The 1153433-nt window shown below is 42.6% G+C and overlaps 5 protein-coding genes, 3 long non-coding RNA genes and 5 pseudogenes across 36 annotated transcripts; 6 read left to right on the forward strand and 7 right to left on the reverse strand.

Moving 5' to 3' along the window:
- Nucleotides 1-3393: 3393 nt before the first annotated feature.
- LOC129144388 (small ribosomal subunit protein uS13-like) lies at nt 3394-18132 on the forward strand (annotated as a pseudogene).
- A 12317-nt stretch (nt 18133-30449) lies between these two features.
- On the reverse strand, nt 30450-39058 carry RPP40 (ribonuclease P/MRP subunit p40). Of its 3 annotated transcripts, none has more exons than XM_527222.9 (8): nt 38883-39058; nt 37400-37544; nt 36053-36121; nt 35292-35387; nt 34216-34341; nt 31621-31819; nt 31355-31489; nt 30450-30680 (listed from the first exon to the last, which is right to left on the reverse strand). In XM_527222.9, exons 1-8 carry the CDS (start codon nt 39003-39005, stop codon nt 30482-30484), a joined length of 1092 nt encoding a protein of 363 aa, XP_527222.4. In that variant the 5' UTR covers nt 39006-39058; the 3' UTR covers nt 30450-30481. The 3 variants fall into 3 exon arrangements, with proteins under 3 accessions (XP_527222.4, XP_016810344.2, XP_009448723.3); XM_016954855.4 differs by lacking the exon at nt 38883-39058 and adding an exon at nt 38531-38662; XM_009450448.5 differs by lacking the exons at nt 37400-37544; nt 38883-39058 and adding an exon at nt 37032-37247.
- On the forward strand, nt 38826-76655 carry LOC107975043 (uncharacterized). The gene is made up of 3 exons (XR_001718222.3): nt 38826-38962; nt 56103-56195; nt 75572-76655. It is a non-coding gene; the product is annotated as an uncharacterized LOC107975043 (long non-coding RNA).
- Nucleotides 66474-298881, reverse strand: LYRM4 (LYR motif containing 4). 9 transcript variants are annotated; one of them, XR_008548779.2, is made up of 5 exons: nt 298514-298881; nt 254863-254983; nt 87842-87890; nt 87115-87195; nt 66474-69386 (listed from the first exon to the last, which is right to left on the reverse strand). XR_008548779.2 is itself a non-coding variant. In XM_054686602.2 (4 exons), exons 1-4 carry the CDS (start codon nt 298597-298599, stop codon nt 102113-102115), a joined length of 366 nt encoding a protein of 121 aa, XP_054542577.1. In that variant the 5' UTR covers nt 298600-298881; the 3' UTR covers nt 96267-102112. The 9 variants fall into 9 exon arrangements, 7 of the variants coding, with proteins under 7 accessions (XP_054542577.1, XP_054542580.1, XP_518217.1 ...); XR_010157537.1 differs by lacking the exon at nt 66474-69386 and adding an exon at nt 76747-80587; XM_054686602.2 differs by lacking the exons at nt 66474-69386; nt 87115-87195; nt 87842-87890 and adding exons at nt 96267-102132; nt 104158-104296.
- On the reverse strand, nt 96267-100087 carry LOC745275 (dimethyladenosine transferase 2, mitochondrial-like; annotated as a pseudogene).
- On the forward strand, nt 117622-120292 carry PPP1R3G (protein phosphatase 1 regulatory subunit 3G). The gene has a single exon (XM_054686601.2). It carries the CDS (start codon nt 118556-118558, stop codon nt 119630-119632), a length of 1077 nt encoding a protein of 358 aa, XP_054542576.1. The 5' UTR covers nt 117622-118555; the 3' UTR covers nt 119633-120292.
- Nucleotides 298882-298906: 25 nt separating the features above from the next.
- On the forward strand, nt 298907-891994 carry FARS2 (phenylalanyl-tRNA synthetase 2, mitochondrial). Of its 16 annotated transcripts, XR_010157461.1 has the most exons (10): nt 299246-299528; nt 408760-409392; nt 444688-444847; nt 470585-470716; nt 584749-584909; nt 653644-653795; nt 838521-838595; nt 885430-885507; nt 885842-885926; nt 889193-891994. XR_010157461.1 is itself a non-coding variant. In XM_063811878.1 (9 exons), the coding sequence occupies exons 3-8, from the start codon at nt 408781-408783 to the stop codon at nt 808052-808054; spliced, it is 1719 nt and encodes a 572-aa protein (XP_063667948.1). In that variant the 5' UTR covers nt 299223-299528; nt 310346-310409; nt 408760-408780; the 3' UTR covers nt 808055-808100; nt 811745-811869.
- On the reverse strand, nt 484713-497622 carry LOC104006699 (uncharacterized). The gene is made up of 4 exons (XR_002944184.2): nt 497382-497622; nt 496442-496517; nt 485970-486171; nt 484713-484807 (listed from the first exon to the last, which is right to left on the reverse strand). It is a non-coding gene; the product is annotated as an uncharacterized LOC104006699 (long non-coding RNA).
- On the reverse strand, nt 646184-650577 carry LOC107974984 (heterogeneous nuclear ribonucleoprotein A1-like; annotated as a pseudogene).
- LOC134810167 (uncharacterized) lies at nt 681839-722755 on the forward strand. Its single transcript, XR_010157538.1, has 2 exons — nt 681839-708680; nt 710229-722755. It is a non-coding gene; the product is annotated as an uncharacterized LOC134810167 (long non-coding RNA).
- On the reverse strand, nt 828759-829120 carry LOC107975044 (large ribosomal subunit protein eL34-like; annotated as a pseudogene).
- A 118463-nt stretch (nt 891995-1010457) lies between the features above and the next one.
- Nucleotides 1010458-1015194, forward strand: LOC750692 (pyruvate kinase PKM-like; annotated as a pseudogene).
- Nucleotides 1015195-1036293: 21099 nt separating this feature from the next.
- On the reverse strand, nt 1036294-1045790 carry NRN1 (neuritin 1). Of its 4 annotated transcripts, XM_063812764.1 has the most exons (5): nt 1041981-1042346; nt 1041704-1041832; nt 1041450-1041554; nt 1040633-1040777; nt 1036294-1037496 (listed from the first exon to the last, which is right to left on the reverse strand). In XM_063812764.1, exons 1-5 carry the CDS (start codon nt 1042006-1042008, stop codon nt 1037268-1037270), a joined length of 636 nt encoding a protein of 211 aa, XP_063668834.1. In that variant the 5' UTR covers nt 1042009-1042346; the 3' UTR covers nt 1036294-1037267. The 4 variants fall into 4 exon arrangements, with proteins under 4 accessions (XP_063668834.1, XP_063668835.1, XP_063668836.1 ...); XM_063812765.1 differs by lacking the exon at nt 1041450-1041554 and having other exon boundaries at nt 1041981-1042337; XM_063812766.1 differs by lacking the exon at nt 1041704-1041832 and having other exon boundaries at nt 1041981-1042309.
- Nucleotides 1045791-1153433: the final 107643 nt, after the last annotated feature.

The raw sequence follows: 1153433 nt of genomic DNA on the forward strand, positions 1-1153433 counted from the left end.
CAATGCCTGTGAGGACAGGGCTCCTGGGGTGAGCCTGCCGATTGTGAAGTTTAAGCCACAAGCTCAGTGATCGTCGGGGTTGTAAGGGTCGTGGGGATGAGACAGATGCAGATTCAAGAGTCTGCCCTGCTCTGTGCACCTGGCAGTTCTCTCCTTGGCTCGGGCCTTCCCAGATCCTGGAATACTGAACTTTAAGTGGTATCACAGTCACACTGCAGCCACAGAGTCAGGCCATCTGAGTGTTGGTTTGTCTGTCTTGTGACAAGGACACAAAAGATCCGTGACTCCTGCAAGCGGGGAGGTTTGTGGAGAGAGAGGTGCGCCCCGCACGATTAAAGTGTAACCTGAACCACTGCCCTGCAGACTGTGTCAGAGCTCACGTGTGTGTGCCTGTGGGGGTGTGTGTAGGTGTGCACGTGGAGTGTATGTGTGTGAGCACATGCATGTGTGCTGGGGGGATGTTAACAGCTTCACTGAGGGGTAATTGACATATGATAACACTGTGTTCGAAGTGTAGAATCTGACAAGTGTTGACATATGTATATATCCATGAAACCAACACTATGCAGTGAACATGTCCATCACCCCCAAAGATTTTCCTGTGCTTCTTTGTGATCCCTCCCTCCTGCCCCTCCCACTCTGCCCCACCCCAGGCAATCACTGATCTGCTTTCTGCCACAATACGAAGATTTGCAAACCGCTTATAATAACCATTTCTGAGCCCAGCAGGCAAATACTTTCTTTTTGGCAGGTGGGCCTTTCATTGATTGTTTAAACTTCTCAATTCAGAGAGAGAGGGGGAGAAAGGAGGACAGGATAGACTGGTCTGGGCCCCTTCTGCAAGGCCTGGCCTTAACCACAACCCCAGCCTGGCTCATGTGCCCTGGAGCCTCTGCCCACAGGACAGCCCTGACTTCCCCTCTCCAAGCTTTGCAGGGCCCTCATTACCTTTCCTGGTCAGGCTCTGTACAATCTGGGACTCTTAGCCAGTCCTGACACCAAAACAACAAAAACCAGAGACAGGGGGATTGGAGCCAATCCCTGCAACCTCTCTCTCATTCCTGCAGTGCTGACCTGCTAAACCAGGTACTTCCCTCTCTTTCCTTTCTTAGGGCTTTGCTCCTGGCGCTCTGCTCCTCTTCATTCTGGATCTCTCCTTTACTTGCTTCTCTCCCACCTTCTGCCACCCCTGCAGCCCATGGCAATGCAAGCAGACTCATCTATGTCCTCAGTCTGTTTGCAGAGCCACAGCCCTGGCCTGGCTCTGCTCAAGGACACTATACCTCCATTCTCCAAGTCCCGCACCTGTGGGATGCAGGTGGGGCTGGGAATGGGCACTCCCCTGACCCCACTCCAGCATCAATCCAATCCCCCTCCGATGCAGGAAGGTTCCAGATGTTGGGGAGCCATGGAAATTGTTCAGTGTACATATGGTGTTCTGGCTTGGGCAAATCATGATGAAGACAATTTTCCCACAAAATAGGAGAGAACATCCGTGATGGTGCCTGGTTCATTTCCTAGCACGATGTAGGCATCAGAACACTGAAGGGCTTATACAAGAGATTTATTGGGGTTGTGGAAAAAACAAAAATCGGAAGAGTAGAGCTTAGTAGGCAGATGTAGATTTTAAAAGCTCGGTAAGAGGTACATAAACATTTCTTCAACAGGACACAAAAATCACTAACCCGAAAGAAAAAGATTGGTACATTAGATGATAGTAAAATTAAGAATTTCTTTTCATCAGTGAGAGAGTAAAAAGGAATATACAGTAGCTAAAAGACCCATATCTGGAATATATAAAGAATTTCTACAAACTAGCAAGAAAAATTGATGATTCAATAGAAAAAAAAAGAGCCAAAGAAATAAACAGCTAGAAATGGATGGCAGCAATGGTGGTACATCAACGTGAATGTAGCTAATGTCGCCGAGCTGCACACTGGTAAAAATGGGAGCTGGGCACAGTGGCTCATGCCTGCAATCCGAGCTACTCAGGAGCTGGGTACAGTGGCTTATGCTTGCAATCCGAGCTACTCAGGTGGCTGAGGCAGGAGGATCACTTGAGCCCAGGAGTTCAAAGACAGCCTGGGCAACATAGCAAGACCCCCATCTCAAAAGAAAAAAAGTAAAAATGGTAAATTTTATGTTCATATATATATATAATCAGAGTTAAAAATAATAAAATAATTTAATTAATTGTAAAAAGAAATTAACAGCTGCTTCACAAAAGAAAGAAAAAATAAAAGAAGGAAGGAAAGGGAAGGGAAGGAAGAAAGAAAGAAAAAAATGATGTAATTGGCCAAGAAAAAATTAAAAATGCTCAACCTCATAAGGCATCAAGCAAATTAAAACCACAGTGAGAAACCAATACTCACCTACCAGAATGTCTAAAACTATAAGGATTGTTAATACCAAGTGCTGGGAGAAATATGAGGTAACTGAAATGCTCATACACTGCTGGTGAGAATGTAAAATAGCACAACCACTTGGGAAAACTCTTTGGCAGTATCTACTAACACCAGCATATTCCACTACCCAGAAATGCCACTCCTAGGCATAGCCCCAAAAGAAATGTGAAAACATGTTCACCAGTGATGTGCAAATGTCCATCAACAGGAGAATGGCTGGCCAGGTGCTGTGGCTCACGCCTGTAATCCCAGCACTGCGGGAGGCCAATCATTTGAGCCTAGGAGTTCAAGACCAGTCTGGGCAACATAGTAAGACCCCCATCTCCACAAAAAATTTTAAAAATTAGCTGGGTGTGGTGGTGCACACCTGTGGTCCTAGCTACTTGGGAAGCTGTGGCAGGAGAATCACTTGAGCCCAGGAGTCAGAGGCTGCAGTGCATCGTGTGTGATTCACCTCTGCACTCCAGCCTGGGTGACAGAGCAAGCCCCTGTCTCTAAAAAAATAACAATAACAAGTTAATTAAAAAAAAAAACCAGGAGAATGCCTAAATACATTGTAATATACTTATAAATGAATTCTTATGGTAATGAAAGTGTATTAGCAACTGCTAAACCCAACTGATGAATCTCACCAACATGTTGAACAAAAGAAGCCAGATACAGAGGAATTTATACCGCATGATTACATCAGACAAGGTTAAAACCCAGGCCAAACTATGGCATTAAGAGTCAGTGAGCTGCTTAGTGCTTCAGGGAATGGTGCTTGCGGGGAGGGAGGCTCTGGTAATATTCTCTTTCTTGATTTGGGTCTGGTGTCCCAGGTGTGCCTACTTTGTGACAATTCATCAAGGTGTACACAGGGTTGGTAGCTTTTCTGTATATGTATTACACTTCTCTCTCTCTCTCTCTCTCTTTCTCTCTCTCTCTCTCTCTCTCTCTCTCTCTCTTTCTCTCTCTCTCTCTCTATATATATTTTTTTGGATACAGAGTCTCACTCTGTCACCCAGGCTGGAGTGCAGTGTTGAGATCTAGGCACACTGAAACCTCCGCCTCCCGGGTTCAAGTGATCCTCGTGCCTCAGCCTCCTGAGTAGCTGGGATTACAGGCACGCGCCACCATACCCAGCTAATTTTTGTATTTTTAGTAGAGATGGGATTTCACCATGTTGGCCAGGATGGTCTCAATCTCCTGACCTCATGATCCGCCCACCTCAGCCTCCCAAAGTGCTGGGATTACAGGCATGAGCCACTGCGCCCGGCCTTAAGTTTATTTTTAAAAGCTCCTACTGATTGAAGCATAATTGATTGATTGGTTGGCAGAGTCTCTCTCTGCTGCTCAGGCTAGAGTGCAGTGCTGTCATCTCGGCTCACTGCAACCTCTGCCTCCCAGGTTCAAGCGATTCTCGTGCCTCAGCCTCCTGAGTAGCTGGGACTACAGGTACGCACCACCATGCCTGGCTAATTTTTGTATTTTTTGTAGAGATAGAGTTTCACCATGTTGCCCAGGCTGATCTCAAACTCCTGAGTTCAAATGATCTGCCTGCTTCAACCTGCCAAAGTGCTGGGATTATAGGCGTCAGCTACTACACCCAGCCTGAAGCATTATATTGTATTTAAAACAAACTCTTCTGGCTGGGCCTGGTGGCTCATGCCTATAATCCCAGCCCTATGGGAGGCTGAGGCAGGTGGAACACTTGAGGTCAGGAGTTTGAGACCAGTCTGGCCAACATGGCAAAATCCCGTCTCTACTAAAAATACAAAAATTACCCAGGTGTGGTGGAGAACACTCGTAATCACAGCCCTATGGGAGGCTGAGCCAGGTGGATTGCTTGAACTTGGGAGATGGAGGTTGCAGTGAGCCAAGATCATGCCACTGCACTCCAACCTGGGCAACAGAGCAGGACTGTACCTCAAAAACAAAAACAAAAACCTCTTCTCATTGTCATCCTCACGTGTTCTTTTTGCCCCATATAAAATAATCAAAAGCAGGCTAGCTCTCAGCAGACTAATTTCCATGTAATGATATGTACATCTCAACAATGCATGCATTCTTTGATTATAAAAGAATAAGCATTATTGATTCTGGAATTGATTGATAAAAGGAAGGGTAGGTCTTCAAACCAACAAATTGGCCAATGGATAAAAGTGCAAACTGCCAAGCGGAGAAAGGTGGGGACCAGCCATATTTTCTTTTGAATCTTTACTTTGATTTATGGAATGAGGGTGTTCTTTCCCTTAAAGAGATGTGCAGCTCTGTAGAGCAGATAGGAAAGATATTTGTCATGTGTAGGCAGGTTCCTTTCCTACAGAACTTGTGTAGGCAGGTTCCTTTCCTACAGAATCCCATGTGGACCCACTCTTACCTAAGGCCAGTCCTGGGCATAGGGCAGGAGCTAAAGCCAGGAAGCTGGTGTCTTGCCTTTGCCAGACCAGGTGGCCTGTGAGAGGTTCCATTCGATTCTGTTCAGTTCTTCATGGCAACAACTCCTTATCATGTTACTTATGCTGAGCCTTGGGGATCCAAAAATAAATTAGCTGTGGCTCCTGTTCTCAAGGGCAGTGTCTTAGTCTGTTTGGGTTGCTGTAACAGAATACCATAAATTGAGTGGCTTATTAACAGCAGAAACGTACTATTCACACACACACTCTGGTGGCTGAAAGTGCAAGATCAAGGCGCTGGTGGATGTGGTGTCTGGTGAGGGCCGACTTTCTCTTTCATAGATGGCACCTTCTCAATGTGTCCTCGAATGGCGAAGGGGCACAGGAGCTCCCTGGAGCCTCTTTTATAAGGGCATTAATCCCATTCATGAGGTGTCCACACTCATGACCTAAACACCTCTCAAAGACCCCACCTCCTAATACTATCACATGGATGATTAGGTTTCAACACATGAGTTTCGGTGGAGGGGGACCACATACATTCAGACCATAGCAGGCAACACAAAGGAGGAGGAGATTAGAAGATGAGGTCATGATACAAAGGATGAATAATGCTATAAGAGACTATGACCCTGGACAAGTGGCTTAACTTCTCTGCGCCTCAGTCTCCTCACCTGTGAACTGAGGATACGATAGTACCTCCTCCACAGGGTTGTTTTAAGGGTCAAATGAGATTAAACACGTGCCCAACACGACCATTGCTCAGTACATGATTTTGCTGTATAACTGTACTGATGATGGCAAGACCCTGGTGATGATGATGATGATGATGATGATGATGATGAGGGCACCCTAGATGTGTTGGAACTATCAAGAAGGGGCACTCAACACAGCCCGGGAACTCAGGGGTGCCTTCTTGGAGGAGGTCATGCCCAAGCTGGGTCTTAGAGGATAAACAGTTTGAGAGAGGATATGGTAAAAAAAAAAAAAAAAAAAAAAAAAAAGGAGAATGTGTTGCAGACCAGGCACAGTCCAAGAACGTCCCAGAGCCGTGAGACGGCATAGCCCTCCAGGAGCCGGGCTGTGGGGCACGGAGTGGTGGGGCACTGGAGGGGGGCCTTGTCTACCAGATTGATGAGCTGCAATCTCATCCTGTGACAGGGAATCACTGAAGGGATTTTGTTAAATGCCTTTGAAGTAAAATCATCAGGACACGGTGTTTGATTGGTTAGGGTTGAAGGAAAGAGGAGCCAGTGACACTGGAAACAAGAAGAAATTGGGTATGGCAGAAGAGGGCCACTCATTCTGTTTTGACCTGGCTGACTTGGAGATCTTGGCCTCTCCAAGATCTTGGATTCGACTTGGCCTGTGGAGCTGTCTTAAGCGAATGTCTGGCAAGCAGTTGGCACACCCAGCTGAGGCTCGGGAAGGGTGTGTGAGTGATGCCAGGACTGTGAGAGAGGAATGCCAGGCACAGCGAGGAGGGGTCATCTCAGAGCAGCAGCACCCAGGGGGCAAGCAGAGGGAAAGGGGAGGACAAGGAGGACAAGGACCAGAAGGAGCCTGGTATTTGTTTGTTTGTGTGCTGCCATAACAAAGTATCACAGACCGGGGGCTTCAACAACAGACATTTTCTCTCACAGTTCTGGAGGCTGGGAGTCCAAGATCAAAGGGTGGGCAGGGCTGGTTCCTCTCGAAGCCTCTCTGTTGGCTCACAGATGGCCACCTTCCTGCTGTGTCCTCACACACTCACTCGGGATGTGCTTCGGGGAAAGGTGCTTGTAGGGAGGGAGGCTCTGGTAATATTCTCTTTCTTGATTCGGGTCTGGTGTCCCAGGTGTGCCTACTTTGTGACAATTCATCAAGGTGTACTCAGGATTGGTAGTTTTTCTGTATACATATTACACTTCTCTCTCTCTCTCTCTCTCTCTCTCTCTCTCTCTATATATATATATATATATGTATATATATATTTTGAGACAGAGTCTCACTCTGTCACTCAGGCTGGAATGCAGTGGTGCAATCTAGGCACACTGAAACCTCCACCTCCCGGGTTCAAGTGATTCTCGTGCCTCAGCCTCCTGAGTAGCTGGGATTACAGGCACGCGCCACCACACCCAGCTAATTTTTGTATTTTTAGTAGAGATGGGGTTTCGCCACGTTGGCCAGGATGGTCTCAATCTCCTGTGTGTTGTCTATGTCCAAATTTCCTCTTCTTATGAGGACACCAATTCTACTGGATTAGGGGCCACTCTGATAGCCTCACCCTAACTTAATCACCTCTGTAAGGAGCCTATCTCCAAATACAGTCACATTCTGAGACGCTAGAGGTTAGGACTTCAACAGTGAATTTTGGGGGGACATAATTCAGCCTATAACAGGCCTGCTGGACTTGGCATTGGGAAGTCATTGATGGGCTCGATACAAACAAAGGGAGAGAAGAGGAAAGGAGCCAGCTGCAGGCCTGGAGGGAGTGAAAGGAGCCAGCTGCAGGCCTGGAGGGAGTGGGGGGGACATGGGGCAGCCCAGGAGCTGACCGTGGGCAGGAGCTGGATGGAGAAGGAGTCTCCAGGCTCAGGAGGGACTTGAGCAGGGCACAGGCTGAGGGAAGCGTGGAATGAGGGAGGGAAGGGATGAAAGGTAGGGTCACAGAGCCACTGGCCAAGCATGCGTGTCCACCTGGGGTCCAGGTTGGCCCACATCAAGCACACTGAGTTAAATCTCCAGGAGAGCACGGAGCCTGCCCAGAGACTGTGTCAAACCCTGATGCATCCTGACTCTCACTCCCTCAGGAATAGTGACCAAAGGAAGAACTGTTCACCCTGGAACACCAGAGCTTGTGTCACTGTGGCTTCATGGAACAGAAATGTCAAATCTGTGGATTCAGCTGATAATTCTCTCCTTAGCCACAAGATATTTTCTAAATTAAAAAAACAATTTTTTGCACTTATGTGAGGTTCCTAGAGTAGTGAATTTCACAGAGACAAACGGGGGTTGCCAGGGGACGGGGAGAGGAGGAGTGAGAAGTGAGTGTTTAATGGGACAGAATTTCAGTTTGGGACGATGGAAAGGACCTGGAGATGGATGGTGGCGACGGCTGCACAGCAGTGTGAAGGCACTTAACACTGTTGAAATGCACACTGAAAAATGGTTAAGATTGTACACTGTGGGAGGCCAAGGTGGGGGGATTGCTTGAGCCCAGGAGTTCAAGCCAGCCTGGGCAACATGCTGAAACCCCGTATCTACTAAAAACACAAAACATTTTTGGGCATGGTGGCGCGCACCTGTAGTCCCAGCTACTCAGGAAACGGAGGTGGAAGGATTGCTTGAGCTGAGATCGTGCCACTGCACTTCAGCTGGGCCAACACAGGAAGACTTTCTCAAAAAAATAAAAATAAATATAGTTAAGATGGTACATTTTCCGCTGTGTTTTACCACAATTTAAATAAATAAATTGTTAGGCCAGGTGCGGTGGCTCATGCCTGTAATCCCAGCACTTTGGGAGGCCGAGGTGGGTGGATCACTTGAGGTCAGGAGTTCAAGACCAGCCTGGCTAACACGGTGAAACCCCGTCTCTACTAAAAATACAAAAAATTAGCTGGATGTGGTGATGCACACCTATAATCCCAGCTACTCGGAGGCTGAGGCAGGAGAATTGCTTGAACCTGGGAGGTGGAGGTTGCAGTGAGCTGAGATCACACCACTGCACTCCAGCCCGGGTGACAGCGAGACTCTGTCTCAAATAAATAAATAATGAGTAAATAAATTGTTTTAAAGAAAGATTTCTATGGAGTTAGTTTTCCCCCTTGACATGCATTTTTGAATATTTGAGACAAAATATCCCTAATGGTCTTGATCAGCAAAGCTGTTTTTTAAAAAGTGTCAGAAGAGTTGCTCGGAACAGTCCATGAAGTACAAATAACTTGACCTTTCCAACGGGCGAAAAGAGAGTTAGGAAGTTGGTACTCAGTAAGGTGATCTTGTCAACAAACAGTTCGACTGAACTGACATTGATTGGGCACCCACTGTGCGCCAGGCATAGTAGGGAGGGAGATTTGTCTGTCTGATGACTTGGTTGTTTCTCGTGCTCTGCTTTTTGATGATCGGCATCTTGCTTTCGAGGTGGATGGATAACTGAGTGTCGAGCAGTGCTGTGATGTGGGGTGCTCCCTGCTCTCCCATGTCTATGGCCTGGTCTTTTCCCAGAAGCAGCTGGGATGCTCCATCTTGCCCTCCCTTCAGTCCCTTTGTGTCTTGGGTGTCCTTCCAAAGTGGGGAGGCAGATCCGAGTCCTTCCCATGTCCTCACCTCAGAGGCCCAAGTGCCTTCCAAGTGTGAAGACTTAAAAAAAAAAAAAAAAAAAACCTACCATGGAGGGCGGTGGGGGAGGATTGGAATTCCAGAAAATTCTGAATGAAAACAGCAGTTGCAAAACGGAATGGCTTTGCAAACTGCAGCCGATTATTCAGTGACTGTCTTGGGCTTTGGCCGGACCACTCGAAAATCTGCCGCTGAAGGATCCAGAGAGAGTGGCAGAAAGCACAGGGAAGCTGGAACCGAGGGGCTGGACCCAGCTCTCCCGGAGGCCCCAGCTCCCAGCCCACCAGCTCCCAGCCTCAGGCCCTGTTTGGCTGTGACTGAGGAAGCTCAAGCCCCAAAGCCAGCATAAAGCAAGGGTTGGGGCAGCTCCGGTTTCAGCCGGACTTGCCTGTGTGTAATCCTGGGACTGGGTAATCTGATGCCCCAAACTCAGAGCCGGTTCTGGCTCTTGGCTCCGGTGGCCCGGGGAGCTGAGGCTACTTTTCAGGGACACCAGAAATGTCTGTATTCTTTCTCAGATGGGTCGGCAGACTGTTCTGGGTGCCAGGTCTTTGATGAAATGGATTTGGATACAAATCAAATATTTAAATTGGTGTTTTCCCTCTTTGGAAGGACCATTCCAGCTGGACCTGTGGACTTGTTTTTACATAAGATTTGGACTCCTTTAAATGTGCATTTTTTTTTCCGTCTTGAATACGCCTGGGGCAGACAGTGGCTGTATTTGGAAGCCCCGAGGCTGCTGGTCTGGCTGCAGACAGGGAGCAGGCACCTCAGCTAACCCTCTTGGCCGAAAGTGCACTTGTTAGAAAACCAATTCATGTGCCTGCTGGCTCCCCATGGTTATATATTATTTAATCACACAGGTCTTGGGTTTATGCCAAGCAGCAACTTGCTGTCTGCCATCTTTCAGGGAAGAATAAGCAAGGCAAATTCATTCAGTTCTGTCTCTTTTTCAGCTTCCTGGGCTAAATGAAGGCAAGAAAGTGTTTATGAACATCCCAAAGTGCTGTGAAATATCCATCTTGGTGAAAATAGACACCCTGCTTCCTTTTGAAAAATAGCATTTTGTGAAAGGAATTTTTACCCATACATTTAGCTCAGATATTTCTAGATATTTCAAAGGGCCTCTCTTCTTCCCTTTACTTTAGACAGAGAGAGAGAGACTAAAGATATGTGAAATTCCTTTAGCCACAAGCTTGTTTGGGACCTGGCCTGGGGCACGAGTCTTCATCCTGGCTGGTGACGGCTGACACCGGGGCATACAGTGGCAGTTATCAGAGAATTTCCAGGGAGGTGCAAAAACTCGGTACCTTTACTCCTACAGAGCCCACAAAGCTGTGCACAAAGCCCCCCTGCATCTTGGAAGGAGCAGGTGGGACATTTTCTTCTGGGGATGGGGTCCAGGACGAGCTGTGAGCTCCTCTCTGTCCCGCCATCCAGGTGGTCTTGGAAGGAGCAGGTGGGACATTTTCTTCTGGGGATGGGGTCCAGGACGAGCTGTGAGCTCCTCTCTGTCCCGCCATCCAGGTGGTCTTGGAAGGAGCAGGTGGGACATTTTCTTCTGGGGATGGGGTCCAGGACGAGCTGTGAGCTCCTCTCTGTCCCGCCATCCAGGTGGTCTTGGAAGGAGCAGGTGGGACATTTTCTTCTGGGGATGGGGTCCAGGACGAGCTGTGAGCTCCTCTCTGTCCTGCCATCCAGGTGGTTCCACTGTTGCCCCGCTGAGAGCTGGAGGCCCCATTCCCCCTCCGAGCCCAGCCTGCCAGCCCCTTCACACGCCTTTAATCTGGCGCCTTCCTCCTAGCACGCACCTTTCTTTTTCTAAAAATAAATATAAAAGTTTTATTTTATTTCAATAGTTTTTTGGGACCCAGTGGTTTTCAGTTACATGGAGAAGTTCTTTAGTGGTGATTTCTGAGATTTTGGTGAACCCATCACCCACGCAGTGTGCACTGAACACAATATGTGGTCTTTTATCCCTCATCCCCCTTCCACCCTTCCTCCCTGGACTCCCCCTGGACTCCATTACATCATTCTTAGGCCTTTTCGTCCACATGATTTAGTTCCCACTTATAAGTGAGAACATATGATATTTGGCTTTCCATTCCTGAGTTAGTTCACTTAGAATAATAACCTCCGGTTCCATCCAAGTTGCTGCAAAGGCCATTATTTCATTTAGTTTTACGTTTGAGTAGTATTCCACGTTGTAAATATACCACATTTTCTTTATTCATTCATTGGCTGATGGGCATTTAGGTTGGTTCTGTGTTTTTGCAGTTGTGAATTGTGCTGCTATAAACATGTGTGTGCAAGTGTCTTTTTTGTATAATGACTTCTTTTCCTTTGGGTAGACCCCCAGGAGTGGGATTGCTGGATTGAATGGTAGTTCTACTTTTACTTCTTTAAGGACTCTCCACACTGTTTTCCACAGTGGTTGTACTAGTTTACAGTTTCACCAGCAGCGTAGAAGTGTTCCCTTTTCACCACATCCATGCCAACATCTATTGTTTTTAAATTTTTTAATTATGGCCATCCTTGCAGAGTAAGGTGGTATCTCATTGTGGTTTTAATTTGCATTTCCCTGATAATTAGTGATGTTGAGCATTTTTTCTTTTTTCTTTTATTTATTTATTTATTTTTGAGACGGAGACTCGCTCTGTCGCCCAGGCTAGAGTGCAGTGGCAAGATCTCGGCTCGCTGCAAGCTCCACCTCCCGGGTTCACGCCATTCTCCTGCCTCAGCCTCCCGAGTAGCTGGGACTACAGGCGCCCGCCAATGAGCATTTTTTCATATGTTTGTTGGCTATTTGTATATCTTCTTTTGAGAATTGTCTCTTCATGTCCTTTGCCCACTTTTTGATGGGATTATTTGTTTTTCTTTTGCTGATTTGTTTGAGTTCCTTGTAGATTCTGGATATTTATCCTTTGACAGATACATCATTTGAGAATATTTTCTCCCCACTCTGTGTGGGTTGTCTGTTTACTGTGCTGATTACTTCTTTTGCTGTGCAGAAGCCTTTTAGTTTAATTAGGTCCCATTTATTTATTTTTGTTTTTGTTGCATTTGTTTTTGGGTTTTTAGTCATGAATTCTTTTCTTAATCCAATGTCTAGAAGAGCCTTTCCAATATGATCTTCTAGAATTTTTATGTCTTCAGGTCTTAGATTTAAGTATTTGATCCATCTTGAGTTGATTTTTGTATAAGGTGAGAGATGAGGATCCTGTTTAATTCTTCTACATGTGGCTTGCCAGTTTTCTCAGCACCATTTATTGAATAGAGTATCCTTTCTCCACTTTATGTTTTTGTATGCTTTGTCAAAGATCAGTTGACTGTAAGTATTTGGCTTTATTTCTGTGTTCTCTATTCTGTTTCATTGGTTTATCTGCCTATTTTTATTCCAGTACCATGCTGTTTTGGTGACTATAGTCTTGTAGTATAATTTGAAGTCAGGTAATGTGATCCCTCTGGCTTTCTTCCTTTTGCTTGGTGTTGCTTTGGCTATGTGTACTTTTTTTGGTTCCATATGAATTGTGGGATTGTTTTTTCTAGTTCTGTGAAGAATGATGATAGTATTTTGATGGGAATTGCATTGAATCTATAATTGCTTTGGGCAGTATGGTCATCTTCACAATATTGATTCTACCCATCCATGAGCATGGGATGTGTTTCCATTTGATTGTGTCATCTATGATTTCTTTCAGTTGTGCCTTGCAGTTTTCCTAGTAGAGATCTTTCACCTCCTTGGTTAAGTATTTTCCTAAGTATTTTGTTATTATTATTTTAATTTTTTGCAGCTGTTGTAAAAGGGATTGAGTTCTTGATTGAGTCTCAGCTTGGTCATTGTTGGTGTATAGCAGAGCTACTGATTTGTGTACATTAATTTTGTATCGTGAAACTTTACTGAATTCATTTATCAGATCTAGGAGTTTTTTGGAAGAGTCTTTAGGGTGTTCTAGGTATACGATCATATCATCAGGAAGCAGTGACAGTTTGACTTCCTCTTTTCCAAGTTGGATGCCCTTTATTTATTTCTCTTGTCTGATTGCTCTGGGTAGGACTTCCAGTACTATGTCGAGTAGAAGTGGTGAAAGTGGGCATTTTTGTCTTGTTCCAACTCTCAGGGAGAATCAAGCACACGCCTTTCTCCTTCCCTCTTTCCACCCTTTGTGCAGTCTGGCAGGAGTCGTGTTTTCCTACAGCGACTCTTTCTGTGTCATTTATTGCCAGGAATACATATTCCCAGAATCCCCTTTATTTACTCTGTCATTTGAGTGTCACCTGCATGATGTCCAGTCTAGAGACCAGCCTCTTCTATGTCCGCAGTTTAAAGTTTCTGTCTCGGCACAGCTAGGCACACATCAGATGCTGGGTCAGACTCCTCAGAGCAATATCCAGGAGTCAGGGGACACAAGCGCTTCTATGCCTGTTGTTCCAGTGAGGAAGCCTTGACTTAAAACTATGGTTGTGGGAATTGAAAACTAACGAGAAGCTCAATGCACAGACTTGCTAAAAAGAGAGAGCACTGGTGTCCCTACCTCATGGGGTCCTTGGGAGAACTAAATAAGGAAACTCACACAGTTGCTTAGCGCTCCCTGGCACACGGTAAACTGTTGATACTTTAATCTCCTTGAACTGCAGGCATCCCTCAGAATTCAGTCCTTGGAGATCATATGTGGATCTACACAGTGTACAGAAGAAAAGTGCAAGAAGACTGCACAGCATCTAAAAGCTAAGCTTCTCCAGCTTGGGTGAATTCTGGGGTCAGCAGATTCTCCCTTTAGGATCTGGGGGCTGCCACCCAGAATCTAGAATCAGGGCTGACAGTCACTGCTCGACCTCTCTCTCTCTCTCTCTCTGTCTCTCTCTCTCTCTCACACACACACACATATGGGGAGGCCCAGGGGGCTACAGTGTCCAGAGTCAGCCCCTCCTGGAAATCCACAGCCCACCAGGTCTATGTCAAGGCTTTGAAATCACATCCGAGTGTTTTGATTGAGAGCAAGTATGCTGCATGGAAAATGATTTCTTTGTAATCATTCAGTAGAAAAACGAAACTGTCTCCTAAATAAAATGTCAAACATCCTAAAGTGCCTGGGAGCGTAGTAGTGACATCAGCTTCAGAGTTTATTATTTCATCGATGGAGCCAGACTTGGGGCAAAAAGGCAAGGACACTTTATCAGAAAAGGAATTTTTGGGGGAAAAAAAATAAAATCTTTTGTTTTATGAGACCAGCATTACTCTTATAGCAAAGCAGCTGAGGACACTACAAGAAAAGAAAATTAAAGGCCAATATCCCTAATGAACATAGATGTAAAAGTCCTCAACAAAATACTAGCAAGCTACTCTTACACCGAAGTCCTACAGACTGCTGCTCATGCTGCCACCATGTCTTTAGTGATCCTTGAGAAGTTCCAGCACATTTTGTGAGTATTCAATGGGTGACAGAAAATAGCCTTTGCCATCACTGCCATTAAGGGTGTGGGTCGAAGATATGCTCATGTGGTGTTGAGGAAAGCATATATTGACCTCACCAAAAGGTCAGGAAAACTCACTGAGGATGTGGTGGAGCATATCATCACCATTATGCAGAATCCATGCCAGTACAAGATCCCAGACTGGTTCTTGAACAGACAGGAGGATGTCGACAATGGAAAATATAGCCAGGTCCTGACCAGTGGTCTGGAGAAACTGAAGAAGATTTGGGTCAATAAAGGACTGCACCAGTTCTGGGACTTTTGTGTCCAAGGTCAGCACACCAAGACCACTGGCCACCAGGGCCATACCATCAGTATGTCCAAGAGGAAATACGTCTGTAGGCCTTGTCTGTTAATTAATAGTTTGTATACCTAAAAAAATACTAGCAACTAGAATTCAACAGCACAGTAAAGAACCATTCACCATAATCAAGTGGGATTTATCCTTGGAATGCAAGGATGGCTCAACATATGCAAATCAATCAATGTGATATACCACATTAACAGAATGAGGGACAAAAACCATATGATCATCTCAATATATGCAGAAAAGGCACCTGACAAAATTCAATGTCCTTTGATCATAAAAACTCTTAACAAATTAGGTATAAAAGGAATCCGCCTCAGCAAAATGAAGACCATATATGATAAGGCCAAAGTCAACATCATATTCAATGGGGAAAAGTTGAAAGCTTTTCCTTTAAGATCAGGAACAAGACGGGGATGCTCATTTTCACTACTTCTATTCAACATGGTACTGGAAGTCCTTGTCAAAGCAGTTCGGCAAGAAAAAGAAATAAAGGGCATCCACATTGGAAAGGAAGACGTTAAGTTGTCTCTGTAGATGACATGATATTATAACCCTTTGGGCAGTTAACACTCCCACTTCACCCTTGCAAGTAGCTGGGACTACTGGAGCACAGCACCATACCTGGCTCTATTCTCTTTTTTTTTTTTTGAGATGGAATCTTGCTCTGTCACCAAGGCTGGAGTGCAGTGGTGCAATCTCAGCTCACTGCAACATCTGCCTCCCAGGTTCAAGCGATTCTCCTGCCTCAGCCTCCTGAGTAGCTGGGATTACAGGTGCCTGCCACGACGCCCAGCTAATTTTTGTAATTTTAGTAGAGATGGGGTTTCACCATGTTGACCAGGCTGGTCTTGAACTCCTGACCTCAAGTGATCCACCCCCTTGGCCTCTGAAAATGCTGGGATTACAGGCATGAGCCACCACGCCTGGCCTCGTCTACTTTCTGTATCTATGAATTTGCTCATTCTATAAGTGAAATCATACAATACTGTTCCTTTTGTGACTGGCTTACCTCACTTAGCATATGTCTTTGGTTCATCCATGTTGCAGCATGTCAGAATTGTAACCACCCAAGGGGTTCACCTTGCCTGCTGCCTAGACAGAGCCGATTTATCAAGACAGGGGAATTACAATAGAGAAAGAGTAATTCACACAGAGCCGGCTGTGCAGGAGACCAGAGTTTTATTATTACTCAAATCAGGCCTCCCAAAAAATTCAGGGATCAGAGTTTTTAAGAATAATTTGGTAGGTAGGGGGCCAGTGAATCGGGAGTGCTGATTGGCTGGCTCAGGGATGAAATCATAGGGAGTCGAAGCTGTTTTCTTCTGCTGGGTCAGTTCCTGGGTGGGGGCCACAGAACTGGCTGGCAGGTCCAGGTAGGGCCGTCTGGATGTTAGAAATGCAAAAACCTGAAAAGACACCTCAAAAAGCCGATCTTAGGTTCACAGTAGTGATGTTACCTTCAAGAGTAATTGGGGAAGTTGTAAATCTTATGGCTTCTGGCATAATGGCTGGTAATATTTAGAATTCTAGCCCCTCTCATCTTACCTTGGTGGCTGGTGGCCTTTCATTTGTTTTACAAGAACAGTTTAGCCTTTTGGGAAAGGCTATTATATAAACGATACACTAAATTTCTTCCCAAAGCTAGTTTGGACTACACCCAGGAAGGAAGAAGAACAGTTTAGAGGTTAGAAACAAGATGGGGTCAGTTAGATCTGGTATCTTTCACTGTCGTAATTTTCTCCATTATGATTTTTGCAAAGACAGTTTCAGGATTTTCTTCCTTTTTAAATAAATACATGTATTCCAGCCTGGGCAACATAGTGAGACCCTGTCACTACAAAAATAACTATAAACATTAGCTGGGCATGGTGGTGCGTGCCTGTAGTCCCAGCTTCTCAGAAAGCTGGGGCGGGATTGTTTGAGGCCAGGAGTTTGAAGTTACAGTGAGCTATGATCACACCTCTGCACTCCAGCCTTGAGCTTGATCTCAGGAGGCTGAGGCTCCAGTGAGCTGTGATTGTGCCACTGCACTCCAGCCTGAGAAACAGAGTGAGATCCTATCTCAAAAAAAGAAAAAAAAAAAGAAAAGAAAAAACTCCCAACTATGGAATCAAACTTAATTAGTAATTTTGGTTTGACTGCTTACTTAGCCATGCGGCCTTGGGAAAACTACTTAGTTTCTCTAAACTTATTTGTAAAATGTGAGTGTCAGGGAGGAAATAGAATTTGTCCTTAACTCTCATAAGTTCATAGTTAGGACAGACCCCTGTGGAAGAAAACCAGATTAACAAGAGAAAGATAAGCCAATTGATGAACACCCACAGTGCACACCGTGTGGAGAAATCTCAGTGAGAGGTCACTTGGAGCAGGGACTTAGAACTCTGGCTTATCTAGCATCTTCAACAAAGAACAATACAGTTTGGAGAAGCAGCAAGACAAAGCAGAACTGTGGGTCTCTGTGGGCAGCAACTCGAGGGAAGGCAAGCCATGGCCGATGCAGGTTCGTCAGCAAAGCTTGTTGGCGTAAACGTCTGTGGTTCCTTCTCCAGGCTGCTGGGGGCCCACAGCTGTCTTCGGTGGCAAAATTTGTTCTCCCTGGCAGAGCCAGGGACAGGACAGGATACCTTTTCTCTTTGTCAATCTATGTCCTGCCTTTTGGCAGACAGAGGGCGGGCATGGAGCTCTCCTGCAACAGCTTCTTCATTATCCTCAGCGCAATCTACAATCCTTTGCGTTCTGGACCGGCATGTTCTGTTCTCCTGTGTGAGCAAAACCTGCCTTGAGGGGCTATAGGGGGCATGAACTGACGGAGGGTAGATCAGACGCTCAGCCTGCCTGAACACACAGGAAGTGCTCAGAAATGTCAGCTATTGTTATGAAGTCAAATATACCAGCTGTACTTTTATTCTGATAAAATGAAATAGGGGCAAAGTTTCCCAGTTGAGAAAAAGTGACACATTTTAGAAGTTCAGAAGGCATTATATGCCTACGACTTTCCCTCGGGAACAAAGAGATGGAGGCCTGTTAGAGGCCTAAAAGAAACATGACAAATTCTGGCTGCTTATAGATCCAAGAGACTGCCCCCTATTCTCACGCCTCCCAATCTTCCCTGGGTGCAGCGTGGCCTGAGAGCCAAGAGGCACTAAGATGCAGTGTGCCAGATGTGAGCACCTCCTAAATGAAAGAAAGGCCTCCAACTTACCTCACCTGTTGAGAAAGACAAATTCTGTAAGAATATACTCTTTTTTTTTTTTTTTTTTTGAGATGGAGTCTTGCTCTGTCAACAGGCTGGAGTGCAGTGGTGCGATCTTGGCTCACTACAACCTCTGACTCCCTGGTTCAAGCGATTCTCTTGCCTCAGCCTCCCGAGTAGCTGGGATTACAGGTGTGCACCAACACGCCCAGCTAATTTTTGTATTTTTTAGTAGAGACGGGGTTTCACCATGTTGGTCAGGATGGTCTCCATCTCCTGACCTCGTGATCCGCCTGCCTCGGTCTTCCAAAGTGCTGGGATTACAGGCGTGAGCCACCGCGCTTGGCCGAATATACATTTTTTTTTCTGTGTGTATTTTCTCCTCAGACAGAGCTCACAGATGCTAATCGAGGCATGGCCTGTGTTTCCAGTCCCTGAACCATCTGACACTCCCACATTTCTCGCGGAGCTTTCCCTGCCAGTGGTGCTCAGGTGACTGCAGTGGGCTCCTGCAGCTCGTTCCCGCCCAGCTTGCCCCTGATGCCTCTCCTCCAATCCCCTCCCATGGATATTAAAAGAGAAAGAAAAAAGCTCTACCCCAAGTCCAGCCACCTTTCCATGACTCTCCCTGTCCTAAAACAAGGAAAGCCGCCATAGACACAATGTGAGCTGCTAATCCATCACTGCACATGGAGTTTTATCCAAGAAAACTGTTGCTTCTGTAAAGTCAAGCATTCTTCTGAGAAAAGTTTCCATTCACCACTACAGGAAAATGGTGCTTGTGAAGCTCTAGCCAGTGTGCTGTTGAGCAATGTCTTTCTAAACAGGTACACTGGGGCCCAGGCATGGGAGAAAGGTCAGGGAGGGGGAGCTCCAAGACCAGGAAGTTCCTGGGTGGCTCTCCTCCCCGGGGAAAGGGTCCCAGCTGACTCAAGGCTCCGTCTCTTTCCATGTGTTCATGCACCTCCTTGGGGATAACCGTCTAGCACATCAGCTTGAGCCAAGAACTGATGAGGTCAAGGTAGGGATGGCAGTCCCCTTAAAAGTCTTCTCCTCAAAGGGAGGAGCAGGTTCATCCCATCCTCCTGTCCTCACAGCCCCCACAGGAACTGGATGGAGTGTAAGCCAAGTGCTCAGTGCACGTTACAATGGACCCAAGTAATTCATGAAGGAGCCTCGTGGTGAAAATGCCACCTGGGTTTAGGGGCAACATGCCATTGGGGCCAACACCAATGTTGGCCACAGGAAAACGAGACCATTATTTCTCTAATTATAAGAGATGAAAAGCATCCTCTTTGGCCTCAGTCATTTCCTCGGAATTGGGTGGATCTCGCTGGCTGCCAACTAACTAATTTAATTTGACCTCTTCACTAAAGCGAATATTGAATAACTTTCACCCAGAGGAGAAACAATTTTCTGTAACCTGTATTCTGAGGAATATGCTTGCATGGACACTCTACTCCCCATGATCCAGCAGGTTACACTGAGAATTCAGCACAATCTTAGCTCCTTAAAAGGAGGGCTTCTGGTGTAGTTTTGTGCTGTGTTACTGTTCCCTTGCTCCAAACCTAAGAGAACTGCCTGGGTAACTTGTAGAGTATTTTTCTCCACAGAAACCTCTTGACACTTGTTCCTTAAAGATTTACAAGTTTTTCTTCCTATCTATATCATTTCCTCAACTCAGTCTTTTAAAACCCCTCTTTAATATCAGTCTTTTCTGTCTTTTTGTTTTTGTTTTTGTTTTTGTTTGTTTTTTAAGACGGAGTCTTGCTCTTTCGCCCAGGCTGGAGTGCAGTGGCATGATCTCGGCTCACTGCAAGCTCTGCCTCCCAGGTTCATGCCATTCTCCTGCCTCAGCCTCCCAAGTAGCTGGGACTACAGGCGACCACCACCACGCCTGACTAATTTTTTGTATTTTCAGTAGAGATGGCATTTCACCGTGTTAGCCAGGATGGTCTCGATCTCCTGACCTCATGATCCGCCCACCTCGGCCTCCCAAAGTGCTGGGATTACAGGCGTGAGCCACTGCGCCTGGCCAGTCTTTTCTTTAAAATGGAAGATAGTCTAACATGGTATTAACTGGCAGGTATAGATAGTTTGAAAACATGAGTCAATATGGGATGACTAAAGAGAATTAACAGCAATTTATCTTATTTCCAACTTCAACTGACACTTCCTAAGTTCCTTGTTATATCACTTCCTCTCCGTTGGTGTGCATTCTTACAGATTATAAGAGTAACACACTGTAACAACACCGCCTTCCTGGCTTCCTGCTGGGCTGGTTCCATCAGGTTGAGGGAGGAAGAACCCAGCAGCTGGAAGCTTTCTCAGTCCTTTGTGACAGGACTCCTCAGGACGGTGATATATTGTCAAGGTCCAAGCGGTCCTGGATGCATGAGTCACTGAGCTAGAAACTTCAGGAGAGTCAGCGGCTGGAGACACTGACCTGCCCTCAAGACTTAGAGCCAAGGAGGAGCCTGAAGATAGGGTGGAGAAGCTCCAAGACAAAACGAGCAGGCTGTGTCCTCAGTGTGCAGAGTGCTCCAGAGAAGAGAAAGGCAACTTCTGCTGGGGAATCATGCAGGAGGTGACAACACCCTGGGGAAGTGATGGGCTGGGGTTGGAGGTGAGGAAGACATAGATATGGGAATGCCAAGTTGAGAATCGGAAAATGCAAGAGCAGTTTGCTTGGAGTGGAGAGTGTAGGTCAGAACATAACCTGACAACAATGTATGAGAAACACCTGGCTGACCTCAGTATCCGTGAGCACACCCAGCACCCAGACCTTAGTGTCTAGTGCCATTTTCCAAAAGAAATGGAACCAAGACTCCTGAGAGAAATGGTTGATTCTAGGACTGAGGCAGGAAATGTGAGGTGAGCCAGGAAGTAAGGAAGTGCTCAGCGTAACAGTAGACACACACACACCCCATTGATGGGTTTATGTTGAAGGAGCACAGAAGCCAACTGAAGGAGCTCCCAATGGCCACAGCTGGAACAGTTTGAGCTACAAAATAAAGCAGTATTAGAATTGGATTATCACAAAGTAGAAAGATCCATGAGTCCATACTGATAGAAATAAATGATTGAATACATTAATGAGTGGGGGAGAAGAGAGCTAAGCTGCAGAATTTGAAATACATTATGTATCTCTTCCACCCTAAAGGTGGGGAGCAGAACTCTGCACTCCTTAAAGATGGGCTGCACATAGTGACTTCCTTCCAAAGAGGACAGAATGGAAAGGGGACCAGAGGAGAGTAATTTCACAGTGGAGATGCCTGACAACCACCACCTCGGCCAGCTGATCAAGGTCAACAGCAACAGCCCTAAATCACGTTGAGACTGTTTGCTCTTGAAATAAGGTGATGGCAATGGCCTTTTACCTCTGTGGGCTTCCTCCCCAAAACCCAAAGCTCCAATCTAATCTCAAGAAACAACATCAGACAAATTGCAACAAAGAGGCATTCCACAGTTCCCCTGAGTAGCACCCTGAAGAACTGTCAAGACCACCCAAAACCAGGAGAGCCTGAGACACTCACAGCCAGGAGGACTCAATGGAATGTGGGGTCCTGGAGGGAGCTGGGACAGGAAAAGGACTCGGGGGAAACTAAGGGTGTCTGAATATAGTCTGGATCCTGGATAATAATAACGTATCAATATTGGTTCATTAACTGTAACAAATGTATCATACCAATGAAAGATGTTAATATTAGGAGAAATTGTGTGTGTGTGTGTGTGTGTGTGTGTGTGTGTGTGTGTTGGGGGAAGTACATAGGAACTCTCTGTACTGCTTTTTTCCCATAAATCTAAAACTTTTTTTTAAAAAAGTCTTTTTTTTTTTTTTTTTCTGGGATAGGGTCTTGCTCTGTCACCCAGGCTGAAGTGCAGTGGTGTGATCTCAGCTCACTGCAGCCTCTATCTCCCAGGCTCAGGTCATTCTCCCAGCCTCCTGAGTAGCTGGGACTATAGGCATGCACCACCATGTCCAGCTAATTTGTGTATTTTTTGTAGAAATAGGGTCTTGCCATGTTGGCCAGGCTGATCTTGAACTCCTGAGCTCAAGCAATCCACCTACCTCAGCCTCCCAAAGTGCTAGGATTATAGGGGTGAGACACCATGCCTGGCCTCTAAAAAAGTCTTAATGAAGAAAGTGGGGTGGGGGGGAACCTCTTGGCAGTAAGGATGGGTGTGGCTAAGTGGTTAGTGGAGAGGGGAGGCGGTAGATGCTCCTGGATGGATATCACTGTTCCCTCTGAATGTGACTGCCAGAGATGGGGGCTTAGCTCAGCTTGCCATAACCAAATACTGTAGACTGCATGCCTTAAACAACAGAAGCCGATTTCTTACAGTTCTGGAGGCTGGGAAGTCCCTGGAGCTGGGTGCCAGCATGACTGGGGTCCTGGTGAGGGCTCCCTTCCTGACTTCTCCATGGCTATGTCCTTGCTGTAGCCTCACATGACCAAGAGAGCTGTGGTCTCATCTCCTTCCTGTGAGGACACTAATCCCACTGTGGGGACTCCACCCTGACGACCTTATCTAAGCCCAACCACCTCCCAAAGGCCTGCCTGCTAAGACCATCACACTGGGGTTAGGGCCTCAGCATTATGATTTTCAGGGGACAGAAACATTCAGTCCATAACAGATGGGCAAAGAGAGCATCTCGTCCCAGAGAAGATATCCACTTGGCAGGTAGTGTGATGCTAAACAAGTCATATACAGAGTAGCTTTGCTAAAAATAGATACAAAATTTTGTGGTCAACATTACTGAAGGAGGTTGCCCCAGCTAGAGCAGGGGGATGGCCAATGGCTGGGGTTGGGGGCATAAAGGAGACATGGAAGGGGAGTCCTGGGGATTGATCCTAGGTTTTTGGAAGCTCACCACGAGTGCCCTCCACATCCTGCCCCACCACAGCCCTCTTCAACCAGTCTAGGCATTCCTCCCCACAGGCTGGCCCACAACTCCTTCCCACCAGAGGCTGGGCACCAGAACAGGCTGCTGCAGAGCCCAGCCCTGTGCCCCGCCTCGCTGTCCTTGGGGCCAGCCCCTGGCTGCCTGCCTTTTTCAGAGAGAGACCAGCCTTAGCTTCGGTGCAAAAGGCGGTTCATGCTGCAGCCTTGTTTTCTGAGCACTACCTGCCTTCTTTCTGTTTTGCTTGTTGCTATGCTCCCAGTTGCTTCTCATCCTCAGGAAATCCAGGACTAACTCCATCTACTGAAGACATCCACCCACCCTCATTCCCTTCCACCCCCTGTAGACTTCCTCCAGGCTCAGTGCACAGGGTTGGAATAACCACTGTGATTTTGCATTGATTTTGACCCATTTTCATCAGTGTTCCTGTGCATGGCCATTTATTTATTTGAATATTGTAATAAATCCACAGGAATCATCCATTCTGCAAGGAAGTTTGAGTCAGGACAGCAATTTACATATACCTACATGGGCCTCCCTCCTCCTATCACCTTTTCTCTTTCCTAAAGTTGTGTTTACCTTTTGAAACAATTATACATTCAGAGGAAGTGGCGGATATCATACGGAAAGGTCCTGTGTAACATTTTATACCTCCAGTGGTAACATCTCATATAACTGTAGCACATTGTCAAAACTAGGAAACTGACACTGGTACAATCCACAGACCTGATTCACATTTCCTTAGTTGTAGTGTGTGTGTCAGAGGCGGTGGTGGAGTGTGTTCTATGCAGTTTTATTTCATGTGTAGGTCCATGTACTGACAACCACAGTCAAGATATACAAGAGTTCCATCACCATGATGATCCTTTTTATTGCCCTGTTACAGCCACACTGACCCCTCCCCACCCCCAACAACCCTAATCTCAGGCAACCACTAATCTGGTCTCCATTTCTATAATTTTTTCATTTCAAGGATGTTATATAAATGGAATCATACAATAGTAACTTTTTGGTCTGGGTTTTTTTTCACTCCATATAATTCCCTTGAGATCCTTCCAAGTTATTGGGTGTGTTAATAACTTGCTCCTTTTTATTGTTAAGCAGTATTTCATGGATCACAATTTGCTTAACCATTCACGCACTGAAGGACATTTGTTTTTTTCCTAGGTCTTGCTCATTACACATAAAGCTGCTATGAACATTTGAGTATGGGTTTTTGTGTGAACATAAGTTCATTTCCCAGGATAAATGCCCAAGAGTGAAATTACTGGATCATATGGTAATTTCATGTTTTCTTTTATAAGTAAACTGGGAAGTATTTTTCTGAATGGCTGTGAAATTAACATTACTGCCAGTAATATATGGGAGATAAAGTTTTTCAGCATAGTTGTCAGAGTTTGATGTTATCACTATCTTTTACCATTCTAATAGGAGTTAGTGATATCATGATTTTAATTTGCCTTTGTAACCATTCTAATAGGAGTTAGTGATATCATGATTTTAATTTGCCTTTTTCCTAATGGTTAATGATGTTAGAACATCTTTTCACTCATTTATTTGCTGTTTAAGTGGACTCTTTGGTAAAATGTCTGTTGATGTCTTTCCTTCATTTTCCATTTGGTTTGTTTGTTTTCTTATTGCTGAGTTTTGAAAGTACTTTATATTCTGGACACAAATCCTATATCATTGATCTATTGGTATATCCTTCATGTCAATACCACACTGTCTTGATTACTGTTGCTTTAGAATAACTCCTTAAAAATCTAGTAATATTAGCCCTCTAACTTGGTTCTTCTTTTGTGAAGTTGTTTGGCTACTCTAGGTCCTTTGAAGTTCTACAAACATTTTAGAATCAGTTTGTCATTTTACACACACACATACACACACACACACAGGCTGCTGGGATTTTGATTGTGATTGTATTAAATCTATATTGAATCTATATTTTGGGAATATGACATGACATCTTAACAATATTGAGTCTTCTGACCCATGAACAAGGTATATCATCTATTTAGGTCTTCTTTATCATATCAGTATTTTGTAGTTTTCAGTGTACAGTATTTTTCTCATTTTTTTGGTCAGACTTATCCCAGGTATTTATGCTATTGCAAAGGTAGTATTGTTTATGTGATTGCAAACGTTGATTTTTTATTTCAATTATCAATTTTTCATTGCTACCATATACAACTGATTTTTGTACACTACTCTGTATCCTGCAACCTTGACAAACTCACTTATTTGTTCTAGTAGCTCATTTGTAGAGTCCATTGAATTTTGCATAAATAATCATGTCATCTGTGAATACATTTTTCTTTCTTTCTTTCCAACCTGGATGTCCATTATTTCTGTTTGTTCTCTGATTGCACAGTCTAAAGCCTTCAGTACAATGTTGAACAGAGGCGGTAAAAGCGGGCATCCCTGATTTGTTCCTGACGTTGGGAAGGTGGGGAATATTGTCTTTCACAACTAAGTGTGATGTTAGCTGTAGGGTTTTTGTAGATGCCCTTGATCAGATTGAAGAAGTGTCGTTTATTCCTAACCTTGATTATCAGTAATGAATGCTGGATTTTGTCAAATGCCTTTCTGTATTGATTGATTATATGATTATTCTTTTTTAGCTTGTTTATACAATGAATTATATTGATTGATTTTTCAAATGTTAAGTCAACCCTACACTCCTTGGATATTCCCTCTTGATCATGTTTTATTACCTGTTTCTTATCTTGTAGGACTCAATTTGATAAACTGGCTTAGAATTTTACCCTATGTTCATGAGAAATGTTGATCTGTAGTTTTCTTTCCTGGTAGCATGTTTGTTTGGCCAGGGTCCTAGGATAATTTTGGTACTAGGATAATTCTGGCCTCAGATAATGAGGTGGAAAATATTTCTTCCTCTCTCTCTCCTTCTCTCCCTTTCTTTGAGTCAGGGCCTTGATTTGTCAGCCAGGCTGGAGTGCAGCGGTGTGATCATTGCTCGCTGCAGCCTTCAATTCCTAGGCTCAAGCAATCATCCTGCCTCAGCCTCTCAAGTAGCTAGGACTACAGGCATGTGCTACCATGCCTGGCTAATTTTTTTTTTTTTTTTGGAATCTCGCTATGTTGTCCAGTCTGTCCTTGAACTCCTGGCTTCAAGTGATCCTCCCACCTCAACTTCCCAACATGCTGGGAATACAGGTGCGAGCCACCACGCCTAGCCCTAGATTTTCGTTACATGTTTTTAAACTGTAATTTCAACTTCTTTAACAGATATAGGGCTATTCAGATCATCTACTTCTTCTTGGGTGAGCTTTGGTAATTTGTGCCTTTCAAAGGATTTGTCAATTTCATCTATGTTGAATTTATTGCTATAAAGGTGTTCCTAATATTTTCTTACTATCCTTTTCTATCTGTAGGCTCTTCAGTGATGCCACCTCTCTCATTCCTAGCATCGGTAACTTGTGTCTTGTTTCTTTTTTCCCTGATATATGTACCTGGCTGGAGATTTCTCAATTTAAAAAAATTTCCCCCCCAAACTCCCCAAATTTTGATTCATTCATTTTTCTCTATTTTAAAAATTTCATTAAGTCCCACTTAGACCTTTATTATTCCTTTTCTTCTGCTTACTTTGGGTTTTTCTCTTTTCTAGTTTCTGCTATTGATTTCTAATTTAATTCCATTGTGGCCAGACAACATACTTTATGTGACAAATGTTTTGAATTTGAGACTTTTTAAATGGTCTATAATGTAGTCCATCTATATAAATGTTCCATGTGTACTTGAGAAAAACTCTTAACCCACTTTACTTTTACATATATTATAAATCCCGTACTATGATTTTTGTTTGAACAGCTAAAAATTTTTCTCAAGTTATTTCTCAAGAAAGAAAATTGAGTTGTTTCTCCATTTTCTCAAGAAAAATTTTCTGCTGTTGTAAGATGCAATGTCCTGTAAATGTCAATCGGGTCAAGTTGATTGATAAAATTGCTGAAGTCTACTTTATTATTCTTATTGATTTTCTGCCTATTTGTTCTGTCAATTATTGAGGGTGGGGTATTAACGTCTGATAATAGTGGGTTGATCTATGTCTCCTTGAAGTTCTACTTGGTCTTGCTTTATGTGTTTTGAAGCTTTGTTATGAGGTGTGTGTTATCAGTATGAAATAACTTTCTTTAATCCTGGGTGATACGGTTTGGGTCTGTGTCCCTGCCCAAATCTCATGTCAAATTGTAACCCCCAATGTTGGAGTTGGGGCCTGGTGGGAGGTGATTGGCTCATGGGGGTGGATTCCCCCATTTAGTGCTCTTCTAGTGATAGAATTCTCACAAGATCTGGTTGTTTAAAAGTGTGTGGTACCTCCCACACCCCTCCCTCCTGCTCTGGCCATGCTTCTCTTTCACCTTCCGCCATGATTGAGTTTTCCTGAGGCCTCCCCAGAAGCCAGGCAGATGCCCACTGTGCTTCCTGCACAGCCTGCAGAAACGTGAGCCAATTAGGCCAGGTGTGGTGGCCCATGCCTGTAATCCCAGCACTTTGGGAGGCTGAGGTGGAGAGATCACGAGGTCAGGAGTTCGAGACCAGCCTGGCCAATATGGTGAAACCCTGTTTCTACTAAAAAAAGAAAAATAAACAAACAAAAACAAAAAAACGAAACAAAAAAAAACTAGCCAGGCATGGTGGTGCATGCCTGTAACCCCAGCTACTCAAGAGACTGAGGCAGGAGAATCATTTGAACCCAGGAGGTGGAGGTTGCAGTGAGCCGAGATTGCGCCACTGCAGTCCATCCTGGGCAACAGAGGGAGGCTCTGTCTCAAAAAAAAAAAAAAAAAAAAAAAAAAAAAAAGAAGAAGAAGAAATGTGAGCCAATTAAACCTCTTTTCTTTATAAGCTACCCAGTCTCAGATATTTCTTTATGGCAGTGCGAGAATTGACTAATATGCTGGGAATTACTTTTTGCTCTATTTTGATTAATATAGCCACTTCAATTTTCATGTAACTAGTGTTAGCATATCTTTTTTCCATCCTTTAAGTATTTGTATCTTTCTATTTAAAGTACATTTCTTGTAGGCAGAATATAATTAGGTCATGTTTTTTTCAATCCAGTCTGAAAATCTATGCCTTTTAATTGGTGGTGTTCACACTATTCACATTTAATGTGATTATTGATATGCTTAGGTTGAGTCTCTCATCTTGCTATTTGTCTTCGATTCATCCTAACTGTTCTTTATTCCCTTTTACCTCTTTTTCTGTCTTCTTTTTGATGAATCAAGTTTTTAAAACAATTCCATTTTATCTTTTGATAGTTTAATAGGTATGATTTTTTGGTATGTCATTTTAGCAGCTGCTTTAGGGTTTACAGCACATATCTGTAACTTATCACACTCTATCTTCAAATGGTAGCACATCACCTTGTGTATGAGAACTTTACAATAGCATGATTCTCCTCTCCTAATCTTTAAGCTATTGTGGTCATCCATTTTACTCTTACATATATTATAAATCCCACACTATGACTTTTATTTAAATAACTGTCTTTTAAAGAGGTTTAAATAATAAATCCTACATTTACCCATGTTGTTACTATTTCCAGTGCTTATTTCCTTCAGAAGGCAGGCATTTTCCTTCTGCCCAAAGGACATCCTTTAACTTTTCTTGCAGTGCAGACCCGTGGGTGACAGTCTTTCAGCTTTTGCAAATTTGAAAAGATCTTAATTTCTTCATATCCATTATTCTATTTTCAGTGGCGTCTAGTCTGCTGTTAAACCAACCAGTGGAATTTGCAATTTCAATTCTATTTTTCATTCCTAGATTTGTTTGGCACTTTTTACAATCTGCTTCGTTGTTCTTATACTCATGCCATTTAACCCTCCTTATTTCTGTAAGCATAAAGCATACTTTATGGATGTGCTTGCTAACTTTAACATCTTAAGTCTTTCTAAGACTTAACGGCCTGCTTCTGCCCCTTGTTTCTGCTGGTTCTTGTCTATTTTACACTTGTGATTTTTTCTATGAACTTACATTCCTTGAAACTCTCCGAGTTCCTCCAAAGACAATCTGTTTTGCTTCTGCCAGTTACCTGTAAGGCAGTAAAATCCTGTTATCACTTGAAATTTCCCTCTTGAGATTTTTTAAGACTATCCAGGTGGTGCAAACAAGCCACCCTAAAAACTGCCTGTGGTTATATATAGGCTCTCAAGTAAGATGTTTTCCCCCAGGACAGAAATCTTCCTTGCTGTTCACAGGGGTTGGGGGGATGGGTGAAGCAGATGGATTTATTCCTAGTTTACCCCTACACTGCATCTATCCTTTTGGAGTCTCACTTTATGAGGTCTCCTGTTACTTTTCCTCCCTTGGGCAGGCCCTGAGCTTTGTGTGCTGTTCTGCAGCCCCTTCCCACCCCAGGCTATGAGAAGAAAAATTCAATTTGGCATTTGGCAGATGCACTAAGGTGGAAAAGTGGCGTCAGTACTCCACTTCTTTGTGTTTCTGCTTCCATTTACAAAAAAAAAAAAAAAATTCTTTTTCCCTTTAAGAACTCTTATTTTGCAGCTCTTGTTTTTCACATTAAAAAATGGTTCTTCAGACAAAAAACCAAACACCGCATGTTTTCACTCATAGGTGGGAATTGAACAATGAGAACACATGGACACAGGAAGGGGAACATCACACACCGGGGCCTGTTGTGGGGTGGGGGGAGGGGGGAGGGAGAGCATTAGGAGATATACCTAATGTTAAATGACAAGTTAATGGGTGCAGCACACCAACATGGCACATGTATACATACGTAACTAACCTGCACGTTGTGCACATGTACCCTAAAACTTAAAGTATAATAAAAAAAAAATGGTTCTTCATATGTATTCTAAAGTTTTAGTTGTTTTCAACTGGTCCTTATCAGCCTTACTGCTGGAAATAAAATTCTTTCAACCTGTCCTGTAACAATTTACAGTATCCATTGATCCCTCTCTGATCCACAGGCATTAGCGTGAGAACACACTTAGGAACTAGGCTGGCCTGAGATCAAGTCTCAGGTCCATTGCCACTGTAACTTTGGTAGTGTATTTACACACTGTGCCTCAGTTTCCTCAAAGGGTTGGTGTGAGATTCTAACATGGTAATATATAAACAGCACTTACAACAGGGACTGGCCCTGGTAAAGATGAGATTTCTTTTTATTATCTGAAAAAGTTGTAATGAACAAAATATATCTCAACCAATGGGGTGAGATGGGGACCAATATCCCCAGTCCCTGGACATCCTGGCCCAGTGTACCACGTAGTAGCCCACAACCCTGTGCTTATGTTGACAGAGATAAATCAACTATGAGCTATTCATTGGACAGCAGGCCCTGCTGCCATCACAGACGGGTCTCAGGTGCAGGGCAGGATGCTAGCAAATGCTGATCTGAGAAATGTCACCATCACACAAGCCTGAGTGGACACACAGACCTTTTACCATTAAGAAATCTGAAAGCAAGCATAAATGTAAGCAAACACGATTTTTAATTTTTATTTTTTATGGTGGACAGTGATCATTTGCCCCAACAGCCATCTGAAGCCAATAGTCCTGATTATTAAAAATCACAAAGTTATATAAATGTTCTCCTCCTTTTCGAAAACCATGTTCATTTTTTCCCCAAGAAACAGGGCTGTCTGCAAAGCCTTGAACGGACAGTGTAACCCATGGAGCTAACTTCGGTTCATCAAAGTAGTGACTGAAAAAAAGGTAGTTGTTAAACAGAGTTTTAAAAGAGAGTTAGGAATGTCTGCATTTTAAAAAATTTATTCAGGATAAGTAGTACTTCTGATATTCTAATAAAGCTTAGATCTTAGCTTTAATTTTTGAAAATCAAGAGGTGTGTGATAAGTTCCTGATGTCACACTGTGAATTCCATAAGGATTAACTAATACGCAACACACAAAACAAACCTCAGCTGTTCCCACCCTCATTCTGGGAGGTCTTTAAGACAAAAAGAACCCAAAACAAAAAACCCCACAGGTGTTTAAGGATCGTTTCCCTCCTATTAAGAGTACTGTTCTCAGAGTCTCAGTTAACTGAAACGTTGCAGGATAATTCACCAGATTTTTAATATCCAGCCTTCCTATCGAAGAAAATCAAAGTACTAAACCAATAAATGTGAAAAAGGATGTTGGGCTTAAAAAGGAAAACCTTCAAGACTTAAATCTGACATTTCAAAAGGGAAGATTGAGAAGATATGCTTACTAAATAGGATTATACTCAATGTACGGTCTTTGCAATAGGTGATTTCAGTTCCTTTCAATGTACATTTTATTTATATACCACCTCCCAAAATGAAAAAATCTATACTGTTCGACATACTGTTCTATAGAGCACTGATGAGCGATATAAAAGGTAAAGAGTTCTCACCAGAGATGTTCCAATAGGAGACAGATCTTCTCTGGAAGTATGAAGCCAGTGATTGTACACAAATAAGCTTTTGCCACCACTGTGCTTGGCTCAGGACAGCAATAGGTTGATATGAAATTATTAGGCTCATTATTTCTGTCACCAAAAAAATAGAGAGAGATAACACATTTATATCCATCACATGATCACTTCCAAAGTATTAAACTCCTATTAAAAACAAGCAGCAGGCCAGAGCCCTGGAAGACACAGGGAGTTCAGATACCCACAGGTCGACATTACTGAAGACGGCGCCGAGCCAGTCGAAGAGCTCCAGAGCCCGGCAGGACACCTCTGGCGTTCCCTCCAGCTCGCTGCTCTGCAGCACTGGGCACTGGAGATCTCTCAACGTGCTCAGTGCTACTTTTGGCTGATGCTCCTGAATTTGGTACTTGGAAAAATATGACATCATTGTCGATTCTTCTGAACCTTAAAAACACACCACACAAGGCCATTTGAATCCATTTGACCATCGTAAGCAAGTTTAGTGAATCCCTGAACCCACCCATTCCCATTTGAGCGGTAAGATTGTGTAAGATGGAAGCTGTGCAGAGCTGCATTCAAATTAAAATCATTTAAAGCTGCTTTCAGCTCCTTTTGCTCAAGTTCTGTAAACGTTCATCTTTTTTCACACTTTTCCTGGAAAAGCACAACAGTTTCTGATCAGACCCAAACTAGTTTCACTGTTTGTGCTAATAAAAAAATTTCAACTTCACACTTAAAACCAAAAGCATTCCTGATGTATGAATAATATTAGTGAACTCCAGAGAGAAGGAGCTTATCTGCACAACCTCTATTAAAGAAAAAGAAGAGAAACTGAATGGTGATTGAACCTCATCCCAGCTTGACTTTGAAAACCCAATAAAATCCAGCGTATCTTTTCAGGGATGTTTGTGTAGCCAACGGCCTTGGAAGACAGAGATAGTACTCCCTCCATGGCAAAGGGCAGGCTTGCTTACTGTCCAGTGTAATAGAAATAATGTCACCCTCCCTCTCTCCAGGCATATTATCAGCAGGCTTACTGTCCCTTACAAAGGACTGGAGTTCTTAAACTCCAGGTTCCTCTCCTGTAATGCAACCTACTGCATGTGCCAGCATCGCCTGGTGTCACTCTGGAAATGGGGCTTGGTGAACTGGTGCAAATGGTGATATTCGGTGTGATGGTTAATTTTAGGTGTCAACCTGACTGGATGAAGGGTCATCTAGATGGCTGGTAAAGCATTATTTCTAGGTGTGTCTGTGAGGGTGTTTCTGGAGAAGACTGGCAGGTGAGTGGGTAAACTGAGTGGGAAGATCTGCCCTCACTGTGGGTGGCACCATCTACCCGGCTGGGGCCCCAGGTAGAACAAAACGGCAGAGGAACAGTGAATTCGCTGTCCCTTGGAGCTGGGACTCCCTTCTTCCCCTGCCCTTGGACAGCAGAACTCCAGGTTCTCTAGCCTTTGGACTCTGGGGCTTGCACCAGCAGATCCACAGGTGGTCAGGCTTTGGCCTTGGACTGAGAATTATACCATCTTCTTTCCTGATTCTCAGGCCTTCATATTTGGACTGAGCCAGGCTACCAGCATCCCTGGGTCTCCCACTTGCAGACAGCCTGTCGTGGGACTCCTCAGCCTCCATAACTGCATGATCAATTTCCCTAATAAATCTCCTCTCATCCATCCATCCATCCATCCATCCATCCAACCATCCAACCATCCAACGAACCATCCATCCATCCATCCATCCATCCATCCATCCATCCATCTATCCATCCATCCATCCATCCTTCCTTCCTTCCTTCCTATTGGTCCTTTCTCTCTGGAGAACCCTGACTAATATATTTTGGCTACTACCATTCCTCTGAGGAATTAAGTCCTGTGTCTCTGACCCAGGGCTTATGTGTCTTCTGCCAGCATCCCTGAGACTGTGGCAGGCTACCTAGTTAGCCTGCAAGTATGAGGAAATCTCAGAACTTTCACAGTCCTGACAAATCCTTAAAATACTTAGGAGCTTTAGGAATAGGGAGCTATCCAGAATCCAACGTCTGGATAATCTGCATAGAAGACTTCACGCAACTGAAACTTCAATAAGCCTTTTTGCCCTCTTTTCTGTCTACCATATATGGAAGGAGAGGCACCGAAGGCCAGACCTAGGACTCATGGGAGCAACTTGGAGCACCCAGTGACCAGACACTTCCCACGAGGAGCAGACAGATGGGGCTATTTCTAAAACAGACCACCATGCTTCCTATCCTCCAAAAGAGAGTACTACACCATAATTCCTGATGACTTGATCCATTATTATCTGGGCCAAAGATATACTTCTAAAAGGAGCAACATACATGGCCGTTTTAGGCAGATTACGCTGTGTGGTGAATAGCAAACTTTGAACTAAATTTAGTGTCCTAATCAATTAAAAGTTATAACAAATTAATCTGACATTTAATGGTAGGCCTGAGTCAGTACCCTGTGATAATAAATAAGCAGATTGTGTATATAATTGGTGCTACTTAAAAATATTATAGTCAAGGCTGTTCAAGGTAACCTGGAGAGAGGAAAGGGGAGAAATAGATAAAATTTAGCTGCTCTGAAGCCACTCTCAAGATCTCTGGATCTACATATAACCCAAAGAGACTCAGGCAGAAAGGCCTGCGTGCCTACATGATCCTGAACTATGGTTTTCAGAGATGTCAGAAGGGCTAGTTTCCTTAATAATATTTTTATATATACGTATAGAATATTCCTTGACTAAAGAGTGAATCACCATTCAATCCTCCATTACTCCTCTTTAATTAACAATTACTTTCAAAATCACTGTATCATTACATAATTTATTCTTCGTACCTGTATTATGCCAAGCCAAAAGAAAATCAAATGTCAATGGCTTCTTTTCTTTGAAGGACCAAGATACTCTTTCATACTTCTTAGAATCCAAGTTTAAGGATAATTCCATCAAATCAATGGAAACAACTTTAAAAATGAAAAAAAGAACATATATTTCATTCATATACGTACAGCTTCTACCATGGAAAAAGTGTTACATTTTTAAAAACTAGAATTTTGGGAAATTTTATGGATAGTAAAATGGTTTTATTCTTCTTCCGCTCCCTTTGGTTTGCCAAATAAATAAGATCCCTCTGGTGCGCACTTCTAACCTTGAGAGCTAATAAAAACAGACATTTTCAATTTATATGTTTCCTAGGTCAAAGACCAAGGGCAGAGGACCTTGAGAGGTCAGGTTTAATCTACTTATGGATGTGGCGGCCTTAGCTATTGATGTTCGAGCCAGACGCTGTCAGCAAAACATCTCTTCACTCATGGGTGAATTTCTACTAGTAATCATAAAGACTTGGGGAAACCAAAGGAAATTCTTTATTAAGAATAAGTTGTAGACTCCTATCTTGGGTTCAGTACTTTGAAATTTTTTTTTTTGAGATGGACTCTCACTCTGTCGCCAGGCTGAAGTGCAGTGGTGCGATCTTGGCTCACTGCAAACTCCGCCTCCCGGGTTCAAGCAATTCTCCTGCCTCAGCCTCCCGAGTAGCTGGGACTACAGGCATGCGCCACCACGCCCAGCTAATTTTTGCATTTTTAGCAGAGATGGGGTTTCACCATGTTGGTCACAAGGGTCTCAATCTCTTGACCTCATGATCCGCCCGCCTTGGCCTGCCAAGGTTTAACCCGAAACATATATATTTAATTGACCAGTCCAAGTCTACAATCTTTATTAAATGCATCCACAGCTGAAAAGAAATGAACTTAAAAGCATCATCCTATCCTCTGTGAAGCTCGAGTCAGAAGTTTGACAGATTTTTTTTTAAAAGCCACATTTTTTTGAACAAAGAGATTAGAGGCAATTCAAACATTTAAATTTAAATTGCCACAAGATTAGAAACAGATGGAACACACATGATACTTACTAAATTTCATAATTTTTCTGCCAGAAAACTGAGATGGATGACCCTGAAGTCCAGTTTCTTCATAAGTGTCTTTATCCAGTGACAAAATTAATTTCCCTATAAATCAAATAATAACTCCCATAAGATACCAAAAATAGAACTTACGTTGTCTGACTAAAAGAAAGCAAGGCAAATTGAGCAGTTAGATATCAATGTAACAAACTGCATACAAGGATCTTATTTATATCACAAGAATATTACTTATATGTATACATGTCTTGTAACAGATATTATTTATACATTATACATCCAAGGATATTATTTATAATAGTGAAATTAAAAATAATCTGAATTTCTACTAAAGATGAAATAAATCAGTCATGTTATACTCATTCTTTTGAATATCTTCTTTTTTTTTTTTCAGACAGTCTCATTCTGTCTCCCAGGCTGGAGTGCAGTGGAGCAATCTTGGCTCACTGCAACCTCCGCCTCCCAGGTTCAAAGTGATTCTCCTGCCTCAGCCTTCCAAGGAGCTGGGACTACAGGCATGAACCAACACGCCGGCTAATTTTTTTTGTATTTTTAGTAGAGGCAGGGTTTCACCACATTGGCCAGGCTGGTCTCGAACTCCTGACCTCAGGTGATACACCTGCTTTGGCCTCCCAAAGTGCAGGGATTACAGGCGTGAGCCACCATGCCCAGCCGACTTTTTTTTTTTTTTTTTTACAGTATGCATTTTTTTTTTTTAACAATTAAAGAAAGATGAAAAAATAAAGTGTTACCATTTGGTAGCAGGGCAACAGTATTATCTTCATCAATATTTGTATTGTATGTTAGTGCACAGCAAGAACCTGGAAGAGAAAGTACAGAGGAAAAATTTAAAACAAGAAATTACACCTGCAAGATGTTAGTGGATTATTTTTACAAGATAACCAGTCTTCCAGGTAATTAAAGGTCAGTTTCTACCACTGCTCCAGCTCACTCAATAAACCAAACATCTGCTAAAGGTAAGCTGGAGCATGCAGAAGACCAAGCTCCAGCTAGTTCACTCCCTGACCAAGGGCCTATTTGTGCAAGTTTACTATCATCAAGCAAAAAACTGACTCAGAACGGAACGTGACCTTTGGGGATGCGCAGAGAGGGGTCCAAAGTAGAATTCTAGATAAACATACACCTCTCAGAGGCAGAGTTCCAGGTTAAGATTCAAAAGCTACTCAACCTCTCCAAGCCTCAGTTTCCTCACCTGTTAAATGAGGATCATAGGCTTGCTTCATAAAGTTGTTGCAAGGGTTAAATTTGGTAAGACATTTAACAGTGCCTGCTACAGCCAGTGTCCATGTAATTCACAGACTGGTGTCAGACCTCGAAATAGATGAAAGGAATAACGGTGATGAGACCAGACAAGATGCCCAGCTCATAAGTCGCCCCAGCAGTGTCAGAATGAGAGGAGCTACTGGTAACTAGAATTCTTCATATCTTCACTGGAGAGGACACACATGGGGGCTACCACAAGATAAGCATGTGGCCACTGTACAGGTGACTTATGTAGTGTGGGTGGAATCCCTAAAGGCCCTCTGAAATAGTTTCAAACAAATGGCTCCCAGGAATCAACTGAAACAAACCAGTCCAACCCAGCAGATATGGGTGGAAATGGGGTGAGCAGAGGAGGGGTTATGGCTACAAAATCTAAGCAGAAGACACTGGACCCCAACGAGCACTTTGCTCTGTGAACAGTAGCTGTGGCTGTATCCGGAGACCAACCCTTTGAGACAGCTGCTGTGGGACTGCTGACAGCATAGTGTCTTTGCAGCCACATCTTCAACAGCAGTGCATCCGAACACAGATTGCAAGTCTCTCCTCTCCATTAATCCTCATTTTAAGGGGACGGATACTGTCATGTTACAACATCCCCATCCAACACTTGTGGCCAATTGCAATCAGAAACCACCACCTAAAGAGGGTACAAGAAAGAACAGGATGAGAATGCGGGGGAGAACGTGTGTGCACCTGACCACACAGACTATACCACAGGCCCTGTTTGAAACAAAAGAACAGCCCTAGCATCGTGATGTGGTCTCCCTACCCTTCCTCATCCAGCCTTGTTCACAGCCATTTCAGGTTTTTCTTACCTTTCTTTATAAAGGTACTGATGAATTCAGGTGTAATTAATTCATGAAGAGGTAAATTCTTCACAAAGTAATAGGGTCCAGTGTTCATGACCAGGTTTTTCAGTTCTTCCGATAGTATCCCACATTCAGGAATGAGAAATGAAACCTATTGGAATGTGTAATACAAACAAGGTCTTACTTCCATGAAGATGAACACCCAGGTTTTTAGGAATGAAACAAAATCATGAAAGTTGTTATTTCTCCACGAGTTTCACTGGAACATAAAAACACGGGCAACAAAACTCTTACGTTAACTTACCTATCTCAGGCAAAGAGAAATCTGACTACTTAAGTTTTTCATTTCTGCATTCAAACGTACAGTACAGGAAGGGGATTGAACAGAATACTTTTAATGGAAAACTCGTGCTTGCATTTAATCTTTTGCAAATTAGCAATGCTGTATATTTTATGTCCTGTTCCTTTCACTATTTTATTTTCAAGGAAATATAGTATAATTGAATATCCCTTGATTTGTTTACCCTGGTGTTATCCTGGAATGAAACAAACTATCTGTCGGGGCATAAGGAATTAATTTATGGACATCCAATTACTAAGAATCTATGTGCAAGCAATGGTGCTCCTGTATGTTTTCATTTTCAAGACAGAAAAATGCAACAGGCGAGTTAAAGTATACATCCCTGACTGCTGTGATGAGCTTGACATCCAAACATAGATGTTAAAAACACGGCAGGCTTCAAATGTTGCCACATTGTAAAAGTCATCACTGTCCCAAGGCTCAAACACCAGCCTGTTCTGACTGATCAGGTCACCACTTAACATCTCTGAAACACTGCTCAGTCAAACCTGAGTTATTAAGCTGATCCATTTAAAGTGTAAAATGTTTAATCCCCCATGATAAGGTTAGTTTCTTGACGTTTCTCAGATATCAAATTAGTTCCCACAACCAATTTAGAAAATCAGTCGCTTCCTGGGCCGAGCCTAGGCAGGATGCTCTGGTGAGATCCACAGGTACGCAGGTGGGAGAGGGATTCAAGCTGGGGAGGAGGCAGTGGTGGGGAGGAGGCGCGAGACCCGCCCTGATTTGGGGAAAAAGCGAGGTGCACGTGGCTGCCCCGCAGTTGCACATCGCACCCGTCACACCGTCCTAACTCCCTGGTCCCGGCCCTGAACCTCGAATCCCTCCCTGGACTCCCAGTTCGGCGGGTTGACACGAGTGAGCAGCCAGAACGCCCCTGACAACAGCCCCCTCCAGACTGGGTACCGCCCCCACGCCCGGCGCATCCTGGGAGTTGTAGTCCTGTAGCCCTGCAAGCCACTGGCTTAGAGCAGTTAAGAGACTACAACTCCCAGCAAGCCGGGCGAGGGCCCCGCCCCTCCGCGCACCGCCGGCGGCCCCGCCCCGCGAAGCCTAGCACTCTCCCCAGACCTCTCTCGCACGCGGGGACTGAGCACGGCCCGGAAAGCCGAGGACAGCCGCACTCACCCTGTAGTTATAGTAGTGCGTCTGCACAAGATGCCGGTGGCGCGACTTGTGGTGGCCGAAGTTGGATTTCTCGCAAACCAGTAAGTGCCGCGGCGCCTCCCGAAGCCGGCGCAGCGTGGCCATGCTCCCCTGGGTTCCTGGTCCTCCCGGCCTCCGCTGGCGGGGCACGCCCCGCCCCTTCCTCCCGCCCCGCCCCTTCCCTCCGGCCGCATACCCGCTGCTGTGCGCCCCTGGCGGCGGTGGAGTGGGGATGGCGGCGCCGGGTTTCTGAACAGTTCTTAGACTTCTCAGGAGCACACGCAGCCGCTCTTTGGTGGATGTCTGAAGCTGTAAATTCACTGTCCCAGTGGCTGGGAACCTGGCTCTTGCCTTTTCAACGCCACTTTTCCTCCGTCCCCGCCATCCCTTGGAATTGCCCTAAACCCTCTCTATGGGCCCCGTCTCGGAGCGCCCCTTGGACCCCAGCCTGGCGCCGGCGCATACCTCGGTCAGGCCCCTCAGAGGGACCGCTTCCTGCCACCGTTATAAAAGGAAAACATCACATGGAAAGGCCCAGTTCCTTTAGTATATGGTCAAGAAATGTAGCCGCACAGTTAAGTAACCCCCTAAGCTGCTTTGGGGGCCACACCCAGCTGCTTTCTGACTTCTCACACTGTTTGGTTCACAGGACTCTGTTACCCATTGGGGACCTCTTGGCCATTATTAACACAGGCCAACAGGACTAAAAGTTTGCATCAGTCCTTCCCAAAACATTAGGGAAGTTTGTGCGGGAAGGTAAAGCACAATTTTTGCCTTACAATAGGACTCCTTTGAAACTACTATTGATTTCCCTTTTAAATAGCCCTTCAGAACCGCTTTTAATAATGTGTTGTTTCTGGGGGTTAATAGTGATAATTCTCCTAAGTCATTTTTCCATTTCGTTTTTCTGTCACGGGCTTGGAGCGGTTAAGAGACTGCGGCTCCCAGCATGCGGTACGTTACTGATTCAGGGCAAAATCAAGTATGTTACTACATGCTTCTCAAACTAGAGAGGCACAGCCCCAATTCTGCACTGGCGGGATACAAAATAGCAGAATATTGGTGATACATCTTCCTGGAGCATCAGTTTTTCTATGCGATGTGGAAGAAATGGAATTAAGTAGTTTACAAGGTAAATAATTAAGAATTTAAAACTAAGCCGGTCACAGTGGGTCATGCCTGTAATCCCGGCACTTTGGGAGGCTGAGGTGGGAGGATCATTTGAACTCAGAAGTTCAAGACCACCCTGGACAATATAGTGAGACCCCATCTCAAAAAAAAAAAAAAAAATCAAAACTAAGACAAGGCCGGAAAGTCATCTGCCACTAAAAACATCGGTAATCTGGCTGAGTGCTGTGGCTCACGCCTGTAGTCCCAGCAATTTGGGAGGCCGAGGCGAGCAGATCGCCTGAGGTCAGGAGTTCAAGACCACCCTGGCCAACATGGTGAACGCTTTCTACTAAAAATACAAAAATTAGCCGGGTGTGGCGGCGCATGCCTGTAATCCCAGCTACTCAAGAGCCTGAGGCAGAAGAATCACTCGAACCTGGGAGGCAGAGGTTGCAGTGAGCCAAGATCTCGCCACTGCACTTCTAGGCTGGGCGACAGAGTGAGACTCTGTCTCAAAAAAAAAAAAAAAAAAAAAAGTCAAAATGTAATCTATGACTGAAATGTCACATTTTCTTTCCAAGGAAAAACCTAATGAGAACCTGTTTCCCATTATTTTAAACAGCAGAATTATAAGGCGTGGCAAGTTAATTAAAAAAAACCCTACTAATTTCCTAGATCACAATATGGCAGCTAGATGTTTTATAAATAACAGCTACTAATAACATGTTAAGATGTAAAAGGCTTAAAGCATTGCTTCTTGGTCACCTCATATTTAATGTAATTGTCACCAGACAGTTGCTTTGTGTGTGGTAGCAGTGGCCCAAGACTGAAACATCAACTCCACAAAGTGACTGGTGTGATCCTGATGGTCTACCAATTGTATTTGGAAGCACCGTGAAGCTTTTCCAGCAAACCATTTAGTTTAAAATGTGGCATATTTTGAAGATGCAAAATAAATTCTATCTATGTAAATATCAGCTGAAAAATGTATTGAGAGATATAAACTGCCCTCTTCTCAAGAGTGACCCCACAGAGTCTTGCAGCTTTAAGTCCTCCTCTCTGGCTGCTGATAACCCCTAGATGTGGCGCCTCTTCCCTGAGCGGAGTATCCAGATGACTAGTACAAGGACTCACCCCTGACTTCTTCCCTTCTCACCCGCCATGCAATCCCACAGTAAGTCTTGTGGCCCTGCCTGCAGCACGCATCCTGATTGCAGCCTCTTCTTGCTCTCTGCGTTTCTACAGCCAGTTTCAGCCACCTTCGTCACTCACTGGCCTGCTGCCCAAGACTGCCTCCAAACCTTCTCCTTGCTGCCTCTCTTGCCCTCCCACAGTCCATTCTGCACTCAGCATCCAGAGTGATCTCTTAAAAACATGAAAAACATGATATACCCCCACAGCCCCATTTAGACCCTACCACTGGCTTCTCACTGTGATGGAATAAAAGCTTACACACTGGCCTGAGCCTGCCTCTTCAGCCTCATCTCCTTCCCTTGCTTATTCACACTCTGTCTGTCAGATTTTCTGGTCTCTAGAGCTGAAAGCCGTCTTAACTGACAAACAGATATTAGATCATAGAATCTAGAGCCCAGGGTATGGAAGGAAAAGTGCAAGATGGAAAAGCCAGAAATGGTTAAAAAAAAAAAAAAAAGCACATGAAACAAAACATATTTATATGTATACCCAAAATAGTAACATAATTTTGAAAAATCTGAGCTAATAGACTTGCAAAGAAATAGAAATATCTTTGATCATATTCTGAAAACAAAAAAATATAGACTTAGTAAATATAAAAGGACAAAAATTTTACACATCCCATTTCCGGGCCATAATGCAATAAAGTTAGAAAGAATAGAAACAGAATTGGCCGGGTGCTGTGGCTCATGCCTGTAATCCCAGCACTTTGGGAAGCCAAAGCGGGTGGATCACGAGGTCGAGAGATCAAGACCATCCTGGCCAACATGGTGAAACCCTGTCTCTACTAAAAATACAAAAACTAGCTGGGTGTGGTGGCAGGTGCCTGTAGTCCCAGCTACTTGGGAGGCGGAGGCAGGAGAATCACTTGAACCCGGGAGGTGGAGGTTACAGTGAGCCAAGATCTTGCCACTGCACTCCAGCCTGGCAACAGAGTGAGACTCCATCTCAAAAAAACAAACAACAACAACAACAAAACAGAGAAAGAAACAATTTAAAGATGCTCAACTCTTTGACAATGTTAAAATATTCTTTTAAATAAATTAATGCCTGGGTCAGGGTGCAAATCCAAAGCACAATGACAGTGTCCATAAACTTATGTGCTTGTAAATGTATCATAACCGTATACAGGCCGTACTGGTGAAAGGAGACAGCTGTCTGATTCAGAAACACAGGGAGTGATCAGGTTATGTTCATTAGGATCCTAGCACTGCCCTGGAGTTGTTTAACATCATCTCTTTACAGTTAGGAGCAGCACTGCAGGGAAATGTATCTATTGCAGACACCTGTGCTAAATCAGAGGCCGCCCTCCTGCTGAACCTGAACTTGACCTCACAGTTCCTGTCAGCACAGGGTTCTAGGCAGCTGCTACAAATCAATTGGTGTTGGCTTACAGATTGAAACTGCCCTCAGACAGCAGAGTGGAAACTGGCACCAATGGCTGCAATGGAGAAAATTAATGGCCTGTGGGCCACACACGGTGACTCATGCCTGTAGTCCCAGCACTTTGGGAGGCCAAAGCGGGTGGATCACTTGAGGTCAGGAGTTCGAGACCAGTCTGGCCAACATGGTGAAACTCTGTCTCTACGAAAAATACAAAAGTTAACCGGGTGTGGTGGTGCATGCCTGTAATCCCAGCTACTCAGGAGGCTGAGGCAGGAGAATTGCTTGAACCCGGGAGGCGGCAGTTGCACTGAGCTGAGATGGTGCCACTGCATTCCAGCCTGGGCAACAGAGTGAGGCTCCATCTCAAAAATAATAAAATAATAATAATAATAATAATAATGGCCCCTGCTATGGTCTGAATGTTTGTGTTCCCCCAAGGCTCATGTATTGAAATGCAATCACCAATGTGATGGTATGAGGAGGTAGGGCATTTGGGAGGTTAGAAATGGGATTCATGCACTTATAAAGGAAGCCTCAGAGAGCTGCCTTTCCCCTCCTATTATATGAGGACAGAGGGAGAAGATGCCATCTAATGAACAAGAAAGCGGCCCCTCCCCAGACACTGAATCTGCCAGTGCCTTGATCTTGGACTTCCCAGCCTCCACAACTGTGAGAAAGAAAAGTCTGTTGTTTATAAGTTACCCATTTTATGATGTTCTCTTTTAGCAGCACAAATGGACTAAGACAGCCCCCAAGAAGAATGTATGACCCGCCTAAGAACTAGACAGTGTCATTTTCTCCTGGGCTGCTCTCTCCGTGACTGGTGTGGAGATCAGTGAAGGACACAAACATTAACCATGGCAGCTCCATAGGCCATATCGCTGTACAGAGGCATACAAATGAAGTCATGCCTTAAAAGCAGAACATGGCCAGGCATGGTGGCTTATGCCTGTAATCCTAACACTTTGGGAGGCTGAGGTGGGAGGATTGCTTGAGCCCAGGAGTTGGAGACCAGCCTGGGCAACAATAGCTGGGCCTGATGGCGCATGCCTGTTGTCCCAGCTACTCAGGAGACTGAGGTGGCAGGATCACTTGAGTCTGGAACTTTGAGGCTGCAGTGAGCTATGATCACGCTGCTGCACTCCAGCCCGGGTGGCAGAACAAGACCCTGTCTCAAAAAAAAGCAGAACACAAAACAGTTTGTGGTCTGATTAAAGCTTTGTCACACATGCTCATAAAGAAATTTGGAAGAGAATTTGGAAATGGCTGAAGTTTTTTCATAAAGATCATTCTTTTAATTTGTTTAAATTTAAAAACATAACATTGGTATATGAATTGGTACATGAAAATGAATTGGTACACGAAAAACTCAAATCTTAGCTATACAGAAACTTTCAATATCTAGAATGAGGCATTTCCCAAAGGCCTGTGTAACTTGGATTTTACTACATTTTGAAAACTCTTAAGGGCTAATGTAGTTGATGAAATAATATTAATACACATTCACAGAGAAAGGACAATTGCTATAATATATACAATTATTAACATACAGTATTTTACATATATAATACCTATAATGAATCAGGCACTGCTATAAGCATTTTATATTCATTATCTCACATGAATCCTTTGTGAGGTAGATTTCAGTGTCTTCAATTTAGAGTATTGTTGGTTTGTAAACAATACATAGAATTGAATAAAACACAGAAGGCTCTTAAAAACAGTGTTGACTGAAAAATGCATTTTGCAAGTGTAACGGATACATTTATAGAAAAGTTTAAAAACTTACAAAGTTAAACTGTATTGTTTAGACATATGTACATATATAGTAAAACTGTAATGATAGTCAAAGGAATTTTTTTTTTTTTTGAGGTAGTGTCTCACTCTGTCACCCAGGCTAGAGTGCAGTGGTGCAGTCCCGCTCACTGCAGCCCCCACCTTCTGCGCTCAAGCCATCCTCCACCTCAGCGTCTCCACCCCTAGTAGCTGGGACTACAGGTGTGGGCCACCAACCTGGCCAGGAATAATTTTTAAACTTTAGATGAATGGTTCTCCTAGATGGGGAGGCAAAGGGTTATATTTGGGAGAGGCCATGCAGAAGGCCTCGTGGGTGGTGGTGAAATTGTATTTATTAGGCAGATGATAGGTGCAGAGTATTTATTTTATTTTTCTTTATATCATATATGTATACATATATATACAATTTTGTGTGTATGAAATAGTTCATAATTAAAAAATTTTTTTGAACAGCTGTCTTGAGATATAGTTAACAGACCTTACATTTTGCTTATTTAGACTGTACAATTCAGTGGTTTTTAATATATTCACGGATATGTGCAGCCAACACCACAGTCAGTTTTATAACTTTTTTTTTTTTGAGACAGAGTATCATTCTGTCACCCAGGCTAGAGTGCAGTCTTGGCTCACTGCAGCCTTGAACTCCTGGGCTCAAGCAGTCCTGCCTCAGCCTCCTGAGTAGCTGGGACTACAGGTACTCCCCACTCTGCCCGGCTAATTTTTTATTTTTTTTTGTAGAGATGGGGTTTCGCCATGTTGCTCACGCTGGTCTCGAGCTCCTGAGCTCAAGGGACCACCCGCCTCGGCCCCGTGAAGTGCTGGGATTACAGGCGTGAGCCACAATGCGCAGACCCCGTATCCTTTAGCTGTCACCCTCCTATCCCTTCCTCCAGCCCTAAGCAACCACTAATCTACTTTCTGTAAATTTGTCTTTTCTGGACATTTCATATAAAAGGAATCATATACTATGTGGACTTTTGTGACTGCCTTCTTTCGCATAGCAAAATATCTTCAAGGTTCATTCAAGTTGCAGCATTGTGTCAGTACTTTATTCCTTTTATTACCATCATAATTGTTTTAAAAAATTTTTTATCTTGAATACTGGTGCTTGAGGAAAATAGTTTAATTAGAAGGAACTCTTTTTTTCGAGATGGAATCTTACTCTGTCACCCAGGCTGGAGTGCAAGGGCATGGTCTCAGCTCACTGCAACCTCTGCCTCCCGGGTTCAAGCGATTCTCCCACCTCAGCCTCCTGAGTAGCTGAGACTGCAGGTGCATGCCACCACACCCGGCTGATTTTTGTATTTTTAATAAAGACGGGGTTTCACTGTGTTGGCCAGGCTGGTCTCAAACTCTTGACCTCATGATCTGCCCGTCTCGGCCTCCCAAAGTGCTGGGATTATAGGCGTGAGCCAGAAGGAAATGAGAAAGAAAAGTTTTTTTGGAGATCCTAAAGGACTTTCAATTACTTCTAACATCTCTAGAGGTGGATGACGCTGGTTTTTGTTCCAGAATGTGACCTTTTTTTTTTTGAGACAGAGTCTGGCTCTGTTGGCCAGGCTGGAGTGCAGTGGCGCGATCTCAGCAACTTTTTTCAAAACTGGGAATGCTATGCCATGGAGTGGATTTTTGGTTCCCAGTGAATGAGACAGGGAGTGGAAGAAGAGTTATTCTACTGAGGGAAGGGAACACACATATTGAAAAGAGACACAGCAGGAGGAAGGAGGAAGGGAGGGGAGCTGCTTGGAGCAGAATAAGCAGAGCTGTGGGCAAGGAAAGGCCGGTACTGGCCAGTGCAGGCACTGAGGGGAAGGATGAAAAGGATGTGGGAAGAACATCACACCATAAATCCCCAAATCCCAGCACCTGGAGTCGTGGGCCCCAGGAGCCTGGATATGCCCTCACAGGCGGGAGCTGGGGCTGGCGGGGCTCAGGCTCAAGCAGGGAGTCGGGACACGGGGGTTGGGGGGGCATGGATGTGCACATGGAAGGCCACAGCACTAGGTGTGGAACTTTAGGGAGAACCAGAGATACAATGTCGCCCCGTCCCTGCCTTCCGGGGACCTTCCATCTCATAGGCGCATTTGTTACCTCATTTCCATCTCTCCACAGTTCCTAGTTCCTGGAAGGGTATTCTGCATAGAATGCGAACACTGCAATTATTGACTAATAAGTGAAGAAATGAAGCATTTTACATTCAGAGTTTTGTTTTGTTTTGTTTTTACCAAAAAATGCAGTTTTTGAATGGATCTAGAGTTTCTGTTTTTCAAGATGAAAAAGCTCTGGAGATTGGTTGTACAACAATGTGAACACCCTTGACACTGATGAACTGTACACTTAAAAATAGTTAAGATGGAGGCCGGGTCTGGTGGCTGAAACCTGTAATCCCAGCACTTTGCAAGGCTGAAGGGTGGGTTGCTAGAGCTCAGGAGTTCAAGACCAGCCTGAGCAACATGGCAAAACCCCGTCTCTACAAAAAATACAAAAATTAGCTGGGCATGGTTGCACGCACCTGTGATCCCAGCTACTTGGGAGGCTGAGGTAGGAGGATCACTGGAGCCTGGGAAGTCAAGGCTCCCGCGATCCTCACACCTCAGCCTCCCAAGTGAGGGAAGTCAAGTGAGTCGTGATTGTGCCTCTGCACTCCAGCCTAGGTGACAGGGAGACCCTGTCTCAAAAAAAATTGTTAAGATGGTAAATTTTATGCGTAGTTTACCACAATTAAAAATTTAAAAAAAGTTCTATCTCACATATAAAACTCTGCATCTTTGTCTTTTTAAAAGATAACAATACAGACAAAATAGGAAACGAAAATCTAATTTTCCAGTATTAATGTTCACATTGAAGTCAATGGGAGGTATTCTATTTTTGGGTTTTTTTCCTCCCTAGAAAGTAACTACATACTTAGTAACTTTAGATGTTCGAAAACGGGAGGGGTTGAGAAAAAGAGATACATAATAAGTGACACATACTGTAAAATTTTCTTGCATTTGATTAACATATACATAGACTTTTGGATCTGAGTTTTTTTCAGGGACACATTTGTTTACAATTAAAATGTGGATTTTATCTCTTTTATTCATCTTGAATTCAGTCATGTTCCTGAGCAGTCATCAAAGCATTCTTACATCCAGCCTGGGCTTCTCTCCCTGAAAATGTTGTTTATTGGAAAAGAAAAAGGAAGTTGCCTTGAGTCAGCTAACCTTGGCCATTGCACTGCTTTCACTAGAGCTGTTTTTATTTAATGTGTCTATAAAGCTTTGCTCCCTTCGTAATATTTTAGCCTCTGTCTCCCTGAATTCATCAAACCAGTCCTGTTTTAATCCCAGTAACAAGTAGAGGGGCACCCTCTCAGTCTAATACCTGGTGTGGATGACAAGTCTTGGGAACTTGCTGGAATTGTTGGAAGATACGTCACTGTTTAGTAATGTACATGCTTGTGCATATTAGGTGCAATGAGAATTCAGGTTCAATTCATCATGTTCTTTGTCCCAGTTGTGTCCTGCAATTAGTGTTTCTTTTTTTTTTGAGACAAGGTCTCACTCTGTCGCCCAGGCTGGAGTGCAGTGGCACGATCACAGCTCACTGCAACCTTAACTCCCAGGCTCAGGTGATTCTCTCACCTCAGCCTCTCAAGTACATGGGACTACAAGCACACACCACTATACCCAGCTAATTTTTGTATTTTTTGTAGAGATGAGGTTTCACCATGTTGCCCAGGCTGGTCTCGAACTCCTGGGCTCAAGCAGTCCACCCACTTCAGCCTCCCAGAGTGCCGGGATTACAGGTGTGAGTCACTGCACCGGGCCGCAATTAGTATTTGTGATGTTAGAAACTAAAAGTGCTGGTAAGCCTTGGAAAGAAAAATCCTGTGGTCTCTGAGAGCTTCAAATTTAATCTTGGCCTCATTACCTAATCACATCAGAAGAAGAGAATCTGTGAAAAATGGAAGTGATCAAAGGACAATGGGTTCCCAGGAGAAGGGAATCTCATGCCTTCCAATCTATTCACAGCTTTGACCTGCAGACTTTAGATATGGGAGGAATAGACTAAAAACAAACTTTGTCATTGTTGTTATTGCCTTGGAGACAGAGTCTCACTCTATCACTCAGGCTGGGGTGCAGTCTTAGTTCACTGCAACCTCTGCTCCCCAGGTTCAAGCGATCCTCCAACCTCAGCCTCCTGAGTAGCTGGGACTACAGGTGTGTGCCACCACACCTGGCTAATTTTTGTACTTTTTGTAGAGACTGGGTCTCGCTATGTTTCCCAGGCTGGTCTTGAGCTCCTGGACTCAAGTGATCATCCACCTTGGCCTCCCAAAGTGCTGGGATTACAGGCATGAGCCACTGCATCTGGAAAAGCAAATTTCTTATTTTGCAATTTGGCCTTGGGGCCTGAGTGGCCAAGCTATGATTGTCTGTTTCCTCTTTGGAGTGGGGAAATGTGTGAGCTGAAGCACCAGTCACATACACACATGTCTATATGCATTTCTGTACAACCCAAGAGATCCAACTTTAGTAAGAGGGAAAGGAAATCAGAACATAGAGGGGGCCTGCTGTTTACCAGTAACTTGTAATCAACATGTCATTGAGTCCCATCTGCAATGGGTGTGTGTATGAGTTAGCTATTGCTACATAACAAACCATCCCGGAACTTAATTAGCTCATAATTGAGCTGGTTAGCAATTTAGGCTGGGCTCAGCTGGGCCATTCTTCTGGTCACAACTCAGCTCTATGTGTGTGGTGTGTGTATGTGTGTATGTTTAGCTCTGCTTCCGGGGGTGAGCTGGCTGTCAACTGGGGTACCTTGGTTCTCCTGCTTATGGTATCTCTTCCTCCAGCAGGCTAACGTGGGCTTGTTTTCATGGAGATGGCGGGGTTCTGAAAGAAAAAACAGAAGCATCCAAGATCTTTGAGCCTAACCCTGAAACTGGCACACTGTCATACTCTCTGCATTTTGTTGGCCAGAGTAAATAAGGCCAACCCAGATACAAGACTGGGGGAAACAAATTCTGTCTGTTTATGGGAGCAGCTATAAAATCTCATTGCAGAGGGCATAGATAGGGAAGTATGAAGAATTGCTATTATTTTTTCAATCAGTATCATTATGCCTTTTCTTGCAGATGAGATTTCCCTAATAGTTCCAGATCAAATTCAAAACCTTGAAGTTACTAAGTGACTAGGCTGTGACTCAGTAGTATCAACTATACTTGACTCCAAAGTCCAGACACCTGTATAGACCACAGTACTCATGCATCTCCCCTAGGCCTTCAAGATTCTGGAGAATGACACTTCTGTAAATGCCCATCTAGGGCTCTTCACTTATACCCATTGGGTATAATTCCCTCCAGAGAAAGCTGAACTGTCTTGGAAGAACTTAAAATAACTTAGGGAAACAGCTGAGGGCTGAGTTTAGGAATCAAGGCTCCAGCAATATATTTTTTATTTCTAATTATAGGGGAAATTTGAAAACATATATAATGCACTCCATATGTTTGCAAATTCTTTTCATCCATTTTTGGTATTTGTAGGCTATTTATGATTTTCAAAGCAAGCTAAATCAAACTGTGCCTGAAACAACCTCTTACTCTGAAAAGCAAGCAACATAAAGATAGATCTGCTGAGAAGACATTTCCACCTGCTGCAATTTAGCCAAACAGCTGACTGTGTATTGAAGCAGTCCTTTGATTTTAACAGGGCAAAGCTGTATCCAAGACCCCAAACTGAGGAACTGCCATGGGGCACACATGAAAATCACACACAGCTAATGTATCTCTCACCCTGAACCAGTGATCCATATCCGTGGCTGCACATTAAAATCACCTGGGGAGCTTTTAAAATTCCCAAAACCCAAACTACAACAGACCTGTTAAATTGGATTCCCTGGAGTGGGACCCAGGCAGCAGTGTTGTTTAAAGCTCTCCAAGTGATTATATTGTGTGGTCAAGGCTGAAAACCCACTGCTTTAAACCGGTATCTTTTGATGACCTAATTGCAAATAATTTCTCAAATAAATGTAAAATGTTTGCTGCTGAATTGTAGGCTTTCCGTCTTATTTGTGGTACCTACTTACTATCTTTGCACAAACCGATCTCTGCTGCTTGTTTTATTCCTGGATCAACCCCGTTCCATGGGTTTTGAGGGCATTTTATGTGCAGGACAGTGTGCTAGGTGCCATGGCCTTGGTGAGCATCATTGTTGGGGGAGGACTTTGCTGGGGAAAAAAATGTATTATGAAAACTCAAAACCATGCCATTTAGCGAACTGAGGCAAAAATGCAAATATCTGGGTGGTCGCCTGAGAGAACATGAATAGATATCTTGGAATTTTAAAATCCGTCTGATGACACCATAAGTGAATGTATTCCACTTTTTAAAAAATGCTGCTGTTATTCTCAGATACTGAGTTAGGATTTTTGTGTCAGCATGACGCTGCCTGGCCTCATCACTTGGGTTTGGAAGTGCTCTCTTCAGTTTTTTAAAAGAGTTTGAAGATCGGTGTTCTCCATTAAAGGTTTGGTAGAATTCACCAGTGAAGCCAACAGGTTCAGGGCGGTTTGTTTTTGGTCAGGAGGTTTTTGATTACCGATTCAGTCCCCTTAATGATGGATCTATTCAGATTTTGTATTTCTTTGCAATTCAGTATTTTGTGTCTCTAGGAATTTGCCCATTTTATCTAGGTTGTCCAGTTTGTTGGCATACAGTTGTTGACAGTGCACCCTTATAATCCTTTTTATTTCTCTAGAATTGATAGTCATGTCCCCACTTTAATTTTGATTTTAGTAACTTGTTTCTTCTGTCCTTTTTTCTTAGTCAAACTAAAGGTTTGTCAATTTTGTTAATCTTCTTGAAGAACTGACTCTTGGGTTTGTTGATTTTCTTGTGTTTTTCTATTCTCCATTATTTATCTCTGCTCTAATCTTTACTATTTCCTCCTTCTAACTTTGGATGTAGTTCTTTTTCTCATTTCTTAAGTTGTAAAGTTTGGTTGTTGATTTGAAATCTTTCTTCCTTTTTAATGTAATACAGCTATAAATTTCCCACTTAGGATTGCTTTCAAAGTGTCTCATAAGTTTTAGTATGCTGTCTTCATTTTCACTGGTTTCTAGTACTTTCTAATTTCCCTTGATTTCTTCTTTGACCTGTGGTTGTTTATGAATGTATTGCTTAATTTTTTTAGTTTTCCTTCTATTATTGATTTGTAACTTCATCCTGTTGTGGTCAGGGAAGATACTATGTATGACATCTATTTTTTTTTTTTTTTCCCAACACAGGGTCTCACTCTGTCACCCAGGCTGGAGTGCAGTGGCCCGACCTCGGCTCACCACAACCTCCACCTCCTGGGTTCAAGCAATTCTTCTTCTTGCCTCAGCCTCCCAAGTAGCTGGAATTATGGGTGGCCATCACCATGCCCAGCTAATTTTAGTAGAGACAGAGTTTCACCATGTTGGCCAGGCTGGTCTCGAACTACTGACCTTAGGTGATCCACCTGCCTTGGCCTCCCAAAGTGCTGGGATTACAGGCATGAGCCACCATGCCCAGCCTCAGTTTTCATTTGTAGTTTTGTCCCTAGTCTTTGGAGTAGATTCCTCCCTTCCATGAGCCAGAGAACTCACTAAGTCCATTGCACTATGAACTCACAGAGAATTCACTGCGCATATTCCACAGTGAACTCACAAAGAACTCACTGTGTCCATTGCACTGTAAACTCACAGAGAACTCACTATGTCCATTGCACTTTGAACTTGGAGAGAACTCACTATGTACATTGCACTGTGAACTCATGGAGAACTCACTATGCCCACTGCAGTATCTAAATGTAAAGGTTGCAGCTATGGGTCAAAAAACCAGCTCCTAGATTCTTTAATTTTTTGAAGGGTTTTCATGTCTCTATCTCCTTCAGTTCTGCTCTAACCTTAGTTATTTCTTGTCGTCTGCTAGCTTTTGAATTTGTTTGCTGTTACTTCTCTAGTTCTTTTAATTGTGATGTTAGGGTGTTGATTTTAGATCTTTCCTGCTTTCTCTTGTGGGCATTTAGTGCTATAAATTACCCTCTACACACTGCTTTAAATGTGTCCCAGAAATTCTGGTACATTGTGTCTTTGTTCTCATTGGTTTCCAAAAACATTTATTTCTGCCTTCATTTCGTTATTTACCCAGTAGTCATTCAGGAGCAGGTTGTTCAATTTCCTTGTAGTTGTGCGGTTTTTAGTGAGTTTCTTAATTCTGATTTCTAATTTGGTTGTACTGTGGTCTGCGAGACAGTTTGTTGTGATGTCTGCTCTTTTACATTTGCTGAGGAGTGCTTTACTTCCAATTAAGTGGTCAATTTTAGAATAAGTGCGATATGGTGCTGAGAAGAATGTATATTCTGTTGATTTGGGGTGGAGAGTTCTGTAGATGTCTGTTAGGTCCGCTTGGTCCAGAGCTGAGTTCAAGTCCTGGATATCCTTGTTAATTTTCTGTCTCACTGATCTGTCTAATATTGACAGTGGTGTATCAAAGTCTCCCAATATTATTCTGTGGGAGTCTAAGTCTCTTTGTAGGTCTCTAAGGACTTGCTTTATGAATCTGGGTGCTCCTGTATTGGGTGCATATATATTTAGGATAGTTAGCTCTTCTTGTTGCATTGATCCCTTTACCATTATGTAATGCCCTTCTTTTTCTCTTTTGGTCTTTGTTGGTTTAAAGTCTGTTTTATCAGAGACTAGGATTGCAACCCCTGCTTTTTTTTTTTTTTCTTTCCATTTGCTTTGTAGATCTTCCTCCATCCCTTTATTTTGACCCTATGTGTGTTTTTTCACCTGAAGTGGGTCTCCTGAATACAGCACACTGATGCAGTCTGTGTCTTTTAATTGGGGCATTTAGACCAATTACATTTAAGGTTAAGATTGTTATGTGTGAATTTGATCCTGTCATTATGATGTTAGCTGGTTATTTTGCCCATTAGTTGATGCAGTTTCTTCATAATGTTGATGGTCTTTAAAATTTGGCATGTTTTTGCAGTGACTGGTACCAGTTGTTTATTTCCATGTTTAGTGCTTCCTTCAGGAGCTCTTGTAAGGCAGGCCTAATGGTGACAAAATCTCTCAGCATTTGCTTGTCTGTAAAGGATTTTATTTCTCCTTCACTTATGAAGCTTAGTTTGGCTGGATATGAAATTCTAGGTTGAAAATTATTTTCTTTAAGAATGTTGAGTATTGGCTCTCACTCTCTTCTGGCTTGTAGGGTTTCTGTAGAGAGATCCACTGTTAGTCTGATGGGCTTCCCTTTGTGAGTAACCCAACCTTTATCCCTGGCTGCCCTTAACATTTTTCCTTCATTTCAACTTTGTTGAATCTGATGATTATGTGTCTTGGGGTTGCTCTTCTCGAGGAGTATCTTTGTGGTGTTCTCTGTATTTCCTGAATTTGAATGTTGGCCTGCCTTGCTAGATTGGGGAAGTTCTCCTGGATAATATCCTGAAGAGTGTTTTCCTACTTGGTTCCATTTTCCCCTCACTTTCAGGTACACCAATCAAATGTAGATTTGGTCTTTTCACCTAGTCCCATATTTCTTGGAGACTTTGTTCATTTCTTCTCACTCTGTTTTTCTCTGATCTTGTCTTCTTGCTTTATTTCATTAAGTCAATCTTCAGTCACTGATATCCTTTCTTCCACATGATTGATTTGGCTATTGAAGCTTTTGTATGCGTCACGAAATTCTCGTGTTGTGTTTTTCAGCTCCATCAGGTCATTTATAGTCTTCTCTACACTGCTTATTCTAGTTAGCAATTCATCTAACCTTTTTTCAAGGTTCTTAGCTTCCTTGTGGTGGATTAGAACATGCCCCTTTAGCTCAGAGGAGTCTGTTATTACCGACCTTCTGTAGCCTACTTCTGTCAATTCCTCAAACTCATTCTCCCTCCAGTTTTGTTCCCTTGCTGCCGAGGAGTTGTGATCCTTTGGAGGAGGAGAGGCATTCTGTTTTTTGGAATTTTCAGCCTTTCTGTGCTGGTTTCTCCCCATGTTTGTGGTTTTATCTACTTTTGGTCTTTGATTTGGTGACCTACAGATGGGGTTTTGGTGTGGATGTCTTTTTTGTTGATGTTGATGCTATTCCTTTCTGTTTGTTAGTTTTTCTTCTAACAGTCAGACCTCTCAGCTGCAGGTCTGTTGGAGTTTGCTCCACTCCAGACCCTGTTTTCCTGGGTATCACCAGTGGAGGCTGCAGAACAGCAAAGTTTGCTGCCTGATCCTTCATCTGGAAGCTTCATCCGAGAGGGGCACCCACCAGTTGCCAGCCAGAGCTCTCCTGTATGAGGTGTCTGTTGGCCCCTATTGGGAGGTGTCAGGCTACATGAGGGTCAGTGACCCACTTGAGGAGGCAGTCTGTCCATTATCAGAGCTCAAATGCTGTGCTGGGAGAACCACTTCTCTCTCCAGAGCTGTCAGGCAGGGACGTTTAAGTCTGCTGAAGCTGTGCCCACAGCTGCCCCTTCCCCTAGGTGCTCTGTCCCAGGGAGATGGGGGCTTTATCTGTAAGTCCCTGACTGTGGCTGCTGCCTTTTGTTCAGAGATGCCCTGCTCAGAGATTGGAATCCAGAGAGGCCGTTGGCCTTGCTGAGCACGGTGGGCTCTGCCCAGTTTGAATTTCCCAGAAGCTTTGTTTACACTGTGAGCAAAAAACCGTCTACAAGCCTCAGCAATGGTGGATGCCCCTCCCCGCTCCAAGCTCCAGCATCCCAGGTTGATCTCAGATTGCTGCACTAGCAGCGAGAATTTCAAGCCAATTGATCTTAGCTTGTTGGGCTCCGTGGGCGTGGGACACACCAAGCCAGGCACCAGAGGGAATCTCCTGGTCTGCCAGTTGCAAAGACCATGGGAAAAGCACAGCATCTGGGCAGTAGTGTACTGTTCCTCCCAGTACATTCTCTCCCTTTCCCTTGGTTAGGAAAGGGAAATCCCCCAACCCCTTGCGCTTCCTGGGTGAGGTGACACCTCGCCCTGCTTTGGCTCGCCCTCCACGGGCTGCACCCACTGTCCAACCAGTCCCATTGAGATGAACCAGGTACCTCAGGTGGAAATGCAGAAAACACCCATCTTCTTTGTTGGTCTTGCTGGAAGCTGCAGACTGGAGCTGTTCCTATTCAGATATCTTGCCAGGAATCCCCATCAGTCTCTTTTAATTTAGCTATTCTGGAGGATGTGTGGTGATAGCTCATTGATTTTCATTTGCATTTACATGATTATTGAGGAAATTGAACACATTTGGAGATGATTTTTAATAAATTATCTATTCAGCCTTCTACTCATTTTTCTATTATTTGTCTTTTTCTTATTGTTTATAGGAGTTCTCTACACATTCTGGATGTGATTCCTTTGTCTGTTACATGTGTGTATATATTTTCTCCCACTCTAAAACTTGCCTCTTCACTTTCTTAATGGTCTTTTGATAAATAAAAATTATTAATTTGAATGTGGTCTAATTTATCAATCTCTTTCTTTATAGCTATTGGTTTTTGTTATCTGTTTAAAAAATATTTCCCTACTCAAAGTTATAAAAATAATTTATTTTATTTTTTAATATTTATGTTTAAAGCTACATTCCTTCTGAAATTGATTTTTGTGGGTGGTTTAGGATATGTTTCAAGATCTTCTTTTTACACATGGCTATCTAATTGATCTGTCAGCATTAATTTCTTAAATATATTTTTAATGTTTTTGTATTTTTTGTAGAGATGGGGTCTTGCTATGTTGCCTAGACTGGTCTCAAACTCCTGAGCTCAAGTGATCCACCCACCTTGGCCTCCCAAAGTGCTGAGATTAAAGGTATGAGCCACCGTGTCTAGCTACTTGTATTTTTGTACCTGTTAATCAACCTCTCTTCACCCTCCCTCCTTCCCACTACCCTTCCTGGCCTCTGGTAACCACTGGATAGAGTATATCCTCATGAGATCCACTTTCTTCAGTTCCACGTGACTGAGAACATGCAGTATTTGATTTTCTGTTTCTGAGTTATTTCACTTGGGATAACAGCCTCCAGCTCCATCCACATTACATTACTGCAAATGACAAGATTTCATTTCTTTCTATGGCAGTATAATATTCTGGTGTGTGTGTGTGTGTGTGTGTATGTGTGTGTGTGTGTGTGTATCACATTTTTTTTCTTCATTCATCTGTTGATGGGCACAATCTCGGCTCACTGCAACCTCTGCCTCCCGGGTTTAAGCAATTCTCCTGCCTCACCCTCCTGATTAGCTAGGACTACAGGCATGTGCCACCATGCCCAGATATTTTCTGTATTTTTGGTAGAGACAGCATTTTGCCATGTTGGCCAGGCTGGTCTCAAACTCCTGGCCTCAAGTGATCTGCCCACATCAGCCTCCCAAAGTGCCGGGATTACAGATATGAGCCACTGCACCTGGCCAAATTTTGGCGATCATGAAGAGTACTGCACTAGACGTGGAGTGCAGAATCTCTTCCATATATTGATTTCCTTTCTTTTAGGTAGATACTACATAAGTTTTAATCCCTGTTTTAACTTACATAAGGCTATATTAACTATTTTAACTGTGGATCTGTGGGATCCCATTTTATTATTTTTATTTATTTATTTATTTATTGAGAGGGAGTCTCCATCTATTGCCCGGGCTGGAGTGCAGTGGTGCGATCTCGGCTCGCTGCAACCTCTGCCTCTTGGGTTCAAGCCATTCTCCTGCCTCAACCTCCCAAGTAGCTGGGATTATAGTTCAGGCAGCCACCATGACTCCTGGCTATTTTTTGTATTTTTAGTAGAGAAGGGGTTTCGCCATGTTGGCCAGACTGGTCCTGAACTCCTGACCTCAGGTGATCTGCCTGCCTCGGCCTCCCAAAGTGTTAGGATTACAAGTGCGAGCTACTGTGCCCAGCCACTGGGATCCCATTTTAATCAAGCCAATTTGTAAGTACCAAAAATTTGACTTTTTAAATTTATTATTCATTGTGTTAGCACATCTGTTCCTAATATCAGATATTTTAGGGCAATGGCTACTATGGCTATGGGATAGTTAGGCAAGAGTATAAAGTGTGCCACACCCATATTTCCTCTATTTTATATTTGCTTTCCTAAGATTATCGGGAGTACAGTGTTCAAACTTAGTGGCATCTCAAAGTATAATTTGAGCTTCTGCATTGATTAAGTCTACGAATTGGAAATTTTTGGATTTCCAATTGGGTTAAATTGTGGACCTTTGTATATGTAAATATATATAAATTTTAAAATTTGAAAATATTATAGACATGTAATTTATTTATTTAGCTCTTATTTTTTCCCCCATATCTGGGTTGGTTTTTCCTCCTTGGGCTTCAAAGACTCCCACTCCACCTCCCACAGATTGGGGTTTGCAGTGAAAGAGTAATCGCAGTCTCTCCCGCGATTTAGATCCAAGAGCACATTTAGAAGCCCTTGTCTAACCATGTGTAACAATGCGCTTAGACCCCTTGCCTGAAGTATCAGTCCTTTTTCATTGTCTATCTGGGCAAAATCGTTTATTTATTTATTTATTTACTTATTTATTTTTAAAATGGGGTCTGGCTCTGTTGCCCAGGCTGGAGTGCAGTGGTGCCATCTCAGCTCACTGCAACCTCCACCTCTCAGGCTCAAGCCATCCTCCCCTGTCAGTCTTCCAAGTAGCTGGGACTACAGGCACATGCCATTACACCCTGCTGACTTTTGTACCAATTTTTGTATTTTGGGTAGAGACAGGGTTTCGCCATGTTGCCCAGGCTGGTCTCTAACTCCTGCGCTCCGGCGATCAGCCGGCCTTGGCCTCCCAAAGTGCTGGGATTACAGAGCCACCAGGTGCAGCATGGCAAAATCGTTCAGAATGCCTTATATCTCTAGGTGGGAAACAAAAAATTTTCTGTCTCCTGTGTCCAGCCCTTTTTACCTTTCAGTGTTTACTGGATAAACTCTGATGGTTCCGAGTGGAGTGGCCCTGCCTGTAGGCAGTGGTCTTCTTTTCCAGAGTGTCCCAAGCAACCTTGCCAGGGTGGGGTCAGCATCTAGCCGGGCTACTGTGGCCTTGCGCGAATTTTCTAGGCTACAGGCCCTTGTTGAGTTCACAGGCAGCAGTGCTCAATAAAGTCTGGGCACACTGCTGGATGCTCTGCACTCCTAAATCAACTGCATGACCTGCTCTGGGGTTTTAAAAGGGGCCGGAAGGAAATGCTGCTTGCTCTTTTTCCTTAGACATCATGCCATGGGTCTCCAACGATGGGATCTCGTATCACAGTCAGGGATGAATACAGACAGCAACAACATGAGACTAGGTCCAGAACAGCACCTTGGTGGGGGCCATGGCCCAAGGTGGATGCCACACACTAACTCCGTGTGGGGCTGGAAGCATGTGAACAGCTCCAAAACACATCCTGCCTCTACTGAACATGGTGGCCTGAAATGTCCAGAGCAAGGCGTGTCAGGCACGCGCTTGCAGGGTGCACGTGAAAGCATCAAATTCACAGACTGCCAATGAGGGCCACACACCCCAGCCCTGATAGCTCCCTCTGCACCCAGAGCCATGCTGGGGTGCAGCGTGTGGACTCCATGCCCTGACTTACTTTCGGTGTGGTTGGGTGGGTGACAAACGGGATTGCTTCAATCCTTTAGCCACTTTCCCTTGATTTCTCACAAGCCCCAAATATGGGTGGTGCCGATCCAGAGACACCTCCAGCCTTCTCAGACTTGGGGCTGGGCTGTCCCATGCTGGCTCTGATTGGCAGCATAGGCCATTTACCGGCCAAAGGCCCCTTTGAAGGAAACAGTACAGTGAGCGCCCTCGGCCTGCTACACACAGAGGCTCTGGAGGAGAGAGGGAGGAAGTCCTTAAGCCAGGGTCTTTGCTCCCAGGTTCTGGGGTTCCTGATCTGCCAGAAGGAGAAAAGGCAGAGGTGGGTATGGGGCTGAGGCAGAGCTTCACAGGGAGGTGCAATAAACATGCTCCCCTTGGGCAGAGCCCCACAAAGGTCAAACAAGGGAGGGACAAAAAAACTATATATTTACCTTTGAACAGTTTTCTTCCTCCCTGCTCCTCTGGTCACCTCCAACTTTCTTGCTAGATCAATTCCTGGTTTCTGGGACATAATTTGCGCAGAACCCAGGTGCTAGGAAAATTTTTTAAAAAAGAAAATTATAGCATCCAGAAAGGTTAAATGGATGATAGAATAGAGATAGGCAGAGGCTAGTTGTGTTGGCTCGTACCTGCAATCCCAGCACTCTGGGAGGCCGAGGTGGGAGGATTGCTTGAGCTCAGGAGTTTGAGACCAGCCTGGGCAACACAGCAAGACCCCTGTCTCTACAAAAATAAAAAGATTAGCCATGTGGGTGGTGCATGCCTGTAGTCCCAGCTACTCAGGAGGCTGAGGTGGGAGGATCACTTGAGCCCAGGAGTTCGAGGATACAGTGAGCCATGATTGTGCCACTGCACTCCAGCCTGAGTGATAGAGTGAGACCCTGTCTCTATAAAGAGAGAGAGAGAGAGTGAGAGAGAAGCAGAGAATGGAGAATGAAGGAGAGAGAGGAGAGAGAGGGGTCTTGCGGGCTGGGTCTTAGACAGTTGAGGGTGTCAGAGGCAGGGTCTTCAGGAGGCTGAAAGGTGGTGGTAAGGGAGTGTGGGGGGTGGGGGAGATCAACAGACATAATTTTTAATAGATGTTTTGCTGTGTCTTAAGAACAAATGTTTCTTCTTAGCATTACCTCAAAGGACTACATAAAGGTTTGGACTGCTTTCAGTCTTACTTTATGTCAGGCTATTATTTTTTGGAAGGTGACACTAGGCAAGGATGGGCCATATTGGGGTTCCATGTTTATATGTGTAACATTGCACTAAGACTTGTGTTTTCATAAACAACAGTCAGTGAGGATTTTGCTGCCACCCAATTTTTATAGAAGAGCAGAAGCACTCCTGCCTTCATGTTGTGGAAGATAGAGAAGGTGGGTGTGGGATCTAAGGACAGCAATCCTGACTTCACCTTCTTCCCCAAGGGCGGGGTCAGAAGCCCAGGTCTTCCTGTTCTGATCTCAGTCTCGGAGGTGAATCAGGTACCTCGGGCTTTTCTTCTGAAGAAACATCCACGCAATGCCAAACAAACTGGGGGACATCGAGCGATTTGGCCTGCAAGAGTTGCAGAATAACCGAAGAGGGGGTTGGCTCTCGGTCTCTGCTTTATTCCACGGCTTTGTTTCCACTCACTTGTAACTGAGGATTGGCGGTTTCAGACCCCGCACAAAGTCTTTGTGAGTTTTCTCAGCCGCAGACACTTGGGCCTCTTTGTTTTGGATGGCAATGTCACACCGAATGCAAGTTCGAGGAGGTTCTTTGCTGAATGCAGGACAGGAGGCCTGTGCAGGAGACAATGGGAGTGAAGAGGGAAACCTGCCGGCGTACAGACAGTTAAGGCAGCCAGGAAGCCGCGCGCTCCGTGGAAAACCTCTGTTGAAAGCCCCTTCAGTAGTTTAAAGTCTAAAGAGTAGCTGCTGCTACTTTTGATTTCTTCCTTAAAGAGGATCAATTAGAGCCCTCCGATCGCGTCCCCAAAGGCCCTGGTCTGTGCCTGCTGACGCAGGAGAGGCCGACAGCGCTCCCTCCTGCGACCGAGGCGCTTCTCCTTAATTGGTTTGAAAAATTGCAGCTGGATCCCGACAGCCGCTGCTCCCGGGGTGGGTGCGGAGGGAGGGAGCGAGGAGGGAGGGGACAGCTTAGCCTCCCGCCTCCCAGAGCCTCTCCTGAGGCTCCCACCCAGCGCCTTTCTTTCCTTCCTCCCTTCGTTTATTTCTGGGACCCCTCCCCACAAACTTTCTTTAAAGCCTGGTCACGTGAGGTCTCCTCTGAGGTTTTGCTCTCTGCGGTCTGGGACGGCGTTTCTGGAGGCAGCACTTCCCGAGTCGCTAGAGAGTCACTTTCCTGGTCTCTGCCCGCCGGAGCAGGTGACTCTGCTGTTTCTACCTTTGTTAGAAAGCCCATGTCTTGTTTTCTCTCCAGCATTCATTCTGTGCCCTAGTGTCCCGGAGCGCTGAGCCTGCCCTGGTGACTCCATAGGCTTCCTGGGGAAGGCAGAGCCACTGCCATGTGTCCATGGGTCCCCGGGAGAGGCAGTGGACAGCAACTCCTGGCTTCTGGCCTGGAGAAGGAGCTGCGTTTGGCTTAGCCTGGGTTTCCTCCTCTATAAATGAAGGGGGCTGGATTAAATTAATCTGTTCTCAGATCCCCTTTTCTTTTTATATGTTTATTTTTGTTTTGTTTTGTTTTGTTTGTTTTACTTTTTGAGATGGAGTCTCACTCTGTCACCCAGGCTGGAGTGCAGTGGCGCTATCTCAGCTCACTGCAACCTCCACCTCGTGGGTTCAAGTGATTCTCCTGCCTTAGCCTCCGAGTAGCTGGGATTACAGGCGCCAGCCACCATGCCTGGCTAATTTTTGTATTTGTATTTGTATTTTTATTTATTTATTTTACTATTATTATTATTTTGAGATGGAGTTTCACTCTGTTGCCCAGGCTGGAGTGCAGTGGCACAATCCTGGCTCACTGCAACCTCCGCCTCCTGGGTTCAAGCGATTCTCTTGCTTCAGCCTCCTGAGTAGCTGGGATTACAGGTGCTCGCCACCACGCCTGGCTAATTTTTTATAATTTTTGATAGAGTCAGTGTTTCCCCATGTTGGCCAGGCTGGTCTTGAACTCCTGACCTCAAGTGATCTGTCCACCTTGGCCTCCCGGAGTGCTGAGATTACAGACGTGAGCCAACGCACCTGGCCTAATTTTTGTATTTTTAGTAGAGACGGAGTTTCCCCATGTTGGCCAGGCTGGTCTTGAACTCCTGACCTCAGGTGATCCACTGACTCGGCCTCCCAAAGTGCTGAGATTACAGGTGTGAGCCACCACATCAGCTCAGATCCCTTTTTCTTTCTGCTGATAAAAATTCTGTTCAAACAAAACTGCCAGGAAACACACCCACAGAGCCCTGGAACTCAGCGCCACTCCTTGGTTTCCAGCTCTGACAGGTCCCCAGCAGCACAAAGCTGCCCAGGGCACAGCTGGAAAGCCAGCCAGGCTGGGTGCTCCCCAAGGCCCTCTCAGCTCTAACCTTCAGGGGTCTTGTGCCGTGGAGTTTTCAGGAGGGGCCCTGGAGACAACAGGACCGGTGGCACCGCAGCCTTTCCCTTTCAGGGTGCTTAAGTGCCCTGGGCTGGTGGAGGGCTGGGCGCAGGAGAGAGGCAAGTGGCAACAGCGTTTATGCTACGGAGGACTGTAGCCCCACTGTACCCTAAAGCGAGCTGGGGGAAACAGATGGGCATTCCCAGCCCCATCTCCAGCTCCCCTCCCCCATCCCCCAGAGACAGGGTTGAAGAGGAAGGCCAGATGAAGCTTTGGCCATTTTTTTCTCAGTGCAATGGAAAGTTATGGAAAGATTTTACATACAGGGTTCAGCATGATACAACTTACACATTTAAAAGATTTACATGTTTAAAAAAACTAGACTAGGCTGGGTGCAGTGGCTCACGCCTATAATCCCAGCACTGTGGGAGGCCGAGGCAGGCGGATCAGTTGGGTTCAGGAGTTCGAGACCAGCCTGGCCAACATGGGGAAACCTCATCTCTACTAAAAATACAAAAATCAGCCGGGTGTGGTGCTGCTCACCTATAGTCCCAGCTAGTTGGGAGGCTGAGACAGGAGAATTGCTTGACCCGGGAGACAGAGGTTGCAGTGAGCCGAGATCACACCACTGCACTCTAGCCTGGGAGACAGAGTGAGACTCTGTCTCAATAAATGAATGAGTGAATGAATGAATGAATGAATGAATAAATAAATAAATAAATTTGACTAAAAGGTTGGAGAGTGGGTTGAGAGGATAAGTCTGGAGGCAGGAAAAACTGAGGAATGTATTCACCAATCTTATGAAGAGATGAAGGCGTACCCAAGAGAAGTGAAACCATATGTCCACACAAACACTTGAGCAAGAATTGCTATAGGTTGAAGGTTTGTGTCTCCCCCAAATTCCTATGTTGAAATCCTCACCCCCAAGGTGATGGTATTTGGAGGCGGGGCCTTCGTGAGGTGACCGGGTCATAAGAATGGAGCCCTCATGAATGGGATTACTGCCATATAAAAGAGGACCCAGAGCGTTCATTGGCCCCTTCTGCCATATGAGGACATAGTGAGAAGGTGCCATTGTGGACCAGGAAACAAGTCCTCAGCACACACCAAATCTGCTGGTACCTTTTCTTGAACCTGCAGCCTCCAGAACGGTGAGAAATGAATTTCTGTTGTTTGTGAGCCACCCAGCTGTGGTATTTTCCTATAGCAGCCCAAATGGATGAACACAGGAATGCGCATAGTCACACTACTCATAATCCCCCCGAAGTGGACACAACCCTGATGTCCACGGCAGACAAAAGCATACTGTTATGTACCCGGGAATGGATAAACGAAAGCACTATAGCCATACAAGAGGATATTGTCCGGCCATAAGAAGGAATAAAGTGATGATATTGATGTGTGCTACAACATGGAAACCTTTCAACAAACTTGAAAACATGCTGATTGAAAGAAGCCAGTGACAAAAGACCGCATATTGTTGGATTCCATTTATATGAAGTGTCCAGAACAGAGACACCTATAGAGACGAAAAGGAGATTTGTGGTTGCCAGGGAGAGGGGAAGGGGAGATGAGGAGTGGCTGCTCATGGATATGGGGCTTCTTTGGGGGGTGATGGCATGTTCTGGAATAAGATAGCGGTGATGGTTGCACAACTTGGTGAATACACTAAAAACTACTGAATTGTGTGCTTTAGAAGGATGAATATGATGGCAGTGAATTATATCTCCATTTTTTTTTAATGTAAAAAGAACAAGAAGCATCACAGCTCATCTGTAGTCTGTGCTTTGGGAGGCCAAGGCAGTAGGATTATTTGAGGCCAGGAGTTCAAAAATCAGTCAGACCAACACAGACCCCACCTCTACAACAAATTTAAAAAATAGCTGGGCATGGTGGAGCATGCCTGTAGTCCCAGCTAGTCAGGAGGCCGAAGCGGGAGGACTTCTTGAGCCCAGGAGTGCAAGGCTGCAGTGAGCTATGATCGCACCACTGCACTCCAGCCTGGGCAACACAGCAAGATCCTATCTCTTAAAAAAAATAAAAAGTAAAAAGAAGAGAGGGAAAGAGAGAAAAAGGTGATGGAAGCCGAGACAAAGATAGTCATGGGGATGGATGAAGCAGGTTCTAGAACTTACCGAAAAAAAAAGGAATAGAGTGTGCCAACAGCTTAGATATAGAGTGTGAGAGAGAAGAGTGGAGGCTGGTTCTCAGGCTCCAGAAGCATAAGCCTGCGTGGAGCACAGCGTCACTGAGCAAGACAGGTGTGGAGGATGAGAAGCGGGCCACAGGATGGGAAGGGAATCTGTGTGGAGACGGTGCCCTAAACATGCTGCCTTGAGGAGGGACCTCTGCATGGGGTGGCCGGGCACAGCCAGGTGAGTGGAACGAAGCCACAGTCAGGGGAATCCTCAGGCCGCCCTCCCGTCTGCTCCCCTGAGTGCTGGGCTCTGCAACTCCCTCCATCCCAGCTCGTTTCTTGCCTTCTTTACAGGGATGCTATCTCCTCTAGCAAGCACGCCTTCCCCACCTTCCCCACCCCAGGCTGGGCCCTGGGCTCATCTTTATCTTTGGGATGGCTACGCGGGATTGAAAGTGAGTGCCTCCCAGTCTGTGTGCCCTGCTAGGACAGGGATCTATTTGGTTTTTGTTTGTTTGTTTGTTTTCAACTTCATAACCAGACCAAGTTCTGGTACATGGCAGGTATACGAGACATGGTTACTGAACTGGACTAACATTTTATTTAGAGTTGGTCCATTCTCTTAATTACCTATCTGACCCTCATTCTTAGGCTATGATGGCCAAAACCCCATGTGGCATTCCAGGTGTGGACCTGCCACAAGGCAGTTGTGTGCGGGAGAGATCGCAGCGTGGGGTTAACTGGGCTGCTTCCCAGTCTTGGTTCTGCCCTGAGCTCGTTGCTTCTCTTCAGCGGGTGAACATAAATCTCTCTAGGACTTTGTTATAAAGTAAGGCCTGTGCCCTAGATGTCCCTGGAGACAGCGCCATCTGGTGGAAATTCCTGTAACCATAGAGATGTTCTGTCTGTGCCGTCCAACATGGGAGCCATGCAGGACACATGGTGACTGAGCACTGGGACCGTGTGCCGCGTGGCCAAGAGCAGCTCAGCTCTAAAGTCTCCTCCAGCTTTATGATGTCACTTCCTGTATCTTCTCTACACATTCTTTCCTTCAGCCTGTTGTTTGTAAGTTTTTATGTAGGAAAGTAGAAAATTCAGAATATGTTTCATCAGGTTTTTGTTTGGCAAAGTGTCAACATGTTTATAACAGAGTTAAAGATAAAGGAAACCTTTTGGGTTATTTTGGAGAATTGAGGGCAAGACAAAAGGCTCCCTAACTGCAGGGAAAGGGGAGGCAAGTCATGAGCTCTGAGAGGGCCTGGCAGTGTCTGTGAACACATGACATGTGCCTGTCACCCCAACTCTGCCAAGGCAGCATGCAAACAGCCCCTGTTGCACCTCCACTTTCTGCCTGGAGGCCCAAGCAACTGAAGCCTGTCGCATCAGCCCAGCTACTGGGAAATGCCAATTTGGAACCCCAGGACTTACTGCCAAATCTACGGGCCAGTCCCCCGTACATGTAAAAGTACACCCACCCCAGCATGGACATGCTATTTATAGGAGTGTTTCTCAACTGAGGGCAATTTTGCCCCCTGGAGACATTTGGTTGTCACAAATGAGGGAGGGGGTGCTAGTGGCATCTAGTGGGTGGAGGCCAGGGATGCTGCTAAACCTCCCACAGCCCACAGGACAGCCCCACAACAGAGTTATCCAGCTGCCCCAAACCTCAGTAGTGCTGAGGTTGTGATACCCTGATTTATGGCAACGTTCCCTCTGAAAATACAAAGCTCTATTACTTGGATCCCTGGAGCAGAAGTAACTTTTTAATAAACAAAATGGCTTATTTTCAGACAACTTCATCATCTGGTTCTCTTTATTAACTATGAATAAGGCCAGCAGTTCTTTTTGTTTCCTGTTATTGACATCATATACAATTTATTAATATCTCAGTTAGGTAGAGTGCAAATGACATAGCCAATTAAGTGAAAAAAAGAATCATCACAACATTTTAAAAATTATATTGATCAATGGAAACACTCAATCTTATATGAGAGGCATATTTTTCTACTTTGTTCTTGCATAATTTCGACTTTCTTTTCCTACTTTCACGGAAAAATATATATGCATATATTTGTATTCATTTTAAATGGGCTATACTTTGTAGTTACAACTAGGCTGTAAAAATGCTAGTATTTATAAATGCAGTTAGATAATATTTACCAGACAATATCATCAAGTATTTAATATTTAGATTCAAGAGCTTCATACGTATTAATTAACTATGAGCAGTCTTGCAAGGTAATATTTTCTAGTTTCATTGAGGGGAAACCAAGGCGTAATAAGGGATAAGCAGTTCCCTCAAGGCTGTAAGAAGGAGCAAGTTCCAAATATTCCTATATTTCTATTTCTTGGGTCTGTGTATACAAACTAGAAAATAATTACTTTTTAGTTTTAATAGCTCAACTTTTTATTCACTGTTTTTTAAAACTGAGTTTCACTGAGGTATAATAACATATTAAAATTAAAAGATACAGTTTAATGAGTTATGACTATTGTTTTTAAACTTATTGTTTACAGCAAAATTTGTTAAATGTACAATAAAAATAGATTTCAGAGGCGCAGTTTGACTACACAGTATCTTAGTACATGGCAAAGACCACAGTTGTTCAGTAAGTCAATAAAATCTCAATAATTTTGTCACATTGGGAGAAAGTCCAGTGTGACTGAATAGGAAGAATTTTGAATTGAGAATGTCTGTAGTTTTATTATGAATTAGGAGTTAGGGTATCCTGCTAGGAAGTCACAGTACAACTGACTTTACTTATGAATCTTGCTGTCTTCATCCGGACGGGGATGGAGACTAAAAGAGGATTAGACTAGAAGATCTCCCGGGTTCCTTGCAGCCCAAAGTGCTGTGGCTTCCAGTCCATGCTTTCACAACAGTCACCCCGGCCACTCCCTCCTGGAATTCCTCCTCCCCGCCTCCCCTCCCGTCCCTCCACACCCTCCTGCTTTCTCCTCCTCCTGCTGCTCTTCCTTGACCTCCTTCCCAGCCTCTTCTGAAATGTGGGAATTCCGCAGGCTTTACCCCAGCCCTCTGATCCTGGCACTGCCCACTCTTCATGGTGGTAGCAGCCCCCTGCCTGCTGGTAATGCCCAAGTCTGTGTCTCTGCCCCACCTTCCCCTCCCCCACTCCCATGGCCCCCGGAAAACATCAGATGGCCTCAGGATATTTGTCCATGGGTGTCCAGAGGCACGTCCGACTCCCCACGCCCAGACAGACTCCTCTCCTTCTCCCTCCCACCCCACATACTGCTTCTCTCCCCGTTTTCCTTGTTTAGGTGAAAAGCACCAGCACTCATTTCAATCTCAGAATCACTCCCGGGGGTGTGTTCTTCCTGCCACACGGAATCTTTATACTAGACATGAAACAACTAGGCTTAGGGAAGTGGAGCAGCATGTCTAAGCCACACAGCCTGCCAGTGGTGGAGACTGGATTTAAAATCAGGGGTGTCTGACTGCAAGGCTAGGGCCCTTGACCACTGCCCTACACGTATGTGCCCCAGCCGGGGACCCAGGGCGCTGTCCTCAATGCCTCCCCCTCACCACTCACCGCCGCCCCACTGCCAGGACCCGAGACTCACAGGGGTCTCAGGTCAGCTCCCCTGAGGACCTCTACCCCTGGCTCCGTTCACCCACCCTCATCCTCGCCTGGATATACCCATCTCCTAACCAGTCTCCTGTCTTCCTCTCTTCAAGCCACACTTTAAGTTGAGAAAAGGTGCTGTTCCTACAACACAGATCAAGACACTCCCTTGCTTGAAACACTCCAGTGGCAGTCCACAGCTTCTGGGACAAGAGCCAGCCTGTCACTTGGCAGCAGCCTCTCCATCTTCGTCTCCAGCCTTACAGTCCGATCTCATTATTTCTAGATTCCATACCTGCAAACTCACCTCTTCACTAAAATGTATTTGTAAACCAAATCAATACTTGTGGCTTCACAGTGATTCACAGACTTGTACAGAGCAGGGAAAAAATCTGAGTAGTCCAAGGCATCTGTTCCTGGCTGAGGTGAAGCAAGGTGACCCCTCTGCCTTCTTGTCCCAGTTCTCACACTAGAAACAAGTGGTCCTTCCTGCTGTCTATCCAGAGCCATGCTTTTGCATTTTTGTACTTTTGTTGGTGATTTTGCTGTTTAAAATGCCCCCAGGCACGGTGCTGAAGTGCTGTCTACTGTCTCTGAGTGCAGGAGGCTGCGATCTGCCTGTGGAGACAATACCTGTGCTGGATGAGGTGCCTTCAGCGTAAGTTGTAGTGCTGTTGGCAGTAAGTTCAGTGATAATGAATCAACAGCCAGATACATCGAGGCCATGGAAGAGGAAATTCACTTCTGCAGGCCCCTCTAGAAAGTGCTTCTATAGTAGGTTGTGAAACTACAGAAAAGAAGGGAAAGCAGCTAAATTTGTGGATTCGTAGGATGATGTCTGATACAGTTTGGATGTTTGTCCCATCCAAGTCTCATGTTGAAATGTGATCCCCAGTGTGGGAGATGGGGCCTGGTGGGCGGTGTTTGGGTCATGGAATCTGGTCCCTCATGAATGGCTTGGAGTCATCCTTGCAGTAATGAATGAGTTCTTGCTCTTCTGAGTTCCCATGAGAACTGATTGTTAAAAAGAGCCTGGCATCTCCTCCTCTCTCTCTTGCTTCCTCTGTCACCATGTGACTCGCTGGCTCCTCTGCGCCTTCTGCCATGAGCGGAAGCAGCCTGAACCCCTTAGCAGAAGCAGTTGCTGGCACCATGCTTCCTGTACAGCCTGCAGAACCAAGAGCCAAATAAACGTTTCTTTATAAATTACCCAGCCTAGGTGTTCCTTTACAGCAATGCAAAGACTGACAATAAATGCTTTTTTTTTTTTTTTCAAAAAGTGTGGTAGCAACATTGTTGTGAGTCTGAAAGCCAAAGAAGTTTACAGTCAGGAGCATGTCAAGCCCTTCTCAGCTAGTGCTGACTGGCTCTCATGTACCAGAAGGTGATACAATGTGAAAAAGGTTAAACCTGCAGGGCAGGTCAGGCGAGTTTTGCAGATCAGGAGGCTGTGGGAGAATTGTAAAAATACCCCCTGAGTGCTATACGAGAAAAGAGTTATGTGGAAGGGCAGGTTCTCAATGCTGATGACACCTGCGTGTTCTACTAGGATGTTGATAAACAAACCTCTGTAACACAAATGGTGTTTCAGCTGATGAAAACGTTGTGACCAGACGCTCACAGAACCCAACCCATGCTCTCTCCAGGAGAAATAGCTCAGTATTTGCTAGTTCAGGGTTTGAAGAATGTTCGTAGAACATAACTACCTCGAATCACAAGAAGTGGCTGTGCTTCCCACTACCCTTACCCTGGGGGGTCCAGTCCCATTGAACTCTCTGTAGTTGCCTGAAGATGCTTTTCCTGGGGTGCCCTCTCCTCTCCATCTAGTCAGTCACCCAGATCCATCCTTTAAGCCTCAGCCCCAGTGATGCCCAGAAAGTCTCTCTGGACCCTCCCCTAGGGCAGCTGAAAATCTTTTCTTCAGCGCCAGGTGACATGCCCTGCACACACCTCTGGCTCAGCGCGCATTGCAGCAGCGGGATCGATCACACACTCCTCCACCTCCCCCACCAGCTGCTTCAAGGCAAGGCTCTTTCTTCCTTCCTTCCTTCCTTCCCTCCCTCCCTCCCCTCCCCTCCCCTCCCTTCCCCTCCTCCCCTCCCTCCCTCCCTCCCTCCCCTCCCCTCTTTCCCTCCCTCCCTCCCCTCCCCTCCCCTCCCTTCCCTTCCTTCCTTCCTTCCTTCTCTCCCTTTCTCCCTCCCTTCCTTCCTTCCTTCCCCCCCCACATATGTATGTATGTATATTAGTATATGTGTATGCATATAGACATATTTGGGGAGGTGGTGAAAAACAATACTTTGAGATATTTCTTATGTTGCACTTTTATTTCTAAATTAACCTACAGTATCGTGCCTATTTAATTGATTTGATGTTGTGTTCTGGAATTTAGCACAGAGCCTGGCCCAAAGAAAGGACAGTAAATATTTGCTGATAAAAAGCAAAAAGCTTAACAATTCTATTCATTTTACCTAACTGAAGTTCCTTGTGTCATGAATTTTTAATAAATAGTTTAAAATTAACATGTTAAGAGCATGTTCCCTTAAATATTTTAAGTAATTCCTCTGCCCCCTCTCTTTTTAATTTGAGCTATATCTATAATAAAATTTTGTTGAGCAAAATAAACTCCAGCTTAATCCAAATTGAATAATTAAAAATGTGGAAGAAGTGGTCTGAATTAATGAGTTTTCTCAGTGTAATTCCAGAATATTGAGCCAGAGGAGATCTTAGTTTACACGTGTGTTAATTAGGCTCTTCCAGGTTAGCCTAGGAGATAGGAGGGAAAAAACAGAGAGAGCCTCAGCAGGCTGCGAGGCCTGAAAGGAAGGTTATTCACAGGCAACCTGGGCGTGGTTTCAACAGCAACTCTGAGATGCAACACCAGCTGCCTCCGCTGAGCTGGCATTTGCTGCTCCAGGAGCTGGGGCTGCTGTCACAGAGCCCTGGCCACCTCAGCCCCTGCTTGGCCATGGTTTGTCCTGACTCGTTATTTCTACCACTGCTTTCTCTGCCTGCCGTCTGCTTCTGTCCAGACTAGCGAGTGCTGATGGTCTCTACAGTTTCACATTCAAATCCCTCTGCAAAGAAAGCACCCGATTGCTTCAGATAGTCACTCTCCTTCCTGCTGGACTGAGATCTTGCATCAATTTCTCTCCTGAGATAAAGGCCTCCCTCTAAATGAGCTTCCCTTCAGCCCAACATCTTCTCCTTGGGCCCGGACAGTGAGAAGACACAGTCCACTTTCTCAGGAGACCTGCGGGCACGGGACACGCTCAAGTTATACCACTGGGAGCTCCTTTCTGAGTCAACAGAAGCAGAAACTGATGCCTGAGAAGTTAGGAGGTCCTTCCTAGGAGGGTGCCCTTCAAAGTCCCCTGTTATCTAGGTCTCTGAAGCACATCACTGCCCCAGTATTGAGAAGTCTTGTCTCTTTAGCTTGTATTTTTTAAAATCTGCTTCAAATGTTTGGGTCAAGCCTGCAAAGTCTGGATGAACAGCCACACCTGGTTTATGGGATGTTTACACATGTTTCTTTTATCAAAATTATTTATGGCTAAAATTTAAGGTTGCCTGATATCACTGGAACACTGAAATGTGGGCCCACAATACAGTATTTATTTTCATTTTTTTCATTAATCCAAATAAATGAGTTGTTGCTTTAAAAATAAATATGTAACACTATAAGAGAAACTGGTATGAAGCTTACCGGAAGCCACCATTACTTAAAAGCTATTAGTATTGTTTTGTCTTAGAATTTCAAAGCAAGGTAATATGTAACATGGCATTTACTCAATTAATATTTATTGAGAACCAACTATATTCCAGGCACTGTTTTAAGTGCTGGGAATACAATAGTGACCAAGACAAACATATTCCTGCTTTCATGAAAGTTAAATGGTATGTGTTCAATCAACCTGTTTCCCCATTTTTTAGAACAATGAAGAGCAGGGAAGGGGTGGAATGAGGATCAAAAGTAAGTCCTAGAGTCCTGCCCCAAAGTTTTCCAATTACAATCTAAAGTAACAACCTTATGCCACCAAATTCGCAATTTGAACATTGAAAACGGCAATTACCTAACTAAGCAAGCTGTGAGTCCCTGCTTTCTGATATTTTGTAATCCTGCTATCATCTATGAAACATCATAATTATAATAATAAAAATCGGAAACAGAGAAAGGGAGCATTCTGACATCCAATTAAAAATTAACACTAAATAAGTCAAACCCCCCACAGAGTTTTAGATATGAAAATTGAAAATCTGATCTAAAATTTAAATGAGGTGAAAAGGACCAAGAAAAGCCAAGACATTCTTAAGAAGAAAGAACTAAATAAAAGAAATTCACTTACAGATGTAAAGACTTAATATAAAGCTACAAGAATTAAAGGAGTAATGTTGAAACAAGAATAGAAAATAGACCAATGGAAAAGAACAGAGCCTAAAAACACACCCACACACGTGTGGACACATATCTGTGACAAAGGAAATACTATAGATTAGTGATTAAAAATATATTTAAGAAATTAATCCTGATAGATCAATTAGATAGCCATATGCAAAAAGAAAATCTTGAAACATATCCTAAACTATGCACAAAAATCAATTTCAGAAGGAATGTAGCTTTAAACAGCCTGGGCAACATAGCGAGACCCCATCTCTACAAAAAATATAAAAAAATTAGCTGAGCATGGTGGCGCACGCCTGTAGTCCCAGCTACTTGGGAGGCTGGGTGGGAGGATTGCTTGAGCTCGAGAGGTTGAGGCGAGCTATGATCATGCCAGTGCACTCCAGCCTGGGTAACAGAGTGAGGCCCTATCTCTAACAATAGATAGATAGATAGATAGATAGATACATACATACATACATACATAAAGAAATTTAAAGAAAGAAGGCTGGGCATGGTGGCTCATGCCTGTAATCTCAGCATTTTGGGAGGCCCAAGTGGGAAGATTGCTTGAGCTCAGGAGTTCAAGACCAGCCTGGGCAACATAGCGAGACCCCATCTCTACAAAAAATATAAAAAAATTAGCTGAGCATGGTGGCGCACGCCTGTAGTCCCAGCTACTTGGGAGGCTGGGTGGGAGGATTGCTTGAGCTCGAGAGGTTGAGGCGAGCTATGATCATGCCAGTGCACTCCAGCCTGGGTAACAGAGTGAGGCCCTATCTCTAACAATAGATAGATAGATATAGATAGATAGATAGATAGATACATACATACATACATACATACATACATACATACATACATAAAGAAATTTCTTTTAAAGAAAGAAGGCTGGGCATGGTGGCTCATGCCTGTAATCTCAGCATTTTGGGAGGCCCAAGTGGGAAGATTGCTTGAGCTCAGGAGTTCAAGACCAGCCTGGGCAACATAGTGAGATCTCATCTCTAAAAGAAAAAAAAGAGAAGAAATAAGATTTAGTGTTCCGTAAATGAGTTGAGTGACTATAGAAAACAATAATCTATTGTATATTTCAAAACAGCTTCAACTTCGAGAATAATTTGAATGTTTTCAGCATAAAGAAAAGATAAATGTTTAAGGTGAGGATATCCCAATTACCCTGATTTGATTATTATACATTATATGAATGTACCAAAGTATCACATTACCCCCAAAATATGTACACCTACTACGTATCAATAAAAACCTGACTATATAAAACCTAATTAATAGAAGGATTATCTTTACTGCTTCTCCATTTGACAATCCAATTTTGTCAAAATTTGGGGAAAAAGAAAAAAAAATGGTGCCTGATGGTGGATTACCGCAACTTTAATCTGTGGTTCCATGCATAAAGAGCCCCATATGCGGGGCCAAAATTCAGACTTGACCATGTTCTTTGAATAGCTTCTTAAGAAGTTACAGTTAGCTGGGCATGGTGGTGGCCCGTGCCTGTAGTCCCAGCTAATTGAGAGGCTGAGGCAGGGATTCACTTGAACCCAGGAGGTGGAGGTTGCAGTGAGCGGAGATCACGCCACTGCGCTCCAGCCTGGGTGACAGAGTGAGACTCGTCTCAAAAAAAAAAAAGTTACACCTAGGTGTGTATTTTGGCACAAAGGAGTGACAAACTTATAGTTAAAAGCTCAATAACTTCAGTGTGGTGTAAATGTGGTTTATAGGCTATGTTTGTGATTGCTAAAAATAATTCTAGTTTACCTCAAAATCCTTCTCTTTCCCAAAATTAAGTGCCTGGCCAGCTGTCATAAATTACATATTCCGTTTGGTTTTTTGTAAAGGTTACATGTTCAAGATGTGAAAATAAGATGTTCTCTCTAAAGGCTACTATGCCTGGTCTGTAAATGAACCTGTTAAATGCTGTATTTGCTCCAACAGCTTACTATAGAATGTTACTTAATACAGTATCATACTTATTACAGTTTTTACTACAGGAGTGTAATACGTAAAATTAATCTCTATTTTAATGGGCCCATGTTTCGTCTTTCACCATCCTTTAAACTGCTGTGAATTTTTTTGTCATGACTTAAAAGCAAGGATAGAAAAACACTTTAGAGATATCTGGGTTTTTTTCCCATTCCAGAACTTGTGAGTAAAATCATATTTGCTTGATATTTATAGTCATGAACTCCTAAGCTGGCAGCTACAACCAAGAACCAAAATATGGTGCATTCTGCTTCTTGTAATTCATCTCTACTAATAAACTATAAGAAGCAAGGAAAATTAGGGAAAATATTTTATTTGGATGGTTTCTATAAACAAAGGACTATATAATTCTTGTACATTATTTTTCATTTTTGCTGTTTCTTTGAGCAGTCTTATGTGCCACACAATGATTTAAGGTATTTGTTTTCCATAAGAATTGTTTTAAAAGTATTCTTGTTACCAGAGTAGTTGTATTATATTTCAAAATGTAAGATGATTTTTAAAAGCCTGAGTACTGATCTAAGATGCAATTGTATGAACTCTACTCTGGAGGGAGGGGAGGGTGTCCGTGGAAATTTTAAGACTTTTATTTTTGTGTGTCATCAAATATAGGTAAAAATAATTGCGCAATTCTGCTGTTTAAACAGGAACTATTGGCCTCCTTGGCCCTAAATGGAGGGGCTGATATTTCAAGTTGATTATTTTATTGTAAAATAATCCAACCTAATTTTTTTAAATTTGGTTGAATGTTTTTCTTGTTAAATGATGTTTAAAAAAATAAAAACTGGAAGTTCCTGGCAAAAAGAAAAGCCCCATATGCAATATTCAGTATTATTAAAATAATCGGCACCACCCAGTCAATGACTGGTATTTTATTATTACAGATTTGGCTACTGTGTTCTGTTCATTGCCTCCTTCAACAACCTTTCAGCACAGTTTGCCTTCACCTCTAACGGGTCACAATTTACCTTTTCTAGGCTACCCATGGGGACCTCAACAGCTTTGCCATTGCACACTATCTTTGCAGACAAGATCTTAATCACATCCAACTTTCTGCAGTTGCACAGGGTACCTCAGACCCACATCCCAGATGACATTCCTCAGAAGCTCGCAGCTGGAGATGACATCACCTTAGACAACATCACCCTAGCCCAAGACATCGCTATTAGAGATACATCACCTGGACACTAAAGCCTCCACCCCAGTGACACTCTCAAGGTGCTGACAAAATGGACATGGACATTTGTTGCTTTTCTTCTTTTGAATTAGGAACTCTATTGTGTTTCCTGAATTTACTGTCTGCTTGGCCCGTGATCCTGGTATGTTCCTTGCTCTCTGCCAAAACATGCACCCTCCCCTCCACACCTAAAGGAAAACCTGGTAGAAGCTACTACTCTCAATGCCATTCTAAAATTGACGAAGAGTATTATTTTCCCCAAGAGGCAGCTGCTGCAGGCCAGTGAATCCTTTGGACCCTGGGGAGAGGGTCATACACTCCCTAGTGACTTCTACTCTACCCTCCAGCTTTCCGCCAGGACCTCCTGCCCTGTCCCCAACTGTAACCACCACAACCACCCCATCCCGTTGGTTACACACAAATATCACCAGTCTTTACATGTACTTTACTGACTTCTCAGATCATACCCTCCAACAAGATAACTGCAGGACTTGCCACCATGACCTGAGAAATACACCAAGATATTATTGTCCAATTTTTTTGAGATATATATATATTTCTCATACTTTTAACATACTCTGCAATCCACCAAGATATTGGTAGAGACCCTGGAAATTTCAAATCTATTTCCTCTGCTAATGCCATGTGAATAGGAAACTTAGATACAGGCTGGCCTACAAGGACTCCTTATACTTCAATTTTTGTTCCTCCTTTCAACTCTCATAAAAAATATTTTCTATACTATTTAGGGCAAATGATGGCCTTCTTTCTAAGTCTCATCCATCATTGCTGCAAAGGTGCCTTAGTTTGATGTTAAAGTGTCACAGGGCCAATGTATTGACCATGTTTCTGGCGTCTATAAAGTCAATGTTTTAATATCTGTCCTACATGCATACACCAAACATTCCTTGATCTGGAAAACCCAACAATATGCTTTGCTTCAGCCTCAGGCCTCCCTTGTCGCCTCCTCTGTGCCACCCCCCATTCCTCGGGAGTCCTCCTCCTCCCAGGGGTGCACTTTTCAAATACAAACCAACCAGTCCAGAGCCCACACCCCAACCACCTCCTTTGTTGGTCTCTCACATGCTGGGCCACTGTCCACTTTCCCTAATCACCCAGAGTCAGGTACCAGACAATTAGGGACAGCCCCTATACCCCAGAGCCTGCTGAAATTAGCAAACTGGCCAATCCCGAGTCTGTTTACTTTGCCTTCCTGTTTCTTCCCATGGAAATCACAAAAAAAGGCTCTTGTCCACAGCCCCCCTCTCGCTCTGCCTCCTGCTTCCCTGTGCGGCCCTGTGGTGTGGTGCACACCTTCCTCTTGGGAACTGTGTGAAACTATCTCCTAATCCTCTCCGTTGGCCTTAGTATACCTCAAATTTTTTGTATTGATACACTTTTTTTGGTGGGGTTTTGTTTGTTTGTTTGTTTTTTGTTTTTGAGACGGAGTTTCACTCTTGTCTCCCAGGCTGGAGTGCAGTGGTACGATCTTGGCTCACTGCAACCTCTGCCTCCTGGGTTCACCTGTGATTCTCCTGCCTCGGCCTCCCGAGTAGCTGGGATTACAGGCGCGCACCACCACGCCTGGCTAATTTTTGTGTTTTTAGTAGAGATGGGGTTTCACCATGTTGGCCAGGCTGGTCTCGAACTCCTGACCTCAAGTGATCTGCCCGCCTCGGCCTCCCAAAGTGCTGGGATTACAGGCGGGAGCCACCATGCCCGGCTGACACACTGTTTTCTTTTAAACAGCTGGGAAACCTCTTATCCTCATCACCAGTGCCAGGGTCCAGCTTCAGGAGGGCAGGGCTCACCTGCTTTACTTCCAGATCCCCATGTGCAGCGTGGAGCTTCCCTCTGACCTGTTTGTTGGATTTGTTTCTAAAAGGCGGCCATGGTTTCTTTTTTTCCTTCCTCGGCCCTGATTAATTTCAGCAGAAGAAAATGTATCCCCTCTAGTTTGTGATGGAATCCAAGCTTAGTTAGCCATTCATGGTGCTAAACTGTCCTGCACTGGATGACCCAATCGCTTCTGATTTTCCAAGCTTGGCTCTCAGACCATCCTGGTGGAAGAAACACTAGCAGTCTGCCCAATCTGAATGCAAATCCAGAATAATCTTTTCTTTTGTTGTTACACAGTTATGAGTGCAATTTTTAAACGGCTGCTACTCTACAGCCTGCCTGCCTTATGCTTTCTCCTGGGCACCCAGGAAAGTGAGAGCTTCCACTCCAAAGCAGAGATCCTAGTGACACTAAGTCAGGTAATAATCTCTCCAGCTGGACCTCATGCACTCACATGGACAACACACTTCTCTCCTTCAGTGATCATCATCCTTGTACCATGTTGGTGGCATGCTGTAATCGTGACTCAACATCTGGTTGCCAATTGCTATGTAACAAACCACCTCAACATTCAGTGGCTTGAATTGAAAGCAGGGTCTTGAAGAGATATTTGCACATTTCATGCTCCTAGCAGCATTATTCACAACAGCCAATAGGCAGAAGCAACCCAATGTCCAACAATAGATGAGTGGATAATCAAAATGTAGTCCATCCATACAATGAAATATGATTCAGCCTTAACAAGGAAGGAAGTCCCGCCACGTGCTACAACATGGATGGACCTTGAGGACACTGCTAAGTGAAGTAAGCCAGGCACAAAAGGACAAATACTCTATGATTCCACTTTATAGGGTACCAAAGAGAATCAAACTCACAGAGATAGAAAGTAGACTGGGGTGGCCAGGGACTCGGGGAGAGAGGAAAGGGCAGTTATTGTTTAAAAGGTACAGAGTTTCAGTTTGGGAAGATGAAAATGTCCTGGAAACGGTTAATGGTGATTTTACATTGTTTATGTTACCACGATTTGTAAAAGAGCAGCTGCGCTGAGAATGAGCATGCTTGTCATTGGCAGCTCTCTGAGATTTTCAGTGCCTCTTACTGGCTTGTTAAGAAGATGGCAGATTCCTCTCCCCGTCTGCTTCTTTCATTATAAAATTCCCATTTCCATTTTGCCTCTAGGTAGAAGCTCACGGAACTCAAATGGGAAATGATGATGGCAGGATTTTCCTGCCGAAAAGAGGTGTCTCAAAAGAAAAACATATTGTATTTAACATGGAGAAATGAAATCCTCCAAAGCGAGCTTTATGAACCGAATTACCCAGAACGGACTTACCTCTATTGTCAGTATTTTTCTGCTGCCCCTTTGGGCTTCTGGTGCCTGGATAACTAAAAGAGCAGGACATCGTGCTGCTTAGTGGGCTTTGCAGTGGGAAGCGGGAACGTCTACCTGCATGAGCACGGGGCACTCTGCCCAGAGCTTGGGCACATTCCCCTAGGCACAGGAGTAAGGAAGAAGTCTCCAGTGTAGGTTAGGAAATAGGCCTTCAGCATGAGCTTACCACAGCTTTTTTAAGGAAAAAATTAGTGGCTTAAAATAATATTCCACTTTTTTTTTTTTTTTGAGATGGAGTCTCACTCTGTTTCCCACGCTGCAGTGCAGTGGTGCAATCTCGGCTCACTGCAAGCTCTGCCTCCCGGGTTCACGCCATTCTCCTGCCTCAGCCTCCCGAGTAGCTGGGACTACAGGTGCCCGCCACCACACCCGGCTAATTTTTTGTATTTTTAGTAGAGACGGGGTTTCACCGTGTTAGCCAGGATGATCTCGATCTCCTGACCTCGTGATCCACCCGCCTCGGGCTCCCAAAGTGCTGGGATTACAGATATTCCGCTATTTTTTATCATAATTGTGTGGACTGACTGGATTCAGCTGGGTGATTTGCACTCGGAGTCTCTCGCGTGGCTGCCGTCTTCTGAAGGCTGGACGTCCCACATGGCTTCTTTACTAATACATCTGGTGCTTCAGCTGGGACAGCTGGGACAGCTGGCGGCTGCACAGGCATCTCGCTCTTTCCACACAGGCTCCCCATATGCTTAGTTTGAGCTTGGTGATTTTAAAGTAGTTGAACTTAGATGGCAGCTGGCTTCCCTCAGAGTAAATATGCCAAGATACCCAGGTGGAAGCTGTAAGGTTTCTAATGACCTAGTCTGAGATTTCACACCAAGATGGCTTCCGTCATATTCTGTTGGTCAAAAATAAGCCACACGGTGGGGCATGGTAGCACACACCTGTAACGCCAACACTTTGGGAGGCCAAGAAGGGTGGATCACTTGAGCCTAGGAGTTCGACACCAGCCCGGGCAACATGGTGAAACCCCGTCTCTACAAAAGAATACAAAAATTAGCTGGGCATGTTGGCACACCTCTGTGGTCTCAGCTACTTGGGATGCTGCGGTGGGAGAATCTCCTGAGCCCAGGGAAGTTGAGGTTTCAGTAAGCCATGATCATGCCACTGCACTCCAGTCTGGGTGACAGAGTGAGACCCTATCTCAAAAAAATAAAAGCCACAGGTCAACCCAGATTCAAGGGGATAGGATTACACAAAGTCACAGATTCAGGAAGGTATAATTTATTGGGGAACCGTCTTTGGAGACTAGCTACCACAATCTGTCACGATCTTTTAGATAAGACGATCAACATATTTCTGAGTATACTTTAGATTTCCACTATCAGTACATTTTCTGAAACTTCCCCAGTCTTAGCACTGAAGGTCCTGCACCCCAGGAAATATCTATCAGTCTTTGTCAAACCAGGATGGTTGGTCACCCTACTTTTAGACCTCCTCATTTTCATGAACTCAATGTTGCATAAGGTTGATCTTCCAAAAACATGTATCTGCCTTAAAATTGTGATTTCCATCCTGATGAGGTCTCCTCATATTCGTCTTTCTGGTTTGTATAGGATCCACTTGACTTCAGAGCTGTAGAAATCCAATAATATGGCAGTGATGATGCATTCTTTTATTGGCCCACAGTTATTATTTTAATCCAAGATACAGCTGAACACCATATCTTAGATCTAAACTCTCATACAATAAGCCTTAAAATGTAACTAATATAAATCTGGGAGTTCATATGACCCTGCCTTGGTGGGAGTGACATATTCAAAAAACCAACAATTTGACAAAAAATATAACCTAAAAACAATTCAAGTTGGACTATGAACACCAATACAGTATTAGTGTTAATACATACATGCTTGTTACCTTATTACAATAGCATAAAATATCACAAAGTAGAAAGAGTTCTGGGTAGACAGGAGTCCTGCTGAGTAGCTCTGTGCCCTGGGTGGGGGTTATGAGGAAGGGTTCCCAGGTCTGCTTCCTCCACCCTGAGGTCACCATTAAAGTTGGAAGATGACTTAAAAATCAGACAGCATCAATCCCCTTCAATAGTTTTCTATGGTGTATGTGTTCATTAAATTCTGGGTCATTGAACGGTCGTGGATAAGCTTAATCTCTCTTAGCCTCAATGTCTACTAACATAGTTCATATTCTGTTAAAGTTATGAGCATCCGTATTCTAAGATTTGTATTGAATATAGATGATAGATTAAAATTTTAGTGACAAATCTTGATGATTCTGTAGGAACTTTTCCATGTGATAAATCTTCTTTTCATGCTATCTTGGCTTCAGCAGAATGGCAACATTACATTTAAAGACAGGCTTTGACACTTTGTGGTGTGTGTGTGTGTGTGTGTTTGGAGGCTCCCTCTCTGTTGCCCAGGCTGGATTGCAGTGACGTGATCATATTCACTGAAACCTCCAATTGCTGGGCTCAAGTGAGCCTCCCACCTCAGCCTTCCAAGTAGCTGGGACTACTGGCGCATGACACCATGCCCACATCATTTTCTTATTTTTTGTAGAAACAGGGTTGGTTGCTCAGGCTGGTCTTGAACTATGTTGCTCAGGCTGCTCTTGAACTACGTTGCCCAGGCTGGTCTTGAACACAAGAGATCCTACCAAAGAGCTGGGATTACAGGTGTGAGTCAACATGCCCAGCCCCTGTGTTTCCATTAATGCATTCTATGCTGTCCACCACGGATCCCTACTTCACCTCATCACTTTTTGCTTCAGAGCCCCGTGTGTACAATGATTCATGGAGGCATATAGCAGCTCACAGGAGGGTAGGTGTAGCCAAGTAGTATGTACCTAAAGTGAAGAGAGCAATTGCATAAAGAAAGGTAAATAATGGTTTGAATGGGACAATGGGAAGGGAAAGAAAGCCAATCGTTCCTCTGAGCTTGTGGGACTTGGAAATAAATGTGGAAGAATTAGCAGGACTCGTTCCAGAGGACTGCGAGGGAGTCAGTGCACTCAGGGAGAGCCAGAAGATAAGAGTAGACTTTTAGGGAGGAAGTTGGGATAAACCTTGAGAACAAAGAGGGCTTTAATTACAGTGTAAGAAAGATTTTGGAGGAGTCACTGCAGAGGAAGATTGGGAAAGGGGATGGCAGTGGAAGGACGAGCAGAATGAGGTAGTAAAGGTCTCATGGGCATGACCGCTGTGAGACAGACCTGGTATTGGTCAGGACCACCTTCACTTCCATCCCTGGTCCCAAGAGCAGCTATGCTACTGGAGTGAGAAGCTGCATCCTCTTCTCCAGAGATAACATAGAGCCCCCTACCACCACCCAAATTGACAGCTGAGGATGGGCGGATGGGCTCTCCATTGGACTCTGAAGGCACTGCCAAATTAATATCCTATCCTCAGAGGACCCAACTACTGGGAGCACAAGCGTCTTCCCTAGGTCAACTAATAGTCATGACATACTGTCCTCGAGTCTTCCCTGCATCCTGCCACCCCCAGGAAACCATACCATGACAAAAGAGCACAGTACTAGTTGAGGTCATAGATATTAGAATTAGTAGGACCTGACATTTGGCAGTTAAGGAACCCTTAATAGGTAAGTTATTCACTGTTTTAACCCTCAGTTTCCTCATCTGTAACATAATAACAGCTCATTACAACAGTACATAGCCTCCTTGAGTGAGAAACTAAATTGAATTCCTTCTCCTGGTTTGGTTTGGGCAGTGTCATTTTTTTTTTTTTTTTTTTTTTTTGGAGACAGAGTCTTGCTTTGTCACCCAGACTGGAGTGCATTGGCGCAATCTTGGCTCACTGCAACCTCCACCTCCTGGGTTCAAACGATTCTCCTGTCTCAGCCTCCCCAGTAGTTGGGATTATAGGCGTGCACCACCATGTCTGGCTAATTTTTGTATTTTTAGTAGAGACGGGGTTTCATCATGTTGGCCAGGCTGGTCTTGAACTCCAGACCTCGTGAGCTGCCTGCCTCGGCCTCTTGAAGTGCTGGGATTACAGGCATAAGCCACCATGCCCGGCCTGGGCAGTGTCATTCTTCTAGAATATGAAGGCTTTGGCTTTTCAGCCATAGACATCCAAATCCTGCACTAAGAAGCACTCTGATGTTCGACATTCAAGAAGATGGCAACGTAGAAGCATCAGGAATCCATTTCCCCATTTGGACAACAATTGCACTGGCAGGATCTCTCAGATGTAACTATTTCGGAACTTTGGTGTCTACTGAAGGCTTGCAACATCCAGGGGAAGACTTGGGTGGTAAATTGTGGTTGATTTTGGCTAATTTTAGCTCTTAGCTCAGTAGCAGCTGTCACCCACCAGCCAGGCAAACAGCTATGCATGTGTGCCTGAGGCAGCTTGCAAAAAGCTTGAAGGAGCCAAGGTGGGTGTAAGGACCCTCTCCTCCAAATAATAGGGATCTTTGCTGTGATTGCTAATTGCTGCTTCTGGTTATGGAGGTGTAGACACGGAGGTGAGCAGCATTGCTGCAACCATCATTTGCACTTTTACAATCCTCATCTCTTTGGCTGAAGCAACTTCCAGGGGAATTAAAGGGCCAGCACCTGTTTTTGGAGCCTGCTCTTTTTTTTCTTCTTTATTTTTCCTTTATTACCCTTTTGGAATAAAATATTTAAGAACTAGGACATCAACAACAACAACATATACAGAGGCATTTGGAAAGTCATCACACAAGCCTAGGGAAAGGTGCAGGCTCAAAAAAAGATCTGAGAAGACCTTAAGTTTACAGTTAAGGCTGAACTTTGGCAGACAGACACCCTACCAAGGCAGAGATACAGAGTTACATATTATAAGATACCAGTGTCCAGTTTTCAGCAAAAAATCACAAAGCATACAAACAGAAAAGTATAACAGATTTTTAAAAATCAATGGAAACCATCTGTGAGAAAGACTAGATGGTAGACTTACTAAACAAAGAGTTTAAAACAATTATCTTAAAGATGCTCAAAGAGCTTAAAGATGTAGACAAAAGTCAAGAAAATGTATGAACAAAATGGAAATATCAATAAAGAGACAGAAAACACAAAAAGGAACTAAAGGAGCTAAAAAGTACAATAACTGAAATGAAATTTTCACTAGAGGACTCAAAAACAGATTTGAACAGGCAAAAGAAAGAATAAGTGAACATGAAGATAGAACAATTGAAATTCTTGACTCTGAGGACTTGAAGGCCAAAAAGATTACAGAAAAGTGAGCAGAGCCTTAGGAACCTCTGGCGCATCATGAAGTAAACCAACATATACATTGTTGAGGTTCCAGAAGGAGAAGACAAAGAAAAAGGGGCAAAGAGATTATTTGAATAAATAGTGGTTAAAAACTTCCAAAATATGATAAAGACATGAACATAAATATGAACATGAACATAAATTCAAGAAGCTCAATGATCTCAAAAGACCCACACCAAGACACATTATACTCAAACTGTCAAGACAAAGGAAGAATCTTGAAAGCAACATGAAAGAAATGACTCATCCCATACAACGAATCCCTGGGAAGGTAAGCAGATTTCTCATCAGAAACCCTGGAGAGGCCAGAAGGCAGTGAGTTGATACATTCAGAGTGCTGAAGGAGGAAAAAACAAACAAAACAAAACTGTTGGCCAAGAATGTTATATGCAGCAAAACTATCCTTTAAAAATGAGGAAGAAATTAAGACATTCCCAGATAAACAAAAGCTGAGGGAGTTTGTTACCACTAGACCTGCTGTCTTAGTCTGTTGTGTGTTGCTATAAAGAATGCCTGTTGCTAGGTAATTTTTTTTAATGAAAAAAGAAGTTTATTTGGCTTAAGATTCTCATGTCTGGAAAAGTTCAAGATTGGGCATCTAACAAAGGCATCAGGCTGCTTCCACTCATGGCAGAAGGTGAAGGGGAGCCGGCAAGTGCAGAGATCACATGGTGAGAGAGGAAGCAAGAGAGGTAGCAGGGAGATACCTGGCTCTTTTTAACAACCAACTCTCATGGGAGCTGATAGAGTGAGAACTCACCCTCCCTGTGACTGTGTGGGTATTAATCTATTCATGAAGTGTCTGCCTCCATAACCCAAACACTTCCCATTAGGCCTCACTTCCCAGCACCACCACACCAGGGATTGAATTTCAACAAGAGGTTTGGAGGAGTCAAACATCCAAACTGTAGCACCTGCCTTGCAAGAAGGGAGTTCTTTAGGTTGAAATGAAAGGGCACTAAACAGTAACTCAAAGCTATATGAAAAATAAAGATCTCTGGCAAAAGTAAATATATAAACAATTATAAAATAGTATTATTGCAACTTTGGTTTGTTACTTCCACTTTTTATTTTCTACATGATTCAAGAGAGTAATGTATTTAAAACCTTATTAGTTTATATTTCAGGTGACACAATGCACAAAGATGTCATTTTGTGATATCAATAGCTGAAAGGGGGTAGGAACAGAGCTGCATAGAAGCAGAATATTTGTATGCTCTTGAAGTTAAGCTGGTATAAATTCAAACTACAGTGTATGCCTTTTTTTTGTTTTTTGTTTTGTAGAGATAGCATCTCACTATGTTGCCCAGGCTGTTCTCAAACTCCTGGCCTCAAGTGATTGTCCTGCCTTGGCCTCCCAAAGTGCTACAATTACAGGCAGGTGTAAGCCATCATGTCTGGCCCAGTGTATAACTTCAGGAAGGTAGTTTCAAAGATGAAAAAATTCTAGAGATGGATGGTGGTGACAGTTACATAATAATGTGAATGTACATAATGCCACTGAACTGTACACTGAAAATGGTTATATAATAGTTAATTTTATGTTATGCATATTTACAATCTTGAAAAATAATTTTTAAAAAATTAAAGAAGAGGCAGCTTATGCTGTCTAAGGAGCCCCTTTTTCTACCTGCACTCTCTATGCTTCACTCCTACTCACTTCACTTTTGAGGAGGAGCATGTACACTCATTTTTGAACTTGCTCTCATTAACTGATTCTTCTTTCTAAAGGATAATGCTTTTTCTTTCTCTCACTTTTGGTTATTACTAGTGAAGACCAGTTACTGTCTCTTATATTATGGAGCCATGCAAACTAAAAAACATACTATGATTATGTATAATAGAAAGAAAGGCAAGATATTTTTACTTCCCTTGGTGCTATGTAGTACTTGTTGTTTCGGATATGAAATGGTTAAGCAGTCATCCCCTTGGAAGCTCTGCAGAAAGTGGGGATGGGGGATTTTTTTAGATGATTTTAAACAGGAAATGCCATGATGATCTGTTTCCACCAGAATGGGTTTTTATGTTCAGCTCTTACTCTAAATCAGGAAGTTCTTGTTCCTGCCAGAAAGTGAGACAGATAAACCCTTTCCTCTACTCCAGCCCACTAACAGTTCCACAGAGCACAGAATCCAGAAAATGGAAATGGCTGGGTATAGGGTAAAGTATCTGACTCTACCTCAGGGCCATGAATATGGGGCTGGGGAGCAAGGAGAGAAGACAGGGATAGAGAAGCAGAGGGAGGAACATGGGAGCAGAAGAGGGAGAGATGGAAAGAGAAAGAAAACTGGTGAGGTGGCTTGCACTCGTAGTTCCAGCTAGTTGGGAGGCTGAGGCAGGAGGATCACTTGAGCCCCAGAAGTTTGAGGCTGCAGCGAGCTATAATCCTGCCATTGCACTCCAGCCTGGGTGACAGAATGAAATCCTGTCTCTTGAAAAAAAAAAAAAAAAGAAAGAAAGAAAGAAAAGAAATTGGACATTAAAACCAGAATCCCTAGGAAATTATTTCTAGTATTTTTGTATTGTTTCCAAGTTAACTGTACAGACAATTGTAAGTAATAGGTCTGTATGGAGGAATCTCAGCCAGTTTCAAAGACTCTCTTTGTTGCCTTCATGAAGTCCCAAGGTAAGTAACCTATCAAGCATATATACATTCATTGGGTGCCTTCTGCCTATTACAGTAAAAAAAGCTAGAACTCAATGTGCCCCAAAACAGGTAAACAGGCTCCCAGAATGTACTTTAATTGAACTTAAGATAGTCTGGTTATTCTACAAATTCTGAGAGTAACACCTGTGCTCTTGCTGACTCACCACCAGCAGAAAATGATTAAGATGGCTATTTACAGGGTACACAATGTTTTCTAGCTTAATTAGCCTCTTACCTTCATCCAGGAACTAACGCCAGATGGCTCTGTCCTCATGGCAGTCACCTGGCCATGACCAGAATCCCAGTTTGAGTGTCTCTGCAGGGAGGAAGAAAAGGGGTGGGAAAGGAAGGAAAGACATCACTATTTATCAAATGAATGCCTTGTCCCTGGCACTGTGCTTCCACATATGTTCCTGATTAATTGTCCCAACAACTCTGAGAGGTCGGTGTTACTATGTTCAGTTTCCAGATGTGGAAACAGAGGCTTAAGGACTTGGAGTAATTTACTCAAGATCCCAGAGTCAGGAGAGAGGGAAGCCAAAATTGCAACTGTCCTGCTCCAGTGTGCATGGTCTTTTCATGGGAGGTTTGTGCAAACAACACCAAATCCTAAGCCTTTACTCTCAGCTTCCAATCATGCAGAGTATTTCCTGACAAATTCCTGGTAACAGCGTTATTCTACAGCATGCCCCGGGAGTCTTGGGAGTCATACTTGGTTATGAGAAGTGTAAAACAAAAATAAAACTCTAAGCGCCCCCAACCAACTGAATGGATCCCTCTCTTGGCCAAGAAGGATTCCAAAAAATACCTGAAAAACTACATCAGCCCATGATGGGAAGGAGGAGTCAGACTTACCTCCTTCTACTGTCTTCCATTTGGAGTTTAGACGTGACTGACCAACATTAACATTGACTCAGAGACCTTAAGACTGAAAAAACAGACTCTTTGTAGCAATAACATACCTCATTCCAACCTGACTCTGGTATGGAATCACATGACGGATATCAGGCCCTGAAAGAAATGGCAGTATTTTATCCCAAAATATATTTCCTTGACATATTTTGAAATGACCCTGAAAACCTGTCTCTTGTGGGGGAAATTTGCTTTCTATAGAGAATCTTCTTCCCTTATTAGGCCTTTTCTGGAGAGTCTGACACCTTTTAGGGTCAGACAAGAGACATTCACTGCTTATTCTCTCTGAAACCTGCTATTTGGAGGCTTCATCTACATGACAAGAACCTTGGCTTAAGCTCCAGCTTAACTCTTTCAACCAATTGCCAGTCAGGAAATCTTTGAATCCACCTATGACCTCGAAGACCCTGCTTCGAGAAGTCCTGCCTTTCTGGGTTGACCCAATGTATACCTTACATGTATTAATTTATGTATTTCCCTGGTAACTTCTGTCTCCCTAGAAGGTATAAAACCAAGCTGTAACCCAGCCACCTTGGGCACATGTTCTCAGGACCTCCTGAGGCTGTGTCACTGGCCATGGTCCTTGCCATGGTCCTTAACCTTGGCAAAATAAACCTCTAAATTGATTGAGATAAGTCTCAAATACGTTCTGGTTTACAGAAGAAAAGTAGAAATGGGAGTAAGAGTAGGCCAAAGAAGAGAAGAATGGACACGGTTTCACCCTGATGAAGTCACTGTGCCTAGTAATATCTCAGACCTGTGATTATTACATTGCCTGGCCAAATAGGACACGTTCCTCAAGATTAGGCTCAAATGCTACCTAATATCTGTCCCACTTCGTACTCCCCACCCTGGAATCCTCTTGGCTCAGTTAAAAGTGTTTCACGTTCTTGACTGGCATCTCCAGACTGAATATACCTTCACTCTACCCTCCACCCCTAAACCACTCAGGTCCAGAGATAGTTTCTAAGTGGGAGAAAGGATCCTTAGCTAAGAGATCTCTGGTCCCCATGCCAGAATCTACTCAGAGGGTCAGTTTGTGGCTTCCCTTCAGTGGGGCTTGAGAGACAGGGCCAAAGGGACTCACCAACATAACCTTGAAACAGTTAAAAGCCACGTGCACCCTGCCAGATAGACCTACTAGAATCTCAGGCCAGTGGTTATTCAAGTTTTTGTCTTTGGATCTCCTTCCTTCCTTCCTTCCCTCCCTCTTTCTTTCCTTCCTTCCCTCTTTCTGTTCTTTTCTTTCTCTCTTTTTCTTTCTTCCTTTCTTTCGTCTCTCTTTCTCTTTCTTTTTATTATTAGAGACAGGGTCTTGCTATGTTGCCCAGGCTGGAATGCAGTGGCTATTCAACAAGTGCCATCTTAGCCTCCTGAGCACAAGCAATCCTCCCACCCACTGAAGTCTCTTGAGTAGCTGGGACTACAGACACATGCCACCGTGCCCGCCTGGCTTTTTTTGCAAATCTTTTTAATGATTGGCTTTTTAAAAAACAGTTGGATCCTCATATCTACTTCTGCATTCAACCAGTTGTGATATGTTTTCTGCTTGAAGGATATGAAGAAAATCCAGCCTCGGATAGATAAATAGTTGGAAAAGGAAAGAGTGTCTTTAATGGCCTTTTCAGAAGACTGTAGACATTCTTCTTTGATATGACAACAAGACTAAACTGGATGTCATTCCTTTAAGGTAGTTGCAATATGGAATCTGAAACCTTATTGTCAAACTGTCCACACTATGTTACATTACAGTCGGTTTATCTTGCACTTTACGTGGATCTTTTACCTATGCATAGTCTTGTAACATTTTGTATTGATCATTTGGAAAATATGGTTCACTGAAAAATGCAGGTCTTCCAAATGTTGGCAGCTTTTCTTATCCAATAGAAACAATCACATTTGTTTCAATGCTGATCTCATCATAAAAGTCTTTAAATACCAGGTAGCTGTCAAGCTCATGGTGCATACAAGTATTTCAAAATTATCATTTTTCCTTCAAAGTTCAGATTTTAACCTTAGCAATGCATTATTTCAGTTGTTTTCACTGCACTTCATTGAAGTCAGAGGTTCACATGGGTTATTTTCAAGAAAATGTCTACCAGATGCCCAAGTCTGAATATTTATAGTTTATCCATTGTTCTTTTAAGTAAAAAATAATGTTTCACTATAAAAGCAGCCAGTTCAACTCAAAACTCAAATTATCCAAGAGCTTTTCCTCAAGGCAACGTCATACATTGGTAGTAGAAGTGACAAACTACTTCCTATTTTGTCACTGAATGTTGAAAAGACATGTACTCAAGAGTTGAGAGTTAATAAAGTTAATTATTTTTATTGGTTTATCTAGGATATTTTTAAGTGATACGGGCAGGGTTTTATCCATCATTGCTTTTGCGGTATCAGTGCAAGTGTCCACAAAGTTAAAAAGGCAAATCATGTCTTAGCATTGTTATGAAAATAGTTTCAACCTCTCAACCCAACCCCCCTTTCCCCAAAGGCTCTAGGAGACCTGGGGGCCCACGAGCCACACCCTGAGGTCTGCTATCCTAGCCTGCTGTCATTGCTAAAGCCTGCACAGGCTTTGACCTGAAGGGCGAGCTCAAGGCCTTCCCAATCTTCTTCCTTCCCTCTCCTCCCTGCCCACCCTTTCCCTCAACTTTGGGACAAAAGAGACCAGGATGGAAGACCCGAAGGGACTCTAGCTTTGGAGTTCAAACTTCCCTCATTCCGGCTGGGCGTGGTGGCTCACGCCTGTAATCCCAGCACTTTAGAAGGCCAAGGCAGGCAGATTACTTGAGGTCAGGAGTTCGAGACCAGCCTGGCCAAGATGGTGAAACCCCATCTCTACTAAAAATTCAAAAAATTAGCCAGGTATGATGGTGCCTGTAATCCCAGCTACTCGGGAGGCTGAGGCAGGAGAATCGCTTGAACCTGGGAGGTGGAGGTTGTGGTGACCCGAGATTGCACCACAGCACTCTAGCCTGGGCGACAGAGCGAGACTCCATCTAAAAAAAAAAGAAAAAAAAAAAACTTCCCTCATTCCTAGTGAAACTCTCACTTTTTTTTTCTTTTTTTCTTAAAGAGACAGGGTCTCTCTCTGTCACCCAGGCTGAGTGCAGTGGTGCAATCATAGCTCACTGCAGCCTCGAACTCCTGGGCTCAAGCAATCCTCCCACCTCAGCCTCCTGAGTAGCTGGGTGCACCACCACATGTCCAGCTAATTCTTATTTTTTGTAGAGATGGGGTCTCTTTATGTTGCCCAGGCTGGTCTCGAAATTCCAGACTCAAACAATCCTCCTGCCTCGGCCTCCCAAAGTGCTGGAATTACAGGCATGAGCCACCACACCCTGCCTCTATTCAGTTATTAATGTGGCCCATTCCTCCACATTAGGTTCCAAATACAACAACATCTCCTTCATTCCATTTTCCCGAGACCCAGTGTCTCCTTCTTAGGGTTCCACCTTATGAAGAGTCTACACGGGGCTCTCTGTGACTGGAGAGAGGAGAGGACCTGAGTTCCATGAAACCATGGGAGCCACTGCTTCTTTTTGTCACATGGGGTCATTAATGAAACCAAGCCTTGCACAGTGTGACAGCAGATGTCTGTTCAGAGCTGCTGGCCTTCCCTGAGCGCTGCCTGCTTTCTCAACAGCCTGTCCCAAGCCTGCTCTCTCATGTCCGTGGGAACAGGTGTTCTAAGGTCCGGGGCTTAACATCCACTTCCACACCAGCCATTGTTCTCCAAACCACAGCCACAGGGCCACAGAGAGTTGACCTGGGGGAGCTTCTGCACCCGCCACACAGTGGTTCCCCGCTTCAGCCTGGATTCTCTCTGTCCTCCTTTTCTGCCTCTGAGCCTCCGCCAGCTCCATGTGACTCAGCTTCAGGCATCCCTCGGGGGGAAACCATGGGCACCCAGTGTCCAACCTACCCCCTCCTCAGAGGACTCTTGGCTCTGTCTGCCTCCCCTTGCTATGTTTTGCCTTCTGCCTTCCTTATTCCCCTGTTATTTTTCCTGTTTTAGCCATGCTTGATTCGGTTTTACAGCCCTGTGTCTCCCCACTATTTTTATATATATATAATGCTTGAATGCTTGCTGCTTTGTTTTCCATTTTCTCTTTCTAGTTTAATGTTCTTTATATTCCTTTAAGGTAAAAATATCTTGCTTCCAACTTGTTTTCCCTGATTTATCACTAACTGCTTTTAATTGAAAAAGTAATAAAAGCACATGACGAAAATTGAAAGAGATGAAAAGCATACACAATGAAAAGCAAGCAAGACCTCTGCTCTCCTAATCTCTGTCTCCAGAGGCGACACTGCTACTGGCTTCTTGTGTTTCCTTTTAGAAGTCCTCTATATGGCCAGGCGTGATGGCTCATGTCTGTAATCCTAGCACTTTGGGAGGCTGAGGCTGGAGGATCCCTTGAGCCCAGGAGTTCAAGACTAGCATGGGCAATATTGAGAGACCCAGTCTGTAGAGAAAATTAAAAAATTAACCAGGTGTGGTGGCACACACATGTAGTCTTAGCTACCCGGGAGGCTGAGGTGGGAGGATCCCTTGAGGCCAGAAGTTCAAAGCCACAGTGAGCTATGACGGTGGCACTATGACGGTGACACAGCATTCCCGCCTGTGCAACAGAGCAGCGCCCTGTCTCAAAAAAAAAAAAAAAAAGAAAGTCCTCTGTGTACATAAGAAGCACACTCCTCCCCTTTTATTGCACTAATAAAAACTTGGTATTCACACAGTTCTGGGCCTCTCTGATTTTTTCTTAACTCTGTATCTTGGGGATTGTTTCATATCCGCACAAGAACAGCTACTCGACTCCCTTCCCTGAGTTTCCATTAACTGAATTCATGTCACAGGAAGAGGACTGTGGTCTGTCAACACACCTGGACATGCCTGCTCTACGGCCCCATCAGACTTTGTCCCCAGGCCATTGTATGCTCTTCAAGTTCATTGAATCATCCTAGAAATCCTTTCCTACCCCCTAACATCATCCACATTTCCTCATCTCCCTTTCCCTAAAAAGAAGGGTATTTAACCATCTGTACCCCATTGCATGGTGGGAGAATCACATGCTAATAAATTTATATGACTCTTCTCCTGTTAATCTGCCTTTTTTTTTTTTTTAAGAGACAGGGGTCTTGCTCTGTTGCCCAGGCTGGAGTAGAGTGGTGTAAGCATAGCTCATTGCAGCCTTGAACTCCTGGGCTCAAGTGATCCTCCCGCCTCAGTCTTTTGAGTAGCTGGGACTATAGGCATGAGACATGACACCTGGCTTTAATTTATCTTTTGTCAGTTGATTTTCAGCCAGCATTCAGAGGGCAAAGGGGAAGTTTTCCTTTGGCCCCTCCAACATGAATTATGGATGTCCCATAATATATTGAACTTGTCCCCTCTTTAATGAGCATGTACATTGTTTCTGGTCTTTTCCTGTTACTAACAGTGCTTCAGTGAAATACATATGTACACACGAAAGTGTGGGATCAAGTTCTAGAAGCAGAGTTCTTAGGTCAAAACTATTTCTTTTAAAACATTGATAGATATTATTTTATTGCCCTCCAAAGAGTGAGCCTTTTTTTCAAAGATGGTGGGAATATTGATCTCTGTGTGTTGATTGTCTTTTGGATTTGTTTGTTATAATTTTTGCCATGAAAAAATGTTGGATTTTTAAGCAGGTAAATTACTGTTTATGCTTTGCAGGTACATTCATGTAGGACTTTTGGTTTTGTTTCTTGCTTAAGTCAGGTCTTGCCCAGTGAAGGTTTTTTTTCTTGCCTACACTTTCTTATAGTCCGCTTGAGTTTCGATTTTTGTATTTTTTTTTTTTTGAGACAAAGTCTCACTGTGTCACCCAGGCTGGAATGCAGTGGTACGATCTCCATAGCACTCCCATAGAAAACTCACAAAAATCAGCTCACACGTCTGCCTCTCGGGTTCAAGTTATTCTTATGTCTCAGCCTCCCGAGTAGCTGGGATTACAGGCATGCGCCATCACACCTGGGTAATTTTTGTAGTTTTAGTAGACACGGAGTTTCACTGTGTTGCCCAGGCTGGTCTCGAACTCCTGACCTCAGATGATCCACCTGCCTCAGCCTCCCAAAGTGCTAGGATTACAGGCGTGAGCCACCGTGCCCAGCTATGTTATATTTTTCAATTTATCTGGAATTTATTTTGAGAATTAGAATTCAGAGAGATTCTTCCCACCCCATAGCCAACTAGTTATACCAGTGGTATTTATTAAATAATTCATATTTTCTCGACCAATTTTGAATGCCACCTTTATCCTATACTGTTCTGTGTTCTTAAATTTAGGGGACAGCCAGTCAGGTGCAGCCTCAAGAGGGGACACAGGAGAGGCTCAGAAACAGTTTATAGTCCTCTCAGGTCCTTCAGACAGGAGGCTGGCCATGCAGCTCACTTAATTAATTAAAAAGACAGTTAACTAATTGTATTTTTTGGTGAGGGATTATTTTACTTTTAACTTCTTAGTGTTTAATTTTTAATCCTTCATTTCTTCTATTTTTCTGATTTTAATTTATTTATCAGCTTTAGATTTCTGTCTCTTTTATCCCAAACCTGATTTACTAGAAGTTGTCTATTTTCATGCACAAACTGTCACACCACGTGCAGAGGCCTGCCTGTCAGTCAATAGTTCAGTTTTGGCTGAACTGCCACCTTTGTTTCACAATAGCAAAACGATGATTTCACAATTGTTTGAATATCTTATTGCATTTTGCCCTTATTTTATACAAGATAGTGAACAATTCCAAAATAAAAAAGGTTAATCCTATTTATGTCATAAATAATGAGAGAAATGTAGAAATATTAGTTGCCTCCCAAGCTTTTCACTTACCAGGCTTACGCAGATCAAATGCGTGTTCAATAGCAAACGCTGAAGGTGGCTAGGGGCTATGGGTTTGGCATCTGAATCTAACTACCTGCATGGTGCAAGAACTAAAACCTGAAAAATGAACACAAAACAGATCCATGACCATTGAAATCCCCAGAGACTCTGGCAACAGGAAGTCTTGTACTGTTCTATTCCGTAGCCACCCAGAGCTCACGGGAGTCCCATAGAAAACTCACAAAAATCAGTTCACACACAATGAATTACAAAGCACTGGAAGAAATGAACACCATGAATAAGATGCAAGACCCAGAGATGGAATATTTATGCCGTAATTGAGAATGTTATCACCTTTGTAATTCTCTAGCAATGGAGGTCTTTTATATGTGTGCATTCCTCAACTTTTTTATAATTAACTCTGGTACTTTCGTACCACCTCCACAATAGCGGGGTGTTTAATACTGACACTTTGCCATTTTCTTCCTTCTATTCTCCTGGCTTAAAATACTATTATTTTCATTTCTTTATTTCTTCTTCCTCTTCCTTCTTCTTCTTCTTCTTTTTTTTTTTTTGAGATAGGGTCTCTCTCTGTTGCCCAGGCTAGTGTGCAGTGGTGCGATAATAGCTCACTGCAGCCTCAAACTCCTAGGCTCAAGTGATCCTACCATTTCAGTCTCCCAAGTAGCTAGGACTACATATGCACACCAACACCCCTAGCTAATTAATATATATTAATTATATATCTATGTTAATAATATTTATAATACATATTATTTAATATATTTATAATATATATGAACATATATATATATGTTTAGAGACAGGGTTCACTGTGTTGCCCAGGCTGGTCTCGAACTCCTGGCATCAAGTGATCCTCCCACCTCAGCCTCCCAAAGTGCTGAGAGCCACCATGTCTGGCCTTATTTTCATTTCTTAATAATATCATTTCCCCTGAATTTCATGACCTATCTGCATTTTTCTTCCACATCATTGTTTTATTTAATTCACCCTTCCCTTTTAATAAAGGCCTAAGACAAATGTGGCCAAAGGGATGGTATCACCGAGGCAGCATGGCAGGAAGGATTAGAAGCCTCCCTTGCTCAGAGCTGCAGGTGAGCTACCAGCTGGCTCTTATACTGAAAACACATAACACATCCTGTTTGAGGACAGTTTTCCACCTCCCCAGGATCCAGGTGACTCTCAGGACATAATTTACTTCTCTGTGCAAGTGGCCCATGCATTTCTGGCTCTGTCAGGTGACTTCTGGAATTATAACCTCATGGGAGAGGCTGCACACTTTAGAATCTGTGATCTCTGATGAATGCAACCATTAGATTTGGAGCAAATCAAAGCCTGCCGCAAGCCAGGAGGGGAAGGGAAGGAGGAGGTCACACTGGCAAGGGCCCTTGGAAGGACTCACGTGCCGCTGACTATCCTGTGGTCAAGTGGACCGTGGTGGAGGGTGGTGTGGGCATCCATTATTGAACCACTGGGTCTGCTCGTTCACAAAGCAGCTTCCCATGAGTCATTTCCATCTCTGCACCTCCTTCTCAACAGGCACAAGAGGAGTCACCTGTGGACATTTTCCCTCAATACAAAGTCTTCCTGAATAGGATTTTTTTTTGAATGGGGCAAACTGGGCAGCAAGCTTTGATTTTTCTTTTTTAGGTAGGCACTGAAACTGGCACAGACGGGACGGCCACTTCATCCACCGACTAAAGCCTTGGTCCTCATGAAGCATTCTGTGCACCGAGACCTGGCTGACCCTGGGCTTTTCGGATGCACTGTAGCCCTCAGGGAGGACCTGGTGCTCTTCTGGGGAGATTGGAGTCCCTGGAAGGCACGTTAGCCAACCGCCCATTTCCAGCCCTACAAGCCTTTCCCGACCCCCATCCTACCTGGCCCCTCCCCCAGGCCTATCCTCCTGGTCTCCTTCCCTTGCTTTGGTTTTTTCACATCAGTTGTCGCCATGGGACGCTACTTACACCCTTGTGTGGTTGCTTATTCTGACACAATCTGAACCCCACCGGAAGAAGCTCCCGATCCCTGGAACCCAGGCTTGTTCACCTATGTCTCCCCAGCACTGAGCTTGGCCTGGAGTGATGTTTGTTCAGTGAGTGAGAGGCACTGCTCCTGGTGTGTGTGGCTTCCTCCCCCAACAGATCACATGTGGGTGCCACCGTGGACCACAGTTGGGGAGCCATCTCCCGGGAGCAGACTCAGCCTTCATCCCTGCCCAGCCTGGTCCCACCCAGCCCCTCTTCAGGCTGCCCCCATTCCCCAGACCCTGGACAGTCCTGTTCATCTCTCTGCTCACCCCAGCATGTCGGGAACCTGACCCAGAAAGTGGCATGCGCTGGTCCCAGGAACTGTCTGGGCACACTAGGCCTCTGGGCGAAGGGATTGACTTGCCAGGCCAGGGGCAGTGGCTCCAGTGGGAGCTGCCTGTCTTGTGGCCTAAAGCCATGCAGTGAGGTTCACGGCTGAGTTCTTCCACATCTGTTGGGTCCCCAGAGCCTCTTAGCACTTCCTGGGAGCCCATTCTCAACTTGTGTTTGGCTTTTGGGAGCCTGTTTCTAACAATACACGCTTGTAAGGGACCCAGGTTTTAGAATGTTCTTTATTCCAAAGTCAAGGTTTTTGAAATTTTATCCCATCTGCTGGCTGAAAAAAAAAGGTGGGGGCAGAAATAAGGGTGACAAATGAATCAGCCTTCCCACCTAGCTCGGAAAAGTTCCTATTCCAGCAAGCCCTGAATGGCAAATGAGATGTGATATCTATGTTTGTCTATTTGTCTGTAGTCATTTTTTAAATTTTATTTTATTTTAAAAATAATTAATATGTTTTATTTTTAGAGCAGTTTTAGGTTTACAGAAAAATTGAGTGGAAGGTACAGCTTTCCCATACACCCCTCAGCAACCCAAGCTCACTGTTTGCTCTGTTAACAATGAATATGAATGTAATGTGTTTGTTACAGCTGATGAGACATTGATACATTCTTTTGTATCATATATTTTTTAAATTTAATTAACTTTTTGCTTAAAATTTTTTTTTATAGAGACGAGGGTCTCACTATATTGGTCAGATTGGTCTTGAACTCTTGGCCTCAAGGCAATCCTCTCGCCTCAGCCTCCCAAAGTGCTAGGACTACAAGGGTGAACCATTGTGGCTAGCCTTATTATTATTTTTAGTTGAAACACAATTGTACATATTTATGGGGTACAGTGTGGTATTTCAATTCATGTACACAAAGTGTAGTGATCAAATCAGGGGAATTAAGTATGTCCATCCCCTAAAACATTCATCGTTTCTTTGTGTTGGGAACATTAAAATGTGCTCTTCTAGCTGGATACGTTATTTTAAACTAAAGTCCATAGTTTACATCAAGGCTTAGTCTCGGTGTTGCACATCCTATGGGTTTTAATAATGTTACGTATCCACCATTACAGTGTCATACAGAATAGTTTCACTGCCCTAAAACCTCTGTGCTCTGCCTACTCATCCCTCTCTACCCTAAACCATGGCAACTACTGCTCTTCCTATCTCCAAGTTTTGCCTTATCCAGAATGTCATAGTTAGACTCATACAGTATACAGCCTTTCCAGGCTTCTTTCACTTAGTCATATGCACTTCAGTGTTCTCCATGTCTTTTTGTGGCTTGACAGTGTGTTTCTTTTTACTGCTGAATAATATTCCATTGTCTAGATATACTACAGTTTATTTATGCATTCACTTACTGAAGGACATCTTCGTTGCTTCCAAGCTTTGGCTTTACATTTATTTATTTATTTTTATTTAAAATATTTTAATTTCTAAAAAAGTTTAAATCATATTAAAATTTAAACAATTTCATTCTATAGTACTTGACAATACATTTCGACAAACTGAAATGCAAAACAAATCAGTAAATCAGTTTTGTTTACTTTCTAAGCTTAATAATGTACAGACTCTTGCTCCTCAAGAAGATGCAAAAATCAGCAACAGTGAAAGTGAAATATTTAAATAGGAATCTGAAAAGGAATTCAATCTGATCAAATCCACAATTAATTGAAGTTTTCACCTTATTCAATTGTGAATAAAATAGCAACCACTGTTTCATCCAATATGCCAATGATATCAACTTCAGGAGAAATGATCTACGTGTCATGTGCAAAACAAGAACAGTTATCTTCTGCTGAAAGGATGTGAGCTTTCAAATTTGGTTTTCATGTCATAGTTTCCAAATAAATAAACTGCTCCACCAAAAACGACAGTCTAGTTGCTACATATTTTCCAGGGTTTCATCATATAGCCATTTATAAGCACAATCTTTGGAACACTATAGTTTCAAAAAGTTTTTTGAAGGCTTGAGGGTACATGTTAGTTATTTTCTCTTCTTCCTTTTTTCCTATTTGCATCAATATATCCATTGCACCAAGTGGAGTCAATGAACCTAAGTGGTCTATTAGATTGCCACTGCGCCTCCCGAAACAGTGCTTTCACATGTGAAAAAATATATTACAGTTAATAGGTGTTAAGTTCTCGGTAAATAAATTTCCATGAGGAGTCATTCGAGTAAGATACAGATTTTGTTGTAATAGCTCCAATAATTCCCTACGCTTTGGGTTTTCCAGCCGCCCATTTTGGGTGTATACATCAAATGACGACCAAGCCTCCATGTGCGGAACCTTAATCTCACAAGCTACTTGCCAGATAACACTTCATACATGATACAAGTCTGGGTTTCGGGGATCTGCCGTTAGTTTCTGGAATTCTTTTTTACCAATAAACATATTTAGTTCTATTCATCCAAATTTATATCTAGAAGTACAGGAATACGTCATATGCAGGTTTCCAAAGTGGCCCTTTTTTCACCTCTACTTGAGAACATTCTAGTTACTTTTAAAGGGCTGCCTGCTGTCCAAGGAACTGCTTCTATTCCCAAATTCTGAAAGAGCCCTTGAGAAGCCATAGCGGGTGGTTTTATTACTCCACCACTTCTAGGATCTATTTTAAAGAAGTCACAGTGAATCACTTGTAGTTTTCCATCCAGATTTTTTCCTAAGGACTCCAAATGTGGAATAAAAGTTTTGTCACTTTCAAGGGCAACCACTTTGGCACCAACTTCAAGTAATGCCTGAGTCAGGATTCCAGGACCTGGACTGCACTGCAGCAATAGGTGTGGAGGTCTATTTTGTTTTCTCCATACGATTTGCGCCAGGGTCTCAGCCAATCTCCGATTGGTTACGTAACGCTTAAAGTCTAAGATGGAGTTTATTACCTCCTTGGTGAGTTCCTGAAATCCGGATCCGGCCACAGCTGCGGAGAGGAGTCAGACAGGCCACGGCGGTTCCTCGCCGGCAAGTGCTTTCGCGTCGCCGCTCCAGACCCTAAAATGCAAAAGTGACCAGCGCCCCCCAAGGCGGAGAGCCTCAGCCGAGGAGGAAATCCGGCCACTGGGATCCACATGTCTTTGTCTCTCAGGCCAGCTCCAAGGATTACCCGGGGTTGCTACTGCAGTGAACCCCTAAATTTATTTTTAATTATATCATTGAAACATACATATATGCACTTGGAGGAAAAATTAAAGTGATACAGACAAAAGTATTAATTTCTTTGCTACTACTCCACCTCTTCCAAGTTCACCACATTCCCCATGTGCATCTTTCTAGATCCTTCCTAAGCATTTATAGATATTTATGTACACAGAAAACATTAGTTATCTATTGCTGTGTAACAGATTACCTCAAACTTAGTATGTCATTAGCAACAGTTAACATTTACAATCGTGCAGCTTTTGAGGGTTAGGGAATTGGGGAATGTTTTATTTGGGTGGTTCTGGCTCAGTTTCTCATGAGGTTGCAGTGAGTATGTCAGCCAGGGCTACAGCCATCAGAGTCTTAAATCCGCTTCCAAGGAGGTTAACTTACATGGCTGGCAAATTGATGCTGGTTGGCTCTGAAGGGCTGCTTGAGTGTTCTCACAACATGGCGGCCAGCTTCCTCAAAGCAAGGGAGAGCTGGGGGAGTGCTCAGTGTCTTTTGTGACTCAGCCTTGGAAGTTGTACATTACCACTTCTGCAGCCTCCTGTTGGTTACATGGGCTATGGGAAGGGTGTGAACACCAGGAGGCAAGGCTTGGCGACTGTTTTATAAAGACTGACTACCATGCAGGGAAACTAATGGATTTTTTTGTAGTTTTGGTGGAAAACTTTATATTTAGGAAAAGGAAAAGTTACAAATCTTAATCGTTTTTAAGCGTTACGATACACACAAAGTAAGCAGTATTAAAACAAATCCCATGCCAGTTTGTAGCAAACAATCTGTGTTGAGGAATTTTAGCCATCATAATAGTGAAAAAAAGATTACATATATAGTGTGATGATTTCAACTTTGTGAGAACTCATTTGTTAAGGCTTGGATATGAGAAGATTGCAGGAATAAATTAACTTTCACATACTTAAAATCTCCTCACAAGAACACCCTACATTTATCACAGTGCTAAATGTGCTATGGAAAGCACATGCTTATGGAAAACAGGCTCTAAGTTTTATTTTTCCTTTAAAAAGGCAACCTTCTTGCCCACACTCTGATTGATTTTAGGCTTGGGCTCATTCATTTTGACCAGGGTGGTTGGGCTTCTCTCTGTTTACAAACAGGTGTTTGCCTTACAATTCTGTTGTCTATTCACCGTCACACTGCATGAGGTCAAAGTAGAAGTCTGTTTGGAAATGCGACATCAACCATCGTCCGCTGGGGAGCAGAGCAAAGGTAAACATGGTGAAAGGTCCTGCAGCAGCCAGCCAGACACAGTCAGGACTTGCCTGGGATCATAAAGGCCTCCTGCCAGCACGCCGGCCCCTCACCCCACACAGAGCCATGGGCCACTGTTTACTGTCCTGACTTCACAGCGCCATGACTATTGATCATGGGTGAGCGCAAACATAAGAGTACAACAGTGTGATGGTCCGGAAGAAAACTCACATCAAAACACCTGTTGATGTATTCTGACGTCATAGGTTCAAATGTCCCATGATCTTGAGGCTTGGCTCTTCTATGCCACAGCCCTTCCAAACAGCACACCCAGGGCCCACTGCGTGCTGTCTCTGCTGCAGACCCTGTGTACGTGACTTAATCCCATTGGAAAGGGGACACTGGAACAGAGAGAAAGTAGAGGAGGGGAGTCTGGGGAAAAAACAGTCTATCGGCATGCATACATATGTAACAAACCTGCACGTTGTGCACATGTACCCTAGAACTTAAAGTATTTAAAAAAAAAAGAATTTAAAAAAATGAGTTACCCATTTGTAAACTGCTGATTTCTTTGGGCATTGTGCCTATAAACTTTGTGTAAAGCATCAGTGATTTCACCATTCTTCCACCCAAACTTCACCATAAGTTTGATGTTTCTTCTTGCTTCAATTTTAGCAGGATTCATGTTTCTCTAATAGGCGGTCTTTTCAAACTGATGTTTTATTCTTCTTAGAGCCTCAACCTAGATCCTCTTCAGACATGCTACAACAAGTTAGTACAAGTTTATTTGGTGCAAAAAAAAAAAAAGGAAATCCATGCATAGTTGTTAAATAATATGCATTTTTCATGAACTTTTTGAAAACCCATTGTATACTTAAGCTGTTCCACATGGAAAAGCTTCCATGATCAAACGCAGTAAGGCAGCATCTCAAACATTTTGTTCTAAGGATTTCTTTTCACTCTTCAAAGTTATTAAGGATCCCAAAGACCATCATTTTGTTTGGGTTATATCTACTAATACGTACTCTATTAGAAATTAAAACTCAGATATTGTAAAGATATTAATTTGTTAAAAAACAAGAGTAATAAACATCTACATGTTAACATAAAAAAAAACTAGTCAATCGGCGCACATCTTACTATGTCCAAAGATTTATATTTTCCACAATACATATATCATCAGCTACACTATATATATATTATATATATATATATGGTTGTTTTTTGTTTCTTGTTTTTTGTTTTTATGAAGTCTTGCTCTGTCACTAGGCTGGAGTGCAGTGGCGTGATCTCAGTTCACTGCAACCTCCACCTCCCGGGTTCAAGCAATTCTCCTGCCTCAGCCTCCCAAGTAGCTGGGACTATAGGCATGCGCCACCACGCCTGGATAATTTTTTGTATTTTCATAGAGACATGGTTTCACCATGTTGGCCAGGCTGGTCTCGATCTCCTGACCTCATGATCCGCCTGCCTCGGCCTCCCAAAGTGCTGGGATTACAGGCGTGAGCCACCGTGCCCGGCCTACACTATGTATTTTATGTATTTATTTGTATATTGTTTGTCTCCCTTTCCCAGACAATAGAATATGAACTCCCCAAGGGCAAGGATTTGTGTCTGTTTTATTTACTGCTGCGTCCCTAGCACCTGGAGGCATGTCACACAGCCAGCATGCAATAACTGTGAGGTGAGTTAATCAATGGAAGCGCCATGCTGACACGTAATCACAGCAAGAAATTACTGTGCACCAACACATGCTAGGCTTAGCAATTTGCATGAATTTTCCTGTTTCAATGTTCATAATGGAGCAACACTACAATGCAGGCTCTAACATTATCCCATTTTACAGATGAGGAAACTGCAGCTCAGAAAGGCCATGTAACTTGCAGAAACAGTGGCATTGAGGTTTAATCCCAGGTGTTCTGTCTCCTAGGTCTTTAGTTCAGACCAAGCCTCCAAAGCCAGACTCTAGGAAACTTACAAAGACCAATTAGACACAGTCCCTCTTCTGCAAGCAGAATATGCTAGTTGGAGATAAAATCTGGATATAAGTCAGAACCAACCAAGGCAGTAATGATATGAAGTGTGATGGAGGGTGCAGGAGTGAAAATGGGTGGGCAGAAAAGATAAACAGCAAGATGTTTACTAACAGTATTATTGCTAGATGGTGAAAGTATAAATGTTTAATGTTTTTATTTCCTACTTTATCTTATGTTTTCTAATTTTTCCATAGTAAACAAGTATTGATTGTTTGTAATAAGTATTGTGATTATTACAAGTATTGTCATAAGGAAAAAATATATTTATCTTCAGAAATTTTCTCTTAAAAATTTAAAAACAGGCTGGGTGCGGTGGTTTACACCTGTAATCCCAGCACTTTGAGAGGCTGAGAGGGGAGGATTGCTGAAAGCCAACAGATCAAAACTAACCTGGTCAACATAGCAAGACACCATCTATACCAAAGGAAAAAGAAATTACCTGGGCATGGTGGTGCATGCCTGTCAGCTACTTGGGAGGCTGAGGTGGAGGAGTGCTTGAGCCCAGGAATTCAAGGCTGCAGTGAGCCATGATTGTACCATTGCACTGCAGCCTGGGTGACAGAGGAAGACCCTGTCTCAAAAAAAAAAAAAAAAAAAAAGGTTTAAAAATACATTTTCTGCTGGGTGCGGTGGCTCACACCTGTAATAACAGCACTTTAAGAGGCTGAGGTGGACGGATCGCGAGGTCAGGAGATCGAGACCAGCCTGGCCAACATGGTGAAACTGTCTCTACTAACAATACAAAAATTACCTGGGCGTGGTAGCGGGCGCCTATAACCCCAGCTAACTCGGGAAGCTGAGGCAGGAGAATCGCTTGAACTCGGGAGGTAGAGGTTGCAGTGAACCAAGATCGTGCCATTGCACTCCAGCCTGGGTGACAGGGCGAGACTCTGTCTCAAAAAAAAAAAAATTTATAATGTAAGTATAAGACAAGCTTCTTTCCTATCGTTCCATTTTCCCTCCCTCAAAGTGAACTCTATTACTAGTTTTTGGATAACCTTTCAATGACAGTCTGTGCATAAAAGTCATATACAATTATATCTATTTAAAAAATGTTTTTAAACCACACTAAATTAAACTTTAACCCAAGGGCTGGCTCCTCAGGAAGAAAATGTATCTTGGGTTACTTTTCAACCACCTCCAGCAAGCGGGGCTGGGACTCCGGTGGGGTGAGCAAGGTACTTGGCTTGGACATCAAATTTAAGGGAGGGCCAGAAAACTCAGCACTCATGATAAACTTTATACATATATATGTGTGTGTGTGTGTATATGTATATATATGTGTATGTGTATGTGTGTGTATATATGTGTGTGTGTATGTATATATATGTGTATGTGTGTGTGTGTATATATATGACAGAGTTTTGCTCTGTCACACAGGCTGGAGTGCAGTGGCACGATCTCAGCTCACTGCAGCCTCTGCCTCCCTGGCTCACACGATTCTCCTGCCTCAGCCTCCCCAGTAGATGGGATTACAGGCATGCACCACCACGCCCAGCTAATTTTTGTGTGTGTGTTTTTAGTAGAGACGGGGGTTTCACCATGTTGGCCAGGCTGGTCTCGAACTCCTGACCTCAAGTGATCTGCCCACCTCGGCCTCCCAAAGTGCTGGGATTACAGGTGTGAGGCACCACACCTGGCTCATTAGCTGTTCTTCCTGATCCTCTCCCTCCTCCCACCCCCAACCTTCTGACTGACCCAGCGTGTGTTTTTCCCCACCATGTGTCCATGTGTTCTCATCACTTAGCTCCCAACTATAAGTGAGAACATGCAGTATTTGGTTTTCTGTTCCTGTTAGTTTACTAAGAATAATGGCCTCCAGCTCCAGCCATGTCCCTGCAAAGGACATAATCTTGTTCCTTTTTGTGGTTGCAGAGTATTCCTTGGTGTATATGTACCACATTTTCTTCATCTAGTCTGTCATTGATGGGCATTTAGGTTGATTCCATGTCTTTGCTATTGTGATTAGTGTTGCAATAAGCATATGCGTGCATGTGTCTTTATAATAGAATGATTTATATTCTTTGGGTGTATATCCAGTAATGAGATTGCTGGGTTGAATGGTATTTCTGCTTCTAGGTCTTTGAGAAATCGCCACACTGTCTTCCACAATGGTTAAACTAATTTACACTCCCACCAACAGTGTAAAAGCCTACATTTTTCTCCACAACCTCGTCAGCAACTGTTGTTTTTTGACTTTGTAATAATAGGCATTCTGACTGGTGTGAGATGATATCTCATTGTGGTTCTGATTTGCATTTCTCACATCAAAGTTTTTTTTTTTAAGACAGAGTTTCACTCTCGTTGCCCAGGCTGGAGTTCAATGGCACGATCTCGGCTCACTGCAACCTCTGCAGTGTGGTAGAACGCAGATGTGGTAGAAACAGCCACCGCATCGGCCCACATCAAAGTTTTAAACAAAGGTAAGACCAGGTTTTTGTTTGTTTGTTTGTTTTTATAAGCAGATCCAGACTCTATGGAGCCTGAAGCTTTTCTAATTATAGGTGATCAGGGAGGGGCAGGGGATGAAGACTTCTTTTAGAAAAAGTTCATAAAATTTCCAGTAAAAATTAGATGTAAGAAGCATTTATTTAGAATAAGAAAATCACATTTAAAGACTGACATATACCACAAACATCATGTATGAAACATAATTTTTAAATTAATTGCATGACATGTCTTTATAATACATTTTCCTTTATATTTTTGTAGGAAAATTTTGGAAGACCTTTATGAAGTTTCCTTTGTATGTCAGTTATTAAAAAATGTAGTATAGGGGCCGGACATGGCGGCTCACACTGTAATCCCAGCGCTTTGGGAGGCCAAGGCGGGCAGTGGGCCGATCACATGAGGCCAGTTCGAGACCAGCCTAGCCAACATCTCTACTTAAAATAGAAAAAAATTAGTCAGGCCTGGTGGCACACGCCTGTTATCCCAGCTACTCGGGAGGCTGTGGCACAAGAATCATTTGAACCCGGGAAGTGGAGGTTACAGTGAGCTGAGATAGTGCTACTGTGCCCCAGCCTGGGTGACAGAGCAAGACTGTTAAAAAATATATATATTTTTTATATATATTGGCATCAAAGATTTCTCTATCAGAGCTGCACCAGAGGACTGCAGGTGGGTCACACTATGTATATATATATATATTTTTTCCTATTTTATATATCTATATATATCTATATATATCTCTATCTATATCTATATCTATATATCCTATACTATATAGGATTATAAATACTATATTATATATAGTACATAGTATATATATTTTATATATAGTCTATATAATATATAATCCTATACATATAGTATAGGATTATGCCAACAAGCACAGAAATCTGATATATTCCACTTTCCATGATCACCATAAAATAAAATGTGACTCTCTATGTGAGCCTCTCCAGAAAGCATCTTAAGACACAACAGCTGGATCCATCAGAATGTCAGCAAGAGGGAGCGTTGGCAAGAGACCTAATCACAGAAATGACATCCCATAACTATTCAGTAGGCAGGGGGCTCTAGGCCCCGCCACACTCAGGGGAGTGGGTAATATGGAAGTGAACATCTGGAGGTGGCGTTCTTCTGCGACTGGCTGGCCTTATACCTTCCTGTCATGCTGCTGGTTGGGGGCACAAGGGGCCACAGAAGCCTCTTGGAAGCCATTCTGACACTATTCCAACATCCACCAATGCCTCAGCTAGACACACGTGACTGCAAGTCACCTCTGTGTACACCATTAAACTCATCTGCTCCTTATTTGTCCCTAATTCACCTGCCCCCCATCTGGATCCCCAAAATGCACTGGCCACTCCAACACCATCTTATACAAGTGGCCTTAACTGAATGCAGTTGAAATACCTTACTTTTGCAAATTCTACAAAAGCATGGCTATGTAAATACATAGAAAAGAGGTCGAAGGGCACTGAAGCTTCAGTAGTTTCACCATAAATTGGCCTCTGAGTGGAAGCCATTATTACTGACTAGGTCAGTCCAGAAAAATGGCAAAAAGGTGGTAAAATTTGTAAATTGCCTGTGACTGGCTAATTTTGATAACGAGATGGGGAGAGAAGCACAGGTACTTTTTTTTTTTTGGAGTTTGGAGTTTGGAAGAAGTTTATTCCAGTCCTCATGGATGACTTTGAGAGGTTCAAGGCTTCAGTGGAAGAAGTCAATGCAGATAGAAATAGCAGCAAGAGAACTAGAATTCTGAGGACAGCTTGAAGCTATGCTGTGACTGGGTTGTGGCAATTTCATGATAAAACTTGAACTAGTGAGGAGTTGCTTTTCTTTTTCTTTTTTTTAAATTATACTTTAAGTTCTAGGGTACATGTGCACAACATGCAGGTTTGTTATATAGGTATATATGGAGAAGCACAAGTAAGGGAAGTGATTAAGGGAAGTGATTTGGAGGAGATTTCTCTAAGGTACTGGCTTTTATATACATGTTGATGGTGGTGATGGTGATGGTGGTCATAATGGTGATACTGTTTTTCTGTGGAGTGCTGATATAGTTTGGATGTTGTCCCTGCTAAATCTCCTGTTGAATTGTAATCCCTAATGTTGGAGTTGGGGCTTGGTGAGAGGTGATTGGATTATGGGGGTGGATTTCTCATAACTGGTTTAGTGCTCTTCCTTTGGTGCTGTCCTCCCAATAGGGAGTGAATTCTTGCAAGATCTGGGTGTTTAAAAGTGTGTGGCACCTCCCCCCACCCTTGCTCCCTCTCTTGCCATGTGACCTGCTGGTGCCCCTTCACCTTCCGCCATGATTGTAGGCTTCCTGAGGCCTCCCCAGAAGCCAAGCAGATGCCAGTGTCATGCTTCCTGTATAGCCTGCAGAACCGTGATCCAGTTCAACCTCTTTTCTTTATAAATTATCCAGTCTCAGATATTTATAGCAATGGAAGAATAGCCTAACACAAGCACTTTGCTCAAACAAAATCCTAGGGAATCTCAATGTGCAAAACAGGTAGAAGTATGACTTCTCAGCTAAATTTGGAGCAGAGGGACTGGAGCTCACATTAGCCCAAGGGATTCCTAGGGGAAGCTCTGCAGAAAACACCATCTTAAGGGGGATAGAGGAGAGGAGGATGGACATATGGTCAGTGTCAGATTATGTTGGGGTGAGGAATTCACACTATACTTGGTAGGTGGATATAGTTGGCATCAAAGATTTCTCTATCAGAGCTGCACCAGAGGACTGCAGGTGGGTCACACTAGGGAGGCAACGGCGGTCTGGAAAAGGAAGGAATGGACAAGAAGACATTATAATGAAAGGAAGAATGAGCATAGAAATAAGACCAAGTGGCCAAAGGTGGCTAATGAGAGGACAGAAGTCAAATGCTGTAATGAATCCAAATGCTGTTAGAACAATGTTGAGTACTACATTGCTTTTTAAAAAATTCTTATTATGTTTTAAATTGTGGCAAAATATACATAACATTTATTCATAATTGCTTTTTAAATTTTGCTGTTTTACAAAATGGAAAGATATTTGCACTAAAGAATTCAAACAGTATAAAAGGATCTGGAATGAAAAGTTAGTTTCCCTCCCACTTCATACACCTTAGCTCCTCAGAGGCACCCCCTGCTAACTGGGTTTATGTATTTTTTTTTTTTTTTTTGAAACAAGATTCTCAGAAAAAACCTGTCACCCAGGCTGGAGTGCAGTGGTGCAATCATGGCTCACTGCAGCCTCATTCTCCTGGGCTCAGGCAATCCTCTCACCTCAGCCTCCTTAGTAGCTGGAACTATAGGTGTGCATCACCACGCCCAGCTAATTTTTCTATTTTTTTGTAGAGACAGGGTTTCACCATGTTGCCCAGGCTGGTCTCAAACTCCTGGGCTCAAGTGATCCACCCGTCTTGGCCTCCGGAAGTGTTGAGATTACAGGTGTGAGCCTCCGCGCCCAGCTATTTTTTTTTTCCACATAACTATTCTGTACTTTGTTGGTTTTTTGTTTGTTTCCCTTTGAACAAACCAGCCAGAGTAACTTGCACGTGACTGGAAGGAAGGTAGACAGGGAGGAAATAGCCAGGCTGCAGAGTTAGACCTTGAGCCAAATCCTGGCTCTGTTACCAATTCATTGATAGCCTTGGGCACATTTCTTGAGCTCTTGGAGGCTCAATGTATTCTTTCTTTCAAAATTATTATAATAATGTCTTCCTGTTAGGACACTCTGTGCTGCAAGCAGCAGTAAACTCAACTCCAGCTGGCTGAAACCTAAGGTTGTATTTTTCATCCCACACAATAGGAGGTCTAGCCACAGTGCATCTTTGCTGTCAATGGGGTTGGGATGGTATCACCACCTAAGGAGGGGTGCTTGGGAACAGGGTTGTAGAACTTTCGGTTGTCACAATTCCAAGGGCTGCTAGCAGCATTCTGAGGGTGGGGATCATGGATGTTGGAGATCTTAGAATGTCTGTAGCAGCCCACCCTATCAAGGAACTGTTCTGCTGAAAATGCTGATAGCCGGCTCATTGAGAAGCATCGATCTAGCCACTCAATCACACGATTACGCCAAGGACCTCCGTTCTTCTCTCTTCCATTTCTCATGCTCATGGCCTCACCTCTGACAGTAGCAGGGTGGCTGCAACCACTCAAGTTGATACAATAATGTCCAGGGAACAAGAGAGGCCATATCTTCTACTTTCTCTTGAGAAAAAAGGAAACCTCCCTCAGGAGCTTCCTCGAAGGCTCCCCCTACCACATCTTACTTGCTCCTTCCTGAACCCGTCCTAGGCCGGGGTGCTGCTCTTAAGTCACACAGACGCTATTCTGGAGCAGGATGGGGTCAGCTTCCCCTGAGCCAGGGGCTGTGTGTGGGACAGTGGGGATACCCGTTAGGGCAGGTCAGCCACGCTGCCTACTCCACCACCTCACTAGGTTCCTATAAGGATTACGGAAGACATGGTCTCTGTCATACAGTGAGAACGCAAAGTTCTTCCCTCAAAGAAAACTGTCACACGCGGTCATTTCCCTAACCTTTTAGTTCTGCCTCACGTAGAAAAAGTGAGCAGGCTCTGTGGACAGGGAAGTTGAGAAGGTGAATGAAGGGCGTTCCTCCCAGAAGCTGAAAGACGCTGGGGACAGGACCTGCTCCGGGTGATGATGTGGAAGTGGGAGGTCGCCATCAGTCCTGGACTCCCAGTGGTTTTTTTCTGTTCATCAGTTAGAATCCTGTCACGTGTATCAAGAGCTGACATGTTTACATATTTGTGTTTACCATGATGAGTATTTACAGTCATCCAAAGTTAAATTTTAAAAAACTATGAAATATAAGTGAAATGACTTAAAAGGGGTGTAAGATCTACCTGAGAATAAAAACTTGACACTAAAACTGGAAGAATTAATAGATAGAGAGTCAACTATATTCTATTGGTCCCTTTAGAATTTAAAGGGTTTTTTATCTTTAATTTTTATTTGGTGGAAATATTCTAAGAATTTTATTACTGACAACAGCATGTAAAATAAATGATTATACAACTAATGGAATCACATAAATAGAAGCAAAATTGAGTTAAAACTGATTCTTTAGAAGCAAAATCCATTTAGGGTTCTTCTTCTAAAATACGAAGGATGATTCTACAACTTTCCTCAGTAATCTTAACAAATTTTTATTGCTTGTACGTTAAGAATAATTGCAGAATGTAAAGTTTACATAACTGTTACTTTCAGAAACATTTTGGGTTTCATCCTCAGGCCAGTCAGTTCTGACCTACAAGTTACAATGAGACAAGATTATGCAAATCATGTTAAAGTCTTAATCAAGTAAACATAAGTAAAGCACATTGAAATGGAGAAGCCGAAGAGATTAAGAATTTTAAAAACATATAAAAAGCCTTAAATCTTTCCTATTTTCTCCTCATCCCCTTGGCTGTAAGAAGGTGGATGGCCCCTTTCAACTGGGTACTTTTTTTTTTTTAAATCAAAAGCAACATGACCTGTCTCAAGTGGAATTCCAGAGAGGGCTGCAATGGGGCTCAGACAGTGGACTGTGCCAGCGTACTTCATCTCAAATCCTGGCTCAGCAGTTTGCTACCTGGGTAACAAGAGCTATTCATTTAACCTCTTTCAGCCTCTAAGACCTGTTGTTGGGTATAATCATCATCCTCATCCCATAGGGCTGTGTGAGGACGACAAATGATGTAAGCAGTGTTTAGTGCACGGTGACCAGTAGGTGTCAGCTGTACTAGATGTCATTCTAGTCCTGGCTCTTCTAGATTGGCTAAATGGCTTTGGTTAAACACATTATTTAAATCTCCCTGGCTTTATATTCTGAGCCCTTAAAGTTCCTCAATTCTATTAGAACGCACACATATGAGAAAACAAATGATCCAGGCAAGAAGGGTCATGTTTTTTTCAAATTCATTGCAAGTGTATTCCCTTGCCATATTTCAGTTTGTGTTGATAAATGGGGCCTAAGGTGCTATAGAACTTGATCCCTTCAAGTTATAAGGCATTTTTCTTGAAAGTTTCCACTGCTGCAGTTAAGCCCCTGAAAAATCACTGTGGCTTTAGCTTAAGCAAGCTAATCTCTTTCAAAAGCCAAAGAAGAGTTAGGAAAATTATTTCTAAAATGCTTTTGCTCTTTTAAAATACTTAAAATTTTTAAATATTTAAAAATACTTTGGCATATTATATATGGTGTAGGAGAGGAAAGGCTTTTCCTCTACCCTCTTGGGTTCTATGGCTGGGCCTGAGAATTAAACTCACAAAGGCAGCTAACCAGGAGAAAAGCATACAAATTTTACTTAATACGAATATTTCTATGTGTACACAAAACCCTTCCTATGTAAGAAATAGAAACCCAGAGAAGTGGATAGGTCTGAGAGCTTACACACCCTTTTAACAAAGAACTGTGGAGATGTAATAAAACAAAGGAAAAAGGGGTTTGGGCTGGGGTCAGTAAACTGTCAGAAAGTAACTAGGAAATATATGGAGAAAACTAATGAAAGACAAAGGTTAATTTAATAGGTTTGTTTACACAGATTCATCTCTGCGTTGACTTCCCATCTCTAATGATAAGAATATTCTCTTCTTGGTGCAAGGAAGGCATCTTTCTTATAGAATATTTATGTCCTGCTTTTAGGTAGAAAGGGGAAGTTTGAGAGGTCTTCCAGCATCTTCTCAATTGCTTCCAGCTCAAAATAATCAACATGCCAAAATGGCATATTTTGGGGTCACGTGTTCTGATCCCCTTCAATTCCCTATCTGAAACTTCATAGGAAGCGTCACATATTAAAAGCTGACTTGGTGGATGTGAAGAGAAAAATTGAATCAGTAGCTGAGTGGTAAGAGATTTGCAAAAGGAGAGAAGAAGATGGATTAGAACAAGAATAAACAAACAGAAAAACTACAACAACAAAACTAAACATACTTCTCCTTATACCATTAAACCAGTCTCCCTATCCTGGGAATAGGCCAGTCCAATCAAATGGTTGAGACTCATTGATCTGATGGAGTGTTAACTTTGTTTTTAAAGGTACAAATTAAACACCATTTGTCCTATCTGATTCACAAAGAAGCAGAATTTTTCACCAATGATTGTGCAAGCTCCTCCTTGTTGGGCAGTCAGTGTATCCAGGGCACAACTATTTTGGAATACAACAGTGGCTAAACTATTCATTTCTGACTGGAATACTTCCAATGTTTGCATAGTGGTATCGAACTCTGGTTCTATTACCATGGGAATATTTAGGATCACCTTTTCCAAGCCATGAATTCTAAAACTTGGAAATAAGGTCCTCGACATTGAAAAGAACTTGGAGTGAGGATATAGTGGGTATTCTATGACATCTTATCTGGTATGTTTATGTGGCACTACTATATGAATGAAGGAGTCCAAGTTTGTAATTTGGCTAGTATTCAAGGTGGAGTACATGGTGATGGAAGGTCCCAGATATCTGAGTCCAAACTTTCCTGACATTTTAAGTGAAAACCCTTTACATGCCTTGTTGCCACATAAAATAAAAAGAGAGAAAAAGACCAGTGCTGTTCATGGTCAAAGTCAGAGTGGAACCTGCAATTAGATCCAGTGGATCTAATGTGTTTCATGACCCTTGTCATTGGTCATACTGGGATCTGCATACCTTCATGTGCCCCTGGAAGAGCAGAACTGTTTGCCAAATATCTAATACAGGAGGCCTGCAATCTGGGTCTGGAAGCTGTAAGGCCTGGTTTTGTTACTTGGCCAAGTTATTCCAGGTTTTTGGTCTACTCATTCATAATTTTTGGTGTCGAGCATCCAAACCGGGAGCACCTGAACTATCTCAGGCTGTGCAAGTGTGGCCTGGGAAACAGCTGAAACATTTGGTAATTTGGCAAATATTTATGCTTAAAAGGCAGTGCTGGAACCAATTATGACTTCCTTGAGGGGTTTGAGAATGCTACCTATGGAATCCGACTACAGGGTTTGAGTGTAACATTGCCTTGGTATATCTAGGAAGGGTCCAGGACCATTTCTGTTTTCAATGCAAAGGAGAAAATTCCTTTCCAATGACTTCAACTAAATTGTATGACATTTCCCAGCCCAGACTCCAGACCTGGTGATCAGATGATCCCAGCCCCAGCCTTCAAACCACTGCAAATAGAGAAGAGACAAGCTATCCCTGAGAGAGCCCTGCCCAATCTACAGATTAATAAAGAAAATAAATACTGTTATTATTTTTAAAAACAGCCCTGTTTGGGGTGGCTTGTTATGCAGCAATAGGTAACACGAACAAACGGTAAAGCTTGGAGCCTCTGAATGCCCGGAGTAAATATTTTAGCAGTGGAGGCACATGATGTTTGAAGTAGGACTGAACACACTTCGGTGGGGGTAGACTGCACAGTCTAAATTTCAAGAAGTTAGTTTACATGTTACATCATTTAACTATTAACTTCAGGGCTTTGCATCTCAGAGTAGAGAAGACCTGGGCCCTGTCTCCAGGAGAAAGCTTAGGGGACAGTGAGCTTGGAAAAGCAGTCCATCCCCACCATCCATTGTGCCAGAGTGGAGGAGTGGTGTGGGAGCCAGAGATCACCCATTGTTTCTGCACCTTTCAGGAGGCAAGGGGGAGGACCCGAAGTCCCCATGGGCCGCCAGGTGGGTGCACACCGTTTCTGCTTCTGAAGTCCTTCCTTGGCTTCTGAGAACGACCCTCTTCCATTCCCTCCAACCCTTCTGGCTGTTCATTCTCTATCCCTGTTGCAGGCTCATCCTCCTCCTCCTGATCTGGGAACATCAGGGCTGCTCAAAGCTCAGTCCTGGGCCCTCTTCCCTTCTCAGCTCTAGACTCCCTGTAGTATAATAAAAATAGACATTTGGTCTTTGTCCTTGGTTCCTGAAATAGAAAGGCTAAAACTCTTGGAATTTTCTGATAGAACATTTGTTATTACTTACATTGTTAGTGTAATTTTGTTGTAACATAATTGTTTTTTATAAAGAGTCCCTTTTGATCACACCTGAATTTATGCTAATGAGATGACTTAGAGTGGGCTCTCTAGACAGCCTCAAGATGGGCTGGGTCCCAGAAACACCAAGTGATTAGAGGACTGGAACTTTTAACTCCACCCACTGACCTCCAGAAAGGGGCAGGGGCTACAGACTGAGCAAGGCTGGTGGGGCTTCTGGGTGGGGAGCATGTGGAGACCCTGGAGGCTGGTGCACCCAGAGGGGCCCTGGAAGTCCCATGCCCATCGCACACTCTGTCTTCTATCTCTTCCCTTTGCCAGTTCTTGAGTTTTCTTCTTTATAATAAACTGGTGAACTCAAGCAAAGTGTTTTCCTGAGTTCCGTGAGTCATATGGAAGCTGGGGATGGGTTGTGGGAACACTAATTTGTACCTGGAGGGGCAGAAATGCAGGCAGCCTGGGCACCCCGTTTGCAAGTGGCTTCTGAAGTGGGGGCCGTCTTGTGGGACTGAGCCTCTAAGCTGTGGAGACAGACACTAGCTCCAGGTAGATAATGTCAGAATTGAGTTATTGGACACCCTGTTGGAGAACTGGTGTTAGACACCACTTGGTGTTGGTAAGAACCAGAGAAGCTCAACCTGGTCAAAACAGAATTCATGATCTTGCCCTCCCTCTATTCCTCTTCTGGGGGTCCCTGCCCCAGTGATTGCTACTGTCTACCCAACAGCTCAAGTCCAAATCCTAAGGCACCTCCCTCCCCCTGCCTCCCTGCACCTACCCCCACTTGGGGCCATAAGTGTGCTACATTGGTTTTCACTCCTAAATAGCGCTCAGATTTGTCCACCCCACAACCATCATCTCTTAAGTATGATCACCCTTCACCACAACAATGGCAACAGCCTCCTATGGGGCTCACTCACATTGTTTCTGTCCCCAGTAATTTGCTCTTTGTCCTGTATCCAGAATGATCTTTTCAAAATTTAAATCTGGTTAGTCACATTCATGACTCAAAACCTTTTGACGGCCTCTCATTGCTCAAGGTTGAGTGGCTGTCCCCTCCCATCCTCAGCTCCGCCAGTTCCTCTGTGCTCTCTGCCCTCAGGCCACCCTGGCCTTCTTCCAGTCCAGCCCCCTGACACTCCCTCCAACAGAGCCTCTTCGTGGCCCAGCACGTTCTTCCTTGCAGTCCGAGCTGTTCCCTCCCCCTCACCTTCCTCACAGGCCTCCTGACCAGGTCAGATCCCACCTTCTCAGCATTGGCCACAGGGGCTGAGTTTGTATAGTGTTGGCCCCTCCCATGCACTGAGAGCTCCCCAGGGGTGGGACCTCTAGCATTTCCACCACACAGAGGAGGGTGGGCCGGGGCTGGCACCAGCGCACCTGCATGACCCTGAGAGTGATGCTTCCTTAAATTCTATGCCCCAGCACCTCCCTCACCTCATTCTCTGTCCTGGAGTGAAAATGTGCCCCAGTGAGGGTTGTAGCCCAAAGGGTCGCCACCACCTCAAAATCTCTTTGAAGTCTTATTTTGTCTTTAAAATAGCTTGTGAATTTTGTATTTAACTCCATAATGTAGCAATGTGTATTTAAATGTAAAAGCAATGTCCTTCCCAAAATCAGGGTTGCTGCAGGAAGACAGGCCATGTGTGCCTGGGGCCTCTTGGAGATGCCATGCCCAAGTCAAGACACAGTCATGGAATTCCACACTGGGCATAAAATGACCAGCAAGAGTCCAGCAAGGGGACCGGCAGGGCCCCCTTTACAGGACATCACTCCCAGCCCAGGCTTAGTAGTGATGGGGGAAATGTTTCCTCTAAGCTGCCTGGCTTCAAATCCCATGAAAGCCACCCTGTGGGGCCTTGGCGATGAGAAATCTTTCTGCAGTGTTGTGTCCTATATGTAGGCAGGAATGATGTGATTCCTGTTTCATGGACAGGACATCCTGTAGGTGCTCAGTCAATCAATGTAAGCTCTTAACACGCTCCTCACCCACCATCTCTTTTGCCTGCCCTCTGCCAACATGGCTAAAACCCTGGCCCCTTTCAGTTCTGCCAAACCATGACATGTTTTAGTTATGAAGCCCCAATTAATTACGTTTCTTAATTAGTGGTTCTGTTTCTAGAATCCCCAACTTTCTATATAAGTAACTGAATACACATCCACATAGGTTTAAATACGGTCCCCAGAGCCCAGCATCAGCATCCCCTTGTTAGAAATACTTCCAGGCCCCAGCCCAAGCCCACTGAGTCACAAACGCTAGGGAGCTGGGAGCAGTGGGAGGCGCCTGTAATCCCAGCTACCTTAGAGGCTGAGGCGGGAGGACTGCTTGAGGCCGGGAATTTGAGACCAACCTGGGCAGCATAGCAAGATCCCTATCTCGAAAAAGTTAGAAAGAAGGAAACTCTGGGAGTGGGGCCCTGTGATGTGACAACAGGCCCCCGAGTGATGTCTGTGCATGCTGAAGTAGAATCACTGACTTAGATGGCCCTCAGGGTGGCCTTAAAACCAAAACAAGAAAAACACCACTTTTAGACGTTCCCCCAATCCCTAGGTACCACGACGCGCTTCCCCACCCCTCCCCGGCCTCAGGTTCGGGCCTTGGCCCCTGGCAAGGCCGGAGCGGCAGGGCGGTGACAGCGCAGTCCGGCGCGGGCCAGGCCCCGACTCCCGGTGGGGGAGGAGGATGCTTGGGGCGCTGGCGTCCGGTTGCGGTGGGAGGTGGTGCGTGCCGCGTGGGCGCCGGCCCCACGGGGACCCCTCTCCGCCCTCCCTGCGGGAGCCCGGGGCGCGGACTCGCGGGCGCGTCGGGCGGGACAGGGGGAGGGGCGGGACGTGCTCCCGGGCCTGGCGCGAATGGCCTCCGGCCGCTCTCGGCTGCGGGCCATGGCCGCTCCCCGGCGCGTCCCCACACGGTCCCCGCCCCAGTCTGGCCGCAGCCCACCCCGCGCCGCCACTGGGCAGATGGGGGCGGCGGCTCCTGCCTCCCGGCTTTCGGAAGAGCGGAGCGGAGCGCGCCTGACCGAGTCAGGCTTCCGAGTGGGATTGGAACCCGGGGCGCCCTGAAGTTTGGGGAAAGCAGGAGCAGAAGGGAAGGGATGCGCTCCCCGCTCTCCGGCGGCGCGGAATGGGCCTCCTTCCACCCTCTGCGTAGGCAAGATTTCCCCAGTTGCGCGCTGCACCGGGGACTCCCCAACCCGTGAGACAGCCGAGAGCGCTCAGTGACCCTCTGGGGGGCAGAGCCGTCAGGCCAAGTTCATGGGCAGGAAGACTTTGTGCACGTGGGGGTCTCTGAAGGTTGAGCGCGAGCTCTGCACCCCCACTTCGAGGCACTCAAGAAGCGGAACAGACGCGAGCCCCACCGGGGGTGCGGGTGAGGGCTGCAGGGAGCCCGCGAACGACAGAAAGTCGCCCCCCGCATTCCACCCGAGCACTCGGGAACACGGCTTCCAGGTGTCCCAGCGGCCGCGCCTCCCCGCCCCCGGCCCCCCCCGTCGCGGGCAGGTTCAACCGGGAGGCGGCGTGGCCCCGGAGCCGGCCCCAGGCCCGCGTCCTCCTCCCACTTCGCCCTGGGCAGCCGCAGCTAAAAGCCGGAGGCTCCAAAGTGGAACTACGTTGTCTTGTCGAGCCTGGGGCGACTCGCCTCGGGGAGGGCGAGCCTGAACTGCAGCCCTGCGCGCCTTCCACGGCCCGAGGAGTTAGTTAAGTCTCCAGAGGGGCCCGGTTCGGCCCGAGCAAGTCCAGGGGCGAACGGCGTCATGGAGCCCATAGGGGCGCGGCTAAGTTTGGAGGCGCCGGGACCAGCGCCCTTCCGAGAGGCCCCGCCGGCCGAGGAGCTGCCCGCCCCGGTGGTCCCCTGTGTGCAGGGTGGCGGCGACGGCGGTGGCGCTTCGGAGACCCCGAGTCCTGACGCTCAGCTAGGGGATAGGCCCCTGTCCCCGAAGGAAGAGGCCGCCCCCCAGGAGCAGGAGGAGCTGCTGATATGCCGCCGCCGCTGCCGCGCGCGCTCCTTTTCCTTGCCCGCCGACCCCATCTTGCAGGCGGCCAAGTTCCTGCAGCAGCAGCACCAACAGGCGGTGGCGCTGGGCGGCGAGGGGGCGGAGGACGCGCCGCTCGGCCCGGGCGGCTGCTGCGCCAAGTGCAAGAAGCGGGTGCAGTTCGCGGACACGCTGGGGCTAAGCCTGGCCAGCGTGAAGCACTTCAGCGAGGCGGAGGAGCCGCAGGTGCCGCCCGCTGTGCTCTCGCGCCTCCGAAGCTTCCCTATGCGTGCCGAGGACCTGGAGCAGCTCGGGGGGCTGCTGGCCGCGGCGGCAGTGGCCGCGCCCCTTTCAGCGCCGCCTTGCCGGCTCCGGCCGCTCTTCCAGCTCCCGGGGCCGAGCGCCGCGGCCGAGCGTCTGCAGCGGCAGCGCGTGTGCCTGGAGCGCGTGCAGTGCTCGACGGCCTCGGGCGCTGAGGTGAAGGGCTCCGGCCGGGTGCTCAGCTGCCCTGGGCCCAGGGCCGTGACCGTGCGCTACACCTTTACCGAGTGGCGCTCCTTCCTGGACGTGCCGGCTGAGCTGCAGCCCGAGCCGCTGGAGCCACAGCAGCCAGAGGCACAGTCTGGGGCCTCCGAGCCAGGATCCGGGGATGCCAAGAAAGAGCCAGGCGCCGAGTGCTTCCACTTCTCGCTGTGCCTGCCCCCGGGCCTGCAGCCTGAGGACGAAGAGGACGCCGACGCGCACGGCGTCGCGGTCCACTTCGCTGTCTGCTACCGCTGCGCGCAGGGCGAGTACTGGGACAACAACGCGGGCGCCAACTACACGCTGCGCTACGCGCGCCCTGCGGACGCGCTCTGAGCCTGGAGAGTTTCGAAGAGCCGTGGGGCGGGGTTGATTAGCACGTGGAGCTCGGGCTGCCGCCTCAAGGAACTTGCTGGGACGCTTTGCTGAGCGTGGCGAGTCTGGCGTGAGGAGCGCGTGGAGGGAAAGGAGGGAGACTTTGAACCGTCGACTCGCACCCCAGCAGACAAGTGAGCGAGCTTAGAGAGCCCGGGCAATGCTCCGAAAGCCTCTGACCTCAGTCTTCTCGTCCGTTTGACCTTCCTACAAGGCCTCTAGAATTCCCAGCCTGCGTCAGAATAGGAAGAAACTTCCAAGGCCCGGAGCAGCTGCCTCCAAGAAAAAGGCTCCCAACTCCGGGGCATGGTTCTAAGGCCTTGGGATTGGTTTTTAACTCTAAATATCATATTGTAGCCCTTGCAGCTTGCTGGAGACCCCTAGGGAAAGAACAAAGCGTCCTGCCACCGTGCACGAGGAAGGTGCCACGGACTGTGGGTGCACGCGTGGGACCTTTACACCCCAACCTATTTCTCAGAGAAAACCCTTCGGGGCTGGGCCAGGCCACCCTTTTCTTTTGACTGAGATGTGGGTAATGTGTGCCCAGACTTGACGTTGTTTATTGTGCGACATTGTGTACAAATGTCCTTTATAAAAGTAAAGGCCACTCGCACCCCCTTTTACGCTGTACTCTGAATTTTGGCTTTCGTGAGTTTGGGGAGGCATTGGCAGTCGGCCGATCTTTGTCAGCTGATGATGTGCGCACTTTAACAATCCTTAAACAACAGCCTACAAATTCCTCCCCTTCATTCCTTCCTCTCTACTGCGAAAGGGCCCAAACTTCCCATGTGCTTTAAAATGTTCTGTAGAAAGTGTTCCGTCCCCCTCCGAATTAAGACGTTTGGTGAATTGAAATGCCAGTCCTCGGGCAGGCCTTGGCTGTGATCTGCGAGAGCCGGGCACGCACGCCCCAGCGCCCTTTGTGTAGGCAGAACACACTGTTAGGAGACTTGCCGGGCCATTAGCAGTCAGAGAAGCTGGGCCCTTTTAGTCGCTGGACTGCCAGCGCAGGGGATGGGGGATGGGAAGGTGGCTTTCTGTTCTCTCAGAGCCACAGTGGGGAGTGGTGACTTGATGGAAGAGGAAGCATGCCCAGCGAGTCAGTGCTGCGCAGACGCAGATGGCCACCTCTGCAGGCCCGTTGGGTGGGGTATGGACGGCCTTGGTCGCTGTGCTGGCTGTGGATGCCAGGATGATGTGGCCCTCTGTGCATGGGTGGGCAGGAGGGCATCCCGAGTAAGGTCTGTCACCCCTTGACTCTGCCTCAGTGATTTCCCTTTTTTTAAGTCTTCCCATTTTCCAGCACATGGCGAGTACAGTCAGTCGTTTTAGGGATGGTAGTCTCTAAGGAGGGACAGTTTCACTGTTGCTTGATAGAACAGGGCTGGGCATACGTACATTTGGCCCATGGGCCAAATTTGGCACACAGCTTATTCTTGTAGGGCTTGTGACCTAAGAATAGTTTTTACATTTTTATTTTTAATTTAATTTTATTATTATTATTATTATTTTTCGAGACGGAGTTTCACTCTTGTCGCCCAGGCTGGAGTGCAATGTGCGATCTTGGCTCATTGCAACCTCCGCCTCCCAGGTTCAAGCGATTCTCCTGCCTCAGCCTCCAGAGTAGTTGGGAGTACAGGCATTTGCCACCACACCTGGCTAATTTTTGTATTTTTAGTAGAGACAGGGTTTCACCATGTTGGCCAGGCTAGTCTTGAACTCCTGACCTCAGGTGATCCACCCACCTTGGCCTCCCAAAGTGCTAGGATTATAGGCGTGAGCCACCTCACCTGGCCTTACATTTTTAAATTGTTGAAAAAAATTCAAAAGGAAGTACTATTTGGTGGCACGTGAGAATTATATAAAATATATATTTCAGTGTTCACAAATCAGGTTTTACTGGAACACAGCCGTGCACACTCGTTTCTGTCTTCTCTGTGCTGCTTCCATGCTACCGCAGCAGAGTGGAGTAGACACAGCAGAGACCAGACGGCAAAGTGTAAAATATTTACTATCTGGCCCTTTTACAGAAGGCTCGCAAACCCCTGCTCTAGGGAAGTAGTGTTTTTTAAACACAATATGCTGACAATTATAGTTAATAAAGCATTTAGACTTTAGTGAGCTTTTGCCACTTGAAATAAACCCCCTTTGGGTAAAGGTAAAACTTGATATGACTCTCAGTAATCTTGTTTAGAATAAACACGAAAATGTGAAAAGTGCGGTTATCATTGTGTCAGGTAGGGGAATCTACCTGTTGCCTTCTTTCACCTAAAAAAATAGTAACACATCAGTGCAACTGAAACATAGCACCCGTTTGAATTGGCTTCAAACTACAAAACTGCCGGATATTTCTGTGCTTCAAAATGTGGCATCTTACACAATAGAAGTATTTAGTTTGAACTTTGGGTTGGAGATATCCCTTTGACTATGGCAGTGTTTCCCAAAGTAAACTGATCATAGGAAAAAAATAATTTATTGACAGCAAGCCATCAGGAGTTAATGTATTACAATTTAGACTTTTTAAAATGGTCAATGGTCATATCAATGAACTAATGAATACTTAATTCATATATGCTTATAAAGACTTTGATGAAAAATAAATGATAAAATGAAACAATTTTTCTGTTACTAAATATAAAAGCTATCAAGCCTTCTGATGCATCATCAGGTAATCTTGGTCTGATATACCATTTCTTAAAAGTACATTATTGCATAACCATATTTTTCCTATATATTCATAAATACATTCATTTTTAAGATATTGACAGTATACATATGCTATAACATTGTTTGAAAATGCTTGTTTGTGGGGCAATAAAGCAACATTTTGAATTGTTTTGAATTACTTAAAATTAAATGAGGAGCCCAATATAATGATTCAAAGAGAGATCTTCATGTCTAGTATCCTTTAAAATGGTAACCCATTAAATCTGGACTCAAACAAGAGAAATAGATTTTTAGTGGTATGTACAGAAGACTTTCTATTCTGTCATAACACCATTACTGATTTTCAAAACTATATTTTAAAGTTCAAATGATTCATTTTAAAAGAAATTATTTCATAATATAATGAGCATCCAGTATGGCTGCTAGGAAAGGAAACCTAGTTTTGCTCTCCCCCCAGTCTCAGAGACTAGTGCGTCAAATGTTCATAATTTGGTAAAATATTTTAAACAGCCCAGTATTTCACCAAAGTGTGTAGCCTTCCCAAAGCATTAGCATTGGCAATCTTTTGAATGTCAATTTGTTTTATAAAAGTGCCAACTTCTCATTGTAGACTAATAGCAAACATTATGCAGTGAAATGTAAAGGTAATAAAAATAGGTTTTCTTTGTTTTTGAAAAGTTATTTCAAAGGAAAGGACAATACGACCAGAGTGAGGAAGTATTTAAGAGTGTATTTCCTGAAAGGAAGACACACACACACACACACACACACACACACCACAAACAAAATCCGTGCAATGCAGTCAGTGCTTTTTTGCAGCAATATTTGCTTCAACTTGAGTAAGTGAAGGTCATTCTCCTTAAAAATGCAATAACTTTAACACGTTACCTAGCACTAGTGATAAAAACTAAGTTCTCAGCTGAGTTAATGACCCTGTCCTCCACCAGAGAGGGAGTCTAGTTTCTTCCTTATTGGCAAGTGTGTCCATGGATCACTGGGTGAGGGAATGTTGGATGAAATGTGTCCCTATCTAGAGCTTCAGAAACATGGGCTGAGAATGTGGCAGTTTGTATGAAACAATATTCTCCCCGGGAAGCTTCCGGTTTATGAAGCAAGGTGGTCAGCCAGTTCCAAGACTTAACTAGGGAGGGTAGGATCCTGCTCCAGGAAGTGTACGGTGGACTCTGGAAACCCACTGAGCTCTGGAGACACTGGAAGTCTCTGTCCAGGGCAGCAAGAGCCACGGCTCAGGCAGCCTTTCAGGAGCAACTGGGAATGGGGGCAGTTGCTGTTATCCACAAACCTCAGCTGTAGGGGCAGGGGATTTTCTCCTCTCAGGTGTGTGGCGGGCTTTCCATTCTGACCGTCCCCTCATGCAGTGTCCTTTCTTCTGCCTTGACCGAGGGGTGAGGGCTTCCCTGGAACGCTGTGGCTCTTGAGCCTGTCCACAAGGAGGCCGCCCACAGCCTTCCTGCTCAGTTCATTTTAGGAGCATTAGTGTTGGATTCTTCATACGTCATTTCACAGGTTTCCATATTTCCGCTTTCTAGCACAACGGTTTCTATTTTAGTAGGCTAAGATCTTTCATTCCCCTACTCAGTTCTGTGTTTCTTTGGAGCACTGTGGCTTGGAGCCTTGTGGGGCAGAGTGATTGGTGCCATGTGTTCTTTATCAGGAGTGTAAGGAACAGCCCTAGAGAGGAAATGGGATTTCTTTTTTTTTTTAATGGCATCATGGAACTGAATCAAACTTGCATTTTTGGTTCACACAATAGGACCCAGGTTTGTAGATTAAAAGAATATGCTGCGACTTGTGGAAACTCAACTGGCAACATGGATTATTTGCAGTCCAGCGTTTGTCCAGCCAGTCCCCAAGATGCCGGGACCCGACGGACTCCTGGAATCAAGGATGTGCTGCCTGAAGTCACTAAGGCAAGGGGCTGGGAACAGCTGACAATCCGGGCTCATTGCAGTGTCCCGGCCTCCCCTCCTACAGAGTGGTCCTGGCTGTCTTGAGTGTAAGTGGGCAGGTGCTTGGAAACCTGGGACACACTGTTTTTTGCTTCCAGACCACAAAATAGACACCTTCCACCTTGTGAACTGTTGTGTTCCTCTTTGGACTCCCTTTAGCTGATCAGGGAGGTGACATCAGAACGCAGCGGTCACTGATCCTTAAATCCTTCAAGGTCTGATTGTCAGAGTGCTAAATACCGTAACTTCAGGCGCATTCAGATTTCAACTCTTCTGAATCTTTTTGGTAGACATTGCATTTGCTTTTTGTGAAGTTTAGTTCTTTGACTTTGGTTGACTGTGAACAGGAAACTTTTGGAAAGAACAGAGGCACGTGTCAGCTAAATGAAGATGTTTGAGATGGCAAAGATCAAGGGCTTCCTTTTAAGATTTGCTGGTGAGATTTTCCTACTGAGTTGGTACTAGAGGAATCAAATAGGTGAGATCAATGGAGTAGTAAAAGGCTATTTAAGTAAGTCATGAGTTCAGAGCAAGTTCAACCAGAAACTCCACATTTATACAAACCACGCATATACATATGCAAACTTTTCTGGTAAGGCAAAGCCATTTTCAAGTGACTTATAAGACATTTAAGGAAATTGGGCTGGTATAATTTCTCCGATTGTAGTTACTCCTCCCATTCCCATCGTTGTCACTGGTCAAGTCCTGTTCTTTGAAACTTGTTACCTGAGGTCATTTCCCACAGAGTCAACAGCATCCTAACATAGCTGGAAATAGGAAATTCAGTCTGAAAATCTGGATGAATTAGGAGTGGGGCAGACAGATTTCATGAACTAAGCTTGAAACATTTCATCTTTAAGTTGAAAATTTCATGAACACATCCTGCAGATGGTTTTTCTACAAGTAGCTACTCTTGGGTCAGGTTGAGGAAGTGTCCACTCTGGCAGATGAGAATTTTATGTTCCTGGGAAACTAACAGCCTTTAAAGGGATTGCCTTGCTGTGCTCTGAGGATGTGCAGTTTCAGCTCCTTCCTTGACAGCTTTGGGTAAAGAACCCTTGTCATCAGGAGGTTGTTCTGGTGCAGGTGAGGCAGCATCTTTTTAAACCCTTAGTAGGTGAAAGAACTCACTATTTCCCAGAAACTTTTTCTTCCCATAGGTTTTACATTATTTTTAAAAAATGGCCGGGTGTGGTGGCTCACACCTGTAATCCTAGCACTTTGGGAGGCTGAGGCGGGCGGATCATGAGGTCAGGAGTTCGAGAACAGCTTGGCCAATATGGTGAAACCCTTTCTCTACTAAAAATACGAAAAAAAAAAATTAGCTGGGCGTGGTGGTGCACACCTGTAGTCCCAGCTACCAGGGAGGCTGAGGCAGAACAATCCCTTGAACCCGGGAAGCGGAGGTTGCAGTGAGCCGAGATTGTGCCACTGTGCTCTGGCCTGGGCGACAGAGGGAGACTCCGTCTCAAAAAAAAATTCAGTCAGTTTATGTTCAGAACCACTGTAAGTAGGTTGAGGCATTCTGTTTGTGTTCCTTTCAGTCTGGTGAAGCAGCAGTCGTGTTTATGTGCACAGACTTCAGGCATTTTTTTAAATTGCATTTTTCAGCCAGCAAACCCAGAGCCCCTGTGACGCTCGGATCACCATTAGGTGCAGAACCTAAGATTAGTAAGTTTCTATTTGCTGCATTAGGATTGTAAAAGCATAGATCCAACTGGGTGTGAAGGTCCCCATGATATCTGTGAATATACTTGGGTATTAAATTGCAGACAAGCGTTAACAATGAAACACACAATATGTTCTTTGGAAATAAAATAACTTAGTACACATTTAGAAAGGTCTGTGAGTCCCCCACCCGCCACCCCTCCCAAAAAACCCCACCTGAACTAGATGTTGCTTTTGTAACCAGAATCCTGAGTTATTTTGGATTGTGCTGTTTACCAAAGTAATTAAAGATGAATTTATGTATTGGTGCAATGAGCCCTGGAAGACTGCTTTTTGTTTGTTTGTTTGTTTTTTGTTTTCTGGCAGAGAAAATGATGCCTTTGAGATGTATTGTAAAAATATTAAGTTCTGAGGCCAGGGGCTGTCCCTGCCTGGCATGACCCACCACTATCTAGAGCATGTGACAGTGGAGGGGGATGGAACGCCTGCCTTGGGGCTCCAAGCCCAGGCTGTGTCTTGTCCTCCCTGGCCTCTGCTGACTCTGGCCTGGGCAGAAGTGCCCGGATGGCTGCTTCAAAGTCAAAGGCAGAGTTTTCTGAGCCTTCACTTTAGACTCTGCCATGTCCAGTTGGTTCAGAAAATCTTACAAAATGAGTCTGGTATACCCAGCTCTAATTTGCCACTTTACAAAAAAACTTTTTAAAAGGAGTCTGTACTATCTGGTTAGATTTGTTAGATCCAAGGGTTTCTGTAACAATTTGGCCCCATTCTCTGCAGGCACACGCATGAGAGGCAACAGTGGATGCCTGTGGTCCATTAACCATCACGTGCTGGCAGAGGTTTGGGACTGTAGGGCAGGGAGACCCAATTTCATGTGCAATGGCTTCCTTGTGAGTAATAGTCCATCGACCACCATTGTAATATCACTGAAATGTCCAAGTCATTTCTTCAGGGTCTGAAAATGCAATGTAGCCTCGCCAGGTGTGTGTCTGGAGTCCCTCAGCTTTCTAGGGATGCTGCCTGTGCAGGGTCCTGACTTGCCAGTGGGCCTGATGAGGCCCCCAACCCCGACTAGGTTGGTTCTTGGGACTTGGGCCAAAGTGTCTGACTTAACTGAAACCAGATAGGGCTGAGTGCTCCTTTATCAGCTACACAGCAGTGGCAAGAATGAGCCACTATTGTGGATGGTGTATTTTAATGTGATTATGTGGAATTTTAAACAGTTCCTTCTAGTAATGTGAAAGAAAAAAACCTCATTTACCTCTGTTTTAAGATTTGCTTGAGGCCAGGTGCAGTGGCTCATGCCTGTAACCCCAGCACTTTGGGAGGCTGAGGCAGGAGGTTCATTTGAGGCCAGGAGTTCAAGACAAGCCCGGAGAACAAAGCAAGATCTCATCTCTATAAAAAAACTTTAAAAATTAGCCAGGCCTGATGGCACACACCCGTAGTCCAAGCTACTCAGGAGGCTTAGGTAGGAGGATCGCTTGAGCCAAGGACTTTGAGGCTGCAGTGAACTATGATGGCACCACTGGACTCCAGCCTGGATGATAGAGTGAGATCCTGTTTCTTAACAAAAACAAAACAACAAATTAGAAAAAACATTTGCTTGAGCAACGTGCCTGGTGGAATATTAGGGATGACTAACAGATTTCTGTGAATGTGGTTTTGGCAGCGTTTATTTACACTGAGAACTACTGCAGTCCAAGCCCAGCCTTCAGATGTCTCCTTGGTTTTTAAACAGGGTAATTCTATCCTTCTGGCTTGAAAATGTCTTTTCAATTCTGAGGATTTTCTTGTACTTTTTGTTGCTGCACGACTGTATGGTGGTGTTTCTGTATGTATTACACCTACAAATTGTGGAACCAAAGCCCTGATTTGAATACAGAATGTAAGTGATGTAGTACTTTAAAAGGGATCACTGAAGGGGAAGGGGGATGAAGAGGAGTTGGTTAATGGGTACAAATATACAGTTAGATAGAAGGAATATGTTTAATATTCGGTAGTACTGGAGGGAAAGTATAGTTCACAGTAATTTACTGTGTATTTGAAAGTAGCCAGAAGAGAAAATTTGTAATGTTTTCAACACCAAGATAATCGTTCGAGATGATGGATAGCCCAGTTACCCTGATATGATCATCAGACACGTACAGGTGTCAAAATAGCACATGTAGCCCCAAATATGTACAACTATTATATATCTATTGAAGATTTAAAATAAAAGTGATCACTATGTCTACAAACATTTTTTGGTGCTCACAATTGGGGAGAGGGTGTGATTCTGGCATCTAGTGGTAGAGCCCCTGGGTGCTGCTAAACAGATCCTCATAATAAAGAATTATTTGACCTAAACCTGTTACAGGGAAAACCTTAGACAAATTAAATTTAACAGAGTTTAACGAAGCAAAGAACTATTCATGAGTCAGGCAGCCTGCGAACTAGAATAGATTCAGAGAGGCTTCCGGTGCAACTACGTGGTAGAAGAAGATTCATGAACAGAAAAAGCCAAGTGACGTACAGAAAATGGAAGTGAGGTACAGAAACAACTGGATTGGTTACAGCTTATTGCCTTATTTTAAGCTGATTTCAACAGTTGGCTGCCTGTGATTGGCTGAAACTCAATGATTGGCACAAATGTAGGTTACAGTCTATTTACATATCCAGTTAGGATACAGTTCACTATGTACAGAAAAACCTTTAGGCCAAACTTAAAATATGTAAGGAGACAGCTTTAGGATAAACTTAACAAACCTCATTGCTGAGGTTAAAAACCCTGAGTATTGGCTGGGCGTGGTGGCTCACGCCTATAATCCCAGCACTTTGGAAGGCCGAGAGGCAGGTGGGTCATTTGAAGTCAGGAGTTCGAAGCCAGCCTGGCCAACATGGTGAAACCTCATCTCTACTAAAAATACAAAAATTAGCCAGGCGTGGTAGCTCACCCATGTCGTCCCAGCTATTCGGGAGGCTGAGACAGGAGAATCGCTTAAGCCCAGGAGGTGGAGGTTGCAGTGAGCCGAGGTCGCACAACTGCACTACAGCCTGGGTGACAGAGTGAGTCTCCATCTCAAAAAAACAAAAAACAAAAAACAAAACAAAACAAAACAAACCCCGAGTATTATGCCAAAGTAGATTTCCTGATTTTGACAATGTACTATGATTACGGAAGACATTTTCATTGTGGAAAGCTGCGTGAAGGGGATATGGGATCTCTGTGTGCTATTTCTGCAATTTCTTGTGAGTTTTAAACCATTTCACAATAAGAGTTACAATAATAAAAACTAAACAAAAAAACTGCCACTAGGTGGGTGCAGTAGCTCATGCCTGTAATCTCAGCACTTTGGGAAACTGAGGTGGGAAGATTGCTTGAGGCCAGGAGTTTGAGACCAGCCAGGACAACATAGTGAGACCCTATATCTACAAAAAATTTAAAAATTAGCTGGTTGTAGTGGTGCACACCTGTAGCCCCAGCTACTTGAGAGGCTGAGGTAGGAGGATTGCTTGAGCCTGGGAGGTAGAGGCCACAGTGAGTTATGATCATTTCACTGCACTCCAGTCTGGTGACAGAGCAAGACTGTTTCAAAAAAACAAACACAAAAATCCAACCCTACCACTGAGAAGTGTATAAAGCATTGGTGAAGAAGTACTCTTAGCTATGGGGGAGGTGGCCTGTGTGGGGATGAGAAACTGGCTCTAGGACAGCCAGGCCTGCAGTTGCCACCAGCTCACCCCTGGCTAGCCAAGTGCTTTCAGATAAGACCCTTAAAATAGTGTGAGTGAGTTTTCATGCTTGCAAAATAGGGGCGGTAACTCCTGCCTAATATAGATTGTTGTGAGCACTGAGGGAAGTTAGTTGTGAAGTGCCAAGCAAGCCGTTGGTCTCAACATCTTTCTCTTTTCCCTCTGGCCTCTGCCAGTTTGGTTTTTGCTGATTTTATTCTGAGGATAAACACTGTCTGGCTCCAGCTGAATGTAGGAAGCATAACTGAATCTTCCAGTTGGGAGGACAAATGATAGTAGCCCTGAGTGTGCTAACCAGACAAACTGTTTTTGTTAACTGGGCAGAAAGTATCCATTTGCTTCTTGTCCACATGGTGGGACGCTCTTAGTTTGTTTTCTGTTGCTTATAACAGAATACTTGGAACTGGATAATTTATAAAGAAAGGGAATTCATGTCTTATAGTTATGGAGACTGTGGAGTCCAAGGTGAAGGAGCTGCATGTGGTGAGGGCCTTCTTGCTGGTGGAGACTCTCTGCAGAATTCTGAGGTGACGCAGAGCGTCACATGGTGAGGGGGCCGAGCAGGCTTGCTCAGGTTTCTCTCCCTCTTCTTAGAAAGCCAACAGTCTAATATATCTATATGTTTGAGACGGGGTCTTGTTCTGTCACCCAGGCTGGAGTGCAGTGGCACGATTATGGCTCGTGGCAGCTAAAGTGATGGGCTAAAGTGATCCTCCAGCCTCCAGCCCGAGCCTCCTAAGTATCTGGGACTACAGGCATAAGCCACTGCACCTGGATCATTTTTGTTGATTTTTTGTAGAGACGGCATCTCACTATGTTGTCCAGGCTGGTTTCTAATTCCTGAGCTCAAGGAATCCTCCTGCCTCAGCCTTCTAAAGTGCTGGGATTAGAGGCAAGAGCCACTGTACCCGGCCAATAAATTAATATATTAATGGATTAATCTATTCATGATGGCAGAGCCTGCATGACCCAATCACCTCTTAAAGGCCCATTCTCTCAATACTGCCACTTTGGGATTCAGTTTCAACAGGAGCAATGAAGGGAGACAAATATTCAAACCACCGCAGATGTGTATTAAGCATGCACATTGTTACGACATCATACACATGCTGTACATACACTAATCTCACTTACATACACTGCGTTTCCTTACAACAGCCTCTTCAGAGATTATCCACCCGATCTAAAGCGGCTACTCTTGAGGGGCCTCCTGTTTGGTGTCTGTTCTTTTTGTTTTGTGTGTGTTTTTATACAAAAAAAATTCTTTTTAGAGATAGGATCTTGCTATGTTGCCCAGCTTGGCCTTGAACTCCTGGGACAGGCAGAGTCCTCCTGCCTTGGCTTCCTGAGTGGCTGGGACTACAGGGGTGCACCACTGCACCCAGCTTGGACCTTAATTTATACAGACAACTCCACGCCTACATCTACAGATAGTCTCTGCGCTTACACATCCTGCTCCGTTCCAAACCCAGCCAGCTCCACACATGTAAGGAAATGGCATTTTCTTCATTCAGATGGACCCTCAGCCTCCCCAGGGTTGGCACTGTGAGTCTCTGGTAGGGCAGGCCCAGCAGGCACGTGGCTCTGCTCTGCTCGGGAGTGGTGTAGGGCCAGGCTGCCTTTGGCTGCAGGCTGCCCACAGCAGAGAGCTGCTTCTCAGCCTGGGCTTGGCCCAGAGATCCCCGCTTCACATCAATGCCATTCTCATGAGCAAACCCATTTACACATACCCTTGGAGTGGGCCTGTCCCTATGCAAACCTGTTTGGCAGTATCTCCTGAACCAGAACAACCCCATGATCCGAAATTCCACCTAGGTACAGGAGTGTGTACACACGAGCACCAGGAGACACGTACAAGAATATTGACGGTGGCATTATCTGTCATAGTCAAAAGCTGGAAACAATGCATGCTGCAACAGCCCATCTGAGGCAGGGTGGGCAGAACCGGGTGAGGGAGGTACACGTCCACGCGCCTCATCTTACATCACCCGAGGCACGCACCCATCAGTACCACGGCGGGCAGAACCCCTGGTGTTCTCACTTGCCAACTGTGTCTCTCCCTTGCTGAGGGGAATGGCTGCTTTCCACTTGGTTAGGTACTCATAGGATGTGATGCCACTTTCCTGGATGACTTTACTCAATCCTAACTCTCAGCTGGGGGGTGGGCTGGAGGAACACTTATTCTTCACATCTGGTTGCCGAGAGGACTTTTCCTATATTTGTGGTCTCTTCCCCTCCACCAACCCCCCCACTGCTGCTCACAGTGACCCGCTTGGTGGGAGACAGCCATTGTCCACACTGACTGGTGGCATAAGCGCATCTCTCAGAGGTTCTGAGGGTGGGTGGGTCACGGCTTTCTTGTCTCTCTTCTTGTACCAGTGGGGGCTACAATCTGGGCAGTGCATCTGCTTTTGCTTTGCAGACTCATGTTTCCCTTGGATTTGAAGGGGCTAGTTGAAGGTATATACTTCTATAATTTTTTTTTTTTTTTTTAAAGACAGGGTCTCACTCTGTTACCCAGGCTGGAGTGCAGAGGCATGATCTCGGCTCACTGCAACCTCCACCTCCTGGGCTCAAGCGATCTTCCTAGCTCAGCCTCCCGAGTAGCTGGGACCACTATAGCACGTGCCACCACACTCGGCTAATTAAAAAAAAATCTATTTATCTATCTATCTATCTATCTATCTATCTATCTATCTATCTATCTATATTTTATAGCGATGAGGCCTCACTATATTGCCCAAGCTGATCTTGAATTACTGTGCTCAAGTGATCCTCCTGCCTTGGCCTCCCAAAGTGCTGGGATAGAACCAATTTTGACTCTAATGTTGTTCCTTGTAGCCTATGTCAATTATCAGGATGACATTCTGTCTCTATGATCTTCATATTTTTTATTTCTTTTGTTTTGAGATGGGGTCTTGCTATGTTGCCCAGGCTGGCCTTGAACTCCTGGCCTCAAGCAATCCTCCCACCTTGGCTTCCTGAGTTGCTGGGATTACAGGTGTGAGTCACCGCACCTGGCACATCACTCCTAGTTTATAGCTGAAGAAATTGACTGTCAGAAAGGTTGAGTCATGTGCCAGGAAGTAAGAGCCTGAGCTTGGATTTGAACCCAGGTCAATCTGACCCAGATCCACTGCTCTGAACCATCTACTCATCAAACAAATACACACAGAGAGAAGCCAGCGTATCTGCACTTGATCCACAGGAAGGACATTTTGCTTGGGTGCCTCCTCTCCTCCTTGGTCTCTCCTCAGGATGCAGCTCTAGACATTTAGACCTGTCAATGTCTGGACCAGAGGCCAGTGTCCCTCTCTTTACCATCTTGGACCTGCCGTGGCTCTTCTGCAGGACTCAGCAGGACGAGGTCCCCTTCTCAGTAGGGAACTTACCTACTAAAAAATGGGAACTTACCTCCTGCAGGCCTCAATATGGCTCCATATTTCAATAAAACCCAGCATGTGCCAAACTGCAAGTTACAGAAACTGATACAAGCCACTGTGAGCAAGGAGGGGAGTTGGCTCATGGATGCTGGGTTCTTGCCTGGAATCTAAGGGCCATGGGGCCTCTCCAGGGCCTGGAAGCCAGGACGTATGGAGCCCTGGAACCAGCAGGAACAGTCCCTGCCTCATCGCTGCTCTCTGAGGTTGCATTCGTCTCTCCTTCCAGAGCGGATTTCTCTTCTCCCCTGTCTACATGATGGACGGAAGATGACCGCTCTGGACCTCCCAGGCCTGTGTCACTTGAGCTCCAGCAAGAATCCCAGACAGAAACAGCAGCTCTCACTCCTAGTTCTAAGAGAAAGTACTTGGCCTACTTGGGGATGGGTGTCATCCCAGTTCCATCAGCTGTGGTTAGAAGTGGGGGTGGGGTCATGATGGAAAATGGTGGTCAAGAACCCCCAACTCCTGTTGTGAGGGATCAAAAGGGGTTCCTGTGAGCTTGGCTGACACCCCCAATGTCTCTACTGCAACCAGGACTCTGCAAAACACAGGCATACAGCGATGAGTGAGGTGTGCTCCTGTGGACGTGTGTTCCTGTTAAGGGGATGTGCTGTTGCCTCTTATTTCAGTGAGGGGCAGTCCCCCTGCCAGTCTTTCAGGATCAAAGCGCTGGTGTTATCTTTGCTTCGCCCCCATCCTTTATTCTGTGTCTCCATTGCTCATCAAGTCCATCATTTGGAAGTGCCTTTTGGATTCATTCTTTCTTCTCCATCTGACCCACACAGACACTGCCCCATCCTCTGCCAGCCCCTAGTCCCCTTACCTCTCCGTGCCTGCCACAGGGCCCTAGCTGGTCCCCCTCCCCTCTCAGTGGCCACTCTGTGTATCTCTCCCTACACATCGCTGCCGTACATCGCTGTTCCCTTGCATAGCAGCTCCCTTTCCCACCACATAACCCCCACACCCCTTATCCTAGCATTTATGGCTCAGGTAGAAGTAGTTCCTCCTTCTGAATATTGCTCCCTCCCTCTTCCAGCCCTATTTTATCTGTGAATTTACAGAACTCGTACAGCTATTTACATACATGTCTTAAGGACAACGCAAAATGTTCCGTGATTAAGGGATGAATCCATGTTTGGTCCATTTCTTCATTCCCTAAGGTATCTGGCAGTTTCTAGAAGGAATGACACAGGAGCTAACAGTTATTGCTTACCGTGTATTAAACCTCGTGAAACAACTTTGTGTTACGCATTGAAAATCCTTAGTAGGTATTTGATGAACTCCTTTTTATGAATGAGGAAACAGAAATTTGGTGAAGCTACTTGCTCAGGATCTCACCGCCAGGAAGTGGCAGGGCTGGAAGATGAAGGAATGAATGACTTTCTAGGCTGTCCATAGCTGGGGGCTGCATATAGTGGACCTGCTCTTATTTTCTCAACAAGAAGCCTCTATGAACCAGGATTCAGGCAACATCACACAGCCAGCTAGTGGCTGGGCTGGGGTTAGAGTCCCTCGTACATGAAGACATTCACCAGCTCAGACTGTCCCATCCAGTGACTAGTTTCTTTTCACCATCCTCAAAACTACCACCACACCATTTTATCTTTCCCTCTCTCTCTCTTTTTTTTCACTCTGTCCCCTAGCCTGGAGTGCAGTGGTGCAATCATGGCTCACTTGACCTCCTGGGCTCAAGTGGTCCTCCTGCCTCAGCCTCCCGATTAGCTGGGACTACAGGCAAAACACGAAAACACTACATCCAACTAATGCTTTCTGTTTTTTTTTTTTTTTTTTGGAGAGTTATGTTGCCTAGGCTGGTCTTGAACTCCTGGCCTCAAGCAGTCCTCTTCCTTCGTCCTTCCAAAGTGTTGGGATTAAAGGTGTGAGCCATTTAATTTCTTTTTTAAAGACATGTTTTATATTTTCCGTAGTTTGAGCTATTGAGCTACCCTTTCTCTACTTTGGACAAGCTTCTATTTATACAGAACCACAAGGAAGTGTTGGTTATGTTTTAAATATGTTAATGTATGCTAAACTTGGCAAATTAATAATTTTAAACACATTACATGCTTGAAATATGAATGGAAGAGTGTCTTTGGCAACTCTTGACAAGACTCTTAGCCTCAGCATTGTAGTCCTTGATCATACATCCTGTATGTGCTGTGCAAATCACACATGTGCATGTAAATGAAACGCTCCTTTAAGACTTGAACCAATTGAATTGTTATTAAACGGTCTCTGTATTCAAGACCGATGAAGTCACATGAATTCATTAGGTAATTGACAGGAAGTTCTAGTGAAATGTTTCAACAATATTTAACTGACACTCCCAAACAAAGGAAATAAAGTACCTCTCTGGCTGATGGAAGAAAAAGGTTTCTATTTAGTACCATTGGACTAAGAAAGCTTATCACTTTATTAGGAAGAGAAAACGGACCATTTCTAGGCAGGTATTTTCTTGCAGAAGCAGCCTCTCACTGGAAGTCTTGCATCCCTGTGGAGGTACAGCCAGAATGCCTCATGATCAACACGGGCCACGCTGTGGTCAGCACAGGTGTGGTTAGCCTGAGACCGGCTACTCAGGCTCCAAGTGCAGTTCCAGCTCTATTGGTGTCAGTCATTCTTGTCATCTAATTTCAAGACAGCACGACACTGACTTCGCTTTTACTGCTGTGGTGTCAACGATCCCCCAGGTAAAGAATATAGTCCATTAACCTCTGAGAGTTTTCCTTCTGGGTTCTCTTCAGGGTCTTTGAAGTCAAAACTCTGCCCTTGAGCAAAAGCAGCTGCATCCATCCTATTCCCCAAATGGATATCAACACGAGAAGCCATTTTCATCCATGGTTCCCTGCGGCACTAATAAGAGCTGCAGAAAGATTGAAAAGTGAAGATCGTATTGTTCTCAGAGGTGAGCTGAGCCACCGTCCATATAGACTTTAGGTAAACTCTCCAAGAAAGCCTGCTGAATCGTAAGCCATTGCTTTCTCCATCAAGTTCCAGTTTTTCTCTAGATCATTTTGTAACAACTGGCAAACACAGAAGCAGCGGGGAGGCATCTGTCAACTCGGGGTTGCACATGGCACGGCTCCTGTTGGCTGTTCTTTTGTTCGTAATAATGAATATCCACTCGGGTTCTGCCAGCTTCATCTTTGTGATCTCAGCAAATGTGTACATTCCAGAGATCCAGGAAAGATGGCTGCTTCATGGGGCTTCTGAATCACCCTGGGCTACTGACACACAGCCACTGGCACAGGTTCACAGAGCTAACATTTGATCATGTGGGTTCAGACCCTACTTATCAAGGGACTTCTCATCCACGACTGTGGGCAGGTCCTTGGGGACAGGGAAGCTTTCTCCTTCTGCTTTTTGATCCGTTATCTTTTCTTCAGCTTCTGCTGTTATTTATAGGTTCGCTTCAATATCTGAGATATTCTTTTTTTTTTTTTTTTTTTTTTTTTTTTGAGACAGAGTCTCACTCTGTCACCCAGGCTGGAGTTCAGTGGCGTGATCCTGGCTCATTGCAACCTCTGCCTCTGGCTTCAAGCAATTCTCTGCCTCAGTCTCCTGAGTAGCTGGGATTACAGGCGCCCACTGCCACGCCCGGCTAATTTTTTTTGTATCTGTAGGAGAGATGGGGGTTTCACCATGTTGGCCAGGCTGGTCTTGAACTCCTGACCTCGTGGTCCATCCACCTCGGCTTCCCAAAGTGCTGGGATTACAGGTGTGAGCCACCACACCTGGAGGAGATATTCTTTAATCTAGAAAGCAAATACTAGTTTGTATGAAGTACTTAGCAAAAAAAAAAAAAAAAAGCTAATTTTCTACAAATGTATATTTTCTGTATACTTGTTGATATTTTACTGTGCTTTTATTTTCAGTCTTAGAAACACGCAGCCAATATATAGAGCAACCTTCCTCAAACTTTTAATGTTAATCTCATGACCAAAGTAGAGAATCTCCCCCCACCAGCCCTCCTCTTCCAATTGAACTTACACACAAAGAGCTTTGCCTAAAGCAGGAAGTTATTTGCTCTATAGAGTTACGGGTAAAATCTTTATAAGGGTCTTTCAAGTTGTTTTATCCCAGTGAATTTTTTTTTTTTTTAGACAGGATCTCACTCTGTCACCCAGGCTGGAGTGCAGTGGTGCGATCATGGCTCACTGCAACCTGCGCCTTCCAGGCTCAAGTGATCCTCCCACCTCAGGCTCCAGAGTAGCTAGGACAACAGTTGCATGCCACCACACCCAGCTAATTTTTGTATTTTCTGTATAGACAGGGTTTCACTATGTTGCCCAGGCTGGTCTCGAACTCCTGAGCTCAAGTGATCTGCCCACTTCGGCCTCTCAAAGTGCTGAGATTACCAGGTATGAGCCACCACACCCAACTCCAGTGATTTTTTAAAATTATTAAATGGATAAACAATTTCCTGGGAAGAAAAGAGCTACCCTTTCTCTACTTTGAAGAAAAGATAAATTCATCGAGTCTGGGCTTTCTGTTTGAAGTTGAGGTTGTTCGAAGTCAGCAGTGGGGACAAAATTCCAGACAGTGGCTGGTCCTGTCTGGTCTCAGCCAGAGCCCCTTCTTAGTTCCTCAGGCCCTGCTCCTGAGACTCCTCATAGACTCCCTGCAGCCCTCAGGCCTGGTCTCCTCATCCAATCAATCACCAAGTTCTGCTGACTCGACTTTTTCTTTTCTTTCTGGTTGGCCAGCCCGTCCATCTGTAGGACACGTGATGACTGTTTCGACTGTTTCTCCAGGACTTGTTCTCTAAAGGGAGTGACCTGTATTCTGAAGATATTTGTGGAAATGTCCCCATACAGGAGACCTGCAGTTTTGGCCATTTGTCTGCCTACTCTTTGGTTTGCTATGTGGCCCTGAGAAAGTAATACATTAATACATTAATACAGAGATGCTCTCTGTATTAGTTTGCTGTTACTTCATAATAATCTACCTCCAAACTCAGTGACTAATGTAACAGTTAATTATTTAGCACATGTCTGAGGGGTGGCTGAATATGACTGACCTAAGCTAGACCAGGCTAGGGGACTCCGTGGACTTTCTCGCGCATCCACAGGTGGGCTGGGGAGCTCGGGCTGTGCTCAGCGGGGGCAGCTCTGCTCCAGGTTTCCTGTCCTCCTTCGATGGTGGCCCACCCCAGCCAGTTCTCAGGGTGATGCTGACTCTGCTTCTGTTCAGCTGTTGCCTCTTGGTGAAGTCACCATCATCGCTTGCCTGGAATGCCACACCCAATCCCCCACTCCTCCCAAAAACTGGTCTCCCTGCATCTCTCCCAGTGTATCCCCTCAAAAGCAGACAATGTGACCTTTTAAAAAATACAAACTTCGGTCGGGGGCAGTGGCTCACGCCTGTAATCCCAGCACTTTGGGAGGCCGAGGCAGGCAGATCATCTGGGGTCAGGAGTTCAAGACCAGCCCGGCCAACATGGCAACATCCTGTGTCTACTAAAAAATATAAAACTTAGCTGGGCATGGTGGCGTGCGCCTGTAGTCCCAGCTACTCAGGAGGCTGAGGCAGGAGAATTGCTTGAACCCGGGAGGCAGAGGTTGTAGTGAGCTGAGATTATGCCACTGCACTCCAGCCTGGGCAACAGAGCGAGACTCTGTCTCAAAAAAACAAAACAAAACAAAACAAAACAAAAACCTCATCTAGCCTAAAAACTCCCGAGTTGCTCACCATCCTTAGGCTAAGGCTCCAAGGCCGTCCACGATGTGGAAAGAGCCCTCTTCCTTGCCTGCCACCATCCCAGACTCCCTTTAGTTCTTTGCATGGCACTACCCTCTCCCCCAATTAAGGGCTTTGCATGTGCTGTTCCTCCTGCCTAGAGAGCTCCTCTCCCCACCTTCACACAGCCAATCCTCATCATTAATTTGCACGTGTAAATATCCCCTGGGGAGCCCTTCCCTGGCCCGTCCCATCGGCTCTGGCAGCACTCATATTTCCCTCTTTGTAACATTCGTAACACTTGTCATTTTCTTCTCAGATTTCCCTGCTAGACACAGGCTTTATGAAGGTACGTCTGTCTTGTTCACTGGTTGCTCCCTGGCACCTGGCACTAGGTGGCCTTAGTCAATACTGAGTGAAGAAATGAATGAGTGAAAGGGGTTTAGGGGAAAGGCCCTGACTCTGTACGTGATCTGCAGATGTTCAGGCTCTTTGTTTTAACACCTGAAGATTTGAGGGTTGGACTAGGTGAGCTCTGATGTTTGTCATCTTTGTAGGCTTCACCCTCTGCCTGTCCCTTTTGCTCCTGGATGATGGTGGGTTGTATGGTGGGGCTTGAGATAACGGGAGAGGCTGTGGATGAAGGGAGTTAAAGGTCACTGCTACTTACTTAGCAGCAGGACGGAGTATACCTAAAGCAATCTAGCCAATTCTTTCAGTTCCAAAATCCAGATTCCAACAGCCATCAGAATAACACAGCCCTGTACTTGGCCGTGCAAGATCTCCCAGCTATTTTGTCATGACAGCCAGCCCAGCCCAGAGCTGTCTCTGAAAGTCTAGGATATAGCCTTGCTCGGCCAATGAGTTCTGCCTGGGAAGTTAACTAATGATAGTAGTTCTCATTTGCTCAATATTAGTGCTGCAAAGTGATCTCCAGACCCCAGCCTGGATCCTATCTTCAGAGCAGGCACAAGTTCTAGAGAGTTCTGTGAGGCTGGCCATGATGGATGTTGGAGTTGCCCACATTCCCCTCAGTTGGTGCATAGTCAAGGAGGCGGAATACTTCCCTAGAGAAACACCAGGGGTCACCCCCATGGGAATGCCACTTTATTCGAAGCTCTAGCATCAATATTGGGTCATCTCAGTTGGGGAGTACCCAGTGCCAGGCTCTGCCTGCCAGATACACACCTGAAAGGTGGAGGACCAAGGCCTGTTTGTGGCGTTTCCTGCCACAGAATTCGGATTTGTATCTTTCTGCAGATTCCAAAGGCATAGTTAATTTTACAAAATTAAGTCTGCATTAGCAAGGCTTTGGGCATGTTCAAACCCATTCATGCAGTTTAATGAACACAAAAGCAACCTGCTGTTACAGCCTGCAGCCCACGTTAAGTTTGGGTGGACTGCCTCATTGCGTAAAACCTGGGGGAGTGGGAGAAGTCTCCTCTGGAGCTGTTATCTTGCCGGCAATTTGATGCCTTCAGCACGGAGGTTCAAATCTGGACTTCGGTTCCAAGTAGCAGTTGCTTAAATTAAGTATAAATTGGCAGTGCCGTGCATTAGTAGCATGGTTGGATGCATTCACTGCTGAGTGACCACGAACTCCACTGCACTGATGCAAAGTGGAAAACCTGAGCCAGAGCCACACACAGGGCTGGGCTGGGCGGCTCTGCCCCGTGACAGTCAGCTGAAGGGAGTGATTACCCTTGCCACATCACCTCCGTTCACTGTCCACCGAACAGCTCTCCCCCAGTTAAGGGCTTTGCATGTGCTCTAACACTGCAGCTCCCAGGCAGGAACTGGTTAGAGGGTAAGAGATCTAGGACTTGCTAAGAGCTTCATTATTTTCACAGATGCTCAGGACTTTATCCTGAAATTGGCAGGGCGTGGTGGTTCATGCCTGTAATACCAGCACTTTGGGGGGCCGAGGAGTTCAAGACCAGCCTGGCCAACATAGTGAAACCCCGTCTCTATTAAAAATACAAAAAATTAGCTGGGCGTGGTGGCAGGCCCCTGTAATCCCAGCTACTCGGGAGGCTGAGGCAGGAGAATGGCTTGAACCCAGGAGGTGGAGGTTGCAGTGAGCCAAGATCGCACCGCTGCACTCCAGCCTGGGTGACAGAGCGAGACTCCATCTCAAAAAAAAAGACTTTATCCTGAAATCAAAAGTTGTACTGCCAAATAGAATGGCTACACGTTACATCTATTTGAACGCATCATTGCAGCAAATCTATGCTCTCTAAAAGCGACCGGAAGACATGAGTTCTCACATGAGGGTGAGACGAACACGGGCTCAGACTGCGTGCTCACTCCCACGACCGTCAGAGTTAAAATGAGGGGGTGACAGTGCTGCAGCTATTCCAGGACCGGTGCTATTTATATGAGCCTGTTCCAAACCTTAACACACAGATACCAAATCCACTGAGCACTGTATGCAAAGGGAAACAAGAAACCGCTCTGCCAGGTCTGGTCCCTCGTAAACTCCCCAGATGACAAGCAAGTTATTTAATATGTTCTTTCTATGTTTGGAATGAATCTGTTTCCAAGAATAAAAGCATACAAACAATATCTTTATTACCTGTAATATACTTAAAGAGCAGGGGTCCCCAGTTGGTTAAACATTGAAAACACTGGGAGAGCTTCAGAATAGAGAAAAATGACCGTGCCTCACCCCTCACTTACTGAGTCAGAATCTGCAGAGAGGGAAGTGCTGAGAGATGTCTTTTTAAGAAGCTCTCCAACTCTCCAGGTGCTTCTGTCCACCAGCCAGATCTGGGCACCAGTGCTGCCCACCATGCCCCAGGCTTCAGGGTATGGGAGTCGCCCTGGGCTTGGGTCAGGCTGGGGCTCTCTCATTCACCAGGTGTGGGGAGGGGCTTGAGCCTGCATTTCCAGCAAATTCCCAGGTGGGGCTGAGGTTGCTGATCTGCAGTGCTCCATCTCTGGGTGTGTACCTACACACCCGTCACCTTTGTTGTACTGGGCTGAGGTATAAGTCGCAGGGTGCACCGTGTACCCCCGTAGCCCTGCCCTACTCCATGCTGCCCCCAGTCTCAAGTGGTGCTTGAACTTGCCTTCACCAAGGCAGTTCTCGTCACAGAGTTTAACCCTCCCTGAGGGCCCCCAACAGCCTTCTCCAGGCCTTGTATCAGTAGGAAATGAAAATGCATTAATCGGGAGGGGTTTATCTGGGGTCAAAGGCTCAGGGAGATCATTCTTTTTATTGTCAAGGACCAAGAAACAAAGTGTAGAAATGCTATACACAATGGTCATGAGCTACAAGGTAGGAATGGGGTGCAGGGGAGACGTGGTAACACAGCACTATTCTGAACGAACTCCAGCTCTCCATTCTAACACTTGAACCAAGGAAAGACAGCAGTCCTTTTTCACTAAGCCTGCAACAGAATGCAAATGTGACTTGGTTTATCAGCTCCCACAGGACAGGCAGCGCAAAAGGCTATTGTAAGCTGGTTTTGGGAGCCCCCATCTCAAACAGAGAGTGGATGCTGAAGGTGGTCCCTGGCCGCCACTGGTGGCTGGTCCCCGGCTTGCTAGGTCCTGGGCATGTCTCGATTCTCAATGATCAGCTTGTCAGTTGAATACAGTTGGCCAATGTGGACCTGAAGGCAAAGAAAGGACACAGGTCAGGAACCGTGGCCCTCTAGCCCCTGGGAAAGGCCAGAAGGAACATTTCCTGACATTTCTAATACAAATGTCGGCCATCCCAGGGCTGCTCCCTTCTGGCAACTGCACTGCGGGGCAAAGCCGGCCGCTAGAGCACCATCCAACCCCCGTTTCCCTCACTGTGAGAAGTTACAGAGATCCACACACCCATTCCTTCCCTCTGAAACAGCACAGGAGGCTGCAGCCTGGGATTCCGGGGCTGTGCTGAGCTGGGTGACGCCTGCCTGCTGGTGGCAGAGCTGTCAGATGTGTGCCCAGTACCTCCTCTCCTAAGAGGGCTTCCTTCCCTTAGAACTGATTCTCGCATAGGGAAGGGGTTTTAGAACAGTGCAGAAATGGGTGCCGTCTATGCTGGGGTAGAAAAAGCACTGCATTCAGGGCAATGCAAACACCTATTCCGTGGCCCATCCCGGGTGGGGTCGAGGGCAGTTCTCTGAGTGCCTGCACCTCCTGCCTTCTATCTTTCCTGCCCCCTTCTTTTTAAAGTGTTCTTTTTATTAAGTGTCTTAATGCCCAATGTTTCCACTGTCTCAGGTGGATGCTGGAGCCATTCTCTGGGGCTAGAGCAGGTCTTTCCTCTGCAACAAAGGGTCTTGCCACAGTTTTTCTGTAAAGCATTTCCTCAGTGATACATTTCTAAGACCAAGTGGAATGGGTGAAGGAAGGGCTGATCATTAGCAACTCTATCTGGATTTCAGACCAGTTGGTCACTATCTATGGGTAACTCGGGGCGAGTAACTGCTGTTTAAGGAAACGACGGTAAACTCCTAAAGGCCACAGCTACCACCCAGAGCAGCCAGGGGTCAACATCCTCATGGTTTTCCTCCCCGATCTTAGTGCTCTATTTCGAAGTGAAGGCCCCGGACAGAAGGCGCCACCCAGAGCAGCCAGGGGTCAACATCCTCATGGTTTTCCTCCCCGATCTTAGTGCTCTATTTCGAAGTGAAGGCCCCGGACAGAAGGCGATCATGTCATTACTACAGCATGTGTTAAAGAGCGGTGCTCTGTCACCAAGGACAGCCGCGCCGTCCATCTGAGGTGTCCTGTTTTCCATGCCATTTGCTCGGTCTTCAGTCTGCCCTTGCACAGAGGTATCTTGAAGGTCCGTGGCGTGGATAATAACTAAGTGTTCCGGTGCAAGAGAAAGCGAAGGAAGAGGCGAGAGCAGCACGTCATCTAAGAAGAACGAGAAGTAGACGGTGGAGATATGGGGGATGGGGGGATCTTGCAGGTATTTTTAAATGCAAGTGAATGTCCTAATTAAAAACCAAAAGAGGTAGGTAGGAGTTATGGGAAGGGGGTGTAGAGAATGAGTGCTCCTAACAAGTCACAGTGATGAGCTTTGCTACTGTGTCTTCAGTCGTCCTTTCCTCTCATTAATATAGAGAAGACTTTGGACGCAAGTGGATGGGGAGGGTCTGGGGTGCTGCGTTTCTCGCAACCTGCAGGTAATGCTGATGCTGCTGGTCCACCGGCCACAATTTAGGTGGCAAGGTCGGAAATCATCTTGAGGGCTGTGAGGAGCCGCACTGGGTTTCTCAGGGGCTACGGTACAGTCACGATGAATGCACCACAGGGACTTTCTGGCCTTCCCTTCTGGACAACCTGAAATAGCTGCTGGGTGAGCTGAAGCCATCTATACCCTACTACAGAGAAGGGGAGGATCGGCATTGTCCTCCACCCTGAATAGTACATGGTTTTGTTTTCATATATTAACCTCAACAGATAGATGAACCCACTATCAAATGATATTGAGAAAAGAAAGGCTAGAATACCAATGATCCTTAAAAAAAGGGAACCATTACTTTTTGGATAATTAAAACTAGGCTAATATAAACAGTTTTGTATAACGGCTCGGATGGTTCAGCTACCTGGGAGCTTGTTCTGTATTTAATTGATCTCAGGGGATTCACCAGGAACCTGTCCTAGAAGTGTCCACAATCGGACATTCACGAGTACTTGACAGAGTTTACCGTCATCTTCTCAAGGCTTTAGTGGCAGGCAGGAGTTATGGGACGGCATAAGAAGAAACCTGTTCAAAAATGCAATGGGCTGGCTTGGGAAGCTGTGAGTTCTCTGTCCCCGTGAGGAGCAGAAAGTGAGGATGGAGAAGGAAGGTATATGCTAGACCAGGGTTGAACCAGATGGATTCCTTCCAACTCTCAGCTTCTGTGATTACAGGCACTGTCCACGGCTCCGGGATCCATCTGGGACGCCTCTAATGACAGCCGCGTGGTCTCTGAATGACCCCGTGTTGATCCACGTGTTCTGCTTCTGGCACTCTGGAAGGAAAGGTGGCACCCTGGAAAGGCCCTGGGATGGGCGGGGGCGGGAGGAACAGGACAGCTGGGCTGCAGCTTGGATGGCTCTGCCACTTGCCATGTGAGACTCTTCACTTCCTCTCGTCTCAGTTCCTCGCCTGTGGGATGAGGTCTGGAAACTTCTAGGTGATCTTTATGGTCCTTTGCAGCTCCAGCAGTCTTTGGGCCCTCAACAAAGCTGGCCAGTGTCAAGAGAAAGATGTGTGAGATCCCCAACCAGTACAGCACCTACATGGCATGGGAGTCCCTAGGGCGCTGGTGGGAACCTGGCCAAGGGACAGTCGTGGCAGACATGGAGGGGAGAAATGTGTTGCAGTAGCAGGAGGGGTGACTGGCTTCCTGCCCCCTCCTGCAGGGAGGGCGCTCTTCTGTCCACCCGTTCACTGCCTGCAGCCTGGGCGCCATGCTCACGAAGCCCGTCCTCCTCTTTGCAGCCACCTGGACCATCTGTGTGGTCTGTGTGTGGTCCCTATGAGGTCACGTGCTCCTGTTCATGTCTGTCTTCCCTCCTCCAGCCCCGTGAGAGCCCCTCAAAGGCAGGACTGGTGAACACTGCTTTCTGTGTCCCTGGGCCTCGCACAGTCTTGGTAGACAACACTGCTCAGCAGATCTGTGATGAGCGAGCGAGAGAAGGAATCTGAGCCCAATGCACTGAGAGCACATGGCTCTGCCACGAAGACAGACAGGCAGGCAGGGCTCTTTCCTACAAGTGAAAGGCATATACAGAACACAGTGCACAGGTGTTTAAAGACCCAGAAAACCTGAAGGAGCCCTGGAGGAGCAGCTCAAGCCCTGAGTCATTCTGCAGACAAGCAGTGACCACCTCCTGTTCCAGGCACCTTGTGCGGGTGAGACTTTCAGATGTGATTAATGCCTGCAGAAATCTCTGAGTCAGGAAGGGAAAACTGACAAGAATTGAGATAAACGACCTAGCATCTGGAATGTGCTAGCATGAGGAGGGCACACGGGACTAGAGGGATCTAGAAGATGTGACTCAGCCTGAGGGAGTCAGTGAAGACTTCTCAGAGGAGACAGCCTCAAGGGAGGAGGAGCTCAGAGGCCCAGAGGCTGGAGCCGGGGCAGGGGTGAGAAGCCCATGACACGATTGGACGTGGAGACTGTCAGAGACAGAAATGGGCTGAGTGTGGATAGAGAAGGGTGAGGGTGAGGATGGGGGTGGAGAAGGCAGAGAAGAGAGAATAAAAGTGGGGTAGGGCCAGAACACAGATGCCATGCTCCACTTGGAGGGAATGGAAAGCTGCTAAAATGTTAAAAATGGAGGACCAACCCACCCAGATCTGTGGTTAAAAAGATCACCTTGTCTTCAGGTCAAGGCAAAGAACAGGTGGAGAGGTGTGGCGAGGGGACCCAGTTAAGGGGCCAGTAAGAGTGCAGGTGAGGATGGGTGCGGTGGCTGACGCCTATAATTCCAGCACTTCGGGAGGTCGAGACGGGTGGATCACGAGATCACAAGTCTGAGACCAGCCTGGCCAACATGGTGAAACCCTGTCTCTACTAAAAATATATAGGCCATGGTGGCACGCGCCAATAATCCCAGCTACTCAGGAGGCTGAGGCAGAAGAATGGTTTGAACCTGGGAGGCGGAGGTTGCAGTGAGCTGAGATCACGCCACTGCACTCCAGCCTGGGTGACAGAGCGAGATTCCGTCTCGAAAAGAAAAAAAGAGTGCAGGTGAGAGGTGATTCCAGCTTGGAAGGAGGAGTGGCAGAAGTTATAGACGGGCAGCCAGAGGAATACGTGGGTGCTGCCCTGAAGGGGGACCCACCCTTGCAAGTTCAAGACTGCTGCAGGTGGATGCTGTAAGAATCACTGCCCTCAGTTTTTGGTGAAGAATGAAGGCCCAGAAAAATCAATCCATATAGACACAAAGACATGAATCCCAGATCTTCTGATCTCTGTCCAGTGCTTTCTCCAAAATGCTGCTCCTCTACCAGGTCCCAACAATTTCTTCCTTTCTTTTCTCTCTTTTTTTTTTTTAGAGACAGGTTCTCACTATGTTGCCCAGGCTGGTCTTGAACTCCTGGGCTTAAGTGATCCTCCTGCCTCAGCCTCCCAAGTAAGTGGGATTATAGGCATGTGCTGCCATGCCTGGCTAATCAATGATTTCTTCATAATGCGAATTACACATCACTATAACTATGAGCCTACGTTATGAAAATTTGAGATAACCACATGAGATAACTGCGGCCTGCCCAGCATCCATCTCTCCTTTTTCTTTACGGGGTCAGTGCACATCTAGAAGTTTACACTCTCCAGACTCCTGTGCAGCTGGAGGTGGCCAATGAGGTGTCAGCTGTCATCATGGCTGGAGCATCTAGGCAGTTCTTGAAAGTGGGCTGCCTCAGACTGGGGGCACTCAACTGCCTGCCCGCCCCCCCAGTTTGTCTCCATTCTGCCTGGAATATGAACTTGATAGCTGGAACACCAGCAGCCATCTAGCACTGTAAGGTAAGTTTGATATGGGAGCTACACGCTAAGGCTGGGGGGCAGAAAGGTGGAGACTGAGTGCTTGATGACCATGGAGCCACCATGCCAGCTCTGGACGCCTTATTGCCAGCTTTCTTTTATGTGCGAGAAAAATAAACCTCCATCTTTTAAAAGCTCCTGTTACTTGGGTTTCTTGCTACACACAGCTAAACCAATCCTTACTGACTTGAATGCACAATGAGAATTTTAATGTGAGATCATAGGACTAATGAAACGAAGGCCGGTGCAGAGAAGGGGGTAATCTGTGCCCCGTGGCAAGTGGAAACAATGTCCCTATCATCTGGGGAGGTGCAATTAACAGGTACCTATTGTAGCTGTTTCCAAAGTTTAAAAAAGCTACACAGGAAATTATAAAGATTCTGTTCTTTCTCTCTTTAAATCAGGGGTGTCCAATCCTTTTGCTTCCCTGGGCCACACTAGAAGAAGAATTGTCTTGGGCCACACATAAAATACACTAACACTAACGAAAGCTGATGAGCTAAAAGGAAAAAAAAAAATCGCAAAAAAAAAAATCTCATGTTTTAAGTTTACGAATTTGTGTTGGGCCACATTCAAAGCCATCCTGGGCTGCACGTGGCCCGCAGGCTGTGGGTTGGACAAGCTTGCTCTAAATATTTAGTTGCATTTGGATATGTGGCTATTAATAGTTTGGTATTTTTGTCTAGTCTGTTAAATCACATATAGATTTAAAATATGGTATATATATACACAATATTTAAATGTGGGATCATAGCATAACTTGCTTTTTAACTTAACTTCATATTATGATCCTTATATCATTAACTGTTCTTTTAAGGAATATTTTCAGTAACTGTATAATACTCCATTGTAAAGATATATCACAATCTATTTAATCACTCCCATATGATGAACATTTAGACTGTTTCCACTTAATGCTAGGATTATCATTCTTATATATAACCTTTTATTAAATCTGATTTTTCCTTATAAAAGGTTTCTAGAAGTAGAATTGTTGGATAAACAGATATGAATATTTTGATGGTTACTGATGGATCTTGCAAAACTACTTTGCAGAAGGTCTGTTTGTCCGGCTGACGCTCCCTCTGGTGGCCCCTTTGAAGGCTTTGGCGGCACACTTATCATGCCGCAGAACAAACACGCTTCTCCCCATGTAGCTCCCTGTGTGAGCTGTGTGTGCTAAAGGCCGTATTCTCTATGTGGCGGCTAGAACAAGAACACAGGATTCTCCTGTTGTGTGGCCCTCTGCTGTGTTCCTTACCAAAGCCCCCATTACAGCAGTTACCATCATGTTTATTTCACAAAGTCCACCAATCTAGAGGATGAAAATTCTGGGGGAGGGGTGCCCTCCCGTAAGGCATGTAGCTGTGAGGTGGGATCAGCCCCCTGGAAAAGACCCCACAGGAAACCCACAGAATAAAGAACTGGGGGGCAATCTGAAGAGCCAAGTTTCAGGAAACTTGAAATCAAAACAAACCAAATTTATAGTCTGCTTTGACAGAAGTTTGAATTAAATTAAAGAAAAAAAAACCCATTCCAGTATGACAATTTTATGGCCCTTGGGGGGAAAAAAACTAATGACATCAGGTCTTACAATGTGAATGGTATTAAGCGGATACAGAGATGCATGTCTGTCTGATACATATACCGCATATATTGGGGTCACCCACATGGTCCCTATACTGAAATGGTAAGTGGGCCTGCCTCAGTTCCCCTACATGAGCATCGGTGACTGAGGGGAGGAGGGAGAAGGGATCATGTTACTTGACTTCGGTGCCTTCAAAGCACAGTTTAGGACAGTGCCAGACACATAGAAAGTGCTCAGAAAGTACCTAACAACTAAAAATATCAGTCCCATACTCCATGGTTCTAAGGGTCTGTGCCCGCTGACTCTAAAATCCAGAGAGATGAGTGATTACAGAGTGCTCTGATGGTAAGCCACAAGTGGAAATACAGAACTGATGAAGACAAGTGAATAAAAACAGCGGTAGGACCACTTACTGCAAAAAGAATGTTCGCTGACCATTAAGTGAAATCAAATGATTTAAATTTGGCCCAGCAGAGGGTTTAAGCCTAGAATCCGGGGCTATATGGGATTTTCAGAGCCATTACAGAAGAAGAAGGGGAAATATTCAGTTCACACAGGGAGGAAATATTAAAAAGTTATCTCAATGAGGGGTAACCAGTTGAGGCAATAAATGTTTGTGTAACAGTTCTCTTGCATTTATTTGGGCTGTAAAATGTGCCAGCACACAACAGGAGGCTAGCCGGGACTGCTGCTGTGGTGCTAATGGCAGAGAACGATGCTCCAAGCTGCAGGTGTGAGGGTCTGGTCAACGGAAGTAAGGTAGTGCAATTAACACCTTCAAGTTACAGTCCCTCCAGAATCCCAAATTGACTTATACAGCCACATCAGACTATTACTGTGCATAAATTGGTCATTAAAGCTGATCACACTTTTATTCTATTAAGTTTAGGGAGTTGGCATTAGAGTCCATTGGAAAAGTACACAGATTACTCAACTGCCAGCAGCCGGGGATGACTAGATGGCCCAGAAACACTTAAGAGCTCTGAGACTCATTAGACAAATAACCTGCAGGGGAGGAAGGAGCAGGATATCAGAAAATACAATTGGGCACAATGTTTCAGGTCTTCACCGCTTACTCTTCTGAAGCAATGCACAGCCATCCCCGCAACACATCTCCATCTGATGGGGGTCCCAGAAGCTGGGCGCAGTTGCCAGGAGAGTGGGTGGGGAAGGTGGGGAACGGATGCAGCCCTGGGCTGGGATCCTACTCCTGCCTCTGCCACTTCCCGCCTATTTCGCAGAGTTGTTATGGGAATCAAACAAAACACTAGATATGAAGAAAATCTACCATTTTCCCCAGTTCCTTCCCAGGGCCCAAACATATGAAATGTCCTAACGCTACTGGGAGGATTCAACAAGCACAGTGCTAGGCACCTGGCAAGGGCCTGCTAAGCGTTACTTACATGCACAGATTTGTGCTAGGCCTGTCTCTGTCAAGATGTGTATCATGGGTGGGGCGCGGTGGCTCAAGCCTGTAATCCCAGCACTTTAAGAGCCCGAGGTGGGTGGATCACGAGGTCAAGAGATTGAGACCATCCTGGCAAACATGGTGAAACGCCGTCTCTACTAAAAATACAAAGATTAGCTGGGTGTGATGGTGGGCGCCTGTAATCCCAGCTACTCGGGAGGCTGAGGCAGGAGAATCGCTTGAACCTGGGAGGCAGAGGTTGCAGTAAGCCGAGATCGCACTCCAGCCTGGCGACAGAGCGAGACTCTGTCTCAAAAAAAAAAAAAAAAAAAAAAAAAAATTGTTCTCCTGGGGATTTGGGACTTAGCTTAAAGGGGCTGCGGTAGCCAGAATATTTCTTGGAAGTCTCGTATTGATCTTCATGTAAATGGTGTACTCTGCTCTATAGCATATTTGTGCTTATTTTCGTATAAAAATGTTTTCCCTGCCAGATGTGGTAGGGAAACCCACCTTGGTACACAACTGTAGTCCCAGCTACTCAGGAATCTAAGGTAGGAAGGTTGCTTGAGCCCAGGAGTTCGAGGCTGTAGTGCTTTACGATCTCGCCTGTGAATAAATACTGCACTCTAGTCTCAGCAACATAGCAAGACCCAGGCTCTTAACAGTTTTTTTTTTCCTCCAAGTTGACAAGTAACCCTGACCCTCCAAGACGACGCACTGTTTTTACCCTGTTGCCTTTGAGTACCTTCTGATACACCCAGTTTCAGAAGCATATTTTTAAGATACTGCACTTTCCTAAGATAGCTACACTTTCATGGGGGCTTTGGAGGGCCAAAAAAACCCCTTAAGCCACCAAAACTATATATATATATATATATATATATATATATATATATATATTTTTTTTTTTTTTTTTTTTTTTTTTTTTTTTCGAGACAGAGTCTCACTCTGTCATCCAGGCTGCAGTGCTCTGGTGTGCTCTCAGCTCGCTGCAACCTCCACCTCCTGTGATCAAGTGATTCTCATGCCTCAGTTTCTCGAGTAGCTGGGACTGCAGGCATGCGCCACCACACCTGGCTAATTTTTGTATTTTTAGTAGAGATGGGCTTTCACCATGTTGGCCAGGCCGGTCGCAAACTCTTGACTTCAGGTGATCCGCCTGACTCGGCCTCCTAAAGTGCTAGGATTACAGGCATGAGCCACCATGCCTGGCCAATACACTTTTGATAGTAGACCTTCAGCATATGGTCTCAGATGGCACATGCTAAACTGCCTGCTCCTGCTCATCTGCACTGAGGAAGGTAAGCATGACATCTGTGGCCCTCCTCTGGCTTATGACAAGGCTGGACATCCTTTCACGCCGCCTGCAACTCATGCAGCAATTGTCCCCGGTGAGATCCCAGCATGGAGAGGCACTGCCACAGCCTCGCCACTGTCAAGTCACCAGCGATAAAAGCTTATTTGTCAAATAGACCATTTTAATCATGCTTTTTATATTTCCCAATTCAAAAAAAAGCACACTGAAATAGGGACACATGAATTCATGTATATATTTTTTCAGTCTCTTCTGCATAGCAGCAAGAAGTATTGTGAAACCCAAACTTACGAATATCGACCCCATGGTGTTCCTCTAAAAATAGCCCTCAGTCCACATAACCTTTTTTCTTTCTAGAATCCAGCAGGCTTGTTTTTCAAAATGTTTACATATAATAGCATAACACTGCTACTTTTAATTCTGCCACCATTTTATGCAACAGAGGAGTGCCTGAAGGGATCATCCGAACTGGAATACTGAAACTTCAATCTCCAATGAAGTGTGGTAGCTGAGAAAGAAGGCCATGTCAAAGAAGCCAGGGGTGCATCTTTTTGCCTCCCCTCTCCCAGTACACACCCCATCTCCATCCTTCCTGTAAGCCTTGAATGTTAGATATGGGATATTCTTAATGTGGAGGGAGGCAGTGGGGAGTCGGTCTCTTATTTCCTCTGTGTTGTTGCTGGCAGAGTGATGAGCAAGTTCATATCCCTGCCCACTATCCCGTGTCACAGTTAATAATTAATATGTTTCATCTTTGCTTGTTGGGACAAGCGAGAAACAAGGTGCAAGAGCGTGCACTCTTCATCAGCATGCTCACACGTCCAGTCCACATCCACTGTCCCTGGGTGACTATAGATAGAGCCCTTGTTCATTCTCAGTTGTCTGCCTCAATCATGAACACACAGTTGTCCTCACTCTTCTCCACTTTTGTCAGCTGCACCAGCTTGTTGTCTTTCTGAATGTCTCATGTTTAGTTAAAAAAGGCCGGGTGTGGTGTCTCACACCTGTGATCCCACCACTTTGGGAGGCTGAGGCGGGTGGATCACTTGTGGCCAGGAGTTCGACACCAGCTTGACCAACGTGACAAGACCCCGTCTCTACTAAAAATACAAAAAAATTTAGCTGGACGTGGTGGCCCATGCCTGTAATCCCAGCTACTGGGAAGCTGAGGCAGGAGAAATGCTTGAACCTGGGAGGCAGAGGTTGCAGTGAGCTCAGATTGCACAATTGCACTATAGCCTGGGTGGCAGAATGAGACTCTGTCTCCAAAACAGAACAAAACAAAACAAAACAAAACAAAACAAAAAAGGCCCACCATGTGATGGTCTCTTTCTGTGGCATCTGTGACATTCCACATCATCATAGGAAAGGGAATGAAACTATTTTATTTTTTGAGAAAGAGTCTCGCTCTGTCATCCAAGCTGGAGTGCATGATCTTGGCTCACTGCAACCTCTGCCTCCTGGGTTCAAGCGATTCTTCTGCCTCAGCCTCCCGAGTAGCTGGGACTACAGGTGCATGCCACCACGTCTGGGTAATTTTTTTGTATTTTTAGTAGAGATGGGGTTTCGCCATATTGGCCAGGCTGGTCATGATCTCCTGACCTCGGGATCCATCCAACTTGGCCTCCCAAAGTGCTGGGATTATAGGCATGAGGCACGGTGCCTGGCCGGGAATGAAATTATTTGAATGGATCTCAAAGAGCCCAAAGTCCTGGGCAGCTAACAGTGGTTCCCATCTCACAAGCTTTCTGTTCTCTCTGCAGGAATGAGTCCTTTTTGAATGGGCACACATGTTAAGGCACAGGTTCCTATTGAGGTCTGTGCACGGGAGCCACAAGGTCTGCTTTGTAGTGTGCCTGGAGTTTGTTCCTTCTGGTGGGTTCGTGGTCTCTCTAACTTCAGAAATGAAGCCACAGACCTTCACGGTGAGTGTTACAGCTCTTAAAGGCGGTGTGGACCCAAAAAGTGAGCAGCAGCAAGATTTATTGTGCAGAGCGAAGGAACAAAGTCTCCACAGCGTGGAAGGGGACTCCAGTGGGTTGCTGCTGCTGGCTGGGGGTGGCCAGCTTTCATTCCCTTATTTGTCTCTGCCCATGTCCTGCTGATTGGTCCAGTTTACAGAGTGCTGATTGGTCCATTTTACAGGGTGCTGATTGGTCCATTTTGCGAACCTCTAGCTAGCCACAGAGCGCTGATTGGTGCATTTTTACAGAGCAATGATAGGTGCATTTTACAAACCTCTAGCTAGCTACAGAGTGCCGATTGGTGCGTTTTTACAGAGCACTGATTGGTGCATTTTACAATCCTCTTGTAAGACAGAAAAGTTCTCCAAGTCCCCACTCGACCCAGGAAGTCCAGCTGGCTTCGCCTCTCAGTAGGACCTAGGTGGCCCAGCCCTACCTGTGGAATTTCTCATCAGGGAGGTAGTTGGGGGGTGGGGGCACGCATGTCATTGCTTCCTTGCTTCTGACTAGCGTCCCTGAATGAGAAGCAGTGCTCATCTAAGGGGATTCAGGCTTAGCACTTATTTTTTGAGTATTACCTGGTTTTCCTTCCCTCCACCCCCGCCCTGCAATGGAGTGAATACTTTTCCAAAAAACAAGCAAAAAACCAGGGTATCTATTTTCCTACCAGGTGTACTTTGGGTACATAGGGCCATGGACTACAAAACCAGGGGACAGAAGTATCTTTGCACCCTACAGTGTTCCTATAGGATGCTATCGCCTGCTACACTGCTAGCTGAAGGCAGGGAATATCTTCCTGTCTTCTATACGTACACCTGTACTTTAGAGGAGCTGGGTTTTATGCGTGATTTCTATCTGCTGGTCTAGACCACTGCTCAGGGTGGGGAAGACAGTTATAAAACAGGAGACAGCTACCTCCCTGACCCCTGATGGTCAGTGCAGAGAAGGCCACATGGGAAGAGTGGATACAAACAGTGCCAGCCACTAGCCAGGAGTCCCCTGGAGCTGGCATTGCAGCATTGCACAAGAGAGGATCCCCAAGACAAAAGCATCCAAACAGCACACCACGTTACATGTCAGCACCGCCGCAACTGTCACCAGGCCCTTCTGGGAACTGGGCAGAACTCAGGGCCCAAACATCACGTCAGAGGAAAACCTGGCATTTCCCTGGGATGGCGACAAGAGAGCCCAGGCAAACTGCCAGAGGTAATGTCCCATCAGAGGTCACACTTCTGCATTTGGGGAGAGACCAAAGCTCAGCTGCATGTCTGTCCCTGAACTCTGCTTCATGCCACCAAAACCACAGCGGCAAGGCCAGAATCCTGGCCCCTCTACAATTAGCTACAAGGTGATGCAAATGCTGAGGCTGATCCTTCCTGGGATGTGTGCTGGGGAATGAGCAAGTTCTTGATGGTGTGTACACCACCTGCTCTGGGGGATACATATCTTTGACAAACTTTCTGGGGCAATCAGGCTGCCTGTTGCTATTTTACTCCTCTAGGGACACCTTTTTTCAAAGTCGACTTGAACCAGTTCTGGTTTTAATATTTGCTTTAATCAAATATAACTGAGCAGGCAAGCTCAGCAGAAACCTGCGGGAAAAAGGCACATCCCGAGTCTGCTCGCCCACCCCCAGAAGACTTGTTTGCAGAGACTTAAAGATGGACGGCCTCTCTGGTTTTGCCTGTCACCTTCATCCGGTGATGACTGACAGCACCCTGCTGGGTTGGACGGTACAGAGAATAATCACCCACACTAATCTGATTCTAGAAGTTCCTGACTTTGTGGGCTTCCAGATGGCGGGTAGCATTGAGATGTCACCACTCTGAGAGTTTCACAATTTCCAGAGCAACGAACACAGCAGAACCAGAGTCAAGGGTCCTGCACCACAAATGCGACACTCAGAACTGGAAAGGGCTTCCAGAGTAGGAACCAGAGGTCATACTTGTTTTTTTCTTTAAATGTAGGCTTGTAAAATGTGCTGATTGGTGGCCTCTTTAAATAAGTGATCCAGGGGAGTCTGATGCTTTTTGGCATCAAATCGTCAGGAATGAACAACATCCCTTGATGAGATGCAATGAGTGCCCCTTCCCCGCTGGGCTCCCTCCTCTCACCGACCCAGTGCTTTCCAGAAGTTTCTCTTGGACAGTCCCACATCCACCTGTTCCTGACTGCATGCCATAGCTGGTGGCAGCTGTCCTACCTCTGCGCTCGTGGGCCAACATCTGGCTCATGCAAGAAATGGTGGTGAATACCAACAGAGACAAACGAGGCAGACATCCCCGTCTGCACGGTTTCCCAGTACATGCTCTCCTTCATGCTCAGCATCCCAGGCATCCTTCCACGTCGGCACGCACAGACCCAACTGTCTCCTCCCAATGGCTGCAGTATGTTCCTCTGCTCACCTCCCTCAGGGAGCTGCTACGCGACATCCACGGACTGGAAAACACGTGGCCAGCAACACCCTCTCAATCGCCCAGGGCTTGGGAGCCTTCCAGGAATGATGTCACAGGCTAACGATATTGGGGTCATCGGTATACCAACATACCCAACTACCTGGGCTCCTTTGTCTCCCCCCACCCAGAAGTCAGGCTGAAGGGAGCCCCAAAATGGTGAGAGGGAAAAACATCGCCTTGAGCCACAGGGCCTGACAGGGCCTCAGCTGGGGCAGTGGGCCCGGTGCTCTGAGAATACTTGACCCTCGCCCAGCACACACGTCCTCATCCCAACCCCAGCCTCGGGAAGGCAGCAGCTCTGTTCCCAGAAGCCCTCAGGAAGAGCTGGTCATGGAGAGTGGAGGTGAGAGAGAACAGAGGGTGGGACATGGGCAGTCAGCAGTGGTGGGACAGGGGGCGGTGAGCAGGGAACAAGCAGTGCCCTGGTTAACGTGACTCACCCCCGAAGACACTGCTCCTGAGCTCTTCTGTAGGACCCCCACATCGCAGGATCTAGGAGACATCTGAGTATACGTATAAGCACTTCTGGGGGAAGGGGACCCTTGGCCAGGGTACAGGACAAAACTGACGTTCAGGCAGCATGCCCTGGCCTTGTGGTCAGAAGTTGAACAACTTCCAGCTGTTCCCACGGCCCCTACTTAATAAACTGCCCTCCTCCCTTTTCCCTCTCCTGGGGTGCCCTGGCTCCCATCTGGCCTGGTAGGCCACTGACATGCTGCTCTAGCGTGACCAGATTCCATTCTGAGGGGCCCATGCCGATGGCCCACGGCAGTTCAGTATTTTGAGTGTCACCTGTAGGGTGAGGACCTCGGAGTAAGAGTTTGGGCTGTCCCTGAAAAGGAAGCCATGGTCTGTGGTGACAGGCCACCATCAAGCCACTCACAGTGTAGTTTTTCTCTAGCATTCTGCAGGGGAGATGCACGCACAGCTGCACAGAACAGCTGTGTGCTGCAAGAGGTGAAGATGACGTGGATGGGAGCCTCAGATGACACCGGGGTCTGGGAGATGGGGAGCTGGGCCTCCTGTTTTCTGGTGCCAGTCCAACTGTGCTGGCTCTTTGGTAGTCCTCTGCTCTCCCAGGGCCGTGGAGGGGGCGGGCACACGCTGCCTCTTAGCAAGCTCACCTCCCAGGTCCCTGGGGCTGTCTTAGGGCATGGGGAATTGGCTGGTGGCTCCACAGCCCTAGTGTGGTCCCTGAGGCCCAGTTTACTGGACACACCTTCCAGTTAAACACCTAGAGGGAAAAGAACCCACTTGCAGGGCTCCACATACCGGCCCAGAATCCTTGGCCTCCACACCAGAACGTGTCCACTTTTCTCCTGCTGCTGCCCCCGCTGCTCTGTCTCAGGTGAAATTCCCATCTCGGCCTCCCAAAGTGCCGGGATTACAGGTGTGAACCACTGAGTCCAGCCTTATTTCCTAGTTTTTAGAAAATTTAGAGAAAAGGTTTCTTTCCTAGCAGACACAGGGCTGAGTTCTTATGTCCTTTGCTTCTTTGTTCTTTCTCCTCTTTTCCATTTCCCCCTTTTGCCTATGCCTCCGACTGGCCTAAAGTGTGACTTCAGAAATGTTCATCCCTCATGGGCGGATCTCCAAGCGACAATCACCTCTATTCAGGGAGATGGGATTCGACTTCAGTCACCATGATGGCAAGCAGGTAGCCATTTAACAAAGGATCAACAGTGGGCGGCAGACTTCATCCTGACGGGCGGGCCCTCCAACCAGCAAGTGTCCCTGACCCACCTCCCTGCCCGGCTCCCTTGGCCAGCAGGGCTCAGACTGCAGTGGGTGCCGGCTTTACCGGAGGGCTCTCTGCCTCCCCAGAGATTATGAGTTAGCAGATCTGGGATAAGGCCGCAGACCATGCTCTGGAAAACTGCTCCAGGTATTCACAACTGTGCCCTGTCACCATCCAGCACCAGCCACACTGGGTTGTGAGTATACTTTGTGTGGTTTCGGTGTTTGTCTCTGACATGAGACTGTGAGCTCCCTGAAGTTGGGATGAGCCCATTTCATGTCCCCAGCACCTAGCAGTGCAGGGCTTCCCTCGTCTCCTAGTGAAACTATTCCTAAGAGTCTGGGAAGCCAGTCATCTTCATACAAGAACTGTGAGCATCTTCCTGGCCTTGCTGACGTGGCTGCTGCAGCCACGGTAGGACAAGGGGCCTGTGCCCCACCTTGCTGCACCTGCATGGCTGCTGAAGTCATCCCTCTAGAGACACATGCTCATCACATCAACCCATGGCCCAGAAACCTCCAGTGGTTTCTAGGATGGCTCACTCCTATGGAATCCTCATTCCCTGGCTGGGTGCCAGGCCCTCCCCCAGCTCTCCTCCCTCTTCCAATCAACTAGTCCTGGCCTATCACTTGCTTTGGTTGCCTCGACATGGAACCTTTGGTCTAGGCAGCCGGGATGGAGCCCATGACCCAGGCTGTGAGCAAACACCCCCATTCACCTGTCAGTTCCTCGAGCACAGTGACCCTGGCCTGTTCCCAGTGCCTCGCGTGGTGCCTCAGCCACTCTGCTGGACGAAGGAATGAATTCCAAGAGAAGGAGTCACCTGTGTAAGGTCTCAGGGCAAGCCCTGGCAGAAGAGGAACAAGAATCCCAGAGTGGTCACCACACATGGAGTTGCCACAAGCCTGCAGCTGAGCCTGGCAGAGGGAGGCACTCCTCCCAGGAGCATTCTTCATGCTGTTTAGGGACAAGATGTTCTAATGTACTCATATGAACTAGGAAACTGAGAAATCTGAGGGACTCAGCTCTTTTTAGGCAAAGCAAACCTTGAAGGCTTTGATGATAAGCTCAGTGAGAAAAGCTCTGGGTTTGCACTCTGACCCCTGAATCCCACAAACTCAGCCTGCAGTAAGTGGCTTTCCTTTGGACCCATTTCTGATGTGCGTTTTGGTTCAAACAAGGCGGCTGATCCACTTCTCTCAGCATCAAGACAAAGGGACACTGACTCTGGGTCTAACCCTGAGGACGCTGCCCATTGGTGGGACAAGGCCTTCCTTCTGGGCAGTTTGCGCAGACATCGCCTTTCACCATGCACATGGTTTATTTCTCAATTAGAGTAATACGTTCCTGTCACTTACCTTTGGGACCCTATTATAGAAAGCTGCAGAGTTTACCACAAAGTTAAGCCCTTTAGATATGAAGATTATTTCCTTTACTTTTTGATAGAAGTATCCTAAGCTCTTCTGATGCAGAACAATGACTCTTCCAGAGCTGTGCAAACACAAGGCTTCCTCTCCCTTGGAAGACAGTGATGAAAAACCTTCACATCCTTGGCCCTTTGCTAGTGACCCGGCCAGAGCCAGGCCACCAGCACCAACTGAGTATAATGCTCAGGGGAATGGACACAAACCCTTCAAGACCCTGGGGAGATCGGCAGTGTAGTTGCTAGAAATGCTCAGGTATTTGAAGAATGCAGACAGCAGGCAGATAACAGCCCAGAGAAATGCATGAAAAAGCAACTGAAGTACAGTGCAAGAATGATTCTGTACAGCAACTACACCCAAGGGAATGAAAACATACGCCTCAGAAACGTGCACAAAGATGGTCACAGCAACACAATCCACAACAGCCAAGAAGTGAAAACAGCCCAAATACATATTAACTGATGAACAAATAAATAAAATGTGGTATATTCATACAATGGAATATTATTTAGCCACAAAAAGGAATGAAGTTCTGGTACATGCTACAAGGATGAACCTTGAAAATATTATGCTAAGTGACAGAAGCCAAACACAAAAGGCCACATATTGTATGATTCCATTTATATGAAATATCCAGAACAGGCCAATACATAGAGACAGAGGGCAGGTTAGTGGCTGGGGATGGGTGGGCAAGTGGGAGGGAGTGTGGAGTGAGTGCGAATGAGTACGGGGTTTCTTTCTGGGGTGCTGAAAATGTTTTAAATTTGATTGTAGTGATGCTGGCACAACTCTGAATATACTAAAAGCCAGTGAATAATATACTTTATTTATTTATTTATTTGAGACAGTCTCACTGTCACCCAGGCTGGAGTGCAGTGGCACGATCTTGGCTCACTGCAACCTCCGCCTCCCGGGTTCAAGCAATTCTCCTGTCTCAACATCCCAAGTAGCTGGGTCCACAGGCACCCGCCACCACACCTGGCTAATTTTTGTATTTTTAGTAGAGATGGGATTTCACCACGTTGGCCAGGCTGGTCTCAAACTTCTGACCTTAAGTGATCTGCCCACGTTGGCCTCCCAAAGTGCTGGAATTACAGGCATGTGCCACTGTGCCTGGCCTCTTTTTGTGCTTTTTGTTGAGATAGGGTTTCATCATGTTACCCAGGATGGTCTTGAACTCCTGGGCTCAAGTGATCCACCTGCCTCGGCCTCCCAATGTGCTGCGATTACAGGCATAAGCCACCGTGCCCGGCCGAATAATATACCTTAAATGGGTAAATTTTAAGGTATGTGAATCTCAATAAAGATGTTAAAAAATACAGGTTAAAAAGTCACTAAATATTTCGCAATTACAGCCCCAATACTGTCTAGACTTGTGCTACTCCATTGGACATGTGGCTGTTTAGCACTTGAAATATGGCTGGTCCAAACAGAGATGTTCTATAAAGTATAAAATACAGACTGGGTTTCAAAGACTTAGTAAGAAAAAAAGGAAAATATGTTAATTTTTTTGTATTGCTTAAATGACAATCTTTTAAATATACTGGGTTAAAGAAATTATGTTATTAGAATTAATTTTGCCTGTTCTTTTTTGCTTTTTAAAATGTGGCAACTAGACAATTACACATATAGCTTGCATTTATAGCTTATGTTATTTTTCTAATAGACAGTGTGATCTGTATCATCCTTTTTTCATTTTTATTTATTTTTAGTGGGTTTTTAAAAACCTGTGATAAAAACAACATTGTTACATTACAATTTACCATTTTTAACCCTTGCTTTTAATTTTGAAATAAATATACATTCACAGGAAGTTGCAAAAAATAGTAGAGAGAGGGTCCCTGTACACTTCACCCTATTTCCTCCAATGGAGACATCCTGCCAAATTATAGGATAGTATGAAACCCAGAAATTGACATTTACACCATCCTTTACAATTTTTTTGGTGGTAGACAAATCAGCACCTGGATGAGAAAGAGTCTGGGCAGGCAATGGGAGAGGGTGTCTTACAGTTGTTGATTTCTCTATAAAGCAAACTTGGTTCTGCTTGGATTAATAAAAATTAAGTGAAAATCCAAATTTAGGTTTCTTACTGTCTGCAGAGAAATATTTTATAGGAGCTGCCAATAGTGAAGAGGACTGCAGTGATGACATTTATATCCTGGAAGCAGGGCACCCATCACTGCTCACACACCCTGCTCCCAGCTGTACGCAGGAGTGATATGGAGTTGCAAAATAAGAATGCCCTGTGGCCTCGTAGATACAAATTTCGTCCCTAGCTCACCCCTCACTCAGGAGTAAATGGAACTACTGGACTTCATAGTAGTGGAGTACATCTCTTTGAAGAAAGTCAAAGTGACAAGGCTGCCTGGCTGACAGATGGCAGATAAAAAGGAGCCACCTTTAACTTCTTCCTCTTCAGGGAAGGAAATCATATCTGGAGATTTCAGTGCCCCTTGAGAGGAAGTGACAGTCACAAATACGTGCATTTGGAGAAGATGCTTCCCTCCTCTTTTCCCTCCTCATAACTATTTTGTGAACATGTCTCTTGAACCCTCTTACTGTTCTTTTGGTTTCCTCTTTGTCCACACTTCGATGTTCTCACAGGACTCTGGATATGAACTACTACATGGGGTATGACCAAGCTCATCAATCATGCTTTTATTTACATTTTTTTTGTGTGAGGCCCCATGTCACCTGCATGACTAGGTGACGCCGCCAGCACCTGGAGGGAGCAGATGCTACCAGCAGAGAAGGGCCTGGGGCTTCTCTTGGGCAGCCAGTGCTTGGGCCTATGCCCTTCAAAGGCTTGACTTTGCCTCTCCAGAGCTTCTGATGTGCTCCTTACATATGCGCTTGCTCAAAAAACTGCTCAATCTCCCAAAAGACTTCTCTCCACGTGTGCACTGTCCCTGAGGGCTTAGAGGCTGCGAGCGGCCACAACCCTGCCTGCACCCCAGCTATGCTTCCAGGCCATCAGTGGCCACTGCACTTGATGGTGTGATCTTCGGACTGCGTCTACCTGCTCCCGCACTCAGCTGGGGATATGGGAAATAGTGGCATTGGGCTCGCGGGCTGCCCTGAGACAACCCAGGTTTCTCCAAAGGATTACCCTGTGTGTTAGCTTCCTAATGCTGCAGTCAAAAATTACCCCCAAACAGGTGGCTTAGAACAACACAAGTTTATTCTCTTATAGTTATGGAGGCCAGAAGTCAAAAATCAGTTTCACTGGGTGAAAGTCAAGGTGTTGTCAGGGCTGGCTTCTTCCCGAGGCTCTGGGGAAAATCTGTTTCCTTGTCTTTTCCAGCTTGTATGGCCTCCTGCGTTGCTTAGCGTGGGGTGCCTGCCTCATCCTCGAAGCAGCCACTCTGATCTCTGCTTCTGCCACTTTCTCTCTCTGTGCAATCAAACCTCCCTCTGCCTTCCTCTTAGAAGAATAGTTGTGATTACAGTAGGGCCAATGTGGATAACCAAGGCTGATCTCCATCTTAAGGTCCTCATTTGATCATACCTGTGAAGTCCCTTTTGCCATCAAATGTAACATTCACAGGTCTTGGGGATTACGATGTGGACGCCTCTGGGGGCCATTATTCAGCCTACCAGATCTTACTTTATGGCTTTGTTGAAAACAATTATTTTTAAAAACGTAATGTATCTTACTGTGGAAAATGTGAAAATGTAGGACCTAGGACCATCCTTACTCCACCAGCCACACTGAAGGGAGAAGCGAGAGCGCAAAGCAGCCCAACAGGCCAAGTCAGAGAGATTCGTGCCGAGGTGAAGCAGGGGTGTGGATGGGTGGGAAGGCAGCTGTGCTGCAGAAGTCTTCATTCAAAGTTGGTAAGTACTTGGAATATGCTTTTCTTACAGATTATGTTCTAAATATGGATTAGGTTCCCAGCTCTGGCTACAAAAACTAATTAAATCTGAAATCTTTTTCATTAAGAGGTACTAGAGAGAGGAATTCTGGAACTGTGGAGCCCTGAATAGACTATGCTTCCCCTGTTCCCACCCCAGCGCTGGGGGAGATGCTGGTGTGAGTGAGGTCTTGGGCCTGGGAGTGGGCTGCAGGGGGAGTTCATGAGAGCTTTCCTCCTGGTGGACCATGCAGGGCCTGGAGGCCAACGCTGGGATTCTGGGATTAGTGGGCCTGGAGGAGACGTGTGAGCCCTGGGAATCTGGCTGTCACTGGCCTCCCAAGTGAGCTTTATCTGCCAAGCAGGGGCTAGAGGGCAAGGCTGTTGCTCCCTGTTCGTCAGGCTGGCACTGCACAGGGGACCTGGGAACAGGGAGACTGGCAGCTGCCGCCGCTGCTGCCCCACTGGTCCTCCGGAGCAGGGAGCCACTCACGTTTACCACCTGCAGAACTGCAGGCACATGGGGTGCTGTAACAAGCAGACCTGGGCCCCAGTGAGACGACAAAGAAATATTGCCTAAGGGAATCCAGGAGCCAGACAGAAAAACCTGAAACAAATGGCTGCTTCTAAAACTGCTGAGAAGAGGAAGACAACAAGTGGTACACAGCAAGAGCACTCAGAGACTCGGGAAAAACAACTAGTCAGCAATAAACTTCTTTATGAAATTTATGTCTAGGGAAACAGGTCTTGGTGGGAAAAACTGGTATCCTCTTATACATAATAGTAAAAAATATATGCTTCTAATTATAAACATTGGGCTACAGAAGACAGTCATTAAGGGCACAGAAAAGCAGAATGGAATTTCCAAACTGACAAAAGAGAGATAAACAGGGAATGAATAGTTACTTGATAAAAACCATTAAAAATAAGGAAAAGAGAGAACCAACTAAAATACATAATAACATAAGACAGAATAAAATCAACTCCATCAGCCATAATATGAAATGTGAATGGACTAACTGGGAAAGGTAACAAAACAAGATGAAAACCCTTTAAACAAAAGTGGTAAAGGAAGACTGAAAATCAAGGGAGGAGTTAAGATATACCGGGTATATTTGCGGGGGAAAATTCTAGTTTATATTAATATTTGACAAGGCAGAATTGAGTCTAAAACCTTCAAACTAAATAATGAGCAACATTTACAGACAGGATGCGGCAGTCATAAAGCTGTAAGCACTAAATAAGACTGTAGCGAAGTATATAAAACCTGAATTATTAGAAATAAAAGGAGAAACTGACAAAGGCAAAATGATGGTGGGGAGCTTTGATATTCCTCTTTCAAAGCTGGATAGAAACAGTATATTTAAAAAGGTAATCACAGAGAATTTGAATAATACAACGGACAAACTAAATACACACACATGTATCTCAGAGAATACATGAAAAAAATTTGTGTCTGGCTGGGTGCAATGGCTCACGCCTGTAATCCCAGTAGTTTGGGAGGTAAAGGCAGGAGGATCACTTGAGGCCAGGAGTTTGAGACCAACTTGGCCAACATAGCAACACCTCATCTCTTAAAAGAGAAAAAAGAAAATTGTGCCTGCAAAAAAGCTCCCTCCAAAAACAACAAAGAAAACGTTGTCTGTAAGCCATTCACAAAAATTCATCAAGGACTAGGCCAAAACAAAGTCTGAAAAGGCTCAAACCGGTAGATATTTTAATCTCTTCTATGGTAATTGGTCTATTCAAGCTTTCTATTCCTCAGGTTAATTTATTTTTTATTACATTTTCAAATTAGCTGCCACAGAGCTGTCCATAGCTTTTTGCTGCACCGTATCCTCACTGTGCAATCATTAAGAATGACATTATAGAAGAATATTTAAAGACTTGGAAAATATGTTTTGTGAAAAGCAGCAGCAGGATACAACTCACGATTGAGAGGCAATCATTGTATGCCTTGGCTTCATTATTTTATCCCTGACTTACGCCTTCATCTTTAAGCAGTCGTGGATCCCCAGTGGACAGATCAAGACATATCAGCAGATCCTAACTTTTAGCTTGGTTTAACTCGAAGCAAGTTTTCATGATCGTGCCCAATTCCTTGCTGCTTTCAGGACAGGCCCACAGAAAAGAAAAAGGGCATTTTTGCATCTCATCTCTTAACCTCCCTGCCTCTCAGGGATTAAGTTTGAGGATCACTTGCTTAATACATAAGCAATACATAGTTAGGAAAGTGACATTTACTGGGCATGTGCTAAGCTGACATGCTTTACTTAGTTTCTCGCCGTTTTTACCCTTGTCCTATGCAATACATAATATTCATATTTCCTTAGGAACGAGTATATGGAACCAGAGAAACTGAGTAACCTGTGTACATTTGCACAATTGGTAAATGAATTATGGAGCTGAGATACTCCTTTCTAGGTCTTCTGACTTCAAAATCTAGCACTTAAAAAAAACAAAAACAAAAACTACAACACACCTCCTCTGAAAGAATGTCTTCTATTCTTTCTAATTAACATTTTAAATGAAAATCCCATGCTTTCAAAGAGAAGAGTACCCAGCCTGTGCTACAAAAGGCTGAGAGTGAAAGTGGGAGGTTTGATTTCCAAGTTTAATTTGTAGTTCTGCTCCAGGAGCACATCTCAGCTACAGTTGTTTTCAGAAATGTGAGTTCAGGATATTAACGAGTAATGCTGAGCAAAGAAAATCACAAGCCAACCACCTCTTGGATCACATAAGTGGAACTTACCTTTGTGAAGCTCCATGGGGAGCCGTAAACCCCTTGCCCAGTTTCTTTTGAGTTTATTCAGATTTAGCCAGAAAAGGAAGCTGGCTGAAGCAAAAGAGAACTAGAACTCCCATCTCCGTTTAACCTATTTGCAACTCTGCCAAGGCTGCAGAGCCAGCAGCAGCTGTGGCCTATCAGTGCTCATGAGAAGTGAGTCTTGCAAGGAAATGACATTTCCTTCCCAGGGTAGGGAAGCACGCACTGCTGAGATTCTACGGGTATGACGGCAGCACCAGCCACTGCAGGACAAACATGACTAGAGGAGGTTCGCCCGCCTCCCCAAGGAATCAGTACTGGTTACTTTGTCTCTTTTTGTTACTGTTGTTGTGTTGGGCAGGGTGTGTGCGCGTGTGCTGGGCAGCCTGAGGGCCACTTGTCCCCGTGCTGCCATCTCACGGGTGAGGCTATGGGTGGCACTGTTTTACACATCTATATGGTAGCTAGAAACAGAGGGCTCTTTCCTCTCACATAAAAGCAAAATCAAGATGATCGATCGTTTTCTTCTTAGGTTTTCCTAAATTTTATTTTCTAAAAAAGGAGAGAACATTTTTTGTGACTGTAGGCAGCAGATTCCTGACAGCGTCTGCTGTCTGACAGGAGTGCAAAAGACATAGTTATCCTTTAGAATACAGAAGCAAACTTGCACGGGCTTAAATCTAGCACGCCACCACCACCTGTGAGGAAGGCTCCAAAGACACGATCCTGACCCGTCCAGCCTCTGTCAATGATTCCAAACCTTGCGTGTACACTGGCATCCCTCGGAGGGCTTTAGAATATTCTGATGCTCGGGTCACACTTAAGAGATTATTAATTACTTGGTCTGGGGTGTTTTTATACATCAGAATTATAAAAAATTGTGGTAAAGTTCACATAACATAAAATCATTTAAACCACTTCAAAGTGCGTAATTCAGTGGTATTAAGTACCTTCACAATTGTACAATCATCAACACTATTTAGTTCTGGAAATTTTCATCACCCCCAAAAGGAAACCCCATACTCATTAAGCAGCCCCTCCCTGTTTTCTTATTTTCCCAGCCTCTGGCAACCACTAATCTATGTTCTGTTTCTATGGGTTTCCGTAGACATATAGATGAAATCATATAACACATGGCTTTTGTGTCAGGCTTCTTTCATTTACCGCAGTGTTTTCAAGGTTCATCCAGGTTGTAAACACGCATGAGTACTTTGTGACTTCTAAGGATGAATAATATTCCATTGCGTGGAAATACCACATATTGTTGACCCTTTCCTCAGCTGAAGGATATTTGGGTTGTTTCCATCTTTTGGCTACTGAAAATAGTGCTGCTGTGAACATACGAATACAAGACTGTGTCTGAACCTGTTTCCATTCTTTTGGAGTGAAATTGCTGGGTCATATGGTAATTCTATGTTTAACTTATTGAGGAAGTGACAAGCTGCTTTCCACACATGTCAGGATTTTACAAGCTTCCCAGGTGAGTGTAATGTCTGGCCAAGGCTAAGAACCTAGTTGGTTAAGATAGAGCTTTCAGTTTTTACATAAGATAAGCAAGAAAACCAAGATAAAATCAGCAAAATCCAGACAAAAGAACTGACTTCTTCAGCAAAGAAATTATAAGGAAAAAGAAGAGCAAGGAAGAAAAAAAGATACAGATGGGGCCTATAGATTTCTTTTAAAGACAGATTACAGACAGATCACCCAGTTTGAAGATTGGTGATATTTGTGAGACATTAAAATTTAAACACTTTGTATTTGATGATATTAAGGAATTAGCATTATTTTGTTAGTTATGATAATGTTATCATAGCTATGTTTTAAAAAGAATAATCTTTTCAGATATGTACCAAAATAGTTTAATATGAAAACGAATACACAGTTTCTCAAAACAATACGGGAGAGCATGGGTAGGCGTAAGGATGAAAAATACCATCTATTGATATTACAGAGTATCTAACTCTTAAAGATGGGTGATGGATACACAGGACTCATTTGACAATTCTACATACTTTTGTATATTTTCACATTTTTCCATAATAACAGGTTAAACAGCAAAAAGTCTTCGTCATTGCAACGAACAAATTGGGGAAAATGTCATCAAATGTCTGTTTAAGAGATCTCATCCCTATTCCTTCTCCTTCCTCTCCCTTGGTAACAGCACTCCTAGGGTACTGTGGAGGGTGCGGTTCACTCCTGGGGCTGTGGAGGGTGCGGGTCGCTCCTGGGGCTGTGGAGGGTGCGGGTCGCTCCTGGGGCTGTGGAGGGTGCGGTTCGCTCCTGGGGCTGTGGAGGGTGCGGTTCGCTCCTGGGGCTGTGGAGGGTGCGGGTCGCTCCTGGGGCTGTGGAGGGTGCGGGTCGCTCCTGGGGCTGTGGAGGGTGCGGGTCGCTCCTGGGGCTGTGGAGGGTGCGGGTCGCTCCTGGGGCTGTGGAGGGTGCGGGTCGCTCCTGGGGCTGTGGAGGGTGCGGGTCGCTCCTGGGGCTGTGGAGGGTGCGGATCACTCCAGGTGTGATTTTCATGGGAATGGAACTGGCTCCCTAGGTGGTGTTCATTTCCTCTGGATGCCTCAGGCCTGTCTCCTCCAAAGACGAGAACTTTCTTTTAAGTTTTCCTGCTAAATATACTCAAAAAAGCTTTCTAGCTCTAGACTTTCAAACACACATAATACTGATGTGTATGTGTGTGTGTTAAATACACAAAACACAACATTTATCATTTTATTCATTTTAAGTGTACAGCTCTGTGGCATTAAGTACATTCACATTGTTGTACAACCATCAACAGCATCCTTCTCCAGAATCTTTTCATTTTCCTCCACTGAAACCCTGTAGCCATTAAACACTAACTCTCCATTCTCCCTCCCCTCCAGTCCTTGGCAACCGCAATTCTACTTTCCGTCTGTAGGGGGACTCTAGGGACCCCCATAAGTGGAATCATACAGCATTTGTTTCTTCTATGGCTTATTTCACTTAGGACAATGTCGTCAAGGTTCACCCTTGCTGTGGCGTGTGGCGGAATTTCCTTCCTCTTTAGGGCTGAGTAACATTCCATTGTACGGCTGTACCACATTTTGTTCATCCATGCGTCTGTTGAGGGACACTGGGTTGCTGTTGTGAATAATACTGCTCTGAACACTGGTGGGCAAGTATCCTTTTGAGTCCCTGCTTTCAGTTCTCTGGGGTATATACTGAGAAATGGAATCACTAGATCATTTGGTCATTCTATTCAATACTTTTAAAACCAAATCAGTATTCTTCTAAATGATAACTTGTCCCCTTTCCTGCTGCCTTTTTGACTGGGGCTGGGTTGAGGGTGGAGAAGGGGGAAGGCAGGATAATGTAGTACTTAAGAGCCTGGGGTTTGTCCCAAGACAAACCTGGTTTAAACACCTGCTCTGCCAATCACTGGCTCAGAAACCTTGGGTTTCACCTAACCCTGTAGTCTCAGTTTCCTTACCTACAGAATGGGATAATGTCAATTTTACATAAGTTAGATGGTATTTATAATGTCTTACTACAATGCCTGGCACACAGCTTTCAATTAATGGCTTCTAGTAACTGATTACTTCCATCTCAACAATCCCAGGTGTTGTCAAAGAAGATGGCATTTACAAATGAGTCCCACAGGTCCCAGCCACAGTCTGTGGTAATGGCATGCTAAACCGCCCCAAGGAGCAACGCCTGTAGGAAGACTGGGTAGACTTCCTTCCTTTCCTGTGGCAGAGGGCTCTGCACAGAAGAAACTCTGGTCTCTTCCTGATGTCTCTTAACAGCTTTATGGAGATATAATTCATACACCATCAAATCTATCCAATTAAAGTGTACAATTCAATGGTTTTTAGTATATTCACAGTTGTGCATCCATTACCACAATCAATTTTAGAGCATTTTCATTACCCCCAAGGAAACACTACTCATTAGTCGCCTTTCAAATGTCCCATCCTCTCTAGCCCCTGGCAACCACTAACCCACTTTCTGTCTCGATGCATTTGCCTATTTTGGCCATTTCATAAAAACGAAATCACACAATATGTGACTTTTTGTGTCTGGCTTCTTTCCCATAGCATAATGTTCTCAAGGGCCATCCATGTTCTAGCAGGTGTCAGTGCTTTGTTCCGTTTTACCACCAATAATATTTTTATTGTATGGCTATACCACATGTTTCTCATCCATTTATTATCTGATGGCCATCTGGGTTGTTTCCACTTTTTGGCTATTGCTAATAAGGTTTCAATAAATATTTGCATATAAGTCTTTGTGTGGACACGTTTTCATTTCTCTTGAGTATACATGTAGGGGTGGGATTGCTGGATCACACTACCTCTTCTTTTTAAGCCCCAACATAGAATGGTTGCTTCTAGGATCTGTCAAGAGATTCTCAGACAAGCAAAAACCAAGCTCCTGGAGTTGGCCCCACTCCTCCACTTAGTGAGAAGCTTACAAAGGTGTTCAGATTTGTACCTGTAATCTCACTGTATTGATACTGAACATCTTCTTTGAGCTCAGTTCCTCCTCACAGAGGAACTCTAGTGTCCTTTAAATAATGACTCTGCTACCTGGCTAGTGATATGCCTCTATCTGTATTTAAGATCATTTCCCCTGAATGATGGAGATTTTAATATTCTGCATCTAATGTCCTGTGACTCTATCTGAATAATTAAAACCACCCAGTTGATTGTTGCCCTATTCTCAAAGAAGACAGGATTCCTGCTCTTTTGCAGACACCTCCACTCAGGTCACACACTGGAGTAAGAGTTGACAGGCTTTGTCCTTGCAAGCTGCCTGTGGCCCACCACCCAAATTATCCTCAAGTGAATGTATTTTTGGGGGAGGATATGGAGCATTCATCCTGCCATTTTTGCAAACCACAATAGCCAAGTCTTCTCACCCCTTTCCACCGTGTTACTCAGAGGCTTGAGGTGGTGCAGACTTCACTTTGCCTTTGGTCAAAACGCACTGGGGAAGGTGGTGGCTCCACAAGTTGCAAAGAAAAATACAATGGTGCTGTCTTTCAGCAGGTCAAAAAGGATTCTATAAAGACTAATGGTAGACAAGGGGCACTGAGGAGGTTTCATGAAAGTAAATTTCATGATGACAAAAGAAGACATTTCTGCCAAGATTTTATATATAGAAGAAAAGATATTCAAAGGCCAGGTGTGGTAGCGCACACCTGTAATCCCAGCACTGGGAGGCCAAGGTGGGCAGACTGCTTGAGCCTAGGAGTTTGAGACCAGCCTGGGCAACATGACAAAACCCTGTCTCTACAAACAATACAAAAATTAACTGGGCATGGTGGCACACGCCTGTAGTCCCAACTACTCGGGAGGCTGAGGTGGGAGGATCACCTGAGGCTGGGGAGGTTGAGGCTGCGGAGAGCCGTAATCATGCCAACTGTACTTCAGCCTGGGCCAACAGAGTGAGACCCTGTCTCCAAAAAAAAAAAAAAAATCGATAGTTTTTCTTACTTAAAGAATTTTTATCAGTAGCCAGTAAGAATAATGACTGTTTTTTTTTATGAATGATTTCCAGACTAAGTCACAAGAAAACCTTATATACTATGACATCTGTATATTAAGGAATTCTAACATGCTCCCCACTGAAAACACAAGAAAATATCAAGATGCAATAGAAAACAAACCTGGTGGCAGACAATGACTATGGACTTTATGCCTGGGGGTAAAAAGAGAAAAAAATAAAAGTTAAGAGTAACAGTTAACAGAAAGAAAGAGTTCTTTGGGATTTCAAACAGAAGCAAGTGCTAGAGGTGTTTAAGACAGGTTAAAAGCTAGAAATGAGATTAATCCTTTAGACGTAGACATTTTGCTCTTCACAATCAGGTTAATACTTTGAAGTCTTAAAGAAAGTCTTTCGAGCAATCAGAGGACTTCAAAGTGATTGTTGCACATAAGCCTAAGAGAATTTGATCTCAAAAGAAGAATAATATTGATGTTCATTGAGTACCTACTATGTTCTAGGCACTTATGCTAGGTACTTTGTAGATGTAATTGAATGTCGTCCTTGTTAACACTCTCTGGAAATAGGTTTTGACATCTCTGTGGTAGGGAGAAGAAGACAGGCCTGGAGAGCATAAGTAGCTTGTTCTGAATGACAATAGCTGGTGAGCGGCAGGGCAAAGCAGGCCTGCCAGCCCAGTGCCTCTGATCTTCCCAGGCACCGCTGCATTTCCACCTCGCTAACTGGAGAAATACCAGCAACTCTGGAAACATGGTGAGCATATCATATCCAGAACTCTTCGTTCAAAGTTAGGCAACAGAATATTAAGGTTCATTCATGACACAGGTCACACTGTATTTACAAATACAAACTGGAGTAGGACAATGAGGAGTATCAGATAAAAGTTAATGTTTGGCTCGATTTAAAACAGTAGCACTTGACTGGTTTTTGACACTTTTGCTATGACTGTGTTTAATATTAACAAGATATTGTTAAATTAAGTTTGGCCTAAAGCTGCCTCTTTACATATTTTAAAGGTTTCTGTGTATGCAGTGAACTGTAACCTAACTGGATGTGTACACAGACTATAATCTACTCTTGTGCTGATCACTGAGCTTTGGCTATAGGCAGCCAATTGTTCAAACTGTGCTCAAATAAGGCAAACAACTGAACTGTCGCCAATCTGGCTGTTTTAGCACCTCATTTCCATTTTCCGTACATCACTTTCCTTTTTTTGCCTATAATTTTTCTTCCAGGCTGGGGCGTGGTGGGTCATGCCTGTGACCCCAGCACTTTTTTCTTTTTTTTTTTTGAGACAGGGTCTCGCTCTGTTGCCCAGGCTGGGGGCAGTGGTGTGATCACGGCTCACTGCAGCTTTGGCCTCCCAGGCTGAAGCGATCCTCCCATGTAAGCCTCCCAAGCAGCTGGGACAAGCACACCACCAATTCCCAGGCTGAGGCAGGTGGATCACTCGTGCCCAGGAGTTCGAGACCAGCCTGGAAAACATGGTGAGACTCCGTCCTCCCCAAAATACAAAAATTAGTGGGGCATGGTGGTCTGCCTGTCCCAGCTACTTGGGAGGCTTAGGTGGGAAGATCACTTAAGCCTGGGAGTCCCAGGCTGCAGTGAGCCGTGATCGCACCACTGCCTCCCAGCCTGGGCAACAGAGCGAGACCCTGTCTCAAAAGAAAAAAAAACCTTTCACCACGTGACTGTGCTGGAACCTCTGTGAGCCTATTCTGGTTCACAGGCTGCCTGATTTGCAAAGTGTTATTTGCTCAGTTAAACTCGGTTAAATTTACTTTGTCTAAGGTTTGTCTTTTAACAATACTTAAAAAAAATAAAGCTTAACTAAAATTTGAAAGATTGAAAAAATCTGTTTGGAGGAAGGAACATTTAAACCTGTATAATGAGTATTTCCAAAGTACATAAGGCTGTGGCGTTGAAGGACACCAACACAAAGGTTTAGACAAACTATGATGTGCTCTCTGTACTTTACAAGTAGAAAGTACTTAAGTGCATTACAGGTATTCACAGTGTGTGGCTGAGGATCCCATTTCTGGAACCTGGAGTTGGGCTTGGGAAAGTCAATTTGTGCTTCAACTTGATCTGCACTTGGGAACATGAGAGGCTTATCATTTCCTAGATTCTTAACCATTCAACAAAGGCATGTTAAAAATGTAACATACATGCTGAAAAATGGTTAAGAAGGTAAATTTTATGTTATGTGTATTTTGCCACTATGAAAAATAAAAGAGGTAACACGAACTGAAACCAAAACGTAGACTTTCCTTTTTCCTAGACTGTGAGCAGTACCGCCTTCCTTATGCCACTTCCACCTCCTAAATAACCAACCAAATGGATTTAAAAGCCTTCCAACTTGTTTTTCAGGTGTCCAGTTCTACAAGTATTCAAGAATTGTTTCTCTCCGTAGAAATCAGACCAAGAGCCTCTGTGTGTGATCATGACTACCTCTACCTTATGGTTATAATTATTCTGGACGTTCAGCTTTTTAATCTAGTTTTCATGTTTGAAAAACTATACTTTCACAAAAGTTGAGCATTTATCACATTTGTGGAAATAAAAAGAAGATGGCACTGTTGAGGGTACTGGCCCTTCATAGGAATAATGCAGACGGGAGAGATGGGGGTGGTATGACTCAGGGTCCTCATGCTCACATATTTTCTATTAAGAGGATGAAGTCACAACAGTAAAGTACACTGCCTTAGGTCACAGGACTGTAGCCTGATTTATCAATAACTCGCCCTCTGTCCTTGGCAATCACTCGGCTTCTCTGCGCACCAGTTTTCTCTCTGTAAAGTGGAGAGTAGGCTGATTTCTCAGGTCCCTGCTGCAAAAGCCACTCAGGCTTCTATCATTCCACAGAAAGGAAGAGCCTCTTCAATAGCCTGGGCAGGAACTTGTAAATACAGGATTTCTTCTGCCAACTCACATGTCCACCGTAGCGGAACAGTACTGGTGTGGATGAAGGAACCTCATTATGTCAAAACGAATACTAACATCAAACATGACAGCTGGAGAAAGTTTAACTGGTAATTTAGTAGACCCTTCATTTTACAGAGCAGGAAAGTAAAATCCCAAAAAGCCAAAGAGCATGACCAGCATCTCAACACTCACGGAGGTCAGGGCTGGAAGGGATTCTAGAGCTTTTGAGGGAGGCTTTTCCAAACTTTTACCGCCCCACCAAACTGAACCGTGACCCTCACTACCACTGAGGAATAGGCATGAGGGTATAAAAAAGGTTAAGAAAGAAGGTTAAAGTTTCCAATGACTGGGTTTGGAGCTCAGCCTTTTTGTTTCCCAGAAGAAGAAACTGAGATCCAGAGAGGTTAAGACCAGGTCAAACTACAAACCAGAAGCAGAGCTGACCCACAAACGCACCTATCTACCCAGCACAAACCCATGCCATGATCGCTGAGGGTCTGTGACAGGCTGCCCTGTTTCTGTGCATGTGTCGGGGGGGATGCGGGTACAGGTGATAAGGAAACCGGTGTGGCAGATGATATTTTCCAATGCTTGTCTTACAATGAATGGACCCTCCTCTACTGAGAAAAGGGGTTTGTGTTCTCTCTATGTGAACCTGGAGAGGTTCTATAACCTTGACAGTGGAGGTGACGCTGTACAACTCCTGAGGCTATGCCGTAGAGAAAATATGGCTTCTGTGTGGCGCTTTCTGCTGGGACTCTTGCCTTTGGAACCCAGCCGCCATGTTGTGAGGAAGCCCAGGTTACAGTGAGGCCATATGTGCTATGTTCTGGCTGACACCCTGGCCAGACTCCTGGCTCACAGCTAGCATCAACCTCCAGACGGCTAAGTAAAAGATGATTCCTGCCCCCAGCTTTCCAATCTCCCAGCTGAGGTTCAATCACTGTGGAGCAACACAAGTCCCCCTCGCCATGCCCTGTCTGAATTCTTGACCTATAGAAGTGGGATGTGGCAATAAATGAAGATTGCTCTTTGAAGCCACTAAGTTTTGGGGGATGACTTACTGTGCAGCAATAACTGATACATAAGGTCCTTAAGTTACCAGCCATTGCTAGATTTCTTGATTTTCATTTCTACCATTCAACCATTCCCCACCCCCTTCTACTGTTTACAGGTAAAGGCCATGCACCTTTTCATTTTTTCCCCTTAAAACCTGAAATATGATTTTTTCCCTAATGACTTAGCCCTTGTATTAGGAGATGGTGTAAACTGACAACGCTTTGGGGCTCACAGCCATGCCCAGATTTGAAGAGCCCAGGATGCTTTCCATACGCTGCCTCGTAACTTCAGTTTCTGGAATGTCTTTCCCTAAGGAGAGCACAGCCATCCCCAGCCATGGACCCTTGGCCTGCGGGCCTCATGCAGATGTCTCCCAGGAGGCCGCATCGCGGGCCGGTCCCCCGTGTTTTCAGTTTTCATCAGCACTCCTATATCCTTGCCCTACTCTGACTCCCCACGTGGCTGCATTCTGGATATGCTCTGTCCAGCCTCTCAGGAAGCTGGGATGCCACATGTATTGGTTCAGAGCTGGTGGGAGATCAGTGATGCCACTTCATGTTCACAATGGCTCAGGGGTGATCCCGATAAGTGACATCTGTTAGCGCTCTAGGGCCTGTGGCCACATTGAGGAGGCCAAGCCTGCACCACAAGCGGATCTTCTGTGTGAGGAGTCTGATGCCGTGTCAGCACACCACTGTCATTCAGGGTACGGTGGCCAATCTTACACAGGGGATCAAATTTGCCTTCTGGCTCCAGTGACTTACGGCAACCTCTGGGGCACAGTTTCGCCACTGGGGATGGTCTTCAGGCCCATAACTGTGTGAGTCTGTGCTTATACATGGGCAAGTTTTACTGGCAATGTGAATAATTCCTATTTCTTTAGTGTAATATATTGGTGACTGTGATACAGACATCGGGAGGTTGACAGACACAATAACAGGACCTATTATAAAGACAAACCGAGTATTGTGTCCTTGGCCTTGAGATGTGGCTGGCATAGGCCTAAGCTCAGAGGGCCTGATAGTGCACAGAACTGGTTAAAAAAAAGCCAGGAGGAAGAAATCGGCTTTGTCATCTCTCTCCATCTTTTCTCTGTCCTGCCAGAATTTTAGGGAGTGCTAAGGGTCTCTTCTGCAAGCCTCAAAAACACAAGGCAATACAGCTCTGATGGAGGCAAATTTTACAGCAGAAGAACCTGAGTGCCAAAGGCTGCGGGAACAAAAAATACCAGAGCAAGAATTAACGGCATGAGAAAGCATGCGGCCAGCAGATGGCGACAGAGGCCTTTGTGAGCCACTGGCTGCCGGGTTCTCAAGTGCTGGAAGGTGGCTCTTCACAGCTATTGTATAAGTGATTTATGTATTTGGATTCTGCTCAATGTTATATATGCATTACTGAATAAAACATTCACAGTGTATTTTCCACCAGCAGCTGAGCTCCAATTCTAAGCTTCTGAGGTCTAATTCCCAAGGCTCAAAGAAGCCCCTGACATCAAATTGCTTTCCTCCCTGAATAGCTGCTTCATACTCCAGAAAAAGAAATGCTTAGAGAGGTGAGAGCGATCTGATCTGATGTGACCACATAGTCAGAATGCTCACCAGCTCTGTGAGGAAGAGCAAACGTCTGTCAGGTGGTTTCCTCAAGGCCAACTTGTGCAGGGCTTCCCCAGGCTCCGGCTGCTGTTCCCCGACTTCCTCCTGGCGGCTGTGCCTTGCTCAGCTACCTGCACTGAGATACAGGGAAGTCTTGGGTGAGGGCTAGCCTCAGTTTGGACAAGAAAAAGAAGTGGCTTACGTGTAAGAAATATGTCAGGTGAGGCCGGGTGCGGTGGCTGAAGCCTGTAATCCCAGCACTTTGGGAGGCCGAGGCGGGCAGATCACAAGCTCAAGAGATCGAGACCATCCTGGCTAACATGGTGAATCCCCGTCTCTACTAAAAACACAAAAAATTAGCCGGGCGTGGCGGTGGGCGCCCGCAGTCCCAGCTACTTGGGAGGCTGAGGCAGGAGAATGGCGTGAACCTGGGAGGCAGAGCTTGCAGTGAGCCGAGATCGCGCCACTGCACTCCAGCCTGGGTGACACAGCGAGACTCCGTCTCAAAAAAAAAAAAAGAAATATGTCAGGTGTATTTTCCAAACCGGGTATTTAATCAGTTAGCTACCCATGGCCCCAGGAGCTGGGAAATCACTTCGTTCCTGCCTGGGAGCAGGAGCTGCACGTGTCTGGGAGCTGCAGTGCGGCGCTCACTCCCGGGCTGCCCGGCCTTCCCTGCAAACCTCCGTAATCCCTTCCCGCAGGTGTTTCTGCGAGGCCACGCTGGGTGACCTCTGAGGTCTCCTTTAGGTCTGTGCTGAGACGCTTTGACGCGAGATGGGAAGCAGGCGCAGGCCACAGAGTTTCTAGCAATGAGCCCAACGTGAGTCAGTGTGATGGGGTGGCCCCCGGAGAAGGACACACTCTTCCCTGGGAACATATTTGAGAGGTAAAAGGGCAGGCCCCATCTCCAGGCCTGGCGCTGGAAGAGAGTTCCACAGAAAGCAGAGAACAACGGGCACATCCCTGTGGAAAACACCAACCTGGCATTTCACACACACAATCCATGTGTTGGCATTCCGTCTTTAGTCACTGACAGGTCATATGAGTTGGAATCTGAGGCAAGCTTCTCCTGCCCCTTTCTCCCATTTGCTCCCCACATCTGGTTTTTCATTTAGAACAAAGGAGAGAAAGTGCAGTTTCGGTGAGTGGAGGAGCCGGCAGCATCTCCAGGCATTTCCATGTGGGGGGTACGCGCCTGTGTAAGCGCCTTATCGCCCTCACGCTGCAAACAGTGCTGCGAAGTCAGCACTATTATTGTTCTCACTTTGCAGGAGAGGAAACTGAGGTTCATAAAGATTAATAAAACATGTGCTTAATTTCCCTTGGTGACTCCGAAGTCAACGCTCTTCATCACTATGATGGCGAGGGTGAGGCTGCGGAATTTCTCTGCCACACCTAAGGCCCTCTACCCACCAAGTAATAAAAAAGCTTCATCAGAAGGGAAAGCAATAGGACCCCAGCCTTATGAGGAAAAAACATCACAGCAGAGAAGGCTGCCAGGGAGGAGAAAAGAAAAATCATTTCCTATTTTCGATCCTCATGCCTGTTAATATGAAATGGTAGAAAACATCAGAAAGGTCACCAATATGTCTTTAATATACGCCCATTTCATGGGTCTTATTTACACCGACGGCTTCATCACCAATGCTCTAGCAATATTGACTGCTAGAGGTGGGCTCCTAACTCAAGCCCGCAAACCAGCATATTCAGCCTTTAAATCCCCTCTAGAGTTCCTGCATTCCACTCCATTCCCCTTGGCACTCTCTTCCCTCAGCCATCAAATGATCTCTTGCTTGAATTAGGTTTCTGCCTGGACACTATGCCTCCACGATCAACTCTGCAATTAATTTTTCTCATGACTGCAATTCCTCTAGCATATATATACATTCAATGAGATCGCTTCATTGCTCCAAATATTCGAATGCCACCTCATGGCACATGGTGCTTCCGGCACTGGATTCAGACCTGCCTGCCTCAGCACGGGCTGTGTCTCATCCATCACACATCACAAGCCTGTGAGTTCAGTGGCAGTTTAGTAGCATGTTTCCCGTATTCAGTCCTAGCAAACGAATGCCTGAGAACTAAATGAATCGTGCAAGGTGCTGAGGGGTCCCTTATTGATGCCCTGTCCCTAAGGAGACTAGACTCGACTCAGAGTAAAGAATGGGCCTGTGCCAGGTCTGTGTTTCCATCTTGCTCACATGTTATCTTCTGAGGGGGTATGGTTATCTTCATTTTTTTTATTGGTGAAAAAACAGAAATGCCGAGAAGTTAGATAGTATTATACTTTTGTGCAGTCCATAGAGCTGGAAAAGGGAGAGCCAGGATCTATGCCCCCAGGCAGGACCTGGAATGCTTGTGAAATGCAGGCCCCACTCAGCGGCCCACTCCACAGCCACCCTCCTTCCTTCTCAACACAGCCCCAGTTTCCCCCTGAAGCCAGCCTCTTCCCAGCACAGCCCCCAGGCATCAATCTTGCTTGACGTTAGGCAGTTGTGGTGGGGCCCAGCTACCTGTCCAGTGAGCAGCTTAGGCATAATTGCATACCACAACTCCGGCCACGGTGGCTAGAGGAGGGGGTGCCTGGGCCTTCTGCAAAAGGGTTCTTTCCTCTCAAAAGAAGACAAGACTCAGGGGCTTTTCTATTTTTACTGTTGGACACTGCTAAGCTGGAGCCAGGAGGCCGGTCTGTGGGCAGACACACTGTTACATAAAATAATCCCAATACATTCTCACATCAGGGATTTAGAGAGAAAGTGAGAGACCATCAAAGATGGCCATTTTAGGTCAATTTACAGAAAAGCAGAAGAGCATGTGAGAGCTCAGCACTGAGATGGATGGAATGATTTCCCCATCATCTATCCCCCCAGAGGCAGGGGCTGTTCCTAGTTAGGAGTCAAACCCCAGTGGCCTGCTGGAAGCCATTGGTACCAGGCCATTGGTATTACTTGAGTAGAACTGGGATTTATGTTTTCATGATGCTCCTAATTGGGTCACAGGTAAGCTTTGCTGTGATGTTTGTGTTTGAGTCCACAAAAAATTTTTAAAGTAATTTAAACCTGTATTTATGTTTGATATGAGCTCATTTTGTTACCTTAACAAAACAAGGGTGTGCTGGGATTTTGTTTTCTTTAAGCAGTTTAATGACTCCAGGAAGTAAACATGTGTAGTTATGGTCTAGCTAAAGTCACTGATGTCATATTTTAACCTGGATTTTGGATTAAATAATGGATAACGTACCTAATTAGGCTACCAGTAAACAATCACTGCAGGATTTCACCTAAAATGCCAGTGACCAGACGTAGATGGTGTCCTCTTTCTCTGAAAACTGGGGATCAATGTGAGGTTACAGTCAAAACCATGGGTTATCAATGTCCACAGAATATACTGGCCCTAGGTAAGTAGAAAAAGTCCTTGAATTTGCTTAACCAAACTTTACATATGCTCATGTGACTACCTGTTTTATACATGGATTCCTTTTCATCTTTGAAGGAAGACAGGAAACAGGGATACTAAAATTCACATTCACAAAATATTTCCATGTAGAGACGTCCATCTCCCCTCGCTTCTCTCCCTACTGCCTAAAGATGCTTTGTTAGCAGGCCAAGTCAGACATGGTCCACGGCGGGGTGAATTAGGCCCTTCAGTCTCATCGCTCCTTCCTTTTTAATATTCCCGAGGAAGTAACAGTATGGTACTTATTAAGCCAAATTTTCCTGGAAGCTCCAGGTCTCATTGATAGCCACGCTGATGAGAGATTACTGTCCGACTTTCCTTTTGTAAATTAGTGGGCAACTGGTTCTCTCCACATGGAGCGGGAAAACAATCTCTGTCTTCTTTCAGTTCCAGAACACACCAAGCTCGTCAGCACTCCCCAGGCCACCTGCCCTCCCCTACTCTCCCTTCACGTCACCTTACTCATCACCAGGTCCCAGACGAAAGAGCTCTTGCTCACAGAAGACATCCGTGACTGGTGTCCCGGCCACCCTCCCAGCCCGCCCTTTTGAACAGCACGTCTTACAGCTGGTTGTGTGTTACTCACCCGCATGCTCGTTTGTTGAACATTGGCTCCCAGACCGTTTGAGGCACTGAGGAGAGGATGGCGCAGACTTGGTCCCCGCCCTCAGCACTGGGTACCGAGTGTCCATCATCCACTGCCCAGTGCCTAATATTCACTGAAATGTAAAAGCAGGAAGGAGAAGCAAAGACCTTTACGAGCCTCAAGGCTATGTGACACCCACAGATCAGCAGGGTATGCAGGACTTCCCCGTGCTGTGTGGGCAGAGGCAGAACTCTGAATCGTAATCCTGAGCTGGGGTGGGGGGGCAGAGTTAGAACTCTGAATCGTAATCCTGAGCTGGGCTGCGGGGGCAGAGTCAGAACTCTGAATCGTAATCCTGAGCTGGGCTGGGGGGGCAGAGTCAGAACTCTGAATCGTAATCCTGAGCTGGGCTGGGGGGGCAGAGTTAGAACTCTGAATCGTAATCCTGAGCTGGGCTGCGGGGGCAGAGTCAGAACTCTGAATCGTAATCCTGAGCTGGGCTGGGTGGGGGGCAGAGTCAGAACTCTGAATCGTAATCCTGAGCTGGGCTGCGGGGGCAGAGTCAGAACTCTGAATCGTAATCCTGAGCTGGGCTAGGGGGGCAGAGTCAGAACTCTGAATCGTAATCCTGAGCTGGGCTAGGGGGGCAGAGTCAGAACTCTGAATCGTAATCCTGAGCTGGGCTGGGGGGGCAGAGTCAGAACTCTGAATCGTAATCCTGAGCTGGGCTGGGGGGGCAGAGTCAGAACTCTGAATCGTAATCCTGAGCTGGGCTTCGGGGGCAGAGTCAGAACTCTGAATCGTAATCCTGAGCTGGGCTAGGGGGGCAGAGTCAGAACTCTGAATCGTAATCCTGAGCTGGGCTAGGGGGGCAGAGTCAGAACTCTGAATCGTAATCCTGAGCTGGGCTGGGGGGGCAGAGTCAGAACTCTGAATCGTAATCCTGAGCTGGGCTCGGGGGGCAGAGTCAGAACTCTGAATCGTAATCCTGAGCTGGGCTGCGGGGGCAGAGTCAGAACTCTGAATCGTAATCCTGAGCTGGGCTTCGGGGGCAGAGTCAGAACTCTGAATTGTAATCCTGAGCTGGGCTGGCAGGGCAGAGTCAGAACTCTGAATCGTAATCCTGAGCTGGGCTAGGGGGGCAGAGTCAGAACTCTGAATCGTAATCCTGAGCTGGGCTGGGGGGGCAGTCAGAACTCTGAATCGTAATCCTGAGCTGGGCTAGGGGGCAGAGTCAGAACTCTGAATCGTAATCCTGAGCTGGGCTGCGGGGGCAGAGTCAGAACTCTGAATCGTAATCCTGAGCTGGGCTGCGGGGGCAGAGTCAGAACTCTGAATCGTAATCCTGAGCTGGGCTGGCAGGGCAGAGTTAGAACTCTGAATCGTAATCCTGAGCTGGGCTGGGGGGCAGAGTCAGAACTCTGAATCGTAATCCTGAGCTGGGCTGGGGGGGCAGTCAGAACTCTGAATCGTAATCCTGAGCTGGGCCGGGGGGGCAGAGTCAGAACTCTGAATCGTAATCCTGAGCTGGGCTAGGGGGGCAGAGTCAGAACTCTGAATCGTAATCCTGAGCTGGGCTAGGGGGGCAGAGTCAGAACTCTGAATCGTAATCCTGAGCTGGGCTGGGGGGTGCAGAGTCAGAACTCTGAATCGTAATCCTGAGCTGGGCTGGGGAGGCAGAGTCAGAACTCTGAATCGTAATCCTGAGCTGGGCTGGGGGGGCAGAGTCAGAACTCTGAATCGTAATCCTGAGCTGGGCTGGGGGGGGCAGAGTCAGAACTCTGAATCGTAATCCTGAGCTGGGCTGGGGGGGGCAGAGTCAGAACTCTGAATCGCAATCCTGAGCTGGGCTAGGGGGGCAGAGTCAGAACTCTGAATCGTAATCCTGAGCTGGGCTGGGGGGGCAGAGTCAGAACTCTGAATCGTAATCCTGAGCTGGGCTGGGGGGGCAGAGGCAGAACTCTGAATCGTAATCCTGAGCTGGGCTGGGGGGGCAGAGTCAGAACTCTGAATCGTAATCCTGAGCTGGGCTGCGGGGGCAGAGTCAGAACTCTGAATCGTAATCCTGAGCTGGGCTGGGGGGGCAGAGTCAGAACTCTGAATCGTAATCCTGAGCTGGGCTGCGGGGGCAGAGTCAGAACTCTGAATCGTAATCCTGAGCTGGGCTGGGGGGGCAGAGTTAGAACTCTGAATCGTAATCCTGAGCTGGGCTGGGGGGGCAGAGTCAGAACTCTGAATCGTAATCCTGAGCTGGGCTGGGTATATGCCTTGAACAAGTCATGGTGCCTTCTAAATATTCTCAAGTGGAAAACATGGATGAGAAAATGAGAAAAGTTATAGAAAGTATTTTTTAATGAAAGAATTCATATTAGGTGACAGGTAATGACCTTTACACACACACACCTCTCTCTCTCTCTCTCTCTGCTTATAGTGACCGAGAAATCAGCTCTCCCATAACTTTACCAACAATAATTCTTGAAGATGAGAGCCTCTTGTCTGACATCATTTTCCATTTATAGTTATATGAAAGATATAATGGAATAACTGCTAATTAAATCTATAAATACACATATAAAAATTACCTTGTCATTTGTAGCGTGTTTCCAAGTATAAAATTAAACGTGGTTCTGAATTTTTCCCCTAGAACTCTAAGTTTTCATTTCTTAATCGTCTAGAATAGCTCCTTTAATAAAATTTCATTTTTGACATGATGCTTGCTTGATATTTTAAAACTGTACTTTAAACCTGAAATTTCACATTAATTATTATATTTTTAGGATTGGAAAATGACACCATCTTTCAGATAAATGATTGGATGAGTAATATTTAGCCAATTTCGCTTTCTGTTGCAGGTACAGTTCTGAGCGTTCATTAATATTCAATGAAATTTCCATCAGTATGTATGATATTTTCAGGTTTTCAAAAATAAGTGAAATAGGCACTAATGTGGTGATAACACTAAAATGAGGGCCTGAAAGAAGCCCCGACACGTGGGAAAAGCCTGCTAACAAAGACGCACTGTAACAGAAAGACCTCACAGGAGAGGCCCTTCAACCCAGGATCGGTATTTTATGGCATCAGCTCATTAATTCCTCCAGGTCCCCAGGACACAGATATCAAGGATGGTGTCGGGCTCATTATCTCAGACACTGAAACTGAGGCTAGGGAGATTTTCAGTGGTTAACCAAGGTCAGATAGCATGTCGTAAAGCTGGGATTCAAACCTCTTTACATGTCTGCTTTCAAAGTCGTAGCTCAAACCACTGATCCTTATTGCTTCTCCAGAGAGATATTCTCCAAAATACTCTAGAATTAGGGGAAGCATTAATCTGAAAATCTTGGTATGTCTTCTGGGGGCGGGGGTGGGAAGAGGAACCCTGAAGTCCCTGACTGCTGTGGAGATGAGGATATCAGAGGGCTTCTTATAAAGTTCTCATTGGAATAATAAAACTATGAGGTAATAGAAAATCTGGACCAAATTATATATACATTATTTAGATACGTAAACAACAGATACACAATTCCACTTAAAAGCATGCCTGTCCACACATGGACACACATATGCACAACAGGCAGGTGCAAGCCATTCCCAGAACATGTCGTCTTACTAGTTCATCATGGTACTACGTTTGTTACACCTCTGAATGATTTCCTACGAGCAAAACATCCATCACTTTAAAATAATGTTAAGACACTCTAGGATAAATGTAACAAAGGGCAAACGTCAAATGTTAAATCTTTATGCACAGAAGCAGATGAACACAGCAGCATGCCTCTGGCATCCCCAAGTCCTCGCTGACATTCAGACAGCCACCCTTGTTTCAGGCTACAGTAAAGCAGGGTATTAAGAGGCAGTAATGCACCGCAGCCCATCTGTCCCATAAAAGCTCAATATGTAAGCTTTGTAGAAGGCAGGTGATCATTAACAGTGGTGAACCAGGTGTACATTATTTTAAACAACTACATTCTGGACCTTTATTCTCAAAGTTTCTAATGGCAAACGAATAAACAGAGAAACCAACCATATCTGCCCTCCTTGCAATTTTTTCTTCTTTTGGAGTCTGATTTTCCCCTATTGTTGCACCTCCTTTCCTTCTCTGTTTAACCAAGGCTGGGGACCTTAGGCCATCAGACCTGGGTTCAAGTCCCAGCTTGGCTATGTATTAGTTCTGTGACCATGGATACCCTGGTTTCAGGTACTTCCTATGAAAATGGGATATAATAATGACACCTCATAGGGAGGTGAGGTCTGAGGTATGCAAAATCCTGAGCACAGTGCCTAGTACACAGTAGGCCCTCACTAATTGTTAGCTATTAACATAATTATTCTTTCTTTGTGGTCTCTCCTTTGGCCACCTTGAAAGGCATCTGAGATAGCAAATGTGCACATGTTCTGTGAGCAGCAGAGTGTCATGCATTTACTAATTCTCAATCGAGCCTCCAGCTCTCCCCTGCAAGCGTGTAACCGCTGCATGCTCAGGCTCTACTATCTTGAGTTGTAGAACTACAGCTGAAGCAATCTCTTGCAGCTTAGAGTCACTAAAATCAGAGTCCTCAATGTGTTTCTAAGGTTGGCTCCTGTTCCTGAGTTTGAGTTTGCTATTTCTGATGACACAGCCTTTATGAGAATGGTATAGCATTCTCTTCCATGTCTTCTTTTCTCCCTTCCTGACTTTTAATCTTCATTTCAAGCCCCTATCAGTTTATTTAATCAGTGTCTACACTAGTACTCTCATGGCATGGCTAGAGGTGACCTTTACTTATTTAACCTCTTACTCCAAATCTTCAGGGGCTCCAAAATGCCTTTTGTTTGTTTTGATTTTTTTTTTTTTTTTTTTTGCAACGGAGTCTTGCTCTGTCACTAGGCTGGATTGCAGTGGCATGATCTTGGCTCACTGCAACCTCCGCCTCCTGGGTTCAAGGGATCCTCCTGCCTCAGCCTCCCGAGTAGCTGGGACTACAGACGCGTGCCACCATGCCCAGCTAATTTTTTGTATTTTTAGTAGAGATGGGTTTTCACCATGTTGGCCAGGATGGTCTCTATCTGTTGACCTCGTGATCTGCCTGCCTCGGCCTCCCACAGTGCTGGGATTACAGGCATGAGCCACCGCACCCGGCCTCCAAAATGCCTTTTAAATAACTTCTGAAGTCTCTGCCTGGCCCATCTCCCTTTCACTGGGTTTGCCCCGACTCCTTCACAGTTGTTGCCTCCAGGAAATCCTCTCCCCAGTCACACGTGCCAATTCCACACACTTCTCGGTCCTTGAGCAAACGGCTCCTCTACCAGAAAATGCTTATCCTGCCCTCGGTGGCATATGCTATCTCCTGTATCAATTCTCCGAGCATTTTATCAGGAGGCAGCATGTTCTAATGGAGAAGGGATGGGCTTTCAAATCAGAAAGGCTTGTTCCGAAATCCTGGCTCAATTTACTAGCTGCATGACTAGGGGCAGATTATTTATTCTCTGAATGTTTGATTCCTTATCTATAAAGTGGGATAATAAAATCCACCTCACCGGATTACTGTCATAATTAAATTAAAAGTCCATAAATTATCAAATAGAGTCTTTAGGGCAGAGAGGGAGGCTTAACAAATAGAAGATAATTTTTTCCTTGTTCTTTTCTACCAGTATTTTTCACATTTTGCTTTCTGGGAGAATCCTGTGTGCCCCCATTTTGTCTCCCTGGCTGGATGACAGGCTCCAGGAAAGCAGGATCTTTGTGGGATTCACTGCTGCAACTGCTCACAGCATCTAGCAAGCTCCCAGACATGGGTGATTCACACATATTTGATGAATGAATAAAAGAATGATACCATATTCTTGTCAATATGTATCACTGGAACCACTAAGTATGGGAACTGGAAAGGACCTTAGAGAAAAATCACTGACCCAATTTCATTCTATAGATGAGGAGCAACATGACGCTGAGAAGCTAAGCAGCTTGCCCATGGTTAGCATGCTAGCGAGCAGTGGCAGACTCAGCTCTGTGCTTCTCCTGCCCTGCCAAGCTGCTTCCCTGATCAGCTGCAGGCAAGTATGTGACGCCAAAAGCATTTCCCAGGAAAGCGGTACCTCCCTTACAACTATGTCAGTCGGGGAAACACCCACAAACAATGAACGACACACATGTACTACCTCCAGTGCCGGCATGACGTACTAGATTAAACAGGGGGCGAGAGCTGGCTTTTAATAATCTGCCATCCTTCTAATATTTTTTTAAAAACTATACCCCGTCGTATCTTCTTTGGTGAAAATGTCCAGTCAGAAGGCATGGCTGGTGGAGGCAAACGGAGAAGTGAGGCAGCCCCAGCTGCGTGTCTGTCTCCGGCCTGGCTGCTCCCCTCTGTTCTACACGCTTCCTCCCTCAGCCCCATTACAAAGGTCTGCTTCACTCAGTGCCTGAGCTGATGCCTAGCTACTCTCATGATCAGCTAAGCTAATGCGCTCATGGAACTGTTTCCAGGGGACGGGACTGCATGTTTCTGGGGAAAGCCTTCCTCTTGCGCCTCCTCTGTTGTTGGCTGGTAGGAATTCCAGGCTAGGTCACGGGGCGAATGGAAACACGCAGCAGACGGCAACTCTTTACCCACTGCCCTGTGCTGACAAACTTGCTGCCAGATGAGAAAGGCATAAGGGTGGCTTATTTAATGATAGGATTTAGAATTTTATTTATGTGACAACTAGTACTATATCCTTAGTAGCATACTTAAGGCCGCTGGGCTTGCAGGTTCCTTAAATGAAGGCAGTACGTACCTAATTCTGCCTCTGTGTCCCATGACTGTCACAATACACTAGGCTGTTGGTTTTGTTTCTGTTGAACCATTGGTAATCTTATTATTATTTTTTGTGTGTGAGAGAGGGTCTTGTTCTGTCGTTCAGGCTGGAGTGCAGTCGTGTGATCTCAGCTCTGCCTCCTGGGTTCCAGCAATTCTCCTGCCTCAGCCTCCTGAGTAGCTGGGATTACAGGTGTGCACCAACACGCCTGGCTAATTTTTATATTTTAGGAGAGATGGTGTTTTGCCATGGTGGCCTGGTTGCTGTCAAACTCCTGACCTCAAGTGACCCGCCCACCTCAGCCTCCAAAAGTGCTGGGATTACAAGTGTGAACCACCACACCCGGCGCCCTTGCTAATCTTAAACACAACTAAGACACCAGGTCATAACACAGCAAGTCTCTTGTGCCTGCCCAGCTGGGCAGAGAGAAGCTGGACATCTGGAAACTAACTTGATGAAGTGCTGCTGTTCGGTGTGACCGGGGGCAACTCACAGAACCTTCCAGAGCCTCAGTTTCCTCTTTTGTAAAAGAGGCAATCACCAGTACCTCCTGACGAGTAAAGCCATGTGAAATACACACGGACACTCTTGGAAAACCTGTGGTTTTCAACAGTGGTGCTCAACAAAATCACCTCTGTAGGTCTTCAAAAATACATCCTGATGTGTAGTCAGAACTGGCAACCACTGTTGTACGGTGCTCGACACATAAAGTAATTACTGATATATTGAGGGCTGTTCATGAACACTCAAATGAAATGACCATATATGCTGTGAATACAGACAGATACAATGAAAGACTCTAATAATTTTAAAACAGCAAACAGAGAGCCTGTCCCTTAGAAGTTGAACATCCCAGATAAAAATGCTAAATTGCAGCAATAAACCCTGAAACGCCCTAAACAGGGATATATGGAATGCTCTGATTGTAAATTGCTGGCTCTTCCCTACATCTAGTTAAGAAAATTACCTGCTAAATGTTATCATAAAAGCTACGGAAACATTTTTTTACCTAAGTTACAGAGTCAACCAAGAAAAAAACCCTATAAATTAGATATTCTAAATCTTTAAGCCACTAATTTTAATCAATATCAGTGTGGAGGTTTTAAATGACTTTCTCCTGAAACTCCCCACCCCATCAAGTAATTATCAGAAACATTGATTTCATTCCATATATTCAATCTTACAAGTTCATAAAATATTAGCCTATTAAGTTAACATAAAAATGTAATGCAGTAGAATGAAACAGTAGAAGGAATTCCATGTAACACCTGCAAACTGTGTCTATAGGAGTCTGATTTTTAATATTTCACTGACCACCCCTATTCCCCCATCTCCAGCTCCCAAGCCCCAGGGTGGGTGAGAAAGGAGGTTGCAAAGGGGATCACGTGCTGGACAGAGAGTGGCATGCAGGATCTACGATCACACAGGACACAGAAGGAAACATCAGAAGACAACCCAACACCTCATACAGATTAAAAAGAAAGGCGGATTCGGCCGGGCGCGGTGGCTCAAGCCTGTAATCCCAGGACTTTGGGAGGCCGAGGTGGGCAGATCATGAGGTCAGGAGATCAAGACCATCCTGACGAACACTGTGAAACCCTGTCTGTACTAAAAACACACAAAAGAATTAGCTGGGCGTGGTGTCACGCACCTGTAGTCCCAGCTACTTGGGAGGCTGAGGCAGGAGAATGGCGTGAACCTGGGAGGTGGAGCTTGCAGTGAGCCGAGATCGTGCCACTGCACTCCAGCCTGGGCGACAGAGCGAGACTCCGTCTCAAAAAAATAAAAATAAAAATAAAAATAAAAAAGAAAGGTGGATTCACAAAGGTGCAGTAACTTCACCCAAATTACACAGTGTCAGAGGGGGGCATCAGGGTTCAGGTCTCCTCACCCCAGGCCTGGGACTTTTAATAAACAATGCCATTCTAACAGGATGGTGGATGGGATGGATAGACGGAGCAAGAGTGACACAGAAGCACTGCTTCTTTTCTGTACAGAATTACTGAGTCCCCTACCCTGCCTACTGTGAGACGGATCTTTTATTATTATTATTATTTTGAGATAGAGTCTTGCTCTGTTGCCCAGGTTGGAGTGCAGTGGTGTGATCTTGGCTCACTGCAAACTCTGTCTCCCGGGTGCACGCAATTCTACTGCTTCAGCCTCCTGAGTAGCTGGGATTACAGGCATGCGCCACCGCCTGGATAATTTTTGTATTTTTAGTAGAGACGGGGGTTTCACCATGTTGGCCAGGCTGGTCTTGAACTCCTGGCCTCAAGTGATCTGCCTGCCTTGGCCTCCCAATGTGGTGGGATTACAGGTGTGAGCCTCTGAGCCCGGCTGAGATGGATTACTAATAAATACTACTACAGAAACAGGACAGTTTTCAGAGTCCGTCTTTACTAGGCTACTAGGCAATTCCTCAGCCACTGAGATCATATACACAGAAGGAAATTACTGATGCTGGTATATTCCATCATTTTTCAGTAACTGGGTTTCACCGGCTGTGGGTGTTGGAAAGGCTGGGTAGTCATGCCAACATTTATATATCTTTTAAGGATGATACGTTGCTGAACCAGGATGTCAGGGAACCAGCCTACCAGAAAACCAGGATTCTCACACTGGTCCTGCCATTATTCTGTTGTAAAGTGTTGGGCCTGTTTTCCTTGGCAGCAAAATGTATGGATAGCCTCTCCCAGCTACTTTGAAGGCTCACATGTTAATGTACGGAGGAGCACTTAGGAAAGTTTAAGGCATTAAGCAAAGCAAAGGAAAAAGCAAAGGTCTTTGGTATGCTACACCTCTCAGAATTGTGTATGTTCCAAAGTATTATACATGATCCCTGTGAAATACACATTAGTTGTCTCCTACGGCTAAGGACAACAGGCAGAGAGAAACATCTTGAGATATGTTTGGAGGCAGGCTGGACAAACCCAATGTTCTCATTTCACACACAGTTCTCCAGAGGAAACACACAGATTTATAATGTTATTCAACAGTCATTTTTTCAATAGGATGGTATCATCTGTCTTCTGGAGTGTTTGCCAAAATAGGAGGCAAAGAGCTAGAATGAATAACCCTTATCAAATCCAGGATGATGAAACGAAGTTAGCTCTGAAGAGGAAGACTGTGTTCCAAAGATACAGCCTAAGCTCAACATGCAAGGCAGCCGTTCATGAAGCTGAGGCTCACAGCCCCTTTTTCTGCAGAGTGGCCAAGAGGCGGCTCCTTCCAGCAAGGCACTGCGCTTCAGGTGGAGAGCCCCTGGGTCCTAGGAGAGGTGCTGGGACCACAGGTGCCTGCTAATGGTCCAGGTCTTTGGAGTGGCTGGGGCAGGAACCCATGGTATGTATGTGTGCAAGAGTGTGCCTGTGCATTTGCTATACTGAACTCATCACAGCATTCCAGAACACAGTGGCAGCCAATCCACTGGTAGCAGAAAGAATAAGGTGGAGGCAGAAGCCAGAATAGAGGGGCAAAGAAATAAAAAGCAAAGCAATGGTGCACGTGTGGAATGGCCAGGGCTGCCCGTGCATCTTGAAGGACTTCGAGTCTGGATGGGTGACCTGCGGAGGCTCCTTGCTGAGCTGCCTCATGCTCTAGATGTCATTAGAATAATGCCCTGTCTCAGATTTGTTTTATGCAACCGAAATCCAGATCTCCTATAATCTGTTTTGTGCTAAACCCAGAAACAGAAACAGAAACACCCAGCTCTTCTTCAGGGAGGGGTGGTGACGGGGGAAGATGGATAGGAGAGTACGGGTGAGAATCTGTACTGCAAGGCAGTCCTGACTTCCCAGGCGCAGCTCTGCAGCTGCTCATGAACCTGCAAAGCTTTCAAATCACAACAGACATGATGGGAATGTCACAAGATCCCCCCTGAAGCTCTCGCTTTACCCCAATTCCACCTTTTTAAGATAAAAATAAACACACACCCCTCTGGCCTTTTGAGTTTTTCCTGGTAAATAAGAATAAAGCAATGCTAAGCCCACTTTCCAGAATTTCCCCCTTCGAGTCAGATAAACAGCACTGAGCTACAAGGTCAGTGAGTTAGTGAACCTAGCAAAAGAAAGAAGAAAGCATTCTTCTGTTCTCTTACAATCATATGAATATTTGCTCCTTTATAAGAGTTACTAAGCGAAAGCACTCAACGCAAAAAAGTATTTTCCCTAGATCATCAGGAATAACCTAGTGTGGCGAAAGTTACCATTTAATGCCTACATTTTATGACACATAATTTCACTTAAAAACAAACATGTAAATAAATAAGGACTTAGGTATCTGTGACGGACTATGATGCAGTACTCTGATAATTGGTAGGTTATTGCCAGGTCGGATTGTGGTTTATTTGTGAAGTAAGATCCACAGCAATTATTTCTCATACAATTAGATATTCACAACCAGTGAACATTATGAAATGTTCTTTGCATGAGCCCTGCAAACAGGAAGTACCTAAACAGTATCTAAAACTAAAAAAAAAAAAAAAAGAAGACTGAAATCTTACATTTTCAACAGTATGCCTTAATGACAGAAGGAATCATGTAGGTTACTTTAAAACAGAAACAACAGAGAATTCCCAGAGGTGGCATTTGGGAGTGAGATTTGATTTTCATTTTACCTGGCTTAATAATGAAAACACGAAAGATGGCTCCCGGTTTCTCCGAGATCAACATATTAGTCCATTTAAAGAAATGCCACAAGAGGCTGTTCCTACTTTTCTTTAGAAGACAGATTTCGTTTGTTCTTGCTTAAAATTGAATATATATCTCAATTTTAACAGTGCCTGAGCCAGAGTAGAGTAAGATGAATTGGATTTTAATCAAGCCTGTAGGCGCAGACTGCAGTGAGAACACCCCAGCTGGCCAGCAGCCGCCTCTGCACTGTCGGCAGGCCCTGCTGCCATCCAGGAGGTCTAATGAAAAGAGGATGCAGGATTTGACAGGGGGGCTGGCCCGAAACGCCAAGGCAACAACAACACAAACCACACACTCTGTTTGCTATGGGGACAGGATCAGAGAGAAGGAAAAAAAGAACAAAAGAAAAAAAGGAAGAAAAATAGCCCCCACCACCCAAATGTATAATGTGTATGTCTGTGCGTGTGTGTACATTTATGCATGCATGTGAATGCATGCATGTATGTTCACAGTATGCATGCATATACACTTATGTGTCTTCATATATGTACATATATCTCTATACCGATATAAGAGTAATTAAGCAGTGTTTCAAAGTATTTCAAGAAGCATAAACAAACAGGAACAGAAAAACCTTGGGCAAGTATTCTTGGCAATAAAAATTTACACTGAATGCACTGTCACAAACCACGATTAATGATAATATTCTTTTCCAAAGCCCTTGCCACACACAGAGTGAGATAAATTGGCTATGGCAGGTTTATTTCTCTGGTCTGCAGGTTTTTTTTTTTTTTTAAAAGACAGGGTCTTGCTTTGTCACACAGGCTGAAGTGCAGTGGTGCAATAATAGCTTTCTGCAGCCTCAAACTCTTGGGCTCAAGCGATTCTCCCACTTCAGCCTCCCAAGTAGCTGGGACTACAGGCATGCACAACCATGCCCGACTAATGTTTTACTTTTTTGTAGAGGGTCCCACTATGTTGCCCAGGCTGGTCTCAAACTCCTGGCCTCAAGCAATCCTTCAACCTTGGCCTCCCAAAGTGTTGGGATTAGAGGTGTGAGCCACCATGCCTGGTCAAGTCTGCAGGTCTTGAGGTCATGTCTGTCAAGCAGAAATCTAGAGTGGCAGCCATTGCCTTTGCCAGGCTGGAAGAGGGTCAAATCTGGAAGAAACAAAGATTTCCAGGGGCAACATGCCTAGCAGTTTGAGAGGGAGTATTTTAAAGGTTCATAATTTTACTGAAATGTGGGTAAGAAGGCAACCTTGGCCCCCTCATCATGCAGGCAGGTTCTGAAGGTGGACCTCGGCTGGGCCACATGGGGGAGGTGGGATCATGGAAATTCTAATGCCACTGCATGCTAAAGTCATGGATTTCAGGGAAAGGCATGACCAGATCTGTGTCTGGGAGAAAGCTGGGCTCGAAGGGGCCAGACTAACAGCAGCGATCGTACTCTAAAACTGTATACTAGGCAGGTAGGATGGTCCCCATGGGGTCCTGGCAGGGGGGTGGGCCCCAGACACGTATGTGGGTGTCATCCCCACTCAGGAGAAGATGAAGATGAGTAGAGGACAGGGCCAGATTATGCAATGCTGGGACAAAGGGACAAGCCTAGAAGGGGCTATGGAGGGGACTGAGTCATGGTGAGAGGGAAGCCAGGAGAGAGGGGTGTTTCAAAAACCAGTGCAGCAGGATTTTCCAGAGAAACTAGTCAATGCATTATCAGAAGCTGAGAGTGATCATGCAGAAGAAGGGATGGAAAGGACTTATTTTAATTTATTCATTGTATTTACAACAAAGAGGCCACTGGTGACCCTGGTGAGAGTAGCTTTTGAACAAAAGTATTTTTAGCGGTCCTTTACCGCCTACATGGCTACTATCCAAGCCCATCTCAAGCTCTCTCCAGAGAAAACCTGTCCTCTAGCCTCCCACTGGGCGAGCACACCTTAGGTCTTGGGTCTTCCAATCTTGACATTCTGTTCAAGACCTTTCCTTACAATTCATACCTATCTTTTACAATCTACCTCGAATCACATTCTGGGAAGTTTTATGGGACTTCCTCAGTTCACAGTTCTTGATACTTCCTTTAACCTCAAAAAGCATATGAACATTGACTTTGGCTTCTATCAAACACAGCTCTGCCCTCTTGACGCATGTGCACTGGCTTGGAATCTGCTTTATTTTCTCACATCCTCATCTCCCCTTGTCTATGCCTTTCTCATTTGAAGCCATCACTTTTTCCTGGGATGTTTTTCTTCCATTTTAGTTTTTTGCTTCCTGAAATCCCTTCTCTTTTTAAAACTTCAGCTTACGGCTGATCTTTTCAATGCAGAAGCAGTTCGAGGACCAGCCATCCGGAAGTGAGGTCTTATTTCTCTGGACTCCATTAGCTTGGTGACTGCTATTTGTGTAACTCATAACAGTAAATGGCCCTTTTCTTCAGTTGTGTCTATTTGTGTGTGTATCATTCCCTTCTTCCCAGTGGATGCTAAGCTCCTGGAGTAGTAGCAAACTGGTAGAATTTCAGAGTCTGGTAAACCTGGGTTCAACTCCCTTGGATTGGTTACTAGCCTCTCGGACCCTCCACATGCTCAGCTGAGAAGTGGAGAGCAGAAGGCTGATGCATCATGCATCAGGCATGGGTCTCAACCCAAGAGATATGGTTTGGCTGTTTCCCCACCCAAATCTCATCTTGAATTCCCACGTGTGGTGGGAGGGACCTGGTGAGAGGTAATTGAATCATGGGGGCGGGTCTTTTCCGTGCTGTTCTTGTGGTAGTGACTAAGTCTCACAAAATCTGATATTTTTATAATATCAGATTTAAAGGATATTAAAGGACTGAGCACCACCAAGGCTGTTTTTTAAAGGAGTTCCCCTGCACATGCTCTCTTGCCTGCTGCCATGTGAGATGTGCCTTTGTTCCCTCCTTTGCCTTCTGCCATGATTATGAGACTCCCCCAGCAATGTGGAACTGTGAGTGCATTAAACCTCTTTTTCTTAGAAGTTACTCAGTCTTGGGCATGTCTTTATTATGAAAATGAACTAATACACCAGGTAAGGTGGAAAGGCACCTGCTCGGTGCACGGTTCTGCAGGCCTTCACTGACCACGAGATACTCTCCTTCCCTATGCCTCTAAGTCAACTGGCCATTTATAGACATGGAAAAGCTCCAAATATGTGATGGGGAACAAATGATTTAGACCAGAAAAATGGCATTCCATTTTCTGTACCCTATGTTAACAATACAGAAAGTCAGTCACAGTCTAACCGCTCTGGACTTCAGCTTTCCTTTTCCCACTAGACAAATTAAGAATATGGTCTTGTTCCAAACTATGGAAAATGCTGAGACCCTACATTGATAATACTACATATGTGGAATATCTAAAACTAGAAGAAGAAATTGCTAAGTTACAGAATTATGAAAATATTCCACCTTATATTAATGATATATAAATTTAGATTTTTGAAATTAAATAACAATATTCTGAACTAGTGAATGAAAAACTATGTTAAGAATTAGAACCAGGTTGGAGGTTGTAGATGAAAATTTTATTTACTGTTTGCTCTTTGGCTGGCAGAAAAGATAGGTAAAGAAACAGAAAAATATAAGAAATGCAAAAACCTATTAGCTAAATGATAAATTAGTAGGATCTATCTTTAAAAGTTTTTATTTATTTAGACTTTTCTATTGCATTGTCTTCAAACTGTTCTATATAACCTGTTTTCTTGAACATATGACAACCTTAAATAGTTTATAAGATGAGTACAGCCTTACTGGTTAGCATTTGGAATAACTTATTAAATCAAAGCAGTATAGTACAAAATATTAAAATATACCTTTTTTTTTGTTACTGAAGAGGAGAGTAAGATTTTCACTGCTGAAGAAAGCAGTTGCAAAGGGCTGTATGAAATATGTAAATATCTCAGAGATGTATTTTCATGACAGTATATCTGTATTCACAATAGCATTTAAGAAATAAAAATTAAAACAGCTCCTACCACTACATTTCTCATTGGAGGAGGCTGTTGGAGCCCTGTGCTTTCACGGTATTGACATACTTGCGTTACGCTCATGAACTCCTGATCAGTGTAGTAGGGCTGAGGAGAAGGAAAGACGAAGGGACACGTGAACGATCTAGGCCTTTCTTGTTTGCAAGAGCTCTCTCTGCTGAGATAACACTGGGTGCCCATTATCTTCAGCGAGGTTCTCAAGGGGTGATTAGGAAGGGAGGGAAGTCTATCTCTTTAGGAAATCTGTGAGCATATTCATGAAAAGACACTCTTACCACTTTCTGTTACTCATTCCCAGGATTTACAACAACCCCCAGAAAAAAAGTGTAAAAAGAACTCCTCCCCAACCCAGCCACAACACAAGTCATGTAGCCTAACAGGGTTGCTCAGGAGGGTGAGCATGGCATTTCAGCTTTAACTATGAGAGGACTGAGCACCGCCAAGGCTGTCAACCCTGCCTGCACTGCAGAATCACCTGGCTACACTCTTGGCCTCAGGCATTGCTAGTTTCTAAAGCTCGCTAGATGATTTCAATCAGTATGTATCAGAGCAGAATGTTTTAACTTGGTCTTTGTGTCAATTTTACACCCATTTCATTTACCTTATTTTTAAAAATCCCACTAAGTCTCCAGGCAGAGCACACAAGAGGCCTCCTTACTTCATCATTGCTCCTCATATGTCCCTTCAGTGTTTCCCGAAGGATGACACTACTGACCCTCGACAGTGAGCCTGATGTGGCCCTGGGTCAGGGATGTGATGTCTACAGCTCAGAGACGGAGCGACAGAGAGCGAGAGAGAGAGAGAGAGAGAGAGAGAGAGAGAGAGAGAGAGAGAGAGAGAAAGACAGGAGGCAGGTGGCAGGGGAGATCTGTTTGCTCACATTTCATGGTAATGGAAAAACTTTTTTCAAAGGGTTATACGTATCTGTGAAGCCATCTGGTGTTTCCTGCTGTTGCATCCTTTAGATTCTGTATGTTTACATGTCTATGGCACCAAAACATCATAAGCCTAAACAGTAATATTTAAAGGACATTGTATTTTAATGCAGCCATACACAATGCCAATGCTTTATAAACATACTCTTTAAGAACGTCATTAGTATAGAGTATTTGAATAGTTGAATTACATACATATTCTCTCATTAGATGAAAGGGAAACTGATAACAATAAAAGATGGAATCCTTGTATGTTAATTGCTATCTGGATATGGCCTTTCGTAAAGTGAACATTCAAGTATTTACCTATTTTTAAAAGTTGGTTTTCAGCCTTAAAAAAATCGATTTGTAGGATTCTTTATATATTGTGGATATAAATTTTTCATATGTTTTCTTCCTTTTCATTCTACTTTTTCATTCTCTCAATAATAGTGCCTCTGATACCATAATTTTAATATGGTCCAATGTATTAATTTTTTCCTTTGATGGTTCACTCTTTTGTGTCCTGTTTAAGAAGTCTTTGCCTGCTCCAAGTTTACAAAGGTGTTTTTTGTTTCCTCCAACACTTCATTGTTTCACCATTCCCATTTAAATCTACAATCCATTTCATGTATGGTATGAGGAAGGGGTCGAGACATCTTTCCCTTCAAATAGCAATCCCATTGGCCAAATCCATTTATTGACAAGGCCGTGCCACGCCCACTGCACTGCACGCACAACACCTCTGACATAATCAGGTGACTGTATACAAGTGGGTTTCTTCCTGCAGGCTATTCTGTTTCACCGATCAGTTTGCCTAGCCTCACACCAACGCCACACTCCCTTCATTACCAGAGCTTTAGAACAGGCTTGGCATCTGGTGGCAGAAGCATTCCAACTTTTTTTTTTTTTTAAGAATTCCTTGGCTGTTCTTGGCCGTTTGCATTTTCATGTGAATTTTTGAATGAGCGTCTCAGTTTCTGCAAAAGAAAATTTGCTAGTCCCAGGACTGCATTAATTTTTTTTTGTTTTTTTTGAGATAGAGTCTCACTATCACCCAGGCTAGAGTGGCACGATCTTGGCTCACTGCAACTTCTGCCTCCTGGGTTCAAGCTATTCTCCTGCCTCAGCCCCCCGAGTAGCTGAGATTACAGGCATGCACCACCATGCCTGGCTAATTTTTGTATTTTTAGTAGAGACTGGGTTTCACCATGTTGGCTAGGCTGGTCTCAAACTCCTGATCTCCGGTGATCCTCGGCCTCCCAAAGTGCCGGGATTACAGCATGAGCCACTGTGCCCAGCCTAGGACTGCATTAAATTTATATATTTGGGGAACATTAACAACTTTATAACATTGAGTATTCTAATCTATAAACATGGAATATGCTGTCATCTATAAATACATGAAAAGGCAATCATCTCACTAGAGAAATTCAAATTAAAACCACCATATCCACTAGAATTGTTAAAAATAATACAGGAAATACCAAGTATTGGAAAGGATGCAGAAAAGCTAGAATCCATGTTGCTGATGGGAATGCATTTTGGCATAACCACTTTGGACAACTGCTTGGTAGTATTTTCTACAGCTGGACACATATGCAAAATCTATGATCTAGCAATTCCATTCCTAGAATGACAGCTCACTAAAGATAAGTATCTGAAAGTTCACATTGGCACTATTCACACTAGCCCAAAACTGGAAACCCCCCAAATGCCCAGCAATAGTAAAAAGAATGAATACCTTGTGCTTTATCCACACCATGAAAAAACATACAGCTCTGAGGACGAACTGTCCACATCTACATGCAGCAATATGGATGAATCTCACAAATAATAATGAGCAAGAGTGATCAGATTCCATCTAGATAATGTATAAAGACAGCACCACTGTATGAGATTCCTTTTATAGAAGGGAAAAAACAGAAAAAACAACCTATTTCAGAAGTCAGGATAGTGCTGATTGGTGGTGGAGTATAGTGACTGCAAAAAAATTCTAGGTGTTTCTGGAGTGTCAGTAATGTTCCCTTTGTTTATGTGGATTCTGGGTAGATGATATCTTCAGTATATAAAAATCCATCTTGGCCGGGTGCGGCGGCTCATGCCTGTAATCCCAGCACTTTGGGAGGCCCAGGCAGGCTGATCACTTGAGGTCAGGAGTTTGAGACCAGCCTGGCCAATACGGTGAAACCCAGTCTCTACTAAAAATTTAAAAATTAGCTGGGCGTGGTGGTACACACCTGTGATCCCAGCTATTCAGGAGGCTGAGGCAGGAGAATCGCTTGAACCTGGGAGGCGGAGGTTGCAGTGAGCCAGAGGTTGCAGTGAGCCGAGATTGCACCACCACACTCTAGCCTGGGCGACAGAGTGAGACTATGTCTCAAAAAAAAAAAAAAAAAAAAAAAAAAAAAAAAAATTTACTAGTACCAAGAGAAAAAAAAAGTTATTATGTTCTATAGAAGCTTTCAAAATTGCAAATTAAACATTTTAATGCAGTACTTTTGAATATATCTTTCCTCCTATCATGCTGAATTCTTTGTAAGCATACAATTAGAAACATTTTCTTTGTTACTAGTTGAGAAAATGGAGAAATAAAAGTTACACCATATTCCCAGTTTCAATCAGTTTGCCTTAATTTCCCATTCAAATTATCACTTATTGTTCCTACCTGTTATAGCAATTTGTCAATTGCTCTAGCATGGACACAAGTGTATATCTGTGTTTATTTTTCAAAGAACTGTAATACAATATCATAAAAAAGGCACAGCAGCTTTAAGTGTTCTTTCAGTTTTTGCAGATTAGTTACCCAACTGTCCTTGTTCTAATTTGTTTTTCTCTAGTTTTGTGTCAATGCTAAACTAATCAGTAGATGCAATTACTGAATTCCAGGAGATTCATTTTTAGATATGACCTAACCCAATTTCCCAAGAAACTTGTAACAAATGCAAGTTTATTTTTTTTTCCTATTTTTAAATTTTTTTTTTTGAGACAGAATCTCACTCTGTTGCCCAGGCTGGAGTGCAGTGGTGCGATCTCGGCTCACTGCAGCCTCCACCTCCCAGGTTCAAATGATTCTCCTGCCTCAGCCTCCCGAGTAGCTGGGACCAGAGGTGCATACCACCATGCCCAACAGATTTTTGTAATTATACTAGAGACGGGGTTTCACCGTGGTGGCTAGAGTGGTCTCGAATTCCTGACCTCAGGTGATCTACCTGCCTCGGCCTTCCAAAGTGCTGGAATTACAGGCGTGAGCCACCGCGCCTGGCCACAAATGCAAGTTTATATCCTTTTAGTTTCTTTTTTAGAAAATATGGTACTGTGATTGAGCTTCACATATAATTCACTAAAAAATTCTCAAATGAAACTACGAATTATGGAAGAAATTTAGATTATTTAAGCAAACGAGTATACTGAATGGCTAGATGGATAATTTTAGTGTTTTTTTAAAAATTATAAACTTATATAAAACTGTAATTATAACTCATATTTCAATAAAAATAAATTTGGACACATGAGAATAGCAAGTGCCATGAAGAGCTAACCTGAAGAATATGCTGTTCTGTGTTTGTATTTACCTCAGCTTTGGTAATGCATTAAAAACTTAAAATTTTTTAAGAAACACATTACAGTAACTATCACTACAAACAGACTGTGGTAGTTTTGAAAGCCGTTCATAGAAAAACTTTTAAAAACCACATCAAGTATTTAAAGGTTTCATTTAAGAAAGCACAGAAGTTACCTGACATGGCCATATCATGACATAAACAGCGGAGAGCTGAGTGTTTGACAATCATTTTAGAAAGCCCTGTCACGTGATACTCCAGCCCACTGTTGAAGCTGAATATATCATGCAGTTATTCTTCATTTGTTTTCCAGGTATTCTACTGACTGTTGATTTTGGGGGCAGGGTAGAAAGAGAGTAGACAACATTATTGTATTGAAGCCTTTTCCTACTTGTCCTATTTGTTCTAGGATATTGGTCCAAGAGTAGAAGAGAGAAAAAACCGAGTCATTTTATCCCCAAAATAACCCACGTTGGGATGTATATTATCATCACCACAATCAGGTAAGACTTAAGCACAGATGAAACAAATTATTGGTCTGGGTTTCACATGGTTACTTTTGGAGACAGGAGGAAAGTGATAAGTTGCTTAAAATCAAGGAGGAATGAAATATTCTTTTTCAAAAGCTCGCTTGGATGAACTGGGACCATTTGTATGTGAATGAATGAAAGTTGAATTATTCAGAGTGTTTGATTCTTTTCCTTCGATATAAGTTGTTATATTCAAGGGAGAGAAACAAACAACACGTATATACACCTGAAACTTGTCAAAACCAAAAAGCCATTCAAACCAAATCAGTCTTGAACTCCTGAGTTCAAACCATCCTCCTGCCTCAGCCTCCCAAGATGCTGGTTTTATAGGTGAGAGCTGCCGGCCCAGCCCAATGCCTGCTTTGATCACTGGCTTCCAGAAGTTCCTGTTGCCTGAATGATCAGCTGTACTCTCATCACCTGACCCAACCCATTATGAGGCTTGAGGCATTTTGTTCAGTTGGTGTAGATACCTTTTTCCCGTAAGTTCAAATACTTTAATTAAAACAAAAACCTTACATTAGTCTTTTTGTTGTCAGAGTAATATACGCAAGGGATACAATTTTTAAAAGCACAGAAGGGCATAAAGTTAAAAGCTTAATTTTCCTTCTCTCTTATCCCTCTGGTCACCCTCCCCAAAGATAATCACCATTAATAGTCTTATACCAGAAAATGTCTTGTTCTATGCCTACACAAATACACAGAAACAGACTAATTCCTCCACACTCTTCACTGCCTTCCCTCTTCGCCTATTAATTCCTGTAACACTAATAAGTACACCATAACGTATTTACTTTTAATAAAAGCCTCATTTTTCAATTAGTTTCATCCTATTTTGCCTTTTTAACAGCATCTCCTTTTATATCTATAATAGCACTTAATGTGGTGCTAGGCACGCAATATAAATGATAAAACCCTTGTCCGATGAATGTTCTTACATTCTGAATCACAAGTAGAATTCACCTTCCTTCTTCTCCTGTCAAGAAGGAGGCATTTCACACACAAACAATGCTGAGCTCGATATTTCTTAATGGCGTACTCTTCATGGACAGGAAGTCCCTGTTTATTTGGGTTATTAGTAGCTGGGCTCTGATCCAGAGATCCATTTCTAGAGAAATACATTGCATTTTTTTAAAGCTATGAATGGGGTATACACCTTTTTTTGTTTGCTAATTTGAAATACTCAGCTTCTGATATAACTATGGATAGAAAATAACTATTACATCTTATACTACTGGGAAAAGACAAAGGAAAAAAAACTATTATAAAGCAAGGATGTGTTCAGAGACTAATGGGGCCATGTCAGAGGGACACAGGAACGGGGTTGGAAGGGCTCCCACTGGCGGATGTGGGACAATGTGAACATCAAAAAGAATAAGGATGGTCATGGATTGTAATGTGCTGAATAAGAGAGAATCCATGAATCTATCATGATACTTAAAAAAAAAACAAAAAACAGTGGGAGAAGAGAGAGGAAGGAGGAAAGAAGAAGCTCTTCTTTATAAAATAAGGCCAGCTACGTACAAAATCGTCTTCTGCAACCACTCATGTAATAAGTAAATCAGGCAAGGGTGATCATCAATGGATGCAAAACGTGGGCAAAACACTGCTGCAGAACAGGGTATTAACTAGGTTTCAAATATTACTTGTTAATGACAAGGAGAAAGAGAGATCTCAAGCAAATGCTGAAAGTTGGCATCGCCAATAATGGAACTCACAATACGTGCCTGCAGATGTGACAGAATGGGAAGCACACATCATGCATGCAGTATTCTTGCCAGAAATGTTTAACCTGAACCCAAGCATGACGACAATGAGACACGTCCAGACTGCAGGACAACTGGCTTGGGTTCTCCAAAACCAAAACATCACGAAAGACAAAAAAAGGAGAAAGTGGGGGTGTCCAGATTACAGGAGATAAAACAAACATGATAGTCAAGGAGAGCCAATGGACTGACCATTTACTGATCCTGGATGGGGCAGGGGCAGGGGCAGGGGCAGGGAAGGGCTTGGTGGGGAGTTTGGAGAAATTTGTATTGGATTGTATTTTACGGCAATGGATAGTATTATTGCATCATTGATAAATGTCTTGGGTGTGACATAAGTACTGTGGTTATGTAGGAGAACACGCTTCTTCTTAGGAGACGTATGTTGAAGAATTTAGGGGTGAAGTCTCATTACATGTGCGATTTACTTTCAAATGGCTCAGGCAAGAATATACTGCCAAGAGTGAAGGTGATAAAGGAGAGGGAGGAGGGCCAGGGCATGTGTGAATGAGCAAGACCTGGCAAATGTGGCAAACGGTAACAGCTGGTGAACTGGGGAAGGTATATGGATTTTCATTATATTATTATTTTTATTCTTGAAAATTTGCAATGTAAAAAATTAGGGGGAAAAAGACAAATATGCATTTGGCTTGTTCTTTTCTTCGTTTTTAACTTTTTTTTTGAGACAAGTTCTCACTATGCTACCCAGGTTAGCCAGAAACTCCTGGGCTCAAGCGACTCTCCTGCCTCAGCCTCTGGAGTAGCGGTGATTACAGGTGTGTGCCACCGTGCCTGGCACTGACTTGCTCTTGCCTGAACACCAAACCTTATCACTTATCTGACAGCAGTCAGATCTGATCATTTTGGAATTCAATGGTGGAGATAAAACTGGCCAGAATAAGAACAAAAGGAAGGAGCTGGCACAAACAAAATGCGCGGACAAAATGCACCTGGGCACACAGGAGTATTTTCAAGCAGGAATCCCTTTTAAGATGAGGAATTACAATGGGACCTTAAATGACGGCCAAGAGTATAGTCAAATAAGTGGAACTGAGCAGATAACTATACAAGGCAAAAATGCAGTGAGCATGGGTTCTAAGGTTACAAATAAATTCAGTGAGTAGGCAAATTTATAAACATGAATAATGAGAATGAGAGTAGGCGGTATGTGAAATACACACCTATTTTCATACATATACACCATACACATTTCCCCCTTTATTTAAAACTTCTTTTTCAACTTTGAAAGTGATTCTTGTCTCGGGATACAATTCACAATTTACAATTACACGCTGACTTCTTCGCTTGCCTATTTACCGATGATTTTTCTCACTATTTTGTAAGATCCACAGATCACCTTGCATTCTGTGTCTGCTGTGAGCCTTCTATTGGGATTGGAGGGAGGGACCCACGACCAGTGTAGGAGGGAATGCTCCAACGGTAGGATAACTTGAGAAAGCTTTCAGAGAGACAAGCGTTTAAGAAGAAATGGCCAGCAAAGGTGCCGTGGAGGGGTATTACGGACAAGGTACAAACACGGCTATAGCCCAGGGTCACGCAGACAACAACTGGGCAGGCTGACGGAGCTGAAGTGTCAGGGATTTGGTAATGGTTGTGAAAGCAGAATTTTAGGAGAAAAGCCTAGCTTGGCTACAGTGTACAGTGTTGGTTGAAGGCTGAAGAGGTTATGGGATTCCCACCTGGCATCTTTGGATGCCAAAGGGTTTTGGATCTGAGAAAGGGGGCAAGGTAAATGTCAACATCAAATGTTTGTTTGAAAGCAAGCATTTTCATTTGATTTTCCCAGAAAACCTAATGGAATTAGCATACTGACCTACAATAACACGGCACAAGTGAATCCAACCATCAACCTTTTGGCTTTTGGTTGAGATTCTACCAACGTGCTGTGGTGACACACAGATGGTCTCACATCACTCACAGTGCTGAACTGGAAGCCGTGTACTTGTGAGGTGGAGACCAGGGGTCTGGGTTCATAGTTCTGGATTTGAATCCTGCCTCTACCATTTGTTAGCTGTGCAATATTGGGCTATGTATGCCGCCTTCTAGGCTTAAGTTTCTTCATCATAAAGTGGGAGTGGAACCGTGTCTGCCTTATAGAGAGGTAATTTGTATACTTAAGGTAATTTATAGAAATATACAAATATTAAAATATATACATATATAAATCACATTTAAATAATGTGGTTTATACAAAGGCTAGAATAGTGCCTTGTATATAGTAAATAATAAGTGCTACTTATTGACAACTAGAAATGTTTTTCATTAATAAAAATAGCAAAACAGCTGGCTTGGTAGACAAAACTCTCTCAGAAGCTGGGATTCACAGGGAAAAATAGGAAAAAGGGTACTAGTGGTAAAAGCCTTGAGAATCACTTGATGAAGGCAAAAATACCATTGGGAGGTTACTGCAATAGACCTGGGTTAAGAGAAGAGTCTGAACTAAGCAGGTAGAGCTGGAGATGGGGAGAATAAGCGAGAGATAAAGAGACACTAGGCAGGAGGAATTAATACGATTTGGGGACCCACTAATAAGTGGAAATGTGGAGTGTGATGGTCAATTTCATGTGTCAACTTGACTGGGCCACGAGGTGCCCATATATTTGGTCAAACATTACTCTGGGTGTGTCTCTGAGGGTGTTTTTGCATGACATTCACATTTGAATCAGCAGACTAAGCAAAGCGGATTGTCCTCCCTAATGTGGGTGGGCCTAATCCGGTCAGTGGAAGGCCTGAATAGAACAAAAAGGCTGATCTCCCCAGAGAGAATTCTTCCTGCCCGATGGCCTTCAAACTGGAACATTGGCATATTTTCTGCCTTCACACTTGAAGTGAAACATAGCCTCTTTCTCAGTCTTGAGTCTGCTGGCCTTTGACCTAGAATTATACTATCAACTGTCCGGGTGCTCTGGTCTTTGGACTCAGGCTGGGAATTCTATCAATTCTCCTGGGTCTCCAGCTTGCCTCCTCATCCTGCAGATCTCAGGACTTAACCGCTTCCATAATGGCATGAGCCAATTCCTTACAATCAATAAATCTATCTATATCTGTGTCTGTATCTGTATTTACACACACGCACACACATATCTCCTATTCTGTTTCTTGGGAGAATCTCGACTAATACATTGGGCAAAGGAGGGCTCAAGGTGAATCTAAAGTTTCAACCGTAAGTGACTGGAAAAAGTGGGGTACAATGAACAAGTATTTGGATGCAAGGAGGTGGAGTTGTTTTTTTTTTTTTTTTTAATGAGAGGGTGTCTCGCTCTGTTGCCCAGGCTGGAATGCAGTGGTGCAATCTTGGCTCACTGCAATCTCTGCCTCCCAGGTTCAAACCATCCTCCTACCTCAGACACGCGCCACCACGCCCGGCTAATTTTCTGTATTTTTAGTAGAGACAGGGTTTCACCATGTTGCCTAGGCTGGTCTCAAACTCCTGAGCTCAAGCGATCCGCGTGCCTTGGCCTCCCGAAGTGTTGGGATTACAGGTATGGGCCACTGTGGCTGCTCGGACGGCGCATGCTTTGAGAGAAAACAATGACTTTGGCTTTGGTCACGCCAAAGGGGACAGTATTTAACTGGATAAATTCCACAATCAGGGAAAATACATGAACAGATGTAATAAGGTGAAGTGTGAGACCACCACATCCTATATATTTGCAATAGTCTCACTAAAATGGTTCAGATAAATCTTTGGTGAATCACTGCCAAATTTAAGCCTAGAGTAGTAGGGGCATTCTATGTCTTTGGAAAATCATTTCATTCTCAATTTTTTGATAGTCCAATATAAAATAGGCTATAAAAAAGGAGTTATATTTACTAGATTAACAGAAACAATGAATTAACTTCATTCTTAACTGGTATGAAGATAATAATTAAAAACAAAAACCAATCATTAGGAAATAGCTAGAAATCAAAGACTTAACTGAAATCCATGGATTAGGTCCATGCCTTAGTGGAATTGTGTGTGTATGTGCACATATATATATATATGTATTTTTCAAGGGGAGTATCCAAAGCTTAGTCAGATTCACAAAGGGCCTGTGACCCAAAATATTCTTGGGTATCAAAAGAGCTTTCTCACTTTATTTCTTTTATTTATTTATTTATTTATTTAATATTTTTGAGACGGAGTCTCGCTCTGTTGCCCAGGCTGGAGTGCAGCGGCGCGATCTCGGCTCACTGTAACCTCTGCCTCCCGTGTTCAAGCGATTCTTGTGCCTCAGCCTCGCGACTTTCTTTCTTTTAAATAGGGCTATACGAGTAACAGGGTTTCATCCAGTCTCATACACAAGAGTAACACAGCAGTAGAATGTTAAAAACAAACACACACCCTTTTCTCCCCAGTTGGGGATGTATACAATCCCTTTATACTGGGTATACATTTTGACCTATCAATTCTACTTCCAATAATCTATCCTAGTGAACAAAGATATAGGATTCACAAAGGTGTTCATCATAGCACCACTTAAAGAAGCAAAAGCTGAAGTGACCTAACGGTCCACCATTAGGGGTTGGCTCAACATACGACGGTTACTGCGTTGAGTGGTACCCTATGTGTCCATTTTAAACTGATGATGCAGGCATATTTTTTACTGATGAAAGATGTTAATTTGAAATTAGGAAATCATAAAAGTAAGTTATAAATGATTAGTAGGATTCCATTTAAGGAAAACTATGCATTCATATTTATCTATCTGTGGAATAACATTTTGAAAGGATATACATGAAAATAATATTTCATGACAAAAAGATTATGAATATTCTTTCTACCCTCAAATATTATTACAATAACCACAGATTATCTGTGTAATAAAAAAGCAATACTTCCCTTAAGCCACCCCTCCTAATGCCAACCAAACCCCTAGTCATCCATCAATGTTACACCCCTCTCCAGCTCCTACCCTAACTCTCCTTTCCTGTCAGGCACAACACTAAAACACTGTTTCGGGAGAGTCCTCCATCCCTCCAGCTCCTATGTTTACAACTGTGAATCACTAAAGCCATTCAGCATCTAATATTTGGAAGACCTATTCTGGCCTCCAGTTTATACCTCTTGCCTGAGAAAGACACACCAACATCAAACAAAAATAAATGATTCCTGGTGTGTGTGTTAGGGGAAGTGGTGGGCGGAGAAACAGTGAAGGCTAAAAGAAAGCCAGGAAATATTTTTATAAGCAGAAATAAATCAGGGAGTTTAAACTTTTCCCGTACTCGATATAAGAATCGATAAGCAGTTGTTACCATTTTGCTGGTGCTTGTTAACCAACCGTATAAACATTTTAAGAGTCCAACGTGATGACAAAGCACTCTTTCTGTGGCGACAACTCTCATTAAGCAAAAGTATGCAAAATGCAGGGCTTTTACACCACTGTCATTGTAGGTGATGAGATTTCCCCTGTTTTATCAAACATGGCAGATTTATACAGCATCTTTAAATTGTTTTTTATCATGATTTTTAGGTTGAAGGGATACGGGAAGAATTATGAATGGGGGAAAACCTACTCAGAGTTCATCAATTTCTAGGACAGAACACTGTAAATCACCACTTCATTGGAAGAGAGTCCATAAACATAACAGTGACACCCACATGGCAATAGGGGGTCATGGACAGGACTGCAGTCTTTATGTGGAGCTCTGGGTCGTGTCCTTTAGGGAAAGCTCTCCTGGCTACAGAATGCAAAGAGTCCACACCCACAAGCCTCACAGGCTGCGTTCAGGAACCCTTCACCATCCCTGAAAGGTGCTCTGGAGACATACTAACCACCTGACGACAGGCCTACCCGGAAACCCCAGGGTGGCAGCTGATCTAAAAGGAGGCAAGTGAGGATTTGCTGCACACCGTGTGTTCCAACATGCTGGGAAAGCACGCTGAAACACGAGCTGCACAGCACGGAAGAGCATCACCTGAGCGGCAACAATTCTCAGAAGGCCCACGAAAAGGAGCTGAGGAGGGAGGATTTGTCGGTGCATTTCCAAATACTTTCGAGGGAGAGGAAGCTCTGGACTGTCCAGGAACGATGACCACAGTTTCATGAGCAACTCCCTTCCTTTTGCTTTGATGCTAGCGTCACTAAGCTGCCCCGACCCTACCTTGCTTTGAAATGTGAGATGCCCTAAGGAAAGCTCTCCTCCCAGGGACTGAGCATCTCGTGTTCTCACATCCTGGACCTGTGGGGCTGAAAGGTCCTCTCTGCAAAGGGAGGACCACACAAATGACTGCACCTGGTCCAAAGGGCTCCCCAGCATCTCACAGACACTGTGCTGTTTATCACACGACAGAAACACGCAGCAAAAATCATTCTCATGCTCACAAAGTCAAAACCCTGATGTTTGCATTAATTCTAAAGAGACACGTTAAGGCACTTGAGAGACTAAAATTATTCCTTGATGATTTTCAGAAATACTAATTTTATTCCTTCCTTTCTCCCCCAAAATACTAATAAAGCAATATGGCATTATTTCAGTGACCTACAGGGCTAGCAGCCAGTTACATTCTACTCTTTGACATTAGATGATAAAAACAACCTCCCCAAATGATCTGGAGTCAAGCTGAAGAGCAGCTTCTTCACTGCCAATAAATCCATTTTCTAATTATTCAGAAAGACAGGTTTGTCTTTGGCCCTGACTGCATTAAAAATACCAGAAGTATCATTGCTTTAATGTGCATTATAGAAACATGACTCCCCAAGTGAATCCGATCCATTAATAACATCTCTTTAACTGCTGTCTAATGACTTCTGCAGACACATAATAGAATATTTTATGGCTGTTTTCAACCATCTGTCCTTCTTTCTTTCAATATGAATTTGCCAGAGATGTAATGAAATTTCCTGTCCTCTGTGCCATTACATGTTTGTTAATACCAACACACCAATCAGACACATCAACGCTGTTATGCTTACTATACATGGAGCTATGCTCTGAGCACTGCTCAAGGAATGAGAACCTTCTGTCTCCAATATTCTCTTAGGCTACCCTTGAGCTAGCCCAAGGTTCTAACCTCTGTATGAGCACATTCATGTATGTTCTCGAGATTTGTAGGGCTAATGAATCACGAAGTCTGAATCAGTCATACAATAAGAGTTCTAAGAACAAATACCTGCATTAAAGATGCCACACTTTAAAAAGTTAAACATGATGTGTAAAATTACAATCCTTTTCTTTTCTATGAATGATATCCTACATTAACACATTTGAAATTCAACTAAATTATGCTTTTGAACAGTTAATGAGTACCCCAGTGATCAATATTTCATATTTTCAACTTTTTCATTTACAAATTCTTTGATTGAGTACTATATGCTAATCACCTTTCATAAAACAGTCCATTGCTCTGAGTGTACGGCTCATGTTTAAATATGTATGCAGAAGAGAAATCCATTTGATAAAAAGATATGTCCTGAATTAATGTGGTGGGTTTTGAAATATAGCCGTAACCTGCTTTAAGGCAGGTTAGACATAGAGTTGCTTTCAACAGGAAGCTGTGCTGGAGACAACTGGCAGATTCCTGGCAGTATGGGTTGCTGTAGTATGAAAAGATCTGTGAAGTGACACTGGAAGCTATAGACTGGGGGGCTTTGTTTCGAGGCCTGGGGTAAATGCAGGTCCAAGGAGGAAGCTTCCATTTTGTCCTGAGCCCCAGGATTCTGTGAGAACTGCAACCCAGTGTGCAAAGTGCAGAAAGCTGCCTCCTCTTCGCTCTCTCAGTTCTCTTTTGTTGTCAGACCTGATGTTTTCCTTAGTAGACTCTCTGGAAACATTCTCTGTTGTTTTTTTAAGTTAGGGCAAAGAAAAAATAAAGAGTCTTTCACAATCAGCTGTTGGTGTTTAGAGCTTACAACGCATTTTGCAGTGAATGCTCTACAGAGTATCAAAAAATTCATTAAAATTTCACCTGCACAGAGAAAACACAACTAATTTTACCCCTACAGGGCATCAGCTGTGTTACTAAGGACAGTGTCACCTTTAAAATCAATTCCTGTGGTTGAAATGAGGACTATACGCATCTGTCCTGCTTCCGGCTCCAACCAGAAGTGGTAATGAGGAGAGACAGAGGGATGCACAATGATAGTCTTCACAAAAGCTCGAGTTTCAAAATGAAAGGGGAGAGTACTCAGCGCGTCGCATCCTGTTTGGTGTCACTAGGACCTTTCTTCTCAGAGGAAGGAGGCTATTTATAAACTTAATGATTACTTCAAGGAGGGCAGGCAGAAAAATAAATCTTTAGCTTCAGATTTCTTAAATCTTCTCTTGGTCACTGTTTATTTTGTCTAATTTTCTATAACTTTTATTTAGTCTTTACACTTATAATTGGTAACTGGAAGGTCCCCAATACTAAATTAAGGTGTGTATATATAAACATATATTATCCCCCCTCTCTTTTGAACAGATGTTGTCATGCTTAGGACAAGTTTAAATTCTAACAAATGTCGAGAAAGGCTGAGAATATAAAAGATAAGCAAGGCTTAACGTCAAAATTGAAGCTCTCTTTCAGTTTTATACAGCTAATCATTAAAGTTCTGCTCCTCAGCCAATTCAGCTTAGACACATCACACACGTAATTAATGCACAAAATGCTGCCATTCATGTGCAGATGAAGGAAGGATGCGGTCTATTTATTGAGCACCTAGGTTCTCAGTTACAAGAATTCTTTGCAAATATGATTTAAAGTAAGTAGTATTTAAAGAAGCAATGGCATTCCAGACCCCAATGTGGAAATTTCTGGGGATAAACATAAATGTGCAATCTTAAATAATGCCTTGTTTTATGAGTTCTGGGTCTTTCAAAGAGGGGCTCAGAGCCAGCGCATAGCCAAGAGCATAAACCCAGATCTCATGGTATGCTTTTAAAACATTATGAAGCAATATTTCAATATCTAATTTCACATTAAAATGGGAAATCTGGAAACACAAGGGCTTCATTCCCACCTCCGTTTGGAACAGCTGTCCTTTAAAACGTAGAGGCCTTCTAGTCAACCACAGCGCCCTCCACTGGCACTTCTACACATGCCAGCCTCATCCTTCACTTTCCTGCTTGACCTGTGGATTCAAGAGGGAATAGGACACAGGTGGAGTTCTAGGCCCTTATCCTTGAACTGGATTGAGGAAGGGATGGGAGAGGAGAATTAAACAAGAAAATCAGGAAAAACCATTTCCTGAGGTTTCCAGGATAAAGGTCCAGTGGAATACTAAGGAGAGGGGGCCTGTGGTGGTTTTAAAACAGGGTCACACATTTTGTGACACCCCTGCCATTGAGAATCGGGGGTCTATGTTCCCACCCCTTGAATCTGAGCCTGTGACTCCTTTGACCAGAAAAATATGGCACAAATGAAACTACATATTTCCAAGGCTGTTTCACAAAAGGCCACACAGCTCTGCTCTGTCCTCCAGAACACTCTCCTCTGCGGTTCTGCCCACCAAGTAGGAAGTCGCACTGCTCTGAGGCTACCACGATGTGAGGAAGCCCCGGCCACACACAGGCATTCTGCTCTACAGCTGCTGCTGATCCTGTCCTAGGTACCAGACCTGTCTCCGGGTGATTCCAAACCCCAGCCATTTGAGTACACCCAGTGTTACAGTCTTCCCAGCTATGGCTGACAGCATGTGCACTATCAGCATTCCCGGCCCAGATAATCTGTGAGTTATAACAAAAATGGTGGTTGTATTACGCTATTACTTTTTTTTTTTTTTTTGAGACAGAGTCTCACTCTATTGCCCAGGCTGGAGTGCAGTGGCGTGATCTCAGCTCACTGTAACCTCTGCCTCCCGGGTTCAAACTATACTTCTGCCTCAGCCTCCCAAGTGGCTGGGACTACAAGCATGTGCCACCACGCCTGGCTAATTTTTGTATTTTTAGTAGAGATGGGGTTTCACCATATTAGCCAGGCTGGTCTTGAACTCCTGACCTCATGATCCACCCGCCTCAGCCTCCCAAAGTGCTGGGATTACAGGCATGAGCCACCGTGCCCGGCCTATGCTATTAAATTTTAAGGTGGTAGAAACAGATTGTTGGTATACTAAGGCCTACGGAATACTAAGAAATTATCTGAAATGGCTTCTTTGGTGCTACCAGGGATACTGTCTGTTAGCCTTTGCTGGGTTCTAAGCTTTACCTGAGATAATCAAATTGAGTACTCACCTGTCTGCTGTCTGTTCCTCCCCTCCTCAGGAACCAATGGGAAGGAGGTTTCCTGGGCAGTTTTCATAGACTGCACCCTGATGAGCAGTGTGGTTTAGAAATAAGTCTTGGCTGTTACTGAGGCCTGAAGCACTGAAGGAAGTGTGCTTATGTTATGATCTGACAGAGTTACCTTTGAAAATGAAGTTTCAGTCTTCATCTTGAACACAAGGATAATGACAGCTGATTATCTGTTTCTTTCACAGTGGTTAAAAGTTTTGGTGAATGTGTATCTCGGATTTCTAAAAGTGTGAGTATATAATTTCATCTACAATGGCATGAGGCAGAAGTATTACTTCTGAAAGCTCCTGTACATTTCCCCAAGCTTCCCATCACATAATTACAAATGAGTAGTGTTGTCCACAGGAAGATACTTGTTTTAATACTCCAAATAACTTATTTCAGTAGCACACATTTTGATTAGGATTGTTGGCTCTTTGAAAATATCTCAATAGATCCCCTACTGTGTAAATGTCATACATGTGCACAAAACTTGAGAATGCCAATAGGAAGGGAAAATATGGAAAAGTGCGAATACAGTTGCACCATCGACAGCTGCCAGAGGACTCTCAAGGCCTCCTGTCTTCCCTGTGTGTTTAAAAGAACTCTGCTCTTAACAGGTGTGACCACTGCTGAAATCACAGATGAGCGTAGAAGATTCTCTGCTACTTAGTATCTTCTTAAGGCTGTCCTCAAATGCCACAGTCCTCTTACAGACTGAACAAAGAAGTTTTCCTAGTAATGCAGTAACAGTTAGGGATAAGCATGTCCTTGGAGGAGTACTGCACCCGAACATTTTAATCGCTTGGAACTCAGTCATCTGACTGGAAAGCCTACCCAGCTCTCCGGGATGACCCCTTCCTAGGCACTGCCTGCCTCTCTAGGGGGCACCATTCAGTGAGACACAAGCTCTTGGTGCCAACACAATGATCATTCGGGTGACCATTGTTGAATTGACCTCTAGACCCAGTCTCCCACTTTGCCTTGTTAGGACACGCTGTTTCTGTCCTGCCGCTCTGGCTTGAGGAATCTTTCATTTATGTATTTTCTTTAATCCTTTTAGCTACAGCTGTCAAATGTATCCTTACGGCACCAGGTTATTTCCGTGACTAATAAAAAAATCCAACTAGAGTCACAAGATGCTGTGACTTGTTATCTTCTCTGAAGAGTTTGAGGGGCTCGAGGACAAGTTATCACACATAGCAGTGTCTGTTTCATACTCTTACAAACAGGTCAGATGCATTTATACAGGGATGAGAAGTGATTCTCAGGAAATAAAGATTTCTTTCCAAGAACATACTAGGCCTCACGCGCTCCTCAACACTGCCATCTTGGGGGATAATGCATTCCGGGGATGATGTCTTTGTTTAAAACATTTCTGAAAGCCACTGCTCACCCTGGGCTCTCACTATACCCACATATGCCACTATTTTTAACTAAGTATTTAATTACTTGTGAGAATGTCTGTCTTCCCCTAAGAGTGTCACCAGCTTAAGAGCAGTGACTAAAATTGTCTTTTCATCTTATATCCCTGGTGTCTAGCAGAACACTTGGCAACACAGTAGGCACTCAATATTTATTGAATCACACATACTTTGTTTTGTATATTGTCTGTGTTGGCAGTTGCATCCTTTGAGGGTAGATTTTTTTGGTAACAGTCAAAAGTCATTCAGAGTCAAGTATGAAGAAAGAGGCCACTATACTACTCAATTTTCTTATGTGTATCATAAACCAAAACTGAAGGCCATTCTGAAAAGGAAGTTTATTGGAATAAACAGACCCTCTAAGGCAAATAATTTGAAAGGTAACACCTGGATGTAGGAATTCTCACATGGTTCTTAAATTGTTTAGGGATTCATAACTCTTTTTTTTTTTTTAATTAAGCTTCTAAAAGTAAACTACTTTCTGCAGTAGTGGGTGGAGCGGGGAATGAAAAATACAGAAATAGGCCAGGTGCAGTGGCTCACACCTGTAATCCCAGCATTTTGGGAGGCCAAGGCAGGTGGATTAGCTGAGGTCAGGAGTTTGAGACCAGCCTGACCAACATGGTGAAACCCTGTCTCTATAAAAACACAAAAATTAGCTGGGCCCGCACCTGTAATTCCAGCTACTCCAGAGGCTGAGGCAGAAGAATCGCTTGAACCTGGGAGGCGGAGGTGGCAGTGAGCTGAGATCACGCCATTGCACTCCAGCCTGGGCGACAGAGCGAGACTCTGTCTCAAAAAAAAAAAAAAAAGAGTTTCCTCTGATTGTACCTCACTGCTACAAAGGGTTGAAATACAGTGAGTTCCTTTTAAGGAAAGAAGTTTACTGGCAGTTTGAATCCACCGTTTCAAAAGCTGAATAAAGCATATATTTTTACATGCCTTTCTCAGATTAGAAAATGATCTATAGGCCATGCACTTGCTGCTTTTCTTCTCACTGAGAAGTAAATGTACAATTGCCAAAAACAAACAAACAAACAAACAAAAAAAAAAAAAAAAAAGAAAGAAAAGAGGAAAACACCCCTCAATAACTCAAAGTCAGGGCTAAGTTTTTATTTTTATTTTTTCCTTATTGTGGTAAAATATATATAACACAAAATTTAGCATGTAAAGCCCTTTTCCAGAAGGACCTATTCATGTATTTTTAAAAAAGTGTTTAATTATTCGTAGCAAAATTTACCATTTAAACTGTAATTATGTGTAATTTCAGTGGCATGAAGTACATTTACATTGTTTTTCTACTATCACCCCCATCCAGCTCCAAAGTTTTTTTATCTTCCAAAACTGAAACACAGTACCCATCAAACACCAACTCTCCATTCTCATCCCTCAGTCTCCCCCAACCCCTCATCACCCAGCCCCTGGCAATCACCATTCTACTTTCTATCTCTATGAATTTGACTTTAGTAGCTCATATAATTGGAATAGCACAGTATTTGTTCTTTTGTGCCTGGCTTATTTCACCTAGCATAATGTCCTCCAGATTCATCCATGTTATAGCATGTATCAGAATTTCCTTCCTTTTTAAGGCTGCATAATATTCTATTGTACGTATAGACCACATTTGTTTACCCATTCATCCATCCATGGACACTTCGGTTACACCTGTTTGCTACTGTGAAAATGCAGCTACCCACATAGGTGTACAGAGACCTAATCAAGACCCTGCTTTCATTTCCTTTGAGTATATAGCCAGAAGTATAATTGTTGCATCCTATGGTAATGCTGTGTTTCATTTTTGGAGAAACAGCATGACTAAGTTGGGTTTTATAACATTTTGCCCCATCATGCTTACAACACACTTTAGACTATGGCTCTGCTTATCAATAATTTCTTACTGTGCCTAATCATAGGAGATGTAAGTATGGCAGATAGAATCTTACTGTGCCAGTCACTCAGAATAATCAATTTCCTTTACTTCTGGTCACATACCAGTTTCTTAGGCAGAAACAAACAAGGCTAAAGCTAAACACAGAACCACAAATAATGACTCAGCTAAATAAGCAGATTTGTTTATGGGGCTAATCTGACAATGCCAGCATGTCACAGGAGCTGGTTACTAATGAAATCTGAAGGGCTGGTAATCCTAGAGGTCTCTACAAAACCTGTGGATTCTTCCGCAGTTTACACCTCCTGCTGCTCCACAGACAGTAGCCGTTCACCGGGGCTATCATGTATGGTGGCACAGGTGTACACCGTGGCAGGATTGAACATCTTCCTAAGCGTGTGACTGTTATCTCGTGATTTCCTTACTGTGACAACGTCAATACCGAGCTCAGTTTTCCTGTCAATATTCAGTCTGCATTTTTAGGCTCAGCATCTATGCTAAAGATCTTCCAAACAGCCTGGCTCTACACAGGCCCTAGCATCCTCAAATGTAGATCCTCATTGCCTTCCTAATGTTACCTAACCTTAGGTAGGTTGCAGCTTGGATCTCACCACCATTTAGAACATATTCGAGCCCTAGACTTTGACTCAGTTTCCTGTCTTCCCACTTTTCTCAATCTGTCACCCCTGAGCTTGCTCTTCCTCAATATGACCTCTGGTTCGTTGGTTCCTCCTATTTTCCTAGCCCAGAGTTGCCTCCAGCCTCTCAGCTGCTCTGCCAGCGTGGACCTGGTGACCAATCACTGCAGCGATGCTCTCGTGGATACCCTTGCTTCACCTGACTTCTATTGCTGCATTCTCCTTGCCAATCCTAGCCTGGGGAAGATGGCACCAATCTCTCTCTCCCATGTGTGCCAGAACACTGTAAAACAGGACTGAACTGGTCTTGCTAGTGAAGTATGTCACTCACCTTTGTTATCACTGCTGTACAGCTATCCTTGAACCCATTGTTAATGGAGTGCCTCTTACCCTCCCTACATCCACTACATTACTATTGAACCCTTTTCACTTTTCTCAAGCAATACATCTTAATCCTACAACGCAGACTTTATGCACAGAGTTTTGCTTTCTTCATTTAATTTTTTGAAAGGATCACACCCATTTAAGATGAATTTTCACGCCAAATAAACAAAAACATGAAAGAAGTAATTGAAATATTTGATTACACAATTACAAGGTTTTCGTTTGTTTGTTTTTAAAAAAACAAAACCACAAACCTGGTTGAAAGAGGAATGACAAGGTGGGAAAAGAAAATGTGAGCTTCTCCAACTTCTTTGCCTTAGAATTGTCCTGCATAGCTCTCATTTGTTCTCTCCCTCTTTTCTTCCACGATGTATCGAGGACTCACGTAGGAAACCCTACTTTCCCCTCGTTGCCCTGGGACCAGGCTCCATGAATGGTTTTCTACCCTGTATTGTGTCGTCAATGATTTCTTTGGCATTGGCTTTTTCCTCCCAGTCAACACACACAATACAATCTTTAAATTCTTATAAAAACCACAACCTAAAATCCAAAGAAAACAAAACAAGACCCCACGCGGGCCCATCTGCCCATTCCCTAGATTTTCAAATGGTCCCTGTGTCCTCTCCTCCTCTTCACCACCACACTGCTCCTCTAGGTCTGGTGCCCCTGCCTCCTGACCACGCCCTGGCTCCAGGCCCCCTGTGAGCAGATTCCATTCTTTCCCACGGGCCATGCTCAACTGGCCTCCCTGCCGAGCTCTCTCTAAGAGATGTGGCCAAACATCCCATTTCACAACTCTCTTCTTCCTACTGCTCTTCTCAGCCTCTTCTCTTTCTAGTCACTCCCTCTAGGTAATATAGTCCAGCTTCACCTCTTACCAGATGACTTCCAAACTCAGGCCTCCTGCCCAGATGGCCTCTGAGCTCTAGGTCTGCATTTTCACCTGCCTGCTCAATGTACCCAGAAGACACAATGCTAGCATCTTAGACTCAGTCTGTCTCTAAGAGAACTCTCCTTCCTTCACATGGATCCCCTTTGTTCCTTATTGCTGTTAAGAGCATTCCTGTTGAACCAAGCAAAAAAATACCTCCCCCCCAATCCCCAAACATACTTTGTAATAAGTAAACTTTATAACAAATGAACTTTGCCCATAATGAGGCAGTCCAGACTGGTGACCAGTGCCCAGTCCAGGAATCAGGTGATATCTCCTCCAGGTCCTGTAACTGCAGCTATTTTTTTTCTTTTGTTTTTAAGCTGAGACAGGTATTAATTAATGTGACATTTCTGAACCCCTATGATGTTATGCAGAAAGAATGAGATTTGAATTAAACCAATGATGTCAATATTTTGAAATAGGTGGAATTGTAAATGTAGTAACTGGTTTTGTAATGACTATTTTTGTGTTGTTTTAGTTACCCTTCAAGGTGTTTGAAGACTTTAAAACAGCTATATTAGATTAGCAACTGCTTTTTAAATTGGTTATAGAAATATAATTTAGCTTTTAATCAATGCTTAAATGTTTAACAAAAATTCATTTTAAAGTTTCATTAGATGTGTAAAATTAATAAATTGATCATTCAACTGAGAATAAACTTATACATGGTCATAAGCCCTCTAGATATTGAAAACCCATCAATACTTTAGATGTATATCATACACATCTCTCTCTTCATCCTAAGAGTGGTTTAGAACAATGACTTTAGGAGAGCCCAGGGGCTCAGAACTACGAGCCTGAATATGTGTATTTTAAAAAGGTAACCCTGTTTGAGAACCACTGTTTAGACACATCCTTTAATCAGCCATGAGAGAGGACAGTAATCAGTGTGGCCTGTATAACACCTGAATTACTAGTTAAATCTAATTTTGCTTGACATTCATGGACCTTCTATATTTTTTTAGCTGAAATGCATCAGTTTTGAAGGAGGCCATTGCCTGAGAGTGGAGAATATTTTATGTTATAGAGAATTTTTTATTGTAAAAGATTTAATCTGCATGCATGATTTTTATAATCTAGCATTTGCCACATACAGTTGTAGAGACTATAATGAAAGCATAAATCTTAGATTTTAACTGAAAGTACCTGGCACATTTATATTATTTCATTACTAAAGCTTTTTCTTCCCTTCACCCCACTTTCCTCTCTCCAGGGTTTAGGCTCCATGTGCTACCAAAACTAACCTACAGCCAACGTGCATTTATTTAGAAAGACATTCAGAGATGAGGCCTCTAGCTGGCTAATCCAGAGCTTATGGGGACATGGTTGGAGGAAGAAAGAGAAAATAAAAGTGCTGTGTTCTAATTCCACCTTTCCTATGATGCACAAATGAAAGGTTCCCTGTGCTCTATCCCTGCACAACATCCTCCGTCTGCTGTGGGAGAAATCATCTTAAATACTTAAATGTAGAATTCTGCAGCTTTCAGTGGCATGCATTTTTTTTTAACCTTAGTCAGTGAAAACAGGTTATAGCATGTAGCATATAAGCAATGCATTAAGTGGTAACTGCTATTATTATTATAGCCATAATCATATACAGTATAGCAAAGGTTTCCTATTCAAAAGGAATGAACTTGCACCAATGCAATAAAGTTGGTAAAAAAATTTCTAGAGAATAAGCTTACTACTGAGTAATTCTGCTATGCCTCTACAATCTCCAATTTTGAATTTCACATCAAACCTCAGTTCTCTCTCTATTCCCACACCCCTCTTCTCCCCCTTTAGACCGACAAAATCAAGTGTATGGCACAGAAGCGGTAATTTCTCATCTTTCGGCTGTGCAATTATGTGACTAGAAATAAACAAAATTGGAGAAAAATAGTCTGACAACTAAATAAGAAGGCAAGCCTGAATCTTATTTAATGCTCCGCTTGAGCTGTTAAGAATAGTAAGAACCACTGCAGATCTATTGTATAACATGGAGGCTATTAATAATAATGTATTGCATACTTGAAAACTGCTAAGAAAGTGGACCTCGAATGTTCTCACCATAAACAAATGGTAAGTATGTGAAGTAATGGATGTGGTAACTGGATTAAATCATTTCACAATGTACACATCTACCAAAACATCATGTTGCACACCATAAATACATACAATTTTTACTTGTCCATTTTTTTAAAGAGTAAGAACCAAAAGTCATACTTTTTTTTCCTTGTGTATCAAAGCTTTTATACAAGAAACTAAGTGGTAATCTAGTCCATTTTCTTATCTTCAGACTTGCCTGCATTGAAGACAAATTTTTTTAATATATATTCTTAACGATAATGATCCCGAGATGTCCACTTTGTAGATATTCAAATAAATAAACCCCAACAATCTAAAGCAGGATATAAATGGCGAGTGGCATGGAGTTTCACAAGAAAGGGGTTCAAATTATAACTGGATAAACTCTCTTCCTTCTTCAAAAGAGCTGTCCCTTTAAGAGAAAAGAAGTTGAAATTTTCTTTTTCCCCATTAGAAGGCAGTAGGTATTAAACATCCTGGTGTCCAAAAGGGACCTATATTAATAAGCACATAGCCATAAGGATTGATTTTGCTTTGTGGAGATGCTGTTAAAACCACAGGAAAACAAAAAGTCTTGCTTATATTTTAAAAAGGGCAATCTTATTAACATTTTAATAAATTAATTTAAGTCATCTGGTACTTAGAAAATGGATCTTGTTCTTCAAAGAAAATAAATGAACAGGATGTAAGCAGCTCATGAGTTCATGCTTTTGTTTTAAGAACAAGTAGGCCCTTTTGCTCATATGCCCCGCACTGTAACATCCACTCATTCACCCAGCAAACTCTTGCTGAGCATCTCCTGTGGATCAGGTACTGTTCTAGGTTCTGTGCTAAAAAAGACAGTCCCTGATCCCCAGGCACTCTGAGAGGGTGGTAAAAAGACAGTCCCTGATCTCCAGGCACTCTGAGACGGTGGTAAAAAGACGGTCCCTGATCTCCAGGCACTCTGAGACGGTGGTAAAAAGACAGTCCCTGATCTCCAGGCACTCTGAGACGGTGGTAAAAAGACGGTCCCTGATCCCCAGGCACTCTGAGACAGTGGTAAAAAGACAGTCCCTGATCTCCAGGCACTCTGAGAGGGTGGTAAAAAGACAGTCCCTGATCTCCAGGCACTCTGAGAGGGTGGTAAAAAGACAGTCCCTGATCTCCAGGCACTCTGAGAGGGTGGTAAAAAGACAGTCCCTGATCTCCAGGCACTCTGAGAGGGTGGTAAAAAGACAGTCCCTGATCTCCAGGCACTCTTGAGACGGTGGTAAAAAGACAGTCCCTGATCTCCAGGCACTCTGAGACAGTGGTAAAAAGACAGTCCCTGATCTCCAGGCACTCTGAGAGGGTGGTAAAAAGACAGTCCCTGATCTCCAGGCACTCTGAGAGGGTGGTAAAAAGACAGTCCCTGATCTCCAGGCACTCTGAGAGGGTGGTAAAAAGACAGTCCCTGATCTCCAGGCACTCTGAGAGGGTGGTAAAAAGACAGTCCCTGATCTCCAGGCACTCTTGAGACGGTGGTAAAAAGACAGTCCCTGATCTCCAGGCACTCTGAGACGGTGGTGAAAAGACAGTCCCTGATCTCCAGGCACTCTGAGACGGTGGTAAATGAGCAGACGGTCCTTGCAGATATCAGTAGAGAAAAGAGGGAGCAGTGGAAGAACATATCCTCATCCACCTCTGATTACACTTGGAAGGGCCCCTTCCCCCGCGCAAGCCCAAGCACAGGGTCAGGGTCGCACGAGGTTGCTACCTCTTGCTTTCTCTGCTTCTAGTCACTTATGCACTGAAGTCCCTTCCTTATGCCCTGCTTGTCATTGACGCACTGAAGTCCCTTCCTCCTTGCCCTTTGTCTTCCCCAGCCCCTGTACTTACTTTGCTGCATCACGATACTCTCCTACCTAGCTCCTCGAGGGTCGAGTCTGCCCCTTGTTACCATGAATCCCAATACCTGGGTGAAAGTCTGGCACAAAGACAAGGATAAATATGTGTCCAATGAATGAATGGGTGAACGAATGAATGAGGATACTGTGTCCTTCACTGACTAAACAATGACCAAGCATCTGCCCTGTGCTCATGCTAAGGAAAGACAGAAAGCTGGCTAAGCCAGCGGAAAGAGCACAGGCAGTTAAGACGGCTGGAAAGGACATCTTCCCAGGAGGACATGGCTTGTCTTCTGCTAGAGCATAAGCTTCTGTAGACATACCAACAAATCTTGGGAAGAAATGGGTTTTGGATTCAAATAGCTCTGAGTTGAGATATAAAGGGAATACAAACACACACCTACTTCATCCGAGATGGGCTGCATCAAGCGCACAGTGTAACACCTGACACCAAGTGGGCATTCAATATGGTAAAATCTAATCTAATATCTAGTCTCTGCCTAAGCAACCCCACAGTCCAGGAGGAGAGACAAGCCCACAAGGAGGCTGAGGAATACTAAGTGGCTTGCTCAGGGTCAGCTGGTTAGTGGCAGAGATCTGAACCCAGGCTTGTCCGGTTTCAACACCTGTGCTCTGAACCACCACACTTAAGTGAGATGTCAGGACAGGAGACAGACTTCAGAGTCATCCTTGCAGGAGACAGGTGTGTCATGGCGATGGATGTGATCACAGGGAAAGAGAGGGACCAATAATGAAAGCTTGGGCAGTGCCTGAGTTTTAGAGGGACAGAGGGGGAGGGCCAGCAGACGAGACTGGGCCAGGGCCAGCAGAAGGGGAGGCAGGAGTGAGGAGGGCTGGGAGAGCCTCCTGGAGTGGCCAGCCAGAATGGTCAGATGCTTTGGACAGGTCAAACTGGACAAAGGCACGCACATGTTTTTGCCATGCCTGGAACCCTGGGTATCTGTGCAGGAGCTGGTTCAGTGCAGCATGGGGGGTTACTGCTTGGATGCCAGGGGGTTGAGGTGTTAAGGGGAGGCAGTGAAGCTTATGAGTACAAATGACCCTGCAGATAGAGGAGAAGGGGAAAGAGCTGGGCAGAAACGTGACTTGAAAGCCAGGAAGCCAAAGGCTTCTTTCTGGACTGGGGAGATGCTATGTGGAGAGGAAGAAGGGGAGGTTTAGGAGAGCAGACAGCTGAAGGAGCAGGCTTACTAGCATCACAGAGGAAAACGTGGTAACTCGGAGCAAAGCAGACCAGTCACTTCAGCAAAAGGATGGATGTTTCCTTTGGAAGCAAAATGCAGGGAATTGAGGGTGTTCTGGCCTTGCGTTCTGGTGTGTTGGACTAAGACAAAAATGTCTCCTTATTCCATAAATGATACTAGGACAGGAGAAAGTTATCATTTTGGAGAAGGTTAAATTGAACTCCCATCTCCTTTCTTATACCAAAATAAATTCAAATTACTTCAAAAACTAAACATTTAAAAAATCTACAAAAGCACCAGAAGGAAATGCAAGAGAATTTTTATTGTCTTGGAGTGGGAATTCAGCATGACACAAAATTCAAAGACAATGCAGTGAAATGTAACTACATAAAAATTATAATTGTCTGCTAGGAGCAGTGGCTCACACCTGTAATCCCAGCACTTTGGGAGGCTGAGGCAGGTGGATCACTTGAGGTCAGGACTTCGAGACCAGCCTGACTAATACAGTGAAATCACATCTCTACTAAGAATACAAAAATTAGCCAGGCGTGGTGGCGTGCACCTATAATCCCAGCTACTCAGGAGGCTGAGGCAGGAGAATTGCTTGAACCAGGGAGGCAGAGGTTGTAGTGAGCTGAGATCGTTCCAATGCACTCCAGCCTGGGCGACAGAGTGAGAGTCCATCTCAAAAAAAAAAAAAATTGTCTATAAAAGAATAGTAAATGGGGCCCCAAAATAAATGACAAACGAGGAACTGTACTTGTAACAAATCTAAGAAACAATAGAATGGTGAATGAATAATATAGAAAAGAAATGCACATGCTAATAGCACAAAATATTCTTAACATGACCCCTAACAGAGGCGATACTACCTTTCATGTTCTGTGTTGATAAAGGTGAAAATATGTGATCTTCTCAGGGCTGAAGAATCAGGGTGAAGACAGGCTGGCTGGGACAGTAAGTTGTTCAGTCCACATTTTAAATGTTCATACCCAGTGACTCGGCCCTCCTACCTCAAGGCCTTTGTCCTTCACAAAGACACACATATCAGCTTGTTCACTACAGCACTGCTCATAATGGCATAAAGCTGAAATCAATGTAAACGTCCATCATTAAGTGGCTAATTAGATAGATTACAGCATGTCCACACTGTGGAGTATTTGACCATTAAAAATAAAAGACAGTTCTCAGCAAACTATCACAACGACAGAAAACCAAACACCGCATGTTCTCACTCACAGGTGGGAACTGAAAAATGAGAACACCTGGACACAGGGCAGGGGAACATCACACCCCGGGGCCTGTCGGGGGGTTGGGGGCTGGGGGAGGGATAGCATTAGGAGAAATACCCAATGTAAATGATGAGTTGATTGGTGCAGCAAACCAACAAAGCACATGTATACCTATGTATCAAACCTGCACGTTGTGCACATGTACCCTAGAACTTAAAGTACAATAAAAATAAATAAATAAAAATAAAAGACAGGTTTTTATGTTCCAATATGGAATTATGTACAATATATATTGTGTTAGTGGAAAAAAAAAGAAGCTGTAAGGGAGTATTTATAGTATAATCTCATTTGTGTTAAACCAACAAAAAAGGGTACACACTCACACAATCTCTCTAAATGCACGGGAAATTTCTGGAAGGCTACCTAAGAATCTTTATGTGGGAAGTGAGATTTTGCAGTCAGAAGAAAGGGAGAGGAGAAAAACTTTCCTGTTGCCTTTGAAGTTTTTTTGTCTAAATTTCTAATCTTTAGAATGCATTGGCCACGCATGGTGGCTCACACCTGTAATCCCAGCACTTTGGGAGGCTGAGGTGGGAGGACTACTTGAGGCCCAGGAGTTTGAGACCAGCCTGGGAAACATGATGAAAACCCATGTCTACCAAAAACAAACAAATGAACAAACAAACAAACAAAAATTAGCTGGGAGTGGTGGCATGTGCCTATGGCATGAGGTGCCAGCTACCTAGGAGGCTGAGGTGGGAGGATTGCTTGAGCACCAGAAGTGCCATGAGATCACACCACTGCACTCCAGCCTAGGTGGCAGAGCAAGACTCACCCTCAGAAGAAAAAAAAAAGAGAGGGAACGCATTATTTTGATTAAAAAATGGTAAGTAAATACAAATTTCAGAAAGATTAAGTTACCTAAGTTGTAAAATCAAGGGAAGATAAAAGAAGGGGATTATTGGTTGTGTTTTTGTTCCTCTTATTTTTAACAAATACTAACACTGATCATAATAATCCTATCAAGTACTGATTAAGAGCTTCGGATCTTAGTCTGAGTGATCTGGGTGTGAAACTTGGCTCCTTTACTTATAGTGAGTGACAATGGGTAAGTTAACCTCTCTAAACTTGTTTCCTCATCTTATAGCACTGTTGGAGGATTAAATGAGACAGTGCATTAAACATTTTGTGTAGAGCTTGGTACCCAGTAAGAACTTAATAAACATGACCTACTATTATGATGATATATTTTCTGAGACAGGGTCTTGTCCTGTCACCCAGGCTGGAGTGCAGTGGTGCAATCATGGCTCACTGCAGCCTTGACCTCCTGGGCTCAAGGAATCCTCTCACCTCAGCCTCGCAAGTAGCTGGGACTACATGTGCATGTCACCATGCTAATTTTTATATTTTTTTGTAGAGACAGGGGTTTCACCATGTTGCCCAGGCTGGTCTCAAACTCCTGGGCTCAAGCGATCTGCTTGTCTCAGCCTCCCAAAGTGCTGTGATTACAGCTGTGAGCCACTGCATGTGGCTCCCACGGTGCCTGGCCCAACTATCAATATTAATAGGACCCCTTGTCTTGCTGTTTTCCCGTACCGTATTACATACAATTGTTATTAATATTTGCCTCTTGCTAACATCTTGTTTTTAGATTATAAAACACTATTATCACATCTCAATTTCACAACAGCCCCAGTTTTATTTGTTTTGGAGAAATTAAGTGCTTAGCCTAAGGTTAGTGGTGAGCCTAAGGTTAGTGGTGAGCCTAAGGTTAGTGGTTAGCCTAAGGTTAGTGCTTAGCCTAAGGTTAGTGGTGAGCCTAAGGTTAGTGGTGAGCCTAAGGTTAGTGGTGAGCCTAAGGTTAGTGCTTAGCCTAAGGTTAGTGGTGAGCCTAAGGTTAGTGGTGAGCCTAAGGTTAGTGCTTAGCCTAAGGTTAGTGCTTAGCCTAAGGTTAGTGGTGAGCCTAAGGTTAGTGCTTAGCCTAAGGTTAGTGGTGAGCCTAAGGTTAGTGCTTAGCCTAAGGTTAGTGGTGAGCCTAAGGTTAGTGGTGAGCCTAAGGTTAGTGGTGAGCCTAAGGTTAGTGGTGAGCCTAAGGTTAGTGGTGAGCCTAAGGTTAGTGGTGAGCCTAAGGTTAGTGGTGAGCCTAAGGTTAGTGGTGAGCCTAAGGTTAGTGGTGAGCCTAAGGTTAGTGGTGAGCCTAAGGTTAGTGGTGAGCCTAAGGTTAGTGCTTAGCCTAAGGTTAGTGGTGAGCCTAAGGTTAGTGGTGAGCCTAAGGTTAGTGCTTAGCCTAAGGTTAGTGGTGAGCCTAAGGTTAGTGGTGAGCCTAAGGTTAGTGGTGAGCCTAAGGTTAGTGCTTAGCCTAAGGTTAGTGGTGAGCCTAAGGTTAGTGCTTGGCCTAAGGTTAGTGGTGAGCCTAAGGTTAGTGGTGAGCCTAAGGTTAGTGGTGAGCCTAAGGTTAGTGCTTAGCCTAAGGTTAGTGCTTAGCCTAAGGTTAGTGGTGAGCCTAAGGTTAGTGCTTAGCCTAAGGTTAGTGGTGAGCCTAAGGTTAGTGCTTAGCCTAAGGTTAGTGGTGAGCCTAAGGTTAGTGCTTAGCCTAAGGTTAGTGGTGAGCCTAAGGTTAGTGCTTAGCCTAAGGTTAGTGGTGAGCCTAAGGTTAGTGCTTAGCCTAAGGTTAGTGCTTAGCCTAGGATTTGAAAGCAGATCTGTGACTTCAAGAGTTTACGCTGCTCCAGCACAGCTGTCTGAAGGCCAGTAAGCCACTAGTCCTGGTGCTCTGACATGCATTTCGGGTGACTGAAATTCCAGCCGCAAGGCACCATGAAGCTCTACATTATTCCACATGGTGCCTAGGACAGGAAAACTAAGAGCTACTAATAACTCCATTTTGTCGATGAGCATGACTTTAAGAGCTTTTAAATTTGTCTACAATGCTAGCCATGAGAGTGATAAGAGTTCAAAAAGCAAAAAAGTAAAACACACAAAGGTGGCTAAATCACCTGTCTAAAAAAATCAGTACATGCTTCACCTAATCTATGAATCGAATCACTGTTCTCCCCAATCCAGGGTTTTCCCTGTAGTACTACTGTGTTCAAGAAATCTTTATATAACAGAGGTTGATCTGACGCAAAGAATTCTTTTCCTGGTCTAGAAAAGTAGGCTGATACTGTTGTCTCCATTTAATAGATAGAACAAAAAGAATTTATCTAATTTTCCCAAGTCCTTTAGTGATTTAATGACAGAACCAGATTTGAGTTCAGAGACTCCTGCTTTCTAATTTGCCTCAAACACCACACAAAGGGATTATTTCCTCCTCACTTTAATTTTTTCCTAGGATTTTCTTGGAATCAGTTCTGAGTTGATTTTGGAATAATAAAGTATTACGCTAAGTACACAGAGTAGATACTACTGGAGTCTCAGTAAATTCCTTAATAGACTCAAAGCATTTGATTTCCTTGAGGCTTTTTTTTTTTAATTTAAAAACCAATTTGGCTCAAACTGAGAATGCTCAACATTTTTAAGTAGCAGTGACTTCTAAATGCTCTCCTGATATATAGATAGATGGATGGATGTATTTTAGCACAATGTAACGCTGCTTAGGAAAAAGCCCATTTAGAAAAAAATTCACTTGGTATTCTGTAGTAACACTGTATCTGTTCTAATAGGCTCTGGCATTAAATATTCAATTAAATGATATTTATTTAATTAAAATCATTTCCCCCTAATATACACAGGAGGGACACACACATGCATGCATGCAGAGCGTGATAACTTGACTATCTCTCATGTGACTCAAAACTCTGAATTCCAAAAACCAGTCATGTGCCACAAAATAACACATCCCATATATGACAGCAGTCCCATGAAATTATAATGGAGCTGAAAAGTTCCTATCGTCTAGTAACTCTGCCGTTGTTAACACCATTGTGCAATGCATTACTCATGTGTTGTCATAAGGCTGATGCTAAATATAGTGTCTGGAACTGTGGAATGCTGGGGTCAGAGAAAGCCTGAGAGAATTTCTTAGATAATACAATCTTGGGAATTTTCAGATTTCAATTTTACAAACTAAAGTTTCTGAACCTGAGCCCGTGGCTTCAGGAACTTCCAGATATGTTATGCAAAACTTTGTCTCTGTGTTTATACATACCTATTTCTGGGGAAAGGGTGAAAAGTTTTTATCAGCTAAAGGCACTGTATTAAAAACTTGCCTCATGTGCCTTAAGAGCATAAGAGCATATACATTATTTGATCTAGTTATTTTAATAAGAATTTTTCCTAAGAGAAAATCACGGATGTACATGAAGATATTTATGGCAACATTGTAATAGAAAAAAAAATTAGGGACCAAGTAAATATTCAACATTTGGGGGAAACAATAAACAAATGATAAGCTATACAATGAAATACTGGAAGCTATTAAAACAACATGAGTCAAGAGAGAATGGGGTCACATGAGAAAAGTTCACGATGCATTTGGTAAAAAGAGGTTACGATCCCCAAAAGACTAGAAACAGAACATAGGTCTCCATTTTTGTCCATGTCAGCGGTCCAGGCAGGGTGGATGATTGTCACAGGCAGCTCAGGGAAGCAATCTGAAGTCCTTTTGATGCCAGACTGACCCCATGTCTCTGAGTGGAAATAAGAGCTACACGCCATTCTGAGAAGTATGTGACTCAAAGATAAGGCCTGAAAATGTGTTGTAAGAGAGTATTTTCACTGTCTTGAGCTAAGGTCATGAGTTTGTGAAACTAGGAATGAGAACTGAGATAGATTAGTGACAAATTTATCTGTTTGTAATTTAGGACTTACTCTCATTAAAACGGGCCCTAGTGTGTTATTAAGAAGACATCTTGGTGATCAGAGAATTAGAAAAATCACCATATTGCAACCACTAATGTAACAACTGATTCGGGCAAGGCACATTAATGGGTCTGAAAACCACTGAGTGAAAGGTTGTTGGGCAACAGATATATTAATTACAAAGATAAACAGTATGTTTACAGTGTAAACATCTGGTCAATTCTACTCTAACAAATGATCAAACTCAGCATGAACCAATAATGGTACAATTGACATTATGGGCCTCCTGATGTGGTGCACTGAGAAGAATGCCATATTACTTACGTAGTTTTCCTGCCAAAAGTGCTTATTCTGAATGTAACCTTACAGAAACAATCTGACAGATTAAGACTGGAGAACATTCTGGACTCAATACATCAATGTCATAAAAGTTAAAAAAAATGCAGGAGAGCTAATGCATGCAATGCTTGATGCTCGCATGGATTCTGGATTTAAAAAGTTATAAAATATATTATAGGACAATGAAGGAAATTTGAAAACGAAGAGTACATCAGAAAAGGCAGTGGGCTTATAATCCACCTTTTCAGCAATATAAAGTTTGTGTTTCCTCTGCTGAGCATCCTGGGGCTGTTCCCCACAGGACTTTGTGAATGACATTTAAAGTGCTGCTACTTCTGACTGAAGATGGCGTGGGGTAGGGTGGTGGAGGGACCCTGTGTGGGTGGAGAACGGCTGGGGGCAAGGCAGGAGGCCAGTACATAATGTCCTCGCCTGGAGAGCAGGAAGAGGACAGTACACACTGCAGGAGCTGTGTTAATATGCTTCCTGAATGTGCTCTGAGGAAGCACCCCTCCCCTTACTCAGTCCCCCCAAAGAAACATGTAGTAAGGCTCTGTCAGGAAAAATTGACTTTTTTTAATTTAACGAAAACCGTTCTGAGGTCCTAATCACTACCATAGCATTGGGACAGTTAGGCCTTTGAGTCCCCCACTGTGCTCATTAGCACAGGACAGAATGCCTGTGAGGGGCACCATCCACAGGGGACTGCACCTCTATGGGGCTGTTGCTGCTGTCCTCTTCCATGATGAGATCTAACTTCTGAATCTGCGCATGGTTAAAAGGCACCAAATCCACAACAGGCTGTGTATTCCGTTGTATCCAAAGCGCATTTAGGGCCTGGCGCGGTGGCCCGCGCCTGTAATCCCAGGACTTTGGGAGGCCGAGGCGGGCGGATCACCTGAAGTCAGGAGTTTGAGACCAGCTTGGCCAACGTGGCAAAACCCCATCTCTACTAAAAATACAAAAATTAGCCAGGCATGGTGGTGCATGCCTGTAATCCCAGCTACTCGGGAGGCTGAGGCAGGAGAATGGCTTGAACCCAGGAGGCAGAGATTGTAGTGAGCCAAGATCACGCCACTGTACTCCAGCCTGGGTGACAGTGTGAGGCTCTGTCTCAAAAACACAAAACAAAGTGCATTTGGGCCTAAGAGCTTACTCTTGGATTTCAGTTCAGTAGGCAGAGGTAACAGGCACACAGCCCTACAGGACAAGGCCTCAAAATGCAAGATTCCTTAAACAAGAAGAGAGGGCTGACATGACAAACAACAAAAGTAACAACAAGGAAACAACCCTTGGGGTTACAGGGCTTTCTTCTCCTATGAGTGAAGAAATAGAAGTAACTGTAAGCTCTATTTTTAGCACCTCTATGTACTATATGTGATTTAAAAAAAACCCAGAAAACAAAAAAAACCCGCCTTAGCTTTGTTAAGAGCAGTATTTCTGAAGACGATTTCAAATTGTAGCTTGCTAGCCATCCAGTTGAAGAAACTGGATGTAATAGAAAGCAGGGTTCTTTCTGACTCTTCCCAAAGCATCTAATAATCCTCAGACAGAGCAGTGAAGGACGGCCAGAAATTTCATACTCAGCTGAGGGATTCTGTGTGTTGTGTTTCTGTCTTCCTGTTTTGGTCTTTGAAAATGAGGCAGCAGGGAATCTTAGAGAAGTCAGAGGGATAGTAAAGCAGACTGTCCTAGTTAATCAGAAGTGCTAAAAGGGCAAACTAAAGCTGTTCTCTAATTAACCAACAATCTAAGTTATCAAGAGACCATGTTGATGGCTGAGATAGATGAACAGCCAAAGAAAGAAAGCCAGAGATCCTGACAACCTTCCTAGGCTGAAACTGAGAATCCATCAGTAAAAGCCCTTGGAAAGCATGACACAGCCAGGACTGACAGTGACTTAGAAAGGAGCATACTATGGATATGATTTCGTTAGGAATTAAGAGAAACTCAGAAAAAGGACATATAGCACCTAGGTACTTAAAATTTCCCAAATTTTAATAAAACGGATGATCAAAATTAATGGTTCATGCTTAATTTCAGCTGCTTTAAAAGAAATATATGATTGTTAAAAAGGCATGTTATGTAGGCCAGGTCTGATTTCAAAGGTTTAGATCTTGTATTAGGCAGGGTTCTCCAGAGAAACAGAACCAACAGGGTGTGTGTGGGGGGGTGGGGGGTGGGGGGAAGAGAATGAGAAAGAGAGAGACAGAGGACAAACATGGAGACTACCCTCCAAATTAAAGTTTGCCACTAATTAACAGTCAGCTTCATACTCTCCATTTGGGGATTAGAAAAGATACGTTACCTCTTCTTATAAACTGAAAGCTCCTGAAGGTTTGGCCAACTGTAGTTTCCTAATAAATCTTGTTGAAGGATACATATTTGAAGGGTGCTGTCTTTGGGTAAGAGCAGAGGGTGGCACTAGTAAGAACAAATGGCCACAGTCCCTCCCAGCATCCCCTGTGACCCGTGTGAACAGGCATACCCTGGTGTGCGGCTGGTAATGAGCACCAGCTTTACTGTTCCTAAGTCTGTAATTTCTCTTCTCTGGCAAAATGATGAGGTGCAACCAGAACTGGGCATACCTTCTGAAATGCTTAGTTCCCTCTTCTTCGAGGTGGGACATAAGACCTACCTCATGGGCTAGCAGGAGGGTTAAATGCAATAGCATTGTTAAGTCCTATAAAAACATCAAGTATTTCATGATTCTTTTTTAAGCTCTCCAGTAGAAGTGAAAGCGTCTTTGGAAAAATACTACCTTTGAAAATTAACCATAAATGGCTAAATCAGAAAATTAGGAAAATATAGAAACACTGTGAATTTTATTTTATTTTATGGGTAGGGTCTCACTCTGTTGTCCAGGCTGGAGTGCAGTGGCACGATCATAGCTCACTGCAGCCTCAAACTCCTGGGCTCAAGTGATCCTCCCACCTCAGCCTCCTGGGTAGCTGGGACTCCAGGTGTGAGCCACTGCACCCAGCTATGGAAACACGGTTTCATTACTATAATAGCTTCTGGCTTTACAGAGTTCAGGTATTTTGGTAAAACCTACAGTGGTAGACTTTAAACTTTTAAAACTGTTTACGTCATTAGCAAGAAACTGTTACATATAAAGGCTTGATGTACATACATTTATTTAAAAATTATGCATATGTGTTCCTGTACCACTAAATTGTGCTTATTAAAATACACGCAATAGACAAATGAAAATTCTAAGTAGAAGTCCTACCTTTCATTCTTGCAGCTCACAGGACGGCCCTGCAAAATCTTGAAGTTTACTCACCTCACCCTGGAGACCTGGAGGGTGCCAGGTAGTTTTAAAGTAAAGCAATGTACATATTGATGTTATTATCATTGGTTGCATTTAATTAACCTTCCCTTGCAGAGGGATGTTAAGGACATTACAAAACCCCACAGTATCAGGCCGGGTAAGGTGGCTCACGCCTATAATCTCAGCACTTTGGGAGGCTGAGGCAGGTGATCACTTGAGGTTAGGAGTTTGAGACCAGCCTGGCCAACATGGTGAAACCCCATCTCTACAAAAAAACAGAAACAAAACAAAAAAAACCCCCGACAATTAGCCTGCCATGGTGGCATGCGCCTGTAGTCCCAGCTACTCAGGAGGCTGAGGCAGGAGAATCTCTTGAACCTGGGAGGCAGAGGTTGCAGTGAGCCAAGATAGCGCCACTGCACTCCAACCTGGGTGACAAAGTGAGAGGCCCTGTCTCATCAAAACAAAACAAAACCAAGTACCCCCACAGTATGAAGCCCTTCTCACAAGGACCTCAGTGTCTGCTTGGGTATCTTCAATGACAGGAAAAGGGTGGCGTCAACGGTCTCAGAAATGGCTCCTTCAGGTGCTCAACAGCTATTCGCCTGAGGCAAACAGCAATTTCCTTTCTAACATAGATTGTAAGCTGCATGAGGGCAGGGGCAGGTACTATATCTGTCTTATCTATCACTGTATCCCCAGAATTAATGAATAAATATTGAATGATTTCTTAGAAAAAAACTTCCTCACACCAACTGAAAGTCTGGCTTTATAACAAAGTAACAGCAAACCCTTATATTGCACTTAGTATGCCCCAAGCATCATCATAAGCACTTGTCACGTATTAGTTTGTGAATCCTCCTAATGACCCCGTACGTGAGGTGCTCCCACATTCCCATCTCAGAGCTGAGGAAACTGGGACAAAGAGTGGTAAGAGTCACTCAAAGACGCTGGGGCAATGTGGCTCCGACCCCACAGCACTGCCTCTGCCCAGGGCAGTGGACTCCCTCTGCCTTTCCAGTCCCCATCATCTGGCGCAGATATCATGTCTAACTCTCCCTCATGTGACTGTCTTGCAGGTACAGGAGTGCAGGTCCTGGAGCCTTCACAACCATTGCTTTTCCAAGCCCAACACCCTACTGCCTCTACCTGCTTTAACAGATGATGGAGATTCATGCCTTCTAACATCCAGGCCTCATCCTCCTTTGGGTTTAAGCTTGTCCCTAAGAGGTCAAGAGTCCAAACATGGACTCAGACGGCCCTGAGTTGAGTTCCAGCTCTGCAAAAGCAGTTTGACTCTGGGCAAGTAACTGCAGCTCACAAAGCTTCCTCACAGTTTCCTCTTCTGAAAAGCAGGTTGGTACAGTGCCTTCCTCCTAAGAGTGCTCACTGTCCGACCATCCAGATGCCTCTCCTCAGAGGAGCTGGGCACAGCACACCACTCTCAGGGGAAACATATTTGCATTAATCTAGATGATGATGCCAAACTTTATGGGAATGAATTGTATCAGCTTGGGAAATAGCTTTTTTCTATTTCCATTGGAATGATTTGGTTCTTTAACATAACTGTATATGGTGACAGTGACTCAATTATTTTGTCTCTTGCTGTACAGCTCCTCCTTTCTCACAGGAAAAAATTCTCATAAAAACAATTTATAATACATCAAAATATTGATGGGAATGTTAAGCTGTAACCTCTGAAGTTATCTGTGGGCATGATTTATTATAGAAGTTCCACTGTGATAACTCGGCAATTAGGAAATATTGATAAATGCAAACACATTATTGATGTCAATTAAAAACGCACAAGATTGATGAGCCTCCCCAAGTGCTTTGACACAAGCAGTTAGAGAGTAATGCTCATCAATACACATCTAACCACTGTAACTGTGCAGAGAAATTAGGCTGCCAGGAAACAAAGGGTGCTTCCACATTCAAGTGAGATTACTGAAACAGATGAGCATCTAGTCAACAGGAATATCTAACAGAACCTCAAACCAAGTCCTTTGGAAAAAACATAGGTGCTTACTGGTGATTCATGATAAGGTAGGCAAGGAAGGTCTTCAAGAGGATTCAAGACTATGACACACTGAGTTGGTTGAAGGGGGGGAGGCCAAGTGCCTGAGTTGGCTGTGCCTGATTATATAAGTCTAGAGCATACGCCAAGCCAGAACCTCAAGAAAAAGGGTAATATCTTAGAATAGATTTTAATATTTGGCCGGGCACGGTGGCTCATGCCTGTAATCCCAGCGCTTTGGGAGGCCGAGGCCTGTGGATCACGAGGTCAGGAGTTCAAGACCAGCCTGGCCAAGATGGTGAAACCCCATCTCTACTAAAAATACAAAAAAAATTAGCTGGGCATGGTGGCGGGTACCTGTAATCCCAGCTACTCGGGAGGCTGAGGCAGAGAACTGCTTGAACCTGGGAAGCGGAGGTTGCAGTGAGCCGAGATCATGCCACTGCACTCCAACTTGGGTGACAGAGTGAGACGCTGCCTCAAAAAAAAAAAAAAAATAAAAGAATATATTTTAATATTCACAGGGATCTTCTATTTTGGAGGACCTGAGCAAAGTCCTGAATTTATTTCAAATAGATAACCTAATCAAGGTCACATTTCCTATGTGTAGGCAAGAGGGAGGATTTGAGCCTCAGTTACTGAGAATGGAGGAACTGGGAAGGTAAATTAGTTTAAGAGAAAGGGAAGGCAGCGCCAGGCGCGGTGGCTCATGCCTGTAATCCCAGCACTTTGGGAGGCTGAGGTGGGCGGATCACCTGAGGTCAGGAGTGCGAGACCAGCCTGACCAACATGGTGAAACCCCATCCCTACTAAAATACAAAACAAAAACAAAAGCAAAACAAAACAAAACAAAAAAACAGCTGTGTGTAGTGGCAGGTGCCTGTAATCTCAGCTACTTAGGAGGCTGAGGCAGGAGAATCGCTTGAACCCAGAAGGCGGAGGTTACAGTGAACCGAGATTGCACCACTGCACTCCAGCCTGGGCAACAAGAGTGAGACTCCGTCTCAAAGAAAAAAAAGAAAAGAGAAAGGGAGGGCAACTAATTGAGTTTTGGACATCATGGCTTTCAAGTACTCATAAAACACCCAAGTGCAAATATCTACTTGTCACAGAGGCCTATATTTTGCATGAAAAAAGAAGACTAAAGATGAAGTTTCAAAGAGGAGGTATGATAAGCAGCATCAGGTTTGTCAAGAAGAATCAGGCTAACAAAAGTCTGGCTGGCTTAGCACTAAGAAGGTCTGTGTTTTTGATGTTAAAAAAATCAACCTCCACCTACTGTGTGAAAGGACTCTATGAGGTACCACAAAAGGCAAGGCACATTACTCTTGTCCATCTGGAGGTCATTCTCTTCCATTGCAGCTCACGGAGGGCCACAGGGAGCAGTGAGAGACAGGATTCTTACCCAGAGCTCCAGATGCTCTGAATTAGCCCCTGGCTATCTAAACCTCATTGCCCAGTGAAACCCATCTCTTACAAGCACTGTAAAGTCAGCAAAGGGCTAAACTGGTTCTCAATCCACAGAGAATTGAGTTTAGATACAGAGGACTGGCCTAAGGTCCATGTCCATCCCTGCCTCCCCACTGTCTTAACCTTCCTTAAAGGGTAACTAGGTCAAAGTTAGCCTTCTAATCTAGATCTGGTTGCTTTTATGTATAAAAGGTGTCTCTTACACCACTCATACCCACTAGGATGGCTATAATCAAAACGACAGAAAAAAACAAGCGTTTACAAGAATGTGGCAAAATTAGAACCCTTATACCTTGCTGGTGGTAATAATGCACAATGGTTCAGCCACTTCGGAAAAAGACTAGGTAATTCCTCAAAAAGTTCAAACAGAGTCACCATATGACCCAGCCATTCCACTTCTAAGTATATATACAAGAGGAATGAAAACACATGGCCACACAAAAACTGGCATATGAATGTTCATAGCAACATCATTCCCAAGAGCAAAAAAGTGGGGATGACCCAAATGTTCACCTACAAATGAATGGATAAATAAAATGTAGTATATCCATATAATGGAACATTATTTGGCATTAAAAAGGAAGGAAGTACTCTCTTATGCTACAACATGGATGAACCTTGCAAACATTACGCTAAGTGAAAGAGGCCAGTCGTGAATATAAATTTCATCCACAGAGACAGAAAGTAGACTGATGATTGGCTAGGGCTAGGGAAGAGTGGGTTGGGGGAAAATGGGGAGTCACAGCTATAGGTATGGGGTTTCTTTCTGCGGTGATGAAAATGTTCTAAAATTGATCATGGTGATGGTTGTGCAACTTTGAATATACTAAAAACCACTGACTTGTATACTTCAAATGGATGAATTTTGTGGTATGTGAATCACATCTCAATAAAGCTGTTACACATGCTTTTGTGAAATCTACACATTACTGTAGGGAAGAACAGTCACTACCAGACTGAAGCTGTCACAGAGATTTCCATCAACAGGCTGAACCTTGAATGGCCCTGAAGTTGAGAAAAATCTCAATTTTTCTCAAATTGCCAGGAATTCCCAGGCAACTGCCTGAAAAAAGTTTGGTGTTCTGGTCTGGCCAACCCATCCCAATTTAAGCTGTGCCATCCAGTTCCTTTGGATGCTAGGACATTTGGCCCAGGGTATTAGCATTTGTCACTGGGTCAGCTCCCAACAGCCATTGCCTTGTTTTGCTTCTACAGGTCTCCTTGCTGCCCCCAAGGTGCTACAAGAGAGTTGATATTAAGAACAAGTTGTGCAGCTGAGGGCTGCAACACAGTTTCAAAACAGACTGGTCTAGAGCATATTCATAACAACAATCCTGAAGGGCTGAAAAAATTTTACATGTGTCTTTCTTGGTATACAGGTATATTAATCTTTTCTTCCCACAAATTCCCCCTGAAAGGAGAGAAGGTGTGTGACTTTCTTAATAACTGTAGATGTACTTGGAATCCCGCTTGGGAAAATGCCTGCTATAAATATATAGGACACTGTGGATATTCTCATTGCCAGGGTTTACATGATAAGCGTGTCTCCAGGAGTGCAGGATGGATGAGCCACAATTTGTATGGGTAGCAAACCCTCAGCTGCACTAGAAAAATGCCTCCCAAAGAATGTTAAATAACATCTCCCTCAGGTGAGGACTCCACTCTTGAGGACATGTCTCTGGTATTCTTTCGGCTCTAAGCCCTGTTATTCTACTTGGTTGTTAAGGATATTGTCTTGTGATATCAGCCCGAACCCCAAAGAGCCTCCTCAGGAGCATGCACTCTACTCCACTGGGTGGAAGCTCATGAAATTTTCAGTTGCAGTAAAACTTTCATTGTTTAATTTAAAATAAAACTTCTAAACAGAGTCTGAAACTCGGTAAAAGCGCAACAGAATAAAAATAATCACCAGAACAAAGATTGAATTTAGAGAGATCCAGAGATCAGGGAAAGTCACCACAAAAACCAAAGACAGCTTGCCCGGAGACTAGCCTTGTGGAGAACATGCACTCCGCAGGGCTCACAGGTGGAGTAGACCAGGACAAGGCCCCTCTCTAGTTCATTGTAAGCCACTGGTTCGCAACTGTGGCTGCACACTGTCATCACTTCGGGATACTGATGCCTGAGTCCCACACTCAGAGATTCAAATTCAACTGGTCTGGAGTAGACTGGTCTGTACAAGCACTGTAGGTGGTTCTGACGTACAGTCAGGGCTGATAACCACTGGTATAAGGTAAAAGTCCCGTCTTTGAAGATACCCTTAGAGCCAGATAGCCTTTTGTTCACCCAGTAATACCGTGTAAAAGAGAAAGTTGAACGAAATTCCAAGTGTACTGTAATGTATAAGAACAAAATATTTTAAAATTAAGATTAATTTTTCATTTTTTGTGGGGGAGTGAATCATGGTTGTTTTGAGATTGGTTATGGTTTTTCTTTCCAAATATTACAAGTGCTTAGAAAATGGAAAACTCCAGCTGTGAAGGGTTTAAAGTATCTGAGGAGAGTAATTTAGAGTGCAACATGGGTATCTGATATGGAATGTATCAGTCTTCCTTTAGTTTTCTTTTGCCATCAAAAGAAAAATTCCTTTAGTTTTCTTGTCCCCATCAAGGATGGGGACAAGTGATCAGGCAAACCTTGGCATTGCTTGCCAGTCCTGGCAGTGCAAGTGCACGGGCAGGCTCAAATGCTCTTCCCTGTCTAGCCATGAATTTCAGATCCCTGATAGTGGCCTGGAAACATACCAACGTATCAAATCATCATCAACTGGCAAGGGGTAAAGGGGTTGACAAGCTCATGCCACAAACTGTCTTACTTTTCTTTGGGTGAATCAGTTCACCGAGCTGACTAAATCCTCTTTTCAGCCTTCTGCGCTCAGCTCTGGGGCTGCCCTGCTGGGTCACCTGCTTAGCTAATCTGTTTGTTGCTCCAGAGGAAACCATCTGTCTTTCCAAACCTGCTGGCAGTGACCCCCTGCACCTCATTTCTCTCTGTGCGCTCCTGAAGATCCAGGGCACCAAGACGGGGCAGTCAGGAATCACGGGGCTGTGGGTGCCTTCCCCAGAGATGCACTCTGACTTTGAGCAAGTCACTGGCTCTCAGTTGGAAGGGGTTAGCCAAGGCTACGGAAGTATATCTACCTAAAATTTTAATAAAATTCCTTCTATTAAAATGCAATTAAAGGATCCTATTGGGAGGCAGCATGATATGGTGATGGAGACCTCAGCTCAAATCCTGGCATCAACCATTACTGGCTGTGGAGTCTCAAGCTCCTTAACCTCTCTGAGCTCATTTCTTAACTTCTCTGAGCCTCAGTTTCCTCATCTGCAAAATAAGGAGGCCCTGCAGGGTCATCCTCTTTCATGAAATGATCCATGCCTGCGGCACCTGGTATATAAAACATAAATGAAAAGTTAACTGCTTCAGCCTCCATAATCAGTGAATAACCATGACCAAAACTTGTTTTTGCAGGTGCTCAATTAACTGAATTACACTTTGCAATTCTAAATTTTTATAATGAATTTGTGTAAACAAAGTGCCCTGACAAGAACATTACTATATATGATCTTTCTGTATTTTCAGCATGTCTGAATTCACATACATAGAATTCTCCCACAGGTAAAGGTGAGTAAATTGCATTGTGTGAAGAGTTTGTGTGTCTACAATACCTGTATTCCATGGAAGTCCAGAGACAAACTGACAGGCAGGGGGGCCTGGCTCATTGTGCAGTACGTGGTTCCTGGACTTGCCTTTGATGTTCCAACTCCCAGGGGCAGCCTGATTTCCCAATGTCCAACCTCCTTACATACAAACAGGAGGAATATGAACTTTCTATGCCATCCCAAGAGGCTGCAAAAGGATGATGTGGGCACTGGATGGACCATGTGGCCTAACTCAGCAAAGGGCCTTCTGTTCAGATGTTTGGGCAAGAAGTACTTGTTCCAACAGGCCTTTCCAAAGTGGTTTTTGGCCACCCCATCCACCTTATTTCTCCCTAGTTCTCCCAAGAAAAGATGAATAGCCTGCCATAAGTTCATATGTATGTCAGGGCTGCCAACTGCCTCCGAAGACAGAGCTGTTATAATTAGTCACAGCTCTAATTATTGTTCCAGGATATGGCTAAAATTTTGTTGGCTTAGACTTTTTGCTTTTTTCATAAGGGTATTCCATAAATACAGTGAATGACACAAGCTACTATGAAGGAATTCAAGTTTGTGGAATCTAGTCCTTTATAATTATAGCATATAATTCATTTGGCAGCATTTTCTAACCATTATCAGTGTGTAGGGCACTGTGATAAGTGTGAGACAGACAGGACAGCCCTAGTCTCCAAGGAGAGAATGACATACAACACTAATAAACCAAAAAGTCACATAAGCAACTCTGAGTACTTGTCCACCTCTATAGGCATGTGTTTGAACATGCACACGTGAAATCTGTCCTTCATCTGTCATCAGAAAACAAATTCCTCAAATACAGACGATTAACTACCCACGCCCCCTGGACTTTGGTAACTTGCTCCAGGGGACATTCCATGATGCTCGGAAATACAGGCTGAGATGGGTATTACAGAAATCCAAGGAAAATTTCACTGAAGCTCTGATTAGGCATATCTTGTTGATCAGGCACCATTCTACGCACATGGGTATGGAGGAAAAGACAACTGTGAAATCAGGCCTTTCTGTCTGTATACAGTAGTCTGCTGTCTGGGACAGCTGCTTGGTAGGCCTCCTAATGGCTCCTGGTCCTGCCTCCCCATCTTCTGAATTTGAGAACACCTTTATTCAAATTAAGGGACTCCCATTTTTTACTTCCAAACACCAACTTGCCCTCCATGAGATTTTTCCTGGAGCCTTTATTTCACTTCCTTGCCTAGCAGTCTGCAATGTGATGGGAACGTTTAAAATATGGAAGATTACATGGACTGCAATTTTCCCTTGGCCCTCCTGATTCTATTCAGGTGGATATTCTTTTATCAGCATGCAATAAATATTTCACACTGAAACTGTCACTTGGAATTTAGTCTTCACAGCTCCACTTAACGCACTGAAAAGCGGCCGGGGAAGTCAGACGTGTATTATAACAAGAACAGCATGCCGAGAGCCTGCAGCTGGGCAGGGCCCCTCGTGTTGCGTCTAAGTGGCTGGAGAGCAGAAGCATATGAAAGAAGAACGGACAGCTGCTCCCTTTCCGCACACTTATGGGGCTGAAACCAAAGTGGGAACGTCTCCATTAGGATTTGTTTTAGCACTTGAGTTTTTAAAAGTAGTAAGGAAAAAGCAGTTTGAAGTATAGATGAGGCTGCAGCTGTCTCTTACTTACTGAACACTTACCATGGGCCCAGCGCTGTGCTGCGTGCCTCACAAACATTGTCAGTCTCCTTCACACCCCTAGGAAGGGCAGACAATTATGCCTATTTTACAGAAGAGAAAGAGTCCCACAGAAAGTCATTTGCCTAAACTCATAAAGCTTGGGAGTGACAGCCAGGACTTGAAACCACTCCTGTTGTACTCCTGGGCCTGTGCCTTCATGCCTTCCCGTGGGGCACCAGGGAAAATAAAAGAGTTCCACAGTCTCCTTTCATCCTGCTGGAACTTACCTCATGGATCACCTTTTCTTTTCAACTGACTCTGGGGGTGGGGTGGAGGACAGGGGAATACTCTAGTTTCCTTGGCTTCTTTTCTGGAAAGGGATATGCCCACTTCCTCAAGTAAAGGAGGAGTTTTAGTCTGAGTGTTTGTTAGTTAAGGATAACAGGACTCACTGGTGTGAAAGAAAAGCAGAATCGAAGGACCCCAAACTCATGATGCCAAAGGGAAAGTGAAGCTTGGGAAGTGAGTCACACAAAAACTGCCTTCCTTCTGCTCCCAAACAGATAACTGACTTCTCCCTCCCTCACATCCCATGTGAAATGCAGACTCACTGAGCGCTAGTCAGAGCCTCACAAGGAAGGAACCACTTGCCTCACTGCTTACCCTCTCTCCTTTTTTTCCCTTTCCTCTCCTGCATGCTCTTTCCCCTTTCAACACTGAAGTTCCCAAAACCCTCTTTCAAAAAAGCACAGATGACAGATCCTCCCGTGACTTGTGTTTCTTTTTCCCGGGTGCATCCTCAACCTTGGCCAAATAAACCTCTATCGATTGAGATCTGCCTCGGTCACTTTTTGCTTTACACTGATCAGCAGCTTTGCTGTTTCCACAGGGTGCTAGTGCACATCATCTCACTTTGTCTACTCGCAAAGATGCTAAGTGGTGCACAGGGTAGGTGAAGACTTCTGGCCAGAAAGCAAGTCAGAGTCTGGACTGGAACCATCCTTCTGAGTTTCAGCGGAACTCCCTATGTTTTCCTACCAAGCCAGCTTGGCCTTATTATATTAGGCATTAATGGAGTGCTTTCTGCATCAGCAAGGCACTGGGGGTATCACAGTGAATAAGAACAACGCGAATCCTCTGGAAGCTCACAGGGTAGGGACAGGATGACTTATTAAAATGCCATTCTAAAACAATGTGATCATGCTATTAAGCAAAGTCACAATAAAGTCTGTTGTTGGTCCAGAGAACAATGAGATTGCAGCAGGAAGAAAGGGGCAGGAAGGTCACTGAAGGCCTTCCCTAGGGGAGGAGGTGAATGCAGACACAAGTGCACTGGGTGTGCTGTGTGCCTCATGCTGTGCTAGGTCCCAAGGACATGGAAGGCCCAGCCCTCCGGCATCCTGCAATCTGGCTGGAGAGAGACTCATGGTTACGAATCAACTGGAATACTGCAGAGGCTGGCCATAAAATACGACTATCAGGGGACAGGCTGAACACAGTACAGAAACAGACAGGAGCAAGCCATTTTCCGAGTGGTTCCCTGAACTGCCTGGGAGAGAAAAAAGTATGGTCAATGTCTTATAAAAAAAACAGGCTGAGTTTCAAAAATTATTTCCAGTAGGAAAAATACTTTAACATTACAAAAAACATGAAAGGCTATACAGACAGCAGCGAGCTTCAAATAATAGCTGAGACTTATTTTTTAAAAAACAAAACACTAAGTTTGGCTCTGCTAAAATAGAACCTGGTTCAAAGCAAGAGGAAAATTTATTTTTGCTATTTTTACCAGCTCTCCCTTCTCCACCTCACTCCTTCTCAGAAGCTCTGATGAGTTCCAGGGAGGGAAACCTCATTCGTAAATGACATATGTATAACCTATCACTGTAGGAAAAGGCAGGTTCTCTTTTCCAGGTCACAGTACCCCAGAAATCACCATGATCCATGCAACACTCCTGCCATTGCTGGGTGTCAAAAGCTTTCACAAAGTGCAGCTCCAGGCTTTTCTCAAACAGGCCCCGCTGCTGGGGCCGACCGTGAAGAACCAGCATTACATAACTCAGCATTACATCATCCAGTTACTCCCCCATGTGCAAGAAAACACACTTGCTGGGAGATCTGGGCAGTCAGGCTTTCCCTTTACAGTCAGTTCAGTCAATAGAGAGGGTCAGTGACATAGCTCACCCTTGGTCAAAATCCAGCATTCACCAGGGTGTTTCTGGGACTTGGCAATCATTAGCATTTATTTTCAGAACTAGAAAATGTCAGGCATGAAAGGGACCTTAGAGATACACTGAGCAATCCTCTTTATCCACAGGAGGAAGCTGGCCTATGAGGGTTGGCTGCCAGCCAGTGGGGGGTGGGAGCAGAACCTAGGTCTCCTGGCTTGCTGGGCCAACAATCAGTGAGTATTTATTGGGCCCCCACGGCATAGCTATCTCTGTGTGTAATTCCGAAATGCACTCACTTATCAGTGGAGTGGAATAGCCTAATGAAAGAAACCCAAGGATCTCAACAAGGCAGTTAAATTTAGGTTGTAACAATAGAGCCAATTCCTGAAAAAATTCTTGTGCTATAAGGGATCTCGGAAACCAATATGCTCAAATTCTTACTTTTTACAGGTGAGGCCTAGAGGTGAGGACTTCATGGTGATGCTATCACTAACTTGTGACAGACTTTGAAGGGGAATCCTTATGACTTCAGGGTTGGTGCTATTTTTACTCCATTGAAGAGGCGGGAGGAGCGGGGAGAAGAGAAGTCCTTCTTAGACTGGATGAAATGGAAATGTTTGGGGAAAAGAAAGTAAGTAAAATACTGATTTAATTCCACACTAGCATTATTTAATCAAACTAAGGTCATTCTGGTACCACATTTTAGAGAATTCTTAGCGCCTTTTCAGTATTCATAACTGACCAATCCATGAAATCGCAGCTTCATTACCAGACTGGGGAAGATATACAATTTCTGACAGATAGCTTGGCTCTGGCATTTCAAAAACACATTGAGTACAAAACTAGAATGGTGCTCCTTCGCCTTTAGTAGAAACACTGAGTGATGACATGACTTTAGACAGAGTCAATACCACAACCAAGGATAGACAGCTACTGAGTGTTATTAGGATTTAAATTTAGGTGTACCTTGCTCAAAACCTCTTCTCTTACTCACCACTCCTATTACATCTCAGGGAGGAAAAAGCCACGCTGTTTTTTAGACTGATAGATGTATAATTAGGAGAGATCTTCCCAACAGCACTGATGAAATGAGCTGTCACATATACACAGGTGAAATCCATCCAGTCCAAAAAGAAAATTCAGCTGCAGCTATCAAGGGCTCAGGAAATGAGTGCACACCCTCATATACACAGCAGGCAAGGGCTCAGAAAATGAGTGCACGCCCTCATATACACAGCAGGCAAGGGGCCATCACCTCCCTGCGCCTCAGAGGGTGCAACACAGAAATACAAATTAACACAAACAAGGGGGAGCCCCTTGGATTGTCTTTCCTAAAAGATGTGACGCTGTTCCTTTGTCATCTTGGGAGAAGGTCTTCTGCATGAGCAGGACTGGAGTCAACTTTGATTACTTGAAAGGACAAGACAAGCAGTGAGGCATCAAAAAGTTTCCACTTAAGGGTACTTCAGTGATAGCTTGTCTGGAAAAGCACAATTGGAGCTGTAGCCTTCAGATCTATGGGGAAATTCTGAGCAAATACTTCTTAAATAAGGTGGTTGAACTTTCACATTTTCGGAGTGTAGTTTTCGTATTTATTTTCTTTTGACGGCAGAGAGAGAGAGAGTTTTCTGATAAGTGATAAAGGAGCCTGGCCTCTAGGGATCAAGCTATTCATGAGCCTACAGAGGGTAAGCTGTTACCTTCTAACAAGAGCTCTAAATGAACAATTAGAAAAAGGAAACATGCATCTTGCCACCGTCTTTCATCTTCAATGTCTTGTCTCCTTCTGTCAAGATAAGGCCACCCATAATCTGATCCCTCTTCTGAGAGCTGGCTAACACGTGAGAGTGCAGGTGGGCCCATCATTCTCCTAATTGTGTGTCCTTGGGAGAATTACCCCAGCATGTCAGGTCAGAATTTCCTCACCTAAAAAAATGAGGATAAGAGTTCCTTTCTCTTAGGAGACACTGAGACAACGTATTCAAAGTGTGGAGTACAGTGTGTGGTGCACAGTGTGTGTGTAAGGAAGCAGCACTGACAAGCACACATCATCACTGCTGCCACCACCATCATAAACTTGACTCTTTACAGATGTGGTAAATTAGGCAAATAGGCAACTTGCCCGAGATCATGAGGTAAAATACCAGCTGAGCTGAGAACTTCCGCTTCTCGCCTGTGAGACCAATGTGCTTTCTCTGCCAGAGTTAATAATATCTGCTTCAGCATCAAAACAGTTCTTTAAGGAATTCCACAGTGAATGATATGAGGACTAAATGGGAGAAGGATGGATATCACAATAAAAATTCCCAAATGAAACTCTTGCAAAAGTTTTCTATACACAGCATTACTGCTGCCTTCTTTGGGAGCACTCCAGCACATGGAAATACACTAAAGGAAAACTGTTGTATATGAAAGACGCATAGGGACAGGCTTCTTTTAGAAAGGAAATGGAATCTTGTTTTATGCACATCATCCTCGGAGGAATCAAGCAAAACTAACAGGCAATCTCCAACCAAATGAGAGACATTCCTTCCACAGGAACGCCAACTATGGGAATGCTGTTGCCCCAGACTTGAGGATTTACTGGAATTTCTAGAAAAAGCAGGGAGGAAATTAGTTCAAATTCCTATTTGAAGACATATTTTTATAGCTGCAGAGGAATTATATATTAAATAGACTGAACAAATGAATGTCATACAGGGGCCAAGCTATAAAACTAAACAAACTGTCTCATTGCCTTGCTTTCTTAAACTTCGACAGGGGGCTGGGGAATTTTCCACTCATCTGGAAAAACTTCTTATATCCAAAAGATATAGGGTTCACTTAGGGGGCAGTTCTGGTCATTGTATATAAATTCATGTTGCTTTCCTGAGGATTTTTATTGAAGTCCAAGACAGAGTATTTAAATCTCCTTTGCCTCTGATGGGTTTATTATTACTTTTTATTTTATTACTATTATTTTTGAGATGGAGTCTCACTCTGTCGCCCAGGCTGGAGTGCAGTGACGCGATTTTGGCTCACTGCAACTTCCATCTCCCAGGTTTAAACAATTCTCCTGCCTCAGTCTCCCAAGTAGCTGGGATTACAGGTGCCTGCAACCAAACCTGGCTAATTTTTTTTGTATTTTTAGTAGAGATGGGGTTTCACCATGTTCGCCAGGCTGATCTGGAACTCCTGACCTCAAGTGATCCACCCACCTTGGCCCCCCAAAGTGCTGAGATTACAGGTGTGAATCTATTATTACTTTTTTATTACAATAGCCTATTATTACATTTTTATTGCACCCAGCCTATTATTACTTTTTAAATATGTAGATTGATCCTTTGATTTAATCGTAGTTGATTTATAAAGGTATAGGGGAAAGTGCTGCTGGGGTATGCTTTTAACCTTTAGCCCTGTTCTATTAAATGAGCGAACAGATGGGACATTAGAAGTGGGAAGAGTGCTAGGTCCCTGAAGAGTCAAAATGAGAAAGAACTTCTACAAGGTCGGAAGGACCTCATAATTCCATGGTAACTCCCCATTTCATAATTATACGGCATAGAGTGGGTGCTCAGTAAATATCTAGGAAAAGAAACCTTGGGCAATGGAATTGTAAACGATACAGTGTGTGTTACTTATCCAGCAGATGATGTGGAACATAGCTGAGAAGCCAACCAGGGAACAGGGAGAAGTCAAACCAAGACACCAGTATAAACATTAAGATGGCGCTTGGGAAAAGCATTTAAATCTCTCTTTGCCTATCAGTTATTACATTATTGTTCTTCAACTATTATTTCATTTTCTTTGGAAGAAAACTGTCTGATCAGAGATATATTCTAGTACTGGTAACACATCTTCTACCAGGAAGGAAGAAGGCTAACAGCAGAGGTGCTAACAATATGAATGAAATAATTCAATTTTCTGGGTTTCCTTCTAACAGAAAGGCTAGACGAAGAGAAGTCTTTGGAATCTATAATGATATAAATATATAGCTGGCATATAACTTTGTTCATCTGCAGCCTAAACTCTGTAGTGTTAAGTTCTTGGTGAAAAATGGCCAAGGAAAACCAAGCATAGAGTAATTCAGTCTAACATGTATCAGTAGTTTCTGTAAATAGAGAAGAAGGGGACAGATATTTATGTGAATGTTGAACCATGGGATTTTAGAACTGGCAGCAGCCTTAGAAATTACAGTATAATCCTTTGGTTTTACAGATGAGAAAACAGAGGGCTCGCAGATGTAAATTCACTAGTTCAAGCTTCAAATGACTTAAGCTTCCTATCCCTAAATACCAGCATCTGAAGAATTTAATTTCATGCTTCCAATTAAAAAAAAAAACCAATGACTGGCTATAAATCGTTTTGAAAAAGAAGGGATTTATTTTTATTGTGGAAAAAACACAAACCATAAAATGTATCATCTGAACTATTTTTAAGCATTTAGTGCAGCAGTGTTAAGTATATTCATATTGTTGTGAAATGTGACCAGAACTTTTTCATCTTCCCAAATTGAAACTCTGTACCAATTAAACAGTTTGCCTTTTTCTCCTCTTCCAGCCCCTGTTATTCATCATTCTACTTTCAATTTCTACAAATCTGACTACTTTAGACACCTCATATAAATGGAATCATACAGTATCTTTTTGTGTATGGCTTATTTCATTTAGTGTTAAGTCCTCAAGGTTCATCCATATTGTAACATGTAACAGGATTCTGTTCCTTTTAAAGGCTGAATAATATTCTATTGTATGTATATACTATATCCTGTTTATCCATTCATTATTGATGGACATTTGGATTGATTCTACCTTTTGGCTATTGTGAATAGTATATAATCATTTTCATGTATTTTAAATGTCGCTTAGATAGGGATTGACTTCCCTTTATTCCACTAAAACAATAGGCATATAAATTTTATAAATTCTCTCAAACTATCAAATATTAATAATACTTAAGGTAAATGCATACAAGTGGAGAGATATGGGGTGCACTATCTGTTTTCCTGCAAAGGACCTCAAACATACCTACTTTTTCTCAGGCTGTTGTAAAAGGATGAGAACTGTGGGTAAGATATCACTTTCATTAAAGTTTTAACCACCATCTAGGGAACTGGAGCGGATATTGCAGTGACTGACAATGAGAGAGGGCCTGGTCATGATTCACTAGCTTCTAATTTCACAACAGCACATTCAAACACTGAACCATATAATAGCAAATAAAAGTAAAACTAAGTATGGTTTCAGAGACTCAACTACCACTACCCCAAACATCAATAAATTCAGCAAATTACTTTGCTTAGCGATCTACAAAAGGAAAAAAAAAGTGTCAGCTAAGAAACACTGAAAATGCTTCATCTCACACTTACATTAACAAAAATGGATGCTACGTGTAATATTAACCCCTTTCCAATGATCTTTAATGGCTGTACATAGTGTCTGCTCTTAATTTCTTACAACTGCAGATTCCGAACTTGGGTGTAATACATCCACTATTTTGAGTTCCTTAACTAAAAAAGCACAAGCTTAAGAACAGCTGCTGTGCTAGAAAACAGTGACCCCTGAAAAGCTGATGGGAAGATGGGCATGACTCCAAAACCCTACCATTATCTAGAATTAGAACACATCCAGTTTATCTTCTTACTGCACAATTATGTACTATAGTAACAATATATTTTTTCATCCAAATACTTAGATTTTGCTGAATATTCCTGAAATCATGATCTTAATTCATGTGTTCAGGGGAATCTCATTAGAATCCAGAAACCCAGTTCTGGCAACTTCTCTGGTGCTGCATTCCCATTCCTGTTTCCCATTCCCAACACTCTATTTTACTGTTTTCTCTAGACATGAGGCTACGAAGCTAGCTCTATAACAAAGATTACAACTCTATTTCAAAATGCTTAGAAAATATTTTCTCTTTGGTGAACACTAAATCTCTATGAACTACACAGGGAAGGAAGGCGCCCCAGTGATGCTGATGCTGCAGGTCTCTAGAAGATGCTCGAAGAGCAGGTGCTAACAGACAGGAAATAGTGACACAAAACAAGGTACACTAGAGTTGTTTAAAAACCAAAGGGGTGTGGCAAACTGCAGAGCTACAATAAGCCAGGGCAGTTTACTCATAGTTATTCTAACTAATGCCTTGCAAATAGGGTCCAGAGGAGTATCTTTATTTAGAACAGCAAAATGGAGCAAAGTACAAAGACAAAAGCAAAATCTGGCTGCCTTTTTGCTGTTCCTGATGTAAAACACCTACGAAGCCTTGTTAATTGTCTGGGGTAGAAATCCTTTGGTGCTTCTTTGCTGCTCAGACTGTTTGAGAGCTATTTGCCCAAGCCTACAAACCACCCAGGTTTGTCCATTCTTTCTGGCTCCAGCTGGTCTGGACATAAAAGGCCTCTCAAATCTTTCTGATCTCACCTGGGAGGCAGATAGGGAAATTAGATTTAGTGGGGGCTAGCCCAGAACTTGCTTTCCGCAGAGAGGGAGAACCTATAAGAGCTTTCAGGGTCAGCTGGCTTTACAGAATCATCTTATATGGAAATAATGGCACTTTATCAAAAGGTAGAAGAATGTCTCTGCTAATTCTGGGATATGACATGAGGCATGAAGTTGGAAAGAGATTCGAGACTGACAGACTGGATGGTAATTTTCCAGGGGAGGCATGGTCCAAGAATGCTAAGGAAAGAACAAGTGTATGTCTGGCTTCTACTGAGTGGGCCATAATCATGGAAAACGGGCAAAAGGAGGCTGACTTGCTTATCATGAAAGAAAAACAAGCTGCCACTTCTTGGAATGAGAGTAATCCTTAAGGGCTGTGTGAAGGCTAATAAATGCTGATGTATCTAGAATCCCTCAGGGTTGCCACAATGAAGACTGAAGATCTTGCACATTAAGGACATAAAGGAAGAATGAATGCCTCTGAGGAGAGTTGAAGTGGTCCTTAAATACCATCGGAACAAAATGGGAGGATGACTTAAGACTATCCTTCAGTTTCTACTGACTCAGGAGCCCATGTCCTTGAACTTCTGAGTTTGCTCTAAGGAGCTAGAAGACCTGAGCTCACGCCTGGCCATGTGGCCTTAGACAAGGCTTCCAGCTTTCCTGCATCTCAGTTTCTCTACCCAGAAAACCAGATCATTTTTGTCCAGAGACTTATTTTAAAAAGCAAAACTTACTAGGGTTATGGGACGGGGGTGTGGAGGGGTATCATTAGCACCACAGCTGACTCACGTGACTGAAGAAGCCACCCTCTGAAGAATGAGTGGAAAGCAGGGTGAGCAGGTAAGTGTTGTGGGTGAGATTTCAGTGTGAGCACTGCCTTTATGGCGGGCATGTCTGGCAGCTGGAAAGTGGCTGTGGGCTTCCTCACTGGTGGAACCGTGAAGCTGGGATCCATGTGCACCTGGGTGGGTGGGGCTTGGAGTCCAAATCATCAAGTGGAAGAGAGACGTGATATGAAGAGTATCACAACTCCATGAGGGTTAATATGTCACGATCCCCATCAGATTTCCATATTCCTTTCATGGTTCATTCCTTCAGGAGGGAGACTGTGGGTGGCCAAAAAGACACCCTGATTTTGGTGGTATAGACCCTGCGACCGAGATGTATGATCTCAGGGAACATACTTCATGCATTTATTTAGTCAGTGAAAACTTACTAAGAGCCAGCTCTATGTGGGATGTTCTAGATCCTGTGGATAATAACAGCAAGCATTTGCATAACATTTCCTATGTGCTAGCATTATCCCGGGGGCTTTGCATATGTTAGTGTACTTGATCCTCACTACAACGCATGAAGTAGGGCTTACTGTCATCTGCAGTTTGCACTAGGCACTGAGAGGTTAAATATCTTGCTCAGGGTCACATAGCTAGTAGGCTGAGTCAGGATGTGAACACAGGCCGGCTGGCCCCAGAGTCCATGCTCTTCGCCACCCAGTGGAGATGATGACAGCGACAGGGGAGATCCCTGTCCTCATGGCCCCTGCCGTCTTGCAGAAGAGGGAGAAAATAGACAAGGCCACAAGTAATGTCATAGTAGGTAGTGATAAGTGCTGTCAGGAAAACTAAGGCAGGGCAGCGGAGACAGAGAGAATCTGTTTTAGATAGTGCGGTCCCAGGGGGGCCCCTATGGGAAGGTGAAATCTGAGCACAGGCCTGGGTGGAAGGGGGAGGGAGCTACGGGAACATTTGGAGGGACTCCTCCAGGCAGGGGGTGCACAAGCATTGAGATGGGAGCAAGAAGTTCAAGGAAATACGGAGCGTGAGGGAGAGGAGTGCAATGGAGGGCCTCTGGGGACCTCACACAGGCTTCAGGTTTTATGTTAGGGTGTCACGAAGCAAGAGCCTTGAAGGGGTTGAACGGGGCAGTGGCCCGATCTTTCTTTTGAAAAAGATCACTGTGGTGGTGGTGTGTGGAGAACAGACCATGTGTGGGGTGGAGTGGGGGCAGGGGCACCCGGAGGACAGGTCAGAAGGCTGCTACAGCAGCCAGATACAGAGGACAGTGTGCAAGAATACAGACTCTCCACCTTGCCATAGGCTGTTAGTCCAAAGGCAACTTACGCCAGCTTGCAGCCAGATGGCCTGGGGAGCCACTGTGCCTTACGCCCTAACTACGGTAAAGGCTGCATGTGGATTCAGGAAGAGTCCTGACATGAAAGGGAAGTGAGTAGAAACTTTCCAGCTGCTGTTGTCTAACTGGTTCTCTGAAGGGATGAGAATGCTTTCATCCCTGAGGTGGTGACAGCAAGCTGTTCTGCAAGGTCGCCGTGTGTATTCTCCATCAGGAATGTGCAGTGGCCAGGCTGCCCTGGGGAGGGCGCCCTTGCCCTGCACATGACACTGCTCCAGTGAGTCTGTTCTGGGAGGGGAACTCACTGGGATGTCAGATGAGGGCCAGTTTAGTATTTTTTTTTTTTTGGCAAGGGTAGTTTGAGCATTTCAAACCAAGAAGTGACACAGACAATTAGATATAGCAGGAGAAATGATGGCACAGATTATTTACAATCCCCCTTTTCTAGGCAGTTTATACTCTGGATAATTTTACGCTAAAGATAAAACCTGCCTGTTTTGCCAACCTCTACACAGAGTAAGTGCCAAAGAACAAAATCTTTCTGAGTTTATGCAAAATAAGAACTCAGCTGCTTGTTCTTCTATGCTCCACTGCTAAAGGACCTCATAAAATTCAACTACTCGTGACTGGAAATGCCATTGTTCTGGAGTTTTCAAAATGCTGACTCACATAAATGCGACTCAAAGTACACATAAATGTGCAGATCAGTTTCTTTTCTGAGTACCCTACTATCCTCATGGCTTTAGTTAGAGATCATTTCCTAGGCCTGTCTGAGTGTGGCAGTTACTCTATTACTAAATAGCTGTAGAACTCGAGGATGGTTATGAGAATCCGAAATGCTATTCTAGAAAGAACTGTTACATTATGTAGGCAATATAACAAGACCTTTAATCTTGACATAAACTGCAAATTATAGTTTCAAATATTGCTTCTTTTTTGAATTCTTTTTTTAATCTTGACATAAACTGCAAATTATAGTTTCAAATATTGCTTCTTTTTTGAATTCTTTTTAGAGTCAAGCATGAAGAAGGGTCAGGGAAAGATTATTATCTAATTTAATGTCAGCCAAGCTGGCATCTCTTGATGCTAAAGAAGCCCTTTCAAAACAGTACAGCATAACTTACAAAAATGGTAAAGAGTTTCCCCCTCCACACTTTATAAGCAAATTTCCTGCAAGTAAAAGACAAACACGAACAGAAGCAGAAATGGAGTTTATTGCGTGATTGCTGCTAAGTCAAAGAAAAACAGTGAAAAGGGTGTTTTTTAGAGAGCAAGAAAACCCATCAGTGGACGGTGACTTTAACCTCTGACGTTCTAATTACTCTTGCGGATGTTATCAGACCACGCAGGAGATCATGCCGCTGCACATGCTCCACCCACCTCATGAGAATGAGAAAAGGAAGCACAAGTCAAGGTGATCCTTGGCACTTCCACAAAACGAAAACTAACACACCCTCCAGGTTCCTTTATGGGGTCAGCACCCAAGCAGCTGTACTTTACACCATCTGCACCTGCAGATGCACCCCCCATGTGGCAACGTAATTCAGGTTCACCACCTACAATGGTGTCTTCAAGAAAAGGGCCACGTTCTGTTTATCCTGAATTATGATTAAAAATACTAGGAAAGGGAGAATATATTTATACTCTGAAATATATCCAAGTATACATGTGCAATACATCTTACAAAAACTTAGCTTTCAAAAAAATTAATGCAGAAGTTTCTCATACTTAAAGTATCAGCTTTCCAGAAGGATACACTCCCTGGAAATTCTGGAAAGTTGGTATTTTAAGTTCAACTTGAATCTGAAAATATGAGAGTTCACCTTTACATGTCTGTATTAGTACAAGGAACAGAGTTTCATGATCCTGCTCTGTAAATCACCAACACCAAAAGCACTGCTGTCTAATCAAGGGGAATATGTCAAAGTTTAAAGCTCTTAATGAAAAACAGTACATCATTGAACCATCTTACCTGTCGACGAATTACTCCAAGGTCTCTCTTGGCTTTATTCACTAGTGTTTGAATTTCTACAGGATCCTTTACATTTTTATTTTCTCTGAAGGCATCTCTTATCCTCCTGACAGCATATGTTCTAAATGAATTCAGAGGAAAAAAAAGAAAAGGTGTCAGTGTGTCTGAGGCTATGCTTTCAAATGAATTTTAAAGTTTTTCCTTTAGAATTAATTGTCTAATCTTCCCCTATGGATAATCCACTCTGATCTTTGCTCGTGGCGCAGGCTGATCCATTACCATTCTGGCATGACTAAGCAAACAGATTTAGGAAAATAAATCTACTCAACAAGTCACATACAAATGGCAAACTGCTACTGAAGTGTTCCTTAGATTATTGGTTCTTTAGCCTTATTCACATCTGGCTTCATTCCATTTACATGGATAATTGAACCTTTAGTGTACAGAGACAAATCAAGAACTCAGGTTAGTGGCAGTGAACCATGATGGTGCTACTGCACTTCAGCCTGGGCGACAATGCGAGACCCTGTCTTAAAAGAAAGGAAGAAAAAATTCAGAGGTTACATGACGATCGCATTTGCATGTACCCAGATAGTGACCTGTGCTTTCCAGTCCTTGTCCCATATTCTGGCTCTCACTTCCCTTTCTGTTGTCCACATTAGGATCCCACCACAGTCGAACCTGTGGAATTAGGCCAACACGCTTTCTTCACCTCCATCTTGAAAGTGCACACGCCTACCATCCACCCCCAACCAGACAGCTCACTTGCAGTACAGGACAGCAGTTCCAGAGCAAGGCTTGCCCATCAGACAGGCTTGGGTTTGTAGCCTTGCTCCAGCTTCTACTGTTTGTGTGAACTCGGGCAAGCTTCTTAACACAAGGCCATGTCTCCTCATCTGTCAAAAAGGCATAATACTGCTAAGGGCTGCTGGGAGGACTAGGCTTTATAATGTGTGTCTGGAATTTGGCCCAAAGCCTGTTATATAGAAAGACTCAATAAATGAAAGCTGTTCTTCTTAACACTTGTTATGCCTTAATGCAATTACTATTCCCTCTCCTCATGCCATAACCTTGCCTTCATCCTGCATCCTTATAGTCACACCATAGTGTGTGTACAGAAGGTAGAGTGGTGTGGATAATTAGCCACAACAGACAGCTCAGCAGTCCTTAGACACAGCCTCATACTCAGATGGCTATGGCCTATCTCTAGCTCTACCCCAGCTACTCCAGATTGAAAGGCATAAGACTAAGGAGAAGCAGACTGAGTCAGGCATGTGAGACACCATTTTCTCTATGTTTTTTTTTTCTTTTTTAGAGATGGGGTGTCTCTCTGTTGCCCAGGCAGTGTCATGATCATAGCTCACTGCAATTGCAAACTCCTGGGCTCAAGTGATCCTCCCGCCTCAGCCTCCAAAGTGGCTATAAGCACCCACCACCATGCCTGGCTAATTAAAAAAACTTTTTGGGGGATGGGGACTTGCTGCGTTGCCCAGGCTGGTCTTAAACTCCTGGGCTCAAGCTATCCTCCTGCCTTAGCATCTCAAGGAGCTAGGATTACAAGCACACGCCACAGTGCCTGGCTCTCTCGTCTTCTTAATGATCACAGACTGCTCTGCTTTTAACTTGGAGCACTGGTTAAAGAATCCATGTGATGCCAGTAGTAATATTTAGCAATAGAAGAATGGAAATACAGGCAAAGAAATGAGAGGAGGGGATATAAATTTCCTTGGGAGCAGCGGGGAGGGGGTGTTGGGAGCTCATATAACTTATTGGGAAACTTTATCTTAAAAAGGACAAATTGTTTTAGATAAAGTTTTTTAAAGTAAAAAGGCATTGTACATTAAAAAATTCAAATGTCAGGTCTATTTGCATTTAAAAGCAAGAGTAAAACTAAATCTTATGATACTAGGAATCATAAAGGAGAAGGGAAGAGTTTAGGAACCGGTACTTTCAGAATGTAAGACACTGCTGAGACTTTGATCTTAACCCTCTGTGAACCAGCTGGAGTATTTCAGAGGAGCTGCTGAGCGCTCAGTATCAATCCTAAAGGGCTACAGCGATTGGGCATGGAATCCATGTACTAGCAGCTGCTAAATAACTGGGGCTCATTCACTTCTAAAGGGATATGAGAGGATTTTACAAATAGAATACATCAGATACAGACTCTCCTCAGGTGCAGCTGCTAATCTAACAAGATTTTAGATAGCAGCTAGGTAAATTAACAGCAATTTCTGGCACACTTTCTTGCACAGCCTAATGGCTATTTATAAAACACAGTATCACTGTTCTTCTTGACACCCACATACTCCTCCAAAGCAGTTTCTTTTTTGGCAATGATGGCAGCAAAGAGGGGACAAAATAATTTAATTCTAATATTTGTTCCACAGGCAAAATTGGTTTATAACATGAATTTACCTCCAGGAATCATCTATTGTTTCAATTTTTCATTTCGTATGCTGCATGGGCTTCTTGGAAAAACAAAATGGGCAACAGTAGCCGTTGCTAAACTCAGTTTTCTAAAAGCTAGTAACTAGCTTAGAATAGCTAGGAAAAAAGGAGTACTGTTTGGAATGTAAAGACCTAAGGTCTTCCAAAGTTTAAGGAAATGAGAAAATAGCTTAAAACACTCAACAATTTATATCAACTGAGCTCAAGGCCCAGGGTCAGGAAATTCTGCTATGTATACTTGTTTGTCTCCCCAGCTCTCCAAAGTCCTTACCTAAAGAAAAGCAGCTCTAGATCTTGGAATTAAATGTGTCTAAAGCAATCAAGAGTCATGATTCAAATTTTCGATGCACTTTCGAGACGAATGCTGTAATGGTTCCCTCCTCTCTTTCTTGCTCTTTCTGCCTCACTTAAAGCACCCAGTGTTATTCTTTGCCCTAAGGGAAAATATTTCACTGGCTCAGAACCACAAAACTACTACTGCATGAACAGTTTCTTCCTTAGTTGTAAGAATTCTTATTTCGAATGATCACAGCTTTGTGAAAGTCATCAAAAATCTGAGTGAATCTTCAAATTTGGTGGGAGGGGGCGAATCACCAGTTATTTCAATCCTGGCCCTGCCCTGGTTTTTATCATTTGCTTTTTTTTTTCTTTTTTCTTTGCTTTTCTTTTTTGCAGATTCTGGCTATCAGCCTCTTGACCATACCACTGGGCAAGAACATTTCAAAGAAAAATTTGCAGAAGTTGCCGTGAAAATGGCAGCTAGGTGCTACACAATGCCGTGCATTAGGATGATCCTAATGAGTCAGACGCTGTCTGAAATACGGCATGAAAAACTAACGCAGAAAGGGCAACACAACCAAATACAAAGCAGCAGCCCTACAGCCACAGAAACAGCGAGGTGATGATGCTCGCACACACACTGCCCTTTCCACTCTCCTGAAGCTTGGCAGTTTCTTGGTGCTTCTTTGCGCAAGAGACTCCCATTTGGCTTTCCTTCTCCACCCCAGCCTTTGCTCTTCATTCTGTCATCAGATCTCAAGTGCCCACAGGTTCTTTTTACCATTGCAAGGATTATACTCTTTTCTGAGATTCCTCCACTCAAAACTCCAATTTCCCTGCTGCACAGCAGGCAGTAACGAAAGCTCTTCAGTGCTTGAGGTTCTGCTTTACTCTGTCCCCTCCCAGAAACACCAAATGCCGCCATAATCACAGCCTCTGAGCACTTGGAGGCTCATATCAGCTTTAGCATCCAATGTGTGATGTGGAAACCACCTAACGTAATGCCTTTCATTTCTGTCATCTTCATCAGCATCTCAAGTGCTGGTTTCTCTGTGTACCCATCCTATAAACACATCTGTGCCTTTTCTGGGTCCTCTGCAACCTGAACTCAAGTATCCTAGGAACAATAAAAGCTGAATCCTTTCTACTGGCCTCTGTGGGGCAAACTCATCTACCTCCAATGACTTGGAAGGACACATCCTCCACCTACTTGCCTTAACTGAAATGTGCAAGAGGAAGCTGCTAAATTCTAGCATGTCCCCATATTCCACAGGGCCCAGAGGAGGGTGCTGGTGTATTCCGGGAGCCTGCTGCTGCTTTCAGATCACTGATTCACCCTTATGCATCTTTGAGGCCATGCCATCTGACAATACTGTGTTGCATGCCTCCATGATACTGTTACTTGTTAATTTCTGGAGGTCAAGTCTTCATATTCAAGTCTTAATGTCTAAAGAGCACTCACTGCAATACACAGACCTCCAGTTTTAGGTTTCTTTTTTCAGAGACAGGGTTTCACTGTCACCCAGGCTGAAGTGCAATGGCCCTATTATAGCTCTCTGTAGCCTCAAACTCCTGGGCTCAAACGATCCTTCCGCCTCACCCTCCCAAGTAGCTGGGAATACAGCAGCATGCCACCATGACCTGCTAATTTTCATTTTGTAGAGAGAGGGTGTCACTATGCTGCCCAGGCTGGTCTCAAACTCCTGACTTCCAGTGATCCTCTCGCCTTGGCCTCTCAAAGTGCTGGGATTACAGGTGTGGGCCACTGTATCCGGCCTAGCTATTCCTTCCCAAGCTCCTTTGTGGGCTCATCTCATTCTGCTGCCCCTTACATGCTGTATTCTCTAGGGCACATATGTGAACCATTTTTCTTATTCATAAGATCTCTGCCAGTAATTGCATCTGTTGAAGGTTTCACCTGCCATATAGATGCCATTGGCTACCAATATTTCTCTAGTCCAGACCTTCCTTCTGAGGTCCAAATCCATATACCTAATTGCCTTTTGGACTTGTCAACTAAAATATAGACTCTTCCAGTGAATACATCCAAAACCGAAGTGCCCGGCTGGGTGCGGTGGCTCATGCCTGTAATCTCAGCACTCTGGGAGGCCGAGGCGGGCGGATCACGAGGTCAGGAGTTTGAGACCAGCCTGGTCAACATGGTGAAACCCCGTCTCTACTAAAAATACAAAAATTAGCTGGGTGTGGTGGCGCGTGTCTGTAATCCCAGCTATCTGGGAGGCTGAGACAGGAGAACTGCTTGAACCCGGAGGCAGAAGTTGCAGTGAGCCAAGATTGCGCCACTGCACTCCAGCCTGGGCTACAGGGCAAGACAATGTCTCAAGAACAAACAAACAAACAAAAACCTGAAGTGCTCATGATGACCAATATTTCCTTCCTCAGGTAGGAGAATCTTCATGTAGTCAACTGCCCAAGTCAAATACTTAGAGACTCATCCTAAATTCTTTCCTTTCCCAGAACTCCCTATATGCAACCAATCACAAATCTTCCAATCGTAACTTTCCACATCCCTTCTGAATCACCTCTACTTCTCCAACTCCTCAGCCCCAATCTTGGTTCAGGCTCTTCTCTCTCAAAGTTATTTAACAGCCTTGGGGTTATGGTGTGTGTATGTGTGTGGTGTATAATCAAATGGATCATGATGCCTATGGAGAGGAAGCTCAAGGATCATTTGAAGGTCACATGGACTCTGGGTATATAACAGAGTAAAGAAGAGCAGAAAGCTTCTTTCTGATAATGTGAGCTCCTGGTACAATGTAAGCCCCACATAGCAGGAACTTTAATCTTTCTGGCTCACCACTGTATATGTCTGGCACAGAGAAGATATTCAATACATGTTTAATGAATAAATGAGCTTATCAAAATATCATAGGCAATATCAAAAAGACCTTCAAGAAAAATACCAATAATCAATAATGAAAACAAAACAACGAAAAAAGGGTTTGCAGCAAAAAGATTCAAACAACTTTTAGAAGGCAATGATTACAAAATTCACAATTACAATTTATTCAAGAAATACATACTAAATGCCTACTATATAAGCATTATGCCAGGAGCTGGGAATACAGTGGAGAATAACTAGGGTACTGGTCTCAGGTTCGGTGGGTGACAAGATCTGTAGATAAAGAGATGAAATAAGAAACAGAAGCCATTCCAAGTTAACACAAAGGGCCCAAGGGGACTGGTTTGAGGTAATGGAGTGGTCCTTCTCTTGAATGGGGCGGTGTTTTCACATGCCCTTAGGTTTGTCAAATCATTGAACTGTACCCTTAAAATGGATGCACTTGATTGTATGTAAATTATTCCTCAGTAAGTTGACTATTAAAGTAAATTAAAAAAAGTATAGAAGTTATATTACATTTGCCCCCTTTTAAGAAAAGCAAAACAAGAAAAAAAAAGAAAGATTAGAATGCTAGAGAATATGTACATGGCTGACAGAAGCAATAACATTGAACTAAAGAAAACAGAAGACAAACTAGAAATTCAAATCTAAAGCATGGAAAAATTAAATACGTTGGTGAGAAATATGTAAGAAAAAAATTAACCTTCAGAATAGGGCAAAGGTGTATAACCTATGAATAATAAGTGTGAACAAACTGAACTGCATGGGTAATTAAATTTATAATGGAAGGAAATGTCCCAGAAGTGATTATAAAAAATTGAGAAGACTCATCGTTGAAATTTAACAACCAGAGGACAATGCCAAGATATCTACTTATAAAACCCTGGACTCCAAGGTTAAGAGAAAGAATACTTTAAGGACAAAGAAAGAATTTTAAGCAGTTAATATCGAATGGAATACAGATAAGCACATCCTCAGATACCTATTTTCAAATCTTCAAAGAAAAGGGCTGCTTTCCACAGTCATTTGCATTGCTGTTTTGAGGGTACAATAGGATTACAAAAGAATATCATCAATTTCTGATACACACACCAAGCACAGAGTAGTGTGCTAAGTACTTGATACATATTGATCTCATTTAATCCTCACAAACTACAACTCAGAGAGATTTCAAAAATGTAGGCCAAGATCGCATGTCTCGTAAGTGGCAGAGCTGGGTTCTGAACCCAGTTGACTCTAGAGCCTGTGATTTTCAACCCTAGGCTATTCCTCCTCCACAGGTCGATATGCCCTATCCAATCTTTGTTAAGTACTTGGTATAAAGCCGAGTGGTTGTCCATTTGAAGAGGCATTAAAAAAAAATTGTCTCTGGCATCACAAAGCTTAAAAAGGTCATCTAACTGTTCAACTCTGCTTCAAGTGTTCCTATAAATAGTTCAGCACCAAACATGTCTTAAGAAAAGACAAATGGATGAGAGCATTTCAAGGGAAAGAGCTATTAATAAAAGGACTAAGTGAAATAATTGAGTTTAATTGTTTTAAAAAGGAAGAGGGCAACCAATGGAGGCTCGTGGAGTGGCAGGTGAAATTACCATGAGAAAATCCATTTTGGAGATCAAACCTTCAGGTTTTTGGGTAGTTGTGAATAAAACCTATTACACACTTCCCTGTTTAAAATTGCCTAACGGTTTTCCATTATCTTGAGATAACGGTCAACTGCATTGGCATGGATGGCCTACAGGACTCTCTGGATTCCTGCTCATCTCTCCCACTCCATCTAGCAGCTTCCAGCAAGGACCACCAACTCCGGCCATCCTGGAAGACTTGCAGTCTCCCTGGTTTTCTCTCCTGGAGGCCTGCTATTTCTCCACACATGGAGCATCCTTTTCCAGCTGGATTCTTGGCTAACTCCTATTCATCTTTAAAGACCTAAGACAGTTAGAAACAAATATCACAAAATATTAATATCCTTAGAATACAAATAGCACATATAAATTGAGAAGATAATAAGACCACAGTAAATAAATTAGTGGCATAAAACAATAACTCACAAGAGACCACAGAGTGATGAAACAGACAGATATAGATGTGGGAATGTTCAGCCTCAGTCACAATCAAACAAATGAAAATTTTAAATGAGGCATCATTTTGTGTCCATCAAATTACCTGCAGTTTTTGAAAAGACAAAGGGACAGGTACACCCTGCTGGTGTGAGCATGGACTGGTACTTCCTGTGAAGAAAACAGTATACTAATGGATGGATACTGATGTTCTTAATATTTTACCCAGTAATCCTACTTTTAGGGATCTATCCTACAGAAATAACCTGAAATATGCAGATATATACAGAATGATGTTCATTTTAGATTTATAAGCATTAAAAATAGAAACCACCTAAGTTCTCAATAATAGAGAATTGGCTACATAAATTATGAAATTATATAGCTTTAAAAACAGATGTTTCAGCCAGGCACGGTAGCTTCTGCCTATAATCCCAGCACTCTGGGAGGCCGAGGTGGGTGGATCACCTGAGGTCAGGAGTTTGAGACCAGCCTGACCAACATGGTGAAACCCCATCTCTACTAAAAATACAAAATTTAGCCAGGCATGGTGATGCATGCCTGTAATCCCAGCTACTCGGTAGGCTGAGGCAGAAGAACCACTTGAACCTCGGAGGCGAAGGTTGCAATGAGCCGAGATTGTGCCACTGCACTCCAGCCTGGGTAACAAGAGTGAAACTGTCTGAAAAAATAGGCCGGGCGCCATGGCTCAGGCCTATAATCCCAGCACTTTGGGAGGCCGAGGCAGGCAGATCACCTGAGGTTGGGAGTTTGAGACCAGCCTGGCCAACATGGAGAAACCCCGTCTCTACTAAAAATACAAAATTAGCTGGGCGTGGTGGTGGGCTCCTGTAGTCCCAGCTACTGGGGTGGCTGAGGCAGGAGAATGGCGTGAACCTGGGAGGCAGAGTTTGCAGTGAGCCAAGATTGCGCCACTGCGCTCCAGCCTGGGTGAAAGAGCAAGGCTCTGAATCAAAAAAAAAAAAAAAAAAAAAAAAAGATGTTTAAAAAAAACTTAAAGTCACAGGAAAAAAAGATGTAAGGTGGAAAATCATTCTCCCTCTCATTCCTGTCCCTTAAACAACCAGTTCTCTCTAGATGCTATCACAGTTGGCAGTTTCTTATACAGCTTTCTGGAGACATTAGGTTCATATTAAAATCTCTACATGTACATTTTTTTTCCTTCACAAACGGTAGCATTCTAAACATACTGTAGACTTTTAGTTTTTAAATGAAAATCTATCTTAGTGATCATTTGATAATACAAATAAAGGTGATTTAGCTTTAAAAATGGTGATATACTATTGTACAGATGAACTAGGATTCATTTAGGTAGCCGTGTATTACTGGGTGTTTAGGTTGTCTCCAATTGTGCTACTACAAACAATGCTGTAATCAGCATTCTTGCTTACAGTAGCATCACGTGCATGTCCATTTGTGGGATGGATTCTCTAAAGTGGAACGGATAGTTCAAAGATAGATAAATATTTTACTGGGCAAAATATTATAACAATTATACATTATAAGGCTGTTTTCCTCATAGGAAGTACAAGTTTATGTCCCCAACATCTCTGCCAACACAGTGCATCATCAAACTTCTTGATCTTTGCTAATCAATCTAATAGGTGAAAAACAGTATTTCATCTTAATTGCCTTTTTCTCATCATGTATGATGTCCACCACATTGTCCCAGGTCTATTTGTACTTCTGTTTATATCCTTTGCCTTTTCTTAATCGAGTGGTCTTTTGAATGGATTTGTAAGGAGGTCTTTAAGAAGCTAGCCTTTTGTGCAGAGTTACAATATTCACTCTGGTTTGTTGCCACTTGGCTATGTTTATGGTGCTTTTTACTTTTGTGATGTAGAAATGTTCACTTTTTGTGTGGTCCGGTGTACCAAATTTTATGTTACGGCTTCTGTGTTACACATCATATGTATAAAAGCCTACCCTATTGCGAGATTTAAAAAAATATTCATCCATGTGTTCCTGAGAACATGTTCCTGAGGACATTAAGCCATGTGTTTCATGGCTTAATTTTTCATGTTTAACTCTGGTCTTTCCGGAGTTTGTTTTGGTGGAAGTTGTTGAATATGAATCTAACTTCACCATCCACTGTTAAGATTTTTCTTTTTTGAGATGGAGTTTTGCTCGTTACCCAGGCTGGACTGCAATGGCGCAATCTCAGCTCATTGCAACCTCCGCTTCCTGGGTTCAAGTGATTCTCCTGCCTCAGCCTCCCGAGTAGCTGGGATTACAGGCATGTGCCACCACGCCCGGCTAATTTTTAGTAGAGGCAGGGTTTTTCCATGTTGGTCAAGCTGGTCTCAAACTCCCGACCTCAGGTGATCCGCCCGGCTCAGCCTCCCAAATTGCTGGAATTAGAGGCGTGAGCCACCGCGCCTGGCCCATTGTTAAGTTTTCAAAAGTGAAAGATACAATTTGATATTCGGGATGATCTCAATTATGGAAAATATATGTGTAGGAAAAATTAGAAGGAAATATGACAGCATGTTAACAATAATTACTTTTGGTTATTGAAATTTATGCCTCCTAAATTACTACAATAACTGTTATTTCTTAATGATTTTAAAGTTCCTATTGATATAATAAAAATCAGTAATATACCACAATAAGGAAAAATCAGTAGTAGAGAGGGCTGAAATTGTGTGAGAAGAGAATGGGGAAGGGTATATACAATTAGATCTACGCATATAAGCAGGTGAGATATATGATGAGGAATTAAACCCTGGTGAAAAGAAGAGGGGTTGGATTAAGAAGTATTTAGTTGATAAAGACAACAGGCTCTATGAGTATATTTTTAGACCGCTTATTTTGAGGCAACAATGGGACAAGGTAGACATGTCCAATAGGCTGCCAGAAATAAGGTTGTGGAGCTAAGGTGAGGAGGATCAGACTGTCGATAAACCTGAAAATCAGGGACAAGGAAGTGTGAGGCAACACCATGGGGTAAGAAGAGCTTGTTCTGATGAAAGCCATAGAATGGGAAGAGCCATTAGCCTTGGAAGGAGCCCTGGAGAAATCATACCAATATTTAAGAGCAGGCAGAGAAGGATCTATGAAAGGAGAGGGAGCAAGAAGGGTCAACGTAGAGGCAGGAAAGCCAGGATAATTCACAGGAGACAAGAAGGCAAATTTTACAGAGAGTAGGTAAGATTGTTAGGATGTCAGTGATTTTTGCAAAAAACCCCACCAGCATAGGAACACCAGAAATAGGAATGCTTTTATACTGTTGGTAGGAGTGTAAATTAGTTCAACCATTGTGGAAATTCCCCAAGGAATTTGTGTGATTCCTCAAGGATCTAGAACCAGAAATACCATTTGACCCAGCAATCCCATTACTGGGTACATACCCAAAGGATTATACATCATTCTACTATAAAGACACATGCACACGTATGTTTACTGCAGCAGTATTTACAATAGCAAAGACTTGGAACCAACCCAAATGCTCATCAGTGATAGACTGGATAAGAAAATGTGGCACATATACACCACAGAATACTAAACAGTCATAAAAAAGAATGAGATCATGTCCTTTGCAGGGACATGGATGAAGCTGGAAACCATCATCCTCAGCAAACTAACACAGGAACAGAAAACCAAACACCGCATGTTCACACTCGTAAGTGGGAGCTGAACAATGAGAACACATGGACACAGGGAGGGCAACATCACATACCGGGGCCTGTTGCGGGGTGGGGGGCAAGGAGAGGGAGAGCATTAGGACAAATACCTATTGCACGTGAAGCTTAAAACCTAGATGATGGGTTGATAGGTGCAGCAAACCACCATGGCACATGTATACCTATGTAAGAAACCTGCACATGTATCCCAGAACTTAAAGTAAAACAAAACAAAACAAAAAAACACCAGCATATACCTATTGATCACAATGTAGTAAATATGGCAGAAAAACCCCCTAAATTCATGGAGGTAGTCATAAATAATAATTGGACCTTGGAGGAAATTCATTACACAGTAAGAAAGTCTTTTTTTTTTTTTTTTTTTTGAGATAGAGTCTTGCTCTATTGTCCAGGCTGCAGTGCAGTAACGTGGTCTCGGCTCACTGCAACCTTCACCTCCCTGGTTCAAGCGATTCTCATGCCTCAGCCTCTGGAGTAGCTGGGACTACAGGTGCATGCCACCATGTCTGGCTAATTTTTGTATATCTTAGTAGAGGCAGGGTTTCACCATGTTGGCCAGGCTGGTATTGAACTCCTGACCTCAGGTAGTCCACCTGCCTCGGTCTCCCAAAGTGCTGGGATTATAGGCTTGAGCCACCACGCCCAGCCAAGAAAGTGTCTTTAAAATAATGAAAAAGATAATGCATAAAATCTTTGGAATATAGTCAAAGCCATACTTAGATGAAACTTAATGGTTTAAATATCTTTGTTAATAATACTAGCAAAGTTTAATAATTAAGAATATTTCCTGGCTGGGCACGGTGGCTCATGCCTGTAATCCCAGTACTTTGGGAGGCTGAGGTGGGAGGATCACGAGGTCAGGAGATCGAGACCATCCTGGCTAACACGGTGAAACCCTGTCTCTACTAAAAATACAAAAAAAAAAAATTAGCCGGGCGTTGGTGGCAGGCACCTGTAGTCCCAGCTACTCGGGAGGCTGAGGCAGAAGAATGGCGTGAACCCAGGAGGCGGAGCTTGCAGTGAGCAGATCACGCCACTGCACTCCAGCCTGGGCGACAGAGCGAGGCTCAGTCTCAAAAAAAAAAAAAAAAAAAAAAAAGGATATTTCCTAATAGCCCAGAAAAGGAAAACAGTACAGTCCCCATGAGAAAATAGGGAACAAGGTTTTAAAAATATTTGTTAAACAAGTTCAAAGTGAAAAAAGGTCAGTAGACACAGCTAAGACAATTTTGTTTTTTTACGTTGTGGCTCTTGGGTTACACATCAGAAAAAACAATTTTAAGAAAAAAAGTGAAGAGGTTTGGAAGTTTGAGAAGAGCCTCGTTTTGGACAATCACATTGGAAACAGTGTGGGCAGACTCCAGAACTTGCCAAGCAAATGAAAAAGGCTGTTGAGGTTGGAAATGGCCAATGTGGTGGCACCAATTTGCCAAACCGGGCGATTGTCTTCCAGCTGTGGTTGATGCCCAGGTGTAGTTATAGAAAAGGCAGACGTCTGATTACATCCACAGGTGCAGTTTTGACAGATGGGTGCAACATAAGGGCAAAGAGGGAGAGAAGAACTCTCTCCAGGGCTCAGAGTGGGTGGTGCAGAATTTCTTCCTCCACAGTTAGAAAATTCCCAAAGCCCCAGTTCCTGTGACTTAGGCTATCCTCTGACTCAGCCCCCTAAGTAGGACTCAAGTCCTAATGTAAATGTCCAATAAAAACCAGTCAGAGAAATTATGGTAAATCAATTGAAAGATATCTGTTGAGATAAATATGAAATGTATGTGCAAAAAAAGTATATTCAAAACAATATGACAGTTTCATATAACTGCAGGTTTTAAGAAAGGTTCTATGGGGTCTGTTGAAAGTAACACTGTCTTAAAAAATTAATAAAATAATGGAAAGAAAGAAACATCACCATTCTATAGCAGATGCTCCTTTCAGTCTCTAGAGGAAAAGTTTAGGAGTATTTCTGCCCAGGCGTCCTTTTTGGTGCTTAATAACATTTAAGATCTTTAACCTATAATTTATCAAAATTAAACCCTATCACTTGGATTTATCCTCATAGTCACTGACATTTTGTTGCAAACAAGATTTTTTAAAATGTAAACCAGTTTATCAAAGTAAAGGCCACCTATAAAACGAAACGTGTTTAGCTTGTCTGCAGTTAGGCATGCAGATCAAGCAGCAGCGAGGTCTCTGGCTCCTTTTTTGTTGGGTTTTAGACGTGCCTATTTAGACAGTGCAATTTCCTGAAGGCTGAAGGCTGAGAACTGGTGGCTGTGGCTAAGATCCACAGTTCCCTCTTGACATGCTCCTAGACTCAAAGATGACCACATGCTTCATTTGTGGAGTCCTGCAAACTACTTTTGTCAGGGGAAAAACGCACTTTCCTTACATCTACATATCCTCTTATGAAACTGGTCATATTTCTTCTAAAAGTATCACTGTGACAGTATAGTCCCCATGTATAAAAGCTCCATGTATATGGCAAAGATTTTCTGGCTTCTTTTTTCCCCCCGCCTATCAGAATGAGCTTGATCTCATACCAGAAAAGCCAGCTCAAGCTTCCATCAGGTATTAGGAGTTAAATATTAGACTACAGAACACAGTTTTCTAAATTTTATTTTAAAATTATAGTGTGAACCAGCCAATAATGTAAGACATAGCCTTTAAATTATTTAAAATTTATGGAGAATAACTACCTAAGGTAGATCAATTAATTCTAGATTTTCCACTTTATGGGTGAAATAAAGCACAAACGATGAAAATTCCTCTTGGTCATTAGATGTCTTCCTTAAAATTTCCTATGGAAATAGGAAATAGGAGTCAAATAAAATGACTTTCACTTTATCCTTTCCAACAGCTATTAGTCACTGGCAACAACACATGAGCAAGGAAGGAAGGAGAAAAGGGGACGCGTATCAGTCATCTACCTTCTTCTGGACACGTCATCAAGGATGATGAACTCAGCACAAAAATGCAGAACAATTCTCCCTCCCCCTTCCTAAAATGTATGAAATGTCAGAATGTTTACTGGGCTATTCAGAAGGAAAAAAAGTCCATATAAACACATTTCAAGGCCAGGTGCGGTGGCTCACGCCTGTAATCCCAGCACTTTGTGAGGCTAAGGTAGATGGATCATTTGAGGTTAGGAGTTCAAGAACAGTCTGGCCAATATGGTGAAACCGTGTATCTACTAAAAATACAAAAATTAGCTGGGCGTGGTGGTGGGCACCTATAATCCCAGCTACTGCACTCCGGTCTGGGCGACAGAGCGAGACTGTCTCAAAAAAATAAAAAACCAAAAAAAACCCCACAAAAAACCCAAACATTTCAGGTGTACAGTAACCTCAACCATTCATAAGAAAGCTACAAACTGGGCGGTAACTAAAAAAGGCTGCAGGGCCGAATTCAGGGAGGCTACAGAGCATAGTCAAAACCTTGCTGGGCTTCCCGAGTGTCCTGGTTTTGAAAGGACAGCAAGGGAACAAGCTGGGCCTCTGTTCCCTCAATCCCTGAATACTGGATTGAATCCAGGGCAAGAGAGCCCATCAGCTAACTTTACTTCACTTCTTGAAGTTAAAGGGCTCTGAATGCTGTATGTAGATTTTTATGCAGATGAGCCTGTGAATCACCTCCCTGTGTCTACTAAAAAAATCTGGTAACCCTTTCTCCCTTTGGAGAGCTTTAATTTTCCCTGTTGCAGAGAAGTGGCATTTCTAAAGTCTTGTCCAGGCTAAAATTCCATAAATTTGAAAATACACTTAGTCTCTTTTATCTGCTGGGATGCCGTAAACAGCATGAGACCCGGAATACAATACCACGCACTGTAACATAACTAGGGATAGTTATTTTGATCGGAGTGCCATATTGTCTTGAAACAAAGTTTGTTTGCTTGGCTATTTATAATACAAATAACTTGTTACAGCATCTTTCTTCCAAGTAGGTCAAAATATTTCCATGCATTACATAATTTATTTCTATAACATCCCTGTGAATCATCCAGTAGGTGTTTGTGTGTTAGGATTTATTTTTACTTTAAAGAACTTGAGGACTTTGAGACTGAATAAAATTGAGCAAACATTTGCATTTACAAATGGTTACTGGTTACCATGCCACTTTTTTCTTTTTAATACTAACTAAACAATATCAGAATGGCACTTGGCACTGATCTGTCAAAACACAAGAAGAACAGACATGGAAGGTCAAGCCAAAAAATGCAGTCTCAAAATAAACTGTTGAATAATATAAACTGGACTCTTACTGCCACAGGATTGGCAAAAGGAGTCTTCACCTGTGGGATTATCACATCTCTCCCTTCAGGGCACACTGAGGCTGAAGGAACCTGGTCATCCCTATAACTTGCAATCACTCTGCAGAGCTCTGAGGAAAACTGCCTGCTTGACTGGACAGCCCAGCTGTGGAAATCTCTAGAAATAAAGATGCTACACAAAGGTGGTGCCAATTTCTGGACACTTACAGAGAGCATGCCTGGCTTAGAAGACATGGAAAAGACAGGCAACTGAGAGGGTCATTACATCAAAGGAGCCAGTATACTTCATAGTAGTGCAAAGAAGTACAAGGAAGAATTTGCTGCCCTGGTAATAAACCATTCACATATCTCACTGGAGTCTTTTCTTTTTAAATTTGGTATCTTCTAATTGCTTCAGTCCAGGGTCTCAGCAACTGCTGCTGTTTGGATGCTGTCCTTAAGTATGTAGATACCAGGTTGCAAATGGTGAAATAAGGAGTTTACTCTCCACCACTTGTATTTTAGCACTAAAAACCTCAGGGATCAGAAATCTGCAACATGCTTTCATTTTGAGTTGCATGAAACTTTCATTACTTGCCCTAAATCCAAGGTTGAGTTTTCTATACACATAAATGCTCAGAGCAAGAAGGTATTTGGCCTCAGTATTGTTTGTAATTCCATGATCCAATAAGCCCTGTTCAGAATCAACAAACAGCAGCTTCCCTGTGGGTGTTTAGCATCCATGTGAATGTAGGGTAGACCAACTTAACTGAGTTCCATCTTAACTACCTACTAAAAATTTAAAATTGTGCACCCTGCATTAAAGGCCACGATAGTGTGATACTCTGTATTTATCACAATACTTAAGAGAGCTCTCATCCATGGATTAGCACACAAAGTGAAGCCCCATCCCCAGCATTCAGTATGCAGAGGCTCAACTGGACGACGTCCTCACTGCCTTCTCTCTGAAGACGCCCTGCCTCCCATTTCCTGAGAGAGGGTCTCACCCACATGATCAATGGCAGGCAAAAAAAATGAGCGACTTGGCAAATTTGGGGAGGGCCTTCTGATTGCCTAGTTGTGCTTCTGCAAGCCGAAAGCAGGTGACAATCAGATTTGACATGTGAACCAGCATTTCCCAGCATGTGTTACGTGAAAATACTAGTCCTAAGTGAGGAAGAAGAAACACAGCATCTTATTCCCTTTACTCCCAAAACAATCACAAAGAATACTTGAATATTAAAGCAGTGGAGAAGCCCTGGAGCGCGAAGAAAAGTTAGGGACCTGGATTCATTCGCAGAACCTTACCCACCCCCAGTGACACCCATTCTACTGTGGGAAATGCTGATCTGCACAAAACTTCTACCCAGCCAGTGCCTTCAACATTCAGAGGCTGGAGGCTGATTCAAAGTACCTTACTTGAATCTCACATAACCCTCTAGCCACATATCCTAAGAAGTGTCTCAGATCTCAATCTCTCTCTCTCTTTTTAAAGACAGGGTCTCTCTATGTTGCCCAGGCTGGACTCCAACTCCTGGGTGCAAATGATCCTCCCACCTCGGCCTCCCCAGTAGCTGACACTACAGGCCCATGCCACCATGCTCAGCTTGCATCTGATAATCTGAGCTGTGTGAGTTCCATTAGTTACAACAGAGATCTGCAATATGTTCACGGTCCCTTCTCCCAAATGGTCCCAGACCATACAGATCCCTGTGCTGGGTCACAGTCATACACAGAACTGGCTTTGAGAAGATACAAACCCAGGCAAGTGAAACTTGGTCTGATCTAAAAATTCTGTCACAATGCAGTTCTACAGCCTGCCCTTTCACCCCCTCCTCCCCAACAACTACAACTAATCATTTCATTTGGTTTAAAATGGGTCACCACAATTGGCTCTAATTTCAAGTCATATTTCTGAAAAGTCTATACAATGTATTTTCTATCATGATGTAAAACATAAAATAATAAAATAAAAAACTCTCATTCTTGTTTAGGAAGACTAAATTTAGAACTGCTTTACATTTGAAGCATTAGTTTTGGGGAAAATTTCACTATTATTTAAATTATTTATTCTGTTTGTGTTTAGCATCCCTAAGATATGGACAAAACAAGGAACTTCTGTGAGATGAGCCCCTCGTGTTCTTATCACCCATTGGCAAGTGGCCTTCACGGGGCAGCTCCCTTCACTCCTGCGCTCCTCTGCAGAGGCGCCAGGTGCCCTTAGGCTATAAGGATTCAGATGAAAACAGGACAAGCTTTACAAAGCTCCTGGTATTGGGCACATATTATAAATTACTCTATTTTATAACAGGAGTATACACAGTGCTCTGAGAACAGAGAAGGAGGGAGTAACTCAGCCAGGGGCTTTGAGAAGTCTTTCCAGGGAAGGTGATGTCTTTGAAGGATGAATAGAATTTCATCAGAGGGAAACCCTTTCTGCAATGGCAGGCTAATAATAAATATAGAATTCAAAACCCCATGTTCTACATGAGTAGGAAAACACAGAAAAGGAAAGATAAAAATATCGAAGAAGGAATACAAAGTTTTGGAAAAAGGAGAGAGGAGCTATAAGAAAAAAAGAAAGGTGACTTTAAAAGGAAGTATGTGGAACTGAACATGGGATGGAATTCTCTGGTAACATTACTAGATTGAGGAAGAAGGAAATTACCAGTAAAGTTGTAGTTTCAGAATTACAGCTAGCAGCAAAATTCGGTTTCTACCAATGAGAATGCCAAACTCCTGTCCCCCTACTCCCAAACCCCCAGAGCTCAGGTTCACTGCCAGCTGCACTCCAGAGCTTTGTACCTGGCACGCTGCTTACCCATTCTACTGCCTTGTACCCGGGGACTCACTGCAGGTCTCTCCTCCCACCAGGTTCCTCATCTCTTTAAGACAGTGCTTGGCCCCTTTCCGTCATTACTTCCCCTACAGGACCTGCTATGCTTTGCACATAGTGGTGTTAAAACCACTGTTGAATTGTAATTTTTTTGAGACGGACTCTCGTTCTGTTGCCCAGGCTGGAGTGCAGTAGCATGATTTTGGCTCGTGGCAACCTCCGGCTCCTGGGTTCACGCAATTCTCCTGCCTCAGCCTCCTGAATAGCTGGGATTACAGGCATGAGCCACTGCGCCTGGCACACTGTAATTTTTTATTTAATTAAAACAAACAAACAAACTAAATACAATCACAAAGACCCGTAAGCCGATTTCTATTCTAGAAGGAGTAAAAATTCAGTTACATTTAGTCACAAGAATGATATATATCAATAGACTAAACTAATACAATATTCATTTTTTTTAACTTCACAAGAAATTTTGGATAATAGTTTTATGTTTTGGTGACTAATCACATGCTTATCTTTTCTTCATTATTCATTTAATAGCCATTATAGCAAATTGCTAACATTTGGTAGTTCTGGAAACAATTTACATATACCTCCAATTATCAGCATATTACACTCAACATTTGCTGTATCAGGCATAAGGTATTTAAACACATCATTACAGTTCTACTCCTGCACAAGATTAAGTATGTGGATGTAAGTTACTTTCAAATTCTTTAAACAGAAAAATAATCTGGTTGTGTTAGTCTTAAGAACATAGCTCAAGGTCTGTTCTTTTACCCCTGTGTTTGAGCTTTACTTGGTTACAAAGTGGTTTCATCAGAAGAAAATGTGTTTACTGACTGCCACTGGAAAAAATGTGAAAATATAAAATATTCTCACTGGTTTTGAGATTCCTAATACTGTATATATAATATACTGGCCTAGAATAAAAAAGAAATGTTAACATTATGCTTAATGCCACTTTTTTGATACTATCTGAGAGGGAACTCTATGTCAACAAAACTATGACCACTCTACAAGAACAAAGTACAGTCAAATATATCTCTTCCTGAGCGTAGAGGGAAAGCCATTTTCCCGTAGGTGGATATTGAGGTTTTAATAAACAAGTGGAGTGGTGTTAATAGATAATGGCTGTAAGCTCAAAATATTACATTATTAAAAATGAGCATTAGGCTGTGTGTGGTGGCTCATGCCTGTAATCCCAGCACCTTGGGAGGCCGAGGCGGGTGGATTACCTGAGATCAGGAGTTTGAGACCAGCCTGGCCAACATGGTGAAACCCCGTCTCTATTAAAAATATAAAAATTAGCCAGGCATGGTGATGGGTGCCTGTAATCCCAGCTACTCGGGAGGCTGAGGCAGGAGAATCGCTTGAACCCAGGAGGCAGAGGTTGCGGTGAGCTGAAACAGCACCACTGCACTCCAGCCTGGGCGACAGAGTGAGACTCCATCTAAAAAAAAAAAAGGAAAAAAAAAAGTGTTAGATAAAATTTTCTGAAACCAAAGTTTCAATTTTTGGTACATGTTAAGTGGCTCCTAACTCAAACTAACCCTACAGACTTACAGTTTATAAATTATTTGAAGGTCTCATCTGAATATTATTTTGTTTAAAAGAGATGGTCTGTTATAATAATCCCTCTAAAAAAATCTCTAAGGGGGCCAAGTGCAGTAGCTCACATCTGTAATCCCAGCATTTTGGGAGGCCAAGGTGGGAGGATTGCTTGAGCCCAGGAGTTCAAGACCAGCCTGAGCAACACAGTGAGACCCTGTCTCTAAAAAAAAAAAAAAAAAAAAAAATTAAAAATTAGCTGGGTGTGGTGCTGCATGCCTGTAGCCCCAGCTATTTGGGAGCCTGAGGTGGGTGGATCACTTGAGCCCAGGAGGTCGAGGTTGCAGTGGGCTGTGATTATGCCACTGCATTCCAGCCAGAGTGACAGTGAGACCCTGTCTCTTAAAAAGACAATCTCTAAGGAACAGAACAGAAGGGCTTTGAATTGCAGTGGGTTCAAAGTTCTTAGGGGTCTTTGACTCTGTCCGTGGGCAATCCCTCAAGGTAAAGAATTGGCTCTCTACTCAGTCTAGAGCTTGTATGGGAGTGTAACTTCACATCCACTGGTGTTTAAAACAGGGGTCCCCAAACCCTTGTCTGTGGCCTATTAGGAACTGGGCTGCACAGCAGCAGATGAGCGAAGCTTCATCTGTATTTATAGCCACTCCCCATCGCTCACAATACCACCTGAGCTCCACCTCCTGTCAGATCAGTGGTGGCATTAGATTCTCATAGGAGCACAAACCCTATTGTGAACTGCGCACGCGAAGGATCTAGGTTGTGCACTCCCTATGAGAATCTAATGCCTGAAGATCTGTCCCTGTCTCCCATCATCCCCAGAGGGATCTATCTAGTTGCAGGAAAACAAGCTCAGGGCTCCCACTGATTCTATATTATGGTGAGTTTCATAATTATTTCATTATATAATACAATGTAATAAACAGAAATAAGTACACAATAAATGTAATGTGCTTGAATCATCCTGAAACCATCCCCTCCAACCCCAGTCCGTGGAATAATTGTCTTCCATGAAACCAGTCCCTGGTGCCAAAAAGGTTGGGGACCACTGGTTTAAAATGTATCAAAAGTTGGGGTGAACTGAGTACTACTTATGAAGGATTGCCTAAAAGACAAGCCCTGTATCTACTCTTCTAGATATGCTAAGCTGTGTCTGTTGGATGTGCCAAGGACCTGCAATTTTGGTTACCTGCAAAATGCTTTCCTACTGTGGCCTTGTGCTACCAGCCAACATGACAGGATACCAGAAGCACAGGCCCTTTGAAACTGTTGTACTTATGCTGAGGATGCTGCCCTTCATTGAAAGAGCATAAGAGAATGTCTTCCGCTTTAGTACCAGAAAGAGTTACAATTCTTCTAAGAAAGTGGCTGCTTCTGTATCACAGACACTCTGACTCACATTACTAAGCATGGTCCTCTCCCTGCATAGGCTGCTGGGAAGCTCAGAACCAGACCTGAGGCCGTGCTCCTGGCTGCTTACTGTCCTGCCTTCTAACCACCCTTTTGCTTGGAAACCTCATCCCAGGACTTATTTTGGTTTTCCTATTCTTATTTTCCTGATTTTTCTTACTTAACGCACCCACAAACAATTCTGATCTGTGGTTAAAAATATATTGAAATTCAGAATAAAATTAAATGCAACTTGTTTTCAAATAAACTATGGGAGTATAAACTATATACTGAGAGACATGATAGGGTTCTAAAATTTCTTACTGAGAATTTGGAAGAACAATGTTAAATGATGGTAAGGTTCACAGGGCAGTCCAAGTAAATTTAATTTAACCATGCCGCAGCAAAATGACAGTGTTAAGAGAAGTCACTCCCAGCGTAATTCTATATTCATGTTAAAAAAGAAATTCTTATTAGAGGATTTGTGTAAAGAGACATCACTGATTATCTGAATTTGTATAGGCACTGGATATATTAAGTCAACTAACAAATCATAAGCATTTAAATAGGAGTAAGTCCAAGGGCCTTGTAAATAACCCATATTTTATTCAGTCAGTTGACTTGTTCTTTTTTCCTTACATAAACAAGTAACAGGGTGATTTAATTCAGTGAGAGTGGTGAAGTGAATACAGATCTGCGAAGAACAATAAAATGTTAATTTTATGATCCTGTTTATTTTGCTGAAGTTTCTACATGATAGGAAACAAATGCAAATTTTGACCCAGGGTCAGTCCTTCCTATTTCCAGCAGCAGAAAATGAATCTACTAGGATACCTGAATTTTATAAGCAAATCCAACCTATTTCATATAAACATAATAAGGTCTTAGACACAGTTATTCATAGTCCGAGACTATTAACTGGGCTCTCATTCAGCATTTATGCATTTGAAATCTACCTAGTCAAATTTTCTTGACAAAATTTTAGCCTCTAAAGGAAGAATTCTGCTTCTGATAACCCATTATGCTACTTTTACACGCATGTGTTAAGCAAGCAGCAGAATCAGATTTGGAATTTAGAAAGATATTCTTTCTGGTGGCAATAGGCAGGATGCCTGGCAGAGCAAAGAACAGGAGGTAGATAGACCCGGAGGGGGCTGTACAAAATGCAGACAGAAACTGATGAACCAACAAAAAGCAATCAACTCGTGAGACATAAAGAAGGTCCGGCAAGGGAAATAAGTGAGAGAACCTGCTGGGCATAAGGACCTACTGACTACGGTAAAGTAAGGGGAGAAAGTGAAGTGAAGTGACTTCCAGCTTGCACAAGGAAATACTGGGATGATGAGAGGGAATGCTGGAGTGTTGAGTTTGCCTGAAGGATTAGGTTAGGGATGGGTTAGGGATGATGTGGAGTTTTAGTTTAGATACGAGGTGTTGGTAGCATAACCAGAAAATGCCCAGGAGGCCCCTGGAAAGGACAAATGGAGGGGAATCACTAGAGCACACAAGGTTGGAGCCATGAGTTGTGGGCATCTAGGGAGGGTGTGAGAAGGTCAAGATGGAGTGCAAGGGGCCTCCAATGTCACGCGGAGCCAAGAGAGGAGCAGACAAGGAGAAGGTGGTGTCCCGCAGGCTAGGGAAGGAAGAAAGAAGCTGGAGACTGGTTAATTAGGCCAAAGATACAATGAAGGAAAGTGGCAAGAAGGAAGGTGGCAGGCCAGACTGCAGCAGAGTGAGGAGTGAGGGCAGCCGACAGCAGGGAGAGTGCACAGACCATTCCCACCAGCTGCAGGCTGTCAGGGTATCACTGACTTCCTAATCGGCACAGGCCACATTGGTCTTTTCCCAAGGCTCTTCCAGGTCATGATGCGGACCTACAGAATCTGGGTTTCTGCTCTATGAGGGTCCCTGAGCATAGGCCCTTAAAAACATTCTCACCACCCCCATAGGGAACAGTACCTGGCCATGGGGCAGAACAAGTGCATGAGAGGACAGAGAGAGAAGGGAAGCTGATGCCCCCGGCAGGGATGCTCATGCTGCCTGCCGCAGCCAATCAGGTGGAACCCAGGGCCTGTGGTCTAGGATCTTTCCTTCCATTAAGATAAACAGGGCAAAATAAGACTCAAAACACCACAGGCTTCGAAGACATCACCTTTCAGTACTCCACCTAGCTCTGCCAAACCTAGCCTCAGCTGTATCCTATTGCTGAAAACTCTCCTTACAGTACATCCAACCTTTCCAGGCCTTCTCTATGTCTGCTTGTTCCCTGACTCACTCTGGTAAAATCTCGCCTCCTATCTTTCCTTTCTCTTCATTTTTTCTGCCATCCATTATTACTACTTTGCAGAAGTATTTACATTAACACTACTCCCCCTCCTCTGCTGACACTTTGGAATATGGCATGTACCCAAGTTAATTTATTTTCAATGTATAAAACTGTACCCTTTGTGATAATATTATCTTAGGATACTCAAACACAATACAAAAATATTTACTTAAGAAATCTAAAACAATAGCAGCTGGGAGAAATATCTATTAAAATACCAACTGTGAAATGACAGTTGTTAAGTATCTGTTTTACCCTCTGTTTTAAAAGAAGAGCACACCAAGGGTTTTGCCAAGCTGGGGAGGAGTGGAGTTCCAAAGACAAGACATCCTGGGCAAAGTATTCAGAGGCTTCCGTCTCCCCCGAGACAGGTCAACTGAGGATTGTAAACCCGCAGCAGTAGTATCCAATGTAGGTCCCAGCTTTGTGAGCATGGCCAGGGAAAGAAAGGACTGCTAAGAAAATGAAAATAATTATTTAGGGAGTAACAACTAAAGAGTCCACATGCTGACCTGTAATTTAAGTCAAGGGGAGGCAAGAACAGAAAAAGCTTCGCTGAAACACCAGCAGCACCTCAATGGCGGGGGCCCACTTGGAGGGACACTGGAACGCGCCAGTCTTATTATCACTTACATAAAGAAGCACATCCAAAAATGCAGAAGGAGGTGGAGGCAGGGCATGTACCTGCCTGAACCAACGTGGAATACGGGGAAAAACGTTGGCTTTGGAGAATCCGGTGTAAAGCTGGCTGCATACCAACTTTGTTATTTTAGGTTACTTCTATTCTATGAACTGCAGCTTTCTTGTTTGCAAAATGGGGGAAATTAAAAGTGCCTGCTTAATAGAGTTTTTATGACGGTTAAATAAGACAATGCAAGGAAGGGCCTAGTATGTGTCTGGCCCATGGGAGATGGTTAATAAAAAAAAAGAGCTGTTATGATTGTATTTGTAAAATGAAGTAAGAATACTCATTTCATAGTGACTCTATACTAAATAAAACAATGCATATTAAAGTCTACAACATATAGTGCGTGACAGACAGCATGTATTCAATCAATGTTAATTCACTCTGAAGCTACTTTTCTTCTCAGTCTACCAAATAATAAGGGATTTGTGTAAGTATGGAGGAGAGATCCCTAAGGCAGTAAACAGTCTCCTAGGCAAGTACAGACTTTATTAGCATTACAATGGTTTTCATCAGAATTTGAATGAAACCAATTCTTCCAATGCTTTTGATCCCTGGAATCAAACTGTAACTTAGCCTCAGTATAGAATTTTGTACAGCAAAGGTATTTATGAGACCACTGCCTCCAGTGTATTCAGTGATCAAAAGTATTGGAAGTTTCTGCTGTAACATAAATCTTAGTAGAACATAAACTCCATGAAGGCTGAAACTTGGTAAGTTCTACTTCGCTGATGAATCTCCAGTGCCTAGAACAGTGCCTGTTACACGGTGGAAGCTCAGTAAACATTTGTTAATTTAATGAATATGGTTCGCAGGCATATGTTATATATCAATATCAAAAAGTTCCTGTCCACAAGGATTAGAGACAGGAAAACAGGCCGTGGAGATAACTGGAAGTAAAATGGTGATACATGCCATTGGCCTGACTCAGAAATATTGGAGATTCTAATAGAGGCCTTCATCTTCTTTAGCAAGGCTGTAAGATCCTCCAACCTAAATAAGAAACTCCCAAACACTCCCGGCCATATTACTACTACCTTAATCTGTAAGTGCTTTACAGATTACAAGGCCTCCACACACAAATTGTCTCAGTTATAATTTCCTGGCTTGCTTACACTTTTTTTTTCTTTTTTGTGAGATGGAGTCTCACTCTGCCAACCTGGCTGGAGTGCAGTGGTGTGATCTCGGCTCACTGCAACCTCTGCCTCTCTGGTTCAAGCGATTCTCCTGCCTCAGCCTCCTGAGTAACTAGGACTACAGGCACGTGCCACCATGCCTGGCTAATTTTTTGTACTTTTAGTAAAGACGGGGTTTCACTATGTTAGCCAGGATGGTCTCGATCTCCTGACCTCGTGATCTGCCCGCCTCGGCCTCCCCAAATGCTGGGATTACAGGCGTGAGCCACTGCGCCCGGCCACTTATACTTTTTATTAAGAGTTCCTACTCTAGGCAAAGCCAGTGGGAGATTTAAAAATACATGAGGCTGGGCACAGTGGCTCAGGCCTGTAATCCCAGCACTTTGGGGGGCCGAGGCAGGTGAATCTCCTGAGGTCAGGAGTTCGAGACCAGCCTGACCAACATGGTAAAACCCCCGTCTCTATTAAAAATACAAAATTGGCCAGGTGTGGTGGCGTGCGCCTGTAATCCCAGATACTCGGGGGGCTGAGGCAGGAGAACCACTTGAACATGGAGGCGGAGGCTGCAATGAGCCAAGATCATTCCATTGCACTCCAGCCTGGGCAACAAGAGCGAAACCCCTTCTCAAAACAACAACAACAATGACAACATGAATATGACAGGATTTCTGCTCTTAAAGAGCTGGATATAGCAGGGCTGGGAGAATTCTTCAAGGGCAAATTTGAAGGGCAAATACTCAGTTTGTGTGTCTGCTCCACCCCCACTTGTCCCATTTGTTTTGCCTGTACCCTGTACTTTCTTTTATTTGCAGTGCCCCGTCACCGAGTCAGACAGTCAGGACTGCAGTGACGCTCATGCCCGGGGCGCACAGCGTGCGGGGTTCTAACCTGCTGGCCATGTAGCTCCCACTCTTGTGCACACAGCAAGGACTCTGCGAACAGGAAATAAATCAACCATATTCTCCTTTCTTAGGTACCAATATTCTGAACACATTTTTCTCCAGGCTGGCAAGTGAAAATATAAAAGAATTGCAAAATGAAAACAGGTTGCGCTGAAAGGCAATAACTCTTTCCTCCATTCTTAAAGAAGAAGAAAAAATGGAGGATACAATAAAAATAAACACTGGATTCCCTCTTATTCCCTAGGGTTAGAAGAATTCTGGGAAATAATTCCCTGTGATAATAATTACATGCCTGAAGTATATGAAGCTGTTTGAGAGACCGTGGGTTAAAGTTAATTACTATGAAAATAATATTACCAGAAGACTATATATGATAATAGAAGTTATGAAACAAGAAGTTATTTTTATATATCAGTTATTTTTAATTAATTAAAACAAAGAGTTATTTTTCCATACTTTATCTTTCAAATTGGTTCTTCTGGCCTTTGAAAATCGTTGGTGAAACAGATGGTGGCATCTTAATAAAACAAAGTATCTACAATCATATGGTGGCAGACATTTCCAATGACATGAACCTTTTTTATTCCTACACCAAATTTTGCCCATAATCTGAGATGTCTCAATATCTGGGGTAACTTTTCCTTATGTTCTTATTTTTTAAAAGAGAAAGGAAATGATTTTGAAGACACCGTATTTCTAACATATCTTGTTTCCTGAATTTAGTCTAAAGATGGTCCCAGACATACGATGGTTTGACTTAGGATTTCTCGACTTTATGATGGCATGAGAGCAACAGGCATTCTGTACAAACCATACTTCGAGTACCCATACAACCACTGTGTTTCCACTTTCAGTATAGCTTTCCGTAAGTCACATGAAATATTCAGTACTTTATTATAAAATAGGATTTGTGTTAGATGATTTTGCCCAACTGTATTCTACGGGTAGTGTCCTGAGCACATTTAAAATTGGCTAGCTAAGCTATATGTTCTGTAGGTTGGGTGTACTGCATTAAATATATTTTCAACTTATGACAGTTTTATGGGAATGTGACCCTGTCCTAAGTCAAGGAGCATCTGTCCTTCTTAAAAATGCTATTGATATGACATCTCTGTAATACATCCCTTCCCCCATCCCTGCTCGTTCCTTAGGGGATGGACCAGATCTGAAGATCTCAGGGGATGGCGAGCCAAAAGCAGAGGGGTGAGAGTGTTGGAAAGGAGAAGAGAGACTCCTCTCTGGGCTAGTTTGTGACTTCAGCCAGAACACAGGAAGAAACAGATCCAGACCTGAGTCCCTTACTCTGTGATGAGAAGCAGTTCTGACCTAGCTTGGGATAGAGGGTTGGGACCTGCTGTCTGCAGGCCACCTAGCATGAGGCACCGAGAGGGCCACAACAACAGTGACGATTTGGGCAGATGGGTCAGTAGTGACAGGCTGCACACATGGACATTCAACTCATGAGGCACAAAGGGCCCATCTGCGCTGACTGTGGGCTGTGGTACAAGAGGTGTCAGGATGAGCGTGGAGCTTTCATGGCACTGACGGGGGTAGCTGAGTGTAGTTCTGAGAAGCGGATGGCATCTGAGGTGGGGTGGGGCAGGCTGAGGGCTGTTCTCCTGGTTCCTGCTGAGTCTCATCCCCTGCTAATTGTCTTCTCCAAATTATCCTGTTACTGCATGGCTATGCATTAGCTCTTTGTTTGTCTACAACACATATGTGACACTGATCCCAAGGACAAAGGAATCATGCTGACTTCATTTGCAGGAAGACCTTTTAAAAAAAACAAAATATATATATAAAATAGGTGAATTTCTGGAACAAAAAAGATCAATATAAATTTGGTTTGTGAAAACAGCACCTGATCTTAAAATTCTATGGGAATCTTTCATGTTCTTATGTGATGAGGAAGGAAGGACAAGGAAGTGAGTGACTGGGTCTGAACATGGCCGCCCCGGTAGTTCACCCAAATCCCTTTACTCCTACTTGTTAATAAGCAGCACACACACATGCAGTGTTCACTCAGCCAACGGTTCTTATGCTTTGCAGTGTTCTGTCACTGTGGAAACAGTTAACTCAAACACAGTTCTTACACCCATGGAGGACGGCAGTCTAGTGAAAATGTGGCAAGAGTGATGGGGACATGTTACAGCCAGGACTTTGCATACGGTGTCTGGAAGACAAGAGAGGGGCTGCCATAAACATAACTCATACACACAGACTTGTGCACCCCACAAGCTGCCTGGCATTGATGTTGGGCTGACAGTGCTGAGCAAAAACAAATCTAGTCCTTGTCCTTGACTTCCTGGAGCCTGAGGCCAGAGAACCATGATTCAGATCAGAACAAAATAAATGTACAATTACAAGTGGTGCAAGTGTCACTGTGGAAACGTGTATGGGGCTGCGAACTTACAGGACTGCAGAGTGCCTTGCTGGGGTACAGGCGAGTGAGTGCAGAAGATCTTAAGACAGAGGGACAGCATGAGCACCAGGGAGCAGAGCATTTAAGAAGCTGAGAAAACGCCAGAGTGACAACACCATCCCCAAATGGGAAGGTGACAGGACATAAGGCGAGAAAGGCAGGAAACACAGACCATGGTAAGGATTCTGGACTTTATCCCAAAAACAATAAGAAACAACTACAGTTTTTTCCTTATTCTTCTTCTTTCCTTTAAAAAATTAATAAAAGGGAGCAGGGTGGTGTTGAGCAGTTTCAGAGTGCTTACCCAGAGTTGACCTATAAGTTGAATTTTGAAGGATGAATAAAAATTTGCTAATAAGGAAGGAAAGTGTGTTCCAAACATAGGAAGCAATATGGAATCACATGAAGGTCTATAGCCGTGTGGCACTATTAAGAAAATGCAAGAAGTTGGATTTGCTGACATGAAGAGTAGACAGGAAGCGAGAGGCAAGAACAAGAGTGCCATGTGAAGCTAAGAATGAATTCCATTCCAGAAACCACATGGCGCCACTGGCAAATTTGAAGCAAGGGGGTGGAGTGGCTGGGTGAGACCGTGCAGGTTCTGGAGTCAAAGATTGGGTTCAGTTCTCTGTTCTCCTTACAAGGTCTTTAATTGGAGAAACCACTGAACTTCCTCCTCCTAAGAATTCCCCAACTACCACATTTATCCTAGTGCCCAGCACACAGCTCAGTTAGTTGCTGCTGTACTTGAGAAACCTCACAGTGAGGAGGGCAGGGTACAGGGGGGAATGACAGTGGTATACGGACACAGCCATCCAGGTTAGAAGTCAGCATGGGATGGGCGAAGGTAGTGAGGCCTGGGAGGTGTCCAGACAGAATGCGGGGAAGTTGGGGCGAGGAAGGAGTCTTGGACAAATGCCCAGTTCCAGCTTTGTTGTGGCAGGTCTGGGTGGATGTGGAGCAGTTGCCTATGTACCTCGGAAGGGCCCTCACAGGAGGCAGGTGAGTAGTGTCTGGTACTTGGGAGAGGGGCTGGGGCTGGAAACAGAGACTTGGGAGTAAACACAGAGGTGGCAATTGAAACCACGGAATGTGATAAAATTACAGGGAAAGTGCAAAGAGGGAAATGGGTGAAGGACCACCCACAGAGATCTGAGGTGTCTGGACATACTTTTATACGTCAGAGCCTCAAGTGAAAACAGTCCTTGAGACACAGGAAAGGAGATGTGTCTAATCCAGGTGCTGAGACTGATGGTCACGGTCAGGATTCTGCGGCCCACAGCGGGCAGAGCTTGTGAGCAATGCCCATTCCAGAAGGGTGCCTGATCAGGGTCTGCTCTGGTTTGGTTATACCCGCATTGGGAATTTACCTCAAGTTTCAAGTTTGAGGCAAAAGCATGCTATGCTCACTATGTTAATGTCCCCCCAAGTCCAGAGGCCCCCACAGTGCTGGAAGCTTTTGATTCTTAGTCTGAGGAGGAGAGAAACAGAACACTAGACTACCGGATGCAGTGAGTGCTCAAACAAGATTTGCTGGATGAATAAAAGACAACTGGACTAAGACAGGAGAATCCATGATCCTTTCTGGCTCCAATCTGTCTGCAAGGAATTGCTTTCTCATTTAATTTAGCTTTTTGTTTAGTCAAGGGTAAAGGAGATTTTAGTTAAGAGACACTTTTGCCTATAGAAGTGGTATCTGGTTAAAACAATATCACTCTTAGGAATCAGATGTGGAGGAGAGTTAACTGTATAGGGAAAATATCTGAGTGAATATGCAGAAAAAATATGTAAAATCCTTAAGTCAGTAATTATGCTACAGAGTAATATTCATAATTACAATGAATTGATCACATAAGTTAACTTGGAATAAACTAGGCCAAAGGGAGAGGGTGGTTAACCCATTCAGAACATCACACCAGGAACAAAAGAATAAATACATACAGCTTAATAAATGCATCAGTGATGTCTAATGAGGGCAGCAGCCATCCATTAAATAAAAAAAAATTACTCTGAGAGCAGACATAATCAACTAATTGAGCAATGATGAACATTAATAGTTTACAGTTATAGTTATTTACTATAGTTATAATAGGCAAATTATTAACATTAATATAGAAAATATACATAAAAACTGGATGAAAAAGAGAAATAAGCAGATATAGAGGGCTACACATTAAGTTAACACCCAGATCCAGGTACCTGCTTTAAGATCATGCCTGCAATGTCCAGATGCTCTCAGGAAGTGATACTGTACACAAAGATACTCAAGGAAAATGTCTTCCTCATACCAAGAAGGCAGTGTCCTCTATGTTTGATGCTTCATTTGGAATAACTTTTCTTCTTCCAATGATATTCTCATAACCTTAGTTTGATTTGTTCTCTCTAATCCAACATATTCAACCAAACACTAAGGCCAGCTAATTCTGTTTATCAACATACCTCAAAGCCAGTCCCCTTCTCCCTGTGCTGTCACATTGCTGTAGCCAGGCCTCTGGAAACATCTGAGTAAACTCAACTAGGGCAATGGCCTCCTGACTGGCCTCTATGTCTTCCGTGTCTTTTCTATATGGGGTGAGCTAGCTAAAGGAGAGTCTGCAATCTGCAGAAAACACCTGAATGGCTTTTCAGTGCCGAGGACCACGTTCTAGCATCTTATCTCAGCACAGCATACAAAGCTCTCTGTGATTAGTAGTCCCACCTGTCTCCACCCTCATCTCCCACTACGTGCCATCAGTAACACAGAGTGCTAGTAGTTCCTTACAGCCAACACCAACTACACTGTGTTTCTCATCTGCTGCTGCCTCCCTTCCCCAGCTAGTCCCCACTAGCCCTTCACAGCTCAGGTCAGCCACCACTGCTTTCTTCAGCTCCGATCCCCTTTCGGGTTAGGCTGCTGTCTCTCCTATCTGCTTCCACAATATTCTGTTCATTTCACTATTGGTATATTGTCACCATGCTGTTGTAGAAATTTCAGGGAATCTATCAGTCTATGCCCTGAACTACAGGTGCCTCTTGGGCAAAGGTTATGTTTTGTTTATCTCTGCATCCTCAGCAAGGAACAATGAGTCTGGCACAAAGCAGGTACCCAATAAATGTTTGCTGAATGAAACATCAAACAAGCATCATATCAAAGCTACATATTACAGTGATAGAGTTCTTTGGATGACTAACAAATATCTGGTTAAGTATATGGTTCAACAAATTTAACTGAATTGGCAAAGTGACGGTTAGCTATGAGAAATTTCAAAGATTTGGCAGCTGGACTACCAGTGTAAGAGACAACTATGTAGTAAGTAATTCATCTGTATCTGCTGAAATACAGAAATGATTTTGGAGTACCTACTAGAATACCAAATATTCTGCTAGAAAGTTCTGCAACTGTAGTAGTCTCAATTTACAGATGACACACAGCGAGTAAATGATTTATACCAAGGTCAGAGAATAAAAAAACCAGTTGGCCTAAAATTTGAGTCAAGGTTTCTTAATTTAAAGGCCAGAAATCTTTCTAAATCAAGACTGCCTCACTCATGATACTCATCCATTATACTGAAAATAACATGTAAGTCAAAGTAGTTCAGGAGTCACAATTTTGGGGAAAGATGGGGTGAAAAGAAAATTAGGGGAAACTTCTAGAAGGAAGTCACTGCGATTTTTGTTTCTTGTTTTTTTTATCACGGAAGATCATTTCTGCGATCTATTTTTTAACCTCAAAACGTCTGAGTTAAGAGAACTATTAATACAATCAAAGAGAATTCCAATGAGAACCTATGAAACCACACAGATGATTAAGATATCACAGTGATACATTATGTCATAACCTTGGCAACTTGCATTCCTATCACAGATCCAGACAACAGCCAGGAGGACCCGCCTTAACTGGGCTGAACTTTGCTAAATCTAGAAACTCTCAGCTTGGTTCATGTAACTTACCTAGTTTTATTACTTCATTTGGTTTCTGAAGGTCAGAACTTTCCTAAATTGGCTAGGTACCAGTTGATTGGGGAAATACTAAGAGAAATGAAATCTATGATCTGATGAGGTGGGATTCAGTGTGAAGAAAGGGGTATACAGGAGAAGTAATATGACATGAAGTACCTTTCATTCTCAGCAAAGTCTGCATATGACTATTGACATGAGTCATTAAGAGGTAATTTTCTATTAGGTTCATTATAGCCATTTTCAAACAGAATGTTTTGTAATCACACTTAGCATACAAAAGAGTATTATCCTACTGCAACAAAGAATAATTTAGAGATACTTTAAGAAAATTCTATTTACTTATAATTGTACTTTTTGGCCTAACTTTACTCCTCATTTTCTTATATTCTCTATCTTTATTTTCTCATTGCTTTGACTCCCTCATTATTTTTAAATTATAACAATTATTTTATTTTATTATATTTTACTATATGTATTTTTGTAAGTTTTAAAAATGCTTTAAAGGCCAAGGCAAAGTATAAATAGAATAAGTGCAATTTAGAAACTCTTGTAAACTACAGTCAATAAATCAGCAATGACACGCAGATCTAATAACTTTTTAACACTTTGCTTTAATATCTAGAGTAAAAAAGAATGTTATTTTTCACCCCAAAACCTTGGCTGCTATATAATTTTCTCAATCTAAATATCTTCAATATTTTCTACTCTAAGTTAACCGTACTATTTTTATTTTTTGAAACCATTATCATTAAACCTGGCAGAACTTAGCAATGTAAGAGAAAAAAAAATTTTTTGGAAACCCCAGCATATTTAACAATAATGAATAATCTTTCAAAAGTCTAAGAAACTGTTTTTAGGCACACATGAATCACCTCTAGTTGCCTGTGGTGCATTGTTGAAGAGATCAGGTAACAATAGTTCTTTGTAATACAGCGCCACAGGCTCTATATGAAATCCAGTAATATACATTCAGAACAAATGTAAGAACTGATATGGAAACAACTTAGAAAATTTTACAAAGCAGTCTTTTTCTCTTTTAATTTTCCCTTCCTTTACTATGTTCTTACGTATGGTATAATAAAAGAGTGAAAGCAATTTTTACAGACATGTATGATGTGTTCAACATTTCATAGAGAGCAAAACTCTTATTTGGCTGCTTAAAATAGAATACAATGTTATTTAAAAAATATTTCTGTAATACGATATATGACAGCCAAAACATCATTATGCAAGGTGTCTCCTCAGCCCCAGTACATTCTGCAAATCTCCACTGTTCGGGCACTATTTCAATTTGCATGCTTCCTCTGTAAGTTTCTTGAGCTGTCCTTATATGTACATTGCATATGCCCAACCATACTACAATCTTGTGACAGCAGGGCCATCTTGTGTTTGATTCCACCTATTACTAGGTTCTAGTGTGGTAATATATACATACACACACACACACTGTGAGTTTTCAAGAAATATTAGGAAGAAATGGATTTGTTGATTTGTCTCCAGAAGAATATTTGGCATGAAGGCTTTCACTGTAGCTGCCCTGTTTTACAAAGTGAAAGGTGCTTGTTAATACTATTCATATTAGGGTGGTATTTGAATTAGTCTGTTCTCACATTGACTGGCTAATTTATGAAGAAAAGAGGTTTAATTGGCTCACAGTTCTGCAGGCTGTACAGGAATTGTGATGCTGGCATCTGTTCAGCTTTTGGGGAGGCCTCAGGAAGCTTACAATCATGGCAGAAGGTGAAGGGGGAGCAGACACATCACAGGCCAGAGCAGGAGCAAGCAAGCGAGGAAGGAGATGCCACACACTTTAAAACAACCGGATCTCATGAGAACTCACTCATTACTGTGAGGACAGTACCAAGGGGAAGGGTGCTAAACTATTCATGAGAAACCTGCCCCCATGATCCAATTACTTCCCACCAGGCCCCACCTCCAACACGGGGGATTGCATTTCAGCATGAGATCTGGGTGGAGACAACATCCAAACTGTATCATTGCATGCTAGCCTTCTTGATCAATCAGTGACACATAGGGTGGAAGAGGCAGTCACTGTTAAAAGATCCGCAACAAGGAAAACATGCGAAAGAAATCTTTGATGAGTGAGAGGGCTGCCTGGTTCCCACTCCAGGAGCTCATGGTTCTAATTCCTCAGCTTGCCAATAAATCTGGACTGCGACTGGTAATATATTAAAGAGTTCCAGTGGCTCAAAAAGAAACCAGATTCCTAAACACGAATCACTATTTGGTTCCTTCATTAAGACAGCAATCACAGATATCAGTGTTTCATTCAGTTGTGTAGTACATAGTAAGCGAGACCTGACGTTGATCAGCACTTAGGTTGATCAGGACTTAGGAATTTTACCACTCATGAAACTAGGGAGCCTGTTTAACCATTTCACCTATAAGGAGGAACTGTGAAAATAAACTTCTCCAGGTTGATGTTTCTACAGATTTTGCAGGCTTATTCACAGGATGCATGGGTGCAGGAATTTTCTTCTGAAAAGAATGGGGTTGTGGAAGCAGCAGCCCACGGGGAGCGAGGCGGCCTTCTAATCCCATTCTGCCCTTGACCAACTGTGAGACCAATCAAGTTGCTTCTCCTCTCTATGCCTCACTCTGCCTTGAAACCTATTTCGTTACTTACTGGGGATTTTACCTAGCATTTAACATCATGACATTTAGCTCAGTCCAACGCTTCAGCCACAATTACCCACATCTGGTTCTGACACACGCCTTGCATTTTACTTTTCACATGCCTTACTGTCTTTGCCTGGAATGCTCTTCCATCGCATGTCCACCTCTGTGGCTGACACAGACTGTTGCCTAATCAATAGTTCTTCCCACCGTTTTCTCTCTGCTGTCTTTTCACTAGAGATGCTAGAATAGCTGTATCCTAATTTTCCAGCCTGTTGTTTACCTAGTGATATAAACGTAATGAAGTTTTGGTCAATGAGCAAAAGCAGAGTCCTCCTGGAAAGCTTTACCCTTTCCTGGCTGTGACTGCCCTTCTTCTTCCTGACTAAATAAGGATGTATTTGGAGCTTCAAAAGCTGTTTGCAACCATCAGGCATAAGCATGAGAGGAACACCGAGACTCACACATACCTTGACATTTTCTAGCTGCTAAATAAGCTCTGGCAGCTACATACCTCTAGACCTTTCCTATGTGAGAAGAATAAGCCCCCAATTAAGCCCTGTGTAAGGGCTTCCTATGACTTCTGGTCAAAAGCATTCCTAATTTTAAGGTGGCACTTAGGAGACCAGCTCCTTTCTATGGCCTTTCCTTTGTACTTCATTGATAAACTTCTTTAGGAGCTTGTAATGTTTTACCCTTAATAGGAGGCTCATTTTGATCTGAAGCTCTTTGCACAATGCTTAGTGTATAACACATTAATAAAAACTCAAATATCTGATGAAGAATTAGGGAGTTCTGACACTACACTTGGTATGCATTTGGGCATCACTTTAGCCTTTTCTCAAGTTTTACAATAACATATTTCTTAAGCTATAAGAGGGATACATTGAATATAATTTTCTCTTGCATTTCAACAATGAATATTTATTATGTTGGTGCAAAAGGAATGCAGTTTTTGCATTGCTGGAATTTGCTGTTTGATACTGGAATAAATTCTTAAATAAATGTGGTTATGTTATACATCATTTTAATGTGCAATTCTCAGTTTTTTTTTTGCTAATGACTTGCTGTTTATGTTTATTTTACACTATGGAAATAATGTTAGACAAAAAGTAAATTTCAGCAATTTTCTTATTTGAGCTCAAAATTGGTCAAAAAGCTGCAGCGACAACTTGCGACAACTCATTTGGCCTAGGAACTGCTAACAAACGTACAGTGCTGTGGTGGTTCAAGAAGTTTTGCAAAGGAGACGAGAGCCTTGAAGATGAGGAGCCTAGTTGCCGGCCATTGGAAGTTGTCACCGACCAATTGAGAGCAATCATGGAAACTGATCCTCTTACAATACTCGAGAAGTTGCCAAAGAACTCAATGTTGACCATTTGATGGTCGTTCGATCTGAAGCAAAATGCAAATGTGAAAAACCTCAATAAGTGGGTGCCTCATGCTGAGCAAAAAAAAAAAAAACCATCGTTTTGAAGTGTTGTCTTCTCTTATTCCATGCAACAATGAACCATTTCTCGATCAGATTGTGATGTGTGATGAAAAGTGGATTTTATGTGACAACTGGTGATGACCAGCTTAGTGGCTGGACCAAGAAGCTCCAAAGCACTTCCCAAAGCCAAACTTGCTCCAAAAAAAGGTCATGCTCACTGTTTGGTTGTCTGCTCCACTAGAGCTTCTTGAATCCCGGCAAAACTGTTTCATCTGAGAAGTATGCTCAGCAAATCCATGAGATGCACTGAAAACGGCAATGCCTGCAGCCAGCACTGGTCAACAGAAACGGCCCAACTGTCTCCATAACGACCCTTGACTGCACGTCACAAAACCAACGCTTCACAAGTTGAACGAATTGGCCTCATCCGCCATATTCATCTGACTTCTCGCTAACCAACTTCCACTTCTTGAAGCATCTCGACAACTTTTTGCAGGGAAAATGCTTCCTTGACTAGCAGGATGAAGAAAATGCTTTCCAAGAGTTTGTAGAATCCCGAAGCACAGATTTTTACGCCACAGGAATAAACTTATTTCTTGTTGGCAAAAACATGTTGATTGTAATAGTTCCTATTTTGATTAATAAAGATATATTTGATCCTAGTTATAATAATTTAAAATTCATGGCCCAAAACCGCAATTACTTTTGCACCAACTTGCTACCTAGGTACTATGCTAAGCACTAGGAATAGAGATAAGAGAGAATTTCTGCTAACTGTGTATGTGTGATATGCGCCCTAACAAAGGTAAGAACAGGTGCTTCCTCAACATTTGCTTATCTCCCGCTTAACCCAGAAACTGGCTGTCAGGCTTGGCACAAATAAACTCAACTTTCCACCCTCTCATACTCCAACTTGCCCTCTTCTCCTTCATTCCACTCATGTAAAATGAAATACCGTTCATTCTGTCCAAGACCAACCCCACCAGCTGTGCTCTCAGGTACCACTTTTCACCTCTCGTGGGGTCCTGCTCTATCGGTTATCTACTCTCATGTTTTATTAACCAAAATTCCGGTGGGAGGTGGAGGGGGTATCTCTACTCACGGTAGCAATTTACACACTTCTGATTCATGTCTCAACCCCCACAATCTGGGTTCTGCCATAACCACTTGACTAACAATGCTGCTCTGGTAATGGTAGCAGAGGCTCTACACTGCCCTCTTCATGAACTGGATATTGCTTAGACAAGCCACCCTGCTGACCACAGCTACCTTCCCCAAACATATGACTATCTTGACTCCTGCAACACTACTCTTTACTTGATCTCCTCCCATTTCTTCAACCCTACAGTAGTTAGCCAAGGGACCATGGCGGGGGTCTCTGAGACCTTTCAGGGGATCCACCAGGAAAACTATTTTCATAGTTATCAGGAAGACATCTGCATTCTCTCATGAGTATACAGGGGAAATTACTAGACACTAAGTGATATGTGATATAGCAACAAATTGTAGGTAGCAACAAATATAAGCACCCAGTTGTCTTCTATTAAGCCAAACATGAAAGAGATTTGCACTAGTGTCAAACTATCAATCTGCTGATTTAGGGGGAGGAAAAATGGTTATTCTTCATAAAAGTGTTATTTAACATAATGGATTTAGTCATTTTAAAATAGGTGTTTTTAAAAGCTTTTTTTTTTCTAATATGATAAATGCGTCCCACATAAATGAAAGCTTTTTGGGGTCCTCAGTAATATTTAAGAACATAAAAGGCCTAAGACCAGTTAAGTTGAAGAACCACATTCTTAAACTTTGTCTTCTTGGCTCTTCTTCAGCCAACTACTTCAATTTTGATGTTCCCTAGAATAGCAGCATCTGTAGCTCACTAATTTTCTCACCTTAAACTAGGATTTCTCAATCCTGGCATGACCAACCTTTTGGGCCAGCTAATTCTTTGTTAATGGGGGCTGTCCCCTGTGCATCCCTGGCCTCAGATGCCTAGCACCCCCTTTCCAAGTTGCGGCAACCAAAAACGTCTTCAGATATTGTCAAATAAAATCACCCCAGGATGAGAACTACTAACCTAAATAGTATTCCTAGATAATTTATCTAATATCTAGGTTTTAATTTGACTTATGATGATAATTCCACTTATCAAGTACCTATTCTGTACCAGGGACTATCCCAAGTACTTGATGTGTATTAACTCACCACAGTGGTGCTGACTACAGCCCCCATTAACAAAGAATTAGCTGGCCCAAAAGGTTGGTCATGCCAAGATTGAGAAATCCTAGTCTAAGGTGAGAAAATTAGGGCTACGGATGCTATTCTAGGGAACATCAGAATTGAAGGAGTTGGCTGAAGAAGAGCCAAGAAGACAAAGTTTAAGAATGTGGTTCTTGGCCAGGCGTGGTGGCTCATGCCTGTAATCCCAGCACTTTGGGAGGCCGAGGTGGGCGGATCACCTTAGGTCAGGAGTTCAAGATCAGCCTGGCCAACATGGTGAAACCCCGCCTCTACTAAAAATACAGAAATGAGCCAGGCGTAGTGGCAGGCACCTGTAATCCCAGCTACTCGGGAGGCTGAGGCAGAAAAATTGCTTGAACCTGGGAGGTGGAGGTTGCAGTGAGCCAAGATCGCGCCATTGCACTCCAGCCTGGGCAACAAGGGCAAGATTTCAACTGAAAAAAAAAAAAAAAAGAATGTGGTTCTTAAACTTATTGGTCTCAGGACCCTTTTACACTGTGTGAGATGGACCAATTATGACTCTCATTTTATAAAGAAACTGCAGAACAGAGAGTGATGTGACTTGCGTGGGGTCACACAGAGTTGGTGGTGCTGACTACTGCAGTGCTGATCACTCCTCTGAGCTTCAGAGCCCTGTGATTAACTACCTTTGCTGGGCATCCCAGGGGAAATTTACACCCAAGATATCCTAAATATGAACTAAAAAACCCTCTCTCCACAAGACCAGCTAGTTCTGTATTACCTGAGTCAGTTAATGGTGCAAGTTTAAATTCACCCTCTCTGTGCTTTAGCTTAACCAGAAACCTGGATGCCATTCTAGACTCTGCTTGGATTCTCTTCTTCCTTAGTCCTCAATCCAATCATTCCAGTTCCAACAATTTTCCCTTCTAATGATTTATCAAATACAACATTCTTCTCTATCTTCCACTATTCCTGTCCTTACTAGCGTCCTAATCTCTACTCTGACCTGCTGTAATCAACTCCCATTTGATGTCCTTGGCCCCTCAAAATCATCTTCTACACTGCTGCCAGAGTGATCTATCAAAAAATGCAAATCTGGTCATGTCAGGTTAGTGGCTGCCTGTGAGCTAAGGGTAAAGTCCAGGGTCCTCAGCACGGCCCCCAGGCCCTCAAATCAGTGACCCTCTCCAACCTCAGTGCCTTCCTGTCACCGCCACCCCCCCACCCCATCATACTTACCTCCCTGGCAGTGCTGTGCTGTTTGCCTGCCTGACCACACCAAGCTGCTTCATGCCTTTGATCCAACATCACCCCTTGGGAGGCCTTCTAGATTCTACACCCTGTACATCCTTCTGTCACAGCACTTAACCCAGTCTGTGACAACTATCTCTGTACCTGTGTCCCACATAGGCCTGTAAAGCCATTAATAACAGGTGCCTAGCTTAGTTCAAAAATCTCATCTTTCTCTCTTCAGGGCCTGGTATAGCAGGGGTCCCCAACCCATCAGTACTGGTCCGTGGCCTGTTAGGAACCGGGCCACACAGCAGTTGAGCGGTGGGTGAGTGCGCATTACGGCCTGAGCTCCATCTCCTGTCAGATCAGCGGCGGCATTAGATTCTCATAGATGCACCTATTGTGAACTGTGCATGTGAGTGATCTAGGTTGCATGCTCCTTATGAGAATCTAATGCCTGATGATCTGAGGTGGAAGAGTTTCATCCCGAAACCATCCCCTCCCTTGACCCGGTCCATGGAAAAACTGTCTTCCATGAAATTGGTTCCTGGTGCCAAGAAGGTTGGGGACAGCTGTGATATAGCACTGGGCAAAGCATGCTTCAGAGATGTTTTGTAGAAGCACTGAGGTAAAAGAATGACATACAGCAATGAGACTTGTTTGGCTGGTGGGAGGGATGGGAGTGGAGGCTGTGGGATGAAGAGAGTTGGGAAAACTTTTGTTCAGAGAAGGTGACAATTGAGCTGAATCTTGAAGGAAGAGGGGGCACTCTAGACAGCAGTGATGAAGGGCCTGCTGGATAGAACAGTACTTGTAAAGGCCTGGAGGCCCAACAGGATGTGGCACATTTAGGAAACTGCAACTGATGATGACAGAGGACAGGATGCACATGTGGGACTTAGGCTGAGACTGGAGGAGCAGACAGGGCTCCTGCTATCAAAACGTGGCCTATATTATAGGTCTTGCAAGAGAGTTCCAAAGTATTTATTTCACTACTCTAATTACTTAAGGCACAATTCGCAGGTCATTAAAAAACGTTTACTAGTCTGCTTTTGATTGCTTATTCAGCACTACCTGTGTTAGTTTTGATAGGTAACTTAAGCTCCCTGTGCCTCAGTTGCCTTACAGGGTAATACAAATAGTACCTACCTCACAAGATTATTGTCAAAACAAATGTGTTTATAGACATGAAGAACATAAGATAGCAGTGGCACACAGAATTGATAGTGGATGTTGTGTTGCTATTGATTTGCCATCAGTGACAAACAGCTGCAGAGATTAGAGAGGAGGGAAGGGACTTTTCCTGAAATTCACAAGACACAGCCTTAATGTAAAAGGACATATTTTTATAACAAGTAAGTTTATCTAGGAAGGTAATAGCAGGAATGTCGGTTTTTAGGTCTATGATCTCAGATAACAGTATAAAATGATTATCAGACTCCTTTGGATAATATATTTATATTTGGATAGTAAATTTAGCTTAAAAGTATATGCTTAAGGTATAATTTGACCAATTATTTTCTGAATGCATATGATCTTACAGTTGCCCATACTGAAACCCATTTTCAATTTTCTGCCTTTCAGGTACAGTCTTGAATGATTTTCCTAAAGTTTGAATGATTTTCCTGTTGAGTTTCGTGAATGATTTTCCTGTTCAGTTGGCAATTACTCATTTGAAAACGCTTGGGCCTCATTTGCTCATAAATCATTTCCAAAGAGAATTTCAGAAATGGAAGGGTCCTTAGAGATTGTCTAGTCCAACAGTCTATTTCATAAACAAGAAAACTGAAATACAGAGATTGAGAGACTTGTCCAAGTTATAGTCTTCGAGGGCTCCACCTTGACTTTCTTACATGCTCTCACATAAACCCTCTCCCTGCCACTTTCCTTAGTGTGTGAACTGCCTGCTGATTCCAAGTCCTTGTGTATCCTGAGTAAGCTTTAATGACAAACTATCTCACTCCAGACTATGGTGAAATCAAATGGTTTCTATTTATTTAACTTGCATATTTCATGTGTTTCCTCAACAGACTTGGTTAAGTACTCGGTGCTAGGTGTTTGGTTAATTCTTGCTAAAATTCCACCAGTATGCTATTATTATACTCTTTATTCTCCAAAGTCAAAGTCATTAAGTAAAATCATTCTCTCCCGTGAAATTTAACCACTTAACTGGGTGGATACAACCTCAGTGGTATGACCCAGATGCTGTTTTCAAATTTGCAGCATGAGTATATTTTCCAGGCGGGTTTCTAAAAATTTGAGAGTCATTGCTTAAGAGGCTTAGTGTTCCTGTCCTCTGACAGAGGTTGTACTGGGCAGACCCATCTCAGGGCCTGCCAGCTCACACACCTGCTGGAGGGGGGCCTACCTAACCAGGTGTGTTCCAAGGGTAGGCTCTGCTCTTATGACATCCAATCCACAGTCTGGCCAGTCACCTAAGTGAGGCTTGAGGTAAAGAGATGAGTTGATCCAACCAGATTCTTTCTCATGGGAATATGGCTCAAACTCAGAGAGAGACAGGTAGTTAGTAAAAACAAAACAAAACAAAAAACAAATCTAAAAAAAAATGCAGAGAGAGAATCCATAAGAAAATGATGGGTCAGAACCAGCAACACTGTGAAAGCAGAGGCTCTGAATTAGAAAAAACATACAAAGAGTAACAATAAAAGACTCATAGGCAAATAGGGGAGTGGGGAGGCGTGAGAAAAAGTGAATGTGTTATATTAAAGATGTGAGTTTAGGCCCTCAGTATCCTGCTGTCAAGGTCCAGTAAGCGGGATCTCTGTCTGGTCAGCCAGGAGAAACTGAGGTTTCAGCTCCAAAGCTTGTGAGACCCTTTTTCCTTTTCCGCTACGCATTTCCACCATACCCTAAATAGAATGGATTCTTGCAACCGAAAGAACTCATTACGACACCTAGGAAATTTTAGGGAGGTGCTAGAGTGTGCCTTCAGCTTTGTCGCAGTGTACTACTCACTGGCCACTTCCACTCTCAACTCTTCCAATGCTCAAGGGAAGTTTTACATATGCAACACACTGGCCTTAACTTCACCAATGACTGATTTCCACCCCTTTTTTCTCTTCTGCAGAAACATAACACTAATCATGCTCCTAGAATAACTACCAAGATAGCCTTTAGGGGGAAAACGTCACAAGACATGAACGTCTCTCCTGGTATAAAGAAAGGCTCCTCCCCGAGGTCTCAGAGGCCACACCTGTAGGCAGGAGCACGCTTTTCGATGGCGGAGCCCGGTCCTTGCCTCGCAGCCGCCGGCAAACCACGGTGGCTCCCAGTCCCCGGGGATATTCCGCGTCAGCCCGCACCCCCGGTCCCCGGCCCCTGGCCCCCGGCCCCCAGCCCCCGGTGCCCGCTGGGTCACCTGTAATTGTAGGCGCTGAAACGCTTGCTCTCTCTCAGCATCGCCCGGTACAGAGCTAACACTTGTGCGCGACTGGAGGCTGCCATTTTGGAAAGAAAAAAAAAAATAAACGGGTCCTCTTCGCCGAGGTCCCAAGTACGACCCAACCCACGAAACTCCAGCCTGTGCGGAAACCACGAACGAAATAAAATGCTGCGGCTCGGCTTTGCCAGCGGGCCGGGCCTAAGCCTAAGCGGGCAGCCCTGCGGATCGCGGACGGCGCCAGGCGTCCCGCGCCGCTTCGGGGGCGGGCGCAGGCAGGGCTCGGGGCAGCTAAGGGGGCTGTGCTGGGAGGGAGATGCCTCCGCCCCGCCCCGATCCCGCCCCCGCCCGGAGGCTCGGGACCCGACAGCCGCTCCACGCGGCGGGAGGGCGGGGAAATAAGAGGACCGGCCGCCCGTGCATCCAGCCAAGCTCCTGGCGGACGGATATCGGAGGCCCGGGCATTCGAGGGACGTGCAGTTGCATCACGGAGAGCCTTTGGGAACCGTCTGGGGTCTTGGCGGAGACATTTGTGTTTCGGGGGCAGCGCCCCTTCCTACCCCCAGGAGGCCGCGTTGCCCGGGTTACCGAAGGCCGCCGCACCGACGCCCCGCCCCTGACCGCCGATGCCCCTCCCACGCCGGCTGCGGTCGCCCTCGGCGCTGCCTGAGAGAGCTTGAGGGATTTCAAGGGTGACTTGACTTCGCCCGATCCTGGTCGGCAGGGTGGGGTTTCTTGGCATTCCTCAGGCCGGGGGATGCGACGTCTGGGTGTGGAGGTGATGAGCTAGGGGTTCTGTGGCACTCCGGCTCTGCTCAGGGCGACCTGCGTAGGGGCCTCTGGGGCAGGCCCGCTTTCTGTCAAAATGGCAGCGCCCAGCGTGCGCGGGTATCTCTGAAGTTGGGGTTTAAGATTCTTGCCCGTGAGAGCGAACGAGCCTGCCGTGCTTCTGATTTTGAAACACCTGGGACTGGGTTTCCCGGGCGAGCGGTGGGTGAGTGCCGGCCTCGTTGCAGCCTGGGGTACGACGTGGGCGGTTGGTGTTGTAGGGGGTTTACATTGGCCGTGGATTTTTTCCTCTTTCCGGATGTGTTTTTGCTTTTGAGTGAGGAGTTCCCGTGGTTTTGTAACGTAATAAATGCATAAAATGCAGCTTGGGTTGTAGACTTTGGAGAATAATTAGAGACCTTTAGGGCTTTAGGCTTTCTCCAAGAAGCGGAGCAAGTTTTCAACCATGGCTTTCTTCAGAAGACTTCAGCTTTTTTGAATCATCTTATTAAAGTGGTGGATAAAGTTGCTTGTTCTGATCTTTGAGCATGGGACTGGACGCAGGAAGCTTCAGCCAGTCCTAGTTACTGTGTTTGCAAAGCACTTTTCTTGTTTTTGGAATCTTGCTTTATGTAATCAACCTTACTTAGGAAGAACCACACCTTTCTGCACTCAAGCACAGCGAGAAGTACGTTATGCGTAAAAACAAAACAACTTTGCATTAAAATCCATCTTTCTCCGAACCACTTGGTCACGGTTGTGTTCTCATCTGCTTTAGTGTATTTGGTTTTGAAACGGTATACCTGCTGTATGTCTAAACAACTTTATATTTTCAGGAACTTTTCTTTTTCCTTTTCTTTTTTTTGAGATGGAGTCTCGCTCTGTCGCCCAGGCTGGAGTGCAGTGGCGGGATCTCGGGCTCACTGCAACCTATGCCTCCCAGGTTCAAGCCATTCTCCTGCCTCAGCCTCCTGAGTGGCTGGGATTACAGGCGCGCGCTACCTCGCCCAGCTAATTTTTGTATTTTTAGTAGAGACAGGGTTTCACCATGTTGGTCAGGCTGGTCTCGAACTCCTGACCTCAGGCAATCCGCCAGCCTCGGCCTCCCAAAATGCTGGGATTACAGGTGTGAGTCATCACGCCCAGCCTCTATTTTCAGGAACTTTAAAGGCAGAAAAAACACTTCTCTGACCTTACCATTCTTTAGTGTACTTGCAACCTGGTGTCCTTGCATCCAGATATTCTTACTAATCCTGATGCAATGACATTTTTTCAAAGGCACTGAAGAGAAAATACTTTTATTAAGATATCTTTAAGTCTCCTCCCTGATTTCTTGAAAATCTCATGTCTGTTATTGTTTATTATTATTTTTTAAACAGGATAGCAAAACTTCTATTACTTCCTGGTTGGTCAGGTCATTGAGCAAATCTAGCCTCTGCTTTATTGAAAGGACTTTTTTGAGTTTTCCGTTTGCTGTTTCTTAAAGGATCCAAGACCAAGGCAATTGCACATTGTTATAGAGTAAGATTCAGAGCTAATTTCTCTTGATACACTATTGTGTGCCGGTGATATGAAATGATATGCGGCATCTCAAAGCTACAACATTAATGCAAGTTACTGATAGAGAATGCTATCAGAGTGAAAAGGAAAAACTTGAAGATTATTTTGGCTTTTTTAAAAATAGCAAAGATTACATTATTTTATTATATTTTGCTTTTGAGAGTAAAGTTGGAATAATTACTATATACAATTGTTTCTACCTAATTATCAAGGAATTTAATCATTAACGTACATAATTAATGTATCTAAATGACTCAACTTTGTTGTAATCAAATAAAACTTTTCCAAATAAATATGTATAGTTTAAATAGTTTGGGTAGCTTAGTCCTCTGTTAGTACGAGCAATGGTTGCAGTTAGGAAAGTGATAGGCTTCCCAGTTAATTCTGAGCCAAGTCTTCACAAAAATACCTTATTATTTTATTTAAAATGGTTTACCAATGTGTTGGACATCATTGCCTGGAGAGGCTAAAAGAAAATAATCATTCCGTAGCTACATCTCACTTTTGCACATCTTCATTGCGGAGATGACTTAAAAAAAAAACTCGATTTGAGATTGTAAGTAGATTTGGGCCAGAAGCTGAAGAATGGACCTTACACATACGTCCTTTAATAGTCATTCTATTCTGGGTTGAAATTTTTCTTAGAGAGTATCTGTAAAACAGGAGGTACCATTTAGGCATCAAAACGTAAAAATTTCTTTAGTATTCATTTATCAAAAGTTATCGACTACTTGTAGTTCTTTATGGAAGATCATGTGTTACCTTCTATTAAAATTAGGGTTGTTAATGACCACTTAATGCTTTGTGAAGAGAAATTTCTCTAATCATAATAAACAGTGTAACAACAATTTACTGTCCTTAAGCTTAAATATCAAAATGATGTATAAAGTAAAATTTGTATAGTAGTAGTAACTTACGATATTATTTAGAAATTGTTCAGCTGGGCATGGTGGCTCACACCTGTAATCCCAGCACTTTGGGAGGCTGAGGCAGGTGGATTGCTTGAGCCCAGGAGTTTGAGACCAGCCTGGGCAACATGGCAAAACCCCATCTATACAAAAAATACATCATAGCGAAACCTCACCTCTACACAAAAAATACAAAAATTAACTGGGTGTGGTGGCATGTGCCTGTAGTCCCAGCTACTTGGGAGGCTGAGGTGGGAGGATTGCTTGAGCCCTGGAGGTTGAGGCTGCATTGAGCCATGATCACATTACTGCTCTGTAGCCTGGGCAGCAGAGTGAGACCCTGTCTACCAAAAAGAAACAACAACAACAACAAAAGAAATTATTCTATTCTACACCACACATGAATCCAAGTATTATACATTGATCCTTCATTTTAATAGAACATGAAGGGGAAGGGGGAAGACCTTAGATATCAACTCATTCATTTGTACAGATGAACAAACTGAAGACTTTTTCCTCATTCGTTCATTCCTTCAGCATTTATTGAACACTTCCTAAGTACTATAGGTTATGGTTTTTCTTTTCTTTTTTTCTTTTTTTTTTTGAGACAGAGTTTCACTCTTGTTTCTCAGGCTGGAGTGCAATGGTGCAATCTCGTCCGGCTAATTTTTTGTATTTTTAGTAGAGATGGAGTTTCACCATGTTGTCCAGGCTTTTCTTGAACTCCTGACCTCAGGTGATCCAGCTGCCTTGGCCTCCCAAAGTGTGGGGATTACAGGCGTGAGCCACCGCGCCCGGCCCGTAAGTACCATATATTATATAAGATGATATAGTCACAGTGATGAGAGCTTCCCCACCCCTAAGAAACTTGTAGGTGACTAGATAAGCGAAACAATAATTTATTTTATAGAGACAGGGTCTCTGTTTACTAAGTTGGAGTGCAGTAGTGCTATCATATCTCGTTGTAACTTCAAACTCCCGTGCTGAAGTGATTTTCCTGCCTCAGCCTCCTGAGTAGCTAGGCCTATAGGCTCATGCCACCATGCCTGGCAGATTTTTAAGTGTTTTTTGTTTGTTTGTTTGTTTGTTTGTTTTGTAGAGATGAGATTTCACTATGATGTCCAGGGTAGTTTCAAACTCCTCAGTGCCTCTCCTGTCTTGGCTTCCCAAAGAGCTCAGATTATAGCTGTGAGTCGTGGCACTTGGCCAATAATTTCTTTTTGACAGTTGCTGCGATATGAGTAACATTAGTAAACGCTAAAGGAATAGGGAAGAGGAATATTGAACCAGGAGTTTCACCTATGGGAAGGCTTTCCATCGTAGAAGGTGTTTCCAGAATGAGAAGTAAAAGCCAGATGAGGAATGTGGTTAAAGATTGCAGTGTATATCCAAGCATGGAGGAAGAAGGGTGCTTGATCTATTTAGAGAACTCTAAGTGTTTTAGAATGGTAGGAGGTGGGAAGGGAGGGACCACTGAAGTGTTTAGCCCTGTACTAGCTTTATTTTAGTGATGTTTTCTCTCTTTCTGGAATAAATCATTTCTTCCCTTATGCATTGGCTGAGTTATATAAGTAGAACTTAACAGCTGAGCTGTTGAAATGGAGATTATTTATTCAGGTACTGATAACCTTTTGTTTCAAATCATGACTTTGAATCCTATATTCCAGAGGCACTGAAATGTTATTTATTTACCTGTGCATTCAAGAGATAGCTGGCAGCCTAGCAATTCAAGTTACTGTTGTTGTGGTAACTTGAGGGCGATATATAAATCAAACACTGATCCTGTTTTCCAGAAGTTTATAGTTTAATTGCATTTGTATATGATTAAAATAAGGTATTAGGTTGGTGAAAGTAGCTGCAGTTTTGACCGTTACTTTTAAGGGTGAAAACAGCAATAACTTTTCCACCATCCTGTACAAAGGGCTGCTGAAGCGTTGTGGGGTCTCAGTGCAAGGAGAGGTCACTTCATCCCTGATGCTTGGGCCACACCTCAGACCAACAGCAGTGCTAAGGCCCAGGCTTCAGATAATTTTGTTTAATTTTTTTATTAAATTCTCTCCATGATTGGGTAGAGCCAGGGCTGAGAAACATTGACCTGAAGGAATTAGGGGGCTTCATGGAGGAGGTAGTGTTTGTGTTGGGCTTGAGAGGATTTAAGTTTCTCCTGGGCCTTGAAAGGAATTGAAGGATTTAAATGTTTGAATGTGGTGGTAAGATGGCTACTGTAGGTGGAAGATGACTCACCCTTTACCTTGAAAGGATGAAGGAGAAACCCTGATTGAGGTCTAAGAAAAAACAATCATGACCTGCGGAAGGCTTTGGCCAGAGCTGTAGAGTGCATGAGGGTGAGAACGGGGAGATCCCGTGAAAAGGTAATACATTGGCTTTCATATGTTTTAGGCACGAGATGAGCTGAATCCTGATATGATTTGAGTTAGTCTTCCCATGACCTGATGGAAGAGCTGTTATCTCCATTTAAGAAAAGTGAAGCTGCCCAGGTGTGGTGGCTCACATCTGTAATCCCAGCACTGTGGGAGGCTGAGGCAGGAGGATCACTTGAGCTTGGGAGTTTGAGGCCAGCCTGGGTAACATAGCGAGACCCCATCTCAATAAAATAGAATAAAAAAAAGAAAAAAAAATGAAGCTGAGAGTTTATTTAGCCAGGGTCACACAGCTGGAAAGTAGCTAGTGTGGACCTTGGTCTGAGATGTGATCTGTCTAGCTATGATACAACACTGCTTCACAGATAAAGTACCAGCTTCAGGAATTGGAAGGTTATTGATTTTTCTTGGATAACATGGGTACATTTCAGTCATATCTGAATTTTAATTTAGTTGGATTCTCACTTATTTGTAAAGCTAACCGGTTTGTATTGGAAATATTATAAATATTCTGGGAATCTCAAATGTTGATTTTATACTAGCTTTTTAGTTATTTAAGATAAATTTACATTTTATTCTATTAACATCTCTTTGAAAAGACGTAGTGCTTTTTTAGGTTGTCTATTTATGTGTGTATGTGAGACATTTCCTCTTGGGGGATTCTCTGAGACTCACATTTCTGTAGAAGTTTTTTTCAGATATACTTATGAAAATCTGTTCTCTGTTTTGAGAAATCTTGAAAGCTATGATATGTTGCAACTAGACACTCTAGCTTCATTGATTGGAGGCTAAGGGTTCCCGTATTTGTGGGCAGTAACAATAAAATTGACAATTTATTTTGTGTAAAGTATTTCAAATGTCAGTTATTTCTAGAGGTTTTTTTTCTTTAAAAAAAAAACTCATTAATTCTTTTCATTGTAAAGGAAAGAAACCTTCTTTTCATTGTAAAGGAAAGAAACCATCTTTTCGTGCTACAAACCCCGGCCACCATGAGAATTCTTTTACAGTGTGATTTGTTGTAATCTGTTATAGATCACTTTCATTCTTTCTTTCTTGCTGCATATGAGGGACCAGTATTTTAGGAATAATGTTTTCATATTGTCTGGATATTTTAGGATGATTTGTTAATCAAACTAGCTACAGCTTATTGTAATGATAGCTATTATTTATTTAGAGTTTGTTTTCTCTCTTCTAGGAGCTTTGCCATGAAAAGAACAGTCCAGGCCAGGCGTGGTGGCTCACACCTGTAATCCCAGCACTTTGGGAGGCCCAGGCGGGTGAATCCCAAGGTCAGGAGATGGAGACCATCCTGGCTAACACAGTGAAAACCTGTCTCTACTAAAAAAATACAAAAAAAATTAGCCGGATGTGGTGGTGGGTGCCTGTAGTCCCAGCTACTCGAGAGGCTGAGGCAGGAGAATGGCATGAAGTTGGGAGGTGGAGCTTGTAGTGAGCTGAGATCGCGCCACTGCACTCCAGCTTGGGAGACAGAGCGAGACTCTGTCTCAAAAAAAAAAAAAAAAAAAAAAAAAAAAATCGCCACACTGTCTTCCACAATGGTTGAACTAGTTTACACTCCCACCAACAGTGTAAAAGTATTCCTGTTTCTCGACATCCTCTCCAGCACCTTTTGTTTCCTGACTTTTTAATGATCGCCATTCTAACTGGTGTGAGATGGTATCTCATTGTGGTTTTGATTTGCATTTCTCTGACGGCCAGTGATGATGAGCATTTTTTCATGTGTCTGTTGGCTGCATAAATGTCTTCTTTTGAGAAGTGTCTGTTCATATCCTTCACCCACTTTTTGATGGGGTTGTTTGATTTTTTTCTTGTAAATTTGTTTAAGTTCTTTGTAGATTCTGGATATTAGCCCTTTGTCAGATGGATAGATTGCAAAAATTTTCTCCCATTCTGTAGGTTGCCTGTTCACTCTGATGGTAGTTTCTTTTGCTGTGCAGAAGCTCTTTAGTTTAATTAGATCCCATTTGTCAATTTTGGCTTTTGTTGCCATTGCTTTTGGTGTTTTAGCCATGAAGTCCTTGCCCATGCCTATGTCCTGAATGGTATTGCCTAGGTTTTCTTCTAGGGTTTTTATGGTTTTAGGTCTAACATTTAAGTCTTTAATCCATCTCGCATTAATTTTTGTATAAGGTGTAAGAAAGGGATCCAGTTTCAGCTTTCTACATATGGCTAGCCAGTTTTCCCAGCACCATTTATTAAATAGGGAATCCTTTCCCCATTTCTTATTTTTGTCAGGTTTGTTAAAGATCAGATGGTTGTAGATGTGTGGTATTATTTCTGAGGGCTCTGTTCTGTTCCGTTGATCTATATCTCTGTTTTGGTAACAGTACCATGCTGTTTTGGTTACTGTAGCCTGGTAGTATAGTTTGAAGTCAGGTAGTGTGATGCCTCTAGCTTTGTTCTTTTTGCTTAGGATTGACTTGGCAATGCAGGCTCTTTTTTGGGTCCATATGAACTTTAAAGTAGTTTTTTCCAATTCTGTGAAGAAAGTCATTGGTAGCTTGATGGGGATGGCACTGAATCTATAAATTACCTTGGGCAGTATGGCCATTTTCACGATATTGATTCTTCCTATCCATGAGCATGGAATATTCTTCCATTTGTTTGTGTCCTCTTTTATTTCATTGAGCAGTGGTTTGTAGTTCTCCTTGAAGAGGTCCTTCACATCCCTTGTAAGTTGGATTCCTAGGTATTAGAACTAGAAATACCATTTCACCCGGCAATCTCATTACTGGGTATATACCCAAAGGATTATAAATTATGCTCTATAAAGACACATGCACACGTGTTTATTGCAGCACTGTTCACAATAGCAAAGACTTGGAACCAACCCAAATGTCCATCAATGATAGACTGGATTAAGAAAATGTGGCACATATACACCATGGAATACTATGCAGCCATAAAAAAGGATGAGTTCATGCCCTTTGTAGGGACATGGATGAAGCTGGAAACCATCATTCTGAGCAAACTATCGCAAGGACAGAAAACCAAACACCGCATGTTCTCACTCATAGGTGGGAATTGAACAATGAGAACACTTGGACACAGGATGGGGAACATCGCACACCGGGGCCTGTGGTGGGGTTGGGGGAGGGGGGAGGGATAGCATTAGGAGATATACCTAACGCCAGCATGGCACATGTGTACATATGTAACAAACCTGCACCTTGTGCACATGTACCCTAGAACTTAAAGTATAATAAAAAAAAAAATGAAAATAACCAAAAAAAAAAAAAGAGAAGAGTCCTTTTCATGCTGTTTAGCAGTATCTCATTTTAGTAATTTTTCTAGTGACATATTTGAAGTTCTGATTGACTTCTTCGAATGAGTGTATTAGCTGCCATCTCTTGTTTGTTCAGGTCAGTAGGTTGTTTACAGAAAACATTTAGAATTTGCAATGTTGAGTCTGTTTACAAAAAACAGCCTACATTTTGCTAATCACTGGAAAAATACTAGGTCAGTGTCTTAAGATGTGCAATACTGAGATCTGTGATGTTAACTGATCTCTCAGAGGATGGGTCGATACATATCGTTGATAGTATACTGTAGACTGTTATTAACAGTAGAAGATATACAGAGAATTCATGATTTCTTTGGTATTATAGTGAATTACATGATTTAATATTTTATAACGTTTTAATGTAAACATTTATTTTCTGAGCACAATTGAAGCACTTCAGCCTGGCAAACTTGTAATCTGTATGTGTAATTGTGAGTTTGAGTTAACTAACAATATTTAAGAGTAATAAAAGCCTGGCTTCTGTGAAATGGATTACAGTAATATTGGCAGAGAGTAAAACAGTTAGTTTCAGTTAATGAAGATGAGTTTTTTGGGAGAATTATCTTTTTTTAAATCAATTCCTGGAATTCTGCAGTGCAAAGGGAAAGTAAAATGAAGCAGTCATGAAATAGAAAAAGCTTAGCAGGCAGCATACTTTCTTTCCTGTTTCTTTACATTCTGAGATAAGCACATTGTTATTTATTTCAAGTGTTGGAGCACTTTGAGACAAGCACATGTGCCTGGGCATTCATAACATTAAGCCCTGTTAGGAATCCCACTTACACCCTTGGCTTCTGCGTACTGTGAGAGCTGGGCTGGATGATAATTACAGTCAGCTTTCATCTGTAGAGCCCAGGTCTTCAAATAATTTCCAAGTAAACTATCCCAGATTAATACGTTTCAGGACATAAGTGTGGTTCGCTAGAACTGTCAAGCTGTCTGGATGCCCTTCTGTTAACTTTGTAGAAGAGATTCCACGTGTGTCAAGTTACAGTGTTTGCTGAAATTTTTCTGTTGTCTTGAAAGCTATTTGAAAATTAAATGTTCATTATAGTACTGGTGGTCAGGTATGTTCCTTAGCTATATATGAATTAATGTCACCACACTATAGACAGTAATTTTTATATCACCTTCTCTCCAAAAACCTGCAGCACTTTTAGGATGAAGTCTAATTCCTTAACACAGCCTATGAGACCCTGACGAGTATGGCGCTTACCCACTTCTCCAGTCCTATGTCATACCTTTTTATTCTTCGCTTGCTGCTTTTCATTCTTTAGTACTCACCTCTTTCCCCTCTACCCTGGGGACCTTTGCAAATGCTGATCCAGCTGCCTGGAGTGCCCTTCCTTCCCTTGCTAATTATTCTTCCGATCTCAGTTGAAGAGATGCTTACTCAAAGCTGCCTTCTCTAACTTGAGTACATCTTCCTCTGTTAAGCTCCCTTAGTATGGTGAATTGCTCTTCAGCTTAGAGTGACTGCCATTGCAAGTAACTGAAGTCAAATTGTTTTAAACAAACCTAGTGGCTTTATTGTCTCCTGTGTCTTGAGGGTTCAGAAGCCAGATGGGCTTTAGGGTTGATTGGTTTGAGTGATGTTGCCAAAGATTCAATTTTGTGCTTTTCTCTACTTCGTCTTCTCTAACGTAAATATTATCATCTGGCCAGAGTCCTCTCTCTCGGTTATGGGAAACCATCAACAGTTTGGGGGCGCTTGTTTCCAAAACCTTAGAGGAGTGAGAGAGCTTCTGGACCAAGAGTGCTCAGCAGTCCTCTCCATTCATGTCACTGGCCCTCCTTGTGTCATGTCCTCATCCATTTCTGAACCAATAACTGTGACCAGGGAGAAGATAGGATTCTTTTGGTCTTGAACCAGTTGCCTAGCTCCTAGAGATAAAGGGGAATTATTTTTTGTAAAAGGAACAAAGTTCACTAGAGCAATCTTGCCAGAGTTATATGTTTTTTTATTTGATTAATTTTTTGTGATATTAGGCTGTGTATAAGAACAGAGACTATGTCTGTTTTTTTTTTTTGTTGTTTTTTTTTTGAGGCGGAGTCTCGCTCTGTCACCCAGGCTGGAGTGCAGTGGCACGATCTCGGCTCACTGCAACCTCCGCCTCTGGGGTTCAAGCGATTCTTCTACCTCAGCCTCCCGAGTAGCTGGGACTACAGTCGCCCACCACCACGCCCGGCTAATTTTTATATTTTTAGTAGAGATGGGGTTTCACTATATTGGCCAGGCTGGTCTTGAACTCCTGACCTTGTAATGCGCCCACCTCGGCCTCCCAAGTCTGTTTTTGATTACTATTGTTTCTTCAACATTTTACATCTAGCTTTGCATATAGTAAATGATCGATAAATATTAATAGTGTAATGACTCAATCACATAAGCTCCAAATACAGTAAGGACCCCCTGCCGCCACCACCCTTACCCATGGTTTTGCTTTCTTAGTTACCCAGAGTCAACTATGTTCTGAAAATATGTAATGGAGAATTCCAGAAATAATGCATGTTTTAAATGGGTGTGTTCTGAGTTTTGTGTTGAAACCTGCCCAGGGCATGAATCCTCCCTTTGTCCAGTGTCTCCATGCTGCATACACGCTACCTGCCCATTAGTCACTTCGTTGCCTTCTCAGTTACCACAAGATCACGGTTTTCGTTATGGATAGATGACAAGAAGAAACAGGGTGAGTGCAGTGGGATGAGATACTTTGAGAGAGAGAAGGGACCTATTCTTTCTCTTTTTCATAACTTTTATTACGGTAGGTATATTGTTATAATTGTTCTACTTTATTATTAGTTTTTCTTGTTGAATTAATGATGGGTTTTTATTTTTTTCTTTCCAAAAAATAATAATAACCACTATCTTATGCGGAAATGATATCACGAACAGTTGCATTATCAAATCAAGGAGGAAATGCAATCAGAGAACAGGCAGAAAATCTATGATTATAATGGTTTGTATTTTTCTTGTCTCAGATTCTTTTATTTATTTATTTTTATTGATACATAATAGATGTACATATTTTTGGGGTACATGTGATACTTTAATACATTCATATAATTTATAAAGATCAAATTAGTGTAATTGTGATATCTATCACCTTAAATATTTGTCTTTATGCTAGAAACATTCAAATTGTTTTCTTCTAGCTATTTTGAAATATGCAATAGATTATTATAATCTATAGTCTCCCAGTGATCTATCAGACACTAAGTCTTATCTCTTCTATCAAGCTGTGTTTTTACTTACTAGTCAACCTCTCTGCATCCCTCCTGCCCTGTACCCTTCTTGGCCTCTGGTAACCACCAGTCTATTCTCTATTTCCATGAGATTCACTTTTTTAGCTCCGACATATGAGTAAGAACATATGGTATTTGTCTTTCTGTGCTTGGCTTATTTCACTTAACATAATGTCCAGTTCCATTCATGTTGCTGCAAATGGCAGAATTTCATTCTTTTCTATAGCTGAATAATACTCTGTTGTTTTTTTATGCCACATTTTCTTTGTCCTTTGATCATCATCCTTTGATGTACACTTAACATTGATTCCATATTTTGGCTTTTGTGAATAGTGCTGCAATAAACATGGGAGTGCTGATTACAATGCACATATCTTTTTGATAATACTGATTTCTTTTCTTTTGGATATATTCCCAGCAGTGGAATTGCTGGACATATGGTAGTTCTATTTTTAGTTTTTTGAGGAACCTCCACACAGTTTTCCATATTGGCTATACTAACTTATATTTCCACCAACAGTTTACACGGGTTCCCCTTTCTCCACATCTGTGCCGGCATCTTTTATTCCCTTTTTGATAAAAGCCATTTTAACTGGGGTTAGATGATATCTCATTGTGGTTTTGATTTGCATTTCTCTGATGATTAGCGATGTTGAGCATTTTTCATGTATCTACTGGCCATTTGTATGTCTTCATTTCAGAAATGTCTATTGAGATCTTTGGCCCAATTTTTATTTTTTATTTTTTTATTTTTATTTTTTTTATTTTTTTTATTTTTTATTTTTTATTTTTTTTTAATTATACTTTAAGTTTTAGGGTACATGTGCACATTGTGCAGGTTAGTTACATATGTATACATGTGCCATGCTGGTGCGCTGCACCCACTAACTCGTCATCTAGCATTAGGTATATCTCCCAATGCTATCCCTCCCCCCTCCCCCCTCCCCACCACAGTCCCCAGAGTATGATATTCCCCTTCCTGTGTCCATGTGATCTCATTGTTCAATTCCCACCTATGAGTGAGAATATGCGGTGTTTGGTTTTCTGTTCTTGCGATAGTTTACTGAGAATGATGGTTTCCAATTTCATCCATGTCCCTACAAAGGATATGAACGCATCATTTTTTATGGCTGCATAGTATTCCATGGTGTATATGTGCCACATTTTCTTAATCCAGTCTATCATTGTTGGACATTTGGGTTGGTTCCAAGTCTTTGCTATTGTGAATAATGCCGCAATAAACATACGTGTGCATGTGTCTTTATAGCAGCATGATTTATAGTCATTTGGGTATATACCCAGTAATGGGATGGCTGGGTCAAATGGTATTTCCAGTTCTAGATCCCTGAGGAATCGCCACACTGACTTCCACAATGGTTGAACTAGTTTACAGTCCCACCAACAGTGTAAAAGTGTTCCTATTTCTCCACATCCTCTCCAGCACCTGTTGTTTCCTGACTTTTGAATGATTGCCATTCTAACTGGTGTGAGATGATATCTCATAGTGGTTTTGATTTGCATTTCTCTGATGGCCAGTGATGATGAGCATTTTTTCATGTGTCTTTTGGCTGCATAAATGTCTTCTTTTGAGAAGTGCCTGTTCATGTCCTTTGCCCACTTTTTGATGGGGTTGTTTGTTTTTTTCTTGTAAATTTGTTTGAGTTCACTGTAGATTCTGGATATTAGCCCTTTATCAGATGAGTAGGTTGTGAAAATTTTCTCCCATGTTGTAGGTTGCCTATTCACTCTGATGGTAGTTTCTTTTGCTGTGCAGAAGCTCTTTAGTTTAATTAGATCCCATTTGTCAATTTTGGCTTTTGTTGCCATTGCTTTTGGTGTTTTGGACATGAAGTCCTTGCCCACGCCTATGTCCTGAATGGTAATGCCTAGGTTTTCTTCTAGGGTTTTTATGGTTTTAGGTCTAACGTTTAAATCTTTAATCCATCTTGAATTGATTTTTGTATAAGGTGTAAGGAAGGGATCCAGTTTCAGCTTTCTACATATGGCTAGCCAGTTTTCCCAGCACCATTTATTAAATAGGGAATCCTTTCCCCATTGCTTGTTTTTCTCAGGTTTGTCAAAGATCAGATAGTTGTAGGTAAGCGGCGTTATTTCTGAGGGCTCTGTTCTGTTCCATTGATCTATATTTCTGTTTTGGTACCAGTACCATGCTGTTTTGGTTACTGTAGCCTTGTAGTATAGTTTGAAGTCAGGTAGTGTGATGCCTCCAGCTTTGTTCTTTTGGCTTAGGATTGACTTGGCGATGCGGGCTCTCTTTTGGTTCCATATGAACTTTAAAGTAGTTTTTTCCAATTCTGTGAAGAAAGTCATTGGTAGCTTGATGGGGATGGCATTGAATCTGTAAATTGCCTTGGGCAGTATGGCCATTTTCACGATATTGATTCTTCCTACCCATGAGCAAGGAATGTTCTTCCATTTGTTTGTATCCTCTTTTATTTCCTTGAGCAGTGGTTTGTAGTTCTCCTTGAAGAGATGCTTCCCATCCCTTGTAAGTTGGATTCCTAGGTATTTTATTCTCTTTGAAGCAATTGTGAATGGGAGTTCACTCATATTTGGCCCAATTTTTAATCAGATTGTGTTTTTTTTATTGAGTTGTTTGTGCTCATTATATATTCTGGTTATTAATCCCTTGCCAGGTGGATGGTTTGCAAATACTTTCTCCTATTCTGTGGGAGATTCTGGGTTGTGTTTTCACTTTGTTGATTGTTTCCTTTGCTTACAGAAGCGTTTTTGCTTGATGTAATCTAATTTTTCTCTTTTTGCTTTGGTGGCCTGTACTTTTGAGGTCTTCACAAAAAATCTTTGCCCAGACCAATATCCTGGGTTGTTTCCCCAGTGTATTCTTGTAGTAGTTTCATAGTTTCAGGTCTTAGACTTAAATCTTTAATCTACTTTTATTTGATTTTTGTATATGGTGAGAGATAGGAACTTAGCATCATTTATTGAAGAGTGTTTTTTTTTCCCCAATGTATGTTCTTAACACCTTTGTGGAAAATAAATTGACTGTAAATGTATGGATTTATATCTGGTTCTCTATTTTATTACTAGTTATTGTTGTTAAATCCCTTACTGTACCTAATTTATAAATTAAACTTTATCATAGATATTCACGTACAGGAAAAAACATAGTAAACAGTACTTAGGGTTTCGTACGCTCCACAGTTTCAGGCATCAACTGCAGGTCTTGGAACCTCCGTAGACAAAGAGGAGCTACTGTAACTTACCTGTAAAAATTATTGAGTGACTTTGGCAGATAGTATTAGTTGGCTACCCATCAGCCATATCAACCGTACTTCTTCCCGGCCATTAGAACCCTGATTTTGTTTGGGTGGCCATGTGCCTAGTTCCTGGAAATGAATTGTAATGTGGTCTTAGGCTTCATAGTGATTGCATTCCCTCTTTACCAGATACTTGTTTGTCATAGCCAGGCATAGCCACAAGACACAGATCTGGTTAATGAGACAACAGGAAGTTGTCTGGAAGGTTTCTAGGAAAGATTTTGTTTTCTATTAAAAGATAAGTATTTGCACAAGAGGGCTTACTTGTGTCATCTTCTCCCCTGCTTGGAATGCAAGTAATACTAAAGCTTGAAGCTCAGCAGACACACATGAAGGAAAGGCCAGGAGAATATGAGATTCCAGCCTAAACATTGGCTTTTCTGAGCCATGGAATGAACCCTGGAACTGGATGCGTCTAGACTTCATGTTTTGTTAACAACTAATGTCTTTCTGTTTTCAGCCACGATTATTTAGTCTTTCTGTTTTATGCAGCTCACCATGTCTTTTTTTTTGAGACAGGGTCTTGCTCTGTCACCCCAGCTGGAGTGCAGTGGCACAGTCATGGCTTACTGCAGCCTCCAACTTCTGGGCTCAAGCAATCCTTCTGCCTCAGCCTCCCAAGTAGCTGGGACTACAGGTGCATGCCACCTCACCCAGCTAATTAAAACAAATTTGTTTTTGGTAGAAATGGGGTTTTGCTCTGTTGCCCAGGCTAGTTTTAAACTTCTGGCTTCAAGCAGTCCTCCTACCTCGGCCTCCCAAAGTGTTGGGATTACAGGTGTGAGCCTGGCCCAACATATTTCAATATAGTGCCAAAAATAAAATAGAGCTTCCCCACTTCAGCCTTGCCAAAAGTCTTTATTTGGAATTTATTATATTTGTCAATTTAAGTTATTTGTTTTTGCTGGTTGCGAAGCACTGGGATATTTTCTTTCTTTTTCTTCTTAAACAGATGCATTTGTTACATGTACACAAGGCCAAGCTTTTTTGCACTGAAGGACATTTGTATATGAGGGTCCTTCTCTTGAATAATCAATATTTTCTTATACTCTTCACTCCAGTCATGACTACTCAGCTTAAATGTTACTTCTTCAGGGAATGTTCCCAACCTCAGTTTAAATTATACCCTTCTGATTTTATCATTATTTCTTATGACATCTTATTCTTTACCTTAACTTTTTATAATTTAAAATTGTACAAAGTATATCTACATAATAGAAGGTTCCTGGTTTAATGTTGAGTTCTCCCACCAGAATGTGAATTCTGTGAGGGCTGGGACCATGTCTATTTTGTTCATCACTAGAGGCATAGTGCCTACTAAGTGCTCAGTAAATCTTTGTTAAATGAGGAAATGAAGGAATATAAGCCTGAAATTTTTAGATTTCTGCATCTTTCATCCTCCTGCCCTGTCACCACCAAGAATATTAGGTAACATGAAGTGTTCAGCCACAGCACAGATTCTGTTGCATTTGTTTGGATTATATTGCTCCCTACTGGCCAGGATTTAGGTTTAGATTTTAGGCTTTTAGACTTTAATTTTGTTTGCCTCAATAGAAAATATAATGGGAGTAGCATAGTCACTTAGCATAGTATCTGAGTAAACATCCTGTCAGTTCCTTCAGAAGAGTGATACATATTTTGCATACTTTATCTCTTGGGTTACGATGTATTCTCCCAGAATTTTATATTATCTTAAGCTTTGCTGGCACTATTTTTATATATTGAAGTTAAGAGCCCCTAGTAGTGAATGTTTTTATTTTCTGCTTTTGGATAGCACTAGAAGCATGGAAATGACTATCATTTTAGCTCTGTTACTAGTCACAATCATTTAAAATTGCATTTGGAAACCCTATTTTCTTTCTGAAAAAGTAGGCTCAATGGGGGAGTTGTAAGAATTATTGACACAAGTTATTGACTTAGAATGGAGGTACTTTAAAATAAATTTTTTAGTTTCAGCATGCTGTAATTCTAGATTGTTGGTATTAGTTTTACCGTGTCTGGGAAGATTTATTGTGCATTTTTGAAATGAGTGTAAATGCTGTATATATGTGATAGTAAGGGAGAAAACTTGACTAAGATTTTGTCGATTTGGTCTCATTTCACAGCTGTATCATAGGTTTTTTCACATCATTTTAGGTAAATTACTTAACATTTAGATAATCACATAATTTATTTCCTACATCAGGACACTTGAGATCAGTGAAAGTGGGTGCTATTAAATAATTATACTGGCATGACAGGCATAAACATGAACTGTCTTGGGGATACTGAGACATATGGTCACTCTATTTGATAACAGTAATCTGTGATGACTATGTTAATCTGCATACCCTTGTGAATTGCAGGAACTAAGAATTGGAGGCTCATCAAAGAGCTTTACTTTCCCTTTATTCTTTACAGAATGGCTGCATCCTCAACACCTTCTGCCCAGAGGTGTGATTCTTCAATTGTGTGGATCACTCTGGGTCCCCAAACTGATGTGGTTCCCTGGGCAGTAGGAGACTGGGACTGTGGGTTGTTCTCTGCTTCAGGGATGAATCTCTTTGTGCAGGATTAGCTGGCTGTACTAAGCCGGGCATCCAGGAGGAGGGCATGTTGGGCTGTCCAGACACTCCCGAGGACTTGGCTGACCCCAAAGATTTCTCTCTGCCTGTCTCTTCCCATCTCTATAAATCAGGCAGCACAGGAGGAACAAACACATGTTATTGTTTTACCTTGAAGTGAAATCCACCTATTCCTCCTCAGTGCAGGCTCAGTATCTCCTGAGCCAGCCTCAGTGCATTGTGGTGTAAAGAGAAATAATTTTTTCTCCCTGTGGTGTTTAAGCCTAATTCAAATAGAAGCTGCTCTGTGATTAACTTACCTTTCTGTCATTCATTGATCAAATGGTGACTGAAGAAGAAGCTGAATGAAGGCACAGATAGCGAGTGCAGTGTCATGTCACACAAAGCTTTTGCATTTGTCAGCAGGGGCTGGTTCACAGTTTTTTTTTTTTTTTTTTCTTTTCTTTTCCCAGATTAATTGTTACTTGTCACATGTAGATATTTGACTTCTTGAAAGACTTAAACCAAAACATTAAATAAAGTAGCAGCTTAGAATGGCAAAATGGTTGGTTTTTTAAACAAACTAAATTGACCTAAGAGATTTTAGAATGACTATATTTTTCAGTTACATTTTTGAGGAAAAGAAAATGGATATCAATTACAAATGGGTGGTTGCAGATACATTTTTTTAATAGTTCCAATAATACACATTTTTTTTATTTACCAGAAAAGTACAAGTTCAGCTGCAAAGAAAATGCAGTAAAACTTGGTAAAGTTAAGGAATGCCACCTTCTGAATACTCGATACATTTGTTTGTAAAGAGACGATATATCATATCATCTCTGTAGGGCATAAAGGGTGCTGGCAATTTCAAAACTAAAATCTGTTTCTGTGTTATAGCATATTATCAGCAGTACCAGATTTACAGTGAATACATTTAAGATTTGAAAGATATTTTGGGGACTTTTGGTTCTTTATTAAATCTTTATATATCATGATTGATAATATGCAAGAACATTGGCTTTTTTTCCTTGCTCAGCATTATTCAAAAATGTTTTGCAATAAAATCCTAACACCATGTTGTCCATTTTCACTGCCCCCGACCCCTCATTTTAAGGAATATCACTGTACCCAGTCCATTTTGGATATCCTGACTTCATAAATGAGGGAAGTGTTAGCAGAGTGGATACTTAGGAGTTTGATGTCTTATATCCTGCTCCGTTTGGACTAGAACCTTAATCTTTTCAATATTTTCTCCTTAAAGTATACTTCATCTGTCATTGATCTAAATTATCATCTCACATAAAGCAGTTGACTGTTGACGTTTTCAGTTATCACAGTGTAATCCTGAAATGGGGAAGGACTGAACAGAGCCCTGAAAGATGAGAGTTCGGCTCTGGCTGTACCCTAGCTTGTGTGATCTGTGAGTAAATGACCTTTTCCTCCTTTACTTTCTTCAGTCTAAAGCAGAACTGAAATAACCTATTCTCTCCTCACCCCTAGGGACATTGCAAAGATTCAGAACATATTCTCATTAGTGCGCTTTGGTTTTCTGCAATAAGGAGGGTGTGTAGACAGAGCTTGGTATTGTTGCCACGAGTGCTGGGGTCTCATAGGAACGCTGGTTTTTGGTTGGTTGTTTTTTTAACTTGCATGGTGTTTTAATAGCAGAAGATTATGGTTTCTTCAAAATATGGTAAAACGAAGGGATTTTTACACAAAGTTTTTTACTAAAAATGACGATGTTAATGGCGTACTTTATTTGAAAGAAGCCTTATTTTTATTAGTAAAATACTTGACGTATGTTTTAATGTGTGTAGATTTAAAATACATTCCTTAACATTATTCTCCATAACTATTCAACCTCACTAGGTTTTCCTGTTTAGTTAGCAATGGTCTTTTCTTTATTAGGCTAAAAAAGAAACCCATCAAACCCTGACATGAGTCGCATGATTTCCACATTTGACTCTGAATTAATTGGGTATGAGATGCAGCCTTCCCCCTCTCCACCCCGTGTGATACACTTCAGCTCTTCCCAGCAAGAGAGGTTCTGTTTTCTCTCTCTGAAAGAAATGCAGAGAGAAAGGAAATGCCTAGATGGTTTGGCTTCCACTAAGTAGAGAGGAGGATAGAGTCTTCAGGCATCCTCAGGAGGCCTTGAGTGCACAACAAGACAGGTGGCTTCAGCGCTTGCTTGTGGCCCTACTGTCCACACTGTTCAGAGGTCGTGGTGATGTGTCTTGCAGATGCTTTGTGTAGGTCTTTGAAAGAGAACTTGAACTGAGGATGGTGTGCTGTGATGAACACAGCCAGGGATGTGAGATTAGAAAATCTTGAGGCCGGGCACAGTGGCTGATGCCTGTAACCCCAGCATTTTGGGAGGCCCAGGCGGGCGGATCATGAGGTCAGGAGATTGAGAACACCCTGGCTAACACGGTGAAACCCCGTCTCTACTAAAAATACAAAAAATTTGCCGGGCATGGTGGCATGCGCTTGTAGTCTCAGCTACTCGGGAGGCTGAGGCAGGAGAATCACTTGAACCTGGGAGGCGGAGGTTGCAGTGAGCCGATTGCACCACTGCACTCCAGCCTAGGTGACAGAGCAAGACTCCCTCTCAAAAAAAAAAAAAAGAAAAAGAAAAAGAAAAAAAGAAAGCAATCTTGAGTTGAAAATGCAGTGAGAAGATTGAAAGATAATAGAATGACAAGTGTATATAAATGGAGTTGAGTGAGTTGCTGAGTGTATTCGTTTGGTTATATTTCTCTCTATAAATAAATATAGAGAAAATAAAAAATAAAAAATATAAATGTGTGAGTGTGTGTGTGTGTGTATATATATATATATTTTATATATATATATAAAATAAGTAAGACGAGATCTGTAGTTGGCAACCTGGAGACCCAGGAGAGCACATGGCATAAGTTTCAGTTCAGTACCGAAGACCTGAGAACCAGGAGAGTGGATGGTGTAAGTTCTAGTCCAGGTCCAAGTTCAAAGGCAGGAGAAGGCCAGTGTCCCAGCTTGAAAGACAGGCAAAGAGAGAATTCTTTCTTACTCAGCCTTTTTTCTATTCAGGACCTCAGTGAATTGGATGAGGACCGCCACATTGGAGAGGGCAATCCGTTATACTTAAGTCTGCTGATTCAAGTGTTAATCTCATCCAGAAACATGCTCATAGACACACCACATAATGTTTAACCAAATATCTGGGCACCCCAAGGCCCAGTCATGTTGACGTAAGACTAACCGTTACACTAGGCAAAGGCATTGAAAACACCTAGTTTCCCCTTAGTCCTGTCTTTTGAAGGCTAGGGGTGTTTTTGGTCCTCTATCTATGAGCTGTCTGTGGAGCAGTGACAGTGCTGTGGCTGCATGGCAGCCAGCTACATTTCCTGGATACTGCTGCTTGAAGTCTATGTGCATTTTTTGCCCTTGGCATAAATAATGATAGCATGCCCTTAAATGGAAACTGTTCAACCTATGATGAAAATATCTTGATTACTCATATGAATAGTGGCATGGAAGAACACAGCTAGTTAAAATTCACAGTAATTCAGAAACTCATTTAAGCCTATTCTCTTCTAAGAAGTAACAAAATTAATTGCTCTTTCTGTACATGCCCACTCAGAAGTTGGTGCTTCAAGAGATGCGAAATGACAGGCAGGTGATTTAGAGGGAGAAGGAGAACTGCCTTGGATAATATATGGACTGTTGTCTAACTTCGCCATTGGAATAGATTTGGGTGTCAGTTAAATGCTTTGCTTGGTGTTTCAAGTTTAATGAGACAGCTGTAGAATAAACTAGAATCATTTTCTAGAACATACTAAGCCTTTCCCATCTGACTACCTTGATACTTCAGTTTCTTTATCTGGAAACTGTCTTTTTGAATGGCTTATCTTTTTAATCTTGATTTAAAGTTTACTTCCTCAGATAGGCCTTCCCCAGCCATTCTTTTTTTTTAATCAAAAAATAACGTCTCCTGTCCTATTTTTAGGTTTCTAATGATTCCTACTTGAGTTGTTAGGCCTTCACAGCCTCAGAAAGTATGTAGGTTTACAGTAAATTATACACTGTGTATGATTCATTTTTCAATATATTGTAGGTATATTTTAAGGTTTAGTTAAGAAGTATGTAGGGGTAGAAGATCTTATGTTTTTAGTGACATTTTATGATTTACTATTGGCATTGTATTTTCCTTCCATTTTTAATTTTTGATTTATATTATTTTAATTGTATTCTGTCAGATTGGCTGGAGCTATCCTGGACTTTAGTTTGAGGGATGACACTTTGGGGAGTAAAGATTGGGTTTACTTCGTACTCGAGTCTTCCACAATTTCCTTTGTAGGGCTAACCGTTGTCAGCAAGTATTTATGCAACTGTTGCCTTATGACTACATAGCATGTATTGGTCATAGAGTCTAAAAGCTTCTTAAACAAAGCATGGGATTTAAGAAAGAAGAATTAGCACATTAAACCTTAATAATATATAAATACTTTACAAGTGAAGGTAAGACTTAAAAAGATTTAATAGCATAAACTTTAGTAATTCATGTATTAGAGGCATCAGGTTTAAAATAAACTGCTGTTCTTTCACTTATTTTGTCTTATTCCAGTCTTTAAATTAGAAATGAAAAGAACCTGTAGTTGTTTTGTTTTTACTGTGTCAAAAAAATGCTTAAAAGTCATGTTTCATGATGGATTTTTAAAATTGTGGTAAAATATATATAACATGAAATTTACCATTTTAGCCATTTTTAAGTGTGCAGTTCAGTGGCATTAAGTACATTCACATGCTTGAGGAAAACACCACCATCATCCATTTTTCAGAACTTCATCATCCCACACTGAAACTCTGTACTCCTTAAACAACAGCTCCCCATTCTCCCACCCCCCTGCCCCTGGTAACCACTATTCTGTGAATTTGATGATATTTTAAAATTGTTGTCCACAGTGATTGTCCGAACCAATATATAGTAATGATATCTCTCTGTGTGTCTACAGGGATCACCTCCTTTAACGTGACTGTATCCTAACTAAATGCATAATTGCCTTATATTGGGAAATGGTAGACACTTCTCGAGGACCTGAAACCATTCAATTTAGTCAGCGCTCCTAGCCGTCACTAACCTTATGTGTTCACCCAGAGTCAGATCATTTTTCTCATTTAAGAAAACAATAATTCTAGAAAATGACTTTTAAGTGACAGGTGGTAAAATGGACTGTCTTGAGTATGTGCTTGATACTCTAAACTTTTTACCAGGCTCCACTGAGAAGGCAAAAAGAATCAGTAACTGTTATGTAATATTTTTAATACTTCCTAGCTTGTCAGTATAATGTCATTGTGAATGCTGTGCAACCATGCAAAATAAGTACATTTAAATGTAGGGATTCAGATGGCTTTTTAGTCATTTAATGAGCAGTAGGAATTTTTGGAATTTCAAGGAAAGTGTTACCTTGCCAGAGGACTTGCTCTGTATTGCTAGGGAGTCTCACTGCTCAGGAGACTGAGGAACAGAGCAGGGCATGCAGCCTACCATTGCCATGGCTGCTTAGAAGGAAGCAGCAGCAAGCAGGCATGAGAGGCAGCCTATTTCAGGGGCTGCAAAAGAAACACACAGTCCATGGCGCTTAGGGGAGGGAGCATTCACATCCCAGGTGGACACCAGGGGAAGCGCCTGAGGTTGGTGGTGGTTTCAGTAGGTGCTGAAGGCCACGAGCCATTTTAGCCGGTGCATATGGGGAAGGGAGACAAACATGACATGGGCATTCCTGATAAAGGAGGCCACCGGAGTTGAGGGTTAGTGGTAGGGAAAAAAAGAGCAGCTGTTCGAGTTTTGATCAGCTGGAGTGTGCGATTTAGTCCCTGGAAGAGAAAGGGGCTTGGGCCCGTGTGGAGCACTTTGATAGGCTAAGTGGAACCCTGATTTTGTGAAACTTAATAAACTGGTGCTTTAGAAAGGTGGGTCCAGGAATGGTGCCTAATGTCAAGCAGAGAAGATAAGTTATTTAAAAGGGAAAGTGGTTAAAGGCTCTTTTAATTCTCCAGGAGGAAGATGCTGAGGGTCTCTACATTATGTCCATTGTGGTGAGGGTGGAAAGGAGGGCCAAATGGCAGAGATATTGTCCAGACAGAGGCTGGCTGAACAGCAGGGATAAAGGAGAGAGTGGCCATAAAGCCTAGTGGCTTGCAATGCATATAGTATAACATTCAAGGGCCAGGCACGGTGGCTTACACCTGTAATCCCAGCAGTTTGGGAGGCTGAGGCAGGTGGATCATTTGAGGTCACGAGTTCAAGACCAGACTGGCTGACATGGTGAAACCCTGTCTCGACTAAAAATTCAAAAAAAAAAATGCAGGGTATGGTGGCCCACGCCTGTAATCCCAGCATTTTGGGAGGCCGAGGCAGGCAGATCACCTAAGGTCAGAAGTTTGAGACCAGCCTGACCAATATGAAGAAACCCCGTCTCTACTAAAAATACAAAAATTAGCTGGGCATGTTGGCATGCGCCTGTAATCCCAGCTACTCAGGAGGCTGAGATAGGAGAATCACTTGAACCTGGGAGGTGGATGTTGCAGTGAGCTGAGATTGTGCCATTGCACTGCAGCCTGGGCAACAAAAGCGAAACTCCTGTCTCAAAAAAAAAAAAAAAAAAAAAAAAAAGAATTAGCCAGGCATCTTGGTGGGCACCTGTAGTCCTGGCTACTCGGGAGGCTGAGGCAGGAGAATTGCTTGAACCCAGGAGGTGGAGGCTGCAGTAAGCTGAGATTGTGCCACTGCACTCCAGCCTGGGCAACAGAGCGAGACTTTGAAAAAAAAAAAATTCAGAAGGCATAAATACATACAGGATGAAAAATCAGCTTCTCTCCTGTCTCTGTCCTTCAGCTCTTACCTGGTCTTAGACATTTTCTTATATATGCATGTATATGCATAAACTACATTTATATCGCATTTCTAAAAGGTGTCAGGTACCATTCACACTATTCTTGTTTTTATCCTTTAACAGTCTATCTCACAGATACCCTGTATCAATACATGTAGAGGTGCCTTATTCTTAATTTACTTAGCCAGTCCCCAATCAATAAAAATTTGTTTCCTGTCTTCAGCTTTTACAAATTGTTTAGTGAATATAATATCCTCATTCAGGCATCATTTTGCACACATACAAATAGGTATATATGTAGGTTTCAATTATTGCTTGCCGAAATAAAGGATATGTGCATTTAAAATGTTGATAGATATTGTCAAATTATCTTCTACAAAGGTTTTTACCAGCAATGCCTCTTTCTCAGACCCTTCCTGATGGTGTTATCAAACAATTTGATCTTTCCCAAACTGCACATTAAAAATACTATCTAATTGTCATTTCAATTTGCATTTCTCTCATGAATGCTATTGGGCACCTTGTTATAGCTTTCAGAGGCATTTGTAATTCATTTCGGGGGATCGTTCTGTCATTAGCTCATTCTCATTTTGCTATTCAGAGGTTGGACTTATATGGAGTGCTGGTGATGGTTTCTCATAAATCACTATTCTGGAGTTTTGGTGGATACATTAAGGCAACAGTCTTCCTATTTTATTAAAAGTTTATTTGTCTTAAGAGGGAATTTTAACTTTGGTCCAATGTCTGGGGAGCTGATGGTATGCTGTTTCTCTTTCGATCGTAGGACAAATTAGAGAAATAGATTTCCTATCTTGAATTATGGTGTGTGTGCCTGCCATCCACCACCTGCTCTGGCTGTGGTGCAGTGTTCCTTCCATGGCTTCTGGGTTCTGTTTGTTAACATTTTATTTGAGATTTCTGCATATAGATCATAAATAGTGCTCATGTTTTATATGTTATTTATCACTGGAACTACTTTTCAGAGATCACCAGTCGCCTCCTGGTGATTACATTAACACTCCCTCACCTTGTTTACCGTCTTCCATCCCCTTCCACTCATCTGTGGCATTTCACACCCTGACTAGTGTTCTCATTTCACCTTCTTGAAATGTTCTCCCTCCTCTTCTGTGATGTGAAGAGCTGAGCTCTGTGGTCCTTGGTGGGTCTTCCTCCCCTCAGCGCTTCTGTCTTCTCCCCAGAGCCTCCCTCCGTGGCCTTTCGACTCCGGTGATCACAGGCGTGGGCCTCTCTCAAGCATTGCTTAACATGTTCATCTGCATGGCCTGCCATCACCTGGAACTCAATGTGTCTGAAACAAACTCAGTCGTCACCCCCACCCCAAGTCAGCTTCTCACTCAACCTCTAACGTTTTGTTAAGGATCCTGGCTCCAGCATGTGTGGAGTGCCTTCCATGTGCCTGGCTCTAAGAAGCCAGGTAGCAAGGAGAAAAAGTGACAGCAAAGGGGGCAGGCAACAAATACAGATTTCAAGAGACTTGAAGTGAGAAAGAAAAGGCCACAGGTTGGAGAGGGAGAGGCTGACAGGAGCCTGATCTGTCTGAGGTGCAGAAGCAGTCAGGGTGAGAAGCATCAGATGCAGGGACCGAAGAGGCCAAAGGGAGCAGTGTCCAGGAGGCGACCGAGGGGAGCAATAAGCTGGAGGAGGAGTCCAGAGGGAATAGGGGAGGAAGGCAGGATCCAGAGAGACTGATGGGGGAACACCAGCTGCCGGAGGATGAGGCCTGTGCTGAGAAGAGTGGGGTTTGGTTCTTGAGGAGAATAGACATTTTAAGTCCTCTGAACATTTTTCTTAATGTGTATTATACCTTTGTGAGCAAAATGCTGTTCTCAGCTACTTTTGAGAGACTCGTAAAGTGTGTAGGAGGACACGGAGGACCATGGGGGACTCATCTTTGCACATGGTGGGTGCTCGCAGTTATTCCTTGAATGTAAGGCTGCATCAGCAAGTGCATTCTCTCTTCAGGCAAGACTGCTTTTCAAATCTCTCCATTAGCAGTTCCATATCAGCAGCTTTAGGGCAGGTAGAGAAGGCGTTCATATCTCTTGAAATGTCAATCAAACCATTTAGGTCAAGTTTCAGTGTCTGTCTCAGTGATGTTATCTCTGTGGGTGGTAAGGGGCCATGAAGCCCAGCTAGCAGTCACCCTCAGCACTCCTGAGAGGCCTCGCGGCATTCCCTGGAATTCCTCAGTCTTGGGTGCTGCTTCTTTGCACGGGGCTTCTTCTCTCCAGTTGTTTGTCCCAATTGTTAAGAAAGTTCGTACCTGTGGAGAATATGGTTCTTCACTTTGCTCTGTCCTTCCCACCCACGGTCTCATACACCTGCCTAGAACACTTCCTCTGTTTGCATCATAACATTTCACATGTGATAGCTGTTCCCTTCTTATGTCTCTTTCTCCAGGATAAAGGTAACCTTTTTCGCTCATCTTCTAAATACTTGATTTCCAGACACTTTAATTCATAGGCTTGCATTTAGTACACTCTAAATTGAACATTGGATTGATTGTTGTCAGTGGGGTCAACACTGACCCCTTGTTCCTAGATAGAATTATAATCTGACTGTCCATGTTTCCTTATAGTATCCTGTGGTGCTTATCATAAGGGCACTAAGTTTTTACTTTTTTTTGGAGACAGAGTCTCACTTTGTCACCCAGGCTGGAGTGCAGGGATGTGATCTTGGCTCACCTCAGCCTTGACCTTCTGGGCTCAAGTGATCCTCCTGCCTCAGCCTCCCAAGTAGCTGGGACTACAGTTGCATGTCACCATGCCCGGCTAATTTTTGTGTTATTTGTAGAGAGGGGGTTTCTCCATGTTGCCCAGACTGTTAACTCCTGGGCTGAAGTGATTTGCCTGCCTCAGTCTCCCAGACTGCTAGGATCATAGGTGTGAGCCACTGTGCCTGACCAATTTGTACTTCTATTCAGAATATAAAGTGTGTTTTCCTACCCATGCTCTATCACTCTGTATGTAGAAATAAATTACATATATGAGTGTGTGTGTATTATATACATAATTATATTCAATGTGATTTATAAAATACATGTATGATATGGGTACCATTTGGTACCATATAATTATGTATATAGAACATGCATAATATATACTTTATTATGTATGTAACACATATGTTGGCATGTGTGTATGTGTGTGAGAGAGAATAGTTTCTATATGTTAAATAATTTCCACGTTAATTTTGGTGCCACTGCAGAATCTTTCTGAGAGTGAGAAACTCCTCCCGGGGCGTGTTCGCCTCTGAACCTGTAGTGTAGAAAGCCTGACCTCATCAGACCTAATACAGGAAGACTCGCTGCACTTGTGGCCCCGGGCCTGGCCGCCTGTGGAGCACAGAGCATGGCCATTGCCCCGTGGCTTGGCTCTGTTGAGGGCTGCCTGTTAGCTCCAGCTTTACTGTTAGCCTGGTTAGCTCTTTAGGTAAAGAGCCAGACTAGTTCAGTTTGGTTTTGGTGTTGATTCTTTCCAAAGCAAAGCAAATTTCCCGGGTGTGATATAGTGTTGAGATTTGATTTTGCATGTTGAGCCCGAGGCATTCCTTTGCCTGACTTGGCTTCTCAGCTCTGTTTGTGGGGAACTGGGCTGTAGACATTTGCTGTGGACCTTGTGTCAGAGGTGGCAGTGGTGCTAGTGGGGAAGAGAGAAGAGAAATGGTGGAGTGGTTCGTGTTATCATCCTGTTCTAGTGCTCAGAACTGCTCACGGAGGTGTCCTCAGCCCATCCCACAGCCTGTTCCTTCCCGGCTGCACTGTTTCCTCTTTCTATCCTGATTCTCTTTTTGGCACTGAGAGTGGCCGTTTTTCCGTTGCCTGTTTCCTCTTGCTCTCCCGTGTCCCTGAAATTAGCCTGCCCCTGGCCTGGTGCGAGCCCAACGAGGGGACGTTCGGGCTGCTGTTCCTTCATGCTTTCTCCCACCTCATAGCCCTTCCCCGTCCCACAGAAAGAATCTTAGAGAGTTGGCCTACTTTCTGTCGATGCTGCTCCCTTGGAGGACCTCGTAGAATGCCACAAATTCTGTATCAGAAATAGCTCTGTTTATTTGAATGGTTGGATGTCACCCTCTTCCAGAAAAACACTGTTAGTACACACGGGGAATTCCTTAAGATGCGGAGCTCTTCTTCAAGTTACTCCAGCCCCAAGTGGCTCCAGTTGTTTTTTTCAAGAGATGACTCATCTTTGTGGCCACACTTGGGAAATTTAAAGCTGTTCACTCTACTGAAGACAGAGGCTGGGGATGAGGAAAACAGTCACAGAGGCCTCTGATTATATTAAGGTAGTGCAGGTATCTGTCATGTTCTCCTGTAATATTTTCTCTTTTCCTCTCCCTTCTGTCATCTTCCTTCCTCCCAGCTGCCTTGTTCCCAGAGCCCTCCTCATATTTATCCAGGGAGTGTCACTGCATCCAACATGTTTGTTCCAATGTTGCTCGTTGGCAACGTCACAGCCAGGACTGGGTGACAAAGATCTCCTCTGGGTCTTGCTTTCCCACTGTGCTGAGTCCAGTGATCATCATTCATGTTTTGTCCAACCATCTGCCCTGAGATCTTGCTGTCTACTTCTTTTGATGTTTCTAGTCAATAGCTTGAAGTGACTTCTTCTTCTTCTTCTTTTTTAACCTCAGTAAATTATTACAAAGCAAATACCCTGACCATCCTAGTCAAAAAAGAACATTACATAAGCATTGAGCCTCTCCCAAACACCAATCCCTCCTGCTTTCCAAGAGGGAATCACTATCAGAACACTTGGGATCATCACTTCTTTCTGGAGCACCTCGTTTGATACCTCATTGTGAAGTCCAGGTTGTTCTTCTCACTTGTACACTGTACAAATCACCAAATATACTTTCTAATGCTACTGAGTTTGATGAGAACTGTTCTAGAACACAGCCGTGACCTGTGGTTTTGAATATATGTGGTTGGATTCTCCCATTCATTCAACAAGTACATGTACGTGCTGGGCACTGTTGTAGGTGCTGGCAGTATGTGGAGGTGCGGACTGGGGACAAAATCCCTGCTCTCATGCAGCTTCCATTCTTCTCATGGAGCTCAAGAACATGCTCTTAAAAGACAGAGAATTAGGAAAAATACCTCTCCACTGGCTTTTTAAGACATAGGTGAGAGGAAACAGCTATTGTTCAGTCTTTGCCATCGCTTCATTGATTCTGATTTTAAGCAACCCAGTTTTTGAGTCTGTTTTCTCCATCATGAAAATGTTGCAAATTTTAGGGCTGTTGTAAACATATATAGCTGTAGATCAAGTCATTTATTCTAGGTTGAATTTCTAAGATATTCAACTCTCAACATTAGAATCATTAAGAATATTACTCCTACATTTACCACACTTTCTTCACAATCAGCATGCCCTTAGAGTGGGAGAATTTTGATGATTGATTTTAGCATTGATAACTGAAATATTTTTTAAAATGGAAGAAAATGTTAATAAAATATTTTGATGACACACTTAACATGTAACATGAATCAAATTCCAGATTTAAGCCAAAACTCAAGGGATTACATTTGAGTTTTAATGCTTAAAAGTTTGAGTACTCTATGCTTTCTACCAGTGCTCCAAAGACTGGAAATAATAGAATTGCTTGTTTATTTGCCAAATCAGGCACTGGTTTTGTTACTGGAGGAAGGTGTCCAGGTTCTTGTCGTTTTGAACAAAGAATTAGACAAAACGCACAAACAAAGCAATGAAAGAAAACCACAGATTTTGAAAGTACATGCCACAGAATGGAAAGGGGCACGAGCAAGTGGCTCAAGAGCCCAGTTACAGAATTTTCTGGGGTTTAAATACCCTCTAGAGGGTTCCCACTGGTTACTTGGTGTACACTCTGTGTAAATGAAGTAGTGGTCCACGACCAGTCTGATTGGTTGCAGAAAGGGACCAATGAGAGGCTGAAGTGAAGTTACAAAGTTACACTCCTATGCAAATGAAGACTTGGCCTGTGACCAGTCTGATTGGTTGCAGGAGGGGACCAATCAGAGGTACTTTCAATTTTTCATCTGCCACATGGAGAAGAGCAGGGAGGAGTAGCCTCTGGTTCTTTTGTTACTTGGGCATGGAAAGTTGGGGTTTTCCTTTTGATTTAGTTGTAGGAAGTCAGTGTGAATTGGCCTTAGGTTCCCTGCCTCCAAACCCTATTCTCCTGCCTCAGTTTGAATTCTTGCACCAGAGAAAATCCAAAACAGAAGGAATGCCACTCTTTTGTGTTCATGGTTCTTTTCGAAAGCTAGTTAGAGAGTGTAAAATTTTCAATATTTATATTAAATAATGGTGTTTTAAAGTGTAAAATAGTTTTGGACAGAAATAAGAAATAGCTTGCTGTGTATTACATTTCCTGAAACTACAGGAAAGTTGACTTTTGGTATATTTTGATATCCATACCCTTCAACAAAAGTCTTAAGTCAATGACATTTTACCCCCATTTATCTGTTTTGTACCGACTACTATGGCAAGTGACTGTGTGTGTGAGGGAAACAGTAATGCTTGACAACTCATGCTTCCTGATACAGAGGTTTCTCTAGGTAGGTAGTTCACTTTTTGTACAAAGCTGGCAGGTTCTGTGGACAGAAACCATGGTATCTCACAGATTGCATTTAAGTTACCTCTGAGATTGCAAACTCCATGGCAGAAAAGATCACAGCAATTTGGGTATCTGTTTTAAATTGACAACTTAAAATGCACAATATGTTTATTTCTAAATTTTCAAAGTTAGAAAACAAGACAGCCTATATTAAATAATATAGGAGTTTTTAAAGCAGAATGTGCTAAATGTAGAAAGTAGCTCAGTTTTTCTACTTGAAGGACAAAAATTCTAGGTTGACATACTCTTATTTTGATGACCTGTGATTGGTTGATGAGCTCAACCTTAGTTGGTAGTATTTCCCTTTTATCCCCCTGGGGGTGGCTTTAAATAATTCCAGAATGGCAGCACTGTGTTAATCTTTGGTTTGTTTGTTTTGAGACAGGTTGTCACTCTGTCCCCTAAGCTGGAGTGCAGTGGCACAATCATGGGTCACTGTAGCCTCCACCTCCTTCCAGCCTTCCACCTCCCACCTCAGCTTCTCCAGTAACTGGGATCACAGGCACACACCACCATGCCCAGCTACTTTTTAACTTTTTTGTAGAGACAGGGTTTCACTATGTTGCCCTGTCTGGTCTTGAACTCCTGGACTCAAGTGATCCTCCCACCTCAGCCTCCCAGAGTGCTGGGATTACAGGTGTGAGCCACCATGCCTAGCCTGTGCTAATCTTAGAAGGAAAATTTCTTTCCAAATGTCTTCTTGAAGCATATAATGTATATAAGAATCTACCTGTATTTTTATCATTTTCATACACTTCAGAAATAGTTGTAGAAACTTTACGGTGCGATGTGCATTTACCATGAAGAACAGGCTTTGTTAGCATTTACCTAATAAGTTCCTAGTCATTTTGATTAATTCAGTCTTGTTGACATGATCTCATATAAGATCTAACCACAAGAAGCTGGTGCTTAACCTCGATCCTCTCATTTATCATTGGGATTTTAGTAGGATGCTGATTTTGAATAAGTTGAACACCTTCTAACCTTTTTTCCAAAATCCAGTGCTGCTAAAAACAGTTCTCTGAAGGTGAGGTCCTGGAGAGTTAGGCGGGAGGTGGGTGAAGAGGCTTTAGAGGCCGATGGCGATCCCAACTTCCTAAACTATCCAATTTGGGGGAAAGAATCTTCTTTGATTTTTATAATTTTTAAGAAAATGAAGTCTGAGATCTTTCTTACGAAAAATAATTATTTAGTCTTTCTGGTACTGATAATTAGTGAGAGATTTATCAATCCTTTTTACCCTTAGAATTAAATATTGAATAGCTGAGTGTGTTGGCATATGCCTATAGTCTCAGCTACTAGAGAGGCTAAGACGGGAGTCCAGGAGTTTGAGGCTAAAGTGAGCTGTGATTGAGCCACTGCATGCCAGTATGGACAACAGCAAGACCCATCTCTTAAAAAAAAAAAGAAAAAGAATTAAATATTGAATATATTTAATGAAGAATCAGGTTTCTTTATGAGTATTCATTTGTTAATTTTACAAAGATGTGCAAACTGTTGTATATACAAAGTCTAATAAGATATACTATTTTATTCCTCCAAAGAGTGCATAGTCTGTAGGGGAGACTAATAAGTCAACAATTACAATAAAAATTGATAATATGGGTGATCATTGTTAGATAGGTAGACAGATACATGCTGTGAGGTCAGAAAGAGGGTTGGTTACCTAACCCAGACAGATCGAGTCAGAGAAGGTTTTCTCGGAGTGGGGGTTGTCAGAATGAACAGGAGGTAAGCAGGTGAAGGGGCTGGGAGACCTTTCCTTGGCTGAGGGAGCTATGTTTGTATGACACATGTGTCTGTATGGCTGATGTTTCCAGGGAGGTAGTTGATGACAAGACATGAGATTGGTCAGGTATTCAGGAAATAAATTATGAAGGCAAAAGACTTTAGATTTTTCTGAAGAGTTTTAAGCAGAAAAGTGACCTTTAAGACTTGTGTTTTAGATCATTTTGACAGCAGCCTGGAGAGCAGGCCAGAGGCATGTGTGTGAATTGGTGGCAGAGAACTACGTTTGTGTTATACTTCTGGTAATCTCAGTGAGAGATGATGAAGTCTTGAACTGTCAGCAATAGACAAAATGGAGAGATGGACAAATGCCAGAGTGATTTGGGATTTGGAAGTAATCAGGCCTGGCCCCTGACTGGATATAAGGAATTGAAGAGAAGGAAGACTAAAGGATACCTCCCAGTTTTCTGGATTGGGTACTCAGGTGGTGGTTGGTAGCATTCACCCAGGTAGTAAATGCCCAAGGTGGTATTAGATTTGGTTGTGTTGAGTTTGAGGTACCTGAGGGACACCCAAGTGGAGAAGTCCTGCATAGACAGGTGCACCTGTAGCCTGGAGCTTTTAAGGGAGACTGGTGTTGGAAATACAAATATTTAAGAGACCTTGGTGTGTAATTGGCAATTCAAGCCTATTATATTTGTAGGTAGATGAGACCAAAAAAGGATATGTAGTAGAGGGAGGAGAGGGCCAAAGATGGAACTCTGGGGTTATTGAGTGATAGGGATGATGGAAGATCCTTAAAGAAGATGAGTAGGAGCGTTCATGGAGGTGGGAAGGCCAGAAGAGAGGCCACAAAAACTGAGGGAAGGCACAGTTCTGAAGAGGGTGCAACCAATGTGCAACCAATGGCGGCCAATGCCGCACAGAATTCAAGTAAGAAAAGCACTGACAAGTGGCTACTGGATTGAGTAAATAGGAGGGTATTGGTGACACTGTTGGAAATAGCTCCAGTGCACTGGTAGAGCAGAATCCAGAATTCACTGGGTTGAGAGGTGAGAGGTGAATGGATAAGGAATTGTGAACAAGAAGTGTTTAGTGTTTATGGCTCAGTGCCTTCTTGGGAAAGAAGGATACAAGGCCGTGAAAGAGGGGGTTGTAGCTATGAAGGGAGAATTGTCAAGAGAGGGGATGCTTTTTGTTTTAGTAGGAGAAATTATGTGCTGAAATGAGTGAGCCATGAAGCTTTGGCCTAGGCAAGAAAGCTTCTGCTTGCATCCACATAGGATGTGAGCAGGAAAGATGGATGCTGATGCGATTAAGGTTGCATGCATGCTAGGAGGGGAGGAGGTGGGGATGGAGGGATTATTACTTGACCATTCTGTATATCAACATTATAAAAGATGGCATTTAAAACCACAACTGGGCCATGTGATTTTTGTGGTGAAGAGACTAGCTTCACTACAAGAAATTTGGATGATTTATAAATCTCTAAACCCCAATGGGAGAAAAGTTATTATTTAATAATATCGTAGATATTCACTTTTATTTAAAGAGTCTTGTTAGAAAACAAATTAGAAACTCCATGTACCATTTTTTTTGTTGTTGTTGTTCATCAATGAGAAGGTTTGTTTAAATTATATCCCTGTCATTGGCATTTTGGAACTTGAGGACAACAGAACTGTTACAACAGGAATTTTAGAGCCAATTTTGACCACAGTGAAGTGGCTGTGAAGGCTGAAGGCCAAGAGCATGATTGATTGGGTGATTAGAATTCTTTTTAAAGCAAATTAGAGGTGGCAGGTCTGCCACAGGTGAGAAGTACTGCAAAGAAATGAATCTCATTATCAGATAAAACTTCTTAGATCATCAAAAAAGAAGTTTAATGTTTAAACTTAAACACACACACACATACACACACAGCACGAATGACCTGCATGTGAATTCCTGTTTGTGATTATTATACAACCTAGCATCTAGCCCGATGTTCTGTATAGTTATAAATAATAAAGAGGTATGTTTTATAGTTAATTCAGGAACAGGTGCCCTAATCGTGAAATACATTTATCAGTTCAGTTTAGCCACTTATTGTATTTGGGGTCTTCTTGATGATTGAATTTGTGACTAGGCATTTGAGTTTCGGATCCTTGGTGTAAAAGGAGGTGGAGGGGAAGGAAGGAAGCCAGGACCAGTGTTTAGAAAGGGAAAAGAGGAGTAGAGGACAAAGAATGGAGAATGATGTGTATGTGGTGGTGTGTAGGGGAAACTCTCTGTGTTTTTCCTCTACTCTTCACACTACAACAATCATCAACACAGAAGAAGGCTTCTGTGGCCAAATGTGTGGGTTTTTTCCCCATACACCAAGTGGCAGGCACCGGTTGGGTGTCCTCTAATTCAGTTCTGACACTCTCTACCCAGAGATAGTGTCAGATCCCACAGGTTGAGGGCCCAGTCCCCATGACTGTCCCTCTCGCTCCCTGACAGTCACAAGTCCTGGCTTCTTGAACTTCTGACTGATGACTTCCTCTTTGGGTGTGGTTAATTTTCTGGAGAGGCTCACAGGACTCAGGGGAAAACTTATGATCACTGGTTTATTATAAAGGATATTGCAAAGGATACAGACAGAGAGACGTGCAGGGCAAGGTATGGGGGAAGGGGCGTGGAGCTTCCATGCCCTCCCTGGGTGTTCCACCCTCCAGGAACCTTTGTGTGTTCAGCTATCGGAAGCTCCCTGAACCCTTTCCCCTTGGGTTTTTATGGAAGCTTCATGACATCAGCATTCCTTCCCCCAAAGTATAGGGTGGGACTCTCTCATGGAAGGGTCTTAAGACCCGCTATCAGAAAGCTGGGGGAACATACAGTCAAAGGAGGGCAGGAGGTCAGAGGCCTGCCCCTGAGGCCTAAAACATCCAACATAGCCTAACACACCCACAGTAAGGGCTGTGGGAGTTATGAGCCAGGAACTGTGGGCAAAAACCAATATACCTCTTAACACCACAGATCGGGGGTGTGTCTCAGTCTTGGAGAGTGTCACGAGGCAGCAGTCTGTGGAGAGCTAGGATTTCTCAGGAACTAATACACGCTACACACCAAGCTATGTGCCGTCATATACGTTATATCCTCACAATAACCTAGCAAGGTGAGCAGTGAAATTATTTGAAGTTTCAAAGGAAGAAATGAAAGGAGGTGAAAACATATTTTTAAAAGATCTTTTAAAAGTAAAGAAAAATAGTGATGATGATTTGTGTTAGAGTTAGAAATTATTTCGATTGTAGCTCATGGTGTTATTCTAATTTTTTTTTTGAGTCTTAGGTGTTTGAGTCAAAAGGGCTAAAATTGGCTTTGAAGCTGGTAATCTGATGCTAGCTGAACTCTCCTTTTGTGTGTGCTTGGAAATTTAATAATAAAACGTTTTAAAAAGGATCAAGCAAATAAATAAAATAGTCTTGGTAATGATAAAAATGAGAGAATATTTATGAATAGCAAGGGGACTTTCTTCTCTCTTCTGTCAGATTTATAGGATAACCATAGTCTTTGAAACTATTTTTGAGCCAAAGTTATTAACAAGCCATTTTGGAAATAAAGACAGTAGAATCGGTTGTTTTTAATGGGTTGTCTTAGCTTTATATAAGGTGAAGACTCAGTTCAGAAATAGGTGGCTTCTTCATCTTCATCCTGTTGCAGTGGGAGTTTTCTCTAAATGAAGGAGTGTTTATTTATGCTGGAAAGAAGCCCAGGGCTAGAAATGTTTTGTCGCAGAAGGTATATAGCTCCAAGGGGGAGAATCACAGTCTAGGCAGTGAGCATCTTTTCACGTAAAACACTGTGGCAGGGACCGTGGGGAGCTACAAAGGTGGGAAGGTAAGATAGCAGTGATACCATGGAGTGCTTACTGTGTGCCAGGCGCATGCTAAACACTTCCCGTATGTTTAATCCTCACTGCAACTCTAGGAGGTAGGTACTATTCTTTCTCATTTTTTAATTTTTATTTTTAATTGCGGTGAAATGTACAAACATAAAAATTATCATTTTGGCCTTTTTTTTTTTTTTTTTTTTTTGAGACGAAGTCTAGCTCTGTCGCCCAGGCTGGAGTGCAGTGGTGGGATCTCAGCTCACTGCAAGCTCCGCCTCCCGGGTTCACACCATTCTCCTGCCTCAGCCTCCCGAGTAGCTGGGACTGCAGGTGCCCATCACCACGCCCAGCTAATTTTTTGTATTTTTAGTAGAGATAGGGTTTCACCATGTTAGCCAAGATGGTCTCGATCTCCTGACCTCGTGATCCGCCCGCCTCGGCCTCCCAAAGTGCTGGGATTACAGGTGTGCGCCACTGTGCCCGGCCCATTTTGGCCATTTTTAAGCATACAGTTCGCTAGCATTAAGTACATTTATGGTCTCCTGTAACCATCACCACCACCCATCTCTAGAACTTTATCATCTTCCCAGATTGAAACTTCGTACCCATTAAACACGAACTCCCCATCCCCTCTCCCCCGAGCCTCTGGCAACCACCATTCTACTTTCTGTCTCTGAATTTAACCACTCTAGGAGCTTCATATGAGTGGAATCATACAGTGTTTGTCCTTTTCATCTGATTTATTTCAGTGAGCATAACATTTTCATGGTTCATCCATGTCGTATCATGTGCCAGAATTTCCTTCCTTTTTAAGGCCGAGTAGTATTACATTGTCTGGATAGAGCACACTGTGTTTCTCCATTCATTCATCAGAGGACATTTGGGTTGCTTCTACCTTTCGGCTATTATGAATAAGACTGCTGTGATCATGAGTGTACAAATATCTTTTCAAGATCCTGCTTTTAGTTCTTCTGGGTACAGACCCAAACGTGGAATTGCTTGATCATATGATAATTCTATGTTTAATTTTTCAGGAACCTCCATACTGTTTTCCACAGTGGCTGTACCATTTTACTTTCCTGCCAGCAGAGCGCAGGGGTTCCAATTTCTTCACACAGGAGATAGGTAATTATTTGTCCTTCAGTGTTACAGCGGAGGAAGGGTAGCACAGAGAGGTTAAGTGAGCTCACATAGCTAACATGTGCAGACCTGAATCTGAATTTGACTCCAGAAGCTTACCTCCTGTGACATACAGGTCAGGTGAGGCACAGAGAGTCCAAGGGGCATGACTGAGGGTCCCTGCCTCATAGCATCACTGATTCAGAGCCTGCCTTCAGAGTTCATGTTATGAAGGATTCGTAGAGTTCGCTCTTTTTAAATAAAAATTCTCTTTAAAAAAACTAATTTTGGCCTGGCGCAGTGGCTCACGCTTATAATCCCAGCACTTTGGGGGGCCAAGGCAGGTGGATCACTTAAGGTCAGGAGTTCGAAACCAGCCTGGCCAACATGGTGAAACCTCATCTCTACGAAAAATAAGAAAATTAGCCGGCTGTGGTGGTGGGCACTTGTAATCCCAGCTACTTGGGAGGCTGAGGTAGGAGAATTGATTGAACCCAGGAGGCGGAGGTTGCAGTGAGCCAAGATCGTGCCATTGCACTCCAGCCCGGGCAACAAGGGCGAAACTCCGTCTCACAAGCAAAAAAATAAAAAAAACCCAAAAGAACAGCAGCAACAACAACAACAACAAAAAAACTAAGCTTTGCATATTTTATGACTTTTTCCTGCCTTTCCAAATTTGTGCTTTCAAATGTTCTTGTTATTTAAAACATCGTCTTTAAAAAGTCTGTAGTATCTTTGATTTCCCTTTTATTTAAGATTTTTGGGTAAAATTTTGCCTTTAAATAATTTAAAGCAAATATGCGTTGGTTCCTGTGGAGTTTTTAAAAACATCTCCACTCTACCCATTCCCATCAGAAGTTTACTTTTAGATAAAACCAACCAACAGTATCTAAAGCTGGATTTAGGTTAGGGGAAGCCTGGAGGGCATCGATGGTAAACATTGAGGACTTTTAAAGTTTAGATACAGTGAATTTTGCAGCTTTATCAACAGAGGAGCAACAGCTAAGAAACTTACACATCTCTCTTTATTACTTTTGTGAAGAGGATATGCATTTTCCCTCAGAGTCACAGTGGGGCCGCATGGCCTTCTGAAAATAGTGCTGTCCCTGGATGATGCTGGTCTGCTGGGCCTGTGTGTCACTTCATGTCACTGTCTGTCTCCACTGCTTCTTGTATTGTTGTCAGGGAGATGCCCCTTGAAAATACAGACTTAGTGGCTTCCTGGGCCCTGCCTCATCGGGGTTGCATTTTAAGGCTGGGAAGCCTGGTTGTACATGGTCCTCAGTCCCACTCCTGGGGTTGGGGGTGGGTGGCTTGTACAGTGCACCATCTTAGCTGGTGGTTTTAGACAAACACTTGCTTTAGACAAATGCTTCTTGTCCCAGCATATCAAGGGCCCATGATCTTGCAAAGAGGAACTCTCTGATTTGGAAGGTATCTTTAGACTAATCTCTAATTCGGTGGTTCCCAGCTATGGCAGTACACTGCAGTCCACCTGGGGAGCTTAGAAAAACAATGATGCTAGAGTCTCATGTCCAGAGATTCCAGTGTAACAGATTTGATGTGGGCCTTGGTCAGTGGGATTTTTAAAAAGCTTCTGAGGTGATTCTAATGTGCCATCAAGATGTGGGACCACTACTGTAATTTCTTTTTAATACCTTGTTCTTTGGGCTTTAAATAAGATTTTTACTGTCAAAAAATACAAAAATACCAGGAGGCGGAGGTTGCAGTGAGCTGAGATCGTGCCACCGCACTGCAGCCTGGGCAACAGAGCAAAACTCCATCTCAAAAAAAAAAAAAAAAAAAAGATACAAAAATGTCTTGTCTTTTCTTAGGGTGTCCTTATTAGCTGAGATTGCTGAAATTTATTCCTCACATATGAAGGGAGTTTCTTCTATTTTGTTAATTTGTGGTGGAAGATCATTTTTATGTCTTTATAGAGTATGTTTTTATATTGAAATGATATAGTGTGGGTTGCTAAAATATAGATCTAGTTTATTCTGCAGAGCCTTGCATTTTGGAAGATAAAGAGCAACTGTTTGCTTGCCTAGATTTCAGTACAAGCTTTAGCTCACTTTGGGTTTTGATGGCAGTTTCATTTTATAAACTGAAGACTATACTATGTAGACATCTGTGCTGATATTTCTAATAGTTCCTGAAGGTTTCTCATTTAGACTGTCATCTCCTCTGGCGAACATAGTTATAATGCTTCCTACACTCCTGTGTATTTAAACACTTACCCTTATTATTAAATTAGAAAATCTAGGTGTATCTTTGAACCATACAGTCAATCTGAGGGTTTTTTGGTTTCAAGGAATGCTTTGTCTGAGCCCCTTCTGGGCCCCTGGGATTTGTTTAAAACTACAGAGCTGTATCGGTGTAATCTTTTCTTCTATAACAGCAATGGCTGTCTTGGACTGTGGCTTTAAGCTTATTCGGTTGAAAGTTCATCAAAGTTTGGAGATGACACTTGGGGTTCAGGGGAAACAAGTATTCTCTTGGCCTTGCTTTTGTTTAAAAGATGAGTTTAGATGTGCCATGTTGGTTTGCTGCACCCATCAACTCGTCATTTACATTGTGTATGTCTCCTAATGCTATCCCTCCCCCAGCCCCCCACCCTCCAACAGGCCCTGTTGTGTGATGTTCCCCACCCTGTATCCAAGTGATCTCATTGTTCATTTCCCACCTATGAGTGAGAACATGCGGTGTTTGGTTTTCTGTCCTTGTGATAGTTTGCTGAGAATGATGGTTTCCAGCTTCATCCATGTCCCTGCAAAGGACATGAACTCATCCTTTTTGCTAGTTTTCCAGTTTACAGATTATAGGACTTCTCAGTCTCGATAGTCACATAAGCCAATTTCCATAATAAATTCCTTTATCTATTAAAAAAAGATTAGTTTAGATATAAATTTTTAAATATTTGCCTTTTTAAATTTATATATGAGAGCTCTGTCAGTAGTTGGAGCAGAAAGTTTAGATGTCAAATTTAAAAATGTTTTCATTTTTTGTTTTTTATTTACCTATGATTTTATTTATCTATGAGGACTCTGTGAGTAGTTAGAGAAAGGATGTAGGATCCCTGGTAGATTTCCTGCTGTGTATCTCTTAGAGCCCTCACTGAGGGCAGAAAATTATTGGATTACTCTGGTGGTTGAGGACAAGGACTTCTTACCTGCTCCAAAACCTTTTTTGATATAGGTAGAACAGAGACATATGTGTCTCTGTGTGTACATGTAAGTATATATAACATAAGCATGTCCAAATGTTATGCCTGTTTATAGTCATACACAGCTGCTGATTCAGAGTGACATAGTGGAAATTCTTCCTGACCTTTGACTTGGAAGGGACATCTGATGGTGATCCTTATTTTGTTTTTTTCAAAGAGAAGCACATTTGGGTTTGATATGGCATTCACATTTAGATAATTTCATGACGGTTGTGGGGACTGGGAATGTAGCTCTCTTCTCACTTTTATGCAGATTTTTCCCCTTAGTTAATTACTGAGGTGACAGGTGTCTGTGTGGAGATGGTGGGTGGGGCAGGGGACACTGTTGGATGAGAGAGACAGATTGCTTAGATAACAGTCATGGGCATCTGGTCATTTCCTTTTTCTTTCTTTCTTTCTTTTTTTTTGAGACAGGGTCTTGCTCTGTTGCCTAGGCTGGAGTGCAGTGATGCCATCATAGCTTAGTGCAACCTTCATCTCCCAGGCTCAAGCTACCCTCCTGCCTCAGCCTCCCAAGTTGCTGGGACTATAGTCATGTGCTACTTATACCTGGCTAATTTTTTTTATTTAAAAAAATTTTTTTTGTAGAGATGGGGTCTTGCCATGTTGTAAACATGGAGTCTTGCTGTGTTTTGTAGAGATGGGGTCTTGCCATGTTGCCCAGGCTGGTCTCAATCTGCCTGCCTTAGCTTCCCAAAGTGTTGGGATTACAGGCGTGAGTCACCATGCCCAGCCACATCTGGTTATTTCTGAAGTCCTAGAAAATGAAGGCTGTGCTTACTGGGGGTGGGAGGGAGTGTTTGGGGGGCTCTTGGATCAATTGGTATGATTTTTTCTAGTCTGTAGTCTTTTATTTTTCTTCTCTATAATTATTATTCTCTGGTTGTTGACCTCCAGGGTCTGGTTAGTTACCTATGTCACTAAGAAAAAGGTCAAGGGTTATAGAAATGAGGCACTTACTTTTCTGATGCCTTAACTTAGTTTGCAACATTCTGGGAGTTTGAAATAAGATGGTAGCAAAGTTTGGGCATAGTGGCATGCACCTGTAGTCCCAGCTGCTTGGGAGCCTGAGGCAGGAGGATCCTTTGAGCCTAGGAGTTTGAGGCTGCAGTGAGCTGTGATCGTGCCACTGTACTGTAGCCTGGGTGATAGAATGAGACCCTGTCTCTAAAAGAACAAAGAAGATGGCAGCAAAGTAACGGCAAGTTCTCTTTCAAAGCCTAGCCCACTGTTTTGCAGAAGGTGTTCTGCCAGCCCCATTCTTATCTCCAACCCACCTACCCCATCTCCTGGATCAAAGCCAAAATCATTTCTAAGGGAAGCAATTGTGAAATCATTCCCTTCTATCAAGAGCAGTTTGCATTGTCTCCATGCAGAAAGTGTGCAGTTTAATATATTAGGGTGGGTTGCGGAGTGGCAACTAATATCAAACAATTTTTTTTTAAACTAACATTCTAGTTTTATTGAAAATGAGTCCAGCTTGCTGGGTGACAGAGTAAGATGCTATCTCACACACACATACACACACACACACACACACACACACACAAAAGAAAATGGGGCTAAATTGGTGGACCCCACACAAGTAAGGGTTATGTCAGATGATTTTGGTGAACCATCCTTCATGTTGGGAATTCACTCAATAAAGCAGATTAAGAAGACTTGGTCCCTACCCTCTTAAGAACTTACAAGGAGCTCCTTATGTTGTTGGTCATTTATCTTCTTAGCCATGCACTTTTCCAGTTACCAGTCATGCCCACCTACCCTCTTTGTCACTTACAGACTCCAGGTGACAGTCTTCCCACATACTGGAACACTTCTACTTCAGAACTTTCCTCTAGAGCTCTGCTCCCCTAAGTTTGGTCCTAGGAACAGCAGAATCTCAGGCGCCATCCAAACCTGTGTTGTTGTGTTGTTTAACAAGACCTCTAGGTGACTTCTGTCTGCAAAACATGTTAAGATTCAGATTTTATTTCAGTAGGGCTTGGTGGGGACTGAGATTCTAACAGGCTTCCAGGCAGTGCCCATGTCAGTCTGTGCACCACGTGGTAGATAGCAAGGCTTTGCTGTCCAGAGAGATTACATCTCCCTTGTGTCAGAGAGTCGCAAAGCTGCCTGGGTTATCGGATGACATGGGATGACATAGGCTAATCAAGTACCTCTGGCCTTGGGGAGTTGAAGTTAAAAAAAAAATGTGCCTGGTTATTATGTGCTAGCACAGTTCTCAGAGCTTTACTTGCACACTGAATCCTCTCCTCAATCTTAGGAGGTAGACACTATTACTATCTTTTACAGATGGGGAGATGAGGCACAGAGAAGTTAAGTAGCTTGAGCAAAGTCACATGAACTAATGAGTGAAAGAGCAGGGCTCTGAACCAGGCAGTGTGGCTTCGGTACCAAGGTATGAAATTACTGTGCACTTCCTGAGTGTGTGGGGGGCTATAACTGTTGGCAGGGAGAGTCGGCTCACGGTGCAGAAATGAGAGTGTTTTGGTTTGGGCAGTGGAGTGGTTCCAGAAGGCACGCTGAGTTCAGGACTGAGGTCAGCATAAGGAGGGCTGAGCAACAGAGAGCGGGACTGTGTGGTTCATGTTCGATGGACAGGGTTAGTGGAGGAAGAAGACACGCAGGGTGCCAGCTGCTGAGGAACGAGAGTAAATATAGCAAACTTTTATTAAGCATTCATAAGTGTCAGATACTGGGGTTTACATTTGTTATTTCATTTGACCCTTATAATGATCCTGTGGTGCAGGTACAAATCTTTTAGAGAAGGAAACCGAAGTTCAAGAGAGTAATTCTCCCAAGATCATACAGGGAGAAGAGTAGCTTAACTTGAATTTTAAGTCAGTGCCGTCTGATTTCACAACCTGTATGTGAAGCTTCTTTGCCCTGCTGCTTCCCTGGCAGGGACTCAGTGGGGAAGTGAAGGTATAGAGGAGAGAAAAGAACTTGAGCATTGACACTAGGGTATAAAGAGGTGCCTGGACATAGAGATGAAGGGCAAGAATGCAAGAGCAGCACCTGGGACTGACTGGTTAAAACTGGACTGGAGATCTCTGAGATTTTCCTGAGTGGGACTGGTGCCTGGATTGGCACAGGGCTGAAACTGCACGTGGGGTTAAATGGCCCCAAGGTGAAGTCGGTTGCCATCTGATGGTTAAGGCTTGTTAGGGCTGAACACACATCTTTACCTCCTGTGTCTTCATCCTCCCAGCTCGGGAGAGCCACTCCTGCCCTCCCTTTGACCCTGCCCTCCCCACGACTCTGTTTCTTAGACAAATGTGTTTGCGGCCACGTTGGCTGCTCCCCAAGCCCCCTGCTTCTCTGAAAGTGAAAAGTTGCTTCTGCTTGCCTTCCTCTATCTTTGTGATTATTGCATTTCTTGCCACAGACATTTCTCATTGCTCCCAATGTGAAAATCTGGGCTTGTGACTTTAACCAAATGATTGTACAGCCCCATGTGACCTCAAATAAATTTTTTAAATGGATAACTAAGCTGACAGTATGTGAAGTGCGCCCGGGGAATTCTCTGCCTCGGGATGCTCGTAATGAAGGGAATTGACTGGGGTTAGCAGATGGACACTGCTCATTTTTTGGCAATCATTGACAAGTACGCAACACCTCCAGGTGGCTCTCCGTGGACTGCTTTGTGTGGCTCAGCCCGTGATGCCTGTGCGTCCGTAGAATGCTAATGGTCCCTCTTCCTCCCTGAGTACCATAGCAGGCTGCATGGTCTGGTGTGGCTCTGTATCCTTGAAATCAAAGGCATGCATATCATTTTAAAATAAAAGATTATCTTTTAATTATAGAGGCATCATAGCAGTATTACAAAAAGCTTAGAAATAAAGAAGGGAAAGCACCCACATTTACCACCCTAAAACATGGTAATCAGTTTGTAAACAATTGTTCAGTGGCTTTTCATAGTTGTATCAGTTGTTTTGTATGTGCGTTTCCCCTTATCGCTGTATAATCTCCATAGTTACCATTTGAATGGCTGTATCATATTCTGTTGTGATGCCACATCATTAATTATTTAACTGTGTTGTTGACATGTGTGTTACTTCCAACTTTTTACAGTTACTAATAACAGTTAAAGGTATACATTTGTACATGTAGCTATTTTCATATTTTGAATTAGTCTCTTATGATAGAGTCTCAGACGTGGCATTACTGGGTCAAAGAGTATGAACATTTTTATGGCTTCTAAAACGTATTGCCAGATTGCTTTCCAGAAGAGTGGAGGCAATTCACAATGCCACCACAAAGGCATTCGTTTCCCAGATGGCCAACTTGGTTAGGGATGCAGCCTCTCACAGTACATGAGAAGCTGTGTTTGTGTTTGTGTTTGTGTTTGTGTTTGTAAAAAACTTGTTGGTGCGTTTGTGTATTGATTTAAGCCCAGGGACACCATGCATTGCCTTTGTTAATAGGAATGTACTAGGTGTCTAATGATAACATAATGGTCATCCATTAGTATTTAAAATAGATGTGTGCTTGATATGGATTAAAGCAAGGGTATAGGTGTTTCCTCTTTCCCTAGAATTCGGACTTTTAAAAAAATTGGCAAAGGTGAGTTGACAAGAGTGTTCAGCCAGTGTGACTAGGTTCTTAGTGGCTCCCTTCTTTTTGGGAATACCTAGTGATTTGGAGGCGAAGGTGGAGGTCAAAGGAGCTTGGTAGGAGCAGTAGTGGGAGGGCACTGGAAGTAGCTGGGCATGTGCTCAGAAGAGTGCCTATTGTGGACTGCACAAAGCACCTCACCTCACCTGGTGAGGACAGTCTTTTGGGTGCTGAATGGAGTGATTGTGTGGAGAAGGATTTTGAGGTCACACCTAGGCTCAGTGGGAAAGATACTGTGATTAATTAGCAATTTGTTCTAGATCTTTGTCATTGCAGTTTTCTTCAATTTGTTATCCAGTTGGACTATAAACATTACATGCCTTCATGTAGGAACTGTACCTTTTAAAATTACAATTTTCTACCCATTTCCTAAAATGTCTAGCACATTGTATTGTATATGATGTACGTGTATGGTAGTTTTGTGTCTCCTGATTGAATGAATGAGGGAAAATACTACTTTATCCTCATAGTCCCAGGCATTTTATCAAAGCCTTGTGTTGAAGTAGTGGGATCCCACAGTTTGCCTGCCCACATGTGAAACCTCCAGCAGACCTCACAGGGATAAAGGAAAGGAAATTTCAACTGAGAAACTTAGGGAAAGTAATGCCAGCAGAGACCTTTGACTCATTTATATAACCACCCAAATCATTGAATGAGACCTCCTTGTTTTATAGAGGAATAAATTCAGACAAATAAGAGCAAATAGCTTCCCCACGATCACACAGATGGTGGGTGACTGGGGACCCCAAGTTGGGTCCTGATTCCTGGTCCAGTGTCCTTTCCTCTACACCTTGTTGGGAGAACTTGGCGTACTTGTTTTGCTTGCCCCTCTCCCACTATAGCCCCTACAGGTGTGTATTTGGAGTTTTCTTTGCTGTCTGACCATGCTTGTCCTCCCATGTAACTGGATTAGGAATGAGTTTAGAGATTGTGGCCTTGAGGCAGTAGTCAGATGGGGGTATGAAGATTTATACTGAGTGCCAAGAGACAGTGCCGGATCAAAATTCAATTCTATTCAAACTTACAGCTTTGCCTTATCTCCAGTTTCGAATATAACCTTTTTTTCATTTTAAAGGGAGAACGTATAATGGTAGATGTGGTACATGATTTGACTGTGTATTTGATACAATTGTGATCCTAATAAAACTGCCATTCTGATCCATATGCCTAGGGTAGAGGTTTAAGGTTGTTAAGGGAGCATTAACTTTGAGCTTCTTGATTTCTCTTGTGTGACTGAAATCTAAACCTCAATATTGCATCAACTCCGTGGTTGTTTTTCCTCCTTTCTTTCCAGAACCCCTCACCCCCAATCTGATGAGCACATTTGGTTGTGCAGTTGAGATTCTGAAGCTAAATGCATTAATAGTGAGGGAAGTATTCACAGTGAATGTCGAATGAAATGACTGAGGAGACAAAGCAGGAAAGAGAATTAACAGTCTACTGGTTCTTTTAACAGCCATGTGATGGCTGCCCTGGGAATTGAATGATTTGTAGATGACTGGATCCTGCTCATTCCATGGTGGCTTGAGGCCCCTTGAAATTGATGTGAACCTCGTAAGCTGTCAGCAGTTACAGCTACTGGGTAATCAGGTTTGGAATTTATGGGTATTTACATTTCAGAGGGCCTTTACTATGTTTCTGGAATTTTGGATTAGAAATGCGTGTGCTTGATATAACAGTTTTTTATGCACGCTGCTAGAGTGTTTAAGCCCCTTAACATTCCCAGTGTGTCCCAGTATGTAAGCCACTTTCTTTCTGAGAGAGCAAAAAGATGATATACTTAATCCTACTTTTGGATTAGTGGACAGGATGATTTTTCTCTGCTTCTCTACTAAACTAGCTCCATACTGTCTTCTGTACGGTAACAAGTCACATGGTAAAAAGAAGTTAGAAGAGTCTTACTGACCTGCTGTTGATAAATATTTTCCTACAGCATGCTGAGGTGGGCACATTTTGACTTTGCTTGGTTTTGAAAGGATTAACATTTTTTAACAAATACGAATTTGTTCTGAAAAACTAAAAAAAAAATGGAGAAATTGAGAGAAAACTTACCTAAGACCCCTCCAACAGAATGCAAACCACTTAGGACATTTAATTTTTCTTTCATTCTTTTTTAATGCATAATTTTTATGTAGTTGTAATCTGTTTATGAAAATCTGGTATTTTTAAAATTATTACATATGTTTTTCTTTGTTATTATATATTTTTCCTACAGAAGCTTCATTTTCCATTGAGGGGCATTTGTTAAAATCTTTACTTGCTCTTTCCACATGTTGTCCAATGGCTCAGTCCTTTACTTATCAGTGGGATGTGAGTGGGTAATGGCACTGTCCATCAGTAATTATGACTGACGAGTTGGCTGTCTCTTCACTCAGTGGGGGCCAGGCCTCTTCTTTCATTTGAGAGTCATTGATCTGAATGGCTCATATATTTTTCCAATTATAAATTATCCTCTAGTGGGCTTTTTGTGCATTAGTTCTTTGGGATATTTTTTCAGAGTAGAATTGCTGTCCATAAAAGGGACATTTTCATAAGGTCTATGAGGCATTTTGATATTTTACACACACGCGTGCACACACACATGCACAATTTACATCATATCATATTGTATATACTGTTTTCTGCAAGTTGCCACTAGTAATCTCAAATGTATAAAACTAATCATATACTACACGTAACATTGGGTAGTATTGCTGTTTTAAGTTCGTTAACTTGATAGGCAGAAAATAGCATCAAGTTTTAAATTTCTAGACTTAGTAGTGAGCGTGAGCACTTCAGCACACATTGATTAGCTACTTGATTTCCTGTTTTATGAACTAACTCATCTTGGCCTTGAAGTTGTAGTGGTTAGAAAGGAGTGGCACCTGCCAGCATCTCGGTGGGGCACACGGGGCTAGGACACAAGCTGCTGTGCAGCCTCAGGGGTCAGCCTCAAGGCTCATGACCTGAGTTGGCGGAAAAGCACTTACTTACACTGCCCACATTGCTTTAGGAGGTCAGGATCTCTCAACACTAAAGTAAATGCTTGTTTTTGACCTTACTACTGCTTCAATTTGAATTGGCAACTATTTGCAATTTATATGGGGATTTTTTAAGGACAGTAGGGAAGGTGTGAGATTTTTATGTTTATCAAATAAAATGGGCCACGGATGTGAGAATTTTTTCACTTTTTAAAAATGGCTTGCTACAAAATTCTTCTTCCTCTCTTTTTTTTTTGAGAGAATGCCACATGCAAAGGCCTCAAGGCAAAAAAGGGAGTGATGTGTCCCGGGAAGAACAATGAAGCCAGGGTGCCTGGATGTTTACAAGGAAGACTAGGTGAAGTCACAGAAGCAGGAAGGAGCCCAGTGATGCAGACATTAGTAGATCGGGGCAAATGCTGTGGCAAATCACCAAAGGGTTTGAGTTGCAGGCATGTGATTCACAGAAGCATCACCCTGGAGAGGCAAGAGAGGAAGCAGCAACTCCCGATGGATGCCTCCTGGGGAAGCCAAGGCAAGAGGTGATGGTACCCTGCATGCTTGTGCTTCCTAAACCATCTCTGGTAAAGGGCCATAAGTTTTTATTTCTAATCTGCTGTACACTGATACTGTTATAGAATATAAGAAACACGGATTACTGGAAGAATGACCATGAGCTTGAATGTGACAGTAATGTCAAATTGCTACAAAAGTTTCTATGTACTTACTCTCGCCCTGTGTCCTTACCTTATCATGCGCTGGTATCAGGTGGACCCCACTTTGATAGCCTTGGCTGACAATGCAGCTCCAACGTCTAACAATGTGTTGCATATTTTCTGTGGATCAAGCCGTGGTATATGGCTATCAACTGTATTAGTTCATTTGGGCTGCTCTAACAAAATATCATAAACTGGGTGATTTATAAACAATGGAAATTTATTTCTCATAGACCTCAAGGCTGGGGAGTCCAAGATCAAAGGACATATTTGATGTCTGGTAGGGCTTTCTGATTCATAGATGGCACCATCTCCCTGTATCATTATAGAAGAGGCAAGGGATCTCTCTCAGGCCTTTGTAATAAGGGCACTAATTCTATTCATAAGGGCTTTGCCCCTGTGATCTAAGCACCTCCCACTGGCCCCATCTCCAAGTACTATCACCTTGGAGGTTAGAATTTCAATATATGAATTTTGGGGGCCCACAAACATTGAGTTTATAGCAACTATTTATACCAGACAATGTGCTGTGTACAAGATAAACAGTGGGATATGAAATAAAGGTTGTCTCTGCCTTTCACATTTTATAGTCAGGTTGAATTGGGAGAGAAGTAGATGAATATGAGGCATATATTGCAGATAGACTCTCTAGGACTTAGTAATGGATTGGATGTGGGAGATTCAAGGAGAAGGAGGACTCAAGGTTGAGAGGCAGAGATGGGGTACTCTTTACAGAGGGGAGAGAGACACTTTCTTTAGACTTGTCAGGATTGTGTGAGATTCTTGTTAGTCTTGAACTTTTATCTTTTAGAGAGATGATATACTAATTTCATAAAAGCAAAATGATTAACATCCTGATGCAGATTTGAAATGAATTTCCCTGATGACATGGTGCCTCCAGGAAGAAATTTGGGTGGCTAAGGATAAAGGTGGGGGAGTTTGGAATTTCGTACTGTGCCTATATACCTACTCAATAAAATGTGTTTTGAAATAGGATCTTATGACAGCCAAAATAATAAAATACTTGTGGATAAATCTGAAATAAGAAATGTGGAAGATATGTATGATGAAAACTTTAAAACACAAAGAGATTTGCTAGAAGAGTTAAATGGAAAAAGGAACAGGTTAGAAAGGAAGACAATATTGAAAGATATCAATTCTTTATAAATTAATCCAATAATCAATGAAATCCTAATTCAAAGAGCAACAGAGTTTTGTTGCTCTTGTTGTGCAGAGGAATTTGGTACAGTGATACAAAATTCATCTGGAAAAATCAAACTGTGAGACTAACTTGGAAAATTCTCCAAAAGATAAGTAATGAGGGGCAACTTGACTTACTGGATGTTAGATACATTATGAAGCTATAATAATTTAAACATTAGAACTGAATAATTTAAGATCTTGCTACAGAAAAAGAAAAAGGCACACAGATGAATGGAACAAAATAATTGTTCAAAAATAAACCTGAAATGGACCTGAAAGTAGATTATGATAATGATGGTTTTCAAATCACTAGGGAAAGTAGATTTTCCAATAATTTTAAATGTTTAAGGAAACAAGAGTAAACAAAATGCAATATCTTTATTTCATTCTTTATACCCAAGAAAATTCCAGATAGATAAAAGATTTAAACATAAAAGCATAAAGTATAATTTCTATAAGAAAACATGAGTAGATTTATTAATAATTTTGGAGTGGTGAAGGCCTTTCTAAGCAAGGCAAAAACCTCAAAGGTCATAAACTAATAATTGTTAGATTTCCTTATATAAAATTTAGGTTTAAGAAAAAAAAAAACCTACAAAGGCAGTCAAAAGATCAGCCACAAACTGGCAATTATTTGTAATACATATGACCAAGAAAGAGTTGCCAGTAACAATCTTAATTAAAAAAAACTCATAGAAATAAGTAATGAAAAAGCTCCATCAGTCTAATACATTTTTTTGTGTGTGTGCGTGTGAATTGGTAGTTTAAGAAAAAAAAATACAAATGCTATAAACAAATGAAAATGTGCAGCTTCACTGATAATTAATGGGAAGGTATGTTAGTGAGACATCATTTTTGACCCGTTTGGCAAACAATCAAACAAAAAGTAATCTAAGCACTCATGAAGGTTTGGGCAAACAGAAACTCCCTACCAAAACGTAAGGTCCATAGGCAGAGGCCCTTTTTAACAAAAAATCTATTTCACTGCTATATCCTGAAAATAGAGAAATGTAAGGAGTCAGTGAACATGTGGTGAGTGAATGAATGCATGAAAATATTGTCCTTGGTAGAGTAAGTTGAGCAATCTCACTTGAGTGGAGTGCAGTTTAGCAATATCAAAATAAAATTCCTGTGCCCCTTTCTCCAGCAATCCCACCATTAAAAAGTTACTCTTCTTCTGTACTTCCAAAGGTTTGCTAAAATATGTGGGCAAGGATGCTTATTTCAGCACTGGTTGTCACAGCAGAAACCTGGAAACAGTCAGAACACATCAGTGAGGCACTGGTTAAATAAATCATGGTGCATCCAGGTGATGATATGGTTTGTAGTTGTTGTGAGTGAAGAGGATTTGTATGTGCTGTCAGAGGGAATTCCAGTGCATTTTGTTATTAAGTAAAAAGCAAGATGTAGTACATGACGCTGTTTGTGTTAAGAATCAAAAGGAGTATGTTTTACTGATAGATTAAATAGATGCTGCAGGGGTTCCCTCAACCCCTTCAAAAGGGATCACAGGAAACTTTTAGGAAAGGTCGCAAAAGCCACTGAGTTGGAGATACAGAAGGGGGGTCCTATTTCAGTCACGTGTGTGTGTGTGTGTACATTTGGCATGTTTTATTATTCTCATTATTTTTAACTCAACAGTTATCTGAGTATGAGGTTACAGAACTTTTCCCTCTTTTTACTTCTGGGTATTAAAACATGCATACACCTGCACGACCCTAATAAATGTTCCTTAGAAAAAAATTTCCATAAAATGTTCTTTATTTGTTGAATGTGGTATTGGCCTCAGATCAAATTATTTATCCTGTTTTCTTTAGATATATGAAGCCGTCTTAAGATTGAGAGTTTCTCAGTTTTTGACCTGGGTGTCTTATTTAGCTAAGACTAGGACCATGTGCTCTTTTTTTTGGCATGGAGGGTAAGTGAGAACGTAATGGTTTGTACTTGTTGGGAAGAAGCAGCTCATGTTTGGATCTAGCTGTCAAAAATGAGAGATAAAAAGCCACTCACAGATTCCTTTGTTCCACAACTGTAATGTATTTCTGATTCACATTGATATAATATATTAATTGTGGCCTCAAGTGAATTTGCCCATTGTAGGTTTGTCTGGGGGAGTGTAAGTTAGTTTAAATAACTTTCCGTGCATCGTAGAATCTTCGGTGTGTTGAAGGGTTTTATGTAATACAAACATTCATCCACAAACCATATTTAGACACATAAAGCTCCTTGATTTCTAATGAACTTTTTACATGTGTAGAATGTCTGAAACTTATAAATAATCTAGGAACAAGCAAATAACTTGGGACCATCTTCTGAAAGTGATTCAGATTATGAATTAAGCTGCAGTCTTTTGAATGTGTCTTTAACTCAAAAGGGTGGCAGTTTAATTCATAGCATTCATTTATCCTCAGAAATTGAAGTATAAAAAATTTAATAAGAATTTATTTTAGGCTTTGCTTACTATTAATCTATAAGTCTCATAGCTTATGTCTGTGTAGTATTTTTTGTGTTTCAGAAGGCCTTTTTTATACACTCTCACTTAAACTTCATAACAACCCTGAGAAGCAGACTGGGAATTTTCTTTATTGTCTGAGGACTTATTGTTTGATATTTGAGGACAATATTGCCAGCTTAGAGAATACGTTAACAATGATGCTGAAGATTAGACTAAGACAGCAGAAAAAAGGAAATATCAAAACTTCAAAGATTTAACTCATCTCTAGCCACTGGGAATGTGCTTATGGAGGAGGATTTTGAAAAGTAGGGTTATTCCCAGTGTGTGTTAGAAAATGTAGGGCTCTCTATTCTTGCCTTCTGTTTTGGGCTCTTGTTCCCTAAAGAAATGCCTCTCAGATTTTCAAGACCACAGTGCTAAGTATCAATTATAAGGAGTCCAACCGGGACTCAAATAAGAATTTGAGTGCCCAGTATGTGCAAGCACTGTAGCAAGTGCTGGAGGCACAGTGTTGAATAGCAAAGACACAGCCCTTTTTTTTAGGAGCTTACATCTGGGGCTTCCTGTTGGTGACTTGTGGTGACGGTGGACACGTTCCTGCCCCCAAAGAATCTGGGGGATACTGTCAGGTCAGTGGGCAGTCCCAATACCTTGTGTTCAGTGATATAATAGGGGATGTATGAATTGCTGGAGAGCACATAGCTATGGCATCAAATACAAATTTGAGGACTCTGGGGTGGGAGAGGGAGAAGGAGAGGGAGAGAGAGAAAAAGTGTGTGGTGGTACTGCAGAACAACCTAATCAGCAAAGTACAACCAACCAACACCCCCTAACACAGACTTCAGTGTTGTTTACACATATAGCGGTTCATTGAAAGATTAACAGATAATGGCTTATCTGATCATCTGAGTTTGTTGTTACAAAATCACCTGCCCCTTGTCATCAGGCTGGGATGTGCTACCACATTCTCTATGCAGATCGCAGGTTGTCTGTCTGCTGAGGGCTGTCCATACTCAGACTACCATCAGCTGGTTCTAGTTTCCCAGTGACTTCTGATTTACTGCTGGCTTTATAGTTTACTCTTAGCTCCTCTGTCGTACTTAATGCATAAAGGCTCATTGACGCAGGGCCGTTCCTTATCATTTTAGCTGATTCCCGGCTGTATTCCCTAATTACATATCACAGCTTTCACAACACAGATCTGCATTTATTGCCATCTAATAGATCTTTTCCTGATTGGTAACTTCATATGGATTTCTCCAGTAGGCAGTTTTTGTTAGGGAATTTTTTTAGAACTCTACTGTAAATTGAGTTGAGCTATTTTGGGAAGGAGATTTGCATAAGACTTAACAGGGGTGAAGTGTTTGGAGGGAGGGAACAGCCTAGGTGGAGCCTTAGATGTAAGAAAGCATAAGAAAGTATTGAAAACAGGGAAATGATTTTTATATGTGGTGGAGAAGTGGTCATAGGTGAGCCTAACTAGAGAGGTAAGTCATTGGTTTAGTGCTTCCTAAACTTTGCTGCACAATGGAGTCACCTGGGAATTTAGAGAAAATTAAATTTAAAATAAAATAAAATAAAATAAATAACCTCCCAATCCCTGGCTCCTCCCTACCTTCTGTGCCCCAGACATTGTGACCTAATTGGTATGTAGTGTGCTGGGGCATTGGGAATTAGAAAAGTTTCCCAGATTACAACGTATAGCAACATTTGGGCACCTCTGAGCCAGTTTATTAAGGGTCTTACGAATTATACTAAAGCATTTGGATTTTATTCAGAGAGGGATTTATGGCATCGAGGAACCACTGAAAGTCTTTAACCAGCAGTTCTGTAAATTAGAAAGATCATTCAGATTGCTTTGGTGAAAATGGATCGAGGAGTCTAAGACTGGAGGCAGTGAAACCAGTTGAGGGTCCCTGAAGGTTAAGGTGGGCTGATGGAGGAGGGAGTGGCAGTAGAGTTGGAAAGAGGCAGATGGATACCTGGGATATTGAAGAGGTGGATTCAGCAGAACCGTTTATGGATGGTGTGGGTGTGATGGATGGGACAGGTGTGTGGGGGTGGAGGAGAGGGATGAGTTGAGCTTAGGTGGGTGGGAGCAGGGAGAAAGGGATGATCCTGGGAGATTGTTTCCTTGTTTCTGCAGGGGTCATTCTACCAGACCTGCTGAACCAAGGTGACCAAGTTACACCAGTTTCTCCTTTCAGGAGGTAGCTGAGAAAATCCGTCAGTTGTTTGCTGAGCACTTACCTTATAGGATAAACTGCCTATGGTCTGTTTTCTTCCAGGCAGAGGTGATGTCTTGTTCCTCCTCAGTTTGAGTGGGTGTTTTTTTCTCTAATGATTAATCATCTTATAGCTCATTTGCATGAGACATCTGTGACCTTGATTAAGGGGAATTCTCCTCACACTTGTGACCCATGCAGGTCCTCGTCGATATGGGGTTACCACTGGCTCAGTGGCCTCCAGAGAACTTCAGATCTCTTGTGCAAAGAATGAGAGATAGTTGGGGAAATACAGATTTCATTACTCTTTCATGTAATTGAATTGGAAATGTATCTCACTTTTATCTGAAAAGTTTTTGGAGAAATGTGAGGCAAATTTTATGTAGCAATCGAGTGTTCTTTGAGAAAGAAGTATAACCTCTGTAACAAAAGTTCAGTTGTGTTCTCTCTTTAGGAAAATCCAGTATACAAAAATCTGAATTTACAAAGCACGCACATTCTGGGTAGAGGTAATTAGTGGTTGATGATTTTGGTAATGAATTCTTGGCTTTGTGAAAAGATGTCCTTTGAGAATCTTTTGTAAAGTAAGTTTTCTATGTTCTTTAAGTGACTTGGATTTTAGGAATAAATTTTTGGAATAAGTAACAGCCTATCTGGGTATTATAATGTATATAATCTACTATGTACTGTTATGAGAATCTTGGCCAAGGATTAGGAAGGGTTAAGACCCGTTTGCCCCCACATAATGCTAAAATGTCAGAGAAAGGGAGTCTTCCTCCTTTATGTCTACACTGTCTAGCCTTTCCCCATTAACGTGGCTTTGGTATAAAGTTTTCCCATCTCCTTCCTTGCATGCAGCGCCTAAAGAACTCCACAGTGAAATCCAATCCCTGTGTGTGACATTTTGGTCTGTTGACATAAATGTAATTCTAAAGTCATAAACTGTAATGAAATTCACCACAGATTTACCTAGGTAAGCAAGTAAGTTTTGAAGCCAAAAATCACAGGAGTAAATGGGAAATTCATTTGATGGTGAGAAAAAGGAGCAAGGAGAAATGATCAAATCACAACCTAAAAACCAAACAAAACCCATCTACAATCTGAAAAACAGCAAGTTTTTCCCAAAACACCAAAATCTACTCTTGCCAACATATTATTTTGAAAATAATGTTTGTTTTATTTCTAAAGGGTATATTGATTTCTTTCTCTTTCTTTCTTTCTTTCTTTCTTTCTTTCTTTTGGGGAGAAGAAGGAATAGAGGACAGCAGAATACCTCACGCATTTGTGATGCGCGGCTTATAAATGCATGTTCAGAGGCAAATGACCATGATAAACTACCATCTAGGAAACTGCTTTATTTAAATGAAGTCATTTCCCTCCTGCTGCCTTACAGGGCATCAACAAATGAGTTGTGCGTGAGGAAGGGAGAAGCACGTAGTGCTGATGCTCACTGTGTCATCTTGCAGGGGCTTCGTTATGGAGAGGTATGCTGATGCTGATCCAGACAGCCTAACTGGCAGCCTGAACTGACTAATGGAGCCATCTGCATGTTGTCTGACATCTGGTTTTAGAAGTTATTTATAAAGAAAGGATCGTTGTAATCAAAACAGCCAGAGAGGTTTTAAATGTCAAATGTACTGGGAAAGATTCACTTAGGGTGACTGGCACTGTAGGAAGGATTAGCAGTTTCTCTAAATGCTTGTATGTGGGGAGTGCATTTCTCCTGTGTGTAAATAGTACTTTAAGACAGCATGTTATAACAAGGTATTTGAAACAAACATATGTTTTGGAAGTTGTGAACATTGTAAATGTGGAGGACTATAAAACTACCCGAATGACACATTAATAAGCCAAAATATTAATGAGACAACATGTAAAGAGCTTGAACGTCTGTACTTCTGTCCTAGCAATAAGGGAAAAGGCTGAGCAAAGTGAAAATCAATGACTCTTCCTAGACCCATGGAAGAACTGAGGTGACAGGGTAAACTGCTGCCCTGAGAAGTGGAGAGAGGATACCTGGAATGACAGGTGACCGGAAACAGAAGTCCAGGAGCAGAATCCCACCCCGATCCCTATACTAGTGGGAACAGATAAGCTGCAATTGACGAATTGCTGGGGGCCCAGCATGCACTGGCTTTGAGAGTTAAAGACTGTGGGGCCCAGAGCCGCCACACTTTCATGAATTTTACTTCCAGGAGTCTCACCAGTGTCTCACAAAAATCCTACTTGTTTCTGGCAGAGGGAGGGGGAAAGTAACCATTTTGAAATATATCCACAACAGGCTTTTCTCTTTAACAAAAGCCTGCTCTCAAACTATTTGCCAAAGCCCAGCAGACTTAGCTTTTATCAGAATCTAACTGACCCAAGGGATGGGAAATGCCCAGCTCTTGCCCCTTCTAGCCTTCCTGTCTCCATTAAGGGGGAAAAAGTAAAGCTGAGACCCCCTTGTGAAGGGCACAGCCGGTACAGCCCAGTACCTAATCACACTCACCTCCTGTCACACTCACCTCCTCTCACACTCACCTCCACATCAGTTAGGCTCTTGCGTGGTAACAGGGGATTACAGTGAAAAGTAATGCAAAGGTTAAAGGAGACCAAACAAGAATACTGTAGGAAATTTTAGCCTCCGGCATCTACAGTTACAGCAAACAGTAAAAACAGCTAACTCCTACCCAGATAAACATAAAACCTCACACCAAAAGCCTGTTTACCTCAGTTCTTTCACATAATAGGTTCTGTCTAGTATTCGACAAAAAATCACAAGGCATGCTAAAAGGCAGAAAGCACAGTCCGAAGAGACAGGGCAGCCCACAGGCCCAGACTCAGGCAGTGGTTTTTGAATTATCAGAGCAGTAATTTAAAGTCACTAATATTAATATGCTAGGGGTGCTAATGGAAAAAGGGGAAGCACACAAGTGCTTCTGCAGCTCAGACTCTGAGTTCTTGGCTTTCCTGTAAACATAAATTAATACCAGGCCAGGCTGCGTGTGGTGGTTCATGCCTGTAATCCCAGCACTTTGGGAGGCCGGGGCAAGAGGATTGTCTGAGCCCAGGAGCTTGAGACCAGCCTGGGCAACATGGCAAAACCCCATCTCTACAAAAATACAAAAATTAGCTGGGCATGGTGATGCGGGCCTGAAGTTGCAGCTACTCGGAGGGCGGAGGCGGGAGGATCTCTTGAGCCCAGGAGGTTGAGGCATCGGTGAGCCATGATTATACCACTGTACTCCAGACTGGGCAATAAAGCAAAGACCCTATCTCAAAAAAAAAAAAGGAAAAATTAATACCAGCCAAACAAATTTTTCTCAGACAAGGTTTAGTAGGCTTGTGGCTTGAGGAGCAGTCACAAGGGAGCAGCATCCAGGAAACGGGTCCCTGTGCTCTTTCTCTGGAGGGCTTCACTCTTGTAATTTTCAGGAAGTTGAGGCGGGGAAAGGAGCAACATATAGGCAGGTAGAGGTGGGGAACTTTTCACACTGGTGCAGTTCATGAGTCACGTGTCTCATTAGCCTGTTAAATCTCCACCCTTGGGTCTGATTTTTAGTATTATAACAAGATAGGTTGGGCGCGGTGGCTCACTCCTGTAATCCCAGCACTTTGGGAGGCCAAGGTGGGAGGATCACGAGGTCAGGAGTTAGAGACCAGCCTGGCCAATATGGTGAAACCCCATCTCTACTAAAAATACAAAAATTAGCCTGGTGTGGTGGCCGGCACCTGTAGTTCCAGCTACTTGGTTGGCTGAGGCAAGAGAATCGCTTGAACCCGGGAGGTGGAGCTTGCAGTGAGCCAAGATTGCACCACTGCACTCCAGCCTGGGCGACAGAGTGAGACTCCGTCTCAAGAAAAAGCAAACAAGCAAAAAAAACAAAAAAAAAACCCTACAAGATAATGAGGAAAATCTTGGTGGAAGGTCAGTGCTGGAGTCCATCTTGTCTTTAGCTGGCTGGATCTGGTCAGGTTTTTATCAGGAGTGCCAGAGTCTCACTATGTTACCAGCTGAGGGTAGTTGTCCAGATTCTTGGCATCTTAAAAAGTTGGACAAAAAGCACAAACAAAGCAAGGCAGCAAAAGCAGAGATTTATTTTAAACGAAAGTACGCTGCACAGAGTGGGAGTACTAAGCCAAGTGGCTTAGGCTCGGTTACAGAATTTTCTTGGGTTTAAATACTCTCTAGAGCTTTCCCCTTGGCTCACTCTATGCAAATGAAGTAGTGGCCCATGACCAGTCTGATTGGTTGTGGGAGGGGAAGAGTAGGTCCGCAACCAGTCTGATTGGTTGCAGGAGGGGACCAATCAGAGGTACTTTCATTTCCAACAGCCAGTCAGCAACTGCCATGCAGAAAAGGGCGTGGTTGAAAAGGAAGTAGCCTCTGATATCCAGTCAGCCTGCATCGGCCTTAGGTTCCCTGCTTCCCGACCCTATTCTCCTGTCTCAGCTTCAGCAACCTGGGAAGAAGTAACTCAAAGAGATAAATGGTTAGGTTCTTCCTTATGGTTGGGAATTCTGCTTGGTCAGCTATGTTAGGAGGGGTTGTGAGAGTAGATAGCTATCCAGACATGAGCAGGTGGAGAGGCCCCCTGTACCCTCCCAGGAATGTCAGGTGACCATCAGGTGATAGTCAGGAAGTTGTTATACTGTCTCTCTAAAATAGTAACTGGTCACTACTGGTGCCAGGGAAAGGCAGTCTCCCAATAGATAGAGGACACCTGAGCTGTTGAGGAGCAGCTTCCTGATAAGATCTCAGGAGTTGGGCAAGTGGGCTCCAGCATCCACACTAAGAGGTAAAATGATGGAGTTTAACTGGTATATAGCCTTCCTCTAGGAACACTCGACTGGTAAGGGAAAAATGCCTCAAATGAGCACGTGCACAACGTCAGTAAACACACTATGCATGTGGCCCCTCCCAAGTGCCGGCAGGCCACTGTGTTTGCAGACAGCCCACTCCAAGGAAAAATTAAGGGAGGAGAAATGCCAACTTCGGACCATGCCAATGTATAAAACCCCAAGTCAAGGGTGAGACAGTGCTCATGGATCTCTCGAGTTGCCTACTTGACCCTCTTCCAAGTGTCCTTTACTTCCTTCTGTTCCTGCTCTGAAATTTAATAAACTCTCACTCCTGCTCTAAAAGTTGCCTTGGTCTCTCACTCTGCCTTATGCCTCTTGACGGAATTCTGTCTTCTGAGGAGGAAAGAATCTTGTTGCTGGAGCTCTCTATGGATTAGTTGCTGGTAACGGGAAGCTTTCTGTTACCTGACTTGGATCAGCTTAAAGGGAGGCAAGAAGGTAGGGGTGGGAAATTCCTAAGCAGGAAAGCATTCAAGATGTGGCCAGACTGCTTCTAACAACCTATACTTAGATGTGGGAACAAAGAAATGACTGAAAGTTGGGATTTATAATTAGAAGGGAAGCAGAGTGTAAAAGTTTGGAAGATTTGCACTCTGCCCTTTGCCCATGTGGGAAAGAAACAAAAAGCAAGTGCTTTCCAGAAGATGTTCTTTAGAACACACAATGCCTGGGATAATGCCACTTGATAAATAGATCCCAAGGTCAAGTTGGTGCAGAAAATGCAAATGTCCATCGTGATTCTAAAAAGGAGAAGAGTCCATGGGTTTCCAGAAGGTTTGGGCAACTTTTCACTTGAGCGTCTGGAGAAACTGGGCATACCTTGGGAAACACCTTTCCAGTGTTCCATTGGCATGGATGCTCCCTGGCTGGTCTAACAGATGGATCTCCCTGACGATCTGCTGCTCTCCAGAGAGATCAACACAAGCTAGAAGCAGCTGGAGGGAGGGGCTGCAGAAGTATTAATGATGGGAGGCCAAAAACAGAGTAAGAGGGGCTGTCCAGTTGACTGAGGTTCACCTCTGCTGACTGCCCATTCAGTCGTTCTGTGCTGGGGACCAAACCCTTCAGCTCTCCAAGTGCCAGCTTTCTGCTGTGGCTGAAAAGCACCTTCTTCTTTCTTTCCTCCTTTGCATTCTTTGGACCACTTAAGGTGGTACTGTGACTGGCATGAATTTTAACATCAACATTTATTTTCATAGCTGGAATATTGGTGGGAGAAAGTAGGAATTCTTGATAGGGAGAGAAGTTAGAAAATAATTGACGTATTTTGGTACCTCAAGCCTTGAGAAAATGATGCTTTCTAAGACTTTAGTTTTCAGTGTCAAAGGGAGTTTGTTCATTTAAGCTGCTGTAATGGCAGCAGCATAACATGAGTGGCTTTTGAACAACAGAAATTTGTTTCTCACAGTTCCAGAGGCTGAGAAGTCCAACACCAAAGCACCAGGAGATTAGGTGTCTGGTGAGGGCTCATTTCTCATAGATGGCACTTTCTACCTGTGCCCTCACGTGGTGGTTGTGGGGGCCAAGGTAACTCCCTGGGTCCTCTGTTATAACAGCATTAATCTCATTCATGAGGGCTCTGCCATTTAGACCACAGCAGGAAGCTGGCTGAATTTTGCAAGAGAAAGTTACATAAGATTCATCTCTCAACTATATTGGAAATGTCAGGGTTACCAATGAGGGCAGGTCATTTAGAAAGGATCTGACCTTCTCTTAGACATCAAAGCAGTAAAAAAAGTTATAGATTTCTCCGATTCCATAAAGCCTTTGTTCTTGGGTCACTTGTACAAAGTGATCATTGCCCCAGTTACTCTCCTGATGTCACTATGTACCTTCCAGGTGTTAATTTCAGTAAGTATTTGACTTGTGTTGTTCATGATGCTTAGACTTCTAAAATCCTATGGGTAAAAAGATCTTTACACATGATGGCAGATGGTGCATTGGGCTTGATGTGTTCTTGCACTGTTTGTAGACGTAGCCTTTAAGGTAGATCTAGAAGGATGGGTGGGGCTTCTGCATGAAGAGGGGAGGAAACAGTGTGAGCAGAGGATGGAGTGTCGCCTGTGGGATGTGTTGGGGGAAACCTGCCTGTGTTTATTTATCTTTCCCTCTTGTCATAATTTGAGTGTGGCCTCTGTGCCTTGTAGGAGACAAGGTTAGGACTGTGCAGGGGTGAAGAGGTAAGAGTGTTCAGACAGGGATATTTGCACTAAGCTTTGTTGTATCTACTTCATCCCCATTCGGTAGGTGTCTTCTATGTTTAATTCATATCCTAGTGTCATTTTTCATCCATATAGAAATGTACCATATAAAGTGCTTAAAAGATTGTCTCTACAATCAAATCTGGTTAAATGTGGGAACCTCCAGATGCTACCTTTTCCTTCTTCATCCACTAAATCTGCCTTATATATTGATTGCTTTTAGGAAGTTAAGTAGCCGTTTCCCGGAATCTTTAGTAAAGATTAACTAGATACTTGATCACCTGCTTTCACATGGGTGTTATGACACACACACAGAGTAGAGCTATTCACAATTTATGGTGTGGTGGGACATAAGTTATGTCTTACATTATTTTCAACCAGCTCTTGGTGCTAAAACCTTTTGTAGATGAGGCTGGTTTGAAGCAAGAATTGAAGGGCAGTTTCATTTATTCACCACATGCTACTGGTACCTGTTATATTTTAGGTATCGCTAGAGAATGAACAATAATGGTGACCAAAAACAAACACGTGTTTACAATGTGATGAGGCAGGCAAGCTTTCATCAAATAGTCACATAAATATAAATTTAACATGGGAAGCAACCTAAATGTCCAATAGGGAAATGATAAAATAAACTGTCATTTTGTTTTGACTTAATATTAGGTAGCCACTGAAATTGTTTCCAAGAATCGTAAAATGATTTTAATAACACTGGATAGTTAAAAAAGTTAGATTATAAAAGTACAGAGTATATCTCTCTTTTATAAAAACAAATTCATGTTTGCCAACGTATAGAAAAGTTGGTTATGAACCACAATGAAGAGTGTTTGTCCCTGGTGATATGATGAGGAAGCACTGAGCATGTTCTCATTGAGTAGTTTTTTTTTAACCAGAATGAAGGCAGATTGTTTCCATTGGCTGAATTTACAATTAAATGCATTGGATGCATTAAGTGAGGGACTGAAGCTTTAGCATGTATTCTTTTTCTTTTTTTGGTTTGTTTCCTTTTGGTTATAATAGGGTGGGAAGTAAGGTGAGGGTCCTGGAGGGCTCATGTTCTTGAGTGGGACCCTTGGTGTTCTGGTGACAGCCGTCACACAGAGGGACAGTGGGGCTTGCAGAGACGTGACCTTTGGGCGCTAATTCCCTTTTATTGCCTGCCTAAGCAGGATTCACCTTCCTCTGTATGGTGTTTATTTTGGTTTTGATTTTGTCTGCTGTTTTGAGACACAAAAACTTGTGTTCAGAGGGAAAGCTTCAGAAATGCTTCCCGTGATTATTAGAGTTTGATAAGTGAGTATTCCTGGACATCTGATTACCCTCTTTGTTATTGATCAATACGTGGATTCTTCTGATTAGTTTCATCATTTCACAGCGATAGCTCCCATCTTCAGTCCTTACCAAAAACAATTGTTTTATTTGAAAGCTTTCTTTTGGAAGCAACTAATGCATTATTACTTTTATCAATTTAATAACAATTAAATCTGTGTTTTCAGGTTTTAATCATTTTTTTATTAAGCATCCATACATTTTGAGGGGAAAATTAATTATTTTGGAAGTACTCATCATATACTCATAGAAATAGATATTGGATATTATAGGGCATATAATTTATTTTTTAAAAGATGCAAAGATTCTAGATTTTTCTCTGATCTGTAAAATTTTCCCTCTCAAAAAAGTTTTTCTTTGTTTATGCTCCATAATTTATTTATTTTAAAGACCGACTGGGTCATGTAAAGTGAGAGAGCTTTGTTGGACGGAGGATAATAGTGCATAAACCTGTCTTTTATGACACCTTGGACTTAACCTTCTTTGTACAATAGAGACACCGAGGGTTGGCCTTAGGAAGCCTGGGTTGTTTTTGTATTATGACTCGAGAGATGCTGAAAAAACCTCCTACTGCTTTCCTTGTACCTCAGATTATACAATTAGAGACTTAGGCTTTTAAGTCTTGACTTTTGATTATGAGTTTCTGTTAAAATATGACAATTAGGATGTAAAGGAGCTGCCATCCAGAATCTTACCAAGATTTCTACCACCAACTGAGAGGACAGAATAGAATGACCCGGTGGCGGAAGGACTCATTCCTGCTGGGCCTGAGGGAAGAGCTGGAGGGAAGCTGGCTTCCTCAAGGACTTTCCAGAGCTGATCCTGGTTCTGTAGTTGACAGAGCAGGAGTATTACCATCTTGGACAAGCACTGTCATTTTAAAATTCACCTTGATCAAAAACCGCCTAAATCCAAAGGGTATCACCCTAATGGCTAAGGTCAGCACGACCATAAACCACAAATAACATCTTCAACCAGAAACATTCCAAACTCCTCCCCGACCAGAGACAATTATAGCCCCAAGATAACCTCCCTCCAGCCGGGAAGATGCCAGCCCCCAAGATAACTTCCCGTCCTCCCAGAGACATTCCAACCCTGCCCTAAAACTTCTCCCTCACACGGAAACATGCCAAGCTTGTGATAAAGCCCCCTCACCCTAAAACCAGTATGTACGCTTAGTCTGTAAGAGAAAGCGCTCCTGACCGAAATCAGCCAGAAGCCCCTCTCAGGTTTTATCTAAAGTAAACCGGTCTTTAACTGTCAAGCCGCCATTCGTGTTTCTTTCCTCTTATTTTAACTCTTACAGTAGTGACAAACTCTATTGTGTGGGGCTGTAAAATTATTTAGAAGAGAGAGAATCATGCATATGCATTTCACCTGCTTGAAACTGGTTGGGAATTTACTTCTGGGATTTTTTTGTTTGTTTTGCTGTATCAATTAATTTATAATCTATTTCACCTTTCTCTTTCCTTACTTGCCAATTACTGGTCTTTTTAGGGATTGTGGTATTATTGTGGGAAAGAGACTATTTGCTTTTTTTTTTTTTTTTTTTTAACCAAGACGTTGGTTACAATTCCATCCTACTATTCTGGGAAAATGTGGATTCCCCCCACCTTTCAACCATCATCCCTTTATTTTCTCACTTATTGGTCTGCTTCTTGCAAGTTTTTGGAAAATGTCAGTGAAGAAACAGTTGAGCCCTTTTGTGAGGTAAATTTCCATTTACCAATGTATGAACAGTACACATACTCTAAGCATAAATATACAATAAACTGTGTTTGAAAAAACTCAGCTGTTTACTACCACAACTTGATGAAATGAACAATGGACTGAAGCCTTTCCGGGCTTGGCTGGCAGCCCCTGAGTCTCAGTCCCCTTCTAGGAAGAAGTGCCCCAAGGTCACTGTGTACTTCACACTGTGCAGGGAGAGAGAGTCACATGGCTGTCCACCAAGAACAGATCCCATCCCTCCTCTGTCTCATCCCTGCCTCCTGAGAGCATCATGTTGAGAGACATGCCATCCCTGCCGCAGGAAAGAGTTTGTTAGCAAGCTCTGGCAAACACATCTGGTTCCTTGTACTTCTATGTACCTCATGGTGGCAGATTTTGAGAAATTTCACCATTTATCAAAAAAGGCTTTCAGTGTTTAAAACCTTCCTTTTTGGTTTTGTTTGGTCTTTTTAGTTAGGAGGGAATGGCTAAACATTGCTTGGCTACTCCACAGATGCACGGCAGAGCAGCTCCTTCTGGATCCCTCACCCCCTTGTAAGCTGGGAGCTCTGGTGGGTGCTTCTCAAATCTACTTTCTTTTCCTGAGTCAAAGGATAGAGGAACTGCTGACATCCTGTGAGCCAGAGCACCTGAAGGAAATCCATTTCCAGCTTGCATAGCATAGGTAAGGAAATTGCCAAAGCAATGCATCACTAATTTTGCTCCCTGGTGCTAAGTGCACCTAGCAGGCATGCTAAGTACTGCCCCCTCCTGCCATCCAGTGGTGGCAGGGACTGGCATGGTTCCCAGTGCTTTGCTGCCTGGGCTGCCTGTCTGTGCAGGGGCTGGTTTCAGCTGTGTGCAGCCTCCAAGCTTCAAGCACAAAGGATCACTTAGTTGCTGAAGAGCAGAAGCCACAAACACTTCTGGTAGTATATCGTAGGGCCCAGTAATCTTCCTACAGCTGAAGCAGCAGGCTCCTAAACAAGTATCAGGTAGAATTACTTGCATCCATTATCAAGCTAGCCATGAAAAAATGGTGTACTTGTTTATGAACATGCTTCAATTTATCCTTTTTGATGAAAATTTTAAATGATTTTTTTTCTATTATTAAGTTTCATAAGGAAGCATGAAAGAGAAATTACCAAATATTTGCAATATATATGATGGATAAATTGATAAGAAAACAACATGGTAGTAGTAAAATGTCAAGGATAGGCTGTTAACAAAAAGTAAGTACCAAAGTTGAATAAAAAAATTTTAAGCATCACTAATATTATAAATAAATATGAAAGCATATATTTTTAAGCATCAGATTGGCAGAGATGGAAAATCTCACAATATACCATGTCAGGAAGGAACTGGGAAAAGTGCCTTCTCATATATTGTTAATGGGGGCATTTATAGGGACAATGTTTATGACAATGTTTGGCAATGTGTGATGACAGTTTAGAATATGCACACTCAATTTCTGACGTAAGAATTTCTTCTTAACTCATCCTAAGATAAATGGACAAACCCCAAAGGAGACTGGCCCAATATGGGTGAGTGCAGCGTTATGTATTTCCTGTGCTGTCAGTGGAGAGCCTGCTTTGCCTCCTGTTCCCTCTGATGTGCAACTCACTGGATTTAGGGCTTATTCATAGCCCCAGAGCAAGCTCAAGGTACCCGGCTAGTGACTGAAAGGACATTTCTTCTGTTCTGAGTAGAACAGTCACAGATTCTAGTGCAGGGGCCCTGACACTTGGTGAGGAACATCCACTTTGTCTTTCCCTGAAGCAAATCATTAACGTCCAGCACACAGCAGTTGTGTCAGCTCTGCAGACAGAGGCTGGCCCATGTGGCTGCTGTCCCCAGGGCTCGGTGTGCCTGCTCCGAGATCCACCTGCAGGTATTTAGCCAGGGCAGGTCTGGTCTCCCACCCTGACTGGCACCAGCCAGGATTAGAGACTGAGTGGCCTGGGGCTCCCTCCTGTGTCACCTTTGTTAAAGCTTCGAGTTCCAGGAGCAGCAGCCTTCTCCTTCCACCCTCTTCAGGAACACCACTGGAGCCTGGTGGCCATCTGGGTGACCTGATGCCCTCAGAGCAGCAGGGTTTGCTCCGTCATCATGAATGGCATCTCCATGTGCCAGTGTCATCAGATGGTCATCAGAGTGGGTTGTGGGGAGCATGAGGTAGTTGTGCTGTGGATTTTTTTTTTCTAGAGGCAATATTTGGAATTAGAAACCTATTTACATACACTTAGCATTAATTTACATATAATCCTCGAATAACTTCAAATACTCTTCTATTCAACTAATTAGTGCAGCTAACCAGTGTTGTAGCCCAACTCAGCATTAAGGACATTAAACGTGTGAATCACTGAATAGATTTCTAAAACCATAATCATGGTAATGGTAAATCAGCTTAGGCCGCTCACCAATGGAGCTGGCAATAGCTGCTCCTTAGCCGTGATTCCTTATGCTGGAGTGATAGCTCAATTTACAAATTCCAGGGAAATTGTGCCTTCATAACTTTTGGCTGAATCAGCCTTCCCCCTAACAAAAAAGGAAGGAAAAGAAATTAACATTTATTATCTTTCATTTTATAGGCCTGTGCTAATGCTAACAGTTATTATTCTACTTTAATTCTGCTATTCAATACAAAATCTACATTGTTTGTCAAATTGGTTTATGAAGAGTTGAAACATCTAGGAAAGGCTATACTATAGATTTTGGAGATTATGTGAAGCTTGCCTGATATGGTTGGACTGTGTCCCCACCCAAATCTCATCCCTAATCGTAGCCCATAATCCCCACGTGTCATGGGAGGGACCTGGTGGGAGGTAATTGAATAATGAGGGCAGGTTTTTCCGTGCCGTTCTTGTGATGGTGAATATGTCTCATGAAATCTGATGGTTTTATAAAAGGAAAGTTCCCCTGCACACACTCTCTTGCCTGCCACCATGTAAGATATACCTTTGCTCCTCCTTTGCCTTCTGCCATGATCGTGAGGCCTCCCCAGACATGTGAAACTGTGATGCCATTAAACCTCTTTTTCTTTATAAATTACCCAATCTCGGGTATGTCTTTATTAGCACTGTGAGAACAGACTAATACATTGCCGTTAGGGTTTACAATGTACCACTGGAGCTGAGTTTATCTTTCCTTCCTTTTCTCCTTGCTTACCCTTTATCCTGGAGTGAGTAGTCTACCATCTGCCTCACTTGAGAATAGATAGTACAGGAAAGGGGACAGCTTAACCCGCTCTGCCACTGACCCTGTGTTGACTTCCACTTGATGGGTTCCACTGGACTTTGATATTGTCCTGCACATTATTGAAATGACATGCTGACTACTGGTGTGTACAGATGACTTTCAATACCCTTTGGGGAAATTTTACCCCTTCATAGGTTTTTTGGAGAGTAGGAAGACCGGTTGTCAAACAGTAATAGAGTACCTGCAATTCATGTCATTCTTTGCATTCACCTTAAAATACTGATCTTAATAGATTTTTGATAACTAAATGTATACCTTTTGTTTTTGTTGCTTTTAAGTCATTTATTCATTTAGAGTCTACATGTTAGCTTTGGTTTATTTTTAAGGAATTAGGAAAATATTTTAATTTTAGCAAGAGAATGCTCAGTCTCCCTCCTTGTTTACCCTTACCCCCAAAGCACTATTGCCCCTGTTGGTTGAGAATGTTGGTCTAGGGAATAATTTTATATTCTTTATAATTTTACGGTTATGCTCTCCCATGAGTTTTAAGCATGAGTGATACAAAGTTAGGGGGTTTTGTTTGTTTTTTTGTTTTTAACACTAAGACCTTGAAATAGGCTCCTCATTAGCAGTGTCATGTCATGAAAGATGAACAGCTTGAGATTCAGAAGACGCAGGTTCTGGCTGAGCTCTGTGCCCCTGAGCTCCCATATGATGGGGGGCAATCTCTGCCTCTGTTTCCTAAGCTGATCCCTCTGGTCCATCATGTCTCCGACATCCACTAAGGCTACATCTTTTCATTGGTGTTACTGTATGGTTTGAAGGAGGACTGATGGCAGCGTATTTATGGTATCTCGGTGACTCCTACCTTAACCCTGTTGACTTTTTTTTTTTTTTTTTTTTTTAACCATTTCATCACATACTTTATTGGACATCTCCTGTGGCTGGTCACTGGGATACAGTAACCAGGAAATACATAGTCGGCCCTCATGAATGAACGAAACTTACAACCCCAGGAGGGGAGCCAGAAACTCAATTAGTGGCTTAGTTTCCACAACGCTATGTGCTACAAAGAGGTACAGAACAAACCCTGTTGACTTTTAAGATTTCAAGGCAAATTGAGTTAGGAATCTCTTCCTAGCAAGAAGGCCTTGTAAGTAAGAGGTCCTTAAAAATAAAAGGAAAAAACCTAACATGTAGACTTTTTCTCTGCAGCCCCATGTCCTGGAACCTTCTGCTTTTAACCTGTTAATAATGGAGTTATTTCTTATTGCAGTTTGCCCAGTTTTGTGCCAAAGAGCTCGTTTTTCATACTCCTTCCCCAGACATGACCTTGTAAATCTTTGCCGGAGGTAAAGGATTAGCGTGGCTGAGCAGTTCGAGGGAGTGAAGAAGTGTCTTATCTCTATAACTTTCCAAAGTGGTCCTCTTCTGTGTAGTGGGTAGGTTCTGTGGTATTAGAGTGCTGTGTTTCAGTGATAGTGTAGCCTGCTCGATCTCTAAAGTCTCTGCTTAGTGTTGTTTCTATATTAAAAAAAAAAAAGAAACTGTGGCTACCAACCAACTTATAAACAAGTTGATTGGAGGCAATCCTTATTTACTGTGAGGTAAGCCATGTAATAAAATATTTTAAAGCTAATGTAGCATATCAATTTATAAAACAAGTCATATGCTTTATCTTATTCAGTTTCTCCCAAGGTCAGAGTGATGGTTCAAAATTGTGAATGGTGATTGAGATCTGGAATGAATTCACCAGTATTTTTCAATTGTCTTTTTGTTGCCGTGGCATGGTTGATGTGCTTTCAACCTGTTTTTTTGTTTTGTTTTGTTTTTAATAAAACTTGTGACAACAAATGTATGAGTTTTTAAATTTTTTTTATGTCAACCAATCATCCAAGTCTCTGGGCACCAACTGAGTGTTCTACAATTCAGTTCAGACACTGTCTGGGGTTAGCCCAGACCCCACAGGCTAAAAACTGTCTCAAGATTACCTGCAGTAGAATCTCCAGTTAAATCCCATGTTATCACCTGCAGTTTTGACCAACCAGCTATAAATTGGGGGTCCCCTTGGTCACTTGCTAGAAGGTTTCCCAGAACTCAGGAAAGCATCGTACTTACTATTAACAGTTTGTTATAAAGGATACAACCCAGGAGGAGATACACAGGGTGAAGTGCTCTGGGTGTGATGCCTCCATGCTGTCTCCTGGCACACTGCTCTCCCAGCACTTTGATGTGTTCACCAGCCAAGATGTTTTCTCAACTCTGTGGTTCAGGAGTTTTGATCGAGCTTTAATTACATCGACATGATAGATTACATCATTGGCTATTGGTCATTGCCTTAATTAATCTCCAGCTCCTTTCCCCTTTCTGTTCATGAGGCCCTCAGTTCTTGCTGTGATATTTCTGGAGACCCTTGTCCATCCTGAAGCTGTCTCATGGGCCACCAAGAGTGGCCTCACGAGAACAAAATATACTCCTAGCTTCCTAGAAATTCTACGGGATTTAGGAGTTCTCAATCAGGAACAGGGGACAAACATCAAATTTTAGAACACAAGCTGCTCCTATTATCCCTATCAATCAAGATACCACAAAAATTTTAGGAGCCCCTTGATGGGAACCTGGGACAGTCAGCAAATATATATATATAGATATTATTATATCAGAATGTAGTATAGTGTTTTCTTCTAAGTCTTATCCATCCTCACTTTTTTCTTTTGTGATTTCCCTTTCTTTGAACATCTCTGAGACCTACTTCACCATGTAGGTGTAGCGTATGCTGCTTCTGTGCTGGTGACATCATTTGGCTCAGTGTTATGTATCCCAAGAGGAAGCTGTGTTTCTTATGCTGGCTCCACGGGTACCCCAGGAACATTGAGGATACTGTGTGGGGTGTTGCCTCCTACATGGTATGATATAGGCTAGGAGAATAACTGTAGCGCATCTTCATGGAGTTTTAACCTCACTCAGCTTTGGAGGAAATTAAAATGAATGCAGGAATATTATGGAGTAGCAAATGATTCACAAACAGGTGGCATCAGTGAAATTTTATGTTCATTAACAGATACCTTTGGATTATGCATGTTTCCCCAGAGATATATTCATTCACTCTTCTCTAATGGGGTAAAGTTGAGGAGTCAGAATATGTATGTATTTGAGTATGTAGTTTGTAAATTCTACAGGAGTAAATATTACTGTAGTAGACATTAATTCAATAATTTTTGGCTGGGTGGGGTGGGTCACGCCTGTAATCCTAGCACTTTGGGAGGCCAAGGCAGGATGATTGCTTGAACTCAGGAGTTCTAGTGCAGCCTGGGCAACATGGTAAAACCCCATCTCCAAAAAAATCCCCAAAATTAGCCAGGTGCGGTGGTATGGTCTGTTGTCCGAGCTACTTGCGGGGCTGAAGCCGGAGAATTGTTTGAGCCCAGGAGGTCAAGGGTGCAGTGAGCTGAGATCGCACCTCTGCATTCCAGCCTGGGTGACAGAGTGAAACTCCGTTTAAAAAAAAAAAAAAAAAACAGATTGATGGTCTTATTCTGCATATTTTTTTGAGTCTATTTCTATGATGTTTTCAGTATTTTACTTAGATGGGCTTTAACAGATTTAATTTTCTCTTTTATTTTGCTTGGCTGTCTTAATCATGGCCTTTTTCATTTTAATGTTACCTCATTCAAAGAGTTTTTGCCTGACTAGTGAGTTGTAGTTTTAAAGTGCTATGTGTTTAGATCTTCATAATGAGAGATTAACCGGAGCCGTGGATCACATCTCTGGGAGCATTCACGTGTCCCATGTCCAGCCTGCCAAGTTATACCCCTTGGGATTCCCTGGCCACAGGGAGGGACTTGAATCACAGTGTTCTGGTGGCTGGGATTTTCTCCTATCTGATCACATAAGTTAACTTACCTGGTGTCTTGTTCACATTTGTCTCTAGTTCCCCTGGTGCTATTATTGCCAATAGTGAAATAACAAAGGTTTGATATGAAGATGGACATGTGTAAGGGAGAGCTGGGGATTAGCCAGCCCAGTTTCACCTCAGCTGGTATTGTTACTGGGTCAGAGTGGGGTTGAGTCTGAAAGGCAGAGCGAGGTCAACACTTACAGAATGGGACTAAAAACAATGTGTGGGAAATAATTCAGCATTATCAAAGTGAATTTCAGAGAGCATCAGCTGCTGCTTGGGGCCTGGGGTCACACCTCTATAGTCGCTGGTGTTGGAGAGAGGGTTTTACCCCTGGACCTACTGCCCTACTCTGAACCTATTGCCCGACATTGCTGAGGTCATTTATGATTTCCAAGAGAACTTGAGTGAGGATATGTGCATGGTTTAGTGAATTGGCTCCCATTTCCTGAGCCCTAAGATGCCATGGCACAGCTGCTCTAGCAGTCACGGTAAATATGTTATTTCGTTTAGTTTTCACAGAAAGTCAATGAAATAGATATTCCTGATCCCCTTTAGTTTCAGACAGGAAACTAAATCCCCGAGAGGTCACATGATTTGCCCAAGCCTCAGGTTAAATTTGGGAAGTACCAGCGCTGAGATTGAGACCCAGGACTGTGTAACTTTGGAGACATGCTCTCATCTTGCTCCAGTGATAGACACTGAGCACCCAGTGTGCAGCAAGCAGTGGGTTGTGTGCTGGCAATATAAAGAAGAATGAAGCCACCCACTTTGCAGGGGCATAGCACATCATCTTCAGTGGAATGCTAAGGAGGTTCCAAAACGACTTAATTGAAAGCACTGCATAAATGCATGACATTAGGCTGGCAATAGTTTCCTGCCAATATATGAAGTGCTAAGAATCAATAGAAAGAAGTATATGGTTATAAAAAAGAAATGAGCAGAGCCATAGAAAGGCTAATGGAAAGCATGGAATGTTAAGAAGCTGGCAGATTTATTTATGTGAGTTTGGAAGATGTTACTCTAGCAGTTTTTGGCTGATTTTGATGATTGATATTATACCTAAAGTAGCTGAGTTACTCCGATTAACATCACTTGTTTTATTTAAAATCACGCTAACTCAGAGAACCTTACTGTTAATACACCTGAAGGTATACACCTATTTATGTTGGATGTAAGATGTTACAGAGTCAGAGGAAACAAATAAAACAAGGGCAATGTTATGTGGTTTCAACACCAGTCATCTGTATATTGCACATGATATTGTGCCCGGGGGTTAGTGATGATATGTGCAGGACACATAGGGCAAACGCTTTCATGGGAGGGTCATTAGAATCAAGACAAGGATGAACCGCATTAAAAGGGTAATGGCTCAGTATTAAGGAGTAGAGAAGAGTGGATACTGAACATTGGTTTTTATTGAGCAAAATGAGTTATTCTTAGTTGACCCAGCTCTTAGGTTTATAGACCAAATCAAGAATGTTATACTAATATTGATTTTCTTATATGATCTTTTGAATTTAATCCATAATACTTTGTCTTGGCATTGGTAACCTCTAAAGTGTACCATTCTGCTTTCTGAATCGCCTTGACATTTTTCATCACCAAATACTTTTTTACTGTTTTAATGGAGTTATGGCAGTGAAATTAGAAAACTAAAAGATTTTGGGAACAGTCAATAATTAAGCAATACTGTTTATTTTGGTCTTACTTGAAATAGATGGACAGGGAGGAGAAAGAGACTTGTGTCTCTTATGGCCCTCTAGCTTCATACCTATCCCATTTCATCTGCGTAGCCTTGATGACCGTTTTGCAGATAAGGACATCGTGATTTTTTAAGAGGTTGAATGAATTTGCTAGTCAAGATGCAGTCAGAATTTGAGCCCAGGACTGTTTCTTTCAAAACTCCTTTATTTTGCTGGAGTGTGCTGCTTCTTCCAGTTTGAAATGACTGAACTGTAATGACCAGCTAGATTATAAAATATGAAGTGGGAAAGTTGTGGTTATTTTCTGACTTACTTATTTTGAGCAATGCTATCATATTAAGTAGATATTTTAGATAGTATGGACATGTCTGAGGAACCTCCTACCTTGCCGGACATTGAGGATTTATTCACCTTGAGCAGAGGCAGGCAGGTGTCTTTCTGAATTGGTGGTGGCTGAGTATAATTGAGTTTCCTACACTTTAAAAACTGTACTCCGGCCACTGTTTTGATTCTCTTGTTTGACTGGCCTGTTTGTATTTTGGGCAGTCCCTAGCCAGGTGTTAGACCTATAGTTTACCATGTAATTCTCTATTGAGTTGAGCTCTGCCGTTGTGCACTTTGTACATCATCTACCATCTACTGCATCATCCCTGTTTGCTTCAGGCTCTCCCAGTGTGACTCATCATTAAATATCCAGTTGGAACCTCAACCTCTTCCAGGAATGCCTCCTCTGGCATCCTCTACATGTGCTGTTCTTCCTCCTAAACCTCCAAGGGACTTGATGCCTGTCCTCTTGTTAATCATATGCTCTTTTAGAAATGTATTTATGTTTTCCTATGAATATGGCGGCCCTCTGGCTTCATACATTTAAAATGTTTGTGGTCAGGGATGATGATGATTTAAACAACAGTATTTTGGAAAGTAGGACTTTTTTTAAAAGTCCTCTCGCATTATCACTTAGTGTACAGCAACTATTGTAGTAAAACTACTTGGCAGTGTAGCGGTAAAATAGTTTAATCACAGTGGTACAAAGGGTGCAGGGAGTATGGCACTCGTACATTGTTGATGGGCGTCCTAACTGGCACACTCACTCTTAGGAGATCCATTTGGCCCTATCTGTTAAAATGTAAAACACACACAAACCATTTGACTAGCAATTCAGCTTTCAGAAATTTATTCTAAAAATGCTTGCTTCTGTATGAAAAGACACAAGTATTTCCTTTATAGAGTTACTGATTTTAGCAAAATATTGGAAACAAATGTTCATCAGTAGGGAAACAGCTAAGTAAACATGGGCTTTTGTATGATGGAATACTTGGCACCATTGAAAAGAATGAGGTAGATTGCTATGCACTACTGTACTGCTGTGGAAGGTCATGAGTATTAATTCTTACCAGACAAGAAGAGGTGCACAGCAGTTTGCTAATGTTTGTTTGAAAATCAAGTCTGGTGGAAGATGGGCATGTATACTTATACATACAAGATGATGATGTAAATTGTGAAATATTTAATAGTTTTGGGGATTTAGTTTAAAAATTATGATTTTATTCTCCTCTGTAATATTTCCCCATTTGTCTTTAACATAAAATAATTATAAATCACTTAATATCAGGAAAACAATCCAAAAATATTATCTCTCCAGGAATAAAAATATTATTCTGTCAAAATGTGTAGTCTTGGCATATCAGCCATGTTTGTCTTGGGGCAGTGTAGAACAACTGCTTCCCAGCTCCATGTGCAGGCAAGCCCTGTTTTGAGAAGCAAAGCTTTCTATCTATAAATTAAGGTTGGGATCTGATATTTTGATGGTTTCTATGATGGTTTGATGATTTCTTTTAAGTTGATGAAACTGAATTTGGCTTCTAAGGTGTGTCACCATCTCTTGACATTTGACCTGTGAAAGCATTAGTTCCCTGACACGCGTATGACTGTACTCTAGAAAGGCGTTGTCTGAATTTTTACTTCCCAATCAGTATTCTCACTTCAGGATTTTCATTGCTTTAAGTGACTCTTGTATTTGCAAAGCCCATATCCATTTCAATTCTGCTCCCATCTGATCCTTTGTGATCTGTTTAGCAGCCCAGGCCTGAAAGAGGAACAAACAGAGAGGGGAAATGAGAATAAGAAATGAATTAAGTGCCAGGGAGGGACCCAGAGTTAACTGTACAGGCGCTTTATATTGATGTTTCTTCTTCAGTATTGAAAGCTTACTATATTGATGGACTCTTTTTCATCTTGGTATCTTGCACTTACATATTGATGTTATTTGTTTTTTTACCAATATTGAAATGTAGAATTGATTAGTTAGACTTATCATTCAGATAGAGACTGTTTCAAGCTCTTTTTTTGGGAACAAATATTCTTAGGTGAATATTAACATGTTATTGAGCAATTAGCAATTAGTTGTAATGTAAATCAGTTTTCTGTAACACTTTATCTCTGCTGTTTGGTGAAATCAAGTTTTATTGGATGATTCAGTGTGTAAGAGTGTCATAAATGAGTTTTTCACTATTACTGGAGATTTAAGTTTTTGGAGAAATTGTGTGACCAGTAATCAAAAGGTATAAAACATTTAGCCAATTGGAAAGTGAAAAATTATTAACATTTGATATGTAAACATAGGCCTCATTTTAATTTAGTCATATTGTCAAGTAGCAGGACGATATGTGTAGCAGATAATGATACCTGTGCTTTTAATTCCATTCTTTTTGTACTTCTGAGTTGGATATTTTGCTTTGTATAGAGGGGAAGAGAGAGGAATAGCTTTTATTGTTAAGCCTGTGCTGAATCTGAGGTGCCTCCCCACTTGCCCACTGTCTTTCTAGTGCAGACTCAGAGGAGCAGTGGACCTGTTTCTTCAGCACAGAGCTCTCTTAAGACTTAATAGGAAAATTTGCAGAGGTATAAATGTAGTGGAACCATTAATTCTCAGCTGGATTTTTTCCTGTTGTGTTTTATTTTTATTTTTCAGATACTAAAAGTATCTGACAAATAAACTGAAAGGTAAGATTGGTTTTTGGTAAAAACAGTCAGAAAGGAGAAAAAAAAAAAACCCTTAGTTCTAAATATATCACTTCAGGGTTATAAAATAAGACAGCCTTTTTTTATGGAAGAACAGAGACATGGCAGTCTGATGGATTTTAAAAGTCTCGGTGACTTTATTTTATACCCATATAAACTAGAAGCTATGAGTCTTTTCAAAGTGTTTCTAAAACCAAAGACTTTTCTTTACATATGTGGATCTCATAAACCTATGGTCAGATAACCTATTTTTAAAAGTCCAGATTTTTTAAAATTTATTTTTAATTTTTAATTTTTTTAATTTTAAAAATTGTGGGTACATAGTAGGTGTTTATATTTATGGGGTACATGAGATGTTTTGATACAGGCATGCAATGTGAAATAAGCACATCATGGAGAATGGGGTATGCATCCCCTCAATCATTTATCCTTGAGTTACAAACAATCCAATTACACCCTTTATTTTAAAATGTACAATTGTTACTGACTATATTCACCCTATTGTGCTATCAAATAGTAGGTCTTATTCATTCTTCCTATTTTTTCAGATTAGTTTTTGAAAGAAAATATGTGCATGTGTTTCCTCATGCACTGCAGATATTTCCCACAATTTCTTTTTCACCCTTGCAAGTTTTTGATGTTTGTAAACATCAGAAGTTTTAAATTTTCATGTGGTCAAATGTATGTATCTTTCATTTGGTTTTGTTTACTTCTTTTAAATTTCTTTTGTAAAATAGTCATTCCTCACACAAAATCAGTTAAAGAATTACCAGTATTTTTTATTTGTTTTTCTTTTTAAACAGGTAACAAAACTCTGTACATTCTATTTTGGCACGTGACAGGAAGTAAATATCACTTCTTTTTTTTTTTACCCAAATAGTTTTTCAACACTATTTTGTATGTAATTTATTCCTTCTACATTGGTTTATGAGATTGTATATGTATGTGTGTGTGTATGTGTAAATATATATGTAATATGTGTATATATATATATATATGGAGAGTGAGAGAGAATTAAAATATCAGAGTTTGTTTGCTGTGTCAAGTCTTGTGTTAGTTTTCATTATTGTGGCTCTCATTGTCCTTTTTAAGAAAAATTCCTGGCTCCTGTCAATTGTTTAATCTTTCAAACGAACTTGGGAATCATTTTCACAAGTCGTTCCCCTTATTTTCCTCTTTCTTCTGCAGACCTTTTCACTGTGAATTCCAGGAAAATAATTTGGGTAGAGCGGCATTTTATACTATTCAATCTTCACATAGAAGGAATATCTCCTTTTTAAATTCCAATTTTCTTTCATGGTTTCTTATAAAGTCTTGTGACTTGTTTCACATAGGCCCCTTTATATATTTGTTATTGTAAAGGATGTTTTTCATTATATCGCTATTTACTGTTGGTAATTGCTTGGATTTAAGCTGTTGATTTCTCAAAATTGTAAGTTAATTCCCTTCACCAAGCTTTTATTTGTTCTAATAGTTCATGAGCTCATTCACTTGAGCATTCTGGATATACCATTGTGTTGTGGCCAAAAACAGTATGTTGGTTTCTTCCTTCTAGTAGTCACATTCCATTACTGCCCGTCTAATGTTCTTACGTTGGCTAAAGTCCTATAAATTTTAGAAATGATTGGCTGTAAAGTGCCTATTTGCTGTTAGGAGTGATTTTGTAACTCATCCAGAGACCACAAATTACTGTGAAGAAAGGCTTCTGGGAAAGCATCAAGTTTAGGTGGTAATACCATCTTTTCATATTTTTGGTAGAACAATTAGACTTTTAGGGAAAATCTATTAAAATAGTAGCTTTGAAAACTTAAAGCGGATTTTAAAATAGATAATTGTATATTTTTGTCCTTTTTCTGTTTCTGGATGGAAACTTGGTGATATTGAGAAAGAGAAACATAGAATGAAAAAATAATGAGTTCACTGATTCAAAAGTAAAACCCAACTTTTATGGATGTTGTTTTAATAGACCTATAGATTATATAGAATAAAATAGTTTGGATTTTTTTCACTAGATTCAGGTAGAGTTATCTTTTTAAAAAATTATTCATGTGAATTTCCTACTAACTAACTTGCTCTCACGATGTGCTGTTTTTCATTTCCTGAATTGTGTATTGTGCTTTTGTTTTTACTAAAGCTGAAAACATCTATCTGTTTGCTCTCTGGGTGTGTTTTCGTCTCCCTTTCTGTACTGTTTCTTGGATGCAGGTGTGTCGTCTTTCTTTTCTCCTCAGCAGTCTTTTGCAAAGCCTTTCAAATGCCCCACAGTCCTGAGCAGAGTTCATATGGAACATGGCCTTGTCCAGGTCGCCTTGACTGCAGTGACTTTCCTCATGCTCTTTCCTCTGCTCTAAAATGCTCTCCCTTTTCCCCACCCACCCAACCCACCTGCACAGAAGTTTACCTCTTTGATAGAACTCTCTGATTATCTCAGGTATGAGTTCTTGGATTTGCAGGGCACTTCATGGCATTGTCTATGGCATTTAGTAGTCTGTAGCTTTCATTCTGTGTATGTGAGACATGTTTATAGTTTGGCACAGTTTTCATGGCTATATCACATTCTCCGTGAATCTGCAGTGCTTAGCATCACCCTTGTTTGTTGAATGAGTGAGTGCAGGGCTGCTGTACTTTGGTGCTCAGTGCCTTGGAACATGCAGTTTTCTTGCGATTTTCCTGTACAGTCCCCAGATTTACTAGCCTTCCCTCAATATACTGTTATTTTCAAAAATATATTAACGACTGTCAAGATATGTACAGGTATATGCTTTTTGTTTTTATGGGTGTCATATGTGGCTATTGGTGAAAACGAATTGCAACTAAAGTTTATATTTTTATATGGCTTTTTCATTTCAAACATTAAAAAACATTAAAAATACACCAAAAGGATCAGAAAAAATGCAAGATGATAAAAATACAACTGTGGCCAAAGCCAGGACTTTGTGTCCAGTGCCATGGCTATACTACTCTGTCAGTATTTTATGTCCTCTAATGAAAAATATTGTACCCTAGTGCCCATGTGTAATGTTTTAGACACTGTCATGTAACTGGGAAAGTGTTATCTCAGTAACAAACAATTTTACCTAGTAAATATTCCTAATTGGCTCAAAGATAACTATATTTAAAATCATGTTTATAATATCAATGATAATGTCAAAAATGAAATCAGGGCAAGTTAGCAAATTTTTTGTTTATCATTCATACCAAAAATTAATTCACAAACCAGGAGACTTCCTTTTTTTTTTTTTTTGAGATGGAGTCTCACCTTGTCAGCCAGGTTGGAGTGCAGTGGTAGAAACACAGCTCACTGCAGCCTTGACCTCCTGGGCTCAAGTGATCCTCCTTCCTCAGCTGGCAGTAGCTGGGACCACAGGTGCATGCCACCTTGCCTGGCTACTTTTTATATTTTTATATTTTTTGTAGAGATGGTGTCTCGCTATGTTGCCCAAGCTGGTCTCAAACTCCTGAGCTCAAGGAATCCACCCACCTCAACCTGCCACAGTGGTGGGATTACAGGCATGAGCCATGGCACCTGGCCAAACCAGGAGTCTTCAAACAGATAGTGGTAAGAAGCTTGGCTCACAGCAACTTATAAAGCATAAATGAAGAAGTACATTAATCTCTGTTGCTGTTATTATAATCTTACATTCCTTTCAGGGCAAGCAGAGCTGTAAAAGCTTATTTGCTTATAGATGGTTGGTTCACTTTTATCATGCTGACAAGGACAGAGAGCTTAAGTTTCGTTTATGGCCAGAGCCAGCATTTTAGAGAAGTCAGGATAGCTGAAGTTTCTCTTATGTGGCTATGGGTGGTTGGCCTAAGGATATGCCCACACTGTGGCCTCCATTTGATTTTTCTTTAACAATAACAATAGCAACCAAATACTGACTGAGTTCTTATTAGGTGCCTTTCACATCTACTTATCACAGTGACCCAGAATTGATGTTGAGTCTCCTTTGCTATGCATTTGCTATGCAATGATGAGGCCATACTTTGTGATAAGGTAGCAACTAGTCACCTGTGAGATGTTTTTCCGCATGGCTTTGCCTCTGTCAAATACCCCACATGTCCAGGAAGCAGGCTTTGTTACATGACTTGGAGCATCAGTATGTGTTCAGAAGGATGTGTGCGTATACCCTAGAAATAGCTCAAGTAGAAAATTCTACTAAAGTCTACTCTTGGTGAAAGGTTAATCCTACTGTGTTTTCATTCCTAAGGTCTCAGAACACTTTTGTAAGAATAATCACCTTTTTCCTCTGATCTTCATGTAAATACACGAGCCCATAAAGTTTGAAGTGATTTTCCTTAAAAATCAATCAGAATTTTCTGGTTTTTTAAAAAAATCATTTTTAGCCTACATTTTCCTAATATTAGGAATGGTTAGAGCATCAACAGTGCCATAGGTGATACAGAATAAATGCAAAGATGGAAGTAGGTCTCAGGAAATGGCTATATTAAGGTTTCCGCTTCTTTCAGTAGGAACTCTGGGAGCTCCCTTTTGTTTCCAGTCAAGGCTAAGCCATCTTCTGCCCTTCTGCCTGGGTGCTGCTATGGTTGTAAATGAATTGGCTGTTGCGGGGAGGAGGAACCATCTGCCTGGGGGCTTGACAGGGAATAGAAGACACAAAATGGATGAGGAGGCCAGGCGCGGTGGCTCACGCCTGTAATCCCAGCACTTTGGGAGGCCGAGGTGGGCGGATCACAAGGTCAGAAGTTTGAGACCAGCCTGACCAACATGATGAAACCCTGTCTCTGCTAAAAATACAAAAAAATTAGCCAGGCATGGTGACGTGCGCCTGTAATCCCAGCTACTCAGGAGGCTGAGGCTGAGGCAGGAGAATCGCTTGAACCAGGGAGGCGGAGGTTGCAGTGAGCCGAGATCGTGCTGCTGCATTCCAGCCTGGGCGACAGAGTTTCACATGCACACGTTGTTTCACTTTCATTTGCCTGCTCTGTGGCCATGGGGAGATATATATTTCCTGTGAGAGCAGTTGTTTTGAGAAAACTGTGAGAAACTTTTCCTGGGAGACAGTGGGTGGGGTTTGACAGCTCCCCCCTCCCTCATCAGTGTCCCAGCTGCTCTTGACCTGCCTACACTGCAAAACATCAACAGGCCCCTAATCGTCTATGTATTTGCGATACTGTTGTATGGTTCTGATTTTCCACTCTTATTTCTGTTTCCCTACTTGGGACTCTTTGTTTTTATTTTTTATCATGACTTTATTTATTTATTATTTTATTTTATCTATTTTTTTTGAGACAGAGTCTTGCTCTGTTGCCCAGGCTGGAGTGCAGTGGCGTGATCTTGGCTCACTACAACCTCTATCTCTCAGGTTCAAGCGATTCTCCTGCCTCAGCCTCCGGAGTAGCTAGGAATAAAGGTTCCCACCACCACACCCGGCTAATTTTTGTATTTTTAGTAGAGATGGGGTTCCACCATATTGGCCAGGCTGGTCTTGAACTCCTGACCTCAGGCGATCCACCCATCTTGGCCTCCCAAAGTGCTAGGATTACAGGTGGGAGCCACTGCATCTGGCTAATTTTTATCATAACTTTATATTCTGCTGCAAGCTGCTTTTAATTATTCAAGTTAAGAGGAAGGTAAAAAAAATAATTTCCAGTTCTTACCTGAGCTGAAAAAAATGAGATAGGTAATATAAGCCAGTTCAAATTACATTGGAAGTAAGAAAACTCAGTTTCTTTGTAAGGATCTGAGTAGCCCAAGTAGAATCACATGATCATATTGGAAAGCATCTTAAAGATCATAAAGATTATTTGGTCATCTTGTAGAAGAGGGAACTGAGACCTAGAAAGCAAGTTAAAGTTTATAATGCTAGCTATTTATGAGTTCTCCACAACTTGACAGTGTGACTTTCATGCAATCAGCACTTTCAAATATTAAAAGATAGATATCCTCAAACTACCTTTTCTAGGCCTAATTGGGACTTCCATGCATCAGCTGATGAACAAACATTCTAATACTTCAGTACAGTCAAGCACAATAATCAACAGTTGCACTTTGCTAAGCAGTGTTTATTTGCACAACTATTTGAATACTGTGGTGCATTTATTTATATTAGTTTCTAAAAATGAACAGAAATGGTAAAATGTAAGTGCTGATACTAACAGCCAGACAACTGAGACAATGATGGACACAGTTAAGTGACTCATGGTCAACTAGACCAGTTATAGAATATAAGGTGATCTGCCTGTAATCCCAGCACTTTGGGAGGCTGAGGTGGGTGGGTCACCTGAGGTCGGGAGTTCGAGACCAGCCTGACCAACATGGAAAAACCCTGTCTCTACTAAAAATACAAAATTAGCCAGGCTTGATGGTGCATGCCTGTAATCCCAGCTATTCGGGAGGCTGAGGCGGGAGAATTGCTTGAACCTGGGAGGCGGAGGTTGCAGTGAGCCGAGATCACGCCATTGCCCTCCAGCCTGGGCAACAAGAGCGAGACTCTGTCTAAAAAAAAAAAAAAAAGAAAAAGAATATAAGCTGATCTACTCAGTGCACAAAGGGGTGAAAATTAAACATATCCCAAATTCCAAGACTACAATGTCCAAGTGATAGGAGGGAGTGAGAGAGAATTGAGAAAAGATCAGTAAAATATGAAATGAAAATTATTATCAGAATATCCTGGGAACTCAAATACTGGGAAAGAGTTCATGGTTCCATTCGCTAGGTATACAGCTTACTACAGGCTCGTCATCAACAGAAGGCAGCTAGTGCCTTACAAGAAAACAGACAAGACCTCATTAAAATCTACATCACTCATTTCTGCCCTAATCTGTATGAAATGACCATTGATATCTCCTTACAGTTAATAATGGTAGTAATAATTTATTTTACCGATTAGAGATGGTACTACTGCTGACAAAACTGTTGTTTATTACTGTAGACAAAACTGTACATTTCATTTATTTATCTATTTATTTAGAGATGGAATTTCGCTCTCGTTGCCCAGGCTGGAGTGCAGTGGCACGATCTTGGCTCACTGCAACCTTCACCTCCCTGGTTCAAGTGATTCTCCTGTCTCAGCCTTCCTAGTAGCTGGGATTACAGGTGCACGCCACCACGCCCAGCTAATTTTTGTATTTTTAGTAGAGATAGTGTTTCATCATATTGGTCAGGCTGGTCTGGAACTCCTGACCTCAGGTGATCCACCCGCCTCGGCCTCTGAAAGTGCTGGGATTACAGGCGTGAACCACCGCGCCTGGCCTACATTTCAGTTATTCTTGATGTGTTTTAAAAGTGTGCACTCCATAACAGTTGGATATAAAAATATACATTTTATAACTAGAAATTTTACACATTTTTAGTTCTTTGGAACATGTAAACCCAGTGTTGAACTTCTGTACATTAAGTTTTTATCACCTTTAACAGGAATGTGTCGTGACTGAAAGTGGAGGATGAGCTGGTATGACATGGGTTCTGTCTAGGGATTCTCCTGTGGGAGGGAGAGGACCTTTGTCTTGGTAGCTGTCTACTGTACTAATATTCATGCCTCTCTGCCCAAGTCTGTAGTGTCAGTTTTACCACTTGAGAATTTCAGAAATGAAGTTTACCTCCCCAGTCCCTTTAAAAGATAAAAACAAATTAGCTCAAATTCTAACCACAGCCATAAGTGGTCCTTGTGCGTGGCAATGGCTAAGAACGGGCACTGCCTGCTTGTGAGGTGTCCTCTGTCTTTGCTGTGAGCGGCGTGACAGCTGTGCCTTCCGTGCTTCTCTTCGGAGGCTTGTTTCTGGGTATGTGTTCACCGCAATGGATGCTTAGACTTTGGTTCACCGAACGACACAGAAGTCACTGCATTCGATGTGGTGACCTCAGAGCAAGTGGCCTCCAGGTCCAGTTTATCTAAGTCAGAAGCTGTGATTCAGGAAAGCCACTGCAGCTGTTTCCTGTAGAGAGGTTGGCCGAGGCAAGGACCTCATCACCTGTGGGCGTATCTGCTTGCTAATACCATTGCTGCAGAAGAATAGGTTCCTGGAGACAGAGGCACACAGGCCCAGAGACGAAGTGACAGGGATTTGTAACAGATCACACTGACCTGAAGGAAGGCCCTGACGTAGGTATGTCCCCTTTTCACATTCAGAGTCGTTGCTGCTGCTTCTCTTTATGTCTTGGATAATCCATGTTGGCCTCTTGAGTATACTGTACCTCCCTAACCTGCTGGGCTGAAAGGCCAAGTGCAGGCAGCTGAGTCTATACTGACCTTGAGTGGTTTAGGGAGGAGGCAGTGTGTTATGGAAGCATCTCCTTGAAGCCTTTGTGTGTATGAAAGGACACATTGCACCAACTGATAAAATCTGCTCCACTAACCAGAGGCAGTGAAGTGAGAGTGAGCTTGCTTGGCTTGGATAACTGACATTTATCCGTCAGCCAAATTCAGTGGAAAAAAGTACGGCAATTGGAGTTAGATCTGGATTTCTGATGCTTGCCAGTCCCGCTTCTTCACTATGTAACCACAGTGCCTAATTTTCTCTTTCTTTCTTTTCTTTCTTTCTTTTTTTTTTTTGAAATAGAGTTTTTCTCTGTTACCCAGACTGGAGTGCAGTGGTGTGGTTTCAAGCTCACTGCAGCCTCCACCTCCCGAGTTCAAACAATTCTCCTGCCTCAACCTCCCGGGTAGCTGGTAATACAGGTGTGTAACACCACACCTGACTAATTTTTTTATATTTTTAGTAGAGATGGGGTTTTACCATGTTGGCCAGGGTGGTCTCGAACTCGTGACCTCAGGTGATCTGCCCACATTGGCCTCCCAAAGTGCTTGGGATTACAGGCATGAGCCACCACGCCTGGCCAATGTGTTGCCTTTCTATAATGTAATATTGATCTTTAATTATGATGATGACTAGATGAGACAATGTATGTGAAGTGCCTGGTTGGCGACTAAAGAAATAATAGTATAATAAAAAATAAAACACCATTATAATTATTTTTATTATGCGTCTGTTCTTCCACCAGATGTTTTGCTGGAGGTGTTAGTAAGAAGGTAACCAGCTTTTAGAGATGTTCCTCATTGATCTGCTACAGAGGTGAAAAATCTTAAAGGCAAGCTGCTATTTTTGATTTTGAAAAATCTCAGAAAGACCCAGGACTGCAGAGATTGTGAAACTGGTAGTTAAGCAGAATATGTTTGGCAGGAGTGTCACTTCACCCCCAGGTACAGTAAATTAAGAGCAGCATCTTGATTACAGCAAAAGTTCAGTTCTAGGTCTCCTTTACGGGGCACTTTACCCACAGCTTCTCAGGCATGCATGTGTAAAACGAGGTCCACGTGCTGTCTGTTCAGAATAGAACAGAGATGAGTGGTAAGAGATTTAGAGAGCAGAATAATTTCAGGTTAGTGTTTGAATTTGGTGTTTGAGAGTAGCCCACAATTAAATGCTGTGAAGTGGCACAGGAAAGTGGCTTGAACTTTAAGAATGTTCCCTTTCCACCATTCTCCCATTTTATCCTGAGATTTTCCATTTGTATTAATTATCTCCACAGCTCCTGTTGGGTTATACAGTAGAATTTGAATTTCAAATAAATGTCAAAATCAGAAAATAGGCCTATAATCTTTCACAGGCAGTTATGAAGAGAATGGACTTTTTGTTTCTGAAGCATTTTGTCCTATAAAGCACAGACCTTATTTTTCAAACGCCTTGTCACCAGAAACCACGAGCCATTCTCATTAAAAGACTCTGGAGGAGTACTGGGGATGGTGGCAGGGCATGGCGGTGTGGGAGAGCAGGCCTGGAGCAGCGGTGCTCACTGGCCGGGGCGTCCTGTCCACCTCACCCTGACTACCAGGGACGTGCAGTCACCTAGAAGTCTCTTCCTTCGCAGGACCCAACTTTCTCATCCGTAAAGTCAAGATGTTAAACCAGCTGATCTTTAATGTTCTTTCCTGAGTTCCATTTCTTTGGGCATATCATATGAAAAACCACTCTGCATATTATAATCAACCATTCTTGAAGAAGACATAAGTACGTTTTTATTCACTGAGGCCCATAGTACTTGGGTGGATAAAATTCATCATCACCTCCAGCAGTGATTTTCTGTGTATTTGGGTGTCATTGCATCATTGGAGTCATTAAAATTATTTTATATGAAGGGCCAGTTTATACAATAAATAAAGTAGAATTGCTGTGGCTTCCTCAGGGACTGAGCCCTATGTTCCTGTTTCACTTTCAGCCCCTGAGCATCCCCTGAGACGTATCCATAGAGCCCCATGATTTGAAAATTTGACATTCAGGGTTAGATCCATGCTCCTGAGTGTAGCATTGTATTCTTGATCCAATCCTGTGCCTACTTTTCCCACCAACATTTTATTATGAAAATTTTCGAGCATACAGGAAAAGTTGAAAAAATTTTACAGTTAACCTTCGTATAGCCACCACCTCGATTCTACGATTTACATATTACTGTACTTGCTTTATATTCACATATTCATCTGTCTATCCCTCTATCCTCCAACAATTCTTTTTTTTTTTGATAGGTTTCAAATACGCTTCAGAATTCCTCCTAAATGTAGATAATGATAACTAATTAGCTGGAGTTCAACATTTATTTATAATTCTTTTTTTAGAGTAAAATTTCCATACAGTGAACTTCACGGACCTTAGTTATACCATTCATTAGGTTTTTTTTTTTTCTTTAATTGAGATGGAGCCTCGTTCTGTCACCCAGGCTGGATTGCAGTGTTACGATCTTGGCACACTGAAACCTCCGCCTTCCAGGTTCAAGTGATTCTCCTGCCTCAGCCTCCCGAGTAGCTGGGAATACAGTCACCCACCACCACACCTGGCTAATTTTTGTATTTTTAGTAGAGATGAGGTTTTGCCATGTTGGCCTGGCTGGTCTTGAACTCCTGACCTCAGGTGACCCTCCCACCTTGGCCCCCCGAAGTGTGGGGATTACAGGCGTGAGCCAGTGTGCCTGGCCCATTCATTAAGTTCTGACAAAAGTATGTATCTTTGCAATTTAAACTTTCTGTCAAGATGCTAATCATCCCCTTTACCCCAAAAAGTCCCCTCATGCCCCTTTCTGGTCAGTCTTCATTCACACCATCTAGAAGTAGGTATTATTCTGATTTTTTTCCAACCAAAAAAGTTGTTTTATCTGTTATTACTTTCCATAAAGAGAGTCATATATATTCTTTGTGTCTGGTTTCCTTCACTTATCAAATGTTTTTGAGATCATTTGAGATTCATCCACATTGTGTGTATAGTAGTTTGTGTGTGTGCGTGTGTGTGTGTAATCCATTTTATGAATATACCACTGTTTACCCTTCTGTTGATGGATATCTGGACTGCATCCATTTTGGGGCTGTTATGAATAAAGTTGCAGTGAATATACAACTCTTTTTCTTGTGAGTATTTTTTCTTGGTTAAATACCTAGGATTAGAATTGAATCATGCGGTAGGTGTACGTTTAGCTTTGTAAAACATTGCCAGCCATTTTTCTGAAGAGCTTGTACCATTTTACAACGTCACCAACAAATCAGAGTTCTGCGTGTTCCACATCTTCACCGACATTTGGTGTTTTCAGTCTTTTTAAATTTAGTTTTTCTACTGGAACAACAACAAGAACAATAATAATAATGATGGTGATAACTAATAGTGGTATTCCACTGGCTTTTATTTGCATTTCTCTGCTGACTAATGATGTCAACCACTTTTTCATGTGTTTATCAGCTTTCTTGTATCTTCTCTGGTGAAGTGTTTGTTCAAATCTTTTATTGATTTGTTTTTAACTGAGCTGTTTGTCTTTTGATTGTTGAGTTGTAGGAATTCTTCATATATCCAGCTGTCAGTTTGTGTCATATTCTTTGCCAGTCTTTGGCTTCCCTATTCATTTTCCCAAAGATGTCTTTTGAGAAATGTAAGATTTTAATTTTCAAAAAAATCCATTCTCTCAATATTTTCTTTCACGATTACTGCTTTCTGTATTCTAAGAAACCTTTGTCCACTCCAAGGTATGAAAGCATTCTCATATATTTTATTGTACAAGCTGCACATTTGGTCACTAGTCTTTACATTTAGGTCTTTGCTGTATCTTGAATGGATGTATGTGTGTGCTGTGAGATAGGAGCTCTGCCTGCTTCTGGCCACTCCTTCAACACAATCTCTGCTGCTGTTACCCTGGCTTACTGGCCATTTCCCAAATGTATATACACTCATGTCTGTGTACTTGTATGTTGTGTTACTTCCTTCCTTATTTATTTATTTATTTTATTTATTTTATTTATTTTTTTGAGACAAGAGTTTCGCACTGTCACCCAGGCTGGAGTGCAATGGTGCAATCTCGGTTCACTGCAAGCTCTGTCTCCTGGGCTCATGCGATTCTCCTGCCTCAGCCTCCTGAGTAGCTGGGACTACAAGCGCACACCACCAGAGCCAGCGATTTTTTTGTATTTTTAGTAGAGATGGGGTTTCACTATGTTGTCCAGACTGGTCTCAAACTCCTGACCTTGTGGTCTGCCCACCTCAGCCTCCTGAAGTGCTGGGATTACAAGCGTGAGCCACTGCGCCTGGCCCACTTCTTTATTTATTGATTGCTTATTATGTGCTAGCAGCTAGGATAGGTATCAAGTATATAGTACTAAATAAAACATAAGTAATCTGTGCCACCGTGGTTCTTGTTGTGTAGTAAGGATAGACATTAAACAAATAAACACAAATGCTCTTCTATGAATATCTGGTGAAGTTCTTTTTATCCTTTAAAACTTGTCTTTACGGTATTTGAAGACAAATAAATATAATCTACCATTATCAGCAGGCTAAAGAAGAAAAATCATATTATATCAATTGATACAGAAAAAGCACTTGGAAAAATTCAATACTCATACAAATAAAAACTCTCAACAAACTAGGGATAAGAGGCAAACTTTTTCAACTTGATAACATTTATAAAAATCCTAAGTTAACCTCATATTTAATGGTGAAAGACTGAATGCTTTCCCTCTAAGATTGGGAAAACAACAAAGATGTCTGCTTTTACCAGTCTTGACATCATACTAGAAGTTCTAGCCACTGCAATAAGGCAAGGAAAATAAAAGACATTCAGATTAGAAAGGAAGAAAGAAAACTATGTCTATTTGCAAATGATATAATTGTCTACATAGAAAATCCAAAGTAATCTATCAAAAATAAAACATAACACCCTCCTAAAACTAATAAGTGAGTTCTGCAAGGTTTCAGGATATAAGATCAACACATGAAAATCCATGAGATTTCTTTACATTAGCAATGAATACATGGAAACCAAAATTCCAAACAGAATATCATTTATAATCACTCTCAAGGAAATGAAATACTTAGGTATATATTTAACAAAACATATTGGATCTGTACGTTGAAGATTACAAAAACCTGATTTTTGCAAAAGCATCTAAATAAATGGAGAGACACATTGTGCTCACAGGTTGGAAAACTCAACATGCTGAAGATGATAGTTTTCCCTAATTGACTTGTAGGTTTAATTCAATTCATATGAAAATATCAGCAAAGTTTTTTTTTCTTACAAACATCCTCGATGACACAGTTAAAATGATTAAACTTACTAAATTTCAACCCTTGAGTACTTTTTAGAAATGTATATAAATATTTCAGTAATCTTTGATTTTAGAGCAGGCTTTGGTTTACAGAAACATTGGGAAGATAATACAGAGAGTTTCCATATATCCTACACCCTTGCTCTTTTACTAATGTCTTAAATTAGCCTGGTACATTTGGTGCAATTAAGGAACCACTATTGTTACATTATTAACGAAATCCACACTTCATTCAGAGTTTCTTATTTTTTACCTAATACCCTTTTTCCATTCCAGGATACTACATTACATTTGGTCAGTAATCTTTTCCGGGCTGTGACCGTTTCTTATACTTTCCTTGTTTCTGATGACTTTGACAATTTAAAGAAGTACCTGTCAGGTGTTTAGTAGAATGTCTGCCAGTTGGATCTTTCTGATGTTTTTCTCATTTTTAGACTGGAGTTATATGTATTTTTTTTTTTTGGAAGGATCACAATTGTAAAGGGCCATTATTTTCATCACAGGGTATCATGGGTCCATTACTGTCAACAAAACTTATTACTGTAGATGTTGACTTTGATCACCTGGCAGTGTGGTGTTTGTCAGATTTCTCCATTGTACAGTTATTCTTCCCCCACCCCTTTCTTTACTTTCCCCACCTTTTCTTTACTATTCTCTTTGGAATCAGCAAGGTTCGTTCGTTCGTTCTTTCTTTCTTGCCTGGGACTACATGGTGTGCACCACCATGCCTGGCGAATTTTTTTCTTTTTTTTTTTGTAGAGTTGGAGTCTCACTATGTTGCCCAGGCTGATCTCAAACTCCTGGTCTCAAGCATTCCTCCTGCCTCAGCCTCCCAAAGTGCTGGGGTTATAGGCATGAGCTACTGTGCCCAGCCCCAGCAAGATTTTTTTATACACAAGCTGTTTTTCAGTTTTGTTTGGAAGGACATTGTTTCTAGAATAACTAAAATTTTAAAAGAGGTTAGTCAGTAGGATCACTTTAACTGATGTTCATATCTGCTATAGCGATAGTAACGAAGGCACTGTGGCATTTGCGAAAGGTTAGACACAGAGATCAGTGCAACAGAATAGGGAATCCAGAAGTAGATCCCCATAAATATGCCCAATTTATTTTTGACAAAAGCCTAAAAGCAATTCAGTGGAGGAAGGCTACCTGCTTCAGGAAATGGTCCTGGAACATTTGGACATCCCTAGGAAAAACACTGTACTTTGACCTAAACCTCACACTTTGGGTAAAAATTAGCCCAAAATGGATCATGTATATATATCAATACCATTGATATTGTGTCAATGTCCTGGTTGTGATATTGTACTTTAGTGTTGCCAGATGTTATCATGGGGAGAAATTGGGTAAAGAGTCCATGGAATTGCTCTGTATTATTTAATTACAACTGCATGTTAATCTATAGTTATGTTCAAATGAAAAGTTTCATTAAAAAAATCCCCTTCAAAGCTAGTTCCTCTGGAGAGCTGGGGTTTCTTCTAGCTTGTTGTATATTTGCTCATTTAGTCATTTACATACTCATCATTTAGTAAGTTGTTACTTTCTGCCAAATTCACTGATAGGTTCTGAAAATTCAAAAAGTGAGTACATGTCTAGATATAAATATTTGAGATTCAGAGCCATATGGGTGGTAGGATATTACCTCAGTAAGAATGTATAATTTCAGAGAGCATCAAGGCTATACTTGTTTCTCTGTATTGCATTTATTCCACAGAGCTGTCTCCACCAGCCTGTGAACTGGAGCGTAGGGCCATTATTTGTTCATCTTCAGATACCAGCTACCTGCTTTTGTAGCTGATATATATAAGCCATTTTATGCAAATAAGGTGAATGATTGATTTAATGCATGAATACATGCTTTTACTTTTTATGAGAGCAGTGAGCCATATGACCAAACAAAGGGACTGGACAGGGAGATATAAAACTAATTTTTCTTTTTTTATAGATTGCAGGAACATATCTTTTCACAGTTCTATGACAACTGGACCTGAAATTTAGCAAACCCAGGAAAATCAGTCTCCAAAACACATATTTGTGATATATTTCTTGTAATAGCTTATGGAAGATTTTCAGATGTTCTTTGATAGAATATTGACAGAGATTAACTGATGCCCCCCACAACAAACTACATTTCTTATTTTCCTCGATTACAGAAGTTCAGTGCATAAAAGCAGGGTGGGGGAAATCAGATGGATTGCCATAATCTCATAAGCCACAGTTAATTCCTTTATGAGCTCTTCTGGTATTTTTTTATAGCATAAGACTCACCTACGTACATACAAAATAAAGATGATATCATGAGACGTGAGTAATTTTTAGCTGTTTTATCTGTATTGTGACCATTGTGCAATGTGAAAATACAATCTTAATTCACACATCACTGCACCATACTTTATTGCACAAGCCCCTTAGTGTTGGACAGTCAAGTTGTTTCTAATTAGGAATAATAACTGTTTCTTGTTCTGCCGTATTGTGTTAGGGGCAGTACACTTTTGCTATCTCTATAAAAAGATGCCACCATGTCTACCAGAGTAAACCTCTGGAAATAGAGATTTGAAAACAGCTTATCTCCGCCCTTCATTTATATCAGGCTTGTTCAGCCCGTGGCCTGTAGGCAGCCTGTGGCCCAGGATGGCTTTCGATGTGGCTCAACACAAATTCATAAACTTCCTTAAAACATTGAGGGGTTTTTTTTGTGATTTTTTTTTTTTTAATTTTTAGTTCATCTGCTATCATTAGTGTTAGTGTATTTTATGTGTGGCCAAAGACAATTCTTCTGATGTGGCCCAAGGAAGCCAAAAGATTGGACACTCCTGATTTATATGATAGGTGATCGACTGTCATAATATTCTTTGAAGTTCACTTTGATTTCTGGGAGGGAGCCTTAAAGAAAAATGCTTCCCAACCAGAAGATGAGCATTGATTTTTTTCTGAAATCTTAAACTCTAACTTGAAGTATGTCATGCCCACTCTGCTCAGGTGTGTGGCTTGTCACTATGTCAGTGACATAGTGCTTTCTTTGTGTGAAGGTGGTGCTTTCTTTGTGTGAAGGGAGATGCAGTGGGTGGGTCAGTAGAGAGCAGTAGGTGAGCAGGAAGGGAGAACGGAAGGCCTGAGGCTTTGTCCTCAGTTACCTCCAGTCAGCACTGCCTCTGCAGAGGAGACCAGCTCTGGGCCTTGGTTTCCTCATCTAGTAAATGCCCTCTGGTTGATCTAACTCATCTCTCAGTTTCTGCTAACTATAAATTTTACATTTCTTTTGAGATGTAAATACTTGCTTGACTAGCCTCGAGAGCTTTCCATCCTTCTGTCCTCCCTTCCTCCTTCCCTTCCTCCTTCCCTTCCTCCCTTCTTCCTGTATTAATTTTTATTTTTATTTTAACTGACACATAATCGTACATATGTACGGGGTACAGTGAGATGCCTTGATACATATACATTGTGTAATGATCAAATCAGGGTATTTAGCATTTCTGTCATCTCACACATTCATTTGTTCTTTGTAGTGAAAACATTCAAAATCCCTTCTTCTAGATATTTTGAAATTATATCATACAATATTGTTAATGATAATCACCCTTCTGCACAGTAGCACACCAGAACTTATTTTTCCTGTCTGTGGCCCTGTACATGTTAACCAGTCTCTCCCAATCACACTTCCCTTCTACAGCCTATGCTATCCACTATTCTAGTCTTTGCTTCTGTGAGATCACCTTCTTTAGCTCCCGCATGAGTGAGATCATGTGATTTTTGTCTTTCTGTGTCTTTCATTTCGTTTAACATAATGTGCTATAGATTCATCCATGTTGCTGTAAATGACAATTTAATTCTTTTTATGGCTGAATAGTATTTCATTGTGTATATATTCCACATTTTCCTTATTCACTTATCTGTTGATAGATACTTGAGTCGATTCCATTTTTTGGCTATTGTGAAAAGTGCTGCAATAAACATGGGAGTGCAGATATATCTTTGACATACTGATTTCATTTCTTTTGGGTGCATACTCCATAGTGGGACTGCTGGATCATATAGAAGTCCTATTTTTAGTTTTTTGAGGAGGCTCCTTACTGTTTTCCATAGTGGCTGTATTAATTTGCATTCCCACCAACAGTGTATAAGGATTCCTCTTTCTCTGCATCCTTGCCAGGATTTATTTTTTGTAGCCATTCTAACCGGGGCAAGGTGATGTCTCATTGTGGTTTTGATTTGCATTTCCCTGATGATTTATGATGTTGAACAGTTTTTCATATATCTGTTGGCCATTTGTATGTCTCTTCAGATTTTTTTTACCTGTTTTTAAATTGTAATATTTGGTTTTTTTTTTTTTTTTTTTTTTTTTTGCTATTGAGTTGTTTGAGCTTCTTAGATATTCTGAATATTAACCCCTTGTCAGATGTACAGTTTGCAGACATTTTTTTCTCATGCTGTAGGTATTCCAGAGAGCTGTCCTTTCTCAGGTGTGATAGTGACTGTGGCAGAACCAAAGCCCAAGGCAGAAGGACAAACCAGGCTTTTCATCTCCTGTTTGCTGCTTTTTTTTTTTTTTTTTTTTAAGTGATTTCTTGTAACAGTGGTCACAGACATATATTCTGGTCTAAGTGATAAAATCTTTTTTTTTTCCTCTCAAATCTTACTATGTTAACATCTCCATCTCATCTAGAGATTAGTTTTCTCTCCATGTCATCCTCTGGAGCACAGCCCAGGACTGAGAATTCAAAGCCTCTAAGGATAAAACATGGCCATTTCAATCCTCTTACACTAAAACCAGACACCATATTCTCTAGGTCTTTACCCAATTTCATTGAAACTACTTAGCATTCAGTTCTCATGAGCTTAATTATTTTGCTTCCCAGATAGCTTACAACAGCATGAAAGCCTGAGACTCAGAGGGGATGGAGGAGCTGAGTACTATTATTACAATAACAGTAGAGGATCTGCTGACCAACGGAAATCAAAGGGGCAAAAATGAAAACACTAAAAATCTATGATTGCACAGAATGCAGATTTTCTTAAAGGATTACTATGGTCATTGATAAAAGCTTAGAATATGTTTATATCCTCTGTTTAATAGTACAGTAACATTTCAGTGGATTTCTATGCTAGTGGTTTCCTTTTTTTTTTTTTTTTTGAGATGGAGTCTTGCTCTGTCGCCGAGGCTGGAGTGCAGTGGCACGATCTCTGCTCGCTGCAAGCTCCGCCTCCCAGGTTCATGCCATTCTCCTGCCTCAGCCTCCCGAGTAGCTGGGACTACAGGCGCCCGCCATCATGCCCAGCTAATTTTTTGTATTTTTAGTAGAGACGGGGTTTCACCATGTTAGCCAGGATGGTCTCGATCTCCTGACCTCGTGATCCGCCTGCCTTGGCCTCCCAAAGTGCTGGGATTACAGGCGTGAGCCACTGCGCCCGGCCTATGCTAGTGGTTTTCAAGCCGTAGCTGGCATGAGAATCACCCTGAAGGGTTATTAGGGTACAGACTGATGTGCCCTGCCCCAGAGTTCCTATTTTTTGGGTCTAGGGTAGGGCTTGAGAATCTAACATCTTCTCTGGTGATGTCAATGTCACTGGTCTTGGGACTATATTTTGAGAACTACTGTTGTATTCAAAATTATTTTAAATGTTATTTAAAATAAGAAGTTTAAATTTCCTGGGAAACATAACTTGTGTGTAAAACTTAGTCCTTCCTACGTAATTATTTTAAAAATATTTTAATTTTGTATCCTACTCCCTGTAGCTCCCACCTCCTTTGGTGTGAATTGAGAGTCATGGGATTCTTTGCTTTTAAATAATTCTCTGTGTGATTCTTCCACCATGGGAGTCTGCCCTCGGTTTCCTCAATTTAGAGACTGTAAATATTTGTGATTTTTCCATTTTTGAATTTACTTCTTTCTATTTTCATATTTTTAATTTTATTTTGCTTCCCTTTTACTGTTTGAACCCAAAGGATAATTTTACTTTTTTTAGGTTTTCCTTTTTTTTTTTTTTTTTTTTTGAGACAGTCTCACTCTGTCACCCAGGCGTGATCTCAACTCACTGCAACCTCCGCCTGCTGGGTTCAAGCAGTTCTCCTGCCTCAGCCTCCTGAGTAGCTAGGACTACAGGTGCGTGCCACCATGCCCGGCTAATTTTTTTGTAATTTTAGTAGAGATGGGGTTTTACCATGCTGGCCAGGCTGGTCTTGAACTCCTGACCTTGTGATCCGTACGCCTCGGCCTCCCAAAGTGCTGGGATTACAGGTGTGAGCCACCATGTCCAGCCTTTTTAGATTTATAATGCTGTTTTCTGAGCAGTGGTCATAATATTCACATACACACACACACACAGACACAGATGCACACACACAGTATAACATGCAAAAGGTTAGAAAGTCGAATGGTAAAACATAAATTTCTTTCCCTGCTGTCTCCCAGCCACATCATTCTCTTCCTTGGAGACACCTACTATGATCAATTTCTTGATATACACTCAACCCAATATTATTCACGGATTCTGTACTTGTGAATTTGCCTGCTCTCTAAAATCTGTTTTTATCCTCAAAATAAGCACTTGAGGCGCTTTCATGGGCATTTACAGAGATGTGCACAACAGGGGGAATAAATCTGACTTGCCCAATGTGCACGTTCCCGGCTGAGGTTGAACACGGTGATGTTCTGCCTTGTTCAGCTCTCAAACTGTAAACAAGTGTCCTTTTCATGGTCTATGTAGTGTCACATTTCACGCCTTTCTGTGCTGTTTGTTGGTAATTTTGCTGTTTAAAAATGACGAGACGGTAGGCGCTGTGGCTTACGCCTATAATTGCAGCACTTTGGGAGGCCGAGGTGGGCGGATCTCTTGAGGCCAGGAGTTCGAGACCAGCCTGGCCAACATGGTGAGACCTCATCTCTACTAAGAATACAAAAAATCAGCTGGGTGTGGTGATGCACTCCTGTAATCCCAGCTACTTGGGAGGCTGAGGCACAAGAATCACTTGAATCTGGAAGGCAGAGGGTTGCAGTGAGCTGAGATGGCACCATTGCACTCCAGCTTGGGTGACAGAGCGAGACTCTGTTAAATGATAGATAGATAGATGATAGATAGATAGATTAGATAGATTAGACAGATAGACCTGACCAAAGTGCTGTATAGTGTCTCTAAGTGCAAGAAGGCTGTGATGTGCCTTACAGAGAAAACATGTATGTTAAGAGCTTCATTTAGGTATGAGTGATAGTGCTATTGGCTGTGAGTGCAATGTTCATGAGTCAATAATATGTATTAAATATTTTTAAACAGAAACACACATAAGACAATATTATATATTGATTATTTGACAAAAATGTGACCAGAGGCTCGCAGGAAACCAACTGTATATTTTCCCTTGGAGCAGCGCTTCACTGTTTGCTAATTTAGCAGTCATAGCAACTTTATAGACTATACTGCAGATAAGAAGAACGGACGGCATATGTATTATTTCTTATATGCTTTGCAATTTCAGCTAAATGATTTCATGTATTGCTAATCCTTACAATAGACCTACAAAGGTTATAGAGAAGTGGAGGGCTGTTTTTTTTTTTTTTAAACAGGAATTTTAGCAGAGAGCACAGTATGATGGGGCTGTTTGGGGTTAATGGAACTCTGATATGTAGGCCTGAATTCCACTCTTCTAGCAATCTTGCCACTATGTTCAGGATATGACTTACCATGCATAGAACAGCCTACTCTGAACTATAAAATAAAAAGTTGTTTGATGTCCGTCTTTTCGAAGGACTTCCTAAATGAACTTCAGTGCTGTGCTTTAGTTTTTCAACTACTTTGTCACTAGATCCATTATGGGGAGAAAATGGAACTTTGGAAATATCACTGTGAGTTAAATAAATGGTATCTTTTCTTAGCTAAACAGTGATTTGGAAATGTATAACATAAATGTTCATAATGGGTTTACTCCATTTGATTTGGAAAAACATTCCTTTTAAGGATAGACATATTGTCCAAAACATTGTCTGAAGCAACTTGCGGACATACTGTCCCTGACCTCAAGTTGCTTAAGATCTGACAGATGGACTAGCATCCTAACTAGTAAGTTTAGTGAGTGTTTTATGTGCCATGAGTGAAGTGTGTACAGAAGACAATTGGGAAGAGAGAAGAGATGGCTCATTTCTCCCCGAGGAGAGCATATAGGATAAGTTATGGTTTGCATAGAGGTAAAACATCTCTGGAATTATAGATCATGTCAATGGGAAGATGTATTTTGACTTAAAAAGAAATTTTATCAAGAACTTACTAGGACTACATCTATTGAAAAATGCAAGGTAGGCTAATATTCATTAGGAGAGGGCAGGCAATGGAAATAGCAGGGGTGGACTGGAACCAGGTAGGAGTCAGGTGAACCTGGTTTGAATCCTGGTGCTGCCACTTAAGTACTTTCGGTCATTTGGCATGATTTTCACAGATTAATGTTTGTCTTTCATAGTGGTGTTACGAGGATTAAAAGAAAGGAGTAATGAAGAAACGGCTTCATAGAGAAGATGATGCTCCTTTACCATTTGTAGGTAGAGAAATATTTCAGGCTGTTAGACTCTACTTACTAATTGTGAGTGTAAAGACTGACAAAACCTTTGTGTAATTGCTGCACTACAGTCAAGAGCCAGGAGTTTATATGCAGTGACTTCATTTAGAGAATCTTATAAATAATCAATTTATTTAGAATATTCAGGAGAAAAGGATTTTTAACCTGGAGGCTATTTCTTCTGTAGCACAGTAATGTTTTTAATTGCTTAAAATAGTTTTTAATATGCGGTTTAGAGAGTTGATTTAAAAAAAATTTTAATTTTACTTGCCATAACTATTCTGCTTGCTAAATTGTTTGTGGGGGAAAACTTGATTCTTTTTCATTAGCTGAATATTTTTAGTTTAAAAACTGTTATATATATGTACATAGTAAGATTATTATAAAATTCTTTTAAATGCTGAATATTATGGATAATTAATTATGCCAACATTCCCCAAATATGGAATATGTAGAGCTATAGTTTAGTTAATACCATTTGTTAAAAACAAAAATAAATGATTTTGTTGAGATGCTAAAAAACATGAAGGATGATTTTGATATTTTTGTGTAAGAGAGAGAGAGAAAGCCAGAGTATGTATTGTGCTTTTTCCATTTATTGAGAGGAATTTTTTCCCTGATATGTTTCGGAAAGCATTGGTACAAATGGATATTGGTAATGTGAACTTAATTTTAACTGAATATATTTTTGAAAGTTAAAAAAGCAAAAGAATGATTGGGAATCACTACAATTCCAAATACGGTGATATCTTTAGACACATCTTCAGATTAATTTTGCAGTGTCTTTTGTCTGTAGTCATTCTCTTATGTATTCATTTAATTACAGATTTTAACCTTTTGACTTAGGACAGCAAAACGGATTTCCTTTGGAACTAAGTACTATGATTTGTGTCTAAAAAAAAAAACTTCTAAGTTATATTTTTCTATTTGTTTTTGTGTTTGTCACAAGATATGTTTCTCATGGGTATAGAAGTTTCCAGTGTGACAGAACACGTTCAAATCTCTCATTCTTGAACATATGGCATTTATTAGCAAACAATAGTATTGATAGTCATTTCTCAATCGAATTATAGTGATGAAAAGATACCTTTTTTTTTTTTTTTTTTTTTTTTGAGATGGAGGCTTGCTCTGTCACCCAGGCTGGAGTGCAGTGGTGCAATCTCGGTTCACTGCAACCTCCGCCTCCCGGGTTCAAGCTATTCTCCCGCCTCAGCCTCCCCAGTAGCTGGAATTACAGGTGTGCGCGACTGTGCCTGGCTAATTTTTGTATTTTTAGTACCGGCGGGGTTTCGCCATGTTGGCCAGGCCATTCTCAAAACTCCTGACCTCAGGGTGATCCGCCCACCTCGGCCTCCCAAAGTGCTGGCATTACAGGCGTGAGGCATTGCTCCCGGCCAAGATATCTCTTCTTAATGGGGAAGATGGCATCGTATATTGAGATAATAATTGTTTTAGAATTGCTTCCCTCACTACTTTTTCCATTAGACTTATTTTTTTAAAAAGACATTGTCTGCACAAAAGGTAGCCATTACAAAAGAAGACTGAAGTGTCAAAGGATTTCTTGGGCTCTCTGATCCATATGCCCTGGCACTGTCTCTCATAAGGCTTGCCCTCTTCGTGCAGTTGCCAAGTGCTTGCATAATTGTCTTGACAAATGGCATACTCATTAATATAGTGTTGGGCCTTTGCCAACCTGTGGAAGCCATGTGCCCCGGGCAGTGAAATCCAGTGCCAAACTCTTGCTGATGGTTATAAACCATGCCTTAAATACGTTGTTGAGACCAATGATAGATAAGTAAATATCCATTTGACCTAAAAATACTTACATTTATCCATGGAAGCCAAGAGCATTTGTGAATGGTAAGGGGCTGCTGGGGTTCTGAGCTGTAGACACTCTCATGTGCCGGAGCTGTAGCTTCCTGCCTTGAGGGCTCGTCTTTTGTCACTTACTTGCTCCAGAATCAATCAGAAAAACATACCCTGATGAACCACCACAGAAAAGAGGTTATTCACTTCTTCAAGGCTGTTAAAGTGCCTAGTCTAGAAGCAACGTCATTGTATCAGGGCCTGCAATCAGTTCTAGAAATTAGGTACACCAAATTCTCTAAAAATTAATAATTGAGTCTAAATGGATGAAACTCAGGAAAAGGGTGTGAGATGCTGTCGGTACAACTGTATATTAACATTTTCTCCCAGGCATTTCATGTTACTTCAAATTAATGATTTCAAAATGCACTGTTCATTTGTCCTTATATTGGTTGAATGGTACTATGCAACTTGTTTTTTCTTGAGCTCACTAGAAACAATTGTAGCAGTGTGGTATGAGAGCCATTCATTCATTTTTTTCATTCATTCATTCATGGAAGAAGCAGTTTCTTTGGGCACTTACTTCCTGTGCCTGACCATGTTATAGAAACAATCAAATGAATGGCTCCTGCCCTCAAAGTCTTATTTTCTAGTGGGAGAGGTACACATGTCTACAGGTAATTACTGCCTGGGTCATTTGGCATGAAAAATGTATTTCCATTTTAAACATCCAGCTTATTTATATTGATTTCAACAAAGCTAGTGGGAGATAGGTTTGCCCGGTGTGGAGTTAGTTCCAGAATTTGTAGACCCAGCATATTCTGTTCTTGTATGCATCCAAGCTGGCTTCCTGGTGATCTTATTATTTGCGTATTACACAAAGTCCCTGTAAGAATAACCCCCAAATATTCTCCAAGGTAGGTATCTAGATAATGTGTGACCTTGTCCCTGATAATTGATTTCATTTGCACATGAACTTTAAAAATTTTATCCTCCCTCTCAGAAAGAAGGTCTGGATAGGATAACCAGGATCAGGAGCTGAGCTTGTACAGTTTAAAATTTATGATGTTATGTTAGTAGAAGGAGAATGTTCTGAATTTAGAAAAATTGATGTCAGTATTCAAGACATTTTTAGTGAAACAGACAAGATCAGGCTAGAGAATGCTTATATTACCTGAACCAAAGGAGCCACAGAAACTAAGCACAGTTGAAACTTGGCGAGATAGGACAATGGTTTTAAAGTTTAATTTAAAATATAATGAATGTCTATTTAGAATATTTGGAAATATAAATACATAAAATAGAAAATAAGCACCAGGGATAAATTGCTATGAAATCTTTTGGCTAGTTCTTCTCATGGTTTCTAAATATGATATGCATGTGTTTATAGGTAGGTATATATTTATAGAGTTAAGATCATATCGTACATACAATTTTATATCCTGTTTATCACTTTATGTAGTTGTATCATTCAAACTCTTTGCAACCATTATATTTAATGACTGCATAATATTTTATTGTATGGTCTCCCATAATTTGCTTAATCATTCCCTTGTTGTGGGACATTTATGTGGTGTATAATTTTTTTCTGTTATAAATAATACTGTAATGAAACTTCTTTGTGTTTAACTTCTGTCTTCATTTACATTATTTCCTTGTGATAAATTCCTAGAAGGGTAATTACCCTGTCAAAGGGTATGAACAGTTTTAAGTCTCTTGATAGTGCTGAATTGCTTTCTAGAAAGGTTGCGCCAATAACACCCTCACGAGTAATGCAGGAAACTGCCTGCTTATAGCCCTTCTCTTTTTGTTCATACTAGTCAGCAGGAGCAAAAGCATTCTCTTGACTTGGCTTTGTATCAGTAAAAGTTAATGGAAGTTGGCCATTTTCCCACCATTATTTAGTAGAATAAAATGTATAATTGTGTTGACTGAACCAAGCTTCATTTTTTCTTGATAGAAATTGTGTGAGTATTGCATCTGGTGGTTATGGATTGTGCTTGAACACTTTTGTATAGTGGTGACCATATATGGGTTATGCTTGCTCACCATTGGCTATTTCCCTTAAGCTAATTATGCTTTAGGGAAATGATCAGTCCAGTACAGTTTGTGTACTACTTAATGTTTTCTTTACACAGAAGAATGAGGGAGGTTGAAAGGACTATTGAAACCATTATAAAACTCATTCATTCTAACAACAAACATTTATTCAGTATTTTACTAGTTGTTGTCATTGTGCCACTTTATAGTGATAAAGAATGCTTACAACATTCTGAATGTGTCCAAAATGAAAAACAAGCAAAATAATCCAAGTGTGATCCATGACCATGTAACAGATGCTTCAGATACCTTTCGAAATGTTACTTCTTAGAGCAGTCTTGTAGAGAAGTGGACTTGACCACCATGCCCACTGTTTGGACATTCCAGGCAGCTGTATTCCAATAGTAATGATAGAAATAATAATAATAATGATAATTGCTGCCATTTATTGAGTACCTTTTATATTCCTTCAAGATACTGTACTGTTTTTTACCTTCATTGTTGCTTAATACTCTTATTACCAATGCAAGGTATGTTATTTTCACGTTGAGAAATATAGGGAAAGTAAGATTCAGAGAGAGAGAGAGCGAGAGTTCTCCTAGTTCATCCTTGTCACAAATCACAGGATTTACTTCTGTCTAAAGGCTGAATAATATTCTATTGTATACATACATCACATTTTCTTTATGCACTTATCTGTTGATGGACATTTAGGTGGATCCCATATCTTGGCCATTGTGAATAATGCTGCGGGGAACAAGGGGGTGCAGATGTCTCTTTGACATGCTGATTTCATTTCCTGTGTTATATACACAGAAGTGGGATTGCTGGATCATATATTAATAGTTCTATTTTTAAATTTTTTTGAACCTCCATACTATTTCCCATAATGGTTATACTCCTCTAAATCCCGCCAACAGTGTACAATGGTTCCTTTTTCTCCACATCCTCACCAACACTTACCTTTTCTTTTTGGTAATAGCGGTTCTAACAGGTGTAAAGTGTATCTATCTCATTGTGCTTTTGATTTGCATTTCTCTGATGACTAGTGATTTTGAGGATTTTTTTTCACATACCTATTGACCATTTATATGTCTTCTTTTCAGAAATCTTTATTCAGATCCTTTGCCCATTTTTCTTTCTTTCTTTCTTTTTTTTTTTTTTTTTGACATGGAGTCTCACTCTGTCACCCAGGCTGGAGTGCAGTGGCGCAATCTCGGCCCACTGCAAGCTCTGCCTCCTGGGTTCACACCATTCTCCTGCCTCAGCCTCCCAAGTAGCTCGGACTACAGGTGCCCGCCACCATGCTTGGCTAATTTTTTATATTTTTAGTAGAGATGGGGTTTCACCGTGTTAGCCAGGATGGTCTCGTTCTCCTGCCCTCATGCTCCACCCGCCTCGGCCTCCCAAAGTGCTGGGATTACAGGCATGAGCCACCTCGCCCAGCCCCTTTGCCCATTTTTAAGTTATTTGCTTTCTTGCTGTTGAGTTGCATGAGGTCCTTATGTATTTTGGACATTAGCTTTTTCCCAGATACTTGGCTTGTAAATACTTTTTCCCATTCTGTGAGTTGTCTCTTCACTCTATTGAGTTTTTAAATAGTTCTTTACTGCCCCTACCAAAGAGGCAGCCTTCTTTGTTTTGTTTGACCTTGCTGACCAATTTCCTTCCATTCTTTTCTTTTTCTTCCTATTTCTCTTCTTCCTGCGTCTTCCACCCAGCATCACATGTAGTGCTAGATTATGGGCATACGATGATAAATATAAGAGAGAGAGGAGAGAAAGAGTATGTGTATATATATGTGTTTGTGTGTTCTACTCTCAAGAACCACACAGGCTAGTAGGAATACAGACAACAGCAGGTAGTAATAATACGGCATGCTAAACATTGCACATTGAGTGGTATTTGGGTTCAGGAAACAGGCCCATTTCCTTCTAGATGTCTTTTCCCCTGACTTCTGTGCTGTGGCACCCTTTACGTCCCCTCTGTCTTACTCCTTACATCCCCTTCCCTTAAATATGATAAGTTCCAAGTATTCTTCTATCTTTTGCCCACTTCTATCTTGCTCTTAGCCTCCCATGGATTCTTATATACGCTTGTGATATTAACTCTTATGTCTATGCAAATTACCTCCAAGGTCTACATTTCCAGGACTAATGTCTTACCTCATTTCCAAACTATAATATAACTCGAATTGCCTTACAGAAATTGTAATGTGGCTATCTCATTCATACTGAACTTCCATTGTCCAAATCTGTTTCCCTCTACAAAAGATGATCTGAACAAACAACAAAAATCCATTCTGAGTTCTCTGTGTCAGTGAATGACTTTATTAGTTCATCCGTTACCCAATCTCTAGAAATCTCTGGGTCACTTTCAACCCTGAATTCAGCTCATCTTACCCGTTACACACTGGGCAATGAGTTAATTAGCTGATGAACATGATCTAGTATAATCTTTTCATTATGAGATAAGTATTATTTTTCTCTGTTTTACAGATGAGAACCTTGAGGGCCAGAAGGGTCAAATAACGTTTCTAAGGATGATACATGGCACCTAAGAGATCAACCTAGGATCAAACCAACATTGGTATCTCTGCGAAGTCTGGCCTATTGCCCATTATATTGTATTTTCTCTTCTTATAGTTGGTCTGATTTTTTCTTTTGTACCAGTGCTAACATACTTCACGTCCACATTTGTATTCTTGCTCCTTTTTTGTGACTTTATAATCTACATATATTTGTGACTAGGAAGATTTTATTAATAGTGTAGAAAAATTTTTCAGTAGGTTAAGCTAAAACAGGGCTCAGCAAACTCTATAACAGACCAGAGAGTGAGTATTTAGGCTTTGTGAGCAACACAATCTCTATAGCAGCTATTCAATCTTACCTTGATAGCAAGAAAGCCATGGCAAATGATAAATCAAGAAATGGCTGTTGCTGTGTTCCAACAAACTTTATTTGTAAAAACAGACTATGGGCAAGGCACGATGGCTTAAGCCTGTAATCCCAGCACTTTGGGAGGCTGAGGTGGGCAGCTCACTTGAGGCAGGAGTTTGAGACCAGCCTGGGCAATGTGGCGAAACCTCATCTCTACAAAAAATACAAAAGCTAGCCGGGCATAGTGGCTTGCACCTGTAGTCCTAGCTATCTCTGGGACAGGGAGCCACTGGAGCCTGAGACAGGAGGATCACTTGAGTCTGGGAGGTTGATGCTCCAGTAAGCCATGATCATCCCACTGCACTCCAGCCTGGGTGACAGAGTGAGACCCTGTCTCAGAAACAAAAAAAAGCCAAAGCCAAAAAAAAAAAAACCCCAAACAGACTACTGTGGGCAGATTTGGCCCTTGGGTCTGTAAATACTTATTTCATTTTTACTATCTAAGCTAATGTGTTTTATTGGATTTACTTATTCATGCATTTATTTATGTATTTAAAAACACATTGATGTATAATCTCAATTAGATAAAATAGAAGTTAAGGGAGGTTCTTGCAGAGATACCATTTGAACTTAACAATCTTGGACCTTTGATTGAGAAGTATACTTTCTTTTTTTTTTAGTGAGGCAGAGTCTCACTCTGTCACCCAAGCTGGAGTGCAGTGGTGCAATCCTGGCTTACTGAAGCCTGAACTCCTGGGTTCATGCAGTCCTCCTGCCTTAGCTCCCCAGTAGCTGGGACTGCAGGTGTGTGCCACCATACCCGGCTAATTTATTAAATAAAAAAAAATTTTTTTTTTCTTTTTTGTAGAGATAGGGTCTCGTCATGTTGCCCAGGCTGCTCTCAAACTCCTGGGCCCAAGTGATCCTTTCGCCTTGGCCTTCCAGAGTGTTAGGATCATAGGCGTGAGCCACCACACCCTACTAAGAAATGCACTTGACCCCTGGACAACGTGAGGACTTTGGGGGCACTAATTACCCTCCCTCAGTCAGTTGAAAATTCCTGTATACCTTTTGACTTCCCCTAACTTAACTATTAATTGTTAACTGGAGGCTTTACTGATAACATAAACAATTGATTAACACATATTTTGTATGTTATAGGCGTTATATACTGTATTACAATAAACTAGAGAAAAGAAAATGTTATTAAGAAAATCATGAGGAAAGAAAATGTATTTACTATTTATTAAGTGGAAGTAGATCATCCTAAAGATCTTTATTCTTATCTTCATGTTGAGTAGGCTGAGGAGGAAGAGGAGGGGTTGGTCTTGCCTTCTCAGGGGTGGCAGAGGTAGAAGAGATAGGGGAGGCGGAAGGGGAGGCAGGAAGGGCAGGCACACTCAGTGTAACTGTTACTGAAAAGAATCTGCATGTAAGTGGATCTGCACAGTTCAATCCATGTTGTTTGAGGGTCAGCTATATTTGAATTGCCAAGAATTCTGAACTGTCTCATGGCTAGCCAGGCATATGAATTTATGCTAGTTATGTGATCTTTTTGAGCTTTATATTCTTTGTTGGTAAAGTGGTACGAACAATACTTACATCACAGAACTGTTGAAGGGATGAAATGGAAGAACAATGTGTTAATAGAAGTATGAATGTCGTTGGTCTTATCCTCCTGGGTCTCTTATGTATTTGCAGATGATATATTTCTTATAGAGAAATTCGATAGAGGTGGAAGGAAAGGAAGTCACTTCTCAGATAGAAGTGGGAAGGCTCTCCTAGTCATCCATCTCTCTCTGTTACAGATAGTAACAGAAAGGACAGATACTTTTCTGTGTGGGGTGAATGACAGTGGAGAATGTAAGCAGGGCTGAGCAGATAGATAGAAGGCCTGAAAACCAGGGCAAGAACCTCAAACTTTCATCGGCAAGCTGGGGATTGCGTGAGGAGAGCAAGGAAGGGACACGAGGCTGGGGCGCATCCCTGGGAATGGAACCCAAGTGTGGGTTTGGATGTGTGAAGAGCTGGAAACTGGGAAGGAAAAGCATCGACAGCAGCCCACAAATAACTGGATCAGAAGCACCTTTCCCAGAACAATTCTGAACTTTGTCTAACACATATGCCTTTGGGAGGAAGAAAGCCTTTCTTGTGTTTTGGCAAGGGTGCTGAGCTAGGTAGCTAATAACCTAACAGTTTGATTTTGTGCTAAGATGTGTAAGGCTGCATATGCATGTTTAAAATTCATATCCACTGCAGTGACAAGTCACTGAACACTAGATGGGAAGACATTTCAGTTGAAGCTCAGCCAAAAGCCCTTTTGAAACAACTCTGACAAAATAACGCCATAAGTGAATAAAACCAGAGAGTTCCTGGGTATCTTTGAAAATGTCTCCCATGATGACAGTCTCAGACAAAGGTGTGTGCACAGCTTCTAAGAAGCAATCACACACAAGCACAGCCATTCAACTTGCAGCTAGATTTCCTCAGTTCCAATTTGGAGTCAGGTGGATTGTGTTGTCCAGGGACAGACTGTGCTTTTGATAGTGACTTGGAACAATATAATTCTCTGCTAATGCAGCTTCATATCATGAAGCTATATATTTTCTTGGTATGATTGCACGGCCCTTGAAGTAAAACAGCCACATAGTCGTATGCTTTAAAATAGCCCGGTAGGGAAGAATTCCACATTTTAGAAGATGGATTTTTATAATTTAAGTTTGTGAATATAAATTATTTGTGAACAATGGGATGTGACATCTCAAGACTCTCCTTATTGGGATCCCTGAGTGAGTTTAAAACTGGCTTCTGTGGGAGTGGGAAGAAGACACTGTGTGAGTGGTTCACAGCCCTTTGCGGTTGTCTTATTGAACTCTTTCAATACCTTAGAGTTTTGCCAGTTATACTTAGGTCCTTCTCACCTCATCCATGACTTGAACCGCCTATACTAGATGACAGCTGAGGTGACTTTCAGCTGTAAAGTTTGGCATTTTATTTACTTAAAAATCTAGGTCAGTGCTCTGCCTTCTGGCTGCTCTGTCACTCTTCCCCAACAAGTTTAGTCCTGTTTCTGGTTAATTGTGGGTGTGTAGTAGAAATGTGCCCTTTTGCCAAAGGTGTAATTGAGAGGATGCCACAAAGGTATTAAGTTTAAGTGACATGACCAGATGTGAGAAGATTTGCATTTACAGCTGTCCATTGATAGAGTCTATCACTTTGTACAATATTTCCTGAGATTTTCTATTTTATTTTTAAAATATTAAAGTTAACCACAATCTAAAGTGGTATATTTTGTTTAAAACTTTTTAAAAAAATTAGTAATGTCACTTTGTGATCTAGTGAAGTAATACAGAAGTTATGCTATGTCAAAGATAAAGAGAACTCTGTAGTTATGAGGATGGTTGGCAGAAATGTGAAGGATGGCTCTTAAATCTCTTCTCTTCCACTCTCCTTCGGAAGCCTCTGTCTAATCATTTGCTTCCTTTATTAGTGGGACCCTTAATAGGGTCCAATTAAGTTCTGTATTTTAGGGGATCTCTCTGAAGTTTTTTGGTTCTATAATGTAAAGGTTGTCGTGTTTACAGTTTTTTTCCACATCACGAGTTCAGGACATGATAACATAATAAACGAGGTTTTCTACAAAGCCAAGGATCTGAATGACAAAGGAAGGACAACTAGAGATTAGGGATATAAAAGTGACTTCCAAGAATCTTTTCATTTAGTGTATTAAGTATCACATGTCTGTCAGATTTCTTTAATTGGCTCTTTCAGCTGTGTGGAGGTCGTAGTGGGGGAAACATGCCAGTAGGACAAGAGGGAGCTGGTGGGAGATGCAAAGAACACACTTGCTTTCCACAGAGTGACACCTGACTTGTGCTTTGCCTGTGTGCTCTTTCCAGAACCTGTGAGAAGTTTCTACAATGGTGGGCTCAGCTCTCAGGAGAGGTGCCCGTGCATATGTCTACCTGGTGAGTAAGGCCAGTCACATCTCCAGAGGCCATCAGCACCAGGCCTGGGGATCGAGGCCTCCTGCAGCAGAGTGTGCCACCCAAAGAGCCCCAGGCAGTGTGGTGGAGCTGCTGGGCAAATCCTACCCTCAGGACGACCACAGCAACCTCACCCGGAAGGTCCTCACCAGAGTTGGCAGGAACCTGCACAACCAGCAGCATCACCCTCTGTGGCTGATCAAGGAGAGGGTGAAGGAGCACTTCTACAAGCAGTATGTGGGCCGCTTTGGGACCCCGTTGTTCTCGGTCTACGACAACCTTTCTCCAGTGGTCACAACCTGGCAGAACTTTGACAGCCTGCTCATCCGAGCTGATCACCCCAGCAGGAAGAAGGGGGACAACTATTACCTGAATCGGACTCACATGCTGAGAGCGCACACGTCTGCACACCAGTGGGACTTGCTGCACGCGGGACTGGATGCCTTCCTGGTGGTGGGTGATGTCTACAGGCGTGACCAGATCGACTCCCAGCACTACCCTATTTTCCACCAGCTGGAGGCCGTGCGGCTCTTCTCCAAGCATGAGGTGAGTCTTGAGATGTTTCTCATCGCTGAAGGATGTCATAGACGTTTTATGTTGAGGTCACTAACATTTAGCTCGATGAGACCAGCATAGTCATCCTTGCTTGCCTTATTTTGCCTTAGTGAATCATCCATACTTAATGACATCTTGTGTATAGGTGTGCCTCAGTACTTTTTGACTGCTTTGTTGTGTTAGTAACTACAGAAATTGGTAAGCCTTAGTTTCCAGTTGTCTGTCCTTATCCTTTCTCTCAATACTGACCCGCCTTTCTCTGGGTTACTTCTTATGAATGGAGAATAGTCTGTGGCTCAAATTCACCTTTAATCCAGGATGGCTGAAGGTGCAACATGGAAACCTGTGGTCAGGTCATTCTTAATTCTGTTAGGAGAAGTAAATTATATTTTCTTGCTGTTAGAGAGAAATGAATTTCTTAGGTACCTTAGGGGCCTGATGATTTATTGGCTTGGGCTGTAAACTGTGTCTTGTCCCCAGGCACTTTCCTCAACCTCCCTGGCTTTGCATGTTGCTGTGAGATGTCTTAATTGCTGTGGGATGTCTTAATTGCTGCTATTCTTGAAGCATGTGTTAGGATGATGCATGGAGCCTTTTCCCAACTCCTTGCGTCTGTTAGATGTTATCCTAATATGTTGTGTGCATCTGTTAGATGTTATCCTAATACGTTGTGTGCATCTTTTTTTGTTGTTGTTTTTTTTTTTTTGCAAATTCTGAAATCCCTAAAACCTTGATTCCATTTCCTAAAAACTTGCCATACCACTTGTCCCTCACTCATGTTTTAAAAACCATCTCTGTTTTTATATAAGAAACAAATGCTTAAACTAAGCACAGGGTGTATTTCATTTTACTTTCTTAGCAATGTCCCTTCCAGACATGTTCATTGGAACAGGAGGAATTATTATTGTCACAAAACTCTCTCCTGCCAACGTAAGCTAAATGAGTTATTAATATGAAAACAAATAGTATAGCATCCTTAGGCCAATAGGTAACCATTGTTTTGTTGTATTCTATAAGTCCTATAGCAGGAGATAACTGAACAGGACTGCCCTCCCCTTCTCTCCTTTTTCTTTCTGTTTACCTCTGGATGTGCTGTTCTTTTGCGACTCTGTGATAATACAGTAATAGCTTAGCCTTACACAAAAAGGCCATCCATGCTGGATCTCAGGGGATCTCAAATGAGCATTCTCACTACTTGGAATAGCTGACTATTTTCCAAGTTAGGAAAAATAATGATTAATAAGGATATAGATTTATTAGGGAACTAATATGAGATGAATAAAGACAGGTCAAAATCTGGGAAATATGACCAAGTGATAGAATGTCATTTAAAATTAATGTACAAGAGGAGCTGTGATGCCAGTAATATGACGTCCAGGTCACAGTAGCAGACAGGTGCTCAGCCCAGCTTACCTCATTAAAGAAATAAGAAAGGACTGTGTGCACTGATTTGTAAGCCTGCATGCCATGAAAGAGGCAATGAAGGCTGCCAGGCACTTCTAGCATTTTAATGGAGGGAAAATCAAGGCTGCCACAGAAGATGGGAAATAGGAAGTGGATAGGAAATTAGCCTTCACCTTGTTTCATATTTGTTTTGGGTCCAGTCCAATTTGGTAGTTAGTACAAATTACTAATCTAAACTGATGATGCTACTATATATTCTGCGTATAGTTAAAAAATTATGCTCACGTGTATGTATGTATCTAATCTTCTTATATAAGGTGCATCTGTGTTCATTCCTTCGTTTACTCCTCTTAATAAAAACCTCGCAAGGTAGATCATTTTGACTTCAGCCATGAGGAATGAGGTCCCGAAAGGTTTAGTGACTTACCCAAAGTTGCTGAAGCAGTTAGTAACATGCCTAAAACTGGAACTCAGCTCTTCTGAATTCATTGCCTGTTTTTCTGTATTCTGCTTTTTTTCATGACACTCCTTTCTACGTGGGACCTGCTTATGACCCAAAGGGGAGTTTTGGTTCCAAGAATGCTATGGAGAGTGGAGTCAGAAGATTGTGGTGTTTTCTGAATTCCTAACCTCAACTAAAGTGTTGGTACTAACTCTGACCTAATCTTAACTCTAAACAAAATGGTTTTTCGTCTTTCAGTTTATTCCCCTATGAATAGGATTTTTAGAGTTGTAATAATGTTACAGAGACAATTTTAAACATTTTATTATTATCTTTTAAGGTATTTTTGTTGTTTAATCTTTGTAATTATTACTTTCATCACTATAACGTGTATTTCAGCAAGAAGAAAAGTAAATACAGAGGTGCAGGGTAAAAAAACAATGATAAGTATAGAAATGGATGAGTCACAGTAATCTATACACTTAGCTATTAATTGTGGAAAAAAATCTTTTGTATTTTGAAAAATAGTAAAATGAAAACTAGTGAACAGTAATAAATTGGGGGGAGTAATCAATAGATATTGAAAGTCTGCTAAGGCTCTTGTCATATTTGGGGATAGGATAAAATTACTGAGTAACTTCAGACTTTGTTGGAAAAAAATTAGATTGCAGTACAATGTATACATTGCAAACAGTTGGAGTAGAAAAGGAGGAATGTAGAGCATGATCTCAATTTAACAGACAGGAAAAAGGAATGAAAAAAAAATATGGTAAATAGAAACCCCAAATTAAGGATGTAGATATAAGTCCAAATACATCAGTATTCATGAATTTAAATAGGTTAAACTTACTAAAGACACACATTATCAGATTGGATATTTTTCAGTTAGAGAAACCTGAAACAAAACCACACCAAAGGGTGAAAATAAGGGGCAGGAAAAAGAGATATCAAGCAAATAATTATCAAAAGAAAGTTGGTACAGCAATATTAATATTATGTAAAATAGAATTTATGAAAAAAGTGACAAGCAGTAACAAAGAGGGGTAGTTCCTCAATCAGGAAACTTCATGAATTAAGAATTTTTATGTATTCAACATCATAGGCTTAGTACATAAAGCAAAACTGAAGAATTAAAAGTTAAGTTTGACAAATTTATAACCATGTTAGAAGATTTTAAGTGACCTCGGTCAGAAACCAATGGGTTATGAAGTTAAAATGTGTAAAGATACAGACAATCTGAAAAGGTGGTTGACAAGTTTGATTTATATTTATTTTTAAAATTTGGTAGCCATAAACATATATACACACACATACACAATTATATATGTATATGTGTATAAACACACATGCAGAACCATGCACATACATGGAGTTTTATATGCAAATGTCAGAAGTGTATAGTCATATGGATTTCTAAAAATTACTTATGCGTTACTAATTGACAGTCAAAGTCTAAACAAATGTCAAAGAATCAACAACATAAATAGAACTTTGCCTGCCTGACTTCAATGTAGTTTATGTAGAAAGCAATAAGAAAGTATAATAAAAATGTTCCATATTCTCAGAAATTTAAAAATATACAAGTATAGCTTCATGGGTTAAAGAGAAATATTAGCAGTAAATTACAAATTACTTATCCCTGAGCAGCAATGAAAATACTTTGAACTGCTCAAATGTGGGGAACCATAGTCACTTCATTATGGAGAAACTTGGTATTCGCCACCTAAGCCGTAGGATCACTGTTAACATTAGAAAAACAAAACTGATGATGTTAGCTAAAAGGGTATTTGTCATACCTTTCGCTTTAGATATGTTTATTTTAAAAATTGAAAATGGAAATCATCAAATTAAGTGTTCAATTTATGATGCTAAAAATGACTTTATTACAAAAAATGTGGAAGGGAAGTGGGTGTATAGTCTTTGAATATCCCCAAATCTTACCAAATTGAGAGAGCAACTAGAATAGCAAAACCAAATACCGCAGACAACATCTACAACACAACTAGGTGACAAGTTCTCCCTAAATCCTCACAAATGCATGGGAAGTCACAATGAACAGCTAGAAGTTCTGCACTGTATCAGAAACAGGTAGTATAGGGACACAGCAGTACTTGAGAGAAAAGGAGAGCTTCCTTAGGGGTCTCTCAGAGAACAAACTTCCACAATCAAATTTACGGGAGAGACTTCGGCTCAAAGTACCAGTATCACTGTTCATCAGTGACTACTGACGTCATCTGTCTAGGAAAACAGTGGATTTCTACCTCACACTAAATCTTCAACATAATGTGGGAAGGTGGATTAGACATTAATATAAAGGGACAACCACAGTTAACGTGTCTCCTGAAGGAAGGATACAATACCAATTATAGAGTCTCCCCCAAAATGTTGGACTTGAGTCTGATTAATTCTCTAGACCCAACTACCATATTTGTAGGACATATTCAGGCTGTGGGAAATTGTGTAGCAGGTCTACTGGAGGTGTGATCTGCAGAATGAAATAAATAGAGGACTCAAGAGTAAGTACTAGGAAATGTTTAACCAATGCTAAGGGTTTAGAAATGTTTACGCCATTGTATTCAAGCACGTTATTAGTGGACTTCTTTTGTTGAACAGTGTGTGTGGATGGGTTCAAGTGTCCTTAAATACTCTTGGTGCGTTGAGTGTGCCCAGTCTATGCAGTAGCAGTAGGCCCATGTATCAGTTTGTGATCCTTGGGAAACCTAAAACTATTCCTTTGCTATGGCTTGAGAAGCGCTGCTCTATGGGATAAAGGACCCAATTTCTTCAAATGATTGCAAGAAAAATAAAAGGGGATGAAAATGATACCCGTAGATTAAAAGAAAGATCTATCAGTCACAATGTGTAGATCCTATTTTTAAAGAAAAAAAAACCATGACATTTGAGACCACTGGAAATTTGAGCACTGACTAACTGAATATTTGAAATTCAGTTCTTTTTTGTTTTTATTTTTTAGGTGTGATAAATGGTATTGTATTTTTATGAAGTCATTTTGTTTTAGAGATACATATTGAAATACCTAAGGGCAAAACGATCTGATGTCTGCGATGTTCTTCAAAACAATGTGGGAAGGTGGATTAGGCATTTGGAGATGGATGTAAGAGGATTAATAATTGTTAATTATTGAAACTGGGTGTTGGATGCAGAGAAATCATCATCCTTTCTATTCGTGCATACGTTTGAAAATTTCCAAATAAAAGGCTAAGGGAAAAGACTGAAGGAAAACACTGGGATCCGTCAGTCAGTCAAAAACATTGGCTGAATATATACTGGGATTCAAGACTGTAAGAAGATATCAGACAGTCATGAGATGGTCCCTGCTTTCATGGGGAAGACAACTATTAATATAAAAAAAGAGTGCAGGATAAATTTAAGATAAAAGCATTCATTACATGTAATAGAAAACTGAAAGCAATTAACTCTAAAATTAATAGCCTTTCCTCCATCAGCCTCAGATGATTTTACACAAATTTTTACCAAATCATGAATTACTTGTACAATCTGTTTCAGAACATAGAAAAGAGAGTCCTACCAAGCTCATTTTATGAGGTTAGACATGTTAATATCCCAACTAGATAAGAAAGAAAACTTTTGAAGTTTCATCATTATGAACATAGATTATTCCTTTTTAATGAACAGATATAGAATTATTAAATGAAATATTTGAAAATTCAATTCATTGATTTATTGTGTCCTACCACATTATTATTGCATATACAGTACATTGTACTGTATTAACTGATATAAGGAGAAAAAGCATGTGATCATCTCAATAGATATAGAAAAATGATTGCATTTAATGTCTCATGACATTAAAAAAGCATTTGATGACATTAATGACTCATGATAAAAACTTTTAGCAAATTAGAAATAGAGGGAAACTTCCTTGACTTTACAAATGAAATCCATGAAGCTCTTACAGCAAACATAATTAATGGTGAATCATTCTAAATATTTCTATCCAAATTAGCCACAATTCAGGATTCCTTCCTATCACTGTTCATCATTATGTGGTAAATTCTAGCTTATGCAGTAAGCCAGAAAGAGAAATAGAAGGCATAAGCATTGGAAAACATAGATAAAACTGCTTTATTTGTAGAGGATTTGATGCTTTACCTAGAAAAAGAATATACAGATCAACTGTTAGAACTTACAAGACAATTCAACAAAGTTGTTGGATTCAAGGACCATATAGAAAAATTAATGTTTTTATCCATAAGTAAAAACCAATTACCAAATATAATAACACATTTTATTTGTAGTATCAACTAAAATATTTCAGTACCTAGGTATAAATCTTGCATCAGATATTTGAGATATTTATGGATAAAATTATTAAATATTATTAAAAGACATAGAAGAACATAAGGAGAGATTTACCATATTTGTAGATTCATAGATAGGAAAACAATATCATGAAGATGACAATTCATCCAAAATTAATCTACAAATCCAGCGCAAATCCAACCAAAATTTTCACTGGATATTTTGGAAAAATTGAGGGACTAATCTTAAAATTTATAGAAAGAGCCCCAGGTATTAAGACTTATACTTGTGTAGTTGTAAAGATAGTTTAGTAATGGCACAAGGTTAATTGGGTAGAGAACATTGCAACAGCTCTACTTCATATTTGAGAACTTATGAAATATAAGTGATATTTCATATCACATAAGTGGGAGGTGATGGATTCTACATTAATTGTTCTGAGACAGTCGTCTCTATAGGAAAACAGTGGATCTCTACCTCACTCTAAATCCAGCAAATGGATGGATTAATAAGTCATTTGTGAAAAAGAAATCTTTAAAACTTTTGGAAGAAAATATAGGAGATTGTCATTTTTACTCTGATAGAATATAATATCATAAACATGAGAATTCTTGAACAAGAAAAATCCATAAGGGAAAAAAGTGCTAAAGTTGGCTACATTGTGTTAAAACATCTGCCTAATAAAAGTCTCCATAATCAAAGTTATGAGACATTTCTACATGCTGGGTGGAGATATTTGCTGTGTTGTCAGACATTTTCCTACTGGATTCTTTTTTTCATCCTGAGACTTTCTTTTACATGATCACTACCAATCTTCTGTCAATCTTTCGACACTGTTCTCCTTTCTGAAAATGCATATAGGTGGTGAGCACACGTGTGTGCTTTTACTATTCTTTAAACATGTCATACTCATATACTTTTATGTGTATGATTTATTGTGTAAGAAGAAGGCACATGACTGGCTGACAAACAAGGACCAGCTTTATCAATAAACAAGAAAATGCAAATTAAAACAACCAAATATGATTTCAAACTCAGCAGATTAGCAAAATTTGATAATCCTCACAATACCAAAGGCCTAGAGGAACTGTCCATCTTATAGCCTTCTATTGGGAGTGTATATAGTTACTGCCACTTTGGAGGGTAATTTGGTAGTTTCCAATGAAAACAAAAATTGTATGCTATGTGATTTGGCATTTTTTTCTTTAAGTGTTAAAAAGTCTCAAAAACCCATCAAGAGGAGCAAGGATAGATAAAATGGGCTCTGTTTTTATATTGAATACTTCATAGCAATTAACATAAACGATCTAGAGGTACTTGTATCAACATGGATGGGTTTTAATGCAATCTTGAGGGAAACAAGTACACCGCGAGTGGTACTAAACTATCATATCTTTTTAAATGGATATTCAGAATGCACCCAATAACTAAAACATGCCCAACAATGTGTGTTCTTATGGACTTGCTTATATTCTTTCTCATCTGTCTTGGTCTATTTCTCTTTTTATGCACACAAACACAATTTTTCTTTAATCCAGCTAGATAAACATAAAAGTAGATGTGAAAAAATATATGGAAATAATAAACACAAAAATCAAGGTCGTGATTATTTATGATGTGGAAGGAGGGTGAATGAGATCAGGCATCATATCATTCTTTGCAAACAATGCAATATTTTATACTTTTTAGGAGCATAGAAGGATTTTGAGACTTATGTGTTTGAGAACCACTGTTCTATAGCTTCCAAACGAAATTTTTAGAAAGCATTTGAGACATTTAGTTTGCAAAGAATGGTGGATTTCAAGTATTTGACAGGCCCACCAGAGGAAACTCTTACAAATCCTGTGTCTATTTAATCTGATTAAAAATGTCAGTTGAAACATGCATGTGTGGACCAGTGCTCAGACAAGTTCTGTTTTCCCACTCTCCCTGGCGGCACCTTGTCGTGTTTCACCAGATGCACACTTGTGTGTGGGCCCTGAGGATGGACAGAGGAGTTGCGTGAGACACAGGCATTCCGCAGGTTGTTTTCCAGTCTTGGCTGCAGACTCTTTGCCTCCTTATTTTGTCTTCATTCCCCTTTGATAACATCCTCTGGGTCTGTTTCTTCCAGGATTTTTCTGTCGTGTACACACATGTGCAGGCAATACTTCCTCCTGAATTTAAGACGATTCATAATGAGCCTTCTTTTCTTCCAGATTCTGTCTCCATTATTATTATTATTATTATTTAAAATTCTAAATGCCTCTTGTTTTCTTAAATTTTATACAAGAATGTGCATATCTGTTTCTTGTCCTTCTTGCTAGTAGTTCTCAAACTTGAGTGTATTAACCAGTCTTGGTCCATGACCAAGTTTTTGTTGATTTTACAGGAAAATAAAAAATATAAGAGCAATATACCAATTTTTATAAAGGTATATTTATTTATTTTAAAGAGCTCTCCTCTGTTCTAGGATGATTTCCTTGCCACTTTCCTAAGTGTTAAAATGCAATTTCTCTTATGAAGTGATGGTGATAGTATTTTAAGCATATGCCTGTACTTGGCAAAATAAAGCATTGCCTGCCTTATCTTAGTCCCTATAATGTTTTGAAATTTTTACCAATCTATGAAATATATAACCTTACACCTTAACAAATGAAGGCATAATTGTGGAGAAGTTATAAATATTACATAATTAATATATAATTTACAAATATTCACACAGAAATAAAGGGAAATCTTTTTGGAAAAGAGGATGAGTGAAGGTGTACAGAGAAGTAAGCTTTTTGTATAATTTTGACCACAACCCATTACTGGAATGGCCCTTCATCAAGAGGTGTGTGTTCAGTTCATATACCACCCACCCCTTTAAACATAATCATGCTCATTCGCCATTTCCTCATGGAGGGATTTTAGGAGCGTAGAAGGATATTGAGACTTACACGTTTGAGAACCACTGTCCTCAAACCACTGTCCTCAACCACTGTGGGTGAGGGGCTCCTTCCACGGAGGCTGCTCCTGCCCTCACGATTCCTTCCCGCTGGAGTGAGGCGCTTCTTTTTGAACACCCCTTTGGCATCCTTTGTGGTTCATCCTTGTCAGAAAAAACCGCTGTCATTTATCATTAGAAAATCTTACTTTTGCTGCCTTTGATATTCTCTCCCACTTTCCAGATGGTTCACTGGAACCCTCCTGTTCTTGGGCTTCTCTTTCCAAGCTTCCCCGCTGTTACTCTTGTAGTGAACCCATGGTTGTCTCTTTATTCCTGCTTTCTGCTCTGAATCACTTTTCTGTCTTTCAGTGAGTGACAGGGTTTTATTCTCCACCGTGTGGTTATTGGGTTTCCTTAATAGCCTCATGTGGAGGGGCTTTGTTGAAGGCATTTTTATTCGGCTTTGACAGATTATAGTCCCCATGTTTCCCTAATCTCTTCTTTAAAATATTTTAGGAAGCATTGTCCCTGTCAAAGACACACTTAAATTCAAACAGCTTTTCCTTTTTAAAATTATTTTTCTCTGTTCACGTGTTTACATAGTCCTCTGTCTTGACAGTGAAGTGAGAGGCAACTGGTCATAGTGAGGAGTCCATGGATTTGGGAAATACCCCATTATTGGAGGACAAAGCATGATTTGGAGGACCGTTTGGAGAGAGACCCCTTTTTCTGTGGCACAGGGCTTTTGCAGATAATTAGTCTTTGGCTATAACAAGATGGAAACTATTAGGCTCTTAGTCTGAGACTCATCACTGCCTTGTAGCTGTTTTGCCCACGACCCTTACTGGGCTTTCAGCAACTCACTGCCTTGAAATGTTAGTTTGTGTGTGCCTGGTGTCTCCAGCTGGTTAGTCAACTCGTAAGGGTGCCACTCTATCTGTTTTTGTGCCTCATGTTTCTAACCCAGGATTCTGCACAGAACAGCAATGTCTCCCTCTTTCTGGGCTGTTAACTTTCACTGCAAAAGATGACAGCTAGCACTGTTAACTGCATGGCAGCTCACCTATCTGCTTGTCTAGTTGGGTATTCTCAGCTATAAGAGCACATGTGTCTGTTAGGGTCCAATTCTGATACGGAAACCGCACAGTAACTTGATCAAGGAAAGCATAATGTAAAGAATTACAAACTCCAACACAGAACTTGGGTAATCAGGGATTGCCCAGTAAGAGGTAATGAAAGAGTCCAGAAGTATTATCTATAAGGAGGAGCTGCTACCCCTAGGACTAAGACGGGGACCCAGAGAAGAGCCCCTTCCTCCTTCCCGCAGCTGTGGTTCACTGAGTGGCTCAGAAGTGGTAGTAGTGGTGCCATGCTGGTGAAATTGCTTGATATCCACGCTCTGGAATGTACCGAAATCTGCTTTCTTGGGTGTGGGGAAAGTTAATTTGGGAGACTTGTCTTGCGGGAAGCACTATGCTATGAAAATGATCAAATGGGGTACCGAGGGGAGCAGCTGGCCATTGGGGGAGCTGTGTTGCCACCTGCACTGCAGATCTGGGCAAAAGAAGTGCAGGGTGCCCAGTAAGAATACCTTCCTTTGCAATGTCCCTCCAGCGACCTCTACTGACAAAGTTTAGCATTTTGCCAGCTGGCAAAGGAAAATATTTCAAGGACTCAACTCAGTTTTCACAGAGCAGGCAATGAAGGATTGATTGTTTTGTGCAGGTGATAAGTGACAGAGTCAGCTTGCTCCCTTTCCTGAATGTCTAGAAGCCTTTAGGGAGATAGGCTATCATTTATGCAATTACATGAGTTGCTAGGGAAAGTCATATTTATGGAGGCAAAATATTTGTTCTTAATTCAAATTTAATATTTCTGAAAACAATTAGGTAATGGGAAAGCTCTCTAGTTATTTGATCTTAGTAGATGGAATACATAGAGAATAGAGGATGTTCTCAAGGGTAAAAGCTTGTGCTCCTGAACCAATAATAGCATCCAAAGAAAAACAGATTAATATTCTTTACATCTCATTTCTCTAAGATCTCAGGAAAATTATTGCCATTTACATTGTACATTTGTTGTTGAAGGCTAAGAGGGCCTCATTAGGTTTACCAAATCCAAATAATTACAGTTAGAGATGGTGTTTTTTTCTACTAGCTGAAGTGATGTGTGAAAATAGCAAAAATATTTTCACAGAGAAATTATGCTCTTTAACAGTAAACTTCACGCCTTGCTAGGAACTGCATTTCTCTGCCTGGTGTGTATCATCGAATGCTACTTGTAGGGATGGAGTGGTCTAATTTCACCTTTCGAGCTTGGTAGGTGCAGGTGGGCTGTAGGTGAAAGGGAGTTTTCTTTACCAGCCAGCCTCAAAAATGGCTAGCAGCCGGTGCCACTCGCATAGTGTTGAATTATATGTCCAGATACCCCAGTCTACTCACAAATGTAAAAGACTACACTCTTGCTATTTGACCAAGAATGCACCCTGTACTGGGTACTTTCATTGTCCTCGCTCCGAGGCTTCGTCCTAAAATCTGCTTTCTGTGTCATCTCCCTGACTCATCCTGGGATAGGTCTCTGCAAAATTGTAAACTTTTGTTAGTTTAAATGAATTTGAAAGGTAAGATAGTTTTCTTAAACTAGATACATCATCTAAATACAATGTTAGTCTTTAGCTGTATATTTTAGTTTTTATAGAAACTTTATATAATCTTATATAAGATCAATAGTAGTTCATTATAGCAATTATTTATTTATTTATTTATTTATTTATTTATTTATTTATTTTGAGACGGAGTCTCGCTCTGTCGCCCAGGCTGGAGTGCAGTGGTGCGATCTTGGCTCACTGCAAGCTCCACCTCCCGGGTTCACGCCATTCTCCTGCCTCAGCCTCCTGAGTAGCTGGCCCTATAGGTTCCCGCCACCACACCCGGCTAATTTTTTGTATTTTTAGTAGAGACTAAAAATCCTGTTAGCCAGGATGGTCTCGATCTCTTGACCTCGTTATCCGCCCACCTCGGCCTCCCTAAGTGCTGGGATTACAGGCGTGAGCCACCGCGCCCGGCCTATAGCAATGATTTCTAATTTTCTTTTCTTTTCCTATTTGAGAGTCTGATGAGAAATTTGCATACTCCCCAGAAACACACACACACACACACACACACACACAGACGCAGAATTTTTTATATAGTTTAAAGGGTTTTATAGGCTTACTAGTTAAAGGGTTTTATGGGCTACTGGATTGGATTTGAAATTTGAAGTCAGGGTCAAGGAGATAGTTTTTGCTTTTAATAGGTAATTCCCAATCTCAGTCTGTAGTAAATTGGAAAATCTGTTCTGGATTCTTTCAGCAATCCTCTCTCTTTCCACATCTGCCACTTTTCTGTGACACTTCTTTTGGGTCACATTGCCATGCTGGGGTTATGTTTGGTGGTCGATTATGTAAGTAGCAACAGAAGTTAGGGTTAAGTTTGCTATAGGAAGGCAGAGAATGCTGCCTAACTTGGGTATGACCAGATGTCAGTTATTAGAATGATTGGAGATTGAGAACCAAGTCAGGAGTTCAGAGTCAGAGGCAGTGTAGGAACAGGAGGCTGGGTTGGATGTGTTGGGGGAAACCAAGGGAAAAGTGGAAAGTCTCTCTCCGAGGGCTGGGAACATTCCTAAGTTGTGGTCATTTCTGGACCAGGAAATACAAAGAGCTGGTTTCTGTTTAGAAAGCTGGTGAGGCGGACAGATAGCCAAAGAGCAGACTCTGGGACAGTGGGCAGCATGGGTCCTGCGGGGAGCAGATCTTGCCATGCATCTGGTAAACACTGGCCCTTGGAATCTTGTTATGTGTTGGACTTTAGATAGCGTGTGTGTATTCTTTAAGGTTTGTGAGCTATGCTTAAATCAAGCAGAGAAAGATTTACATTTGACAAATGACAAGGAATGATTTCTCACCATAAAGATTCTGAGTGAGAGAATGAGTTTCAAGGGAACTTGGGTTAACCTTCTCCAGGGTGATGCTTCTTAATATTTTTATGCTGTGGATTTCCAGATAAGGTAAAAGACCCTTCAGTTCAGTTATCCCAACTCTTTCATCTCTTTAATGCAAAAGGAACTCAGTGATAGCAATGAGGTGTCATTTGGGAATTTGGTGGTAGGACTATGTAGAATATGTATCCCTCTCCTTTGGTAATAGTAGTACACATGATTTTTATTTAAACTTTAGTGTCTCAAATATAATCTTAAAATCTAGTTGTTAGATATTGATTCTATCATGTCAATTTATACACAGTAAAGTCATCCATAATGATGTAGCTAGAGTAACAGTGATTTATTATTAAAAGGCCTAATAGTATGTGAAGTCTACAACCAACTCAGGCTACCACTGAAGATCCACTGATAGTTTACTTCTTGGAATCGTGGAGATTCCACCTTTTGAAGAGTGCTGCAGGGAGTAGAAGCTTCTTTGTTATTGTCTGTTTATGTTAGTCAGGGTTCTCCAGAGCAACAGAACCAATAGGATATAGCACAGATATATAATAAAAAGATGGCTCAGGAGGACAAGCATTATAGTTCGTCGCAATCTGAAGGTTGGAGAAGCAGAAGAGCCAATGGAGTCCAAGTCTGAAGACAGGAGAAGACTGATGTCCCAGTACAGGGACAGTCAAGTAGAGAGAATTCTTTCTTCCTCAGCATTTTATTCTATTCAGGTGCTTGATGGATTGGCTGAGGCCCACCACGCTGGGGATGGCCACATGCTTTACTCGCTTTCCCTGTTCAAGTATTAATCTAGTCCAGAAACACCCTCACAGACACATCCAGTAATGATGTTTAATGAAATATCTGGGCACCCTGTGACCCCATCAAGTTGGCACATAAAATTAACCATCATACCATTCTTGGGGATCTTCATGGTGAAACACTGAGAGTCCTCAGTCAGTTCTAATTTATATGTTCTATCGATGCCACATTTTTATTAATAACTCCTAGTGTACCACTTAGCCAATGACCAATAAATAGCCTCTATTTGTACATAAAAGTATAAGAATAAGGAATTATGCCTTTTTTACCCTTTAGGACTGAATAAAGGACTGGAACTTTTGGCCGCTGGCCTTTGGAGCCCCTCCATGGCCTGGATATTATATCTTGAAAATGTTTGTTTTTATAGCAGTGCTTGTTATTCTCCAGAATAACACCAGCTTTTGAGCTAGCGAAACGAGAGGCAAATCCTGGCTGTGCAACTCAGCCTCTGGTGACCTTAGATAAGTTCTTTAACGTTAACACTCTGAACTTCAGCGTCCATAACTAAAATGAGGACAACTCTTGAGTGGTGGTGAATGAGCCTGCCACGCTCCTGACATTAGGAGGTGTTCAGCTAATGGTCGCTGCCCTGCCCATCCCCTTCTGTGTATCTTACAAATAGTTGTCTCCTCCTTTTGTGTTAAGTGTCGATCCATCTGAGCGTTGTCAATGTCAATTATGTATCTTGTGGGTTGTCCTTTTTAGTTCTGATCTACTTTTTTTTTTTTTAAAGCCTTTGCTGTCTTTTCTGTTCCTTCCCGTGGTTGACTGATTAGTAATGTGTCTTCTGTCACCTTCCTGTAGAACAGGTGATGGAATTTAGATGGGGCCTTTGTCCTGTTATATTTTACCCACTGGCATCATGAATGAGCTGTTTAGCCACCTGGAGAAGAAAATGCAATCTCTTTCTCTCTGTTTGATCTGTCATCATGGCCCAGGAAGAAGATGTTGAGAGATCATGATTTTAAAGTTGACAGCAGAATGGGTGAAGTTTTCTCCTACTTTACATGGTGGTTGTCATGAGAACCAGTTCACACCAGAATGGGGTGTTTTTTGTTGTTGTCATTGTGCTTTTTGCCTTGACACATGCAGATATTTAATTTCCATGTAATTTGTGTGCAGCTTCCTTGCTTTGACGGATTGAAATTTCTGATTCTCTGTAGAGGCCAGAACTTGGCAGGAATATTAATCTACTTCCTTTTCTCCTAGGAGAGCCCCTGAGAGAAGAAAAGTGCTGGAAAGTATAGTCATTGCGATATGTCAGGATTAATAAAAGCAGGCAAAGCAAATGGCCAGATTTCCAAAATACCCAGCAGCATTTGGCAGTATTTTTGGGGAGGCCGAGTTCAGGCAGCTGCCGATGCCACCCCACTGAGAGCACTGCGGAGGGCAGCCTCGCCTTCTGCCGGCCACATGGCTGTGTGGAATCCCATGGGATGGAATCTGCTGCCCTTAGGATTTCTATTGTCCCTGGCCCCTGGAGAGCACAGGTTTTGGTCACTAAGCAAGGAACTGAGTAGCCTCTGTGATGTGTTCAACTTGAGTTTTCTGTCATGGAGGCTTAAGTAGGGGGAGATATGGACAGGCCATGTTGGCCAGCGAGGACTTGTTTGAGTTGGAAAATAAAGGTCTGACATAGGGTTTCCCTGAGAAAGCTCAGACTGAAATAGGAGGAACCTGTCTGTTTGAAGCTTGAGCTTCTAATCTAGTATAGCTCCCTGACAGCCAGTATTTTGTTCAGCTGCCTGGCAGAAGTTGTTTCTCAGCCACCAATGTATTTTTGTAGCATCTTTCACCACAGAATACTGACTGTTTCACATCTCTTCCCATTAATCCATTGGCACAAAGTCTCATTGCAAGGAGAGGAAATGAGACAAGCAGCAGGGAGAAAATAAAGTCTGCTTTTTGCAGTATAGGGCTTTAATGCATTTCTTCCCCTGTGCTCATCTCTGTAACTTGATTAATTGGCATGTGGTGCATTACAGAAAATCCAGGCAATGGCAAAGCTGGTTCAATATCAATTAGTTAAAACAGGGAGGGACTTCCCATAGAGACCTTAGGACAGAGTTGTATTTAACTGGGCCCTTGAAACACAAGTCTTCCCAAATGATGAGCAGTAGAAGATCCTACTTAGGGCCCAGTTGGTTAAAGAAATTGAAAACTGTAGAAATTAGCAGCTGAAATCCGCTTGGATGAGTTTGCTATCCCTTTAATATATCTGTCTATTCATCTTACTAAGGCATCCCAATCCTTCCTCCAAAGTGATTTGAATACTTAATATTTGCTGAAATGCTTTAGTTGGATTTGAATAATGTAATTGAATTTGCTTGCTGCATTTGGGGGAAATGAAGGCTTGGGAGTTTCTTTTCTTTTTTTCTTTTCTTTTTTTTGAGACGGAGTCTTGCTCTGTCACCAGGCTGGAATGCAGTGGCATGACCTCAGCTCACTGCAACCTCCACCTCCCAGGTTCAAGCGATTCTTCTGCCTCAGCCTCCCAATGAGCTGGGACTACAGGCATGCACTACCATGCCCAGCTAATTTTTTTTTGTATTTTTAGTAGAGACGGGGTTTCACCATGTTGGCCAGGATGGTCTTGGTCTCTTGACCTCGTGGTCTGTCCGCCTTGGCCTCCTAAAGTGCTGGGATTACAGGTGTGAGCCACCACGCCCAGCTGGGAGTTTCTATGGTAAGAAATGTGAGTGTGCTTATGTTTAGCAGTGATTCTTATTTCTCTGTATGTGAACCAAGGATTAATAAGCAGTAGACCTGCCAAGTATGTGAGGCTGTATTCATCACAGTTACAGCCTGTGTCTGTCACTCTGCAGATGACTGGCTTATCCCTGGGGCTCAGGGGTCGCCTGCTTAGTGACAGGTTTTGGTTGAACCGAGTTGGATATAGATTGCCTTTGTGTTTGGATGCCACACATTCTTGGGAAGCTCATCCTAAACCAGATTGCTGTAAAATAAGATATTGACTAAGTGTTGTTCCTATATATATAGAGAGAGATGAAGTATAAACTCTGCTCCCCACAGTCAGCATAGTGGAAGATACAGTCAAGGCACGGAAGAGGGAGAGCTCTATTCCTGGGGGTAATAATAGAAGGTGTCCCAAAGAATCTCAGACAAAACATTATAGTTGTACAGGCAGAGAAGAAGGGGCACTGTGTTTCAGGTGGTGTGAGTAGCAGATTGAAGAAATGAAGATGTATGAAGGTGACGAGTCCCCGGAATGTGTAGTGTGGAGCGTGGCACATTGGAAAGTGACAGGTGATGGAGTTAGAGAAGGAAGCACGAACTGCTTCATGAAGGGCCTTCTATGTAACTTTTATAATTTGAACTTCAGTTTAAAAAGAATGAGGAGTCTTTACTAATTTTTAAGGGTCCAGAGTGAGGCAATCGTTCAGGTTGGCATTTTAGAAAAATAATTCTGCAACGTGGCCAGTGGAATGGAGCAGGGTCAGGCAAGACTGGTGATGGAAAGAGTTGTTAGGAGATTATTACAATCGTCCGAGAGAACCAGTGCAGGCTAAGCCAAGGAAATGGCAGGGATGATGGATAAGAAAGGATGTGAAAGACGTCCGAGAGAACCAGTGTAGGCTAAGCCAAGGAAATGGCAGGGATGATCGATAAGAAAGGATGTAAAAGAGGTGGAATTAATTGGATTTTATCCCTCTACATGGGGAAGTGAGGGAAAGGGAAAAGCAATTAAAACTAACTCCTGGGTTGCTTTTTTGGTGCCATTCACAGAGTTAGGGGTCTCAGGAAGAGAAATGTGTTTTGGGGTAGGGACAGGAGAGAGACTTGAGTCTGAGACATGTTTAGGTTTGGGATTTGCAAGTAGAAATGCCCCCTTGGCAGGTGCATCTGTGTATCTGGGCCTGGCACAGTCGCCTGGGGTGGAGGTGGAGATATGTGATCTATGGGCATATGATGATAGTTGGAGCTATCAGTTTAGCTGCATTCATCTAGGGGAAGGTACGCAGGGTAAAGACTGTAGAGGGCTGAAAACGAGTCCCTTGGAGTACAAATATTTAGTGACAGTGGAAGGAAGGGAAGCGTGAAGAAGACCAAAAAAGAGCTATCAACCTAACTGTATTTGTGAGAGGGGATAGTTGCAGCATGGTCTGGGGCTGGAGGGAGTTTTGTTGGTTTGTTGGACCGTTTGTTTAAAGGAAAGAATGGAATATATTCATAGAGGAGAAAGAGCCTTTGGAGAGATTACTGGTACAAGAGAGATGGCGTGATTTCTAAGTGACATCTTTGAGGAGACAGAGTGACGGGATAGGGTATATCCAAGACGTGAGGAGATGGATTAGTAACACCTGCCACCTGACCAGGGGAAGGCACCCTTTTCCTGTTGTTACAAAGGTAGGAATGAAGGATTGAAGCATGGCTGCAGAAAAGGCACAGATGTTTATGAATGGGAATACAGGGCTTAGACATTAGGGAGCTTCTTCTCTGTTGGCTTCTCTGTTCTCAGTAAAGAAGAGGACAAAGCCAGTTTTTTCCCCAGTTGAAAGGAGCGTGGGAGGGATAGACATTTTAACAAGTGAGATACATGATTAGCATAGTCTCTGAAGTTAATTGGAGAGAACAGCTAATACTTTCTTCTCCAAAATTTGGTTCTTGACTCGGCATGTGCTTATAGAGGCAGTCTACATTGATCAAGTAATTAGGAAGAATAGCGTGAAGCATCTGCTATGTTCAGGACACTGTGATGGGGGTCTCTGCTCCGGAGGTCGTGATGTTATCCTTCTAGAGCTCTTTCCTCATTCTTTCATGTTGGTTACAAATCATGGTTGCTTGTGTTCTCTCACGATAAGAGACTGAAGTGTTGTTCCTGGGGCTGCAATCTGTCTATAGCATGCTGAACTCATTCAGAGGAGTATATTGTCTCTATATTAAATTTTGCAATAAATGTTTAATTTCAGAATAGTTCTAGGTTTACAGAAAAATTGCAAAGACATTACAGAAAGTTCCTGTATAATCCATATTCAGTTTATCCTATTATTATCATCTTATATTAGCATGGTACATTTGTCACAATTGGTGAACCAATTTTTTTTTTTTACATTATTACCTGTATTCATTTTTGTTCTTTTGTTTCTAAACTCTCTTGCTATGACCTTTTCAGTTATCTTTGGCAGTGGGAGAAGCACTTATCTACTAATGCTTCAGAAACCTGAGATGAACCAATAATTTGAAGCATCCCCTTTCTTGTGTCTTTGGGATTATCTTATCTTAAACCCTATGTCTTCTTATTTCAAAAATCATACACTTGGCGGGGGGGAAATAGTTGCAGAAAAAAAGTAAATATCAACTGGGATTTTATCAAGTTCATATGACCCTACTGTGAGTTATATGTTTGTTTAATTTAAAAAGTATTATTATTTATTAAATGCAATTTGACACAAATCTTTTTTAAAATGGGGTTCATCGGGGATTAATAATGAAGACTGTTTTTTGGTGACAAGATCGTGTACCATCGCCAGTAATAAAATAGTTCTCTATGTCTTTGCCTCTAGATGGCACTGATTTTATATTTGCCCATGATTTTTAAGCTATTGAGTTTGGAATAAAAAAGCCTGTTCTTTTCTGGCTAACACTGTGTCTGTGCTCATTTGTGCACTCTGTTTTTACTTCACTCTCAGCAAAACACAGAATTAAGAACCTGTTTTAGTTCCTGTAAGAGTCCAGCCATTACAAAATCATTCATGAGTGATCTAGGATTTGCTGATGAATTCATAAGGAAGAGAGCATTTGTATCATGTAACCTATATGGAATCATTCTGAAAAATATTTAATGGATCTGTATTTTCTCCAAGTTCCTTTTTCTGTTGTCGGTGGGCAGTTGTCCTGAGCTATTCCTCCAGGTGGAACTTTGCTCTCTGGTATCCGCTTCTCAAAGCCAGGATATTTCAAAATCCTTTTTAAAAATCCCTTTTGTCATACTTGTCATACAGAATTATTTAGCAGGTATCTTGTATTCCATGGGCCCCTTTGGGTTTTCAGTTCTCCGTCATATCTGTTTATTGTTGCCCTCCCCTCACATCCACAGATGTCAAAGAATCTCTTTACTTTTTACTCCGAGAGTAACATTTTTCCTTCCTAATTAAGCTGCTAAACTTTTCTGTCAGATCCTTTCTAATAGAATCATACAGCTAAATGAAACAGTTAAAAAATATCGGCTTGCAGAAATATTTTATGACTTTGGACATAGCGTCATTCTTGGACAATGCAAAAATGCCTTGTAGTTTGAAAATGTTACATCAGTTGACCACTATGTTATTCGAGTACTATTGTTGAGTTCTCCAAGCTGCTACTGTTCCTCCTCCCCTCCCTTGCCATCTTCTCTCTTGTGTCCTGTCTCTCTCTCTCTCCTCTTTATTAAGATGCTGGTTGGCACAGCCTGGACTCTTAGTTATGACCTCCTTTCTTTCATGTACTCAATCTGTCTACTTAAACGATTTTGTTTGGCTGCATTACCCAGCAAGATTTTTCTATTAGCATTCTCTTGGATCATCTCTTCACTGCTCATGTCACTTGTACTTGCGTTTGGTATTGTGCAGAGCAAGAATGTCCTGTGGTGTATCCCATCAGACTTTACCTTTTTGGTCTATTACCTCAGGCAAAGATTGACTTATGAAGCTAGAATTAGTGAAATTGGTGATATGGTAGTGGCTAACTGACTTACCACCTGCTTGAAAATTTCAAATGCAGTTGAAGTGACTTTATTATATTTGTCTTAATGTTACAATGCAAAAATGCCTGTAGTTTGAAAATGTTACATCTGTTTCTGATTTTCCTCTCTGAAACAAAGCTTTCTGAATTCTGCTCCTACTACAATTTTTTTGTTTTTTTTGTTTTTGTCGTTGTTGTTGTTATTGTTTGTTTTTGTTTGTTTGTTTTTTTCCTGAGAGAGGGTGTCTCTCTGTCACCCAAGCTGGAATGCAGTAGCATGATCTCAGCTCGCCGCAACCTCCACCTCCTGGGTTCAAGCAATCCTCTTGCCTCAGCCCTCCGAGTAGCTAGGATTACAGGCACGCGCCACCATGCCAGGCTAATTTTATATTTTTAGTGGAGATGGGGTTTCACCATGTTGGCCAGGCTGGTCTTGAACTCCTGGCCTCAAGTGATCCACCCATGTCGGCCTCCCAAAGTGCTGGGATTACAGGCGTGAGCCACTGCACCCAGCCTCTACTACAGTTTTTTTGTTCCAGTACTTACCTTGCTTGTTTAGGTTATTCAGAAAGTGAGTACTATTGCTTTCTTTCCCTGTGAGGTTAGGCCAGTTTCCGAGCCCATGCTTGGCCCCAGACACCTCAGGCAGGAACAGTAGGTATAATTATTTCATCAGCGTTAGGATTAAGTTAGAAAGCAATGAGTATGTATTCTTTTGCATCCCACATGCTAAAAATATCCTTACTCAGTACCCTTGAGGGATCCTGCCTTTTATGAGTCCCCAGGTAACCACAGGGACTACTCAAGTCCTACTGTTACTTCAAGGATTATTTTGATTGTTTTCTATGACACATCATCTTTCAGATTTTTATAAACCGAACAACAGTATCACAAACCAGTGCCTTTCTGTGTGAAGGCTTTCTTGTGAACAGCTCCTGGGTTTGAGCAATATTTCTTTCCCTTACCATGTATATAAGGGACATTTATTTGGTCAGTTCTCAAACATATTATGCCTACATTTCTTCTGCTGTTTTTCTTTGGTTCTCTTCTATTCCCTTAGTTTAAGAGGAAAGGGGCTGAGATAACCAGTGTCAAGCCCTGGTGTCCTAATAGCTGCCCCAGGTATGGCCCCTTTCCCGTACTCCATGTTGCCTTTGGGAGTTCACATGGCCTCTAACCACACAGTGCCTTCTTAGGAATAATGTGGAACATGATCATAGCTTACAGGTTTTTCAAAGCAGTCCTCCTGGAATAACCCAAGAAACTGTTCACATTGATGCAATTGCACATATGCTAAGTGCATTTTAAAGGCAGACCTGAATTTATCACTTTTTGAGAAACGTATTAGTCCTTGTTCAATAGGAATGATATAACTAGGGTAAACCGTCATTATTTTATTCAGGGTGCCTAAAGCAGTAGAATTGTGTGGAGCTATTGCAGCTCAGCTCTGTTCATGAGTGTTTTATGTCCAGTTCTAAATCCTATTCATCTGACCCTATTGCCGCTTTTAATACTGAAGCTGAAGAGAGTGATAATATATATTCCATCACGGAAATAACCACAGAGCCTGGAAGATGGGGTCATGACTTGGAGATTTTGGGTTGAATTCAGGCTCCACCATTTACTATGTCATGGTACATGTTATTGAACCTCACTAAGCCTCAGGGTTCTTAGTTGAGAAATGGGGAAATAATAAGGATTGTGAAGATGAAAGAAAACCATATAGTATGTAAGATAAGCACTCAGCAAGGTAGCAAAGGTACTAAACGGTGTGTAACTATTAACCGTTAGTACTGCAAGTGGCAGTGAAGTGTGTTATAGGATCATGTTATCAGTCACAGGAACTCAGAGTCAGGATAGATAAGTGTTTAGCATTAATTTGTAAGGCAGATTGTATAGATGAAACTGGCGGTCAATAGTTATTTTTTTTAAATGGCTGGTAAAAAAGTGACTACTTTGGGAGCCACAGACCAGTCCTCAATATCTCCTTGAAAATCTACTATCATCCAAGCCTCATTTTCACTTTGCCACTTCTAGGATTTTGCAAAGAAGCAAATTCTTCTTCTGTCCGTTTTCTTTTTTCTGTGCTCTTTAAATGTGTGTTTAAAATCTAGACCTTTTGGGAAAATCTTGTTGGCTTTCTAAATTTTAAATTTAATTGGCTTTTGCAATCTACTTTTATTCTTAAATCTGATTAGAAGTAATTCCTTGCTCAGTAATTCCTCAGTAGTTCTGAACTACTTTCTGTGGCTTTTGTAAGCAGTTGTAGTTGGGGTTGAATTTGTATTCTGGGTCATTTGGATTTGCACAAGGACAGTTAGGAAAATGTCAGAGAAATAGAAGCAGTCCTAGTGGAAAAATAAATTATACAGACTGTTGGGTGCGATTAATGGAAATTAATTTAATTTCAATACTGTGGTATCTCCCAAACATAAAGCTAGTGAGAGGCAGATACTTAGAGGTCCCTGGAATCAAGGGTGAGATTGGTCCTGGCTTGATGTCTAATTGGCTGAGTGATCTTACCCTTTCTGGGTCTTTACCTTTCTGAGTTTCCTATCCTTACATGGCATTGGTTAATGGACTACAGTCTCTTCCAGCTCCAGTGTTATATTTCCATTAGAAATAATCTCTGCCTTTGATTAGTCTTGTTCTTCTGTGTTGTGTTGTGCACATGGCCTTATGAGCTGCTGCTTTTCCTTATTTCAGGGTTTTGAAAACTTTAATGTGTGTTACAGTTATATTTTGGTCAGACCCATATAGTGCATGTATGATTAGATCTTAATAATTTTCTAAAAATAGCCTTAAAGTGACTGACCTCTTTTGCTTAGCACTATTCTAAGCTATAGTACCTGTGAAATCATGGGTTTGATAGGAGAGTTATATATTTTTCTAGTACACATTGAAAGTATTATGTAGTTATTAAAATGAAGTACTTAGCCCACCTGCTCTCTCAGCTACTCAGGAGGCTTAAGTGGGAGGATTGCTTGAGCCTAGGATGACCAGAATGACCACATTGGACTGAAGTTTAAGCTTTAAGACCAGCTTGAGCAACATAGCAAAACACTTGCTCTAAAATATGTATACACACACACACACACACACACACACACACGTATATATATGTGTGTATATATACATATATGTATGTGTATATATTTGTATATATACATATATGGGTATATATTATATATGTATATATACATATATGGGTATATATATACACATAAAATATATTGATTTTAAATATCTGAAAATATTTTTAAAATTTATTAAAATATATGTAAAATAAGTTTTCACAATGGAATGTGTGCTGCATTTTGGGAATTATCAGTGGGTTTTGGATTTATTGCTTCAACCATTCCCTAATATGTCCCTAATATTTTTCATATGTACCTACATGGATATACTAGTATTTCTGATTGATCTATTGAAACTAGCTTAGTCGCAATAAATAATTGAATCCTGTAATGCACAGGTAGAATCCCAGGATTATTATACGCTAACCATGGAATCCTGGAAAAGATACTCCCACAGATTTGGATTCCATGTGTGTAAAGGAGTGGTGGTTATGGTGTCAGTGGCAGCAGTGGAGGGTCTGGGAGTGACGATGGAGTGGCTCATGTAGAAGATGACAAGTGCTTTGGCCGGGCATGGTGGCTAACGCCTGTAATCCCAGCTCTTTGGGAGGCTGAGGTGGGCGGATCGCAAGGTCGAGAGATCGAGACCATCCTGGCCAACATGGTGAAACCCCGTCTCTACTAAAAATACAAAAAAAATTAGCTGGGCATGGTGGTGCGTACCTGTAGTCCCAGCTACTTGGGAGGCTGAGGCAGGAGAATCACTTGAACCCGGAGGCAGAGGTTGCAGTGAGCTGAGATCTTGCCATTGCACTCCAGCCTGGTGACAGACCGAGACTCCACCTAAAAAAAAGGCAAGAAGATGACAAGTACTTTTAAAATTATAATACAGTTTACCAGTATGAGGTATAATTAGTATTATCACGCAAACATGTGTTGTTTGGAGAAAGGCACCCTTTTCCTCTTTGACTGTGGGTATTAGAGCTGTCCTCCTTGCGTGAGGATGGAGAACTGCTGAGATGCTCATTGGTCATCTCCTCTGTGATGTTTGTTTAGTATGTGGATGGAAGGGGCAGAATGAGTGAGACATCTCGAGCATCCTGCTATGCATTTAGACTGAAAATGTGTTGGCTTTGGTTTTTATTGCCAGGAATGGTCACGGCCACATTGGACCGAAGCTTAAGGCTCTGACTTCCTAAATGATCAAGTATTTCTCCTTGGCTTGAGTAGAAATTTGAAAGAAGAGTTTATTTTCCTCTGGTAACTACATAATGACATTACTGTCAAAGAGGGGACTATTTAAGCTTCAGAATGAGGAGGAGCATAAAGCTGAAATATATGTATGTGTGTATATGTACATACACGCACACAGTCCTGCACCGCAAAACATTTCAGTTTTAGTATATATGCTGCTGAGGTGAGCACGACCAGAAAACATTTCAGTTAATGGCAGACCCCATATATGACAATGGTCCCACAAGATTATAATGCAGCTGAAAAATTCCTATCACCTAGTGATTTGTGTTACAGTTGCCTACAGTATTCAGTATGGTAACATGCTGTTATAGATTTGTAGACTAGGCACAATAGGCTATACTTCATAGCCTAGGTGTGCATAGTGGGCTATACCATCTAGGTTTGTGTGACTACACTCCATGGTGTTCGCACAATGACAAAATTGCCTAATGAAGCATTTTTCAGATTGTATCCTCTTCCTTAAGTGACACATGCTTGTGTGTGTACATATATGTACATATAAAAATTACAGTAAAACTATGAAGGTTTTATTACTCAGGTTTTATAATCTAAGTACCTAATTAGAAAATGTCGAACCGGGTGATATCTTATGGAAACTCTGCTGTTTTTCTTGTACCTTCTGTAAGTGACATGGAGTAGGGGCTGTTTGTTTTCTCTTTCAAGTGTCACTTTGAAACATCTGTGTTGTTAGTAAAGGACAGTGTTTTTTTTTTTAAAAAAACATTTGGTGTCCTTAAATAACTGCAACATAAAAAGATTTTTTTTCTTGATGCTCGTTAACTTTTGACATCACACTCATTTTGCCATTCGAAGTGGTACAGAAACCATATTCCATTGTCTAAAAAAGGATGATCTGCGTCTTTTGTAGGAGAGTAGGACTGTCACCTTGTAGGCCTCTCTCTTTTTTTTGCCGTTTCTTAGTTTAGCCAGGCTTATTCTGCAAGGCCCTGCTCTAGTTCCCTTTTCTAGCTGAATGACCGTCAACACTGTGCTGATTGGTTTTGAGACAGAGTCTCGCTCTGTCACCCAGGCTGGAGTGCAATGGTGTGATCTTGGCTCGCTTCAACCTCTGCCTCATAGGTTCAAGTGATTCTCCTGCCTCAGCCTTCTGAGTAGCTGGGATTACAGGCATGCACCACCACACTGGGCTAATTTTTGTATTTTTAGTAGGGACAGAGTCTCACCATGTTGGCCAGGCTGGTCTTGAGCTCCTGACCTCAAGGAATCCACCTGCCTCGGCCTCTGAAAGTGCTGGGACTACAGGTGTGAGCCACTGTGCCTGGCCACTGATTGGTTTTTAATATGTAATTGCAAGTAAATACTTCCTTTTATTACCAAACTAGATCAGGTAACAGAATTTTCACTTTTCCTGGACTATAAAAGATATTCTTTGGAACCTGGGGTCTTTCTGGCCCTGATCAGTTATTGATATTTTTGTTTAGTAGGGATGACACTCTCTACCTGGAGCCACATTTTGACTAAGAACACCTGATTTTTCTCTGTACCATTACTAGTGAAACGTTCCCCTCCATTCATCTTATTAGTTCTCCTCTCCTTATTCTCCACTAATTAACGTGTTCTGGGAGTAGTTTCCATCTTTGGAAAAAACAGCTTTATCTTCATTTGTGGGAATATCAAAACACTGTGTGCTTATAATAATTTTGGGGTTGGCCACTGTATTTCTAGCATTAGGAGAGACTGATGTTTGAATCCTTTCCTATTCCTCTTTTTATCCTTGTAGTAACATTTGTTGTTTTCTCTGCAACTTCAAATGTAATCTTGCTTATTGAGGAAATGTATAAAATATATAAAAGCACTGAGAAGGAAAAAATTATGGGCAATCTGACCACCTAGTGGTGATAAATGTTTTTAATGTTATGGTTTTGTTTTAAATCTTGAATTTTAATGTTAATGTCATAGCCCACTGACATTCTAGTATTCTATTAGGATAACTCTATTTCATACATAACTATTCTTTAAAGAAAATTGTTATTGCTTGCTAATTTAATCTGTTGTATTTACTAAATTCATTGTTCTTAAAGAAGAATAATGTTCATGAAACCTGGAATTCATATAAACTGCTTCCCAAGAGCTCCATGTTGCATGTATATTATGTTTAAAAGGTACTGAGAGGTTTTTAAAAATAGATTCTAGTAATTAAAGGCTATTTTTATCTTTCAGTTAATTTCCTCAGGGGAAATAAATTCCAGTGATGCTAAAGTTGCTCAAATATTGTTAGAGTTGTGTTTAATTTCACCGTTATATATTGTCATTGGTCCTCAGCCTTCATCCCTTCAGAGATTTGTTTTTTGCATAATCATTTGTAAAAAATCATTTGGCTACAAGGCTGGAATTTGGGATTGTCAAGCGGAGTAATAATACTGTTTTGATTAAGAACAAGGTATAAAAGTATGAGGATTTTTCACCCCCTGGGAGATTTATAATTTGATTCTGAAAGCAGTTTATGAAATCAAGTTCCAGAAACTTCCACTTCTTTCACAGACTAGATATGCTGGCTAAAAAAACCCCAACTAGACTCCACATAAAATAATTTTGTTACAATTTTTAGGCTCACCGAAAGTGACAGAACTTCCCAAGGGAGAGGGGAGAAAATGGAAGGAACTGAGCGCCAGGAGCAGTGAGCTGACATGAAGCGTGTGGAGGTGCTACAGCTGCTGTCAGCAGCAGGGCAGCTGAGCGATCAGGCCTCTTGGTAGTAGTGGCAAGATGGGGAAGTCAAACCTGGGCCCCTCACCTTCACCTCTTCAAGAACGCTAAATTGGTTCCAGGGCTGTTGCTGCCCTGGTTACACACAGTCTTTGAAGGCAAGTGTCCCCTACCTAGGCCCTCAAGTTTCCCCCTGATTTGATATCATCCAGCCTAGGATCACCACACACAAACCATCCTGTGTGAAAATCAGCAGAAATCACACCCAATTGCTTCAGCTATTTGAATTCCTTGGCGCAAAGTATAAAATAACTGTATGAAATCTTTAAAGAAGTAGAAAATACAATCTCAAATATGTATAAGTAATAAAAATGGTTTTTAACAAAAGATCATACATGAGTTATTAATCAATGAGAAGACATGGGGGAAATGTACATGCATATTACTCATGAAGGAAGACAAGCTGAAAAGGCTCCATACTCTATGTTTCCCTCTATATGATGTTCTGGAAAACACAAAGCTAGGGAGACAGTGAAAAGAGCAGTGATGATCAGGGGCCAGTGCGGAGACAGTGATGAATTGGCTGAGCGTAGAAGATTTTTAGGGCACCGAAAACACTGTGTGATACTATCATGGTGGATGTATGTTCGACATTTGTTTAAACCCATAGAATGTACAACTCCAAGAGTGAGCCCTAAGGTAAACTAAGGACTTTGGGTGATTATAATGTGTCAGTGTAAGTCCATCTAGTGTAACAAGTGTACCACTCTGGTGGAGGATGCTGATAGTGGAGGAGGCTGTGCATGTGTGGAGGAGGAATTATATGGGATATCTCTGTTTCTTCCTCTCAATTTTGCTGTGAACCTAAAACTGTGCTTAAAAAAGTCTTTATTTAAAAAAAGAGGCTATGCCGATTTGAGAAAGAACTAAATAGAACATGTAAAATTGAAAAATGTGTTTGCTTAAATTTAAAAACATGTCCTTTTTCTGGACTAGAATTCAATCTAGGATTACATGTTATATTTTTCATGTGTCCATCTCCTTTATTAAATTGGGATAGTTACTCAGTCTTTCTTTGTTTATTATGACTTTGATATATTTGAAAGGTACTGGCCATATATTGTTACTCAGTCTTTCTTTATCATGACTTTGATATGTTTGAAAGGTACTGGCCATATAATTTGTGTCATGTTTCTCAACTTGACATGATTTTGTATTTTCTCATGGTGAAATTCATATTCTACATTTTTGACAAAAATGCCATGGAGATTTTGTTGTGCCCTTAGTGTGTTCTATCATGAAGAACGTGGTGGTGATATGTTAACTCTGATCACCTGGTAAATGTGGCATCCATTAGGATTCTCCGCCATTATTATTTTCCCCTTTGTAGTTAATAGTGTTTGCAGGAAGATACTTTGAGACTGTGTAAATAGTTCTCATAATATTTTGCCCTATTAACTTTGGATTCCATTGATAATTTTTGCCAGAAATTATTGTGGTGTTTGTCAAATGGTTATTTTCTTTCTAATTTATTCTAAAGGTATTAATTAGAATTTTACTGTAAGGAAGACCTTTACCTTCTCTCCCATACATTTATTTAATTATTTATATCAGTATGGCTTCATGAATATTTGGTTATTGTATGGGTTATAACCTGTTACTAAAATGATTTATTTTATTGCTGAAATTTACCCAGGTTTGGTCTTTGGGAGCCCCTTAAGTAGTCTTCTGTGTCCTCTGACATGTTATCATTTTTTGTCCCCATGAGATATCCCAGATTCATCTTTTACTTTCTCCACCCCAGCCCTGGAATCAGTCATTTCTTTAAGAAACTCTGTTCCTTTTTTATTAAAGAATGGTATTTAGAAGCCTAGACCTGAGTATACTTATTGCCCTAGGGATATCATTACTTGTAGGCCCCCTCTAGTGACAGAGCTAGGAAATACATATACCTACTTCTATTTCCGTATTGATGTATCTGCATATATGTTACAAAATATGAATTCATATGAGTACCTCCAATCTAAGCCAACACCACATGGCTCATTCTAGCCCTCCCCATTGCCTTTGATAGTGACAGTGAGAAACCTGGTTCTTCTTACTCATGACATATTTATTTTCTTGTTCAGTCCTGGAATGAACATAAAGGTAGTTTCATGATTGTTAACACATACCTCTGTGGAAAAAATTTGCTAACTAGTGTACAATATTTGCTATGTTTATTTTGTTTTTCATCTTATTTAGTTAAAATACTGTTTTGGAAAGTTATTTTGGTTAATTCTTTTCTTCTCCACTCTCTTTAATTGGCTGTCATTTATTTAGAATAAACTTCTGTCCATCATTACTGTTTGTATTCCATTTGGGTTCTTCCCACCTCTGGGTAGATTTTATATTATTTTATTATTATTATTATTATTATTATCATCATCGAGACGGAGTCTCCTTTTGTTGCCCAGGCTGGAGTACAGTGGCATGATGTAGGCGCACTGCAATTCCTGCCTCCCGGGTTCAAGTGATTGTCTTGTCTCAGCCTCCCAAGTAGCTGGGATCACAGATGTGTGCCACCACGCCTGGCTGATTTTTGTATTTTTTGGTAGAGATGGTGTTTCACCATGTTGGCCAGGCTGGTCTCGAACTCCTGACCTCAAGTGATCCTCCAGCCTTGGCCTCCCAAAGTGCTGGGATTGCAGGTGTCAGGATTTAATTTTTAATGTTTTGCGTAGATAAAATATTAACGTCCTTCTAAAACTCAGAACTATACAACAAGGTTTACTTAGAAGTCATGACCCCCACTCTGCCATTCATTATACTCCATTCCCATTCAACCATTTTTTCCATCCTGTTTCCACCACCTCTGTGTAGGTGATTTATTTTTGTTATTTCTAGCCTATCCTTCCTTTTTTTCACAAATGAGATGATTCATGTGTATTTTATTATTTCTTACATGAAAGGTAGCAAGTAATATATGCCCTCTTGCACTTTGCCTTTTTTACTTATCAGGATGTCTTGAAAATCGTTCCATATCAGTCCAGAGAGATCTTCCTCGTTCTTTATTACACCTGCAAAAGTACTCTATTGTATAGGTAGACCATAGTTTATTTAACATCTTTCCAATGTGAGACTTTTAAAAAAAATATGGTGCAGTTACAAACAATACTACAATGAAAATTTTGTGCATGTGTATTAATGTTGGAAGTATATTTTCAGGGTAAGTAGTTAGAAATGGAAGGACTGGGTCAAGAGATCAACAAATATGTAGTTTTGTTGGGTGTTGTCAAATTCATCTCCAAAAGGGTTCTACCAGTTTCCATTTTCACCAGCAAAGTATGACTGTACTTATTTTCCAAAGCCTCAGCGTATTCAAAAGAATATGTTGTCTGACTTTTAACTTTTTGCCATTGTGATAGAAGTATTATGTCAGTGTTATTTTAATTTGCTTAATTTGCTCTTTAAGTTTGAATTCCTTTTCATGTGTTCAGGGGTCATTTTCATATCTTTTTTTTGATGAATTGTCTGTTCTTTTTCTATGGAGTTTTTGGCCCTTTGTCAACTTTTAAAAGTTTCTTTACGTTAGTGATATTACCTCTTTGTGGTGTATGTTTCCTGACTTTTGTTCCCCTTCTTTTTTTGTCAGTTTTCAGGTGGAAAGACCTTTATGTGTGTGTGTGTTTGTATGTTGTTAATGGGAATGATTTTTAGTTTTATTGTATTTTAATCAGAGAGTATAGTTTATTATTTCTTCTTTATGGAATATACTTATTTCTTTGTGACTTACTATGTGATCAATTTTTGTTAATATTCTCTGGGCCCTTGAAAATAAAATGTATTTTTCATTATGAAGGGAGTAAGTTTAATGTGTGTGTATGTGTGTGTGTGTGTAAAATATATGTATACATATTTATGTATACACACATGATTTCATTTCCTAATTATGTTTTTAGGTCTTTTATCTTATTAATTTTGCACATTTGATCTTATACTAAGAATGATGTATTAAAGTTTCCTATTATCATTAATATTAATGTGTTTCTATGTGTGTCTTTTGCGTCCCCTATGGTTCTTTCTACACAAAGGTAATAATTGTCTTATTGATATATAGATATTCATAAGTATTATACCTTCACTGTGATTTGAAACTTTTAGCATGAATACAAGATCTTCTTTGTCTTGCTCGGTGTTTTTTTGCTTGAATTCTACTTTTTCTGATTTTAAGAATGCTATGCTTGCTTTTTTGTTGTATCCATTTGCCTGTTATATTCTGTCCATCCATTTGTTTTTAACATTGTTTTAGGTGTATCTTTTGTATAGTTGAGTCATGCTTTGTGGCCAGATTTATTTTTTTTTAAGAGGTGAATTAAGCCTGTTCATATTTATTGATATTACTTTCACATTTATTGAGTTATTGATATATTCGATCTGAACTTTATCATAATATATTGTGGTGTTATATATGTCATAACATGTTATATTTTATTTCTCTACAATATATGTTTTATTATGCTTTTGAATTGAAATTTTGGTTGCTCTTTAGAAAGGTTATATTTTTGTTTGGATGGTTGCTTTTATACTTAAAACTTTTAAAGTCCCTTATCCCTAATTTTTAACTTTGTTCTTAGTAAAAGTATTCTTTAACTATTGCCTATGCAATAATCAGTATATTCTACTTTCCTCTTTGCTGCTTTCTTCCATTGTTTAGTTACGTTATTTCTACTTTGTCAGAACATATAACAATTGGATATTAGTCTTTCAATGTAATCCCCAGCTTTTAGTCTGAAATCTATAATTTTTATGTATTAACATGTTCTCCATTTGTTTTGTGCTGAAATTTTCCTAGTTATTTATTACTTGAACAAGGCTCATGCTTTGGTAAATTCTTCGGAAAGAGCTCATTAATGTGACATTCCCTATGCTCTTGTGTGTTTCACGTTTTTTCTGTAGACTTGGTGCTTTAAGGACAGCATTGATGGATATAAACTTCTTGACCCACATTTTAAAAAACTGAGTTGTTTGAAAATGTGGCTTCATTGTTGTCTTGTTTCCGTGTTGTTTTTGAAGAATCTGATGCCACTCTGATTGCTTTACTCCTCTCCATTAGTTGATCTTTTTGCCTAGAGGCCTTGACGATTTCCCCCATTATTTATGAAATCTGTTTTATAAGAATATGTCCTTTATTTGATTTTTCCAGGTTCTTTTTCACAGGTACCCATTTTATCTGGTATTAGTTCTGCTCCATTGTTTTTTTTCCCTCTTTAACGGACTCCAATTATATAAATGTAATTCCTTCTTTGCCTGTGTTCCATTTCTACCACTTTCTCTCTGATTCTTCTTTCTTTATTTTACCATCCTCCTTCTGGTTGTTTTTCTCCTTTTCTTCAATGCCCCCTCATTAAATCTTGATTGATTCCATTGTCCCTTGCATGCTTTGGAATTTAGATTTTGTTTCTGAGATGATTTTATTTCTTTTTTTTTTTTCTGAGTTAAATCAATTCTCTTTTCATTTTTTCTCTATTTTTGTTCTTAATTTTTGAGTTTCTGACTAAAGCAATTTATATCCTTAAATGCTTGATTGAGCATATGTAACTTAGTTTTTAAGTATTAGTTTGTGTTTCCTTTTAGTGCTCCTTAGTTTTGGGGGGTGGGTGGGAGAAAAGTTGGATTTTCATTAGTTGAGCTCTTTTGAATTGACTTTCTGATTTTTGAGTAATAATTTTCTATATTTTTATTGAATTTATTTGTTGTTCCTTTTTGGTTGTGTAAAAGACTTCCTTAGTCTCTGGTGCCCTCTTCTGTTAGTGTAGCAATGCACACTTTAGTGGTTTATTTATTTATTTTTGGTGTGGGTTAGAGAATGGTTTTGTAAATCCTCTAATTTTTTAGTTGTGCTTTATCTTTCACAACCTTGAATTTTCTCATTTGCATCTTTTTTCTCTTCCTACTCAATTGAAAAGGTTGTCTTTCGCTTTGTATTAACTCCTTTCTCTTTTATTGTAACTATGGTTTTGGGATCCTCTCACTTCAAATTGGGCATGCTTTTACACCACTTTTCTGTGGTCCCTGCTCAGGCCTACTAGGACACTTTTTAAAGGATTTTCACACTTAGTGTAACTTACACTTTCTGGGTTTCTAAGGTCAACCTTAGCACCTCACTCATTCTCTCTTTCTCTTATTTTTTGCAGCTTGCTCTTGCTTACTTCAAAGCCTTATCAGGGGGGTAGGAGTATAACAGTTCTGTCCCTAGGTTTTGACTGGCATTCCTTTCTGCCTGCCTGCCTGCCAAAGGCATTGTGTTCAATAGTTTTATTTGTTCTTGTTGCTCTAAATTATTTTTAGAGGAAGCATTGACAGCCGTCATTGTCTTTAGTCCTCATAAGAATAATTTGAGGCCTAGGATATTAGAATATTTCTCTGAAAACGGTTTTGTCTCATTTTGCTGGCCAGTTAGAGGAAGTATGTCTGGGATTGCCTTAGATCATCTTCGTAGCCTGAAGCTCTCTCTATTGTCCGGAAAATGTGATACCTGACTGCAAGTCTACACAAGGACTGGTTTACTTTTGTGCTCATCCTCATCAGGGGGATGAGTCTTTTAGGGACTCAAACACCCCAGCTTGGTTCCACAGCAAAGCTTTCCCTTTTGTCTCACTTCCATGGTAAGCTGTTACAACCCATGTTCAGATTTTCAGTTGATAGGTTAGATAGGCAGGTATTCTCAATGCTTCTCTCTGGCTTTGTGCTTACTTTATTTTTTATTTTTATTTTTTAATTTTTTACCCCTGGCTTCATGCTTCCTGTAGAGTTCAGTCACTCCTCTCTATCTCGGTTTTACTTCTTCAATGCTGTTAAGAATTTCTGTATTTTTTCAGTAGCATTTATCAGGAAGTTTGGTTCTAATTATCCAGACCAACATTACTAGAAATGGCAGCTGATTCATTCTTTTATTAAAACATTTTTTATGTTTGATTATGGGACTTTGGGTGGGAAGAATGATACATTCATTTGCTCAGTTATCCCTTCTGAGCCAATCTTCTACCAAGTAAAGACCTGCTGTGTCACTGACCAGAAAGTAACTTTATTTCAGTGGTAAAGCAGCTTATGACTAATGATAGCTGTGGTTAATAATCATGAAGACAATAATGAGGAAAACTTATTTAGCCATTGGAATGTGCCAGATACTCTGTATTTTTCATATATTATATTGTTTGTAATAAAATCTACTAATTTACTATGATTATTCCCACTTTATAGATGATTCCCTGAGGCTTAGCTACTGTATCACTTGCCTAAGTTTACACAGATAGTAAGCGGCAGAAACATGTTTGAGGCTCTGCCTTGAGCCTTGGAGATACAGGACTAGCAAATTCCAGCTTGCTTCCTACCTTCATGGACCTTACAGGATTTAATTCCTCGACACTGTGGGATGGTCAGGGATGTAATTTTAGAGTATGAAAGCGATTCACTAGTATTTCCACTAGAATTGAGGATAATGTCTCTTGTTGGGAACTGACTATAAGTTCATGCAAATCAAAAACAGATTAGCAAAGATCAGAAGAGTGTCTTAATTCTCTAAAAACCCCCCATACCATGTAGCATACTGTTTTCTTCAGAGTTGTACTAAGTGAATGTTAATTTCATTACGTTTATTGACAGGACATAATGAGTCTTATTCCCATGTTATAACTTTATAGAGTCAAAAGATTCTTAGCAGAATTTTAAAGTTATCTGATATAGATGGGCCAGGATATTTTCTTTATTTATACTTTCCTGTTGGTTTACAGTTATTTGCTGGTATAAAGGATGGAGAAAGCCTGCAGCTCTTTGAACAAAGTTCTCGCTCTGCGCATAAACAAGAGACACACACCATGGAGGCCGTGAAGCTTGTAGAGTTTGATCTTAAGCAAACGCTTACCAGGCTCATGACACATCTTTTTGGAGATGGTAAGTGCTCAAACACAGGTTGACAATCTCTTATCTGAAATACTTGGGACAGAAGTGTTTTGGATTTGGGTTTTTTTTTTTTTTTTTTTTTTCATATTTTGAAATTCTTTTTTTTTTTCCCCGAGACAGAGTCTTGCTCTGTCACCCAGGCTGGAGTGTAGTGGTGTGATCTCGGCTCACTGCAACCTCCACCTCCCAGGCTCAAGGAATTCTCCTGCCTCAGCCTCTGAGTAGCTGGGATTATAGGCGCCCGTCACCACACTTGGCTAATTTTTATATTTTTAGTAGAGACAGGGTTTTACTATGTTGGCCAAGCTGTTCTCAAACCCCTGGCCTCGTGATCTGCCCACCTCGGCCTCCCAAAGTGTTGGGATTACAGGCATGAGCCACCGCGCCAGGCCTGAAATTCTTGCATATACATAATGAGATGTCTTGGGGATGGGAGCCAAGTCTAAACACGAAGTTCATTTGTATTTCATATACACTTTACGCACATAGCCTGAAGGTAATTTGATATAATATTTTAAATAATTTCGTGCATGAAACAAAGTTTTGACTGCAATTTGACTGAAAATCTTAATGAGTTCGGGTACGAAATGTTTCACTTGTGGCTGCAGATTGGCACTCAGAAACTTTTAGCTAGAGAAAGAAAAATGATTATAACGTTTGCTAAGAATGATAATGGATTAGGTCAGTGTCATCAATGGAGTGAAAATATACAGGCTGATTTGGAGTATATTATTATGTTATCATTACATGAGGACGTGATCAGTGGAGCAAGGTTCTTTTTTTTTTTTTTTTTTTTGAGACGGAGTCTCGCTCTGTCTCCCAGGCTGGGGTGCAGTGCAGTGGGGTGATCTCAGCTCACTGCAAGCTCTGCCTCCTGGGTTCACGCCATTCTCCTGCCTCAGCCTCCTGAGTAGCTGGGATGACAGGCGCCCACCACCACGCCTGGTTAATTTTTTGTATTTTTAGTAGAGACAGGGTTTCACCGTGTTTGCCAAGATGGTCTCGATCTCCTGACCTCATGATTCACCCGCCTCGGCCTCCCAAAGTGCTGGGATTACAGGCGTGATCCACCACGCCCGGCCCAGTGGAGCAAGGTTCTTAACCATGTGAATGAACCAGTGGAAAACTTTACATATTGCCATACTGATTACCGCTATCAACAGGAGTATATTAACAGTATATTATATCAACAGCAAAAACATTAACAGTATATTTCGTGCAGGAGGAACAATATTGTTGCAATCTAGACCTCACTTAGTCACTTGCCTTTATTTTTCAAAAAATATTTGTTTTCAGTAATGCCACCTTCCCCCTCCAGCTATTTTTAACTTAATTGAGATATATTTTGTTTTTTTAAATCACGATATAAAGAGAAGGTTAGTGGATTTTCCTAATTGTGACTATCTTTAAGAAATACTTACATTTCTTATCTGAGAAGACAGATGACCTACTGTGGTTAGGATTCTCCTTTGCTCTCTTATTCTTGTGAGCTTTTGTAAAAGTCAGTGTCGTTGAGGTGTAATTAACATAAAGTAAGCTATACATATGTAAAGTGTACATTTTGATCAGTTGACATACAATGAACTGCACACGAACATACTCGCACAGTCTTACAAGTTTTGATGTCTTGCAAGTTCATGCCATGAAGCTACCAGCAGAATCAATACATGAACATCTTCATTGTCCCCAGGAGTTTCCTCCTGCTCACTGGCAATCCTTCCCTTCTGCCCTTACCACATCTCACCCCGGGCAACATGTGATCTGCTTTCTGGTGCCATTAATCAGTTTGCATTTTTTAGGTTTATATAAATGGAATCTTAGAATATGTGCTCTTTTTTGTCTGGCTTGTTTTACTTAAAATAATTATTTTGAAATTCATCCATATCATAGTGTATATGAGTAGTTGATTCCTTTTGTTAATCAGTATTCCATTCCACGATTTGTTTATCCATACATTCGTTGATAGGTATCTGGGTAGTTTCCAGTTTTTTGCTATTATCAGTAAAGCGTCTATGAACATTCATGGATCAGTCTTTCTGGGTCGTACGTTTTCACTCCTCATAAACGTAGGTATATGTTTAACTTAAAAAAAAACTGCTAAGCTATTTTCTGAAGTGGTTGTACCATCTCGATTCCTACCAGTAGTCTATTAAAATTCCTGTTGCTGTACATCTTCAGCAACACTTGATAGGGTTAGTAATTCTAATTGTAGCCATTCTAACAGGAGTCTAGTGGTATGTCAAATACACATTTGGCATTTATAAAGTATTCAGTTCCATGATTTGTTTATCCATCCACTCATTGATAGATATCTGGGTAGTTTCCAGTTTTTTGCTATTACCAGTAAAGTGTCTATGAACATTCATGGATGATTCTTTCTGGGTCCTAAGTTTTCACTCCTCTTGAGTAAATACCTAAGAGTGGAATGACTAGATCAAGTAGTAGGTGTATGTTTAACTAAAAAAAAAAAAGCTGCTAAGCTATTATCTGAAGGGTTGCACCATCTCGATTCCCAACAGTAGTCTGAAAATGCCAGTTGCTGTACATCTTCAGCAACACTTGATAGGGTTAGTCATTTTAATTGTAGCCATTCTAACAGGAGTCCAGTGGTATGTCAAATACACATTTGGCATTTATAAAGGACTTCTCCATATAAACAAACAGAAATTGTAACTTAAGAGAAAAATGGGTGAACATGAAGGTGGCAAATGATATATATATATATATATATATATATATATATATATATATATATATATAATGACCAATAAATATATGAAAAGATGCTTGTCTTTATTAGTAATCAGGGAAAAACAAAAGAAAACCACAAAGAGCTTTTTCAAATGGGAAATAATTTTTTAAATCTAACATTTTAAATTGTTGACAAAGGTGTAGAGAAATAGAGTATAGCACAAAGTTCTGGCCTTATGCAGGATTCATGGTCACTGTTCTTCCAGCTGGGACTTCAGTACTCACTGTTCTTGATTCACCTCTATTTTTTCATACTCCAGATTTCCCCTACTTATGCCTGAACTCAAATATGTATTTAAAGAGAATCTTGTTGTCATTTATTAAGCCTCTCCTGCTCTGTTTTAGCAAGGTTTTTTAGAATATCTTGACTGCCATATTGCCAAACGCATAGTTCATGTAATATATAAGAAACCACTAGCTAATCTTCTGTATTTTTAATATAAATACATTTTCAAAAAGTGCACATCAACTTCAGGATAATGTTTTTCTAGGAAGTGGGAAATGGTATTAGGGAGGGGTGGAAACCATGTTTCAAATGTATTTATAATTTTTTTTTTTAAACTAAAGTTAAATATGACAAAATGTTATGGTTTGATAAAACTGAATAATGAGTATATGGGTGGTTGCTATTTTCTCTTCCTGTCTCTAGGTTTGATATATTTCATTAAAATGGCGTAATATAATAGTGAAATAGGTATCAAATAGAAATTGCTGATGTGAAAAACCTATGATAGCCAGCATCTCTTTGCTTTCATGATAAAAGAAAGGAATTGTGATATTTTAAACATTTATATCATCTGTTTAACACAAATGCAGGGAGATGGATTGAGCTGTTCAGGCCATTTTAGAGGCAGGGTGAGGTAGAAGGGATTCTAGTATTTTAAGGAGGTAGCATTGTGTCTTAACAGAAAGATTCAGGCTCATCTGAATTTTTCCATTGCCAAACTATGGAGAGAATTTTTTTTAGCATCCTCCTTATTTATGTCATCCTACACATTTCTATAATCAAATGATTTGCTGTTGGTGAGGTTTAGAAGCTGGATTTGCACCCTGTTGCAGGCATCACAATATTGAATAAGCTAGCCATACTCCCTGTCTTCAAAGAGCCATGGAGCCTTGGATCTTGAGCTCTCTCCTTGGGAAACATAGGATGTTCTCTGAGCACACAGGCAAGGCGCCTCCTCCTGAGCCCAGCCTGTGCTCCTGGAAGGCTCCTGCTGAGGCACATGCACGCTGACACCTGGTAAGTGGGAATTAGCCTTGGGAAGGGATAAGCAAGGTGGGGGGGCAGAAGAATGGGGTGAAAATGACAAAGCAGGTGACACAAGTACTTGTGGAGAGCAAGCATGATGCAGCACAGTCCACGGAAAGAAGGAAAGAAGAGGCAAGGGGAAGAAAAATGATTGACAGTAGACTCTTATGACCATGGAGAAACGGTAGTGTAGAATCAGAAAACTTAAAATGAAGCTCCTGTTCATCCCCTTACTCTGAAGTCCTGAACAGGTCACGTAGCATTTCAGGTCTCAGTTTTCTAACTTTTAAAAGTTGTGATGATACTTGCTTCACTCAAGAATAAAACAAGATAACGTGAAAGATGCCTTGTAAGTAAAAAATATCAGATAAATGTGTAAATATGAACAAACGGAAGAAGGAAGGAAGGAAAGGAAAGTTAAGACAAGACAATAAAAGCAGGGAGCACATGACGAAAGAGTAATACGATCAAAGAGCAACGGTCATGGCTGATTCGCCTTTATCATGTCTGAGGGAACAAGAAGGAGCTGTGTACCAGACTGTGGCACCGCAGCCTTATTGGTGCTGATGGTGGCTTTCATATCTGCACCAGGAGATATTTTAAAAAGTAAGCCATGTGCTGGCCTCTGAATAGATTATGTAAGCTGTCCAAGGTGTTTCAGGATATATATCTCTCTGAAAATATGGTCCTAGACTTTCCTTTGTATTATTTTTTATATTTGTATTTGCGTAGCTTTCAAATGCAGATGGCAGGTTTCCTTACAAAAAACAATTTATGCAATATATGACTTTTCTGACTGTGATGCCTGTCCTGACATGGTGGGCATGATCCTGGCCAAGAATTAAGAATCTTAAATTTGGGCCAGGCGTGGTGGCTCACACCTGTAATACCAGCACTTTGGGAGGCCGAGTTGGGTAGATCACGAGGTCAGGAGATCAAGACCTCCTGTCTAACATGGTGGAACCCCCATCTCTACTAAAAATACAAAAAAATTAGCTGGGTGTGGTGGCACATGCCTGTAGTCCCGGCTACTCGGGAGGCTGAGGCAGGAGAATCGCTTGAACCTGAGAGGCGGAGGTTGCAGTGAGCCGAGATTGCACCACCGTACTCCAGCATGGGCGACAGAGCGAGACTCTGACTCAAAAAAAAAAAGAAACTTAAATTTTAGAATAGCAGTGAAGTTGTAGCTTCTTTCATTTAGGCATATGTTGCTTTATTGTTTTAAAAATATTGTCAGCCTAGACTTTTGGTAGTCAGCTTTTATTACAGATCGATGTTGCTCTTTTATAAATGTTCAAATTCACTTTTTGTCTGTAAGACTGAGCTGGCAGAATTATGGAATGGAATTAAAGTTTAAAAATCCACCTGCGTGGAGAATACATGTTGGTTCACACGCATCAGAATCTATCTGGGAAGAAAGCCTTTTCTTTTTCTTCTTTCCTTTGAGCCATGGTCATTTTTAACCCCATCCACACAGTGGCCAGGCATCCTGAAACTGCTGAAAGGCGCCTCATTCACACACCCTTGCCATGCCCTGGTGTGTTTCTGCCGGTTGTGTTGCCACGAGCTGTTGTTGTAGAGGTGTGTGAGCTTGTCCCCGACCGTGTTTGCCGTGTTTGTGACGTCCGCTGTATTGCCTCTCAGGGGAGATGTGAAGTGAAGTGGGAAGGTGACTGGAACCCGGGCCCATCTGATGAACTAGAAGAGTGAGAGGGTCTGTATCACAGAACACAGACAGTGCTGTGTGCTTCCTTCATGCTCACACTGAATGTTAACAACGCTTTCAGGATTCTCAGCTGTTTCTTCTGAACTCTGAAGAAAAGTGCTTTGTTCGTTTTTGTGTTTTTGTGTTTTGTTTTTTTTTTTGAGATGGAGTCTCACTCTGTCATCCAAGCTAAAGTGCAGTGGCGTGATCTCAGTTCACTGCAAACTCTGCCTCCTGGGTTCCAGCGATTCTCATGCCTCAGCCTCCCATGTAGCTGGGATTACAGGCGTGCGCCACCACACCTGGCTACTTTTTTGTATTTTGTATTTTTAGTAGAGACGGGGTTTCACCATGTTGTCCACACTGGTCTCGAACTCCTGACCTCAGGTGATTCACCCACTTTGGACACCCAAAGTGCTGGGATTACAGGCGTGAGCCACCGCACCTGGCCGCGTTGTTCTATTTCAGGCATTTCAGAAGCACTAATTAGTTATGGGTTTTGGGTTCTTGCTGTTGGTTGGTTTATTAATTAAGTAATTTTGCTAGCTTCTGAAAGATGTCTTGGTAAACCTATCTAGGTGCCATCAACCTGGATTAAATTTAGATTAATAATAGCAATAATAATGGTAATAATGGTGACGATAGAGATAATAGTTAACAGTGTGAAACCCTGTGCTAAGCACGTTGACAAGGAGTTTTTTCTTTTGACGTGCATCTATGATATGGGTGTTACAATCTCTGTTTTTCAGATGATGTATTGAGAGTAAAAATTAGGTTTATAATTAATTGTTAGTGCTACATTCTTCTTAAATGGAATCACATCAAAAATTTTAAGTGTGTATCACTTTAAAAATTTTTAAACCATCTCTATGATATGGGTGTTACAATCTCCGTTTTTCAGATGCAGGAACCTAGACACAGAGAAAAAGTGCCATGTAAAAATCACAGGGCTGGTAAGTATTTGAGGCAGTTCGAGCCCACAGGCTGACTTCTAAGGCCATACCAGAAGTTAGCTTCTGGATAGGATACAAAGAAATCTTATTAGTAATATTTCAGAGACTGTGAGGCCTATAAAAGCCATGATGTCCCCCTGGCCAAACAAAAACAACAACAACAACAACAAAAAAACATCAGGGCCAGGCCCAATGGCTCACGCCTGTAGTCCCAGCCACTTAGGAGGCTGAGGCAGGAGGATTGCTTAAGCCCAGGAGTCCAAGGCTGCAGTGAGATATGATCATGCCCCTGCACTCCAGCCTGGCCAACAGACTGAGATCCTGTCTCTTTAAAACAAAACAAAACAAAACAAAAAATCGTCTTCTCTCTAGGTGCTGCCTCTGATTCTGCCTCTGATTCTTTCCTTTACCTTCTCTTCCCATTCAGTGCCTCCTGGTAGCTAGCTTGTGGTAAAGCCTCCATTTACTACATCATATCCAATTACATTCTGGGTAGCAAAGACCATTTAAAAACTTAAGGTTCACTCTTTCTATAATTAGTGATGAATGGGAACTGCCTCTACAGGCCTCAGAAATATTGAGCAACTCTTTTTATATTTGTTTTTATGGTCCAGGCTTTTCACCTTTTATTATTATTATTGGATTCCTTTGTTCTTGAAAAGCAAAATTAAAAATTAGAACACACTATTTCCTTGTGGCAGTATGTTATTACAGCTGCTTTAGTTTCAGGTTTTTTTCCTGTCCAAATGTGGTTTATTATTTTCTGCTAACATTTCAATTGTACCAGCATCCTAAGGCTATTATAAGAAAGGTTATCATTTTAGAATTAGAAAGAAATAAAATAACTCTTTAGACTATTTTTATGCTTGTGGATTTTGTTGTCATTTTTAATATTTCTCGAGTGTTTTCTGTATATTTTGTACTGTGCTTAGTAGATCATTTCTTTCAGAGTAACCAAGGTGGGGATTTAGGATTTCTAACTTTTAAATTTCTCTTTCTGTCCTTGAGTTTCCAGCCTTTCTTTGGCACAGTTTCTTTGCTAAACATTGGCATTTCCCTTTCTAAAGGATTGGCCTTGTAGCACAGTTTAGATTAATTAGTGTGAAGGAGAGATGGATTGGGACCCTTGGGGGAGTCATGTCTTGTCTTTGCTTGTTAAAAGACCTGTGGTGGTCATTGAAATGCACCTCCCAGCATCCCCTCCGAGGGTCCAGGCTGATGGGATTGCAGATCGCCTGCAGCTGTCAGCTTCTTGGGGAATTGCCTCAGCTGCAGGGAGCCTCCTTGCCCAAAGACATGCCCTTCCTGGGGCAGCCCACATCCGAAGACTGAATGTGGCAAGAATACAAAGGCCCTCCATGGGCCATTCTGATGGGCTGTCTGCTCCAGACCTCTGGCAAGGTAAAGGCTTCACTGGCCTGACTGTAGTTCATTGACTTCTCCCTCTGCCCAGTTTGCTGCCACTGTCTTCATCCACACGTGTTGATTCCCTTCAGATAACGTGCTTGCCAGCCCAACCTGCATAGGGACCTATACATGGTCCCATCCAGCAGAAACATTCTAGGGCCCTGTGTTGTGAGTGATGTCCTGGTCAGGAGTGAAATCACTTGATCATGTGTAATAAGGAATCACGTCTTCCATACCTTTTCATATTTTTTTATCCATGAGGCTCTATTAGTATAAATGAAGTGAAAGGGATCAAGAATAAGAATTAGATTTATAATTAATTGTTAGTGCTACATTCTTCCTAAATGGAATCACGTCAAAAATTGTAAGTGTGTATCACTTTATTAATTTTTAAATCAGCTCTTTTGGGCTGGCTGCTGTTGCCTGGCTTGGGGAGTGTTATCCTTCTCAGAGTACTCCTAGACAGTGAAGTAGCCAAGGCAGTTGTTGCATTCAAGCAATTTTGACTTGTCTGTACTCGCCTCGCCGTAGCTTAGATGTAGTCTAGAGCAGGTTGCTCTTTCCGATAAAAACGGGCCAACACCTTCAACCTCTGAGACTTGGGATCATTAACTGTGAAAAGTGAAGTGCCTCGCTTTAAGCCAGTGGAGGGACTCAGTGGAAATAAGACATCACCCTAGGAATCAGGTGGAGAGAGGCCTAAGACACACTTTTCCTTAGATGTCTAGTGAAGTGGGAAAATATATACTAGGGTTGATCTGTTGGGGCTAAGGAATTGGTACAAGGGAACCTCTTTAGAGAAAGGTTGAGATAGCAATAGTTGAGCTGAACTATAATACTTTTAAGGAGCCCAGAAACCTTCCTGATTCTATGGCAGTTGGGCAGAGGATAACAGAGAGGTTCACTAATCTAGGGAAATAATAAATGGAAATTGTTTGGGGTTTTATGTTAATTAAAATAAAATTATTGGATCTTAAGGTACAGAGAAAAAGGCACTGAAAATTTTAGGGCTGCTGTAATGAAAACCATCAGTGTGCCTGGAACTACACCCATTGCAAACTATTTTTACTGGTACTAATAACTCTCAGGTGGTTGGTATACAGGTGACCTAGAAACCATTAAGATTTAGGGAGAGAGGGAAGATTCTCCTTCTACTCTTTAGGTTCATAGAAAGCTCAATTTCCTGATTGATTTCAGCCACTTCTCTTCTGGCCTGTCTTCTAGCTCTACTAAGGAATTGATCATCAGCATAAAGTTAGTTATTGGAACTCTGTTATCAACCACTTTAACTCCTTCACTCCTTTGACTTGCACTAGACACTCGATGAAAACCTAGCCTTGAATCGGTGCCCAAATCTCTTTATGCTTCCCCCTCCTGTAGCAGCTCAGATTTGCCACCTTAGCCAGGTCAAGGTTGGTGGCTCTCTTCTTTCTTATTTTGGTCAGCTCACTGTACAAATCCCTTTTTTTCTGATATTCCACACCATTTTTTCAGTCTCCATTTTTCTATTCTTTGTCAGAGGATAAGCTGTATTTTACTGAGAAAATCTAGGTGACTGGCTGTGGATTTTGTGCTTAGTTGGACTGCTGATTACCAGCCCATCAGTTTCTCTAGAATTTTGTTTCATCAGCTTTAAATATACCCTAAACGATGTCATCTCACAATAAAACAAACAACTACCATTATTTGATGATCCATCTTTCTCTGGAAACTTACTGTCCTTTTCAGCTACAGTTTATGAAATATACCTTCCAATTGCTGCCCGACAGAGGCAGCGGTGGTTAGTTCATTCTAATGGTTTCTGTTGAGGTCACGATTGATTTCCAAATTATAAAATTCAACAGATTGGGGAAAACACTTATTATGCTGAATCTTTCTGCTTACTCTTTTGTTTATTGAATTATAATGGGCTTCCAATAAACTAAAGTGTACAATTTGATAACTTTTGACATAATTATACACACACTAAAGCATCACCACAATCAAGATACACTCATCACCCCAAAACGTTTCCTTGTGCTCCTTCACTGTCCCTCTACCACCTCTTCTGCCCACTCTCCCTACCCACCAGGCCTAGGTAACTAGTGATCTGCTTTCTGTTACTATAGGTTGGTTAGCATTTTCTAGACTTATGTTCAAGGAAATCCTATTGTATGTATTCTCTGGCTTCTTTCACTCAGCATAATTATTTTGAGATTCATGCATTTTGTAGCGTGTTATCAATACTTCATTCCTTTTTGTTACTAAGTAGGGTATTACATTGTATTGATATTCCACAATATGTGTATTCATCCACCTATTGTTGGCTATTTGGGTTGTTTCCAGGTTTTGGCTATTGCAAATGAAGCTTCTATAAATATTTGTGGACAAGTCTTTATATGGACATCGCTTTTATTTTTCTTGAGTAAATAGCTACAAATGGAATGGCTGCATGGTAGGTATATGACTGTTTTTTTTTTTTTTTTTTTTTTTTTTTTTGAGACAGAGTCTCACTCTGTCACCCAGGCTTGAGTGCAGCATCGTGATCTCGGCTCACTGCAACCTCCGTCTCCTGGGTTCAAGCAATTCTCTGCCTCAGCCCCGCAAGTAGCTGAGATTACAGGCGCCCGCCACCATGCCTGGGTAATTTTTTTTTTGTATTTTTAGTAGAGACGGGGTTTCACCAACTTGGCCAGGCTGGTCTTGAACTCCTGACCTCATGATGCACCTGCCTTGGCCTCCCAAAATGCTGGGATTACAGGCGTGAGCCACTGCACCCGGCCATGACTAACTTTTAAAGAAACTGTCAAACTGTTCAACTGCTTGTACCATGTTACATTTCCACTAGCAGTGCCTAGGAGTGGAAGTTGCTCCTCATTTTTGCTAGCACTTGTTATAGTCATTGTAATTTTAGCCATTCTGATAGGAGTGTAGTGGTATCTGATTATGATTTTAATTTGTATTTTCTTTTCTTTTTTTTTTTTTTGAGACAGAGTCTTGCTCTGTCGCCAAGGCTGGAGTGCAGTGGTGTGATCTCAGCTCACTGCAACCTCCACCTCCTGGGTTCAAGCAGTTCTCTCCCACCTCAGCCTCCCAAGTAGCTGGGATTACAGGTGCACGCCACCACGCCTAGGTAATTTTTGTATTTTTAGTAGAGACAGAATTTCGCTATGTTAGCTAGGCTGGCCTGGAACTCCTGACCTCAGGTGATTCACCCACCTCGGCCTCCCAAAGTGTTGGGATTACAGGCGTGAGCCACCGCTCCCTGCCTAATTTGTGTTTTCTTAGTTGATAATGATGCTGAATATTATGTACTTATTTGCATTCATATAACTATTTGGCAAAGTATTCAAATATTTTGCCCATTTGTTTTCTTTCTTTTTTTTGGTCTTGCTCTTTTGCCCAGGCTGGAGTGAAGTGGCATGATCTCAGCTCACTGCATCCTTGACCTCCCAGGTCAAGCGATGTGCCCACTTCAGCCTCCCAAGTAACGGGGATTACAGGTGCTCATCACAATGCCAGTTAATTTTGTTTATATTTTGTAGAGATGGGGTCTCACTATATTGTCCAGGCTGGTCTTGAACTCCTGGGCTCAAGCAGTCTGCCCACATTGGCCTCCCAAAGTGCTGGGATTACAGGTGTGAGCTACTGCGCCTGGCCCTATTATCTTTTTATTGATTTTTGAAACTGTGAATTTTGGATATGATTCTTTTGTGGGATGTGGGATTTGCAATATTTTCACTCAGTCTTTTCATTAGTGTTGTTCCTCAAAAGGCAGAAGTTCTTTAACTTTGATGAAACCCAGTTAACCAATTTTTTTCTTTTATGGATTATGCTTTTGATATTGTTTCTCGGACATCTTTCCTAACCCAAGGTCACAAAGATTTTTCTACTATGTTTTCTTGTGGAAGTTTTATAGTTTTCAGTTTTATATTTAGATTTGTGATTCCTTTGAAGAATTTTATGGATGATCTGAGGTACGGATTGAAATTTTGTTTTCCATATTGATATCCAGTTGTTCCAGCATCGTTTGTTGAAATGACCTTTCCTTCTGCACTGCAAAGTCTTCGTACCATTGTCTGGAATCAATTAACCATGTATGTCTGGGGCTATTTCTGGACTCTCTATTCTGTTCCATGCATCTGTTATTTGTCTATCTTGACACAATACTTCACTGTCTTTATCACAGTAGCTTTTTAATGTCTTAAAATCGGTTAAATTCTTGTAACTTTGTTCTTTTTTCAAAGTTATTTTAATTAGATTGTTTACATTTGATGTTATTATTGATGTTGGATTGAAATGATCATTTTGCTATTTGCTTTCTATGAGTAACATTTTTTTTCTTTGTTCTCTTACTTTGTTTGGATTAATTGTATTTTTTATTATTCCATTTTATTTCCTTTGTCTTATGAGGGGTAACTTTTTGTTTTGTTATTGTAGCAGTTGCTTTAGGATTTACAGTTATCACAGTCTCACTTCACTTTGAGTGCTGTTACCCCACTTCTGTATAGCGTAAGAACAGCAGACTTCCCTGTTTCCCATCTTGGCCTTTGTGCCGTCACGTATTTTAATTCTTATGTATACTATCAACTCCTAAATACATTATGATTATTTTTGCTTTGAATAGTTGATCAGCTTTTAAAGATATTTAAATAGTAAGAAAAGTCTTTATATCTCCTAGGTCCTTACCATCTTCAGTGCTCTTCATCTGGGTTCCCAACTGATATTTTCCTTCTGCACAGCAGAAGGTCTGCTTCTGCTAGTGATGAATTCTTTTGCATTTGTATGTCCATAAAGCCTTTATTTTGCCTTTATTTTTGAGATATTTTCACTGGGAAAAGAATTCGAGGTTAATAGTTTTTTTTTACCTCTGTGTATTTATTTTTGAGATAGGGTCTTGCTCTGTCACTTAGGCTGGAGTGCAATGGCGTGATCATGGCCCACTGCAGCCTCCAAGTCCTGGGCTCAAAGGATCCTTTTACTTCAGCCTCCTGAGGAGCTGGGACTACAGGTGTGTACCACCACACCCCGCTACCTTTTAAAATAAAAAAAAAATTGTAGAGAGATGGGGTGTCACCATGTTGCCCAGGCTGGTCTTGAACTCCTGGCCTCAAGTGATTCTCCTTCCTCGGCCTCCCAGACTGCTGGGATTACAGGTATGAGCCACTGTGCCCTGGCCCTTTTAGTTTTTTAGAGGTGATATTCCTAGATCTCTTCTCACTTGCCCTGTTTCCTGTGAGAAATCTGCTCTTAACTTTGCTTTTGTCTTTGTTTTTCTGTACATAATGTGTCTCTTCTCTCTGAGTCGTTTTGCAATGTTTTCTTTGTCACTGGTTTTAAGCAGTTTGATTATGATGTACATAGATACAGTTTTCTTCAGATTTCTTATGTTTGGAATTGGTTGAGCTTCTTGGATTTATATTTTTCGTGAAATCTGGAAAATTTTGGTCAATTATTTCTTCAGATACTTTCTGTTACTCTCCTCCTTTAGGTACTCCACTTGCATGTGTATGTGGCCACTTAAAACTTTTCCACTACTGGTGCTCTGTTCATTTTTCTTTCAGTGATTTTTTTTTTCCTTCTGTATTGCATTTTGGATAATTTCTATTGCTTTATCTTCAAGTTTACCAATATTTCTTCTACAGTGTCTAATTTTCTGTTAACTCCATCCTGTGTATTTTTCATCTCATTCATTTGCTTCAGTTTGGATATTTTTAATATCATCCCTGTTTCTACTTAACATGTTTAGTCTTTCCTCTAGCTTTTTGAACATAACGAATATTATAATACATATTTTAACACATTTTTTCCTACTAATTCTGACATCTGTCATTCCTTGGTGAATTGCTTTTGATTCTTCTGTACTTTGTATTATGTATTTTGTTTCTATTTTGCATGCCTGGTAATTTACTATAGGATATTGCCAAACATTGTTAATTTTACCTTCTGATGCATTGGATATTTTTTTACCTTCCTAATATCCACGAGCTTTATTCTGGGATTACTTAGAAACACTTTGATCCATTTAGGTCTTCTTTTTAAGCCTTACTAGGCAGGACCAGTATAGAGTTTCGTCTGGGGATAGTTTTGCCCACTACCTATGCGAGACCTGTCTTAGCTCTGTAACTGATAACCCGTGAATTATGAGGTTTTCCCCTTGGCTGTTGAGAACTGGCACTATTCCTGGTCCTGTGTGAGCTCCAACTTTATTCCCTGTAATCCTTTTGTGTGGTTTGTTCCCTGACCTCAGGTAGATTTTTCAACACACATGATCAGTGTTCAGTTGAATGCTGAAGGGGTTCTTCTGCAGATCTCCGGAGTTATTCGCGCAGCTCTCTTCTCTCCTTTACTCTGCCCTGAGAATTCTAGCTATCCTGACTTGTCCAGACTCCCGGCTCTGTCTCCTCAAATCAAGGAGACTGTTGGGCTCTCCCATGTTCTCCTTAGGTCTCACCCCTCTGGGGGGTCTGTGTCCTTGGTCACCTGGTGTCCTCTGTTTTGAGTGGTGTGATTTTATATATTTGTCTTTTTATTATTATTATTATTATTAGTTTTTCATATGGAAGGGTAAAACTGGTTTATTATTCCATCCTGTCCAGATGTGGAAGTTTCTCTTTTTCATTTGAATCGTTTGGCTACTCCTTCTGGACCGTCCTTCCTGCAATTTTCTATTACATCTCATTCCCCTCTTCGCCTTCATTATATTCTTACATCTCTCTCATCACTTACTCTCTGTGTCTTTTTTGGTCTTTTTTTCTGATGCAGCTTAATGTTTGTGACAGGAACTCTTTGAAAGGGTGGCTGGTGTTTTCCTTCTCAGAGAAGAATTTGACTGGGAGATGGATACAATCCTAAAGATGCATTTTTAGATCTGTTTTACAAAACCAGAATTTTTATGAATTTTATTTTCTAGAACACATCAGTGAATTGTGCTTTCATGTATCTCTTAAGATATCTAAAACACACTTATTTTAAAGTCTCAGATTGTTTCATAAAAATAATCTCAACTGAGGTAAGTTAATATTTGATTATTTGTTCTGCTGGCTGTATTACTTAGCATTAGATTTATCCATGTGTTTTAGAATTTTGGGTTGCAGGGTCATATTCAGAGGAAGGTTTTTTTGTTCTTTACCGTTTCTCTGTTTTCTTCCTTCCTGTCCTTCTCCCCCATCCCCCGTCTCTTACTTTTCACCCTATAAGTGGATTTGCAGGTGATTCCACCCAATTCTCTAGGCTTGAAATCCAGAGTGAGATTTCCCAGGGATCCATCAGATGTCTAGCACCCATACAATGAGGGGATGGAGCTGATCCTAGGCCTATGGCTTGGATCCCTAATCTTAAAGCTCCTTAGATCTACAGCCCCATGCTGCATTTGGGTGACAGTATTTGACTTCCTTCTGGCACTGTCATGGAGCTTATCCCATCCCAGCCTCTGACTTGAAGCTTTTTGCCTCCCTCCTGCCCCAAGCCCACAGTGTGCCATCCTGCAGGAGGCAGGCTCCTGGTTCTTCTTGGTTGTGGACCCCAGACCCATTCTGGGGTCTGGAGGGGTCTGGAGGATGGCGTCCCTCTTCTCACAGCTCCACTAAGTGGTGCCCCAGCAGGGATTCTGTGTGGGGGCTCCTACCCAAGATTTCCCTTCTGCACTGCCCTAGCAGAGGTTCTCCATGAGAACTCCACCCCTACAGCAAACTTCTGCCTGGGCATCCAGGCGTTTCCATGCATCTTGTGAAATCTAGGTGGAGGTTCCCAAACCTCAATTCTTGACTTCTGTGTACTCACAGGCTCCACACCACATGGAAGCTGCTAAGGTTTGAGGCCTGTACCCTCCGAAGCCACAGCCCGAGCTCTGCATTGACCCCTTTCAGCCACATAACAACTGGGACACAGGGCACCAAGTCCCTAGGCTGCACACAGCATGGGGACCCTGGGCCTGGCTCATGAAACCACTTTTTCCTTCTAGGCCTCCAGGCCTGTGATGAGAAGGGCTGCCACAAAGACCTCTGACATGTCCCAGAGACATTTTCCCCATTGTCTTGGGGATTAACTTTCACCTTCTTGTTACTTATGCCAATTTCTGCAGCCAGTTTGAATTTCTCCTCAGAAAATGGGATTTTCTTTTCTATCGCATTGTCAGGCTACAGATTTTCCAAAGTTTTATGCTCTGCTTTCCTTATAAAGCCAAATGCCTTTAACAGCACCCAAGTCACCTCTTGAATGCTTTGCTGCTTAGATATTTCTTCTGCCAGATACCCTAAATCATGTCTCTCAAGTTCAAAGTTCCACAAATCTCTAAAACAGAGGCAAAATGCTGCCAGTCTCTTTGCTAAAACATAACAAAAGTTACTCTGCTCCATTTCCGAACAAGTTCCTCATCTCCATCTGAGACCATCTCAGCCTGGACTTCATTGTCCATATCACTATCAGCTTTTGGTCAAAGCCATTCAACAAGTCTCTAGGGAATTTCAAACTTTCCCACATTTTTCTGTTTTCTTCTGAGCTCTCCAAACTATTCCAACCTCTTCCTGTTACCCAGTTTCAAAGTCACTTCCACGTTTTGGGATGTCTTTTCAGCAGCGCCCCACTCTGCTGGCACCAATTTACTGTATTAGTTTGTTTTCACACTGGTGATAAAAACATACCTGAGACTGGGAGGAAAAATAGGCTTAATGGACTCACAGTTTCATATGGCTGGGGAGGCCTCACAATCATGGCAGAAGGTGAAAGGCCCATCTGACTTGGTGACAGACAAGAGAAGAGAGCTTGTGCAGGGAAACTCCCGTTTTTAAACCCGTCAGATCTCATGAGACTTATTCACTATCACGAGAACAGCATGGGAAAACCTGCCCCCATGATTCAGTTACCTCCCACTGGGCCCCTTCCACAATGCGTGGGAATTCAAGATGAGATTTGGGTGGGGACACAGCCAAACCATATCACCTTTAATCTTTCAACTTAGACTATGCCTGTTTGGTTCTCTCTCTCTCTTTTTTTTTTTTTTAATCATAAATGTCACTGTTGTGTGTTAGGAGAACAAGGACACAGACCGTGCCTTCTTGGTCTCATGAGTGTGCTTTGTGTTGGAAGCTGAGTTAATGTGGTGTTGCACTGTCTGCTCCAGTGGAGGGCAGCATGGGGCTGTGCTGTCCCACACACCTGGTTCTGATCCTGGCATTTACTCTCTACTGTAAACTGAGATTAGATACATGAGCTGTTGCAGTCACATTTCCCTCATCTGCAAAGTGGGAATGAGAGTAACGATTGTTCAGTGTATATGCCAGCCTCACATCAGTGTAAGCATGAAGTGAGAGCAGGCATGGGAAGTGTTTAGCACAGTGCCCAGCATATAGTAAATGAACAGTAAATGTCAGTTACCCAGGAACACAATTTAGACATGCTTATTTTTTCATATTTTATTAAAAAGTGAGATGTTTCAGATTATGAGCTGAATTTCATGACCTTCAATGAAAAAAAATACCCACTGAGTGTTAATAAGCTGCTAGTACTGTGTTAGGCTTTTTACACACTTCCCCATGCTGAATTGTCACAGAAACTCTGTGAGATATTCTTATTTTTGACAAAATTGAAGCAGTGCGAGGTTAAGTAACTGGCCTGAGGTCACTCAGCTGCAAGTGATAAAGCTGGGATTTGCTTCTAGATCTGTGCTGGCTCTTAGATCCAGGCTGTCCCCCACCCAACCAGCTTTGTGGAGGCTGGTGTGTGAGCCTTCTGTTTACAATGCCTCTCTGTGTAGCCTGCAGGGATCTGAAGATAGTTTCCTTCGAGAACAGGTTGACGAGGAGGATCGAGGACCAAAGGGCTGTGCTGTGGCTCTGCCTGAGGCCGGGATGCTATTGGACTGTCCCCTCTGCTGCTTGATAGAGAGCACGGGAGTGATCACTTACCCTAGTGCCTCTGAACCCATACCCAGATTTCAGAATGAGGGGCCCATTAAATTGTGCCATACTCCATTTCTCATTTCATTGTGAGGTAGAGAAACGATCATATCATCTTACGATCCAAGCGCTAGTCAAAAGGATCCCTGTGTAGAGGAGTCCCAGGGAAACAGTGTGAAACTGCACTTGCACACACTGGTCTTTCTGCCAAGCAGAAGAATAATAGCTGTGGGACCAGTTATACCATTGCCAATGGTGGAGGAAATCGCCTGCCTTTTATTTTTCCCCTATTGCTTTGTGTTTGTCTTAGCAGGAGTCATTGCGGCTGAAATAGTGTTAATATCTTCTGTATGCTTGGGAGGTCCCACACTGGAGGATTTTATTACCCTCTGTGAGAGGGAAGAGGTGGTATTTACCGTTAACTTTGTAGTAGGAATGGTTTTATTCCACTTGGCACTCTGCAGCGCTGGACTCCAGGGTACATGGTTGTGTGGACGCATAGGATATATATGGCGCTCTTAAAGAGTCACAGTGGTGGCATTGCCAGGTTTGTAAGGCCCTAGATAGGGATGAAGTGTAGGTCATGAATGACTTCATGCTGCGTGTGAGGTGGGCTTTGGAAACAGAATCAGTATTTGTATTCCCACATGGATGCTTCAGGCCTTAAAAGTGCCTCCTCTTCCTTATGACTGCCAGCCACATTTACTGAGTCCAGAAGACACTCTTTTCTTCTCTTAGGGGAGAGACGAGATGTAAACAGCAAGGGCAAGGAAGGCAGCCCTGGGAATCGTGTCTGTGGGTACTCAACTGTTGCTTTATGTAAGTGGGAGCTGCGTAAGAGGGTCGAGCTGGTGTTCTTTTATCAGCAAAGCCCTGGATCTTTGTCTGGGACCTACACTCTCATTGTATTCTTCCGCCAGTTAGTTCTATGGCCTTGGCGCCTGTGGAAAGTATTGAGCTAATGTTAGTGCAAAATATTATACAACACCTATCGAGGGCGTTTTGGCAATATTTATTAAAATCATAAAAGCATTTACTCTTCAACTCAACAGGGTATTTAGTCACAGCATTGCTTTCAGTAGCAAAACACTGAATATTCTCCAAGTGTGTATCAGTAAGACTTCGTATATGAATGTGGGCCACACGCAGGAATCTTTGGTAGGAGTAAGAAAAGGACTGAGGGCGTGCTCTATGCATTCATGTGGAGAGGCCTCCAGACACATCATTCAGTGAAAAAAGCGTGGTGCCGAATAAAGTACACACTATGCTGCTTGTTATATAACAAAGAAAGGAAAATAGAAACAGATATTTGTATTGGCTTAACATCTGGCAGTAAAAAGGAAACCCTGAGAGTTTACCGTAAGGGTCCAGGAGATTGGGGTAAGATGGGAAAGGGAGGTAAGTGAGACTTCTTTGTCATGCCCTATTACATAATGAGATGGATCCTGTTATAGTATTTTGATTTTGAACCTTGTGAACATATTTCCTATTCAAAACAAAACAATATATAAAAGAATGCTGTTAGAGCACTATTGAAACATCATGAAAAAATGGGCTCTATCAAAAGGTTGCGGGTCTTCAACAGAAGCAGAAGAGATGGAATCATCAGATGTCTTTGACAGTGGCGACTGCACGATTTCCCGTGGTTAGATTGTGGTTATCGAGGATGATCCCAGCTCTTTAAGAATTTGTTTCCAGCCAGAGAGTCCCCTCCTTCCTTTTTCTTTCCACGTTCCTTTCCTTCCTTGGATACTAGCTGTTCAGAAAGTGTGAGTGGCAACCCTGATATTAGACCACTATATTCTACTATTTTTCTGGTGTCAACTGAGGGAAAATCTATTTTGAAAATAATGCCAAACACCAGTGATTAATGGCATATTTGTTCAGTTAATTTTAAAAAATTATTCATGGAGGGTACCCCTGGTTTGGTGTAGAAAATCACTGGTATATGCTCTAGTTTGGGCCACTGATGTTTCAAAATTTAGATTCTACCACCTGTAGAAGGCAGTTCTGATAGCAAAGTCCCATCTTTAAATACAAACGGTATGGGAAACAGCAGAAGAATCTCTTTAATGAGTCAATAAATCAGGGAAATGGAAAGTGATGTTTATTCAGAATGAGATCCATAACGAAGGTGGGATGGAATGGAATGACGTCTACTTAAATGTTTATAGTATGTCAGACAGAGTGCTCAGGCCCTTCAGGGATTGGTGGAAAGAGACCAAACACACACACACACACACACACCCGCCCTGCACGTGTCCCTGGTTGGTCTTGCCAAAGGTGCAGAAGTGGGGAGGCTGGTACACAGAGCAGGCGAGGTACAGTGCTGCCTTCCCCATCCCTGTGGCAGGTAATGTCCTGCTGGAGTTGAGACAGGCTTAGAATTCTTGCTATACCTCTTCCATTTGGGCTCATGTCACTGTCCTGGAGGAATTTCTACTTATTTCTCAAGTCCCACTTGAGTGATTGCTTCTGGACTTTGGGCTCTCCTCATTCTTGAACAAACTCAACATCCTTATTCAGAGGAGAAATTTGAGTCAGTGTCCAGATCTCCAAAGAGGATTGCTGCCTCTTGAGAAAACCTGGGCTCCCACAGGGTTTTTTCTTGAAACCACTGGGTGAGAGCAATCATTATCCACAGTGTAGAGAAGAGGCAGGTGGGGCTCAAAGAGGATAAGTAAGCTTCCCGCGGTTTCACAGGAAAAATGGTAGAAGGCTGAGGCTTGAACCCAGGTGTGGTTTTTTTTTCTAAAGTATACTTTCTTTCATGTGGCTCTAGGCTGAAAATTGGGGTGTATAATTTTTGACAGTTGCTGTAATCTCAGAGTTCTGAAGCCGTTAAAAAAGCTCTGAGCTTCATCTGTGTGGTTTAGGAAATTATTAAGTTCCCCTCCCCCGTCACAAAAAGACACAAGGAAATAGAAAAAAAAAAAAACCTTGGCATTATTTTCCACTAGATATATAGTTCATATATGCACTTAATTTTCCTCTATAGCCCCAATAAGAAGTTAGTCTTATGCATAATGAATCCATATGATTTGGATATGCTTACTGAAAATTCTCCTCTATTAATATATAATACAAAATACGTAATTTTTAGTAAATATTCTGACTTCTAATACTTGACATGTGAAATAAGTCACACTCAACATAGTTTTGAGCTAGTTATTTGGCATTGTATCTTTTAATACAAGAAGCATGTCGATGCTTTTTCAACTAGATATAATAATACCTACAGTAATTTTGAGATCATAGATTGAAAAACAAGAAGAAAGTGTATCTTGGGGGTAATATCAAAGTATTCAAGAAATAATTTCACTACCAATGATTTTAAAAAAAATCTCTGTTAATGTGTCAATGTAACAATTAATTAATTAATTTATTTGAGACTGAACCTTACTCTGTCACCCAGGCTGGAGTGCAGTGGCGCAATCTCGGCTCACCGCAACCTCCACCTCCCAGGTTCAAGCAATTTTCGTGACTCAGCCTCCCGAGTAGCTGGTACTACAGGCATGTGCCATCACACCCGACTAATTTTTGTATTTTTAGTAGAGACGGGGTTTCACCATGTTGGCAAGGCTGGTCTCGAACTCCTGATCTTAACTAATCTGTCCGCCTCAGCCTCCTAAAGTACTGGGATTACAGGCATGAGCCACTGTGTCCAGCCCTCAATGTAACAAATTTAAATTGTTAAAATATGTAAGAAAATATGGTATATTGGGAAAAAGTTCACATTAATATAATTTACTTTCAAATAATTACTATTTATGTTTGAAGTAGAGACACAGTATACTCAAAAATAGTGCTTTGCAAATTTTGGCCTTTTTTATTTTTAGTTGACACATCATTGTACATATTTATGGGGTACAGAGTGACATTTTAATACATGTATACAATGTGTGATGATCAAATCAGGGAAATTAGCATATCCATCATGATATTCTCTTCAATAAATGATTCTGGGCAAGTCCTGTCTTTCTCACCGTATACAAACCCAACTCAAAATGGTTTGAAGACTTAAATGTAAGACGTGAAACCATAAAACTACTAGAAGAAAACAGATGAATTACTTCAGGACATTGGTCTAGGCAAAGGTTTTATGGATAAGACTTCAAAAGCACAGATTTTGACTTTTGTCTATGTGAAAGAGGCAAATCTTAAAAACTGAAGAAGTCCTTAAAGTAGCAGAACAAAGGAAATGAATGGTGTATAGATTTGGCATTCTTTGTGGGGTCATGTAGATTTTAAAAGGAAACTGAGCAGAGGATCTGAGGGGGTAAAAAGGATTAAAAACTTCGTGGTCTCATTAGACACAACTTTTACCAGTCTGTGTTTTCTGTTTTAGTTTCTATGGTAGTATCAATAGATTCTGCTCCATTAAATCGTTAGTGTTTATCATCTTGGTGGATTCTGAAAAACATCGGCTAACTTCCCTGCTTTTCTTGCTTTGCTATCTGTAGTTTTCACTGTGGAGCAGTTACCCACGTTGTTACCAAAAAAGACACCTGCAGGATGATTGAGGAAGAAGAAACTGAGGGCTTGTGGTGGCTGAGATCTTAAACCAAAAAAAGAGCAAGGGTTGATAAAACATATTTTATCTTAAGAATTTGTTCAACATTACAGAAATTTTCAATCCAAAGCTATAATTGTTTTTTCTCATTATAGAAGTGGTAAAGCAAAAGCCCTTCAGTGAAGGAAGGTTCCTGGAGAAGGGAGAGCCATCACATCACTTCTCAGTTCTATCCTTGTGTTGTGCTGACGCCATCAGCACCAGCAGCTCTAGTGGGTGTGTGTAAACAGGGACCTGTCTCTGCGGAGACGCGGCTTCCTATGAGACCATATGCAGTAGACATTTAGTTAGGGTTTAATAAACATTGATTATGGAATGACTTTAATCAACACTTGTAATTGTTTTGAGTGCTTATTAATGTCTTGAAATGTCTTCCTCTTGGACTAGGGAGAACCTAAGATATTACAGTTGTGAGAGATGGAGTTGTATAACTGAACTCTTCCATATTTATTTAACCTATCCAAAATGCTTTTTTTTAACAGAACCTAAGAGCAAACTGAGAAAGTAAACTTGTGTAGCACTTACTTTACCGCTGTGTTCTAAGCATTTAGGTAATGTTTAATTACATAAAATTAATTATATTTAATTATATGAAATCATGATGTTAACCCTGAGTCCTGTTCCTGCTTTTGGTAAAATTCAGGCCAAATATCCAAAGCCATGTACACAAAATATATTGTTCCAAACTGTTGTCATAAAATGTTTTCCGCTTACCTGCCAAGAGTTATAAAAAAAGAAAGATAGAAATTATTTTGTCTGTCAGTCCTTCTGCACTCACTTCCATGTCCCAAGACGTCACACATTTCTGTTTGTTAGCAGGATTGTCTCTGGTGCTTTTTACAAAAATATTGATAGGGAATTGTTGGTCCCAAAGATGGGCAGGGATACAGGTATATAAATCCCTTCTTCTCAGAATACAGTCCCAAATAAGTAGTGGCTCTGCGTGTCTGAGCTTCCACACAGAAAAGTCGACTACTCAGGGGACGTGGGGACAGTTCTCCAACGGCCTGCAACAAGACCAGCTTTTTTTTCCTAGTTAGAAAAAGTGTTGATGCGATCTCGGCAATAAAAAGGAATGAACTATTGATAGGTGCAACAACACAGGTGAATCTTAAAATAACCATGATGAAAGAAGCAAGAAAAAAAGGAATACATTCTGTATGTTTTCATTTTTATAAAATTCTAGGAAATGCAAACTCATCTATAGTGGCAGAACAAATCAGTGGTTGCCTACAGATGTGGGGGGTCAGGAGAAGAGTGGGGCAATGGGCAGGTGGGTAGGATTACAAAGGGGCATGAGAAAGCTGGGAGGTGATGTTTATGTTCATTGTCTTGATTGTGGTGACAGTATCATGGGTGCATACCTATGTCAACATTTGTCACATTATACACTTTATATCTGTGCACTTTAATGTTTGTCTGTTATACCACAGAGAAAATAAGAGGGGGAAATATTGTATTACTGTTGTAAACAGAAATCAGTTGACACTTGTCATAGACAGCAGCTAAGAAGGAAAATAAATGCAATTAAAACAAATCAATTAAAGAAAAATCTGCCTTCTCCTGTGGAATCTGGGCCATAGGAAAGCCCCCCTGTGTTTGATAATTACACTCTTGTCTAATGTTTGACTCTCAAAATATCTTTTTTGATGGGCAGGCAATTATGTTTTAACTGTCAAGAGCTGGGTTTGGGGGCCGAGTGCCGTGGCTCCTGCCTATAATCCCAGCACTTTGGGAGTTTGAGTCAGGAGGATTGCTTGAGGCCAGAAGTTCAAGACCAGCCTGGTCAACACAGCAAGACCTCATCTCTAAAGTAAAAAAAGTAGAGAAATTAGCCAGGCATGATGACGCGTGCTCGTAGTCCCAGCTACTCTCAGAGGCTGAGCCAAGAGGATTGCTTGAGCCCAGGAGTTTGCAGTTACAATGAACTATGATTGGGGAGCCACTGCACTCCAGCCTGTGTGACAGTGTGAGATCCTATCAAACAACGCAAAACAAAAAAAACAAGAGCAAGAGCAGGGGTTTTGGAGTTGGGCAGACCTGGGTTTGGCACAGTGACCCAGTCACCTGCTAGCTGTGGGACTTTGGGCAAGACAATTGCCTTTTTTTTTTTTTTCCCGAATCTATGAAATGGGTTGGTAGAAGCATAGTAAGTCCTCAATAGATAGAAGCCATTTTTGTCGTTATTTTTATTTGCTTCACATTTTGATTCCCACAAGATTTAACATGCAGGTAGTTTGGGGTGAGAACATACGGTATTTTAAATTCACAAGAGGGCATGTTCATATTACCATGGAGAATCGAGTCCTTTAGCAAAGTGTTGCCTAAAAAAAGAAGAGGTCAGCACAGGAAGGGAAAGGGACACAGGGACAGGGACACAGGATTTGTCAAAATGCCCACTTTTTTCTGTGTTCTTCTCAGTGGGCATCAAGCTCCGAGGTGACCCTCTGATATGGCTTCTCTGCTTTTAGTGACCTCTGCTCTTTGCAGGCTTTAATTGTTTTGAATTCATTAGTCTTTTCCCTTGTTAAATAGTAAAGCCATTGCTTAAATTACAGCACTTTTTCTCAAAAGTGCTGTATTTATGTTTGCTTATTTAGAAATTCATTCTGGCATTTAGCATGTGCTTTTTAATCATTCATCTGTAGGAGAAATGTTGGACTTTAAAAATGTTTTACTTAAAATTGACTGATAGATTTGGTTTAATCTGACATTTTATTAGCTTTATAAACTTAAAAATAATATATATATTAATATATACTTATGGAAGTAGAAGTTGATCAGTTTATCTTAAATTGGTCATATTGTTGATATGTAAGTTTGGTGGAAAATATAGTAAAAATATACTCTCTTTAACTCTGAAATAATGTCATTTTCATGTATAGAAACTAAAAGAATTACTTGCTTTCCCATGATCTTGGCCTAGTGTTTTCTTCTGCCAGCTGGTGGCAGGGATTTGACAAGTGATTGATTTGGTTTCAGAGGGTCCTGGAATTACACAAAGTGTTTTTTATATTGGAGAAGACATGCCCAGTTTTTCACAAGTTTTAAGATTTATTGCCTCACCCTAACATGTTGCAAATTAGTTTGTTTGCTATTTATTTTACTCAGAATGTAGTAATTGGTGTCATTAGTGGAAGGGAAAATTTGATCACAAGAAAGGGCAGACAGCTATTTAACACTACTTATTTGTTTCTTTGGCAACTTTGCAGAACTGGAGATAAGATGGGTAGACTGCTACTTCCCTTTTACACATCCTTCCTTTGAGATGGAGATCAACTTTCATGGAGAATGGCTGGAAGTTCTTGGCTGCGGGGTGATGGAACAGCAACTGGTCAATTCAGGTAAAAAAGAATCCCACATTTTATTTACACGTGCTCTAAAGGAACCCTCCCTTCTCAGGCAGCCCCGTTGCACACTTGCAGATATTTACATACTTCTATGCGGGCAGCAGCATCACTGGTCTCTCTTCAGATTCCCCTCTAGATTTGTCTTTGATACTAAGCCCTGGAAAAACTTATTTCTCACATCTGTATTTGCAAAGGCTCTTTGTCTTTGGAGATCCACCTTGTCAGCACTTGGCTGCTGGATTTGTACTTTGTGATTTCGTATTTGTTGATATGTTGCTTTGTAATTGCCCCAAAGGCATTTGCTGTATGTCACAGGGGTGTAGTTTGTCTTTCAGACTATTTAAGAACAAAGACAATGCATAATCCATTTTTGTTCTTACTGCACTTAGTATAGTGTCCCAAATTCAGCAAGTATTTTATAAATATACTAAAACGCAGTGTAAAAACACTTAGGCCCCTAATGCTTAATCCATCACCTCCCTCTGCATAGGCGGTGCCACCTGACTGAGAGAAAATGGAAACACGAGGTTGCTGATTGAATTCTACGTGTATCTATAGGCATTTCAGAAAGATCTGTCTGGCTCTTTTCTGTAAGACCATTGCTTAATAAAAATGATGGCTTCTAAATGTAATTTCAGAGCTGTGAGGTTTTTTTTTAAGTCACTATCTGAATTTAGTATTTTTTAAGTCACTATCTGAATTGAGTAATTTTTAAGTCACTATCTGAATTGAGTATTTTTTTAAGTCACTATCTGAATTTGATTTTTTAAGTCACTGTCTGAATGTAGTACTTTTTTGAAGTTACTATCTGAATTTAATTAAAAAATTTAATATAATTTAATTAATTAAAAAATATTACAGGCTCGTGCACTTTAGGAGGCCGTCCCAGCACTTTGGGAGGCTGAGGTGGGTGGATCCCCTGGGGTCAGAAGTTTGAGACCAGCCTGGCCAACGTGGTGAAACCCTGTCTCTACTAAAAATACAAAAATTAGCTGGGTGTGGTGGTGTGCCTATAATTCCAGCTACTTGGAAGGCTGAAGCATGAGAATCACTTGAACCCAGGAGGCAGAGGTTGCAGTGAGCCGATATCATTATACTGCAGCCAGCCTGGGCGAAAGAGCAACACTCAGTCTTTAAAAAAAAAAAAATATATATATATATATATATATATAAAATATATATATTTATATATAATATATTATATAGTTATATATATTATTATATATAATTATATATAAAATATATATTATATATATTTTATAATATATAATATATATTTTTTATATCCCAATCATATATATATATATATATTTTTTTTCAGAGTATAAATCCTCCAAAAAAAAAAAAAGGGAAAGTTGGTTTGGATTGGGCATTTGAGCTCACTGCATAAGCAGTGAGCACCAAATTGGATAGGAACTGATGTGGATTGTTCAGGAAACCTTTCCGGCTCTGCTCCCTTAGAAGGACATTTGCTGCTTGGCCTTGGAGGGCAGCTCTGAGTCAGGGTTCACCGCCCAGCCTCCTGTAGCAGAATGAAGAGAGGTCCTTCTTGGTAACTAAGAAATGTGAATAGACCATGGGTAAGGATATGATATCTGGTCATGGGCGTGGAAAATGAGGATGAGCAGAGAGTGACGAGACAGGGTGCATGAAGTGTAGGAGCTTGTGTTACCTCGGCTGGGAGACTGGAGGCCTGGCCTTCCCTTCTTACTTTTAGGTACTCTCCATCTGCAGGGGCCTGGACTCCACAAGCTCCCAGATTCCTCTTCATCCTGCTGAGGAAGCCTCAGGAGAAAGCCCAGCACAGGGCTGGAAGCTTCGTGAGCAGTTTTAAAATAGGTGAAGAGCTGTCCTAGAGGAGAGGGAGCACAGAGGTTGACATCAGGACCTGGGAGGACAAGTTGTGAGGCCTGGGCTTGGGTGTCTGGAAACCCAGGGTTTCTGTTAATTAACAGCTGTGTCTCCTTAGGCAGGGTTCATCACCCCACGAGCCTTGGCTTTCTCATGCTTAAGATGGGTGCAAGGATACACCCTCAGAGTTCCATTATGGGGATAGATCGAGGGGATTCCTCTCAAGTGCTTAGCAAAGGGTCTGGCACACAGCAAACATTCAGTAAAAATTAACTGCTGATGTTGTTGTACTTAAAATTTTTCTAATGGCTGCAGCCATGTGTCAACAGAGGGACCCCTTAGTAGGAAATATTTAAACAGAAGTTGTTCCTGCCTGTGATAGAAACAATTTCTAACCAAGTGTCATTTGTTACCTCTTTGACCTGTAGTCATGTCTGTGTCCGCCATTTTATGCTGAGTGAGTGATTTTACAGGGAAAAAGAAAAGTAAGAGTAATAAACAGGAAGAAAAGGAAAATCAGCCTAACAGATGTATGTGCATCTCAACAGAAAACATAAAATACTGGGCGTGAATATGAAAGATTTAATCTCTCCTTGAGTAGGAGCTGACTTCACATACCTCTGTGATGATTTGATAGTTTTGTTTTTTAGAAAAAGACTTCAATGACTACTAGGCTTCCTCCCAGGAGTACCTGGTGTCAGGGGGCTGAAGCTCAGAAAGCAAATCAGGGATGATCAGCTTACACATCAGTTGTCGCTTGGAATTGCGCTTCCTTGCACGGTTTCCAATATCCTTGATGGGTTTTTATGAGGTTTATTCACACAGTAATTGGCTGAATATTGTTATCTGAAACAGATTTCCAAGTCATTATTGCACATTAATGAGGCTGCTGTTCTGCAATTAGATCAGCCACATTAGATATTCTTGAATGGAATGGCAAAGTGAAAAAGACACCTAGGTTGTAAATATGTTTCAGAGATTCGCAGTGATGGTAGGATGTGCTTTGAGTTTTGGGGAAACTGTACACATAAAAATTAATTAATTAATTAATTAATTTTTGAGACAGAGTCTCGCTCTGTTGCCCAGGCTGGAGTGAAGTGGCGTGATCTCAGCTCACTGCAACCTCTGCCCCCGCTGGGTTCAAGCGATTCTTGTGCCTCAGCCTCCTGAGTAGCTGGGATTACAGGCGCCCTCCACCACACCTGGCTACTTTTTGTATTTTTAGTAGAGATTGGATTTCACCATGTTGGCCAGGCTGGTCTCGAACTCTTGACCTCAGGTGATCCACCCACCTTGGCCTCCCAAAATGCTCGGATTACAGGCATGAGCCCCTGCGCCCAGCCATAATATTTAAATTAAATATTCCACAAGAGAAGGAAACTAAGGAAATGGAAGAAGAGACAATTTTATAGAACAGATTCTGTGTAGACTTTGCTATTTGAATTTGAAGTTATTATGGCAAAGTTCTGCTCTGTGTTCTCAAATTCAAAGGTGTTTGGATGTCTGTGGTTAAAATCTGTAAACTGCCTGGCAGTCACTAACCACAGACATTTGCAAGTGCAGCTAAATTTTCTGTTTTTTGAGTTCTTACGGCATGGAGAAAGACCGAATACGTATACTTTATCCCACTCGTGCAGTTTTGCTATTCTTTCTATCTCTTCTATATTTGCTCCCCTGCTCTCCCTTCCTTTTTCCTCCCTGCCCCTGCTCTTCCCCTCTCTTTACTTTTCTTCATTCCCTTCTCTTTTAAAAGAGAACTTCCAAGAAACAATATAATTAATGACTCCCCTTTAAGGTTCTTATAGAGAATCAGGTGAGTGCTAAAATAACCAGAAAACAAAGAAACTGATGGAGCAATGATAGTGGCAGACATCAGTTGAGCCCTTCCTGTATGCCAGCATCCCATAAAGCATGCTGTATATGCTTTCTTTCATTTAACCATGATAACAAGATTCCAAGGTAGATGCTATTATAACCCGTGTTTTACAGAGCCGGAGAAAGGTAATTCAGATCAAATAGCTAGACAGTGCTAGTGAAACTTGCCAAGTCTTTCTGATAACAGTTAACTAATAAGCTATGCTCCCCAAATAGTAAATTGCATGATTTTGAAGTTGCTAAAAATTCATTTCAAATAAATCATTCTGCCTAACGTAGAATGAAAGAACTGAAACAAAATGAAACAAATACATAGCAAACAAAACTTTATTTGTTCTGTAGTTACCTCTAAGGAAGGGCTATGCCACCATGTGTGTTCTTTCCCTGTGATAGAGTGTATTTAATTAAAGCATGAAAATAGATTGCTAATTTGAAAAGTCAGTGAAGACATTTTATTACACATTTAAGTGACTGTGGCATCTATGTGTTTTTATGTGTGGAACACAGCTCTTTTAAATGGCTTGTAGCATTTTACTTTATTTCTTCTTCCTTAAGTCGTAGTGTCTTCACCGTTGCTTTCTGGATCCTTAGACTGAGTGATTGTGATGTGAGTGGTGACCGTTTTCAGGCTGACTTGGTTGTTTTTTCCTTAGGGAGGTATTTTGAGGACAGTACTGAGTCACGTCCCCAAATACTACACACTTGCCTCCCACTGGGTTGACTCAGGCTGCTGTGTCTTTTCACATAGTAAATGGAGCACCGCGTCCAAAACCATCACTGGGACAACTATGAGCCGTGATCATGCCAGGAAGGAATTTACCATTCCTTGCCCCTGTGAAGTTTAGAAGATTTTACGTGGGCCAAGAGGGAGAAGAAGCTTGATAGTTGAAAATATATTTTTAAAAGTGAAATTACCTTCCTTACCTTTTTGTCAAAATTTAAAAATTGGCTCTTTTGGGAAAACCTTATAAATAGGTACATGAACAGCTTCCGGTTTTGAAGGATCATTATTGGCTTGCTTATCAAATATTTCTTCAAAGTCCTTCTAAGGCTATAGCGAAGTGAATCAGCATTGCTCCTGCTTTTGAAAATATCACAGCACACACAGACATACAAACAAATGATTACAGTACCATGTGGTAAGTATTCATAACAGGGGTACCGTGGGCACAATGTGTGGGGAAGAGAAGGGTTAGAGAAGGTGGTGCCAGGCCTTTCCCTGGTTACAATCAGGATGGAATATTGATGTGATAGATATTTGAAATGTGCATCCCAGAGTTAGTTAGGTTCTTGTTTGCAAGGAGGGATATACTCTCTCTTTGCTTTTCCTATATTAGCATGAGTCTATTTCCAGTCTGTCCCTGTCTCTGGTAGTTGATCTCTATAGCCTCTACACATACTTAACATGGTTCACTGTTGTTGATCTCAGTTGGTGAATCTGTAATAGCATGGACCAAGGCTGTACTGGTAATAAACATGCCTTTTATATAATTAATGTCTTTTGTGTGCAAGGCACTGTGCTGGACAGAGGAAATTAGGAAAATGGATGAAACACACCTTCTCCCTGTGAAAACTTGTAGTTCTGTGTAGTAGGGCAGATAAAATTATATCATTAGAACATAGTCATGCATATAAATGCATTTTGTGAGAACGAGCTTTGTGAGATGAGAAAAGGGAACTATGTCTATCAGTTGGATCAGTAGAGACTTCATAAAGGAGATGGTCTTTGAATTGGGCCTTAAGTGGTCATTCTCAGATGTCTGACTAGTAATTACTTGGAGGGGTTATTTAAAATGTCTGTTCATAGAGCATCAGAGTCTGGAGGTCTGGGATGGAGATCAAGATATGCATATTAAACAAATACCCTAGATAATTCTTACGAATGACTCACATTCAGACCATACTTTGAAAACCCTATCTGTAGCATAGGTGAATATTTTTCCCAATTTTTTGGGGATATAATTGAAGTGTAATGAACTGCAGATATTTAAAGTGTACAGTTTGATCAGTTATTGACATACGTATACACCAGTGAAACCATCACCACAATCAAGATGATAAATGTTTTCATTCCCAACTGTTTCTCATGCCCTTTTTGTAATCTGTTCCTCCACCCATCCCTGTCTTCAGGCAACCACTGATCTACCTGCTGTCATTATAGATTAGTTTGGATTTTCTACTATTTTATATAAATGGAATTGTACAGTGTGTATTCATTATACCTGGCTTCTTTCACTCAGCATATAATGATTTTGAGATTTATCCATGTTGTGCGTACTGTGTATCAATTTATTCCTTTTTATTTGGAGTAGTGTTTCATTGTAAAATTCTTTGTGTGGACATATATTTCCATTCTCTAGAAGCAAAAAGCCTATGAGTGGAGTGTTCTATAAATGTCAGTTACATCAAGGTAATTGAATAGTGTTTAGCTCTTCTTTCTATGTTTACTGATTTTTTGGTCTTAGTACTCTATCAGTTGCTCAGAAAAGAGTAAGATTTTCTACTATGATTATGGACTTGGCTATTTTACCCTTTTATCTGTCAATTTTTCTTTATGTTTTTTTGAAGCCATATTATTAGGTGCATATATTTTCATAGTAGTTATGTTTTCATGAGGAATTGTTCCTTTTATCATTGTGAAATGTCTTTCTTTATCTCTGGTAACTTTCCTTGGACTCTGTTTCATTTATATTACAATATCCATTCCTGTCTTGTCTTCCTTCCTCCCCAGTTACCTTTATATTGTTATAGTTACATATATTATATCTACATACATTGAAAACCTTGTGATTCAATGTTACACTTTTCCTTTAAGGAGTCATATGCATTTTTTTAAAAAATTAAGAGGAAAGTAGTTTTCTTTTATATTTACTTAGCTGTTTCCCATTTCTCTTGCTGTTCCTTTATTCCTGAAAATACATGTTTCCTTCTGGTTATTCTTTTTTCCTTCAATAAGAAAAACTTTCCTTAGCATTTTTTATAGACCACGTCAAGTGGTGATAATTTCTTAGCGTTATTTTATGTGAGAATGTTTTTATTTCCCCTTTAGTTTGAAGGATGTTTTTATTGAATATAGAATTCCGGATTGATGGATTTTTATTTTTTTTCTCAGCAACTTAAAGATGTTGATCCATTGTCTTCTGCCTCTATAGTTCTAAAGAGACATCCATAATCTTTTCAGTCATTCTTCACTTGTAAATACTGTTATCTTTCCTTTTTTTAAAAAAAAATATTAACTATAATTTTTTACTGTGCTGTCTTTAGTTACTTTCAAGGCTTCTACCCACCCCCCCCATCTTTGTTTTTCAGCCATGTGATTTTGATATGTCTAGGTATGGTTTTCTTTTATCTCACACTTATGATAGATCTTTTGATTTTGTCCCAGGAGACCCTGAGACTCTGCTTACTTTTTTTTTTTAAATCTTTGTCTTTCTGTTTTTCAGATTGGATAATTTCCACAGATCCATCTTCATGTTCATTGATTTTGTTCTCTGTCGTCTCCATTCTGCTGCCTTGATCACCAAATATATTTTTATTTCAGTGCTTTTTTTTGCTTTAAAATTTGCATTTGGTTTTGTTTTATAGTTCCTATTTTTCTTCTGAGAATTCCTGTATTTTCATTTCTATCAAGTTTGTTTTTCTTTACCTCATAGAGCAAAGTGACAGTGGTTGCTTTAAGTACACGTTGAATATCCATTATCCAAAATGCTTGGAATGAGAAGTGTTTCAGATTTTTGGATTTTGGAATATTTGCATTATACTTACTGTTTCAGCATCCCTAACTCAAAAATCCCAAATTCAAAATGCTCCAATGTGCATCTCTTAATGGGCATCATGTCCATGCTCAAAAAGTTTCATATTTTGGAGCATTTTGGATTTTGGATTTTTGGATTAGGGATACTGAACCTGTATCTGATAGTTCCAATGTCTGGATCGTCCTGTGATTGACTTTTGTTAAGAATTGGTGATATTTTCCTGGTTGTTTGTAAACAAATTTTGGATTGTATATTGCACTTTCTGAATGGCATCCTGTCATCTGTGGTGACTGTTGCTGTTTTAGTAGGGTGATCAACCTGGTGAGCTCTAGGCTTTGAGTGGGACCTGCTTCCTAGAGGCAGCGATTCAGTTGTCAGTGTAAGTCTTTGTTGTGCTTATTTTTGTCCATCCTGTACTTAAGGGGTTAGTCTGCAACTTGTGTGAGTGGTTCAGATCTCAGTTCAGTTTTCTCAGCCTTTTCTGTGCTGGTTGGAGTCTGTGCTGTGCTTGTGTCACTCCAGTGTCAGGCCGATATCTGTGCAGGTTTCCACATAGAATTCGGGCATCCTTTCCTGGGCATTCTCTACCCCAAGATCATACCCTCAGACTCCTCAACTTGCAGAATCCCTTTATCTGCGGACACACAGACAGGCTTCTCTTTGAGTTTAGTTGCCTGTGTTGTTGTGCAGCTATGCAACTGGGGCTCACCTTTGGGGCAAAATCATGTGAGAAGAAAACAAAGCAGGAACTTCACCGTGTGTGGGTTGCCTTTCCAAGTGTTGACTCTCCTGTATAATTTTTCTGTTTGTTTACTTTTCAGAGTCCTCTGTTAGTTGTTTAGAGATTTTGGTCGTAATCAGAGAGAGGGATAGACTGGTGGGCTCATGCCCCCATAGTGGACCTGAACTGTAGTTTGGGTTGTGAATGCACTCCAGGTGAAAGGATAATTGCGTGACACACATATGTGGTACCGGAAACGTGGTGGTATTGGCTCCACTTGTCTATTTACTCTGTCAACTTTATTAATCAGAATTAAGCCTGGTACATTTTTGAGGCCAGTTAGTTGAGACTGTCTAAGATCTGTGAAACTCTGGCTCGCTTCCTTCCTCCTGCCCTCCCTTCCTTCTCCGTTCCTTTCTTTCACCTTCTTAACTTTCCTCTCTTCCTTTAAGTCAGTCTTGCCCCTTTTAGTGCCCATTCAGAAAAGCAAACAAATACACGTCAGCCTCATGTGTAGGTTTTGCCTCAAGTTCCTCCTAGTGACATATTTTCAAGCTGCCAGAATGGAGATGTCTGTTCAAATATTTACTTAGCCTTTCTCCCTTTTCAAAACAGCTAAGATGGTGAGACTTTTTTTCTGATATAAAAGCAATCTGTAATCATTGAAAAATTAAGAAAATAAAATATAAAAATGAAAATGAAAGTAATTCCATGATCCTACATAAAATAGATTCTTTATAAAATTTAATTCCTATATAAAACTGTAAATCTTTATGCATATTTATAATTGTCAGATATACGTACATATAGAAGTTATATATATATTTTATAAAAAGTAGAATCATACTTTGAATATTTTTTGTATTAATTTTTTCTGCAAGAAATGTGACACAAGTGTCCTTTGATGTTACCAAATATTTATCTACATCATCATTGTCAGTGGCTGCACAGCCACTGTGGATGGATCTTTCTGGCCACCCCCATGTTGATGGGTTGTTGACAATAACATTTTTATCCATGTGTCCTGTGCACTTGTCTTAATATTTTCCTGGGATAAGTTTATAAAAGTGGAATTACTGGTTTTTTCCTCCCTAGGTTTATGATGCATATTCATAGGCACACTGGAAAAAAAGTACCTACAGTATTTGAAAGAGTTGATTTTTCCACACCCTTACCAATATTGAACATTATCATTCTCTTTACTGTTTACATTTAACAGGAAAAAAGTGTATACTGGTGTTTTGTTGTTATTGTTTTTTAGAAGTGGAGGGGGGGTGTCTCACTGTGTTGCCCAGGCTGGACTTGAGCTCCTGGCCTCGAGTGATCCTCCCACCTCAACCTCCCAAGTAGCTGGGAGTACAGGCATGTGCCACAGTATCCAGTTTATACTGGTGGTGTTTTAATTCCCTTTCTTTTTTTCTGGTCACTAGTGTCACTGAACATGTTCCCAGAAGCTATTGGCTCAGTCCATTTTCTTTCTTTTTTTTTTTTTCTTTTTTGAGACAGAGTCTCTCTCTGTTGCCCAGGCTGGAGTGCAGTGGCACAATCTTGGCTCCTTGCAACCTGCATCTCCCGGGTTCAAGTGATTCTCCTGCCTCAGCCTTCTGAGTAGCTGGGACTACAGGTGTGCGCCACCACAACCGGCTGATTTTTGTATTTTTAGTAGAGACCGGGTTTCACCATTTTGGCCAGGCTGGTCTCGAACTCCTGACCTCAAGTGATCTGCCTGCCTTGGCCTCCCAAAGTGTTGGGATTACAGGCATGAGCCACTGCACCCAGCCACTCAGTCCATTTTCTAATGAGACTAGAAAGGATGCTAGAATATATTCTGCAAGTTTTTCTTTTTATTCTTTCACTCCAAATGATAACCTTATTCTCATCTTTGTTGAAGTCCTCTGTGTATCCCTCCCTGTCAGTGTCTTCACTCCTTCCCTCTCTCCCTCCCTTCTATAAGCAATCAATTCTGAATTTTGTGTTATTACCTTGATTTTCATTAGAGTTTTACTATTTATATTGTAAAACAAGTTGACTTTCATGTGCTTTTATGTTTTAACAAATGAAATCACAGTATAGCTCCTTTCCTGACTTTAGGTTTTCATGCATTAGTGTGAAGTTCATCTGTGTTGTCATAGGTAGAGTTTTAGTTCTTTTGTTTTTTGCAGCTTATATTCTACTGGATGAATGTTCCATAGTTCATTCATCCAGTCTTTAATGAATATTTGCTTGGTTACAATTTTCTTTTTGCTGTTACAAATGCTACTGCTGAACATTCTTGTACCTCTGAATGTATAGGTGTAAGAGTCTCACTGAGCTATGTTTTACCTAGCGGTAGAATTGCTAAAAGTCAGCACTTACGAGCATCTTTGGGTATCATCAAATTGTTTCCCAAAGTGGTTGGCCCAATTTATATTGTCTTGAGCCTTTCTAAAGTTCCCTGGTGTTTTACATCCTCTTTAACACTTGACGTTGTTCAACTTGTTTTGGCAGTCTGATACGTTTAAAATAGTATCTCTAGCTGAGCTTGGTGGTGCACCTGTAGTCCTAGCCTAGAGGCTGAAGTGGGAGGATCACTTGAGCCCAGGAGATCAGGGCTGCACTGAGCCATGATGCCGCCACTCCACTCCAGCCTGGGTGGTAGAGTGAGACCCTCTCTCAAAAATTAAATAAATAAATAATAAATTAAATCAAATGGTACATTGTGGTTTTTATTTGCATTTACCTGGTTATTACTGTTAAGTTTGAACACAATTTTATATATTTATTTAACATTTATAGTTTTTCTTTTGTTCATTTTTGGGTGAGGCTCATTTCTGTCTTCTAAAACTGGCAGGAATTCTACATTTATATCGGTTACTAATCATTTGTCATTTCTATGTATTGCGATTATATTCTTCAGGTTTGTGGCTTTTCTTTTTCTGTTCTTTTTTTAAGTTGCTCTTTCATAAATGGAATGTGTATATATATATATACACACACACACACACACACACACACACATTTCTTTTTTTTTGAGTAGCTTTAGGTTTCTTTATATAACATCATTCTCCAAAAAAGTCACTTCACCAGGGATTGTGCGTGGGTGTAAGTTGGCAAGTTTCATGAAGATAACCCTTTTGCTTGTCATGCTTGATTCTGTAGTTTAAGTCTCTCATGTTACTGCCTTATCATTCATATTTTCAGCATTGGGATTCTAAATATTTAATGACTTTCAAGCATTTACCCTCTCTTTCCTAGTGTTCTGTCAGATTTAGTCCCACCCTCGGTGACAGTTTCCCTTGGCTGGGAAGTCGTACTCTAGAATGTGCTTCTTTGACTAGGAAATGTAGCTCAGAGCTTGCCTGGGAGCCCAGTGATGCCCTTTTCACTGAATTGGATTTATGTCCTCCTATGTTTTTTAGTTTTCCCTAATCCTGCTTCTCATCCACACCAGGCCTCTGGTATTTCCATTACTGTAATAAAAATAAAGGCTTTGGCAACTTGTCTCAAGCTGTGGTATCTGTCTACATTTCTGATGTTTTTGCAACTGTTGTGTTAGGTGTTGTGTACTGTCTGTGGCATGATTTCTAGATATAAGAAACATCTGGAAAGCCGAGATTCTGTCCTGTATGTTCATTTCAATGTCTAAGGTCTTGTATGCTTGCCACATATGTAAAGCAGTTTCCATTTAACTTTCCAGTTTCCCCCCATCAATGTGGACTTAATTTTCCATTTTAAACTGTTATCCTTTTTCCTGTTGTCTTCTCCCATTCATGAAACAGTAACGCCAAAAACACAGTCTAACCATTAGCTTTTTACATGTAGAAGCTGTTGGCACAGTTTGTGAGTGAGCAAATAAAAGGTGTGGATTGAAAAGAAATGGAATTTGGCAAAGTTGGTATTGATGCAAGTGGTCCCTTCTTTTATCAGACTGTAGTATTGTTCCAAGTTCTTCACCCCTCCCTGTATCTGCGCACTTGGTCCCCTGACTTTGAAGCACTGTCTGCTATGAGAAGAATATACTTCTCTGCCCTGTTGATTTGGAGCTTGCCCCTGTAACTGCTTTGGCTAAAGGGAAATTAGCAGATGTGACAGGAAAAGAGGCTTGAAATGTACTTGGCAGTTGTTTTTTTGCCCTTTTTAGCTTCTGCCATTATGAGGTGAACATGCCCTATGTAGCTTGCTGGTTCCAGAACAGTAAGAAGCATGTGGAGTGGACCCGAACCAACCTCAGGGCCTGAAGCCCAGCCAGTCTGGACCAGCTGAGCCCCAGCCCTGCAGACGGGTGGTGGTTGTTGCATGCCACTGAGATTTTGTAGTGATTTGTTGATCAGCTGTAGCTGGCTGATAAAACATACATTGTAGTTGTCATATTCTTTTTCAGCTTACCAAGGGCTCATAGAATGCTTAAGATTCTCTCTTCCAAAATCATTTCACAGAAAATTCAGCTCATTTATTTCTCTCAAGTATTTCCTCTTCACCTCCCTTTCTAACTTAGCAGGAAGGATATTTGGAAAGAACTTGACTTTTTTACTTCCCTCCCTCTGCAGAGAAGCCACTGAAATAGTTTCTCAGTATTTTAGTGGGTTGTGGTGGTGGTTCTGAAAACCAGACAGGGTTTGGGGGTGGGAATGTCCTCTACATGGGAGGTTTTTGAAAAGCTACTGATATATGGAAGATCCTCGTGTGTGTGTGTGTGTGTGTGTGTGTGTATGTGTGCATGCACGCACGTGCATATGTTCGCAATATAATCTTTTTAAAATTTTAGCGCAGGCTGGGTGCAATGGCTCAAGCCTGTAATCCCAGCACTTTGGGAGGCCAAGGTGGGCGGATCACAAGGTCAGGAGTTCACGACCAGCCTGACCAACATGGTGAAGCCCCGTCTCTACTAAAAATACAAAAATTAGCTGGGCATGGTGTCAGGTGCCTGTAATCCCAGCTACTTGGGAGGCTGAGGCAGGAGAATCGCTTGAATCCGGGAGGCAGAGGTTGCAGTGAGCCGAGATTGCGCCATTGCACTCCAGCCTGGGTGACAAGGCGTGACTCTGTCTCAAAAAAAAAAAAAAAAAAAAAAAGAGAGAGAGAGAGAGGAAAAAATCTTAGTGCCAGATGTCTGAATTTAATTAGTCTCAGGTCGAAGACTCTGGAATCAGTGGAATGTAAGCTTCATTAGGGCAGGGAATTTTTTTGGTTTTGATCACTATGGTATTCCCAGTTCCTAGAACAATGCCTAGCACATAGAAGACACTCAATCTCCATATATAAATTAGATGGATGGCTGTGTGGGTGGGTGGACCCCCCACTCCTCATCCCAATGTTCGTTATTCTTTCTTCAGGCTCATGGAAACAGTAAAATGTGGGGGGGGGAAACTGACCTAATTTTTGAAGCTTGCTCGTGGCTCTTTCTGCCCTCAGCTGCTCAGTACAATTCCCAGTTTCCAAAGATGGGCAGTGGGAAGCACATGGGCCTCAGAGTGAAGACCTGGCTCCAGTCAGGCCTGGCCACCAGCTGGGCTGAAGATCTTGGGCAAGTCCTGTGGGTCTCAGTTTCTTCATCTGTAAGATGAGGGGCCTAAATTATATAATTTTCAGATTTCATTTTAGCTCTCAAATCTTCAACAGCCTAGAGTTTCTTAATAAAACCCATAGAGGATTGTGTTTTGTTGTATAGCACCACATAGAAAATTGCATAGCAGCAGGACTTGGGTATATATGGTTGGTTAATCAGGGTTTTTCTTCCTCTTAAAGAAATTCTTAGAGACCTTTAAAAAAAACAGAGAGAAAAAGAGGATGCTCATATAATTGGATTTTATTTAAACTATTTATGAAACTCTTGCTTCACGGGATCACTGCAGCTTTGCAGGCAGGTATTGATGTGCTCTCAGTGGCTCAGTTTTATTTTCTCCCCTGCAAAAAGGCAATTTAGAAGTTTAGGAATTATTTATGGTACTGTGGGGATAAACACAATCTGCTAAGTTATTTTTCTTATATCATTTTTTTTCAAGGTTCATTCCTGTATTTTAGGCTGGAAGCAATGTCTTCATGAAATGGCCATGTTGTTATGTCTGTGAACAAAATGAGGTAATGTCATCACTAGGCAAAATTTATGCCAGGTTTTAAAATTGTGATTCTTAATTGGTATAATTCAAGAATTGGATATTACTGGGTGATTCTCAGAAATAAAGACTTGATAGTCACCTAAGTATGGCAAATGATGGTCTGAAAAAGTTTGAGTTTTCTTTACTGGAGAGTGTCTCCAAGCTCGGAAGAAGTAGCTCTGTTTGAGGGAGGGAGTGTGCCGTATTTTCCAGGCTTCTTTGACCAGAGAATCCCTTCATGAAAAGATTTCTTCTATGGATCCTGTCCCAAGAAGGACACATGGGGACATGCCCATCCATTGGCTGCTGGGATTGACAGTAACCTAGGAGGCTGATGGAAGTGTTTTCTGGGGAAGCAGGGACAAACTACAGTAAGATACTCTTTAAAAATTTTGTAGCCAGGTGCGGTGGCTCACGCCTGTAATCCCAGCACTTGGGAGGCCGAGGCAGGCAGATCACGAGGTCAGGAGATCAAGACCATCCTGGCTAACATGGTGAAACCCCGTCTCTACTAAAAGAAATACAAAAAAATTAGCCGGGCTTGGGGGTGGGCACCTGTAGTCCCAGCTACTCAGGAGGCTGAGGCAGGAGAATGCCATGAATCCGGGAGATGGAGCTTGCAGTGAGCTGAGATCGTGCCACTGCACTCCAGCCTGGGCGACAGAGTGAGACTCCATCTTAAAAAAAAAAAAAAGAAAAATTTTTTTTACCTCGAGGCATGCCTTCAATACAAAGGGAAGTAGCTGATACTAACATAAGTAATTCAGAACATCCATTTATCATTTTAGATTATTTGTCTGTGGAGCCCTGGAAACCGAGGGTTTGTGGGCTTCAAAGGCATTAGGAAGAAAAAAAGCTCTCAAAATCCATTATATGTATTTGATACTCCATTTAGTAGAATCAGCCTTCCCTCTTTTCTTCCATCCCTGAAGCAAACCTTTAAGTATCTGTGTGGTAGGAACCATACCCACATCATATGGATGTAGAGAGGTGGTTTCTGCCTTTGGGGGACTTCCAGTCCAGTGGTAGAGGCTGATGGGTAAACTGCTCTGTCCAAGGTGCTATGGTAACAGTTGAAGGAGGAAATAGTTCCCGAGAGCTTGTGCAAAGCTTCATACTTGGATGTGATGCTTGAGCTGACAGATGAAGTCTGAGTAGTTTAGACGACAGGGGCTGAGGGAAGAGGAGGTTTTTAAAGTACATTTTATTGTGTATATTTAAGGTATACAACATGATGTTATAAGATATATATATATATAGTAATATGGTTACTCTAGGGGAATGAATTAACACAGCCATCATCTCACTTAGTCACCCATTTCCCCCGCTGTGTCATGACCAGCTGTTGGCTACTCATCTGCTGGTGCCTCTGCACGCAGGGAGGGAGAGGCGGCACTGTGTGTCTGGGAAGACTGACGCATGGATGTCTGGATTACACCATGAAACATGTTACTTAGGTGGAGGAGGTTGGAACCTAGATAGGGTCAGTTCCGGAAGGGCTACGAATGCAAAATCGAAGACCTTACATCTCATCCTTCTGGTAGTAGTGAGGCATTGAAATATTTAAAGTAGGAAAATAATGTGACCAGATTGATATTTGGGTATCTGGCATTACTGTGGAGTGTGAGTGGAAGAAATGCAAGTTCAAAGACAAGGAGAACAGGCGAATTGTCTAGGCGCTAAATGATGAGGGCTGGAGCTGAAGCAGCAGTAGCAGTGGGCAGAGAGGGGGCCAGATTGTGTGCCTTTTAAGAGTTATCACCAGGCTTTGTGTGCAAGGGGACCACCTTCTTGGCATGAGGAAAAGGTCATGGATTGAAGGAGCAGATTAGTTCTGATTGCAGCTTTCCTAAGCATAATTGACACACAGAACCTTTGAGCAATACTCTGCCACTGATACCCTCCAGAGAATTGTAGGTGAATTCCACAGCATGCTTTTTACCCCCATTCTCTACCTTAAGCTGCCTAAATCATAATCACTGGTATAACCTCTTCCTCATGATGGAGACATTTTTAAAGAACATTATCCAGAGAAGTGGAAACTGTTAGGTGAAGGCTTTTGTTACCTAAGAAGGCAAAATGTACAAATGCTACTCATCATCCCTACCTTATCCTCAATAAATGTTTATTGTGTTTTTGACCCACATTTGGTTGAAAACAGTCCATGTAGAAGTGAACCTGTGTAGTTTATTGAGGATAAAACAATAAATGTTTACTGAGGATAAGGTAGGGAGGCTGAGTAGCATTTGTAAGAAAGGTAGATGCTTGGCAAGTGAAGATGAACAAGGCACAACTGCCCTTAAGGATTGAATGGTTTGATGAGGGATGCAGTCTCACAAATAGCCCCATAAGCAGATATGTTATCAGGCTTGGAGGCAAGTGGCCTGCAGAATCAGGGAGGTTATCCCAGAAGAATTACCTTGAAGAGTGTTCTTTTACCTTCGTCTTGAGGAATGCATAGGCCTTTGCCAGCACAACAGGAAGGCAGGGCCTTCTAGGCAGATGGGATAGCACATTCAAAGATACAGAGTTTCAAGAGATCCAGAATGTTTATTTGAGGACAAAGAATCGCAGTGTGGTTGGGGTAGCCTAGGGGACAATGAGAGTGCTGGTGGGAGGTAGATCCAGAGAATCCTGGCGTGTGAGGCTTTATGCACAAAGCTAAAGGAGTGTGGACTCTGTGCTGTTGTTATTGCAGCCAGTAGAGACGTATTTGGGAAGGGAAGGCGATGAGAGAGTGGAAGAAGGGAGTCTGCCTCTTCATGTATTGTATACAATTATTTTATAGGTCATGCATTTATTTGGGGTGTGAGTGTGCCTGTGAGTGTGTACACTCTCCCTCCCACTGCTTTCATGTCTGTTTTTCTGTATCCTTTAAGTTTTTTAATGCAAATACAAATATGTATTCTTTTTCTTTCTTCTTAAAAACCAAAGCAGCACACATTTTTTCTGTTTTTTTTTTTTTTTCACTTACAGTGTATTTTAGAGATGTTTGCACATTAGAAAGCATTCCCATTTCTATTCACAGCTGCATGGTATTGCATTGTGTGTATGAACCATAATGTATTTAATCAGTGCTCCCTTGATGGGCATTTTGTGTGTTTCCCTCTTTTGCTATTAAAAACAATGTTTCAGTGAATAACTATGTACATGTGTCACATTTTGCGTGCAAGTACATTTATAGGATTTATTTCTTGAAGTGGAATTGCTAAATCACACAGTATATGCATTTATAATTCTTATAGACATCATGCCTATTAAGTAGACCTGGGGTGAAGCAGTCATATCTGATATGTGGATTGAATGAGGGTAAGCAGTGAGCAAAATGGAGGATGGTGCTAAGTTAGCCTTGGTGACTCATGATGCCATTTCACAAGACGGAGACAGAGAAGCTATGTAGGTTGCACCCAAGCTTTTGAACTCTTAAGTCTGAAGTGTCTATAAGACATCTAGGTAGGAACATCTAGGAGATAGTTGCACGTGAAAGATCGGAGAGCGTAAGAGAGCTCTGTAAGAGATTTTGAATTCATCAGTGAAGTTAAAAGTCACTGGCCGGGTGCCGTGGCTCACGCCTGTAATCCTAGCATTTTGGGAGGCCGAGGCGGGCAGATCACTTGAGGTCAGGAGTTCCAGACCAACCTGGCCAACATGGTGAAACCCCATCTTTACTACAAATGCAAAAATTAGCTGGGTGTGTTGGTGAGCACCTGTAATACCAGCTACTCGGGAGGCTGAGGCAGGAGAATCGCTTGAACCTGGGAGGCAGAGGTTGCAGTGAGCCAAGACTTTGCCACTGCACTCCAGCCTGGCTGACAGAGTGAGTAAGACTCCATCTCAAAAAAAAAAAAAAAAAAAAAAGAAAGAAAAAGAAAAAGAAAACTCATAGACTTAAGATTTTTTATGTATGTGTATATATGAAAATTATTATAAAGAAAGAAGAGAAAGGCCAAAAAGTATAAGGTTTCAGAAAAATAAATATTCTCCTGGGTGCCTTTATCTATTAAATTTACTAGAATTCATTGGCATAAGGCAAAAGTTCTCATGTGGTTCAGGTCTTTATTTGACTTATTCATTCATTGTTCACGCATTCATTCATTTTGATATTTGCTGAATACCTGGTAGTACAGATTGCATATCTCTTATGTTAAATGCTTGGGACAAGAAATGTTTTAGGTTTTGGATTTCGTGTGTGTGTGTTTTGGAGTATTTGCATTATACTTACTGATTTAGCATTCGTAATCCGAAAACTCGAAATCAGAAATGTTCCAATGAACGTTTCCTTTGAGCATCACATGGCCCTCAAAAAGTTTTGGATTTTGGAGCATTTAAGATTTCAGGTTTTTCAGATTTGAGATACTCAAGCTGCACCAATTAATGATGAAAATATGGTCATCCCTTGGTATACATGTGGGATTGATTCCAGGACTCAAAATCTGCACATACTGAAGTCCTGCACTTCCCTGAGGAACCTGTGTGTATGAAAAGTTGGCCCTCTGTATACGTGGGTTTTGCATCATGCAAATACTGTATTTTTGACCCACAGTTGGTTAAAAACAATCCATGTAGAAGTGAACCTGTGTAGTTCCAATCTTTGTTGTTCAAGGGTCAACTGTATGAGGCTACAGATGGCCCCTGCCCTCCTGCAGCTCACAGTCAGGTGGGAAATATGGTGAGGTAAATGTGTAATGTCAGTGTGTGCTGACACCTGCTGTGAGGAGAGCAGTACATTGCACTGTGGGAAGAGTAGGAGGTGGCGTCTAGTGTGACTTGGGGAAGCTTTCAGAAAGGCCTCCTACTCTGAGATGTGAGGAATGAGTAAGGGTTGGTGGTAACAGGGCGTGGGGAAGGGGAAGCGTGATGTGGGCTGCAGGGGCAAACTAGTTTGGTAAGGGGCCAAGTGGTAGGCATTTGAGTTTGGGCCGGCCTTGGTCTCCTGCTCCAGCTCCCCCATGCCGTTGTAGTGTGAAGGTCGCGGTGGCCATCGGTGAAGTGTGGCCGGGTTCCAATAACTCCTTATTTACGGATACTGAAAATTTCCCCTGATTTCCATGCATCATGAATAGTATTCTTCTTTTGATGTTTTTCAACCATTTAAAAAAGTGAAATTCATTCCTAGCTTGTAGGCCTTACAAAAACCAGAGGGTTAGGGATCCAGACTTGGTGTGCAGGAGGTAGTGTGCTGCCTGTTAGTCCAGGCACAAGGAACAGCCTGTTCAAAGGTTGAGGCGAGAGAAGCACACAGGGGCTTCTCTGAGAACCTCTTCTTAGGGGTCTCCTTGCCTCCAGGGTTTCCCTCCTCCAGTCTGCCCTACGTGGAATTCCTGGATACATCGCCTTGGGCTGTCTCTTTCATTATTGCCGTGCCTCTCTGGAAAATCTTCCGTGATTCTCCATGAAGGTATTCAGGGTCCTCCCCTCATCTTCTGCTTTGTTTGCCTCAGCCTCCTTTCATGAAGATTTGGGAAAAATCCTGCTCCACTGACAGGAATCTAGTATTTTAGATACGATTGGAGGTGCTGTAAACACTTCAGGGTTTTCTAGGCCACTGCTCATTCCTATGTATGCACACATAGTTTGCTTTCATTCTGAACTTTTTGTATATTTCCTGGAAAATTTACTTTGGGATTAATTTACATATAAAAGTCCTATATTTTCATCTTATTTTTATCCTGCCACTTCAGGTATAGGGAAATAAATGAAAAAGTCTTCAAATGTTGACTTCTAAGGCTTTATTACCTCAGACAGCTTCATTAGGTTTGTGGAAATCTAGTGTGCTTTGAAGGAATTAATCTAGCCTTTACTTGCAATCTGTATGTGTTTACATAAAATGAACAAACATTGCATTACGTTTCATGAAAATTCAATTATTCTTGTCTCCAGGAAACATGTTCTGCTTAGTATTTAATTCTCAAGTATGTCAAGGTGATGGTTCTTGAACTGTCGTAAGACTTGGGGAGCTGGGGCTCACTGCTCATTTCCATAATCAACGGAGAAATAGCCAGTGGAGACTTTTTATCACTAAGGTCCTCATGTAACCCATGTCTGAGGTTACAGGGGACATTGGGGACATCAGTCTCAGTGGCATAAGGCTAATATAAAATCCTCTCTAGATTTTTGTTAGAATGAAGAGAAGTAACATTAAGGATGATATTCTACATAATTAATACTTTCTTTTGGAGTTTATTATGCATATGTATGGTTTATTCAGCAGGCATTTTTTGAGATTCTATTGTTAACGAGGTACAGCAAGAGATGGAAAGGTAACAATCAGCCGGTATTAGTGTCTGTTGTGATTGGTTGGACCCTATTTAACTGGCAAGGATCAGTTTAAATGCTTTTATTCTTGAAACATTCCTTGCAAAGTCCAACAACTCATTTCCCACTGTATTGTTACTGCAATGAAGTGATTTTTTGGAAACACCTATCACATATCATCACCATGTCTTTTATAGTTACACGATAGTTACTAAACTTATCCTTTTCTTCCACAAGAGTCTAACCTCCTTGAAGGTAGGACCATGCTTAATTCCTACTGGTTAGTGGCTGCAGTATTATACTGAAGAAACGGTAAGTCCGGTTTCAGCAGGCCGAGATGTGGAGGAGACGGTTTGGGGTCCAGAGTGGCCTAAGGGAATTATTTGAATCAGGCCAAGAGCATGAGTTTACTTCGAGTCTTTGAGGAGTGAGGTGTAGATGGGTGTAGCACAGTACTAGGAGTTGAGAATGGATCAGAAATGTAGCTTGGGAGCTACACCAGGACGCACAGAGGCCATACTTAAGGGTTTGGAATGGGGCACCATTGAAAGTTTCTAAACAGAAATCACGCGGTGAGGTCCACATGGCCTTTTGGGGCCTTCCTGCCCTGGCCTTTGCCTGCCTCCTCGCTTTCTCTCCCACTCTTGCCCATGGGTACTCCATGCTCCAAGGAACTGTTGAATGTGCCATGCACACTCTGTTCAGCATTTCCCAAAGGGACCCTGGGCAGTCCTCATGCTCATTTTCCAAACCGTGCCATGGTTTGCACTGTTCACTAGCTGTTTGAGGGAAGAGGCCGGGTCTCTTTATTTCTTTGCCACCAGGGCTTCACGCACACCTAACCTTTAGTGGGTACTTAGTAGATATTTATTGAATGTTTGGATGGGTGAATGCATTTTGGCACAAAACCTTCACTTCTGGACTGGAAGACAGATTGGATGGAGCAGAGATGGGAGGCAGTGAGACCGAGTGGAGCGTCATACCTGGGAGAGAAACACTGAGCCTGTGAATTACAGCTATAGCAGTAGAAATTCAAGGGGGGAAATAGATTCTGGAGACCTGGGCAAGTAGAACTGACGGGACCCAGTGATCAGCAGATAAAATGGATGCTATGAAGGGCTAAGGGAAGTGGAAAGGTTGAAGACAGGCACCTGAAGCCCGCCTAATCATATCACTAGATGTTTTGCAGGGTGTGCGGTGGGCAAAAGTGGGGGTACGGGATGGGAGTGGAAACCGTTCTGTGTTGGTCCGTTTGAGAATCAGCTTAACTGAGGATTAATTGCCTTGGTTTGGAAAACTCCGCTACTGAAGTTTGCACAACATAGTAAATTGTGGAGCACTAAAGTATCCTTCGCTTAACTGTTCAATTTATTTACAAATTTAACTGCAACATCGTTCTGTAAAGGATATGAGATAGTGACATCTGTAGATACAGATATATCTGGAGAAAACAAAAACCAAGGGGCAAAAGGTAAAGGGAAAATAAGAATATGAAAATAACAAAGCTAGGGTAAGGTTGCACGAAGAAATACACATTTCTCTCAGTTGCCACAAAAAAGCATAGATTTGGATTTCAGCTGCCTAGTGGTAAAAGGAAGGAGGGAAACATAATTAATTAATACTATCTACAGTGTCTGCAAGATAAAAACATGCTCATCTTTTTTCAGAGAAAGCACAATATTCTTGACAGAGAAAACTGAGAAAAAATTTCCCCTCATCTATGAGGCGGAATGTGTTCCAAACAGTTGAATTTCAAAATGAGCTTTCTGACATTCCTTAGTCTCTTCTTACTAGTATAATAGGATTTGATTTGCTCTGTTTAACATATGATGAAGTTAATTGTGAAAGATCTCTAGAATCCAAATCTGCAAATTATTTCCAAAACCCTGTTTTTTATCTTTTACACCAGTCGTTCTACTGGTGAGTCAATACTTGCAGCTCCTGTGTGTGTGGCAGGTTGCCAGGTGCCCCAGATGGTACCAAGGTATGTAGGAATTTTTGAAGGAGCTCACAGTGCCAGTGGGTAGTCTAGGCATAAACACACGGAAAGTATGTTAAATGCAGGAGTTGAATAATGAGGAACCGTACGGGAGAGCCCACGAGGCCGTGCCTGATTTACTGCTGTGCACCTGCTTAGACATCAGGTGGGGCCTGTGAATCCAAAAGATGACAAGACCAATGTGGGCTGGAGGAGCCGAGGGAGCTTTAACAAGGAGGGATGCTTTTACTTTCAATAATAGCATCAATATTATTATTATTATTGTTTAGCTTATACACTAAATTAAAAAATTGATTATTTTGACAAATCTTGAATTTTAGTACAATCTTTAGAAACATCATGTCCCTGGTTTGTTTTTTTCAAAGCAGTATGCCTAGTACTTTCATCAGTGCCGTTGGGGGTTACTAAGTTCTCCCTCCATTTTTTTTTTTTTTTTTTTAGACCCGTGGACATGCCTTTCTGCTGTCACTTGTGAATCCTGTCAAATAATCCTTACCTCCTAATTTACATTTGCTTATTTCAAACTGTTTGTACTGTTCTGAAAATATCAACACTTGTTTTTGAAAGTTTATTTATTTAGTTTTTTAGAGATGGAGTCTCACTCTGTCGCCCAGGCTGGAGTGCAGTGGCGTGATCTCGGCTCACTGCAACCTCCGCCTCCCAGGTTCAAGCGATTCTCCTGCCTCAGCCTCCCCCCGAGTAGCTGGGATTACAGGTGCATGTTACCATGCCCGGCTAATTTTTTGTATTTTTAGTAGATATGGGGTTTCACCGTGTTAGCCAGGATGGTCTCAATCTCCTGACCTCGTGACCCACCCACCTCAGCCTCTCAAAGTGCTGGGATTGCAGGCGTGAGCCACTGAGCCTGGCCTTGTTTTTTAAGGAATAATCTTTTAACAGTTAACTCTCGGTCCCCATAATCTCCGTATAATCTTTGGATTCTCATTGCTCTGAGGGTAAAGGTCCAAGTCCGTAGTGAATGTGTCCTCCGAGGCAATGCCTACTCTGCTTTGCTCTGACCAGCTCTCTGGCCATGCGGACCCGCCTTCACCGTCATTCCAGCTGAGCAAGCCTTTTGGTTCTCCCTTCCTTTGCTGGGACTGCCTGGGCACATCTGATGACCCTGTGACCCACTCCAGTAGCACCTGCATGTCTCGTTCACAGCAGGCATCACCACTGTAGTAAACCAATTGTGATTATGTCTTTATTTAATGTCATTGATTCTAGCTTCCCCTTCCCAAGACTGCAAGTGCCCTGAGGACAAGGACCTTGTTGGTCATAGACTGCTGACCCACCAGCATCTAGCATGATACCTGGCACAGAGCGAGTGGTCACGTGTACTTGTTTTTGATGTCATTGTGAGGAGATTTCCTTTTCCGGTTTTCATTCAAAACCATCTTGGTTATTGCTTATTTGTTTCTTACCCTGCAGATGGTTACCAAGCAGCTTTTTGATTTTTAAATCTTTGCAGAAGATTCCAAAAAGCCCCTCCAAAGATGACACAAGCCTGTATTTTATTGCCTTTCAAAATATATACACTTTTATTGCCAAGGGAAAATTTTTGAAGCTTGGGTATGTGTTAGTCTCCAGGGAACCAGCAGGGACGGCCAGATTGTGAGAGTGTTAGTGGAGTAATGTCTGATGTAGTTTACTGAGCAATTTCAAAGCAGAGTAATGGAGGTAATCTCAGAAATTCTAAGCAGCAGCGTTGTAAATGCACAGAGAGAGAGTGTTGCTTTCATTTCATTGACGTGAAATCAGCTTGTTTCCCCCATCCTACTTCTAATTTGTTTTTATTACCTTAATATTCTGTGTCATGGAGGTTCTAAACATCTTTAGAATAAAATTCTTTGGAGATCTATAAACTGCTGCTTTCTAATTTCATTGCTCTTAATTATAGGTCATTGAAAATGCAAAAAACAGAAGTAACGTAGGATAGTAGAAAGAGCTTTATACTCAGCATCAGGAGGCCTGGACAATAGTTTTTTAACTGATTACTGTCTGGCTGACTGTTTGCCCTAGAGGAATCCTTTGACATCTCTGAGCCTCAGTTTCTCATCTATAAAAGGAAGCTATTAGAAATGGTATTTAAGATTATTTATTATCTCAGTTTATACTCCCTCCATGCATCAAGCTTCATTTGTTCACTTAACAAACAAGGCTGGGCTCAGTAGCTTATGCCTGTAATCCCAGCACTTTGAGAGGCCAAGTCAAGCAAATTGCTTGAGCCCAGGAGTACAAGACCAGCCAGGGAAACGTGGTGAAACCCTGTCTCTCCAAAATTACAAAAATTAGCCAGGCATGGTAGCGCGCATCTGTAATCCAGCTACTTGGAGGGCTGAGGCAGGAGGATTGCTTGATCCTGGAGGTCGAGGCTGCAGTGAGCTGTGATTGTGCCACTGCATTCCAGCCTGGGTGACAGAGCAAGACCCTGTCTCAAAAAAAAAACAAAAAGCAAAAAAAATAAACAAATATTTATTGTATGCCTACTATGTGCCAGGTACTCTCCCAGGTGCTTGAGATACAGCAGAATGCAAACAAAGCCGTGTTCTTGTCCTCCTACAGCTTGCATTCACGCAGCATTTGAAGGGCTTACTATTTAGTCCCAATTTGTGAAAGGTTCTGTGTGATTAAAGGCTGTGGCTGGAGAATATGTTGAATAAAGAGATGGGCAGGGTTGGCCAGGCACGGTGGCTCACGCCTGTAATCCCAACACTTTGGGAGGCCGAGGCAGGCAGATCACGAGGTCAGGAGTTCGAGGCCAGCCTGGCCAACATGGTGAAACCCCACCTCTACTAAAAGCACAAAAAATTAGCCAGGCGTGGTGGTGCGTGCCTGTAAGCCCAGCCTCAGGAGGCTGAGGCAGGAGAATCGCTTGAACCTGGGAGGTGGAGGTTGCAGTGAGCCGAGATAGCATTATTGCACTCCAGCCTGGGCAACACAGCAAGACTCCATCTCAAAAAAAAAAAAAAACCAAAAACAAAAGAGGTGGGCAGGGTCATTAGCAGGCAGGATTGAAAAGATGGGAAAGTGAGGCTCCATCTTACCTTGGCTGGTGAAAATGGCTCCCCCAGGGCATTGCTCATGGCCCCCGAACCGTCCACAGGAGGAAAGGATATTCCTGTCCCTAGCCCTGTCCAGCTACCAAAACAACAGCAGGGAAAGGGAGGCCGAGGGTAGCCCACTTACCTTGCCTTGGTAAGGGTCTCCCCTGCTGTTGGATTTAGCTTCCAGTTGTGTCATTTCAAATGCCTGTGATCCTCTACTGTGTGCAAGACAAAAGTACAAATACTTGCTTGTCCAGCCAGGCCCCGAGCCACCCTCCTCCCTTTCCCCTACATATGTCCAAGTCAGTGGGCAAGCTGGCAGCCCGGTGTCTCCAGCACATGGGGTGCACCCTGTCTCATCTGCAGGCCATTGTGTGTGTGTTCACAGTTCAGAAGCTGACTCACTATCTCTGTCTGCCAACATCCTCCACCACCCCCACCTCCCACCCCTATGGTCAGGGGGCATGGGTATTGAATGGCAGTGCCATCAGAGCTTGCCGGCACCCTGTCACCCAATTCTCGGCCACTGGGATCAGAGATTATTTCTTCCTCCCTGAATCTCTCAGTCCCTGCTGCACCATCCACAGCTGCGGGGGAAGGGCTGGCCGACGTTTTTGATCTTGTTTTCCCTGCCTATCACGATGCCTGTCACATACCAGATCCCCTGAAATTGTTTGTTGAGCAGACTGTTATCATAATCTCCTGTGATATTTACCACATTTTACCTTTTGACATGGTTATTTGAGAATATTTTTAAACTTTCTAGGTCTGAGCTTTTTGATAGCAGGGCCTGTGTTTTATTTATTTTTTAATCTCCTAAAGCACCGGGTTCTTGGACTCCAAGAATATTTAATAGCCTGAAATAAACAGAATTTAATTCCTGGATAGTTGAATTTGAGAGGTGGAAATAAACATAGGGTTTTTATTTGTTTCTCTCAGGGGAAACTGAGTCAAAGAAAAATAAGTAACTCACAAGCTGATGTGTCAACCAAGGCTATAAAATCCAGGGAGAAATTCAGCAATAGAAGAGCATTGTAATATTAGAAAGCTTCCAGATCTCCCCACTCAGGAGTATTTCCTACCTGTAACACACAGATCCGTCATACAAATTATGCTTTGTTTGCTGAAAAGCCTCCTGAAGCTGAATGGGTTTACTTTGGCATCAGCGGAGGCCATGATTGAGGGCAGAGATGAGACATTGGATCGCTCTTGGGTGGCTTCCGCATGGCCGTTGTGGTTCCTCTGCCCAGCCCTCTCCTGCGAGGGACTCGATCAGCTCCAGGGCGCAGCTTGTGTGTCTGCTCCCATGGCCAAGTCCCCTTGGCTCCCTTCCCCTTGGCTCTGGTTTGGCCTGACTCTGCCTTCTGCTCCTCAGGTCTGTCTAGGTTTAGTCCTATGTAATCATTTGCAGCAAAGCCTGCCCATGACTGGAAATGCAGTCCTGGCTTGGCAGGAAAGGGGTTTGTGCAAGAGCTGGCTGTACCTGTGTCTGAAACACCTGAGGCCCTCCCAGGGCTAGGGATGCAAGAAGCCTGGGTTGGCAAAGCTGGCCTTCCTGCCAGGGCTGAGGAGCATTGGAGCCCTAGAAGGGGACTGCTGTCCAGCCCCTTGGCCAGCCAGAGCAAGGGCCACTGTAGTCAAACATGAATTCACAAATGGGAAGAGCAGGAGGTGACTCAGATCCACCTCCCCCATAACTGCTAATCATAGTGAATTATTAAGAGCATAAAATCAGGATCTTGTTTCCCACATAGAGATCAGGCCCATCAGCCCTGAGCAGTTATATAATCCACCTCATACACGTGGATAATATTGAGACTGGCACTTCCAAGCAGAAGCCTGCTAAATAAGGACATGTTTATTGTTTCTTCTACCTCATCAAAATGTCTGTTTCTTATTCCTAAGAATGGCAGGGAGTAAAGGATTATTTATTTCCCTTGATATTTTTCATTTCAAGAATCAACATGGGCAGGTTTACAGTGTTCACAAACATGCTGGTAGCAATTTGATTGCAGGAAGAATGAAATTTTGCTCAGGCAAGTGCAAATTTGTCTGTTGTGGTGAGAAGGGCCATCCATGACTGTACAAATGGTGCCATTCTACCCTGAAGATACATTTTAACAAGGATGGTGGTAGTAGTTTTTATTCCTTTGTTCTCTCAGATGCATTCCATAAAATTAAAGCATGAAATATATTAATTTGACGAAATGGATTTGTTTCCACTTGATGTGTTGCTTTGTGAAACTTTAACATTGTCTCATAATGTTCAACAGAACTGATGACACTGGTCCATGTGGCCGGCATGGAGGGAAACATGATTCCTCTGAGAGCAGTCTAATAATCCGTGTCTTGGACCTGCATTACTTCTAAGAAAAACAAATTAGTTTAACATATTTCTAGAAATGGAAACTCTTGGATACATCAGAAACAAATTTGAATTTAGGCAATCTAATTAACCTTTAGCTAAAAATGTTGGTATTTTCACAAGTCTTTTGGACAGAGTTCGTTGTTAGTGGTTGCTTCAAACTTTTTTTCCAGATCTTTTATCTCTAAAAAGCAATTTATGATTTTTTTTGACCCTAGTATACTGGGATGTCCTTTCGATGTGATTTTCTTATATTATTCTGGCTCCACTTTTGTGGGAACTTCTTTCCTTTTCTCTTTTGTGCTCTTGGCTCACAGTGACCCAGCCACCTTTGTGGGCGGTGGTGGAATGTGCTCCGGTTGCCTGCTGCCCATGTCGGTGTGCCCAGAGCGGGAGGGACATCATTTTGACCACAGCACTTTGGCCTTAGAATGATGCAGAGACTCCATGTCACTGCCTGTTCCTCTTTCTTTACTCTTTTTAAAAAAAGGCTTCTATTCTTTCTATTAAAGTTTACTCCCTTTAAGCTGAGTAAGCTAGAATGCTGAGTGCCATTTCTAGCTTAAGGAGTCAAATCATTCTGCAAAGTTTAGTACCAAGCCCCAGCAGTCTCCTGTACGCCTTTCCCTCTTCCCCAACTCCCTCCACCTTCCTATTTCTTCCTCCCTAGAGGCTGCCAGTTTCAGCTATTTGACATCTGAGTCTTTGGAATCGTTCTCTGTATCTCTAATGTTCATATTGCTGCTCCTTGATTTCTTTCTGCTTTAAATATTCTCCTTTGACCATGCAACGTGAAATATGAGGACTTAGCCATGTCTTCCCTACCCTAACACCAAACCAACCAAAAGGCAGCCTTTTCATTCATCTAACTTCTCTGCAGTTAGAGCGTGTTTTGGGATAGATCGGTGCTCTGCATTAGGTTATTTTGACTGATGCTATCCACAGGTAAAATATTTAGTAAACTGTAATTACCTTTTCTCTTTCACATAACTTTTTCTTCAGTCTTTTTTTGTCTGCTTAGTTTTCTGTATGCTTTTCAGTAATGCAAACACATACTCTCTGCAAATTGCCTGAACTGACTCTCAGTACATTCACATACATCGCTCTTTTTGTTTGATCTTTTGGAGATGTCTGTCCCAGAGCCTCTGACCTGCCCCTGCCTAGGCAGGCTGTTCTTTTATCATATAGGTATACTGCTTCCTGTGTCTTCCTGTGTATTATGTTTTTCAGGGGTTCAGTTGGAGGGCCAGAAACCACACTAGCTATTTTAAACAGAAAGAGACTTAAAACAGATATTAGGTGCTTTCTAAATTATTGGAAGGGCTGGAGGAGTGGGCCTGAGACTAGGTTTCCAGCAATGCTCCAGAACCACACAGCTGCCCTGGCCTGCCAGGGGTGTTGCTTTATCTGCCACTTTAGGATGGGAGGGAGTCAGGAGGCCGCCTCTGTGACTATTCACTTCAAGAACATTCTGCTGTAGCTGCAGTCCAAGGATCAGAACCTTACATTGCAGCTACTGCCTCTTGATACCCATGAAGCTGGTGACTGACTGCTGGAGTACTTATAGAACAATCTGGTAGCCCTCTAACATGCCGACCAGGAGAACGAGCCAAGCTGCAGAACGATGGCCTCCACCTTCACTTCTCAAGTCTTACTTGAGTACATCTAATTGGAGAAACCTAATTTACTCAAGGAACTCAGTTGTCAGGAAGGCCAGGAAATGTGGTGTTTAGCTTTGTGGGTTCTGTAGTACAGAAAGGCAGATGGGAGTGGAAATGAATGCTGAGTGCCATTCCACCATACACACCACACCAGGGCTGTGTGTGTGTGTGTGTTTGTGTGTGTGTGTGTTTATGGGCTTGTTTTGATGGACTGCAGACATTTTAAAGTTTTTTTTGTTTTTTGAGTCACGGTATCACTCTGTCATTTAAGTTGGAGTGCAGTGGCATGATCTCAGCTCACTAGAACCTTTGCCTCCCAGGCTCAAGCAGTCCTCCCACCTCAGCCTCCCGAGTAGCTGGTACTACCGGCATGCACCATCACGCCTGGCTAATTTTTTTTATTTTTAATAGAGACAAAGTTTCACTACATTGCCTAGGCTGGTCTTGAACACCGGAGCTCAGGTGATCCACCCACCTTGGCCTCCCAAAGTGCGGAGATTACAGGCATGAGCCACCACGCCTGGCCCAGACATTTTAATTTCTGATCATTTATTTGTAGCCAGTTTTTCTCCCTGGGACTTAAAATTTTTTTAATAGCTTATGGAGGAAAACTTTAGGTAATTATTCAAGGATTATTTAGTAAATTTATAGAGTTTTCCAGCCACCATCACAATCAACCCCAAAAAGTTTCCTCATGCCCATGTGCAGCCAGTCCTGACTCTCTGCCAGCCCCAGGCAGCCACCTGTTCTACTTCCTTTTTTTGAGAGGGGGTCTCACTGCTGTTGCCCAGACAGGAGTGCAGTGGTGCGATCCACTCTTCTACTTTCTATAGATTTGTCTTTTCTTGTCTTTTCTTGACATTTTTGGTAAATGGAATCATACAATATGTAGTCTTTGGCCTGTGGCTTTTTTCACTTAGCACAGTGTTTTGTGGTTCATCCTATTAGCATGTCTCAGTAGTTTGTTCTTTACTATTGTTGAATAGTATTGTACACATTTTATTTATCTATTTACCAGTCAGTGGGCGTTTAGATCCTTTACAGTTTTTGTCTGTAATGAATAAAGATGCTATAAACAGTCACATACAGGTCTTTATGTGGCCATATGATTTCATTTCTTTGGGGTAGGCACCCAGGAGTAGAATTGCTGGGTTGTATGGTAAGCTTATGATTGACTTTTAAAGAAACTGCTGAACTTTTTCTAAAGTGACCGTACATGAGCAATACATGAGGGTTCTAGTTTCTCTACATCTTCACCAACACTTTGTATTATCTGACTTTTTGAAAATAGGCATCCCAGTGAGTTTGTATCTCGTTAGTTTTACTTTACATTTTCCTCTTGAATAATCATGTTAAGCATCTTTTCATATGCTTAGTAGCCATTTGTATGTATTTTCTGATTAAATACCTATTCAAATATTGCGCCCATTTTTAATTGGATTATTTGTCTTATTATTCAGTTGTAAGAGTTCTTTATATACTCTAGATATAAGATCTTTATTATATGTATGATTGCTTATATTTTCTTCTAGTCTGTGGCTTGTCTTTTTATTTTCTTAGTGGTATCTTTTGAAATTTTAAATTTTATTGAAATCTAATTCATCCATTTTTTTAATGGATTATGATTTTTGTGTTGTACCTAAGAACTATTTGACTAACCCAAGTCACATAGATTCTCCCATATATTTTCTTCTAGAAGTTTATTATTTTATCTCCTGCATTGTGCTATATTTTCCATTTTGATTTAAATTTTGTGTGTGACATAAGGAAATGTTCTAAATTCATCTTTTTGAATGTGTATATCCATTTGTTTAGAACCATTTGTTGAGAAAATTAGTCCTTCCCCATTGAATTGCCTTGGTATCTTTGTTGAAAATCTGTATATAGAACTGTGCAGTCTTGACTATTGAAGCTTTAGAATCTATTTAAAATTGGTTAGTGTTAAGTTCTCAAACTGTTCTTCTTTCAAAATTCTTTTGGCTATTCTACTGCCTTTGTATTAGAATACCAATTTTGTCAATCTCACAAAAATGTCTGTTGGAATTTTGATAGGAATTTCATCGAATCTTTAGATCATTTAGAGAAAATCGCCATCTCAATAGTATTGAGTTAGGATGGAATTTATATTTATATCAGAGCTTGGCAAACTTTTTTCTGAAAGGGCTAGGTAGTGAAGAATTATTTTCGTAAGCCCTGCAGTCTCTGCCACAGCTACTCAACTCGGCTATTGTGGTGAGAAAGTAGTGTGGACAATGGGCTGTGTTCCAGTAACTATTTACGAAAGCTGGAGGCCGGACCCTGGGCCTCTGACTTGATCATCTTTAATTCCTTTCAGCAGTGTTTTATAGTTTTTAGAGTACAAGTCTTGCACTTCTTTAATGAAATTTATTTCTAAGTATTTTATTCTTCTTAACGATATTGTGAATGGGATTGCTTTTTAAATTTCATTTTCAGATTGTTTATTCCTAGTACATATAAATATGATTGATTTTCATATGACGATCTTGTATCTTGTGGCCTTGCTAAAGTTGTTTATTAGTTCTAGAAGGTTTTCAGGAACCTTTCCTTTGTCCTTGTGCGTTCTGAAACCTCACATTGTGTACCTTGGTGTGGATCTACTTTCATCCATTGCATGGGCTGACTTTCTTGTCATCTGTAAAAAAACTAACAGTAAAATTCCTTTCTTGAGTTTAGGGCATTTGTTTTGTGGCCTCGTCTTTGTAAGGAAGGAGAAAGAGCATGGTTATGTTATTATGCCTGTATTGAAACTATCATAGGAAAAATTTTCAACAATAATAGGTGTGTTAAAACTTTAATAATACAAATTATCTGTAGATTTCATTTCTTATGCCTGTGGCATAAATATATCAACAGCATTATGAGCAGATTTGTTTCCTTAAAAAAAAAAGTGGGATTAAAGCACATAGCACATGTCGTTTTTCTGTTGCCCTGTGCATGAAAACTGCTTGGTGGATTCTGCATAGTGAGTCCCTTAACAGCATGTTTCAACCCTGCATTTCTTTCATTTTCCTTTTGGTTTACATTACTGATTTCCTCTCTCCCCCTCCCCCAGTAATAGCCAGTTGGGAAAGGCCTTGTTAAAGTGAAGGAATGGAAGAGTCTTTACTAAGGTAATGTAGTCGTGCTAATAACTTCAGGCACAGCAGGTTTCATAAGGGGTTGTTCTAGTGTCGGGATTCATGGCAGGTGCTGTGGAGTAAACCACGATTCAACCTCTGGACTTAAGTATGTACATTTGGTTGCACTTCTCCATCTTATTTTTTTATTAACCAGTTTATTCATTTCTAAGCAGCATTTATTGAACACCTGCTGTGTGCTGTTTCCTAGAAATGCAAAGGAAAGTTAGTCCCTGTTAAGGGGCCAGCATTACATTTTGGATAGGCAGAAATAGTTTCTTATGTTGCCACCCAGCTGAGCTTGAGGAACAGGCTGTGACTCGGCAGAGCAGCTGGCTTGATCAGCAGCTGGTTCCACCATATGTGCAGGCTTCACACTCCCACAACGGACAGTCCTGACCTTGACTGGCCCTCAGGCCAGTGTCCTCCAAGTCCATCAGAGCATTCTGGGTGGAGTCATTGGGAATCTTGGGCTGTCTTCTAGCTTATTCCGGGTCTTCCTCACTATTGGGGATATGTTAGGGGAGAAAGAGCTGCTGCCCGAGTCAGGCCTTGCTGAACCTATAAGATTGCTTTGTCACTTTTTCCCTTCTCTGTTTCGAATGCTCTCCTTACCTTTACTCAATTGCCAGGGATGAGAACATTCCTTAGTAGTGTTTAGGTTTTCCTCAACCTATTAGATACCTATTTTCCTCTTTCATTTATAAGCTCTTATAGTACTGGGACCACATACAGTATTTTCCTATAACTGTGAAATCAGCAGCAGGCCAGCATTCCGTACATTTTTATAATACATTAAAATTTTTCAAACCACAAACCAGAGAAAAGTATCTCTTACAGGGTTAAAGAAAGAAAGAAAGAAAAAGAAATTGGCCTCCTTGGAGAGGTCAACAATTTATTCATGAAATCACATCTTAACATGAAAATAGCAAAATGAACATCTTTCTACAAAGAGGATGAATTATCTTTTCAAGTGTCCTTGAAGAGAACAACTAGAGGAGTCGTGCAGGCTGCAGCATGGGGGCCTTAGATAAGATATAAGGAAGACCCTCTAGCTGGTGGAGAGTGCGGAAGCTTGAACTGAGTTATGAAGAGTATGTTAGAGTTTTGAAATTTACTGGTAGATTTTCATTTCTTGGAGGCATTTTAAATACAGTCCTCTTGAAAGGAATAGATATGTGGAACATCCTTGGAAAAGTCCATTTTAATCTCCAGTACTAGTCAAATCTATTTAAAAGCAAAAAGAGGAGAAAAAAAATCTGCTTTTAATAGTTCATTTTTGTGTAGTTGTATTAGGATGCAAACTGAACTTGTGCTCTTCATCTTCAACAACTGTCTGTTAAGCCTACATCATTTGAAAAAGTAAAAACAGAATTCTGAGAGCACGGTTAGCAAGGTGGTTGGTTGGTGATGTGCATACTTTTTATTTGTTTCTTCATTTTATGTTAATACTAGTTTAAAGTTAACTTAGTCCGGGCACTATACTAGTCTTATCTGCGTATTATAATTTACTTGCTATTTTGCTCATTGGCTTCTAACTAAAACTAGACCAGCTCAGCACCCTGCTTCAGACTATATCTCCAATCGATTTTCTGTTCTGACTTTTTAAAGACCCCCTGGTCTTTCCTTTTATCTGTTTCATCCCCATTAACACTGATGGACACACCTCTAATTCTCAACCCAGTGTTACCTTCTATAGCCATGTCACTCTAAGTACTCTTGTGAAAACCAGTCCTATAGCCTTTGGTATTTGTCGGAAATTATTTGATAAGCACTAGGAGATATCTTTTTTTCTTTCAATAAATGGAGGCATTAAAAGTCCATTCATTGGAAGTTTTTTTTTTTAATGTAAACATCATTAGCTTTTTAAAATTTATTTAATTTGAACTTATATAACATAAAGACCTCTTCATAGCCATACTTTTTTTGAAAAAAAGAATTTTTTTTCAAAAATATTTTATCAACCTCTGTCTGGATTCTTCCCATGTCTATAATGCTTCCACTGTAGGAGAATCAATTTTATCCTTATTTTTAACATACCTCAATAACTCTGTGGTGAGTGGCCCTTAGCAGGGCAGACCTGCCTCTTTTTTCTGATCTTTGCAGACTTCTGAAGCTCATTTCTTACACACAACACCTGTGTAGTTCTTTCTTTTCAACAGCGATGGGTAATGCGTAGCTCTCTGAATGCTCCTTCTCTCTTTGCCTTGGTAACTTTACACATGCCACTCCTGGCTGTAGTCCCTTCCCCATTCCCTTAATTTCTACTCATCCTTGAAGATTTAATTTGCTTCTCATCTGCAAAGTCTTCACAGATCCTGCCTCTGCCCCTCCTTTTCCATTCCTATCCCCAACTCCAGGCCAACATGAAACCTTTATTTGTATTTCTGAAATGCTGTGTGTACCTCTCTCCGGTGCCATTGTCATGCCTGTGTGATTTCTTGGTCTCCTTCCTGTTTCCCCCACTAGATGCTGAGCTCCTTAAAGGCAAGAGCCATGTCTTAGTCAGCTCTATATTCCCAGGCTTAGCTCCGAAAACATAATAAATGTTTAGTGGAAGAAGATAAGGAAATATGTTCTATACCTCATTGGAAGTTTTGTTTGTTTGTTATTCCCTAGGCTTGTTTCAGTTTCACATCAACCCAGAGGATGTGAGACTTCATAATGGTCCTGATGGCACCCAGCCATCCACTGAGAGCTCATTCTCAGGCATGCTGGCAAAGTGACTCAGTGATTTTCAAACCTGGGGAGCTGGATAAAAATGCCTGTTTCCTTCCAGAGAGTCGAATGCAAGGCTGTGTGTGGGGCCTGGGATCTGTAGACTGAAGCAGCACCCCTGGTGATTCTGGTGCAGGAAGTTGTTACCCACCTCTGAAAAGCACTGAGTTGGGAATGGAGCCCACTGGGAGTCAGCAGCCCATGCTGGCTCTTCTATGGATTCCTTGAACCCATGAGCACATGGACACCTCGGCCTTATGCTGCAGTGACTTCTCTCTTTACTAGCACAGCCTGTGCAGGAATGATAAGAGGCACATATTCTTCAGTTCATGCAACAGATGTCCTCCTGAGACATTGAATACAAATGAAAGTTTTATAGATGGACCATGGGATACCAGCAGTGAATTATTTTGTAAGTTGAATAGTCACTCCCCGATTTATTGGTTGTTAAGCCCTCCATTTTTAAGAATTAGTTTGTTTAAATTAGATTAAATGTTTCTATCTGTGGTTTACATTTTTTGACTGTATGAATTTAATAATTTATTTTTTATTTTTATTTATTTATTTATTGCCACAGGTGGTTACCCATTCTTAACCAATCCTTAAATGGGCATTTTAAGGTTTCAGTAACAACATTTTACTGCAGTTGGAGAATGACTTTCAAAGCTTCAGAATCCCTAATCTAGGGGCCATTTCATTTCTAAGAAGGTTCATGATCATTGCCCAAGTAATTTCTCATTGTAGTATCTAGAGTCCTACAAGCTTATGAGCTAACAACATTTGCCCATGAGGTTTTAGATGCTGAAATAAGATACAATAGGTCTGAAATGTTAATAAAATATTCTTCAGTGATCTCCTTTCTTAGTCAACTTTGCTATATCCTCTTCCTGTGTCAACTCCTCAGAATGTGGGCTTTCCATACTGACAGTACACCCACCATGCTACATGTTATAGGTGAACAATCTGATTTTTTCCGGTAGCTTCCTCTCTCTTCTGTGGATAAATGTTAGTTTGATGATGATAATGATAGTCATAAGTTTTATTATCATCATTACTGTTCTTATTCTTCTTCTCTGGACCTCTGTGTTTCCTATCAGTAAAATAAATGTGGTCAGACCAAAAGATGATTTCTAAGATGACTTATGCCTTACCATTTTATGGTTCTATGATTCTAGATATACATTTTGATGATTATAGATGCTCATTACCTTAAGAAAGTTATCAGAAGGGAATGATGAACTATGTTTCACAACATTTATTTTCTTAATAACATGGCTAACTTCAGAATGTCATTAAATAGAATATATATTGGTGCAACGTTTATTATCCATTTTCCTGACTGAGAGACTGAGGCCAGTAGTAAAAACTTATAGCCACCAAATATCAGAGTTGGAAGGGACCTGAGAGAGCATCTTGTCTGTCCCTGCTTTCAGAAAGTGGTGATATTCTCAACCCAAGAGTTATGGTGACATGTTATATACATCAAGATAAACTCTTTTAAGAGCTTCAGTGTCATGGAAACTCTTTGTGTCAGCAACATCAAAGCCCATGATTTTCTAAGTGGCATTTCTCATTCTACGATGCACTGCAAAATAATATTGCCAAACCGTGAAAGATTACACATCTGTAGTACCAGGGTTAGCTCAAGATTTCAGAGCATGCCAATTAGATATTTTTTCCCTTGGCTGGTAAAAGTAAAAAAAAAAAAAAAGAAAAGAAAAAAGTTAGCCATATAATGAAAAAAAGGAGAATTTGTGTGACGGTGATGTTGTATCCTATTAAAATAATCGAATTCCCTTTAATATTTTCATCAAGTGCTTCATATTTACGGAAAGAATTATTTAAGGATAATCCATAATATTATAGAAAGAATACTTACATTTTAAAATATAATTCGACCAGAAATCTTTGAATCTGTTTCAAAGAGGGCCATTTCATTCATAAAAGGTAATGACACTATTCTAATGCCAGTGTTTGATTGTTCATTTTTTTCCTGTGTCTGCAGAATGGATTACAGATTCCTTGCATAATCAGCAATCCATTTTGTTTTCTAACAATTAGCCGGTTATTCGTACTTTCACAAGAATGCGATGCTAGCATGCTGTGGTCTACTTCTGATCTTACACAGGAAAATGACAGTGAGATAAGAGTAGAAAGATGATTTCATTTGTCTTTATAGGGTAATGTATGGGAGATGTTCCTGGATAGTCATATCCTTTTGGAATGATGAAGTTTAAGGGTTTCCGTATCTGGAATTTGTATCCATATAACACAGATGTGTATATGACTTGGCATACCATAACTCCCTTTTCCAGCTGTTATGTGACGGGTAAATTTTGCAAATGTATCTTCCTGCCAATCTCAGTTTACCGGATTCTGGTCATTTCAAGCCTGATGAGATTTGGGTTCTTGAAAAGGACTCGAGACTGACATGAATCCCTTACACAGATGTCTTCACAGAAACCAGTGTTCAGCCATTGCCACTTCCGGCGACTGTTTCTTGGGACCACTTGGTGGCAGGCCCACAGTCAGCCTCCCAGCTCGCACTTCCTGCTGTTTTCCCTCATGCAGCTATCACCACTCACCACTTGCTTGGTCCACCGAGGTTCCTGTCCTGTGCGTTGCTGCACCGCCCTGATCCCACTCGGTTCTCACTACCTCACAGCAGAACCGGCCTGTCTCCCATTGTGCAGAGCCCCGCCCCACACTTCATATCCCTGCTGTGTGTCCCTCAGCGGGTGACAGTAGCTAATCCCTCCGCTGGATACCTTCTTGATTTTCTCTCTAAACAACTGCAGAGAGCTGAGAAAACTCCTTCTCCCACTGCAGCATGTCAGGATCCAGTACTTAGCTGTTAGTTGCCACCCCAGCAAGTCTCAGACCCTCTGCCAGGCTCTGGAATTTAGTTGTGTAGAATGTTCTGTACACTGCCCTTGGCATCTCTTAAAGGAACTGGGTTTCTGTCAGTGAGGATGACTCACTTCAAGTGTCAATTGATAATGTCTCATGAAAAAATTAAAGGCGATGGAAAAATATGCGGTCATTGCTTCTAAAAAGATAAGGTTTGGATTTGGAGTAGGAAATATATAAGATGAACAGAGCTTTTACAACTTTTCTTTTTCCTTTAAGGGAGCTAGATTTCTAATCAGTGTTTTTCAATAGAGTTTAATGGCTTACTTTGTGGGTTTAGGATTTTGAGGTTCTGCATCTGAATTCTAGTTTTGTCATTTGTCATTTGTGTGCCCTTACACAAGATACTTACCTCTCTGAGTCTCATTCTTCTCATCTCAAAAATAGGAATAATACTGGTACTGACCTTGAAGAGTTGTAAAAATTAAAAAGTGATGGATGCAGAGCACTTAGAATAGTTTCTGACACAATAAAACTTCAATGAGTAGTAGACTTCATTATTATCTATTTTATTATTACTATTATTGTTCGCAACACCATTCCAAAAGGAGTGAATTTTTGATAAAGAAGCAGAATGTCTTTAATACAGTTGGCCCTCCATACCTGCAGGTTCTGCATCCGCAGACTCAACCAAGTGTGGATAAAAAATATTCAGGAAAAAAAAATGCAAGTAAAAAACAATACAGTATAGCAACTATTTACATAGCATTTACATGGTATTATGTTTTATAAGTAGACGTAGAGATGATTTGAAGTGTACAAGAGAATGCGCATTTTATATGAGGGACTTGAGCATCTTCAGGTTTTGGTATTTGCAGGGTGTCCTGGAACCAGTCCCCTGCAGATATTGAGGGATGACTGTACACTACCCAATTTCAGCTCTACACCAAACTCGTATTTCCAGATGTATACATGTTAAGTATCATCATTACATAATGGAAAAAAGAATAAGTAATATTCAGATCATTTTATTTTCTCCTCTGTAATTTTTTATTAGAATAACTAGTACCTATATGTAAGGCTCAAAGTGGATTTGTTCTGTATAGTTTGTGTAGTGTATAGCGCATGGGACTGGGTTTGTTGCTACTAAACTGAAAAAGTTGGAATCTAAGTCCTGTGTTTATTAAAAATTCCGAGAAAAACAAGGCTTTCTTTTTCATCTAACTTTTCTAGAAAATAGACAAATCAATGAGATCCTATAAGTATCATTGTCCTGGAAGAAGGTGAGTGGAAAGTAAAGAGACTCAATTTTTTAATCTTTTTAATATGTGTTCATGATACAAAATTGAGCACTCTGAATTTTCGCAGACCTTTCTCCCTTTGCTGTATTAACCTCAAGTACCTTTGAATAGTCTTGGTACAGGTATATTCTATTTATAACAGCCAGTCTATTATCTGGTTCTCTTCCTCTTCCTGTGTTCCTTTCTTCCTGCTCTTACTGATCAGAAAAGGCTTTCTAAGCTAGAGTGTGAGAGTTACATGTTAACAATAAGTGAACCCCACTGAGGGGTTTCAGCCACTGAGAGACTGACCCAGAAGCAGCAGTAGAGGGCGCTCGGCCCCTCATTTCGTAATAGTGGAGCCTGCACCAAACATCTTTCATTTGAGGAGCTAAAAATGAATTGCACGTATTAATTAAGTCTTGCCGAGGCCTTGTTAGTGATCCGGTGCTAAGTGCCTAAAATAAGTAGATCTTATTTTAATCTTGGGGAAACTGGGTATAAGAAGGAATTTCCTGAGACTCCATAGCAAGAGTCAGAATTTCAGCAAAAACCCAGGAATCCTTCTCTTACCTTTTCTTGCTCTGGCTAATATCCCAAATAGCCCTTCATTTACGAAGAACCAAAGGGAAACTCCAGGACTTTTAATTTCCTCTTGAATAATTCCTTTAATGAAGGACATATGAGATTTTTGCTTGAAGTAAATGTTACCCGCAACACTGTACCACCTATTTTAAAATTAATCCCTTTTGTTAGATAGCTATTCTAGTGGCTCTTTGCTTTTAACCAACAAAGGCCCTTAAGAAAAGGAAAATGAAAAATAAATAGCAGTCCTGGAATCCTATTGCCTAGTGCAGGCAGATCATATTCTGTATGATCTTGTTGGCTCATATTATGTGGTGATTAGAGCTGGGCTTCAGTCAGCTGGATGATTCCCCAAGGCAGGGTCTTGTCCCACCAGTGCACATGGTGCGCCCCGTCTGACACCAGGGCGACTTGAGAATTGAGCCCAGGGAAGCTGCAGTGTGGTGCAGCAGATGCGTACTGGTGGTTGCCATGGAGATCGCTAATACTGCTGAAACCCAAAGAAAGGGCATTTGCCACAGCTCAGGAGCCTGCCTGAAAATGAATGGGAAACAAGTGGAATTCAGAATAGTCCCCCAGCTCCTTATCCCACATGGAGTTTTAACTTCCTTTTCTCCTCCTCTTCCTCTTCGTTTTTCAAAGAATAGATTGAAAACAAGGCTGTGTTATAAAGCATGCTCAGCCCCCTCCGACCTCCTTGCTGCCTGACATATCCCTGGAATAGATGTATATTAATGACGACGCATGACTAATAGGATTGGGGCTGGGGGCTGGTGTAATGGTGCTTCTGGAGCCTGTGGGCCGCATGTCACTGGGGTTTAGCAGGCACGCTGGGATTTGTCTGCAGCATATGCGCTGCTGTTAATGATTGAAAAATTACCACAACAATTAGTCATGGATCGCTGAAGGCAGGGCCCCCAAATGTGATGGACAATGTGATTAAATCCATGTATGTGACAATTAACTCTCCTGCAGGTTTATCCACCAAGGAGGGTGCCCTAGGGGTGAGAGCAAAGGGGAATGAGAAGGAGGAAAAATGGGAAAACAAAAAGGAGCAGGAGAGAATAATGCTGCAGAATGGATCAGATACAGCTGGCACTATTGGTTTTAATCTGATCCTGAATTAATCACGGTTTGATTAATCCTGGTTTTATTGCACCTTTCTGTTGCCCATTTATTTATATCTTCCTTAATTTTATAGAAGCATGACTGATTACATTCTGCCCATTCTGTATTTTTTAAATTTTAAAATCAGGTCTCTCCATTTAATGTGATGTCCTAGGTGGTCCAAGGTGCAATTATCTTGTAAGAGCTTAGCAGGAACCAGACATAGCATGCCATGAATCCCCTTATGTATCACAGCTGAGTAACCCAGAATAAATATTTGTTTGCTCAATATTCTGCCTAAGTAAAAAGAAGCCTTGTGATGTCAGTCTGCTTGTTTATTTGGGTGGAAGAAATAAGAATACACACACCCGCAACTTTGTTAAATACAGAGAGCACACATTCAGTATATGTCACACACAAAATTTTGTGCATAAGGAAAAAGTGTGTTAACATTTGGATGAAGTATCTGCAAATATATATTCATGGCCTAAAAGGGTAATGTTTGCAGTCCATAGATATGTTCATACGTGGAATTATTTTTAACCAGTATGTATTGTTCTTGTTTTGTTCTCGTTTAGATGTTACTTTTGGTGTTATCTATATTTGCATACCAAACACTACATTTAAATAATGCCAAGGAGGTTGTGACACGAATCAGCACAAGCAAAACCTCATGCTTTGTAACTCACGCATGTTGGATACACTCTGCATTAAGAATACCCTGTTCCTGGCCAGGCGCGGTGGCTTATGCCTGTAATCCCAGCACTTTGGGAGGCCGAGGTGGGTGGATCACGAGGTCAGGAGATTGAGACCATCCTGGCTAACACAGTGAAACCCCATCTCTACTAAAAATACAAAAAATTAGCCGGGAATGGTGGCGTGTGCCTGTAGTCCCCGCTACTTGGGAGGCTGAGGCAGGAGAATGGTGTGAACCCGGGAGATGGAGCTTGCAGTGAGCTGAGATCGTGCCACTGCACTCCAGCCTGGGCGACAGAGTGAGACTCTGTCTCAAAAAAAAAAAAAAAAAAAAAAAAAGAATACCCTGCTCCTGATTCAGGAGAGGGCATCTAAAGCTTTAGAAAACATTGAATTATATTTACATACATTGTTTTTCTTCTTACAGCATTCCTGAGGGTTATTCCATTGTTCTTGTTTAAGGTGAATTTGGTAGAAGACTCAGTTTTTTATTTGCAGGCTAAATTGGATTATCTTTGTTACTTGCATTTTTACCTGATCTACCCAGGCATATAAGGATAGATTCGTTTGTGATGTAGGCAGCGGTGTCTTTCAATATAGTAGAAAAAGAAAATAATCAGCATAAGCAAAGATCTTACTGCACAGGCCACACAGAATGGATGCCACCCTGTTGGATACCTTTAGACCCTTGCATCCCTAGCTGCTGGTATCACTGTGGTTTTAGAACACCACTCCAGAAACCCAGCCTATCCATGAATGATTTAGGAACCTCAGGATCCCTCCTGTTACCAAATTTGTGCTCTCCATGTAGCCTCCCAATAACCAGCCCTTCAGTTCTGTGAAGGCAGTAAAACACATCATTCATGAATGTCCTTCATACCCATCAAACTAAAGGACTGCATACTTCTCGAGCCATCATCACATTTCCGTTATCTCCAATGGCACATGCTGCTGTCTACATGTATTAATTTCTGCTGGGGCTTCAGTAACCAGGGCCAGCCAGCACGGTTTGTTCATTAATGCATTATTTCATTTATTTATTATTGACATATGTTGGGCAGTGTACTGGGTACTTGAAGTGGAGATGAAGGTGGGACACAGGGAGACTCACAGTCCCAAATTTTATGCTGAAGGTGTGTTGTAGAGATAAGATATACAGTCATGAATCACTTAACAACAGGGATGCATTCTGAGAAACATGTTGTTAGGCAATTTTGTCGTTGTGTGAACATCATAGAGTGTATTTACACAAACCTAGATTGTGTAGCCTACTACACACCTAGGCTGTATGGTATGGTCTGTTGCTCCTAGGCTACAAACATGTACAGCACTTTACTGAATACCATAGGCAATTGTAATGCGACGGTACATTTTTGTATATCTGAGCATATCTAAACATAGAAAAGGTACAGTAAAAATACAGTACTGTTTTTTTTTTTTTTTTGAGACAGTCTCACTCTGTCGCCCAGGCTGGAGTGCAGTGGCATGATCTCTGTTCACTGCAACCTCTTCCTCCTGGATTAAAGCAGTTCTCTACCTCAGCCTCCTGAGTAGCTGGGATTACAGGCACCCGCCACCACGCCCAGCTAATTTTTGTATTTTTAGTAGAGACGGGATTTCACCATGCTGGCCAGGCTGGTCTTGAACTCCTGACCTCGTGATCCACCCACCTCGGCCTCCCAAAGTACTGGGATTACAGGCATGAGCCACCACGCCGGTGCCCAGCCCAGTACTGTCGTCTTACAGGACCACTGTCATATATAAGTAGTCTGCCATTTACCAAAACATTGTTACTTGGTGAACGACAGTATACAGAAAGAACCATATACAAGGTGGAAATTGACAAGTACCACAAGAGGAAAACTAAATGAAAGGATATGATTGTTTGCAGATAGGAGAAATGACTTCTCCGTGGGTACTGGGGAAGGTTTTGTGGCATCTGACTTAGTCTTTGAAGAGGTTCCCAATTCACTCATAGCCAATGGTTGAAAGACTAGATTTCTTGGACAGTTCTCAAAAAGAGTTGGATATGCAGGCTTGAAGAGAAGTATATTTTAGGCACGTGCAAGAATGTGGGTGTAGTACTACTTTGGACATAACAAAGAAACAGAACTTGATTCGAATGTATGATGTAGAAAGAGCCTTTTGGAGCCAGATTACAGAGGACCTTAAATGCTCAGCCAAGGAGTTTAGACTTCCTTTTATAGTCAGTGAGTTGAGGGATAATAAAAGAGGACAGATGAGAAGACGTTGCATGAAGCATGTGCGTTTCAGACTAGGACTCTCCCCTGACCACAGTCCTCCAAAAACTTCCCATGCAGCTTCAGGTAGAATCTCGGCTCTAGCTCATGGCCTTCAAGGCTCTGCATCATGGGCACCTGCCTCCTATTTGGACATCATAGACCCCGCTCTACTTCCCTCACTCCTGTAGTCACACTGTTTACTGTTTCCAGCTGAGTCTCTGCTCTTACTGGTCTCTGTAGCTGAAATACTCCTACCCCAGGGCTTTGCATGGATGCCGCCTTCTCATTACTCAGGTGCAGCTCAGAGAGTCCCTCTTCCACTCTTTGCCTGTCTCCCAACCTCCAATTCCCCTCTCTATGTCCCAGTCTCAAGTGGCTTGCTGTCATGGACGCTGGTCGTTGCTCCCCTGATATTGTTTTCTCCCATGATTTTGCTCCAGTAGCCATTCTGTAACTCAGGGAAGGTGTGCCTATCCGTTGGCCAGGGGCTAATCTGATCATAGTAATTCTCTTATTATCAGTGATTGGTTCATTCATGGCATGTGACCCAGTGAGGGACCAATGAGACATGATGGGGGAAAAGTGTCTTCCCTTCTGAGAAAATGTCCCTAAAGAGATGTTGCCTCTTCCTTCCCTCCAAGTTGAAGATCAGGAGGTGAGGTCTGAGTCTGCTGAGTAAGGACAGTTGACACTCAGAAGAAGGCAGCCCCCGGCGAACGGGAGAGAGCCAGGATATGGATGGAACATGCCCACACCTAGACTTCTTGTTTTGTGAGATGTTATCTCCTTCTCAAGTCCCTTTGAGTCGCGTTTTCTATTACCTGACTGGGAAGCATACTAATTGATGTTTTCTTTTATATCACTCTGCTTTATTTTCTTCATGACATTTGTCAGTTGGTGAATTATCCTGTTTATTTATTCTCATGTTTATTGCCTGTCTTCCTTACTATCAGTGAAGTTTCATTTGGACAGGAACTTACCTGTCTTGTTAACTGAATTCACAACATCTAGAACTGTGTGAAGAGTATCAGTAGGTGACCAATAAATATTTATGGGATGAATGAATGAATGAATGAATGAATGGAGTGAGGGAGGGATGAACAAATGAAAGAATGAAGTGAGGGAGGGAGATTAATGTTGCCCTTGTATATTTTATAAAATATCATGGGGAGGGGTTGGAGAGGGCTTATGGAAGGCCGTTGCCGTGCCGAGGAGTTCACAGCTAGGTATTGAGAGCCTGCCCCTTGGTTGTTGCAGTGCAGTGGGGAAGGGCCAGACAAAAGGGATGTGACAAACCTAACAGGACTTGGAACTGCAGCCAGAGGGGAAATGGGGAGAGGTGGGCTTAACTCCTGAGGCTGCACCAGGGGGTTATTGGGAGGAATAGGATGTAGGAGGAATAGCAGTTGCAATACTGGAAAACAAGGAAGTGTATTTTGGAAGTGTAGAATATTAAGTGCCAGTTAGGCATCAGTGTGGAGCTCTAGCTGGTAGTTGAGAATGTAGAAATGAAGACAGACTACTTTTATAATCAGAAGAAAATATCCCTCTTTCTTTATAAAGATAATCAGGCCTGGCAATTGGTACTTCTCTTTCCTAGTTATTATGCCTGACTCAAAAGCAGACTCCATGTCCAATTCAATTTATGTGGCCAGAGCCCCTGTTTTATGTGCCTATCATAATAATTTGTGTATAATTCCTTTATTAGAACAAAACCAAAACCAAGTAAAGACCTTGACTGTCCTTGGGTCTAACAGGGCTAAACAGAGCTAGTTCTTAGAATACTTAGATGGTCAGAGATTAGCCAGGAACTAGTTTCTGAGCAGTGTCTCAGCTCACAACAGACCTCCTTCAGGTATTCCCTATCTCATTACCGTAGCTTATTGTCTTCCTGCTGACACTTCCTGCTTTCCTGAAATACCACTTTTATTTGTTTGACCCATGAGAACAGGGTTGATTAATGCCAATTGTGACTATTATAAGGCCTAGTTGACTTGAGGTAGAGAATGCTACAATGTTTTCACTTGTCTTGTCTCACTGCGGCATCTCCAGGACATATAACATAGTGATTAGGAACACTGGCTGTGAAGTCAGACTGCCTGTGTTTGTATCCAGTCTTACTAGCTGGGTGACCTTGAGCAAATTACTTAATGTCTCTGGGCCTCAGTTTATAAATTATTGTAAATTAATTAATTTTGTGTGTGTAATTAACTGATATCTTTTGAGGAGTAAGCAAATAAATCCATATCAAATACTTAGGCAAGGCTGGGTGTGGTGGCTCATGCCTGTAGCCCCAGCAGTTTGGGAGGCCAAGATGGGAGGATGGCTTGAGACCAGGAGGTGAAGACCAGACTGGGCAAGATAGTGAGACCTTATCTCTACAAAAAATTAAAAAAATGAGCTGGGCGTGGTGGTGTGTACCTGTAGTCCCAGCTACTTGTGAGGCTGAGGTGGGAGGATCACTTGAGCCCAGGAGGTCGAGGCTGCAGTGAGCCATGATTGCACCACTGAACTCCAGCCTGGGTGAAAGAGTGAGACCCTGTCTCAAAAAACAAACAAACAAACAAAAAACAAACCAGTAACAATGACCTGCCCCCACCAACACACATACAATAAAACACTTAGGTAGTGCTTGGCACATATTAAACATGATGTCAGTATTAACCTGGCACACGAAGACACTCAGTCAATATGTGTGGAATCCAACTGAAAGAGCGCAGATTGATGTGGCTGTAACAGGGGCTCCAGATAATTTCATTAGCCTAACCTGTGACCAGTTACTATTTAACCTGGCTGTCTATTGGTAGCTTTTTCCGATTCTAGATAAAATCCTAGTATGGTACAGACAGATAGGTGGTGATCATATATCTTTCACTTGTATGGTGCTTTTACAGATTATTTTCTTACTATCTGATCTCATCCTGACAGCTAATCTTGGGAATAGACAGGAATATCATTTCCGTTTTATGAAACAGGAAGCTTAGGCACAGAGAGGTTAAGTGTCCTTAATAACTCATGGCAGAAGCATGAGTAGAGCATGAGCCTCCTGTTTCCCAGACCCTGGCTGGAGCTCCCCATCTGTTCATCCCAATCTATGCTACCAATGAACATAGAATACATGTCCAGACGCCCAGGCAAGATAAGCGTTCAAACCACCATGATTCTCTCACATCGACTCAGTGCCCCCATCTTGCAAGTGCAGAACAACCAGCACCACCATTAAAATGGGGGTTCATCCAGGGTGCTTCCCTGGCTTCCCCCAAATTAGTGCTCTTCGGGCTGTGTGTACCTAGTCTGAGCTGCCATGAGTGGCCAGGTGGTTGTGGTTTGTTCATTCCCTCATGGTGGCCACAAAGCAGGGCTTCCCAGGATTGCGTTTTTCTCCCTCTGAGCCAAGGAGAGAGTGCGCAGGCCTGCAGGGGAGTGAGACAGAGCCCCAAATACTTGCTGAAAGTGCCAATATTTTTAGAAGCTCCCTATCTTTTCTTGACTATAAAATATACAAATTATAAACACCATCATATATTCACATTTATTTTAGTATGTAAAAGCAATTAGTTTATTTGTTATGTAGTAAAATTATGGCTTCTGGGAATTACATCGGGGTGAATCCCTGAATCTGTATCCTGGACATACTTGCAATGCATATCAGCCTGTAGTCACTTTTGCTTAGGTTAAGGGTCTGGTCATCTGAGCACAGTTGGTTCTCTGTGTACGGTCTTTTCACTTGTAATCCCTTTTTTAGGGAAATCCTCCTTGGGGTTACAACATTTAGCATGTTGCCTACAAAATGTGTTGGGTGTGTGTACTCTTTCTTGTTGGCATTGTTAGATTCTACTCATTGTATTCAAAATGTTATATTCCATTCCAGGAGATACCACAATGGGAGAGGCAACATGACATAGAGTGCATTTTAGGAGGCTGAAGCAGGAATTGAGTTCTACTTTGCTTTAGTGTTCATGCGTTTGACCAGGGGACGGTCTTTTCTTGAAAACCCAGGACAGCAAAGTCTCCGGATAGTCATCTAGTTTTAACTCCCAGCAGGATAAAAGCATTTCTAATACATAGTTGTTTATCTTTTAAATTTTGTCATCTTTCTGATCCATAACTTCTACTTTTACATAATATATCCACAGAAGTTATAACTTCTTATAACAAATGCTGTTACAGCTCAAATCTCTGCATAATAAAGCAATTGCTAAAGCCCTGTGCAGTGACCCAGTTCAGGCAGTATCATGTATATAAAATTCCACAGCGATTTAAAAAAATCATTCTGGTTTGAATTATTTTATTAACTCCACATTACAACTTAATTGTATGGTTAGGTAACAACTTTAAAGCAGTTAAGCCAAAACCCACACAGCCACACCTGAATATACCAGTCTCAGGGAGACACCAGCTAGCTATATTGATGCACCCTGTTCTAGCACAACCCTCTGCTCCTCAGGAGAAGGAAAAGGGCAGGACCATTGGAAGAGTTAGGGACCTACGGCCCCCTTCTGTCATGTCTGTGTCTGCACAGATCTTTCCAAAGTGTAGATTATTGGCTTAATGTTAACGTGGAGGAATATTTCTAGTGGGGTGATGCAGAGCCTTGTCCTCAGAAGTGTCTGGTTCACGATTTTTATCAACGACTTTGATGAAGACATGTTTACCAAACTGGCAGTTGACACAAGGCTGGGAGGATAGTTAATGTGATTAGTGACTTGATCTTGAGTCAAGAAAATCGTGATCGTCTAAACGGATGCGCCAGAAATAACAGGGTGAAAAATAGTAAAGTTAAATATAAAGCCTTCAAATTAGGTTTAAAAAATTAATTGCACAACTCCAGAGTGGAGAGAAGTGGAGGATGTAATTTGTCACAGATTCAATATGAGTTAACTTATAATAAGGCTGTTGAAAAATGCAGGCAATATTATAGAAGTACATATGCAGCTCAGAAAAAGTAAGAACATGGCGCAGAACGCATCTGGTTTATTGTGTCCGGTGTTTCTTTTCTCTTCCTGACCTGAGATATACTAAAATTCAAAGATTACCTAATGGCATACCTGTTTTAGTAAGTTAAGTGCAAATATTCTAACTGCAAGTTGAGATAGGTTGAGACATGTGACTTCTGGATAAACTCTTTGAGGTAAGAATGACGGTTTCAAGCACATTTTGGGAAATTGTCAAAGATCTGGAGTAAGTCCTGCCCTTTGCTATCTCCTTCTTGCCTCTCTGCCACTCTGTCCCCTTCCCTCAAATAAAAACTTCTGCTACCACTGTCACTTAAAGCAAAGCTACCAAATAGGTGGCTTCTTTTCTGACTGAGTTGCCTGCAATCTTTTATCCTTCCTCCTTCCTCCTAGGTTTAACTGCATGGTGAATTTATAGTGTCATAATGGATGTCTCTTTAAAGCAGGATTCTGCAGGATCTATAGAAGACTAAAAATGAAAACAACATCGAGTGTGTATGAGTGTGTGTATGTGCACACGCATACGTGCATTTGTGCATGTGCTAGTCTGTTGGTCGAAGCCATTTTGCAAAATTAAAAATGAAAGCACTCTTTAAAACAGTCTTTGCAGTTAGCCTGCAGCACAGTGTTCACTGGCAGCAGGAAAAGGCAGTGAGTCCTTTATGCACGTCTTACACCTCCCTTTCAACTCCCTGTCTCTCCCCGCTGGAAAGAGAAATATTCTGGCACAAGCATCTTCTTGTCTCGGTTCAGAACGGGTACCACCTGCCTCCAGAGCCCAGGGGAGCCCTCCGTGTGTTCCTGCCCAGGCACACCACATGGAAATGTGGACACAGTGCCAGGCAGAAGTGTTAATAGGCAGGGAAGGGGGAGGGGATGTGTAAAGCACTGCAAAGCTTTTAGCCACAGCCACCTACTTATTAGCTAGTTAAGGCTGCCCGTGGTGTTGTGAAGGGAGAGTGAAGACATGGGGCACATTGCAAGCTGTCAATTGGACACAGGGCAAGTTGTAATTACTACCACAGTTTCTTTTCTTTTGTCGTTTTTCTGGGTCTGCCTCAGTTCGTTGTTCTTAGACTTGGGAAGGGGAGAAGCTGTCTCCAACCATTTGTTACAAGTAGTCTAGAATCTGTGCCCATTAAGTTGACTCTTTGAAAGAAAACAACAATTTGATACCATTTTCTATCCCGAGGCCCTTGTCCTTTAGAGTCACAGTCCTATTTATTTATTGCTTGCATTTGGCATGCACAGCTTCAGGAGAATTTCCTTTTAAATTTCTCACTGGTCATTTGAGCTTATCCAGCCATTTTTCCCTGGGAATTTGGGGTGTCAGTATACATTCTGACAGGGATACTTAGGCGGATTGGAATGGCAGGCTGTTAAAAAGACCCCCCTTGCTTCCAAATCCACTCTCGTGGTCTGCTCTGCGATGCTGTATTTTCACACGTGGAGATGCAGCCCTTAGGATGGCTTCTTGCTCCTCCCTAAGTATCCGTGGATATGCTTGAGGACTGTCCTCGTAAGTTCCTTCTCAGCATGAATCGGTTCATCAGAGGCTTTCTTGAAGGCAGGTCGTACCAGAGTGGGGACTGGGTCTCATGAAACGGAGAGGAAAGAAGCCGAGGAAACATGCTTCCTCTTTCTTAGAAACCTCAGGTTTTTATTGGATAAGTAAATAGTAATATCTGTCTCATAGGATTGCCAGCTTACATCTTTTTTTTTTTTTGAATCAGATGGAAAATAAATAAATGCCACATTTCAAAAAGTCTAGGAAGCACAATCCCTCCTCACATTTTTATATTTCTGGTATCAGTATTTGATATCAGTACAATCCATATTATCTTTCAATTATTTTGGCAGAATTATTTTTTTCTAGTGGTAAATTACACAGCATCTTATTATCTCTGATTTGATGCAATATGGTTTAACTGACCAGGACTGTTGCTGGATTAAATGAAGTAAGGTGAGGCATGCGGAACTCTACAAATGCCCACTTAATTTTTTTGAGACTGGGCCCTTTTTCCTGAGGTTCATTAATGGAGAGCATAAACATGGAGAGAGACTTGGAATCCTGACCTCTTAGTGGATTTCTAGGGATGCTCTTGTCCTTCTTTGCTTCCTCCAGGTATTGAACACTCGAATGCCAGGTGGTGTGCTAGGTGCAAGCTTCCTGGAAGTGAAGGACACCCTTATCCCCAGGGAGGTGAGAGTCTAGTGGAGACAGACAGAGCAGCACCCATTTGTAAATCACTGTGATGAGCACTGCAAGGTGCCGGGGAAGCTCTGAGAAAAAAAACCTTAGCTCAGTTGACGTGGGGCTGGGTAGGAAAAGCTTCAAGGAGGGGGCCACTGGGCTGAGTCCTAAAGGACAATGATGGATTAGCTAGGAAAGTTCAGAGTCAGCACTTTCCAGAAATTACAGTTGGGAAAATCGTGCATGTTCTCATTTGTAAAGAAGCCTGCCTTGGGTGTACCTGTGTTTCCTCCTCATGACCCAGCTCTGGTTTCTGCCACAGCTGCATTGGAAGGAATTGCTGGAGCTCTGACTGACCACTGCTGCCAGGGCCCACAAGGAGCCATACGCACATCTATCCGCCTCTGCCTGGGACTTCTCCAGCTCTGTGGGCACTCCCTGGGTCCATGTACAAGAGCATTATGGAATGGCAGCCCTCAAATAAGGAGGGATGGGAGCTGGCGGATAGATACCCCAAACTGCTGGGTTCTCCTTCAAGCTGACAATTTCTAAAAGTATTCAGTGCAGTGGATACTATTGCTCACAGTAGCAATCTCAAAACACACCTTTATCGTAGCTTTTCTCCTTTTATCACTCCCCTTGCTCCTGCACTCTATGTGATCAATTCCCAAAAGACCCACCTACAACAAAGTCCTTGTCTTTGGCTCTGCTTTTGGAGCAACCCAAAGTAATTCAGTATTGACTTTTTTTCACAGTACTCACTTAAAGCTTATATTAGGCCAGGCCTGGTGGCTCATGCCTATAATCCCAGGCCAAGGCAGGCGGGTCACCTGAGGTCACGAGTTCAAGATCAGCCTGGCCAACATGACGAAACCCTGTTTTACTAAAAATACAAAAATTAGCCAAGCTTGATTGTACATACCTGTAGTCCCAGCTACTCAGGAAGCTGAGGCAAGAGCATTGCCTGAACCCAGGAGGCAGAGGTTGCAGTGAGCCAAAATTGAGTCATCATACTCCAGCCTGGGTGACAGAGTGAGACTCCATCTCAAAAAATAAATAAATGAATAAATAATAAAAATGAATAAATAAAGCTTGTGTTAAGGAGATTTAGAATATGGTATAAAAGTGGCTCAACAAAGGTAGCCCAAGAGATGGAGATGAAGAAGAGGATGAGCAGGTGAGCGGGGGCATTAAGACAAAGACAACCAGAGCTTATGGATAGAAGATATAGCTGTACATGCATTTCTAAGCCTGAAGTGGAGTAATCTGAACAGATTCAGTGCCTGCCACCAACACCAGAATACTCCAGGGGGAAAAGGGGACTTGGAAGTTTGAAATGCCCAGTAAAACTTACAGGCAATAGCTACTGAGGAGGCTGAGGCTAGAGGATTGCTTGAACCCAGGAGTTTGAGGCTGCAGTGAGCTAGAATCATGCCACTGCACTCCACCCTGGGCAACAGAATGAGTGAGACCCTGTCTCTAAAAATAAACAAAAACGAAAGTGAAAAACGTTCAGGCAAACACATAAATAAGTGATTCCATTATTTCTGGATGGGCCAAGGGGGACATACAGAAGGCAGTGTTCTACAAGTAATCATAATGGTTGAGTTGAATTCATTATGCTGTGAGGGAATTATCTGGTAATGGTTATGTGGCATTGGTGCATTACCAATCAGAAGTTAGAAGGAAATCATGATCTTCCTCATCATGTATTTGCGTCTAATCAGAATCGTGTGAATATTAGGTTTTAGGTGGCAACACAGTCCATTAGAGCTTGCAGTGATGATGGGAATGTTCCATATTTGTGCTGTCCAGTATGGTAGCTACTAACCACATGTGACTGGTGAACTTGAGTTCCAATGGAGTGTAACTGAGGAACTGCGTTTTAAGATTACTTAGTTTTAATTAGTATAAACTGAAATAGCCACTGACTGCTTTATTGGACAGTGACATTTAGAGCATAAGGAAAGGATACAAAATACTGAAGTCTCACGTGTAACCTCTGGGAAATCTGGGGACAGTCAGTGGTCCCAGGGTGAAAAAGAAAAGGATAGTTTGCTTTACTCTGCAAGCCCCAGAAGGTCCTCACATCCCAGGAATCACAGGAGTGGCCTGGAGGGTGTGTCAGAGAGAAACCTCCTAGCTGGGTTGAAGGGCACAGTGAGTTTCCGAAGGGACTCTGTTGTTGCTGAGAGAATGGTATCCTTAGTGCGTGCAGCTGAAGGCCAGGCAGACGGGGGCACAGCTGTTCACCTCTCCGAGGGGGCCTGGACTCCTGGGGCTGTGTTTGTGCTAGTTTTCAGGAACCCCTGTGAAAAAGCCACATTAGACACTGTGGGTGTTCTGGAGACCTGAAGAGGCCCCGGAGGAGCCCTCCCTGGGCACTCAGTTGGTGGAGAGGAGAGAGGCTCTTCCTCCCAAAGAGGGAGAAAGCCCATGGCCTTAGCTGTTCTGCTTGAATTAGTTGAACTTATTGGCTACTCCTGTGACCCTGGTACATGCACCATTTTTTTCAGCTTCTACAGAAATTTTGTTTCATGGCCAAGTCAGTGGACTCGGAGCTGCCTCTCCTTTGATGTAGCATTGAGCGTGGTGTCTCACTTTTCTCCTTTGTAAAATGGGCATACTTTGCTCATGAGATTGTTTTAAATAAAACATGAGATAATGAATGCAAATGCACTTTGTAAATGTTAAGTGTTGTTTTGGAGGCTGACTGTACAAAACTTAATGAGGGCATACCTTGGTCAGCATTTTTTGCCTTCTCTTAGGCTTGCTTGATCCCTTAAATACTCTAATGGGAAATAGGAAACTTCTCACATGACGCAGTTCTTAACGCTGTCTTCATACTGTTAAGATTTAAAGTGGGGGGGACTGGGCTTGAAATCCTTTTTCCTGGGGGGCAGTGACTGTGGGGGCTAAGAGTATAGCTCTCAGGCCGGGGGCTGCAGACTTTCTCTGTAAAGAGCCTGATAGTAAATACTTTAGGCTTCGTAGGCTTTATACTGTCTCTGTTGTATCTTTGTCTTTTTTTAGATCTTTTAACAAATGTAAAAAACATTTTTTTGCTCAAGACCATCCAAAACAAGCTACTGGACACATTTGACCTGCAGCTTCGGTTTGTCAGCTCCTGCTCTAGAGTGCCCTGTCCTGCAGGGTGGCCATGAGCCACATGGCTGTGTACATCCAAATGAATTAGAATTCGGTACCACTGAGATTTCAGTTCCTTGGCTGGCCACATTCCAAGTGCCCACTAGCCACATGTGGCTGGTGCCTCCCGAACTGGGCTGCGCAGACACAGAACATTTCCCGCACTCAGGAAGTTCCGTCGGGCAGCCCTGCTCCAGAATTAGGTGGAATCCTAACTTTGCCACTGCTAACCTTGGGGACTTAGACTAGTTATTCATTATCTCTGAACTTCTTTTCCCTGCAACTATAACGTGGAAATTATAGCATTACCTCTCTCAAGGATATGGCAAGGATTTAATGAATATAAAGTGCTTAGCACAGGGCAATTTACACTCAGTAAATGTTAGCTCTTAATAGAGAAACAGATACATTTCTGTTACTGCTCATTTTAGTAAAGCTTAACTTTTTATATATTATATATTTTTATATTTGGAAAAAGGGATTATCATCCTCACTACAGGACACCTGGGAAGTCAGAGATGAGGTTTTGGTTTTAGTCTCAGTAGTTGACCAGAGACAGGGAAGTGTTTCCCTGAGCCCCAAACCCTGTTTCCACGCTGAACAGGTCTGTTCTTGTTATGACTTGTTTTTATTTTAACCTTCTATTCAGGTGAGTTCTCACTCTGTGGTAATTTCATGAAAAATTTGTGGTAAATCTTTGTTCAGCTTAGTGGTGGGGTTAGAGATAAAAGTTATCTCACAGGGGAGAAGGCTCCACCGTCAGAACTTCTGAGCAAATGATTGCTTTCCCTTTGCTTGTGAGGAGGGATAGCCAGTGCTGTATTGATAAGCTTCTCTTTCAATACTAGTATATTTTGTTGCTGAACAACAGGACTTTTAAAATATATTGTTAATGAGCCAAATGTGATGCCAGGAGGTCAGCATGTTGAGGTGTGGACTTAAGCTTTGCATTGCTTTCCTTCACCCCCCGTGGTCAGCTGTCAGCCACGTTTCCATCATGGGAATGCATGCACAGGCCACAAGGAGTTAATCCTTCTGTCTTTCCAAGCAAAATGATCTACCTCTGTCTTCTGTGAAGAGAGATCATGGTTTTTAAAAGCTAATATGATAATGGCAGTATTATTAGCAATCTCAAATGATCTTTGATCAGTTGAATTGTTTGATTTACCTACTCATTCATCAGATTTTTTGTGCCGTGAACATCACACAGAATCCTAGAAGGGCACCGTCACTGACAGAAATGAAGCTGGTTGGATATTGGCTGCTCATGTCCGGGGGTATTGATGATTCTTTCAAATAAATCACAAAGTAAGGTGTGCATAAAAAGATAATACTCAACTGATATAACATTGCTTATACAGAGAAGGTTTTTCATTTGTTTGTCTTTCAATTTCCACATCCAGGTGTTGTGCTGTTTCCCTGGACCTCCGGGTTCATCACACAGCCTCTGGTGCACCTACCTGGGTGCCAGCGTTGTAGGAAGAAGCTGTCTGCACTGACAGGCTTGTGGAGGCAAGCTAAACTCCATAACCCCATGACTATACATCCTGAAGGAGAGTTAGGGAGAACCAGTCTCCAATGACCACTGACAAAAACAGAATCAAAGTGATAATAGAACCAACCAGCACTACAATTCCTAACATATAGTGTGCACTCTGCAACCATGTGGCAGGTACCAAGGTCAAAAACATACCTCAGTGATCTCCTTTAATACCTACAACAGCCGTGTGTATTTGGCACTATCGTTGCTATTCCCATGTTACCCATTACAGAGTGGAGGCCTAGAGAAGATAATTTGCCTGAAGTCGCACGTTTCAGTCAGTGGCAGAGCCAGATTCAACCCTAGCTGGTCTGAGGGCAGATCCTGTGGTCTCCCCAACACGCGTGGGTTCTCTTTTTGTCTCTGCACTCACTGACATCTGATGTAGGTATGTGGCTTTAATACTCAGGGCCTTCTCTGGAAAATGAATGGTTTGACCAGACTGCTCCAAAGACCTTTGGTCGTTGACATACCATGGTTTTTTTAGATCCTGTAGTCGTCAGACCCCTCAGTGGCTTTACTTGCTTATGTCACCTGGTCTCCATGAGGACACGTGCTCCATGTGTGTGGCATGTGGAAAGGCTCAGTAAGCATTGATGAGCAGACTGACTTCCATATTATCCCGTGTTGTAGGGGCATGGAAGCTGGACTTTGGGGCTTATTCTGGAAAATATTCTCTCCTCGAAGCGGTGTTCTTTGCTTGAAGATTATTTCTTTTGGATTTTACTCTTCATCAGAAAGTAGATGTTATGATCAGCTGTGTCCTTGGATAAATGTGTTTTCTCCTGTGCCCTGGAGTTCATCTTTTGCTTTTGTGTTAAGCCTAGACCCTTTTTTACCTCTGTCTCTCTGAATCTTCCCTAACTTGATCCCAACTTTCCCCTAACAGCAGTGATTGGAATGCTCAAACTTCAAGGAAAAAAGTACAGACATACATTAGTGATAATGTTCAAAAGGCTATCGTTAGTCAGATTGTAATTCTGTTCCTTGTGAAGAACTTTTTCACTGGTTCTATATATATGAAGTACTCAGGCTTCCACCAGTTCTATCAGAGCTGAAGGATTTAGTAGCGTCAATATCTACTATTGCACTGCCTAAATATTTCTAATCTAATGTACTTATATTTGATTCCATGGACAGAATTATTTGCTCTGTACTAATATTTGACCATATATGAAGTCATCATTACAATGTGTTCCTATTCACCTGTTGATGCTCAAATGAATAATTTTACAGTACAGTGCTGAAGAAAATATTGTAGATTTTTGTTTACTTGCCGTAGATCTCTTTCGTGAAAGAGAATGGGTTTAATGGAGCCTAAGAGTTTAGTTGGGACTTGTTGAATTTGAGGTGCCTCTTAGAAATCTCGTGTGTTTGCAGAACTTCAGCCATTATCTTTGGTAAAATCACCAACCTAACTTCTCTTGCAGTCTCTGGCTTTTATTTGGCTTTTAAATACTTCATACTCCGCATATCTAAATCTGAATCCATCATTTCTTCCTGCTTTCCTCAAACACACACGTACATGCCTGTTTCTTTTTCGGGTGTTCTGATTTCTTTTAATGTTTTCAGTCAATTCATGTAGTAAATATTTATTGTGCTCTTACTGTGTCCCAGGTACATTTCTAGGCACTGGTTCTATAGCAGTGAATAAAACAGGCCAAAATTCTACCTTTCTGGAGCTTACAGTATGGTGGGGGTAGGCAATCCACAAGGAAAATGAGTAAATTATATATCTAGTGTCATCAGGTCATAAATGATAGAGTGAAAATGAATCAGGGAAGGAGAATAGGAAATTCCGAGTGTGGGAGTGGGGGCAGGTGTATTTCAGTTTAAAATAGGACAGTCAGGCTGGGTGCGGTGGCTCACACCTATAATCTGAGCACTTTGGGAGGCTGAGGTGGACGGATCACTTGAGATCAGGAGTTTGAGACTAGCGTGGCCAACATAGTGAAACGCCGTCTCTGCTGCAAATACAAAAAATAGCCACGCATGGTGGTGCACGCCTGTAGGCCCAGCTACTTGGGAGGCTGAGGAACGGGAATCACTTGAACCTGGGAGGCAGAGATTGCAGTGAGCTGAGATGGCACCACTGTACTCCAGCCTGGGTGACAGAATGAAACTCCATCTCAAAAACTAAAATAAAATAAGACAATCATCAGATGCCTCACTGGGAAGGTGACATTTGATGTTTCAATGTTATCATGACATTTGAATTTCTCCTTTGATTCTCTTTCATCTCCAGTCAGTTGACAAATTCAGTCAGTTCAACCCTTGTAATATGCTTCCATCTATTTCCTTCTCTCTACGCACGACGCCATTACTTCAGTTCTGGGCTTTATCACTCTTTCCTGTACAGGCATATTAGTCTTCAGATAGGCCTACCAGTCACTAGTCTCTTTTGAATTTGATTTTTGATTATTAATTGCTGGTTATTATTATAGAAAGTTTTTGCATTTTATGTATAGTGAACTTACGTTGGAGTAAATAGGTTATGAAAATTTTATAAAATTTTAATAAGTTGCCATAGTTTTCTTTGAAGTTGAAAAGCATATGATAATGCCATGCACATAATAATATTTTTTATTATGGTATTATTTACGTAAAATAAAAGTCTTTCATTTCATGTGCAATTTGATGAACTTCAGTAAGTATATAGAGTCACGTAGGCACAATATCAAGATACAGAGAGTTCTCTCACCCTAAAAAGCTTCCTTGTGGCCCTTTCAGTTGACCTCTCTCTCCATCCCCAAACCCAAGCAATCACTGATTTTCTTTTGTCATTATGGTTTGCCTTTTCTAGAATGTCATATATATGGACTTGGATAATACTTAGATGTTTGTGTTTGCTTTCTTTAACTTTACAAAGTATTTTTGAGGTTCATCCATGTTGTATGTATTAATATTTTGTTCTTTGTAATTGCTAAGTAGCATTCCATTGTGTAGATATATCACAGTTTGTTTATCCATTAATCAGCTGATGGACGTTTGGATTGCTTCCCGTTTGGGGCTGTCGTGTATTAATGCTGCTGTGAGCATTCATGGACACATCTTTGTCTGCATAATGTGTTCATTTCTCTTGTTTCAATACTTAGAACTGGGAGTGAAGGGTCATATAGGGCTGTATATTTACTTTTCTAAAATATTGTGAATAGTATTTTTTAAAGCAACTGTACCATTTTGTATTCCCACCAGCCTGCAAGATGGCCCCCAGTGATCGCTGCTTCCTTGGGCTTGTGCCAGTAATACAGTCTCTTCCCATATTTTGTCAGCATGGGTTTGTGTGATCAGTAGAGTATAGCAAAAGAGGTGGTACATCACTTCTGAGCTTAGGTTGTAAAATACACTTTAGCTTTCATCTTGGTTGGTTATTTATGCTCTCTTGAATCATTTGCTTTGTTGGGGAAGCCAGGTGCTGTGTTGTGAGCAGCCTTATGCAGAGACCCACATAGTGAGGAACTGAGACCTCTGGCCAACAGCCAGTGAGAAACTGGTACTGCCTACTCACAGCTATGTGAGTGAGCTTGGAAGCAGATATCCAACCAGTTATACCTCCAGATGCCTGCAGCCTCAGGGGACCTCTTAATTGCAACCTCAAGAGAGACCTGGAAAACTACTCAAGTAAACTGCTCTTGGATTCCTGACCATCAGAAACTGTGTGAGATAATTAATGTTTGTTGTTTTAAGCTTCAAAGTTTGGGGATAATTTGTTTACACATCAATAGATAAGGAATACAAGGAGAGTTCCATCTTCTCCATACCCTCAGCAACATTTTATATTGTTGGTTCTCTTTAGCGATTCTAGTAGTTATGTGATGGCACTTATTGTGTTTTTGTTTTGCATTTCTCTGTTGACTCATGATGTTGAGCCTATATTCATGTTTTTGATGGCTATTTGTGTATCTTCTCTTGTGAAGGGTTTGTTCAAATCTTTTGCCCATTTAAAAAATTGAGTCATTTTTATGTTTTCATTTTGTGTTTTCTTCCCTGAAAATTTGTTGCCCCATCTCTATAAGAGATGAGAATCCTTACCAGATGCAGCCACCATAATTGTTGCTGTGCAGAATTAAGTAAGCCTTGCAGTAACTTTCTAGCAGCATTTCAATCATACTTAGCTTTAAGTTCTCCATCCACTGCATTTTCCTAAAGTGACATCGAGTTAATAATCATGCGCCATTGATGGTAATCCTCCAGCCTGCACTCTAAACGTTTTCCATATCATTAATCACTTCCCTGTCTCTTGCCAGTTACTGAGGATTCCATAAACACAGTACTTCCCCATGTTGCAGGAGTCCTTCCCTGAAAAATATGAGCATTTTTTTCTTCTGCATATGCCATAGCACATTCGTCATTTTCTTACGTGTTCATATTTTATAGTCATCCCTAATTTTTGTTTCCATTGTAATCTTACCCTCTTTCTCACTAGTCCCTTTAATACCCATTGCTTCTGTACTCACCAGATATCATAGGTTACTGCCACTCTTGTAACACCTCACATGTAAGTATAAAGCACAATGAATTCTATGAAAATTATATCCAGTCAAATTAGCAGAATTTTCATAACACCTACCTCACGGTGCTATTGTAAAGATTTTTTTTCCTGGTATGTAAATTCTTTTTGAGGTTAGAGATCTCCTTTTACAGGATTTAGTATATAGCAAATTCAGTAACCAAACTTCTTGACCTCCCAATATTAGATCACTAAATGTGCAAAAGAACTACCATTATCTAGGTCAATAAAAATTACTCATTTTCTATGAAACAGTATGTGCATAGATTTTAAAGCTGTGAAAATGCAATAAAGAGCACAACACATTTTGGTCACTTGATTAAATGACTTTTAATAAAGTAGTAGTAGTTTAAGTTTCAACTACCAAACAACACTTTGAATGGTGAAAACACAGATAGTATGTTGTCATATTTGAATGCTTTTCTTTAAAAACATAATTCTAATTTGTGTATATATTACAAAACAGCCTTACAGAAAGAAGTGAGATCTTTCTACAGTACTTAAGATAACTCAATACAGGACTGATTTATTAAGATAGTGTATATTCAACTTTTCTAGCTCAAGAGATGAGTTAAAGGATAAACTCTGAAAAAGTAAAATGTATTATGTAAACATTGATAAAATATTACTATTTATTGCTGGCTTTATTTAAATGGGCATTTCTTCACAGCTTTATCTTAAGTACAGATTTAAAATTCTACCAGCAATATAATCATGTCAGCAAATATTTATTGAGTATCTGCTATGTATTAAGCATTGTACTAGGTCTGTAAATGCCAATGTTGGCAGTTGGCATATTTTCTATGAACTTTTATTTTGTATTCAACAAGTATTTATCGAGCCCCTACCATGTTCTGGGCCTAGTATTGGGAGTGAATATACGAAAATGAGTAAGCCGAGAATCTCATATTCCAGGGAGTCCCAGTTGCAGAGGCTGATGTGGAGATGCGCCACTGTGCCTGGCTTTCCCTGCAACCTTCTGTTTATGGAATTTGCAGAGTGGCTATAGTCGGATTGTGCTGCCTTACACTCTGCAGACCTTGCTCCTGCCCTGCCACCCACCACTTTAGGGTTTCCAATGTTATAAGCATGCCCTTGCGGGCTGGAGCTGATGTTTGCCTCTGCTTTTCCTGTAATATGGTCTCCATGGCTCACAAAGGCATCTACACATTTTTTTCCTTTGGATTTTTTCTGCTATGGCCCTGTATTCTGTGTACTTATTTAGAAATGAGCCGCTTATTGGCCGGTGCCTGTAATCCCAGCTACTTGGGAGGCTGAGGCAGGAGAATTGCTTGAACCCGGAAGGCGGAGGTTGCAGTTAGCTGAGATCATGCCATTGCACTCCAGCCTGGGTGACAAGAGGGAGACTGTGTCTCAAAAAAAAAAAAAAAAAAAAAAAGAAAGAAAGAAGTGAGCCACGTATTGCACTATGTTGCTCTCTCATTACTTAACTGTTGGACAGTTGCTTTTCATTCTCATTTATTCCTCTTTTCTCCACGTAGAATTTAACATTCTAGAAGGTAGGGATCACATGTCTCTTAGTACAGTGCTCAGTGCAGAGCAACACTTAAGAAATACTGCTTTAAATGAAAGAAGGGGCTGACAAAACATTGATAGAACAAATGTCTTTTGGTGTGTGGCTAGATGAAGACTGCAGTGTATCGACCTCCAAGAGGAATGGAAAGTCAAAGTCGCAGTCTCTATAGGGGACCTTATGTCTACCCCGGACCACCAAGCTGGGACTTGAGATCTAACTTCTAGCTGTATTGCCAACTAGCTCTGCGACATTGGACGGGTGACTTGATGGCTCTTAGACTGTTTCCTCATTTATAAAATGGGAGCAGTAGTATTAGCTATTCATGGAGTTGTTTTGAGGATTGAAAGACATGATGCGCAGAAAGCACCTGGAATGAATGAAGGTCTCTTACATAGTAGGTGCTCACAAACGTTTAACAAATTATTTATGTTTTTCTCATAAAGCGCTATGGATGTAATGACAGTTCAATGACTTTATAGAGTACAACATGCTGCACACATATTTTACTGTCATTTGCTTTTATTTTGTCTCTTGCGTTAATGGCATACCCCTCTATATTATGAAAATACCAGTTTGGTTTAAAGACACAGTGGACAGTGTCATGTGATACAATGGCAGTGAGTGCCAGCGCTGTTTCAGCAGCAAGAATTATTGGAGTTCCTGTCAGAAGTTCATCTTGGGCCGCTATTGGGGCGTTTCAATGCTCCTTACGTTGTTTTTCTCTAGCTCTTGTTTTCTGTTTCCTCCTTTTTTTTTTCTTTTTTTTTTTTGTGGTGTCAAGTAGGCTTTGTGAGGATGGTTTAAAATGTGGGGTATATACTCAGAGTTTAAATAGTCAGTGACTACTTGTTTGAGTCAGGTTTGGTTTTAAAAAGTAAAATTCTGTGTTTTAGAACCATAATACCTTCAAAGAAAGCAGCAGCCTTGGTGATCATACCATCCACCCATCCTTTAGTTCACAAAGAAGGTGGAGAACGCTCAGGAGGCCTGCCCAGCTCCTGTAGCCGCAGGACTGGAATCCGGGTCTGTACTGGCTGCGGCTTCACACTGCCTCGCTTCTCAGCGGGCTTTGAAACTCTGCGTGTTTAGGTGTCCTTGATAGGTTCTTATTCTTTTTGTATCTTTCTATTGCTAGTAAGAGCAGATTTTCGGTTTGCACTGTAGAGACTTATTTCCTACATTTTGGGAAGTGGGTCCTCCTGTGGAAGGGCAGACTCCATTATTAGGTTCATGCCCACTGGTTCTCTTCTCTCTCTTCCTACTACCCATCCTTTCCACTTGGAGTATTCTCTTCTGTTGTTTCCTTCACATCTCTTCCTTCTTTACCATTCCCGCGTCTCCCTTGCTGTATTGCCTGCACAAGTTCACATGTTTGAGGAACGAAACTTCAAACATAGTCTGCACCAAGAGGCTTTATTATTTTCTTTTTCCTCTCTCCCGCTTTTCCCCTAGAGCTAGTTCAAGGTGTCCTGATGGTCTAAAATGTCAAAAGAAAACTAGATGAGGAAAAAGCAATCGAAAATAACTCTGTTACAAGCTTCCTTATAGTTCAGATTCATCCCTTTCTTTTTGACCCCTTTAAACAAATGAACATGTTGGCCTATTTCAGGGGTAATTGCTCTTCTCTTCAGAACACACCTCCTAAAATGACTGCTGTGTGAGGTTGAACATTGTGGGTGACAAAGGTCTGCCAGAGCAGAGAACTTTGTTGTTTTCCCTCCTTCCCTCTCATTGCCTTCATTTTCTTCCCTTTTAGATAATAAAATCCTTTTCCAACTATAGAAACTGTAGAGGTCAAAATGTGACTCAGGTTAAACCCTGTGAAAACTGTAGCCGCCTGAAATTATAATGCACATTTTTGCTTTTGAGCCAAGGTAGTGTGCCAGCTGGAAGATGTAGATTTGTCATCATTTTCTGCCTTTGTTTCATCTTTTCTTTCCTTTTCTACATCGTCGTAATTCTCAAACTTTATTGTTTTTCTCTGTTATTCTCTCCCCTTGGTAAACCCCTGTGCTCCCAGTGGAGCCAGAAGAAATTGTACATGGGGCTTTGATATTTTGCCAACTGTTTTCTATAATTAAAAGTGAATTGGAAATGGGAACACTTCCTCTGTTCCACCGATGCTTCTGGGGTCTAGTCTAATAGAAACACGGAAAGGTGCAAAAAAAGAATCTGGAGCTAGGAAGGGAAAATGGAAACTTGCAACTCAGGCTAAAGAGTTCCTAATGGAACATCAGCCCTTTAAGCCTTCGGGTTTTCTGTTCTAAATTTGCTCTTTTCTTTGTGTCAGATCATTAGAAAGTTTTATCCAAAATTAAACCAGTAATACTGAGGTGGTAGCTCATAGAGCTTGTGATTGGCTTGATCCATGCTAATTATCTTCTCAGTTGAAGTAATCAAGGGCAGAGACCATAATAGAACAATGTGGACTCTGAGAGACTGGTATTTAAATTCTCATGATTTAAGCAGGAATAGTAAATAGATTACAATTTGTGTATCAGGCCTAATCAGTCCCTAGTGCAGGGCTGATGGACCATGATCCTATAAAATATTCAGTATCACGATGCCCTGCCTGAGCAGCTAACCAGCCCTTCACTGTCTGAATATGGAAGAAAGCTTATCTTGTTAAAATCATCTCAAATTACTATGACCTGCTTTTCCCCTAGGATCCCTGCACAACTCTCCCTGACTCCCCACCCCCAGCTAATTCTTCTACTTTCTTCCCGATTACTATGGCCATATAAAACAATATATGCCCTTTTCTTCTTATCTCTTTTTGGTGGGGGGTGGAAGGAGGGTAATACTCCATTGAGTACTCTGCTTTTGAATACGTTGAATGTCTCTCTAGTTGCTCTGCAGCAGAGCACATTGCTTAAGTGCGCCATTTGTCACTTCTGTGTTTTTAGTTGATGACTCTAGTGTTGGTACTATAGGAATCAGTATAAGATTATTTAAAATGAAACCTTACAAGGTGTTCAGCATTCAGAATATTTTGTCATCGAGAGGGAGGAGCTTTGGGAAATTAGTGAATTTGCTCTACCTAAAAGCTTGACATCTGTGTAGAGCATACAAGAGATGAGGGTGTGCGTGCATTAACTTGCTACGGGTGCCATAACAAATACTGCAGAGTGGAGTGTTTAAGTGGCAGAAATTTAGTTTCTCATAGTTCTGGAGGCTACAAATCTGACATCAAAGTGTTAGTAGGGCTGGTTTCTCCTGAGGCCTCTTTCCTTGGCTTGTAGATGGTTACTTTCTCCCTGTGTCCTCACATGGTCTTTCCCTCTGTGTGTATCTGTGTCCTAATCTCTTCTTCTTGTAAGGACATCCAAGTCAAATTGGGTTAGGGCCCATCTTATGACCTCATTTTAACTAATTACCTCTTAATTACCTCTTTAAAGGCCGTATCACGTTCTGAGGTCCTGGGGGTTAGGACTTTAATATATGAAGTTGTTGTTGTTTTTTCTTTCTTTTTATTTAATTTTATTTTTTTAGAGATAGAGGTCTCACTATATTGCCTAGGCTGGATTCAAACTCCTGACCTCAAGCAATCCTCCCACCTCAGCCTCCTGAGTAGCTGGGCCTGTGTGCATGCACCTCTGCACCCAGCTGTGAATATATGTTTTGAGGGGGCATGATTCAGCCCCAAATGGGGTGAAGAAGCTCTAATCCTGTTACTGTGAACAGCATTCAATATAAAAGTAAGGCTAACTCCCTTATAGGATGGTACTGAGACTTAAATGAAATCTTGTGTATGATGATTTTGAAAACTCCAAATCCCTACTTATAAGAATGGTAGCATCGTTATCATTATTATATAAAATACAACAATACATATAATGATCATTATAATATAAAAATGATCCTGTTTGAAATGACTGAGTCCACATGAGGAAAGAGTGAGTTTGAATTGATAACTCTTCCCAGAGAAACTAGTCCATGTAGAGAAGGAAACCAAGATGTTAGGAGCAGGCCAGGGGCCAGCATCGTTGCAACTCTGTTGAGTTTGGAGCTGTTCTAAAATAGTGAATCTTTTTGCCAGGCCTGATGAGAATGAAAATCTTAATGTGGGATAAAGGACAAACTGAACAGCACCTAAAATGATTGACTGTCATGGATTAAATGTCAGAAAAATGAGTAAAAGGAACATTGGGTGTTGATTTCATTAATAATAGAAATAAAAATGTTTCAACAAACATCATTTCACACCTTCAGTTAAAAGCCTGTATTAACTGTTATCATGGTAAATAAGATATTTAACATGGAAAATGAATGCCAATGGTATCATTCAAACTTCTTATAGTTCTCTAAATATATTTAAAATATTTTCCTCAATATTGTTCTGATTGAGAGCAATAAATGTGGGTAATTTTATTATTCTTTTATTTTATTTTAAATAGAATTTTAGGAAATGTTTATTTTTAAAATGTAATCCTTTCATTTATTCTCCTCTACCCTAAATAAGTAATTCATTAGCCTTTCATTGTAATAGGAGCGTGAGCATCTGAAGGCAATTAACTGTTTTACATTATCATTCATTGTGAATAAACAAATAGTTTCACCCGCTTTCCCCAGAGAGCTATAATTTAGGGATTGTGTAGCTAATTATACAACTCTAGAGCCGGTTTTGAGAGGGATAGCTATCTTCTCTGATCACATCTGCTTTCACCTACTGTGCTGGGGGCCCTGGGGAGTGGAAGGGACTCTCTAGGGGTGTTTAGGACTTACATGTTTGTTGAGTTAGGCGATTTGATGTTACTTGTAGTTTCACTGAATGGAATCTAGGACAGATCTTAAAGGATAAGAAATGATTAAAATTTTTTTCATCTTTTGGTGTTCTAAATTGGAAACACATCCTCCTCTGATGGTGAAATAGTCAGTTCTGAGAAGATTATTTGAGTGGCAGAGTTTTCAGGCTCCTTATTTTTTCCTTTTATTCGTGTCACTAGGCTTTTGGTTGTTTCGTTTTTAAGGGTTATCGTTCAAGAGCATCAGCAGGGAAAGGAAATGCCAGGGTGAATCAGATCGGCCAGGTTAACCATCTGACTGTCTGATGGAGCTTATTTTACTTACCATAAAACGCAAGTGTTTCTCCTCTAGAGTTTAAGTAGCTTGAGGGAGGAATCTGTTCGTCACTGTGTCTGTAACACCAGCGGAGTGACTACACACACCAGGTACTCAGTAGATGTTGGCTAAGTTGAATTGTTGAATTAGATGTATGATCCATGTATTTTTTTTTTGTTTTTAGTTTACACAAAAAGTAGAGTTGGCTTTATGTTACCTATGACTAACTCCTCTATACCTCCTCAAAGCAGCTGTCACTTACCACCAGCGTTTAGTCACTTTTCAGATTGAATTCCTGTTTCTTTACAGCAGGATAGGAGCATGAAGAGAGAAGGTTAAGATATCTGAGTTAAGACGAGGGAGCTCCTTAATTGAATTGGGAAAACCTACAACATAAATTAAGCAGGATGCTAGAAATTGAAACAAGGCAGTTGCATTTCCATTGAACCAGTAGTGCCTTTTTTTTTTCTTGAGATGGAGTCTCACTCTGTCACCCAGGCTGGAGTGCAGTGGTTCCATCTTGGCTCACTGCAACCTCCGCCTCCTGGGTTCAAGTGATTCTCCTGCCTCAGCCTCCTGAGTAGCTGGGATTACAGGCATGCACCACCACGCCCAGCAAATTTTTGTATCTTTAGCAGAGATGGGGTTTCACCATGTTGGCCAGGCTGGTCACGAAGTGGTGCCCTTTTCTTGTTAAAAGAATCTAGGGCGAGGCGTGTATCGATGAAGGCTGCATCTGACCTTTCACTGGCAGTTCACTAACTTGGTTCTGGCCAACGTGTGCCTACCCCAAGGAACCTGGGAGAGTGGACATTTTTTTCTGGATGAAGTCTTTTGGGAGTAGAAAGAAGGGAAGCAAGTCAGACAGTGTGGTGCTTCCCTAGTGGTTTTATTAGGGAGGTCCAGACACATGTTTCCTTCATGAGACGCAGACTGCACTTTAGTGCCCTTCAGTGCAGGACATGAGTGAATTAGGGCAATGCGATGAAAAGGAAAGAATGGTTAGAATAAGGTCAGAAGGTTTGATTTCTGTTTTCAGATTTAGCACTGCTTGGGTCTGTGAGCTTGGAGCAAGTCATTTAATCTCTCTGGGCCCTAACATGCTCATCCATGAGTGAGTTAAATGGATTGACAGCTAATGATTGCTGCTCCTAAATTCTATGCATTTAGAAAATTCAAACTTCCCTCAAGTTCCCCATAGAGTTCTTACCGTTTGCTGTAGTTTGAACTTCAGGATCATTGTCTCCCAATTTGCTTCCTTTGGCTTGGTGATATCATTGCCTGCAGAAATAGAAAACTGGTACAAAGCCATTTATCTAGTTCTGTGTGCCAGAATATCTTTGATGAGATCATAAGTTGTTCTTTTACTTTTTAAAACTAAGTGACTCAAATAGTAGTCACTAACTACTTAAACTTTGGGTACAGCAATGGCCTACATTTCCTGTTTCTTTTGTGTTGGTTTTCAACTGTCCCTGTATGGTTGCTGCCTTTTCAATGCCTTCTTTCTTCTCTCTGCATACATTAATACAAGGGGCATCTGAAATTTCAGCAGAAGCAAATGTCAACTGTACCAAGCTGAGGTAGCAATTCTAGGGGCAGTGTCCTTTCCAAATGTGTTGTTTTATGAAGATATAAGTTTTACATGATTCTTCGTGTCAGCAGTTTTGCCACTTGCCATCGTTTAAGAAGTCTATTGGGTATCTGATCCTGTTCTCTATTATTTCATTGTGCTGCCTCCCTCTCGCCCTCCCTCCCTCTCTCCCTAGAAAACTTTATTTTCTCTAGCTTGGGAAAATGTGTGTGGTACAGTGAGAAATTCTGGTAACTTGGGTACTGCGTTTTCTTCAGCTTCTTGAGAAAAGGCTGCTGTGGAGGCTGGGAAAGTACTCATAGAAATGCAGCTTTTCTCCCAGGCTGCAAAGAGCTGCCCATATGGTTCTGTCGAAGCAGAATGGAGACCAAATAAGACTTGAGGAGGAAGACACCACATGAGTAAGCATCTGTCCTGGATGACTGAAGGGAAATCAAGGCCAGCCACACCAGCGGAGGGTGGGGCAAGGCCAGGCGCCTCAGATGCAGCTTGCAGAGGAGAGGCCTGTGCAGTTTCCTTCAGTGTTTTTCATCAGAGCAGGTAAACTGCAGGCCTGTCTGGTACCAGGTGCTGGCTAAGGAACATACCAGGGTACCATGGTTAAGGCACGGACTCTGGAGTTAGACAAACCTAGGTTTAGTTGCTAAGGGACTCAGAGTGCTTTGGTTGTAAGCTGTAGCACCAATTTTTGCTACCTTACATTTTTTTTTTTAAAGGAGAGGATGTATTAAAATGACACTGGATAATTCACAGAACCGGTAGAAGAGTTGAAAGGATAAAGGATAAGAACAGGGTAGTTCTGGTATTTAGGACAGCCGCTTGAAGGTGGTGCCACTGGAATGACTTGGAACAAAACATTTTCTGTCCTTGTGACATTCCAGTCAAGCTTCAAATCCCCGAGAGAGAGAGAGAGAGAGAGAGAGAGAGATGCCAGGTCTGGTCTTGTTCTTGTTTTGGGAGATGGGGCTAGAAGAGGGAATGCAGTGACTAACAAACACAAGATTCATTCACCCAGAGAAAACTGGACTGTGCTTATCAAAAGAAGGGGTTAGAGTTGCTAGACAGACCAAGCCAGCAGATGTAAACATGATATGAATGAACATTGCCGCTCGCCATCTAGTATCTAAACCTCAAAGAGTTTAAGTAGTATCGGTGTACCTCAGCCTTGTACTTAAGATAAACAAAGGACATAAATCTAATGAAGAAATAACACCTATTTCAGAGATATGCTCACTGTGGGCGTATTGAAAAAGATATTGCCTGTAAAGCTCTTGGCATATGCTTCATGGTAAGTTCTCAACTCTTAGCTGTGTTAATTACATTTTCTTAACAGAGCCATTAACTGATAGGTGACTACACAGCTCAGTTTGCCCAGGACAGTCCCAGTTAGTGCCTTTAACCTTCCTAATTAGCATTGTCTTGGGGTTCTCATTTTTTTATTTTATTTTATTTGTATTTATTTATTTATTTTTGAGATGGATTCTTGCTCTGTTGCCCAGGCTGGAGTGCAGTGGCATGATCTCAGCTCACTGCAACCTCCACCTCCTGGTCTAGCGATACTCGTGGCTCAGCCTCCTGAGTAGCTGGGACTACAGGCGTGAGCCACCACACCCATCTAATTTTTGTATTTTTAGTAGAGATGGGGTTTTGCCACGTTGGCCAGGCTGATCTTGAACTTCTGACCTCAGGTGGTCCACCCGCCTCAGCCTCCCAAAGTGCTGGGATTACAGGTGTGAGCCACCACGCCCAGCTGGTTTCTCATTTTTTAAAATAAAGTATCATTATGGGTTGCATTAAAATATGCCAGAATGGGCTTGATAGACCTTTGCTTTGTCCTTTGAGCTTGCCTGCCCCTCCAGTCACATGTGAGATGCGTGTGCAGTGAGCAGAGTTCTCAGTGAAATCTAAATCTGTCCAGCAATGACGTTCTTCTCTTCTCCCAGGCCTTTCACAGTGCAGCTGAGCCAATACCTCCTTGAATGAAGCATGCAGGTGCTCTTGATAAAACTGTGCTGAGACACCAGTGGCTGGGGCAGTTAACTCCTCCCAGTCCAGCATGGTGTGGGAGGAGTATTTGAGACTGCTACCCCAGCCAGCCTTGTGGTCTGTCAGCCAGCTGTGCCGTGGATCACTCCATAGCTTGCAAAGTGCAGGAGCCACTGGCCTTTAGTCAGATGAAACAGTGAGAATTATAGCAATTTATTCGTTAAAATATGTGTTGGAGAGAGGCTTAGCCATTATGTGTTAGAACCTATAGATGCAGAGAATAGTTTGGCATGCCCTTTCTGCAAGGGTTTGTCACATTTTATAGGGTATACATCTGAAGTTATTCATTTATTTTACTTTTTGGCAATTTTTAAAATTATTTTTCAATAAACCCTTTTGGTCGCAATTACTCTCTCCCCAAAAGCACCTTTTAAGGAAAAATGGATTACTGGATTTGTCAAGAAAGTTGATATTGAATGTGTAACCTGTCAATATTTACCATTCACATAAAAGTCAGAACAGTATCACTGACCAGATTTCTAAAAGAAAGAAATCTATTGAAGAAGGCTTCACAATTTTTAAAATTTTAAACATTTCAAAGATGAGCGTGTAACAAACACAATGCAGCATTTTTGCATATTGTTTTCAAAGAATGACTTTTCATTTAGGTGAGACAAGTAACTCTCATTATAAGATAATTTCATTCTTTCTGGAGTTCAGCTTTTCTCCCACACATGTAAAAATGTAGGTATAGCTTTTAATATCTTGGCTCAGTTAGCAAAAGAACTTTGCAAACAGTTAAGTGATCCTGCCAATTTTATATCACAGCCATCTCATCAGATACTTCAAATAGAAAATCAGTTAATTCAAATTTTTTTTGTTTTTTCCATGTGATTCATGGGATAAGAGGAATGCTTTTGGAAGTTCATTTTGTCAAAGGTAACACACCTGATTGTGCGTGTGATTGTAAATCCATTCAAAAAGCTCAATGTTTATGATCAAATTATTTATTTTTGTAGTGATGATATATGAAAACTTTTATGGAGAACAATGTTTTAATAAAAACAATATCCTCACTAAATTAAGAAAAGTGTAGCAGAAATATACCTGGATTGATGGTAAGATATATGTGTATATAATTCATAATTTAAAAATTAATAAAATATATAAAAATAGTTGAAGAAAATAGTAAATAAAAGATTTTATTAAAAATGGGAAGATTTAGGTCAAAAGACATGAAGTTGCAGTTATGAAGTACAAGTCTAGAAATTACAGCACAAGTACTGTGGTCAGTAATATTATATCATATACTAGAAATTGCTAAGAGTAGATTTTAGGTATTCTTAACACACACACACACACACACACACACACACACACACACAGAGAGAGAGATAACTGTGTGAGATGATGGCTATATTAATTTGCCTGGCTGTAGTAATCACTTCACTATGTATGTGTATATTAAAACATCTTATTGCATACTGCAAGTACATATGATTTTAAAAGAAAATAAATTAATTAAAATATTTAAATAAAATATACAAGTATATAATATGAAATGTATTTTGTAAAATCATTGAGTATAGAATATACATATAATTGATAATTGTATCCAAACGAGTTGTGATATTGTACTCTTAGAATTAGAAGCTGCCATTGTAAAAATGTGCAGATATTTATATCTTTACACAGAATGATTGAACTACAGATTTTTTTCAATACTGAAGTTAAATACAAAAACACACCTCACTGTGGGAAGAACACACTTGCTCTCTTTGCCCCCGTCATTGATCAGATTTTAGAAATATGTCAGCCTTTGAAAAACTTCTTTGTATCTCACTGTAACTATGCTACACTGGTAATGAGTGTGTGATTCCTTTAAATCTTGTCTGCATTTTTGCCCCAAATCAAGTGGAAATCTTAAAGTATTCAATTACTGGAGCATCAGGAACTTCAGCATAGGCAGGTTTTAGAGACTTGCCATTATTAAAACCACAGCCTGCAAACTGGAACATATTGCCGTATTTCCTCACAAAAGCAGAGTAGGGAGTGACAAATTATAGGATGAGGGCCCAATGGTAGGTACACAAAATTTAATTTCAAAATTGTATAATTTTTCCTTAGAACAACTACATTATGGAAATAATTTTTTCATGAGACTTCTGTATTTTACTGGATAAATTTTTATTCTATATCACAATGGAATGAAGTTGAAAAGGCTTATAATATTGCATCATCCACATTTGGTCAGATATTCAAAAGAATCATAAAGAGAGACAATTAATATGAGAGCTTGATCTTGCTAAAGTTTTCATTAAAGACCTATACACTGAGTGGAAGCAGAAAGATAGTTCCTTTAAAAATATTGGGAATGAAATATTTATGCTTTCCGGTAAAAAAAAAAAAAAAAAGAATTGAGAACATTTTCCTTTGGTAGGATTTGCTCTGAGCTTATCACTTACCCTTAGGTGTTTTCAAAAATTAAAATAGCGTGGACTTAACAGAAACGTCCATTGAAGACGTCAACAACTTCAAGTCGCACAAAATGCAACATTAAGGAAGATTGACAAAAATTACCAACACCAAGCTCGTATCAAACATAAATACTTTTAGAGAAATACCAGGACAGAATTCAAAACATACAGTTACAAAACTGCTCAAGGTATGTAAATGTATGCCAAGACCAATTACTATTTATATTACTTTTAAATGTTTATAATTAACATAAAGAATGTAAAGAATATAAAGTTTTTATATTTTGCCTTAATGTATATGGACTTTTATTTTTTCTTTTTTGACATAGGGTCTTTCTCTCTGTTACCCCGGCTGGAGGGCAGTGGCACAATCTCGGCTCACTGCAGTCTTTGCCACCTCAGTCTCCCAAGTAGCTGGGACCACAGATGCAAGCCATCACACCTGGCTTGGACGTTTTTTAAAGAAAGATTTTAGTTTTGAAAATAGTTTCTGAATAAGAGTGATTATATAGATCCATGATTATGAGAAAACCAGTTTGTTAGTCAATAAATAGACATTTCAAAATAATATAATTTTAATTATTTGTGGTACCTACTTTCACTCTCAGAAGTGTCTTGGTGTGAATGATAAATTATATGGCTATTTTATTAATAGCTTTTGTGAATCTTTAGGTTTAAAACATGGTAGAATTCAAAACGTTGAGATTAGATGGAAAAGGCTTGGAGGCCCAGCAGCTCAGTCCCTGGGAGCTTCCTTCGCTCTTCCAGATTGATACTTTAGTTCCTGTTGTGCCTTAGTGGTTTTGCTCCACCATGACCCCCTTTCTTAATTGAGTAGCTCCACTCCAACTTGGACAGTTGTCTGTCTGGCAATGGTCCCCTCACTGTGGAGGCAATCACACTTTTAGCCAGAGAATTTTGGATTTAAGAGAAGAAAGAGTACTGTCCACATGGTCCTGAAGCGACATACATCCTCCTCAGCTGACAGGATTAAGAGATTAAAGTAAAGACAGGCATAGGAAATTATAAAAGTATTAATTTGGGGAACTAATAAATGTCCATAAAATCTTCACAATCCACGTTCTTCTGCCATGGCTTCAGCTGATCCCTCCGTTTGGGGTCCCTGACTTCCCGCAACATACTGTCCCTCTTCAATGGCTGAAGCTATAGGATGCGATGCCTGAGAGCATTGAACAATCATGTTTCTCAACTTTGCACTTGAGGAGCAGAGGTAGCCAGTCTGCAAACAGAAAAGGAAGACAGCAGATGCAGAATGAAAACAGTATGTTTGATATCCAGGGTGTGGTTTTTCCTGAGACTCCCCTTCAGTTCCACCAGCTATTATAATATTATAAACATTTTTATAATAAATTAACCTTTTGCTATTGTAAATTTAAGTTTACTTGCTGTTGGCAACCAGAAGAGTCTTTTCTTTTCCACCTGAGTTTTAAGCAAATTAAGACATTGAAACAGGTGAAGGAAAGAGAATGTCAGCTTTATTTCTCCTCAGCTGATGGAATCACATGGCTTTGCATCTGCATCAAGAGGACCTGCTCTCCCTCCCTCCCCTCCAGCCCAACCTGGGGAATGGTGGGGTCTGCATAACAAGCATAGTCTCTCAGCTGTCCCAGTGGAGAGCAGGGCAAGAAAGTCTATTCCCAACTTTAAGGTCTTTTAGTAGATCAGCTCCGCCTCATCCAGAAATATGGACCAGCAAGTAACTTGCTCCTCCTAGGGAGTACTGAGCTCCTAGTGGGACTCAGTAAAGGGCAGGGTGCGGGGTCAGGAGAGTCACTCTAACGGAAGTTTTTTAGCAGAGAGAAAACAAGGCCAGCAGAACAGAGGAACCCCACTGTGAGTTGAAACTAAAACCTGAACCTTGACTCTCAAGATTTGTGAATGCCCCACTGTTGGTCCAACATTCAAATGGGCAGCTAGAGAGAGTGGGGCTGGGCACAGCCTCTTAACCACCGAATTGTCTTCTGTTTACAATTCTGCAGGCTCCTTCCCCATGTTTTGGTTGGGATCAGTGCAGAAGCTTCCCTGGTTTGTCTCTAGCACCTCCCACCACTGCCTAAGATTCCAGACGGGTGTCACTCTGTGGACACCCAGCATATACAAACCTTCATAACATTACACGAAGATGCTTGGAGCCTGGGAAGGATCTGCTTTGAGGGGAAAGAGCAGATTTAGCTAATAGACATGGCAACTGGTGAGAAAGGTCATCTGCTTCAGTGGTTGATCACTGAGGCATTCATGAAAACAGCTAGATGGAGAATCGCTCTGAAAGTTCGTGAACAATAAGATAGCAGGGGAAATCTGACTATAACAGTAAATCTTCAGTGTTGCTCTTGGCAATCCAGAGTTTTTCACAGAGAGAGGCTAAGAGGCTAACCATATATTTAAAGACTGCCCCCCTTTCCTGGATACATGTCTACTGTAAATGGCTTTGATTTTTCAACATAGGATGACTTTTTCCAGTTTTGCACATTTGAGTGCATGCACACTGCTGTTTGGAGTTTTAGATCTTTCTAAAATCTGATTCACACAGACACCTAACCTCTTTAACCCCTTTCTGCCACCTACCTTCTCTGTGAATACAGTGCTTGCAGCCTTTCAGAGACAGAGGTTTCAGAATTTGGCAGCAAAAAAAGTGATGGCTTCTAACACATTTACAGTGTGGTTAACAATAGCAGTTGCTGAACTCTGCCATGGCTGACTAGCTTTCCACGGTTAAGTGTGGTCACACTGGTAACATTGACTTAGGAACTGGGCACACGAGTTAAAATGTTACATGCACAACCCATCTGGGGTTTGAGGTATTCTCTTCTACATATGTTTTACTTGTTCATAAAAAGAAAGCTCTTTTAAAAAAAAATCTGATGTTTAGCTCCTGTTGATTTGTAATGGCTGAGAAGGAGTTTGAAGCATGTTTCTTTTCATCTCCTTTCAGCTTTTAATTTTTAGTACTTTCACTTATGTCTGTAAAAAGCAGTTAAAAGTGAAAGTCCCCAGACAGGAGTGTGTAATTGGCAGGCTGGGGTGGAAGGAAGGGGCTCATGATGGTTTTAAGAGAATGTGAAGAGGAAGCAGAGCTGTTCATTGTCAATGGTAATAGCTTTTAAGAGAGGCAGAAATTATGATTTGAGCTTAATTTCTAAATGAAGCTCATTTTCCAGTGTCCCAGCCCACCTCTCAGTGGCCTCCCAGCTAGTGGGTCAGACTGCGGACACGCCATGATGGCACACGGAGAGAAGACCGGAGGGAGCAGAGGGACAAGGGAGAAGCAGAGAGCAGGGGAGAAGAACTTAGAGGTGTATAAGAATTTGTTTATAAGTGTGTAGCCTGTTAAAACCTGACCATCCAAATGGGATGGGTGGCCAGAGCTTATGCCCCGAGGGAGGAGAAGGTTTCTTTTGCTTCTCAATTTCAGAATGTCTGGTAAGCGAGTGATTGAGAGTTCTGGGTTTTTATAGGCACATAGAGAAAGGGAACAAGGCATGAAGTTTTATTAAAGCAAGGTATACTTCTATGTTTCACAATAAGTTATTAAGTTCCTCTACTTATTATCTAGCACTGCAATATATATGCATATTCTAATGGGGGAGTTATTAACTCTTTGAAGAGATGAAAGGCAAAGATGTGAAATGTCTGGGAAAACAATCAAGTCAGTGATATAAACCATTAAGTGCAGTGTGCACCAAGACAGGAATTTTCGCCTGGAATGTAGGTGATCCCCATGTTGAGACCTAGTATAGTTTTGGATGCCACATCTCCGAGGGGATCATCCCCCACGTGGATTCCTCTCATCAGAATCTTTCTTGTAGTCTTTGTCCTAATTTATTTTTTGTTACCATTGGAATCTATAAGATGAGCAGATAATTCAGCAAGAAACAAGCTCAAGTGAGTGAACACATGACAGCAGGGACTGAACCAGAGGGCAGAATGCAGAGAGGCCAGGAGGGAATCTGTGAATTAGCAGGAGATCTTCTTGGGGAAAGGGGAGCAGAGCGCTGGCAGGTGGGGCGGAGGAGGCGCTGAAGCCCTCCCAGCAGTGGAGGAAAGCATGTGTGTGCCCACAGGGAAGGCACAGGCCCAAAGCGTACAGGACAGAAGTGAGACCGAAGTCTGAATTGAAGGCCCTGAAAGGTAAAATTAGGAGATTGCCTCTGGTGGCAACTAAGAGCATGTATGTTCTTGGGTATGGGTTTGAGAGGATTCAGCAAGTGACAGGATGACAGCCAGGCAGCCGTACGCAGGGCGGACTGGAATGGGAAGCTATCCCGCACGGAGAGGTGGACAGAATTTGAATCATAGTACTATCATTGGAAGTGAGGGGGCACTGAGAAATGGAGAAGACTTTCGGAAGAAGAAACGACAGTATTTAGTGACAAATATAAAGGAAGGAGTCAGCAAACATTTTCTGTAAAGGACCAGATAGTAAACATTTTGAGTTTTGCAGGCTGGTCTCCAGTTGATTTTTGTCACTATTCAGCTCTGCCATGGTAGTGTGAAAGCAACCAGAGAAATACATCCATGCATGCGTGTGGCTGTGTTTGCCCCAAGGGCCACACCATAGTTTGCCAATCCCTGATAGAAGGGATGAAAAAACATTTTCAACCTTAGAGAATAGACATAGACATTAGGTAAAAGCTGTTAACCTTGTAGCCAAGATTTCATTTCACCCAATCAGAATTGCTGAGAACACTGTCTTCCTGAGATACTAAACTTCCAGCTTTGCCCAGGTTCTCCTGCCCAGCATTCCTTGGCGTGGAGCTCGAGGGTGACACTGGGTTTGCGCATGCAGATAGAGAAAGGGAACAAGTTACAAGGTTTGATTAAAGCAGCGGCCCCTCCGTCTGGTGAATGGCTCCTAGTTTACACCACGTAGCTGATGAAAATGTCACAAAGAAATCTCGTGAGCACACTAGGGAAGTGAGTTGTTCCTGGTAGGACACAGTTGGCCCCGGTTTTTACAATTCCAGTGCAGCTCGGCAGACAAGGGGCAGACTCGATGGGCGTAGTGCAGGAAAATGGGTTCTTAAGGGTAAGGCGAGAGGTCCCAGCCACTTGTGAGTGGCTTACTTTTCCAAGGAGTCGATAATGACGGAGAAAAGGATGTCCAGAGGGTGGTCCCTCTAGCTTGGCGCCAGAGCGGGAGAGCTGTGGAAGCTCAGCAGGAAAGGCTGAGTGTGGGGACTGTGGTCTCTGCAGAAAGTGGGTGGTTTCTTTATGGGGATACCTGCTGGAGGGTGCTGGTTTTTAAAAAACAGGTTACTGGGAAGAGCATTATCCACAACACAACATCTATATATACCAACACATAGCATATGCACACTCCTCTACATGTTTATATATACACATCGTTTCTGGTTTATTTTCCTCTTACTCAAAATACATTATGTCGCCCAATTTTGTTTTCTCATTTAATGTGGAGCTCTTTATGGTGGTGTTAACTGTAATTTTAGCTCTACATTTTGTGAGGCCCGCCAGTGTTAGGCTGGGGATTAAGGAGAGTGTCATCTGGATAGATGGCAAGAAGGCAGCACTGCTAGATTTTTATAGGACAACCAAAGGCTGGGGTTTGGAGGGGTTTTTTGTTTGTTTGTTTGGTTGGTTGGTTGGTTTTTGCTCCCTTTTCTATTTAAACAAAGATTTTGCCTCATTTCAAATTTTTTTTTAGTTCAGTGATTCTGTGGATATCTGCAGAGTGAAACGTTGTATTATTTTTCCTCAGGGGTGGCAGATGAGTTAGTCGACCCCTTAGGGAAGACTCTGCCTGGGTCGACCCCTTAGGGGAGATGCTGCCTGGTCCCTTCGCCCTCTCCCTGCAGGGTGCCATCCTGGCCTGCCTCCTTCCAGGCAACCCCAACAGAACTGTGGAGCTGAAGCAGCCTATCCCCTTCAGACCTCAGAGAGCATTTCTCTGACCGTATGTTCTGCCGCAGCCTGGCCTGTCTTTCGCCCTAGTCTTTAAGCTCCCGAATGCCCGCCGCACGCCCAGGGCTTTGCACATGGTGGGCACGCGGTGCCTGTTGAGCACGGGAGAGGGTTGTGAGCTGTTTGTGTGCGGAGCCTGTGTCTCACTCATCTTTGCAGCCCCTGGGCCTGCTAGAGAGCTAGCACACTCACCAGCGCTGGCCGAGTGAGAAGCGAGTACGTGAGTGCTGAAACAGTGATGAGCTTGACCCCATATGTAGTAGAACGGGTTCCCAGCCTTGTTTCTGAGCCCCACCCACCCCCCTCTTGTCCTCTTGTCCTTTTGGGGATTCAATGTCAGAGGAGATGACCTCAGGAAGTTAATGAGCCAATGAGAGATGAGCTGGTATTTATTAATGACAGGCTGATGCCTAGGAGTGCCTGTCTGTGCTGGGCTTTACTGGTATGCAGAGATGAAGCCCCCCAGTGGGCTTGATGTGAGATCTCCTCCTCTCCCTCCCTCAGCAGGGCTTGCGGGGATCCTGAGGATCAGAGCCTGAGTTGTCTCCCATGCTTGAGCTCAGAGGGGACTGAGCTTCCCTTCTCTCTCAAGACACAGGAAGGAGGAGAGGCCAGATGGCACAAGTGTCACACACTTTCACCCCAGATTGGTCCAACTTTTAGTCAAACCAGCACATGAATGGTAGAGGGACAGAAGTAAGAACAAGAGAGAATGATAGATGCCAAGATGAAGATTTTGTACATGAGAAGGTATTTAAGGGATCTTGCAATTTTCCTGCAGGAGAAAAAGAGAAAATGAGGAGAAGGAAAGCATTTGTGCTGTAAGAACTAACCTATAAATTATACTTCAATAACTTCCTCAATAAGCATAAATCATGCAGTTACATAAAATCATATTGATTTCATTATGTTCATATTAATACATTTTAATTTTTAGGTGCACATGCCTGAAGGCACAAGGCTCTTAAACACATAATAATCAAAAAGCTAATTAATCACAAATGGGCAAGTTTCCCAAATAATTCTAGGAATAATTACAATTAAGAAATAGTACCCTGTGCACAAAGTAGAATAAAAACACACAAGCAGACAAGAAACTTCATTACAAGCCATAAAAACCAAAGAGAAAAACAGAAGAGTCTCATTTCCTAAGCCAGGTAATGCCTAAGCCAGGTAATGTATTAGGAGGGCTATTGGAGGAAAAGGGTCATTTCGGAGACCTGTGGCCCTAACCATGCCTTTTCTCTGTTTTCCTCATTAAACTGGTGAATCTTGACTCATGCCTCTGTTATATTAATGATTTCTTCTAGCTTTGAGGGATCTAGAAGTCTCATAAGCACCCCTTTTATTTCTCTGAGTGGCTGCTGAGAACCCTAAATAGAATAGGGACAGGTTCAGGAGTCTGTTAGAGGATACAAGAAACCTCTTTCCATGTGTATACATTCATTAATCAGAACTTTTCACATATAAAGGTTCAACAAGTTTCAGATCCATCTAAATAAACAGTTGAGTCCTCTTTTCTCTTTTGTGAGTATATTCTAGGGACTTCAGCCAAGTGCTTTGCTATAATCGGAATATGCTTTATTTATGGCATTTTTTGGCTTACCCGCCCAGTAAATGCAACCACAAGAGATGATAAGAATGGGATGTTAGTCAGCACTCTTTTAGTTCCAAGAGTCAGAAACCCAACTAAAGCAAAAAAAGGAAATTCAATTGCTCACATAATAGGAGGCCCGGGGGGGTGGGCTTGCTTCTGATTCAGCTGAATTCAGGCCACACAGCTAATTAGACAGAGAGCCAGTTCTGGAATTGACTTCAGGTCCTCTGACTCCCAGGGCAATGCTCTTTCCATTACCTGGTGCTACCTCTATGCTACCTCAATCAATAGCAGCCGAATTAAAAACAAAATGAAACAAGAAGGGCATGTCTTCTCCTTGGGGTCACTAATAATTTATTCTGATTTTACCTCTCAAGACTTGCATTGTTCATGTTCCTGAAGGAAATTAGCAAAGGCTTTTGGGTGTCTTTATGAAGGAGAGATCATTGCTTTCTACCTACTTGTATTCCACTTTGTGTCCTAAGCTAAGGTAGATGGTTTGCCCGTCAATTATTTGTCCATCCATTTAGTCTGAAAACATTACTCAGCATTTCCTAGGTTACAGATGCTGTGCCAGGCACCCGAGATGCAAATGTGATAAAGACATTGATAATTTGGTGACAAAGGACAATTCAAGCAGAAGGCCTAGTAAATGTAAAAACACAAACACTTTCATGCATTCATTCTTTTCAGCAAAAAATAATATGTATTAAGCACAAAGTAGGTGACAGGAACTGTGTGTGCTAGGTGTCATTAGTAGGCATAAAAAAAGGAGAACATAGGTTGGGGACTGCAAATAGTTCATTATGGCAGAAGCACAGGTCTCACATGGGAGAATATGGGAGTGAGGGAAAAATGTAGGCTGATGTCCAGTCATCAGACACACTGGGGACCCTGGATAGGTTTGACGCAAGAAAGTGTCCTTGTCTGATTTTCATCCTAGACACTCCAATTGCAGGTGCGTGGGTTGGGTTGGAGAGGGGTGGATGGCAGGCTGGAAAACCTGATGGAGGCTATGGGAATATTTCCTAGGGGAAAGGGTGGACGCTACGAGGTGGCGGTGGTTGGGATGGAGAGAAACTAGGTTCACGAAGGAATCCAGAGGTCAAAATCAGCAAGTCCTAGTGACTCATCTCATGTGACAGGTGAGGGAGGGAATGGAGTTCAGATAGTCAGGAACCTTGGTGAACAGCGAGGTCATGACCTGAGACTGGAACTCTGGGGAAAGGAGCTGAGTTGTGTTTGTGTTGTATCCACATTAACTTGAGCACTGCCTGACATGTAGGAGGGACTCAGTCAATGTTTTTGAGTGAATACCTGAATATTACAAAAAGGACCATACCAGAAAGTACTGACAGGGGAAGTTATCCTAATTCAGAAGGCCATGGGAGGCCACCTGAAGAAGTGATATTTAGCCAAAGGTCTAGAATGATTTGGAGGCAATCAGGGAAAATAGAGAAGTTTGCACTGTGTGTTCGACTCTCAAATGCCATCCAGGGCGCCTGTGTCTTTTCGTTCTGGCTGCTGCCTCTACCTTCTTCTACTCCTGGCATTGCCTCGTGGCCTTCTGTTCCTGAGCCTCTTCTGTGTGTGCAGGGAGGCAGCAGGTTGGCCAGGGTGATAAGAATGGTAATGTCATAGTAACTACTGTTTATTAAGCATTTAGTTTCCTCATCTCATTCAGCAGCCCTCAGTCACAGAAAATGAATGCTGAGTTCTCAGAGTTTATTGGTGTCTAAGTGGGCACGTAGGCCCTAGTCAGGGCCCTGCCAGGTTCCCAGGGTGGGGAAGGCTTTCTGTACCATTACAGATCACAAGAGTTCAAGAAAAAATGACTTTATGAGGTATTTTTAGGTTATCTAAAAAAAAAAATTTAACAACTATTGATCCAGCCAAATGCACTGTTGTATCTCTTCATTGGGGATTTGTGTTCTCCCACAGTATACAGAAGGTTTGAGGATACTTAAGGAGAATATACAATGCAGTAAAGTAGGGAAAAAATAGAAAATTAACATAAAAATCTCGGCATATATATATATATATATATATATGATAAAGTGAATCTAGGAATGTGCCAGATGTGTTGTAGTTTAAAGAAATATTGTATTACAGATTCACAAATATGCAGCCAAACCCTTAAATGAAGCATAAGTAATCTGCCAGCCACCTAGTTAAAGCAAGTTTTGTGAATTATAATGAAATTCTCTCCAAGTACACATTTCTAATGGAAGGAAATGTACTTTAGAGGAACATTAAAAAGACAAAATTCTTGATCGTCTCAGAAATGTGGGTAGCCTTGTCTTGCATAGTCATTCTGTAATAGTAATTGGGACTTGCCTAATTGCATTTATTATTTAGAGAGGCTTGGCTGCATTTAAAAGTCTAAACATTCATGAAAATCTGTTCTAAATGTCTAAAAGTTTTTCAGTATGAATTTAAAGTTGGGACATTCTGGGCTTAGGGAATTCACCCCACAATTGGCTGAACTATTTTTGTTGAAACACAAAGTAATCATGGTTTTAGTTTGTAAAGTAGCTATTGCTGTGAGCTGCTCTACCTGGTGAAGAGTATTTTCTCTGAAATTGACAACAACTCTCTTTCCAAATGTTCCACTACAGTCTTATACTGACATCCCTTGACATCCCTATGGGTACAGTCATGAGATTCAAATTGTACGTTCTTAATCTTCCCCCAAAATGACATCTGTGGCTTTTTTTTTTTTTTTTTTTTAAGAGATGGAGTCTCACTGTGTTGCCTAGGCTGGAGTGCAGTGGCATGAACATGGCTCAACTGCAGCCTCAACCTCCTGGGCTCAAGTGATCATCTTGCCTCAGCCTCCCAAGAAGCTGGGAGTACAGGTGCATGCCATGCCTGGCTAAATGTTTTTTGTTTTTTGTTTTTTGTTTTCAAGAGATGGGGTCTTACTGTTGCCCAGACTGGTCTTGAATTCCTGGTCTCAAGTGGTCCTCCTGGTTCAGCCTCCTGAGTAACTGGGATTACACGGACAAGCCTTCAAGCGAAACTCCATCTGTGGCTTTTAATTAAAGATGGACATATTGTAATATATGTGGCCATAGGGAAATAATAGCAAATAGTAAAATTGAAAGAGGTACATCTGACAGTAATAATAAAAACTTTTTTGTAATTCTGGAAATAATGTGACACCGCACTGCTACTCAGAGATAACAAATGAAGCTTAATTGAAGTTCCATGAAACTCTTGCCAATAGGAATTTCTCATGGTGTATGATTACCATGTGGAACGAAAACTCTAGGTCCTAGACTCAGACAATGACTATGATATAGTCATTTCATGGGGATATTGCCATTTTAGAAAAAGTAATTAGTGCTTGAAACCTGATTCAGCGTTTTTTAGTTTTTATTTTTATTTTTATTTTTTGAGACAGAGTCTCCCTCTGTCACCCAGGCTGGAGTGCAGTGATGTGATCTCAGCTCACTACAACCTCCATCTCCTGGGTTCAAGCATTTCTTGTGCCTCAGCTTCCCAAGTAGTTGGGATTATAGATGTGCACCACCACGCCCAACTAATTTTTGTATTTTTAGTAGAGAGGGGGTTTTGCCATGTTGGCCAGGCTGGTCTTGAACTCCTGGCTTCAAGTGATCCGCCTGCCTTGGCCTCCCAAAGTGCTGGGATTATAGGCGTGAGTCACTGTGCCCAGCCCAGCATTTGAGTTTGACTGTGTGTTTTAGACATTGATAATTTTATAGGACTTTAATCAGGTTTTATACCTGATACGTCTTAAATTTAATGTATAATTTAGCATATCATTTTAAAATAAAAATAGAAAAATATTTTAAGTGGGTTTATGTCTAGTAATTTATATCATATTAATTACATTTGTTACAGTACTCAACTTCAAGATGCACAGCCCTATGTGTGTAATTTAGTTTGCTGTGTTAGGGTAATTAAGCATGAGCTGCTGCAACAGAAAAAACATCTCAAAACCTCAGTCACTTAGCACGACGAGGTTATGTCTTGTTCTTGCAAATGCTCCGAGTCTGCAGTGGTTGACCCCTCCAAGTGGTAACTCAGCATAAGCAGCCAGGGCCCTTCCAGACTGTGGCAGTGCCAGCCCAATACTAGTTCTGGGGTCAGGGAACAGAAGCGTGGAATCGTCACACCAGCTCTTGAATGTCTCTGCCCAGAAGGGACACGTTTCACTTTCACACATACTTTATTGGCTAGAATGAGTCACGTAGCCCCACTAGACTATAGAGGGGCCAGAAAGTGTAGCACAAGGAATATTTGTTTAACAGTATGTTCTCTGCCGTGCCATCTTGGAAGTAATTGACAGCAGTAGTAACAGCAACAACAACCAAAAGGGTTTGCAATAGTATAGGTTCTCTCTAATTTGTAAATGGATTTTAATTATACATTTTGTTTGATTAATGTGCATAGTTGACACAGCCACAGAAGCGGAGTGCTGTAACGAAAGCTATAGGGACCTAGGAACCTGGGCACCTTTCTGATTATGGTGCTATTCTGTGTTAGCTAATTTTTCCAATTTGTGTTTGTCACTTGAACTCTTCCACCTATTTTGTACTCGTTTGCAAAATAACTAGATCATGCCTAAGATCCCTTATAACTCCAAAGTTTTTAAATTTCTTTATTCAACTCAAGCTCTGACCATAGGTATCATGTTATAAGGAGGCTCTATATTGAAAGAGAACCTATAAAAGAGCTGTGTATCTTTGCAATGTAACTTTGCATTTTTTAATTAACCAAGGATATAATATGTTTACTCAGGAACCCCCCCAATTTAAGTTTTCAATTCCAGCTTCAGTGGTGTGCATGCTACTCTGAATCTTGTGAATTCAGTGAAGACGTATCTGTCCACTGCTATATATAAGCATTTTGCAAGATGCTTGGGGTATAAAAATGAGTAGATCTGGTAGGATGTTGTTCTGGAGAAACTAGTCTTCTAGCCTGAGAGACAAAAGTTTAGATAGATGCATTCATTGTGCCCTGGGAGGTACTGTGGTGGTATGGAATATGAGCATGGTTGGAAGAAGAGTGTCTGCGCTTCGCACAGTTTGGGAGATGGGAAGGGCTGTCTGAGCTGAATTTCAAAGAATGATATGAGTAAGTTTGGAAAAAAGAGCAAAGGTGTAAAAAAAGCACAGTCTATGAGGAAGAACATCAAGCATTTTATTAGTGCTAGAGCTACGTTGTCCATAGCCACTGGCCACATGTGGCTAGTGAACACTTGAAATATGGCTTGTTCCAACAGATATGTGCTTTAAGTATAAATATACACTGAGGTCAAGGCATGGTGGCTCATTGCCTGTAATTCCAGCACTTTGGGAGGCCGAGGCAGGCAGATCCACTTGAGTTCAGGAGTTTGGAACCAGCCTGGCCAATATGGAGAAGCCCTGTCTCTACTAAAAATACAAAAATTAGCCTTGTGTGGTGGCACACGCTTGTAATCCCAGCTACCGGGAGGCTGAGGCAGGAGAATCGCTTGAACCTGGGAGGGGGAGGTTGCAGGGAGCCAAGATCACACCACTCCACTCCAGCCTGGGAGACAAGAGTGAGACTCAGTCTCAAAAAAAAAAAAAAGTATAGACATATATATACACACACATACACACATACTGGGTTTCAAAGACTTAGTTCAAAAAAAGGAATGTAAAATATCTCATAATTTTCCAAATTAAATACATGGTGAAATGAGTATTTTAGATATATAATATTAGGTAAAATGAAATATATTAATAAAATCAGCTTTGCCTGTTTCTTTTCACTTTTTAAATGTAGCTAGAACATTTAAAAAATTTCCTATTCAAGTTACACTCTAGCATAGTCCAGCCCAATAGAAATATAATGTAAGTCCCCGCCTTGGCCTGGGCTGTGCTAGAACATAACTCATACAGGAAGATGTGGTAGGAGTTGACGGTTCAGAGAGTGGCAGAAATTAGGGCATGGAAAGTCTTGGGTGCTGTTATCTAAGCAGATTCAGAATAAGGTGTTTAAACTGGTGAGTTTTAAATATGAGAGTCATGAGGTCATGTTTGCATTTTACTTAGCTCTAGGCTGTGTGGGTGATGGTGCACCAGGCTCTACAGCAGAGGCTGGGGTACTGGTTGGAAGGCTGTTGTTGCTGCATCCAGGGAGCAAATATGAGGGGTTGCATAAGGGCAGTGGCTATAACTGTGGTGATCAGGATTTGGAGTTTGGAGCAAGTAGTCAAACGTGACTCTTGGATTCCTGTTTTGGGTGACAGGTGGGCAGTTGTGTCACAAAACTGAGATTTTGAATTTCAGAGAAGTAGACTATGTATTGGGAAGAATAAAGAGTGAGTTCCATTTTGGAAATGTTGATATAACTTGGATGTAGCATATTCAAAAGAAGTTACTGTAGATGAATGAAGTTTTGGAAGGATGTCACAGCTAGAGAAATATGTCTGGAAGTGATCAGGTGGTGGCTAAAACAGTGAAATTCTATGAGAATATAGAGTGAGAAGTATAGGAAGCAGAAATAGTTGCTGGAAGAACATTGACTTTTAAGAAAGGACCAGAGGAAAATATATGAATATATATGACTGTGAGTGATCACATATATTTAAAAACCCATCATTGATTCCATCAAGGGTCACTAATTTTTATTATAATTAATGTTGAAAGTATAGTGTTTCTATTATTAGTAATGTGAGTGTTGGCATCATGCAAGAAATACATTTTTTTCATAATTACTTCATAATTTTAAATAATTATATAACATTTGTAACTAATAATTCCTAATGAAATTGATTTCTGCTTTTGTTAATATTAGCAGCAAAACTAATTCCTTATGAAATCTAAGAATTTCTGAGGCAAACAGAAGCTTTGTAGTGGTTACAGTAGCAGCACTTGCAATTTTGTTGAATGTTTAGAAGATTTTCAAATTAGTGTGAACTGATGTAATACTTGAGGTTTTAAGGAGCCATTTTGCACAAAATAGGTGATAATTTTGTGGTAAAATTTTACCTGTAAAATATTAATATAATACTTGATATGGTGCATAACATACAGAATTCTAGATAGAATGCAAAATTGTGGTTGGAAAATTTTCCCAAAAGCTCTGAAAGGATGGTGACCAGGCTCTAACCCTGAGTATATGAGCTGTGGTTTGTCTGTGCAAACCCAAAGGAAGGGTGTTGTTTCCCGTGTCAGAACAGAAACTTGCTGTAAGATAGATTGGCTTTAGAAGGCAGCTTTGGCATCAGAGGCTAGGGGCTCTTGTCAATGTCAGTGAAAGTAATTAAATAGAATGGTGTGATAGAAGCCAGATCACAGCTATATTTAGTTGCATTGAGGAGTAAATGAGAGTTGAGGAAGTGGAAACCATGAGTGTAGATTACTCTTTCAAGAAGCTTGTCCAGAAACCAAGAAGTAAAAGTATGCTAGAAGGGGTACCAGTCAAGGGGGGTTTTTTGGTGATAGGAGGGTTTTAAACATGTTGATTGGTTGAAGAAAGAGGTCATGATTTTAGACAGACTGCTGAGTGAAGATTGAGTTATAACAAAAATAAGGCTATTAATTTCTGTACTCCCAACAAGGCCAACGAAGAAGATGTATCTAATAAAAGAGCAGTTCTGTATTCCAAGTATCCATTTTCTTAAACTACACTCTTAAAGGCAGTATGACTCTGAGTCCAGTCCCCTGTGCGATTAAAATAATAATAATAAAATAAAACAAGTATCTCCTTATGTCATCAAATTTATTTGTCTGGTTGTAGATACCATCATGATGTTGGTTCCATTGTGCCTCACTGGATGGCTTGCGGTGTGATCTTAATAACAAGCTATATTGAGAAAGTGGTTGATGAATCTATTCGTAATATTATTGTGTTGCTTTGAATAGCCAAATTAGAAGAGAGAATTCAAGCTCAGAAGTTTTAGCAGTGACCTCTGATGACTTCCTTAAAATTCGACTTTGCTTCATGTCAAATAGACTGGGGTCTCCCTGCTGAACAGTTCTGATCAGTTCCCCACAATGCTGTGCTCTTAGCACTTTTTCAGGGGAGGTGGACAATAGTACCCTCTCTTGGCCTGAAACTAAGGAGGAACCTGCCGCACCCTAGGGTGAGCAAAACCTGAGGATCATAAGTTTAGTTCAAAGATTGAGTTTGAACTGAATTTGGGTTCATGTGGGGTTGATTTTTTAAAATTTAATAATGTTATTATTTCTAGGTTCCTGAGGCCCCCATGTGGGCATTTAAAAAGAGGCTGTAATTACACCTGGTGACGAGATAATCACAACTTCCCATTGGAGTCTCACTCTTGCTGGGAATAGCCACATGTAGTTCAGAGCTGTCCAGTTAGGAAAGTGCTTGTGTCTTGCTTTCTTAGACTTGCATAGTTATTTCTTTATATTTGGCAGTGTGTGAACAAAGTGACCTGTCCTGTTACAGGACATACTCTAAAAATTCTTATTAAGAAAAACTTCAAACATTGCACAAAATATAGAGAATAATATAAGAAATACCCTGTTCACATCACCAGCTTAAGAAAGAAGACATTATAGATACAAATGAAGCCTGTTGTCTACCCTCCTTCCTCTGGCATCAGCGTATGGAAGTCTTGTTTGACTACCTTTTTGCCAACGTTTTTCATTGTCAAACTGACACATTTGCCAATCTGATGAGTGAAAAATGATGAAGCCATATTTTTCAAATTATCCTTGGAGTTCCTGAGAAAAATAACACATGAAGGACACATTCTCAAAGAAATATAGCCCCAAAAGGAAGTAAAATATTGATTAAAAATTCATGATAAATTTATTAAAATTGAAAATCAGAGAATATTGACATGTATGTGTGTTAGTGAATCAGAATATTTTTAATGTCCTGTTGGATTTCAATTGGTTGCTGAAATGATGGATTTGGATGCTACCCCCAAAAGAATCAGGGTAGGCTTCTTTTGACAGGTGTTGTTTAACAACAAGAGTGATAGTCTTGTTCCTGCCTCTTTCCTGATAAAATCGCACTACAGATGAGCTCTGGTTCTTAGAAGCTTTTTTGCATACTTGTAGGAGTTCTTAGAAATCCTTCGTTTCCCTTTTAAATTATTTTTGTATTTATATTTTGTTTCTCTTTTTCAACTTTCAAAGAACACATTTCTGAAAGAATTGAATCCTAGGGCCTTGAAGAAGATCCTGATGATTTCTTTTGAGGTTTTATGTAAGATTTAGGTTTTGGTGCTGCCAGGCAGTGGGAAATTCTGTACTGACATTTGATAACATTCAGTATTTAGAATACCAGTTGTTGTGTACTGACATTTGATAACATTCAGTATTTAGAATACCAGTTGGCATTTGACACTCAAATTGAGAAGCTGTGTTCAATATATGATATTTGTCTTTTTCTACTAAGAAAAAAAAAAAGATGAGGATAGCCCCTAAAGCTGCTGGACTGTGAATGTATGAAGGGAAAGGCAGGGGCTCTTTATTTCCTGTTGTGTCCCCATACTGGTGCAGTGTTGATGCGTACATAGATAGCACTCACTAAATAGCTGTCAGATGAATGCACACCAGAGTTACCTCTGTTTTCTTCCTGTAATAGAAAGCCACTGCTTGAACAAAGAATTATAAAGCCGGGAAAGCTCTTCTGGCCAAGACACAAGACTCTAGCTATGCAAGAAACTAACTAAAATTTGGATACAGGCAAGACTATATATGATTGTCAGTCTTAATTATAGGGACTTGCAGAACTCATGGTGATACAACCTCCCTGGGTAACCTGTTTCAGTGTGTAGGTCCTTAGACATTCAAGGATTTTCTTTTTTCATGTTTTAACCAGTCTTGCTTATTGAACCTTTGCACTGTTGAAGAACATTATCTTCTTTATAACTGTTTATGAGTGGTCGAGTCTCTACAAAGCTCCTCCTCTAGAGCTTAAGTGAAAAGTATATAATTAGTGAGCAAAATTATTTTTATAGGACAAGGATAAAATGTCATTGACCTTAAGAGTTTGGTCCCATTCAGAGGTTATGTAACTCTTTGGTGACTCCAGATTCCTCTTGTGTACCAGAATGTTAGGGCTGATTAATAGTCAGGATAGTCTAGGCCGCTTCTGTGCTAACAGATAAACCCCTTGAAATTTAAGTGACTTAATTCATTGACACTTTATTTCTCAGTCAGAGAGAGACCAGTGTGGAGTCCACCATGCACAGTCATAAGCTCTGGAGCATGTGGCCACCAAGGTCCTCACAGCAAGGGAAGGGAGAGCTGCAGGGTCTCCCAAGCCCAGACCTGGAAGGGGCTCACAGTCTGTCTATCTGTCTGTCTGCTTAGATGCCACTAGCAAGAGGAAGGTCATGTGGCCCCAGTCTGTCTGCAAGGGGGTTAGGACATGCAGCTTCCTCTGTGACCAGGGAGAGGAGAATGTGGTTTTCATACAGCATCTTCTCTCATGTAGGTCATTCTTACTGGCCCAGATGTGACTTGACAAAGTTTGTTGATGAAAGGGACAGCCTGCATCATTGTTCCACAGATAAACTATACCAATTTGGTTTGCCTCATTAGCACATTTTGTTATAGAAGTTTCATGTGCTCGGACCAGCGGAAGTATGTTTTTGGCTTTGCCAACCAATATCTTATTTTTATCCATCGCTATTCCAATGTCCTTTTAAGTTCCTCCTCCATCTGTTTTCTTTCTTATATTCCATAGCCATGGCTAAAAGATGCATTGGATTTGCTTGGGAAGAGTGGCCATTTTCTTGACTAACTGGATGAATTTTCTGGCAAGATTTAACATTGGAAAGAAAGGAATAAAAATAGAGAAATTGGACCTATTTAACCCACATTTATCTCTTTCATTTTTCTTTCTTCATTATTTCTACTTAGTTTAACATGATGTGCTACTCTAATTTGAGCCAGGAATAAAGTATCTACATATTTCAAGTATTTGTTAGCTAGAGGCATAAGGAGACAAGGCCAGATATGGGATCGAACGAAACAGAAAGGAAAAGAGGACTGAGTACAGACATTTGGGATGAAGGGAGGAGAGAAGGAAGGTTGAAGTAAAACATAGTGATAACCATTGCATTCAATGAGCTGGACTCAGTGGAAGTAAACTTCTAGAATAGTTTTATTTTTTACATCCCACTGCCTTCACGGAGTTCTGCCAGAGTCTTCCTCATTCAGGGTGAAATTTCAAGGGATCTTGTAACTTTCCTGGTCATTTTCATGACCAGTCCAGTCTAATGGCAAAGCTTCCATCTTCCATCTAATTTAAAGCTTCTTTCCCTCCTTCAGCTCAGAACACCTGCACAGGTGTAGAAGCTTGAGGTATGGTGGTGGTGAGCTGGGAAGGGTCAGGTAGGGAGAAGAGAAGTAGGGCAAGGACAACAGAGGGCTTTTTTGACTGGTAGAGTTGGAATCCACCAGCATGGGTGTGACCAGTATACATATGCTATCTTTTTTTTTTTTCTCATGGGAGTGCTTTGGTGGCTTTCTTGGAGATTCCCCATTAGTGACTTTGGATTGGAGGCCCGGGCATGGGCGATGTCATATCTGGCTGGTGGTTGGGTCCCCGCTCAGGGTCTCTGTATTCAGTGGTATGCCTGTGGGCTCTTTCTGCTGCGGTCGGCTCAGCCGCTGCATCAGACCTTATGCATAGGGCACTTTTCATGGAGGCTCACAGACAGCTGTGCGTGCTTGGGTGCCAATCTAGGCTACAGCAAACTCACAATTCTTCTACTGTTATCTAGCACACTTTCTGTGTGTGTGTGTGTGTGTGTGTGTGTGTGTGTGTGTGTGTGTGTGTGTGTTTTCTCAGCTGCACGGCTATAGCCTTTTCCATTTTGTCTTTACCCTTTAGGGTTTGTCAGGTATGGATGATGGTTAGTCTCTAGGTCCCTCAAATCCAAGGAGACACATGCAAAGTTCTCCATGTGGCTTCCCAAATCCCCCTACTTCTTTGATGGGAGAGCCACTGTCTCTTTTCCCTAGGAGTGAGGGAAAGGCAATTATCTAATGATAATTCTTCAAAGGGGTCATGTTTCCAAGAACATGATGAATTCTTAGTTTTTACCAATACAGCATAAAGGAGAGTGATGAGAAGACTGGTCTCACTGTTTCACAGTCTGCCCAGCCTCTATTATTTTTAGCCTGTGGAACCTCTACTGACAATAGATAATGTACCACTTAACATTCTACTCCTATTCACATCTTTAGAGATAACAGTGTTACCTATGGGAAGGAAATATTAAGGCGAGCAATCCATAAGACACTAACAGTAGTGAGACCCATAGGAGAGAGGGAACTTGGGAGAGGATGTGTGCTGGGTTTCAAGGATGAAGGGCATATGTGGGAAAGAGGAACTGTGAGGGCACGGAGTGCCTGACTACAGAGTGAGCTGGTCATGTAGAGGCCCTTGGTTTCCTGGGCAGAGGAAGCTACAGGGAATCCTAGAATCCCTAAGCAGAATAAAAGCTGCTGTGTGAACATGAGAGGATTTAGAGAAGATGTATTAATGTAGGATATGAGTGATTTGTTCACAGTGAAGATTCATAAGACAAATCCCAACTTAAAAGCAGAGCATGTTCATTGCTACTTGATGTGTTGGTATCTACACAGAACTGTCTAATGATAATACTTACAAGTACCTTTGTAATCCTTCCTTTGCACCAGGCCCTCTTCTGAGCCCTTTCCCTGTAATAACTGATTTAGGCCTTACAGTAGCTCTAGGAGGTAAGTACTGCCAATTATTCTTGCTTTACACATGGCGAAGTTGAATCAGAGAGAGATTCAATAACTTGTCCAAGATCACCAGCCAGTAAATGGTGTAGCCAGGATTAGTCTGGCTGCAGGGTCTGTGCTCTTAACTCGTCTACTCTTTCGATAGGTGAATAGTGTGTGATTAAGCTAACTGTATAGCTAGGCTTATAGGACAGGAAGAGGCTGCAGCTTAGCTAGAGCCCAGTTTTCCTCTGAGAAGGAAAGCAAACCCTGGTGACTCTACAGTAGCTTTTTGTCCCTGGCCTGAGACCACTGTGTTCTACTTTCTACTAAAGAGCTGGCATTGCTTCTTGGGGAAGCTCTGAGCAGGGAATGGCCAATAAATAGGCCTCTGTAGAATGCAAAAGGGTGGTGTTCCTTCTTTCCTCGGGCACTCGCTTTCCTCTGAAATTCCTGGAAAAGAAATGGCTGCCGACGTACAGCCTCTGCTTCCCATCTCTGCCTGGCTTCTGCATTCTTCCCAGCAAGCAGAGCCCCCCCCATAAAAAAACTGTTTTTTTCTATGTTGATAGTAAGAAATCCATTTGGTGTATTTTTAATATTATTAGTGACTTATTGTTATGGTTAGATTATTATTCCATCCCTGGCTTTCCTGCTGTGGGAAATCAGTAGCTGGCATTTTGTAACATTGCCGGCTGTTGCATATTTCATAACACAGTGAATGAAGAGTGCCCCTTCAGGACTGTGTTGCGACATGATTCATGCATTTCCAGGTTTTATTGTAAGTAGTTGCACACAGCTGAGAGGCACAGGCCCTGGAGAATTCCAGAGTGGCATTGACCACATGCCTCTAATCAACCTCTGATTACCGTAGCTTCATAAGGGATGTGCCCTCCAGTAGCAAACACTTTGTTAGAGTTAAGTCTTATAAAGAAAACTGTGTGAGTGTCAATGAGGGGAACAGAAACTAGTAGATTAAGATTTAAAAATAAGGAGGAAAAAGCAGTTCAAAGAGCTTGCCTAGGTTTTAGTTACTTGCCCTTAAGATACTTGGGAATAGATTGGATCAAGATGTTTAACTTTCTCTCAGAAATTTTGTGTATTGATAATTAACTTGGCTTCAGCCAAGGAGTTATAGAGGCCACTGAATTTTGTGTTTGGGCAAATATTAAAAGATGCCTTTTCTGTTGGTGTAGATAGTTGGTAAAATAGATGCTCTAACAGGAAGACTACAAATGTGCAACTCAATAAATTTTACACGACTGAAGCAAACTGAGGGAGAAAACAGAAGTCTTTACAAGGTAACCCTATTGATTTGTTTTCTTTTTGGAAAGGTTGAAGAATATTTCTGCAGCAGTGAAGCTACTCAATTAATATCTATCCAATAAGATTCAATGATAATATTATCCAGTGTTTCCTGTATTGATACGTGAGATTGGTGCTCCAGAGCCACAGCTGAAGCACAAAAGTTAGAAGTTAGAGATGGGAGTTTCTCTCAAATTCCTCTCAGCGCTCAAGTGGAAGGAAAGAGTTGTCTCTCAGTTGCTTTTCCTTTGGGAGTGAGATGCAGTTTGATTTTCTAGTTTGTTTTTAAATGTCATCTTTTAATTATATTTTGGATAATGATGAAGAGAGATGCAATTTGGTTATGAGAATAAATCTTAAAAGGCTCAATGACTCCTTTATCTACTGCTTAAAACAACTCCCTCTAGTAAAAAGTATTTCATTAATTGTCATTACTTGGGAATTATGGAATTAGAGCAGCTGACATCCCTTTTATCATTCATATATTTAAGTGACAGTGGCATTACTTACTCTAAATTAAGTTCCTTTCCTGGTTAAAAAATTATAACAGTGTGACAAGAAATAGAGCACTATTAACTTTTATTTTGGAAAGCAATTTTTCTAGTGAAGATATGAAAGCCACTATTATGCCTGGTTTCTTTTTTCTTTTTTCTTTCTTTCTTTTTTTGTTTTTTGAGACGGAGTTTCGCTCTTGTTGCCCAGTGGAGTGAAATGGCAGGATCTCGGATCACTGCAACCTCCACCTCCTAGGTTCAAGCAATTATCTCACCTCAGTCTCCCGAGTAGCTGGGATTACAGGTGCCCACCCCTACACCCAGTTAATTTTTGTATATTTAGTAGAGACAGGATTTCACCATATTGGCCAGGCTGGTCTCAAACTCCTGACCTCAGATGATCCGCCCGCCTCAGCCTCCCAAAGTGCTGGGATTACAGGTGTGAGCCGCCACGTCTGGCCTATGCCTGGTTTCTTAACAGAAAGAAACAGATAAGTATATGTACCATAGTACTTCAAGAATTTCATCAAGGGGTGAAAGTGTTTAAAAGGTTTATCAGTGGGTTTTCGTATTCTCCACACTCAGGAAGGAATCAGACAGGCTTCTTAATGTATACAGTATTATATAGATATACATAAAAGTTATTCAACTGCTATATCCACTGTTTTTTTCTTTCTGTCAACTCTTCGGTTATATTCTCACCAGTCAGCAATGTGCTGGGCCAGTGCTTCTCCCAAGCTGGAACTGACCCTATAAGTCTATTTTGTGAGTGGAATCACAGCAATAAAGTCTCATGGCATTTGTCAGAGGGACTGCGTTGACCCTGCCGTCCAACGGCATATCTCCTACAGTCATAGTGTCTCCATAATTTTGGCTCAGAGGATTTATTCAATTTCCTTTCCCTTCTGCTCTATTCTTTCCGAAAGACTTATTTTTACTGTAGTGAACTCACTAAACTCTAGTTAGCTTTCTACTTGTGGCCTAGTTTTGATAACTCTTGTTAATAAGGAATTTAATAATACAGTTGAAGTAAATGAAAACATTTCCCAACACTCACAACTCTGTACAATGTTTCAACAGTGTTTCCTCAAACTCCTCTTATGGATATGACTCACATTATAAAAACTGATATATGAAGAATCCACATTAAGTTGAAAGTGATTATTTGAATAATGATCATTTTAATGCACTTAAAATATCACTCAGATTTTTAAAGTCTTGCCTATAAATTTGGGGGAATATATTGTTCCCTGAAGCTCTGTATGCAATTCAATTCAAGCAACTAAAAACAAACCACAACAAACAATCAAACAAAAACAACTTCTATCTGAAAAATGGAAATTGTTCAAGACTGGTAAACTGTTAGGAAATGTATCTTTTGCTGAATGAAAACTGTTTGTTGCAATGATCTGCTTAACAATACTTAATTCTGAGTTCTAGGAACTTAGATTGAAATTTGAGGGAAAAGGATGAAAGACATAATGCTGTACTGGGGGCTAGTCAAAGGGAGATGTAGGAGGTGGTATGTGAGTCCGTGGTAGATCATATGCAAGTCAGTATATTTAGCCTTTAACTATTAATAAATGCTAAGCAAGGCATAACTATTCCCTTTACGTTTTCAAAAGGTTCTGCAATACCCTATCCCAATTTGGTCAATTCATCTTCATTTCACATTTCTATCTTCGTATGTTGGTGTTTACTTTTCCTTCTTGTTGGAAGATCTTTACCTTTTTTAAAATTTGTATTTAAAAAAAAAAGAGATGGAGGTTTCACTCTGTTGCCAAGGTTGGATTTGAACTCCTGGGCTCAAGTAATCCCCCCACTTTAGCCTCCTGAGTAGCTGGGACTACAGGTACATATATGTCATTGTGCCTAGTTCACCTTGAAAACCCCTACATGTCATTTAAGACCACACTTGACTGACTTTTCCAAAACATCCATGTTCAGGATGTTTAAAGTGACCTCTTCTTCTTCTGTCACCCCATAGAACCTAATTTCTAACACTCATGGCACTGATTTGCATATGTATTTATAGGTCTTTCTCTCTCTGCTTTCAAAGTAAACGTCCCTTGAAGGCTTGAACTATGGAGTTACGCATACCTGGGTTCACATCCCAGATCGAGCACTTGCTTGCTGTTGGTTGACTGACTCAGTGGCAGTCCTAGCACCATTTGTCCTTGCATACATCCACTCGAGAGTTTGGAAAAGCCAGGCAGTTATGCTCTTCACATCCTTTAAATCTAAGGGTGGTCAAGCAAACCAGTTTGGAGCAATGAAATGTAAGACAGTTGGGGACCCTTGGGAAAGCTTGTGTTTCCCTATAAAAGCAACAGGTATGTAAGTCATGCACACTGGAACTGTTCCTGCTCTCCTCCTGACTGATACGTGGTGACTGGAGATCGACCAGCCATTTTGTAGTTATGAAATTACCATAATAATAATGGAAGCTGACCTGCTAAGGATGTTGGAGCAGAAAGTTAAAAAGAGCAAGGGTCTTCAGTGGCATCCTTTTGCTCCTGTACCAAATCTGGAAATGCCTATCTTCAGAATCCTTTTTATGGAAATTAAATGTCTCTTATTTAGATCACTTTTAATAGAGTTTTCTATTGCTTGCAGCCAAAAGTATTTCTAGATAGCTGTATAATCTAGGACAAATTAAACTCTCTAAACTTTAGTTTTCTTATCTATAAAATGGAGCTAGTGATAGTGACCTAACAGAGTTGATGTGGTAATTAATGAGGTCATGTTTTCTGACTCGTGATGAGCAAGTCAATGTTTCTTTCTCCTTCCTTTATATGGTATTGTTTGCCAGAAAGCATCTATCACATTTTTTGTACAAAAACAAGTCACAGTAATTTTTTTTTCTTTTTTGAGACAGAGTCTCACTCTGTTGCCTGGCTGCAGTGCAGTGGCACAATCTCGGCGCACTGCAACCTCCGCCTCCTGGGTTCAATCGATTCTCCTACCTCAGCCTCCCGAGTAGCTGGGGCTACAGGCGCCTGCCACCACACCCAGCTAATTTTTGTATTTTTAGTAGAGACGGGGTTTTACCATGTTGGCCAGGATGGTCTCAATCTCTTGACCTCGTGATCCACCTGCCTCAGCCTCTCAAAGTGCTGGGATTACAGGTGTGAGCCACTGTGCCCAGCCTAAGTCACAGTAATTATCATTTGAATGAGTAAATGAATATTAGAGTAAAGCAGCTGAACAGACTTTGCAAGATAAGCCACTCTAATGGCTTCTCACAGCCTTTTTAATGGCTGAGTAGACAGTCTTTCTCTGCCTCTTGAATCTGACTTGGCTCTGTTACTTGCTTTGGCCCATCAGGGGAGTAGCAAACATGATGAAAACAGATGCATGAAAGGTGATTGCACCCTGGGGCTTGCTCTCTTGATGCAATTAGAACCCTGCAACCACCACATAAATAAGCCCAAGCTAGCTGGTTGGATGATGTAAGAGAACCAAAGTGCCCCAGCCAGCAGGCAGCCAACACCAGACATGTGAGTTCCGGCAGGCCACATATGCATGAGTAAACCCAGCTGAGAGCTGAAGAACTTTCCACCTAAGTCCAAAGGGCCAGCCAACTTTGAGCTAAGTGAATAGTTGTTGTTTTAAACCACTAAGTTTTGGGGTGGTTGGTTTTACAGCAAAAAATAAATGATCTAGAGGAGCTCTGAAGTGAATAAGTAAGCATCGGGGTCTCCAGATGTGTCACCTGGAGAAGGACATCATAGCACTTTTGTAGTGTTACAGCTGGGGTCCAGAACCTGAATCCAATCATGAAGAAATATCAGGTAACCTCAAATTGAGGAAAATTTCTATAAAACAAGCGGCCAGGATTCTCCAAAATGTCAATGTCTTATAAGATAAAGGAAAGCTAGGGAATGGTCCTAGATTAATAAAGACTAAAGAGACATGATATGTAAGTACAATATGTGATCCTCGACTGGATCCTTAATGGGAGGGAAAAAATGCTACAAGGGCATGATTGGCAAAAATGTCAAAATTTGAATATGGATTGCAGATAAGGTGGGGTTATTGCATCCATGTGAAATATCCTGAATTTGATAACTGTACTATGGATATATAAGAGAATATCTTTGTTCTTGGGAAGTATACACAGAAGTATTCAGTGGTAAAGGAGCATGATGTATGTAACCTACTCTCAGATGACTTAAATTATTGTAATATTTAAACATATATTGATATATTTATATTTATAAATATAAAATATATATAACAATAACTATATCTATATAGCTATATATTTGTATTAATATCAAATATATAACTATATATTTATATATAAATATTTCATATATTGTATAATATAGAACTATATATTGACAATTAAATATATCAATATATAAATGGAGATATATTTATAAATATATCAATAGATATATATTTATACTTATATATCAATGGATATATAGTTACAATCTATGTATAACTATATAATGTATAAATATATAATTAAATATATAATTTATACATAGATTATAAATATTAATAAATGTCAATATAAATACAGGGCTGCTGATCTCTAGCTTTTTGCTCCTGGTCACATGTTAGCTACTGCAGCTCCAGGCATTATATTCTTGAGTGATAGCATCTGATGTGGGAAGAAAGAAGGAAGTAGTTCAGAAGGGCCTTTTTTTCTGAAAAGAAACTCTTGCCTATGAGCATCCTAGCAGATTTTCACGTATATCTTATATTTTATATCACTCACATCTCATTGGCCATGCTCTCCCCTCAGCCAGTCACTGGAAAATGGTGGGGAGTGGGAGTCAAGCCCCTGCAGGGGGTGGTGCATCACTGTCCAAACTGCAGAGAAAGAGGGACCAACACTTTCTACACATTCCATGTAAGGAGGATTCTCACTGCGCAGGACCGTTGGGAATTGCTTCATGCACTGCTCATTAGCACGTGCTTCAGACACTGCAGTTTTCTTTATTAAACTCCAGAGAACCAAAATCTAGGACTCAGGAAGGAAAGGGGATGGTCCAAAGTGAGTTTTTTTGAGATGGTTGTGAGAGTTTTTTGCAATAAGTTGATTAGAATGCCATCCAGCTCAGACCGTATTAAAGAACACTGCTTGTAAGACCCAGAGACTCTCAGCCACGGTCCGCTCCGTACCATGAAAAGCTTTCTTTTGAAAGGGAGGTCTGCCTTTGGATTAGGTGAAGCACTTTTCGACAGAGTGTTTGGGGCCAAGGATATATACAGCTGGAGAAATGTTTCAGGCAGGAGATTGATCTTTGGGCAGAGCTTGGAAAGTCAATCATCCGGTGGCGAGTCTCCGAGGAAGCAGTTCAAGTATCGTGACTGGAAAGCAGGGGATGAAGGACTACATGCATGGTTGGAAGAGAAGAAATCGGAATTTACCTAGCTGTGCTGACCTTTCTAGGCCTGCTTCTGGATGTGCAGTGTCTCAACAGGATACTGCAGTGCTTTTATTCCTGCATGTCCATCATTGTAACTAACAATCAAGGCACGTGGATGCCTTCATTCAGTACCACTGCCAACTACTAGACCCATCAGTTCACTCAGTAGGTTTGTGTGTATATTACAGTCAAATCTAGCGTGAAAGGCATTTTGGAACGATAAAACCCAACATTCAGAAGAGAAATCTACTGTTATGTGAGCACCTACCTACACAAACCATTTTACTGGCTTTCGTGGAATAATTATAGTCAACCAGGAAATCAGCAATGACAACATAGAAAGCACACAGATGTCAGTAGCACTTCCTGATGTTTTGAAATACCTTGAACATAGCCGTTCTCAGTTAATGTTTCAGCGTGAATCTAGGGGAATATTTACTGAGTGTAAACTTAAAGTCAAAACATAAATTCAAGTCCCAATGTTTATGTGATCTTGCTTAAACACTGTTTATCTTTTCAACATAGATGATACCAGTTTGACATTTCCCATAGGAACATTGTGAGGATAAAACTCAAGATAATATAGGTGAAGTTCTTTGTCGTTGGTGAAGTTCTGTAATACATGAATGTTGGCTGGGCGCGGTGGCTCATGCCTGTAATCCCAGCACTTTGGGAGGCCGAGGCAGGTGGATCACAACGTCAGGCGTTCCAGACCAGCCTGGCCAACATAGTGAAACCCTGTCTCTACCAAAAATACAAAAAATTAGCAGGGTGTGGTGATGGGCACCTGTAATCCCAGCTACTCGGGAGGCTGAGGCAGGAGAATTGCTTCAACCTGGGAGGCAGAGGTTGCAGTGAGCCAAGATTGCGCCATTGCACTGCATCCTGGGCAACAGTGTGAGACTCTGTTTCAAAAGTAGTAGTAATAATAATAACAATAATATGAATGTTAATTGCTAGGTTGTTTTAGTGTTCCTTGTAGCAGTTATTTTGGAAACATGCGAGTTCATTAAGTTGAAGAATTCCTGGAAGTCAACCCTTTTGACAAGGAAGGAAAAATATACTTACAATAATACAAAACTTTTTTTTTCAATATGTAATAGTTCAAGCATTTCACTTGTCTCTTGTAACAAAACAACCTATGAGGAGAAACCTGAGGATGCAGGGGCTGTTTGCATTTCCAGAGCTCAGTCATTGGGAAGGAAAATAAAATAGAAAGACAGAATGTTGAAGCAGAAGTGGTGATAAGATCCTGGGCCTCAGGGGACTTGCGACGCTGTGCCCGCTGGTGCCCTGTATACAGCAGAACTCAGCGAATGGTGACCAAGGTAGGGGTCAATGAATAGAATATTCACTTGTTTCTGTTACTTTGTGTGTTCCAATTCTCTCCTTTCTGAGATATCTTTTCAGAAATGGCACCCCCAATATCACTACTGTTAAATATCACTTTATAATATGATAGATAAAATCTCTCACAGATACAAAATTAAAGAAAGTCATCACTTGTATTGAAAACTTAAAGTATGAAATTCTTCAGTATCCTATCCATTTAAATTAAGTAAGTAAACTAAAAAGTGGGAAAATCTTGAAACCTTTCCTACCATAGTATTCTGTTGTTTCTTTGCAAATATTTACTGAGCACTTGCTATGTGCCAGTGTTCCAGCCACTCGAGATGGATCAGTGACGAAAACCAGTGAAGATGCTGCCCTCATGCGCTGCAGGCTAGCAGGGGAGTCTGAAGGTCAACAATAAGTAAATGAAAAGGCTGTAGCGTATTAGAAGATGTTTTCTGAGGAAAAGAGGGCAGAGTTGAGGGGGTTTGGGAGAGTAGGTTGATGGAGAGGTTTACAATTTTCAAGTGGATGGCTGGGAGACCTCACTGAGAAGGGGATGTTCAAACAGGGACCTGGAACAGATGGAAGACCGTTACCCCGGACATGACTGCCCCAAAAGGGGTGTGACATTGAATGTACCTGTATGTCTCAAGGCTTTAAGGGGACCAGGTGGCAAAAGGAGAGAGAGCAGTTGGCAGGTATCTTTTGTTATGCTGTGAAATGTTAAGCAAAATTCTTCTGCAGTAGTTTGTATTTCATTAAGGAAGATTTAGAATAGAACCTTAGTTAACTATTTCTAAACTGAGCCAAATCATACACTGTTCAGAGCTGGGAGGAACTTGAGACACCCTATCATTGCTGTTCTTCATTTTATGAGAGAAAAAGCTGAAGTCCATTGAAATGATTGGTGGTATAATGGCTCAATTAGTGTATCTCAGTGTTTTCAGAGACAGATGTGGTGATGAGAAAAAATATATGTATATTGTTTTCCTTTCAGAAAGTGACGAACACATGAAAACTTTCTTCAAAATTTTAAATATCTACATTCTCTGAGATTTTATTTTTTTGTGATAAAATGTTACATAATATAAAATTAGCCAGTTAAGCCATTTTAAGTGTACAATTTGTGGCATTAATAACATTTACAGTGTTGAGCAACCATCACCACTATCTATCTCCAAAATATTTTCATCACTTCCAAAAGAAACTCTGTACCCATTAAGCATTAACTCCCCATTCCATTCTCCCTCCAGTGCCTAGTAACCTCTAATCTGCTTGCTGTTCAAGACATTTCGTGTAAGGGAAAGCATAGATTTTTTTTGCCTGGCTTCTTTCACTTGGCCTATTGTTTTCGAGGTTCATCCATGCTGCAGCATGTATCAGAACTTCATTCCTTTTTAGGGCTGAATAATATTCCATTGTGTGTAAGTAACATATTTTGTTTATCCATTCATCTGTTGACAGACACTTCAGTTGTTTCCACCTTGGGACTATTGTGAATAATGCTGTTATGAACATCGGTGTGCAAGTGTCTGAGCTCCTTTACTCAGTTCTTTTAGAGATACACACACAGAGGCATATATACATATATAGAGACACACATATGTATACACACACATGCACGCACACACACGCACGCATACACACTTGCATGCACACACAGACACACACACACAGAGACTGAGAGAGAGAATTGCTGGGTGATATGGTCAAATTCGTGTTTAACTTTCTGAGAAACTGCCAAACTGCTTTCCACAGCAGCCACACTACTTTACATTCTCAACAGCAATGCACAGGGTTTCAGTTTCTCCACATCCTTCTCAACACTTTTTATGATTATTTTCATTATTATAACCACCCTAGTAGATGTGAAGTGGTATCTCACTGTGGTTTGTATTTATATTTCCCTGATGACCAATAATGTTGAGTATCTTTTCATGAGCTTATTGGCCATTTGTCTATCTTCCTAAAATTCTGTCAGTAACATTTTATAGTTTTCAAGGTACAAATATTTTGCCTATTGTTCCATTTATTTCAAAGTACTTTATTTTTGATGCTTTTGTAAATGCAATTGTTTTCTTAATTTCCTTTTCAGATTGTTCATTGTTAGTGTATAGAAATGTAAATATGTGCAACATTTTTATGTGTCGATTTTGTATCATGCAACTTTACTGAATTTGTCTATTAGTTTAGACAGCTTTTTGTGTGTGGATTCTTCAGGGCTTTCTACATATAAAATTATGTCATCTGCAAATAGAGATAATTTTACTTCTTCTTTTTCAGTTGGGATGTCTTTTATTTCTTTTTCTTGCCTAATTTCTCTGGTTACAACTTTTAGTGCTATACTGACTAGTAGCGGTGACTGTGAGCATCTTTGTCTTGTTCCCGATCTAAGTGAAATTTATCTAAGTGGAATGAGTGAAAAGTTTTCAACTTTCACCATTGAGTATGATGTTGGCTGTGGGTTTCTCACACATTGCCTTTATTTTGTTCAGGGCATTCCCTTGTATTCCTGGTTTATTGAATATTTTTATCATGAAAGGGTGTTGGATTTTGTCAGATGCATTCACTGTATCAATTGATATGGTTATGTGGGTTTTATTTCTTTTATCCTATTGTTACGGTATATTACATTGATTGATTTTTATATTTTGAGCCATGCTTGCTTGCACTCCTGGGGTAAATCCATTTGATCATTGTATATGATCCTTTTAATGTGCCACTAAATTTGGTTTGCTGGTAATTTCTTGAGGAGTTTACATCTGTGTTCATAAGAGATATTGGTATGTGGCTTTCTTGTAGTGAGCCCCTGTGAAACTATCTTTACTTTAAACCTCTAGTTTTAATTTATCTCTCTTTTTTTTTTTTTTTTTTTTTGAGACGGGGTCTCACTCTGTCGCCCAGGCTGGAGCACAGTGGCGCGATCTTGGCTCACTGCAAGCTCCACCTTCCGGGTTCTCGCCATTCTCCTGCCTCAGCCTCCCGAGTAGCTGGGACTACAGGCTCCCGCCATGCCTGGCTAATTTTTTGTATTTTTAGTAGAGATGGAGTTTCACTGTCGATCTCCTGACCTCATGATCTGCCCACCTCGGCCTCCCAAAGTGCTGGGAATACAGGCGTGAGCCACCGTGCCTGGCCTGATTTATCTCCTTAATTTTAATTTATCTCTTTGGTTTTAATTCATCTTTCTTCATTCTCATGTTATAAGTTCTGAAAAAATAGGAGTGTCTGCTGGGAATGTCCTTCCTTTTTTATAAGTAAGTCAAAAATAAGCTCTGCCACTTATTAGTATGGTGAAGATAAAAAGGCAGAACCCTATAAGGAGGTCAAGAATGCAGAATATTAATATGTTGATACTCTAATCCCTTTACATTCTCATTCATAGCCACAAGTACAGTGAAAATCAAAATAAATATTATATTTCATCTCTGAAAGATTGATGTGTTTGGACCTGACCAATGTAGCCTGGTGACCATGTAGCCTGGTGTAAATTATGTTCTCAAGTAAGGATTTTACTCTGTCTCCAAAAGGTTAAATAGGTCATTGATTAGAATTATAGATAAAAGAGTACTTGTCTTTCCAGGTTTCTCAGGAGAGAATGAGAAAGATCTTCTCACTGTAGAAGCTTCTTTGAATAGGCACAAGAAGTTACATCTGGCTTCACTTAAACACCACTTGCCTTACAACTTGTTCTAAATCTTCAGAAAGGATTAGTCTGAAAAGCTAATTTTGTTGGAAGTTGAGAGATAATCATGTACATTTCAGACACTGTTTGAAACTTAATTTCCCCCCACAATTACTCACCTTCTAGCATTGACTGATGAAAGTATAATGGTATAAAGGTACCCTTTTTTTCTGTGGCTCAGGATCATCACACACCCTGAGCTGAAGGCATACAGGCTGCACTTGCCTTGATACAACCCAAGTACACTGCTGCTTGCACATAGACCCCAGTTTCATATTCCACACCTGGCCATTCTCAGCTCTTTCTCCAGTTTTGAAGTGTACTTTTCCTGCATGATGCTGTACAGGACTAAGGACTCTGGGGATAGAGGTTTGAGAAGTATCCCTACCCCTTCCCCAGTGCCTTCCACAGACAGCACAGACGTCCTGTGCCTTTGAAGGGATGGCATTGAGCAATAACATTTATTTTTAGTCTTGCCACAGTGCTCTTTGCTCCCTCTCCACCCCAGAACCTACACAGAGCTTCGCTCCTGTTGGAGATGTCCCGGGCCTCCTCTCGGGTTGGAGATGTCCCGGGCCTCCTCTCGAGCTGGAGATGTCCCGGGCTTCCTCTCAGGCTGGAGATGTCCCGGGCCTCCTCTCGGGCTGGAGATGTCCCGGGCCTCCTCTCGGGTTGGAGATGTCCCGGGCTTCCTCTCGGGCTGGAGATGTCCCGGGCTTCCTCTCGGGTTGGAGATGTCCCGGGCCTCCTCTCGAGCTGGAGATGTCCCGGGCCTCCTCTCGAGCTGGAGATGTCCCGGGCCTCCTCTCGGGTTGGAGATGTCCCGGGCTTCCTCTCGAGTTGGAGATGCAGACAAGAGGCCACGTGCAGAACCACTGTGCTTTGGGCTCTTCTTTGCAAATGCTTCCCTCTCTGCCGCTGTAGAGGCAGAGCTTGTAGAGCCAGCTGCTGCTTAGAAGGGTCGCCCTGTGGGACTAGAATCTTTCAAGTTCTAAGATAAATTTTGTTACTCTCCTTCCACACTGATAACTTCTCAGTGTCCTCTTTTCTATTGCCATTCTCCTCCTCCTCCACTTTCTCCTCTCCTTTTTTTTTAAAGTTTCCCTTCTCTGGATTCTTCTCTTACATCTTTTGCTTCTGTGCATAGGCTCGCCCTCTTAGGAAGATTTTCAACATTTATAAATACAAAAAATGTTCCTGCATGGGATGCTCAATACTGTACAGACTTTCATTAGTCAAAATGCCTAACTGCTTCCAATCCTGCATATTCTGTCTAATTGGGAACATTCCTCCACAGTGAGTTCTGTACTCTGGTGACTCTAGTTTACTGGAACTCACTAGTTTTGGAATGAGGCAGAAAAAAAAAAAAAAAAATACTGCCTTAAAACCCTGTCAGACCTGGGTACTTGGCAACAAATTACAGCTGAGGAGTGCCAAAGACCTGAAAATTATACCTACCTTGGTTGACAATACCTTTAAGTGTCTATGTATTTATGACTCACTTTCTTCCATAAGGAATTTGAAGTGCCTTATTAAAGTACATACCCGAGGATAAAATAAATAGTTGAGATAATCAGGGCAAAGAGGAAATGCGGATAAGAAAATAAAACTGCAGCAAGAGTCACAAAGAGAATGTACCCTGAACACTTGTGCAGTTGTAGAGGTGGCCTCCAAGTTTGCCTCTAAGCTCCCATGGGGCCAAAGTAAAAAGTGAATTTTGACCGATCATGTAGCACATGGCATTCTTAAAATTAAAAAAATCCAGTTGTCAAGAAAAGGAAGCCTTTTCTGTTCCCAAGATCCGAAGTCATTTTCTTAAATCTAAGATCAATTTATTTCCTGAAGCCTCCTACAGAAAACTACATGATAGAGTGGTCACGCCCTTCACAGGAGTCACCAGTATTGTCTTACTGATGGAATAGGCCAATGACACAATGCAGGGGTGCGATTCAGAAGAAATAAATCGAAAGGGAACCAAAACAAAATGTTTTAAAGGTAAAATTTGATGCAACTCAGCAAATGGACACCGTATCCTTTCTTGCAACCCTCCATGAAAATTGATTGTCACAGGCAAACTTTTTATTAGGATGATTATGCGAATGAAAGATTGTAGGCAGTGGTAGGCAGCTGAAGTCCAGTTGCTCTCTGTTTCCCATGAGGGTCTGGTCCATAAGCTTTGACACACAGGTGGTGGGATTTTATGTGCCCGCGGGAATGACCCCCTCACTCACCTCAGCACTGGGTCCTCTCAGGTAGAGCCAGTCTCCTCTCTTTAGAAGAGGGTGTCCCTATTGACAGCCACATGGGACTGAGGCCCTGGAGTCACGCATATCCCCAGCACAACCATCAGCCTTCCTTTCCCCCATCAACCTTTCGGTGTGGTCCTGCCAATCATCCACTTAGGCCAGTGAACGTTTCCTTTTTTTTTTTTTTGAGAGAGTCTCGCTCTGTGGCCCAGACTGGAGTGCAGTGGCGCGATCTTGGCTCACTGCAAGCTCTGCCTCCCTGGTTCACGCCATTCTCCTACCTCAGCCTCCCAAGTAGCTGGGACTACAGGTGCCCGCCACCATGCCCACCTAATTTTTTTTGTATATATATATATATATGTATATATTTTTTTAGTAGAGACGGGGTTTCACCATGTTAGCCAGGATGGTTTCAATCTCCTGACCTCGTGATCTGCCCGCCTTGGCCTCCCAAAGTGCTAGGATTACAGGCGTGAGCTACTGCACTCGGCCAACCATTTCTACATTTCTAATAAACCAGCTCTAGAACATCTGACTTTTAGCAGTGTAGCTTTGCAGTGAGCCTTCTGAGAAAAGCAATTGGAAGTTGTATTTGTGAAGGTAACTGTTTTTATCTTTTCAGTGAATTCTTGGATATTAGCCAATGTGATTAATGACTTTAATTTTAAGACTCATTGATGTTAAGCCATTCTGTATGGCAGTAATGGAATGGCAGGAGCAACTATCTCTTGTGGCCATTTCAAATGCGAAAAACTGAATTCTCATCATCAGCATTACTCCCAGGGTGCAGCTTACCTCCTCACACAGGACAGCCCAGCCTCCCCTCGCCGTGTTCTGCAGATGTGATTTCCAGCTGGCGGTGCTCCCTCTGCTCCGTCTCACCCTGCTCCATTCAGAAGACGGGCCACATCAGGCTGGCAAAGCAAGTCCTCCTTTACTCTGAGACATATTACAGTGGAGCCTAGACTGCCATCATCATGGCAACCATGGGGCTCCCTCTTATGTGAAGTTCGTTCACCCTTTACCTGAGCCATGTTTCTCACCTGTACCGCGTGGCAGTGCGTGCGTGGGTCTGGCCTCTTCAGGACTGCCGTGCTTGGCAGCTCCCTGGCTCAGCTGGGAGGAAGATAGGAAATGGGAAATTTCTCTGTTTTTCCCTAACTTTATGATAATTCGATTTTGGACTCATACCTTTATTTCTTATTGTTTCTGATATTTCTATTTTGACAAACATAACAGAATGTAGATTTACCTTTTACATGGTATTTATTCCCTTCAATGCTGTTACTTCTGAGCATTTTGTGATCATTTCCGTTTCTCATCTGTGAAACTGGTATCCAGTGTCTAGCAAGCAATGAATGACGCATTTAGTGCTTTTTTCTTCTTCCGTACGCCTTTAGCCTCCCAACCCTTACTTGTGAACATTGTGTAAACTTTGCTTTTCAGAACACCAGCCCTTTTTTGTTTTTCTCTGAGACATCACTCATTCGCACTGTCGTAGCTTCAGCTTTGTGCTGTGAGAATGACTCAAAGAATCCACTGTATGGGAAGCACATGTTCTTCTCATTAGCACAGATATGTGTCTAAAACTCGTTTATGGAGTAGTCAATACTGTGTATGACATTGTGTAGGGACTGTTTTCTCAGAACTCTCAGGTTTAGATGGGGAGAGAAACTTGTAAATGTGATAGTTGCTAATAGAAATATGTACAGCGTGTTTGTCACGGGGAAATGAAGGTAAACTTCATGCTTCAGGGTCAGAGGAAGAATCTCACAGTCAGAATACTTCAATGAAGTTTTAGAGGACCATGAGAGGTTACGTTAGGAGAGGGGCAGGTGTTAGGAAGATCCGCTATATTATGACAAGGACATATGATGTTTAGAGAACTGTGGATAATCTGAGGTGGTGGGCCCAGCACCAGGTGTGAGGGGCCTTTGGTGCTGTTGTTAGGGGTTATATTTTCTTTCCCAGTCGTAATTCTCAGCTTGCAGTCTGCAGATTCCTAGGGGGTCTATGGATCAGCACTTAGAATATGTAAGCGTTTGCTATGGAATGCCTTAACTTTGTGGGTTTAAATATATATATAAGCTATATAGGCATGTTCTATATCATTTAAATCAGTACACCTCAAAGTGTGGTGCTCAGAATGGTGCTGATCCACAAACTATCAGTTTGCAGTTCACAAGGAGATAACCACAGAGGCTGAGAGTAAGCGTTGAGAAACTTATAGCAATTTGACTTGGTACTGCCGTGTCATTCAAGTGTAGTATGTTTGAAATGCCAGTTTGTTGAAGTAGTATTACACACAACAGAATTCATACTTTTAAAACATAGCTAGATGAGTTTTGAAGGATATATACAGTCATGTAAACACCCCACAATCAAGATAGAGAAAATTTCCATCTCCTGGAAAAGTTCTCTTATGTCCTACCAATCTGTTATCTGTCTCTATAGTTTCGCCTTGTCTAGAATGTCATGAGAATTGAATTCATATTGTAGATAATCTTTAGTGACTAATCTCTTTTTGTTAAACATAATTCTTTTGAGATTCATGTATTTTGTTCTGTATAGGAATAAGTTATTTTTATTACTAGGTCATATTCTGCTATCAGAAAAGGGTCCTGATCCACACCCCAAGAGATGTTCTTGGATCTCGTGTGAAAAAGAATTCTGGGCAAGTCCGCAGTGTAAAGTGAAAGCAAGTTTATTAAGAAAGTAAAGAAACAAAAGAATGGCTACTCCATAGACAGAGCAGTGGCATGGGCTGTTCCACTGCATAATACTTAGGGTTATCTCTTGATTATATGCTAAACAAGAGGTGGATTATTCATGAGTTTTCCAGGAAAGGGGCAGGCAATTCCCAGAAGTGAGGGTTCCTCCCCCTTTTAGAGTATATAGGGTAGTTTCCAGACATTGCCATGGCATTTGTAAACTGTCATTGTGCTGGTGGGAATGTCTTTTAGCATGCTGATGCATTAAAATTAGCATATAACCAGCAATGAGGAGGACCACAGGCCGCTTTTGTCGCCATCTTGGATTTGGTGGGTTTTGGCCTGCTTCTTTACCATATCCTGTTTTCTCAGCAGGGTTTTTGTGACCTGTATCTTGTGATACCACCCCTGCTGACCTCCTATCTCATCCTATGACTCAGAATGCCTCACCTCCTGGGAATGCAGCCCAGCAGGTCTCATCCTTATTTTACCCAGCCCCTACTCAAGATGGAGTCACTCTGGTTCAGATGCCTTTGACAATTCTACTATATGGATATACCACAATTTCTCCATTCACTGGCTGATGGACATTTTGGGTATTTCGGGGTTGAGCTATTCTGAATTAAGCTGCATTGGACTTCCAGTGCACATGTTTCCATATCTTAGGTAAATACTTAGGAATGGAATTGCTCTGTCATATGCTAAGTGTCTGTTTAATTCAGGGTTTCTCTGTTTCATGTTTTGGGTTGGATAATTCTTTGTTGTGGGAAACCATTCCGTCCATTATGGGATCTTTAGCAACATCTTTGGCCTCTACCCACTAGATGTCAGGATGCTCCCCACTCCCAGTTTTGATCACCAAAAATGTCTTCAGACCTTACTAAATGTCCCCTGGTGGCTAAAATGGCCCCCAGTTGAGAAATATTGGTTTATTGTAAAAAACTACCAAACTGTTTTTGAAACTACCAAAGTGGTTTTATCATTCCCACCCAATAATTTACGAGTTCTAGTTTCAATGTGTCATATCTTAATTTTTATTCATTTAAATATATTTTCTGATTTCCCTTGTGATGACTTCTTTGGTTCATGTGTTACTTAGAGAAGTATGTTGTTTAATTTCCCAATATTTGGGAGATTTTTCAGATATTTTTCTGTTGATTTCTGATTTATTTGCATTTGGACATAGAACTTTTTTTGTACAATTTCAATCCTTTTAAATATTTGAAATGTATTTTGTGTTCCAGAATATGGTCTGTGGTGGTGGATGACCCATGTACACTTGAAAAGAATGTCAATTATGTTGTTGTTGAGTGGAATGTCATGTGCATAATTTTATATGTGACCAAATTATCAGCCTGTGATGTGCTGGAAATGTTTAAAAAGTTCTTTGCTAATGACCAGTGCCTCTCCATCTGTCTGTAGCTTATAGCCTGTGTTCCCATTTGTCTTGATGATTGCCTTGATGCCAAGTGATAACCGCAGGTGCTGGTGTTTCACTTACAATGAAGCCTTTTCCTTCCTGGACTTTGCACACCTAATCCTGAAGCTCCATGAACGTTCCGGTTCAGCTAGAGCAAATGGGGATTTGTGAAACAATTGTAAGGGTTTCTGTTGTTGGTGGTGGTTTTTTTTTTTTTTTTTTTTTCTCGCTCTGTGGACCAAGCTGGAGTGCCATGGCACAATTTCAGCTTACTGCAACCTCCACCTCCCAGGTTCAAGCAGTTTTCTTGCCTCAGCCTCCCGAGTAGCTGGGATTACAGGCACACGCCACCATGCCTGGCTAAATTTTGTACTTTTGGTAGAGACGGGGTTTCACTGTTGGCCAGGCTGGTCTTGAACTCCTGACCTCGTGATCCGCCAGCCTTGTCCTCCCAAAGTGCTGGGATTACAGGCGTGAGCCACCGCTCCCGGCCAAGTTTTTTATGTTTTAGGAAAACATTAAATGCAAAGTAGAAATGAGAACAAAATGTTTCTTGTGGCTCGTTGAGACAAGTCCTGCCTGTATCTCCAGAATCCACTCCTCAGCCTTCCCGTGCTGCATCCCGTCCCTTTGCTATTGAAGAAACTCCTTCAGTCTGGAATTTCCTATCACTTTTCTCTACATTTTGAATCTGGATTAGTTATGTTTGTTTGTTTGCTTTTTTTTTTTTCTGGGTAACAAATTACACTTAGTGGCCTAACATAGCACAAATTGACTATATCATAATATCCTTGCATGAGGAGCCTGGCTATGGATTGATAGGGTCCCCTGATCAGGATCTCACCAGGTTGAAATCAAGGCAGAGGCAGGGCTGTGTACTCTGAAGCTTGGGTGCTATCATCAGCTCACTCCAGCTATTGGGAGAATTTGTTCCGTCCCACTGTAGAAGTGAAGTTCCCATTTTCTCCCTGGCTGCTGGTCCCTCTCTGAGCTCCTTTAGGACTTCTCAAGGGCCCGAGCCATGTGGCCTCTTCACAGCCAGGAGGGGGATCTCTCTCCAATCGGCCAAGATGGAGTCCTAGATAAAAAGTAAAGCAGTCACAGGCTTAAATTCCCATCGTGTTCCTAGATCCCACCCATACTCAATGGAAGGAGTTTACACAAGGCATGTGCATGCGGGGTGGGAGTCTCCAAGGCCATCTCAGCCTACCACAGGATCCTACTCATCTGTTAGTGTCCAGTTGGAATTATATTCCTTTCATGAGCTCATTTCATAAGCTTTCCTGCAGTGTGAACTGCTCCTTTGCCTGCCTTCATTCTGCAGTTTCTATCTTCCCTTTTACACTGCCTCAGTTTGTGAAGTAAACCCTTCTAATTTATGGCACTGACAATCTGAGCAGGACACTGTACCTTTGGAGTAGGTGGTGCTAGTTATACCCCTCGTCTGGGCCTGCTTGTGTTCTCTGCAATGCTGAAGTGGCTCTTGGTAAGAATAAGCATTATGGTGTTTAATAAAACTGAGGTTCTTAAAGGCATGACGTATGTACTTTCTTCATGTAAGTTCGTTCTAAACATGTTATGGCCACTATGGCATGTTTTGAATGTATCTCATTATCTACTACACTTAAGGACAGAGACCGTCTTTTCTTTCCACTCTGTAACATATATTCAGTGGGCTAAATGTTTGAATCAGAGCAAGCAAAGACTACAGAAAAATCATAACTCAGTTCAGGAACCAGTGCTTCAGAAAGCCTAGAATGTAATCAGAAATGAAAGACAGTACTCCAGACAGTATGACTTCAGAATCCGTTCATGAGGGCAGTCCGGAATATGGAGATGAAAAAGCGTGGAAGATTGGGCACCCTCGTGGATGTCTTTGTAGCGGCTGCCCAGTGCCTTTGCCTGCTGGTAGGCATCTAATTAGTGTCACTGATAACTGTCAGGGAGTGGTATGAACCTATCCAACCTTGATACTTTTTAAAAACAACTATTTTGTTTCCTAATCATAGCTGGTGCTCAAGACCGAATCGGCTGGGCTTTTGGCCTAGGATTAGAAAGGCTAGCCATGATCCTCTACGACATCCCTGATATCCGTCTCTTCTGGTGTGAGGACGAGCGCTTCCTGAAGCAGTTCTGTGTATCCAACATTAATCAGAAGGTGAAGTTTCAGGTAAGATGACTTGCAAGAACTGAATAGATAATAATAAAAATGGCTGTCAAGGATCGACAGGATCATGTACTTGAAAGCCATTGAATTTTATTTTATTTATTTTATTTTATTTTCATTTTACTTTAAGTTCTGGGATACATGTACAGAACGTGCAGGTTTGTTACATAGGTATACGTGTGCCATGGTGGTTTGCTGCGCCTATCAACCCGTCATCTAGGTTTTAAGCCCCACATGCATTAGGTATTTGTCCTAATGCTCTGCCTCTCCTTGCCTGCCACCCCCCAACAGGCCCCGGTGTGTGATGTTCCCCTCCCTGTGTCCATGTGTTCTCATTGTTCAACTCCAACTTATGAGTGAGAACATGTGGTGTCTGATTTTCTGTTTCTCTGTTAGTTTGCTGAGAATGATGGTTTCCAGCTTCATCCATGTTTCTGCAAAGGACATGAACTCATTCTTTTTTATGGCTGCATGAATTTTAAATAATGTGAATTTGTAAAGAAGTTCCTGGCCAGGCATGGTGGCTCATGCCTTTAATCTCAGCACTTTGGGAGGCCAAGACGGGGGGATCACCTGAGGTCAAGAGTTCGAGACCAGCCTAGTCAACATGGTGAAACCCTGTCTCTACTAAAAATACAAAAATTAGCTGGGCATGGTGGCACGCACCTGTAGTCCCAGCTACTTGGGAGACTGAGGCAGGAGAATCACTTGAACCCAGGAGGCGGAGGTTGCAGTCGGCTGAGATCGTGCCATTGCACTCCAGCCTGGGCAAAAATAGCGAAACTCTGTCTCAAAAAAAAAGAAGTTCCTAAATAGAGGTCCGTAAACACACAAGGGGTTCATAAACCTTCAGAAATTTTATGCAAGAGAAAAGATATTTGTCAATATTATTAGTCTAAGCAGAGAACCAATTTTGTACTTTTTTTTTTTTTTTTTTAGACAGAATCTCACTCTGTCGCCTGGGCTGGAGTGCGCGATCTTGGCTCACTGCAACCTGCGCCTCCTGGGTTCAAGCAATTCTCCTGCCTCAGCCTCCTGAGCAGCTGGGATTACAGGCGCCCACCACTACGCCCAGCTAATTTTTTGTATTTTTAGTAGAGACGGGGTTTCACCATGTTGGCCAGGCTGGTCTCAAACTCCTGACCTTGTGATTCGCCCGCCTTGGCCTCCGGAAGTGCTGGGATTACAGGCGTGAGCCACTGAGCCCAGCCCTCATCTAGTATCTTTTCCAACAATTCTACTCCATTCATTTTTCAGAATGAAGCTGCATATATGTTAGACCATTTGATCCTATGCCATAGAACTCTGATGAAAGGTTTTTTTAATTAACGATTTTCTTTTCCTGTGTGCTTTATTTTTGATAATTTTTATTGTCTTCTCTTTGGGTTGCTAATCTTTTTTTTTTTCCTGTTTTGTCCAAGTAACCATTAAGCCCATCCAGTGAATTAATCATTCCCCAGATAACTGTATTTATCAATTCTAGAATTTGCATTTGCTTCCTTTTTAGAGTTTTCATTTATCTACTGAAATGCTTGATTTTTTCATCCATTTCATCCATTCTTCCTTAAATTCTTTCACATATTCATAATGGTTATTTTATTTTATTTTATTTTATTTATTTTGAGACGGAGACTTGCTCTGTTCCCCAGGCTGGAGTGCAATGGCGTGATCTCAGCTCACTGCAACCTCTGCCTCCTGGATTCAAGCAATTCTCCCACCTCAGCCTCCCGAGTAGCTGGGATTACAGGCATACACTGCCATGCCTGGCTAACTTTTGTATTTTTAGTAGATACAGGGTTTCACCATGTTGGCCAGGCTGGTCTCAAACTCCTGACCTCAGGTGATCTGCCCATCTTGGCCTCCCGAAGTGCTGGGATTACAGGTATGAACCACTGCGCCCGGCCTCATAATGGTTATTTTAAAGTACTTGTCTGTTAATTCCAACCATTTGATTATCTAGTGTTCTTTTGTTGTGGTTGTTTTCCCTTCCTAATCATGGCTTACATATTTCCTGCTGCTTCACTTGTCTTTTTTTTTTTTTTTTTAATTGTGTTTGAATGGACAAAGACTGAGGTAGATAAAATTTATCCCCAGAAAGTCTTATGCTTTCTACCTTCTGGCTGCTAAGGTGACTAGGCCAGATCTTTTTGTTCTAATCAGGAGTTGAGTTGAATTTCACATCTGCTTTCCTCTTGATGGTGAGATCTAGCCCTGCAGCATAGTTTGGGATCTAACCATGTGAGATCACAGGATCTCTTTCTGCTTTCCATCCACTTACCAGCTTCTTCCACCACCAGCGTTTGTAAGCAGAAATATTATGAAGGAGAATTGGCTGGCAGTGAGGGTTAGCTCTGTTTCTCCATTTTCCAGTCTGCCATGCCAGCCCATGCTTGGCTGACGCAAGTGTGGCTCATTTCTTCTTATTCCAACAAAATGTCTTTGCCAGTAGCAGGCTAGCTCTTCTGCCTACTCATGCCCCAGTGGTGAAAGCAGCCATCAGTGTCTGTCTACCCTAGAAGGGCTCATCTCTCTCTGGAGTTATACTTATTTATATTTGTGTACAGACCTTTTCAACTGTATTAGTCCATTTTCATGCTGCTGATAAAGATATACCCGAGACTGGGAAGAAAAAGAGGTTTAATTGGACTTACAGTTCCACATGGCTGGGGAGGCCTCAGAATCATGGCGGTGGGCGAAAGGCACTTCTTACATGGCAGCAGCAAGAGAAAATGAGGAAGAAGCAAAAGCAGAAACCCCTGATAAACCCATCAGATCTTGTGAGACTTAATCACTATCATGAGAATAGCACAGGAAAGACCTGCCCCTGTGATTCCATTACCTCCACCTGAGTTGCTCCCACAACATGTGGGAATTCTGGGAGATACAGTTGAAGTTGAGATTTGGGTGGGGACACAGCCAAACCATATCATCAATTTTAAGGACAGGTATGATTTTTATGAATGTATTTTGTTATTGTTACAGTGAAGCACACTGATTTTGTGTGTGCCCATCTGCATCTTGAACCTTTCTATGTATATATGTATATATGCATATATTTTTGGTTTTACCTTATGAGGACTTTTAAAAACTTCTACTTGAATAATTATCTGTTTTATTTTAGCATCAATTTCCTTGTAGACTAATTTGAAATAAAGCTGTATCTAATTTACAATAAAACCTGGCTAAGGCTGTAACTTTTTCTCATTCTCTTTTTAATATATTGTCAGTTATTTAATCAGCAAACATTTAGAGAACACCAACATTGTGTAGAATGGTGTGTGCTCAACACCATGGTGTGACAAATAAAGATGAAGAACACAGTTGCCACCATAATTAAGTGGCTTAAATTCATTTTTAAGTGTACTTACAACAATCTTTTTTTATGAGACACATAGTCAGAAATAGACTCTTGATCTCTTGCACTAAATGTCATTTTTTTCTCCTTTCTGCCTTCAAATTTGAAAGCCAATATAAGCATACCTGCACTAATATATAATTTTTATAGTTGTCTTTGTGTAACAAACTTAAGAATTTCTAATGGGGCAGTTAGGATTTGTATATTCATATTTAGTATATGTTCATAAAATACTTTGTGAAGTATAGATTATAGATCATACTATTACCTAAGTATTCACTTATAATTAGTATCTATTCTTGTTAGTTTCCTGTTGCTTAGGTAACCAGTTACCACAAATCTAGTAGCTTAAAACAACATGTATTTATTATTTTACAGTTCTAGAGGTCAGAAAACCAAAATCCACCCAACTGGGCTAAAGTTAAGGTGTCAGCAGGGCTGGCTTCTTCTGTAGGCTCTTGGGGGAATCCACCGTCTTGACTTTTCTGGCTTTTCTTTTTTTTTTAATTATACTTTAAGTTCTAGGGTACATGTGCACAACGTGCAGGTTTGTTACATATGTATACATGTGCCATGTTGGTTTGCTGCACCCATTAACTCGTCATTTACATTAGGTATTTCTCCTAATGTTATCCCTCCCTCTTCCCCCCACTCCACGACAGACCCTGGTGTGTGATGTTCCCCGCCCTGTGTCCAGGTGTTCTCATTGTTCAGTTCCCACCTATGAGTGAGAACATGCGGTGTTTGGTTTTCTGTCCTTGCGAACTGTCACCTTTTCCGGCTTTTAAAGGCCATCCTCAGTCCTTCGATCACAGCCATGCATCATGTTGCCTTTTCTCTCTCCTTCATCTTTTGTCACATTGCCTTCTCTTTGACCTTTGCTTCTTTCTTATAAGGACCCTTATGATTGTATCAAGCCTTGCTGGGTAATTCAGGATAATCTTCCCATCTCAAAATACTTCTTGTAAAGTAATCCTTTAATACTTTAACACAAATTAATTCTCTAATACAAAAGGAAATGTAAATTTCCTGTTGAATATAAGGTAATGTATTTCTAGGTTACAGGGATTAGGACATAGATATCTTTGGGTAGGGTTGGGGGCATTTTTCAGTCTACCACAGTCTTCCCTTTGACCCCTAAAGATTCACATCTGTCTTTTGTAAAATACATTCAGCCTATCCCAAGGTCCCACAAACTCTGACCCCATTGCAAAATCAACTCAAAATCCAAAATGTCATCTAAATATCATCAGCCCCTAAGTCCCATTTCATCATTTAATTATCTAAAGCTGGTTTATGTGACACTCTGGGTATGATTCATCCTGGGGCAAAATTCCTCCCCACCTTTGCACCTGAAGCGAGGTACCTACTCCCAAAATACAATGAGTAGGATAGGCATTGGAGAATAGTTGTAGACATTTCCATTCAAAAAGGGAGAAAATGAAAGGAGAAGAAAAAGAATCACTGGTTCCAAGCTATTTCAAAATTCAGCCATTAGGTTTCAAGGCCTGGGGATAATTCTCTGTGGCCCTTGGCTTCACCCTTTTGACCTGTATTTCTACCCTCTAAAATATCCTTCTTTTTTAAAGTTCATTTATTTATTTATGAGGCCAGGTCTTGCTCTTTCATCAGGCTGGAGCCCAGTGGTGCCATCACGGCTCACTGCAACCTCTACCTCCCAGGCTTACATCTCAGCCTCCCGAGTAGCTGGTACTACAAGCACATGGTACCACACCCAGCCAATTTTTTGTGTTTTTAGTAGAGAAGGTGTCTTGCCATGTTGCCCAGGCTGTTCTTCAACTCCTGGGCTCAAGCAGTCTGCCTGCCTTGGCCTCCCACAGTGTCAGGGTTACAGGCATGATGAGCCACTGTGCCTTACCTCCTTTTTTATTAAGGGTGACATGTATATGCAGGTGAGTTGTTTTATTACCCTGGCTTTTGCCTGAAGAATTTGGGGAGTCAAATAGCCTTCTTTCTTTCCTTTTCTTTTTGTTCTTTTGTCCCTCTCAATTCCAGCTGACAGTGTTCCTGATGGTAAATCATTCTCAAAAACCTTGTGGCTCTCCCATGTATATCATAGGGATTCATTCCATTACACAAGAGGCTCCTCTGCAGATCTTTCTTAAATAATTCATTGCTATTTCTGGCTTCTGCTGAGACGCCTGAGGGGATCCTTGACTCATATGCTTAATTTCTTCAAAGAGCCCTCTGTGTGACTAAATACCCTGATCCTTCAAAACTTCTGAGGCATTAACAAAGGGTTGTATAGCTGCACTCATGGCTTTCTCTCCAAAGCACTTTTCTTTCAGTGAAACCCCTAACTTTTTGTCTTTTTCAGTATAGATAGGCTAAGGATTTCCCAAATTATCTAATCTTGCTCCTCTTTGCATAGCAGTTCTCTTAATTTGTCTGTTTTCTCCTGCAAGAATAAAGCAGGCAGCATTTTCACTGTTTGCTTGGAAATTTCCTCAGCTAAATATCCAAGTTCATTGTTTACAAGTTTTGCTTTCCACTTCCAATTCATCTAATTCTGCCGCTAAGAATGAACAAGGATCCCCTTTCCTCCACCTTCTACTAACATGTTCCTCATTTCCTTGCGAGCCCTCACCAGCAGGGCTTTTGACATCTGTATTGCTACCACCAGTATGTTTATGAATATTTGGATATTCTCAGACAGTATAGGTTTTCTCTACCATGCTCCTCACTTTTTCCTTGCCTGTCACAGTCTGTAACATCCATATTTCTACGAGAGTCTCTTTAAGGCAAAATAGCCATTTAATATCATGGTGCTCCAAGTTATCTACTACCCACTGACCAATTCCAAGGCTAATTCCACATTTTTATGTATTTGTTACAAGCAATACCTCACTTCCAGATACAAAAATACGTATTAGTTTCTTCTGGCTGCTATAATAAATTACCACAAACTTAGAAGCTTAAAACAACATGAGCTTATCATCTTATATTTTTGGAGGACAGAAATCCAGAATCAGCCTGATTGGCCTAAAGTAAAGGTGTCAGCAGGACTGGTTCCTTCTGGAGGCTCTGGGGGAGAATCTGTTCCCTTGCCTTTGCCCGTCTAGAGACAGTCCTCAGTTCTTAGCTTATGACAGCATCACGTTGCCTTCCCCTAAGCCCTGCCACTTCCCTCTGTAAACACCTCACCCTCTCTCTGAATTTCTGCCTCCCTCTTCGAAGGACTCTTCTGATTACATGGAACCCACCAGGATATTCAGGATAATCACCTCATCTGAACATCCTTCCTTAATTATATCTATAAAGATCTTTCTTAATGTAGGATAACGTATTCACAGGTTCCAGGGAGTAAGAGATGGATATCTGTGGAAGGGGGCTATTATTTAGCCTATCACTTGTGCCATTTTATATCCTATTTCGTCATGACAGATTGCTTGCCTTCAGATATAATAGAGTGGTTTGTCTTTAGGGATAAAAAATAAGGATAGTATTAAAGTGTTAGCCATTTTTAACTATTTATGTAGAGTAGTCATATTTACATATATAAGAGGGGACTGTGTTGACAGAAAACTTGTTTTATCACTGCAGTTGACCTGCCTTGAGAAAAATACTTAAAATGATTGTAATTCTCTGCAATCTCAGAGGTGGGGCGAGAAAATGGGGAAAAGGCCTGCTGGCAGCTATGAACTTGTGGATCCCCTGGCCAGGAAACTCTGGAAGCCATTTGGGAATCCTGTTGTGCAAGAAGCAGAAATTTCTCTTCCTTGGTCTCCTTTTAGCCCCTCCTAAGTGATGCTCTAGGCTGTGTTGGCTTCTGTGGTGTCTTTCTCCGTGCGGCCTCCACATCCTGTCCTGTACATCTTTCTGTCCAGCTGTGGGGCACTCTCCTGGGTGCTAGCAACAGTCTCTGATTGATGGGACCCTGAGTCCTCACCTGTGTGACTCTTTTCCTGCATACCTTGAAACCCGTTGTTTAAATCTAGTCAGTAAGAAACTCAAGTTAAAATGTGATTTTAATTTTTGATTTTCCTTTTACATATTTTGAATTAAGTGCTTTGCCTACCACGGCTTTCTTTAACCAACCTGGATCTGTGCTTGAGATAAGTGGGTCAACAATATGGTTGGTCTGTTATGCAAGTGATAACTTGTTCTGTCCACCACTGCAGCTTCCCATGCTGTATTCGTTCTGAGTGTTTGGGTCTTTGTTGCATATACTCCTGCCAACTCCCCTGAAGCAAAATTTGCTGTTTCAGTGCATTGAACTGAATATTCAATAATAAAACTTTAATTTATACTTTGTTTTTTAAACAGTCTAAAATTATGAATTCAATATTTAGTCCTACACAGAGTGATACTTATTGAAAATTACTCAACATTGTACATTTTACTTACAGATTTTATTAGAACTTACTAATTCTGTGTCTATCCATGGTGGCTTACAAGGTCAGCCCTCATTGGATGAAATAATTCAGCAATGTTGGCTGTTATCTTTTTTGCCAGTTGAAGGGTTTTACTGGCTCTCTTCTGAGGCCACAGACTATAATATTTCTAATCCTGAATGGAGTCTCAAATACTTATCACTGCAACAGGAGTAGATGAGAATGGATGGTTAGTGGCTGCAAACCTATGATACTACACTCTATCCAAGATGATAATACTTGTAGTTAGTAGTTAATACTTACTTCAGCCTTACTCTGTGTCAAGCATTATTATAAAGACTTTCCATGTCTTAATTTAATTTTCTCAGTAACCCTCTGAGTTTGGGCGCTGTTATTCTTGCAGTGTTATACGTGAGAAAGTTGTAGCAGAGCCGTCATCTCAATAGCATCGTTATATTATGTATGTGGCTCAATCAGGGCTTCCAGAAGCCATTCCCTAAAGTTTAACCCGAGTATAAAACTCATAGGTAGATTATTCAGAGCCGAAGGATTTAAATTTTTTTTTTAACAAATCTAAAAATCAGTATACAGTTTACAGAAAAATACAGCATGAAGTTTAAATGATCTAATTTATGAACTTACTGGTTTGTAGGCTACAAGTATTAATGCTTTCTCAAACTTCAGTGTGCAGGTGAATCCCTGGTGGAGCTTGTTAAAATGCAGATTCTAATTCAGTGGGTCTGGGGTGGGGCGTGGGATTCTGCAGTTCTAACAGTCTCCCAGGTGAAGCTCATGCTGCTGGTCCACGAGCCACACTTTGAATCAAAGTAATGATGGTTAAAATTATTTAACTTGTCAGGGTCTCAGCTGCATCATCGTTCAATCAGATGGTAAAAGGAGATGGTCTGACTAGGTGGTGAAACTCACTTCCTTCTCTGTTGCACTCTCATTTTGAGTATAACTATTATAATAAGCAGGTCTGTAATTTGATACCTTTGGCACTCAATCTTGAAACTATTTTCTTTCTTTTTGCCCTAAATTTTTTTCCATGGATTTCCAACAGTTGTAAAACTATTACGCTTGTTTTTTGGATTAACTGCTGAAACTCCTTCCTTCCTTTCTCCCTTGTATTTTTCAAGGTGAGGGAGCTATGTGAATAACTCATTTAGTTTAAATGCACATTTTTAAAAATTATACTTAAGTCAGAGATTTGCTTGTGCATGTTAATTTGTGATGGGAAAGTGTTAGTATTTACTTCAGAAAAAAGGAAGCTAAAGACGAGGAAAGAAGAGAAAGGGCAAAGAATTTGGAAGCATCAGCAGGAGGGACAGTTACTATCAAAGAGTCTTGTATCAATTAGGTCATCTCTGAGGTCAGTCATGTCTAGAGTCCCAGGGAAAACTCTGGGTCAGAGTTCATCCTTGCTATTTCTATGGTAGCAAACATCAGCTATGAGTGCTGCATGATATGAGGCCTGGGGGTTTCTTAAGGCCAGGATTGGCTCTTTCATGCCTTATAGCAATCACAGTTCAATACACTATTCACCTGTACATTAATTTGTTGAGGACCTTATAATACTTGCCATTTGTTGAATGCTGTGTGTAAGCCATTGAGCTAAATGCTTTGCCTATGTTACAGCTTTTATGCATCACAGTGGATGAGGTGAGTACTATAAATCCATATTATAGATTCTGAAACTGAGGCTTAGCGTCAGCAAGTAGTTCAACCATAACTGTCGTAGTAAGTAACGGAGCCAGGATTTTAACCAAAGCTGACTCCAGAGAGCTCCTAATATTGAACTAGTAAGCTGTTACTGTTGCCTATACCAAGCTGCTGTGCTAGATGCTAGAGTAAGGCGAACTTGGTCCCTGACTTAAAGTTATTTCTAATCTAGAGTATGAGGCAGATTTGTCAAGAGACGCTTATTAAATAATATGTAATATGGTTTGGCTCTGTGTCCCCACCCAAGTCTCATCTTGAATTGTACTCCCATAATTCCCACGTGTTGTGGGAGGGACCAGGTGGCAGATAATTTGAATCACGGGGGCGGTTTCCTCCATACTGTTCTCGTGATAGTGAATAAGTCTCACGACATCTGATGGGCTTATCAGGGGTTTCTGCTTTTACATCTTCCTCATTTTCTCTTGTCACCACCACGTAAGAAGTGCCTTTCACCTCTCGTTATGATTCTGAGGTCTCCCCAGCCACACGGAACTGTAAGTCCAACTACAACTCTTTTTCTTCCCAGTATCAGGTATGTCTTCATCAGCAGCGTGAAAACGGACTAATACAGTGTGTAACACTGGTGCAACTATACATAGGTGAATGTCGAATTTCACTGATACTGACCGATGAATGTGGTGGTCAAAATTTTCTTCTTCCTTTCTTTAATTCTTTTTTGCTAGTTAATTCTCTAAGTCCTTCCATGTCTCTCCAGAATTGTATTAGGCCTTGAGCCTCTGATTACTTGCTAATCTCCTTGGCTTGGAATAGCTTCTAGATCTGGTTTTGCTGTCATTATCATAAATGTTGTCTAATAGAGACTTAATGTGGGATTTTGCAGTGTTTCCTCATTCTATTCCCAAATAAATCCAGCTGTGAGAATCGCATCAGCTTCATTGTGTTGCAGTGAAATTCATGGATCTCAAACTTTTTCAGTATTTTCATGTGTATTTTTCTCATTTTACTTCCCCCGAAAGTATATTAAGTATTTTCTTTTGCTGGAGAAGAGATGTTTATCTCAGAAAAAACTAATAGGAAGGGATACAGGAAGAAATGTGAAAGATGACCAATCATAGAACCTTTTATATGTATTCAGTAAGCATTGTTGACTTAAAAATAAGGAGAGGTGCAGTGACCAAGACTATAGACAAGTTTGTATTGGAATAATTATAGTGCTTATATCTAAAGCATTTATAACAGAGCCTGTCACATTGTAAGCACTTAATCCATGTTAAATGTTATTTACATTTTTACCACCACTACTATTATTCTGTTGTCACCACCACTCCCACAACTTCAGATAGTCACTTATGAAATGGATGATAGGGGCTACTGGAAAAACTATTGCAGCCTACAATCTATCTTCTGCTGACTAATGCTTGAAATCTCCCCTTAGAGCTTGCTTCCTTTAGCTTAATACTTTAATCCTAGTTAAACCTAACATGCTCCTTTTGCCTAGAACTGGCTGTGCCTGCCTTTCGTAGGATAACTGGATGGGATTAGTGGGGAGTGTGTAGCTATGGAACACTTTTTTCTGTTTGAAATTGAGTATAGAAATCAGGGTCATCGTGGTGCATTCAACTAACTTAACTATATTGGTCAAAAGGAAACATGCACTGTTCTGAGAGCAGCAGCCACAGTCCTCCTGATTCTCAGTCCCTTGTACCCTCAGTTTCCATCTTCAGCTTGCTTTGCCAACATTGATACTGTATAACTTTAGCCTTATGATGTTAGGACATTTAATTGCCCTGTAGTCTATGGAGTCCTATGGATTGTGGCCCTCTGCTTGTGTTGAAACCTGCTCCATCAGAGGTCTGTGGGCTGATTTTTTTGTGAAAAAGGAGATCTTTTGGTATGTTTTACATATTTAGATTATTGTAACTCCATATTTCTTTCTTGTTTATTAAGTTACTAAGAAAGAAAGAAAGAAAGAGAAAAAATGAACGATCTAGGTCCTCAGCATTTTCTTACAGTTTTCTTGTAGTGTAGATTGGAAGAATGTTAAACATATCCAATATCCTTGTTGCATTTTCTTGGCTATGAAGCTTAAGGAAATAAATATATAAGAACTTTCTATTTATAGATAGCATATTAAACCTTAAATCTTGCCAACAGTCTATAAAATTTGACAAATTAGGTGTAATATATTTTAGGAATCATCTATCTGACTAAAGAAGTTTTGGCACTCTGTCCCTGGAATCAGAGGGATACTTTTATACTGCACAGAATCACCTAAACTGTACATTTAATAGTTGGTGGATTATAGAGTTAAAAAGTTACAGTTGTAGAAAGAGATCATCAGAATAGGGACCAGAAACAAATACCGGTTTGAAGGAACTGACATAGAAAGAAAGGTCGTATCAATTAAGTGTTGATGGACAAGTTAATGTCTTTTTTTTCCTGGGTGTGAATATGGGAAGTAATTGTTACAGGGTGGTAGGAGGGATGACTTTGGCTTCAACCAAGAGAAGACCCAGCTAAGAATGGCTTAAATAACAACAGCAGCAGCAAACCCGCAGTGATGCCAGGGCTCTAAAACACTGAACATTTTAATCTCAGATTTGTCCTCTCAAGATTGAAGGATGGTGATGGGACCACAAGCATTACCTCTTACGACAACATCTAGAGACAGAAAATGGAGCACATTTGCTTCCTTTTCATAAGAGTGAGGGAGAGTTTTTCTGGGAGACCTCAGCAGACTTCCCTCACATCTCATTTTCAAGGTAGTTGGAGTGGTCTGTGAAGTTAGCCTGTTATTTTCTGATATTTGTACTGAGCTCTTGTCAATAAAGCTTATGCTTTTGCATTATTTCACAACGAACAATGCCACATGTGTACAATTATGGCCTATCGAGAGAGATATCTCTTGTTACTGTAGATATTTTTATGAACAGATGGTCACTTATGAAATGGATGATAGGGGCTACTGGAAAAACTATTGCAACCTACAATCTATCTTCTGCTGACTAATGCTTGAAATCTCCCCTTAGAGCTTGCTTCCTTTAGTTTAATACTTTAATCCTAGTTAAATGTAACATGTTCCTTTTGCATAGAACTGGCTGTGCCTACCTTTCATAGGATAACTGGATAGGATTGGTGGGAAGTGTGTAGCTATGGAATACTTTTTTCTGTTTGAAATTGAGTATAGAAATCGGGGTCATTATGGTGCATTCAACTAACTTAACTATATTGGCCAAAAGGAAAAAGGGCTGAAATACTAACTTTACACAACCTAGGAGTTAGATCTTCAGAGTTACCAAGGAACTCTCAAATGTTGATCAGAACTAATTCAAATGGAAAAGTCAAAGTTCATATTAATGTTCTAGGGACCAAATGAAGTCAAAGTAATTTACTGAGTAAGAATAATTAGTTAAGAAAGGTAAATGTAGTTTTTCTGTGTCGTTAACTTCCCTCATCCTGTACAAAAGAACAAACGCATTTCTTCACTATTTCAATCAGAGGCTCATTCTGCTCCTTTACTCAGAGGGTAAGAGGAGCACATGGGCACACCTGAGATGTGAGGAATTGAAGGCTGCCTGTATTTAGACAGAGAAACGAGTTGCTTTGTAGGTAGAGTGTCACATGGCTTTTCAAACTTCATGCATTTATACTGGCATTTTCTATGTGTAATCTTGCAACCTTCAAGATGAAGAATGTGGTTAAAGGAAGCAGTACTTCATATAGTGGATAGTTTAATTATTCTTTCTATCATTTGGCCAAATAATGAATTACATGTTTTCTTTCAATGTTAGAGAAGAATTTATTTAATTAATTAATTATTTATTTTTTTGAGACGGTGTCTCTCTCTGTCCCCCAGGCTCGAGTGCAGTGGCATGATCTCGGCTCACTGCAAACTCTGCCTCCCGGGTTCGTGCCATTCTCCTGCCTCAGCCTCCTGAGTAGCTGGGACTACAGGCACCCGCCACCACGCCCAGCTTATTTTTTTATTTTTTATTTTTTGTATTTTTAGTAGAGATGGGGTTTCACCATGTTAGCCAGGATGGTCTCAATCTCCTGACCTGGTGATCCACCCGCCTTGGCCTCAGAATTTATTTTTTAACGCTCACTGTAAGATTTATTAATTACAAGTTATAATTCATTATCCTTTATAGTGAATTATAAATGGACGACCCTTGTAAGAGTCCATATGGCAGAGTTTGAACTCTTGGGTAACTGTGATTTGAGAAGCGATTTTGCATCTATTTTGATTTATTTTTAAAGTGATGATATGTTCTAAACATATATTTCTGGATTTAACTTGCTGATAAAAATGTAGAACTGTGTGCCTACCAGCCAGCTATTTACCTCTGTCAAATCCTAGGATTTTACTACAGATTTTTTTAAAGAGTAAAAGTGGTTAGGCGCAGGGGCCTCACTCCTGTAATCCCAGCACTTTGGGAGGCTGAGGCGGGAAGATCGCTTGAGCCCAAGCATTTGAGACCAGCCTGGGCAACATAGAGAGACCCCGTCTTTACAGAGCAAATAAAAATAAATTAGCTGGACATGGTGGTGCACCTGTGGTACCAGCTGCTTGGTTGGCCAGGCAGGAAGATTGCTTGAGCCGGGGAGGTCGAGGCTGCAGAGAGCTGTGATCATGCCACTGCATTCCAGCCTGGGCAACAGAGTGAGACCCTATCTCAAAGCAAACAAACAAAAAAACAGTAAAAGCATTAGAAATGTAGTTGAAACACCTACGTCTCCCTGATTTCATTCTGCTTGCCAGTCTCCCCAGAGGTCACCACTAGCTACAGTTTGATATTTACCTTTCTCATGTTCTTACTCCATTTGTATGTGTCCAAAAAACATTTTGTAGGATTGCTTCAAAATTTATGTTATATGGTCAAAGTCACTAAAATATAGAAATCCAGAGAAGTTTTTTGGAAATTTGTTGAGCAAATTCTAAAATGTATATGGAAATGTAGAGGGCCAAGAATAGCTAAATAACAATGTTGAAGGATTTGCTTAATCTTATGTCATCTTTTTGAAAAGTGATAGTAATTGTGAGAATGTGGAACTGATGCAAGGATCAACACAGAGGCCCATGGAATGCAATGAGGAGCTTGGAAACACACCTGCGCACTATGCTAGATTTATGGCAGTACTAGAGCACTATGGAACAGAGGCAGGAGGACAAGGCTTCTGTGTAAATGGAGCAGGGATAATTGGGTATCCACATGGAAAAAAAATGAAACTTGACCCCATATTTATAATTGTTCAAAAATGAATTCCAGGGGGTTTGTAGATCTAAATGTGAAAAGCAATTTATTAGCTTACCGCCTTTGAAAAGCCATTTTACAGTGAGTGATTCTTTCATTCTTTTTGGAGTAAATTGAATTGAGGAGATCAAACTAAATGAACTATGGTAATATAAAATTAAAACGTAATTAAATGTCTGCTCTTCAAAGTTTTGAAATGAGTATTTACTTAAAGTGCTTCTTGTAAGTTTTTTGTAAAGCATTTTATCAAATTAGGGGTGTTTCCTTCTACTTTGAGTTTGCTTCAAGTTGTTGTTACAAATGAATGCTAAAATTTATTAAATCTGTCTATATATTTCGAGATGATCTCATGATTTCTGGCTTTATTCTGTTAATCTTGTGACATTTAGTGATTGTTTTTTGAATGTTAAACCAATATTTTATTCCTGAAATATATATAACTTGACTGCAAAATATTACCATTTTATATACTTGTAGATTTTGTTTGTTAATATTTCTTTAGGATTTCTGACTTTGTGTTCAGGGGTGAACTAGGCCTTTAATTTCCTGTGTTTGTTACGATCTTCTCAGGTTTTGATGTTAAGATTATGATATCCTCATAAAACTAGTTTAGAAGTATTTCCATTTTGTAGCCTCTGGAATAATATTTTGAAGATTTATGTTATTTCTTTCTTAAGTGTTTGATCCAATTTACTAGTGAAGTCACTTGGGGCTGGAGTTTCTTTTGTGGAAAGTTTTTAAATTACAATTAAATTTTTAAATAGTTATTAGGCTATTCACATTTTCTGTTTTACTTTGTATCAGTTTTGATTAACTGTGTTTTTTTCTAGGGAATTGTCTGTTTTTAAATTTTCATATGTATTGGCACAGCTGGGCGCTGTGGCTCACGCCTGTAATCCCAACACTCTGGGGGACAGAGGCAGGCAGATCACTTGAGGCCAGGAGTTTGAGACCAGCCTGGCCAACGTGGTGAAACCCTGTCTCTACTAAAAATACAAAAAAAATAGCTGGGTGCACTGGCCCATGCCTGTAATCCCAGCTACTTGGGAGGCCGAGGCACAAAAGTTGCTTGAACCCAGGTGGTAGAAGTTGCAGTGAGCCGAGATCATGCCACTGCATGCCAGCCTGGGCAACAGAACAAGACTCCGTCTCAAAAACAAAAACAAACAAACAAAAAAAGTATTGGCATAAAGCTGTTGGTAATATTCTCTTAATATATTGATTTAAAGAAACACTATTTTAAATTAGTCAACAGTTGAGCATAATTATTAATATTTTATCAAATTTTACACACACTTTTTTTGGCATATCAAACCTTCTCTTAGAGTTTGCTTTTCTTCTTAATGAAGTATATTGTTTGAGTATTTGTTTCTGCGAGGGGTTATGAGTGATACATTCTTTTGGTCTTTGTATATCTGAGAATGCCTTCATGTTCCTCCCATTCTTGAATGGCAGTTTAACAAGGCATAACATTCTGGAAAGGTAGTCATTCTCCCTTAGCTCTTTGAAGATGCTATTTCTGCCTTCTGGAAAAGTCTAATATTAATCAAAGTGTTGTTTCTTTGTAGATAATAATGCCTTTTATTTTGAGTGATGTTTAAGAATTTCCGTTTAAATTTGACATTCCCTAATTTTAATATGATGCATTTTGGTTTGGATTTGTTTTTGTTTATCCCGCTTAGTATTTGGAGGGTATTTTTGTTCCGGGATTCATATCTTTACTCAACTCTAGAAAAGTCTGAGATTACTCTCCTTGAATAGTGGCTCTCCTAGATTCTCTCTGTTACCTTCTCTAGGTTTCCTGTTGTATATTGGAGCTTCTTAGTTATCAGTTATCTTAACTATTTTTTGGTATTTCTTATTTCTTTGTCTTGTATTGGTGAATTTGTCAGTACTTTCTACCAGTTTAATAATTTCCTCTCTAATTTTTTAACTTAATAATGTTTACTTTTTATTTCTAAAATGAGCTCCTTTTCTTCTCCATTTTCTTGTTTAATTTCTGTCTGATTTTGCTTCCTAATTTCTTGCTTTTAAAAATGGTTGTTACTTTGTTTAGTAATTTGAATATCTTCAGTATACTTGTTTTAAAGCCTTTAGCTATTCTGTATTATTTTTTATCTAAAATGAGTTCATATTCTTGTTGTTGATTTAATTGGTTGTGTTTCTTCATATTATAATTTTTCTATGTTTCAAAGTCTGACTTTGCAAGCTTATTTTGAATACATGCTCATTTTCCCCCATTTTTGATTATCACCACTTGTCCATCTTGTCTACCAACTTTTTACGGCATCCTCTTGTCCCTAGGGTGCCCAGTTAAGAAGTGGTCTTTTAATGGCGTTATAGAGTGCTTGCCTTCTGATTATATTGTCACCAGGTTAGTGGGGGTTTTGGCTCAATACCTGATCAAGAGTATTGAGTATCTCTTCTTTCTGTGGCTTCCTATAAAGCAGTAGGTGATTCAAAGCATGAACTCATAGCAGCATCATGACAGGATGTTGAAATGAGGCCCCAAGGAAATAATCTCCTTAACATTCAGGTTTTCGGATGAGTGTTCATCAGAAAGCAAGTTATATGGCATGTGTCTGTGTTTGTTATGTCTGCCTTTTCCCTGCCCTGACATTTATTGGCACAGCCCATTCCCACAGATGTATATTTTATGTAAGTCAGTCAAATGGATATTCTTAAAATGACAACCTTGACTCCACTGTAATTTATATATATATACACACACACACACACACACAATGTTTTTCATTGTGTTAAATCTTTGTAATATAAAATTAACTATTTAACCATTTCTTTTCTTTTCTTTTCTTTTTTCTTTTTCTTTTTTTTTTTTTTTTAAGATGGAGTTTCGCTCATCGCCCAGGCCGGAGTGCAATGGCGCGATCTAGGCTCACTGCAACCTCTATCTCCCAGATTGAAGCGATTCTCCTGCCTAAGCCTCCCGAGTAGCTGGGATTACAGGCACCAGCCACCACGCCCAGCTAATTTTTGTTTTTTTGTTTTTCTTTTTTGTTTTTGTGGTTTTAAGGAGCAGAAAGTTTAATAGGCAAGAAGGAAGGGAGAGGAAAGAAGGAAGAAGCTCCCCCGTACAGAGACAGAGGGAGGGGGGCTCCAAAGCCAAAAGAGGAGGTCCCCACCTGCCACGTATACCAGCCAGGTATATATGCAGAGGCTGGAGGAGGCAGTGTTTGATTTGCATAGGGCTCAGAGGATTGGCTTGACTAGGCATGTCATTCACGTAGCCCATGAAAATGCTGGCCCTCCCACCCTAGACTTTCAATATGCAAATGCAGGGCACAATAATGTTATATACACGTGGGAATATGTGGAGGCAGCCACATTGCCAGGAACATGTGGGGAAAGGACAAGAAGGCTGAGGGAATCTCCATGTTTGGGTAGACACAGTTTCTAATGGACGTTATTTGCATATCAAAGGTTACTGGCCTGGCTCTAAGAGCCAGGGCTTTACAAGAAACTTTTCCAGAGATGCTTTAAAAAATGAAAACTTCCCAAGGACCCCTTTTCCTACATCATTCCCCCTGTGGAGATGCCACACTAACTGCTGTTAGGGGGTTTTGGGGGATGACTCCTTCTGGCTACTTCCTGCTGAAAAGGGGTTTCAAATGGGGAACAGTAGCTAGGGCTCCTCCTGGGGTCGATCTAAGGATCCTTGGAAGAATGGCATGTCCATGTGTGTGTGGTTCAGCTTACAGCACCATTTGGAGTTTGATTGCTTCTTGGTGAGAAGAAACAATTTGAGTTATAGTATTGAGTATACAGGGTCCAAATATCAATACAAGATATATAAGCAAGAAAGTGCTTAATAAAGGGGTTAACCAATTCCATAAAGAAGACTGGAATTTATTAAAGAGAGATTGTAGCCCCTCAGGGCTGAGGCCGGCATTTTCCCTGAGCCTGTCAACAATTTTGATTTGATTTTTAAGTACCTGTAGATTTTCTTCTACTTTACTAGAGGTGTTAATCCAAAAGCAGCATGTTTCATTTAAAACTGCATCACTAAACCCAACAAAAAGTCCTAGCAGACTCAGTGATAGTAAAACTTTCATGCTTCCTTTTTGTCAACTATTATCCCTGCTGTAAGGGTAATAATTAAGCAAAATACTACAGCAATGGAAACTCTCTGTCCAATATTTCAGTTAGAAGGTGCTACCCTGTATAACCCTATTGCAAATAGTAGAGTGAGGACAGCAATTCCCACAAGTGTGGTGTGGGTAGGTAATTTCCATCTAAAATTTTACTTGCTAAGATATAGAATTCTCCTTTGGGGGTCTATGAAGTTCCTTGGTTTTATTTTCCCAAACAAAGAAACCTCCGGGTTATGGGCACTTACTCACTTTCATTACCTGGCAGAATTTGCAAGATAATTGCCCAGAACTAGCATATTGATTCACATTTTTATGTTACCCATCCCTTTTTTTTGTTTGTTTCCAAGCTGCAGAAGATCACCATTTGATTCACAGGATTAAGCAGGGTTAGTCTAAAATGTAGGCAAAAAGCTTAAAAACAATTAATGAGACTAGGATTTAATGACAAATGTATGAGAAACTTTGGAGCAAAATTTTTTTCTCCAGTCCTCATTTTTGGTAAAAACTAGTTATGAATAAACTTTAGACTTATACTTGACCTGATTATTTGCATAAAGTGCAGCAAGAATGGTTATTTTTACATAGACCTTTTGGATTGACTTTGATGAAACTGTTCCACAAGGAATTTCACGTAAGACTTCTAAAGCCAAGCCCAGCCATGGGTTTGTATCCTCTAATACCTGTGTGTTTGGTGAGCCTATCCTCATGAGGTCCCAAGATAAACTTGGAGCTTCCAGACCTGTTAGAAAGTGTCATTCTTTACTGACCACAGGTTAGGAATCCTGTGCGGGGACTGTGCAGACAAGGCATGAGGCCAGTTCTTCCTAAGGGGCTTTTTTTAATTGGCTTTGCCTGTCACGCTTGATTCCTTAAAGGGAAACACACACTTTCAGTCAAAGCCTTGGTAAAATAACCAGTTTTTCCAGTTGTGTCCTGTTGATGAAGAAAAATGGATTCTTACTGCACTGATGCAAACAACTATATTGCCATAAGTTAAGAGTACTCACAGATAGTTTCCAAATTCTAGAGGAACCAGGCAGAGAAAAATAAACATGCTCCAAATTTTGTTTACAGGAGTATACCTTACTCAATTATTAAAGGCCATAAATAGTTTAAAATAACTTTCCTTGACGCTGAAAATCAAAACAAGGATCAGCAGTATTCCAAGCAAAAGTTAAAAAGGTTACTTTCACTTTCTGAGTGTAGTCCACTTAGTTAACTTTTGTTTTGCTTGATATTTGTCAACATGTCAGTTTTTTATGAGTCCTGTACTTTCTTTATTTCAATATTACAATCTTTAAAGCTATTAAAAACCTGCATTTGAGAACACCTGTTAAAGTCCTTAATATAGCTTGATTATAAACTGTCTTTTGAGAAGGAACAAAGCAAGACAACAATTGTTTGCGAATGACAAATTTCCAGGACAGTTATAGTTAAAAATATGACTGACAAGTTTATTTATCTTCATGGTTTACAATAACTTTACCATTAATTATGATTGATAGCATATACTTAGACATTAGCATTTTAGAAATCCCATACAATTTTGGAACATATATTAGTATTATTCACCAAAATATAACTTAAAGAAGATTGGACATCATTTCAGCAATCTCATGTGACTAAACATCTCAAATGATCCTGTTTACCTCTTTTCTGAATGTTTCAGGGGCCTTCTGAACTATCCAAAAAGCCAGGCATCATGAAGGACAATTTCCAGATTGCTGTAAATTATTTTGCCAAAATGATGACTCAAAAGGAAAAAACCTTTCATTAGCCTTTACTATGACATGAAAATTTTGTGCAAAGCCAAATTTTACCCTTGCATTAGTTTATTAATGTTAACCCTAATTCGTTTACATGAAACCGTGTGGATTATTCCATCTAATCCTAACCAATTTGACCATGAGGTGAAATCTTTACAAACCTTTCATAACCCTTTTACTAAAGGGCAGATTAGTGTCTTAAGAGCTCCTTGCTATGCTTTTATTTTAATGCTTAATTTATGAGAAGACCATCTGGATGCTATGGGAGAAGACAGTGTAGTGCTTGTACCATGCATTTCATTACAAGGCAGCCCAAAGCCAATTGGCTTATTTTGTAATCAGCTCATGCCTGATGGGAGTCTCATCTCTCAGTCGGGAGTGGGGATGTTTCCTTATCTTCCAGGTGGTCAAGAGCATGCTTCTCTGATTTATAACTACTATCAGCCATCCCTTACAGTGTATTTTCTACCTAGTTATTACACACCAAAACTCTCACAATGCGAAGTAATTTCTGATACCCCCAAAACTCAAAACCGTCAGATAACACAAGCAAAACAGAACAGAGCCGTTGATTCTGAGAGGGATTTAGCTCCTTTTAATTCCTGGGGTTTCATGAGGAAAACAGAGGATTTTCCCCAAAACAAGGTTTGTGATGCCTCCTCTGTTTTTCCCCAGAAGTCCCATACTACCAGAAGTTATTTTAGGGCCTTTTATGCATGCGTTAAGAGTGGTAAGACACAAAATGGAGAAAAATAATTCAGTTAACTGAGAAGAAAAGAGCCTTTTTCCAGAAAAACAAGATTCAAGAAGAGAAAAACATGAAGGACTTTTAAATATACCTATAACTTGAATATCTACTTTTAGTTAAGCTGAGCACTCTTTAAGAAAATCCTTTTAAATCCCTTGTTACTTGACTTTAGCCACACCAAGCATTTAAGATGTTCCGCTTTTGAACTTTACAAAAAGTCCCCTTACAGGTGAAACCAACAAGCCTTAATTAGGTTATGACTTAACCATGAGTGTACAAGGTATTTTTAAAGGAGTGATAGGCAGCTTTTGAAACTGTCATTGCAAAACTGTCACTGAGACAGTGAAAGAGATTTGACCCAAACAACTTCATTTTGTTTCCAGCCCCAAAGCTGTCCTTGCCTATGTCTGGGCGTAGGCTGAACCAACTTTGGGAGGAGCTGGGTTTACAGTCTATAGTCTAAAACAGTCTATAGGTTTACAGTCTATACTCTATAGTGGCTACACCATTTAATATTCCCACCAACAGTGCACAAGTGTTCCAGTTTCTCCACATCCTCGCCAACGAGTTATTTTTGTTTATTTTAATAATGGCCATCCTAATGGTGTGAGGTGGAATCTCATTGGGATTTTGATTTGCATTTCTCTAATGACTAGTGATGTTGAGCATCTTTTCATGTAATTGTTGGCCATTTGAATATCATCTTTGGAGAAATGTCCTTTCGAGTACTTTGAGCATTTTTTAATTGAGTTCTTTGTTTTTTGTTATTTTTAAAAGGAAATCATTTGCAAATGTGGCCATCGTATTGCTGCAAACAAATTGCTGCCAGTACAGATTACATTGTTAAGCATCATGGTTGAAAATATATATCACATTTAGACCATTACTGGCCACAAGGAACTGATATTATTTGATGTGGTTTTTGAGGTTTGTTCTTTGTCTTGCTGTTACTCTTCTAGATACATATCTATTTGTTGAGTATAGCCTGGTGTCATCACCCTAGGTCCTACATGTTAAGATTCCTAAGGTTCAGACAATAGATGGAGGATAAAGAGTTGATTCTAAGAGTCTTTTAAAATTCTGCCCATGTTTATGCATATATATGACATACAGTCAGATCCATCCCCAACATCATCTTTGAGTGTATGATGAGAAAGAAGAGATCTGAAATTTAGAGGCCTTGGAATTATTTAGCTAGTCACTAGCTATTTTTCCCTGGGTCACTCACCTGACCGTTCTGTCACTACATTTTCTCAGTGGTAAAATAAGTTCAGATACTCTCAAAGGCCACTCCTTATTCTAGGATGCTATGAAAGTGAGCAGGATTTCCCTATCTCCTCTTCTGTGTACCTCAGATTCCATTGTTACTCCTGACATTCATCTTGACTTAATCTTGCCAGCTTAAAAAAGTTGTTGTGAAAAGAGATGAGTGTTTCTCTGTTGACTTGTGATTATGTGAACAGTGCAGAGTGCAAGCCTCTCTCTCTGCTTCTGTCTGGTCTGTCTCTGTCCTTCTCCCTTTCTGTCTGTGTCTCTTGCTGTTTTTCTCTATGTGGCATTTTCTTTCACTCTGTCTCTTGTCACTCTTTTAATATGCGGTTCTGATTCACGTTCAACTGTCAACATAGCAAGGGGGAAATGGTCCCAGGCTGCATAAATCCACAATGGGAGTGATTTCTCTGCTCTTTATTAAGATTTTTGTTGATGTATGTGACATTCAACAGGATTTATCCCAAACACAAGAGCGTTATTAATTATTTATAAAACATTTCTGAGCATCTGCTCTTGTGCCAGGCACCGTGCTTGACCCTGGGGACACAGGAAGTATAGTTTCCTGCCTTCAGATAGCTCCTGCACTAGTGAGGGAGGGGCATTAATATGTATAGGTGCTTGATAAAGGTAGCTAGGCCTGAGGAGTCTGCACTGTGTGGCAGGCAATCAGTCCAGTAATGGGAAGGAGACAGAAGTGTGAGCAAAGGCCTGGAGGCATGAGACAGCCATAGTCTGTGGTTCAGTGTAGGGTGTTTATAGCAGAGTGTGCTGAGTTAGTGTGGGGAATGTGGGCAGTGGCAAACTTAGCTCGCAAAGCTTAGGCTTTGAATGGTTTCTGTAAGGCAATTAGCAAGACATCCAATTTCGTGATCAGATTTCTATTTTAGACAGATCCCAGTGCGGATAAGATGAGGATAGATTGGGGCCATGAGGCTAGGAGCCCACTCGAGGCCCGGCACAGAAGAAATGATGTGATATTGTGTAGGGTAGTAACAGAGAGACTAGAAGGTAGGGTTGGGCTCAGGAAATTTTAGGAGAAAACATTGAAAGATCTTGGATCCTTATGTGAGGCAGAGGCAGAGTGACCCTATGGCTTAACACCTAAATTGGGGTCTGGCTGCCTTTGAGACTTGCAGGGGCACTGTTAATAACTGTGTTGCATGTCTCGGTGCAAACTGGGATTGACCTGGGTAAAGTGGGTGTTTAATCACAGTAGGTAAACATGAGCCAGAAAGAAAATGGTTTCTAGGTTTCTGCCTTGGGATCTGGGTAGATGAGAAACAGGAGAAAAAACAGGTCTGGAGAAGAAGATGATGAGTTCAGTTTTGGCCAGGTGAGTACAGGAGTATAATTTTTTTTTTTTTTTGAGACAGGGTCTCACTCTGTTGCCCAGGCTGGAGTGCAGTGGCACAATCATGGCTCTCTGCATCCTTGACCAACTGGGCTCGGTCGATCCTCCCACCTCAGCCTCCTGAGTAGTTGGGACTATAAGCATATGCCCCCATGCCCGGCTAATTTTTGTATAATTTTTGTGGAGATGGGGTTTCGCCACATTGTCCATGCTGAGCTCAACTGATCCACCCACCTCGGCTTCCCAGAGTGCTGGGATTACAGGCGTGAGCCACTGTATTTGAGCAGGAATATAAAAATGTGAATTTAAACAACTTCATTGTGGTGGTGGTAGTGGTCATTGTCTTTGTTTTGTTTGTTTTAATTGGCATAGTCAAGTCTTCAGCTGAGCAACTGGTCTTAGGTATGGCTGGCCCAAGTGACAACTCAGGCCAAGATAGAAGTGAGAAGTTGGAACAGGGTTGTTTACTGTGGAGGATGAGTCAGAGCTGAGCCCTTTAAGAGAGGATGGTCCAGGGGAGGTGAAGTCAGGGCATATTGTTATGGGGGAGAGGTAGTTGCTGAGCAAGCACTGGCATGGGTTGATGCTTGGGAATGGCTGTCAAGAGGACAGAGTGCAAAGGTCAACAGGTAAGATAAAGGAAAGCTTCCTCCAGAAAAGAGGACTGCATTAACAGGGGTTGGGGAGAGAGGTAGAAGACGGATGTCAGGGTCAGGCATACAGTGTTTCTTCCCTGCCTGCCCAACATGCTGGACTCTTTAAAGATCCTTCAATTCTTGAACCTTGCTTAAGGACAGGTTATGTAAATGCTAGTCATCAGCAAAAGCCAAACTCACATTGTTATTTCTTTTTAATCATAGCTGTATTAAGCTTTTGGAGGTCTGTTCTCCCAAATGTTTCTGTATGTTAAGCAGAAAATATTTCTTCCTTGACCAAGGACTGAAAAGTGAAAGAAAAAAGATAGAATAAAATGTTCTATCTAGAAAGTGCTATCTAGATTTGAATAGTTGGAACATCTTCCTAAGGTGTTTATTTTGGTGGATATGTGAGGAAATGAGAAGAGACGATGATATTGAAAGTTGACTTGCATTATTTGTTTAAAGTTTTGACAATTTTGAGTATTATGGTGTGCACTTTGCATTCTGGTGCAGTGATAAAAACCACAACATCTTCTCTTTATTTCACTCTTCTGGGCTTAAATTTGCATCTTTAATATTGTATTACCATAATTTTTGCATATTGTAAGGTAATTCAGTTGCCCTCTTCCTGCATGATTCAGATTTCCAGTTTTGTATGAGTTTCTTATTATTCTCACCCAGTTTCCCAATTAGCGCCTTGTTAACTACACACCTGCTGCACAGAAAATTGTATTACGCCATTTAGCCTTTTTAAAGAAAAAAAGAGAGAATGGAAAACACTCTGTTAATCGGTTATTTCAACCTCAAAAACTGATGCCTCTGGGCACGGAACCACAACATGATTGCTGACGGGGAGAACCTGATTGTTTAATAGATGCTAGAACTGGAACAAGAAAAGCTTTTGGCAGACCCCTGGAAACGGGGGGGTAATCTGCACTGTCACCACAGCTGTGCACGCATTTCCAGCTTCAAACCACAGAAGCCAAGCCTGATCCGTCAGGTTCTGCACATTTCTTTGTGGAAGAATCACTGAGCCACTTCCATTACTGTGCCACTCTGAAATAATTTCCATTTATCATCTCATCCTGGGATTAGCTTTATTTCCTAGTATAGAAGAAATAAATAGACTTACTGACTGTTTCGTTTTCAAATTTTTCGTGAAGACTTGGTAACTTTTCACTCAAACGGTTATTCATTTATTATACTTACTTCCACATCGTGCATCTATTAAAGGCAAATATGCAGCCGTTAGTATGTAAATGGAACTTGCATGCTGAACAAATGAGGTAGAACCTCAAACGTTATTTATTGACTAATTAGTGTTATTGTAATCAGAGGAGAGCCTATAGAAATGTGTAAAACTATGCACGATGGGCCTGCACGAATATAAGCAGATGTCAGTTTCATTTTGGTCTAACTTAATTCATGCGTCTTCTGTGACATACGGGTGTAATACCTTCATTTCAAATTGATTTAGATGCTTACTTAACTATTAAATAATAATAGCTAATTTAGTGGAAAAGATTATTAAATCATATAAAAAAGTCTCACCAACGCACGTGGAGAATCCTACTTACTGAAGCATGGGAGGTTGAAAAGAAGGCACAACTAGGACCTTCATTAGGATTCTTCAAGTTGGCCTTTCCAGAGATGGCTTTCTGAATCACGAGCCCTCTGCTTCACGCTATCATCTGTCACCTCCTGATCATCCCTTCTGTGTCATCTAGTGGCTCTAGCACCTGGCTGGGGTTCTCCCCACCAGCCTAGAGGCAGTGCAGGTGCCCCAGAAACTCAGTCTTCTGTAAACTAGGAAAAAAGCATTTCCTCCTGACTTCACAGACCTTCACAGCCACACCTGGATCCCTAGCCACCTTTCTTTTATCAGAAATCCCCTCTCATCCCACGATCTTCTACTCTTCTCTCCCTTCGCCCCATTTCCACCAATCCCTCTCTTGGGCTCCCTCTTTACCCCCATCTGTTCCTTGCCAGTCTGCTGTTAGGCAAACCTCTAGCCTCACTTCTTGTGCCATCAAGCCCAGACCAAACCCACAGTCACCTGTGTACACTGTCCTGTCACCTGCAGCCTCAGCTCCCTCATCCTTTAATTTCTGCCAGCCTAGTTAGTCAGGCCCCTATCCTATATCAGCCCCCAAAGTTATCTTTTTCCTGTTTGGACATGTTGTTTTCATGTTGAACATGCCTGTAGTAAGTCATTCTTGCATTGCTATAAAGAAATACCTGAGACTGGGTAATTTTATAAAGAAAAGAGGTTTAATTGGCCCACAGTTCTGCTGGCTATTCAGGAAGCATGGTGCTGGCATCTGCTTGGCTTCTCAGGAGGCCTCAGGAAGGTTACAGCCATGGCGGAAGGTGAAGGGGCAGCAGACACGTCCTATAGTGAAAGCAGGAGCAAGTGAGAGAGACAGTTGGGGGTGGGGAGGTGCCACACACTTTTAAATGACCAGATCTCACAAGAATTCACTCACTTTTACAAGACAGCACCAAGCCATGAAGGATCCACCCCCATGATCCAAACACCTCGCACCAGGACCCACCTCCAGCACTGGGGATGCAATTCAGCATGAGATTTGGGTGGGGACAAATATCTAAACTATATCAATGCCTAAAAAACAAATAGTAAGAAAGAGATCGATGATTGCCTCCCATACAAATGTACGATCTCCTCCTGGGAGTTCTAGGTTTGTGCCACAGCTTCCTTGCCCACCTCCCCACCCCAAGCCCGTAACAAGTAGCCTCATTTTATTCCAGTAAAAGAACTTAGACCATCTGACATGAAATCCCCCATCTTTTCTCTTCTCCACTTCTGATTTTTTTCAGGGTGCTTCTATCCATCCTAGATCTACTTAATCAAAATCTTTGGGGATGGAATCCAGAAATCTGCTTTTTAAAAATGCTTCCAGTGATTCTTCTGTGCCTTAAAGTTTGAGCACTTCTGACCAACGCTATAGTAATAACCAATGGACTGGTTCCACTAACTTGGTTCTTCCTATTTCTGGCCATCATCCACATATCATGGTACTGTCTCATGTTAATAGTTTAATGCTGTCTTGTTTCAGTAGTTCCTCATTACTTAAGGAATAGATCTTGAGTTCCTTAGCACAATATCGAAAATATTTGTTCACTAAATGTTTCTTCCTATCCAGTCTGTCTCGCCCCCTGCTCCCTTATACCTGCTTTTTGGCAGTCACATAGGACTTCTATTTTCTGAAGTCAGTAGAAATTTATTTGTTGATTCACTGATTCAATAACTCTCTGTTGAGTCTCTGTTGTGATACAGACTCTGTGCTCAGCCATTGAGTTCATGACCAAGACATAGCCCCTTCCCTCACTGAGATTATAGCCATGACTCTGTTCAATTACTCCTCTTAGAAAACACCCTCCTCACTCCATTTCTGTCATTGAAAACAATAGGCAACTTTTATTGAGTGCTTACCATGGGCCAAGAAATGGGCCTAAGCCAGCCAGCCCTCTTTCCCTTGCTCCTTTCTTTTATTGACACACACACACACACGCGCGCGCGCGCACATATAGACACATGTGTGTGTATAATTTTATTTAATCCCAGCTGAATGGTGTAGGTATTATTGTTAACCCCATATTATGGTGAAAGCAATGGAAATTTAGAGTCTTAGAGCTAGTGCGGGTGAACTGGATCTGCAAACCTGGTCTTTCTGACTCCTGTGTTCCATTGCTTCTTTAGGCCGCATTCAGACATTCTATCCATCCTTCATCCCCCATTCCCTACACCCCTTTACCTTATTGTTTCCATTGCCCTTTGTTTATTCAACAAACCTCCGACAACGTTTAAGTGCCTTCTTTATGTTGGGCTTAATTAGAACATTTTCCAGGCATGGGAGTTCTCTCTCTGCTTCTGGGCATGGGAGATCCTTAAGTATAGTGGACCACAGTGCATTCCTTGTACATTCAGGGCCCAGCACTGGTATTCTATCACAAGCACAGTGTCTGGGTCCTATCAATATTCAGTAATATTTAGTGAACAATCTCAGGGAAGTAGAACATTTTCAGTTAAAGTGTATTTTCTATGGTCTATGACTTAATGTATTTGCTCACCAAAATAATGGTGAAAATTGGAAAAATGTTTAGCCTGCTATACATTAAAGGCTGGCAAACTTTTTCCAAGGAACACTTCAACGGCAGCATTTGTATTTAAGTAGTGAATATACTAATTGCACATGCTTCTCAACTACTTCTTTATTAAAATCACTAGGAGAGTCTTTTTGTTTTGTTTTGTTTTGAGACAGAGTCTCACTCTGTCATCCAGGCTGGACTACAGTGGTGCGATCTCGGCTCACTGCAACTCCCAGGTTCAGCTGATTCTCCTACCTCAGCCTCCCGAGTAGCTGGGACTACAGGTGTGTGCCACCACACCCGGCTAATTTTTTGTATTTTTAGTAGAGATGGGGTTTCACTGTGTTAGCCAAGATGGTCTTGATCTCCTGACCTCGTGATCTACCCGCCTCGGCCTCCCAAAGTGCTGGGATTATAGGCGTTAGGAGAGTCTTTTGAGAAAAATAGGTCTACTGTATGGAGCGGTCATATTTATAATAGTAGAAGGTTGAAAACACCCTATGCCTCCCTCAGGGAGAGAGTGGTTAAATGCATTATGCAGAATGTGTAAAAGAAATACTTTGTGGCAATGAAAAAAATACCCTTTACTCAGATTTTGTGTATCTGTGTGTGTACAGTAGATTCTCATTATTTGCAGTAAATATGTTCTATAGACTTGCCCCAAACACTGAATACTGAGCTTTAGTTCCTAGAGGAAATGCAGGATTAGGTTCCTTGGAGCTTCTGATCACCTTTTCATCAAATCATTTAATGAATAACTTTGTTTTATGTGTGTTTCTGTTTAGTGGTACCTTATTTAAATTACAGTTGTTCCTCAGTGTACTCAGAGAATTGGTTCCAAGACCTCTTGCAAATAGCGAAACCTGTACATACTCAAGTCCCGTAGTTGGCCCTGTGGAACCTGCATATACAAAATGTCAGCTTCTGTATTCTAGGATCCAGAGAATACTATATATTCCGTTTACGTTTGATTGAAAAAAAAAATCCACATATAAGTGGGCCAGTGAAGTTCAAACCCAAGTTGTTCAAGGGTGAGCTGTGTGTTGTTGGTTCATTAAAATTGAACTCTTGACCAATCGCACTATAACTCAAACATGAGTATTTTCTCCGTAAGACACATCACAGCCTTCTTGGGCTAAGGACACCAGAGAGTACTTCAGCACTATGCTTGGAGGTCATTTTAAACAGTGAAACCACCAACATAAAGCACAAAATTCCAAACAATGTGGCACTTAATCAAAATAAAACAAGAATGCAGACCATAGACCATCACCTTGTTCAGCATCAGCTGGGAACATGTGTGTTCTGTTTCTCAAAATTTTCACTCCTCCATGGAGCATGGCAAATAATGATTTGGAGGTTACAAATAAATGTTCACAAGTAGATGAATTAGTACACTCAGAATCTGGGCATCATGAGGATCAGCTGTGTATCTGTACCTCCCTCTTCCACCCAATATTTGAGAGCAAATAGGAGACACATACCCTCTTCTCCTAAATGCATCATGTGTTTTCTAAGATCAAGAACTTTTTCTTACATAATCACAGTAAAGTTAATATATGTCAGGAAATCTCATGTTGATTCAATATCTAATCCAAAGCCCATATTCAAATTTTGTCAGCTCTCCCCATAGTGTCCTTTATTGCTATTTTCTTCCCGGTCCAGGATTCAATACAATTTTTTACATGTATTTTGTTGTCATAGCTCTTTGGTCTCCTTGAATCTGAAATAGTTTCTCAGCCCTTCTTTGTGTTAGTTAATCGTGACATTTTTGAAGATTACAGGCCAACATAGTAGAATAGGCTTTCATCTGAATTGGCAGAACCTTCCTCATGACATAAAATTCTATTTTGTTCTGTTTTATACAATTTTTTGGCTTCGTCTTGTGCATTTTCAATGGAATACCACAGAAGTGCTGTTTTGTCCTTTTCAATGCATTGTGTCAGGAGGGGCATGATGTCAGTTTGCCCCCATATTGGTGGTGAGAGCTCTGACCTTTAGGTTAAGGTGATGCACACCATGTTTCTCTACCACAAACTTACCTTTTCCCCTTTACACATTATAAGTAAGTTATTTATGGAGTGGTACTTTAAAACAATTGAGTCTCATCACATTCTATTCACTGGTTTTAGCATCCATTAATGTTTTCTGTAAGGTATTTATAATTCTGATGGTTAATACTGATTGTCAACTTCATTGGATTGAAGGATGCAAAGTATGGATCCTGGGTGTGTCTGTGAGGGTGTTGCCAAAGGAGATTAACATTTGAGTCAGTGGGCTAGGAAAGGCAGATCCACCTTTAATCTGGGAAGGCACCAACTAATCAGCTGCCAGCATGGCTATAATATAAAGCAGGCAGAAAAATGTAAAAAGGCTAGACTGGCCTAGCCTCCCAGCCTACATCTATCTCCCATGCTGGATGCTTCCTGCTCTCAAACATCAGACTCCAAGTTCTACAGTTTTGGCACTCGTACTGGCTTTCCTGCTCCTCAGCTTGCACATGGCCTATTTTGGGACCTTGTGATCATGTGAGTTAATATTAATAAACTCCCCTTCATTCATATATATAGTATATATCATAGATATATACTATATATATCATATATATAATATATAAATATATATGATATATTATATATAAAGTATATATCATATATTAATATATATTATACATATGATATATATATATCCTATTAGTTCTGTCCCTCTAGAGAACCCTAATACAGTAATTGACATTCTTTTATAAGGAAGAGCTTTTCCTCTCCCAACTTTATGTATTCATTCAGTAATTTGTATTAATATCAAAAGGACTTTTGATTAAATAGATAGTAAATACCTAAATAAATAGAATTTTATTCAGTGAGTAGCAATTCATTACTATCATTTTTTTTTTAATTTTGAACCTCTTATCTTCCCAGATTTGGCCACTGGGAGCCGTTTCCAGCTGCCTCCTATGTCCTTTTGATGTCTCCATGATTCTTAGACAGTCTCTGTATTTCCTGAGGGCATTGGAAATGCTCTGTATCTTGATGGGGCTAGGTTCTAAGGGTATACACCTGTATAAAAACCCATGGAAATGTGCATTATGATTTAGACATTTCATGTATATAAATTTTACCAGAAAGAGACTGTAAAAAACAGTGAATCCTAGTCAGGAGGGTACTTTTAAAATAATGGTGTGGGTGAGCAATTCTGAAATTACCTTCTATTAATTCTAGCTTGAGCAGAAGAGTAAATATATTGAAAATAATGGGAGTCAGATTTCTCACTGCTTGAGAAGGGAATTATAGATATAATTACAGATATGGAAAACAGAGAAGCAATAATAAACCCTGATTATTAGATTAGAATCCAAGGTATTGATATAAACTCATGGTTTTTTACATTGAAAATAGAGAGTGAGTGTGTGTGTGTGTGTGTGTGTGTGTGTGTGTGTGTCTGTCCCTTCCTAGCTCTGCCAGCTTTGAGGGCCTGGACACAATACAACAATAGCACTGAGCTACCCTAGTACTCACATCTTGGTTTCTAAATACCACACTCCATTAAAAGGAAGCAGAGCTCATTATAGAAAAGACTGAACTCATGGCCAGGGCAGGGAAAATAGAAGATTAGCCTGGAATATCTTGTTGAACTTGATGTACTTTTAAGATTTTTTAAATTTCTCTCTTCACAGTCCTTTCTGGAGGATTTAATTACATTCATTTTCTTCTTTAAACTGCTTACTAAAACTATAGAGAGCAAGACTGTGGAATCTCTGATAAACATAGATCTGGAAAGTGGGATATACCAATATCTAGCAGTAGCTTTGGAATAAACAATAATTGGATTGCCATTTTATCTTTTATTTATTTATTTATTCATTTTTATTTATTTTTTGAGAGATGGAGTCTCACTCTGTCGCCCAGGCTGGAGTACAGTGGTGCGATCTCAGCACACTGCAAGCTCTGCCTCCCGGGTTCACGCCATTCTCCTGCCTCAGCCTCCCAAGTAGCTGGGACTACAGGCACCTGCCACCATGCCTGGCTAATTTTTTGTATTTTTAGTAGAGAATGGGTTTCACCGTGTTAGCCAGGATAGTCTCAATCTTCTGACCTCGTGATCCGCCCATCTCGGCCTCCTAAAGTGCTGGGATTACAGGTGCCATTGTATCTTTTATTGTGTTCTCTTGCAAATATTAATCTTAATGTTTCCTGAAATGTGATAATATTTCCATTTCATTTTGATAAGAATGAATAATGGTTAAGCCCTCTTGTGTCTGCCCCAGTACCTTCTTCAGCACCTGTTTGGTGCTGGTGTCCAAGAGGAGTTCTCAGCCAGGGCCCCCAGCCACTGCTCCCTAACCCACCCATAGCAGCTTAGACTGTGGCCCCTTCTCACTGGGCAGGGAGGGAACTCTGGGCTGCGCTGAGGTTACGCTCAACCAAATTCCTCTTCACAGTACCCAGCTTGTGTCTCGCTCCATGTGTGAATGGCCGTGAAAAAGCCTGGATTCATGGGGTGGGGGCTGGAAGGTGGAATTAGTACCTTTTCAATTTTTTTAACGTTATTTTCAAATAAAAAGATAATAAGAAAAAAGAAAACAGTGGGCCAGGCACGGTGGCTCACGCCTGTAATCCCAGCACTTTGGGAGGCCGAGTTGGGCAGATCATGAAGTCAGGAGATCGACACCATCCTGGCTAACACGGTGAAACCCCATCTCTACTAAAAATACAAAAAATTAGCTGGGCGTGGTGGTGGGCACCTATAGTCCCAGCTACTTGGGAGGCTGAGGCGGGAGAATGGTGTGAACCCAGGAGGCAGAGCTTGCAGTGAGCCCAGATCGCGCCACTGCACTCCAGCCTGGAAGACAGAGCGGCACTCCGTCTCAAAAAAAAAAACACACAAAAAAGAAAACAGTGGCAAGACCGTGAGCTCTAGAGCCAGACTGCCTGAATTCACATCCCAACTCTACTGCCTTATGACATTTCTCTGGACTGTTTTCTCATTTGTAAAATGGGAATAATATTAATGCTTACGTGGAGGATAAGGTTTTGTGGGGATTAGTGAGTTTCAATACACATAAAATTCTTAGCACAGTACATGACATATAGAAAACATTGCCCTAACTATTATAGCTATAAACGTCCATGTTAGTTTATTAAATAAATGCTTTACATGTATTGAAATGAGTATATTAAGGCTTGTGTATAAACTTCTTCTTGCCCTGCTGGAAGTTGCTATATATACTTAAAGGTGTAATAAATGTTTCAGAACACATTTTTCACTGCTGTTACATTTTACCAATGACTTTGCCCATCTTATTATGAAGTTTTTTGTTTTTTTTTAGATGGAGTCTTGCTCTGTCGCCCAGGCTGGAGTGCAGCAGTGCAATCTCGGCTCACTACAACCTCCGCCTACTGGGTTCAAGCGATTCTCCTGCCTCAGCCTCCCGAGTAGCAGGGATTACAGGCTGGGATTACAGGCGCCCACCACCACACCCAGCTAATTTTTGTATTTTTAGTAGAGATGGGATTTCACCATGTTGGCCAGGCTGGTCTCGAACTCTTGACCTCAGGTGATCCACCTGCCTCAGCCTCCCAAAGTGCTGGGATTATAGGCGTGAGCCACCATGCCCAGACTATTATGAGGTTTTAATGCCTGTTCTCTGGGTTTAGCAGAAGGAACAAGTTATTTTTCTCCCAAACCAATATCTTTCTTTGTCCATTAGAACATGCTTTATACGGCATGTGGAGGGATGTGTGTGCCTGACAGTCCCTGACCAGCATCTTGTATCTTGTTGAGTTATTAATGATTTCTCTATGGTTATTTCTTTTCTGAAAATAAGTAATCACCATGGCAATGCTGTCACTTACTAATGATGCAAATAAGACTTTACGCATCTCTGCAAATCTACTTAAAAATAAAATAGCTTTAAAAAAATATTGCCCTCACATTTGGATCAGTTACTCATTCTATCTTGTTTTTTGTTTGTTTTTGTTGTTGTTGTTGTTTTCTGCCTTTAGTTTTGTCTGCTTTTGCTTTGTCAGAACATAGGGCCTATAGAGAGAAAGGGTAGGCCGGGCGCAGTGGCTCATGCCTGTAATCCCAACACTTTAGGAGGCCTAGGCAGGCAGATCACGAGGTCAAGAGTTCGAGAGCAGCCTGATCAACATGGTGAAACTCCATCTCCACTAAAAATACAAAAATTAGCCGGGCGTGGTGGCGCGCACCTGTAATCCCAGCTACTCAGGAGGCTCAAGCAGGAGAATGGCGTGAACCCGAGAGATGGAGGTTACAGTGACCCGAGAGCATGCCACTGCACTCCAGCCTGGGTGACAGAGGAAGACTCCGTCTCAAAAAAAAAAAAAAAAAGAGAGAGAGAAGGAGAGAGGGAGAGAGGGAGGAAGGAAGGAAGGAAAGCAAGAAAGGGTAGAGTTTAGGACGGTTTGATTCTCTAGATTGTGTTACTCTCATTTTTCATTTGAAGAAATGGAGGCGCTCTGAGGCATATTTATTATACTGTAGTCTGGTCAACCAGAAAAACAACCACACAGAAACAAGGTGCCCCTGTCCTAACAGCTGCACCCACCTAAAGCCCAGATACCCACATGGCCAGCAGCAGCAGCCCCCGTGTGTCTCTGCAGCCACATTTGCCTCAGTTTCTCTCTGTAAAGTGGGTATAATGCCTCCCTCACTCATATCACAAGGGTAACTGAGACCTTGCCTGAGAGATGGCTTTGTGTGCAGGGATAGTGCTGGACAGTGCTAGGAGGATGTGATTGATCGTCATGCTCTGGACGCCACCATTCCTGAGATGAAAGTTGGGAAACCATTCTCAGGGAAAGGCAGCACCCTTCCCAGTCCAGGCAGCCCTCTTCACGTCCACATTGGATACTGGTTCCTATCCTCTGTTACCATTTGTGGATATAAATATCTATCTGTCAATATGCACAATTAGTGGAAGACATAGGTTGCCAAAAACCACATTTGTTTAGTATGAACGATAAACAGAACCTTTCGGAAAGTTGTCTATTCATTGGTTCTAGAAAGTTTTCCCTCTGTGTGCATGAAATTAAGAATTTGGAATTCACAGCAGCATGATAGAGCTTACAGGAAGCTGACGAGGCCCATGGTTGTTGTTTTGAAGGCTTGCAGCCTTAAAGGTGTGCAAAATTACAGAGGACAAGAAGCCATTTTCACAACTGGATTTGCAGCGTCAATTATTCACCATCTGTTTACTGAGAGCCTGGTATGTGCCCAGCACTGGTGATGGCTCCTGCCTTAGCACCGAGTGCAGCTGAGGAGAGAAAAACAACACCCAAGAAACAGTTTCAGAACATTTACTGCTCTCTTGACTAGGAATACAAAAAGAAGTTAAAAACAAAACCCACGCACACACATAGAGAAATGAGGGTCGGCCATCGTGGGCAGGAAGGGGATTTCAGAAAGCCTTTAGATGAGTTATATTTTGCTTTTACATAAAAAAAACAAAGTCTGTCGTATGTCTAGCCGGCTAGTGCTGCTGCTGAAGAAGCTGAACATCGTCCCGGAGGGCAGCAGAACCCTCCGCATCGCACACAGGCAGTTTCCAGCCAGGTGTGTGCCAGTTGCTGGGTATATGCCTGTTTGCTCTGAGCCCTGGCACCCCCCTCCAGCTGACAGCTGCTTTGTTGAAACTGCTGTTAATGCTGAAGAGGGAGCAAAAAGAAAGAAGGGCATCGTGAGGTGTCCTGCCTCTGCACGTTGGGGCATGGAGTGGTTCTTTCTGAGGAGCCAGGCCCTTAATTCCTGATGCGCTTTTCTAAATGGTCACAGTAACATACTTCCGGTTAATTCCTGATGCGCTTCTATAAATGGCCACAGTAACATACTTCCGGTTAATTCCTGATGCGCTTCTCTAAATGGTCACAGTAACATACTTCCGGTTAATTCCTGATGCGCTTTTCTAAATGGTCACAGTAACATACTTCCGGTTAATTCCTGATGCGCTTCTATAAATGGTCACAGTAACATACTTCCGGTTAATTCCTGATGCGCTTTTCTAAATGGTCACAGTAACATACTTCCTGTTAATTCCTGATGCGCTTTTCTAAATGGTCACAGTAACATACTTCTGGTTAATTCCTGATGTGCTTTTCTAAATGGTCACAGTAACATACTTCCGGTTAATTCCTGATGCGCTTCTATAAATGGTCACAGTAACATACTTCCGGTTAATTCCTGATGCACTTCTATAAATGGTCACAGTAACATACTTCCGGTTAATTCCTGATGCGCTTTTATAAATGGTCACAGTAACATACTTCTGGTTAATTCCTGATGCGCTTTTCTAAATGGTCACAGTAACATACTTCCGGTTAATTCCTGATGCGCTTCTATAAATGGTCACAGTAACATACTTCCGGTTAATTCCTGATGCGCTTTTCTTTTTTTTTTTTTATAATTCTTTTTTTATTATTATTATACTTTAAGTTTTAGGGTACATGTGCACATTGTGCAGGTTAGTTACATATGCATACATGCGCCATGCTGGTGCGCTGCACCCACCAACTCGTCACCTAGCATTAGGTATATCTCCCAATGCTATCCCTCCCCCCTCCCCCCCCGATGCGCTTTTCTAAATGGTCACAGTAACATACTTCCGGTGAATTCCTGATGCGCTTCTATAAATGGTCACAGTAACATACTTCCGGTTAATTCCTGATGCGCTTCTATAAATGGTCACAGTAACATACTTCCGGTTAATTCCCGATGCGCTTCTATAGATGGTCACAGTAACATACTTCTGGTTAATTCCTGATGCGCTTCTATAAATGGTCACAGTAACATACTTCCGGTTAATTCCTGATGCGCTTTTCTAAATGGTCACAGTAACATACTTCCTGTTAATTCCTGATGCACTTTTCTAAATGGTCACAGTAACATACTTCCGGTGAATTCCTGAAGCGCTTCTATAGATGGTCACAGTAACATACTTCCGGTTAATTCCTGACGCGCTTCTATAGATGGTCACAGTAACATACTTGCGGTTAATTCCTGACGCGCTTCTATAGATGGTCACAGTAACATACTTCCGGTTAATTCCTGGCGCGCTTCTATAGATGGTCACAGTAACATACTTCCGGTTAATTCCTGACGCGCTTCTATAGATGGTCACAGTAACATACTTCCGGTTAATTCCTGATGCACTTCTCTAAATGGTCACAGTAACATACTTCCGGTTAATTCCTGATGCGCTTCTCTAAATGGTCACAGTAACATACTTCCGGTTTGGCAACAGAACTGGATGCCAACATCATGACTACAAATAATGACTTACCTATGTTCAGTACTTATGGACCCACGGTGGCTATGCTGAATACTTTGCATGTATTTCCTAGAATCTTTACAATAACACCATAAAGAAAGTACGAAGAGTGTCCCATTTTGCAGATGAGGGAACTGACATTTAGAGAATTTAGACATCTGTCCTACGGTACACAACTATCAGGTGGCCCATACGAAATTGCTTTTTTAGGTATCAAAAGCCAGTCACTTATTAAAAATTTCATGTAGTTCATGCTGACAATTTCTGGCAGAGCCATTGCTACAAGATAACTCTTAAGTTTGTGTGTATGTACTCATGTAAAACTCTCCATGGCTCCATGGCTGGGCTAACTTTTAGTCAGATTTCACCAAATTAAAAAGATGATCTTCTACAAAGTTAAAAAATTTTTGTTTGCACTTTCAGCAAAATAGCTCTTTATGTTAAACTCTGAGACATGGAATACTAAAGTTTATGATATCATTGTGGTTGCAACAGTGTTCAGCTTGCAGGTTCCATGATAGTTGATTTTTGACTGCTTGAGTGTGTTTCCCTGCAGGCCTGCAGGGTGAGCTGTGAAGCTCACATAGAGACATTTGAGTTGTATTAAAATGGGTTAGCCAAGGCCTAATGGGCTGTAAAAAATAATGTGCTGTGGCGGTGTGTCTGATGATTTCCAGCCCTCATTCTTTCATCATTAGACCAGTGACACCCTCTAAACAAACATCTTACCAGTCAATGGATAAGTGGTCCCTGTGTCCAATACATAATTCTCATGCTTAAAATTAAAAAGTAATTGTAAAAACAAAATGGTCACTATGGCTAATATATCACTGTTCTTCCTTAGCAATTAGAACCTCTAAAATGAGTGAAATTAGAATAAAGAAGAACATTTCTATCTTGTTTGCATGAGCAGATAGGTCTTGGACCTCTGGAAGTTCAGCTCAGTCCACCAGTGTTTATTGAGCACCTGCAGCCAGGTGAGAGGCATTCTGCAGAATTTGTGGAAGAATCATACATGCTTAAGTGTTCTCTGCTGTGCCTCAGTCTCCCTATTTATAAAATGAATAAAGACGGCTCTGCTTCCAAGAGATTTCATTTGTATGGCAGCTTAAAATCTTCCAGAGAAACATGGCTGCCATTTACATTACTAATAAATAAAATTGTTCCCTAACAGAAACCAGCTCACTCAACCTGCCTATATTTACAATTAGAGTGGTTTGTTTGTTTAACAGATCCTTAAGCCTTACTTCCAGGTACTGTTCTAAGCATTTTATGTATTTTTTTAAAACCTATTACATAGATATTGTTACTATTCCCATTTTACAGATGAGGAAACTGAGACCTAGAAAGGTTAGATAACAGGCCTAAGGCCACAGGACTCTGAAAGTAAGTGAGGAAGCCAGGTTAAACCCAGGCAGTCTGGTTCATATCGTTCCTGAATGTGATAACCCTGCAGTCTGTTCCATCCCGGGCACAGGCAAGTGGCTATTCTCACTGGGGAAGTCTGTTTTGCAAGGGTCCTTCTTTGTGTGCCTGAATGTGATGCATTTTGCACTTATTTCCTGAGAAAACTACTGCTGTTTCTTAAAGGTTCGATGGCTTTTTTATCCAATTTGTGATGGAATTCAAAAACAGAAGGAAGGATTTTTCCAGGAGGTATCTCTGTTTCTGTAATGGAATAGCCATTAGTTCCAGTTTCTCCCCTTAGCTAGCTCCCCCCGACATTCTCTCTCTCTTTCTCTCTCTGACACACACACACACACACACACACACACACACACACACACACACACACACTCCTTGAGTGTTCGGATGAGGACCCTGCGGGCCCTGAGTTCCTGCCTGACAGCATAAGAAGTTGGCGTAGAGTCAGCCCCTTCCCACTGCCTGTCAGAATTCTACACTCTTCCTTTTAGTTTTATAAACCCATTCATCAAATGTGTATGATTAAAAAAAGCAGAATTACTAGATTCCCTTAAAGAATTGGATAATTTTTGCAACATCATCATTTCTTCCCCACCCCAGGACCCCACCATCAGAACAAACAAGCAGACCTTTTAGTTTGACTTTTCAACACTCAGCCATATTTGCAAGTAATGATTACTCTGGTTAGGAATTTCATATATTTTAAATGTGGTTTCAAAGGTCTTTTTAAAATTAATTCCTCCTCCCAGCCTTCCTCTTTCTTTTTCTCTCCCCTCTTCCCTCTCTCCTTCCCGTGTGTGCCTGTGCATGTGTGTATGTTTATATATTTTAAATGTATTATTTGAAGACAGGCCATGTTAGATTTTGTCAGTGGCACATTTCCTTGATGGCCACTTTATCAGCATGTTTTTTTTAACCTTCCATAGATACGCATCTGCCCCCAAATAGCGTTTAATGAAGAGGTCTTCGAAATAAATCTCTGAAAACAAAAGCTACTTTATTCATCATCTGCATGGAGAGCAGCCATGGAAACTCATCTGTGAAATGCATAATTAGAAACCAGAGGCCTATGTTTGTGCATTTGCCAGAGAGTGGGGAGATATCGATGGTGTTAATAAAATCCTGATTTTCAGTTCCTTCTTCTCTGATCAGAATAAGAATTAGATTACATAGAAACTAAATTACAAGAGGCAGCATAGAGAAGAAAAATGCATTATTTTTCTTACTGTAATATCCTTCTTCCCATATTCTTTTTCGTATCAAAACATGGTGCTAAAGGTCTTTAAGATTCATATATATAAGCTATATATGAAAAGAAAGCAGAATTATGTGGGGAAAACAAATATTTACTTTTCTGTAGACTAAAAATCTTCATATTTCTATTTTGCTGGTTTTTATTTTAAAATATTTAATTGACAAAAATTTATATATTCAAGGTATGCAATGTGATGATGCGATGTCTGCATACCTTGTGTAATGATTACTACAATCAAATTAATTAACATGTCCATCACCACTCAGTTATCATTTTTTGTGTGTGTGTGTAAGTGTATGTATAGTAAGGACAACTGAAGTCTGCTCTCATCAAATTTCAAGTAAACAATACAATATTATTAACTATAGTAACCATACTGTGTATTAGATGCCCAGAATTTATTAATCTTATAACTAGAAGTTTGTGCCCTTTGACCAACACCTCCCCATTCCCCCACCCCCAGCCCCTGGCAACCACCTTTCTACTCTTTGCTTCAGTTAGTTCAACTTTTTAAAGATTTCTCATGTAAGTGAGATCACGTACTATTCGTCTTTATATGTCTGGCCTATTTCACTGAGCATAATGTCTTCCAAGTTCATCTATGTTGTTACAAATGGCAGGATTTCCTTCCTTTTGTGGCTGAATAATAGTCTAATATATTATATATAATATCCCATTATATATAATATTCAAATATAATCCATTATATATGGAATTCACACACACATATATATACTTATATTTACATATAAACACTTATATACACATATATATGTCAATTTCTTTATTCATTTATCAATGACACCTAGGCTGTTTCCACATATTAGCTAGTATAACTAATGCTGCAATGAACATGGGGTACAGATCTCTCTTCTAAATACTGATTTCATTTTCTTTGAATATATGCCTAGAAATGAGATTGCTAGATCATATGGTAGTTCTGTTTTCAATTTATGGATTTATGGAGGAACCAGCATACTATTTTCCATAATGATTTTTTTTCAGGTAGTTTATTATTAGTATATAGAAACACAACTGATATTTGTTGATTTTTATATCCTGCAACTATACTAAATTTGTCTATTAGTTCTAACAGATTTTTGGTGACATCTTTAGAGTTTTCTATATGTGAGCTCATATTATCTTCAAACAGACAATTTATCTTCCTGCCATATTTGGATACCTTTGACTTCTTTTTCCTGCTTAATTGCTCTGGCTAGCACCTCTAGTATTATGTTGAATAGAAGTGGCAAGAGTAGGCATCTGTATCTTTTCCTTAATCTTGGAGGAAAAGCTTTCAGCTTTTCAACTTTGAGTGTGATGTTTACTGTGGGCTTGTCATATATGGTTTTTATTGTGTCTAATTTATTGATTGTATTTATCATGAAAGGGTTGCATGTTGTCAAATCCTTTTTCTACCTCTTTTGAGATGATTGCATGATTTTTATCTGCATTCTGTTAATGTGGTGAATCACATTTATTGATTTGTGTATGTTCAACCATCCTTGTATCCCAGGGAGAAATTCCACTTGATCATGGTGTATGGTCTTTTTAATGTGCAACTGAATTTAGTGTACTAGTATTTTGCTGAGGATTTTTGCATCCATGTTCATTAGAAATATTTGTCTGTACTTTTCTTTCTTTCTTTCTTTTGTAGTACCCTTGCCTAATTTAGGAATGAGATAATGCTTGTCTCATAAAATGAGTTTGGAAGTGCTCCTTCCTCTTTAAATTTTTGGGATAGTTTGAGAAGGGTTGTTGTTAATTCTTCCTTAAATTCTTGGTAGCCATGTTTTTGTTTTAAAGACTGTTGACACTTAGGATTGGCTTTTTGGTGTACTGAAGTCCTTGTAATCCTGATATGCTAAACCACATTACTTAGAAGACTGATTATAAAATACTCTCTATAAACTACCAAGGTTGAGGAATGGGATTATCAAAATGTGTGGCTAATGGAAGCTATATGACTTAATAATATGAATAATCTCCCGATAAGAGAACTAAATGCTTTTATTATAAAAACTGTAGCAGTATTTAGTCTGTACATTAATATCTGGCAACCCTTAAAGATGTACTGTCACTTACTGGGTTGCTCTTTGACCTTTGTCAGTTCATTTAACCTTTTTGGGCCTGATTTTCTTCATCTATAAAATGGAAACAAAATCATTTCTCCTTCATAAAGGTGGTATTAAGGAATATGTAAAACAATAAATGTCAAAATATCCTATACATATGTGAGATTATTTTTTATTATCTTGCTATGGTCGAAGTGTTAGAGTCACAGTTCATAGAATTTCAGATTAATAGAATCATAACAACAGGATTTATTTTAATTGAGATTTTAGGTTAGTGAGGAAAAGGTGGGATCATAAGCTAATAGACATCTATACATGAAATAGTGTTTTCAAAAATGTAAGGTTTGCAAATAATTGATTTGGCTTAGAAAATCCACATTGCTCAACCCGTAATTACAAGTTTTCATTCATCTTGCTTTAGAAGCCATCTTTCCACCACAGCATATTTCATGCTGTGTTTCTGGCAAAGTTTTCATGACTCAATTTGGAGACATAGATTTTCTTACTTGAAGATTCACACAGCCCATTAGTATTTTAAAGATTCTGAGAGTCTTATGAAAGAAACCTGAAACGAATATTTCCCTAACTTACTTGACATGAAAAATCCTTTTAAAGAGAGCATCTGTTAACATTCTTTGGGTCTAATATCCCATACTACCTCAAGTTCATGGGCTCCGGGGGTGGACAGCCCTCGTTCAGATCTCCATTGTGTGACCTTGGGATCATAACTCTCTAAACCTCAACACTCTCATCTGTAAAAGGGGGACAATGATATTTATCTCATAAGGTTGTTAAATAAGGTAATATATCTTTTAATACGTGTTGTTTAATGGGATAGTGTATGTAAATTATGAAACAACATATTTTAAGATAGGTAAAACCCTGACTGTGGTGGGAATGGGAGGTGGGAGAAGGCTGGAATCACTCATGGGCTAGTGGTCCTTTCTGGCCTTTAACTCCCCAGTGAAGGTGACAGCTAGGCCTCTTCATAATCGAGTTTCCCCTTACTATAAAGCATGGGTCCTTGTTCTACCCCAAGGCAGCCGTATTCCCTCCTCTTCTTAGTATCTGAACTTAGGGTCACCTATTCAAATGTGCACATGGGCCAAGCAGGGGATGCAAACATGTTAAGGGGCCCAGGGTGAAGGGCGGGGGAAGTGGTGTGGGCGTGGGCAGCAGGGCATTGCCAGCCTCTTCTCCTCGGGACCACGCTGTGGCCTCCTGGAAGCCCAAGGCCAATCTGCCTTGACTTTTATTTTTTAAAAGATAAGTTAGAAATCTGGAAGGTGTTAACTTTCCTGATTTTTCTGTAGACAAATTGTTCAGATTAAAACACAAAGCAGCACACTGTTTGGCCCATAAGCTGTTGGTTTTGCAGTGTCTGCATATAAAAGCAAAGTCCTAGGGACATCTGCTAATGGGCTCCTGGTGGCTGCCCTCTCCCTCCCCTGCCAGCTTGCTCACCTTTTCGCTTTTTGACCTCTGCCCTTTTCCCTTGCTAAGAAGAAAGAAAACCCATGTCTTCTGTTCAACCAATGGGTTCCACTGGTTCTGCCTACTGGGCCTCTGTTTCCATCATAGGACTCTTTCTCCAAGTGCTTCCTAACCAGTAATCACCGTTTATTTGATTGTCCACCAGGCTCCAGACTTGCTAGGTTCTTTCGCGTGCAGTTCTTTGTGGGGATCCAACTGCCTCATCTGTGATCCCCAGGCAACCTGGCATTACAGCCTTCAGTTCTGTTTTTCATCCTAAGGCCAGGCCTGCCTGTCTTTCTACACCTTTGTCTATATTCACATCATCGCCATAGGCAATCAGCTCTTTGAGGCCATTTTCGAGGAATTAATACTGTATGAGAGGGAGCCATTCCTGATAGTCTTTCTTGACAGTTTTAGGTTAGTCTTTACTATGTTGCTAATTCAGACTTAAAGAGACAACTGGCCCTCCATGTCCCAGCTCCACAGTGATGGGTGTGTTTCTCAGCTTCTCAAGGAACTGCATCTCTGATACCTTTATAATCCCAAGGCCTGTCACACAGCCTGGTCCGTAGGGAGGGGGTGGTAAAAAGCCAAGAGCTAGAGCCCGCTCCCCCTGTCCTAGGTCCCCCAGCCCCAGTTCGGCTGCTTCCTAACTTAACCCTGGGCAAGTTTCTTAGCCTTACTGTGCCTCAGTCTCCTCAGCTCTGATGAGGGGTTGGTGTGAGGATTAACAGAAAGCCCCAAGACAGCACTTGGCAGGTAGCTAGAGCTGCATAAATATTGACCCTTAGTGGTAAAATTAGTATTCATGTGGCAGGATTGCAGTACATGCTTATCAGAGGACAGAGCTCAGAAAACTAGTTTGTCTTTGGCAGTAATCTTCTCTTGAACAATGTAAGAATCATCTTTTATTTTGAAGACAGCAAGAACCCTGTAGCTTCGCTTTGGCAGTACCATGTTTTTCAGAGCCTGCTCGATTTGTACACTGAGTGCGGCTACCTCTGCAGATGTGCTGTAATGCAGCAGGCTCACTGCAGTGATTCCTTAAGTGTTAGACGAAGCACATTGCAACCTGCCATATCTGGGAACACCAGTGGTATCCTGCTAAGAGTCTGGTTGCTGAGATTGGACAGAGATAAGCAGCAAAATGCTTTATGAAAATAAGTGCTGAATATATAACCTTTTGGTAAATCATTTCCAAGTAGATATTTTATTTTTCTCTATTTTATGGATAAGTATGTGTCAACTAGCTGTTTGTGCATAGATGCAGAGCACATTAAAAAATAGAATATTCCATACATATAAATGAGCTGCTATATCCTAGTGATTAGAAGCATAAACTTGGATGCCAAGCAGAGAGCGTTTCCATCCGCAGCCCCACCCTGCATAGCTATGAGACTGCACAGTCACTTAACTGCAAGTTACGGTTTCTCCATCTATAAATTGGGAAACCAATATAGTACTTCACTCCTAAGGCGGTTTTTGAAGATTAAATATCAAAATGTATGTAAGGTTCTCAGTTCAGTACCTGACATACTCTAAGTGCTCAGTAATGTTAGATAATGTATTTAAAGTTGGTGGTGCTACTGGACTGGATCTCAGTGCAGGCAAATGTGATAGTGAAGAATGATGCATAGATGACCAGTGGCCTTTTATAGAGCGAGATAAACACATTGCATGAGGCTGGAGCAGTGCTTTCCCCATGCGCCGTATGTGTCCAAGTTCTCTGTGGAGCTTTCAGAGGAGACTGATGCCCAGCACTATTCCTGGGGATGTAGATTCACTTGCATTGAGTCTCAGGCACCCAGCCAGCCCGGCTGAGAGCCCTTCAGCTCCGGCACAGTGCTCCACAGTTACTGGGGTCATAGCTACCAGCTGTACCGTGGTGTCATCTAGCACAGAGGTGTTCGTTGTTTGATGAGGGACAGGCTGGGAATGTGAGCATTCATTCAGATCCATCCCCATCTCTGAGAAAAATATTCCCAGCATAGCATCTGTTGATATGGATTTGAGTAGGAAATGGGCCTCATGCACTATTCACATTCATCTTTTACCCCTCAATCCCATATGTGCAGTCCTCATCCCAGTAGACTTTATACTAGTCAGTGGAAGTACAGCTATGTACATTGTACTGAAGCTGGCCAGCACTTCAGTTTTTTGAGGGAAGAGATATTTTGCTCCATTTTTGCATTTGGCCTATCATGTCTTATGTTATAAACATTTTTAGGCCTTTCCATTCTCTAAATTTCAAACTCCTCTTAAAGAATACCTACATCTTACTTATTTTAAATTTCCTAACAGCTCATTGCTTTGCACATTGTAAGCTTAGAGTGAAATTCCTGGAAAATGGATTAACCATGAGAAATTACTAAGCAGTCATGGAGATGAGCTGTGAAAATGTATTCTGGTGATATGGTATAATTTGTGCATATCAATCCCATATAAAAAACACACAGATCGAAGAAAATAAGTATGAGTGCAACATTACACTTTCACAATCAACCCAGACTTCTGTTTATTGGACCTTTGGGAATGGATGAGGGAATCTTTTGGTGTTAATGCCATTGAATCTTGGATAAGAAAACCCTACCATTTCATCTTTTTTGACAAAGTTCTAAATTAATTTCCTGGAACTTAGAGAAAAGAATACCATACTTAAATGAAGTTTAGGTATCTGAAAGTCACACTAAGGCCAAGTAACAGCAGGAACAAGGGAAAACACTAGAACCAAGTGGTCCGAGACAAGGTGGTCAGCTTTCTGTATCTGAGAGTTGATTGAATATGAGAAGAAATCTTATGTCCCCTCCGCAACTTACATCAGCTTCTCTGAGCACAGCTGTGACCACTCTGTTGGATTCTGTGGGGAAGATCACAGAAACACAAGACGTGACTTCTGCTCTCACGAGGTTTGCCTCTGGCCTGAACGCCTCCTCGAGATATGGGCAATCCAGGTGCCTGCCGGCATGTCCACTCGGATGACCTGTTGTGTTTCACATTCGACATAAACCTCATTCATCTATACCATGGCATGTGGAGCTTGAAGGAACCTCAGCTTTATCTCCCAGGGTTTGCTGATGGAAATGCTGACCCATTTCTTCTCGCCCCGAGGATCCTTTCCCTTCCCACTCCTGCCATTATACAATCATCAACTCACATAGCCCCTCACTCTATGATCCTCCCAACAGATCATGATTGCGCTTTGGATTCCCATAGTACTGTGTTTGTACTTCATTCCTTAAATTAGTGTAACCAATGTTTAAATTAAATATTTAAATTAATTTAACCCATACTTACTTCCCCATCACTTTGTAAATTTCTTGTGGAAAAAGAGTATCTTACTAATCTCGTGTGCCTTTCATGTTTCTTCGCACATAGCTTTCTATACATATTTGTTGAATTAATGAGTGAAGAGAAAAGGAAGACTGTCTAAGTTGGGTCAATTGATGCCAAAGTGTTTGCAGACAATACATTTTGTAGATGCTCATATTTTTATATCACTGCTCTAGCCTTTTAAAATATGCCGTATTTGGCCGGGCATGGTGGCTCACGCCTGTAATCCCAGCACTTTGGGAGGCCAAGGTGGGAAGACTGCTTGAGCTCAGGAGTTTGAGACCAGCCTGGGCAACATGGGAAAACTCCATCTCTACAAAAAAATACAAAAATTAGCCACACATAGTGGTGTATGCTTTTAGTCCCAGCTACTTGGGAGGCTGAGGTCAGGGAATCACTTGAGCCCGGGAGGTTGAGGCTACAGTGAGCCGTGATCACACCACTATACTCCAGCCTGTGTGACAGAGCGAGACCTTGTCTCCAAAAAAAAAACAGAAAAGAAAAACAAAACAACAACAAGAAAAAACAAATCTGCCATATTTACTTTGACTGGTTCAAATCTTTAAGAGACACAGCCTCTACTATCACTTGTAATATTTTAAATCCCTTGAAAACAGTGGTGTGATCTTACAGTAGAAAATTCACCAACCTGCCAACCCTGAAATAGACTGAGCCTCTACCCCAGACTCTTTCTTTGTTTATTGGATTTACCTAGTGCCTTTGCTTTAGAGCTGAGAGGACATATGCTAGGCACCTGGAGAGATCCTGTATTTCAAAACAACCGATAGCCAATAAGAATGGGGAAGGCAGCAGACACTGTCTCTGATGTTGACATACCCTGCTTTGTCTCCCCTCGCTTTCCCTTAGGAAAGAAATGTTTCATATTCACAGCACAGTCAGTATTCCTTGCCTGCCATGAGGCCCAGAGCGAGAAAAGCTCAGAAAGGAGGACCTAGCAGGTACCCAGGCCTCTTGAAGTCACAGCTGGTGGCATGAGGGACCAACCATCCATCACACTGGGCCACACAGCGCCTGGTCACAACCTGCTTGCGGCCCAGCCTCTTAAGGCGATCGGCGCTTCTTCTCTCTCTGCCTCATCTCACAAATCTTCCCTCTGGCCCTCACCCTCCTCCCATCTCTGCTTTCTGCCTTATCTCCTTGTCACAGTACTAGAAAGGGTGAGCCGACCAAAGCCGTCCTGAGCAATGCCGTGCTTCTGGTTCATTAGCAGCACACAGAACAAGTGAGGAGGGGTGGACAGAACAGACGGGATCCTGCCGACCGTGAGTGAGTAACAGGCGTATCCATGCAAGGTTTTCCAGCTCACGCGAAGCCGTGTCTCTTGGAAGGTTACCCCTATGGCTCCTCCATGAAGGAACTGCACCTCCCGCCCCCTGGCCTCTGCTAGCGCCTTTCCAAACACAGAGGTGCACGGCCGCACCCAGTAAACAGTTATCTTCACAGTGCAGGGGCAAAGTGATACCTGTAAGAGAAGGTGCAGCAAGAGAACATGTTGCAGAGAAACGCCTCCAACTGAAATGATGAGCCAGTGGGCGTCTTTTTATGCCCATCGTCTTCCACCTCCCTCTCCACAAAAATAAATAAATTAAAGAAATTCAGCACCTGTGGACAACTCTGCCAAAAGGAAGTTACCTCCTGTGTGGTTTGTCACATTCAGGTTCTTCACACTTTCCGTGGGAACAAAGGCTGTCTCCATATTACCTGTCAAGTGAGGACAATGGCGAGGCTCCGCAAACCACTTTGAATCCTTGGGTTATTTGGGGAGGAAGTTATTGAAAAAAATAGCCCATAGGAAAATGTTTGATTCCATTTTATTCAGGCTCAGGCTGAATTTTTTATGGCATTTCGGGGCAGTGGAGAAGCCATGGGGACAGGAAGATGGTCGGAGAGTCCTGTGCCAGTCAGAATGTAGGGCTGTGTTTTCTGGCTCATTGCTATTGTTCAAACACAACTAATGATGGCCCCACAGGGTAGCAGGTGGCTGAACACACAGCAACTAAATCCCTGGCTAAGGGTCTGTGGAAGGAGTGTTTCCACGTGGCAGGCATGGGGACAGGCCCCTCCAGTCCTGTTCCATACTCCTTCACCCTTCCTGACATTCATTCCCAGGTCCCTCACCTAGTTTGGAGTTCTCTTCTGACATCGCTGAGTATTTTTTGGGTGGAAGGGAAAGAAATTTGAGGGCATGCAGGCCTAGGATCTTTTCTTTGCAGGGATGGAGATCCTTCAGTGTAGGGCATAGTACTTGGAGAGTGTTTTCTTGTTGAGTATCACAAGAGGAGAGGGAGCTGGTACCTTTGAAGTTTCCCTCAATGAGCAGAGGATTCGTGCCTGAAGCACCTTTGTTATTCCCTGAGCAACTTATCAACACCCTTGTTCCTTCAGTTCTTTGTTTAAATTTATGTTGTGAATTGGTTTTTCTGGGTTTTCTTTCTGTACTTTATTAGAATCTGGTGCGATAACAGGGATAAAGACCACAGACTTCTTGATAAATTTGTTTCTCCCTTCCTTCTTTGCCGCATCAGTGACGTCGAGGCAGGAGACAGAAACCATGCCATTTGTTTGGTTTTTAATACAGAGAATTTAAACTAAAGAAATGTTAGCCTTTGAGGGAGGTAATTAAGAAGTCAAGAGGAGAACGTGGAGGTATCATGGAGGTAGATGGCAGAAAGCAGCTCCCCACCCTGGGGCTGAGGGAACAATCGAAGAGGCTGGAATTAATGAAACTTAAAACCTCAGTGGAGGGTCCTTCAGAGCTAAGGCCCAGACCCCTGAAGAGGAGGACAAGCCAAGCAGGTGTCTCTGAGCTCAGAGGAGGGACCCGTGGGGCTGGGACCCACCTCCAAGGAGAGGGGCTGTGCTGGCATCTCTGAGGAGGGGTTCAATGAGGCCGATGCTGTGATGTTGGGAAAACTGTGATGTGTATGAAGCCTCTGCTCCTGGTTGCCAGTGTGTAGGAGCCGTGTTGCTGAGCCCCTGACAGAAACAGAAAGCTGGCAGAATGGAGCCAGCCCCTTCTCCTCTGTCCGGCCGGCAGCCTTCCTCCAGGGCCAACTGGAGGAGCCTCCTGGGGAGCTGCAGGCCTAGCTGAAGGGCAGTTTGCAGAGTCCAACCCAGTCTCCCACCGCAGAGTGCAGGAAGGGGGTTTGGAGCTGAGAGGCCACAGCTTAATTACTGCTTTATTAGCCCAAGAGCAAAGCCGAAGGTCTTTTCTGTCTTGTAGCTTTGAGCCCTGCACTTTTTCTTCTTGTTTCTTCCTCTCTAGCTCTGAGTTTGACCCTTTAGCTCTTCAGAGAAAAAGTCTAAAAGACTCTCAGCATTTCCAAGTGTCCATTTTATAATCCCTTCATACCTGGTGCCTAGGAGGTCTACCCCTTAATCCTTTGATGTGTACCTAAGGGGAAATGATGCCTCAGCTGAACCGCCAATCATGTGCTCTTTCTGATAGGTTTTCGCTTCTGTCGGCATTCTCTGATGGCCCTTCTCCCCATTTCCTGTGTCCCTGGTACCACAGCCAGATCAAGGCTGGTGAAACCAGAAATCATGAAAGAGAGCCACAGACTTTCTCATTCAAGTCCGCAAATGTTGGTTATTTCCACTGTGCGCCAGGCACTATGGTTAATAGAACGAGGGAGAAAATGTGATCCCTGCCCCTAACACTTGCCACCAAGTGACACAAACAGAAATGTAAACACTTCCCCAGGTTACAGACTGGGATGGTCATTGCCACAGCTTGAGGAGGTGGGAGAAGCAGATGGATCTGAACTAAACTGTGGTTGGCCATGAATGGAAGAGCAGTAAAATAGTAAACATGTATATGTTTACGATACACTTACCAACACTGACACCTTTAATCCCCACTGGCAACACCATGACAGACGACTGGAATCATCTCTCTTTTTGTAGATGGGAGATTGGGCGATTAAGGAAACACCCAAGGTCACAAAAACTAGCAAGTAGCAGGGCTGAGTTGTAGCGGCTGAGTGACCTCCCCCTTAGACCTCATTTGAAGATGAGATAAAGTAACAGTGCCTGGCAAGAGAAAGGGGGTAGTTAATTATACCTTACCTAGTATGGAGTTTTGTAATTTATAAGGGTTTTAAATATGTTACCCCATTTAATTTTCGTAATAATTCAATGAGGTAAGGATATTAGTCTTATTCTATAGGAGTCTACTGAAGCTAAAATAGGAATAGAGATGCCCTAGGAGACAGGAGAGGTGCCGCCACCGTTATACATTCAGCATATTCAGGGAGGCCATCAGGAAGAGGTGATGCTTTGTTGGTGTGCTGTGATTGATGGCTGAACAGGAGATTTGGGAGTCACATGCACCTCTGCTTCGATCCCAGCTCTCCTCTCGCTCATTAACCGTGCACCCCTGAGTGCAGTTGCTTCTGCACCCCCTTTCCCCGTCCACAAAATCTGGGCAACACCATCTGCCTTGCTCCATTGTGAGAATGGGTAAGTGAAAGTTGAAAACCTCTCTGTCATATGTAGGTACCAGCATATGTGATAGTTTCTGGAGAAAGAAGACATCCCTAAATTTGGTTTCCTGACTAGTGCTGTGTATGGAACCATTATTCATTTTGCATAAGGGAAATTAATCATTAAAGGGCTTACAATTTTAGCTCTTAATTGATGATTTTGCTTGTTCATAGCCTCAGCGACATTGCATAGGATTTATTTGATGGAACACTAAAAAGCTACTTTTCCAGATTCCAAATAGTTAATATTCTTAAACCAGCAGGAAGCCCATGGTCATTTTGAGAAACAGGAATAGTGATTTGGGTGGAGGTGAGATGTGAGATACCCTGCAAGTCGGATGTGAATGCCCCTGCCAGGTTCTCTTCTGGCCTCTAGTAACCAGTGGAATCCAAAATTTGGGTTGCACTTGGTCTTTTCAGTTTACAATGTAGGAAGGACAAACTCACTTATAATCTTTGTTAGGTTTCCCCTGCCTAACTTGGTTAAATCCAGCATGTCTCAGAGGTACTTGACAATGGCCCAGGGTTTGCACAGTCCCCCTCGTGACACCCTGTGGGATAGTTTTGGTCAGGTGACAGTGTGTGAGGTGCTGAGCACCCGCTTTTGCAGATGAGGAAACCTGGATGCAGAAAGCTGGCAGTTTGTGCCTGGTCAGGGAGAAGAAGGCCTGGCGCTGGCACTGCTGCCCTGGACGGAAAGCAGCTGCTCCAGAAAGCACTCAGTACCTTTTTCTTCTCCCTGCTAAGTTTGGCATTTGACCCAACAGATGGCCAAAAACTTGTAAATATTCACCCATGTTTTGTTATTTGAATGGACTGATCTTACTGAGACTTTTGCTTGCTGGATGGAAGGTGTGGCTGTCTTTGGGAAGGGGAGAGTGACCTGACTCCTTGAGGACTTTGGGCCATGTTTGCCAAGACAGCTGGGTCTGCTTCTGCTCCTGGTGCACAGTGCCACATTTTGCACTCGACACCTCTAAAATTCCCTTTCCCCTCTGGCCTATGAGCTCTTGGGAAGCAGGGAGGAAGTCTGAGTGGCTGAAGCAGCCATCGCAGGCAAGACACAGAGCAGCGCCTGATGTTCTTTTCTCTGGTCTGATGTTTGAGTTCTGCAGGCCACCGCCTGAGCTGAGAGCCGGCCATTTCTCCAGCAGCCCTCCAAACTCACAGCACTCTGCTAACCAAGGCATCGCAGCGGCCCGCTGTGAACTTTGGCGTAGGCTTTGTTGGACTCATTTGAATTTGGCCCAGAAGAAAATAACATTTCACATTTCTCCCTAACGTGGAGAAATTGAACTCATTGTCTTTTTTGTTGAAGTCTACTCTAATATTAAACAGGTGGAATTTTATTTTAAATATAGAAAAGCCAATTTTTAAAAACATACAAATGCATAAACCGTAGCCAATATTTCCTTGCATTACATAATTTCTCTAGCTAATGACTAACATTGATATCCTTTTTCCTTTAATTTTCTTTTTTATCTAGTACTTGATATTTAGAAAATATATGCTCTGTTGAAATTATGCAGCATAATAATACAGTAGCTACCCATGAAGCCGCCACCGGACCTGTGATCAATCTCACCAGTCCCTTGGGTCACCAAGAGTTTTCTTCCCCATCCTGTCTCCCTGCCACCCCTTTCCTTGCCCAGAGCAACTATGATGTTTTCTCTTAAAAATTTAGGTGAAAGATGGGGCAAGAAGGCTCATGCCTGTAATCCTAGCACTTCGGGAGGCCAAGGTGGGAGGATTGCTTGAGGCCAAAAGTTCAAGATGAGGCTAGACAGCATAGTGAGACCCCGTCTCTGCAAAAAAAAAAAATTAGTCAGGTATGGTGGTACCTGCCTGTAGTTCCCGCTGCTCTGGAGGCTGAGGCTGTAGGATCACTTGAGCCCAGCAGGTCAAGGCTGCAGTGAGCTATGAATGTACCACTGCACTCCAGCCCAGGCAACAGAGGGAGACCTTGTCTCCAAAATAAATAAATAAATAAATGAGTAAGTAAGTATGTAAGTATGTAAGTAAATAAATAAGTGGTCATGTTTAGCTTTTTGTCTTCTCTCCATTTCTACCCTGTAATTGAGAGTTGATGTTAGACTATTTTCTGGAAGTATCAATCAATAAATGTTTTCAGAAGTAATCAACTCAGCATAACCACTTTCCCTGGGTATTTCTGTCACCAAAAGGGGTAGAAAACAATGCTTCCAACACAGGCATAAGGTGAATGTCTACTGGGGGACTGGGGTCACTGCAGAGAAAAAACAGAAACAGTGTTAATTCTTTAGCACTATGGAGGTCAGGAAGAAATCGAAAACATGTAGTATCAAAGCATCTGGCCCCAAAGGACCACTAGACCAGGACATGGGGGTAGGGGTAGGGTGAGGAAGAAAGGAGGAAGGTCAGATTCAAGGGGGTCCAGTCTGTAAAAGGCCTTCCTTCTGTGAGATTTGGATGTTTGACATTTGCTCCAATTTTGAATAAGCCACTGGAAATCACGTCTTAAGTTCTTTGGGTTCATTTCAATTTGCTCCTTTTCCTCTGTACACTGGAACAGTCAGAAGGCCAGCTTTGTGTGGATTCAGGCAAATTCAAGTGACTTCGCTAGCTGGGCCTCAGTTTTACCTTGCAGCATATAGAGTCCCTATCAGAATGGGGGCCTTGCAGAGACTGAGATGATGTGAAATTAACAAGAAACTGTGAGCCAGCTCTGAGAGTTCATCCTCTAAGTATATTTGAGGTTAAATTCAAGGTTAGGGGTTCACAGACCTAGCTTCTCATTATGTGTGTTTTCACCTAGCATCTCCACTCATTTTAAATGAGGCAGATGGAAGGCTTATATCTGTCTCACAGTAAGCATGATTAACTGAGAGAAATTATAACCAAAACCATACGTGAGTTCACTTAAAGTACATGATGGCACAAGACCATGACGATACAGAAAAGAAATGCAATGGAAGATCTACACAGATGGGCAAACCTCCTGCAAATATTTTACCTCTGAGAGGAAAAATAGAGTGTGACAGTAATGCCGCCTCCAGAAAGACTAGTTATTTAACCGAAAAAAATGAACGTAAAAGATTAAGTGTTTGGTAAGTTCTGAAGATGAGATAGAGACAGAATAGAAAAGAGAAGTTCTCTGTATTTCTTCTGTCAATATATGTATTCATTTTTTGTTTTCATGAAAACGTTTGCAAGATTAATTTACCTGCTATACAATTCACCCATTTAAGGTCTGTAATTCAGTGGTGTTTTTTAGTATATTCACAGATATGTGATCTCCACAGTCAATTTTAGAACATTTTCATCACCCCACAAGATACTGTACTTTTGGCATTTTTATTCTGTATAAAATACCTGGCCAGATGTTCAAAGGCAGTGAAATATTATGAACTCTGGGCTGAGGTCGCCACCTCCTCTGCAAGCCCTTCCTTAACCAGAGGCACATGCGATATTTTATTTAACAAAGATTTCTCAGGCTTGCTTCTTTTTTTTTTTTTTTTTTTTGTGAAAAAGCATTAAGTTCAGGCAGGGGCGTTGAAACCTTGCTTCAGACCCTAAGTCCCCATGAAGATTTTGGAGCCACATGCAATGCAAATGGGCTCTTACTCCCCTGTCTAACTAAAGTAGCACACTGTAGCTCCATTTTCCAAATACATGATCTGTTTAAGTAAAGCATTCTAGAGCTGTAAGGCAAATATGAAAGGATTCAAAAAGACTTGAAAATCCGTTTCTTTCCTCAAGGAATTCACTAGATAGTTGGGGGACCATGATATTGAAACATCAAAAGTTAATTGAATACAAGGTTACCAAAATGATTGTTCCATATGATTTCATTATGGAAATACTTACAGAAATTCTATCAAAAGTTAGGTACAAATATGGGAAACATTACAATTTAGAGGGATGTGTAGAACTCGATGAGTCTCGTGTGGTTTCTTAATGAAGTAACAGAACAAAAGTTGCCTGAGTAGGAACTGTGCCTAACTCTGGCCAACACAGTATGCTCCTGGTACTCAGTGAAAGTAAGAATAAAAACAAAATATTGGAACAAAGTGAGAAAATCTGTAAATATCAAAGCAGCATGAAATCATAAGTTAAAACAACCTGAATTCATAAAGTACCAAACTCACCAGCCAAATTTGATAAGCAGTTTTTATTACAAAATGAATAGATGGAATTAAAAGTAAGGGCCATCAAACATTTCGATGGAAAACAAAGTAACTGATAGTGCATGCTATTTTTTATAGGTAAAGCTGATTTTTAAGTGAATTTAGATAAGAACACGATTGCATGGGCTATAAACAGACTGGAAGTGCTTATGACTCAAGATAATTAATCTAAAAGCTAAATTAATCATTCGAAAAGGAAATGTCATGGAAGACACCATAGGGATAAATGTTGGATTTGGTGTTATTTACATAATTGTTAATTAGGCTGAATAGACTACTTCTGGAAACAGTAGTAGAAACTTGGACTAAATGTTTGTGTCCCTCCCAAATTCGTACTTTGAGATCCATCCACCAGGGTATTAGGAAGTGGAGCTTTAGAGGGGTAATTAGTTCATGAGGGTAGATCTCTCAGGAATGGGATTAATGCCATTAGAGGAAGAGACAGCAGAGCTTGCAGCTCTCTCTTTCTCTCCCCCTGCCATGTGAAGATTCAGCAAGAAAGCCGCCATCTCTAAACCAGGAAGAGGGCCTTCAAGCACCCAACCATGCTGGTACCCTGTGGCCTCCAGAACAGTGAGAAGTAAATGTTTGTTGTTCAAGCCACTGAGTCTGTGGTATTTTTGTTACAGCAGCCCAAGCTATATCAGAGCCCTTAGTTTTAAATGGGAGGCCTTGGGGCTGGGCTCAGTGGTTCACACCTGTAATCCCAGCACTTTGGGAGGCCAAGGCAGGTGGATCACCCAAGGTCGGGAGTTCGAGACCAGCCTGACCAACATGGAGAAACCCTGTCTCTACTAAAAATACAAAAAAATTAGCCAGGCATGGTGGCGGGCGCCTGTAATCCCAGCTACTCAGGAGCCTGAGGCAGGAGAATCACTTGAACTTGGGAGGTGGAGGTTGTGGTGAGCCAAGATCACGCCATTGCACTCCAGCCTGGGCAACGAGAGTGAAACTCCATCACAAAAAAAAAAAAAAAAAAAAAAAGACGAGAGTGGGGAGGCCTCAAAGTACAGGGGTTAACAGCACAGCCTGGCCTTAGCAGACCTGCATTTGACCTTGGCTCTGCCACTTACTGGCTGTTGGACCTTAGACAGCTTAGTTAAGGTCTCTAAGTCTCAGTGTCCTCGTGGACACATGGAGTGGTAATGGTGGCTATCTCGTGGAGTTGTGCTGTGTGTTAATGAGATAATACACATTAAGTGGCTGGCACAGTCTCTGGCACACAGCACCCCACAAACGGTGACCATCGGTAATCATATAATCACAATCAAAATCAGGGGACGTGTGCTCTGATCTAGAAAGAGAACAAGTGCCATAAAAGCTGCAAAGTGGTCCTTTAACTAAACGTGGCCATGGTTAGAAGCTGACTCAAAGTCACCTTGACAATGCCATAACTGTGGAGAACTTGTGGAGAAAACAGAGACCCTCTCCTGTTTGACATGCATTGCAAATAATTTCTGAGCTGAGAAAGAAAACCAAAAAACACAGTAACTTAGCCTAAAGGGAAGGAAACCAGAGAATGACTTAATAATGATTGACTAGCATGGAAAAATTTGCAAGTGGAGAATGATAGTGCTCCCCTGTTTCAGTAACATTAAAAAGGAGAAGAGTTTTAAGGTAAGGGGAATATTTTGATGCAGAAAGAAACTTTACTGAAATAAGGGTGCTGCAGTACTGGGTTGAATTAACAACTGACAATGCTTTCTTGAGAATTATTAGCTTTCTTGAGAATGTTTATGAACAGATTCATGGGAGCTGAAGAATTTTTATTCAGTCATGGAATGATAAAAGGAAACCTCCAGCCGGGTGCAGTGGCTCCGCCTGTAATCCCAGCACTTTGGGAGGCTGAGGTGGGTGGATCACGAGGTCAAGAGATCGAGACCATCCTGGCCAACATGGTAAAACCCCGTCTCTACTAAAAATAGAAAAATTAGCTGGGCGTGGTGGTGGCCACCTGCAGTCCCAGCTACTTGGGAGGCTGAGGCAGGAGAATCACTTGAACCCAGGAGGCAGAGGTTGCAGTGAGCCGAGATCATGCCACTGCGCTCCAGCCTGGCAATAGAGTGAGACTCCGTCTCAAAAAAAAAAAAAAAAAAAAGGGAACCTCCCAGGATTTTAACCTTGGAAGGTGCGTGGAGACATTTATATTTCATATACGGGGGCTAGGCCCGGAGCAGGGGCCAGTTAGGATGGGGTAGCATTGTTAAACCAGAATCCCACTTTTTACCCCTCCCCTCCTCAGTCCCTTTTGGCACGCTTATAATTTATAACCGGGTCATGGACAACCATCAAACTTGTGTATCTGTTGTACTCTCCAAATCAGTGTTTTGTCTAGAACACTATGACGTCTGGGCTTTGTGAATATTATTTCATGTCATCTTCACCACAGTATGCTGTCTCCATTTTATAGATGAAGAAACTGAGGCATATTGGCCTCAGTCGTGTGTCAAGCCCACGGCACACCAGTCAGGGCCAAGGCCTGACCGATTTCGGCTGGTAAAGATACAAGGGGCCACTCTATTTTTTATTGTGTTATTTTTTGACACAGGGTCTCGCTCTGTTACCTAGGCTGTAGTGCAGTGGCGCAATCTTAGCTCACTGCAACCTCTGCTTCCTGGGCTCAAACAATCTTCCAACCTCAGCTTCCCAAGAAGCTGGGACTACAGGCATGGACCACCAAGCCCAGCTAATTTTTGTATTTTTTTGTTAAAATGGTTTTCGCCACGTTGGCCAGGCTAGGAGCCTCTGTAGATTTAGACAGCTTATTACTTACATAAATGCAGAAGGAAGAGTAGCCAAAGTTGCAAGCTCCCACCCATCACAAAAGGAGGGTCCTGAAACAAAGGGCGGGTATGTTAGTTTAGTAGGGCGGTCATAAACAGGTACCACAGCCAGGGTGGCTTAAACAGCAGAAACTTATTGTCTCTCAGTTCTGGAGGCTGGAAGTCTTAAGATCAAGGTGTTGGCAGGGTTGATTCCTTCTGAGGATCTGTTTTGTGCCTCCTTCACCTCCAGTGGTTTGCTGGCACGCTTTGGCATTCCTGGGCTTGCAGGAGCATTATCCCAGCCTCTGGCTTCATCTGCAGGTGGTGTGCTCCCTGTGTGCATGCCTGTGTTCAGATCTCCCCAGTTTGATTAGGATACCAGTCATATTGCATTAGGGTCCACTCCAATGATTTCATTTTAAATGTATTACCTCCGTAAAGATCCTGTCTTTAAGTAAGCTCGTATTCTGAGGTACTGGGGTTTAGGACTCCCACATTATCTTTTTCTGGGAGGGGAACACAAGTCAATCCATAACAGAGCCGGTGATTACAATGCCAGCTGTGACATAGCCCATTGCAGAGAAGCCAGTTAAAGGCTGCAGCTCAGAGGTTTTATATTCTATGGTACTATTCCAAGGAGGGAAGCCAGAGAGCCTCACACCCCTTCAGAACCTGGGATGTGAGGAGAAACTGCCTCATGACAGCCTCCCAGGGAAGTAGGGAGGTGGGTAGGAGATGGCTCCTAGCAGCTCCTTAAAGGCCTGGAACACCAGAGGATCACAAGACTTTATCCTTTCAAGACACAGATGAGCTGCGGTTCAAGTCTTTGCTTGGTGGCTTATGCGGATATGTGCGAGGTTGCCAGGGGGCCCTGACAGAGCCGTTCCTCTGTCATCGCTCGTAGGATGGGGCAGATTCTGAGCCAGGTCTGCCACACTCCCATCTACACTCCTTGAAGCTTGCTGTTTCCCTGGACACCAATTCTTACGTCGACTGGTTGCTGACATTTTGTTGATGTCTTGGAGTCACAGGTCAGTTTCCCCCCCAGAAAGCAAACTCTGAGGCAGAGATGAACATGCCAGAAAGCTCATTAGCAGGTGCTCGCAGGTTCAACACCTGTGGAAAGGCAGGGGTGGCAGCAGGAATGGGCAGGGGAGGAGGTGGGCTGCCGTGCACTCACTACCAGGCCCTCGGTGGACCCCAGGCGTCTCTGAAACCACAGAACTGTGAGCTGCAGGCAGGGGTTTCTCTTCTAGCCCATAAAAGGCAGACTTTTTAAATTTAAATAAACATGCTGCATTGAAAGTAGTTACCACAAGACAAACAATGATTGCCTTTATGTATGATTTTATCATAAAGTATATATTCTTAACAATATTGAGGTATACACAGTATATGTACATACATGTATATATCATGTTAGTAAAGTATGATTTTTGTATTTTTTAACTCCCTTAAGTCAGTCATCTCAGCTGTCTGTATTTGAACTGCATGACACACTTTTGAGTCTGGGTCATAGACCAGATCCTTATTCCGGTCATTGAATGACTTTATTGGGTTTGTGAATCCTAAAAGTTCTACATGAAAATCTGTATTTAAGAAGATATATACATTTCTGGAACAAGAATTTGAATCTGTTTTCATATTCTTGGGGAGACCTTTGTCCTCCTCCCTGACAAAGTTAAGAACCATTGTGTGAGGAAACAGAGTCATGTCGTGGCTGCTTTGTAGGCTGCACTTTGCCTGCTCCAAACACACAGCAGTGACAGATCAAAATCTAAAAAGCGAAAATGAAAAAGTCATAATCATGCCCCCTACTCCCCTAAAAAAGATATATCACTACAGACCAGAGACAAACGCAAAGCAGAGTGTGAAACCAGACGCTGTGGGCTGCAGGATCGCAAGCCGGGAGGTGGAAACAGAGGCATAGCTCTGGTGGCAGTAAGACTAAATGTGCCAGGCCAGAGCATGTACTCTGCTTGAAAGCGGGCAGGGTAGTGGTCCTGTCCTCTGATCTAGAAGGGAGGCCTGAATCACTGCCTGCCCTAACCTCTAGCCTATAGAAAGCTTTGATCCTGGGAAGAGCACAGGACAGAGACAAGGCCTCCTTCTCAGGAACTGAGCTAAGTACCCCATGTCGTCATCAGCCATATCACCATTGGGCAAGAACCCAGACCACCACGTCAACTCCATTCTGTGTGAGGGGTTCGAGCAGAGGAACCATAAAAACCTCTGAGCAGGGAGGGTGATCAGCAAGAGAACATTCACAATTATCTCCCATGCAGGCCAAGCCTGCCCACCCAAATTCCATGCCACGTGAGGAACTCTGACCTTGGGGTGTCAGCCATCCAAATCAGCAATCAGAATGTGAATTCACTGGAGACTAAAGTAAAATAAAAAAGCTATCTTGGAAAAAAAAATGCCTGATGCCCTCAAAGAGACCATTGGAGAAATAATAACCATTAAACAAAAAAGGAAAATTCTGAATAAGAGGCAAAAACTGGCAGAAATGAAGGGTAAGTAGATAAGGAAAAAAATTAGAATCTCAGAAATGAGTGATAGATTCATTAAAATAAAGAAGGAAAAACAGATGAGACTACTAGACTCAGTTGACAGGAGAATTAGGAGTTAAGACGCTGTTACTGAAGAATTCACCCAGAATGCAGCACAGACACACACAGAATAAAACCTAAACTAGGTCAGTTAAGAGGAGAGGAAGATAGATTCAGAAGCTCCGCAGTATGGATTATTGCAGTTCCAGGAGAGAATGAAAGGAATGGCAGAGAAGTAGGGCTGGAATTTTTCAGAATTGGAACAAGACGTGAACCCTCTGATTGAGAGCGCTCTCAGAATACTGAGCAGAATAAATAAAGATAAATGCAGACCCAGCCTCATCAGAGTCAAATTGCAGAGCCTTGGGGATAAAGCTACACCGCTTCCAAACTGCCTGGAAGGAAAGATAGATTACCTGTGAAGAAGTAGCACTGACTGACAGCAGACTCGTCACCATTACTAATAGGCGGCAGGGAAGTTGTCAGAGTGCTTGGGGAAGACAAACATGAAGCTAGAATTTTGTGTCCTACCAAATTATTAAAGTGTGAGGGGTTTCAGACATGCAAATACTGAGAGAGTTTGCCTCCTGTGGACTTTCACTGCCAAAAAAAACGGTTGAATGATACTTATCTGAGAGAGCAGAAGTGAAAAAGAAGGAAAGGTGTTAGGACTAGGAAAGGCCTAAGATTTTACCTCACTTGCAGGTTAACAAGGTACCGCTGCACTTTCATAGATGCAGCAGAAAGACAAGAGACTCCTGCCTCAAAGACCAAGGACTTTGTTACTCAGCACAGAGGTGGCGTGAGTTCTCTTAGCATTGGCTCTTCTAGTCCCCCAGTTCAATAGCGGGGAGGTGGAGCAGCTCTGGATGCTGTACACACACTGGGCTGGAGCACAGCTGAAAACCCTCAAGCTTGGGCACCTTCCAGTATTTCATTTGTCCATTTGCGTGTGTTTGTTTTTAGACCAGTCTTTTAAAGGGGCTATTAGTAAACCTGCCCAGTCTTTGTCCCTGAGGAAGACATTATGTTTATCATTCTGGTGAGGGAACAAACCAGCTTTCTGCTCCAGAGGGAGAGACTAACCATCTTCCAGTGCTATTTGGTGTACAAGCCACCACAAGTTTTATGAAAACTCCATAGAGCACTGTCCCCCAACAAAGAGGTGGAAAACAAGAAAAAATATGGAATTTAAAAATATTTTTAACTTATAATTAGCTGTTGAGTTAATTTATTGTTTTACCTGTGATTTTGTTTAGAAGATGAAACTCTAGACAAGAATAACCAGGAAGGGGGGCTGCTAGGGAAAATGAAGCTTCCTGTCTTTTTTAGTAGCTGAATAGAGACACTAAATAACTTTGTGCTTGGAACAATTTATTAAAGGATAATATGTGTGTGTGTGTGTGTGTGTGTGTGTGTATTTCTTAAAGAAGAGAAATACAATTTACTCCTTACACCAGGGGGAAAATATTAGAATATTTTGAAAATCAAGCAATCCAATAGGCACAGAAAAGGAGAAAATTTATGGAAAGAGGAAGACTGGTTAGCAGAAAACACAAATGAAGATGGTATAAATAAAATATATTGATAATCACAGTGAATATAAATAGATTAAAGTGACCTGTTAAAAATCTGAAGCCATTCAGTCATCATGACCTTGTTCCACCATCTCAAGCAGGAAGGAAGGGTGGAAAAGCTGTCCCCACTGAGGTCTGATGTTTTAGTCTCCACAGAATTGCCACAACATCTCATTGGTGAAACTGAGGTCATGCCCCCTCCTCGCCTGGCCAATGGTGTAAATAACCATGACTCGTTTATACTAGTCTTGATTAACAAGTCATGACTTTCATTTCCTGGGACTGAGGAGGGACCTTTCCCAGAGATCAAGTGGGAGATTTTATTATCTTTTTATTAGAAAGTGATAGATCAAGAAAATCAGCAGATAAAAGAAAGGATATAGAAGATTAGAATAATACAGTAAAGAATTGTGACCACACCAGAATGAGAGGTAATATACCTTTCAAACACCCCAAGAACATTGATTATATTGCTACTTTTTACTTGGGCATGTTTTTTTTTTTTTTTTAGTTTCCAAATATATGAATTTTATGACTTTTAACAAATATCTTTTTATTGTGAACTTCAAATTTAATTGCATTGATGTAGGAAAACGTAGTATTACTCATTCTTGGAACTTTGTTGTAACTTGCTTTTTAACCTCAAATATAAGGATATCGTTTCAAGACCATTGGAAATAGCTGCAGTGTGATAAATGTAAGGGTAAGAAGAGAGTGTTACAGGAGTGTTTACCATCAGTTTGCGCATGTCCAAGTCATATGCCTGGTAGGAAAACTTCAAATTTGGGATCACACATTTTTGCCTATGCCATTTCTATTCCTTAGGTTCATAGCTGTTTCTTGTTTACTGCCTTGGTTAGACCTGTGATGAGACAGAGCACTGCTGATGGTGGGTACCTAGTCATCAGTTTAAGTTTTCTGTTTTGAGTGAAATATCCATTTAATCCAAGTTTCCAAGTTCATTTTTACTAAATGGTTCAAAATATTCACCTATGACTTCTAAAGTCTCTACTGTATCTGTAGTTTTTTTTGAGAATTAAATCGTTTATTGATTACACATGATAATGAATGATACACAAACTTCATTCCCATCTATAATTTTATCTGGTTCCAGATTCAATTTAGATATATTGCATAGGATGGGCCAACAATCATTTTTATAACCAATAATTCCATGATTTTGCTTGGGTAATCCCTTTTAATGGTGAACTTCAGATCGCAACAGTAACCATCAGTTCACCTACACCAAGGTTTCTGAAGACAATGGCTTCTCCACCCAAGCAGGTTGTATATAAACTCCAAAAAGAACCTGGCATCACCCTGAAGGAATTCTAACTTCACACTCTTGGGGAAAATTTACCAAGATGGCTTCAGAGCAGACTAACTTTATACAGCACATTAAAAAAAAAAAAAAGACATTTATTCAGTATCACAATCAGACTATTACATTTAGCAATCAACAGCATGGGTGCCAAAAAAAAAAAATCTGTATTAAAACCCTTTGTTGGAATGCTTTACACTTTCCACAGAACAGAAACTAAAATAACCTGTTATACAGTTAGTCACAAATACAGTCCTCAGTTTTTTGCCCATACACATGAGTATTTGTCTAAAATATGTCTTCTTTGTAGCAGCTAGGCCCTGCCACCACTGTGCTTGGCTGAGTTCACAAATCCGTTGTAACCTGTAGCTTCCCTGACACTTCTCTGGCTCTCCTCTCCGGCTAAGCTTTGTTTCCTAATTAAAATCTTCTGCCACTGCCTTAGCTACTGCTGCTACTGGAACCGCCCTAGCCACCTTGGTTTCATGGTTTGGCAAAGTATTGGCCTCTACCACCATAGGGACCAGAGCTTCTGCCTCCAAAGTTTCCTCCCTTCATGGGTCCAAAATTTGAAGACTGATTGTTGTAATTGCCAAAATCATTGTAGCTTCCACCACCTCCAAAATTGCTTCCATCATTACCAAATCCATTATAGCCATCCGCCCTGCCACCATATCCACCACCATCATGGCTGCCACCAAAGCCACCATGACCACTGAAGTGTCCTCCATGACCAAAGTTGTCATTCCCACTGAAACCACCTCCACGACCACCACCAAAGTTTTCAGAACCACTTCATCTCTTTGGCTGAAAGAAGCACTCACCATCTCTTGCTTTGACAGGGCTTTCCTAACTTCACAGTTGTGGCCATTCACAGGATGGCATTTCTGAATGACAGTCTTATCCACGGAGTCATGGTCGTCAAAAGTTACAAAGGCAAAGCCCCTTTTCTTGCCACTGCCTCGGTCAGTCATGATTTCAGTCACTTCAGTTTTTCCAAACTGTTCAAAATAATCTCTTCAAAGTAATCTCTTAGGTGATGTTCTTCAGTGTCTTTAATGCCACCAACAAATGCCTTTTTCACAGTTAAGTGGGCACCTGGTGTTTGAGAATCTTCTCTTGAGACAGCTCTCTTTGGTTCCACAACTCTTCCATCCACCTTGTGTGGCCTTGCATTCGTGGCTGCTTCCACCTCCTCCGCAGTGGCATAGTGACAAACCCAAAGCCCCTGGAGCAATTGGTGTTTGGGTCTCTCATTACCACACAGTCCAGGAGCATTCCCCATTGCTCAGAATGGCTCCTCAGGCTCTCATTGGTTGTTTCAAAGCTCAACCCTCCAATGAAGAGCTTCCTCAGCTATTCGGGCTCTTTAGGAGACTCTGACTTAGACAGGACGGCAGGGAGAAGAGAGACTTTAATGATGTTTTTTCAGCAGCATCCACGAGCAGAAAGTAGCAAGCTGACGAATCGTATCTGTAGTTTTGATGCCCTTTTCAATTCTTTAAAAAAAAAAAAAAAGAATTATAAAGAGGATCAACAAAAGAACACATCAATGCAGTCAGCTCTCTGTATATAGGGGTTTCACATCTGTGGATTCAGCCAATTGTAGTCAAAAATATTTGGGGGAAAAACAATTTAAAAATACAACAGTAAAACATAATAAAAATTTTAAAATACAATATAACAGCTACTTACATAACATTTACATTGTATTAGGTATTATGAGTAATCTAGATGTGCATAGGTTATATGCAAATACTACACCATTTTATATAAGGGACCTGAGGATTTTGGTAGCTGTGGGGGCCCTGGAATCAATCCCCCTCAGATACTGAGGGACAACTATATGCAGTTATCTGATAAAACTAGTAAAATAGTCATCCTTCTGTTAAGAAAAGAAATAAGAAAACATGAATAATATTGTACGTAATCGAAGGTCCCTTTGGATTCTAAAATTCCACAATTCTATGGTTGTGGGTTATCAAGTTCCCACCAGGTGGCTTTGCGTGTCCAGCTTCAGCCTCTCTGCCATTCCACGTGGTTGCTAAACCCTAGGACAATCCAGGGATGGAGGCAACGCTCTGTCCCACCGACGTGGTATGTCCACTAGCTCACGCAGTTAGAAGAGAAAACACAGCTGAATGCACTGACTGTAATGTAGTCATTGCTCACAGCAGGCGGCTCTGTAATGTGCTCCTCTAGGCTCTAGAATACCTGCAATGTAACAGGGACTGTGCACAGTAAGGAGATTCCAGAGGTGGAGACAGAGATGCAGCACACCCCACCCTCAAAAATGGCAGTCTCTCAGGAAGACAGCCATGAAGTAAGTAAGTACACAAACAGTGAGGATGAAAAGTACTGTGCAAGAGAAGGATAGGGTGCAGTAATTGGATTGATGGAGTCTGTGAGGATACCAAGTGAACAGGGTGGCTGAGGGCCAGAAGTGAGGTAGGGAGGGTGGGAAATTTTATATGGAGAAAGCCACTTAGTGTGTTTAAGAAACCCAGTAGGCTGGGCTGGCCTGAACCTAGAAAACATCAGGAAGAGGTAGAAGCTTTTAGGAATTGGAGGCTTTCTCCTGGGGCAGTGGGGAGCCACGGGATGGTTTCTACCACCACCGCTGGTTAAGCACCTAAAAGAAAGCCCACATCTCAGTAACCATGATCTATAGTTAGCCTCTTATTTCCCAACAAAATTGTATTTCTCCCGTTCAAAAAAGCAAAGGCCACTAGTAGATATCCCATGTCCGATACCTACCTATTAGTGGATTAAATGCTTTCTTTTCCGTTAAACCATTAAACTTTTTATATTTTTTAGCTTGAAATAGGCTTGCAATATAATAAGCTGTCTGTGTTTTTCTTTTAAACTGCATGGATTTTAAACTATTTACCACAATGTATATTTTAATAATGTCTTGGGGCATGTGTTCTGGCTGCCTGCATTATTATCATATTGACTGTTGTCCATGAATTGCTGACACGTGTTTCACTGGGACACCTTCTGCCATTTCTCTGTCACCGTGCCTCGTATCAGAACTCAGGAAGTGTGGTACCTCAGCTTGGATTAATTGAAGAGGAGATTCCATGCTAATTCTTGGCAATCTCAGTCTCTTATCTCCCTAAATTTCCATTTTCCATAAGGAACAAAAGGGAAAACAACCTGTGTAACCACCAAACTCCTTTCATCTATTGTTACATTAACTCATGGGTCATTTGTCACAGCAGTATGACTTCAGGAGAGAAAACAAAACGCTTCTCAGGAACCAATATATTTTGTCAACAGCACCCGGATGCTAACTTTATCGTGTTTGTATGAAATGTGTGTTCTAAACTGATGCATTTGTTTGACAACTTTATTGATATTTCAAGTTGGATAATCATTTATGTTTGAGCATTTAGTTCTTCAGATACTTTGCCATTTAAAAGCTTTATACTTTCTCTGATCAATGATTCACCAAAGGGTTTGTAGCAATGTCAGGCTTGGCATAAATTAGTTTGTAAATTTGCCCTTCTAAAAGATGTTTGGATTTAGCAGATATTCCCTTAGGATTTCATAGTTATGTAACGAAACTTTTTTTATTGCAGCAGTAACTTACAGACCAAAACATACACACATATATCTATGTATAATTTTGATGTATATATGTGAGAGCTATATGTTTAGTTGTGATATATATATGTGTGTGTGTGTCTGAAAGCAATAAACAAATACAGTAACTTCTAAACATATCTAATTTTAAATGTCTGTCCTATATAATGGTGAACTACTGAGCTAGTAAGCTGGAAAAAATGGAATAAAGTGGGGGAAATGGCTACATTTATGTTTATCACATCCTTAAAGGCATAATTTGAAAAATAATTCCCCAAGGAACTACTTATCAACCCAATCCTTTATTTTAGTAATTAGAAATACTAACAAATAATGACATTACTAATTGAAATATCAATTTTGATAAGCTCTTATTCCTCTACTAAAATGGCTTTCTGAAAGTATCACAAGAAGTTAATGAATTGCATGTTAATTACATTTGAACTTTTCTCCTCTAGTATTCAAATGGGAAAAACTGAAATATAATACATTCAAATTTCTTTGTACTAAGTTGAACGTTAATGGCAATATAAATATAATATATGGTAATGTTACACATGAATGTGATAAGAATCTGTAATATTCATAATGGAATTTGCTAATTTTGAATATTGATTTGTCTTTTAAGTTCATTTTGTTCTGCAAATTTAGATGCTGAAATGATGTTTTACTAGCATTTCCTAATTAGTCAAGTGCAACTTTTTATGAAAAATTTAAATATTCTCATTCAACTAACAAGTTCATGTATCTTTTCTCCTCTTGTTTTGTTAGCCTCTTAGCAAATATCCGGCTGTGATCAATGATATTTCATTCTGGTTGCCCTCTGAGAATTACGCAGAAAATGATTTCTATGACTTAGTCCGAACAATTGGAGGAGACCTGGTGGAAAAGGTTGATCTCATAGACAAGTTTGTACATCCAAAGTAAGTGAAAAGCTTTCTGATTTTACCCTTGACTATCTCTGTGTGATAAATGTCATGTGGAAGCATATCATAAAATTTGCTGAAACCCAGGGTATCTGAGACAAAATGTCTTCTGAATTTGTAGTGAATGTATAGCTTATCAGAAAACTCTTTGATATCAGTCGTCTCTGAAAATCTTTCCAAGATGCATTTTCCATCTTTCCTGCCTTAGTAAAGAAAATATATGAAACAGAATCTTTTAAAAGTCCTGCAGCTTTTCAGTATTGTTTTTGGAAGTGACTTCTTACCTTAGCATGTTCCAGGTGCAGAGGAAATGGGCAGAAAGAGCAGTTTGTGGAGTAGAAGCTGTTTTGATAGTCTCTCAGCAAATATTTATTAAGCACATACCACACGCCAAGATCTATATTACGTCCTAGGAATTAAATGTGTTCCAAACAGACTTAGCTCTGCCTTCTTGGAACTTATAGTCTTGTGAGAGAGGCAGACGTTAAATACATAATTATGAAAGCATGCTATTATGAGGGAAACATGCATTGGGTGTCATCAAAAAACTAATTTCATGTGGGGAGTCAGGGCAGGCCACTTTGAGACATGGAAGCTGAGAACATAAGGATGATGGGCAGTGAAGAAAGAAGAAGGAGCATCGCAGATAGCACATGGGAGTCCTGGGGGGAAAAGGGCACATGAGATGCAGAAGGCAGCCAAGAACACGGCAGCTCAAGGACCAAGGGGGAGGCTGTGTAAAGTGATGATTGTTGGGTAGTGATGTGTTTCCAGGGCCAGGTGGGCCTGGAACCTGCAAGGTCTCAGACTTGGAATTTTACTCTAATTGTAGTGGGAAGCTATAGAAGGATAGGAGCAGAGAGGTAAGTGACGTGATTTGATTTGCCTTTCTGACTGGTCACCTTTAAATGGTCCCCTTTGGCTCCTAGCTGTTAGAGAAGAAACAGTCACCAAATCCTGTCTAATTCACACCTCCATTTTCCCTTCCCCGCCTGATTGTTCCAGGTGTGTCATATCTAAGTTGTCAGGGCTCCTGGCTCCCGGCTCCCATGTTATATCCTGTCATTCAGACTCCCACCTGTTTCCTTCTTTGTCTTTTTTTTTTTTTTTTTTTTTTTTTTGAGACGGAGTCTCACTCTGTCGCCCAGGCTGGAGTGCAGTGATGGGATCTTGGCTCACTGCAAGCTCCGCCTCCCAGGTTCACGCCATTCTCCTGCCTCAGCCTCCTGAGTAGCTGGGACTACAGGCGCCTGCTACGGCGCCCGGCTAATTTTTTTGTATTTTTTAGTAGAGACAGGGTTTCACTGTGGTCTCCATCTCCTGACCTCATGATCCACCCGCCTGGGCCTCCCAAAGTGCTGTGATTACAGGCGTGAGCCATCGCGCTGGGCTGCCTTCTTTGTCTTTAAAAGCATTCATTCTCTAGATAAAGATGTTCAGTGTTCACTGCCAATTGTTTTGCCTCCCTTTCCCCAATTATCTAAATGACTGAAGTTCATCATCTAGAATTTTGCTCAACAACTTGTGGAAACAATAGTCCCTGAGCTCTCGCATGTTCAAAACTGTTTATCTGTTTATACTTGAATAACAGTTTGGTTGGAAGTAAAATCTTGGCTTGGTCTTTCTTTTTGGGAGGATCTTGTAAGTGCTGCTCGATTGTCCTCTCAAGTTTAATTTCATATAAAGAAATCTGATGCCATACTTGATCTTTTTGCTTTTTGTTTTAAAGGATTCCTTCTTTATCTTTCAAGTTTAATATCTTTATCAGGCTCCACCTCAGTATTGATCTTTTCTCCCTAGTATATATCATTGTGTTTCACAAATTGGATTGGACTCTTATTTATTTTAGGAAAATTTTCTTGAATTATATCTTTAGGGATTTGTTCTGATCCATTGTTCTGTTCTGTTTCATTCTTCAGGGATCCAGTTATGCATAAGTAGGCTCTCCTTTGTCTGACTTCTGTACCTATTATTTTCTCTCTAATGTTTTAAAATTCTCATTTCCGCTTCATTTGGTATGCTTTCCTCATTGTTATCTTCTCTGTCCCTTACTGTGTTTTCTTCTGTCTTTTCTCCCTTGTGTGCCTTCCATCTGTAGTTACTTTGCTTTTCTCCCCGTTCTGGGTTCTGCAAGCTCACATTTCAGCTCCCCCTGCTTTCTTGCCATCTCTTCTCTGAGTTATTTCTGCTTTCTGGTCTTCCTTCATAGAGAAATTGCTTCACTACATTTTAAAAATTGATTGTAAAATATTTAGCCAGAAATTTCGTATGCTCCAATGGCAACATGTTTCTGTGACTTTTCTGTTTCTCTGCCATTGTCCTCTTTTTTCCCTCAATTCTTTTTTAATTGATCTGTCAATGGCGTGCATATGATCGCTTTTTTGCCGCTCATATTTGAATGCATTGGGTTTCCTGGACCAGCTATTTGCACAAGACTGGGGGGAGGTTGAGGGTTGGCATAGCAGGCAGGGGCTGGGATAGACATTCAACCTAGCTTGTTTTCATGCTCTTACGGCTTTATTTTTCTAGAACGCCAAGAAACCAACTTTCTTTAAACATGACTCATCTCTTCGATTTTTTTGTATAGGTCTTCCTTCCACCCCAAATCTACACTTGTTAGAAACAGAATAATTACCTTTGCTTACCCCATTATCAACACTTGGAGATAGAGACTTTACACTTCGGATTGTAACCCATAGCTCTTAAAAAAAAAAAAAAAAAAAAAAAACGAAACAAACAAACAAAAAAACCATGTTTTTGCTGGAGTTTTCTGAGATGTGCCACTCTGTGTGTTTCTTCTCTTCACTTCCTCTCATTTGGCTTCTACTTGATTTCAGCTGCTGTTGGCAGCCTTTAAATATATTTTGGAGCTTGCAGATGATATCTGTCTCCTAACTTTACAGAAAATAGAATGTATGGGGTAGTCTGGATCCCTGATGCTGTGGAGTGCCAATTCAGCCCTGGACTTTTATGTGAGAAAGAAATTTCCAGGAGTTTCCATGTTGATACTAGAAGTCTAGTTATTTACATTTGAAGAGAAGGAAAAATATTGGAACAAAACTGATTGCTAAGTACTAATTGATATGCCAAAGGCATGTGACTTGTAATTTTTTCCCATTCTTTTTTAGTACAAGTTGAGTATCCCTTATCCAAAAAATGCTTGGGGCCAGAAGTGTTTCAGAGTTTGGATCTTCTCAGATGTTGGAATATTTGCATATATGTAATGAGATATCTTGGGGATGGGACCCAAGTCTAAACACAAAATTTCTTTCATATATACCTTATACATGTATCCTGAAGGTAATTTTATACAATATTTTCAATAATTTTGTGCATAAAATAAAGTTTATGTATATTGAATAATCAGAAAGCTTCAGATTTTGGAGCAGTTTGGATTTTGGATCTTTAGATTAGAGATGCTCAACCTACAGAAAACTCTGGAATCAGGGATTTGGAATTCATTCTTAATTTTTGAGGTCACAGTCCCTTACTTTCTGATACGGCCGTAGCTTCACCCTTGCCAGCATCAAAAGTGGGATGAGTAACCCTTTCGCACTGGAGATTTTCAGAACCTACTAGGTTACAGAGAGATGCTGAAAACCTAGGAAGCTGAGAGAAATTTCTGTTGTGCTGGATGTTGGGGGTAGATGTCACTTGAGGAGGGGGTAAACGTTGAATCTTTTTGATAATTTGGTAGTGTTCAAGGGGAATGCTGAATGGGCATGCTAACTGGAAAGACTGCAGTGGGAGTAGGGTAGTGTCGGGGTCCTGTGGACCCAGGGACAGATCAGGCAGGCAGACACCCCATTAAAAAAATCACTGAAAAAAAATAAATATTTTTCTTAAAAAAATAGAGTATTAGAAATACTCTTAATGCAGGTATACACACACAACCCCATACTGACCTGCTAAAAGGTGAACTTATTCAGTTCCTTCTGAAGGAGACAGTACTTTTGATTAGAAATTTGAAAACATTCTTCATTGGCACTGATCTTACAATATCTTAAATACATATTGTACAGATATTTACAGACTATTTTTTTGGAGCTATGCCAAAGGGCATGGCTGCCAAGGGCATGTGTCCCTTTTTAAGAAATAAGGGGCTTGGTGATTGGAGTAAGGTTCCTGTGGCAGAGATTGCTAATTATCTCTCAGTATCCAATTCCCCCTGCCCCCGTCCTTCCGCCTGGTGCCATTTTTGTAATAACAAAAACCTGATTTTTTAGCTCAGCAATTTTCCATTCAACTAGAAGTCTATACTTCTAAATTGGCCAATGATTTGTAAGTAGATGTGTTTAGTGGTATTTCCAGAAGTTTCTTTAAAAGTTGAATTGAGGGTATTCTTTTTTCTTCCTGCTACTTCATTGTGAATGTGATGGCTAGTATTCTGGCAGCCATTTTGGGCCATGGTGCGGACTTGGCAATGGAGACTGTAGGGAGTGGAACAACAACATAGAAGAAATAGCCTGGGGCTTGAATCTGTGTCACTTCAGCCCTGGACTTTTAGCGGAGAGAGAAATACCTTGTTTAGGCCACTTATTTTTTAGATCTCATTATTGACAGCCAAAGCAAAACCTAGCTATTACAGTACTGGGAAATATACCTGAGGAAAAGGACACATTATTTAGTAATGATGGCTTACTGTGCAGTGATCCTCAGTAAGTATCTAGGGCAAGGGCTGACCAGATTGTGAATATTTTTGACGTTGTGGGTCATAAGATTTCTCTCGTAACTACTCAAGTCTGCAAGTGCAAAAGCAGTCACAGATAAAATATAAACAAACGAGCCTAGTTGTGTTCCAATGAAGCTTTGACTACAATATCAGACAGTGGAATGTGAATTTGGCCCATGGGCTGTAGGTTGCTAACCCTTGATTTGGGGGAGGGGGATACATGAAGTTTTTTTTGAAGACTCTGACTCCCAAATTCCAAAACCCTCTACTAGGAGATCATCCTTCCTTGAGCACCCTGTGCCCACAAGTCCCTGACTACTTAGGTGATAGGAAGTGAATGGTCTCCTGACCTTGAACCTTGACCTCAAGATTTATTTTATTCCATAAACATATAAATGAAATCTAGCCTGATAGTGCAAAAGAGCGCCGACCCTTTCTTTGCCTAACATCAAAGCATGCTTAAGTGTGAGACATGATAGGACTGAGTGAAAGACAAAGTCGTTGAACACGTTGCATGTTATTTTCTGAACAAAAACAGATCCCAAGATGTTTCAGGGAGACATAAACTGCCGACGAAGAGCCTAATTTCATAATATTAGACAAATGGAGAAATTTTTTCTTGATTACAAATAACAGCTTGTGCCCTGAAGGAGGATAGATGTTCAGGTTAGAAGAAAATGGCGTTTTGTTCCAGCCAGTCATTTAGAACCTTCTCCCAGAGGATCTTTGCTACTTAATCTATGGGCCACTTAACGTGCAGAAGAGTTCTTGTAGTTCTAAACTTAATGTAACAAAAAATAGAATGGTGATTACCTGTAGGGAAGGGGACCAGGTTGCCATGTCCTTTTACGTCTTTGGAATATGGTACTATATGACGCATTGACTAAATGGGAGACTTGAGAAGGCAATCATGTATGTCAGTATATGAACTTGATATCCCCTCCATCACATTTGTAATATGAATACATTGATCATCTTCAGTCTCCAAGTTCATGCACCTTAAGGAATTATGGTGTTGTTTTTTGTTTTATTCTGTAACACCAGTTGCTCAGAATATTTCTTAGCAAAATGGGGTATGAGGAAGAGTGAAGAGTATCCCAGGGGAACTTAGCCATTGCCTTTAGCTGCCAACACTTCATTTGGAGATGCCAGCTGATTATTTATGAACTGTGGAGATGGACTGTAAGATAAAGTAGACCTTAATAGGTCAGATTTGGTCTGGGTTTAAGACAGACCTTTTTGAGAGTGGGAATTGGGGAGTAAAATTTTTTTTTTACTACCATCCCTTTCCTTTGATTGCAAGGAGGGGTTTGGTGGTGAAAAATGCCCCAGGTATCTGCAGCAAGGGCAGGTTTGAAAGGGTGGATTCACTGATGCCCCTAACCCGATTCTGCTCATAGACTCACTCCTTGTTCCTGGGACTGCTGGCCTGCCACTTTCTGCTCACAGTCGCAGATGGGGCTTCCTGAGTCTGTGCACTGTCAGTCAGAGCTGAGATGCTAGAGGTGAGCTCCTCCCTCAACCCCAGGTCACTAAAGGGGCCTCTCAGTTCTCTTCATCCCTACTTGAACTTCCTCATGGTTATATTCCCTTTTGTGATCTATCACTTGCCATTTTTTATAATTTGGCTTAAGTGGGTAGACTAGAACACTTGTGACCATGTCTGACAGAATTCTCAAGAGGGTCTTCACCATGAGAAGCACCTTCTCGGTGTGGCTGGCCTGGCTTCCCAGTGTGCATGAGTCATGGATGTTGACCTGGTCAAAGCTCTTCCTCCTGCAGTACTGGAGCAGTGCATTCTCCTTCCAGTCTCCCTCTCTTCATTCTTTTTTCCATGTGTTCATTCATTTTCACTTTGTCAAATTACACCCAATAAAAATGCCAATGCATAAAAATTTGAAAATAGAAAAGATGAGATTCACCCATCATCTCAACACCCGAACACAACAGCTCTTACACTTTTACATTTTCCCAATCATGACTGTTTTCCATATGTGTGCAGCAGATGGGTTTTCGGCCCTTACATAGAGAAGTTGGTATATGCTTTGCATTGTCATCCCTTGGTCTTGGGGAGGGTTTTTTAACCTCTGCACTACTGATATTTTGGGCCTGGTAACTCTTTGTCCTGTGCATTATAAGATGTTTAGCAGAACCCCTGGCCTCTACTCACTAGATAGCAGTAACAACCTTCCTACCGTGCACGCGCACAGACACACACACACACACGCACACACATGACAACTAAAAATGTCTCCAGTGCCCCCTTGGTAGGCAAAATTGCCCCCAGTTTGAGAACCACTGGGATTTTCTTTAATGGAGAATGTCTTATGCTTCTTATAAAAAAAGTTTCATAAAATTGTACTTCATTTTATGTTATGAGCAGTGGGGAGAAGGGATAGAACACATCACAGGAGGAGGTGTTCTAGTGGGGGCTCTTGTCCCAAGGAACAGAGAGACCCACTTGTTCAAATGTAGGACAAGCTGGACAAATTAACCAGGCTTTGGAAAGAGCAGGAACTGAGGCAGTTGAAGGGTCTGAGCTTCACTCTTTCCATGGTGTCACCACTTCCCTATTCCATTTCATTTTCTCACACTTATTCTGTCTCTCCCCACCTTCCCACCATGTCGTTTCTGCTCTTTTTTGTCTTATACAGAGTTGAGAATACCCCACCCGGGCCCCGAGTCCACATGACCTTCACTGTCCAGCAATCAGCACCAACTTCAAGTCCCTTGCGTTATTCTGATGGTCTCAACAAAGAGACCGGATTAGCCCAACTCAACTTTTCCTGCCAGATCAGAGGCAGCTGGTGGATGGGCTCCACTTGAGTCAGATGCTGCCCAGGGTCTAGTTAGCCACGTGGGTCAGATGGACAGGCCTCCGGCCTTCTCCTATATGTCAGTAGGTTTACTGTTCTTACACATCCTTCTTTATTTTCTCTTTCACCTGAACTATGTAGCTTCTGATTTAGGCACCACCACTTCTAGCCTTCCTTAAACTTCATGCAAAGAGATGTGCCATAAATACATTTGCCAATTGATTCTTGAGTTCCTGTGCTGTGGAAAACATTGGGCTAATTGCTGTGGGGTTATAAGGGTATGGCGGCAAGATTCTGGGGTGTTTGTTTGTTTGTTTTTGTGTTTTGAGACAGGGCTTTGTTCTGTTGCCCAGGCTGGAGTGCAACTCCTAGGCTCAAGTGATCTTCCTACCTCAGTCTCCCAAGTAGCTAGGACTACAGGCATAGGCCACCATACTTGGCTAACTCTTTTTTTTTTTTTTTAATAGATGTAGGTCTTGCTTTGTTGCCCAGGCCGGTCTTGAACTCCTGGCCTCAAGCGATCATCCCTCCTTGGCCTCCTAAAATGTTGGGATTACAGGTGTGAACCACTACACCTGGCCAAGATCCCGGTTTTTATGGAGCTAAATAACATGCAAAAAGTGAAATAGCAATAAAAAGTATGATGTAACAAGGCTGGTTAAGCCTAATGAATGGCCTTCCCAGTTTCTTGCATGTAATTAACACTCAGGAAACTTTGATTGACTCGAAATGGAAGGTACCCATCATCCAGGGCTGTAGATTCAGAGGAAAGAGGCCTACAGTCTGGGAAAGTTTACCAGGGAAACAGAATAGCAAGCTGTGTATGTCTGTCTCCCTTCTAATCCCTTATGAATGGGATGTACACAGTCCCAACTCTAGTTAATGTGTGTGAACTACCTGTCATAGAAACTCAGCTTCCAAAAACTGTTGCCAGGATAGACCCACTCATGGTGGGTACTTTAAGACAAAGGGAATTTATCTCAGGATACACCTGAATCAAAACTGGAAAGCTCTTCAGAACTGAGGGAAGGTCTAAGGGCCAGAGACCCTCAGCCTCTGGGTGCCTCTGGCTCTGTTTCTGTCCTTCCCTCTGCTGGCCAGTCTGTATCCTCTACTTCCCCACCATACACACATTAACATCTCTCCTCTTTCTACATTACCTGCAGTCTTTTCTAGCCAGTCTGCTTCATTATCCAGTGCAAATTCTGGAGGGAAATAGCCTGACTGACTGAGCTAAACACCATCATGCCTTTCAGGCAGATCCCCTTGCGTCAGGCTGCCTCCTGGGGTGCTGGGCCACCTGCACATGGACCACCGTTGGGTTAAGAATCCATTGTCAATCTCACTAGGGGCCACTTATAAAACAGCCCAGCCCTACTCGCCAGAGCAGGAAGCCCGTGGCAGAGCAATTTCAACCTGGAGGGCTCATCAGATTTTTTACACCGCCTTCCTCTTTCTCCGACCTGCCACCAGTCAGCTCCATGTGTAGAACTCTGTGTAACTGCAGCTTATTGTTGGCTCATTCTTAGCTTTTATTCTCTATTTGCATTTAAACTTTTCTAGGCTATTCCACATGATGGAAACTCCTTAGAGGCCTGTGGCATAGTAACTGCTATGGTTTGAATGTTTGTGTTCCTCCAAAATTCATGTCAAACAGGAATCTCTATTGTGTTGGTATTAAGAAACGAGGCCTTTGGGAAATGATTAAGTCATGAGGGCTCTGCCCTCATGAATGGGATTCGTGCCCTTATAGAAGAGGCTTCAGAGAGCTGCCTGCTCCTTCCATCTCTTCCACCTTGGGGAGGACACAGTGTTCGTCCCTTTTGTCCTTTGTCCCTCCGCCATGTGAGGATGAATAAGAGGAGCCATCTATGAAGTGGAGAGAGACCGCCTTCACCAGACACCAAATCTGCTGGCACCTTGGTCTTGGACTTCCCAGCCTCCAGAACCGTGAGAAATGCGTTTCTATTGTGTATTAATTACTCAATCTAAGCTACTTTGTATAGTGGCAGGAACAGATTAAGACAACAGCTCATTTTCATCTTCCTGCAATGTTTATATCATTGGAGGGAGACTTACTACATAATGCTTGCTGGATGGTTAACTAGTGCTTCTTCCTTCCTTAGAGGAACTGTTATTCAATGACTGGAAATAGTTTATGAGAAGTAGAGTCCATGTAGTTTAGTGGAAGAGCTCAGAATTTAGAATTGGAAGGCATGGGTGAGTCCTGACTTTCACACCTTAGATGTGTGATGTTGGGACTTTTGGAGGCTTAGTTTCCTCATCTACCACCAGGAGTAAGATGATCCATAAATGGTAGCTAGGAAAACTAGATGACACTATATATGTGAAATGCTTTGAAAATTACAGACAGTTTCCAAAAAACGAGTTAGCTATTAGAATAAAAAGCCAGTGTCATAGTCAATCTAACTTGTACTTTAAAATAAAGAATAACCTCAGTACAACTGGGAGCCTTGGACTTGGCAGCCAAATGCATATAACTGGGAAGTTGGGATAATGAAGGGAAACAGAATGAGACTTTGTATAAAACTGTCATTTGGAAATGATGCATGTTATTCCTGCAATTTAAGGAGGAAATTTTTAATTAAAAAAATACTTTGTAGGCCGGGCACGGTGGCTCATGTGTGTAATCCCAGCACTTTTGGAGGCCAGGGCAGGCGGATCACGAGGTCAGGATTTCGAGACCAGCCTGACCAATGTGGTGAAACCCCGTCTCTACTAAAAATACAAAAATTAGCCAGACGTGGTGGCACGCACCTGTAATCCCAGCTACTCAGGAGGCTGAGGCAGGAGAATTACTTGAAGCCAGGAGGCGGAGGTCGCAGTGAGCTTAGATCATGCCACTACACTCCAGCCTGGGTGACAGAGCGAGACTGTGTCTCAAAAAAAAAAAAAAAAAAAAAAAAAAAGACTTTGTAAAGTGGCATCGATGCTGGTCAGCAGAGTTATATAGCCAGTCTGGGTGTTCTCTGGGTCCTGTGTTGGGAAAATGCTGTGGACAGTGGCAGATGAGATGACATTTCTGGTTTGCAAATCACATCCTGGTCTTATTCCTCTGGACAGAGCCAAATAAGTGCAGTTATCTGAACTTAAAGATAGCCTAGCGCTGAAAAGCCAGTGACAGCTAATCTTGAGAGAGCCATGGGTACAGGGAGCTTGTCAGAAGTTGTGTCTCCTTGAAGTTGGCAGCATGCAGTACCAAGGGGATGGCCAGACACTGCCAGGCCTCTTTAAAACTCTCCTGGCTGCTTCCTTTTCTTTTCCATTTTTATTGTAATGCTGGTGATGTGGGTATAAGAACTTTTGTTGTGGTGGTTCAGACAGCCGAAAAAGCAATTCTCACAAACTATTTTCAGCCTGGATATCTGTTTTCCCCTTCTTCCTTTCCCTTTCCTCCTCCCCCAAGCTTTCTTTTAACAGCTTACGATGGGTGCATCTCATTCCCATCACATAGCAGCCCTGTTTGACACCAGCATTAGACGAATTAAATCACAGTTTGCTCAGTCCCCAAACACCTTGTTCCTCCTTGTTGCCCTGCACATCACCATTTGCCTAAAGATTCTTCGGGATTCCCTTCAGTGCTGTCCTGGCAGGGACCCAGGAGTAGTGTCTCTGCCGAGAGAAGGGCAGAGGCAGAGAGACTGCTTGCTCAACAGCAGCTAGGCAGGGAGAGAAGCCGGGCGCTGAAGGAGCTGTATCTTCAATGATCTGCTGTTGTAACGCACACCTTCGTGAAATCCTTTTTAACTTTCACTTAGCAGTTTTCAGCGAGTCTTTGGCTATTGTCTTCCCTTGGCATCCTGGGCACCTTTTTGTAGTGTGGCGATGGGACGCTGTCTTTCCAAGATGAGGGGTGAGAGTAACCCACATCCTTTGATGTTCCCTGCCCCACCCCCTCATGATTAGATTCAAGCAAGTTAAACACACACCAAGAGCAACCTGTGACATGATATAAGTCACAGAATTGCTGGCAGAAATGGGGTAGGGTGGGGCGGCCCCGCCCCCTCATTTTGGGCAGTTATGAGTGAGACTCTGAATTGTTCGAGGTTTTTAAACTTGTGCCCTCCGTTCACAAGATCACTTCTTTCTGGCTACCACCCAAATTCGATGTCCAGAGTCAGCATGGGAGTCTGCCCCTCATCCCCGCCTAACTCACCGTCCATCCACCTGTGTCTCCTGAGTTCTTCCCATCCCACACGTGGCTCAGCCTTGAATGTACCATAGCTCCCACAATTAATGATACTGTCTTGAAAACGAAGAGATTTATGAATTTGGATACATCCTGGCCCCTTCAGAGGGACCATTATCTTGACTGTAGATCTTGGAGTTAGGTCTCTAAAGACAGGCCTGTGACTTGTGAGAAAGTCTCAAGGGTATGCAGGTAACACCTACTGGAGTCACGCTTCACCAATTCACATTTCTGAGCAGCACAGACGGGTCTGGCAGTCTTGGGCCTCACGTTGCTGGTCTTCTCCAGAGCAAGAAACAAGCTGGGCTCCAGGATCACACAAGCAGGGCCACGACTGACACAGGGGTGCAGGCTGAGGCAGCTCCCATGTCTCTTGTGCTAATTCTTTTCTTTAATTTGCTCATAACTGAGGCTCGAGTAGCAGCCAGGAGGGTGAACCAAAGAAGGCAAGGGGCCAGCATAGACAGGGATGAGGTCAGCCCCGGGGGGAGGGACTGATGACATGCACAGATGTCTGCCAGTGGTCCTAATGGCACCCAAGATCCTGGGTGTCTGTCTTAGGAGGGATGTTTGGTAGAGAGACAAGTGGCCAGTGGACACTGGACATGTGTGGTGGGGCAGATGAGTGGTCACAGAGAAATAAGGCTTAGGGGGACAGCGATCCAGTCATTGGCAGAGTGGATTCCTAGGTAAGGCACAGTTACAGAGGAATGTGGAGACCACTGCCTGGGATGCGGGACTCTGCTGTTACAGCAGAATCATCAGCAAGGCTGCCCGCCTGCCCTGATGGTGAGCCACTGGCCAGGCTCCAGATGGTCTCTCCGGAGAGGTGGGACTGGGCTTGGAATCACAAGGCTGAATCTCAGATGCGCAGGTGGTGGGGATGGTTAAGTTAGAACATCCAGGCATCCAGCAGGTCTTTACAGAGGCTTCAGCTGGTTTTTTGCTTTGTTTCTGTTTTGTTTAATAGTGTACAGCTTCATAGTGATCTACATATTCATGTATGGTTTAGAGCCAGGGAAGGTGTTATCATGATTGGAATTTAATTGGGTGTCTAGTAAGGAAAAAGCAAGGTAGAATGTTCCATGACATTTACAGGAAGAAGATAATGCCTGAAGGAGGCCTGGTACGAATGAGGGAATCCCTGTTTTCTAGTGGGAACTACCTCAAGGAAAAGGCACTCATCAGACACGTAGGAAATGAGTTCTAAGACTCAGACATCCCCAGCCTGCGGGTCCAGTTGAGGGTACGTAATAATGTTCATACTCAGATATCCCAAGTGCATCGCCACCTACCTGCTGTCATGGATCCCAGTATCCCGCAGAGCCCCCCAAAAGTATTTCTGCAGGTCCAAGGGGGTGTCCACAGCAAGCTAACTTCCACTGGACATGACAGTGACTCCCATTGGGCCCCCAGGGGACACCACCATTGAGGCTTTGGGGCCATTATGGTGTCCAGTGGTATTTCAGAGCTGTACGTTTCCCCACTGTCAACTTGTCACCTGGGACTTAAGCAACTCAGCTTTGAGCCCCGCCTTTCTACCAGCCTTGCAAAGCCCCTCTCCCACATCCTCCTTAGGCTTTCCCTCTAGGTAAACCCATGCAAATAAAGGTTTGGATATTTCACCTCAGACCTGATTAGATCTCAGGTTTGACTAATTTCTTTTCCATGGGAGCACAGTTCAGAGATGAGGACAAAATCAACAAAATTCCAGTTACCTAATAATCTTTTGTGAACATAACTATAGTCATGCATCACTTAACGACGGGGATACATTCTGAGAAATTCGTCATTAGATTTTGTTATGGAAGTATTATGGAGTGTACTTACACAAACCTAGAAGGTGCAGCCTACTGCACGCATAGGCTGTATGGGGTACAGTGTAGCCTATTGCTTCTAGGCCACAAACCTGCACAGCATGTTACTGTATTGAATACTGTAGGCAGTTGTAACACAATGTTAAGTACAGTATCTGAACATATCTAAAGACACTTCATAAAAGTGGCAGCGTAGTAGGTTTGTTCACACCGCATCACCACAAATGCATGAGTAATGTGTTGCTCTGTGACTTTACATTGACGATAATGTCACTGGGTGATAGGTAGGTTTCAGCTCCACTAAAATCCTATGGGACCATCATTGCATATGCAGTCTTTCTTTGACTGAAATGCCGTTGTGCAGTGCATGACTGTATTTTATAAGATGAGCCTAATTTGTGTTATACTTCTCGGGAATGAAGGCGTACCCCGCAGTAGGTTTTGGATTCTGTGTTTGACAGATGTGGCTGCTTTTCTTTGCTTTCACTTTCCCCTAAAGGAAATAACAGTAGTAAGATGAAGAAAGAGGAAAACTAGTAGTGAAAATTAAGCAGGTGAAATATTTATATAAGGCATGACAGCTGTGGTCTAGACATTTACACAGAATTTTACTAGAGTAATTGCTTATCTCAGAATTCATTCAATATGCTAATTTCTCCTAGCAGATTGCCTGTCCGGCAATGCACATGGCATACAATTTTTGAAATTCTGCAGTGATGATGGAATAAGCATTTCTAACCCATTTCTCTGTTATAGCAATTGCCACATTGCATGGTGTTTATATGTCTTTTCATCACTGCACTGAGTTACTATCAATTACTGGGTCTTTAGCTTTCTACTATATTTGGGATATAGAACAGAGTAAGTACTCAATACATATTTTTGATGAATTAATGATAAAGAGAAAGAAATTCCATCAACAACGTATGTTATATTGTTTTTTCTCCAGAGGTAACTAACCTAACTTGATATATAGGCCACAACTTAACCTCAGTTGGCAGTGTTTTCCAGCTAGGTGACCAGAACTCTTTACTATCCATTATGATGATTTCTTGAAAGGGAGAAACTGACTGGGGTGGAGAATACTCCTTAGAAACAGAAGTTGGGTATACAGTAAGTTGGGTCCTAAGTAAGTTGCTGATTTAAAAATTATTTGGTGCAGGCCAAATATTCAGATAGGGAAAAGGAAAAAAGGAAAAAAAAAAAGAGAAGTGATTTCAACAAGGTTGGTCATATCCTCTACAAAATATAGTTTTAAACTCTAGCTTCCAGGAGCAGAAAACTGTAGGAAGTATGTAAATTATTCACGGTTACCTGGGAAACCCTTTCTGACAGGAACGGGGGAGATCACAGGGTTGGATGGAAATTCAAGCAGTCAAATTATAATGTGTTTGTGTGTAAGTTTGCTTGTTTGTTTGCCACAGATGAGGAGCAGGGAAAATTTCTGAAGGAAGGTAACATGAAAGGAAGAAAAAAGCTTGTCTGTACAGGGAAGGCAGAAAAACTTCAGGTCTCTTGAAGGTGTAATTTCCAAACCACTCTGTCCCTAGACCATCCTATTTGGAGTGACAGCAATAGTGGACCTCTGACCCAGGCTGTCAGAACCCCTTTCTAGAAGCAGCTTCTTCCCACAAAGGCATGGTCAGTAAGGGAGCCTCCACGTTGGCAGAGTGGGACTCCACGCTTTGGCCCCGTGGACAGATCTGAAGATAGGCACCCAGCAAAGCTGGGCAGGCGAGGCCTCTTCTCTGTAATGTTTGGACAGAAAACCAAAGGGCGCTTGGGTTACTCCTCCAGCGGCTGAAGCTGTGGGTACCTAGGAACCATCCCTGGCCACGTTTCCCATCAAGGGGAGAATGTGGTGAACAGAGATGAGAGATGGAGGGAAAGTGCTGGTGTGCCTGAGTCCCTGGTTCACTGGTGTCCTGGCGCCCAGCCGCATGCTGCCCTTCCCACAGCTTGGTTATCCAGTCCTTCCTCAGATTCCCTAAGCTGGTGGTAATTCTCCTGTTGTTTAAGCTGGTTTGATGTGCACTGCCATCACCTGAGATCAAATGAGTTCTAAAACACATGCAATTGCAGACTTCAGGCACTGGAAGAGGACAAGAAGGAAGAGGTAAGAGGTTGAAGTGATCAACTTCCCTCTGAGAGAACTCTGGAGCACCACAGGGTTGAGGCTGAGGTGACCATTTCAGTATGAACTGAAAATGGCTTTTTTCCTTATAGCTAGAACAGCTGAAAATCAGCACCATGTCAGGTTGTAACACATCGTTCCAGGGATCACAGGATGTCCCATAAATGGGTTAAACACTTAACCATGGGTGAGGCAGTTTGCCATCTGTGATATTTATGGTCTGAGATATAAAAATAACTTTTAAAAAATGAGTGCTTGTCCTCAAGAAGCTCACAGTCTGATAGGAGGTATCACATAGATATATGTGATTCATTGTGAAAAAATGTCTTAAATTAGAAACATGTCACCATGATTTCAAACAGGGATAGCACCTTACTTTGCCTTATATACTCAAGAAATGTTTGCAGATTGTGGTGCAGCTGAATCTTGAAAAACAAATAGGAATTTGATATGGAAGGGGCCTAGAAATTTCAGGTAGAATGTATACTTCTGTCTTTGTACATGTTGCCCACGTATACAGACAGAAATGTAAGAGTGATTTAGTGTGAGCAGCATAATAGGGAGGATGGGAGAGGTGGGAAAACGAGGCTGAGGAGATGAGGGGCTAGATCCTAAAGCCTGTATTCCCTTATAAAAATGTGGGCTTTCCTGGTAGAAAGTGTGGAGAGTCATTACATAATTCTACTATGTGCAGTTTTTAAATGATTACCTATCTTAACTATGTTGGCCAAGGGTAAGGTTGGTGGTTGGAAAACAGGTCAAGGAAAAATTTAATAAATAGTCTGAGTGAGAGGAGATGAGAGTCTGGGCTGAGTTAGTGCCAGGGGCCTTGTGGGGAGAAGCTGACAATATATATAAAAAAAAAAAAGACAGGAGCTCAAATCTATAGGAAACGGGGCTAGTTCAAAGGAGAGATCGTGGGGATGAAGAAACCACATAACTCTCAGAGTCCTGACCTGTGCGGCCAAGAGTTTGGTGGTTGGAATGGAGATGAGGATTAAGTAGGGTCAGCAGTGCTTTGGTGGAGAAGATGATTTAGTGACTTTTGGACCTCCTGAGTTGGAGGCAGGACACAGGGGAATGTTACCCTAAGAGCTCAGCAGAGAGAGGCCAGGATTGGAACGTGTACTTCTCTTGACCACTGGAGCTCCAGACATGACCCAAATGCCCGGTGAATGTCTAGAACAGGCGAAGAGCAAGGCGAGGAAAGGACCCGAGGGAACACCAAGGTTTAAAGGATGGTGGAGACAGTGAGTGAGGAACTAAGAAGGGAGACCCAAGAGGTGGAAGTCAAAGAGCAGAGGCTGGGAATGAAAGCCATTGGAAGGTACAGTCTCTTGCAGGAGTGAGACCGTAGTGTCATCAGAAAACAAGCGCAGACCACATGGATTTGACAATGAGTAGTCTTCTAGTAGTCAGTTCAATGGTAGAAAAATACTTTGGATGATCATGTTTCTTTAAATATCCCACCCGTTGTGTCTTTACTTGTATTTATTCCACAAATGTTCATAACTAGAGAATACTTGATTTAATGGATTTATGCAAAGGGTTGGTGTCTCATGGAGCAAGCAAAACGTCCTGACTCTGGAAACCAGACCTGCCTCTTCATACTTATGTGTCTGGTAATAGGCATTTGGAATAATACTGCAGGGAAGTTTCACGTTGCTGTCATTTACCCGTTCTGATTTTCCTTCCTCGTATAGCTCACTTGAAGGGTGGGATAAGATGGCTGAAAGCGCTCCTGTCAGCCCTCTCTGAGAAGGGAGAATTACACAGATGTGATGATTGGCTATCAGAGTTCCCCAGCACTGGGGTGGCCCACTTAAGACAAGCCTCATTAAATTCACTTCATCAAGTAAAGCCAGTGTGTCTAACTTAAGAAAGAATATGGCATGCAAATTAAGACCTGAAAATATGAATGGAGTCTGAGCGATGGTTTGATCAGCATTTCTTAATATGGCACATGGGGGAGAAAACTTCTTAAAGTTGCATTTACTTCCCCTCAGTTTTGTATGGCAGGGGAATCTGTTCACCTGCTACCTAGAATTGCCGCCTCCAAAGGAGAAACCCACTCCTTGGGAAGCAAAGTGCAATACAATACAAAGTATGCACAATTTGAAATTAGACCTGACCTCCACTCACCTCGCAAACTAAAAACAGCCTCCCCAAAATAAGAGAAAGAAAGCTGGGAAAGGAAGGTGTGAGGAACATATTGCTGGGAAAACAGATAAGAGTTGATTATATTTAGAATTTTTTTCAACCCAGATTGAATCAATGAATACCTATGCATTGAACGTCTTAGTTTTGGGATTCCTACTGCAGGAGAATCTATTTAAATATGAATCCCAAATAAATTTATATCATGTCTGATATAGGAATAAATCTGGCAATATTAAACAGATCAAATTCTCAAGACAACTAGTCTGAATGGAAGCTATTCTTAGCATAGTTTAAGTAAAGGAGATCAATAGAGATATTCAAGATTGAAAAATCCTAATAGTTAATAGAAAAACAAAATTCAAGGTCCCTCTAACCTTCAAAGCCGAGCTGTTTCAAGTGTTTCTCAAGAAACAAATGTCTCTTAGAGAATGTAGTCAGGGCCCTCTAAGGCAGGTGTGCTCCTGCATCCTGTCTGTGTGGAGTCCTTCTTCCATGACTGGAATTGTCTGAGATCTTGGATACCACTCTGCCCCACAGGCAGCTTCACTCAGCCAGTGGCTGGACCAAGTGGAGGTCGGAAATTGAACCCTGTACCATGTGACCCGCTTTATGCATTTTACATACTGTAATTATACTGCTTGACTATTTTAAATAATATTTTTACTTAAGTCTCATGCTTCTTGCAATAAAAGGAGAATTTTTTTTCCTTCTCAAGCTATAATGTAAAAATGTCAGGGCAGTTATTATACTCATAGTTGCAAATTTGTTTAATTAAAATTACACTCAACTGTTCTGACACATTTTTAAGCAACTGTGAAAAATAGCTATTATGGTCTGTTGGTGTGCTTCCTTGAGTGGCTAATAATTTTGTTAGATGATGATTTAGTTCTTTTTCGTCGGTAAATATGAAAATTAAAGTTAGATAAAACGAGCCATAATTTCAAACTTTGTATTTGTTTATCAGTTGGGCTTTTGAATTATGTTTTAAAACTCACTTTTTCACCCTATGCCCCAATAAAAATTCAGAAACTGTATCTGTTAAAATGTCCCGTAGGTGTATTCTGTGGAAAAATAGATCCAAAAAATTCATAGCAGATTATAGGAGGAGAATCTCTTCACAGGCGAGACGTGCTCTACAGGCGTTTCAACTCTGAATCCGAGGTCTCAGATTCAAGGATATGCTACAAATCTCTTTTAAGTTGTTCTCCATTCAGTTGCTGACACTCTAGAAGGGCCATTCCAAACTTTTTTGGTGAGATGGGAAGAGTGTTCTTTTTTCTTTTTTTTTAAATGAGATGAAATTCACATGACATAAAGTTAGCCATTTTGAAGCGGGCAATTCAGTGGTACTTAATGTAACGACCACCGCTATCTAGTTATAAAATATTTCCATTACCCAGAAGAAGCCGCATACCCATTTAGCCCACCCACTCTTCCTTCCTTCCCTTCTTCCTTTCCCTTCCCCCTTTCCCCTTCCCTCTTCCCCCTTCCCCCTTCCCCCTCCCTCCTTCCTTCCTTCCTTCTTCCCCTTTCTTACCATCCTAATGAGTGTGAAGTGGTGTCTCATCGTGGTTTCAATTTGCATTTCCCTGATGCCTAAATGATGTTGAACATCTTTTAATGTGCTTTTTGGCCATTTATGTACTCCTTTGGAGAAACATCTGTTTAAGTCCTTTGCCCACTTTTCAATTGAGTTCTCTCTTTTTTGTTCAGCTGTAAGAGTTCTTAATACATTCTGAACACTAGATCCTTATCACTGTAAACTTTTCATTGCCTCCTAACCTCTCGAAAGTGAAGAATTCTTTCCTTCCCTCCACACTTCCTTCCCTCCCTCATTTTTTCCTTCCTTCCATCTTTTCTTCTTTTTTCTTTCCTTTCTTTGCTTCTTACACACTGAGAGTATTGGATTTTGTTATTAGAAGTAATGGGTTTTTATTTTAGCAAAGAAAGATATAAGGAGGAAAATTTAAATTCCCCATCATCCTACCACCCAGAGAGTTCGTTTTGTTTTAGAGACAAGATCTCACTATGTTGCCCAGGCTGAACTTGAACTCCTGAACTCAAGGGATTCTCCTACCTCAACCTCCTGAGTAACAGGGACTACAGGTACATGCCACCATCCCTGGCTTTTTTTTTTTTTTTTTTGTGACAGAGTCTCGCTCTGTTGCCCAGGCTGGAGTGCAGTGGTGCGATCTCAGCTCACTGCAACCTCCGCCTCCTGGGTTCAAGTGATTCTCGTGCCTCAGCCTCCCAAGTAGCTGGGATTACAAACATGCGCCACCACACCCAGCTAATTTTTGTATTTTTAGTAGAGATGGGGTTTCACCACGTGGGCCAGGCTGGTCTTGAACTCAAGTGATGCACCCACTTCAGCATCCCAAAGTGCTGGGATTACAGGCGTGAGCCACCATGCCCGGCACCTGGCTTACCAGAGATAAGTTTTATATCCTTTTTCTAGTCTTTTTAAAAAATGTATAGGATAAACTTGCATACGTATATACTAAGAAAATTCTGCCATTGTCATATACTATTTTAATATTTTAACCCTTTTTTACATGGCAAAATTATAGCTATTTGCATCTATTTATCAGAGCATTTGTTATGACTGGTGAAACAAAATATTTTCCTATATTTGTTAATCATTTGTATTCCTCTCTTAATTGTTCAAGTCTTTTTTTGCCCACTTTTTCTGTTGGCATTTTATAAACAGTAAAAATCGCTTGTCAATGATTAGCTAATTATATACCCAAAATACTAGTCCATTTTATCTCATATTTGTTACAAATTTTTCAAGTTGTTATCTGCCTTTTATTATCCTTCATCATATGTGGGGCATAAATTTATTTTATATTTTTTGTTTTGTCATATCCAACATTTTTTTCATTAATTTTTGTCCATTGCTTTTACATGCAAGAAGTTCTTATCCATCAAAAGATTATATAAATATTTACTTACATTTTCTCTTAAGTTGTTTATTATTAAACATTTTTTTCTAGTTCCATCTGGAATTGTTATTAAGATATTGTGAGATGAGAGAATCAAACTTTTATTTTTCTAAACAGTTAACCAGCTTTCCTGATACCATTTATAGGACAGATAATTTACAATAAGTGAATCTTTTACAAAAGATACAAAACCAATTATTTTGCTCAATTTTTTTATTTTTATTTTTGAGACAGAGTCTCGCTCTGTCACCCAGGCTGGAGGGCAGTGGTATGATCACAGTTCACTGCAGCCTTGACCTTCCAGGCTCAAGCAAGCCTCCTGTCTCAACCTCCTGAATAGCTGGGACCACAGGTGTATACCATCATGCCCAGCTAATTTTTGTTTTTTGTTTTTTTTGTAGAGATGAGGTCTTGCTGTGTTGCCCAGGCTTGAGATCCCAGGCTGGGCTCGAACTCCTGGGCTCAAGCTATCCTCCCACCTTCACCTCCCAAAGGCATGAGCCACAATGCCAGGCCTTGCTCAATTTTTAAAATAGTGCTTTAGCTACCAGCTGTATATGAAGCAATTCATTTGTGGTTTGTTTTGCTTGTGCTCCTATTCTTACCAAAAGATAGCCTTACTCTCATTTCAGACCAGAGTAGCCCACGTGGCAATCCCCTAGTCCCTTTTTTGGAGGCCACAGTGTAGCCATAAGTAACTGGAATGCAAACCCTCTGTGTGCCCTTTGACCCAGCTAAATCATTCCATGGGCAGATTGATCAATTTCCTGAGCTTTCATCATGATTTCTGGAGTTCAGTTGTCCTACAGTTGCTATACAATGTAGTTTTTGTCATATTCCCTCTTATTTCTTAATGTGTCCTGGAAGGAATGGAATGTGAAGTCTTTGTAGAGTAGTGGCTACAGCACTGGCTTTAGAGGCCGCCCTGAGTGCAAGTCCTGGCTTTGCCACTTGTTGGCCGTGGAACCATTCGAGCAAGTTACTCACCTCTCTAAGCGTCAATTTCTTATCTTTGGGTTTAACTGTGAACCGACCTTAGAAGGTTATTTTGCACTGCCTGGTGCATAACAAGTGTCCAGAAAGTGTTATTGTTGATGGTGCTCGTTACATCCTAATGGTGAGTTTCCTCTGGGAAAAACTAATTGTAATTAAGTACAAGCATTAAATACAAACAAAGAACAGCCAAGTTTCTAATAAGCAAACTTTGTGTTTTATGTTTACTCTAGTTAAGCCCATGCTCAAAATAGGCACCTAGTTGCTGATGATAATTTACTCCAAACAATAAAATTACTTTCTTAAGGTCTAATTGTTTTCGATAGAAAAAAGAGGAAAAAAAGAATAAAGCAGGTTGAAGATGTCACAAGCTGGGAATAAAAGTTTGGTGGGTTTTTAAGATCTGAAAAAGAAATTTTTTTAACACCTTAAGGAAAAAAGTTGCAATATACTTTTGTTTCTTTTTTTATGCACAGTAAGTGTTATAGGATGCAGGTGACACATGTGCTGGTGGGGAAGTGAGGTAGAGGAAATGAGAAGGACACCCCATGTAGAAAATGGCAGAATCGGAACACGCACCCAGCCCCTCTGTGTGCAGGGCGGCGTTGGATGAGACGTGCAGCCTGGCCAGGCCTCATGTCGTTGTTTCCCCAGGTTTTGATTTAGGCCCGAAGCCCACCCCATGGAGTCTACATGGCAAAGGGAGCCTGCAGAAGGCATGTGGCATTTTGTATTTGCATTTGGAATTCAGTGAGCTGCTGATTTGATGATGGAAGCAAATACCAAGCAGTCACTGTCAGTGTTCATGAAATAAGAGATGTCAGCCATATTTCTAGGATATGACACTATTTTGCATTATCTATTGGTATTTCAAAAAAAATGTTATGGTAAAAAAAATTTCCAAAACACATAAGCTACTAGACATCTGTTTTAAAATAGCACCGCTATACTCATTCACAAACAGCAGTTGTGTTTCTTGTGGGAGTGGCGCTTTAAAGAAGTGTAATAGGGTTTTGTTTTTTTTTTAATCAGCATTTCTCTTTGGAGATGTTTAATGAGCATCCCCACATTTAAAGTCCTAAATGAAATTATAACACTGGTTATTGCTAACAAAATGAGCAACTCTTATAAGGAAGACTAAAAGGAAAAATCGCTGTGAAGTGCCCTCTATGTGATAGCAGGGTTGAGAAAATTTGATTACAGAACCTGAGCTTCTGCAGCGAAGGCCTGACAGTGTACGGTCGCTGTCTGGGGTGTCCACCCAGCTCCCGGTGATTCCCCCTTTGCTAGCAACTGCTTCTCCCTCCCAATCCAGAACTGTGGGCCCTGGCAGCCATTTTGTGCAGTGAGGCATCCTTTTACCCTGGAGTCTGTGCTGATTGGACCCGGAGAGATGCTTGACCCACGAAGGAATTTACAATTGGCAATGATAGAGGTAGTCTTTCATTCCACAGTCACTTTCCACATTGTCTGTTTGCCTTGAGCAGCAGCAAGGCAAAGAATGGCAGTCTGCAGAGAGCAGAAGCAAGTTTCCCTTCAGAGGGAAGCAGAGAAGGGAGATGAGAGAGTCCAGAGGACATTCAGGTCCCCATTTCTGTGCCTCGCCTTCGTCTGCTGGCTTCTGAAACAAGTTCCCCACCTGGTCAAGCCACCAGGAGTAGCTTTCCACTACTTGCCCCCAGGAGTTCAGCAGAGGCACCCTGGGAGCACAGAGGTGTCCTGTTTCTGTCCCCTGAGAGCCTCTTCATTAGCCTAAGTGTCCACCTCGATCATTGAGTTACTCTCCCTGAGCCACTACGTTGACAGAAGCAGCTGGTGCGGCAAAGGGACCTCAGGTAGTGAGCACAGCGTGCCCCAGGGCCTCACAGGGAGAAACGCCACTGCAGGCACCAGATGGCAAGAAGTCCATAGAACATTCCGAGAAGAAGCAAAGCTCTTTGTTTTCCGTAAACACTCTCAGTTGAAGGGGGCTTTAGGCAAGAGCATAGGAAGAGACCAGGATCCAGAGCCAAATAGATGCACAGAGTCCTCCCGGCCTCAGTGGCGTGAGAGGCTCCTGCCAGCGTGGCAGACTTGCAGAGAAGAGAACCCAGAGCTGACAGGGGGTGTTTCAATTGCCAAGTCAGACGAGGCTCTCCAACCATTCCTGGTGAGGAGGCCTTAGATACCAAGAGCTTCATCTTCCACATATCACAACTAGGTAGTTGTATCTGATGGCATCTGGATTAACTGGGTAAAAATAAAAGCAAATCTTTCTTGAGGACAGGGATCACAGGCTCTAGCACCATGCCAAGGCTTTTGCACGCCTGGGCATCACTACGCCTTCACCACACCCATGACCCATGCAGTGTTCCTGGCTGCCTTTCCTTTATGAGGCCACAGGTAAAGCAGCTCGCCCAGGGAGCCACAGCCTGTAAGTGACAGAGACAGCATCGCCCTCAGCAGTCAAAATCCAGGACCATATTCTTACCAAATTTCTATGTTGCTTCCAGCGTATTGATGTAATCACTTGTGAGCCTCTTCTTTTCATAAAAACCCAACTTGAAGACTTATGTATGAATTTGCTAGGGCTGCATAATAAACACCACAGACTGACTTAAACAGCAGAAATTTATTTCCTTACAGTCCTGGAGGCTGGAAGTCCAAGATCAAGGTGTGGGCAGAGTTAATTTCTCCTGAGGCCTCTCTTGTTGGCTGGTAGATGGTGTCTTCTTCCTGTATCCTCACGTGATCCCCGCTCCGTATGTGTCTGTGTCCTCCACTTCTTATCAGGACACCAATCAGATTGGATTAGGCCACCCTAATGACCTCTTATCTCTTTAGAGACCCTATCTGTCTCTCAATACAGCCACATTCGAGATACTGGCAGTTAGGACTACAACATACGAATTTTGAGAGGACACAGTTCAACCCATAACAGATGCCTCCAGGGATTTTTATGGATAGCCATAAATTTCAGTCCATCTGATGTCCAAGGTGGGTGATGAAAGCCAGGAGAGCCCTTTTGGAACAGCGACTTCTGCCTGGGGATGCTGTGCCTTATACTGCAAGATGGTGCTGTCCAGTCACTCTCTGATCCTATATTCTAATACAGTACTTTTAAACAATGATATGCTTGGCTCTGCTAAGTTACAATGAAAAGAGCTACTACAGGTACTGGAGGCTTGCAGAGAGAATATACAAGCTGTTAGGGGAGACTTAAAACCATCCCGGGCCGGGCGCAGTGGCTCACGCCTGTCATCCCAGCACTTTGGGAGGCCGAGGCGGGAGGATCACCTGAGGTCAGGAGTTCTAGAACCAACGTGGCCACCATGGTGAAACCCCATCTCTACCAAAAATACAAAAATTAGCTGGATGTGGTGGCACGTGCCTGTAGTCCCAGCTACTTGGGAAGCTGAGGCAGGAGAATCGCTTGAACCCGGGAGGCAGAGGCTGCAGTGAGCCAAGATCGTGCCACTGCACTCCAGCCTGCCTGACAGAGCGAGACTCTGTCTCAAAAAACAAAAAAGAAAAAACAAAAACCATCCCAGTCTTCTCAGAGCAGGCCTCACTGAAAACTGAGGACTCTCAGGAGAGGCTGCCTTGCTGGCATTCCAGGAAGCCTGTTCCCATCCCCCCGGCTCTGGCTCAACCGCTGTGGGGTCTGGGCACTTGACAGGCCTCCCTCAGTTGAGCCTGCTGCTCCCGACGACTGTCTGTGGCATGTCCGGTTTCCTCGTGAGAGAGAACCTGATTGGTCCATAGAGCCACCACCAGGATAGGGGCCTCCACTGGGCAGAGCTCAGGCCACTCACAGCTGAATGCCTGGCACCCAGCCCTGGTGATGAGGTCCAAGCACAGACTTGTACAGGGGCCTTGGAGGTGGCAGGCACTCTAAAGCTGCTCATAGCAGCACTCATAACTGACTAGCAACTTGTATAGCCTGTCAACTACAAGATGAAATCTCTGTCTTAAAGATAGTTCTCTAAAATGCATGTACAGTGAAATTGATTGATGTAGTAGAAAGAGACCTGTGTTCTAACCACAGCTTCTCTCTCATCTGGACAAGTTACTTAGCCTCTCTGAGCCACTGATGTAATAACCCTACCTTAAAAGCAGTATTATAAGTCTAAAATGAGTTGAAGTGCTTAAATGTACATCCACATATTTCAAAGCAAGGTACTGGATTTTTCATTTTGACATGTGTTTCTTCAGCCTTTCGGTGGCCAGCATATTCCCAGTGCCAGGGCCCAGTCTCTCTGCCTTTGCATTTCAAGTCCCATCATGGGAGTTACCACTTAACCAGAAGCCATATTGTTCTCAGTGATTATTTGAAATTTGCATATGAAATGTTACCATGTTTACACCCTGTACTTAAAAGAACTCCTAAAGATAGGCACTCATCTGGGAATCATGACAGATATCTTCAGGATACCTTTGGGGATTTTCAAGAATGAGAAGTAGATTTCTCTTGCTTAAGTAGAGGGGTGTGTTTCCATGGGGCCCTTTGCATAAATGCCCTGTGGGAAACTCTGGTACCTGGGAAAGGCCATATTCTGTTGTAAACTGGGGAATCAGACCTACCTTCCTCTCTTCTTCTATCCACATTTGTTCTTTATTTGCAAATGAGTCAGCTAAGAACAGTGCCAAGCGAGGCTCTTGAGTGTAAGCGCTTGAAAAGTGTCCTATTGTACTTACAACACTTCATTGATGACCAGTGGCTGCTTACCACTGAAGATGGGGTCAGTGCCTCTGTGCTGGGGTCCCCGTTGCTGCCTGTCACATCCTGGGCATTGGCTGGAACCCAGAGGTCTTTGAAGAGTGACCTGCTTTATTCCACTCACTTCAGAGCATTAGTGCCCCAAGTGGGTCCCCTGCTTTTCCTCAGTGGTCTCTTTAGTAAATTCTCAGCTCATCTGGTGGGTTTCGGAAAAACGTTTTTTTAACATCGGGATCCATTTTGCCATATCTGTTCCGTTATTGCACTGAGCTTGTAAAAGTTGTATTCCCAAGATAATGTTTAACTTTTGGGGGAGTGTGTGTGTTTCAAGTCCCTTTTTTCTTTAATCATTTGAGGGAACTTTTGTCAGGGGTGTGTGTGTGTGTGTGTGTGTACCTGAGAAAATGCGCACACATGCCTAGATGCACACGTGTACACACGTACTTGCACATGCCATTGAGTGCCCATTCTGTATGAGGTCCCGTATTATGTACTGGTGCTGTGGGAGGACCAAGGCTCAGAGCGTCTGACTTACAGGTTTAAGGTCTCACGGCCATTAAGCAGTCATGGCAGGATTAAAGGAGATGCAGCAGATCTGAATTGGCTTCATATCACGGCAAACACGGAAGCTAAATCTGCGAGTTGGCCACTCCCAGCCCGAGCTTCCCCCGAGTTGGAGCATCTAAATGTTACTCCTTCTAGGTCCCTATAACAGACTGGAGGCCTGGTTTGCTCACATAGTTACTGAGGAAGAAAAAGAAACATTTTATCTGAGGAACGTGAGCCACCTCTAAATTATCAGGCCCAGAGAGGCATGGGAATGAGGCAGCGGCCACATCCCACTGCCCTTTTGAGCTAATTAATCATCTCTCGAAGCTGCCTGCTATGCGGCCTCTAGGCCGACTTGTCACAAGTAGCCACAAATTAACCTAACAATACTGCACACCTGACACCTGACCCATACCACGTAGTTCAACTGCATATAGCCAATCACTAATCAATGCTATTTCTGTAAACTAATGAGAATTCCTGACAAACACCTTTCTGACACCCCACTCCTTGTCCCTTTTCTTGGCTTTTAAATCCTGCTTGTAACAAAGGTCAAATGGAATTCATATCCAAGGTTACTTGGGTCTGAGTCTTCTAAGAAGCTCTTCTTATCTTGGCCCTAATCAACTCCCCTCTTATTGATTTTGCCTCAGTTTCTCCCTTTAGGTTGACATGGCTATGCTAATGGCAAAGCTTTCCTGACAAAGCCTCCCCATGCCCTGCTCCCAGTGCAGGCTGGAGAGGAGGCCAGCTTGTCATCCTCTGGGGAAGAGGAGTACTGTGAGAATAGCAGACAGTTGTTCTGCAACATTGTCTTTATTTTCAGAACACCCTTCACTTCCCTGGGTGTGTTTCTTGCTCACAGTGGTATGCCATCACAGGGCCACTGAGAGGCAAGGGCACCAACTGATCCAGTTCACCAGGCATTTCTGGTGAACCTGCACTCTGTAAACTGCACTATCCGTTTCACGTGTCCCCAGTTTATTTTATTTTATTTTTATTTTATTTTATTTTATTTTATTTTATTTTATTTTATTTTATTTTATTTTTTTGAGACATAGTCTTACTCTTTCACTGAGGCTGGAGTGCAGTGGCATGATCTTGGCTCACTGCAACCTCCACCTCCTGGGTTCAAGTGATTCTTCTGCCTCAGCCTCCCATGTAGCTGGGATTACAGGTGCCCACCACCACGCCCAGCTAATGTTTGTATTTTTAGTAGAGACAGGGTTTTGCCATGTTGGCCAGGCTGGTCTCAAACCCCTGACCTCAGGGGATCTGCCCACCTCGCCTTCACAAAGTGCTAGGATTACAGGCGTCAGCCATTGTGCCCAGCCTCACATGTCCACAGTTCTAAGGAAAGCACCTAGGCTGCATTCACTGGATGCCAAGGGCAGGTAATGAAACTCAGGATTGATGTCAGCCCTTTGAGCTAATATAGAAGACGTTTGCATACCCCAAATGGTTATTGATAAGTTACCATACATACCAAGAGCAGGATATCAAAGATAACCATGTATCAAAGATCTCATACACCGAGGCCTCTGGGCAAACACCTCTAAGATGCTTCTCAAGGCTACTTCTTTAGAAAAGCTTTCATGATGCCCCTGTTCTCCAAGGTCGTCATCCTTGGTGGTCACCGTACCTACATGTAGGTCCATCGGAAAGCTGCTGTTTGACACTTACTGACTTTATGTCCCTCTCACTAGACTGTTAACTCCTTGAGGGTAGGAAATCTGTTGATGTTATCCTTGGTACTTACCATAATGCTTGCACAATTAGAATATTCACTGAATGAATAAGATCTCCTTAGCCAAGGACTCACACTAATACTACATAGGTGCATACATACATATATGTATGTGTATATTTGTGTGTGTCTGTATGTGTGTGTATATGTCTGTATGTGTGTATTATAACACATGCATATGTGTATATGTATCTGCATACACAATACATATTTTAGATGCATGTAGCTTATCATTTTGGGAGGAATAGGTTTATTTCTCTAGGGCACTATAAAGGTAGAGTGATAGACTTAAGCTTGAGCTACATTGATCCAGGACAATCCATGGGAAGTGCTCTTCTGAGCACTGTAAATCCCCAATAGGACTGTTTTGTTAAGTTTCTTGTCTGTTGTTTAAGCTTTCTGATTGCTTGGATTAAGGACTAATGATACCTTATGCCAAGGTAAAAATGTTACTAAAAAAAAAATTGTAATTTTAAAACCTTTTGGAATGTCTTGAGTTATTCTTTCTCCATCTAAAGCAGTCATTGAGACTTGACATCAGAGCATGCCCTGTCTTCCCCCTTGCATATGGAATCTAACCCAGCATCTCAGGAAGAAGAATGGAAGATGATTTTTTTAAATGTCAAAAAAAAAAAAAATTGAACTTCCTCCTGTGCTTTTCACGTCAGCTTCTGCTGCAGACCTTAGATGCCTGCTTTCCAGTATTCGATAAGAGAATGATGTATACAGCTGTAAACAACTTCAAAGAAGGACACACTTGAAATGCCTTGTGTGCTGTAGTTGCTCGTTATTTTGAGTTCAGTCCACTCTTAGGGCAGGCACAGAAAGACAGGACCTGTAAGTAAACTCGCTGGATTCATCAAATCTCCACAGACCATTTGATGTCTTCGAAGAGCCCACTGGATCCTGATACCCCAGCCCCCTGCAGCCTTGAAGCGTGTTCACACTGGCTGTGGTTGGGTCTGGCCCTGCAATGCAGGACATCTGGACGTGAACACAGCCTCTTCCCAGAGAGATGAGCTTGAAGAGAACGACATTATGGATTCAGAGCATGAGTTTCAGGAAAAAGCTTGATTAGTAATTTATTTTAAAGAAATATTTACTTAAGATTACTTAAAGAAATAAATGGCTTCATTCTAAAAAACTCCTGTCTCCCTTAGGATCTGTCTTCACACACACAAATTTTCTTTCAGCAGGAGGGAGCAAATGTACGTGGGTGAGGCAAAGAACTGAAATAATCCACCTTTGATCAAAACTCCTTGTTATAGTGTTCCCTGTGAAAACGATTTCTAATCAATGAGCGCTGCCACAGCACGCTGAGGAGTAATTACCTTACACGTGCTTCACTCTGAGCTGTGATTAGAAACAAGATGTGGGCTCAGAAGGGCAGACGACCAATATAAGGAGAAAAACCTCAGATAGGAGCCAAAATGTGCAGGCTGTGAGATACTGAATAAGCATGGAGGTCTGCTCCAGGGAGTGATGCCGACATTCGTTCATTCACTCGGTAAACATTTCCTCACTGTGTTGGGCATCATTGGTGGTATTAGCAGCCATGTTAAGGTAACTTATCACATGCTACCCTTATATACAAAGATAGGGCAACTGGCTGGCTCTCACTGAAGTATGAGGTTGACTTCAGAGGTGCTCTGTACTGGAGGTGGGTTTGGGTTGCTAAGACTACACCTTCTGACCAGACTTCCCAGTGGTTTGGAGCCAATTTCCAAGGGTAAACTGCTTGGTCCACAGTCTACCAGCCTGAGCATTCATTGTACCTGGGCTTCATGAGACACTAGGGCCTGGAAAAGGGAAAGAAAGACTTGGAATAATTCTACCTAGAAGAAAAACTCGAGGGGGGACTAGGGTCAAGTGTGTGGCAGACTTATTGAGAAGGTGAAGGCCATCTGGTCTCTGTAGAGAAGCTAGAAGAGGCTTTTGGCCTGACAGTGCTTGCTGGGGCATTTACTGTACCCACGAGAAAGAGTTTCCAAACTCTGATGAATGTTGGATGCAGGTGTAATGAACACTCTTGCCCACTGAGAAACAGACATGCTTGTTGTGATGGCCCTGTGCCTGTGGGGGTGTCTTCATTTGTCATTAAGACAGCAGATACTGCCACAGCACCATCACCACCTAGCCATAGCACAGCCACCCTTGGCAGTTTCCTTCCCTTCTTGGAGAGGTGCCAGTCATGTTTGTTGTTTCTTTTTTCTTTTGCTTTTTTTTTCTTTTTTTGAGACAGGGTCTCACTCTGTCACCCAGGCTGGGTGCTGCAGTCACAGCTCACTGCAGCTCAAGCTCCCTGGGCTCAAGTCATCCTCCCATGTCAGCCTCCCAAGCAGCTGAGACTACAGGTGCGCACCACCACGCCTGCCTATTTTTTCTTTTGAATTTTGTAGTAATGGAGTTTCACCATGTTGCTCAGACTGGTCTTGAACTGAGCTCAAGCAATCTGCCCACCTTGGCCTTCCAAAGTGCTGGGATTACAAGAGTGAGCCACCGTGCCCGGCCTGTTGTTTCCTTTTAACCCTTGTTTTCAGACAGCTGCAAGAATGCCAGCAGATCTACTCGCATGACCTTAAAAACATACTCAGCATCTTTAGCCCACCTTGGCCACCCAAAGTGCTGGATTACAGGCGTGAGTCACCTCGAAAACATTCTTGTTAGGTGATGTGCCCCAGAGGAAAGCTTGGACATTCTGAAGTTTGACCTACCTGTTCTAAACTATCATTGGCTGCTTACTTATTGTGCCATGTTCCTAAGGCTCAGCCTGCATTCCTACCCCTAGTAGGTAATGATCCAGTTTTTAAAATTCTTACCCTCTACAAAAGGATTGAGAGAAACTAGAATGAGTGGCAGGCTTATTAGAGCAGTTGTTCTCTGGATATGTTTACAAATGGGAATAGCTGCACACTCAGGATCATTGAAGACTCACCTAAACATAACCTAGAAAAGAGACTGAACAAACTCTCAGAGCCGACTCAGCACTTATGATTCTGAAGAAGTGACATGCAGGCACAGAATAGTACCTTATTAAACATCTTTGTGTGAAAGGCCAGCTAACCAACTTGGATGAGATTATTCTCCCCACCTTCAAGGGTGCTTAAGTTTTTATTGGGTTACTTCTGCAAAGCTTCTACCCATCAGTAAATATTAGCCACCTTGGAAACAGTACACAGAATGACAGTCATTCTCCCTCTGGTGTAAAATTAGGCACTGGACAAGAGTGCATTTACCTGCTTGCAGGCAGAATTAAAACAGCCAGAATGTGCTTTAAGTGTCTAAGGAAAAATTTGGCCAAGGCTCTGGGCCAGTGCGTCTGTTGTTATTTTAGATTTATTCAATTAGAGTCACAAGCAAAGTAAATTGAGCTGTGTGGTTGATTTGAATATTACCTTGGAAGAGAGTGTAAAGAGATTAACAAACCCTAAGGGATGAGGGACGAGTGCCAAGCTCCTCCTCTGTCCCCACACACAGTCGGGCCAGGTTTCACAGATTCATTTAGGAATGACGAAAATGCATGCAGAAGAGCAGATGTGCCTTTTGTTCAGGGCCACGTAGCCATTTTCCCGCTTCTCCATCCTCTGAAACTTCCTCTGTGTGCATGAACTGCTGCAGAAATGAAGCTGGTGCATGTGGAGGCTGTCAGATTTAAGAAGGTGGCCTGCCCTGAGAACTGGGGGGGCTTGGGTCCAGTCAAATCCTGCTTTTGTCTTGGCAAATGTATTGTCTGGCACAGCCGGCTGCATTCAGTTGACGTGGTGCTTTGACAGATTGGCATGGGTGAAATATTAAAATTAATTGCACGGGCCTCATATGTTTCCAGAGGCTATAGGATAAATAAGCCATGCGTTTCAACAAAGAACCTTTTCAGCGTTACCATTTTTAGTGCCATGTGGCAATTGGTTGTCTCACACTCCCTTCAAAGAGTGAGGCATTTTTACATGTTTTTTACTTAGTTTAACGGGGGTAGGGACTAGAATGATGCCAGGAAGCCATCCTGTTTTTAGGACTGAAGGGGCATTTTTCTGCGTAAGTCTCGTATGGTTTGGTGGAGTGAGATAAGCATGAGTTTTCTTAGAATAAGAAGCTAGAACTGACATGACAGAGAGGGAGCAGCAGGGAGATAAGAGAGGGAGCAGCAGGGAGATACAGGGTAAAAATGGTGAGATTTGCTTGAGGTCACCGTGTGTCCTTAATTAAGACTTTAATGACATTGTTACTCCCATGGCCTCTCACTGTTTTCCGAGTATATCTAATGCTGCCCTAATATCCAGGCTATAATATTGCAGTGAGAATTAGATTAGAGAGATTATATGCAGGCTGTAGTGGTTCTGACGAACCAGCTGTGGTGTGACCTTCGACAGGTCACTCAGCCTCTGTGAACCTGCTTCCCACCTGTGTGCAGTGAGGGCAGTGGGCTCACACAGTCTCATGGTCCACTCCAGCATTGCCGGTCTGTGGTCTATGCGTCACGGCCTTGGATTTCACGGCTCCTCTACTCTTGAAAAGAGGAGGGGTTTTTAAAAGAATGCCTAGTAGGGTGTGGATTATGAATCTGTTCACTATAACTACAGTTGGACTTTGGTATCCATAGGGGATTGGTTTCAGGACCCCCAGCAGATACCAAAATCCAGGGATGCTCAAGTCCCTGATATAAAATGGCATAGTATTTGCATATAACCTACACAAATCCTCCTGTATACTTTAAATCATCTCGGGATTATTTATAATACCTAATACAATGTAAATTCTGTGTAAATAGTTATTATGCTGTATTGTTTAGGGAATAATGTCAGGAAAAAAGTCTGTACATGTTTAGTATGGACCAAACCATCTTTTTCTTTTTTCAAATATTTTTGATCCACAGTTGGTTGAATCCATGGATATGGAACCCATGGATATGGAGGACCAACTATATTTTGTTTTTCCTAGCTCCTTGTAAAGATGTTCATCAGAGAATATCTAGTAAGGTGAGATGAACCCCCTCCATGTCCCCTTTGCTTATTATCAGCTGTGACAAGCTCCTAGTTGAAGGCATAGGAGCAGGAGAATGAAAACAATGGCCCAAATGTATTTTTGGTTTTGTTTTTTGTTGTGTTCCTCACCAACGGTAAAGGTAGAATTAATTGTCTGCTATTGCTTACTACTCGTTTGTCAGGGAGGGTCTTCACCTTCATCCCATCTCAAGTAGTGAGTCTGATTCTAGGCCTATCTGCCTTTACCTGCTTCCTTCCACCTTCCCGCCTCTCTTCCTGGGGGAACCAATGTCTCCTTCATCTCTGTCCCCTTAGTGTAGTTTGGCACATACCAGATAATTAGAATATATTTGTTGACTGCATTGGTCCAAAGATTAGGGCTGAGAAGGTGAGAAGGAAGACATGGAACTAAAACTAGAATTTAACATGATCAGCCATGTCCTCAAAATAAAATGGAAACTAACATGAGCTAGGAAAGGTAGAGCATGTTCACTTTTACCAACCTGGGCCTGGAAGGCACATTTCCTGCCTAAATATTGATTAGAGTTATCTAAAAAGTTTTGGCAACTGATTGATCACTTATGATTTCTGTATCAAAATGGAAGATAGATGACTTATTCTGTCAAACTCACCCAAATCACTGCCTTCTTCATTCAGAGGTAAGAGAAGCTTGTGTTTTATATGTCAAGCACCACACCTTGAAATCAACAGAGCAAAACAGGTTCAAAATAAAACGTGGTGATGGGGAAAGGACTAACAAAGACAGGTTAAATGCAAACACATGCTTTAACTTGCACAGAATCATCAGTGCATGATACCACACACCCAGTGACCCAAACCGCTTTCTAAATCCTCCTCCTTTTTTCATCTCCTGTAATTAGCACGTAACCCAATGGTTAAGGGTATGGAATCTGGAGCCACATCACCGTGGTTTGAATCACAGCTCTGTATTCACTCACCATTATTTTCATTTCTCTGTCCTTCACTTTCCTGATCTGTAGAATGGACGTAATAATATTTTCTACTGCATTCAGGTTCTTTTGAGAATTAAATAAATTAATATACATGAAGTGCCAGGCACACTGCCTTCTGGACTCAATGACAGTTAAGTTTCTCACTGTAAATAAATATACTTTTGTTTGGTTTGTACATAGTCCACAAGACCTAAGATAATTCCAGAGAATTTCCCTTCAGTGAAGTCACCTACTCCAAACGGGAGTACATTCCTCAAGTTAAACACAGTAGCCTCATGTCCTTTAGCAGCCAGCCGGCCTCCTTTGCCCATTTGCCAACATCAGCACCTTTTCAAACTTCAGAAACAGGGCTGGCGTCTTACGTGGAGCCCTCAGTCTCTGCTGTCACTTACTGGCAAGAATACAGGGACCCCCAGATCTCCATGTCGTCTGTGACCCCATCAATTCCCCTTGGTCAGCTTGTTTCTCTCCCTACCTGGGGTGCTGCATGTCAGGGTTCTCCGCATCCTGAGTGGGACCCAAAGGGGGCCTCCCTCTCCCTGCACTGGGGATCCATTCCCTGTAGGGTGAAGGGAGGAAACCAGGGTGTTTGGACTCAGGGTCTCTAGGTGAGGGTCCTTCCTGGGTTCCTATTTCATGAGCCTCAGAGCTCCTTCACTTCCTTTCTGATGCTTTCTTTTTTTTCCCCTTTATTCTCTCCTTTTTTCTTTCTCTCTTTCCATCTACCCTTCATAGGATTCAAATCCAAAGGCTAGATTTTTGGGTTACCCAACTGTCTTTATTTGAAGTATTTAATTCAATTCCACTACTATTTTTATAGTAATTTTTAATTATATAAAAATATTACGTATTAGCACATTTGGTGCCCCTCTCCCCTCACTGGCAAACACCTTTTGTGGGAAGAAGGATTTTGTCTCCATTGTGCATGCTCCATCCCCAGGGCCCAGACAATGCCTGGCACTTAGTAGGCGCTCAGTAAATAGTTGTTGAATGAATAAATACAGTATAAAACAACATTGTCCTGTAATTTATAATGTCTGTGGGTCAATAGTTAAGGTTGGGATTTAGGAGCTCCTCATTATTCTGTTTTGACAGACTTACTACAAAATGTCTTTTCAAAGTCACCAAAGCTCACCATGCTGCAATTTGTTAGAGGGTTAATTTTTAAAATTATAATGGCGCTTGGTAAATCTCCTTGAATTAATGAGTCTTGCAGAATTATGGCTGATGTGAAAAGGTATATAGTTAGCATCTGTTTGTTCTGTGCATATATCTCTCTTCCATGCTGTACATATATTTTAAGGAACATTTCTTTGGGTGCTGTGTTTTTTTCTATTTATGTCTTCACCATAAAAATATAAATAGATCATTTATCTCCGGTATCCTTAAAGTAGCTTGCGTGACTTCACTCTTTTAAACTTTTACATAACCAAAGTTTCTGTCCCCAGTACACATTGTTTGGAAGATTTGAGTGGTTGGGGGCAACCCTGGAACCCTGAGGCCAGCTTCTGGTGACCCTCGAGGTTTACATGCAGGGCCAGGAGCTGAGGGTGCAGGCTGCTGGGGGCTTCATTCCCAGGAACACCGTGAAGGATACTGTGGTGTTCGCCCTACCTGGCACCAGACCAGATATTGTACTTAATGCTTAATATACGATATCTCATTTAAACTGATGGCAACTCAATAAAGTGAATACTGCAGCTATTACCATTTTATAGATGAGAATACCAAGGCTTAGAGAACTGAGTAACTTGTCCTCAGTCCACACAAGTAGGTAAGTGGCAAAGCTGGGATTGAACCCCCAGTCCATGTGATTCTAGAGCCTGTACTCTTATCCGCTAGGCTGTGTAGGATAGACTGATGGGGACCCACAGGCCAAGTTTGGCAGATGTGGTCTAGGGTTGCTCATGAGTTGAGAGCAGTAATTGTTGGTGAGTGAGGCCTAAAAATATCCTTCTCATTGCCTTTTTGATAAAAAGACCCCAGACTTTTTCTGAGAAGGGGCTTCTTAGATTTCCTACAGGTACTTTGATCATTGGGAAAGGTTCAGGTGACAATCGTATTATAGGGCAAGCAAGGGAAAGGGCCCCACTGCCGGACCCATTTTCTTTCCTGTTAGGAAACCTTTCTAACTAAGGTCAGAGGACCAAGCCTGGGGTTTTAAAAGAATTCACGGAGCAAAAGTGCAGGGGCATTCAGGAGGGGGACATGGAATGTGGCACGGTACCAGCAGTAGGCCGAGAGATGTCACCTGAATCTTCAAGGTCTAATGGTAGTTATCCTGGTACCGATGTCAAAGTGGGCCACATTTCTTTTTTTTTTTTTTTGAGACAGAGTCTCAAAAGCACCCAAAGAAATGTTCCTTAAAATATATATACAGCATGGAAGAGAGATATATGCACAGAACAAACAGATGCTAACTATATACCTTTTCACATCAGCCATAATTCTGCAAGACTCATTAATTCAAGGAGATTTACCAAGCACCATTATAATTTTAAAAATTAACCCTCTAACAAATTGCGGCATGGTGTGCTTTGGTGACTTTGAAAAGACATTTTGTAGTAACTCTGTCTGGAGTGCAGTGGTGCGATCTCAGCTCACTGCAAGCTCCCCCTCCCGGATTCACGCCATTCTCCTGCCTCAGCCTCCCAAGTAGCTGGGACTACAGGCACCCGCCACCACGCCCGGCCAATTTTTGTATTTTTAGTAGATGGGGTTTCACCGTGTTAGCCAGGATGGTCTCGATCTCCTGACCTCATGATCCACCTGCCTCAGCCTCCCAAAGTGCTGGGATTACAGGCATGAGCCACCCTGCCTGGCCAAAGTGGGACACATTTCCAATAAACAATTCCTACTGGAAGAGGCCCCACGTTTCCCTGGAGAGGGAGTGTGCTCCAATGGGAAGGGTTGGACTTTAGGATCAGGCTGACCTGATCCTGAGTTCACTTTCTGATTCTGACTGGTTTTGCGAGCTTCCACCAATTATTCACCCTCTCGTGGTACCTCAGCTACTGTACCAGTAAGATGTAGGGTTAATAGACTTTTGATTAAAGATGGCAGATTGAACATAAGCTTTAACCTCAGTTGCCTCTCAATACAGCTATAGTAAAGGGTTTGGTTTTTTCCCTCTCAGGTATAAAGTAATTAGAGACTAAGTGACGGGGAGAGGAGACATCAGCAACATAATTTTGGAAGCTGAAAAGCAGATGGAGAAGTGGAGCAGTTAGGTTTCAGTAGACCCAAGAAAGCTGAAATCCAAGTTGGCAGGGGGACAATCAAGAAGCAATCCAGCTTGAACTACAAAGCCCCCAAAAGATTCAGGAGTTAGTAGTACAAGCTTCCTCTTGAAGTAGGGCTAACACAGGACTGTCGATTGAAAATGTGTTTGAGGAGCAGAACCCTCGATTTTCTCCTCACTGACGTGTAGCAAAAGGACCACTCTGCCAATCACCAACAGGCCTTCATCTTGGTAGAAGTCTGGAGATTTATTCTCTGGAGATGATAAAAGCAAGGTGTTTCCACCAAAACGAGAAGTAAGCTAAGACAAGATCCACGAAGTAAGAGTTGCAACAAAAAAAGCAAGGCAAGAACCATCCCAAAGCCTCAGCTGCACGGTCATCATCAGAGGGGGATCTGTTCAGACTGGAGCAGAGCTGAAGGCTTCAGGGACACTTCAAGAGGATTAAGTAATTGCAAACCTAATAACAACCATTGCCTCTTCTATTTATTGACTGTTCATTGTGTGTCAGACACAGTTCTAAGCATGTGTGTATTAACGATTAAATCCTGATAGTAGCCCTATTAGATGGTAGTCATTATCCTCCTTTTATCAGTGAGGGAATTGAGGCACTCAGTGCTTAATCATTAGTCTAAAATGGCATAGCTGGTTAGTGGCAAAACTGAGATTTGAACCCAGGCTGTCCACACTCATAGCCAGCATACCACGCCTCACCCCCTTGACAACAGGAGAAACCAAGGTGATGACAAGTTAACACAGCTGGGAAAGCTGGGGGAAACAGGACGTTGCACAGAAAAGAAGTCATCTTAGTTTACTGTGGAGCTCAGTAGTGACCTGAACAGGTAACAGTGTGAAAGGGGATCTGACAGGAGTCTCCGCATGCCCACATCAGGAAGATCCGGGAGGGGCACAGGCATGGGCAGGAGGTGTGAGGCATGAAGGAGCTAAGTGCTTCTCTTCGGTGATACAGAGGCAATGCCTAAAACAAATAACAAACCAGAAGTAGCAAGAAAAATAGCTTGTTTAAAGCTACAGAGAGACCCACCAAAGGAACCAACTAGAAGAGTTGAAAACAGGTCTCCTGTAGGCCGTCTGGGCAGACTGTGGCAGGATAGGGGATGGGGGCTGCTGTCTTTCAGGAAAAGTCCTGAGAATTATTTGACCCTTTGAATCTGTGCAAGTAGAACTTTGATAAAAATAAAAGCTAAACTTTAGAAGGGAATAAATACCTGGTAGTACTGTCATGAAATAAATCTGTTTTATCTTCCTAGGAACTCGGTAAATGTTAGTTTTCCTCTTTCCTTTTTCTTTCAAAGGACAAGTTCCCGTCCCAGGCAGAAATGAAAGCCCGGCGCGGCGCGGCCGCTGATGGCTCACCTCTCTCAGAATGGCCCGGCTGCCCTTCAGGCCTTCATTTCTCGCTTGCCAACTTCCAGGGAAGGACAGAAAAGCAGGGGATTCTGTTGACAGAGACCTTTGATGAGCGCTTGTTACCGTCCGTGGCCTTGTGGGGTGCCTGGATGGAGGCCCAGCAAATGGCCAGATGTGGGGCATAGCTAATGTGGGTAGAGCACCTCCCGCGGCTGTGGGAAGGGACAGTGACAGTGTCTGACTGCTCCCGAGGCGCTAGCAAAGGTGCCCTCCTGGCTGCAGGTAATGGGGGAGCTGCCCCAGACAGTCTGTAAGGCAGTGATCGCGTCCAGGATCCTAAGAGTTTCCTTTTAGCCACCTCCAACTAGGGCAAGAGGCCAGTATCTTGAAAGGCAGAGTTTGGGGCTTGTGTGTATGCAGGAGAGAGAGACAAAGTGTGTGTATTTATAAAGCATGCCATACGCCGTTTGTTCAGTGCAATATGCCACTTTATTTTTATCTCTTCTTACTTCAAAGATAGGGAAAGCCTATTAATTAGTAAATCTAATCATAAATATATGCATATATATCTACATTAATCTCAAGTGTTTATATATTGATAAATTGATTTAAGAACGCTTTTCATTTCTGGCAGAACCTTAGACATTAATGAACCCGAATTCTCTTACTGAAGTATCCTCTTATTATTTTATAGCAGTTCTTCCTACTACAGGGTAATTATGAACCTGATTTTAACAAAAAAGTACACTGATCTGCTATAATCTGCTCAGTAATACAAGTGAGCTTGTCTATGCAAACCCTATTGCTCCAAAAAGAATTGAAGAAAAAATGTTTTACCAATTCAGACCCACAAGTATTTATTGTGCACCTACTACATGGAAGGCGTTGGACCAGCTGCAGTGGGTATAATGATGAGTAAAGCAGGCTCAGCCCTTAGCTTTTTGCATTTTATTCTGAAAAGGAAAATCCTAAGAACTAACTGACCACAATACAAGTCTGACAAGACTGGTGTGTGAGAGGAACAAGCAGGCCCCTCCTGGGGGATCGGAGGGGAAGACATCTCATTTCAGGGATCAGGAAGAGATAGACATGAGTTGAGGGATTTGCACTATTGGAATTATAAAATAACACATCCCCAACCTTCATTCATTGATTCATTTACCCATTCAACAATTGTGAGTGCCTGTTACGTGTCGGATGCTCCTCTGGACCCTGGGGCTGCACCAAAGCAAAGCTCACCTTCATGGAGTGCAGGGAAGAGAATAGTGGAGAAGGGCAGGCTGCATCTTCGTGGAGTGCAGGGAAGAGGATAGTGGAGAAGGGCAGGCTGCATTTCCCTGCTCTGACTCTACCCTGGTTTCTGTGAACACTCAGAAGTTTCCTACGTAATGCTGGGCAGTCCTTGGCAGTCTTGGAGTTTGGCTGGCATGGGTGCTGTGTGTAAGTATAGTATCAGTGGCACCCTGGGTTCTCTGACAGCATCAGGACATCACTAGTAGAGTCAGCAGTGTTTCTCAGAAGCTTCTGCCCTGACCCTTTGACCGTGGAATCCCAGTCACATTAGGGCCCTACGTCCACAGAGGAGCAGCAGGAGCAGAGACCTTCTGTGGAAACCACGGCTGCCCCATCCCAGCCAGGTCATAGGTCAGTGTGGTCTGCTTTAATGGGACATAACATCCTTTCTGGACCACCCTACTTGCCACATCCATGGGTTTCCTCCTGGCAGACTGTGGGGTCGGATGCCTCTTCTCCAATTATCTCTGTTACAGTATTCACTGATAACCATCTTAGAGGGATTAAATCAGAACTTACAAATGTTTTCCTGCAGTTGATGTTTAAAATATTTATTCCAAAAAAAAAAAAGATGTTCTCAGCCTGATACATCCTTTGTGGATAATAACTTGGACTGCATTAATTGCCTCTGGGGTTAGGATACTGCCCTCTCCCTTAGGTTTAACTGAATGTTCAACAAGGATGAGTGTAACACCGAAAAGCATTAAGACTCGAAGACCTGCTACTCTTCAAGGGTGGATTCCAGGCCTTGCGAAGACTGTGTTAGGGGTATTTACATACTACCTGTGTATGTCGGGAGCCCCATACACCACTGCACCTGAGACCCCTCGGTGGGTGGTTTCAGTATCTATCCTGTCAGGAAGTGGTTCTCTTTTAATTGCAGTTGACCCTTGAAGAAGTTTGAACTTCACCGGCCCACTTAGACGTGGATTTTCTTCCGCCTCTGCCACCCCTAAGACAGCAAGACCAGCCTCTCCTCTTCCTCCTCCTCCTCCTTCTCAGCTTACTCAATGTGAAGATGACAAGGATGAAGACCTTTATGATCATCCATTTCCACTTAGTTAATAGTAAATGTGTATTTTCTGATTTTCTTAGTAACATTTTCTTTTCTCTAGCTTACTTGATTGTAGCAGTATAGTATATAATACATACGACATACAAAATATGTGTTAACCATTTGTGCTGTTGGCAAAGCTCCTGGTCAAAAGTAGGCTATGAGTAGTTAAGTTTCAGGGGAGTCAAAGGTTACATGTGAATTTTTGACTGGGTGAGGGGTTGGTGTCCCCATCTCCCATGCTGTTCGAGGGTCCACCGTATATGCTTTTCTCTCCTTGAGAAAAAATTTCTAGCCAAATTTTGTCTTCCTTAAACTCTATAGAGCTTGAGCTTCCAGCCTGTGGTCTGAGAAACCTCTCTTTCCTTGGTGTTTGAGCAGTAATCCTTTTTAGCTTGATTGATTTTTTTTCATTCCTTTTTGTGTCCAGGATCCCACCTTTCACTGCACTGAGTAGCTGTACAAGTTTCCTATCACTGCCCTAACAAATTACCACAAACATAGTGGCTTAAAACAACACACACTGATCATTTTACAGCTGCAGAACAGATGCCTGAAATCAGTTTCACTGGGCTGAAACGGACTTGTTGGCAGGGCTGGCACCTTCTGGAGGCTCTAGGGGAAAATCCATGGACTTGCCGTTTCCTGCATCTAGTGGTCCTTGCATCCTTTGGCTTGTGGCCCCTTCCTCACATCTCCTCCTCTGACTCTGGCCCTCCTGCCTCCCTCTTATGAGAATTCCTGTGATTATGTTGTGTCCACCCAGACAATACACATCTCCCCATTTCGTGATTCTTAACTTAGGCATCGTTGCACAGTCCTTTTTGCCACGTAAGGCAATATTTTCTCAGGTTCCAGGGAATTGGAGGTAGGTGTCTTTGGAGGATCATTCTTTCACCTACCACAGGTGCTAACTAAACATTTTTAAAACTCAGCTGGTTGTTTCCTTTCCCCGTCTCTGTCTCTGAGTATTTATGGACCAGGTTTTCAAAACACATAACTCACTTCCCTGTTATAAAGTAATAAATGTTAGAAAATTTCTCTCAGTTCTTTAAAACAGTTGGAAAATGATTAAATTGTCTTTGCAGTGATTGTGGCTTATTACTCTGAAAACTGGACTTGAACTCCAGGTGTGTTGGGTATCATCCTAGGGAACCACTAACACTCTAGAAAAACCAGTATCGCCATTTTTCTTGGAAACTCTCCTTTCATCTCCAAGTACAATGGAAGACAAGGAAGAGGATGGTCCCTGTGTTGTTGCTGTTGCCATCATCTTTGTTGTTGTGGATTCTTGCCTTCTTTATCCCCAACTCCAGAATTCCTATCTGTGCCAACCTGTCACTGGCTTTGCTGTGGAAGCCTTGACCTCCTGTCACACACATCAGCTGTAGCTGGCTCCAATATCTCATCTGTCACACGTAACCTAGAATTGGAAGGTAACCAAGAACTGGAAGTGTAACCAGGTAACCTAGAATTGGAAGTGTTTGTAGAGGAGAGGAAATAAGCTGAGTGAGTAATGTGCTTGAGCTCCAGGGTCCACTTCACTTTTACTTACCTTCTGATTCTTGCCACCCCCCAGAGCACCAGAGCAGTGACATTAAACAAACTCTTGACTCTCAACCATGTTTCTCCTTAACCTTGTTCTTTGTTTTTGGTCAGTATGTATGTATTTATTTATTTTTGGAGACGGAGTCTCGCTCTGTCGCCCAAGCTGGAGTGCTATGGTACAATCTCAGCTCACTGCAACCTCCGCCTCCCGGGTTCAAGAGGTTCCCCTGCCTCAGCCTCCTGAGTAGCTGGGAGTACAGGCGCATACTACCACACCCAGCTAATTTTTGTTTTTAGTAGAGACAGGGTTTCACCATGTTGGCCAGGCTGGTCTTGAACTCCTGACCTCAAGTGATCCACCCTCCTCGGCCTCCCAAAGTGCTGGGATTACGGGTGTGAGCCACTGTGTCCGGCCAACCTTGTTCTTTGACACAGGTGTTTTAAGCATACATGTGGTGTGTCCTAATGAGAATGAAAATTGTGTGGGTGGCTAACCATACCATATATGTCTTAGTGGTCCAGTGAGTATCACATGAGTGGCTTTTGATCTGTATTTGACAGATACTTTAATAATGTTATACAGATATTTTACAGATACTAAAATATTATATATTTTACATATCCTTATGTAATGCATATATGTATATACATTGTGTATATATACATATGTATCACAATATGTGAAAATATATATAAAGGCCTTGTGAATTCTTTTCAACTATTATCTCTTTATCCCCTTTTTGTGGGATGTGTATTTAGAAAAAATAATAATAGAAAGTACCCTTTATTATTGTTCAGCTTCCACCCCCCTCACAGTTCAGAAGACTGATCCTTGTATCTTTCAAGCTGGAAGCCTTTATGTAAACGAGGGCCTGTGAGTTTAAATTTCTCTGGACAAACCCAGATGAAAGATTGCTTGTTGAAATGAAGGCATCTCTTCCACTGTGCTGCACTGATTAGATTGACCGATCAAGCTTAGAATAGGAAATGGCATGGAAGATCAGATGCGGGAAATCATTGAAATATTTGCCCTCCTGTTACAGGATCACTGAAGTCCACTTATTATGAGACCCAGAGGTTTCCCCTCTGAAGATGCGGGAAGGCAGTGACTATGAAACTGGTCCTGGAAGTCTGTTGTTCTGGCATCCTTTGCCCTGGCTAAATGAGGTTCTGGCTTCAGAGGGGTCTTGGTTTATAAGTGCTCCAGGGAGATGTATATGCATTTAGCTACACGAAACCTGGGCTGCATTAACGGTTCTTAAAAGCAGAGAATATGAAAGGGAGGACAGAGGCATTTTCAAAAATTGATGTTCAATTTTATAACTCTCAGTTTCCGTAAAAATTTCCGTTATGGTCAGTAGTTTATAAAGGAGCAGTTCTGAGTCATTGTTAAGAGTGGAGGCTCGCAGGCAGATTGCCTAGATTCAAATTTTGGTTCTACCCCTCACCAGCCATGTTGGTTAGAAGGTTACTCAACTTCAATTTCCTCTTCTGTGACATGGGGAATAGTCATAAAAATGCCTTCCTCATAATTGTTGTGAAGATTAGAAATAAGATAACATATTAAAAGCACTTAGATTGGGAGGCCGAGGTGGGCGGATCACCTGAGGTGGGGAATTCAAGACCAGTCTGACGAACATGGAGGAACCCCTTCTCTACTAAAAGTACAAAGTTAGCTGGGCGTGGTGGTGCATGTCTGTAATCCCAGCTACTCAGGAGGCTGAGGCAGGAGAATCGCTTGAACCCAGAAGGCGGAGTTTGCGGTGAGCCGAGATTGTGCCATTGCACTCCAGCCTGAGCAACAAGAGTGAAACTCTGTCTCAAAAAAAAAAGAAAAAAAAAAAAAGAGAACTTAGAACAGTGCCTGGCACAAAATAATTGCTCAATATACATTGGTGGTTGTTAGTATTATTAAGTTATTGTTATTGCTTAGCAGAGATTGGAAGCATTAACACATAATCTTTCAAATACTTTTTATCTCCAGTAACTAAACTCCAAAAACATATGGGTACTTCAAGGGGGTGACCACTGAGCTATTCAAATGTACCCTTCTATTCCCAAGAGTACACCAGTGTGCACTCTAATATACACAAGTATACCCTAACTACATAAACTACATTACATGTCTACTCATACATTGCCTCTTTAAGAAATGTATATGGCACAGCATTTTATTGTCATAGCCATGATGGCATTTATGTTTTATAAACTGGAGGGAAGTTATAAGAATTTTTCATCAAAGAACTAATCTTTTCTAGAATTAGATAGATGGTTAGCAAAATGTATGACTGGATTTCTGTCATAGAAATTTTCAAGGAGTTGAATTCTAGGAGAAATTAAGCATCTTCCCCCCACCCCAATAACACAAGTTATTGGATAATTTTAAATTTGTGTCAAATAGCTTAATATCCTTTCCACAGACCCTGAAAATACAAACATTTGATATATGCTCATATCCAATTTCAAGTTCTGCTTATATTTTATTTGAATTACTGCCTCCTTAGCTGCCAGGCGCCCCAACACGAATGTTGGCCCCTGCGTTTTACAATTGTTCCTGATAGTGCTTTGTTATGTATTGGGAGACTTTGATGCCCAGTGCCCGCATTGGACTACAGTTGTTCCTTTACCATTCTTAGCAGTACCTCATATGACTTGCGGTATGGAAGGCTTTTCAAAGTCATATGTGTCCCACTGGGATTAGTGCAACTGCTTAAGCCCTGGCTGTCCCCATCTTTTCTCTGCTTGTTCACATGGTGAATTATGGATTCATCAAATGTTAGAGCTGGGAAAAATATCTTGGAGATCATCTAGTGCTATTGTCTCATTTTCAGTCCAGAGAAACAACGCTTTTCCAGCCAAGTCTAACCCCAGTCGTTAGTGCAAGGGCTTAGTCTAGACTTTGATTCGTTCTGTAACTACATTAAGGGGGATGAGAAGAGAGCTCACGTTCACTCTGCACAAGGACAAATAAAAAAGGCCCTGCCATCCCTTGAGGAACTCACAGTACAGCGAGGTGACAGTCCAGTGAGCAGATAATTATCTTTAATTCTTAGCCCATTGCTTGCTCCCCTGTACTGGTATGCCTTTGGTATATACTGTTTCAGCTTCTTATCCATCCACATGGTTGTAAAGTGGGGAGCTTTTGTTTTTGATGCCTGTCTCTCCATGTATCCATTCATTTATTTTTCTATCTATAAGTCATTCGTCAAAAACCACTTAGGAATGCCTGAGCTATGCTGCACACCAGAGTCACTTAAATGCTACATACCAGTGGAGAAAAATCATGGTTCTTGCCTTCCAGTAATTTATAGTCTAGTTGAAGGATACAAGCATATAAAGAACAAGGTACAAACATGTGTTAAAGGAACTGTAATATAAACATGACAAGGTACATGGCAGACACAATTTCATCCTGCCTAAATCCTCCTGAGTTGTTCACAGGTATTTCACGTGTTAGTTATTCGAAGGAACTTTACAATGCACCTCCTTCTTTGGGGCATTTACATTTTAAAGTAGGTTGGGAAACCCGCTTTACTACTTTCCTCTCCCTTCCCTCTTTTACTTTCTTTCTTAAGTTCGAGACTGTGTCCCACCTGTGTTATTGCTTAGAGGAGGTGGGCCTAGCCTTGTGCTCCATGATGGAGTTCAAAGAGAATGCCATCCACCAATCTTGCACTCTCTGGCTCACAATCTGCTTGTCCCCTTTGTTGATTAGTTCTTTCTTTCATTCATGCATTTGTTTATTCATATGAATGTCCACTGTTTACTAAGCCAGTAGTCACTGTGGAAAGCAAAGGCAGACATGGCTGATGTTCTCAAAGAGCAATAGTCTAGACTAGAGGGGAAATTAACTTTCATGGAATAATCACACATGTAGATGTGAGTGACAGCTGAAATAAGCATCTGCAACTTGATGCTTTAAGAGCAGTGAGCAGGCTGGGCGCCATGGCTCACAGGCCCGTAATTCCAATACTTTGGGAGACTGAGATTGGAGGATAGCTTGGGCCCAGGAATTTGAGACCAGCCTGGGCAATATAGTGAGACCCCCATCTCTACAAAAAATTAAAAAGTTGGCTGGGCATGATTGGTGCATGCCTTTAGTCCCAGCTACTTGGGAGGCTGAGGTTGGGAGGATCCCCTGAGCCCAGGAGGTCAAGGACTGCAGTGAGGCATAATCACACCACTGCACTCTGGCCCAGACAACAGAGTGAGACCCTGTCTCAGAAAAAAAAAAAAAAAAAAAAAGTAACAGTGAGCAGTGGAGTCAAGGTTGAGTGTGAGGCCAGGGAGAGAAGAGCATTATTCAAAGCCAAGGAGTTGCCTAAGCAAAGCTCCCTGGCAGGAAAAGAAATCTATGGATCAGAGCTCTGGAAAGAAGGCCAGTGTGGCTGGAAACGTGGGGGACATGGTTTTGAGGCTGAAACGGGGCAGAGGCCAGACCACACTGGGCCTCTTTGACCATGTAGGGATCTCTCACTTTACCAAGAGCAATAGGAAGCCCCTGGAATGTTTTAAGCAAGGAATGTCACACGATCAGATTTGGTTTTCAAAAACATGACTCTGGCTGCTTTGTGGAGGGGGACTGAAAGGGAAGAGTGTGGCTGCAGAACCAGCGGGAGGCTACAGCACAGCTACACAAGCAACAAGTTGTTCCAACTGAGGTTGTGGCGAGGGGATAGAGATAAGTCAGCAGATCCCAAAATAAATAAAACCCAAAATTTCTACAACTTGATACTTGGTTGAACACGAGGGAAGAGGGATGATGCTGATTATGGAACCAGATGGATGATGCTGCCATTGTTGTTAAGGACACAACTGGTTGAGATTTAGGTTTGAACACGTTTGCCTTGAGGTTTACTGGAGGCACTGAAGTAAACGTGTTGCACAGATAGTTTGAAACAGTCTGGAGCTTACAGGAAACACAGAAACTGGCATATAAATGTGTGAGTGATCTTCATTGAGAATGTATTTGAAACTGAAGTATGGAGAAGGTGGACTAGGAAGCATGGAGTGGGAAGAGCAAGGGGCTTTGCATGAATCTTATGGAACTAGGGCCCTTAGTGGCCAGATAGAGGAGAGCAAATCTGCCTGGAACGTGGGGGAGCCAGGAGTGAGGAAGAGCCAGGGTGTGTGAGTGCTGGAAGCCAGGGTAGTAGGTTTCAAGATGGCGGAAGTAGCCAACATCACTGAAGAGCCAATGACATGATCAACAAAAAGCCATTGCATTTAGCAATAGGGGTCACTGGTGACTGTGGGGAGAAATGATCACTCAGGGGGCCAGAAGCAAGATTAGAGTGGGTTGAAAATGAAGTGGGAGGAGAAGAAATGGAGACAGTAAGTAGACAACTGAAGAAAAGAAGAGAGACAAGGCCGTGCTTGGAAAGGTTGTGTGCAGTAAGAGAAGTTTTGTAAAAGTATAATAAACTTCAGAGTGTGTAAAAGTCAGGAGAAGGATCCAGTAGAGTAGGAGAGGTAACTATATAAGAGAGAGAGACAGAGGAGAGATGTTACAGTGTTCCTCAGAAGGTAAGACATCATGGGACCCCACACTTGGAAGAGGGTGAGCAGGGTTGACCTTAGCCTGGACAAAAGGGTATTTTACATTGAATGAAAAAGAAAAGGAAAAATATTTTCTCTTGTTTTGCTTAGATTTCATCTTGGGCTTATATTTGACATGGAACTAGGCCACTGTAATTTTCATGGACTTTTTACCATGGGTTTTCCACCTAACGTATTTTTAAATTCAGAAAGTTGGGGTATTTTCATTCTTTTTTTCTTTGTCAGCTCTTTTATTACAAACTATTCTATACATTTGTTATATTTTCCCATCCTTGCAGTGCATTGCAGACAATATTATTATTACAGTTCTACATGCATGTTATTACTTTAGTTTTGCAGGGACTTCCCCATGAATAGCAGAATGTAATTTATGAAATCCGACCATCATTCTCAAGGCACCTCTGTGCTATATGTTAAACTCACTAAAACAGCAATGTGGAAATAGTCACCCACACTGCTGGCTTCCAGAGCATCAGTCACGTTGCCGCTTGCATTTGGAAGGAGCCTCCCCTGATCCTTCTCTGGATGAGGCCCTGGAGGGAGGCATTACCTACCCAGGCCACTCCTCTTGCTGGCTTCACCGTTTGAACTAACTCAGGGACGGGTGTCTCTAGATCCATCCAAATGTGTATAAAGAGATGAACTTCTACTTTCAGTTAATTATCAAAACTATAATTATCTTAGAAAGTTATGCAAATTAGTCAATTTTTAGGCCCTTCATCGAGAAGCTAGCAAAGTAGAATTGGTGTGTGCGGTGGTCAAGAGGTAAGATTCTCAGATCAGATCCCCAGGTTTGAACGCTGGTCCTGCTACTTGCTGGCCGTGTGTGACCATGGCAGGTTACAATTTCTTTGTGCCCCAGTTTACTTCACTATAAAGCAGACATAATACTCCCAAGCTCATGTGATCATTGTAAGGATTAAATTAGTTTGCAAAAAGCTCTTGGAACAATGCCTGATGCATAGTAAGTACTTAATAAATTCTGTGATAGCATCTTGGATGCAGTGATGGTGCTTCGGAAGCCTGTTATCTTCTGCTGCCTCCACGTGTTGCAGTTTCATTTGGGAAACACTTATTGTTTTAGTCACATACAACTCTAAAAGGAGGTGATTCTATGTCCAGTTTTTCACAATGTCTAAAATAATATGGTTCACAGTAATAAGATTTTATAGCAGGTGAATGTTTACATTCTCATTTCCCAGATATATAATAATCAGTAGCCACTCCCTTTGCATTAAAAACAAGCCCCCCTGGCTACTGAATGGCTCTTCGATGTATGGAGTATCTTAGCCAGCTTGGCACGAATAAAACCTCTTTCCTTTTCAGCTGTTTTAAACATTTAGCAGTCAGATCAGATGATTGAACTTTCAAAAAAATTCTTCCCAAAATCTGTTTGGATAGAATCATTTGCCGTAAAGATGCGGCATTATTCAAAGCTGCTCTGTGCTCCCTTAATTGAAAAGCCCTGACATTGACATTGGACGGGGCTTGCCTTTGGGGCCACCAGCAGACAGCTTTCTTCAGTGCCTCGTATTGTTAATGACTCAGAGAATGTGTTTTGATGAGATCAGAAGCAATCCACTAAAGAAAAAGTGGAGAGGACTTGAGAGCTTAAAAGAGCGGAGAGGAGAGATGTGAGAAAACCTAAAAAAAGACAAAAGTTGGTGTGGAAGAAGGGGTGGCGCGGGCTCCATGGCAGATTTGTCATTCGTCCCAGTCCAGCTATTTAGAATCATTTTTCCAGTGGGAAGAGAGATGAAGAGAAATCCTGTCCAAAAGAACAAGGAAGATGTCTTTGAAATGATATGAGGGGAGCCAGAGACAGACATGGAGGTGAGCAGGACCAGGTCTTGCTCCTTAGATCTCCAGGGAAGATGTACTCAGCACTACTGTGCGCTCCTGGGCTGCACTGGTGTCTTTACTGCAGGCAGAAAGGATGGATGCACGCTGGCCAGGGCCATGGACTGCAGGTGCTTAAATGGCCCCACAGTAGATGGCTGTGTTCACAGCTCAGATCTGTGGCCCCCCTGGCCTCCTCAGCCCCTCTGAACAGTATCCCACTGTTAGCAGCTCTGCAGTGAAAGTGCAATCTGAACACAAATTAAGTGGCAGCTTTGGGGTTTTAAAGAAAAAGGAAAACTTTTTCATTTTAGAAACAGAAAGCTTAATGTCTCCTGTGTCAGTTCATTCTATGCTCCCTGAAATGGTTTCATCTCTATGCTAATTTTACGCTGAAAATAGGAACTCCCCTGTGCTGGAGAGGAGAGAAAGGGCTGGGAAGTCAAAGACTATCCAAGTGGCTGAGAATCAAGTGGACCCCCTTGACTCATTTCCACTTAGAAAATGCTTTCAAGGCAGCCAGTGTTACACCGAGGGTCCTGCCAGGGGAGCCGAGGCCTTTGCCTGTCACCCTGGGATCTGGCTTCCAGGCCTTGGGCGTGGATCCCTCGCCCAGAGTCTGCTTGGTCTTGCACCAATGATTTCGCAGGTTATATCCAGACCTCATGCTTGATAATAAGGTAGTAAGCTGACTTCCCTTGGTTTCCTCCACTTCTGTTTTAAATGAATAATTAATCCATTAAAAGCATCATCTCAAGAGCACAAAGTATCCTATAATCTATGACTATAAGTTCTTTGAATAAGAAGTGGACATTGTGTTATGCTTACTTCTAGACTGGTCTGTCTCTCTTAGTAGGACATGAGATGTTGAGGATGGATCTCATCCTGGTCCTAGTCCTTAAGAGCACCCACATGGACGCTTCCTCAGCGTAGGCATATAACTTTGATCTCTGAAGATTCCTATGGGTCTATCATTCAGTAGCTCTAGGGCAGCTGGACAGAGAAGAGATTAGAAGTCTTGTTCCTGCTCCTTAACTTGTTCACAAAGATACTTTATTTTTATTATTTTGGTCCTGCCAGTTCTCTTCATCTGGTTTCCTGTATCCTTCCATATACAGTGATGCTGAGGCATTTTTTCGTTTGTTTGTTTGATTTGTTGTTTTAAAGAGAAAAGGGAGTATACTTGTTGCTTCAGGGCAAAACAAAGACCAGTGGGAAGAAAGTTATCAAAGGTTGATTTCAGCTCCTCACGAAGAGCTTTCTAAGGACAGGCTGTTTGTGAAGGGACTAACTGTGTTTAAGTAGAGCTGGGCGGTCACATGAGACCATTGTCCTGAGGAAGCTCACCCAAAAACCCCGATGGCCAGGATGTTGACTGATGGCTCACCCTGGAGAGTTGACATCTGGAGCCTCCGCTGACAAGCAGCATGGTCCGCTGGCAGGTGAATAGGGGCCATGGTTCTGCGGGCTCTCTCCAGGGGTGGCTGAGGCTGGCACTCCACAGTGCTGTCAAGCACATGGGTCACAGCTGCAAGAATGCTGGGGTATGCTGACTAGGCAGGTGTGCGGAGGTCACGATGCAGCTCCATCTTCAAAACAGGAAGCATTTCTCGGAGCTGTAGTCTCACAGACTCAAGAGAGATTTGAGAGGAGACTGTCAGAGAGACACAGAGGCCTGGGTGTGTGTGGATGAGGTGATTTCTAACTGGTTGATAATAAGGTAGTAAGCTTTATGTTTCTATCATATTTATTTCCCGCCTCAGATCAGGTTGTCTGAGCCAGAACCACATATCCCAGAGCAGGCATGTTAGTGATCTGGGATAGAGAGAAGGACGTTCTAAACAATGTCTGGAAACATAAGGGGCTGAGATGCATTTAGCCATTTGAAAAGATAATGGAAATTTCTTTCAACTAATTCCTTTGTGGTTTAACTGTATAGTATTGCCTTTTTCATCCTTTCACAAAACAGACCCTGGAAGGACTCAAATTGGTAAGTGAGAAGCCAGTTACTACCAACTACTGGGCAGCTTCTTGGCAGGAGGTGAGAGCTTTCTGCTTCCTTTTTAGGACAATTCCACCCTTCCTTGAGTGGGAGGAGTTGGTGAGGTGGCTGAATGTCATGAGGGTTTGGAGAGGAGGTGGCTGTAATCGCACAGGCACTGGCATTGAAGAGACCCAGGGAAGGGAAGTACCTCTGGCTCCATGGCAGGATCTGGAGGGAGGAAGGGAAGATTCATAGCATAACAGGTCTAGGGTACCGCACTTGAAAAGACTATGGTATTTATTGGTTCATTGAACTCAACTAAACCCAAAATACTGGGTACCTCATGTGTGCAGTGCTTAGTGCCAGGAATGATGGGCTGTGTAAGGAAGAATCCAGTAAACTCCCTCAACTAACTTAGAGTATTTATTTCCTAACTAAAAGAAACATAACTAAGAGTCAACAATATTGTTTGTTTTGCTTTTTATGTAGTGTCAGGCACAGAAATATGCTCAGTAAACACTTGCTGGTTAATGGCCACTGCAGGTCCCTGAATTTGCATTGAGTTGAAAGAAATGCCACCAACCTGCCCCTCCACTGCCAGGAGTTCAAGTCAGGAGAGCAGCCAGCCTGACTATAGAAGAACTACACAGTGCCTAAAGTTCCAGGAAACCTTCCAGTTGCAAGGAGAGAGAGCAGTGCTATTTTAATAAATAGTACATGATAGTTTTGCTGTATACCAGGCCTACACAGTGCTAGACACTGAAGGCAAAGACAGACAAACAGACAAAATAATTAAAATGTGGTTAAGATCATATCCAAATGTAAATTAGGTCCACCACTGTGGAAAACAGTGTGGCAGTTCCTCAAAGACCTAAAAACAGAACTAACATTTGACGCAGCAATCCCATTACTGGGTATACACCCAAAGGAATATAAATTGTTCTATTATAAAGACACATGCACATGTGTATTCATTGCTATTCAAAATAGCAAAGACATGGAATCAACCTAAAGGATCATCAATGGTAGACGAGATAAAGAAAATGTGGTACATATGCACCATGGAATACTATGCAACCATACAAAAGAATGCGATCATGTCCTTTGCAGAAACATGGATAGAGCTGGAGGACATTATCCTTAGCAAACTAACACAGGAAGAGAAAACCGAATATTGAATGTTCTCACGTACAAGTGGGAGCTAAATGTTGCAAACACAGGGACACATACTGGGGCCTATCGGAGGGTGGAGGGTGGGAAGAGGGAGAAGATCAGGAAAAATAACTAATGGGTACTAGGCTTAATACCTGGGTGACAATATAATCTGAATACCAAACCCCCATGACACAAGTTTCCCTATATGACAAACTTGCATATGTACCCCTGAACTTAGAATAAAAATTAAAAAATAAAAATAAAGATTAAATTTGGCTGGGCACAGTGGCTCACGCCTGTAATCCCAGCACTTTGGGGGGCCAAGGTGGGCAGATCATGAGGTCAGGAGTTCGAGACCAGCCTGGCCAATATGGAGAAACCCCATCGCTACTAAAAATACGAAAATTAGCCAGGTGTGGTGGTGCATGCCTAAAGTCCCAGCTGCTCAGGAGGCTGAGGCAGGAGAATCGCTTGAACCCAGGAGGTGGAGGCTGCAATGAGCCGAGATCACGCCACTGCACTCCAGCCTGGGCAACACAGCAAGACACCGTCTCAAGAAAAAAAAAAAAGATTATATTCTTTGTTGAATATAACAAAGTGAATATAAACAAAATGAAAATTTGGGGGAAAAGTAAAATATCATTTGGCATTAAAGATAACCCCTTAAGAAAATCACTATCAGTACCAAACATGGAGCCATCCAGCCAAACCCATAGAATTCTAGAACATCAGAGCTGGATAAGCCCTTAGAACAATCTGTCCAAATCTGTTATTTTGCAGAGGGGGAAGTAGAGACCCAGCCATGCAAAGGTATTAGCAACAGTTAGTTTACATTTCTTTCTGGCTGCATTTACAGTGGGTAAATACATCTTAACTTTAGTGGGTTGAAAAAGACAGGTGCTATTTCCTCAAAAAATATTTTGGCTGCTGGTGATCGACTCTTAGAGCAAGAGAAACACTTTCTAACATTGATGTGGGATTTTGTGTGTGGTGTGTGGGTTTCCTGAGCTGCCGAGCTTTTCCACAGTCTCCTGCTCTATTACTTCGTAGCCCACTTTCCTTTAATACCCACCGTCAGAGAGGTTCTCTTTACCATTCCTCTGCTCAGCTCCTTCAGAAGTCTGTGTACACTGACAATAAATGGTAGGTCTGAAAACAGATGAGAGGTTTTTAAATTTGAAAACAGATGAGAGGCTTTCTTCCCTCCAGGGATGATGTGGGGTTTAGTAGCTTCAGCTATGTTGAATTTTACTTATAAATGGTGATGACTTGCTTATAATGTGAGGTTTATTTTCTGTTTTATATGTATCTTATAAGCAGCCACATGAGCAAATATTTAATTTATTGTCACTCTTGTACTGTTGGACAGCAGCAGCTCATGTGAATGATACTGTACCAATTCAAGCTCGGGAATGACTGTTGGACACCCAGCACACTGTCAGGGTTATCTGCGTGTGTCCATGTGATACTGAAATGGCTGGTCCCCTGGTCAAATAGCCAGAGAAACCAGAGGGAAAGTGAATTCCTGAACTTCATTCAATTAAATGAATTGAGGTTTAGATGTTTTTTACTGTTTAATTCAGGCGAAACATTTGTTATTCTTTATGTAGAAACAGCTGAGGCAAAAATGGATGGCTTAGAAGGAATATCCAAGTTTGAATCCAGGTTTTACCTCTTCATTGCTATGTTACCTTGAGCAAGTTTCTTTTTTGTGTGTTTGGGGTTTTTTTTTTGTTTGTTTGAGATGGAGTTTGTCTCTTGTTGCTCAGGCTGGAGTGCAATGACGTGATCTCGACTCACTGCAACCTTCGCCTTCTGTGTTCAAGTGATTTTCCTGCCTCAGCTTCCCAAGGAGCTGAGATCACAGGCACCCACCATCACGCCCTGCTAATTCTTTTGTATTTTTATAGAGATGGGGTTTCACCATGTTGGCCAGGCTGGTCTCGAACTCCTGACCTCAGGTGATCGACCCGCCTCGGCCTCCCAAAGTGCTGGGATTACAGGCATGAGCCACCGCACCCAGCCCACATTGAGCAAGTTTCTTAACTTCTCTAGGCCTCAAGGGTTTTAACCACTTGTAATGATGATAATAGTGCACAGTGCTTTCAAGGTTATATTTTAATAATCAATATAAGGTACCTAGTGCAGTCCCTGAAAAAAACAAACAGATGTTAATTCCCTTTCTCCTAAGAAAGTAGTCGTGGAATGGGAAAATAGGAGCCATTCCTTGACACAGAGCAGACGTGTTATCCTGGCCTCCTATGCCATTGCCTTCTGTGGTCAGTACTTGAACATTGTGCCCTCGGATTCCATCAACAGATCCTGAGAAACAGAGAAAATTGCTCATGCAGGTCCCATAGTAAGCTTGTTGAGTGTTGTCCATTCCTATCACTCAGCCCACCCCCCCAACCCCCCCGCTGCCTATAAAACCTTTTGTGGGAAATGTTTTAAAAATTAAGCACCAAGAGTTAGTGTGCCTCAAGATAAGGGTCAATTTGACCTTAAGGGTTTGTAAGTGACCATTTTTCCTTCACTGTGGCTGGGGAGAGCCACTGTATACGTCAGCCCCCAGGGCTTGCTGTTGTGTTGCTCTTTTCCCTGATCTCAGTAGTCCTGTACTTGCTAATATTTTCGCTCATCATATTGCAGTGTATTAGGAGAGGGCTCTGATGCTGTTCTGTGGTATTATAGGCCCAAGTCAAGAGCTCCCAAATCCTGCCCTGCTAGTCATTTGGCCTCCTGATGTCAAACCAGAGGTCCTGAGATTCGGAGAGTGAAGCGGAGTGGCTGCCGGCACCACCTTCTCACCTGCAGGAGCACCCAGAGTCTTGTCCGGAGTTGGGCTTATTGGAGGAGCTGGTGAAGGAGAAGAGGCTGAGTTGGCTTAAGCACCCCTTCTGCCTCCCTCTAACCCCACACCTTCAGATCCCTTTAGCTGCTTGCACAGCTCATGACCTATGAACGGGAGTGGGGAAGAAGTAGGCAGAATGGAGTCTGACATGAGAAAAGTGTCAATAACATCCCATTTCTTGTGTTGATTCTTGATTTCTGTTCATATTCAAACATTATTTTGTTGTATATTTTCTTTCGTAGGCCTCCTTAAAATTCTCGTAGAATGAGGCAAGATGTAAACACTTATATAGAAGTTAACAGCAGTGTATTAATGATATATGCAGGCAAGCATAGGCGCTTATGCCCAGAGTGCACAAGTATACAGAGGACATTCAGTGGCCAAAGTTGGCTAGAGTTGCTTTGGTCCTTGATCAAGTCCTGTTTACATTTCTCCACCCAAATAAGTTACATCAATACTGACTAGATAATACGTATTCAACAGGCAGTACACCCCCTGATCATTGTGGATATCACAATTCAGGAAATCATTTACTTACTAAACATTTTTACTTACTAAACATTTACTTACTAAACTTTTGTGTCCCCTACTAAACTTTTAGCTTCTAGGGAGTAGAAACCATGTCCTGTTGTTCTTTATGCTTATAGTACTTGGCCCACGACTGATGCACAATGGATCACGAGGGGTGACTAGATAAATGAGAATTTTTTAATGGCAAGATGATTCAGAGTAAATGAAATGTAGAATATCATAATATTTTATAAGGAATGGCATTTTGGGCAAGTTATTACTTGTACGTACTTTTAGAAACAGTCTCTTCCTCTAACCAAATGCTTCTGAGTAGGATCCTGCTTTAATGGATAGAAAAACATGAGTTCTCATTAGTATGCACAGCACTGAAGCCCAGTTACATTTTTTTTTTTAAATAAGCACACTTTTTAAGTGTTGCCATGCAGTGTCGTCGCTCCAAAAGCTTATCACATTGTTCATTTTCTTAGCAGGCCCAGTTCTACTGATGGTGTAAAGTTTCAACCGGGGCTCTTCATAATTATTACTAATTCTTAAGACTGAAATCAGGTGGCTTTTTATTTTTAGTGTCCTTTTTGTGCTCACTCAAGACTATATATTCAGCAGTGTGCAGTCTATGCCTGACTGTATAAAAGACTGGAATGTTCACACACTATAATGAATAATGAGTGTCAGTGAACTCATTACAGTAAATCCTTAGGTAATTACTTTCTGCCTTAGTTGGGGGACTTATGGTAGCATAAGCTAAAATTATTTCATCTCCAGACAAACCCTGAGGTGGCTGTTGGAGTTAAATATAATTCATTTGCAGCATGTTTATTATAGTTAAATTTAACTAATTTAGGGCCTGTTGCTGGCCAGAAGCTGAGGAGGAGGAAGTTGCAGTGTCCATGAGTACCTCAGAAAAATGAGGCTTCATGGCCGAGCTTTCAGAGCATGACGTAAGAGTTACTCCCACTCTGTCTCTGCTCTTCCTGTCCCCAGAGCTGGATGGGTTTGTTCATGAAAGTGATTGGCTAATGAGCTCTTCAGGCATAGGATTAATGTGGTGTAGCAAGAGGAAGTCTCAGCGTTGAGCTGGGGCTCTGCTCAGTTCTCTCCTCTGTTTCTGCCGGAACTTCCTGGTGTTACAGAAAGAACTATGGTGTTCAAGGTCTCTGTTGTATGAATGGATTTATCAGCAGATGGTGAGGCTCCCCCTTCTCGTGCCCCATTTCCACTCAACACTGTCTGGCCAGTCTGGGCGTTATTTCTTCCTAAGCCTTCCAGCCTGGAAGACTTAGCTCTGGAAAAAATAGGAAAGGACTTACTCCAAGAACCAAGCACATGTTTACAGAGGATGGTTTAACCTTTAAAGATGTTGCCACTGAAGAGTTTTTAGATTAGATTTTGCCTCATGAGCGCTCTTCTGAGCTGGATGGCTTGCTCTACCAAAGATGTTACAGGGACACCCGCAGGAGAAATCGCATCAACGCAGGGAGGTGAGGCTTCTGAGCCATCGCTTGTGTCTAAGAACATAAGCCAAAAATCACTGTAGGGGGACTGTTCCCCAGAAGACAGGGACCTTGCCAGGAGAGGAAACACAATTCCGATCATCGTGAGGAACGTGCATTTGAGGAAGACATTGTCCTACTTTTCCACAAAAATACCATGTCTCCATTCTGGAAATATGTGCACTGTGCTAATTGCTCAAGAGAAGGTAGCAGTTGGAAAAAGTCCAGAGAAGGATGAGTAGATGAACACAGGAATCAGTCGGTAGCCGTGGGAACAGCAAAGCCCCTTCAGTGGGAAGGCAAGAGTAAAGAGAAGACAGCACTGAAGTCTGTGGAATCTAAAGCGGCTTTGGTGGGGTTTCCTCACCGACTCAAAGTGCAGAGCTAGCAGGGTAGGCACACCCACCCGTGCCTGTGGTGGCCCGCCCTAAGACTCTATCCAGGACAGCCACCTCAGCCTCACTATCCCCTGGCCACGTCCTGGCCGTTCAGTCCCACCGTGACGCAGCTTACAAGCTACAGAACCGTCTGCCTCTTAAGCCAGTGTTCCTCCCACTGTACCACAGTTGCTTCCGTTGGGTCCAGACTCTTCTGAAAACTCCCCTTTTCAATTTTACTCAAACAAATTTTGGCCATGGAAATGGTTTGTGACTTTAACGGGCAAGCTGTGATATAAAAAGTAAACCATGGGTTACATAACTTCAGGGGCAGGTTAACTTTTCCAGAATTCTGGTCTCAAAGTAAAGATTTAGTTGAGGCTATAAAAATTCAGGAAAAAATAATAAAGCATTTCTACACCTCCCTCCTTCCCCTTGCGAGCCCCCCTTAAAAATAGCATCTGAAGTTTCATTGTAGCTGAGTCACTGCTTGGTGTGATCTAGGGCTAGGCTGCAACTGGACCTGTCAGAATGAGGCCACAGTGATTCATGATGAAGCTAAGTTTGGTTGCCACTGACAACATGTGTTCCTCTCTGTTCTTTCCCTGGAGTTTGGAGACACTGTATTTTGCCTTTGGATTAGAAACACCTTTGAGTAGTGAGAGTAATGGGATGAGATGGGCCACTGCAATTAAAGAGCCCTCTGGGCCCTCTTTCTGTGACACCCTAGCCATTTGTTAGGGGAAGGTAGGAGTAATTAACATAACCAAAGACCTTTGGGGCTGTGAAGGGAATTTATCTCCTCTGCCTTTGCAGTTTAGCATCAAGTCAGTCTACCAACCAAGAGCCCCCCAACACCTTTTCTGGGCCCCAAACTGTGCTTCCCATTGAGGAAAGGCAAATGATAGAATATGCGGTCCCTACCCTGAAGGAATTTGGGGAAGCACAAACCAATTAGAGAAGCATTTTCTACTTCCCACGTTGATTATAGTCATGTATGTGTCAGTTTCCACGCCAGTTTGCGCCTGGAGGGCAGAAGCCACAGCTGGTTTTGCTGTGCATGGCACCTGTGTTCCTGGAGCTGAAGTGAATGGGTCCTGCCTCCAGCACCTGCTTCCCCACTTCTGCCATCAGAAAGACTCGTTCGGGAAAACATTCCTTCATTCCCTTCCTAGGGCACCACAGTTAATAAGGCCACAAATTTGGGCCTGTCCATCCTGGTGCAAGTATCTGAGGAAGCAAGAAGAGATCCGGGTTAGCAAGGATACGATTACAATGGTTTTATTTTTTTAATGGGACTTGGGTGGTGAGGAAATTCTATGCTCCCCGTCATTTATGCAGACTTCAGCTAAACGTATGCTAGTTGAACTCATGCCAGCTCTGTGGAAGTGAGGGACAGATACAAGAAACATGGGAACTTTCCAAGAAATGAAGCTTCTTTGCTGCCATGTCGATGATGCTTGTTTCTGAGAAACTCAAACGTATGGAAGTGTAGAGTAGAGCTTCCCAAACAGGGTGCCGTAGTTCACAGATTTGCACACAGGGGTGCCAGCATAATGATCTCTGCAGCTCTTGGCACACCTTGGTATGTCTGGAGTATGAGATGGACTTAACATATGAATATACATATAAATATATATAATGTATCTGTACATCTTAGGGACTAGACAAACAAGGTGTTAAATGTGTTCCTCTCTGGATGGTAGGTTTATGGAATCCTTTAATCATTTTACTTATTTGCTTATTTAAACTTCTGAATCTGTAACAATTTATTGTGTGTGTGGAAGAATTCTTTCAGCCCAACCAAACACTAGCCAAAATATTGAAGTGGAAGGTATCAGTGTTCGGTGATCCAGCCAAAGGTTTATGTATATGTTTTATTCAAACACTGTCTTAGAAACCGTTTGCCCTGAGGATGTGTCCTTTATTTTGTCAGTTTAAAAAGGATTCTTTTCAGTTAATGCATTCTCATTTAAAAAAAAAAAAAAGGAAAGAAAAAGAAACAGTAAAGCAGATGTCACATATCAGAGAAATTGCCACATCTTGATAGATTCACACCATTTATTTTCTTTGCCTGTAAGCCTAATACTGGCAACAGCCCAAACTGCCAACTTTCTTCATTTATTGACGTTCTTATAAAGTTAACTTCCTGTCGAGGATGTTTTTGACAGGGATATTAAGAGAAAGACTTGTTGGTCAGATGTTGGTTCCAGTTGGCCACACTGTAAAGGCCACTGGGAATCGGACCCTTGGCAGACCCATGCAGAGGTAATAGTTTGGAAGTTGGGAATTCTTATTTCCCGGCAACTGTAGACAAGGAGCAATGATTTGCTATTTGTATTTTATATCATATTACATTTGCAAAATGTTTGTGGTCATTCAAATTTGTTTTTTTTCACAGTACTTCTGTGAATGCCTGATTTCTCTTTGCCTAGGCTCTCAGATTCTTGAGGGGGTGGATGGAGGTGTGATATTTGCCTTCTTCTCACATAGGAATGCCTATAACCTAAATGAGATCAATATCATTTCGTTCTGGGAGCAGTACTATTTTTGCCAGTTACCAACATTATAAAATACTTCCATATTTGGAACTGTGGCATTTTGTACTTGGAGGGATTTTTTAAAGAAATTGCCTGGTCTAGTTCCTTCATTATACAAATGAAACCATTGAGACCGACACAGGCAAAGGGAAGTTCTCAGAGTCACAAGAAGTGGTCAGTGGCCAGGCTGAGGCCAGACTGTAGTTTCCTTTTTACTACTGGTCATACTCTCTGCTTTCTACCAATATTTCCCAATTACTATGGGGAATTAATAAAAAATATTTTTTAATCTGCATTTTTTGGGGGAAAGATAAAAATACAGAGTTTGTCACAACATAGGTGGTCAATAAATATTTGGTGAAGAAGGTGTTTGATAAAGTTGCATATATTTACCTCTTGAGTCAATAAAAATGCGTTATATTTGCAGATAGACACACACACACACACACAGTGCTATGTAGTAGCTGGTAAGCACATGTGTGCTGTCAGTTAATACAGGGACTTGATTGTCATGTATCCCAGTCTATGTGGCTCTGTTCAAAGGAAGAAGCTCTGGGGAGGAGTAACAGAGAATTTTAGGAGACAGAGAAAATAGACTTCTTTTCAATGGAAACTTATCAGAATTGTTGAAGTGAGAAAGCCATACACATCTCTGTGTATTTTGGTATCAGTGTAGTATTGTCTGCAGTAACTCTTTGTTTAGTCATGAAATATGTTACTTGCCATTCCACATGTACCCAATACAGTGTTAAAAAGAGTCCTGTTCAGCTAGGATAAATCACAGAACAAGTATAGTAAGAACATCACCAAGTAATTATACAGTATGTCTTTGAGATTTGTGTCTCCAAGTTTCTGAATATTTCATTTTGAAAGAGTAACTTAGAAAACATAAAGAGAAATTCCACATAAGTGCCTGGGAGAGCTGATCTTTACCAAATTCAGTAAAAATTTCAGAGATGAATAAAATAAACCTGGACAATTCATAATAACCTACAAAAGACACATTGTTTTCATTGTTTTCCATTGGCTAACATATCCGGTAGGAAGTTAAATTTCACTGTCTTTTGCATAGCACAGAATTTGTTTTCCTAATCACCTTTCCTACATATTGAACAACGTCTCGGTCATAATCATGGCATATGCTGCATTGAACCCAAGGTGAAAATCATTCTTTTTTTTCTCACCTGAGGGAAATTTCACTTTTTTTACTGAATGAAGGAAGCACTTAAAGTATAAATTAAAATAAAGATAACTACTATTAAATTTGGTTAGGCTCATATAAAAAAAATAGTAAAATGGCAGTCAAAACAACCTGACTCAAGTTGGTGACAGAAAGGCTTAATTTAGCACAGCCCATTTATGTACGCAAGAAGCTTTTCTTAAGGACACTCAAAGATGTCAGCTCCAGTCCTAAAGGAAACACACTTGAACTGAGCGTGAGATGAATGAAGGGATTCTGCTCTTGTCTTTTATAGATGATTTCATTTATTTGATTCTTCTCTTTCCTCCTACATTCTCAGATTAGGCATGGCCTTCAATTGGATTTTGTATTCGTTAAATACAAACAGTACACATATTAGACTGGATACACATTTGCAAATTCAGATTTATATAATCTTCTATTTTAAAATTATGAGACTACCGATATATTTTATTGCACATGCCTGTGGTGTCCGAGTCTGGGATCTGCTTTAATTCTCAATAACATTCAAATAAAACCATTGCAAAGAGCAGAGCTAGCAATAAGGACATTTATAATGTCACATGAAGGTGGACTGTATGCCACATGCCTTATAATCATATATTCAATGATTGCAAATAGGATTTTTATAGAAAGTGCTCACAGCAGTTAAAAGAATTCTATTTGAAGTCGTATTTCTGAATGTGAGACTTTCATTTTGTTTAATTATCTATTAAATGCTCCCAAACTTACTAGGACTTAGTGTGTGCTTTTATTCTATGTTAGAGAAAATCTTGGTAGTCAATCTCAAGTGTATGCCCCATCTTATGACTGCGAGATTCCCTCTCTCATTCTGGTATTGTCCCATGATATTTGCTGCTTTCTGCAGTCAATATAGACAGACTTGAGCCAACTTAAATGTTGTCTCAATATTTACCTAGTACAAAGAAAATTCCATTTGAGAAAACCACAGAGTATAGTCATTCCTGGAACAACCAGGAGATGGTTATTATCATTGGAAACAATTATTTTTAAAAATCAATCTCAATTCAGAGCCATATGTATATTTAAAGTGCCCACACATCTAAAACTGTTCTCAATTAATTTCATGAAATGTTATTTTTAAATTTAAAACAAACCAAAGATGATTAATTTTTATATAACCAAAGATGATTAACTTTCATATAAATTTGTGAATCATAACAAATTCTTGAGCAAACCGTGTGTCTTGCTTTCTTTTTATATTGGCATGGTATAAATACTGAGAATCAAAGCAACCATAATTAAAAAGGCCTGGTCTGAAGAGGAACCGTAAAGTAGGTAAGGTTTGTGTTCTGCTTTCTTCTATCTCCTCCTAGCTCCCATTCAAGTTATTTCTTCCGGCTTTCCTCTCTGGCAAGGTACAAATGCTCCTGCCTCTGCCTCGCCCCTTCACACTGTAATATTGGTTAAAGAACTTGGCAATGAACCAGCATAATCAAATTCCTCTGGCTAGACTGCTCTGGCAGTAGAGCATTTAAGTGTTCTGCTCCAAATACTTTCCAACAATCAGAACCAAGACACCTGTGTGGGAGCCAGTGCCACAGGTAAGTCCCTGTTAGTGACAGTGGCCTTGCAGTGATGCTTTGGGAAATTATCCTGGCTTCAATGGGTAGGACAGAGAGGAGTGGCTACCCAGCCCATGCAAAGCCAAGCAAGGGGCTGTAGTCAAAAAGTCAAAGGCAAGAGTCATTGTTCTTCCCTGTGAGCTTGTATAACAGAGTGTGTGTTCATTTCTCACACATATAGTTTTATCTCGCAGCTACTTGAAGTGTTCACATGTCTGTTTGCTGACTTGATTGTGAAATTCCTGAGGGTAGGAATTAGGTCTCACGCCCAGCACCAAGGAGGAGTGCAGTAAATGGGTGAGGAATGAATGAGTGAATGAATCAGTCTGTCAGGCAGTCTGTTAATGCAGATGGCAACAATGAAAGTATGGATTCGAATGGCATCTTTGAAAATTGCAAGAAATGGATGGATGTGGAAAACTGAGAGAGAAAACTAAGAGAAAAGCAAGAGAGATCAAGGCATCAAAGCCTCCGAGGCTTTGAGCTGAGCAAAACGAAGAGCCTGGGAGGCAGTCGTAGAAAGGGGGAACTCAGAAACCTCATAAGGGAAGCCAACACATAAACAGTTTGTCACAATCTCTTTCTCAAAGAAGCATCCTCTAGAAGGTGCCTGTGTTTCTAGCCTCTCTCGTCCCCTCCCCTTACCACACCTCACCCAAGTTCTTGGAGGTCTGATAAGCAGACAAGACTATTTTGTAGACTTAGCAGATGTCCATGTTTTAAGGGACATTTCCATCAATGCTTGAAGGTTGCCCTCCTTTGTAGACTTGGGAGGAAAGGTGGATGGGAGGGGGATAGGAAATCTGAGCTGGTGCCTTGAGGAGACGCTTTGGCCTCCTGGAAGAGGGTACTTGTCAGCTGGGATTAGCCCCTCAGGCCATGGCTTCTTTCAGAGGCACTAAGTTTACATCAGAGAGGACATACTTTTATAGTCTGCATTGTCAGTGCTGCGCCCTCAACCACTACTGCAGATAGCCTCTTACTTTCTAAGTAAATAGTCTCTCAGGGAAGAGATTCACCTCATTTCACACATAGCCATCCTTTGTAATACGAGGGCTGCTTGCACTCTCATTGGCCTCTGGAGCTTCAAACATGTCTCATTCCCACATCCTTCAGAAGTGCCAAAGAGGGACCTACCTGGCTAAGTGGTATGGAAGCTAGGAGGGAAACACCCTGGTACGTGCTCTTTAAAGTCTGTGAGTTACAGAGGGAATATGATAAATAATTCATTTTCTATTTTAAGCCCCTCTTTCTCCAAAGTTTTGGAATGAGCTCTGTAAATTCCTCAAGAACTTCTCTGAAAGTTCTACCAGCTGACCGAATGCGGAAATACCTGCTGTGTGCTTCCTGGAGATTTTCCCCACTGTCTGTTTTATGACCTGGTGAATTAGGCTGCAGTCTTGTCTTGATCCAGAAGTGGTGCCCCTTGGATCAGAAGGAATGTCTGAAACACATTGATTTGTGGCTGGAATAGTAAGCTAAGCTCTAGGAACATCCTGCCAGAGGCTTGTCCTTAGGAAATAGTCTCACAAATTTTTTTGCTGGTGAAGAGATGACATGCTGCAATTGACCTGTTGAAGGCCAGAAAAGCGAGGTGACAAAGCAAACCTCTCAGTTTCTAATGCTTCCTTCAGGCTATGCTTTCTAGGGGTGATACCCTCTATATCCTGAGAGACCTTAGCTGCACAAGACATTAAAACTTGGTCCTCAAAATGAGTGATACCAGCCTCTGGAACATAATTGCGACCAAAATGTGTCCTGGGGTCACCAGCCTCCTTCTACCGTTCCCTCTAAAATCCAAATAAAAACATTAAGCCCTACTGCACTGGCCTGCCCTGTTGAGTGCTTTTGCAGATTGCCTGGGGGTATTTATGTCCTCCTGCCTCCTCCAGCTCTAAATTCTGGCTTCAAGACCCTCCTGCATCACCCCTCTGTCAACACTCCCTGGGTTGTTAACATGTCCACAATACTGATCGCCTTACCTCCCTCTTTTCCCAGGGTCTCCTAAACAGTACAATGCCTTTCAAAAGAAATAATGGAGAGGAAACTGTTAAAATTGAATTTCCACGTTGCAGTTTTGACAGTTTATCAGTGATTCATCACCATAATCTCTTACTCTCCATCCTTGCCCTGTGAATAGATTCACACCTGGAAGCAGCTGTCTCTTTAGAAAAGCTTCTATCCTTTCCTGATTTTTCCTGAGTGCCTGGTCCTCCCAAAACTCCTATCTTTTTTGTCCTGACTCAGAGGAACCCTCACTTCCCCCACCCCCACCCCCCAACGCACACATTTCCTTCATAACAACACCCTAGAGTGAGATCCTTTTACTTACCGTTTTACTTCCTAGTTCCTGAGGGCGTTACTTTTCATAATAAGAAAATTCATCAAAGTGTTTTCCTAAAGAGTTGTTCTCCCTCTAAAGTTGAATTTCATCCTCCAACCCAATATGGAAACAGCTATAGCCAGGTATATGTCCACAGCAATCTTTCCTTCTTGCTACATAATCACAGTTATTTTAATGATTATTTGATTTTCTACAGAATGTAGCGTAGCTCTGATGCTGTTAGGGTCTTGATGAAGGCATTAGAAACAATGCTTATGCTCAGAGCACTTGTGTGTGCTTGGATGTTGTGTGAATGTGAGCAAAGTTGTACTTCAGTGAAGGTGCCCAACCAACACTGAGACACATAACCAGGAAAACAAGGCTGCAGCTGATGGTCAGAGTAGCCACGGGTTAGGCATGAGTAGCCATGGGTTACGCATAAGCATCCACACCACCAGCTTGGGCAGCTGTCACCTGCCATTGTTTATCCACAGGGCCAGCTAGAAAAGGATCTGGTAGGCATCTCTATCAACAACACAGGTGAACATAGGGAAAACGCTAAATGAGAATTATGATCAACTAGAAATAAAAGGAAAATCAGTCCTCCCTGTATTTCCCATACAGCTGCCCCATCTGTCCTGCCATCAGCACCACATGAGGCGTATATGGAAGATGGTTTATTGTTACCTTTTTATTAGGCTGCTTCTAGAAAATTCAGCAAGTACCCACAGTCCTACCACCTAATCCATAACCCCTGGTCAACATTTTGGTGTATTTCCTTCTAATTTTGTTTTCATGCACCTCTTGTTTGTTCTGCAAAAAGTACAGACGTTGTCTTTTTTTTTTTTGCTTCTACAAAGTACTGTTATAGTAGCTCCAACAACCAGTGAAAACAAAATTTGTTCTAATAGAAAAATGAGCAGCAGCTCAATAAAAACAGTTCACTAAACAGTTTATCTACACTTACAGCCAGAAAACAAAATGTAAAAGTTTTACCTCACCAGTAATCAAAGAAATGTAATTTAAAATAATGATTCCATTTTTCATCTACAGTTAAAAATATAAAAACAATAATATCTGCTTCCAATGAGGAAGTAGTGACATAATCACTCTCATAGAAAGCTGCGTTGAGTGTAAATCTCCAAGTTTGTGTTTTGTCAACACGAATCAGCCTGGAAGTGCCCATACCCTTGATCTGGTAATTCTGCTTTTTAACAATCTGTGCTAAGAGATTTATCTGAGAAAGGTTCAAAGATGTCTGCATTATTCTTTATTAGACTGAAAATTTGGAAGCAACCTGAATGTTACCTATTGAGAAACAAATACATTATAGTTTATTCATCTGGACAAGGAACTATTTTGCAGGTATTTAAAACATTTTAAAGAATAGTTGTGCACCTTTGAAAAAAAAAGTTCACAATATAACAATGGGCTTAAAGGGTAAAGGGAAGAATATGTGACCTAGTTCACATTTTATAAATATTCATGTTATGTCCATGAGGGAGAGCGGGACAGCAGATCCAGTTTTCACAATGGTTATCCGTGGCTCACAGGACTACAGGTGATTTTTACTTTCTTTATGCCTTCCCGTAGTTCCCAAAGTATTTTCAATGAGTATTTCATTTGTGTACAGGGGGAAAAAGTTACTTAAAAAATGGAAAAAGAAGAAAATCACTCCTTTGCAGCAGCTTATGAAGCATTTTAACAACGAAAGGTGGGAAAATCCCCAAGATAGACAAGCCCTTTCTTCCCCTTCTGACTTTGGCTGATCCATCTGCTGACAAACTGCTGACTGTATTCTCAAGAGATCGAAGAAATAAAACAGGCTCTAGCAAGGGCCTTTGTTGAAGTCTTCTCAGCTTCCTTAGAAGCTGTTGCTTCTCCCCCTCCCTTCCTTCTCTGGCTGCCTCCCTCTTTTGGTGCTTTTCCTGAGGCTGGTGGCTACATTTGTTCGGTGCTTGAAGTCATTCTTTCATCAATAATTTGTAAAGTGATTTAGAGCTTTCTAACAGCAACCTACAGTTTGCTCTAATAAACTAACGTGGTAAAGAGTCGGAATTCAGGCTGCTGGGTGACAGACCAGCGTGCCATTTTACTCTACCCTGGTCAGCATGTGGTTTTGGTTCTGCTAAAAGGACACTTCCGACTCTACCTCCATTTGTTTAGCATTTCTACTCTCAGTGAACTTTTAGTAACTGAATGCCCAAAGGAGGAGACTACAAAAAGCAAATTATAGTACATCACCTTGATGGAATATTACCTAGCTGTTAAAAATGACAATAACTAGGTTGCACCATCAAAAGTATTACCAAAGAAAAACAGGAAACAAATTAATATCTATATATAGTTACAACAATGTAAAAATATACATTTGTATTGGAAGGAAATAGAGGAAGCAGGGAAAAAGAAAATTTAATGGCAGATGAGAATTTTTTTAAATTCGGCAATAAATATTGAACTTTCATCATATGCCAGACGCTATGCAAGACCGTTGTATTTTTTTAAGGTAGTTTAATAATATGTTAAGTTGTAAAGAAGTATAAAGTAGGGGTGGTGGAATTCATTTGCAAAGATGTTATTATGGGCAGCCTGGCTCTATCCGAAGGGAACACTGAATGTATCATTCTTTTCCACACTGAATTTATGTAAAACGTCCTGTGCTGGACTCCAGTTGGTCTGTTCAGTCCTTAGTGAGCAGATGGGGCTTTTCCCCCTTGCCTTGCATGTCATTCTTTTATCCATGCACTCAATAGGTACGGAGCCCTGCTGTCAGCCAGGTCCTGTTCAGCTGCAGCTGATACATAGGGACCAGGATGACAAGGCTCTGCCCTCATGGAGCTTCCAGGCATTGCGTAAGACAGACACTAAACTAAATAAGTGAACAAGTTCATCTGCAGTGTGATTTCAAGTAGTGACACCCGCAGTGAAGAAAAGTAAAGGAGTGTGTGGGGCAGAGAGTGAAGTGAAAAGCAGTAACTCATTTTAAGGAGAGTCAGGGAAGACTCCTGAGAAAGCAGGGAAGTAAAGGACCATGGAAAGGCTGGGGACGCAGCAGGAATAGCACGTGCAAAGGCACTGAGGCAGAACCGAGTTTGACATGGCTGTGGGAAGAAACGTGTTCGGAGAGGGAAGCAGGGGCTGGGACATGTAGGGCTGTGTGGGCCTCAGCCTGGGGTCTAAGTGAGATGGAGGGTTTTAAGGGGTGGGACAGATTTACTCATTTAGCATGTGATCTGACTTATTGAGAGAATGGACTGTCAGAGAAGAGGGTAGCAGAGGGCTGTTAGAGGCTTTCAGCCGTCCAGGTGGCCTGGACTGGGAGGGCGGGCACAGGAATGGAGAGAGTCAGGGTCACTCTGAAGGCAGAATGCACAGGGCATGCTCTGTAGGGTGTGAGGAAAAGCCAGGAGACAAGGACACATCCTGGGTTTGGGACTAAGTGAGCAGGTGAATAGTGATGTCATTTTCTGGGAGGAAGAAGGAATAGGTTTTATTATTCCTGGGTGAACATTTGCCTAGCTTTGATTCCAGTGTGCTAAGTTAGTCTGGGAGCTGCTCCTCACTCCCAGAATTCCATGGCTATCTCTTCAGGGCAGGAAAAGGATTTCTAGGGATACAGGAGAGACCACCAGCCTGGGAGCTGGGAAACGTGAGTCTGGTCCACCTCTGCTACAAAAGAGCAGTGTTTTTTTGTTTTTGTTTTTTTCTTTTTTTTTTTTTCCTTTACTTTAAGTTCTGGGATTCATGTGCAGAACTGCAAGTTATTTACGTAGGTATACATGTGCCATGGTGGTTTGCTGCACCTATCAACCCGTCATCTAGGTTTTAAGCCCCGGAGGCATTAGATATTTGTCCTAATGCTCTCCCTCCCCTTGCCCCCTACCTCTCGACAGGCCCCGGTATGTGATGTTGCCCTCCCTGTGTCCATGTGTTCTCATTGTTCAGCTCCCACTTATGAGTGAGAACATGTGGTGTTTGGTTTTCTGTTCTTGTGTTAGTTTGCTGAGAATGATGGCTTCCAGCTTCATCCATGTTCCTGGACATGAACTCATTCTTTTTTATAGCTGCATAGTATTCCATGGTGTATATGTGCCACATTTTCTTTTTCCAGTCTATCACTGATGGACATTTGGGTTGGTTCCAAGCCTTTGCTCAAAATAGCAGTTTTATAGAGAGATTATAACTTTCCCTCTCAGAACGCAGTTTCTTGTATACCTGCCCAGCTTGCCTTTCAGAGCTTTGTCAACCGCTTAAAGCCTAATTCAGGGGAATAACGGTGTCATCATTGTTACCTGCATTCCTGTGCATGAGCAGTCACAGCCTGGGTCCTCAGAGGACCATCCCCGATGTGCCTGCTGTGTTCATAATAAACCCCACTGACACGTCCCCGGCCCCTCGCCTGGTTCTGCCGCACGCCCATCACCTGCCCAGCCCTGTGCACTAGTATGCAAAACTACAGCTGAGAAAGAGTCCCTTCAATAGTGAGACCAAGGGATGATGTCCTTATGAATCCCTGAGTATCCAGAAAATTAAACTGGCATGTCATTCTCTGAGGATTTCTGCCAACTAAGGTGATTGGCTTGTTTTCATGATCACTGCCCTCCTATGTTAGCAAATGCTACGCTTTATTTCCAAGACCTATTTCCATCACCCTTACCCTAGAGTAAGCCAGCTGTATAAATGAAAAGATGCAACAAGGAGGTAGCTTCACCCTCCAAGCACTGCTTAGTGCTTCCAGTCAGGAAGCTTCTTTCTCTCTCTTAAATACCATCTCAAAAATCCCAGTACCTGTCACCTAAAGGAGACATCTTACACATTGAGTGGAGAGGTGGAATGGATGTTGAAAGGACAATTTAGGGAGCTGCTAATCTCAGCCATCAGATGTTTTTCTTGCTAACAGGAGCCGAATTCTATTATGTTTGTGAAAGGACTCTATTAAGACAGGTTTCTGTGACTCCCAGCACTCTATTTAAACTTCTGAAGTCATTCAGATTGCCCATTCACCAGCCAGGGAAGAATTTGTGTGCCTTCCCCCTTAGCAATCAAGGAAAAAAGATTAAGTGGAGCCGGAGAGCAATTTTCTTTACAATTTCTCTTCTTGAAGTAAAGAAACTCAGAATCCTTGACCCTAAACACCATGGAACCCATGGAGGCTCATGATATCAGTGTGTGGGGTTGTCACTTGGAGGCAGGAGGCTCTTCACAGCCAGCCCAAGAAGCAGCAGAGGCAGCCGTAAGCAGAATGGAAGCAAAAGGGGAGGGTTCCTATCGTTTGGGGACAGAACCAATCAATAGTTTCTTCACATCTGCCATTTCAAGGAAGAATTTTTTTCCCTTGTACGTATAGTTGCTTTTTCATAAAGGATTCATTATTTTTGAGCCAGGTACAGGAACTAAGATTCCCCCTTGGTTTCCTCTGGGTCTCTTCACACTGAAGTATTGAAAAGATTTAGGTTGGGAGATCCAATGGCTGGCTTCAGAACTGCCCTGTCCAGTCCTTCCAACCCATCCTAAATCGTGGCCACAGAGGTGAGCAGTTAGGCCTCTTTGCAACACCCTGCAAGTCACTATTGCACCAGGGTGGCTTTAGTCCTGAGGTGACTGGCCCACTGTGTGACTGCAGTGAATGAGGGGTGTCCTCAGGACCTGGCCTACTCTGCTGCACAGTGTAGGCAGAACTTGGATTGGGGAGCAGTTTAAGCCAGAGTGACTCTGGGCTGGAGAAGGCATTTTAAATTCTACCTGGAGTAGGTAAAGCGTACGAGGTTTTTGCTTTAGGCCTAGGGGGCTGGACGCTGGGGTAAGGGGAACATGCTATACCCTCTCTTGGACCAGCTACCCTAGGCCTCACCCAGGACCAGAGCTGAGGCCGCACTCAAGGGCTTCCTAGAAGAGGCCCATATTGGGCCCCTTCCTATTCAAGTCTAGTTGCTTGACAATATTTCCTCCAATTTTAAGGTGAGAAAACTCTCCTTGTATTAGCAAAAATGAAGACTGTAATTTTTAAATGATGTTATTTAGATTGAATAACTTTAGAATACTCTTCCCACGAGACCACTCGGAGGATATTCAGATCACTTCTGCTGCCTCAGGATTCCCACGTGAAGGGTGAAAATGATGCCGGAGCTGAATTTACAGCTCCCAGAAGCACGCCCAAGAAAGACTGGTGGATGATGAGATTTCATCTCTGTTTCCCCTGCATTTCTTAGCACAGTGCCTGGGCCATAGTGAGTGCTCAGTAGATGTCTGCAGAAGTCATGCAGGTTTGATATTGTGGATGATAACAGTCTTTCTTTCTATGAACTTTAAAAAATTATTATTATACTTTAAGTTTTAGGGTACATGTGCACAACATGCAGGTTTGTTACATATGTATACATGTGCCATGTTGGTGTGCTGCACCCATTAACTCGTCATTTAACATTAGGCATATCTCCTAATGCTCTCCCTCCCACCTCCCCACACCACGCAACAAGCCCCAGTGTGTGAGGTTCCCCACCCTGTGTCCATGTGTTCTCATTGTTCAGTTCCCACCTATGAGTGAGAACATGCGGTGTTCGGTTTTTTGTCCTTGCTGTAGTTTGCTAAGAATGATGGTTTCCAGCTTCATCCATGTCCCTACAAAGGACATGAACTCATCCTTTTTTATGGCTGCATAGTATTCTATGGTATATATGTGCCACATTTTCTTAATCCAGTCTTTCATTGTTGGACATTTGGGTTGGTTCCAAGTCTTTGCTATTGTGAATAGTGCTGCAATAAACATATGTGTGCATGTGTCTTTATAGCAGCATGTTTTATAATCCTTTGGGTATATACCCAGTAATGGGATGGCTGGGTCAAATGGTATTTCAGTTCTAGATCCCTGAGGAATTGCCACACTGACTTCCACAATGGTTGAACTAGTTTATGGTCCCACCAACAGTATAAAAGTGTTCCTATTTCTCCACATCCTCTTCAGCACCTGTTGTTTCCTGACTTTTTAATGATCGCCATTCTAACTGGTGTGAGATGGTATCTCATTGTGGTTTTGATTTGCATTTCTCTGATGGCCAGTGATGATGAGCATTTTTTCATGTGTCTGTTGGCTGCATAGATGTCTTCTTTTGAGAAGTATCTGTTCATATCCTTTGCCCACTTTTTGATGGGGTTGTTTGTTTTTTTCTTGTAAATTTGTTTGAGTTCATTGTAGATTCTGGATATTAGCCCTTTGTCAGATAAGTAGATTGCAAACATTTTCTCCCATTTTGTAGGTTGCCTGTTCACTCTGATGGTAGTTTCTTTTGCTGTGCAGAAGCTCTTTAGTTTAATTACATCCCAGTTGTCAATTTTGGCTTTTGTTGCCATTGCTTTTGGTGTTTTAGACATGAAGTCCTTGCCCATGCCTATGCCCTGAATGGTATTGCCTAGGTTTTCTTCTAGGGTTTTTATGGTTTTAGGTCTAACATTTAAGTCTTTAATCCATCTCGCATTAATTTTTGTATAAGGTGTAAGAAAGGGATCCAGTTTCAGCTTTCTACATATGGCTAGCCAGTTTTCCCAGCACCATTTATTAAATAGGGAATCCTTTCCCCATTTCTTGTTTTTGTCAGGTTTCTCAAAGATCAGATAGTTGTAGATATGCGGCATTATTTCTGAGGGCTCTGTTCTGCTCCATTGGTCTGTATCTCTGTTTTGGTACCAGTACCATGCTGTTTTAGTTACTGTAGCCTTGCAGTATAGTTGCTACCTCCAGCTTTGTTCTTTTGGCTTAGGATTGACTTGGCAATGTGGGCTCTTTTTTGGTTCCCTATGAACTTTAAAGTAGTTTTTTTCCAATTCTGTGAAGAAAGTCATTGGTAACTTGATGGGTATGGCATTGAATCTGTAAATTACCTTGGGCAGTATGGGCATTTTCATGATATTGATTCTTCCTACCCATGAGCATGGACTGTTCTTCCATTTGTTTGTATCCTCTTTTATTTCTTTGAGCAGTGGTTTGTAGCTCTCCTTGAAGAGGTCCTTCACGTCCCTTGTAAGTTGGATTCCTAGGTATTTTATTGTCTTTGAAGCAATTGTGAATGGGAGTTCACTCATGATTTGGCTCTCTGTTTGTCTGTTATTGGTGCATAAGAATGCTTGTGATTTTTGCACATTGATTTTGTATCCTGAGACTTTGCTGAAGTTGCCTATCAGCTTAAGGAGATTTTGGGCTGAGATGATGGGCTTTTCTAGATATACAATCATGTCATCTGCAAACAGGGACAATTTGACTTCCTCTTTTCCTAATTGAATACCCTTTATTTCCTTCTCCTGCCTGATTGCCCTGGCCAGAACTTCCAACACTATGTTGAATAGGAGTGGTGAGAGAGGGCATCCCTGTCTTATGCCAGTTTTCAAAGGGAATGCTTCCAGTTTTTGCCCATTCAATATGAAATTGGCTGTGGGTTTGTCATACATAACTCTTATTATCTTGAGATACGTCCCATCAGTACCTAATTTATTGAGAGTTTTTAGCATGAAGTGTTGTTGAATTTTGTCAAAGGCCTTTTCTGCATCTATTGAGATAATCATGTGGTTTTTGTCTTTGGTTCTGTTTATATGCTGGATGACGTTTATCGGTTTGCGTATGTTGAACCAGCCTTGCATCCCAGGGATGAAGCCTGCTTGATCATGGTGGATAAGCTTTTTGATGTGCTGCTGGATTCAGTTTGCCAGTATTTTATTGAGGATTTTTGCATTGATGTTCATGAGGGATATTGGTCTAAAATTCTCTTTTTTTGTTGTGTCTCTGCCAGGCTTTGGTATCAGGATGATGCTGGCCTCATAAAATGAGTTAGGGAGGATTCCCTCTTTTTCTATTGATTGGAATAGTTTCAACAGGAATGGTACCAGCTCCTCCTTGTATGTCTGGTAGAATTCGGCTGTGAATCCATCTGGTCCTGGACTTTTTTTGGTTGGTAAGCTACTAATTATTGCCTCAATTTCAGAGCCTGTTATTGGTCTATTCAGAGATTCAACTTCTTCCTGGTTTAGTCTTGGGAGGGTGTATGTGTCGAGGAATTTATCCATTTCTTGTAGATTTTCTAGTTTATTTGCATAGAGGTGTTTATAGTATTCTCTGATGGTAGTTTGTATTTCTGTGGGATCGGTGGTAATATCCCCTTTATCATTTTTTATTGTGTCTATTTGATTCTTCTCTCTTTTCTTCTTTATTAGTCTTGCTAGCAGTCTCTCAATTTTGTTGTTCTTTTCAAAAAACCAGCTCCTGGGTTCATTGATTTTTTGAAGGGTTTTTTGTGTCTCTGTTTCCTTGAGTTCTGCTCTGATCTTAGTTATTTCTTGCCTTCTGCTAGCTTTTGAATGTGTTTGCTCTTGCTTCTGTAGTTCTTTTAATTGTGATGTTAGGGTGTCAATTTTAGATCTTTCCTGCTTTCTCTTGTGGGCATTTAGTGCTACAAATTTCCCTCTACACACTGCTTTGAATGTGTCCCAGAGATTCTGGTATGTTGTGTCTTTGTTCTCGTTGGTTTCAAAGAACATCTTTATTTCTGCCTTCATTTCGTTATGTCCCCAGTAGTCATTCAGGAGCAGGTTGTTCAGTTTCCATGTAGTTGAGCGGTTTTGAGTGAGATTCTTAATCCTGAGTTCTAGTTTGATTGCACTGTGGTCTGAGAAACAGTTTGTTGTAATTTCTGTTCTTTTACATTTGCTGAGGAGAGCTTTACTTCCAAGTATGTGGTCAATTTTGGAATAGGTGTGGTGTGGTGCTGAAAAGAATGTATATTCTGTTGATTTGGGGTGGAGAGTTCTGTAGATGTCTATTAGGTCCGCTTGGTGCAGAGCTGAGTTCAGTTCCTGGATATGCTTGTTAACTTCCTGTCTCGTTGATCTGTCTAATGTTGACCGTGGGGTGTTAAAGTCTCCCATTATTATTGTGTGGGAGTCTAAGTCTCTTTGTAGGTCTCTAAGGACTTGCTTTATGAATCTGGGTGCTCCTGTATTGGGTGCATATATATTTAGGATAGTTAGCTCTTCTTGTTGAATTGATCCCTTTACCATTATGTAATGGCCTTCTTTGTCTCTTTTGATCTTTGTTGGTTTAAAGTCTGTTTTATTAGAGACTAGTATTGCAACCCCTGTCTTTTTTTGTTTTCCATTTGCTTGGTAGATCTTCCTCCATCCTTTTATTTTGAGCCTATGTGTGTCTCTGCACGTGAGATGGGTTTCCTGAATACAGCACACTGATGGGTCTTGACTCTTTATCCAATTTGCCAGTCTGTGTCTTTTAATTGGAGCATTTAGTCCATTTACATTTAAAGTTAATATTGTTATGTGTGAATTTGATCCTGTCATTTTGATGTTAGCTGGTTATTGTGCTCGTTAGTTGATGCAGTTTCTTCCTAGCCTCGATGGTCTTTACAATTTGGCATGATTTTGCAGTGGCTAGTACTGGTTGTTCCTTTCCAAGTTTAGTGCTTCCTTCAGGAGCTCTTTTAGGGCAGGCCTGGTGGTGACAAAATCTCTCAGCATTTGCTTGTCTGTAAAGTATTTTATTTCTCCTTCACTTATGAAGCTTAGTTTGGCTGGATATGAAATTCTGGGTTGAAAATTCTTTTCTTTAAGAATGTTGAATATTGGCCCCCACTCTCTTCTGGCTTGTAGAGTTTCTGCAGAGAGATCAGCTGTTAGTCTGATGGGCTTCCCTTTTTGGGTAACCCGACCTTTCTCTCTGGCTGCCCTTAACATTTTTTCCTTCATTTCAACTTTGGTGAATCTGACAATTATGTGTCTTGGAGTTGCTCTTCTCGAGGAGTATCTTTGTGACATTCTCTGTATTTCCTGAATCTGAACGTTGGCCTGCCTTGCTAGATTGGGGAAGTTCTCCTGGATAATATCCTGCAGAGTGTTTTCCAACTTGGTTCCATTCTCCTCATCACTTTCAAGTACACCAATCAGACATAGATTTGGTCTTTTCACATAGTCCCATATTTCTTGGAGGCCTTGTTCATTTATTTTTATTCTTTTTTCTCTAAACTTCTCTTCTCGCTTCATTTCGTTCACTTGATCTTCCATCACTGATACCCTTTCTTCCATTTGATCGAATCGGCTACTGAGGCTTGTGCATTCGTCACATAGTTCTCGCGCCGTGGTTTTCAGGTCCTTTAAGGACTTCCCTGCATTGGTTATTCTAGTTAGCCATTCGTCTAATTTTTTTTCAAGGTTTTTAGCTTATTTGCAATGGGTTCAAACTTCCTCCTTTAGCTCGGAGTAGTTTGATCGTCTGAAGCCTTCTTCTCTCAACTCGTCAAAGTCATTCTCCATTCAGCTTTGTTCCATTGCTGGTGAGGAGCTGCGTTCCTTTGGAGGAGGAGAGGTGCTCTGATTTTTAGAGTTTCCAGTTTTGCTGCTCTTTTTTTCCCCCATCTTTGTGGTTTTATCTACCCTTGGTCTTTGATGATGGTGACGTACAGATGGGGTTTTGGTGTGGATGTCCTTTCTGTTCATTAGTTTTCCCTCTAACAGTCAGGACCCTCAGCTATAGGTCTGTTGGAGTTTGCTGGAGGTCCACTCCAGACCCTGTTTGCCTGGGTATCAGCAGTGGAGGCTGCAGAACACCGGATACTGGTGAACAGCAAATGTTGCTGCCTGATCGTTCCTCTGGAAGTTTTGTCTCAGAGGAGTGCCCGGCCGTGTGAGGTGTCAGTCTGCCCCTACTGGGGGATGCCTCCCAGTTAGGCTACTCAGGGGTCAGGGACCCACTTGAGGAGGCAGTCTGCCTGTTCTCAGATCTCCAGCTGCGTGCTGGGAGAACCACTGCTCTCTTCAAAGCTGTCAGACAGGGACATTTAAGTCTGCAGAGGTTTCTGCTGCCTTTTGTTTGGCTATGCATGCCCCCAGAGGTAGAGTCTACAGAGGCAGGCAGACCTCCTTGAGCTGCAGTGGGCTCCACCCAGTTCAAGCTTCCCGGCCGCTTTGTTTACCTACTCACACCTTGGCAATGGCAGGTGCCCCTCCCCCAGCCTCGCTGCCACCTTGCAGTTTGATCTCAGACTGCTGTGCTAGCAATGAGCGAGGCTCCGTGGGTGTAGGACCCTCTGAGCCAAGCGCGAGATATAATCTCCTGGTGTGCCGTTTGCTAAGACCATTGGAAAAGCACAGTATTAGGGTGGGAGTGACCCGATTTTCCAGGTGCCATCTGTCACCCCTTTCTTTGACTAGGAAAGGGAATTCCCTGACCCCTTGCACTTCCCGGGTGAGGCGATACCTCGCGCTGCTTTGGCTCATGCTCGGTGCACTGCACCCACTGTTCTGCACCCACTGTCCGACACTCCCCAGTGAGATGAAGCCGGTACCTCAGTTGGAAATGCAGAAATCACCCATCTTCTGCATCACTCATGCTGGGAGCTGTAGACTGGAGCTGTTCCTATTCAGCCATCTTGGCTCCACCCCCCTTCTATGAATTTCTTAGGCTGTTTAAAATTTATCTCAACCTTAGCTGCCAAAGTAATAACTAGCCCTTTTTGTATCTTTTGGCAAACCATATATTCACTGCTTTGGCCTGGGGTTCCCTTTCCCGTCCATCAAAACATTGGCTAAGTACTCACTCTGCACCACACACTGGGCTGGGCACTGTGAAGTCATGCTCAGAACTGACTTTGATAATAGGATTTTTGAAAACTTTAGATTGAAGGAAAATAGATAGGCAAAAGCTAATGGGCTTAAAAAATATACTGCTTAATGGTTAAAAATCTTAATCTGTTTATGTTAAACAATGTTAGCCGAGGAATATGAAATTATTTCTATAATGTATAAAAATCGATAATAGATGCTGGTGTGAAAATACATGTAATGACGAATGTATTGAATTTGTAGCCTGTGAACATGTGGGATATGATGTGTGTGCGTCGCTATTTTTATATCCTTGTATGTTGGTCCAGATGTTTAAAAGGTGTCAGAAAGGCCAAATCAGGGGTGCTGTCACTAAGCCCACCAAGTTGCTGCCAACCCTCCCAAGCTTCAGAGGTAATACTCTGGCTCTTTATCCCACCTCCTTTTTTTCTCCCCACCAGAAATGAGGATCCTTATAGATTCAGGTTAGTCAATACCATATTTCCCTTCCCCATCCCGTTGTTTTGTGTTAGACTTTGTATTAGAGAATTTGTATTTCATCTGTTTTGCAAAACAAATATTAACAATAAGTTATTATTGTACTCTTCTGGCATAGTAACATCCTGTTAGTTTACTTTACACATAGCAAATCCAACCTGACATTCATCTTTAATGATCTCAGGATAAATGGTTTTAAGGTTAAACAGCCACAGAGACAACTGTCACACGTTGTCAGCTGGAACAGATGAAAGAGAAAAATGTGGCATCTGAAAAGCAACTTGCAAAATGATCTAAATATTTTACTTTATTTTCAGAAAACCCTCACCAGATCTGCCCCCTCACCACTAATCCTGGAGCAGCCTGATGACTTATGGGGAATCCATTGCTTAGCTTTTATGTAGGGAGGAAGAGATGAATGACTGCCTCCCAAAGCGTGGCTGCTGAGCAGGATATTAATGGGCAAGGCGGCTAATGCGTTTGCATTGTTCTGCAGAAGTTTTGCGCTGCTTTGGGGAATCATTTATCCTTAGCAGTTGCAAGGTGGCCTGTTTTCAAGTAAACCTACAGTAAAAATCTAGTTATCTATTGCCATGTAACAAACTGCCTCAAAACTTTGTGACATAAAGCACTGATTTTATTGTGCTCACGTGTCCTTGTCTCCATTCTGTGATGCTGGGGCCTTGTCTGGGAAGACTCGAAGACTGGGAGTGACTGCTTGGCTAGGCTGGGATGAGGCATCTTTACACATCTGGCACTGGACGCTGGCTGTCTGCTGGGACTTGCTGGGGTGATGGCTGGAGAACATTTCACCTCTCCAAGCGGCCTGGCCTTCCTCACTGCAGTGTCTTCTGAATTGTTAGCTTCCTTATATGGTAGCAAGTGTGCAAGTCAGCAGGTGGAAGCTCCGCTATCTTTGTCACCTAGCCTCAGAAGTCACATAGCATCATTTCCACCGCCCTCTACTAGCGGGAGCAGTCGTAAAAGCCCACCCATTTTCAAGGCAAGAGGTCATAGCCTGCGCCTCTCAAAGGGAGGATTGTCAAAGCCGCACTGGAAGATCATGTAAGCTGGATGATAGCATTGCTGCTGTATTTGAGAGATTGTGCTGTGCTCTATGTAGAGGTTTCTGTAGGAAATAAACAAGTTGAGTTCTCTGGTGAAAACACATCTGAAAACATGTTAATAGGAATATAGCTAATCCTTAGCATTTCTTATAGTAGCTAAGGTCAGTGTATGCTAGGCCTGGTACCTGGGCAGCAGTCTTGATGCTAAGTTAACAACAGGTAGCCAACAGGAGCGTTTTCTAGCTATTTGGAAATTGAAATTCAACCAAAAAAGCTACTGCCGCTCTGAATCAGTTACATCATGATACCTTAGATCTAGGCTACCTTTTTTCCTGAATAATAAAAGGTTACATTGATTAGAAATTATGGGGAAAGTAGATTCCTTCATATAAGAATTGGTTTAAAGTTTGACTCTGTTCTCTGTTAAAGTAAGCAGCTTTTTAAATAATTGAGTTCTTTGGAGGAATTTTTATATTTTATACATTTTTTACCTATTTAGCCATGATAAATAGAATCAGATAAGAGACCGAGTGTGAATATTCAGCACGACCTTCAACCAAGTGTATATATTTCTCTCTATGTTCTAAAGGACTCAGCAATGTGTAGTGCCTATGAGTTCTCATTTGAAAAAGGAGGACTCCTATATGGAATGCCATGTAACGGCCAGGTGCAGTGGCTCATGCCTATAATCCCAGCCCTTTGGAGGCCTAGGCAGGAGGATTGCTTCAGGCCGGGAGTTTGAGATCAGCCTGGCAACATAGTGAGAACCCCCCTACACCTCTACAAAAAAAAAAATTAGCCAAACTTGGTGGCACGCACCTGTAGTCCTGGCCATTGGGGAGGCTAAGGTGCGAGGATCGTTTGAGCCCTGGAAGAGTTCAAGGCCGCAGTGAGCTATGCTCACACTATTGCACTACAGCCTGGGTAATAGAGCAAGACCCCATCTCTAAAAGAAAAAAACAGATATATATAAATGCCATGTAAGCTTTTACACTTGTATTTCTTGTCTCAATTCTGGTTTTTTCTTGAGCAATTTCTTCTTTTCATTCTCATGAAGGTTAAGCTGTTGACGCTGTGCTTACCCACAAACTGTGTATCCACGTAGCCTTCACTGCCATTTGTCCTGAGCCTTTTCAAGAAGCATAAATCCTAGAATGATCAAAACATCTCTTAGATCCCAGAGTGACTTAAGAACCATGCTAGGAATTAATCCTGCTTCCTAGGAAGTTACACAACAGCAGCATTTGTGGCAGTGCCACAGCAAGCCAGGGACTGGCCCACGGGCGGTACGCTGTCGTTCCCAGTGCTTTCTCTGCCTTCCAGAGAAACAGGAATTTGCCACATGTCTGTGACTCATTTGCTGGAGCTGTTAAGTGGTGATGGTGTTTAAAATCTCAGGGAAGTAAAGCCACCATTTACTGAACACTTCCTGTGTGCCGTGCACTCAGTTGTAACCACATTATTTTATTTGGTCTTGACGAGAATCCTTTAAAGGGGCTTTTATTATCCCAATTTTACAGATGAGGAAATTGAAGTTCTGGGAGGATGAGTAACTTGTAGAAGGTCACACCGTATATAAGGAATGGACCCAGCCTCTCCAACTACTCTCAGCTGATTATAGAGATTAAATTAGAAGCAGTTCTTCCTTTCTTGGAAAAGTAAACCTAATGGGGAACTCAGAAGCCATAAAGGAAAAGAGTGATTAATTTAGCCACGTAAACAGTTAAGGCTTCTGCTCAACAAACCGCACCAAAAAATTGGATCAGGAATGTATAACAAACTAGTGGGTGGGGAAGGAGACTGCCAGGCTGTGATAAAAGGCCAATTTTTAAAACATAACAAAAAACTCTTTAACAGTCAGTGAGCACGAGACATACAGACTGCTGTGAACATAGGACAGGATGCTCAGCCTCACTCATGATTAGAGAAATACAAATTATTTGCTGCAAATGACATTTTCAGCTGTAGGTTTGACAAAGATTTTAGAAGTGGATAATGTTCAGTGCTGTCAAGCATGCAGGACAACAGGTACCCTCCATCTACATTGTCTGTGGACATGCAAATCGGTACAACTCTATATTAAAACTGAAAATACACACTCTTTGACTCAGCATTTATTTATTCCACAAATATTTTAATATAGGTATTCAAAGATACGGGTACTGCAATATTCATGGCAATGCCAGAAACTTCATCAATAGAAGACTGATTAAATAAATTGTAGAATGTTTGTACTAGCAAACACTAGTAGCCATTATTATTTTTTATTTGAATCTTGTTTTATATTTTAGCACTTTATACAGCTTGTCTCATTAAGTATCACCCAGCTAAGTTTTTTTTATAGGGCATGGCACATATATTTTGTTTTGTTTCCTTATATTTTTGCTCTGGATCTCATGTGTAGCCAGTAGAGATATGAAATTAAATATTCCACAATAGGTATGGCCCCTCAAGTAGCCATTATAAAATATTCTATACACCATTAAGTAAAGAAAACAAAGATGTATTGAAAGAACTAAGGTATAAAATATTCTATAAATTATTCCATTTTTTGTTTGTATGAACATGTAAGCCTTTGTGCATAGGAAATATCTATAAAGATAGAAAGGAAATCATTAACAATTATCTACTGAGGACTGGAATTGAGAGTATTATCTACTTTGCAGTTCATACGCATACAATTTAAATTTTTTACTATGAACATACATCATTTTTATAATAAAATGCTCATTTCTAAAAATACAATGTGGAAGACATTCATTTATTAGGGCCCTGTTTGCAGGAAGCAGCATAAGTAAATCATCCCATGTTGACAGATAAAACTTATCCAACCATAGAGAACAGATGTCAGTGACTTAATAAGCAGTAAAGATAATAAAAATTTTAGCAAAACCAGCTAGAACCTCTTGGGAGTGAGTTTCTCTAGCTAGGTGAGTTCTTCAGCCTAGCAGAAATAGGAGAAAATAGTTTTTTTGGAAAGATACTTTCTGAAATATTATCCAATTCCATGTATACGTTAATACCTTTTTTTTTTTCTATTTACAAAGTGACACATTGATTGTCAAAATTTGGAAAATACCAGTAAGCTCACATGGGCTTTATTTTTAACAGGCTACAAATTTAAATACAGATAACAATTGCAAGATTATGTCTAAGCAAAGAGAGCAAATTGATGGCCGAACTGATGATTGATTAGAATGACTTTTGTCTTTTTAAAATTGAGTTATATAAGAGGTGAAGGAAACAGACCGATGGCTGGAGAATTTGACAACGTATAAGAGAATCTGAGAATTCCTTTGAAAAACGCTCAGATTTCCAGCCAAGATAGAGTCACATCCACCATTGAAGGGAATCTTAAGCCATCATTGCATAAAACTTTGGAGATGAAAGACTTCTAACTCCTTCATTTTACAAAGAAAAAATTGGGCTCTAATTTTTTCATTAATTCAATTTAAAAATAACGAGTATCCAATGCAATACTCTTTCCACTTCCTGATCCTGTCTGATGCAAGAAGAATATTTTTCTAGGACATTCCTCATTATTGACTTGAGAAATAAGTATGGCTTTCAACAAACAAAGGCAAAATCATGAGATATAACTAAAATTGATGATTCACCTTTGAAGTAGTTTCAGGTCATTGTTTTAATACCTTGTTCACACAGAACCTGTTTTGCATTCATTTGCAGACTTCAAATATCTCATTTCAGGGTGAAGTTTAGCTGAGTGGCATTAGAGCCCTGCGAACTCTCCTTGGTTGGGCATGAAGTGAGAGGTCTGAAAAGAGTATCAAGCCAAATCCTCAACTTAAAAGCAACACTTGTTTTTTTAATTTAAAAAAAAATCCAATATTATTTCAATTTTCTTAGCAGCAGATTGTGTCATGCTCTTTAGTTAGAACTCAATGTAGAAAATGCAGCATGGGTTGAAGTAGACAGCAGAAGTGAAAGCCAAATAATGATGTCTGATTCTCGCTCGCTGTGATATGGGAGGACAAGGGAAGAAAAGATAAAGCACCACAGCCAGCAGCACTGATTTAGGAAATATCTTACTCACAAGGTTTATTAGACTCTTCTTGCACTGCTATAAAGAAGTACCTGAGACTAAATAATTTATAAAGACAGAGGTTTAGTTGACGGTTAGTTCTGCAGGCTGTACAGGAAGTATCATGCTGGCATATGCTCAGCTTCTAGGGAGGCCTCGGGAAGCTCACAATCATGGTGGAAGGCCGAGGGGCTGCAGGCACGTCACACGGCGAAAGCAGGAGCAAGTGAGAGAGAGTAGGGGGAGGGAGGTGCCACACGCACCAGAATTCATGAGAACTCACTGTTCCGAAGACGGCACTGCGCCATGACGGATCCACCCCCAGGATCCAAACACCTCCCACCAGGCCCCACCTCCAGCATTGGGGATTATAATTCAGCATGAGATTTGGGCAGGGACAAGTATCCAAACCATATCACAAGGAAAGCTTCAGGAGCTGAGGCAACCCTTCTAACATGTGAGGTCTTGCCAAGTTTCACCAGTGGTCCTGGAGGTTAGGTGAGTTATTAGGATCAAGATCTTCAAGCAGTGTCCCCCATATAAATGGAATCTGGGCAGTTCTCCAGCAGGCTCACCAGGCCTCAGATCACCTCTGCCAGGCTCCTGTACCTGGCCCACAGGGTGTGGGTCCGGCTGATTAGTGTATCAGTCAGGATCGCCCAGGCTTGTGTTGCAGTAACAAATCACCTGAGAATCTCTGTGAACTCACCCAACAGAAGTGTGTTTCTCACTCTGGCCATGTGTGGGTGGGGTGCCCTCTGCATCATTCTCACACACAGAGCTGGTCTGTGGGGGATCTGCTCTCTCGGTTGTTCCTGGGGCTGCTGGGCTGCAGGGAACGAAGCCACACCACCTGCGTGCCCTGCCAACTGCTAAGGGGCGGGCACAGGCAATTCCCCCATGTGCCTGGAAGCAGAGGGAAGGCACTGTGCTGTGCAGGTAACTCAGACTGCCGGGAAGGGCTGTATATCAAAGTAGACTACAGTTCACAGGGTCTTTGGGATCCTGGTAGGGCCTTTTACAAGCCTACCCCATAGCAACAGCCCCCTGTAGAGTGGCATTGAATGTGATAGGGTTACTTCTCCACAGGGAGCCTGCTACCAGGAATCATTCAGACTTCTCAAGCCCTTCTCTTGTTCTCTCTCATTAACTTCTTTAATGGTCTCCTTCCTCATTCCTTCCCCTTTAAGTCTACTTCTGCTAAGGGATGCTTGATTCCTCTTTGCACAGTTCAGCTTTGGTTACATCATTCCCTCACACAGAAATGTTTGGAGGTTTCCCTTTCTCTACAGTTTTGCAACTCAAACTTGTCCATAGACCAGCAGTATCAACATCAGCTGCAGTCTTGCTAAAATGCAGCCTATCAGGCCCCACCCCAGACCTGCAGAATCAGGGTCTGCATCTTAACAGGATCACAGGAGATTTTTTTTTTTTTTTTGAGGTGGCGTCTCACTCTGTCGTCCAGGCTGGAGTGCAGTGGTGCGATCTCGGCTCACGGCAACCTCCGCCTGCCGGGTTCAAGCAATTCTCCTGCCTCAGCCTCCCAAGTAACTGGGACTACAGGCACACACCACCATGCCTGGCTAAGTTTTTGTATTTTTAGTAGAGATGTGGTTTCACCATGCTGGCCAGGCTGGTCGAGATTTCATACATTAAAGTTTGAAAAGCACTGATGCCTAGTACTGGGTCTCAAATTTGGCAGCACAGTTGAATTATCTGGAAGTCTTTAAAAACTGCCAATTCCCAGTTTCCAGGTCTGGACTGTGGCCTTGCACCAAGATCTTTTAAAGCTCTCAGGTGACTATCATGGGTGAGAATTTGAGAACTCTGGAGTTTAGGAACTCAGGGGACACTCCCAACCACCTATAGTGTGGCTCCCAAACCTTCCCTGTGCCGTCTTTCACTCTAACTATATCGACTGACCTCCAGTCCCCGAACGCTCTATGCTTTTATATAATGTGTTTTAGACTATTAGCAGAAGTCACCAGGCATTGTACATGCCGCCTTCTCATGACTGGAGAGGGCCTAGGATGACTGCATCTAAATTTTTCATTGAAAATGCCACGGCTACAAGTCACGGAGACATAAATACATGCATTTACTCAATTGTACATTTAGTTTTCCTTATTAGTAAAATGTAAGGCTTTATTCATCCAGATGACAGCTTACTGTGGTACTATGTATCTTTTTTTGTTTTAGTCTTATTGAACGTCAAAAATATGATGGGGAATTGGAAGAATATGCTTGTTTCATTGAGTTAACTTTGGGAGTTATAAACTGAGGAGCGTTTAAAAATATATATATCTCAGTAGCAGTGGCAATTTCTTTTTTTTTTTTGAGATGAAGTCTTGCGCTGTCACCCAGGCTGGAGTGCAATGGCACAGTCTCAGCTCACTGCGACCTCCACCTCCCGGGTTCTCCTGCCTCAGCCTCCCAAGTAGCTGGGAATACAGGTGCGCACCACCATGTCTAGCTGATTTTTGTATTTTTAGTAGAGACGGGGTTTCACCATGTTGGCCAGGCTGGTCTCGAACTCCGGACCTTGTGATGCACCCGCCTCGGCCTCCCAAAGTGCTGGGATTACAGGCGTGGCCACAACTGCTTTTCATTACTCTCACTGCTTCACCTCCACCTGTGATCAGTGACACACGTTTGAGAGACACCTGGCTTTGGAGACAGAAATCAGGATCCTTGACCTCTTTATTACCTTTCCTAATGGAATGAGGTTGCACACGTGGGCCGCGCTCTGCTGCACACCAGCAGTTCAGGGAGTCCTGTCGTTTGGGGGAGCACTCCTCTGTCACTACAGCACCTATTGTTGTAAAACCTTACCCACTATTTTTTCCAAACGACCTCAGATAAATACTTTACTTGATGTTTTTATTCGCGCAAGGTGTTAATTTCTAACAAGACTTTTATGAGCACAGCAAGCAGCAGTTGCTTTTTCATGTGAACATTAAATAAGACTCAAGGTATGAAAAGCCTGCTGCAAAGGGTCCAGAAGGATCTATGGGATTTGGTGGGCTGCAGCAGACAAATGGCCTGCCAGTCTGTGACAAGTGTGCAGTCACCGTGGGCGCCAGCCTTGGGAGGCACAGTATCCGCTAAGTCGTCGGGATTACCGGGCTCTGCCCCTAGCAGCCCCCGGAGAGTTAGGGCCCCGTGTGCACATCTCTGCAAAGGCTGTTGGTCAAACACATGAAAAGCTGGTGTTAGTGGTGTCTGCCTGAGCCACCGTAAATCACCTCTCCCTCTGGGCTGCCACTGCACCTTGCCTGTGCACAGCCTGGAGGCGTGGGGCGTGTGTCATTGGGGGAAGCATGCAGTTCAAGGTCCTGTTATGTCCATATGAATGTGAACGTGAAAGCATTTCCTGGCGCCTCTGTGCTGGGCTATTATTGGGACCAAGGACTCACACACAACAGTGACATCATCCAGGCGCAGAATAGAAGATTGTACTGAAACGTCAGAAGCCAGATACCAGGTTCTCTCTCACAAACAGTTGTTTTAAGTGCCAATATCAAGGCTTGACAGTGTTAGTGCTGGCAGGACTTTTGTTTTTCATTATCCCCATCTTCATCCCTAAACGAACAGTAGCAATGCAGAGAAATAGTCATTAGAATGAACTAAATTAAGAGCAGGAAGCAGTTAACTTTATGTCGACTCTAAGATAATGTTACTAAATAAAAAGGCTAATTGGAATTCTCAGTATTCTAATAAGAACTTTTTATTAGTAGGTTATTTGTGCTTTAATGGGCTGCTCGTGGCATGTGGTTGAGTCGTGATGCTTTTCATTACTCATTTTTATTAACATATATGGTAAATATTAAAATAGATCTCGGCAGCAATAACATAGGTAGAAAATGATGGGTGGCTTGTCAGATGCAAAATACAGCAGCATACTTACAGATGTGTTCTCATGATTTTCAAATTTATGTTGGCTATTTTTTTAACTTTGTCAAGCCTTTCTCTGACTTCTGCTTTATTGTACTGCTGTTCTTGACATTCCTCCCTTTCCCAACCAGATGGAAACTTTGGTGTGGCTTATAGAAGGTGTCCCAAAAGCTAGGACTTTGACAGCCAATGATATGTATCTTTTTTAAATATTTCATTCAGAGTAAGCAAATGAGCAACAGCAAGGGGAAAACACATTTTAGTATTTTTCTCCCTGTTAGATATTGCTTGGTGCTTTTTAACTAGGATATCAGAAAGCGAAGTATTTCAAAGTGTTCCTTTAGCAAACTATATATGCTTAACCAGATTTCTAGTAGCATTTTTCTTCAGTGTTTAAAAAAGTGAACTTTTAACTTTTACTTTCTATTCTTCTTATCCTTCTATAAGTGATATGTGTACTTTTGGCCCTGTTTAGAACAGATAAAATATAACTTTAATTTTTCTTGGATAATTAAAATGTTTTTCTAATGGGTTGTAATCCATAATGTTTCTAGAATTTGGTGGAAAGTCAATTCACTAATTTAATGGATTAGTGTAGGTCAGTTCTTAGGGTAAACTTTAAAAGGTGTAAGAGCTCCAGGCTAGATTGGAACTTGTCCCTAAGTCATAGTTGGGGAGTTTTTGTTTTATTTTGTAAAAACACTCATCTCACGTTTCCTAAAAATGAAATAAGGCAGCAAAATAATACTCATCCAAGGATTCTGGTTACTTGGGTTTTATAGCTAACTAGGATTTTATTTTGGTTTTCCTTTCCCTTTCATGCCCCCAAACATTTAGGACTAAGAGAATGAGGAGGGAGGCCCAGGCTGGAGGGCTCCTGGACAGGGTCTTGGGGGGACTTATCTTTCCTGTACCCCCTGGGATGTCACTGTGTTCACCCTTGGGGACACCAGGAAATTTCATATGAAGGGACTTTGATGGAACTCCCACAGGCCCTGCTTTGGTTTTGTGGATATCGGCTTTTCAGTGTTACGGGATCCTTCTGCTTCAAAGTGAAACTAGGTCTGAAATTTTCAAGCTCAAAAACTTCCATAGGCAAAACTTTTAATGGAAACAAATTACTTTTTTAAAATTGAAACATTTGTCAAAAGCAAATATAGCTGCCAAGCCTGTGGATTATACATTTTGGTTCCAAAGAGTGATGAACCTCTGGTAGCCACAGGGATGGGAGATTTTCACACTGTTGTGATTCTGAAGTCACCAACTTAACAACTGGAACCAAGCACAATCCACGCTGTTCAGTGCCTTCTGACTGTCTGCTCACTCTCCGCTGGGTGCTGAAAAGCCCAGCCCACCTGTTGCTTAAGATCCAGTACATTATTTTAGAAAATAAGGTTTGTGGGTCCCTAGTGGTCTCTGTGGGCCAACTAGTGGGTCTGCTGGCAGCTTGGTAATTTTAGAGGAATATGAAATAGAAGATCAATTGTGATTTTTGCAGCTATCCCATTGTATTCTTAGTAACACTTTATAGCAGATATACATTTTATCCCACAGCTCTGGGTGTGAGAAATGTCGCCACCTTCTATTTGTCTAAATTTGATTTCATCTGCTTCACGCTACCTCTTCCTCCCTCTACCCACACACAGACCAGATTTGGGGAAGGCCTTGGGAACATTTGGGAAAACGCCCTCTCAACCTACCATCTTGGCCTGAGAGTCTCTTCAAGGCAGACAGCTCCTCTGCTTCCGTGCAAAGGTGGACACGGGGGCTTTTCACTAGGGCCCCAGAAGCTCCAGCTCTTGATGTTCAGTCCGTCCCGTATCCCAGAGCTCTCCCACAGAGGCCCTGCCACCCTTGGAAAAGGCTGTGCAGGCCTGGGTTCCTGGCTTCTCCTTCTCTTAGGATCCTCCAACCTCTTGCCTTCCCGGCTTGTGCCTCCTAAACTGCCCCGATCCAGCTGTTTCTCCTCCCTCTCTGAGCTCCTTCCTCCCTCTTCCTCTGCCGCCTCCTCCCTTTAGTGAGCTTTAGAAACATAATGTTGGGTTCTCCTTCCTACAGCGGTGGAGATGGGGTCAGATGCCAACGCTGGTCAGCTTAGTTTTCATGATGATGGTCTTAGTCCATGCTGACTGCTGTAACAAACCACCATAGACTGGGACAACAGAAACTTATTCCTCACAGTTCTGGAGGCTGGGAAGGCCAAGGTCAAGGCACCAGCAGATTTGGTGTCTGTGAGGGCCCACCTCTTGGCTCATAGATGGTTGTCTTCTTGCTGCATCTTTACATGTCACAGGGGCAAGGGAGCTCTCCAGGGCCCCTTTATAAAGACACCAATCCCTTCATAAGGGCTCTGCCCTCCTGACCTAATCACTTCCCAAAGGCCCCACCTCCTCAGACCATCACCTTGGGGGTTAGGATTTTAACATGAATTTGGAGGGAACATAAACGCTCACTTCAGAGTAATGATAAAGTATATTGCCCATATGCTACAAGGACTGTCTTGGTCACTTTTCAGCTGACATTTAAGTAAAAGAGTGTAATTCTCTGCAACTATGTTTTGTCTCATTCACGTGTCAATATATACATATGCTAGATTTCCCTTTGCAACAATGGTTGGATCAGTTCAAAGTGGTTCATTGACGTCCAAAAAAAGTGAAAATAATGCGTAAATCCTAGAACTCAAGACATAAGCAAGTGGTAATAATTAAGCTTCTACTGTGCCTGTGGATTGTGAATCTACAAGAGTCATGATTTTATAAAAGCAGCCCCAAAAGGAAAATACAAATAGGAAATATAATAAGGAACATCTGAAGATTCGAACTTATTTGCACTGCAGAGGCACTGAACTCTGGCCTTTGGTAGTTGTCTGTTAACGGAATTCTGTTAAATAGTTTCCTCATTTGTAAATGCAGATGATAATAGAACTTGCTTCAGGGTGGTTGTGAGGCATAAATGAGGTAATACATGTGGCATGCTTGTGTACATGTTGATGTGCTGTCTGGGCTGTCATTATTATAGTTCTCAAAATTATTATTATTAATATAAAACACAGCCATCTCTCTAAGCCTATCAGGTTTTTCCAGAATGAATTAAAATAACAGTGCTTTGTTACGGAAATGCTACATTTGGTCATTCAAGATGGAGAAATGGCCAAAATTGTGGCAGTACCATGAATAGTTGTAAAAGTTGGTCCAAGTTACAATCTGACCAAATAAGCCATAAAGTAAATAGAAAATATAGTTCGAATCATGAAATTGCCGTTTTTTAATAGTCCCAGGTAGCGAAATATTAGAAAATCCCCATGTTTCTTCTCGACTTCATGCTCAGAGGAAAAGCAGAGTTGAGCTGCTGGCAAAATTCCTCTGCTGAGTGACAGCGTGGAGGCCATGCGAAATGAGTTGCATGCGCCGTGAAGAGCGATTGCGGTGTGCTGAAGCCACAGATCACGGCGCTTCACACAGGTGGGTTGAGGGTCTGAAGAGGCGTTCAGTAACTGCCAGTAACTGGTTTCCTGTGCCTGCCTCCTTACCTCGATTCACCCTGAATTTGCTGTGCAGCCAGCCCCCTCGATGGCAGCCTTGACACCTGGCGGCTAAAGAGGGCACAGTGCTTCCGCATTCTCCCCACTGAAACCCAGGGGCCTCGCCCGTGGCTTACTGCCCTTTTGGTCCCATCATATTCCCAACGTTATTTCCTTTTGTTTGCCTATTTGCATAGTCTCTGCTCGAGCCATTTGGAATGTTCCCATTTCTTGAACACCTCCATGCACCCATCCCTCAGCTCGCGCCCCTGTGCCTCCCCATTCTCCACTTTTTGAGCTTATGCCCATCTTTCCTTGCCCATCTCCAATGCAACCGCACACACAAAGCCACCCCTTCTTTTCCAGTTGACTGCGCTCGCTGCCTCCTCTGAACCTCAATCTCACTTTGCCATTTTCTCCTCATTGGTGATCATTATCTTAGTCCTCTGTGTTCAGCAGTGACGTATTTGTTTTACTCCATCTGTTAGAGAAGGAGTCCCCAACGTTTTTGGCATCAGGGACCAGTTTTGTGGAAGACCATTTTTCCATGGATGGGGTGGGTGGGGATGGTTTCAGGATGAAACTGCTCCACCTCAGATCATCAGGCATCAGATTCTCATAAGGAGCACACGACCTAGATCCCTCGCCTGCGCAGTTGACAATAGGGTTCTCACTCCTATGAGAATCTAATGCTGCCGCTGATCTGACAACAGGCAGAACTCAGGTGGTTATGCTCACTCACCCAACCCTCACTTCCTGCCATGCAGCCTGCTTCCTAGCCGGACACAAATGGGTACTGGTCCACAGCCCGGGGGTTGGGGACTCCTGGGTTAGACGACAGCTCTCTGAGGGCAGGGGCTGAGTCTTGATCACCATCATGATTCTCCCACATAGTATGCTCGTGGTCAGTAGTTCTAATGTTAAAGTTGGCCAGTGCTGTCCCCATTACTCTAGGGCCCCTTCCCATTCCATGGCAGCATTGCTGACTTCTTATGGACTGGAGGCTCACAGGGCCTGGCTGGTAGGTGCTACTTACCCTGCCTGGGAGTCCTGACAGTAGCCCAGGGAGGTTCTTTTAAACTCGTGGCTACATCGACTGTTGGGTTTCCTACAAGGAAGACCATATTTAGCTTTTGAAGGAGGCCTTCAGCTGCTACCCCAAGCAAGCCAGCTGCGAATCACTGGCCATGTTTTAACTTTCTGTGTTGTTGCTCCTTGTGTATGGACTGAGAAATGCATTCAGCAACTCCTCCTTCTGTTAATCCTATTGCTACATCTCCAGCCTTGAGATTTGCCAAATATTGCTGAATGAAACACTCAGAACAGCATTCAGACAAGGCTTTGTGAGACTTTGATGTGGTCTGAGAAATTACGAGCTTTCCATCCGTTGATGGGGCTCCTGTTGTTTCCATGTCACAGTCAGCAGAGCTGTGATAGAATCTGAGCAGCAGCAGCTCAGCTTTCTCCAGCGCGCCTTGATGAACCAAAATGGTTTTTTTTGTTTTAGCAGAGGCACGATCAGCACAGAACCTGTAAGCACTTGCTTGTTCTCACTCACTTCTATTCTTCCATATGTGCTTTTCCTGCATTCTTTTATTAGAGACCTGTTGGATATCATCATCTTGTTGCCATATTTGCCGAAAGGAATGAATGTGTCCGTGCAGTTTCCTGTTGATCCCTGTCTGGAGTTAGCAGCACGGACCTACCCCAAGCTGAGCTGGCAATGGGGTTTCACTCATAAAAACGACTCCTCATTACCAGTTGAGGACCAACCATTATTCCAATATTACATGGATTTGAAAAACAGATTCAGCACCTGAGAATAAAGTGGTACCAGGGCCTTTCACAAGCCGCTAAGCATCTGAAAACCTTGGTGCTAGTTCAGGCTTCCCCACTTAGGAACACGTGGCCTAAGGGGAGGCGTAGACGGTTGCAACTGGATCAGAGATATTGTAGATAATTCCTTACAGCCCAGGCCCACAGACTTGCTCACAGTCACCCAGAATACTCTGGAGGAAAGCCAAAACTAGAGCTCAAGTCTGTGTGGGTCTAGTTTAGGACCCCGGGCAGCATCAGGCTCCCTCTCATTTCACATTTTCCAACACTAGTGTCCTTGTGAGTGGAGCATGAATAATACCTTTTCTGCCTCCCCAGGAGGGGAAGGGCAAATCTGAGCATACATGCCAGTCTACTTTGAAAATCCTGAAGCCCTACACTGCCAGTGTGGAGCAGCCACGTCCTTCCGTCCACGTGTCCATCCCCGGCGCACATCTCACAGAGCCCCATCTTGTCCCTGGGTAGCCTCGGGGCCCCAGACAGGATGAATCTCAGGCCCTGCCATCAGGGCCTCACAGTCCAAAACAGAAGGCCGGAGTTGAACAAGCAGCGGGGTGCCGCCGTGGGAGCCCAGGGAAGAAAGGCTTGGCTACTAATTCCTTATGGCTGTGGCAAATATCATGGAATCTTAGGGACTGCCTCACAGGGAAGGTGCCATTGGAATTGAACCTTGGAGAATAAGCAAGAATTCCCCCAGGTGGAACAGGTCAGAGGGGGCTGTTTTGGGTAGAATGAAAACATGTGGGCCTCAAAGTCATGGTGTGGTTGTAGAACAGTGAACTGTCTGGGTGGTAGAAGGGCCGGGTAGCAGAGCTTTGTACAGCATTGCCCTGGAGGTAATGATCAGTTATTGTAGAAAATAGCCCCTTAATTTTGTGAGAAATTTTCATTCCTTAGATTTGCCTGGGAGATGGGATTTCCTTATGGGTTGAACCTAAATCTTGCATTGGATGGATTTTTCTTTTTTCTTTGTTTTAGCATCATTTCACTCTCTTATCAGGATGTGAGATCCAAGGGGACCTGTCACTGGCCAGCTCACACATTACTCAGGAAGTCCTACATGATCAGTGAGCTCCAGTTTGTCCTGTGGTCCCCTAGGCTGTGGGAGTCCACAGCTATGGCCCCAGGCAGGTGTCCTGAAGGGAATCAGGTGAAAAGGGGGCTCAGTCATGGAAACTACTTCAGTTTCATCCAGCAGAGATCTGTAAGTGGCAACCGAGTGTAAAGCCTCTGGTCAAACCACTCAAAGCAGGCTTCCTGCTGAAGCTGAGCTCCTGACAATCCCCCCAAATCCTTCTACACCCCCACACACCCTTCCCTCACTTTATGGTTTTTAGAGACACGGTTTTGCTCTTTTGCCCAGGCTGGAGTACAGTGGCACTATCATAGCTCACTGTAGCTGTGACCTCCTGGGCTCAAGCCATCCTCCCACCTCAGCCTCCCGAGTAGCTGGGACTACAGGCATGCACCACTTCACCCAGCTAATTTTTAAATTATTTTTTGTAGAGACGGGGCCTCACTATGTTGCCCAGGCTGGTCTTGAAATCCTAGCCTCAAGTGATCATCCGGCCTCAGCTTCCCAAATCAGAGACCCTTTCCCTTCTTAAAGATGAATATATTAATTAACTCTAAAGCCAGGGTTGCTGGCCCTCATCTGTCTTAATGGGCCACTTCCTCCCTTGTCGTGAACAACAGTAAACAGGTCTTGAAGAAGCTCCATGTCTGAAACAAGGAGTTCCACGGTCATTTATGGTTGCTTCACTAATTAGAAGTCTTTTTTAATGAGGAGAAACATTTTCATTTCTCCAAGGGCTTTGTTGCTTTGGGTGGGCCAGAAGGTGTGGTTGGTGGGAGGTGTGGAATGAGACTGAAGGTGGGGGTGAGGCCATAGATGCTGAGACTGGACCTTACCCTCAGGACAGTGGAGGCCTGGCAGGTGGGCCCGAGCAGAGGAGGGCAGTGCCTCTCCTTGGCACCTTTTCCATCCCAGCTGCACCTGCCCTCACAGCTGGTTGAAGGAGGACAGAGAATGTGGTCTCATTAACTCACTTGGTGATGGCTTTGTGGTTCTTACTGCAAACTACAGGTAAATCTGCCAGTTGGAGGAACTCTGATGTACACAGTGAGCTGCTTGAAGAAAATTTTCTTTGCACTCACCTTTGGAAAGTATTCTTTCCTTTAGTATAAGGTTCCTGGATTTAAAAAAAAAATTGTTTGCACATCTTTAAAGCCTACCTCACTGTTTTAGAAGGAAAGTTTCTTAAGATCAGAAGACAATGACATTGAGACCAAGAAGAAAATTATGGTCCCCTGTTGATGTTCCAAGAGGGTGTGTGTGTGTGTGTGTGTGTGTGTGTGCACGCGCGTGCATGTTGTGGGGGGGGTGGGGTTGTGGTGTATGTGTGTGTGTGTGCGCGCGCGCGTGTGTGTGTGTGAGATTCTGATGTAGTGGAGCTGAAGGAAAGATACTGAGCAGAGGCCCGGGGGCATTCCCAGCCCTATTCTCCACCTTCCACCCTTGTTAGCCAAGTGGGTTTTCAAGCTCTTGGTGAGTGCTCATATTAACCAGCACTTCTTAGCTTGCCCAGGATGAGGGGATCTCCTGCGAAACTAATCGTTCTCCTGGGCTCTTGAGGCTACTTGTGCTGCCACGCATATCACTTCTATGGGCCATTTTCATTTAAAACCCGTGGTGGCTGCTGGCCAACGCAGACCCTTGTCTCCTGAGAAGAGTGGTTGGGCCTGCCCAGCAGCCCTCCCCGCAGCCACCTTCTGATGGTCCTGGAGAGCAAGTAGGAAGGCCTTTGGCTTTCAGAGCCTCTCAGTCTGATGCATTCCCATTTTGCACCACCAGCAACCTCATATGTGATAGAGACAGATGAGCGCCACTGTACAATGCTGCATGGTCCAAGCCACGTCCCTCCCTTGGTCAGGAGATTCACTGTGGGTCACTGACTGTGATGAGACTACTTAGCATCCCAGGAAAGTCAGTCTCATTGCTAAATGGGACCCTTTGTGTAGTAAATGTTGGAGTCAATTAGAAGTTCTACTCAGGCCAAGTTAGAGTCACAAGGACTGGATTTACCTTCCCATCTTAAACAACTAAAAACTAGGCAAAATAAGTGCAACAAGGGTTTTCAGACATTGGACATAGAGTAGTCCAGGACGGTGGTCGCTGAGAGGGACAGCAATGGAGGTGAGCCCTGCGGCTTCCCCCGCTCACTGCCCGGGGGGCTTCCTAGGCCACAGCACAGGGAGGGGACCCCACACAAAGCCCAGGAGTCTCTCAATTCACAAGACAGAGATAGGAATCTGGGACGCGGAAGCATCTGTAATTCTCAAGGCAGAGTGCCAGACAGGCGAGAGCTGCCCAGAGAGAGGGCTCTGGATTTCCGGAGAGGATCCCCCGGTCCTCGGCTGGGCACTGATCGATATATGGGTGAGCATAGGGGCTCACGTGGCAACTGCGGAAAAAACTCCAGAAAGGACAGGCAGAAAAATCTCTGAGCTCATGTGCATCAGGGAATAGTTTGTGCTCCCAGCAGCCACGGGAGGATGAACTTTGGGTATGATACTCAGAAGGGTATTACTTCAATGGTGGTGAACAAACAGCCCTGGACTGAAAGCTGCTAACAGCTTAAAAAGCAAGTCTACAAGTCTTCTTGGAGAAGTGATTGATTCTAGGACTGGGCCAGGAAATATATAAGCCAATAGTTAATGCAGTAATAATATAATACAAATATCTCATAATGCCAGAAAATAAGAAAGTGCTCCCAAAAGGCCACAATATTGGGGAATGGGGGAATGTCAAAGGGGAACAGGAGCCAACTGAAAGAGTTCCAACAGCCAGACTGGAACACGTAAGAAGCAAAATAAACAATAGAGTGCTGGATTATAACACAAAGTATAAAATAAAAATCCATCCGATTATACCAATATAAATGAATGCCGGATGGATGAATGAATGAATGAATGAAGAGAGAAATCTCCCATGCAGAGGAATTCCAAGTAATTCATACTCTTCCCCCAACAAGGTGGAACATAACTCCCCACCCTTTAGTGTGGGCTATATATAGAGGCTTCCTTCCAGAGAGGACGGGTTGGAAAGGGAGGAAAGAAAGTAACTTCACAGTGGAGGAAGCTGACGACCACTGCTTCCACCACGTGACCAAGGCCAACGTCAAGAGTGAAGCCAGGCTGACAGTATGTCCCCTTGCTTTGGTGTGATGAGAATGGTACTCAACCTCTGCGATCTTCCACAAAAAAGAATCCCATAACCCCGGTCTAATCGCAAGGGGAAAAAATCAGACACATGTCAATAGAGGGCCATTATGCAACATTCCTGACCAATGCTCCTCAAAATAGTCAATGCCACCCAAACCAAGGGAAGTCTGAGAAGGCGTCACAGCCAAGAGAGCCTGAGGAGGCATGACAACTAAATGCAGTGTGGGATCCTGGACAAGAAGAGGACAGCAGGGGAAAAGTGAGGGAATCTGAATAAAGCGTGGATGCTGGTGAAAATAATGTAGTGACGTTGGTTCACTCCTTCTGACTAACATATTCGTGTACCAGGCTAATGTGTGATGTTAATATCAGGGGAACCTCAGTGGGGGAAATATGGGGACTCTGCAGTATCTTTCCAATTTTTCTGTAAATCTAAAGCTTCTAAAATAAAAAGTTTATTAAAAAGTAATTATATAAACTTAATTACATAATTAAAACAAAGGCAATAAATATTCTTTAAAGCGTTCACTTTACCAGATTATTTTAAATATTAAAAAAATACCAAAATGAAACAAAATACACAGCACAGCTGAAGTAGCTACCTCCCCCTTATTCTTTACCTCCTTCTCCTTCCCGTCCTCACTATGACAGCCCTTCCTAATATCACAAGTGATGTTAGTGGCTCCATAGAGTGACATAATGAATTTAGATTGAAAAACCTGAGTTACTTCATTACAAAAATAAATCAGGCCACTCAGTGCCTTCAGCTTGAGCTGTCCCTTAAGATAAGCAGTCAGCCTGTCCAGGACCCTTTTGCTTTCCAGGCCTCCCAGTCTCTCGCGAGTGGCAAGTGTCCATGAGGGAGTGGGTAGGTCTGGGTACCTGGCATGGACCTCCACGGCTTCTGCACCCACCTTTTAGAACCACCGTTTCCCCTACTGTGCACCTGCTGTTCACTTTCCATCTCCTCAGCAACTCGGAAATGTAGACGCTTCCTGTTTCTCATGTGAGACACACAGGGCTAGGAGAAGTGAATTCACTCCCCTACTTACAAAGCTGGAAAGCGACAGAGCCAAGCTTCCAACTAAGGCACGTCTGATCATAAAGCCCGCAGTCTTTCTGCTGCAGCAACTGCCTGTCTTCCAGCTCCCTCCCAACCTGTCCCAGTCCTTGCCACCCTTGCTTTGTAATCCTGAATGGCTTGGCCTAGGGAGCTCCTGCACTCACACTGCCAAATCACTGCTCTGTAGCTGCTGTGGTCACACAGACACAGTCAGGCATGCACAGAGGAACCTGTTACTAATGCTTAGTCCTGAAGCTCACACAGTAGACGCACCTACCTGTATCTAAAATGGAGTGTACAAAAAGCGTACCTGTAGAACTTTCACTGTCACCGTTGTGATCCTTCCATCTGATAAGCTTTCTGGAAGTAAGAGAAAGAGCCATGTTACAATGTACAGTGTGTGCCCTAGCTTATCCTGACCTTTGCCTCCAGTGTGCAGTCACAAACCTTTAATGGTCCTGGCAATTTGGCATTATGGTGGAGCTGCTGATTTGTGATTTTGTCTTTAAACTTTTACTCTCTTTAACTTGACCTGGAAATGGATACATGTGACAGGGAAGAAGGCAAGTTATACACAGTGTATATCAGGTTACACTATGTACCTAGAGGTGGTAGCATTTTGGTTGTAAAACATCAGTGTCAATGTTGTATCTGGGCAAAGTAATACAGTACCCAGTTCTATTTCAATTTCCAAACCAGAGGAATACAAAGAGCTTATGCAAGTCAATTGTAAAATCACTACTTATTCTGGCAAATGCTTAAAAATGTGTGAATTCTGGATATTATCACAGAAAAGTGAAGTTTATTTCTGGCTCATTCTTTTGTAGGACATACTTGCTCACTTTACAAAAGGAATAGAGGTCTGGACACGTTGACGCTTAGGAAAATAAATTAACACCACCTGTATTTTTCACTATAAATGACAACCTCTTACTCTTGTAGCATAGCAAATGCAGGCACCCACAGAAATTCAGGACTCCAGATTGCTTTGCTAATCCTGGTGTGTCCATGGGCAGGTCTTGCATGTGAGTGAGCATTGCTCAAGGTGCAAAGAGCACCGCTAAGCAGCACCGCAGAGCTTTCAAAGGGGCTTTTGCATATTTGCACAGGCCATTGTTGCAGACAGGAGGGTGGTGCTTTGAGCAGGAGCCCCAGGATGATTCGGCCCAGGTGTAACATGGCCCCTCCCCAGCCAAGTGGCAGCCCCAGAGAACAGTGGAAAAGCATATTGCCATCTTGCTCTACTGTGTTCTCCGAAGACATGAAATTTAGTCCATATGTTTAAATCTCTCTTTGGCTGATTGCCTTGTGCAGTTGATACATATAGTACAACAAAATAAAATTAAAAAATAAATCAGTTTGGGAGCAAACTTGAAGGGGAGAAAATGCTGCAGCCCTGTGCAGAGAGCACATGTGAGCATCTTAAACACGCCATTGTGTGTGTGTGTGAGTGCGCGTGTGTCGAGCTTTGCTTTCAGAGTGCCATTTATAAAATATTTATCATAGTTTCACTGATGAGGTTCAAAAAGAGCCTTTGTTATTGACAAGGAGCCAAAGCACTTTGCTAGTTTAGGAGGCCATCGTTGGGTTGCAAGAGTGAGGACCCAGGCAGAAGGCAATGTTGGGATCCAGGGGACAGGGGGCAGGTCTGGTAATGTCAGGAACAGCACACAGCTGCCTCCAGTCTTCTAATGGCATCGCCAATGGGAAGGGTCTGGAAGGACAATCCATGGGATTTATTATCCTTTGCTGTCCCCGCATGTATGGCCCTGGGGAGGAGGAGTCAGGCCCTCTGGCACAGAGCCCATGAATGTGGCTCAGTTGGTCTTCTTCTAGCTCTTGCTGCTACTCCTACATTTTCATCTATAGCCTAAAATCACAGAGAAAACAAACTTATTAAGTCACAAAAAAAAGAACCTTTTGAAGATAAGGAGCATCATAAAAACTAAAAAGGTTAGAGCCAACAAAGGAAGACTTTTGTGAGCCTCTACTAGGTTTCCCTAATGACCGTGGTTTCTGAGGGAGATGCTGAAGAAATGGGCACTCCTGAAGGAGCTGACCCAAAGCAAGCAGATGAGAGTAACAAAACTTCACGTCTGGCCAGGCGCGGTGGCTCATGCCTGTAATCCCAGCACTTTGGGAGGCCGAGGTGTGTGGATAACCTGAGGTCAGGAGTTCGAGACCAGTCTGGCTAACATGGTAAAACCCCATGTCTACTAAAAATACAAAAATTAGCTGGGTATGGTGATGGGCGCCTCTAATCCCAGCTGCTGAGGAGGCTGAGATGGGAGAATCGCTTGAACCCAGGAGGTAGAGGTTGCAGTGAGTGGAGATCGCGCCACTGCACTCCAGCCTGGGCAACAGAGCGAAATTTCATCTCAAAAATAAAAAATAAAAACAATTTGATGTCCAGTGAACATTTTACATGTGCAGGACACTCTTCTGTGTGCCTTAAATATATCAACTTCATTTAACTTGTGCACGCCCATATTACTATCCTCATGTTACATTTGAGAGAACTAGGATTCGGACTGGTTAAATATCTTGCCCAGGGTCACACAGCTCATAATTTTGAGAGTGAGGATTTGATCCAGGGGGTCTGATGATAGAGCCTACACATTTAAAAACTTTCAACACATGGATTTCACCTGTACCCCTGCCCACACCCTCCCCAGCATGCTTTTTTCAAAGCATACAACTCACTGGCTTTTCGTATAGTCACAGAGTTGTGCGTTCATCGCCACAGTTGATTTTAAAACGTTTTCATGACCCCGAAAGAAGCCCAAGACCCCTCAGCAATCACCGCCCTTTCCCTGCCACTGCCCCCAGTCTCCTTGTTCCTGACACCACAGCCCCAGGAAACCCCTGATCTACTTGCTGTTTCTACAATTTACTTATTCTGGACATTTGTATATAAGGAATCATATAATATGTGGTCTCTTGTGTCTGGTTTCTTTTACTCAGCATAATGATGTCAAGGTTCATTCATATTATAGCATGTATCAATATGGCATTCCTTTTTATTGCAGCATAGTAGTTTATTGTATGAATATGCCATACTTATCCATTCATTATTTGATGGACAGTTGGACTGCTTTCACATTTTGGCTATTTATGATGCTGCTATGAACATTTATATATGTTTTTCTGTAGACTAACTTTAATTTCTCTTGGGTGTATGCCTAGGAGTGCAGTTGCTGAATTACACATGATAACTATGTTTAACCATTTAAGGAATTACCAAACTGTTTTCCAAAGTGGCCACACTGTTGTATATTTGTACTAGAGTGTATGAGGGTTCAAATTTCTCCACATCCTCACCAACACTTGTTATTATCTCTTTTTTATTATAGCCATCCTAGTGGGTACAAAGTGTTACCTCATTCTAATTTTGATTTGCATTTTTCCCTGATGGCCAGTAATATTGAGAGTTTTTCATGTGCTTATTTTTCCAGCTATTCTTTTGAAGCTAATTTGGGATGTCATTTCATCTATAAATACTCATATAGTATACCTATAACAGGATAAAGACACTTTTAAAGAACATAACTGCAATATTGCTATCACTACCTTAAAAAAGTCTCTAATTATTACATATAGAGTGCTCAGATTTTCTTGTTTTCCATGTTTGTCTCATACTTAAAAGAAAATTAATTGGTTTAATCTAGATCCAAACAAGGCCCACACTTACATTTGGTTAATATTTATCTTGGGGGTCTTGTTTTTTTTCCAGCTCAGGGGACCCCCCCCTACCCATTCCCCTGAGCTTGAAAAACAAAACAAATCCCCAAAATGTTGTTCCTCTGCTCTCATTCCACAACAATCAACACAGAGGACTTCTGTGGCCAGATGTGCAGGGATTTCTCCCTGCCAACAAGCAAGCAATCAGTTCTGCAGCAAACACCAGCAGGTGTCCTCCAATTCAGTTCTGACACTGTCTACCTGGAGGGCCCACAGGTTGAGGGCTCTATCTCACCAGACTGCTTCCACTTAAGATGCCTTCACAAGCCTCAGCTGGCTGTAATTCAGGGAACCCACAACTCCCTCCTTGGGTTTGATTAATTTCCTAGAGCAGCTTACAGAACTCAGAAACATGCACCAACATCTACTGGCTTATTTTGAAGGATATAACAAAGGATACAGATGAAGAAGTGCAGAGGGCAAAATATGGGGGAGGGGGAATGGAGCTTCCATGCCCTCTCTGGGTACACTACCCTCCAGGAACCTCCACATGCTCAGCTATCTGGAGGTTCTCTATACACCGTTCTCCCAAAGCTTGTGTGGAAACTTCATTGGATAGGCATGTTGAAGCATGGACAACCAGGTAGATATGTGATTGGACAAAAAGGGTGTGATCTAATACTAATAGACTGAGTGGGGAACCCAGCAAGTCCTGTCTCTTCAGATACTTCTTCGTCTCTCTGTGCAGCATTCCTTCCCCGTGGGATGAGGCAGGGCCCCTTCAGAAATGGGGAACTTATAACCTACAGTCAGACAAGGTAGATAAGAGAAATGTGGGGGTAGATTAGAGTCCTGCCTTGGGGAGAAAAAGGAGCAGGGAAAAAGAAGGTAGAAGGTCAGAGAGAGATTCTGTTTTCTAAGGCCTGCATCTGAGACCTAAAGTGCCCCAATGTTGTAACAAAAGACTGTAACAAAGGTCGTGGGAGTTATGAGCCAGGAACTGTGGATAGAAACATAGATATGTATATGTGTGTGTGTGTGTGTGTGTGTGTGTGTCTATGTATATCTCTCTCACAACCCCCTCTCTAGCCATTCTGTTGTTTTTGAAGAAACTGGGTTGTTGGCCCTGTGCAATTTCCCATGTTTGGAATTTTGCCAGTTGTATCCCCGTGGTGTCATTTAACATGTTCTTCTATCCTCTGTATTGCCTGAAAACTAGTAGCTGAATCTAGAGGCTTGATCAGATTTAAGTTCATTTGGTTTGGGTTTTGGCAAGACTACTTCATGAGTGGTGTATCTACTTACTTCCATATATCTCTCCTTTCATGCTATTGAGATTGATCAATAGATTCAGGTGTTGTTAACTGAATATATTTAATTATAAAATTCCCCCATCAGCTTTTTACATAATATATTCCACAGCCATTGATGAGCACTGCCTAAGTCCATTATCCATCAGGGAGCTGGCTTTCCTCATAACTCTAGTAAATGCCTCCTAAGAATGCAACAGTGCTTTTTCTACCATGCCCTAGTTCCCTCATATTGCAAAGGCATGAAAATGAGAAGGTATCAGCCATATATATACACACACACACACACACACACAGAGTCTCACTCTGTCGCCCAGGCTGGAGTACAGTGGCGTGATCTCTGCTCACTGCAACCTCCATCTCCCAGGTTCAAGTGATTCTCAAACCTCAGCCTCCTGAGTAATGGGATTACAGGCGTGTGCCACCACGCCTGGCTAATTTTTGTATTTTTAGTAGAGATGAAGTTTCACCATGTTGGCCAGGCTGGTCTGGAACTCCTGACCTCAAGAGATCCACCTGCCTCAGCCTCCCAAAGTGCTGGGATTACAGGTGTGAGCCACCATGCCCGGCCAGTATCAGCTATTAAAGGGCCATTTTATTTTTGTATTAATTATGTAATAATTTACTTAACCCTTCCATGCTAGACTGAAAACTTCCCAAGGGCAGGCACTAGGTCTGTCTTGCTAGTTCTCAGTGCCCACCCACCCCCAACTGGGCCCATGGTGGGATCTTGCTAAGTAGTTGCTGAGTAAATGAATCAGGTACTTGTTACTGAATACCCTTTTTGAAGATTTCCTGTGATACAAGTGTTGGCGGCATTTTTGCTGATAGCTTTTCAACAACTTCCCTATTTTCAGACAATGCCACTGTTCAACAGTAAACCGGGTGAAACAGGCTGTAACTTACATATACACACAAGAGACATTTGAAATATCAAATTTAAGCCTGGCAATTCAGAATGCAAGCTCATTTTTTTTTTTAAACCAAAGCCTCTTTTACCTAATTGAGCCAGAAAATATGTGGCCCTTTTCCCTCCCAATTTGCAGCTTCAGTTCTCCTTGACTGAGTAGCTAATGGAAGATGGGGCCTGTTCCTGCTCTGCTTGTGAAATCTGACTCTCAGCCCGAGGCTGTGTGGCTTCATATTCTGGATCTGAAAACAAAATGCTTTTATTTGATCCTGGCGTATTAAATTCAGGTTAGGTGTGTTGCAAAACAGGGAAATGTTATCTAGAATCTTCCTGCTAATACTGAATCTTTGGTTCTTCTGAGCCACTGTGTCTCACCAGTCTTCCTGTGGAAGATGGCGGGAATGTTTCTAATCCCACTTTGAGCCTGAGTGCTTGCACCTTATGCAGAACAAATCACAATTCGTATCATAGTCAGGATCTGAGATTTGTCTCTCACCTCACTCCCTCTCCTACGGATTTAGTTATGCTCATCTGAAGTAAAGGCTGCCTGACTGGGTGCAGTAGCTCATGCCTATAATCCCAGCACTTTGGGAGGCTGAGGCAAGAGGATAGCTTGAGCCCAGGAGTTCAAGACCAGCCCGGGCAACAAGGTGAGATCCCCTCTCTACAGGAAATTTAAAAATTAGCTGGGTCTGGAGGCACACACCTATGGTCCCAGCTACTTGGGAGGCTGAGGTGGGAGGATCTCTTGGGCTGAATGGTCAAGGCTACAGTGAGCTGGGATCACACCACTACACTGCAGCCTGGGTGACAGAGTGAGGCAAGACCCTGTCTCAAAAAAAATTTAAAAAAAAGGAAGAAGAAAGAAAAAGAAAGGAAAGAAAGAGAGAAAGAGAGAAAGAAAGAAAAGAGAAGAAAAGAAAAAAGAGCTGCCTGCTGTAGCTGAAAGATAGCACTTAGATGCTAATGTGGGATTTTGAAAGCGGGAGACCTTTCTTCAGAAATCTCAGGTAAGGCAGTTGCGAGGGCACAACTCAATGCCCTCGTGAGGCCTCAACTCTCTGGGGCCTCACACAAAGATGAGCTTTATGTGGACTTTACCAGAAGTTCTAGGGATGTGGCCAGCCAGGAGCTGTGGCTGTCACCAGTTTGTCATTGGTGTGACACTAACAGAGAGAAGGTACATCTTACCAAGACAAGGTAGTTCAAGTTCAGGTTCTGTAGCATCATTCAGCTCATCTGAAAGCTTGTAGTTGATTTTATGTATTGCAGCCCATTCAAAAATAATCTTGTAAAGCATAGTGTTTGCTTAAACATGAGACAGCTTGCAATGTGGCTTCCGTTTAGTGTGACACAAACCTGTTGTGGACTCTCTATTATACCACAGAAATTGTTATAACCACCACATCTATTGTCTTCCAGAAGGACACTCGAGAGTCACTTGTAAAAGTTGGCCTGTGCTTTCCTATTAAAAACTGCTGTTTAAATGGTAGTTAGTCTCCTGTTTAGTATGCGGTGTAGCTAGATCACCCTGCATTCACAATGCTCTACATAAAAAAAAAAAAAAAAAAAAAACCACTGCTGCAATACCAATAGTTAAAAGCAATTCCATTAAATACATTGCGAACTAGTTTTAAATTTTTATCTTGATGTAGGCACTTAAGAAAAAGGAAGGGATAAAAAATAGTTGGAGACATTCATAGTGATTCTGAGGGTAACTTCTGAGTTCTGGGGCTTACAGACTCTTGCCATTGGGTCTTCATCTAAGTAGCGCTGCTCAAACGTGTATGAGCCCTAGTTAAAGCATTATGGCTCACAAGAAAATAAAACAAACAGATCAGTTTTCCAGATGTTAATTGATCAGTTTTCCAGATGTTAATTGGAGATGTTTTGAAAGAGAGAAGCTTCAGAAGGCAGACAAATACTAAAGAGAATGTGTCTTTACAATATTCATTCAGCATTTATTGCGTACCTAGCATGCCCTAGGCTCTAGAGCAGCATTCTCAGACCACTAGTTTTCCAGATCGCCTTTACATTCATAAGTCTCAAGATTATTAAATTTAAATAGCCTCAAGATCCCCTTTACATTCTTAAAAATTATTGAGGACCCCAGAGAGTTTTTGTTTATTTGGGGTCATATCTACTGATATTGACCATATTAAAAATTAAAACTGTATATAAATGTTTAAATGCTTTGCCTGGGCATAGTGGCTCATGCCCTATAGTCCCAGCACTTTGGGAGGTGGAGGCAGAAGGATTGCTTGAGGATAGGAGTTCAAGACCAGCCTGGGTAACATAGCAAGACCCCCATCACTACAAAAAAAATTTTTTTTTACTGTGCTTGGTAGCACATGCCTGTAGTCCCAGCCACTTAGGAGGCTGAGGTGAAAAGATTGTTTGAGGCCAGGAGGTCGAGGCTGCAGTGAGCTGTGATCATACCACTATACTCTAGCCTGGGTGACATAGTGAAACCTGTCTCTTTAAAAAGAAATAAAGTTTAAATGTTTTAAGTAAAACATTTTAAAAGATTTTATTATTTAAACATATCAATAATAAAACCATTGCATATTAACCTAATATAATTCTATGAAAAATAACTATAAAAATTTTTATGAAAAGAATGACATTGATTTATATTTTTGCAAATCTTTTTCGGGTCTCGTCTAAGAAGACAACTAGCTTCTTATACCAGCTTCTGTATTCAGTCTGATGCTCTAAGTTGTTTTGGTTACCCCAGATATTTTGTTAGAAAAGGGAAAAGTGTGTTAATAGCCTTTTGAGAAAATTGTGGCTATTCATTCTTTGACACTCTACCAAAACCGGAAAAGTAGTAGTTTTTTAAAAGTTAGTTGCATTGTGAAATCTGAAATTATATCAATGACTGATATAATTTTTCACTTGTTACATTGAAATCGATTAGTCTATCTTGCAATTTTGAATGGATCATTCACTTTTTCATGATTGTGTGAAATCGTGCATCATTCAATTAGAAATATTGGTTCAGTGAGTTATGTAACTCTTTTAAGCGTCGACACATTTCATTATCTAAGATCAAAAAATCACATTCATTAGTATCACCACCAATCCTATCAGGAATGCCTTAAGTATTGGGAAATATGGAGACACATTTTCCAACGTTGAGAATTTTCCAAATTTGCTTGAATTTTATCATTGGCCAAAAACATTGTCAGTTCTTGAAGTGGCAGGCTCATTGCATTTATTATCTCTGCCATCATTGGTCTGTCAGTACTTCTTCCATGTAAAAATAATGTTCCATGAAAAAGAGTTGCTGGTTCAGCTCACAGTTGAATCTCAGATGCACATTTCCTTGAGACAACCTTGTGCTTCAGCATGTACCACGGGTTCTCTGTGTGTGTTTCCCACTAAGTCACACAGAATATAAAAAAGACATATCAAGGGTTGAAACTTAATAAAGGTAATAATTTGTAGTGCTTTTTAAGGACTTTTTAAATATTCTCTTTTTTTCCAGCTTTAATGGATGAAACAAATTGTTGTTTTTCTCCTTGTAAGTGTGAGATGGTAAAAAATGCAGTGACTGCCAGTATAAGCTGGTGCCACTACCTTGATCCCGGCTAAGGCACCCACAGTTTTATCTACCGTTGCTTTTGCACCAAAGATGTAAGTGGCAATACTGCGAAAAGGGCAAATAAAGTCTTAATAGTATGAAAATGCTTTGACCTTACAAATCCCTGAAAGGGTTTTGGAGACCCCCACAGGTCTGCAGAACAGTCTTTTAAAACTCCTCACTAGATATACAGTTTGACATAGACAAGACGTTTTTCTTGTAAAGGGGGAAGATAGATAATAAACAAAATACATCAGGGGTGCTGTAACCAAAACAAAGCAGTGCTCTGTGACAGAGGGGTTATCTCAGGTGGGATGGCCCTGAAAGGCTGCAGAGGCAGTGACGTTTAAGATGAAACTTAAGAGCAGATCGACTGGGATAGCCAGCCCAGGCTTGATGGCAAGAGCTCACAGGGAATGTTCCAGAGGCAGCAGAAGAACCCCTGTGCTGAGCATGGTGAGGAGGGGGAAGCGCGGGGAGAGAAAAGGTCAGTGAGGCTGTCGAGGGCTACACTGATCGGGCCTGAGGAACCAAGGTGAGAGCTGGATTTTATTCTGAGTGCAACGAGGATGTCCTTGGAGGGGTGTGAAGCAAGGTGGAAAGGTCATGTCCACCTTGTAGCCTCAGGAAGTCTCCCCTCACCCCACTTCCACCTCCATTCTTCTCTAGGGGGCCACGACTGGGTTTGAAACTCTAAACCCTAGTTATAAAGTTGTAAATATAAGTGAAAAAGAAAATCCCAAAAGATTACATACAGCATGGTATTCATTTTATAAAATAAACAACTTATTAAAACCTCAGAGCTATCTACAAAGGAAGTCAAGGGAGCAATAAACAAGGATTCAGAACAGTGATTCCCTGAGAGAGGGCAGGCAGGAGGATGAGTTGGGGAAGACTCCACAGATGGACAAAAGTCCTCATCCGAGTTCCGGTTCTGGGGGTGAGTGGTGTTTTGTGGGTGTTTGTGATCTTATTAAGTAAGGGTGAGTGAGTGAAGGTGACAGGCCACGAATGGGCCACTCACGAGTGTGTCGGGAGCCACGGGTCATGACAGACCCAAGTACGTGCCCCTGGGTTTGATATAAAAAGAGAATAAGGGTAGAAAAGAAACAAAGCTCATATCTATATATTTCATTTATTTACATGCCATTTGATTTCTAGCTTGTTCAACCCTAGTTATTGCAAATATCAAGTGTAGTATCATGGGTCATGGGAAAAGGCTGCTGGATTCAAAACTCGGCTTTGTGTGCACCCTTGGACACACTGCAGACCCTTCCAGGCCTCAGTGTCTTCATCTTCTTCATCTATGATGTGGAATAATTGCAGGATCCGCTCATAGGCTTGTTGAGAACATCCAACAGGACAATGCCTGTGAACCGCTGTCACAAGCCTCTCAGTCACGTTTACTGCACAGGTGGAGATTCTCTCTCCTGTATACACTGCCTCTCTCGATCCATTTTTCCTATCTTTATGTAACTGGGAAAAAGCAAGAATGAAGCAGGTTTGTTTTTGTTTTGCGTGTGAGGAAAAGGTTGTTGAATCTGTTCTCAAGAATGTTTGAATTAAATTCTCTTTGCCTGGGGATGGTATTTTTATCTTATATGATTGTTCTTTGAACAAGCAGTAAGAAAACAAAATGAAATTGGGAGGCTCCGTGCTTTCTTCCTGAAAAGAGGCTTCAGGGCTTTGGGCCAAACTGTGCCTTGAAATGAATTTTAGAAGCGGCCACAGCAGGCGGTCTCTGTTGTGAGGGGCCCAGCTAGTGACAGTCACACTCCCCCAAGACAGAGGAAACGCTCTGCAGAGCGGTGGCCACTCTGGGGTGGCCACGCTGGGCTGCCCACCGCACAGGGGCTGTCAGAGAAAGAGTGGGCTCGGCGGGAAAGGAAGGGCCGCCCCAGTGGGTTACACGGGAGGCTGCTCCAGGCAAGGGTTTTCAATTTCAGTTCCCTTTTCCCCACACTGCATGGTTTCACTTCTCTGATGGGGCTTAGAATCTGCGCCATTAGGCAGCTTCCACAGCTTAGACGCCTTTCCTAAGGAAGGGTTGGCACAGGGCTGTCAGCCATCAGAGACCTGAGAGGGCAACCACCGGTGCCCTCCCTGCTGGATTCAAGAGGAACTGGGTGATTCTTGGTTCCAGGATGAAGAGGAGCTAGCAGGGACAAGGAGTAAGCAGAATGTTTGCACACAGGAAATGACAGGGGACTCCATTGCTGGAGCCATCCCTTCCCTTTGTGGTCATCAGGAAATATCCATGACCATAGTAGTGCCACTGTGGCCTGAGTCTCAGGATTGCCTGTGCCCATGAGGTGGCCAGAGCCAGCTCTGAGTCCCCAGGGTGGCTCACAGCCAAGGAACAGAGCCCCCAGGGCGCAAAAAGAAACCACCACTAGTTGAGAAGGGAGGCGGAGAACTCCTCTCATGACTGTGCCTGGCAGGAGACAGCGCATCCTGCAGCCTCAGCCTGGTGCTCTACGGGGGCCAGCCGAGGCTAAGACTGTCCCTCACGGAAGGGTCTTGAGGCTTCTGTGTCCTCCCCGACACTGGCTGCACTCACCTCCCCTCAGCCTCCATGCATAGCAGCCCACCGTACTTCAGAACCACTCTTTGTAATCAGGGAATTCTTCTTTACATTGATCCATAATCTGCCCCATAATTTCCACAGATCAATCCTAATTCAGGTCTCCACAGTAACATGAAATACATCTGCCCCTTTTTGAAATGTATGTTAGGTCTATTCTGTGTCCTGCACCATGCCAGGCAGCAGACAAGACACAGACATAGATCTTTCCTTCCAGGAGACTAAAACGTAGTGGGGCAGATGCCATTAAACAAATAATCACACAAAATTCTAAAGATGAAATGAAGTTTCTCGCTATTACCGTGTTACCACACGTGGAAGGCAGTCAGCTATGTCTTCTGTCTAAGGGAAGGTATTTTGCAATGGCCTGACTTAAAAGCCGTGGGATTTCCATGAAATCTCTGGATGATGCGGAGCAGACACCCCAGTGCTGAGCAGCTTTCTTTAGTTGAAAGAGAGGGTTAGTGATGGCCAAATTCGTAGCCTGTTTTGGGGATGGCGTGATGACTTTGAACATGGGCGCTGGGGTGTATGGAGGAAGGTGAAGGGTGTCCGTGGGGAGAAAATTGGAAAGGAGCTTTGGAGGCAGGTTGGGCAAGGTGTTAAGTGCCAGAGTAAGAAGTTGGAACTGCGTTTGATGATCATCAGGTGAGAAGACCTTTGAGCAGGGAGGGAAGTTAGGTCTGAGTTTTGAGGCAGTTATTTTAAAATGGTTCCAAGCATGGCCTCTGCAGCCTGGCTGCCCGGGCTCCAGTCCTGGCCACTGGCAGTGGGAAGAGTTACCTGGCCTCCCTGTGCCTCAGTTTCTACACCTGTAAAACAGAAATAATAGTGGTATGTACTTAAAAGAGCAAATGAGTTGATGCATGTGACATTTTTGGAGCTTTGCCTAGCTGTGGAAAAGTGCTTTAAAAAGGTTAGCTGGGGCCAGGCATGGTGGCTGACACCTGTAATCCCAGCACTTTGAGAGGCCAAGGCTGGTGGATCAGTTGAGCTCAGGAGTTCGAGACTAGCCTGGCCAACATGGCGAAACCCCGTGTCTACTAAAAATACAAAAATTAGCTGGGCGTGGTGCGCACACCTGTAATCCCAGCTACTCGGGAGGCTGAGGCAGGAGAATCGCTTGAACCGGAGAGGCAGAGGTTGCAGTGAGTCGAGATGGGGCCACTGCACTCCAGCCTGGGCAACAGAGCAAGACTCTGCCTCTAAATAAATAAATAAGGGTAAGCTGGTATTATAATTACCACCATTGTCATCATCATTGTTGGAATAGGCATTGGAAGGAGGTGGATGAATTTGGGTCAGTGGGTGTCATTCACAGTACGGCACAGTAGAGGCCTGACTTTAAAAGACTAGGTATGCTGCCACCTTCCTCAAAACGGCACCTGCACTATGTTCACTCACATAAGTAGAAACCTGGCTCCTTTTTTCTTTTTAGAATCTTTTTTTTTTTAATCCTCACTTGGGATTAATCACCTCCAGAAGGCCCTCATCAGGGGTTACAATACACGTGTGCATGTTTGAGGCCATGCTGCCCACGCGTAGACTTGGGGAAGGAATTTGCAGCGCCTCACTCCCTCACCAGCAGGCCCAGTGCCAGGGGGCTCCTAGGTGATGGCTGGAGCCCACCAGTATGATGCTAAGAATGAAGACTCTGCTGCAGCATGGGCAAATATTTAGGCAATGATGATAAATGAAATAAAGCCTGAAACCACACATGCATGATGGTCCTCACGATGTGAAAACATGGTTGCACATGAGCCAGGGCCGTAAAGAAACACAGATAAACAGTGGCACTCCTGTTAAGATGGGCAGCGCAGGAGCACATGAATTGTTTTCCTTTAATGTTTCTGCAATTGTCTTAACGATATTTTTAAAGTAGAAAAAATAAAGGAGGGAGCATGTGCCCAGGATCCCTCTATGCCTCAGAGACCACAACTCCAGAGCAGCCATTGTTTTAGCAGAGATGGAGGGCTCCAGAGGGTGGGGGATGTCAGTTCTTAAAGACCTGCTCTTGATCTGCGAACCCCTCTGCCCTCTTTAAGCCCCAGGGGCACCGCCATCTCTAGGAATGGAAATTCCCAGCCAATGGCTCCTGCACCAGAGACAGTGGGCCCTTCCCTTCCTCACAGACAGTGCTTCCTCAGGATCATGGCCCTTCCAGGTACCTGGACAGGTAACTGGACAGGGGCTGAAAGTAGCATCCTTAGGCTATCACATTGATGGTCTTGGTTAAAACAAGCACAGTTCAAATACCTTCATGACCGCTGTCAACTGCAAACGGTATGGCCTTGGGTCAGATACTTGGCCTCATTGAGCTTCACTTCCACCGTCTGTAAAGGAGCAATGCCTCTGCAGTACCTACCTTCCTCACCGGGCTGTTACTGGTAGGAAAAGCGTGACTGCAGTGCATGGCACCCAGGAAGCTGCTCAGTCAACAGTAACGGCGGCTGCTGCTGTAGGGGTGGGCATGGGAGGGGCTGTTCCTCTCATCACTAGTTTTATTCAGTGGTTCAGATGGTTCAAATGTAGCCTTCTCTATGAGGTTGGACCCCGTTCTTCTGCACAGAACTTTCCCTCCTCCCTTGGTCTCCTGGAACACTGTGTTTGTGCCTGTCTCGCAGCACCTGCTACTTTCTCTGAGGCAGTGGTGTCACTTATACTTGTTACATTTTTCAGAGGCAGGGTGCTGACTGGCCAGAACGTAGGAAAGGCCAGGTCAGAGACTTTCTGTTTAAGTAAAATGCCACGCTAGCGGGTTTCGGGTAACTGAAGAAAGTGCATTCAGCGGTCTCCATGTGGTCAGGACTTGGCTCTGTGAGTCTGCAGCCTTGCTCAGCCCTCCCTGCAGCTGTTACTGTATCCCTGTCTTCCTACTGAGGCCATGCTTGGGCCATTGTGGCACCTATACATCTTTAATACACGCCCCAATGAATGAGTTAAGTCCAGATAAAGTGGGTCTGAGGAGTTCACAGATTGGAGTGCCACGAGGATCATATTTTCAGGTGCATTTTCTTCCCATGCACTCTGACAGCTCAAAACACTTCCTCGAGCTTCTATACATTCTGCTCGTTGCCATGTGTCCCCAGCACTTGGATATGTAATGCGAGGGATACCAACAGACTGATTTCTAAATGAGCTTCCTGCCTCAAGTCAAAGGTTGAGTTGCCCGTGCAGCTGGGAGGGCCACCAGGTGAATGACGCTGTTAGAGGGGAAGTGTTGGGGTGAAAGGTCCCTGGGAGCTTAGCTTACCACCGTGGGCACTTAATGGATGCTAAATAATTGAAAGAATAAAGTGAGAGATGAGTGGATGCCGCCTTGATGGCCCCTCGATGAACTAACAGGGTCCGAGAACATTTGCAAATTGGTCATTAATGTTTCATCAACAGTGTCTGCCTCCTTTGTTCATCTCAAAGGGTAGCCAGGGTTTCCGATCACAGGGATAGTTTCCTGAGAAACTTAAATGGAGGAATTAGGCCGGGCCTGCAATTCCACCCAATAATTTGGGTTTGTTTCAAAATAGCCTAATAGCTGGGAATGGGCTGGTTTGGCTTGCTAATGTGCTTAGAAGGGTCTTGAGTGCTTTCACTCAGTGACATTTGGAGGGGGATTATGGATTTTGGAGCATTAAAGCTTTATTGTTTTTGTTTTTTGTTTTGCTTTGCCTGTTTTTGAAGTGAGGTTTGCTGACGCTAAAATGACTGTTTATTCATGACAGGGAGGGGGTGAGGAGGTATAGGGAATAATTCTACTCATGGAAAAGGGATGCCTTCTTCAAAATGATTTTTGCTGTTGGCAAAGCTGAGAACACACTCACATGATTCTCTGCCTGCAGTAAGTGACAGGAAAAACACATTGTGCGCCGTGGATAGCTATAACTAGCAGCAAATTGGTTTAAATCATAAAGAAAGGCTCAGTATACACAGCTCCCTCTTCTTCAGGGAAGTCTAGCTGGAGGAAAGAAATGGAGGCTGGGTTTAGAGTACTAGAAGTGGCAAGTCCAGCCTTGAGCCTCCCGCGGTCGGGTTTCTTCAGAAAATAACCAGGTACTCTCCCGATGTGAGCCGTGGATTTGGGTGAAACTTTCCTCTCTCAGCCACTGCGCTGGCCTCCCTCGGCAACCCTACGTTGCAGGGACTGCCTGCCCCGAAACCCTGCCTGAGCTCACCACTGTCCCTTCACTGACTTTTGAAGGTGGTAGACGGGGAGAGATATTCCTCGTCCCCAGCACTGGCTGGTGTGCTCTTGACAGTGGCCTGTTCTGAAGCCTGCCAGGACGCCCGCTACCCGGGAAGCTGGCAGGAGATTCCGATGGCTTTCGGCATCTGCAGTGCTCACTCATACTGCAGATGACTCTTATTTCCGTTTTTCACAACTTAACTGAAAAGGGCACTTAAGCAAAGCAGGCATTTAGTCCCAGGTGGAATCAATCTTCCTGCTGCAGGAAAGAGCCAGGCCCTGGGCCGCTGGTGTTGGGAGTTGGTCTTGAGTGTGTGTTGACTCACCTTCCTCTCGAGGTAAAGGAAATGAATAGCTCGTGCTAATGAATGAGGTGTCCCCAGAGCATCGTCAGTCTCTGGAGGTGTCCAATTAGGCCCTGTGACTGTCCCAGCCCTCCCACGGGCACAGCAGAGGCGAGGCTCAGAGCCTGCCCCTGGAATGGGGGCGTGGACGTCCCAGAGAGCAGGGGCTGAGGACACTGGAGTGGGGTCACTGGAGGAAATGGGCAAAGGCAGCTGAGTAGACACACACCTTAGAGGCTAGAGAGCTTGTCCGGAAAAAGCAGCCTGCACCTGGCCGTAAGATTTTCCAAAGATGAGGTTTATGCTCATTGTATTTTTCTCTTGGAAAATGTTTAGGGTCTTTTGCAATGCTTTGTCCTCCTCGGTACTCAGAGGACTGCATCTGCCTTTCCCTCTTCTTTCCCCTTCAAGGATGGACGTGTAGGTTACCCACAAGTACCTGTGCCCTCATTTTTTTAGGCACAGGCTTCTTTCTCTGCTTTGTTTTTGTTTTTTGTATGTTTGCTCTCAAGGCACATATTTTCAAGTATAAAATGACTCCTATGCTCCTTCACTTACCCTGAAAACACCTACCTGTTTCCTAAGAGCCACCTTTCGAAACTCTATGGACATTTTGAACCAGATTATTCTTTATCATGGGGGCTGACCTGGGCATTGTAGGCTGTTTACCAGCATCCCTGGCTTCTGCTGACTGGATGCCAGGAGCAGCCCCCTGACCCCAGTTGTGACAACCACAAATATCTTCAGCCATTGTGCAGTGCCCTCTAGGGAGCAAAATTCCCTTCAGATAAGAACCACTGGTCTACAGGAATCACACCAAGGCAGCCCACCCATTTTAAAGATATGCCAGTCTGTTTGTTTACTGAATGTTTAATAATTGTTCATTTATTCACCTATCTGCTTACCCATTGATCTGTCCATCTGTCCATGTAGCTGAGCTGCCCAATATCCATCCTGGGACAGCAGTGCCTTGGGAGCTAAACATACTCAAACTGTGAGCCTTTCTAGAAAGAGAGAGAGACAGCGAGAGAGCGCAATTGATTGATTGAGGATAGAGGAGATAATTACTGAGCAAGCTGGATAAGATCCAAGGTACTAAATAGTTGGGGGAAGGTACTTGGGAGGAAGAGAGATGCTGCTTTTTTGAGACCAGAGGGAAGGAAGAATGGTAAAGACAGAGGAAAATGTTTTGGTCATAAGGAAGATCACTTACCCAGTCCTAGATCTATTTATGTAGAAAAAGGATTTTCTAGATTACAAAGAGGTTTTTTTTTACAACTAGAACTGTTTTTCTTAGATTTATTTTCCAAAGATGTGTCACAAGGCAGTAATTCACCATCATCAGTTAATATGTCCGAGCCCAGGGCCAGTAGAGAGGAATTAAACCTCCTCCTAAGAGGAGCAAAATATTCATCACAAAGGACAGATTTTGCAAGAGTTGGCAATCTTCTAGAGGTCATGAGCAAAGTCCTCACTTACTCTTATTAAATGGTTCTTTTGGTAGTAGTAATCTTACCTCCCCTAATCACTGCAATGATGATTGCCAGTTCTACTGTGTGCTTATGTTTCAAGCACTGTTCTGAGAGCTTTATACGGATTAACTCCGTTAATCCTTTCAGCCCTAGATGGTCTTTTAGAGATGAGGCAACTGGAACACAGCAAGGTTGAGTAACTTGCCCAATGTCACACAGCTACTAAGTGGTAGAGCTGGGACACAGACCCACACTGCTGGCTCTGAAAGCATCAGCCCTAATGACTACACGCTCATTTGTCTGGAGAAAACACTGAGACCTGGAGCATGTGTGTACATGCTCACCATACAGCCCGCCCCCGATGATTGTCAGGAGAGTCAGCTGATCAGAGAAAGTGACAAGCATTGGTCATTTCAGAGAAACCGGGAGTTGGGCTTTTTAAAAGAGGCATAAAGAAACTGGGAAAATGAGACTGAGTGTATTGGACAGATCCTAGGAACTACCACTCAGAGGAAGACAAGCCCCGCTCCTGTCTTGCCTTCCTTCCTCTTCCTCCTTCTCTTCCATGTGCCTTCTTCTTTCCCTTCTTCCTCCTCTTTGTTTTCAGCTCTCCTCTCTCTCCATATAGCCCTCCAGACTCTCCTCCTCCGTGGGGCTGTCTCCTTGGTCCCCTCAGAGACCGTGGCCCCAGATCCTCAATCCTCTTGCTCCCCAGATTCGTTCCATGTCTCCTCCTTCTGCACTCACGCCCTGGGCTCCTGCCCCTTGGATTAGAAGCCATGGGCGCCATTCTTTGAGCACTTTTCACACACAGGAGTATGGTTTTTAATGAGCGGTTTTATTCTGTTGTACCCTTTGATGTCCTGTGTACTCCTCTATGAGTAGCACCATGTCATAGCAGGGCAGAAGCCAGGGCGTATCGTGTACTTGGAGCTCAAAGTCCCTTTGCAGTGAAATTCCACCAAAACCTATGGATCTTTCACTTTGGGACACGCTGTTTGATCTCTGTCTGTCTTCTCCAACATCCTTTCTCATTAAACTGAAGATCAGAAAAAATCAGAAAAATAGGGCCCCTTGGTCCCTCTGAGGTCCTCAACATTTGCTAGCCATGGCTGGGACCCTTCCCCCTCTCAGTGTCCTGATGTGGTTTATTCTTTCATGTTTCATCTGGGCTGTATGGGCCTGGCTGTATGAGACCCTCACGCAGCCCGAGCTAGGAGAGCCTCCCTGTAGAGCCGCACCTGGCCCCCACACTCTCTGCCTCCCTATCTCCTGTGCTCCTCCTCAGGGTCCTGCTGACCCCATCACTGAGACAGCTGTCCCCGATGATCCTCATGCAGGGTTTTGTGTTCTTCTTATGTGAGTGTCCTTTCTTGTTGGATTGAAAGTCGCTTAAATAACACAGCAAACATTGCTCAGCACCTGCTATAGATGCTGGGGACACAAAAGTGAATGAACAGTCGTTGAAAGTGACAGTGTCAACAAATGGCTCTAGTAGCAGGAAACAGGAGTATCATGATTGAGAGAGGTACGTGTCGGTGATATGGCGGTGCACACTCCAGCCCTCCATGGAGGGCAGTGACCCAGGTGTGTTCAGCCTCCTAGGGAGGCAGTAAGGATTAGACAGGTTAAGGCTTGGGAAAGCCTCACAGTCGGGCCTGGCACGTAGCAAGCATGCAACACCTGTTAGATCTCGTTGTTCTCATCTCTGTAGCTCCTCTCCCTTCTGACCCATTCCCCCAGCTTTCAATGTCAGACCACACAGATTGTGTTCAGCAAATGAATAAATGACCATGAATGAAATGAATGTTGGGCCCATCGAGAGAGAATTAGAGAACTTGGAAAGAAGAGTGGACATTCTCAATGAGGAGGGAGAAAAACAGCACAGTGCCAAGGGGCGGAGCCCGGGAGCAAGAGCCCTGATCCCCAGACACATCAAGCTTTCCTGCCATGGGTCAGCCGGACTCCAGCCCCAGTCACGAGCTCCTGGACAGCTCCTAGTGAGTCTCCTCTTCGCTTCCCTCTTTCTTTTTTCCACCAGAGATGGGACATTTTCATATCCTTCAAAAAAAAAAAATCAGGCATGATTCAAATCCTGTTCTTCTATTCACTCTGCCTTCACTTCACATCACTTCCACAGTTGCTGAATTCTTCCTTCATGCCACATACTGTGCAAAGCTCTGAAAATGCAACCACCAGGAGACAGTCCTGGCCCCACGCCCCCGGCTAGGTGGTGCCCAACCCAACCTCACCTTCCACACCACCACCAATGGCCAGACAGGTGAAGTGAGGGGTTGAGCTTGGATTCCCTTTTCCCAGAAAGAGGTTTTGTGTGATTTTAACTTATTTGCAGATAATTAACCTCAGGGTCAAAAAATCCTACCCTTCTGCCTCTGCGGAGATTGAAATTAGATTTTTGAAGAGAAGCAATTGCTGTATAGAATTAAAAACTTCTTGATGAATACTGCCATCATGACATGGGGAGGAAATCACAGTAGCACTTTCTACTGTGTAATTAAAAAACCAAAAACGCAAAGATGAATGGAATACCCACAAGTGAAAATGGGATTTCGTTTTCAACAGAGGAAATTGGAGTTCTGTCAGTTACACATGGAGTGTGTCCTGAATCATTTCAAATTACAGCAGGAGGTCACGTGGGCCATTTTCTTTAATCTATGCAATACCACGGACCAGGAAAGGGAATTTTTGCTCTAAAAAGATGTGATTTTTTTCCATCCTAACCATTGACTCTCTTTCCAAAATACCAAAAACATTTCATAGCCCCAGGTGGGTTTACATTTTGTTTTTGTTCTCCCTCCTCTCCACTGCCTTGCCCTAATTTTAATCATGCTGACTCTCCAGTCTTTAACTGCCTTTGCTCAAGAACATGTAAGGATTAGTAGCCCAGAGTTGAGTCTTGGCAACACTGTGGAGTCCATGCTGTACCCACCTATCTGGTTTTTCCTCAGTGTCATGAAATCAGATCAGAGATCTCATAGCTGCCACACACTGATAGGTCCCACTGACCATGGGGGACACCGGCTCCTAAGTGAGGGAGAACTGAGTTTTGGTCCCAGCCTAGTTCTTTGCTGTGTAACCCTGTGAAATCACTAGCCTCTCTGGACTTCGTTTTCTTACATGTATGGAGTAGGGATTGGAATAGCCTTGCTATTGCAGTTGTTGTAAGAATTAAATGAATGGATATATGAATGTCTAGTGCATGGTAAGTCCACGAGAAATACCTGCTATTATAATCACCATTGCTGTTGTAAAAAGTAATCAAGGGATCCAAGAGTGCTAAACTGGTGTAATAGCTAAGGGGTTTGGGATTGCCAAAACCTGCTGTGGACAATGGCCGTCACTGCTTGGCAAGTTCCAGTGGCAGATGGAAATAGAGCCCTGTATAATTCTTATGAGAATTCTAGAAAGCTAGGCTGGAGCAGGACCCCTGTCCTAAAGGCCAAAGAGACCTCTTCCTGCCCCCCACAGACCAGCACTGGGGGTCTGACCAGTGGAGCACAAGAGCCTGCAATCCTGAATCCCCATTATCCTGAGAAAGAAAGCCACAGCCAGCTCTTGTCCCATAGGAAAGAGCTGGTCTTCTTTAGGACTTCAAGCGCATGGGAGAAGGAAGCAGGCCTTGGGCTTTCAGTCTTGTTTCCACTGTGACATAAGGCAAGGAGAGGGTGTCAGGACGGGCCATGCATCTGTGGGCACCGTTTCAACACATGGCAAGCTTGTGCTCTCTATTTGAGAGCCAGCTGGACCCAGAATCTGACCCATCAGATCAGAATCCCTCTCTGTAGAGAGGGAGCAAGGAGATGATGGTGATGATGACAGGGAACACTTACATAGCACTTAACATAGCCAGATAGTAGTTTAAATGCCTTGTATAAAGTATCTTACTGAATCTTCTTAATAACCCTTTGATATAGGCATTATATTATATTCATCTTATACCTAGGGAAATTGACACAAAATGAGGACAGTTCATTAGAGCCTGGAGAGTTCTTCTGTAAATAAGAGGGAAAGATAGATGGTTGTTTGATTTGTAGATAGATAGATAGATACATACATACATGCATGCATACATACAATCTGAATCTATAGTGTAGATAGAAACTGTGTCTGTCACACAGATAGAAACCGTTAGTGTAGTACACTGTATCTAGCTGTAGGTAGTTAATTCTTCTTCTCACAACTGCTGCATCCAAAAAGACCAACCCAATAAACTAAGCAGCTTTCTAGAAGATTCACTCCGCGTTTATTGCCAGATGTGTCACCTGGTCATTTTGTGGATTATATTAAAATGCAAAAAAAGTGTTATTAGTTATTAATTTTAAAACAAAGGCTAGAAACTTTAATTTTCAATTTAGCCGCAAGGGCTTTTTTACTCTACGTACCCCTGGCTACATTTATTATACATTTATTATAGAATTACATCTATGCAATATGTCTATGTATGAATGACTCAGAAAGGTTAAGTAACTTACTCAAGGCCACAGAGCTAATAAGTAGCAGAACTGTAGTTTGATTCCAGATTCTCTGATTCTATCCACTGCTATTTCCACGTCATTTTCCTGTGATCCTTCCTTTGGTGTGTGTAGCTCACCAGGTCACACTAGTGGACTGGACCAAGGAAAATGCTGGACACTTTGGTGACTAAGGGCTTGGAGCTTTGGAGGAAGACAGCTCCAGGCCCACTCCTGACTCCAGCCGCTCCATCGCTCCTTGCTGCCTGGGTACTTGACCTCTCGGGGCCTCCGTTTCTCTCGAGGCTGTTGTGAGGATCAGATGAAAGAAAGATGTGAAGTGTCAGCACATAAGTGGTCACTGTGATTATAATTAATAGTACACCATACAGTCCTGGCTGTTTTCTCCCAAGAATTCTTTATCTTTCGCCTGCTAATAAAACAGTATGAAGTCTGAAAGGCCTTTGTGAAGCTCCGCGTATTTGCTATTAATAACCGTGGTCAATAGCGGTAATGTTCTAACCCTTCAAATTCACTGTTTGGGAGCTGCCTTCATCCCCAGCCTATCGAACACATGCTGTGGGGCTGGACCTGTCTGTGGCACCGTGCTTTGTGACTTGCCAAAACTCATAAGGAAGTTAAGAGTGTCCTGACAGCCACTGATGCTCTTCTTTTAGGAAACTGTTCTCAAGAAGATTGGAGAGCTGGCTTGAACCATTTAGGAAGTGGGAAGGATATTAGATGAGTTATTTGTTGCTGCAGAATGAATTACCCCCCAAAACAGAGGGGCTTGGCAGGTTGATTCTGGCTGTCGATTTCTCACGGGGTTGCAGCCAAGATGTCAGCTGATGCTGCAGGGATCTGAAGGCTCAACTGGGGCTGGAGGACCCCCTTCCAAGCTCAGTCAGTCGGCTGTGCCAGGAAAGGCTCGGTTCCTCCCTGGCTGTAGGTCAGAGACCTCAGCTCCTCACCACCTGGGCTCCTCCACAGGGCAAGCATTGCAGCTGGATTCCCCAGGGAGTGACCCAAGAGCAGGGAGAGGCCACATGTCTTGAGTAGCCTGGCTTTGGAAGTGACACACCATCACTTCTGCCATATTCTCTTGAACACACAGACTGACCCTGGTCCATTGTGGGAGGGGCCACACAAGACAGGAACACCAGGAGGTGGGGATCTCTAGGGGCCATCTCTGGAGATTGCCACCACAGGTGGCACATTCTTGTCTCTGGAGAGCTGAGAGAATTCTCCTCCTCCTCCTCACAACTGTTGCCTCTAAAAAGACCAGCCCAAATAGGGCAAGCAGCCCTTCAGAATAAGGTTATGTCCACATTGATTCTAAGACATGTCACCTGATTATTTTTTGGATTGTATTCAAGTGCAAAAGCTCAACTGATAGTAGTTTAAAAACAAGCTAGAAACTATTTTTCCAGCTTAACCTTAAGGGATTTTTTTTTTTAAATTGCATGTACCCCTTGCTATTTATCCTAGAAATGGCTGCAGAGCTTTAAATATAGACCAGCATGAATTCAACTCTTGCATAAATTTAAACCACATAGGTGCCAGAATACCCCTTTTTTTAATCCAGAAGGGAGAGTTATCTAAGAGTGATGGGTAAGTACATGGCAAACCAATTTACTGCCTCAGCTGCTGTAATGTGGAATAATTTGCATCCCATCTCACTCATCTGTCTTCTGTCTCCACCATGCCCATTAGCACGTGAGTTTGCTCCCTTCCTCTCGCCCTCCACACTAAGCCAGATTATTTTGGATGAAAACATTCATTTAAATTTACTCTACTTTCCCTTCACCCTATGAATTAATGTAAGGAAATGAAATCAGACTTCACAGGTACCATACATTAGCAACACAGATGACCCTGCGTGAAGGGAGATCACACAGTTACTTCCATCAGAAGTAAAACTGAGCCTCGAAAACTTCACAGAAATACACTCAGAGCCACTCAAAAGGGATCCTGAAAGGCAATGGGGGAAACAAGAAATAGAATAGGCTTCAGAAATAAGATCCTGGCCGGGCGCAATGGCTCACGCCTATAATCCCAGAGCTTCGGGAGGCCGAGGCGGGTGGATCACGAGGTCAGGAGTTCGAGACCAGCCTGGCCAACATAGTGAAACCCCGTCTCTACTAAAAATACAAAAATTAACCGTACGTGGTGGCATGTGCCTGTAGTCCCAGCTACTCAAGAGGCTAAGGCAGAAGAATTGCTTGAACCCAGGAGGCGGAAGTTGCAGTGAGCCAAGATTGTGCCACTGCAGTCCAGCCTGGGCGACAGAGCAAGACCCTGTCTGAAAAAGAAATAAGATCCTATGGGAAGGGAAGTGAGCCCCCTCCCTGCTTTCTGGAATAGTGTGAGTGGCAGATGGCATTGGTCAGCTGACCTAGCCTGCATGCATAACTTCCCCATCCCAGCCTAGAGGTGGTCATGTGACCCAGTTTTGGCCAATGAGAATAAGCAGAAATTTCTGGATGAGGTTCCCTGAGGGCTTTTTGTCTGGCATGCCCCTTTGGCCTTTTACCATGTATCCCTTCTTCCGTCTATCTGTGCATTGCTGATAGGAGGACTGGAGAGGCAGCAGCCATCTTGCAACCCATGAAGACCGTGGCTTGCTTCCTAAGGATGGTGGGACAGAAAGAAGAGCCCAGATTCCCCATGGCACTATTAGCAGTTGCTTTGTTCTGCATACCTTCAGAATTCGTTGTTATTATTGTTGTTGTTGTTGTTTAGAGACCACATCTTGCTCTGTCACCCACGCTGGAGTGCAGTGGTGCAATCATGGCTTACTGTGATCTTGAACTCTTAGGCTCACGCAATCCTCCCACTTCAGCCTTCTGAGTACTTGGGACTACAGATGCACACCACCACACCCAGCTAATTTTTTAATTTTTTTGTAGAGACAGGGTCTCACTATGTTGCCCAGGCTGGTCTCAAACTCCAGGCTCAAGCAATCCTCCTGCCTTGGCCTCCCAAAGTGTTGGGATTACAGGCATAAGCACCACACCCAGCTACTTCTAGAATTTTTTAAATGTGTCCTTTTTCTTTTGTTGAATGCAGCTGCCCTCATCAGAAGTGACACAGTATGCCAGAGCTCTGAAGAGATTGAATATGTTGCTGTACTGCTAACAGTCAGAGGAAACAGAACCCTAAAAGATGTATGAATAGAACAGGTTCTTTCAGTGTACATTACTACGATCCAAAGTGAGGTCAATGAATAAGAGATTCAGAATATGTCCAAAGATGAATGACAGAGAGCATCATCATTTCTTAGAAGTAAAACAGCAAGGAGAACAGAGTTTTTCCTGTTTACTGGGTACAAAGCTATCTACATAATTATAAGGGATGTTTTTATTGCCAGAAACATCTAACTTTTATAAAAGCTTAAAGTAGTTTTTTTTATCATTATTTCTGTAAAATGTTTTTATTAAAGGAAACACCATATGGTAACAGCAAGAAGAGTTGGTTACGAGTCACGAAGCTAGTCAGATTTCTTTCCAACAGTTAAAATCAAAAAACTTAACACAGACCATACATTTAGAAAAAAAAAAAAATGCAGTTTCAAGACTCCTGAAAGCATAAAACTTTAACCAAAGAGTTGCGTGTGTATCGTTGTTGGTTTTTTTCATTTTCTAGAATGTAAGACAAAATCTTGGAACACTTAGGGGTTATATTCATAATATTTAACAGCCAGCACAGCCTGGACAATGACTCGTTAGAACAGGCATCAGTCATGCCACATTCTGTCATGAAAAGGATCTCCCTTGTGCTAGTCCTTATCACACCTGCTCTCCTTACCCCCACCATCACTACCCTCTGGCACCTACTAATCTGTTTTCCATCTCTATAATTTTGTCCCTTTAAGAATATTATGTACACGGAGTCACACTGAATGTGACCTTTTGAGATGGGCCTTTTGCACTCAACATAATGCCCTTGGGATTCATCCAAGTTGTTGCATGTATCAAAAAATGAAGAATCCTGGCCAGGTGCAGTGGCTCATGCCTGTAATCCCAGTGCTCTGGGAGGCCAAGGTAGGAGGATTGCTTGACATCAGGAGTTCAAGACTAGCCTGGGCAACATAGTGAGACCCCCATCTCTAAAAAAAAAAAAAAATTGTAATTAAAAAAAAATCAAGAATCCTAACTTCTAGCATGGCCATTTCCAATTTTGGCAAAGTTGGAACACCTGCCTGTTGTTTGACCAGTTATTCCCTGGGAAGCGATAATAAAAAACAAAATAAAGCAGTGGGTTGTTTTTTCTGTTTAAAATTAATTCAAAATGGCTTAGGAGAAGGAATTTGTGACCTGGGGCCCTCAGGTGCCCAATGGCCTGTGTGTAGGAGGCAGGACCATCTTCATGGGAAATGTCTACAAGACAGATGTATGTTTCTCAGGCTAGCAGCGACCACTTTGCTTCTTACAGCAAAATTCTGGAGTGTTAGAAAGTAATCTTCCTTCTAAACCTTCTTCTGTAGTCCTTGCTTTGAATCCAGGAGGACAGTGGGTGAGGGGTTCCCCTACCCAGAACGGTAGGTCAGGCAGGACGGTGCCTAGTGCCGCCACAAGGTCACACAGCCTTTGTGAGCAAAGGCAGGGGAGTTGACCTGGGTCTACATCCAGACCCTCTTCTTGGAGCCTGTCATGTTCCTGCCACCCCACTAAACACACTGCTTGCATCATTTGATTTAATCCCATCAGCAACTCTACGAGGTAGATACTATTGCTGACCCAATTATACAGGCAAAGCAATTATGGCTTAGAAAAATTAACACATCAAGGTCATACAGCAAAGCCAGGACTTAAACCAAGGTTTAAAGGCCCCCAGAGTCCATGCTTCCGACCACTGCATGGTTTTAATCCAAAGTGAAGAGCAGGTCAAACCACTACATACAGTGGCATCTGTCTGCTGTGTGCTGGTAGGGAATGTGTCCTGGGGACACTGGAAGTCTAGAGTATCTCCTCCAGGCTTATCGTGGGTCCCCTCCTAGAGTGGGTTAGGGCCCTTCAAAGCTTTTTCATCTAAGGCATGATAAAATGCACACGAGAAAGTTTCAGCTGTTACTTAAAAGTAAGGAAACTATTCGAAATAAGTTTTTTGGGAACCTCATTGTAGAGCAGCCTGCCTTGATGGTTTTTTTAAATACATGTGACCTTTGAGGCCATTTTAATTTTTACCAATGTGGTAAGTAAATAGTAGAGATTTCTTAAGCCTGTGGACGCACAACCTGTGCAAAGGTTGTTCCTAATCAAAATGAAGTACCAAGTAAGGGTTTTTTTTTTTTCAAAAAAGCAAAATCCATCAGCTTGGCTTCAGCACTGCGGATATTTACAAACCTCCCTCCCAGGCTTGTCGTGGAGCCACAAAAGCCCCCGTTTCCAGATGCTATGTTTTCCGATTGCTCACCGCTTACCTGCAGTAAGAAAGCGTGCTTCACCTGGGCAAAGAGAAACCCTCCTGGAGACCTGCCTTTTATCCCCAGTAAGCAAGCACACATTATCCAGGAAATTGAAGGCAGGGAAACAACTCGTTAGTCTGTAACCTGGGGGGAATAGCCCCACTGCTAGAGACTTCAGCACTCCAGGATCCGTGTTGTACTTCATTCCCAGGCTCCGTCTTTTGTAGACCAGTGCCTTTGAGAAGATTACTGCTGGCACACTCTGCCCTTCATGGCCTGTTCTCCTTACCAGGAGCCTTATTGAGGCAGAATATGCGTGACAGCTTACTGGATCTACTAAAGGGAAATGGACTCACTTCTGACTGCCACACTGTTCAAACAAGTCAGTGCCAACACAGACTGCGGCAGGGTCCCCGAGGGCCTCTCTGGAAATGCCTGCCCTTCCTCCCACACCAGCCTCCGCATCCCGAGAGAGTTGGTGCACATCCAGATCTTAAAGCATCCTGAGAGTTGGTGAACTAATTCCTGTTAAAACCAACAGTCACTTTAAGTTTGAGGAAGAAAGGTTTAACCAAGTACTAGTAAGATTCACATTTTTAGCTTTTGTTCTTCCAGCTGACTCTGTGTACTGGGCCCACAGTTGTACAGAGAGTTACCCTATGCTGACTGCACGGGAGATGCACAGGGCGTGTGGATGCTATGGGAATGGAGAGCATTGGTCATGCAACAGCTTCGCCTATGACGCCGTGTCTTTCCCTGCCCTTCTATATGTTCTTCATGTATTTCCAGGTCTCCTATTGATTCATCCACACTATGTACAGGATTAGAATGCCCAGCAGCTGGGGGAGCCTTTCCAGGGTATGGTTCAGCTGGTGTTACCAGTGACCCTTGCTCACTCCTGTACCTTTGCTTCCACGGGGCCACTCCCATGGGGTCTATAACCCCTGTGGATATGCACCAGCAGCCAGGCTTGCACAACAGCCTCCTGGCCTGGCTGCGCTGAAGGACTTCTTTTTGTTTTTTCCTGTTGTTTTTTTTTTTCTGATAGAGTCTGGCTCTGTCGCCCAGGCTGGAGTGCAGTGGCACGATCTCGGCTCACTGCAACCTCTGCCTCCTGGGTTCAAGCCATTTTCCTGCCTCAGCCTCCTGAGCAGCTGGGATTACAGGCACGTGCCACCACCCCCAGTTAATTTTTGTATTTTTTAGTAGAGACAGGGTTTCGCCATGTTGGCCAGGCTGGTCTCGAACTCCTGACCTCAAGTGATCCGCCCGCCTCAGCCTCCCAAAGTGCTGGGATTACAGGCATGAGCCACCACGCCCAGCTGGGACTTCTCTTTAGTTATCAGGGCGTCTGTGTCAACAGGCTCCTGGGATATTTCCTCAGTCTCTGTCTCTGATGTCTCAGCCAGCTATTCTGCCCAAGACAGAAAGTTTCTCTGTAGATCTGGCCTTGGGAAAGACAGATCAGAGTCTCAATTCTAAGATGAATAGGTACTTTGGCGTCAGCTTTTGCCCCAGGATTGCCTGCTTCTACATTCTTTCCTATTATTTGGTTACCAAGATGCTCACATGCAGCCGGCATCTCATGTCCCACAGATCCCATTTGGGGTGCAGCTTTCACCCTTCCACAACTTTGCTTTTAATCGTTACACTTAACTCCCATCTCTTACTTTGAAACCTTCTCTCTGCATTGCTTCTTTTCCCGTATTTCTTATCCCTTTCATTCTAAACAGTTTCTACAAAAGAACAAAGTCAGTCTACGGGATGAGAGCGGGGAGAGGGATGACAATTCTGAAGAATTCTAGTAGGTTGTTTTTTATTAGGCACTCAGTATTTTTTTCCCCATTATATGTAGTACCTTCTAAGCACTGACTTCAATGAGAATTTCACTGGTAGAAAGCTTTTAGAATTGGAGACTTTTATTGTTTTTTCTGTACAAAGTTTCCTCTTATTTTTTATCTGGCAGAGTTTTTCATTTTGTTTTCTTGGTTTGGTTGTTTGGTTGCATTTTCCTACCCTCCCACCACCCCGCCACTTCCACTCTTCTGCTTGCCTCTTGCTTTTTGAGTGTCTGAAAAAAAGAAGATACGTTTGAGGGTATTGCAAACAAGGAAAAATCATCAGGTGACATTGTTCTGAACTGGTAAACTTTCTATCCCATAAGAGTTTCTTTAAATAGAAAACAAAGCAAAACGACATAGTATTGAAGGAATTCTTGGATCTAGGAGGAAAGGAGCAAGTATCCACAGCCCTGCCAGGAAATGGGTTCTCAGGAAATGGGCTCCCAGGAAATGGGCTCCCAGTACTCCTGAGAGAATGTGTGTGTTTCCTGAAGGCCAGCAGGGTACCTCCAGGGGTGCGTGTGTTTGTGTGAGGGTGGAGTGGGGTGTATATAAGGCTCACAGGGCAGGGGCAGGATATATGGGCCCCAAAAATCAATGGCATTATCAATTTTGCCTTGTAGGCTATGTCCAGGTATTTGAATTTTGAAAATCTCTCCCGGCTGTCATCTCAAGCTCTCTTGGGAACCTTTAAGGATGCCAATATCTGATTAAATGGCAACTTTAGCTCCCTCTTGAACCTTTCACTTTTCTCACCTCTAAAATTCTATTGATGGGCCAGCCTTAAGTTGGTGACTCACATCCTTCAAGTGACCACATTGGAAATGGCGGAGACCTCCTTTCACCCACCCCAGCCCTAACACTGGAATCCACAGCCCACCCTGTTTTGGGGGTGCTGGCCACAAGCTCTGGATGCCAACGGATGAGGCCAGGACCTCACATCACCTTCCTGACAGCAGCTGAAAGGCCACAGTGTTTGTATTGATTTACAGGAGCGCTTCCTAGTTTTGTCGTCCCTTTGCAACTGTACAGAACAGCTTGAATATTAGAAGGTGAAAGCCATGCTCTATAATAACCTTATGAAAGTTTCATGCTAGCGTTTGATCAGTAGCAAGCCTGGCTTAGAACAAAACCATGTTCCTTCGAATGTGGTTGTTGAAGGCTCACGCTGGCACCGAAGCTGTTTTCACGTTAGGGTGGCTTCATAAGGGAGCACATTGTTGGTAGACACCACTGTCTGGAGGAGTTGGGGTAGAAAGAAGATGAATGGAAGCTTGGAAAGCATTGTCACTGAAAACATGCTGAGTGTAAAGTCAGCTGTTTCACTCTCCTTGGAGGAAGTTAAAAACAAAGGTATTCTATCAACAGGCATTTAATAACTGTCTCGTTACATACTCTATTACACAGTAATAGTTTCCACTCATTGAGTGCTAATCACATATGTGTGTGTCACACTCACCGTGCGTTTCTCCTCAACGTCCTTCCTGTCTTACCTCTTATATAGGGGCTCGGCCATTTGGGGCATTAACCCCAGCTTTCTCACCAGGTCTAAGCCAGTCAGTGCACACTACTTCCTGTGAGACAGGATTGGTTTAGGAACAGGGGATAACCCAAATGGGAACAGTGGTTTGTGAGGGGAAGGTGTGCGAGATCTGAGGACCTCTGGGAGTGATGCCTCACTCTGGAGAGAGAAGCCTGGGGAGGGTGAGCAGCTGGGCCTGTTACAGGCCTAGGGACGAAGCTGCCACAAAGAGGACAGCAGAGGTGAACAGGGGTGGAGAGACCAAGCCAGAACCACTGCAGCAGGACAACCCTGTCCTCCTCCTCATGAATCGAATTCAGTCCAACACAGTTCTGCATCCTTTGAAGCTGTTTGGATTGGAAATTCTGTTACCCACGACCAACAGTATGTTCGCATTGGTAACAATCAGTATGTTAGTAAATTACCCATTACAGCAGTCCTCTGAGATAAGTACCGTTAAGTCTCCGTTTATAGATGAGGAAGCAGAGGCTTTGTGGGGTTAGTTAACTTTTCCAGATCACAGGACTAAGTAGCAGAGCTGGGTTGCAAACCCAGTTCTGTCTGATTCCCAAGCCTGCCTCTTCTGTCCAGCGGTATCCGTCTGTTCCCACATCCTCAGCAGCTTATCGGGAAGGCGCTCACTTTCTGGGAAGCAGGAGGAAACCCACTCTGGCTCTGCCCTTGAGCCAAAATGGATAAAGGCCAGAACACAGGGCAAGTGTTCAGTGGCTTCTGCAACACACCTCAAAGCTCAGGGCAGTCCCGTGATTGGCGCATAGCCAAGGAAACCTAACAGGAGGCAGCACATTAAATCTTTCAGTCCTTTTTATGGCTAGATATAACACACATGCATAAAAATGCATAAAAAATAAATACATAATATAATGAACAATTATAAAAATAATGCCCGAATCAAGAGCTGTTTGGATTTGGCAATTAAATGTTGGTGGCAAAGGAAATCAAGATGATCATCCTAGTCACGACCTTACCTGTACCTGTAGCATTTGACACTCTTTAGGAAAAGTCATGGTGTTTATACCCTAGTCTGTACCATTCATGCCACAATGAGCATCCACAAATATACCCACAAAATGCTATCCTAGAAAAGAGCCATTAATGAAATAAAACTGACTGAGTTAGGGCGATAGCAGCAATGAAGCTATTATTAGCCCTGTTCTACTTTCTATCTCTCATGATGCCCAATTCTCAGGGAAAATGGCCCCTAAAGTGATTTCTTGGAAATCCAAAGTTAGAGAGTGGTTTCCAAGGCCATTAGGAGGGACATCTGTCATGCCACCCATGGCCTTGTGCCAGCCAGAGCGCACTAACAGTTGAGGTGGGCCATCTTAAATAGACACACTTCATTATGTGTGTCTGTGCTTTAATCATCTTTTCATTTGTCAGGAGATATCCTGCATAGATAAATACCAATTTCTGTTTGTGTATATCTCTTGTAATTGATTCTTTATTAGTTCTTTTCAAAGACAGTGTAATCAAAAGGTCTGTTTGCAGAATGTCCATTTGCTGCAAAGAAGAGAATAAATCAATCAATGGGTCTTTTTTATTTTGAGACAGGGTCTCACTCTGTCACCCAGGCTGGAGTGCAGTGGCATGATCTTGAGTCACTGCAGCCTCCGCCACCTGTGCTCAAGCAATCCTCCCACCTCAGCCTTCTAAGGAGCTGGGACTACAAGGCACGCACCACCATGCCTGGCTAATTTTTGTATTTTTTGTAGATATGAGGTCTTACTATGTTGCCCAGGCTAGTCTCAAACTCCTGGGCTCAAGCCATCCTCCCACCTCGGCCTCACACAGTGCTGGGATTACAGGTGTGAGCCACTGCACCCCACCAATCAATAGATCTTTACAGCCACCTTTATATCAGGGGGAGCCCTCTGTGACCCTGTGTGGTACAGAGTCGGAGGAGAACCCTGGGGAGACCTCGTCATTGGAAGGAACCCCAAAAGGCTGTGAGGAGGCAACAAGCCTCCAACTGCATGCCTGTAATTATGAGATGGATTAATAAGGATGTTCCTCTCCAATTCATATTTTAGCCCTTCTTTAGAGTCTTCAATTAAAAAGATAAAAAATATCTTCTAGTCCTGATGATTCTTTTCATTATTTTAATTACTAAGGTAATCTATTTGATACCTTACATTGCCAGGCAGCCGGCAGATAATTATCCTTTTACACTGCTGAGACCAACCCAAAGCCAGGCAGGCTTTCCACTAGGAGCAGTCAGAACCTGCCCTCATGAACAAAGACAGTGACACGATGGCCACGTGGTCCTTAGATGGTGCATGGAAGAGGGGATTTTAAAGAGCGTGTGTCTGTGTGTGTGCACTGTTACTCCATACGGATGGTATCTGCTTTATGTGTTTGACAACGGCAGGTTTTTGTCTGCTTGCCATACATTCATTTGCACTTTGAGTGCAATCCAGACAGCAGCATTCTGTCCCCGTTGTCTTTGAGGTCCTGCCACTCAGAGTCCCCCAGCCAAGCGGGGTGACAGGGTGCTCTTCATTTTTTCAAACCAAAGTTCTTTGCAAGCAGCATCTCCTTGGGCCGAGGGCTTCAGTGAATATTGTCCTGGCCTCCAGGTGGCAGCAGGATTTGGCTGGTGAGACTGCGGGCTCTGTCAGGAGGAAGCAAGGTGGAGAACAGGCAGAGGTGGGGGTGGGGGCTGAGCTTCCTTAGGGCAAGAGTCAGGTCTTATTCATCCTTGTCGCCTCAGTCAGTGCATGGAACTGTGCACATCACTAATAGTGATCAGTATCAATATCTGCTAGTATTTATTAAACCCTTGCTGTTTGCCAGGCTCAAAGACAACAGAAGAGAACAAAACTAAGAAGGAGAAAGCTCTGTGCATGTACAGGTGGCAAGTGGGGAAAGGCAGACCATAAAATAAATGGGAAACATATGCAGGACCTTTAGATTATGATGGGAGAGCGTGTGCAGTTTTAAATGGGACAGTCAGGGAAGGCTTTGCAGAGATGGTAACAGATGAGCAAAGACATGCAGGAGTGGGCCAGGTGGAGACTGGGAAGAGCATTGGGAATAGCATTCTAGACAGAGGGAGCAGCGGTTGCAAAGGGTATGGCGGCATCATGCCCCAAGTTTGAGGAACAGGCAGTGGTACCATGGACACCAGCCAAGAGAGGCCACAGCAGTTAGAGCAGGGTCCATGATGGGCTTTGCAAAGAGATAAGGTCACAAAGATCAGGCGAGAGCCAGATCACATGGGCTTGTAGCCACTGAAAGGATGGCCTCTACTCTGGAGGAAGTGGGAAGACGGTAGAAGATTTTCAGGAGGAGGGATGTGATGTGCCTTGCTTTAGCAGCATTACTTTGGCTGCTGTAAGGAGGCAAGGGTGGAAGCAGGGTGCCCAGTTAGACCAGTGCAAAAATGTAAACAAGAGATGGTGGTGGTTGGATAGCAGTGATGAGGTGGTGAGAGGTGCTCAGGTGCAGGATATGTTTTGGAGATGGAGCCTGTGGGATTTGCTTCTGGGTTAAATGCAGGGTGTGAAGTAAGTGACACCCTGTCCTGTCTGCCATATGCTGTTGGTCTCACAGGCCAACCCCAGTACGATGTGGGAGGGACTCAGGCCAGGGATAAGTGCCAGATGGCAGGAGTTGTTGGGCACTGTCTTAGAGGCTGGATGCCACAATGGACGGAGGTGAATGGATGCCTGAGAGGCACCCAGCAGCCCCTGCAGTGAGGATCGGAGGGTTCAGTCACTTGCTGAAACTGTGCATGTAATCTTGAGAGCTGGAAGGACAGAGGTGGCAGTCACCTGACAGCCTTCACTTCATTGCTAAATAATCTTTTCCTATTGATTGCTGAAATATTTTGAGTTGTCAATCCATTTTTTATATACCCAAGATGCTTCTCTTTTTAAAATTATTCAATTCAGAGATCAACTGATCTTAAAAATCTATGTCTGAAGCCTCCGTTTTCTCTGATTCTAAGCTCATTCCTTTCTGAAATATTCTGTGTTTCATCCTGGATCATTTCTTGAGATCAAGAGTTCATCTGAAATAGCTTTAACAAATAATGTTGCTCAAAATCTGCCTCCAAACCCAGTTCAACCCTCATCCCAAGAAAACTCCCATTGCTACCCCTTTCTGCTTCCCTCATCCCTCCTACCCACTCTCACCTCTCCCCTCAGCTTCCCATCACTATCCCTGCTGTGGGAGCAGGAATCTGCTTCCTGAGGCTTGGGCCTTCTCCCCTTCACCCTTTCCCACTGGTACCTGGAGCCCCTTTCTTTGTGGTTGGCCAAGGGAGAAAATGACACCTCTCATTTTTTTGCAAAAGCTAGAAATAAGTGTGTCTTAGGGACTCATATCTAGTGGAAAAGATGGCATGTTTGGTACAAAGGGCACAGCCAACTTCAATGCAGAAAATGTAAAGAGAAAATAACCTCAAAAGCTTTGGGACTCTCAAGCCTCAAAGCTAATGTGCTTGGCCATTTTTTTCTCCCCAAGAATGGTGAGGGCTAGGCATGAGTCCAGCCAGCCATCATGGCCACGGGCAAGAATCAGGGATAAGAGTAAAAACTGATAAAATAAAGAGCTAACATTGATTATCAGTGTATACCAGACAATTGCTAAGTGTATTACATCCAGTATATTATTTTGTCCTAATGGCATGGCTGGGGCCGAGAGAGGTTGAGTAACTCGTTCAAAGACACACTACTAGTCAGTGACAGAGCCTGAAGCAGTAACCAAAAATGAGTTAGTTCAACTATTGCCAGCCAGTTCTGAATACTTTTCATTCACTCATTCAACCAATACAAATTAAGTGCCGCCTGTGGGCGAATGCTGTGGATGCTTGCTGCTTTGCTTTCTAATTTGTATATGTGAGCCTGCAACTGTAAAAGATTGGGTCCGTTGATGTTTGAGGGGGACCTATAAGTGGCATCCCTCTTCCTTTGCTGAGTTCAGATGTCATGAAGAATACAGACAGGAATCAGGCGAAGATCAAATATTCATTACTGATATGATGAAACGAGAGGCTACGGCTTGATTTATAGCTACAGTCAGGCTCCCTAACCTGCCTTCCCAGAAGTCACCTCTACTGCGACTCTGAAGAGATGGCCTTGCAAGCCAGAAGAGGAGCTGGTCCAAAAGGGGGCTGAGCCACGGGACCAGTCCTCTCCTCCCCTCCCCTCATACCAGCCCTCCCCCAGGGAAGGGTCCAGGTCTGGGAGTGGGAGCAGCCTGTGAGAATGCCTCCAAGAACACGCCAAAGGGCTGTGGGGCTCCAGCTGCAGGAGTGAGGCAGGACAACAGAGTGAGGAAGTGGCTGGGGCCAGGCAGGCTGGCTAAGCATTTTCAGCAGGGTGTGACATGATCAGATTGATGTTTTTAAAAGATCTCATCTACTGTGGTGGGGATTGGAAGAAGGCTGCAGTCAGGGTGGGGAGGACCAGAAACAGAGACCCTGCTGGTGGCCTGGATGGAAGGTGCCAGTGGCAGTAGAGGCCAGCCAGGGGCTTCTGTGTCACCTCCTGCTGCCAGCTCCTCCTTGGGACTGGCACTGACCCAGGCGGGGCAGATACAGCTGCTGGTCCTTAAGACCAACCGTGCTGTGCTCAGGCCTCAGACCCTGGCCCGTGCCTTCTGTGCTGAAGGCCCCTGTGAACAGTGTTTGCTCTTCAAGGTTCATTCTCAGCCTGAAAACTTCTTCCTTCTGGCATGTTTACAGTTTATGAAGTAAAAAGGCCATAAAGAGATTTATCCTCCCCATCCCAAAGCTGTAACCTAGGTGCGGTCGTTGGCAGGCTACCAGCCCGACTTCCTCCCCTGGGGAGGAAGGCTTGTCACTAGGGAAGGCATGCATGTTGCTAATGAGAGAACATGAAGCAATCCAGGTCCACATCTGTGTGCTGCCTCCACTCACGGCCGCCACGAAGGTGCTCCAGCTGGCCGAGCGGAGTGGCCCTTGGGAGGCTGAGGATATTGGGCCTGTGGGGAGTTACACGCATTCCACCCAGTAAGGAAGTTTGTTCATTTGCCATTCACCAGGTATCTGTGGAGCCCCTCCTGTGGGCCAAACATCATGCCAGGTGCTGGAGATGCAAGTGAAAGTGAAGAAAGGCAGAGTCCCTGCCCTCTGAGAGTTAGTGGGTCTGGGACTGGGGGAAAAGACAAGTGTCAGACCATCATGATACGACAGCACGGCAATGCCAGGGGAATACCTAGAAGAGTGGGGCAGGGAAATCTTTTCCAGGGAGGACCTTCCAAGCAGAAACCTGAGGAATGAGCAGGAATTGATGAAATGGAAGGTCGGGGGTGGGGCAGGATATAGAGGAAGGGGAAGAACATGCCCTCGTGGGAGTGATGACTGGGCACCCTTCTCTTCTCGGACGCAGACCCAGCCCTGCACCTGATGCACAAACCGGCCTCAGTTGCTGCTTGTACCCTTGATCAGACAAGATGGCAGTGGGCTGGACAATGGAGATATTTTCAGGAAGCTTGGTTGAGAAGGACAGGCAAGAGATAAACAAGATGACCAGAGAGGAGGCCCAGTCAGGAGTGAGTTCGGCTTGTCTAAGTGCTGGTAGGAGGGAAGAGAAGGGTCCCAGGTGAAAGAGGAGTTGCAGATGCAGGAGGAAGAAGGGATCAGTGGTAGACAAGGCACCTGAGAAGTCGAAGGCAGTGGAATGCAGCTCGCCATGGTAGGGTTAGACTCAGGAGAGGACAGAAGAGAACGAACAGGATTGGAGTGAATGCAGGAGGCAGGGGAGTTGTGATTTTGGTGGCAGGATTTTGAAAGCGTTTCTTGGTGGCTTCTTATTTCTGCCTGGAAAGAAAGGCTAGAATATTTTAAAATGTGACTATTAATAGGCTCTCTTTCAACTTCCCCATTCATCTCTGATCATCTCTCATGGTCAACCCCTTCTTTTAGGATTTCTAAGTCTTTCGTCACCATCATTTTGGATATTGTTTTGCTAGACACCCAATTGACTCAACCTAGAACTTGATGCTTCCATTTTCCCATGCTAAGGTGAACTTGTAAATATAATGAGTTAGGCGGGTTTTGGGGGGCTGGGCCAGAATCCTAACACCATATACTGTTCAATGTTTTTTCTGAGTTGTACGATGCATTCCAGGCCGAAACTCAGTCTTACAGATGATATTTTGGAACATAACTCTCTGTAAGGACTCTCCCTCGAGTGATTTTAATTGTATTAGGAAATCATATAAGTTGAACCTCCGCAGTTTGTCAGTCTTGGAAGGAAAGCCAAGAGTAGCCAATGAATGGACTCAGGCTAAGTCTGGGCTTTCCATCTACTTTTAGTTTATCAGGCAAATGGCATCTTCTGGCCTTGGGTTTAGGTGCTGTTATCCTGGGCACTTGATGGCTGTTGAAATAATACAAATGCATCAATTCTCAGCAAGCAGTAGACACCATTTTCCTGTTGGGCAAAAAGCAAGCTTAAGAATGAGCCATTGTGTGAACTGCCTTTAACTCTGTCCTCACCCGCATTCATTCTAGTGAGGAATCCTTTAAAAGAGTCCGTAAATCTAATTGCAATCATGGATCCTTTCCAAGCTTCTAGAGTAGAATATCTCCTCCCTCTCCATGCCCAACTCCAAAGGAGGCTTTTGCAGTAAATGCTTTTCTGCCCACTAGTGCCAGGGGTGGGCCTAGTGGAAGCCTGTGCTGGCCTGGGCCACCCCCAACCCTGGGCTGTGCACAGGAAGACAGGTCCTCCCCACGCCCTTGTTCTGTGGCTCTGATTCCACACAGTGACCCTGGACATGCCAAGCACTGACATTCCTCCTTCATGATAAGCCAATGAGATCACAAAAAAGGACTCTCAGGTTCTTCCATTTAAAAATGATTTTTCCACCTCAGTTTGTGCCTGAGTGCCCTATTAAACATTTCTTTTTAAGGCATAATGACACATTTCTCCCACTTCTCACCTTGTCAGTGCTGGAAGATTAAAAAATCAAAGTCCCCCACCAGCTCTGCCCTGGCCCCTCTTCATGGGGTGTCCTGGGATGCGTCATGTGCCCGGAGGTGGTTTAGTGAGGAGCCAGGCTCACTTCATATCTCTGTTGTGCTGTGCAAAGATCCCAAGAAGGGAAAGGTAAGTGATTTATACGAAACACTCAAGCTCCCTCCCTACCCTCCTCTTCCAGGAAGATGTCATAACCAATACATCAGGGTGTCCAGCGCTCTGTTTCTCCCCCGCCCCCATCAGAAATCGGTGCAAAATTAGAGCTAAATCATGGGACATATTTAATTAAAAGACTAATGGCAAATAAGGTTCTGGTGGATGTTGTCTAATTGCGGTCTGTTAGATTTTAATTACTCATGGTAAATTGTGAAAACTAATCCACAACGTGTCTTTGCACACTCCTGTTCTTTTTAATCACAAAGAAAACGTTCTCAGCTGCTGACAGGATGGGCCTCATCATCAGCACAGAGCAACTTGATCTTACACGACAGTGACTCAGCAACTTGCCGAATCCAATTAGCAGCTTTGTAGCTACTTATTCAGAATGGCTATAGCAAAGACTCGCTTCAAATGCCACAAACAGCCAGGTCTCCCAGCCCCTGATTCACTTGTATGCTAACAGCAAGGATCACTGCCAGAGTGGAACAGAACAGACGGATTCTGCGATGAGTTAGAAACATGCTTTCCCCTGGATCCCAGATTTTTGTCTGTCCTCACCAGAGATTGACACAGAAGCGCTAGGAAGCTCTTGGAGACTTTTAGAGCTGAGGAGCCAGAGAGAGATCTTAGTGGTCACCTGGTCCTGATGAAGGAGCTGGGGCCCAGGGATGGAAGGCAGTTGCTCAGGATTACACAGATGGGTAAGAAGAAGGCCCACATCATAGGAACCCAAACCTCCTGACACCCCACGCCTTGCCCTCTCCAAGACCCCCCCCAGGTCTCTCTCCCAGGTATGTCTTAGGAAGGGACAGTGTGGTGTCCGGAGAGAACCCTGCTGACTGCCCCACCCAGCAGGGTGAACTGGCAAGTCATGACCCTCCCAGCTCTCAGTTTCCTGATTGTTACTGTAAGCGTAATGCTCTGTAAGAGAGTTTGAGAAGTATATGAGATAGTCATATGAAATTGCCCCAAACAAGTAGAAACTCTTGTTTTAGGCACCTAAAATCCCTTCGTTCTTGATTTGAGGGCAATGAGGTGGAGAGAGGGTGAGGGAGGAGAGAGAGAGCAAGAACATGTGTTGTGTGAAAACATTATGAATCAAAGTTACTACTGCAAACTTTGAAGAAAGATGGTGGCCAGAGGGGACTCTACTTTGGACATCAATTTATTTGGTAGATAATAAAGAAAAAGGGTGCCCTCTCGGACATTTTTCTCTAGGACTCAGATTTATATTTAAACCTCTGTTCCAGCTATAGAGCTCTGCTCCGTGCCTGCCAACAAGATATTAGATCCCTCTGCAGCTTTCTCCTTGGACACTTGCCTGCATTTGTGAGTTGCTGTTTTTGTCATTGGAATAGACCAGTTTCTGTACCTGGAGGCTAAAGTGAATGAGTGTCTTTTAATGAATCGCAGAAATGATCAGCTGTGGCACGGAGCTGTCAGTAACCCAGCCTCTCTTGCCACCTATCACCTCCCCATGTAACATGCATAGACATTTCATGCCTTTGTCCTATCTGTTGAAAAGGGAACAGCACGTCTGTCTTCTCTCTCTGCTCTGTTTTGATTTTTCCTATGACCAGAGGTTGCTGCAGAGAGTGATTTTTAAAAGACAAAACCAAACAGGATCTTTCTTCTTCCAAATCAAATATGGTCAACGTAGCCTTTCAGAGAGAGACTCACCGGCCATTAAAACTTCTCATAGTTTTAATGAAAAGTGGCAGTCCAGCACCATGGTGGTGCTGACAGAGGACCTGCCTACATGTCACATGCAGCTAGAGGGGCTCACAGGCCAGGAATAGTATGAGATTGCCTACATAGTGTCTAACACATGGCACCGAAATTTTAGTTAACATCAGTGCTCTTACTTTTTTCTTTTTAAGTAACACCAGGGACACATAACTTTTTATTAATCTAAATAAATATGTGTGTTGCTCATTAAGCAAATTAACAAAGCTTGTAATACTGATAATTATAGTAACTGCTATCTTTTATTGAGTATTTATTTTGTTCCAGGCACTGTGTTAGGATCTCATACACATATATCTATCTGACTTAAAGGTGATGAAACTGAGGATTAGAAGGATTCAGTAACTTGCCACAGTGGAATCACCTAGTATGCACTGAGAGTGGGTCCATGTGCCTTCAGAGCCTGCGCTCTCAGCCCTTCTGCTGTTTTGCTTCACAGTGTGTTCCAGGGAGTAGTCGGTTCTCTGGGAAGCCTGAGACTGATTTTAATGGCCAGGACAGGAGATCAGCTCTCCTGAGCTATTTACTCCAGCCTAGGGCAATTCTGCGAAAACCATCTGAGAGTATCTCTGGAAGACTGGGACATCTGAAACCACAGCTTTAAAACAGTCTTGTCAGAGAGTAGACTTAGTTTCCATAGGTTGTGATCTGAACCATCATGTTAATGTTGCTAGCTTCTCACATCCACTTCCTTTTTGAGTTCATTTTCCTTTTTCCTGAAATATACCCTTCTTAGGTCTTTCTTCAAAGGTATGTGAGTTGCAGACCTTTTCATTGTGTCTCACTTTGAAAATGTTTTTATTTTGCTATTATTCTAAAATAACAGCTTAGCTGGGTATAATTGATGTAGGTTGACACTTTCTTGGTATTATTCCATTAGCTCCTGAACTCTTTGTAGCTACTGAGAAAGCTATTTCTTTGTTGTTGCTTTGTAAGTCCTATTTTTCTTCTCTAGTTATTTCCAAGGTCATCTCTTCATCTTGGTGTTCTGCAGTTTCATTACAATGTGACTAATACAGTTTTTTAAAAATTAACCCCATTCAGGACTTATTATGTTTCCTGAGTCTGAAGAGTTCATTAATTCTGGAAACTTCTCAGTCATTGTCTCTTTAGATATTGCCTCTCTTTGTTCTCTCTACATTTTTCTGATACTCATATTCTATCCTATATGTTTCTTAACCTGTTTTATATTTTCCATTTCTGTCCTTCTCTCTGCTGTATTCCAAACAGTTCCTTAGAGTTGTCTTCCAATTTACTCATTCTCCATTCAGCTGTGTCTAATCTGTCATTTAACTCTGCGACTCATTTTTAAATTATATTTTTATTTCCATACATTTTTATGTAAGTCTTTTTTTATTATACTTTAAGTTCTGGGGTACATGTGCAGAACATACAGTTTTCTTACACATGCCATGGTGGTTTGCTGCACCCATCAACCCGTTATCTACATTAGGTATTTCTGCTAATGCTATCCCAGCCCTAGCCTCCCACCCCTTGAGAGGCCCTGGTATGTGATGTTCCCCTCCCTGGGTCCATGTGTTCTCATTGTTCGACTCCCACTTATGAGTGAGAACATGTGGTGTTTAGTTTTCTGTTCTTGTGTTAGTTTGCTGAGAATGATGGTTTCCAGCTTCATCCATGTCCCTGCCATTCTTTTTTCATTATGCTCTTTCTTGTGGTTCTTTTATGTCTTTAAGCATTTTAAACATTCTTAATTGTTTAAATTCATTTTCAATCATTTAAATACTTTTTTTATTGTTCTTGTATCTGAAATCCTTGGGACACTGATCCTTCTGTCTTTTATGTTTAGTATATAATGGGTTATTTCTTCATGTGTTCTGTAATTTGGGGCCTTGAGGTTATGTTCATTGGAGCATATCCTGAGACAATCCCCTGTGGCCAGCCTTTTCCTCAGTGCTGTTTCTGCATTTTCTACTGCCAGGTCTTCAAGGGTTAGCACCTTCCCAAGACCAGTTTTATGGTAATTTCTCAGCTTGAGGGTCTGAGGTACTGTACACTTTGAACTCTAAATCCGCATGAGACACAGACCTGGAATTTTAATTTTCAGGGTAGGCTTCTTCTCCGTGTTCTTCAAATCCAGACAGAGACAAGATTCCTTTTTGCCAATCTGTGCCAAGGATATGTTTTGTTTTGTTTTGTTTTGTTTTCCCTAGTCTGCTGTTACATTAAGGGTGGCAACCTTTAGAATGCCCACACCGGGCAGGAATCTCAGTTCCAACTTCTAGGTTCATGTCGGCCAAAGCTTTCATTCTCAGGTGAAGGTTAAAATCTAAGCTCTAGGTTACAATAATGGATACTTTCTCTGCTCCAGGTAGCTGCAGCATTGGGCACTTACTGCTGTGGTTTGTGTTATTTACTTTTTGCATCTGGAGATTTTTTTCCCTTGCTTTCTTATTATCTCCTCAGCTACCTACTTTTTTATAAAGTCACTACTCTTACATATTGTATTAGTTCATTCTCACACTGCTATAAAGAACAACCCGAGACTGGGTAATTTATGAAGAAAAAAGGTTTAATTGACTCACAGTTCTGCAGGCTGTACAGGAAGCATGGCCGGGAGGCCTCAGAAAACTTACAATCATGGTGAAAGGGGAAGCAGACATGTCTTTACCATGGCAGAGCAGGAGAGAGAGAGAGCGAGGGGGAAGCACTACACACTTTCAAACAACCAAATCTCATGAGAACTCACTATCACAAGATCAGCAAGGGAGAAATTTTTTCCCATCATCCAATCACTTCCCACCAGATCCCTCCCCCAACACTGGGGCATTACAATTCAACATGAGATTTAAGTGGGGACAAAGAGTCAAAAACATATTAACGTTATTCAGCACATCTAGGTATATGTAGCAGTAGAATCTTTAGTTTATCTTATTCTGCATCACTCTAGAACTTTCTAAGTCATACTATCTGATTATAAACTAACTGTCATACATAGGAAAAATTGTGGTAGACAAAGAGGTAGACATACTCTTCGATCACATGTTTCAGCCACCTGTCCAAAACACACACTTTACCCAACCTGTGCTCATTTATTTGCCCAGTAAAAAATTCAGCACGAAGCAATGGGGCCTAAAAATGTTGGGCCACACCAGTAGCTTCTTCAAGGGCATGACAGTGTTTCAAAATCCCCCCAAGCCCGTAATTGAAGCCTCTTGACATTTTGCCTTTGAAATTAACCCATGGGCAGTCTTATTAAATTCTGCCTAAGCATTCATAATAGACAGACTTCAACTTGAGAAAGTTGATTATGTTTCTCTCCAGTGCACCAGAAATGTAAGCCTGACATCTTTTTTTTTTCTTTTGAAGTAAGAAAATACCAAGAAGAGAACACTTCTTTTCACAAAGTTTGGAAATGGACAACTGCAACTCAATACGATTTTGAAAGAGTTTATTGACTCTGACTTTTACTTTATTAGTACTTACTTGTTCCAAGTTGCTGACAATGCTTCAGTCTTATGGCTTCAATTTTTCCTAACTGAGGGAGTAGTTAGAAGCAAATAGCATCATTTCTGTTTTATTGAGACCTGGAGAGTCCATAGATTTATCCAAGTAGCAAAGATAGCCAGACCTTCAAAAAAAAACTGTGCCCTTGAACGCAACCCAACCCACTTGCCCCAAGCAAAATTACTTTTTCGCGGAAGTATATTTTAAGACTATTCCCTCAAGTTTCATCAAGGGATCAGCCTTATGAAACCTGCTAGTGCTTTGAGGTGGGATATAGCTGAGACGTTGACCGCAAACATCAGATAATGTTGTCTAGCCGGGATTAAGAGCATAGCTTTGGAGGCAGTTGCATGCCTAAATTGGAATCCCACCTCTGTCACCTAATATTTGGGTGCATCTCTGCAATAGGAGGTGACAGTGTCTGCCTCTCAGGATGGCTGTTCCAATCACAGCCAGTGAGATCATGTGGGTACAAGGGCTCTGGAAGCCGCATAACTTTATAATTGTCCATTGTCTCTATTGTTGCTACGGTTACTATTAATAAAATGTCTTCAATTTTACCAACACTGTGTGATGGCAAGGCCCAGAGCTTTCTTTAGTTTTTTGCATATTTGGAATTTAAAAGTTGTTTTCATAGAGAAGTACGTGGTTCTAGGATGAGTTTCCATCAGTTTGTTATGTTAGCTCTTCAGGTGAAGAGGTTGTATGGGATAGTCACGTTCCTCACTAGAAGGTAAAAATGAATCCACAAGACATGTGCCATAATTGTGATACAGCTATGAAACAGTAAGCACAAACATTCTAGCAACTTCTGAATTCAGACAAACACTACACCCTCCATGTGGTCTATGTTGAAGTCCTGTAATGCAGCCAGTTTTGTTTTTTTTTTAAGAATTTTTATAGGCCCAATAATAAGCCACATCAGGAACCATATCTTGTTACTTTATGGTTATGCCTTCTTTTAACGTATATGGAATATTAATCAATTAGATTACTTTTTCTCACCAATTTTGGCTCTAAATGTTGCTGGGCCATTTGCAAAAATGAAGTCTCCCTTTTATGGTGATAAATTTAAATAGTCATTTATAATTATAAAGTGCCTGAAAAACTTATCCGCTCTCAGTAACACTGTGAAGCAGTTGGAATCCTCACTGTAAAACAGGGCTACCTAGGCTTAGAGCCGTGAAGGGACTCGCACCAACTCACTTCTCTTACAAAGAGGAGCTCTAAGCTGAGAATCCAGTGTCTGACCTCCTCAACCTGTTTTCTGCTTGTCTTGCTGCCTTTACGCTCTGCAGAGCAAGGATTTCTCTCTCTTTGGAAGAATGTGTTCCCCTAAATGAGTTCCCATCATATCTTCAACAAGTTTCGCTTGAATTTGTAAATTCTGAGATGAGTTTGGGCAAATCACTGTCTCTGGAAGCTTCGCTCTCTCCTATTGTTAAAAAATGGAGTCAATTTAAAGTTGCCCCCTGAGCCTTAGGGGTTCTGAGGAGCGGATGGGGAAGGGCTGTGTTGAGTGGGGCAGAAGGCTAGTATGTGGGGTCCTCTTGCCCCTTCAGCTAGAGCAGCTTTGCTTTGAGCTGTGCCACATACAGTGTAATTTAGGGGATACAAATAGGAAGGGCAGAGAGATTGGGGTTCTGTTTCATTAGAAAAAAAAGATCGAAGCCAGGAGGCCCTGAGATGGTGGTGCTCTGAGCTGAGCTTGACGGGACATGCAGAACTGTTTTCTCCATGTTATAGATGAGAAAACCCATATGTAGAGAAGGTAAGCGATCTACCTAGATCGTATAGCTCAGAGGAGGAGAATGGGAATTTAAACTCAGATCACAGAGCCTTGATATGTGCCGTCCCCTCTGTCTGGGACTGCCCGCCACCCGCTCTCACTTTCTTTCACTCCATCGGTTCCTACATTGGTCAGGCCTTAGCTTGCTGGTACTTCCACAGGGAACCTTCCTTGACTTTTAATAGCCCTTTTGTGTGGCCTCATGGCACCATGTACCTTCCCTCCATAACTTTTAGCAGATTGTAATTTACATTTCTTTGTAATTCTTTAACTAATGCCTGTCTCCTATGCTAGACTGTGGAATCTACAAGTCATATCTTGTTTGTTTTGTTTTGTTTTATTCCACCATTAGGTCCTCAGTACCCAGCAAAATACACAGCATATGGTGGGTGGTCGGCATTCATTTGCTGAGTGAATAAATGAATTGAGTGGATGCATGAATGGGGACAGTGATGTTAAATATCATATGTGCTGCTTCCAGGGTCCCTTTCCACTCTGACCACCAGTGGTCCTGGCATTTCCTAGCCAGGGCTGTCATATCGTTTTGCTGCCAAAAACGGGTAGAGGAGTTTGAAGGGCTATCATGGAGGAGAAGGACTGGAGTGAATCCAGGGCCAGTGAGGAGAAACACAGGACACACTCGTCAGCTTAGTATAAGGGGAGCCCACACTGTCAGAGCATGGAATGGGCTGCCCCACAAGGAATCCAACATAAGGCCTGGCAGAAAGAGCTCAAGCATGGACCAGAGGACCCCTCTGGTGCCTTACCTTTGACTCTGTGATTTCATGAACATGTTACTTGTATGATGAATATTTAATCAGAATATCACTGCTATATTCCAGCCTAGAATATTGTAGATGGAGGAGGTGCATCCTACCAGCCAAATCCCTGTTTTGCCCCTCTTCCCTTCAATCTTTCACTGTTTGTCAAGAGATGGTGCAATTAATTAGACCCAGAGTTCCCCTCAAAGGTATTTGCAAAATAACAGTGTCATTGGAAATGTATACAAATTTCTCTTTACCGATGTGTAATTCCTTCATAATTAACTGACATTGAGTCTTAAAGTAATTAACCTATTTCTTCCATTAGTCGCTGAAGAAATAAAAGTTTTACAACATAACACAGTCATAGGTAATTCTACTCATGAATAATGGGGGTTGAGGGTGATGCCGCAGTGAACTCCTTGGATAGGTGGCTCTTAATACCATATGGGTGACATGGTAATCTCATGTCCTCTGCCTGTCTTTTCTGACCTCCAACTTGTTTGTGGTCTGTGCCATTCATTTAACATCTCAGTAGTTCTCTCTTATTTGCCAGGAATGAGACCTCAAGTGAACGGAGGCTGGTGTCTGTATGCAGTGAAGCCACTCAGAGCAAGGTCATCCCAGGCTTTCAGAGGAGTCTTTTCAGGACCTGATCCTGGGTCCAGTTTTTCCTGTCACTTTCTTAATGATGGATTTTTGGCTGTGCCTTCTCAAACAGAAATATAAGGCTGTCTTCTGTGACCCCACCCCTCCCTGCCCCATCCCAGCCCATTTCTGTACTCTACTGTCTGTACACGCAGACCAGCTGCTCTCAGCTATTTGCCATTCCTTGGACTGGTCTATGCAGGCTCACAATTCTGTCTGTGCTCTCCGCAGAAAGGGCTTTTCCTCTGTACCACTTAACCATGTGCCAAAGTCATGTCCCATCCTTCCATCACCAGTTCATTTGGCGCCAGTCTGTGAAACTGCTCTGATCACTCCTGGACAGAGTGAACCACTTTGTGGACATACCATGGCCAAAGCCAGCTTCCTACGGTGATTGTACACAGCCTGTCCTCTTTCAGTAGGTCATGTGCCCTCTGAAGAGGTCCCCATTGGGCCATTTGTACCTGGAACATATACTCAGCAAATCTTTTTTGAAATGGAAGGGGAAATAATACAATGAATGCCCCTTGCCACCAGTACCTCTGGTGACGTTTTGCCAGCTGGACTGAGCTCCTTGCTCTCCACCTGTCAAAATCCTACTTGTGCTTTAACATCTAGACCTAATCTCATCTCCTCTGCCAGTCTACTGACTTCCAAGTTGTCTATGGTCCATGCCATTTATTTAACATTTAGTATTAATGGTTTCATCCTGTTGACTGTCTATTCATGTATAAATGTCTTATGGACCCCAAGTGGATTGTAATATAGCCTAATCCTTCTTTCTGTAACTTTGAGATACATCTTCCCCTCACACTACCACTGTGTCATGCACAGAACAGCCACTCCATGAATATGTATATATTGATCAAGCAGTTCGTATACCTGTTTGTGTCTCTTGCAATGTCCACCTCAGCACAGAACAAATAAATGCTGATCAATTGCTTGAGTTGGAAACATAGCACTTCACCTGCCACAGATCTTCTGTTCTGTAACCTGACTCATCCACCAAAGTGTCGACACGATTGGGAGGCTGCCTTGTAACAGTACTGAGTTAAAGTTAGCTCTGTTGACTTTGGCTCTGCAGACTAAGCCAGAGAGAAAAATAAAATCTCTTCCAAATTTTCCACACAAACGAAAAGCACAGGGCTTTGGAAATATGTGCAAAATGAGACATTACTTCTTGTTAGAAATGTAAAAGGATGGCTCAGAAGATAATGGAATAGTTGAAAAGAATGTGTTAAATATGGCCAGACCCTGCCATAGCATTATGAGTGGAGGATCTAAAAAAAAAAAAAAAAAAAGAGGCATCTGTACAATGCAAGGTATCTTCGTTGCTAAGCTAATGAAATCATGAAGATGCTCCATCCAGGGAGGGCAGAAGCCAATCACATGAGACTCATTGCAGCCCCCCTGCTGTGTGCACACCAGTGAGCTGTTGTCTGTTTTGTTTTGTTTTTCAATATAATGTGGGTTCCCAACTTGCATTTCTAGTAATAATCACTGGGCATCATGTGTTCAGGGTTCATCTATGTTGTAGCATGTATCATATCAGTGATCCATCTGTACAGACGAGGAAGTTGAGGCTCAGATAATTTGTCTAAGGTCATTCAGGTCTTTCTGTGTGGGCCGAAATAGAGGCATATAACCTTCAGCTGCCTGAATAATAATACCAATTGTTAACTGTTAGCATGAACAACACTTAACACTTTACCTATACATTTTTTTCATTCAATTCCTTCAAAAACTCTTGTCAGTTCATGATCTGTATTTTAGAAGGAGAACCTGGACTAGAAATTAAAAACTAGCCCAAGACTCTGTAACTGAGAAGTGGTAGAGCTGGGCGAGTCTGCATCCCATTAGATTTCCCCAGAGCAGTTATTGTCATATACACACGCATGCGAGGACCAAGGAGCTCGGCCACATCCCGCAGGAGGTGCTTGGCAGGAGACACTCACTGGGAAGTACCAGGAGAAGTCACAGGGAGTGATGGGAATAAAAACCTGGGGGTGTTTTGAAACATCCCTGAGGACTTGGCGAGTATTTGATGTTAAAAAGCATTTCTTGCCTGCAAAACACGTGTCTCTAAGGAACTCTTACGTTGCCGACGTGTGCTGGCTAGGAGCTGGGCCCGGCGGGGGAGGCCCTCTCTCTCTCTCTCTGCCTCTGGCCCTGCCTCCATCAAGGCCTGGATTGGAGTTGTCTTTCCCAAGGCAGTAACTGTCAGAGGAACCATCTGGACTGGTTTCTTGTGACTGACTCTGAGGAACAGAAATCCCTCTGGGAGGAAATCACAGGCACAGCAGCAGCAGGGAGCAGCAACACTGGTGTTCACTGGCTGGGAGCTGGGGGAGGCACCGCTCAGAATGGCCCCACAGGAGCGTCAGGCCCAGGACAAACCGTTGTGAGAATGAGGAGGAGAACCCCCTCTCCTGCTCTGGGGAGTGCGTGTGTGGTATTTGCGAAATAACAAAGGGAATAGATGGAGGGGCGAAGAAATGTCCAGAGCACTGTTACTGATGGAGCCCCATCATCTGCACGACGGCTTTCTCAGTGGGCCCTGCCACGCTGCACTTTGCCCTCATTAGGCCAGCATGCTTCCCTCCGGCTCCCATCGCTCATATCATGGGCCCATCCTAGCCTTGCCCTTTCTTCCTGTGCAGGCTCTGGGAATGCTGGAGGATTGCTTGAGCCTAGGAGTTTGAGATTGGCCTGGGCAACATAGCGAGACCCTGTCTCTACATGAAATCAAAAAATTAACCAGGTGTGGTGGTGCATGCCTGTGGTCCCAGCTTTTCAGGAGGCTGAGGTGGAAGGATTGCTTGAGCCCAGAAGGTCGAGGCTGCAGTGAGCCATCATTGTGCCACTGCCACTGCACTCCAGCCTGGGTGACAGAGCAAGACCATGTCTCAAATAAATAAATAAAAGGATCTCTTCTGTCTTCTGAGGTGACTCCTAGGATTCTAGAGCCAGAAGGAGCCTCAGAGCACATTTATTCCACTCCTGTCACTGGGGGCAAAAATGAGGCCAGTAGAGGTTAAATGACTCGCCCAGACTCACACAGTCATTACAGGAGCTTGGGCTGGCACCCGGGCCTCCTGCCTCCAGGCCTGTGTCCTCTTCTTGCATTAAGCCCAGAGCAGTTCATTAGGAAAGCCGTATAGAGTCATCAGACCCTAAGTCTCATGATCAGAATTTCATCTTCTCTTCCCTTTTGGTTTTTTTTTTTTTTTAACATAGAGAAGGTAAAGGGGGAAAATGATTTACTTAGTTTCCAGACCACTTATTTAAATCCTGCCCAATCTGACTTCCACTCCTCACTTCACTGTTGCAGCCAAAGCTAACTAATGCATCCGTGCTCCAGGGGAAGGAATCTCTTCCCATCCTCAGTCCAAAGTCAGAGTCCAGACTCTGAGGAGGGTAAAAGAAACACAGGAAATACAAGTCCCTCACCCCCACTGCCTCATTACACTCTCCAATAAGCCACAGGAGTAAAGGAGGAAGATGGGGCGGATGCGTAGGTATGGAGCGCCTACTCTGGGTGGCTGGCTCTGTATTAACACTCTACACGCCCCCTCATTCAGTCCTTACAAACCCTGGAAAGCAAGTTTTGTTCGCCTCACTCTGCAGATGGAGTTATTGAGGCGAGAAGGGTGATGTAAGCTGCCCAGAGTCGCACAGATAGCAAAGGGCAGAGCAGGAATTAGAACCAAGTTTCTCTAGCTGCAAAGTCTGGTTCTCCACCCCAGCATGCCCATTCACTTCTATATTTTCAGGAGAGGCCATGGAACTTGTCCTCACTTCCTCCTCCTCCTCCTGCCATACTGTGCCTCTTGCCCGAGTCCAGCCCCACCCACCAAAGCACTGCATGTATTGACCCTCGCAGCCATGCACAGTGCCTCTGACGTGGGCAGCTCCAGACTGAGCTTCTGCATCAGACAAGCAGGAGACAGATGAGGAGTGAGCCGGGGAAACCCAGTGTTTGTTACTCTGAAAATGGAAGCTGCCCCGTGACAGCATCTTCTCTCCCGTTGAGTAATCCCTGCATGAATAGATGGCAGCTGCAGTGACTGCTGGTCATATGTGATCTATTCTGGGAGGTGTTGAGCGCACCATCCAAGAACATGAAGTCGCTGCTCTGTCACAGATGGAGAAGCAGACTATTGTGGATGTTGCAGGAGCTGGGATTTGGCTGGATCCCCTGGAAAGGTTTTATTTTGAGTGCAGAGCCTGTTTGGTTGCCAGGGTAAACCAAGTGGTTGTATGATAGAGGAATTCCAACCCTCACTAACACTCTGACCCCTTGTGCCAGCTTTCCAATAAGGCTTGAGAGCCCTGAGTTCTTTAGAAAATCTCCTTCTTGGCACACTTTGAACTGGAGAGCAGTGACACTCTTGGCAGTGCTTTTGGTACTTGTTAGTTGTATCACTTAAGTTGATCGGGAAAAAAAAAATCACTGGGGAGGGACCCCTTTTAAACATTTATAGTTTTGAGAATGCTTCACTGATCCAGCCCTGACTATACTCAGCACCTATACATCCTTGTCTTTGGTCTAGGGGCTCTGGTAGGAGGCGGCATTGAAATATGCCATCCCCTCCCTGCTGTTGCATTCTGCCGTCCAGCTCAGCTCTCCCATTGGCCCACACAGGGCTGCCCCTCTGGCCCTGGCTCTCGGCTTCCACACAAGCAGCTACTCTTGTACAGGATGGTAAAGTTAGGTGGCATTCACACTGGAGCAGGGACCAGGATCCAAGTGAAAGTAAGTTTCAGGAAAAGTTTGAGTCATGTTTCCAGTTTCAAGAGCCAGGCTGAATCTCTCAGAAGGGGAGCTGATGGGCGGCAGTGGGAGAGTGGAAGAGGTGGGCCCTGGGCACAGCATGTACCATGGCATCGTTCATCACCTGCCAATGGCAGGGAGCGTGGGCTGTCTTATATTCTGTTTGCCCCTCTCAAGAGGTAAGCTCCTAGCAGGCAGGATAACCTGAAGCCCTCTGGTGGGCCCTGTAGTGCCGCACTGTACTAGACAAACAGCACGTGTCAGTGTTCTCGGGGAGGTGGGAAAAATTATGCACTGAGGAGCAAATCTCGGGAGAACATGAGGTTCCACGTGGGGTGCGGTGTGGCTGACTTCACCGCCAAGCAAGTACCAGCCCCTCCTGCTGTCATGGGCGTACTAGGGAACAGTCCTCTGCCCAGCCGGCTCCTGGGTTTCTGCAGGACCTCAGCAGGCTGCTAACTCCCGGATGTGAGCTGGTTGAGGGCAGATACTGGGTCCCCTTCATGTGCTTCTCTGTGTCCAGCTCAGTGACTGGAACATGCTGTTTGTTGAATAAGTAAAGGAATCTATGAATAAACTGGTGACAATGGAAGCCCCAGAGGTTCAAACATTCTAAGATGCCTATACCAAAATCTTTAAAAAAAAATCAAACTCTATCCAGTGACCAACTCATTTTAGCCAATACCCCAATGCAATGAAATTGTAGCACCAAAAAAATTTTTTTAGAATCTCTCTTCAAACTCCTTATAATGGGATTTGACCTCTCAGACTCAGTAATGGGCAATCTGGTTTACTTTGCCTATGAGTAGAAGCTGTGAAGTACATAAAAGAGAACTTTTATTTGCCTCTAAAACTCCAGGTAGTCAGTGCAGCCTGTTCTGTCCTTCGGGGCAGGTTTCTTGTCCTGATGAGTGTGCCTGCATGAGTTGGGGGAGGGCAGTAGCAACCTCGTGGTGCCCACCCTGGCCCCCATGCCCTTACCCTTCCTTTCTTACCCTTGCAGCCATCCCATTTTCCCAGCCAGCTGTCTGGCTTCCCAGACCACCTTTTAATGCCCCTATAAGCAGGAAAGACATTAAAGCATCTGTGCCCCAGGCACAGCCCACCCCACTCACAGTCATTCTTCCTGTCCAGCTGTGCCCTCTGTTGGTGGAAGGGCAGAGCCAGAGAGGAGCATGGGCTCATTCCATCTCTTTTTTTAACAGAACAATGAAAAGAAATTACTCTTCTCCATAACTTGCAAACCTTGTCACTTCTTAGAGGACATTGGGATTAAAGGAAGAGGGTGACAGTTAATAGCTGGGCTCTGAAACCAGATTTCCTAGTTTTTATTATTTTAATTGAGGGAAAATTGACATAACATTAACCACTTTTTAAAGTGTACAATTCAGTGGTATTTAGTATGAGAACAGTGTTGTGCAACCATCACCTCTATCTAGTTCTAAAATATGTCATTACCCCAAAGGAAAACCATATCCCTATGAAGCAGTCTCCCCTATGACCCCTGGTAACCATCAGTCTGCCTTCTATCTCTATAGATTCCCCTTTTCTGGATATCTTCTATAAATGGAGTGGTACAATATGTGTTCTATTGCATCTGGCTTTCTTCACTTCTGTTCTTGAGGTTCATCCACATTCCATCTAGTATCCATCCATGTATCAGTACTTCATTCCTTTTTATGGCTAAATAATATTCCATTGTGTGGATATACCACATTTTGTTAATCCATCCAAATTTTTTTTTTTTTCAGACTGAGTCTCACTCTATTGCACAGGCTGGAGTGCAGTGGGGCGATCTCCACTCACTGCAACCTCCACCTCCCGGATTCAAGCCATTCTTGTGCCTCAGCCTCCCAAGTAGCTGGAATTACAGGCGCCCTCCACCACACCTGGCTAATTGTTGTATTTTTAGTAGAGACGGGATTTCACTATGTTGGCCAGGCTGGTCTCGAACTCCTGACCTCAACTGATCCACCCATCTTGGCCTCCCAAAGTGCTGGGATTACAGGCATGAGCCACCGCGCCCAGCCAATCCATCCAGATATTAGTGGACATTTTCATCTTTTGGCAATTGTGAATAATACTGCTATGAACATTCTTGGACAGGTTTTTGTTTCAACACATGCTATCAATTCTCTAGGATATATTCCTAGGAGTAGAATTGCTGGATTATATGGTAATTCTGTGTTTAACTTTTTGAGGAACCACCATACTGTGGCTTGTACTATTTTACATTCCCACCAGATTGCTTAGTTTTGAATCCAGCCCTGCCACTTACTTATCAGCTGTGTGAGCATAGGTAAGTTACTTATGGTCTTTGTGCCTCAGTTTCCTCATCTGTATAATGGGTCAGTAATGCTGTTTACTCAATGGGGTTATGATACTTAAAAGAGGTGGTGTATGTGAATGCCTCAGAACAGTAACGGGTGTACAAAACTGCTGCATAAATGTTTGCTGCTGCTGCTGCTGTTACTGAGAGACAGTGTAGGTCATGGCAGATGGAAGACTGAAAAGCGTTTGGGCTAAAAGAGGCTGCATTGGGTGATATAAAAGAACCAGCAGAACTAGAATCCAGACACTTGGAGTTGGTTGCTGAGGGCATCCTTCACTTGAGGAATCAATTTTCTTATCTGTTCACTGATGAGCTCCAAGAACCTTCAGCTCCATGTGCCTGTGGCTTTCCTCGGGAGATCACTGTTCAAGAATGAGGGACCAGGGTCCTCCACTCCTGACCACTTGCCAGCTCCATTCTTTCAGCTCTCCAACATGAAAAAGGAAGACAGGAGTATGTCCTGTCATCTGAAAGCTACACACAGAAGTTTCTAGAAAATGAAGCCTTCTCTGTCATCATTCATGTTAGGAAAAGGCAAACCTGGTTGATTTTCACTTGATTCTATTGAATTCAACAGAATCACCAAACAAACATTCTGCTAAATAGTATTTCTCTCATATCTATATATTATGAGTATTTATCTCATAATCCATGTATTTATGAATCATTTACACCTAACTCATCAAAATGCTCTGTATAAGTTGTTTGAATCCCAAGAATCCTTATAGAGTACTTTTTCTGAGCACATAGAAATAGGAAAACAGATTTTTCCCCATCCATCTTCAATCGGCAATAACTTTTAGAGGTGCCATATTACCAGCTCTTCTGCTAGGAGGGACCAGAGTGAAACAGTGAAAAAACACAATGTGATAATAATTGCCACAATGATACTTTCACCTCACACCCAATTAGCACTTTATAATTTGCAGAGTCCTGTCAATTTCTAAACAGGCCCTGATTTCTCCGTATCTTCTCCAATACTTGTTATTTTCCTTTTGTTTTTAAAATGACCATCCTAATGGGCCTGAAGTTGTATCTCATGGTGGTTTTCATTTGCATTTCCCTGATGGCTGAAGTTGAACATTTTTTCGTGTACTTGTTGGCCATTTGTTTATCTTTGCAGAAATGTCTATTCAAATCTTTTGTATATTTTTTTTACTGTGTTGTTGGCTATTTTATTGTTGAGTTGTACGAGTTCTTTGTATATTCTAGATACAAATCCCTTATCAGGTATATGACTTGCAAATATCTTCTCCCATCCTGTGTGTTCCTTTTTGACTTTCTTGATTGTATGCCTTGAATTTAAAAAAATGCCTAATTTTGATGAATTCCAAGTTTATCATTTTTTTTTTCACCTGTGCTTTTGGTGTCATCTAAGGAGGTTTTGCCTATGCGGTCATGAATATTTACTCATCTGTTTTCTTCTAAGAGTGATAATAGTTTCAGCTCTTATATTGAGATATATGATATATTTTGAGTTAGTTTGTGTGTGTGTGGTGTGAGGTAGGGGTTCAGCTTCATTCTTTTGCATGTGGATATCCAGTTGTCTCAGTACCAATTGTTGAAAAGACATTTCCCCCTTGGATAGTCTTGGTGCTCTTGTCAAAAACCAAATAACTGTAAATGGAGCAATTGTAGTTTGAATGGAATGGGTCAGCACTTGGTGGCAGCAGGGGTCTTTGCTATGTAGTTTCATAAGCTCCCACTCCTGGAGAGCCTCTGTTTTCCTCTCAAAGCCAGGTTTTTCTGTCTCGCTGCGTTTTGGTGCCTGAAAGGCTTGGGTGGGCATGGTACCTGGAGTACTCTTGTTAGGAGCACAGAGTGAGGAGAAAAGACCACTCTACTTTGTGGGAGGTCCTTGGGGCAGTTTGGGCAGCAGTGCCTCCCCCAGGAGTTAGGGTCCCCACCCCAGAGGAATGTCCACAGAGCAGAGCCATTGGCCTGAGCTGGACTGAAAAAGAAAGAGCCAGGTGGGGAGAGGATTTGATTTCTCCCTTGGTCTAAAGCAGGCAGCTGACATTGGGTGAGGGAATGGGGCAGGCCTCCATGTGCTATCGGGAATCCCCAGGAGGTCCCTACAGAAAACTTCCACCCCCAGCCCAGCTTGTCTATCACAGCCCTTCAGTGGTAACTTCCTCCTGTGGCTTGATCCAAACGGGGGCTGTATATGTGGCCAAAATGCACATAACCCTGCACAGCATAGCAGCTTATCCTCCCTGAAAGTGGAAGGACAAAAGCAGGACAAAGATGACCAAGCCAGGGTGGGAGAGAGGGGAGGAGACACTGGAAGGGGAGGTGAAGGGGCAGACTAGGGAGGCCAGGACCAAAGCAGACTCTCATGCACCAGGCATATTCTGCCCAGCCAAGGGCTCTGGCATTCAGATGAGGGAGAGGGAGAGGAAAGAGGAGAGAATCCAGTGAGACCAATCCATGAAGTGTCAGGAGGCCCCTGGAAGCAAAGGCTCTGGACTCAGGTGGCATCAATGGGACTACCAGTTTCCAGTGAATATGTGGGAGTGGCCTAGGTCCAGCTCAATCAGAAGCCCATTTGTTCAAGGCCCTGGTATTACTGAAGGCCCAGCCCTGTCTCACCTGCCAGAAAGCACGTGGCCTCTCCCTGGCTAGGCTAAGGGCTGGTTGACGGCATCATAAAAGGAATCTGCCTGGGAGCCCTCAGTTTGTTTCAGTTTCCTCCCCCAAGGCCAAGAAGGGATTGGGTTGCCTCTGTTGTTGCTGCTGCTGCTGCTGCTGGGGGTTGGAAAAGAGGAATTTGTGTGACCAGATCCCCTTATTGTGTAGAAGAAGAGAAATGTGAGCATTCAGAGATGGTGAGATGTCAGACACCCAGCCACACAGCCAGTGAGAGACATGTTGGGGACAGGGCCAGGCCTGCCAGTTCATGGCCCAGGGGTCTTTCTCATGAGATCAACTGACCAGTGTGTCTTAGCACCTGCCATGCAAATAGAAGGCCCTACTGCTGTCATCTCCACGTATTCCAGAATTACTCAGCTGTTCTATGCAAGCCAAGTCAACACCAATGTCGTAAAGGAGAGACTAAAGTAATTCTCTACACAGCACATACACGGCATATATGGCCTGTATGCTTCCTGGACAGCCAACAGGGGTGCCGAGGGAGTGAGTCCCTCAGCCTTGCCTCGAGCCTTGCTGATATTGCAATTTGCCTCACAAACACGGTTACCTTCCATGACATGAAGGAGGCACACGTGGGTTGACCCCTGACCCTGTCTGCTTGTTAGAATCACGTGGGGAACCTGGGACAGGCTTAGAAGCCCAGGTCCCACCTCCCACCTGCTGAATCCAAATCTCCAGAGCATGGCCTGGGAAATCAAATTTGTCAGCTTCCTTCCCAGGGGACTTTGATACATCCACTCCAGTGGAAACCAGCAGCCTCCTTTAGTCAAGCTAATGTTTCCGTGACTATCACCTTCTCCCCCTGTATAAGATGCAGATTATTAGCGGTAAATGGTACCTGGATTCCAACCTCAGTTCTCCACTGCAATTGGGGAGATCTGGCCAGGGCAAGCCACACTGCTCCTTCAGGCACAGCCTTGTTCATCCCGCACTCACCTGTGTTCTCTTCCTCTCTGTAGGACGCACAAGACCAGCCACTGCTACCGCATCACGTACCGCCACATGGAACGGACTCTGTCCCAGAGAGAGGTCAGGCACATCCACCAGGCCTTGCAGGAGGCTGCAGTCCAGCTGTTGGGTGTGGAGGGCAGGTTCTGATGTCACCACTTCACTCAGGCTGCAGCCCTCTTGGGGCTCCAGGATTTGCTGAAAGAGAAAAAGATATGGTTTGTGAACTGGGGCATCAATCATCTTTTGATAAATGGATCAGTTTTAGGACTTTCAGAAAATAAAAGATCGCTCTTGAAAAGCTGTTGACATAGCATTTGTCTTTTATTTGGGGAAAGGAGGAAGGTCTTTTCCTATTCCTTTTAGAAGTGCTTTGCCCACTGGCATTGGTGCTTAGTATGGTTAATTGGTCCCTGGGTTCCATTAAGCACCAGGCATGATTTCTTGCCTGACAGGCTCTTCCACTCGTGTAATGAGTGAAGCCACACAGAGGGACATCAGAAATTCCAGATACAATACAGGAAGCTTTTTGAATCAGCTTCCATTCCTTCCTCCCTTCTCTTCTTTTTCAGTTTTGCCAAGGGCAGGCTTCAAAGAGGGCACTAATGAAATGCCAGGGCTCTCATCCAATGTGAAGGGAGGTGCGTCTTTCAGCCAGGGCAGGATATCTATTTGCTTTTCATAAACCCATGGCTTGGAGTCAGGCCTCTGGCCCCAGGACTTGGGCTTAGCTGCCTTCTGCCCCACTGGAGAGTAAGGAAACGGGCGAGAGCTGCCCCGGAGTCTTGGAGGCACACAGAGGGGCCAGGTCCTCAAACTCCCTTCAAGTTTTCCCAGCGGGCAGCCTCCACTTCCAGAAGGCGACCTTTAGGGAAGAATATGGGGCTTTGATGTTCCCCCCTTTCCATCCCAGGCACTTTGTAGTCTGCCTGCCTCATTCATGACCAGTTTTAATAATCAGCTTCCATCCCTGGCATGATGCTAGAGGCTGATGGAGGGCTGCAAGTGCTGGGATAAATATTTGATGAGGAGTGGCCATTATCAGCTAGTGGCATGGGGGTGGGCAGCTGCTTTCCTAAGGGAAGGAACAGCTTTAATGTCATCTTACCATGTGATTAATTAGGACTCTTCCCTTGGATTTTTAAGGGAATTAAGGAAGCCATACCCCAAGTCCCACACCCAATCCTAGAACCAAACCGCTTTCTGGGGTCTTAGGGCCCACGGGTACAATTCCCCAAGTGGATGGATCTGAGTGGGAAGGCACAATGTGATCACTGATTTCCTCTTCAGTAGCATTTGCCAGCAGGCCATTTCTGATTCAGCCTTGGGCTGCGCTTCAAGATGTCCCTTCATCCCCCTGACTGGTTAGGCACTTATTAATGTTCTTTAAGAAAGCCAGCAAGGTGTATAAAATGCAAAACCATGATGCTGTCCTGTGGCCCAGAATCTGAGCAATATTTGTCAAATACAGTCACGCGTCACTTAAGGACAGCGAAACATTCTGAGAAATGCGTCATAGGGGATTTTGTCATTGTGTAAACACCATGGAGTGTACTCATACAAACCTAAACAGTATAGCATACTACACCCCTAGGCTACACGGCATGGCCTATTGCTAGAGGCTGCAGGCGAGAGGCTACAGACCTGCACAGCATGTGGTATGGTTTGAATCCGTGTCCCCACCCAAATCTCATGATTAAATGTAATCCCCAGTATTGGACGAGGGGCCTGGTGGGAGGTGATTAGATCATGGAGATCAGCTTCTCATGCATGGTTTAGCATCATACGCTCGGTGCTGTTCCATGATAGTGAGTTCTCATGAGATCAGGTTGCTTAAAAATGTATAGTCCCTCCCTCCCCGCCACCCTGTTGGTCTTGCTCCTGCCGTGTGAGACGGCTGCCTCCGCTTTGCCTTCCGCCATGAGGAAAGGCTCCCTGAGGCCTCTCCAGAAGCAGAAGCTGCCGTGCTTCCTGTACAGCCTGCGGAACTGTGAGCCAGTTAAACCTCTTTTCTCTATAAATTGCCCAGTCTCATGTATTTCTTTATAGCAATGCAAGAACAGAGTAACACAGCATGTCACTGTGCTGAATACTATAGGCACTTGTAGCAAATGTTATTTGTGTCTCTAAACTGAAAAGTTATAGCAAAAATACTGTATTATCACTGTCCCCTATGCCATCTGTTGTTGACTGAAACATTGTTATGTGACGCTGTATTTGTGCCAAACCCTATACTAAGGTCCTGGGGTAGGGCTGACTTTCCAAAGGGTTCACAGAGGCCTTTCTTGAACATTCCCCTCAACACTCCATGAGGTGTAATTGACTGTTACTTAAATCTTACAAGTGAGGGAACAGAGGACTGAAGAAGTCACAGGAGTTGGCCATGACTTAAGCTATGACTTCTTCAGGCCTCTGTTCCCTTGTCTGTGACTCAAGATACATACACAGGAGGTGGCAGGCCTCACACTCAAGTCCACGGCCTCCGCATTAAGAATGTCTGTCTGCAGCCTGGGCAACATAGTGAGACCCTACCTTTACAAAAAATTTTAAAAACCAGCTGGACATGGTGGCATGCCCCTGTAGTCCCAGCTACTTGGGAGGCCAATGTGGGAGGATTGATTGAGCCCAGGAGGCTGCAGTGAGCCATGATCGTGCCACTGCACTCCAGCCTGAGCAACAAAGCAAGACCCTGTCTAAAAAAAAAAAAAAAAAGTGTAAACAGTAGTGGGTTGACTGTAAGGTCTATGCCTCTCTCCTGCTCCCTAGACCTTCGTTCTGTTTCTACGAGGGCTTGTGCAGAACCCCCTCAGAGTCCACTCTGACCGACCAGCACTTGTGCCAAAAGTGAGCCTTCCCTACCACCAAAGAGCCAAGGGGACATCCAGCTCTTGACTTTTTCATGTGACTTCTACAGGAGAATAAATAATGAACGAGGAAAAGAAAGGTAAATTAATCCATTAGATGAAGTCACTTTGCAGTTCAAGAAACACATGATTCCCATAGGAAGGACAGCCTGGTGACCAATACCAGCACTATGGCTATGACCCTCCAGGATGCCCAGTTTCCTCCTTTGTCAAATGGGGATGATAATATCGCCCGCTGCAGAGGCTGTGGTGAGGGCTGTGTAAGACATCGCATACTGCACTTGCCGCAGAACCCAGCACCTGATAAGCCATCAAGAAGGGTCACTGCTCTGATCATTATTCAGGGAGAAAACAATGGAAGTGTGAACCATCCAAACTGGAACAGATCCCACAGGGCATCCACATGTCCCCCCGGTCTATACCCGAGGACATTGAAGTACAAAGAGACAAGTGACTTACCCAAGGGCACAGTAACAGTGAAGTATTGTAGAGCTGGGCCTCAAACTGGGGTTCCCAGAGCATTTTTCCAAACACCACATTGAAGCAGAGATCCTGAGGCGTCTTTAGGTGGAAGGCCACCACGGGGGTCAGGACAGGTCGGGCCAGGGCTGCAGCACCTTGGGAAATGCTGGAGAGGCCTTCCTAAAGGGCCCTTGGGCTTCACTCTTGCAACTCCATGGTGTTTTGGAGAAGTTTCCCTGCAGCCCTGTTGTCTGGTGCTTCGAGACACGTTGATGTGAGAAGACAACCTTACGTAGAGAGTTTCCCTCCTTGTAAGGATGGTCTAGAAGCCCATATCCTGGAGCTGTGGATCAAGGATCCTTCTAGCACATGTGTTACCTGTCCCTATGATAGGCCTCTACAGACGCCAGCAAGACTGGGGCCAGCAGGCATTAGCAATTGGGAATGTCGTGGGAATAAATTATGTGACCATCTGGAGCCTCGGGTGGAGCAGAGGGCCTTGCGGGCTCAACAGCCATTTGTGTCTTTGTTCCCTCCCCAGGTTGCTCTGCTCCTGGCTGTGCCCAGGTCCTGAACAAGTCAGCAAAGCTCAACAGGGGCTTGATGCTCCCAGCGGTGGCTGGTGGTCAGGCAGCCAAGAAATGGGAAAGGAAGCCCCTCAACACTGGAAGTTCAATTTTTTTCATATCTAGGAAACAACAAGTGAGTGAACTCTGTGTGGTGGCCTCCGAATGCCCCCCCAGCCAGCCCTGCTTACCAGACTCCCCACTAGGCACATGTGTGTCTTTGGTTCTCACGCCAGGAGCTCTCCATGCTACCCACTGGCCATGATGACTTAAGGAGCACTTAGCAGCTCCTGGCCAGGGCTGTCTGCGCTCTTCCAATCTGCAGGAAGGTGGGGCACTGCCATCACTAGTAACAGGGATGTGGGGGAGGTGGCAGCTGACGTTTGTAGTGTGCAGGTGCAGCACCCCGCAGTCTCAGTCCCATAGAGAGTGGAGCTGCTGTCTTATGTGGGAGAGATAGAGCCATGAGCAGGGCAGACAAGGCCCAGCCCTCATGGAGTCCACGCTCATGGTCTCATTCCACCGCCTCCAGCAGGCCCCATGCTTCCCATTCTCCAAGTGAAAGGTTAACGTGTTCCAGGAGCCATTGCAAAGTCAAAACTTAAGGCCTCCTCACATCCAAGTCTGTGCTCGTCACCTTGCCCCCGACTCCCCCTGCGCACTTGCCCAGGCACACCTATGGCCGGAGCTAGGAATTCACTCTGGACCATGGCAAAGGCAGGTGGGCCACCACCATGGTGGTGACATCCACTGCATGGGGCTTCAACTTCTAAGGCAACAGTGGTAGCCACAAACAAGCCATGGGACCCTTTCATAAGGTGCTTGGTCATGGAACGTGGGCCCTTGGGACCAGCTATGGGCTCTAGGTCAAAATGGTTAGAATCCCCACTTTATCCTTAGATGCTCAAAGTTGTCAATAGCTTTACACTTGCAACCGCAGTGGCTTCAGGATGCCAAATCAGATGTCCTGAGGAATAGAGGAAACTCTGAACTGAGCAATCTTAGGATCCTTCAAGGATGATGGTGTCTCCCCAGGAGGGTGTATCCTAGCGCCCAGGAAGTGGGCCAGCGAGAGGGAGGGAATGTGCTTATTCCTGATCTCAGCAATCACTCCAAAGTATGCTGACTCTGAGTTTTCTAAGTGGCTTCTGTACCCAAAAATGCATCATTGCTTAGAAAGTCAAAAAAGCAAACAAACAAACAAAAAAACACAGCCAGTGCCCTATTCAAAGGCGGGGGCCACAGGTGATGCCAGCAATGTGGATGAGACCATCCTGCCCTGGTTCTTTCTCTAGCCCATTTCCAAGCTCAGGGGCTGTGCTCAGGAGGAGAGTGGAGCAGGAACGCTCCTCGGAGCCCTGGACCAAGCCCAGGACCACGCTGGGGGTCTAAACCCAGCTCTGCCACAGATGAGTCATTAACATCCCTGAGCCTGCATTTCCTCAACCCTAAAACGGAGGTTGTAATCTCTGGCCCTAGTATGAATGGCTCAGCGAGGAGTAGGGAAATCGTGTGTGTAAAACTTGATGCATCTCATTTTAGGCTCACAAAAACTCCACAAAAGGTAGCCACCATATGTCTACTTGGGAATTGAGAACATGAGGCCCGAGGACCAGGCCTGAGTCCTCAGTGGGTTTTCGAAATAGAATTTAAGGCCCCTTCTCCATGAGACTAAAGGCCACAGCCTTCCTTCTGTGCCATATGTCTGCCAAGCATGGAAAACAGATGGGAACGCTATGAATATGAGCAGTGCATTGCCCTCCACAGCCTTCCCTCCCCAAGTGAAGTGTGTCTTTGTCTATTCTGGATCTAAGCCTTAGGAAGGACATAGCACGCTCTCACATGCAAAACAACAGAGAGAATGTTGAGTTCAACATGAGAAATCAAGGTGGGCTCTTGGAACTGGTTACACAAGGTTGCATCTGAAAAGGAAATCAGTGTGTTACGCTTTCCAGAGCAACACTTCCCGGCCCGTGGTTCCTGCAGCACCCTCAGCTGTTAGAAGCTCACATGCAGGACACAGGTGCATCCACGGCTGTTTGCAGAGTACAACTTGCCCCTGCTCTCCCTATCAAAAAAGGACCTCACAATGCACACGTATGAGCTTGACGTTAGTATAAAAGAAACTTCGACATCTATTTTTAAACAGCTGCTAATGTATCAAGAGTGAATCATTTGATGCCATCTATACTTTATTATTAAGAAATAACTAGGATGCCAAAGCAGTCCTATAGAGAAAGGAAGGCATTTTCAACAAATGATGGTGGAGCAACGGGTTATTCATATAAGGAAAGAAAGAAAAATCTCGACACCCTACTTCACACAAAATTAATTCGAGTTGGCACACAGACCTAAATACAAAAGCCAAAAACTTACTACCTAATAGCTTAACGAAAAAGACATATGGGACCATCTTTTTGACCTTGGATAGGCAAAGATATTTTAGAAAGGACACAGAAAACATTAGTAAAGAAAAAGATGATACACTGAAATTTTTCAATATTTAAAACTTCTGCTTTTTGAAATATGGTATTGAGAAAATGAACAGGGAAACCACAGATTGGGAAAAAATATTTGTAACACATATGTTTGACTTACATCCAGAATATACAAAGAATTCCCACAACTTGATAATAATGTTTTTTAAAACCATTTTGAAAAAATGGGCAGACTTGAAAAAATACTTCACAAAAAGATTATAGTTGACCAGTAAGATGAAAAGATACTCAACATTATTTGTGAGCAGGGAAATGCATTTATGAAGTTACAGAAGAGATAAACCTATTCTCCAGTGACAAAAAACAGATCAGAGGTCGTCTGGGGCTGGAAAGGGATTTACTGTAAAGGGGAACGAGGGAAATTTTCAGGTGATGGGAAATGTTCTCTATCTTTTTTTTTTTTTTTTTTTTTTTTGCGAGGCTGCCCAGATTCCCAAATAGCAATTCTCTCTCTCTCTCTCTCTCTCTCTCTCTCTTTTTTTTTTTTCTCTAAGAAACAGGGTCTTACTATGTTGCTCAGGCTGGTCTCAAACTCCTGGCTTCCAGCAGTTCTCCCTCAGCCTCCCAAAGTGTTAGGATTACAGGCATGAGCTACCACACATGACCAGAAATGTTCTTGTCTTCATAGGAGCGTGGGTTACACAGACGAATGCATTTGTCCAAACTCATCAAACTCTAGACTTTAAGATCTATGCCTTTCACCGTATGCAAATTATACCACAATAGAAGAAGAAAATGACTTGCTACATCTCACAACCAAATGAGCAGCGCAGCTCCTAAGTGGAGATGGCAGCTCAGGGCCGAGGGAGCAGACTTTCCAGAAGAGATGGGCAGAGAAGTGGGTCTGAAAGGGCTCTGGGGACAGGGTCAGCCTTGAGTTGATGGAGCACCTGGGGCGTGGAGCTCTCTCCAGGAGAGTGACAGCCACATGGATGAAGCTGAAGGGTGGAGCTGGAGGTGTCTAGGGTGCAAGCCAGGCCTGCAAAGGTCAAAGGGAGAGAAACAATGAGGCCATGTGGCCCCAACTGTTGGTGGTTTCCTCGGAGCGTCAGAGGCTGCTGACATTGCCCAGCTGGGCAGCATCCTGGGAACAGACAGGGTGGACTCAACAGCACAGAGAGGCAAGGGAAAGGGTGAGACCCCAGTGCTGAGGGTTGAGCCTCTGGTTTATCCACACTGCTTCTTCCCAAAGTCCCTTGAGCTAGAGCAGCCGGGTGGGCATGAGTACTTCCTGAGTCTATCTCCCACCCAGTGACCACACAGCAAAGCCAGGGCAGCTGCGCATGGCTTCCTGGTAGAAAGCCCCTCTCCCACCCATGAAAGTCAGACTCCATGAGCCTCTCCCCACTGCTCTCAGGCCGCCAGCCCCGCCGTCTGCCTTGTTCTACTCATATGGGGTGAGACCAGCACCCGCCCTTGAACCAGGGCCTGACTCCACCCCACATGCCCCTCATCCCCTGGGTAATACATCTAACCTGCCACCTGGGAGGAACCAGAAACCCTGCTGAGGGTTAGATGCCTCGGGCATCAGGCATGAACTGTGGCTATGCCACTGACCAGCTGGGAGAACTTGAGCAGTTCCCAGAGCTCTGTGACTTGGTTTCCCCACTTGGAAAATGAGGGTACTAATCATACTCATGGGATTGTAGTGAGGCTAAAATGAGCTAAGGCATTAAATAAATTATATAAAATAAGCTCCTAGTTTCTAACAGTACAATGTTACAAGTGAATTAGCATTTTTCTTTTTTTTCTTCTTTTTTCTTTTTTATTATGCTTTAAGTTCTAGGGTACATGTGCACAACTTGCAGGTTTGTTACATAGGTATACATGTGCCGTGTTGGTTTGCTGCACCCATTAACTCGTGATTTACATTAGGTATTTCTCCTAATGCTATCTGTCCCCCAGCCCCCCACCCCACGACAGGCCCCGGTATGTGATATTCCCCACTCTATGTCCAAGTGTTCTTATTGTTCAATTCCCACCTATGAGTGAGAACATGCAGTGTTTGGTTTTCTGTCCTTGCGATAGTTTGCTCAGAATGATGGTTTCCAGCTTCATCCATGTCGCTTCAAAGGACATGAACTCATCCTTTTTTATGGCTGCATAGTATTCCATAGTGTGCATATGTGCCACATTTTCTTAATCCAGTCTATCACTGATGGACATTTGGGTTGGTTCCAAGTCTTTGCTATTGTGAATAGTGCCACAATAAACATACGTGTGCATGTGTCTTTATAGTAGCATGATTTGTAATCCTTTGGGTATATACCCAGTAATGGGATCACTGGATCAAATGGTATTTCTAGTTCTAGATCCCTGAGGAATCTCCACACTGTCTTCCACAATGGTTGAACTAGTTTACACTCCCACCAACAGTGTAAAAGCATTCCTGTTTCACCACATCCTCTCCAGCACCTGTTGTTTCCTGACTTTTTAATGATCACCATTCTAACTGGCATGAGATGGTATCTCATTGTGGTTTTGATTTGCGTTTCTCTGATGGCCAGTGATGATGAGCATTTTTTCATGTGTCTGTTGGCTGCATAGATGTCTTCTTTTGAAAAGTGTCTGTTCATATTCTTTGCCTACTTTTTGATGGGGTTGTTTGATTTTTTCTTGTAAATTTGTTTGAGTTGTTTGTAGATTCTGGATATTAGCCCTTTGTCAGATGAGTAGGTTGCAAAAATTTTCTCCCATGTTGTAGGTTGCCTGTTCACTCTGATGGTAGTTTCTTTTGCTGTGCAGAAGCTCTTTAGTTTAATTAGATCCCATTTGTCTATTTCGGCTTTTGTTGCCATTGCTTTTGGTGTTTTAGCCATGAAGTCCTTGCCCATGCCTATGTCCTGAATGGTAATGCCTAGGTTTTCTTCTAGGGTTTTTATGGTTTTAGGTCTAACATTTAAGTCTTTAATCCATAAGTATCCTGGAATTAGACAGTGGTGATGGTTGCCCAACTCTGTTAATCTACTAAATGCCACTGAATCATACACTTTAGAAAGGGGTGAATATTATCGTAGATGAATTATACGTAATAAAAAGTTATTTTAAAAAGTTAAGCATGTATTTACCATATGACCCAGAAAAATCCCATTTCTAAAGTATTTCCCAAGAGAAATAAAAGCATGGGAGTTGATTGAATTGGGACAAATGTGGAAGCAGGCGGAAGTGGTGGGCCTCCCCTGAGGCCCCCCTGGCAGCTCAGCCTGTCCTCCACTCTTTGCTAGGGATTTGGCTACGGGTAATTCAGATGGCAGCTCCCAGCCTGGGGCCTTGGAGCAGATTTGACTATGCACTTGTAATAGGGATGCCGTTTTCTGTTGACTGTTAAACTGGAGCATTCTGCTTGCTTCCTTTCTTCTAGCACTTGAACCTTGCAGCCCTCCACCTCTCCTCTGGGGCAGGAGGGGCCTGACTCCTTGGGAAGGCTTTGTGGTCTAGCTCCTTCTCCCTATTTAAGTTTGGTTCACTGACCAGCGGCCTGAGCATCACTTGGGCGCTTATTAGAAACGCAGAGTCTTTGGCCCCCCTCCTCCGCCAGACCAGCTGAGTCTGAATCTGCCTTTAACAAGGCCCCAGGCAACCCATGCGCTCAGGGGAGCTGGAGCAGTGTGTTCTTTTCAGAGCATGCAAGTTGAGCTGCTCACCATTAAGGCGTAACCAGTAGACTACACAAGGAATGTGGAAGGAAATTACACCCTCATATCCTTGAGAGCCCCGGTTATGGGTTGAATTGTGTGTCTCCCAAAAGACAAAGGTTGAAGTCCTGACCCCTAGCACCTCAGAGTGTGACTGTGTTTGGAGGTAGGGTCTTTGCAGATGTCATTAGTGAAGGTGAGGTCATACTGGAGTAGGCTGGGCCCTGATCCAATGTGACTGGTGTCCTCATTAGAAGATGATCACACGAAGACAGACACCCGGAGAACGCCACGTGACAGCAGAGGCAGAGATTGGAGTGGAGCATTTATAAGCCCAGGAACGTAAATATTGCCAGCAAACTCCCAGAAGCTGGAAGAAACAAGGAAGGCTCCTGCCCTACAGGTTTCAGAGGGAAACATGGTCCTGCTGACACCTTGATTTCAGACTTCAGGCCTCCAGAACTGTGAGACCAGACATTGCTATGGTTTTAAGCCACGTGGCTCGAGGTGCTTTGTTATGGCAGCTCTAGGAATCTAATACAGTGCCCAAGACAGAGGGACCATGCTGTCCTCCCAGATGACTCCCGCTGTGCCTACCTGTGACAGTGACCATAGCTAGTAAACCAGGGGCTCACAATGTCTTTAGGCTGAAGGGGGCCTTCAAGTTGAGTGTCCCCAGGAGATGCTTAGCCTTCGTGTGACCCGGATGCCCCTGAGTGTTCTGGCAGCCCTGGAGAGGCACACTGTCGGGCAGCTGAGCTGAGAGCCTGTGAGCTGGCCCATAATCCACGGCTGAGACTCAGAGGGGTGTCCCAGCCTGCCGGCTCCCCATTCAGGCCAAGTCAGCTGAGGAGGGCCTGTCCACGCACAGAGGGTCCAGACCACATGCTCTGCCAGCCCATGACCTCGGCACTGGAGGGCACAAGAGACAGAAGGGCAGTGACAGCTGGGACGAGAGGAAGAGCGGATCTCAGATGCTCCCAGGCTCTCGGTGCTCGCGGGTAGGAAGGTCTTCTGGATTCCCTAAGAATGTGCTACTCAGTGGGGGGGGAGGAGGAGCAAGGAAGTGGCCACCGTTGGCTGCCTGTGCCCAGCAGGTCCACATTCCCTGCTCTGATGAGGTGGCTGCATGTGAGGGGATTTCGCGGTGCCCCCTTTGCCAGTCACAGGTCATTGGGAACCAGGCAAAGGAAATCCTGAGGGTCCAAGGGAAGCCTGGATAAGAGAAACATCTTCAATGCCTTCCTCTCTCATTTCCCCACCCTGCAAAGCACTGGCATTGGGCAGTGCAAGGGAACTTCCTCCTTCCCTCTCTCCCTTCCTTCCTCTTTTCTTTCCTCTCACTCCTTTCCTCCCCCACTCCCTCCCCTGTGCACCTGTCTCCTGCCCAGCCCACCTGGAGAAGGCTGCTCTGGGATTAATTCAGACTTAGATGATGGGAGCGAAGCTGCACCCCCGTCAGAGGGAAGCACTTTGGACCCAGCCACCTGTTTCCCCCGTTTGATGAGGGAAACCATGCCTGGCAAAGCACCGCTCCCCAGCCAGGGCAGCAGGCCAACCTGCTATCACTGCGCCTTAATCACCCCCACGCCCAGGCGGCACCGTCTGCAGGGCCTTTTAATAGCAATAGCACAGGGACAACCAGCTCACAGAGCTTCTCTGTCCCCTACAGACAGGCACCACAGAACCCTGGGAGAGAGAAAGCTAAACAAGCCCAGCCTCCCTGCCTCACGCCTCGGGGCTGACTGGCTCTGACGTGGTTCGGCTGTGCTGTTCCAGCCTGGGACAGAGCACCCCGCTGCTTGGCCTTTTCCGTGCCTGCATCCCCAGCAGGCTCTAACTGGGATTTGCTGGGAACTCACTCCAGGCCAGGAGAGGGCCTGTGAGCTCTGGCAGTTTGTGCCGTGTGTGGGCAACAGATCTGAGAAACGCGGTTTAATAGGGTTGCCTCAAGCACATTTTCAAGATGAACAAAGGAAGACTAGCAAAGTGGTGAAGAGTTTGGACTTTGGAGTCAGGCGGTTCAAGTTCAAATCCAGTGTCCTTGAGCACCCGCTGAGGTCCCTGAGCCACACCTAAGAGTTAAATGGCACAGTGTGTGCAAAAGCTGCTAAAATCAGGCCGAGAAGTCGACAATGAAAGGAAGACGGAAGGGATTGTGAGGTCTGGGAAGTGTCTGGAAAAACGTCGCATCGCAGAAGGCCTGTGGTGTCAGGATATGCGTATTGGTTTTTGTCCAGGTTCCTGGCTCCCAACACCCACATTCCTTGTTAGAATGCTGGGGCGCCTTAGGACTCAGGAAACAGAATCTCTCTCTGACCTTCTGCTGTTTTTCTTTCACTTGCCCACGGCGGGATGCTAATCTGTTTGTGGATCAAAAAACCCTCATTCCACAGAAAGTCCTGCCCCATACCCTAGAGGAAGGAATGCTGCTTAGAGAAGCCAAGAAAAGTCTGAGCAGGCCGGCCTTGCTGGGTTTAAGTCACACGCTTTCTGTCCGGTCACACTTCCGCGTGGTTGTCAAGCATGCCCGTGCATCGGAGCCTCCATAAAAACCCACGAGGACAGGGTCCGGGAGCTTGCAGATACCTGAACCCATGGAGGCTCCTGGAGGGTGGCACGCCCAGGATGGGCACCGAAGCTCCAGGCACCTTCCCCCATATCTCGTCCTGTGCTTCTCTTTATCTGTACCCTTTGTGACATTCTTTCATATAAACTGGTAAACGTGTTTCCCTGAGTTCTGTGAGTCGCTCCAGCAAATTAATGAAACACAAAGTGGGAGTTGTAGGAACCCCAACTTGAAGCCAATGGGTCAGAAGCTCTGGAGGCCTGGCCCTGCGACTGGTGTCTGAGGGCTGAGGGGTACTCTTGGGACACTTGAGCCCTCCCCCTGTGGCATCTGACGCTATCTATCTCTGGGTAGATATTAAATAGGCCCGTTAAACAGTAAATCTCAGGTCTGATGCCCACACAGGGCATGAGCTTCAAGAGTTCACAAACCATTGTCTTTGACTGATGAATGCCTGTTTGTGGGTTCATCAGTCAATTCACGACTTGCAAGACTGCCCTCCAGAGCTGACACTTCACGGAGCTGTTTACTCACTGCTGGGTAACATTCCTTTGAAAGTTCTTAGGCTCTTTACAAATGTTAATTTATTTATGTCCATAGCTCATGGTTAGGTAGACGGTAAATGTTCTTTCAGGTGATGAGCGTATTCAGCACCCAGAGAGGTGGAGGGGCGGGTTCAAAATCACACAGAAGCCCACTGGGGCTGACTGTATTTGTCATGAGGACCAGTATGTATCACCAGGAGTTAAAATGTCACTTTGTCACTCTTTCAAGCTAAATGTCAAGAAAGCAATTAGGGATGACCCAAAGGCTTGGAGGCCGGAAACAGCCTAGCCATCTGGGAGGCCGCATGTGGCTCCCTGTGGCTGGTGCAGGCTTTAGGAAGGATGGTGAGAGGTGTGCTGGGAGGGCAGGTGTCACGGCTGCTTCGTGACACCTTACCTTACTTGCTTAGCTTACACCAAGTAAGGTGTGAGGTGACCACACCACGTTAGCAAAGACAAAACAAAGATATCGGGGTTCTGTGATGCCAGCCAGGGAAACAGGTGGTGAATGCTCAGGAGCCCAGCCTGAGGCTGAGAGCCCAGCTGGGGACGCTGTGGGAGACAGCCTGGGGACAGAGAGGTATTGATCCAGAGGACAGACCTCCAGGGATAGAAAGGGCCTGACAATGGCCTGCTGGGACGTGGGTGAGGGAAGAGGTGAGGGGTGAAGGAAAGTGGTCATCTGCAAGCCAGAGGATACAGCAGGAGAAGGGGTCTGGAGAGAGAGACTAGGGTGCGCGCAGGACCTCCCATCTCTGGTCACTGCTGTGTCCTGCAGGCAGCTCAGCTTCTGGCTTCCCTGGGAAAGTGCCCCACAGCCATCTAGAAAAAAACGAATTATCTCCCCTCTTCATCGCTGCCTCCCCTCATAGGTGGGTTAGAATCACAGGACACCACAGCTGGAAGGAAGCTTAGCAACGGTTAAGTCAGCCCCTCTGTGGCGGAGAAGGGGACACCCACGGTCACTTGCACAAGGTCTGAGCTGTCAGTGGTAGAATCAAGACTCTCAGACCCAGAGTCCCAGGAGACAGCCAAGGACGAGTTCTCAATGCTTTGATGACCTTCTCGTCACCAAGACACTCATGTCTGATTTCTCTCCCCGTGGACCCCATGTTTTAAAAGATTTTCATTCACCAAACAACTGCATTTATTAAGTAATAATTTATTCATTTTCCCATTTTTAAAATTAATCAAAGATACACAGAACTGCCAGCCTGAGAGCCAGAGTCTCTGATCAGCAGGCAATAACCCTTATTACCACCATGGGTTGATTTAATTTCTGCCAAAAGCAAAGAAACTTGACATTTTAGACAGCCTGAACAGCTTCATTGTGCGAAAGTGGAGGTTTTCCATTACACTTAGTGAAATATTCAAAATAGCTCCCAGACCCTGGTCAATAATTCATGGCACCCTTGGCCTCCAGGGGCCCCTGCTGGGAACCACTGCACCATATCATTTGTGCAGGAGGTAAGATGCAAAGGGAATCTCACTGTCCTAGAGTCTCAGCAGCAAACTGTTAAGGGATTTGTAGCCTGGATCCAGTCAGAAGCCTTGGACAAACCATTCAGTCTTCCCTGAGCCTCAGGTTTCCCATCAGTAAGGTGGGAATAAGATATCAGTCAGGGTTCCTAGTGGCAAACAACAGAAATAAACTCTGCTTATATTAAGGATAAAATAATGTATTAAAAGGATACTGGGAAAAATAGCTTGGCAGTTCCTCCGCAAGTTAAACATAGAATCACTATATGACCCAGCAATTGCATTCCTAGGTCTGTATCCGACAGAATGGAAAATAGGTCTCCAAACAAAAACTAGTACATGAATATTCATAGCAGCTCTATTCACAATCACCAAAAGCTGGACACAACCCACTGTCCATCAACAAATGAATGGGTAAAAAAAAAGTAATATATCCATGCAATGGGATATTGTTTGGCCATAGAAAGGACTGAAGCTCTGACACATGTTACAACATGCATGGGCCTTGACAACATTCAAGGAAAGAAGTCAGACCACAGAATGTATGGTTCCATTCATATCAAACACCCAGAAAGGGCAAATCCATGGAGATGGAATGCACTAGTGGTTGCACAGGACCGTGTGGGGAAGGGAGGAATGAAAGCGGCTGCTTCATGGGTACAGGGTTTCCATTTGGGTGATGAAGTTCTAGAACTAGAGAGTGGTGATGGCTGCACAACATTGAGAAAGTATTTGATGTCACTGGATTGTACACATGATGTCTGGCAAGTCGCAGAGCAGCTGGGTGTGTGGGAACCATGCCCGTGACTGGTCCTCAGGGATGCTGCTGCTGCAGCCACTGAGGGTCCTAGTTGCTGGGTGCTGCACCTGCACTGCTGACCCAGGGTCTCCATGGCCTGCAGCTGTGCTAGCTGCCCGAGAGAGGGCCTTGGGGGCCCCTGAGACTCTGGGCAAATGCCTCTGATTGGCTGCCTCACATCCAAGTTTACACTGTAAGGACGGCTGAGAAAGCAAGTCCCTGGCATTTTTATCTTCTGCTGTGGGAGTCAGTCCCTGCCTCCCACTGAGACACAGGAGGGGGAATTCTCCTAAACACAGGAAGGCGGCAGAGAGGTGCTTCAGGACCACCAGCGTGTGCAGAGTTAATGACTGCTTCAAAGACAGAAGAGAACCTGTCTGAGGCGTGTGGTGCATGGGGGATGTGCAGGAAATGCTAAGACAGGGGCAGATCACGAAGTCTATATTGCTCTCTAAAGGTTCTTCACGGGTGGCAACTTTCCCTCCCCTCTTCAGCCTCCTCTGAACGCCCCCCACCACTGCCACCACACAAAAACTCATTAGTCAGAGACAATTGCTCTCTCACCTTTCCTATCTAGATGTTTCTAAACTTTGAACAAGATGATAATCGCAGCTGCTCATTTGTCTAGCAGACACTAATCCTTGCCTCTGGGCTCTGTGATGTGCTTTGCAGCTTAGCACAAGGACCTTGCTGCCGTCCACTTAGAAACCCAATAATGGTGAGATGGTGCTCAGGAGCGGGCTGGAGCTGTGGGGACCTGGTCTGCCCTCTGCGCCAGGTGACAAAGCCCCTGTCTTCTGTTTGGCCACGATCCCCATGGTACCATTCACAGCCCCTCCCAGCTGGGTGTGAGGGTGGGGCGCTTTGGAAGGTCTTGCCTCTAATCTCCTATACAGACAATTCCAGAAGTAAATAGAAGCAAAATAGGATGCGAGTTAGGTTTTCTTTTGTTTTTGTTTTTGTTTTTAAGGGGTAAATCTTGATATAATTTTAAAATTTCACAGAAGTTGCAAATATAGTACAAAGAGCTCCCGTATACTGTTCACCCGGATTCAACGATTGTTTAACGTTTTATGCCATTTGCTTTTTCACTCCTCTCTTCCTCCCCCTCCCTTTTCTCTCCTTCTCCCTCCCCCCACAGACTGTGCCATTTTACCTCTAAATGCTCCAGTGTGTATTTCCCAAAAACAAAGACCATCTTGTACATGATCACAGTGTAATTATCAAAATCCGGAGACTTAACACTGATACAATATTATTACCTTAATCCTCAGCCCATAATCAAAGCTCACCAATTGCCCAATAATGCCCACTATAGCTTTTTGGAGATTTTCAAGATGTCAATTTCTAGTTTAATTTCACTGTGGTCAGAGAACATGCTCCCCAAAATGTCAACCTTTTGAGATTTACTACATCTAATTCTCTGGTTCCTCCCTTGTCTCCCCAGCACTCCAGCTGGCTCCTTCTGGAAGTTTCCCTGGACTCTCTACCACTCAGGCATAGCTGAGAGGTCAGTTGAAGACCTGGGGGAATTTCTACACAGGTTTTAGGGCTCCCCCCTTGCTCCTTTCTTTTTTTTAAGTCTTTTCATTTTTATTACTCAAAAAGTTTCATTTTTTATTTAGCTTTCTGACCCTGTGCTTGTGCCTTCAACACTTTCACAACAATTTTCTGCTCCTCGATAAGGAAAGCGCGCTTGATCCTGTCACAGACACGTTTAGCACACATCAAACCACCACAGGCCCTGCGGACATGTTTCCTTGTGTTGGACAATCTCATAAGAACTTCAGGTCTTACAGCAAGAACCCTCGAAGTCTGCCTGGGCACACGCCACATGCGGATTTTGGTGCTTTCCCAACCTTCTTGGTATAAAGGTAAACAATTCCATTACCAGGGGTTCGGGGCAGCCTAGTTTTGTTAAAGGCTGTATTTCAGGAAAGCCTACGACAGTATGTCAAACGCCGGACCATTCTGAGTGCCTGCAGACAACATCCCTGGAAGTGCTCCCTTCCTCCTTTCCGCCTGGCGTTTCCCCCCTCATTTTCCAGCCATTTAGGAATCCCTTCTCATCCGCTGAGCCCTCAAGGTAGTGAGAGAGGCTGTACTTTCTATATCAGCCCCAGCTGGAAAGCCAGGCAAACCCTCATCCCTTACAGATGGACACTCCTCCGGTTTCTGCCTGTTCTTAACCACTTTCCAATAGTTCTTTAAGAAACTTTAAATAGTTTCTTAACTATTTGAAGAACTATTTAAAGAGGAACTATTTATTGAATAGTTTCTTATCTATTTGAAGAACTATTCAACTGAAGAACTATTTGCCTTCAAATAGTTCTTTAAGAAAACATTTTTTTTGTCCAGAGTTTATACATCACACACACACACACACACACACACGTGCACAGACACATATAATTAGGAATGCATCTTGTTTGTGTCTCATTCCGTAATATGTTACTATCACTCAAAATAGTACAAACTCGACCCTAATATGACAACTTTTAATTTTGGTTGGATTCACCAGATTCAATTGTTTATTTATCTGATTTCATTATATCATGATTTCTCCTTAACATTCATGAAAAGGTCTTTTGGGGACTTAATGTAAGTGACAACAGAATTCAGTGTGATGAAACCAAACATATATGAAATGAACCAGATGCCATATGGTTAAACCTATGAATATGTCAACCAGCAATTCACTGGCGCATAAATGTGCAAATGAGGAAACGTTGTTCAAACACTTCAGCTTGTATTTTACAAAACAGTGTTTAAATATTTGACATAGTTTAGTAATATTTTAGAAAAATGGCCTACCTAGTCTGGATGATGTATGCGTTTGCTGGGGTTACTATAAGGAAGTTACACACACTGGGGGCATAAACAGCAGAAGGTTATTGCCGGGTAGTCATGGAGCCTGTGAGTCCAGGATCAAAGTGTCAGGTTTGGATTCTCCTGCAGCCTCTCTCCTTGGCTTGCAGACTTCCCTCTCTATGTGTCTGTATCCCAATTGCCTCTTTTTTTAACGTTTATTTTAAGTTCATGGGTACAAATGCAGGTTTGTCACATAGGTAAACTTGTATCATGGGGGTTTGTTGTACAGATTATTTCGTCACCCAGGTATATTAAGCCTAGTGCCCATTCATTATCTTTCCTGATCCTCTCCCTCCTCCTACCCTCCACTCTCTGATAGGCCCCAGTGTGCGTTATTCCCCTCTATGTGTCCATGTGTTCTCATCATTTAGCTCCCACTTACAAGTGAGAACATGTGGTATTTGGTTTTCTGTTCCTGTGTTTGTTCGCTTAGGATAACGGCCTCCAGCTCCATCCATGTTCCTGCAAAGGACATGATCTTGTTCTTTTTATGGCTGCATAGTATTCCATGGTGTCTGTGTACCACATTTTCTTTGTCCGGTCTACCATTAATGAGCATTTAGGTTGATTCCATGTCTTTGCTATTGTGAATAGTGCTGCAATGAATATACACATGCACACAAATGATTTTAGATTAGGACAGACCCTCATGGCCTCATTTTAACTTAACCACCCCTGTAAAGACTTCAAAAGATCAGGACTTCAACAGTGAATTTGGGGGGACACAACCCAACCCATAACAGATGGACAGTCTCTCCCCCTGCCTGCCTTTGGTATATTAACTCATATTTTACCTAAGAGTGGAGTGGACTCTATCTTAGGAAGGGTGGAAGCTGTGCCCTGGAGAGCCAAACCCTGACCAGAAAACCCATTCAGAGGTGCTGGAGATTCTAGGGGTGCTCCTCACACCCTGTGTCCGGGTGATTCCCTTGCCCCAGGAGGCAAAGGTGTAGGATGAACTCTGGCGTGCTTCCATGCACTGTCTCTTAGGACCGGCTCATTCTTAATCTGACCAGCATCTGCTTTACATTTGTTTTTTCTACTTAAAAATATTAGCAATCATGGTCAGGTGCAGTGGTGTATGCCTGTAATCCCAGCACTTTGGGAGGCCAAGGTAGGGAGATCACTTGAGGTCAGGTGTTTTGAGACCAGCCTGGCCAACATGGAGAAACCCCATCTCTACTAAAACTACAAAAATTAGCTGGACATGGTGGCAGGTGCCTGCAATCCCAGCTACTCAAGTTGCAGTGAGCCAAGATCATGCCATTGCACTCCAGCCTGGGTGACAGAGGGAGACTCTGTGTCAAAAAAAAAAAAAAAATTGTAATCATGGACATGGTAACCAATCAAATGCCACAAAAGAACTTATAATGAAAAGACCCCATATTCCATCATTAAAAAATTACATAGTGGGATGTATTTAATGTGGCATACATTTGAATGAACTCCCTTTTTTCCCAGCTTTATTGAAGTGTTACTGACAAAAAATGTTTACATTTATGGCGAACAACATGAAGTTTTGATATACGTATACATTGTGAAATAATTACCACAATCAAGCCAATTAACACATCTACCACCTCACATACCTGTCATGTTTTGTGGAAGGAACATTTAAGATCTACTCTCTTAGCAATTCTTTTTTTTTTTTTTTGAAATGGAATCTCGCTCTGTTGCCCGGGCTGGAGTGCAGTGGCGTGATCTTGGCTCACTGCAAGCTCTGCCCCCCAGGTTCACGCCATTCTCCTGCCACAGCCTTCCGAGTAGCTGGGACTACAGGCGCCTACCACCATGTCCGGCTAATTTTTTGTATTTTTGGGAAAGACAGGGTTTCACCGTATTAGCCAGGATGGTCTCGATCTCCTGACCTCGTGATCCGCCTGCCTCGGCCTCCCAAAGTCCTGGGATTACAGGTGTGAGCCACCGCGCCCGGCCTCTCTTAGCAAGTTTTAAGAACACAATACATTGTTATTAACTATACCCACATGATGTACGATAGGTCTCCAGAGCTCACTCCTCATGTCTAACTGAAACTTCACACCCTTTGACTAGCATTTCCCCACTCTTCTCACCCCCGGGCACTGGTAACCACTATCCTACTCTCTGCCTCTATAAAGTTCAACTTTTTTACACTCCACCTGTAAGTGAGATCATGCAGTATTTGTCTCTCTGAGTCTAGCTTATTTCACTTAGCATAATGTCCTCCAGGTTCATTCATGTTGTTGGAAATGTATTTTTTAAGGCTGAGTAGTATTCTGTTGTGTTAGTGAGGATGTGGAGTATATATATCACATGTGTGCATATACCACATTTTCTTCATTCATCCATCAATGGACACTTAGAGTTTGATGGCATGTCTTGGCTACTCTGTATAATAATGCAACAAATGTGGACGTGCAGATATTTCTTCTAGATACTGATTTCATTCCTTTGGATATATCCCCAGTAGTGGGATTGCTGGATCACGTGGTAGTTCTATTTTTAATTTTTTGAGGAACCTCTAAATTGTTTTCCATAATGGCTGGTCTAACTTACATTCCCACCAACAGTACAAGGGTTCCTCTTTCTCCACATCCTCACCGACACCTGCCTTTGGTCTTTTTGATAAAAGCCTTTCTCAAGGTGTTAGGTGATACCTCATTTTAATTTGTAGTTCCCCGATGATTAGTGATGTTGAGCATTTTTTCATAAACCTGTTGGTCATTTGTATGTTTCATTTGACAAATGTCCATTTAGGTTGTTTGCCCATTTTTGATCAAGTTATTTGCTTTCTTGCTGTTGAGTTGTTTGAGTTTCCTATATATTTTGGACATTAACCCCATATAGGATACATGGTTTACACATATGTTATTCCATTCGGCAGGCTGTCTCTCCACTCTGTTGTTTCCTTTGCTGTGCAGAAGCTTTTTAGTTTGCTGCAATCCCACCTGTGTTTGCTTTTGTTGCCTATGCTTTTGGGATCATGTCTAAAAAATCATCGTCAAGGCTAATACCAAAAAGCTTTTTCCCTATGTTTTCTCAAAATGGATTAAAGACTTAAACATAAAACCTGAAATGTAAAGCCACATTCCATCATTTTAATCAGTCCCTGGCAAATACTTACAACTCATTTGCCCTGCTTGTCGCTCTCATGCTTGCCTGGAAAAATCCCTCCCCTGGTGTCTGCATCTCTGCACCCACCCACACATGTGAACCCAAACAGCCTGGAGACAAAGCCCAACCAGTGCCAATGGGTGTCACTGTGCGTTGCTGACTGGACCTCAGTGGCCCCTAGTTATTGCCAGCCAATCCCACTGCAGTTTATTAATCAGCTGGCTCCTCCTTTTCCTGGATACCAGCTCATACTCCTCTGTCCTGGAGCCTCCAATGCTCCTTCCTCCTGCTCTCACTCGAGGGGAGCTGGGTCCCATTCCCAACTTACCTGGGACATGGAAGCCGTCAGAAGAGAGTGCCTTTATGCTCCCGTACCTCACCTCCTGTTTCCTACACAAGTCACTGGGTGTCTACCAGAGCTTGTGTCCCCCTTTGTCTATTCCAGGATTTCACTCAGCCCTTATCCCTTTTAATAAGTCTGATATGTCCACACTTTGAAACTGCTTGGCCTAAAGAGGGTGAGGCTGTGCTTTGACGCCATGAGAATTTCCTGAGCAGCCTTCTCCCGCCTCCTGTGGGGTCTGCAAGGGAAACCTGAGCAGGAAACCCCAGGCACCAGAGGGACACTCAGCAGCCACTTTCAGTAAAATGCCATTGCCTGACAGCTTAATTACGAGCTGAAATGAAAAAAACAAATAAACAAATAAAACCCTAACCTCCTTTTTTATGCTTAATTCCATTCCTAGTGACCTTCTTTGATGGAAATAGAGAAATTCTGTTGTTGTATTGAAGAAGTATCAAATTTCCCACATGTGCATTTCAGCTTCTCAGGACTCATGGTTGCCATGGGCTGTGGTGTAAGCTTATCTGCCCCTGGCCCACACAATGTCCAATGTCATGTCATGGGACCCCTGCCACTTTGTGACATAAAATGTAAGAACATTGAATGCTACTGGCTGGGTACGGTGGCTCACGCCTGTAATCCCAGCATTTTGGGAGGCCAAGGCGGGCGGATCACAAGGTCAGGAGATAGAGATCATCCCGGCTAACACAATGAAACCCTGTCTCTACTAAAAATACAAAAAAATTAGCCAGGTGTGGTGGCATGTGCCTGTTGTCCCAGCTACTCGGGGGGCTGAGGCAGGAGAATTGCTTGAACTCAAGAGACGGACATTGCAGTGAGCCAGCATCGTGCCATTGGACTCCAGCCTGGGCGACAGAGTGAACTCTGTCAAACAAACAAACAAACAAACAAACAAAAAACACGTAATGCTACTTTGAGGCTAATATAGACAATATGTGTTTCCCTGCCACAAGCCAGCCTACATTTGGCTGTGCCAAGGTAGAGGGCAGGAGCTTGCCTGGAGTAGGCAATACTGTGGGATCCATCAGGAAAGCCACCCCCTGGTCTGCAGAGGACTGTTCTGTGACTGAAGAGCTTACAGGAAAGGTCAATGTCGACTCAAGGTTAACTTAGGTCATTCAGTGTGTTTTGACTGAGAGTTTATCACATATTGGGTGCAGTCCTAGGCGAGTGAAGGTGGTGTCACTGTCAACAAGGATGTCACAGCCCTGCCCTCATGTTGCTTATATGCCAGTGGGAGGGAAACATGAAGACAGATAAGCAGGCAAATATGTGCAATTGTAGTGGGGGCTGTGAAGAAAATGAGCATAGGCCTGAACCAGAGTGGCAGTGGTTGCATTTTAGGGGTATTGGTCAGGAGAGTGTCTCCGGAGGTTGACATTGAAGCTGAGACCCAGAGGATGAGAAGGGGCCACTTGAGGGGAAGACATCATCCTGGCCAAGGGCAGACCCAGAACAAAGACCCGAGATGAGGCAGAGATGGGTGATTATGAAACAGAAGACCCATCAGTGTGGCCCCTGGAGCAGAGGGACCAGGGAGAGGCAATGCACTGAGGCTGGGGAGAAGGGCCTTGCAGCCAGATGAGGAGTCTGGATTTCAATCTCAGAGAAATGGGAAGCCCTTGGAAGGTTTGAGAAAGAGTGAGCCATTGTCTGATTTGTCATCTAAGCAGTTTAGTCTTGCTGCTTTGTGTGAATGGATTCAAGGGGGGGGGAAAGTGGACATGGGAGACCAGCTGGAGGAGGCTGTAGTCATGGGGGCTGGAGGTCAGGGTGACTGGGACTAGGGAGGGAGAAGAGGACAGAGTTGAGATGGGTTGATTGGATGCAAAGAATAAGGGAGGGGTGGCATCAAGTATGGCAACTGTGTTTTAGGGCCCATGGATCTTGGTGTCTGGCAGAAAAAGCTGGAGGTGCATGAGTTTTGGGGGTGGGAGTGGAGGTGATGTTAAAGAAAAATTACACTAGACAGAGTTTAACAGGCCAGGAAGACTTTATTCCAGACTGTCGCAATAGGGAAGGAGACTGAACTCAAGTCCAAATGCAACAGGGGCAGCCATGGATTTATGGCCAGCAGACAGGGTGAGGGGTCACTGGGCAGAAAATTACCAAAAGGAACTTGGTTAGGCATCAAGAGTGGGGAGAGTCTCACCAACCTGGGCTTGGCAGGCTGAGGATTAGGCCTAATCTAGAAGAGAGCTGAGTAGGGCCTGACTGAGGTTTCACCAAGGAGGGTATGTTAGTTCGTTTTCATGCTGCTAATAAAGACATACCCAAGACTGGGAAGAAAAAGAGGTTTAATTGGACTTACAGTTACACGTGGCCAGGGAGGCCTCCGAATCATGGCAGGAGGCGAAAGGTACTTCTTACACGGCAGCAGCAAGAGAAAATGAGGAAGAAGCAAAAGCAGAAACCCTTGATAAACCCATCAGATCTTGTGAGGCTTATTCACCATCAGGAGAATAGCATGGGAAAGACCAGGCCCCATGATTCAATTACCTCCCCCTGGGACCCTCCCACAACATGTGGGAATTCTGGAAGATACAATTCAAGTTGAGGATTTGGGTGGGGACACAGCTAAACCATATCATTCTACCCCTGGCCTCTCCAAATCTCATGTCCTCACATTTCAAAACCAGTCATGCCTTCCCATCAGTCACCCAAAGTCTTAATTCATTTCAGCATTAACCCAGCAGTCCACAGTCCAAAGTCTCATCTGAGACAAGTCAAGTCTTTTCCACCTATGAGCCTGTAAAATCAAAAGCAAGCTAGTTACTTTCTAGATACAATGTGGGCACAGTTAATTGGTAAATACAGCCATTCCAAATGGGAGAAATTGGCCAAAACAAAGTTACACGCCCTATGCAAGTTCAAAATCCAGCAGGACAGTCAAATTTTAAAGCTCCAAAATGATCTCCTTTGACTTCAGGTCTCACATCCAGGTCACGCTGATGCAATAGATGGGTTCCCATGGTATTGGGCAGCTCTGCCCCTGTGGCTTTGCAAGGTATAGCCTCCCTCCTGGCTGCTTTCACAGGCTGGCATTGAGTGTCTGCAGCTTTTCCAGGCAAATGGTGCAAGCTGTTGGTGGATCTACCATTCTGGGGTCTGGAGGATGGTGTCCCTCTTCACACAGCTCCACTAGCCATGCCCCAGTAGGGACTCTGTGTGGGGGTTTCAACCCCACATTTCCCTTCCGCACTGCCCTAGCAAAGGTTCTCCATGAGGGCCCTGCCCCTGCAGCAAACTTTTGCCTGGGCATCCAGGCGTTTCCATACATCTTCTGAAATCGAGACAGAGATTCCCAAACCTCAATTCTTGACTTCTGTGCATCCACAGGCTCAACACCACATGGAAGTTGCCAAGGTTTGGGGCTTCCATCCTCTGAAGCCACAAGTTGAACTCTACGTTGGGCCCTTTAATCCACAGCTGGAGAGGCTGGGACACAGGGCACCAAGTCCCTAGGTTGCACACAGCACAGGGACCCTGGGGCCAGCCCATGAAACCACTTTTTCCTCCTGGGCCGCCAGGCCTGTGATGGGAGAGGCTGTCCTGAAGGTCTCTGACATGCCCTGGAGACATTTTCCCCATGGTCTTGGGGATTAACATTAGGCTTCTTGCTACTTATGCAAATTTCTGCAGCCAGCTTGAATTTCTCCTAAGAAAATGGGTTTTTCTTTTCTATTGCATCATCAGGCTGCAAGTTTTCTGAACTTTTATGCTCTGTTTCCCTTTTAAAACGGAATGCCTTTAACAGCACCCAAGTCACATTTTGAATGCTTTGCTGCTTAGAAGTTTCTTCTGCCAGATACCCTAAATCATCTCTCTCAAGTTCAAAGTTCCACAAATCTCTAGGGCAGGGGCAAAATGCTGCCAGTCTCTTTGCTAAAAGATAACAAGGGTCACCTTTGCTCCAGTTCCCAACAAGTTCCTCATCTCCATCTGAGACCACCTCAGCCTGGACCTTATTGTCCATATCACTATCAGCTTTTTTGCCAAAGCCATTCAACAAGTCTCTAGGAGTTCCAAACTTTCCCACATTTTCCTGTCTTCTTCTGAGCCCTCCAAACTGTTCCAACCATTTGCCTATTACTCAGATCCAAAGTCGCTTCCACATTTTAGGATTATCTTTTCAGCAGCACCACACTCTACTGGTACCAGTTTACTGTATTAGTCCCTTTACGCGCTGATAAAGACGTACCCGAGACTGGGAAGAAAAAGAGGTTTAATTTGACTTACAGTTTTACATGGTTGGAAAGGCCTCAGAATCATGGTGGAAGGCAAAATTTACTCCTTACATGGCAGTGGCAAGAGAAAATGAGGAAGAAGTGAAAGCAGAAAACCCTGATAAACCCATCAGATCTCGTGAGATTTATTCACTATCATGAGAATAGCATGGGAAAGACCGACCCCCATGATTCAGTTACTTCCCCCTGGGTCCCTCCCACAACACATGGGAATTCTGAGAGATACAATTCAAGTTGGGATTTGGGTGGGGACACAGCCAAACCATATCAGAGGGTATCCTTGTAAATGGAAAGGGGAGGACTTAGGCTCTTGTTGGGTGTGATAAGTTTGAGATGTCCAAGAATAGATGTTGAGTACATGCCTCAAAATGTAAATCTGGAGCTCAGGGGACAGTTCTGGGTGGGATATACAAATTTGATCATGACTATAAAGATGGTTTGGGGAAGCTACGACCACCACTGAGCTCTCAGACCTGTGATGTAGAGTCTGACAGGCCAATGCCAGCCAGAGCTTCTAAATCCTGTATGGAATAATTAAGTACATAGCTATGGCTTGAATGTGTTCCCCAAAGTTCATGTGTTGGAAACTTAATCCCCAGTGCAATGATATTGAAAGGTGGGACTTTTAATAGGTGATTAGGTCATGAGGGCTCTGCCTTCGTGGATGGATTAATGCCATTTTCAGGGGGGGTGGGTTAATTATCTCAAAAAGTGGGTTCCTGATAAGAGGATAAGTCTGGCTCTTTTCCCTTCTCTCCCTCTCTCTCCCTTTCTCCCACCATGTGATGTCTTCAGCCATGGGATGACATAGCAAGAAGGCTCTCCCTAGATGCCAGCACCTTGATATTGGACTTCCCAGCCTGCAGAACTGTGAGAAATAAATTTCTTTTCTTTATAAATTACCCAGTCTCTGGTATTCTGTCATGGCAGCACGAAACAGACTAAGACACATACCGAACAGGTTTTAGTCCCCCACCCCAGAGGAAGCAGGGCCCAGTCATTCTCCTGCCTCAGACTCAGAGTCCTTATCACATGAAGGCAGGTAGAGACTTACTAAGGACTGGCTTCTTACAAAGAAAGAAAATCCTCTTGCCCCTCCTGGGTGCTAACTGAATGAAAATATTTCTATTGTAGTGATGCTTAAATATATGTAATTACATAATTAAGTATAAATGCTGTCTTAATCAGTTCAAGCTACTGAAACTAACCACCATACACCAGGTGGCTGATGAGCAACAGAAATTTATTTCTTACTATTCTAGAGGCTGGAAGTCTGTGATCATCAGGGTGACAGCATGATTGGGTTCTGGTGAGGGCCTGCTTCCAGGTTGCAGCCAGCCAACTTCTCACTATGTCCTCACGTGGCCAAGAGAGATTCTGTCTCACATGTCTCTTCTTACAGATGCATTGTCTTAGTCCACTTGTGCTGCTACAACAAAATACCTGAGACTAATAATTTAATGGTGCATTTAAAAATAACTAAAAGAGTATAATTGGAATGTTTGTAACACAAAGGATAAATGCTTGAGGGAATGGAGACCCCATTCTTCATGATGTGAATATTACGCATTGCATACCTGTATTAAAACATCTCATGTACCCCAGAAATATATATACTTACTATGTCCCCACAAAAATTTAAAGTTTAAAAATTTTTTAAAATAAACGAAATACCTGAGACTGGGTAATTTATGAAGAACAGAAATTAATTTTCCCACAGTTCTGGAGGCTAGGAAGTTCAAGATCAAGTTGCCAGTGGATTCAGTTGTCCAATGACCATCCAGTCACTGCTTCCAAGATGGTGCCTTACTGCTGTATACTCCAGAGGTGAGGATACTGTGTCCTCACATAGCAGAAGGCTGAAGGGCAAAAGGGATGAACTTCCTCTACCAAGCCTAATGTAAGGGTGCCTAATTCCAAGCAGGAAGAAGGAACCCTCATAGCCTAATCACTTCTTAAAGGCCCCACTTCTTAATATTATCACATTGGCAACACCTGAATTTTGGAAGGGACACATTCAAACCATAGCATTCCACCACTCCAATCCTGGCAACCCAAATTCATGTCCTTCTCACATGCAAAATACGTTCATTCCATCCCAATGGCTCCAAATCTCTTAACTCATTTCAGTATCAACTTAAAAGTCTAAAGTCCACAGACTCATCTGAATCTGATATGGGTGAGACTCCAGGCAGGAGTCATTCTAAGACAAATTTCCCTCCCTCCCACTGTGAGCATGTGAAATCGAACAAATTATATGTTTCCAAAATACTTTGGTGGTGCAGGGACAGGACAGACATTTCCACTCCAAAAGGGAGAAATAGGAAAGAGGAAAAGAATAACAGATCTCAGGTAAGTTCAAAACCTAACAGGGCAAATGACATTAAATCTTAAGGCATTAAATCTTCTTTGACGCTACATTTTGGTATCTGAATTTACTGGGTGGGGGGTTGATCCCCCCACAGCCCTGGGCAGCCGCATCCCCATGGCTTTGCCGGGCTCAGCCCATGCAGCCACTCTCAGGGGTTGGAGTTGGGTGCCTGTGGCTCTCCCCAGCTGGCATTGCTTGCTAGTGTGAGTTCCAGAGTCCAGAGGCTAGAGAACCTGGAGTTCTGATGTCCAAGGGCAGGAGAAGAAGGGCGTCTCAGCTCTGGTAAAGAGAGGGAGAGAACTTTGCTGTTCTTCTGCCTTTTTGTTCCATTCAGGCCCCCAGTCGGTTGGCTGGTACCTGCCCGCATTGAAGGCAGATTTCCCCACACTTAGTCCATTGACCCACAAGTCGGTCTCCTTGGGAAACACTCTAGTCCAAAGTGAAACCAGCTGGGTGTCCCTTTCCGCAGAAGAGGAATAGCTCAGTGCCTGCTGCAGCATTCGGAGTGAATGATGCTTTATCAGCTTTCTGAGAACTCCTCAATTCAGCCAAGTTGACACCCAAAGTCAACCATCACGATCATTAATCCCATTATGAGGGCCCTTCCATCATGACCTAATCACCTCCCAAAGGCCTCCTAATACCTGCTAATACCATCACCTTGGGGGTTAGGATTTTAACACACAAATTTTGAAGGTACACAGACATTCAGTCCATTGCAAATGCCTTATGCTTATAGCTATTATAAAATTATCAATCCAAAGTAAATTGAAGGACTCCATAACAACAAAGCCATATACCTTCCTATCTCCAACTGACCCTAGTTTGAGAAACCTTGAACAGAAGAATTCTAGCATCCTTTACAGTTCTTTTTATTTTTAGTTTTTGGAGTTGGAGTCTCACTCTGTCGCCCAGGCTGGAGTGCCGTGGCATGATCTTGGCTCACTGCAACCTCCACCTCCTGGGTTCAAGTGATTCTCCTGCCTCAGCCTCCTGAGTGGCTGGGATTACTGGTGCCCACCATCACGCCTGGCTAGTTTTTGTGTTTTCAGTAGAGACGGGGTTTCTCCATGTTTACCAGGCTGGTCTCGAACACCTAACCTCAGATGATCCATCCGCCTCAGCCTCCCAAAGTGCTGGGATTACAGGTGTGAGCCACCATGCCTGGCCCCATCCTTTACAGTTCTAACGTGCAATGATTTTCTTTTAATTTTAATTGATTAGTTAACGTTTAAGAGACAGGGTCTTGCTATGTTGCCCAGGCTGTAGTTCAGTGGTTATTCAGAGGCACAATCGTCATGCACTACAGCCTGGAAATCCTGGGCTCAAGTGATCCCCCCATCTCAGCCTCCCCAGTAGCTGAGGCTACAGGTTTGGGCCATCATGCCCAGCTAACATGCAATGATTTTCTGAGCCTGCAGTGGTGAGAGAGAAGGACCAGCTTGATGCAGCGAGGATAAGAGGGCTAATTGGACAATAGTTATCTAGAGATCTAAAGTCTGCATGGAAAGCAGCATTTTAAAAAAGTAGATAATAAAAACATTTAACTCAGAGAAACTAAAACAAAATGAAGGTAGAAGAAAAAGAGCAATTTTACTGCTTTTGGTGAAAAGAAATCCTTCTTCAAATTTGAAAAGGCTCAACTTTCAATCTTTTCTGACTCACTTGGCCCCATACCTAACAGGCTTAGTTAAAAAGAAATCATAAGAATAGTTAGATTTTTCTAAATAATTATGACATTTGGTTTATATTTTAAGACGCTCAGGGTGCTATTTATTTTATTAATCATACATCAGAATGGAATTCATGTTTACAGCTACTCACCTAGCATTACTAGTGTTATTTTGTGCATTCCTTTCTGGCACTTTGTGTGTGTGTGTGTGTGTGTATATATATAAATATATATGTGTGTGTGTATATATATATATATATATATATATATATATATATATATATATATGCAACCTCCACCTCCTGGGTTCAAGTGATTCTCCTACCTCAGCCTCCCGAGTAGCTGGGATTACAGGCGCCCGCCACCAGGCCCAGCTAATTTTTGTGTTTTTAATAGAGACAGGGTTTCACTATGTTGGCCAGGCTGGTCTCAAACTCCTGACCTCAGGTGATCTGCCCACCTCAGCCTCCCAAAGTGCTGGGATTACAGGCGTGAGCCACCACGCCTGGCCTATATCTTTTACTTCCTATAATCATGTATTCTTTTAAAACTTAAGATTGTAAGAAGTGTTGTTCTCTGTTGCCACATAGTGTTAGTTATACTTTTGTTGAGTGTAATAATATATTGCCTGGATATACCACAATTCATATAATCATCTTCCTGTCATTTAACCTGTCTCTGTTTGTCATGGGTATAAAAAATTCTGCAACGAACATCTTCATGCATACAGCTTTTATTATCTTGTGGATTCATTTGTTTGGGCTAGATTCCCAGGTGGGAATTTCTGAGTTAAAGGGTGCTATTTTATTTCAGAAAAAGTTTCTGATGATCTAAGTAGAGATTTGAGGATAAAGCAGAAAGAAAGGCAGATTTGCAACAGATAGGAGCAAATTTTAAAATCCCGAGGGAGAAGCAGGGCTGTGTCACCCAGGCATAGATGGTCCTCTGAACACAGGGGTGTTTGGTGCTCATCTTTCTAAACCTTTCTTGATGCCCCCAGGCAAAGCTGCTGGGAGCTGAGCAACAAGAGTGATTCAGAAGCACTCTGCTCAGATCCACTGGAGGTAGCAACTCCAGCCTGCGTACAGACATAGTTACCAAGGAGACCTCTGCCTTTCCCCTCTTTTCCAGGTTAACAGTCCTGAATCTGAGCTAGATGGTTGAATAGAATTAGTTAAAAATAGGGAGAAGAAAGAAAATGGCTTTAAAAGACAATTTAGCTATTAACCTCAGGAATCAGCACCAAGCGCAACACAGAACATTCTGGTCCGTTCCTTTTTCTGTGTGACTTCATGGTTTGATCTTTTTTCTGAGGCGAATTTATTTCCATGTTTCTTTAATACAATAGAACCACCAGCGTGTTCCAAATGCATCCAAAAAATAATAATGGTTGTGTCCAATGTCACTGCCACACAAGCCCACCAGGGCCCCTGTGGGAAATGCGCTGAGGCCTAATAGGATGATTATTATGGCCTTGTAGAAAGTAGGAACAAGGTGTCTCAAGCTCACATGCTCCATCCCCGGCATGACTCCACCGCTGCCAGACTTATTACTGTGAAAGTTTCAGGACCTGGGAACATGTTGCTCCTAGCTACTCACAGGGTGCTCAGAAGCGTCCATGGCTTTCTTCTCACTGGATTTCTACATTCCTACTGGCTTTTCTTAGCTTTAAAAGCCAGCCACACAGAGGCTGAGAACTGGGTCCTGAGGTGGGTGGGTCGCTGCTGTTGCTTGGGTATGTCCTTGCAAGACCAGAATCCAGGATGCTGCTGCTTTCTACCAAGTGCGTTGTCTGTGGTTTGCAATAACAGCCTTCTTTACAGCTTTGGGCTAACAAGACAGAACAGTAGAATCTACCACTTCATGATGCGTGACGCGTAGCCCACAAACTGGGTGTGCAAAAATATATAGCTTTTCACATTGTCTAACTCTGAACTTCTATTCAGTCAGATAAAAAACATAATGATGGTTGTTCCTGGGGGGTTCCCCCCTTCCTTAGCACTGGGCTACAATCATGGGGTTTAACAAAATACTGTTGGCCACAGGGGCATCCATTTGGTCTTTGGACATCAGTACACACAGGATACAGCTGGGATGCCTGGTGACTGTCGCTCCCATATCACACCAGAGGAAAGGAACTCTGTGCATGGGCCTGTAGCCCCATCCGTCTGGACGGTGGCCATTTCCTTCCTGGAGTTGATCAACCTCTCCGAGGGGCAGCCTGGGCTTGGTGGGGGGCAGTGGCAGAAGTGGCAGGAGCATTTCTTTTAAGCCTGCATGCTTCTCTCTTCCTTTAGGTTTTCTCAAGGTGCTCTGTGAATTCCCTTTCCTTAAGTGATTATGGTTTCCTACAAAATAAAGAATCAATAAGTGAGTTTCTTTGGTTGCAGGCCCTATTTACAGCATTAAGCACATAGCTTCTCTCTCTCTCATATTAACATCTTAAAATAGCACTCTGCCAAATTATTCTTCTTGCATATCCTTGTGTTCACTTAAAGAATGTGTACTTCTCATCCAGGTTTCCCATCATCTCTCAATAAGGTTGGACTTCCGTCTCTCCCAAATTAAGCTCTCTCTCTGCCTCTCTTTTTTGTGATCAAGTCCTGTTTATTTTAGAAGCAGGAACAGTAGAACTAGGAAGGAGTGTTGAAAACAAGGCACTGGTCCCCTTGACAGGGCCAGATCTGGCACAGGCTCTGTCTGTGTGATCAAGGTGGACGCAGCAGCTTCAATCTGCCTTTTCCTGTGAGGACAGGGTGTGAGGACAATCTGCACGCAGGTGAGTCTTCCATAAGGGTGAGGTTGAGGTAAGTTGGCTCTGGGTATCTTTGGATCAGTTGCAAAAGGCCAGAGGGCCCCCAATACCCTTGGCCAAGAGCATCCCAAGCTGGTTCTGTCTGTGCCCAGGCAAAGCCACATTCTGGAGAGAAAGCCATAGTGCCTGGTGGGCACCAGCAAGGGCTCAGGTGTTCAAGAACAACTTGCAATGAGGCTCCATGGCCAGCAAGCACCTGCTTCCCCAGCCCAGTCATCTCTGCAGAGCCTTCAAAGAGGGAGCATCCCAGGCAGCCCGACTTCACATGCACATGCACGGCAGCAGTTGGCTGGGTAGGAGACATGTTCTCCAGCTGCCCTCAGGGTGGAGATGTGAACATGGACACTGGGTAAATATGGGCTTTACAGCAGATGACTGAGACACAGACACAGGAGGAGAGGCAGGCACAGCCACAAGGCAGTGACCTAGCTGGGGAGGGGAGGGCTGTTCCAGATGTGAGCAGGGCTCTGTGGCTAGGGGTGAAGGGTGTCTTTGATGGGGACGGGAGCACAGAGAGGTTTGGGTTGGGGGCCAGGAACAGGTATGACGGGCTGCTCATGCCACCCCCCCTTGAATTATACATGGCCCTTCAAGGAGGTTCCTGACTCTTGGAAAAGGCCACCTGCCACCCATGACTGCAAGTCCCTGTGTAAAGTTTCAAGTCAAATAGAGTAACTTATAAAAATAAAAGCACATCATGACCACATTGAGCTTTTCCTAGGAATGCAAAGACAATCAAAGGATGTTTATAGCAACATTCTTTGAATTACAAAACAAAATCCCAACAGCAAACTGGAAACATCTTAAATGTTCATCTGCAGAGTAATAGGTACGTGAAGTATGATATAGTCATATAAGAGGGTAGTATGCAGCAATGAAAATGCATGTGCTAGTGTTATATATATTAGCATGCATGAATATCAAAAATGTGTTGAGTAAGAAAAGTTGCAGAAGAATACGTATATCGATTTATTTCTAATAAGTATAAAACATAAAAAACAATACTACATAATATAGTTTAAATATTTGTACTCACTTAAATATCTTGTTGAAATGTGACCTAGTCAGGCTTTGTGTCCTCACCCAAATCTCATCTTGAATTTCAATCTGCATAATCCCAATGTGTCAAGGGAGAGACCAGGTGGAGGCAATTGAATCATGGTGACAGTTTCCCCCATGCTGTTCTCATGATAGTGAGGGAGTTCTCACAAGATCTGATGGTTTTCTAAGGGATTCTTCCCCATTTGCTCTGCACTTCTCCTTCCTGCTGCCTTCTGAAGAAGGTGCCCTGCTTCCTCTTTGCCTTCTGCCATGATTGTAAGTTTCCTGAGGCTTCCCCAGCCATGCTGAACTGTGAGTCAATTAAACCTCTTTCCTTTATAATTTGCCCAGTCTCTGGCAGTTCCTTATAGCAGTATGAAAACAGACTAATACCAAATGTAATCCCCAGTCCTGGAGATGAGGCCTGCTGGGAGATGTTTGGGTCAGTGGGGTGGATCCCTCGTGGCTTGATGCTGTTCTTATGCTAGTCAGTGAATTCTCATGAGATATGGCTTTTTAAAAGTGTGGCATCTCCCCCACCACTCTTGCTCCCCCTTTGCCTTTTGTCATGATCGTAAGCTTCCTGAGGTCTTCCCAGAAGCAGATGTTGGCAGTAGGCTTCCTGTATAGCCTGAAGAACCATGAGCCAATTAAGCCTCTTTCCTTATAAATTACCCATTCTCAGGTATTTATTTATAGCAATGCAAGAATGGCTTAATACAGAAAATTGGTACTGAGGAGTGGGGCATTACTATTAAGATACCTGATGATGTGGAAGCAGCTTTGGAACTGGGTAACGTGCAGAGGTTGGAAGAGTTTGGAGGACTCAGAAGAAGACAGGAAGATGAGGGAAATTTGCCGCTTCTTAGAGTCTGAGTAAATGGTTGTGACCAAAATGCTGATAGTGATATAGACAGTGAAGTCCAGGCTGCTGAGGTCTGAGATTGAAGTGAGGAACTTATTGGGAACTGGAGCAAAGGTCGTGAGTGTTATGCCTTAACAAAGAACTTGGCTGCATTGTGTCTATGCCCCAAGGATCTGTGGAAATTTGAACTTAAGAGTGATAATTTTGTGTATGTGGCAGAAGAAATTTCTAAGCAGCAAAGCATTCAAGATGTGGCTTGGTTGCTTCTAATGAACTATGCTCAGATGTGGGAGCAAAGAAATGCCCTAAAGTTGGAACTTAGGGAAACAAAGAATGAAAATTTGGAAAATTTGCCACCTGGACATATGGTACAAAAGAAAAGCCTGTTTTCAGGGGAGGAACTCAAGCAGGCTGCGGAGAAACCACTTGCTAGAGACATTTGCATAACTAAAAGGGAGCCAAGTGCTAATATCCAAGACAATAGGAAAAAGGCCTCTAGGGCTTTTCAGAAGTCTCTGAGACAGCTCCTCCCATCACAGGCCCAGAGGCCCAGGAGGACTGAATGGCTTTGTGGGCCAGGTCCAAGGCCCCTCTGCCCTGTGCAGCCTCAGTACACTGCTTCTCACATTCAGGCCACCCCAGCTTCAGCCTCAGCTCAGAGGACCCCAGGTACAGCTTGGGCTGCCACTTTGGAGAATGCAAGCCATAAACCTTGGCAGCTTCCATGGGGTTTTAAGCCTGCAGACACACAGAGTTCAAGAGTGAAGGAGGCTTGGCAGCCTCTGCCTAGATTTCAGAGAATGTATGGGAAAGCCTGAATGCTGAGGCAGAAGCCCGCTGCAGGGGCAGAGCCCTCATGGAGATACTCTACTAGGGCAGTGCAGAGGTGAATTGTGGGATTGGAGCCCCCACACAGAGTCCCCAGTGGGGCACTGCCTAGTGGAGCTGTGAGAAGGAGGGTCACCATCCTTCAGATCCCAGAATGGTAGATCCACCAGCAGCTTGCATCCTGTACATGGAAAAGTGGCAGGCACTCAATAAGCTGTGAGAGCAGCTTCAGGGGCTGAACCCAGCAAAGCCACAGGGTCAAAGCTCCTCAAGGCCTTGGGAGACCACCCAGCATACTACGTGCCCAGAATGTGGGACATGCAGTCAAAAGAGATTATTTTGAAGCTTTAAGACTTAGTGACTGCCCTGGTAGGTCTAAACTTGCATGGGGCCTGTAGCTCCTTTCTTTTGTCTGATTTCTCCCTTTTGGGATGGGAGTATTTACCTAATGTCTGTACGCTCATTGTATCTTGGAAGTAAATAACTCGTTTTGCTTTTATAGGCTCGTAGGTGAAAGGAACTCATTCTAGATGAGACTTTGGACTTGGGACTTTTGAGTTCATGCTGAAATGAGTTAAGATTTTGGGGGACAATTGAGAAGTCCTGATTGTATCTTGCAATGTAAGGACATGAGATTTGTGGGGGGAGGGGGCAGAGGCTCAATGATATTGTTTGGATATTTGTCCCCACTGAAATCTCTTGTTGAAATGTAATCCCCAGTGCTGGAGGTGGGGCCTGGTGGGAGGTGTTTTGGTCATGGGGATAGATCCCTCATGGTTTGATGCTGTTCTTAGGCTAGTGAGCAAGTTCTCATGAGATCTGGTTGTTTAAAAAGTGTGGCATCTCCCCTGCCACTCTTGCTCCCTCTTTGTCTGCTGCCATGATTGTAAGCTTCCCAAGGCCTCCCCAGAAGCAGATGTTGGCACTGTGCTTCCTGTATGGCCTGCAGGACCATGAGACAATTAACCTGTTTTTCTTATAAATTATCCAGTCTCGGGAATTTCTTTATATCAAAGCAAGAACAAGTTAATACACTACATACTACTTAGAGATACAAGCATATGTACTAAAGGTATAAAGAAAAGTATAATGATTATAAACCCTAATTTCGTGGTGGTGTTTATCTGCTTGTGGGGAGGTCAGTGTGCAGCCTGGGACTGGGTACCCTGAGGGCTTCCAATGTACTGATAATGTTGTATTTCTTCTGTTGGATGGTGGATGTACAGCAGTTCATTGAATTATTCTATATGCATTGTGTACATTTTAAATATTTCACAATATTTCCAAATAAATATTGAATTAGTTATAAAATGAAAAGCAAAAAGAGGAAGCAATAAACGGAACTCTGATTTGGATTTATTGTTGATCTCTGAAGATGAATTGTGTAAGACTCTTGGCAGAAAGGAAAATTTTAGAACAAATTCATGGTGCTGAGCATATATACATATACCCTAGACTTTGGGGAAAGAAATTTTAAAAAAGAAAATATATAAGAGTTACATTGACAGAGACTCAAATTTAAATTATAAGTATTCAAGTCCAAGGGATGTAAAATCCAACCAAGTGGCCAACACACAGCCCTTCTCTAATGCCCCTAACAACCCCTGGGGTTTGTGCAGAGCTTAGATTATAGAGGCCCTCGTCATAAGATGGAAACAGGGCATCATCAAAACGAAGCAAAACAGAGGCAGGAGTGATAGAGCAAGAAGACTAAGCCCAGAATAAGCTGATGCTTGCCAGAATACTGGAGCCCGCAGAACATCCCCACAGAGCAGAAAGCCTCCTTAAAGGCCCTGGCACCTGCCCGAGGTATGGGAAGGTCTGGTGATCTCCAGTAGCTCACAGAGGCTGAGAGTGATCACCTGGCTCCTGGTGGACCCTGGGGAGCTCTTCCAGCAGGAGAGAGGGCAGAGTCTTCAAAAGCCCGTCACCAGCCAGCTGGTCTGAGGGACAGCAGTTCCTGAGTGGCTCTCTGCTTTCAGGAACTCAGATCAGAGGGCAAGGAAGGACCTCACAGGAGGATCACGCTGCTGTCATCCAGATACCAGGGGCCAGGACATGGGCCAGGAAGCTGGTGTCTGGCAAGTGTCATTTTGTTTCCAAAAAGGCAAATAAAAAGAATGTCAGAAACTTGATTTTAATTTTTTTTGCAGAAGGCTTCCTCCCTTCCTCCTGTCCTCTCTTGTTTGCTCTTCCTTCTTTCCCTCCTTCCGTCCTGTCATCCTTCCTTTTTCCCCTTCTCCTTCCCTTCCATCAGCGCTTTCTGTGCCCAGAAAATGGCAGCAAGCTGCCATGCAGCACTGTGCGAGTCCTCTTGCTCCTTGCATTGTCAGTTGCATTTCTGTATCATATATCTAGACTCCCAATGATAGGCCCAGTGCTATTTTTCTTTATTATCTCCAGTGTTTGGCACAGTGCTAGTCATGAAATACACTTTCCGAATATGTTTGTTGAAGGAAGGAGGGAAGGAAGGAGGGAGGGAGGGAGGGAGGGAGGGAGGGAGGGAGGGAGGGAAAGAAGGAAGGAAGGAAGGAAGGAAGGAAGGAAGGAAGGAAGGAAAGAAGGAGCAACCCTCCTGGGGATAATGCTGCCTGTGCTCCCTGAAGTTCATGAGGCTATGAATAAAGAATGAGGATCCCCTGTTCCCCACCCTCCTAGCCTTGTGGTGGTGGCTGGGTGTGCAGGAATGGAGGCTGCGTCTTTTGCAAAGTGTCCTCCACCCAAGGACATAAACTACATCATAAGTCAAAACCAGTAGGGGGGCCTCCCGAGCCATCGGTGCAGGTATCTCCATGCAGTGCTCTGTGGATGTGTGCAGGTGCATGCGATGGAATCCATTCGTGCTATGAAGGGTGGTAATATTTGAAAAGGGGTTAAGGGGAAGGAGAAGGAACACCTGTGGTGTGTGTGTGTCGAGTTCAGTTCAGATGGCTGTGAGTATTTGGTGGGACTGGGGTTACTCGAGGGAGGAGGCAGAGAGAGGGGAAGGAAGGTGCAGTACAGAGGTATAAAGAGGCCAGAGGTGTTCAGAACTGCGGGTGGCTCCTGGGGTGGCAGATAAAATGGGCCTGAAGGGGCAGGTCAGGGCTCTGTTAGGCAGGCCTCCATGATAGGCTCATGAGTGGAAATTTCACCCTGAGAGGAGATCTCAGACAGATTTTAGGCAAGAGCCTGACATCAGAGAGACAGAAAGGTGTCATGTGGGGAAAAGTGCAGGGAGGAAATGCTGCTGGCCTGAGGCCACACAGGCAGTGGCTGGAACTCAGGATGTCATGAGACCCAAAGCAAGCCTGGCCTGGTGGGGCTGGGAGGTGGGCATGGGTCTGAGAGGTGTTGTAGAAGGCAGAAAATGCAGGGTTTTGTGCTGAGAGAGGGGGAAGGTACTGAGGTCAATATCTGACATTTTGAGCTCCAGGAGACTGAAACATTAAGATAGTGTGACGGACAATTTAACGTGTCATCTTGGCTGGGCCACTGGGGCCCAGGTTTTGGGTCAAACATTATTCTGGACATGTCTGTGAGGGAAGTTTTGGATGAAGTTAACACTGGAATCAGTGGACCGAAGAAAGCGGAGGGCCCTCCCCAGTGTGTGTGGGCCTGGTCCAATTAACTGAAGGCCTGAGTAGAACAAAAGGCTGAGTGAGAGGGAACTCTTCCTCATGCCTGACCTCTGAGCTGGGACACGGGTCTTCTCCTGTCCCTGGACTGGAGCTACACTAATGGCTCTCCTGGGTCTCCTGCTGGCTGACCACAGATCTGGAACTTCTCAGCCTCCACAGTCATGTGAACCAGTTTCTTGTAATAAAGGTATTTACACACACACACACACACACACACACACACACACACAACATTGGTTCTGTTTCTCTAGAGAACCCTGATGTGTTTGATGTATAGAGATAGAGTCTACAGGAAAATTTGATTTCTGGACTAGAGGAGAGAAATCTGGCTCAGAGAGATCAACACTTCAGTGGTACATGAACCAGTGAAAGAGTAATTGTGAGAGAAGCTTAGAGCAGCCCTGGGAAACTCATGTTCAGGGGGTGACAGTCAGGGAAGATGGGCCTGATTTCAAGCTGAGACCTGAAGCAGGAGTAAAAGTTTCCCAGGCCAGGGGCTGTGGTGGGTAAGCTGAGGGCCCCGCTGGGCATGGGCACAGCAGGTGCAAAGGCCCCGGGGCCAGGAGGAGCCTGGTGTGCTAGAGGGATTGCAGCAAAAGGGTCTGGCAAGGATGTGGTTGCAGAGGCAGGCAGGGTAGGGCCAGCCATGCAGGGGCTGTCATAGCCCTGGCACTAAAGGCTCCTCTCTACCTGGTAGCAACACTAATGAAGGGAGGCGGTGGTGATGGATGTTGATAGAAGCATATTCTTTCTGGTTTAACATCCCAAAAATGTATTATCCTGGATATGACCTATGTTTTAAATATGTGAACATTATTGTGCTTTCTTGGACATCCACTGCCCAGGGCAGACCTCTGCCTTGATGGGTCCTCAGGCCCTGGGTGTATTACCTATGTCTTTACTTTTCTGTATTCATTCATGCTACTTTGACATCTGGGGCCTTGCTGACCCTGGGGGAACTGCCCCTCCCAGGGCTAGCTAATTCCTGGAGATAGCAAACTCCTCTGCGAGTTCACCTTCATATGAAAACCCACTAATCCAGAGCCCACACCCAACCACCTTCCCTATCAGGCTCTCACATGAGGGCTACTATCCATCCACCTGCCTTAGTCACCCCAGAGCCATTCCCAGACATTAGGGATAGTCATCTGCCCCAGAGCCCTGAAATCAGTTAAACTAGATGATCCTAAGCCTGTGTGCTCCACTCACCCACTCCTCCTGTGGAAACCATAAAAAGGGTCCAGCCCACAGTTCCTCCCTCTCCCTCTGTTCCTGACTGGCCCAGTGTCTCCTTTGAGGCCCTGTGTGCTGTGCTGGGCCTTCTGTTTCTAGGGATGTATGAGCAGAATAGACTTCTTCCTTCATGACAGTCATCTTTGTGTCTGTGTACCTTATCATCGTTAATTAAAACAGATCCTGGGGACCCTTAAAACACAGGTAAGCACTTGCTTATCCATTCTTCAGGAGGCTAAGTCTGGATCATCCACCTCTGTCTCTTCTCAAACCCTTTCAGGGTGTAGCATGGGGCTGGGATTGCAATAAGGGCTCAATGAATGTGGCTGACTGAGCTCTCCTGTGCTATCCACCAGGCCTCCCCATCAGGTCTGTACCTCCCATCGGGCTGTCTGTGTGTCTGTCTGATGTGGGGTGCCAGTGGCACAGACACGCCAGTGTGTTGTGTTTCCCTCAGAGGCAGCCTCAGGGCTCAGCCTGCTAAGGGTGAGGACAAGGATGTGCCAGGTGGTGACGTCTTAGACTTCATCTGAGCCTTCGGTGAGTCATAATCTTTTTGCTGGTGGAGGGTCTTGCTTCACTGTGGATGGCTGCTAACTGATCAGGGTAGTGGTTGCCAAAGGTGGGGGTGGCTGTGGCAATTTCTTAAAATAAGACAACAATGAAGTTTGCCTCGGCAATTGACTCTTCCTTTCACGAAACATGTCTCTGTAGCACGTGATGCTGTTTGACCGCATTTCACCCACAGTAGAATTTCTTTCCAAATTAGAGTCCATCCTCTCAAGCCCTGCCACTGCCTTCTCAACTGAGTCGATGTAACATTCTAAATCCTTTGTTGTCATTTCGACAATGTTCACGGCATCTTCACCAGGAGTAGATTCTGTCTCGAGAAACCACTTTCTTTGCCCATCCATATAAAGCAACTCCTCACCTATTTAAACTGTATCATGAGATTGCAGCAATTCAGTCACATCTTCGGGCTCCACTTTTCATTATAGTTCTATTGCTATTTCCACCACATCTGCAGTGACTTCCTCTGGTAAACTGACCAAGTCTCAATTGAGCCTCTCAAAGTCATCCAGGGTTGGAATCAACTTCTTCCAAACTCCTGTTAATGTTGGTATTTGACCTCTTCCCATGAATCACGAATGTTCTTAATGGCACCTAGAATAGTGAATTCTTTTCAGAAGGGTTTAATTTCTTTTGTCCAGATCCGTCAGAGGAATCACTATCTGTGGAAGCTACAGGCTTACAAAATGTATTCTTTAAATAATAAGAATTGAAAGTCAAAATGATTCCTTGATTCCTGGGCTTCAAAATGGATGTTAACAGACACGGAAACATTCGTCTCCTTGTACATCTCCATCAGAGCTCTTGGGTGACCCGGTGCTCAATGAGCAGTCATATTTTGAAAAAATCTTTTTTTTTTTTTATCTGAGCAGAGGATCTCAACAGTGGGTTTAAAATATTCAGTAAATCATGATGTAAACAGATGTACTGACATCCAGGGTTTGTTGTTCCATTTATAAAGCACAGGCAGAGTAGATTTAGCATAAGTTTAAGTGCTCTAGGATTTTTGAATGGTACGTGAGGACTGGCTTCCACTTCAAGTCACCAGCTGCATTAGCCCTTGACAAGACAGTCAGCTTGTCCTTTGAAGCTCTGAAGCCAGGCATTGACTTCTTCTTTCTAGCTATGAAAGTCTAGGTGGCATTTTCTTCCAATAGAAGGCTCTTTCATCTACATGAAAAATCTGTTGTTTAGTGTAGTGACCTTCATATCAATGGTCTTAGCAAGATCTGGAGTGCTTGCTGCCTCATCTTGCACTTGATTTTACAGAGATGGCTTCTTTCCTTAAACCTCATGAACCAACCTCTACTAGGTTCCAACTTCTCTTCTGCAGCTTCCTCACCTCTGTCAGCCTTAATGGAACCAAAGAGTTAAGGCCTTGCTCTGGATTAGGCTTTGGCTTAAGGGGATGTTGTGGGTGGTTTGATCTTCTATCCACACCATGCAAACTTTCTCCATATCAGCAATAAGGCTGTTTCACTTTCTTATCACTCGTGTGTTCACTGCAGTAGCACTTTTCACTTTTTTCAAGAACTTTTTCTTAATATTCGCAGCCTGGCTGTTTGGCACAAGAGGGCGAGGTTTCAGCCTCTCTTGGCTTTCAACATGCCTTCCTCACTAAGCTTAATCATTTCTAGCTTTTGATTAAAGTTGAGAGACATACCACTTTCTCTTTCACTTGAATACTTAGAGGCCATTGTAGGGTTATTAATTAGCCTAATTTCAATTTCAATATTGTTGTGTCTTAGGGAATAGCGAGGCTTAAGGGGAGAGAGAGAGAGAGAGAGAGGTGGAACAGCCTCAGTGGAGCAGTCAGAACACACACAACATTAATTGATTAATTCATTGTCTTATATGGGTGTGGTTTATCGTGCCCAAAAATAATTACAGTAGTAACACCAAAGATCACTGATTGTAGATGAGCATAACAGATATAATAACAATGAAAAAGGTTGAAATATTGCAAAAACTACCAAAATGTGACACAGAGACAGGAAGTGAGCCCCTATAGACTTGCTCGATGCCGTGTTGCCATAAACCTTCAGTTTGTAAAAAATGCAATCTCTGCAAAGTGCAATAAAGCGGAGTGCAATAAAATCAGCTATGCTTGTATAAAAAGTGCCCGACACATGGGAGATGCCCCATGTGTGGTAGTTATTAATATTGGTAGTTTTCATGTGCTGACCCCAGGAATACATAGATAGATTAACCCAGATGAACTCTAGGGAAACTTACGTTAAGTCTTATGTCTTTTTCCTCCTGATGTCATGGGAACAGACATGTCTTGGAGAGATGCACCCTGGGATCTGTCCAGGATCAGAAACTCCTGGAGCCAGTGCAGCCAGAGGTACTCCTCAAGGACTTGCTCTCCAAAGCTTCCAGTCATGAAAGTGCTCAGCCCAAGGTGGGTGCCAGGGTGACCGTGCCCCAGGGATGGCTGGGCTTCTTTCTCTACCTGGTTCAGCACAAGCCATTTAAGGCAACTGTGGGTTCACAGCAGTACCTCTAACTTTTCCCACCCCATGGAGACCTGGGCATGCATGAAAGGCTAGGAGGACGGCATAGAATTTGGCCACTGGCCCCTACGGCCATGGGTGGTGGTTGATGACTGAAGAAAGAGACGAAGGCTTGTCAGGGAGGCGCTTGAACCCTGTCTGGAAGCCCACAGAACTGAGATCGGAGGCAGTGGAGGCACGGCTGCCTCCTGGGCTCTAAATGAGCAAATGTTTAGGAACGAGGGTGCCAGAACAAAGCTGCCTGCGCTCCTGTCCCGGTCCCTTCTCAGCTCAAGTCACACATGTGCTAAGAGGCTTTTGGCTCCAAGTGGCTGGTAGACATTGGCTGACAGATTTGGGATCTGATAAGAGGCTGTTGATTTCATTCGTTTGTGCAATGTCGGAGATAAATTTTAACAGTTAAAACAGGGAAGAAGAAAAAAAAAAAGCCCTAGAACTTTGCCAGCATCACAACTCTGCCTGTTTCTTCTAACGGATTTCTTGAAACTGTCAACCGCCTGAGTTGGAGGAGCCTGTTTATAAGGAGCGTTGTCACGTGTCTTTGGGGGAGCCAGGACAGTCCGAGGGGTTGGCTGGCCCTTCACAATGTGACCCCGCTCCCATGGGCTCCCTCTTTCCTCCTGCACAGCCCTGGGGTGCAGGACTCCCTCTGGAAGGCAACAGCTTCCAGCGACTCAAAGGCCTGCAAGGTCATGTATGTGAACCCAGCATCACAGGTCTACCCACAGAACCAGCAATTTTATCAGTAGTATTATTTATCCTCTGCAAAAAGAGACACTGAAAACAAAGTTCCCTTTCTCAAGGAACTCTGATGAGAACTTTAAAAATATATTTGACCTTGGAGGATTCATTGTTTTGGAAGCCATGGAGACCTGCATCATGCAAGCCGAAAAAAGGATTGCATCTGTGATGTGTGGGACGGGCACGAGGGGCCTCTACAACCAATTTACCCTGTGTCTTGACTTCTCTGAGAGTTGCATTGGGTTCAACAGTGATCCCATTTCCTCCCAAAGGGCCACTGGGAGATCAGGCAGTATCAAGCTTATATCCAAAAAGCTCTATACAGTTTCAAGGTGTTTCCAAAGCACATCCTCTGATCCTCATACCCTCCAGGGTGGTAGGCACCACAAGGCATTTGCATTTGCTCTGAGATGAAGATACGACCATAGGGTTGTACCCAGAAGGTCTCATGACTCTGGACATCCAGCTCTTTCCACCACACTCCAACATTCTCAAAGGGAGAAGTGGTCCAGGTTTCCTTCTGAGAGTGAATATCACTTCCAGCACAAGCTGCAGCCTGCATCCCAGCCAGCCCTGCTGATGCCTCCAAGGATGTGAGTGAGAGTTGCCCACATCATGGGAACCCTTTGCTGGTCTGCAAAATATCCCAGAGCTTGTTCTTTTGAACCCTGTGTGTGGAGAGCTTTGACTTAAATGTGCCATGCATAGAATGAACCCCTGCAGGGGTGTGCCACCCCTTGGCTTCCCAGGAAGACCACCTGCTTTTCTGACACTGTCCCTGGAATGACCAACTGTTCAGTGGCCTTTTTACAAACTGTTCAGGCTCAAGAAGTGCACATCCTCATTTACAAGGGACATGTGGAAAGTCTTGAAATTGGATCCGAAAAGTGTGGTTTCTCCAAGAACTAAAGCTCCCAAAGCAGTTTTGAGAAGAGAGGGACATAGGCTAGCATGGATTTTGGCGTGAATTCTTTTCCTTTGCTCTTAGGATGTGTATGCTCTCAAAGAGTTTGCCGGCAGGCTATGGGAACTCCATCCTCACACACTCAGCCTCTGCCTCAGGTGGCAGGGGCCCTGGCTAGGGTTTGGCTGTAATATTCAGGACTGACCGAGTATCCTGCACACTGGTGAAGGGAGGAGTCCTCTGGAGACCATGCCTCTCCTACAGCAAGCCCCACCTCCAGGTGGGAGGGATGTGCCAGTGCCTTCTCACCCCCACGTGCCTGCGTGCCGCCCTTCGTCCTGCTGTTTCCTGTCACACCTGCTCTCAGGAACAGGTGCAACACAGTCCCACTAGGTGCATAGCTACTCACACTGTGACACAGACACTCCCAGGAACATCAGCCCCATAACGCCTGGGAGGAGAGGGCTGGAGTTCTAGGCAACCTTGAGCTAAGGAGGGCTCCTTTGAACTGGGGGATTCTCAATGTCTTTGGAGTCTTATTCTTCTCAAAAGTCCCTCTGGAGCAGCCTGGTCTTGGGGATTGGCCAGAGGGAAAGGTTTATGGCAGCACTTCCATCAAAAGACACCATAGCATCACATCAACCAATGACCAACTGTAATGATTTCACTTTTATCAGTATACACATGATTAGAAACTTTAGAAACTGGACCACTCTTCTGTTCTACTAACTTAATGCTCAATACCATGAATCATGTGAGAGGACTCTTGCCCATGTTAAGTTATGTGACCTTTTTCTTTTGGCTGGGGACGGTATACTTCATTGATGGTGCATGACAAGCTGGAGCTCCCTAAGCCCCGTCCTTCCTCCAGGAGTCTGGAATGGAAACTGACTTTGGGGAGCCTGAGTGGGGCAATGACTCCCCAGCAGCTGGGGGCTCACTCTTCCTCTCGTGCTATTGGTGGAGCTGGTGGTCTGGAGGTCTTTCTCCTTGGAGGCCATGTGGACCATAAGGTCCACCACCCTGTTGCTGCTGCCAAATTCATCCCAGGAAAGGAGCCTGACAAAGTGGCCATTGAAGGTAATGCCAGTCCTGGCATTGAAGGTAGAAGAGCGCAGGTGCCACTCTTAAAGTCAGAGGAGACAACTTCATCCTCAGTGTAGCTCAGGATGCCCTTGAGGGGGCCCTCCGATACCTGCTTCACCATCTTCTCATGCCATCACATTTCGCAGCTTTCTGCAGAAGGCAGACGAGAGCCATGACCAACATGGCTCTTATGGGTGGGAACACAGAAGGCCATACCTGTAAGCCTCTCATCTGGCTCAGGGATGACCTTGCCCATAGCCTTGGCCACACCAGTAGATGCAGGGATGATGTTCTGCAGCAGTTACGCCAAAGTTTCTCCAACAGTCTTCTGGTGGCAGTAGTGGCATGGACTGTAGTCATAGATGACCTTGGCCAAGGGTGCCAAATGTTGATGGTGCAGGAGGCATTGCTGACAATCTCAAGAAGAGAAATCATACTTCTCATGGTTCACACCCATCACACCATGGAATCTGCACAACAGCACAAGGGGCATGGATGACGACAGTTTTGGCTACTTCAGGTGAGCCCCAGTCTTCTCCATGGTGCTGAAGACGCCAGTGGGCTCTGCACCATATTCAGCACCAGAGTTGCCTCATTTGATGTTGGCAAGTTCTTGCTCCTGGAGGATGGAGATGGGCTTCCCATTGATTACAAGCTTCCTGTTCTCTTTCCTTGACTGTGCCATTGGACTTGCCATGAAATATACTGGAACATGTAGACCATGAAGTTGAGGCCAATGAAGAGATCATTGATGATGACAATATCCATTTTGCCAGAGTTAAAAGCTGCCCTGGTGACCAGGTATCAAATATGGCCAAATCCATTGACTCAAACTTTCACCATTGTATCCTGGATGAAGCTGACACTGCATGAGCAGATGGGGCTGTTTGTCGAATGGGGAGGATAAGAGAGCCATAGCTTTTTTCTTTTAAAAACAGACTTCATTTTCTGAGCAGTTCCAGGTTCACAGAAAAATTGAGCAGAGTACATAGATATCCCAGGTACTTTCGCCCCTACACGCACACAGCTTCCCTCATTATCAACATCCCCCACCAGATTGGCATGTTTGTTTCAATTAATGAACCAACATTGACACATCTCTATCACCCAGAGTCCATGGTTTAACTTAGGGTTCACTCTCTGTGTTGGGCATTTTATGGGTTTTGACAAATGCATTATGACATGTATCCATCATTATAATATCAGAGTAGTGTCACTGCCCTACAAATGCTCTGTACCCTACCAATTCATCCCTTCCTCCCACTCCCCCCTTGGCAACCACTGATCTTGTTACCCTCTTCATAGTTTCACCTTTTCCAGAATGTCATACAGTTGGAATCATACAGTATGCAGCCTTTTCAGATTGGCTTCTTTCACTCAGTAATATGCATTTAAGGTTCCCCCATGCCTTTTCACGGCTTTGCAGCTCAATTCTCTTTGGTGCTAAGTAATATGCCATTGTCTGGATGTACCCCAGTTTATCCCCTCACCTACTGAAGGATATCTTGATAGTTTCCAAGTTTTAGCAAATATGAATAAAGTGGCTGTAAACATCCGCGTGCAGGTTTTTGTGTGGAAACGGTTTTAAGTCCTTTCATAAATAAGGGGTGTGGCTGCTGGAAGTTACACAACTTTTACTTTACCTTGATGGCTGTCAACCTGGGCTGCCCATTGTAACCACCTGGTGAGCATTTAACGAATAAATCCCTGTGCCCACCCCCACCCAGGCCACTTAAACCAGACTCAACGAGGGTGGGGCTTGAACAAACTGTTAATCAACCCATTGGGAGGTCCTGAAGTGCAGCCGGTGTTGAGACTCACCAATTCAGAGGCTGACACCAGATTCCCGAGTTTCTGCAGATTTCTACTCAGCTTCTCTACCAAGGGACATTTAGACTTTGAGAGCAATAAGAAAATGGTTAAATGACCAAGTATTTGTTATGTTTTATAAAACATTTCTTTTTAAAAATTTATATATATGTGTGTGTGTATGTGTATATATATGTGTGTATATATGTATATATATGTATGTGTGTGTATATATATAGAGAGAGAGAGAGAAAGAGAGAGAGAGAGAGAGACTCACTCTGTTGCCCAAGTTGGAGTGCAGTGGTGTGATCATGGCTCACTGCAGCCCTGAACCCAAGGGCCCAAGTGATCAAGTGATTCTCCTGACTCAGCCTCTCAAGTAGCTGGAACTACAGGCACATGCCATTACACGCAGCTAATTTTTCTTTTTTTTTTCTGAGATGGAGTCTTGCTTTGTCGCCCAGGCTGGAGTGCAGTGGTGCAATCTCAGCTCACTGCAACCCCCACCTCCCAGGTTCAAGCGATTCTCCTGGCTCAGCCTCCTGAGTAGCTGGGATTACAGGCTTGTGCCACCCTGCCCAGTTAATTTTTTTTTTTTTTTAGTAGATATGGAGTTTCAGCATGCTGGCCAGGCTGGTCTTGAACTCCTGACCTTGTGATCCTCCCACCTCAGCCTCCCAAAGTGCTGGGATTACAGATGCCCAGCTAATTTTTTAACTTTTCTTGTAGAAATGGGGTCTCCCTATGTTGCCTAGGCTGGTCTCAAACTCCTGGGCTCAAGTGATCCTCCTGCCTCGGCCTCCCAGAGTGCTGAGATTTCAGGCGTGAGCCACTGCGCCTGGCCTATGAAACATTTCTATTTTCGTTTCTAGAAAAATCGATTTCATTTTTCTAGAAAGTTCTATATGAAGTTAACATCTGCCCTTCTTCACTCCCTTTGACTGACAACAGGCCCCAGAAGGTCTCCTTTTAATGAATTTCAGCATCCCTGGGCCCAGCCAGGCCACCTTGGGCATTCCAATCAATTCCAACTTCTCCCAGCTCCCAGGGGCAATAGTTCTTGCTGTTAGGAACATGGACTTGATCCAACTCCCTTCCTTCTGCACCAGCTTGACCTGGCCAGTTCCTTGTGGCTAACAGAGTGGACATCTGTCACTCTCTGCCTGGGGCAGGGTGAAGACCAGGAGATGTCTGAGGTGGAGGGGTCCTTGGTGGGGGGTGGGGGTGGAGTTCAGGCCAGTCATCTATGTGTTTATGTTGAAGCAGTGGTTATTTATTTTTTTGAGACCAAGTCTCGCCCTGTGGCCCAGGCTGGAGTGCGATGGCGCAATCTCAGCTCACTGCAACCTCCGCCTCCTGGGTTCAAGTAATTCTCCTGCCTCAGCCTCCTGAGTAGCTGGGATTACAGGCGCCTGCCACCACTCCCGGCTAATTTTTTGTATCTTTAGTAGAGACAGGGTTTCACCATGTTGGCCAGGCTGGTCTCGAACTCCTGACCTTGTGATCCACCCATCTTGGCCTCCCAAAGTGCTGGCATTACAGGCATGAGCCACGGAGCCCAGCCCCAGAATGTCTTTTTGATACACATTGAACAGATATAAACTGAGTAGCTCTCCTTGGATAGTGGGCTGGAGGGTCAGGCCCCCCATGCGACATCCCCTGCTTGATGACCTGGTGGCTCAGGCACTTCTGAGAAACTTGTAGAGTCCAAAAGGTGACATGTTGAGCCTTATTTTCCACAGATGACATGGGGGTAAGGGTGGGCAGCAATCCGAGAAGAAACGCCCCCATTTCACAGGATTTGTTGGGGCCGGCCTTTCCGTCTTTAGATGCGTCTTGCGTGCAAGGCACTGTAGCTGCGCTCCAAATGGTGCCAAGTGCCTCCCTACTCTCCTCCACCTTGTTCCTCCCACCTGTGTTCTGTCCTTGCCCTCCCTGCTCTCTCCTACCCCTCCCCTCCTTTCACCTTCCCTCCTCCCCATCCCCAGGCTGGATCTGAAGGACAGATGTCTTCCCCTGAGAGGCAGTTGCTCTCAGAGGAGGAGCTAACCTACCAATGCATCAGATGCCCCAATGTTAGGGGAAATCATCTTCCTTGAAAGTCAGACCCTAAGCATTTGGGCTCTCCCAGGCTTCCCTCTGCCCAAGTGGAGCTTGGAGTCACTGAATTCAGATCCAAGTGAAAAGCAAGTCCCAGGGCAGCCGAGCAGGCAACTTCTAAGCAAGCAAGTGTGGGGCTCTGAGTGGGAGAGAGGAGAGAGTCTGAGAGTGAAAAAGGAGTCTGTTGCTCTTCCATTTCTTCCTCCCCTCCTTCTACTTTCTCTCTTGCTTTCTCTGCCTTTTGTTGCTTTGACTCTCTAGAAAGTCTCCCTGGAACTGGAAAGTGGCGTCATTGAAACATTCCAGAAATGAGCTGAAGTCACTCAAGGAAGGCCTTGGGAACTAAGGTTTGGCCCGATGGGCAGTGCATTGTAGACATTCACATGCGCTCCAGCCCTGAACACTATGCGACCTGGCAGGTAAGTACTCAATCTTTATGACGGTGGTAATGAAGCGAGATAACACCTCCAGTGCACGCTTCCTTTCTCTGCCCCTGGAACATCCCTGAAGCATGTGTGATGCGTAATCTTTGAAGTGGTAATTATGAAATGTTTGGCACTGAGCTCTCTGCTCTGACCCAGGAAGAGGCGTTAGAGGAATTCTGTGGAAGGTTTGCAGAGGTCATTGACCCAGGATGCTGCTGGAACCCCAGCAGGAGGGGAGGTCCCAGGAATAGCACATCGCTTGTCCTGCACAAAGGGAACCACTGGGAGCCCAGACTGGAAAACACCATGTGCTTCTTACTCCTGCTGCAAACGAAGAGGAGAGACCTGGAGAAGGCTGCAACAAGAGCAGTTGAGATGACCACGATTAAGAAGACGTGGCTGCAGAGGTCAGACTCCAAAAGGACTCTCCAAGGTCAGTGGCTGGGGGTTGTTAGGGCTTATTCATGAGGAGGCCTACCACAAAGAGCTTTAAAATAGGCAGCAACTCCAAAAAGTCAACAATGAAAACCCAAACGTCCCAATGAAAAAACAGAGAGAGGACTTGAGCAGACATTCTCCAAAGGAGACAGATAGCCATTAAGCACATGAAAAGGGACTTAACCTCGATAATCATTAAGAAAATGCAAATCAAAACTACAATGAGATACCACCTCACACCCATTAGAATGGCCATAGCTAAAAAATAAACAGAAAATAACAGGTATTGAAGACATGGAGAAACTGGAACCCTCATGCACAGTCAGTGGGAATGTAAGACGGTGCAACCACTGTGGAAAACAGTATTGAGGTTTCGAAAAAAATAAACATAGAATTATCATATGATCCAGCAATCCCACCTCTGGGTATACAACCAAAGAATTGAAAGCAGGGGCTCAAACAGATATTTGTACACCTATGTGCCTGGCAGCATTACTCACAATAGCCTAAAGATGGAAGCAACCCATATGTCCATTGAAGGATGAATGAATAAACAAAATGTGGTCTATCCAGACAATGGAGTATGATTCAGCCTTAAAGAGGAAGGGAATTCTGCCACATGCTGCCACACGGATGACCCTTGAGAACACTATGCTCAGTGAAATCAGCCAGGCACAAAAAGACAAATTGTCCATGATTCCACTCACATGAAGCACCTACAATTGTGAAATTCATAGACAGCAAGTGACATGATGGTTACCAGCGACTACAGGGAGGGAGGGATGGGGCGTTAGTGTTAATGGGTTTGGAGTTTCAGTTTGGGACAGTGAAAAAGTCCTGCAGCTGAGTGGTGGTGATGGCTGCACGACAACATGAACGTGCTTAATACCATGGAACTATGTCCTTAAAAATGGCTAAGATGGTAAATTTTATATTATGTATATTTTATGGCATGATAATATTAAAAAGATGGGCAGGGAAGGAAGTAGTGATGAGTGTGGGCAGGGGTTTGAATTTGTGTCCCAGAAACCAGAACAGGACAGGAGGCCGGGAGAGATAACCTACAGGAGAGGCTCCCACTCACGGGCCCTGCAGAGGGTCCTCCCCTGAGGGCTGTGCGTAGGTACCCAGGGGCCCAGGTTGTATGAACCCCCTGCAGGCAGGGCCTGGCAGAATCAAAGCAGCAGAGGATTCCAGCAAATGTCCCCAGGGGCAGGAGGATGAGGCTGTGCTGAGGTACCTGGCCTCATTGGTCAAGGGGTCTAGAGAAGAATGTCAGACAGCACTAGTGCCCTTGGGGCTTCTGGAGTGAGCACTGAATCTCAGATCAGCTTCCTCCTCAGTCTGCATAGAAGGCTGGAAGTGCGGTCAAACAGGGTCCTGAACTCTTGGGGGCAGGTTGGGGAGTCTGCCAGTCTCTATTGGCAGGTTGGCCAATAGGGACGCTGTTCCCTGTTGGCCACCACTGCCATGACGGGAGGACCTGGGTGGGAGGTTTCTGGAGCTCAGTGACAACCACCAAGCCAGCATGTGTGACTAGGGCTGGCTTTGAAGGAGGAGCTCAAGGCAGTAAGAGAAATGCAGTCTCAGTGGTTGAGGTCCCTCCACATTCATGCCTTTAACCAGCTTGACCCTCTCCAGCCCCTTAGCAGAGACAATGAAGCATCCCTGCATCCGTGCCCATTGGCTGGACCTTCTGTGCTCAATCCGACCTCACTTTCTGCTTCCAGTTCCTCGTTTCAAGTGGAAATCTCATAGTTTCTAACCCTCTTGGCAAGGCTTCTGTCTTTTGCTCTGAACTCTTCCTGAGACTTCATGTCAGGATTCAATCTCTCTAGTTTTAACCCCTCTGGTTCTTCCCATCCTTGAACCCACCTCGCCTGGCTCTAGCCCATGGGTCTTCTATATGCATCTGCCTAGACCCTGTGCCCTGTGAGAGAAACTGACCATGGGATGATGGGTGTTCAGGGCTGCCTTCAGGACGTGGCTTCAAAAGGCAACTGCCCCTGAGTCCCTGTGGTGCTGAGGAAGGTAAGGAATGGGGACAAGGAGGACAATCACCCTGCCCCAGAGCAGGCTGCTGAGGAGGTGTCAGGGAGGACTCTCCCCCTGTTATCACAGGCCCCAAAGTTTGCTGGACGGGCCTGGTGGTGAGCAACAGCGTGGTGTGTTTGTGTTCTTGTGGGAGGTGGCAGGAAACAAGCCCAGAGTCAGGGGAGAATTTCCCCGGGTCACCCACAGGCTAGCACTCAAGACCCAGCAGCAGCACTAGGCTTCAAGCCACCAGCCATCCTCTCCAGATGCTGCTCCCTCAACAGGAGAGCAGAAGGCTCCATTCCACCCCACCATCAGTGCCTCTTCTCAGAGTGAAGCTCACTAACTTCTCAGAGTGAGGCTCACTAATGTTCACTAACTGAGCCTTGAAGCACACTTAGGGGAGGCAAGAAGGAGGAGCGCCAGGCTCTGAGTCCTTGGGAGAAGTGACGCTGAGCACCGTGTCTGTACTAAATGCACATGAATCAACTTGCCACTTCCTCTAGCTCAGGACTTGTCCCTGTCACCTTTTTTTTTTTTTGAGATGGAGTTTCACTCTTTTTGCCCAGGCTGGAGTGCAATGGCGTGACCTTGGCTCACTGCAACCTCCGCCTCCCGGGTTCAAGTGATTCTCCTGCTTCAGCCTCCTGAGTAGCTGGGATTACAGCCCCCACCACCATGCCTGGGTAATTTTTGTATTTTTAGTACAGATGGGGTTTCACCATGTTGTCCAGGCTGACCTCGAACTCCTGATCTCAGGTGATCCACCCACCTCGGCCTCCCAAAGTGCTGGGATTACAGGGGTTTGCCACTGTGCCCGGCCATCCCTGTCACCTTTAAACAGCATTGTCCACAGCTCAATGTCTGCAGGGCCAGGGCATGGCCTCTCTCCATGTTCCTGTGAAGAGCCTTCATTGGAATCATCCTGGGCCATAGAGCTTTAACGTGCTGTCCGGCTAGCCCCTCCACTAGGGCAGCAAGGAGAAAGAAGCTTATTTATTTATTTATTTATTTATTTAAAGTTAAAGCAACAGCAACTCAACTAAATGGCAAGGAAACAAATCCAGACAGTCCCCCACTTATGATGTTTCCATTTACAATTTTTCAGCTTTATGATGATATGAAAGTGACAGGCATTCAGTAGAAACCATACTTCTATACCCATACAACCATTATGTTTTTCACTTTCAGTACAGTATTCAATAAATTACATGAGCTATTCAACACATTATTATAAAATAGGCTTTGTGTTAGATGATTTTGCCCAATTATAGACTAATGAAAGTTCTGAGCACACTTAAGGTAGGCCAGGCTAAGCTATGATGTTGGGTAAATTAGGTGCATTAAATACACTTTTTAATTTTAATATTTATTTATTTAGAGACAGGATCTCACTCTGTCACCCCGGCTGGAGTGCAGTGGCTCCATCTTGGCTCACTGCAACCTCCACCTCCCGGGCTCAAGTAATCCTCCCACCTCAGCCTCCTGAGTAGCTGGGACCACAGACACGCTCCACTATGCCCAGCTAATTTTTGTATTTTTAGTAGAGATGGGATTTCGCTATGTTGCCTAGGCTGGTCTTGAACTCCTGAGCTCAAGTGATCTGCCTGCCTCAGCCTCCCAAAGTGCTGGGATTACAGGCATGAGCCATCATGCCTGGCCTAAAAATGCTTTTGACTTACAGTGTTATCTACCAACAGTGAGTTTATTGGGACATAGCCCCATCGTAAGTCAAGGAACATCTGTAAATCAATTAAAAAATGGACACAGGACCTGAATAGACATTTCTCAAGAGAAGACATACAAATGGCCAATAGGTGTATGAGAAAATATTCATCATTAATCATCGTGGAAATGAAAATTAAAACCATAATAAGATAGCACCTCACACCTGCTAGGATGGCTAAGGATGTGGAGAAAAGCAAACCCTTGCACATTTGGCGGGGATGTAAGTTAGTGCAGCCATTATGGAAAATAATGTGGAGGTTCTTCAAAAAATTAAAAATAGAACTCCCGTATGATCCAGCAATCCCACTACTGGGGATATGTCCAAAGGAAATGAAATCAGTATGTTGAAGAGATATCTGCACTCCCATGTTCATTGAAGCATTCTTCACAGAAGCCAAGACAGGGAGTATCCATCAATGGATGAATGGATAAAGAAAATATGATGTATATACACAATGCAATACTATTCAGCCTCTAAAAAGAAGAAAATCCTGTTCTTTGCAACATGGGTGGACCTAGAGGACATTAGGTAAGTGAAATAAGCCAGGCACTGAAAGCCAAATACAGCATGATCCCAGTTACACGGGGAATCTAAAAAAAGTCAAACTCATAGAAACAAAGAATAGGATGGTGGTTACCAGGGGTCTGGGGTTGGGGGGCTTGGGGAGATGTTGATTAAAAGATTAAAATTTTCATTTAGACAGGAGGAAGAATTTCAAGACGTCCATTGTACAACGTGGTGACTATAATTAATATATTGTATACTAGAAAATTGCTAAGAGTAGATTTTAAGTATTCTCATCACAAAAAATGTATGTGAGGTAATGCACAGGTTAATTAGCTTGGATCAGCCATTCTACATGTCAAAATATCAAAACTTGCTGTACACACAAATGCATACAATTTTGTCAATTAAAAAAAGTTACGGATTTTATCTAGACAAAAACAAGAGATACAAGAGAACAAACCAACACCAGCAGCCACTGTGACCATTTGAGCCCACCCGTAGGGGGACTGTTACTTTACACGTGTTGTATCTTTTCTGGCTCTCTCTCTCCAACCCTGCAGGGCAGGTGGCATCTCTACTTAACCATGAGGGAACAGAGGCTCAGCCAGCATGTTGAGACACCAGAATTCAAAAGCCCAGTATCCTCCCAGGACTCCATTAAAGCAGATGTGCAGAGGGCGGTACGGCCGGAGCACAACCAATGCCCCTGGGGGAGGCCCACAGGACCGTTAGGAAAATAAGACAGGCACAGGAAAGAGATGTCCAGCGTCTGAAGACAAAGCCACAATGAAAGCCACCATTCTGGGTTTGGGAAAGTAAAGAACTTCAAACCAGATAAATGAAGACTGCAGAAGAAAGAGGAAGAAATGGAAGTTGCTCTCTGACAGGACAACATGAATTTGGCAAGGGGTGGATTAGGCCGAGTGCTATCCACGGTGATGAAACACAACAGCCGGTCGTCATGAAATATTTATGAATGGGGAGAGGATGCTGCATTCTGCAGTGCAGCACAGGGGAAAGCGAAGTTTCAAGAATACTGTAATAGCAAAACCCTCCATTAATTATAGGAAGCAAGCTGTAATGCCAGTTCCTATGGCAACAGGGTCCCCAATGGATTTTGTGCTTTTTTTTTTTTTTTTTAAGCTGCTCCCATTTACTATGGTACTTTGCATTTATTTTCTACCGGAGATTTTGTGCTTGTCCTCTGCAAATGAATTCATCCTGTCCTCACAGTGGCTGGTGTGGAGACCGACAGGCTGGGGCCTGGGGAAGGTTAAAGATTATGCAACTTTGAGCTAAATGCTCTGTAAGCACATTGATGACTGCTATGAGCACCTTCACTTCTGAGGGGAAAAGGAGGGGAGGGCAGGAAAGAGGTGTGGAAGGGAATAACTAGGGTGCATGGCTAATTAGAGGGCATCTATCCCAGCCCCCACACACATGGTCTTTGCAATCCAGGCTTGCACCAGGGAAGAGTCCTTGAACCCAGCTGGGCTCTCCAACAACGTGCCTGCTGCAGCTGCAGTGGAAGCTGATAATTGCTCAGAAAGCTCAGACACAGAGTCCTCTGGGGTAAGGGTGCTGGAGAGAACAGTGGCTTGGTTCCTAGAGGAGCAGGCTGCCCCTCCCAGAGAAGCACTCCACCTGTAGGCCCAATCTCTCTGCACCGCGCCCCCCACCCCCACATTGCTTATCACCTCCCCCTCAGTGTGATGTGGGAGTTTAATCTGGTGGCCCTTTGAATGCGGGTCTTCCAGGGGAGATGTTCTGTGCTTGCCTGGCCATGGGCTGCTGTTCACAGAAACATTCTGTCCCAGGCCACAGGAGCGCCTCAGAGCCACTCTGGGGTGTGGGCGAAGCGGTCAACAGCGGCTTCCTCCATCCTTCCCCGGATGAATGACTGACAAGTTGATGGCAGAGCACCCCGCCGCTCACTCAGGAAGAGGCTGCCTCCAGGTGGGGAGCTTGTACGTTTCCCTCTCAGGGCTGCAGCTGTGGCTTGGGAGGTGTCCTGTCTTTTTGGTGGCCTCATGAGGGCTGTGTGAGTCCTGATAAATGGCATAGGATGGGGAGTCCCCTTAATGGGGGACAGTACAGGTCTCCTGTCCGTGGGGCTATTCCAGGTTAAAAATAGATTCTACCGCTGCAGAATGATTATGCTGGCTCTACTGTGCTTTCTAAGTCACCAAAGGGAGTCACAAGCATGTGTGAGTAGAACTGGGAGGATGCCAGAAGAGGGATGAAGTAAAAATTGTGTATGTATATGTTTCTTTTTGTGGAATTCTACCTGGAGCCATAGGAGTACGACTTACCACTCATGAGAAAGGCTGTGCTCAGAGCCAAGGAGGAGCTGTGGGGACGTCTCTCCCAAGTCATCCGTTCTCCCTATTTAGACTTCAACCTTAGGACGGACCTTCAGGCATCCAGGCCACCTACTGACCTCTCTGGCATGGGTGGGAACCGGGAGCTCGTTGGTAAGCAGGAGGATTCAGGACTATCGAGCGAACACCACTTCCTCCGTGGCACGCACCGCGCTGTGTCTTTGGGCTCATCATCTCATCACCTCTGCACAGGAAGATTATCTCCCCCACTTCGTGATGAGGAAACGGAGGCTCCAGGAGGCAAGTCATTGCCCAGGCCCCACTGCTCCTCAGAGGCAGAGCTGAGATCAGAACTCACTTCTGTCTGACCCCAAAGCCTGTGCCAAACGCCTTGCTCGCTGGCCTCTTGCAGGGAAGGGCAGTGTCCCATTGCAGCCAGGCCCCAGCATAATACCAGGCTCTGCAGGCCCTGCATCACTTTCCCAAGGCCCAAAGGGGGCACACCACAAAATGCTGGGGGTGTAGGAAGAAGACATCAGGAATTCTAGTTATGATTTCCTCTTATCCTAGTAAAATACCAACTTTTATGTCTGTGTTGTGATACATTTATGAGCTCAGTAGCACATTTATAGAATTTATAAATCAATAAACCTTCACATTGTGGAATACATGCTCAAGTTTATTTTACTGATATTGGAAGTGAGCAAAAAGACTAGAGGAGTATCATGTTCAAGATAGTGACCAGGGACCACCCCAGGGCTCCTCGGGGGCCAGAAAGGATGGCTTGCCGAGGGTGGCCTCCATCTTCCCTGCAGCATTGTTTGTTCCCCGGGATCCTTCCAGGCCCGCTCAACTCTGATCTCAGTCCCCTGTGCATTTCTGTAGGAAGCTCGCTTTTGCTAGACCTGAGAGTTCAGGCAAGCCCTGTACCCTCGGGAGGCCAGCTGTGTGCTCTGCTGCTGTTTGCTCTCTATGGGGGCTCTCCAGTGGTCCAGCGGGCATTACAGGAGCACAGGGAGGACGAGGGGAATGGAGAAGGGGGAGTGAAGGGCACATACACTTAGACCCCACCGGCCACCTACAGAAGGCCTGAGGGGACAGCCCTTTCTGAAGTGATGCCTTCCTCTGTTGGGAAGCTAGGAGCCTCCCCTGGTGGGACCCATGAGGCCCTGGGGGTGGGGCAGGGTATGTGGGACGGGCACAGAGCCCCTTCAGTTTCCTTCTCAGGCCAGAATCATAACTGTCCATGCATTCCTTAAAAGCAGAGAGGGACCCTATCCTTCCCCATCCATCAACAGCCTTCAGAGTCTAATTACATGCATAGAGCTTCAGTTCCCTTCTCTGTAAAGTGGGGCTAATACTAATAAGACCTCTTCAGGGCAGTGTGGGAAGTCAATGAAACTCCATCTCTAAAATCACCCAGCAGATCATAGGATCTTGAAGTAAGCCCAGTGTTTGGCATACAATAGGCACTCATCAATGCTGGTTCCTTTCACTCTCTGCCACTTGCTGCCTGTGCGTGACTTAACGTCCCGATGCCTCAGTTTCTTCATTTTCAAATGAAAGATTGATGCCTATCCTCAACTTCAGATGAGATCAGGCACGTTCAGGGTGGTATGGCCATAGACCCCAACTTCAAAACAACAGGCACATCCATTCAATTCAGGCGGCACCCACCAACTGTACCATGGGCTTAAGAGGCAGGAAGAACATGGTGTGAGCCCACAGCTTCGGGTCCTGTTGCTCACTCTCTGCACATCCTTGTGCAGTTATCTGGGGTCACTTGCTGGCCTTTTTGAGTCTCAGCTTTCTTATTTGTAAGCTGGGGATAGTCATATCTCATTAGATTTTTAGGAGGACTAAATGGGACAATAAATATAAAATGCTCAGCACAAAACTTAGTCTATGGTCAGTGCTCAACAAATATCAGTCACTGATAATAGTAGAACCACCTGGAAATGACACTGTCATTTCCAGGCCCTCATGAGGATTCTCATTTACTAGTCATACTAGCCCTGCAAAATGGACACTATTGCTTCCATTATACAGATGAGGAAACTGAGGCTCAGAGAAGCTAAGTAACTTCTTCAAAGTTGCCCAGGCTGGGCACGGTGCCTCATGCCTGTAATCCCAGCACTTTGGGAGGCCAAGGCAGGCAGATTACTTGAGGGGAGGAGTTTGAGAACAGCCTGGCCCACATGACAAAACCCCCTCTCTACCAAAAATATAAAAATTAGCCGGGCGTGGTGGCACATGCCTATAGTCCCAGCTACTCAGGAGGCTGAGGCAGGAGAATTGCTTGAACCAGGGAGGCAGGGGTTGAGCATGCCACTGCACTTCAGCCTGGGCAATAGAGCAAGACTCTGTCTCAAAAAAAAATAAAAAAATAAAAAAGTTGCCCAGTGACAGAGCCAAGTCTTGCTTTCCAAGCCTGGGCTCGCTCTCCTACACTAACTACCTGGCCCCATGCTGCCCAGTCCTGGGCTGGCTGCAGGAGGCTGCTGCATTACCCACCTCAAACCACACAAGCACTGGCAGTAACAAGAGGCCGTAGAGAACCTAGAGTTCTCCAGTGGGTGTGGTTCTCTGGCTGCCGTGGGCTGCCAGGGATCCCTTAGATCACAGACTCCACAGTTCTTTCTTGCCACCTCCAGAAGTGAGGCTGCAGCCCCATGAGCCAGGCAGCAGGAAGGGAGGAAGTCTCGCTTCTTGCCAGACATATTGTTTAACTGCAACAGTCAGTTCTCCAAAAACTCTGCCGGAAGTCCACCCCAGAAACTCAAGGGAGGAAACTGACTGCCTTCTTGGGGTTTTCTTAACTGTGCTTCATTTTTCTGCTCTGCAGGAAAGATGCAACCTGGGCCAGAGGCCCCTGGAGGCTGTGCCTGACCCCAGACAGATCAGACAAACCCGAGCAGCCATTAGCAGCTGCATGGACTCCTTTGCACTGTGGGGCTGCTCCTGGGGTGCAAGATGTCTTTGTGTGTATATGGGGTTCGGGGGCTGGGCTGGCTGACTTGCAAAGGACACGCTGTGGCCCAGCCCTGGGCAGCATCCAGCCTGCTTAGCTGGCCTTCTGGGGGCTTGGCTAAAGACACTGAGGCCTTTCTCTGTTTCACCTCCTTGTGCCAACTTGGCTGTGTGTGAATAAAGGAATCACAAGCACACGCCTCTCTGAGTTCACACTTGGGTAAAGTTGGACTGAAGAGCTTGGTGAATCAAAGTTCAAGAAGGGTGACTTTGCCGGGCATGGTGGCTCACTCCTGTAATCCCAACACTTTGGGAGGCTGACGGGGAGCAGATCACTTGAACCCAGGAGTTCAAGACCAGCTTGGACAACACAGAAAGACCCTGTCTCTACAAAAAAATTTAAAAATTAGCTAGGTGTGGTGAGGTGTGCCTGTATTCGCAGCTACTCTGGAGGCTGAGGTGGGAGGATTGCTTGAGCCTGGGAGGTTGAGGCTGCAGTGAGCTGTGATCATGCCATTGCACTCCAGCTTGAGTGACAGAGCAGGACCCCATCTCTTAAATTTAAAAAAAGGAAGAGAAAGGAGAAGGAGGAGGAGCAGGAGAAGGAGAAGGAGAGGAAGAAGAGGAAGAGGAAGAAGAAGAGGAAGAAAAAGGAGGAGGAGGAAGAGGAGGGGGGAGGGGGAGGAGGAGGAGAAGGGAGGAGATGGAGAAGGAGGGCACCTCAGAAGCCCTAGATAAAAACAGGGAGGAAGAGAACAAAAACATCAAAGCTGCTGAGTCTGGTGTCAAGAGCAGGGGCCTTAAAATCTGTGTGACTTTGTCCTTTGAGTTAACCTCTCTGATCCTCAACTTCTTGTTTGTGAAGTGGGAATAAGATTTTTTTGTGAGTTTGTTCTGAGACTCATAAGTAACGTACATAAAGCTGGTGGCTCCTGGTCTGTCTTATCATCCAGGGTTAAGCTTCGAAGTGGGCACAGGTGCTGGCAGCTGTGGAATGGGGGGAGGTTGCAGGTGGGTCCCCTGGTCACAGAGAGCTCATCACTGCCAGAGCTCAGGAACCCCCTCACTGGAGAGGCCTCACTGCCAGGGTTCAGAGCTCCCTCACTGGAGAGGGACTTCCTGAGTGTTGCAAGCTACATGGACAGACCATGTGAGATCAAGTGTCCAGGCCCCTGGGCCAAGCAAATCTTGGGCCAAGATTGTGTGGCTTTAGGGGACGTTATGGAGCCTCTCTGGGCCTCAGCTCCTCCTCTGTAAACTGGGGACTGTGGTGGCGATAATGGTACCTACATATACAGAGATTGACAAGTACTCATGAAACAGAGCTAGGGGTGTATGTCTGTCTCACATCAAAGGGCTTTCACACTGCTCTGATTTTTAATAATAATAATTATTATATCAGTATATATTAATATTTAATTATATTATTATGTTAATATATAATGATTGTATATTAATTATATTAATTATTAAAATATAATAATTATTATTATTAACAGCCCTGGGAGAAGGTTATGATGAATTTTTTTTGGAGGGAGGTCAGATGACAGCTCGTCAAGGTAACAGAGTGCAAGAGAAGAGCCTGCCTTGGTTGGGGGTGGTCAGGGCCTGGGCACCCCAGAGAGACACAGGGGAGCCTGGGGGAGGACTGAGACCCCTTCTCTTGCTCAATCAACTTTTTCAAGTCAACAATGACATGTGTGCCAGGCTCTGACCCCTGATCGCAGCTTCCCCTGAGAGGGGCCTCTGTGGGGATGTCTCGCAAGGCCAAGGAGACCTGGAAACACATCCCTTCCACAGGCTACATCCATCGTCAAAAGGAGACCTCCAGGGCCCACCTGCCTGTCCTGCCTGCCCCTGTCCCCAGCCCAGAGAAGCAAGCTGAGCCACCTGCCTGTGCTCCCCAAAAGACACCCCATCTGTCCCAGATTGATTTGCACAGAGTAAGTTACCTGTGGGGCACGTGCTGGCCAGAGGCCAAGTGGGCTCATCTATCTTCCCAGGGCAGCATTTTAGAACAGGGAGTGGAAATAGTGTCCAGGTTGTAATGAATTTTTGGAAGAGGGGAGGGGTGGAGAACAGAGGAGGAGGGGGCCAGGGAGCGGGAGAGAGGAGTCACCCGAAGCTTCTCCTTTGCGGCATTTAATGGGAAAATGAGATACTTCCCAGGCAATTGCTTTTAAGTGACTATTGAAATTAATGCCTCGTTCCAGCAGCACATCTTTGTTAGAACATTAGCCTCTCAGAGGGAGCAAGAAAATGAAAAGGGAAGAAAAAAAAAACCTACCTGAAATGAGCCCAGCAGAGAAGGCTGCGGACAGAGGACTTGGGGCCATGGAGTGCTTGGGGGTGAAGTGACTCTGGGATCATGCGAGGGGCCTAAGTGCCGAGGAGCCTCGGTGGCCTGGGGAGACTGTCCCGCCTGAGGGCCACCCTCCTCTGCCACCTGGGGCCGGGATATGGTTGCTGAGTGACAGGGTGACTTGGGGTCCACTGGACGGGCCCTGCCATAGGCCCTGCTTGCCCTGTGGGCTCTCTGGCCTTCTGAGGCAGCAGGGAGGCTCTGGGCCCACACGTGGTCTCCTACAGGCTTTGGGGCCGCATTCCCAGTTTCTCGATTTCCCCGACATTGGGGGTTCACTGAGATGTTAGGGACCCCTGTAGTGATAATATCCGCTGTGACTTATGAGCACTCCCTACCTGTCAGGCACAGTCCCGGGAGGAGCAGCCTGGGTTCCTGCTGGGGAGAACCCCTTGAGCCAGCGTGAAGGCTGTGACCTTCCCAGGTCCTACGGGCGGGGATTTCTCAGAGCTGAGACGCATGCCTTGCTTCACTTGAGGCCTGAAATGGCTCCTGTTTGTTCTTCGATTTGGGTGGGGGCGGGGGTTGCATTTTCCTTTTTTTTTTTTTTCTTTGTTTCTGTGCATGTATAGAATTGAGCTAAATGGAATAGGTGCTTTAAACTCTGAATGCATTTTGCCATTGCTTTTAAAAAAGCTTGTTCTCATTTAAACATCAGTGAATGAGAATGTTTATCTCATGATATCCTCCAGCTTTATATATTATGCTTTTCAAATTTGTGCCTATTTTAGAGTGGGAAAATGGTTGTGAATGTGAATTTATAAAAGAAATAATTGTTGGTTGTTGTGAAAAATATTTGTGTTGGTTTCCTAAAAACTAGAGTTGGATCCCTAAGAATACCCAACTTTGTCAAACAACAGCAGGCAGCCAGGTGCGGTGGCTCACACCTGTAATCCCAGCACTTTGGGAGGCTGAGGCAGGTGGATCACTTGAGGTCAGGAGTTCGAGACCAGCCTGGCCAACATGGTGAAACCCTGTCTCTACTAAAATACAAAAATTAGCCAGGGTTGGTGGCGGGTGCCTGTGATCCCAGCTACTCAGGAGGCTGAGGCAGGAGAATTGCTTGAACCCAGGAGGCAGAGGTTGCAGTGAGCTGAGATCAGACCATTGCACTCCAGCCTGGACAAACAGAATAAGGCTCTTGTCTCAAAACAAAACAAAACAACAAGAAACAACAACAACAGCAGCCACCTCTCCTTGAGCAGCCTTGAATGTCTATTCTCCTGTAAACTATGGTAAGGAAAATCCTCTCAGGATTTGCTGCCGTCCTTCCCTCTAGGGCTGGGACACAGGATGAGTACTCCAGGCTGGATTTAATAGACATGCAATCGGATACCTGCGACATGGACTCCAGCCAGAGGCTAGCACACTCTGTCCTGCCTTCGAAACTCTAGAGCTAGAGTTTGGGCGTGAAGTCAGCACAGTTGACACCGTTGTCAGGGGAGGGGGTTGGTTGGCTGTGATTCTGGGCCACTGGGGCCACTTGGGAAGGTTGGCTTTGCTATGCTGCAGTAGGAACTTCTTGGACATGTAGTCCCCAAGGTCTGGATATTCCCTTGCTGGGCTGCATGCATCCAGGAGGAGCTAAACCCTGGTCCCACCTGCTCTGACCATAGCCCTCTCTGGAGCCTCTTGCAAGCCTCAGTGCTATTGGGTGGAATTGACAGGGAGACCCTTTTAGGCTTAAGGAAAAGGACAGTCACTGGACAAGCAGAGCTGTGGAAAACAGGGACAAGGCTTGACCAGGCAAAGCCATCGACTCGGGAGAAGGCAGGAGAAGCTTGGATCAGGTGGGACTCCAGAGGGTCTTGGACTACAAGGTCCCAGAGCTCCCCTGATTCCAGGATTCTGCAAAGAGTGAACCAAGAACAGCCTAGAGCAAAGGTCTCTGAATCAAAAAAGCGACAGCATCTCAGGCACAGAGGTGGGCATGGAGGGAACAGGCTGTTATGCACCTGTGTGACCCCAGGCATGTCACTTAACCTCTCTGGGCCTAACTTCTTCACTTAGAAAATGATGGCTAGGGCAAACTCTGAGGAATGATTTTATTCTGGGATTTGTGCATGCAGCCAGGTCTATGTGAGCCATAAAGATAACTCCTCCCTCTCTGCATCTTCCAAACCTACCAAAGAAGAACCGAGGCTGACAGAATAGAAACGGGGACGCTGAGGAGGTGGGACTGGAGGCGTCCTCGTTCCTTTCTTGGTGTGGCCTGAGCTCCCTCTGCCTCCAGATAGGCCACTCCTTGGGCTTCCATTTGCACATCTTACCCCTTTGATGATAGAACATGCCCCACCTGCTCGCAGGTTTGACGAGAGGCAAACATTTGGTTCCATTTATTGGGGTAGCTCAGGGCCACTGCTTCCTAGGTATCATTTCACTCAGTCCTTCACACAAACCGTGAGGTTGACATCATGTTCACCCCCATAACACAGATGAGAAAACCAAGGGTTAGAGGACAGGCAGTGAGGGGCAGGCAAAGCCAGGGCTCAGATCTGTTCAGGCTTCAGAGCCTGTACTCTCTCTCACAAATAGAATATTTTCTTCTAAAAGTCATAGCACTGTCTTTGGGGTGGGGTGGGGGCACGGATTTTCTTGTTGAAAAAGATCTGGAGCTCTCATATGGAAATGGGTCCACAGGGGCAAGGAGCCTGGCCAGGAGTTGGGACACTGATGGATGGACACTTTTGGAAGGTGCTGGGAATGGGCACACCGTCAAAGTCACCGGCCACTGCTCTCACCTGTACATGGTATCGAGTACTGTCCATGTACCCAGCCAATTACCTCACAAGTCCGCGAGAGTGGGCACATGCCTGGAGAATGAGGATGGGGCGGGGAGGGTGAGGAGGGAAAATTGGGGCATAATGCAGGTTCCTACCTGGGGGATTGGATGTTGATTGGGAGCTCCCTGGGCAAGTGAGGCAGGTAAGGGCAGATGAGGCAGGTGAGACTAGGTGAGGGCAGGTGAGGATTGATGAGGCTAGGTGAGCCCAGGTGAGGACAGGTGAGACAGGTGAGGGCAGGTGAGGACAGATGAGGTTAGGTGAGACTAGGTGGGGGCAGGTGACAGCAATGAGACTGGGTGAGGGCAGCTGAGGGCATATGAGGCCAGGTGAGGGCAGCTGAGGGCATATGAGGCTAGGTAAGACTGGGTGAGGGCAGGTGAGGCGAGGTGAGGGCAGGTGGGGCAAGTGAGGCAGGTGAGGACACATGAGACTGGGTGAGGGCAGGTGAGGGCAGGTGAGGCAGGTGAGGTCAGGTGAAACTGAATGAGGGCAGGTGAGGCAGGTGAGGTCAGGTGAAACTGAATGAGGGCAGGTGAGGTCAGGTGAAACTGAATGAGGGCAGGTGAGGCAGGTGAGGGCAGGTGAGGTCAGATGAGGGCAGAAAGGTAAGGGCCTGGGCTTTACTCGAGATGCAGAAAGGCAAGGACAACCCTGAAGAGCAAATGGAGACTTGCTGAGCCTGAGGATATCCAACCACATGCCTTCCCCAGAGTTCCTTTGTTTCCTGCTCCAGCCTCATATGACGCTCCTCCTCCCACCCGACCTGCCTCCGCAGACACAAAGGTGCCATGTGCTTTAGGACTAGACGGACACTGTGGCTGAAGAGAAACCTGTGCTCTGACCTGAAGAGAATCTTCATGGTGAAGGGACTAGAAAATAGAGTGAAGATGACAGCTGAGGGGAGCAGGTACATGGGCCCTGCTTGGGGCTCATGGGAAGACAGGAGGGAATTACATGGGATTCCAGCTCCAGAAGGACGTGAGCCAGCGTGTGACCCTTCTCTGACCACTCTGAATACCACAAGTGTCCACAGAGGCTGCACTGTGGCTCCTTACAGATGTGACGCCTGCTGTCACTGCCTCAGTTGTTCCACATGCCAAGCTTCCAGGAGAGACGACAGATTTACTCAGTTTCCAATGATACATTGAGCAAAGCAGGAAGATGAGCTGAACACCACTGCTGCTGTCAGAGATGCCAGGAGAAGCCAGCAATTTCTGCCTCTCCCCCGGAAGGACCTTGGGCGTCCTGATACCCAGTGGTAGTCAGCCACCAACCAGCGCAGCTCTTCAGGACACTACTAGAAAAGTGTCCCCTTGCCTCCCCGCTACTGCTGCCCAAACAGAAGCTGAGTTTCTGTCTACTTTTCTGCAAATCACCTGCCAGCAACTAGGGTGTTCTATCCTTTAGAATTCATCATCCTTGAAGGGTCCTTTCATAGATCTCTTCAGCCTTCCCGGTGGAAACAGATCAGCAGACACTCTTGAAACCACAACCTGTAGTCATCCATCCAGGGCTTAGAGGGATTCCTTGATTTCAAAGAAACCTGAAATCAAGGTGGGGGTTGTTGAATTAGGAAGCCTGGATTCCCTTCATACTTCTACTTACACAGCTGTGTGACCTTGGATAAGTCACTTAACTTCTCTGGGCTTGTTTCCTCATTGATAAATGGACACCAACCAGATGACCTGGAAGGTTCTAGCCAAATTGAAACTCTGCGACTCTTGCCGAGATCATGCAGCAGTTTCTCTTCCCCACGCCCAGGGAAGCAGATAGTGTAGAAATTGGTCACTGGAGGTTAGCTACACGTTGGGGTCTGGGGACTGGGGACCCTAGGCACAGTGACTCATGTTCTTCCCACCCTCACCTACGACATGCCAGTTTAGACACCACCTGTGAGGCTGTCCTTACTGGTTTCCATGACAACAGCAGAGCACTGGGCACGGGACAAGCTTGCTACCCCTTGGTGTGGGGCTGAGCAGGCCTGGAAGAAACAAGGCTGCTGGGCTGAGCTTGAGGCCAGCCGCTCATTTCACCAAGCTGAGCTGTAGTCACATCCCCGGGTAGCACTGTGGCTTTCCCAGAACATGACTGAGCAGCATTATGTCTGCAGTGCTAAGCGGGTGTGATCAATAGATGGAGAGCTGTGACCAGCTGGGCTGTGATGTGGAGCCTGCAATCAGGCTGCCTGGGGGAAATTCAGGAGGCCAGCCATCGTCTTTAACCAGGGCAGCCCCGAGAGTGTCTGCAGGGGCTGCATGCCCTGAACAGATCCTCACAGATGCCGATCAGGGCGGCTTCTGGGCTCCACCTGGCACAGAAAAGCCAGCAAAGCTCCAGGGGCTTCCCTTCTTTCCTGGCAGAGAAAGAGCAGGCAGATTCAGAGTCCGGTGAGGCTGTCTTGAGCTCCACTGGGATCCAGGGAGAGCCAGCACCACCAGCAAGTGAGTCCTGATAGATTGTCTCAGGCTCTAAGATGGAGGAGGGGCATCACAGCTACCCATTGGTGGCTGGCCAAGGATAGCCGCAGCCCAGGTGGTTACTTTCAGAAGAAAGGTAGCCACTTATGAACACTAATATCTCAGGGGAGGACTTCTCCAGGAAATGCTGGGCAGTATGTGTGCCAGTGGAGGCTGGCTGGCTCCTGGTGCCGACTCAACACTTCCCGGGGATGTGGCCTTTTGGGGAATGCCTCCCAGTTTTCTCCTCAGTAAAATGGGCCTAGGTTACAGAGTGTGTGGGGGTGAACTGAGATGCTTCCCATGAGCTCCCAGGATGTAATAAATGCTCTCTTTATAAGAGACAGGGAACCTGCCTCAGAGCTTTTTCCATGACTGAGTGAGAGGAGTAAGGAATCCTTCTCTCCAGCCCAGCGCTGTGTTCCTTTGAAGAATCCTTTGGTCAGTTGGGCATTGAGAAAGGGGTAGCTTGGAGATGTAGGAAAATGTAAAATGTTCCCTGTCCTCTGGTTCTCAATTTGGGTGTGTGGTCATGGAGCAATTAGAAATAACACTCCAAAATGCAGGATCCAATGTCATGCATATACAAATGGTTCCCTAACACATAACTCAAGTCCCTGTCCTTCCAGAATAGTGAAAATAGTGGGAGGGATAATACCCAATCCATTTGAACACAGGTGCTACATTTCACTCTGGACAGCAAATATGTTTCTAGAAAGTTCCACATGGCATGGACATTTTGTAAATTGAATTAAATATTTTCTTTAAAAAATGCTTTTTATTGATCTATAATGCACCTGCCCAAAAGTGCACCAACTGAACATACCTATGTAGCCAGTTTAGATCAACAAGCAGAACATTATCTAAACTCCTACATTTCCTCCAGTCATTTACCCCCTCGGGATAACCACCATCATGGCTTCTAAGAACATAGATTAATTTTGCCAGGTTTTACTTTGTTTAAAAGGATTCATATAGTTTATACTCTTTTGTGTCTATCTTCTTTGCCTTAACTTTGTGTTTGTAAATTACATTCATGTTTTTCTATGTAGTTGTAAATTTGTGTTCATTGCTGTAAAATATTCCACTGTGTGAATATATCACCATTTCTTGATATCCATCCTACTGTTAATTAGCATTCATAGAACTACCAATTTTATCCTATAACAAATGGTGCTGCTATGCATATCCTAGTACATGTGTTTTGGTGAATGCATATGTGCATTTCTGTTAGGCATATGCCTAAGAGTGGAGTCTTTGAGTCAAGGTTATGTGCATACTCAGTTGTACAGATATTGTCAAATAGGTTTCTACAGTAGTTATACCAATTCAGCATCTTGACAGCAGTGTGTAGGAGTTCCAGTTGCTCCACATCCTTGACAACACTTACTATTTTCGGTTTTCCGTTTTAACTATTATGGTGGGGGTCTACTGGTATTAGATTATGGCTTTAACTTGCATTTTCCTGATGAATAATGAAATGTAACATATTCTATGTTTATTGGCCATTTAGAGGTTAGATCCCCTAACCTTGTAAAGAAAATGCCTATCCAAATATTTCGTGCATTTTTCTATTTGGATATCAATCTTATTCTTGTTGATTTGTAAGAGTTCTAGGAGGACAATTTCTTTGAAATTGGGGAACTTTTTCTGGTATGAATAACATTTGGGTCTACATTTAGAAATCTGAATACTGGGTTTTCTTAGAAGCAGGTCACTGTATACATACTTACAAATTTCAACAGTGAGGTAAATCTAAGCATGGGGAAAATCAGCCTCAAATGTTCCCAAATACAAAGCTTCCCCTCGAAAGATGAGAAGACTACTGCTTTTTCCTCCAGTTTATTTCATGCTGGTGTGGCAAATGGGGGTGGGCAAGGTCATTCCACATGGTGTGTTGGAACAAGGACGACAGTGAATTAAGTGGCTGGTGGACAACGAGGAAAGAGATAAATGGGTCAACCAGAAAAGGACTTACAGTTCCGCAGTTGGGCTTGTTTCATAACTGGGCACATCAATGTGCTCAACAAGCCTTAGTGGGATGAAATTTCATCTGACAGGGGACTGCTGAGAAATAACAAATGAGTGGCGGGCGATTTACACGTTAGATAAGCAAGTATCTAGAGAATCATTGTTAGCTCAGCTAAGAAAAATGCCTTTGCTAAATTTGGGGACAGCCATAAAAGCCAAAACATGGAACAAAAGTATCTCTGGAAGCCACCCAGAAGAGTGTAGATGTGCTACCAGGCATACTTTAAGACTCCTCTGTTATCCTAGGTGTGAGGCACAAGGACTAGCCCTCAAATCCTAAGTCCACATTTCAGAGAGTGGCCCAGCCACCAACTGTGTTCTGCTATCTACCCTGCCATATGCAGCCCTTTGGTGCTACTATCAAAGGAATTTCCCCTTTTAATTACCATTTTACACAATGTAATATAGCAATATAAACATAATTATCCTTAGTGAAATTAAAATGAAACCAAGGAAAAGTTTTCTTGGCTTTCATTCATTCAATAAACGTAAGCACCTAATATATGCCAGGTATCATGCTAGAAGATAAATAAATAGCACAAGGTCTTCCCCTCAGGGAGCTCACAGTATTGTGTGGAAATGAAGAAGTAAATAGTTAATTTCAAGATAATGTAGTGGCTGTGAGATGGACGTTTTCAGGGCTTTAACAGGTATGGGGGACCTAACTGGTGGCTGAGGAGGAAGACAGGCAGGGGTTAGAAGTCTTGGGAAAGGCTTCCAGAAAGAGTTAATGCCTTAAAGTCTATTTCTTCCTATCATCCTTGAAGGGGATATGTGGGAGAAAAGTTAGGAATTCACAAATCCCACCATGCATCTGAGGAGAAGGAAAAAATTTCCCATTTTCTGTAATTCCTAGGGTCCTCATGACTTATATTAATGAACATTTTTTTTGCCTCCCATTTTGAACATGAATTCAATGAAAGTTAATTAAAATGATGTAAAATGTGTCCTTGTGTGAATTAATTAATGTTAGTAAAAATGACGCTTTTCCCCCTTTTCCTTTTCAATTACTCACATATGGAAACCCCAGAAAACATTTGCCATCCCTTGACTAAGCACTGTCAGGACATCTTTCTCCTGCTTACAACCATGAGAATAGGCAGATGGCCAATGAAGGGAGGAGGGTAAATGCAAGAATTTGTTATGCTGGAATTCAGCAGACTGTCTGTAACATGTGGGGTTTAAGATTAGTGGAATCGTGAGTAAGAGAAGTGGGAAAGAGGTAATTACAAATCAGTGGTGGGTATAAGCTAAGAATCTACTTAGAAAGCTGACTGAGCCACTAAGAAAGGGGTTGTGGTAGTCAGAAACTCTTTCTCTGCTCTTCTCAAAGAATATGGAACCAAATATCAGTTGAGTCATTTGGAATGCATTGGGCTGCAAGTAATAGAAACCCTAATTCATCATAATTGGAACAATTAAATGGTTTGTTATCTCACATAATAAGAAGTCCAGGGGAATGGCTGTTCCAGGGTTGATTAATTCACCAGCTCGCCAGTGTCTTAAAGATCCAGGTTATTTCTATTTTTCTACTCTGCCATCCCTAGTGTTTTGGCTTATCCTCATAGGCTGCTGTCTTAATGGAGCCAAGATGCTTTCGTTTCAGGAACAACACACAGAGCCCAAGTCCAAAGGCAGAAAAGCAAATATTCTTATCTTGTGGCTTTTGTTTTGTTTTGCTTTTGTTGTTGTTGTTGTTGTTATTTTTCAAGAAAAACCTTCCCAGAAGCCCCATCAGCAGATTTCACTTTTAGCTCCATTGGCCCAAATTGCATCTCCTGCCTGAACCAATTGTTTGGCAGGGGAAATCACTCTGTCCTATCCAGCTTCAACCATGAACTCTCAGTCCTGGGTAAGGGGGCAGCCTAGGCTTCCCTAAAGGACTTGGTAACTTGGAATAAGATGAACAAAATCAGAGTTCTATTAACAAGGAAATGGAGGGATGGGAGAGGGGATGGCAACTAACACATCCATGTTAAACAAGAGTTCTCTGAATTTCTCTTCTTGAACTTGAGGGGCACAGCCTTGGGGATTTGGGGGATACCCCTTTGATCATCTCATTTCTTCTCCTTGGTAGCAAGTAGTTGATAGAATCACACCAGAAAAATGAGCAAAATGTGACAAAGAAACAACTTTAATACAGTGAGGATACTGGGGAACAAACCAGATGTGAGCAGGCAGGGAAGTCTTTAGCAAAATTGTGGCGTGCCCAAAGCTTGGCTTCTGACATGTGGAGCCTTTCCATTTTGTGTTCTTCCTCCTCACTCCATATCCTACCCAACGAACCCAATATTTTAATATTCTCCTCTTTGCTCCATTAAAGCATCAAACATATTCACACAAGGTTTACATGACCAAGGAGTGCAGGATAGGGATTAAAATATAGACTTTAAATACCAGCTCTGCCATCTGCTAGCTTTCTGACCATTTTGAGCCTCAAGTTCCTCACCAATAAAGTGGGAATAATGATACTACCCAGCAGGTTGTTACCACTGCGTTTATTCATGTTCATCCTATTGGAGCAAGCTAACTGCTAACAACTTTAAAATCAAGATGGCTTGACACAAGTTTGTTTCTCGCTAACACAGAGTCTAGTGTCAGTGGTCCTGATCGGGTGGCTTTCTGGTGACCTGAGGACTCAAGGATACTGCCCTCGCATTTTAAGGTGCCACTGTCTTCAACACAGGATCTTTAAGTTTTTGTTGGAAAGTTGTGGCTGCTTAACTTGGCTTGGAAGCATTTCATTGTTGAGAACTAGGACCGGAGATCCAGGGTGGGAACTGGAATACAAAAATTTGCTGTGTGCCCAGGTAGAGATGTGATGAGCATCAAGCTAGTCTCTGCCACAATATTATTTCGGCTGTTGCATTTATTGTAACTAATACTGTGTATTGAAATGGCAGCCATTTTTCAGATGTAACTATGGGCCCTAACAGTTCATTGATGTTCATAGCCATAATTCCAGGAAGCCATTTCTGGGAGCTTATGTACCTTAAATCCCAGTTTGAGGTGTCTAGGGAAGAGAAAATAGTCCATTAAGGATGACAGCAGGGAAGTCTAGCAACTTCTCTCCATAATACTTAGCACGGTGTTGGACACGGCAGGTGCTGACTCAGTGATTGTGGGTCTTACTCATGGTGGATGCGCTACTCTATTTCCTTGGGTCCCTTTCCCATTTTCATGCCCCTTGGCTCCGAGTTTGCTTTTACTCCCGGTACCCAGAACCCATGCTTCTTTGTGAGAGGGCTGCCGTCATGCTTCTGGAGTCTGCTTCGCCTGTGTACAGAGAGAGTGGGGGGTATCTAGAAACATGCATCCCTCTGAGATGGCCCTTGACCAGTGGAGGGAAGGGCTCTTGGTCTCCAATCCTCCTCTGTGGGAGAAGCCAGGCACCCTGCATGCATGGGACCTTGCTTGACATTGCACCCTTGCTTGGCTTCCTCCTCACTATCTTGCATCTTCACTTCCTTGCAGGGGACACTGCCAAATACATCACTTTCTCACAAATCCTCATCTCTGGGATGCTTCTGGGGAAACAGCCTGAGACAGGAGGTAAGCTGAAGAAGCAGAATTTTGAAGATTCTAGGCCCCATTTGAACGGAATAGCTGAGACGGGTCTTTGAGAACATCAGTATTTGCCTCCCACCTCAGTTTTTACATTCACAAATTAAAAGATCACACAGGCAGACTTTGGTATGATATGCAGTCCCTGAGCAGTGTGGGGACTCAAAGACGTTTATGGCAGCTCATCAGCCTGCATCCAGTGCTTCAAAGGGTTCTGAGAGACTGGCTCAGCCCACTGCCAGCCAGGTCATCTCAAAACTGAAATGAAAGCAGCAAAGAGGGTTATATTTATCGTCTGAGTGAGACTTGCTTTTCTCAACAGGATATTTATGTTGTGAACGGGTAGAATCTGAACTGCAGAATATGAATTTCCAGACATTCTTCTTAGATGATGCAGTCTGCCACAGGTGAGGTGTTTTCAGCTTTATGCTGACATTAATATAAAGCCATTCCTTACTCTTCTACCTTAATATATGGTCTCTTTAGTTTTAATTAGGTCTGTCCTTGCTTCTGAATTTCTGATTTCCCCCAAAGTTGGAGATAATGTTCAGGAATGACCTCAGAGGAGGTACATAGAAGGTACAATGTGGTATGTACAAGGCTGTACCTCAAGCCACTTGAGAGGCTACTTTGGCCTCGGGCCCTATGGTGAACACTGTAAAGTGCTAACTAGATCCCCCTCAATAAGGACTTGCAATCCCAGTGGTGCAGAGTGCTGCTAGCACACAGAGGTTGCCTGGGCTGCAGAGAGCAGCCTTACTGATGTCACACCCCTGCCCATGGGGCCCAAATCTAATAACTGATTGATATGGACACATAAAGATCCGGCCATCTCAGACCACCTTAAAACAACTCTGAAGGGCCATTTGATCTCCCAAGCCCTGGGCCAAGGCTGTCTTTGACCTTGGCTTAATTTCTGTTTCTGCATACTTCTTCCTCCTCCTTACACAGGTGTTGACCCCTTAATCGGCATTCTGCACAAAAAACTCCATCTTATGTTCTGCTTTCAAGGGAACCCAACCTGTAATAGTCACATTTCCCTCCCTCACCAGCCAGACTTTCCCTGAAGACATCAGGGAGGAATAAATAGAGTGGTCCTTCAGTGCCGGATGCAGCTTGGCTCTTGCTTTCAAGCCCTCTGGTTGTCTGGTAAGGATAGGAAGAGGAGGAAGATTAAGGGTGCAGTTTGAGGATTGTATGATGGCAGGGCTACCTCGTTTTGATGCAGGAAGAAGGGTAAAGAGGCCTTCACAGTCTCTGCAAGGGGCCCTGCATTATAATCCCTGAGCATCTTTAACCGTGGCAGCTCTGTGTTCATTCCAGACATCATCCCTGAGGGTTCCCTCTCCCTCATCCTCATACTCAGATGCTGAAGATCCTCATACTCAGATGCTGAAGAGGTCAGCAAGTCCTGCTGACTTTTCGTTCAAATTGTATTTTGAATCCATCTACTCTTCTCCCTTCCCTCTGCCTCCACCCTAGCCAAAGCCACGATCATCTCTTACCTGGCTAAAATGTGTCTTACCTCCTTGCAAATTTCATTTTCCTCACTATAGCCAGAAAGATTTTTGAATATTGATATTTTTCACTCCTGGGAATTTCACTGTTTCTTTTCATAATTACCAGCTGTTGATTTCTAATGATCTTCTCTCATTTGATATATAGATACCCACCCACATCTCTCCAAAATACTAAGTATACAGATTTTAAGTTTCTGTTCTGATTAGACTATTAGCTCAGTTTCCTCAGTCATCAGCTTTTTCTTTTGTGGAGTTTGGTGATGCTCTTGTATGGAGTTTAGCATCTTCAAATGGTTGATGTATTTAGATTGTGTGTAAAGCTCTGTGCTTCCTGCTTGTTGTTGAAATGCAGCCTGGTTTCCTGCAGGTCTCTTGGGGTGTGGGTGGGAGGTGATGCCTTGGCTTGCATTGTGGGGAAGGCCAGTACAGACCACCAGGGAGGGGCTCACTGTCCCACCTGCGTGTAGAGGCTGCCTCTTCCTCCTGGGTGTCATCTGCCATCCAAAGCTCTGACCTGGTCCTGGCCCCAGATTTCACACTGACAGGTACTGCTGGATGCAGAAGCATCCCTTCCTGACCTGGAAATCATTCCTAATAATGCAAACTAAAGGCCACACCACATTTTTTTCCTTCATGACACTGATCACAATGAAGAGTTAGTAAATATTTACTCATTTATGGCTGGATTTGCCTACTAAACCAAGCTCTATGAAGGCAGAGATCAAGTCTGTTTGGGCCACCACCGTGTACCCAGTTCTCAACACTGCACTTGACACACACTTATTTCAAGAAATCATTATTGAATACTGCGTTGTTGAGGCTTCCATAACACCTTTCATTTAAAGAAAGGGTTCTTAGCTCAACACAGTCTGAAAACAACCACGAGAGAGGACACCCTTATCAAATCAGGAGCAAAGGGCCTTGTGCTTCTGTGTAGGTTCTGTGGGGAAAGGTACCTGGTGGGGTCTGCTGCACATGCCCCTTGTCCAGAGGGAGCTGCAGTCCTGCCGCTGTCCTAGGCTGACTCAGGAGCCCGACTTCACCTTCCCGAGAGCAGGGAGCTCATTTTCCTCTGAACTCGCAGCCTGCTGCCAGCAGAGAGAGGAGGAGCCTGCAGAAACTGCTGCAGGGCCATTATGGGGCATTCGAGGAGATTACATTAGCTGCTGGGTCCTGGGGGGCTCAGCAGGCAGGAGGTGGAAGGAAGGAGGGAGGGAGGGCTTCAGCCTGCACCACTTTTGAGTTATCCTGGGGTGCCAGCACCCCCACCCTCCCATCAGTAGCACTGCCATCTGCACCCACCTGCCCATTGCTCTTCACAGTGGTAGCTGCTGCAGTTGGTAAGGGACCTTCCAGAAAAGAGAATGCTCATGCCACTTGAGGAGGAGGGGGCTGTAGAGATCACAGCTTCTCCCCGCACCTCATTTTATAGCTAAGGGAGCTGGCCCAAGGTCACAGAGGCAGTAATAAGTGGGGCTAGGGCCAGGATGCAAAGTTACTGATCCCCAGGGCACTGGGACTGCAGCAAACTGCCCTCTCCTTCTCTCTCTTTTCCTCCTTCCTCATCCTCGTTCACCTTGTCTGCTGCATCTTGTTCCCAGCCTCTTACCACTTCAGCCCTGTGCCACCACTGCAAAGACACTGTCACGCCACTGACACCCCAGGCTCCTGGGCCACCACCATGCATCTTGCCTACCTCTGCTTGGGGCTGAGGGGCTTGCTGGCCTCTGACCAAAGCTCTCTCTGTGGTTTCAAACAGAATCTGGGAGCTGCAGTATTAATACAAGGGAGGGCCTGCACCAGCCCAGAATTCCCAAGCTTCTCCAGAAGCACTGGGGATTCATTTCACTCCCAGGCTTGCTCTTGTCCCAGGAGAACAAGAGCCTGATTCCCAGATTCCAGACCTGATTCCCTGAGATGAGAACATTTCTGAAGCCCCTGGACTGGTGCGTGGCTTTCATTTGACAATCTCGAACACAGACCTTTGTCTTTAGCCTCTCTGATCCCCTTCTGCCACAGCTCCTCCTGCTTGCCCACCTCCCCCAAACAAGATCATTCCCTTCTTTTGAGTTCATTTTCATATCTGACATTACCTCGACTGTTGTACCCAGCACACTGTATTGCAATGACCTGCTTATTTCTCTGTTTCTTAGTCCTCCCAGGGAGTACCTTCAGGGCAGAATCTGTCTCCAGCACCTAAGGAGCCAGCGCTGAGAAGGCCCTCAATCATTGTGGGTTGGAAGGGATCTGGCCACCTGGGATCCAGCTCCGTGGTGCAAACGGGAAGAAGGAAGGAAGAGCCAGGTTTCCCATCCCCAAACCGCCCAACCCCACCTCCCACCTCCCACCCTCAGTTGGAGCCTAAGGTGACAAGGGGCTGCTGCTCATACCTTGCTATGTCACAGTTTTCTAACAAATCAGAGCCTGTTCCCCCAGGTGAACGTGTGGGAAGGAGAACAGCCCGAGCGAGGAGGCCCCCGGAGCATTCCTGACCAGCTGGGGATCCTGGCGGGACGGGTCCTCCACAGGAGCATTTTCTAGGGTGTGTTCTGTGGAACGCTGGACCTGTGATGTGCTCTGGGAATGAAAGGTTCAGAGGTTGGCTTTTGGGAAATGCCGCTTCCTACAAACCTATCTGTCCCTGTTGTAGCTTCACAGTACGCTCTGGTGTGTTAGGGCTCTGAGCGACCCTGCAGCACGAAATGTGAATTGTAAAACAGTGAAAACAAAACATTAACAGCGGGGGACATTCCTCTGCTGACCCCAAAGTTCAGCAGGTGCGGGAGAGGGAGGGGCGGACTCTCCTGTCTGCACAGGGCTTGGGGAGGCATCTCCTCCTCGGGGCTCGCAGACAGGGCTTCTCGTGCCAACGCTGCACCTCGGGGCGTGTTCTCCCACCCATCTGTGCTCAGGCATCCCTTCCCTCTCCTCTGGATTTTGTTTAGGCCTATTTGCAATTTCTTTAAAAAAAAAAAAAAATTCCAATAAATAGTTGGAGCCTGAAAGAGAGCTGGCCAATGAAACGCCGCGTTGGGGCATTACCGCATCGGTGAGGCCGCCCATTGGCTGGCGTGCCCTGAGGCGATGGCTGCGTTTCCCCGGCACCGCCCCGCGCCAGTGCCCACGCGTCCCAGGCTTCAGGGGAGCACCTGGGAAGCGCTGGGGGTCGCGTGCCCTTGGCCGGAGGCCTGGTCACCCGCAGGCCCTGCCATCCTCGGCTTGGCCGCTGCTGCCCGCGCGCCTGTGGCGGGGCGAGCCTGCCTCCAGGGCAGCCTCACTGCCTGGATGCTGGGCAGGAGACCTCCCAGGTAATAACCGTGATCACGGTGTTGATGCTCACTCTGGGGCAAGGGTGCTCACGTGTTCTTGTACTTGAGCGGAGTAGCCCTTCCTTCAAAGTCAGCCCCGGTCCCCTTGCACTGTGCAGCCCTCTCTGCCGGACCCAGCCCTTAACTTCTAAAATGCTCATTGCCAGCGCCCTTCGTTTGGTATTTGTAGCAGATACTGTCTCCTGGTGCAGCGCCATGTCCGTTCCCCCTTTCTACCATGGTATAAAACCTCCTGATTTTTAGCTAGGCGCATGGCTTCTGGAATCAAAACTATGTTCCCAATTCCCTTGCAACTAGATGTGAGTAAGTTCAGGCCAATGGACTGGTCATGTTCTACTTCCAGGAAGTGTCCCTAAAATAAAGGAATATGTCTTTTTAGGTCCCTTCCTCTCTCCAGCTTCTGGAATGGAGCCGCCATGTCTGGTGCTCAAGCGGCCAGCTCTGACCCAGAGGTAACACGTTATGGATTGTGGAGCCGCAGGGTGGAGTAGCCTGGGTCTGATGGTTCTGTTAGTCAAGGCTATCCAAAGAAGCAGGACCAATAGGAAATACATATGTTTACGTGTGTATATATGTTATGTATATGCTATGTATACACACACACACACACACACACACAGAGAGAGAGAGAGAGAGAGTTAAGAAAGTGGCTCATGTGATTGTGGGACTGGCAAGTTCAAAATCTGCAGACCCAGAGAAGAGCTGATGTTGCAGCTCAAGTCTGAAGGCAATTTCGGGGCAGAATTCCCACTTCTTCAGGGGACCTCAATCTTTTCTCTTAAAGCCTTTTACTGATTGAATGAGGCCCACCCACATTATGAAGGGTCACCTGCTTTACTCGAAGTTTACTGATTTAAATGTTAATCACATAAAAAAAATCTTCACAGCAACATCTAGATTAGTGATTGAGCAAAATCTGGTTGCCATGGCTGTTATGGACTAAGTTTTGTCTCCCCCAAATTCACATGTTGAAGCCTGAACCCCTGATAACTCAGAATATGACTGCATTTGGAGACAGGGTTGTAAAACAGGAATTAAGTGGCCTGGGTGCGGTGGCTCACGCCTGTAATCCCAGCACTTTGGGAGGCTGAGGCAGGCAGATCATGAGGTCAAGAGATTGAGACCATCCTGGCCAACATGGTGAAACCCCATCTCTACTAAAAGATACTAAAAGATACAAAAAAGATATCTCTACTAAAAGATAAATAGCCGGGCATGGTGGCACGTACCTGTAATCCCAGCTACTTGGAGGCTGAGGTAGGAGAATCGCTTGAACTGGGGAAGTGAAGGTTGCAGTGAGCTGAGATCGCTCCACTGTTCTCCAGCCTGGTGACAGAGCGAGACTGTGTCTCAAAACAAAACAACAGAAGAATTAAGTTAAAACGAGGCTTTTAGGGTGGACCCAAATCCAAGCTGACTTGTGTCCTTATAAGAAAAGAAGATTAGGACACACAGAGGGGCACTGGGATGCATGTGCACAAAAGGATGACCATGTGATGGAAGGGGAAGCAAGAAGGTGGCAAGCCCAGGAGAGAGGCCTTTGGAGACACCAACGCTGCCAGCACTGTGGTCTTGGATTTCCAGCCTCCAGGACTGTGAGAAAATAAATTTCTGTTGTTTAAGCCACCAACAGTCTGTGGTATTTTGTGTGGCAGCCATAGCAAATGAACACACATGACCTTGCCAAGTTGACATGTAAAATGAACCATCACAACAGTGCTTATTTAACAAGACTGCATGTACTTCGGAGGCAGGCACAATGCATTCTTCTCTGAAAATTATGTGGTTGTCATAAATTGCTAAAGAGTTTGAGCTTTAAAACCATCAATGCTAGTGGGTGATTGAAGGTGGTAAGCAGGGAGTGCCAAAGTCAAATTTGGATTTTAGAAAAATCTCTGAAACCAGTGATGGGTAGAGGAGAGTGAGATTGCAATCAGAGAGACCGGTTAAGGGTTGATGTATGAAGACAGGTAGAAGACAGACACAAAGGGACAGTGATGGTGGGAAGAGGAGAACTGAACCGCACATTGGCAGGAGGAATAAGGAAGAGGGAAAACTGAGGGAGAATCCCAAGTGTCTCGTTTGAGAGGCTTAGGGGGATGCTGATGTCATCAACTCAAGTAGAGAATGCAGCTGATTTCTCCTTTTGTGGTGGTGAGCCTGGTGCAGCATCAAACAATTCATTTGCTTTTAGGCATATTGAGTTTTATTTACCTTTGGGACATCTGCATAAGGATTCCAGCAGGCAGTTTGATATGCTAGCATGGAGCTCAAGTCTGGTTGGAATCCAGATTTCTATGTCTGTCTCCATCCAGCAATTAAATTTCCAAGAGCAGTGAACCTTTCCACCACACTTGCGTGTCTCAGTCCTAGCTCTTCCAAACATGCATGACTAGTTGCTTTTGTTTTCCTTTTTGGCCATTGTTATCCCAATAAGATCAATTTCAGAAAGGATGTGAGCACCATTGAGGACCCCCTTGTAATAAAGACCCAATTGTAATTCATAACAGACATGAATCATATTCTGCTGTTCTGGGGGTCTTTCCAATTTTTTTTTTAATTTAGAATCTTTGAATATCTCCCCCAAAGACCTAGGACTAGCTTGAATGTTAGAAGGATCTGTCTCTGGGCTGTATGGAGAAGTGTGGCTGCTATTTGAGAGCAGATTCTCGTGAGAAAACATTTCTCCCCCATGGAATTTTCTTCCATGAGTCTAAACCCATCCTGGCTCAGGGCCCTCCCAGTCTCCTGCACTGAGCAAGCCGATAGGGAGAGAGCAAAGAGGGGTGGTCTGGAGTTTTAGGATCTGCATTTGAATCTCTCCTCTTGATTTGCAGCCCTGGGCAAGTCTCTACCAATCTCTCGTTACTAAGCACCTGGTTTATGCCAGGTCCCAGAGCTTTTTGGGTTCTATCTGGGCCTCAGCATCTACATTGGACAAAAAGGGTAAATATTTCTGCCATGCAGGGTTATTATGACAAATGCAATGAAATAGTAAAGGTGGAAGGGCCTCTCACAGTGCCTGCCTCAGAGTAGAAAGTCAATAAATGCTAGGGCATTCTGTGTCTGAAAATCTCACCTCTAATTATTCTCTTTCCCTTCCCAATTATACAAAACAGCAGCAGCAGTAACAGCAACCACAAAATGCACTCCAAGGTACTTCTAACCATTTCTTGCTGGGGGAATGTTTGCATCCTTGGTTAGTTAAAAATTTTGTGTTCCTCCCGTGTCAGAAGCCCCTGGATCTTGTGTGAAGCTGTGCATTCCCGGATTAGTTTGTTTCTGTCCTTCTGTGGCTTGTTCTAAAGGGCTTTGCTGCTGCCTTCATCTGGGGAAATTCGCACACTAATGCAGTGGTATCTCATCCCAATCTATTAGGTGTGACAGCTACTGGCAAGAAAGAGATTTGTGTTTAACTCTATGTTGTCCAGCAGGGACCTCTATCACCCAAAGGGAAACAGCCATCTATCTACGAAGCGGTGATCTCCCCTACAAGCAAGAGAGCTCAATTGCCAGGAGGTCTTTGCTTTTTCTGGCTTCCGGGAATGCAGAAATCTCAGGGAGCCACTACTGGGCTCTTTCCCCATAGGATGTTGGGCCAGGCAACAGAACAAATTTCCTGAGGCACTTCTACCTGGGAATGACCTCCTGAGGCCGATGGCAGCCCTCTGATGAAGACACTGTAGTATTTATTTTTTGCAAATGTTGGTGATCATCCAGCGTACATCTCTGCTTAGTGAACCTTCGTGAACTGGAGGCCGAACATTCTCATCCTGCCTTGGTAGAACCACATAGGTTGGTTCCAGGCTGTTTTCTGTGCAACCCTCAACATGACAATAATAGTGATGATGATGCTAATGATGATTGTAAAATCCGCAGTAGTTTCCATTTATTGCCCTGTTTGGCTTGTAAGACTTGGTAGATCACAATGACACACTCTCTCTCTCTCTCTTTCTTTACTGTGAGCCAGGGACTGGACAAAGCACTTTGCATGCATTATAACACTTTTCCTAACAATCCTGTAGCAGGCAGTAGTAGCATCCCCGCTTTATAACTAAGGAAGCTAGAGTTCAAAGAGGTGAAGAGCTTGCCTTGAAGTTCAAGGCCATACAGCCCAAAGTGGCAGAATCAGACCTGCACCCAAGTCCATCTGCACAAAGCTGGTGCTTCTACCCTGTACAACACAGTGTGTTTCCAGTGGGCTGTGACTCTCCGGTGGTGGAACAAGCCTTGTCAATTGCTGTCTGCCACATGCAGTCTGACCTGGTTGCCTGGGCATCCTCCCACCCCATGGGCAGCAGCTGCTCTTGCTGCCAGGGCTCCAGGGTGTGGGCAGCGGATGGGAGGGAGGGGAAGCCAGCTGTGCAGCTCTGCCGAGCTGGGACAGAGCTGGGAGGCAGGGTGCCTATTGATTGACTGAAATTGGATTTGTTGACACAAACTGCCAGCATTTCACAGTGATGAAAGGATTGCCCACCAGCCTCATAACAAGCAGAGATTTCCCTGAGGGCCACCAGAGCTGCTGGTGTGGCTCTTTTGTGAGGAGAAGAAAGCAATTAGGAGAACGGGTGAGGTTATTAGGTCTTATTGCTTCCCTCAGCTCCTGCACACACCGAGTGCTGCCCGGCGTGGGATTGCAGGCTCCCTGTCCTGTGTGCTGCGGATTCTGTTTGCGCCTCTTCCACTGCGTAAAGCCAGTTGGGGGACAAACAGCTCGTGTACGCTGACTCCAAGCATATGGAGAATGCACACACAGATTTAGGGCACCAAAAGAAACCAGCAGGTGGAACCAGCTTTAGCAGACTTTAAAAATAGCAAGATCATTGGAGTATAAATACAAATCCATGAATGCACGAGGCACACCCGTCTCTCTCTCCCTTGCTTTCTCCATCCCTTTTTATGTTTTGTCACATTAAAAATATTTAGACTGGTTTGGTTTAAAAGATCTATTCAGGTAAGTTGGCCAACTACACATGTCTACAGATGGGCAGGGGAGGAAGAGGAGAGGAGGGTAAGTTCTGTCAGGACGGCATTGGTTTAGCAAGTGTTTATTGAAATCTGGAATATGCACAGCAGTAGGGGTGGGTGTATGAGGGGGAGAGGTAAGAAAATATCAGGAATAATGTCACCTTATATTGTATAAGTGGGTTTTTGTGGCAAAATATACATAACATAAAACGTACCATTTAACCATTTTAAGTGCACAGTTCAAGAACATTAAGTACTTCCACATTATGTATGGTGCAGCCATCACCACCATCCACACCATCCATCTTCAGAATATTTTCATCTTCCCCAACTGTAAATCTGCCCTCATTAAACAATAACTCCCTATTCCCCCCTGCCCCCAGCTTCCGGCAACCAACATTCTACTTTCTGTCTCTATGAATTTCACTACTTTAGGTGCCTCATATAAGTGAACATGGAGTATTTGTCCTTTTGTGACTGGCTTATTTCACTGGGCATAATGTTCCTAAGGGCCATCCATGTGGTAGTATGTGTTGGAATTTCCTTCCCTTTAAAGGCTTAATAATATTCTGTTCTATGGCTAGGCCACGTTTTGTTTATTCATCATCCATTGATGAACACTTGGGTTGCTTCCATCTTTTGGCTATTGTGAATACTGCTACTATGAACATGAGTGTACAAGGATCTGCCTGAGATCCTGCTTTCAATTTTGGGAGGTATATTTCCAGAAGTGGGATTGCTGGATCATACAGTAATTCTGTTTAATTTTTTTGAGGAATTGCTATAACATTTTTTCTACAGTAGCTTCATCATTTTACTATTTTACATACCCATCAGCAATGTGAAAGTGTTCCAATTTCTCCACGTCCTTGTCTACACTTGTTATTTTCTGGCTTTTCTTTCTGGTTCTCTCTCTCTCTCTCTCTCTCTCTTTTTTTTTCCATAATAGTCATTCTAATGAGTGTGAAGAGGTATCTCATTGTAGTTTTCATTTGCGTTTCCCTAAGGATTAGTGACGTTGAGCATCTTTTCATGTGCTTATTGGCCATTTGTATATCATCTTTGGAGAGATGTCTATTTAAGTTCTTTGCCCATTTTTAATTGAGTTGTTTGATTTTTATTGTTATGTTGCTTTATTTTTATTTTTATAATGGCTAGGATTAGAGTTGTGGATTTACCCCATTTTGTGGAGAAAATGAAGGTCATAGAAGTTCAGGAACTTGCCCGATGTCTTCCAGTTGGGTGGGACTGAAGTGCAGCCTTTTGGCCTCTTTTTTTTTTTTTTATTACACTTTAAGTTCTAGGGTACATGTGCACAACATGCAGGTTTGTTACATATGTATACTTGTGCCATGTTGGTGTGCTGCACCCATTAACTCATCATTTACATTGGGCATATCTCCTAATGCTTTCCCTCCCTCCTCCCCCCACCCCACAACAGGCCCTGGTGTGTGATGTTCCCCTTCCCATGTCCAAGTGTTCTCATTGTTCATTTCCCACCTATGAGTGAGAACATGCGGTGTTTGGTTTTTTTGTTCTTGCAATAGTTTGCTGAGAATGATGGTTTCCAGCTTCATCCATGTCCCTACAAAGGACATGAACTCATCCTTTTTTATGGCTGCATAGTATTCCATGGTGTATATGTGCCACATTGTCTTAATCCAGTCTATCATTGGTGGATATTTGGATTGGTTCCAAGTCTTTGCTATTGTGAATAGTGCCACAATAAACATACGTGTGCATGTGTCTTCATAGCAGCATGATTTATAATCCTTTAGGTATATACCCAGTAATGGGATGGCTGGGTCAAATGGTATTTCTAGCTCTAGACCCTTGAGGAATCGCCACTCTGTCTTCCACAATGGTTGAACCAGTTTACAGTCCCACCAACAGTGTAAAAGTGTTCCTATTTCTCCACATCCTCTCCAGCACCTGTTGTTTCCTGACTTTTTAATGATCGCCATTCTAACTGGTGTGAGATGGCATCTCATTGTGGTTTTCATTTGCATTTCTCTGATGGCCAGTGATGATGAGCATTTTTTCATGTGTCTGTTGGCTGCATAGATGTCTTCTTTTGAGAAGTGTCTGTTCATATCCTTTGCCCACTTCTTGATGGGATTGTTTGCTTTTTTCTTGTAAATTTGTTTGTTTGTAGATTCTGGATATTAGCCCTTTATCAGATGAGTAGATTGCAAAAATTGTCTCCCATTCTGTAGGTTGCCTGTTCACTCTGATGGTAGTTTCTTTTGCTGTGCAGAAGCTCTTTAGTATAATTAGATCCCATTTGTCAATTTTGGCTTTTGTTGCCATTGCTTTTGGTGTTTTAGACATGAAGTCCTTGCCCATGCCTATGTTCTGAATGGTATTGCCTAGGTTTTCTTCTAGGGTTTTTATGATTTTAGGTCTAACATTTAAGTCTTTAATCCATCTTGAATTAATTTTTGTATAAGGTGTAAGGAAGGGATCCAGTTTCAGCTTTCTACATATGGCTAGCCTGTTTTCCCAGCGCCATTTATTAAATAGCTTCTTATCCTGCCTTTCTCCTCTGCTCATGCCGTCTACTCCCAGGTGGCAAGAAGTGGTTCACACCTTTTCAGAATTCACATTTCACTTACAAACAATACAGGAGGACATAAAATATGTGTCAAATGAAGGTTACAGAGGATGAATTTTATGGACATTCAGAAAAAAGGTCCTGATGTCTGGGTCATTTGGGAAGATTCTGTGACAAAGGGGAACCAGAGCTGAACATTAAAAAATAGTGTGATAGTGGCTAACGTCAAACTCAATGGGGGAAAAACTGAAAGCTTTCCTGTAAGATCTGGCACAAGGCAAGGATGTCCACGCTCACCACTTCTATTCAACATAGTGCTAGAAGTCATAGCCAGAACAATGAGACAAGAAAAATAAAGACATCCAAGTTGGAAAGAAAGAAGTAAAATTATCCCTATTTGAGAATGGTATGGTTATATACATAGAAACCCCTGAAGACTCAACGAAAAACTGTTAGAACTAATAAATACATTCAGTAAAGTTGCAGGATACAAAACCAATATATGCAAATCAGGGCATTTCTATACACAAACAGTTAACTATCTGACAAGGAAATCAAGAAAATAATCCCATTCACAATAGCAACAAAAAGAAGAGAATACTTAAAAATAAATTTAACCAAAGAAATGAAACACTTGTACACTGAAAATTATAACAATGATGAAGGAAGTTAAAGAAGATACTGATAAGTGGAAAGATATCCATATTGACTGAAATAATTAATATTGCTAAAATGTCTAAACTACCCAAACTGATTTACAGATGCAAAGCAATCCCTATCAAAATCCCAATGATGTCCTTTACAGAAATAGAAAAATCTACCCTAAAATTCATATGTGGCCAGGTACAGTGTCTCTCACCTATAATTCCAGCATTTTGGGAGGCCAAGGTGGGTGGATCACTTGAGGTCAGGAGTTCAAGACCAGCCTGGCAAACATGGTAAAACCCCACCTCTACTAAAAAGACAAAAGTTAGCTGGGCATGGTGGCAGGTGCCCATAATCGCAACTACTCAGGAGGCTGGGACAGGAGAATCACTTGAACCTGGGAGGCAGAGGTTACTGTGAGCTGAGATTGCACCACTGCACTCCAGCCTGGGTGACAGAGCAAGACTCTGTCTCAAAAAAAAGAAAAAAAAAATCATATGGAACTACAAAAGACCCAGAGTAGCCAAAGCAATCTTGAGCAAAAAGAACAAAGCTGGAGGCATTACCTGCTCTGATTTCAAAATATATTACAAAGTTATACTAACCAAAATAACATGTACTATCATAAAAACAGACACATAGAACAACGGAAAAGAATAGAAAGCCCAGAAATAAGTCACACATGTGTGGTCAACAAGTCTTTAACAAAAGTGCCAAGAATACACAACAGGGAAAAGACAGTCTCTTCAATAAGTGGTGTTGAGAAAACTGGATACCCCCATGCAAGAAAATGAAACTGTATCTTTATCTTATACCATACACAAAGATCAACTCAAAGAGACTGAAACATAGCCCTGAAACTCTAAGACTCCCAGAAGAAAACATAGGCGAAAAGCTTCATGACATTGGTCTTGGCAATGATGGTTTGGATATGAAACCAAAAGCACAAAGGAACAAGTGAGACTACATCAAACTAAAAGTTTCTGCACAGCAAAAGAAACAATCAACAACAACAAAAAGCAACCTACAGAATGGGAGAAAATATTTGCAAGCCATACATCTGATAAGGGGTTAATATCCACAATATATGAGCAACTCGTACAACTCAACAGAAAAAAACGAAACTTGATTAAAAAGCAGAGAGAGGAGTTGAGTACACATTGTTCCCAAGAAGACATGCAAATGACTAACGGGTATATGAAAAGATATTCAACATCACTAACCATCAGGGAAGTGATAATCAAAACCACTATGAGATGTCACTTCACACCTGTTAGGATGGCTATTATCAGAATGACAAGAGATAACAAATGTTGGTGAGGATGTGGAGCAAATAAAACCCTTGTCCACGATCGATGGGAATGTAAATTGGTACAGGCATCATGGAAAACAATATGGAAGTTTCTCAAAAAAGGAAAAATAGAACCACCATGTGATCAGCAATCCCATTGTGAGGCCTATATCCAAAGGAAATGAAATCAGTCTCTTAAAGAGATATCTGTTCTTTGCAGCATTATTCACGATAGCCAAGATACAGAAATAACCTAAATGTCCATTGACAGATGAATGGATAAAATGTTGTACATACACATGCAATGAAATATTATTCAGCCTTTAAAAAGAAGGAAATTCTGTTATTTGTGACAACATAAACCTGAAATCCAAAAATGTCAAACTCATAGAAACAGAGAGTAGAATAGTGGTTACTGGAGGCTGAAGGGGAGGGATATGGGAAGATGTTGGTCAAAGGGTATGAGCGAGGTCTGTTATGTAAGGTAAATAAGGTCTGGACAACTACATACAGCAATGTGACTACAGTAACAGTATTGTAGACTTGAAATTTGCTGAGAAGGCAGCTCTTAAGTGTTCTCACCACATCAAAAAATGATAACGATGTGAGGTGATAAACGCATTAATTTGCTTGATTGTGGTGGACAGTTTACAATGTATACATATATTGAATCATTGAGTTGTACACCTTAAATATATACAATTTTTAATTGTCAACTATACCTCAGTGATGTTGGGGAAAAAGAGAATAGTGTGACATGCATTATATAATGCCCCCCAAATACGTCCACATCTGATTCCTAGACCTCTGAAGATCTTACGTTATTTGGCAAGGAGGAATTAGGTTGCAAGTGGGTTTAAGGTTGCTAATCAGCTGACTTTGAGATAGGAAGATAATCCTGGATTATCTGGGGGCCCAGTGACATCACAAGGGTCCTCACAAGTGGAAGAAGGGGCAGGCAGGAGGGTCAGAGAAGACAAGGCAACAGACTCAGAGAAGCAGGCTGACATGATGGGAGAAGGATTCTGCAGGCCATTGCTGGCTTGGAGGATGGACGAAGGGGATTGCCAAAGATAAACAAAGCTGGACACTGATTAAAATGATCAGGACAGATTTAAATCAGTAAAAACAACGGCTGATTTAACAGGGAGAGGGGTCTGTGGTGAACTGCACTCAGCTTTGTACAGAAGTGAACCAGCGTGTTGAAGGGAGAATGCGAGAGTGGGAGGGGAGAAGCTGGAAAAAGCCAAAAACCAGATTCTTCCCCAGAGCCCCTAGAAAGGAACATGGCCCTGCTGGCACTCGGAGTTTAGCTCAGCGACACTCATTTGGACTTCTGACCTATAGAATCCTAAGAGAAAAAACACATGTTGTTTTAAGCCACGGCGTTCCTGACAATTTGTTGCAGTGGCAATAGGAAACTAATACAAATAGCCAGAACTTAGATAAGCAGAGAATCCAGACCTCAGGTGTGAAGAGAGGACCATGGGGAGGAGATAAATCTCACTACAACAAAGTGTTTGATTTGGGAAGAAAGAATCGCTAACACACCTGGAGCTCTCCTTGTTCTGGCCGGGTTTAAGCGCTCAGGCATGCATTTTCAAGAATGCTCTGAGGTTGGTACTACTGTTATCCCCATTTGCAGGGGAGCAGACTGAGGCACAGAGAGGTTAAATAAGTTGTCTAAAATCACAGTGGTGGTACCTGGTCAGGTAGTAAGAGACAATACAGAGGGTGTGACTGCAGTGCTAAGGCGGTGGACTCCTGAGAGCTACTGCGGCCCCTTTCCCAGCCTCAAAATGGTATGAGGGGGTGGTGGGCCCTGCTCCTCTCACTGGGCAATGGCTCACTCAGCCTGGTCGGCTGCCTCTCTAAGCCCGGGGTCTGTCTCTGTGAGGAGCAGAGGGCAGGCCTGGGGAGCACATCCCCCATGTCCTTGCCATGTTGATAGTAAACCAAAGTGAGTAACTGCCATTCTTCCCAAACCCTGAACCTGGGCTGTCCTGCTGTCTGGCTGAGCTCATTACCAGCTGGGAGGTGAGGCCCTGGCTTTCAGACCCTGCTCTTGACCACGACCTTTCACTGCCTCTCTGCAGCCAGGTGTGGGGAGTAGAGAAGGCCCTTGTGATGAAGAGCCTCCAGTGCCAGGACCAATATGGCAGATGTTAGGAACAGTGGACTGACCTGCTTTCCAATGCTTGCTGAAAAGTCACCTGGCAGCAAGAGGTAGGAAGAATCAGTGGAGGGGTTTACATGAATATTCACAGCAACATTATTCGTAATAGCCATAAGGCGGGAGAAACTCAAATGTCCATCAATGGGTGAATGGGTCTATCCACACAATGGGGTATTATCAGCCATTAAAAGGAGTGAGGCACTGACACAAGCTACAACCTGGATGAACCTTAATAACATTATGCTATGTAACAGAAGCCAGTCACTAAAGACTACATGTTGTATGATTTCATTCATATGAAATATCCAGAATAGGCAAATCCATAGAGATGAAGAGTGGATTCATGGTTGCCAGGGCCTTGGGGAGAGGATAGGGAAGTGGCTAAAAGGTTTCTTTTTGAGGTGATATGAAAATTGACTGTGAAGATGGTTGCACATAACTGTAAATATAATAAAATCCATTGAATTATATACTTTAGTGGGGTGAATTGTATGGTATGTAAATTATATCTCAATGAAGCTATCAAAAAGGTTAGTTGGGGAGAAGCTCCAAGCCAGCGGAGTGCTCTGTGCCACCCCAAGATGTGACATCCAGGGATGCAAAGACTGGAACTGTCAGCCAAGGCTAAGAGCCAGGCTGCAAGCTGGAACCAGGTTGTCCCAGAAACAGTGGACAGACGCGCAGGGTGGGGTCCCTCAAAGAGCCTCAGAATCAAGCTGGGCACAGATTCAAACCTGGCAGGCCTCTCACCCTAGGTTTTCTCATTCAAAAAGTGAGAGGTCAGAGGTCAGCGTTCTTCGACCTCAGTACACTAAAGACCTTCAAGCTCTCAGGGACTCTGGCTCTGGACCTCAGGATGAAGGGTGAGGGGTGGAAATAATAAGTGGGAGGTTAGGACAGGGGTGAGGAGAGAGGACTGAAGTCACACACGCTCATGCTGTGGGAAGAGTTGGGAAGAGGCAGATGTCCACTGGTGGGGGCCGCCAGACAAGCCTTACTCTGAGACCTCCCACCGGTGGAAAGAGGCTCAAGACAGAAACTGGTGGTGTGGGAAGAGCATCTCAAGCTGGAAAGGAGCAGTTCCTTGCCACACCTGTAGATGCTTGACAGGTAGAAGGCTTCTGCCACTGTGAGGTCAGGAGGAAGGGGTGGGGGAGAATCAAAAGCAAGGGATGCATTTCATTCATTGCATTCCTGCACACATGCAGTAAGAAAATATTTTTTAAGTTCAGGGCACCTTGAAGAGAGAGGTGAACAAAGAGAACAAAGTCCACATCCTCAAAGAGCTTTTGTTTTAGAGCTGTGCTGTCCGAGATGGCGGCCACTAGCACATGTAGCTACCAAGCCCTTGAAATGTGGCCAGTCTGAATGAGAGGTAAACAAAGGGCAAAATACACATCCAATTTCAAAATTTAGACCAAAAAATGTGAAGTATCTCATTAATGATTTTTCATATTGATTACATGTTGAAATAATAGTATTCGGGATATCATGGTGATATGGTTTGGCTCTCTGTCCCCACCTAAATCTCATCTAGAATTGTAATCCCCACATGTTGAGGGAGGGAACCGATGGAAGGTGATTGGATCATGGGGGCAGTTTCCCCCATGCTATTCTCGTGATAATGAGGGAGTTCTCATGAGATCTGATGGTTTAAAAGTGGCATTTTCCCCTGCACTCTATTGCCTGCCACCATGTAAGATGTGCCTTGCTTCCCCTTCACCTTCTGCCATGTTTGTAAGTTTCCTGAGGCTTCCCCAGCCATGCAGAACTGTGAGTCAATTAAATCTTTTTTCTTTATAAGTTACCCAGTCCAGGTAGTATCTTTATAGCAGTGTGAAAATGGACCAATATACACGATTAAGTGAAATAAATTCTTAAAATTAATTTTACCTGTTTCTTTATGCCCTTTTAAATGTGGCTACCATAAAATGTAAAATTACAGATGTGGCTCAAATTATATTTCTATTGAATAGCATTGCTCTAGTAGGAGAAACAGACAATAAATAAGAAATAAACAGACAACAATATCAGTAATGTTTGATAGAATGGTCTTTCTAGGGAGATGGTGTCCGTGGAGAGGCTTTGGAGGAGCAGCAGGCAGTGTGGCTGGGGATGGTGAGCATGGTAGGTGGCTGGAGGGGATGTAGGCAGAACTGATCTTTGAGCAGCCTTGAAGACTGTTGTGCCTACGAATTTACAGGCCTTGGCAATGGTGACTGACTGGACACAGGAAAAAAGTGACAGGGCAGGGACAGAAGTCAACATGAGGTTCTGAGCCAGTGTGACTGGTGAGCTGCTGGTTTGCCTAGATTGGGATGGAGATAGGACCTGTGATGAATTCTGAACTCTTGTCTCATCCTGCTAAGTCTGAGTTGGCTCGAGGAAATTCAAATGGAGATGTACAGTTTCCACTGGAGATAGAGTCCTGGAGCTTAGCAGCAAGGCTGGGGATGAAAACACAGTTTAAAGTCATCTCAGAGGAGACCCTTGAGCCCACACACACGGATGTGTTACTGAGGGTAATGAGAGTGGGGAAGGAAATGACAGTTGGTCAGATGTAGCTTGAGTCCTGGCTTTGCCACTTCCCACCTTCCTGTACTTCCTCATCTGTGTGATGAATTTAAAATGGTCACGAACCATTTTCATGTTGTTTTTATTCCCTCATCTTGAATGTGGGCTGGCCCTATGACTACCCCCAGCCACTGGAGCACAGAGGAAGTGATGCTGCTCTGGTTCCAGGCTTAGACCTAAGAGGAGTGACAGCATCTGCCTCATTCTTCTGGAGCCCTGAGTTACTAAGTAAGAACTTCTACCCTAAGTCTGCCATGTTGTGAGGAAGCCCACAGGTGAAGAGGCTGGGCGGAGAAAGAGAGAAGGTTACTTAAACAGCCAAGATATTCCAGAGGAGGCTCCAGACACCATGGGAGAGACAGAAGTTATTCTTCCTCCATCCTGTCCATATTCCTAGCCCACAAAATGATGAGGTATAAGAATAATCAATTGTTGTCTTAAGGTACTAAGTTTTGTAGAAGTTTGTTATTCAGCAATAGATAAATGGAATAGTATGTAAAATGGGATAATAATTTATATCTTATTTGATTGCTAGAAGGAGGATGTAAAATGCCAAGTACAGTTTCTGGCACTGGATAGGTACTAAATCAATATTCTTTTTCTTTCTCTTTGAAAGGCTTATGCTATAAAGTCAAAATCTGTGAGGTTCAGCCTTGTGAAATGACATCAAATAAGCTGAAGTCCTATTTCATGTCTATTTTTTTAAACATATGGAAACGACAACTGACCATAGGCTATCTTCCCTATGCTAGATTGCCTATTCTCCCCTCAGTTACACTGGTCTCAAGGCATGTTCTCCTGGTCACTCTTTCCAGAATCTGATCTAATTGAAAATTCTCCGTTTGAGTGAGTTGCCCTAGAAGGGCTGCCTTGGGTGTGGTCAGTGCAGTGCTGGTCAGAAGTGTGTCTCCTCCCTTTGTTGGGACACACCACCCCACTGACCATGCTGGCAGATCAGACCAATACTGTAGGCTTCTAGGATTCTGCTTCTATTATTCAATGTGTTTACTATCACTTCCAGTTTCATGATATCACAGACTCGATCAATTATACTCTTACTCTTCTTATCCAAATCATTTATCGAAATGTCAGACAAGTCTGCAGTGAGGGTAGAGCCAATAGAGACCTCACTATCTGTTGACATTTGTTCATTAATAGGCCCTGTTGGGTATGTTTGTTCAACCAGTTATGTGTGAATCACCCAGCACTTCTGTCATCCAGCCCACATTTTTTCCCATCTGTTTATGGGAGTATTCAGTTTCACTCTTTAGCATATACGATCTGCTTTTGTTCCATTGCAATAGCTGGTGTTGTTTGCCTAACTGTGATAGGTGCCACTGCAGGCAGGAGCCACGTCCTGTTTTTCTTAGATGACCTCTATGTTGGACATGTAGGAAGTGCTCAGCGAGCTCTTGAATGAGCTCTTTCAACCATATCATTCCATCAAGATGCCTGCTTTCTTACTTGTGTCTGTTCTGACCCTGCATCTTAGCATACATCTAAGGAAACTTACATCTAAAGAAGGAAATTCTACAATATGTGACAACACGGATGACTCTTGAGGACATAGCACATTTCTGTTTATAATTATCTTGTACGTAGGATATGTGAAAAAATACTCAATTTGATTTAAATTCCTGTTTTAAGAGAATCAACTACATTTAACCTAGGATGAATCCTTAACAGTTGGATTATGGAAAATTATACAAATCAAGAAGAGCAGCTAAGAAAGGTTTGCCTTAGGCTCCTCCAGGAGAGAGCTGCACTGTAAAGATGTAAGCTAAGATGCAGCTCCAAAAAGTGAAGCTACTTACTAACAGTGAGCTGGAGCTCACTGAAGATGAGTAGATGCTGGCTGTGTGGGAATACAAGGAACAATCACTTGCGAGGATGTGGAGGAACTGGAACCCTTCTGCACTGTCAGTGGGCATGTAAAATGGTGTAGCTGCTGTGGAAAATGGTATCCTCAAAAAAAAATACATAGAATTACCTTATGATTTAGCAATCCTGCTTCTGGGTACATACCTCCCAAAATTGAGATCAGGATCTCAAAAAGATATCTGCATCCCATGTTCATTGAAATACCAGTCACAATAGCCAAGACATGGAAACAACCTGAGTGTTCGTTGATAGATGAATGGATAAAGAAAATGTGGTATACATGTACAATGGAATATTATCCAGTTTTTAAAAAGAAGGAAATTCTAAAATATGTGACACCATGAATGGCTTTTGAGGACATGTTGTTAGTGAAATAAGCCAGTCACAGAAGGACAAATACTGCATGATTCCACTGACATGAGGTACCTAAAACAGTCAAACTAGCAGAAGCAGAGAATACAGTTCCTAGGAGCTGGGGGGAGAAGGAAATAGGGAATTAGAAATAAAGTTTTAGTTATGTAAGATGAATTAGTTATAGAGATATGTTGTTGCATAATGCTTATAGTCAATAATAATGTATTATTTGCACTTAAAAATTTCTTAAGTGGGTAGATCTCATGTTAAATGCTCTTACCACACACAAAAATACAAAGGGACACAAGGAAGCTTTTGGAGGTGATGGATATGTCTATTGGCTTGAATCTATGGTGATGATTTCTAGGAAATGTACATGTGTCCAAACTCATCAAATTGTATACGTCAAATGTGTAGTTTATTATATAACAATTATATCTCAATAAAACTTCTATTATTTATTTATTTATTTTGAGATGGAATCTCGCTCTGTCACCCAGGCTAGAGTGCAGTGTCGTGATCTCAGCTCACTGCAACCTCCGCTTCTCAGGTTCAAGCAATCTTCCCACCTCAGCCTCCCGACTAGTTAGGATTACAGGCACGTGCCACCAGGCCCGGGTTAATTTTTTTGAGTTCTTAGCAGAGATGGAGTATCACCATGTGGGCCAGGCTGGTCTTGAACTCCTGACCTCAAGTGATCCTCTTGCCTCGGCCTCTCAAAGTGCTGGGATTACAGGCATAAGCCGCCACTACACCTTTGCCAAAAAACTGTTTTTTAAAAAAGAGAGAAACAATCAGCTCAGATGAACTTGGTGAGTTCATAGGCACTTAGTGTGTAGAAAACTTTTGTTAAAATGCTGTTTAGCCACTGAGAGCAGAGACGGTCAAAACAGATTGACCAAGGCCAAATTAAGAAGAGATCATTTTAATGGTTATAAATCTTTATTTTTAAATTTTCTTCTATTTTTATTTTGATTATTTATGACCAATAAGAGGAGTTTAAAACTTTTGTCCAATCAAACCATATTTATTTAGATGGTTATTAAATCATGGTCAAGACCGTGGAACAGATTATCTACATTCACATCAGCCACCTCAGTCATTAGCTGGGGTGAATTATTTAACATCTTGCTGCCTCAGTTGCATCATCTGGAAACTCTTCATACAATTTTTTGGAATGATTAAATCAGATAAGAGATGTAAAAGACTTAGAACAGTGCCTGGCATATAGGCATTGCTATTTAAGTGACAAGTATTATTATTTATTTGGATACTCAGGTAATATTTTCTCTGGACTCTATTCAAATCCTAACATTGTTCATTCTTAAATTGAGATTGCTGCTATGCAACTTTAAGAAATGCACTTAGAGACCATAAATTGGTAAAGAGATGATTAGGAAGAAAAGACATTTAGAATTCTTTTAGGGCATGCCCCAGACCTTCAAAGAGCAAAGTCAGTCACTGTCACTGAAAGGCACAAAAAGAGTAACACTTTCTGATTTGTGGATCTACATTATTTATGCCAGTAATTCTCAAATTTTAAAACATCACCTGGGGTGCAGCTTAAAAACACAGACACTTCCTGTTGAACCTCCTCTTCCTGTCAACTTCAGAAATTAAGATTCAGTAGTTTTGGAAGTTCAGAAGCCAGAACTCTTAATGAGCCCTGCAGATAATTTTTAGTCTTCCTTCCTCCTTGCTCTTTCATGACTCTCTTCCTCTCCATTTTTCATTCATTCATTCACCCATCCATCTGCAGTGCCTATCACTTGAATTCCCTTCCTAAGTTTATATAATCCAGAAATTAAAATATTAGATATTTGCTCATACTGAAACCTGGCAGTAAAAACATAGACATGTGACTTAAACATAGATGTGTGATCGAAACACGGATGTGTGACTGAAACACACAGATGTGTGACTTAAGCCCATCAGAGACCTGAATCTAGAGTAAGGGTGTGAGGACACAAGGGCAGCTCAGGGTTCACAGCTATAGTGGCAACTGACCGATTCCTGGGATGTGGCCTTCACAAGTTTCCATCAGTCTGGTTTTCGACCCTGGCTCTCTAGGCTTAGCTTACCCCAAATGCATGATTACTTCACAGCCATCTGAGAAACTCTTTTTTTTTTTACCTTAGGTTAACCAGTGTTGGTTCCTGTTGTTTACAACCAAGAATCCTGAGAAGTTCATATGTAGCCCATACATAAGCTGAAGTATTGCCTTATGACATATTCTGAATATTCCAATTATTTTGCAAATAATTCCTCTAAGAGATTAATACATTCTAGAGCATGTAGCTGTGGTTCATTCATTTTCATAACTGTGTAATATTTCATTGAATAAATTTGCTCTTTCTATATTTTCAAACCACTTTATTGAGATATTGTTGAAATGTTAGAAAGTTGTACATATTTAATGTATGTAACTGGATTTTGAGGGTAAGTATACACCCATGAAACTATCACTACCATCAAGGTCATAGACACATCCATCACCTCCTAGCTTTCTCTCACCCCCTTTATCATCATCATCATTAGTATTATTTGTGCTGTAATATATTTATCCATTTTATTTTTGATGGACATTTGATATTGATGGGTATTGTTTTCAAGTTTTGCTATTACAATGCTGATATAAGGATTTCTGTATGTATATTTTAGTGTACATGAAAAAGTATTTTTCTGTGATATATTCCTGAGAATAGAATTGCTAAATCATAGAAAATGCATATGTTTAAACTTATTAGATAATGCTATTTTTCTAAAGTGAGTAAAACAACTTATTCTCCCACCAGGAGTTACTGAGAGAATTTAAATATTTGCCTAAAAGTTCTTTAATATTTTGTTATATTTATTGCTAGGTATTTTATGTTTTGGTTGCTTTTATAAGTAGCAATTTTTATTTTTTAACCATCAATTACTGGTGTATAGATATGCAGCTGACTTTTGTATATCAAATTTATATCTAGAAACCTTACTAATCTCAGATTTATTTGGGTTTTTTCTGGGAAAGACAATCATATTATCTGGAAATAATGCCAATTTTGTTTTTAAATTTGTAGTTCTTATACTTTGTATTTCTTTTTCTTGTCTTATTGCACAATGTGGGAACCTTCAGTAGAATGTTCACTATAAATGGCACTGGCAAACATTTTTGCTTTATTTGACTTTAAAGGAGTTGCTTTTAATATTTGACTATTTAATATGACATATGCTGTATTTAAATCTTTAAAGAAGTCTAAGAAAAATTTTCTATTTCTAGTTTGCTAAGAATATTTTTTAAAAACATAAACAATTGTTGCTAATTAAGTTCTAACTTACACCTGCTTTAAAGTGTTCAAAAGATTTTCTGTATTCTTGCACTTTTATTTTTTCCTTGAAGCCTGGAATATTGTTTTCATAATTAGCTGTTAAGCTAACATTCACACTCATACACACAGGCATTCATTCACTCACTCATCAAGACTTTATTGAGTGTCTGCCAACTGAGGTATGCAGAAGATACAAAAGTCTACTGAGTAAAATAAGAAGTACACCAACAATTAATAGGGATTTCCCATCTGCACTTCGTGGTTGCTTCAGGGTTTGGTATTACTCTTCAGAGGCAAGCAGCCAGAATCAAAAGAACAAGCTTAAGGAATGATACTGTAGCATGGCCCTGAGATCCTGGTAGGTGCTCTGTAGAGAGGTCTCTATCAAATGTCAAGGAATAGTGAAACCAGGGAGTCGAGCAGGACTTATTCTTAGAATCATCAGCATTTAGGGCTGGAAGATACCTCAAGGCCACTTGGCTGAAACTCTCATATGGTACTCTTTTTGACAGATGTCATTGCTTGTGTACTTCCAGTCAAGGATGGAAAACTCCACAAAACACTCTGACCATTGTTTGTCACTGTAATTGTTAGAACACTTTTTCTTAATTTCCTTCCTGGTGGTCTTTTCCCTGTGATCTCACTATGCCCCATGCATCCACCAAAAACCTTCCCCTGCCTCTCTATATGTTGGCTCTCCACATAAGAGAATGCAGGTATCATGTCTTCTGAGACTTCTCCAATCCAGAGTAAACACTTCCCAGTTCCTTCAACAGCTTCTCATAAGAATTCTTTCCCAACTACTCACCATTCCTCTTCTGGGCACACTGCTTTCATCAACATCTCTCTTCAAACTTAGCATCAAAGTCACATGAAATCGCCATGATTTGTGATCATGAAGCTGACACCTTCTTGTCCTCACTATTACCCATTCCACCTAGCTTTTCCATATTCATCTCTGAATGAATCCCTACTTTCTCCTTTCAAAACCAGGGCACCTTGGAGAGACATGTAGGTGTCATTACAAGTAAAGGTGATGCAGAAGGAAATACATCAATTTCTCCGGAAAGATAATGAGCTACGTGAATGGGTAACTGCTCCAGTGCTCAGAAGAGCAGTTCTTTATGGTGCTAAGACATTAAGAACCTTCTCTCCACAGTCCAGGAAAGAAGGCATTGTATGGTACTGTGAATAATATACAAAACAACCCTTTACATTAAAGAAAATAATGCACTTATGTTTGTTGTGATATTCACCATTGCTTTTGAAATGCAAATGTCAAATATGCATAATGACATAACGTGGTGCTGGAGTAGCTGTGGGGCCTTGGTTGAATCACCCAATTTCTCCAATCTTCAGTTTCTTTTTCAATTCACCCAGTGTCTTCTTCAACTATGAAATAGCATGACAGTAATAATCACTTGCAAATCTACCTCTCAGGAAGAACATGTTGGACCTTCACAAACTATGACCAGCCTTCAAATGCAAAACATTATTGTCATAGTGAATGTGGTTTTGTCAGAGTGAGATAATATTGTCAAAATAACAAAATCCAACTCAAACGTGCACTGCTTTTGCATTCTTAAATTGCTCCAAAGTATTTATCCATAATTTTTAGATACAGAATGGTCTAGAAGACATTAAAATTCTCAGAACAACCTGTTGAATGTTGTCTTACTTCTCGTTGTTCATCAAGCACATCACCTTATGGATTGCCTGGAGCATATATCTAATTTTCTATTTAGAAACAAATGTTGTTTTCACCAATTACTCCACTGGGGGGTCATTCCCCAACTCATGACCTTTCTTCTTGTGGATGAGATCATTGAGAAGTGGCTGTCCAGCCAAGAAAACTGACACTCCAGACAACTAGCCCCAGAGATGCCCAGACTCTTCCTGAGGTCCCAGTTCCTACTTTTATCTCTGGTCCCTGATGCCTGTGGAGCTTTCTGCCCAACCCATTTTAGCTTTTGACTGCACAAGAAGAATAAGAGGTACAAATACGGACAGAGAAGACAATTAATTACTAATATAAGCCAATCCAAAGGGGCTTTAAAAGGAGCATTCTAACCTTTTGAGAATCATAAATAATGTAGATAATTTCCCCATGTTTTATGCAAGTATAATTTTTTGGTGGTAAACAGTAAGATGAGATATAGATAGATCTATATTTCCCATCCAAAACTGTATGTAATTAGCATTTGGAAGACTGTAATTATAGCCTGGTTGGGCTTTTTTGTAGGTGCTAAAATTGATTTCTTGGCTGAATTATTTTGCAATAGACTTAAACTACTAATTGTTCACCTAAATGAAATTGAGTGTGAACAAATCAAATAACTTTTATTTTACCTTGGATAACAATTTATTGATGCAAATAAAACTCCTTAATTAAATCTGGCATACCCAGACCTGTGGAGGCCCCACATAAAGGCATTCTGTCACCCAGCTTTAGTGACTATTTTAATTTTAGAATAATGCTCTGCTATTCTTAGAGAGGATTGTGTATCTATTAAGGCCAGCAGGGGTAGTGAGTGTCAGTTCAGTACCTCTTTGAATCGCAGACAGATGTAGGACAGATCTTTTTTGAAAGTAGTGCTGCTCATTTACAAATTTTAATTAAATACATCCAAAATTGATACATACATTACTATTCCTAAAAATAGCCTCTTAATTCAGAAACTGTCAAAGTCCCTCAAAAAGAGAGAAAATGGGTGAAAAATGGAGACACACTTTTATCCTGATCAATACATCTTAGGTACTTGATCAAAGAGAAATAGTTTAGATAAATATATTAGTTTCTTAGGGTTGCCATAATGAAAGTACTTCAAATTGGGTGGCTTAAAACAACAGAAATTTAATTTCTCACAGTTCTGGAGGCTGGAAGTCCAAATCAAGGTGTTGGCGTGGCCATGATCCCTCTGAAATCTGTAGGGGATTGCATGCCTCTGCTAGCTTCTGGTGGTTTGTGGGCAACCTTTGGCATTTCTTGGCTTGCAGCTGCATAACCTCAGTCTCTGCCTCTGTTGTCACATGGCATTCTCCCTGTATGTGTCTCTGTTTTTACGGGGCTGTCTTTCATTCTTTTCTTTTCTTGTTTTTTTTTGTTGTTGTTGTTGTTTGTTTGTTTTTTGTTTTCGAGACAGAGTCTTGCTCTGTCACCCTGGCTGGAGTGCAGTGGCGTGATCTCAGCTAGCTGCAACCTCTGCCTCCAAGGTTCAGGTGATTCTCCTGCCTCAGCCTCCCGAGTAGCTGGGATTACAGATGCCTGCCACCGTGCCTAACTAATTTTGTTTTTTGTATTTTTAGTAGAGACTGGGTTTCACCATCTTGGCCAGGCTGGTCTCAAACTCCTGACCTTGTGATTTACCCGCCTCAGCCTCCCAAATTGTTGGGATTACAGCCATGAGCCACCGTGCCTGGCCCGTGGCTGTCTTTCTGTAAGGACATCAGTCATGTTAGACCAGGGCCCACCCTACGCCAGTATGGCCTCATCTTAAGTATACATTTGCAACAATCCTGTTTCCTAATGAAGTCAGTTCTGAGGTACCAAGAGTTAAGATTTCAACATCTCTTTCTTGCAGGGGGAGGGGAGACTGATTCAGCCCCTACCAATAAGAGAAAAAAATATTGTAGCACAGTTTGTAAATCTATTTGATATACACAATCTGTATATCAAATGGAGTGAAAAACTGCAAATAAGAAATGCTTTATATATTCTCAGCTTCCTTTAATTCTCATTAATCAGTAATAACCTTAAAGTATGTAAAAGTATAACATAAAATGATGGCAGCTTCTTACTGTTCCCAGTGAGATTAGAACAAGAGGAATGAGAATGGAGCTGCAATGAGAAAGCATTAAGGCAATATTCGTCTGTGTCAAAGTGGTGCAGCGTTTGCAATATCTTCACAGGGAATTCTGCTCTGGTCTCCTCTGGGATATCCTAGCAAAGTGGAGGGGTCCGGTCTGTTAGAGATGACCAAGTGGAGACGCTCTAGAAGAAAGGTGAGAGGTTAGCTCAGGTTTTCAAACTGTGTTTCATGGAACATTGATGTTTCATAAGGCATATAAGTGGTTCCTGAAAGTGGGGGCAAGAGCAGACATGATTAATATATGCAACTTCTCTCCCTCTATAAATGAAAAAGGACTTATTTCTGCAGTTACCACATATGTCTAGGTTTATCAGACTATTTATTCACTCCAGGGGCTTTTTCCTCTTGAGTCTTTGGCTTGTAACTGAACTATCTACCCCTAGTGAGGGCTTGAGAAAGTTTCTGGGGTTCAAATAGCCAGGTTCCTCTGTATGGATGTCGTGATTTCTTTTTATAGTCTAGTGTATGTGTGTGTATACACACACACACACACACACACACACACACACACACAGAGACAGAGCTGATGCAAGCACATGCCCTCAAAGCAAAGGAAAAAGATAGATGTCTCCCTATACCTTTCTAAGCTTTTGTATATTATACATCACATTGTCAGCTCTAAAACCCTATATTACTGGCTTATTGAATGAACTGCACTAGGTAGGTTGAAGTTATCAAATGCCCCCTCATACATATCATATGCCCACACCCACCTTACTCTTCTGAATTCTTCTCTTCTGACTTTGGGTGGACTCTTGCTTTTCTGGATTATATCACATATTAACAAGTAGTCGCTTCCTTTGCAGGTGCAGCTATTGCCTTAGTTTGGGAACTCCTGAAAGTAGAACATGGGGCAGAACTTGGGAGCAGTTACTTTAAGTGGGAGGAAAATCCTGGAGGTAGGAGTGAGAGAGCAGGGAGGGTGAGACAGGGAAGGAGAGACATTAATAGAATGGTGCATTATTGAGATGGCTGCTGTGTGCAATGGGGGATTGATCCTGCTGTGGCCTCTGAGAGAGGTACAAGAAGCCTCTTGGTGTTTCTCATCTGAGTGATGGGAGGTGGGAACCTTCATCCATAGGCTTGTATCTCCCACTGCTGGAGGATTGCCCCTGGCGTGGTAATGCCCCTGCACTTCTGGGCTGTGTTGATCCTGGGCCAAATGGGCTGAGAAGTCTTCTGAGAAGGCCCTGCAGCAAAACTGGCTTGAGTGTGAGTTTGCATGGAACTACCCACTGCAGCTATGGCTGAAATCAAGAGGGGCAAAGGGCATGACATGGTGTGGGGCATCCCGAACATCTCCTGTAGTCTACTTTGTCCTGCTCAGATCTACCCATGCCCTACATGAAGTCAAACCAGTTAGTACATCCTCAAGGTGACAGCAGATCCCACACTTTTAAAAGTATATGTCCTGCTGAATATGGTGGCCTGTGCCTATAGTCCCAGCTACTCCAGAGGCTGAGGTGAGAGGATCGCTTGAGCCCAGGAGTTCGAGGCCAGCCTGAGCAACATGAAGTACATGTCCCATGCTAAAGTACCAGCGGATGCAGGCAGTTCTGATTAAGCCAGCTGTAATTAATTCCTCATGTCCCTTCCCCATTACCCATTTTAGATTTCTCCTACTCTTAGTGGCGCCTATGTGATTTAGGTTGTTTACCAGGCGAAGTAACCCAGTAACTTGGTGAGCAGTTCAAGCCCTTTTGTGTGCTTCCATTGCTAGCCCCTGGCTGTGCAACCACTCCACTATTGCTGAGCTTGGAAAACCAAGAGAGGCACCAAGGAATACCCCGTTATGCTTATACCCACTCCTGCCTCCATTACCCCCTTCTCTGCCTGCTGGTTGATGAACATTAGCCCAAAGTGACCTGATGGCCTTCACAGCTTTAGGTTTAGTGGAACCACTGCTATATTCTGTAGTGAAAACACTTCTTTTCTAGGAGGACAAGACTTCTAATCTCAAGCCAGTAATTGGAGGGAAGAGAAATTCAAATTCCCAAAGTGGGTCACTCAGAGTGATGGTGAGAGGAGTTAATCCTAATTCTACCCCTTGGTTCACAGACTCATGTATTCTAGCCATTGGGGACGTAATGTCATGCAATGGTCAGTTCAATACACACCTTGCATCATAGAGGAAGTACCTCCACCCTATAGGGTGTCGTCCCTTAGGTAGCTTAGCTAAGCCTTTAAAAGGGATCTGTCAGGGAGCCTCTTTCAGGGTTGTGGTATGTGGTAGGATGGTAGATCCTGTGGTCCTGCACTCATCTGATGCCTCCCTCACAGTGAAACAGGTTCCACTGACAGTGGTGATGTCTGCAGGATTTCATGTCAGTACATCAGGTGCCCTGCACATCTGTGGATAGTGGTGTTCTCAGAGGCACTGCAGCAGAGAAGGAAAAGCAAACTCACATTCAGAATAGAGGTAAATTCTGGTAAAGATGAACTCTGCCCCCTCTAGGTGGAAGTGGTCTGATCTAATACATTTATTTATTTGGTAATAAATAAATAAATAATAAATTTACCAATTGTCTTGGTGAAAAAGAGTCCATGCTGGATGATGGATGAGGCCTTGAATAATGGCCTTCCCTGCCACTATGGCCACTCTCCATTTATTGTACAGGGACTGGGGTGGCTGGGGACAGAGGATGACTGACATCTCCCAGCCGGTTCCTCCCATCTACCTGGTTAGTGAGTGTCCCGTCTGTGCCGAATCTTCTCTAGTGGCATTGATGTGAGATACAAAGATCTGCACATTTTGCGGCCACTTCCAACAGTTCATCTACATGCTTCTTCCCACACCACTTTGTCTCTGATCATCTAAACTTGCCCCTTCTAAACCCCAGACCAAGACTAGCCAAGTTATTTGCCACTACACGGAAGTCCATGTATATCCTTATCTCATACCAATTCTCCGGGCATACGAAGTGGACAAACAAGCACACTGCTCACAGCTCTACCCTCTAGGAGGGTTTCCCTTCATCACTGTCCTTTAGGGCCACCACTGAGTTGAGTAGTAGTTTTGACAGCTGTCCACTCTCAAGCAGCATTGATTATCTGAACCAATCCAGCCATGAACCAGGAATGAGCCGTGTTGTTCCTCCTTCATCAGTGAATCATAGAGTTCCCTCACTCCTGCCCCCATATTTATAGATGTGAGCTGAGAGACGTGTCAGGACAGCAGAGGTAGGTGACATGGAGCCCTGGGCCACCCTATACCCTCTGGACTTGCTCAGACCTGGTCCTGAATATGCCATTTTCATCAAACCTTACCAACTTGTTGAATCTGACAATGTCCAGTTCGTAATAGGAAACTCCTATCATATAATCACTTGATGTCCCACTTTCAGGTGCTTGATCTCTCTTGACCCCTTATCACATCAGAAGCTGTTTTTTTGAGTGGTGAGTAATTAAACAATAAATAGTCTCTTGAATGGAGTAGACGTGGCTTTCTCCAGAACCCTACCCATTCTGTACTGCAAATCTATTAGGGTTTGTCCAAGATTTCCTATAGCATCTTTTTCTACCATGGATACCCCAAGCACTGTTGGATCTGTTGAATTATATGGCCTCAACAGCAGAGTACATTGTCCTGAAGCCTAGAATTTCTGCAGTTTTCTTATGCTTTGGGTCCCACTCAAAACTGGCAGACTTCTAATGACCCAATAAGTGAGTCAAAGAAATAATCTCAAGCGCAATATTGGCTGCCTCCAAAGATCCAAAGTGGCTCACCAAACAATATACCTTTTCATAGGGGTAATTTTTTACCTTAGGATGCTGCAAACCATGGGACTCCTAAAATCTTCACCAATATGGCAGGACTTTGATACTGTAAATGATGTATGTTTCACTTTCATATGTTTTACTATGACATCCAGAGTACCGGCCACTTCCTGTTCACCAAGTCCAATTAACATAATGTCAGCAATATAGTATACCAGCATGGTGTGTCAAGGTGACAGAGAGAAAGAGAATATATATAGCCTTGGGGAAAGACAGTGAATGTGTACTCATATCCTTTCTTAGTAAAGCAGAACTGATCTTGACCAGCCTTCCTGAGGAGGCTTGAAGATGACTTGTTTGCCAGATGGATAGCCACAACCCAGGTACCAAAGGCTGTACTGATCTGTTCCAGTGAAGATACCACATCCAATTCGGCAGCTACATGCAATTGGGACTACAACTTAGATAATGTTTCAGCAGTCTGCTGTTATTCATGAAAATCCATCTATTTTTTGCAGAGACTGTGTAGATGGATTGAATGGGGATATGATGGGGATGACCACCCCTGCATTTGCTAAGTTCTTGAGCATGGCATCGATCTCAGCCATTCCACTGGAATAGGGTATTGCTTTGATTTGCTATCTTAGGTGGGAATGGGCACTTTCTGGGTTTCCATTTGTTTCTTCCTTCCTGGTTCTTATTTCACAGGTCAGGAAAACAGAACGTGAGGGCTCTATCAGCTGTTCAGTCTATCCTTTCCAATTAAGCACACTGGAACTGAGGAAGTAACGACAGGGTGAGTCCTAACACCCTCATCATCACTGCTGAGCCTGCCTTGACAAGAACTCCATTTATCACCTGCCTCCATAATTTCCCATCCTAACTAGCTGTCATCATGGAATTTCACGTTCTGCTGATGTCATTGTAAGGTTAGACCCTGTATACCCTGAAAAGTCTGTATATTTCCATTTTCTTAGTGTAAAGTTACACAGGTCCCTTTGGGGGAAGGTTTGTGTCATTGCAGGGTTTTTTCTCCAAGGGGGCCCAGCCTCCCCTCTAATCACTAGGCCAGGAGCCTGAGAACTGACTCAAATCTGGGAGCTAGGTGAGGGATTATCATTTTTCTTTTTGGCAGCGGACTTCAGATTTCAGCTTACCTTCTCTTAATATTTTTTTTTCTGGTTACACAAATCAGGAAATATTCATGGTGGGTGCTCATCTATCTTTCATCTAGAAATACCCTGTGTGTACAGGACCCTGGCTGGCACCTTGGCCTTGCTGCCATATGGTAGTCATATTCAGTTTGTGGTAGTCATATTCACTTTGATGGCTGAATGCTGCTACTTGGCCTCTGCTACTCCAAAATATCTTCATCTTCAGTAATGTTAGAGAGGTCAGTTCTGTTGCAGCATTTCCTACTGTGAATCATAGACCATGGAAGACAATCACTAGTGAGATTCCCAACAATGCTGGTGGTCCCTCACGAGTGAGTTTGTTATTTTTATATAAAGGGCATGTCTTCTTGGCCTCACAGGGAACAAGATCAAGGTTTCTGGTCTTACATAATAAATCCTCCCTGGACTGTCTGACTCCTTCCTCAATACCATGCCATGGCAAATATGGCATCTTTCCCTCATTGACTGTGGGCTGTCACCTTGTCCAAGCTTCAAGAAACCTCTGACCAGCATTATTAGGATCGGCACAATTGTCCTCTTGAGGACAGTGAGTTATAGGAGAGTGTCAGTAGACCTTCCCTAGTCATTCTTATGTATAATACCCACACCTCCTGACCCAACACTCTCAGGATCTGCCCCCATATGTGTTTCTCTGACTTCTGCTGCTAAGTATTAGGCCTTTCAACTCTTGATGAGTAAACCAGTCACCAAATACTTGGTGAATAGCTTTCATTTACTGCCTTTGCGTGGGACTTCATTTCCTTCTCTGGGGTTTTGCAGATAATGGACCTTAACTAGTGGGCTGGAGGCAATGAGGGGATGTGAAGATGCATCCTGTGAAGGACAAAAGTCATCTTGTAAGTATTCCCCGCAAGTGAGGACTTCCTGTGGTACCCAGGTAATGGGTGGCTGCTTTCTTCTAGCAAGGGAGAGGGGGCTGCTTCTGTTGCCCCAGAGATCAGGGAAATCCTAGGGTTCAGTGTTCTCAGACTCATCTCAGTGGGAGTGGCAATGACACTTAACTCTAACTGAAGCATTTGGTGTCTATGGTATCTATAGATTATATAAGTTTCCTCCACAGTGTCCTCTGCCATGCTGGACAGAAGTGGGTGGTAAGACGGTATCATTTGGTGGGAAGAGTCAATTTCCTTGGGCAGCAGCAGAAGCTCAGCATAACCATTCATTTAAAGCCAAGAGGGATGCGGGTATTTGATGGTTAAGGTTAGGGGATAATGGGCCGGGCACAGTGGCTCACGCCTGTAGTCCCAGCACTTTGGGAGGCTGAGGTGGGCGGATCATGAGGTCAGGAGATTGAGATCATCTTGGCTAACACGGTGAAACACCATCTCTACTAAAAATACAAAAAATTAGCCAGGCATGGTGGCATGCACCTGTAGTCCCAGCTACTAGGGAGGCTGAGGCAGGAGAATTGCTTGAACCTGGGAGGTGGAGGTTGCAGTGAGCCAAGATCACGCCACTGCACTCCAGCCTCGGCAACAGAGCAAGACTCCATCTCAAAAACAAAAAACAAAAAACAAACAAAAAAAAGGTTAGGGGATAATAGTTTAGGTGGTTACTGGTCAGGGGGAGAAACATAATGTAGTCAGAGCCATGAAGAACAGTAAAGAAAAGGTGAATGCAAGGTTGCATGACTGTGGAAAAGGCTATGTGAACATGAGCCTCCTCAGCTGTACACTGAAATGCTCAGATGTGCAGGGGCAAATATGACCATGTTGTCGAAGATTAAAGAGAAGCAGAAGATATCTGCCTCTGACTATTATGGTCTAACTCATATCAGAGAAACAGATAAACCCTCCTACTGAAAATAACTAGAAAAGCTGAATACAATACAAAGAAACCATTTGAGGAGGTGTAGATAGATATCAAGGCAGTCAGACTTGTGGGACCAACATCTCAGAGAGAAGGGGAAATGTTGATATGAGCCAGACTTTCTTCAGTACTTTTCTTCTTGAGGCATTTGATGATTCCTAAGATGGCACCAGGTGAGGCTCTGCACAAAGCAGAGAGCCTCAACTAAGGCACAGAGAAACCAAGCAAAGCTCCCCAGAATTTCACAGGACTGTAGAGAAGAAAATTGGGTTTTAAGACTACCAAGGCAAATAAAATGTAAGGAGTCAAGATTCTGGAACAGAAGAAAACACAGTTTTTGTTCATTAGTGTATCCTGCTATATATAGAACTGTGCTTGATACATAATAGATGCTCAATAAATATTTGTTTAAATACACTTTGATGATGCAGAAGAAATCTGAGGATAAACGGGTGACTACAAAAGAGAACCTGAACCAGATTAATTTTTTTTCTCTAGGCCACTAGTGTTTACAAGTTGTATTTAAAGGTATATGCAGATATCAATAAATCTATCCATTCTCAATGGATCTGTTTCCAAATGCCACATTAAGCAATTCCAATCAACCTAGCATTATTATAAGAGCTTTGGCATGAAATAGAACTAGCTTTGCCTTCTCTCTCCACTCTCTCCACTGTTAACCATGCACATGACCCTGATCAAGCTACTGGACCCCTTTGAGTCTCAGTTTTCTTGCCTGTAAAATTGGGATAATAATGTCTACCTGCAGGATTAAATGAAATAAAATGTGTTAACCCTTATTCATTCAGCAATTATTTAGTGAGTACCATGTTCTAGATGCTTTCATAGGTACTAGGGGAAAATTCATTTATTCTTCACTAGCTATTTATTGAGTTATAGACAATGTACTGGTAACTGGGGAAAAAGTCAAGAGTCCCTGCTCTCATGGAGTTTGCATTTTAAAAGAGGGAGACAGCCATATTTTAAGCAAGATAATGGAAGTAAATATTAAATAAATTAGATGGTGTGATGGTTAACGTTTTGGGTCAACTTGACTGGGTTAAGGGGTGCCCAGATAGTTGGTAAGACATTATATTTGGGTGTGTCTGTGAGGGTGTTTGTGGAAGAGATTGGCATTTGAATTGGTAGAAGATTTGCTTTCATCAGTGTGGGCAAGTATCACTCAATCCATTGAGAGACTAAATAGAACAAAAAGGTGGAGGAATGGTGAATTCTTTCTCTCTTCTCTGGTTCTGAGACCTTCAGACTCAGGCTGAATTAGACCACTGGCTTTCCTGGGTCTCTAGCTTACAGATGCCATATCATGGGACTGCTTGGCCTCCATAGTCACGTTAGCCAATTCCCATAATAAATCGTATTTTGTCTCACTCTATATATCCCATTGGTTCTGTTTCTATGAAGAACTCTGGCTAATACAGATTGTGATAGGTATTTTTGAAAAAAATTCCAAGGGGGGAAGTGGCTGGAGAAGCTGTGTGTGGTATGAGGAAGGGGGAAGTCACAACCTTCTCACTGGGTACAACTCAGCATTGGTGGCCAAGTCCTGCATCCAGAAGCATGCAGTAAAGCCCATGTCTCTGGTGTGCAGCAGGCACACCTTGGCACTCCTTGGGTTATCTCCTGTTGCTGCTGCTGCTGCCACTAAAGGAGAAACATATGAACTTGATGACTCTGTGAGCCTATGTCACGCCTGCTGGGTTACTGGTCACAACTTCAGTTTACCCTGCTAATTCCCAAACATATGCATTCATGTAGACTTGCAGGGGTGCCAGGTATTCAGTCTCACACAGCAGATATTTCTCTTCTACAGCGAAAATGATAACAAAGGCTGGATGTTTACATAATGGCAGAGAATTGTCTTTGTGCCTATTTCTACATCTGCACAATTTGAGAACTTGGGCAGACCCAGGTCTAGAGTGTATACAATGCTCATTTTATGACTGTAGTAGAAGTACAGACTTTCTAGAAGAGGAAAGAAATCCATTATCTCCCCTAATGGATGTTATAGGGAGTTTCTACTAAATATTGCATAAAATAAACTTAAAACAATTCTCTGTACTGAGTTTATGATGCAGTCTATGGCTCCCACAAGAGAATAAATGATAATGGAGAGAGAAATATTTACCAAACCCAAAAGTAGGAGCCATTTATTTAGCCATTAACTGGGAAATTGGCAATGTTAAAATTACTGTGCTAAAGAAATTCATTTCTTAAACACATAAATATCATGCTCATAATTTAAAGGTTTCATTTTTAACTGTTCATTTAAGGGAAGAGAAGGATTAGTAGACTTTCATTTTAGGTAGACAGGAAAATTTCCATGGACAAAGAGAACTTGGTAAATAGCCTCTATGGACCTCATATAAAAGGAAAGGTTGGATGTTCCTGAGAGGATTTCTTCAAAGAAGCTGTCATTATTTACCGAATAGCTGCAGAAAGCCACAACCCCTTTATGTAACTTGGAATGCCCTCTTCTCTTCTTTGTGGCTGCCTCATCCTTCCATTCTTTCCTTTAGGGCTAGGTCAGCTCTCACAACCTCCGGGCAGCTGTACCCGAATATCCCGGCACACGCTCTCATCTTTTCTCCACCCACCTGTCCCATGGATTGTCTGAGCTACATGATATACTTCCTCATGTTTTCACACACATGCGTCTTGCCTCTCCTAACAAAGCAAGAAACTGGTTCTCAATAGAAAGGGGGAGTGATGCTTCTAATCGGCGTCCACAGTCATTCTTGATACTGGGATGGGTACTTCACTTATGTTTAACAATCTGGTATGAATTAAAAACTTAAATATGACCCTAAAACTTTCCCATGCATCTGTTTACCTCGAGTGCATGACTGACAGACTCCCTTCTACCTGGAATTGCTTTTGGGAAATAAAATGAAGATTTCTGAATGTTAAGTGCCTTCATTATTTGGAGCTTTAAGCTACCAAGTAGCCATAATTACCATTAGGAAAACAGAGAAAATAATAAAGCAATCTAGAAGAGAGTCTCATTTTGACAGACCTAGGGTTAGGAAGGTGGGGAGGGTGATCACATTTAAATGAATTATTTTTCTTGGTTAAAAAGCAATGCATATTCATGTTGGGAAAAGTAGAAATTAAATATAGGCAAAAGAAGAAAATAAAACCACTGACAATCCTACTCCAGAAGAAAGCACTATTTGCATTTCAGTTGATATCCTTCAGGTCTTTCTTAGTTGTATGTATTTTCCTACATATGTATTTTTCTTTCCAAAAATAGAATCATTCTGAAAACACTATTTTATAACATGCTTTTCCACTTCGAAATGTATTCTGCATATTTTCTCATGTCATTGAATTTTCTCTTGCACACCCTTTAGAATGGCCGACTCTTCTTGACATCTGTTCTTTCGTCACATCCTGTATCCAATATGGCAGCAAATCCTGTTGGCTCTGCTTCTGGAATACAGCTGGAAGTTGGCCACTTGTTCAACCCTAGTCCAAGGCAACATTATCTTATGCTTGGAATATTGTAAGAGTTTCCTGGCAGGTCTCTTCCTTTCTGACCTTGTTACTTGATGTCTGTCTTCAGCATGGTAGTCATGGATCTTTAGAAACCTTGGTTAGATCTTGTTACTCCTCAGCCTTCTCTGTCCCTCAGCTGGTGCCCCTTGTTCAGAGGGAACTCTGAAGTCCTCAGTGTGGTCCACTAGGCCCCAAGGCATCTGGCTGACTCTTATCTACTGCTCTTTCCCCCTTGCTCACTCCACGTCAGCTGTGGTGCTTTCCTTGCTATTCCTTGAATATGCATGGAGTCTTAGGGCCATGCATTTGCTATTTTCTACAACACTCTTTAAACACTCTCTGCCCACAGCTTGCTCCCTTGCCTTCTTCAGGTTTTTACTTAATGTCACCTTTTCAATGAGGCCTTACCTGACCATCCTATTTAATAGTTTCCCACTCCTCCACAACCCCTCCCCATGCACGTTTTCCATTCTCCTGCCCTGTTTTATGTCGGCACCCTCCTATGTGCCACATACTGCACTTCTATGAAAAGTGTGTGGTGCTTGCAGTCTTTATTTCCCACCAGCATGCAGGCTTCACAAGGGAAGGATTCCTGTCTGTTGTGTCCACTGCATCTCTCACATTTCCAGAAAAGTGCATGGTACAGAGTAAGCACTTGATAAACATTTTCTGAATGAAGGAATAGCCTGCCACATTTTGATAAATCATAGTACATTTAACCAGCCCTGATATTGGGCATCTGATTGTACTCAATTTTTCTTTACTATTGTAGATAATGCTGTAGTGAACTTCTATTCATCCACTAAACCTTTTCTGCATACACAACTTATTTCATTAGAACAAATTTGCAGAATAGGGGATACATTTTTAAGGCCAATTTACTTTCTTTTTTTTTTTTTCTTATACTTTAAGTTTTAGGGTACATGTGCACATTGTGCAGGTTAGTTACATATGTATACATGTGCCATGCTGGTGTACTGCACCCACTAACTCGTCATCTAGCATTAGGTATATCTCCCAGTGCTATCCCTCCCCCTTCCCCCCACCCCACAACAGTCCCCAGAGTGTGATGTTCCCCTTCCTGTGTCCATGTGTTCTCATTGTTCAATTCCACCTATGAGTGAGAAAATGCGGTGTTTGGTTTTTTGTTCCTGCGATAGTTTACTGAGAATGATGATTTCCAATTTCATCCATGTCCCTACAAAGGACATGAACTCATCATTTTTTATGGCTGCATAGTATTCCATGGTGTATATGTGCCACATTTTCTTAATCCAGTCTATCATTGTTGGACATTTGGGTTGGTTCCAAGTCTTTGCTATTGTGAATAATGCCGCAGTAAACATACGTGTGCATGTGTCTTTATAGCAGCACGATTTATAATCCTTTGGGTATATACCCAGTAATGGGATGGCTGGGTTAAATGGTATTTCCAGTTCTAGATCCCTGAAGAATCACCACACTGACTTCCACAATGGTTGAACTAGTTTACAGTCCCACCAACAGTGTAAAAGTGTTCCTATTTCTCCACATCCTCTCCAGCACCTGTTGTTTCCTGACTTTTTAATGATCGCCATTCTAAATGGTGTGAGATGGTATCTCACTGTGATTTTGATTTGCATTTCTCTGATAGCCAGCGATGATGAGCATTTTTTCATGTGTCTTTTGGCTGCATAAATGTCTTCTTTTGAGAAGTGTCTGTTCATATCCTTCACCCACTTGTTGATGGGGTTGTTTGTTTTTTTCTTGTAAATTTGTTTGAGTTCATTGTAGATTCTGGATATTAGCCTTTTGTCAGATGAGTAGGTTGCAAAAATTTTCTCCCATTCTGTAGGTTGCCTGTTCACTCTGATGGTAGTTTCTTTTGCTGTGCAGAAGCTCTTTAGTTTAATTAGATCCCATTTGTCAATTTTGTCTTTTGTTGCCATTGCTTTTGGTGTTTTAGACATGAAGTCCTTGCCCATGCCTATGTCCTGAATGGTAATGCCTAGGTTTTCTTCTAGGGTTTTTATGGTTTTAGGTCTAACGTTTAAGTCTTTAATCCATCTTGAATTGATTTTTGTATAAGGTGTAAGGAAGGTATCCAGTTTCAGCTTTCTACATATGGCTAGCCAGTTTTCCCAGCACCATTTATTAAATAGGGAATCCTTTCCCCATTGCTTGTTTTTCTCAGGTTTGTCAAATATCAGATAGTTGTAGATATGCGGCATTATTTCTGAGGGCTCTGTTCTGTTCCATTGATCTATATCTCTGTTTTGGTACCAGTACCATGCTGTTTTGGTTACTGTAGCCTTGTAGTATAGTCTGAAGTCAGGTAGTGTGATGCCTCCAGCTTTGTTCTTTTGGCTTAGGATTGACTTGGTGATGCGGGCTCTTTTTTGGTTCCATATGAACTTTAAAGTAGTTTTTTCCAATTCTGTGAAGAAAGGCATTGGTAGCTTGATGGGGATGGCATTGAATCTGTAAATTACCTTGGGCAGTATGGCCATTTTCATGATAGATTCTTCCTACCCATGAGCATGGAATGTTCTTCCATTTGTTTGTATCCTCTTTTATTTCCTTGAGCAGTGGTTTGTAGTTCTCCTGAAGAGGTCCTTCACATCCCTTGTAAGTTGGATTCCTAGGTATTTTATTCTCTTTGAAGCAATTGTGAATGGGAGTTCACTCATGATTTGGCTCTCTGTTTGTCTGTTGCTGGTGTATAAGAATGCTTGTGATTTTTGTACATTGATTTTGTATCCTGACACTTTGCTGAAGTTGCTTATCAGCTTAAGGAGATTTTGGGCGGAGACAATGGGGTTTTCTAGATATACAATCATGTCGTCTGCAAAGAGGGACAATTTGACTTCCTCTTTTCCTAATCGAATACCCTTTATTTCCTTCTCCTGCCTAATTGCCCTGGCCAGAACTTCCAACACTATGTTGACTAGGAGTGGTGAGAGAGGGCATCCCTGTCTTTTGCCAGTTTTCAAAGGGAATGCTTCCAGTTTTTGCCCATTCAGTATGATATTGGCTGTGGGTTTGTCATAGATAGCTCTTATTATTTTGAAATACGTCCAATCAATACCTAATTTATTGAGAGTTTTTAGCATGAAGGGTTGTTGAATTTTGTCAAAGGCTTTTTCTGCATCTATTGAGATAATCATGTGGTTTTTGTCTTTGGTTCCGTTTATATGCTGGATTACATTTATCGATTTGTGTATATCGAACCAGCCTTGCATCCCAGGGATGAAGCCCACTTGATCATGGTGGATAAGCTTTTTGATGTGCTGCTGGATTCGTTTTGCCAGTATTTTATTGAGGATTTTCGCATCAATGTTCATCAAGGATATTGGTCTAAAATTCTCTTTTTTTGTTGTGTCTCTGCCTGGCTTTGGTATCAGAATGATGCTGGCCTCATAAAATGAGTTAGGGAGGATTCCCTCTTTTTCTATTTATTGGAATAGTTTCAGAAGGAATGGTACCAGTTCCTCCTTGTACCTCTGGTAGAATTCAGCTGTGAATCCATCTGGTCCTGGACTCTTTTTGGTTGGTAAGCTATTGATTATTGCCACAATTTCAGATCCTGTTATTGGTCTATTCAGAGATTCAACTTCTTCCTGGTTTAGTCTTGGGAGAGTGTATGTGTCGAGGAATTTATCCATTTCTTCTAGATTTTCTAGTTTATTTGCGTAGAGGTGTTTGTAGTATTCTCTGATGGTAGTTTGTATTTCTGTGGGATCGGTGGTGATATCCTCTTTATCATTTTTTATTGCGTCTATTAGATTCTTCTCTCTTTTTTTCTTTATTAGTCTTGCTAGCAGTCTATCAATTTTGTGGATCCTTTCAAAAAACCAGCTCCTGGATTCATTAATTTTTTGAAGGGTTTTTTGTGTCTCTATTTCCTTCAGTTCTGCTCTGATTTTAGTTATTTCTTGCCTTCTGCTAGCTTTTGAATGTGTTGGCTCTTGCTTTTCTAGTTCTTTTAATTGTGATGTTAGGGTGTCAATTTTGGATCTTTCCTGCTTTCTCTTGTGGGCATTTAGTGCTATAAATTTCCCTCTACACACTGCTTTTAATGCGTCCCAGAGATTCTGGTATGTTGTGTCTTTGTTCTCGTTGGTTTCAAAGAACATCTTTATTTCTGCCTTCATTTCGTTATGTCCCCAGTAGTCATTCAGGAGCAGGTTGTTCAGTTTCCATGTAGTTGAGTGGTTTTGAGTGAGATTCTTAATCCTGAGTTCTAGTTTGATTGCACTGTGGTCTGAGAGATAGTTTGTTATAATTTCTGTTCTTTTACATTTGCTGAGGAGAGCTTTACTTCCAAGTATGTGGTCAATTTTGGAATAGGTGTGGTGTGGTGCTGAAAAAAATGTATATTCTGTTGATTTGGGGTGGAGAGTTCTGTAGATGTCTATTAGGTCCGCTTGGTGCAGAGCTGAGTTCAATTCCTGGGTATCCTTGTTGACTTTCTGTCTCGTTGATCTGTCTAATGTTGACAGTGGGGTGTTAAAGTCTCCCATTATTAATGTGTGGGAGTCTAAGTCTCTTTGTAGGTCTCTAAGAACTTGCTTTATGAATCTTGGTGCTCCTGTATTGGGTGCATATATATTTAGGATAGTTAGCTCTTCTTGTTGAATTGATCCCTTTACCATTATGTAATGGCCTTCTTTGTCTCTTTTGATCTTTGTTGGTTTAAAGTCTGTTTTATTAGAGACTAGTATTGCAACCCCTGCCTTTTTTTGTTTTCCATTTGCTTGGTAGATCTTCCTCCATCCTTTTATTTTGAGCCTATGTGTGTCTCTGCACGTGAGATGGGTTTCCTGAATACAGCACACTGATGGGTCTTGACTCTTGATCCAATTTGCCAGTCTGTGTCTTTTAATTGGAGCATTTAGTCCATTTACATTTAAAGTTAATATTGTTATGTGTGAATTTGATCCTGTCATTATGATGTTAGCTGGTTATTTTGCTTGTTAGTTGGTGCAGTTTCTTCCTAGTCTCGATGGTCTTTAAATTTTGGCATGATTTTGTAGCAGCTGGTACCGGTTGTTCCTTTCCATGTTTAGCGCTTCCTTCAGGAGCTCTTTTAGGGCAGGCCTGGTGGTGACAAACTCTCTCAGCATTTGCTTGTCTGTAAAGTATTTTATTTCTCCTTCGCTTATGAAGCTTAGTTTGGCTGGATATGAAATTCTGGGTTGAAAATTCTTGTCTTTAAGAATGTTGAATATTGGCCCCCACTCTATTCTGGCTTGTAGGGTTTCTGCTGAGAGATCTGCTGTTAGTCTGATGGGCTTCCCTTTGAGGGTAACCCGACCTTTCTCTCTGGCTGCCCTTAACATTTTTTCCTTCATTTCAACTTTGGTGAATCTGACAATTATGTGTCTTGGAGTTGCTTGTCTCGAGGAGTATCTTTGTGGTGTTCTCTGTATTTCCTGAATCTGAACGTTGGCCTGCCTTGCTAGATTGGAGAAGTTCTCCTGGATAATATCCTGCAGAGTGTTTTCCAACTTGGTTCCATTCTCCCCATCACTTTCAGGTACACCAATCAGATGTAGATTTGGTCTTTTCACATAATCCCATATTTCTTGGAGGCTTTGCTCATTTCTTTTTATTCTTTTTTCTCTAAACTTCCCTTCTCGCTTCATTTCATTCATTTCATCTTCCATTGCTGATACCCTTTCTTCCAGTTGATCGCATCGGCTCCTGAGGCTTCTGCATTCTTCACGTAGTTCTCGAGCCTTGGTTTTCAGCTCCATCAGCTCCTTTAAGCACTTCTCTGTGTTGGTTATTCTAGTTATACATTCTTCTAAATTTTTTTCAAAGTTTTCAACTTCTTTGCCTTTGGTTTGAATGTCCTCCCGTAGCTCAGAGTAATTTGATCGTCTGAAGCCTTCTTCTCTCAGCTCGTCAAAGTCATTCTCCATCCAGCTTTGTTCCGTTGCTGGTGAGGAACTGCGTTCCTTTGGAGGAGGAGAGGCGCTCTGCTTTTTAGAGTTTCCAGTTTTTCTGTTCTGTTTTTTCCCCATCTTTGTGGTTTTATCTACTTTTGGTCTTTGATGATGGTGATGTACAGATGGGTTTTTGGTGTGGATGTCCTTTCTGTTTGTCAGTTTTCCTTCTAACAGACAGGACCCTCAGCTGCAGGTCTGTTGGAATACCCTGCCGTGTGAGGTGTCAGTGTGCCCCTGCTAGGGGGTGCCTCCCAGTTAGGCTGCTCGGGGGTCAGGGGTCAGGGACCCACTTGAGGAGGCAGTCTGCCCGTTCTCAGATCTCCAGCTGCGTGCTGGGAGAACCACGGCTCTCTTCAAAGCTGTCAGACATGGACATTTAAGTCTGCAGAGGTTACTGCTGTCTTTTTGTTTGTCTGTGCCCTGCCCCCAGAGGTGGAGCCTACAGAGGCAGGCAGGCCTCCTTGAGCTGTGGTGGGCTCCACCCAGTTCAAGCTTCCCGGCTGCTTTGTTTACCTAATCAAGCCTGGGCAATGGCGGGCGCCCCTCCCCCAGCCTCGTTGCCGCCTTGCAGTTTGATCTGAGACTGCTGTGCTAGCAATCAGGGAGACTCCGTGGGCGTAGGACCCTCCGAGCCAGGTGCCGGATATAATCTCGTGGTGCGCCGTTTTTTAAGCCCGTCGGAAAAGCGCAGTATTCAGGTGGGAGTGACCCGATTTTCCAGGTGCGTCCGTCACCCCTTTCTTTGACTCGTAAAGGGAACTCCCTGACCCCTTGCGCTTCCCAAGTGAGGCAATGCCTCGCCCTGCTTCGGCTCGTGCATGGTGCACGCACCCACTGGCCTGCTCCCGCTCTCTGGCACTCCCTAGTGAGATGAACCGGGTACCTCAGATGGAAATGCAGAAATCACCGTCTTCTGCGTCGCTCACGCTGGGAGCTGTAGACCGGAGCTGTTCCTATTCGGCCATCTTGGCTCCTCCAGGCCAATTTACTTTCAAAAATACCTGCATCCAGGAACTCTCGTGCTAGCGGGATGAGGTAATGACTATTTCCCATACTCGTGTCAATTTTGAGCAATGCTAGGAATTTCCGTATGTCCAAACAGCTGTTTATCAGGAAATGCAACAAGGTACTTTTGACACTGAGTGTGAAAGGAAGTCATTGAACCAAAATCTTCCAAAAAGACTGGAACATAAGAGAGTGGATGAAGAGCATAATAGAAGAAAAGTGCCAGGGAGGAGGATTATCTTAGGCAGAGCACACTGAGGATGGAGAGTTACCAGCCCTCCCGAGCTGTCGTTGGCACTGAACCAATGAGAGCCAGCCATGTGCCTGTCTGTGCCTTGTGTTTTTCTTCTTCAACATATACTTTAGAACATCCATTCTGTGCAAAGCTCTGTGCCCACAGCTGTTGAGATGCCAGATGCATGCTGTTCCCTGCCCTGAAGACCCCAGCAGTGAGGCCAGGGAGAGAAGACATTCTTAGACAACCCAAGAGTCGTCCCTGGGGAAAGGTGAGTGGTGCCCGATGAGGGATTGAATAAGAGAAGACATCACCATGGGCTACAGTGGTCAGGAAAGGCTTTGGAATAGAACAGCAAATCTTTATGGAGGGTTTACTGGGTACCACGCAGTGTTTTAAGCACTTTCTGAATCACTGAATATTCACAGTAACCCAAATTAGGTAGGCACTAATAGTACCTACAGTTTACCAATGAGAAAATTGAGGCACAAGAGTTGAAATACCTTGCACCAGGTTGCGGAGGTGGTGGTAAATGGGGGAGTCAGGCAGATGGGTTCTGGATTCCTTATTAACCGTGATTCTATGCGGCCTTCACATGTAAGTTACTGTCAACGTGTAACAAATCACTATGACCATAGTTGCATAAAGCAACTGTTTTATTATACTCCCAAATTCTGTGGGTCAGGAATTTGGATAGAACACATCAGGGACAGCTTGGCTCTGCTCCACATGTCTGGGGCCTTGACTGGGTGCATGAACACCAGGGGTTGACTCAATATGACCGGAATCACCTGGAGGCATCCATGTGTCCAGTAGATGATACTGGCTGTCAGCTGGGACCTCAGCTGAGGCTGCAGCTGGAACACCCATATGTGGCCTCTCCAGGTGGACTGGGCTTCTACACAGCATGGTGGCCTCAGAGCAGTCAGACTTCATACACTATGGCTTAAGGCTCTAAAGGCAAGTGTCCCAGCAAACAAAGAGGAAGCAGCATTTCCTTTCCTGAGCTAACCCTGGAAGTCCCACAGTCTCAAGCCCACTCAGATTTAACAGGAGGGGATACAGACCCCTCCCTCCACCCAAACTCTCGATGGGAGGAATGTCAAAGAATTTGCAGCCATGTTTTTGGTAATAGACTTTACTTTTAAGAGCAGTTTTAGGTTTACAGCAAAATTGGTTAGAAGGTACAGAACTTTCCCATATATCATATTGCCTGCCTTCCACGGCAGTCTTTTTTATTTTCCTTTTTTTTTTTTTTTTTTTTGGAGTCTCGCTCTGTTGCCAGGCTGGAGGGCAGTGGTGCGATCTTGGCTCACTGCAACCTCCGCCTCCTGGGTTCAAGCAATTCTCCTGTCTCAGCCTCCCGGGTAGCTGGGACTACAGGCACACGCCACCATGGCTGGCAAATTTTTTTGTATTTTTAGTAAAGATGAGGTTTTACCATGTTGGTCAGGATGGTCTTGATCTCTTGACCTAGTGATCTGCCTGCCTCAGCCTCTCAAAGTGCTGAGATTACAGGCGTGAGCCACCGTGGTCTGGCGTGGTACTTTTTTGTAGGAAGGACTCTCTTCCTTGTATTTCCATATGGCAAGGTCACTTTGCTTGTCGTCAGATGGAGTATTATAAAATAAAGCCAAACTCGTCTATTTGTGCTTACACTGGCCTTTCAGATTAAACAAATCCTTAATATTGGCAAAGGGCCTGACAAGCCTTTAGTATTAATTAATTCTTGGAAGTCTCTGGGGAGAAGGTAAGTATTCTTGGGAACTGACAAAATGAATTGTTTCATTAAGCAGGTAAACCATTCCTCTAAGCCCTGTGCCAACTTCTGACCTGTGAGTTCTCTTTGTATCAGGCTGGCCAGGGGCCCTCAGGCCATGCCAAGCTTGTAGGCAGAGCTGGACGAGGGCACGATGGGTCACGTGCGTGTGTCTCTTTTCTTTACTGTTCACTGCCAGGCTCTCTCCAGGCTTTTCAAATTCCAGGCTTTCCCTACTTTGTAAGTGAATTTGACCAGCATTTTCCTCCCAAAGTCACAGTTGAGTGTTCAAAATGAGGATCCACTGGTGTCTGTTGCTGATGTGGCATAAAGGTTGCTTGAGTGGAAGGAACATCTGTCCTTGATACGCTTCTACTATTTTCCAGTAACTTATTTTAAAAATTTACATCATTACTTTACACATGGGAAGGCTGTGTTTGCTTTCTTCTCTCTGCTCTTTCTCACCCCATCCCCAATAGGCCCAATATCCCTCAATCTAGAAATAGTCTGGAGGTGTGGGTGCCCAATCACAAGTCATCCAGATTTTCACTGCCCATTGAATGTGTAAAGAACTGGGATTCTTGCCTGATATCCTTGTCATGTGTTGTGTACTTATCCTTATTGTCATTCTTCAGACTGGTTATGGAGTTTATGGCTAAGGGGAGTGTAGACCCTCACCCTCCTAACCCACTTGCTTGCAGCAGCTTTTTCTGCAGGTGTGTCTGTCTTGGTCACTGGGCTGGATGCCTGCCTGTTAAGCAGGGGCCTCCTCTTAGCTACTTTCTTCTCCTGATCAAGGCTTTGCTCATGACTGATGCCCAGCATTGGATCAGGGCTTTGCTCATGACTGATGCCCAGCATTGGATCAGGGCTTTGCTCATGACTGATTCTCAATATCGTAGACATGACTTAATTTGCCAATGTTCAGTTCTCTTCTAACTTTGGATTACAGTTCTGCATGCCCTTGAATTCAGGACAGGTGGGGTGATGGGTTCTAGACGATGACATGAGCATAGACGTGATGTGTGTGCCTTCTGGGATAAGGCGTTTATTTGCCAGAACTTGCCTTATTGGCCCTTCCCTTTCCTGCCGTGGGGAACACTGAAGCCTCACATAGAGATGGCTCTGTCATAAGATGTTGTGGTAACTTTGTGGAGAAGACCTCCCTCCCCACCACCAACCCATGATGGGCATGTTGCATGAGGGAGAAATAGCCTCTCAGTGTGTTCAGCCTCCGAGATTTTGGTGGTGTTTGTTGCTATAGCCTATCCTAGCTTATGGGTTGGCAAACTATGGCCCATGGGTCAAATCTGGTCATTCACTTGTTTTTGCAAATGAAGTTTTATTGGGACACAGCCATACCCATTCACTTATATATTGTCTACACCTGCTTTCACACAGCAATGACAGCAGTGAACAGTTGTGACAGATGCTGCATGGTCTAGAAAGTAGAAAACTGTACTATTTGGCCCTACAGAGAGAAGGTTTGCTGATGCCCACCTATCCTGACTGATACACTCAATAAAAGTCTCTTGAATTATTAAATTGACAATAAAAAGGTAGAAGCCCAAAGCTGATGCTAAAATAATGTGAGATAACTTTGCACGATAATCAACGCAGCTTAATTGGCAAGCATTGATTAAGCGCCGGTTATGTGTCAGACTTGGGGGAAATGATTTTTCCTTGGGGTCCTAGGGGTTTGGGGATGGCAGGAGGTGTTGCTCTCCTTCTTAAGTTTGGGAAGTAAAGACTTGAAGTGCGAAGGAGGATGTGACAAGAGGATTCAAACCCCAAGGATTCTGCATGAACTGAGGGATTTATCCCCACTGTCTCCATCGAAGTCCATTCATTCACCAAACATGCTGTGAGCTGTTGTCATTTACTATGTATGGTGTTAGCTGAATAGATGGCACAAAGGATTATTAGGCAATTACAATATAGTGTGATGGGTGTTAGGATTGGAGTGTGCAAGACACTGGGGAAGGATATACCCTTGATAGAGCCAAAATGGCAACTGGTGTAATTCCCTGAGACTGAAGCCAGGTGAAGGCTGAGAATTGCTTGTTGGCCAACTGTAGTACTTAGGGATTTTCTTCCCTAGGGAGAAAGCCCTGGAACAATCTCTTCACACCCTAGATTTGCACAGCAGTTCTCAGATCCTTGCTTTAGGCAGAGCCCCACTGCTAAGTCTTGTAACACAAAAGAGCTTTGCCTATGCACAGCTTTCTCTGGCTCTTTTTATCCTATCCTCCCCTGACAGGCAGCCTGGAAAGAAACATCCTATTGATCATGACAGCACAATTGGAACTTGTGGATTTTTTTTTTTTTTTTTACTCCAGGGTCGGGAGGAAGAGGCTGGTGGCGTCCCTTCCTCTAGGGTGGGAGGTAATGAGCGGTAAATACCCACGCACTGACACGATCATCAGCGTGGATGCTGCAGTCTGCAGTTTTATGTGAAGTTCGCCTTCCCCACATTTGTACCTCCAACAAATTGATTTGGTACCCAGTTTGAGCCATCATCTTATTTCAAGTTTGGTTACCTAGGAAACCGAGGGCACACTGCTGGGACAGTCTGCCTGCGTTCTGTGCCGACCGAAGCTATTAAATCCCATCAACTTGGCCTCCGAGAAGCACTGAACACGGACAGTTTCAACTTCCAGCCAGGTTCTTATTTATTTATTTTACTGCCTCAGCAGCAAAATGAGTTATTGAACCATTCAGCCTATTGATTGGGGCAGCTTTTCCCCTGCATTTCTCGGACACCTGAAGCCCCTCTGGAACTGGTGGCAGCCCAGAGGCCTTTTGTTAATGGTGAGTTCTCACCAGGGAAGCCAGGCAGCATCAATCCTCCAGCCAGCAGGGCCTGGGGCCTGGCCTGTGGTCAGGCACAGCACCCCACAATGGTGGTTCTTGCAAAGTCTTTGAATTTGTGAAGAAAATGATACTCGGGCCCTCTTACAGGGAAATACACACACACACACACACACACACACACACACACACACACACACACACAGAGAGAGAGAGAGAGAGAGAGAGAGCTTTGGATGCAATATAGTCGGGAGCCAGACTCCCAGGCTAAAAACCTTTGATCGAAGTTTATTCTGTTTGGAACTAGTTTCTCAGTTTTGAAAAAAAATAAATAAACCTCATATGTGCCCAGGATTTGACAATCTACAGTCCTAGGAACTTCCTGACCCAAAGGAAAATTACATTTCACTTCTGCTTCCTGAGAGACCTCACAGCCCCCTTGGACATTTCAGGCCTTCTCTAAGAATGGTGAACTCGACAGAGACCATACCATAATGTCTTCAGCCTGTTGGATATTGCACGGTCTGTGAACTAAGAATGGTTTTTAGATTTTTAAATATAAAAAAGATGATTAGCCTTTTGGGGGAGGAGGGCGGTTGCTTGAGGAGTTGAAGATCTTGCTTCTTGGCTTGAAAAGCCTAAAATATTTGTTATCTGGCCCTGTACAGAAGTTTGCCAGCCCCTAGGTACTTCTGTGCTGGCAGAGGGGCAGTATGTTCAGAGGCTTCCAGTTGGCTTTTTCCACTATGGTAGCTCTTACCCCACAGAGCAAGGACACAGTGTGTGGGTGCTGGGCACCTGTCAAGTCTGTCTATCCCAAGTATATGTTCAAAGACCAGGGAAATGACTGCGAGGAGGGGTCTATGGGCCCAGTGGATCCACTATGAGCAGGACCTGGGCCAAGACTCCATTTATTGCATGGTCCCCATATGTTCTGAATCTAGGGTAGAGGGCAGCATTGCTTTGTGTCTCTATGATGTCAGCTTAGACTCTGTGTCCAGCAGTTTTCAAAATGTTTGGGTACTTGCCTTTCCTCAGTGTACAGTTATCCAAGTAAATGTCCCTTTGAGGAAGACTGGATGAATCATTACCATGTTTACTTGCCATGGTGTTGCAGGCACTGCCCTCCCTCCTCCTGCCCTCCCTCCCTTCCTTCTGGGAACCCAGACTCTCCTTCAGTCAGTGGGTTCTGGATCCAAAATGTGGATCAGAAAGGATGGTTTCGGGGGCACAGCTCTTGGCCTGCAGTCCACCCACCTTGATTTCTTTGACTGCACAGATGCAATGCTATCCTTACTGGCTGCCGATTTATTTTGCCCCACAGGGCACTGTGTTTTATAAATTCTTTCCCTCACTCCCTGTGGGTCAGGCCCCAGCTTCTTGCCACTCACTGTGATGATTGTCTCCCACAGATGGGGTCACGCTGTGAAGTGTCCTTGGTTGCTTCAAGGTCCCTCTATCTGTCAGTGGTAGGTAGTGCATCCCTCTACCCTTCATTGAGCCCAGCTCTGGGGCAGCGTCTCCTGCAGAGCCACCACCGGCCTCCTGAGTGAAGCTGGTGCCCTCTCCCCAGCACGTCCCTCAGTGCTTGGTGAACACTGTGTCCCCTGGTCTCTTCCATGGAATGCATCCCTCTGCTGGGTTTCCCAGCCTCATGGAGCAATACACTTGAGCGTGCACATGCCTCTGAGCCTTTCTTCCCTTCCTCCACCTTCTGCTGCTGAAATTCTGGCATATCCGCCTCACCCAGTGCAGCTGTCACTATCCCACGTTATTTGGGGCCATCCTCATAGTATATCTACGCCTGGGGTTCTTACCTGGGTGTTCCATCCTGAATCCAGAAAGAGTACACCCAAATCGATAACATTTCCTTGGCATTTTCCATTACTGATTATTTCCAAACCAATAACATTTCCTGTAGCTGTTACCCCATAGGCCAAGGACCATGTTCCAAACCTCATGCTCTGCCTCCCATCCAGCACCCTCAGGACCCAGCCCACCCATACCCTTTCCTGTCTTGCTGCACCACCTGGCTGGGTCCTGCACCTCCTTCAAGGCACAGTCCCTTTACCCCTTTTCAGGCCCAGCATGGCCCTGGCTGGGTTATGTTGTGACTCACCCCTAGTTCTAGGACTTGTGGCCAGTGGGCAACAGGGGTTGGATCCTGAGGCGGGGGCACATGCTTTGTGGGGAGACACCTCTGTACCATCTTCAAGCAAGGGGTTGGTAGGGAGAGTCCACTTCTGTCAGCCTAATCTGGGCCTTCAAGGTCTTCAGAAACATCTACCCAGATGCCGTCATTGTGTGTGTCAGGGTCCCATTCTCTCCCATGCACGGCCCTGGCCCTGGCACAGCAACCTTACCTTGTTAAAAGTGTGACCCTCTCTGAAACTCAGCTGCTCTCCAGATGAAGTTCTTTGTCTGGTCTATAGCCTTCTCTGCCCTCCCACTTCAGGAGATTTGAGCCTTTTTATAGGCTTCCAGGAAGTCCTCTAGCTTTCAAAACTATCTTTTAGTTGCTGGTTAATCACACTCAGCTTTTTGTTTTCTTTTTCCAGAAGTCAGTCAGTTTCAGTAGTAGCCACCCAATTCTGTTGTCCTTATATCATAGTAATAATTTCTCTCGTATTTCTCAGATGCCTGCTGCATTGCACCAGCTAATGTATTCCCTACCACTGATGTGCAATCCTGTCTCACCACTGGTTGAGTTTCCAACAATTGTCCTTTCATCTTGGGCCAGCAGCTGTCTGGCCTCCACTTCCCACTAGCAATGGGGTTTTCATCATCAGTTTGCTGGTAGGTGACCAGCTCCAATAACCTATCTTATGTCTGCTTTCTCGGACGATATCTGGCACCAACTGTCACATGGGTTCCCTGGGAGGCAGACTCTGAGATGGAGAGTATCATGTAAGATGTTTATTAGGAAGTGTTCTGAGGAGTCATACCTAGGGAAGCAGGAGGAAGGAGGCAGAACTGGGCAGAGGAAGAAGTCAAGCTATGATGCAGCTCCAACTAAGGCCCCAGCTGACAGCCCCCACTAGGAGCTCTAGAGCTGGAAAAACCTTTAGTGCCATCCCTGCTGGAGTCTTTTGTGACCCTCCATCATTGGGTGTGAGCCACCCTGGAAAGGGTGAGTAACTTTGTTGAAGAAGGAGGCTCGTTTTAGCTTAGGCGCTTTGACATCTGAGGGCTGTCATCTGGCAGCACTTCCAGAAGCTGGGGGAATAGTCATTCATTCCTGGAGGAGTTCTGGGCAACACACTACAGTATCCACTACAACCTGATCAGATTACCTGCTCTCCCATCCCAGTCTGTCTAACAGCTGTGGCCTTGGATAAAGCCTTTAATCTTTCTGATCCTCAAATTCTCTTACATAAAAAAAAGATTTAAATTAACATATGCCCATTTCAGAAAATTATAGAAAATATAGTAATGTAGAAAGAAGAGAGTCTCCTGTAGTCTCAGTACCCAGAGATAGATGTCCCCACCCTGAAGTGTGTTTCTTGTATTTTTGCTCCACTTAATATAGTGGTAACCAAGTGCGATGTTGAATTTTGTGTTCTCATTTTCACTTAACATTGTGAAATCAGCATTATCAGAAACTTCTAGTAAACACTGATGTTAAAGGTAAATTCTTTCTGATTAAAAAAATAATGGCTAGTCGTAAGAGAACATTATGGAAAAATTATACATTATCTCTATTTAGAAATAACCATGACTAAAATTTTGTTGCACAGCTCTCCAGTTTTACTGTGTGTGTTTATAAATAAAATTAGGGAATGTTTTCTAAGATTCTAATGTTATTGTTTCAATCTATTTTTTTGCTTTATAGCTTGAACATCCCTCTGACATATTACATATTTGTCTATACCATATACAACCACTTTAATACCTGTATAATATTCTATTGCATAAAAAGATATGGAATCAACTTAAGTGCCCATCAATGGGCACTTATTGCACACACACAAACACACACATACACATACCATAAAATACACACACACATATATATTTATATATATACATACACAAACACATACACATACCATGGAATACTACTCAGCCATAAAAACTGAAATTGTGTCTTTTGTAACATTGGTGGGACTGGAGGCCATTATCTTAAGTGAAATAATTCAGAAACAGAAAGTCAAATACCACATGTTCTCACTTATAAATGGGAGCTAGACAAGGACGTATAGATTGATAATAGACATTGGAGAGTCAGAAGGGTAGGAAGGTGGGAAGGAGGTGAGGGATGAGAAATTACCCAATGGGTGCAATGTACACTACTAAAATAATGCTTACACTAAAAGCACTGACCTCACCACTATGCAGTATATCCATGTATCAAAACTGCATGATACAGTACCCCCAAATCTATAAAAATAAAAAAACTTAACTCTATTGCATATGGGTGTGTGTATACATATATATATCTATGTATACATAAAACATAGCTTAATTCATCTCCTTTTAAAACATCTTTCCTAATATAAATAATTTTCTGACGAAGATCCTTACTTGTAGATCTTTGTGTTCATCTCTGATTCCTTCCTTGGGATAAAACCTTAGAAGCAGAATTATTGGGTGAAGTCTTTGAACATTCAAGTCATTTGATATATACTGCCAAATTACCCTCTTGAAAAGTTGTACAAATTTACTCACGACTAGAAGTACATGTGGGCAATTGTCATGCTTTCATATTTCTATATTAGTTTGTACACTAGAGATGCTAATTATGGTGCCTGCATATGCCTAGAGTCCCTTATAAGGGAAGCTTCTCAGCCACAGTTCATATTGAAGAGGTACGATATGCAGTGATGTTTCTTTAATAACCCATCCCTTCCCTAGGGATGGCTCACAGAAGGGCAGGCAACCCATAGGCTTAGCAGCACCCTATGGTAATTACTGGCACCTAGAGGCTCAGCCCTAACAGTGGTGGTTACTACTCACTGGACTATTAATTTTAGAAATATTAAATGGAAACATGAAACCTGTTATTTACCAACGAGAGTTAAAGTTTAAATGAAAGTACCAGTGACATCATGATGGGTCACAGCAAGTCAAAGTCATAAGGAACCAAAAACGATGAATAGCATAAATAAGTTAAAACTATCATCAAGAAAAGCAGAAGCTGTGAGGTGGAGAGAAGAGATTCCAGGTGGTAGATAAGGAAGTCAGTTTTACTGAGGAAGTTGGGATTGAAACAGAGAGGGAAAGAGTCGCTAGTACTCATTAATGACAGAACAGTATGGTGATGAGCCTTAATTTCATGCCCCTAAAGCCCCTGGGACTGCCTTGGACAAGCTCCTGTTCTCCTGGGGCCTGGCCAAGCCCAGCTCCTGTTCTTTGTTGTTACACCTATAACCCCAAGGACATTTTAATATAACTCCCCGATTCCCACTGGTCTGAGTTTATCTTAGAACCAGAAGCGCCTAAAATAACATGAATGATTCATGAGCATCCCTGAATCTACTGGAGACTCTTAGGTTGTTTACTTTTATCTTTATTGTTTGTCACTGTAAATGAGGCCAGGATGAACATCTTTGTACATTAAATCGTGTGTGTATAGCATCCTTCCCTTAATCAAGATGACCACAGCAAGAAATTTCACATCAAAGGGCACAAACACTGAGTTTCTATTATTATTAAAAAACAAGAGCTAATGGGAGACAGGGAGAGGGCAGGCCATATCAGTCTCTAAGGCCTCATGAATTTCTAAAAGACTTGTGTTCTCTGGTTGTCTTCCAGATGTGTGCAGATCTTAGGCATACCAATGCAGTCTTCAACTGAGCCAAGAAAGAGAAGGGACCCTATTATAGACACAAGCATTATTCTGGACCTTGCTTGCAATATTATTTCCCTATTCCCACCCACAAGCTACATTGTTGTATCATTTTTTTTTCCAAGATGGAGTTTTGCTCTTTTTGCCCAGGCTGGAGGGCAGTGGCGCGATCTTGGCTCACTGCAACCTCCGCCTCCTGGGTTCCAGCGATTCTGCTGTCTCAGCCTGCCAAGTGGCTGGGATTACAGGCACCTGCCACCATGTCTGGCCAATTTTTAAAATATTTTTAGTACAAACAGGGTTTCACCATGTTGGCCAGGGTGATTTCGAACTCCTGACCTCAAGTGATCCTCCTGCCTTGGCCTCCCAAAGTGCTAGGATTACAGGCATGAGCCACCGTGCCTGGCCCATTGTTCCATCATTCAACAGCTTCTAAAATTTCACCAATTAAATAACTTCCCTGATTGGAATGGGAGAAAGTGAGCAGAAGACTTTACTGTATGTACATGTATATTTATATGTATACCAATGTCTATGTCTACGTGAATGTCTCCATCTCCAAATAGCCCATATCAATGAGTATATGTGTAACTGAAGAAGTAGGTGTTTTACAATTTTTAAAGGGAGAGAGAGAGAGGGAGAGAGTGAGCGAGAGTGAGAGAGAGAGAGACAGGGAGGTCAACAGCGCCCAGGCCTGTTTTTTGCTTGACATCTTGATGATCATGCATCGAGGTCTGCTCTAAATTATAATTTTTAATCTCAGTGATGTTTCTCAGCTCTGAAAAGCATCAGAGGAGTTTCGATTTGTGCCATGGCTATGAAAAAACTGTCTCTGGAGAGTTGTCCACCTGTTGGTCCCAGTATTTATATATAAGGTATTCCTGTTGTTCTGAGATTCTAACAATGCTATACTTTATAAATCATGTTCCTTTTTCAAAGATCAAAAAATTAGAAATTCTCCTACCATACTTGCTTTTTATATTTTGACTTTTAATAATCTTCTCTAATATTGTTATTTGATTTCAAATTGAACACAGAATCAATTCGATTAAGCACAAGAAGTGTCTGATGAAAGATTAGGATTCACTGCTTTGGAACCACTCTGTAATTTTCATCTTTGCCACAAATATGTTAAGTTTAGGAGGCCAATAACTAAGTTTCCCACTTTCCACCAGCTTTAAGGCAGAATGGGGTTCAAGTACAATGAAGTGGCCCCATGTGAAGCCTAAGGATAGCAACACTGCAGAAACTGAACTGGCAGAAGCACAGCACAGAACATCTCAGAGTGTTTGCTCACCAGCTGATGCTCAGCAATTCAAAACTCTGAGCCCAAGGATTCGTTTAGAGTGTTGATGTGTGTGTGTGTGTGTACTGAATGAAGTCAGAACACACTAGTCAGGGACAGAGAGCCACCTGATAAACTGATAACTGTCCAGGGTAGATTTGGGCTAAGCTTTTTGTAGTTATAAAAAAAACTAAGAGAGTCAGAAAATTATATAATATTTACTTATCTTTACTTTTCCCAAACCATATAGTTTTTTAGATAAGAAAAGTTCCTCTAGTAATACTCCATGTTTAAAGAAACACAAGCCCTAAGTGCAAATTAAATGCGCTTGTCACCCTGCTTAAGTCTTCTAAAGGTCACTTAATAAATCATTGGCTATTCAGGACTCTCACTCACGGACAGCATCTACCCTGGGACATTTTCACACTCTTGCCCCTTCTGTTAATTTCTCAGAGAAAAGCTACTAATGATCTCCACACTAACCCTCTGAGAATTACCTGCCTTACTGCCTCCATACGGAGCCCTGCCTTGGTCCCCCAAGCCAAGGTCCAGTCCCAGTACACCCTTTCCCTGTTAAATGGCTCTCGTGGTTTCTGGAAAACAAAGGCACACATGTCTCTGTTGTTGCAACTAGCACCTGCCTCAGTTACTTCCTTGTGTGGGAACTTGCAAAGGCCATGCATTAGCTTTTATAAAGCATAGACTTTTCCTTCGTGTACTTCTGAGAATCACCAAGGAAAACAATTTCCCCTTTAAATAGGGTAATTTGGATCCCTTCAGGATCCACCTCAGGTGGTGTGGGCAGAGGGTCGCTGAAACTGCTCAAGAATTGTTCAACAATAGCCAAAGTGGGTCTGGTCAAATGGGTCTGTTACTAGCCTCCAAGCAGGGCTTCATGTCCCAAGCTGTTGTCTTGCACAGGTTTCTTTATGTTGCTACAGTGTTTGCACTTCACTGTAAGCCCCTAAGAGGAAAGGGTTCTGCTTAGCAGAGAATCCTGAGACATTCTTTGTGAAAGTTCTGTGTGATACAGAAAGAATTCTCTTCTCTCTGTGTCATCGAGGGAAAGAGGCAAACTGTTGGTGAATGCCAATCATCACAAAAAAAGAAGGACTTCATTTGTAATGGTGAATGAAGGCGGACAAGATTCTGGCAAGAGGGAGTTCTCTGGAATATGTTGGTTATCAGATCCCTTGCTTCTTAAAAACACTATCCACGTCAGCCTCCCTGGTAGAAAATGGTGTGGCACGTTCTGTGGATTAGACCATTCAGCAGCCAGCCCCTCCTCCTTATGGACTGCTCTGCGCCGCAGCACTGGAAGGCTAAAATCTATGCCTCACATTCCCTGCTGCCAGGATTGGGAGGCGAATTAAGTCTTCCCAGTTAGATGCTGTATTATTTATCTATTGCTGAGTAACAAATTGCTCCAGAAGTCAGCAGCTCACTATAGTAAACATTTCTTCTCTCCCCCGGTTCTGCGGGTCAGCAGTCTGGGAGCAGCTTAACTGGGTGGTTCTGGCCCAGGGCCTCTCACGAGGCTGTAGTCAGCTGTCAGCTGGAGAAGCTGCCTCCACGCTCACTCACACGGTTGTTGGCAGGAAGCCTCAGTTCCTCACCACGTGGGCTTCTCCCCAGGGCCGCCTGAGTGTCCTCAAGACAAGGCAACCGGTTTCCCCCAGAACAAAACACCTGGGAGAGAAACAGACTATGAGTCCCTTACTGAGATAGAAGTCACAGCGTCTTCTGAAACCCAGTCTGATAAGTGGCACACCCTCACTTCTGCTGTATTCTGTTGCTCACACAGACCATCCCTGGTACCATGCGGGAGGAGGCTACACAAGGGCGTGGACACCTGAAGGCAGGGACCGCTGGGGCCATCACAGACGGGCCTGTGAAGCATGTCCAGACTTGTCTTCATGGATCTGAAAGGCATTCTTGTGGCTGTGGTGACCAGCTCAGCTCTGTCTGGTCCTCGGCTTCCTAGTGGTGGGATCACTCGCTTCCCGATCTCTGCATCTCAGCTGTGGCTTCTTACTCTTGAGGTCAGCAGTTCCAAGGCCGTCTCCTGGAGTCCTTCCTCCAGCCCTTCCAATGCATTACATTTTCTTTCCTTAAAAATAGCTGAAGTGGTTTCCTATTCCTGGAACTGGACCGTGGCTGATACAGGCGGGTATCAGCCTGCCAAGGAATAACAGCAAACATTATCATGCAATATGTAAGTATGTTACATTCATTCATCAGATTTTACAGATGTGGAAACTGAGATGCTGGGAAATTAAGTGAACAGCCCAGGCTCACACAGGCAATGAAAACTACAGCTGGATTTCAGAGCCCATACTCTTAACACTGCCACATTGGGGCCACTCAGAAGGCCGCATCTCATGTGGCTTTCGCTTATAAGGAAAAAGGGCTAAAAGGACTTTGGTGTCCATTCAAAAGGCTGATGAGATCTTGGGTTTCTTCATAAAATCATTTTTTATTTTTATGAGACATCTGGCAGGTAATAATTTATTGTCAGGAATCTCAAACTCCAGGCAAAATACTGCACCAGGGTAACAGCCAAGGCCAGTAGGTGAAGGCCAACAAGGCCAACCTCTCATTTCTCCTACTGACATCTGAGTAGGTGTCCCAACATCAGGGAACACATTTTAAATATTTTTTGAAAAATTTTACCCAAGACCCAATTTTGTTCAGACTTTACATTGACACAAATTACCCTTACTCTGCATTAAATATTACTATCATTTCTATAGAGTCATAGCAATCAAGTTCCAGTGAAACCCACTTGCTACCATAAAGACACATGCATGCATGTGTTCATCACAGGACTGTCCACAGTAGCAGAGACAAGAAATCAACCTAGATGCCCATCAGAAGAGGACTAGATAAAGAAAATGTGGTACACTTGCACCATGGAATAGTATCCAGCCACGAAAAAGAATGCAATCATGTCCTTTGAAGCAACATGGATGGAGCTGGAGGCCATGATTTTAAGGAAACTAATGCAGGGACAGAAAACCAAATACAACATGCTATCACTTACAAGTGGGAGCTAAACACTGAGAACGCATGGACATAAAGAAGGGAACAACAGACTCTGGGGCCTACTTGAGGGTGAAGAGTGGGAGGAGAATGAGGATAGAAAAACTACCTATCCGGTATTCCTATTGGGTATTATGCTGATTACCTGGGAGACAAAACCCCTGCAACATGCAATTTACCCATGTAACAAACTTGCATATGTATTCTTGAACCTAAAATAAAAGTTAGAAAGAAAAATATCCCACTTTCTTATGTATCTCCTATTATGGAAATCACAGGGCCTCTGGGTAATTCCTGAAATACAGGGCTTTACGTACGAATTCACACTCAACAAGTTTTTCTTGAGCATATACTATGCTCTGCACACTCAGCATAACAACCAGGGGTAAGGAAAGTCTCTGACACAACCCAAAGCAGGCCATAGGCTTTAAGTGCAGTGGCATTAGGACTTGGAGGTATGGGCAGATTGACCACTCGAAGAGCTCGGCTGTCACATCAAGGCTGAGGGCTGAAGGTCACTTCTCATGAAGGGAATACTGCATGTATCATAGGGGAGAACACTGGATGCATTCCAGGAAACATTAATAGGAAAAAGAAGTCCTAACAGTGGCTTTTTTATATAAGCAAAATCGAGTAGGTAATTAAGGCAGAAAAGAACTTGAAGATGATAACTATGATAATCAAACTGACCACTTGTTGAGCACTTGCTGCATACCAGGAATAAGTGGATTGCAGACGTTCTCAAAATGAATACTCACTTCATGAAATGGGTTCTATTAGTATCCTCATCCTAAATATGGAGAAACAGAGGCTGAGCAGCTTAAGGTAGTACAGCTGATTGTTCAGGAAGCCAGAAATGAAATTTGGGTTGGTCAAACCCTAAAGCCTATGTGCTTAATCCCCAAATACTGGGCTGGTTGGCCCAGATCACCCAAGAAAATTGTTCACACCAATTGATGCCATCCCTGTGTTTGTCTTGACCTCAACTGATAAATGCACCTGCTGTTATGCCCAGCTCCAGCCTCTGCTTTGAAGAGGTTGAGAAAACCGTGATTTCTTTTAGTACCGCACAGTAAACACTAGGTAGGAAAAGGATATGTTGGTAATTTTTCTTTAACCATTTAGCTCTTCCCATCATGTTGTAGTTTAATTAAGCTGGCCTCCTGCAGAATTGTTCAGCTGAGACCATTGGTGGGGACACAAATTGATCTTTTTGGTCTTGGGTTTTTCTGAGTTAATCTTATTCATGTCCATCCACAAGATGCTGTTTCCATTTGTATAGCTGAACTAAAAAAGAATAACTCCCTACTCTATTCAGTGAGCAGTACAGAGATGCATGTGAATCTTCGAGGCAGATTCCTGGGTCTCATGCCAGTACTACTAAATCAAAATCTTTGGGAGAGTGGCCCAGTGATCTGCATTTAAGCAAGCATGTCCGCTGAGTCCCATGCCGCACAGTGAAACCCGGGGATAGGGTCAAAATGCCTCATCATACTTTAATCAGCTGAGGTCACTTGGAAGCACAGCCCTAGGTTCAAATCCTGCCTGTGCCACTTACAACCTTACATAAGTCACGTACCCTCTCTTAGCTGCTATTTTCTTATCTATAGAATGGAATTAACACTACTATCTCCCTCAGGATAAAATTATTATAGATTAAATGAGAAATTACATCTAAAGCATTTAGCACAATTCCCAACTAACAAATTGTTGTTGCTGCTGCTGTTTTGTTATTGGAGCACTTCCATGATTCCTGATACAGCTAGTCCATATTCTTAGTCCTTAATACTTTGTCATAATACATGCTATAGTAGAACATCTTGAAGTTGTGTGTGTGTGTTCAGTGTGTTTTTATGACACAACAGTAAAACATCTAGGGATTCTAAAGAACCAAAAGCTGGGCCTTCATTCATTAAATCAAAAATTGTTCACCAATATATGTCACACTATGCTGTATTGTGAGCATAGCAAGATGAATATGACACACAGTATTGGAGCGTAGAAGAGGAGACACACCTACACATCCTGCTTTAATATTACTTGACAGGAAAGAACAATTTAGGCCTGTTTCTAGTGAAAATTTTTATATTTATTAACATAAAAACGTGTCATAAAGGTTTAACACTTGGAAGCTGTGACACGGAGCACTTACTATGTACAATTCTTATCACACCTTTATGTTGGTTCCAGTCCTGACAGTCACAACGTATGGGACATAAGGGGACAGAAGTGACTTTCAGAGAGTTGAGAAGAGTCAAAGGCCATCACTGACCTGGTACATGGGTCCCACAGGGATCAGGTTGTTTTCCTTGAAATTATGCCTTTATCCAGGTCATTTTCACTGCCTGGAATGTCTCTTTCTCTTTTTCTTCTCTCATCCACATATTAAAAATTATTCAGACCCTGTTCCTCCATGGATCCTCCCCGACTACCTTCGACCATCATGGGCCTCCCTCTCCTTGGAACTCCCTTTCTGTTATATATCCACCAAATATTCATGAAATGCATTATTCATGAAATGCCTCCTTGGAACTCCCAATCTGTCATGTATCCATCAAATATTCATGAACTGCCTTATTGGGAGCGCATACGGTGGAATGCCTGGGGATGAGGTCAGAGAGAATCCCAGGAGCAGATGGCGTGTGGCCTTGCAGCCCCAGTAAGGACTTTGGATTCTTCTTGGAGTGATAAGAAAAGCCATTGGAGTTTTCAGCAGGAACCTGTGATGTTGTGACTTATGTTTAAAGAAGATTCCTCTGGTTTCTCTGTGGACTATAGACTTTAGGGGTCAAGAGTACATGCAGGGGGATCAATTAGGAGGTCTGGCAGTACTCCTAGTGAAAGAAAATAGTAGCTTGGACTATGGTCTTAGTGTCCGAGGCCTTGATAAGTCACTGGATTTGGGATATATTCCAAAGGAGGAGCGAATATGATTGATTTGATGATATTAGATACAGGATATCAAATAAATAAAGATAATGTGACTCCTTAATGGAGCTTCTGTTCCTGAGTTGAAACTTGTATGAGATTACTATTGTTGCTGTAACAAATTGTCACAAACATAATGGCTTAAAACAATACATATTTATTATCTTATAGTTCTGAAAGCCAGAAGACCAAAATTAGTCTCACTGGGCAAAAGTCAAGGTATATATGCTGTGCTAGTTTCTTTGGAAGGTTCTAGGAGAGAATCAATTTTCTTCTTTTTCCAGGTCCTAGAAGCCACCTACAGTCCTTGGCGCATGGCTTCTTCCTCTATCTTCAAAGTGCATCTCTCCATCTCCTGCTCCAGCCCCTGCTTCCAGCACCACATCACTTTTTAGGTCCCTCTGCTTCCATCGCCATGTCCCTTTCTGTGAGTGTGGCCCTGCTGCCTCCTTCTTATAAAGATCGTTGTGATTACATTGGGCTCACCTAAATAATCTAGGATAATTGCATCATCTCAAGATCTTTCACTTAATCTTCCAAGTCTTTTTGCCCTGTATGACAATGCATTCACAGGTTACAGGAATTAGGAAGTGGGCATCTTTGAGGAGCCATCATTCAACCTACCAGAGAACCTAAAACCTAGTAGGAACATAAATAAATAACTTAATTTCCAATAGTGACATTTTGAAAAACATTGAGCAGGGAAATAGAATGGAAGGGGAATGTTGGTGGTGTTGATGGTGGGGAGAAACAAGGGGGTGGCTAATTTTGATACAAAGGTTGAGAAACTCTCTCAGAATGATATTCAAGCAGAGATCCTATCAATAAGAAGTGTCAAATATCTGGATGAAGAATGTTCCAGGGAAGAACTAGCCAGGGTAAAAGGATCCTGAAGTGGAAACAAACTTCAGGTGTTTGAGACACCCAACAGGTTGGTGTGAGGTAGAGGACAGGAAGTAGACAAGGGTAGCAGTGAAGCTGGAGAGGCTTGCATGGGTCAGATCAGAGAAGGTAAGGGGATTGGAATTTAAGGATAATGCTGGAAGAAAAGCAGTGCTTGGGTTATAATAGGTAATCAATACAAAGTAGTTTATATTTGTAGGTTTTTAGTTCTTCTAAAGAATAATAGAAGCCATCAGAAGAGAGTGATATGACTGATATGATGTGGTTTGCAAATCCCTCTGAGCTGATGGGATAGATTAGAGAAAAAAAAATAGGCTGCTATATCAGTAAGAGTTTAGTAGGGAGACAGAAATGGCACCAATTATTTGGACAGAGTTTAAAGAAGCCTAACAACACACAAAGAAGTCTTTTTTTATTACGCACATTTTCCATTTTTTGGCAGTCTTCTTTGTGTAGATCCAAGTTTCCTCTGGGATCACTTTTCTTCACTCTGGAAACTTCCTTTTCTTGGTATGAAATATCCTTTAACTTTTTTTTTTAATTATACTTTAAGTTCTGGGATACACGTGCAGAACGTGCAGGTTTGTTAGATAAGTATATACGTGCCATGGTGGTTTGCTGCACCCATCAACATTAGACTTTAGGGGTAAAGAGTAGATGCAAGGGGATCAAGTAGGAGATCTTGCAGTAATCCCAGTGAAAGAAAATAGTAGCTTGAACTATGGTCTTAGTGTCTGAGGCTACATTAGGTAGCCTTATCATCTACATTAGGTATTTTTCCTGATACTATCCCTCCCCCTAGTCCCCCACCCCCTGACAGGCCCCAGTGTGTGATGTTCCCCTCCCTGTGTCCATGTGTTCTCATTGTTCAACTCCCACTTATGAGTGAGAACATGTGGTACTTGGTTTTCTGTTCTTGTGTTAGTTTGCTGAGAATGATGCTTTCCAGCTTCATCCATGTCCCTGCAAAGGACATGAACTCATTCGTTTTTATGGCTGCATAGTATTCCATGATGTATATGTGCCACATTTTCTTTATCCAGTGTATCATTGATGAGCATTTGGGTTGGTTCCAAGTCTTTGCTATTGTGAACAGTGCTGCAATAAACATACATGTGCATGTGTCTTTGTAGTAGAATGATTTACAATCCTTTGGCTATTACTCAGTAATGGGATTGCTGGGTCTAATGGTATTTCTGGTTCTAGATATTTGAGGAATTGCCACACTGTCTTCCACAATGGTTGAACTAATTTACACACCCACCAACAGTGTAAAAGCATTCCTTTTTCTCCACATCCTCTCCAGCATCTGTTGTTTCCTGACTTTTTAATGATCTCTGTTCTAACTGGCATGAGATGGTATCTCACTGTGGTTTTCATTTGCATTTCTCTAATGACCAGTGATGATGAGCTTTTTTTCATATATTTATTGACCACATAGATATCTTTTTTTTTGAAAAGTGTCTGTTCATATCCTTCACCCACTTTTTGATGGAGTTGTTGATTTTTTGCTTGTAAATTTGTTTAAGTTCTTTTTAGATTCTCGATATTAGCCCTTTGTCAGATGGATAGATTGCAAAATTTTTCTCCGATTCTGTAGGTTGCCTGTTCATTCTGATGCTAGTTTCTTTTGCTGTGCAGAAGCTCTTTAGTTTAATTAGATCCCATTTGTCAATTTTTGCTTTTGTTGCCATTGCTTTTGGTGTTTTAGTCATGAAGTCTTTGCCTATCCTATGTCCTGAATGGTATTGCCTAGGTTTTCTTCTAGGGTTTTTATGGTTTTGGATCTTACGTTTAAGTCTTTAATGCATCTTGAGTTAATTTTTGTATAAAGTGTAAGGAAGAGGTCCAGTTTCAGTTTTCTGCATATGGCTAGCCAGTTTTCCCAACACCATTTATTAAATAGGGAATCCTTTCCCCATTGCTAGTTTTTTTCAGATTTGTCAAAGATCAGATGGTTGTAGATGTGTGGTGTTATTTCTGAGGCCTCTGTTCTATTCCATTGGTCTATATATCTGTTTTGGTACCAGTATCATGGTTTTTGTTACTCTAGCCTTGTAGTATAGTTTGAAGTCAGTAGTGTGATGCCTCCAACTATGATCTTTTTGCTTGGGATTGTCTTGGCAATGTGGGCTCTTTTTTGGTTCCATATGAAATTTAAAGTATTTCTTTCTAATTCTGTGAAGAAAGTCAATGGTAGCTTAATGAGGGATAGCACTGAATCTGTAAATTACTTTGGGCAGTATGGCCATTTTCACAATATTCATTCTTCCTATCCATGAGCATGGAATGTTTTTCCATTCGTTTGTGTCCTCTCTTATTTTCTTGAGAAGTGGCTTGTAGTTCTCCTTGAAGAGGTCCTTCACATCCCTTGTAAGTTGTATTCCTAGGTGTTTTATTCTTTTTGTAGCAATCGTGAATGGGAGTTCACTCATGATTTGGCTCTCTGCTTGTCTATTATTGGTGTCTAGGAATGCTTGTGATTTTTGCACATTGATTTTGTATCCTGAGACTTTGCTGAAGTTGCTTATCAGCTTAAGGAGATTTTGAGCTGAGACAATGGAGTTTTCTAAATATACAATCGTGTCATCTGCAAACAGAGACAATTTGACTTCCTGTCTTCCTATTTGAATATGCTTTATTTCTTTCTCTTGGCTGATTGCCCTGGCCAGAACTTCCAATACTGTGTTGAATAGGAGTGATGAGAGAGGGCATCCTTGTCTTCAGCTGGTTTTCAAAGGGAATGCTTCCAGCTTTTGCTCATTCAGTATGATATTGGCTCTTATTATAAATAGCTCTTATTATCTTGGGATACGTCCCATCAATACCTAGTTTACTGAGAGTTTTTAGCATGAAGGGCTGTTGAATTTTGTCAAAGACCTTTTCTGCATCTATTGAAATAATCGTGGTTTTTGTCATTGGCTCTGTTTCTGTGATGCATTATGTTTATTGATTTGTGTATATTGAACCAGCCTTGCATCCCAGGTATGAAGCCCACTTGATCATGGTGGATAAGCTTTTTGATGTGCTGTTAGGTTTGGTTTGCCAGTATTTTATTAAGGATTTTTGCATTGATGTTCATTAGGGATATGGGCCTGAAATTTTCTTTTTTTTGTTGTGTCTCTGCCAGGTTTTGGTATCACAGTGATGCTGGCCTCATAAAATGAGTTATGGAGGAGTCCCTCTTTTTCTATTGTTTGCAATAGTTTCAGAAGGAATGGTACCAGCTCCTGTTTGTTCCTCTGGTAGAACTTGGCTGTGAATCCCTCTGGTCCTGGGCCTTTTTTGGTTGGTAGGCTACTAATTACTGCCTGAATTTCAGAACTTTTTATGGGTCTACTCAGGGATTTGGCTTCTTCCTTGTTTAGTCTTGGGAGGGTGTATGTGTCCAGGAATTTATCCATTTCTTCTAGATTTTCTACTTTATTTACATACGGGTGTTTATAGTATTCTATGATGGTAGTTTGTGTATCTGTGGGATCAGTGTTGATAACCCCTTTATCATTTTTATTGTGTCTATTTGGTTCTTCTCTCTTTTCTTCTCTATTATTCTGGCTAGCAGTCTATCTATTTTGTTGGTCTTTTCAAAAAACCAGCTCCTGGATTTATTGATTTTCTGAAGAGTTTTTTCATGTCTCTATCACCTTCAGTTCTCCTCTGATCTTAGTTATTTCTTGTCTTCTGCTAGCTTTTGAATTTGTTTGCTCTTGCTTCTCTAGTTCTTTTAATTGTGATGTTAGGGTGTTGATTTTAGACCTTTCCTGCTTCCTCCTGTGGGCATTTAATGCTATAAATTTCCCTCTAAACACTGCTTTAGCTGTGTCACAGAGATTCTGGTACATTGTGTCTTTGTTCTCATTGGTTTCAAAGAACTTATTTATTTCTGCCTTAATTTCGTTATGTACCCAGTAGTCATTCAGGGGCAGGCTGTTGAGTTTCCATGTAGTTGTGTGGTTTTGAGTGAGTTTCTTAATTTTGAGTTCTAATTTGATTGCATTATGGTCTGAGAGACTGTTTGTTATGATTTCCATTCTTTTATATTTGCTGAGGAGTGTTTTACTTCCAATTATGTGGTCAATTTTAGAATAAGTGTGATGTGGCACTGAGAACAATGTACATTCTGTTGATTTGGGGTGGAGAGTTCTGTAGATGTCTATTAGGTTGGCTTGGTCCAGAGCTGAGTTAAAGTCCTGAATATCCTTGTTAATTTTCTGTCTCGTTGATCTGTCTAATGTTGACAGTGGGGTGTTAAAATCTCCCACTATTATTGTGTGGGAGTCTAAGTCTCTTTGTAGGTCTCTAAGAACTTGTTTTATGAATCTGTGTGCTCCTGTATTCAGTGCATATATATTTAGGATGGTTAGCTCTTCTTGTTGCATTGATCCCTTTACCATTATGTAATGCCCTTCTTTGTCTTTTTTGATCTTTGTTGGTTTAAAGTCTGTTTTATCAGAGACTAGGATTGCCACCCCTGCTTTTTTTGCTTTTCATTTGCTTGGTAAATCTTCCTCCATCCCTTTATTTTGAGCCTATGTGTGTCTTTGCAAGTGAGATGGGTCTCCTGAATATAGCACACTGATGGATCTTGACTCTTTATCCAGTTTGCCAGTCTGTGTCTTTTAATTGGGGCATTTTGCCCATTTACATTTAAGGTTAATATTGTTATGTGTCAATTTGTTCCTGTCATTATGATGTTAGCTGGTTATTTTTCCCATTAGTTTATGCAGTTTCTTTGTTGCATCGATGGTCTTTACAATTTGGCATGTTTTTGCAGTGGCTGGTACTGGTTTTGCCTTTCCATGTTTAGTGCTTCATTCAGGAGCTCTTGTAAGGCAGGCCTGGTTGTGACAAAATCTCTCAGCATTTGCTTGTCTGTAAAGAATTTTATTTCTCCTTCGCTTATGAAGCTTAGTTTGGCTGGATATGAAATTCTGGGTTGAAAATTCTTTTCTTTAAAAATGTGGAATATTGGCCCCCACTCTCTTCTGGCTTGCAGTTCTGCAGAGAGATCCACTGTTATTCTGATGGGCTTCCCTTTGTGGGTAACCCCACTTTTCTCACTGGCTGCCCTTAACATTTTCCCCTTCATTTCAACCTTGGTAAATCTGACAATTAAGTGTTTTGGGGTTGCTCTTCTGGAGGAGTTTCTTTGTGGTGTTCTCTGTATTTCCTGAATTTGAATGCTGGCCTGTCTTTCTAGGTTGAGGAAGTTCCCCTGGATAATATCTTGAAGAGTGTTTTCCAACTTGGTTCCATTCTCCCCGTCATTTTTAGGTACACCAATCCAACGTAAATTTGGTCTTTTCACACAGTCCCATATTTCTTGGAGGATTTGTTCATTCCTTTTCATTCTTTTTTCTCTAATCTTGTCTTCATGCTTTATGTCATTAAGTTGATCTTCAATCTCTGATACCCTTTCTTCTGCTTGATTGATTCAGTTATTGATACTTATGTATGCTTCATGAAGTTCTTGTGCTGTGTTTATCAGCTCCATCAGGTCATTTATGTTCTTCAAACTGGTTATTCTAGTTAGTGATTCCTCTAACCTTTTTTCAATGTTCTTAGCTTCCTTGCACTGGGTTAGAACATGCTCCTTTAGCTCCAAGGAGTTTGTTATTACCCACCTTCTGAAGCCTACTTCTGTCAATTCGTCAAACTCATTGTCTGTCCAGTTTTGTTCCCTTGCGGGTGAGGAGTTGTGATCCTTTGAAGAAGAGACATTCTGGTTTTTGGAATTTTCAGCCTTTCTGCACTGGTTTTTCCTCATCTTCATGGATTTATCTACCTTTGATCTTTGATATTGGTTACCTTCAGATGGGGTTTCTGTTTGGATGTCCTTTTTGTTGATGTTGATGCTATTCCTTTCTGTTTGTTAGTTCTGCTTCTAACAGTCAGGCCTCTCTGCTGCAGGTCTGCTGGAGTTTGCTGGAGGTCCACTTCAGACCCTGTTTGCCTGGGTATCACCAGTAGAAGCTGCAGAACAGCAAAGATTGCTGCCTGTTCTTTCCTTTGGAAGCTTTGTCCCAGAGGGGCACCTGCCAGATGCCAGCCAGAACTCTCCTGTATGAGGTGTCTATCGGCCCCTACTGGGGGGTGTCTTCCAGTCAGGATACACAGGGGTCAGGGACCCACTTGAAGAGGCAGTCTGTCCCTTAGCAGAACCCGAGCGCTGAGCTGGGAGATCCACTGCTGTCTTCAGAGCCAGCAGGCAGGAACGTTTAAGTCTGCTGAAGCTGCTCCCACAGCCACCCCTTCCCCCAGGTGCTCTGTCCCAGGGAGATGGGAGTTTTATCTATAAGCCCCTGACTGGGGCTGCTGCCTTTTTTTCAGAGATGCCCTGCCCAGAGACGAGGAATCTAGAGAGGCAGTCTGCCTACAGCGGCTTTGCCGAGCTGCAGTGGGCTCCACCCAGTTTGAAATTACTGGTGGCTTTGTTTACAATGTGAGGGGAAAAATGTCTACTCAAGCCTCAGTAATGGTGGACACCCCTCCTCCCACCAAGCTTGAGTGTCCCAGGTCAACTTTAGACTGCTGTGCTGGCAGCGAGAATTTCAAGCCAGTGGATCTTAGCTTGCTGGGCTCCGTGGGGGTGGGACCCGCTGAGCTAGACCACTTGGCTCTCTGGCTTCAGCCCCTTTCCAGGGGAGTGAATTGTTCTTTCTCGTTGGTGTTCCAGGCACCATTGGGGTATGAAAAAACAACAACAACAACAACAACAACAAATTGCAGCTAGCTCAATGTCTGCCCAAATGGCCACCCAGTTTTGTGCTTGAAACCCAGGGCCCTGGTGGTGTAGGCACCCAAGGGAATCTCCTGGTTTGCATGTTTCAAAGACCATGGGAAAAGCATAGTGTCTGGGCCAGAATGCACCATTCCTCAAGGCACTGTCTTTCATGGCTTCCCTTGGCTAGGTGAGGGAGTTCCTTGACCTCTTGTGCTTCTTGGATGAGGTGATGCCCCACCCTGCTTCAGCTCGCCTTCTGTGGGCTGCACCCACTGTCTAACCAGTCCCAATGAGATGAGCCAGGTACCTCGGTTGGAAATGCAGAAATCACCCACCTTCTGCGTTGATCTCGCTGGGAGCTGCAGACTGGAGCTGTTCCTATTCGGCCATCTTGCCAACCCCATCTCCTTTAACATTTTTTGTAGTGTAGGTTCTGCTGGTGATAGCCTCTCAGTTTTTTTGTCTGTGTTAAAAAAAGTCTTTATTCTCTTTGTATTTTTGAAAAATATTTTCACTAGATTTAGAATTCTAGTCTGACAGATTTTTCTTTCAGATCTTTGAAGATGCCATTCGTTTGTCTTCTGATTTGTATGATCTCTGACAAAAAGCCTGCTTAATTAATTATCTATTTATTTATTTTAGAGAAGAGGGTCTTGCTATGTAGCCCAGGCTGAAATGCAGTTGACTATTCACAGGTGCAATACTACTGCTGATCAGCATGGGATTTTGACCTGCTCATTTCCAACCCGGGCCAGTTCGTTCCTCCTTAGACAACCTAGTAGTCTCCCATTGCCAGAAGGTCACCATACTGATGCTGAACTTAGTGCAGAAACCTGATGGGCATAGTGCACAACAGCCCAGAACTCCTGGACTCAAGCAATCTCCTGCCTCATATTTGGGACTACATGCCTGCACTACCATGCCTGCCTCTGTTTCAATTTTTATCTTTGTTCCATTGTATATAATGTATCTTTTTTCTTTGGCTGCTTTTAAACTTGTCTCTTTTTCATTGTTTTTCAGCAGTTTGATTGATGGGTTTGGTGTGGTTTTTCACAATTACTTCTTGATTGGGGTTTGTGCTTCTTGGTTCTGTGGATTTATAGTTTTCCTCAAATTTGGGTAAATTTCAGCCGTTCATTTTTCAGATGTTTGTTCTGACTCTCCTTCTCTCTTTGGGGCTCCAATTATATATGCATTAGACAATGTGATATTTTATGGGTCACTGAGGCTTTGTTCTCTGTCTCTCAGCAGCAATCTCACCCTTCTCTAGCTTTTCCCCATTTTCTTGCACACAGGTGTTTCTCCTAATAAAATCTTTGCACACTTAATCTCATTTTGGTGTCAGTTTCTTAAGGATCTGGAGTAACATGATTTCTGTTGACTAATTTTTTCTCCTGATATATTGTCTTTCTTTAGAGAGTGTTGGAGATTGTTTTGGCAAGCGGTTAAGTTACTTGCAGGTAAGCTTGATCCTTTCAAGGCTTCTTTTCAAACTTTATTAGGGTATAACTAGAGAAGCCTTTACTTTAGGGATAATTTAGCCCTACTATTAAAGTTTGACATTTCTGGGTAGCTCCTGAATGCCACAGGTATCCAAATAGTTTTCTCCACTTAGACTGATTAGAACTTGAACAATTCCCCATCCAGAAAAAAATTCATTTTTTATAACGACAGCTCCCTGTCACTTGTTCTTTGCCTGGCCTCATGGAGTTTCACCCTATGCATGCCCAGAATAATATGACGCCAAAGACTAAAGGAGACTCATGCATATTTGTGGACTTCTTTCTCCATGTGGCTCTTTCCTGTCTGTACTCTGCTCTGCAAATTCCAGTTGCTTCAGGATCTCTAAGCATCTTTCTCTGTCTCCCCAACTCAGTGAGAGCACTGAACTCTGCTTGGGTTCTCTCTCTCTGTGTGCCATGAAGTGAAAATTACTTACAGGCAGAAACCTGGGACAATTAGAGTGTCCTTTGTCTGCTAGTTGTCCAAAAAGTGATTCTCAAACAAATTACTCCTTCATTTAGTGCAAGTCCCAAACGAGAGAATTTAATACATAAAATTCCAAACTAGTTGTTACATTATAGGTAACTGGTAAAATGTATAGAATATAAAAATCAACTTAAAGTGGATTATAGACCTAAACGTAAGAGTTAAAACCATAAAACTCTTGGAAGAAAACATAGGAGTGAGTCTTCATGATTTGGGGATTAGGCAATGATTTCTTAGATATTACACCAAAAGCATGAACAATGCAAGAAAAAAATAGATACATTGGACTTTATCAAAATCAGAAATCTTCCCATCAGTGGATGAATCAATAAACCAAACTTGATATATACATATGATACAGTATTGTTCAGTCTTAGGAATAGAGTTGTGAGAACACATATCACCACATGAGTGAACCTTGAGGACATTATGCCACATGAAGTAATCCAGTCACAAAAGGACAAATACTGTATGATTCTACTCATATGAGGTACTTACAGTAGTTAAGTTCATAGAGACAGAAGTAAAATGGTAGTTGCCAGGGACTGGCAAGAGTGGAAATTAAGAAGTTATTTAATGGGTATATAAGTTTAAATTTTGGAAGATGATAAAATTTCTGGAGATGGGTGATTGCACAGCAATGTGAATGTACTTAATGCCGTTGAACTATATGCTTTAAAATAGTTAAAGTGGTAAATTTCATATTGTGTACATTTAGTCACAATTTATAAGTAAGTAAATACATAAATTAAAAATTTTAAAACTTTTGTGTTTCAAACAACACCATAAAGAAAGTGAAAAGATACTCCCTGGAACTGGAGAAAATATTCGCAAATCATATATCTGACAAAAGACTTTTATCAAGAATACAAAAGGAACATCCGCAACTCCATCAGAAGATAACCTAATTGAAAAAGGGATAAAAGATTTGAAGAGCTGTTTCTCCAAAGAAGATATATACATGGTCAATAAGCACATGAAACAGGTGCACGACATCATTAGTTCTTAGAGAAATGCAAATCAAAACCACAGTGGAATACCACTTCAGACCACGAGGATGGCTATCATCAAAAAGATATACAATGCAAGTGCTGGCGAGGATGTGGAAAAATGGAAACCCTCATGCACTGTTGGTGAGGTTGTAAAATGGTACAGCCACATTGGAAAACAGTTTGAAAGTTCCTTAAAATGTTAGACAGTTATTATGTGACCTACCAATTCTACTCCTGGGATTTCTACTCCAAAGAGAGAAAAACACATGTCTACACAAAAACTCATAAACAAATGTATACTTAATATGTAGCCACATTATATATAGCAGCCCACAAAGGGAAATAAACAAAGGTCTATCAACTGATGGAAATATAAACAAAATGTGGTATATTCATACAATAGAATATAATTTGGGCTTAAAATGAAGAAATTATTGATACATGATTGAAAGCATTAAGCAATGAGAAAGAAGCCAGACAAAAAAGACTCCCTGTTATATGGTTCCATTTTACAGAGTTTTTGCAATAACAAATCTATAGAAAGAGAAAGTAGATTAGTGATTGTTTGGGGCTTGGGGAGGAGAAATGAGGAGTAACTGCTAATGAATATGAAGCTTCTTTTTGGGGTGATGAGAATGTTTTAAACTTAGATTATGGTGATGCTTGCACAACTCTAAATATACTAAAAATCACTGAATCATGCACTTAGGTAAATTTTATGATATATAAATTGTGTCTCAACAAAGCTGTGGGGTTTTATTTTTGTTTTTATTTCAGGAAAAAGGGGAGTTCATAAAGGCAGAGATTTTGGTCTATCTGATGTATCCTCAGTGCTCAGAACAGTGCCTGTCAGAGTCATGCTGGGTGGAGTGACTGCTGTTTAGAACAGGGTCTGTGTAAAAATTTAAAAAATTTTTGTGTTTCCTGAAACCCCTACTATGGGTTTATAACATATAATATTAATGTTTGTTTACAAAAATAAAGGGGAAAGTGGATTTAGAGAAGCCCAAGCTCATTCAGCCTGAAGTCAGGGAAGCTGGTGCCCAAGTCAGAATACCCAGTTTTCTTATTTCCAGGATTTTGTTGTTTAATTAGTGCCATATAATGTGATGGACAGGTCCTTGATTTCTGCCCTCTCACTGACTTCAAATCTGGGCTCAACCTCCCTTTAACTGGTGATCTTGGCCAATTCACTTAGCTTCTGTGCCTTAGTTTCCTCATCAGCAAAATGAATTAATAAAAAGGTGTTTTCCTCATAAAGTTGTGAGGATTGGATAGGATAATAAGATAGGACTTATCCTTGGTACATCATAAATGCTCAATAAATAATAGTCATTATCTTAATACAAAAAATAACCAAAAGAAACGGCAATTTGCATTCTCTCTGCCTGCTGCACAAGACACTGGAATAGGAGCTTTTCTTCCATACATGCTCTGAGGCAGTTATTTTAACTACTATTTTTTCCAGGTAACTGAGTCTCAGACATGCTATTTGAAAGTCAGCCAAGGTCACGTGAGTAGTAACTACTCTTCAGTGTGATAATAAATCAGCTAGGAGAGCCCTGCCATCTTACCAGCATTTAAGCTTTCAGCCACTAGAATCCCCTTATCTCTCAGTAGCTGTTTTGTGCTCAATCTGACTTATTGGTTTCAACTGCTTTGAAGTCACATATTAAAAAAATAGCACAATGCTTCCTGGGTAACAATTGGTTTAGTCTATATGGCTGCAACCCAATACTCTTTGGATTTAACAAAATAAATGAATGTTTCAACCACGACTTCCTTCAAGATCTGATTTGCTTTTTAAGAAATCCCATTTTGGGACTGACTCCTCTGTCTGATTCTGGAATATCATTATAGTGTGAGGCGGAATGAGCTCTTGCTTATAACTAAGGTTGTATGCCTCCACGTGAGCAGAATATCTTCCTTTTTATTGGATCTCTCCTCTAACACAGTGCAGGTTTGCACCTTCCATGGCTGTTTAAATTGGCACCAGAGATTCTTAAGTCAGGCTGATCTTCGACATTTTTAAAGCTTTTATTAACTTTTTTTTTTTGCTTTGCTTTTTAATAATAAAACAATTATGTTGGGAAAGTTGTAATTATAAATCTTTAAAGTATGATGTAGCTTGTGTTTCCTCCTGTCCTCCTACATTATAAATCACATTATGTCCTATTTTTTCTTGGAATTCTGTAATTATTTCTTTACATTTCATATTTCTTTCTTGTATCACATATCACAAACTTAATGTTTTTCTTGAAAATCAGAAGAAAACTAAAACAGCTTTTCATCAAAGAAAAATCATTTATTTAACTTTGGATTTTAATTTTAATTACTTAAAATTGTGATTTTTGCGAGCTAAAATAAAGTACATAGATATAAAATGATCTAAGTACATAATGATTAAAATTAAGGTAATCAGACTACTTCTCAAGCCCCCTTCTGCCTAAAAGAATTAGATAAACAAAAATGTTTTTTAACTTTGTATTTTACCCAGTTGTCTTTTTCACTAGTGTCTTGAAGTTCTTCTGGGGGCAATGAGATGGCAGCTATACAGCGAGTCTGAAAAGAACATGCACATTCCTAATCCCTAGGAATATGATTATTGGAAAATAGATATAATTATACAAATGAAACAGAACCTCCTCGTTCTCAACAGTGTCTGGCACATACTAAGCATGTTACAACTGTTAGCTGTGATCATTACCAACACCACCATCACCACCATCACCATTATCATCACCACCACCACCACCATTATCATCATCACAGCCACCATCATCATCGCCATCATCGTGATGTTTCCAAAATCTTGGTGCCCTAAATGAGTGTTGCAGCTTTTGGTTAAAAGAGTAGGCCCCCATACTAAAGGTGTTTTATTAATGTGTTCAGTCTATTGACTGAGAAGAAAAAATATCTATCAGTAAGAAATAAACCATGCGCACAGTGAAATAGTGTGATCTAAGAACTTAAATTTTTCTCTTTTTAAAATGAAGTGCTTAGATTGATCGAAATGGAAAATCTATGTAAATGAAGATCTGAATCGTACAAATCCTTTGCAAATTTTGCTGACGTTATCTTTATGGACAGGAATGAAAATGCATGTTAGCTGATACTATAGTTGGTGAATTTGACTCCAGCAGTATGTTTTGAGGTTTTGCCCTGTACAAACTTTTCCTCAATCTTTGAATGAAGAAAGCTTTAATAAAAATAGTTACAAAATGTACAGATGAAATGAAGTCAAGAAGGATAGTCAACATGTTAGATGAGAGAAATTAGATATTAAGGATCAGAAGACTTCGACTATTGGGATGAAATTAACAAACTAGCATTTAAAGGAGATAAATATTATATTTTACATTTGAGTCCAAACTTTAAAATGTACAAGCATAAGCACACACAAACAAATACTTTTTGGTTTCAGACTGAGGCACACCAGACTTGATTACAGATTTTGATAAAAAGTAGGTGGAAATTATTCCAGAAAACAGTTTGGAAATGTCTTTCAAAATTAAACATGCAACTACCATATAACCCAGTAATTGCACATCTGAGCATTTGTCCTAGAAAAACGAAGACTTCTGTTCACACAGACACCCACACACAAATTTTTATGGCAGTTCTATTACTCAAAGCCGAAAACTGGAAACAAGCTGTCATTCAATAGGTGAATGGTTAAACAAACTGTGCTATATCCATTAGGTGGATTACTACTCAGCAATAAAAAGAAATGAAACTATAGATACACATAACTTGAATGAATCTCTAGAGAATTATGCTGAGAGAAAAAAGTCAGTCACAAAGGTTACCATGATGTGATTCCATTTATACAACATTCTTGAAATTATAAAATTATGGAAATGGAGAACAGATTTGTGGGGGGAAGGTATGGGTGGGAAGGAAATGGGTATAGCTATAAAAGAGCAACATGAGTGTCTTAGTCAATTTTCTGCTGTTATAACAGAATACCACAGACTGAGTAATTTAGAAAGAAAAAAATTGATTCATAGCTCTACAGGCTGGGAAGTCCAAGAGCATGGTGCCAGCATCTGGCAAGGGTCATCTCATAACAGAAAGTGTAAGATGAAAGTAAGCACGTGAGAAAGAGAAGATATTGGGCCAAGCTCATTCTTTTTATCACAAATCCACTCCCATGGTAATTAATGCACTCCAGCAAAAACAACATTCATCCATACATGAGGGCAGAGCCCTAGTGGCCTAATCACCTCTTAAAGGTCTGACTTCTTAATATTGTTACATTATCAATTAAATTTCAAACCATAGCAATAAGGGATCCTTGTGAAGAAAGTATCTTGTTTCTTGACTCTATCAATGCCAATATCCTAACTGTGATGTTATACTATAGTTTTGCAAGATAAGCCACTGGGGAAAATTAGATAATGGCTGCACAGGATCTCTCTGTATTATTTCCTACTGCATGCAAATCTATAATTATCTCACAATATAAAGTTGAATTCACACACACACACACACACACACACGCACACAAATAGATGGAGTTCTTAGTCATACAGACTTGAGATACTTTAATTGGACAAGTCAAGAGAAGATATGATCGTTCTCTATTTACTGGTCAGACTACATCTAAATATCATGTTTAGTTCTGAGACTCACATTTTCAGAAAGACATTGAGAAGTGGAGTAACTCTAGAAAAGGCTTGCCACCAAATTAAAAGGCCTGAAAATTATATAAAATGAAGAAGGGTTGAAGGAGTTGTGAATATTTAGCCTGGAGAAGAAATAACTTAGGAAGCACACAAGAATTGGTTACAAAAATCTGAATAATTGTCACCCTGATTGTTTCCCTCCAGCGAGTAGAAGAAATAATGTATGGAAGTTGTCCCGAAATGGAAAAAAAAAAAAAGGCTTCATACAAGACTGATGGAATAGGACACAGGTTCCTGTAACTGGAAAGAAGGACCATCCCTTCAGAATGAATAATCATTTTGGTTTCTATATTGGTCCTTCATAAGTTTGGCTAATGTTAGGCTTCTTGATCCCATTCAACTCCAATACAGTCACCTGATTAAAATTATGGATCTGTTGAGTTGGGAGTCAGTTCTTGAACCATGGAGAGCTTACAATTTCATTGACACCTTATGAACCCTGTCTTGGTGATGAGGAAATGACACTGACAACTTTATATCATTTGTCAAATATTATCCAGGCCCTACTAGCTGGTTCTCCCAGGACTAGAAAGTTTCGTTAAATTGGCCTACATTTTAAATCCAATAACATTATATTATCAGTAGTTTTATTTCTACTGTGTCTCAGTCTGTTCAGGCTGCTTTAACAAAATGCCATAAACTGGGTAGCTTTTTCATAACGGAAATTTATTTCTCATGGTTCTGGAGGCTAGGAAGTTCAAGATCAAGGCAGATTCAGTGTTTGGTGAGGGCTCACTTCCTGGCCACAGACAGCCTTCTAGCTGTGTCCCCTATGTAGTGGAAGAGGTGAGGAGTCTCTCTCAGGCCTCTTATAAGGGCACTAACCCCATTCACAAGGGCTCCAGCCTCATGACTAATCACCTCCCAAGGGTCACACCTCCTAAAACCATCACTTTGGTGATTAGGCTTTAATATACAAATTTTGGGGGAATTCAAACATTCAGATCATAGGATACTATATTTAGAGCCTAACAATTTAAATTAATGTTAGAATTTTTCTTTGATACTTTATATAGAAGCAGATTTTGGAACTGTCATCTTTAATCTTAATGTTTTGGGAAAATTACAGATGCTGAATATGACTATTGGTAGTGAAGTTCATAAACAAGATACTATTAATTAATAATCAGTGGATTTAGAAAATCAAAGAATCTGTCTTGTGGGGGTCACTCAGAAGTTTTCTTGAAAAATGTAGAATTAAAACACAAGGAAAGGGGTTGTTGGGGAGGGATTTTTTGGGGGGTGAGGTAGGGAAGGGAATTTCTTTCACTCAAGCCATGCCAAACTCTGAGGGGCTTTCTTAATAAAGAAAACCACTTTTGTAGTCATGATATTCCATACTGAAAGATTCAGTCGTCTTCTCTCTGGGCCTTGATGGGTAAGCACCGTCATATGCATATTCATTCGATTCTTTCTCTTTTAGACTGTGTGTAAACAGTCCTTCTTTTGTTAAGACATTCTGTCTTCAGACATATTAATTAAATTGATTAGGTTACAGCTTTTCTTTTCATCAGTTTCATTCTTGGCAGAAGATATCCCTGGTCCTTGAGTCAGATTTCAGTGTGTCCTAGGCCTCCTCAATCACTCATTTTACAGCCATATTTTTGGATATGTTTCTCTTACAGATGGGGGACTCTTATGCATTCCATGTCAGTTTTTACTAGTTTCACTGCAAAACTCATCAGTCTAATTCCCTATGTAGTGACTTCAGCAACCACAGTGTCAAACTCTATAGGCAGTAAGAAAATTTTTAGACAGGCTAAAAGAGAGCTTTCTTTCCTCTTCCTTTCTTTCCTTTCTTTTCTTTCTTTCTTTCTTTCTTTCTTTCTTTCTTTCTTTCTTTCTTTCTTTCTTTCTCTCTCTCTTTTTTCCTTTCTTTTTCTCCCTCTCTCTCTCTCTCTTTCTTTCTTTTTTTTTTTGACACAGAGTCTTGCTCTGTCGCCCAGGCTAGAGTGCAGTGATGTGATCATTGCTCATTGCAGACTTGGCCTCTCTGGGCTCCGGTCATCCTCCCACCTCAGCCTCCCTAGTAGCTGGGACTACAGGCATGCACTACCATGCCCAGCTACTTTTTGTCTTTTTTGTAGAGATGGGGTTTTGCCATGTTGCCTGGGCTGGTCTTGAACTCCTGGGCTCCAGCAAAATGCCCGCTTTGGCCTCCTGAAGTTCTGGGATTATAGGCAACAGCCACTGTGCCTGGTCTAAAAGTGAGCATTCTAAAAGGAGATATTGCCAAATTTCTTAAAATATTGGCATTCAACAAACTTAATTGTATTATCTGCTCCTCTCTCCTTTATACACAAAGGATCTAAAGTCCCGCTCAGTAATGTTATTTTTAGACAAGGGATAGCAACATTAGGAGCAAGAAGAAATTCAAGCAAGAAGAAAGCAGCACCACCTCCCTCTTTGTGCCCCAGAGATGGAAGCAGCTGAGAATGCTGGAAAGTCCGGTTTCTGCTCTGCAGTGCATCAGTGTTAACAGGGCTGCATCCATATGGGTAGGAAGACCCTAAAGCCTGGTTTGCCCAGGGTGGCTCCAGTGTATGCCCGTTGTCTTGGAGTAATTATTATTCATGATCCCTTTCACTCTCAAAATTATTCCCAGGTTGGATGATAAATGATATAGTTGCTTTAATTATGTAGCTTCTTAACTCTAAGAGTGGGTCAGGTCTCCAGACGAGGCAGCAAAGACACCTAATTGAGAGGAGAAATATGCTAGGAAGGAAAGGGAGAGAGGGCATATTAATCCTTCACCCCAGAGGGCTTGGGCTTGATCTTCCAAAACTCATCCAAGAAATCTGAGTTGTTAGAAACCATATTTAGAATAAACTACCATCAGCAAAGGGAAGGAAGGTAACTTGCATTCCTAAGCAGGGCTTCTGAACAGCTGTATAAGCTACATCTGTCTGTCTGTCCAGCCTCTTCCCATGTATTTGTATTTGAGTTGAATTAGCCAAAAGCTATCCTTTTCCACATAAGACACAAGTGATTTTCAGCTTGTAGGCTCTTGAGAAACAAGAGTTGGTGGAGCTTGGCTCCAAGCAAAACTGCAAAGGAGAAGGCTCAGGCTTCCCTTCTGTTCCCTGTTCTCCACACTGCCCCATGATGGCAAAGACAGGCAGTCAGCTCAGACTATTCTGTTAGGAAGCCTTTCCCTGAGCCTGAGTTAGGTACCCTCCTCTGCCCCCATCACACCTGTGCGCTCTCCCTCTGAGCAGTGATCACACTGTATAGCCATGGCCTCTCTCCTCAGCTGCCTCCCATTGTGGTCTCTGAACCATGTGATGGCAAAGACTGTTTCCTTGTCTGTAAAATGAGGATGAGTAGGCAGATGTTGGACCTACCCTGAAGCATGAACTGACAATTAGACACATAAAGAATTAAGCATATAGTTTCCTTCTTCGCCTGAAACAATTTTCTCCATTTTGGTCTGTCAATCAGCCATGCAGGTTCAATGGCTAGAGTTGGCCCCTACATTGAAATGCTAGGACCGATCACTCTCGTTGGGAGTTTGGGGTTCCTGTAGGCTCTGTCTTGCATCTTCAGATCAATTTTCAGATTTCCCTCTACTCTGTTTCTAAAAAAAATAAAAGCTTGTAAATGTAACCCACATACTAAGAATTTTTTATAAAAGTAAATTTTTATAGTCTAGGGAAGATTTTTTCTGAGTACTCTTGCCATCTTCACTTGACAAAGGGAACACTTTCCTGCTGACTTTTATAGGCAGTCAAACTTGGCTATTATTTTCCCTGACAGTCTGGTCACTTAGGAGTATTTAGACATTCAGCTGAAGATTCAGATTGGAGAGACCAACATCTCCCATGTAGCATAAAACGCAGCTCTCAGTCTCAACAAATTTCATTTAACAGGCATTTATGGAGTTCCACTACGTGCAAAGGGCTGTGCTAACTCCCACCCAATTGTGACTTTTCCATCAATAGTGACAGATTTAGTTACTGTTGTCTCCTACCCATGCGGCATCCCTGAAACTGCCTCTGCTGGTTTTGAGGAAGCACCCCAGGATGTTAAGTAGAATATAACAAAGGTAACAGGGTTTTGCAGATATAATTTATGTCCCAAATCCATTGGTTTTGAGTTAATCAAAAGGGCGAGAATGAGATAATCAGGTGAACATCCCTGAAAGAGGGACTGGCCCTCCCTGAGGTGAGAGACTATCCTTGATGAAATAAGTGGCTGTGTCAGAGAAGTCCACGTGGCAAGGAACTTTGGGTGACATCTAGGAACTATCTGTCCTCCAGACCTGAAGGTGTCCTCCAGGCAACAGCCAGCAAAAAGTCCATCATCAGTCATGTGGCTGCAAGGAAATGAGTTCTTCCACCAACCCAAATGATCTTGGAAGTGCATTCTTCCCCAGTCAAGCTCCAGATGAAATGCAGCCCTATGGGCACCTTGATTGCAGCCTTGTAGGATCCTGAGCAGAGGACCCAGCTAAGACATGCCTCATGAACACTTTAAGATAGTAAATGTGAGTTACTTTAAGCTGCTAAGAGCATGGTAGTTTGTTTCTTAGTCACAGATAAATAACACAAGGACTGTTGCTCTTATTCATCCAGCTTCTGTGGTTAGGTGGCTGGGTCCCTTTCTGGGAACTGTCCTCAACCACAGATAGCTACCTCCCCCAGGGCCACTTCTCCTCCTTTTCAGTGGCAGCCAGATCACATGACTGGTCAATGATTGGCCAGTGGGAGCAGGAGTAAAGGGACGTGAAGGCACAGCTTGCTTGCCTGGGGCAGGGACAGCTCTGAAGGACTATGCCAGAGCTCTCTGTGGAATTAACTGTGGCGTTTTTGTGACTGCACGGCAAGGAGTTCAACTCCTCCCTCTCTAACTGCTTTCTTTACTCCTCTCTGGTGTGGATCCTGAGACCACACAATGACATACTTCCTGTGTGAAAGTCTCTACCTCGGAGCTGTTCCTGGAGAAACTGACCTAAAATAATCATAACTGTTTTCTTTTAATACATATGTTATTATCAAGTGATATTCCCTAAAGTCTGCAAGTCTAAATGAAAGGCAATGAAAGAGGAACAGTTGCTGGTGACCTTGTTTTAGTTTGCTTTTGTTTTGTAAATGCAGATTCCCCTATTCTTTTTCAATAATCTTTCACAAAGTCCTTTACATAAATTAGCAGGAAGGCACTGGGATGGTCCCTAGAGATTATTGAAGTCCATTCATTTTATTGTACAGAGTGGGAAATGAAGGCTCAGGGTTGTATGTGTGTCTCTGTGTGTGTGTGACTTGTCCAGATAATTCACTCATTCAACCAGCATATTTTTATCAGGATTGGATCTGGCCTCTGTAGACTCTGCAGAATGTGCTTACAAATGCATGGGGGGTCTCACCACAGCCTTGCAACTTCCTGGTGTGACACTACTAGTGCCCAAGCTGGGCTGCTCAGTGAAGCTGTCTGGACTGGTGGCCACTCAGTGCCTCTGCCCTTGGTGCTGCCCCACGTCTATGAGGATCTCCATGTAGCTCCTTTTCCTTCTCTTGGGCTGGGAAGTTGCAGAAACTCGACTTGGACCCATCAAATTGTTCTTTAAGCTCTGGTGTGTTATTGCATAGATGGAAAAACCGTGTTCTATTTTTGTATCAGAGTTCTATGTAAGATGCTTTACTCTGATTTAACCATGATGAACTATGACACTCATGCTAGTTACTATGTGCCTGGCACCATTGCACTTACTTTACAAATACCAATTCAGTTAATTCTTACAATGATTCTATTTGGTAGCTGATATTAAAGTTATTAACAGACAAATGTCTATAAGTGTGTTTGACTTGCATCAGGTTTTATTTCAGAAAAAGGCTTGGGCTTGTGAACTAATGCTTGGGGAAGACAAATGATTCTTTTTCAAATTATCTATGAAATGCTGAATTTTCTAATAATTATTTCTCTCTTTGGAAAATAATCCCTTTTAAGTGTAGATATTATATAAAATACATGCCTATTCTTGACCATTCTGGGACCAATTACCAAGGTTTTAAAATAGCCCAGGCTCATTGCCTCTTTCCCTTCTCCCTCTCCTGCCCACCTTCTGGTGTTCCTCTGTTCATAGACACGTCCCTTGCAAGTGGAAGAGGAGATGAGCAGAAACTCAAATCTGTCAGACATGGTTGGCTGTTACCTGCTCTGCTAAAGACCAGGGGACTAAGAGCTGGAAGCTAATGGGATGCCTTGTCAGGGGCTCTTTCTATACCAGCCTTGTCCCTCCTGCCATCGGGGTCTGGGACCCCCAGACCACTGAGCAACAGGAGAGCCTTGTTTATATGACAATTTTATTCCATGTTGTGAGCTTTTCCTTCAATTTACCACCAAAAGTTGCTGGCAAGACACCAATTTAGTGCAGTTTGAGTAAGCGAACATGTTTGCTGTTTTCCACTGTGTATTTTTAACCTATCCTTGTTTACTGGCCACCTTCTACTATATGGTATCACTTTGTGTTGAATACTAAAAAGGCATAAGTCCCAAACTCTGCCAGAGAGGAATGATTAGACAGAACAAAACAAAACAAAACCACAAGTGGATACAGTAAGGAATAAATGCTTTTATTATAACTTTTTTTGATAAAAAATGCACCGACATCCCTTATTCTCTATTTCACTTAGTCTCTGCAGTGTGTTAGTTTTCTATGACTGCTGTAACAAATTAACCCAGACTTAGCGGCTTAAAACAATACAGATTTATCATTTTACAGTTCTGGAGATCAGATGTCCAAAATGGGCCTCACTGGGCTACAATCAAGGTGTCAGCAGGGCTGCATCCCTTCTGGAAGCTCTAGAAGAGAATCTAGTGTCTTGTGTTTTTGACTCATGGAGGTTGCCTGCATTCCTTGGCTCATGGCCCCCTTCCACCTTCAAAGTCAGGAACAGCTGGTGGAGTCTTTCTCACATCACATCGTTCTGACATTGACTCCCCTGCCTGCCTCTCCCACGTTTAAGGACCCTGTGATGACACCGAGCCCAGTGGAATAATCCAAGATAATCTCCTTATTTAAGGCCAGCTAATTAGCAAACTTAATTCAATCTGCAACCTCAATGCCTTGAAGCATGCCTTGAAGCATTAGGAGGATTTAGAGAGGCTGGGAAGAATGAGGAAGGCATTTCAGGGACAGGAGGGCTGCCGAATAAAGCCACCAGGGCAGAGATGCATTGGAGACTGGTGTTTGTGTTTTCACCTCTTCTGATTCCTAATTCCTTGTTGGTTCCCATGATGTCACTTGCAACCCCACAAACTCAAAATCAAGATAGAAACAGTGATGGAAAGACATTTTCTGGACTCAAGGGAAGAGAATCAGAAATCTGACTTTGGGGAAAAGAGGACCATTGTGTTACATCAATAGAGGCACAGTCTTTTGGTGCCAAGTTTAGGAAATGCTGAATGTTGAAGGGCAGCTCATGACATTTTAGCAGAAAAGGACACATGGGGACACATTCCAAAGAGTTGATACAGAATGCTAGATAACTCAAGAGCTGAAAACAGGAAGACTCAAGAGAAAACAAGGAGCATTTGTTGTTGTTGTCCTAAAATGTTAGACAACCTTCTGAAACAAATCTCTGTAATTTTACCTGGATGTGACATCCAGTACATCAGTCCCTGGACATCCAGTTTTCTCTTTTGAATGATTAATTACCAAGTTGTTATTAGCATTAGCTTTTTTATTGATTGTTCATTAATAAGTATTTTGACAAATGCTTTGCCGTTGGTACAGTCATTAAAAACAAAAAGCCGTACAACAATAAAACCATCCCTGATTTTTATAAAGCTGTTAGATTCAGGAGATGAGAAAGAAGAAGGCTTACTGCAAAAATCATAACTTTAGCTGTGCAACTATATAGGAAGTAATGCTAACAGCAGGTACAGACTAACCTCAAAATCTCAGTGATTTAGTGCAACAAAAATTTATTGCTTGCTTTTGTCACAGTTCAGTGCGGTCAGTGGGCTCTGTTCCATGTAGTCATTCAGGGATCCAAGTTCCTTTCATGATGAGGCACAGCCATCTTCAGTGTGTGTCCTCGTAGAGACCCTGACATCAGCTAGCCAGCAAACAAGGGTCAACACAGAGAGAGACTAAAAAGGCACATCCACTCTTAACTGGCTTAGTGTGGCAGGAACATATATCTGCTCACTTTCCATTGGTAAGAATACAAGAATACATCATATGGCTCCATCTAACTCTAAGAGGGCTCAGGACTCTAAGAAACCTTCTCAAGTTTCCGAGTTGTTTTGCAAAAAGTAAACACAATCATGATCTTTTGGCTACAACTCCATCTACAGGGTGAGCAACTTCTTCTCTTCATTAACTCTTCTTGGTGTTTACCTCTAGATTTGTTGGAAGGAGAAAGATGGGGAAAGGAGGGTAGAAGCACCCTCTGGAATGCCCCAGGTAGCTATCAGACACATTTCAAGTGATTCTCACCTCTGTTTTATTCTATATCCTCACTCCCGCCTGGAAAGTTTCATCAAAGGAGTCTGTATTTAACACAGAAAAAAAAAACCTTCAAATATGCCAGTTGGTAGTTTTGGCCCCCTTAATTATGTGATGTCAAGGTGCCACAATCTAAAACAGTGTTTTGGGGATTGGCAGCACCCTTGCCCACTGTGTTCCTGCAGAACTAAGCTCTCATGTCACAGATGCTCTCTTTGAAGGTCAAGAGGAGGCTCCCAATAATAATTATCTGCATGTAAAAGTAACATGGCAAAGCTCCGCCCCCGTCCTTCCTTCTGCCCTTCTCGCATGATCAAAGCCCAGAAGCAGCCTCATGGATCACAGCCATTTTCTCTACTCACACCTTGCCACCCTGTCTTAGGGGCCAGAGAGATAGGAATTGGCACCCTTAGGCTGATTTAAGGAACATTTGTTATTCTCTGATTTCCAGGCTATTTAGCACACAGAAGAATCACTGCCAAATAACAGACAGGGATGGTTACAGCTTGTCGGGCCCTCAAACAGCCTCTCCTCCTTCTCCAGACTCTACCCAGTGTCACCTTAATGAGAATTATGAGGACCATGGTTATTCTGAAGGGAATCTGGGCCACTCTAGGCAGCCGTTTCCTACTGAGCCGAGAGGAGCTAACAAGTGAGGCAGGGAAATAAATAGGCTTGTGCCCGCTAACTCCCCTGAATGCTGTTCCCATTAAAACACACCCATTGGAGGAGACTTCTCACTTGTAATTGCCACCGATAAATCTATCACACCACACATAGTTTTACTGAAGTCTAACCCGCCAATATAATTAAACAAGGAAAAGGGAGCAAATTTATTCATGGCGATCATTCATCAGGCTCATGTTTAGACTTCTGCTGTCAACTATTACCATCTCTGTTTTACACTGGAAGCTTCTTCTGTAGCCATTTTGCTTCACAGACAATATGCTTGCATTTCACAAGCACACATGGGTATCCTACAAGGCACTGCCCTTGAAAAATGTTTTTCAAGTACGTGGGATATAAGTTGGAGTCCTGACTCTGTATACACAGTGTGCTACCTGTGTGACTTTGTTCAAATTATTCAACCTCTCTGAGCCTGCTGCCTTCTATAAAGTGAGCATAGTGACACTCACCTGCACTGTTTTGCATAGAATTGATAAGCATAAGAAACAGTACAGAGGAGGTGCCCAGTAAACATTGGCCTTTCTATTTTTTTCTTTACCTTCCTGACCTTTCTATCTCTCTCCTTTCTCTCTTCTCAGGAGCATTCGGTAGTTTTATAACCAGGACCCTAATTAATGAGCTTGCTGAGAGCTGGGTGAAAGTTGCCCAAATGGAGAGGTGACGAGTAGGTGTATATTCCGTGTCAAAGCAAATGAAATCGAGCTCATTAGAAGCAAAACACCTTACAAAAGAGCCAAATGCTAAAGGCACTGTAGAAATATAAAAGAAGTCACACTCTGGAGGCAGTTCTCTGGGGTGCCCAAGTTCTAAGGAGCCACTGGAGGAGACATCGGAGCCAGCACTCACCCTTTGGCCTCCATGGTGAGCTCTCCTGGTTTTACTTCTTCCTCCTTCTGCTTCTTTCAGCTCCTTTGACAGCTCATCCTCTTCCACCCAACTTCAAATGTTACAGTTCCTCAGATGCAGCCTTGGGCCCTTTTTATGCCTCATTCCACATTCTCTTCCTAAGCAATCACATCCATGCCCATCGCTTTGGTTACCAGGCATACTCTGGTGACTTTCAAATGGACTTCTTCTGCCCAGATATATGCTCTGGGTTCTAGATCTGTCTATCCTTCTGCCTCCATGTCATCTATTAGATGTCTCAAGGGTACACCAGATAAAATTGGATAAAATAAACCAATGCTATTCATACCTGCAAACCTGGTCCTGCTGCAATGTTTGCTGACTTGGGGAATTGTGCCTGCAGCCAAGAAGTTGCCTGGAAATCATCCTTGTCTCCTCTCTTTCTCTGTCCACCCTCCATCCAGTCGATGACAAATGCAGCCACAAATTCCAATTATAAAGCTGCTAGTCTCTCTCATGAGGCTGTGATGGCTTGTGCCGGCTCTTCCACCATCCAGTTTGGCCCCACCCACTCCATTCTCCAGACTCTAAATGGAGAGATCTTTTAAATATCTCATTGTTGCACTCATTACTCACCCTCTCATATCCACTTCCTGTGGAAAACCTTTCAAAGGACTCTTATTTCTTTCAGGATGAAATTCCACATCCCTAACACCATTTATAAGGATCTACCTATCAGGTAACTTCATCCCTCATTGCCTCATCTCTATTTCTGAGGACCAGCCACCCAGCATTTTTAATCTCCTGGACACACTACCATTTCTCCTACCTCAGAGCCACGATTGCTCTCCCTCGCTTCAGAATACTTGGCTAGTTTTTGCTCATCCATTAGATCTTATCTTAGATATGACTATGTCTTATTGGTTTTAAAGCATGTTTTCTACATTTTAACATCTCTGAAGTTAGGGTGCGTACGTTGGCATGGACTGTTGCCTGGCAGCTGCTGGGACATGGTTGTCCCCCTGTGCACACAGCGACAGCATCAGCGTCAAAACTTGCAGGATGAGGTTAGCGGCTTGGCAGCAAGTCCGGGAGACAACGTGGAGCACTCTTTTAACTCCTAGGAAGCAAATGGTTGTGGTATGAGTGGGGGGAGGGAGTGGATCCGATCTGTGTAGCAACATTCCCCAAGCAGGAATCAAAAATAGGTTAGCTCTACATAATTGCAAATTTGGCTTAAGAGCAAAGTACCAATAGCTTTTAGTTCTGTTATAGATTCTCTTAAGAAATATCATATCATCAGTGCTCTTAATGGCACAGGGAATGATATTGTGGGGAAAAGCCTAGACATTAACCATGCTGCATTGAAAGTGATTAGGAAGAACTGGATTCTGAATGTAAAGAAATTCTAGGAATTCCTTAAGAACCTATTTTGCTTATATTTTCTCTCTTAATTATGCACAAAATGATATTTAATTTAAAAAGTCAAATTAAAGGTAAAATGAATATCTTAAGTCTTAAGACAGCCTTGTGTCATATTTAATTGGAAACTTTTTTTTTTCTTAGTGGTACATACAATAATGGTGTGTCTTACATTTGGTGACATCTGAGACTTAATGAAAAACAGTCGTTCCTAAGAGCAGGCTTTGCTGACGCCTCAAATCAGGACAGGCCAACTTTTTATGAGCTCTCTCATATTCTGGTAGCTTCTTATATCACTAATAATAGCTGTAATAAATGGTAAATTAGTCATTTCATATCTGCAAGATTGTAAGTTCAATACGAAAAGAGACTGTATCGTTCATGTTCACTTCTTTTCCCAGAAGCTAGAATGCAGGGGTTGTATAAGAGATCTTCGTTTGAATAAATGAATGAGTCTGATCAGGACTATTCTCTCTTTTTTGGGGGGTGGCCCAGAAATCGACAGCTGCACCAGAATGCTTTAGGTCATGGCCCAGGTCACAGAGCTGGGAAAAAGACTGTGTGAGGGAAGAGCAAGGCTGCACAATGAGAGGCGCTTAGCTCCCCGAAAGGCAATTATAACTCCAGCAGGCACAGCGAGCTGGCAGCACCGATCCACTGCACACCTCATGGCAAGATGCCTCGTTGTTCCCTCCTGGCCTCACAGCTCTCGTCTGCTTGTACCTCTGGGCACATTCACAATTTATCTGGAAAGCACATTGTTCCTGCCCCGGGGATTAAGGCCTGAGAGTGGCAGGAGTCAGTGTGTGAAAATGAGGGTGTGACAGCAAAACACACATACACGCCCCATAACAAACCTCTTCCCTTTGAACAGTTAAAAAATGCTTAAGAAGGCCTGTCAGCCAGTGTTTGTGTGGGTGAGGCTGGAGTTTTGTAAAGGGAGGAAGGAGTTGGACCGCACTTGCCTGCACGGTGGCCCTGGGACACACGTCCCTTGGTGTGCTCCTCAGAGCTCCTCGAGGGCCACCCCAGCAGGGGACCCCGGGGGACTCTCCCAGCCTCTTGTCAGTTCTGAAGACGCCTGAGAAGGAAGGTTAGCAATGAATTCACAGCCTGAACCGCTGGGAGTCTTCCCTTCATTACGCCCCCAAGCAAACGAGGCAGCGCCTGTCTGCTTTCCACTTCTGTGTCCAAGGGGATGAGCAGTCACTTGCCACAGTACCCTGGGTGTTCTGTTTCCATCAGAAATGGCAGTCCATGGAAGGAGTAGGACCATGTGCTCGCCAGAGACATCCCAGGCTTCAGCAGAGGAGCCCCTCCTTCGATATTCAAATGAACAGGCTCCAATCCCACCCCACCTGCAGAGGGAGCCCTGAGTTCTTCCCAGACTCCACAGGGGTGGGGATTGGTGGGGTCGGGCGGGCTCTTGCCTTTCTCACCCCATGTCTGCTCCCCATCCTCTTGGGGAGCTCTGCTTGTCACTCACCTCCTGACGTGTGACAGGGCAGTGCCATGTGGTACTGCAAGGACCCAGGTAGCCACAACTCCTCCCTGGATTCCCCACAAACTTCCTATCACATAAAGCCTCTCCCACAGGGTAGGCAGCCGGGAGGAATGTACACCCCTCAGACACAGACAACTGAGAATTGATTGTTGGGCATTTCCTTTGTTGAAATCCTCAGCCAGTTCTGCAAACTCAATTGCTCCTAGATTTTGTTTTGTTTTTAACTTAGAAAAGCTCAGCTGTCTGCAAACCCCATACCCAAGCTGGGCTCTGAGACTCCCTTTACCCAACCAGTGCTCCAGGACCTCCCCATCCACCCGCCTCCACTAGGAGTTAACCCTTTGATACAATTATGTCCATACCCTTTCCTCACCTTAGAAGGCAAATTCAGGCCAAATTCATTTTAATAATGCTTAAGTATTTAAAAAATTATCATTAATAATGTTTTAATAGTATTAAATATTTTTAAATAATAAATAATTTAAATGTTTAAATGGTATTTTAAATGAAATATTAAATTTAAATAATATTTTTTCTGCTGGTTTTATACTTGTGTAAATCATAATTGTTAGAGCTGGGAAGGACCTTACGGTATTTCTTCACAAGCTCCCCACTTTGCAGATGAAAAACTGAGATGCAGGTGTGTTGAGGCGCTTTGCCTAAGGACACATGATCGTAAATGGCTAAGCCAGGATTAGCCACAGATCAGTTGACTTTCAACTTTTCTATGCCATAAAGCCCAGGTCTCAACCCAAATCACTGACCTGGAGCAGGTCAGTGATGCTGGTGACTGAGAAGGACCCGGGGCAAGCATATTCACATGTACTGCATGTGTAGTGGGACTGTTTGAAGATCAACTTGCAAGGGTGCAGGATTTGCTGAGCTGCAGCAGGTTTGTGCCACGTGGGAATGCCTGCCTAATGCTGTAAACAGCTTCCTGGTTTTTTTGTTTGTTTTTGTTTGTTTTTTTTTCTTTTTTTGAGATAAGGTCTTGCTCTGTCACCCAGACTGGAATGCACTGGCACGATCACAGCTCACTGCGGTCTCAACTTCTTGGGCTCAAGGTATCCTTCCACCTCAGCCTCCCTAGTAGCAGGGACTACAGGTGCATGCCACCATGCCTGGCTAATTTTTTAATTTTTTTTTTTTTTTTGTAGAGATGGGGTTTTGCCATGTTGCCCAGGCTGGTCTTGAACTCGTGGGCACAAGCGATCCACTTGCCTCAACCTCCCAAAGTGATAGAATTACAGGCCTGTTTTTTTTTTTTCCCAAGAAAAACTAGAAATACGGATTTTCAAAAAATTGTACAATCTCCTCATTTGCTCAAAATTAAAACAAACACTGTATAGGCCAACTACGACCCATCTGTAAACCAAGTTCTATCCAGGGATGGCCAGTGTGAAACTTCTGCTATAAGAAAATCTTACTGGCCAGGCGAGGTGGCTCACGCCTGTAATCCCAGCAATTTGGGAGGCCAAGGTGGGCGGATCACGAGGTTAGGAGTTTGAGACCAGCCTGGCCAACATGGTGAAACGCTGTCTCTACTAAAAGATACAAAAAAGTAGCCGGGTGTGGTGGTGCGCACCTGTATTCCCAGCTACTCGGGAGGCTGAGGCAGGAGAATCGCTTGAACCTGGGAGGTGGAGGTTGCAGAGCTGAGATCATGCCATTGTATTACAGCCTGGGCGATAGGGCAAGACTCTGTCTCACATAAATAAATAAATAAATAAATAAATAAATAAATAAATAAATAATAAAAATAAAACGTTACTGCAGAATGCTTCCCCAAAGGGTCCCTCTCCTGACTGGTTCTGTGCTTTTCTCCTGAGGTTTCCTACTACTTCCTGCCCCCTCCCAGTGCCCCTCACCATATTCGAGCCAACTCCTCGTGTTCCTCTCTGTAGCCCCCTAGACCCTACCTTTTTAAGCCTACAGGAAGGGGCCTTCCCTGTAAGCTGCTGAGCTCCAGCCTAAAGGTGCCAGTGGTCCAGCCTGGCTTAATTTTCCCTCCAACTCGCCTTCACTTTGCTGGCTAGATTGAAAAATGAGTCATTAAATTACATTCCTAAATTCACTGGGGACCAGACTAGAGCCAACCATGGTCAGCGAAATGCCTTGGAACGTTGGAGCTGTCTCAAAGGAATCACAGGGAAATGATTTTTGCCTTATGTAGAATTTACCCAAATGGTAATCAGAAGTAATCAAAATGAAACACATAGCTAAATAATAGCTTTCTTTGAATGCAGAAAGCCATGAATCTATCTGGCATGCTTTGCTAAAAATACTGGGAGAGCAGTTCTGAGAAGTAGTCTGTCCCTTGCAGAATTCTTCATGAACTCCTGAAGCTACAGGTGGATTTCACAAGTGTAGCCCACTTCTGAAGTTATGACTGCACCCTCAGCCAGTCCTTTCCTGAACCAGGGGTTGCACACTTTGAAGATTGCAGGGACTAGAGTTACAAGAGTGCAATAGGCCAGGAAGGGTTCTGATGGCCTGAAGATGGGGCAGGCATTACTTGGATCTGGTTGATTATGGACTGCAGGCCCAGTGCTGCCACACCTTCTGGTTTTTCATGAGAAGTTAGACATGTGAATTTTTGTGTGAACTCTGGCTTATTAAAGTTTGGCAACGAATTGAAGTAAAAACAAAACACCTTTCCAACCATAGAAGAGCTCTCTCTCTGAGGGCATGATTCAGCCGTGGGCTGCCAGAGAGCAAGCTCTACATGAAGGAGAGGGCCAAGAAACACTCAAAAGAAGCCAGATAACTTAGGTTGTTGCTTCCAAATGCTTCCAAGGAGTTACTCATCCAGGATTTTAGATTTACACACAGTCACATAAGGACGCACTGTTTGAGGCCTCATTCTCCTAAACCTCCTTCTAAACAGGGATGCCACATGCCACCTGCATCCTTTTTAAATATGTACCAACCTTGATTGGACATACCCATGAAGAAGGAAACTAACAAGTGTGATTAATGTCCCTGGACCTCATTGTACTTGGTCTCAAACACCTGGAGAAGGCCAGCAGCACTCAAGTCATTCTTCTTTCTCCTCTACCTCACCGCACTTCATTTGCTCACAACCAGATTCTCTTCAAGGTTGAATTTATTCCTTTGCAGTAGCCATACCTGTCCTGCAACAGAGCTACCCTCTGCCTACATAGGACCCCTGGGTATATTCAGTAAAGGCTGAGGGTACTGTGTTTTGCATTTTGTAATTTGTGTTGTGTTTTGTGGTTGTCATACCGAGGCTCACAAGGAAAAGCTTGTATTTTCTCCTGGATGGGGAGTAGTAGCTATTCCTACTGACAGTCACATGAAAATAAGTCTGGTCCTTATTCAGAAAACCAGAATGGAGAAAACAAGACACTGGGGGCAGGAAAAAAAAACTGCTTTTCTCTAAACAAAATTTGGTTAACTCAACAGTGTTTACTAAGTGTGTCAGTAAGCACTCAATATGTGTCAGGCAGTTACTGTGTGACACACTGACCATCACAGTCAAGACTTTGGACTTATCTTTCAGGTTGCTCCTCAGAGAGGGAAGTAGCAATGGCCTTCATAAGAGAGGGAAGGAGGGAAAACTGATTAGGCCTCAAATGGAACATGAGAAAGTAATAGTTTGTAGGGCATATTTCAGTTTCTTGTGACTATATTTCTTTTCCTAGTCAAAATCTTTAGTAAAATTCCAGCTCTGTCTCAGCCATGCTATTGGGTATTGATGTGAAGGTCGTGTTTTCTCATTTGAGTCAGAGATTTACTTACAAGGGTGAGCAGTGTCCTTCCCAAAGGCCATCATGATGGTGGTTGCAATAATGTGGAGAGGTCCAAAGGGAAAGAAATATTAGGATACCATAGCCAAGTGTTTGGAAATCAGCTTTCTCTTTGTAGATAGATTTTTGCTCTAGTTAATGGCCTTAGAGGATGTAAGGTTTATTTTTTATTAAGTAAGTTGGAAATTTCGTATGCAGAGATGAATCACTCTTATAGGAAATATCAAAGAATCATTCTCCTTTCTAGGGTCTATATTTTTATGCCCCAAAGTGAATTTCTCATTTTTGCTCCAAGCCTGCTACTCCTCTCATGTTCCTATCTTAGTTTTGACATCACCATCCAGTTAATGACTCAGGATGAAAACCTCAGAGTTGTGGTCAACACCTTCCTCTCTCTCCTTCACCCCCTCCCTAACTCCTTAATACTGTATTCAAACATTTGCAGTTTTGTTGAGCAGTATTTCAAACTGATGCTCCATGAAACACAGGAGATGTTATTGGAGGCATTACGAGAACAGTAGTATTTGGCCAATAAGTTTGGGAAACACTACAAGTTATATCTCTCTTTTAGAGATTTTCAGAGTACATTATCATATAAAATGCTTTGAGAAGTTCTGCAATTTAGAAACCTGTTTAACTTCATCAGCCACAGAGTTTTCCACACATTAAAAAAACATATAAAAATTATCAGCATTTCTGTTAGTAGTCTGCATAACTGTGGTTCAGTACTAACTATAATCTGGAAAATTCTGTTAGAAATGTACCCCTGCAAAATCTCTCCCAGAGGCATTTATTGCTCATGTTTTTTTGTGATTCTCTTCTTACCTAGACACTTGCACCAGTATCTTAATTATTCTCCCTGCTGTCAGTCTCTACCAACTTAAGTCCATTTTTTTCTTCATTTACAGTTATGTCCTCTCAAAATACAGTTGTGATTAAACTTCTCTTCTACTCAAAAATCTTCTGTGGCTTTCATACTGCCAGCAAAATAAAGTTCTAGCTACTTACTGTTTTAAGGGCTCAGGTCAATGCAGACTGAAAACTGACTCCATTTGCCAAGTTCTGAAAGACAGTTAGGAACAAAATTTCTTACAGCATCTGGAGCCAAAGATAGTTCAATACAATAAACAAAGAGAGAAACAAAGGCCAAGAATTTTCCAATATTGATGACAGACAACAAACCATAGATCCATGAAGTTCAGAAAACACCAACACACTTAGGTGTATCAAATTGAACGTACTGAAAATGAAATACAAAGGGAAAATTTTGAGAGGGGAAAAAGAGACAATAATTAAGATACTGATGCAAGTAAGTGTCTAGTCTGTGTTCCTATGGAGGAACACAGACAAGTATTACAGCAGACTTCTCAACAGAAATCATGAAAGCCAAAGGCAATGGAACAAGATGCAAATTCTATACCCAGTGAAAATATCTTCCAAAAATGCAGGAAAAATAAAGACTCTCTCATACAAACCAAAACTGAGAGAATTCATTTCCAGAAGGCCTACCATGCTAGAAATGTTAAAGGAAGCTCTTAAGGCAGATAGAAGATGATAACAGAAAGAAGCTTTGATCCACACAAGGATATATGGAATGCTTTAAATGGAATAAATAAGGAAAAAGAAATTCATTCTTCTATTGTTTTTAATTACTTTAAAATATAAAGTAAAAATGTCTGGGAAGAAGAAGGGAAAGAGTGTGCAGCTCTCATTTTTGGATAAGGAAGGGAGATCAAGAATAGATTAGGCAAATAAGTATTAGGTTGGTGCAAAAGTAATTGTAGTTTTGGACCATGAATTTTAAGTCATTATAACTAGGCCAAACACATCTTTATCAGCCAAAATAGGAACCATTACATTCAACACATTTTTCCTAGTGAGAAATAAGTTTATTTCTGTAGCACAAAAATCCATCCTTCAGGATTTGGTGAACTCTTGGAAAGCATTTTCTACCTTCTGCTGGTTTTGAAAATGTTTTTCCTGCACAAAGTTGTTGAGGTGCTTGAGGAAGTGGTAGTTGCTTGAGGAGAGATCAGGTGAATATGGCAGATGAGGCAAAACTTCATAGCCCAATTTGTTCAGCTTTTGAAGTGTTGGTTGTGTGACGTGTGGTCAAGTGTTGTTGTGGAAGAGAATTGGCCCTTTCTGTTGACCAACGTTGGCTGCAGGTGTTGCAGCTTTCAGTGCATCTCATTGATTTGCTGAGCAGACTTCTCAGATGTAATGGTTTTTCCAGGATTCAGAAAGCTGTAGTGGATCAGATTGGCAGCAGACCACCAAATAGTGACCATTACTTTTTTTGATGCAAGTTTGGCTTTGGGAAGAGCTTTGGAGCTTCTTCTCGGTCCAACCACTGAGCTGGTCATCGCTGGTTGTCGTATAAAATCCACTTTTCATCGCATGTCACAATCCAATTGAGAAATGGTTTGCTGTTGTTGTGTAGAATAAGAGAAGATGACACTTCAAAACAACAACTTTTTTGATTTTCACTAGCTCTTGAGGCACCCACTTATGGAGCTTTTTCACCTTTCCCATTTGCTTCAAATGCCAAATGACCATAGAATGGTCGAGGTTGAGTTCTTTGGCAATTTCTCATATAGCTGTAAGAAGATTGGCTTTGATGATTGCTCTTAATTGGTTGTTGTCAACATCCGATTGCTGACCACTATGTTCCTCATCTTCAAGGCTCTTGTGTCCTTTGCAAAACTTCTTGAACCATCACCGCACTCTATGTTCATTAGTAGTTCCTGGGCCAAATGCATTGTTGATGTTGCGAGTTCTCTTTGCTGCTTTATGACCCACTTTGAACTCGAATAAGAAAATCACTCCAATTTGCATTTTGCCTAACATCATTTCCATAGTCTAAAATAAATTTAAAATAAACAGCAAGTAATAAGTCATTAGCAAAAAAAAATAAAGTAAGAAATGCGCATTAAAATGATGTATAACATAACCACATTTATTTAAGACTATATTCCAATATCAAATGGCAAATTTCAACAATGCAAAAACTGCAATTACTTTTGAACCAACCTCAAAACTTGGGACAGTTGTCAGGTCAAGATTTTGTTTTAAACAATGCTGGAAGCTGAGGGATCATAAGCATTTGTGTGAGGACTGGTAGGCTGGTTTATAGCCAGAGGATCTTCTCTCAACAAGATTCTCCACTTGTGAACTCCAGCCCTTCTTCCTATCTACGCTTCTTGCCACTTCTCTTCCTTTACCAACCCATGATTTCAGACATAAGGATACCCTGTTGGAGCCGACATAACTTGCCCTTTTTTGGGTCCTACATGTTACTCACCTGTTTCCCTCCACTTCCATCTCTACCTATTATATTCTCTTCATTTTTCAGCATCCAGGTAAAATGATGTTTCCTCTAAGAAGCACTTTGTAGTCCGCCAATTAAGGTAGATTTCTCCCACTCCTGTGACCCATGAAAATTTTATTGTACTAGCTATAATAATCTGACTTATATTGAACTTAGCTATTTATGAGGTTATCTCAAGCTCACTGTAATCTCCACAAAGGTAGCCACCATGATGTAGTCATGTTTGAATCCTCCCTTCCTAAATACTCCCTATACGCCACCTAGCCCAAGTATTAATTACTGATGGTTTGTGACATAGACAGGCTCCGCAAAAGTTTGTTGAGTGCAATTAAGACTAAGGACCTTTGGCTTCTTTGATGCCTATGTTCTTTGAGGTAAGGTAAAAAATGAAACTGATTTGGATGCAGTCACAGGGGCTTTTTTTCTCTGGTGTTTGATCTAAGCAGGGTCTGTCCTCCAAGAGTTTTTTAGAACCAGTCAGAGTGTCATGGCCATTCCAGCAAGGGAACAGAAGTGCTAGTCAGGAACCAAGGAAGACTTGTGTAAAGAGTCCTGAACCCCTTCCACATGGTGAGAGACAGGGAAAGCCTGTGGCCAGACCATTCCTTCCAACTGTTCAGCTCCTGGGCTTATAGCCATAGTGGACACAGGGTCCTCATGTTCTCCTTCCCTGGACTGTGTGCTCAGTCATTTGGCAAGACTACGCCTAGCAGGGCTGGCTTATATTCAGCAAATTTCACTCCACCACAGAAAAACAAGGCAAACAAACAAAATGAAAACAAAAAGAACGAGGTCAGAAGATCGAGACCATCCCGGCCAAAATGGTGAAACCCGTCTCTAGTAAAAATACAAAAAAAAATTTAGCTGGGTGTAGTGGCACATGCCTGCAATCCCAGCTACTCGGGAGGCTGAGGCATGAGAATCGCTTGAACCCAGGAGGTGAAGGTTGCAGTGAGCCAAGATCACACTACTGCACTCCAGCCTGGCGACAGAGTGAGACTCTGCCTCAAAAAAAAAAAAAAAAAAAAAAAAAGTCAAGATGAAGCACAGTTAACAGAAAAGGGAAACAAGAGTTGAGAGCAGGAGATTTGAGGACAGACAATTGAGCTCAGTCCTTAAGAGTGAATTGGCCTCAGCGTGGCAGAAAGTATACATATTCCAGGAGCATGACTAAAGTTCATAGGCCAATGAACTCAATGTTCGGACTGGTAAGAAAACCAGAGTGGTAGGAGGAGCTGTTCTGTTGTGCAGGAATCTGAGAAAAATAGTAGTCCCTTGGTGTGGAAGTGACAGTGTTGGTGCTAATGGGATAGGAGTTGCTATAGAGTGCTGAGGACCTTGAAAAAACTTCACCCTTCAGCTTGAGCACTGACTGACAGCTGGAAAGGGCTGTGAGTATCCACCCCCTTATTAATACGACCCAGCAATGTCACTATCTTCCTAGGATACAGGCACAGGCCATCGTGGCTACAGAAATCTTCAGTTACTTGATGCTGAAGCAGAAAGTAATATATATCTTATTGCTTTGAGAAAATAATCAAATCATTTTCTACCCTGGATTGTTCTAGATAGAATTTTAATGTAAGCAGAATCTAAATGTGTCCACCAATCTTACTCCCCTTTTCTCACAAGAATGTGGTTCCAATGATCCCTGTTTTAAATAGGATTTCTAGTGTAATTATGGGAGTATTTGCCCAACGAATCCTTTTCTTTACTTCTTTGGCAAGGTGCTCAGTTATCATTGTTTGAGTTTAGTTCAGCTGTGGAATTTTCTTCTAACTGTACTTGGACCCTGGAGAGGCAGAGCCTTAATGGGGGCTGCCTTCTCCACATCCTGCAAGGATTGCAGGGATCCAATAAGTCAACTTTTACAGAATGCTTGGGGATCTAAAGGGTCTATTTGGGCTATAAATGTGCCAGGAAAAAAATCCTTGGATGTTCATTACTAGTGTGGTGGCTCAATGTAGATCCGATTTTCTACCTTGATACCTTATTAAAAAGTTGGAAAATCTCTATCGGGGTGAGAAAGACAACTTTTACTTGTTCGGTGGGTGGTTTTTAAAAGCCTTGGAGATTCATTCCTAACACAGGTCTATTCAAACATGTCAGAGGCATTTACCATTCACCCACACATGCAGGGAAGGCAGGAGACAGAATATAGAAGAAATTAGAGCCTCCAGGGTGAAAGGAGAAATTTTTCTTTTTTGGCTGTAAGGAGGCCCTTCACACACAGCAGCTGTGGGTGATGTTAAGGGAGAGCTATTGCAGCCCATCTCTCTACACCCACTCAGTGGGGAGGAGTAAGATACAGCCCAGGATTTTTCAAACATTCAAGTTTTCACTAAAAATCCTTATTAATTCAAAGCATTCAGCATGACTTATATAGGGCAATCACAGTTACTGATTGTTTAGATCTTGTAGAGAATTCAGGATTTGCCACTCAAAACGAAAAACTATAAAGCAGTTGAATAACTATTCAATTACACAGGAGGTCATCTGTCTCCAAACCCAAGCACCTACTCTGAATTTTGACTCTGAGGACCAATAAGATGTTCAGGTTATGTTAGTAGCATTGATGTCCAGTCATTTGCATTTCCAGCTAACATGGTGGGGTCATGGAAGCAGATCCATGAAATCATTGCCTTAGTTTTTTACCTTCTTCACATTGCCGGGGACCCTTTTGGGAGGCATCATCAAACTCTCCATCTACTGACAAGCTGAGGTGATGGCCCAAGGCAGACCCTCCTTCCCAATCAACACTTCACCAGTTTCATTCCAATGTCATTCCAATAAAACCCAACTCTTGACTCCAGACTCTTGATCTCCACTTGTTGCTTTCCTGGAGCTGGTGTTTGAACTCAGCTTTTCTTCCCTCACATTTTCACTTAGCTAACCTTTTTGCCCTGAGAATCACCTGCTACCTGTAAAGGTAAAGGATTCCCTGCTTTAATTCTGGCCCTATAGAAAATGACCTTTGATCTTAGCAGCTGTCTTAATCCGTTTGTGTGGCTATGAGACAATACCTGAGGCTGGGTAATTTCTAAAGAAAAGAAGTTGTTTTGGCTTATGGTTCTGCAGGCTGTACAAGAAAAATGGCACCAGTATCTATTTCTGGTGAGGGCTCAGGCTGTTTCCACTCACGGTGGAAGGTGAAGGGGAACTGACATGTGCAGAGGACACATGGAGAGAGAGGAAGCAAGAGAAGAGATGAGGTGCCAGCCTCTTTTCAACAACCAGCTCTCTCGGGCACTAATAAAGTAAGACTCCATCTCCACCCAGGCAGGGCATTCATCGATTCATGACCCCTCCCATTAGGTCATACCTCCAACATTGGGGATCAAACTTCAACATGACATTTGGAGAGGTAAAAACAAAACAAAACAAAACAAACAAACAAAAAAAAACAGATTATAGCAGCCGCCCAGCCTCCAGCCCAATAAAGAAAGGACAGTGACTATGTATGTACCAGAGTAACAGAGATCGATCCTCTCTCTTTTCCCTCCACTGTGTCAGAACCTTTTCTTTTGTAGTGACTAACTATGAAATCAAACAATGAGACTGTAAATACTGAGACCACCCAAACAGGTTGCCTCATCTTAACTTTGTCAGTGAATACCCCCAAGATTCTAGTGTAAGGCATCATTCAATGCCTTTACGCTGGTATTGTCACGTACCAAAAGGAAAAGATAACCTGGATTTTGTCAAGCTTTCCATACAAATTTACCTTTATGCTGAGGAGAAATTTTGTTCCCAAAGGGTAATTTATTCAAAAAACTGCAAGTGTCTAGGAAGAGGGACTTATAATGAAGATGCCTTTGTAACCATTACTACACCGTGTCCTGACATTTATAATGAAGTCTAGAGCCAGAAATAGATTCTTCAGGAGCATGAGATGTGTCTAAACGCTAGATTAAGTCTATTCTTCTTGAATGTACCTCTGCCTAGGAGGAGTCTGGGGGCTTCCATGTTAGTGGGATTCAGTGGGCTTCTGGAATTGCCTTTGGTTTACTCATGAGCTCTCTTGATGATGCAGCAGTGGACAAGCTGAGACCACAGACACGTGTGCTTTCTTTCACAGGCAGCTCAGAAAAAAAAATAATTACCCCAATTTCTAAGCAAGGCAGAATGCTAACCTTTCACTGTTTTATTCTCCCTTGAAATTATATTGATTTGGTCTTTCACTTTGTGATTAAGAGAGAATTTTGTTAGCAGCTGAGATGTGCTGCTCTTATATTTATCATTGTTACTGAATCCACCTTGAAATCCTTGGGTAGATAGTCAGAATGTTTTGGAAAATTAATTAAAAGAAGACTTAAAAGTTTTTACAGCTTGAAGAAACCAAGAAGGGTCACCAGGGGGATCGTAGGCCCTTCCATATTCAGTAGAAAACTCTAGACATTTTCAGAGACAGAGAATTGTAAAAAAAACAAACTTGTGAAGTAGGTGTGAAAAAAATCATTGTATAATTTTGCTTAAAAATTGTGGTTTTCCAAATGTCTTCTAAAGAAAACATACCACTTTAAGAAATCATTTAGTGTAAACTGGAGACGCTAGGGTAGAGAATAATCTTTAGAAACTTGAGTATATATGCAAAATAACTTGAAATAAACTGAGATTTAGAAGCCATAAAGAAAAGCGGATGGGAAGGTGGTTGGATGGTGGCCAGGGAGACATTCTGCTGGATGAAAAGCAGCCACCACAGGCTTTTGTGCTGACACAGACAGCGGTCTTCTCACCTTTGAGGAGATATGGAATAAGATGCCACAGAGATGGAGGGGAGAGACACATCAATTTCACTTCTCTTGGCAGAGAGGAAGCTGTACACAGACAGCAATTACACGGGGTAGAGTGAGGCCATCATTCATGCAAAGAGAGTGCAAAGATAGAAGGGCAGGATGGTGACTAAGTGCCTCCAGCCAAGCCAGCAATGTAAGCGGAGGCCCAGGGGTTGGACTGGAGAATTCATGTCCAACCTGCGGGGGGCAGCACAGCCGGGTCCCCACCAGTCATCATAACCTACAAATACAGAGTTGCAGTGGCCAGATCTGACATGCCAAGAAAAGCCAGAAAACTGGATTTTGATTTGAAATTTCACCTACTTTAAGAGGTCAGCAACACACCTAAAACTTTTTAAAAATGTTGTTCTGAGGGCATAGAAATTGCCATGAATGCAATAGACGAAGGGAACGGGGTTCTTATCACTGAAGACAGAGGGAAATTGCAAATGCAAGGCACTAGCAGGGGCTTTTACGGGAAAACTTCTCTAAAGCCTCAGTGTTGAGGTCAAATACTGACAGTCTTGTGTGCGTCCCTGAAGTTTCTAACCTCAAGTATGGAAATTAAAACCAGAGTTACATTAACTAGTGATGAATAACAGTTGAAGCTGAATACAGGATCACTTCTACACAGCAAGAGTTGAAATATTTATGCTGTTGTTTGAATCAAAAGTTATACTCTGGTGCAAAATTCATGAATGACTGAATTATATGTTTTGTGTCTGGTCTCTCTCCAATTTGCCTGCTTAACCATCTGGTCCACATTGTCATAAATCAGGTAGCACTGCTCACCTGGTGGCGGCTGTAGAAATTTTGGACATAACGTCTGGAAGGAAATGAGTCCTTGTAGGGCAGGACCTCTAACTTATACAATGATGGAAATTTTCAGTGGAGTTGGAATTTCTTTCCACACTCTATTGAGTTCGAATATTGCTTCATCTCACAGCAATTGTGCTTGCTGTAGGAAGTTTATTCTTTCTGTCTAACTTCACAACCTATGATAATGTACCCTGTAGAGTTATGTAGGAGGAGGAAACACTTCTATTATATCCTTGTGGTAGATTAGATTATTGTCCAGAAATATTCACTTCCACCGCACCTTCACCTTTACACTTCCCTGCCCCTGAATTTCGGTCTTAGCCATAGGATTTGCTTTAACCAATATAATGTTAATGGTGTGATGTGATCAAAGGCTTGAAAAGCACTTGGGTGATTGGGTTTGTTCTCCTAGTTCTACCATCTCTATGAGACTTACCTTCTCTAAGTAACTACTACTTCTTCAGCTCAGAATAACCACTATATGGACTGGAGTCATCCAGACCCACAGTTGAAGCAATGTGCCCCATGGAGTCCAGTGTAAATGATCTGCCCCAACCAACGCACAGATCAAGGAGAGTAAATGAATTTTCTTTTAAGAAAATGAGTTTGGAAGGGCTCTATTATTCAGCATTATTCCAGTGGCAGCTAATTGACACGCTCCTTCTCATAATGAATTAGGCTTTTTGCCCTTTAATTGGTCCCTAATCGGCTTGCTTAGCTAGGATTTAAGCACTCCAGTTAATATTGTGGGTAGAAGATATTTTAAAGACTTGGGAGAACTGGACAACATTCAGAGGGTTGAAGTTAAGCAATTGGTCTACTTTCAGACAGGCTACTAATGACCCACTTGCACCATCAATTCGAGATCAGAAAAGTAGAATCTAGGTATCATCCGCTCCATGATTCCCTACTTCATCTGCCCCACCATCCATCCAGCCATTCACGAATCATTGTGCTGATGCTACTTCTCACATCTCTCTCAATCTCTCCAATGCTCTTCGTTTTTATTGCCAGTCATCCTGGGCTAGTTCATTCACATCTCTTGCTCAGATTAATGCAACAGCCCCCACTCTGTCTCCTCCGATCCATGTTGCATCTTGCTTCTCCCCTTGCCTGCCCCCCAGCTTTAAAACATTTCCACAACTTCCTGTTTCCTTTAAAATAATGTCCAGCTACCCTACCAAGGCTTACATGGTCGTTTGTGATCTGGTCCTTGATTCCCTTGCTAACATCTCTCACCACATCTCCCCTAACCTACTCCAACTTTTACATGCTGCTCTATCAGCGGCAGCCCTGTCTGTTTGGGCCTTCACACTGTTTCCTAGGCGGGGCGCCCCTCTCACGGCACCCTTCTTTCTTTCTGTCATTGCAATTCTCACACTCACAATGGGTTTATGAAGCGGTCTGAACTCAGAAGAAAGCATGAATGGAGGTTTTTTTCTATTGCCTCCCCAATTAAACTATGTTAAATATCCTTTCCTTCCCCATATTGACAAAATGGGCAGATCCTATTACTATTTAATAAAATTCTGTTATCAGAAACCCATTTAGATTAAAACTCCAATCTCAAACCTAATTCCAGTTTCCTTCCCCTGCGACCCAGCAAGGCTTCAACATGAAGATTTCAGAGTGTGGGAAAGCTGTTGATCTGAACTTAGAATGGAGTGGGTGGAGTGCATTGTCTGACTGTCTGCAAAGACTCTCTCTTCTGGGACTCTGGGTTTTCCAGAGTATTTAGGCTGGGGCTGATGTAAACAGGGAAAGGGATGGGTATGTCTTACTTAAATGGCATTACAGCCAATGCCCTCATGTAGCAGACATCCAAATGCTGATATTTTTGTGGTACATAGTGTGGATCTATGGGAGGCTCCTTTGGGGAAATATCTACCACAAATTTCCCTGACAGGGTCCACATCTGGTTATTTCTCTTCTAACTCCCTTGGTCTCTGCCCCATTTCCCTCCCCACCCCCACCACTGAAGTACCTATTGCTTCTGGGGTCTTCTCACCAGTAAGCTGCTCTCCTGGATGGGGGCACCCATAATTTTAGCCGAATATTTAAGCAACTCTACTGAAGTTATTTTTTAAAAGACAACTAGACAGTATTGTTACAAATTGTTTTTGAACAGTAAATTCTGCTTTTAAAAAGTTTGCTGGTAAACTGGAATAGCAATAATCAAATCATTGATAAGGTAATGGCTCTAGTTGTATTTTTAAATCAATCCTGGAATAATTTGATCATTCTTATCTATCCCTGCCCACATTTAAAAACTTTTCCTGATGTAAATGAACGGGAATGAGCATTATGGATGGTTTGTTTTGTTATCAAACATTCTTTAAAATACTTAGAGTAGATGAGTCCTAATTCCAGCAGTCTCTGTAATCTCTAAAGCCCTGTGAAAGTAGGACAGGGTGTTCAAGCCACCCTACAATGGGCAGCCACCTAAGTAATAAGATCCCTGGCTGGGGAAATAATGCCTGGCTCTTTGCCTCTCAGATGCTGGCAGATGAAACAAAATACAGCAACTTTCAAGTGTTCTGTTCTGTGCCCAGTTAGAATTATGCCAGTACAAATTGCCAGACCGTGAGGCCAGGTGCTTCACATGCAGGTTGAAGATGAGGTTCTACTAAACCTGTAAGGAAGACTGCATTCAAATCCATCTATCTGCCAATTGACTCGCTTTTCATCTGGCCAGAGGGCACCCACATCCCAGCTACCCACATACTGAGATGGGCCCGTCGAGAGGGGAGAATGTAATAAATTATGCTACATACATATAATGGAATTGAATTGCAGGCATTAAGGAGAATGAGGCATCTCATTTTGTAGTGATATGGATTGTTTTCAAGAAGTCTCATTAAGAAAAATAAATAAGTAAGTAATAAATATACATGTATGCTTCCATTTGCATAAAATATCTCTATCAGAAGACCAAGCCAATTGTAACAGTTGTCTTTAGGGAGGTGAACTGGGCTATAGGATAAGAAAAGATTTTACAATATGCTTTTCATTTTCCAATGTTTGAACATGTGAAATGTATTTCTTATTCAACTAAATATATAAACACATTGTTAATGAAACCATGCAAAAGTCTGAGCACATCTTGAGTGAACACGTGTGATTGGTCAAGATCAGGGAACTTGCTCATGACTCCAGCACTCAGTTTATGGCTTGGCTAAAATGTCTAGTTGCCCTGAGATTTTTGACCATTATGCTATATCACTTGTTTGTAATGTTCCTCAAATGTCGTTCAGTTATTCACACAGTGGCCATGGGTTAGTCAGAAAGCATAAGAAACTAATGAAGAAATACAACGAATTAATGAAGAACAGAAAAAATTATATTCATTCTGCAAATGTGCCTCAAGAGAACCTATACCTGGTCTAAAGTTGTTTTCATCTCATCAAAATTCTTCACAACACATCGAGAAATACCAAAATGAAACAGAAAGCGTCTAAGTGATGATCTTATCCAGTTTGGCTTTTCACTTATTGGGGTCTGGCTGGGCTTCCTCATGCTGCACGGCAGAGTATTCTCAATCATGAAATAAATGAGTCCCTGTTGCTGATTACCCAAGAGGTGCACTGATTTCCCCAGGTGAGAAGTAGCTCCACCACAAATCAACTTTAGCAACTGGGTGCATTTGTTCTATTGATTTTTAATTTGGGGCTTATATCTAAAAATCATTGCTTTTCTATTTTCCAGTCCAGTACGTCCCGGTGCTTACAACGTGTTACTTCTGCCTGGTGTCACAGGATCCTCTAACTTGACTTGTCTCTGCTGCTTGGGAGAATGTCTGTCTCTGTTACTGGTTCTTAAGTGCCCACATGGAAAATTGTTTTGCCATATAAACTATATTTCAGGTTATATTATCTCAAACATACCCTCTATATTTGGTGAAAATCCATCCAGTTATTTGCATATGATGCAAGAGCAGACAATCCAATAAACACAATCTTTATTTGTATAGACATCTACCATCCACCGTACAATGCATTATTTGTGGCAAAGAACTTATAAACAGCAATCCATAATCCTTTCTCTTTTCATTTGGAAACAAAACAATAAAATTATATAAATAAACCCATTTTGTTTAATGCTGCACACATAAATTGTAATATATGTTAATATGAATTCAGTCTAAAAACAAACATAATGCAGATAATTTCATAGTTTGTTAACACATAATTGCATAATTCCTGTAAAGAAGGAAGTGCAGAAAGTTTCTTATTAAATGAGGAAAAACAGAATATTTTTTAAATTGTAGTAAAAATCACTTTTCAGTTATTTACAAAAATATTTTGTATTAATAGCTTAAAATCATTTTTGTGTTATTCTATGGAAAAAAATGACAAAATGGTGTTAAATTCCTAAAGATAATTTTCCTGGGATTATGTTTTTCTTTTAAAAGAATTTGTGAATCGGATACAAAAGTGCACAGTGAAAGGTGCCTCCCAAAAGAAACCAAGAAACATGCCCAGATTCTGAACTTCTGATGACATCCATGGGAGGTGAATGGCCTCCTTTCTGCCCCTTCTGTCCATTGTCTGCCTTTTTCACACCTGCTCACAGCCAGCAAAACACTAAGTGTTTTCCAAAGTAGCTCTTCGAAGTTTGTTGCTCTTCTAGGGTTTAATTCATCTCAGACACTTATCAAAGAGCAAGTATTGTTAAGCATGGGCTATGTGTGAAAATACGCAACACTTGGGCAATAATATGAATAATCATATGAATGACAACAGTCCCTGCTATCACCCTTAAAAACTTCCCCCTCGTTAGGCCGGGCGTGGTGGCTCACGCCTGTAATCCCAGCACTTTGGGAGGCTGAGGTGGGTGGAACCCGAGGTCAGGAGATTGAGACCATCCTGGCTAACACGATGAAACCCTGTCTCTACTGAAAATACAAAAAATTAGCCGGGCGTGGCAGCATGTGCCTGTAGTCCCAGCTGCTAGGGAGGCTGAGGCAGGAGAATCACTTGAACCTGGAAGGCGGAGGTTGCAGTGAGCCGAGATCGTGCCACTGCACTCTAGCCTGGAAGACAGAGCAAGACTCCATCTCAAAGAAAACAACAACAACAAAACCTCCCCCTTGTTAAATAGATAAATAAGCTGATATGTTAGTTCACTCACAAGAGGAAAGCAGAATTTGTGGCAAAAATGAGTCAGCTGAACGCTATCTTATGGGAATTAGCAGGGTTCATTAGAAGAGGAGTGACAGTTGTGTGAGCCTCTCCATCCTAACCTGCTTCGAGACCCCTCGGCACAACAGCTGGGGGTCCTTGGGCACACCCAGCTCTAAATACGACTGTGGCCACCCCATCCTGGAACTTCTTCATGGAAAGATGTCACACAAATGCTAAGCAACACTTTGTAGATCTGTAGACTTGAGCTCTTAATGAGGAATCTGTCCTAGCTTCAGCCTCACAACTTCCGTGTGAGTTTTTAGGGGGCAGTGTTGCTCATTTGTTAGAGGGCAGAACCTTCCATCACACCCTCAGGCAAAATGAACTCTGCTGTCATCCTCTCTGGGGCTCACAGAACTCCAAAGAGCTGGAATTCTGGCCCTGTGGGGAAATCTCTGTACGTCCAGTCAGAAGACTTAGTTGCTGCTGTTTCTGGGCGAAGGGGAGGCAGGAGTAAAAAATGGGTTTTGCAACTTTAAAAAAAAAAACAACACCCAAAAACAAAAAACAAAGTTAAAACTTTCTTTTAGAAATGATTGTTTGCTGTGTTAATTATTTAAATTGTGCTTACAGACACAAAACAAAGGGGAAATGTGACTCATCCTGCGGAATTATTAGTCCAAGTTCTGAACACTTAGAAATGGCCTCATTTACTTCGAGTAATTTTCTCTAAGTGTACATGAGCCTCAAAACAAAATTCTCTAAATGCAATGTGGGATCCTGGATAAGATCCCGGAACAGAAAAAAAAAATACCTATTTAGGGGAAAAACTAGGGAAATCCAAATAAAGTCTGGAGTTTAGCTAATAGTAAAGCACCAACATACCAGGGTAATGTAAAATGTTCCATTAGGGGAAACTGGGTGAGAGATATATGGAAACTCTTTGTACTATCTTTGCAACTTTTCTGAAAATATGAAATTGTTCCAAAATTAAAAGCTTATTTAGAAAATAACAGGGTAATTCTGTAAGTTGCTTCTCCCTTCTACGTGTGCAGTGAGATGCCTCACTCGCTCTCCACAGGGATGGGGGAGGCGTCCTGAGGCATCCACAAGCAAAGCAAAGCAACTTGGGCTGCAGAGCGGAGAAGTTTGTTGATGTGAAGAGCCAGCTAGAATTGCTCAGTGTTGGCATTTTGGAAGATTTGGCTTTCTAGATCCTCTTTCCCCGCAATGACAGGACTTGAGTCTGCATGATTCTGAATGAGGCAGCAAACCTAGGTCAGTTGGGCATGTCTGTGGACACAGTGCTGGCACACAGAGGGCTATCAATACATGTGTGCTGAAGCCATGAACAGTAAAATACGTGAATTGATTTTTTTTTTTTTTAGTGACTCCTGGTACATGCTGTTGTTCTCTGTACGTACCTCTCTCAACCTTCTCTACCTTCATATTCACCGTCCTTTCCTCCTTCTTGTGTGCTTTTCCTTTTTGAGAGCTTGGCCAAGCGCATTCATTGGTTCCTAGCGACCCCACCATAAACTGCAAAGGGGCTTCTTTGAGGAGCTTTCATAAGAGAAATGGCTTTGTAGCGAGGCTGGTCAGGCTACACGGCCCTGACATGTCTCTGAGATACGAGATGTTCCCCTCAGTTACCAAAGCCAAACTGTGACAGCCGAGAGACCAAAGCAGACAGCCAAAACCACACAGGGACAAGATGGCCAAGAGCTACAAATTCAGTTGCAGGAAAAGAAAGTATGGGCCACCGAAGGCAGGTGACAACCTGTCTGTCTCTGCCTGGCTGGGAAGAATTCAGCTTTTTCTTCCAAACTGCTCGCACATTGCAGGTGGGGAGCTTGGGATCCAGAAAGGGACTCTGTGTGTTTGTTTCACTCCCCAGGAGAGGTGGTCTGCTTGCAAGGTGTTCCTAACACTGGGCTAGCATAGAATGTGGTGCCCAGGTACACAATAAATAGGAGACTGCTGAGCTCTGTGGAGAAGGCTGGGAAAGGTTCCGCGAAGTCACAATTCTCAGGCCCTACTCTCCAGAAAATGCTTTAGAAAGGGTCCTCTGAGTGGCGGAGGTTGCAGTGAACTGAGATCGCACCATTGCCCTCCAGCCTGGGTGACAGCGAGACTCTGTCTCAAAAAAAAAAAAAGAAAGGCTCCTGTAAGCATGGGGTAGTAAATTTTGCAAATCACCTCCCATGACCTCCCTAAGCTTCTATAGAATGATGCACTCCTTCTCTAACAAAGGTGGTGCCAGTCACCACTTCCAAGGAGAGCTGCTTCCCCTGCTGTGATGGGAGTAAGGGATTTGTAGTTAAATTAAATGAGTTCTGAATCATGACACAGTGATGGGGTGCAAGGTGGGAGGAGGGATAAGGAAGGACCTGGATCTTCCTAATGGAACTGCAGTGGGTGGCGGGGGAGGGGGGGAGGGGTGGTGTCAAGAAAGGATTATCCAGGAACTGACATCTGAGAAGTTTCTAGAAGGAATTCCCCAGGTGAATAAAAAAACAAGTCAGTGTGAATAGGAGAAGAGATGCCTCAACATTCCTTAGGGGTTAAGGGTTAGCAGTTTCGAGTTCTGAATCCAAGTTGTGCCTCTGTCATTGGAAACTTTAAGACTTCATGACCTCGCTTGACTTCTTGAACATCTCTGTTTTCTCAGGTATAAAACGAGACTCCCTAAGGTGGCTTATCTTCTGTTTCTAGCATGTTATGAATGAAGGTGTTGGATTGGACTGGAAATTAGATAACTTGGGTTTATGTCTGAGCCCTCCTACTAACTTGAGTAAGGCACTTCATTCTTCTGACTTCACTTTTTCCTTCCATTAAAATGACCAGTTGAGTTTGTAATCTAAGAAAGAGCGTTTCTAGGTTGATTTACCTTTGACCTTCATCCAAGGCAGCAAAAAGGTTAATCTTAAAGGAAGGGGTACTTCCATTATTTTTTCCTATTCTTCTTTCTCCCTGATGCCATCTGAAAATGGCTCAACTGACTGGTTTTACAGGTGGATCCTGGGGATACTATTCTATACAGAGGACTAATTCACAAAGTTCCCTAAATGCATTATTCTAAGTATCTAAAGTTCTTTGCTATTTTGGCCCTGCCAGCCTTTTACATCTCATTCCTCCTTCACACCCTACATCCTAGCCACACTGAAGAATCTCCCGGGGTCTGTGTCCTGCCCGGCTTCTGGTGTCCCTGGCTTTCTTGTGCTCTTCTCTCAGGCTGAAACATCCCTTCTCCTATTTACACCCGGCTTGTTTTTTTCTCCCCCTGGGGAATTTCTTCTAGAACCTTCTCACTTGTCAGTTCCTGGATAATCCTTCCTTGATGGCCCCCACCCCTAGTTCCATTAGGAAGATCTAGGTCCCTCCTTATCCTTTCTCCACCTTTCCACTCCATAGCTGTATCATAATATGTACCACAGGACGTTGCAGCTCGCCGACCCTGGGGGCCCCTCTGACTGACTGTCAGTTGCTTCAGCGCAGGCTGTGTGCCTTGGCGCTTATCACAATATCTAGCTCCTCCACCTGGAATGAAAAGATGAGTGAATACAACTTACAGTCAGCTTGAGAAAGTGAAGCTAAGGCACAGGGAAGCCAGGAGCCAACCTGCCCTAGGTCGAGCAGGGCTCCCACGGTGAGATTCCCCAAACTGAGCTGTAAGAAATCTGCCCATGAACCACATGAGCTCAAGTCCTTCCAGTGCTGTTTTTTTCTTGAAGCAGTGCATTTTGGGGCAGAGTAGAGGAGCAGATGCATCTCTTCCAAACCCCAACAGGACGGGGGCAAGGGCTGGACACATCCCAGAAACGAGAGGCATGTCATGCTCATGCTGTTCCATGTGGTGGCTCCAGAGATGGTGTTGCTGTGTGGCTCATGGTGACATGGCCCTGCCTGTCACTCTGTGGCCCCAAATGGCATGTACCCAATGACAGACGTGTATGTCAAACCATGAAAGACAGCAGCCTGGGGGAGCTTGGGACAGCTTCAGCAGATCTGAAATAAGATGTCAAAATCAGCCCCTAGAAGCTGGGTATGTTTTTGGCCTCACCATCCTGCTCCTCCAGGAGTCAATTCTCAGCCAGCTCTGTGCCACCACACTGGCGGGCCACTCTGCTAGGCCTGGCAGGTGTGAGAAGGGTCTCAGAGCCTTGTGAAGGATCAGGACTTAAGACACCACATCCTTCAGTACCCTGCCGTCTTATCTGGATCCTCTGGGGGCTGACGTTAAGGGTGAGATGGTGGAAGAGGAACTGTCCACTTTGCAGTTACTCTACCCAAAGCTCCCTACACCTAGGAACCCCCTACACCTACACCTACACTCTGTGGCATCTTCCCTTCATAAGAGTAATTACCAGCATATTGCAGTGGCTGAAATTAACTGAGAACATACGTATCAGGATCTGTGCTAGGCTATTTATAGGATTATCTCATGTAATTATCACTATAATGTTATAGAGTAGGTGCTTTTTTTTTTTTTTGACAGAGTTTTACTCGTTGCCCAGGCTGGAGTGCAATGGCATGATCTCGCTCTGGGATTACAGGCGTGAGTCACTGTGCCCTGCCGAGTAGGTGCTATTATTGCTTCTATTTAGAAGATGAGATGATCCAGTCTAAATTAGTCCAGTCACTTGCCCATGTTTCCTCAACTAATGAGTGTTGAGGCAGGGACTCAGATACAAGCTTTAGCCACATGTGCTTTAGCCACATGATACTGCATCATGCAAGACCTGGAGAGACCATGGGAGCAAGGACAAGTGGGATCAAATGGAGCCAAGCGATGCAAGGGTACCTGTGGGAGCCCCATCACAGGGGCCTCATGTTCCTCCCTTGACCCGGGCAATAAGAAACCAAAAGAAACCGGCTGGGACATTTCTCACTTCACTCCCTCAGACTGAGTGTAGGATCAGGCTCACATAAACAGAGTTCTCTTGGCTACTAAGAGGCACTATCTGAACTCAAAGAAGGAGTGTGTAACCATAACAACAATGATACAACCCGATCTCTTCCCCCATAGAAAGAAGAGAGCTTTATGTTAAAGAACTATTTATCTGAAATAACTATTGAACAGGATAGCTTACCATTGACATTCAACTTGGGCAGCAAAAAGCAAGTGGAAAAATTTGGTGGCTGAAATATTTTCCATGACCACCCGCCGTCTGGGTGTAGTATGCAAAGGGGACACCATGGGTCAGACAGTTCAGGCCCCCCACCGAGGAGCCATCAGGGCTGGGGTCAGTAGGTTTGCCATCTGTCAGCATCACTCCATTCTCTAAAACCCTTGGGAGGGTTGCCTTGTCACATCTGTTGAAAGCTACAGTCTCCTTCCTCTTGCACTGCCTCACTTACAATGTTAGTAAGCAAGCAATTTAAGAAGTGAATTATACTAATTTTGCTTATCCTTGAAGTGTGAAATTTTAGAAGATGGTGCCAAATGAATGATCATGTATATTTCTCAGTTTGTTCGTGGCTTTTTTAAAAGTTTGTTCATTCTTAAAGACACTTCTATGCTGTGTAAATTTAACTAGAGATGAAAAATGGAAGATGAAAACAATTGTAAAATTAGCTAAAAGTACAGGTTTCAGATGCTGATAACCAGAAAAGTAATTTCTATGGACTTGAAACTATAGATCTTTTTGTCCACATACATTCTAGGCCTATCATTCATTACCTAAATAATATAAAAACCAGCTAGAATATCAGCTGCAACAAATTATCACAAATTTTACTTATGAAACAAGACTAAACAAAGTTGTCATTGAAGGCAGGGTGGGATCTCATTTCATTTGTGAATTTGAGACTAAAGCTAGTGCATGGATTGTCAAAACTGAATGTGGTCAAAGTGATCCCCGAAAATTATTTAATTACACCATACAGAACAGTGTCTATGATATGACATATGCAACGTGTATCAGGCAGCTATTGCTATGACTTTGCTGCATAACGAGTAATCTCCAAATCTCTGTAGAAGACAATAAGCATATATCACCCATGTGCCTGTGGGCCTCTGAGTCAGTTGCATCATCTCTGTTCCTTGTGTTTCATTCCAGGGCCTGGGCTGGAGAGACATTGGCTATCCAGGGTATATTCTTCCCATGGTCATGGCAGCTGCACAAGAGAATGAGCCCAGTTCTGTTAGTGTGTTTTTAGCCTCTTCTTGCATCAACATCTGCTAACAGCCCATTGGCCAAAGTGAGTCACATGACCAAACCCCAAATCAAGGGTCAAGGAAGTACATTTCTCACACCACAAGACCATGGCTAAATGTGGTTGTCTAGCACTACTAGTGAAGAATAAAGAAATGGGATGAATAATTTAATTTATTGCAATTCAATCCTTAAGATGCAGTGTTTTTAACCATGTAAAAGACATGGTCCTAGTTCACTCAGGGCAAGTTAAATCTGCCCATGATACTGTTTCCCCATGAAGACACTCCATTTACTTTATTTTTGAGGGGTCTGTTTCCTTGTTATACGTGCCATCTAATGGTCAGAGGTATCTTTGAGAACTGACCCAGCAGTCCCAACAGTCAACACCCCCATCCAGAGACTCCCCTAAAGGAACCTTCTCTCTACTAGGCGTTGTTTGATGACTTCTTAGGATCCACTTCTCCATGTTGCCCCAATCCTTGCAGACAACCCCAACTCGGTTCCATTCCTGCTCTCCTCCCTCTCCCTTTAGTCCTCTGGTTTTGGGCTGCCCAGGGTGTGACTTCCATTTACCCTCGGCCGTTGGACAGCTCTGTCATGATCCGTATTCCAATACTGCCAAAACCCTGGGATTCAGGCTCATCTAGAGTGAGGCTGGTGAGGATAGTCTAACAGTCAAGGTTCATTCAGGCAAGAAAAGAAAAGGAGAAACCAAGCATTTTAAGCAGAAAGAGATTAAATCCAAGGAAGTACATGATCATTGAGTAGGCCTGGGATTGTCAAGGTCAGGAAATCTGCTTTCACTAAATCTAGAACAGTAGGAATTAGAGGAAGCTGCCACCCAGACTCCAGCTGCCCTGGAGTACCGAAGCAAGAGATTCTCAGGAGGGCACCTCAGAGCCAAGGGCAGCTGCTACCAACAATTTCAGCTGCTTGCCTGCAGTATGTTGTTCTTGGGGGATATCCCCCCAAAAGCAACAGCGCATTATGTCATCTGCATGACAGAATTATTTTCTTCCACTTTTCACTGGGAAGCCCTAACTCTGAACCACACTGGGAAAAGAAATTGCAGACTTTGCTCCAGCAATGCAGAATACAGTGCGGCAGGGGTCAGGGAGGATGCTGGGTTTACACAGACCAAGCAGAAAATCCATCACATCCCTTTCCCACATTTAAACTTCCAAACAACCACCACTACCACCCCACACTCTGCGTAATGTGATGCCTGATGCGTTGAAATGCACCAGTTCTGTCTACCCAATGGGAGAGGCACACAGTCTCATAAGTCACGCTATACAGACAGAGGATGACTTTTAAGATATTACCCAGATAATTACATGAATTTTAAGACTTGCTTGGCACCAGTTGATCAATTTTATACTCATTTATCTAAATGAAGACTTATATTCATAGTTGAGGGATTATTTTACTTGAATACTATATCTTTTAAAATATTTGCTGGGGTTATGATGTCAACAGAACCCAATAGAATATCACACTGAAGTTTTTACAAGTCTCTTCTTTATGGAAGAACCTGAAAAGACTCTTCAGTTCTACCTAAATGAAGAAGAAAAATTCTTCTGGCACTTATTTCCCTCCCATACAGTTTCCTGCCTTTGTTCACATACCATTTTATTCCAAAGAAAGCCATATTGTCTAATCATAAGTCATACTGGAAAACATCAATAAATATAAACAATTATTCTCATCCCACTCTCTTCAGTATAAGAAGAATCTATAAAATGTATACAATATGTTTGTAACATAAATAAGAGAAATATATATGTGTATGTATGTGTATATACATATATATATAGCCTTTAAGTAAATTCAGTGATTCTTATATAGTGGTTCTTATAAAGCTAAGAAATTTGAATTCAAAGGCCTTTGGGGTCCTGGAATTCAACCATTCATCATTTACTCATTTATTCAACAATTACAGATTAGTGCCTGCCCTGTGCCAGGCAAATTTGCTTATGGTTCCTACCCACAGTGTGCTCCCAGTGTAGCAGAGGAGTTCACAGTTCTGTTACCAAAGGCTTGAAATTTCCATACTCAAACAACAACTAGCACACAAAAATTCTCCTCCCCTAATGGAGTTGAGGAAACTACCCATGTCACCAAATAATTCTTAGCTTTCCTAAAAGAATCGCCAAAGAGCTCTTTCAAACTGGTAATGAGATTGGAATTCCTAAAATTAAAAATACACCCCACTGCATATGGGGAACAACACTACCAGCAGGTGGCTCCGGCAGGGCCGTCTGATGGATGGGTGAGTCAGGTGCTGGCAGTCCAGGGCTGAATGTGCTTGGGTCTCCTCAAAGTTGCCTGGCTTTTTATTTATTTTTATTTTTTATTTTTTATTTTTTTGAGACAGAGTCTCGCTCTGTTGCCCAGGCTGGAGTGCAGCGGTGCGATCTCGGCTCACTGCAAGCTCTGCCTCCCGGGTTCACGCCATTGTCCTGCCTCAGCCTCCCAAGTTGCTAGGACTATAGGCACCCGCCACCACGCCTGGCTAATTTTTTTTTTTGGATTTTTAGTAGAGACGGCGTTTCACCGTGTTAGCCAGGATGGTCTTGCTCTCCTGACCTCGTGATCCACCCGCCTCGGCCTCCCAAAGTGCTGGGATTACATGCGTGAGCCACCACGCTTGGTCATGACTGGCCTTTAGGGTGATCAGTGGAGTCTCCAGTGGTCAGAAATGCCTGAATTCTGCTGATTTTGTTTTGTCAGCAACCTCTTATTGAATCAACTGTTACTTATTTTTATTAACAACAGGTTGATGCTAATGGTTGTCATAGACTGGGAAACGCAGGTTCTGCATAATATAGATGGGTTCCTGTTTTAAAAGAGGCTACTGTTGTGTCCAACAACAAAGCTGTAAAATCATGGAACCAGACTACTCTTCAGAGAGTGACTAGTGCACTGCCAGCAGCTCGCCAGAGAGAGTCACAGAAGGTTGGCGCTGCAAGACAGCTTATATTTCAGAGCATGAAACCGAGGCCGGGAGGGAACACTTATCCCATGCCCCATACCTGGTTGAAGGCTGAATGAACCCTCAGTTAGTCACGGGCTACCCAGGTGGCCAGTATCCCTGCTGCACTACACAATAAGCAAAGACACAGCCATGGACATAGTGATGACATAGCCATAGCAATGATTAGAGAATCACTTCTTCTTGGGATCTTAAGAAGGCTCTGTCAGTTTCCAGTGGTACCATTTCCTTAATCCATGTTACATACTTTTTGGCCATGATTAACAGTGAGTGAGTGTACACTGTATGGCAATGTTGTGATAGTACCTTACATAGATTATCTCTCATTATGACATCCCTATTATACAGATGAGGAAACTGATGCTACCAGAGGCTAAATAACTTGCCAAACTTTCTAAGTTAATATGTAATAGGAGCCGGGCACAGTGGCTAATGCCTATAATCCCAGCACTTTGGGAGGCTGAGGCAGGTGGATCACTTGAGGTCAGGAGTTCAAGACCAACCTAGCCAATATGGTGAGACCCCGTCTCTACTAAAAATACAAAAATTAGGCAGGCATGGTGGCATGCGCCTGTAGTCCCAGCTACTTGGGAGGCTGAGGTAGGAGAGTCACTTGAACCTAGGAAGCGGAGGTTGCAGTGAGCTGAGATCGTGCCATTGCACTCCAGCCTGGGCATAGTAGCAAGATTCTGTCTCAAAATATATATATATATATATATATAATAGAAACTGTACTGTACAGCAAACCCTGTGACATGTAACAAACTCTCACATGTACCCCTAAACCTAAAAGTTAAAAAAAGAAAAAGAAAACAAGAAAAATAAATTGTACTTGAAAGCAGACCTGTCTAACCCTAACACCAGGCTCTTAACCATTATCTGTATTGTTAAAGACTCTCAGCAACAAATTATAGTCTACTTTGTATATTACTGTCCACCACTTCACACATTTCACCTGTTACCAACAGTCTCTCTGAGCTTTGCTTTTGTATATTTCACAGGTTTTTCCTATAGATAGCATTGTAATATTTCCATTTAACTCTATCCTTTGTAAAATGACATCACTGGTATGTTTCAAATAGATTTTCAGTCAGCGACAGCTAATGAGCAAAGGAGCAATGATTAGAGAATCATTTCTTCTTAAGATCCCAAGATTTGTTCTAACTATTGTGGGGGTAATTCCAGGCTGCATTTCAAACAGTGTTGACACAGAAATTCTTAAAGTGTAAGCCTTCTCTCCTTCCCTCTATGCTTTCTGGATTTCTCTAGGCATACTGGGAACCTGAACTCAAAGTCTTAACACAGAAACTTCTAAACTACTCACACCTACAGCCGGTAACTCTGACCCGTTCACAAAGGTTAAGTTTTTTATAAATACTATTTTAAAAATTTTTCTCTGAAAAAAAAGGTGAATTTATGGAGTTTTAATACTTTAGCATGTGAGAAACTTAAGGGACCAGGGGGTCTTTTTAGTTATGAGGCAATAGGAGTTGAAATAATGTAAATTAGAACTATTTTAAGAGGTTGGTCAATCAAGTCAATGGAACCACAAGCTGGACCCTCTCCTTCTTGTGAGCACCAAGACTCCAAGGTCAGGCTGACCAGGAGGCCCCAGGATAGAAAGTTGGAAAGAGCCTGTGGGTGCGGCAGGTTCTGAGGCTCAATTCAAAAGGAGGTGGCCTCAGCCAGGGGAGAAGCACAGAGACAGTACAGGTAGAAGTGGAAATGGGTAGATTACTGGTCAGAAATCTGCCTCTGTATCCGCCTTCACTTCCTACTGGCTGTGTGACCTTGGGCAAATCACTTAACCTTTCTAAGCTTTAGTCTTCTTATTGGTAAAGTGAGATGTTCTGAGTGGGTGGCTGGCCCACAGCAAAAGCATAATTAATGTGAGTCATTATTACGAGTAAGAAACAAGTCAGTGGACTGAGGCCTGCACACAAAAGTCCAACAAATCACAAGGCAACAGGGAGAATGGGCTCAGTGTAGAGAGGCCAAGAGTCCTGGGCCAGCACCACTGGGAAGAGGAGAAGCCCCCTCTTTCTTCTTCTCCATGCCCTGGCCTTCTGCTATGGTACTTGCATTTTTTCAGGTTCTTACCTTCTTGCTGGGACCTCAGTGGTCTCTTAGCTTCCTGTGACCATCGCCACTCAGATTCATTCTCCTCAGTGCTGCCAGGCAATATTTCCTACAATGCAAACCTGACCAACTTTTCATTCTGCTGAAAACTCTTGGACAAGGGTTTTAGCAAGAGCTAGCCCAGACCCTTTGGCATGGCTCATAAACCTTCTGTAACTTGGCAGGTGCTTTCATTTTTGACTCACCTGTAGGCATGACACACGGGAGAGTCCTGAAAGCCAGAGAAAGGCCATTTTTACATTGGCGGGGGGCTGGGGGAGGGATAGCATTAGGAGAAATACCTAATGTAAATGATGAGTTGATGGGTGCAGCAAACCAACATGGCACATGTATACCTATGTAACAAACCTGCACATTGTGCACATGTACCCTAGAACTTAAAGTATATATAAAAAAAGTTGTCATGCAAAAAAAAAAAAAAGGCCAACTTTACTTTGTGGCTCACCAGCTGATAAGACACCTGCTTGGGGGCAGAGAAACTGCACTTACCTAAGCACTTACTTTTTACCCATTCTCACCCTTCATTGCACATTAGAATCACCTGGGGGTGTTTATAAACTACCCCAATGCCCAGGCCACACCCCAGACCAATTATGTCAGAGCCTCTGGAGTGGGATGCAGGCATCCCTATTTTTAAGCTCCTCTGGTCATCCCGAGGTGCTGTCAAGCTGTGGATCACAGCTATACACACATTTTTGTCTTTCAAAGGAAAGAGTCTTATCACTTGTTTGAAGTCCGAAGACATCAGCCTCAAATCTGAATATCAACCACCTGCTAGTTATTGCTGACTTTGGGAGAAACATTGATCAATTTCAGAAAAAGGATGTCAGGGAAGTAAAAGTGCATGACCAATTCAGGAAGTGGGAGATCAGCCCAGTCTCCTGCAAAGCCCGTGGTTTTACAGAAACCCTCCTGAATGTCAGTGAGCATAAGCCGTCGTGGCATGGGCAGCTCTCGGTGAGCAGCCTGGCCTTGGTCCAGCTCGGCACAGAAGGACCAGCACAGGGAGGGAGGAAGTGACTCAGGGCTGCCCTCTCCCCGACAACAGGACAGGACTGTAACCTTTTGTGAAAGGACAGGTAAAAATAGCTGCAGCACTTTAGGAAGAACTCAGAATTTTTAGATTCTGAACCATCTGATTATATAACTGAGGGTAAGTGATCTGGGAAAGGGCAGGAAACTATTATTTATGGTCTTTTAGTGTCCTGGGTTCGGTGCTGTATGTAGGTCCCAGTTAATCTTCACAATGACCCTGTGAGGTTGTTGTTTTCCTCTCCTTTTCTGTAAATGAGGAGCCTGCAGGCACTGAGGGGGAGATGATGAACTCGAAATCACCCAGCTTGCAAATGATAGAGATGGGACCAACCCTGGTGCTGTCGTGTCCCACATCCCATTCTCTGGCTTGACTCTGGCTCAACCCCAACCATGACACATATAGGGTGGCATGAACTTCTCCAGGAGCCAGGGCTGCCTGGCTGTATCCTGTATCCTAGTGTTCTTGCAAAGCTGCAGTGAGAGAAAAAGCAGGGCCAGGGGCAGGAATGTCTTAGCTGATGTGAATGGCTTGTATGCTGTTGGCCCCAAAAGTTCGCTGAAAGGTCTTCAGCAGCGGGATGATCTATCCCACCAGGGGTCCAGGAATTTTCATATGGCAACGCTACTTATGGTAGATCTGTGAGGGGGGGAGTAGAACCTAGAAAACAACTTAGAAGACTTTACAGACACTCAGAATGTGGACTTTATATACCTTTCACAAAAAGGTACCAGGGCTCCTTAGAAAAGTAGCCATTTCCAGGTCTGGGGCAGGAAATGCATAAATTGAGACAGAAAGAAAAGAAGCAGTCAAAGATTAGATTCCTGGGGTCATGTTGAAAGGACACATGCATCAACTTGAAATGATACTCACTGGCTAGAGATGGATAATTTGGATAAAAAAGAATAATGGCTGAAATGGATTGAAAATGTCAAGCATATAAAAATCCAAGAGTTTATAATAATACACCATACCACCCTCTCACAAAAACCGCAACACGCAACTCAGTGGTTAACTACCTTTGGGAGTTTCTTGGGCACCAAGTCACTATTCTGAAGACTGATGAATAGAGGAAAGGAATAAAACATCCATCCTGTTTCTTCTGTATTCATTTTTTTTTTTCAGAGAAACCAAGTAGCTGATGAAGAAAAGTTTTCATTTATAGAAAAATCACAATTGGCCGGGCACGGTGGCTCATGCCTGTAATCCCAGCACTTTGGGAGGCCAAGGTGGGCAGATCACCTCTAAGGTCAGGAGTTCGAGACTAGCCTGACCCAACATGGAGAAACACTGTCTCTACTAAAAATACAAAAGTAGCCAGGTGTGGTGGTGCATGCCTGTAATCCCAGCTACTCGGGAGGCTGAGGCAGGAGAATTGCTTGAACCCTGGAGGTGGAGGTTGTGGTGAGCCCAGATAGTGCCATTGCACTCCAGCCTGGGCAACAAGAGCAAAACTCCGTCTCAAAAAGAAAAAAAAAACAATCACAATCGATAATGGAGGAGGAATGTTAGAATTAGAAAATCACCAATTTGCAACTCATTGAAATAATGGTATTAGGAATGATCATCAATGGCTATTAAAACCATGAAGTGAAGGTTGAGCGAGGCCTTGCTAACAGATGGGTATCCATGAACCCACTGGTCAACCTTAGCCTACTGGAAATGGAACAGTGGAACTGGCAGACATGATGTATCCCAGATGTCACAAAATACACAATACTAGCACCATCTAGATGGAATCTGAAGCTAATCAAGCCACCAGATCTTATATAACCCACAGGAAACAGAGGGTAGAGAAATGTGTTAAATGGTAGCGAGTCCTCTCCCCCCATGGCGTAGAGGAATGAGGTAGCTAGGCTGAAGGCACATACCTCAGCCCCATTCTGTGACAATCCTACGCAGGCCCTGGGACCTTTACAAGACAAGCCAGTAAAAAACCAGCTAAACTTTAGTCATTGTTCACTATAATTCAATGTGAGAAAGATGATCAAGTTAGCGTGTAAGGCAGGTAGGACCTATCAGAGGATGAGACATCTAAGTTAGTTCTCTTGTTTGAGGACCCTAAATAATATTTTTAAAATAATAAAGAAGCACATACTGTCATCTATTTCAAATGTTTAGGTTTGACACCTTTCACACACACTCACACAATGACCATCTCTTGATGCCATTTGGAAATCATGTCCTTCATGAATTACATCACCCCACAACCTTGGCCCATGTTCCATTATGGACTGCTGGGCACACTGCAGATTTCCCAGCTGGAGAAATAATAAAGCCAGTTCCTGCCTCCTATTCTGTTTCTTTTCTATCCCACCCCAGAGTATAGCTATAGAGATAAGGAAGGCACACAGAAGTAATGATTCTCTTGCAGCAGTAATTGCCCTGACATTTGCTCACCTATCTGTACCCACTTTCTCTGCCTTCCCACCCAGGACCTCAGATTTCCTATCGATGCTCTTATCAAAACCATCCTACCACTTCATGCTAAACGACACCTCCTCTAACAAACCCAGAAACATTCTTCCAGACATCCTTTTGCTACATCATTAATTTTTCTTCTCTTTGAGATCATTGACATTAGCATAAAACGTGTTATTATCTCTAACATTAAAAATACCTTTCCAAATACCTGTAGAGTACTATGTTCACTATTTAGGTGATGGGTTCGCTAGAATTCCAAACCCCAGCATTATGCAATATATCTGTGTAACAGACTTGCACATGGAACCCCTGAATCTTTAATAAAATAAAATAAGATAAAAAATAAAGTTAAAATGATAAAATAGATTCCAACTGCATAAGGATTTAGAGAAGAAGAAGATGATTTTCAAACACAAGCATTTGTGGAGATTGAAATTTTTAAAAATAATTGTGTACCATATTACCATGTGCAGAATAAAACTTTCAAAATTAGTAGCGAACAATAAAGAAAGCTAATTTATGTTTTTAAAAATATGTTTTCCTTAAAAAAGAATAAAACTTTCAAAGTTAGTAACTAACAATAAAGAAAGCTAATTTGTTTTAAAAAATATATTTTCCTTAAGAAAAACTAGAGCAGAGATAAATGAACTAGAAAATAGAAAAATAATACGAAAAATCAAAAAAATCAAAAAAAGTTGGTTATTTGAAAAGATCAACATAATTGACAAACCTTTAGCTACATGAGTTAAGGAAAAAAGACCACTCAAATTTCTATAATTAGAAATGAAAGTGGGCACAGCTGCTGCGCATCCCGGGGCTCCTGACCTCTCTGCGTTTGCAGCGTAGCCCAAGTCGGTCAGCACTGGAGGACCTCAGAAGCCATGTTGAAGCCCCATAGTGAAGCCAGGGCTGCCTTCATTCAGACCCAGCAGCTGCACGCAGCCATGGCTGACACATTCTTGGAGCACATGTGCTGCCTGGACACTGACTCGCCACCCATCACAGCCTGGAGCACTGGCATCATCTGTACTATGGGCCCGGCTTCCCCATTGTTAGAGATGCTGAAGAAAACGATTAAGTCTGGAATGAATGTGGCTCATCTGAACTCTCATGGAGCCCATGAGTACCATACAGAGACCATCAAGAACGTGCGCACAGCCACGGAAAGCTTTGCTTCTGACTCCATCCTCTACCAGCCCATTGCTGTGGCTCCAGACACTAAAGGACCTGAGATCCCAGCTGGGCCCGTCAAGGGCAGCGGCACTGCAGAGGTGGAGCTGAAGAAGGGAGCCACTCTCAAGTTCACGCTGGATAATACCTACATGGAAAAGGGTAAGAGAACATCCTGTGGCGGGACTACAAGAACATCTGCAAGGTGGTGGAAGTGGGCTGCAAGATCTACATGGATGATGGGCTAATTTCTCTCCAAGTGAAGCAGAAGGATGCTCACTTTCTGGTGACAGAGGTGGAAAATGGTGGCTCCTTGGGCAGCAAGATGGGTGTGAACCTTCCTGGGGCTGCCGTGGACCTGCCTGCCATGTTGGAGAAGGACATCCAGGACCTGAAGTTTGGGGGCGAGCAATATGTCGATATGATGTTTTCATCATTCATCTGCAAGACATCTGATGTCCATGAAGTTAGGAAGGTCTTGGGAGAGAAAGGAAAGAACAGCAAGATAACCAGCAAAATTGAGAATCATGATGGGGGTTGGAGGTTTGATGAAATCCTGGAGGCCAGTGATGGGATTATGGGAGCTCGTGGTGATCCACCACAAGCCGTCGAGATGAGATTCCTGCAGGGAAGGTCTGCCTTGCTCAGAGGATGATGATTGGGTGGTGCAGCCAAGCTGGGAAGCCTGTCATCTTGCCACTCAGATGCTGGAGGATGTGATCAAGAAGCTCCACCCCACTTGGGCTGAGGGCAGTGGTGTGGCCAATGCAGTTCTGGTGGAAGCTGACTGCATCATGCTGTCTGGAGAAACAGCCAAAGGGAACTATCCTCTGGAGGCTGTGCACATGCAGCACCTGATTGCCTGTGAGGCAGAGGCCACCATCTACCACTTGCAATTATTTGCGGAGTTCTGCCACCTGGCACCCATTACCAGTGACCCCGCAGAAGCTACTGCCGTGGGCACTGTGGAGGCCTCCTTCAAGTGCTGCAGTGGGGCCATAATCGTCCTCACCAAGTCTGCAGGTGTGCCCACCAGGTGGCCAGATACTGCCCACGTGCCCCCATGATTGTTGTGACATGGAATCCCCAGGCAGCTCGCCAGGCCCACCTGTACCATGGTATCTTCCCTGTGCTGTGTAAGGACCCCATCCAGGAGCCCTAGGCTGAGGATGTGGACCTTCGAGTGAACTTGGCCATGAATGTTGGTAAGGCCTGAGGCTTCTTCAAGAAGGATGATGTGGTCATCGTGCTGACCTGGTGACACCCTGGCCCTGGCTTCTCCAGCACCATGTGTGTTATTCCTGTGCTGTGACGGACTCCAGAGCTCTTCCTCCAGCCCCTGTCCCACCCCCTTCCCCCAATGCATCCATTAGGCCAGCAATGCTTATAGAGCTCACTCTGGGCTGTAGTGTGGCACTGGTGGGCTGGAACACCAGGGAAGAAGATTTATGCCTCGCTGAAACATGGCTGTTTTTAGAGCCTGCTGTGGTGGGAGAGCCCAGAGCCTGGCTGCCCATCATGTGGCCCCATCAAAGCAAGGGAAGAAGGAGGAATGCAGAACAGAGGCCCCCAGAGTGTATGGCAAGAGGGTGACAGCTTCCTTTCCTCTGTGTACTCTGCTTAGTTGCTTTAGAAAATGGATGCCCAGAGGACTCCCAACCCTGTCCTGGGGTCAGGAAACAGCCAGTGAGAGTTAGGGACCTTAGGGCATGGGGCAGTAGTTCTAGTTTAAGCATACCCTGGCCCTGGCCCTGGCCCTTACTTGCTTCCCAATCCCCTGGGCCTTCCTCACTGGCACCTGTCCCCGCTCTCCACTCAGCTGTCCTGCAGCAAACACTTCACCCTCCACCTTCCATTTTCCCCCACTACTGCAGCCACCTCTGGGCCTGTGGCTATAGAGCCTATCTCTATGTCAATAAACAACAGCTGAAGATAAAGAAAGAAAGTGGGGACATTAACTACATACTTACTGAAATAAAAAAGATTGTAAGAGAGTGTAAGAGAGTACTAGGAGCAATTGTACCCCAACAAGTTGGATACACTAGATGAAATGGACAAATTCTTAGAAACACAAAACCTACCAAGAATAAACCATGAAGACATGGAAAATCTGAATAGACCTATGACTAGTAAGGAGATTGAATCAATAATCAGAAATCTCCAGACAGCCAGGAGTGGTGGTGCACACCTGTAGTCCCAGTTGGTTGGGAGGCTGAGGCAGATCACTTGAGCCTAGGAGTCTGAGGTCAGCCTTGGCAACATAGTGAGACTGTGTCTCCAAAAAAAAAAAAAAAAAAAAAAAAAAACTCCAGACAAACAGACAAAGAAAAGTCCCAGAGCTGATGGTGTCACAAGTGAATTCATCTAATGTTCAGAACAGAGACTTAGGAGGGAGTCTGGACCCTCCCCACCCCCATGCTCCACTCCATCCTACAGCCGCAGACCACCGTTTCTCACCCGATCCACTCCAGCTTTCCTTACCCCTCCCTTGCCTATTTTATGCAGCCACAGAGATTTTTTAAAAATTCAAAAATCTGACTCTCTTTTCTATATTTTAAACTCTTCAATGTTTTCCTTTTTCTTTTTGGATAATGATGGAAATCTTTTGTGGAGTCCTAATTAGGGAAAAGGAGTCAGGATGGCAAGACTGAGGGAAAGAAAAAAGAAAAAGCAGATTGAGCTGGGCACCGTGGCTCACGCCTGTAATGCCAGCACTTTGGGAGGCTGAGGCAGGTGGATCACCTGAGGTCAGGAGTTTAAAACCAGCCTGGCCAACATGGTGAAACCCCATCTCTACTAAAAATAAAAAATAAAAAAAAAAAAAAAAGGAAAAAAAATTAGCTGGGCGTGTTGGTGTGTGCCTGTAATCCCAGGTACTTGGGAGGCTGAAGCAGAAAAATCGCTTGAACCCAGGAGGCGGAGGTAGCAGTGAGCTGAGATTGCGCCATTGTACTCCAGCCTGGGCAACAAGCATGAAACTCCATTTCAAACAAAAAAAGAAAAGAAAAGAAAAAGAAAAAGCAGATAAGTTGTGTCTGACTTTCTTCCTGGTCCAGGACACATAGCCCTCCTGTGCAAATAACTCACTATCTTCCTGCACCCAGTTATCGTCAGACCCTTGGCTGATAGAAAAATGCAAGTGAGCTCACTGCCACCTTGGCGTTACCAGTACTGCAAAAAGCCCTCTTCAGCACGCAGCATAAGCACTGTTCTCTAAAATCCCCAGCAAGCCTTTGTCTCTTTGCAGTCAGCTCCTCTCTTACTAACTGGTCATTGTTCCCTTACAGCATATTTTTATACTTTCTCTAAGAAACCTGCCTTTCTTTACCTAACAACTGTCTTGGTAAATTCTTCTCACCTCCATATCACTGGTCTCAGATAGTGACATCTTTGACATGGTCCTCAATTTTCAGGACCTTTGCATGAGCTGCCGTCTCCTAGCTGGCTCCCCATCATCCTTCACAGTGTAGCTTAGGGCTATTTCCCTTAGGGAGCTTTTCTGAACTTCCAGAGCAGTTCTAGGCCCCCTGCTATATACTCTCCTGAAGCACTTTTATTTCAGTGTATTGATATACCTTGGTGCTATTATTTAAAGTCCGACTGACCTCTTAGATTCTAAGCCCCATGCATGCTTTTCTAATCACTGAATTTCTAGCACTAACATAGCACATGACATTGTGGAGACTCAATAAATATCTAATGAATAAAAGAGGGAAAAAGGAAATAAGGAAGGCAGGTGGGAAGAAAAAAGCTGATAGTCTCAGCCAAACTCAGTGACTATGGTAAATCCTGTGGGACATAGAAATATTCTGTTATACCAAACCTTCTTTATGTACTTAACTACTGTCCTGAATCTGCATTGATCAGTGTCTGCTGTATGTGATCTGCACACACAGCGTGGGTATAATTTTCAGTCACAGCATTTTTTTTTGTTTAAAAAAAAATGGAAAGGTTAAATTTAGAAGTTAGGCCTATCCACACAATGTCTAACAAACTTACTAATCAAAATATTTACAAATACAGCTTCCAACTGCTGAAATTAGATAATTTAATATTTCCTAGTTTAGGCAGAACACTCAAGAACACAGGAAAAGATTGAAAGTCTAAAAAAATGGAGTGAAGCTTTTTGGAATTTATATTGTTCATTTCATCCAACAAAAGTCGTGAAACAGTTACACATTGAGTAGTACTCAGGGAATGTCATGACATCCAAGCTTCAGATCCAATGGGACTCTATTTTCAGAAGAGCTTCCATTTTAAAATTTAGTCTTCCCACAAAAGAGGAGTGGAATATAGCCTCTGTGTGGGCAGAAGGCATGCTGCAGACACGTCTGGGGGAGGAACATTCAGACGCAAGATTGCTGCAAGGGCCCAAAAGCAGAGAGGTGCCCTCATCTGTGATCACCACCCTCACCCTCCACTTCTGCCTTTGAATCTTGACTCAGACGAAGCTGCAACAGCATCCGCTGGCTCACAATTACATTTCTTGTTTTAAATGATGTTTTTACTTTAACACATCTCTACTTAGGGGCCGGGTGCGGTGGCTCATGCCTGTAATCCCAGCGCTTTGGGAGGCCGAGGCCCCCGGATCACGAGGTCAGGAGATCAAGACTATCGTGGCTAACATGGTGAAATCCCGTCTCTACCAAAAATACAAAAAAGTAGGCGGGCGTGGTGGTGCGCACCTGTAGTCCCTGCTACTTGGTAGGTTGAGGCAGGAGAATGGCTTGAACCCGGGAGGCAGAGGTTGCAGTGAGCCGAGATCACGCCACTGCACTCCAGCCTGGGCAACAGAGCAAGACTCCGTCTCAAAACGACAATGACAACAACAACAACAACAAACTCTACTCATATGTAGAAATCCAGGTTTCAAATATTTCATTTAATCTGAGCCTACTTGGTAGAGAACACTGGATCAAAGTTGTATTCCTTTTCTATTGCTGCCATAACAAATTACTATCAACTTAGTGGCTTCAGCAACACCAGTGTATCCTCTCACAGTTCTGTAAGTCAGAAGACCAACATGGGTTTCTTTGACTAAAACCAATGTGTTAATAGGCTATGTTTCTTTCTGGAGGGTCTGGGGGAATATCCATTTCCTGCTAATTTGGGTTGTTGACAGAATTCAGTTCCTTGCTGGTTGTCAGTGGAGGGCCATTCCCAGCTTCTGAAGGCCCCTGCATTCCTTGGCTTATGGCCTCTCCCTCCATCTTCAAAGCCTGCAATGGTGGGTTGAGTCCCTCTCATACTGTGAATCTCTCTTCCTTTTTTTCCCCTCTCATCTTTTCACTTGCAACTGGGAAAGGTTCTCCACTTTTAAGGACTTGTATGATTATAGAGTCCACCTGGATAATTCAGATACACTCTCTATCTCAAAATATTTAACCTTAATCACAACTGCAAAGTCCCTTTACCATGGAAGGTATCATATTCTGGGGGATAGAGAGTAAACATATTTGGCCGGGCGTGGTGGCTTACGCCTGTAATCCCAGCACGTTGGGAGGCTGAGGTGGGCAGATCACGAGGTCAGGCATTGGTCAGCCTGACCAACATGGTGAAATGCTGTCTCTGCTAAAAATACAAAAATTAGCCATGCGTGATGGTGTGTGCCTGTAATCCCAGCTACTCAAGAGGCTGAGGCAGGAGAATCGCTTGAACCTGGAAGGCAAAGGTTGCAGTGAGCCACGATTGCGACACTGCACTCCAGCCTGGGCAACAGAACAAGACTCTGTGTCAAAAAAAAAAAAAAAAAGGAGACACATTTGTGGGTCCATTATTCTGCCTACCTCAAAGATATTCATTAATCGAGGTGGGGGGTGGTGGTGCTAGAGATTTTCTTTAGAACTTTGAGTGAGCTCCTCTGTGAATCAAAAAGATATTCTTGTAAAGTCTCTAGCCTTATGCTTGTGATATTTAAGAGCTTCAGTGATTGCCATTTCTTGGAGAATTCCTTTATATTTTAGCACGCCCTCAAAGAACATTATTACCCTTCCCCACTGAGTTTTATGCAGAGTCTCAATGTCATTATTTTATTCCTTGCACTCCCCTTTTATTCTTAGAGTCATCAACTATAATGTAAGTTGCTTTTCCTTGTTGTATATCCTTTCTTCTGGATCTTTTGGAGAGGGTTCAGATTATATATTTTTCCTGTTTTTTCAGAGTGGGGGAAAAAAATCTCCAGGAGAGGAGAAAGAGTTTTCTCACTTTCCTTCTATTTCATTTCCCTAGGCTTTCAAATTTATACACACAGTCCATGTGTTCTGATTTTTCCACACAGACATTTTCTAACAGAGATGTTTGTGCAATTTCTTTGCATCTTCACTTCATGTTACGAATATAGCCAAATTCAAAAAATATACCCAACCAGAATAAATGTTTGATCTTGTATCACTGGATTCTTGCATATAACTGGCCATTAAGCAACTAAAACAACTGGACTTCAGAACAACTGAATTAACAAATACATTGATAATCTGATCAATTTTTTGGTTGGATAAGATCCAAACATTTTAAGATCTGGCATTAAAGAAAGAAAAAGAATATATCACGCATTTTTCAATTTAGTTAATTAACAGCTCCTAAATTTAGTGTCCTATTTCTGGTTATGTGTTAAATTTACCCATGGTGTTGTCCTTTACATTTGAGAAAAATCTAATGAAGTCTTTCTATAGGGAAGTGTTAAAAGTATAATGCCAAGTGAAAAAGAGATTATAAAATAACACATACAATGCAATTTATTAATGTACGTTTCACAATATAATTTTTCTATTGTACACAAAATTAAAATATAAAACAGATATACATATATACACACATGAATGATATTAGATCTAGTTGACAAACAGTGTAATCTTTCACCTTCCCTCCAATCCTGAATCTATTAAAATAAAAAGCTATATTTTAGAAAGAATACATTTACAGCATTCTAGGAAAACATGAAATGAAACCACCATTAAAAGACCAGGAAATTCAAGACATTCCTGGAAAGAAGCTAGAAATGAATGAGAGGAGACTGATAACAGGCGTGAACAGAAAACTACATCCCAACACATCCATGAGTGAAAGGCCAACTGGGGAAATTCCAAACTTAGAGAGAAAAAATGGAACAAGAAGAGAAGGAGCCATGGAGCAATGCTTCTAGTGAGTCATAAACAGCTGCATCAGGTCAGAGAGGACAGCCCAGAAACCATCTCTCTCCTGTCTCCTGGTTTATACACACAACACACGTGTTTGATCCCAGGTTAAAAGTGGAGAACTACACTCTGAAGCAAGCAAACTTCCTTCCCTTAAGGTGTCCTGGTGTAGGGGCCTAGAATAGAAAAGCAGAGCTTAAGATAACTCCAGACTGCTACAACAATCAGGGAGAGAAAAATGAAGACACAGCTCTCTCCAAGAAGGAAATACATGAAAGGGCTAAGAGGGGAGGATCATTTGAGGCAGGAAGTTCAAGACCAGCCTAGATGGTATAGCAAAACCCTATCTCAAAAATGAAACAAAACAAAACAACAACAGGGTTTCACCACCAACCCATTGAACTATTGCCATGGTTTGCCACATAGTTGACTAATATCCATGTTGCCATGAGAAGTGCGATGCCAATTTTTTGTCTCTTTTCATTGTAGGTAACTGGCTTTCTTCTCTCTGGAGATGTCATTCAGCAGGCTTTTTCAATCTGACAACTGGTGCTTTTCTTCAGCTTGGGAAATTTTATTTTATTTCTTCAATTACTTGCCCTATCAATTACTTGCCCTATTTTCTCTGTTCTCTCCTTCTGGAGTTTCCATGAGTGAATCTTTTTCAATTTTCAATGTCTTTCAATTTTCAATGTCTTTCAATTTTCAATGTCTTTCAACTTTCCTATCATATTTTTTCTTTTAACTGATTTTTTTTTTTGTCTTCCTTCTTGGATCCTTGCAAGGGTGAGCTCTTAATTTGGTCACTGTTATGGACTGGATGTTTGTGATCCCCCAAATGTGTATGTTGAAATCCTGACCCCTAAGGTGATGGTCTTAGGAGGTGGGTTCTTTGCAAGGTGATTAGGTCATGAGAGTGGAGCTCTCATGAAAATGATTAGTGCCCTTATAAAAGAGACCCCAAATATCTCTCTCACTTCTTCCCCTTCTGCCATGTGAGGACACAACAAGAACATTGTCTTAGAATTAGGAAAGTGAGCCTTCACCAGAACCTGACTATGCTGGCCACCCAGGCTGTGGCATGTTTGTCATAGCAGCCCATACAGACTGAGACTGACACCTTTGTGAGCAAATGCATCTCAATGCTGCCAGAACCTTCTTAGAAAATGTGTAGAATGTGTCTCAGAATTGTCCACCCAAGGAACAGAATAGGGGAATATTTACTCACCAGCTTTCCATCACTTTCACATATAGGTAAGCATTTTAGATGTAACTCAGGGTGAAAAATCCATTTATGTGCTTTGCAAGTTGAAATTCCATAGTCAGTTGATATATAAATATTTATTATTATAAAATACTGTATTATTAATTATTCTTGTGGAAACTCTTAATTTTACATACTAAAACAAATATTAAAGAGCTTTCCAATTAACCAAGCTGATGTATCTGGAGAGTGTAAGTATTTTTTAATGGATACTTGCTGCAAATATCCCCCCATCAGCTGTTTGAGATTAAAGGAGACCAAAGAGGCATGACAGCTACGTGCAATGCATGACACTATTTTGGATCCTGGCTCAGGGAAAAAAAGTTCTGTGAGAGACATTATTGGGACACTTTGCAAAATTGGTTTCTCTCTTGTGTTGAGTCTCTTAACCTGAGATTGTTGGCTGTTTCTTTGTGGAGACCTGCAAGGTAACTATGATCCCTAATTAGAGACTCACTAATCATGCAAAGGTTTATCACAGAGAAAAAACTAGGGCTAAATTACTGCCCACAGGAGAGGAGTTTAGAACTACAGGATGATAGTAATGCTTGACACTAATAAATCACTCTGGAAAAGAAGTTTATAAAATCTGGCAGCTCTTAAAAATCAACATGCTATTTATAGAAAAGAATAGGAAAGAGAACTGTGCAACAAAGACTTGCTTTTGCCTCCTTTGAGCCATTTGAATCATCACACTCGCCATATTACTAACTTACACTACTTGCAGCATTCATCCTTTGATGGCAGAGGGCCAAAACATTCTTAGAAAGTAGTTAGGAAGGGAGAGGAGTCATCACTTCCTTGGCTTAGGTTCAGAGTTCTGCTGAAAACCACTGTCTCTAGCACTCAATCTGTACTCTTCACCTGACTCCCGGGGAGAAAGTTCTACAGAGAGGAAGCTGGAGTGTAGAACAAGGCCCTTAAACTCACCCATGCATTCTGAAATATCCTCTGTAGTAGCATGCATGCTTACTAATTTTTTCACAGTGGACATAGGAATATTAGTACTGTTTGCCCGTTCATTTATATATTAATTAACTCATTTATTCATTCACACGCCTTGATTCATGGTTTCAGAGATCAGTTGCTGAGTTTTCTGTATACAAAAATCTGGGTTAGCTGCTATAGATATAGACACATACACGAGAGATGGCTTCTGCCTATAAGAAGAAACAGGCAGTAGCCAACTGTCTGAATTCATTCATTCAGCAAATGTTTATTGAGTGTCTACTCTAGATCAGGCAATATTCTAGGAGATTATATCCTAGTTGGAGCAGAAAGCTATTAATTAAACAAATTTAAAAGGTTGTTCCCCTTTATGATTAGTGCTGTGAAGGAAATGAACAAAGTGATGTATGTACCTGCTATGTGTGAGCCATGTAATTGCTGTTATTTGACCAAGTGAAGCTTAAAAGATACTCTCTAGTAGAGACATGTAGTGAGATATTAAAGTCAAGCTTGGCCGGGCTTAGTGGCTCATGCCTGTAATCCTAGCACTTTGGGAGGCCCAGGCAGGAGGATTGCTTGAGCACAAGAGTTTGAGACCAGCCTGGGCAACATAGCGAGAACTCATCTCTATAAAAATTTTAAAAATCAATCAGGTGTGGTGGTGCATACCTGTAGTCCCAGCTACTCAGGAGGCTGAGGTGGGAGGATCACATGAGCTTGGAAGTTCGAGGCTGCAATGAGCTGTGTTGTGCCACTGCATCCTAGCCTGGGTGACAGAGGGGAACCCTGTCAAAATAAATAAATGAATAAATACAGGAAATCTTCAAAACCTATTTAAGCCACTATGGTTGAGTTATTAAGCAAAATTACCAAATACATCATTGGTCTATGACATAGTTTCTCAACCTTGGCACTACTGACATTTTGGGACAGACAATTATTTGTGGCAAGGGCTGTCCTGTGCATTGCAGGATGCGCGGCAACATGCCTGGCCTCTACTCAGGGATGCCAGTGGCACCCCCTTCCCAGATGTAACAAGCAAAACTGTCTCTAGGCATTACGAAATGTCTCCTGTGGAACACAATTACCTCTGGTTAAGAAACACTGGTGTGTGGGGAAAAATGTTCCGAATGCCAACTAGGGACCCTAGAAATATATATTCTGTCCCTCAATGTCCTCACCCAAGAGTCTCAGAGGGCTTCTTTTCCTCCTTGTTCTTATGTTTTCTGTCTAACCTTAGCCCTGCATCAGATACTTCATTTTCCTCCTCCCGTCAGCTTTCTGGGGGAGAAAGGGCAGGAAAAGCAGCTTCAGGGAAGCTGCTTTCCAACTGGAGCAAGTCAACCCCAAAGACAGGAGAAGTGGGGGACCTGAGTGGTGTTGCCATCACAGGCAAAGTTTGCCTCTTGATTCATTTTGCTAAGGATCCACACCCCCCCAGTCACACTCCACACAGAGCCCTGCGGCGACATTTACTCATGCAGTCATGGGTTCGTGTGCCCCATCGCAGGCCATGAAGAACGTGGTTTGTATCAGCTTACTTTCTGCTCTTCTGCATGATTGAGGGCAGCCACATGGGATCCTCTGGAGGTGCCCAGCACTTGCTTCTTGGTCCTATATCGAGGCCTGCTTACTGTTAAGAGCAAAAGAGACCAAGATGTTGGCTGAGCACGGTGGCTCACACCAGCAATTCCAGCATTTTGGGAGGCTGAGGGGGGTGGATCACCTGAGGCTGGGAGTTTGAGACCAGCCTGATCAACATGGAGAAACCCCCTCTCTACTAAAAATACAAAATTAGCTGGGCATAGTGGCACATGCCTGTAATACCAGCTACTTGGGAGGCTGAGGCAGGAGAATCGCTTGAACCCAGGAGGCGGAGGTTGTGGTGAGCTGAGATCGAGCCACTGCACTCCAGCCTGGGCCACAGAGCAAGACTCCACCTTCAAAAGAAAGAGACCAAGATGTGAGCTGAGTGGTGAAGATAAAATCTGGATGTGGAACTGTAGTGATGCAAAGGCAGAGGGGAGCAGGGGAGAGGCTGGAGGTGACCACTCAAGACCTTTAGGAGACAGAAAACTGCACAGAAGACTGTCTGCCCAAGGCCTAGGGCCCAGCTTTGCCCAGGGAATTGAAACTTAGAGTATGAAGCAATGTTATAAAGCAATTTTTTTTTTAGTTGTGCAAGTGTCAAATGCTGTAAATGAAACAAAATCAGGCAATGTGATAGTGCCTGTTTGCTGGGAGGATTTCCGGGAGAAGGTGGCTATCACTTTACAATGAAAGGTCAGAGAAGGTATCTCCGAAGAGGTGGCATTGAGGTTGAAACAAAATGACAGGAAGGAGCCTTCCACACAAAGACTCTGGGGAGAGGCAGAGGAAATAATGAGTTCAAAGGCATGAAGGCTAAATGAGCGTGGGGCATGCAAGGCAGAGAAACAGCAGGTAAACAGTGGGGTAAGAGAAAAAGGCAGGCCTTGGATCAAGTAGGGAGAGACACATTATAGAAAGAGCAAATGATCCTTACCCTGATGGGCTGTCTCAGCTCTTTGCAGTCCCTCTCAGTAGCAGACACCCACCTGTGCTTGATAGTTTTCACCCTGTTTCATAACATTGCACCTACTCAGAAACCACTGTCTCTTTGTATCTGTGATCACTTAGAGTCCATCAGCTTGGTGCTGACTTTCTTCTCTTCATGTAGACAGCTGTGTTATAAAAGACCCAAAGGGAGAGGGACAAAACCTAAAAAGGCTACTTTGGGGTATATATGAGCTTTGGAATTACCCATCTCCCTGCCAGGAGGTGAGGAGGGAAGAGTTCACAGTTGGCGTGTCCCTTGAGCAAGAGAAGATAACTCGCTCCTGCTGGTTCTGCAAGGTTTCAGCAGTGATGGTTGTTTTGTAGTAGCTCTGAACTTGCCAAGAAAAACGCATTGTTTAAAACAAGCCATTCATTTTGAGAAAGGCTATTGTGTAATAATTTCTTTTTCTTCACCCCTTCATCCACAACCACGCAGAGCCCATGGTCATCAAAATAATAGGTCTTTTTTATTTTTACTTAGGGGATCCCAATTCTTCTCCTGTGGCTATGAACAAGGGAAAATATAGCAAAGGGAATGCTGATTGGTTTATTATGCAAGTCTGTAGCTGGGATGACTATAAAACAATGAACATTATTTTCATAAACTACATGAAAACCAGTGTCTTATATTAAGCTTACATAATTACAGCTATGTCATTCTTTATGTTCCCATGTCAATGTTCTCTGCTTCAGATGCCCCTCCAAGAGGACAGGAATTGGACCCACTTTGGGTAGCCTTGTACAATGCAACCCAGCACCCAGCAACGTCCTGAAGAGGCTGCTGACTGCTCTGGATGAAGTGGAGCAGGGCCCTTCCTCCCTCCACTGGAAGGTGGTGGGCAAGAAGCATCAGTGCTTCTGGTATTTGACTCAGTGAGACCTAGATATTGCAGATCTGCCATCAAAAATATTTGTAAAGCCTTATGCACCACTATTATCCTTCTGCTCCTTTTAAAACCTAACAGGTAGGCCCAACTTGGAGACTTCCAAGAATGAAACACCACCTTCAGAAAACGTGGTAATTGATAGAAGAGTCTGGTGCTACTGCATGATGCATTCCATACCCTCTGGGCTCCTCTCTCTAGTTCTTTAGCCTAGTCTCTCTCAAGCTATGATGAGAAAGGCACTGATTATTTCAAAATGGTGCAAATCACCTGCTATTTAAAAAACAAGATAAATCCCCCAAACACGAAAAAAATGAAGTTGTCAAAGACACTGGAATGAAATTTCTGAAGAACCAATCTTTTCCCACTGTGTCTCTCCATCAAAAGGAAAAGCTAGGCAAGCTTGTTGAAATGATCAGCTCCATGTGTTCAGCCTGAGTATAGGGTAGCAGAAAACTGCACCCTAATTTTAGTGTTCTGCATGGACTCTCATTACTGCCCAAGCACATGGCTCTCACATGCATAAGTCCTTCTTGAGTACTGGTTGCTAACCCTCCTCCACACTTGGTTTGCAGAGGATATTTCCAGAGTTAGAAGGGTCTTCCAGAATTTCAGAAAAAGAGCACCAGATATTCAATAAACCATGGTTTTTCTAAAGGAATTAATGGGTTGTCTGTCAGTCAACATTTGGACAAGCTGAGTCTAAGGTTGGCCCTGTAGCTCAGGAGTTGGGTTTCTACAGTGCCTGTTCTCTAGTTCTTTTTTGTGTTGTTCATCTCTTCTAATAAACTTTGGGCATAGGTTCAGCAAGTGAGAGGCAGGATAACAGAATGGTAAACACACGGCCTCTGAAGCCAGGCTATCATATTGGGACCTGACTCTGACACCATCTCTGTGACTTAACTTCTCTAGGACTGAGCTTGCTCACCTGTAAAATGGATCACAATAGGGCCAACATCATGAAGATGTTGATGAGCTAAATTAGTTAAGTGAAAAGCAGTTAGAACAGCACCTGACCCATCATGTGTCCAATGTGTTAGCTCTTCTTAATAGGGGTGCTCTACTGCAATTACTGAAAAGGGCTTTATTGTGGCAGCTCATTTGAAGAATTTAGAGGTCTATACCTATAGTGGGTTCCCAGTCTTTTGGCCGGCTTCTGGGATACATCTCGGAAGATGAATGTGGGAGCATCTGAATTCCTCTTTCTCTAATCTCTCAGGTTGGCTACTTCATTTTTGAGTAGAGCCCCTTCAAACACATACATTTTTTTCCCCATTATGTCTGTTATTGTTCCCGGTGATAAGGAGTGTGTTTTTGGCTCAGCTCCATGGTTGCCCTATCTATTAATATATCTTTTCTCCATTGCCAGGGCAGGAAGCCTGAAAACTACACTTTCCAGACTCTTTTGCCTACTGCTTCTTGTTAGCTTCTGCCAATGGGAGGCTCTGACAGAAGATTGGAAGGTGGGAGGAAAGTTGAAACAAGGTTTTTCCCTTCAGCTTCTGGGGGTGTCTCCAGCTATGCAAAGGGCAGCATAGTGTCATAATGGCCCGGTTGTGGTTGCCATTTTCCCATTTACTCTTTCAGACCTAATCACTGCAGTGTTTCCCTGCTCATCTTTGAGTAACATGGCTTCTCTTTATGACTCTTCTCCTGTTTGTATACTTACTGCTGTTTTCTGAAACCACTTCCTGGTTGACAGGAATCGTTGTTTAAAGACTTTAGATGCTCAAAGAATTTTGCTATTTGCTATACAAAATGACTTAAATCTCTAAAATCCTTGTTTTAAAAAATCTTAAAGGCTGGGTATGGTGTGGCTCACACCTGTAATCCCAGCCCTTTGGGAGGCCGAGGCAGGAGGATCACTTGAGACCAGGAGTTCGAGACCAGCCTGTGCAACATAGGCAGACCCCTGTCTCTACAAAATAATTAAAAATGATCTCAGTGTGGTGGCGCACATCTGTAGCCCCAGCTACTTGGGAAGCTGAGATGGGAGAATCGCTTAAACCCAGGAGATGGAGGTTGCAGTGAGCTGAGATCATGCCACTGCACTGCAGCCTGGGTGACAGAGCAAGACTCTGTCTCGAAAAACGACAACAACAACAAAAAACTTACAAACGAAACCTATCAAAACTCACACGAACACACATGGACAAGTGAACAAACATTACAGATTAAAATGAAAGAATATGCCAGATGCACTTTATTAGTTATCTGTTGCTACATAACAGATTATCCTTAGACAGTGGCTTAGACAGCAGTCATTTATTATTTCTCATGGTTTCCGTGGGTAAATAATTTCAGAACAGCTTGGTTGGATGGTCTTGGCTCGGAGTCTCCATGAAATTACAGTTAGATATCAGCTGGGGCTGCAGCCGTCTAAAGTTTTGACTGGGGTTGGAGGATCTACTTTTCAAAATGGCTCACTCTTGAGGCTGGCAAGTCAGTGCTGGCTGTTGGCAGGAGGGCTCAGTTCCTTTCTATGTGGGCTTCTCCACAAGGCTGCTTAAGTGCCTCATGGCATGGCAGCTGGCGTCCCCCAAATAAAGTAATCCAAGGGACTAAGGAGGAAACTGCAATACCTTTTATGACTTATCCTTGGGAGTCAAATTTCATTAATTTATTCATATTCTATTGGTTACACAAAGCCAGCCCTGATTCATTGTGCAAAGTGACTACACACAGGCACATATACCAGGATTCAAGTTCACTGGAGGCCCTTTTGGAGGCTGGATCCCATGTGCATAGTCACTGTGTATGCATTAGATGATAAGTGTGTAGTCTGAGTGAAGATGAGACATGGAAAACTCTCCTCTTCAAACAAGGGGCCAGGAAAGTTATAGATTTCAAGAGTTCCTTGAATGAGAAAGAAGGACCATGAGTCCTTCAGGTTTCCCTGTAGCCCGTGAAAAAATATAACAAGCTAATGAAATGTTGAGCTAGTTGTTCTGAAAGGCATAAACAGGATGTATTCAGTTGCTTCTTTTCTCTTTCCCTTTTGTTTTAGCCACCATTTTTTCATTCTCTCTTATCTGCATTGCTATGGATGTGTCTGTTCCTTTGTTTCTAACCATTGGTAGGTACTCCATGACATGCAGCCAACAATTTTATGCCTCTACTCACCAGGAATACACACACATGCTGCCTAGGAGGAGTTTCTGAGGGAGAAAAGGCATTAGCAAGAAGTAGCCCAGAGAAGTGTTGGCATTAGCAACACCTTTATTTATTTTAAAGTTAGAACATGCAACTACATATGTGTGAGGTGGTAAGGACTGGAAATGTTCTTTACTCAATAATCATCTGTGCCAGGCACAGTGCCAGATACTGTGGGAGGTTCAAAGATGGGTGAGACATAGTCCCTGACCTCAAGGAACGTATGGTTTAAAGACAAAACGGATCAGCAGTTCTCTAACTGGGATACAAAATTAAGAACAACAAGAGGTTATTGAGGGGCATCCCAATAATTCTGACCAGGGGATCAGGGAAGTGTTCATGCAAGGTTGAGCCTGAGAAGGATCTTGAAGGAATAGGACATGCAAGGGTGGATGGGAGGCGCTGGGGTGGAAGTGCAGTATATTTTAGCCTGGAAGAACTAAATGAGCAAAGGCATCGAATAGAGGAGGGGATGCATGGGTTGAAGGAGCAAGAAGGAAGTCAGTACGGCTGTAGCACGTGCGTGGTAAACATAGAGGGCTGTGGATGGGGAGAAGGCTGGCAAGATGAGATGGGACCAGATCCTGGTGAATCTTCGGTGTCACGCGGGGAGTCAGAGTCACTCAGCAATGATTCAGCAATGGGAAGGAAACGAAGGTTCTTAGAGGAGGGAAACGACATTTTCACACCCATGTGGAAATGGGAGAATTAATACCAGAGACACGGAGACCAAAATGTGTGTCTCTGGTTGAAGAAATTATGACTATTTTAAATTTTTCCCCTTTGAGTCACCTGCAGTTTCTGGTTTTCCCATAGTGAATGTGGACATGTGGTGAAAATTTAAAAATAGAATACATAAAATAGTTTTTAAAGGGTAAGATACTCATGGGGGAAAAGGAGGAGGCCAGTGAGAGTGGAGTGTCTGCCATTGGTAAGGAGGAACCTGGCTCTGGAGGCCACAGGCTGGAGGCCAGCCAGGAGGAAGCTGGCAAAAAGGGGAAGGAGAGGATTTCATTCATATAGTCTCCCAATATCTGCTGAGTGTTTGCCTTGGGCTGGGCACTGTTCTAGGAACTTGCAATCACGTATTTGTGAAATGGCTGAGAAATGGAGAAACGGCTGCGTGCAGTAAAAGGATGGACAGGGAAGGCCTTTTTTTTTTTTTTTTTTTTTTAGGCTATAAGAGATTTGAGTGTGTTTGTAAGCTCAGGGGAAGGAGCATGTGGAGAATGAAACACAAAATGTCAAAAACAATGGAAAAGATAAAAGATGAGGTCCAAGAGCCAATCAGAAGGAATAAGGTCAGGTTTGCAAATGCAGTGTGTATGTGTGTGTGTGTATCTGTATCCCAGAAAATATCTAAATTAGAGAATATATGAACATCTGTATAAATGTGTACACATGAACACATTTTGGATTTGAATTTATAGTGACTCCTGAAGATAAAGATTTGGGCAGAATTGGAGGCATTTTTCTCTGCTATCTATAAAAGTGTCCAAGGGCTATTCAGAAATAGGAAACAATATACTACAACCCCAATAAACAAAGCAAGTGAGGAAATGCAGTTTTCCCCCATGTTACGTTCCAAAGAGCAGAAAATATTACAAGAGGATGGGAGAAGAATGGTTACACAGGAAAACACGCTGCACAAAGGGTGCGGTGCAAAAGGTAGAAGGTGTGCGTGATACCAACATGACTGCCAGGCCGGCTGAGAGTATACAAGCCTCTGGGAGACCTGGCTGCCACATGGCTGGACCATCATGTCTCTGGACAGGGATTGATGGATGTGCCTCCCATGTGCTTTGATGTTCCTCATCCCCTTCAAAGTTGCCTGTTTTGAAGAATTTGTGTTTGGCCAGAGTTAAATGACCCACTTTGCTTGGGATTTCTCTCCCTGCCTCAGGGAGAGCGCAATCCAACTTGTTTCAGGTGACAGCCTGAGCAGACAAGCAGAGGACTTTGAGGACTATGAAAGCCATTTTTTATAGTCACTTGCTGAAGCTCAGCTGACCCTCCCAGGAAATGGAAAGATTGAGGCAGGCCCAGGCACTGCAGTCTGTGGCAACCGGGTCAGGAAGGTGAGCTGAAGTTAATTATCCAGCCTGGCATCCCCACAAGCTTGCTTGTTTGGTGTTGCTTCTTTCTTAATCAAGAAGAGACTCCCATGGTGGTGTCTTAATGTAAACAAAGCAATTTGTGACTTGATTAACAAATCAAGGATGGACAAACATGTCCTTTTCTCCCTTCTCCTCTTTACTAGGGACTTGGACTATTTTAAGGAGTGTCTCTTGATGTGAAAGGCAGTGGCTGCCTGAGGTTTGTCTGGTTTGGTGTCTTCCTATGTTTCTCCCTTCTTACCACATCCACAGCAAGGGATTCATTCCAGGCATTCCATAGAGACTGAACCCATTCCTTCTGTGTCCTGGGAAATGTAAAGGTTGGAAATGCAACCCCCATTAAAAGCAATTCAACATGTGATTTGTCCAGGTGATGAGGTATGTAGCTAATATTAGTCGCCATGATTTATCGAGAGAATAACTACCTGGTGATAGATTTTTCATGAATGTATCTCAAGTCATCTATCACTGTGACAATGAACTTTTCATATCTGGGCAGGCCTGTGATGGTTACAGAAACCAATAACTCCTTTAATAGAACTGCATGTCCATTAAATTACTGGAGGGAAAGAAAGAAAACAGGAAGGTCTTGCAGCTAAAAAGGGCACAATAAAGGGGAAAAAATAACAAAAAAAGATTCTGTGACGAGACATTGTGAAAAATCAACACAAGGTTTTTGTTTTGTTTTGTTTTGTTTTTTGTCCTTAGAAATTCATTCTACAATGTCTTCTTTTTCTCACAAACACCCTCACCCCACGTTGAAATGAAGCTGCTGTCTCCTCTGACTACACACATGGACAAAGAAGGGCCCTGAGAAATCCCTAGTACACATACATCCTGAACCGTCAGGCCTCACTGGTGTGATGTATTCCCTTAACTAAACTGGTACAGTGCAAATAATGACTTGTACTAGTTTCCTATTTGCAGTTTTAACAAATTACCACAAATTTGATGGCTTAAATAATATGATTTTATTATCTTGCCATTAGTTCTGAAGGTCAGAAGTCTGACATTGGTTACTGGGCTAAAATCACTGGGGCGCATTTCTTTCTGAAGACACTAGGGAGGAATCAGTTTTCTTTTTTTTTTCTAGTTTCTAGAGGCTGCCCAAATTCCTTGGTTTCTGGCCTCTTCCTCTATCTTCAAAGCCAGCAAGGGTGGGTTGAATCTTCCCATCACATGACTCTGACCTCTTCTTTTTTCCTCTTCTACTTTTAAAGACCGTTGTTATTACATTGGCCACTAGGGATAATCCAGGATAAACTCCCTATTTTAAAGGCAGCCGATTTAACAGTCTAATTCCACCTGCAACCTTAATTCTCTTTTTGCCACATTAACTAACACATTTACAGGTTCCAGGGATTGAGTCACAGACATTTTTGCAAGGACATTTTTCTGCTTACCACAGGACTTAAATTTATTTGTTGTGTTTTTTCTTTGTGTTTCTTTGCCTCAAAATAGTAATAGAACAAGCAAAGCGAAGTGATCTCTTAAGGCAGGTTCCCCAAACAGATTAGCATTCAAAGGTCAGCTCTCGCTCTTGCTCCTTGCTGGTCTTAGGCAAGTTACTAACCTCTCTCCAAACCTCAGCTCATCATCTGTAAAATGGGGATAATACAATCCTCTTACAGAAATTGTGAAGGAGATGGGATGATGTTTGTAAAGCTTCACCGTAACACCTAGCATGTAGTAAGTGCTCAATGAAAGTTAAAGTTTTTAAAAAGTTAGAGTAAATGTGGTGGGGTGGGAGTGATGAGAGAGAAGAGACAGTACAATCTAGATCTCTGTACCCTGAATCCCCCTAGATGGTTCAGCCTTCCTTGTTGCTCTCCATGGGTTGGGTCCTGCTCATAGAAGCCTCTCAGGCTCTCTGGGTGGGTGGGAGAGGAAAAGAAAAGTTCCCTGTCATCTTTGCCGCCCTTGTTCTGTGGTTGCTGTTTTCTTTTCCTTTGCTGCCTCCTTCCATCGCCGGCCCTCCACTGCAGACAGGCCGGGGGATCGCAGCCTCGGTGCAGAGCTGGCTCAGGCTGAGTGTCCCGAATGGAAACTGCAGGAGCAGTGGGGAGACATGCAGCTGAGCCCCACCTCTGCCAGTTCACAATCACTCACTGAGCCAGCCCAGCACGGTCCAAGCCCTAAACTCCCCGAGGCATTTTGATTAGATTAGCCAGTGAGAGCCAGGGTCTTCCAGGACTAATTATGCCTGACTTTGCACAAAAGTCACTCCCTGCGCAGCCCTTGCCACGGCTCCTGGGGAGGGGAACCCAAAGTCCAGCTGACCCTTCCCCACCAGTGCAGGAGGACACTCTGGTGGTGATCAGGGCCTGAGAGGGACCCAAGGAATCTAATGCAGATGGTGGGAAAGGCTGACCTTCCAGAGCAGCAACGTTACTTACTGGGTTGAAAAAAAGGCAAAAAGTGTTAGCATACAGTGTTGATAAGGATGCAGGGAATCTCTACATCCTTTGGGAAAGTAAACAAACATCCTCTCAAATTAAAAGCACACATACATACCTTTCTGCCCAGCAATCCAACTTTGACCAAGCCTATTGTATTGAAGAAATTAAAACACTAGTACATAACGTTGTTTGAACAGGAATATTTATGAACACAATACTTATACAGTATAAAAAAACCTTGAAAAACTTAAATATTCCTCAATAGAAGGAATTATGTCACTATTTAAAAGGAGATATTTAACTATTGCTCTTGAGGAATTTGGTTGCAGAGAAATACATATTACAATTTTGCAAAAATGAAACAAAGCAAAACCCAAAGCCAACCTCCATATATGTATGTGTGTATATGTGTGTAACAGCACGGGGAAAGGCATGGAAGAACACACGTCAGCCTGCTACCATTTATTAGTGGAGGGAGGATGTTTTCTTCCCTCTCTATAGTCTTGAATTGCTTCATTGTTTACAATAACTTCATTACATTTTTCAATGTTGGGAGAGGAATTTAAGATAAATGGCGGGAGTGAGCGGGGGCAGGGAAGAGAAGTTGTCAAGGAAGATAGAGGAGAAATCCCATGCTGGGAGAACCTGGCCACTCTAGTTGGGGGTTTGCAGAAAGCAAAAGCCAGGGGTCTGGCCTGGGCACTGAGGGGGATGGGGTGGAGTAGAGTCTGGGGATGCACACATTGTTGAGCGACCTGGCTATTTGAACTCAAGGAGCTTATCTAGAGCATCCTTTGAGAAGGCCAGAGAGGACCATGGATCACTGGGTAGTAGCCTGTAGTAAGAGGAATTTAAAACGCTTTACCATAAAGAATAACTGCTCCCAAAATATTAAAAGAATGAGGTTCTCAAGGTTATTTTGAAGAATTTGGTGAGATCCACCTGCGGAAATTAAATTAGTACTACCTAGCACGAGGTAACTGGCATGTTGTCTGAAAGAGCTTTACCTATACTGTCTCATTTGATACAAGGTACAATCCTATGAGGTAAGTATTATTATCATTATTTTACAGAGGAGGAAACTGAGGTATAGCGGGGTTCAGTATCCCGCCCATGGTCATGCAGGTGGGAACAGGCGTGTTCCGGCTCCGAAGTCCTGGCTCTTGGAAGCCACACTAAAGGCTGCGTCCTTCCAGGGCGCAACTCTGGGCGCAAATGTTATACTCTCCTCCCCTCACCCGGTGTGGGTGGAGTGGGGAGAAAGGGCCTTCTCCGTGCGCATGCCGGGATGGCCGGAGTTCGGTGGGACCAAGCTGAGGTTCCTCTCCTGGGGCTGGGCGGGGTTTGGGCTAACTCTTCTCCCGCCGGCATTCGGGTTTGGGGGCCGAGGCTGCCCAAGCGTTAACCTCCAAAAGGGCCCTGCAGGGGGTGCTTTCTCTACACTGTTCTTCTCTTGGGTAGTGGAGGGGTTGGTGGGGGAACCACAAGCTACAAGATTACAAAGTTGTTAGACTCCTTAGCCTAGGGAGGTACGATGATTTGGGACCGGGTGTGGAGGTGTGGGCGGGGTGGGGGGTGCGGTGTCTTTCGGAGCCCTAAGCTGGCGTCCTCAGCCGCTCCTTTCCATTCCTACCCCCCACCCCCAGCTCACCACTTCGTTTTCAAGTCTGGGAGGGGAGCGGGGGGCGGTGATGGGGAGGAGACCAACGCTGTGATTTCCCCTGGTAGGTGTTCTGAGTGGCTAGGGATCCTTCCCTCGCGTGCCCCTGGGTCAGGGCGGTAGACAGCTCCAGAGGATGGACGGCCAGCGTGAAAGCTAGAGCTCGTGTATTGTAGGGAAAACTGGGGTGGCGGGGAGAGAATGGTTGAATACCTTCCTGATATTTGAGGGAGAATTCGGCAAGGGGGAAATCTCTGGCTCCATCTTTGCCTGACTCATCGGATTTCCTGGGGTGGGCTCCGGGAGAGGGCTCGGGGCTGGCGCTCCTGCCTCGGTCCGTCCAGCACCAAGACGCCAGGTCCTCGGCGGCCCTGGCCCTCTGGGGGTACTGATTACAGTGGAAAGATCTCTGGGTCCGCAGAAGGAGAATTTGCGTCAAGGTTCTTGTGCGCATTTTCTTCTCTGGGGGTTCTGAATGAAAATAAGTCTTAAGGTCATCTTTGTCCCTTAGCTCTTGCCCAGAGCTCTATCTGCGTCTCCAAGCTTCTCCATCATCTCCTTTTGTGTTTCAGGTGATCGCCCACCTTTCTTCCCTTCTAACCCTACGTCCGGATCTTTTTCCCCCTCGTTTCTCGCCGTGTCCCCCATTTTCCAGGCTCGAGTCCTTTTTCTCGTGCCAGTTTCCTCCCTCCGTCCGATTTCCTTTCCCACGGGCCCTGGAGTTCCTCGGGCCCAGGCAGGGCTCTGGAACTGGCCTGACATGTTCATAATAAGGATTGTCAGACATGGTACTCAAGTGAACTACCTTGTCTTGAACTTACTCGGACAGAGGATGGGATGTAGGAGGTCCTTCTGGAATCCCAACAGCTCCTCAAAGGCTCGAAGCCAGCCTGAGCGGGCCACCTGAAGAGCCACGGGCTGTGGGAAGATACGGAGAGGCTACTCCGACGTGGGGAGGAGGTAGGGATGACGATGTCCTGTGTGCCTGAAGCCCACTCCGCCCACTCCCAATACTCCCACCATCTCATCAGTGGGGCATGCTCGCCCTGGTTAATGTCATCTCCCTGAACTGCCAACGAGGCTAGCAGCTTTGCTGCTTAAAACCGATAACATCAGCCAACATATGGAGATGTCATCATGATTAAACGGCAAATTATAGCCGAAGACGGCGCGATAATAATCTAAACAATCACCACAAGAAGAAACGTTCTCTAACGCTCCAGTTGCGGAAGCCTGCGTTTCCAAGACTCGCGGCCCTGCGTTCCCAGGGATATCTCCGTGCTCACGTGAGCGTGGTCCTCGGCTTGGGACAGACAAGGGAGCCCCAGACAGGACGATAAGGTTTGGAGATTCCCAGGGCGATCTGGGACTCCGTGGCGTGGGGGCTTGGAAGCGCGTGGAGGGGCTGAGAGAGGGGAGAGGGCGCCCTTCCTCTAGGGCGGCCCCGTCTGGGAAGCAGTTGGAACAGCAGTAGGAGCCAGGGGTTCCTAGAGAAGAACCCTGTTAGGAGAGCAGACCAGCCCGCACCCCAGTCCCCGCCCCCTCGCCCCTTCTGCCCCGCCCTTAGCCTGCCTCTTCCTAGATCTTCCAGGAGATTGATTTCTGAGTAGGAAGCCCGCGCTGCTAGGGGAGGGGCGTCCTCTGTGGGTCGTGGGGGGGGGGGTTTCCCTTCTCTCCATAGTCGGAGCCGAAGGGCGCCTGCCTTTTATTTTGACAAGCAATGGGCTTAGTTGTGAGCACTTGTTTGCCCCCAATATGTAGAGGAAAAGATACTGATAGGAGGCGGCGTGCTACGATGGCAAAAATGGAGAAGACCCTCCCTCTTTATCCTGGTTCTCCTCCTTGTTAAAAAGATTCGTATTTAAGATAGGCACAGACATTCTAATTTGAATTCCAGGGGTTGAACTCCAGTTAGAATCATCCTATTTATACGCAGACCGAAAATAACCATTGAAACGAAACCAACAAAATGCAACTATTTTCCAAAACCCCGAGCGTTTGCTGGTGGGTGACCACCCCGCGCAGGTAGCGCGGATCTGCTTTGGTTTTGACTGAGAACCCGGGTTTGGACTGAGACCTCCGTCGGGAGGAGGGGACTGGGTGGGAGTTAGCGGGCGAAACGATTCCCCGGAGTGGCCCCGAGCGGCGCGTGCGTGAACGCGCGGCCGTAATATATGCTGCCATTAAGAATCGGTGTAGCTTCCAGCGCTCCGGGCGCAGGGACGCATGTGTTGCTGGAATTCAATCCGTGGGGGGAATGCAGATTGGGCTGCGACTCACTGGGTTTGATTTATGAACTGTTACACTAGCAATTGTTTACACATTGCATTTCAGAGCCCGGGCCCACCCTCCCCGCAGCGGGCGGCGGGCTTCTCCGTGCGGGAACCTGCTGCAGCCCCCTTGGTCTCTCTCCATCCTCCTCCCTTCCCCCGTCCCCCCCCCCGGGGCCCCCGCAGCTTCCTCCCACAGCCACCTTCTCCAAGAAATCAGATTTCGATTTCTCTGAACCCAGAGACCTACATGCAGTTCTTTCTCCCCCGCCTACTCCAGGCCTGCAGTCCCCGGACCCGGGTCGCCTCTGCCCCTGTTTACTCCGGAATGTTTACTTCACTTTAAGGCCATGCGGAGCCTATAAATAGGAGAGGTGGAATCAGCCCCACTGCCAGATCAATAGGGCCCGTCTCCTCGCCATTTCAGCTGAGCTGTCTTATTAATTATGAAAGGATTCACCTGATCCCTGCCAGGGAACACAGCCTCTCGGCCCCTCTGCTGGAGCCCTTAATGGTGGTTCCTTCGCAAGCTGCCTCTGGCCACCGCACAGGAAGAGGCGAATCGTGGTTAGGCCGAGCCTGCAAGGATCGTGGTTAGGGCTCCGGCCCGCCTGAGGCGGGGGCAGACGGCCGGCCACTGGCATTGTCTGCCTGTGCGAGCAGGCCCAATTCCTCTAAATCTCAAACAGAAAGAATCTCTGCTTTGTAATTAATTTAAAAACAACTTTCATTTTCTCTTTTTTAAGGAAACACGGTTTCGGGGAAGTGGCCAAGTGGCTTAAGTGAGGAGGGTCTGCTTGAAGGTGGCAGGTCTGCTTGAAGCGGCTTCCTGAAGAGGTGAGCTTATCACCGGCATCCTGTGTCCCTTCAGGTTCCCTGAGAACTGGGTCAAGAAAGCAGGTTGGGGTAGGAAACAAACGACACCCCCATTTCAAACAATAACTTTTATTTTATACTTCTCTATACTTTGTAGCAAATCTTTTTTTGCTGAATTTAATTTATAATAAACTTTTTAAATTACATCTCTCTTTTTTTTTTAAAATCAAGGCTCTTTTATGTCAAAATCTTTTTTTAGCTATATTTTAGATTAACATTTAACATCCCCCCCTTGTGATCTATACCGTTGGATATTCAGGTATTACTGTGTGTGTAACAGCTAAAACAAGAGGGAGGAGGGAAAATAAAGGCAGTGAACTTGGACGGATGCATCAACAACAGCAGATAAAGCTAACCCCTCAGTGACCATAGCAGCATGTCTTCTAGAAGCCTTTACTCTTACCCCAGAGATTTCCTCAGCCCCTTCCCTCTCTCCCTCCTATCCTCCAAACACAAAGCCAACAGTCTGTCCTTTCGCTTTTCTTGAGGAGAAATGTGCAGTGGAAATGATCAAAACAAGATACTGTGGAAGAACGACGTGAGCGTGAATTATTCACCGTATGTTTCGTCCGTGGACATCTCTCTTGAATTCATTCCCCTGGCCTTCTCCTCTCCTCGCCTTTCTATTAGGAGGAGCCCATCATTTTTCATGTTACTAGCATGATTAATATAGTAGGTGGCCCAGGGCCGTTCCTGAGATTCTTTTGCCAACAACAAAAAATTAATAATAATAAAATTAAAAAATGGGGTGGGTTTGCCGTTTTCTTATTTGTGTGTGAAGACGGACTAAAGCTGAGGTCCGATTTTGGCTGTGCTTGCTTGCTCACTGATTGGTAACATTTGGCAAATAAAACACAAGAAATCAAACGAAATAAAAAAGAGAACCAGGATTTCCCACAATCCTATATGAGTGTTTTCAGCATCACAGAGAATCACAACGTCCCCAAAGAACTAATGGATCTTCCTCTCGATTTCCGGGAGCATGGAGTGAGTGTGGGTGGGCGCGTGGGGGGAGCTGGCCCCACGGTCAGAAGGAAAGCCAGGTCGCTAAAGCTGCCGAGAGAGACACCAGGAGCACCGGGAACGCCGGGAGCAGGGACCCCGCCGCCCCGTTGCCGCTGCCGCAGAGTTCGAATAAGCTGCCTTGGATGTTGAGGTTTTTGGATTCTTTTCTCAGTTTATCCCACATATCTTTCGCCCCTTCCTGGCAATCCGTAAGGGCTGTGACCGTGCAGCTGTGGAAATCCTCCCAGTATCTGGTGAGGAACAGAACAAAACAGAAGAAGCAGGTTCACTTGGGACGCCGGGAACACCCCGGGCTTGCGCCCCTGCGCCTCCCCGCTGGCGGCCCCGCAAACTTCCCGGGGTGTCCCCTCCCTACCTTCTCTTCACCGCCCTGGCGCCTGGCCTGCGCGAGGTCGGGACTCGCGGGACCTCCGCCTACCCCAGAAGCGGCTGTCTAAAGCGGGGGTCGGGGGCGCCCCCTCCTGTCTGGTTTTCCCTTCCAGTTGCCGGGAGAGGACTAGGCAGCCGGGAGCCGGGTCGTGCACCCGCTGTGGCGCGCTGGCACCTCGGCCTCCGCAAACAGATTGCTCGCCCTCCTCGGGGAAAGCTAGGAAAACAGTGCTAAGCCTCGCAAGCTGCCGCCCATTAATGCCTCTTAGCTTGCAAGATGGGTTACTAGCTCTGAGCACGGCCCTCCCCTCGGGGCTTCTTACATTCTCCTCCCCCTCGCCCCTTCTGTCTCCCTCCTTCTCCACGCCGCGGTACTCTCGCCTTCGCCCTCATTCTCTCCCTCCACCCACTACCTCTTCCTTTTGTTTTCCGTTCTCCTGATTTTCCCTTTCTTTCTTTTTCCGTTCCGTCTGCTTTCCTCTCTTCTGTTTCCCACTTCCTCTTCCTCCTTCCCACAACCTGCCTGGATCCTCCTTGCTCTCCACAGTTCCCGGCTCAGATTCGGCCTGGAGACTCCTGCCTGCCTCTCTTCTCCCCGGGGTCGGTGAGTGTTAGTGGCCGAGCACCTGGGGCCGGCTTCGTAGCCTTCATCTGCTCTTGCGAATCCAAGTGTCCCAGGCCTGCGCGTTGGGTCCCTCCTGTTTCTCCCTCCCCAGTCTTTTCCGTGGGCTTGGGCCCCATGGGGCTTCCTCCCCACAGCTTTCAGGATGTAGCGCCAGCCTTCAAGGCCGGAACTGCGGGGAAGGCGTGGTGCCCACCTCTGCCAACCCTCGAGGACTCCCCACGCTCTGTCCTCCTCTTGCGGTCAGTTCACGGAGCCTGGCGCCTAACTCAACCACTTCCTCCTCCCAGGCTCAGCTCCTAGACCCGCCCCCACAACCTTCATCCAACCTGTCCCTTTTGATTGTCCCCCTTTCTTCTGAAAACCCAAAATAGATCCTGAGACTAAATATAATCCCAACCCGTGATCGATTCCTGGGGCGCTGTCTCCTTTCAGAGCTGGGTCGATCTGCGCCTCTCTGTAACTCCGGGCTGGTCCCCACCTGCCCCGGGCCTCGAGCACCAGGTCACAGGCGCCTGCCCTCTACATGGTTTGGTTGTATTTTCTCCTCTCTCTTCCTTCTGCTGGCTGGCCTGGACTGTAAGCACATTGAAGGCAGGCACTGTGTTAATTTATGAGTACTGGAGGGACACAGAGCTTCCAGGTTCCTCAACTTGTAATAAACAGCAACATTTGGACATTAGGAGGCCCAGGGAGGACAGCTGTCCTGCAGACTGTCTGTGGAATTGCCCCTGCTAAAGGATGCCTAAATTGCTCTTTTTTTTTTTTTTTATGTACGCCCAGATGAGGGCAGAGTTGTGAGGGACCTGGTAGAGAAGGATAGACTCCACCTGGGGCTGGGCAGAGGTGGGCTTCAGCTCCGTGTTGAGCAAACAGCTCCCCCAAATGAGTAGGGCCTGGACCTAGCCGTGGCCTGTGACCTCAGGAAGGAGTTCTCACTTTCCTGTTTTCCAAGACTGAAGTTCTGCTTAAAATTAAAATAGCTTGGAATAAACAAGTTCCACCAAATGACAGAGGATTTGGGAGCTGCTCTATATGCAACCTTTTGTTATCCTTATAGATATACATTCTTATCCATCACGAGACTTTTAGAATTAAATGACTTTGTCCCTTTCATGATAGGAAAGCACTAGCCATTTAGGTGCTGTGGCTCCTAGTAGGCACTGGGGCATTTAGGAAATAGAGTAGCACAATTGACACCATTTAATTTAGCAAAACCTAAACAAACACCCTTCCTTCCACCAGTCCCCATTGCCCCAGTTGGGGAGTGAAGAAAGACTTCACAGTATACAAATGATGCCACAGAAAATGGTCACTCTAACCTCAGGGAATAAGGGGCACAACCTGCCGTGGCTGTTTTGAAACAGTTATTGTGGGGGTGGGGGAACACAGCTGTTTTTTGCAAAATAAAAGAATGGGTGTTGCAGAGGACAGGGGTGTTTTCTAAGGTCTGCAGCAGCTAAATTGCTGCAGGTCCACTGCAGTAGGGCTCTGCTGGTTACCTTATTGCTCGTGGGAGCAGTGCTTTCTAGCCAAGCTCTGAGAAATCACCACTGGACCTGGCTATGAACTACTACCCATCTCTCTTTACCTTTGAAGCTGTCCAGGTCTGGGGACACCTTACAGATGTGCGAGGGGGCAAGGGAAACAAGGAGAGTGCCTATTCCAAATCTCGGAGTCTGCTGTAAACTCAAAGCGACTATCACTGGACCACCACCTGGACTTACTCTTTTTGGGTAAAGTCACTGGCACACAATAAGATAGCGTTTCAGCCTGTCTCCTAGAAAACAGGAAGGGAGACCTGTATCTCCTTGCCTGTGCCGGCATTTCCTTGGTGTGTAGTAGAGGGGCGTTTTGTCACGAGAAATGGACAGAAGAGAGGAGTGACTTTCCCTTTAGGCAAATGTAGTATTACCCCAAACACTCCTCAAATCCAAACTAACTGTTCTTCAGAGAATACCTGGCAGGTCACTCGTTCACGCAAGAGCAAAGAATGATCAAGATTGCTACAAGGCAGAGAGATTTTGCAGCACCAAGATTTTGTAGCAACTCTTCATGCCTCTTGCCCTGGCTCCCAGCATGTTGAGCATGCGCACCTCTGTGCAAGCCTGTGAGGCCGCGTAGGGCTGGGACTGGGTCTATATTGAAGGATCCTCCTCCATATCCCACCCCGGGCTGTGGGATCCCCTTCGGAAGCGCAGGTTCTAACCCGGGGGCCTGGTCCTAGGCCTGGGGGTTGGAGCCAGAAGGCAAGAGTGAGCCGATTCGGATTCGCGCTGGCGCTGAACGCTGAGCGCAGGCGGGGAGGCTCGGCACTCTCCGACCTCAGTAGCGCCCCCAAACCCGAAGTCCAGCCGGCCAGAGAGGACACTTACGTGCACACGGTCTTGATGTTCGTCTTGTCGTCCAGGCCCTGCGGGTAGTTGGCCATGCTGTCGCCCAGCTTGAGCAAACAGTCCGAAAAGCCCTTGAAGACCGCATCGCACTTGCCCGCTGCTCTCACGGCCTGCACCAGATACGCTGCGGGGAGGAGGGAACACCGGTCAGCAGCGCCACGACCCCGCCCTGCCGCCCACTGCCCTTTCCTGCGAGACCCTGGCTCCGCGCGGCCTCGTCGCATCGGGCGGCCTCTCCTAGCGCCCAGCCTCGGGGCTCGCCAGTGTTAAAGGTGAATGAAAGACGTGACCCAGGAATGCACGACCTGCAGCTAACGCTGCGTCTAGTGCGAATTGTCGGTGTGTGAGCAGGTGTGGGTGGGTGGGAGGTAGGTGAGTCCATTCCTTTCCTCCAGCTCCCTCCCGCATCTCGCTCCGAATCTTTTTCTGTTTCCATCGCCCCCTCTTCTCACCTCCCTCATCCCTTTTATTTCTCTTTCTCCTCACTCCCTCCTTCGTCTCCCAACACTTCCCCAGCAAGCCCTGTCACAGCTCTCGCAATGCGATCTTCCATTTTGAGGTGACAGAAGGGGTCTCGGCTGCAGCGTGCGGGGGGCGAGAACGGGGTGGGGAGACGACAGGGCGTGGGGTCTCGCAGCTGAACCCAACGCCACATCACGAGAGTAAGCCTCAGGCTTGGCGCTCTGTCCTTGGTGGGCGCTCAGCAAACACTGCTGAATGAATGAACGAATATAGTCCCTGGAAGCCACCAGCAGTTACCGAAATGGATTGTTTCATTATAAAACCGATTGCCTACCGTGGACTCTGTATTCCGAGTGAGACCCTCGGATGCACCCTCTCCCGCTCCACTGGAAAGAGGGCAGCCTAGACGTCCTGAGACCTGGCGCGGATGATGAGTGGTCTGGAGCGGAGAAGGCCAGAGGCCGGGCGGGGTCACGGATGAGTCTGCCCGGGTCACCTCCGCCAAGGCCAAATCCACGAACCTCGGGCCTCTTTCTCTCCTCCTCCCCTGTCCGCCACTCTGCTCCCCAGACACCCTTAACAACCCACCTGCCCGCCAAAAAGCCCGCCTACACTCCGGACAGCAGCGGGGAGAGGCTGTTCTTCTGCAGGTGCCAGCCCTGCTGCTGAAAGTGAGCTCGCCGCAGCCCGGGGCTCCTGGCCCCAGCTCAGGACTCCCTGCAGAGAGCAGGCAGGGATAAAAGCTGAGCGGCCGGAGGAGAAGGAGGAGGAAACACAGGCCGCACGAAGGTCCAAGCCCCAAGCCCCCAAGCCCCTGGCCTCTGGACGGCCAAACCCCGAGGCGCGGGACTGGAAGGACAGGTACCAGGCTGCGGGCGCGCGGCTGTGGCCATCTCTTTCCGCCCTGAGGCCGACGAACCCGCCTGGAGGCTGAGTGCCTAGCGGCCCAAAGCAGCCCGGGCGCCGGGAGGGCGCCAGAGAAGCCCAGCGTTAGGGCGGGGAAGAAAGGGTGAATCTCAGAATCGAAATCCGCACCGGCGCCCACGACCCTGGGCGCCGGCCTGGTCCTCGGCAGCTTTCTGGCGGCTGCGCTTGTGTGTGAATGTGTCTCGGGAGGACCGGACACCTCAATCCCCCGGCCCCCAACGCGGGCGCCTGTCCGCGAGCGCCGGGCCAGACGCCGAAGAGGAAGGTGACCGAACCCGTAGCAGCTTCCGAGAACGAACCGTTTGCAAATTGCTGCAGGAAGAGCGAGGCGGGCCTTGCGCTTTTTAATCCGGAACGGGAAGCGCTGGGGAAGGGACCAAGGTTAACTTCGACCTCCGCTGGGGCAGATACGTAAACCTTCTTAAACCTCCGAGTTCACCTTACAGCGAAAATGAAATACCCTTGCGACTACAATACTAACAAATCGAACACTGACGTAAAATCTTAAGAATAAACGAATCTTTGTTCTAATAGAGCTCGTTCAAAATGTAAATACACTCCACACATCTTCCTCTATAACGCATGTCACAAATACAGCTTTGCAGAGAAGAAACGAAATAAAATAAAGTCCAATCTTCCCGTCCACGTCTCTCCCCACCCCTTGCCTACACCCCCAAAACTCAGTGGCGAAAGAAGCCCCTAAAATGCATTGACATTTTTTAAGGGGAATTGGGGCTCGCCGGGGGCGGGAGCGCTCTTGTCACGTTATCTTCCCAGGCGCTGCTGGAGAAGACCCTGCACACCGCGCATGTGTGAGTGTGTGCTGTGTAAAATAAGTGGTGAACATTTCTGTCTTTTAAAACTGTGACTTCTTGGACTCTAGCCTTCTCTGGGAGGCCGGGAGGCTGCGCGCGGGACGGATTTTGCAGGCGCACGCGTCCCAGCAGGTCGCAGCCCGTGCGTCCCTCACTGTCCTTCCTGAACCCCGCTTAGGCGAGACTCTGGCGGGTGACCCTGGCTCCTTCCCTGTCCTCTCTGCCGTCCCCTTCTTGTGCGGTTTCCATCCGTTCATTCATTCGTTCGACCTCTCATTCATTCCGAACTTCCTCCCGCTGCGTCTTCTTTCGTGTTCACCACACTCTTCTACCTCCCCGCCCGTCCCAACCCCCACTTTTCTTGCCAAATGTCAATGATTTGGGACAGCTCCCAGCCATGAATTAATAAAGACCGAGGTTCTGGTGCAGGAAAGGGCAGACATTAGGGAACAAATACGTTCAATTTCAATTCCACAGTCAACAAATAGTCATTTTTGGACCGAGGTTAATGTGTTCAAAACGCGTCCCTCAGGCACGACCACCGTCTTTTTTTTCCCTCCAAACCTCTCAAAGTAAGGTTATTTCCTACCGGGAAAACAGAGTCCCAAATCTTGTCCGATTAAAATTTCTATCTCAAAAACAACTCTCTCTCCTGCTCTCTAAAAATTCAAAGGTTTATTGCAAAATGCCACATTCACTTATTTCCAACATTTAAGGAATTTGCTGCCATTAGAAATATTATTTACAGCAGCTCTTTTCACTAATGTCAAAGATTCAAAACAACCAGATTTAAAGCATTGTCATTTTTTGGAACTAAAGGAAAACACCAATATCCTGCACTCACACACTCTAAAATCTTTATAATGTTTCTGCATTATAAAATCTCAAAATCATGTCAGTTGCATAAAACCCCACTGCAAAGAATCCATTTTAATGTCTAGAGAACTCCAAACCTTGTTTCCTTCACATTTCTTATGGAAAAAACATATTATGCATTCTCCTTTCTTGCCCCAAACCAATTACCTAAAGCAACCCCTCCCCCAATACTGCAAGGATTTGTCTGCAAAGAATGCTACAGCCTGAACTGATAGGAGGTAACAATTCCGTTTCAGGAGTTTCTTTTTTCCCCCCTGTTGTCCGTTCTATTAATAACCTGCTTCACTTTCACTTTTAGGCCACGTTAATTAATGTTCTGACCCAGTGTCGGAGAAGGGGGTTTTCTAGTGCCCTCTTCTATATCTTTTCTTCATTCTGGATGGTAAAAATGTGAACTTTAAAAAGACCCCTGACAGCGTAACTACAGCTCAACATTCCTTAACATAAAATGGGGACTAAATAATTCCTTCCATAACCAACCCCAAACAAACAAAAATAACAAACACCCGACATGACATATTCCAAACACTTCTTAACCCTTTCCTATATATAAAATGCAGACACCAATGTGTAAAGTAGCAGGCAAATGCATCTAGAAAAGTGTATCTACGTAAATTTGGCTGAATTCATCCTCTTCAATGGTAAGCATGTTAAAATATGTGGTCTGAAGTTCCCTATCACTCTCGATTTGCCCACCAGCCGGGTCTGCGGTGCCCGTGCAAACACTGCAGCTAGGATATAGGGGGGAGGAGGGGCGGGAGAATGACAAAGTTCTAAATGCAGCAGTCTGAGCCCTGGAATATCTTTGCTTTCAGCACATAAACTTTCCAGTCCTGGCTGCCTAGCCATTTTATTCCTGCATTCACATTTCGACTCTTCAAAATAATATCTTGCAGTATCGCAGGGGCCAGTACATTGCCCCAGAGCGCACCAAACCTGGTATAAACCCAGAAAGGGAAACAAAAATGGATGTGTGCTCAGGAAAAAGGGGGAAAAAAACCGTGTCCAGAAAATGTCCGGCCGCACACATTTCCTGGCGAACATTTGGAATCTATAGCTTTAGGAAAAACCGATCTGGGACGCGCTAGTCCCCAGGAACTGATGCCCCCACCCTCGGGGGATTGCCGGCTTCTCCGCACCCTGGGGCGGCCGCGGACCCGCTAGTCCCCCTCCGCGCCTCGGGCCGGGGCAGGCTGCCTCCCGCCTCCAGCCTCCAGCCGGGCTGAGCGGCCACTTACCTATTTGCACCGCGAGGATCAGTGAAATATATCTGCCGTTCAACTTAAGTCCCATCCTACGTTTAGTCAAACCATTTGCGACCGCAGACCTTTAAATAGTTAGTTTAGAGAACGCGGGGGAAAGCCAAAAAATAGGCATTGCCAACAAGTTCCGGGAGCGACAGAGACTTTATGCACTGGGAAGGCAGAGGGAGGAGAGAAAGAGAGGGAGCGAGGAAGAGACAGAAAGAGAGAGAGAGAGAGAAAGAGAGAGAGAGAGAGGCTGAGGGGGGGGAGAGCTGGGAATGGTTCACTCCATTAGAAGGGGGCGGAGGAAGTACAGCCTCACGCCCACCAGCAGGCCTGACGTGGGGGATGACACGGAATGATTTTTTTTTTAATATAGACACCTTGGTAGAGAATCGCCATTTATAGTCATCAGAAGCTGGAATTAATCAGATATCTCCAATTAATGTGCGATCTGAACGAAATTTTGCCTCCCGGGGGTGAGCACTTTCCTATTCTAGCGGTCACCCCTGCCTCTTCCTCGTTCCGGGGGCCCCCCAGCCCCGCCGCCTCCCTGCGCAGAACAGGGGCTCCCCCTCCCTTCCCCGCCAGGAGCTGGGGAGTCCTGGCGCGCCCACTCGATTGTTTCAACCTGCTCCCCCTCCTCCATCAGCACCACAGAGAATCCAGCCCGCTCTCTACGATGCAGGGGGGTTTAAAGGAGCGGGAGAGGGAAAAACAGCTAAGCTAGCTCGATTAATTCGAAAGCGCTCCTCGGCCGCCCGCCCCCTGCGCTTGCCTACCCTCTTTTTCTCCAACCCAGCAGCCGAGCTCTGGGCGCAGCCTGGAGCGCGTGAGCACGCAGTCCGGCCCCCCGCACGAGCACACACACACACACACACGCGCGCGCGCGCACGCCCGCCAGCCGCGCCGAGCGCCCCCATGCCCGCCCGCACACAAGGCACGCGAGCGCGCGCACACGCCCAGGCCCCGGGGGTTTGGTTTGCACACGTGGGGCCCCAGAAATAAACACCGAATGTCCTCTGTGAATTTTACCCACCTCCGATGCCCCAGCGGGCCAAAGGCCGCTTCAAGGGACACAGCGACACCTGTTTTAGGGGGCGAGTAGGGCACCGGGGAAGGAGCCTCTGATAAGACAGTTTTCGGATACTAGTGATTTACCAAGCAACTCTCAGCGCTTTAGGAAATTTCCAAGGCAAGCGCTAGTGTGCGGACTTCTTTCTAATCTTGATGCGCCTCTTGGGCTTATTTGTTGGGCTACACACACGTACCCACACGCACACACGTACATCACGTACGCACACGCACACCCGGACCCACACACACCTGCACTGTCTTTTGATGCTCAGGCACAGACCCTGTGTAGGTGTAGCCTACCCTGCAACAAAATACTTCTGCAGCTGGCTTTGTGCTAGGTGCAAGCTGCTATCGACGACAGCTTGAGTCAAAACCGAAAAACTAACAGGGCTATTTCCTTTCTAAACGCCTTTAAGCTCTGGTTTTCTTCCTTTCTTCTGCACCAAACAGAAAAAAAAAAAGTCTAAATTGTAGCGTCTTTAATAAAATGCTAAAGAAGGCATTGGCCAGCTTTAATCCTTAAGCCTGTGGAGAGAAAAAAATGAAAAAGACCCCCCAAATTTTGCCAAACTACACTAGAGGACGTCAAGCTGTCAAACTGTAGAAATGCATACGGATTAAGGAGAAGCGTTGAATTTGCTTCTACAGGCAGCGTGCCCTCTAGGGCCAATCTTGCCGTCCCCATACTCAGACATTTGGAGATGCATAGACAAAGGGGGAGAAAGGTGCAAAATAACGGGGGTAGGACAGGCTGTGGAGGGTAGGGGGCTGAGGGGGAGCTGCGGGGGTCCTACTGCAGCACTTGGTGACGTGAGGTGTCTGCAATGTGCGGCCCCTAACTCACGTCCCGCGGGAGCCTCAGACTCCCATGCAGCCTTCCTGGCCCTGGGGGCGGAGTCATGTCTCCCCGCCCCTGGTTATGTCACCGGCCTGCGGGCGGGGCGGTTGGGGGCTCGCCTTCCGGTGTCCAGGGGCACGGTGGCGGCCCCGGGTGTTTCCTTTCCCCGAGCTCGGAGGCTCCGGGAAGAACCGAAAACGTGGGCGGACAGGGGGTGGGGCGGGGGCTGGTGGCGAGAGGGGGGCGTTTCTCGGACCCTCCCCCGACGTCTTCCAATGGCAGGGCGGGAGGCTTTCCGAGGGGCGGGGCCTCAGGGGGGTTGCCACGAGGCCCGGCCCACGGCTCCGCCCCTCGCTCGGGGTTCCGCGTGGGGCCGGCCCAGCTTTCCCGGACCAGGCCACCAGCTGAGGGCCCCCAACCTCGCTCAGACTCGTGCAGAGCCCAGGCTTGGGAGTGGCTTAAGGTTTTTTGCCCTCAACGTCCTTGCCTTCCTCCTGCTTATCCACCTGGGATCTTCACAGCATCATTTTCTGGGATCCTCTCCAACCCCTCCCCTGTAACTCTGAGCGTGGGGCGCTGGGGATGTGGAGTAGGCAGGGCTGAGGGCCTCAATGAAGCGGGTGAACCCACGCGCGTGCGCACAGCCGCCCGCGCCGCGACCCGGGCCGATCCGGTTCTTGCCCTTGGGACGTGGCTGCGCCGCACCGCCCTACCCCGGGAGGGAACCCCCGCTGACTTTTTCCTCTCTTCACTTTCCTCCCCAGGCCTCCCAACCTCCCTCATAGGCCTGAGTCTTTTTAAAAGTGAAGAAGAGAGAGGCAAACAGAGTTGGTACTCTACATAAATGATTTTCTAGGTAGATAGGTGCACATGACATTTTATTTTTTAAAAAATTCTCATCTTTTAAATTACAGGTCGTTCTGCAGTCCAGGCTCCATGCAGGGTTGATTCTTCGTAGTTCTTTAATTAAAGGATATTGCAGTTCATGATTGTCAATGCATGCTGTCTGGGAACGGTAGCATCCATGGTTGGAGGTGGCTTTGGAGAACGTTCCCTCTTTTATTAATGTGAAAAGCTCATCTCACATCATACTTGGGGTTGAAGATGCAGTGGGAAGAGCAGTGAACAGGGGCAGGGAAACCCAGCTCACAGGCTGACCCCCACACTTTGGAAAATGAAGGAGAGTGGACTATGAAGTAATTTCCAAAGCTGTTTTCACCTTTGAAATTTTGTGAACTGAGGATTTTCTAGAATTCTGTGAATGGGATTAGGAGTGGAAATGCACAATCCGAAGAATAAAATCCGTGCAAGAGTGCTTTTTATAAGCCAACTTCTTGCAAAGAACGTATTTCTTTTTGATAAGCAATTTTGTTTAAAGAAACAAATACAGTTCAGGAGAGGGAAAAAGTCACAGGTGCTGTTTGGGTCTGCATGTTGAATTGAGCCAAAGTAACTCCCAAAAGTAAGTCTGCATAATTAAGGTAATAAATATGCAAAATTCCTTATCCCTAGAACGGCCAGAAAGAGACTATGTCTAATTTTAAGCCTGGTGGGCACCAACTTCCTTTCTCGGTTCATGGCGCTACAGCCCTAGTCTGGATGAGCAGTATGCCAGTTGATTCTCCAGCTCCTGCTATGAATCCATCATAGGTCGGCTTTCCAGAAGCTGCCATCTCGACAAACAACCCTTTGAAATTATTTGCAAGAGCAGTTGTCAAGGCCACTAGGAAATCCCATCTTTGTATTCTAGGTCAGAAAAAAATCGCTGCTCTATTAGAATAGATTGGTCTAGCAATACATCTCTCTCATAAATTTAGTCAGTCATTTAAATATCTTCAGCGAAAACCTTTAATAAAAATGTGAATTTATATTACATAACTTCTCATTAAAATGATAACTATACTGTATTTAAACAATCATATAGATTACGAGAGGAAGGAGATTTTTGTGGAGGTATATACATTGGTAGAGGCCCCAGTAAAAATCTACTTCGGGAGGCCTGGGTCTACCCTTGCATCTGTGGCTTGGTAAGGTGATTTTTTTCACTCTCTGATCTTGAGACTCTTTACAAAATTAGTTGAAACTTCAAGGCCTTGCTGGCCGGGCGCGGTGGCTCACACCTGTAATCCCAGCACTTTGGGAGGCCGAGGCAGGCGGATCACCTGAGGTAAGGAGTTCAAGACCAGACTGGCCAACATCTCTACAAAAAATACAAAAATTAGCCGGGCATGGTGGTAGGCGCCTGTAATCCCAGCTACTTGGGAGGCTGAGATGGGAGAATCACTTGAACCCTGGAGGCAGAGGTTGCAGTGAGCTGAGGTCATGCCATTGCACTCCAGCCTGAGGAACACAGCAATACTCTGTCTCAAAAAAAAAAAAAAAAAAAAAAATTAAAAAATTGAACTTGATTTGAATGCAGTAATTTGAATTCTAGGAGCAAATGCTAAATTTGAAATGTAGAAGTGTGATTAACTTCCATCTTAAAAATAAACACTTTATTTAAAACAAATCAACGTTTTTATCATGAAATATACACACGGAACAATGCACAAAACAAGCATGCACAATTCATTGATTTATGACAAAGGGAATGCCTATGTGGTCCCCGCTCACACTGAAACAACTGGAAGAGGCATGACAACTAAATGCAACCTGTATTCCTGGATAAGATTCTAGACAAGAAAAGACAGAGATGTTGTTGGAACAGCCAGTAAAATTTCAGTGAAGTCTGTGAATTAGGCATTAGTTTTGCACCAATGTTGATTTCCTGATTGGGGAATTGTATGCTGATTATAGAAAAAAGTGTCCTTGTTTGGAGCAACATATACTAAAGTTTTTAGAGTGACAAGACATCATACCTGTAGCTTGCTCTCAAAAGTTTCAGAAAAAGGAATATTGCTAATGGGGATAAATACAAAGCAACGGAATACATGTAGCAAAATGTTACTAACTGATGACGATCTAGCTAAAGGGGTATGCAAGTTCTTTGCATTGTTCCAGCATTTTTTCTTTAGGTTGAAAGTCATTTCAAAATAAATCATTTGAAAAAAAAATCAACTCCAGGTGGGTTAAGGACCTGAATATTCAAAGTAAAGCTTTGAAATATGAAGTGAAGCACTCAGGTGAATATTTTTAAACCTTTTAAAAAGCATGAATTGAAAAAGATTAATAAATTTAATCAGAATTAATGAAAAACTTTTGTCTGTAAAGTAATATGTTAGAGTAAATGAAAGAGCAAATTACAAACTCACAAAAATTAGTCTCAAGAGCTTAAGAACTTCCCAAACCAATTTTGTTTTAAAGAACACACACACACACACACACACACCCTAAATAAGTTTCACAGAAGAAAAAACAGCAATATGGTCCAAACTGGTTTAACATTCAAAATTTACAGTGTGTCACAGTCTTTGATGTCCTGGATGGTTTCAGGGATTGCAGGGCTTACATTCTAGGATGACCTTACCATGGTCCATCTGATTTTTCCTCATGACCATCCTCAGACCCTGAAAATTAGGGTGGGCTTACCTCAGAGACTAAGCTGTGTTCTTTTCAATGCATCTCATTGGGATGAATTATGTCACCACGTTGACCCATTCCACCACAGGTGATGTTAACTTGGTTTGGTGTCTGCCAGGTTTCTCTTGCTTAAATTCACAGTTTCCCCCTTTTGTAACTGTATGTGGAAGTAATTTGTATTTGGAAGTGTTCTGGGATTATGCAGATATCCTAGCCCTCATCAACTCCCCCACCCTACAGCCTTGGTGTCTATTCACCACTCCTGTGTGAATCAACCACATCTGTAGTGGTTTCCAAATGGCGGTTCCTCACTTCTTTTAAATGTATTATTTGGCATTTGACTGTAAGGAAGAGCTTTACTTGTTCATTTATTTATTTCTTTGTTTGTATCAGTATAAACTCACAGATTTCTATTTTATCTAATGTGCCGTGGTCTATTCTTATTATTTTGATGCTTATATTTTTCCCTATGTAGCCAGTAGCAGCCCTGACAGCTGATTTCCATGTTCTTTTGGTGTATCCTGATTCTTCATTGAGAATTCTTACTTTTTGATGCAAAAAGATATTCTAGGCTCATTTTATCCTGACCTAGCCCTGTCATTTCTCCAAAAGTTTCATAAACAAGGTTTAGGCCCGGGTAGTGCTCATTGCTACCAGTGTGTCATTGCTCTGAGCCCTCTCAGAAGACAGAGGTAGGAATACAAACATGTATATATACACACATGTTCCTACCCCTCCACACACTTCTCTATTTCTATACTTGGAAAATGTATTATAAAACTGAATTTATGTGGATACTTTTGTCTATTGGTCAAAGCCACTACCCAATGACCACACGTTATAACACCCCCATCACCTCAAGGATTCTCATAGTTTTCTCTCTAGTTTCGTCAGGGTTGACCTTGGGGTTGGGACCAGCAGCTCACTTGTCCAGGACTGTAATATTCTGGTTATCGTTTTGATATTAATTTATAGCTAAACTGAAACGTAGTTAGAAACTATATGTTGCATGGTTTCAACCATTTTTTGGGAAAATTTTTTGGTGTATTTTAAAATAATATGTTTTCTATAATTTTTGGTTTTAGCATTTTTTGAACATTATTAGGTCAAGTTTGCTAATTATGTTTTGAAATATTCCATATCTCTACTGACTTTTTATGTATTCACTTTTTCAGTTACTGAGAGCTTTGTTGAAAATATAATGATTTTGGATTTGTCTATTTTTCCTTCAGTTTGGTTAACTTTTGTTTTATCTTAGATGCCTACAAATTTAGAATTTTATAACTTCCTCTTGAATCTAACCTTCTATTATCATTAAATTTCTATCTTTATGACTGCTTTTTGCCTTAAAGTCTACTTTTGTTTCTAATATCAATATAACTATCCAAGTTTTTTTGAGGGGGGAGCAGAGTGTTTGTGTGATATATCTTTCTCCATATTTTTACTTACAAACCATCTGTATTCTTTTATTTTAGATATTTCTTGCAAACAGCACATCCTTCAAAAAAAATTCAGTCAGGGCCAAATGCAGCGGGTCATGCCTGTAATCCTAGCACTTCGGGATGTCAGGCAGGAGGATCACTTGAGGTCAAGAGTTCGAGACCAGCCTGGCCAACATGGCAAAACCCCATCTCTACTAAAAATACAAAAATTAGCTGGATGTGGTGGCACATGCCTGTAATCTCAGCTACTCAGGAGGCTGAGACACGAGAATCTCTTGAAGCCAGAAGGTGGAGGTTACAGTGAGCCAAGATTGTGCTACTGCACTCCAACCTAGGTGACAGAGTGAGACTCTGTCTTAAAAACAAACAAACAAACAAACAAACAAAAACCGTCAGACAATCTTTGCCTTTGAATTGTAACACTTAGTGCATTTATATCTAACTACCAATATATTTGGGTTTAAATCTACCATCTCATCATGTGCTTTCTATTTGTCTCGTCTGTTCTATGTTTCTTTTTATCTTTCCCATTGCTTGTTTTTGGATTGATTATCTTTTATTATTCCATCTCCTCCCTCTAGTTACATACACTTTTACTAGGTTTGAGGTACCCTATAAATTACAGCATATGTTTTACATTTATCAGAGTCTAGTATGTATTATCCTGTTGTTGGAAAATGCAATAATTTTTTAAACTATAACTTCATTTGCTGTCTGTTCAGGTTTATATACTATCATTTTTTTGTGTGTTTTACTTCTTTGTACATTTAAGACCTAACGGGGTGTTGTTATTATTGTTTTATACATTTAGTATTTATTCGTATTTATCTACATATTTATCGACATATTTACCATTTTTTTTGTTCATTCCTTCTTGCATCGCAAAGCTTCCATCCGGGTCCCTTTTTATCTAGTGAAGGCTTTCAAGTAACAGGTTGTTTGTACAAATGTGGCTTTGTTTTACTGTTATCCTTGAATTATATTTTCCTCAAATATCCTTCATGGTACTTGATTCTAGGTTGTCAGTTTCTTTCAGCACTTAAAAAGTATCTCATTGTCTGTTGGTTTCTGTTTTTTTTTTTTTTCTGTCGAGAAGTCAGTTATCATTTCTAATTGTTATTCTTTTGAAGACAATTAATCTTTATTCTTTTGCTACATTTACATTTTTCATTTTCGGTTTTCAGCTATTTTATCATGATGTACTTGATGTGGAACATTTTTTAATTAAGTTTTTTTTTTATTTTAGAAATGAGGTCTTACTCTGTCACCCAGGCTGCAGTGCACTGGATCATAGCTCACTGCATCCTCGAACTCCTGAACTCAAGCAATCCTCCTGCTTCAGACTACCAAGTAGCTGGGATTACAGTTGGAGCCACTGCATCTGGCTGGTGTGAATTTTTTAAAATAATTTATCTGTTTGGGGTCCTTAAGACATTTTGAATCACTGGTTTAATGCCACTATCTCTTCAATTATTGCTTCTTTTCCAATTACACACATATTAGACCTTCTCATTTTTTTGAGCTCTAATTTTATTTTATTTTTCCCCAGCTTTATTGAGGAATGATTGATGAAAACTGTGTGTATTTATTGTGTATGATGCAATGTTTTGATGTAGGTACACATTATAAAATTATTTACCCCAATCAAGCTAATTAACATATTCATCACTTCACATGGTTACCTTTTTTGTGGTGAGAGCATTTAAGATCTACTCTTAGCAAATGTCAAGAAGACAATATAATATTATTAACTATACTCACCATGCTGTACATTAGGCCTCCAGAACTTACTCATCTTGCATAACTGAAATTTTGTACATTTTGACCAACATGGTCACCCCATTCCCTTCCACAGAAGCCCCTGCCAAACACCATTCTACTGTCTGCTTCTATGAGTTCGACCTCATAGAGGTCACATATAAATGAGAACATGATGTATTTGACTCATTTCACTTAGCTCAATGTCCTCCTGGTTCAACCATGTTGTCACAAATGGCAGGATTCTCTTCCCTTTTAAGGCAGTATAATATTCCATTATATATGCACACACACACACACACACACACACACAGACACACAGGCACACCACATTTTCTTTATCAATTCATCTCTTGGTAGACACTTAGATAGGTTCCATATCTTGGCTATTGTGATTGATGCTGCAATAAACTTGAGAGTATTTTGAGAGGCTTATTTTATTTCCTTTGGATATATACCCAGAAGTGAAATTGCTGGATCATATGTTACTTCTATTTTTATTTTTTGAGCAACCTCCATACTGCTTTCCATAATAGCTGTACAAATTTACATGTCCACTAACAGTGTACAAGGGTTCCCTTTTCTTCAAATATTTGCCAACACTTGTTATATTTTGTCTTTTTGATAGTAGCCATTCTAACCAGATAAGGTGTAAGGCAATATCTCATTGTGGCTTTGATTTGCATGTCTCTAATGATTAGTGATGTTAAGCATTTTTTCATACACCTGTTGGCCATTTTGGATGTCATCTTTTGAGAAATGTCTATTCAGTTCCTTTGTCTATGTTTAAATTGAGTTGTTTGTTTTCTTGATCTTGAGTTCTTTGAGTTTGTTACATATTTTGGATATTAACCCCTTACCAGATGTATGGTTTGCAAATATTGTCTCCCATTCTGTAGGTTGTTCATATACTTTATGTTTCCATTGTTGTGCAGAAGCTTTTTAGTTTGATGCAATCCTATTTGTCTCTTTTTGCTTTTGTTCCCTGGGCTTTTGGAGTCATATCCAAAAAATTATTGCCCAGAACAATGTCAAGGATGATTTTTCTTATGTTTTCTTCTAGTAGATTTACTGTTTCAGGTCTCATGTTTAAGTCTTTAATCCCTTTTGAGTTGATTCTTGTAGATAGTGTGAGATAAGGGTCCAATTTCATTCTTCTGCATGTGGATATACAATTTCCTTACTACAATTTATTTAAGTTATTTATTTATTTAATCCCATTGTGTGCTCTTGGCACCTTTGTTGAAGATCAACTGACAGTAAATGATTTGATTTATTTCTGGACTATCTACTCTGTTCCACTGGTTTATGTTTCTATTTTTATGCCAGTTCCATACTGTTTTGATTACTATGGTTTTGTAGTATATTTTGCAATCAGGTAGTGTGGTGCCTCCAGCTTTGTTTTTCTTGCTCAAGGTTGCTTTGTCTATTCTGGGTCTTTTGTGGTTCCTTTTCACTGTGTCTTGTGTCTTCTATATGTCTTACCCTCTGTTTCATATTTCCCATCCTTTTGTTTTACCATGTCTCATTCTGAATATGTTCTTTTGTCATTTGTCTAACTTTCATAAATTTTCTCTTTATTTATGTCTATACTATTGTTAAACCGTTTCATTTATGTTCCGGAAGACAATTGTAGAAGAATTTCTAAATTCCTCTGTGTATTTTTTAAAAAAATAAACTGTTTATTTTTGAACAGTTTTATTTTAGATTTACAGAAAAATCATGAAGATAAGATACAGAATTCCCATGCATCCCACACTTAGTTTCCCCTGTTGTTACTATATTATATTAATATGGTATATTCTTATAATCAGTAAATCTCATACTTATTCAGATTTCCTGTGTTTTTACTTGTGTTATTTTCCTGCTCCAGAATTCTTCCAAGATACCACATTATATTTACTTGTCTCTTGAGGATCCTTTTGGCTGTGGCTGTTTCTCAGACTTTGTGTTTGATGACCTTGGAGTTTTGAGGAGTACTAGTGAGCTATTTTGTATTAAGTCCTTCAATGGACATTTGTCGTACATTTTTATCATAACTAGACTGTGATTATGTGTTTTTGGAAAGAAGACTGTGGAGGTTAAGTGCCATTCTCATCACATATCAAGAGAATGCTATCATTATGACTGCTATGAACTGAATGTCCCTTCCAAAATTCATATATTGAAGCCCAACCCCTAATGTGATAGTATTTGGAGATAATTCCTTTGGAAGATAACTAGAGGGTGAGGTCTTTATGATGGGATTAGTACCCTTATAAGGTCCCAGATAAGAAGAGACACCAGAGAGCTTGCTGTCTCTCCCTGTGCACACAAAAAGAAGAGGTCATGTGAGCCTACCTCACATGAGACAGCAGCTGCACCTCAAAACCAAACCTATCTTGCTGCTACCTTAATCTTGGACTTTGCATCTGGAGGATTGTGAGAAATAAATTTTTGTTGTTTAAGCTACCCATTCTATGGTATTTTGTTATTGCAGCCTGAATTGACTAAGAAATGGCTTATCACTGTTCATGTTAAACTTGATCACCTGCCCCAGGTAGTGTTTGCTAGGTTTCTCCACTGTAAAGTTACTCTTTCTGGCCCCTTTCCATCCTGTATTCTTTGGAAGGAAGTCACTGTGCACAGCCCTCACTTATGGAGTAGGTGAGTTAAGCTCCATATCCTTGAGAATAACTACATAATTTTTTGGGAAATTCTTCTGCATAGGATATTTGTCTCTTATCCCTCATTTATTTATTCATTCAATCATTTATTTATATCAGTGTGGACTCACTGGTATTTACTTTTATGATTTGAGTTATAATCCAATACTACTTTATTTATTTTGTTGCTCAAATTGTTCCAGCTTTGACCAATGGGAGCTCTTTCAGTTGGCTGTCATATTCCTTTAACATACCCCATAATTATGAACCTTTTTCTTTTATTGTGGCACTTCTTTGTTTTCTGGCATGACAGAATTCTCTATATTCATCATATATATTTTCTACCCCAGGCCTAAAATCAGCTATTTTTCTAAGGAGCTCTCTTTCGTTTTATCGGAAAATGGTATTAGAAAACAGAATCTGGGCACTAAATGTGCTTGTTGCTGCTGAGGTATTGTAGCTTCTAGGCACTCTCAGCTGACTAAGCAAGGAAATACGTTAAATATATATGTGTATATACACATTTCCATCAGTAGCTTGCTATGTAACCGTCTATATCTGTATTAAGTTAAACAAGAATTCATATGGATGTCTCCAACTCTAACCCATCACACACATTCTAGTCCCCTCCCCTTGCCTCACTGCTGTGTAACCTCCCACTCCAATAGTGGGAAATCTGGCTCCTGCCACCTGCCAGCCATTTACTTAATTGTTCAGTTACAGTACATGCGTATAGTGATTTCAGAATCATTAACCTGTTCCACTATGGGAAACAACTTTTTGGCTGAGTAAAGTGCTTCCGTGCAGTTCCTCTTGCCTTTAGTCTTATAGACTCCACTTCGTTCAAAGTCACTTCGGTCAGCACCTTTTCCCCTCACCCCCTTCAGTGAGGTTGTTTCGTACACTTGTAAGATAATTAGACTCTTTTGTCATATTCTGCATTCTGTCTTGGGATTCTTTGACCTCCTAAATGATTTTTAAAAATTTGCATACATTAAGGTTCATTCTTGGTGCTATAAAGTTCTATGTGTTTTGACAGATGCAAATTGGAATTGACTGACTTTGTACAGCTTCAGAATCCTTGAGAAAGGAAAACAACCTCAGCATAGCCAACTCTGCTCTCTAGGCACACTCGGAAAGCCTGGAAGCCCCCATGAAGCATTTAAAGCAGTTCTGCCCCCATGGAAATAGAATACGAACCATATATGTAATTTTACATTTTCTAGTAGCCATAAAGTGAAAAGTAAAAAAGATACAGGTGAGATTAATTCCAATAATGTATTTGATTTAACCCAATATATCAAAACTATTATTTCGATATGTAAGAAATATAAAGACTTATTAATAAGTCCTGTTACCTTTTTGGTACTAAGTTTTCAAGACCAGTATGTATTTTACATTTCCGGCATATGGCAGTTTGGAATAGCCACATTTCAAGACTTCATTAGACACATGGTGGCTAGTGGCTACCATACTGGATAGTTTAAGACTTAAAAATACCCTTATATTCAGGAGTTTTCTTTCAGATTGTGCTAAAAATGAGGCCCATAATTTAATTTTAAGGAACCACAGCTAGCAGAATGAATGCATAGACTTGATCAGTCTCTTATGTCCAAGTTAGGTTAGTAGTAGCCTAAGAGTAGTACCCTAACATCTGAGATAAAGACATTTGGGTGGATGAGCCCAATAATATTTACCATGAGATTACCCTGAACTCCCCAGGCCAGCAGAAGGATATCCCTTGCCCATGCCAGATGAGAACAGTGTTCCTTAAAAAACCTTGAAACCCTGCAAAACTCTCACCCAATGCAAGTGTACTACACGATGATGCTTATTCTCAACCTTTAGATGACTGTGGCTCAGCATTTCCCATCATCTCATTGCAGGTTGCTGAGCCCTTACCTTGCAGGCAGCCCTCTCATTTGTAGAGATGAGAGCCTGAAGGTTCCCACATTCACCTTTTCTAGTTATTTTACCTGCTGAATGACCTAATTATCAGTTTTCAGGAAATTTATTAAATTTGGAAACTCTTCTTTCTTTGCTTCAATGGAAGATGGTTTGACTTGATCATTTTATTTTACACCTAGAAGGTTTAAAAGTGGCATTTACAAAGTGGCTATTTGTCATTAGAGACTGAAAGCTTCACCTGCCCATCAAGACCCCGTGGCCACACAAAGGAAAGAGCAACCAATTCTCCTGACAGAGTCTGTTTGGTGTCATCTTTCCTGCTCTTAAGGTTTTCTGTGAATTTTTAAAAAATAGGTTCAACTGATTCATCCTTTTGAATTATATCCTTTTATATATTGTGTGTGTGTGTGTGTGTGTGTGTGTGTGTGTGTGTGTGTATTTCCCAACTATAATTCTGAAAAATGCCATTTTAGACCCCATGCTGCTGAAACACTGAGATAACCCTTATTCTGAGGTTAGCCTGGCCACAAATGCCAACAATTATTTTGTGAAGCTGGAAAGAAAGCTTGGCTTGCATTGAGGCAGCCACCACAAGGGCGTTCTGGCTCTAGCCCTGTCCCTGATGTGAGGCTGGGTTGAGTAAAATATTTACAAAAACTTTTTGGATAAATTTCCTTTCTTTCCAGAGGCTCCTGGTAATAAACTTTTGGAAGTTAATCTGTCTAGCCCTGAAAATGACAGGAAATTCAACCACACCGATCACAATCAATGAATTCCTGATCATTATGAATCATTCATTAACACAAAATGGAAATGATCACACTGTGGGTCACAGCTTGGAGTCAGACAGCCCAATGTGGGATTGAGTTTTGGCTTCCTCCCTAAATGTATTGGCTCTGAAACATGGTCCAATTATATACTGTCTCTAGGCATTAGGTTCCTTACCTCTAAAAAGGGCATAAAGGTATTACCGAATGGGGGTTGTTGAGAAAGTGTGATGTTGTACTGAAAGAGCTGATGGTAGGTGGCATGTATTGTATATGGAACTGAGAAGACAGTAAGCCTTCTCTCTACCCTCAGCCTTCAATTTTTAGACCAACGTGGTCTCCTCACTCAGGCGAACAGTAGTGCAACACTTTTCGTCTCTCAGCTGCTCAATTCCCTGCTGGTTCCTCGGAGCTTGGTATTTTCAAGTCACTTCTCCCAAGTGGGTCAGGTCACTATGCGACTGGTGAGTTCTTAGGCTGGGTGATGGTCTTCTTTGTGTTTCCAGGCGCCTCCTGAGGTTGGCCTATATTGCACCTGTGGAAAACTTGCTGTGTACATGAACTTGGAACCCACTCTGCAATCTGCTCATCTCTCTCTGTCTTTCTCTAGAGACAGGTGGTTGCAGTATGTTAACCCCAAGATGTATTTGGAGTGTGAAGAGGGAGACACACTTAGACTTCAGGCTTAAGCCACCCCTCTTTCTAATCCAGGTTTTATTAGCAGTTTACTATGAGGTGCTGAGTATTTGTCTGGATTGATGAAGCTCTTCTTTGTCTCCTATTCACTGTATTGTGCACGTGTGTCCTCTGCTTTTCAAAACCTTGGGCAAAGGGAGAGGTGACCAGCACCCCACACCCCTGATACACACAGTCACTATTCAATGTCACATAGTCACACATTGCTCAAAGCATTTGATGTGTATGTGTGTGTGTGAAACATGTAACCCTGGGTGAACCCGGACTTCAAAGTGTTTTGGGGGAGTGCTGAATAAGAAACTTGAATGAGCTTGAAGCAGTCAAATCAGGACTGGGCGGTTGTTGAGGCACTATTTCAAAATGAATAACGCAGACTTTGAGAAGCAGATTGCTATGAGACTATGGTGTGATTATCTTGCTGGGGTCAGAGGGTATAATGGGTTGGTTTGTGTCTCTTCAAAAAGATATGCTGAAGTCCTAACCCCCAGTACCTCAGAATGTGACCTTATTAGGAAATTGAGTCTTTACAGAGGAGGTCAACTTAAAGTGAGGTTATTAGGTGGGTCCTGATCCAATATGACTGGTGCTTCTAAGAAGGGGAAGTTTGGACACAGAGACAGGCATGCACAGAGGGAAGATGGATTGAAGACACCCATGTGAACAATGGAGTTGGGATTGGAGTGATGTGTTCTACACCAAGAAATGCCAAAGACTTCTGACAAGCCTCTAGAATCTAGCACAGGGGCCGGGAATAGATTCTCCCCCCACAACCCTCAGAAGGAACCAACCCTGCCAACACCTTGACCTTGAACTTCTAGCATCCACCATTTTGAGATAATACATTTCTATTTTTAAAGTCACCCAGTTTGTGGCACTTCATTATAGCAGCTGAAGCACACACATACAGATGACACCATGGAGGGCTGGGGTGGGGCTTCCTTAAAAGGAGTGAAATTTTTAGGAGGTATTCGTCTTAGAGCAGAAAGTGGGTGGGCCTTAGGCTGAGCTAAAAGAAGGGCTTTCTGCCTTCTCTGTGGCCAGAGGTCCACTGGGCTGAGACTTCGAGGCTGGGGGAAGCCTGAAGTACCCCCACTGGTGATAGAGCCCCGTAAGCTTTTCTGACCATGGGAAGGCAGGCTGTGGCCAGGCAGGGCTTTGAACAGCTGTGGATGGGGGCAGCCGTTGTATGTTGTTTGCTGTGTTGTATTTCCTTTCTATTCTTCATGAACCTTCAGGAAAGTCTCACTACCAGTTTACAGCCCTGCATCAGCTGTGTTGAGAAGAATGAGGTTCCACTTTTGGGGTAAGTAGACAAGAGGTCAACAGAAGGAAACAGAAGAGACACAAGGACAGGGCTGTGCTGGGGCCACCCCAGGCATAGCCAGCCCCAGGCGGCATTTGAACAGAAAAGTCCAAGGGGCACATTCCTGGCCCGTTGGAGGTGGACCATTGGGAAATGCTCAGGAATATCTGGAGAACTTGAGAGTAGTGAAGTGGGTAATTCACAGCAATTTCCTTCCTTCCTTCCGTCCGTCCGTCCTTCCTTCTTTCTTTCTCTTTCTTCCGTCTTTCTTTTTCTTTCTTTCTTTTCTTTCTCTTTCTTTCTTTATTCTTTTTTTCTTTCTCTTTCTCTCTCTTTCTTCTTTCCTTTCTTTCTTTCTTTCTTTCTTTCTTTCTTTCTTTCTTTCTTTCTTTCTTTCTCTCTCTCTCTTTCTTCCTTTTCTCCTTCCTTCCTCCTTCCTTCCTTCCTTCCTTCTTTCCTTCCTTCCTCCCTTCTTGACAGGGTCTCACTCTGTCACTCAGGCTGCAGTGCAGTGGTGCAATCGCAGCTCACAAGTGACTCTCCTGCCTCAGCCTCCAGAGTAGCTGGGATTATGGGTGGGTGCCAGCATGCCTGGCTACTTAAATTTTTTTTTTTTTTTTTTTTTTTAGAGATGATGTCTTGTTATGTCGCTCAGGCTGGTCTTGAACTTCTGGGCTCAAGTGATCCTCTCACTGTGGTCTCTCAAAGCTCTGGGATTACAAGCATGAGACACCAAGCCCAGCCCAATCTTGTGACTTTTTAAAAAAAACTTTATTTTTTTGAGACAGGGTTTACTCTGTCACCCAGGATTGAGTACAGTGGTGTGATCTTGACTCATTGCAATCTCTGCCTCCGGGGCTCAAGCGATCCTCCTGCCTCAGCTTCCTGAGTAGCTGGGACCACAGGCATGCACCACCACACCCTGCTAATTTTTCTATTTTTTGTAGAGATGGGGTTTCACCATGCTTTCCAGGCTGGTCTCGAACTACTGGGCTCAAGCGATCCTTCTGCCTCATCTTCCCAAAGTGCTGGGGTTACAGACATGAGCAACTGTGCCTGGCCACAGTCTTACTACTTTTAAAGTGTATATGACTTGAGACTTTTCCTACTCCATTAAATAAGGGGATGAGGTTTCTCAGATGACGTCACAGGACTCTTTGAGGCATAAAATTCTATTATTCTAATAAAGCAGAAATGCCATTGAGCAGCGAATAGTTGTCACAGAGTCATGTGCTTACTTCTGCAGGTGAGGGGAAGCCACCTCTGGACCCTCAGGCTTAGCAGCTGGAGCCAATACAGGGTTGCTGTTCAGCAGCAGGAGTGACTGACAGCTGTAGGAAGTGAGAGCTGGTTGCATATGGAGAAGGCACAATTTTCTCATTTGAAAAACCAGTGGGGGCTGGTGGTGGTGGGTAGCTAACTGATTTCCGGGGTCTCTCTAGCACTACAGTTCCATGATTCTGAGAGTGCAGAAGGAGTAGTAAGTATCAGGCCAGCAATCTGGGACTATTTAGTTTTGCCCACACATCCCAAAAACCAACAGGAGTGTGAAGTATTAAAGCCCAATTCATGGAATGAAAACGGCTGTTACTGAGCAGGACTGGTGCTGTCTAGGCATACAGAGGTGAACAAAATGAGCATGGTTTGTGACCTTGTGCTTCTTATGGTCTGGTAGGAGAGAAGTATTTGACACAGGTAAACAAACCAGTGAGTAATACAAACTGTAACAGGCGCTCATGCCTTCTCAAAGTATGAGAAAGAAGTACTAACGGGAGGAACCTACTTTAGATTGGGTGGTTGTATCAGTTTCATAAGGCTTGCCATAACAAAGCACCGCTAACTGGGTGGCTCAAACAACAAAGATTTATTCTCTCACTGTTCTGGAGGCTGGAAGTCTAAGATCAAGGTGTCAGTAGGGTCCTTTCCTTCTGAGGGCTGTGAGGAGCAATCTGTCCCAGGTCTCTTTCTGGCTTCTGGTAACTCTTGGCAGTCTTTGATGTTCCTTGGCCTGTAGCGGCATCACCCTCATCTTTGCCTTCATGTTCGCATGGTATTCCTCCTGTGTGTGTGTCTGTCTGTGTCTGTCTGTGTGTCCACATTTCCACTTTTTTGTCACGTTGGAATAGGTCCCACCTTAATGGCCTCATCTTAGCTTAATCATCTGCAAAGACCCTATTTCCAAATAAAATCACATTCACAGGTACCGGGGTTAGAACTTCGACATATCATTTTGATGGACACAATTTACTCCAAATCTCAAATACTCAAACATCCATCCACTGCCACAGAAGCTCACAAAAGGAATATGCAGAGGAGTCACCAAGGAAAACCACTCTGCTTATCATAATTAGGCAGATGAGCAAACTCTATTCCCCCAGAGGAACCAGGTAGATACAGAGGTGAACTATGGGGATCATAGATGTTTTCTCCAAGGAGAGATGATATTTACATTGAAACCTGAAGGAAAAAGGGGAAAAATGGGCAGAGAGCCAAGAGAAGGTCATTCCAGGGAAAGATAAAACCTGTAACAAACAGGGAGTTGTGGTGGGAAGGAGCTTGCACATGTGAGAGTCTGAAAGAGCCCAGCCAGTGAAGAGGACAGCAAAGGGGACACAGGGACAAGACCAGGTGGCACAGAAGCAGGGCCTCTTGCACCTCACCTTAGGAGTTTCAAGTTTATTCTAGGAGTGATGGGAAGCCATGAAAGAGTTTCAAAGGAGGCCAGTGTCACACGAGGGTAGACACAGGTCTGCATCGATGAATAGCTCTGGGGAGCATGGACTGGGTGGGTCACAGGGCATCCGTGCAGGAAGCTGTAGAGGTGGCAGGCGCATATTCCTTTTGTGAGCTTTTGTGGTAGTGGATGGGTCTTTGAGCATTTGAGATTTGGAATAAATGTCTTTCTCTCATCTAAGGATGGTGGTAACTGTGAAAATGGAAAGAAGTTGATGGATTTCTGAGACATTAGGAGGCTGGACCCACAGGACTGATTGGGATTGATATCAATATTTCTAACACAAAATTTGGTCCAGGTGCACCAAATGGAAGTTTTGGGGCTTGCGCGTGGCTTCACTCAGTTGATGAGTTTCATTCACAAGAATTCGTGTTTATATAAGAGCCTGAGTCCGATGCCTTTCACTAGGTGTTGACAAAAGACAGCCCGCAGTTCACCTTTGAGCTGAGACAGCTTTTGTTTATTCCGCATACTATTTAAATAACAGGGACTTGTCACATAAAGATGTGTACTCCTAGCTGCTCTTGTAAAGTCAGAAAAGCTGGCAGCAAGGGGACCTGCAATCTTGCTTGGCCCCAGTGAGCTGGAGGTGAGCTGCAGCTTCCCCCTTTAGACAATGTGCTCTCCAGTACCTCACAAGTGGAACTCTTCCCTCTTTCTCTACACACAAGCATTTCCCTTATTTATCTTATTGTATCTACCTGATTCCTCTGGGGGGATTGGGTTTGCTCATCTGCCTAATTATGATAAGCAGAGTGGTTTTCCTTGGTGACTCCTCCGCATATTCTTTTTGTGAGCTTGTGTGGCAGTGGATGGGTGTTTGAGTATTTGAGATTTGGAATGCATGTCTTTCTCTCCAGAGACTTTATAAACTTGAATGAGGAGGGGTATGATAAATCCCAAAGGTGGACTGTGTGATTTCCATGAAAGGGTTCAAGTTTTGAATGCAATTGGTCTCTTCCCTTTAGTCCTCCCCAGAACTACCTGTAGTAAGTGTTGGCAGCCTTTCCGATAACCGAGGAAAGTATTATATACATATTACATTCTGTTTAAGAAAGGAGAAAAATGTATATTTTGGGGGGATCCTCACAAACATGATGAAATTCTAAAAAATAAAGCTTGTATTCAACTCTAGTGTTTAGGGAATTTTAATCTTTGTAGGAAACTAGGCATTTCCTAGTATTGTTGAAAAAAATGAGAAATACTAGGAAAGCAAATATTTCCTTGTATTGTTAGAAAGATGGAGCATTTCAGTAATTATAAGTGCATAAGTAAATTGATTTGGATATATTCCCCATAAACTGATCTCTAAATTATGAAACCACAAGGAACTGTAAATTGCAGAAAACTTTAGCTATGGGAACAAATGTCTTAGCAAAGGCTACTCAAAGTCTAATGTTTATTTCTTTAGGTAAGTAACTTAGCTAAAGTGAAATTCTTGCATAGTCTTTTAGAAGCATACTGGCTGGCATGTATAAATGAGGCTTTATTCACAGGCAAGCAGCTAAAAGGAAATTCTTGTTTCTGTTCGTGGAGAAGTAACTGCCATTGCTAGGATGATCACAGGAAGGAAATGGCTATTTCCACTTACATACCCTCTAAACAACAATTAAATATTAATTAGCAGAAAAATAAAAGGACAGATGACTGCTTTGACTCCCAGATCTTTATTGAGCTTTAACTCCCTGCACCCTTTGGCCTAATTGTTTGGCGTTAAACCACAAAACATGATAAAATGTACCAAAAGCCTGTGGCCAATAGTTACTAGTTATAATCTGCCTTGAACTGAGCCTAACCTTAAGGTGCCATTTGTAATCCTCTTCAGTGGTGGTAACAATGACATTTTGATGGAAAAGTAGTAGTTTTATTAATGTGTATATTTCATTTTCCTTTAAAGCGAACTCTTCAATAATATTGGTGTTGGGAAGTAGGATCTGTCTTATTGAGTGCCTTAGGAAACTCAAGGAATAAAATGGAGAGAAGGTGAGGGTGATATGATTTGACCAGTAGTTTACTCAAATTTCTGCCATTCTATGAAATACAGTGAATTGTTGCCAATGCCCTTTCAGCCTGACCACACGGAAACATCTTTTCTTTCTTCCTTCCTTCCTTTAATATAATGCCAAAGTTATGTCATATTAAATAAATATATGCAGAGGTAAATAAACAAATATCAGCTATCAGGAAAACTGGTTGCATCCCAGAAATACGTCTTAAGCAATAGGTGTAAACAATGTTATAACATAGCTGACCAATCAACAGAGGTTCCATCTCAGATTCGGCAGAACCAGAGAACATTCTTGGCCTCAGTGGCAAGTTTCATGTGCGTCCGTGTGAAGAGACCACCAAACAGACTTTGTGTGAGCAATAAAGCTTTTAATCACCTGGGTGCAGGTGGGCTGAGTCCGAAATAGGGGTGGGGCCGTTTTATAGGATTTGGGAAGGTAATGGAAAATTACAGTCAAAGGGGGTTGTTCTCTGGTGGGCAGGGGTGGGGGTCACAAGGTGCTCAGTGGGGGAGCTTCTGAGCCAGGAGAAGGAAATTCACAAGGTTAATCACTCAGTTAAGGTGGGGCAGGAACAAATCACAATGGTGGAATGTCATCAGTTAAGGTGGGGCAGGTCCTTTTCACTTCTTTTGTGATTCTTCAGTTACTTCAGGCCATCTGGGTGTATACGTGCAAGTCACAGGGGATGCGATGGCTTGGCTTGGGCTCAGAGGCCTGACATTCCTGCCTTCTTATATTAATAAGAAAAATAAAACAAAATAGTGTTGAAGTGTTGGGGTGGCGAAAATTTTTGGGGGGTGGTATGGAGAGAGAATGGGCGATGTTTCTCAGGGCTGCTTCAAGCGGGATTAGGGGCAGCACGGGAACCTAGAGTGGGAGAGATTAAGCTGAAGGGAGGTCTTGTGGTAAGGGGTGATATTGTGGGGATGTAAGAAGAAACATTTGTCATATAGAATGATTGGTGATGGCCTGGATACGGTTTTGGATGAATTGAGAAACTAAATGGAATAACAGAAGGAGAAAAACAGGTATAAAAGGTCTAAGAATTGGGAGGACCTAGGACATCTGATTAGAGAGTGCCTAAGGAGATTCAGCATAGTCCTGCCAGCAAAGATTATTTATTTACTTCAAGAGTTTAGAGTGGCAGTTTGGGGATAGCACCAGGAGATATCAGCTGTGATGGCTTGGAGAAACAGTGTAAACCAGCAGTGTAAACAAGAGCAGGGCATGTATGAGTAGATGAGAACGGTGAATAGGAGTATGACTAGACAAAAGATAGTAGGGATGACAAGTTTTTTGGGGGCACAGTCTAAGTTGGTCTGGTGTCGAATGAGACTGGGGCCTAATAAAAAAGAGTGTCTACACAGGAGCTTAAATGGGCCGTACCTTGCAGCATTCTGAGGACAGTCCTGAATTCTGAAAAGCAAAGGGGTAATTGTCCAGTCCTTTTTAAGTTGGTGGCTGAGTTTGGTGAGGTGTGTTTTTAAAAGACCTTTAGTCCGTTCTACTTTTCTTGAAGACGGAGAACCGTAAGGGATATAAAAGTTTCACTGAATACTAAGAGCCTGAAAAACTGCTTGGCTGATTTGACTAATAAATGCTGGTCTGTTATCAGACTGTATAGAGGTGGGAAGGCTAAACTGAGGAATTATGTCTGACAGAAGGGAAGAAATGACTGTGGTGGCCTTCTCAGACCCTGTAGGAAAGGCCTTTACTTATTCAGTGAAAGTGTCTATTTGGACTAAGAGGTATTTTAGTTTCCTGACTCGGGACATGTTGAGTAAAGCTAATTTGCCAGTCCTGGGTGGGGGCAAATCCTCGAGCTTGATGTGTAGGGAAGGGAGGGGGCCTGAATAATCCCTGAGGAGTAGTAGAATAGCAGATGGAACACTGAGAAGTTATTTCCTTGAGGGTAGATTTCCACGATGGAAAGGAAATGAGGTTCTGAGAGGCGGGCTAGTGGCTTGTACTATAGCATAGCCTGCCTTTGCTGGTGTGTGGCAATTAGGCCTGGTGGAACTGCCATCAATAAATCAAGCGTGATCAGGGTGAGGAACAGGAAAGAAGGAAATATGGGGAAATGGGGTGAATATCAGGTGGATCAGAGAGATACAGTCATGGGGGTCAGGTGTGGTATCAGGAATAATGTGGGAGGCCAGATTGAAGTCCAGGCCAGGAACAATGGTAATTGTGGGACTTAAAGAGTGAGTACAGCTGAAGGAGCCAGGGAGCAGAATGTATATGCGTCAGGTATGAGGAAGAAAATAGATTTTGGAAGTTATGAGAACTGTAGAGAGTGAGTTGAGCATAGTTTGTGATTTTGAGGGCCTCTAACAGTATTAAAGCAGCGACAGCCGCTGCACGCAGACATGAGGGCTAGGCTAAAACAGTAAGGTCAAGTTGTTTGGACAGAAAGGCTACACGGTGTGGTCCTGGCTCTTGTGTAAGAATTCTGACTGCGCTAACCATGCCTAGGAAGGAAAGGAGTTGTTTTCTAGAAGGTGCCGGGGTTTGAGAGATCAGTCAGACACGATTGGCAGGGAGAGCACGTGTGTTTTTATGAGAATTATGCTGAGATAAGTAACAGATGAGGAAGAAATTTGGGCTTGATTGAAGTAATGGGGGCTGTCTGTGAAGCTTTGCGGCAGTACAGCCTAGGTAATTTGCTGAGCTTGATGGGTGTCAGGGTCAGTCCAAGTGAAAGCGAAGAGAGGCTGGGATTAAGGGTGCAAAGGAATAGTAAAGAAAGCACGTTTGAGATCCAGAACAGAATAATGGATTGTGGAGGGAGGTATTGAGGATAGGAGAGTATATGGGTTTGGCACCATGGGGTAGATAGGCAAAACAATTTGGTTGATAAGGCATAGATCCTGAACTAACTTGTAAGGCTTGTCTGGTTTTAGGACAGGTAAAATGGGGGAATTGTAAGGAGAGTTTATAGGCTTTAAAAGGCCATGCTGCGGCAGGCAAGTGATAACAGGCTTTAATCCTTTCAAACCATGCTGTGGGATGGGATATTGGCATTGAGCGGGGTAAGGGTGATTAGGTTTTAATGAGATGGTAAGGGGTGCATGATTGGTTGCCAAGGAGGGAGTAGAGGTATCTTATACTTGTGGGTTAAGGTGGGGGGATACAAGAGGAGGATGCAAAGGAGGCTTTGGATTGGGAAGAAGGGCAGCAATGAGATGCAGCTGTAATCCAGGAATAGTCAGGGAAGCAGATAATTTGGTTAAAATATCTCAGCCTAATAAGGGAACTGGGCAGGTGGAGATAACTAAAAAAGAGTGCATAAAAGAATGTTTTCTAAGTTGGCACCAGAGTTGGGGAGTTTTAAGAGGTTTAGAAGCCTGGCTGTCAATACCCATAACAGTTATGGAGGCAAGAGAAACAGGCCCTTGAAAAGAAGGTAATGTGGAGTGGGTAGCCTCCATATTGATTAAGAAGGGGACGGACTTACTTTCCACTGTGAGAGTTACCTAAAGCTCGGCATCTGTGATAGTCTACGGGGCTTCCAAGGCAATCAGGCAGCGTCAGTCTTCAGCTGCTAAGCCAAGAAGGAGTCAGTCAGAGAGCCTTGGGCCAGAGTTCCAGGGGTTCTGGGAGCGGCTGCCAGGTGAGTTGAACAGTCCGATTTCCAGTGGGGTCCCGCACAGATGGGACACGGCTTAGGAGGAATCCTGGGCTGCGGGCATTCCTTGGCCTGGTGGTCAGATTTCTGGCACTTGTAGTAAGCTCCTGGGGGAGGAGGTTCTGGAGGAACGCCTGGCCACTGCAGTTCATGCGTTTGGAAGTTCTTGTGTGCTGGAGATGTGGCTGGGGTTTGTCTCACAGTGGAGGCAAGGAATTGCAACTTTTTTCTATTATTGTACACCTTGAAGGCGAGGTTAATTAAATCCTGTTGTGGGGTTTGAGGGCTGGAATTTAATTTTTGGAGTTTTGTTTTATGTCGGGAGCAGATTGGGTAATAAAATGTATTTCAGAATAAGACGGCCTTTTGACTTTTTAGGGTCTAGGGCTGTAAAGTGTCTCAGGGTTGCTGCCAAACAAGTCATGAACTGGGCTGGATTTTTATATTTGATGAAAAAGAGCCTAAACGCTATCTGATTTGGGATAAAGAAAAAGGAGCATTAACCTTGACTATGCCTTTGGCTCCAGTCACCTTTTTAAGAGTAAATTGCTGGGCAGGTGGGGGAGGGCTAGTCACAGAACGAAACTGTAAGCCCGACCAGGTGTGAGGAGGGGAGGCGATAAAAAGATTATAGGGTGGAGGAGCGGAGGCTGAGGAAGAATTGGGACCTAGCTCGGCCTGGAGAGGAGGGGAGAGGTCAGATGGGTCTGTAGAAAAGGAAGATTAGAAAGACTCGGCGATGCTTGGGGTTGGGACTGAGGGGACAGGAGGGAGGGAAAGAAGGAAGATTTGGGACGAGTTGCACTGGGCACAGAGACTAGGAAGGGACTGATGTGTAAAAGAATGCCTGGACATCAGGCACCTCAGACCATTTGCCCATTTTATGACAAGAATTATTTAGATCTTGTAGGATGGAAAAATTGAAAGTGCCGTTTTCCGGCTATTTGGAACTACTGTCGAGTTTGTATTGGGGTCAAGTGGCATTGCAGAAGAAAATAAGACGCTAAGATTTTAGGTCAGGTGAGAGTTGAAGAGGTTTTAAGTTCTTAAGAATACAGGCTAAGGGAGAAGAAGGAGGAATGGAAGGTTGAAGCTTGCCCATAGTGAAGGAGGCAAGCCTAGAGAAAAGAGTAGAGACACAGAGAAGGAGTGAGAGTTTCTTGCCATCCAGAAAAGCAGAGAAAGGGTTGGGGCATGGAAATAAGGGATTGGGGCACAGAGATAAGAGGTTGGGGTGTGGAAATAAGGGATTGGGGCACAGAGATAAGAGGTCGGGGTGTGGAAATAAGGGATTGGGGGTTCTTGCCCCCTAGAAAAGCAGGACTTGCCACTAAGGGTGAAGGAGAAGGGGTTGAGGGGTACTTGCCCCTTCCCCAGAAAAGCAGGACTTGCCGCTAAGGGTGAAGGAGAAGGGGTTGAGGGGTACTTGCCCCTCCCCCAGAAAAGGAGAGAAGGGGTTGAGGTACTTGCCCCTTCCCCAGAAAAGTGGGATTTGCCACTAAGGGTGAAGGACCAAGACAGGCATCCCCGCATGGTCTGACACCTTTGAAACGTGGTTGAATAATCAGGGAGGCATCCCTGCCAGGATTAAACACCAAGGGAAGGCTGCCTTCCCAGTCCGTGACCAGCGCCGGAGGTTTGGGTCCACAGATAAAACGTGTCTCCTTTGTCTCTACCAGAAAATGAAAGGAATTGAAATTAAGAGAAGGGAGAGATTGAAGAGTGGAAAGAAGAAAGTGGTTGAGGGACAGTGAGAGAGGTTGGAGAAGAGAGTAAGAAGAGGCCGCTTACCTGATTTAAAATTGGTGAGATGTTCCTTGGGCTGGTCGGTCTGAGGACCTGAGGTTGTAGGTGGATCTTTCTCACGGAGCAAAGAACAGGAGGACAGGGGATTGATCTCCCAAGGGAGGTCCCCCGATCCGAGTCACAGCACCAAATTTCATGCGCGTCCGTGTGAAGAGACCACCAAACAGGCTTTGTGTGAGCAATAAAGCTTTTAATCACCTGGGTGCAGGTGGGCTGAGTCCGAAAAGAGAGTCAGCGAAGGGAGATAGGGGTGGGGCCATTTTATAGGATTTGGGAAGGTAATGGAAAATTACAGTCAAAGGGGGTTGTTCTCTGGTGGGCAGGGGTGGGGGTCACAAGGTGCTCAGTGGGGGAGCTTCTGAGCCAGGAGAAGGAAATTCACAAGGTTAATCACTCAGTTAAGGTGGGGCAGGAACAAATCACAATGGTGGAATGTCATCAGTTAAGGTGGGGCAGGTCCTTTTCACTTCTTTTGTGATTCTTCAGTTACTTCAGGCCATCTGGGCATATACGTGCAAGTCACAGGGGATGTGATGGCTTGGCTTGGGCTCAGAGGCCTGACAGCAAGAAGCCAGGATTGACTTGATATCTAAATCAAAAGACTCATTTTGGGTCATCATAGGTTAGTTCCTTTCCCTGCCTGCAGCATTCCTGTCTGAAGTCTAGGCATTTACTACAGCCCACTTCACTGGTCTTTCCCAACTATCAGCACTCCATCTGTACTCTGCAGGGTTCAAAGATGTGATTTTGCAGCAAAGTTCTCCCCACCCCAGCCAGAAATTTGCTGCCTCAAATGAGCTGCTAAGGGTGGATTTCCTGTTTTCTAAGCTTCCACATCACAGTGAATGTAACTGAACAAGGGATATTGTGGATTTTCTCTTGGGCCCTCCCCACTGATTACAGAACCATGTTGGAAATTCTTTACTCAAGCCAACTGAGGTTGGAGAAGCACATTGTGGGTGGAGGGAGGAAAGTGATGGTGAGCCTAATGAGCATTTTCCTTTTCCACAGATGAAGATAAATAGTGTTTACCTCCACTTGGCAACGTAGGTGTATAAATGTGTTGGACGGTTAAGTGATGATTTGGGATGTTGGCAAAGCCTGGTAAATGAGACTCTAGTTCACTCTCCTCTCCATTAATCAAAAATAGAAATGCTTTCCTGCTTGCCTGAAAGTATTGACATTATACTATTGCCCCAGTACTGAGCATTTGCTCAAAGGCCATTACAAAATAACTGGAAAATGGATGCGTATTTTGGTTGGTTTAGGGGAACAAATTACTCAAGCAACATGTAGTTATTGCGCTTTTTTTTTTTTATCTCCCACACTGCCCAACATTGTGAGAGATATAAAAGAATGATATTCTTTCCTTTCAATGCTATAAAAGATTGATGTTTTCCTTTTTTTACTCTTTGTTGACACTCCAGAAAAAAAAACAGTTAACACGAGATAGGATAAAGTGTGGTTTTTAACAGGTGATATAGGTTGTTTAATTTAGAAAAGAGAAAGCACACTGTAGGCCCATAGAAGTGGAAAGATTTTTCTTCTCCAGAAGAAAAATCCTCTCCTCTCTCTTGCCACCCGCTGAGTGAGATGCTCATTCTTTGAGCCTCAGAGATGTCCTGGGTACATCCACTCCTTTACTTGCCACATTTTATTATACTACAAGCTGGGTGGCTGGACATCCTGGTTTGCCCAGCACAGTCCCAGTTTATGCCTGTTATCCCAGAATAATCATTAATAGTTTCCCCTTTTACTCTCAAGAGTAACTCAGTTTAGATGTTAAATATAATTATAACATAAACATAAACTGAAGACCATATAGCCCAGGCTTCTTATGCTGTTGCATTCAAAAGAGCACAACATAGTAACCAAAAGTAATTAGAAACGTTTCTTGAGGCTCAAGAACATGAAAAGGGATCTAATTTTTAACCTACAACAACACTCTTCAGAAGTTTATTTCTCTCTTCCGCAAGTATCCCTGATAGCTGTGGCTGCTCTAAAGCTGTTGAAACATAACACCCCTAACTTTACTGATACCCAACTCATATGTTTTATTTTGTCTCTTTTGCCTCTCTTAACTCTCTTTTTTTTAAATCATGAGTCTTCTGTTGTCTCTTACCTTTCCTCTATACATTCTCTTAATTCTGCATTACAAAGCCACTGAAGCCAGCCTGGCAAAGACTCTCTTTGGAAGGTGGCGAAGGTGAAGCATCCAAACTGACATACAAAGTTGTTCTGAGTGGGCTGGAAGTGGGAGGAGGGAGGCTGCGTACTCTCATTGATGAGTAAATCTTTGTCACAAGTTATCTGAGAAGGGAGCTACAAGTCCTACATCTCAGTGTACAGCACAGTGCTTGGCACAAAGAGGAACTTGAAAATGTGAGTAAAGGAGGCAAATTAGGGAGGCCCTTGACCTAGCTTAGAAGAGGAGGATTTGAGTGGGTGTAGAGGCAGTTGGAGGGCATTCCAGGGATAGAAGGATCAGGGTGTCTGGGTTTATTTTTCTGTGGTGGAATGTACATGAGGATGGGGGGCAGTGAAAAGACTTGGCATAGGGCATTGGAACCCCTCAATGGGGAAAAATGGAGAATCTGTTTTTCACTTAATAGTGGTTTAATAGTGGGAGCCATCTATTGGCTTCCAAAAATGGAGACCCTCAGGAAGGGCTTGAAAAACCTGAAAAAAGACTGTATGGCAGAGAGCCAGGGTAGATTCATGAAGCAGGCAGTGACTTGATGGCAGTGCTTTATCAGATAGATTAATTCACCAGTTTTGTTTGGTGTAGTTTGTATGCTTGGTACATTGGTTTGCATTGTGATGGATAAAGAGCATATAGCACATAGAAGAACTCAATAAATGGTGACTAACATCATCACCACCACTACCACAACCACCACCACCACCACTATCATCACCACCATCAACACCATCATCATTATCGTCATCACCACCATCACTACCATCATCATCACCACCACCATCACCGTTATCACCATCATCACCATCATCGTTACCATCATCACCACCATCATCATCAACATTATCATCACCAACATCACCATCGTCATTTTCATGCGTGTCCATGTGAAGAGACCACCAAACAGGCTTTGTGTGAGCAACATGGCTGTTTATTTCACCTGGGTGCAGGCAGGCTGAGTCTGAAAAGAGAGTCAGTGAAGGGAGATAAGGGTGGGGCCGTTTTATAGGATTTGGGCAGGTAAAGGAAAATTACAGTCAAAGGGGGTTTGCTCTCTGGCGGGCAGGAGTGGGGGTCGCAAGGTGCTCAGTGGGGGTGTTTTTGAGCCAGGGTGAGCCAGGAAAAGGACTTTCACAAGGTAATGTCATCACTTAAGGCAAGGACTGGCCATTTACACTTTTGTGGTGGAATGTCATCAGTTAAGGCGGGGCAGGGCATATTCACTTCTTTTGTGATTCTTCAGTTACTTCAGGCCATCTGGGCATATACGCGCAAGTCACAGGGGATGCGATGACTTGGCTTGGCCTCAGAGGCCTGACAGTCATCATCATCATCACCTCCATCATCATCATCTTTGCTGCCATCATTGTTTTCATTATTAGGAAAGTTCTGAGACAGATAAGCTGGAGGATTGTTTAAGGGAGATATTGTGGAAGGCATAGAGAAGCTTCTCTGGGAAGAAAGGAAATTCCAAATATTAGAAGGTCTGTGTGGTAGAATAGGGAGGAGAGACCTTCTATAGCACTTCCTTTGGAAAGTTCCTAGGATGAGAGGGGGAATCAGAGAAGCTGATTTCAGTTCGGCATTAATGAGCTGTCTCATATTCAAAATGTCTCACTATGGGATAGCTTATCTCCTGAGGAAGTGACCTCCCTGATGCTGGAAGAGCCAAGCAGAACCTAGGTGATTGCCTGCCAGGGTTGTTACAGATGCTTTAATAAACACGTGGAAGAGAAGATTTATTTCCTCTGAGATCCCTTCTAACTGAAAGATGCAAGGGACTTGTAGACTTTCAGGGCCTGGACTAAGTTGGTGGTGGTTAGAATGGCAAAAAAGGATCATGGTCTATACCAGTGGTTCTCAACTAAGGATAATTTTGCCCTTCAGAGAATACTTGGAAATGTCTGGAAACATTTTTGGTTGTCAAATCTGGGGGAGGCTTCTAGTGGGTAGAAGCCAATGATCTGCTAAGCATCCTACAATGCACAGGACAGCTCCCCCACAATAAGGAACTATCCGGGCCAAGATGTCAATAGTGGCAAGGCTGAGAAACACTGGTCTACATTTTAATAAGTCCGTTGTCTTCTTCTGTAGAGTGAAGAGAGTTGCTGAGTGGATAAATGCTGACTCACATTCACCAGGTCGTATTTTCCCAAGCAATAAGCCAGAAATATTGCCACGTATTGCCCTTTAAGTTGTAGTTTTCACACACATCTTAAAGATTCCTCTTTTTTCTTCAAAGCTTCTTTGTTTTTTGTTTTTTCTTTTTTTAATTATACTTTAAGTTTTAGGGCACATGTGCACAATGTGCAGGTTAGTTACATAGGTATACATGTGCCATGTTGGTGTGCTGCACCCATTAACTTGTCATTTAGCATTAGGTATATGTCCTAATGCTATCCCTCCCCCATCTTCACACCCCCCAACAGGCCCTGGTGTGTGATGCTCCCCTTCCTGTGTCCATGTGTTCTCATTGTTCAATTCCCACCTGTAAGTGAGAACATGCGGTGTTTGGTTTTTGTCCTTGCAATAGTTTGCTGAGAATGATGGTTTCCAGCTTCATCCATGTCCCTACAAAGGACATGAACTCATCCTTTTTTATGGCTGCATAGTATTCCATGGTGTATATGTGCTACATTTTCTTAATCCAGTCTATCATTGTTGGACATTTGGGTTGGTTCCAAGTCTTTGCTATTGTTAATAGTGCCACAATAAACATACGTGTAGATGTGTCTTTATAGCAGCATGATTTATAATCCTTTGGGTATATACCCAGTAATGGGATTGCTGGGTCAAATGGTATTTCTAGTTCTAGATCCCTGAGGAATTGCCACACTGACTTCCACAATGGTTGAACTAGTTTACAGTCCCACCAATAGTGTAAAAGTGTTCTTATTTCTCCACATCCTCTCCAGCACTGGTTGTTTCCTGACTTTTTAATGATTGCCATTCTAACTGGTGTGAGATGGCATCTCATTGTGGTTTTGATTTGCATTTCTCTGATGGCCAGTGATGATGAGCATTTTTTCATGTGTCTTTTGGCTGCATAAATGTCTTCTTTTGAGCAGTGTCTGTTCATATCCTTCACCCACTTTTTGATGGGGTTGTTTGTTTTTTGCTTGTAAATTTGTTTGAGTTCATTGTAGATTCTGGATAGTAGCCCTTTGTCAGATGAGTAGGTTGCAAAAATTTTCTCCCATTCTGTAGGTTGCCTGTTCACTCCGATGGTAGTTTCTTTTGCTGTGCAGAAGCTCTTTAGTTTAATTAGATCCCATTTGTCAATTTTGGCTTTTGTTGTCATTGCTTTTGGTGTTTTAGACATGAAGTCCTTGCCCATGCCTATGTTCTGAATGGTATTGCCTAGGTTTTCTTCTAGGATTTTTATGGTTTCAGGTCTAACATTTAAGTCTTTAATTCATCTTGAATTAATTTTTGTATAAGGTGTAAGGAAGGGATCCAGTTTCAGCTTTCTACATATGGCTAGCCAGTTTTCCCAGCACTATTTATTAAATAGGGAATCCTTTCCCCATTTCTTGTTTTTGTCAGGTTTGTCAAAGATCAGATAGTTGTAGATATGCAGCATTATTTATGAGGGATCTATTCTGTTCCATTGGTCTATATCTCTGTTTTGGTACCAGTATCATGCTGTTTTGGTTACTGTAGCCTTGTAGTATAGTTTGAAGTCAGGTAGTGTGATGCCTCCAGCTTTGTTCTTTTGGCTTAGGATTGACTTGGCGATGCGGGCTCTTTTTTGGTTCCATATGAACTTTAAAGTAGTTTTTTCCAATTCTGTGAAGAAAGGCATTGGTAGTTTGATGGGGATGGCATTGAATCTGTAAATTACCTTGGGCAGTATGGCCATTTTCACGATATTGATTCTTGCTACCCATGAGCATGGAATGTTCTTCAATTTGTTTGTATCCTCTTTTATTTCCTTGAGCAGTGGTTTGTAGTTCTCCTTGAAGAGGTCCTTCACATCCCTTGTAAGTTGGATTCCTAGGTATTTTATTCTCTTTGAAGCAATTTTGAATGGGAGTTCACTCATGATTTGTCTCTCTGTTTGTCTGTTATTGGTGTATAAGAATGCTTCTGATTTTTGCACATTGATTTTGTATCCTGAGACTTTGCTGAAGTTCCCTATCAGCTTAAGGAGATTTTGGGCTGAGATGATGGGCTTTTCTCAATATACAATCATGTCATCTGCAAACAGGGACAATTTGACTTCCTCTTTTCCTAATTGAATACCCTTTATTTCCTTCTCCTGCCTGACTGCCCTGGCCAGAACTTCCAACACTATGCTGAATAGGAGTGGTGAGAGAGGGCATCCCTGTCTTGTGCCAGTTTTCAAAGGGAATGCTTCCAGTTTTTGCCCATTCAGTATGATATTGGCTGTGGGTTTGTCATAGATAGCTCTTATTATTTTGAGATACATCCCATCAATACCTAATTTATTGAAAGCTTCTTTGAAGTCAGTTCAACTGGTTAAGAAATGCAGTAGGTGATAAGGACAAGCTCACTCTTCAATCTTGCCTGCAACCTAATTCTGGCTGCTATCTAGTAGGCTGTGTTGAGTGCAGTTTTGTATTTATCCTCCTTCCTGGAGGGTAACTGACTTTTCTGTAGGCCGGAGATGGATACAAAGGATTCAGGTTTCATAGATTTTTCTTGGTAGCCTGGCCAATTTCCTCATTTGGTACACAGCTTACAAATATTTAGGGTAACAACATGTCCAGGTTTACCTAAAACAGTCATGGTTTACTCATTTTGTGTTGGGGTGATGATTAATAGTGTCTTCTTTTACCATCAAAAGTGTCCTGCTTAGAAAATAAGTTATATGATCACCTACTCTATTACTCGTCCAATGAGTATTTTTATGATACATTCATACCATTTTAAAGAATATATGTAACCTAGGAGGTGTTAGTTTAAAACAACTCACTAGCACTAGCTAATCTGATTCATAATCACCATCATCATAAAAGCTAATCTGAATAACTTTTCCAAAATAGTTATGACTTCTGTCCTTCAAACCACACTTTTACCCATTTCCTCTCATAAGCCACAAGCCACACTTGTGACTTGTGTATACCAGAGGGATTCTATCTGCGGTCAGAGATAGAAGTAAATTATTTGCATAGGGTCCTTACTCTATATCTTTACCGACTTTACAGGTCAACCTTACTTTGACCCATTGCCCAACGCAGAAATATAATTCTATAAGACAAACAGCACTCCAATAACTTTTCAGGCAAATTCCTTCTAAACCATGACCAGTTCTATATTAATTTGTACATCCTATTTTGTCTTTGCTATCCACTCTTCAACTCTCTCCTAAACCACTGACGTTTTTTCAACTTTGATTCCCAAAGAGACGATTTCAAAACATAGTTTCATTGGTTTCCCAAAGCACATAAAAATAATAGATCTGATTAGGTGAATCCATATTTCACAAATACAATGTGTAGAGTCTCATCATTGAATATGTTAAACACAAAATGATATCTGTTCCAGGAAAGTTTCTGGCCATAAAGACCACAAACTGCCTTCCCTTTGTCTCGATTATGTTTTTCCTTCATTGTACTGTTCTGTTATACTCTTCTCAGCTCTTAGGGGCAGGGAGTCAGGGAGTTGTTTGTTCAGCAGGTGCTATGTATAGTAAATTGCTGCATGCATTTATGTTGCTATATAAATAATGAACAATTCTGCACTCACAGACACTTTGATCGTCACAGTGATAATATATATCCCCTATTTTAGAAAAAAATGTGCATAAGAGTTTTACCTTGCTTCAGCAGATAAGACATATCAGATTGGCACATGACCTTATTTTTCTTCTTTTTAAAGACCATAGTGTAACAGTTCATGAGATTGCTCATAAAATAAGCCAATTGCTTAGAATGCAGAAAAACATGATGTTTTTGGTAATCAGTCCCCGAAATCATCCCCATTTTCTCTTCCTAATTAAATCCCCAAATTTTGGGTTTATAGGTTAAATAATTAGGAAGTTCTTTTCCTAGTTCTTCTCTCTGCTTTCCCAGCTTAATATGTCAGAGCAGATGTGTAGTCAGAAGCATGGGCTTGGGAATCAGTCATGAGTTGGAAATAGAACCTATCACTTACCAGCTGTGCGACCTTGGACTTCTTACCTCAGTTGTCTCATATGCTCTAGAGGATAACAGAGCTCATCTGAAAGGGGCATTGTGGCGATTAAATGAGATAGACTGTGTGTATACATCTCTAGCACCTGGAACAGAGTAACCCTAAATAAGGCAACAAATCTTTGTAGGTGTTCCCATGTCTCTACCATTATACATGTCCGAACTCATCTATTATCATCGGTCCAAATGCCTGTCCTCATCACTACATAGTAGCAACTTAAGGCCAGGCTCAACACTTCTTTATCCATGTAGCTCCAGAGTCTAGCCTAGCAGATACTAGCCATTCAATACATTTTTTCTGAATCAATAAACCAATGGGTGAATTTGGTAGTTTTGGAGCTTGAGAATTTATTGTTACTTTCCTTGTCTACACTTAACAAAAATGCTCTCTGAAAATTCCAAATTGGGAAGTGTTCAGGGTCTCCCATTCTCCTGAGTAAAATGCTTGATTTGGCTTTGGGAGTAACTGACTGTCTCTTCCCCTAGCACCAGAGATCGTCTTAGGCTACAGCTGTGGAGTAGATGCTGTTGGTGCCCTGCCCACATCACCTTTGCCAGGCAGGTGCCACATCACCTTCGCTGGGCAGCAATCCACAGCTACTGTGAATGGCTACTGGAAACACACAGCTGTAGCTTTTTGGAGATTTCCCCTCTATTAACAGCAGCCTCTTGCTCACAGGCATTGGGAGGTTAGACCCTCTCTCCCAGTCAGGTAGTCTGCTGTAGCCAATGACTGACTGATACAGGCATACAAAAGCCTGACCCATTTGGGAACGTACTTAAACTAAAGCCAGGTCAGCTTGATAGGATTGTGAAGCTGGTCAGTCAGTCACGAAGCTCTCAACATTGGGGCTGCATGTCTCAGCCTTTGATCAATGCACACATATGGGGCAACATGAAGGCCCTTCTACAGTTTTCTTATTAGTGCCTCCTCTGACTTGAGTCTTCAGGGCCACTGTAACCTCTGGCAGTTTTCCTCTTTTTTTTTGTACTTTGTTCACATTTGGAAAAGATAGGTCATATTTTAGTATTTCCAATGTGAAGATTATAAACTTACTAAGACATCAGTTTCTAGCAAAGGATCAAAGTAAGTTTCTAATGAATGTTTAATAATTCTTGATATTTGCTAAGGAAATTAATATTAACAAAATGTTGTCTTAAAAACATAAGTCCAGAGTGCCAGAATGTTCTCTTTGTATCACTGACAGAAGTACAGGTTAACTTATTTGTGGTAAACTGTTTTCCAGAATGGTTAGAAGATAATGTTCTGATAAGATAGGGAGAGAGATGACAGAAATGATTTTCCAAAGACTATATTCAAGTCTGTCAAATACGAAACCAAATTTATTTTTCCCTCTGACAATATCAAGATTTTGCAATGCTTCAAGTTGGAAAGTATGAACAGCTGTTAACTTAGCATTAGAGATATGTAGCAAAAAATTCTAATAATAGAGATTGTTCACTTGTTACAGTATTGTAACAGAGCTGGGATTCAAGATGCAAAGAGCTGGTTTGATCAGTCTGCACAATGCCCAGGAGGTTTCCAGAAATGGATCCGCATCACATTCATCGTCACCGCCCAGATCTTGTCTATAACGTTGGGGCTGGAATGATGTAAAAGACCATTTATTCTAATTTCCCTGTTTTATTTCTCAGATGGAGAAACTGAGGACTGGGAAATGCAGTGGCCACACATTTTTAAAACCATGTAACAGCTCTTTCCCTGTGCCCTTGAGATGGAAAGGTCAAGGGGCTGTTGCCGAGCCGTCTACACTGGTCAGGATCTGAATGAGCCAGGTGGGCAGCACAGGTGGGAGATATGTGAAGGCTGTATTTTCTCCTACCCTCTGAAGTGTAAGGAGACAGGCTGTTCTGTATTGTCACGGCCCCAGAGGTGAGAGGGGAAGTGCACAGGGATGACCAATATCCTTACCCACACCCCCATACTCGGGGCTGGTTCTAGGTTTTCTAGGATCACTTATGGCAACCCTGGGCTTATACGAGTCCATACGGCCAACAAAGCTGGAAGTAGCCTGGGGTAGAGGGAGCGGTGTGTGTTTTGGGCCCTGTTATGAACACCTGTAGGGGTTGAGGGTGTTGGTTTTAGATTTCAGTCCTGGGTGAGCCTAATGTATTTTAGAGGTAAGGAAATGTGGAAGAGGTTCAGAATTGGAATTTTTATCCATCCACCCATGAGGAGACTGGATATCTTGCCAACAAAGACCACCTGGGGGATGCGTGGGATCAAGCTGGTTGGGATGCATAAAACCCTAGGGGTGGATCCAGTGCAGAGCCGGGGGCTGAGACACATGGCATGGTGGCCCCTTGACTACGTCTATGCTACAATGACTCCCAGGAGCCACCTGCTCATTCCCAGCCCATGTCAATTACCAAAATATTTGAGAGCATTCAGAGATTATCATCAATGAGTGGAGCCAGGCAAGGGAATGAAGACCAAGGAAGAGAAAAGTGGAATCTAGAATGGTTCTGGTGCAGATCGAATCCTAAATCTGGAGGACACTCATTTCCTTTTGTGTTCACAGTACTGCTGATTGGGGTCCACGCACCCCACAGAGCAGGCACAACCTCAGAGCGCTGACTCCAATAGACACAAACCTTGTGTGTCAAAGAGGAGCTAAGAGAAAGACTAAAATAGGAACCAATAAATAAGTAAACCCCCAACAAATGAAGAGAGCCCCCCACCATTACTGCTTGAAATGGCCTCATTTTTTTTTTTAAACAACAAACATGGAAATAAAAACCACAACATATCTTCTCCTATGCCATTCTCTCTCAGGAGCCATAAGCAGCTGCAGGAGATGGAAAATAGATTGTGTTAGTAGCAAAACAGTTGCCCGTGACATTTTCAGATGGAATGGAAGAAGTGATACAGCTGTGAGAAAACACAGTGCTTACTGTGCTAAGTTTATTTCATGAACTTCCAGTATTAAAAAATACTGGCAGGCAGAGATTTTAAAAATGACACTGTGCCCTTCCTAAACTCTGGAGTCACATTACTTAGTATTTGTGGTAATTTCCAATCAGGACAGTCATTGTCATCACTGTAGATATTCAGACAGGTGACAAATGATGGTGATATCAGATTGGAACAGGAAACAGCCATGGAGCATTTCCCAGTGTATCTATAGGGAGCTGCTGTATCAGCAGATTCCTGATTAAGGTTGGGTCGAGGGCACAACCCCCCTGTGTCCGTGTAGTCATCTCATATGTCTTTGATTTGAGGACCTTTGAAGTAAAAGCTTTGGTCTAGCAATGTTGGCATTACAACTATATTCTGATGGAGGACAGGGAGCTGGAGAACTCAGCAATGGAGCTGGGACTAAGGCTGTGTGTGATGCCCAGTGTATGGCTCTGACCTCTGTTTGTGGGACCAGCAGCAGTTCTGAGCCTTTTCCTCTCTCCTGCTTCTGTACACATGAGGACTAGTGTTCTCATGCACTACACATTGCCATGCATATTTCTGAATTTTTATGAATCCCCACAAAATGTGGCAGAGAAGTAGAGCAAATAACATTACAATTTTTATGGTATTCATAAAGTATATTTTATAAGCATGTGAGTAATGAATCAGCCCTTTTGGAGGTCTCAAAACTTGTCCTACAAAGAAAATATGGCTTATCCAATTTCGAAAAAATGATTGAACTTATAGAAAGGGACTTGATGCTTCCAGACTGTCACTCCTTAAGTAATATTAATCAGCTAGAAAGTATGTGCTGTTAAATAATGAACACAAATAAAATCTATTTCATACAAAAATTACAACATGCAGATTTATTGATTTTCAACATACTCTTATTACTGTGAATAATATTACTGCTGATTTCATTTGATAATCACTTTGCCTACCTTTGATTTTGAAATGAGAGTTGGGATGTGCTAAGCAGCACGCTGGTAGCATCCTTCTTACCTGTGTGCACTGAAGCCCTGGATGCGCCTATCAATCATGCTTCTTTACCTACTGGTGCGTCCTTACTTAAGTCAACTAAGAAATAAAGCAGAATTAACTATAAAATCACAACTCGGAAGCACTATGAAATGCATCATTCCCAAAGAAATTTTAAAATGGAATTAAATGTTTTTGTGTTTTGATTATAAAGTCATACATGTGTATTGTATAATCTAAAGGCAAAGTATAAAATAGAGAAAGTTGACTTCTCCCCTACATGATCACAGTCTACAAATAAAACACTATTACATATATTCCATATATATATTTTAGAGATAAGGAAATGTGGAAGAGGTTCAGAATAAATAAAACACTATTTAATAAAATAAAAACACTATTCCATATATATATATGGAATATATATATGGAATATATATATATATGGAATATATATATACGGACTATATATATACGGAATATATATATGGAATATATATATACGGAATATATATATACGGACTATATATATACGGAATATATATATACGGACTATATATATACGGAATATATATATACGGACTATATATATACGGAATATATATATACGGACTATATATATACGGAATATATATATACGGACTATATATATACGGAATATATATATACGGACTATATATATACGGAATATATATATACGGACTATATATATACGGAATATATATATACGGACTATATATATACGGAATATATATATACGGACTATATATATACGGAATATATATATACGGACTATATATATACGGAATATATATATACGGACTATATATATACGGAATATATATATACGGACTATATATATACGGAATATATATATACGGACTATATATATACGGAATATATATATACGGACTATATATATACGGAATATATATATACGGACTATATATATACGGAATATATATATACGGACTATATATATACGGAATATATATATACGGACTATATATATACGGAATATATATATACGGACTATATATATACGGAATATATATATACGGACTATATATATACGGAATATATATATACGGACTATATATATACGGAATATATATATACGGACTATATATATACGGAATATATATATACGGACTATATATATACGGAATATATATATACGGACTATATATATACGGAATATATATATACGGACTATATATATACGGAATATATATATACGGACTATATATATACGGAATATATATATATGGACTATATATATACGGAATATATATATATGGACTATATATATACGGAATATATATATATGGACTATATATATACGGAATATATATATATGGACTATATATATACGGAATATATATATATGGACTATATATATACGGAATATATATATATGGACTATATATATACGGAATATATATATATGGACTATATATATACGGAATATATATATATGGACTATATATATACGGAATATATATATATGGACTATATATATACGGAATATATATATATGGACTATATATATACGGAATATATATATATGGACTATATATATACGGAATATATATATATGGACTATATATATACGGAATATATATATATGGACTATATATATACGGAATATATATATATGGACTATATATATACGGAATATATATATATGGACTATATATATACGGAATATATATATATGGACTATATGGACTATATATATATGGACTATATGGACTATATATATATGGACTATATGGACTATATATATATGGACTATATATATATATGGACTATATATATATGGAATATATATATATGGACTATATATATATATGGAATATATATATGGACTATATATATATATGGAATATATATATATGGAATATATATATATATATGGAATATATATATATGGAATATATATATATATATGGAATATATATATATGGAATATATATATATATATGGAATATATATATATGGAATATATATATATATGGAATATATATATATATGGAATATATATATATATGGAATATATATATATATGGAATATATATATATATGGAATATATATATATGGAATATATATATATATATGGAATATATATATGGAATATATATATATATATGGAATATATATATATATGGAATATATATATATGGAATATATATATATATGGAATATATATATATGGAATATATATATATGGAATATATATATATGGAATATATATATATATATGGAATATATATATATGGAATATATATATATATATGGAATATATATATATGGAATATATATATATATATGGAATATATATATATGGAATATATATATATATATGGAATGAGGGCCTCCAGTATTCCATATATATATGTTTATGGCCCTCATTCCATATATGTATATGGAATGTATGTCATTCCATATATACATGGAATTATATATATATATGGAATATATGGAATTCCATATATATTTATATATATAAATTTTAAAACATATCTATATACTTAAAAATGGGATCACTCTGTAAGCTACTTTTACAACATAATAATACAGCATGGATATCACTCCATGTCAGTGCACACAGATCTACCACATCCCTCTAATCACTGCCAAGCAGAGGAGTTTCACAGGAAACCACGAAGGCAGACAGGGCCAGCTAGTGCAGGTCCTGGTTACTGTGGACTTGATCCTAAGAGCAATAGGAAGCCCTGGGAAGACTGGAATCAGAGAAGAGATATGACCATATTTGCTTTCAAAAAGACCATGGTGGCTGCAGTGTGATGAATGGATGGAAAGGGGACAAGAACAAGTTTGAGGAACAACACAAAGCCATTGCCCTTTGCATTGTAGAGAATGATGGTAGCTTAGCCCAGGGACGTGGTGGTGGAGGTGGAGAGAAGTGGATGGATTCAAGATAAATGTAAAAGGTGGAATAGAAACCACCTGACTGTTGGCTGGTCATGAGTGTGGGGAAGAGAAAGGTGTGGAGAATGACTTGGAGAGTTCTGGCAGGCATGGTGGACTACAGAGGGATTTGTTTGCTGAGCGAGGGAATGATGGGGAATCTTGCTGGGGGAGGCAGTGACACCATGAATTCACTTTGACTCTTGAATTGGCAGCACCTGTGGGATATCCAAGTGAATACATTCCATTCTGGAGTACAGCTCAGTGGTGTATTAGATGCAAATTGGTGGGGCAGGCTAGGGCAGTGATCCTCCCTCACGGAGAGACTAAATGAGAAGGGGACTGGACCTGGGGGAAATCCAGGACTTATGGGCTGGGTGGAGACAAATGAGGCAGGCTGAGAAAGAGAAGCCAGAGAGAGGGAAAACCTGTAGAATTGCAAACTCCCTGTGGTTAGGGACCAGGTTAGTTTTCACTCACTATTTTATCTCTAAGGCTTAGCACAATTCCAGGAACATATATTTTTAACGAATAAATGAATGGAACTATGGGGTCATATAAGCCAAAGCAAGGAAGGTGTGGCAAGAAGGACACATGCTGAAAAGTGGTCCTGAATTAGTGATGTGGGCGTCATTACTAACTTCAGCAGAAGCAGCTCAGCAGAGATGGTGGGGTCATAGGTAGTCAGAACAGATAATACCAACTTATATCACCACCACCACCTGTGTGAAGTGCCATTTTGCTTGCACCCTCACCAACATTAGGTATTACCAATCTTGCTGATTTGAAAGGCAAAAATAGGTGTTATTTGACTTTGAATTCCTCTAAGGCTTTAAGCATATTGGAGGTTGCTTTTTATGGGATGGGGACAAATTATTCATTTATATATATTTCTTGCTTTTCTATTCTGATGTTTTATTTTTTCCTTTCTTTAGTTTAAACAGCTTTATGTCTAGTAAGGAGTTTAACTCTGTCATCCAGGTGATAAACATTTCCCTGTTCTCTCATTTGTCTATTCAATTTAATTTGCTTATAATATCTGTTATAGGGAAAATGTTTTAATTAATTAATTAATTTTGAGACAGAGTCTCATTCTGTTGCCCAGGCTGGGGTGCAGTGGTGCGATCTTGGCTCACTGCAAGCTCCACCTCCTGGGTTCACCCATTCTTCTGCCTCAGCCTCCCGAGTAGCTGGGACTACAGGTGCCCCCGCCACCACACCTGGCTTATTCTTTGTATTTTTAGTAGAAATGGGGTTTCACTGTGTTACCCGGGATGGTCTCAATCTCCTGACCTCATGATCCACCTGCCTTGGTCTCCCAAAGTACTGGGATTACAGGCGTGAGCCACGGCACCTGGCCAAATGTTTTAAATTTTAAAGTCAAATTTATTTCTCTAACTTTTAAAATGAGCAGTACATTCGCATAATTCAAAAATTGAAAAAAGAACACAAGAGTTTTGGAATGGAAAATCTCATTCCTACCCCTGTGCCCATCCATCCAGTGCCCCCTCAATCAATGGTGACAGGTACCACTATTGTTAGTGGCTTATACACTTTCCAGAGTTTACTTTTGTGTACAGACACAAATATAAAAATAGATGTCTATTTTTCCTCCTTTTATATACACAAAAGGTAGAAGATTATACACACATTCTGTACCTTGGTGTTTTTCATTTAATAGTATATTTTGGAGTTCTTTCCATTTCAGAACACTGTGATCTTTATCCCTCTCTATAGCTGTAGAATATCTTGATAAGAATGCTTTCTATTTTTTAAATGATAAAAAATAATTTCTCGTATTTCTCAAATTTTGATAGTTTCAATTTTTACATTTATGTATTTGATCAGTCTGACAGCTGTTTTCACAAAGTTTGAATCAAACATTCATTCTTTTTAAAATAGGGGTCCAGTTGTCCCGGCAGTGCTTCTTGGATAATCCATCTTTTCCCCATTGATTTGAAATGCCATTTTACCCTATAATAAATTCTTAAAACACCCATGGCTGTTTCCAAAAATCTCTATTATGTTCTATTGATTGATTTGTCTGGGCCAGAACAGTATTGTACTGTTTTAATTTCGCCAGTATTTTAGTGTATTTTGTTAACTGGTAAGGCAAATACCCTTTCTTAATTCTTTTCAAACATTTCTTCATTATTGTCTTATCTTTTACTTTATGGGTGAACTTTACAACTAATTAATCAAGTTCAAAAACACGTTAAAATGTTGATTGACATTGTACTAAATAGACATATAAACTTGTGGATAAATATCTTCAAATATTGGCTTCCCATATGGAGCATCAAATGCTGTCTCTTTATTGATTAAGCTCTTCTATGTTTCTCTGTCAAGTTTTGTGATTTCCTTTTTTTTTTTTTAACATCTTTTACATTTTAAAAGTTAATTTCTAGGTATTTTATGTATTTTTTATTGCCTCTTTTTCTCTCATTATACCTAATTGATTCTTTCTGGAATAAAGTTTGCTACTGATTTTTATAAATTTGTCTATTTTTGTTTTGTTTTAGCTTTTATTATAGAAAATGCCAAACATACACTGAACTAAGGGAAGATATGATAAATATCCGTGCTCCGACCACCCAGCCCAGCACCCACCACTCTGAAGCCAATCCCACATCATCTATACCCTGTGCATGTCTCCCACCAACTCCAGGTTATTTTGAAGCAATGACTAAATATCATATTTCAGTATAAATTTCTAAAAGATGTAGACTCTTTCTTAAAAAGCATAACTACAGTACCATTCTAACACTTAAGTAATACTAACAACAGTCCCTTTATTTCATTAAATATCCAGGGTTCACATTTCCCAAATATCTTTAAATTATTTTTTAGCAGTTCCTTTAAATAAGAATATAAATAAATTCCATGCATTGTAATTATTTGATGTCTCATACATGTTTTTTAACCTATAGGCTCATCCTCCCTTTTTTTGCTTGTTGTTATTGTTGAAGAATTCAGGTCTTTTTTTCTCTGGAGTTCCCCATATTCTGTTTTTTCTATTTGAATCCTGTGGTGTCATTTAACATGTTCTTCTGTTACCTGTATTCCTTCCAATCCTATTATCAAGGTCTCTCTAGTCATTTTGGTTGGTTGTAGCTTGGTCTCCTGTGGATTTCCAAGAAGGGCTCATGGAAACATATTCTCTGAGTTCTTGCAAATCCATGCTACTTCTCTGCAGACTTCCTGTTTGAAGGTCAGTTCGCCTGAATGTAAAGTTCTTGGCGATTGTGAGGCTCTTCTGTTCTCAAGGCTGACAGACACCATATTGTCTCCCTCTGCTCGCTTCTGCAGGGCTGCTAATACCACATGGATGTCATGGCCATCTGTATTTGTCCCCACCTGTTCCTGTTTGAGGTTCTTGGGAATGTCATCTCCTCTCATTTTGTTGTAGATGTTATCTGTGGATTTTTGGTTTTGTGATCCTATTTTTTGTTTTTATGGAGGATTCAGGAAGATTAAAGAACTCTAAAATTATCTCTTAACTCAACAACTTACCAAAATGTATGGTTTTTAAAAGTTTTCCAGCTAACTCTTATGAATTTTTCTAGCTGGAAAAATCCTACCATCTGTTTTTTATTTTATTTTTTATTCCTGAGAGTTCTTTCTTGTTCTCATATTGTTCCTTTGCTTATCCGGTTTTGTCTTCCCAAACTTGTCAAATCTCACTGAGGATTCAAAGTGGAATACGTCATAAGTTCTGCCCTTTTTGGCTTTAATTTCATTTTGGTGAGAACCAATTGTTTAGCTTGCTCAAATATTTCATTTTGTGTTTGTATTGTTGCAGTTAAAATCCACGTTGGTTAGTTTGGGAAGATTGTGTAGTTTCGGCCAGCAATTACGTGGATCACTGTCCAACTTCCTGGTGGGTGTCTCACCATTTTATCTGCTCAGCTGGGGTAGGTGGCTTTCATGGCCCGTGTCTAACTTTTCCTCAGAGTGGGTGGGCTGTAAGAACAGCTCCACATCTGGCTTGCTTTTGGAATATACCGGCTGGGAACACTGTGGGAGATCCCCTCATGAATGAAATGGGTAGTCACAGGAGCCCATTTAAACGCAATTGATGGTATTTACAATGGTTGTTTCTCATTGATTATGCACGGTATTGACTCAGTAGTCATTTCTCCATGATCACCTTCCTCTCCTTCTCTCTCTCTGAAGACAACAATTCAGAAGGACTGTGAAAAACAGTGATGCCATATTAGGAGTAATCTTGAATTTGCTTTAACACACATGTGGCCAAAATAAAAGGCAAATTATTTAAAAACTCAAGTACTTTATTAGTCAAATATGATAAAGTATATGTGGTGCACTTCAGAATTGATATTGACAAGCCAAGTGCCTCAAAATCTCAGCATCTTGAGTGAAAATTATGGATTTTGTATAATATAATCCGTTTTTTGTGACACATGATATACAGTGTTGTAAACAGAAATGCTGTCAATTAAAGAAACTTTGAGATTCTTCTGTTGAACCTAGGTCTGGCAAACCTTCAGTAAAAGTTATAAGTTGCAAGGTTTGGGTTGACTTATTTAACATTATTAGTTGATTTACTTTGAGTTTGATCAAATACAATAATCATCACATCCTCCTCTTTAGTCGTGCTATGTATACAGAACTGTACTATGAGAAAACATTTTCATACCCTGCATTTAATGACTTTTGTAGTGACGACACTTTTAAGGACAGAGCTCATTTAAGTGAATATGCCATAACTGATGATGATGAAGTTTGTTCATGGTTGAATTAAGAAGTTCCTAGATGGAGTTACTGGTTGTAAAAATTCTCTCAGTTTTGACTTACTATAATATCCTCAAATTATGATCCACATTATTTAGAGTATTTAGATACCAAGGTAGAAATGGGATCTGAAAATATCTCAGTGGAGGTTCTCAAAGCAAAGTAGAAAATCATTTCACGGGCAAAGGTGGAGGAGAGGATCTTGTCTGTGGTCCTCCCAGGTAACAAGCCAATATACAAGTGGTGCATGAGAAGGACAGATTTAGACCATGATCCTTTTCTCTCCAGTTTTCCGAATTTTCCTTCTCTGGAAAGGCTGATGAAAAGAGGACATTTTATTTGCCTTTAAACTAGAGAACAAGCCAAGTGTCGTTAAAGATGGCTCTGCTCCTGAATCATTAAAGGCCAGCGGAGGAGCTGCAATGAAATATGCCACTTTTTGACATTCCATAACATTGCCCTTCACTGCAGCTGCCAAAATTGAGCAGCTGTTTCTTACATTCCCCTGCCACTTCCTAGCTTTGCTGGAAGAAGTCAGCTCTGTTTTCTCATTACTGGTCTTTCCACCGGCTGGGCATCTGGATTCATAGTCCTGGTATCTCAATTCAATATTTTCTTTACCTCATAAATGACATGGTGGACAGATTGAGCAACCTATAGCAATGGCTTTTCCTAGCGTGGCCCCAGTGACCCAGGCCCAGAGGTTGAACCCCAGAAATCCATCCGAGGTGATGCAAGAACCATTGTATTTTTCTGTTGAGCTAGTAGCTAGGGGTGCTCTTGAGGACACAGAGAGAGGAGAGAGGTGAGGAAACTGAGGTCTGCCATCTATTCCGCCTCTCCTCACTTGCTGACATTTGACAGAAGTAATGCACCTGACAATGAGGAATACATAGAGGGCTCTCCTGCCTTCGGCTGTAGCAGAGTCTGATGTTCTATAGCGGTTAGAAGATTTCCCTTAGGGGGTTTTCTAGCTCCATTGCCTCTGTAAATATGAATAAATAAATTTGAGATTAGAAATTCCCATTTAGATAATTTGAATTAAATAACAGGAATGCAATACCCAACAGGGCATCAGATGCCTGCATAAAACCAATTCTGAGGTGTTGGCCAGGGACCTGTGTAGACCATGGTGGCCCTAAGTCAGGGTCTAGGACCACTCTGGGGACAGAGGCTCTGTCTGGGGTGGGGCTGAGAAAACCAAGGCCATAGTGGGGTCTGGATGTAGACTCAAGTACACTGGGATGGATCCAGACCACTGCTGGAAAGACCTTAATGCTTCTGCATGTTATTTTCCTGCCCCTGGCTGGTATTTGGAATTCTGCCTCTAGACAGCCATCCTTTTAGCTTAGGCTGACACCTCATTAAGCTGTGATTGTGCACATGAAGATTAATTGGTCAGAGTTTTCCCCTGAAATAGTTTTTTTAGGGGCAAAGGAATTGAGGAACAAGATTGAGAAGCATTTGATGTGGATGAAGGCGGGAAGTCAGCTTGAGGGGAGGGATGGGAAAGGGAAAGGAGAATGGGCACCATGGAATGGGAAAGGCATATAGAATATGAGCAATAGTAACACCAGAGATCAAGCCCCTGTGTTACCTGAGGATCCAAAGTAAGGTTTGCCCAAACTATTGTGTAAGAAATTGTGATGATTCGTAAACTGCATCTGGTTCTAAAAGACACTGCGTGCAGAGAAAGAACCACTCATCTCAGATATTCTGGACCGATTCAACATCTTCATCTTTCTGGATTGATGTCTCTATTACCACTGAAAAATCTCAGAAACACTGATGTTTTTGTTTCTGAATATATTCAAGACACTTGGGACTCAAAGTGTGGTCTGTGGATCTGTGGCATTGGCATCATCCAGAAGCTTGTTAGAAATATTGAATCTGATGGCTGAGTGCGGTGGCTCATGCCTGTAATCCCAGCACTTTGGGAGGCCGAGGCTGGTGGATTGCCTGAGGTCGGGAGTTTGAGAAATACTGAATCTCAGGTCCCCCCACAGGCCTAGTGAACACAAACTAATACAATCTCCAGTTTGTGAATCATGGTTCTAGAGCACCTCTTATAATAGGCCGCATGAAAATGATTTGTCAGAGCAGGACAAAGTGACATTTGTAGAGAAATCCAGAGGAGGTCGTATTTTCTCATTACCAGAGCTGAACTCCTCCTTGACCTGGCCCTGAGTGGGACCCGGCTAATGTTCATTTAGTACACATCTGCCTCACTGGGAAAAAAGGATTAAGAGCTTTGAAAGGGAAATAACATCACAATATGTCTGCCACTGAGACTCTTTAGTCCTTGGAAAAAGATATTTCATTCTAAACCCTGGAGCGATACCAAACACTTGTTTAATTTGTGATTTTTTTTTTCTTGTTGTTCATGAGCAGAAAAATGACTGAGCCCATGTGGCAGCTGGAAGGTCATACGCACCCTTCCAGCCCAAGAAGGATGCAGACAGCCTCTGCAGCCCCACCAGCCAAGGGAAGCAGATCCGAGAACTGACCCATCCCTCTTACTGGCTCCTTAAATTAATTTAGGAGTCAGACTGTCATGATGATATTGATAGCATTAGGTGAGTACTATTAGATTCCCAAGATAATGCAGACTATTGAAGAACTCTGTTTTAATATAAAATGCAGCCAATTTTCAAAAACACATAAGGCATTCTTCATATTTAAGAAGTCACATACCTTGCATCTTTAAAATCATGTAGGGACTCAAGCTCTCTTGTTCACTATAGAAGAATTTTAAAAATATGGATTAAGGAAGTCACATAGCGGTCAGTATCATCAATCATATATTGAAAGATTCCAACCTTCTATTCAAGAAGCTATTATCTTTTAAATTAAGAAAATGCCTAGGAGAGCCTTTCCTTGTGAAGAAAAAAGAACTCGAAGACAGCGCTTCAGGGTTTTGCCCTGAAGTATTTTTCCCGATGGTATTTAGCTGCCAAAGTGGATGAAATCCTTAACATGAAGACTTTCTTGCCAAGAGGAGGAAGATATGAATCAAGGAACCTCATCACCCAAGGCTCAACACCCTATGGATAGAGTGGTCATCTGCTTTCTCCCAAGACAGCCCAGGTTTATGCCTCCTATCCTGTAATGGTTATTACTAACCCTGCCTCCTCCCTCATTTGCATGGACCTTAAATTATTAGATTTATAAAAGTGCCAACTGTGTAGGCTATGAAAAGTCATATGGTTTATCGTCTAAATCCCCACTCATTACTGGAGTCCATGTGGCCCTTCAGGAGCTGACCCGACCTACCATTCCATTGTCATTTCCAGCATTTTCCAATGCACTCTGTGTTCCAACTCTGCTGAACTACTGGGTTCCCAGAATGTGACATGTTTGATTTCTCTGTGGTTTGTATGTGGCGGTTCTCTCTGCTGTTGGGAATTCATTTTCCCCACAATTTGCTCAATCTACTCTTCTCCCAGACTCTTCTAATACTAGCTCTTAGTGAAATCTCACCTGGAAGCCTCCATTCTTTGGTGCTTTGTAGAACTTTAACTCACTGCTGACTGTGGATTCTACCATCAGGCCCACTATGTGTTATGCCCAGTGCAAGTCTGTGTGAGGGAGAAAGAGAGGGAAGAAAAACAAAGGAAGGAAAGAAGGAAGAAAATAAACATGGAGAGAATCAATAAAATAGGCATTATTACTATAGAGTCCATAGCTGCTAAAAGGGAAACTGGAATTTGGGAGTAACTTTTGCATAAGACTGTGATATTTCTCTTTAATTATCTGTTCATATTTATTTTCCTCTTGTCTCTTCCTCATTGTTTATAACAAAGCTTCGAGGAAACCCTCAAATGTCTTGTGCGCTTCTTGAGACAGGCTAGGTGTGGGAAAGCAATGAGACTGCATATTCTGCAGTGCTGCAGGGAGAATAGTCTGGTCAGAAAGAATCAGTGAAGGTCTGTTTAAGACAGGAGCAGAAAATCCAATCCTAGAGCAATGGAGAAAATAAAAAGCATGGCAGGGGCTAGCCTGGGATCACAAAGTGTCCTGGGGGTGTCTACACTGGCAGAAGGTCCTGTATCCTGTCATCTGGTTGAATTTCAAAGTAATAGCTACGTTCATTATAATACTATTTAGGCAAGGACAAAAATCAGTACAAAGGAGTTTTTATTCCATGAGGATCTCATTAGAAGATGGATGCTCATAAAGAGAAGGTCTTAAGATGTCAGCGTATTTGGCCAAATATGCTTCTTCACTTCTTCAGGCAGTTTCTAAAGTGTGGTCCATGGATCATCTGCACCAGATGATGCTAGCGGCTTGTTAAAATGCAGATTCTTGGGCTCTTTCCCAGACCCGCTGAACCAGAATTTCAGGAGCAGGTGTGGACTCCAGATTTTCCACAGCTCATAGGGGGCCCCCGTATTTACTACGCTGTGAGAACCGCTGCCCAGGGAGGGCTTGGTGGCCTTTCCTCACTATATTCTACCTTGGACAGGAGTGAGCTCTGTGGGAGAGTCAACATTTTCACACAATGGTTGAGCTGTAGAGCGAAAATGTCCCATATTACTACCTGAGCCTCCCCTGGGAAACCCGGAGAGAGGGGGTGGGCCTCACCTCCAGCCATGTTTCTTCTGCCAGGAATGATTCACAAATTTCCATGCTAATTATAGGGATGGCTGAGAGGCTCTAGAAAATTCCTCTTCCATGCTTCTTTGCAGCAGAGGTTGGGATGAGATTGCAGTCACCCTGACATCTTCTCTTTGAATTTCCTGCATCAAGGAGACAGGCATCTGATTTCCCAACTGGCTTACTTTGGCTGTGTCGGCACTTCTATAATAAGCTCTGTCCGGTTTCTGAAAATGTGTGGAAGGTTAACATAGTGGGTCTTTTTATTTAGTGGCCAGGAGATGAGATGCAGATCAACACAAGGGAAAGGCAAAGTCTCCTTAGTAAAATGAAACACTGACATTTTTAGTGCTACGCAGAGAGGACTCTTACAGTGCAATGGTAGCCATTTTCCAGGTGTCCAGCTGTCCCTCAGTGGCACATACCCATTACACTGAAGTGGGTGGAGTTTTAGAAACTATTAATATTTTTTAATTGCCTTTTCCTATCATTTAAAATCATCATTTTCTATACCACAGAATCCCTATTCCAAAATTTTGGGAATCCACATAGAGCCTTGTTTACCAGCTTATTTAGGAGCATATGTGTATTTCGTATGGAGTTTTTGTATTACTTAAGAACAAATTATTCAGGATGATAATTTCTGTATTACTTAAGTCATCGCTGTCATGCTGCTTTTAAAACAATACTTCTCAATCTGCCTAATGTCTTGAATTGCTCAACTTTTTGAGCATGGATACTGTGCTTGAACTCTTGTCTGTCTGTTTTTCAAAATTACATCTGATTCGCTCAGATAGCACACAATGCAGAAAGTTTGTTTTCAGTTTGGGAACTGCAGAGTCTGGATTGCTTAGATGGCTCCAACAAATTCATCAGTCAAATGTCCCTTTACTGATAGAATATTTGTGGAGTCAGTTTGAATAATCCTGTTAAACATAGATGATTGGAAAACAACGTAAGAGCGTTTTGCTTGCTGCTAGTGCAAACCAGAGAAGAATCACCTGATGTGAAGAATCATCTAGCTTTAAGGCTTATATTCTGGTGTTGATAGCCTCTTGAAGGGCTGTTAAATTAACTCTTTCAAAGGCAAGGTTCATCAAGTTCACTTTGATCCAGTAGAGGGCACTGTATCTCTGTCCTTATGCATACATTTATCTGTATATTACATAGTATTATACATGCCCTATATTACAATATATTACTATAACGCAGTATAGCCCATTTGCCTATTTAAAACTCCTTTGGAAATTTACCTTTTATCTTCCTCAAAGGATGAGAGATTGTAATAATCCGAAACGATGAGAGATTATGTGTGATAGCGCATTTACATGTGAAGCAAGTATCCATTGTTATATATTTATCCGTCTGTATCAACACACGTGTGGAATAAGCAAAGCAGGGGTTATTTTTTTGAAAAGCAACATTGAAAAGCAACATTTTTGAAGACTCTGGCTTTTAAGGGGGTATTACTGCATTTTCCCCTCTCTAGGAAGAATATGAATTTCTTGAAAATGACTTTGATAGCTCAAACCCCAGAATCCAGAATTCTGATTTTAAGTTGTTTTCCGTTGTGCCTGCCCCAAGCACCCAGCTGGCGTCGCCCAGGAAGGTCAGCTCGCGGCGTGGGGCTGGAGTTTCAGCGTCCTGGGCTGCGGGCGCCTACCATGAGCCTGGGTGTGCAGTGCCCGGAAACCTGCTCCTGCGCGCGGAGGTCCTGCTTCAGCTCCCCACGAGGTCCGTGGATTTCAAACCGCCCTCTAGAAAGCCTCCTAGTGCGATGTTGCTGTGGGAAAACCCCTTCCCGCCCTGGCTTGGGCTCCTGGCCTCGGTGATTGCTTGCTGTTCCTCCTTCCCAGTCCTTCATGTTCAAGTACGCCCGCAGACGAGCAAATCGGAGCAACCCGAGTATTAAACACAGCAAAGCAGTTAGAGTTGAGAAATCCGACTTTAAACCTAACACAGAGCAATGAGGCTTTGCAATGCAGGGATAATTTGACTACAGTGACTACAGAAGGGAAACATCGTTTCTGTCCAATTAACCTGGAACAGGCATTACTCTCCCCATGATAAACATGATGACTTGTGGAGAATGGGATCTAATTATTGAAGTTTTTGGAAATTCAGCCCAACTGGAAAGTGAATGCGTCCTTCTCTGCCTCTATTAAAAGGGAGCTTGCTTTTTTAATTCTTCTGGAAGAGCTTATTAATTCCTGTTAGAGAATCTGCTGCTGCACTAAGGGCTTTAAACCATGACACTTTTTGAAAGGGTAACAAGATAAAAGGAACGTGTTGGATGTCATCGGTCTCGATATAGTTCTAAAGTTTTGGTAATCAGAGTGCAGTGTTGAAGGCCTGGAAGTAGGGGAGAAGATGGAGGCTGGCCTCCACGAGATTGCAGATAGTCCAGAAAGTCTGCAGAAGAATCATTTTCATGCCTCCTTTCACGTTATCTTTTTTTTTAAAAAAGCAATTCCCCTTCATTTCTTCTTACTTTATCAGGAAGAAAGGCTCAATTAGCTACTAATACATCTTTAACTGCTAATCTCACCAAATTATTTTAATTATAGAGGCTCTGGGCAAATAAATATGTAGTAAATGAATGAATTGGTCACATAGAACTAAATAAATCACACATTTTCCCACCTCTGTGCCTTGCTGAGGCTGTTCTGCTGTCTTGGACATCCTTTCCCCTTGGTTGGGACAAGTTGAATCCTGTTTATCTTTCTGCACTGCACCTATAAGAGGTTTTATAAAAAGAAATGACAAACCCACATTGGCAAAGGTGTGGTGAAAAGGGCACCTTGTCTGTCACTGGATGGAATGTACCTGGTTTTACCTTTCTGAAAAACAATCAGTGTACCTCATGAATTACTCCTCAGTAAACTTATCATAATAAGGTGAGCAAAGATTTAGGGAGCAGTGTGTTTGTTTAAATGTTATTTTTTTTGTGTTGGGTCTTGGCTAGGCTACACAAAGAGATGAATGGAACTTTATCAATGGATGGAATGCACCTGGTTTTACCTTTCTGAAAAACAGTCAATGTACCTCATGAATTACTCTTCAGTAAACTTATCATAATAAGGTGAGCAAAGATTTAGGGACCAGTGTGTTTGTTGAAATGTTATTTTTTGTGTTGGGTCTTGGCTAGGCTAGACAAGGAGATGAATGGAACTTAACCTAGGTAAGCAAGCCTTGTCTGGGAATCTATTGACATCTGATTAAATGGCAACTGAGACACTTCTTGGAACAGAAGTGGGGTTGGAATTAAAGAAAATTACTATGAAAAATTTCAAACACACACAAAAATAGAGTGATAGAATAAACCTTCATATTCTGGTCACCCAGATTTAACAAGTATCACAATTTTGCAATATTTGTTTCTATCCCTTCATTTTTTTTGCTGAAATATTTTAAAGCAAATCCCATTTCTCATGCCAGTTCATCTTTACATACTTCAGTATGCATCTTTTAAAAATATTAACTTTCTTATGTCTGCAATGCCATTATTTGCACCTAACAAAATTAACATTTTCTTTGTATCATTTATTATTTGTTTTTTAATAAAAGTTTAATTTTTATGGGGGTAGTAGTCAGAATTCAAACAAGATCCCTCCATTACATTTGGCTGTTGGGGATGAAAGGTTTTTTTGTTTTAAATTTTTTTCTTTCCATAGGTTTTTGGGAACAGGTGGTGTTTGGTTACATGAATAAGTTCTTTAGTGGTGATTTCTGAGATTTTCGTGCACCCATCACCCAAGCAGTGTACCCTGTACCCAATATGTACTCTTTTATCCTTCACCACCCCCCACCCTTTCCCCCAATTCCCTAAAGTCCAACGTAGCATTCTTATGTCTTTACGTCCTCACAGCTTAGCGACCACATATGAGTGAGAACATATGATGTTTGGTTTTCCATTCCTAAGTTACGTCACTTAGAATAATAGTCTCCAATTCTATCCAGGTTGCTGCAAATGCCATTATTTCATTCGTATTTCTGGCTGAGTAGTATTCCATGGTACATATATATCACATTTTCTTTATCCACTTGTTGATTGATGAGATTTTTAGGCTGTTTCCATATTTTTTGCAATTGCAAATTGTGCGCTATAAACATGTGTGTGGAAGTATCTTTTTCATATAATGACTTCTTTTCCTCTTGGTGAATACCTAGTAGTGCGATTGCTGGATCAAATGGTAGATCTACTTTAAATTCTTTTTTTCTTTTTGAGACGGAGTCTCACTCTTGCCCAGGCTGGGGTGCAGTGGTGCAATCTCAGCTCACTGCAACCTCCGCCTCCCAGGTTCAAGCGATTTTCCTGCCTCAGCCTCCTGAGTAGCTGGGACTACAGGCGTGTGCCACCACGCCCAGCTAATTTTTGTATTTTTAGTAGAGACGGGGGGGGTTTCACCATGCTGGCCAGGATGGTCTTGATCTCTTGACCTCATGATCTGCCCACCACGGACTCCCAAAGTGCTGGGATTACAACCGTGAGCCACTGCACCTGGCCTACTATTAATTCTTTAAGGAATCTCTACACTGTTTTCCTAGTGGTTGTGCTAGTTTACATTCCCACCAACAGTGTAAAAGTGTTCCCCTTTCACTGTGTCCATGCCAACATCTATTCTTTTTTGATTTCTTGATTATGGCCATTCTTGCAGGAGTGAGGTGGTATTATATTGTGGTTTTGATTTGCATTTCCCTGATAATTACTGATGTTGAACATTTTGCCATATGCTTGTTGGCCATTATTTTATCTTCTTTTGAGAATTCTCTATTGATGTCCTTAGTGTACTTTTTGATGGGATTGTTTTTTTCTTGCTGATTTGTTTGAGTTCTTTGTAAATTCTGGATGTACTAATATGCAGAGTAAGAGTTCTATCACTCTTACTCTTGTCAGTTTCAGTGGGTATATAATTCCAAGTTTGCACATGGAATTTTAGGTTGACTCAAAAATATTATTCCACTGTGTTCTATCATCCATTAGTCCAACTATTTTTCTTTATAAGTAGACAGCGCTTTTTTTCTCCAGCTGCTTCTAAGATCTTCTCTTTGTCTTTGATGTGCTGTAGTTTCTTTTTATTTTTTTTGAGATGGAGTCTCACTCTGTTGCCCAGGCTGGAGTGCAGTGACATGATCTCTGCTCACTGCAAGCTCTGCCTCCTGGGTTCACGCCATTCTCCCGCCTCAGCCTCCCGACTAGCTGGGACTACAGGCACCTGCCACAACACCTGGCTAATTTTTTGTATTTTTAGTAGAGACAGGGTTTCATTGTGTTAGCCAGGATGGTCTCGATCTCCTGACCTCATGATCTGCCTGCCTCGGCCTCCCAAAGTGCTGGGATTACAGGTGTGAGCCACTGTGCCCGGCCCGATGTGCTGTAGTTTCACAACAATGTGCCTAGATATTCATTTCTTTTTATTTATCTAGCTTAAGATTCTTTAATCATTCTAAATATGAAACTTAGTGTCTTTCAACAATTCTGGAAAATTCTCAGTTATAATCTCTGTGAATATTTGTCTAAGTATTATCAATCTTCTATCTCTTCTGGAATTTCAATTGGATGTAAGATAGATCTTATCATTTTATCCTTTGTATCTCTTAATTTCTATTTTTTTTATCTCTTAGTTTTCCTGAAGTGCATTCTGGAAGTGGCTTCTTGGATCACTTCCAGTTCAGTAGCTCTTTTTTCAGCTGTGTCTATACTTTTGTTTCAGTCATCCTTGAGTTTTATATTTCTAGTCATTCTACTGCATTATTTTTCAAATCTTTGGTTGTAATTAAGATTTTATATTTCTTGCTTATGTTTTGAGACTCAATTTTATTTCTTGTTACATATTAAACATACAAATTTTATGCTTAGAAGCATTTGCGATCTGAGTTTGATGTCTGTTTTTTTTCTGCTGGCTCTCACTCATGGTGCTTATTCTCCATGTATGTTTCTGATGAATGATGTTGAACACAAATTAATGTCTTTGAAATTTTATTTTTGGAAATGCTTTGAGATCTGCCTTGAAATTACAGTCTTTCATAGAGGATTTTCATTTCTTTCTGCTAGTTCTCTGGGGCACTCGTTGTCCTAGATTGTAGAAATTAAATAATCCACTTGACAGTTTTTTGGATTGCACAGGTAATGTGAACCTGGGACCCAAACCTATATGAGGAAGAACTTCTTACAAATTCTCAAGGTAATTTGTTTTGCCTTCTACCAAGTATAAGAAGTATAAGAGTCAAGAGAAGAAAGTTTCCAGCTGAGAGTTTATCTCTCATTCACCCTTATAGTGAACCTCTAGGCCTTTGAGGGTTCCAGCTTTATGTGGGGGATTTTCTATTTGAATCCTACTTTGGTTGGGCCATGGATTTTACCTGTGGTCCATGTAGCTCTAAAAAAAAGAGTTATAAGATCACTAGAGTTTGAAGGTCACTAGAGTTTTTTCACAGCAAAAATCAGTTTGGGTGCTCTTTTAATCTATGGCTCTCACCTTCTTAGTTTGTCTTTGGAGTTCCTTACTTTTTTGTCTAGCTTAGCAATAAACTTAATATGATGTTTCTTATATTGTATGGCGCTTTTATATTATTTACCTTTATATGGCCTTATTATAAAACATTTGGCAGTATCCATCAAAACAAAAATCTATATGTTCTTTGAATCAGCAATTCTACTTCTAGAAATTTCTTCGGCAGAAATACACACATGTAAAAACGTATGCATTTTTTTGTTCACTGCTGCATTATTTATAATAGTGAAAAACTATGAGTGTTCATTAATGACCACGCCATGCTATGAAGTAATGGTGAGTAGTCATTAAAAAGAATGAGTAGACATATGTACCAGCATAGGATGATCTCCAAATTTATTGTTAGGTAGAAAAAAACAAAGAAGAATGCTGCTTAGCTCTTCAGAACACCTTCTTATTATTTTTATATTTTATTTTTGGTGTCTCAAAAAATTCTTAGCAGAAGTGGTCATTACAGCATTATATGTAAAAATAATGAAATATAATAAAAATGTGCTCTGCTAAATGTCTTTCATCTCTTGATTTCAAAGAGCATATTTTATCATAACATCAAGCCATTAATAGACTAAGCATTTGTTATATGCATAAAATATAAGATTATTTAAAAATTTTCAAGATAGGATATTAACTTTATAAAAAAAGCTTTTGAAGTAAAACCAATCTAATTTTTAAGGATTTTTTGGATAGGTAGATAATTTCATACATTATTATATTTTCCCTTCTAATACCCAGAGACAATTTATCTTTTATAAAAGACTATAATTCTGTCTAGCATAATGAATGATTTTTTCCCTTAATTTTTAATTTAAGTTCCGGGGTACGTGTGTAATATGTGCAGGTTCGCTACATAGGTAAACATGTACCATGGTGGTGTGCTGCACAGATGAACACATCACCTGAGTATTAAGCCCAGCATTCATTAGCAATTTTTCCAGATCTTCTCCTTCCTCTGACCCAGCCCACCAACAGGCCCCAGTGTGTGTTGTTCCCTGCCGTGTGTCCATGTGTTCTCATCAATCAGTTCTCACTTATAAATAAGAACATGCAGTGTTTGGTTTTCTGTTCCTGTGTTAGTTTGCTGAGGATAATGGCTTCCAGCTCCATCCATGTCCTTGCAAAGGACATGATCTCATTCCTTTTATGGCTGCACAATATTCCATTGTGTATATGTACCACATTTTCTTTATCCAGTCTATCATCTATGGGCATTTATGAATGATTTTAAGTCAGTAGAATGTAATTATTTCTTATAATAGACATTTTAAGATCATTGATTCTGTGAAGCACTGGTGCCACATTTTACCTACTAGGTGCAAATGATGTTTGAGTTAGGCAAATGACATTGTGAGAGGAGATAAGCAATCTTGTTCTTCAGGCAATTGTCATATAACTAAAGTAAATCATTACACAGTGCATAGGAAATTTTATGAAACAATCTGATTTTTTTAAAAAAGGAAAGAAATGGAAAAATAATCTTGATTAATAATTCTTAAATATATTAAACTGAATATTTTAACTACCCTGCGCTTTTGAAAACAAGAAAGAAAAAATAATCACTAAATTTCTACTATGATGGGAGAGAAGGCATAGAAGGTTTTCGGAATGAATATAAATTTGAATATAAATTTGGGAATGAATATAAATTTCCAACAAAAGCCATATTTTAAATATCTTCCTCAGTATGCTGTGTGACACACCTATTATAGCTGCAAAGAGTAGACTGTCTTAGAAAGCCAAGTTTGTGTCTGAGTAGTACTCAGTCCTCAAGAGTGATGAGAAGGCTGTCAGAAAGAGTTAAAAAAAAAACCTTTCAGCCTAATAAATAGAATGTGATTTTGAGAGAATAAGCTCAAAAATCTATGACATCTTCATGAGTAAATTGTATAGAATAACAGTGACAGCACATATGTAAGGAGGATAATAATGATGCAGTCCACAATCAAAGTTTATCTATTTATAGCTTCTTGAGTCTTTTGCTTTTGAAACCTTTTGTCTTATCTCCTCCTTCCTTTTCTTTTTCTTTTTTTTATCATTATGCTTTAAGTTCTAGGGTACATGTGCACAATGTGCAGGTTTGTTATATAGCTATACATGTGCCATGGGTTAAATTGTGAAAATGTCTAGCATTAGATATTGCAGTAACAACTAGGCGATCAGCTATTTGATTCCCTGCAGTCAAGGTCCTGGAAGAGATGTATGAGCCCTAATATGAGTAATGTAAAAAGGGTGCATTCTACTCCTAACTGCTGTTTGCAATTGGGTAAATAAATAAATAAAGTCATCAGTTATTCATCTGTATGAAATCATAACTGAGCATTTTCAACTAACTGTGTAGAATGAACCACATATGAAGAATCAGAAATCACATTAATAGGCATATTAAAAGCAGTCAATATATCAATTACAGCTACAAGCTCCACTTTTTGAGCTGAAGTATAGGGCACCTGAAAAACTTTACCTATCAAGCCAGAATAAGAAGGTTTACCATTACTAGACCCATCGGTACAAACATTCTCAGCACCTTCAATTGGTTTAAATTTAGTTATTTTAGGGAGAATCCAATAGTTAATTTCAAAAATTGAAACAGTTTTGTTTTAGGAAAATGATTATCGAGAATATCCACAAAGTCAGCTAAATCAGTTTGCCAAGTAAGACTATTTATAAAAGCTCGCTGTATTTGTGCCTTCATGAAAGGGACAATAATTTTTCCTGGATCATATCCATGCAATCTAACAATCCGTGTCCTCCCATTTCCTATCATAGTAGCAATTTGATCCAAATAAGGAGTTAGAGCCCATGAATAAGTATGTGGAAGAGAAAGCCACTCTACAAGATCTTGCTCTTGAACAATAACACCAGTAGGTGAATGATGAGTTGAAAAAATTAGCAAATCTCAAGTCTTCTCTGGATCTATTCTACTTATTTTAGCTTTATGGGCTTGCTTTTTGACAGCTGCAGCTCTGCCTCAGCTTCTTTTGTTAATTGCTGAGGGCTAGTGAGACTAGGATCTCCTTTAAGGATAGAAAATAGATTACTCATGGCATAGGTAGGAATTCCTAGAGCAGGTCATATCCAATTAATGTCCCCTAGTAATTTTTGAAAGTCATTTAATGTCTTCAATTGACCCCTACATATGGCTACTTTCTGTGGCACAATGGTAGTGTCATTTACTAAGGTCCCCAAGTAGGAGTAAGGAGTAGTAGTTTGAATTTTGTCAGGAGCTATAATTAAACCAATGTGAGAAATCAAATTTTATAAGTGATCATAACATTGGAGTAATATTTCTCAAGTGGGGGCAGCACAAAGTATATCATCCATATAATGAATAATGTAACACTGTGAAAATTTTTTAAGAGTAGGTTCAATTGTTTGCCCTACATAAGTCTGGCAAATTGTTGGACTATTTAATATGCCTTGTGGCAACATTTTCCAGTGAAAATGCTTAGCAGGCTGCAGGTTGTTTACTGCAGTAATTGTAAATGCAAACCATCTATAGTCTTGCTCAGCTAAAGGGATAGGAAAGAAACATTCTTTTAAATCTATGACTATTAAAGACCATTTTTTGGGAATCATAGCAGGAGAAGGCAGTCCTGGCTGCAATGTCCCCATAGGTTGCATAACTGAATTAATGACTGTAAGATCTGTCAACATTCTCCATTTACCTGATTTTTTCTTAATAACAAAGACTGGAGAATTCCAGGGGGAAAATGTTGGGGTTATGTGTCTTTTTTCTAGTTGTTCGGTAACTAAGTCCTCTAAAGCCTCCAGTTTCTCTTTACTCAGTGGCCATTGTTCTATCCAAATTGGCTTATTCTTTTAACCATTGTAAAGCTATAGGTTCTGGAGGCTTAACAATGGCCACAATCAAAAATGATATCCTAAACCTTGGCGGGAACTTTGTCTTTCCACTTGAAGTGGTTCCTTCAAATCTTGCAAATTTTTTCCTAGTCCCATACCAGGGACAGACCCCATTTCATGCATCATATGTTGACTTTGAGGGTTATTTAATTGCTCTGGAATTAGAACTTGTGCTTTCCACTGTTATAATAAATATCTTCTCCATAAATTTATAGGCACAGAAGTTATAATTGGTTGAATAGTCCCAGGTTGTCACAATGCAAAATGTAACTACTTTGATATACTTCAGGGGCTTTACCAACTCCAACTATGTTAAATTGAGTATGTTGAATTGGCCATGTGGACAGCCAGTGCTGTAGAGAAATGATTGAAATGTCCACTCCTGTATCTACAAAATCTTTAAATTTCTTTCCCTGAATAGTTATTTCACAGGTAGGACATTTATCAGTAATTTGATTCACCCAGTAAGCTGCTTTGCCTTGCTTATTTGTGCTTTCAAATTCACCTGTTCATTTAATTTCACTTTTCCACATTTCCATGAATGGCACAATCAGGAGCTGTGCTATACGCTCTCCTGGCTCTGCTTTCCAGGGAACATAAGTATATATAACAATTTGAATGTCCCTATTATAATCTGAATCAATGACTCCTGTTTGTACTTGTACTCCTTTCAAATTTAAACTAGACCTACCTAGAAGTAATCCTATCATTCTTGCTGGCAATATCTGACTGGAGACAGCAACATTCTTTAACAGTCCCATTAAAAAAGGAGAAATTGGTCCATATTGATCAATAGCTTGCTCAAATTCTTTGAGTAATTTAAAAGGAAAAGGCTCATATGTAGCTATAATATTTCTCTGTTGATCTGGGGGGTGTATCCTAACAGGGAACTCCCAAGAATCCATATCACCCTCTCATCTAGCTTGCTGGATTCCTGCCTTAATAGAACTGAGAGCAGTAGCTCGATGCGCTGCTTGAACAGTCACTGGGGCAACTACTTTTTGCCCAGTGTTCTCTGGAAAAGAAAGATCTGGAGAGTCAGGCCACTCTTTTTCTTCAAAATAATGAGGGGGTGCAGAAGGGTAGGGATGAACCTCTCCCTCCTTTGCTGCTTTAGCTTTAGCTGGCCAACAAACCTGCTCTGCCACCTCTTCTGTTATTGTGTTATACTTTCCTTCTTACTGATCATCGGTGTGAAAATGTTCCAAGGTGGAATGAACCAGAGCCCACACTTGTCCCATTGTTACCCTGATTCTTCCAAGCTCCCCTTTTTACTCACCATGGGGATTGCTTAAGAGTACTCGGGTGTCCTCCAGCTTAGTTCCATGTTCTCTAACCATTGCTCCAGTGACCCTTTAACCTGGGTTTGAGCCCCACGTTCAGTGCCACTTGCCAAGACCAGCTTGGTTGTGGAGACCCTAACCCAGCGGCACTAGAGGACCCACACACAGAAATATAGCATGTGGAGTAGGAAATCAGGGGACTCACAGCCTTCAGAGCTGAAAGCCATGAACCGAGTTTTACCCACATATTTATTGACAGCAAGCCAGTGATAAGCATTATTTCTATAGATTATAGATTAACTAAAACGGGAAACAGAGGGATGGGCCGAAACAAAGGGATGTGCTCTGGCTAGTTATCTGCAGCAGGAACATGTCCTTGAGGCACAGATCACTCATGCTATTGTTTGTGGCTTAGGAATGCCTTAAGCGGTTATCTGCCCTGGGTGGGCCAGGTGTTCCTTGCCCTCATTCTGGTAAACCCACAACCTTTAGTGTGGGCATCATGGCCATCATGAACATGCGACAGTGTTGCAGAGATTTTGTTTATGGCCAGTTTTGGGGCCAGTTATGGCCATATTTGGGGGCCTGTTCCCAACAAGTGAGGATTCCCTCTTTTTCTATTGATTGGAATAGTTTCAGAAGGAAGGGTACCAGCTCCTCTTTGTACCTCTGGTAGAATTTGGCCATGAATCCCTCTGGTCCTGGACTTTTTTTTGTTGCTAGGCTATTAATTATTGCCTCACTTTCAGAACCTGTTATTGGTCTATTCAGAGATTCAACTTCTTCCTGGTTTAGTCTTGGGAGAGTGTATGTGTCCAGGAATTTATCCATTTCTTCTAGATTTTCTAGTTTATTTGCATAGAGGTGTTTATAGTATTCTCTGGTGGTAGTTTGTATTTCTGTGGGATCGGTGGTGATATCCCTTTTATCATTTTTATTGCATCTATTTGATTATTCTCTATTTTCTTCTTTATTAGTTTTGCTAGTTGTCTATTTTGTTCATCATTTCAAAAAATCACCTCCTGGACTCTTTAATTTTTTGAAAGGTTTTTCATGTCTCTATCTCCTTCAGTTCTGCTCTAATCTTAGTTATTTCTTGTCTTCTGCTAGCTTTTGAATTTGTTTGCTCTTGCTTCTCTAGTTCTTTTTTTTTTTTTTTTTTGAGATGCAGTCTTGCTCTGTCACCTAGGCTGGAGTGCAGTGGCACTATCTTGGCTCACTGCAAGCTTGGTCTCCCAGGTTCACACCATTCTCCTGCCTCAGCCTCCCGAGTAGCTGGGACTACAGGTGCCCGCCACCACATCTGGCTAATTTTTTGTACTTTTTTAATAGAGATGGGGTTTCACCTTGTTAGTCAGAATGGTTTTGATCTCCTGACCTCATGATCTGCCCACCTTGGCCTCCCAAAGTGCTGGGATTAGAGGCATGAGCCACCATGCCTGGCCCTCTAGTTCTTTTAGTTGTGTTGTTAGGGTGTCGATTTTAGATCTTTCCTGCTTTCTCTTGTGGGCATTTAGTGCTATAAATTTCCCTCTACATACTGCTTTAAATGTGTCCTGGAGATTCTGGTATATTGTGTCTCTGTTCCCCTTGTTTCAAAGAACACCTTTATTTCTGCCTTCATTTCATCATGTACCCAGTAGTCATTGAGGAGCAGGTTGTTCAGTTTCCCTGTAGTTTTGTGGTTTTGAGTAAGTTTCTTAATATTCAGTTCTAATTTGATTGCACCATGGTCTGAGAGACAGTTTGATTTGATTTCTATTCTTTTACACTTGCTGAGGAGTGTTTTACTTCCAATAATGTGGTCAATTTTAGAATAAGTGTGACGTGATGCTGAGAAGAATGTATATTCTGTTGATTTGGGGTGGAGAGTTCTGTAAATGTCTATTAGGTCCACTTGGTCCAGAGCTGGGTTCAAGTCCTGAATATCCTTATTAATTTTCTGTCTCATTGATCTGTCTAATATTGACTGTGGGGTGTTAAAGCTTCCCATTATTATTGTGTGGGAGTCTAAGTCTCTTTGTAGGTCTCTAAGAACTTGCTGTATAAATCTGGGTGCTCCTGTATTGGATGCATATATATTTAGGATAGTTAGCTCTTCTTGTTGAATTGATCCCTTTACCATTATGTAATGGCCTTCTTTGTCTCTTTTGATCTTTGTTGGTTTAAAGTCTGTTTTATTAGAGACCAGGATTGCAACCCCTGCCTTTTTTTGCTTTCCATTTGCTTGGTAGTTCTTTCTCCATCCCTTTATTTTGAGACTATGTGTGTCTTTGCACATGAGATGGGTCTCCTGTATACAGCACACTGATGGGTCTTGACTCTTTATCCAATTTGCCTGTGTCATTTAATTAGGGCATTTAGCCCATTCACATTTAAGGTTAATATTGTTATGTGTGAATTTGATCCTGTCATTTGTGATGCTAGCTAGTTATTTTGCCCATTAATTGATGCAGTTTCTTCATAGTGTCAATGGTCTCCACAATTTGGTATGTTTTTGCAGTGGCTGGTACCAGCTGTTCCTTTCCATGTTTAGTGCTTTGTTCAGGAGCTCTTGTAAGGCAGGCCTGGTGGTGACTAAATCTCTCAGCATTTGCTTGCCTGTAAAGGATTTTATTTCTCCTTCACTTATGAAGCTTAGTTTGGCTGGATATGAAATTCTCGGCTGAAAATTCTTTTCTTTAATAATGTGGAATATTGGCCCCCACTCTCTTCTGACTTGTAGGGTTTCTGCAGAGAGATCTGCTGTTACTCTGATGGGCTTCTTTTCGTGGCTAACCGGACTTTTCTGTCTGCCCTTAACATATTTTCCTTCATTTCAACCTTGGTGAATCTGACAGTTATGTGTCTTGGAGTTGCTCTTCTTGAGGAGTATCTTTGTGGTGTTCTTTGTATTTCCTGAATTTGAATGTTGGCCTGTCTTGCTAGGTTGGGGAAGTTCTCCTGGATAATATCCTGAAGAGTTTTTTCTAACTTGGTTCCATTCTCCCCGTCACTTTCAGGTACACCAATCAAAATGTAGATTTGGTCTTTTCACATAGTCCCATATTTCTTGGAAGCTTTGTTCATTTATTTTCACCCTTTTTTCTCTAATCTTGTCTTCTCACTTTATTTTATTAATTTGATCTTCAATCACTGATATCCTTTCTTCTGCTTGATCGAATCAGCTATTGAAGCTTGTGTATGCTTCATGAAGTTTTCAAACTGTGGTTTTCAGCTCTATCAAGTGTTTTAAGCTCATCTCTACACTGGTTATTCTAGTTATCCATTCATCTAACCTTTTTTCAAGGTTTTTAGCTTCCTTGTGATGGGTTAGAACATGCTCCTTTAGCTCAGAGAAGTTTGTTATTACCCAACTTCTGAAGCCTACTTCTGTCAATTCATCAAACTCATTCTCCCTCCAGTTTTGTTCAATTGCTGACGAGGGGTTGCATTCCTTTGGAGGAGAAGAAACATTCTGGTTTTTGGAATTTTCAGCCTTTCTGCTCTGGTTTCTTCCCAACTTTGTGGTTTTGTCTACCTTTGGCCTTTGATGTTGGTGGCCTATGGATGGGGTTTTGGTGTGGCTATCCTGTTTGTTGATGTTGATGATATTCCTTTCTGTTTGTTAGTTCTCCTTCTAACAGGCAGGCCCCTCAGCTGCAGATCTGTTGGAGTTTGCTGGAGGTCCACTCCAGACACTGTTTGTCTGGGTATCACTAGCGGAGGCAGCAGAACAGCAAATATTGCTGCCTGATCCTTCCTCTGTAAGCTTCATCCCAGAGGGGCACCAGCCTGTATGAGGTGTCTGTTGGCCCCTACTGGGAAGTATCTCCCAATCAGGGTACACGGGGTTCAGGGACCCACTTGAAGAGGCAGTCTGTCTGTTTTCAGAGCTTGAACACTGTGCTGGGAGAACCACTGCTCTCTTCAGAGCTGTCAGGCAGGGATATTTAAGTCTGCAGAAGCTGTCTGCTGCCATTTGTTCAGATATGCCCTGCCCCCAGAGTTGGAATCTAGAGAGGCAGTAGGCCTTGCTGAGCTGTGGTGGGCTCCACCCAGTTCGAGCTTCCCTGCCACTTTGTTTACACTGTGAGCTTAGAACCGCCTACTCCCACCTCAGCAATGGCAGACGCCCCTCTCCCTGCCAAGCTCCAGCATCCCAGGGTGATCTCAGACTGCTGCACTAGCAGTGAGCAAGGCTCTGTTGGTGTGGGACCTGCTGAGCCAGGCACAGGAGGGAATCTCCTGGTCTGCTGGTTGTGAAGACTGTAGGAAAAGCACAGTATTTTGGCAGAAGTGTACTGTTCCTCCAGGTACAGTCACTCATGGCTTTCCTTGGCTAGGAAAAGTAAATCCCCCGACCCCTTGCACTTCCTGGGTGAGGCGATGCCCCACCCTACTTCAGCTCACCCTCTGTGGGCTGCAACCATTGTCCAACCAGTCCCAATGAGATGAACGAGTTACCTCAGTTGGAAATGCAGAAATCTCCCGTCTTCTGCATTGATCTCGCTGGGAGCTGTAGACCGGAGGTGTTCCTATTTGGCCATCTTGGAAGCGACTTCCTCCTTCCTTTTCTGAGTTTCAAAACTGTTTATATAGGTTGGGAATTTTATTTTCTAAAAGTCTGAGTAACTTATTTGTAAAACATTTCAAACCTGGAGGCTTTGGGGTAGATACTTCTCTTTCTCCTATTTTTCCAAAGGTACTAATCCATGCCAGTTGCAACAACTAGTTCTTCTCCTCCTTGTCCTCCTCCTCCTCCTCCTCCTCCTCCTCCTCCTTCTTCTGAGATGTATTCTCACTCTGTCACTCAGGCTGGAGTCTCAGCTCACTTCAACCTCTGCTCCTGGGTTCAAACAATTCTGCCCCAGCCTCCAGTGTAGCTGGGACTACAGGCATGTGACACCACTCCTGGATACTTTTTTGTATTTTTACTAGAGACAGGGTTTCACCATGTTAGCCAGGATGGTCTCAATCTCCTGACCTCGTGATCTGCCTGCCTCAGCCTTCCAAAGTGCTGGGATAGCAAGCATGACCACTGCATCAAGCTGCAACTTCTTCACAAGCAATTTTGGCAGCGTCTACATTTGCATAAAATGGTCTATTTTATTGTGATCTTAATATTTTAAACAGAATTGTACATTGTGTTCTATTATAATTTTTATTCTCTTTCGTACCTGTGCTGTGCATTTACTTGTTCATGATTTGAGTTTCTTAATGGTATGACAGCATTTTTATTTAAATGTAAATAAGGGATAGGATATAAATATGGAAAGACAGAAACACAAACATTAACAGCAGGTGTCTCGGGGTTGTTGGATTATAACTGATTTCTTCTTTGTTAATATTTTCAATGACTTGGAATGCATTAATTTTTAATTGGGGAAAATATAATCTTTAACTTAAGCAATATATCCTGGCTACCAAATTTTGTTTTCCAATGGTACTTGAGTTGCTTGTTGTTTTTTTCTCCCAATTAAAGGTCACAATCATGGGGAAATGGTACCATCAGTCACTGCTGTGGAAGTTTAAATTAACACAAATTTCTGGAGCCCAACTTGGCAATAAGTAAAAAAATGCAATATTTGTATATTCTTTGTCCAGAAATTGCACTTTTTGGAATTTTTTAAGTGAAATAGTGAAATTGAGGAGTAATAATAAAATGTCTACATATGGGTGTTTAGAGCTGCTGTTTTAATGATACCTGGGATTTGTTTTAATCAGGTATGAAAAACATGCAGACGTGAACATGCTTGCTATGAAGGAAGAAGTTTTTATTATGGTCAGAGTGCTCTAGAAACAGGAGGCATCATAAGTTATGCAGGCCACTTGGGGAAGCACTGTGCTCTAGAAACAGGAGGCATCATAAGTTATGCAGGCCACTTGGGGAAGCACTGAGGTAGTGTGAGCTGGTGGGGGTGAGTGAGCAATGCTGGTGGGACTCTTTATTGTGGTTTTCATGGGAAGAGTTGGGGAAGACAAGGTAAGCAGGCTGAGCAGGATTATGGTGGAATAGCTTAAATAATTTCCCTGGGCTCTAGGCTGCAGGGGCTGTTTCTAGTTGTCAGGGACCTGGTTCTAGAGTGATTAGGGCATACGGATTAGTGACCCAAGCATGAGAGCCACAAAAGAAGGAAGTAGGGGTATGAGCTCTTAACTGGTTTGCTTGCATCTAATACATATGCTCACAGGCAAGTCCTTTGCTTTCTCTAGGAATTAGCTAGTCTCCAGGGTCATCAAAGTCTCAGATGTCAAAACATCAAGAACGCAGAAAGTTTTATAAACTATAATCACCCTACTATGCTATCAAACTCCAGGACTTACTGGTTCTATCTGACTGTAGTTTCCTGCCCATTAACGATCCTCTCTTCATCCTCCTTTTCCCCCTACCCTTTCCAGCCTCTGGAAACCATCATTCTTCTATCCCCAAATATGTACAATTATTGTGTATTGAAAAAGAATACAGAAAATAAGAAAACAGCATTAATATAGCTACACTATCTAATCTGGCAGTCATTAGTCATATAACACTGTTGAGTATAATCAATCATCAACTTACAATGGTTCGACTCAGTGGTTTTTTGACTTTATGGTGGTGTAAAAGTGATGCACCTTCAGTAGAAACTACTTCAAGTACGCATACAACAATTCTGTTTTTTTACTTTCAGTACAGTATTCTATAAATTACATTAAGAAAATAAGCAAAAAAGAAAAAACCCACAGTTCAATAAAAAACACAAAATAAGATAACAGGAAATAAGTTAAAACTAGGCAGTAATTACAAAAATGTGGAACTAAAAGATAAAAGATTTATTAAAGCCAGATAGTCTTAGATTAGGTTAAGAAAAAAAAGCCCACTAAATCCAGCTACATGCTGTTTACAAAATACACATACATAAAACTTAATAAAAAACTTTGATAAATAAAGGATAAAAACTATTTCAGATAAATGCTAATCATAAGAAAGCCGGTTCAGAAATATTACCAGACAAAATGGATTTCAGGGCAAAAAGCATTATTTGAGATAAAGATGGCCATTATTCAAAAGAAAGGAATAATTCACTCACAAATAATGGAAAAACATATGAAAGATTTTAATTACATTTACGGAATACTGTATCCAACATTTAGGGAATTAACGTTATTTTTAGGCACACAGGAAATATTTACAATAAAACTGGGTATTTAATAAGCCGTAAAGCAAGTTTGAAAAAATGCCAAGAAATTGATATCATACAGATATCTGTTGATAACATTTTGTCATATCAATGCAATAAACTTAGAAATCAGTAAAAGAAAGATATCATCCTTTATATTTAGACAATCAAAGCCACTCTTCTAATATATTTGGGTCAATAGAAGTCACAATGAAAACTAGAAAATCTTTAGAAATGAATGGCAACATAATATCTACATATCAAAATTTTAAGGTTATAGATAAAGTAGTATATTTAGAAAAGAAATCATATCCTTAAATGTACATAGTTTAAAAGAGAAAGAATAAGAAAATGCACAAGTCTACACTCAAAAAATTGAGAAAAGACAAGAGTTAATCTAAAGAATAAAATGATAAGGATAAGAACAGAAATTAAAGAAATAGAAAATAGTCCCTAGAGAAGAAAAACTCTACTGGAAACTATTTCTGTGAAAGAAAAAAAAAAAAACCCTTAATAAAAGAGAGAAAACTTTCAGGTTAGTGAAGTCACCAAAAATGACATTAGAAATAAAAAAGGCACTTTAAGGGTATAGAACTATATACACTGATAAAAAAAAAAAAATAACAGGATTTTTGCCAAGAAATCTGAAAGCTTAGTAAAAACAAACAATTTCCTGGAAACATGTAACTCCTCAAAACAGATTTAAGGAGGTACAGAAAATCTAGATAGTTCAATTATTTTTAAAAATGGAATAGATAGTAAAAAAAAGTTCCCCCGAGACAGCGGCTCAAACTATTTTATTAATTATTTCCATCCAAAATTAAGGAACTACAATTCTTATATAATGTGTTCTAGAGAATAAAATAGAAGGTAAGCTCTTCATTCCTTTTATGAGGGTGGTATTAACTCCTTACAAAAATTGGTCAAGGGCCCTGCTAATAAGGAAAATTATACACAGTTATCTCTTTCCTCCTCAAGATAGAAAGAAAAATCCTAAATAAAATAATGGCACTTGAAATCAAGGAATGGATGAATGATCTAACATAATACAATAATCTAACATAATATATCATAGTAATACATTTTGAAATAATACATCTATTAATGTAATTTACCTGATAAGCAGATTAAATAAGTAATTATATGATCATCTCAAAAGGTCTAGAAAAAACACTTATTAAAATTCAACAGCCATGCAAGATAAAACATTTAATAAAGTAGAAAATAAAGGAATTTCCTTAGGATGATACAAGTAATGAGATTGAACCCTGATTACCAAAACCAAAGACAGTTAAAAAAAAAAGAAAACTGTAGGCCAGTATCACTGATGAATATTAATGCAAAAATCCTCAACAAAGTACTAGCAAAGCTAATTTAACAATATACTAAAAAGAGCATTTATTATGACCAAGAGGGATTTATCCCTGGGATGCAAGGATGGTTCTACACATGCAAATCAATCAGTGTGATACATTATATCAACAGAATGAAGGAAAAAACCATATGAGAATTATCGATGCTGAGAAAGCATTTGATAAAACTTAATATTCCTTCATGATAAAAACTTCCTCCAAAAACTGGCTTTAAAAGGAACATACCTCAACATAATAAAAGCTGTAGATGACAAGGCCCATAGCTAGTCTCATACTGAATGGGGAAAAGCTGAAAGCCTTTTCATCAACATCTGGAACATGTCAAGGATGCCTACTTCCTCCACTGTTCTTCAACATGGTCCTAGCTAGGAAGTCCTAGCTAGAGCAATCAGACAAGAGAAATAAATAAAGGGCATTCAAGCTGGAAAGAACGTTATCAAGTTATCCTTGCTTGCAGATGATATGATCTTGTATTAGAAACCTAAAGACTCCACCAAAAAACTATTAGAACTGATCAACAAATTCAGTAAAGTTGCAGGATACAAAATCAATATACAAAATTCAGTAGCATTTCTATTAATATATGCCAACAGTGAACAATCTGAAAAAGAAATAAAAAAGTAATCCCCTTTATAATAGCCACACATAACATTAAATACCTAGGAATTAAGTAAATAAGTCAAAGATTTCTCCAGTGAAAAATACAAAACACTAATGAAAGAAATTGAAGAGGACACAAAAATTGGAAAGATATTCCATGTTTGTGGGTTGGAAGAATCAATATTGTTAAAATCTCCATATGGCCAAAGCAATCTACATATTCAATGCAATTCCTATCAGAATACCAATGACATTTTTCACAGAAATAGAAAAAACTATCCCAAAATTTATATGGAACTACACAAGACTGAGAATAGCCAAAGCTATCCTAAGCAAAAAGAAAAAACTGAAGGAATCACATTATCTGACTTCAAATTATACTAGAGAGCTATAGTAACCAAAACAGCATGGTTCTAGCATAAAAACAGACACACAGACCAATGGAACAGAAGAGAGAACTCAGAAACAAATTCACTACCTACAGTGAACTCATTTTCGACAAAGGTGCCATGAACTTACACTGGGGAAAAGACAGTGTCTCCTTAATAAATGATGCTGGGAAAACTGGACATCCAGAAGCAAAAGAATGAAAGTAGACCCCTATCTCTTGCCATATACAAAAGTAAAATCAAAATGTATTAAAGACTTAAATCTAAGAGCTCAAACTATGAAACTACTATAAGAAAACATTGAGGCCGGGCGCGGTGGCTCACGCCTGTAATCCCAGCACTTTAGGAGGCCGAGGCGGGCGGATCACGAGGTCAGGAGATCGAGACCATCCTGGCTAACACGGTGAAACCCCGTCTCTACTAAAAATACAAAAAATTAGCCGGGCGTGGTAGCGGGCGCCTGTAGTCCCAGCTACTCGGGAGGCTGAGGCAGGAGAATGGCGTGAACCCGGGAGGCGGAGCTTGCAGTGAGCCGAGATCGCGCCACTGCACTCCAGCCTGGGCGACTGAGCGAGACTCCGTCTCAAAAAAAAAAAAAAAAAAAAAAAAAAAAAAAAAAAAAGGAAAACACTGGAGAAATCTCCAAGCCATTAGCCTAGGCAAAGATTTCTTGAGTAATACCCCAGAGGCACAGGCAGTAGAAGCAAAAACAGACAAATGAGATCACATCAAGTTAAAAATCTTCTGCACAGCAAAGGATGCAATCAACAAAGTCAGGAGACAACCCACAGAATGGGAGAAAATATTTTCAAACTACTCATTTGTCAAGGGATTAATAATCAGAATAAATAAGAAACTCAAACAACTCTATGGGAAAAGTTCAATAATCCAATTAAAAAGTGGGCAAAGGATTTGAATAGATATTTCCCAAAAAAAGACATACAAATGGCTAAAAGACCTATGAAAAAGTGCTCAACATCATTGATCAGCAGCTAAATGGAAATCCAAACTACAATGAGTTGTCATCTCACCCCAGTTAACATGGCTTATACACAAAAGACAGGCAATAACAAATGCTGGTGAGGATGTAGAGAAAAGGAAATCCTCATACACTGTTAGTGGAAAGGTAAATTAGCACAATCACTATGGAGAACAGTTTAGAGTTTCCTCAAGAAACTAAAAATAGAGTTATACAGTCCGGCAATTTCACTCCTAGGTATATACTCAAAAGAAAGAAAATCAGTATACTGAAGAGATATACTGCACACCCATGTTTGTTGTAGCACTGTTCACAATAGCCAAGATTTTGAAGTAACCTAAGTGTCCATCAGCAGACGAATGGATAGAGAAAATGTGGTACTTATACACAATGAAGTACTATTCAGCCATAAAAAGAATGAGATTCAGTCACTTGGAACAGCATGGATGGAACTGGAGATCATTATGTTAAATGAAATAAGCCAGGCACAAAAAGACAAACATGGCATGTTCTCTCTTATTTGTGGGATCTAAAAATCAAAACAATCGAACCCATGGCTATAGAGAGTAGAAGAATGATTTCCAGAAGCTAGGAAGGGTAGTTGGGGGTTAGGGGGAGGTGGGGATGGTTAATGGGTACAAAAAATAGAATGAATGAATAAGCCCTAGTGTTTGATAGCGTAACAGGGTGACCATAGTCAATAATAATTTAATTGTACATTTAAAAATAACTAAAATAATATAATTCAACTGTTTGTAACAGAAAGGATAAATGCTTAAGGGGATGAATATCCCATTTTCCATGATGTGATTATTATGCATTGCATACCTGTATCAAAACGTCTCATGTACTCCATAAATATATACCCCTAATATGTACTCACAAAAATTAAAAATGAAAAAAATTAAAAAAATTAAAATAAAATTAATATAAGACAGTAAAGGGCCAAAACCAGTAGAAAATAAATTTGAAAAGCGGTGGCTGCAGTGATCAAAGTGAAAGCAGAAATAGTGTCAACTGAAGAAGAAGGGAGGTATAAGAGAAAAATACAGCTGTAATAATTAACATGTACAGTTATGGGAGGGCATAGCAGAGGAATAGACAAATAACAAGGCAGAATAAAGAATCTAGAAACTGGCTCACAAATATCTGGGAACTTCATAAATGATAAAGATGGTATTTCAAATCATTAGGGGAATGATAGATTATTTAATACAACTATAATTGATTACTTATGTGGAAAAAGATGCAATTAGATTCCTACCTCTTCCTACACACAAAAACAAATTCTTGGTGGGTTAAAGACTTATCCTGAGAAAGAAACTGTAAGCCTTTTAGAAATAAACCCAAGATGTCTGTTATTTTTAGTTCTTTTCTATATGTTTAAAATATTTTACAGTTAAACTGTTATTTAAGAAAAAAGTAAATGAACCAGAAATTTGAGGGAACTATACTATTTATGGGGCAGTTCAGAAAACCTAAGGGGCAAAATATGTATGATGATCATAAAATAAGTATTTTCCAATTTCCCATGGTTAAAATGGCACTGGAGGCCAAAACCTAGATACTAGACTCTGAAGAGTATTACCTAGCTTCACCAACTCACTATAAAAATGAAGAAAATAAAACCTACTTTGTATGGTTGTGTCTTTTATGGCTTTTATAATCTTAATTTATTTTTTATGGTAGGGTCTTTTATGGCAAGGGGAAAGGAACCCAATTCAGATTTGCTTAAGCAAAGATAGGACGTGCGGCTCCTGTAACTAGGAAGTTCAGGGGCATTGACAATAAACACGTGTATAGGGCCAGGCTGTAGTCTAAGCACTTTACATCCATCCACCCATTTAATCCTCACAATGACCCTAACAAGGTGGGTTCTGTTATTATTCTCATCTTGCTGATGAGCAAACCGACACAGAAAGGCAGACAGAGAGCCAGGAGGTAAGCAACGTGCCTGAGGTCACCTGGTTAGTAAGCGGCTGAAGTCAGGTTTAAACCCGTCCCAGGTGGCTCATGAAACCTAGCAGGAGGCAGAGAATCACTGAGGGGATACAGCCCTGGTAGACTGGGTACTGGGTGGAGAAAAGGTCGGATAGGGAAACACACACACACACACACACCTGATGGCTCCATGGCCAAGAAAAGACTTAGGAAGTAGAGTCATTGGGTATAAATTTCCCCTTTGCATAGGGATGTGCGGTGTGAACTACTATTCCATATCTCCTGGGAAATCTTCAAGGTCTGAGTTGGTCACTAACACTTTGCAATGTTTGGTTTGTTTGGGGAAACCCAAAAAGGAGCTAAGCTCATGTAGTTTGATGTGGGATAAAAATAAAGACAGTGAGCGTAGAAGGAAGAACCCAAGGATAAAGGGCCAGTTGGCCTCTGGGTGATGCCAAAATGGAATTTACTCTGTGGGTTTAGGGAGCCCTACATAAGATTTTGAGCAGGAACTAATACAATGAAAAATGGTGGTATGAATATTTCAAGTGACATGCACTTAAAATGAAAGGTGAAAAACTCAAAGGGAGGGAGACCAGTTAGAATGCTGCTTGCTACATTAGTATAATGCTGAAGTTAGATTAAATGAGAAGAATAGGGTTGTGGCCAGGCAAACAAAAAAAGAAGACATGAATGAGGAAGGCATTATCACGGCAAAGCCGGCAGCATCTGCTACTTGAACGGATGTTTGGGGGAAAAAGAGTGGGGAAAGTTAAAGATAACTCTGAAGTTACAGTCTTGGTGACTGGGAAGATGATGTCATTGGAAAGAAAAGGAAAGTTACAATAAATAACAGGTTTTAGGGGAAAAACAGAATTCAATTTTAGGCAAGTTGAATTTGAGATGATGGATAAGAAATTGTATCAGTTAGGATTCTTAGTTGGAAGCAACCAACACCAACGCTGATTTAAGAGGCAAAGGAACATTTTAAAGAAGATTGAGTCATTTTCAGAGTCTTCAGGAAATGTACAAACCAGGCTTAGAACTTCTCACCTTGAAACAATGCTCCAAATTAGGAGTTATCCCCTGGGAGCTGCCTCTGAGCCCTGGACACTGTGGCCACTGTGGCCTGTGGCACCCATGGCCACTGCTGCAGTCACCTTTACTGCCAGGCTTCTAGGTCCCTGCTTCCTTGGATTACAAGCTTCTGATATAAGAAACAGGTGCACCAGAGAGGCACAGGCCATATGGGCATGCCTAGCTGCAGGGATGGCTGGGAAAGTGAGTATTTGGCTTTTTCAGCTTATTTATAGCGTGGCATAGCCTCTGTATCCCACCAAAGCTTCTTCAATCTTTTAAGTCTCCCAAAATAGTAAAAGGGGTTATATGCCAGGTAGCCAAAAGATCATTCAACTACAAGTACCTATCAGGGGCTTAGAACATTTGGACTGGAGCTCAGGTGAGAGGCTGGCATTGGTGATACAGCTCTAGAAGAGGTTGTTCTCTAAGTAGAGGGTCTAGGGCATGATGGGGAGAGAAGACAGCAGAGAACGAAAATTTATACGAAATGGTATTTAGATGGCTGGGGGAGCAAAGAAGGGCATCAGACAAGTTAGTCAAGAGAAGAGAGAACTTCCATGGAGTGGAGTAGGGTGAATGAGTATGGGAGAGAGGGCCATAAACCCCGGGAAAATGTCAAACTTTTGGAATTAAGAAGTTAGTATTGGCCATTTCAGGCATTCAAAACAGTTACAGGGAGGTAGTGAGTGAGTGGTAAAGAAGCAGATGCAGGAGGCACAGTCAACCTATTTAAGAGTATCATGGAGAATATACACTATACAGTTCGAGACAATTTTATTTGTGATGTAAAATTATTCACATGTTCCATTTACTGGCCCCTTAAGGAGAGTTCAATGCTGGAGTGCTGTTTAGCAATTAGCTTTATGCATTTTCCTGAATACTTAATGTTTTTTGGCCAGGGCTTGGACTGTGAGGGGCAAGCTTTATCAATATTTGAAATCTCTGGTTAAGTATAGAAGGGCTGCATTAGTTTCTGTGGCTGTCTGCCAGATCACAGAATCATGGCACAATAGAGATGAATTCACAGGCAATACACCTGAAGTGAAGATGGGCAGATGAACTTCCTTAGGGTCCACAGAACCAGGTTCTTCTAAATTCTGGTCAAGTCAGAAACTTTATTTGAACTCAATCAATGTGAGACCATTAGCTGTGCTCTCTGGGATGGTACAGGAAAGAGGTGAGATCTTGGGAACAGATGAAATCCCCAGGTGTCTTAGTCTCATTGTACTGTTATAACAAATAACAGACTGGATAATGTACGAAGGACAGAAATTTCTTGCTCATAGTTTTGGAGGCTGGGAAGTCCAAGATCAAGGGGCCAACAGGTTTCTTGTCTGGTGAGAGTCCAGTCTCTGCTTTCAAGATGGCACCATGAAGCCTGCAACTACCAGAGGTGAGAACCGCTGTGTCCTCACATGGCAGAAAGTGGAAAGGCAGAAGGGACAAACTTCCTCTGTCAGGGCCTTTTATAAGGGTACCTAATCTCATTCTTGAGGTCTCTACTCTCATGACCTAATCACCTCCTGAAGACCCCACCTCTTAATTCTTTTAGATTAGCCATTAAGTTTCAACACAAATTTTGGAAGGAACACAAACATTTAAACCTTAGCACCATGGTTTTTCTGTTCCACAGGAGTTTAGACCTGGTTGGGTCTGAGGTGTGGTCAGGACATGAAAGTCGGAATGTTATAGAGTGCCCATGGGCCCTGTGTGGCCAGCTCCCATCTGGGAAGCATGATGTGGTTTCCTTACTTACATATTCCTTCATTCCTTGCACTAAAAACTCAGCCTGTAGCAGTATTAAGACATAGTTCAAAGAGGCTATGGCTCACCTCTCAGTACAGATTCTCTGAAGTGATGGTTTGGCAGCTGGTGTCTGTTTTAAGAGGGTCTCAAACAGGATCTTGGTAAATTCTAAATTTTGAGAAGCATTACAGGAGAGGTGAAGTGGTGGGATCAGGAATCTCAGAGAGATTGCGAGAGGCAGGGAGTGAGCAGGGAGTTCATGGAAAACCAATGACCTGTTTGAGTGGCTGTCATCCTGAAGGCTTAGTTACTGAGGTGTCATGAAGAAAGCCTTTTCTGATGAATTTGAACACATTCTGAATTGCTATGAATATCTATTAATGGTGACCCAATGCCCCCAGATGAAAGTGATCTTTCTCTCTTTTAAAAATTCTAAACTCTAAACATCTCTTTGTTTCATATGGATCTTATCCATTTCCATTAAAGCCATTATGTATCTTATCACATCAGGGAGCACTTTATTAACAGGGAAGCACCATATAAGCATTAGTTATTTATGTGTGTAGTATATAAGGACGTTAAAACCGAACAGGCTCAAGTTTTGAGATCCCACAGGCCTAGATGTCAACCAAACACACGTTTAAAAGTGAGGCATGAGAACATCTGTTATGGACTGAACACTTGTGTCCCCCAAATTCACATGTGGGAACTCTACCTCCTAATGTGATGGTATTAGGAGGTGGGGTCTTTGGGAGGTGGTTAGGATTAGATGAGGCCCTGAGGGTAGAGTTTTCGTGAATGGGATGAGTGTCTTTATACGAGTCCTAAGACAGCTTGCTTCCTTTCTCCTCAATTTGAGGACACAGCAAGAAGACAGCAGTGTATGAACCAGAAAGTAGGCTGTTACCAGACACTGAATCTGCTGCTACCATCATCTTGGACTTTACAGCCTCTAGAACTATGAGCAATAAATATTTGTTGTTTAAGCCTCCCGGTCTGTGGTATTTTTGTTATGGCAGCCTGAGCTAACTAATATAACACTTGTGTGGGTTTGGCCAAGGTGATTTCTGAAAACAAGTTTTGTCAGCATTCACCCATCACCTACTTTGCAGGCCATATAACTGAAAGCCAAGAAGTCAGGGAAGGAGGTTAAAATTCAACAAGAAGTTTCTTTCAAAGAGAGATGTTTGAGGGCTGTGGCAGGAATTGGAGAATTGACTTTAGTCTTCTAGGGTACGTAGGACTCAGAAGCTGATGTCTATTTCTATCTCTGGAAGGTTAAAGACTGTGCTGGATGCCACTTGCCAGGCTTTGGGATGAACAGAGGTGACTAGTGTGGATGTGAACATCATTCCAAAGAAGGTGGGCCCCAAAATGGTGCCAGTTTGGGGATAGTTCTGTGATTCCACACAAGAAAATGGCCTGTAGGAGTGAGATAGCCTCAAAAGGGGAGTATCCTAGCAGGTACTAGGGACTGGGTGAAAAACCACAAGTTGCCAGGCATAGTCCATATGAAGGGGTTGGAGACTGAGGATTCAGTGGGGGTACCCATCACATCTATCCTGCTTCATTAGCTCTTTCATACTTTTACCTTCCCATCCCCTACCCACTGCTCTACCCTGGAGGAACCACAGAGACAGCTTGGTGACTGGAGAAAGAGGGATAGAAGAACTTGGCTGGCAAAGAAGGTGACCATTTTCATCTTTCCTTTCTGACTTCCTGTTTGAAGGAAGACAGAGCTGGTGGGAAGGAGAGATTACGAGTGTGGTCTTGGGTGATTTTGACACTCAGCTAGATAAACTAAAATAGACCCAAACCTTCTTATTATCTTTGGGGGGGGGGGTGTCTGGAAAAATAATCAGTTCTGCAGGAGCTGTCATTTAGAGAACAGGAACACCTTAGTCTGCAGTTGGGTTTGAGCTGTCTTTGAAGGGACAGTAGGAGGGAAGAATAGAGTTTTCTGATTGAACCTTGTAAGTGCCACTAGTACAAAGAAATGGTTACAAATTAATTCACAATTGCAAAGATATGGAGCCAATCTAAGTGCCCATTGACTAATGAATGGATAAAGAAAATGTGGTATATCTACACCTTGGAATACTACTCAGCCATAAAAAAGAACAAAATAAAGTCTTTCACAGCAACTGGGATGAAGCTGGAGGCCATTATTCTAAGTGAAGTAACTCGGGGATGGAAAACCAAATAACATATGTTCTTGCTTAAAAATAAGAGCTACCTATGAGTACACAAAGGAATACAGAGTGGTAAAATGGACACTGGAGACTCAGAAGGGAGAGAGTGAGAGGGGAATGTGGGATAAAAAATTACATATTGGGTATGATGTACACTACCTGCGGGACAGGTGCATTAAAATCTCAGACTTCACCAATTCATTTATGTAACCAAAAAACACTTACACACCAAAAGCTATTGAAATAAAAAATATATTAAAAAATACAATTGGTTGCAAAAGACTCCTTGAGGTCAGGGAATGTGTCAGATTCACCCTGCAGTGCTAAAAATGTGTTGTTCTTGAGTGGTAGATTTCCTATTGAAACCTGGGCTTTGCCTAAAGCAGAGGTTCTTGAACTTTAAGCCTGCATCAGAGTTACCAGCAGGGCTTAGTAAAATACAGATTGTTGAGCCTCACCCCTAATGTTTTGGTGAGGGGGACTTTTCCCTATGAAAAAGTTTGCTGGTGATGCAGATGCTGCTGTTTGGGGGACCACACTTTTATAGTACTGGCCTAAAAGAAATAAAGGAGGGCAGGGCTATCATCAAGTAATCTATTCATTCATTTGTTCATTAACTAATTCAACAATTATTTACAAAGGACCTATCATGTGTTCTGTGCTGGGTGGGCCTGGGATTACTCAGCTGATCTAATTTGCCCAGTGAAGCTGCAGCATTTTCAACAGGAAGGAGGTATGAACGAGCTCCGAACCAACTTCTTTCTCTCCTACTCACTTCAACCTCACACAGTGGTTTCAGTTTCCTTGTTTGGCCTTGTCTTGGTTGGAATTGAAGCCCTGCTTCATATTTAATGGAGACTTTTGTTCTCTCTTCACATAATATATTGATTCTTATAATTAGGCCTTTTTGCTTTTTCCCAAACTACATTACCAACATTAACAGCTAGCTTAAAATGCCATTATGAAACCGTATGAGTCTTAGTGGAAGAGAAAAAAAGGAAATGAGCCTTTCTGAGCTCCGTCTCTTCCCGTAAGACGCTCCTCAGCTAGGGCAGTCTGGCAGTGTCTGCCTTTCCTCCCCTCCTCAGCTGCAATCCCCCAGGGCTTTCTGGCCAGTAGGCCAACTGCTTATTCAGCAATTCCCTGCAGATCAGAAGTATCAGGATGTGGTGGGTTGGGGATCCCCTATTTCCTTATTTTTTCACTGAGACCTCTGTCTTTTGAGCCTTTGCATATACATTTGTGTACTGTCCTAGGCCTTGGCCTGCTCCATGAGGAAGTCAAGAGGGGATACTCAATCCTGCAGAAGTTCCCAGGTTAACAAACTAGACTTAGTTTTAGTGACTTTCTCTTTTGTATCCTTAAGTTTGCTTAGCCAAAGGCATATTTGGACATTCTGAGGCACCGAAATTGTGATTTGAGATTTTCATTATGAACAAGGAGATTTTGAAGGCAAGTAGTTACTTTGATTTGAGATTAAAAAATATTTATTTTGTACTACTTATAGGCAAATGCAGTCTGGAGAGAGGAGAAAGCCTCAAAGGCAAGAAAAGTCCCGCAGAAGGACAGTACCTTGCAAATCTAGTGTGGGTGACAGAATGCTGGCTTTCCTTCACAGTCAGGGCCTCTGCATATGTTTTGATTGGACTCAATTCAGCCCATGTTTACTAAGCCCCTGCCATGAGTAAGCTACCATGGCACACTGTGAGTGGGACAATGAGATGGGGGTACAGTGAGGAAAAAGTAATAGTCTTTGCCCTCTGGTGCTCAGAGGTTGTGATGGTTAATTTATGTGTCAACTTGGCTGGCTATGGTCCCCAGATATTTATTTAAACATTATGAATGTTTCTGTGGAAATATGTTTTTGGATGAGATTAACATTTAAATTAGTAGACTCGGTAAAGCACATTGCCTTCTATATTGCAGGTGGGCCTCATTCCATCAGTTGAAGTCCTGAATAGGACAAAAGATTGCCCTCCCAGGAAGAAGAGGGGATTCTGTCAGTAGATAGCTTTCAAACTGGAATGGCAACCTTGGCTCTTCCCTGGGTCTTCAGCCCACCTGCCCACTCTGCAGATTTTAAACTTCCCAGCTTCCATAATCATGGGAACCAATTCCTTAAAATAAATCTCTTTCTCTATATATACACACATATACATCCCATTGGTTCTGTTTCTCTGGAGAATACTGACTAATACAGAGGTCAAGACGCAGACTTAAATACACCAATCAGATTGCATCCTCAGATGGATTAGTGTAGGAAGGTCCTGTGAGACTTGTCGAGAAGAGCCAGGAAATGTGGGTAAAGTGCCTACTCATGATGTGAAGGAAGTGAACTCAACCTGGGCAAAATGCAGAATCTCTTCTCTTCAGGGAATAAGAGAGTCTAGTTGGGGGTAGGAAGTGGGAGAGGAAAGTGCAAATGGAATTGGGTCACATCAGTATGCAAACAGACCAATGAATACTTTGAAAAATGGAGAGAAGTTGACTCATCAAGTGAAAGCACCTAAAATATATATCAGTTTTTCTTCTTTTCCATGAAACAATGCTTTTTTCCAGAGAAACAAACCTAACATCGTGGAGGATGTTAAAGACCTTAGATTTTATTGTGTGTGTAATAAGTGTGGAGAGAAGAAAGAGAGGGAGAAGGGTTTTCTGTTTATGAGGAACACTCTGGTAGTGAGCATTTGGTGGGATTTGTACTAAATTTCAGAAGGGGACAGTTGAAGTGGAACTGAGACTGTGGGTAACAGACATAATCTAGTGACCTAAGAAAGCAGGAGAGTAGAAGGTAGGCAGACCAGGTCATGGAGGACCGTCTTCATAAGGAAGAGGAGAGACCCAGGAATATTCAAAGCAGAGAGAAAAGTGTGACAGAAAGGGAGGCAAATAGGTGACAGGAAAGGTTTGCAAGAGGTGCAAGGGAGTTTGCTGTTTCAGAGTTCAGGGACCATTGCATCATTTGCACTTGTCGGCAAAGTCACTGTTAAGATGTCACAGTTTCTCTTGGAAAAGGAGTTCATCCTGGGTTGTTTTTCTGGAATAGAATGGATTTGCTCAGATCTAACTGCAGCAATGTCTATCCAGTGTTATAAAAAATATGCATTTATGTGTCTGTGTGTGTGTGTGTCTGTGTCCCCAGAAGAGTCATCAGGCAGCATGGGATACAAATTTTGACCCTAAAATTCTTCCATAGCAGCTTCTCTCACAAACCATGGACAGAAAGAGCCAGAACGTTCTGGTGTATTTCCTGGCACACAACAGGTATTTACTAAATATCTAGTGAATAAGAGGATGTGAGTGAATGGATCTCAGAGTGAGTCAGAAGACTCAGAAGTTACACTGAGTATGTTTTCGAATGCTGAGAGCTAAATGCACACACCTTTGTATACACACACACACACACACACACACACAGAGCACCTACCATTTTAAATGCCTAGTATGGCACAACCACTAAGCCTTTGACACCAGGGAAATGGCTCTGATTCGAGAGAGAGAGACAGAAAAAAAAAGAGAGCGAGAGAGAGACTGGGGAAGTGTTTCAAGTTCATAGAAAGAATGAGGTTTATTCTTGCCCTACACTGAAGGGTCTCAATCTTGGCTACAGATTGGAATCATCTGAGGAGCTTTAAAAAATTACTTATGCCTAAGTTCTGACTTCTTTGGAATGGTGTATGGGTTGAGAGTCAGGATTTTAAAAAGCTCCTCCTGAGAGGATTCCAATGTACAGCCCCAGTTGAGAACCCTTGCTTTAAATCTCTGCTATCCATTTTGGTAGCTACTGGCCACATGTGGCTATTGAGTCCTTCAAATGTGACTGTCCTTGAAATTGGGATGTGCTGTAAGTGCAAAATACACACAGAATTTTGAAGAGTTTGAAGTGAGAAGAACCAAAAATAATAAATAATATTTTATTAATAATTTTTATATTGACTATAGAAGGCAGAATAAGACCCCTCTCCCTGTGATGTGCATGTCCTAATCCCCAGAACGTGTGACTATGTTTTATTATGTGGCAAAAGAGAATGCAGGTTGCAGGTGGAATTAAGGTTGCTAATCAGTTGACCTCAAATAAGATCATCTTGGATTATCTGGGTGGGCCCGATGTCATCAAAAGTTCTTAAATGTGGAAGAGGGAGGCAGAGGAGTCAGCATCAAAGTGATGTGATCTAAGAAAGACTCCACCAGCTATTACTGGCTTTGAATACAAGCAAAGGAAAGTGGGCAGCCTCTGTAGGCTGGAAAAGGCAAGGAAACAAGTTCTCCTCTAGAGTCTCCAGAAAAGAACATGGCCCCATCAATGCCTTGATTTTAGCTCAATGAGACCCATTTTGGACTCCAGATAATACATTTATCTGGTTTTAATTCACTAAGTGTGTGGTCATTTAAGATATATTAAGAGCATGATTTTTATCAGTTTCTTTTTACTTGTTTTTAATGTGGCTACTAGAGTATTCCAAATCACATGTGGCTTGCATTACGTTTCTATTAGATAAGGCTGTTTTTAGACCCTGCCGTGCTCTGGACAATTACTTTAGGGACTTCCAGTGCATGCTTCTGACACTAGTCAAAGTGGGAAGAACAGCAACCTCTATAGGAATGTCTGGCCTAACTGAAAATAGTTTACATTCTCATCTCCTGCTAGCTTGCTGGTAATAAGGATAGAAATTGTATCTCATGCCTGATTGTCAAATGAATAAATGGCCAGGGATTTTTTTGAATGAAAGCTTTACAGATTTGTAGAAACTATAAAACTGGCCCAACCAAATAAATTGTTAGAGTTTTTGAAAGAAGTGGACATGAATTAGTATGTCCATTCAACATTGAAACGTAAGTCTTGGAGTTCTCTCAACAACAGTGCAACCACAACACTAAGGTAGTGTGGACCAAGACCACCATGTGCCTTTGGTGATAAGTTTCCTTTTTCTAACGAGTGCCTTTTTGGTTACAAGTAGTACATTTCATGTTTGAAGGGATAAGGTAGTTCCTTTTGCTTTTAGCGAATCTATAAGAGGAAAAATCAACCTAGAGTTGACGCTCTGGATGGGAGAGAATAGGAGTAAAATTGCGACCTAATTCCTTAGCACCCTTTCTTAGCAAGAGAAAAGTAGGGGGGTCTCTAGGGGATTTGATCATGGGTGTTTACAGTGTGCCTTTCATGGGGTACTTCTTTACCCTGGTCCAAGTGTTTGACCTGTGATCAGGTGTCCCTCTCACAAGAAACTTGGTTAGATTGGCAGATGTCCTTGTGCTCTTGTCTGAGCTGTGTTCAGTTTATTCCTACCAACATAGCCACACTCCAGGAGAGCCCTAACTGGGAAAGAAGTTAGATTGGGGCGTATTAGTCGGTTGAGACACAGAGGAGGCAGCTCAATAAAATACACGAAATACCAGGAGCAGTGTATTACTTACAAGTCCCAGAGAGAACAGAGCAGCATGCCTCACAGGGCCAAGGGAAAGGGGGAAGCCATCCTGGACATACACACTCAGGTGGGGATCAAGAGATAGTAAGGGACTTGTGTGGCCAAAGTCTTTGATGGGCTCCAGGTTGCTACCCAGGCGGATTCCCTATGGGGAGTTCTAATTGGTGGGTTTACAACCAGCAGGCATGAGTTCTATGGAGTCATGCTGTGACTAAGAGGTGGTCACCACAGCATTTCTGCACAGTCTATGTGGGGTGTATGGGTGAGTGGGGGTTAGTCAAGCGAGCTGTATAGTGAGCTGACCCATAGGCAGGTGGTCACCAGGAGGTGGTTGTTTAGGGCAGATATTTGGATTGACCATCCTGAGGAACTGCAGGAGGTGGAGAACTGGAAACTCTTTCAATGGTAACTAAAGTCTTCTGGTATAAGAAAGTTAAACCTATATTCAAAATAGATACCAAGGCAAGAAAAAATCATAGGAACTCACCCCCACTAAAGGGGGGTGAATAGTCACTTTTCGAGGGGCCATGGCTGGATAGAAACTGCCGCTCCTTGCTGCATTAGGGTATTTAGGTCATTTCTTACCCTCAAACAGACCAATGAATACTTTGAAAAATGGAGAGAAGGTGACTCATCAAGTGAAACACCTAAAATATGTATCAGTTTTTCTTCTTTTGCCATGAAACAATGCTTTTTCCAAAGAAACAAACATAGAGTTCTGAAGAAATTGTAATCAATGCCTTTCAAAATCAATAGTAATGATTGTGGATTTGAAGTACTGGAAATATTTGGAGAGTCTGATGGCAACATTTGGAGCCATTTTGTGAGCCAAAGGGCTTTTGTTCTACACCTGGAAAATGCCCCAAACAATTACCAACAGTGTGTAATGTTCATAGTGCAAAATGACTGTCCCAGTGTGAGTGAGGAGCTCAGATGGTAGAAATCCACTTTGCCCAATTTAGCTCTTGGGACCACTGAAAATGACCCCTACATTGAATGGAATCCAGGAAAAGAGAAACCTCACTACTTTCAGTTTGAGTGTTCTCCCTCAACCCTGATTATGCTGAGTGAAACAATGAATGTAGAGGAGAGTGTTTTCTGCATCTTCTTCACAGCCTCATGCCAGTATCTAACACACTTAATGCTACTTTATATTTCTGGCCAACCCCTATAATCCACTTACGATAGATTTTTGAACTGCTGTCGGTGCCCATGCCTTACCTCATGCACCAGCAGTGATGGACATGTCCTCCATAGCTAATAAAAGAGAGACAGTTATCGGAACTATTTTCTAGTTGCAGGAAATTCTCCTGTGTGAGTAAAGCTCTCTGTTTGAAAAATGAACTGCTTATGCTGTTCAGTAAGTTCACAAGCTGTTCAGTAAGTTCACAGTGGTGGAATTAGGATGGTACCCTCTGTGCTTTAATTCCCCAAAATTCAAGATCCAACTATGAGGGATCCCTCCCAGTGATAATGTTGAGGTTGAAAACCTTTCCAGCATTTTTATATGTTCCCTTTCTTGTAACTCTTGATCAAGGCTTCTTACAAAGCCCAGTCTTTCTAGGTCAGCTTCCTAACAATATCAAGTCATAGGATTTTCTTTCGCCCTTGTACATCCGTCTAGGATTATCTCTCCCACTTTATAAATCCCCTTTCCTAACTCCCTTTGGTCCTTCTTAGGAAATTTTTCTTTCCTTTTTAATTCACAGATCGATAGAAGGCCAGCAGGAGTACCACCAAGTCATAGATTCATTCCTTCACCTCAAAATCAGTCACATCAAAGACAAAAATGCCACCAGTTTAGGTGAGCATGGAAAGCTTGGCTAAAAAGAGAGAGAAAGAAAGGTGAAGGAGAACACTTCTTAATATTTTCTCTCTTTACCCCTCAAAAATTTTTATGACTTGTTGCCAAAAAATGAGATAGATTTGTTGCAAGTTGCTTTGCTCCTTCTTTTCCGCTAACAGTATCTTAGCTTAGATGTATAAACTTAAGGACCAGAGGCTGGGGCAAATAAATATCTAGTCAAACTTCATTGCATTTAATGCAACCTTCACTGGCCTTCCTATGTCTGCCCTTGTCCTCCTTTGGTCATAGTCAACAGAGCAGCTGGAGTGATTCTGTTAAAATCAAAGTCAGGTCACATGACTCCTATACCCAAAAGCCTCTGGTAGTTTCCCACTTCAGAGTAAAAGCAAGGCACCTGGAATGGCTCTAAAGCCCTATGTGATAAAATCTGCACTTACCTTTTTGACCTCAGCTTCCAGAACTTCGCACTTATTCACCTCTGCTCCAGCCACCTGGTTTCCTTGCTGTTCTTTGAATGTGACAGATACTTTTCTGCCTCCAAACGTTGCTCTTCCTATTCCTCAGTTTGGGAAACGTTTACCCAAGAGATGTACGTGGCTCACATCCTCTTTTTCTTCAGGTATTTTCTCAGTTGTCAACTCTTTTCTGAGGCCTTCCTTGCCTAGTTCATCTAAAATTACAATACCTACCACACTGTTATTTAACTAAATTGTTTATTACCTGTCTCCCTCAACCAGAATCTATGCACCATGAGGGCAGATATTTTGTCTGCTTTGATCACTGCCCTGCGGCTTGTGCTCCGGCACAGAGGAGGTAATGATGCAATGTGTTGAACGAGCAGATGCATCACATCACCCCACTGGGGGCCAGTCAAGCCATGAGATGGGAATAAATTAATTGCTCCCTCAACTGTGCTCTGTCTTAACAGATGTTTTGTGGCTGTGACTACAGTGTTTGTGAAAGTTGACCTTGATAGTTTGTGAAGAAAATTGGTTTGTCACTAATAGAATTGCAAGTCACTGATGGAAAGTAAAATGATCCAGAGTGAGAAAGAGAATCAAAGCATCTTGATAACTGTCATTAACCAGGAATAATGTCAAAGTAGCTCATCAAATCACAGAAAATGAAAGTATAGGAACGTCAGCATCAGCCTTCCTGTGCTAAAATTCACTGTCATTGAGAGGTTGCTTTTCTGGGTATATTTTAAATATTCCCGTCTGGTACATGATCAGGGCCTGTTAAGAGATGAAGCTTGATTTTGATCCTGGATTCTTTCAGTCCATCACATTTGGATAAGGGGGAAATACTGGATTAGTACCAGACTTTGTCTATCCTTATGGAATATCTTGTTCATTTATTATTTTCATTCTGACCTTCTACCTTGTATAGAATATATGCAATACAAATTAGGGGGCCTATTTGTTTGTTTTTGGCATGTTAGTTCACAAAATGGTCAAACCAGCCATGCAACCTTGTCCTATTATTGATTATTCATCCAAGAATTGACTCGTGCTTGCCTGTGAGTAAACTACCTCATACTGGAGAAACTTCTGTCTGTGTAGCTCACACATCCATCAAGATATGGAATGTTACCCCAAGAACTATTGAAATAAATTTTTTAAATAGAGTATTTCCTTATCCGAGAAAATCCTTTTTCCCCTTCAAAGTCAATCCTTGCCTTTGCCCATACTCACAAGGAGGCAACAATTTTTCTGATTTATACCAACATAGATTAGTTTTGCCTGTTCTTTAATTTCATTTAAATAGAATTGTATTGTGTCTGACTTTTTTTTGCTCAGCAAAATGATTTCGTGATTCATTCATGTTGTCGCATATGCATGTATTAATAGTTTGCTCCTTTTTATTGCTGAGGGTTATTCCTTGTATGAATGTAACCACAATTTGCTTATTTATTCTTATCTTGAGAATATTTTCCCCAACCCACCCAGTTTTATTGCTCTTATGAAGAAAGCTGCTATTGAAATTCATGTACAATACTTTTTATGTACATTTATTTTTCACTTCTCTTGGATAAATACCTAGAAGTAGAATTGCTGGTTCATAGGAGATATATATATCTATCTATATATATATACACACACACACACGATATATATATATACACGATATATATATATACACGATACACGGATGCCTGTAGTCCCAGCTACTCGGGAGGCTGAGGCAGGAGAACGGCGTGAACCCTGGAGGCAGAGCTTGCAGTGAGCCGACATCGCGCCACTGCACTCCAGTCTGGTCGACAGAGCGAGACTCTGTCTCAAAAACAAAACCAAAAACAAAAAACAAAACTCATATGGAACAGAATAACTTATAGTGAAAGATTAAACTCTCCCCTATTATAATTGGAAACAAAGCAAGTATATCCTCTCTTGCTTGTATATATCCACATATATATATATCCACACACATATATATGTGTGTGGATATATATATATCCACGCACAATATATATATGTGTGTGTGTGTATATATATATATATATATATATATATATATATACTGAATGCTAAGAGAAATGTCCAAATATTCTCCTATTTTTTTTCTAAAAGCTTTATAGTTTTAACTTTTACGTTTAGGTCTATGATTCATCCCAAATTAATTTTTGTAAATGTTATGAGTTATGAGTTAAGTTTCATTTTGTTCCGTGCAAGGATATCTAGTGGTTCCAGCATCATTTATTAAAAAGAACTTCTTTCTCCATTGAATTGCTTTGGTCAAAATTTAATTTACCTTATATATGTGGGTCTCTTTCTGGACTCTCTTATTTTATTCTGTTGATTTATAGGCCTATCTTTACACCAACATCTTGGTTACTGTAGCTATATAGTCAGCCTTAAAATCAGATTATATAAATATATATTCTAACTTTGTTCTTTCTTTCAAGATTGTTTTGTGGATTTTAGGTCCTTTACATTGCCATATAAATTTTAGCATCAGCTTGTGAATTTCTATGTGATCCCATAAGGAATTTTTATTGAAATTGAATTCAATATATAGATCAACTTGAGGAGAATTGATTTAAGAATATTAAGACTTCCAAACCATGAACATTGTATATCTTTCCATCATTTAGGTCTTTAATTTTTCCTCAATACTGTCTTATAGTTTTTAGTGTAGAGATCTTTCTATATTTTGTGAAATTTATCTTTAATTATCTTATGCCTTAAAAGTGACTGTAAATAGATTTTAGAAACATTTTATTTTAGAAATTTTCTTGCTAGTGTATAGAAATACATTTCATTTTTGTATAATGACCTTGTATCTTATGACTTTATTAAATTCACTTAACAGATTTAGTAGGTTTTTAATTTGCAAATTCTTTGGGATTTTGTAAGCGGAAGTCATGTCATCTATGAATAAAGGCATTTTTACTTTTTCTGTTTTAATTTATATGCCTTTTATTATTTTTTATTGCCCAAGTTAGGACCCCCATTTACAATGTTAAATAGATGCAGCAAGAGAGGATATACTTGCTTCGTTTCCAATTATAATAGGGGAGAGTTTAATCTTTCATTGTAAGTTGTTCTGTTCCATATGAGTTTTGTTTTTTGTTTTCGCTTTTGTTTTTGAGACGGTCTCGCTCTGTCGACCAGACTGGAGTGCAGTGGCGCGATGTCGGCTCACTGCAAGCTCTGCCTCCAGGGTTCACGTCGTTCTCCTGTCTTAGCATCCCGAGTAGCTGGGACTACAGGTGTCCGCCACTACGCCAGGCTAATTTTTTGTATTTTTAGCAGAGACGGGTTTCACCGTGTTAGCCAGGATGGTCTTGATCTCCTGACCTCGTGATCCACCTGCCTCGGCCTCCCAAAGTGCTGGGATTACAGGCGTGAGCCACCGTGCCCGGCCCCATGTGAGTTTTTATAAGGTTGAGGAAGTTTGTCCCATTCCTACTTTGCAAATTAAAAAAATATATACATATTACCAGGGGTTTAGTTTGGCCAAGTGCCTTTTCTGTCTTTAGCGAGATGATCATATGTTTCTGGTTTGTTTTTTTGTGTGTGTGACGTAGTTTTGCTCTTGTTGCCCAGGCTGGAGTGCAATGGCACGATCACAGTTCACTGCAAACTCCGCCTCCCAGGTTGAAGCGATTCTCCTGTGTCAGCATCCCAAGTAGCTGGGATTACAGGCACCTGCCACCATGCCCGGCTAATTTTGTAGTTTTAGTAGAGACAGGGTTTCTCCATTTTGGTCGGGCTGGTCTCGAACTCCCGACCTCAGGTGATCTGCCCCCTTTGGCCTCCCAACGTGCTGGCATTACAGGCGTGAGCCACTGCAACCCGCCATCATTTGTTTTTTCTCCTTAATTATATTAATGTGTAGATTTGCACATTGATTGATTCCCAAATGTTAAAGCAAATTTGCATTCCTTAAAAAAACTCTACCTAGTTGTGATATATTACCTTCTTTGTATATTTCTGGATTTGATTTACTAATATTTTGTTAAGGATTTTTGTGTCTATATTTATGAGGGATATTGGTCTACAATTTTATTTTTAAAAATTTCTTTGTCTGGTTTTCATATCAGGCTATTGCTGGCCTCATAAAATATGTTGAGAAGTATTCTATTTTACTATGTTTTCTAAAAAAGTTTGTGTAGAATTTGTGAATGTTTGATGAAATTTATTGGTAAAGTCAATGGTCTGGATTTATTTGTGTGTGTTTGAAAAGGCTTACTTACAAATTAAAGTTTTTGAGAAAATATAGGATTATTTAGATTTTGTTTCTTCTCAAGTCAGTTTGGTAATTTGTGTTTTTCAATGTATTTGTTCATTTCATATAAGTTGTTAAATTTTTTGTCATGAAGTTGTTTTCCCCGCTTCTTTATTTTCCTTTCAGTATCTGTAAGATCTATAGTTACGTCTCCATTTTCTTTTCTGTTATTAATAATTTGTGACTTCTCTCCCTTTTCTTTGACCAATCTAGTAAGGATTTATCAATTTTATTAGTATTCTCTGAGAATCATCATATGATATCATTGATTTTAAAACATTGTCTATTTGCTATTTAATTTTTTTTTCTTTAACTTTTATTTTAGATTCAGGGTTAGACATGCAGGTTTGTTATACAAGTAAACTCGTGTCATGGGCGTTTGTTGTACAGATTATTTCATCACCCATGTACTAAATCTAGTACCCAATAGTTGTTTTTTTCTGTTCTTCTCCCTCCTCTCACCTTCCACCCTCAAGTAGGCCCCAGTGACTATTGTTTCTGTCTTTGTGTTCATGTGTTCTCATCATTTAGCTCCCACTTATAAGTGAGAACACGTGGTATTTGGGGTTTTTTTTTTCATGCATTAGTTTGCTAAGAATGATGGCCTCCAGCTTCATCCATACTCCCGCAAAGGACATAAACTTATTCTTTTTTATGGCTGTGTAGTATTCCACAGTTTATATGTACCATATTTTCTTTATCTAGTCTACCATTGATTGGCATTTAGATTGAGTCCACATCTTTGCTATTGTGAATAGTGATGCAATGAATACACGCATGCATGTGTCTTTGTGGCAGAATGATTCATATTTCTTTGGGTACATACCCAGTTATAGGATTGCTGAGTTGAATGCTATTTCTGTTTTTAGCTCTTTGAGGAATTGCCACACTGCTTTCCACAATGGTTGAACTAATTTACACACCCGTCAACAGTATATAAGCATTCTTTTTTTTTTCCATAGCCTTTCCACCACCTGTTTTTTGTTTTTTTTTTTTAATAATAGTCATTCTGACTGGTGTGAGATGACATTTCATTGTGGTTTTGATGTACATTTCTCTAATTATCAGTGATATTGAGCCTTTTTTCATATGCTTGTTGGCCATGTATATGTTTACTTTTGAAAAGTGCCCGTTCATGTCCTTTGTCCACTTTTTAGTGAGGTTGCTTTTTTTCTTGTAAATTCATTTAAGTTCCTTATAGATGCTGGATATTAGACTTTTGTCAGATGCATAGTCTGCAAATATTTTCTCTCATTCTGTAGGTTTTCTGTTTACTCTGTTTATAGTTTCTTTTGCTATGCAGAAGCTCCTAATTTGAATTAGATCCCATTTATCAATTTTTGCTTTTGTTGCGATTGCTTTTGATGTTTTTGTCCTGAAATCTTTCCTAGTTCCTATGTCCAAAATAGTATTGCCTAGGTTGTCTTCCAGGGATTTCGTAATTTTTAATATTATCCTTAATCTGTCTTTAGTTGATGTTTGTATATGGTATAAGGAAGGGTTCTAGTTTCCATTGTCTGCGTATAGCTAGCCAGTTTTCCCAGCACCACTTATGAAATAGGAAGTCCTTTACTCACTGCTTGTTTTTGTCATCTTTGTGGAAGACCAGATGGTCGTAGGAGTGCAGCCTTATTTCTGGGCTCTCTATTCTGTTCCATTGGTCTATGTGTCTGTTTTTGTACCAGTACCACACTGATTTGGTTACTGTACCCTGTAATATAGTTTGAAGTCAGATAATGTGATGCCGCCAGGTTTATTCCTCTTGTTTAGGATTGCCTTATTTATTAGAGCCCTTTTTTTGTTTCACATGAATTTGAAAATAGTTTTTCTAGATCTGTGAAGAACGTCACTGGGGTGGGGCGCAGTGGCTCACGCTTGTAATCACAGCATTTTGGGAGGCCAAACTGGGCAGATCACCCAAGGTCAGGAGTTTGGACCAAGCTGGCCAGCATGGTGAAACCCCTTCTCTACTAAAAATACAAAAATTAGCCAGGCATGATGGCAGGTGCCTGTAATCCCAGCTACTTGGGAGGCTGAGGCAGGAGAATCGCTTGAACTGGGCTGGCAGAGGTAGCAGTGAACTGAGATCATGCCACTGCACTCCAGCGTGGGTGACAGAACGAGACTCCACCTCAAAAAAAAAAAAAAAAAAAAAAAACTATGTCATCAGTAGTTTGATAGGAATAGCAATTAATCTGTAAATTGCTTTAGGAAGTATGGCCATTTAAACAATTTTAACAATATTGATTCTTTCTATCCACGAGCATGGAATGCTTTTCCATTTGTGTCATCCCTGATTAATTTGAGCAAAGTTTTTTATTATTATTATTATTATTATTATTATTATTATACTTTAAGTTTTAGGGTACATGTGCGCAATGTGCAGGTTTGTTACATATGTATACATGTGCCATGTTGGTGTGCTGCACCCATTAACTCGTCATTTAGCATTAGGTATATCTCCCAATGCAATCCCTCCCCCCTCCCCCCACCCCACAACAGTCCCCGGAGTGTGATGTTCCCCTTCCTGTGTCCATGTGTTCTCATTGTTCAATTCCCACCTATGAGTGAGAACATGCGGTGTTTGGTTTTTCCTCCTTGCCATAGTTTGCTGAGAATTATGGTTTCCAGTTTCATCCATGTCCCTACAAAGGAAATGAACTCTTCATTTTTTATGGCTGCAATAGTATTCCATGGTGTATATGTGCCACATTTTCTTAATCCAGTCTCTAATTGTTGGACATTTGGGTTGGTTCCAAGTCTTTGCTATTGTGAATAGTGCCGCAATAAACATACGTGTGCATGTGTCTTTATAGCAACATTATTTATATCCTTTGGGTATATACCCAGTAATGGGATGGCTGGGTCAAATGGTATTTCTAGTTCTAGATCCCTGAGGAATCGCCACACTGAATTCCACAAGGGTTGAACTAGTTTACAGTCCCACCAACAGTGTAAAAGTGTTCCTATTTCTCCACATCCTCTCCAGCACCTGTTGTTTCCTGACTTTTTAATGATTGCCATTCTAACTGGTGTGAGATGGTATCTGATTGTGGTTTTGATTTGCATTTCTCTGATGGCCAGTGATGATGAGCATTTTTTCATGTGTTTTTTGGCTGCATAAATGTCTTCTTTTGAGAAGTGTCTGTTCATATCCTTCACCCACTTTTTGATGGGGTCGTTTGTTTTTTTCTTGTAAATTTGTTTGAGTTCATTGTAGATTCTGGATATTAGCCCTTTGTCAGATGAGTAGATTGCGAAAATTTTCTCCCATTTTGTAGATTGCCTGTTCACTCTGATGGTAGTTTCTTTTGCTGTGCAGAAGCTCTTTAGTTTAATTAGATCCCATTTGTCAATTTTGGCTTTTGTTGCCATTGCTTTTGGTGTTTTAGACATGAAGTCCTTGCCCATGCCTATGTCCTGAATGGTATTGCCTAGGTTTTCTTCTAGGGTTTTTACGGTTTTAGGTCTAACATGTAAGTCTTTAATCCACCTTGAATTAATTTTTGTATAAGGTGTAAGGAAGGGATCCAGTTTCAGCTTTCTACATATGGCTAGCCAGTTTTCCCAGTACCATTTATTAAATAGGGAATCCTTTCCCCATTGCTTGTTTTTCTCAGGTTTGTCAAAGATCAGATGGTTGTAGATATGTGGCATTATTTCTGAGGGCTCTGTTCTGTTCCATTGATCTATACCTCTGTTTTGGTACCAGTACCATGCTGTTTTGGTTACTGTAGCCATGTAGTATAGTTTGAAGTCAGGTAGCGTGATGTCTCCGGCTTTGTTCTTTTGGCTTAGGATTGACTTGGCGATGCGGGCTCTTTTTTGGTTCCACATGAACTTTAAAGTAGTTTTTTCCAATTCTGTGAAGAAAGGCATTGGTAGCTTGATGGGGATGGAATTGAATCTATAAATTACCTTGGGCAGTATGGCCATTTTCACGATATTGCTTCTTCCTACCCATGAGCATGGAATGTTCTTCCATTTGTTTGTATCCTCTTTTATTTCTTTGAGCAGTGGTTTGTAGTTCTCCTTGAAGAGGTCCTTCACATCCCTTGTAAGTTGGATTCCTAGGTATTTTATTGTCTTTGAAGCAATTGTGAATGGGAGTTCACTCATGATTTGGCTCTCTGTTTGTCTGTTATTGGTGTATAAGAATGCTTGTGATTTTTGTACATTGATTTTGTATCCTGAGACTTTGCTGAAGTTGCTTATCAGCTTAAGGAGATTTTGGGCTGCCACAATGGGGTTTTCTAGATATACAGTCATGTCATCTGCAAACAGGGACAATTTGACTTCCTCTTTTCCTAATTGAATACCCTTTATTTCCTTCTCCTGCCTAATTGCCCTGGCCAGAACTTCCAACACTATGTTGAATAGGGGTGGTGAGAGAGGGCATCCCTGTCTTGTGCCAGTTTTCAAAGGGAATGCTTCCAGTTTTTGCCCATTCAGTATGATATTGGCTGTGGGTTTGTCATAGATAGCTCTTATTATTTTGAGATACGTCCCATCAATACTTAATATATTGAGAGTTTTTAGCATGAAGGGTTGTTGAAGTTTGTCAAAGGCCTTTTCTGCATCTATTGAGATAATCATGTGGTTTTTGTCTTTGGTTCTGTTTATATGCTGGATTACATTTATTGATTTGTGTATGTTGAACCAGCCTTGCATCCCAGGGATGAAGCCCACTTGATCATGGTGGATGTTTTATAATTCTCATTGTCAAGATCTTTCACCTCCATAATTAGCTGTATTCCTAGGTACTTTATTCTTTTCATGGCAGTTGTGAATGGGACTCCATTCCTAATTTGGCTCTTGGGCTTGGCTGTTTTTGGTGTGTAGAAATGCTAGCGATTTGGGTATGTTGATTTTGTATCCTGAAACTTTGCTGAGGTTGTTCATTAGCTCAAGGAGCTTTTCAGCTGAGACTATGGGTTTTCTAGATATAAAATCATGTCATCTGCAAACAGAGATAGTTTGATTTCCTCTCTTCCTGTTTGGGTGCCTTTATTTCTTTCTCTTGCCTGATTGCTCTGGCCAGGACTTCCAATACTATGTTGAATAGGAGAGGTGAGAGAAGGTATCCTTGTCTTGTGCCAGTTTTCAATGGAAATTATTCTAGCTTTTGCCCATTTAGTATAATGTTGGCTCTGCAATAGATAACTCTTCTTATTTTGAGGTATGTTCCATCAATATCTAGTTTATTGAGAGTTTTTAACATGAAAGGATGTTGAATTTTATCAAAAGCATTTCTGCATCTATTGAGATAATTATGTGATATTTGTCTTTAGTTCTTTTTATGTGATGAATCACACTTATTGATTTGCTCATGTTGAACCAACCTTGCATCTAAGGGATAAAGCCTACTTGATCATGGCGGATTAGCTTGTTGAGGTGCTGCTGGATTTGGTTTGCAAATATTTTGGTGAAGATTTATGCATAAATGTTCATCAACGATATTGGACCAAAGTTTTCTTTTTTTGTTGTGTTTCTGCCAAGTTTTGATATCAGGATGATGCTGGCCTCATAGAATAAGTTGGGGAGGAGTCCTTCCACCTCAATTTTTGTAATAGTTTCAGCAGGAATTGTACCATCTCTTTGTACATCTGGAAGAATTCAGCTGTGAATCCATCTGGTCCTTGACTTTTTTTTTTTTTTTTTTGATTGGGAGGATATTTATTACTGATTCAATTTCAGGGTTCATTACTGGTATGTTCAGGAAATCAATTCTGCCTCATTCAGTCTTGGAAGGGTGTATGTGCCCAGGAATTTATCCATCTCTTCCAGGTTTTCTAGTTTGTGTGCATAGAGCTGTTCATAGAAGTCTCTGATGGTTATTTGTATTTCTGTAGGTCAGTGAGAACATCTCCTTAGTCATTTCTTCTTGCAGTTATTTGGATCTTCTCTCTTTTCTTCTTTGTTAATGTAGCTAGTGGCCTATCTATCTTATTAATGTTTTCAAAAAACAAACTGCTAAATTTGTTGATCTTTTCAGTGGTTTCTTCATGTCCCAATCTCCCTCAGTTCTGATTTTGGTTATTTCTTGTCTTCTGCAAGTTTTGGAGTTGGATTGCTCTTGCTTCTTTAATTTTTCTAGTTGTGATGTTAGGTTGTTAATTTGAAATCTTTCTAACTTTTTGATGTGGGCATTTAGTGCTACAAATTTTCCTCCTTACCACTGCTTTAGCTGTATCCCAGAGATTCTGGTATACTGTATCTTTGTTCTTATTAGTTGCAAAAAACTTTTTGATTTCTACCTTAATTTCATTATTTAACCAAAAGTCATTCAGAAGGAGGTTCTTTAATTTTCATGTAATTGCATGGTTTTGAGCAACTTTTTTTAGTCTTAATTTCTATTTTTATTGTGCTGTGGTCTGAGAGTGTGTTTTATATGATTTCAGTTATTTTGCATTTGCTAAGGATTGTTTTATATCCGATTATGTGGTTGATTTTAGAGTATGTGCCATGCAGCAATAAGAAGAATGTATATATTCTTTTGTATTTGAGTGGAGAATTCTGTGGAGGCCTATCAGATCCATTTGGTTCAATGTTGAGTTCAGGTGCTGAACAACTTTGTTAATTTTCCACCTCAGTGGTCTATCTAGTACTGTCAATGGAATGTTGAAGTCTTCCACTATTATTGTGTGGGAGTCTAAGTCTTTTTGTAAGTATCTAAGAACTTGTTTTATGAATCTGGATGCTTCCGTGTTGGGTGTGTATATATTTAGAATAGTTAGCTCTTCTTGTTGCATTGAACATTTTATCATTATGTAATGCCCTTTTTTGTGGTTTTTGATCTTTGTTGATTTAAAGTTTGTCTGAAATTAGGCAGCAACCCCTGCTTTTGTTTCTGATTTCCATTTGCTTGGTACCTCCATTCCTTTATTTTGAACCTATCGGTGTCATTGTGTGTGAGATTTGTCTCTTAAAGACAGCATACCATTGGGTCTTGCTTATTTATACAGCTTGCTACTCTGTGCCTTTTATTTATTTATTTTTTGAGACGGAGTCTTGGTCTGTCACGCAGGCTGGAGTGTAGTGGAGCGATCTCGGCTCACTGCAACCTCTGCTTTCCAGGATTAAGTGATTCTCCTGACTCAGCCTCCCGAGTAGCTGCAATTACAGGCGTGTACCAACACATCCAGCTAATTTTTATATTTTTAGTATAGAAGGGGTTTCATCATGTTGGCCAGGCTGGTCTCAAACTCCTGATCTCAAGTGATCCACCCACCTCAGCCTCCCAAAGTGCTGGGATTACGGGCATGAGCCACCGTGACTGGCCTACTCTGTACCTTTTAAATGGGGCATTTAGCCCACTTACATTCAAGGTTAGTATTGATATGTGTGGATTTGTTCCTGTCATTGTGTTGTTAGCTGGTTACTATGCTGGCTTGTTTGTGTGGTTGCTTTACACTGATCTGTGTACTTAAGTGTGTTTTTGCATTGGCTTGTAAGTCTTTCTACATTTAGGGCCCCTTTTGAGATCTCTTGTATGGCAGGTGTTGTTGTAATTAACTCTCTCAGCATTTGCTTATCTGAAAAATTTCTTATTTCTACTTCTCTGAAGAAGTTCAGTTTGGCTAGATATGAAATTCTTGGTTGAAGATTTTTTCTTTAAGATTGTTGAATATAGGCCCCCAATCTCTTCTGGCTTGTAGGGTTTCTGCTGAGAGGTCCAACATTAACCTGATGGGGTTTCGTTTGTTGGGAACTTGACCTTTCTCTCTAGCTGGCTTTAACATTCTTTCTTCCATTTCAGCTTTGGAAAATCTGAATATTATGTGTCTTGAGGGTGGCCTTCTTGTGTAGAATCTTGCAGGGGTTTCCTGAATTTGACTATTGGCCTCTCTACTGATGCTGGAGAAGTTTTCATGGATGATATCCTGAGATATGTTTTCCAAGTTGTTTACTTTCTCCCTGTCCCTTTCAGGGATGGCAATGATTCATAGATTTGGCTTCTTCATATAATTGCATACTTCTTGGAAGTTTTGTTCATTCCTTTTAAATCTTCTTTTCTGTTTTTCTGACTATTTCAGAAAGCCAGTCTTCAAGTTCTGAGAATTTTTCCTAAGTTTAATCTACTCTCCTGTTCATACTTGCAATTGCATTGTAAAATCCTTGTAGTTTGTTTTTCAGCTCTATTAGATCAATTAGGTTATTTTGTATACTGGCCATTTTGTCTGTTAGCTCCCATATAATTTTATTGTGATTCTTGGTTTCCTTAGATTGGGTTTTCCCATTCTCCTAAATCTTGATAATCTTTGTCCCTGTCCATATTCTAAATTCTATTTCTGTCATTTCAGCCAACTCAGCCTGGTTAAGAAACCTTGTTGTAGAACTAGTGCAGTCATTTAGATACATAAGACACTGTGGCCATTTGAGTTGCTAGAGTTATGTTGATTCTTTCTCATCTCTGTTTGTAAGTGTTCCTTTAACTGTTGGGCTGCCTCTGATTGAAGTGGTCAGTAGGGGGCAGGGTGGTTGTGCTGGAGTCCCAGGTTGGAGAAGTGAGGACTGGGACTGTTGCTCTGGGGTGGGGAGTCTCCCCTAGCTCTGTGTTGCTCCCAGTTGGGCAATTGTTCTGCCTTGCTTTACTCCTTTCTCCATGGGTTAAGTTGTTTTCTTGATGAAGCCCAAATGCAATGCATGTACCTGAGAGTTTAATTTAAAGGTGCTGTGTTTACTTGCCCCTTTTATTTCTCTCTGTGAAAGTGGCTCACACTAGCTGCTTCTAGTCAGCCATCTTGGCCACTGCCTCTTAATTTAGTTTCTGATCTTTATTGTTTCCTCTTTCTTCTTACTTTAGATGTAGTCTTTTTTACAGCTTAGTAAGGTTGAAGTTTAGATAATTTAAGACTATTTAAAATTTTTTTGTTTTAATTTTTGTGGGTGCATACCAGGTGTATATAATTTTGTGGTACATGAGATGTTTTGTACAGGCAAGCAATGCATAATAATCACATCATGTAAAATGAGGTATCCGTTTCCTCAGCATTTTTTGTTACAAAAAGTCCATTCATACTCTTTTAGTTATTTTACAATGTAAGATTAAATTATTATAGACTATAGTCACCCTGTTGCGCTATTAAATACTAGGTCTTATTCATTCTTTCTATTTTTTTGGTATCCATTAACCATTCCCACTTTCTCCCCACTCCCCTACTATCCTTTCCACCTTCTGGTAACCATTATTCTACTCTCTATGTCCCTGAGTTCAATTGTTTTGATTTTTAGGACCCAGAAATAAGAGAAAACATGCAATGTTTGTCTTTCTGTGCCTGGCTTATTTCACTTAACATAATGACCTCCAGTTTCTTCCATGTTGTTGCATTTGACAGAATCTTATCCTTTTTTATGGCTGACTAGGACTCCATTGCGTATAAGTACCACATTTTCTTTAACCATTCATGTGTTGTGTACACTTAGATTGTTTCCAAACCTTATGTATTGTAAATAGTGCTGCAACAAACATAGAAGTGCAGGTATATCTTTGATATACTGATTTCCTTTCTTTTGGATATATACCCAGCAGTAGGATTGCTGGATCGGTAGCTCAGTTTTTAGTTTTTTGGGGAAACTCCAAACCGTGCTCCATGAGGGTTGTACTAATTTATATTCCCACCAGTGTACAAGAGTTTTCTCTTCTCCACATTCAAACCAGCATTTGTTGTTTCCTATCTTTTGGATATAAGCTCTTTTAACTCAGGTGAGATGATATCTCATTGTAGTTTGGTTTGAATTTCCCTGATGATCAATGATAAGAGCACCTTTCCGTATGCCTGTTTGTCATTTGTCTGTCTCCTTTTGAGCAACGTCTATTCAAATTTTTAGTTCATCTTTTGATTGGATTATTCAATTTGTCCTATAGAGTCGTTTGAGCTCCTTATATATTCTGGTTATTATTCCATTGTCGTATGGGTAGTTTGCAAATATTTTCTCCCATTCTGTGAGTTGTCTCTTCACTTTGTTAATTGTATCTTTTGCTGTGCTGAAGCTTTTTAACTTGACGTAATCCCACTTGTCCATTTTTGCTTTGGTTGCTTTTTGCCTAGACCTATGTCCTGGAGAGCTTCCCCAAGGTTTTCTTGTAGTAGTTTCATTGTTTGAGGTCTCAGATTTAAGTCTTTAATCCATTTTGATTTGATTTTTGTATATGGCAAGATATAGGGGTCTAGTTTCATTCTTCTGCATATGGATATTCAGTTTTCCCAGCATCACTTATTGAAGAGTATTTTCCCCAGTGTATGTTCATGGCACCTTTGTAAAAAAGGCTTTGGATTTTTTTGTGGTTGAATCTTGGTAGGTTGCATATGTCCAGGAATTTATCCATTCTTCTAAATCTTTCAACTTATTTGCCTTATAGTTGCTCCTAGTAGCCACTAATGATCTACTGAATTTCTGTAGTGTCAGTTGTAATGTGTCCTTTTTCTTCTTTGATATTCTCTCTTTTTCTCTTAGTCTGGCTAAAGGTTTTTCAATTTTATTTAACTTTTCAAAAAACCAACTTTTTGTTTCATTGATGTTTTATATTTCTTTCTTCATTCAATTTCATTTATTTTTGCTGTGATCTATATTATTTCTTTTCTTCTACTAATTTTGGGGTTGGTTTGCTCTTACTTTTCTAGTTCTTAAAGATGCATCGTTTGGTTGTATATTTGAAATTTTTATTCTCTTCTAATGTAGATGCTTATAGCTACAAACTTTCTTATTAGTACTGCTTTTGCTGTATCTCATAGGTTTTGATATTTTGTGTCATTGTTATCATTTGTTTTAAGAAAAATTTTAATTTTCTTAATTTCTTTGTTAACTCACTGGTCATTCAGGAATATATTGTTTAATTTCCATATATTTGTATAGCTTCCAAAATTGGTCTTATTATTGATTTCTAGTTTTACTACGTTATCATCAGGGCAGATGCTTGATTTAATTTCAATTATTTTTTAATGTTTTAAGACTTTTTTTGTGACCTAACATATGGTCTGTCCTTGAGAATAATACAAGTGCTGAGAAAACGAACGTGTATTGTGCAGCCTTTGGATGAAATGTTCTGTAAATATCTATTAGTTCCCTTTGGTCTATAGTGCAGATTAAGTCCAATATTATGTGGTTTTCTGTCTGGAAGATCTGTCCAGTTCTGAAAGTGTGCTGCTGAAGTCTTCAGCTATTATTGTACTGGGGTTTATCTCTCCCTTTAGCTCTAATAATATTTGCTTTATATACCTGGATGCCCCAGTGTTGGGTGAATGTATATTTAAAATCATTAAATGTACAATTTTATATTTGTATAAATATAAAATTTATATATTTTATATATTTAAAACATTAAAACATTTATATATTTTATATATATTTATATATATTATTATATATCTTATATATAGAATATATATATAATACATAAATTTTTATATCCCCCTGCTGAATTGGCCCCTTTATTTTTATATAATGATGCTCTGTCTTCTTACAGTTTTTGTCTTGAAATATATTTTATCTGATGTAAGTACAGCTACTCACGCTCTTTTTTGGTTTCCATTGTCATGGAATATCTTTTTCTACCTTTTTATTTTCAGTCTGTGTGTATATTTAAAAGTGAAGGGTGTTTCTTGTAGGCAACAGATCATTGGGTCTTGTTTTTCTATCCTTCCACTGCTCTCTGTCTTTTGATTGGAGTTTAGTTCATTTACATTCAATATTATTATTGATAAGCAAGAACTTATTCCCGCCATTTTGTTACTTGTTTTCTGGTTGTTTTGTGGTCTTCTATTCCTTCTTTCTTTCCTTCCTGTCTTCCTTTTAGTGTGGGTAATTTTCTCTGGTGATATGATTTAGTTTCTTGCTTTTTTATTTTTTGTGTATCTGTTGTGTGTTTTTTGGTTGGAGGTTACCATGAAGCTTACAAATACTATCATATAACCCATTATTTTAAGCTGATACAAACTTAACAATGTTGGCATAAACAAAGAAACAAACAAGCAAAAATCAAAAAGAAAATTAATATTCTACACCTGAACTTCATCTGCCTGCTTTTAAACTTTTTGTTGTTTCTATTTATATCTTATTTTACTGTCTGTGTCTTGAAGAGTTGTTGTAGTTATTTATCATTTAGTATTATTTAGTCTTTCTTCTTAAAAGCAGTTTATACACCACAGTTATGACATTACAATATTCTGTGTTTTTTTGTACTTACTCTTACCAGTGAGTTTTGTGCCTTCATGTAATTTCTTATTGCTCGTTAACATCCTTTCTTTTCTGATTGATGTACTCCTTTTAGCACTTCTTGTAGGACAGGTCTAGTGTTAATGAAATCCCTCAGCTTTTTTTATTGTCTGTTTTTTGATGTTTGAAGAATATTTTGATCAGATATACTATTCTAGGGTAAAAATCTTTTTCCTTCAGCACTTTAAATATGTCATGCCACTCTCTCCTTGTCACTAAGGTTTTCATGGAAAAGTCTGCTTCCTAATGTATTGGAACTCCATTGTATGTTATTTGTTTCTTTTCTCTTGCTGCTTTTAGGATCCTTTCTTTATGCTTGCTCTTTGGGACTTTGATTATTGAATGCCTTGAGGTGATTTTCTTGGGACTAATTCTGCTTGGTGTTCTATAGCCTTCTTGTACTTGGATATTGATATTTTTCTCTGGGATTGGGAAGTTCTTTGTTATAACCCCTTTGAATAAACTTTCTATTCAATCTCTTTTTCTACATCCTTTTTTAAGGGCCATAATTTTAGATTTGCCCTTTAGAGACTATTTTCTAGATCTCTAGGAATGCTTCATTATTTTTTATTCTTTTTTCTTTTGTCTCATCTAACTGTTATTTTCAAATAGCTTGTCTTGAAGCTCACTAATTCCTTCTTCTGCTTGATCAGTTCTGATATCAAAAGACTCCGATGCATTCTTCAGTTTGCTAAATGCATTTTTCAGCTCTAGAATTTCTGCTTGATTCTTTATAGTTATTTCAATCTCTTTTCAAAAATTGTATGGCAGAATTCTGAATTGCTTTTCTGTGTTGTCTTGAATTTCTTTGCGTTTCCTCAAAGCAGCTCTTTTAAATTCTTTATCTGAAAGGTCATACATCTTCATATCTCCAGGATTGGTTTCTGGTGACTTATTTAGTTCACTTGGTGAGGTCATGTTTTCCTGGATGTTTTTGATGCTTGTAGATGTTCTTCTGTGTCGGGGCATTGAAAAGTTAGGTGTTTATTGTAGCCTTTTTCACTCTGGGCTTGTTTGTACCCATCATTCTTGAGAAGGCTTTCCAGATATTCAAAAGGACTTGGATGTTGTGCAGTAAAGCACTGAGCTGTGTCTGCTTTAGGGGACACCACAAGCCCAGTAATGCTGTGGTTCCTGCAGATTTGTAGAGGTACTGCCTTGATGGCCCTGGACAAGATCTGGAAGAATTCTCTGGATTACAAGGCAGAGATTCTTGTTGTCTTTATTTACTTTCTCCCAAAGAAACAAATTCTCTCTCTGTGTTCTGAGCCACATGGAGCTGAAAGTAGAGTGACACAAGCATGGCTGTGGCTACAACTACTAGGACCGTGCTGGGCCAGAACTGAAGCCGACACACCACTGTGTCTAACCCAAGGTCTGCTTTAACCACTCCCTGGCTACTGCCTATGTTCGCTCAAGGCTCTGGGGGGTCTACAAGAAGCAGGTGGAAAAGCCAGCCAGGCCTGTGTCCTTCCTTTCAGGTGGTGAGTTACTCAGGCCCTAGGCAGGTCCAGTAGTGCTGCCCAGGAGCCAGGGACTACAGTAAAAAACCTTGGCAGTTAGTCTGGTGTTCCAAAGGCAGAAGAACCTCACCCCAAGGTTACCACCACCACAGACTCACAGGGAGTACTGCCAGGCTACCGTCAATGTTCTCTTAAGGTCCAAAGGCTCTTTAGTTAGCTTGTGGTGAATGCTGACTTGTCTGGGACTCACGCTTTAGAGCAGTGGCCCCCACTCTGGCCTAAGAAAGGCCCAGAAATGCCATCCAAGAGCCAAGTCCTGGAATCAGGGACCCCAATATCTCACTTTGTACTCTATCCCACTGTGGCTGAGCTGGTACCAAAGGTGCAAGACAGAGCCCCCTTTACTTTTCCCTCTTCTTTTCTCAAGCAGAAGGAGTCTCACTCCACAGCCATCGAGCCATCACAACTGGGAATGTGCTGCATCTCACTTGAAACCAGCAAGTCTCAGAGCCTCACCCAAGGTCTTCAATGTAATACCTAGGTATTACTGCTGGTTATTCAGGGCCCAAGGGCTCTTCAATTAGCAAGTGATGAATCCTGCCAGGACTGGGTTCTTCCTTCATAGCAGCAGGTTCCCTTCTGGTCCAGGGTGTGTCTAGATATGTCCGGGAGCTAGGGCCTGGAAAAGAGGTCTTGCACCTCTAACAAGTGCCCTAACATGCTGTGGCTGAGCTGGTATCCAAGATGCAAGAGAAAGTCCTCCACACTCTTCCTTCTCCTCTCCTCAAGCAGAGGAAACAGATCTCTTCTGGAGCCACAAGCTGTGCAACCTGGGGTTGGGGGAGGGGAGATGCCAGCATTTCCTGAGCTACTCCAGCTGATGTCTCAGTAGGTCCTGTGGCCCCCTAGTCCACAGTCTTTGGGCCTACTTCAGCACTATGACTTGCCTAGGAGTTGCAGTCCTTGTGGTCAAGACTCCCTTTCAAGTTTATCTATGGCTCCAGAGCACTTTAGCCCATGGTGGTGAGGCATGCAGGAACTCAAGTTCAGACTGCTGGGATCCTCAACTCCCCTCTGGCTAGAGCTGGCTTAAATGCTCCCTCCATGGGCAACTGTCAGCTGAGTTTGGTCTGGTTTTGTTTTTGGGCACCACTGAGCTGAGTTCAATGCCTCACAATTGCTGCAGTCTGTCTCCCTCCCTGGTGCACAGGAACACTCTCTACACCATGCCACTGCTGCCAGGGGATGGGGAAGGAGTGGTGTTGGCAATTCAAGACTGTTTTTTCTCCCTCTTCAATGCCTCTTTCAGCAATATGAAATTAAAACCAGTATTGTGAGTCCTCATCTGGTTTTTGACTTTCATGAAGGTGTGTGTGTGTGTGTGTGTGTGTGTGTGTGTAGATATTAAATTGATGTCCTTGCAGGGTGGGGGGAACCATTGGTGAAGCCTTCTATTCCGCTATCTTGTTCTAGCCCTCCAACTTTTTCTTTTATAATAAAGTGTTTAAAACTGTAAATACTAGGTTGGTGCCATTAAAAGTAGTGGCAAAATCCCCAACTGCTTTTGCACTAACCTAATATTTCTCTAAACACTTTTTTAGCTGCATCTCAGATGCTGTGATATGTGACCTTTTCATTAACATGCAGTTCAAAATATTTTCCTTTTTGTTTGCTTCTTCTTTTACCTTGGGGTTATTTAGAAAAGCATTGTTTGACTTCCAAGTATTTGAGGCAACCACTGATAAGTTATATTATTGATTTCTAGTTTAATTCCCTTGTGGACAGAAAATATACTCTGTATCATGTCTATTATTTTAAACGTATTGAGACTTGTTTTATGGCTTAGAATATAGTATATCTTAATTAATGATCCATGAATACTTGAAAATACTGTATATTCTACTTTTGTTGGTTGTAATAGTCTCTAAATGTCAATGAAGTCAAGTTGGTTAATAGTATTGTTCAAGTTTTCTTTATCTTCACTGATTATTTATCTACTTCTATCAATTAATAAAAGAAGTGTGTTGAAACGTCCAAATATAATTGTGAATTTGTCTACTTCTTCCTTCAGTTCTATCCATTTCTGCGTCATGCGTTTTGAGTGAATGTATTAAATGCATACATATTTAATTAAGCATATTGTTTCCTTGATAAACTTACTCTTTCATCATTATGAATTATTCATCTCTTAATATCTGATAACAGATAACATTTTTCTTTCTATTTATCTTATATTAACATAGCCACTAAGGCCTTCTTTTTTTTTATTTATTTTTATTTTTTTTATTTTTATTAAGACGGAGTTTCACTCTTGTTGCCCAGGCTGGAGCACGGCGATGCGATCTAGGCTCACTGCAACCTCTGCTTTCCGGCTTCAAGCGATTTTCCTGCCTCAGCCTCCTGAGTAGCTGGGAATACAGGCATGTGCCACCAGGCCCAACTAATTTTTGTATTTTTAGTAGAGACAGGGTTTCACCACATTGCCCAGACTGGTCTCGAACTCCTAACCTCAGGTGATCTGCCTGCCTTGGCCTCCCAAAGTGCTGGGATTATAGGCATGAGCCACCACACCTGGCCTACAGCCTTCTTATGTTTAGCATTTGTTATTTAAAATTTTTACTATTTCCTTGTCTTTATATAAATATGCAAGTTCTGTGAATAGCACATAATTGAGCCTTTCTTTTTATACATTCTGAAAACCTCTGTCTTTTAATTGGAGAGTTTAGTCCATTTATATTTTTGTATCACTGGATATAAGACTACTACCTTGCTCTTCGTTCTTTTTCTTCCCCATCTCAAATTAGGGTTTTAACAAATTTGGGCTATTAATTTTAGCATTCAGGCTTAATTTATCAGTCTACTTTCAAATAATATTATACCACTTCACATATGATATGAGATTATTATAACATTGTACTTTTGTGTTCTTTCTTTTCAACCTTTACACTAGTGTTGCTATACATTTTTATTTTACATATGTTATAAACTCTATAATTCTGCACAGTTATTTTTTGCTTTAATCAATTATGTTTAAATAAAT

This window comes from Pan troglodytes, chromosome 5 (genome assembly GCF_028858775.2).
Source record: "Pan troglodytes isolate AG18354 chromosome 5, NHGRI_mPanTro3-v2.0_pri, whole genome shotgun sequence".
Lineage (NCBI taxonomy): Eukaryota > Metazoa > Chordata > Mammalia > Primates > Hominidae > Pan > Pan troglodytes.

Bases quoted from the DNA above. Each gene is read 5' to 3' on its own strand.
- RPP40 (XM_527222.9), bottom strand. From the start codon at position 39,005: ATGGCCACGCTGCGCCGGCTTCGGGAGGCGCCGCGGCACTTACTGGTT. The intron at 35,388-36,052 runs GTAACACTTTAT...TTTGATTTATAG, and splicing joins TGTTGCCCTGCTACCAAATG to GGAAATTAATTTTGTCACTG. The intron at 31,820-34,215 runs GTACGAAGAATA...TGTGTTTTTAAG, and splicing joins TTTGGCTTGGCATAATACAG to GTTCAGAAGAATCGACAATG.
- PPP1R3G (XM_054686601.2), top strand. From the start codon at position 118,556: ATGGAGCCCATAGGGGCGCGGCTAAGTTTGGAGGCGCCGGGACCAGCG.
- LYRM4 (XM_063812066.1), bottom strand. From the start codon at position 298,599: ATGGCAGCCTCCAGTCGCGCACAAGTGTTAGCTCTGTACCGGGCGATG. The intron at 254,984-298,513 runs GTGACCCAGCGG...GAATTCATTTAG, and splicing joins TTCAGCGCCTACAATTACAG to AACATATGCTGTCAGGAGGA. The intron at 224,408-254,862 runs GTAAGATGGTTC...TTTTTTTTTGAG, and splicing joins TTGGAGTAATTCGTCGACAG to ATGGACTCTCACTCTGTCGC.
- FARS2 (XM_063811877.1), top strand. From the start codon at position 408,781: ATGGTGGGCTCAGCTCTCAGGAGAGGTGCCCGTGCATATGTCTACCTG. The intron at 409,393-444,687 runs GTGAGTCTTGAG...GTTGGTTTACAG, and splicing joins GGCTCTTCTCCAAGCATGAG to TTATTTGCTGGTATAAAGGA. The intron at 470,717-584,748 runs GTAAAAAAGAAT...TCCTAATCATAG, and splicing joins ACAGCAACTGGTCAATTCAG to CTGGTGCTCAAGACCGAATC.
- NRN1 (XM_063812764.1), bottom strand. From the start codon at position 1,042,008: ATGGCCACAGCCGCGCGCCCGCAGCCTG. The intron at 1,040,778-1,041,449 runs GTAGGCAATCGG...TCCTCCCCGCAG, and splicing joins CTCGGAATACAGAGTCCACG to CGTATCTGGTGCAGGCCGTG. The intron at 1,037,497-1,040,632 runs GTAAGTGTCCTC...GTTCCTCACCAG, and splicing joins AACATCAAGACCGTGTGCAC to ATACTGGGAGGATTTCCACA.